General features: G+C 43.6%; 17 protein-coding genes, 1 long non-coding RNA gene and 1 pseudogene across 48 annotated transcripts; 12 read left to right on the top strand and 7 right to left on the bottom strand.

Annotated features, from left to right (window-relative positions):
- Positions 1 to 15,117: 15,117 nt before the first annotated feature.
- NRBP1 (nuclear receptor binding protein 1) lies at positions 15,118 to 26,267 on the top strand. 2 transcript variants are annotated; one of them, XM_081254262.1, is made up of 18 exons: positions 15,118 to 15,219; positions 17,945 to 18,174; positions 18,358 to 18,480; positions 18,669 to 18,770; positions 19,158 to 19,247; positions 19,401 to 19,441; positions 19,811 to 19,905; positions 21,409 to 21,492; positions 21,678 to 21,736; positions 21,896 to 21,994; positions 24,005 to 24,137; positions 24,363 to 24,468; positions 24,616 to 24,666; positions 24,766 to 24,901; positions 25,106 to 25,159; positions 25,247 to 25,310; positions 25,573 to 25,628; positions 25,715 to 26,267. In XM_081254262.1, exons 2-18 carry the CDS (start codon positions 17,965 to 17,967, stop codon positions 25,817 to 25,819), a joined length of 1,608 nt encoding a protein of 535 aa, XP_081110388.1. In that variant the 5' UTR covers positions 15,118 to 15,219; positions 17,945 to 17,964; the 3' UTR covers positions 25,820 to 26,267. The 2 variants fall into 2 exon arrangements, with proteins under 2 accessions (XP_081110388.1, XP_081110389.1); XM_081254263.1 differs by lacking the exon at positions 15,118 to 15,219 and having other exon boundaries at positions 17,940 to 18,174.
- Positions 26,268 to 26,292: 25 nt separating this feature from the next.
- Positions 26,293 to 28,032, top strand: KRTCAP3 (keratinocyte associated protein 3). Of its 8 annotated transcripts, none has more exons than XM_081254269.1 (6): positions 26,293 to 26,490; positions 26,646 to 26,830; positions 26,911 to 26,970; positions 27,137 to 27,343; positions 27,467 to 27,601; positions 27,703 to 28,032. In XM_081254269.1, exons 1-6 carry the CDS (start codon positions 26,460 to 26,462, stop codon positions 27,808 to 27,810), a joined length of 726 nt encoding a protein of 241 aa, XP_081110395.1. In that variant the 5' UTR covers positions 26,293 to 26,459; the 3' UTR covers positions 27,811 to 28,032. The 8 variants fall into 8 exon arrangements, 7 of the variants coding, with proteins under 7 accessions (XP_081110395.1, XP_081110392.1, XP_081110393.1 ...); XM_081254266.1 differs by having other exon boundaries at positions 26,293 to 26,830; positions 27,703 to 27,816; positions 27,939 to 28,032; XM_081254267.1 differs by having other exon boundaries at positions 26,293 to 26,830; positions 27,703 to 27,816; positions 27,936 to 28,032.
- Positions 28,033 to 28,096: 64 nt separating this feature from the next.
- On the bottom strand, positions 28,097 to 70,516 carry IFT172 (intraflagellar transport 172). 2 transcript variants are annotated; one of them, XM_081254260.1, is made up of 48 exons: positions 70,340 to 70,516; positions 67,605 to 67,748; positions 66,919 to 67,031; positions 66,450 to 66,489; positions 66,079 to 66,144; positions 65,788 to 65,867; positions 65,482 to 65,569; positions 64,447 to 64,661; positions 63,424 to 63,547; positions 62,913 to 63,008; positions 61,633 to 61,794; positions 61,220 to 61,273; positions 60,875 to 60,978; positions 60,615 to 60,700; positions 57,735 to 57,847; positions 56,585 to 56,752; positions 48,117 to 48,253; positions 47,777 to 47,884; positions 43,271 to 43,355; positions 42,889 to 42,981; positions 42,280 to 42,357; positions 41,794 to 42,042; positions 41,535 to 41,613; positions 41,215 to 41,335; positions 40,878 to 41,022; positions 39,752 to 39,841; positions 39,062 to 39,159; positions 38,752 to 38,887; positions 38,550 to 38,666; positions 38,053 to 38,195; positions 35,993 to 36,086; positions 35,767 to 35,831; positions 35,394 to 35,574; positions 35,041 to 35,150; positions 34,791 to 34,920; positions 32,404 to 32,502; positions 32,086 to 32,195; positions 31,894 to 31,957; positions 31,717 to 31,803; positions 31,306 to 31,422; positions 30,613 to 30,723; positions 30,303 to 30,422; positions 29,684 to 29,779; positions 29,405 to 29,464; positions 29,221 to 29,319; positions 28,754 to 28,907; positions 28,457 to 28,548; positions 28,097 to 28,246 (listed from the first exon to the last, which is right to left on the bottom strand). In XM_081254260.1, exons 1-48 carry the CDS (start codon positions 70,376 to 70,378, stop codon positions 28,157 to 28,159), a joined length of 5,250 nt encoding a protein of 1,749 aa, XP_081110386.1. In that variant the 5' UTR covers positions 70,379 to 70,516; the 3' UTR covers positions 28,097 to 28,156. The 2 variants fall into 2 exon arrangements, with proteins under 2 accessions (XP_081110386.1, XP_081110387.1); XM_081254261.1 differs by lacking the exon at positions 31,306 to 31,422.
- A 2,453-nt stretch (positions 70,517 to 72,969) lies between these two features.
- On the bottom strand, positions 72,970 to 76,058 carry FNDC4 (fibronectin type III domain containing 4). Its single transcript, XM_081254308.1, has 7 exons — positions 75,690 to 76,058; positions 75,366 to 75,510; positions 75,164 to 75,279; positions 74,728 to 74,932; positions 74,163 to 74,252; positions 73,706 to 73,830; positions 72,970 to 73,539 (listed from the first exon to the last, which is right to left on the bottom strand). The coding sequence occupies exons 2-7, from the start codon at positions 75,484 to 75,486 to the stop codon at positions 73,504 to 73,506; spliced, it is 693 nt and encodes a 230-aa protein (XP_081110434.1). The 5' UTR covers positions 75,487 to 75,510; positions 75,690 to 76,058; the 3' UTR covers positions 72,970 to 73,503.
- A 1,788-nt stretch (positions 76,059 to 77,846) lies between these two features.
- GCKR (glucokinase regulator) lies at positions 77,847 to 101,039 on the top strand (the record flags this gene model as incomplete). The annotated part of the gene is given in 28 exon segments (XM_081253903.1): positions 77,847 to 77,971; positions 78,091 to 78,139; positions 78,431 to 78,586; positions 78,754 to 78,786; positions 78,790 to 78,819; positions 79,675 to 79,743; positions 80,126 to 80,199; positions 80,508 to 80,574; positions 80,797 to 80,850; positions 82,000 to 82,094; positions 85,238 to 85,301; positions 85,303 to 85,344; positions 86,796 to 86,914; positions 87,554 to 87,602; positions 87,606 to 87,608; positions 87,612 to 87,652; positions 87,883 to 87,898; positions 87,902 to 87,980; positions 88,320 to 88,396; positions 88,780 to 88,876; positions 89,074 to 89,177; positions 89,262 to 89,345; positions 96,580 to 96,805; positions 97,126 to 97,211; positions 99,142 to 99,156; positions 99,160 to 99,267; positions 100,084 to 100,275; positions 100,884 to 101,039. Coding segments are annotated over 28 exon segments (2,310 nt in total).
- Positions 101,040 to 110,295: 9,256 nt separating this feature from the next.
- Positions 110,296 to 122,428, top strand: SPATA31H1 (SPATA31 subfamily H member 1; the record flags this gene model as incomplete). The annotated part of the gene is given in 4 exon segments (XM_081253902.1): positions 110,296 to 110,439; positions 113,742 to 113,836; positions 115,196 to 122,136; positions 122,139 to 122,428. Coding segments are annotated over 4 exon segments (7,470 nt in total).
- Positions 122,429 to 123,111: 683 nt separating this feature from the next.
- ZNF512 (zinc finger protein 512) lies at positions 123,112 to 157,592 on the top strand. 4 transcript variants are annotated; one of them, XM_081254755.1, is made up of 14 exons: positions 123,112 to 123,215; positions 123,738 to 123,796; positions 133,400 to 133,584; positions 134,393 to 134,488; positions 135,082 to 135,165; positions 135,825 to 135,949; positions 136,489 to 136,575; positions 136,991 to 137,089; positions 137,676 to 137,843; positions 140,541 to 140,735; positions 150,660 to 150,761; positions 151,687 to 151,749; positions 152,924 to 153,022; positions 155,578 to 157,592. In XM_081254755.1, exons 1-14 carry the CDS (start codon positions 123,186 to 123,188, stop codon positions 155,884 to 155,886), a joined length of 1,701 nt encoding a protein of 566 aa, XP_081110881.1. In that variant the 5' UTR covers positions 123,112 to 123,185; the 3' UTR covers positions 155,887 to 157,592. The 4 variants fall into 4 exon arrangements, with proteins under 4 accessions (XP_081110881.1, XP_081110880.1, XP_081110883.1 ...); XM_081254754.1 differs by having other exon boundaries at positions 133,397 to 133,584; XM_081254757.1 differs by lacking the exon at positions 135,082 to 135,165.
- Positions 157,593 to 161,236: 3,644 nt separating this feature from the next.
- Positions 161,237 to 165,212, bottom strand: CCDC121 (coiled-coil domain containing 121). The gene is made up of 2 exons (XM_081253805.1): positions 164,572 to 165,212; positions 161,237 to 164,101 (listed from the first exon to the last, which is right to left on the bottom strand). The coding sequence occupies exons 1-2, from the start codon at positions 165,066 to 165,068 to the stop codon at positions 163,147 to 163,149; spliced, it is 1,452 nt and encodes a 483-aa protein (XP_081109931.1). The 5' UTR covers positions 165,069 to 165,212; the 3' UTR covers positions 161,237 to 163,146.
- A 1-nt stretch (position 165,213) lies between these two features.
- GPN1 (GPN-loop GTPase 1) lies at positions 165,214 to 185,505 on the top strand. 3 transcript variants are annotated; one of them, XM_081253810.1, is made up of 14 exons: positions 165,214 to 165,360; positions 166,067 to 166,160; positions 168,254 to 168,293; positions 169,061 to 169,127; positions 170,082 to 170,119; positions 174,323 to 174,401; positions 174,608 to 174,702; positions 175,717 to 175,762; positions 176,412 to 176,558; positions 177,281 to 177,363; positions 178,672 to 178,711; positions 179,358 to 179,448; positions 182,522 to 182,629; positions 184,151 to 185,505. In XM_081253810.1, the coding sequence occupies exons 1-14, from the start codon at positions 165,250 to 165,252 to the stop codon at positions 184,234 to 184,236; spliced, it is 1,125 nt and encodes a 374-aa protein (XP_081109936.1). In that variant the 5' UTR covers positions 165,214 to 165,249; the 3' UTR covers positions 184,237 to 185,505. The 3 variants fall into 3 exon arrangements, with proteins under 3 accessions (XP_081109936.1, XP_081109937.1, XP_081109938.1); XM_081253811.1 differs by having other exon boundaries at positions 165,235 to 165,306; XM_081253812.1 differs by lacking the exon at positions 165,214 to 165,360 and adding an exon at positions 165,404 to 165,978.
- Positions 184,819 to 196,718, bottom strand: SUPT7L (SPT7 like, STAGA complex subunit gamma). Of its 2 annotated transcripts, none has more exons than XM_081253806.1 (6): positions 196,493 to 196,718; positions 195,601 to 195,701; positions 194,219 to 194,837; positions 190,435 to 190,759; positions 189,285 to 189,522; positions 184,819 to 187,487 (listed from the first exon to the last, which is right to left on the bottom strand). In XM_081253806.1, the coding sequence occupies exons 3-6, from the start codon at positions 194,629 to 194,631 to the stop codon at positions 187,225 to 187,227; spliced, it is 1,239 nt and encodes a 412-aa protein (XP_081109932.1). In that variant the 5' UTR covers positions 194,632 to 194,837; positions 195,601 to 195,701; positions 196,493 to 196,718; the 3' UTR covers positions 184,819 to 187,224. The 2 variants fall into 2 exon arrangements, with proteins under 2 accessions (XP_081109932.1, XP_081109933.1); XM_081253807.1 differs by lacking the exon at positions 196,493 to 196,718 and adding an exon at positions 196,423 to 196,447.
- A 66-nt stretch (positions 196,719 to 196,784) lies between these two features.
- SLC4A1AP (solute carrier family 4 member 1 adaptor protein) lies at positions 196,785 to 224,142 on the top strand. The gene is made up of 14 exons (XM_081253659.1): positions 196,785 to 197,663; positions 197,875 to 198,070; positions 199,534 to 199,656; positions 200,453 to 200,513; positions 200,850 to 200,989; positions 205,484 to 205,644; positions 207,695 to 207,764; positions 208,145 to 208,331; positions 211,653 to 211,764; positions 213,968 to 214,214; positions 215,999 to 216,085; positions 216,762 to 216,829; positions 218,194 to 218,263; positions 219,684 to 224,142. The coding sequence occupies exons 1-14, from the start codon at positions 196,998 to 197,000 to the stop codon at positions 219,731 to 219,733; spliced, it is 2,238 nt and encodes a 745-aa protein (XP_081109785.1). The 5' UTR covers positions 196,785 to 196,997; the 3' UTR covers positions 219,734 to 224,142.
- Positions 224,143 to 257,407: 33,265 nt separating this feature from the next.
- Positions 257,408 to 318,690, top strand: MRPL33 (mitochondrial ribosomal protein L33). 4 transcript variants are annotated; one of them, XM_081253824.1, is made up of 12 exons: positions 257,408 to 258,081; positions 268,782 to 268,889; positions 270,456 to 270,530; positions 276,552 to 276,628; positions 280,019 to 280,223; positions 280,878 to 281,002; positions 288,285 to 288,369; positions 289,538 to 289,697; positions 290,492 to 290,510; positions 292,528 to 292,634; positions 298,955 to 299,033; positions 317,760 to 318,690. In XM_081253824.1, the coding sequence occupies exons 8-12, from the start codon at positions 289,676 to 289,678 to the stop codon at positions 317,800 to 317,802; spliced, it is 270 nt and encodes an 89-aa protein (XP_081109950.1). In that variant the 5' UTR covers positions 257,408 to 258,081; positions 268,782 to 268,889; positions 270,456 to 270,530; positions 276,552 to 276,628; positions 280,019 to 280,223; positions 280,878 to 281,002; positions 288,285 to 288,369; positions 289,538 to 289,675; the 3' UTR covers positions 317,803 to 318,690. The 4 variants fall into 4 exon arrangements, with proteins under 4 accessions (XP_081109950.1, XP_081109948.1, XP_081109949.1 ...); XM_081253822.1 differs by lacking the exons at positions 257,408 to 258,081; positions 268,782 to 268,889; positions 270,456 to 270,530; ... (3 more) ...; positions 288,285 to 288,369; positions 289,538 to 289,697 and adding an exon at positions 289,781 to 289,863; XM_081253823.1 differs by lacking the exons at positions 257,408 to 258,081; positions 268,782 to 268,889; positions 270,456 to 270,530; ... (4 more) ...; positions 289,538 to 289,697; positions 317,760 to 318,690 and adding exons at positions 289,781 to 289,863; positions 300,617 to 300,792.
- Positions 287,305 to 287,737, bottom strand: LOC308627856 (cAMP-regulated phosphoprotein 19-like; annotated as a pseudogene). Its single transcript has one exon. The product of its transcript is annotated as a cAMP-regulated phosphoprotein 19-like (transcript).
- Positions 299,640 to 381,566, bottom strand: RBKS (ribokinase). Of its 9 annotated transcripts, none has more exons than XM_081253813.1 (8): positions 380,803 to 381,233; positions 358,406 to 358,538; positions 352,277 to 352,340; positions 350,834 to 350,896; positions 347,111 to 347,275; positions 339,097 to 339,188; positions 333,743 to 333,931; positions 299,640 to 301,119 (listed from the first exon to the last, which is right to left on the bottom strand). In XM_081253813.1, exons 1-8 carry the CDS (start codon positions 380,901 to 380,903, stop codon positions 300,946 to 300,948), a joined length of 981 nt encoding a protein of 326 aa, XP_081109939.1. In that variant the 5' UTR covers positions 380,904 to 381,233; the 3' UTR covers positions 299,640 to 300,945. The 9 variants fall into 9 exon arrangements, with proteins under 9 accessions (XP_081109939.1, XP_081109947.1, XP_081109945.1 ...); XM_081253821.1 differs by lacking the exon at positions 380,803 to 381,233 and adding an exon at positions 377,610 to 377,698; XM_081253819.1 differs by lacking the exon at positions 380,803 to 381,233 and adding an exon at positions 381,410 to 381,566 and having other exon boundaries at positions 300,889 to 301,119.
- On the top strand, positions 381,292 to 818,667 carry BABAM2 (BRISC and BRCA1 A complex member 2). Of its 2 annotated transcripts, none has more exons than XM_081253809.1 (12): positions 381,292 to 381,325; positions 385,644 to 385,795; positions 423,028 to 423,104; positions 461,835 to 461,929; positions 508,734 to 508,928; positions 527,970 to 528,044; positions 616,693 to 616,802; positions 717,641 to 717,740; positions 720,733 to 720,803; positions 723,600 to 723,682; positions 779,603 to 779,756; positions 818,346 to 818,667. In XM_081253809.1, exons 2-12 carry the CDS (start codon positions 385,668 to 385,670, stop codon positions 818,407 to 818,409), a joined length of 1,152 nt encoding a protein of 383 aa, XP_081109935.1. In that variant the 5' UTR covers positions 381,292 to 381,325; positions 385,644 to 385,667; the 3' UTR covers positions 818,410 to 818,667. The 2 variants fall into 2 exon arrangements, with proteins under 2 accessions (XP_081109935.1, XP_081109934.1); XM_081253808.1 differs by having other exon boundaries at positions 381,318 to 381,405.
- On the top strand, positions 395,673 to 395,936 carry LOC308628025 (mitochondrial import receptor subunit TOM6 homolog; the record flags this gene model as incomplete). The annotated part of the gene is made up of 1 exon (XM_081254585.1): positions 395,673 to 395,936. The coding sequence occupies one exon, from the start codon at positions 395,673 to 395,675 to the stop codon at positions 395,934 to 395,936; it is 264 nt and encodes an 87-aa protein (XP_081110711.1).
- Positions 818,668 to 870,243: 51,576 nt separating the features above from the next.
- FOSL2 (FOS like 2, AP-1 transcription factor subunit) lies at positions 870,244 to 893,492 on the top strand. 3 transcript variants are annotated; one of them, XM_081254751.1, is made up of 4 exons: positions 870,250 to 871,168; positions 881,350 to 881,601; positions 886,199 to 886,306; positions 888,761 to 893,492. In XM_081254751.1, the coding sequence occupies exons 1-4, from the start codon at positions 871,067 to 871,069 to the stop codon at positions 889,280 to 889,282; spliced, it is 984 nt and encodes a 327-aa protein (XP_081110877.1). In that variant the 5' UTR covers positions 870,250 to 871,066; the 3' UTR covers positions 889,283 to 893,492. The 3 variants fall into 3 exon arrangements, with proteins under 3 accessions (XP_081110879.1, XP_081110877.1, XP_081110878.1); XM_081254752.1 differs by lacking the exon at positions 870,250 to 871,168 and adding an exon at positions 871,967 to 873,142; XM_081254753.1 differs by lacking the exon at positions 881,350 to 881,601 and having other exon boundaries at positions 870,244 to 871,168.
- Positions 893,493 to 928,133: 34,641 nt separating this feature from the next.
- On the top strand, positions 928,134 to 1,101,569 carry PLB1 (phospholipase B1). The gene is made up of 61 exons (XM_081253804.1): positions 928,134 to 929,079; positions 954,346 to 954,436; positions 968,348 to 968,885; positions 975,325 to 975,513; positions 996,858 to 996,919; positions 998,164 to 998,236; positions 999,755 to 999,813; positions 1,003,205 to 1,003,245; positions 1,003,824 to 1,003,867; positions 1,005,629 to 1,005,719; positions 1,006,287 to 1,006,338; positions 1,008,036 to 1,008,122; positions 1,014,777 to 1,014,839; positions 1,015,617 to 1,015,690; positions 1,016,550 to 1,016,625; positions 1,017,568 to 1,017,672; positions 1,018,731 to 1,018,787; positions 1,023,398 to 1,023,469; positions 1,024,269 to 1,024,343; positions 1,026,376 to 1,026,439; positions 1,035,720 to 1,035,778; positions 1,037,653 to 1,037,726; positions 1,039,252 to 1,039,295; positions 1,042,344 to 1,042,452; positions 1,045,884 to 1,045,935; positions 1,046,489 to 1,046,569; positions 1,047,785 to 1,047,850; positions 1,048,203 to 1,048,303; positions 1,050,305 to 1,050,386; positions 1,053,055 to 1,053,159; positions 1,053,271 to 1,053,366; positions 1,053,600 to 1,053,671; positions 1,054,759 to 1,054,797; positions 1,055,370 to 1,055,430; positions 1,056,274 to 1,056,332; positions 1,057,284 to 1,057,357; positions 1,061,523 to 1,061,566; positions 1,062,056 to 1,062,164; positions 1,063,529 to 1,063,580; positions 1,064,298 to 1,064,378; positions 1,064,931 to 1,064,996; positions 1,066,121 to 1,066,221; positions 1,067,217 to 1,067,298; positions 1,067,970 to 1,068,074; positions 1,069,126 to 1,069,221; positions 1,069,775 to 1,069,846; positions 1,075,918 to 1,075,983; positions 1,079,239 to 1,079,299; positions 1,080,100 to 1,080,158; positions 1,082,117 to 1,082,184; positions 1,082,372 to 1,082,415; positions 1,082,633 to 1,082,732; positions 1,086,614 to 1,086,665; positions 1,087,608 to 1,087,688; positions 1,089,084 to 1,089,149; positions 1,089,691 to 1,089,785; positions 1,090,981 to 1,091,062; positions 1,091,885 to 1,091,983; positions 1,092,481 to 1,092,576; positions 1,099,287 to 1,099,361; positions 1,100,872 to 1,101,569. The coding sequence occupies exons 4-61, from the start codon at positions 975,456 to 975,458 to the stop codon at positions 1,101,073 to 1,101,075; spliced, it is 4,383 nt and encodes a 1,460-aa protein (XP_081109930.1). The 5' UTR covers positions 928,134 to 929,079; positions 954,346 to 954,436; positions 968,348 to 968,885; positions 975,325 to 975,455; the 3' UTR covers positions 1,101,076 to 1,101,569.
- LOC308627542 lies at positions 1,092,501 to 1,111,640 on the bottom strand. The gene is made up of 9 exons (XR_014017415.1): positions 1,111,561 to 1,111,640; positions 1,110,920 to 1,111,200; positions 1,108,964 to 1,109,131; positions 1,101,566 to 1,101,713; positions 1,099,502 to 1,099,712; positions 1,098,447 to 1,098,731; positions 1,096,427 to 1,096,651; positions 1,093,925 to 1,094,144; positions 1,092,501 to 1,092,563 (listed from the first exon to the last, which is right to left on the bottom strand). It is a non-coding gene; the product is annotated as an uncharacterized lncRNA (long non-coding RNA).
- Positions 1,111,641 to 1,116,128: the final 4,488 nt, after the last annotated feature.

Below are 1,116,128 nucleotides of genomic sequence, written 5' to 3'. Positions count from 1 at the left end.
CTTGTTGAATGAATGAATATCACCAAGGTTTTGACTCTGAATGACAAAAATTGGCAGAGCCGGTAACAGAAAATGGTGTGATGGGGGCGGGGGGGCGGGGGTGAATGCTAGTTTGGGGAGAAAATGGTGCGTTTGGTTTAAGGTGACAACTAGATATACAAACATTGCAAATATTGGCTTGAAGTTAGGCTATGAAGGTAGGAAGTGTTAATTAGGCCTGTTGCTCATCCAAACCTGGATAAGATCTCTTACCAAGGCAGTGTTAAAGGAGCATGAAATTACTCGGACTGGTTTTTTTTTTTTTTTTTTTTTTTTTATGCTTTGGCTGTGTTGGGTCTTTGTTGCTGCGCGCGGGCTTTCTCTAGTTGCGGCGAGCGGGGGCTACTCTTCGTTGCGGTGCGCAGGCTTCTCGCTGCGGTGGCTTCTCTTGTTGCGGAGCACGAGCTCTAGGTGCGTCGGCTTCACTGGTTGTGGTACGTGGGCTCAGTAGTTGTGGCTCGCGGGCTCTAGAATGCAGTCTCGGTAGTTGTGGTGCACGGGCTTAGTTGCCCCGCAACATGTGGGATCTTCCCGTACCAGGGCTGTCACCCGTGTCCCCTGCACTGGCAGGCGGATTCTTAACCACTGTGCCACCAGGGAGACCCTCAACCTCTTTTTTTTTTTCCTTCTAAGAGTGGAATGTGATGTTGTGGGAAAAAAGCGTGAGTTTTGATATATATATATTACCTATGTGGTCTTTCACAAGTTACTTATTCTCTCTGAGACTCAGTTCCTCATCTATAAAACAGACATACAGTATCTACTTTTTCGGATTGCTTTAAGGCTAAGAGGAACTGAATATAAAATGCCAAGTTTACATAAATGTTGTATTATTATTCAACCAAAAATCTACCATTCATTAGGTATACATATATACAAGCTAAATATGGAATGGAAATAACATTAAATTATGTTCACAAAAAAATAGAAGAAGGCCTGAAACAAAATGGGAGAAAAACAGATAAGGAAAAAAGTGGGAAAGAAAATATTATTAAAAAAAAAAAAAAAAAAAGTGAGGCACTGGGAGGGCAGTGGTGCCTCTGAGAGAAGAAATGGAGATACTAAGGGGCTCATGGAAAGAGGTGGGAAAGAGACAAAGAATATGAAGGTTTTCCTCTCCCTATTCCATCTCCATTTCCCCCAAACCACTACATTACACTTCTGAGGACACAAAGCTTTCATGCTTTGAGCAAAAAAAATTTTTTTAACTAAAAATACTCTAAAACACTGTATTCACAGATTGATTTTCATGAGTCTTTCTGTAAACTATGAGCTTCAGAAATCTGACCTATCACACATGGTAACAGAAGCAGCTTCTGAACATGTACTTTAGGGGCTGGCCTGAATATAAAAAGGGTCTCTAAAATTTATACCAAGTTCACACAACAAGGGATAAAGGCATGGAATTGGTTTGTTGTGGGTAGAAAATAACTAATTCTAAGCATTTGGCGATTCCTATATATATTCACAATATTGAGGTATTACCTTTGCCTTATTTTTAAAAATAATATTTACTTATTTGCTGCGCCACTTACAGGATCTTAGTTCCTGGACCAGGGATTGAACCCAGGTATCAGCGGTGATAGCACCAAATCCTTAACCACTGGACTACCAGGGAATTCCTGATTTTTATATTTAAAATTAGGTTGCTTATATTTTCTTGTTTCTCAACTGGATCGAATATTGAAAATAAACTCACAAATACTTGTCATTTTTAAAACATTGTCTGTTTCTATCAGCCTCTCATGAGTTTCTTTCCAGTTATCTCTCATAAGAGAAAGAAGAAAAGAGAAGAAGGTGGCTTAAGCCAGTGTTTTTCAAGTATGAGTAATTGTGTACCACTGAGACATACCTGCAGATACCAAGGGATTTAAGGGACTGTCCCCTGTCCGCCCCTCCCTGGCCCCCCGGGCTGGGCAACATTGCCTTAAAAGTTAAATGCTAACTTCAGAGTATAATGTGATACCAGTTAAATTGTAAACTTAAACATAAATTCAGGATCACTCAAAAATATAAAATGTTAATCCAGATGATCCAAAATATGCTAACATGCTTATATTATAAAACTTAAAGCACAGTGTTTTAAAATTCTCATAGAAGTGCTCATTTCGGCAGCACATATACTGATCCAGCAATCCCACCCCTGGGCATATATCCAGAGAAAACCACAATCCAAAAGGTTACATGAGCCTCAGTGTTCATTGCAGCGCTGTTTAAAATAGCCAAAGATATGGAAGCAACCTAAATGTCCATTGACAGAAATGGATAAAGAAGATGTGGTACAAGGGCTTCCCTGGTGGCGCAGTGTTTGGGAGTCCGCCTGCCGATGCAGGGGACACGGGTTCATGCCCCGGTCCAGGAAGATCCCACATGCCGCGGAGCAACTAAGCCCGTGCACCACAACTACTGAGCCTGCGCTCTAGAGCCACAACTACTGAGCCCATGTGCCACAGCTACTGAAGTCAACGCACCTAGAGCCCGTGCTCCACAACAAGAGAAGCCATCGCAATGAGAAGCCCGCACACTACAACGAAGAGTAGCCCCCGCTCGCTGCAACTAGAGAAAGCCCACGAGCAGCAACAAAGACCCAATGCAGCCAAAAATAAATAAAATTTTAAAAAAAAGAAAATTAATAAGAACCTATTGTATAGCACAAGGAACTCTACCCAATACTCCGTAATGATATGGGAAAAGAATCTAAAAAAGAGTGGACATATGTATGTGTATAACTGATTCACTTTGCTGTACAGCAGAAACTAACACAACATTGTACATCAACTATACTCCAATAAAAATTTAAAAAAATAAATAAATAAATAAAATTCTCATAGAAGATTCAGAGTGCCTTGGAAGTTCAAGACCCCCAGAGGGTAACAGACCATAGATTGAGAAACCTAACCTGCATGTGGAAGATGTTAAGTGAGGAGAGAATCAGAAAAAGGCAAGAAATTGAGATGTAAGTCCTCCCAGGCTAACGCCCACCCAGGCTTTTCTCGGGGTTCCTAATTCTGCTTTTGACCATATCCAGTTTCTGATGACATTATACTATTCATAAAAGATTACCTTTGGAAGCTCAGCAGTTTTTATGCTACATTCCATTCTGTGTGTGATTAAAGGTGAAAGATTGGTCCAGGGAGGGAAAAAAAAAGTGGGGGCAAGATTTAGTGCTAAGAAAGAAGGAATATAGATATTTTGACATTACTAGAAAAGGGAAGGAGTCCATTTCTGAGGTTCTGTTCTAGCCCCTACTCCTCTTTGTACTCATAAGTTTTAAAGGGTACCCAATAAATGAAACATTTCCTAAAGTCAGAGAAGTGTTATATTTTACAGTCACAGTTTTATATTTCTAGAAGCCAAGATGTAAATTCATTTTGAAGCAGTCTGCCTTTACTTAGGAAAATCACCAGGATGGGCCCACTACACATACATAAAGCAAATACCCACCTTTATCCTAAAGAAAATCATGAAATGACCATTAACCAAAATCCAGATATTTCAGACTGAGATGCTGAGGTTAATTTATTTATTAGTGTTATAAATTGTGTCTTTCACTGGATTGTGCCCTTGCAGGGAGAGAGATATCCGTTTTTCCCCCTAAATAAGAATATAGACTGGAATGTTTCTTAAAATCCTTATTGTTCTTAGGAGACCAGTGTTTGTTTGTTTGTTTGTTTTAAGTTATTTATTTTTGGCTGCATTGGGTCTTCGTTGCTGTGCACGGGCTTTCTCTAGTTGCAGCGAGCGGGGGCTGCTCTTCATTGTGGTGCACGGGCTTCTCATTGCAGTGGCTTCTCTTGTTGTGGAGCATGGGCTCTAGGCGCACGGGCTTCAGTAGTTGTGGAACACGGGCTCAGTAGTTGTGGCTCGTGGACTCTAGAGTGCAGGCTCAGTAGTTGTGGTGCATGGGCTTAGTTGCTCCGCAGCATGTGGGATCTTCCTGGACCAGGGCTCGAACCCGTGTCCCCTGCATTGGCAGGCGGATTCTTAACCACTGCACCACCAGGGAAGCCTCAATGTTTGTTTTTAATTCAAGTGTTTGCTCACAGGTGATCACAAAACTGGAGCCACCCTGAGGTGTGTGCCAGTCTTTTCTGTATACCTCACACCGGACAGACTAGTCTGAACAACTGGTATCTCACAAAGTGGAGTTAGAGCCAGATTATCTGAAGCCTGGAAAGTGTCCACAATTCCTGGGATTGCATCAACCAGGTCAAGGTGGAGGTGAGTTTTTCCCCCTAAGGAAAAGGATAGATGTTCTAGAGTGAAAATAAGCAGGACTTGAACTGGAAAAGAAAGATTCTCTTTGGACTCATGCCTGTTGCTGGCATCAAGACTCCAAGACGTGGCACAGTCTGGAGATTCCTGTTGGGGAAAGTGGGTGGGCTGAGCTGGCTCTGCCTTACCAGGAATCTGAAGAAGAGCCACTTCTAGTGGCAGTTGTGGGCTACTCTTTGTTTTTCATGTCTGTGCCTCTGTGTCTTGTTAAATAGCCTGGACTGAACTGAGCTTTGGGGAATCGAGTGAGGAGATCTATGTCCATTGGGATGGGGCCATGTGGGGAGGCTGAAGGAGGTGGTGACAAAGTTCAAGAGCCGCAGTGGTTTGGAGCAGGGACAGCTGGCAAAAGTGATAGTAATTTCCTGTGAGGATCTGTGGCACACTTAACCATTCCTTAGAGAATTCTGAGAATCCTTTAGTAAGAGAACTCCTTTGCTCTGTTGGCTGCTGAGAACTGAAGACACACAAGTTGAGTCTGACAGATTGGCCCAAGAGAACCAGAGTGTTACTTAGAAAAATCCTGCTGGTTCTTGTAGTCACCAGGAGGGCAAAAGTTCTTAACTGAGGCTCACATCCCAAGTAACAAATGACCTCACATTTGTAATCTCTTGGCTCTTTGATTTGCTAAGGAATAAAGATCAAACAGTAGTAATAGGAAACCTGCCAGCTGGAATCCTGCTACCCTGTCCACCAAAATAGCTTTCTTACCACTGGAAGATTGTGCCAACTCCTCCTCTCAAACGGTTCTTTCCTCAACCTTGATAGTTTCATCATGAGTATGTTTAGCTGAGATCTTGAGAGAATCCTTCTGCAGAGCTCCATAGTTCTCTCTGTGTGTATCTCCATCCTTTCTGGCACTCTTCCCTGAAGATGTTAGCCACCTTGGCCTCCCTGAACTCCAAACTCTGTCTTCCCAATGCAGTGAGATTGTCAGGCTCTGTTTAGGTTTCCTCTTTCTACAAGGTGGCCTGAAAACACTTTCTAGGCTGTAAGCTGGGGTACTCATCTCATAGGATTCACTTCATTTGTTTACCTTCTCTCAGGGATCACTATCCTGTGCTGCCTGTTGTCCAATATCTGAAAATTGTTGCTTCATATATTTTGTCCAGTTTTCTAGATGATTAAGGCAGAAGGGTAAACGTGGTCCCTGTTATACCATCATGGCCAGAAATGGAAGTTTTCCTAAGCAGTTTTATAAATTGTTATTGATAACTATGTTTTTCAGTGAGATTGTATGGGTGGTTTTAAAAAAAATTCCTTAATTGTTTCTGGTATATCAAAATGTACTTTGCCCTCACTCTTTAATGATATTTTGGCTGGGGATAAAATTCTAGGTTTATAGGGAGGTCTTTTATCAGTCTTCACTGTTGTTTCATAGGTAATCTGTTTTTTTCCCTCTCATCTCTGGTAGCTTTTTACAATTTTCTCTTTATCCTTAATGTTGTGTAAATATTCCTATAATGTGCCTCAGCATGTGTTTAGTTTATTAGTACTAAAGGCTTATTTTTAAAATTTGGTGTCTAATGTCTTTCATCAATATTTTAAAATTTTATCTCTTGCTTTTTAAACATTGTTTCACCATCATTCTGTTTATTTTCTTCTAGAACTCTCATTATACATGTTGGAGCTCTCCATCTATCCCCCCTCTCTCTTAACTATATATATCCTTGTGTTTCTGTGCTGCATTCTGAGTAATTTATTCTGTCTTCAGTTATACCCAGTTTAGAGCTCTTACTAACATCTTATTTTCACTATCTTGTTTCTCTTAGTCCCAAACAAAACAGGCAAGGAGTTCCTTCGCTTGTTTTTGTAGAGTATTTTGTCACTTTCTTCCCAAGCTTTCTCCAGTAATAAACAAGTGTCCTTATCAGACTCTCTACTTTTTTTTCACTTGCTCTCTTAAGAACGTTTTTCCTAGAGAGTCTCTTCTCTCCCAGATGTAAAAAACTTTGTAAAAACAAAGATTTCAATTCAGGGAGTTCCCTGCTGGTCCAGTGGTTAAGAATCTGCCTTCGAATGTAGGGAGCGCAGGTTCGATCCCTGGTTGGAGAACTAAGATCCCACATGCTGTGGAGCAACTAAGCCCGTGCTCCACAGCTATAGAGCCCACTCGCCTCAACAAAGATCCTGTGTGCCAACTAAGACCTGATGCAGCCAAGTAAATAAATAAACAAACAAATAAATTTTAAAAAATAAAATAAATTCAAACTGAAAAGCCAGAGGTGAAGTGAAGGGAAGAAAAATAACACCTATGTTGGAAATCTTCGACTCTTACTGCTAAAAAATGAGGCATATGTCACAAAACTTGGGGTGCAAAATCATGTTTTAGGTCCAACTTCCTATCTTCTGAGACTGGAGAGTCAGAGAAAAGGAGGGTTCAGTCTTCTCTGGATTGTTCTTGCCTCCCTTAACATTCCTATTCATCCTTTATTTACTTATTTATCTTTATAAAATTATTTATTTATTTATTTTGGCTGCGTTGGGTCTTCGTTGCTGCGTGCAGGCTTTCTCTGGTTGCGGCGAGCAGCGGTTACTCTTTGTTGAGGTGTGCGGGCTTCTCATTGCAGTGGCTTCTCTTGCTGCGAAGAACGGGCTCTAGGCGCACTGGCTGCAGTATGGGCTCAGTAGTTGTGGCTCACGGGCTCTAGGCGCACTGGCTGCAGTAGCTGCAGCACATGGGCTCAGTAGTTGTGGCTCATGGACTCTAGAGCACAGGCTCAGTAGTTGTGGCCCACGGGCTTAGTTGCTCCGCGGCATGGGGGATATTCCCGGACCAGGGCTTGAACCTATGTCCCCTGCATTGGCAGGTGGATTCTTAACCATTGTGCCACCAGGGAAGCCCCCTATTCATCCTTTAAAACCCAGGTCAGGCAGACATCACTCTTGTTCTCTGGGAAGCTTTATGTACTAGTTTCCTATGGCTGCTGTAACAAGTTACCACAAACTTGGTGGATTAAAACACCACAAATTTATTTTCTTACAGTTCTGGAGACCAGATGTCTGAAACTGGTTTCACTGGTTTACAGTTAAGGTGTCAGCAGTCCTGGTTCCTTCTAGGGGCTCTAGGGAAGAATCCATTTCCTTTCCTTTTCTAGCTACTGGAGGCTGCTTGCATTCCTGGGCATAAAGACAATCTCTTGCTTCAGTGGTTACATTTCTTTCTCTTCTGTAGTCAAATTTCCCTCTGCCTCCCTCTTTTATGTGCACTTATGATTACATTTAGGGCCTATCCTAATAATCCGGGATAATATCTCCATCTCAAAATGTTTAATTTAATCGCATCTGTAAAGTACCTTTTGCCATATGAGGTGATATTCACAAATTCCAGGGATTAGGACATGGGTATCTTTGGGACCATTATTCAGCCTACGACAGCTTCCCCTGTATCTTTCTTCTGTGAAGTCAATCAGGTCCTTCTCTATTCAGCCTATAGAACTTTATACATACTTCTGTTGTACTTGTTAAGTATTGGCACTTTTTTGTTTACACAGATATCTTCCTAAATAAATATGAGCTCTTTAAGGACAGGAACTTTGTCTTATTGATTTGTCTGCCTAGCATGGCACCTAGCACGTACTCTTACTAGCCAATAAATATTTGTTTAGTTAAATTGAATTTTGTTCTCTGATTCCAGCCTGGCTGTGAGCTGTGAAATAATGAAATCTTAGACTACTAATGCTACAAGGGATCTCCAAAGGCCTTTCCTTAAATTCTGAATCTATGCTTTTTCAGGAAATAATTTTAGATTTAGGAAAGTTCTATTACTACAACAAAGGTAAATTAAGTAAATGAAGAGAAACAAAAGGGGTTTTAGCCCAGAAAAAAGCTGTGGAATGGCCTGATAATTATCTTAAACTCACAACATCCCTGTGAAATAAAATAGGTATTAACTCTATGCCAGTAAAACACAGAGCAAAATAAATAATAAATAAATTTGATTTGAACATAATTGAATACAGTTGTGGAAATCTAATAATCTAAAAATTAATAAATCTAATTCTTAATTTAGATGAGCTGCTTTTTTTCCTTAATTTCCCAGTGCCCCTATTTATCTATCATGTTTTTTTTTTTTTTTTTTTTTTTTTTTTTTTGCTGTACGCGGGCCTCTCACTGCTGTGGCCTCTCCCGTTGCGGAGCACAGGCTCCGGACACACAGGCTCCGCGGCCATGGCTCGCGGGCCCAGCCGCTCCGCGGCATGTGGGATCTTCTGGGATCGGGGCACGAACCCGTGTCCCCTGCATCGGCAGGCGGACTCTTAACCACTGCGCCACCAGGGAAGCCCTATCTATCATGTTTATTTTAGAAGTTGACTCAATTTCTTATGACATGACGTAGAGGTGTAGGGCAAATCATGTTCCCGTTTCATAACTTAAACAATGAAGCTCAGAGGCCTAAGTTATGAGGCAATGTCTGGACAGGAATAAGCATGAGCTATGATGATGGTTACCACCCTTCAGCCTAATGACGAGCCAGGCTACCTGCATCAGCATCACCTGGGCAGAATCTTAGGCATACAGATACTCAAGTCCTCCCCGGCCCCCAGACTCAGATTCAGTTGATTCAGGTAGGGTCCTGGGAAGGTGCATGTTTTAAAGCACCTCTCAGATGATTCACAATTATCACGAAATCTAGGTTTCTCTTAGTTTGAGGTCCTATAGAAATGTAAGTGCCAAGCTTGAGGCAAAGGAACATTTTTGTTCCTTTGATTATGTCTTCATTCTGAAAAGAGGCTCTTTTGGAAGAAAAGAATCCACATCACATCCCTAGAAGAATGATCAGATTGGAGGTGTGACTAGTGAGTCGCACACTGAGGAAGAAAAGCTTTGAGCAAAAACCCAGTTGATTTTCTAATTGCCCTGATTTATGGAAACCAAGATCTGAAAGATTCTGGACAGTTTTATTGAGGTATGATTTTCACATTGTAAGATTCACTCACTGTTAATTCAATGATTTTTAGTAAATGTATAGAGTTGTGCAACCAGCATGTCACAATCCAAGCTACAGTCCACTTGGGAGCTGAGGTCAGCAGGTCATTTGGGAAGCTTAGAAATTAGTCATATATATATATGGGTATTCTAAAAGCATTGCCTTTCTTTATTCTACAATTATGTAATAAATTGTTTCTTTGTTATATATTGTTTCTTTTTTGAATAAAAAATACGTACATGTGGCACAGAGTACAAAAGGCATAAATGGGCATACAAATAGTTTCCCTCCCACTCTGTCACCCAGCCACCTGGCTTCTATTCCCAATAAATTAGTTCTCAAGGTGGATTACTAACCTGAAATGAAAATCTTTAGGCAAATTAAGTTTGAAGTGAGAGTGGAGCATCCAATATTATCTTGGAGCTTGGGCAAGAAGTGCTAGAGATAAATATAACTGTCATCCTGGTGATGTATTGGAGGCTCATCAATGGACATATTTTCTAAAGGATGGTGTAGAGAGAACAAAGAATATAACTTTGGACACATTGACAGGCACATTAATAGTTAGGAGGGGGAAACTTCCTGGCTGTCCAGTGGTTAGGACTCGGCACTCTCACTGCCGGGGCCTCGGGTTTGATTACTGGTCAGGGAACTAAGATCTCACAAGCAGTGTGGTGCGGCCAAAAAAAAAAAAAGGAGGGAAGAACAGAACGTAAAGGAGAAAAAATTAGGAACTGAGAGAGAAATGAAATAAATTTGTATTATGAAAAGTAACAGAGGAGCTTTAAGAACGTGCTGTTCAGTGGTCCCAAATGCTAAAGAGGTCATGGAGAATGGGAAATGAGAAAGGGATTTTGGAATAAAGGTTTAAAATAAACTGAGTGTAAAGTTTCAATAGAGATAGAGATAGGATGGGATTCACAGTGTAGGAGATTGGGAAGACAATGGGATTTTCCTAATATACAAAGAGCTCTAACAAGCCAATAAGAAAAAGATGATCAACCTAGTTAAAAATATGCAAAGAACATGTACAGGCAAGAAACTGAAGAGGAAATGCAATTGGGCAGTAAACATATGAAAACAATGGTATTGGAGCAACTGGACATCCACATACAAAAAAAAAAGAATCTAGACACAGGCTATATACACTTCACAAAAATTAACTCACAGTGGATCATAGACCTAAGTATGAAATGTGGAACTATAAAACTAGAAGATAACATAGGAGAAAATCTAGATGACCTTGGGTATGGTGATGCCTTTTTAGATGAAACACCAAAGACATGATCCATAAAAGAAATAATTGATAAGCTGAACTTCAGTAAAATTAAAAACTTCTGCTCAATGTCAAGAGAATAAGAAGACAGCACAAACTGGGAGAAAATACTTGGTAAACACACATATGATAAAGGACTGTTACCCAAAATACATTAAAAAACCCTTGAAACTCAACAATAAGAAAACAACCCAACTAAAAAATGGGCCAAAGACCTTAACAGACACCTTAGCAAAGAAGATATACAGATGGCAAATAAGCATATGAAAAGATACTCCACATCATATGTCCCAGGGTAATGAAAATTAAAACAGTGGGATACCACTATAAACCTAGTAGAATGGCCCAAAACAGAAAAAAGGACAAATGCTGGTGAGAATGTGGAGCAATAGGAACACTCATCCATTGCTGGTGGAAGTGCAAAATGGTACAACCACTTTGGAAGATTGTTCAGTGGTTTCTTATAAAACTAAACATACTCATAATGTATGATCCAGAAATTGCACTCCTTAGTATTTACCCAAGGTAGATGAAAACTTATGTCCACACAAAAACCTGCACATGGATGTATAAAGGAGCTTTATTCATAATTGCCAGAACTTGGAAGCAACCAAGATGTCTTTCAATAGGTAAATGGATAAACTGTGGTACATCCAGACAATGGAATATTATTCAGCACTAAAAAGAAATGCTCTATCAAGCCATAAAAAGACATGGAGGAAACTTAAAGGCATATTACTAAGTGAAAGAAGCAAATCTGAAAAGGCTACATACTGTATGATTCTGACATTCTGGAAAAGGCAAAACTATGGAGATAATAACAAGATTAGTGGTTGCCAGGGATGGGTAGGCAGAGCACAGAGGATTTTTAGGGCAGTAAAAACACTCTGTATGATATTATAATGATGGATATATGCCATTATGCATTTGTCTAAACCCATAGAATGTAGAACACAAAGAACCTTAAGGTAAACTATGGACTTGTGTGATTATGATGGGTCAATGTAAGTTCATCCCTAGTAAAACCTATACCATTCTGGTGATTTGGTAATGGGGGAGGCTGTGCAAATGTGGGGGCAGGGGTATGTGGGAAATCTCTGTACTTTCCTCTCAGTTTTGTTGTAAGTGTAAAACTGTTCTAAAAAAGTCTTTTAAAAAAAGGATGTTTAACAGTATGGAGGTTCCTTAAAAAACTACAAATAGAACTACCATATGACCCAGCAATCCCACTACTAGGCATATACCCTGAGAAAACCATAATTCAAAAAGAGACATGTACCAAAATGTTCATTGCAGCTCTATTCACAATAGCCCGGAGCTGGAAACAACCTAAGTGTCCATCATCGGATGAATGGATAAAGAAGATGTGGCACATATATACAATGGAATATTACTCAGCCATAAAAAGAAACGAAACTGAGCTATTTGTAATGAGGTGGATAGACCTAGAGTCTGTCATACAGAGTGAAGTAAGTCAGAAAGAGAAAGACAAATACCGTATGCTAACACATATATACGGAATTAAAAAAAAAAATGTCATGAAGAACCTAGGGGTAAAACGGGAATAAAGACACAGACCTACTTGAGAATGGACTTGAGGATATGGGGAGGGGGAAGGGTAAGCTGTGACAAAGCGAAAGAGAGGCATGGACATATATACACTACCAAACGTAAGGTAGATAGATAGTGGGAAGCAGCCGCAGAGCACAGGGAGATCAGCTCGGTGCTTTGTGACCGCCTGGAGGGGTGGGATGGGGAGGGTGGGAGGGAGGGAGATGCATGAGGGAAGGGATGTGGGAACAGATGTATATGTATGACTGATTCACTTTGTTATAAAGCAGAAACTAATTAAAAAAAAAAAAAAAGAAAGTTAACCAGGAACCTGAAATACCATAAAGTCTAATAGCTAATATCTCCAACATATATAATGAGATCTAAACTGAAAAAAAAATCCTTGGGTTTGAATAACTTGGACTCTACATATTGGCTCACAATGAAGTTATCATATCATTTGCTTTATTAAAAAAAGATGGAAACTCAAAAAAATAAAAAAATAAAATAAAAAAAGGATGTTTAACTTCCCTACTAATTAAATATATGTAAATTAAAACAGTAGGATATCTTTTTTTTTTCCTTAATATATCACCAAAGGTGAAAAGATTGGTAATACGCAATGTTGGTAAGGATGTTGGGAAGCAGGAACCCTAACATACTCATGGTGGTATGGTTATTTGATATCTTTTTGAAGAGAAACTTGGCAATATCTACTCAAAATGTCCTTAGTCTTTGACTTAGCAATTCCACTTTTAAGAATGAGTAAAATCATTTTCACAAGTAGGCAAAGGTGTATGTAGCAGAATGTTCACTACAGCTTTATCTATAATAAATAATGTTGGAAATAACCTCAAAGTTCCCTGGAGTTATTAAACATTGGCACATTTGGATAATGGAATACTCTACAGTAGTTAAAAAATTATAGTGCTGTATGTGCTGCTGTGGAAAAAAGTGAAAAGAGTAAATTGAAAAAGATTATGTGGTATACGCTTGCCTTTATTTTAAATTATATACACATATATTAATATATACATAGAGAAAATAAATATGGAGAAATATATATCAAAGTCTTAATTATTCTGGTGAATTAAGGTAAGAGATTTTCACTTTCTATAGCAATTGTTAATTCACAATATTCGTAGAATAGTTGTGAGGATTAAATGAATTAATGTCATAAGGCAGTTATGACATAATTGGAATTATGTGGAATATAGCACATACAAGCTACTATATAAAGTTACATTATACTATGTTATTTTTGAAATAGTTTGATTTGTTACAATAAGCATGATTCTTAAAGCAGAAAAAAAATGATGTGGTAAAAATGTAGGCAGTGTTTGAGCATTTTATTTTTTTAGTTTTTGGCTGCACCGCTGCAGCATGTGGGATCTTATTTCCCGCACCAGGATTCGAATACACGCCCCCTGCATTGGAAGGGCAGACTTAACCACTAGACTGCCAGGGAAGCCCCCTTGAGCATTTTCAACATGAATGAAAAGGGACTTCCCTGGAGATCCCGTGGTTAAGACTCCATGCTTCCAGGGAGGGGGGAAAGGCGGGTGGGGTGGGGGGGGTAAGCGGTGCAGCCAAAAAAACATACAAAAAACCCCCAACCAACCAAACCCCCCCCCAAAAAAAAACATGAATGAAAGGTTAAAAACAAAACGAGAACTTGAAGATGCCAATGGGTCGGTCCTCTGTGCAGATTTGAAAGGAGCTAGTTGAAAGGTAAAGGTTGATAATACTAAGAACCAGACAGAAGAGAATGGGAAACTGTAATAATAGTATCAACGGATACTTAATGAATGTTTACCATGCGCCAGGTGTTCAGTTGCTTTGGAGTCTACCTACCTGGTGAAGAGATTAATCTGGACAGGAGGAGGAGCATCCTTTCCTTGAGATTAGAACAAAGATTCTTAACCTCAACTCCCTGAAATTATATGCTAAATTTGGTGGGCAAATGCCTTTTAAAAATATCCAAAACAAGGTCCAGATTTCTAAAAGAGTGTTTGAGCCCTCTCTTTCAAAGGTGAAAGAATCAAGGAACGATAAAAGTTTGATTTAAAAAATTTTAAGGTGAAGAGGTGGAAAATGAGGGAACTTTTGCCAGATAGCCTTCTATCAGTTAAATAGGATTAGAGATTCCCTTTAAGGACAGTGAGATTTGGTGATTATGACATTTCCAAGGACTGATGATTGATTCATCCTTCTCCCTCCACAATGCGTGTCTAGGAGCAGAGTTAACTTCTTTTGGGCTCCGGGTTTGGTTTTCGAAGATCAATGGGCTCACCCACAATCTATCATTTTTTCTTTTCACCTCCTCGCAGTCAACCTAAATTCTTTCCAAACATCTTTTCAGGGAAGTCTTCTTTGATAAATCTTAACTGTTTCGGATTCTAGATATAGTTCTTACCAACTTTCGGTGAATAGCTTAATGCCTCTGATTCAGTATTTTTCCATTTGGCAACTATTACTGAATGAAATTTTCAATTTCTTACGAGGATCAAAAGATATCTGTGAAAACCTCTTGCAAAGTTTTGGCTAACATCAGAACTATCCAATTACGAAGCGTTAACTATTCATTTTCAGTGTTAACGTGTCCAGTAATTTTTTTTAAGTTTTCTGAAGAATTGGTGTTCTGCGCAGTCTCACCCCCAAATACTGAAAGTGGGTGGCCGCTCCTCTCAGATTGAGGCTACGTCTTTCGCTCCTTTTGTCTTTGAGTCGGACTAGAACTGTCATGGCGCCTTCAAGAAGAGGGGGAAGGCCTTCCCTTCGCCCAGCAGAATCATCGGGGGCACCAGGACCGGACAGAGGGGTGGACAGAGAGACAGGCCCCAATTGAGACCGAAAGCACCGAACGCTCCAAGAGGTCTCAGCCGGACAGGCTCTAGGGGAGGAAACCGGGGTGAAGACTACCCCTGCGAGCGACCGTCTGCCCGGGGCACCGCCCACCCTGGCCGCCCTGTCCAATGGAAACCCAACGGCACTGCGGCACCGCCCATCTGTTGGTCCGGACGCCGCGAAGGCGGGGCCCGCAGTTCGGTTGCGCCGCGGAGCGCAGCTGTGAGCGAGTCTTTCTGAGCCGGGGCCCCGGAACCCGAGCTGGAGCTGAAGCGCAGGCTGCGGGGAGCGGAGTCGGGAGGTGAGCGCCGAGGGGACTGAGAAGGAGGGAAGGTTTCGGCTAAAGGACGAGAGGATCGGCCTCCGCGGCCAGGACGGTGGGACCCCGGCAGGCGGGTGTCTGGAGGCGGCCCTGCTCACTCGGCAGCCAAGGCCCGGCCCGCCGGAGCCGAGAGTACACCTCGGCCCCACAGTCCCTGCTCGGCCCTCCCCGACCGTTCCCGAGCGGCGGCGGCAGCGCCCTGAATTCTGCGGGCGCGGGGCGCCAGGCCCCGGCGTTCGTGTCGAACTCGGGCTGACGAGAGGCGGGGCCGGCGGCGGGGGCGGGGGCGGGGGCGGCGGTCGCGGGCCCGGCGGCCTGCGGAAACGCAGCGTCGGGGCCGCGCCTGCTCGCGGGGTCGGCGCGCCGACTGCGCGGGGGCGTGGCCTGCGCCCCTGACTGCGCCGCGGGGCTGGCCTTTGGTGAGGTGGCTGCGGCTCGCTGCAGGGCCGGCCCCGGGGCCCGACGGTCTCTCGCCGACAGCGAGCTAGGCGACCTGTTGGAGTGTGAAATTCCTCCCCGAGCTTGCTTGTTCTGCAGGTCTCAGGCCTTCTTTGGTCCGCTGAGGGTGAGGGCGGGCGAGAGGCCTGTGAGCTGTTGCTGAGGAGTTGAAATGCTGAGAAGCTGCAGCCCAAAAAATGAAAAACTTTGCAGGAAAAAACTTTGCAACGATTTATCTACACTGCACGGAAGTGAACACTAGGCATCTCGGGGTGGCGAGGAGATTCCCTTGAGGGGCGTCAATGGCCTTTTCCATATGTGATCTCATTTAAACCTCTGAACGACCGACCCTGAGACAAAAACTCCAGTGTTGCCATCAGCAGGGGGAGTGCTGGGGGATCTTGGGCATTGCCTTCATTTTGCCCAAGGGGGAGAGATTGGGGAGGGAGAAGACAAGCACATTCGAAGAGCACCTATGACTGGTAAAGGTTTGGCATCTCTTGCGGTGCCCTGCTGTGGATTAATTGTGCCCTGGGTCCAGAAATTTCTTTAGAGCCCATTGGCTACAGGCTTCCTGTATTAGAATTCCATTGGTATTTCTTATAATGTAGCTGGAAACATTACTTAGCTGTTCAGATTAAGGATGCATTCTATAAATAAAGTAACCCATATGAACTTTCTTACCATTTTTTTAAAGCTACTTTTCAGGTAGATTACTAAGACTGGTTGATTGAAATCTGTGCTAGGCAAGGACCGAGAAAAAAACATAGGCGAAATAACATCTTGCCAGATTTTCTCTGTAGTGCTTTGTTTGCCCTCTGATATTTACTGGAATGTCATCTAATAAAATCTCCTGGCTTGGGTTAAACACAGTGTAGGTTGGGGGCAGAGACGGGCAGAAGGGGGCATCTGAGAGTTCTAAAAAGAAATGAGGGCTTTTCAGAAGGTCGGTGTTGATCAGAAGCGTCTGTATTTTGAACTGACTTACAGGAGCAAATGTACTTTACGGGATATCACTTTCATCCTGGCGAGCACTCCCTTGAGCCCAGCACACATCAGGTTCCAACTCCTTCACGGCCTTCGTTCTTAGAGATATGGGATAACATTCAGGGATTGTCCTGTGATTCTGAAGTTAGTGACATTTAGCTTTTGAGGATTCTTTTTCTTTAGGTAGCCATGTCAATGTATAATACTATACACTAGTAAGTATAAAATGTTATACTATATAGTGCTTTTTCCTATAATGGCTGTGTCTTGAGTTATTTGTACTTGAAAGGAATACCTATGTCAGAGGATGGAGGCTTTGAGCCATGTGAATGAAATGAAAACCGGAAGCTTAAAGTCTTAGCTCTGCCTTAAATTTGCGACTTTATGAGTGGGGGCATCTTATTTATTTTGTTCACTATTGTATCTCAAGTACCTAGCTCAGTGCTTGGCCCGCAGTAAGTGCTTAATAAACATTTGTTGAATGAGTGAAAAAAAAAAGTGTTGCTACCAATACCCACCCATTTGCCACACTCACATCACAGGGAAGGTGAGGTCATCAGGGATGAAGTCACAAGTCACTGCCAGTCACCTGGCCCAAGGGTAGCCTCATCATGGACTGGCAGGCTTATTCTGTGCATAGGAGAGATGGACAGTGAATGCCAAGTTTAGTTCAAGTAGAATAAATCAGCTGAGGGTTTCAGCTGAATAAATTGGTTGAGAGTGCTACAGCTCTAGATCTAGAGCTGGTTCAGTGGAACATTTGGGGGTCTGGAGCCATCTGTTCCGAATAGTGCCCATGTACCTTGGTTCTTGAGCACAGTGCAAGAGGTAGGTGAGGATTCACAGAGAAGGCTATCGGGTAAGTGTTTGCTGAGAAGGAATGAGGCCCCTGGTTTTGCTGTTTTAAACACTGGTTGTACTACCATAAATCTTGTGCTTGACACTCCTGGGTGAGTCATTTTTTTTTAAGTGATAAAATATGTTTATTAACATAATTAAGCATAGCAGCATATTCTTTAAGCTTAAAATATACTTCAGTTGCTCACTGACCTGGGTGAGTCATCTTCAGCCAAGATAGCTCCCCTTCTCTAGACGAGGAGGGTAGTTAATGCTTAGGGTTCATACAGGACTAATTCTGATTTTGGATTTAAAGGAAACAAGGGAGGTCTATGTTTTGTTTTCTTTTTAACCCCAGACTAGGTTATTAGGATGGAATCTTTATAGAATCGATCCTAACCCTCTCTGCCTTCTCCCATCACCCTTGCTCCAACCAATGCAGGCCTGAGTGTTTGTTCCAGCATGTCGGAGGGGGAGTCCCAGACAGTACTCAGCAGTGGCTCAGACCCAAAGGTAGAATCCTCATCCTCAGCTCCTGGCCTGACGTCAGTGTCACCTCCTGTGACCTCCACGACCTCAGCAGCTTCCCCAGAGGAAGAAGAAGAAAGTGAAGATGAGTCTGAGATCTTGGAAGAGTCACCCTGTGGGCGCTGGCAGAAGAGGCGAGAAGAGGTGAGGTAGCAGGTGTTACTCTTGAGAGTGAGACTAAGAGGTAAAAAGTGGAGGGGCAGAGTCTCAGCGGGGCCGACCAAACTCTTAACGGGCCAGAGCCTGGGAGAAGGTGATCGTGCGGAGCATTACAATCGAGAGCGCGTGTGGTAACTTTAATTCCCTTTCATTTGGATTTCTTCTCAGGTGAATCAGCGGAATGTACCGGGTATCGACAGTGCATACCTGGCCATGGATACAGAGGAGGGTGTAGAGGTTGTGTGGAATGAGGTACAGTTCTCTGAGCGAAAGAACTACAAGCTGCAGGAGGTAAGTAATGGTGAAAGGATGCAGCCTGTGGGGTGTTAGGATGCTGGTGTAAAGAGGCATTGGGGTTGGGAAGCTACTATGAGAAGAGTACATTGGGGTTAGATCATTTCTAGGGGGGATAGGGAATGGCTTTTTAGGATGATAATGCTTTCTGAAGCCTGTTATCCCAACGTCTCCCCTGCTTCCAGGAAAAGGTCCGTGCTGTGTTTGATAATCTGATTCAGTTGGAACATCTCAACATTGTCAAGTTTCACAAGTATTGGGCTGACATTAAAGAGAACAAGGCCAGGGTAAGAACTTTTTCCTGAGCTTACTGCAAAGAGACTAGCTACACTTATTGTTCATTCTATATTCAGAAAAAGATAGTTTTGAAACAGAGCTGGAATCAGCTGCTGTTGAGATGAGAGTAAGGCTATGACCACCACCTGTGCCTTTTGTCTGGTTATAGTCGGGACAGAAATCAGTGAATTTTTGTTTCTTCCTTCCCGTAGCTCATATTGCTCAGTAGTTTTCATTTGCCCTATTAGATCTAAGGAAGTGATGCTAAGAACAAAAGAGAGATACTTTATTAAGAAAAACACCAGGCTTCCAAATTTTATGTATATGTTGTATATGTGTTACCTAGATAAGGGATCATTTCTACTATAAGGCTTTATTTGTGTGCTTTGCCTCTCCAGGTCATTTTTATCACAGAGTACATGTCATCTGGGAGTCTTAAGCAATTTCTGAAGAAGACCAAAAAGAACCACAAGACTATGAATGAAAAAGTATGGAGGGAGAGCAGAAAAAGCTTTAGGCTGGTTTGGAGGTTTAAAAAAGATTATGTTAATTATGAAGCTGATCAGGATGGGATGGAGGGAACTGGTTGGAGGGTTAAGGGAGGGGATTACTGCTGACCCTTGGATCAAACTCTGTTCCAGGCTTGGAAGCGTTGGTGCACACAAATCCTCTCTGCCCTAAGGTGAGTAGGATCTGGTTAGTGTCTTTCCCATATTTATTCCTGATTTAGTTCCTCCAAACAGATTTCAGGGCACTACTCTGCTGTTCTTTTCTGCCTCTCCCCACTTTCTTTGAGTCAGATACTTCAAGATTAGGCCCCTGTCGATCTTTTAAAGGGTTCATCCTAATGCCTTGACCACGATGCTGTCTCCCACCTCTTTCTCCTAGCGCTTATCCAGCTATTTAACTCATCAGGCATAATGGAGATTCAGAGTGTGGGTATTATCTTTGTGGTGACCAGCAGGAGACCAGGCCCTTGCTCCTCTCAGCCCTTGGGATCCCCCTGCCCTAATTTCCCAGTGGCCCCTCTAACAGCCCAGTGCCCCCACAGCTACCTGCACTCCTGTGACCCCCCCATCATCCATGGGAACCTGACCTGTGACACCATCTTCATCCAGCACAACGGACTCATCAAGATTGGCTCTGGTGAGGGGAGGGAGAGGTTCTGGGCAGGGGAGCCTCGGGAATTTGGGAACCATGGGGGTAAGATGAAAGGAATGGGGGAAGACAGAGCACAGTTCTGAGGTGTGGGCTGGTGATAAGAGAAAGGACCTTACTAGGGGTCATTGATAGAGAGAGGCCAGTCAATTAGTGGAGAAGGCGTAGGGTCTAATCTTGTACCTTTTTGGAGGGAAACGGGGGTTCATAGAGAGATCTTGACAGGAGGTTGGGAAAGGGCAAGGGTTGGGTGTAAGGGATGATTTGAGTCCCTGGGGCCAGACCCTACCAAAGGAGGTTCCAGGCTGTGCCTGCTGTGAGTGCTTTCATTTGCTGTGTATACGTGTGCAGTGTTTAACATTTCCGTGTGCCGTGTCTGTGTGTTGTTTGTGTGTCCATTTGTCTGGGGCTTGGCTGCTCTATCGCTCACAACTTTTCTCTGTTTTCCTCCCTCCCGCTTACGGGCTGCTCTGTACCCAACAGTCTTTCATAGGATTTTTGCTAATGGTGAGAGCTCCCTCTGCCCTACTTGGGGCGCTGTTTGTGCTTCCTCTGCTCCCCTTTGCGGCTGCCCAGTGCATGCAGTCATGGGAGCAAACACCGTTCCCCTGCCTAATTACGCCTGCTTGGCTTCTGCGCTACCAGCCCTCCCCCTGCTTGCCTTCATAACCTGCTTGTTTCCTGTGGATTCTGCCTGGCTGGCCACTTACGTCCTGGATTCTTAATCGCCCTCATCATCAGGCTGGTTCCCTAAGTCATACTGTGCTCCCAGACTCTCTGTGACTTGTAGTCATTGTTTATGATCCCAGTGAGTCCAAACTGGGCCTGGCCCTGGTTCCTCGTTCAGCTCTGTGGCAGGCAATGTTGAGGAATAAGAGAGTAGGGCAGGGGTCTAAAAATTTTTGTGGATTACAAGTGAAACTGATTTAAGGGTATTGGTTCAGTTTTGAGCTGTTTTTGAGTTTCAGTCAGTAAAGGTGGGTAAGAAGGAGGCTGTCTACTTGGTTGTATGTTACTCCTTCTTATCCATCTTCATCCAAGTTTCTGAGGTCTCTTAATTGTTCCAGATTAGGAAGGACTGCCTGTGTTTTTACACTGTTTGCAGGGTGGATGAAAGAACTAGACCAAACGTTTTCATGTGATCTGGGGTTAGGTGTGCCTGGGCTTTGGGGAAGGTAAGCAGGTCACAAGTGAGTTTTTCCTTAGACTGTTGTTCCTTGCCAGCGCAAAGCCCCCGTGTACCTGTTAGTTTAGTGCGGAGCCTTTGTTGCTACTGAGTTAGGGACCTTAGATGAGAAGCAGTAGACCTGAGAAAGGGGAGATAGGTGGTGTTCATGTTTAGTCTGGAGTTCATGATGGGAAAGGGATAGGTTTGCGCCTGTTGAGGGTTAAAGACTTCAGGAGAGAATTTGTCTTTTGGGGGGCTCTCTCTGGAGTGAAGCTGTGCTTTGTTGATGGTGGTCAGATTGTGGGTATCTCCCCTACTCCCAGTGGCTCCTGACACTATCAACAATCATGTGAAGACTTGTCGGGAAGAGCAGAAGAATCTCCACTTCTTTGCACCAGAATATGGAGGTGAGGCATCCCAGTTTCTCTGCCCTGTGCCCATACCCCAGGTTTTCCACTTTACAACCTGAGGGTCGGAGGTAATATAACTGAAACTTTCGTCCTTCTCTACTGGCATGCAAAAAGTTTTAAGACACCTCTGCCATGCCCTGCCCGGGTCCTCTGATTCACCAAAGCTTCTGTGTTTCCCCTAGAAGTCACTAATGTGACAACGGCAGTAGACATCTACTCCTTTGGCATGTGTGCACTGGAGGTGAGGAGACCAGAAGGGTGGGTAGTGGAAAGGGGTCAAATTAGAAGGTAGAAGGGAAATGGAGGGTTGACAAGTAAGGTACTGGTCTTGAGGGAGTGATTGTGGGAGCACTGAGGTTCTTAGGTCTCTATTTTTCCTTTTTATTACCCCTCACTGCAGATGGCAGTGCTAGAGATTCAGGGCAATGGAGAGTCCTCATATGTGCCACAGGAAGCCATCAGCAGTGCCATTCAGCTTCTAGAAGACCCATTACAGAGGGTAAGAATCTTCAGGATCACTCCTCCTTAACAGACTTTGAAATGTCTTCAGATTTTTCTTCCTTTTACCTACTGGGAATATGCGCTCTTCTTTTTTTTTTTTTTTTGCGGTACACGGGCCTCTCACTGTTGTGGCCTCTCCCTTTGCGGAGCACAGGCTCTGGACGAGCAGGCTCAGTGGCCATGGCTTACGGGCCCAGCTGCTCCGCGGCATGTGGGATCTTCCTGGACCGGGGCACGAACCCGTGTCCCCTGCATCGGCAGGCGGACTCTCAATCACTGCGCCACCAGGGAAGCCCTATGCTCTCTTCTAAGAGTAAGAAAACATAAAGCAGAAAGGGCACTCAAAGTAGTGAACATTTCCCTAGGTGTTTTTGGTACATACACACACACACAGACACACACAGACACACACACACATTTCTCTCTCTCTCTCTCTCTCTCACAGGTTAGGGGTTTAAGATGGGTAATATTGGGACTAAAGTTTGTGTGTTAACTTAGGTTTGTCTATGTGAAGGCAAACTAATTTGATGGTTACCTCAGGTAATCGGTATACACTCTCAGACAACCATCTTGGTATGTATTTTTCTTTCATATAGGCATGACCATCATTGGCACACACCCTTTTATTTACTTATTTATTTATTTATTATTTATTTATTTATTTGGCTGTGCCAGGTCTTAGTTTTGGCACATGGGAATCTTCGTTGCTGCGTGCAGGATCTTCATTGCGTCATGCGGGATCTTTAGTTGCGGCACGCACACTCTTAGTTGTGGCCTCTGGGACTCTAGTTCCCTGACCAGGGATCAAACCCGGGCTCCCTGCATTGGGAGCGCAGAGCCTTAGCCACTGGACCACCAGGGAAGTCCCAACCATCTTGATATTTTTGAACAAATCAGTCAGGTTGAATTACTCAAATTAGTCATTTGGGGTTTTATATTTATGTAGTTTTAGTTAGGGAAAGTGCCCTGAAATAAATGAGCTAAGATTTAAAGGATATGGGGGGTACTTCCGTGGTGGCGCAGTGGTTAAGATTCTGCGCTCCCAATGCAGGGGGCCCGGGTTCGATCCCTGGTCAGGGAACTAGATCCCACATGCATGCCGCAACTAAGAGTTCGCATGCCGCAACTAAGACCCAGCACAACCAAAATGGAAAATAATAATAATAAATAAAAAGGATATAGGGGTTATGAATCAGGAAGTAGACTATAGTAAGTAGGGTCTGGACAGGAAGGTCCAAACAAGGTTAGTTTGTAACTCATTAGATGCTTATAAAAGGGAGGAGGATAACATGTATAAAATGGATAACTAATAAGAACCTGCTGTATAAAAAAATAAATAAAATTCAAAAAAAGGGGGAGGAGAGAAAAGAAGGAAGATTAGTGGGAAGTCTTGAGGCTAGTGTGGAATAAGTTTCTAGTTCAGTGTCAGGGTGGGCTGTTCAAGTAAGAGATTAGGTATATGGCCTTGTTGGCCTTCCAGATTGAAAGGAGGAGAGCAGGTTAACTGTCTTGGGACCTGTGGGGTTAGAGGGAGCATGGGGAAGTCCAGTGAATTTAATAAATGATGTAGTGGACAAAGGAAATTGTGGTGGTAGACTTGGGAAATAAAAAGATGGTAACTATTATTGACCACAGTGGGTGAGTTTGGAAAGAGAGAGGTAAATTTGGTGAGGGTTGGAGAAGGTAGGCAGTGAGTGGGCTAATAAAGCAGAGAGATAGAAAATAAGGAAAAAGAAATCATAAGTTTGAACTGTAAAGAAAAAAAGCTTGCGGTTGGGAAGCAGAAAAATAATGAAAACTAGAAAGACAGTGAATGATACCTTTCATATAATACCTTACAGTTTTCGAAGTCCTTTCAAATACATTAGCAATTTGTTCCCTCAGCCAGTGCTGAGCACCTAGTATGCACACAGCCTTGTGCTAGATATAATGTGAGAGAGAGAGAGAGAGACGAACACAGTGGAGTGCTTGCCAGATGCCTGCTCCACTCCCTTGTTCCCTTTTCTAGGAGTTCATTCAGAAGTGCCTGCAGTCTGAACCCGCTCGCAGACCAACAGCCAGAGAACTTCTGTTCCACCCGGCACTGTTTGAAGTGCCCTCGCTCAAACTCCTTGCTGCCCACTGCATTGTGGGACACCAGCGTGAGTCCTCTTGACCCTCCTAGGAATTTTTTTTCCAGTCTGGAGCCTTGTAACTCTCACTGGCATGTTTCCTTTCCAACTCTCACTGGCATGTTTCCTTTCCTCTTCTACTTCCAAAGGGATTCTTTCCGTTCCTCCCCCACCCTCCCCCAGGACCCCTTGTGCCTTCTGTGATATTAATCTGAACTATCCTTCCATAACTTCCCATTCCATCATGCCCTCCAGACATGATCCCAGAGAATGCTCTGGAGGAGATCACCAAAAACATGGATACCAGTGCTGTACTGGCTGAAATCCCTGCAGGACCAGGAAGAGAACCAGTTCAGACGCTGTGAGTAACTAACTGAGAGGTTCTGAAAGGGACAGATTGGTCACTCCCACCCTGAGGTTTCTGTCAACTGTCCATTCTCTGGGAGTGGTCGAATCGGCTGTTTTGCTCGTTCCCTTCCTTCCATCTTCCTTCTCTTTTCTTCTCCAGGTACTCTCAGTCACCAGCTCTGGAACTGGATAAATTCCTTGAAGATGTCAGGTGAGAGGAGAATGAGAAAAAAAAGCTTCCTTGAGGAGGCAGGGGTGGGTGTCCTAAGGCATCCACGGAGCCCATCCGACCTGTCTGATCTCCACTTAGGAACGGGATCTACCCCCTGACGGCCTTTGGGCTGCCTCGGCCCCAGCAGCCACAGCAGGAGGAGGTGACATCACCTGTGGTGCCGCCGTCTGTCAAGACTCCAACACCTGAACCGGCTGAGGTGGAGACCCGCAAGGTGGGGCTGTGTGGGTGTGGCTGTCTCTGTGGTCGTGGTGGAAGGGAGAGAGGACATCTCAGATAAGGCTTTGCCCTTTAGGGAGAAGAATGTGTTTCTGCTCCCTGGCGTTCGTGTCCCGTGGGCTGGAAAGGCTTCCAGCTCTTGTGGGTTTTTTGCTCACTGGTCCCTACTCTAGTGACCCTCTCTGTCCCCTCTCCCTAGGTGGTGCTGATGCAGTGCAACATCGAGTCGGTGGAGGAGGGCGTCAAACACCATGTAAGGCTCAGGGCCGGGGCTGCAAGGGGCTGGGTGGCCAGAGGGTGGGGAAGGGGAGCCTCATTTTCTGACTGTCCTACTCTCCAGCTGACGCTTCTGCTGAAGCTGGAGGACAAACTGAACCGGCACCTGAGCTGTGACCTGATGCCAAGTGAGTCTTTCCTTTCCCTCAGAGGATGGAGAGTCTATGAGCCTTGTCTGTGAGGGACATACTCCGGGGTGGGGAAGGCGACAGGGCAGTAACACATTGACTCCCATAGAATGAATACCGTTGCCCCTAACGTTGGAGGGTGGATCTGACAGCTTTGCTTGTGTCATTCTTTCCCAGCCAGGGTCACCTGACTGGGGCTCTTCCAAGGGCTCTGTGCCCCTCACTGCTGCACTGTACTCACCCTCTCCCGTTTCTCTGTCAGATGAGAACATCCCCGAGTTGGCGGCCGAGCTGGTGCAGCTGGGCTTCATTAGCGAGGTGAGGTTTCTGGCCTCCAGCCGCCCCCGCCGCCCCGGCTGCCCCTTCTCTCCTCTGCCCGGTCTCACTGAGCTCCTCCCCTTTAGGCGGACCAGAGCCGACTGACTTCTCTGCTGGAGGAGACCCTGAGCAAGTTCAATTTTGCCAGGAACAGCACCCTGAACTCAGCCGCTGTCACCGTCTCCTCTTAGAGCTCACTCGGGCCCAGCCCCTAATCTGAGCTGTGGCTGTCACGACATGTGCTACAGCCTTCCTGCCCCTTCCCCCCAGACAGTATTACCCTGTGAAGCCCCTCTCTCCTTTATTATTCAGGAGGGCTTTGGGGCTCCCTGGTTCTGAGCATCACCCTACCCACCCCTCCCCTTCTCTTCCATCCCTCTGCACTTTGTTTACTTGTTTTGCACAGACGTGGGCCTGGGCCTTCTCAGCAGCCGCCTTCTACTAGTCGGAGGCTAGTAGCTGATCTGCTGGCTCCCGCCCAGCCTGTGTGGAAAGGAAGCCCACGGGCGCTGGGAGCTGAATTCTACAATCCCGCTGGGGCGGACGGGGCGGGAGAGAAGGGTGGTGCTGCAGGGGTGGCCCCGGGGGGCCATTCGATTCGCCTCAGTTGCTGCTGTAATAAAAGTCTACTTTTTGCTACGCGCGTCGTGTGGGTGTGTGGGTGTGGGTGGGTGTCTGTGTGTGTGGGGGGGGGGGGGCGCGCGCGCCTGCCTCTCCCGCCAGGGGGCGCGGAGGTTGGGCTGCAGGTGCTCAGGGAGAGCGGAACTGGCCGGGGAGCGAGGGCGGGGCCAGGGCAGGTAGAGCTGCCCCACGGCCAGCGCTGAGGGACCGATGAAGTGCCGCTGCCGCCTCTGCGTTTTCGGTAATTTCTGGCCCTTCCGGTCGCCTTCTCCCCTGAGCGCCCACCCCGGACCCGCCCTATGCCCCGTGGCCGACTGCGGGCGGCAGCGAGGGGCCTCCGCCGCCTCGGCCGTCTGCTCTCCCGCTCAGGCCTGCCCCTCCCCCCGTGCTTTGCAGACGCGGCCAGGGGGCCCCGGCGGCTCATGCGCGTGGGCCTGGCGCTGATCCTGGTGGGCCACGTGAACCTGCTGCTGGGGGCCGTGCTGCACGGCACCGTCCTACGGCACGTGGCCAACCCCCGCGGCGCCGTCACCTCGGAGTACACCACCGCCAATGTCATCTCCGTGGGCTCCGGGCTGCTGGTGAGCGGAGCGGGGCCGAGCCGTGGGGCGGGCGGTTGGCGCTGGAGAGCGGCGCGGGCCTCAGGTTTTGTTTCTTCCAGAGCGTTTCCGTGGGACTTCTGGCCCTTTTGACATCCAGGAACCTTCTTCGCCCACGACTGGTGAGGGGATTTCTGGAGCTTTAATGAGGAGGCCCGGAGTCAGGGAAATGGGGGCTGACTCAGCTTCATCTCTGGTGGGAGGAGGAGCCCCAGATGGAGTAACCGAGGTGTCAGTGGGAGAGGCAGCCACCCCCAGGCTGCTCACCCTGACCTCTGCCCCTGCCAGCACTGGGCCCTGCTGGCACTAGCCCTGGTGAACCTTCTCTTGTCTGCTGCCTGCTCCCTGGGCCTCCTCCTTGCTGTGTCATTAACTGTGGCCAACGGCGGCCGCCGTCTTATTGCTGACTGCCACCCAGGACTGCTGGATCCTTTGTTACCACTGGACCAGGGGCCTGGACACACTGACTGCCCCTTTGACCCCACAAGAATCTATGTGAGTCCTTTCTCTTCCCAGCCTTTTTGCGGTCCACGGAGCCTTGGCCCTGCCCTGTAATCGCCCCTACTTGCCGCTCCTGCCCCGCTTCCTCTAGCCTCCCGCCCTTCCCTCACCTTTTAGGAGACAGCCTTGGCTCTCTGGATCCCTTCTTTGCTCATGTCTGCAGCTGAGGCTGCTCTATCTGGTTACTGCTGTGTGGCTGCGCTCACCCTACGTGGGGTTGGGCCCTGTAGGAAGGAAGGGCTACAGGAGCAGGTAAGGCAGATGCACAGGAAGGGTTCATTCAACACAGAATGCGTTGAAAAGATGCTGAATTATATACAGGGCCGGAGTACTAACCCCACCCTCTTCTGTAGCTGGAGGAACTGACAGAGCTTGAACCTCCTAAACGTAGGAGGCAGGAAAACGAGCAGCTACTGGATCAAACTCGAGAGATCCAGATATCACAGAAAAGTTGGGTTTAGGGACAGGTAATGGGCCAGGAGGATTGTGGCCTGGGAAAGGGTGGTGGCAGGGACCACTCTTAGAACTGGGTTGGGTCCTTTGCTATGCTGCTTGCCCTCTGACTCAGGCTCTTCCTTCTATCAAGCAGGTGCTGATCCGGAGGCTCAGTCCACGAGGATCTTCCACTGACCCCTAGGATATGTTTATATAATAACAGTTGTAATAAAAGAACTTCTACTTCATTATGATTCCTTTTGGGGGAAAGGGGCGCTGGGCTAGTGTTGGGGGTGAACTCGATCAAAGAATACAGTGGTCTCAGTTACTTACAAGACTTTAATGAGGGATGGAACCTACTAACTCTGCCAGTTACTGAAAGGAGAAGCTGGTGCTGGGCAGTCCCCCGCACCACTGACTGATGAACTTCAGCACGTCTTGGCACACAGGGCTGTGGGAGGTCTGTGAGGAAACAGAGAGCATGAGAGGAACTCAGCAGCGCTGGGAAAAAACATTCCTGATACAAAGAAAACTTGCTCCATCTCAGTGTGGGGAGCAGGGTTCAGGCCTGCACCTGCCCTCTTGACAGCACCTCCCCTACCCGGCACGGTCGCTGGTGGGTTCTTCAGCGCTGTTCTCCCTACCCCCATCTCTCAAGCCTTCCTCTCTAACCTTGATGGCCATAAGGAACTTATTCCAGTTGTCCTTGTTAGCTGCCTTCCCTGGCCGCTTAAATTCAATTTTGTTCCTCAGAATGGGGTATCCTGGAGGGGTGGGGGGAGAAAAAAAGATGAACTGGAGTTTGCGATGGGTTGAGGGGGAAGAATGAAGAGCAATTTAGGGGTAGAAAGTAGGCTGTTCTTGTCCTCTGCATCCTTTCCTGAATCACAGTAAAACAGTTTCTTGATCCTGCTGTTTTTCCCTCCTCTCCACCCACCACAGAACATGGGGTGCTGTAGGCTTCTGTACCTGTAATGAGGCAGGGCAGTGCCCGAACTCCAGTGCTGGCCGCCACCAGGGAAGCCTCGTAGGCACCGCGCTCATCCCGAGGTAGAACCTGCTCCAACCGCTGGTCCATTGAGATTGTGAGCACCCAGTCTCGAACCTCTTCTCTCTGAGCCTCCTGGGAAGGACAGAGCAGCTTCACGCAGGGCAGGGCAAGTGGAAGGGGGTGGGTAGAGGGTTTGCTGAGCCGTCATCCTGTGCACCACCTTTCACCCACAAACGATCCTCCTGGGATTGGCGGTCACAGTCACAGCCTTAGCTTTTTCCTCTGCTTCTACTTTCACTGAACGAACAGTGAGGGCTGAGGCCCTTCCAGAGACGTTGCTGACTGATGCCATTACAAAGTGTTGGGAGGACCATCCTAAAGTGGCCTGCCTTTCCAGTGCGCTCACACTCGTGAGGCCTCCTGTTCTCCAATCCTGTGCCCTTACCGGGACGTGCTGCTTGGCTGGGAGTGGCACCTCAAAGGGAATGTCTGTATCCTGAAAGTCAGAGTGGTCAAGGGCATCCAGAGTCCCTTCTTCGATTGCCTGCGGCAGAGTGGGCAGCCATGAGATAGGCACAGCCTGTGACAGGCAAAACCTCCCAACCTCTGGGCACAACTGCCCTACTCACATCGGTCAGATCCAAAAAGCGGTTGAGGAAGATGAAGGCCATGTTCTCCCAGCCAACTGCCTGCACCAGAGAAAAGGTACAAGTGGGAGTGAGCAGCTGGGCGTGGCCGTGTTTCTCCAGGATGCAGGGGGGAGGACTCAGGAAGATACAGGAAAATGATCTCCATAACGTCAGCCCCACGCTCAGCTCTGCTCTACCTGAGCAGCGGGGATTTCCTGCTTTCCAACTTTTGATTTCCTTCTCTCCTGGGCCCCGCCCTTGCTTGGCCCCATTGCTCACCTTGGCGGCAATGCCTGCTTCATAGAAGGCCTTGTCTGCAGGTAGTAGCTGGGTGTGACGTAAGAGTGAAACAGAAAGCCTGGCAGCCACAGTTTCCTATGGGTTAAAGTCAGAGCACTATGATCCTGGCACTATGTGACTGAGCTGCCAGACCAATGATCTTATAACTAAGGCAGCCATAGAACCAGCAAACCAACAATCAATATTAAATTGCTCTGGGTCATGCAGTTCTGGGTCTTAGTTTTTTTTTCATCTGCGCAAGAGAACTGGACCTAGGTTATTTCTAAATTTCCTCCCACCTCTAGAATTCTACTGTCCAACTCCAGGAAATAAATATACAATATACTATCATGGATAAGCCAAAGGCATGTATATATTATAAGAGGTCAATGCAGAAATCATGGAATTTGAATGTTTGAGCGTAATGAGGCCGGAGCTGTGTGGGCACAGAGCCCTAAGAAGGTCAGAGGAATACAAAGAAAACCATCTCAGCAAGGGTAAAGAGAAACTAGGAGAGCAGTGGGCCAAGCCTGAGACCGTCCAGAACTTGAACTCATTCAACTTCATACATTTGAAGCTGTGTCTGTAAGACTGAGAGCGCCTCCCCACTCTGTCTCACCAGCTGTTGGATGCTCTGGGCCGCAGAGCGAGTGGCGTAGTAATGCGCGATCAGCAGCATGGTCTCGAACTCCTCGTGGGCTGGAGAGTTTGCCTCGCTGGACTTCACCAAGTTTTCACACTAGAGCAGGGAGAGTGCACAGCCTGGGTCAGGGGTCAGAGGAGTGCCAGGGCCAGAGTGGTCAACTGATGGCCACCTGGACAGAGGAAGGTAGAGTCCGAGGGTGGAGGTTTATGTGCGTGAAAGAAAAGACGAGGACGGGGACAGGCGGAGTGGCCTTTCGGCTCTGCTGTCCAGGCGACTTCCTCACCAGGTTGAAGAGGACGTCCCGAAGGTCAGCCCAGTTGTGATAGGCCTCGGCACTGTTGGTCCCGGGGGAGCTCACCATGTCAGTGAAGATCCTTCTGTAGATGTTGAAGTTCTGGAGGGGGAGGGGGAAGGAGAGCTGAGTGAGAAGAGCACAACTAGAAGAGAAAGTCAGGGGAAGTGGGGCCAAAGAGGAAAACGGGCTGTAAACATGCGCACGCGCGGAGGAGCTATGGGACGCTGCTGGACAAAGTGTTATTTTAAGAGAAGAGGAAGAAGGGCAAGAAAAAGCGATTTCTTCCCATCTGGCGCCGTGGGTGTGGGCAAATGTGGGACTGTGAATGTGCAGTCACACTGTTAACGGGGTGACAGTGTCCGGAGAGCTGTGATGCTCAGACAGGAGAGCGGTGCTCACTCTGGAGGAAGTTAGGAAGGCCCTAGAGGTGTGTGCGGTTCATCTCTGAAAGACTGTTCCCTGCGTGTTAGCTAAGGGCACGGGCAGGTTGCTGGGTGTTCCTTCCAAGGATAAATCCTCTAGAGAGGCTGTACATTCCTGAAGAGGCTGGGTGGGGTCTCTGGGGACGATGCTCTCTAATGAAAGAATCCTTTGAGAAGACAGATCCTGAGGGCGTGAGTGGTTCTTGAGAAGGTAAGAATTTCCTTGAGGAAACGTTCACCCCAAGGAGCCGGCTGATACCTGTGGGTTAGCAGGGGCTCCGTGTTGCACATACAGGGCCAGTGCCTGGGCACAGCCACCCTCTCGGATCAGGTGAGTCGCATACAAAGCCACGTACTTGTGCAGAATCTTGTAGTTCTGTTCCAGAGGTGCAGGAAAAGCAAGGGGAGGTTGGGGTCAGTAAGACCAAGCAGTGAGGGTGGGGTGGTGACTTGAGGCCATGGATTTGTTTAGGCGGCCAAGGGCATATGCAAGCCAGGCCCAGCTAGGCCTCTGACCCCACTGTCAGAGTGTGAAGACTGAGCTCTCTGACGCTGATTAGGGATCTCTGGGGTTAGGGCTTTGGAGGAAGTAAAGAGAGACAGCTCTGGGACAGGTGGGGAGTCAGAAGAATACATAGAAGAGCTGGCAGTGGGATGAAGAGAGGAGTACCTGCTTGGTAGCGGTTTCAATGCACTTGTCCCACTGGCCCTGCTCCACATATAGGTCCAAAGCAGCCACCACATCCACACCCACCAGCTACGGATCAGTTGAAAAGACAGAGTTACACGAGGAGAAGGAGACAGAGAATCTCTTGAGCTTGCCTCCTGCTGACTCTGCCAGTCTCACCGAGTCCACTTTGCCCTGGTTCTTGAGGAAGTCTTTATAATGCTGGTCCACATAGTCTTCATACCTGTGAAGATGTGCAGAGATCTCGCACTTCACGGTCCTGGGATGCACACCCTTCCCATGAGGACTTTCTCCCAATCTTTACAAAAGGAAGTAAAGAGAATTTCTAGTGAGGAGGGGTCATGAGCTTACCGGGGATCTAACTCCTTAGCCACACGCTTGGCCTTGTTCCATTCCTCACCCTCAATGAAAGCATCGATCGCTTCCTTGACTAGGTCCAGGTTCAGATAGAGCTCTGCAGCCTGCACAGTGGAAAGTCAGAGACTGGAGATCATCTTTCCCCTCCCTCCCCAGTCTCCCCTCTGGGAACTCTCTGTGAACTCTGGGGAAACAGAAATGCATGCCATGCCTGCCGGGAGACCCACCTCATACAGCTTCCTGAGTGCAGGTGTCACCTTTCCACCCGTCTCTGTGCAATCTATTTCTATTCAGTCCCAGCACGCTACTTACTGCACTGTATTTTCCAATTCCAATCAGCTGGGGTCCCACAGCCCGAACTACTTCCAGACTGCGTTGGGGAGGTAGAAACTTGATGGAGAGTTCAGCTGCCTGAGTGGTTGAACAGAAGATAGAAATGGGTAGGAGAGACAAATATTGCTGGGGGGTCCTCGACCTGCTCTGTTTTTTCCCCTCCAGTTGCCAACTTTCTTGCACTCTTCCTCACTTTCCGCCCTCTTGGGCAAATCCTGCCTCATGGTCCATCAGAGCCTTTAAATAGAGGACCTACCTGTTCCTCTCAACTCATCCTCTTTCAGACACTCATCGCTGTCTGAGATCACTGCATTGGGTCCTGTCACCTTTGACAAACTGGTTTCTCAAGTTCTTTGTCACAAACAGAATCTTAGTAGCATGGTATAGAGAAAGAAGCCCTAAAATCTGAGCCCAGGGCATTCTGCAACTATTTGCTTTAGGCTTTTCTGAGCTTCAGTTTCTTCACCCATAAGAGTGATGGTCAGGGCTTCCCTGGTGGTGCAGTGGTTAAGAATCCGCCTGCCAATGCAGGGGACACGGGTTCGAGCCCTGGTCCGGGAAGATCCCACATGCCACGGAGCAACTAAGCCCGCGCGCCATAACTACTGAGCCTGCGAGCCACAACTACGGAGCCCGTGAGCCACAACTACTGAAGCCTGCATGCCTAGAGCCCATGCTCCGCAACAAGAGAAGCCACTGCAGTGAGAAGCCCACGCACCGCAACAAAGAGTAGCCCCCGCTCGCCGCAACTAGAGAAAGCTCGCGTGCAGCAATGAAGACTCAGTGCAGCCAAAAATAAATAAATAAAAAATGAAGTATAGAATCTTTAAAAAAAAAAAAAGAGTGACGGTCAGTCTAGGTTTGTACTGTCCAGAACAGCAGCCACTAGTCACATGTGGCCAGTCCCAACTGCGACGTGCAGTAACCTTAAATGTTTCAAAGACTTTAGTATGAAAAAAGGAATGTAGAATACCTTGATAAATGTTTATATTGATTACATGTTGAAATAATAGTTTCGATATATTGGGTTAAATAGAATATAATTATTTTCACCTGTTTCTTTATACTTATTTGAATGTGGGGCTACTAGAAATTTTAAAATTACATGTATGACTTAAACCTTTGTGACCTGCATTACATTTCTACTGGACAGTGTTGGTCTAGATGACCTTGGAGACCTCTTCTAACCCTAAAACTCAGTAATTCTAAAAACCCAAGTGTTCCATGAGTTCACTCTGTTTGCACTGTGATGCTGACACCCTCACCAGATTTTAATTTCCACATGGTCCAGTTTAGCTATAGTCTATGCTAATCTTCCTGGTCTTCCCCCACCTATTCTTGCCTCTCTTTTTTTTTTTTAAGTTTTTGGCCACACCCCATGGCATGTGGGATCTTAGTTCCCTGACCAGGGATCGAACCCACGCCTCCTGCATTGGAAGGCAGAGTCTTAACCATTGGACCGCCAGGGAAGTCCCTTGCCTCTCTTTCTTTACCTGCCAAACCCTTCAAGTGCTCCCATCCAGGAAGCCACCCTCTGACTAATCTGAAGAAGGTATAGTCATGAACAGACCCGAGTAAACAATGACCCAGAGTAAGATACAGAAGATGCTTAATACTTGATTAAAACCTGTTAAACTCTCTTAAAGTCCTTTCTACTTCCTTCCCCTCCAACTTCTAGGGGCTATTCAATTACAAGGCCTCACAAACCTAAGGGAAATTCTGCAGGGGCATCAGCACACCAACATTTTATTCAGGGGCTGATCCATCTCACCCCTTCATAACTCCCAATACCATATTTCCCTGCATCTAAGGCACATCATTAAAGTATACATGTATCCCCATCTCAAAGATACCAAGAATCTATCGTAGAATTGATGAAACATATTAGCTTGGCTTAATCTGCTAGAGGCTTCTTTTCAGGAGCTGCTGGGTAGAGGAGGGGCCTCTGCTTTTTTCATGGCCTCCATCTGGCCCAGCTCCAGGGTCTGGATTTGCCCTTCCAGCTCTGACCCTAGGCCTACCTCCTCCCTCACGAAGGCTCCCCTACCCCAGCCCACAGAGATCTCACCCTTCTCTGAACTCTACTTGAATCACAGACTTCAGTCTTCACTAAGTTGCGATATTAACTAATTGAGCCACATGTTAGTCTACCTTCCCCCAATTTCTGACTCTCCGGGTTCTGTGTTATATCCCTTTTTATAGCCTTCATAGGTTCTGGATCTAGCATCTAGCAAGCACTCAGTAGATACCTGCTACCTGATTGAAAACAAAAAGACACAGGAGGAAAAAGATGAATGTCTGAGAAGGAATGCTGGATGTGAATGGAGGCCGGGAAGCATAGGGCCAGGCAGGTGTGGCAGCCTCACCTTCATCCAGCACTTCTCCACCAGGCTGCTGCTTCCTGCGTCCCGCACTTTGAGGTAACAGTCGACTGCACGGCTGTATTCTCCAGCCTGCTCCCACTGTCGAGCTTGTTCCACCAGTCCTTCCATGCCCCTGTGCAGATGAGTGTGCTTGTGACCAGGAATGGGAGGGGCAGCGTGGCCGATTCTGTGCACACCTTCTGACCACCCACCCCCAGCCCTGCCAACATTTTCGGGTCCCCTGGCTTCATACCTGGCCCCCTTCTTGGTAGCTTCCCGCTCATACTCTTCCTGCAGTGCCTCCAGCTGGCCAGGCACGTAGTCCTTGCAGATCCGCAGGGCATCGCTCCATAGTCCAGCCTCCTGCTCAGATTTCCAGGTATCAGGATGGTTAGCGGCAGGCATGACAGCTTTCCAGTGCCACTCAGGTGCCATGGCCCACTGATCCCTAGGTCCTGGGACTTCTCTTCCCCTTCCTCTTTGTCTCCTTCCCCCTCCCCAGTGTTAACCTCCTGTATCATTCTCAGTACCAGGGCTCAGTGTAGTGCTCTGTGGGCTCTCATGTCCTCTCACCCTCCCCTCATGGCCCTGAATCTGCTGACCCACCTTATAGTAATTGAGGGCCAGGCCTGGTCTCTGGGCCCGAAGCAGCAGCCCTTCTGCTTTCTGGAAGTCCTTCTCCTCCAAGGCCCCCCGGGCCTGCCCCACGAGCACCTCAGCGACGCTGTCAGGGTCGTGGGCCTCGGCCACACGTTGAGCTGCCTCCCAATCCTGGTTATGGACAAACCTGCTCCCAGATGAGGACAGAGAGGAGGCTGAGTATAGGAATGAGGCCTCCACGATGAGAGGCAAAAAGCCATGTCACTGAGGGGGTATAAGATTTATTGGTACTAGGTTTAGATGAAGGTGAAGATGACAATGAAAGATCCTGGGGCTGAGTCTGGGAGGACAGGATGAAGGAATTTATGGGGTAACTCACATGAGGACTGCTTCCTTGGGTTTACCAGCCCTGATGAATTCAGCTTCAGCCTCTTCAAATTTTCCCTAGACGGAGAGAAAGGCAGCCATACATGATGAGACAGAGATTGGCATCACAGGCAGCCATGAGACAGGAGGTTTGACTGCCTGGAAGCAGTGGGCTAGGGGATGGGAAGGAGGGCTCTGTGGTCAGAGTCAAAAGCAATGGAGAAGAATCACATCCATACCTCATCCTCCAGGTACATAGCGTATCTGAGATGAATCTCAGGGGTTTTGTGCTTGAGGGCCAGCCGAGAGAGTTCAAAAGCAAATTCAAAGGAGCTGAAATGGAAGGTGCAGATAAGGTTTGCCTACTCTACACTTCCTTTTATAAGAGGAAAGGAAAAACAGAGGGCAAGGATTGAGAGGAGGAAAAGGCACAGATTAAGAAAGACAATCAATATGAAATGATAGAGAAGCACAGAGAGCACAGCACTGACAGGGAGGAAGGACTCCTGGTGCTCTGACCACCTCCTCCTGAGCCACATCTACATTAGCAGAAAAATAATCTTCCCAAAACAAGTAAAACTACCCGCAGCAATCTGACTCGATGCAGGATTACTCCTGGTGTTCTTAACATTTACTTAAGAAAAGCTCACTTTGGGCAGAAGACCTGAATAGACGTTTTTCAAAAGAGGATACACAGAGGGTCAACATGAAAAGATGCTCTAATCATCTAATCATCAGAGAAATGCAAGTCAAAACCAAAATGAGATAACAACTTGCACCTGTAAGAATGGCTATCATCAAAAAAGGTCTACAAATAGCAAATGTGGGTGAGGATGCGAAGAAAACAGAACCCTTGTGCACTGTTGGTGGGAATGGAATTTGGTGCAACCAATAGGGAAAAGAGTATGGAGGTTCCTCAGAAAACTAAAAAACAGAACTACCACATGATCCAACAATTCCACTCCTGGGTATATATCTGAAGAAAATAAAAACACTAATTAGAAAAGATACATGCGAAAGACAAATACTGTATGCTAACACATATATATGGAACTTAAGAAAAAAAAATGTCATGAAGAACATAGGGGTAAGACAGGAATAAAGACACAGACCTACTAGAGAATGGACTTGAGGATATGGGGAGGGGGAAGGGTAAGCTGTGACAAAGTGAAAGAGCGGCATGGACATATATACACTACCAAACGTAAGGTAGATAGCTAGTGGGAAGCAGCCGCATAGCACAGGGAGATCAGCTCGGTGCTTTGTGACCGCCTGGAGGGGTGGGATGGGGAGGGTGGGAGGGAGACGCAAAAGGGAGGGGATATGGAAACATATGTATATGTATAACTGATTAAATTTGTTATAAAGCAAAAAAAAAAAAAAAAAGATACATGCACCCCAATGTTCATAGCAGCACTATTTACAACAGCCAAGATATGGAAGCAACCTAAGTGTCCATCAACAGATAAATGAATAAGGAAGATGTGTTCATATATACAATGGAATACTACTCAACCATAAAAAATGAAATTTTGCCATTTCCAACAACACAGATGGACCTGGAGGGTATTATGCTTAGTGAAATAAGTCAGACAGAGAAAGACAAATACTCTATGTTGTCACTTATATGTGAAATCCAAAAAAACAAAACAAATGAATATAACAAAACAGAAACAGACTCACAGATATAGAGAACAAACTAGTGGTTACCAGTGGGGAGAGGAAAGGGAGGAAGGTCAAGACAGGGCTAGGAGATTAAGAGGTACAGACTACTATGTATAAAGTAAATAAGCTACAAGAATACACTATACAGCACAGGGAATATAGCCAATATTTTATAATAACTTTAAATGGAGTATAATTTATAAAAATATTGAATCACCATGTTGGACACCTGAAACTAATATTATAAATCAACTACACTTTAAAAAATTAATAATTTAACTTAATTTTAAAAAGGAAAGAAAAGCTCATTTTGCATTTAATGGAATCACACTTCCGTTACTCAGAAGTAAGTTACTGGCTTAGTGCATTTTAGCTTTAAAAGCTGTTCTCTTTCCACCTTTCTCCTTAGAATAGCCAAAGATTAAACACCATTCTGAGCCTCCTGGGGAACAGGAGCAGAGTTACTAATTATTCTTGCCTCTCTATCAGGTTCTTCCAAGGATCTCTCCTTACCACATTTCTTCACTCTTGCTTCAGCCTCTAGAAATGCTTTTCAGTTATACATCAATTTCCTTTCTCTATATAGAGGCTCTGTCTGGAATGGGGCCAGCAGAGGGAAGGCTTGGGGCCTCACCAGTTGTCAGCAGCATGGTCAATAGCAGCTTCCAGGAGTCCCAGCTTATTGAGCAGTCTAACTGCAGCCTCACCTCCCAGGCTCTTTGCCCACAGATAGGCCACGTGTTTGTGGGCATTAGCTCCTCCGTGAGCCTTGGCCACCTGAAAAGCAAAGCCACTTGGCAATCCTCCAATACAGGGGTACATGGCTGCTCCCTTCTCATCTCTGACCTGACCTCAGCTTGGAGAAAGATCAGGTGCCTCTCCTAGAACAGTAGGAAGAGGGCTAAGTTTCAGGGTCTATTAACCTGATTAGGGTCCCAGGATGGATTTCAGGTCGTTCACAAACCATTAAAATTGAAATTTTAAAAATTAAAAGTGAAATTTTGTGCATAGGTGTGGACTTTTTTCAAAGACACCCATGACCAGTTTAGAATTAGACAGTTACTTGAGAGTGGGAAAGAGGGATGGATGAACCCTGTACCTCCTTACCCAGTAAGGGTAAGAACTCCTTACCCGGTAGGCCTCTTCCCAAAGCCCATTGGACCGGTACATATTTACTGTTGCCTTCCACTCCTGGGCCTCGAGGTAGTGATATTCAGCCTCCTGTAGTCGGCCTTCAGCCTCCAGCTCCTGGGGAGAGGTGGATCAGGATGGAGAGAGGGGGATATGGAGCCTGTTTGGGGGAGAGATGGGCAGGGGCAGGAGAAGGGCTCACCTTGCCCAGGTGTAGGTGTGTGTCACTGAGGAGATCTGGGTGGTGCTTCCCTACTAGGCGGATCATATCATCATACAACTTGCGCTTTTTGAACATGGTGATGGCAAGGTCAGGCTCTTCCACTGTCACATACAGCCTGGGGACAGGAGATACACCTGCGGCCTCCTAGACCAGATTCCTGCGGCTAGAGTCGTTCCTAAGGGATTCTGTCACTGCCTCTGGGCAGAGGGCACGTATCTGCAGACCCCATCCCTCCCTCTAACCCTGAAGCCCCATCTCCTGCTACAGCTCCCCTGGGGCCACGTCTCACCTTTCAGCCTCTCGGTACTTGCCCTGCTTCTCCATCTCCTGAGCCTGGGTGATGTACAGCACCGACACATCTTCTGGTCTCATGCACTTCATTGCCAGCTGTGCGGACACACAGAGCCAGGGTAGCCTCAGGCACCAATTTCCAAGGGAAGCAGAGGGAAATGCGGAGCGGACAAGGAAGTGGGGCCTCAAGGGAGCCCGTTTTCTCAGGAACTCTGAACCTTCCCAACAACCATAGGCATTTGGTTAGCGTCACCCTCCTAGTCAGTTCAGGGAATCCCAAGTCCATAATGAGCAGAGTAAGAACTACATTCTGCTAAGGCAGGAGGGCCAGAGGCACCCTGTGCTGGGGGCACCTGTTCCCACTACCTTGCTCCTACTGTACCCACTGGGCTCTGGGAGCAGAAGCGAGGACGGTTAGCAGTGTGGCCAGAGCTTCGGCAGAGGTATTTCAGATTCCCTAGCCCCCAAGCCCATCTGCTGTCTTCAGAAGTGCGGCTTTGGGAACAAGGGCCTCTCTTCATCCTTGCCTTTCCCTATGGCTAGAGATCAAGGTTACCCAGACTGTTTTTTGGTACTCTTCCTCAGCTTTCAGGGAACCCAGCGAAGTGGGGAGATCAGAGACTAAGCAAAGTGGCAACATAACCACAAAGGTGGAATTCTCTTCTCATGAACTCTGCCCATTCCCTACCTTGTGGGCTTGCTCCCAGCGGCCAGCCTGGGTGTACATGTCTATGGCGTCTTTCGTCCGGCCGCCCTTAGTGTAGAGCTCCTCAGCAATCTGTGGTTGAGACAGGCAGAGGCAAAAGGTCAGAGCATCAGAGTGAAAGCAGCCTGTAGGAGGAAAGAACAAACCTCACTTGGGATGGAGCAGAACCTGGGATACCATTATCCTATAGTCACAGAGAAGCCAAGATGACTACAGGGGTTTCAGACTTCCTACTGTTTTGAAAAAAGACCAGCCTGAAACAATATGAGGACAATACAGTGGGAGTTTAAGAGGGCCTCACGTTTCTGCAGTGCAAGGCAATTCTATACTCTAACTATATTGGAGTTATTCTTTTTAGTTAATTAATTTGTTTTTGGCTGTGTTAGGTCTTCATTGCTGTGCACGGGCTTCTCATTGCGGTGGCTTCTTTTGTTGCAGAGCACAGGCTCTAGGTGCGGGGGCTTCAGTAGTTGTGGCTCGTGGGCTCTAGAGTGCAGGCTCAGCAGTTGTGGTGCACAGGCTTAGTTGCTCCATGGCATGCGGGATCTTCCCGGACCAGGGATCGAACCTGTGTCCCCTGCATTGGCAGGTGGATTCTTAACCACTGTGCCACCAGGGAAGTCCCTATTCTTTTTTTTAATTTTAATTAAAAAAATTTTTTATTGAAGTATGGCTGATTGACAATGTGTTAATTTCTACTGTACAGCAAAGTGATTCAGTTATACGTGTATATATATATTCTTTTTCATATTCTTTTCCATTATGGTTTATCACAGGATATTGAATATAGTTCCCTGTGCTATATAGTAGGACCTTGCTGTTTATCCGTCCTGTATATACTAGTTTGCACCTGCTAATGTTGGAGTTATCCATGAAGCATCACTCATGCTTGTACAGGAAAAGAGCTAGAGACTTGCTTTATATGTCTGGGAGAGGGGTCTGTGTTATGTTAGAATGAAATGGGGGAAATAAACCTCTTTCTTCCCATTCAGGGTGGTGACACTGCTGGGTCCCAGAAAGAAGGATTTGGAACACTTCTTGTTCTGGGTTCCCTCATCATCATCCTGTACCGCATTGCTTCAGGCTGCAGAAAGGGGCTCTCCCTCACCTCGTACTCCTGCAGAGACGCATAGTGTTGGGCCACACGAGGATAGTATTTGGACGCAGTGTTCTGGTCCTGTAGATCTAATATATAAATTGCCTTCTTCCACTGGCGGGCACCCAGGGCAGCCTCAATTGCCTTAATGGAGCACCTGGCATAGTTGGGAAAGGTGTAAATATGTATGAGCAAAGAGGAAAATAGATGGAGGTAAAGGGAAACCTCAAGCATATTCCAACCGACATTTTGAGATCTCTCTTATTTTAGAAAGGCCCTGGCACCCTAACTTTCCCCGTCGCCTCTCATCTCATGCCCAAATGTCCTCTACACCCCCGGACCACCACACCTGGCTTCAATGTAGTGATTAATGGCCGCGTCAAGCTGCTTCTGCTGCACCAAGTGGTCCCCCCACGCCTCCTCTAGTCTCACCACCTCCACTGGGAATGCCAATCGAGCCAGCTCCACCGCTGCCAGAGACAGAGAGGGCACTCAGCTCAGACTTCAGGAAAAGTGAGATAGAGAAATGAGGCGTGGAATACAGGTGAGAAGTGGAGGGACAGCGGAGCACTGAAGCCAGTCAGCCTGAGCAGAGGCACAGAACAGGTGTGGGCGACTGTCGGGGCTGCAGTCCACAACACTGAGGGATGGGCTGTGGGTGGCTAGTACCTTTCATGAATGCGTTGCCTTTACAGTAGCACTCCAGGGCCCGCTGTGGATTTCGAATCTTCTCAAAGAGATCACCTGCCTGTTAACACATTCCATATTACTACAAAGATACCCTTACTGCACAAAAATCAAGTATCAGCCCCCAAAGGAGGCGAATCAGCCACTAGTCAGGGAGGGCTATGTGCTCCAAGACCCCTCTGGGTAGGAAAGGGGCACTGAGCCCTGGGGGTAAGGGACAGGAATAGGAAGCCAGCCATACCCTTTCATACAGTTCGCTCTTGATAAGGGCTGCAGTGATGCGCTCTACCAGCTCTGTGGTGGCCAGCAGTTCCTCTTGGGTCAGCACCAGCCGAGCAGCTTTGGCAGGGAGCCCAGCTTTGAGGTAGAGGCTGATGGCTGCTAGCCCGTCCCCTTGGCTCTCCTGAAGTTCGCCTGCTCGCTCCTCTTGCTGTGTGTCCATCAGCCACTGGTAGTAACCCTGGCGCAGCTTCTCTAGGGCTGGGTGCCCCTGGACACGCAACAGAGAGGACCAGGAGTCACATCCCTCCTGCCCTGCTGCTTCCCAGGCTTCTCCAATCCCACTGTAACAACAGAAACCCTCCCCGTCACCAATGTCCTAACTCCTCACCATATCGGGTCCCGGCCCCCGCCCTGTTGCAGTTCCCACAGTCTCCTTGACAAGAGGAGGTTTCTGATATTGGTGGGAGTGAGTTCTGAACAACTGTGGGGAAGACAGAACTGGTACCTTGGCCTCAGCCACAGCGATACATTCGTCCCAACGGTGTAGCTCCTGGTACATGTCCATGGCCTCCTCAACAGCATTCTAGGGGAACCCGGGAAGAGGAAAGAGGGACACCAGGAAGATACGAGAATCAGAAATCAGCAAGCTCTCCTCAGGCCAGCTAAGATGCCGGCCTATGTGGACTGAAAGCCTCATCCTTTACGTATACACAAGTAGAGGTGGATTTAGTATGAAACTAAAAGAAACTTAAGCTTCAGGGCACCTTATTTGCACAGGTTCCTTCCAAAGCAACTTTTCTTAAAGAGGGCTCCTCAAAGTGTATAAACTTTGGGCCTCACAAAATCTGGATCTACCTCCATGCACAAGAATTGCAGAGACAGGCTCTGGAGTATACGGGGAGGCAGTGGACTTTTTATGAAAGAAAGAAGTAATTGTAAGAACTAACACAGAGGAGGAAATTATGGAGGAGTGAAATGAACTGTATAGACCTTTCTGAAAGTTCTCCCCAGACCTTTGGTAGCCCAGCTGACCGGTGCTCATTCCTCCCGAGTTTGCCTCTCTATTTCTCCCCCTCTGATCCCCTCTTCCATCCAGTTCTTCTGTTGCTATTACCTGTTCTAAGAAGATCATTTCGGCCAGCTTGTAGTTCTTCTCCAGCATGGCAAGACGTGCTCGGACCTGATAAAAGTCTGTTCCTTCTCCACCCTGTGGGGAAAAAGGAGGTTCTGGTTATTCTGTTGGCGCCACAGGAGCCATTCTGTCTGTGTGGCCAGAGAGACATGGAGGCTAAAAGGCTTAGGAAGCTGAAACCCTTCATGGGGCTTAGAGACTCGAGGTTTGGCAAGCAATTCCAAAATGGTCTGACTTGAAGGTAGAGGTGTGGGGGGCAGGGTAGAGGAAATTAGCCATGGCTGGAAAGCTAAGAGCCGCGGGGCTAAGTACCAGGAGAAATCTCAGCTTGAAAGACTGAACGAATCAGGAGGAGAATACTTGCATATTCCCGAGACACTTGATCTGCAATCTCATTGGTCTCGTGTAGGAATCGAGCTTTTGCTACATGGCCCAAAGCAGAAAAGCACCTATAGTATGGAAGCAATAACAGTAATATTATTATAAAATCATCATTAATTCATTGGTTCAGTAGATATACTGAGCACCTATTATATGCCAGAAACTGTTCTTGCCACTGGGGACACAAAAGGGATAAGACAGAGGAGGGCCCAGCTCTTAGGAAACTTACTTTCTAGTGGAAACAAATAATTAGTAAACAAATAAACAAAGATTATTTGAAAGAATGGAAAATAAAACTAAGGGGACTCCTTAAGTTGGTAGTCAGAGGAGACCTGTTTCAGGAGCTGACATCTGAGCTGAGACCTTAATACAAGAAAGAGCCAATCATGACAAGATGGAGAAAAATTATTCCAGGCAGAGAGAAAAGCTAGTGTAAAGGCCCTAAGGCAGGAGTGAGCCTGGCACGCTCAAAGGCACAAAAGGATGCCAGTGCGGCTGGAGACTAATGGGCAAGTACCTGATATGAGAAGAAAGCAGAGGCCAAATCCTGTGGGGCCTTAGGACATGCAAAGAGTTTGGGTTTTATACAAAGTACAATAGTAAGTTACTGGAAGGTTCTGAGCAAGAAAATGATATAATCTAATTTATGTTTTTAAAAAATTACCTCAGCTGCTATGGGGTGAATGGATCGTAGGGGTATAAGAACCGTATCAGTGAGTCTAATTAAGAGGCTTTGCAACACAGCATGTAGATGGTGGTGGTCTATTCCAGGGTGGACACAGTAGACTTGAACAAATAAGAGATTCAGGATACCTTTTTTTTTTTTTTTTTACAATCACATGGATCACTTTTTATTTTTAACATATAGAACTTGACTTTGTGTTCATATATATATATACATGTACACATGTACAAAATACTTGTATCTGTTAGCATTTTCTTTTTTTTATCTTTATTGGAGTATAATTGCTTTACAATGCTGTGTTAGTTTTTTCTGTACAACAAAGTGAATCAGCTATACGTACACATATATCCCCATATCCCCTCCCTTTTGAGCCTCCCTCCCACCCTCAGTATCCCACCCCTCTAGGTAGTCACAAAGCATCAAGCTGATCTCCCTGTGCTATGCAGCGGCTTCCCACTAGCCATCCATTTTACATTTAGTAGTGTATCTATGTCAATGCTACTCTCTCACTTCGTCCCAGCTTCCCCTTCCCCCACCCCTGGGTCCTCAAGTCCATTCTCTGCGTCTTTATTCCTGCCCTGCCACTAGGTTCATCAGTACCGTTTTTTTTAGATTCCAAATATGTGTGTTAGCATATGGTATTTATTTTTCTCTTTCTGACTTACTTCACTCTGTATGAGAGACTCTATGTCCATCCACCTCATTACAGGTAACTCAGTTTCATTCCTTTTTATGGCTGAGTAATATTCCATTGTATATATGTGCCACATCTTCTTTATCCATTCATCTGTCGATGGACATTTAGGTTGCTTCCATGTCCTGGCTATTGTAAATAGAGCTGAAATGAACATTGTGGTACATGCATCTTTTTGAATTATGGTTTTCTCAGGGTATATGTCCAGTAGTGGGATTACTGGGTCATATGGTAGTCCTATTTTTAGTTTTTTAAGGAACCTCCATACTGCTCTCCATAGTGACTGTATCAATTTAGATTCCCACCAACAGTGCAGGAGGGTTCCCTTTTCTCCACACCTTCTCCAGCATTTATTGTTTCTAGATTTTTTGATGATGGACATTCTGACCGGTGTGAGGTGATACCTCATTGTGGTTTTTTATTTTATTATTATTATTATTTTTTACCCTACGCGGGCCTCTCACTGCTGTGGCCTCTCCCGTTGTGGAGCACAGGCTCCGGACGCGCAGGCTCAGCGGCCATGGCTCACGGGCCCAGCCGCTCCGCGGCATGTGGGATCTTCCCAGACCGGGGCACGAACCCGTGTCCCCTGCATTGGCAGGCAGACTCTCAACCACTGCGCCACCAGGGAAGTCCCTCATTGTGGTTTTGATTTGCATTTCTCTAATGATTAGTGATGTTTAGCATCCCTTCACGTGTTTGTTGGCAATCTGTATATCTTCTTTGGAGAAATGTCTATTTAGGTCTTCTGCCCATTTTTAATTTTTATTTTTTATTTTTTGCGGTACGCGGGCCTCTCACTGCTGTGGCCTCTCCCGTTGCGGAGCACAGGCTCCCGACACGCAGGCCAAGCGGCCATGGCTCATGGGCCCAGCCGCTCCGCGGCATGTGGGATCTTCCCGGACCAGGGCACGAACTCGCGTCCCCTGCATCGGCAGGCGGGCTCTCAACCACTGCGCCACCAGGGAAGCCCCTTCTGCCCATTTTTGGATTGGGTTGTTTGTTTTTTTGATAGTGAGCTGCATGAGCTGCTTATATATCTTGGAGATCAATCCTTTGTCAGTTGCTTTGTTCACAAATATTTTCTCCCATTGTGAGGGTTGTCTTTTTGTCTTGTTTACGGTTTCCTCTGCTGTGAAAAAGCTTTTAAGTTTCATTAGGTCCCATTTGTTTATTTTTGTTTTTATTTCCATTTCTCTAGGAGATGGGTCAAAGAGAATCTTGCTGTGATTTATGTCATAGAGTGTTCTGCCTAAGTTTTCCTGTAAGAGTTTTATAGTGTCTGGCCTTACACTTAGGTCTTTAATCTATCTTGAGTTTATTTTTGTGTATGGTGTTAGGAAGTGTTCTGATTTCATTCTTTTCCATGTAGCTGTCCAGTTTTCCCAGCACCAATTATTGAAGAGACTGTCTTTTCTCCACTGTATATTCTTGCCTCCTTTGTCAAAGATAAGGTGACCACATGTGTGTGGGTTTATCTCTGGGCTTTCTATCCTGTTCCACTGATCTATATTTCTGTTTTTGTGCCAGTACCACACTGCCTTGATTACTGTAACTTTGTAGTATAGCCTGAGGTCAGGGAGCCTCCAGCTCCGTTTTTCTTTCTGAAGACTGCTTTGGCTATTTGGGGTCTTTTGTGTTTCTATACAAACTGTAAAATTTTTTGTTCTAGCTCTGTGAAAAATGCCATTGGTAGTTTGATATGGATTATATTGAATCTGTAGATTGCTCTGGGTAGTATAGTCATTTTCACAATGTTGATTCTTCCAATTCAAGAACACGGTACATCTCTCCATCTGTTTGTATACTCTTTGATTTCTTTCATCAGTGTCTTACAGTTTTCTGCATACAAGTCTTTTGCCTCCTTAGGTAGGTTTATTCCTAGGTATTTTATTCTTTTTGTTGCAGTGGTAAATGGGAGTGTTTCCTTAATTTCTCTTTCTGATTTTTCACTGTTAGTGTATAGGAATGCAAGAGATTTCTGTGCATTAATTTTCAGGATATGTTTTGAAGACCCTGGATCAGTGTCCCTAGGACCTGCTGAGAGTCTAGCTGTGAGGGGATGGGAAAAAGGGGACCAAGGATGACTCCTAGGCAAAATAGCAGCAGCTGACCTTTAAAGAGCACTTCCAACCTGTGCTCTTCGCACAGGTCCTCTCATTTGCTCTCCACTACCACTGCCATTTTTCTTTACCATCCTGCAAGGTAAATTCTGTTATCATCCCCATTTCATAGAGCAAATGGAGAAACCAAGGCTTGGGAAGGTTAAGTTAACCTCTCTCAAGTTGCACAGTTGGTAAATGGGGCCAAGATTTGAAATCAGAGAGTCTGGAGTCCAATGTTTGTCCTATAAATTACACTCCTATACAACACCCGGAATATACACATCAACACGTGGATTGTAGGGTATGAGTGTTAAAAACTTTGAAGGGGCACCTAGTTGCAAGACTGGGGAATGACAACAATGAAAGACACACCCTTATGTGAAGTAACTGAGAAAGAGAAAAACAAATATCGTACAATATCGCTTATATGTGGAATCTAGAAAAATGGTAGAGATGAAATTACTTGCAAAGCAGAAATAGAGTCACAGATGTAGAGAACAAACTTATGATTACCAAGTGGGGAAGGAAGGGTGGGATGAACTGGGAGATTGGGACTGACATATATACACTACTATGTATAAAATAGATAACTAATGAGAACTTACTGCATAGCACAGGGAACTCTACTCAATGTTCTGTGGTGACCTAAAATGGGAAAGAAATCTAAAAGAGTATATATATATATATATATATATATATATATATATATATATATATATATATATGACTGATTCACTTTGCTGTACAGCAAGAAACTAACACAACATTGTAAAGCAACTATACTCCAATAAAAATTAAAAAAAAAATAAATAAAAGACATACTCATAATCTAGGATGGGAGGATGCTTGGAATAACTGTACCATGGAAGGGTTCTATGACATCTGTTGGCATGGGAAGGGAAGTGCTGCCTTAACACTGGGGAGGAGCAGCCCACGGGGAAGATACCTGCATGGCCATCCCTCCCTCCTAGCTGCCTGGCACCTCGGTTCCACAGCCCAACTCACCTCTCAGCAATGTGTAGCTGCCTTGCTTCCAGTGACAGCTTACTCAAGGTTTTCCACATTGCCTCTGTTTCTGGGGTCATTTCCAGAGTCTCCAAGAAGGCTGCTGCCCTGGAGAGGGAAGGAAGCAAAGCACAAGGAATGAGTCCAGGGTCAGGAAGACACCGAGGAATACTAGCGATGGGGCAGGAGAGGAGGGGGGCAGGCAATTATTTGTCTTCTTTGTCTAATCTCCTCCGAGGACACCACGTTCTTTTTAGACATGGCCAGTTTTACTACCCATCCCAGGTTCTCAGAACCAGAATTTCCCACCACCTTGCTGGTTACCAGTCTAGCCCCTCACCTGGTGTAGTTGCCGTCATCAATAGCTGTTCCAAACTCAATAAGGCCCTCATCCAGTGTGTAGGCAACTGTAGTCACACCTTCAGTCACCATCACCTCGGTCTTTCCCCCGCCCCGCTCCAGACCTACAACATCACCCTGTAAAAATTCAACACCCCCATCCCACCAGAATTCCAAGTTAGCATTTCCACTGAGTCAACTGCAGCAAAGACCCACCCTCATTCAACCCTACTGCTCATACACTGAGGGAATTACAGTGGCTCCCGTTTTTCTAACATTTAGTTTCTCTCAAGGCAGATAAAAATTCCCTATGTATGGTAATATCCTTGGGTTAAAGTACATTCATAGCTATGATGGCACTAATGGCTAGGGATAAGTTGACAAAGTGTGACATCCACTTCTGCCACTACCAGCAGTACTATGACTCGGCATTCTTAAATGCCCTCCTGTTAAAATTCAACTTGAACATACTTCTTAATGTATTGCTGAGTTCAACTGAAGAAACCACTAGGAATGCTTCCTACTCCCTCCCCCAGTCCCCACAAAAAGAAAGCAAGAGAGAAAGAGGTCAGTAAGCTAAAATGGAAAAACATGAGCAGGAGAAAATGGAAGGTGAGCAAGTAGGAAGAATACAGTTGCCCTGAAGGCAAACATAGTATTAGGAGAATAAACTTTGGGTCCTCCAGCAGGATGAGGAGGCCAAATCTAAGGTTCCCTCATTAAACTGGGGATCCTTTCTTCAGGAAAGGGAACCAAAGGGGTACAGGTCATTAATATGCCTGATTCCTGCAGAGGCAAACACAAATCATCTCTGGAGGAAAACATGCCTATTTGAGGCCCTCAGGATTCCAAAAGATTACATTCAATGTTAACATGAGCTCACAATAAAAACTACCAAAATATAAGTTAACAAACAGTTAACCAAAAAGTTAAATGAGTAAACAATACCTATAAACAACAGTTTTAGACCTCCACGGGTCTCAGATATCAAAAATAATAGTTATGAAAAAGACAGTTATGAAATATAAAATAATTATGTGTGAGTTGTTTAAAGACCTAAAAGATGAAATGAAAAATTAAGCAAGGGACAAGAGACTATCAAAAATGGTCAGTCACATTGGAGAAAGAACCAAATAAAACCTTATGAAAAATTTAATTTTTGAAGTAAAAAACTCAATAGATGGTTTAAATAGCAGATTAGACAATGATGAAAATGAATTAATGAACTAAAAGATGTACCTTAAGAAATTATCCAGAATGTAGCATGGAGTGAGGAGAAAGGAAATATGAAAGACAGGTTAAAAAGGTACAGAAGACAGAACAAGAAATCTAACATATACCTAATTAGAGTTTCGATAGAGAGACTGGAGAATATGATAGAAGAAGCAAAGTTTGAAGAGATTATGGTTGGGAAATTTCCAAGACTGATAGAAATATGTGTACTCACAATTACAGGTAGCACAATATATACCAAGCAGGATAAATAAAAAGAAATTTATAGCTAGACACACTGTAGTAAAATTTCAACATGCCTAAAAAAAGATTTTAAAAGCAACCAGAGAGAAAAGACAGATTACCTACACAGAAAGGGCTATTAATAAACTTGTCAGAACAAAAGAAGTCAATCAATGGGACAATATCTGCAAAAGGCTAAGAAAAATGAGCTGTCAATCTAGAACTGGGGGGACTTCCCGGTGGCGCAGGTGTTAAGAATCCGCCTGCCAACGCAGGGGACATGGGTTCAAGCGCTGGTCTGGGAAGATTTCATATGCCGTGGAGCAACTAAGCCCATGCACCACAACTACTGAGCCCGCATGCCACAACTCCTGAGCCTGCGCTCTAGAGCCTGTGAGCCACAGCTACTGAGCCCGTGTGCCACAACTACTGAAGCCCACGTGCCACAACTACTGAAGCCTGCGCGCCACAACTACTGCAGCCCACGCGCCTAGAGCCCATGCTCCGCAACCAAGAGAAGCCACTGCAATGAGAGGCCCGCGCACCGCAACGAAGAGTAGCCCCCACTCGCTGCAACTAGAGAAAGCCCGCACGCAGCAACGAAGACCCAACATAGTCAAAAAAAAAATCTAGAATTCGGTACTGAGTCCAAGTATCTTTCAAGAGCAAAGCTCTAAATAAAAACATTTTCAGAAAATCAAAACCTGAACGTTTATCATCAAAAGACTTTCACTAAAGAAACTTCTAGGATAGCCTCATCCACCAGAGGGCAGACAGTAGAAGCAAGAAGAACTACAATTCTGCAGGAAACTACAATTTCCTCCTGTGGGAGGAAAACCACATTCACAAAAATATAGACAGAATGAAAAGGCAGGGGACTCTGTACCAGATGAAGGAACAAGATAAAACCCCAGAAAAACAACTAAATGAAGTGGAGGTAGGCAACCTTCCAGAAAAAGAATTCAGAATAATGATAATGAACATGATCCAAGACCTTGGAAAAAGAATGGAGGCAAAGATCGAGAGGATGCAAGAAATGTTTAACAAAGACCTAGAAGAATTAAAGAACAAACAAACAGAGATGAAAACAATAACTGAAATGAAAAATATACTAGAAGGAACCAATAGCAGAATAACTGAGGCAGAAGAATGGATAAGTGACCTGGAAGACAGAATGGTGGAATTCACTGCCACAGAACAGAATAAAGAAAAAAAGAATGAAAAGAAATGAAGACAGCCTAAGAGACTTCTGGGATAATATTAAATGCGACAACATTCGCATTATGGGGTCCCAGAAAGAGAAAAGAGAGAAAAAGGACCCGAGAAAATATTTGAAGAGATTATAGTCAAAAACTTCCCTAACATGGGAAAGGAAATAGCCACCCAAGTCCAGGAAGCGCAGAGAGTCCCAGGCAGATTAAACCCAAGGAGAAACATGCTGAGACACATACTAATCAAATTGACAAAAATTAAAGACAAAGAAAAATTATTGAAAGCAACAAGGGAAAAATGACAAAAACATACAAGGCAACTCCCATAAGGTTAACAGCTGATTTCTCAGCAGAAACTCTACAAGCCAGAAGGGAGTGGAACGATGTATTTAAAGCAATGAAAGGGAAGAACCTACAACCAAGATTACTCTAATCAGCAAGGAACTCATTCAGATTCGATGGAGAAATCAAAAGATTTACAGACAAGCAAAAGCTAAGAGAATTCAGCACCACCAAACCAGCTCTACATCAAATGCTAAAGGAACTTCTCTAAGTGGGAAACACAAGAGAAGAAAAGGACCTACAAAAACAAACCCATAGGGCTTCCCTGGTGGCACAGTGGTTGAGAGTCCACCTGCCGATGCAGGGGACACGGGTTCGTGCCCCGGTCCAGGAAGATCCCACATGCCGTGGAGCCTGTTGTGCTCTGCAATGGGAGAGGCCACAACAGTGAGAGGCCCGCATACCGCAAACAAAACAAAACAAAACAAAACAAAACAAAAACCCATAACAATTAAGAAAATGGTAATAGGAACATACATATTGATAATTACCTTAAACGTGAATGGATTAAATGCTCCAACTGCTGAATGGATACAAAAACAAGACCCATATATAAGCTGTCTACAAGAGACCCACATTTCAGACCTAGGGACACATACAGACTGAAAGTGAGGGGATGGAAAAAGATATTCCACGCAAATGGAAATCAAAAGAAAGCTGGAGTAGCAACACTCATATCAGATAAAATAGACTTTAAAATACAGAATGTTACAAGAGACAAGGAAGGACACTACATAATGATCAAGGGATCAATCCAAGAAGAAGATATAACAATTATAAATATATATGCACCCAACATAGGAGCACCTCAATACATAAGGCAACTGCTAACAGTTATAAAAGAGGAAATCAACAGTAACACAGTAACAGTGGGGGACTTTAACAGCTCACTTACACCAATGGACAGATCATCCAGACAGAAAATTAATAAGGAAACACAAGCTTTAAATGACACAATAGACCAGATAGATTTAATTGATATTTATAAGACATTCCTTCCAAAAACAGCAGATTACACTTTCTTCTCAAGTGCACACTGAACATTCTCCAGGATAGATCACATCTTGGGTCACAAATCAAGCCACAGTAAATTTAAGAAAACTGAAATCATATCAAGCATCTTTTCTGACCACAACGCTATGAGATTAGAAATCAATTACAGGGAAAAAAACGTAAAAGGCACAAACACATGGAGGCTAAACAATTCGTTACTAAAGAACGAAGAGATCACTGAAGAAATCAGAGGAAATAAAAAAATATCTAGAGACAAATTACAATGAAAACACGATGATCCAAAACCTATGGGATGCAGCAAAAGGAGTTCTAAGAGGAGAAGTTTATAGCAATACAAGCCTATGTCAAGAAACAAGAAAAATCTCAAATAAACAATCTAACCTTACATCTAAAGGCACTAGAGAAAGAACAAACAAAACCAAAGTTAGTAGAAGGGAAGAAATCATAAAGATCAGAGCAGAGATAAATGAAATAGAAACCAAGAAAACAATAGCAAAGATCAATAAAACTAAAAGCTGGTTCTTTAAGAAGGTAAACAAAATTGATAAACCTTTAGCCAGACTCATCTAGAAAAAGAGGGAGAGGACTCAAATCAATAAAATTAGAAGTGAAAAAGGAGAAGTTACAACAGACACCACAGAAATACAAAGCATCTTAAGACTACGACAAGCAACTCTATGCCAATAAAATGGACAACCTGGAAGAATGGACAAATTCTTAGAAAGGTATAACCTTCCAAGACTGAATCAGGAAGAAATAGAAAATATGAACAGACCAATCACAAGTAATGAAATTGAAACTGTGATTAAAAATCTTCCAACAAACAAAAGTCCAGGACCAGATGGCTTCACAGGTGAATTCTATCAAACATTTAGAAAAGAGCTAACACCCATCCTTCTCAAACTCTTCCAAAAAATTGCAGAGGAAGGAACACTCCCAAATTCATTCTATGAGGCCACCATCACCCTGATACCAAAACCAGACAAAGATACTACAAAAAAAGAAAATTACAGACCAATATCACTGATGAATATAGATGCAAAAATCCTCAACAAAATACTAGCAAACAGAATCCAACAACACATTAAAACGATCATACACCATGATCAAGTGGGATTTATCCCAGGGATGCAAGGAGTCTTCAATATATGCAAATCAATCAAGGTGATACACCATATTAACAAATTGAAGAATAAAAACCATATGATCATCTCAGTAGATGCAGAAAAAGCTTTTGACAAAATTCAACACCCATTTATGATAAAAACTCTCCAGAAAGTGGGCACAGAGGGAACCTACCTCAACATAATAAAGGCCATATATGACAAAGCCACAGCAAACATCATTCTCAATGGTGAAAAACTGAAAGCATTTCCTCTAAGATCAGGAACACGACAAGGATGTCCACTCTCGCCACTATTATTCAACATAGTTTTGGAAGTCCTAGCCACGGCAATCAGAGAAGAAAAAGAAATAAAAGGAATACAAATTGGAAAAGAAGAAGTAAAACTGTAACTGTTTGCAGATGACATGATACAATACATAGAGAATCCTAAAGATGCCACCAGAAAACTACTAGAGCTAATCAATGAATTTGGTAAAGTTGCAGGATACAAAATTAATGCACATGTATTTCTTGCATTCCTATACACTAACAACGAAAGATCAGAAAGAGAAATTAAGGAAACAATCCCATTCACCATTGCAACAAGAAGAATATCATACCTAGGAATAAACCTACCTAAGGAGGTAAAAAACCTGTACTCAAAAAACTGTAAGACACTGATGAAAGAAATCAAAGATGACACAAACAGATGGAGAGATATATCATTTTCTTTGAAGAATCAATATTGTGAAAATGACTATACTACCCAAAGCAATCTACAGATTCAATGCAATCCCTATCAAATTACCAGTGGCATTTTTTACAGAACTGGAACAAAAAAAATCTTAAAATTTGTATGGAGACACAAAAGACCCCGAATAGCCAAAGCAGTCTTGAGGGAAAAAAAAATGGAGCTGGAGGAATCAGACTCCCTAACTTCAGACTATACTACAAAGCTACAGTAATCAAGACAATATGGTACTGGCACAAAAATAGAAATACAGACCAATGGAACAGGATAGAAAGCCCAGAGATAAACCCATGCACCTATGGTCAACTAATCTATGACAAAGGAGGCAAGGATATACAATGAAGAAAAGACAGTCTCTTCAATAAGTGGTGCTGGGAAAACTGGACAGCTACATGTACAAGAATGAAATTAAAATACTCCCTAATACCATACACAAAAATAAACTGAACATGGATTAGAGACCTAAATGTAAGACTGGACACTATAAAACTCTTAGAGGAAAACACAGGAAGAACACTCTTTGACATAAATCACAGCAAGATCTTTTTTGATACATCTCCTAGAGTAATGGAAATAAAAACAAAAAATAAACAAATGGGACCTAATGAAACTTAAAAGCTTTGCACAGCAAAGGAAACTACAAACAAGACGAAAAGACCACCCTCAGAATGGGGGAAAATATCTGCAAACGAATCAACGGACAAAGGATTAATCTCCAAAATATATAAACAGCTCATGCAGCTCAATATTAAAGAAACAAACAACCCAATCAAAAAATGGGCAGAAGACATAAATAGACATTTCTCCAAAGAAGACATACAGATGGCCAAAAAGTACATGAAAAGCTGCTCAACATCACTAATTATTAGAGAAATGCAAATCAAAACTACAGTAAGGTATCACCTCACACTGGTTAGAATGGGCCTCATCAGAAAATCTACAAACAACAAATGCTAGAGAGGGTGTGGAGAAAATCGAACCCTCTTGCACTGTTGGTGGGAATGTAAATTGATACAGCCAGTATGGAGAACAGTATGGAGGTTCCTTAAAAAACTAAAAACAGAATTACCATATGACCCAGCAATCCCACTACTGGGCATATACCCAGAGAAAACCATAATTCAAAAAGACACATGCACCCCAGTGTTCATTGCATCACTATTTACAATAGCCAGGTCATGGAAGCAACCTAAACGCCCATCAACAGACGAATGGATTAAGATGTGGTATATGTATACAATGGACTATTACTCAGCCATAAATAGGAACGAAACTGGGTCATTTGTAGAGACGTGGATGGATCTAGAGACTGTCATACAGAGTGAGGTAAGTCAGAAAGAGAAAAACAAATATTGTATATTAACGCATATATGTGGAACCTAGAAAACTGGCACAGATGAACCGGTTTTCAGGGCAGAAATAGAGACACAGATGTAGAGAACAAACAAACATATGGACACCAAGGGGGGAAAGTGGCGGGGTGTGTGTGTGTGATGAATTGCGAGATTGGGATTGACATGTATACACTAATATGTATAAAATGCATGACTAATAAGAACCTGCTGTATAAAAAATAAAATAAAATTCAAAAAGAAAAAAAGAAACTTCTAAATGATATTCTTCAAGAAGAGGAAGAAAAGTAACTCCAGAGGGAAGATCAGCAACGAAAGAGGAAAAGGTGAACAGAGAAACTGGCACTATGATGGTAAATCTATACAAATTCTGTCTGTATAAAATAATAAACGTCTAACTTTGGGGATGACAGAAGGGAACCAAAATACTAGACAACAGTGGCAAAGGGGAGGTAATCCCATTTAATCTTTTATGGTCCTTGTATTGTTTGCAGTGCAGGGTGGGGGTGAGATGCTGATTAACTTTAGACTTTGTTAATTTAAATACATGGTGAACTTTTAAGGGTAACTGCTATAGAAATAGGATGTATAACCTTCAAACCCAAAAAAGTGAAAAAAAGAGTATTTAGAAAAGGACAACCCCCCCACCCCCCCACAAAAACTCAACCTTAATCAGTCTAAAATGAGGCAAAAAAGGAGACAAAAAGAGAAATAGAAAGAACAAAAAGGAAGTACCAAGAGCTCCACCCACACCCACACCGGTCATCCTGGCCTACCATAGGCGCCTCTTTTCTCTGTTTGCAGAGGCTCCTCCCAGATTTTGGAATATTACTTGTGTGTGAGACGTTGTCATGGGATAGGAGAGAGGGTCTGATCAGCAGTCTTAAGAAAATGGAACCCTGAATGGCTTGTAACAGAGAATCAGCACACAAGGAGGTGATATGGACCTATTCCTCCTATTGAGGACCTTCCAGCCTAAGGGAACTCCATGTTATGACTTGGTGAATTCCCACTATAATATAGAGACCCATACTCCAAGGGTCTAATATAATGCCAGGAATCTGACAAGGATGGCTCTGGGGCCTGGTCCACTGTGGGAAGGAGTCTAAGCGTCACCTGCCAACTCCATAAAAGAGGTTATGGGTGGTGGGCAGAGAAACCAAGCAGACCTCGGAGCCTACTCGGGGTTCTAATTAATCAGCTCAACACTATGGCTGAGGTGCCCTGATGTCAACATACCCTGACGGAGGACATGGTGACTCTTTCAGGTGCCTCAACGTTGTACCACACACACAAGTTGTTTCGGTTCTGAGCTACCAGCACGTCACTTCCTGGGACCCACTGCACGTAGGAGCAGAAGTGGAGGATCATTGTCTTAGAGCAGCTTTCAATATCATATAGGTGCAACTGAAGTAGGAAGAAGGAGATAGCACAGGTGAAAGGAGATATGGGTGTCTTCTCGTCTTGACAATTTTCCTAATGGTGAAATGTGGTGAGCTAACCCACCAGTCAGGTACATGCTGAATTTCAAAGCTTACTGATCTTCAACCATAAACCCCTCAAGTTTATGCTGAGTTGGCATATTCTGGCTCTGGCCAAATAAGAGATGATCAAAAGAGCAAAGATCTACACCCTAGGAATTGAAGTTAGGTGAAAGTCAGACCTTTTTTGGCTGCGCTGCAAGGCATGTGGGATCTTAGTTCTTGACCAGGGATCGAACCTGCACCCCCTGCAGTGGAAGTGCGGAGTCTTAACCAGTGGACCGCCAGGGAAGTCCCAGACTTTCATTCTTAGAATAACTCTGGGCCAGAGTTACCAGCCTGGATTACAAAACTAAGGGCACCAGACAAATTAAATGGTCTGGAGATTTGTGATGGCTTGCACATCACAATGAAAATGAAACAAAAAATCACCAGAGAGTCCCTTTTGCCCCTGATGTTGAACTCTTTGGTGATACCATATTGAGATCGGAATCAATAAGGGGCTAGGGGGAGACTGTCCTCAAGCCAGCTTCAGTGCCGTCAGGTAAGTGCAGCTGAAGAGCACTGGAGCAGCAGGTGTGGGTTAAGGTCAGCTAGGCACGAGGAAGAGGAATGCAGGTGTAAGGATGTTTCATGAGGGCACAGATTTGTGAACAGTAAGAGAGACGTCAACTCCCAAATTCCCCTCTTGACTTTGGTGCCATCATGACACAGTCTCCTGAAGGGTAAAATGGGATGGGTGGTGATAGCAGATACAAAGAATGTTGATTCTTCTGTGCCTTTTGCTATGCTAATGGCATAGCCCCAAGAAATTATGTCCTATCTTGCCTCCCACAGTCCCTGCTGGCAGCTAGTACCACATCCTTTATGGACCAGGCTATGGCTAAGGCCTTAGTAACCCTCCTCACACGAAGTTTCCGGTCCCTGAAGAGAAGCTTGTGCCCAGTCTCATTAAGTTCCAGCCAATCCACACGGCTCTCATGGCTGATGGTGCCAATGTTGTAGCCACCAATCAGGTCCACTAGAGAGTAAAGGAAACAGGGTTAATCACATACAAGGCATGAGGTGGCCTGTGAAAGTCTGGCTTTAAGAATGTTGCATTAGTCTAGAGAATGTCACTCAGGAATGTAAATGGGCAGTACAACATAATTTTGCTAAGATGCTGTATTTCTTCTAAAATTATAGAGGTTTTTTTTTAACTCTGCAGTTATTAACTCAAAAGATCCAGACTCATAAAGAAATGTGATTCCTCTCTGGGACTCCTGGAGTTGTCTCAGAGCAGGTCAGAACTATGGAGCAACTGGCTTCTGTTCTCATGATGAACCACAATTAGAGCAAACACACCAGTGAGAGAAAGCTGATGAACGAAATGACCCTGGTGATCATATGTGCTCCAAGGAATTACCTGCATATTTGAGTGGCAGTGACATAAGAACACTTAGGGACAAAGAGTGGTGAAGGCACACAGACAAAATAGGAGGAACCTCTAACTAAAGTTAGGCTGGTCATTGCACAGGATGAATATTAGTTTGGTCTGAATTTCATAGGCAATATAAGAAACAATCATGTTTAGAACAGACCACTCAGGGCTGGCTAGGGTGCTTTCAGGGAGACTCTTGAACAAAGCCCATTCACAGGCCTTATTGATATACATTATCAACAAGCAATGTGCCTGCTTTTGTTACCTATGCTTAAGCTAAAGACCAAATGCCAGTGGATGTCCACTACTGGGAAGACCAACTTAAAAATGAATTTTCCTTTAATTAAAAAGCAAAATGATAAATCCATGTTTTAATGCCCCGATTATAAGTACAACCATAGAATGCTAGAGCTGTGGGGACCCTATTTCTGTGAGCACCCTGAAATTACATACAAAATTATGCATGTAGATATTTTTCTGGGAAAGGATCTATGCTTTTAATTAGATACTCAAAGGGGTCGATGACCCAAAACGGTTAAGAGAAGAACTCTGTCAATGTACATTGAAGATAAGACATACAGAGTGAGGTGACTTGTCCAAAATCTCACAGCTCATTACTGCTGAGAGAACTTAGGCCACTGGAACTTAGAACTTAGGCCACTGGACTGTATTATTATTTCCATTATAGATACTTACATTTCTGAGCTCAGCAACTTCATGTGAAATAGAAAGTTCATGAAATGTAAAAATGTCTTAAGAACAGACCCATATGTATATGGAAACCTGATTTATGAGAGATGACATTACATACTAGTGAGTGAAGAATGGACTTTTGAACAATGGTTAAACATATGGAAAAAAAATAAAATTAGATTCCTACCCACATTATGCACAAAAATAAATTCCAGGTAAAAAGCAAAATTTTAAATGCCAAAATACAGGAGGGAGTAGGGAGGGATTTCTTAAATAAGACCTCAAAAACCACAAACTATTTATTAAAAAGTGATATACAACACTGTAAATTGAACTATACTTCAGTAAAAAAAAAAAGTGATAAAATGGACTACATTAAACTTAAAAATGTCTAAATACTAAGAAAGGCTGAAAAGGAGAGAAAAGACAAGCCACAGGCTGAGACAAGAGCTGCAATGCAAATAACCATCAAAGCCTATACACACACACACACAACTCCTTCACGCAAATAAAGAAAAGACAACCTAATTTTAAAAATAGGCAATGGATATGAACTGGCAATTCACAGAAGAAATCCAAATGGCCAATAAACAAATGAACAAAAAAATTAAAACAATGAAATGTATTTCCATATACATCAGATTGAGCCAAATAATGAAGTCAGGCAATTTCAAGCACTGGAGAGGAAGTGGAACTGTAACTGCTGGTGGGAATGTAAATTGGTACAACCTCTTCAGAGAGCAATTTGGAAATATTTAGTGAAATTGAAACCTTAGAGAACTGAAATACTGTATCAGTGAAAAACCAACAAATGTCCATCAATAGAGAAGAGAGAAAAGATCCAAGGTAAAAATAATGAAATGTAAGGATTTGACAGAACTGTGTATGGGTACACAAGTAATAATAACATTATTATTATGAATAGCTAACATTTATTAAGCTCTTATTATATACTAGGCACTAGTCTAAGTGCTTTTCATATGAAGTAGGTCCTATTTTTATCCCCATTTTGTAGATGAGGAAATTGAGATACAGAAAGGTGAAGTAATTTACCTAAGATTACACAGGTAGTAAGTAGAGACGTGGGGAGGTTTGACTCCAGAGCCCTGTTCTTACTACCTACACTACCTGGATACGTTATTCTCTGAACTTTTTAAGAGAATACCATGCTATTCGTTATACTTTTTTCCTATGCTTAAAACATTCCACAATAAAAAATTAACTATTAATATATACAGTACGATTTATAAATGTGAACATTTGTGAAACGCACATAAAGTTTGTCATCACTACTTATTAACGACAAACTATACAGAAAGGAAGGCCCCTTCCAGTTCTAAGAATCTGTGATCCTATGAAATCTAAACAGGAAAATTCTTAAATTTGCTAATGGTTCTTTTCTACAATTCACAATTTTCCAGCCCTGAGATATACGCCTAGAGAACGTGAATAATTATATGGGCAGGCCTATACATACCAATGCTTCTGTATCTAGACTTCTAGATATAGACATACACATATGGATTTAAACATTTCACATATCCACTGTAAGAATGAGGTCACACATTTACCCGATGCCTCTCAGATTCCTGGATTCTCCACTGCACACAATCCTGTGACATGGAAGTGCTTTATAAACATTTTGTTATTACAATTATGAGAGAGTCTTACTCACCTACAGCAATAGTCTTAATATCAACAAGATAAGCCAATTTCTTATTATCCTCCGTTCCTCGCTGGCACCTCTCATTAATACGGACACTGAAACATGAAGGGTCAGGTGAGGCAAAATGGGCTTAGGTAGCTGGGATGTTTAATAGGAGCTCTGAAATACCATATGGGATGAAGATTTTAGATTAACCTGAGGATATAGGAGATGGAAGTCAAAAGGAATTCTTTTGGGTTTCAAAAATTTAGAGAACCTTGTGGGGTTACCTGATGAGATGGGGGTTCATGAATTCAGTACGTACAGAACCCAGGGTATCATTACTCCCATATTCCACCAGGGTTAGCTCTCCAGCATTGAAGATCATGCATACCTGGGGGTGAATGGACTTGTTATACAGTGGAAAGATCACACGAAGAAAGAGAAAAACAGTCGAGGGAGGTGTACCATGAGTTCAAAGTGACACCCACCTTTCTGTTTATTCTGTTCCTCTGCCTATTTCACCCTCCCACTTTATCTGCTGTTTTCTCAACCCCTTGCCACTTGCCATCCTGCTACACAGAAGCTAGAAGGAGGCTTATCAGGACAGTGATGGTGAATCAAGCTCTACTCACATTTTCATTTTCAAAGAAATACTTCTCATTGCCACCAGATCCCTGCCAAGCTACCTGTTAAGGGGGGAAAAGACATAAGGCACAATGTGGATAACTATCCAAGACAATGCTGAAAGAACAACAGGGTGGGATGCAGAGAGATGGAATTGGGGGAGGCTTTGACATTGCACAAAAGAGATGCTATGCCAGATTTTGCCCTAGTCCCTATGCTTCTGGGAGATGGTGTAAAAACAGTCCAACAACGGTGATTCGTATTCCGGGATTCTAAGCCTCCCGGGTCTCATTCCCTGAAGCCAGGTCCCCAACACCAGAATGTTAGAGCTTCCCATGGAGATCTTCCCCCAGGGACCCTGGCTTGCCTGAGTAGCACCTCAGGATGCCCCATTCCCCACCTCTCCATTTTTGGTTCCTACCTCACTAAGGCGATTAGTGTTCAGGTCCCCCAGCAACAGTGTGTCTGACGTGTGGGCCACCAGGTAGCGTTCTTTTCCCAGGATTTTCACCTCTTCCACCTCATAGCCATAGTGTGACTTGAGTACCACTCGGGTCCCCGATGACAGGTTCTTCACAATCACCTTGGTAGGAGATGAGTCTGAGCTCCCCAGGCTTCCCCCAATCCGAAAGAGGGGTCAACATGCTGTGCCTCTCGCCCACCTTCACAGGGCTAACTAAACAAAGTAACATCTTTTTTCCTTGCCTGGCCTAGGATATTCTTGGTAAAAGGGACACCTCACATTTACATAATGCTTTACTATTTATGAAATGCTTTAATATATTATCTCTTTTGATGTTAATAATACATACGATTCTGAAAGTTCCACTGGGTTAAACCAATCACTCTCCCTATGTTCCTGTAGCTCTTTGTACAACCTTTTATGATAACTTTACCACAGTGTGCTGTATTATTTTCTGATATGTCTGTCTCCTTTGCTAAAACGACCTTCTCAAATAAGGGACAATGTATTACAGATAACTATCTTTGAATTCTCAATGCTTAACAGTGCTGACACATAAAGAATGGATAAATATTTCTGGATAAAATGGAAGACTAAAGGAATCAATGAATAATAAATGAAGGAAAGGAGGGTGGAGGTAGAGAAAAGAGAAAAGTGGGCTCAGAAACTAAGAAATGAGCTTGCAACATCATACACAGTGAGTTCAGAGGCCTTACAACAAAAGAATTCAGAATTATAATCCTATTTATCAACTTCCCCAGTTGCCATCCTATAGGCAGTGAAGTTTTTTTTTTTTTTTTTGCGGTACGCGGGCCTCTCACCGCTGTGGCCTCCCCTGTTGTGGAGCACAGGCTCCGGACGCGCAGGCTCAGCGGCCATGGCTCACAGGCCCAGCCGCTCCGCGGCATGTGGGATCTTCCCGGACCGGGCCACGAACCCGTGTCCCCTGCATTGGCAGGCGGACTCTCAACCACTGCGCCACCAGGAAAGCCCGGCAGTGAAGTTTTAAACCGGGAAGATGTAACTGGCAATCTCTGTACCCCTTAAACCTGGTGGTTAATCCTTTTCTTACAATAAGCAGGAAAGTTGCCGGAGAGTTGCCCTGACACATTCTATTCCTCAGAACAGCTCTGTCAGAGGTTAATTTGACTCTGTGCTGTGGCCAGACCGCAGGGAAGTACTACAAGGATGAGGGAGCCATGGCAAACTCTCCGTGTGGCAGGCTATCAGCCGCTTACCTGGCTAGGTCCCACATACGTCAACTCAAACTTATTCTTGTAAATGCTCCTTCGGAGGCACCAGTCAAACTGTTCCACTCCACCGCACAGTGTGCCCTGGAAGGGGAAGTGACAACCTAAAGGGTGACACACGCAATACGGAGGCACGTAGAGGGTATTCAGAGACACTCTCACACCCTAGGTTCTAGAATCTACAGAAGAGGTGGCAGTAAAAGGGCTGGTAGTTTTTGGAAGCACCAGCAGGAAAGAGGTGGCGATTGCAGGACTCAAGAGCATCACATAATGATGGGATATAAGGGAGAAATCATCCCTGCCTATAAAGCTCTTGTCCCATTTGGCCTCTAATAAGGTATGCATTCCTCTTTCCTGCCTGTAACGTCAGAGTTTTAGGTTGTGGTCAAAAGGGAAGAGGAGATTCTCTAGTGTCAGGAGAGAGTGCTTTAGGATAAGGTGGGATTTTTCTTAATTTGAAGAAAGTCACCAAAGCAGAAAGGGGTTACTAGTCACACACCACACAGAGTCGTGAGCCATCCCGCTTCCAGGCCAAGGCAGTGATGGTGTATAAGTTGGCAATCTCCTTGGGCTTTGCCTCTTCCCAGATGCTTCTTCGAGGGCTCCAGTTGAGTACCCGAAGTCTGAAATTAAGTATGTGGCTTTTAGAAGAGTTGGAGGCTGAGAAAAACTGAAAATGGGCCTGTAATGGAAGGAAATTAGTCTTGCTACATCAGAGAACAGAGGAAATCAAAGAGAACAGACAAGTTGGGAGGTCTAGTAGGAGAGGACAAAAGTGTTCAAAGGAAGTAAATTGGGAAAATCAAGTCAAAAGTAAAATGGAGCAAGAGAGATAGGAGTGGAGAAAATAAAAAGAGATGGTGGCTGGTGAGAAAAACGAGCTGTTAGCAACAGAGAAATATGGAAAAAGAAAAGAGAAATGGTAGGAGTCAGAGAAGAAGGAAAGGAAGAGACAGACACACATGAGACTGAAGGGGACAGAGAGACAGGACTGACAAAGCTGGGGTTAAAAGCGCTCCAAGGAAGAGATGGGACCCAGACTCTAGCTATTTATTCACCATTCCATCATTCATTCATTCATTCATTTACCAAACATTTGAGCATGTATTATATACTAGATGCTAATTTAGGCCCTGGAGACTTAAAAAAAAAGAGAATAATAGGCCCTCTTCTCAAGGGCTCTTCAATTTAACCAGTTAGATACAAACACCAAACTATAATATAATGTGATAAACACTAAGCCAGTGGTCTGAAAAGGGGCAAAGGGAGCACAAAGAAAGTGGAGATGAATTCTGCTGTGGAATCCCGGGGAGAGGCAGAGACACAACAAGAGCATGGTGCGTCTTGGAACTGCCGACATGCCAACGGACGGTGGGAACAGGAAGAGGAAAGTGCCTGAATTAAAACTTAAGAATCACTTGATTCTGATCCAGTCTCCCACTCTTGTTGAGAAGCAAAACTGGACTAAAGAAGAGGGTACACAGGGAAAGCAGGCGAAGCTGCAACTGGAAAGGAGACCCACCTGTCATAACTTCCCAGCACAACAGACTGACCCCCAGGACTTGCTGCAGCTGTGGTGAACTCCCGTTCCTGAGGGTCACGGCTATAGTCAAAAGTTTGTAGCACGTGGCCTTCCTTTCCATAGGCCACAATCCTCCGATCACAGCCTGCAGCCACAATGCTGTTGGTTGCCCAAGCCAAGGCATAGGGTGGGCATGGGTGGTTCACCAACTTCCCCTAAGACAGAAGTAGAGGGTTTCAATCACTCTGACTCTGAGGACTCCACCTCAGAAACTTCTCATTCCTAGCATCTGACACACTCACCCTGACAATCCTACTCTGCAGAAATCTTTCTCCGAACATTTTCCCACCCTAACACATCTTAATCTGAAGACTTCACAAATTATCTTTCTGTCTTACACTCACACACACATCTTTTATGACATATATACACACTTACTGATCTTGTGTTCAAGAGGGAACCTCAAAATACGTGTGTCTGCAGATCTTTAATATTCACCTAATAAGGCCCCCCAAAGGAATCTGTCCTACACATTAACCAATACCGTATAGGCCCACAGGGAGCATATGGCCCCTTTATTTCAGGAGGGATACATTTAATGATTACACAAGTAATTCTTAACGTAAATGATTCAAACAATAGAGAATGACATAGATTAAAACATGAACCTTCCTTTAATCCCCCATATTTTCCCTCTCAAGAGTAAACAACCCTTTTTTCTATGAATTTATACACATAAATATATATTTTCCACAAATGAGAATAATTTTCACTTTTCATTACTCTCGGAGTCTTTATTTCTCTTTGCCTCAAGGTCCCTTCCACCTGATTCATCCTTTCCCATAAATATTAAGCTCTGGCCTCGGAAAAACAAATCCTCTCTGTGGCCGCATCCAAGTGTCTCTCTGCCTGAGGTCTCATTCCTCTAGCCTCCTCTCCCAGCACCATGATCTAAATTCCTTAGATGTCCAACCTCCTCTCGGAGAGTTCTTGGGATTTCCTTTTCCCCTATTCCAGAGCATCCTTTATTCATACCTGTGATTCTCCAGAGCCTTCATCATCAAAGAAATACCTAACAATGGTGCCATCTGCATGACCAGAGAGAATTCCTTTCCCAGAGCAACTAAAAAAGGGGAAAAGGAGGAAAGGAAAGAAACACAGGAAGACGTTAGAGCATCCTGTCTCACCAAGAAAGTCCCCTTTGTCTGTCAAACACTACCCTACCTGCGGTTCCTGCTACCAGCCCTCTCCACCTTTCATACTATGGTCCCCCAGTCCAGAGTCCCCTATAGCTTTTCCTACCATTTCCAAGCTTTTGGGATACCGCTCTTCCTTACTCACTTCGTTGTCAGGGACACCACATAAGAATCTGTCCCATAGATGGTAGATGATTTATTAGTTTTGGTGTTTGCTAAACGAACCTGAAAATGGGAGAATGGACAAAAGTCTGGTTAGGCTACTTTCAATTTCACCCAGGTCCTAAGGAAAGAAAAAGAAAAAAACAAAAACTGTTCCCTGGGTAGTCTCCCCAGTACACAACTTGACCCTAAGGGAGAAGATTAACCATATACCTCTTTCCAGAACCATTATCCCCATGCACAGTCTCTCCCGTGTTTCTCTTCCCTCCTTTACCTTCCCTTCAGCCAGTCCAAAGACAATGATGTGTTCTGCTGGCCACTGCAGACAAGTAACAGCACTCTGTAAGAAAGAAAGAATGAAAAGGATAAACCTGTCTATGTATGTTAGCACTTTGATAACAACCTGAGCCTGAACAGCCCTCCACATGCCACCACTCCAACCACCTGTAGGGAAGGAGAGGAGGGGACACAACTGGGCTCTAAGGAGGAAAGCACAGGGGGATGAGCAGCCAGGCAGTACCATTCGTGCAGTAGGAAAAGTCAGAGCCAGATGTTAACAAATGTAACTTCTGGTTGTATTTATAAGCGGATATACTGATACATGCTTGTTCATCCTAATCTCCCAGGGACTGGTTTGAACTTTACCGTCTGGATGAACTTGTTACAGATGACTTTCTTGTCACCCCTGTCAAATAAAAGGAGGGAAGCATATTACAAACCACTTCCATGAATAAATGGCCACAAATGATGCTGGGGGAGGGGAGGAATTGTAGATACCTTCCCTGGCCCACTAGTGTTTCCTACCACTCCACAGAAGCCCTCAAAGGAGCCTGAGTAGCTTTGGAAGAATAACAAAGACAAAACATCACTCTGGGCTCCCCAGGATCTCACAGGACCTCCTTGTTGATCTAAGACTGACTCTTCCAGGGATGGGATCATAGAACACGTGGTGCACGCAAAGGTAGGGAAGCTACAACAACAGACTCCAGAAGGCCTCTGCCTTCCAAGCCCCAGCTGGCTCCTCATCCTCTCTATTCCCCCTTCCCAGTGAGGCATTTCTTCCTGCCTTTCCCTTCTTCTCTGGGACACCCCATCTCCCAGTCTCTATCCTCACCAATCTTCTCCAATCTTGTAGACATAGATGATGTTGTCAGTCTGTCCTATGGCAATCTTGGTGGAATCAGGAGAAAAAGCCATGCCCTTCACCATATAGCTCTTCCTGCCATACTAAGAGTCAAAAAGAAAAAAGGAAAGAAAAAGAAGTAATGAGTATCCTTAAAAGGGAAGAAAAGGTGGACTTCCCTGGTGGTACAGTGGTTAAGAATCCGCCTGCCAATGCAGGGGACATGGGTTTGAGCCCTGGTCCGGGAAGATCCCATATGCCACGGAGAAACTAAGCCCGGGAGCCACAACTACTTAAACCTGTGCGCCTAGAGCCCGTGAGCCACAACAAGAGAAGCCACCACAATGAGAAGCCGACACACTGCAACGAAGAGTATCCCCCGCTCGCCACAACTAGAGAAAGCCCTCACGGAGCAACAAAGACCCAACGCAGCCACAGATAAATAAATAATAAATAAATAAATTTATATATAAAAAAAGAATACTACGCTCTAATCTAAAAAAAGAAAAAAAAGAAGAAAAGGTGCCTGTGTGACTGTAGTGGGTTTGAGGGCTTTATACTGAGAAAAGGAAGGGCGGGCCATTTCCTATGCCTGTGACTAGGAAGCAGGATAGGAAGTTTTCTAGATTTATAGGGTCCCATCAACAGATTAAGGTACACATGAATATTCCCTTCACCTTCGTGTCGGCTGGTTTGGTGGAGAATTTATCTCTTCGCTCCCCATGTTCATCATACAGCAACACCACTCGGTCCACTGCGCAGACAGCAAATTTGGCATTGTTCTGGGACCATGCCATGCAGGTGACCTTTGCAGCTCCATCCTGCAGAAGCAAAGGGGCAAAAATAAACCCAGGTGCTGGTCTAGAATGCCAAAAGCATTTCTAGTTCCATTACTTCTAGTGTGACTCTGGTCAATTTTCCTTCTAGCACAGTCCTTAAAACAAAGAGATGCCCATAATCCATCCAGGTCTCCAAGGCCATAGAGCCCTGGATGGTGAGAACAAAGTGCTTCTAGAAACCCATAATGCAAATGCACTAAGAGGTGACACGGTAAATCAACTGTACCAATGTGTCCCTGCAGTGGCCTCCTTATTCCCTCATTCCCCAGATCTGCTACTGAAGTAAATGCAAAGTTTTGGTCTTTAGCCATTCATTCAATTAATGTTTTTTGAGTACCTTAATAAAAAAGACACTTGGCCAAGGGCTAAGAGAGAGACAAAGAGCAAAACATGGTCCCTGCCCAAGGATCTAATAAGATGGTACCAAAAAATGGGGAAAGTCCCATAAGAGAGGCACATATAAAGCACTGTAATAGTTTGGAAAAGTCTGAGATAATTTTCCACTTAAATGATCAACATTAAGCTATGAAGAGTGGATACAGTTAGGTAGGGAAATTACCTGAGGTAGAAGGAATAGCATGAGCAATGGCAAGTTCTGGTCAATAAACAGTAATTTAATTTAGCTGAAACTATATTGTAAATAGCAGAATAGAGGAGGTAAGGCAGGAAGAACAGACAGAGGCCAGTTCAACAAGGGTCTTTGAAGCTAGGCTGAGTTTGGGCTTATTTGGTAGGAAAGGGAGAGACAGTGAAAGTTCTGGAATGGGAAATAAAATAATCAGAGTTGTGACTTAGGATAAACAATGCCACTTTGGTTTTTGTCTCTTTTTTTCCTTAACAATCTACTTCACAGAAGCCCAAGTTAGAAGCGATCAACTCCCAGTGAATTATTCTTGCCATGTCTGTCCCTTCCACCACCAGCCCTGGTGGTGTGTGGTTCTGCACTAAGGATTTCCCTCCTTGAAATAAAAAATTTAATTTCTGCTCCAATTGTTTAACTACTTGGGCTCTAGAGCCCTGGCTTAAAACATTGTTGCTTTTTACTCCTAACCTACCCACTTCCAAAGTCAGAGGTAAAAAAGGCATTTTTCATCAAAATCCTCAAACCAGAGTCAGAAAATAGCCACACCACCACCTTTAACTCCCTCCAACTCTTGACTAAATTAGGTTAGGAGGGTAGAGGGCTTATCAATTGTTGCCAATCATCTTCCTTAATCATTTTGCCCAATCCTGGGCATTCAGCCCTTACCTGCATCGTGACATCATCTTATTTTGAAAGATTGAAGGAAGATTTCATTTCCAATTATTCCATTAGGGTAAAGGAATTTTAGAAATACAGATTCAGAGAACAGTTTACTGAGCAATGAGCACACCTCTCTTTTGTTCTAATTTCCTTCTCTTAAAGCCACATTCTCTGTGAAGCCTTCCTGATTCTCATAATCCATCAATTCTCCTTTCTCTACAATATGTACCTCACAGGACTGAAGTGAGGATTACATGAGGTAGAGAACAGAATAATTGCTAACCTTTAACAAGCATGGACTAGGCACTTTGCTAAGTGCTTGATACGCATTATCTCATTTAATCTCATAACTGAGGTAGAAGCTATTATTATGCATCTTTTACAGATGGGGGAACTGAGGCACAGAAAGGTTAAGTAATTTGCTCAAGTTTACAAACACAGTTTAAGTGGCAGAACCAAGATTTAAATCCATGTGTGTCTGACTCCATAATCCACAACACTAGCTTCTTTACTTATGCTGCCCTGGTACACCTTAAACATTCAGTTATGACAGATATCCTTATTAGCTTTCTATTATTTTGTCCTTTGCATTTTGAATGTCCTTCTCTCTTGTCTATCAGTTTTCACGCTGCTTTTCAGTTTACAACGTTCTCTTGTGTATACTACTTCCTTTAATTCTTCCCCCTAACCCTCTAAGGCTGCGATTATTATTACTCCCGTTTTCCAAATGTAGAAGTTTGGGTGAGTGCTCAGAGAGCCTGTGTGATAAAGGCTAAAGTCAGGGGCATCAGGTCATTTATTTAAAGTAGTGGGGCGCTAGGACTTGAATTCTGGCCTCCTGACTCGGAAACCCAGCCTTTCTTCGCCATGTTCTAGGGCTCCTCCCCCAGTGTCCAGCCTCTTCTGAATCTGAGATCTTCACCATCAGAACGAACGGTGTGGTCGTCTGCACTCCTTTAGGTAGGGCTTACACCTAAAGCGCTTATTTGAGAGGTGTAGATTAATGTTCGTTGTTTACACGTGCGCCTCTGCCTCTAGTACGAGCCTCTTGAAGGCAGGGGCAACAACTGAGCAAGTTCTGGATCCCCTGGAGCCCCACCATGGGACCTGGTACACAACCGATTCGTTAAATGGAACAAAATGAAAGCTACGGTGCTCAGCACTCCATCTCACCTACTCAACACTCTATGGACGTAGCAGAGTCCGAATCACAACTATAGCCTTCGGTCTTCTGCACACAGTAGGCGCTCAACGCTTTTAAACTTCAGTGCCCCACTTTTCTTGCAACATTAAGGCGGGCGAGGGAGGGAAGAAGCACGCGACTCCTCACCTGAGGGCTCAGCAGGGTCCTCAGGTGCTTCAACTGCATGACGAACACCTGTCTCTCAGATGCCCACAGACAGCGGACAACTCCCGTGGTTACCTGGACAACACGCCACGCAGCCGCAGCGGCAGCCGCTGACGCATAAGCGACCTGAGCGCGACACGCGTCGCAAGGTCACCGCGTAGGTTCTCAGCGAAGCAAAACAGAACGCGCGCAGCCGCAGTGAGGTCTAGGGAGGGACCCACCACCCCCAGAGGGCTTGATGAATTCTCTCCTCGACCAATCCCATCGTGGCATGCAAACCCAAACTCCAGCCACGCCCACAAGCCTTTCGCAATCTCCGGGGTCCTACGTAATCGTAGTCGCTCTAGCTGTTCGATGTACGTAAGCGTGGCTGAGTGCCGCCTTCTTTTTTTTTTTTTTTTTTTTGCGGTACGCGGGCCTCTCCCTGTGGTACTGTTGTGGCGTCTCCCGTTGCGGAGCACAGGCTCCGGACGCGCAGGCTCAGCGGCCATGGCTCACGAGCCCAGCCGCTCCGCGGCATGTGGGATCTTTCCGGACCGGGGCACGAACCTGTGTCCCCTGCATCGGCAGGCGGATTCTCAACCACTGCGCCACCAGGGAAGCCCAGAGTGCCTTCTTATAATCCACACAAGCCTGGAGGAAAGCAGAGCAGTTGCTATTATAGGCCTTTTACAGTTGATGGAATTGATCCTAAATAGGTTATGTAACTTGCACAGGATCACAAGGCTGATAACGATGGGTAACAGGGAATACTCAGTGTGTATCTGCCAGGTACCGTGCAAAGTGTTGTACATGCATTGTCTCCTTTAATCTCAAAGCCACCTTTTGAAGGGGATAGCATTATTAGTCCCATTTTACATAACATGAGACTCAGGATGAGAGGGGTCACTTGCCTTAGCTAACATAGTGCGTTAAGGACGGAACTGGGATTCAACCCAGAGATGGTGCATTTAAACACCCTTTGTATTCCTTCTTAACTTCTAGCTCCCTATCTCCATCCCATGCTGCTATGTACCCTGTGACACTCCTATCCCCAGAAATGATGATGTATCCAGAATCTGAGAGATATGTGCTTTGGAAGCAGTGATCAAAGAGAGGTAAAACACCCTACTTTTGAACTGGAAAATGGTGAGTTTAAGACTGCTGCTTAGATCAGGATGCTTTTATGGTTTAGGGCAGACCAGAGCTTGGCTCACCTGACAGGTGTAGTCTTGTGAAACCCGGGGTTGGAGCTTGGTTAGGTTTAAAAGATACTGACTGACTTCTTGATCTTTGTTTGGATTGGGGTCCCTTTCAGAATTATTGGTCTAATTTCTTGTAACATACCAGAGAGATCAAGATGCAGAAAAGGAGAGTTATTCATAAGCCACCTCTCGGAGGATCATACGTGGAGAAGACTGTTTACCTTCCAGACAGTGTAGCATATGCTGTCCAGACAGATTCTGGGTTCTGAAGTCTTTCCCACAGAGTGCTTGCAAACGTCAACAGGTGTTTCTTTCACTGGCACCAACCTCCCCGTGGAACTTAGGAAAAAGTAGAGGGACAGTCCCTATTTTCACAGGAAACAAGTAGGCCCCAGAGCCCAAATTATAATTCTTTTTTTTTGTTAATAGTAATGTTCTTTTAAATTTTTATTTATTTTTGGCTGCGTTTTGGGTCTTTGTTCCTGTGCGCAGGCTTTCTCTAGTTGCGGCCAGCGGGGGCTACTCTTCCTTTTCGTGCACTGGTTTCTCACTGCGGTGGCTTCTCTTGTTGCGGAACATGGGCTCTAGGCACGCGGGCTTCAGTAGTTGTGGCGCACAAGCTTAGTTGCTCCATGGCATGTGGGATCTTCCCGGACCAGGGCTCGAACCCGTGCCCCCTGCATTGGCAGGCGGATTCTTAACCACTGCGCCACCAGGGAAGTCCCCCAAATTATAATTATTTTGACAAGAGAGTTCCAACCCCAGTTTTATTTCCAGAATCCTCCTCTGGATATAATGGCCGAGAATGAATATAAACTCATTTATTCTTTACAATTATTACTGACTTTGACCGAATGAACAGAGAGACATACAGACAAAAGGGAAAGCAAGGGCAGGGAAGAATAGGCACAGAAATGCACGGGAGAGGAACACTTGGCACCCAGGGATCCATTAGTGTAGCTGTTCTTTCATTTGTCCCAAGACCCTGTTCAGTCCTTTTCTGAAAATTAGCTCAGGGTTGATGAAATCAGAGGAATAAATAGTGAGGAGCTGGGCTGCCAATGTGGGCAGTGATGATAAAAAGGCTACTGGCCCTCTCATGTGTCATAACATTAGTTTCCACTAGTACATGAAGAATTTATGTACTTTTTTTTTCCTGCTCCCCCTTCTCACCCAGAAAAGGAAAAGGATCTAGGGCCTTGGTTTCCTATGCCTCTTTCTGGCTCTGCTCCACCCAATTCCAGGCTGGAGAATCAAAGCAAACACCTTCAAATAAGAGTCGGCTCCTGTCAAGTTGGTGGTGGTGTGAAGGGCCCTTGTAGTCAGGGGAGAGACAGTGGAGAAAAGTGTTCAGCATACTAGACAGTATCCCATACAGTCAGCTCCAGTTTGTCCAAGAAACTTTATTGGAAAAATGTCCAAGGGGTGAGATCACCAGCAGCTGAAGGGGCTGCCAGGTGACAGGGGGAGCACCTGAGGCTCCATGGAAGACATTGGAGTAGTGCAGTGCAGCATCTGTCTCCAGGCCCAGATAATTCCTTTTATTTGCTGGGGGAGGTGGAGTACCCACAGAAATACTCCTCTCTGAGACCCAGAGGCAAGATGTGGGGGCAGCTGGGGATGCCAAGGGTTCTGATACAGGTGAAATGGGGGCCCCATTTGGGACCTAATGGGATAGGGCTGAACAAGTGACTCTCTCCTGGACCTGGGGGATGGAAGGATGTATCCCATCTGATATCCACTCCCCAGGTCCAGGGGCTCGGACCCTAACAGACCTACCTTCTGGCCCTGCTCACAGTGGAAAGAGAATGGATACCAGGCCTGAGATTGTGGGAGTGTCATTACCCTCTGGGAGACTGTGGGATGCTTCAGTCTTGGGCAAATCACCATCTTGGGCTCTCCCTGACCCCATCCCCATCCCCAAGATGTTAGTGCATCTGTCTTCTGGTTCTGTTTCTTCACTCATACGTCAATGGTGTTGATGGATGGTGAGTTTTTCTGTGAAAGAAGATGGCTTGAGTCTCTAATTTCAGGAAGGCGATAGCCTCCTCCATCCCAAATTTCCATTCTCCCTCTTCTCTTGCCCCTCTGTGGCCCTCCTCCCTTTCCCTTACTGCTTCTAGAGGCAAAATCACCCTTCCCTCCCTCTCTGGCCGCACATTACCTGTCTCGCCCCCACTGGCCTTCCCTGAGGACTCTGTTCCGGTCCCTTCCCCTTCTCCTTGGGGTTATTATTGGAGTCATTGTCCTTGATGATGTCATATTGACGGCAGAATAGCCCAATTACAGCTGAAACACAACAATACAATCTGAACCTTGATCTTGACCTCCCCACTCACAGCCTCGAAAGGCAGTGAGATAACCACACAGTTTCTAGAAAATCCGAGAAGAAAATCTTTGAATTCCTGGTCCCCATGCACAAGCACCACCTTCTTCATCATCCTCTCTGGGCTCCCAAAAGCCTCCTCTCCCTCTCTTCAAACTTTTCCTGCTCATCCCTCTCAACTAAACATCTCCCCACGCCACTGCTCTCACCCCCTTTTCTCCCAACAACCTTCACCAACTCCCACCTTCGCTGAGCCCCACTCAATCCACGGTCCCCTGTCCAGATGCTTACTCACCAGCCCACATGAGCAACACCACCACAATGATGACCACTTCCCCCGTCTGCAGAGGTCGCTCTCCATCCAGACCCTCCACTGTGATGTCACCTGTGAAGGAAGGAGACGGACCCCAGGTTACAGGGAGCAGCTAGAGAGCTATGTCTGTGCAGACAGTTAAGGTTGGAGATGCTGGGGATTAGAGCCAAGGTAGACCCATCACAGCGTTGCCACTGGTAGCCCCTCTCTGGGAAGCTGTTGGTGGACAGGTGGTTAGAGACCAAAAAGCCAGGGGGCTGCAGGTCAGATACTCACTCATGCAGGCTGCAGCTGCTGTGAACTGAGGCTGGGTAAAAGGAAGCTTAAAAGCCCTTCCCCCAAGGAATTCATTACCAGCCTGTCTATACCCGGTCCCCTGCCAACCTGCTTTCCTTCCTTTCCTGGCAGTACAATGAATTAAATCATCCTTCTATTCATCTAAGCTAGATGGCTGCTTGCTTTGGGGAAGTAAACAGGAGACCAAAGACCAGGTAAAGAGCCAGAGAATCCAAAGCTTTAGGGAGCGAGGAATACCTGAGAGCCTCACCTGGGCTCGAGCTGTTTGAGGGTAGCCGGTCAGAACCCTTGAGAGTTCGGAAGTGCACGCGCGGCCCTGGGGGGCTTTCTCCCCGAAGGCCGATGCTCCTGACCTGTACTGTGTAGTCACTGTCTTCAGCCAGGCCCCAGAGGGCACAGGCCCGAGTGGTGGTGTTCACCTCCCGGATCACACGTTGCCCCGGTCCATTCTGTCGCTGCAGGGAGTTGATGAGAGAGGAGGACAGCCTCACCCTGGTCCCAGGCCACCTCCTGAACATCCAAGCACTCCAAGGGAGTAAGGGTGAAAAGGGCAGCGTGAGCTAGGGAATCCCAGCTCCCAGATTCTCCCACAGCTGGGAGGGGAGCTCGGGTGGGGAGGGAGGTGACAGAAGGAATGTTCACAGATCCAAGGATATGGGTTGGGGTAGCAGAAGGGTGATTCATACTTGCTGGGAAATGGAGTAGCCAATGACGATGTTGCCTTCTGGGACGTCCCAAGACACAGTGGCCGAGTTGGCTCTGAGGTGAGTGACTGTCACATTCACAGGAGAGGGAGGCCGGTCTGCGGGTGCCAATGCGTTAACCGGTTAACAGGTTCCACCCACAGACTAACTCTGGTTACCTCCCACCCTCTCCCCCTTTACGCACCTGCTCGTACAAAGCCCAGGTCACAACTGACCAGCAGGAGGACAGTGGGGCTTAGATATGGGGAGAGGGGCATTAGCGAAGCCATGGTCCCCACCGAGTCCGCTGGGAGGCACTGGGGCATCCGGTTGACATCCAGGCGGGGGTCCTGGAGGTGGCAGGAGTTGTGGGAGGGTCAAGGACTTGCCAGAACGAGCGGGTGGGCAGCAGCTCTCCCGGGCTCCCCACGGCCCACAGCAGCCCCAGAGCCCCCCTTTTCCCCAGCCTTCCTGGCCGCCGCCACATCCCGGCGCCCCTGGTGCGCGGCTCTGCTCTGCCCACACCCACCTCCGCCGGTCCTCGCGGTCGCTCAGGCCTCGGGGGGCTGCTCGGTGCCCAGAGGGCGGCCCATCGCCCGACTCCGTGGCGCTGTCCCTACCCCATCCCGGCGCGGGCCCGGTGAGGCGGGCGGCGCTGGACCGAGCTGCGGGCAGAGGGCGGAGGCGTAGCGGGCGCGGGCCGTGGGGCTGCGAAGCCCCCCGAGCTCCGACCGGCCGCGCAGTCTGTCCGAGAGCAGGGGGCGGTGCCGGCGCGGCCCGGAGGCTGGCCTGGGTCCCCGGAGCGGGAGGCGGTGCGGCTGCCTCCGCCGGCCCCTGCAGCAGATGTGACCGTCCCGGCGAGCCAGCCGCCGCCTTCTGCAGAGCTGGCCCCCGTCGCTCCGCCGCAGCCCGGCCGGGACGTGCGGGCCCGCCCCGCCCAGCTGGGGTTCTCGCCGCCGTCATCAACGCCCCCCCAAACCCGGTTCTTTCGGGACTCCTCCCACGACCCTCTCATTGGCGGCCTCGCGGGCCCCCAAAGCTCCCGATCCCGGCTCTGTGTGATAAGCCCCGGCAGGGGCGTGGGGAGCGGGGGGATGTCGGGAGAGGCGCAGGTGCGAGGGTCTCAGGCACCTGGGAGGCCTCTCCCTCCCCAGATGGAATTAGCCGAGTTGGGAAGTGGAATTCCACCTCCGGTGCGGGAGGGGACAGAATGATGGACATAATTAATTTGACTTGTAGACTGCGTCAGCTTTGAAGTATCTTCCCCATTCATAATCTGATATTGATTCCCTTCATTCTCTCAGTCATTCTTTCATTTATTAGGCAAATATTTATTGAGCGTTCTCTATGTGTCTGGCATGTTAATAGCTGGAGATACGGCGATTATTAAGAGTGCTGGGTTTATAGGGGAAATTTAAAGAGAGACGACCTGTTTCTTGTCTTAGCTCTGGGACTTACTGTGTGGCCTTAGACAAAGAGGTTAATCGAAGTCTCAGGTTTCCCACCTGTAAATCAGAGCATCCAAAACCTCACAGGGCTGTTGTGAGGATCAAATGAGACAATATTGGGGAACCATCTTTATAAAGCTTATAACACTGTGTGAATGCGAGATTATTATTAATTGCACCAATTTGTTAGTTACTTCATTTATTCAATAAACATGTAAATCCTTAAGTTATTTCATGCTTTGGTTGAGCATGAGATCTGGAGTGAGAATCTGGGTGTGAGTCCCAATTCTGTCAGCTGTGTGATCTTCAGCAACTAACTTAACTTCTCTGAGCTTCAGTTTCATCATCTGAAAAATGAGGGTGTCAATATCATCATCTTTTTTAAAAAAATTGAACTGTAATTGATTTACAAAGTGTTAGTTTCAGGTGTACAATAAAGTGATTCATATATACATTTATTCTTTTCCAGACTTTCTTCCATTATAGGTTATTACAAGGTATTGAATACAGTTCCCTGTGCTCTACAGTAGGTCCTTGTTGTTTATTTTATATATAGTAGTGTGTATCCGTTAATCCCAAGCTCCTAATTTATCCCTGCCCCCCACCTTTCCCCTTTGGTAACCGTAAGTTTGTTTTCTATGTCTGTGAGTCTATTTCTGTTTTGTAAGTTCCTTGTATAATTTTTTTAGATTCCACATATAAGTAATATCATATGATATCTGTCTTTCTCTGTCTTACTTCACTTAGTATGATAAATTCTAGGTACAAATGGCATTATTTCATTCTTTTTAATATCTTCTTAATGTATCTGATGAGATACTCTATGTGAAAATGCATTGTTCAGTGTAAATAAATGTTAGCTAAACTTGTATTTAGGGCAGATACTTTGGTTTCTAATTCTCATTGCAGTATTTCTATTTCTGTGGCACTTTCCCCTGTAATATCCAGTTCAGTGCGTGCACCCCTGGGGCTCTGAAGCTTCTGTTGCCGTCCTTCTGAGAGGAGAGTGAAATGGGGCAAGTGGGACAGGGAGGACTGTGTGTGCTGAGCATGTGATCAAGCCATGGCCCAGGTCCTCTGACCTCTGCTGACCCTGAGAACCCTGATCTCTGGCCTCCTGATGCATCCTGGTTCCAGAGCACTCATGCCCAGGGATTCTTTTTGCCCTGGGCCTGGGTATTGTCCTTCGGGGCTCCAGGCCCTCCAGAGAAGAGGGCATTGTCTGAAGGGCAAGAGTAATGAACCTCACGTCTTCCTCTTCAGGGACAGCCAGAGGCTGGGGAGTCTGGGTGCCTGTAAAGAGGGACCTGGGGAGGCCCTGTGGGGGTGACCAGAGGATTGGGGACCTAGTAACCAGAAAAGGGTACAGGCAGAGGTGTGCAGAGAGGCCAGGGTACTTGGATTAATCATCACTGTGGCTCAGATAAGGCCTTGCCAACTGGAGGCAGAGTCAGTGTGACAGAAGGGGCTATGTGGCTGAAGAGGTAGGTTTCAACGTGTGATTGAGACCCCGGAGCCTGGCAAGTGGGAGATGAGACCCTTTCTCCCTGTTGGCCTTCTGTGCTTATTCCTAGAATCCTGTGTCATCTGGACTTCCCTGCACCCTGGCTTTCTGCTTTCCCCGTCCTTCCCATCTTCCTTTCTGACTTTCTTTCTTTGATAGGCCCAGAGTACCAAGTGCAGGCTAAATGTTTTGTGTGTGTGTGTGTGTGTGTGTGTGTGTGTGTGTGTCCCAATACTGTGCCTGCTGCCACATCCACCTCCAGTTCAGCAGACGTGAATGAGGCTCCCTGCCATTGACCTTGTCCCCCCTTCCCTCTAGTTGTCTGGGTATGAGGCAGCCCTGCCCATCACAGAGAAGTCAGACCCACTGACCCGGGATCTGGACAAAGCAGATGCCAAGCAGATTGTTCGATTGCTGGGGCAATGTGATGCTGAGATCCTCCAGCAGGAGGGACAAGTCATGCCCACATGCCAGGTGACCCAGACCCATCTCCTGGACACTGCAGGTAACGATGCCCACTGCAACCCCACTCCACCTCAACCTCTGCCCTCTCAGACCATGGTCTGAGAGCCCCTCCACCGCCCCCCCACAATCCACTGTCCTTTTCTTGGCTGCTGATGCCTGCCTGTTGCCTCCAGTGACTCAACAGTGAGTCAACTCAGACCACCAAGGTATAAGTGGCTGGAAAAGTTCAGGAAGTGCTGAAGGTACCAACTCTCCACCTGCTCCCTGCTTAAATTCGTGTTTCCCTCTACTTTTCTCTTTTCTTGGTCTCTATTTTTCCTTTTTATAAACTTCTGTATCCTTATTGTCATCTTATTAATCAATAGTAATTATAATAACTATTACTGCATAATACTATATAATTGACCGTGTACTTTCACACCCATTACCTTCACAAAAACCTGTAAAGTTGGTGTTATTGTCTCCATTTTTTTTCGGATGGGAAAACAAAGACTTAAGATAATCACAGTAGCTTGCCCAAATACACCCAGCTAATAATTGCCAGATAATGCTGATTCTTTCTATCTATCTATGACAAAGCTGCTTTCAGTCCTTTCTGGAATAAGTAAGGGTTTTGGGGGTTTTTTTGGCTGCGTTGGGTCTTTGTTGCTGCACGCAGGCTTTCTCTAGTTGTGGCGAGTGGGAGTTACTCTTTGTTGTGGTGTGCAGGCTTCTCATTGCGGTGGCTTCTCTTGCTGTGGAGCATGGGCTCTATGCATGCGGGCTCAGGAGCTGTGGCTTGCAGGCTTAGTTGCCCCGCGGCATGTGGGATCTTCCTGGACCAGGGATCAAACCCGTGTCCCCTGCACTGGGAGGTGGATTCCTAACCACTGTGCCACCAGGGAAGTCCAGTAAGGGTTTGAATAAGTAGCTAAACCAGAGTTGGGGGTCAGACTGAAGTTTCTTTCTCAAATCCAAGGTTCTTTCTGCTACACCATATTCTCTATGTTCTGTTCGCTTTGGGGATTAGAGGCGGGTTCTGTTACCAACCAAAAAGAGAATATGCTTCTCCCAACCTCAGCTGGGTCCTGGAGACCTAGGCATTTTTCTTTTCTCAGGAGCCTGAGGGGGGCGCTGGTGGGGCTGAGTGGAGGGGTACCTCTGGCAGGATGGCATTCCTCATGTCGGTGAATACTTTGATTGCCGGTTTTGCTCTGTCTGCCTTCTTGGGGTGAACCTCAGGACCATAAAGCTCTTCATAGCTAAGCTCCTAGGTGGACCGCCTCCAGCTCCGGCTCTCTTTCTTCTCCAAAAGCTATCTCAACATGGAGTCCCATTTCTTCTGAGCCCATCTGAGCCCCACCAGTCTATTGCCAATGTCTCTACATCCCACACACCCCTAATCCATCATCTCCAAGCAGCATATTTAAGAGTCAGATTCCAAGCAGTACTGGCTTAAGCACTGACCTAAGAGAATCATTATACAGCCTCTACCCTCAAGGTGTTGAAAATCCAAGATAATTGTTCCTTCCCTGTCATTACTACTTCATGTTTTCTCCGACTTGGCAGGTCTCCTTTAACCAGCTGCTGAAAGGTTTAGGACAGAAACCTCTTTACACCTACCTCATTGCAGGAGGTGACAGGTAAGCCAGGTTGGCCTATAAATATTTTGTTTGGCCTAACTAGCGTCTTTTAGAAACTGAATTTGAATGCTTTCAGGTGGAGATTGTGTCCGGTTTGCTTTCCACTTCACATACTTACGTTGCCTGACTAGCCCTCATAGGTATTTAAGTTTTTCAACCCTACAGAGTGTTTATCGTGGTGCCCAGCAAACGGTAGGTGCCCATTCAGTGATAGTTTTCTCTTCATTTCCTTCTCTCAAAGCAGCCCTAATAAACCATAGGCTTCTGCTTCCCAAGCAGTGCCACTGACCTTGAGTCTATCCTCTTAGGTCTGTGATGGCCTCTAGGGAGGGGATGGAAGATAGTGCCCTGGATGGGATCGAGGAACTGAAGAAGTCTGTGTTTTCCACTGACACTCAACCAGAGACCTCTGTCTGTTCCTTCTCGTGGGGACATCAAAGCCCCAGCATCCAGCCAAAGCCCATCCCCTGCCTCCTCCCTGCCCCCCAACTCCCTTCCAGCCACCCCCACCCCATCCTGGCCCTGACATGCCCACACAATATGTTTATACCCTAGAATCCTCTTGGTGGCACTACCTCACCCATCCTCCTCTCCTAGGTGGCTGCTGGGAAGAAGAGGGTGATTGTCATTGGCATTTCAGTGGGACTCTTTGTGAGTGTGAAGACAGGCTGGGTGGATCAATTTTATAGGAAGGCAGGGAGTAGGAGTGGAACAGCATGGAAGATAAATCAACAAGATTTATCTAGATTTAGCTAGAAAACAGAAAGGGCTTGTGTAAGGAATTTTGATTTTACTGTCACTAATTAGGATCCAGTTGCATGAATGTGGGACAAGGGGGAAGGGATCTTATCCCACAATAACTGTGTACCCATCCATTCAACAACCAAAATAGATAGAGTAGTCCAGGGGTCAGCAAACTACGTTGGCAGGTCAATCCAGCTGCTCCCTGTTTTTGTCAAAGAAGTTTTACTGGAACTCAGCCATTTGTGTTTACATATTGTCCATGGCTACTTTGACGCTTCAGTGGTAAGGCTGAGTCATTGGACAGAGATCGTAGGGCCCACAAGCCAAAAATATTTGCTTTCTAGCTCTTTACAGAAAAAGCTGACCCTGGACTAGTCCCTTGCTACTTAAAGTGTGGTCCTTACACCAGCAACATCAATATCACCTGGGATCTGTTAGAAATGCAGAATATCAGGCCTCCCCACACCAGACCTACTGAGTCTGAATCTGCATTTTAGCAAGATTCCCAGGTAGTTTGTTTGAGAAGCACTGGGCTAGATGACCCTGAGTTTCCACTCAGCTGTGCAGCCCTGACTCTCCGAATTCACTGAGCAGGACCTGGACCCCAGCAAGGGCTAGATGTGGAAGGAGGCACACAAGGAGAGCAGGACACTGACCTCATGGGGCTGACAGTTTAGTTCTGTATTTTCCGACTTTACCACGTGGAAGATTTCCTTGGGAGAACCTGTTAGAAATGTAGGTCTAGGGAATTCCCTGGCGGTCCAGTGGTTAGGACTCAGCGCTTCCACTGCCAGGGCCCCGGGTTCAATCCCTGGTTGGGGAACTAAGGTCCCATAAGCTGCACGGTGGGGCCGATAATAATAATAGTTAATTAATTTTAAAAAATGTAGGTCCATGGGCTCTCCCCTTCAAATTCAGATCCAGTAGATTTTAACTGGGCCCAGAATCTGCACTTAAACAAGCATGTGGCGGGGGGGGGATTCTGATGTACGTGGGCCTCGGGCAGCACTAGAGTAACCCCCCTCATCGAACCCTCCTCTCTCTCCCTACCACCAGGCTCCCTTTGTGGCAGGCCACATGGACTACTGCATGGATAACCCAGCCGTCTTTTTGCCAGTCCTGACTGGTTTCAACCCAGTGAACATGGCCAGGTGAGCCTTCTGTAATGAGAAGTCATACGCAGACCTTCTGTAATGAAAGGTCATGGCCAGACCCCTGGGGGAGGCTGGGAGGGAACCTGTGAAAATCTACAGGATAGTCACAAAGGAGAGGGCAGGGCAAATATGCTCTTGTTCACCAAATCTCAGAATATTAAAGTAAATAAAGGTACAAACGAAGCAACTGACAAAGGATTAATCTCCAAAATATACAGGCAGCTTATGCAGCTCAATATCAAAAAGACAAATAACCCAATCCAGAAATGGGCAGAAGATCTAAATAGATATTTCTCCAAAGAAGGTATACAGATTGCCAACAAACACATGAAAGAATGCTCAACGTCACTAATCGTTAGAGAAATGCAAGTCAAAACTACAATGAGGGGCTTCCCTGGTGGCGCAGTGGTTGAGAATCTGCCTGCCAATGCAAGGGACATGGGTTCGAGCCCTGGTCTGGGAAGATCCCACATGCCGCAGAGCAACTAGGCCCGTGAGCCACAATTACTGAGCCTGCGCATCTGGAGCCTGTGCTCCGCAACGAGAGAGGCCACGATAGTGAGAGGCCCGCGCACCGCGATGAAGAGTGGCCCCCACTTGCCACAGCTAGAGAAAGCCCTCGCACAGAAACGAAGACCCAACACAGCCATAAATAAATAAATAAATAATTAAAAAAAAAAAAAAAAAAACTACAATGAGGTATCACCTCACACAGTCAGAATGGCCATCATCAAAAAATCTACAAACAATAAATGCTGGAGAGGGTGTGGAGAAAAGGGAACCCTCTTGCACTGTTGGTGGGAATGTAAATTGATACAGCCACTATGGAGAACAGTACGGGGGTTCCTCAAAAAACTAAAAATAGAGCTACCATACAACCCAGCAATCCCACTACTGGGCATATACCCTGAGAAAACCATAATTCAAAAAGAGTCATGTACCACAATGTTCACTGCGCTCTGTTTACAATAGCCAGGACATGGAAGCAACCTAAGTGTCCATCGACAGATGAATGGATAAAGAAGATGTGGCACATATATACAATGGAATATTACTCAGCCATAAAAAGAAACGAAATTGAGTTATTTGTAGTGAGGTGGATGGACCTAGAGACTGTCATACAGAGTGAAGTAAGTCAGAAAGAGAAAAACAAATACCGTATGCTAACACATATATATGGAATCTAAAAAAAAAAAAAGTGGTTCTGAAGAACCTAGGGGTAGGACAGGAATAAAGATGCAGACGTAGAGAATGGACGTGAGGACACGGGGAGGGGGAAGGGTAAACTGGGACGAAGTGAGAGAGTGGCATGGACATATATACACTATATACACTACCAAATGTAAAATAGCTAGCTAGTGGGAAGCAGCTGCATTGCATAGGGAGATCAGCTTGGTGCTTTGTGTCCACCTAGAGGGGTGGGATAGAGAGGGTGGGAGGGAGATGCAAGAGGGAGGAGATATGGGGATGTATGTATATGTATAGCTGATTCACTTTGTTATACAGCAGAAACTAACACACCATTGTAAAGCAACTGTACTCCAATAAAGATGTTAACAAAATAAAGTAAATAAAGGGTGTTCCTAAGCTTAGGGAGTTTTTTGTTCGTTGGTTAATTTGCTTATTCTCTCATTTCAGAAAGGATTGAAGGCAGCTTATAAAGGATACATAAAATATAAGAAAGCATACATTTAAAACAGGGAATGAAGAGGCAAGGAAAACATGGGTCAGAGGATAGAATGGGCTTAAGAAAATGCATACCATAAAGTTCTGTGCTTTCATCTGAGGTGGGTCCCGAGAGTCTTTTCAAAGAAGGAACACTGGGTGCTGACTGGCCTCCTAGTCTCCTTTGCCTAGCCCCCTTACCTTAGGCCCTTTCTCCTTCATGCCAGGAGCCCCTTTGGTCCCCTCTGGCTACTCACATCTCCCACCCTGTTCCCCTTTCCTGAGATCCCTGCGCCTCCAAGTCACCTCCCTCTTATTCTCTGTCTAAATGGCCACTTCGATCCCAAAGAAGGCCAGCATATATTTTTTAAATTTTTTATTGGAGTATAGTTGATTTACAATGTTGTGTTATGAAGGCCAGCATATTAAACCAATAATGCTCAGGTGTGATTCTGTGGATGCACTGCCTTGGGAGTGTTAATAAGGAAGATTCTTGTATGAGAGGTCTGATGTTGTAGGTTTGAGGTAAGGCCCTGAAATATCTAATTTTTGCAAGCATCCTTGGAGATTCTGATGCACAGCCAAGCTGGGGAAACTCTGCTAAATAAACCATTGCAGGGGGCCACCCAATGATGCTGAGGGCTTCCTGTCACTGGAGGTATTTCAGCGAAGGCTTGTTGATTACTCAAGAGCAGCTTTGTGTGTATTTAGTGTGGTCTTGGGGAGACAGACAGCTGAGTTCCGAGAGACTTCTTCAGCTCCCAGATTCCAGGCATGTAGTGTAATTCATACGAAGGTATAAATGATCTCTTTTAATGGAGGGCTTTCCTCACCAAAAATGTATCTGCTGCAGTGGATGCTAATTTCAGGGACTGTGACTAAGTGAAATGAAGGATTTCAAACAATGTAGGCGTGGAGATCTTCCAGTTGTTCCTTAAATCAGTGGCTCCCAAACTTGGCTGATCTTCAGAGTCATCTGGGAAGCTTTTTAAAAATACAGATTTGGGGACTCTACGACAGAACTACTGAAGCAGACTCTCAAGGTGGGTGTGGAAACCAGAAATGGGTAGTTATTTTTTAAAAAAAGCAAACTCCCCCAGGTGATTTTGATGACCCGCCAAGTCTGGGGATCTCAGTTTTCAACCACACAATAAACACTGTTGCCTCTCTCTGCAGAGGAGACATGGCAATAGAACCTGTGCAAGGACCAGGACACAAGAAAGTTCTGGTCTCAGGCTGGAACTTTTTACTTGAGTGTTGTTTTTGCTCTGGCCTTAAATTGCTGAACGTTTTATTAACCCTCATCCTTGGGGTTCAGGAACACGGTACCCCTATGAGCATCAAAGCACATCTCTCTAGGAAATTGTTGACCTCTGACCCCAATCTCAATGTGGTATTTGGTCCCAGCTCTCATCTGAGGCCCTTCCTTTAGATCCTCACACATGATCCCCGCTCTGTCTCTCTTTGGGCCCCAGAAATGACCCCATTGAAGACTGGAGTTCAACATTTCGACAAATAGCAGAGCAGATGCAGAAACTGCCAGAGAAAACAGAAAGCTTTTGTGCTTAATCCTGCAACTGGGGTGAGATCTGCCCCCACCCCTACCCCTCACACCCACCTCTGGATGGCTTGCCACTTAGGGCCTCTGATTTTAGGTTTTGTTACATCATGTCTAAATTCCTGGTGTTCTGTATCTACTAAAATGTTGTAAATCAAATCCTGTTTTCTCGTTTCGTTTTTCACCTTAAGATGTTTTATTTCCATTCTGACCTTGTCTCTTAAATCAGTAATCATTAAACACCTAAATGGTCTAGGGCAGTTTCTATTTAAAGAAGCTCTTTTGCATCTGTGTGTAGAAAGTATTGCTTTATGTCTCTTTTTTTTTTTTTTTTTTTTTTTTGCGGTACGCGGGCCTCTCACTGTTGTGGCCTCTCCCGTTGCAGAGCACAGGCTCCGGACGCACAGGCTCAGCAGCCATGGCTCACAGGCCCAGCCGCTCCGCGGCATGTGGGATCTTCCCAGACCGGGGCACGAACCCGTGTCCCCTGCATCGGCAGGCGGACTCTCAACCACTGCGCCACCAGGGAAGCCCTATGTCTCTTTTATATGTTTCCATTTCAAATATGTGCTTTAAAAAAAAAATGGGACGTAGTTTCATTCTTCTGCCTAAGACTCTCCAAAATTGGTGTGGGCCTTCTAAGCCTCCAGTGCTCCTGTTCCTTTTTTCTCTGGATTGTGGCTGCATCTCACTAGCATCATCCGCCCTTCCTTTGACCTTACAAGGGCCTTAACCAAATCCCTGCCCTGCCCCACTCTGCCAGGGATGGTCACATCTGTGACGTTCTCCTTGATCTTCCTTTTGCGAGATAGGAAGGCAGGAATTCCACATTACACACAAGTTCTGCATCTTTCACCTCCCAGATGCTCATCTCTCCTCTTCTCTGCAATTATTTACTTTTGATCTCCTTTTCTCAGACACTGCTTTTATCATTCTTTTTGCTGTAATCTCTTTATCTTTTTGGTGTGTCATATTACATATCTGTACCGTTACAATCAATGGCTGCTTCACTGGTCTGTCCAAGGAACATGAAATGTAGTGTTTGGATTAAAAACTGTTATTTAAAAAGTGGGGGATGGAGGAGGGAGAAAGTACTTGGAAAACAAAAACAAAACCAAAACCTCTCTGAAAAACCCTTATCCCCAGCTAACAGGACACTCAGTTATTCTGGCTTCCTCTCCAGAGTCCTGAATGTACCATAGAAATGACCAGAAGTGGCCCTTTCCCTCTTCTTCTCTTCTCTTCTCTGCCCTTCCCTTCCCTTCCCTCCTCTCCTCTCAGTTAAGCCCTCAACCAGCACTCCTCCTCACAGCACACTGGGGGCCACCAGTCCTACAAATGCCTGCCCAGTGGCCACTAACCAGAGCGCATGTCCAAGAGCCACTAACCAGATTGCATGCACAGTGGTCACTAACTAGTAAACTCCAGGACCTTCCTTCCTCTCCCAGGTCCTCCTGGGTGTCATCACTCTGCAGCCTGAGGGCCTCAGTGGCCCCTCCTGGATGAAAGGTGGAAGTGCCACCAAGATCCTGCTGGAAACCCTGTTACTGGCAGCTCACAAGACTGCGGACCGGAGCATCGCAGCATCTCCGAGGTAGGGAGGATCTGGAGCAGAGAGAGATCAGAGTCAGGCAGTGGGTGGGAGGGTGCAGGCAGGAGAATGGCAGATCCAGATCTGGAGGGTGTGCTGGTAGCAGCAAGACTGCGGCCCTGCCGTTCCTTCCCTGGGAAAGGAACTGGCAGGGGGACGCCACTGTTGCCATCACACAGTCACAGAGTCTGGCTTGTTTCCAATGGACCCTGGGTTCCTCAGGTCCAGACCTGATCCCTGTGCACACCTGGGACATCCAAAGCTAATCTAGCTTCCTAGAGTCTTTGATGTGGGGATGGTCCAGGCCATGCAGGGCAGAGGTCATCCTGCTGTGGGCCTGCTTCCCTCACCAGGGTCTCTCGCCTAGCTTCCACATCGCTCACTTACCCCCTCGTCAACTCTCTGATCCCACCCTCCTCCCGGTGCTCTGCATGCCCTATTCTCCTCTCTGCTCTTTAGTCTTCTTCCCGCTGAAGCCCGCTCTGCCCCTGTTGAATGCAGCCTGGCTCTACTTACCGCGCCCCCACAAGGGACCAGCAGAACTTAGTTTCAAGGGAATTGTGCCTTCCCCAGGGCGGGAGGGACTCAGGCTTTCTGAGGGGGCACTGGGCCTGCCCTGGGAGCTGGTGGACTTTCTCCCAGACGCCTTCTGGAAATCCTGCGGACATTTGAGTGGGCTCATCAGGTGACCTAGAGTTAAAGCCCCAAGATCACTGCCCTGATGAAGCAAGTCAGCACCAGGTGTGTAGATGTGTATTTGGAGGGTGGGGAGCAGCCTGGATGGGGAATGTCGTGAGAGCAGGGGAGACTCTAGGAGACATGATAACATGGGGAGGGTAGTGGGTCTGTGTGTTGGAGGGTCAGGGTAGGCTTTTGGTTCTTTTACTCCTGTGCTCTTCTGAGTGTCTTTCTCTGATCTCTGGATTTTTTCACTGTGATCTCTCATGTCCTGACCTCTGACCCATTCTCAGCCTGGAGAATAAAGGCTGAGTATACCTGGTTGGCTGGCAGACCCTGGGCATCATTGCCATCATGGATGGAGTAGACTGCATCCACACCTTTGGTGCTGGTGGGACCCCAGTGTTGACTTACTTCCTGATTTCTCTTGATCCAAGCCAACTGGTCTGCTTTCCAAATTCTTTCCTACTTCCAACCCATGGAGGCTCCTCATTCAATGTCCATCCTGCCCTATCTTGATAGGCATTTCAGTCAAATGCTCCTTCCTTTGAAGTCCTTGATCCCTCAGCTCCCAGCCCTGTGCTTAGCTGTGGCCTCCCAAGTGTGTTACTGCTTACCCTGCACCCCACTGGCCACTTTCCTCCCAGCCCCACTGACACCTCCCCAAGCCTAGAACCTTCCTCTCCTTTGAAGCCCATCACTCCTCTCTCCCTGTCGTTAACCTTCCCAGATTTCCAAGATGTCCATGGCTTTCTCACTGGTGATCACAGTGACATGTTTAACCAGAAGGCTGAGCTCATCAAGCAGGTGGGAAGATGATGGGACTTGGGGAAGTTGGGAAGATAACTGGTGTGCAGAGGGTGGGAGAAAAGAGGAAGGTGGAAACAGGGGAGTACAATGGGATTCCCTTCTAGAGAGGGAATATGGGTTAAAAGTCATGAGGCCTTGGGGCAGCACAGGAACAGTGTGGAAAGCTCTGGATTCACCCCCCCAAACCTGGCTCTGGTCCAGTGCTCTTCCATCAGCATGCTGCATTATCTTGGGCAAAACACTTTACTTCTTTGAATCTTGGTTTTTACATCTGTAGATAAAAGCTCTGCAATAGATGTCCTCTAAGGGCCTCTTTGGCCTTCAAGTCTATATGCTGGAGTTTTCCATGGGAAGGACTCTCTCCTCTTTTTTTGCCCCAGGGTCCCCATTTCTCCTTCTCCCAGGAAGACTTCTTGACGTCCATCCTGCCATCCCTTGCAGAAATCAACACTGTGGTCTTCATTTTTACCCTGGATGGTGAGAGGGATGATGGGAGTGGTGGGGTGAGGGGATGGAGGCAGCAGAGTGACTCAGAGGAACCATCACTTTTCTGGGTCTTAGGGCACCTGTTCAGAGGGAGGGACGGGAGTGTGTGTCCTGACTGGACCCCAGGGGAGGAGAAAGAACAGCTGAAGAGCCAGGCTTTCCACTCTGATGCCCTCCCCCTCTCCTAGACAGCCTCAAGGAGATGCAGATGCTGGTGGAGCAGGTGAAAGAGAAGACCTCCAACATCCAGGCCTTGGCACACAGCACTGTAGGACAGTCCCTGCCGGAGAGGGTCCAGCCTTGAGGAGGGGACCCGGGGCAGCAGTTACAGCCAGGGCTTCCTGGAGATGCCGTTCCTGCTCCTCTCTCTCTCCAGACCCCTCTGAAGAAGCTCTTTCCCTCCCTCATCAGCATCACATGGCCACTGCTTTTCTTCGAATATGACGGGGACTTCATCCAGGTATGGGGAATGAGGAGGTAATATCTGCAGTGAGGGGCACAGAGGAGGAGGGATTCCAGGAATTAGAAAACCCAGGGCCGGAGGGTAGAAAGTCTGACTTTGTCTGACTTCCACAAAGCCAGCTGGGCAAGTTCTTGTGTTACCAGGTCACTAGTCAGAGTTTCCAAGTCAATGGGCTACTGCATTCAGTTCTCTCAAGAAATACGCAAAAGTACAGGATGGGCCGCCAATCACCTGACAGGTACTCATTTGTCCTTTTTCACAAGGTAATTGTCGATACTATAGTCATCCTCACTGTCCAAAAGCCTTTAAGACATTTTTTTTGCAAGTTGTCCTATGCTGAGTTCACTGCAGATAATAGTACATTGATACAGTCCCTGCTTACTAATGAAATTATGATCCAGTACAAGCATTGCTAATAACCGTAGAAGTAATGATCACTTTGGGTGCACTTTGCAGTTTAGCGTTTGGAGTGGGCAGCAGGACGTCTGGATGCCAGTTCAGTTCTGCTTCGTGGCCGAAGCAAGCAAGCAGTTTTACACATCTCTGGTCCTCAGTTTTCTCACACGACAGCCCTCCATCCTCCATGGGGCAGAACCAGGCCCCTGAAGGGTTGCCCTGGAGAGATGTGGCCTCATCCATTATTCAAACTACTTCCTCCAGGAAGCGTCCCAACTTAACCAGACAAAAGCTGGCATGCTCCTTACCTGCCCTCAGAACTCAAAGGAATTCTCCTCTCCTCTCCCCCTGAACAGGGGATCCACACTCCTTTCAATGTGTATCTTTGCCTTTCCTTCCAGATGGTGTTCATTGGTCATATCCCTACTTCTTTTGGCATGCTCTCCACATTCATTGTCGCCTTTGAGATTTCACATCTTCTAAGAAGTCTTTTCCAATGAAACCCACATCGTCTAGACCCCTCCTCTATGTTATATACCCCATCATACTTACAGGTTCCATTGTATAGTCGTAATACCTAATACACAGAGGCCTTTGCACTTTACATGTATATTATCTCGGTTCTCTTAACAATCTCTTAAGGAATGTATGTTTAGTGTCCCCATTGCCCAGATGAGGAAGATGAAATTAAGAGATTAAGGGATTATAATCATGACCACACGGATAAGACAGGAGTCAGGATTTGAACTCAGGTTTTGGGACTCTAAATCCATGGTTTATTTCACCATACAAGATAAATTTCAACCATATTCATGAGTTGAGCCCGATCCATTTATTCATTCATTCAACAAATATTTTTAGAGTACCTGTCACATGCCAGATAATATCCCAGGGATAGGGGATATAACAGAGGATGATAATCTGTGATATTTTAAAGAACTGTATTTTTAAAGAAAATTGTAATTACAATAGCAATACATATTTTTATTGTCAAAGCTTTAGAAAATACAGAAATCAAAAGAAGGAAAAAAATCATCCATAATCTACCTTCTTCCAAAAACAAAAACAAAAACAAAAACCACTCAGAAAAATTTTGAGACTGTCCCTCTACTTTTTTATGCATATGTAAATATAGTTATATAAAAATAGAATCATACTTGACATGCTGTTTTTAACTTGCTTTTCTTTATTTAAAATTATGAACACCTTTCTGTACTAATATATCTACACCATCATTTTTAATGTCATGTGTTCCACGGTATGTGGACTGTAATTTGTTTACTCTAGCCCCAGTTGTCAAACACTATAGTTTCAATATTATGGCTTTTATTAAAATGCTGTACAGAATATCCTTATACACACATTTGACTCTCATTAGGATAAACCTCCAAAAGTGGAATCACTGGGTCAAAGGGTGTTTAAAATTTTAAGGCTTTTGATGCATGTGGTTACCTCCAAAGAGGTTTATAAACAAAGTGTAAAGTTGGTTGTTCCCCACAACCTTAAAATATTGGGTAATGTTGTTCTTTTTAATCTTCGCTAATCAGCAAAGGAAAAAAAGTGAAACAAAACGAAAGGCATTTCCGTGGTAATTTATATTTAATTACTATGGAGATTGGCTCCTTAAAGATATATATACGCCATTGAATTTTTTTTTTCTTTATTGTACTGCTTCTTCATATCTTTTGGGCATATTCACCCATTCTTTTTTTTTTAAATTTATTTAATTAATTTATTTATTTTTGGCTGCGTTGGGTCTTCGTTGCTGTGCGCGGGCTTTCTCTAGTTGCGGCGAGCGGGGGCTACTCTTCGTTGCAGTGCGTGGGCTTCTCATCGCGGTGTCTTCTCCTGTCGCAGAGCACGGGCTCTAGGGTGTGCGGGCTTCAGTAGTTGTGGCTCACGGGCTCTAGAGCGCAGGCTCGGTAGTCATGGCGCACGGGCTTAGTTGCTCCGCGGCATGTGGGATCTTCTCGGGTTTCTTCAGTTTTCTTTAATCTGGCTGAGTTCCTCAGTCGTTTTTGATGTCTTTCCACAAAACACTGATATTTTAGAAGTCTAGACCAATTGTTTTGCAGAATGTGCCTCACTTTTGATTTGCCTGATTGTTTCTTCATTATATTCACGTTAAATTTTGGGGCAGGAGTACTGCATAGATGAGGCTGTGCCTTTCTCAGTGTATCACATGTAGAGGCTCCTAATATCAGTTTGTCCCTTTATTGGTGATGCTGTGTTTGATCATTTGGTCAAGGTGGTGTCTGTTAGATTTCTTTGTATCTTATTCCTCAGCGATCTTTCACCCACGGTTTTAGCATCCACTAATGATTCTTGGTTGAATCAGTTATTACTATGATGGTTTTAAAATGGTGATTTTTCTATTTCTATCCTTCTGTCTCCATTTATTAGTTGGCATTCTTCTGTAAAGAAAATCTCTCCTCTCCCCACCTTATCTACGTTTGTTTGTTTAGTATTGATATGGACTCATGAATTGTTGTTGTTGTTGTGTGTTTTAATCCATTCCTGTCATTACTTTTTTTTTTTTTTTTTTGCGGTACACGGGCCTCTCACCGCTGCGGCCTCTCCCGTTGTGGAGCACAGGCTCCGGACGCACAGGCTCAGTGGCCACGGCTAACGGGCCCAGCCGCTCCACGGCATGTGGGATCCTCCTGGACCGGGGCACGAACCCGTGTCCCCTGCATTGGCAGGCAGACTCTCTACCACTGCGCCACCAGGGAAGCCCCATTATTCATTTTAATGCTCAAAATGAGAGCTCATTCAAGCTGGCCTTTGTGTTCTTGTGACATATCTATCCACATTAGCATTTGAACACTCTGCTGTCTTTTTGCAAAAAAATTGTTTTCTTGTTCTCTTATGCAATATACTCTTGTGCCTTGAATTTTTGCTTAACAAAATATACTGAAAATCACTCCACTTCAGTTTAAAAATCTCATTATTTACATTTGTGTTTGTGTGTATTTGTGTGTGTGTGTGTGTGTGTGTGTGTGTGTGTGTGTGTACCCAGTCATCTCCTATGCAGGAGCACAAAAATGTTGGCCCACATTCACCTTATACTTTCGCTGGTTCCAGCCCTGGAATCAATCATTTTCCAAGGAACCCTGGTTGTTAGTGGAGATTGGTATTTAGAAATCTAGGTGCTAGGTATGCTCACCGCTACCGGTTTGTTTTGCCTCTAAGCCCTTTCAGTAGAAAGAACAAGGAAAGAAAGAAAAACTATATATATATATGTATATTCACACGCACACACACACACACACACACACACGTACTCTCCTCCAATATCATCAGTGTATTTACCCATTTGTTCAGTCCTACAGTAAATACCAAACAGTTTTGGAATTGCTACCCTAATACGACTGTCATCAACAAACTTACCAAGAAGTGGTTGAGATTTTTGCAGTTCCTTTTGTCCTTTGATTACATCCCACTAGATAAAGTGTTCAAAAGTCACTTTCATTAAATTTTTTCTCTGTGGTTATGTTATTAATGTGATATATAGTTAGGTTCATTTATTTTTATTTGTTTTAAATTTTAGAGTTTTTTCAGTTTTTGGTCTAATTTTATCTTTTGAATATGTAAAACATAACATGATTTAAAAGTCAGAACTGTATAAAAAGATGTCCCATTTCCTTCTCTATTCCTTCCATCCCGTTCCCACTCATCCCTGCAAGAAACCAACTTCATTACTATCTCCTGTTTCTTTTTACAAAAAAAAGTGTGCATGTGCGTGTATGCTTTGCATTTCTTTCTTTTTTAAAAAATTAATTAATTAATTTTTCGCTGCGTTGGGTCTTCATTGCTGTGCGCAGGCTTTCTCTAGTTGCGGAGAGCGGGGGCTACTCTCCGTTGTGGTGCACAGGCTTCTCATTGCAGTGGCTTCTCTTGTTGTGGAGCACAGGCTCTAGGCATGCGGGCTTCAGTAGTTGTGGCTATGGAACTCTTCCTCATTATTTTTCACATTTGGGTGTGCTCACACATTTGCGAGGGTTATTCGGGCAGTCTCTTAAGTAGGGCAGTTGAACTGTGTGTTCATGTAAATACATGAAATATACTCATTTTCTAATGGTATTGTGGTCTTAATGATCCCTTGATTTTAAGTTCTTTATAAATTAGAGATATTAGTCCTTTATTTCTGCTATACAGTTGACAATTCAACAAGGCAGGGGGTTAGGGCACTGATCCTCTGCACAGTAGAAAATGGTGTAACTTATGGTTGACCCTCTGTATCCATGGTTCCTCCCTATCCACATTCTTGGGATAGGATCATTGTAGTACTGTACTAGTTACTATTGAAAAAAATCTGCATATAACTGGACCCTTGCAGTTCAAACCAGTGTTGTTCAAGGGTCAACTATATATTACATTTTCTTTGGGTTTTAACCACGCAAAAGTCTTTGCTTTAACTTTTCTGGGGTAGAACTTACAATCTTTTTTTTTTTTTTTTTTTTAACCCCACATTTGTTTATTTATTTATTTTTGGCTGTGTTGGGTCTTCGTTTCTGTGCGAGGGCTTTCTCTAGTTGTGGCAAGCGGGGGCCACTCTTCATCGCGGTGCGCGGGCCTCTCACTGTCGCGGCCTCTCTTGTTGCGGAGCACAGGCTCCAGACGCGCAGGCTCAGTAGTTGTGGCTCACGGGCCTAGTTGCTCCGTGGCATGTGGGATCTTCCCAGACCAGGGCTCGAACCCATGTCCCCTGCATTAGCAGGCAGATTCTCAACCACTGCGCCACCAGGGAAGCCCAGAACTTACAATCTTTTATTGGATTTGGATCTTGATGAACAGAAAACTCCCCTCACGCCACACCCACCCCCAGATTGCAAAGGAACTCCATCTGTGTTTTCTTTTAGTACATGTTTTCTTCTAGTGAAAGTGGTCTTTCTCTTGCTCTCTTTTTTTAAACAATTTTTTAAACTGAAATAGTTAATTTACAGTGTTCCGTTCATTTCAGGTGTACAGCAAAGTGATTAAGTTTTATATATATATATGTTCCTTTTCAGATTCTTTTCCATTATAGGTTATTATAAGATATTGAATATAGCTCCCTGTGCTATACAGTAGGTCCCTGTTGTTTATTTTATATATAGTAATGTGTAAATGTTAATTCCAAACTATCATTAAGAGTTTATTCTTGTGTATAGGGTGAGGTATGGACCCAATTTTATATTTTTCTAACTGACTATCCAATTGTCCCAATATATATATTTAAAGTTAATCTTTTCCTGAGTGATTTGAGATGCTACCTGTATCAGATACTCAGTTCCCATGTGCACTGGTTTATTTCTGGACTTTCTTTCTGTCTATTGATATGCTGGTACCATACTGTTTAATTACAGTTGCTTTATGGTACATTTAATGTCCGATAGAGTTAGTCCTCCCTTCAATACTCTTCTATAGAATTGCTGCCCTTTTTCCACATGAACTTTAAAATGAACGTGCCTAGCTTCAAATTATATAAAATTTAAAGTATTTTTTTGTTAATGGTAGTTAATGGTATAAATGGTTGGTGATATAAATGGTTAATGATGTAACCCAGATTTGATTGATCACTCCCCCACAGGGCAGTCTGACATGCAGCCTATAGCATCATTACAGCATACTGGCCAGCTTCATTCTGATTGGTCAGATTTCTAGTCTCATACTCAGTGTCTTTGTCGATCACTTGTTAAGTATTTTCAGTATACCCCCTGCTAGGGGTTTGTGTGACCAGCTATTTACAGAGTTGCAGAATAAGGATGTAGAAGTAGTAGCCTGTTTCCTCAGCCTGGCTAGGACCAACTACTTAACCCCCTCAATTCCTTTACTGGACTCCTGTTGCCCTCACAGTTTGGTAATAGATATTATAAGTGCAAGATGTGAGGGCCAAGAACAGGTGATGGTTATTCCCACAGTACCACGTGTTTGTGTAACATTTCAGTTTTCATTGTGCGTTCACATCCATTATCTCATTCATCCAGGAAATGATCGTGGCCAAGTAGGAAATGCCCTCATCACTAAATCAGGAGACCTGGATTTAGGTCCTGATTCTACGTCTCACTCTCAAGTTTACTTCTGACCTCTAGTTTCCACATATGTAGAAACAGGGATAGAAAAAACCTATTCCATAGGGTTGTTATAAGGATTAAATTGAATTAGTTTTTCAACAAACACGTATTGATCAGTAATCATGTGTCAGCCATTATCAAAAAGACTGGGGCTCTTGAGCAAAATAAGACACCATCTCTGCTCTCAAGCAGCCTTTAGTTCAGTGGAATGAATCCCAGGATTTTCACTTCTCCCCTGTCTGGTACCCGAGTAACAAGAGGAAGGTGCTGGTAAGAGCAAAATCCTACTGTGGAAGGACTCAGGGAAGATATCTGTCTACTACCAAGGGCCAAAAGCACAAATATGTGGGGAATTCCCTGGTGGTCCAGTGGTTAGGACTCAGCACTTTCACTGCCATGGGCCCAGGTTCAATCCTTGGTTGGGGAACTAAGATCCTGCAAGCTGTGCAGCATGACTGAAAAAAAAAAGAAAGAAAGAAAGAAAGAAAGAAAGAAAACCCCACAAATATGTGAAGCTGCCAGGTTTGCCTGGAATGGTCCTGGCTGATGGAGCAAATTATGTCTACTGTTTTTTTGGGGGGGGCCATGCTGAGCAGCCTGTGGGCTCAGACCCATGCCCCCTCCATTGGAAGCATGGCCCCTTAACCACTAGACTGCTGGGGAAGTCCCTATGTCTGCATTTTTGATCCCTGGATTCCTGTCAGATAATAAGGCCCTGTTCACCCTCCTGCTCTAATGTCCCCTAATTTTCAATATCCCCATGTGTCTGCCCTATTTAGAAGTTCCAGCATGAGCTAAGCACCAAGTGGGTGCTGAATACGGTGAGTACAGGGGCCCATGTGCTTCTTGGGAAGATCCTCCAAAACCACATGTTGGACCTCCACATTTGCAACTCCAAGCTCTTCTGGCGGGCTCTGGCCATGCTGCAGCTAGGACATGATGGGATGGGACTGGGTGGGGCCTGGCTTCAATGCCTAGGCTGCCATAGGAGGGTGTATTTCAGAGGTATGTAGATGTGTAGGGGTAAGGGTTGACTTTTCTCTTGTGCCTCTCTTCCTCCTTCTATCAGGCCCAGCCTCTCCTCTAAGAAGTATATGTGCACACATGGGTGCGTGTTTGTGCAATTATAACTATTAGGTAAGATTCTTTCAGTTACACATATGTGTGACAGAAATCCAATTTGTACTGGTTTAACTAAGCAAGGCAAATGATTGGTTCATGTAACTGAACAGTCCCAGGGTAGCTAGATCCAGAAACGCAAAATGACATGCTCCAGAACTTTCAGCCCTTAGCTCTGCTTTCCTCTATGTTGCTCTCATTCTCAGGCAGGTTTTCTCCACTAGGTGGCAAATTGGCCACTAGCAGTGCCAGCCTAACATCCTACCAATTTCGCAACTCTGGCGGAAGGAGAGTTTATCTGTCCCTGTGATTCCTGCAAATACCTGGGGGAGGGTCCTCATTGGTTTGTCTTGGGTCACATGCCCATCCCCGAGCCAATCACTGTTCTCCAGGGGAAAGCAGCCCTCTGCCCAGGCCTGGGTCACCCATGCTCTCCCTTTAAGATGGCAATGGAGGAAGGGGCATGAAGTGAGCCTCAATCAAACAGTGTGGCCTGAGAATGGGGGAGCAAGAATTCCCCAGAGGAAAATCACGGTGGAGGAGGCATGGGTGCTGAGCAGATAGTACAGCAGATGGTCCTGAAAGTAGGGTTTCTAGATATAGCAAAGAAACACATAGGACACTCGTGAAATTTGAATTTCAGAGAAATAAAGAATAATGTTCAGTATAAGTATATCCCATGCAATATTTGAGACATACTTATACTAATTTTTAAAAATTACCCATCTGAAATTCCATTTAACTGGGTATCCAATATTTTTATTTGCTAAATCTGGCAACTCTACATGAAAGGAACCAATGAATGGGCATTTAATGAGCAGCCACCAGGGCCCTAAAACAACTTTCTCGAATGAGTAAAACCAACCAACCAACTGGGAAAAAAAGTCCTTTATGCTTTTCTAGTTCCTGGAGTTGGGGCAGGTAGGGGGAGCCAGAGCTACCTATGATCCAGTCCTTACCATCCCAGAGTGGCCCATCTAATGGAGGAGAGACAAAACCAACACTTGAAACAGAGAACAATTAAGTGTCAAATTGCATGATCCTTACTGAAGTCCAATAGAACATCAAAGAAGGTAGGATCTATGCACTATAGCAAAGCAGAAGACTTCATGGAAGAGGTGATGTTTGAGCTAGGCCTACTGGTTATGGCTTGGAGAGGTGAAGGACAGAAGGGCACTTTTGTTAGAAGGAATATTAGCCAAGGCCCAGAGCGGGGCTAAGCATGATATGTGAGGGACACAGGTCTGGAGTCACTTTACAGAGTGGTGAGGGAGCAGGAAGGGGAGAACCTGTGGAAGATTAAAAGCCAGACAGGAATTGGGACTTGCCAAACATAGCTAGATCTGTGCTGTCCAAGATGGTAGCCACCAGTCACATGTGGCTATTGAGCACTTGAACCGAACTGCACTCCAAATTTTATTTAAAAAGTGAAGCATGTCCTGTGCTCCGCAACGGGAGAGGCCACAACAGTGAGAGTCCCGCGTACCGCCAAAAAAAAAGTGAAGCATGTAAAATTTTCGTTAAATGCAGCTCTATTCTTTTGGTAGGACTATATTTCACTTTTGCATTGAAATTCAGCACCTGAATTGAAATGTACTGTAATTGTAAAATACAAACTGGATTTCAAAGACATGGTACAAAAATATTGTAAACTATCTCACTAATAATTTTTAATACTGTTGACATGTTGAAATGATATTTTGGATATATTGGATGAAATAAAACATGACCAAAATTTATTTCACCTGTTTCTTTTATAATGCTGTGCTAGAAAATTTTAAATTACATATGTGACTCATTATATTTCTATTGGACAGTGCTGAGCTAGAGAGGAAAAGGGTGGTGAAAAAAATAGAAGCAGTGTTTGCAGATGAACTGTCTTACAGCAGTATAAAGGATGGATGTGGTTAGGGAGGAAACCAGAGGGAATGAGTTCAGTTTAAGATGACCAACCTTTGGGACTGCGGGGACATGGCCAAAAGTACGACCAATTTGCCATTAATTCTCCAGTGTAACCCAGCCAATCAAGGCCCACCACCAACCCTTTTACCCCAGTTTTCCTTTACAGCTGGGGATTGTAAGTTTGGGATTGCCTACAGGGACGAATTCTCTACAGCTGGTCTTCGAGATCCCAGACTCCCACTCTCCCTTGACCCCATTCTCAGCTCCCATGGCTTTCTAGCCCAGCATGGATGTTACCACTTCTTCCACAGCGGTTCTAGGGACAGCCCAAGGCTTGATGCATCGAGAGCCTCCTCCAGGCGATCCACTTCCCTCAGCCACTGTCGGATGATATTCGAGCAGCTCCCATCTCCTTCCATGTCCAGGTTGCACACGAGAAGCAACAGGTAACTCGTGAACTGCTAGTCATCTAGCAAACACTTACTGAGTACTTACGATGTGTCAGGAACTTGTCTCGGCACTGAGTTTACAAAGCTCAGTGACACTCTGCAAGGAGCTCCCCCTGTTCATGGAGGAGACGTGATTGTGACAAGTAGTCAGAGAAGTGTGAAAAAGGCACTACAGGGGTGCCGAAAAGGAGTCTTCAGTTTTGCCTAGGAGGGGAGTCAGGAAAGAGAGGGAGAACTGGGTCACGAACCAGTCTTGATGAATAGGAGTTTTCTGGGTCAGGATGAAGGCTACTCTCTGCTCTTGACCCACCTCATTCCAATTTCTGGTCTTTGAAAACTCCCTTCTATTCTTTGATTATTTTTTAAAATTAATTTATTAATTTATTTTTGGCTGTGTTGGGTCTTCGTTGCTGAACGCAGGCTTTCTCTAGTTGCGGCGAGCGGGGGCTACTCTTCGTTGCGGTGCGCAGGCTTCTCATCGCGGTGGCTTCGCCTGTTGTGGAGCACGGGCTCTAGGGTGTGCGGGCTTCAGTAGTTGTGGCTCGCGGGCTCTAGAGCGCAGACTCAGTAGTTGTGGCACACGGGCTTGGCTGCTCTGTGGCATGTGGGATCTTCCAGGACCAGGGCTTGAACCCATGTCCCCTGCATTGGCAGGCGGGTTCTTAACCACTGTGCCACCAGGGAGGCCCCTCCCTTCTAGCATCCAACCTGGTATCTTCTGACTCCCACACTGAATGCCCTAGCTCCTCCAGGGCTCTTCCTCAGACAACCTCACTTTCTCAGGCTTCAGTTCTCGCTGCCTCTTCCCCACAGGTGATCCCCATAGCCTTGCTGAGCCTCCTGTCCCGGTGCTCCATCCCTGAGGCCCAGGCATACCTGGCTGCAGCTCCCTCTGTCCGTGAGGCTGTCAGGAGCGCCCTCACCCGGCCAGGTCGGAGCACCAGCCGCCCAGGCTGGGGAGACAGCGTCTCTCTCCTTTGGGGAGATCTTGCTGTTCACCCAGTGGTATCCACTTTCCCTGGCATATTCTGATTTCAGAAATAAAACTGAATGTCTTGTTTCGGAAAGTTAGCTTTCTACTGAGATCAGAGTCCACAGATCAGAGGTGGAACAAGATGAGTGGCATGGGTCGGTCCCAACAGCAGTTTTGTTTCTTTATGTCTCCACCTGCTTCCCAACTCCATTTCAGTGGTCACTGACCCAAACCTTATTCCAGCTTCTTTATACCCCCCCCATCTCCAACACGTAGGTACACACGTGCACGCACACACACATACTTCACTCCCACAAAGAATCACACAAGCAAGGAGAGGTGGGAACTTAGATAATTCCAAGGAAAGAGGGAAGAAGTTGTGTCCCCGACATAGGACACTCAGAAAATGACAATCCCAATTAGGCATGACAGGATCCTCCTCACTAGAATGAGTGCTACATCCACACACTGGACCATAAAGTGAGTGTTGCATCCCTACCCAGTGTTTGTAAAGGGAACATAAGGAACTCTGAGGGTGCCAGAGTGGGACCCAACACACACTAGAGACCCCACTCTGAACATTTGCGACCTCAGCTGTCACCTGTTTTTGACAAATCAAAGCCACCCTCGCTCATCCCAGACCCATGCCAGCTCTTCAGTGCCTATGACTGTGACCATGGTAGTAGAGAGCTGGCTCCCCCTTGTGGTCAAGAAGTACCTAGGTAATGGACACTCAGGAACCCTCTGGGGACAAAACCTCTCTGAAGCTCACTTGAACCTTTCTGCAGGAGGGTGACGGATAAGGAGCCAAATAGATTTCAGTTTTATGAAGATAGAGTATTCAGTCTTTTTTATTTTTTTTATTTTTTGCGGTACGCAGGCCTCTCACTGTTGTGGCCTCTCCCGTTGCGGAGCACAGGCTCCGGATGCGCAGGCTCAGCAGCCATGGCTCACGGGCCCAGCCGCCCCGCGGCATGTGGGATCCTCCCGGACCGGGGCACGAACCCGTGTCCCCTGCATCGGCAGGCGGACTCTCAACCACTGCGCCACCAGGGAAGCCCCTAGAGTATTCAATCTTTTAAAGACAGCCCTAAGTTCCCTCTCTATATCTGTGGGCCTCCAACCTCTGTCTGAACTCTCTTTTCCCGTTCTATTGCTATATCTACGTTTACTTTACTACCTTAGGTCTTTAACCAATGCCCCTTTCCTCAACACCATTCCCATGGTGCCTTCTGCCATCGATTTGGTTTTTATCCTCCACAAACACCTCTTCCTAACTCTACAACTCAAGAGGAGTAAAGTTAGGAAAAGGTCCTGCAAAGGCTCTCAGCTTCTCTTTACCCACAACTCTCCCCCATGCACTTCCATTAAGTAAATTCGTCTCTCATCCTGGCATCCTGGGCAGGGTCAAGTCAGAGAAGAGACCCAGCTTTCCAGGGCTGGAGGAGGCAGAGCAACATGTGCAGTAGCCCGACTCCCACATGTGGAATGGATAGGGTGCAGGGTCAGATTTCCCCAAGGCTGGATGCAGAAGGACACTAGAAGTCCAGACGTTCTTTCTTTTCTTTCTTTCTTTTTTTTTTTTTTACTTGCCAAGTACTTGGATGGTGCAAAGATATCAAGTGAATTCAATTCGTATACAGTTGCCTGTGATACTCAGGTGTTCTAAACAAGGTGGTATACTGCTCACCTTGGGAAACTTTAGAGGCTGGGCTGCACTCTGGCATTGTAAAGGAGAAAAAAAATGACTAAGATCTGATCCCCACCCCCTAGGAACTCACAAGCAGATATGAGCAATTGCAATACAGGACAGAGATCACTGAAGTGGATTCCAACAGCAGGCTAGGTACAGAGAACCGCCAGAATTGTTCTGAGGCTATTACAGGGTAGGTCAAGAATCAAGGACTGCTTTGGAAGAAGGAGGTTGGGGTGGAGTGAGGGAACATTCAAAGAAAACCTGGGAATGTTTGGAGGCTTGCATGGGTGTGTGGATCCAATATCAGAGAGTCAGGTCATTGTCAGTGGAACCTGAGCTCTAGGAGGAGCTAAAGAGATTCAAAGATTTTTAAAGACCTATCCAGATGCAAAAGGTAGGGTGACAACTTTTACCACTATTTAGAGAAAGCAAATATCTGTGGGCAAGAACAGCTGGAGAGTAATCTGTATCAACACAAGACAGTAATTTCTCCTGAAATGACTAAAAGGGTCTAACCCAAAAGACTGGGTTGGATTGTGGAGGATGAAGGAATCAATTTCCTGCTATATCTATTTACTAGATCAAAAGTAAGAGGTGCAGAGGCAGAAGATATTTGGATATTGCATATACTTCATATTTAATGTATTTAAAGATGGAACTCATGATCTCTCCCGCAAGTCAGCTATTCTTTTTATAATTTAGGTGGTCTGGAGTATTAGGGTGGAGCAAGTTCCCATGGGACAGTAAGGTTGAAGGAGGATTTGGGGACAAGGTAAGAGGTAGAGGAGCCCCAACATGGCTCTACGGATGGACCCTACAAGCACAGCAAAATGTCTAAGATCCAGTCTAAACTCAGGTGTGGTTTAGAGAGGTGGGTCAAATCCTAGGGCTGACGGGACAGGCACTGCACCTAGGTCGCAAAATGCTTTCATCTTGGAAAAGAGAAGAATTGGGCTTAACTGTAAACTAGTGGCTGGGGTGCTGTGGGATGAGAGAGATAGGAAGAAGAGGCTGGAGCACCTTGTAGTGCCAGAAAGTAATGAAGTCCTCATAAAATCAAAAGGATGGAGTCATGTCAAAGGGACCCAGGAGCCCACCTGAAAGACCTCCCAGTGGCCAAAGCTGGAACAATTTGAGCAACGATATAAATAATGTCGTATTGAACTATAACACAAAGTAGAAATTAGGTGTACATGAGTTCATACTGATATAATAAAATAATTGAATAAATAAATAAGGAGCCAAATCTCCCTAACACAAGAATTCCAAATAATATATGTAGATATACCCACTCCAGGAAATGGAGCTTAATAGCCCCTCACTCTCTACAACCCCTGTATGGGCAAAAGTAAGAGGCTTGCTTCCAAAGAACAGAGTATTGAAAGAGAAAAATAGAAGCTTCACATTGGAGAAGTCTGACAAGCACCACCTCAACCGAGTACTGGAAATTAGCGTCACCAATTGATATCATGTACCACCTGATATGATGTAATGAGAAGGGCACGTCACCTCAGTATTCTTCCCCAAACCTCAGTCTAAGCATAAGGAAAACATTAGAGAAACCCAAATTTAAGGACATTTTACAAAAGAACTGCCTAGTACTCCTCAAAACAATAAAGGTCATAGAAAACAAAGACTGAGAAACCAAACAACAGTTGTTACTGTATAGGACCTACAGTACTCAAAGGAGAAATAAACAAATCCACAATCATAGTGAAAATTTTATACACTTGTCTTAGTAATTGGTGGAACTATATTCAGTATCCTGTAATAAACCATAATGGAAAAGAATATATATGTATAATTGAATCACTTTGCTATACAGCAGAAATTAATACAACATTGTAAATCAACTATACTTCAATAAAATAAATTTTTTTTAAAAAGAGACAAGAAAGAAAACCATCAGGAAAAAAAAAAAAAAGAAAAAAGAAAAACTGAGAGACCATCACAAGACCAGGGGAGATGAAGGAGGCATGACAACTAAATACAGGCCCTGGACCAAAAAAAGGACGTTAGTGGAAAAACTGGTGAAATTCGAATGAAGTATGGAGTTTAGTTAATGATGAATGTACCAATGTTGTTCACATAGATTTTTCAAATATAATAAAGTTAAAACATTAGGTGAAACTGGGTGAAGGACATACAGTAACTCACTGTGCTATCTTTGTAACTTTTCTGTAAATCAAAAATTTCCAAGATAAAGTGTTCTTTTCTTTTAAGGTCAAATTTATTGTCATAAAGGTATTCATAATACCTTATTATTTTTTTCCTTGTTGGTTATCTATTTTAAACATAGCAGTGTGTATGTACATTTCAATCCCAAACTCCCAGTCTATCCCTCCCCCCAACCCTTCCGCCTTGGTAACCATAAGTTTATTCTCTAAGTCGGTGAGTCTGTTTCTGTTTTGTAAATAAGTTCATTTGTATCCATTTTTTTTAGATTCCACATATAAGTGATATCATATGACATTTTTCATTCTCTGTCTGACTTACTTCACTTAGTATGATAGTCTCCAGGTCCATCCATGTTGCTGCAAATGGCATTATTTCATTCTTCTTAATGGCTGAATAATATTCCATTGTATATATGTACCCCACTTCTTTATCCATTCCTTTGTTGATGGACATTTAGGTTGCTTCCATGTCTTGGCTATTGTAAACAGTGCTGTAATGAACATTGAGGTGCATGTATCCTTTCAAACCATGTTTTTCTCTGGATATATGCCTGGGAGTGGGATTGTTGGATCATATGGTAGCTTTCAAATAAAGTTTTTTAAAAAAATAAAATAGGGGCTTCCCTGGTGGCGCGGTGGTTGGGAGTCCGCCTGCCGGTGCGGGGGACACGGGTTCGTGCCCCGATCTGGGAGGATCCCACATGCCGTGGAGCGGCTGGGCCCGTGAGCCATGGCCGCTGAGCCTGCGCGTCCGGAGCCTGTGCTCCCCAACGGGAGAGGCCACAACAGTGAGAGGCCCGCGTACTGCAAAAAAAATAAATAAATAAAAAATAAAAATAATAAAAAAATAAAATAAAAATTACTATAGTAACAAGTATATGGGAAGAGGTAAGTAGAGTTATAATATCCTAAGGCCCTTGATCTATCCATAAAAAGGATAAAGGTTTTGATTAATTTAAGAATTTGGTAGGTTAACTGTGCATATTGCATTTTAAAAAGAATGAACTAAAAATGGGGTTGGTGGATTCTTTCTATAAAGGGATGGACAGGAAATATTTTCGTCTTTGCAGGCCCCCTGTAGTCTTTGTTGTAACTACTCAACTCTACTGTGGTAGCATGAAAGCAGACAGACTGTATAAAATGGGTGTGGCCGTGTTCCAAAAATTCTTCATTTACAAAAATAAGCAGCAAGCTAGATTTGACCCACCTGCCACCGTTTGCCAGCCCTGGCACTAAAAGAACAGAAAGAGAGAGTATAACTTCCAGTTAGTAAAGGGGAAAATAGAGAGATTAATTTAAAATACTTAGTTGTCTAAATAAAGACAAGAAGAAAGGGAAAAATATAAAACAGGAAAAAATAGGAAGTACAAAGTAAAAGGGTAGATTTTGGTCTAATTATTTTAGCAATTACGTTAAATGTAAGTGGAATACATGTTCCAGTTAAAATCTATTTATTTTAGATGTGTCACTTACATATAACATATATTTATTTTATTGAAGTACAGTTGTTTTACAATGTTGTGTTAATTTCTGCTGTACAGCAAAGTGATTCAGTTATATACATTTTTTTTCATATTCCTTTCCATTATGGTTTATTATAGGATATTAAAAATAGTTCCCTGCACTATACAGTAGGACTTTGTTATTTATCCATTCAATATGTAAGAGTTTGTATCTGCTATTCCCAAACTCCCACACCCCACCCTCTTGGCAACCACAAGTCTGTTCTCTATATCTGTGAGTCTGTTTCTGTTTTGTAGATTAGTTCATTTGTGTCATATTTTAGATTCCACATATAAGTGATATCATAACAAATAACATATATTTAGATTTTGGTTTATTTTGTATCCAATATTACAACAAAGGGATATAGAATGGTTGAAAGTAAGAGTGGAAAAAGATATACCATGCAAATACCAACCAAAAGAAAACTGCTATAGCAATACTAATATCAGACACAATAAGTTAAGGCAAAAAACATTACTAGAGATAGAGGGTCAGCATAGTGATAAAAGATTTAATTCACCAGTAATAAATTATGATTTTAAATAACAATTAAAAATATATAAAGCAAGGGGGCTTCCCTGGTGGCGCAGTGGATAAGAATCCGCCTGACAATGCAGGGGACACGGGTTCGACCCCTGGTCCGGGAGGATCCCACATGCCACGGAGCAACTAAGCCCGTGTGCCACAACTACTGAGCCTGTGCTCTAGAGCCCGTGAGCCACAACTACTGAGCCTGCGTGCCACAACTATTGAAGCCCGCGCTCCTAGAGCCTGTGCTCCGCAACAAGAGAAGCCACCACAATGAGAAGCCCTCGCACCGCAACGAAGAGTAGCCCCCGCTCACCACAACTAGAGACAGCCCGCACGCAGCAACGAAGACCCAACACAGCCACACACACACACAAATATATATAGCAAAAATCTACAGTACTCAAAGGAGAAATAAACAAATGCACAATCATAGTGGGAAATTTTACACACTTGTCTTAGTAGTTGGTGGAAAAGAGCAGACAAAAGCTTAGGAATAATATAGACTTGAACATCAAGATTAACAGAATTGGACTTTCCTGGCGGTCCAGTGGTTAAGACTGTGCACTTCCACTGCATGGAGCACTGGTTCCATCCCTGGTTGGGGAACTGAGATCCTGCACGACTGAAAAAAAGATTAGCAGAATTGACCAAATGGACTTAAGACTACCATCACCACCTTCCACCCCGCCACAGGCAGCAGGGAAAGCTCTGAAGAGACACTATTTTTTTTTTTTTTTGCGGTACACAGGCCTCTCACTGTTGTGGCCTCTCCTGTTGCGGAGCACAGGCTCCGGATGTGCAGGCTCAGCGGCCATGGGTCACGGGCCTAGCCGCTCCGCAGCATGTGGCATCTTCCCGGACCGGGGCATGAACCCGTGTCCCCTGCATCGGCAGGCGGACTCTCAACCACTGCGCCACCAGGGAAGCCCAAGAGACACTATTTTTAACACTTGCAGAATACGTCTTATCTTTAAGCACAGATAGAATTTTTTAAATTGACCATAAACTGCGAATAAAGTCTTAAAACTATTTCAAAGGATTGAAATTAAAGTATATATTCTGACCACAATGCAACTTTGGTAGACGACTAGAAAATCTCCTTATGTCTAGAAAATTTTAAATTTCTACTAAATAATCTATGATCAAAGAAGAAATCATTATGGTAATTAGAAAATAGTTGGAACAGAATGATAACAAAAATTCTATGTATCATAACTTGTGGAATGAAGCTAAAGTAGTAATTAGGAAATTTATATCTTCAAATGCACAATTAGGGGAAAAGGGCTAAAAGCAAAAGATCAAGGCATTCATCTTAAGAAGTTAGAAAAAAAACAGCACAATAAATCCAAAGAAAGTAGAAGTAGTTATATGTCAATATCTCAATAAGCCTGGGGGAGGAGGAAGAAAGTAGAAGTAAGGAAATAATAAAGACAAAAGCATAACTTATTGAAATAGAGTACAAATATACAGAAAAGTTCGTTCTTTGAAGGGATTAATTACAATTGATAAATCTCTAGCAAGACAGATAAAGGAAAAGGAAGAGAGAGAGAGAGGGAGGAAAGGCACAAATAACCAATATCAGAAACACAAAGGAGACAGGAGTACTACCTTTGAATAGCTTTATGTCAATACATTTGAAAATGTAGATTAAATAGAAAACTTGCTAGAAAATACAGCTCTCCTAAGCTGACTCAAAAAAAAAACAACCCCGAAACAAAAACAAATTGTCAGTAGTATTATAACCTTCAAATAAGTTCAATCTGTAGTCAAAAATCTTCACTCAAAGAAATCTCCAGGCTTGTATGGCTTTGCTGACGAGTTGTACCAAATGCTGAAGGATCCAATAGTTCCATCTTCTATAAACTCTTTCGGAGCATTAAAAAAAAAAGAGGAAACATTCTCCAACTCATAAGTCTAGTATAACCTTGATACCAAAAGCCTGAAAAGGACAGAGCAAGAGAGGAAAATTACAGGTTGGCTTCACCCATAAAAATAGGTCACAAAAATCCTAAAAAAAATTAGCAACTGGGCTTCCCTGGTGGCGCAGTGGTTGGGAGTCCGCCTGCCAATGCAGGGGACACGGGTTCGTGCCCCGGTCCGGGAAGATCCCACGTGCCGCGGAGTGGCTGGGCCCGTGCGCCATGGCCGCTGAGCCTGCGCGTCCGGAGCCTGTGCTCCGCAACTGGAGAGGCCACAACAGTGAGAGGCCCGCGTACCACAAAAAAAAAAAAAAAAAAAAAAAAAAAAAAAAAAAAATTAGCAACTGGAATGCAGCAATACATTTAAAGACAAAATGCCCAATTAACTTATGAAGATGTGTTCACACGTTAGTAATTACTAGTGATCAGAGCAATTTAAGTTAAAACCACAATGAAATATCATTACCACATATACCAGGTTGGCTAAAATTAAACAGCCTGACAATACCATGTTGGCATGAAAAAAAAGCAAGAAGAACTGCTATTCACCACTGGTGGAACTATTAATTGACATAACCACTTAGGAAAGACAGTTTGGCACTGTCTACTAAAGTTTGAGTTACACCTACTCTATAACCTAGCAATTCCACTCTTAGATAGATACTTCGATCAGACATTCTCAAATTGTGATTCCTGACCAACAGTCTCAGCATCATCTGGAAACTTCCTAGAAATGCCAAATTCCTGGCCTCCAGTCCAACTTAATCAGCAATCAGTGCCCAGCAACCTGTGTTTTAACAAGCCCTCCAGATGATTCTGATACATGTTAAAGCTTGAAAACCACTGCCATAGAGAAATAGGAATATATGTTCACCAAGACACAAGGACAAGCATGTTTTTAATAGCATTGTTGATAATAGCCAAAGATGAAAACAAGACAAATGTCCAACATCATAATGGATAAATTTACTATGAAACAGTTATATAATGCAATGAACTAATAAAACTGAATGAATCTCAGCTGTGCAAAATAGCGTGATGACTCTCACACAAAATGGTGAGTCAATATTTGAGACCTCCAAAAGATACATTTTTATATACATATAGAAAGAGGCTCTTGTCGAAGCATATACATGTTTCAAGAGCCCAAAACTGTACCTCCAGCCCTAATCTTCTTTTTAGAACTCCAGGCTGGCATATAACTAGTACCTGCCACATAATGTGTGCTCAGAATGACAGGCCTCACTCTTTATAATCTTTATAGTGACTGCAGAGTATTTTATAATACGGACATATCATATTTATTTAACCAGGGCCTTGTTGATGGGCTTTTCAAAAATATTACTTTGGCTGCCCAAATAAACTGAAAATTCTATGAGGTGAGAGATCATGTCTTCTTCTAAGACAGTGCCTGCTATTCAATAGTTATTTAATTGAATGGATTTTCCAAATTAATTTTCCTATAAGAAAAAATGGCCTGGCCAGTTTTATTTATCTTTGTTACAGCATACATAAATCAATTCCTTATAAATTTAGTTTTCAGTGAATTAACTCTAGAAAATCCAGTCAATTCTGGGCGTGATGACAAAATAAATCGTCTACACTTGGAAAATATTCTAGACTTGGAGTAGTGTGATCCTCTAAGATCATTTAGTTTCCCTACGTGATATCTCTTCTCTGTCTCAATGCAACAGCAACTAGGAAATGTGTCAAGCATTGGAGTTAGGAAACCATCTACCATACATTTTCCGAGAGTACCTACTTAAAGTACCTACTTAAAACTTTCTTAAGTGTTCTTGACCCTGTATTCTAATGTGTGATTTGGAACATATGACACCATACCTGGACTTCTAGGGAGTGACTGGCTCCAGAGAAGATGCTTATAGGGCAAAACAGGCCACTTGGAAAGCCTGCTCCTTTGAAACCTCGCCTCCATACTCTCTGGTTTATAACAAGTGATTCTTCTTCAATCCTAGAAGAATCGTAAAGGAGCTTCCTTGAGCATTGGCTGTCAGAGCAGGGCACAAGGGCAGCTGCAGGAAAGGGCAGCAGGTGTATGGCTCAGAGAAGAGACTTAAGCAGCAAACACATTGGCTGGACCCTTGGAATGCCCACTGTGATGTCATAGAGAGTCATGAGGGGTAAAATTGTTTGGCTGAGAGGGGCAAAACGGTTTGGCTGAGAGAGGCAAAACGGTTTGGCTGAGAGAGGCATGGTTGAGTAATGGCTCTGCTTTGGAGGCTAACCATCTCACTGCCACAATGTGTCGGCCTTCTACTATTATTTGGTTTCCTTGTCTGGGGGCTTTGGGTGAGCTTTTCTGGGAAGCAGAGTAGGAAGCAGGTGGCAGCCAAGACGCACTCAGAGGTATGTGATGCAACACTCTCTTGAAACCCACTGCTCCCTGTCCCTGTCCCTGTCCCTGGAGACATAGAAACTCCTAATCTTGGGAGGAATCGATGGTGGGAAGAGGGGAGCTGAGGTAGTGCCTATGGATGTCATCCTGCAAGTCACCTCCACCTTTTCGAGGTATGGTGGGGGAGAAAGTCCGACATATATATATATATATATATAAAACCCAAGACATATATATATGTGTGTGTATATATATATATGTGTGTGTGTGTGTGTGTGTGTGTGTGTGTATATATATATATATATATATATATATATATATATATATATCCCAAGGAAAGAGAAAGGGATGAGTTAATAGAGGTGTAAATGTTGCTGAAGAGATGGGAGGTAAAGAGTATTCTAGGATCTGTAAAATGCCTTTGCAGGGAGCTTAGGTTTGAGCTGTGCTTCAGAGGAAGGGTAGGATTTTGAAGGTGGATAGGATGGGCAGAGGAGAGTAGTGGAAGACTTTCTGGACAGAAGGAATTGATCGGGGGAGAGCATGGGAAGCAGAAGAGCGTTGGATGTGTTCAAGGAGAGGTGAAGACACCTATCAGGAATGGAGGGTACAAGTGTAGGGAACCGGTTGGGGAAAAGTGAGAGAAAATGTCGCAAAGTGGTTAGAGGTCCCATTGCAGAGGGCTTCAAATGCCAGACTGAACACTTTGTATAAATATTATTCTGTCTGCAATTGAAAGGCATCAAAGATTTTAAAGCCAGGGGAAAATGTGCTTAGATCTGGGCTTTAGAGCACAGAATTTAAACTTTAAAAAGTTTAAACTCTAAACTTTTTTTTCTCAAACATACCACTTGGGAGTCTAATTAAAAAACAGATTCTGATTCAGTAGCAGATTCTGAAGCAGTAGAAGTCTTATTCTAATTCAGGAATGGATTGAGATTTTGCAATTCTAATGAGCTCCCAGGTGATCCTATTGCTATTGAACTGAGCACCGTACTTTATTTTGACTTTTTTTTTTTTTGGCTGTGTCATGTGGGTTGCAGGATCTTGGTTCCCCAACCAGGGATTGAACCTGGGGCCATGACAGTGAAAGCACCAAGTCCTAACCACTGTACCACCAGGGAAGTCCCAGGCACCATGCTTTGAATGTGAGGCTTTAAATAACTCCAGTGAGTGCATATGGTGGTTGTCTGGTGTAGCTCATCCAATAGGAGGCTACTTTAAAGACTTAGTGGGAAGGAGGGGGAAGGAAGTGAAAGAATCAGAGCAGTAAGATGGAAAAGAGGACATTGATTCATTCCCCCCGTGTTTATCACCCACTGCCACCACCATGTACAAGGCACTCCTCTGGGCACTATGGATGCAGCAGTAAATGGAAGGGACAAAAATCTCTGCCCTCAGGGCTGTGAGAGAGGAGGAGGGTCCTGAGGTGAAAGTTTGGCTATAGGAAGTGAGGCAGAAAGAGAGTAAAGGGATTGAGTCTTTTTTTTCCTGATTGGGCCTCAAATATAAAGAGTTAATTATAAACTTTATCATCATTTTCCTATGAGGACTATATTCATCTTTGTATCCCCTATGCCTGGTATACTGCCTGGCATATGGTAAGTGCTCCACAGGTGTTTGTGAAATGAAAGGATGACTTCTCAGTTTTAACCCTGAATGATTGAAGAGATGGCATTTTAGGCAACATAAGAAACACCTGACAGAAGTTGTGAGCGTAGCAGGAGGCGGAAAATGTATGTGGACATATTCGTCAAGCAGCTCAAATTAATAGTCTAGACATGTGCTGTCCAATCTAGTATCCACTGGCCATATGGGGCCTTTTACATCTAAATTAATCAAAACTAAATAAAATTTAAAATTCCTTAATTACACTACCTACATTTCAAGTGTTCAGATATGATGATTTCCATCATCATAGAAAATTCTATTGGGTAGCACTAACCTAGACTCTAGATCTTGGAAATAGATAGTGGTTATCCATCCATTTGGCAACAAAATCCTTTTAAAAATTTCCTCAGAAACATCTCTCAAATGTAGCAATCCAGATTCAGGGTCATTGTCTTAACTAAGACTCCTCTTGAACTATTTTCAGTCGCTAAGTGGTCTCCTACAAACGTTTTCCAGCCTAGAGCATAGACCCTGGCTCTACAAAACAAAATTATAGGGCTTTTGTGGTGGTGCAGTGGTTAATAATCCGCCTGCCAATGCAGGGGACACGGGTTCGAGCCCTGGTCCGGAAAGATCCCACATGCCGCGGAGCAAGTAAGCCCGTGTGCCACCACTACTGAGCCTGCGCTCTAGAGCCCACGAGCCACAACTACTGAAGCCCGCACGCCTACAGCCTGTGCTCCGCAACAAGAGAAGCCACCGCAATGGGAAGCCCGCACACCGCAACAAAGAGTAGACCCCGCTCGCTGCAACTAGAGAAAGCCCACATGCAGCAACGAAGACCCAACGCAGCCAAAAATATAATAAATAAATAAATAAATAAATAACGTTAGAAAAACAAACAAACAAAATACAGTACACACAAAACCTCCCAAAGCTGATTGTGTCACTTTGCTAAAAGTAACTAAAGAAAAAGAAACTAACAAAAATCTCTCAGCGTCCCACTGCCTGCAGCAGCATTTCTCATCTTTTTTTTTTTTTTTTTCTTAATTTTATTTTTGGCTGCTTTGGGTCTTTGTTGCTGCGTGCGGGCTTTTCTCTAGTTGCGGTGAGCAGGGGCTACTCTTTGTTGCAGTTGCGCGGGCTTCTCATTGCGGTGGCTTCTCCTGCCACGGAGCTCGGGCTCTAGGCATGCGGGCTTCAGTAGTTGTGGCACGTGGGCTCAGTAGTTGTAGCTCACGGACTCCAGAGCGCAGGCTCAGTAGTTGTGTGTGCACCGGCTTGGCTGCTCTGTGACACGTGGGATCTTCCCAGACCAGGGCTCGAACCCGTGTCCCCTGCATTGGCAGGCGGATTCTTAACCACTGCGCCACCAGGGAAGCCCCACACTTATATTTCTGTTACAGCATTTACCACATGGTATTGTAATTTATCTGTTTAGACATCTATTTTCCCTACTGGTGTAAGTTCCTAGAACACAGGGATCATATTTATCTCTACAGTTCCAGCACCCTACACAATACTGAGAACTTAGTAAGTACTCAATAAATGATTCATGAATAAATGAATGACATAACTGTTGCTGTGGTTGTGGATGCCAACAGTATCAATATTTATGTCTATGAGATGAAGTGCACTGTCAATAAAATCTCTAACCTAGAGTATTACCTGATTTTCTTTTTTCTTTTTTTTTCCTTTCTAGACTTCAAAGCAGCATAAATTGAAAAAGATCCAGAAATTTACAGGTCAGAAAGATCCTATTCTTCAGTTCAAGGCTAATGACAAATCAACTGTGGGGTCTGTTTTAAGATGCTAACCTTTAATAGCAGGTGAAAGGAAGAAGGTTGAAACGACTATGTAAATGAAAGAAATAGTCCTACTCTTTCTAGCATCTCCACTTCCAAAGAAATGTCAATGTCAATAATTCTTTCCATGCTTCCTATCATCCTTTCCTAATCTCTTTTTGTGCAAAGCTCAAAGTATCAGGAAAGAAACATGGTGAGACTGAAGAACAAAGAAGGGGTAACTACCAAGAGTTTGGTGCGGGAAGTTTTGGTACCTTTTTTCTCTAGCATAGACACTGGATAATACATATCTTTTCCTCCAAAGATATGTATTCCTCTGTTTACCCCACTCCATCTCCCTATCATGATTATTCCTGCTCTTTCCAATGGCTTACATCTACTACATGTTGAAGACAGCATCCTACAGCTTAAAAAAAAAACAAACAAACAAAATGAGAGATAGGTTAAATCTGAGCTCCACCACTAATTAGCTTTATGATCTTAGGCATGGCTTTGTCTTTGTTTCCTTATTTGAAAAATGAAGGGGTTGAACTAAGGTGATGTCAATAGTCATAATGCTAATAGATTCTTTACCTCTACTCCCAGATCCACAGTGGGAAGAAAATCTCAGGATGGGTTGCATTGACGCTAACCTGACATGGTGAGTAAAGTCGATCTTCACTGTGTCTGTTCTTTCTCTCTTCAGCCTACCCTACTGATAAATTCTATAAAAGTTAGGAGTAAGATACCTGGGACTCTGTTTTACTTCCCTCACTATGATAGTTGTCTCCTTTCTAAGTCTCTCTTCTTATTGTTTTCCTTACCAGTACTTTAATATCACTTCAATTACACTGACATACTCTGTTGCATCCAGCTTTTTAGGACTCCCTACGGGGTGGTCCCAGGAGGGTGTATGCTGCTCAGTGGAGAGGTGTCTTCAACAGACCGTCCAACACCTGGAAAGTGCAAGGTCAAGTAGTTTCTGGGTTGGGGTTGAAGGTGGCAGAGCTTTTAAGAGGGAGGAAGGAAGAGAGTGAAGGAGGGAGGGAGGGAGAAGGAGAGGGAGAAGAAAGATGGTTAGTTAGTTAATTAGTTTTGGTAGTGGGGGAAGTTCTGGGTTCGAACAAAGTTGAAGAACCACTGGTCTGTGAATCATTTCTGATTGGAATGGGGACAAATGCCTCCCTTTGTCCTGGTGGAGGATTTCTTTCCATAAATAAGTCATTGATGTTGGGGAAAGCAACCTTTTTTGTTTGTTTGTTTTCCCTTAGTCCACATTATTTTGCATTTGAAATGGCCATTATCTTTCCCTTTTCCTACTTTTCCTTTTCCTGTTTCAAAACAAATAGAAACTTTTCTCTTTATTTCTTAGAGCAAGGCTTATGGAATTGGATTTACCTGAACCACAGGATATGAGTTCTTCCTCCACCTCCTCTGTTTCTGTGGCTCAGGGGCCTGTTCTACCCTGTTGTGACTGTAAGAAGGCAAAACATTCTTCTGACAGTAGCATCTCCTCTGGATCATCCTACAACTCCAGCCTGTCCCAACCTCCTGCATTTTCTGAAGGAAGAACCTGGCAACTCTGGAGCCACAGTTTACCTATTTTACCCCAAAATCAACCTCCTGTGTTCAGGAACCAAGGCACATCCGTGCCTTCTTTTAGGCTCTCAGAGCCTGGGAAATCAAAACTTGTTCAGAATTTGGCAGCTCTTTCATCCTTAAGACCTCAAAGCACTTTTATCAACTCTCTTTTTGAATCCCCAAATCTCCACAAACAAGAAGAGAAAACAAAGGATGAGAGAAGGAGCAAGAGTCATTTGACATCAGATCATAGGCCAAATGCTATTTTCAACGAGAGACCACTATTGTCAGGGTCAGCTCCAATCCAGCTCTCTCCTTTGGCTAGGCGGGAGTTAGAGGGACATATGGCTTGGAAGGTTTGTACTTTGCGGGAACAAACAGTGCCTCTGCCTGTGAGGGAATCATGGGCAATGCTGAATTATTTAACTGAGGTACAAGGAGGAGTCCCTGAACCAGAGAAACCCCAAATCCACTTATCTATGCCCACTCATCAAAGCACTGAGCAGAATATCAACAATGAATCCCCAGACCTTCCATCATTTCAGCTCCACGTGAACGTTGGAGTGGAATCTGGATTAAACGGAACAGAAACAAAAATTTCACAGACTCTTATCCCAGGTAAGCCGTCACAGCCTGGGGATGGCCCCCAAATCCTTGGATCCAGGCCCTTAATGACATCAATGGGCACTCCACCTCCTAAAAGTTTAGGAGTTGACATAACTCAAGAGGAAACGACTTTACTGCAGAAGGACCCAAAACGTGTGTTAGAGCTTAGTGTAGAGCAGAGGGGCATAGATCTTCGAGAAAAAAGGATACATCAGCATAAGACCCAAGTGACTAATGTGGAGCTGACCCCACAGCTACCATATCAAGTCAGAGATAGCATAACGGTTACTCCACTGGCATTACTTCAAGTCATGGATTCAATAGGGATAATTCCAGAATCACATTCAGAAGAGATAGAATCTGTGGGTTTGTTACCACAGCCACCAAATGAAGTCGTGAAACCAATGGAAGCCACGGAAACAGTGAGTGTAAGCCAAAACCCATCATATCAAGTCATTGAATCTGTGGAGGTAACCCCAAGATCTCAGCAGCAAGTTATGGAATCAAGGGAGATGACCTCAAGACAGCAGAATCAAGCCATAGGCAATGTGAAGGTAACTCCTAAAGCATTGCTTCAAGTCATGGATTCTATGGGGCTGATTAACAAATCACATCCACCTATCATACCGTCAGTGGGAATGACCCCAAGGATGCACTGTCAGGTCATGGAGTCAGCGAAAAGGACCACATTGTTGGACCATCAAGTCATACAACCAGGAAAGATGAGTCCAAGGCTACGACATGCAGTCATGGAAACTGTGGAAATGACCCCAGGGCCACAGCATAAAGTTATGGAATCAGTGGGCATAACATCAAGGCCACAAAGCCAAGTCATAGAACCACTGAAGATTACTCCAGGGCCAATATGTCAAAATACAAAATCACCTGAAATGATCGCCAGGCCATTGCCTCCAGTGATGGATTACCTGGAAGTAACTCCAGTGACACTATTACAAGCTATGGATTTCATGGGGATAATTCCACCAACACAGTCACATGTTATAGAATCTGGGGGTTTGACTCCAAACACACAGTCTCAAATTGCAAATTTGACCCCAAGGGCAACTCAATCAGATGGTTTGACTTCTTCTAGCTCTCCTACAACTATTGGTCCATGTGGAGTGGTCGAATCTCTGGGCTTACCTCCAAAGCTACCACCTAAAATCATGGAATTGGCAGGATTGATTCCAATGCCATCACAACAATCCATACATTCTCTAAAGGTAACTCCAACAGCACTGGGGTCACCCATGGGAATGATCACAGCACCACAGTCACAAGTTGTAGAAACTCAGGATTTGACCCCAAGGCTAATATCTCAAGCCAAGGAGTCTCTGGAGTCAACTCCTGAGTCATGCATTCAAGTGCTAGACTCTGAGGGGGTGACTCCACAACCACATCATCAAAGCACAGAATCTATGGCATTAACCCCAGGACCACCTCATCAAGTCATGGAGTCTTCAAGGTTGACCCCAAGGCATCAAATTCTGGAGTATTCAGAGATGAGTCCAAGGCAAAGCCATCACGTCACAGAAACTATGGGTTTGACATCTGACACCTGGCTACAAATGGAGAAATCTGTAGAGGTGACACAGTCACACCATCAAGTGATGGACTCTTCAGGGACAATCCCAAGGTCACTGGGTCAAGGTACAGAATCTATAGGAATGAGCCAAAAGCCACTGCCTCGAGTCACAGAATCTACAGAAGTGCTACAAGAAATGCTACAAGATTCATCACTGCTTCAAGATGTGAAGTATACGGGGATAAAGCCAATGCCACAATTTAATGTTACGGGTTCTATGAAGTTATCCCCAGGACTGCAAAATTTGAAATCTGGGAAACTAATCTTGGGACCAGAGTTGCAAAATACAAAATCTATAGACATAACTACAGGTTCAATTCCACAAATGGTAAAATATGGACAGCTGATCCCAACTGTGAACTCTATAGAATTGGCCCCAGAACTACAGCTGCAGAATATAAAACCTGATGAGTTGGCCTCCATACCGCAGCTGCAAAGTGAGAAATCTGTGCAGTCAGCCCCAGGGTCTCAGCTTCATGGTGTGAAATCTATCCAATTGACCCTGGGAACACAACAACAAAATGAAAAATCTGCTGAGTTAGTCCCATCACCACAGTTGCAAAGTAGGGAAGCTATAGATTTGGCCCCCAGTTCACAGTTGCAAGGTATGGAATATGTTCATTTGGTCCTACCATCAGAGTTTCCAGGTATAAAAACCGTGGAGTTGAATCTAAGACCAGTACAAGAAGATATGAAATCTGTGGAGTTTGCCCCAAAGCCATGGTTACAAGATAGAAGATCCGAGGAGACAGCTCCAGTGTCATTGCTTGAAAATGTGAAAACTCCTCAAATGGTAGAAAGTAGGAGGTTGATTGCTGAGACACAGGTAGAAGATATGAAATATGAGGAACTGATCCCAGGAGCACACATTCAAGCAGTAAAATCTGTAGAGTTGAACCTCAAGCCGAATCAAGTCACAGAACCTGAAGGATTGACCCCATGGCATCAAGCTTCAGAATCTTTAAGGATGATCTCAGAGCCAGGATATCCAGAAACAGAAGCGAAGTTTACCTCTGACACTTGTCACCATGCAAAAGAATCTAGGGGGTTGATAAAATCATCTTTCAGAAATACCCCAGGGCCACTGAGCCAAGCTTCAGAATTTATGCAGATGAACTCAGTGTCATTCCAAGGTACTCTTGAGCCAATGTTCCAAAGTGTAAAAGCCATGGGAGATACTCCAGTGTCACAGCACACAATACAAGAATCTTTAGAGTTGGTACCAGGATCAGAGATGCAAGGTATGAAATCAAAGATGTTGACCCCAGAGTCCCAAGGTATGAAGTCTGTTCATCTGAATTCAGAAGTTATGAACTATGAGGAGTCGATCTTGAAACTACAATTTCAAAATGTGAAATCTGTTCCATTGACCTCAGAACCACAGTCCAAAAGTATAAAACCCGAGGAGTTGACTCTAGGGCCATTAATGCATGATAATAATTATGTGGATTTACACGTGCCACTGGAAGAATCTAGTAGGTTAGTTCCTGAGACACAGTTACAGCATGTTGAATCAAGGAAAGTGACCGTGGCACCACATTTACAAGGATTGAAATCTGTGGGTCTAACTTCCAGACCAAGGCATCAAGACACAGAGCCTGCAGAGTTAGCTGCTGAGATCTGCCCACAAGAGGAAGAATCTGTGAAACTGGTCCCACAGCTAGTCTTGAAAACTGCTGGGGTGATGCCTAGGCCACATTTTCAAAAATTTTCAGAGATGACTCTAGGTCAAGGCTATCAAGATACAGAAACTGTGAGGCTGACTTCTGAGGCTTTGCCCCAAGTAGCATTGACACAAAAACCAACAGGTCAAGTTAGAGAATCTAGAGGAATGACTCCTCTAAGGCCACATCTTCAAGTTACAGAGTCATCAGAGATACCCTTGAACCTAGGGCCAAGGCGGCAAGATGTCAAATTTTCTGAATTGACTTCAGGGCCAAACCTTCAACGTGTCAAATCTGGGAAGCAAACCCCAGGACCACTGTTTCATAGTGTGACTTCTGTGGAGACAACTCTAGAGTTAGGGCTGCAGGCTGTGAAGTCTATAGGGATAAAAACAGGGCCTCCTCAAGTCATGGAATCTGAGGATTTGAATCTAGGACAGGTGTGTCAGAATAAGGACTCTGAGGAGAGATCATCAGGAGAAGGGTTACGAATAGAGAATTATTTCTCTAGCTTTCTACACAACTCTTCAGACTCACTCATCTCAAGCTCTGTCAGAACATCTGAATTAGGTCTTTGGGATTCTGAGATGCCAGAAGTATCAAGAGCGTTGGATATAAAAAACCTTGGGACAGATATTTTGCAGCCTGAGGAGTCTTTTATAGACATTGCTATAATACAATCTCCAACCCTTCCCTTATCCCTTCATAACCAACCCTCTGATGAGACAGCTAACACTGTACAAAACCCAAATTCTGAGGTCCCAGGAGTGGATGTCATATCTAACGAAAGGATTAAGAGGGAGCAGGTGGAGGAGTCAGGGAGCTCACTCCGGAGCCTTTCCCACCATCCAGCACAAAACTGGAGATCACTATCTAGGATCTTCCAGGCAGGATCAGGGGCTCGAAGAGGCCTTACCTGGCCTGCCCTGGGCAGGCGACGGAATGTCTGGGAGAGTCGTTCCTGGAGGCAGCGACTACCTCGAAAATACCTCTCCAGTATGCTAACACTGGGGAATGTCTTGGGGACCAGCATGGAAAGGAAGCTTTATTCTCAAACTGCAGATACCTGTCAATCTATTCAGACTTTATTTGGGGTTCCAGTTGAATTGGTGGAATTTTCCCAGAGTCTGCTTGAGAAGGCTCAAGGTACTATTTCTCAGCCTTCAGTGGTCAAAAACTACATTCAGAGACATACTTCATGCCATGGTCATGAGAAAAGAACGGCCTTAAGGATGTGGACACGTGGCTCCATGTCCTCCATAATACAGCACTACTCTGGCACTAGAGTGAGAATCAAGAAAACAAACTCAAAGCCCTGTGATATATCCCAGGAAGTCATTCAGCACATGCCTGCTTCATGTACAGGGAGTCAGCTTCCTGCCCCAGCAAAGTCAGAGTCTTCCTTCAACGTATTTTTTGCTAGGAGAGATTCTGTTCCAGTGGAAGAGAGTGAGAACTCACAGAGTGACTCACAGACAAGGAGTTTTGAGTCCCAACACTCCCTCAAGCCAAGTTTTCTTCCCCAGGCCAAGTCTGACTCCTCAGAACAGTTCCAGCTTCTACAAGATCTGCAGCTAAAAATAGCAGCAAAACTGTTAAGGAGTCAAATACCCCCCAACGTACCTCCACCTTTAGCTTCAGGTCTGGTTCTAAAATACTCTATCTGCCTGCAGTGTGGCCGATGTTCAGGATTTAGTTGCTGTCATAAATTACAGTCCACTTTTGGGACTTACCTTCTTATCTATCCACAGCTTCACCTTGTAAGCACTCCTGAAGGCCATGGAGAGATCAGGTTGCACCTTGGCTTTAGGTTGCAAACTGGGAAAAGACCCCAAGTCCCAAAGTATCATAGAAGAGGTAGACCCATCACACCAAGGAGCCTTAGATCAACATCACTAAGGAAAGCTAAAGGCTATACTCAAGCTTCCAAGAGTTCTACGTCTACAATAGATTTCCAGTCTGGGTCTTCCCAGTGTCCTGCTCCTATACAAGTCCACATCAGGCAAAGGCAAGGTGGCAGCCCTGGCCTAGTAGAAAAGACAGAAATTAGAGAGCCTGGACACTATGAACTCACTGAAGTTCGCTGTCTATCAGAGAGTGACTCTGAAAGCAATCAGGATGAAAAGTGGGCTAAAGTGAGAACAAAAAAGACCCGTGATTCAAAACATCCAATGAAAAGAATCCCCAGGGAAGTCAGAACACAAAACACAAAGTTCTACACAAATTGTACAGCCATAATACAGAGGTCCTCTAAGGAATTACCAGGCCAGTTAAGAAGGAAGAGGAGTGCAGCGTCTCAGACAACTACCGCCTCTTTAAAAAGACAACCTAAGAAATCCTCCCAACCAAAATTCATTCAACTCCTCTTTCGGGGCCTAAAGCAGGCATTCCAAACAGCACACAGAATTATGGCTTTGGTTGGGCAGAAGCCTGAGGACAGGACAAGGCTAGGCCATTTCTGGTCAAGCAAAAACTACCCTCCAAAACAAAAAGCCAGAGACTATTGCTTATCAAGAGACATCAAAAGACACAGGATGCCGACTCTCAAGCTAAGGCCAACAGACCCATCCATTAAGGAGGAGAGCACATTGTGGGGAGAAACAGACCAATTCAGACGAGCTCAACAACCAACAGGAAATAGCTCTTTCCAACCCAGACCTATACAACTGCCCAAGCCCATAGTTTCCCAAATTAGTACCACTCTCACAAACACCTCAAGCAGCCAGTCTTTGGGTCCTGTTCAAAATGAGAGTAATAGCAGAGCTAAGAAAAACTTTAACGGAAATGAAGTCTCTAGCCAGGAGTCCAAGAACTCCAAACCAGGAACCAGAGTTCATGCTGGAGGGAGACTCTTAACATGGTTCCCGTATGAAGAGAACCTCACAGTCACCTTAAAGAAAAATCCACACACAAGGAACGAAACCACCACAGCTTCTGTAGGGAAAGAACCCCATGGAATTCTTCTGGAAGGAGCCAATATCGTTCCTCTGAGAGGAGCCACCACAGGGCCTCTGAGAAGGGCCACCGAAGTGCCTCTGAGAGGAGAGGACACAGCGCTTCTGAGAGAAGACGGTACAGGCCGTCTGAAAGGGGCAGACACAGTCATTCTGAAAGGAGTGGACACAGTCCGTCTGAGAGCAGCAGACTCCCTCTGAGAGTCTCTCCTTGAAGGGATCAAGGAGAGACTCAAGCACAGCTCACCTAGGGATTGGCGCAGATATAGTTTGGGTAAAGATTTCAGGAGCAACTCAAACATGTCTCCTAGAGACCACACCAAAAAACCCCAAAGGAGGGCAAGCTTGGAGGCCTGACGCTAGAAGATGGGAAGAGACCCGCCCCAGTTATTCATTGCCTCGCTCAAGTCTCCACGAAGCTGCCTTTTCCTGGCTTCTTTCCTGCTCAGCCACTGGCTTCCACTTTCTGCGCCCTCAGCAGTGACAGAGTTTCTACTTCTCTCTACCCGAGGGGAGGGAGGGAGGGAGGGAAGGCGGGAATGGCTCTGTCATTTCCCTAAGGTAAATAAACGGGTAATAATTGACCTTCCTGTGCACCTAAAAAGACCACTCGTCGTGCCCGGTGGAGCATGGGGGCGTGGAGGGGCAGGAGAGGTAGTGTAAACGGAGGGAACGAGACGGAGGGACTCTGAGGCCAAGCACAGGCTCCAACGGCCAACCGCCAGTTTCCCGGGTCCCAAAGCACACTCCAGGGGCGGGGTCTCAGAGGAAGTGTGTGGGGGGCGGGGGTGTCGGGGGTCTGGTCACGTGACTCGCCCTGCCGCAGCCCCCTCGGAAGCTGAGAGGCGGAAGTAGACGTTCGGCACGGGGCTCGCGGCGCCGACTCCACATCCGGGAGCGGAGAGGAGAGCGGAAGTGGCGTTGATCTGGCCGGAGCCCTTGGGTGAATTTGTTAGGCGTGGAGAGGGAGTGATGTCTTCCAGACTCGGTGCAGTGCCCGCCGTGAGTTTCTCGGTTTGACCGTTACGCTTTAGGGGTAGCGCTGTCGAGCCCGCCACACGCGGTCCCTCGCTTTTGTCCCCTGCTCAGAGTTGGTTTTATCAGAGCCCATCGCAGGCCCCACCCTTCTAGGTCAGATATACCAGCCCCCTCGTTTTTCCCCCCACTTCTGCTGCCCGATCCCCACCCCCTTGGACTCAGTTCCTCGTCAGATTGCCGTTAGTCTCTAGTCCTTTTACATCCCCAATGCCTCCCATATCCGTTGTCCTCGCTTTCTGTCTCCCTTTTAGAGCCTCTTTCTAGGACAGGGCTTTGAGAATGGGGGAGATGAAGGCTCTAGTGTTGTCACCTGCCTTGACCCCGTAGGAAGATAGGGCGGCACATTTTTCGTAAAAAGTCTTGCCTTCTTCCGTTTGAGGGAGTAGCCCCGGGAGAGCTTCATTGCTTGGCACAGGGGGGATTCGTCTTTTTGTGGTCAAGGTTCAGAGGCCCCTAGCATTTACTCATGTGCTTGCAATTTGCTAGACCCCGGGACCCACATCCTTTAAGCAGCAGAGGAGCACGAGGATCGTGGGAGCTAAGAAGTAAGTGAGGTTTTGTGCGATCCATTTATAATTGTGTCGCCAGCGCTGTCCAATAGAACTTCCCGTGATGATGAAAATGTTGTGTATCCGCACTGTCCAGGACTGTAGCCACTAGCCACGTATGACTGTTGAGCGCTTGAAATGTGGCTTACGTCAATGAGGAGCTGAATTTTAAATTGTATTTTAATTAACTTAAATAGCCACCTGTGACTAGTGGCCACCTGATTAGACAGTGCAGGTCTAATCCTAGTGTGGAGGAGGAAAAGTTCGCTTGCAAAAAAAAAAAAAAGTACGAATTATAATAAAAATGGAATGTGTGACTCAGTATAGCCCTGCATTTTTTTAGACATCAAATATGTACTCATGAATACATTGATGAACTTGGGAAGGACTGATAAAAGTGACTGTAAGAAATGCTTATATTTCAAACTACTTGGCTTCAAGACTGGTTTATTATATTGTTTACTGAATGTGCTAAGCTTTTCCATATCTGTTAATACAAAAAGGTTCTGGTTAATGAGATACTCATTGGAAGGGATTAAGTCACGTATACAGTATTTACTAAATATCTGCTTTGTGCCAGCTCTGTGGCAGGTTAGATACACAGACATGAAAAACACACAACTAACAGCCTAACCTATGTAGGCAAGGAGATCCACACAATACAGTGTAATGAAATGTTTTAAAACAGGAATTTAGTATAGCCTTTGGGGAAGGGGACTGATATTTGGAAGGGAAGGGTTGCCAGAGCAAATCACTCCTAAACAGACTTGAAAGTCAAGGAATAATACAGTTAGCCAGAAGGAAAAGGGTTTTGTTTTGTGTTTTTTGTTTTTTGTTTTTGTTTTTCAGAAGAAAGAACAGAATGTGAATGGGTAAAAGGATTTAATGGAATAGCAAGCGGGTAATTGTTCAGAAATGTAAAGATTAATGGGCCCTGACCTATTAATCAGAATCAGAATCATTGGGGTTAGGGCATCAGAATCCTTATTTTATTTTATTTTTTTGCGGCACGCGGGCCTCTCACTGTTGTGGCCTCTCCCGTTGCGGAGCACAGGCTCTGGACGCACAGGCTCAGCGGCCATGGCTCACGGGCCCAGCCGCTCCGCGGCATGTGGGATCTTCCCGGACCGGGGCACGAACCCGTGTTCCCTGCATCGGCAGGCGGACTCTCAGCGCCACCAGGGAAGCCCCAGAATCCTTATTTTTAACTGGACTCCTAGGGACATTGTGAAGTTTGAGAATCCTCCATGAGAAATGAGACTAGAAGAGAGTAGAGGATGAAACCGTGGAAAACATCAGTATTTAAGGGTTGGGTGGAAAAAAAAAGGCTGCAAAGGGTCCTGAGGTGAACGTCAAATACTTTCCTAATGAAATCTAAATATGTGCACCTAGGGAGTGAACTAGGGGCTCTAGGGAGTGAACTAGGGGCTCTTAAAAATTCTTGGTAGATCAGAAAGGAGTTGAAATAGGTTCAACTTCTCATCTTTGTAATCAGAAGCCGAGACTGAAAGACAGTACCACACACACCAGGTTATTTTAAAGTCACTACAATTATGATAGTTATTGTATGAGCCAAAAGCTTTTTCTTGTCATATTTCTGGAAAGAGAAGTTTGAGATTCATCTGTTTCTTTGTTTTGTTTTGTTTTGTTTTTTGCGGTACGCGGGCCTCTCACTGCTGTGGCTTCTCCCGTTGCGGAGCACAGGCTCCGGACGCGCAGGCTCAGCGGCCATGGCTCATGGGCCTAGCCGCTCCGCGGCATGTGGGATCTTCCCGGACTGGGGCACGAACCTGTGTCCCCTGCACCGGCAGGCGGACTCTCAACCACTGCGCCACCAGGGAAGCCCAATGTGGTTTTTACCAAATAATCAAATACCCTGAGTTGATAGGTAGTGTAAAATACTTGAGAATTGTTTTTGTTGAGTCCTTTAAAAATAAAAGAGAGCTGGAGGGAGGGATTCCCTATCCACGTTGACTTAATCCCCAAGATGTTAAAACTGTTGATTTTTTTCACTATACTCGTGCTTATTCATGAGCAGGGAGGTCAGTATATCCGAGTCCTACATTGACAGCAAAGAAATTTCTTTGAGGACAGTTTCCTAAGAGGAGTCAGATGGGACTTGACTCTTAATGGCCTGTGGGTACTACCAAGTCTTTCTAGTAGAGATTGTTCCCATTGTTTAGGATGGTGGGTTTTGGCCCTAGAAGACTGCCAGTTCCCACTAAAATTTTTTTTAGACCTTCATTGAGGTATAATTGAAGTACAATAGACTGCATATATTTATACAATAAGTATATCGTATAAATATATAGCCATATGTATACAGTATCTTCATCTTTGACATATGTAAGTACCCATGAAACTGTCACCACCATCAAGATAACATATTCATCTCTCCCAAAAGTTTTTTCACGTCCCTTTGCAATTCATTCCTCCCTCCACTCCTGTCCCCAGACACCCCCTGACCTGTTTTCTGTCACTGTACAGTGGTTTGCATGTTCTAGGATTTTCTATAAATGAAATCAGACATTGTGTCCTCTTTTTGCATGATTTCTTTCACTCAGAATAATGATTTTGAATGAAGAACGTTGCTAAACAGAATTCCATTATGGATATAACATAGTTTGTTTAGCCATCTATCTTGAGGGACATTTGGGTTATTCTCAGCGTGGAGGTATTACAGTAAAACTGCTGTGAACATTCATGGGCAAGTCTCTGTGTGGAAAAATATTTTTGTTTCTTTTGATAAATACTTAACACAGTATTTATTTATTAAGATGGAATTTACCATCTAAGGTTGATCGGGTCCTATGTCAGGAGTATGTTTAACTTTTTAAGAAATTGTCAGTCTTCCAAATTGGCGGTATTACTTTACATTCCTACCAGCAATGTAGGAGAGTAAGTCTCTTAATTTTAGCTAATTTAATGGGTGTATAATTGTGTTTCATTGTGGTTTTAATGAGCAATTTCCTGATGAATAATGCTGTAAAACATCTGTTCATGTGCTTCTTGGCCATTCCTGTATCTTTTTTTGTCAAGTGTGTTGATGTCTTTTGCCACCCAAAAAAAAAAAACAAATTGTGTTTTGTCTCACCATTAAATTGTATAATTTAATTAAAAAAATATATTTTCTGAACACAGTTCTTTTGTTATATGTGTCTTGAATATTTCCTCTTCAGTGGTTTGCATTTCATTTTCTTAATGGTGTCTTTTGAAGAGCCAAAGTTTTAAATTTATCATTAAAAATAATAAAAATCTTATCATTTTTTCCTTTTATGTTTCATGCTATTTGTATTCTATTTAAGAAAACTTTGCCATCCCTAATTGCAAAGATTTTTTCCTTTGCTTTCTTCCAGAAGTTTTATAGGTTTTACATTCAGGTCTATGGCTCATTTAGAGTTAATTTTTGTGTGTGGTGTGTTATAAAGGTCAATATTAATGTCTTTCCATGTGTATATCCAGTTGTTGAAAAGACTCTCCTTTCCCTGTTCAGTTGCCTTGGCATCTTTGTTAAAAATCAGTTGAACATGTATAGGTGTGGGTCTGTTTCTGGACTTTCATTATTCTCTTCCATCAATGTGTATGTCTATCTTTTTGCCAGTACTAAACTGTTTTGATACTGTAGCATTAGAGTAAGTCCTGAAATCAGGTAAGGTAAGTCATCTAACTTTGTTGTTTTTTTCAAGATTGTTTCAGCTCTTGTATTTTCTTGGCCTCTTTTTTTTTTTCTTGGCCTTTTTATATAAATTCTACAATCAGTTTGTTATTTCTATAAAAAGAAGCATGCTGGAGTATTGATTGGTGTATGTATTGAATCTATAGGTCGATTTAGGGAGAATTGCCATTTTAACAATATTGAATTTTCTGATTTATGAGCATGTTATGTTTTTCCATTTATTTAGGTCTTCTTCAATTTCTCTCACCAGTGTGTTGTAGTTTTCATTGTAAAATTCTTGAATGGCTTTTGTTAGATTTGTTTCTAGGTTCCTAGATTTGTTCCTAGGTTCCTGTGTTTTTTGTTACTGTAAATGCTATTATTTTTATAAGTTCATCTTCTAGTTGCTTGTTGCTAGTAGCTAAGAATACACTTTTAAAAAAAATATTTCATTTATTTATTTGGTTGTGCTGGGTCTTAGTTGCTGCAGGCGAGCTCCTTTGTTGCGGTTCACAGGCTCCTTAGTTGCAGCACATGGGCTCCTTAGTTGCAGCCGGTGGGCTCCTTAGTTGTGTCATGTGAACTCTTAGTTGCAGCATGCATGTGGGATCTAGTTCCCTGACCAGGGGTCAAACCCGAGCCCCCTGCATTGGGAGCGCGGAGTCTTGACCGCTGCGCCACCAGGGAAGTCCCACAATTGATTTTTGTATTTTAGCCTTGTATCCTGTCACTTGCTAAATTCGTTTTTTAAAAATTAATAAATTAATTAATTTATTTTTGGGCTGTGTTGGGTCTTCGTTGCTGCGCTCGGGCTTTCTCTGGTTGCGGTGAGCGGGGGCTACTCTTCATTGTGGTGTGTGGACTTCTCATTGTGGTGGCTTCTCTTGTTGCGGAGCGCCGGCTCTAGGGCACGCAGGCTTCAGTAGTTGTGGCACGTGAGCTCAGTAGTTGTGGCTTGTGGGCTCTAGAGCACAGGCTCGGTAGTTGCAGCGCACGGGCTTAGTTGCTCCGTGGCATGTGGGATCTTCCTGCACCAGGGATTGAACCTGTGTCCCCTGCACTGGCACGCAGACTCTTAACCACTGCACCACCAGGGAAGTCCCTCAGTTCATTTTTAATTCTAGTAATTATTTCATATATTTTCTGAGATTATCTTTGTAAACAAACTGAATAAAATCTGTTAAAAAAATCTGCAAGTAGGGGCAGTTTTACTTTTTTCCTTCTGACCTTTATGCCTCCAGTTTCTTCTTATGTCAGTTTGGTAAGTTGTATTTTTTAAGAAATGTGTTCATCTTAATTTGTCAGTTTTTTTGGCATAAAGTTTTTCGAAGTATTCTCATTATTTTAATGTCTGTATGATGTATAATAATAACCCCTCTTTCATTTCTGACATTGGTTATTTGTGGTATCTTTGGTATCTTTTTTTCTTGATCAGTCTAGCCACAGTGTTGTCAATTTTGTGATCTTTTCAAAGAACCAGATTTTCTGTAAAGTCTGTTTCCTAATTTGTGAATTTCTCCTTTTTATTATGTTGTTCCTTCTGTTTCTTTGGGCTTGCTTTGCTCTTCTTTTTAAGGTACCTTAAGATGAAATCTTAACTCATTGATTTTAGATCTTCTTTTCTAACATAAGCATTTACAGCTTTAAGTTTCCTTCTAAGTACTGCTTTAGTTGCATCCCACCAATTTTGATATGTATATTTTTGTTGTTATTCACTTGAAATATTTTTGAATTTCCTTTGTGATTTCATTTTTGACCCATGAATTATTTAGAATTGGATTCTTTAATTGCCAGATTTATTTTTTTATTTTAGATACCTTGCTATTCTTGATTTCTAATTTAATTCTGATGTGGTCAGAGAACACATGTATGATTTTCATCTTTTTAAGTTTAAAGTTTATAGCCCAGTATACGATCTATCTTGTGAATGCACAGTGTGCTCTTGAAAAGAAAGTATATCCCGTAGTGTTGGATGTAGTGTTCTATAAATGTCAACTACAGCAAGGTGGCTAATAGTGTAGTTCAGATCTTCTGTGTGTTTACTCAATTTTTGTCTAGTCTTGTCAGTTCCTAAGAGGAGGAGGACTTAAAATTTCTGGTAAGATTGTGGAATTGTCTACTTTTCTTTTTCTATCAGTTCTGCTTTGTGTGCTTTGAGCCTCTATTGTTAGACACATGCAATGAGTAATTATGTCTTCCTGATGAGTTGTCATTTTAATTATTAGGAAGTGTCCCTTTTTATCTCTGGTAATACTCTTTGTCTTGAAGTCTATTTTATCTGATATTGAAATGGCCACTCCAGGCTTCTTGTGTCTGCTGATGGCATGGTATAATTTTTTCATCTTTTTACTTCCAATCTACATATGTCTTTATATTTAAAGTGTGCCTCTGTAGGCAGCATACACTAGGATATTGCTTTTTTATTTACTCTCTCAGTCTCCGACTTGTAACTGGAGTCTTTAAACCATAAACATTTACATTACTTTTTGCATGATTGGATTGAGGTCTACCATGTAATTATTTGTTCTCTCTACTCTGTTTTTCCTCTGTACGTTCTTTTGGATTATTGAAATGTTTAGTGTGCCATTTTAATTTATCTATTTGATTTTGGCTCGCTCTCCTGCTCCCCCCACCCACCCTTTTTTTTTCCTTTGAGGGGGAGGTTTGGTAGTGGTTGCTCTAGGAATTACAATATATACCTTCCCTTTCATCATCTACTTAGAGTTAAAATACTACCACGTTGCTTACATATAGAAGCCTTAGACCATATAGATTCCTTTAACCCCCTACCTGCTGACCATTAAATTATAGCTGTCATACATATTACATCTACATTTATTGAAAACCTTATCAGAGAATGCTAAAATTTTGCTTTAAAGAGTTTTTAATATTTACCTGGCTGTTTGCCATTTCTCGTGCTCTTTCTTCATTCTTAAAAATCCAGATTTCTCTCTGGTGTCATTTTCCCTTCAGCTGGAATTATTTCCCTTAGCATTTTTCATAGAGCAGTCTGCTGACAACACATTTTCTTAGTTTTTCTTCATCTGAAGAAATATTCCTAAAGGCTATTTTCACTGAATATGGAATTTTGGATTGATAAATCTTTTCTCGCAGGATTTTAAAGATGTTGTTGTGCTGTCTTGGTTTCTGTTGACAAATTCCCAATCATTTGAATCACTGTTCTCTGTATGTAATATGTGCTTTTTTCCTAGCTGCTTTCTGGATTTTTAAAAACTCTTCAGTTTTAAACAGTTTCATTAAGATATATCTAGGTGTGTTTTTCTATTGAGTGTTCGTTGAGCTCCTTAAATCTGTAAATTTATGTTTTTCATTAAATATGGGGGATTTTTCCACCATTATTTTTTTCAAAAACTTTTCCTCAATCTCTCTTTCCTCTTCTTCTTGGATTACAACTATGCTTAAGTTAGATCTTTTGATATTGACACCACAGGTTGTTGGGGCTCTGTTGACTGTTTTTCAGTCTTTTGTCCTCATTGTTCTTCAGATTGGATAATTTCTATTGATCTGTCTTCAAGTTCATAGATTCTTTCCTCTGCCATCTCCATTCTATTACTAGCCCATCAGTGAGTTTTTATTTTATTTGTTACTTTTCAGTTTTAAAATTAATTTGTTCTTTTTTATGATTTCTATCTTTCTGCTGATAATCCCTACATTTTCCTTCATTTCCAGTGTTTTCCTTTCTAGCGTGGAGCATACTTATAATAGCTGCTTTAAAGGCTTTGATAGTTCCAATATCTGCATCATCTTCCAACATCTGTTTATCATCTGTCCTTTGAGAATTGCTCACATTTTCCTGGTTCTTTGTGAATTGCGTAATTTTGGAATTTATTCTCAAGATTGTGAATGTTATTTGTGTAGACCGTGGGTCTTTTTAGGATCTTCTGGGGATTGTTGCTGTTTTTATTTTAGCAGGTAACCTGTTTAGGTTCAGATCATAAATTCTGTCGTACTTTCTGAAGGCATTGGTTCAGTGGAACTGAAGTTCCATGCTTTTGAGTCTTTTCTATGATGGTTTAGAGCTCAGGGGTTAGTTTTTCGAAGCTTGTTTCAGTTCTCCAAGCTTTTGAGACATTGGTTTGGATCTGTCTCACAGTAGTAGCTCAGGGGTTAGGCTGAGACTTGTGTAGTTTGTTTAAATTTTATTTCACTTTCAAAGTCTTTGCTAAGCTGGTTTGGGTATGCTCCACACATACATAGCTCAGGCTAAGCTGTGATTTGTGTGGATTTGTACACAGAAATATGAGGTCACCTTCTTTGCCTGTCTCTTCTCCATGATTCCCCCACATTCTCTAGTCTATAGAGACCCCTTTTCCTGGTTTATAAGGCCAGAAAGATGGAGTTTCTATGAGAATTTAGGCTGCCCATGCTGTTCTGTGAGCGGGGGCCACCCATGTTGCAAAGCTGCATGTGAGAGAAAAAAAAACTGGGAAACATACCCCATGTGGCTCACTTCTCCCAGTTTTAACTCTTCTCCACAATCCACCTGCTTTTGTGTACTTTTTGAGGTCCAGAGTTTTTAGCTGTAATCAGCAAGAGGAACGGGCCGTAGTGGGCGTATGCCACTGTGCCGGAACCAGGACATCTCTGTATTAAACTTGTAATATTGGACCTCATGTACAGAGCTGAGAATCATTTTTCCCTTTTTGTAGCATACTGACTTTGTAAGTCCCTGTTATTTTTTGTTTTCCCTATCCCCACATCCATCCCCTTCCTCCCAGAGACAACCATACTAACAAGTTTGATATTTGTCCTTAAATATTTGTGAGTCCTTATAAAATAGCTAGTGCTGTTTACTTGTGTAATTGTTTTTAATTTACTGAATTGACATTGTACTGTACATCTTGTTCTGTTTTTTTTTTATTGAACAGTATGCTTTTTAGTTACGTTCATATCTCTAGATGTGTAGAAATGGTTTATTGCTTCTAACAGCTACATAATATTCCTTAGCAGGCATCTATCACATTTTACTTTTATTTATTCCTAAGAATGGTCACCTTTGTTACTTCCAACTACCTGCTACCACAAGCCTCTATGTGTAATTGTTACCAACTGTACCTCTAAAGTGTAGTCTTGAATATGTCAGTTTATCATCTCTACTACGAAACCTTAGTTCAAGTTCAAGCTTTCATCATCTCTTATCCATACTATTGCAATAAGCTGCTAACTCTTCTCCTTTCTTTCACTCATCCTCCATGGGTCATCTTTCATACAGCATCCAGAGTGACATTTCTAAACCATAAATCTAAGGCAGGCCTCACACAGTTAAGTTAGCTGGAAGAGGAATGTCTCAGAGATCCTTGGACTACACTTTGAGAACTGCTGCTCTACCACACTTTGAGCCATCTAGAAGACACTTTGTCACTACTCAGTGATGTTTGTTGACTACATACTGACTGGTCTTAGATTTAGACATTTGGATCCAGCCATATACCAGACTTCTGGCCCGCTTAACTCAGACAAGATAGCACCCTTCCTTTAGCTATGTATCAAGCCTAAGCAAGAGAGGGTGCCCTGACATCAAGGTGTAGTGGTTACTGTCCCTCTGCCAGAGAAATAGGGAGGCCTGGACATACCTGCTTACAGATCCAGGGGATCTTCTGAAGGGTCATGGAACACCCTATTTCACTACTTTCTTTTCATTGATGGATTTAGGAAGGAATGCCTACTTGGGCTATCGAATGATCATTTATGTGGACTGCTTATGCTTTCTGATTATAGTGAAGTATAATAATCATTATATGTATTGTACTAGGTCAACTATTTTAATTGTTAGAAAATTACAATCTAAATTGTTTTTATTATCAGGCTTCTTCGTTTTTTACACAGGTAACCAACTTGGTTATCTTCTTATGATGTAATATAAGTAATAGAAACTTTACTCCAGACCCTCCTTTGTGGTATTTATCTTTGTGTCATGTTAGTAGCAGGACCCAGTGCTCCATAAAGGATAATAGTTTCCAGTACACTATCCCTCATGATGACTCCTTAAGCGGCTCGTCATCTGCTTCTTCGTGTGAACCGGTGAGTGATTTTCCAGCCTCCTTCCGAAAGTCTACCTACTGGATGAAGATGAGAAGGATCAAGCCAGCTGCTACTTCCCGTGTTGAAGGTATCAGTATCAGTATCTTATTCCAAAGACAGGGAACTCTCTAAAGTTATATTTGAGGTAGCTGTTGTAAATGGCTCTTAAAATATTAAGTACCACATATGTGTTCTTTATTAGTGGTTGAAATTTTATGTTTATTGTTTTTGGCCGTGCCACTCGGCTTGTGGGATCTTAGTTCCCCAACCAGGGATTGAACCTGGGCCATGGCAGTGAAAGCGCCAAGTCCTAACCAGTGGACCGCCAGGGAAGTCCCCTGAAATTTTTTTTAAGGCGTTAGGCTGTCATATACTCTTAGCTTCATGAAGTGTCCCTCTGTTTCACTGAGTGAAATTCTGCTGATCTTACTCCTCTAGGTGATATGGTATAGCCTTTGCTCTTCATACGAATTGAACTTTCTTTCCTGTTGTTCTAGTTTGATCCTCTGTTGAGGGTTTAGGGGCTAGTGTAAGGATTATTCTAAGTGGAATTTATTAGTGGTTATAGTCTGAAGGGTTCTTAGTAGCCCTTTATCTTGAACAGTTAGCCTCAAATCAGGATCAAACAAATCACACTGCCTGAAGGATCTTATTTTTCATAGGGAACAGTTGATCACTTGGGATGGAGACCAGCACAAAAGGAAAAGGGGAGGTTGAGTCAGTTAATGAAAAGTTATACCAACTTCCCTAAAAATGTTCCAAACACTTCTGTAAGACCCGTGCTTGCTGATAATCTTTCTCTTTGGTGGTATTGTGATCGATGATTTGAAGGGGGGCGTAGATGTTCTCATATAAACCATACTGAGATTTTGTTTTGTTTTCCTATGTTATTTCAGGGTCAGGTGGAGTATCAGCCAAAGGAAAAAGGAAACCCAGACAGGAAGAAGATGAAGACTATCGAGAATTTCCTCAGAAGAAGCATAAGCTTTATGGTGAGGGAGTAACTTTGCTAATTCTTTTTCACTGCGTGCCTGGGCTTTATTCTCTGAAGGTGAAAGGGAGAGGGACCTTAGATTTTGGCCCTTAAGCACTTTTGAGCCCTTTGAATTTTTTGGCAAGGAATGGCCTCCATCCTGCCTTTTTTTTTTTAATTTTGGCTGCGCTGGATCTTCGTTGCGGCGCACGGGCTTCTCTAGTTGTGGCGTGTGGGCTCTCTAGTTGTGGCGCACGGGCTTCTCTGGTTGAGGCTCGCGGGCTCTAGAGCTCGCGGGCTCAGTAGTTGTAGTGCGCGGGCTCTCTAGTTGCAGCGTGTAGGCTTAGTTGCGGTATGTGGGATCTTAGTTCCCTGCCCAGCGATTGAACCCGGGCCCCTTGCATTGGGAACACGGAGTCTTCACCACTGGACCACCAGGGAAGTCCCCCCATCCTGCCTTATTTTACCGTTTTCTTCTGTCATGACTTAAGGGAGTCATTTGGTTGAGGGAGTGGGGCCTAGGGTGTTGAGAGGAGGAGGAAAGAGATTTTGGTGCTAGAGAGGGGTCAGCAAAGGTGATGTGTTGGGCTTCAAGTTTCTGTCTTGCGTCAGGGAGGAAGCAACGGCCTAAAACTCAGCCTAATCCCAAAGCCCAGGCTCGTCGTATTCGGAAGGAACCACCAGCTTATGCAGCAGGTATGCTTTCTGTCGGAAGCTTTGTGAGATCTAGTTCTCTCATTCTGTCTTTTTTGTTGTTGTTGGTAAAGGAATGATGTACCAAAGCATTTTTTTAGGGAGGCACTTATTAAGCGCATGGCTTTGGAGGTCAGTCATGTTTGTTCAAGTTTTGGCTCTTCATTAATTTTTTGACCTGCCTCTTAATTTCTGCAAACTTCAGTTTCCTTGTCTCTAAATAGGAATAATAAAGGCAGTCCGAATTGTTATGAAAAATTAAATGGGATAAAAACATTTAACAAAGTCTCAGGCACATAGGAAACACTTAGCAAACTGATTGTTATATATCTCAGTATCCCATTCTTATATGCTACTATGAAAAATATTACCCATTGACAGTTATACGTCAGTAAAACTGGGAAAAAAATTATTGCTCATTTCTTTAAGCCACTGGGCTTTGGAGTGGTTGTTGGATGGTTTTGATCATGGGGAATTGAGTAGGAGTTTCAGAAACTCTTCACTGTCTGAAAAAAATTATTTCTAGAAGTTATATATAGCAAGAGTCTTTCCCCCAGGAAGAGGAAAAGCCACTTTATGATACTTTTCCTAAAATCTGGGATTGTGCTTTTTGTTTCTGGAGCATACTGCAAATTGTAAGTGTTCCTTTCTCTCCTTTGTAGGCAGTTTAGAGGAGCAGTGGTACTTAGAAATTGTGGATAAAGGCAGTGTCTCCTGTCCTACCTGCCAGGCAGTGGGGAGAAAGACCATAGAGGGCTTAAAGAAACACATGGAAAACTGCAAACAGGTTAGATATTTTGTGGCATTTCATAACTGTTATGACTTTTGACCCAAACTTTAAACCTCTGGCACTGTGTTGGATATGCTGATTATTGTGGAGAAGAGGCAGCATTGTGTCATAGAGAAAACATAGACTCTGGAGTCTGACAGACTTGGGTTTGAATCTTCATTCAGGTACTTACTAGTTGTGTCATTTAGCTTTTTATGTGTGGACCTCAGTTTTCTCATTTATAAAGTAGAGATAGTTACTACCTTGTGTCGTCCATGAGAGGATAAAAAAGAAATATTACATGCTAAGTGCCTACCCCATTACTTGGCAAATACTGGCACTCAGTAAATGGTAGTTCTTATTATTTTGAAAATGAATAGCCTTTACCTCTTTGCCCTTGAGGACATGACAATGAGCTTTTGGGATTTTGAGATTCATTGACTATTACAGAATTTGGGAAATAAAGGAGATACAGACCAGAGCAGTTGAATAGGACTTTGTGACATTCTCTTTCTCTGTTGAACAGCCTGGCCCTGAGCAGTGTTTTTTCCTTGTAGGAAATGTTCACTTGTCATCATTGTGGGAAACAACTTCGTTCACTGGCAGGGATGAAGTATCATGTCATGGCAAATCATAATAGCTTGGTAAGAGTGTGTTCTGTGCTGTGTGAGCCTATGTGGTATTTGGATGCCTTTACTTGGACGAGTGTAGATAAATCAGTGGAGATGGCTAAGGCTCTGGGACTTCATGGGGTGTTAAGTAAGAAGGCCCTTTAGATAGAAGAGTTACACACAATGAAATGTGGATAATACATAGGTATTTGTGTTTAGGTTAGCCCAAAGTTCATATCCTGGGAGGTAGAGGCTTTGAACTCTTAGTTCCTTTACATTCACTTCACTGTTGAGGAGAAGATGGAGAAAGCCAGGAGTCAGATAACTTAGACTTCATGGGCATCAGCTGAGGTACTAGTCCAGTCCTTGATACTCCTATGTTAGAATTTTTTTTCTCTATCTGTCTTGTCCATGAGTCATTTGCCTGTTGGCTTCTCTTGCTTTCTAGCCCATCTTGAAGGCTGGAGATGAAATAGATGAGCCAAGTGAAAGGGAACGTCTCCGAACAGTTCTCAAGAGACTGGGAAAGCTGAGGTGCATGCGTGAGGTAAGAGCCCAAAGACAGCAACTCCTTCTGCCTGGAGTCTCAGGTCAATGTCTTTCTGTTACTCACTTCCATGTCTCCTACTTCTTCCTTACAGACCTGGTTTTGTGTCATCTTCCAGCATAAGAGTGACTTCTGTTTTTCAGGGTCTCCTGAACTCATTAACAGTTCTTTATTTTCTTTCTCATCTCCAGAAATTTGTTCTCCCTTTTCCCTTTGTTTGAAGGAGTTTCTTTGTCATCCTTTCTTTAGTGTGATAAAGAGGATTGTAGTAACCTCATGTGAGGAACTTTGATATTGCTGGCTGTTTGATATTGCGGTGGAGTTGGATCATAGACCAAAGAGGAAGCTGTGACACAGATGAGATACACAGTTCTAGTTTACTGATTGCTAAGTTGATTGAATATCATACTTGGTGGTAGATAGGACAGCAGTTGGGCCAGGGACAAGGAAGGGTTGTGCGAATGGGAAATGCTGGAGAGGGTCTAGTGATATCAGAGCGTCTGTTTGTATGATGTGGCTGTTTAGAAGTTTAGAAACCATATAAAAATATGTAAGATTATAATATAGGCCTCTCTCCTTTGTTCAGAGTTGCTCTAGTAGCTTCACCAGCATCATGGGATATCTGTATCATGTCAGAAAATGTGGCAAAGGGGCTGCAGAGCTGGAGAAGATGACCCTGAAATGTCACCACTGTGGAAAGCCATATAGATCGAAGGCTGGACTTGCGTATCACCTGAGGTCAGAGCACGGGCCTGTGAGTACTGATTGCTTTCCAGACCCTGTTTGGGGATCTGTTCTGCGGTGACTGCTTGCCCCTGCATCTTTCCTGCATCCTTGGTTCCTCATTTGTAGTCCCTTTTAATATGAATGTTTTTGTTCTCTCTCTTTCTTGTTCTTTTGTGCTCTCCTGTCTGCTGTTTGATCATTATTAGGTTAAAGAAATCAAAGTTCATTGTATAGTCTGGGCAGAAGTAAACTCATTACTATATTTTTAAAGCTTAAGGCATTCTCCCTAAGTGAGAAATTTTGCAGAATTCTATCCAGCCGATCCCTCTATTCCAATTTGTTTGTCTTGACTTTTTTTTTTCCTGATTACATTTCTAGGCTCCCCCACCTCTTTTTTTTTTTTTAGCATTAAGTTTCAAGATATAACTTACATATGGTAATTAATATTCACTCTTTTTAGTATACAGTTATAAGAGTTTCGACAAAATCATACAGTCATGTAATTACCACCATGATCAAGATATAGAACAGTTTGATCATGCCCCCCAGATTCTTTTGTGTCCCTTTGTAGTCGGTTGTTCTTCCCACCCCCAGCCCCTGGCAACCACTGATCTATTTCCTGTCCCTATAGTTTTGCCTTTTTTGGAATGTCATATAAATGGAATCATACAGTATATACCCTCTTGACTCTGGCTTCTTTCTCTTAGCATAATACATTTGTGATTCATCCATGTGTTGCATGGATCATTAGTTTATTCCTTTTTGTTTCTGTCTAAGATTCCACTGTATGGATATTTCACAATTTATCCATTCACCAGTTGAAGAGCATTTGAGTCATTTCTAGTTTGGGGCAGTTTTGAATAAGCTGCTATAAACATTTACATATAAAGGTTTTTGTGTGAAAATAAATTTTAATTTCTCTTGGGTAAATACTTAGGAATAGGATTGTTAGGTCATATGATAAGTGTATGTTTAACTTGGTAAGAAACTGCCAAACTGTTTTCCTAAGTGGCTGTGCCATTTTTCATTCTCACCAGCAAAGTATGAGAATTCCAGGAGCTTTGCGTCTTTATCAGCTTGCCCTTGTCATGTTCATTTTTTAAATCCATTCTAATAGGTATGTAGCAGTATTTTACTGCAGTTTAAATTTGCATTTCCCTAATGACTAATGATATTGACCATCTTTTCTTCTGCTTATTGGCAATGTCAGTCTTTAATGAAGTTTCTTCTTTAGTGAAGTGTCTGTTGAAATCCTGTGTTCATTTTATTGTTGCAGTTTTTGTTGTCTTGCTATTAACGTTTTAAATATATTTTGGGTTTTTTATATATTCTGGACACAAGTCTTTTTTTTTTTTTTACATCTTTATTGGAGTATAATTGCTTTACAGTGGTGTGTTAGTTTCTGCTTTATAACAAAGTTAATCAGTTATACATATACATATGTTCCCATATCTTTTATTTATTTATTTATTTATTATTATTATTTTTTTCTGTGCTGTGCGGAATGCAGCATCTGAATTCCCCGACTGGGGATCAAACCCGTTCCCCTTGCATTGGGAGCGCAGAGTCTTAACCACTGGACCAACAGGGAAGTCCCTGGACACGAGTGTTTTAGCAGATACATGTTTTGCAGATATTTTCTCCCAGTCTGTAGCTTGTCTTTGCATTTTTTATAGTGTTTTTCAAAGGGCAGAATTCTTAATTTTCATAAAGTTCAGTTTATCTTTTTTTTTCCTTTTATGGATAATGCTTTTGTTGTTGTATCTAAGATATCTTTGCCCAATCCAGTGTATAATTTTCTTTTGCTGCATTATAACAATCACCATAAAATTAACGGCTTAAACAACACAACTGTATTAGCTCACAGTTTATTAGGCCAGAAGTCCAGGTTACAGTATGGCTCAGCTGGTTCCCCTGTGTAGAGCCTCACAAGACTGGAATCAGAGTGTCGGTAGGGCTATTCCTTTGTGGAGGCTCGAGGAGAGGATCTGTTTCCGGGCTCTTTAAGATGGTTCAAGAATTCAGTTCCATTCAGGCATAGGACCTCACTTCCGTGTTTGCTGGGAGATGTGCTCAACTTCTAAAGGCTACCTGCAGTCCCTGGCTCACGGTCCGTTTATCTTCGAGTCAGCAACAGTACTGAGTCTCTCTCATGCTTGAAATGTCTCCTGCCTCTTTTTTCTGTCACACCTCTCCTACTTAAAGTCAACTGATTATGGACATATATTAGATTTATAAGAATACCTTTACATCAGCATCTAGATTAATGTTTGGTTGATTAACTGATGACGGTAGCCTCGCCAAGTTGACACATCAAAAAACCATCATGCCCAGGATCACAAAATGTTCTCCCTAGGTTTCTTCTAGAATTTTTATACTTTTATGGTTTACATTTATGGCTATGATCCATTTTGAATTAATTTTTGTATATGGGTTGATGTTTATTTCTTTGTATATGGGTATATCTTGACTTTTAACCACTTTCACTTATTCCAACATAACAGATTTTATCCTGCTAAGAAGCTTTTTACCAGTAAAATATGCATTAAGATGGTAGAACTTTATACTAGTGGTTAGCAAGCTAGTAAGTAGCTTTCTTTTCTTCCTTTTTTTTTTTTTTTAAATAGCTCTTTCAGTATTGAGAGCAGGAAGGACAGCCTTTAATCACTGGATCTGATGGAAGCCATTTCTCAGGCCTGTGCTTTACTGTGTCTTATTCTTGCAGATATCCTTCTTTCCAGAGTCAGGACAGCCAGAGTGCTTGAAGGACATGAACTTGGAGCCAAAGAGTGGGGGCCGAGTTCAGAGGCGTTCTGCCAAGATAGCTGTATACCACCTGCAGGAGCTGGCCTCTGCTGAACTGGCCAAGGAGTGGCCTAAGAGAAAGGTGCTTCAGGATCTGGTACCTGATGATCGGAAGGTGAGGCAGAAAGTAGTATTAATTTTGAACCATTATGTCTGATACTGGGCTTACTACATACAGAGAAGTAAACACACTTGAGTGAGTACATGATAGACAATATTTTGCTCCTTTATCCTCGGAGATGGAGTATATCTGATCCAGCTTCAGTGTTTGGATTCATGTAGGTCCTAGAGTGACAGTCTTTTTCAGAAGTTCTTTAAGGAGCCCTCTTAATTTTAGGCTACTTCCAGGGTGAACCTGAATTCCCAGGTCACTTTTTTGTTTGGTCTTTGCCCAGTACATTTCCACTTTGTTAGTTCATATGTAGTAGTTTATTTTTATTTTATTTTATTTTATTTTTATATGTAGTAGTTTAATATTTAGGTAGGTGTTTTCAGTTTGTTTTTATAGCAGTAGAACCCCTTTCCCCACCTACTTTTTTTCCCAAGTAATAAAAGCTTATGCAAAACACCAGTATATAAAATAACTAAAAATGGAGTTGCTCTGAGTAACTAGGGGTAGTGAGCCCAAAGGCTTGTCTACTTAGCCTTCTCCTTGATACTTTTATCATTCCCCTCCATGGCCCCAGATGTACTTCTGAGGGGTGCAGAACCCAGCTTGGAAGCCTTTGGTTTAGAATAAACAGATCATAGAGGGAAGGAGCCCTATTTGGCCAAGAGGAGACAAGGAGTATATGACAGTGGAGTAGTCATGGGAAGGGGTTGGAGGGCTATACAGTAAGGACTAAGATCAGAGTTAAGGGTCTGTTACTCTCCAGGGTGTCAAGAAGAATAGTTTAGATTTGGCCTAGTGCTTTGACCCATGTGAGAGGAATGTTACGTATTATAAGAAAATAGGTCAAATCTAGAAGTTAACACTTTTTCTTATTTGGTCTAAAAATCAGTCCTACTGGTGTCCAAGAAGTTGGATCCTGTTTTTGAACATCAGAACATCCTTTCTTGTTTCAGATTTATTGCCACTTTTTTCATGCCACAGGCTAAAGTACATGGTTATCTAAATTCAGTTTAGATGTGAATTTTGCACAGATACATATATTTTGTGATATTGCAGTCCAGTTGCTTTCATTTTGCATGGTATGCGTTAGAGAATTTGTTAGCTCACTGATAAGTTTTGGTATTGTTACCTAGCAGATACTTTCTCAAAATCATCAAACAGTTTTATATTTTGACCGTGTATGGGTTTTAAGGCATAATTATTTTTTTTAAACATAAAAACTTAATTTTTTGGATTGTGGTTCAAAAGTCAAAACGATGACAAACATTGAGATATCTCACTCTCATTTGTCTTTTTCCTCTCCTGTATCTATGATTAACCATTCTTATTAGTTTCTTGTGTGTCCTTCTGGTGTTTCTTGATGCAAACACAAGCAATTTGTTTAGGAAAACCTCCTGTGTTTTCCTTTACTCTCACACTACTACACACTCACAACACTTCTGATACCAGATGTGTGGGGTTTTCCCACACTGGCCGATTCTCCAACACCAGCTGGGTATCCTACAATTTAATATAGTTCTGACACTATCTACTTGGAGTTAATATCAGATCATATAAATTAAGGGCTCAATCCCATAAGACTGCTTCAACTTCAGGTTCCAGTCTTAAGTCCCAGGTTGTCAACTTGTACTCTGATGGATTGGCTATAAATTGGGGTTCCCATGACCCCCTCCTTGGGTTTGATAATTTGCTCAAATGATTCACAGAACTCAGGGAAACACGTTTACTGGCTTATTATAAAGGATGTAATGCAGGGTACAGATGAACAACCAGATGAAGAGATACATAAGGTGAGGTCTGGAAGAGTCCTGAGCATCAGAGCTCTTGTCCTGTGGAGTTGGGGGTGTGTCACTCTCCTGGCACATAGATATATTCACCAACCCAGAAGTTCTCTGAACCCTGTTATTTGGGGATTTTTATGGAGGGTTCATCGCATAGGCATAATTGATTATTAACTCCATTTTCGTACCCTCTCTGCTTGCCAGAGAGTGGGAGGTGGGCCTGAAAGTTCCAAACTTCTCATCATTGCTTTGTCTTTCTGGTGACCAGCCCCCTTCTAGGAGTCCACCAAGAGTCAACTCATTAGAACAAAAGATGCTTCTGTCACCCAGGAAATTCCAAGAGATTTAGGAGCTCTGTGTCAGATATTCCTATAACTGAGGGAATTACAAATTTTAGGAGCTCTGTGTCAAGTACCAGGGTCAAAGACTAAGTATTAGCAGGATCTAGGGTGCAGAGATCAATATATATTTCTTACTCTTTTACAAATACATATTCCTTTTTTAAAAAACCTTTGTATTTTGAATAATTTTAGACTTACAAAATCATTGCAAAATTAGTACAGAGTTTCCATATGCTCTTTACCCAGCTTCCTCTAATGCCAGCATCTTACATGTAAGTATGACAGGATCCCATCAGCATCCCATCAGGATTCCACATTTAATTTTGTTTACTGTGTCTCCTTAGTCTCCTCCAATCTGTTACAGTTCTTTGGGCATTCCTTGTCTTTTGTGTCCTTGACACTTTTGAAGAGACTATCTGGTTATTTTGTAGAATATCCCTAATGTGGGTGTGTCTGGTATTTTCTCAAGATTAGATTGAAGGTTTTATGTTTTTGGCAAAAATGCCTTCAAAACAATGTTGGCCCTTCACAATGTACCATATTAGGAGGTATATGTATCTTTTTACTGATGATAATAACCTTGGTCACTTGATTAGGTGTCCAGTTTTCTCCATGGCAAAATTACAGTTTTCCCCTTTGTAATTAATAAATATTTTGTGGGGAGATTGAGACATTCAACTAATCTGTCTTATTATTACTTCTGCCCACTTACTTTAGCATCCATCAGTGATTCTTGCCTGCAACAATTATTTCTATTGTGTTTTAGTCTAATGATGATTTTCTGTTTCCATCATTTCTTATTCAATTGTTAATTGGAATTCTACTGTGAGAAAGATCTTTTTCTTCTATTAATTTATTTATGTAAGTATGGAGTCATGGATACTTATTTTATTCTAGGGTTATAATCCAATGCTATTATTATTTTGCTGCTCTAATTGTCCCAGATTTGGCCATCAAGGGCTCTTCAAGTGGGCTTCTGTGTCTTTTCAGCATGTCCCTATCACTTTTTGAGCACTTTTTAATTTTCTGACACCATGAGATACTGTAGGTGCATCTTGTATTTTTCTTGCCCCAGCTCTGGAACCAAACTGTTCCTCTAAGGAATCCTGCTTTCTTTTACTGGAGAATATATTTAGAAACAAAGATTTGAGTGCTAGGTGTACTCATTCCCACTGGGGTGTCATTGCTTCTGGGCCCTCTTGATGGATAGAAATATGACATTTATGTATGAATATTCATGCACACATACACATAATAGTATTTATTCTATATCTGTCTGTTTAAAGCCATGATTCATCTCCAGTCCAACACTACAAGTTTCATTCATACCTTCTTTTTTCCTTATTTGTAACTCCTTTCTCTAGTAATGAGAATCCTGGCTGTCACTGTCTACAGTGTATTTATTTATTTGCTCAATCCTACTATAACATGAAGTAGTTTCAGAATTGTTAACCCATACCTCTGTAAAAAACAAATTTACTAACTAGAGACTAATATTTGTATATAGTTTTTTAAATCTTTAGCCTTAGCATATATAGTCAAAGTACTGTTTTCCAAAGTTTCTTAGGTTGGTTCCCACCTCCCCCACTCCTTTCATTATGTTTCTCATTTGTAATAATTATATTTCTCGTTTGTAATAACAAGGTTCATGTGTTACTCTTATTACATTTTGGGTTCCCCCTACATCCTATTTAATTTAAACCATTCATGGGGGAGTAGCCAAAGTGGTAGAGTAGTACAGCTATGAACTCACTTCCTCCCATGGACAGACCTGTTTACAGAGCAACTATCTTTGAGAATGAGGTGAAGACTAACAGAAAATAGCAGTTATAACCACAACTAAAGATGTAAAGAAGGAACCACAACAAGATGGGTAGGAGGGGCAGAGACATGGTAGTCAAGGCTCATATCCCTGGATAGGTGACCCACAAATGGAAGAATATTCACAACTGCAGCAGTTCTCCCCAAGCTGTGAGGGGTCTGAGCCCCATATCTGACTCCTCCCCAGCCTGGGGTTCCTGCGCTGGGAAGATGAGCACCCAGAATGTCTGACTTTGAAGGCCAGCAGGGCTTGCACACAGGAGAGCCAGAGGGCTATAGACTGTCCTCTTAGAGAGCACACCAAAAAACCTCACACACTCCAAGACCCATTACAGAGACAGTAATTGGAAAGAAGCCTGAGTCAGACCCACTTGCTGGTTTTAGAAAGCCTCCCAGAGAGGCAGGAGGCATCTGTGACTCCCCCAGGGAAAACAGTCACTGGTGGCAGCCATTTTGGGGAGCTTGTTTGACTGCGAGGACACCGGTGCTGGCAAGTGCCATTTTGGAGCCCTCCCTCTAGCCTATGAGCACCAGGGGCTTACCACCCACCAGCCAGTCATCACCAGTCCCAGGACCGGTTCAGGCTGAGCAGCTACCACACTGGGACCCAGCTCCCTCCACCACTGGGCCCAGGACCTGGCCCCACCCACCAGTAGGCCTGCACCAGCCCTGACACCCCTAGAGCCTGGCCCTGCTCACCAGTGGGCCAGCACCAGCACTAAGAGCCCCAGGCTGCACAGGCAGCTTTTCTGGGACCTGGACCTGCCCAACAGTGGGTTGGCACCAGCCCCAGGACCCCCTGGGCTATGCAGCCAGCCTTACTGGACTTGTCCCACCCACCATCAGGCCAGCGTCATCCCTGGGTGCCCCCAAGCCTGGTAGCCAGCCACCCTAGGACCCAGTTCTGCCCACCAGCAGGTCACCACCAGTCCCAGGACCCCCTGGGGATCTGCTGTCAGCCGCACTGGGACCCATTCTTGCCCACCAGTGGGCTGGCAGCCACTGCATGTGTCAGGGCCTAGCAGCCAGCTGGACCAGGTGCCAGCCCCACCTACCAGTGTGCCTGCAGTAGCCAGCCCCGCCACAAAAGAAGGGCTCACATAGCTCACATAGGGGGAAATCCCTAGAGCATATTGTTCCAGTGACCAGAGGGGAGTGTGCTACTAGGTGCCACAGGATGTCTCATACATAAAGGCCACTTCTCCAAGATGGGGAACTGTAACTGACCTGTTTAATATATGGAAGTAAACACAGAGAATTAGGCAAAATGAGGAGAAAGAGGACTATGTTCCAGACAAAGGAACAAGACAAAATCCTGGACGAAGAACTAAGCAAAGAGTAGATAAGCCTTCTACCTGATAGAGTTCAAGGTGATGCTCATAAAGATACTCAATGAAAACAGGAAAAGAATGGACGAATACAGTGAGAAGTTTAACAAAGAGTTAAAAAATATAAAGAAGAACTGAAGAACTGAAGAATACAGTAACTGAAATAAAAAATACACTAGAAGGAATCAACAGTAGATTAGATGATACAGAAGGACAGAAGAGTGAACTGGAGGACAAAATAGTAGAAATCACCCAAGCTGAGTAGAAAAAAGAAAAAGGAATTTTAAGAAATGAAGATAGTTTATGGGAACTGACATTCACATTATAGGGGTCCCAGAAGGGGAAGAGAGAGAAAAGGGGGCAGAGAATTTATTTGAAAAAATAATAGCTGAAAACTTCCCTAACTTGGGGAAGGAAACACATATCCAGGTCTAGGAAGCACAAAGAGTTCCAAACAAGACGAACCCAAAGAGGTCTGCACCAAGACACATTGTAATTAAAATGGAAAAAATTAAAGACAGAAGATCTTAAAAGCAACAAAGCAACTAGATACGTACAAGAGAACTCCCGCAAGACTATCAACTGACTTTTCAGCTGAAACTGCAGGCCAGAAGGGGGTGGCATAATATATTTAAAGTGATGAAAGGAAAAAACCTACAGTCAAGTACTCTTTTCCCAGTAAAGCTATCATTCAGATTTGAAGGAGAGTTAAAAGGTTTGACAGATAAGTAAAAGCTACAAGAGTTCAGCACCACTAAACCAGCTTTATAAGAAATGTTAAAGTGACTTCTCTAATCGGAAAAGAGAAGACCACACCTAGAAATATGAAAATTACAAAAGGAAAAAATCTCTTTGGTAAAGGCAAATATACAGTAAAAATAGGAAATCAACCACTTATAAAGCTAGAAGGAAGGTTAAAAGATAAACTAGTAAAATCATCTATGTGCATAAGGGATATACAAAACAAAAAGCTGTGAAATATGTCAAAAACATTTGAGGGAGAGAGTAAAAATTCATGGTTGTTAGAATGCCTTCAAACTTAAGAGAACATCAACTTAAAAGAAAAAAATATATATATGGGTTGCTGTATGTAAACCTCATGGTAACCACAAACCAAAAATCTACAATAGAAAAAAGAGAAAGGAGTCCAAAACTATCACTAAAGGTAGTTATCAAATTACAAAGAAAGAGAGCAAAAGAAGAAAAAGGAACAAAAAAGAGTAACAAATACCCAGAGAACAGTTACCTAAATGGCCATAAGTACATATATATCAATAATTAGATGTAAATGGACTAAGTACTCCAATCAAAAGACATAGAGTAGCTGAATGGATACGAAAACAAAACATGTATACATGCTGTCTAAAAGAGACTCACTTCAGATCTGACTGAAAGTGAGGGGGTGAAGAAAGGTATTCCATGCAAATGGAAACAAAAAGAGGTGGGGTAGCAATATTTATATCAGATAAAATAGATCTTAAAACAAAGACCATAACGAGACAAAGGACATTGTATAATGATAAAGGGATCAATCCAAAAAGAAGATATAACAGTTGTAAATATATATACACTCAACGTAGGAGCTCCTAAATACATAAAGCAAATGTTAACAAACAAAAAGGGAGAGGGACTTCCCAGGTGGTCCAGTGGTTAAGACTCCGCACTCCCAGTGCAGGGGATGTGGGTTCAATCCCTGGTTGGGAAACTAAGATCCGACATGCCGCATGGTATGGGAAAAAAAAAAAAAGGGAGGGGGAGAAATCAACAGTAACACAATATTAGTATGGGACTTTAACACCCCATTTACATCAATAGGTCATCCAGACAGAAAGTCAATAAGGAAACACTGGTATTAAATGACACATTAGACCAGATGGACTTTATATGTTTTATATATATAACATTCCATCCAAAAGCAGAATACAGATTATTATCAAGTGCACATGGAACATTCTCCAGGATAGATCACATGCTAGGCCACAAAACAAGTCTCAAGAAGATTGAAATCATATCAAGCATCTTTTCCAACCAAAAGGATATGACACATGGAGGCTAAGCAATATGCTACTCAGCAACCAGTGGGTCACTAAAGAAATCAGAGGAAACTGAAAAATATCTGGAGATGAATGAAAATGGAAACACAACAATTCAAAATCTATGGGGTGCAGCAAAAGCAGTTCTTAGAGGGAACTGCTAGATTCTAATGATACAAGCCTACCTCAGGAAACAAGAAAAATCCCAAATAACCTAAACTTATACCTAAAGGAACTAGAAAAAGAAGGACAAACAAAACCCAAAGTTGGTAGAAGGAAGGAAAGAGTAAAAATCAGAGCAGAAGTAAATGAAATAGACACTAAAATAAATAAAAAGGAAACATCAATGAAACTAAAAGCTGGTTCTATGAAAAGTTTAAAAAAATTGATAAACCTTTAGCCACACTCATCAAGAAAAAAGAGAGTGACCAAATAAAATCAAAAAGGAAAAAGGAAAAGCTACCACTAGCAACACAGAAATACAAATGATCATAAGAGACTACTATGAATAATTACAGTATATGCCGATAAAAAGGACAACCTAGAAGAAATGGATAAATTCCTAGAAACATCCAATCTCCCAAGACTGAATCAGGAAGAAATAGAAAATCTGAGCAGACCAAATTGAATCAGTAATTTAAAAGCTCTCTACAAACAGAAGTTCAGGACCAGATGGCTTCATAGGTCAATTCTACAAAACATATAAAGAAAAGTGAACACTGGTCCTTCTCAAACTGTTTCAAAAAATTGAAGAGGAAGGAACACTTCTGAACTCATTCTATGAAGCCAGCATCAGCCTGATACCAAAACCTGACAAAGACACCACAAAAAAAGAAAATTACAGGTCAGTATCACTGATGAACATAAAGCAAGATCCTCAACAAAGTAGTAGCAAATCTAATTCAACAATACATGAAAAGGATCATACACCATGATCATGTGGGATTTATCCCAGGGATGCAATGATGGTTCAGTATCCACATATCAATCAGTGTGATATACCACCACATTAACAAACTAAAGAATGGAAAGTATGTGGTTATCTGAATAGATAAAGAAAAACTTTTGACAAAATGCAATCCATCTATGATAAAAATTCTCAACAAAGTGGTTACAGAGGGAACATACGTCAACATAATAAAGGCCATCTGTTACAAACCTGCCAGTAACATCCTACTCAGTAGTAAAAAGCTAAAAGCATTTCTTCTAAGATCAAGAAGTTAAGGATGCCCACTGGTACTGGAAGTCCTAGCAACAGCAGTCAGACAAGAAAATAAAATCAATGGCATCCAAATTGGAAAGAAGTAAAATTGTCACTGTTTGCAGATGACATAATACAGTATAGAGAAAATCCAAAGGATACCACAAAAAGCTATTAGAACTGATCAATGAATTCAGGAAAGTTGCAGGGTACAAACTTAATACACAGAAATCTGTTGTGTTTCTATACACTAAAAACAAGCTAGCAGAAATCAGAATTAAGAAAACAATCCCATTAACAGTTGCATCAAAAAGAATGAAATACCTAGGAATAAATCTCACAAAGGAGGTAAAAGACCTATACTTAGAAAACTGTAAGACACTGATGAAAGAAATTGCAGACAACAGAAACAAATGGAAAGATACACCATGCTCATGGACTGGAAGAATTAATACTATTAAAATGACTAAGAAAGAGGAAATGCTTATAAATAAAATCAGTTTTGTACTGTAATTTACCAAAGGTTCTTTAGGTTACCTTTCTTACTTCCTCCATTAACCTCTGTGGGCTTGGATCTGTTCTTCTGTCTCAGAGAATCAGTTTCCTTTCAGATGCTTCCATTTTTCAAGCAGGAGGACTGTGTATTACCAATGGTGAACTTTGCAAGAACTGTCTCTACAGGCGTTAACTCTTCTGGAAACTAGTTATAGTTGTAAGAAGAGACTAACTGGTGTCAAAGCATGTGAGAGGAAGTGCTAGGAATAATTCTACTTTTGCAGTATAAGCAAAGAATAGATGTTCTATTCCTTGAGTTTTCTCACATTCTTTCAGGTTGAACCTTAATTTTTTTGTGTTAGAATTTTTAAAATATCAAAAATTAACATGATGTCATTGAAGAAAAATGATAAATGCAGATAAGCAGGAAAAAAATGAAAATCACTCAAAATTCTAGCACCCAGAGAATACCACTGTTAACATTTTGATTTATAGGCTTTGACCCATATCCATATATTTCTATTGAATATGTAATATATATATGTTTCTTGAGTATAATATATACATATTATATATATATTATATATACAGAGGGAAATTTTATATTGCTTTCTCTTTTGTAACAAATATTTTAACTGTATAATGCTCTGTCACTAGCCTTTTTTTTCAACTTTAGATGAAATGTTATATCTGAAAGTCTCCTGTCCTCTGTTAAAAATCAAACTATTTTAAGACAGAACAATAGGCCATTATACTTACGTGTTTCAGGAACTTTAAAGGATCTTACATATTATCATTTTTGTGTATGAAAATATACTTCTGCAACTCTAGAATTATATGAACCTGAAGAGTTATGTAATTCTGTTACTTTTGGGGTATTTTGGTTGAAAGTTGGATTCCTCCAATAAAATGTTTCTTGTCTTGTAGTTAAAATATACTCGTCCTGGGCTGCCGACCTTCAGCCAGGAAGTACTACACAAATGGAAGTCAGATATCAAGAAGTATCATCGCATTCAGTGTCCTAACCAGGTGGTTCTTTCTCATTCATTTATTCACTAAATGTTGATCAAGCATCTGCTGTTGTTTCAGTTATTTATTCCTTTGTGACAAAACACCTGAACTTTAGAGGCTTAAAACATCAATTACTTTGTTAACGATTCTGTAAATCAACAATTCTGTTAAGGCTCAGAGAGCAGTTGTATATGGCACCAGCTGGAATCATTCATGGGTTGCATTCTGCTGGAAGCTCTGATGGGGCCTGAATGTCAGGTGGCTTCTAAGCAGCTACTTCAGCTGGGAGATTGATTGTCCATATGGCCTCTCTCTCTTGCATGGTAGTTGGGTTACCAGTGGGGTACATGGTGACTGAATTCTCAGAGTATTCCAAGAACATAAAAGCAACAGCTCAGATCTCTTAGGCCTGGCTTCAGAATTTGTTCAGCCTCATTTCCATAGCATTCTGTTGGTCAAAAAAATCATAGGACTTATCCAGTTTCAAAGGGAGGATAAAATGACTCACTTCTTGATGGGAAGAGTGGCAGAGAATTTCCAGTCATCATTAATCTACTACAGCTGTATATGCAGTACTTTGGGGAGGAGTAGATATATAAGAAGTAAGAGACACATTTGCACTAAAGAAAGCTGATTTTTGGAAAAATTTGAGCATACAATTTTTTGTATTTTTGTAAGTATCAGAAAAGAACTAGGGAACAGAGTGTTTTAAGCTTTTTTAAACAACTTTTTTACCTCTTTTTCTTTTACCTTTCCTTGGTTTTCTTTTTGTTCTTTGGCTTACATATTTTTCTGTGTGGTTTGTGGTGCAATTTATTGGGCTTCTTCCCCCGCTCCCTCCCCACCCCGCAAGGGTACAGTGGGTTAGTGTAAATGGCCAGATTGCTAAGAAAAGGATGCTGTTTGGTGTAGTCTTCACATGATTTCTTTTTCTTTTTTTCAGGGCTGTGAGGCTGTCTACAGTAGTGTATCTGGCCTTAAAGCTCACCTGGGCTCTTGTACATTGGTTTGTAACGTTCTGAACTATTTATCTTAACATGACCTCTAAAATAGTCTGACATGGAAGAGAATTCAGATTCGGTGAACAGCTAGTTGTCCTGTTTGCTATTACCTTCAAAGGCTGGTTTAGTTTAGTTTTGGGGTTTTTTTGTCCCAAAGATCCTCAGTCTGTTAATTGGGTGGGATGGCAGGGTATGTCCAAGATGCAGAATGGGCCAAAATAGCCATAAGTCATATCAGTGAAAAAATTTGGAGAAAAATACATAGTTCTGAGTCCCTACCAGGGATTTAACTTCTTCCACCTGAGCGTCTACCACACTGGGCATGCCCTGTCTTATTGGGCCTTCAACTTCCTAGAATCAACTTACATTGTGCTTATCTGGATTGGTGAAGATCCTCAAACCCATCTGAACTATTCTGGCTTCTGGGGATGGGAGGTGCGATCCCTGGGTGTTAGGCTAACAGCCATTCACCTCACTGAATCTTCTCCATGTTGACCCCGGTGCCCTGCAACCTACCAGTCATGGGGATTGCTGCCACTTTCCATTCCCATTCAGAAGTATCTCCTCACACAGAATAAGCACCATGGAAACCTGAAGCTTCAGGAGCGGAGAGAAGTCTCAATCAAGGCAACAAGGGAGTTGGAGACATCCAAACCAGATCTGTCCAGGAATGCTTAGGAGTTTGTCATCTTGATCCTAGTTTCTGAGTCATTCAGCTAGATCTTATGGAGGGTACTCTTCTAATTCTGGATTCCTAAGACACTCCGCAGCAGTGGATTGATTCTAGTGGGAAGAATTGCACATTGGTGCCTCATTGAAGTTAAGGAGTTTGATCATTTGAGGGGAGGAACCAAGAGAACCTGGAAGTGAAGTGGAAGACATAAGGGAAGATAGAAAAATGTGACATGTTACATAATAAAATTAGGGGAACTTCAGGTTGTGTTGGGAGGGTCAGTGGGGTCAGTGTTTGGTATAGAATTACGTTAGGATAGATGTATTATGGTGATAGTATGCCCAAACTTGTTTTCCTAGATATAGTGATGTCTCGGATTTTCTTCCCTCTTTGCTGAAGTAGTATCTCCTCTTTTCATCTCTGACAGTCCCTACCCGTTGCCCAGGTATGTGTTCCTGAATTTACCCTTCTCTCTCTTTCTTTCTTTCTTTCTTTCTTGAAAATAGGGAACCTTTGTGGCTGGAAAATACAGGTGTCTTCTATGTCAAAAAGAATTTGTGTCAGAGAGTGGTGTCAAGTATCACATCAACTCTGTCCATGCTGAGGTGAGGTTTCTCCTTTCCCACAGTGTTTTTATAATCTTGTGGACCCCATGAATATGCCACAAGGGATGTGAATTTTGTGCCTGTTATTATAGGCTAAGACTGTCAGAGAGACTAAAGGGTCTACATTAGAGTTTAAAAACTTCCTAGGGCTTCCTTCGTGGCGCAGTGGTTGAGAGTCCGCCTGCTGATGCAGGGGACACGGGTTCGTGCCCCAGTCCGGGAAGATCCCACATGCCGCGGAGCGGCTGGGCCCGTGAGCCATGGCCGCTGAGCCTGCGCGTCCGGAGCCTGTGCTCTGCAACGGGAGAGGCCACAACAGTGAGAGGCCCACATACCACACACACACAAAAAAGAAACCTTCCTAAAATTAGACCTGTAATAGTATTTTTCTGTGAAAGCATTTAAAATCACTGTGGGTGTGAGCATCCCTGACTCTTCTAATTATCTTAAGTCCAATTAAATCAGACATTTGGGAACCAGGCTGCATTTACACCTTTGGAATTCTTGTTTCACAGCAATGTCTATGCTCCTGTTTTCTGGTATTCCAACATCTTTGAGCAACCTGTTTTGAATATTGTTGAAATACCATATAGAAACAATGTAAAAGATGTTATTGAGACAATTGAGGCAATTTGAATACTAGCTGTACTACTAAGTAATAGTAATGTGTCAATGTTAATATTCCAAAATGTGATAATTGTGTTGTAGTTATGCAGGGGAATGCGCTTGTTCTTAGGCAGATACATGATGATGTTTTTAGGGATGAAGTATCATGTCTGTAGCTAAATTGTGAATGGTTTAGAGGAAGGGAGGGAGGGAGGGAGGGAAGAAGGGAGAGACGGAGGGGAAGAGAGATTAACAGTGGTCAATCTAGGTGTTCATTGAACTATTGTAACTTTTCTGGAAAGTTTGTAAATTTTCAAAATTAAAAAATTCTGTTAAAAATGCTTTAAGTTCAGAAGGTCATGAGTTTTCTCTTGGGGAAAGTTTTTAGGAGTCCAGGTGAACAGAGAAATTGTCTACTATATAATTAAATACCCTATTGCAAAAGCGCAAGGAGTAGAGTGTGCATTCTCTTGGAATATTTTACTGCAGGTACTGTTGTTGCCTGGTGAGGAAAAATAGCAAGCGCCTGCGGCTGTCCTCTGCCCTCAGATGCAATAGTTCTTAGCAGTGTGGGCTTTAGTTAGTGTCATCCATTGTGGTTCCTGTTGCTTTACTGGTTGAAGCTTTGGGAATCCCTTTCCATATCTGAGATTTCTTCAGGAAGGCAGTTTTTTTTTTTTTAATAATATTACCTTTTTATGCTTTGGGAAGTATTTGAAAGATAATTATCTCCTGACAAAATCTGGCCTTTGTATAGTTCACTTGTTTCTCCAGTTTCTGTTTCAAAAGTTGGAACCAACACATTTCACTTAGTTTGAGACTTGCTCCCAAGTATTTGTTCAATAATTTGTGCCTGTATTTATGAAATCCTGTGGTGTTAAACATGTTTACCTTGTTCCTCCCTTTCTGCCTCACTTTTTAAAAAAATTATATTTATTTTTTTGGCTGCATTCAGTCTTCGTTGCTGCACGCAGGCTTTCTCTTGTTGCGGAGAGCTGTATGCGGGCTTCTCATTGCGGTGGCTTTTCTTGTTGAGGAGCATGGGCTCTAGGCTCCTGGGGTTCAGTAGTTGCAGCATGTGGGCTCAGTAGTTGTGGCACACGGGCTCAGTAGTTGTGGCTCACGGGCTCTAGATTGCAGGCTCAGTAGTTGTGGCGCACGGGCTTAGTTGCTCCGCGGCATGTGGGATCTTCCCGGACCAAGGCTCGAACCCATGTCCCCTGCCTTAGCAGGCGGATTCTTAACCACTGCGCCACCAGGGAAGTCCCTAACCCTTAATTTTTTAAGCTGAGACTCAGAGAGGTTAAGTAATTTTCTGATGGTCACATGGCTAGAGACAGAGCTAGGATTTGCGCCCAGGTGGTCTGGCTGCAAAATTCATGCTCTTAACCACTACATTGTCATGCAATAAAAATCTCCTGGGCTTCCCTGGTGGCGCAGTGATTGAGAGTCCGCCTGCCGATGCAGGGGACACGGGTTCGTGCCCCGGTCCGGGAAGATCCCACATGCCACGGAGCGGCTGGGCCCGTGAGCCATGGCTGCTGAGCCTGCACGTCCGGAGCCTGTGCTCCGCAACGGGAGAGGCCACAACAGTGAGAGGCCCGCGTACCGCAAAAAAAAAAAAAAAAAAAATCTCCTATGGCTCAGTGCTCTACATCTCATGAGAAGATTTTTAAAAGGAGAGGAGTGGGTGGGATCATGCTAAGTAATCAGACTTCCTAGGTCACTTATTGTAGTACCCGAAATCATGTCTTACACAAGAAATGCTCGTAATGACTGCTCTGTACTGAATTTCTCCAGTTTAAAAGACACAGTTCTAAGTTCTGGTTCCATATCTGTTTCTTCTTTACTGTGTTCTGTCCTAATCACGCCTTTAAAAAAAATCTTCCCATACCACTTCCTAGTGCACTATATTTTGACTGGATGATGTTTCTGTTTTGCCCCTGTAGGACTGGTTTGTTGTAAACCCAACAACGACCAAAAGCTTTGAGAAGCTGATGAAGATAAAACAGCGACAGCAAGAAGAAGAAAAGCGGAGGCAGCAGCACAGGAGCCGAAGGTCTCTACGACGGCGGCAGCAGCCTGGCATGGAGCTTCCGGAGACAGAGCTGAGTCTTAGAGTAGGGAGGGATCAGAGGAGGAGTCACGAGGAACTGCTCGTGGCAACGTCCTGCAAAGAACCAGAGCAGGAGCCAGTGCCAACACAGTTCCAGAAAGTCAAGCCCCCAAAGACGAATCACAAACGAGGAAAGAAATAGGCAGTCAGTGTGAAAGCACTCCTGGGAGAGTGGATGGGATGCTGTGGTCACAGGGACCTGTGTGGAGAGGGCTGAGTCACGGGGGCCAAGTGAAGAGAAATTTACTCTTTCAGCTGTTTGTGTAAGGCTGTGGCACTCTCAGCTCCTTCCTCCTGTGTACATTTCAGTGTTTTCCCTATTGATTCATGTGGACCCTCCACCACCCCCACCCCCATCTCCTTTTTGGTAGATTTTCCTGCTATTCTCATTGGAGTCCTCCTGTTTTTCTCTTGTCTTGCCCAAAGAGCTCCTCCTTAAGGCCCACTATAGGCCCTTCTTGCCCCATACAAGACTAAGAAACCTGTTTGATTATCCTTTCCATACTGGGGTGTAGAACGTTCTTGGAAGCTCCATTGATTTCGTAGTCACTCCATCATCTTAGAAAACAATTCCAAACTAACTTTTTAAAACCATACTGATGGATCATTTTGTATTTGTGATATAACAAGCCTAGGACCTAGAACTGTTGTCACTCCTTTAATAAGGTTCCCCCGTCTGGGTGACAATTTATGGAGGCTGTTTGTTGTCTCAATATGGTTTTAGGATTGAAAGTGAGAAAATAGATTTAGAATAAAAAAGCTAGACCCTCCGGACACAGGTTTTCCTAGGAAATGCTTTGTTTGTCCCAGGTGGCAGTAAGTAACTAGACCCACACACATGAAATGCAGCCCTAGGAGGAATGTGTCCCACACTTAAAATGACTGGAAGGAAGAAAGTAGCAGCAAAAATAAATACCGCCTCAACTTCCCTGGGTGTGAGGCCTCATCTGTTGCTATGACCAGTGCCCTCCTACAGCTTGTCTTGCTCCTGAAGTTTTGAGGATTGAGAGAGAAATAAACCCTTTTGCTCCTGATGTTTGACACAGAACCCGAATATTGCTGGTACTCCTGTGAAGATTGGTAGCCAAGGTGCACATCCCTCCTCCCCTGGACTTGACCTGACTTGTTAGTCTGCACTCTAAGTCCTCGTATCTCCCTTTAGCCAAAGTCTGTCTCTTTGAATTTTCTGAGAATATTGTCCTCTACCTTCTTTTTTAGATGTTGTGTTCTGTCCCTTTTATGACCTGAGACTTTGACACCAGGTGTAGATATTTATCTGGAGTTGGAAAGAAAAGTTCTTTTTCTGAACCTCATGCCTACCTGAAAGTATCTGTTAGGCTGTTTCTCTTTGAGGCTGGCTTTCCCTGGAGCATTGGTTAGAGCAGCTCTGTTGTTGTATTCCTGGTTTCTCTTCCCCTTTTCCATAAATATTGGTCTTCTGTATTCTTGCCAGTTTTTGTGGCTTATGCCACATAAAAAGCCAGGGACCCTTAACCCTAATATGGACCAATACTGCCTTTTCAAATTCTGAAAGGCTGTTACCACTTTTAACTCTCTTCTCTGTGCTCCTCCATATAGCCTTAAAATGTGGGCTTTTGTGAAGACCACTTTCAAACATGGGAGCATTGAAACCTGATTGGGATACTGCCAGAACGGGTAGTTTTGCAACAAGGGAAGGACATGGTCTGTCCACTCGACATTGTCATTGGCAGTTGCTCCCTTAAAGCCCTTTCCGTACATGAGGATTGTCAGGGAGGAAAATGGAGAAGCTCTGTTAATTTCTGGTGAGTAAGACTTGGGGAATGTTTGGCAATGGCAAGAAAAATAAATGACTCTGTGTTAGAATGATGTTTTCCATTGTTCATTGACTCCAGCGTGCTACCTGTCTCCTTGCTGACACAGTGTGTCTGGGGAAGATAACGACTAGAGATGGGAATGAGTTTGGAAGAAGTAACACGTACAGTTGTGTCAGTAGTTCTTTAGGTCCTGAAATATGCTGGTTCAAATGAATCCACTCATACCTTGCTTTATTGCTCTTCCCCTTACAGATACCGATTTTAATTAAAGTATGTACATTGTTGTTTTAGACATAATGGTATTGCACACTTTAAATAGACTACAATATAATATAAACATACCTTTTATATGCAGTGGGAAACTGAAAAATTCATGTGACTTGCTTTATTGTGAAATTTACTTTATTGTGGTGGTCTACACCCAAACCCCCAATAACAGATGTGTGCCTGTAATTGGTTTGAGATTAAACTTGTCCAGTCTCATCCAGGGCCCTTGCAGGTGATCCTTTTATTTTTCCTGTCTGAGCCAGGGATCAGCAGGACTCACTAGAGATGATCCTAAATATATTAATTGAATCTTTAAGTTTTTTAACCAAGTTCATTAGAATAATATTTATTGAAGTTGAACGGTATCAGGTCTAGCTAGATTTTGGAGCAATGTGAACTCCCTGCACTTTGGAATGGACATTGGTACAATCAATTTAAAAACTAATTGGCAGGATCTCTTAAAATTGAAGATATGCCCTGAGACTCAGTAATTTCACTCCTACGGCTATACAAACTACTGGTCAGGTGTTCTACTAGACATCTACAAGAATGATGTTGCAGTCTAACTGCCAATATGTACTGGAAACATCCTGTACCAGAGACTACTGGCTGTCCAGCAAAATTGGCTTTACCTTGCAGAGTTATAGGATTATAGGAGAAATGGCTAGACTACACTTCCAGCCCTCCAGCCAATTCCCCTGTAGTGATGGAGTAGCTAACTAACTTCTCTCTGGTGGAATGTGAGTGCAAGTGATGTGTGTCAATTCCATGCCAGGACTTTTAAGAGAGCGAGTGTACCTCCATGCTTTCTTTCCCCTTCTTCTGGCTAGATGCAGTTGATAAGGCAGCTCTAGGGCATGGTAGACCATAACATGGAAGATATCGATTCCCTGAATGACCCCAAGAAAGACTATTTGCCAATCAGGATGATCTATCTGAGACTACTGTATGAGCAAAAAATAAATGTCTTTTCTTTGAGTCATGATATAATCTTGGGTCTCTTCCTGAGCCTAGTCTCTTATATAACCTACTTGTCCATTATCCGGAGAAAATGGGTAAGTTGTGGTAGTCATCCTGAGGAATACTATACAGCTGTCAAAAGAACCAGGTCTTCTTTAAAAAAGACTTAGCATTTGTTTAATAGCAGGTTTTAAAGCACTTTTTTCCTCACATCTCTTTAAAACAACTGATTCATTCAACCAAGAGACACAAAACCTTTACGTGACTCAGTGGGTAAGTCATTGGGGGAGAGGATCTGGGTCTCTGCATGCCACTCGAGGTAGTGGATTTCTTCCTAAGGCAACGGGGACAGCTAGGGGAGTGTCAGGTTGGGGGGTGATACCACCAGATGTGAACTGAGATGATGGATGGGGCTGCCCCTCTGCAGCACCATGCAGGATGGGCTGGATTTTCCATTTCAGTCAGGTAACCTTACCCCTTTAACACTATCCCAAGAACCAGGTCTTCTTGTATCATCATGAATACAGCTCCAAAATAAAGTCTGGGAAAAGCAAGTTATAGAATACATCAAGAGTCCCATCTGTGGAAGGTTTAAAAACATGGAAAAACAATGCTCTATCGTTTATGGATATATAGAAATAAAAGTATATAGACTATATAAATATAGTACCTATAAATATATTTTAATAAAATATAGAAAAGATAGCAGGAAAACATGCACAGGCATGATAAACATCAACTTTAGATAATGGTTCTGGGATCCAGAGGGACAAGTGAATGGTAAGTTCTTATTTTTTCAAATGGATAGTGAATTTGTTATACTTTTCTATATTTTTTGCTATGTCTGAAATGCTTCATTTAAAAAATCAGTTCAGGCACTTCCCTGGTGGTCCAGTGGTTAAGACTCCGTGCTTCCACTGCAGGGGGCATAGGTTCAATCCCTGGTCTGGGAAGAAAGATCCTGCAAGCCGCATGTTGTGGCCAAAAAGAAAAAGTTTACACAAACAAGAAAGAAAAAATACTCTGCCCACCTCCTTCTTCAGAAGGAACAGTTTAGGGATTTTACTTCTGCTTCCTCTTCCCCTCACACTAAGAATCAGCTCCCCCCCATGTCTTCTGTTCACCTCCATGTTTGCCATTCCATTCCGAACAGTCATCACCTCTTGCCTTTTCAAGAGCTTCCTAACTGGACTCCTTCTGCTTTTCACTGGCTTGGTACACGCCGCATACTGCTGTAGTGAGTTTTTATACTGTAAACTCGTTCACTTGCTTAAAGCCTAGTGATTTCCCAATGCGCTTAGAATAAAAGTCATCCCCTTTACCTTGTCCTCCAAGGCCTGCCTACTCTATTAACCTTTTTAGCCTCATCCGCCTCTGCTCTGTCCGTGTTCACTGCCATTCCCCAACTACACTTAGCCACACTAACTCTTTAATCCTACTAAACTCCTTCCCATCTTAGGGCCTTTGCATTCACTGTTCCCTCTGTCCGGAATGTCGTCTTCCCCAATTTTTGTACATCAGGCTTCATGTCATTGTTCAAGTCTTAACCTAAATTTCACCTCAGAGGTCTTTTCCATCTAAATGCACTTTCTGTAACATCACCCTCTTTCCAGCATAGGAAAGCAGACAAAAAGTAGACTGAGATCCTAGTTGGCCAGCCTACTGCTGGCCTGCTGACGGGAATTTCTAAGGGCCTTTATCAACGGGAGTCCCCAGCCCCTGGGCTGCAGACCGGTCCACGGCCTGTTAGGAACTGGGCCGCACAGCAGGAGGTGAGCAGCGGGCGGGCGAGCGAGCGAAGCTTCATCTGCTGCTGCCCATCGCTTGCATTACCGCCTGAGCCCTCCCCTCCCCCACCCAATCCCACCCCCCCGTCCGTGGAAAAATTGTCTTCCACGAAACCGGTCCCTCGTGCCAAAAAGGCTGGTGACTGCTGCTTTATCAGATGACTCACCCTTTTAAAGTTTTCAAGCCCTCAGAGGCCTCACAAAGGGACAGCCAGAAGCAGTACACCAGATCAGATCCATTATCTGGGATGAGGAATTCAAAATAAACTGAGAAAGGGTGGAAGTTATTCACTCCTGAATTAATTCATCTGGACAGCACTGGCAGGAGGGGGAATTAACAGCAGAATAATAAGATTACCCATCCCTCTTTCCAGCTCCTTATCCTTAGTTTTATATCTTCCTATGGTTTTTGCATCGACAGAGAATAACGGTTTCGAATGTGTCTTGGATACCATGTTTTTAAACAGGCTCTCTGTATTTTCAGCTCCACTGAATAGAACTATTCAGGTTAAGGCAACTATGTGCTACCTAACATTCTACTTTGTGCACTAAAACTGCATTTTTATTATGTGCACACTAGTATGAAGAAGACTTGCAGAGTTGGTAAGACGTGAGAAGAGGTAAGTAGAAGGTACATTACATTGGAACAATAATGAAATCAGTGGGTATATTATAACCTGAGTTTATTTTCAATAGCAACAAAATTTTAAGAACCGAGACATTACACATTTAACAGAAAAGTTGTTAAAGCTAGAAGTTAAGGCACATTGAGGCAGAATCCTTTTCTGAATCTAATTGTAAAAGAATTCATTTTACATATGAATAAAACTGAAATCTGGGAAAACCATTATGAACTTTTTCATCACTGACAATTTCTTGAAAATATTAAGTTGATTCTGTTTTACCATAAAGGAGCAACATTAAAATATCAGGCTATATTTCTGTACCAGGATTCAGCATTCAAAGAAATCCCCGATCTAACCATCAGTATGTCCTAAGTGCCAAAAATATAACTACCCTAAAAGTCTATATTAATTTAAAATACTACTCCTAGTTCTACTGAAGGGGCATAAAGAGGGTACACATGACTAACAAAACGCATTTCAAGGACTAGGAAGTGTTTATGCAGTAAAAACGTAATAAGTGACCTAAAGCTAAAGTGCTCACTCTATCGAAACTTCAGTCATCTTTGTCATCTTAGAAATTGAGGATGTTGCCTGGGAAAGAGATGGCAAAAGACTCTTTAGAAAGTTCTCCAAATATATGAAAACTTTCTTTTGATACATTTTCCTAAAACAGGCAGAAGCACTCAGTCACCTCATTCAGGCTAGAGGTATTTCTCCACAGAAAACTGACCAGGTATACATACCTCTATTTTCTCTTCCCTTCACACAGTTTACACAAAGCAAAAATGGTATGGGCTGAGCATGAGACAGAAGGTTACTCTGCCTAAGGCTTATTACACTTGCTGTTAAGAGTTTTTCAATCATGAGAAAACTGTAGAAGCAGCTACCTGATCACCAGGCACAAACTTTACAAAGAGCTTAAAAACACTGTGTGCTAAGGTGGCCAAAGAAGTGAGGATACATGGACATTGGTTGTTTACAGAGCAGAAAGCAGAATATAACAATCTGAAATGCTATTCTTCCAGGGGCTTTTTCTATAAAGAAACCTAACTTAGCTAGGTGAAACACACTACACAACTATTTTCCTGTCACTTCCTCAAGGTGGTTTTTGTAAGGTCGGATCTTAACAAACGGCATCGCGAAACAGAGGAAAGCTTCAAGTGAGCTTTGTTAGGGGGCGCTCCCCGGCGAGGTTCACTGGTCCGAGAGAAAGGGGCCAGAGAAGTCGCACCCGGGCGAGGGTTGGGCAAGATTTTATAGGGGAAGAAGGGAAAGGGGTGTGGTGAATCTGGGAGGGCGCAGGGTATTCCTTATTTGGTGGTCTCTTCGGGTATCGTGGCAATATCTGGTGCCGGTTACATCAGTCTTGGGACCGCTAGTCCCGCCCCTCAAAAGGCGGGAAGGCTGGGCGGGGTGAAAGGTCCCCCGGTCAGTTCCTAGAACTGGGTGGTCCGGAAAGTCTCCAGGTCAGTTTCTGGAACTGGGTGGTCCGGAGAGTTTCGGTCTGATGCAACCCTGTGCTCCGCAAGCGCAGGCTCGGCGGCCATGGCTCACGGGCCCAGCCGCTCCGCGGCATGTGGGAACCTCCCGGACCGGGGCACGAACCCGTGTCCCCTGCATCGGCAGGCGGACTCTCAACCACTGCGCCACCAGGGAAGCCCTCAAGGTGGTTTTCTTGAGGTTGTTTCTGGGTTTTTGACAAATGGTACTGGGTTGTCTGGAGGTGTGAGGAACAGCCCATTTATTACCAAGAGCTAATTAAAGAAAAACCTAACTTTAAGGGAAGCCAGTCCCACAAATAATCTAGCAGTACTGCTGGAGAAGAACACCTAATCCTTCACACTAACACATCACGATGGATACTTAACCACAGCACCCTGAGATCCCCAAGCCTTCCTAACCTGGTTTATGTTACGTAGCACCTAAGAACCCTTGCTCCATTCCTGACTTCGTGTTATTTTAGGAATTACTTTGGGTGCGTCCTTGATTTGGTGCCTAGGGCAGGGTTCAGTATGGTCTTTGGAGCACCTTGTCCTTTTGGGCACGGATTACGCCTTTCATGCAGCCGTTGCTTCCCCCAGCTTAAGCACTCTAGGTACCACTGATCTTGCTGCAGCTGCTGCTGCTGCTTTTTAAAACGGCTGTGAGTAGCCTCCAACTTCTGGCCTTTCTGAATTAGCTGTGGTAGTTTCTTCTGTAACTGCTGGTGTTGTCTGTCAATGCTACTGTGGAACTCGGAAGTGTACTGCTTTGCTGCCCTCTCCAATGCCTCGTTCTTGCTCTTCAGCTGCTTTGTTGGTCTCTTTCCCAGCTGCCTTGCATCTAGCTCACTCAGTTGTGCCTCCAGTAGTGCTTTATCCTGGACGAACTGGACCAGCATGGCCCGTTTCTTTGCAGCTGTCTCAGCGAGGGTTTTCTTTATCTCCTGCTGTAGTGTCTGAATTTCTCTCTTCTGTTTCTCCTTTACTATCGAAACGTCCCTCATTGCCTCCAACTGCTTATTCAAATTGCATACGATCTTTTCTTTCTGCAAGAACTCTGTTTTAAGCGCTGAATTTTTTCCTGCATGTTTGGAGGTTAATTCTCGTCTCCTTTGTTCAATCTGCCCACTTTGTTGTGAATAGTAGTTCCACAGCTTCTCGGTTCGCTGTCTAGACTCCTTTGTTTGCTTGGTCAGGTATTCCGGAAAGAACTGGCTTTCCTCCTCGACACGTACGTTTTCCCCCAGCAGCTGCCTGGTTTCCTCCACTAACGGTTCTAGTCGGATTTGAGTTTTTTTGATTTGCTTGTCTAGCTTCATCATTTCCACTACTGCCTCTTCTTTAAACCTCTTCTCTGCCTTTGCTAGCTTCTCTGGCTTGCGAAAATTATTTATGAAACTAAGATCCGGTTGAAGGGAATTACTGGAGTCCTCAGCCAACCTGAAGGAAGAACAAGAGAGACATCCCCCCATGTTTTTCACGAAAAATTAGGAAATAATTTTAAAAATGCACACGTACTTTAATTCATATCCCAACTATTTGGGAGCACCTACGATGTTCCTCACACAAGGCACGGGGGACAGAGCTAGGGGTAAAGACGAGGGAGTGTAGTTTACAACTGACAATATGCCGTCTCTACAACCCTGCGAGGTAGTATCTCGAGGGTAAAGAGGAGAAAACAGGTTCAGAGAACTGAAGTGACTTGGTCACGATGTACACCGCCAGCGGGCGGCAGAGCCTGGGTGTAAACCCCAGATCTCACGGCTTACTGAACACTACAGCTGCTCCAAAGGGCCACCGCAGCCAACTGGGCGGTCGGGAGTAGGAGTGTATACATGGCTCGGCTCTTTCACCACCTTTCCGGGTGCCGAGGGCGCCTGGGTGGAGAGAAGCGCCCCCTCAGTACCTACTTGACAAACTCGGCATCCAAACGTTCCTCCCCAAAGTCACGGTGCACCTTTGCGGAGACCGCCAGGGAGAGAGCCCTACGGTCTGGGGCTGGCGACACGCGGAAACGGCGTCCCAGTGCGGAGGGTTTTTCCAGTTTCTCCGGGCTGGTCTCTGCGGCTCTTGGCGGGGCCCAGCAACTCCGGCGCTCGCATCCCGCCCGGGTCCCGGCACGTCCAGCCCTGAGCCGCTTAACCTCTTCGGCCGCCGGACGAGCCCTATCGGCCGGTTCTCCGGCGGCTCGGTTCCCCGCTCTCGGGGGACCGACAGGAAAAGGCACTCTCTTCACTTTCGTAGTGTGGGAGCCCGGAGGTCCCTTGTCGTCCCGCCCGCCCGGGGTCCAGAGCTTTGCCCTTCCCAGGCCCTGCCCGACGACGGTGAGCGGCTCTTCAGGTGGCCTACTCCAGTCGTCCTGCCAGTGTCTCCACTTCCCCGCCTCTGTCCCTAGTTGGACCCCCATCCGGGTCAGGACGGACAGAGCTAAGGCGCACGCCTAGGCCCTTGGCCCTGCCCTCTCTGGCCGGTTTGGTTCGATTCGGTTTCGTTTGTTCTGTAATAGTCTCATTCAGAGTTCCGAACGTCACGGGAGGCTCTCTAGCTACGAGTGTCTCTATGGTTGAGTGGGCGGAGCCTGGAGCAAGATGGCCGCGCTCGCAGCTGCTACGGAGCCGCAAGCTTCCGGGGGTCCCCGGCCTCCAGTGTGTCTGTTGGTGTTGGGAATGGCGGGGTCTGGGAAAACCACCTTTGTACAGGTGACCTGCACGGCGTGGGCGTAGTAGGAGCGCGCGAGAAGTTGTCTGTGGCAGGCGTAAGGCCAGGGGAGAAAGGGAGGTCTCTCTGGGGAGTTTGGAGGGTACCGGCGCCTGGCTTTCAGGGACTTGCCAGCAACCCCTGTTTTTTCCTCCGCGAAGCCGTCTCAGATCCTAGCCTGAGTTCATTCAGCCTCTCTTCTGCGTACCTTCAGTGCCTATTTGTGACGACAGTACTTGGTATTAGAATTGCCTCGCTAGTGCCAGCTCCTCGAAGGCAGAGGCTTAACAAGTAATTCTGGCTGTTAATAGAGTGCTTGCACACAGGCTTTCGGTGTAGCTTCCTAAAGAATTCCTTCTGGGGTGCCTACCATGTTTCAGGCACTGGGGATATAGCGGAAATGACAAGGTTCCCGCTTAAATGGAGCTAATGTTTTTTTTGTGGGGGAGATAGAACCCCCCGCTCCCCCCCACCCCCCAAGTCAATAAGTGACGGAGAGTAGAGGAGTCTCTGTTGGATGTGTGATGAAGAAAGGTAGCGTTTCAACTGAGACTGAATGTTGGAGGTGGAGATCAGAAACGAATATTTAAGGTAGAGGGAAGTGGAAGTGCAGAATTCTGGTAAGTTGGATTAAGGGGTGGAAGTTCTCTCTTTTTCCTTTATCATGCCTCTTGGTCTCAGTCCATCCTTCTCCCCATATGTCTGCAGAGGCTCACAGGATATCTGCATAGTCAAGGGTGTCCACCTTATGTGATCAACCTGGACCCAGCTGTGCATGAAGTTCCCTTTCCTGCCAATATTGGTGAGTAAACTGTACCAGAACTTGTGTGAAGTTTCTCAGAGGATGGAAAGCTGTCAGCCTATTCTATGAGTCTTCAGTGCTTCCATTTTTAATGTTTTCTAAACTGCCTAATTTTGTTTCCCTTGGATTTTCTAGCATCCTGAAACAGGCTTCTTCCTGATTCCCTTTTTCTCTTTGTTTACTCCTTCCCTCTTTCTAAATTTCCTTTTTTTCCTTACCACTACCATTCTCTCTACCTCTTTTGAGCCAAGGGTGTCAGACTATGGTTCTTTGGGAAAATGAAGTGACCGAAAGTCAGTCCTCTGGATTTTAAGCCGTAAACCCTTCAGCAGGCTCTGTTACATAAACTTTGTTTATATAGTTTTTTTTCCTTCAAGTTAAGAGCATGTGGGTTTTGTGCAGAGTTTGCTTACTGATCTGTAGGAATCTTGCAAAGTTACGTGGGAAAATATGTGTATATATGCCTGTGTGCATTGTCTTGGTGAGGGGTTCCTTCCCTCTTATCATCAGACTTGTAGAGGAGTCCCTGACTACTGTATAAAAAAGATTAAGAATGGATGGGATCCAGTGTCCTGATTCTTGATAGGATCTAGGTTTCCTGATTTTCAGACTATTCCTTGATGTTAGTCTTTTCCCTCCTGGTCTCTTTTTAATCCTATTAAGCTTGTACCCCAAACATACTAATTAAGGAAGACCTTGTATTAAGAAGCAGAAATCATTATGGGAAGAATTTTGAAAAAACAAAAAAATTCCATCTTTTCACTTAAAGGCTGGAACTCTAATAGTTGATGGGATATAGGTCTACTGACTGCTCGATAGGTTTAGTTAGATATTACTGGACAGACCAATTTCCTTTTTATTTAAAATTCCATCCAAATAATTTTTTTTCTAGTTTTATTGAGATATAGTTGACATACAGCATTGTATATGATTAAGTTGTATAGCATAATGATTTGATTTACAAACGCATGAAATGATTACCATGAGTAAGTTCAGTGAACATCTATCATCTCATATAGATACAAAATTAAAGAAATAGAAAAAATTTTTTTTTCCTTGTTATGAGAACGCTCAACTTTCACATATAATGTGTAGCAGTGCTCATTACATTTATAATGGTGTATATTACATCCCTAGTATTTATTCACTGGAAGTTAGTACCTTTTGACTACCTTCATCCAATTGTCCCTCCCTCCACACCCTCTACCGATTTGTAGATCGGTAACTACAAATCCAATCTCTTTTTCTGTGGGTTTGTCTGTCTTGCAATGTAATTGACCTGCCACAGTATTTAGTTCCTGGTATGCAACATAGTAATTTGAAATATATGTACATTTCAAAATGACCACTATGATGAGCCTAGTTAATATCTGTCACCATACAACGGTATTATATAATTTTTGACTGTATTCCCCACATTGTACATCTCACTCCATGACTCATTTATTTTGTAACTGAAAATTTGTACCTCTTAATCTCCATTACCTATTTCTCTCCCCACCCATCCACTTCCCAAGTTAATGCCTTTATAAAAATGTTATCTGCATTACCTTTGTTACCAGTAAGCAAGGAGTAAGAAATAAACCTTTTTTCTTGATTTAGCTCCCTTTTTCTATGTATATGGTCACTGAGAAGGTATTTAAGTTGTATAAAACTTTTCTCTTTGTCTCAGACATCCCTACCATAACTTGAGAGCTCCTAGCCTAACATTCTTCTTGGGTTACTTGGCAGTTGTCCTTGGCCAGTGTGAAGCTGGATAAATTACTAGAAGACAGTGCTGACAATAGAAGCCTCAAAAGCTAGTTTCAGTTTCTTGCTGGGAGGGAAGGTACTTGCAGGGTACCTTTTGTCCTCCTAGTCTCTTCCTGAGCTTGCTTCTTTTGCTGTTGCAATTCAGTGATCTTAGCTTGAAAATTTAGAAAACAGATTGGAAAAGTACCTTGGATGCTAAGAGAGAAACTGATTTGTTTGCTCAGAGGAAGCAGAGATGACTTGAGAGGTCTGTTGGCTTAGATATTATAGGTGGAGAGTCTCAAACTGTATTGTTTCTTACGTGTTAAATTCCATTTCATTCTCTCTTTTTTTCCCTCCAGATATTCGTGACACTGTGAAGTATAAAGAAGTCATGAAACAGTATCCTTTTTCACATCTACTTTGGTTGTTGGCTCATCCCTGGCTACTTACTGTCTGTGTATTGTGTAGCTTTGAAAAAAGTGTTTGTGCCTTCCCTTGTGAAATATACTAGTAAAAGCATTCGATTGCTTTCAGGTAATTTTATGAAGAGGAGGGAAGGTGAATGTGGGGAGAAGCATTGTAGGTGATTAGAAATCCTATTTCAGCTTGTGAGTTCCGTTTTCTGCCTTTGTCCCGAACTGCAGGCTGTTGTAATTAGCACAGAGAAGGAGAGGCTAGCTGGGGGCGTGCCTGGGTCCCACAAGGGAGTATTGCCTTGGTGGGTGCATCCATTGATCACCATCCCCTTAGACTGGGAAGCTCAAAGATGAGTAAGATCAACTCTTAGTACATTGCTGTGTGAAATGTGTACTTTCCCTATAGGTAAGTCTAGATAGGAAGACTAATTCTAATCCTCAGGTGGCTTGATGAGTGAGGATCAGAGCAAAGAGTGGTATATAAATGATCTTCATGGCTAATGCCATCAGGCTGTCAATGCCTGATACACCTGTCTGTTCCATTTTGGCCCCATTTCGCCTGGCCATTTCTAAACGATGAATGAGGTAGACATCGATAGTGAACGTTTCCCTATGAGGTTAAGATTATGTGATACATACTAGTCAGTTGAACACTAATGTTATGCTGTTTTTGTGAGGGATTGTCTAGATAATAAACTTTATCATCTAAATTGATCTATAAGCAATTTAAATCCTCAACTTAGTGTCTAGGTATGGACTTGGACCCAATGGTGGCATAGTGACCTCACTCAATCTCTTTGCTACCAGATTTGATCAGGTATGTCTGTCTCCATTTACATAGACATGGCTGTGTCAAAACCTGTGACTCTTAAATGGCTTAGCTTGATCACACTGAGAAAGAAGGGCAATCAACCTCAATGTCAGTACAGAATATAAGGAGGCATTTTGGTGGACAAAGAAGTAGGCTATGAGAGGATGATCAACATGGTGAGAGACTTCACATTGAACGTTGTGGCAGCCAATAAAACAAAGACCTAAGAGACCTGGGTTCTCTTCTTGATCTGTTATTGGCTTGCAGTGTTACCCTGAGGATGGGGTGGAGGGATGGGGAGTGGGATGGGCTACCAGGCAGGGAATGGAACAATTATGGGGCTTTTCACTTGTGACAAATTGTTGTCATCTGTTATGTTTTCTCTGTCACATTCCACTTCCTTAAGAGTGTTTGGCAATCACTGATTTTTTTTTTTTTTTTTTTTTTTTTTTGTGGTACGCGGGCCTCTCACTGTTGTGGCCTCTCCCGTTGCGGAGCACAGGCTCCGGACGCGCAGGCCCAGCGGCCATGGCTCACGGGCCCAGCCGCTCCGCGGCATGTGGGATCTTCCCGGACCGGGGCACGAACCCGTGTCCCCTGCATCGGCAGGCGGACTCTCAACCACTCTGCCACCAGGGAAGCCCAATCACTGATTTTTTACCCCGATTTCACTCAGTGATTCAGGCTGTTAACGCTTTACTGAAGCACCAAGAGAGAGACTTGGCAGGGACAGATCAAGTCTTCAGCTCCTTAGGCCTTGCCCTGTGCTCCAGGGTGTTGTGGTACGGCAGGTGTGGCTATGTTTCTTTGGTTCCATGAGCACGTTAGTTGGTGTCCTCAGACAGAGAACATAGAGATTCAATCGTTAATGGTGCCTGCAGGTGGGCCACTCTTGAGAGGGCCCTGTGATTTTTTTTGTTGAACTTGGATTCTGTTGTAATTGGCGTCTTTTTCTTTTAGGTGATGAAATTTATTGAGAAGGCCCAGAACATGTCTAAGTAAGTGATTTCAGTCTAATGCCTATTTATTACTCTGTAGTTGACATGTTTCTAGGTTTTTTGAAGGATTTTGGGTTACTATCAAGTTCTGAGAGGGTGTAGTTAGAGATGAAACCATGATAGGTGAAAAAATTTTTGGCAAGAAGACAGTCATTAAGATGCTCTACATGGTTGGGGAACTAAGATCCCACAAGCCATGGCGCGGCCAAAAATAAATAAATAAATAAGAGCGACAAGACGCTCTACAGTGTAGAGCTCAATTTAATAGTATCCCACCCCCAATCACTTTGGTATATGTTCCCAGCTTCTTAGGAGGTATTTTGAAAATTTGAGTCCACATTCACTTGCCCACTTGCCTTCTCTTGCTTGTTGGCATTAAAGTCTATGAAATACCTTTCTAATCCTTGTTTAAATTAATATAATTTACATGATTCAGGGGGAATATTTTTTAATTTAAAAAGTATCAAAATATAAAATAGGAGATTCTTATTATCATTACCCACAATGAACTGTTGTTAAATTTTTAATAGGTTTGCTTTTTTAAAAGAAAGGAAGACAATTTATTATTTTTGTAAAAAGGATATAGTCTTATTACTATAAATAATTCCTACCATATGTAGTATTTAAAAGATGAAACTATCACCCTTCTTGTCACTAGAAATAGTTATCATTATTATCATTATTGCTATCAGTGACTGTCATCCCAAGCGTTTCTATTCACATGTACATAGATAGAAGGATGGATGGATAAGGTGTTTTTACAAAAATAGGATCATACTAGAGTAGTTTTTTAAAGTAACAGCTTTATTGCAATATGAATTCACAGACCATAAAGTGCACTCTTCTAAAGTATACAGTTTAGTGGTTTTTAGTATATTCACAAAGTTGTGCATTGACCAGAAGTACCTGATTTCAGGGACTTCCCTGGTGGTCCAGTGGTAAAGAATCCACCTTACAATGCAGGGGACACAGGTTCAATCCCTGGTCAGGGAACTAAGATCCCACATGCCACGGGGCAACTAAGCTCGTGAGCCACAACTACTGAGCTCTCGCACCTCAACTAGAGAGCCCGCGTGCTGCAAACTACAGAGCCCGCGCCACAACTAGAGAAGAGAAAACCTGTTCGCGATGGCTAGAGAGAATCCCACATGCCGCAAACTACAGAGCCTGCGCCACAACTAGAGAAGAGAAAACCCGTTTGCCACAGCTAGAGAGAATCCCGCGTGCCACAACGAAAGATCCCTCATGCCTCAACGAAGATCCCGCGGTGCTGCAACTAAGACCTGGCGCAGCCAAAAGTAAATAAATAAAAAAGAAATCTTAAAAAAAAAAAAAGAACTACCTAATTTCAGAACATTTTCATCTCCAAAAGAAACCCCAAACTCATTAGCAGTCACTCTATTCCCCATTCCTCCAAGCTCCTGCTGGCTTCATGTACCATTTTACATTTTCACCAGCAATGTATGGAGGGTTCCATTTTCTGTACATCCTGGTCACTACTTGTAATTGTTTTTGTTTTTGTTTTAATTAATTAATTAATTAATTAATTAATTTATTGGCTGCTTTGGGTCTTTGTTGCTGTGTACGGGCTTTCTCTAGTTGCAGTGCGTGGGCTTCTCATTGCGGTTGCTTCTCTTTGTTGCAGAGCACAGGCTCTAGGCACGTGGGCTGCAGTAGTTGTGGCTTGCGAGCTCTGGAGCTCAGGCCCGGTAGTTGTGGTGCACAGGCTTAGTTGCTCCGCAGCATGTGGGATCTTCCCAGACCAGGGCTCGAACCCGTGTCCCCTGCATTGGCAGGCGGATTCTTAACCACTGCGCCACCAGGAAGTCCAGATGTTGAGCATCTTTTAGTGTACTTCTTGGCCATTGGTATATATTTGGAGAAATGTCTATTCAAAATTTTTGCTATTTTTAAATGTTTCAGGTACGCATTATAATTTAACATGCATACACTGCAAAGTGATCACCCCCCAAAAGTCCAGTTACCATCTGTCACCATACAATCGATCCCCTTCACCCCTTTTGCCCACCCACAACCCCTTTTTCCTCTGGTAACCACTGATTTGTTCTCTGTATCTGTGAGCTTGCTTTTGGTTGGTTGGTTTCCTTCCCTTCCCCTTCCCTTTCCCTTCCCTTTCTCTTCCCTTTCCCTTCCCCTCCCTCCCTCCCTCCCTCCCTCCCTCCCTTCCTTCCTTCCTTCCTTCCTTCCTTCCTCCGGGTTATTCCACATGTGAGTGAAATCATATGGTAGTTGTCTTTCCTTCTGACTTATTTTACTTAGCATAATACCCTCATGTTTTTCATCCATGTTGTCACAAATGGCAAGATTTCATTCTTCTTTTATGGCTGAATAGTATTCCACTGTGTATATACCACATCTTCTTTATCCATTCATCCATTGGTGGACACTTAGGTTGCTTTCATACCTTGGCTATTGTACATAATGCTGCAATGAACATAAGGGTGCATATATTTTTTCTAATTAGTGTTTTTATATTCTTTGGATAAATACCCAGAAGTGGAATCACTGGCTCATATGGTTAGCTCTATCCTTCATGTTTTGAGGAATCTTACTACTGTTTTTCTTAGTAACTGCACCAGTTTATATTCCCACCAACAGTTTACGAGGGTTTCCTCTTCTGTACATCCTTTTCAGCACTTGTTATCTATTTGGTAAGAGCCATTCAAACAGGTGTGAGGTGCTACTTCATTGTGGTTTTGATTTGCATTTCCCTAATAATTAGTGATGTTGAACATCTTTTCATGTGCCTTTTGGCCATCTGTGTGTCTTTGGAGAAATGTCTACATAATCGGATCCTCTGCCCATTTTTGAATCGGGTTGTTTATTTGTTTTTGGGTTGTATGTGTTCTTTATATATTTTGGATACCAATTCCTAATCAGAGATATGATTTGCAATTTCTGCTGTTCAGTAGCTTGCCTTTTAGTTTTTTGTTTTTGGCAATGCCCGGCAGCTTGCAGGATCTTAGTTCCCCGACCAGGGATTGAAGCTGGGCCACTGTGGTGAAAGCGCTGAGTCCTAACCACTGGACCACCAGGGAATTCCCACCTTTTAGTTTTGATGATGTTTTCCTTTGCTGTGCAGAAGCTTTTTAGTTTGATGTAGTCTCATTTGTTTATTATTGCTTTTGATTTCCTTGCCTTTGGAGTCAGATCCACAGAAACTTCACTAAGACAGATGTCAGTGAGGTTATGGCCTATGTTTTCCTCCAGGAATTTATTTAATGTTTTCAGGTGTTACATTCAAGTCTTTCATCAATTTTGAGTTATTTTTTGTGTATGGAGTGGTCTAGTTTCATTCTCTTGCATGTGACTGTCTGTTTTTCCCAACACCATTTCTTTCTTTTTTTTTTTTTGCGGTACGCGGGCCTCTCACTGTTGTGGCCTCTCCCGTTGCGGAGCACAGGCTCTGGACGTGCAGGCTCAGCGGCCATGGCTCACGGGCCCAGCCACCGCGGCATGTGGGATCCTCCCGGACCGGGGCACGAACCCGTGTCCCCTGCATCGGCAGGCGGACTCTCAACCACTGCACCACCAGGGAAGCCTCCAACACCATTTCTTGAAGAGACTTTCCTTTCTCCGTTGTATGTTCTTGGCTCCTTTTGTCAATTAGTTGTCCATGTATGTGTGGATCTTTGCTTTTTTAAAAACAGCTTTATTGAGATATAGTTCATAGGCCATACAATTTACCCATTTAAATTGTACAATTCTGTGGCTTTTAGTGTAGTTACAGAATTGTACAGCATCATCACAATCAATTTTAGAACGTTTCATCCCCTCAAGAAGAGACCCTCTTCTTTAGTTATCACTTTCTTATTCTCCCTCCCTCCATTTTCCTCCAACCCTTCCCCCCGCCAAGTAACCAGATGGTTTTCCAAGAGATTTACACTCTGGTTTTGCTTATCTCTCATTTTTAATGCAGTGTGTTTCTAGAACTGTCAGTTTTCTCTGTGATCATTTGCAGCTGTGATGTATTGGTGCTCCTGCCAAGGAGCCTGAATACTGGACATTGAATAAAACCCAGGGGAATGTGGTATGCACTTTAAGGGCAACGGGAAGAAGTGAGACTTGGCAATGTGAAGAGGTTATTTCAGTCTTGAGTAACCAGATGTTAATGTTCTGTGGGATGGAATATCTTTCAGAATGCATAAATAAAAAGTTCTTTAATGGTCTTTTTTGACACAGGTATGTCTTGATTGACACACCTGGACAGATTGAGGTATTCACCTGGTCAGCTTCTGGGACAATCATCACTGAGGCCCTGGTGAGTATTCTAGGACTTGTTACTCAGGGTAAATAGAGAGCCAGACAAGAAAAGCTTCTTATTGCTTGGGATCTTACGTGGGATAGAATCACAGAGCTCTGCACACCTGCCTGAAGTGGTTCTTCCTTGCCACGGAAGGTAGGAGAAGAGTTTGGGGACAGGTCAAGAACCCTCTGACTAAAGCTTTGACTATTTTGTGGCTTTAGGCATCCTCGTTTCCAACGATTGTCATTTACGTAATGGACACATCTCGAAGTATCAACCCAGTGACCTTCATGTCCAATATGCTCTATGCCTGCAGGTAACGCGTTATTGTTGGGCATAGTATTATGTCAAGGTATGAAGTCTCCACTTCTTTTCCATCATTTTTGAGTCCTGAGTGCTTACCCCTAGGTTTTCATTCAGGCTTGCCACTCGCTTTAGTGGCTCTGGGTTAGGGAGGGGCTCTGGGTTAGGGCGGGAGAAGAAGCACATATACTGTTGGCATTCTCTATCAGCCACTTCTCATCTTCCTCCCTTGCTTGTTACAGAATAGGTGATGAATGAATATGAGCCTTCTGGCAGTTGCCCCAAGTTGAATGAAATCCAATTCTGAATAGAATAGAGCCCCTGGTCTAAAGGCCTTTCTTCTGTGTTGTGATAGGAAGAGTGAAATTATAACATGAGGAGAGACTGAATAAAAAGATTCATCCATGATTCTAAGTGCACGTGTTTTCCCAAGTGTGGTGCAATTAGGAGAGGAAGGACATGCCTCACTAGGCTATATTAGTGCATTAGACCTAGGAGCAAGGCGGACCATTATTAATGCTGCATTTTATTTTGGGGGTATGCAAAAACAAATCACCCCGATTTGTCTCTTCTATTATGACTAGGGATGTCTCTTCCTGTTAAACACAAGAAATCCTAGTCGAAATAGAAATCTGATGTTTGATAGCATGATTTTGTCTTCATATTAATTGTTTAAGAGACAGTTAGTTTGGTGGAACACACACACACACACACACACACACACACACACACCACACCACCCCACCCCCCCCCACCCCCCCCCCACCCCCCCCCACCCCCCCCCCCACCCCCCGTACCAAAGCATTATTACTCTAAGAAAAGTAGAGACTGTGTATGTGTGTTGTTTGCTTGATGGTAGTGGCGGTTTCCCGCTTGGGAGGGGAGAATATGTGAGTGCTGTGTAAGAATGGATGCCTATATTTAGAGTCTGAACCCATCTCCCTTTTTATTACTCAGTTCCATCAGATAACAGGCAAGCAGGCGCTTAAGTGCTTTTACTAATAATGCCTCAATGTTTGATTTTCAGCATCTTGTACAAAACCAAGCTGCCTTTTATTGTGGTCATGAATAAAGTAAGTGGATTCTTCCTGTTGTGACTGAATATTTCTTTTTCATCAGAACCTTGTGCTTGGGTAGGTGAGAAGGATTATTTCAGATGCTGGAGAGCAGATTTAAGCTAACCTGAAGCAAAGTCATGAGCACTTCTAGGAAATGGATTCAATCAGATTGAATGAATATATATCGCTGATTCTTTTCCAAAGTTTTTTTAGGCTAGATAGAGTAGCCCCTGGTCCACAGCGTATAGGTTACCCCTCAGGATCGGGACTGTGTAAATGGGGGAGGGACAGCTAGTCTATTGGAAGTGGCAGTTAAACAAAACCAAAACTTCTCTGTTGTTGGCTAGAATGCAAGAGACTATGTACTTGACTTCAGAGCCTGGAGGGTGCTGGCCTCCACTGTGGCCGTGGTCACTTGGCAGTGGATAGTGAAGGGTCTGCTCTAACATGGAATATACAGATCTTCATTTAATTATTTATACTGCACAGCAGTCTTGGCTCTTTGTGACTTGTTGCAGTGGAGGAGGAAATGGGGGAAGCAGAGAAAGAAAATACATGAATTATTGCTCTTTGCTGTCATCACATAATTAAAAATTTTTTTTTGCCATTGTTTGATGTCTGACCTCATCTCTGGTTGCTGATAGTTGACTTCTCTCTGGTACAGACTGACATCATTGATCACAGCTTTGCAGTGGAATGGATGCAGGATTTTGAGGCTTTCCAAGATGCCTTGAATCAAGAGACTACATACGTCAGTAACCTGACTCGTTCAATGAGCCTCGTGTTAGATGAGTTTTACAGCTCCCTCAGGGTAAACTTTCTTGCTTATGCTGTTGGTCTCTCCAGATAACCTCATAACCCAAAGGGCTGGCTTTGAACCTATTTTGGAAAGGAAGTTCATTACCTTCTGAAAAGTAATTTTTAAGGCATAGCCTATTAAAAACTAGAGACTTAAAAGATAAATATGATACGGACCCTACCCTCAGAGAGTTTATGGTCTAGTTAGGAGAGAGGCTAAACGCAGAGTTGAAACATGATGTATTGTAACTTATATTGTGATATCTTAAGAAAGATTAAAAGTTGGACCTGATAGTGGTGAGCGGGTAGATCACTTTTGAAATGAGAGATTTTTTGAGGATATAGCCAATATAGGTGTGCTTTGAAGGATGGGTAAGATTTGTGTAAGCAAAAGTGGGTGTGGGTAGCAGCAAGTATGTTAATTGCTCAAGTGAAGACATTGAGGTACTAATTTTTATAGAGAACAGACCGTGGTTTGATTTGATAGGGAATAGATGAACTGCTGCTTGTTTGATCCTAACTATCTTTCTCAGTTCTCTATTTTCCATGGACTTATTTTCATCACTTTTGAGTAGGTATGCCATTTTGTCTTGTTTTAGCTTCATTCTTTGCCAGAGACTTCTTAAAGTAACCAAACCTCTTCTATGAAGATTTTATGAAATTTGAGCCAAATAATGTATGCCATTTAAAAATATACAGTTGTTTCCTCAGTGGCATTAATGATGCTTTTGGCAGGTGGTGGGTGTGTCTGCTGTTCTGGGTACAGGCTTAGATGAACTCTTCGTGCAAGTTGCCAGTGCCACAGAAGAATATGAAAGGTGAGGATAAAGGAACATTCTATTGATGGCACTCTTAGTTACCCACAAGTCTGATATGATAGCTGCTTTGCCAGGCAAAACATTTTGGTTTTCATAGTGTTTGTATTATATTTGCCATGCAGATGTGTCCTGGATCTGACCACACTTAGGGTTAACAAGTAGCTGTTAACTTTTTTTAAAAAAAATAGGAGTATAAAATCTTCACTGTATTGAATGATGAAGAACAGGTGTCATCAGACATTGTAAAAAGCCAGATGTTAAATATTTTAGGCTTTGTGTGTCGTATTATCTGTTGAAACTCCTCAACTCTCATTGTGGTGCAAAAGCAGCTATAGACAATTCCTAAACAAATGGGTGTGGCTGTGTTCCAATAAAACTTTATTTATAAAAATAGGCAGTGGGCTGGATTTGTCCTGTTGGCCACATTGGTGGACCCCTGATGAAGAACGTAGACTTTGGAGTCAGATAGACATGGTTTAGATTTCTTTTTCCTCCAGTTAATAAGTGTGTAACCTTAGCAAGTTTTCCTCATTTATAGATGAGGGATAATAGCATTTATTGTTAAGGTCGTTGTGGGGATTATTTGAGATAATATATCTAAAGCACCTAACACAATTGCTGACATGTAGTAAGCATATTTCTTAATAAATGATTGTTATAACTATTTTCTTGGTTAATACTGGAGTTCCATTTATCTAAAGGAAAGTGGAGTCATAGCACCTATACACTTTCCTTAGGCCTGATAATTGGCTGCTTTCTAGCAAGCTTCATACTTAGCAAGAGTCTAATAGCCACATTGTGGTTTTCAGAAACATTATTTTGATTTTTATTCATCAGACGAGGTTTGTTTTTTTGTTTGTTTTGTTTTGCTTTTTTGCATGTGTTATCAAAGCCTCAGGATAGACTCTTTTCTGTATCCTTTCATGGTTGCCCAGATAAACGACATAATTATATATTGGGCTTCCTGAGCCCAGTAAGCCTAGCTTCTTTTACTCATCATTTAAACATCTTTTACTCATGTTTATCCAAGTGAATGGTGAACTCATCGGTCATGGTCTCCCCAGAGTTGATCTTCCCAGATCAGCAGTCAGTCTTTTGTCTTGTTGCTGATTTCAGGGAGGGGGCAGGCACCTTGGCTTTTAATTCCTTAGGGATAGAATCTCAGTGACTAAGACTTGTTACATCTGATGTATGGTGACATGAGATCTTTTGTTATTATCAAAGTACTAGGAAAATAGAAGTGATGTGGAGGGGAGCGGCAGGATAGATTATTAATCAAAGGGATTTAGAAAGTGTTTCTCTTTCCAGAGAGTATCGTCCTGAATATGAACGTCTGAAGAAATCGCTGGTAAGAAAAGAGGCTGTTTGTGTATTTTAGGGCCACTGAATAAACTATCTCAAACTATGTACTAATCCTTCTGCCATAAACGCTTTTGTTTTGGTTCTCAATGTATCCTTTAGATACTTGTTAATTTAAACCTGTAAATTTGTATGTATGCTGTCTGGATACAGAAAGCCCCCTTAATTATTTTTCTTTTCTTTACTTGAAGTAATAAAAATCAGTAATTTTTCCTTTTATATATGCTGAGCCCTTCTTGTGCCATACCTCCACCCCTACTCCAAGGTCCATTTAAAGGCTACTTGTAGAATTTTGTTTAAGAACAGAGAGGTAGTTCACAGCTCTTACCCCAAATGATCAAGTAACCTGTCCCCATCGGCTACATTGGACATCTTATCACTGAGCCTTCCTGCTGTGTCTGTTTGAGGGTTCTTTTGATGATTTTGTGTCTAATTTCTGAAACCTCTAATACAGTCTGCAGAGCCCTCCGGAATGAACTTCTGCTAATCTGGGCCCACACTGCTCAATGTTTCTGTCATCAGCCATCCCTTATCTGCCTCTAGTATTTGTAAAATTTGTCATCTCCAGTTAGAAGTCTGGCATCTAACTTGGGCCTCCTTTTTTAATATGACAACATTTTCCTCTGTGTATATAGGCCAGTGCACAGAGCCAGCAGCAGAAAGAACAACTGGAACGACTGCGGAAAGATATGGGCTCTATAGCCTTGGACACCGGGACTGCCACAGGTACTGGAGGGTCTTCTGGTGTTAGGAACTAAGAGCGGGGTACACTTGCCTCCACTTAGTAGGTATTTATGTTTAAGGGAGAGAAAGAGAAAAGGATAAAGTAAATGTTGTATAGTGTATCTATCTATCTGTTCCTCAGTCAATTTAGATAAATCCTAGATCTGCGTTGTGTTTAGCTGTCTCTTTTAATCTCCTTTAATCGTGAATGGATCCTTTGTTTTTGTATTTCATGACATTGACATTTTTGAAGTGTACAGATGTAGATATATACCTACGGACATACCTATATCTAACGTCTATGTTAAAGAGGAATCCAATGTCTATGTCTCTCATACCACATTTATCTTATCTCTGTTTATATTTTTATACATATGTATATGATGATTCTTTCTCTTCAGGTAGTTTTTGGTTTACTTTGGCAAGATACTTGATGTCTACTTTTTTTTTTAAATTACTTTTTAATCCTCCCCCTCTTTTACTGTTTATTTTGACCTAATTTTAGATTTACAGAAGAGTTTCATGAACTGCAAAGAATTGCCATATACCCTTCAGCTAGATTCGCCAAATGTTAAGATTTTACCACATTTACTTTATTCTTTCTGTTATATATGTTTGGCTTTACATTTTATATAAATATATAAGTATACTTATAAAATATTTGTATATTATATATAACTTTTTTCTGAATCATTTAAGAGTAAGTTGCAGACATGATGCACCTTTACCCTTGAGGTTTTCTTAAAAATAAGGGCATTATTTTATATACCCTCATTGTAGTTATCAAAAACTAGGAAATTAACATTGACGCATTCCTATTATCTAATGTATAGACCTTATTTAGATGTAGCCATTTGCCCTTTATAGCAGGAGAAGATTCTGGATCTGTGTTGCATTTAGTTGTCACGTCTCTTATTTTCCTTTAATCTGGAATGGCTCCTTAGTCTTTCTTTGCGTTTCATGACATTGATATTTTTGAAGTGTATGGTACTCATATTTTTGTAGAATTTTCTTCAATTTGGGTGTGACTGATGTTTCCTCATGGTTCGATTCAGGTGGCTCCTTTTTAGCAGAAGTTAACAGATGTGAAGTGTTTTTTCCATGTATCATATCACAAGGTACATGATGATGAGTTGTCTTTGATCACTTACTTAAAGTGGTGTCTGCCAGGTTTTTTCATCATAAAGTTATTTTTCCCTTCATAATAAGTATTTTGTGGGGTGATGCTTTGATTAGATAAATGTACTTTTAATTTTCAAATGTTCACCCACTAGTTTTTTGTTTTGTTTGTTTGTTTTTTGCGGTACGCGGGTCTCTCACCGTTGTGGCCTCTCCTGTTGCGGAGCACAGACCCCGGACGTGCAGGCCCAGCGGCCATGGCTCACAGGCCCGGCCGCTCTGCGGCATGTGGGATCCTCCTGGACCGGGGCACGAACCCGTGTCCCCTGCATCGTCAGGCGGACTCTCAACCACTGTGCCACCAGGGAAGCCCCACTAGTTTTAATATACATTAATCTAGGTAGGGATAGTCTTCATTTTCCTGTGATACATGTTGCAGATATTTTCTCCCTGTTTGTCAGTTGCCCTTTGACTTTGTTCATGGTGTTATTTTGCCATGCAAAAGTTTCTGTTTTGTATAAATTTGATGTAGTCAAATTTATTTATCTTTTATTGCACCTGGTTTTGAGTCATAGTTGGGAATCCTTTACCTACACCTGTGTTAAAGAGGCATTCACTCATGTTTTACTGTAGTACTTGTATGGTTTTATTTTCTGCATTTGGAACCCTGATCCATTTAGGGTTTATTCCTGGGTATGGTGTGAGGTATAGGTCTGTGTTACCTTTTTCATAAATAGTTGTACCCACATGATTTATTAAAAAGTCTACCTTTGTCCCAGTGATGAGATGCTACCTGTATCATATACTAAAGTTTCGTATGTACTTGGATGTATTTCTGGATTACCTATTTTATTCCTCTAGACTGTGTGCCTGTACTGTGTGGCTTTAATTACATATAGAGGCTTTATAGTATGTTTTAATATCTGCTAGGGCTAGTCCTCCTCAAAGTTTTCTTTTTTAGTGTTTCCCTGACTATTCTTGCTCGTTTATTTTCCGAAATGACCTTTAGTATCAACTTAATGTAGCTCGCTAAAAAAACTCTTTGATATTTTTATTGGGATTGTGTTATATTAATTAATTAATTGACATCTCTTTGATGTTGCTCTTCCTGTCTAAGAACAAGGAATGTGCTTATATTTGTCAAGTCTGCTTTTGTGTCTTCCAGGAGTGTTTTCCTCATGTAGGTTTTGTTAAATTTGTTAAATTTTTCCCAAGGATTGTATCTCCGTTAGTGTTGAAAATGGGATTTTTCTTCTAACTGGTTATGTTTGTGTTTATGAAGACTTTTCATTTCTGTATTTTAGTCTTTTTATTCTGCTACTTTACTGACATTTTTTATTGTTTGAGTTAGTTTTGTCCTTAATTCTCTAGGGGTTCCTAGGTTGGTGCTCAAATTTAAATATATACACACTCACTCACCCACACTCATTGGTGGACTGGCCTTTAAAGGAGTAAAGTTCTGTTCACGACAGCTATTGCTATAGGTCTAGTAGAGAACAGCAAAGCCACTTGGTGGATTAGGTGCTGGAACCTGGCTGGGTTTACCAGTTAAGTGAGTTCCACGCTCCACACTTTTACTCTTGACTTATCAGCACACTGGATCTGCTCAAATGTCTTTAGCCTTCATAGGAAAAACCATAGCCTCTTCCAAGCTGAGAGCTAGTACAAACAAATGACATTACTATTACTATGAAGACAAGCTACTTGAGAGTTATTTTCCTCAACTTAAAAATGAGACCTCTTGGGTTACTGGCCTCATGAAAGCACTTTGTGAAATAAACTAGTGTAGAAATGTTAAGTGGTATTAACTGTACATTTAGAAGAGATAAGATCCTGCATTTCATCATGATCACTTTCATCCTGCCAGTTTTTAATCATAGTTACTTATTGATTCAAAATCACTTTTTTGAGGAGGCCTATGTTCATGACATGCTACTGATAGATGTTTTCTATGTAGGCAGCTTACCGCCTGTGCTGGACCCTTCTGACTTGATCCTGACTCGGGGAACCTTGGATGAAGAGGATGAGGAAGCAGACAGTGATACTGAAGATATTGACCACAGAGGTGAGAGGTGGCTGAGGTGGCTCATGAGAACAGAACAGCTGCTTATTCTTTCATTGTTTGCCCGGGAGCTTCCTGCTACTGAGAGAAGACCTTGAGCATGAAGCCAGTAACAGGGGAGAGAGGACATGCTAAAGGATGCAGCACCAGGAAGGAGTTCCATATATTCAAAGTTCCTGGCCTTCTTACTGAATGGTTAATATTGAGCTTGATTACGACCTTCTGTTAGTCTTGTGTCTTCTCATCTTTAGGTCCTAACTCAATTTTGAGGAATCCAGGATTGTTTATTGTAATCATTGTTTTAAGAATACAGAAGGAGGCCTCAGCAGACCTAAACCAGTCAGAAGGGACTGTAGCATTGAAGATAGAATGCCTCTGGAAACCCAAAAGTGTTCCACTTTGCATAGTTTTATGGACTGTGGACAGAATCTATTTCTTGAAACAACCCTTTTAGGTCCTAGCTGTGCCCAAGAGCAAACTTCTCCTTATTCCAGTGTGCTGGATACTAACATGTAAATTGCATCATTTAATAAGATTTATTGAGGTATAATTTACAAACAATAAATCCCACCCTTTTATTAAAGTGTATATAGCTTGATGAATTTTAATACATATATATATAGTTTTGTAATTAACCATTATAATCAAGAAACAGAACAATTCTATCACCCTAAAAGTTCGCTCATGCTCGTTTTTATTCAGTCCCTTCCCCCACACCAGTTCCTGGCAACCGCTTATCTGATTTTTGTTCCTATAATTTTGCTTTTTCCAGAATGTTGTGTAAGTGGAATCACAGTATTTAACTTGCATTTGACTTTTTTCATTCAGTGTAATGCTTTTGTGATCCATCCATGTTATTGCATGTATCAGTAATACGTTCTTTTTTATTGCTGAGTAATAGTTCTATTATGTGGATGTACCTTTGCTTATCCATTCACCAGCTGATTGACATTGGGGTTGTTGCCAGGTTTCAGCTGTCATGAATAAAGCTGCTCTAAACATTCATTAACAGGTCTTTGTGGACAGAGGTTTTCATTTCTCTCAGTTAAAAATATGTAGGAGTGGGACCTCATTTTAGTTACTCTATGAAGGAGGTATTCTCCCCACTTACAGGTCAAAGAAATTGTACATTTGGGGCAACATGATAAATAGAGCCTGCTTCTAGGAGATACTTCCTTATTGGGAGAAGTGAACATACAGTGTCTTAGAAATATAGTTGACTCTTCAACAACTTGGAGACTAGGGGTACCCACCCTCCTCGCAGTTTAAAATCCCTGTATAATTAACTTATAGTTGGCCCTCCGTATCTGTGGTTCCACATTCGTGGATTTCACCACCTGTGGATCGTGTGGTACTGTAGTATTTACGATTGAAACAAATTCGTGTATACGTGGACCTACGCAGTTCAAACCCGTGTTGTTCAAGGGTCAAAGGTACTACTTCTGATGGGTGGGTGACTGCAGCTCTGATCCACCTGTCTAATGGGAGAGTTTAAAAGGAATTAACCTTCGTGTTTCCTTGCAGTTACAGAGGAAAGCCGTGAAGAGCCAGCATTCCAGAATTTTATGCAAGAGTCAATGGCACAGTACTGGAAGAGAAACAACAAATAGTTTCTAAAGTCCAAAATTTTGGAACTCTGTGTGAAGGGACTATCCTTATCTCTGATTGGGGGCTACTATAAAGGACAATTTTGTTCAGGATAGTAGTTTCTCTTATTAGTGAAATCTCCTGACTCAGATGAAGCCAGGGATAGAATACATTTGGACCTGGCAGGTAGATGCTGATTCCCCTTGGCATTTTCCTTGGATTTATGCCAGGAAGGATATTGTTTTTGGATGCTGATATCCCTTCAAGCCTTCATTTGAACGCACATACTTTTGCTGCTGATGGACAGAACAGAGAGAGAACTTAGTAGGCTGGATCTGCAGCCTCTACTTCTCCAGCATCTTGCCTTTGAACCTGCACCACGGGCTCCCCTCCTTTTAGCAGAAAGAGAGGGGGGAAACAGGAGCTTGTCCAGAGTGGCAGTGGAGTCTCCTTGGCAACCAATCAATCTTGGTATGAAATGTGCCTCACACTGGGTAGCTCATTGTAGAACACCAGGGTTCATTGAAGAAAGTGGGCAAAACATTGTTAACGAATAAGAATTCTACTTTAGATGGTGACTTGGATAAATAGTTTTTAATTTTAACTAACTTTGTTGGAAGCCTGCTTGTCATAATTTCAAATAAGAAAATGATCACAAATAGTCACTGCAGTTCAGAAGAGAGGTTTAAAGCCACATGTTCTTTACTAAAGTTCCATGTACGTACTACACCTAGTAACCAGGTACAAAGCCAGGCCCTGTTTGTATTGTACTTTAACTTAATGCAGTGTATCCTTAGTGATTTACTCAAAGGCCACGGATTTGGGTCAGTTGCACATTCCATATGTAACAGCCCTGGTAAGGGTTTGCTTTGCCTCCACATTCTTCACAGTATCTTAGAACATTATACATTTCTCTTAAGGAATTTTATCCCTGCCTAACCTGTATTCCAGATGAGTGGTTCTCAAAGTGTGGTTTCTGGACCAGAAGCAGCAGCATCATCTGGGAAGTTACTAAAAATGGGACATTCAAGCCCTATATCAGAAACGGGGGGGTGGGGGGGGTGGGGCCTAGCGGTCCATTTTACTAAGGCCTCCAGGGGATTCTGATGCATGCTAAGTTCAGAACAATATTCTAACGCAAACAGCCTATGACATAATTCTAGGTCAGGTGAATCTCAGATATCAATGTGCTTATGACCTGCTTTATCAGAGTACCCCAACCTTGACCATCTGGTGCCTATTCTCCAATCTAACATTCTAAAAATAAATAAAAGTGTTTTGTTTTACATGAAGTATTAATTTCAGTATTCTATAACTAATGGGAACCACTGGTCTAAAAACTTGAACCTGTTCTTTAAGAGGAAACCATTTGCACAGCAAAACTCTGAACATACCTGATTTTTTCCCTTAGTGACCTGATTTTTTCCCTTAGTGCCTTTGTATACTTTTTACTTAAAGAGGAACTTGTCCAGCCTATGCTATAAGCTCCATAAGGGCACAGAGAGTCTTGCTCATCTGTGTATCCCTTGCAGAGGACCCAGTACATAATAGGTACTCAATAAATGTTTGCTAAGTGAATGAATTAAATACTAGGTGGCTACTTTATGGAAACTGTTGACCTGATGTGTACTTTCATCAATAAGTAAGCGAAAATGAAGCTAAGCCTGGAACAGCAAGGGTTTAGATAAATGTGCCAAGGATGTACAATTAGCAAACTTATAAATGGTCTGGTAACAGTTTAAATTATAACCTCATTTTGTTGCTATTGCATTCATATTTATTCTCAGTGCTGGACATTTAAGGCACTCAGTGATGTGGGCCTTGATTTCTGGTCTCCACAAAAGGAGTGCTCTAACTTTCACAAGACTTGTATTCTGCACCCCCAAACCAAACTTCAGCAGTATTTAACATGCACACATTTGCTAATTACTCCTGATTATTCCAGTGCTACATCATTTACTTAATAAATACTGATTGAGACTATCAGATGCCAAGCAGGGCAGATACTGCTGTGGATGAGTAACAGAAGTAAAGTTGTTCAAGACATGATGTAAAGCAGAAAGGTGCATACTGTTATCCTTTTAGAGGCTGCCCATCCAGTAGAAACACAATGTGCTGACAGAGAATTCTGGCAAAGGAATGGACTGTTCTCTGATGGCCAAGCAGATGCAACAAATGAAATAGGCACAAGCCTGTCCTTGGACAGGTCCTGTTTGCTTCATTCACAAAGGAGAAAAATGAAAGGAGCAATCAAAAAGTGTACATGGTGAAAATATTTTAAAAAATCTGAATGGAAATAAGAAAATAAAGACGGTGGAAATACATGCAATAAGTCTAGAGAAGGAAGAAGAAAATATGTGGCTGAGATAGTAGAGGGCTGTCTGAGTAAGTAGAAAGGCTGTTTACCACAGACAGCTCTGACTTTATAGGCGACCTTATGGGCAGCAAAAACAGTTTGAAAAAAAAGACTACTGATAGATAAGCTATGCAATGTTTAGCTATTTCCTATTAGGTATGAGCACTGGATTCCCAAGGACTTCGACCAAAAATGAAGCAAGTTAAAAAAAAATTGACATCTGATACCAGCATATATTTACGTGTGAGTCTATTCAAGCACAGCTTTGAGGCTTAACAACATCTCCATCTTCATAATATCTCTGCAAGGTAGGTCAAAGCAGTATGATTCTTCTCAGTTGTGCAAGAGGAGCAGCTCTAGAGAAGCTAAGTCACTTGTCTAGTCACACAGTAGATGTCAGGGACAGTGCTTTGGTCTCTGGATTACCATCCCAGTGTCATGTCTGTGAAAGGTAGCTTGGTTGTTGTGGAAAACTACAAAAACTGGATGCAAAAGGAAAAAGCAGACTTATTTGGTTAAATCCAGTTCCACTGATATCAGGAAAATCCACTGTTTAAGAATAAAAGTCAAATCACTGTTTATGGAAACGAATTAGAATACATCAAGGTTTTCTGTTGGGTCTTGTAGGTCTGGAGAGAAACTCTCCCTCTTTGCCTTATATTTTCCTCATCCTCTTTTTACAGCGCTGGTTGAAAACAGGGGAGGACCCCATGAGGCTGTCAGTGGAGTGGGAGCCGTAGCTGCTGTCTGAGTCGTCAGGGCTCTGGGGGATCCCAGCTTCACTCATGCCTGACATGGGCTCCTCGAAGACATCGCTGCCCAGCACGCCATGCCCAGAGACGTTGCCTTCTTCACTCTCTTGTGGCTCCATTTTCACGTGGGGCAAGTTCCAAAGTGGGGAAGCATTTACTTCTGTACCTGGGAATGGAAGAAGAACATAGAACTAACTAGCAGTAAGAAAGGCTGGAACAGGGCTTCCCTGGTGACACAGTGGTTAAGAATCCACCTGCGAGGGCAGGGGACATGGGTTCGAGCCATGGTCCGGGAAGACCCCACATGCCGTGGAGCAACTGAGCCCGTGCACCACAACTACTGAGCCTGTGCTCTAGAGCCCACACTCTGCAACGAGAAGCCACCGCAATGAGAAGCCCGCACACCACAACGAAGAGTAGCCCCCTGCTCGCCACAACTAGAGAAAGCCTGCGTGCAGCAACGAAGACCCAATGCAGCCAAAAATAAATAAATAAATAAAATAAATTTGTTTTAAAATATCTATTAAAAAAAAAAAGGCTGGAACAAAGTAGGAGACATGCACCACCCAGGGCCAACAGATGACCTTTGAGATCAGTTTTCACTCTGATTCTCTACTTGGCTGGAGAATATGGTGGTTATTCTCTGCTCAAACAGTTACCAACTCTAAAATTCTTCTTTTCCACTTCCTCACCCTCCTTTACCCCACCTCATCCACCTCCATTTTCCCTAAACTAGGGAAGTAACACTATGCTTGTGGAAAGATTCATGGTTCAAAGGCAGGCACAACCATGGGCTCTTGGTCAGGTGTCACATTGGCCTGTCCTTTCATGGGGCTGTCTTGTTTTCCTGCCTTGTGTTTGGGTCCCTGGTCCTCTCTCACATTATGAAAAGTTAATGACCAGTATGAAATGCTGGCAGCTGTTCCCAGACTGCTGAAAAGAGACGTGACCTCTACATCTGCAACAATTTTTTTGGCTCTCCTGCCTCCGTGTCTTCTAGCAACACTGTTCTGTGGTTATTACGTCTTCCATGGTGAAAGGCTCTCTGCCCAATACTTTAAAAAATGCGGCCTAATTCTGTTTAGGCTACACTGGAGGACTGGCTATTTTGCATCATTTGTGCATTGATGACATGACAATTTATATTTGTAAAGAAGTGAGTGTCTAGACTAATTTGCAATCTAACTGACTTAGGGATCAAGTCATCTGGTTCTGAAGGTAATCACAGGGTCTATCTGGAAGAAGAGGCCAGCTGCCTGTAACTGGGTTCCCCTATTTCAATTCCTTTCAGTTCCAACTTGTTGGGGGGTACTTTAGCAAGGAACCCCAACTATTCAAACATCCCTGAGCAACTAACATTACTCCATCTATCTGGAAGTTGCCTTAATCAATTCAGTACAAGCATCAGGAAAGACCAGAATACAGAGGGCAGGAGGCCATCTGCCCACCCAGCTGGGTCAGCTGAATTAACTCTGGTAATCACTTATTGCATCTACATCCTAACTAGAAATAATTTTTTTTTTTTTTTTTTTTGCGGTACGCGGGCCTCTCACTGTTGTGGCCTCTCCCGTTGCGGAGCACAGGCTCCGGATGCGCAGGCTCAGCGGCCATGGCTCACGGGCCCAGCCGCTCCGCGGCATGTGGGATCCTCCCGGACCGGGGCACGAACCCGTGTCCCTTGCATCGGCAGGCGGACTCTCAACCACTGCGCCACCAGGGAGGCCCCCTAACTAGAAATAATTTTAAAGAATGTCTGTAAAGCTCTGCTAGTCCTTTCTTCCTTAATTACAAAGAGAACGTTGGTATCTGTAGATCAGTGAAGCTGTATTTGTTTTCAGACCTTCCATTCTCCTGCCCATCCCCACTTTTGTTCTTCCATCTCCAGAGTTTGAGTCCAAAACGCAAGAAGTACTGAGATTGGCAGATCTCCCAGAATCAAAATGGGTAAGTGGTTTTCTCTTACTTGAAGCCTGTGGTGAAGCCTCGACCTCCAGGTTAGATGGGAAGCGTTCACTCTGAGTCCCAAGGACTCCCATGGGCAGTGACTGGTCTCCAGAAGCAAGGTCAGCCTCCAGTTCCTCACTGACAGGGAAGGTGATGTCGCTCACAGGTTCCTCCTTGATCTTTACAGGTTTAGTGTCCTCTGTGGCCTTCTCAGGATTGACAATCCTTTCATACTCTTCAGAGAGCTGCTTACTAATCTGTTGGCAAGTAAGTCAATTTTCCAAGTTAAAAGCAAGTTGGATAGTCAGCTTGTGGCATCCATGAAAAAGCCAACAGAATACGAATATGCATAAAGCATCACTACCAAAGGAAGGAATGTGAGTTTGAAGTTCGTAAATGGCAGAGACATGTAAAGAATATCTGTTTAGCAGAGAATGTGCATGTCATTAATTAAAAGGTACATAAAGGTGAAAAATATTTAGACTGTACTCTTATATCAGAACTGGGACAAAAGATCACATTTTTAGCTATAAAAACTAACATTTGACATAGGTACCACAGGTGGATAATGAACACTGTAGGAAACCTGGGTCGCTTAGCAAAGACGACTGGGTGTTAAGAATTCCTTACCATATTTTAGATTTGGGGAAACCGAAACAGTGAACAAAATGCCTCAGGCCACAAGGGTTGAAGAGCTCAGATATTTCTGTTTCTAACCCAAAATGGTGTCTCCCCCACCACACTCCACCCTTGGGCAGCATCACCTCACTCTGTTTTGTTTCTTTCTCATAGCACTTAACGCCATCTGAAATTATTTTGATCATTATTTGTTTACTTGTTTTTGTTTCCCTCTCAACAAGAGTGCAAGCTCAAGGAACTTGTTAACTGCTGAATCTCATAGTGCCTGACTCACAATAGGCACTCAATAAATATTCGTTGAATAAAAGCATGCTAACCACATGCTATAATTTCACTGACTAAAGGAGAACCCTGAGTCTGGCCAGGTCAGTGATGAGGCCAGTGGAACACAGCCAGGGCCGAGAGGAAAGCAGGGTAAGTCCACTCTGTTCCAAGACCCTGTGCTCTGCACCCTAGAGCAAGTGTTAGGGATCCTGCTGGGCACCCCTAGATTACACATCTTTACCCACTTCTCCTCAGGGTCCTCTCACCTGCAGCATGTAACTGTGATAGTCCTTGATGCGGTGCTGCCAGAACTTCTGGAGGGAGAGCACGCTGCCAATGCCCACTTCATGGAAAACCTGCTCCATCACGTCGGGGAAGGGAGTCTGCCCCATCCGGGCCTCCTGATCCACAGCAAAGCGCAGCAACTTGGTGAACTTAAGACAATACTCGTGTGCCACATCAGTTAGGGTCTCCAGGACACTTTCGTTAGCACACTCAAAGCCTGCGTGGGCTAGGATTGTGGCCACTGCCTGGTAGAGGAGCTGCCGGCAGGAGTGCCAGCTGAGTTCAGTCACAGGTTCCCCTTTCCCACTGAAAGCGGAGACATGCTAGTGTTATTAGTGCTCTTGCAAAGGGGTGACCTGTCCTGTCTCCCTAGGAGGTTTACAATCCCAATCAAACCACCGGCTCAGCTTTCCAGGGGAATTCTAGGCAGGTTACATAGCCCAGTGTCATCTTGTTGCTGTCAGGGCACGTCTCAACAACCCACAGTCATATCCCTGAGCTGCTCCAATTACATAAAGTTTGAACAGGCAATAGATGCCTGTAGTAAACAGTATAAAAGGGTATCTAGTGAAAAGGAAGTTTCCTTCTCCTTATATCAACCGCTGGATTTTGATCACTTTTAGGATCTGATTAATTTTAAGAGTATAGCTCAGATAATGCTCAGTGGTGCTCTATTTCACCAGAACATAGGTTCCTCACATGCTGGGCAATATATGGACTTCTAGAAATTCACAGTCCCAATTAGGAGATTCTTATTTAACTACAACAGACCATTTGTAAAGCTGGGAAAGGAACTCAATTTTATAAAAGCAATCTAAAACATATATAGCTTACAAAGCATTTTTATCCTGTTTTATGCTGTGAAGTGGGTAGGGGTCCATATTTCTTCACATCCCTATCCGGCAGGTGAAGAAACTGAAGTTCAGAGAGGCTGACTTGCCAAAAGATTTTTGGTATTATTAAGTGATAGAGCTTCTGCCTTTAGATCCCATGTTCTTAATAATACACTGTTTTGCACCTAATCACTACGACAAAGATCCTAATCTTTCCAAAACAAAACAAAAAACCTCAAAAAACTGTCTGGTCTCCTAAAAATAACTTTTAATGAGCTACTAATTTACCCGCTCTCCTGAAATTTCCTATCTTCTGCCTCCCTCTGACAAAGCAAATAGATAAAAATAAGATAGGGTACAGAAAATTACTTTTCCCTGGTCCATACTTGGCATGCGTCACCCTGTGCTTGCTGTACAGAGTGCCTGAGGAGCTGCACACCCATGCTGCTGTTATCTGCTCAGTAGCAACTACTGTAATTCACATAATAATTGGAACATAAGAAAACCAACTGCCTAATAACTTTTCATTCACTGTTTGCATCATCATTTCCCACGGCCAGTCTCTCTGGACCAAAAGCTAAAGGCTTCAGAAGTGCCTAATAAACAGAGCTAAATCAGTATTGCTTTGCTTAATATGTGGACCCATTTCAAAGGAAAATAATTCTTCCCATACCCCCATAGCTGATGCAAATTATTTTTGTACACAGTTTCTTAAATATGTATAAAACAAACTACGTTTAAACTTCTGATGTTCACAGACTCTTCCTAACAATTAAAATTAGAAAATTGACACGAAACTACAAATTCTAAATAATAGCATCAATTTAATATGAAGGACAATATTATTTCGTTAAAGGTAAATTGCTCTCAAAATGTAAACTTGGTACTGATTCCCACAGAGTAAGTGTGTTGAAGTTGGGCACATCTACACTAACGCGGGGCAAGCATGTAACGACACAGTTCTCCCTCCCTTTTTCACTATTCCAATGTCTTCAGAGCCTTCGATTAGACAATACACCATGACATTTTCTGGCCTTCATCTGGCCCAACTGCAAGCCTTACTTAATAAGTCTATTTCTGTCCTTTTCTCATTAGTTTGGGACAATTAAAATAGTAGCAACTATTATCATCAATAGGCAGATGCACTAAGTGATATACAATATTACTTATGTAGTATTTTTGCCAAACATTTCATTTGAATCTAATCTTGAGGAAATAATCAGCAAATCCAGTCTGATTTGGGACAGCCTACAAGACAAGTGACCTAAACTCTTAAACAAGATTAATATCATGTATTATAAAAGGGGGAAGCTATGCTGGCTTAAAAGACACTAAAGAGGCAGAGAAAGACAAATACTGTATGATATCATTTTTACGTGGAATCTAAAACAAACTAGTGAATATAACAAAAAAGAAATAGACTCACAGATATAGAGAACAAACTAGTGGTTACCAGGGGGGAGAGGGAAGAGGGGCGGGGCAAGATAGGAGAAGGGGGTGAAGAGGTACAAACTACTATGTATCAAATAAATAAGCTACAAGGATATATTGTACAGCACAGAGAATATAGCCAATATTTTGTAATAACTTTAAAAGGAGTATAATCTATAAAAGTATTGAATCATGATGTTGTACACCTGAAACTAATATAGTACTGTAAATCAACTATACCTCAAAAAAAAAATAGACACTAAAGAGGTGTAACGACCAAATGCAATGCGTGAATCTTTTGTTAGGTCCAGGATTGGGGACAAACATACCTACAAAAGATATTTTGGAGACAACTGGAGAAATCTGAATACAGACATATTAAATGATAGTATTTAATTAGTGTTCATTTACTTTGATGTGATAATGGTTATTGGGATTGTGTAGGAAATTTCCTTATTCTTAGGATAAGGTGAAGAATTTAGGGGTGAAAGAATGCTGAAGAATTTAGGGGTGATATATTGCAATGTCTGCAACTTTAAAATATTTGGCAAAAAAAGTCTTACGTGTATGTGTATATGTATATACATATGTTTGTATATTTGTGTGTAAATGTGTGTATACACACTTACACATATGTGAGAGGGAGAAAGTAAATGTGGCAAAATGTTAACAATTGGTGAATCCAGGTGAAGGGTATTTGGGTGTGTGTCATACTATTATTTAAACTTTTCTATAGGTCTGACAAAGTTCAAAATGAAAAGGAAAAAGTAATTATTTGGCACCAAATGCAAACTTTCACACTGAAACCTAGTAGTAGCACTAGGTTATAAGGCAGTCATTCAGATGATCTGGAGCAGGGCTCCTCAAATTGAAATATACTTATGAACATTCTGGAGGTCTTGTTAAAATGAAAATTCTGACTCAGCAGGTCTGGGTGGGTCTGAGACTGCATTTCTAACAAGCTCCCAGGTGGTATTGATGTTGCTGATCTTGGACCAGATTTTGAGTAGCAAGGATCAAGAACATTTTTCTATTATTATTTCTTAAACTATGTTATCAAAATGAAAATACACAATTAAAAATTCTTGTATAGAACTTGGAGATTCCTAATAGTATGAGAATAAGTCCATGAATCTCATTTTGAGGACATTGAGCTAAACCCATATTATACCTTTTAATTAAACAGAAGGACTAGACTCTGAGGACTATGAGGCCATGGCCTATTTTACAAACTAGTGTAGTACCTTGCTCCTAGTAAAGTGCTTGGCACATATGAGGCACTCAATAAATATTTGTTGCATCAGAAAATAAAAAAATAACAGACTCTGGATTCGGAAGATCAGGGTTCAAGTCCTAGACTTCCCACTAATTACCTGAGCAACTTTGGCCAAGGCAATTACTCTCATCCTCAGTTTCCTCATGGAAATGTGATTACCTGCTTAACACGGTTGTTGAGAAGATTTTTTTGAGAAAAGTAAGATATAGCAAAGTCTTGCCTTACCGATAAAAGTCACTCTCTGGGTCACTGTGCCGGATGTGGAATGGGGCGCTGGGATTCTTACAATCTAAAGGAAGGAGGTCATCAGGAAGAGGAGGTGACCCAGGGCAGGACGGAAGAGGCTCACTCTCTTCAGTCTTTACACCTTCTGTCTGCTGCTGATTCTGGGCCTGAGCTGTGGCAATGAGGTTACGCAGACGTCGGTTGTGCTGGATCAGCTGAATGGTATGGATGGTGAGGCTGCATGGCTCTGAGGGGATGTCCAACATAGTGGGGGGCTTGGGCTTGTTGGCTGAGGGCTGGTGCAGGGGTGGGTCATGGACTTCTACCAGTCGGAACTCCCGAGGGAGCAAGTCAAAGGAACTTCTGTTGGTCTGGTTTGATGAGATTGGTATCTCTCCCCAGTATCTCAACATTTTGGAATAAGAAAGGAAGAGCTTTCAAGTTAAATGTAGATGATATCCTAAAAGTAGTGTTTTAAAATCTCTAGCAACTGCAGGTTATGGGCTTCTATAGTGAAAAATATGAACTCTAGCCAGTTATTTACATAAAAAGTAGGCAGTTCAAGACCACTTAGAAAAATGTCAGTGTCAGCAACACTGCAGGACCAAGGATGTTCTCCCTGAAGAAATTAAGAGAAATATAACTGTTAGATGCCAGTCATCACAATCACACACTAGGACAATTCCTACTGGACTGAACCACAAGGTAGAGTTTGGGTCATCAGTAAATTAATAGCTGCAAGAGTATCTGGGGCTCTAGTGTCCATATTTTCCATCTCACCCTACTAACTCATTACCAGAACTGCCATCATACCCAGTCCTGAACGATTTGCAAGGCAAGATGCTTAAATGAGACCTGGAATACTTCTCAGAGTATCTTGACACATCTGTCCTGGATCAGTAGGAGAAAAGGGAATAGAGTTAAAGATAGGAAAAGGTGGCTCTTTTTTTTTTTTTTTTTTTTTTTTTTTTGGCTGTGCCATGCAGCTTGTAGGATCTTAGTTCCCCCGACCAGGGATAGAACCCAGGCCTGGGCAGTGAAAGTGCCGAGTCCTAACCATTGGACCACCGGGGAATTCCCGAGGTGGTTCTTAATTTGTGAATGCCAGGCATGGGAACCTTTAACTGGTCCTGGTGGAAAAATTTATGAACCACTAACCTAAACGGTCTTATGCATTCAACTTCTGACGTATACAGGGAAGAATCTGAGATATCTGCTGTCTCCTAACGAATATCCCTTCCTTCAGTCTCTCCTTATATCTAATCTACTCTCTACAGTAATGCTAGACTTAATATTTTAAACTCATTGCCTATTGGAAAAAAGTCAGTCAAAATTTTTTTGGTTTATCATTCAACAACGTTTACAGTCTGGCTTCAACTCACCCTTCCAGATTCATTGCCCATGTGTCTCTTCAAATTCAACAAACATTTACCGAACGCCAGGTGTCATGTGAAGAGATAAAGACTAATGCAAGATCCTTGCCCTGAAGTGGGGGAGAAAAACACAAAAAGGACATTTCAATATTAAAGTGTGTGGTAAGAGCTGTTCTAGAGACACAGACCTGGTGCAGTGAGAAAACACAAAGGAGGAACTTCCTGGAGAAAATGACCACTTTAGATCTACCAGTATCAGACTACTCAGGCTGAGAATGCCATGCATTTTCACAGCTTAAAGATGTGATCTCTGCCAGAAATGCCCTGACACCCACCACATCCCTGGCCGACTTGTATTCATTCTTAAGTATGGCTTAAGTCACCACCTTCTATCACCTCCCCAGTACAACTCCCTTCATCATATTCTCAGAGCACTTTGCATGTCTCCATCACAGCATTTATCCCTATATTTAAACTAGTACTTAATCTCAATTTTATTCTTCCATCTGGCTCTCACAACTGTGATCTTAGTACAGTGAGTGCCTACTACATGCCGGACTTTGCCTTTACTGTTAATTCAATTCTCCCAACCTCTCTATGAATTAGATACTATTATTACCCCACTTTTCAGATGTGGAAGCTGAGGCCTACTGTCTTGCCTAATGTCAGAAATGGCTGAGAGGGAAAATCAACACGGCCAGGCTCCAGGGCCTGCACTCTTAACAACTACACTATGCTGCCTCATTAATTGGTTTCGGAAAGAATAAAAGAACGAACGAATAAATGAATGAACCAAGTGACAACAAAAATCGCCCTCTCCCCTAGCTTCACCGAAAGGAGCACGAAGGACAGACACCAAGCACAAGCAATGCCCAAGTCCCTAGGGGGGCTCCTCCGTCACCGTCAGCAGGCGCCAATCACAGGGTCCTGGGGTCGCCTAATGCTGGGGCAGCCCGAACACAGGGACATCTGGACCTGGACCGAGGCAAGGAGGCTCCACTATGGGCTGCCACGTCGCAGGTGCGGGGTTGGGCGGCTGTACGACTCCGAGAGGCCTGAGACAAGGGTCGCGTCAGGCCCGGAAGGCTGGTGTGTTGATTAGTGATTCAAGGCTGCCGGAAGCGCTTCTTCTCAATCAGGCGCTGCCACAGGAAGTCGTTGTAACCCAGTTGCAACCTCTAAAGATGTCCCCATTCCGACAGTACCTTGACCGCCTTTTTGCTTTCCTCTTCTTATAACTTCCCAGGATACTCACTTCTTCACAACGCTCTAGGTCGTGAAGGAGCAACTCAACCGTCGCTGCCAGAGAAGCCGCTGGGGGCTGGGGAGAGGGAGGCGTGGAGAGGAATGTAGAGACCGAGGGGGTGAGGTTTCCCAGGAACAGATTTCGAGGTTGCACGCGCTTGATGATGGCTGCTAGTCCCTCTCAGTCAGAGCCGCTGGCCTCGCAGGAACTCAATGGCGACTTCAAGAAGCCAGGCCTGCCCTTGCCCCCGGCGGTGCGGGGCAAAGCCCCGGCCACCAATCCTTCAAACCCTGAGGCGGTAAAGAAGGAAAGGTCCACGGCGCTGCCGGACTCCCATTCCGCGGAGCCTGAAGTCCCGCCAGCCCCGCTGGACAGCGGGGAGACTAGGGGTCCAGCGGAGGAGCAGCCACGGCCCCCCACAGCTGCTCCTTCCCCTGGCGGCCCGGCCCGGGCTCCCCCTTACCGAGAGCCTCCGTGGGGCGGCCCCGCCACGGCCCCCTACAGCCTAGAGACACTGAAGGGCGGCACCATCCTTGGCACCCGGAGTTTGAAAGGGATGAGTTGCTGCCTTTTCGGGAGGCTCGCTAGCTGCGACGTGTGCCTGGAGCATCCTTCGGTGTCTCGCTACCACGCTGTGCTGCAGCACAGGGTGTCCGGTCCCGAGGCAGAATGCGACGGCCACGGGCCTGGCTTCTACCTCTTCGATTTGGGAAGCACCCACGGCACTTTTCTTAACAAAACCCGCATCCCGCCCCGCACCTATTGTCGGGTCCACGTCGGGCATGTTCTTCGCTTTGGAGGCAGCACCCGGCTCTTTGTTTTTCAGGTAAGTAGAAAAACCTAGAACTGCAGTCTCTGGAGTGCACCCGGCTGCGTTCCTGAGCTCGTTAAGTTTTCACTAAGGAAGGAGCTTGTCTTAGCGATTACAAAAGTGGAGGAATCTGGCCCCTCATCTCCAGACCTCTGTACACATTGCCATATTTCTGAAAGTGACTTTAACAGTCAACCGTAAAAAATTCTTTTGCTTCATCCATCAGGGACCAGAGGAAGACCGAGAGGCAGAATCTGAGTTGACAGTAACGCAACTGAAGGAATTGCGCAAGCAGCAACACATGATGTTGGAGAAGAAGATGCTGGGAGAAGACTCAGATGAAGAAGAGGAAACGGATACAGCTGAAAGAAAGAGAAATACTGGTAGTCAAGATGATGAAATGGGCTGCACCTGGGGAATGGGTAAGGCATCAAGATTGCTGCCAGAGGTTAATATTTTAAATTCATTTCTACTAGTACGCTTAAATGTTTTTTGGTGTTTTTTTGTTTGGGGTTTTTTTGTTTTTCTTTTTGTCATACAGCTTTCATGACTCTTTGAGATAGATAGGACAAATACAGTTTGCACATTAGGTTACCCAAACTCAGATTTATTAACTTTTCTGATGCCAAGAAATTGAATTATGGGCACTATTGATTTCTTTTCACGTGTTTTACAGTGCACTCCTTTGTTCAAAAGTTCCTCAGCGTATAGTTTATTATTTTTAACCATTAACATTTAATTAAGTACTGATTATTGCTAAAGGGGGTGAAACTACATTCAGTCAAATAAAACAGACTGTTATTCAGTATAGGAGTTCTCTTGAATTTTTCATACTTTGTGTAAATACCCTGAGATGTGAAAATATCTAATCAGAGGAATAAATGGAATTTTCCATAACACCAGACATTTTAGAGGATGGGTATGCAGGAGCTAGGATTTTGAAACGCTAGAAGATGGCCATACTATGTTGTTGGGAAGACAGATAAATCTTATGAAATTACTTGTGGTAAGTGCCAAACAAAAGCTAGAAACCATTAGTATGCTAGGGTAAGGGTTCAGAGAAGGGAGCAGTCACTGAGGACCTAGACCTGCACTATCCAATATGGTAGTCATCAGCCACGTTGGGAACTTACAGTGTGGCTAGTCCAAATTGACATGTGCTGTAAATGTAAAATACACACTGGGTTTTAGACTTAGTGTAGAAAAAGAATGTAAAATATGCATAATATTTTTATGTAGATTCCTTGATAATAATTTCACCTGTTTCTCTTTTTTGATGTGGCTACTAGAAAATGTAAATTGCATACATGGCTTTCATTATATTTCTGTTGGGCAGCACTAACAGATCTTTGGGACAGTTTATAAGTTTATAAACAGAAGGGTTTTGAGCTGGGACTTGGAGGAAAGGAAAAGAAGCCCTTAAGAAGCTGAGCATTGGGGTGGTATTTGGGGCAGGGATTGATGATTGTAATGGAGTACTAAGTAGACCAGTCTGTTGGTGGATATGATAAGTATTGGGAAATTATACTGAAGACAAAGTGTTAGACCTGGGTGTGAGAGAGTGAGAATGCTGGGCTGAGGAACTTCATTTTTTTTTTTTTTTTTACATAGAGAATGTGGTAGGTAATTTTGCTTTTAAAATATCAATACATGTAGTGATGGAGAACAAAAATAAGGTGCCATGAAAAGTTTTAACTTGTCACACAATTTAGAAAACCTGAAGATGTTCATACTGATGGTCTTGTGGTTGTCCTCCTCCCCCCCACCCCCACCTTTCTTTTCATCACTGATAACTGTATCTTTATTCAGCCTGAAGGGATAATGGGTGTCATTCAGATAGTCTCTTATGTCTGATTGTCTTTTCTTTCTTTCCCATATCCTGTAGGAGAAGATGCTGTAGAGGATGAGGCTGAAGAGAACCCCATTGTCTTAGAGTTTCAGCAGGAAAGAGAGGCCTTTTATATAAAGGATCCAAAAAAGGCTCTCCAAGGTTTTTTTGACCGAGAAGGTATGTAAACAGATTCTGACACTGCCAGTATAATGTATCCACAACAGGGTGGTTTTCCAGATCTTCAGGTACTTAGAAATGCTGTAATTTATCTGCTCTCCTCCTCGTTCAGTTCTTGCCTGTGTGGTCAGTTGCTTCACTGTTGTGGCCTCTCCCGTTGCGGAGCACAGGCTCCGGACGCGCAGGCCCAGCGGCCATGGCTCACGGGCCCAGCCGCTCCACGGCATGTGGGATCCTCCCGGACCGGGGCACGAACCCGTGTCCCCTGCATCGGCAGGCGGACTCTCAACCACTGCGCCACCAGGGAAGCCCCAGTAATTCTTAACATGGATTTTCACTTCGTATGATTTAAAGAATGTTTCCACAGAGAATAGTTTCAGTAGAAATGCTTTGAGAGAACAGCTATGTGTATGTGTGCACGTGTGTATGAGTGTAAATATATATATGAACTGCTTGCATTCTGCACTTAATATTTATGCTTCTAAAAACTAGGCAACCATGATAAATTAACACTAAGTCTACAACTTATAAGTGTGAAAGCTCCTATATAGGGGACAAACCTGTGTATGGAGAGTTGTTTTGATTTGAGTTTGGGCTTTTCTCTGCCTCAAGCTCATTCTAATTTTATTATCAGATAATAATTCCTAGGAATAGGAAGTGAAATGCTTTGAAATTTAGTATTCAATGTGGTCTGAGAACTTTATATTCTTACTTAACCTTTGTTGTCTTTTCCCTTTATATCAACTAGTAACTTTCAGATGCTATTAAAATTGTTTTGTCTTTCTTCCTCCCACAGGAGAAGAATTAGAATATGAGTTTGATGAACAGGGTCATAGCACTTGGCTTTGCAGGGTGAGGTATGTTCTTTTCTCATTCACATCCATTTATGGGAAGTGGTCAATTTCAGGTTTAATTTATGGTTACAGACAACAACCCAAAGAGCAACTTTAATCTTAATTTTAGCCTATTCCTGAATTTGGACCTTGATAGTTTAGTAACACATTGGGGTTAGGGTGGGATGAGTAAAAGGTGGAAGGAAAAGATTTGAAGTCCAACCTTGGCAAGATAGAACAAAATGAACTGAGAGCTTAAAAAGCCATCTCAAAAAATATGACTATTATCATAAAATATTAATTTTTTTCATGAGAATTGGAGCTTAGTGCTGTGCTATAATTCCCCCCAAACCAATGCAGATTACCTGTGGATGATTCAACTGGAAAACAGCTAGTGGCTGAGGCTATTCACTCAGGAAAGAAAAGAGAGGCAATGATCCAGTGCTCACTGGAAGCTTGTCGAATCCTTGATACTTTGGGATTGCTGCGTCAGGAGGCAGGTGAGTACGTGAGAACACTTTTCTTTAAAAAAAAAAAACAAAAGGAAAGAAGGAAGGGAAATTTAACATAAGGTTGCAAAACTTCTTTTTAGGGGGAAAATGTAAATCGTACAGAATTCTATGAAGTGAAAAGAAAAAATTCCCTATCTCCATATCCAAAAGTAACCGTTGTTTATTTGTATTCTCCCAGACATTTTCTATAGATGTGTGTTCAGAAGTAGATCCTTCAACAAAAAAAACTACGCATACACAAATGCATTTATGTTACTTATAGTATTCTTTTGTGACATTTTAACATAAGAATGTATCATGGACATTACCCATGTCATTGCATTAAATTTACCTTATTTTTAAAAAATCTATTGGGGTATATAATTATTTTTTAGTTATTTTAAAATTAATTTTATTGCAAAGTAACTTACATATAATTTAAAACTACCAAAGGCTTATAACTAAATATACCTGTTCTTTGTCCTGCCCCTCCCCAATCTTCATCCCTAGAAGGCTTTTAACTCTTTCAGTTATTTCTTCTGGCCTTTAAAAATATCCATATTTCTAATCCAGTATCTTATAATAACGTGTAATGGAACATAACCTGCAAAAAAACAAAACAAAACAAAAATGGAATCACTGTGCTGTACACCTGAAACTAATGCAGTATTATAAATCAACTATACTTCAATAAAAAAAGAATAAATGTTAAAAAAATTCATATTTCTAAAAAACATGAATATGCTATTATATTTTGATTCATTTAAACATTATCTATTGACTTAAATTAGTATTTGATATTTACATGGTTACGTTTATGCAAATATTAGTCACAACTGAGCAGTTTTTTGTTGTTGTTGTTTTTCTAAAGTTAATAATTGTGTATGTGTTTCATGTGTTTGATTTTTTTGGTACCTCTTACTCATTCTTCCCACACCTTTCAGTAGCCTTTCAGTATGTTTTTCCATATGGTCAATCACATTAAGTAATTTATCAGTTCTGACTCTTTTGGAGACATTTCTCCTGAAGAGGACTCTTCTCATTCTTCTAAGGATGACCACTCTCTAGGCCTGCTGCAGAACAGTCATTTGGGACTTCATTTGCTGTCTTCCTTGAGATTTCCTTTCTCATTCTCCAGGGATGGATTTTCTGTTTTGTGATTCTCATATTTCTTGGTTTACTCCCTTGTTTTAGTGGAGCACATCTTTCTGTAGTTTTGGCAGGATAGAAAGCTGGTACAACAATAGGGGGCACAGATATAATCTTCAATGGAGTTCACATCTTCCATTTTTCTTGGTCTACTGTTGATTTGGTAGACATCCTCTAGTGGATTCCTAAGAAAGGATATATAGCAAGTCAACTTTATTAAACTCTCCACTCTGAAAATATAATTGTTCTAGCTTTACTTTTGGTTAATAGTTTGGCTGGGAATAGAATTCTATATTGGAAGTAATTTTCCTTCACAACTTTGAGGGCATTGCTCTTACCTGACATCCAGTGTTGCTATCAAAGTCCTAAACTATTCAGATTGCTGATCTCTAGTATGTCATCTTTTTTTCCCCTCTCACTAGAAGTTTGTATGTTTCCCTTTGTTCTCAAGGCTCTGAAACTTAACTATGATGTACCTTTCTGCGGGTATATTTTCATCCACTTCCCTTGGGTACTTGTTGGGTCCATTTGATCTGGGAATCAGTTTAGGAACATTTCTGGAACTGTGCCATTCCATCATTTCATCCCTCTGTTTTCTCTTTTCTCTGGAATTTTGTTATTTTAGGTATTGAACCTCTTAGACCGATCATCTTAAGTTTCTTATCTTTTTTTCCCATCTCTTTTCTATTTGTATTTTTTGTTCTTTCTGGGATATTTCTGCAGCTTTATCTTTCTGTCTTCATTTTGCTATCAAGATTTTAATTTCCAAAGCTCATTTTTGTTCTTTGAATATTCATTTTTAAAACAGAATATCCTGTTGTTGTTCATGGATTATTAATGTCTCATCTCTCTGCTCATCTGTTTTCTCCAGGTTGTTTTTTCTTTTTGTTTATTTGGTATCTATCATGCATGGTAGAGGTTTTTCTCAGATGTCATGTATTTCTTGGTTGTAGATACTTATATAGGGACAAAAAATGTGGTTGGCAGCTTGGAATATATAGGTGGGGCTTGTTAAGTTTGAGGAACACTATACAATGATGTGGGTGGGCCTTTTGCTGGGGAACTCTCCTCGTAAGTATCCTTATATTTTCCTTCTTCTGCTGGCAAGATTCCCCAGAGAGTACTCTTCCAGTCTCCTGCATGAAGGGAGAGGACTGGCTGCCAGCATTCCTAGCGCTGCATGGTGGAGATGGCTGAGCGTGTTCTCAGCATTCAGCTGTTTTCAGGAGAGTACTGTGTTTTGAATGTAGTGCCCATGCCCTCAATTGTACTAGTCAACCCATAGTTCAAAGACTTTCTGTCTTAAACTCTGTGTTTTTCCTGGGGGTGGGAAGGAGGTGAGTAGCCAGGGAGAAGAATCTGTTTCTCAATCAGCTTTTACTCAGTCTTCTATATTTTAGCACTACTATCCAGCCCCAGTTCCAGATCCTTTTGAAGATTCTGTAGTATAATCAGTTTGGTTCTCAGCTTTCCCCATTGTTGGTTTAGGATCCATTTTTTATTTTTTATTTCTGCTAAGTTAGTTTCCACATATCTGTCTGCTTTTTAATTTACAAAAATTTGGTGTTGCTGTCCCCACTACTATTCTCCCTGTCTTTGTAGATTAGTGTCTTTAAAAAAAGATCTCTTTGCTGCAGTTTTAGTGGGGTATGGGGAGAGAACAAAATTAGATACGTGTGTTCAGTGTACCATCTTAACCTGGAAATTATCAGGTTTATATTAATAAGGACTGTTTTGGTTGCAAATAACAGAAACCTAATTCAAACTAGCTTAGGGGGAAAGGTTATTGGCTGCAGAAGCTGGGAAGAGTACCTCACAGGACTGAAGGAAGAACTGCATGAACCAGGACGTCAAGTTCTGGAAGCAGAACTTAGTGCTACAAAACCAGAACTCAGTATCACCAGGACACATACAACTTATATATGTGTATCTGTGAGTGAGTCTGTCTCATGAATGCATGGTTTTATTTTGCAGACAGATTCTTACCCCACGCGGAAAAGAGGGATGCTTACAGCCCTGGATTTATATCTTCTCTCTTTATTAACCTCATTGGAAAGAGAGCCTCTTTTTCCCTGTATCTAAGTGTAACTATGAGGGAAAGATTCTTATTGATCTGGCTTTGGTCACATGACTACCCCTAATCCAGATGGAATGGGGGAGGAATTTTCTCGAGGAAAGGGGGTACTTTTACCAGAACAAGGGGAGTAAGATGACATAGGGTAGACAAAAAAGTAATAGCTACCATAGTCCCCTGTTGATGGGCTTTCTAGATTTTCATGGTTACAATGTTTCATTGATGTGTATAGGATAAATTTCTTTAAGTAGAATTGCTGGATTAATTGCGTCTTTAATGTTGACAGCTGTTGTAAGATTGACCATCAGAAAGATGGTGTAAATATGCATTCCAGCCAACTGTTTGAGAGTCCATTTCCCCATATCCTTACCAAATTAGGCATTATTAATCTTTTTATGTTTTTTCTAGTCTAATAGGTAAGAAGTGGTATCTCATTATTCTATTTTGTGTTCTTTAATTATTAAAAAAAAGTTTAACATCTTTTCAAATGTTGGTTGGGCGTTTGTATTTCATTTTTTGTGAATTGTTTTTATTATTTTTAAAATTTTCTTTTGGATTATTGGCCCTTTCCTCATTTATCTTTTTCCTTTTTTGCTAATTGATTTTTGAGGGCTTTTGCTCATTAAATAAATTAGCCCTTTGTTTTAACTTTTTTTTTAACTTTTTTTTTATTGTGGTAAAATATACATAACATAACATTTACCATTCTAAGCATTAAAAAAAATTTTTTTTTAATGTATTTTTTGGCCACACCACGCGGCGTGTAGGGTCTAAGTTCCCTAACCAGGGAGCGAACCCATGCCCCCTGCAGTGGAAGCATGGAATCTTAACCACTGGACCACCAGGGAAGTTCCTAAGCATTTTTAAGTATATAGTTCAGTGGCATTAAATACGTTCATGTTGTGCAACCATCACTACTTTCCATCTCAGAACTTTTTTGTCATCCCATTCTGAAGCCTTGTACCTATTAAACAGTAACTTCCTATTCCTCCCCCCAGCCCCTGGTAACCAGTGTTCTACTTTCTGTCTCTCTGAATTTGACTATTTTAGGTACCTCATGTAAGTGGAATCATGCAATATGTGTCCTTTTGTGTCTGGCTCATTTCACTTGTAATAATGTCTTCAAGGTTTAGCCCTTTGTTTTTATGTGTAGTTTGGCAGCTTGTTGAATCCTCTCTTTTAATAACTGATGGTGATATTTTAAGCTGCTTGTCTACTTGCCTTCTTTCTTTTTCTTTTTTTTAACCTGATTCATTATCATTTATTTTATCTACCTCTAGTATCTCGGAAAAGGAAAGCCAAGAACTGGGAAGATGAAGACTTTTATGATAGTGATGATGACACGTTTCTTGATCGGACTGGCCTGGTTGAAAAGAAGCGTCTGAACCGAATGAAGAAGGCTGGGAAGATTGATGAGAAGCCAGAGACCTTTGAATCGTTGGCAAGTTTTATTTATAGAAATAGCTGTGGTAGTTTAATTTTTTACATAAAATAATGTATTATTTAAATTTTTTTATAATTATAATTTTTTTTTTTTTTTTTTTTTTCTTTTTGCGGTATGCGGGCCTCTCACTCTTGTGGCCTCTCCCGTTGCGGAGCACAGGCTCCGGATGCGCAGGCCCAGCGGCCATGGCTCACGGGCCCAGCCGCTCCGCGGCATATGGGATCCTCCCAGACCGGGGCACGAACCCGTATCCCCTGCATCGGCAGGCGGACTCTCAACCACTGCGCCACCAGGGAGGCCCCTATAATTATAATTTTTAAAGCAGTAGCATTGAAATCTAGTACTGAAGTATAATTTTTATGATCTGTAAATTTGATGGTAACAAACAACTAGTCTTATCCAAGCTGGAAAATGTTTGGCTTGTTGCTAGAGACTATATCTATCTCTAGGTGGGTAGTGATCCATTAACGAGCATTCTTTGGATATGATCTTACCCCCCAAAAAAGAAAGGAAAAAGTTCCAAGTTGGGACATTCTGAGGTGAAATTGACTCTAGGCTTTCGGCAGCCAAGAATCGTGAAAGAAATTTTGAGGAGTGTAGTTTGGTAATACAGGCACACCTCAGAGATACTGCGGGTTCAATTCCAGACCACTGCAATAAAATGAAAATTGTAATAAAGTGAGTCACACGAACTTTTTGGTTTCCCAGTGCATATAAAAGGTATGCTATAGTCTATTAAGTGTGCAATAGCACTATCTCTAAAAAGACAATGTATACTTTAAATATACTTTGTTGCTAAAAAATGTTAACCATCATTCTGTCAATGCAGGGTTGTCACAAATCTCCAATTTGTAAAAATGCAATATCTGCAAGGTGCAAGTAAAGTAAAGCTCCATAAAATGAGCTATGCCTGTAGTTTTTTTTGTTTGTTTGTTTGTTTTTGTGGTACGCGGGCCTCTCACCGTTGTGGCCTCTCCCGTTGTGGAGCACAGGCTCTGGACGCGCGGGCCCAGCCGCTCCACGGCACATGGGATCTTCCCGGACCAGGGCACGAACCCGTGTCCCCTGCATAGGCAGGCGGACTCTCAACCACTGCGCCACCAGGGAAGCCCTGCCTGTAGTTTTAAACAGTGTATCCTTCATGAAATTATCATAAGATGACCTGTATTTTCACTATATTAAGTAGTATTCAGAGCTTAAAACATTATCTAACATCTATTGTTTTGATTCATCAATGAAAACAAATGCCTTGAGTTCTTTCTTTTTTAAAAATATTTATTTATTTATTTTTTGGCTGCGTTGGGTCTTAGTTGTAGCATGTGGGCTCTCTAGTTGTGGCTTGCGGGCTCAGTTGCCCTGAGGCATGTGGGATCTTAATTACCCTACCAGGGGTCGAACTGGCGTCCCCTGCATTGCAAGATCGATTCTTAACCATTGGACCACCAGGGAAGTCCCTTGAGTTCTTTCTTTTGAGTAAAATAAGGTCTATGTTCTGTACATTCCTTCTGTTTAATTCTTGATTCTTTAATTCAGATATTTATTCAATTAGATTTAAATAAACAAATGAAAAATGTTAACTCCATGAGGAGCAGATTTAAATGGACTTCTGAATTAATCCTCTTAAAACTTGTCACAGGGTTTCCCTGGTGGCGCAGTGCTTGAGAGTCTGCCTGCCAATGCAGGGGACACGGGTTCGAGCCCTGGTCTGGGAAGATCCCACATGCCGCGGAGCAACTGGGCCCGTGAGCCACAATTACTGAGCCTGCGCGTCTGGAGCCTGTGCTGCGCAACAAGAGAGGCCGCGATAGTGAGAGGCCCGCGTGCGCACTGCGATGAAGAGTGGCCCCCGCTTGCCACAACTAGAGGAAACCCTTGCGCAGAAACGAAGACCCAACACAGCCATAAATAAATAAATTAATTAATTTAAAAAATATATTTAAAAAAAAACTTGTCACAATAATTAAAATAAGAGGAGGAAGAAAAGGAAAGCTACCACATTTTGAAAGAAGAAAAACATTTGCTAACCCTGTTAATTTGGGTGTTACAGGTTGCAAAGTTAAATGATGCTGAAAAGGAACTCTCTGAAATTTCTGAGAGACTGAAAGCCTCCGGCACAGGTAAGGTAATGACTCATTAAACAAATATTTATTGAGCACCTACTGTGTGTAGTGCACTTTGCTAGGTACTAAGGCTACATTGATTAGTAAGATTTACAGGATATGGAGCCTTTCTAAGGAGCAGCATAGCATTTTAGAACTAGAAAGAACATTATAAATTATTTGGTTCCACCTCTTTATTTAACAGATGAGGGGAATGAAGCCCATTGAGGCAAAGTGACTTTCTAAGATCTCCCAGGTATAACCAGTTTCCTTATTCCTAATATCAGTAATGTCTTCTGTCCAGCTTTAAGTTAGTGACTTTTCTATGGAAACTTGGGCTGAATTATAAAATATTTGGTGCCGTCTTTCTAAACATGTATTATCCCTTTCTTGGACAGCTCTATCAGAGTCACCATCTCAGGACTCTTTAGATGCATTCATGTCAGAAATGAAATCAGGGAATGCATTAGATGGTGTGTCCCGGAAGAAACTTCACCTGAGAACTTTTGAACTGAGAAAAGAACAGCAGAGACTTAAAGGGTTGATAAAAATTGTAAAGCCAGCAGAGATTCCAGAACTAAAAAAGTAAGTCTTAGTTATACTTGGAATTTTAAATAAGCATGTTCACAAAGATAACATTTTGAATTATATCTTTATTTTTTTAGGTAATCACTATGGACTAGAAATAGAAATAGACTATAAGGAACTCTTTAAAGCACAGAAGGCAGTGGTTTCATGGAGTAACTAAAAACCCAGTTTATTTGTGAAATTTAGAGCACTACAGGGTTTTTAAGGAAAACGGTATTGATTCCTGTTTCATTGGAGGGCTCTAAATTTTTACTTAATACTTTTAGTGCAGAGTAAACTTCTTTAAAGAGCAACATACTCAAAAGGTTAATTTCCCTAATATATAAAGACCTATTCACCAGAGACAAATGGGCAAAGGATGTCAACTGAAAGGCCACTGAAAACGAAATACAAATAACTCTTAACTATATAAACTCAACCTCACTCATAATAAGAGAAATACAAATAGTACAATGTAATACCGTTTTTATCTATGATTTTAAAACCACAGATGAAAAGATGTGAGTACAGATAGTCATTTTAATGCCTATATCTGTCATTCTTAAGAACCAGTTGATAACTCTTCACTATATTTAAATACTTTTTTAAAGTGGAATCTCATCCTTAAAAGGGGGAAAAAGCATAATCCCCTGAAGTTGATCTTATTGTTAACTTTGATTTTGGGGAAATTATTGGAAGAGATTAACCCAAATCCATTTGCAGACATCCAGAAGATTTTTGAGGAATTTGTAAACAAGATTTTAAGAATAATTTTTCCCAGATGTGGCTAGTATTTATGAGTGAGTGAGTGTGTGTGTGTGTGAGTGTGTGAGTGAGTGAGAGAGAGAGAGAGAGGTCCAGTCTTTCAACTTGACAATATTTTAAAATTGTCTTCTATGTGGTGTCAACAAATTTTGAAAATGTTGAGTAGGTGGTTGTAGAAGTAAGCAATCCTCAATAAACACAATCCAGATGGGCATCTCAAAAACTGGTACTACCTAGGTACATTCACTCACTTATGAAGGTAGTTAAATATAGAAGGTATCTTGTTTTCTTGAGGTCCGTGCTGTTCAGGACAGCACCTGAGAGTCACATGTGACATTAAAATTAAACAAAATTAAAAGTTCAGTTCTCCAGTCACGTTAGCCACATTTCAAGTGCTCAATAGCCACATGTGGCTAGTGGCTACTGTATTGGACAGCGCAGACAGAGAACATTTCCATCATTCCAGAAAGTTCTGCTGGACAGTGCTGCTTTAGGTTGTCAGTAAGCATCTATTCAGCCCCTCACCCCTGTGTACAAAACCTGTAACTTGATGCTGGGGGCATTGCATACATGAGTATCTATCAATTGAGAGGCACCTCTGTTTACAAAAATGTAATGGCCAACCGTTTCTGGAGCTCTTGGTCATCTGCACAGAAGATGTATCCCCAAATTACTAGCAGGTTTGTTCAAAGATTTGTATGTAGTTTGGATATTTAATACAGTGATGCATAGATCAGTCTACAGAAGTCTATTTGCCGCAAATGATGTTCGAGTTACCTTACTGACGGTGAGGAGGGAGATTAGCACTAGAGTTACACTTCCTGGGTTTCATTCTCAGCTCTGTCAATTAGTCTTTGGGAATTTTAAGGCAAGTTATGTAACTTCTTTGATCTTCACTTTCCTCATCTGTAAATTAGAATAATGATGTTGCAAAGATTAACTGAATAGCGCTTAATAAAGTGCTGGCATATGTATTATCATTGTCGTAATTTTTACTATCATTGATATACTTGGCAACAATTTGTGACATCGTTTTTGTGGAGAAAAGGTAAAAACTCAGGAGCCATAGCCCAGGTTAGACAAATTAACAGTGAATTTTAATTCCAACTCTGTAATCCTTTAATTTGCTAAGTCAGCCCGGAGAGGTGTTCTGAGCTAGAAGACATACATCAGCTTCCTCCAGAGCCTCCCCTCCTGCTGTCTGTGTGTCTGCCTTGTTCCTGCTCCCTTTCTTACTTTGGATACTGGCCTTCAGATGCTGTGTATCTTCTCCCTCCTCTTCTCACTTGAGGGTTGAACTTCTAAACTTCCTACCTAAGTCCACCTCTGCTCCACCCACAAGCAACTCTTGATTGTGATCCCATCTTCTACTGTTTCTTCTCCTTTGGGAGTCTTTGCATGTCCTCCAGGCCAGCCAAGCTATTTAATGGAGCTGAAAAATATCTGTGTTGCTCTTGCCTTTGCCTTTCCATGCTTCCTGATGCTTGTGGGGAAGGGATGTGAGGGATGTTTGACAGAGTGTCTTTAAGGCCAGGCAGGCAGGATTTCCTCTGATGGCCTCAGCAAGGCAGTGGGTCTGTCTCTGGTACAGAACGGGGGTGAGGCTAGGCTCAAGAGCACCACCGAGGGGGTAAGACTTAGGTAAAAGAAGGCAGGAGTGGAAATGGAGCTTTAGGGTTGAGCAGCGTAGTCAGTTTCTTGTATGGGCCCCTGTGAGCCAGGAGGGCCAGTGCTGTCCTTATATTCCAGAAGGCAGGATTGTCCTGTAGTCAATGTGAAGAAAGCATAGGGCTTTCTCCCCTCTTTCTCCTCATGCTATCTTGTCATTGTCACCTCTGACTACTCTCTGAGTGTCTTGTCAACTCAACTGCCATCCCTTTTGTTTTGCTTTTGCTTTGTTCTTTTTTCCCCTGCTCTTTTCTAATTTCTACAGTCTCTTCTCTTTGCTCTTCCTCAGCTCTACCGTCATGTGCTTAGCTTTTATAACTATATTCAGCCACTGAGAACATTGACAAGCTCGCCAGTTGTGGGGTCTCTCATTAAGTCTTTGTTGTTACTCACTACACAGGATATCCTGCCTCCCGTACCCTTTACACATACGTTTTTTTTTTTTTTTAACTTCTGTGCTCAGAGCTGTTGTGTGTGGTTATGATAAGTGTGGCCTCCAGGTAAGTAAGTAAAGCACCGAGTCCTCTTCAGAGGTTGATGGCAAATAGGGCTTTACATCACGGATCCATCTCCTGCCATTTAGTGGGTATGGGGCATGCCTGTGTATTCTCCTTTGCCAGTGACCCGCGTACTGTAGGCATCATTTTATGAATGTGAAGTCATGTAGCATGTTGTAAGTTGCTAGACTAAGGTAGAATCCTTATCTTGCCCTTAATACCTCTGTGTCAGTGACAATCAGCAGTGTTGTCCATTCAGACTTTGCTGGCCTGAATACCTCTTTCTTATTCGTGTAGGCATAAATGTTCACTTTGTGGAAAGTTTTGTGGTACCAAAAGTTTGTTTACCATGGTATTTTTAGATAAAACCTTGGCCTCACTGGAATAGATAATTATTCTTTCTTCCTAGAACTGAAAGTCAGGCTACAGATGGAGAAAACAAAGCTAAAAAGCTTACACTGCCTCTCTTTGGTGCCATGAAAGGAGGAAGCAAGTTCAAATTAAAAACTGGAACAATAGGGGTAAGTTGTGGGTCAGGGTGTTAAACTTTTAGCTCTTGAGTTATCCTGAGCTAATTTATATCTTTTCTTTTCAAAACTCAGATGACTCATCCCACAGTCATGTAAAAAGGGGCTGTGGGCTTGGTATGATCACATCTTTCCCAGGACATGGTTCTTGGATTTTTCTCTTCAGCCTAGGCTTATCAAGAATTGGTGAATCGACTCATGTGAATCAATTTGCATGTAACCGATTTGTGAATTAGAATACCAGTTTATTAATGTGTGATCAATGTTGCGTTTAAGAAAGGGTCTCCTGTGGTTTCTGGGTTTGTTTGGGTTTTTTTGCTTTTTTACTGGTGGTTAGATGTTGTAATATTCAGAGTCAGCTAACACTTGGTAGTAACATAATCTCTACACCTGGTTCTGCCATATCGTTTTTCTTACTTTGTTTAATCCTTCCAACACCTTATGATGTGTGGGAATATTACCGCCCACAGTTGAGGAGCAGGGTCAGAGAGGTTAAATTCAAGATCACACCATCATTAAGTAACTAGATGCAATCAAATCCAGGTCTTATATCTCTTGAGTTGTGATCTTTCTACTATCCTCTAATACTTCACTGATATGTGTTTTTGCTCTTTGTACATCCTTATTTATACATTCAGTTTTTAAAAGGTTTTCATCACCCCAAAGAGCATAACCTTATGTATTAATGTGCTAGGGCTGCCATAATACCACACACTAGGTGGCTTAAACAAAAGAAATCTATTCTCTCACAGTTCTGGAGGCTAGGAGTCCATGATTAACATGCCAGCAGGGTTAGTTTCCTCTGAGGGCTATTTCCTTGGCTTGCAGATGGCTGCCCTCTTGTTGCCTTGATGACCTCTTAACATGGTCATCCCTCTGTGCACTTGCAACTCTGGCGGCTTTCCTTCTTCTTATAAGGACACCAGTCATATTGGATTAGGGCCCCACCCTAACAGCCTTATTTTAACTTAACTCTTTAAAGACCTTATCTCTAAATAGGTAACATTCTGAGGTACTGGCGGTTAGGACTTCAACATGAATTTTGGGGGGACACAGTTCAGTCCATAACACCTTGTATTAGGGTAAACTGTCCTCTGTTGGCAGAGGTCTGAAGTCCCAACCATGTGTCCTGAGTGAGTACCATGTGGTTTACCTGTGATGGAGGCTTTTCTGTGAGGTGGGGAGAGGGTATTTTAGTTAGTAGAAAAACTCTTTACTGAAAAGCTGTCCTTAGGATTACTGAGCTAAATCCTATATTTAAAAAATGATATACGTAACATATACTTTGGTACCTTCTTCCTATTCTTTAAGCTGTAATCAACTTTTTCTAATAATTACTTTTTTTTTAAGATGTTGGGGGTAGGAGTTTATTAATTAATTAATTAATTTTTGCTGTATTGGGTCTTCATTTCTGCGCGAGGGCTTTCTCTAGTTGTGGCAAGCGGGGGCCACTCTTCATCGCGGTGCACGGACCTCTCACTATTGTGGCCTCTCTTGTTGCGGAGCACAGGCTCCAGACGCGCAGGCTCAGTAGTTGTGGCTCACGGGCCTAGTTGCTCCACGGCATGTGGGATCCTCCCAGACCAGGGCTCGAACCCGTGTCCCCTGTATTAGCAGGCAGATTTTCAACCACTGCGCCACCAGGGAAGCCCTCTAATAATTAAGTTTATTGAAAGGTCTTGATTAGAATATTTGACCTTATTCAAGAAATTTCTTTTTCTTCAGGATCTGTTTTACTGATTTACATATCTTGTTTCCTTGAAATTGTGTTAAATCTAAAATGAAAAAGTTGCACAAATGATTTATTTTTTAGGAATGTGTGTCTGATTTCCTCCCTAGGAGATTTTGTAATGAATTAAGATTTGTAATGAATTTAACATCATGAGGGGTTAACAGGACAGAATTCCTACAGCTGGTACTCAGTAAATCGTACCTGGAATAAATGTTTTTGTTCCCTACAAGATGTTTCAAGTGTTTCATACTTCATGTTCTTTTGACCCTAGAAATTAGCAAACATACATGTTAAGGATTCGTAGATGGATAATATTTCACGTGAAAGTCCTCCTTCCAACAAACTTCGGCAGGGTTGATCCGCCTAGAGAAGTTAGACATTCTGCTCATTTAGCTTAACCCCCTTGAAAAGATGTGTCTCTGTCATATTGTAGAACTGCTTGTTCATGGGTTTTTTCCTTCATAGAAGTTACCCCCCAAGCGTCCAGAACTCCCTCCAACTCTAATGAGAATGAAGGATGAGCCTGAAGTAGAAGAGGAGGAGGAGGAGGAGGAGGAGGAAGAGCAAGAGGAGAAAGAAAAGGAGGAGCATGAAAAGAAGAAAATGGAGGCGGGGAGCAGTAGGGTACAGCAGGAGATAGAGCCAGAAGGAGCAGTGCAGGAAACAGGTCCTCCCACAGATTTCACATGTTCTAAAGAAACAAAAAATCATGGTAATGTCTTCTTTCTCCTTCCTGTGCTATTCAGTGGGCATATGCATTCATCATGGATAGGTTTGAAAAAGCAAAGCCAGTTTCTTGCCTGTGCATTTTGGCTTTGTGACACTTTGTGATGTGTGATACAGCTGACTCTGTGGAAACATACTTTCCTGGTCTTTCTTTGATTGCCAGTCATTATTTATCCTCATTGTAAAATAAGGGCAAGTATTTCCAGTGTATTCCAGAATTATGGAACGTCGAAAGCTGTGGAATCTGAAACCACAGGAGCTGTGGAGCAGTCCTGAGCTGCCGCCACTCTGTGGTTGGAAGGCAGTGGGACAGGGCGGATGATGGGGCCTGATTAGGTGGTCTCGGGGTTAGCCTCCCCTTATTCATTTTTCCCCCATCCCCGAAACAGAGGCTAAACATAATTGCACCCACTGGATGTACTTCTCAGGAAGCATCATGCCTTATTCATCCTTTTGCCCATGGTACCTAGCAGAGAACCTGACATGTCGTATTCACCCACCTCAACAAAGGGCTGATGAAAAATATAAAAGAGGGAATTGATTAGTTTTTAAATATGTTTTCTTCTGATTATAAAAGGCATATATGTTTATTTTGGAAACTTTGGATCATACCTAAAAGTCCAAAGAAGAAAAGGGGAATCTCCCACGCCCAGAGATTATTATTTATCTTTTTAGTATCCTCTTAACCCTTGTCAGCTGCAGGGGTTATTTTCCTGCAGGTTGGCCAAACTGCTTAGCAAGATTAAGGCTGCACAGAAAATAGGGAGCATGAGGAAAAGCAAAAAACACTGGCATTAAACGTGTGTGGGAATGTGTGCATATGGACTTCCAAAACAAACCAGGCAAGTCCCTGTAAAAACACCAGGCCTGGTATGTAGACCTTCTCCTGAGTCACCTTCAGCTGTTTTAGACACAGAAAAGTTATTGTTTTCTCATCTGTGAGAAGTAAATCTTTTGTTTTTGCATTTTCCTTTGTTATTGACACAATGCTTGGCCTTTCAAAAAAGGTAGTACACATCCTTTTTGCAGAGTCTAATCTTTGATCCACCCATTGTAAGGGTGTTACATAAACAGGTCAGTGGGGAGGCGAGCAGTAAGTACTGTATTGTTTTGCTTAAGGGACCGAAGTAAATATGTGTCTAAAAATAGCAGATTTAAAAATCTGGTTTATAAGATACATTAATTAGTAAATCTGCAGCTGATTAGGGATTACTCCAGGCATTTATTTATTTATTTATAAAATAACATTGGGATTGTATTGTACATGCTATTTTATAACCTATTTTTTTCTATGCCTTAAAAGTCTTTTGAAATGTGGTTTTAATAAGGGGCAAAGTGGTCCATCACATGAATGTGCCATAATTTACTCAACTCCACATTATTATACATGTAAGTTATTTGTTAATTTTTGCTGTTATAAACATACTTGTATATAATAAATCTTGGTGCTCATCTCTGATTATTTTCTTCAAATATGTTCCTTGAAGTAGAATTTCTAGGCCGAGGAATATGTACATTTTTAAGGGTTTGGTAAGTATTGCTAAAAAGTTTTACCTCAGAGTTGGCCAGTTTTTGAAGTGGAAAATTGGTGGTTCTCTGTTAGACCTCTGGAGACACATTTATTGAAAACCGAATTAAGGTTAGTTGAAGCTAATGATAGTAAAACTGGATGATTATGTAGGTACTTAGCTTTTCTTGCTTTTGATTTGTTTTCTTGGTTCCCCACCACGAATTAAGTAATACGATATGCTTTGGTTCTGCATTTTATAGAAAACATGTCTCAACTCGGCCAAGTGGAACAGAATAAAGGTTCTCAAGAGATTAGTGAGACAGCTGCATTGTGTGAGGAACCCTCAGGCAAGTAGCACAGCGACTCCACTGCTGCTCCACACACAGGCAGCCAACTGGTGTCAGAGAGGAGGGGGTGGCAGCTGACCCGAGGGGCGCAGACACTGGGTAGATGCTGCTGCCAGGGCTATGGACAGAGTTGGAATATATGAGAGGTTCATGTTTGGTGCCATCCTGTTGGCCTTTCTTTTCCTCCTCTGTCTCCTGGGTTCCCCCCCACCCCCGACCCCCAAAGCACCTAATGCCTTCATGTTTCCCTCTGGCCATGCAAAACTCTCTACAATTTTACATCTCCCAGAGTTGAATACATGCCTATCATGGGGGTGATTCCAACATTATTAAAATAAATTGGTTGAAAGCTTGGGCTATTAAAAGGACTGTTTTTTTTCCAGTTTTCTACTGCTTTTAACTGTAATGATTAAATTGTAAAATAGTAAAGTCAGCCCCATTTTCCTTTACCTTTTCGAAAGGTGTGATTAAATTTAAGCTTAAGATTTGAAAACTAAGGTTGTTAACGAAGGGACAGTTCTCTCTCTCTAGTCTTTACAGTAGTAGGAGGAATTTTTAAGAATTAGATTGTGATGTTTTCTTCAGTAATAATCTCTTTAGGGAGGAATTTTTCTTTTCCATTTTATTTTTCTGAAATAGCTATTGCCTCTTTTTTTTTTTCTTTTTCATAAATTAGCATCAAAGAATGAATATGAGAAAAGCAGAGATGAATTGAAGAAAAAGAAAGCTCCTGGTCTAGGCAAAGTAAGTGCTTCAGTCATAATCTTCATTTCTCTGGAAGTAAAAATGACCCCCTTTGCCATGGGCCATGTCCAGAAGAGCGAATCCAGGGATTATCTTAGCAGAATTCCCAGCTGCCTTCTACCCGCTCTTCTAGAAATCTGGGCTCTTTTATTTTTGAATTTTTATTTTTTGGATTCTCTATTCTTGTCTCTACTCTGTTCTTTATAATTGCTCACATACCTCTTTTATTTGTGAATCTTTCCATATCCTAATATGCACAAAGACATTTGAATAATATATTATTTTCCTCCTTTTATTACACAAAAGGTAGAATGTAATATACTGCATGCTACACTGTGATTTTTTTTTTTTTTTTTTTAACCTGTGGTGGAAATCATTGTATATCAGTGCACTGGGAGCTTCCCACTGTGTGGGTGTGCTCTATCGATGGACACTTGGGTTCTTTCTAGTCTTTTATTATAACAGTGCTATAATGAATAACCTTATGTGTATATAATTTGTATGGATACTGTAAGTTCCCAGAAATGGAATTGGTGTCGGGAGGTCCCTAAGACCACCCTTAGGCTAGGTAATTCACAAGCAGCCTCACAGGACTCAGCATGTGGTGGAACTTACAGTTGTGATTTATTACATCACAAAATTAGTAAGCAAAACCAGCAAAGGGAAAAGGAACATGGAGTGAAGTCCGGGGAACCAGGTACAAGTTTCCAAGGGTCCTTTTCCAGTGAAGTCACATAGGATGTGCTTAATTCCCCTCACAAAGAGTGACAACTTGTGAAACCAGGAAAGCTCATTAGAGACTTAGTACCCAGGATTTATATTGGGTACTGATCACATAGGTATCCCCTGTCTGGCATCTACCCCAATTCCATTGTCCTAGAAGGAAAGCAGGTGTTCAACATAAACCACGTTGTTTTTACGAACAGTTTTGGCCCAGTGGGCCACTCTTTGTCGGTAGTGGGAACCCTCTTGAAATCCAACTTCCCAGATGGCCACCAACAAGTCTTTCAAACAGGCCTTTCAAAGGATAGCAGTCAGGCTTGCTTTGTTAACTTTTCTGCACCTGAATCAAAAGGCAAATGTCAAATTTTCCTCTGTGGAGGTTATATCATTTAGAGTCACACCTGTCTTGACTGCCTCTTTTAGAAAAAACATCACTCTCACTGGCTGAAAATCAGCTTGTTGAGGCTTTGGGGAAAAAAAATCAAGATTCAGAGAGAGAATGCTCCCCCATTTTTGGTTACTTATGTCAAGATCATTAGTGGAAGCTGTTCTCTCTTAATTTTTGTTTGCCCACGGGGATAGGGACAATAATTCTTAGAGTTAAAATTCTTTTGAATAAAATAACCTATCTGTTTTTGCAGCTTCCACTGACACTTTCCTCCAACTATCCAGAAGATGATCCAGATTACTGTGTGTGGGTCCCACCTGAAGGTAGATGGTTTTTATTTTTCTTTTCCTCTAATATTTATTTATTTAGGTTTCTGAATAGGTAATATATATTTAAGGTTCAGTATAAGAACATTACAAGAGTATGTAGTGGAAAAGTCTCCCTTCTGGGTAGATTAAAGGATCTAAAAGACATATCAACCAAATGTAATTTGTGTATTCTGTTTGGATCTTTATTCAAACAAACACTTATTTAAAAAAGTTATAAGCCAGTCAGATAATTTTGAACACTAGCTAGATATGTGATGATACTAGGAAATTATTGTTAATTTTTTTAAAGTGTGAGTGATACTGAGTTATGTTTTTTAGAAAAAGTCCTTGTCTTCCAGGAATACGTACAGAAGTGTTCACAGATGGAATGATACCTGGGATTTCCCTTAAAATAGTCCAGTGGTGGAGGATGAGGGAAGATAGAGGAGGGGCAAGAGATAAAGCAGGATTTGCCACATGTCGATCATGGTTAACACTGGGTGCTGGGTACACGGAGGTTCATTATATTTTTCTCTTTACTTTTGCATGTATTTTAAATTTTCTCTAAAGTGGGAAAAAAAATCTTCTAGCTGTGCTTTAGCTACTCAGTTTTTTCCTAAAGACAACCAAATATCAGTTTCTTATGACTTCTTATATATATAATGTAAAATACCTACGTAAGCAATAAAATACATAATATTTCATCACTTTTTTTACACAAATGGAAGCATATTCTATACCTTACTGTTTTGCACTTAATAATATATGGACATCCTTCCATAGCTACTTATAGATTTCTTTCTTTTTTTTTTTTGTAATGGTAGCATAGTTGCGGTACGTGGGCCTCTCACTGTTGTGGCCTCTCCCGTTGCGGAGCACAGGCTCCGGACGCGCAGGCTCAGTGGCCATGGCTCACGGGCCCAGCCGCTCCGCGGCATGTGGGATCTTCCCGGACTGGGGCACGAACCCGTGTCCTCTGCATCGGCAGGCGGACTTTCAACCACTGCGCCACCAGGGAAGCCTGCATAGTTCTTTTTTATAGTATGGATATACCTTTATTTATTTAACCAGTTTCCTCAATGAATATTTGCTGTGTTTCCAGTCTTTTGCCATTACAAACAAGTCTGCAATAAGTAACCTCTAATATGTGTAATTTTGCAAGTGTAAAGGTGTACTTGTAGGAAAAAATTCTTAAACATCAACATGTTGGATCAGAGGCTACGAACATTTTTAAGAGACCTGAAATTGCATTCTATAGGGATTATACTAGTTTATGTTCCTACTATACCCTTAAGGCAATATATGAGTTGCTTGTTTTCCCATATGCTTATCACAGGTTGCTTTTTCTATGGATTGGGTTTCTAATATACTAATAATTAATAGAAATTCAGGCACTAAAATGCTTGCTTTTTGTCTGCTTTTTACTCTGATCTAGGCCAAAGTGGAGATGGCAGGACCCATCTTAATGATAAGTATGGCTATTGATTGCTTCCGAATCCTAAAGGAAGACCTTGTGGACCATGTGACATGGGATATTTAGGATAATATATCAAGTTGAATGTCCAGAGAAGGAGTTCAGATGATCATTTGTAAAATCTGGTGACTGGCCTTTTCTTCTGTGCTCTTGGCTTCCTAAATTTATCTACCCATCTGATTCTCTTGAATTTGGTATTTATGTTTAAAAGTGTTTGTGTATGTATGTAAAAAGGAACCGTATATTTTGAGAATTAGTAAAGTGAGAGACATGACTCTGTTAAATAAGAAGGTGAAGATGTCTCATGTTTATTTAAGGCTACAGTGTCTGTCTTAAGCTTTAGGGACTATGCTTTTACTGAGCAGTAGGGTGCTTCTGGCAGTTAGGCTTTAGGATTCACTGGTAATTGCCTCCTCAAATAAGTGTTGAAATATGAGGTCATGCCAGGGTGTAACCCTGAGTGTCTCTGTCATTCTTGGAACTAAAAATATATCTACACAGTGGGGGCTTCCTACTCCCTCTCTCTATAATCCTCCTGCCAGGTTTGAGAACAGACCCTGACTTATGAGGACACAGTTCAGGACCACAGCACGCCTCGTGCACTCAGGCACTGATGCTGATAAAAACTCAGCCCTTTGAATATCCTGGACTCTGACCAATTAGGTTAGTCACTCCTCCTCTTGTGGAAAGGTGCAAATAAGGTCACAAAATTAAAAGCTGGATGTGTTCTGCCCACTGTAGGGTTTCTCACCTCTGTAGAGAGGGGAATAAAAGTTCCTTCCTCTCTGGAAACATGAAGAAATGCAAGAATATGTCTTATTCCTACCCCGCCCCCCACTTCCCATCATCGGTGCCTCACTTCCACAGGAAAGGAAAGCCTAAGAGTGGAAGCAAGGTGGAAAACCAGTGGATTATTCTGGAGGCAGACATAGTGAGCAGGCAGGAGAACAGCTGTGGCCCAGTGAGAGGGAGTGGATGAGGATGATGCTTTTCCAATATGGATTATATGGGATGCATGAGGTGGGCAGGAAGCAGTAACAAGAAACTTCAGTTACCCTAACAGATGTCTGTTCTACTAAAAATAAGTCTGATTTCTCAAAAAACAATACCAATATTGGCGTTATGAGAAACTATTATTTTGGACTTCATTTAGACCAACAGGGAAGAACTTGTCGATGATGTAAGAAGTGACAGGAATCCGGGGGCAGAGTGTCTGTGCCACCTTGATCGAAACTGCAGACTAAGGTCTAAGCCAGATCAGTGGTCTTCAAAGGGGAAACTCCTGATTCAAACAGAATTGTATGTGGAACCCTAATACTTGAACAGGTAAAAAATATGCCTGCTCTGGTTGAATTGAGGTGGGGATGGATGGGGATTGGACGTACATCACATACCTGCGTGCATACAATCCTCTCCTCACTCTACCCTCACAGTGACCTTGAGGAATTCTAGAGACTACACAGAGCATCGTCTCCTTTAGGAAGGCAGATATCTAAATGTTCTGGGAAGGGTAGCTATGGTCCTATGCCTTGAGAGCATGAAAGCAAGTAGGACTCCATTGGCCAAAATAAAATACAAATATGTAACTTGTACAATTAATATCAGTGGTCAGTGGACTTGTTTCAAAAGACCTGCACGTGAGTGTTAGCTTCTCTTTACTAAATAGGAGACTTTGGGGACATGACTTTTCCCTGAGCCTGAATTCTGTCATGTGTGAAGCAGGGACAGTAACGCTTTTTGCTCTTCGGACCTCGGATTTGTTCTAAGGATCAAATGAGACCATGTAGATGGATGTGCTTTACAGGGATTTGTAGATATTAGTCGTTGATGATTCATTACAAGAAGGAGACATATCCTGACATCTGGGCCAACTTAACGTGTGAGAGGAGACTGGATTATGTCAGTGATTCTCCACTGTAGCTGCATATTAGAATTACTTAGGGAAATTTTTGAAGTTTTTGATTCTAATACTAGGATCCCATGTCAGATCAGTTTAATCAGAATCTCTGAGTTGATCCCTTTTAAAAGCACTCCAGGTGATTTTAATGTGCGGCCCATAATGGAGAACCTCTAGAGCAGAGTCAGCAAAGCATTTTTATTAATGGCCAGGTATTTGAGGCTTTGCAAGCCATATAATCTGTCGCAACCACTCAGCTCTGCCATTGGAGTGCAAATGGCATAGGCAGTATACAAATGAATGAGTGTGACTGTGTTCCAATAAATATTTACTTATAAAAACAGGTGGCAGGACTTCCCTGGTGGTCCAGTGGCTAAGACTCCTTGCTCTCAATGCAGGGGGCCCAGGTTCCATCCCTGGTCAGGGAGCTAGATCCCACATGCCACAACTAAAGATCCGGCACGCCACAACTAAGACCCAGCACAGTCAAATAAATAAATAAATATTTTAAAAACAAAAACAGGTGGCAGGCCAGGTTTGGCCCACTCAGCTCTAGGCAAATTCATCTTTGGGGTCTCACCTGACTCAAGATGTTCGTTACAGTGTCTTTAGGATATTTGAAAAGTTTCTATTCAGAAGGCTAATTACCCCCTCCTGAACTGTATGGGTTGCAGTTTTTTGGTTACCAGAAATCAAAGTGATCTAGTCTCCTTTTCACAGAACCGAAAGCAAGGTTATTCGTCATTACAAAAAATATTGTTACAGCAAGAACGCAACAGGTTATCTGTAAGCAGGGTGTCCCTGGTCTCTCCTGGCCTCCCCAGGAATTCTGTATCATATCTGCCTCTGTATTTAAAGAGCAACGGGAAGCCACTGGGATGTTAGTGATAGTGAAATGGTCAGATTTGGGTCTTTAAAAGAACACTTAAGCTACAGGTTGGAGGAAGGATGGAAGAGGGCAAGAGGTTGCAGGAAGACCAGTCAGAAGTCTGCTGCAGAGATCCAGGTGAAAGATGCTGGCAGCTTGAACTAAGTGGAGATCGAGATACAAAGATAGAAAGGGGCCCCTGCAATATTCTAACAAGTAGAATGGCTGAGACTGAGTGATGGATTGTCTGGCAGTGAAGGGGGAAGGAGGCTGGAGGGTAATTCCTACATCACTGGCTTATACATCTGAATGGCAGATGGCGTCATTTGCTGAGATGAGGGGACACTGGAGGAGGACCAGGTGGAGGTGGAGATCGTGAATTCCATTTGGACAAGTTGAACTTGATGACCCTTTAAGACATCTAAGTAAAGGTGTCCAGAAAGCAGTTGAATGTAGAGGTCTGGATCTCAAGAGAGGGCTAGAGAACAGTTTCAGTCTTCTACCAGACGAGCCTAAGATTCAGGTGATTTTGAAGACCAGGTGGCAGGCACGAATTTTGCAGGCAGACCCCAGTCTTGGACAACTGGTCTCCATATCTTTGGTATTGGGAACAGTTTTTCTTGGCTATGGGTCCTCATTTATTTGGGGAAAAAGTAAAGTAAGTGGTACAGTGAACAACATTCTGGAAAGAAAGGTCAGGGGTGTGAGTGTAACTTTAAAACAAATCTCTTTGTCTGCTTTAGGACATTTCTAAGGATTTTGCATAGTGCCTGGTATATGCAGTAAATTTTTGTTGAGTGCCTGCTATAAATATTTTCCCTGGAATTGTCCCAATCTAGCATAGGAAGTATGAAGTCCCAATATTTCCTTATAACCCATTACAAGCCTTTACCCATTACTACTTCACTTTAGCTGGATGGAGTTAACTCTTTGGGAAATAATGACACAATTCCTATCAAACTTTGAAGTCGTTAGCCACAGCCTGGGGATCTGTTGCTTTACCATTGAAATGCTGCCACCTCCCGGATAGGGTGTGACAAGTGACCAGCAGCTGTGGATGGCTTCCTGAGAGTGGGAGCCAGAGGGAGGGAAGCCTGCCAGCCCTGTGGCAATCAAAAGCAGGAATGCAAACCCCTGGCGCGGCTGAGTTCCCATACAAGGTTTGGTCCATCCCTGTTTGGACCAAACCAGGTTTGACAAACTGCTGAGAAATGACGTAAAACTCTCCTTGACCTTTGTGGAGGGTGGGTCACGGCATCAAACTGGTATCATGTCTTCTTGTGACAGGCTGCTCTTTGATCATGAGATTCCTCATTTGATGTGGGCATTGAGAACCATTTTCAAGATTTCTTCTCAGCAATCTGAGAGGACTGTGCCCAGCTTTGGTGTTAGAGGTTTGGCACTGCGACAGTCCAGGGTGGGACTGAGACCTCTATTCCACGGGAGACGAGAAGTCCTTCTCTCCCCAGGAGGAGCGGGCACTGATGACAGGTTTGAGGGCTCAGCATGTGAGGGGACAGTGGTTCCCACTGAATGTAGCTCCACCTTCTTCATCCTCCAAATCAATCTTTTTGTTTTTTTAATTTCAAGTCTTCATAGAATTTATTTGTAACACATTTTAATGAAGTATCAATAAAATTGATGATATGACTGAACAGATTTCTATTTCATTTGGAAAGTGGGAGAAATATGTAGTGTGAAATTTTTATAGATTTAATAATAACTCTCTATCTGAACTTAGTCCACATTCTTGGTTCTGACCATACTGATTGCCAGTTTCATATGGAATTTTAAGTGTAGTATTTAGAGTCTTCTTTTATCCTTAAAAGTAAAAGTCCGTTTATCTCCTATAGAGGGCAACTTTTCTTGCCACCTAACCCATGAAAGAACATCTTATAAATCAATGCGTATCTTATATCTCTTGAGGAAGCATTTCTGCAGGCTTCATAAGACCTTTACTGGAAGAGGATTCTATAACCATTGTGTGTAAATGTTTGTAGTTGAGGGTTGTATAACATGAAGCATAACTTAAATCTCTGGAGGTCTTTGAAGCCGCCAAACACTGTAACTTTGTTTTGCTCAGCCATTTAAAGTGCATTCTTTTTTTTTGTTAACCACTTTTTAAAAATCGAAGTACCCCAAGTCAATCTCAACAGTTTCTCCATGTAGAGGTTTTAGAATTCATTCCTCTGCATTGCCCACTGCCCTGACCCAAGCTCCCTTCGCCTCATGACTCCTCGCAGATCTCCCTCCCTTTTGTCTCTGCCTCATCAAGCTGTCCTCCACACATCTGAGTTATCCTAAAGTACATCACTGAGGGGTTTCCCTGGTGGTGCAGTGGTTGAGAGTCTGCCTGCCTATGCAGGGGACATGGGTTCGTGCCCCGCTCCGGGAAGATCCCACATGCCGTGGAGCGGCTAGACCCGTGAGCCATGGCCGCTGAGCCTGCGCGTCCGGAGCCTGTGCTCCACAACGGGAGAGGCCACAGCAGTGAGAGGCCCATGTACCGCAAAAAAAAAAAAAAAAAAAAATTAGTTAAATAAATAAAGTACATCACTGAGCAGAATCCTTGGCTCTGAAACCTCAAAACGTTCTCCATTATCCAAAGGGTGAGGTCCAAATTCATTTGAGGCTTTTAAATCCCGTATCATAGGGTTCCTGTACTTTTGATCATCATAACTCATCCCCATATGCTCTTGTCCCTTTCTGCTACCCACCAAGTATAACCCATACTCTAGTAATAATAGGTTATTTGCCCCAAACACAACTTTTGCTTTTACTTCTTCATATATTTTCCATCACGTCTTGCCATACATGGCCTTGAGCCTCGGTTTCCTTGTCTGTTAAATGGAGAAACTAATAGCTACCTCATGGTACTGTTGTGGAGATTAAATAACTGAGCTATCTATAAAACCTTTAGCCATGCTTGACAAGTAATCAGCTCCCCAAAATGTAGTTATTAGCATTATTGTGGTCTTCCTTGCTCATGTCTACTAGGTAAGGTCCTACTTGTTTTTTAAAAGTTCAGCTTGAGTCTCACTATCTTCAGGAAACCGTGATCCCCCTGGTTGTCACTAATCTCCCTTTTCCCACCAGCCCTACAGCACTTTATTTCTACTTCTGTGATACCCCTTGCTCGGATGACCTGACTTCTGCTAATTATATGTGTGCTTGGGTCATTTATGTTTGTAAACTTTCTGAGTTGGGAACTATCTTATTTTGTACCCCAACTGCACCTCATGGCATCTACCAGTTCACAAAATACGTGCTCAGTTAACTGTTGCTTTATAGGTGTGAGGGTTGCAGGGCAAGTTCTAGTCCTGGCCCTTCCTGCCCTTGGTTTTTCCAGGCAGAGAAGGGACCTTAGAGCTGCCTTCATTTCCAGAACTTGTTCCAGACAAGCTGGACAATCTAAGCACTAACCATTTTAGCAGGGTTAATGCAGGCACAGGCCTGGATTCCTGAACTATTTGGGGCAAAATCAGGCGGAACTACCCCTTCCCGTCAAGGAGCTCCGGATTACAGCAGCTGGCTTTAATTTGGGCTTTAAGCCCTTTGCTGGCCCTGGAAAATCTTGATCTTGAGGGTTGGCTCTGGTTTCCTCAGGCTGTCACGCACACCCCTTCAAAAGTCAATGCAACTATGACAGGGAGTGGTCACAAGAGGGCAGTAAAGACCCATCACTGTACAGCAACTTGCACTTGGAGCTGAAAGCCAGAAGACAAATGTTTCAAAGCAGAAGAAAGAGTAAGAAGCACATCCTGTACTCTTTCAGAATCAGGGTTCTGAAAGACCTCAGGGTAGCAAGCTGGTTCAGGTCACCAGTGTCTTCCCAGATCCAAGACCTGAAAGCAGCAAATTAGGGACACTGACAAGGTCCAAACAGTGTTCCCTGAATCTCTTCCCAGCCTGTTGTTTCTGGTGCTTAGTTTCACCTGGAGAAAGTCATTCTCCAGTCATAATGCACATATGCTATGGAGGAGTTTAGGCATTCCCTGTTTATTATTTACACACTGTATTACAGAGCATTTTTTCACGCCAACCCCCCCCCCCGCCCCGCTGTCTTTATTGAGGAATAATTGACAAAAATTATATATAATTAAGGTGTGCAACTTGATATTTTGATATATAACACTCATTTCAAAAATCTGAATCTCCTATCTGTCTTAAAATGTAAAAGGAGATGTCTTAAAATGTAGAAAGAGAGAGCTTCCCTGGTGGCGCAGTGGTTGAGAGTCCGCCTGCCATTGCAGGGGACACGGGTTCGTGCCCCGGTCTGGGAGGATCCCACGTGCCACGGAGCGGCTGGGCCCGTGAGCCATGGCCGCTGAGCCTGCGCGTCCAGAGCCTGTGCTCCGCAACAGGAGAGGCCACAACAGTGAGAGGCCCGCGTACCGCAAAAAAAAAAAAAAAAAAAAAAGTAAAAAGAGGAGATGTTATCACCTCTGTTTAAGGAAACTGAGGCTCAGAAAATGAAGTGACTTGTTCAAAAGGCATGCCAAGTTCATGGTGGAACCATAATTCCAGATCCTTTGCTTATTCCTTCTGGTTTTCAGTTGTTTATGTTTGTAAGGTTTGTGAGTTTCAAGAGCAAAGACTACATCTCATTCCTCTTTTTGTCTCTGAATGGTGCTCCCTTAACCTTTAGGACTGTGAGTGGGTATGCTGTATAAGGCTCTCCCCGCCAGGAGCTGGATTCCATGAGCTCTCTCTTATCCCCCCTGATTCAGTAATTCTGTGATTTGGAGGCACAGCGCTAACAACAACAGTGGTGGCCCTGAGTGATCCTACTGGCTGAGCATTTGAACAAGGGCAGCCGCTTGGCTGCCAGCCTGTGACGATCCATCATTAGTAATGCAGGGAGGGCGGAGGACAGTTGGACAGTTTCTGAAAGTGTGCAGTAGTATCCCTGGCATTATGAGAGTCTGCTTTAGGGGAAGAGGATGAAAATGTTTAATTTTAGCAGTTACGCATATAAATACATTATTATTTATACACATGCACACACACATATATATTGTTGCATAGAATGAAGTCAGTTTTTAAAGTGAGTTTATTTAAAGAAGAACATTAAGTAAGTAACAGTATGGTGGGCTGCAACAAGTTACAAAGCATGAGACAGGTATACCAATGAGTGAAGTTCAAGGAACTGTGGTGAGGTGGGAAGATGGTTGTAACTCGAGTCACAAAACTCTTTCATGTCTGGCTCTGTGACCCTTAAGCCATGTTACCCTGATTAAGTTGCTGACCTTAAAGAAGTCTCAGTTTTCTCATCTGTAAAGTCAGAAAAGAATTCTTGTCCTTAACTCAAATGAGAATAAATGAAAGTACACTGAAGCCTGGCAAACTGTGCAAGTGTCCGGTGGTGCCAATATCATGATTCCCAGTTCCACCAAGGTCTATCCAGGACCTCCTCTTTTCCACCACGGAGGGTGCCTCCCAACTAGTGTCCATTTCCTAGATCCCAAGGACCGAGTCCAGTTCTGTTTGTTGTCCACACCTGGGTCTGCCATTCTGAGGAGGAGGAGGGAGGGGCTGGGGCAACCCTGGAATCAGTCCAGGAACAAGTCCCAACATGTCACTGTTTGCTTTGTCATCCTGATTCAATGACCTCATACAAGGAAGGGAGGGAGCAAAGGAGCTGTTCTCTTGCCGATACCTAAGGAGGCTTCTGACATCTCCTGTTCTCCTCGTCGTGAGAAGGGCAGGCGCCAGGCTGTGCTTTTTAAGGTCTGAGCTAATCTTGGAAGTGAAGGAAGACCAGCGCCTCCCACAACTGGTCAGACTCAAGCTTCTTGGGGAGCTGCCTGGAGCAAAGGGGCAGAGGGGGCTGCAATGGGCATCAGAATCCAGGCTGTTGCCCCTGCTTCCTGGCGGGGCTCCAGAATACACAGCCGCGTCCCCAGGTTCTGACTAATCTCAGTGCTACTTGGGTGAACACTAAGGATTGGCAGTTAGGGGAAAAGGGCCTGAGGCTAGGACAGCTCCTGCATTGGTTATTAGTCTGGTCCCCAAGGGACAGCCACTAGGGTTGACAGAGGCTTCAGTGACTCTAGTCATCATCCTTGCATACTCCTACACTTTCACATACGGTATTCAATGAATACTTTCTGAGCACCTACTGTGTACCAAGCCTTTGGGGAAATGAGGCAGCCATGTGTATCAAAAGGCTGCAGAAGACCTTAGAGTCACTTTTTACCACCAGGATTCCTTTTGTCGTCCTTACTTCATTCCCTCTACCACCTGGCCTTAATTAATATTTAAATAAATTATTTTGTCAGCCATACAAATTGCATTTTTTTACCTTCTTTGTTTTTGGCAGGGGGGAGCCGAGCGGCATGTGGGATCTTTGTTCCCTGACCAGAGATCGAACCCATGCCCCCTGCAGCGGAAGCACAGGGTATTAGCCACCAGACCGCCAGGGAAGTCCCACAGATTGCATTTTTAAGGTGTTCAAGTTTTTTTTGTAATCAAACATTTATGTAACTGCAAATAAGTGCTTCTGATCAACACGCGATAATAACATTATGACACTGAGTATCTAGTTACACAAAAGCAAAGAAATCCAGCATTTTAGCTATCCTGTTTATCCTGGTTGGGCTTTTTAAAATTTAAAAAGTAGCTGGCAGACTACCTGGGGGGTCTGTTCAAGGTTTTACCTAACAGCTGGGTTTTGAAGGATAAGCAAGAGTTCACAAGCAGGGAGAAAGAGGTCGATGCAGGCAGAGCGGGGCAGAACGATCCAGGTGCTGGGCCCAACACCTCCATCCCAGGGCTGGTCAGGTGGATCAGGCTGTGGCTTGAACTTGGTGGCTGGAAGCTGGGTGTGGGATGGAGCTAATGAGGGTGGAGATGAGAACCAGGGATCTTAACAGTTGAAAGTTCTAGGCTGGCCACATCACGGTCCTGGAGAAACAGGACAGAGAGACAGGCAATCCCACTGGAGTCCCTTTGGTTCTCAAGGGCAGGAGGGAAAAAGACAGCCGAGGAAAAGCCAAAACTCTGCCCCAGAGCTGGCCAGAACCCTGTCTCCCACCTTGGCTGCCCCACCCCTTAGCTCCAAGAGCAAACCATTTTTCTGTGATTTTTTTGGCTCATCTCTTAAATGTTCCAGAGTCAAATCAGGCTGTGCCATGGTTGAACAAACCTGTTGAACAAATAAACAAGGCAGGCTGCGGGGCTGGGAAAGCACCAGACGTGGGCCCCCAACCAGATCCATGGGTTCTGGCAAGTCTGTCCCAAGCCTGGGCCTTGGCTTCTTCCCTCTACCATGAGAGGTGGGAGCGTGGAACTTTTGGGGTCCCTCCCGGCTCTGTGATCTAAGCAAGTTGCCCACAGAGGGGAAAACTCCAGAGCTGCCAGTTCAGAAGAAGCCTCCTTTCTTTTCACCACATAGTGCAGCTAAGGGCAGAGAGAGAGGAGATCTCCTCATGGCAAATATTGAAACCAAAGAACACCTATTCGCTCATTCACTCATCAAACAGTGAGTGTCCAATCTGTGCTCGGTGCTATGCTGCCCCTTCCCTCACAGAACATACAGGAGTTATAAATGCTCTAGCTGAGGAGAGAGGGTCACATTTCTCGTATATACCAAGTTCTCACCCACCTCAGGGCCTTTGCTCCTGCTGTTCCCACCACCTAGACTGCCAGCCCTTCCCTCTTCCTCCTTCTGCAGGCTCCACTTAAATGGCATTTCCTCTGACCACCCTGTAAGTGGTAGGCTTCCCCATCTCTCCCCATCTCTCCGGCCACACTCCGTGACCCTCATAGAGTTTATGGCAGTTTGTGATTATATGTCTGCCCTTCATTTAGTCATTTATTTTTCACCTTTTTGACTTGAGTATAAGCTACCTGAGGGCAAGAATTCTGTTTGTATTTTTCACTTCTGGACACTTAGCAGCATATACTTGTAGAATACATGAATAATATTTTGGCATGTGCCGGATTTTTCTACATCGACTCCCTAATTTAGTCCTCTTGACAACCCTAAGGGAGAGGCATTACTATTATTCTCTACATTTTGGAGTGAAGAGACAGACATCCAGAGATGTTAAGTATCTTGCAGTTGGCAGGGCTGGGCTTGAACCTCATCTCCAAGTCAGGGCTCTTTCTACTTCACCGTGCTGCAGGCCAAATGATGTGAGGCTTTGTGCCCGGCTCTAACTGTGCCTGGCTCAGACTTTTTCTTTTGAAATAATTTCAGCTTACCAAAGGGTTGCAAGACTAGTACAAAGTACAAAGAATTCCTCTGTACTCTTCACTCAAGTTCACCAGATGTGAACATTTTGCTGCATTTGTCTAAATATTCTCTTTCTCCTTGTACATGTTTTTACATGTTTATACTTTTCTTTTTTTCGACTATTTTAGAGTAAATTGCAGACATTATACCTCTTTGTCCTTAAATACTTCAGTGTGAATTTCTCAAGAACAAGGATGTTCTTTTCCGTAAAATCGAAATCAGGGAATTTAAAATCTATATAATACTATTATTTAATGTACAATCCATATTAAAACTTACCTAATTATTCCAATAATGTTCTTTATCATGATATTTTTTCTAGTCCAGGATCCAATCCACAGCATACATTCTTTTTAATTTTAACTCCTTTTAATTGTTATATCTCTTTAGTTTTTAATGTAAAACAGTTCCTCAGCTTTTCTTCCTCTTTCATGGCGCTGATATTTCTCAAGAATCTAGGCCAGTCATTTTGTAAACTGTCCCTCAGCTTGGGTTAGTCTGATGTTTGTTCGTGATCAGATTAAAGTTAGGCACTTGCTGGCAGGAATCTCACAGAAGTGATGCTGTGCATCTCGGTGCATCATATCAGGAGCCAACATGATGTCTGTGTGTCCCAGGATTGGTGATGTTAACTTCACCAATGGAGGTGAAGGTGTCTGCCAGGTTTCTCCGTGGTAAAGTTACTGTTTTTTCCCTTTGTAATTAATAAATAATTTAAAAGGAGATACTTTAAGCCTGTGAATACTCTGCCTTCATCAAACTTTACCATCCATTGATGATGCTTGACTGAATCAGTGATTAGCAAAATGGTTGCAAAATCAAGATCTTGGTTCTGATTTTAAGGCTGGTGTCTGTATTTCAGAATGATAGCGTAGGATGGAAGGGAGGAGGGAACAAGAGACAACTTCCGATTCTGTAAACAGTTCCTCAAATGTCTATCATTGAAAGTGGAAGTCTATCATGGAAGGTGACTGGTATTGACTTTCTAACCCTATTAAGAAAAAAGACTGGAAAATCAGACTGGATTTTAAGCAATAAAAGCTGTTACTTCCTAACGGAAGAAGAATTTCCTCTTATCTAGCACTTAGTAAATCCCTAACACAGCCGTTTAGCAGACATGATTTCATTTAGTCCTCATAACCACTCTTTGAAAGAGTATTGTTATCTCCAATTTATAGATGAGGAAACTAAGACTCAGAAAGCTTGAGGCATTTGCCTAAAGTCATACATCTAGGAAGTGGAAGAGTCTAGATTCCGACTAAGATCTGTTGGGCTCCAAACTCTTACTCTTTTCAGAGGGAAGGAGCTCTGGGTTGTTTTATGACCTTCAGCCTCAACACACATCTCCGCCAGTGCCAGTTTTCAATGAATTCCCAGCTTACGAGTGAGGTAGTTCCCACTCCCAGCGTGGATGTTAAGCCCTGGGGCGCGAGTCCTGCAAAGAGGCCGATGAGGTCCCAGTGCAGTGATCTTCTGGCCCCAGCCAGCTGGTCCTTGATCCCTAGCAGCCCCCCTGGCTGGGAGTGGCCTGAGAGGACCTCCCGCGGCTCTGCTGCCGCCCCTTCAGCCCAGGTGGCAGGGCCATCCAGACATTGACTCACCAGTTCCCCTTGCCTGCCCGGCACTGCTGCATCTCCTGTGCTTAGAAAGGCAGGAAACTGAACTCTGGTATTTTAGAAAGTCTTTCAACAATAAGCTTGATTAAAAGGGGATTTTCCAGTTAACCCTGGAGAATTTCAGTTAACCAATGACTTATTGTATTCTAGTTCTTTGAAATGTGGTTATCTATGTTCATTGTGTATTTAGAGTAAATCTCATTTACCAGACAATTCAATTAAACAGGATTTCCCTCTTTAGGGAAATCCTAAAATTACCATTTGGTACAAGCCACAGAACCAGAGAATAACCATGTTAAAAGGCGTTAGGGATCACTTAATAGGATTGTTTATTGTTCAGATGAGGAATCTGAGGCCCAGAGAGGGATGTAACTTACCCAAGATCACACAGCTCATTACTGACATAACGATTAACTAGGAACCTCCCATCCAAAGTTCTTTTTGCCACATCAAGAGTAATTACAAGGCTAGAAACCTTTATGTCCAGGGTTACCTGCAGGCTGAATTTAGCTTGTAGCGTGTTTTCTGTTTAGCCTGCACAGTGTTTGAAAAGTTGGGAAGTTTCCTGTAAAAATTCAAATTTGGTGTTTCTTTTGAAAACCTGGGAAATCTGTCCACACGGGGCCCAATGGCAACGAAGGGGGACTGAGTAGCAGCAAGCCCTCTGGACTGGGGACATGGGATCTACATCCCACCACTCCCTGTCAGCACACACCTGGCCCGCCTCGCCCACTTCATGATCGGCCGGTCCTTCTAGGCATTAGAATTTGGGTTCTCTGCTTTCTGGTGGAGGGCACTCCTTGGTTAATTAAAAAGGGGGCTGAAGTGGCCAGACTGAAAAACTGGGGCGACAGTGAAGAATCAGAAGTACTTGTATTACATGCCAGGGTGCAGCGCCAGGGATGCTAGCTGGTCCTGGGCAAGCTCAGATCAGGGGCTAGAAAGAGCTCCAAGAGCTTCTCATTTAGGTGAAAAATGTGAAAAGCTAAACAGCAGTAGGAGGGATAGCACTTGGCAAGATAAGATGTACTGACAAAGTGAATGGAGCAGGCAGGATGTGCTAAAGTAGTTCAGATGGTCAAGGAAGTTATAGTGGAGGTGGGTCCTGACTCAGAAGTTAACTTATTCTAAAGAATGGCAAGACTGTGGGCAGAAAAACCAGCCAGGAAGCGATTTCAGCCATCAGAGTTAAGAGCTAGGGTTAGGTGAATGGAGGTGGGAAAGGGAAGGAAGAGATGGATGCCAGAGAGACATCCCAAAGGGGGGATGGACAGGATTTAGTGTCTGCACAGAGGTGGGAGGAGAGGGAAAAAGAAGAGTCAAAGCTGATGGAGGCTTTGTCCCTGGGTGACCAGGAGAATGTCATGCCCCAAACAGAGAAGGGAAGCCAGGAGGGAAAGCTGGGTGGGGGAAAATGAAGAATTTATTTCTAGATATGTTGATTTTGAGACGATAACAGGGTCAGTTGAAATTGGGAGTGGAACTCAAAGAGAGGTCAGAGCTGGTAGCCTGGAGGAGATAGTTGAAACCACCAACATGGATGAGACTCCCTCCCAAAGGGCAGAGGACAGGGAACCAAGGGCAATGTGATGAACCCTGGGTAACAGCCACCCTTAAAAAGCTAACAGAGGAGGGAGAGGAGGCAACGAAAGAGATCAATCAGAGAGGCAGGAAGAGAACCAGGATAGAGTATCACTGTAGGAGCTCAGGAGAGGCTTAGAAGAGCCCTCTACAGTGTCAGAAAGTGCGTCCAAATTCAAGGGAGTGGGGACTGAGAAAAGGCCCCTGAGCTGGACCATTAGGGCATCATGCTGAGAATGCACTGGGCACTCTAGAGACATCTCACAGGGCTGGGAGAAAGAACTAAGACATAACCAGAGGGCACCCTAGAGAGAGCATGGAGGGTGGGAGGGAGGTGTATCTGGAGGTGGGAGGGGAGGCATCAGTGGAGAGGAAGGGATGGAGGGTCCCCTTGTAGCACCTGTGGAAAAGGTGGAGATTCTGAATCAAGATCTGCCAGACTTCAAAGGCAGATTCCCATGTCAGCTGCTCTGTATTTGTCTGGCGATGGGCTCTTGACTTCTCACTCATCTTTCTGGAGGTATCTCAGCTCACATCACTTTCTTATTTGGGACTCATTTTACCTATTTGGATTTAGAAAACAACCACCACAAAACTTTATTGGGTGCTTCCCACTCTTAGGGGCAACAGACAAGGTCTAAGTGATTCAAAAGTAGTAAACTAGCCCCTTCCCTTGACCGAGAAGGTCTTTAAAAGGTGCCTCTGCTTGCACCACCTCGTTTACCCCTGTGAGGGAAGCTTTATTATCAGAGTTCCTTTTGTGCGAGTGAAACGGAGGCTCAGGAAGGTCAATGTACCAAAGCTACTGAGAGTTGAATCTGAACCCAAGTCTCCCCGAATCCAAGTGCAGTGTCCTTTCCACTGCCAGGGTCACGTAGGCCCAGGTAAGGAATCAGAATGGAGACCCAGGGGCATGTTCCCAACCCCCAGTAAGCACATTACCATCTGACCTCCCTTTGCCCATTTGGGGGTGAAATCCTTGCACATACAGACACATTGATTAAATATAATGAGGCCTATCCTGGGGGAGGGGAAAAGAAAAAGGGAGTAGTGAGTCTGGTTGGGAGGAGACTGGCAAGAGGAGGCCGATCTATGGATACTCAGGGCCTTTGAGCTGGAGCTTTTATCCTGGGATCTTGGGACACCTCTGGTCTCATGCACAACCCTGACATTAGAAGCAGAATCAAAGTGTGTTGTGGTGGAGGGGTGGGGGGTTGCCTGTGGACGCTTTCTGGGGAGAGGGTGCATAACTTTCATCAGATTCTCAAAGGGGACTTCTCCCCCCCAAAACTGAAAACCACTGATACGGAAGCATCAGCTGTCCCCTTGGTGGATCTGGGACACACTGGTATAATTTATACCCAGTCCCTGTCTTTTCTCTAAATCCTTGCCTAGAAATATATTCTAGCTGGGCTCTTTCACCCTGCACAGGGGGAATGTCCCTCCTCCTAAAAGCCTCTTTTTAGGATGGGCGTGACTGAGTGAATCCCTGAAGTCCCAGGAGTGCAGCCGGCAAGGGTCGAGGCACAGCTTTCAGGGGGCGGGAGGGGGAGGCTGCGGGAGCCGAGCCGGAGCGGATGTCACGGCTTACCTCAGAGCCCGAATTAGAAGGCTGAAAAAATCACAGCAGGAAATAATGTGGTGCCTAAAATAGAAGCATCAACTGGGAGAGAGGCCGGGGAGTAGGTGGCATTTGAGGCTCCCGCCGCGTCCTCCCCAGTGGCTGCCTGACAAGTGCGTCGGAGGCGTTTGGATGAGCAACGAGGCCAGAAAAGGCCAGAAAGGCCGAGGCTGCATTTCTGCTGCGGAAGGAGGGATGCTCGGAAAACAGCCACACTCTGAGGGGAGGAGGGGCCCTGCCGCCCTTGTCGCCCCTAACCTCCCCTCCCACTTCCTTTTCACACGCCCCCCCACTCCTCCCACAAAGCTCCCTCTCCTCTTCCTCCACTTTTGGTCTCTCACCTTCCCCATTGCCTCTGCCTCACCATCCGCCCCCTACCTTCCCAATTCCTCTCCCTCCCCCAAAGTCCCCTCGTGCGTTGTCACCTCCACTTCCACCCCCTCCCATCAGGCCCTGCCCCTCTGCTCCAAGCCTCTGACTGCAAGGCCTTGGTCTCCAGATAGGAAGCTGCCTGGAGGCCCTTGCTTCCTTCCCAGGCGAGGTAATCAAAGGTCATTCTAGGAGCAGCTGTCCTCAAGGTCAGCCTCCCTCTGGCTGACTGCAGTGACCCCGCCACCACCCCTGACCCTGGCACCATCCCCACCTCTGTGAGACTGCCTCGGCCTGGTGCCTGCAGAAAGACCAGCAGGCAGGGGTTCCTTCACCCCGGCCCTTGCCTCAGGAGGGATTGAGAGGAAGCAAAACCTTTGCCTGCAGACCTGGGCTGGCCCTCCTTCCAAGGCTATGTCTGTAGGGGGGACCTTCAGCAAGGTTCCCTGACTGGCTGTGAGGGTCGCCCAGCACATACCTGCTGAAAGCAAACAGCCACATACAAAAATAGTAACGGCCAGTACTCACAGAGCACTTATACCTGCATATTAACTAACTCAATTCTCACAACCCCATAAAGTAGGAACTTTTATTATCCCCGTTTTACAGATGATGAAACTGAGACACAAAAAGATGAATTAACTTGGCCATATTCACAGAGCTAGTCAAGGGAAAGGGCCAGGATTTGGGCCCAGGCTGTCTGACTGTAGGTCCTACTGAATTTCACACACCATTGCCTCTCAGCCTAGTGTGCTTCTACTCAGCTTTTCTTTCTAAAGAGTGATTTTTGTTTTATTTTGTTTTCTCTTTTCTGAAAATAAGCATAAGGTATTTGAGATTCTAAGCAGTTACGGGTGCTTGGAGATTTCAATTTTTAAAAAATCAGATATTCTTATTTTTACTTCTCTGGGTGTTTTTCCCCCAGCTGTTGCCGAAAACAAGCTCTCTCATTTTTGCCAGTCTCAAATGCTGTGCATCCTTGCCACTATCTGGAAAGGAAAGGGTATTCACTGGTGCTCAAGTGCGCTGCCCACATACATACCTGTGCCACTAGCTCCCTCCTGAATCACGCCTTTGTGTCGCTCTGGGGTTAATGGATTATGATTTGTCAAACAGAATTCTCAGGAAAGGTATGTGGCTAATGTGGCTTCACACAAGCTTTGTTCCCTGGAAGCTGGGAGTTAGTGGATTCGTGGTAAGAAATAGTGGCTAAGATTGTGGGTAGGGGACTAAAACAAATGTCAGAATGAAATAATTATGTAGTTAACATTTATTAGTACTTACTAAATGGAAGGCTTTGTGCTAAACATTTTACAGGAATGATCTCATTTAAGTGACACAATAACCCTATGACATTAGTAGTATCATTACCATTTGACAGAAAATTCAAGGTCATGTAAGGCTTAGGGGCAGGGGTTCTGATGCATTGAAGCAGCACTAACTGCAAATGAAAACTTGCTGGTTTCTGCAAGGTTTTTTTTTCTCCAATATGGAAATATCTCTGTCATTTTGCTAATTATAAAAGTATTACATGCTCATGGAAGAATTAAAATGACACAGAAGCGTATAAAGTAAAATATTGATGTCTTTCCCCATAATACCCCTCTGCACAGACTTTAGCACGCCTCTCCATTTTAAGATACCTGATATCCCACTGTCATACTCTTCAGTGGACAACTTGCATGTGTCAGCACACACTAGATTATTTCTATAATTCTAACATGGGAATTGGTGAGTCAGAAGGTATAAACATTTACATTTTGGTCACTTTTTGAAATGGATGAGTTATTTAATTAATTTATTTATTGAATTTTATTTTTTTATACAGGTTCTTTTTTGTTTGTTTATTAATTTATTATTTATTTTTGGTTGCATTGGGCCTTCGTTGCTGCATGTGGGCTTTCTCTAGTTGCAGTGAGTGGGGGCTACTCTTTGTTGCAGTGCGCGGGCTTCTCATTGCAGTAGCTTCTCTTGTTGTGGAGCACAGGCTCTAGGTGCACAGGCTTCTGTGGTTGTGGCACATGGGCTCAGTAGCTGTGGCTCGTGGACTCTAGAGCGCAGGCTTAGTAGTTGTGGTGCACGGGCTTAGTTGCTCTGCGGCATGTGGGATCTTCCCAGACCAGGGCTCGAACCCATGTCCCCTGCATTGGCAGGTGGATTCTTAACCACTGTGCCACCAGGGAAGCCCTATAGCAGGTTCTTATTAGTTATCTATTTTATTTTATTTTTATACATTTATTTATTTATTTATTTATTTATTTATTTATTTATTTAGGCTGTGCTGGGTCTTTGTTGCTGCGTGTGGGCTTTTTCTCTAGTTGCAGGGAGCAGGGGCTGCTCTTCGTTGTGGTGCACAGGCTTCTCATTGTGGTAGCTTCTCTTGTTGCAGAGCATGGCCTCTCAGCACGCAGGCTTGCTTCAGTAGTTGTATCTCGCGGGCTCTAGAGTGTAGGTTCAGTAGTTGTGGCGCACAGGCTTACTTGCTCTGCGGCATGTGGGATCTTCCTGGATGAGGGCCCAAACCCGTGTCCCCTGCATTGGCAGGCAGATTCTTAACCACTGCGCCACCAGGGAAGCCCTAGTTATCTATTTTATATTTATTAGTATATATATGTCAATCCCAATCTCCCCATTCATACCACCACCACCACCACCACCACCTCCCCTCCACCCTTTCCGCCCTTGGTGTCCATACGTTTGTTCTCTACATCTGTGTCTCTATTTCTGCCTTGCAAACCGGTTCATCTGTAGCATTTTCTAGATTCCACATACATGCGTTAATATATGATATTTGTTCTTCTCTTTCTGACTTACTTCACTCTGTATGACACTCTCTATGTCCATCCATGTCTCTACAAATGACCCAGTTTCATTCCTTTTTATGGCTGAGTAATATTCCATTGTATATATGTACCACATCTTCTTTATCCATTCATCTGTCGATGGGCATTTAGGTTGCTTCCATGGCCTGGCTATTGTAAATAGTACTGCAATGAACATTGGGGTGCATGTGTCTTTTTGAATTATGGTTTTCTCTGGGTATATGCCCAGTAGTGGGATTGCTGGGTCATATGGCAATTCTATTTTTAGTGTTTAAGGAAACTCCATACTGTTCTCCATAGTGGCTGTGTCAATTTCCATTCCCACCAACAGTGCAAGAGGGTTCCCTTTCTCCACACCCTCTCCAGCATTTATTGTTTGTAGATTTTCTGATGATGCCCATTCTAACTGGTGTGAGATGATACCTCATTGTAGTTTTGATTTGCATTTCTCTAATAATTAGTGATGTTGAGCAGCTTTCCATGTGCCTCTTGGCCATCTATATGTCTCCTTTGGGGAAATGTCTATGTAGGTCTTCTGCCCATTTTTTGATTGGGTTGTTTGTTTTTTTAATATTGAGCTGCATGAGCTGCTTGTATATCTTGGAGATTAATCCTTTGTCCGTTGATTTGTCTGCAAATATTTTCTCCCGTTCTGAGGGTTGTCTTTTCGTCTTGTTTATGGTTTCCTTTGCTGTGCAAAAGCTTTTAAGTTTCATTAGGTTCCATTTGTTTATTTTTGTTTTTATTTCCATTACTCTAGGAGATGTATCAAAAAAGATCTTGCTGTGATTTATGTCAAAGAGTGTTCTTCCTATGTTTTCCTCTAAGAGTTTTATAGTGTCTGGTCTTACATTTAGGTCTCTAATCCATTTTGAGTTTATTTTTGAGTATGGTGTTAGGGAGTGTTCTAATTTCATTCTTTTACATGTAGCTGTCCAGTTTTCCCAGCACCACTTATTGAAGAGACTGTCTTTTCTTCATTGTATATCCTTGCCTCCTTTGTCATAGATTAGTTGACCATAGGTGTGTGGGTTTATCTCTGGGCTTTCTATCCTGTTCCATTGATCTCTATTTCTTTTTTTGTGCCAGTACCATATTGTCTTGATTACTGTAACTTTGTAGTATAGTCTGAAGTCAGAGAGTCTGATTCCTCCAGCTTCGTTTTTTTCCCTCAAGACTGCTTTGGCTATTCGGGGTCTTTTGTGTCTCCATACAAATTTTAAGACTTTTGTTCTACTTCTGTAAAAAATGCCAGTAGTAATTTGATAGGGATTGCATTGAATCTGTAGTTTGCTTTGGGTAGAATAGTCATTTTCACAGTATTGATTCTTCCAATCCAAGAACATGGTATACCTCTCCATCTGTTTTTGTCATCTTTGATTTCTTTCATCAGTGTCTTATAGTTTTCTGAGTACAGGTCTTTTACCTCCTTAGGTAGGTTTATTCCTAGGTATTTTATTCTTTTTTTTGCAGTGGTGAATGGGATTGTTTCCTTAATTTCTCTCTCTGATCTTTCATTGTTAGTGTATGGGAATGCAAGAGATTTCTGTGCATTAATTTTGTATCCTGCAACTATACTAAATTCACCGATTAGCTCTAGTAGTTTCCTGGTGGCATCTTTAGGATCCTCTATGTACTGTATCATGTCATCTGCAAACAGTGACAGTTTTACTTTCTTTTCCAATTTGTATTCCTTTTATTTCTTTTTCTTCCCTGATTGCTGTGGCTAGGACTTCCAAAATGACATTGAATAAGAGTGGCGAGAGTGGATATCCTTGTCTTGTTCCTGATCTTAGAGGAAATGCTTTCAGTTTTTCACCATTGAGAATGATGTTTGCTGTGGCTTTGTCATATATGGCCTTTATTTTGTTGAGGTAGGTTCCCTCTATGCCCACTTTCTGGAAGGTTTTTATCATAAATGGGTGTTGAATTTTGTCAAAAGCTTTTTCTGCATCTATTGAGATGATCTTATGGTTTTTATTCTTCAATTTGTTAATATGGTGTATCACGTTGATTGATTTGTGTATACTGAAGACTCCTTGCATCCCTGGGATAAATCCCACTGGATCATGGTGTTTGATCATTTTAATGTGTTGTTGGATTCTGTTTGCTAGTATTTTGTTGAGGATTTTTGCATCTATATTCATCAGTGATATTGGTCTCTAATTTTCTTTTTTAGTAGTATCTTTGTCTGGTTTTGGTATCAGGGTGATAGTGGCCTCGTAGAATGAGTTTGGGAGTGTTCCTTCCTCTGCAATTTTTTGGAAGCGTTTGAGAAGGATGGGTGTTAGCTTTTATCTAAATGCTTGATAGAATTCACCTGTGAAGCCATCTGGTCCTGAACTTCTGTTTGTTGGAAGATTTTTAATATCACAGTTTCAATTTCATTCCTTGGGATTGGTCTATTCATATTTTCTGTTTCTTCCTGGTTCAGTCTTGGAAGGTTATACCTTTCTAAGAATTTGTCCATTTCTTCCAGGTTTTCCATTTTATTTACATAGAGTTGCTTGTAGTAGTCTCTTATGATGCTTTGTATTTCTGTGGTGTCCGTTGTAACTTCTCCTTTTTCATTTCTAATTTTATTGATTTGAGTCCTCTCCTCTTTTTCTTGATGAGTCTGGCTAATGGTTTATCAATTTTTTTTATCTTCTCAAAGAACCAGCTTTTAGTTTTATTGATCTTTGCTTTGTTTTCTTTGTTTCTATTTCATTTATTTCTGCTCTGATCTTTATGATTTCTTTCCTTCTACTAACTTTGGGTTTTGTTTGTTCTTCTTTCTCGAGTTCCTTTAGGTGTAAGGTTAGATTGTTTATTTGAGATTTTTCTTGTTTCTTAAGGTAGGATTGTATTGCTATAAACTTCCCTCTTAGAACAGCTTTTACTGCATCCAATAGGTTTTGGATCATCTTGTTTTCATTGTCATTTCTCTCTAGGTATTTTTTGATTTCCTCTTTGATTTCTTCAGTGATCTCTTGGTTATTTAGTAACATATTGTTTAGCCTCCATGTGTTTGTGTTTTTTACGTTTTTTCCCTGTAATTTATTTCTAATCTCAGAGTGTTGTAGTCAGAAAAGATGCTTGATATGATTTCAGTTTTCTTAAATTTACCAAGGCTTGATTTGTGACCCAAGATGTCATCTTTCCTGGAGCGTGTTCCGTGTTCACTTGAGAAGAAAGTGTAATCTGGTTTTGGATGGAATGTCCTATAAATATCAATTAAATCTATCTGGCCTATTGTGTCACTTAAAGCTTGTGTTTCCTTATTAATTTTATGTCTGGATGATCTGTCCTTTGGTGTAAGTGAGGTGTTGAAGTCCCCCACTATCATTATGTTACTGTCGACTTCTTCTTTTATAGCTGTTCGCAATTGCCTTATGCATTGAAGTGCTCCTTTGTTGGGTGCATATATATTTATAGTTGTTATATCTTCTTCTTGGATTGATCCCTTGATCATTATGTAGTGTCCTTCCTTGTCTCTTGTAACATTCTTTATTTTAAAGTCTATTTTATCTGATATGAGTATTGCTACTCCAGCTTTCTTTTGATTTCCTTTTGCATGGAATATCTTTTTCCATCCCCTCACTTTCAGTCTGTATGTGTCCCCTGGTCTGAAGTGGGTTTCTTGTAGACAGCATATATATGGGTCTTGTTTTTGTATCCATTCAGCGAGCCTGTGTCTTTTGGTTGGAGCATTTAATCCCTCACAATTAAGGTAATTATTGATATGTATGCTCCTATTACCATTTTCTTAATTGTTTTGGGTTTGTTTTTGAAGGTCTTTTTCTTCTCTGTGTTTCCCACTTAGAGAAGTTCCTTTAGCATTTGTTGTAGAACTGGTTTGATGGTGCTGAATTCTCTTAGCTTTTGCTTGTCTGTAAAGCTTTTGATTTCTCCATCGAATCTGAGTGAGATCCTTGCCAGGTAGAGTTATCTTGGTTGTAGTTTCTTCCCTTTCATCACTTTAAATATATCGTGCCACTCCCTTCTGGCTTGTAGAGTTTCTGCTGAGAAATCAGCTCTGTTAACCTTATGGGAGTTCCCTTGTATGTTATTTGTCATATTTCCCTTGTTGCTTTCAATAACTTTTCTTTGTCTTTAATTTTTGTCAGTTTGATTACTATGTGTCTCAGCGTGTTTCTCCTTGGGTTTATCCTGCTTGGGACTCTGCACTTCCTGGACTTGGGTGGCTATTTCCTTTCCCATGTTATGGAAGTTTTCGACTATAATCTCTTCAAATATTTTCTCGGGTCCTTTCTCTCTCTCTTCTCCTTCTGGGGCCCCTATAATGTGAATTCTGTGTGTTTAATGTTGTCCCAGAAGTCTCTTAGGCTATCTTAATTTCTTTTCATTCTTTCCTCTTTATTCTTTTCCGTGGCAGTGAATTCCACGATTCTGTCTTCCAGGTCACTTATCCATTCTTCTGCCTCAGTTATTCTACTGTTGTTTCCTTCTGGTGTATTTTTCATTTCAGTTATTTTATTATTCATCTCTGTTTGTTTGTTCTTTAATTCTTCTAGGTGTTTGTTCTTTAATTCTTCTAGGTCTTTGTTAAACATTTTTCGCATCTTCTCGATCTTTGCCTCCATTCTTTTTCCGAGGTCCTGGATCATCTTCACTATCATTATTCTGAATTCTTTTTCTGGAAGGTTGCCTATCTCCACTTCATTTAGTTATTTTTCTAGGGTTTTATCTTGTTTCTTCATTTGGTACATAGTCCTCTGCCTTTTCATTTTGTCTATCTTTCTGTGAATGTGGTTTTTGTTCCACAGGCTGCAGGATTGTAGTTCTTCTTGCTTCTGCTGTCTGCCCTCTGGTGGATGAGACTATCCGAGTTATTTTATTTTAAGCCATGGTATGCAGTGGAGAGTAAAGATGAAGTGAATATAGGCCTTTGTACTGCTAGCAACAGTTTAATTAGTACAGTCATAAAGAAAGCAGTTTGTTAACATATGTCAAGAGACAGAAAAATGTTCACACTTTTTACCTTAGAGCAATTCCACTTATGGTAGTCTAACCCAAGGAAATAAATGAAAAAGTAACATTTAACATTATGATAGGCAAAATTTGGGCATGACTTAAATGTCTTTCAATAAGGGAATGGTTAAATAAGTCATGAAAAAAATTATGACCTTCTCCATGCTGGAATACTATATAGTCATTAAAAATGATGTTTATAAAGACTCTCATAACATGGTGGAAATGCTGAGAAGTTAAAGTAGAATGAAAAAAGTAATGTACAAAATTATATGCATGGGATTTCCCTGGCGGTCCAGTGGTTAAGACTCTGCACCTCCGCTGCAGGGGGCATGGGTTCGATCTCTGGTTGGGGAACTAAGATCCTGCATGCCGTGTGGTGCGGCCAAAAACAAAAAACACAATTATATGCATGTAGGATTACAATTGTACAAAAAGAAACCATAAAGAAATAGTAGCAAAATGATATCGATGGTTATGTTAGAGTGTTGGAATTAATGTGGTTTTTCTTTTTTATTCTTTCTGTAATATGGTTTATTTTTGTAGTAAATGTTATATTTCTTTAAGAACTGCAAAATCGTTGGAAATTATCAAAAGCCTCTGCTTCCTTTCTCCTCTCTGGATTTGAGTTTCTACCTCTATGAATGAAGCAGTTAGACTAGAAGTTGATGACTTCTAAGTCATACCGGTTCTGATATTGTATATTCTCTGATACAAGCAAGTGGCTCTTTCTGTTATAGATTCAAAGCCAGAATTCAGTATTCATGCTGAAAATGGACAAATCAGACTAGAACCTGTTTTGTGACCATGAGCTCAGGTTATGCTTACTTGTATCAAAGCCTCCATATTAACTTGAAGAAGAAGAAAACAGAATGTTGTTTGAATCTGCGTAGACACACACATTTAGGCTCAGTGTTCCCACCAGGACTTGGGGTCCTGGTGCTGGGTGTTTGAGCAGTGACTTCCCAACTCATCCCAGTGTTGAGGGGCTGTGTCTTGGACCTGCTCCCTCATTCTCCCTGCTATGAGCTACATTGGAGACCCAGTAGGATTTCACTGACCCTGGGATACAAGTGAGGCTAGCAGTCGGGAAGCATGTTGTGAGTCCACTGATCTGGAAAATGTGTGTGTGTGTGTGTGTGTGTGTGTGTGTGTATGAAGGGGCAAGGCTGGAAGAATGCCACTCTGCTGGCACAGCCTTCGTCAGAGCCCTGAAAAGGGCTGAGTGGGCTCTGACTCAGCTCTGTGACTCACTCTCAGTACTGCCGTCTCCATGCTCTGGGCACATCCTCTGGACCATTTCAGCTCAGCCTCCAGCGGAGGAAGGCGAGATTTGGGCCCGTACTACTGGATGACTCACCATGCTGAGCTGGAAGGAAGGGGCCAAAGCCCCCTCTCCTGCACACCTCATCACCACCCTGCCTCCCCAGGGGTTCCCGTGCAGCCCCGGACCCCATGCGGAGGTTATGGCTGCTCCACTAGAGGCTCCCACCCCAGTGCTACCCACCCACCCACACCTCCCTGCTCAAATGCCATAATTTCCTTGGTCCCTTCACTTGATTGTCCCCTGTGCTTCTTGTGGGCATTTGAGGTCAGCTTATAATGAGACTTGTAAGGCTCTCCTGGATTTCCTGTCATTCTGTTCTTCACCTCTCACAAAACTTTACAGCTTAGGAAATACTTTTACATCTCTTTTCTCATTTGATTCTCTCTGAGACCCTAAGAAGCCTGGCAGGGCAGCAAATATCACCATTTGACAGGGAAGGACGTGGAAGGTCAAAGAAGTGAAGGAACTGTTAAAGAGATTCATGAAGGGTATTGAGGGCCAGGATGGACAGAGGCTTGCCGGGGAAGGGCACGGCTGTCAGGGGAACTGCAAGGCTTTTCGATGGACAATGGGCTGGGGAAGAGGGACAGTGCTGGCCAGTTTGTGACATAACGAGAAATATGCCTGCCTGAGGGCAGAAGACAGATGAGGTGTTTTGACTTTATCCGAAGACCAGTGTGAACCCATTGAGGAGTTTTAAGCAGGGGACCTGGGGATGGCATGGCAGGGAGCCAGAGCCGGGCACGCCAGGAGGCTGTTTCCATGGTGCAGATGAGAGTGGATGGAATGCCTGTGTGCAGCGGCTCCTGGGATGGTGTCAACCCTGAGAACATTGTATATGTTTATTCCTGTAAAGGGGGGTGGATTTCTCTGGAGATGGTGACTGGAGCCAGGCGGTGGGTGAGACAGCTAGGGGAAGAGGGAGGGGCACTGGGGACACCAACACTTAAGAGCTGAGCAAAGGCAGGTGGCCCTTGCGACAATACCCTCACAGGAGGGCACGTCATAAGTTAAAGCACCTGCCCGCCGTGACTGCCTTCCATGTGGACAAGGCCCTGTGAAGGAGACGGGTTACACTCACCTCACAGAGGCTCAAGGGTGAAATGACCTGAGGGGACCCCTAGTTCTCCCTCTGTCATGGTCCCTCTCCTTCTTCCACCCAATGCGGGGCTGCACGGGTCACCAACTGAGAACATAGCCTTGGCAGGCTGCCAGGAAGTGGCCTCTTGGTAGAGTTCCCAGAACCTCCGGTGAGGTGTGGCTTCAGGCTCTGGGCTCCTTGAGCCCTTTTAGCCTTGGGGCGTGCTGGAGGGGGTAGGGTTTCCAGATAAAGTATAGGATGTCCAGTTAAATTTGCATTTCAGATCAACAACAAATACTTTTTAGTATAAGTATATCCCAAACATTCCATGGGATATACTTATATTTTTGTAAAGTATTTTTTTTTTTTTTTTTTTTTTTGGTGGTACGCAGGCCTCTCACTACTGTGGCCTCTCCCGTTGCAGAGCACAGGCTCCGGATGCGCAGGCCCAGCAGCCATGGCTCACGGGCCCAGTCGCTCTGCGGCATGTGGGATCCTCCCAGACCGGGGCACGAACCCGTGTCCCCTGCATCGGCAGGCGGACTCTCAACCACTGCGCCACCAGGGAAGCCCTTTATAAAGTATTTGATGCGCATCTGCAATTCAAGTCCAACTGGGTGTCTGTCCTGTATTTTTATTTGCTAAATACAGGACAAGACAACCATGGGGTACCTCACTGCCCCCTGCATACCAGGGCCTGTGGGATTTTCCTTTGTCTGAGGCCATGTTAAGACCTAGCCTCTGCAGCCCTCAGCATGTGGGGCTCAGGGTCACATGGGGAGACATGCCCTGTCCCTGATGGCCTTCCAGCTCTGGTTAGCTGGAGTCTAACCCAAGCTACTGTGGCCTTCCACATGCCTGTGGTTCCCCACCTGGATGGATAGCCCTCTGCCCCTGGTCGTGAGGCCTAACAAGTAGGGGCTCCAGGGCTCTCCTGCTCCAGCCAGCAGCATCTACCAGGGTGTTGCATCCAGGCCCAGTAGGTGGCCCAGGAGCCTGCAGCCCTCGGCCAGCCAGCAGCTTGCACTGTGGCACCCAGGCTGAGGACTGTAGGAGAAGGGAGGTGTAAGCTCTGCACATAGGGTAGTGGAGTGTGTGTTTGTTCAGAGGCCTATGTTAGAAAATGGCAGCGCCACACCTGGCCTGGGCTTCATACAGTTCAAGGCACTTTCGAGTGTCTGAGCTCGTTTGACCCTCACCAGGTCGCAGTCAGGTGAGCAGGGAGGGAGCTGCCTCCTCCTTTATGGATGAGCCACCTGGGGCTGAGAGAGGTTAGGTCTTTGCTCGGAGTGACCAGTCCTAACACATGTGAGAGTGGTGGCTTCACCCTTACACAGAGCAAAGTGATAAAATGTGCTGCAGCTCCAAGGAGCCTGGGAGTTGAAGCTCTGGTGAAGTTCCTCCATTCTCACAGTAGGGGGCAGACCTGAGGCCTTGCTTTGAGAACCAGGTGGACAAGTCTGCCACCCCACCCTGGCCATAGACAAAAAAGAGGCCAGTCTTTCTCACTGGCGGAGCTTGAAGAGCTTCCTCGGGATGCATCTTATCTCCATCCTTCCTAGACATGGGTGGGGGGCAGAGATCTTGGTGAGGACCTCCCTGGAGCAGCAGGGCAGGGTGCTGAGTGCTGTGAGTGAGGATCTGGGTCAATCACAGCAGAGTCTTGGTGAATGCTGAACAGGCTTTGAAGGAGGAAGACACAGCGATGTGTGTGGCCAAAACTGCACACATGAAGAGTTGTGTATTTATTCCACAAGTATTTTCTGAGCATCCACTACATGCCAGTCACCGTTCTAGGTACTGGGGATACCACAGGAAAGAACAAATATGCACACACAGATGCCTCACAGATTGTCTTCTCTTGCTAGTGAGCTGACTACCTTGACCCCAGCAAATGGAATGTAAAATTCAGCCCCTTTACCAGTTTCTAGAAAAAAACTTTTCCCTCCAAACATGGGGTGGGGTAGGACATGTGTGTATGGGGCAGGGGGTATTTTGCTAAAGATTTATGGGGCCATGATGAGAGGCCATCACCCCTCTCACTCTGTGAATCAATCCTCAGTGTACATGACCCTTCTCCTAAGTCCCCCTTTGGCCCTGCAGCCATCCTGGGGGTGCACTTCCCTCCCTTCATCTCCCACCATGAGCTCCCAGCCCAGCCAGCCTTTCTCCAGCAGTTTTCTCACAGACATCCAATCTTGGGAGGGAAGGCTTTTGTGTCATTCCACTGTCACTCTTTGGTCTTGAAGGACACAGTCTGTTACTGGGAGGCCCCTACATTCTGACATGGGGTTGTTGTCCCTCTCCCATTTCTACTTCTCAGAATTATTCCAGGGTGAAATGACCTCATATCTGAAAAGAACTATACTCAGAACTCTCCAGCACTGTAGGTCATGTCAACCAGAAACACACTTGACAGTGACTTGCTCTCAACGTTAGGTCAGCCAGTGGAAGACCAAGCACAATGTGTTTACAGGAGGAAAGGTTGAGCTGCTCCCCTTTATTTTGAATTGGATGTAATTTAGCACCTTGTCCTCACTCTTTTGTTAATAAAATAAAACAATAAACACATACTATCATCAAAAGAACATTGACAGCCTGTGTTTATGTGTTTATGTTGTGTCTGTCTCTGTTGCAACTGCTTTGTAGATTTTTAACAAAATGAGTTTTCACTCAGTGTTGGGGGGTATGATAATTAAAACAAAGAGGGAGGGCTGATTATTTTACTGTGTCTTTCATTCTTGCTCTTTCTCTTCCTTTTCTTTTTTTTTTTTTTCTCCCCTTAAAGCAGAGATATTGACCCTTCCATTAACATTGACTTTGGCCATCTCTGACAAGGCCAAAGCAGAGAAATTGGGTTCTAAGAATGTCTGTGTTCACTCTGCGAAGACTCCAGTTGGGAGTCAGGCAAATGCTCTTTCCGTCCACTGTTCCCAGGGGCTTTATTTGCTGCTCTGCCCTACCCTTCCTGAAAAGGACCTTCCGGGGAGATCTGGACACATGAATATGTTGCCTAGGGCAAGAGATGTGTGAATGAGGAGAGCAAGGAGAGAGGAAAGGAAAGGAAAAGAAAAGAGAAGAGAAGAGAAGAAAAAAGAACAGAAAAGAAAAAAGGAACAATGAGAGAGGCTAGAGAATCAGTGTAAGCGTTGTGAACTCAGTGACAAGGATCACAGACACAATGGTCATTTGTACCTTTTAATTAGGAGTTCGATCTTTTGGCTGAAAGTAACAGAAACACAGCTGTGGTTAGTTTGGGCCCCAAAGGAAGTGCTGGCTCACATGAGCTGACTGTGGAGACAGCAGAGAGGGAACAACTGGGTTCATGGACACCCTCGGGACTCGCCCTCCCTCCCCTCTTGGGTGTTGGTTCCACTGTAGCTCTCTGGGCTATGCCGGAGCACAGAGAGCTCCTCCCACCAGCTCCACTACTGACATAAACCCCTGAGACATCTTGGCAAACAGCAACATACCATTTTTCAGTCGTCAGATTTCAAAAATGTTGAACTCTGATACTCTCAGCTATCAGTGAAGGAATGGGAAAATGGAGACACTAATGCTCTGATACACTGCTGGGGGGTTGTAAATTGTCCCAGCCATTTTGGAGGGACAGTTAGCACTGTCTATTCTGATTTTATATATATATATATATATATATACATATTTTTTTTTCTGATTTTATATTTTTTAAATTTATTTTTTGGCCACACTGTGTGGCTTGCGGGATCTTAGTTCCCCGACCAGGGATTGAACTTGTTCCCTCGGCAATGAAAGTGCAGAGTCCTAACCACTGGATGGCCATGGAATTCCTTCTATTCTGATTTTAAATGTGGATACTATTGCTCTGATGATGCCACTTCTCAAAATCCTGACCAGTAACTCTCAAACATGTGCATAAGGAAATATTGGCAAGGGTTATTTGGAATGTTATTTGTAGCACAAAATTAGGAATAACTTAAATGTCCATATTTAAACCATGGTACATTTTATACTCTGAAAATATGGAAACTGTTAAAAAGAATGAAATATGTACTGACATAAACCCCTAAGATATCTTGGTAAATGAAAAAAGTAATTTGCAGAATGACACATAATATGGTGTAACTTAAGCGTAACCAAAAACAAAATCTTGAAGTAATAATAGATATACCTGTGTGTATGTTTATAACATATATTTCTAATTGTATCCAAATGCATAGAAAAAGTCCTGGTGAGCGACTAAGATTAGGGGTGGAGATCGTAGGAGACTGTCAGGTTTGAATTTTTTCAACGATAACACATTTATGTATTTAGACTTAATTTTTAAAACTTAAAAAGAAAAAGCTATGGAAGCATTCTGATTGGTTCAGCTTGGGTCATGTGACTATCCCTAGACCAATGCACTGTGGCCAAGGCGCCCCTAGGGTTTTACAACTGGCCCCACGTGGGTTATACATTCAGCCCTGTGAACAGGGGAGCAACACACTTGATTGGCAGCTCTTTCCATAATTACATGTTGGAGTGGTGAAAGGGCTGTTCCCCCAAAAAAGGGAGGTGCTGTTCTAGGCAGACAAAATGGTAAGTCCCTATAGTGAAAGCTTTTGAGCCAGCATTGTCGTTGTGGGTTTATGTAGGTGTCATCCAAGGCTGAAAAAATTTGTTCAATATATTTCTATTACGATATAGGATAAGGATTTGTTCTGCTCACTGCTATATACCCAGAACCCATGGAAGTTCTGGGTGTATAGTAGGTACTCGGTATAATAATAGGTGTTGGTTGAATGGGGACAACACTACACTACAATAGTCTCTGATTACTTTAATAGTAATCTACAAATGGATCGCTGCAAAGGCAACTCCTCCCAATTCTCTCAGCAAGGGCAGAGGGAGAAAGGAAGAGGAAGACAAACCACCAGCTCAGGACTCCTCCCAAGGCCAGGGAGTTGCCATGACAAAGGCTGGGACAGTTTGACAATGACCTGGACTAGATGTGGGAACCCCAGGCCTGAGCCCCAGGCCTGACCCCAGCCCCTGTCACCCCCTCCAGAAGAGAACTTGATCCTGCTGGGTCCTGCACCCAACCCACCTCCCTACTTCCTATGGGCTGAGGTCTTCCCTGGAAGGGCCTAACCAGCTGGAACCTTTCTTCTCGGGCCGGCCCTCCCAAGAGCATGATGGTGGGATGAGCTTCCTTTAGCCAGGTCCAGAGCGTGCCTGTCCAGGACCTCTGTGTCCCGAACCATGCACTTATCCTGTTCATGATCTCCGCTGCCATGCAAACACCCCAGCCCCTATGCCTCCTTTGCTGTTGAGTTCCCAGAATGCCTCTCACTTGAGCATGCTTTCTGAATGGAGAAATAGGGGAAAAATAATATTGTCTTAAGACAGAGCATTGAATATTATAATATTATACAAACATATACATAAATATATAATATATTGATACTGTAATATTATAATGTATATAGCATCCATATTTCTATATAGTTTATTTTTTGGGGTTGAGACTTTATTGTAGATATACAATTTTGTATCTCTATCTCTCTCTCTTTTTTTTTTTCACATAACACCAAATCACAAGCATTTTTCCAGGTCATAAAAAACTTGTGAAGGCATTTTAATTAAGGCTGGGAGAGGCCAGTGTAGAAACCAGTGTATATTTCTAGGCAAAGGAGTGGAGGGAGGAAACACAACGATGCTGCAGGGTGAAGGAGTTCAGCCAAGAGTCCAAGTGGGGCCATGAGGGAGGGTGCTGAGGTGGCAGGGCTGGAGGTATCCTGGCCGAGGAGACAGATTGTCCCCTGCTTTACTTTCACTCCTGCTCCAGTGACCCTCAAGAGACCAGGCAGTGAGCCTATCTTTAAGTTCGATGGATTTTCTGGTTGGAGAAACTTGAGAATTTTAATTGTGGCAACCAAACCGATTTACTTGCAGAATGCTGGGCTGAGTCTGGCTTGGCTGAGTCTTCTGTAAGAAACCAAGAGGAGCTAGAGGTGTGCGTGTCTGGTGGAGACGAGAAACCCAAGCCAGGTAGCCCACGAACTGTGCAGATTCCAGGATGGGTTTTCAGATAACTTTCCTTCACTTCCCACCAGCTTATCCCCTCCCCAGCCTTGTCACTGCTGGCCACCTCAACTCCCACAGCTGACAGTCTGCACTGATAAGTGTCCATCCATCCTTTGCTGTCATCATTACCCAGCATTTGATGAGTGTCATTCATTCATTCAACATATTTATTGAGCAGCTCCTGTCTGTCAGATACCAGGTTATGCTGTTGTTATAAGACGCATTCTTGTCCTCAAGAAGCTTCCGTCTATCCAGCAGTCAGATCAAGGGACCACAAAGATCACCCAACCTTTTGTCTGACTAACAGGAACCACCCCTGCCCCTGCCACGGTGAACTGATGACAGCTTTGCACGCTTCCCCAGAAAAATACACACATGCAAAGAGATTTGCATACAATTGAGGGCAGCACCAACTTCCTTGACCCATTTATGATTTAAGGGTCTATGTTCAAGCAAACACTTGATCTGATTTAACCAACTTATTTTATAGATCAGGAAACTAAGACCTAGAGAGAGAAATGACTTCTCCATAGTGGATTAGGGGCTGAGTCAGCCCTAGAAGCCAGGATTACTGGCTCCTCAGACACTGCTCCACCAGACCTCCTCTCTCTTCCCTGTTGGCTGGAGGAAACTGGCTGGAGAGGGGACATGGGCCAAGCCCAGGGGTGCCCAGCCTATAGGTTCTCGTCTTCACCAGCCCTCTGGCTCCTGGGGGATACGGGCTGGTAGTCAGGAGCTCCCTGAACAGTTGCTCTGACCCTGATCACCCCAACAGGTTCCCCCCAGATGTCAAGGGAAATGTTGTGGAGGGAACAGGATGTGTTTTCCTGCAAAGTTATTTGTCTCACAAGATGATTTGCATACTGGTGGGGACACAAATGTCATTCCCTGCCCATTTCCTCCCTAGAGAAAAGTGTTCCCATCATAGCTTTCCCTTCAAGGGAGGAGACAGCTATGTGGGCCCAGTCCCAGCCCCAGGGGACAACTTCCCAATAGAGGGGAATCAGATGTTAGTGAGGGCTCCTGGAAGTAAGGAGGCTCCTTTATTTGACCTCTTCCCACTTCCAGGGCTTGGCAGGAAGGGGCTCTTGGCTCCAGCTCTGGCAAACAGGCTGCTTCTGTGATCCCTGGAGCCCTGGGCATCCCACCTTGCTCTGTATTATTGGAGTTAAATTACTGGAGAGTCAGCTGCTAGAAGAGAGGGTTGAGGTGATGATAAGTGAAAAATAATAACACATACTTAGTGCTTACTCTGTGCCAGGCATTACTCTAAGCTTGTTACATGTATTGTAAATTCATTTAATGCTCACAACAATCCAGTGAACTTGGGTCTGTTATTTTTCCTATTGTCTACATGAGAAATCAAAGTTCAGAGAGGTTAAGTACCTTGCCCAAGGTCACACAGCTGGTAAGCTACACAGCCAGGATATGAACTCAGCCAATCTGCTTCCTAACTAGGGACTCTAAACACTGTGTTATAAGAGGGAGAGTTAGAAGGCTGAAGGATTATTCTAACCCTTGAGGGCTGTGCTATAGTCCAGAAACATGGGCATGACATTCAAGGCCCCTTATGATCTGGTTCCAGCCACACTGCTCCTACTGTGATCCATTACAAAATACTCCATGAACCTGCCCCAGCTGGTCTGCACTTACTGTTTCCCCTGTCCAGACAGCACTTCCCCATTTCTCTGTCTGAAATGTCTATCTGAAACTGTGCAACTTAGATGGGACTTGAACCCACAGTCTTTGAACTGAGATCACACACCTGGTCTCAGGACTTAATGAAACTCAGATTCTTGATGTCTTATCACAGAAAGAATTCAGTGAGAGACAAAGTGATAGGTAAGAAGTGGATTTATTTAGAGGGAAACACACTCCACAGACAGAGTGTGGGCCATCTCAGAAGGTGAGAGTGGTGCCAGGGCATGGGGTTGTCAGTTTTTATAGGGGTGGGTAATTTCATAGGCTAATGAGTGGGAGGAGTACTCCAGCTATTTTAGGGAAGGGGCGGGATTTCCAGGAATTGGGCCACCGCCCACTTGTTGACCTTTTATGGTTGGCCTTGGAACTGTCATGGCGCCTGTGGGTGTGTCATTTACCTTGCTGATGCGTTACAGTGAGTGTGTACTGAGGCTCAAGGTCTAGTGGAAGATTGTTTTTTTTTTTACATTTTATTTTATTATTTTATTTATTTATTTTTTAACATCTTTATTGGAGTATAATTGCTTTACAGTGGTGTGTTAGTTTCTGCTTTATAACAAAGTGAATCAGTTATACATATACATATGTTCCCATATCTCTTCCCTCTTGTGTCTCCCTCCCTCCCACCCTCCCTATCCCACCCCTCTAGGTGGTCACACACCACCTAGCTGATCTCCCTGTGCTATGCGGCTACTTCCCACTAGCTATCTATTTTACGTTTGGTAGTGTATATATGTCCATGCCACTCTCTCAATTTGTCACAGCTTACCCTTCCCCCTCCCTATCCTCAAGTCCATTCTCTAGTAGGTCTGCGTCTTTATTCCCCGTCTTGCCCCTAGGTTCTTCATCACCACTTTTTTTTTTTAAGATTCCATATATATGTGTTAGCATATGGTATTTGTTTTTCTCTTTCTGACTTACTTCACTCTGTATGACAGACTCTAGGTCCATCCACCTCACTACAAATAACTCAGTTTCTCCAGTGGAAGTCTTGTCCACCATCTTGGACCTAGTTGGTTCTAACCATTTATGTCGTGTCCTATGGCTATGTCATTCTTTTAAAGGTTGTGCCCTGCCCCCTTCCCTCCTATTTCACATCCACTGAGAACCTCTGAAAAGCCCTTCCATCTGTAGGCCGAGTCAGGCAGGCCCTTTCTTTCTTTTTTTTCAATGTGAGTGACTCTCATCAAATTGTCCTCTAATTATTGGCTAATGAGTCTTTCTTACTTCTAGATTTTGCTCCTAAGGGCTGATATCTGTTTTATTCATTTCAGACTCCTCAACATTAAACCCAGTACTTGGTAAATACTCAGCAGTTATCTGTTATGTACAGTGAACAAAGCATGTTGCAAAATAATATGTACAATTTGTTAAGTATTGTATTATGTACACTGTAAATGTATCACAATCCAGTTATATCCCAAAATGTTAACAATGATTTTCACAGAATTTGGGCTTTACAGGTGATTTTTATTTCTTTGTTTGTATATCTGCATTTTCCAAAACTTCCATAATGAACAGGTATTACTTTTGTAATACCAAAAGCAAACTAAATTTAAATTATTTTTAAATTGTTTTGGAATGAGTAATAATGCTAGTAATTTTTGAGCACTTACCACATAAAAAAGTTAAGGACTTTATATGTACTGTCTCTAATGCTCACAACAGTTCTCTTTGGTAAGTAATATTGGCATTATTACCATTTTATAGATGAGGAAACTGAGGTCCAGAGAGATCAAGTAACTCACTCAAGGTGACACAATTAGTACATAGTGGGGTTGAACTTGGAGCCCACCTTGTCAGGCTCAAGGGCCTGTACTACAGCCTCTCTGCAACCACCCTTTAGATGGAAGATGGGTAAAAGGAAAATTTCTTCTTTTAAAAAATCGACCTTTTATTTTGAAATAATTTCAAACTCAGAGTAGTATAATGAACTTCTGAATATCCTTCTCCAAGATTTAGGAGTCATTAATGTTTTGCCACATTTGCTTTATCACTCACTTTCTCTCTCTCTCTTCATATATATGTATTATTATTTTTAATAACAGCTTTATTGAAGTATTACATCCCATACCATTCACCCATTTAATGTGTACAGTTCAGTGGTTTTTAGTGTATCCACAGATATGTGCAACTATCACCACAGTCAACTTTAGAACATTTTTGTCACCTCAAAAAAGAAATCCTATATCCTTTAGATATCTCCCCCATAAACCCCACTCCCAACAGCCCTAAGAAACCATGAATCTGCTATTTCTATAGATTTGCCTATTCTGGTCAACACATTTTGGACATGGAATTATATATGTCATTTTTGTGACTCGCTCTTTCACTTAGCATAATGTTTTCAAGATTTATCCTTTCATACTGCATTCCTTTTTATAACCAAGTAACATTCCAGTATATAGATATATGCTACATTTTATTTATTCATTCATCAGTTGATGGACATTTGGGTTTTTTCTACACTTTGGCTATTATGAATAATGCTGCTATGAACATTTGTGTACAAGTGTGTGGACATAAGTTTTCATTTCTCTTGGGTATATATCTAGGAATGGAATTGCTGGGTCACATGATAATTGTATGCTTAACTCTTTGAGGAATATTAATGTGCATATTATTACTTCTGGACCATTTGAGAGTTAAGTTGCAGACATGCCCCTTTATCCCTAAATACTTCAGAGAAAACAGACCAAGGACATTCTTTTTCATAACTACATTTCAATGATCAAATTTAGGAAATTTAACATGGGTATAATATTACCACCTATTATATGGTCTATATTTAAATTTTGCCAGTTATGTCCTTTAAAAGTGGCAATTTTTTTTCCTGATCCAAGATGCAACCCAGGATCACGCATTGCATTTAGTTGTCTTTGTCTCTTCCAGTTTGGAACAGTTCCTCAGCCCTTCTTTATCCTTCTGTGGCTTTGTAAAATGCCCCTCAGTTTAGGTTTATCTGATGTCTGGCTGGCTGAGCTTCCAGTGTCCATTTGGTGGGCGCTGAGGTCAGGTCAGGCAGCTGCAGACCAGAGGAGCCCGGCCAGCACACAACCTCAGGGGAGGAGCTTAGGGGAAGCTGAAGGAACCAGGGAGGGGACACCGTGGTGGAAGATTCCCCACCTGGAGGATTTCCTGGGAAGTGCCCCGAGAAAGACTGGCTCTGTGGAGACTTCTCCCTCACCCTTTCCTGGGAACTGCTAAGAGGGAACGAGAGGGTGTGTCTCGGGTCCAAGTGCTTCCTGTTGTGGCTTCACAGAGGACTCCTGAGGCCTCGACCAGCCTGGGCCCCGCCTGGGAAAGGCTGCAAAGAGAGACGTGGGGATGTCCGGGAAAGGGCGGGTGGGGGAGACCAGCAGGCCCAGTGCTAGGAAGGAGCTGCCCCTTTCTGGGAAGGACTTTGATGCAAGAGCCCACCCCTATAACCCTCCCTCCCCCGTGCCCTGCCCTCCAGCTTCCGGCAGCCCCAGCTCGGTTCTCTGGAAGGCACTGGGGGGAGAAGGCTGCCGCCGATTCTAATCAGAGGCAGGAGATGGAGATGGGGAGCTGGAAAGCATCTTGCTTCACTTGGCCCTGAGCCTGTTTGTTCCGCATGGACTCCCAGCCCAAGGCCCCGCCAACCTTTGCAAGAGGCCTTCTAGGAGTTCCGTCAACGTGATGGAGAGGAACAGAATCTTCAATCCTGATCCCCAGCTGCCAAGCAAAGTTCTGCCTGAGGCAGCAGTGGCTTGTCCATTTGTTCATTCATTCATTCATTTTGTGGCTGGAGATCCCTGTTCCTCAACCTTCTCTCTCCCTCTTGGGGAAGAGGCTCGGTGGGGCTCCCAGGTGGCCATCCTGTACACAGCTTGCTTCTGTTGAGAACACCTGTCCTCAGAGCCCCAGAGGACCTGCCCTCCCTCAGCTCCAGGGCCTTAGGTTCAAGCCACGCCAGGGCTGAGCCGACCCCATGAGCCTTAGGGAGCCAACCAGAAAGGAGTAAAGCAGGGAGAGGAGGAAGGACACTAATACTTTGAGCACAGTGTGAGCCCAGAGACCAGCAGGCACGTGGTCATCACCTGAGTTCACGCTCTGACCACCAGCAGTCAAGCTCTGTTCTGTCCTCACAGGCTGTTGACAATTGGAAAAGTTCATGTAAAAATCCAGACTTCTGATTTTTCTTGACAAATGAAAAGATCTGGCAACCCTGAGCCTGCGTTCTGTGTGGCAGCCATGGTAAGTCAGGAAACCTTATTGTTGAAGTTCTCTTCACTCCTTCTATTACCTGCCTATTCCCCAAGGGTACCTGTGATCTCTTTCAGGCTTCACCATCACCTTGTGAGGCCAGAGACATTAACCCCATTTTATACATGAAGAAAACAAGGGGAGAGGTCAGTAGCCTTGCCTAAGGTCCTGGCCAGGGAGAGGCAGAGCTGGGCTTCTCACCCAGGTAATCTGCTTCCCGGTCCATGCGCTCTGCATTCCCCTCAACTTTTTCCTGGTCAGAGAGCTGGTACTCCCAGCAACAGCTGGATGGACTGCAGATGCGGGCAGCAAATGAAAACCCTCTGGCTGCCCAGGTCTGGGGTTTCGTAGGCCTCAGCAGAGTCCTAAGCTGGGCAAATCAGCTCTCAGCGGAGGCTCTGGAGAGGCAATTCCTTACCCAGGCATGGAGTGGGAAGTGACTGGTCAATGGTCCCACCACCACTCAGGCAGCGAGAGGACCCGGGCACCTCCGGTCAGTCTAGGTGGTGTCTCGCTTCCTGGCTTCTCTCCCCTTTTCTGGGAGCAGGCTCCCTCTGGCAGCATCTTGCTCCATTTGGCCTTTCTGCCACACATGGTGCAAAGTGATGGCGCAAAAGGGCCAAAACCATCGCAGTCTGCAAATCACAGCGCAGTCCAGACCAGTCAGGCTTCCTCGAGCAAAGCACTCTTTCTGGTCAGTGGTACATTCTCTTCCTGGAGAAGCTGGCTGACCCTTTTCCTGGAAGGGCTTGTCCAGTATTCCCCAGCAGTTTCTAGGAATGAATGGAGGAGCAGTGCCTGAGGATTACAGGGTGCCAGGGGAAGCAGGGTAACTGCTTTATAAAAATAGCTCAGCTATGTATGGCACCTTACAGTTTATAAATCCTTTCACATCCATTATTATGTGTATTATTTGGTTCTCAAAACTTGATGAGCCAGATAGAGCAGTAACTGGCAAATATAGATCATCTAGGAAAGGGCATGGAATTCTGAGTTCCATTCTCAATCCTGCCACTTACCTTGAGCAAGTTCATGCCCTCTTTTTTAGCTTTTATTTCCTCATTCACTAAAAAAGATAACAAATTTTTTTATAATGGGTGAACTGTGGGTTTTTTTTTTTAGTTTAAATAAATTTAATTTTAAAAGATAATAATCTCTCCCGGCAAGGCTACTCTGCTTTATAACTCCAGGGGGTGCTATTTACATGGAATACCATGTGATGGGTCCCCTTGAAATTGTGCCACAGGTGGAACTCCTCATATGCATGTCATGAGGATTAAATGACATAATTTATGTGCTAGCACACAGTCTGGGAGATAGTAGGTGATTAACAAATGCTTGCCAAGTGAATGAACTGCTCACTCAGTCACGATGGATTTTGAGGGGCTCTCACAGGAAGAAGGAAGTAGTACTGGCTCCCTGTGGCTGGTGTTGCATTTCCTGCCCATTCTTCTGTGACTCTTGCCAATTTGCCCTTTGTCCTAGGCCTCTGGGCTCCCAGCCGGCTGGAGGCACAGACTTATCTGTGGGGACTGGAGAGTTGGGCCTGGGCTGGGTAATGACCAGCCTTCCGCTCACTTGAAGTTTCCGCTGGGGGGCTGGAAGCCACAGCATCCAGATGGCTAATTGCTTTGTGCCTGTTTCTGCAAATCACAGTGATTCACTGTCCCTGCTGAAAACACGCTCTCTTTTCAAAGATTTAATGGTTTCCAAAATTAATTTAGCCTCATCTGTTATCCCCCTGCCCTTCTGCACTGTCCCCTCCCCCTCAATATCCTCCCCTGTCCCAGGATGGAGCTTTCTGCTCCAGAAAGCCGGCTTTCACTCTGCTAGGCATAGTGGAGAAGGTTGGGGAGCACAGACCCCTTTCCAGGGTCACCTGAGCACACACTTAGTGTGGACTTTTTGGGAAGAAGCCTAGGAGGGAAGGGCTGATGTCAGGGACACACTTATCTCTCACCATCCTACGTGGTTTTGGCCACCCAACCCACTGACACTCCTAGACAAAGAACTCCAAGGAGCTCCTGTTCACACTGCTTTGCTTATAAAACTCCTAAAGATCATCTGGTTTTTACATGTGAGGGACATGGTCAGCTTTGTTTGTTTTAGACAGCTCTTTATGGGTCCATGAGACCTTGGGACCAGATCCCTGGCTAAGAGGCCAGATTTTAAGGAGTTTACCTCCATCCGAGTCTGTATTGTTTCTTGACCATCTTTAGGCTTCTGTTCTTCCCCAGTAACATAAAGGTGATATAATCCCTACCTCTGTCCACTGTTCATTTATTTAATAAATAGTTACTGAGTCTCTCTGTATATCAGGCATGTGCTAAGGATTGAGGGTACAAGTAGCAAAAAAAGCTCCACAATCCTGGCCCTTCCAGAACTCAACTTGCAGTCTAGAGTGGAGAAAGAAAAGGCCCGTGGCCAGCAGGCTGATATATTCTCTGTGAGGGAACATCGGGGGCTAAGGGAGCACCCCATCTTGTGGAGCTAGGAAAGGCTCCCTGGAGGAGGTCATGCCTGAACTGAGCCCTAAGTGATTAGAAGGTGTTATCTTGAAGAAGAAGAAAAAGAAAGAGGAGGAGGAGAAGAGGAAAGATGAGCAGTGTCCAGGTAGAGGAAATAGCATATGCAAAAGCCCAAGGCAGGAGAACGGTTCACACTGAGGATCTGCAAACCAGTGCAGCATGACTGGCAGGAAGACAGGGAGAGCAGGAGTGGTGAGAAGGGTGGCTGGAGACAAATGCGGAGCTAGAGCAGCAAAGGCCTTTTAGCACCTAATGGAATCACTTTGGTGTTTTAAGCATGGTCCAACGTGTGCTCTGGAGAAATCACTCTGGCTGCAGTGTGGAGAATGGATTGCATGGGGTAAGACTGGAAGTAGGAAGGTCAGGTATGCAATGGCTGCATCTCAAAAGCATTCTGAGACCCTGGGTGAGATACTGCTAACCATTTTTTATGATACAAGTCAAGAAAATATCTTTATGGATTTGTAAAATTCTCTCTGTAACTCTTTTGGATTTTGCTTTACATATGTCAAGGCTGTGTTGTTGAAAACATTCAAATTCCCAGTTATTACATCTTCTTGGTGAATTGTTCCTTTTATCAGTATGAAATGTCCCACTTTGACCCTTATAATGTTTTTACCTTAAATTCTATTTTATTTTGTCCATCAACAAGGGACTAGTCGAATTGATCATGGTATATCTATACAAAGGAGTACTATGAAGTTGTGAGAAAGAATGAGGGGCATCTCTGTACGTTCCTGTTGAGTGATTTCTAGCACATATGAAATATAAGATGAAAAAAGCAGGGTGGAGAAAACAAGTATTGTATACTACTGTTTATTTGGGAAAAACATTCATCTACATGTGTGTGTTCGCTTATATTTTAAAAAGGAGAAGAATAAACCATAACATTAAAAAAAAAAAAAAAGCTTCTGTCTGGGAGAGAGACCAAGCAGAGAGGTCATTGACAGAAGCTAGACTTCTCTGAGTAAACAATTTTATAGACTTGACTTTTGAGCCATATAACACAATTATAAAATAATTAACACAGAAAAAAACAATTCTTAAAAAGAAAAAGAAATGATACTAACTACGTGTCAAATTGGTGGCAAAACTCAATGAATTATTTCAAGAGACTTAAAAACACAGTAATTTGAGTATGTGACCATAGAGGAACATACCTTATGAAATGATTACAAAAAACCCTCTAAAAATATGAAACTTCTTTTTGTAATCATATTGTTAGTAATATTATGAATATTACTATTCTGAAATTATTATATATAGGTAGAGTGATGCAAATAAGAAATTATGTTAACATCATTAGGATCCAACGTTTCCAGTGAATGAGAAAAGAGATACAAATATAAAAATCAACTAAATTAAGTAAAATCCTGAATTTGAATTGAAAATATAAGTATGGACTTACAATCAGTAAAATAATCTGCTTTCTAATGAGGTCAACTGAGAAGGTCTAGAAACCATAGCCAGCCTGGTGACAATGAGCACCTCTAGACCTAGACTCTGATTTCTAACTACCATGTCCCACTAAAAGGACCAGGGCTCCTTAGGAGAAATAACTGATTACAAGATAGGATAATGTACAAGATGAGTGTGGAAGTATCTAAAATAGTCAAATTCATAGAGACAGAAAATAGACTGGTGTTACCAGGGATGAGGTGTTGTTTAATGGGTATAGAATTTCAGTTTTGCAAGGTGAAAAAGTTCTGGAGATCTGTTTATAACAATGTGAAAATAACACTACTGAACTGTATGCTTAAAAACAGTTAAGATAGGGGCTTCCCTGGTGGCGCAGTGGTTGAGAGTCCGCCTGCCGATGCAGGGGACACGGGTTCGTGCCCCGGTCTGCGAGGATCCCACATGCCGCGGAGCGGCTGGGCCCGTGAGCCATGGCTGCTGAGCCTGCGCGTCTGGAGCCTGTGCTCCGCAATGGGAGAGGCCACAACAGTGAGAGGCCCGCGTATTGCAAAAGGGAAAACAACAACAACAACAACCAAAAAACAAAAAAAACCCTAACTTCTATTTTTATCAAAGTATGTAGAAAAGAATCAAATAGAACCTTCTATATTAAAATCTTTTATATAAAAGCATCAGCCCTCTGCCCCTCCCTCCCTGTGTGTAGTCTGCCTCCGAAGAGATAGTTATTTCCAACTCTTTTAGCTGTTTTCTTCTGATGATTTCTGTTTTTTTTAAAAAAAAAATAAGCGTGTACTGATATTTCTTGATACTGCATGGACCAACTCTGCCATGGCACCCTTGTGACCTTGCACATATCCAAATAGGCCACAAAGGCAAAAGGTTGAACCACATCTAGTGTAAGTCTTGGTGGAATGCCTTGTGATCCTCCCAGAAGATGAGACGATGGGAGACTTGTAAGGAGTTACTAAGAAGCTATCTCCACTCACCTCCCTATCTTCCCTCGAAGGCTGTCACGAGACAGGTTCTCATTGCCTTTTGGGCTTTGATGAGATATAGGGTTTTCTACCCTGCCCTCATACCCCCGGACTTTAGGTAATCAGTTCTTTTTCTCTCTTGGCTTTAAAACTTTAAAATTTATTCTTGATGTTCTCTAGTTTCACTATAATGTTTTTAATATTATCTCATTTCTGGAAAATTCTCACATATTCTTTGAAAAAAATTTCTTTTTGTCACCCTTTTCACTTTCTCCCAGAATTCTTATTATAGGACTCTTGCCACTTCTTTCTTATCCCATCTTTCCATCTCTTTGAGCTTTCTGGTTATGACCTAGGAGACTTCCTTACTTCTGTTTTCCAAATCATTAAAGCCCCATACCTCAGAATAGAGCTGCAGAATATAAAACTGCTTAGCCATGGTCTAGAACTGGCTCCGCAGTAACATGTATCCCACAACTCATGTTTCAGTCATCCAGCCCCTTTTGTTTCAATGTATTTGTTTGTTTGTTTTTTGGTGTATGGGACCAGGATCACAGGGAGCTGGCATCTTTGGCTTCTTCCTTTTGCTACCTATGTTTGTAAAAAGTTGTCTAAGTTTAAAGGTGGCTAATTGTATCTTTACTGGTTAAATCAGTTAGACCTTGACTTTGCTTTGCCTTGTATGCATGAGCTTGACAGATATTTTCTGTTGATTTCCTCCATGGTAATTGAGGTTTTAGTTTTCTTAACATTTCCCCTTTCCTCATGTTACCATGTAAGTGTAGCATGATTTAAAAAATTAAATCAATAGTCAATGCTGGGACTTCCCTGGTGGCGCAGTGGTTAAGAATCTGCCTGCCAATGCAGGGGACACAGGTTCAAGCCCTGGTCTGGGAAGATCCCACATGCCACAGAGCAACTAAGCCCGTGTGCCACAGCTCTGAGCCTGCACTCTAGAGCCCGTGAGCCACAACTACTGAACTGCAAGCCACGGCTACCAAAGCCCGCGTGCCTAGAGCCCGCGCTCTGCAACAAGAGAAGCCACTGCAATGAGAAGCCCATGCACTGCAACGAAGAGCAGCCCCCACTCGCTGCAGCTAGAGAAAGCCCACACGCAACAGTGAAAACCCAATGCAGCCAAAAATAAAATAAATAAATAAATTAAAAAAAAATAGTCAATGCTTATTTTATTATGACTCTGTAAATATTGTTTACTGCTGAACAACGGTATTGCATAGTTATATTCCCTCTGACTTTGTGATTTTCTTGCAGTTAACAGTTGCCATAGTTTTTCTTTTGCTTCTTTCTTTTCTTTTTTTTTTTTTTTTTGCGGTACGCAGGCCTCTCACTGTTGTGGCCTCTCCCGTTGTGGAGCACAGGCTCTGGACACGCAGGCTCAGCGGCCATAGCTCATGGGCCTAGCCGCTCTGCGGCATGTGGGATCTTCCTGGACCGGGGCACGAACCCATGTCCCCTGCATTGGCAGGTGGACTCTCAACCACTGCGACACCAGGGAAGCCTGCTTATTTCTTTTTAATAACTATTGCTAATATTCAAAATGTTCTCTACATATCTGTTAAATATCTAACAAAGTTTTTTTCCAAATATTCAAATGTATCCAATAATCTGTCACTGTCCTCTCTCTACCACTCCCTACCCCCCATACCCTCTGTCTTCTTGCTTCATTTTGAATGAGTTGCTCTCTACACCTGGAGCTCAGGTGTCATTTTAGGACTTCCTTTTATCAGTCTTCTCCTTTAAACTGATCCTCTGTTTTCTGGAATTTCTTTGTTCCTCCTTCTTGGCTTAGTTCTTTCATTTCACTGAATCACACCCTTCACTATCTTCCTAAGAAAAGGTATGTGGGAGGTAACATTTTTGAGTTCTTACCTATCTGAAAACGTCTTTATTAAACACTTACACTTACCCTTTATTTGGATAAGTACAGAATTCTAGGATTAAAATAATTTTCACTCAGAACTTTGGGTTCCCAACACTATCCTCCAGTATCCTATATTGCTGTTGAGATGTCTGATGCCACAGCTTCTTACTTCTTCACATATTATGTGATTTTTCTCTCTAGAAGCTATGCTGTTATTTCTTTTATCTGGTTATTCTGAAATTCAAAATTATTGCCTTGGTATTTTCCCTCCATTCTACTGGACATTTAGTGGGTACTTTCAATTTTGATATTTATGTCCTTCATTTCTGGGAAATTTTCTTACATTGTTATTATTTTAAAAATAGTTTTCTATCCTTTGCTTTCTCTGTTTTCTGAAACTGCATACAGATGTTGGAACTTGAATAATCCTCTAACACTCTTTTCTCTCTTAATTTTCATCTATCTTTCTATTCTACTTTCTGGGAGATATCTTCAAGTTTATTTTCCTACTCTTTTGTTGAATCTTTTATTTTAGCTGTCACATTTAAAATTTCTAATTGCTCTTGCTCATTCTCTGATTATTCCTTTTTTACACCATCCTATTCTTTTTCATGGATATGCATCTTCTTTTAGCTCTCTTAGACTATTAAATATATACATAAAATTTTAAAAATGTTTTTCTTCTTCTTACATTATCTCTGCTTCCTCTGAGTTCCTTTTTTTTTTTTTTTAATGTTTGTTTGCTTTGGTCTCTCTCTTTCATGTAGGATACTTTCTGCAAATTCCTGGTGATTCTGGGCTATCCAGTCCTATGTAACAGTGAGCATCAACATGATTGGCAGCTGTGTGTGTGGGCAGGGATTTAACTGGCAGGCCTCACTCTCAGGCCATTTCATTGGGAAACCATGAAAAGCCAACACTTAGAGGACTTCTCTCGGGGGCTAGTAAATTTTTTTCCAGTGAACCTTCTATCCAGGGAACATACGCCTGAAAGTTCCTTTCTGGGAGTTCGGTAAGGGAAGAGTCCTGCAGAGGGCCCTACTGTTATCATGTGTACTTATACTTAATCAGGCATCTGCCCTCTAATCTTGCTGGAATCCCTGAATTCAGGGATGCTCTGATTCAATTTCTCTAAAGAAAAAATCGCCACTCTCTGGTGGGGACATGGTTGCCTGACTGTGTGAGATTGGAAGGGGATCTAGAGTTGTAATTTTTCCATATATCTCTTTCAACCAGTTCCCTAGAGTTTAATCCCATGCTTCAAACTCGCTTCTTGCAGAACCTGCTGCCTCCAAGTCCCCTGCCTCTCTGGGCTCTATGGGGAGAACCTGCTCACTCCTCACCATCAGTTTCCTCTCCAGGTCCTTCAAGTCTTGGTTTCCTCTGCTCTGCTAACGCTGTTACCGTTCTTCCAGCCACTTACAATCGTCCAAAAATTACTGAACTCAATCTTGTCCACTGATGTCCTCACTTCCACCCTCTGTATTCTCATGGGTCTATACTTTAAAAAGAATTTTGTGGGGTCTGTGGAGGAAGAGGAGATAAAGATACATGATCAGTTTGTTATCTCCAACTGGAAGTTCATATCTACTTAAAAAAATGTTTCCAGATTATATAAATAGTACCTTGTAGAAAATTTGAGCAGTTCTTTAAAGCAAACTCGTATGATCCTACCATCCCAAAATAATCAATATTAACATTTTTGTGTATGATGCTTTTTAAAAAATAACCTTTTTATTTTAGAATAGTTTTAGATTACAGAAAAATTACAATGATGGTACAGAGTTCTCATGTACCCCACACTCAATTCTTTCTATTATTAACATCTTACATTAGTATGGCACATTTGTCATGATTAATGTACCAATATTGGTACACCATTATTAGTTAAGTCCAATCTTTATTCAGTTTTCCTCAGTTTTTTTCATTTCCTTTTTCTGTTGCAGGATCACATCCAGGATACTACGTTATCTAGCTGTCATGCTTCTTTAGGCTCCTCTTGACTGATAGTTTCTCAAAATTTTCTTGTTTTTGATGACTTTAATAGTGTGGGGCAGTACTGGCCAGATATTTTGTAGACTGACCTTCAGCTGGGATTTGTCTGATGTTTTTCTCATGATCTGACTTGGAGTATGGATTTTGGGGGGAGGAAGACCACAGAGGTGAAGCACTATTCTCATCACATCATATCAAGAGTATGTATATCGACATGACTTGTTACTGTTGATGTTGACCTGATGACCTGGCTAAGGTAGTATTTGACAGGTTTCTGCACTGTAAAGTTACTCCCCCTACTCCTTTCCATACTGTTCTCTTTGGAAGGAAGTCACTATGGGCAATCTACAACTTAAGGATTGAGGAGTTATGCACCACCTCCTTGAAGGCAGAGAGTATCTACACATGTTATTCGGAATTCTTCTATATGGGAGATTTATCTATTATCCCTCATTTATCTAATTATTCAATTATTTATTCATATTAGTATGTACTCATGAATATTCATTTTATACTTTGGGTTATAATATGATAATATCTTGTTTTCTTTTTCAATTTGTTACAGCTTTAGCCATTAGGAGCTCTTTCAGTTGGCTCCTGTGTTCCTTTGTGTTCTCTACCGCACCACCTCCCCCCATCATTGTGGAGTTTTGAGTACTTCCTTACTTTCTGGCATTATAAGATGCTCCTGGAGCATCCTGTATATTTCCTGCCCCAGTTCTAGAATCAACCATTTCTCCAAGGTGACCTAGTCCTTTTATTGGAGAATGGTATTAGAAACCAAGATCTGGGTGCTAGGTGTGCTCATTGCTACTGGGATGTCATTGCTTCTACATCCTCTCAGCTGACATAGCAAGGAAATAGATGTGTATACTAACCCATGTATGTACGTATATCTATCAATATTTCCATATGTAATCATCTGTATCAATATTAAGTTAAGCATGATTTCCCACTTATGTCTTCAATTCTAATTCATTACCACATGGATCATTCTAGCCTTCTCTTATTTGTCTGTAAACATCTCCAACCATAAGAAATCTGGCTCCCACCATCTGCCATTCATTTACTTAATTATTCAATTCCAATGTACATGTGTTGTCAACCACCCTCTTTTTAAAGTAGGAATTTAATTATTCCCAAACTACTTATTTCACATATCCAAGATTCCGTAAAGGACTTTATGATACTCTGTCCTTACAGTCCCTGACCTGTGCCAACCTTCAGTTTGCCAAACTAAAATGCCAATTCTCACATCGATATTCTCTCCAGGATTTGGGTTGATTGTTTTTTTCTGGTCTCTCTCAAGCTGAAATGTCCTTCTGTAGGTCTACTGACAAGAATGCATCATCCCAGATGTTACCTGAGTAACAAACTCTTATTCTATCAAATCTATGCCTAAATGGTTGAGCAGGTGGTGTAAAAGGTAGAGCTTATCTCTGCTGGGAGAGAGGAGTGCGTTCTCTACATTCTTCCTCACCATGGGCAAAGTCCTCAGAAGCCACTTTGGCTGTAATGAGAGATAGAAGTATCCCTTAATGGTGTGTTCCCATATCACCGCACACCACACCGCCTGAGGAAACACCGCTATAAATAGCACTTGGTCTCCTTACTAGTCCACCACAGCCGAGTTAACCCAGACATGATGGAGACTTGGTGGGAAGAGGAAAAAGCAGAAAAACAGATAAAGCAAGAAGAGGAGAGGAAAAAGGACAATGGAGAAAGGGCAGTGATGATACTAATAACGTATATAATTAATGATTTTAATAATTAAATTTGCAAAAAACTTGCACATGCATGGTTTCAGTTATTTCATTAAGTATAATGACTCATAAAAGTATATATTTAGTTTTAACCTATATCTTATAGGTTATTGGCTTTTGTGTGTTCTAGATTTAGGGATAGGTACATGATCCAAGCTGGGCCAATGAGAGTTGACTCTGGGACTATTGCTAGAACTGTTGGAAAAGAAGCGTGTTCTCTTTCCATTGGAATTATACAGTAAGTGTGAATGGATGGTCAATATATCTAGTTATTTGTTTGCTTATTTATTTGTTTATATGCATAGAAGAAGATCTGAAGGCAGTATCCCAAAATGTTAACATCAATTAATTTTTGGTGATAGGGTAATTGGTGATATTTATGGTTTTTACACATGTATGTATTATTTATATTTTCTATAAAGTCATATATTACATTTATATTAACATAGATTTTTCCTGTTATAAATTATTGTTTTTAATTATTTTATAATATACTTGTTACAAAATATAAGTACATAGAAATATGTTTATAATATATTGTTATCTAAATAATAGATTAGTGTAATTTTTACACTAATATAAGACAGAAGTCCTTTACCCCCTAAGGTCCATTTATTCTTTCCCTTGGTTACTGACTCAAACCCAGTTCCCTATGCCTGGTATAGGACATGCATCCTTAATTGCAGGATGATCCAGTGTCCTAGAACAACTTTTTTCAAAATAAAGGTTTTTACCTTTTCAAAGTAAAGTATTTATGAAAAAGGAATTTTTCAAAATAAAATACAATATTTAGGAACTGAGAGGTTCTATTGGTTTTGTCCACATCCCATCAGACGCTAGGCCTCATCAAAGAACAGGCTGTGTTCTCGGCTGGCAGTGGCAGGAGGACCAGGGATAGAGGGACCAGTTTTACTTGACTTTGTAGTCATTTTAGAAGGAGCTCAGTAGGTTTTTTCCATAGCCCTGCCAGAGAGCAGAACAGCTCCCACCCCCCAATGAAAGAGAAACAGCTCCAGTGGCAGCCCCGTTCTTCCTGGGCTCCCTCCTCCAGTGTTTACGAGAACTCCTGGGAATTCTCCACAGACTGGGCTGCCCTCCCTGCCAGTCGTCCGCTCAATCCTGCTCTCTCCCACTGTGGACACAGGCCCCACCCTCAACTCCCCAAAGCACAGCCAAGGCCAGGCTGCAGCATTAACAAAACTCCCCATAACCCCTGAAGAGATGCCACTCATTCCAGAAGAAAACCACCTTTTATAATAACGACGCAGAGCCTGTAGTTTCACATTGTTCTGAATTGCATTGTCTCTTTTCCAGAACAGGTTTAAGTTTTATCCCTGCGTATGCGAAGTCCTATTAAAATATTTTCCTAAAAACAAAAGGGATTATTCCCACAAGAGCAATTTGCTTCCATCTCCACAGAAGATAGAGGAACTGGGATTAAAAACCCAAACCCACACAGTTTAGCATAGCAATTTGTCCTCTTTTCTCACCATTGCAGTTTTCAAAAACAGGAGAGACCACTTTCTACACATTTTCCTATCTACCTATTTGTAAACAAAAGCCTGAGTCTGACAGAGGGTCAGGGGCTTGGCTGCGGGGGAATGGGGGTGTGGGGAGTGGGGGGATGGGGTGTGGGGTGTGGGAGAGACTCAGGAGGAGGGTGGGAGGTCAGTGGACACAGAAAGCACCAGGTTCCCAGAGGCTGGCACTTCACATCTTGGAGTCAGATATGGGGAGAGAGGGACAGACAGCAATCACAGGCAGTTTGCCTAATCACTGAGTGTTTGTTATTTCATCTTCAAAGGAGGCACCTGGGAGAGCCAACCTCTCAGGACCCTTCCAGCTCCAGAACTCTCCATACCTCAGCCAGGTCAGTGAGGTAAGGCGCTACCTCCCCAGGTGTAGGTCTCCACAGGCCTTTTTCCGGGATTGCATCAGCGCTCATTCTTCCACTTCCAAGGGCGCCTACACCTCCCTCCTCCCATCCCAAAGCTTCTTAGGTTGAGATAACACGCTTTTGTTCTCTTGCTGACTCCACACCCATGGGGAGAGGGAATGAGGAAACCTTCGGGAAAGTTCAGCCTGTCTGATGAGGGTAAGAGGTAGGAGACTGCCCCATTACTCCACACGCCTTCCAGGTTCCCAAGGGCCCCCGCCAATTCAGGAGGCATTTCTGGGCTTGGCTTCCTGGCAGGCGAGGCTCGTAGGCACTGGGGGTGCTCAGGAGGGTGGTGAAGGCCCTTGGCTCATAAATCCTCATCTTGGGGATTCATTAGGGATTTTTTCCCAAGGACTCCACCAAGGAGGAGGTGGGTGTCTTCTAATGGCTTCTCATCAGACTCATGATCAGGTCCAAACTTCTCAGCCTGGCATCCTGGATTCTGCAGAATCTTGCCTTGGCATTCCTTGCCAACCCCTTCTTCTGCTATTCTTCTGCTATTCTACATAGAACTACACTATTCCCCTGGACATGTTATACCTGTTCATGCCTCTGTGGCTACTTTGCATATTTGTTTCCTCTGTCTGGAGTGCCCACTGCCACTTCTTTTCTTAAAGAACTCCTATTCATCCTTCAAGAGCCTACTCAAAAGTCATCTGCCTCTTCAAAGCCTTACTTGACTCCTCAGGGTTGGTTGCTCTGTGCTCCAAGGCATAGGGTTCCGTCCCTGGCTCACCACCCAGTAGGGTAATTATTAGGATTTGCATGTTTAAATTCCTCCTAGTTGCTCCTCTAGGGCAGAGACTGTGTCATTCACCTTTGTAAACCAGTGCTGGGCCCTAATAATTCCTCAGGCAATATTTGTGTAAGAATGAACACCATTTCTGCTGGATTTGTGGTATTTCTGAGTAGTATTAAGAGAATGCTTCAGTTACCATGGACATTTCCTGGCCCACAGCACTATGTCTCCAGACAAGGGTCGTATATCTGTGAGTCTACATAGTCACACAGCATCAGTATGGTACTCCTCAGATAGTTTTACATGTGTTTTATTTATTTTACACATTTACCTGATGGGTGGTTATAACAGTTACCATCATAAGATGAAGAGACTGAGATGCCAAGAGATTAAGCAACATCATGTTCAATGTTATAGTACATGCATGGCAAAGCTGGAACTTGAACCCAGGTATTCTTGCTGCAAGAGCCACGAGATCTCTGCCTACACCAGAGATTCTCAATAATGAGTCTTTGACTCAGCAGATCAGCCTCACCTGGGAACTTGTTAGACATGCAAATTATTGGGCCCACCCCAGACCTACTGAATCAGAAACTTCTAGGGTGGGCTCAGCAATGCCTGTTTTGACCACCTGCAGGTGATTCTGTTGCATGCTCAAGTCCAAGAACCCAGGCCTACATTATCATAGCTACTCCAGTGGCTGCGCAGAGCCAGAGGAGGGCGCTCCAAGGCAAACCTTTATCCCTGAATAGTCATGGCAGCTGGAATGGAAACCTAGCCCCAGGTAGAAGGGAAGAAAACCCGTGGACTGGGAGTTAGGAGCCAGAGTTCTAGTCTCACCGTTCTGCAATTATTGATGGTGATTTTGAGCACCTCTCTGGGCCTCAGTTTTCTCATCTGTAAAATGAGGATGTTGACGAAATTATCTCATCTCTAATTTCCCTTCATGCTGTGTTATTCAACTCTCCTTTGGAATGTGTTGTCCATGCCAGGAGTGGAATGAAGACGGGGTATGAGTGCTCATTTTACATGAATTTTTCCCATACTTGGAAATTGATCATTTCCAAATTCCAAATCCTTGGACGAGCTGTCCTCTACCATCTTCTTCCTTAAGGGCAGGAAGTGGGAGCAAACATTTGAGTTGACTCATGAAACTTTATTAGGCAAAAAATAGAAAACCGTTTGATGACACTGCTTTGGACCCCCTTCTGTTGCCCGAGGCTCCTCCCCCGGGCCTTTTCCCTGATTCCTCTCCTGTCTCCTGCTTCCCCACTGTGACTATGCCAGACCCTCTTGCTCACAGGACCATCTCCCTGTCCTCCCTGTGAGCTCACGTGCGTTCCCTGCCCCTCGACATGGGGTTGCCCAATTCACAGGCCTTGCTTACTCACCATCCTTCTGAGGAAGGGGGAGGGATGATGTGTCAGGGTGACTTCCTAGGTGCACCAGGGGCTCAGTGGCCGAATGAGGGAGCCCATGGACACCATGAAGCCCTATCCTACTGTTTTCATGTGGACCTGAGGGCTCTCCCAGGAGTGTACCTACTAGTGGGTCGGGCTATGCCTCCTGCATACCTGGTGGGGCCCAGCATTTAACTGGCAGCTGGATAACCTCCTGTGTACAGCAGGCTGAAAAGAAGGAAGAATGCCTCCTGCCCCTTTGAGATGATGATGGAGATTCAAGACAAGCAATTGCATTGTAAAAGTAGAGCCCTGAATCAGAAAGGTGGGTTGAAGAATTTTAATCACTCAGGACCTGGGTGTCAGCAGGAGAACATGGCTGAGTGCTCAAGTCCTGAGAGGCTGTGAGAATGTGGGTAGTTCTAGAAGTCAGTCAAGGGAGATATCGCCTTCAGGAAAACCACACGTGCCAGATAAACAGCCAGAGTATCTGTCAAATCAGCATCATCCTCAGAGAGAGACTTTCAGCATGAGGTTTCCAGAGTCCAGGAAAAGCCTAAAAAGTGCAGGACATCACATGTTGCTGGCAGCCCTTGCGTTAAAAGCCAAAGAAGGTGGTTCTTAAACAAGGTCCCAGGAAGAGCAGGAGTCAATGCTGATTCTTCATCAGCTTAAACTCAGTGAGGCTGCACGTGTCAGCTGCAAGTGACCCAGGGAAGCTGGATGCCTCTTGGACTGAGCATCGGTGGAACTACACGTTAATAAAGAATATGTGTATATTCCAAACTCATCAAATTGTGTACATTAAATATCTTCAGCTTTTTGTATGTCAATCATACCTCAATAAAATGATTAAAAAAAAAGAATATGTACGTGGATTTGTGTGTAGCTATAGCTTCTAATATACCCTTTAAATCAACATACATTGTTAGTGGTTATTGATTTCAACCCAGTACCCTGGATTCCCATGTTAACACCTTTGGTTGATGACTGCTCTCTTTGTCCATCCTGAGCCCCCCACAGTGGGCCTGGTAGTTGAGTTTAACCTGGAACCTGATGACCTGCCTCAGTGGCCCTGGGACTTCCCAGGATCCAGGGGGCTTGAAGGCCTGGGGAAGAGCCAGGCATCAGTGAAGCTTTCTGGCACTGCTCCAGGCTGAGTCCCTCCCCTCTCCCATCTCCCTAGTCTGCTCCTGTCCCAGCTCAGCCTGAAATTGGCCTGCTCTCCTGGAAGACTTCGATTAAAGGAGTCTTCTGCATATGTTCAGAATGGATTTCAACCTCACTCCTTAGAGTCTCCTGAACATCCTACTCTCCAGCTCATGTGACTTCACAGACGGCAGGGCACTCATTTCCGGTGTTGTCTTCCATTCAAAGAGTGGACAAGTCCAAACACTTTTGTCCTTTGTTGCCGAGGTTGCGCAGGAGAGAGGAGATGTGAGCTATAGTCTGAACAAGCTGATGCAATCCAGCTGTGGGCTCTTTGGCAAGTCACTTCGCTTCTCTGGGCCTCAATTTTATCATCTGTAAAATGGGAATGCTGTTTCAGATGCCCTCTGAAGTCCTCCAGCCCTAACATTCTGAGATTCTGGAGCCCACTTTGGCCAAAAGAGGAGGCTCAGAGGTCCTGTCCGTCACCCCACAATGCCCAGGTGGAGGTAGAAAGGGATGCGTGCAGTGTCAGGACAGTAGGGAGGACTCTGGGCCCAATGAGTGCTTTCCCTTCATGGACTTGGATTAGAGGAGTGCCTGTTGGGTGGGGCCTGGCTGGAAGGAGTGAGACAGTCTCCCCCAGACCTCCCCCTGCCTGAGTGGTTGCCTCACAGGCTGTTACGTAGCTCTCCTTAACTTTCCAGGGTGGGGCAGGGAAGGGCTGCTAGGGAGCAGCTGATGCAATAGGCAGGCACAAGCCTGTATTCTTCGAAGACTAAGCAAAAGTTGGCTGGGCTGGGCCGGGCCAACCTGGGCTGCAGTTGCAAGGCCCTGCTCTTTGCAGAGCTTCAGCTTCCTCTTCTCTCCTTATAGCTGAAATGGGGTTCACTGACTGGTCATCAGAGCCAGTAATTGATACTTTGTCCATTTACTCCTGGTGCTCTTTAACCTGTAGCTGAAGAGAATATCCTTGAGCGCTAGGAATGTGGACATGCATGAGTATATACACACACCACACACATACCACGCCCCCGCCACACACAGTGGGGTCATCCAGAGGTAAGATAGTTGTTTTGAGAATCTGCTCCCACCAGACCATGCTTCCCACGAGCTCTTCCAGGAGGAAGTGGATCCAGTCAGAAGGATCAGAGAGTGTCAGAAGGTCTGGAAATTTCCTCTGTATAGCCAAAGCCTCAAAACATGCCCTTGGGAATGCCATTTCTATTCAAGGACCCATCTATCAAATATAAATGAGACTTTGGGCTACTTTTCATATCCCAGGGACCTGGACGCCCAGAACACAATAACTCTTATAATCTTTTAAGTTAAAAAAAAAAATAGAGTCTGAGAGGGAAAAAAGAGAAGGTGCATCAAGTCTCTGACAAAGGAAAATTGCTAAATATTGCACTCAAACTAGCTTGATGATGAGCAACTGTACATCCATCATAAATTGCAAAGAACTTTGTCTGACTAAACCTATGTTTCAAAGCTCTACATTCCCTGCAAAAGGCTCAAGAAGGAAAGTCAAAGTACAATTAGGCCCTACGTCACTCATAATCATCATGATTTACTTTGTACTTACTATGTTCCAGGTCCTGTGCTAAATGATTTACATGAATTTTCACATTTCATTCTCACGAAAACCCTATGAGGGAGTCTCTTATAATCCCCATTTTACAGATGCAGAAACCGAGGCACAGAAGTTTAAGTAACTTGCCCAAGGACAGAGGGCTAGTAAGTGGTAAAGCCAAGGTGTTAACCTGGTTCTCCTGAGTCTGGAGCCTAGGCTCATAACCATCTGAAAAACCCACATTTACAAATAGAGAGTTCAAGAGGGATAGAATCCTTCAAATCACAAAAGGATTCATCAGAATGTTCTCTACACCCCAAATTCCTCTATAGCTTCAGTCAATAAAATCCATAATTTTATTTTCTGAAGCGTATGTCCAAATTTTAAGGAACATAGTTTTTTAACATAACAGAGAGACTTTTGTTCTTTGGGGAGGGTCACTCCTAGAACGTTCATCAAATCAGTTCATTCTGTTAATAGTTAACAACTGACTTACTGTCTTATTGGTACTGAATACATTTAGAAAGGAGGTTTGGGCAAGGTAGTTATACTTTAAGTATGAATTTTATAATTATACGTTTGTATATATTCACACATAATCAAATTTAATCAAATGGACAGCCTGAAAGAGTGAAATTGTAGTGTTTTCATCCCAGTGCAGGAGTTGGGGGCTTTTTCTTGAATTGGCCGTCAGCTTGATTTATAGATGTTTTATCTCATTAACCTTAATGTCATGGAGCTAATTAGTAACTCTGGAAACTGCAAAACACACTAGAAGCAGTCCCGTAGCTCTTTAACTTCACCGTGCGCCAGATTAAACTGGACCCAATTATTCCCCATCACAGAAGACATATTTTGAAAGGCTTTGCCTCCTTCATTTGGAATGGCTTACTGGAATGAAAATCAAGCTTGATGTGGATCCTGATTTTCCTTTTGGCCGCACACCATGTTACATCAAAACAGTCCGAATCCTTCAAAAGCTCTTGCTTCACAGAGAGACAGGCATATGCACATTGCAGTAATTGCCCCTGTTTGGGTAAAGTCGTCCCAAGACCCTGTGGAGGGTCCAGAGGATCTCACTGCCTGTGTTCTGCCTGCAGGTGAGCATCAGGGCAACACGTTGGGACCCAGCCCTGTTCAGGAGGCTGCTGTCTTGAGGATGGAGAATGTCTCTCAGGTACCAACAGTGCTATGGGCATCCTTTTCCTTCCCTTTTCCTCTTCTTACTTCTGGGACCAAGACACTGAGGCAGAGGTTGTTAGAGCCTTTCTTCCCTTCTAGCTTTCTGTGGGAGGATTCTGAGCTGCTTGCCTTCCCCGACCCTCCCCCACGTGCCCCCCGCCCCCATTTCTTATGGCTGAATTAGATGTTGGCTAGGATTCAAGGATGATAGACATCAAAGAGGCTAAATTAATCTACATAAGAAAAAGGGGGAAGCTACTCTCTGGAGAGAGAATGGGCTGGGTATGCTGTTGAGTGGGACATTGGGTGAGAAAAATGACCATTTTTTCAAGAAATTTCTCAAAGATTTACATGATTTTTAAGGCATTTGGAGTTTAACTTTTCTTTTGAATGGAACTTCATAAGGGAGAAAGAAGGCTTAGTTTGTTTGTTTTTTTGTTTTGCTTTGGTTTTTTTTTGGCCACAGGCAGCTTGTGGGATCTTCGTTCCCCAGCCAGGGACTGAACCTGGCAGTCCCTGGTTGGGCAGTGAAAGCGTGGAGTCCTAACCATTGGACTGCCAGGGAATTCCCTTTTTTTTTTTTTTTAAGAAGGCTCATTTTATTCAAGTTACATGTCAAATAATTTTCTGAGAAAGGAAAGCGATTTGGGTAGAAAAATTCAAGCTGCTGACTTGCAATGAGGTTTTTTGAATTTGCATGGTCCTTGAACAGGACTGTGAAGTGTAGGAGTAGTAGAGAGCGGCCTGTGATGAAATATTATCAGGGGCGGATCCTTGGATTTGTGGGTGAAGCTGAGGTTTCCTTTGGGGTGATTTCACATGACCAGACTCCAATGCTGGAATAGGTGATACAAAACTTTAATCTTTTTCCTTGGTTTAGTTTGAAAATGGACTAGATTGTTAACATACAGACACATTTTTGTGTGGGGACTTGCTCCTTAAGTGCCAAACTGATGTTCTAATGCCGCTTCACATGTCTCCCGGCTGAGTGACTCAGCCCTGGCCTCATGAACCCTCCACAGGCTCTCCCTCCCTCAGGGGTGCAGGTGTGTCCCCACCTGGGTCAGAGGCCAGGAAACTAACCACAATATCCTGGCTAGAGACATAGGCTTCTGCCTTGGAGGCAAAACAGGGTGAAACACAGGCAGGCAGGATCCCAAACCACAGAAGCTCAAGTTAGGTCATCTTTGTGAACATGACAATTCACTGTCTCTCTTGGTCAACAAAAAGAAACACAGACCCATTCAAAAATGGTTCTAAAAGACTGAGAATATGCATAACTATGGCAGCTTGACATTGAATGCTGTTCCAAAGCAACTGAGAAAGTTAATTAGCCTTTCTTTTCACAAGCCAAGAAAGGTGCAATGATACATTCACACCCGTCTGTAGCAGGACAGTCAAGTACAGGAGTTTAAATCACTTTTCTGGCAGGCAGTGAGTACAGTGTTTGAGTTCATGTTCCCTCCTCACATGCACCTAGCAACTTGGGGGACTGCATGCTGGGCAGGAACCATCCTTCTGGGAGATATTGCAGACATTCACAGGATTGTCCCTCTGTGGGACCCGCCTCTCTGGGACAGTTAGAAATTACATTGAGGATCAGGTTAGGGGGGAGGAAGCCATGATGGAAAATTATTGTTCCTTTGAAAGTAGTTATTCATGGAAACTTTGCTATGACTGGTATGGCCATTACCGTGGTCATATCATTTTACTTATACGTGGACCCCAGTCCAAGGCGGAGGTAGATAAGCCCTTGGGAATGCACAATTACTACTTGGTTCGGAGGTAGATAAGCCCTTGGGAATGCACAATTACTATTTGGTTCCCTTGTAGGAATTAAGCAAATGAAATTGATGATAAAAATGCACCTGCTTTAGAAGGCATTCTCTCATGTTCACAGTATATTTAAAATAATCATTAGGAAAAAGGGCCTGGTGTTTTGAAGAGTCTGTCAGAAATCTTCAGCCCAATTTGTTCGTAGGACAGGAGGAGAATGGATTTACTTCAGTTGAAATCTTAACTTCTATTGTCAGGATTATGCAGAAAGTCTGGATAATGCTACACGTAGGAAAAACAAAGAGGAACACTTTCTCTTCTAGACTGGCACCCCTGAAGACTAGGAATAAAATCACTTCAACTATGAATTACTGATCTGTTCCTCTAAGGCTAGTTAATAACGAACACTGTTTATCCTTTGGAGGATTTAATATTTCCCCAACCCACAAGAGCCATACTGGTTGCCTATGATCCTGGGCTAGGTCTTACTGACATCTGTTTTTTTTTTTTTAATTAATTTATTTATTTTTGGCTGCATTGGGTCTTTGTTGCTGTGCGCGGGCTTTCTCTAGTTGCGGTGAGCAGGGGCTACTCTTCGTTGCGGTGCTCGGGCTTCTCATTGCAGTGGCTTCTCTTGTGTGCAGAGCACAGGCTCTAGGTGCACGGGCTTCAGTAGTTGTGGCACGCGGGCTCAGTAGTTGTGGCTCGTGGGCTCTAGAGCACAGGCTCAGTAGTTGTGGCACACGGGCTTAGTTGTTCTGTGGCATGTGGGATCTTCCCAGACCAGGGCTTGAACCTGTGTTCCCTGCATTGGCAAGTGGATTCTTAACCACTGTGCCACCAGGGAAGCCCCTGACATCTGTTTTAAACAGAGGAAAGAGGGGAGTATTAGAATTGATGCTGACTGTATTAAATTCTACCCCTTATGTACATGCTTGAGGCAGCTTCATGGAATCCCTCCTCCAGACCAGGTGAGTTATTTCTGGAGCTGGGGCTCCTTTGGCCACCCATACCCCACTGGTTGGTTCAGCCCCTGCTTCTTGTAGCAGACCTACTTGAGAACACCTGTGTCTTTATTGGCTACATTTCCATATAGCCTTTTAATCTTCACAGATGAGACAATTTAATACACTCCTACCTCACATGACCATGGGTTCTACTCTGGGCCAGCATCAGGACCAATCCTGTCCTGGGCAGAGGGCTAGAAAGACCTTGATCCCAGAAGTTGGTGTCTAGTCATGATGGTTACTGGCCCCACTCTAGCCTCATACCCTGGCCCTAGAAACTGGACTCTTACCTCATCCATTCACTTGACAAATATTTATTGAGCACCTACTATGTGCCAGGCCCACACATATGGCAGTAACTAAAACAGAATAAAATACTCACCTTTCTCTAACTTATACTCTGTTTTAAGGAACCGAGTCTTGTCTTACCATTCCCAAGTTTCAACCTTGGTTCCCCGATCAGGAAGTCACTTCTAGAACAATCTTTCTCAAACTTCAATATGCATACGAATCACTTGGAGCTGCAGATTCTGATTCAGTGGGTCTAGGGTGGGGCCTGAGATTCTGAATTACTAACAAGCTCCCAAATGTTACTGCTGCAGCTGCTGGGGATGTTGCCTGGATTACGCTTTGAGTGGCAAGGATGTACAGCCAGTAGCACCATCGGTGAGTCTGTTAGAAACACAGAATCTCAGGCCTCACTTCAGACCTTCCGGCTGAGAATCTGCCCCTTGACAAGATCCCCAGGAGTTGAGAAACCATGATCCAGAACAGTGATTCCCAAAGCACAAGCATCAGAAGCATCAGGTGAGAATTATAAACTACCTGGGGACCACCCCCCCATCCCTCACCGAGTTGTATTATTGGGTGGTGAGCACCCCAGGTGATTCTGATGGATACCAGGTTTGAAGACCTCAAAGAGCATTTTCAGAGGGCACTTTCCTAGGCTCATGGGACCTCACAGTGAAAAAAGCCTTAGAGTTGATCTGACGATAATCATCTGAGATTGCGGGCTCCTCTGAAGTGATTGTCACACAAGTCCCAGGTAAGAAACTGAGGCCAGGTCCTTGTGCAGGGTCCGTGGCTAGTACACGGTGGGGCCGGGCCTTGCTCCAAATTCTCCTTCCACCGCAGCCCCGCCCACCCCAGGACTGCCTCTCCTTGACCACGCCCCCAATCTTCCTCTCCTCCAGCCCCTTACCGCCAAACCTCCACACCCTCACAGCCGCTTTATTTCAACACCCACAGTTGCCACCCTCTCCCCACCCATGTCACCCATCAACCAGACCACACGTTTAACTGGTTGACTTTCCCCAAAGACTGATTCTGCCAGCCCCTCGATAATGTTTTCAGCTCTTTGGGGGAGGTGCAGTGCGTGGGTGGGAAGGGTGTTGCCTGCTGGCCTTCCATCCATCTTTCAGGAAGGCAATTAAGTTTCCTGCTCTTTGTCTTCTGTTTCAGCCCCTCTTTTGCTAAGTGTCCTGCAGCCTTCTGGAATGTATGTGAGCACCTCCGCTCTGCTTACAGCTTCAAGACTTCCTCGTTCTTTCAAACTGGCTACGTTCTCCCCTCCCCTGCCTACACAGGTAGGTGCTACTCACCGTCAAAGTTAAATGGACACACCTGGAACTTATGGTCTAAGGTAGGGGCCTTCTTTCGGAGTCCACAGATCCCTAGCCCAATAACGTAAAATCCTGAGTGTACACTAGAACCTCCTAGGGAGTTTAGAAATCCAGTCTGTACTCAGATCAATTAAATGAAAACCTCTGGTGGTGGGAGGCAGGCACCAGTGGTGGACAGCTCTCCCCAGGTGATTCTGATGTGCAGCCAAGGTTGAGAACCACTGGAAAGTCCAGGTAAAATTGTTTCTGGATGGGCATATGTGCATTTGGTGGAAAAGCTAAGCCATAGCCTTTAGCAAGTTCTCAAAGTCTTCAGTGATACTTTTCTCCTTACCTTTCTCCCCCTCAAAAAAGGCGCAGTGACTGGTCTAAGACAACAAACAAGAAGAACTTACCGGTTATTACAGAAACACCAAATACATGTGTTAACTAAATAAACAGGCACTAACATGTAGAGCAGCAAAAGTGCCTATTGTTGCTTCACAAGTGAAGGGGACTTGGGAATGCTGTGTTTGGTGGGATGGGAGAGTCCCTGCCTCTCTCCCAATTAGCCAGGAAAACGGTGTGATTTCAGATGCTGCCACTACAGAGATCTGATCACATCACTTAACTCCCCTGCTGCCCACAGAACCAAGGCCCAACCCCTGACGATAACATCCTGGTTCCTTCCTTCCTGGTTACCTAGCCCCAGGCATCCTTTCTAGTCACTGCGCTCATTTCTTCACACACTCTAGCCCCAGAAGGATGCTCACTGCTCATTTTTTTCGACACCTCTCTGCCTTTGCTTCTATTCTTCTCCTGGTTCCTCCCACTTTCCCTGTCTCAAGTAGACATGGGAGGGGAAGTAGGATTGAAGAGACGGAGAATGGCTGGAGCAGGGTTCCCTGGTACAGAAGGTGCTCAGTTCATATTTGTCAAAGTGAGTGGGGCAGCTGCCTTGTGTTAGGAGCTCCTGCTGGTGGGGGGTGGTGGGGGTGGTGGGGGTGGTGGGGGGAAAATATACAGAGATTCAGAAGCTCTGGCCCTCAGGGGACTTAGATGCCAGCAGGGAGGCAGACCAGTGATCTGGCTGCAGGAAACATAATAGGTGCTCTTAAGGGAATCTGTGGAAGGGAGAAGTGGGGTAGGATGGGGAGTGTAGGGTCAGGAAAGACTTTATCCAAAAAGTAACTGATACTCTTCCAGAAAGGGCAGGCCCCAGTGAAGAGAGATGGGGCTGAATTAGGAGAGCGAGGCCAGACTATGGAAGGCACTGAATGCCAACCCGAGGATGCCCACTGCTCACAGATTGAATCTGGTTGGTGCCCCCAGGTCTTGCCAGCTTTTAGTCTTGCTCCCTCAGGAAGTTTTTGCTGTAATACTAAGCTGTTGAAGCAGAGGACCCAATTTTGAAGCTGTCCCATCTGCCTGGAGGTGTCTGAGCTTGTGAAGGTACCAGCTTTTTGCAGCCTTCTCCAGCAGAGTCTCCCTCCCTCAAATGCCAATGTTCCCAGGCCCCTGGGACACGTCAGGGAGCCAGAATCACCGACACTGTAGACAAGAACGGTGGCTATACTTCCCAACTGTAAGTCAGGCAGGACGTAGGTAGGACAGTGGGCTGGACAATGGGCAGTCAGGGACCTCTTAACACAACAGAGGAGGAGGGGAACAGCCTCCAGATCCTCGGGGTTGAATCCCAGTGCTAAGAGCTGGGAATGTGGTGTTGACCAATGCAACATAGACACCGTGGCTAAAGCCCTGCGAGAGTAGATATTCAATAGATTTGTTCTTTTCCTCCATCTCCTTCCCTGGGTTAAGAATCTAGGTTAAACGGCTGTACCTTCTCCCAGCTGCAGAAAGAGGATGAGTGCCTCTCCCAGCTGCAGAAAGAGGATGAGTGCCCCTCCCATAAGGACTATACCCTTTCCATTTGGGCTTCCAGGATGATCTAATTGTTTTTCACTTTAGTAAGGCACAGAGGGCTCATTACGTAAATTCAGGCAAACATACACACCCCAGATCATGAATTACATCTGTATTAATAAACATTTTAATTAATACTTACCAACTGCCCACGAAGTGTGAGGTGTAAATAACACGTGGATGGAGGTTGAAGAAATGAGACTAGAAAGCCACTGCTTCCTTTCTACTCCATTCAAGAATTTCAAGAAACAGTGTACATGCTATCTCTTTTAAAAAGTAATCATAAGTTCTGAAGCCTGAAACAATCAACAATACACAAATACTTACCATTGTTTGCCATTTACATGTAAATATTTATTAATAATTTAACATTTGTTTTTTGGTTTTTTTTTTGCGTTACGCGGGCCTCTCACTGTTGTGGCCTCTCCCATTGGGAGCTGCAGACGCGCAGTCTCAGCGGCCATGGCTCACGGGCCCAGCCACTCAGCAGCATGTGGGATCTTCCCAGACCGGGGCACGAACCCGTGTCCCCTGCATCGGCAGGTGGACTCTCAACCACTGCACCACCAGGGAAGCCCTAACATTTGTTTTTTTGTTTGTTTGTTTTGCCTTTGGCTATGCCTCATGGCCTGTGGGATCTTAGTTCCCCCATCAGGGATTGAACCTGGGCCCTTGGCAGTGAAATTGCGGAGTCCTAACCATTAGACAGCCAGGGAATTCCCAGTAATTTAGCATTTGTATGGTGCCTCTCTTCTCAGATTTATTCATTCATTTATTCAACAGATATTTAATAGAGGCAGCAGGCGTTGTTCCAGGCACCAGAATACAGCAGTGAGTGAATAAGACAAAATTCCTGATCTTAAGATGTTTACATTCTGGTGAACGAAGATAGACAATAAGGAAATCAACAAGTACACAACTAATATTACATGGTGATAAGTGCTGTAGGAAAATTTAAAGTGGAGTAAGGAGAATAGGGACTGTGTGTGTGTGTTGCTTTTTTACATAGAGTGGCCTCACTGATTAGGTGACATTTGAGTGACAGGATTTGTTGATGGATTAGATATAGGGTGTAGGAGAAAGAGGTGTCAAGTTGGCTGCCGGGGTTTTTATTTGAGCAACTGGAAAAATGGAGTTGTCACATACTGATTTAGAGGAAGCCTGTGAGGTGCAGCAGAAGTTTGGGAATTTGATTTTAGACCTGTGATGTCAAGTAGGCAGTTAAATACACTAATCTGAAGTTCGGAGGAAAGGTTGGGACTGGAGACATAAATTTGAAAGTCTTCAGCTTGTAGATTTTTAAAAACAAACCAGATGTGACCATCAAGGGAATGAGTGTAGACAGAGATGAGATCCAAGGACTGGATCTGCCTTCATGACCTCATCACCTCCCAAAGGCCCCACTTGCAAACACCATCACACTGGGGATTAGGTTTCAGCACGTGAATTTAGTGTGGGGCTGGTGGGTGGGTGTACACAAACATTCAGTCTATGGCAGAAACTCTGTAACGTGGTCCCCAATTGTTTCTGAAGTGTTGTCTCCTGTCTCTGAGGCAGCAGAGGTCTTACGTGGTCTTCTGCTCCAGGCTGTTCCTGCTGCTGCCAAGGGCTCTCTCCTAGCTGCACTAGTCCTCTGCATGGTCAGACAGTGTGAGAAGGAAGTACGTAATGGGAAGTGTGACAGAAGGCTGCAGGGCCTGTGGGTGGGGTTTGAAACCTCAAACTGGAATCCAGGGCAACAGCTCTGGAAGAGAATGTGGCCATTCCATAGTCCAGAGTTTCTGTGACCTGTGGAGTCTAAGATTATGAGGACATCCCTCAAGAGATGAAGCTTTATTTTACACTGTGAGCTCCGGAGACAGATTTCATTTGAATGAAGATTCTATGGTTTAAAATAAAGCTTGAAGTCCACTAAAATCTAGTCCAGTGGCTGTGCATCAGATTGTGGCTTTTACAAAAAGGAATCAGAGTACCTTGGAGAAATGGCTGATTCCAGGTTTGGGCCAGGGAAAGTACAAGGTTAACCTGAGACAGCTGGTGACAGAAAGCAAGGAAAGAAGTGTGTCAAAAGAACATTGGAGACTTCCCTGGTGACGCAGTGGTTAAGAATCCTCCTGCCAAGGTAGGGGACGTGGGTTCGAGCCCTGGTCCGGGAAGATCCCACATGCCACGGAGCAACTAAGCCCGTGCGCCACAAATACTGAGCCTGCACTCTAGAGCCCGTGCGCCACAAATACTGAGCCTGCACTCTAGAGCCCGTGAACCACAAGTACTGAGCCCACGTGCCACAACTACTGAAGCCCATGCGCCTAGAGCCTGGGCTGTGCAACCACAATGAAGAGTATGCCCTGCTTGCTGCAACTAGAGAAAGCCCGCACGCAGCAATGAAGACCCAACACAGAAAAAAATAAATTAATTAATAAATTTATTAAAAAAACAAAACAAATCATTGGACCAACTTGAAGGGAAGCCTAATGACCTACTTTGGGAAAATTCAAACATCAAAAATAATAATGACCATGTTTGATTATAAAACAATGAATAAAAATCCGTTAAAGTGATACTAAAAAGTTAAAGAAAATTACAGAAAGGGGAAAACCTCTTTGTCACCACTGGAAGTGACTCATGCTAAGTTCTTACTCTGAATGTTAGTAATTAAAGAGAAAATAATTAGCATTTACCCTGACTTTCTAGGAGGAACTATAATTCAGCCTCAACTGGTTATAGAAAGCTCTGCTTTTATTTATTTAATTAATTAATTTAAAAAAATTTTTGGTCGTGCTGCACAGGCATGCAAAATGCAGGATCTTAGTTCCCCAACCAGGGATCGAACCAGAATCCCCTGCAGTGGAAGCACAGAGTTTTAACCACTGGACCACCAGGGAAGTCCCTAGAAAGCTCTTCTTTACAGAAGAAAACTAGCAAATGAATAAGAAGTGAAATGTTAGAAAAATTACCATTGTGTACCCTCAAATGTAATCTCTGAGTCAAAAAAAAGATCATCAATGGATGCTAAAACCATGAGGAAAGGTTCTTGGGGAGCAGGATATTCTCATATGCCAAAGTACCACCCTACAGAAAACTGCAAAGAGAAACAAAATCTACTTTTACAATGGAGAGATCCAGAGATCAGCCAACCTAGCACTAGCAGTGGGACAACCTGACATTCTGGACCTCCTGATATGTTGGGATATGAAGCTGAGAGCATCATGTCCTCTTGTCAAAAGTGTTTTAAGTGAAATCTACTCAAGCCTTTAGATTTACCTTCCAATTTACAGGAAATACAGGGGATAGAAGAATAAATAAAATGACCACATAAGAAAACAATCAGACAAATTCAGTATACGAGACACTCCACAAGAAACTAGCTCAGTCTCTTTAAAAATTCAGTATCACGAAAAAGAAAAAGTGAGGGGTTTTGTTTTAGATTTGAAAGAGATTAAAGATTTATGACAACTAAAGGTAATGTATGAACCTTGACTGGACATTTTTTTTTGCAATTTTATTTTTTAAAATTTTTTGGCCGTGCCACATGGCATGCAGGATCTTAATTCCCCAACCAGGGATTGAACCTGCACCCCCTGCATTGGAAGCATGGAGTCTTAACCACTGGATGGCCAGGGAAGTCCCAGACTGGACACTGTTTTTGAAGAAACCAGCCATAAAAGACAATTTGCCTATGGCTTAGAGATTAGGAAACTATTAATTTTTTTGAGAGGTTGTGCAAAACTACTGTATTTACAAAAATGGCACAAAAGTGAATTCAGTAGTCGATGCACATGCACACTTCATTCACATCTTCAACAACAAAAGGTATTCTAACACTATAAAACTGAATAGGAATACTAGCTTCAACAGCAGCTGTTAAGCACTAGAGTCAGAATGGGCAAATATTGCCCAAGTAAAATTCTATTGTTAAAGCTGAAACAGATTTAAGGCCATTCAAGTTCAAGCACAGGATACAAATCTTTTGAAACCCAGTCTATTTGTGTTTGAAATATGTGACCTTTCTTCTAACTTGTGGTCTTGAACTTCTGTTTTACAAAATCCAAAAGGAAAATACAGAGGAAATCAATACAATAGAGGTTATATTAAATAAGAGTAACATACAAAGCTATAATTAAGATGAATTAAAGAAAGCCAAAACATTAAAATTGTAAAACTTGCTTGTTACTTTTTGGAACCAGCTCTGCACTAGGAGTTAGGTAATATATACAATTATTGTCAAGTAGATTACTTTATGTTGCTCTAACATGTTCTTTTTATCAGTGCACTGTTAAACTAATCAAAACTCCACACATGTATATTCCCTTACATACACACTCCACTACCTGCAAAGCCATAATTCTCAAATGACTTAGTGAGTGAAAGGAAATAAAAAGCGGAGAAGTAACATATTAAGGAGAAGTAATGGGAATTAGAAGATTCATGCAGTTCAGCTCTTTTAATTAGCCAGCCAGCTTGCTAGCAACAAGAGATGGTTTCCATTGAGGAAGGTCCTGCGGAGTGGGAATGTGGTCACCAGTGACCTCTGTCTGATCCGGGGCTGCAGTAGGAAGTTGCTTGTTCTTCATTTTTGCTTTAGCCATGTTGTAATCCCCAGAATCAAAATATTTTTGCCCTTTCTGCAATCTTTCCTTAAAAAATCGGAACCTCCAGGCTTTGGTCCCAGATGAGGGTATCTTGCTTTTAATTTTGCTTCTTCAGCTTTCTCTGCACTAGTCACTTTGTCTTCCATTTCCTTCTGCTCCTCCGCAGAGGCTGGAAGTCCTCGGGGACTTCTGCGAACATACTGCTCCCTCTTACCCAGCTTCTCCCCCAAATTATTAATTTTTTAAGGAATAAAAACACTATTGTAGTTATAATGATCTTATTCTTGAGAGATACGTACTTAAATATTTAGGAGTGAAAGTTTATGTCTCCAATTTGCATTTACACAGCTTAGCCAAAAACCCTAACCATATATATATGCATATACATATGCATATTTAAAAAATTCCATATACATCAATATACATAGCAGAATCTTAACATTTGTTGAATTGGGTATATAGTTTGTTCATTATACTATCCTTTCTACTTTTTGATATATTCGAAATGCTTCTTCATAGAAAATTGGGGAGGGGGAAGAAATACTGTACAGACTCTGGGCCTCTCCTCTGGCATCCAGCTCTTTTAAAGGACCCTAGATGACTGATATACCTTCAGGAATGAGAATCACTGATCCAGTGCCCACACTGAGCCTGAAACTGAGGTCTGAAGAGTTGAAATGACTTTCTAAGGGACAGAACAAAGACTAGAATTCACGTTCCTTGGCTTCCAGTCCTGTGTTCCTTTTTTATAGATCCCCAAAAGGAATTTCCTAAATAAGAAACCTTATCTTCTTGAACACCTGAAGCTCTTGTTTGTCAGCAGCTGAACTGCACAAGGTAAGGAAGGGTTTGGGCACCTAGAGGGTGCTCAGTTGCTGGAATTAAGTTATGGGGAAAACAAAAAACAGAGGTACTAAGTGCAAGGACAGTCCTAATTTTAAAAATTGTGTTGTATTGTATTGGAGAGCTACATTTTCTCTTTTTAATAATTTTATTACTTGCAATGAGGATGATCCATGAGAATAAATCTTTCACATGTTTGTAAAATTTAATATATAGGTAAAATCACAGATTAGAAAAAAATCCTTAAGTCCTGCTTATTGGGAAATGAGGTTTCGGCTGAAGTACCTGGTGTTGAAGGAGCCCAGGTTCCTTGAGGAGAGGTGAAGATTGAAGATGACGAAGTGGTTAGGTCCCAGTGTCTAGAGGGAAAGGCATGAGTCTTTGCACTCAGACAAAATCTGGGTTCAAATTCTGACTCTGCCGTTTACTAGTTTTGTGACATTAAGCAAGTTATGTCAGCGCTCCCAATCTCAGCTATTCGGTCCCTATTGCCACGCAGGTGCTTAGATACAGCAGTTAACAAGATGCATAGGGCCCTGCCCTCCTAGAAATCCAACATTTAATTAAGGAATAGGGATATTCAGGTGGAGTTCTCTATTCTGGAGGGACTGAGAGTAGATGTTAACTAGGTGGAGATGGAGATGGGCCACAGGAGGCAAAAGAAGGCAACAAATTTAAGGAAATAACGCGGGAGCCCGATAGCCTGAAGCGGCTGAGGAACATAGGGAGTTCCTGTGGCTTTAATGTAGGCGGCTGCGATTATTTATGAAACATGTATGGAAAGCACCTAACTCTGACCCAGAAGTAGGTGCGAACCCCGAGCGATAACAAAGTCCCTCTCCAAAAGGGGAGGGGACTCCACACACTCCAGCACCGCAAAAGAGACACCTGGAGTGTAAAGAACACAGGATAGGGCTTCCCTGGTGGCGCAGTGGTTGAGAGTCCTCCTGCCGATGCAGGGGACACGGGTTCGTGCCCCGGTCCGGGAGGATCCCACGTGCCGCGGAGCGGCTGGGCCCGTGAGCCATGGCCGCTGAGCCTGCGCGTCCGCAGCCTGTGCTCCGCAACGGGAGAGGCCACAGAAGTCCGCGTACCGCAAAAAAAAAAAACAAACAAAAAAAAACACAGGAGGGAGGCAGGTTCAGCCCTGAAATTTATACAGGGGGCGTGGCTTCGGCGCACTCCCGGCACCCTCTTCCGGATCGTCGGAACATCCTCTTCCGGAACAGGCCTGTGCCCCGGAAGCAGTTATTTGTTGAGCGAATTTCGACCTGTTTCCGAGGCTGAGGCTGCTATCGCCATGTTCCTGTCCGCGGTCACCTGTAAGTGGGGCTGGAGGCGGTGGCAGGCGGGCCCCGGGGACGTTGCGGGTTGGGGTGCGCGCGCCGGTCGGGAAGCTGACTACAGCGCCCGGCATGCCCCGCGCCGCGCTCACTGCGGGGCTAGTGGGTCTCGGGGTTCTGCGGCGCTGGTTCTGGATCAGTTGCGGTTCGTTCGGACTGTAGAGTCAGCCCGTCAGGAGTGGGGCTCTTTCCCCCGCCCTCTGTAGCGGTGTGTTAGCAGAATCTCCGGACGTGCTAACTGGGGAAAACCTCTAGTTCAGTCGTTTAGAACTCTAAAGATGAGGAGCAGTGATTGACTCTAGGTCATACAGCTGGGCTGGGAATGAAGCCCTCTGGCTCCCAAGACAGTGTTCTTCCATGCACCAGGCTGACTTCCCGGTTAGAGTTAGTTTCAGTTCTCCACCTGATGTGATGGTTGTTGGAGTTTGCACAGGTTAACTTATCAAACAAGAGGCTTGTTCTAGTGCAAGTGTTTGCACCTGAGAAGAGGAGCAAGTGGAGCAGATCTTAGTTTAGGAAGATTTAAAAGGTAACCAGTCCAACTGAAAAGACTGCATAGCATTACATCCAGAACTGTGGTGGTCTGATTGGATTTTTAAAAACCTGTAAAATCCTAACGGGATCCCTAATAGCTAGGGAGTAGTTACTTGAGTGACAATTTATGGCCTACTTCATGATTTAAATAATTTTGATTATCCTGACATTATATGAGCTTTGCATAAGCAAGATAATAAATCGTTATTTTTCTTTTTTCTTTCCTCTCTACAAAAAAGTTGCCAAGACCAAGTCAAAGTAAGTAAAAGTTTTTCTCTTTTTAAACTTCACCTGTTTATGTTAGATTCATTAGTCCCACTGCTGCCAATCAATCCTTATGTTAAATTAAGCATTTGGCTTCAATTTTCTAGAAGTTGATTTGAGGATTAGTTACTTGATGAATTATTTTGGCCCTATGAACTATTTCAAAAAATATTTTCCCTCTTTCCCAACTGACCTACTTAAGTGAACATTCAAATAATTTACTAAAAGTTGCTCTTGGGCTTCTCTGGTGGCGCAGTGGTTGAGAATCTGCCTGCTAATGCAGGGGACACGGGTTCGAGCCCTGGTCTGGGAGGGTCCCACATGCCGCGGAGCAACTAGGCCCGTGAGCCACAACTACTGAGCCTGCGCTCCGCAACAAGAGAGGCCGCGATAGTGAGAGGCCCACGCACCGCGATGAAGAGTGGCCCCCGCTTGCCACAACTAGAGAAAGCCCTTGCACAGAAACGAAGACCCAACACAGCAAAAAAAAAAAAAAAAGTTGCTCTCGCTGTCTTGTTCCTAAACAAATCATCAGGGTCCCCGTGCTCTCTTTGGACTACCACTGCAATTCTGTTTCCTCAAATTGAGGACCAAGGGACGTTTGTCTGGAGCCCACTACAGGAATCTAGCAGAACAAGCTGTGATTTGATTAATCGACAGAACCTGTTTTATTGAGTTTTGTAATCCTTTGCCTTCATGGTATAAGCATTTCAAAAATAGCAAAGGCTAAAGATTTCATGCTGTATCAGAGAGACTATAATTACCAAACTGGTATTTCAAAATAAATTTTGTAGACAATAACCAAAGTAAGATTTTCTGTGTTAAAAATAGAAAAATTCTAAAGCAGCCTTTGGTTACAACCCAAGACATCACAAATCCTTAAAACTAGGTTTTTTGGATTAAAGTTAATGAAACACATGTATGTTCGTGTTTTACCCTCAATATTTTTTATTGATTAATATAGCTTTTCCCACAATCCAGTTATTTATTTCCCACCTTCAGGTTCTGTAGGAATCTCCCATGCCTTCAGTTTCTTTAGAGATGCTCCCTGTCTGTCATGTTCTTTGAATCCTTGTGCCATTTGTCATATATGTCTTGCCTTACAGACCTTGTGTACACAACTTACCTTCCATACTATTACTGTTAGTTCTCCAAGGTGCAGATGTGGACTTACAGGGCTTTGCATTTCCTATAGTGCTTTCCACAGAGTAAGCACTTAATATTTGTTGAATCTTTTTGGATGAATGACTAATTATTGTCTATCTTAATCAACAGATATTATATCCCTCTTAGTATGAGGCACTGTGCTGTACATTGAAAGGGATACAAAGATGTGTAATATATCTTAGATATATTGTATATTTGAATGCTTCAGATTCTTTTTTGGAATTAGGTGAGAAATCAAATAGCATGATCTACATAGGGAGATAAGACATGTGCAAGAGTAACAAATAGTATGAGGTATTAAAAGGTCCAGTGCAGCAAAACATGAACTTTAATGCTTTGGGTGACTAGAACTTAAACAACTTAAACAAAATATGAAGGGGAACAGGGTTTTGCACATTGTCAATGTAAAAGTTCCAATACCTTTATTCTGTCCTTTCCTGATTTTACTCTTATTACTCATCCGTGGAAGATAGGGCTCTTCTGAGACAGCCATCTTCCTGACTGGCCAGCTAGGGTTACCAGTACTTGCATATTTTTCTCACTCCTGACTTCTGCTCTTTCTAAAAGGTGGGTGTCTGAGTCTGTTCCCACAGTGTGGTTTGATTGTTCTTGTTGCTTTGGTTAGGTCATTACCAAGGCACCCTGTGTAATGGAACAAACCTTGGGAATCAGAACCATTCAAGCTGTGATTTATGGAAAAATAGGCTGTCTTAGAACTGAATTTAAGGCTTAAGTGATGTCTCACAAGTAATACTGCTGTATAGGGTTCTCAAAATGTGCCATCCCCCCATGACTGATTTTATTCTGTTTCCTCAGCTTGTAACAACTTGCTTTTAAATCTTAGAACAATTCTGGTGAAAATGTTGAGCCAAGCTGGAACAGGTTTTTCCTTCAACACCAAGAGAAGCCGACTGCGGGAGAAACTGACTCTCTTGCATTATGATCCAGTAGGTAAGATTCAGAGACGTTACTCCATAATAAATTCAAATGCTTTCAAGGCCTGATGCCCTTTTCAGATTGATGCTGAACATCTTTGGCAGTTTTGTGGCCCCTTTGTCACTATAGCATTCATTCCAGGTACATATTGAAAGTTTACTGTGGTGCTAGTTAGTATCCCAGGTGCTGGGATATATGAAGACACAAGATAGACTCAGTACCTGTGGTTTTGGCACTTACAGTCTGGTTTTGGAAGGGAGAGAAAGGAAAAATGACAAATTATGTTAAGTGCTATGCGAGAAACAAGCAGGATGCTGATATACAGGATGAAGTTGCGGGGAGGTGGATCCTACCTTTATCCTTTAGATAGGATAGTTCAGGGAAAGTCTATCCAGTAGGAGATAGTTAACCAAAGATCTGAAGGTGAGAAAGCAGCCATGTAAATAGAATAGGGGATATTGTTCTGGAAACAGAGAAGAGTGTCTTGAAAAAGGGAGGGAATGTTCTGCTGGGGTCATCTGCCCAACAGTGGCAAGTAATTAGGTCCAGATTCGAGTTAAAGGAGTATGCTGTCTATATATTAGAGCAGGAGGGTAGGAAGTTTCATTTTCTGTTTTGTACCATCTGCCAAAATGCCATAGTAAGTGATAACTTTAAATGGCCTTAGTGGATACAAACATTTGTCTGAAAGAGACAAATGTTCCAAAGTCCAGATAAAAAGGGTCAGCACCCCGATTATTGTTGGTGGTAGCCTATCCTGTTTTTGGATTTCATGAGCCAATTTATGCAAAATTAACTAGCAAACAAAACGGCAGGCCATTCATCTCATTTTTGTGCCTTTGCTTCTAAACAGCCACCCCCCCCCTTTTTTTTTTTTTTTGTGGTACGTGGGCCTCTCACTGTTGTGGCCTCTCCCATTGCGGAGCACAGGCTCCGGATGCACAGGCTCAGCGGCCATGGCTCACGGGCCCAACCGCTCTGCGGCATGTGGGATCTTCCCCGACCGGGGCACGAACCCGTGTCCCCTGCATCGGCAGGCGGACTCTCAACCACTGCGCCACCAGGGAAGCCCTAAACAGCCCCTTTATAATTGCTTCTTAATAATGGCTGTGCCGGAGCTTCTGGGTTGGTAATCACGTGGGGATTCTGGGAGACTGGCATGCTCAGAGAGGGCACGAAGCTTCACTCCCTTTCCCCGTACCTTGCCCTATGTGTCACTTCCATCTGGCTGTTCCTGAGTTACTATCTCCAGGCGGATAGTGTCAGAGTTGAGTTGAATTGTGAGACACCTGTTGGTGATCAGAGTTGAAACTGGTGCTAGAATCTTATTTCTCCAAATTAATCCATTATATAATGAAAGATAGGTGCTTAATGTCATAATCAACTTTTTCTTTAACTAAAGAACAAGACCTGATAGACTCTCTTGTGGCCAAGATGGAGCAATGGGACCAAATTTACTTTCCCACTTGAAACTCAACAACAACAAAAGGACAATATAGGCAACAAAAGACAGTGATCCTTGAGAGAAAAGAAACAAACTAGTGCTTGTGAATAACCAGACCAAATGGAAAATTCTGTCTTCTTTGTTTACCTACACAAGTCTTCAGGTCTTCAGATATGTGAATGCATAGTAACATAAGCACCCATAGTCTCCAGGCAATCTGAACCCCATTTTATAGGTTAGGAATCTGGTACCAAGGATCTTAATCAAGGACACACAGCTAAAATATGTGACAAAATACAAATTTGAACTCAGGACTGTCTGACTCCAAGTCTAGGCCCTGAATCACTCTATGTATGGACCTGTTATTGAGAGATTTCATAGGAGGCTAAAACTCATTTACTGGTGTATGAACTGTGGTTGGGCATTAATGCGAATCTGGCTGACAGCTAGCCACCTTACTAGCTGCTTTCAGAGTTTGTATGGAAGGTCTCACAACCACTGTTCATTATGCTGCATTCGTCAGTGTCTAAGAAAAACAAAAATAATACCACCTTAAAAAAAAATGAGGACTGTACCAATGTAAGGAGGCATTTAAAAAAGGCTCTGAGAGGCCCAGTTGTCAGCCTAAAATTGGTATAAATTCCGTTCTTTAACAGAAATAAAATTTCCTGCTTTTTTTTGGTGTTAAAATTTCTGGTCATTCTTTATTATAATAAAAAGGAGATTCTAGGTTTGTACCTGATAATTAGGAGTCTGAATTTCAGGATGATATCTCATATGGTGGAAAAATTATTAGAATGATAAGGTATGTGTTTTAGTCTGGGTTGATATAACAAAGTACCACAGACTGGGTGACTCATAAACAACAGATCTTTCTTCCTCAGAGTTCTGGGACCTGGGACGTCTGAGATCAAGGTGCCAGCATGGTCGCTTTCTGGCGAGGGTCCTCTTCTAGTTCATAGGAAGGGGTTCTTCTTGCTGTGTTCTCACATGGTGGAGGGGCAGGCAAGCTCTGGAGTCTCTTTTATAAGAGAATGAATCGCATTCATGAAGGCTCCACCCTCATGACCAAAGCACCTCCCCAAGGCCCTAACTCCTAATACCATCATCTTTGGAGGTTAGGATTTCGATGTAAATTGGGGGGAACACAAACATTCAGACCATAGCAGTGTGATATTGGATTGGTGTGGTTTTCTCCTGATTTCTTTGTCAGCTGGTGAAAACCCAAAGTGATGAACTTTACAATAAAGTAGTTGTTTTTCTACCATTTTAGCTCCATTTTAGAGTTTTTTTAGGAACTTGTACAACATTAATAAATGTTGATTGAATAACCTTCTCATATTTTAAGTGTGAAAATGGATTGGAATTTTCACTGTTAGTATGGAGGTGTTAGGAACTTATTATTTGTCAGACTGATTTTTAAGTTTTGAGATTGGGAAAGGATACAGCCATAAACAGTTGGGACTGTATGTTGAAAGTGGAAGAAAAGATTCATATGTAAATTTCAAACAGATGATTAGAGCTTTTCTGATAAGGAATGGTCGGAGCCATGACAGCACTTCTGAAGAAGAGAATGTTCTGGGATAGCAGAGCGCTTGGCTTTCTGCCCACTTACTGAATGCCGTGGAGGCTTACGTGATATTTGCCTTGCGGCCTGCCCCATTGCCCAGGGTATCAAATAGCTTGGCAGTTCTCCCAGCATATTTTACTACAGTGAATAAATGGTTAGTTTAAGGGTAGTGTTTTGCTTGTCTGCTTTATGAAGGAAATCAGGCAAGGAAACATGGAAAAATTTCCAATTATTTGAGTACTTTATGGTATACTCTATGGCTAGAACCAGCCTAAGTCCTTTCAAACTCCTTTTCCTCATATGAAACTAGATGCAAATTTCCAAGGAGGAAGGATTAAAGGTTGAGGCATAAGCTTATTAAACTTGGTTAAATATATGAAGGTTTATTATAAAGAAAATGAAAACTTGTCAGTTTTAATTCCTTGGATGACTAAACAAGACAATATAGACTTTAATTGAAGCAGAATAGATTTAGGTTAGATGTAGGGAAAGAACTTGACAGATTCATTCTTCTGTGAATTAAGCAGCAAATATTTTGACAGAAAATTAATTTATGTTTATGATTGTGGATAGCAGTGTGGCATTTCAACTCATCTAACACATACTGAGTGTTTGCTGTCTGGCAACCTGTGAGGGAGATGGAGTTATCCCTCTCATAGGGGAGAAAACTGAAGGAAGAGTATTTTGAGAAATTTGCCCAAGGACTCACAGTAGATAAATGGTGGAGCCAAGGTTTGAACCCAATCTTTTTGACTCCAGGCCCCATATTTTTTTCTATTACATGGAGCCAAATCAGTCTGTTTTCTTTCTTTTTTTTTTTAAATCAGGACCTTCCCCTGCGGTCAACACTGTCATTCTTACCTCCTATCACCATTTCTCTACACTATATGCCCTTTCCTGTTTTAGCTCATCCAGATGCTGCTGCTGCTTCAGAGGCTAAACTTGACCCTCTCTGTGAGGCGTTTCCCTTACCATTCCAGTCGCCTTTGATCTTTAGGTTCCTGTGGGGCTTACTGGACATCCATGCAGGCACCTCATGATACACTGCTATTAAATCAGGGACTTTTACGCTTTCATAAATTCCACTTTGCCTGGCACAGTTCTGTGAACTTAAATATTTATTCTTTGAATTAGGGAAGGAATGCAGCAAGTAAATCAAAATTTTTATGAATAAAGCCTTGCTTTACTAATAGTCATCAGTTACTTCTGTTCAAGGTCATTTAAATAATCTCCTGACTGGTTATCCATGGGACAAATTATTTTTTTTATCCATTTTTTAGTTCCATGTAGAAAAACATGGGGGAAATATTTCTTGCAATGAATAACATAGTCTGGTGGGAAGCTGTTTGGGTTCTTTACTACTGTCTTATAATGCTTTGTAGTCTTCCTTGGACTTTGAAGCAGCATCAGTCCTACTTATGTTTAATATTAGATGATTTGAAGTATATTAAAAATATCCCTATATACAAAGTAATAAAATATGTATTTTAAATTAACTTTATAGATAAAATTCTGTTGACTGGTTAATGGTTATTAATTTCAGCTGCCCATCAGAATCATCTGAGGGTTTTGAAAAAATACAGACTTCCAGTCCCCCTCTAGTTCTATAGAACCAGAATTAGGGTAGAGGTGGAGGTAAGAAGTAGGAGTACATTTAAATAAGCTCTCTAGCTAATTCTTAATCATAGACAGTTTGGGAATCTCATATACAGGGTATCCATATTGATACAGAAGAATAAGAAAAAAACAAAGCTAAAATCTCTTTATGTAGTAGGGACAAGTGAGTTGCTGTTGTGTCTTAGTCTTTTGAGTTCCTGGATCTTCCTGGATGCACTGTTTTTGGTTTTTTGGCAAAGAAGAATTCAGGTGGTTTTTGTGTGTGTGTGTGTGTGTGAGTGTGTGAGAGTGAGAGTGAGAGTGTGAGAGAGAGAGAGAGAGGAAGAGATGTGTGATGTTAATGGAGTGCTATAATAGGGCATTACAGGAACTATGAAAACCTTATTGCCTAGCATCTAGTCTCTTATCTTTCATCCAGGCAGTTAGCATTTTTGTTTTGGGTGTTGCAGAGAACTGTACTCTGTTATGATGTTTAAAATGATAAGATTTGGGGACACGGGTTCGAGCCCTGGTTTGGGAAGATCCCACATGCCATGGAGCAACTAAGCCCGTGGGCCACAACTACTGAGCCTGTGCTCCGCAACAAGAGAGGCCACGACAGTGAGAGGCCCGCGCACCGCGATGAAGAGTGGCCTCCGCTTGCCACAACTAGAGAAAGCCCTCGCAGAGAAACGAAGACCCAACACAGCCAAAAATAAAAAAAAATAAAAATAAAAAATAAATAAGATTTGGGTTATGATGTTAAATCTATTACCAAACTTGAAAATTTATATTTGGGTATGTGAAACCATTTCTGGAAAGTGCAAGGTTTAAAGTGTATTTACTCTTTCAGCCAGGCTTCCTTTTCTTCTGTGGTCTGCTCAGTTTTTACTGCTCTTTTTCTGGAGTCTAGGTCTTGCTTTACCTCCTACAAGAGTGGACATTAGCTGGTTGAAGATGTTGTTTTTCATTTTTTTGCTTGTAATTTTCCTTTTTTAAATTTGGTTATTTCACGTTGGTTGAAATGTGACCTTGTGGGGTACCAAGGATGCCACTGATTGGCTGGTGCACCTTCCCTTGTTTTCCTTACCATTTTCTCCAGTCTTCTCTGATCTCTGGGATTGAGAAACTGAGTTAGCAAGTCAGCTCCATCCTCATGACAAAGGAAAGTAAAAGAAGAGAAGGCTCATGGTCTGATTTGTATTTTTATTAAAGAATGGTGACGATATTTAGTTTTCTGCTACAATCCTTTTTTCTCCTCCTACAGTGAAAAAAAAAGTCCTCTTTGTGGAACAGAAAAAAATACGCTCCCTCTAAACAATGGATTGAAAATGAATTTGATTTATAAGTGAGAAGACTGAGGGCGGGATACTGATTCAGAAATTCTGCAGCGTGTAATGAAAGAAGAGGAAATGGCATGGAATCACTGCCTCCTGTGATTTGAAGGCCATTGTGAAGGAAAACAATGCAGTGAAAGAAAGTTCTTCATATTAGGACATATATCATTGCATCACATTTATTTATCTTTCTGGATATTTTTATAGCCCTTAATAAAAATATTAAAATAGCCTGTATTATTGTCTCTTAGTGGTGTTTTCCCCCACTATTTGAAATTTTAAAAACTACATTCCTAAAAAATAACCATTGTTTCATATAAGAAAAGAAAATTTTCCATAGTGAGATTTGTGCAAGAGTTTCCAGTCTGTTCTTTCTTGTACTTCACAGAAAAGGCAGAGTCACAGTCCAGCGTGATCTTGAAAGAACTCCCATGCAATAACAGAGATGGCAGCGGTGAGCAGGAATGGTAAGAAGGGAGCCAGCTGTAACACAGAAGAAACCAAGAGAACTGCTAATTTTGATTTGTGCTTATATAATTAGAAAAATGCCATTGGTCCATATTCTCAAACTCATGTCTCCAAAGTAGTATCTAGGATTTTCTAGGACAGCTTTGGACTGCTTTAACTCCTAGATTTTTTTTTTTTTAAAAATAAGAGGCGCTGGGCCTCCCTGGTGGCGCGGTGGTTGAGAGTCCGCCTGCCGATGCAGGGGATACGGGTTCGTGCCCCGGTCTGGGAGGATCCCATATGCCGCGGAGCGGCTGGGCCCGTGAGCCATGGCCGCTGGGCCTGCGCATCTGGAGCCTGTGTTCCGCAATGGGAGAGGCCACAACAGTGAGAGGCCCGCGTACCGCAAAAAGAAAAAAAAAAAAAAAAAAAAAAGAGGCACTATAGTGTATTTCCATAAAGCTAATGGCTAGGGCTTCTGGGGCACTGGTACCACACAGCTAATCAGCTTGGAAATCCCTATCAGATAAGGATTCCTGCCCTACCCAGATTTGTACACTTTCCCACCCGAGCTATTGTTTACTACAGATTTTCAAAATTGCCCATTTTCTTTTTTTTTTTTTACAACTTTATTGGAGTATAATTGCTTCACAATGGTGTATTAGTTTCTGCTTTATAACAAAGTGAATCAGTTATACATCTGTTCCCATATCTCCTCCCTCTTGCGTCTCCCTCCCTCCCACCCTCCCTATCCCACCCCTCTAGGTGGTCACAAAGCACCGAGCTGATCTCCCTGTGCTATGCGGCTGCTTCCCACTAGCTATCTACCTTACGTTTGGTAGTGTATATATGTCCATGCCTCTCTCTCTCGCTTCCATTTTCTCCTTTACTTGTCAAATTTCTGGTTGAAGGTAAGGATCAGCTCACATTTTGAGCTCTGCTGGTATGTATCCTACTGCATTTATAGGGGAGAAGGATAGAGTGTTCACCATGACCACAAGCATTAAGAAACCAATGTTGTTCCAAAATAACAGGTGTTCCTCCCTGTGGCCCAATCTGTCTCCTGAGGAAATGTGAGCACAGCTCTCTGGAAATGAAATTAGACAGTTGTTGAATCTTAGAGGCTTGTGGCATTATAGTCAATCAGCTATTTTTCTGGCATCTTTTGTTAAAGCTCTAATTCAAAGCAATACTAGGTGAGATCTTGGCTGTTTTTAGATTGAAACTGTACATTGTGGTCTTGGGTTACAAGAAAAATCCTTCACCTGATCCTACCTAAGCCCAGTGTTAAGGGTCTGTGACATGCATGAATCACCTTTTTTTCAAAAAACTTAGAATCTGGCTTAGCAAATGACTTGTCTATTCAGCACATGGGCTGAAAGTAGCCCACAGGTGGTATTTACAATTTAAAAAAATCAGTTGCTGAAAGCTAAATGCTGAAAGATTTCAATAAACATCCAAACTTCTGGCTTCCCTTGCAAAACCAGAAGCTTTGACAACACCAAAGGCAAAGCTGAATGTCAGCTGCCCCTCTTAGAACGGCTTGAGTGGCCCAATTCATATGCCTCCTTCCCTTGTTTAACATTCTCTGCTCTGACTCTAGACACCGTTGTATGCAACCTCTGCTGTATGGTGTTACATTATAGTATCGTGATGTGTTGGCAGTCGAGTTTGCTGGTTCCTGGTTCCTGAATAGTGGTATTGTTGGTACAAGTCTTCGTTGTGGAATCCTTAATTCTGTCTAGTTGACTTTTTCATGAAAAGCAAAGAAATCATCATTATAAAGAAATAAATGAAGGCTTGAGGATACTTAGTAAATGAATATAGTATTTGCAAAGAAAGAAGAAGATGACATAGTAAGTTGCTAGTTAAGAGTGACCATCCCCAAGTATACTTTATTTCCAGGTATATTTATTTTGGAGTTAATAGCAATCAAAACAGATCAAGGGGCAGGTCTTTTTTGTATGGATAAGATGACTGTGTTCCTATAGCCTGGACACTGAGTGCTGCGATGAAATTGGATCTCTTGAGCATTTCTTCCAAGGACAGATTAGGGTAGTAAGCCAGGTAGAAGGCCAACGCTCCCACAAAACTGTCACCAGCGCCCTGTAATTAAAAGCACAGTTGTAGAGATAAGCATGTAGCCATCTGTTGCCCAAACTGTATTTTCAAAATATTTAAGTACACTTTTTATTTTAAAATAGTTTTAGGTGTACAGAAAAGGTACAAGGATAGTAGAGAATTTCCATATACCCCACATCTAGTTCTGTAAACATTATTATGGTACATTTGTCACCACTAATGAAATAATGGCATTATCATATTAACTGAATTATATACTTTATTCAGATTTCACGAGTTTTGCTTAATGTGTTTTTTCTGTTCATATCTCCTTCGACTGCTGTAGGCTGTGACAGTTTTTTAGACATTTTTTGTTTTTGTTTTTGATGACCTTGATAGTTTTTTTTTTTTTTTTTTTCTTTTTGCGGTACGCGGGCCTCTCACTGTTGTGGCCTCTCCCGTTGCGGAGCACAGGCTCCGGACGCGCAGGCTCAGCGGCCATGGCTCACGGGCCCAGCCGCTCCGCGGCATATGGGATCCTCCCAGACCGGGGCACGAACCCGTGTCCCCTGCATCGGCAGGCGGACTCTCAACCACTGCGCCACCAGGGAGGCCCAACCTTGATAGTTTTGAGGACTGGTTAAGTATTTTGTAGAATGTACCTCAATTGGGATTTGTCTGTTTTTCTCATGATTAAACTGTGTTTACGGTTTTGGGGAGGAAGACCACAAAGGTGAAGTGTCATTCTCATCATGTCATATCAAGGGTACATACTGTCAACATGACTTACACGGATGATGTTAACCTTGAGCACTTGGCTAAGGTAGTCCTTGCCAGGCTTCACCATTGTAAAGTTACCTTCTCTTTTTATACTTGCTCTCTGGAAGCAAATCACTGAGTATAGTCCACACTTAAGGGGTGGGGAGTTATGCTCTACCTCCCTGAGGGTGGAGTATCTCCATAAATTATTTGGAATTCTTCTCTGTGGGAGATTTGTTTCTTCTCCCTCATTTATTTATTCAGCTGCTCATTTATATAAGTATGAACTCAGGGCTATTTATTTTATTCCTTAGGCTATAATCCAGCACTACATTGTTTATTTTTTTGCTCAAATTGTTCCAGTTTTGGCAGTTGGGAGCTCTTTCAGTTGGTACTTGTGTCCCTTTGACATACTTCCATCATTTTATTTTATTTTATTTATTTATTTTTTATTTTTTTTTGCTGTACGCGGGCCTCTCTCTCACTGCTGTGGCCTCTCCCATTGCGGAGCACAGGCTCTGGACGCACAGGTTCAGCGGCCATGGCTCATGGGCCCAGCTGCTCCGCGGCGTGCAGAATCCTCCTGGACCAGGGCACGAACCCGTGTCCCCTGCATCGGCAGGCGGACTCTCAACCACTGCGCCACCAGGGAAGCCCCCATCATTTTATTTTTTGAGCAGTTTCTTATTTTTCTGACATTATAAGATGCTCCAGGCTCATCTTGTATATTCTCTGCCCTAGCCCTAGAATTAGCTGTTTCTCCATTAAAAATTCATGCAGAACGTGGTGACAGCCATTCAGATGTTATTTTCAAACTAAATGTAGGGTCATATAAGGCTTAGTTCCATTTTCTCTGAATCTCCAAAGGCCCAGTTGGTGAAGGCCATATAGGGACCCATGGAAATAGAAAATACCAAAGAACGTCTGTTGACCTCTGCCTTCAGGTAGGGCAGTACCTAGTCATGTGTTCATCCAACAAATGTATTTAAAATAAATGTGATGATACAATTTCACTTGAAAAATCATTCTGGTATTTAACAGCTTTCAGGGTCATTTTCCAGTTTTTCCCAGTTTGTTGCTTCCTTAGTCCCAAGAGCTTTCATAACAAATCTTGAGGCTATACCTTGGTATGCATGGTTGTTTCAGTTGCAGTTTAAGTATTTACTAAGCTGTGTGCCTAGCACAGTGATGGGTACTTGAAAAAGAATAAAATCAATTGTGGATTAAATGCTAAATAGTATGGCAGAGTTTATAAATACTGTTGAATTTTAAGGAATGGTTGAAGAAAGCCTGCCTAAGGGGAATCCTTATGAAATGAGACAGATTTATAGAGAGAAGGAAGGCCTCAAAGAACAAAGATATAGGAGGAGGAAGGAACAGAGTGAGCTCATGAGACAGTGAATGGCTTTAAGGAGAATGACATTTCCCCTTGTTTACATAGATGAGCAGTCAATATTCAACTTGCCAAGGAGTCATAGTAACTCAGGTGTGAATTCAACACTTTCCTTCCTCCCATAAATGTTTTCTGAGTACCTAAAATATGTCAAGCTCTATGCTAGGTGCCTTGCAATTGTTTATTAAGTGTTTCCTGAGGGAAACAATGGAGAAAGAAAGAGACAGACAGACATGCCCTCCCTCAGTTTACAACACAGCAATGTGACATAAGAAAGGTCTGAAACCAGAGAAATTCTTAGCTGGGTGGAGGGTGTATTATGAAAACATGGAAAATACTATAACATATGAAGGGTTATGGCAGACTCTAAGATTTCAAGTCTTGATTCCTCCTTACATCATACACAAAATTAAATTCCAGGTAGGTTAAAGGCTTGAATGTAAAAAATAAAACAGTAACATAGTATGAAAATTTAGATGGATATTTGAATAATTGTAAGCAGGGAAACCACGAGCCAGTCAGTAAACCCAAAAGCCATAATGAAAAAAAATTAGATTTTAATTTAAAAAATTAAAAAAAATATGTCCAAAGACACTGTAAATAAAGCCAAATGGACTTCCCTGGCGGTCCAGTGGTTACGACTCCGTGCTTCTGCTGCAGTGGGTGCGTGTACAAGCCCTGGTCGGGGAACCAATATCCCGCGTGCCGTGCTGTGCGGCAAAAAAAAAAAAAAAAAAAGATCCAAGTTAAAAAGCACAAATTTGGTGAAAATTCTTGTAATACATATGACATATTCCTCATACTCAAAGAACACCTTCAAATTGCTGGGAAAAAGACAAATGCAGGATAAAAATGGACAAAGATATAGGTCTGCAATTTCAGAAAAGGAAATGTAAATGGCCAGTAAACAAACATGAAAAGATACTAAGTTATGGGGCTTCCCTGGTGGCGCAGTGGTTGAGAGTCCGCCTGCCGATGCAGGGGACACGGGTTCGTGCCCCCGTCTGGGAAGATCCCACATGCTGCGGAGCGGCTGGGCCCGTGAGCCATGGCCGCTGAGCCTGCGCGTCCGGAGCCTGTGCTCCACAACGGGAGAGGCCACGACAGTGAGAGGCCCGCATACCACCAAAAAAAAAAAAAAAAAAGATACTAAGTTATCAGCTGTTAAGTAAAATGCAAATTAAAATAATATTTTTGACCCATCAGATTGATAAAATAGTAAGATTGATAGCAAGAGCAGCAAGATGAAGATGGAGAGGACAATGATACTCTCACATATTGTTGGTAGGAATGTGGAAGAGTAATACAGTATTTGTTAAAAAATGTGTGTCCTTTGATTTAGCAGTCCTGCTTCTGGAAATCTACAGAAGTGAAAACTCCTATAATATTGGGATATGTGCTCAAAGATGCTTATTGTTGCATTGTTTCCAAAGGCAAAACACTGGAAATAATGTGATTTTCTATCAAATAGGAGAATGGATGAATAATCTCGTACATTTGTATTATGGAAAAATATGCAGCTATTAATACGAAAAGGTTAGCAATACATGCACATACCTGGAGAAATGTCCATTAGTTAAGCCAAAAAAGATTTCAGCATCATGATCAATAGGAGGTTGTGGGGGTGGTGGGGGGAATGGAAGAGAGAGGAAAGAAAACACCTGTGTCTATGAGTATGTGTGTATTTTTCTTAAGAATACAGAGAAAAATGAAGAAGGATTTGTATCAAAAATTTTTTTTAATTAATTAATTTGGCTGCGTCGGGTCTTAGTTGCGGCGCACGGTCTCTTCGTTGTGGCGCGCGGGCTTCTCTCTAGTTGTGGTGTGCGGGTTTTCTCTTCTCTAGCTGTGGCGCACGGGCTCCAGGGTGTGTGGTCTCTGTAGTTGTGGTGCGCGGGTTCCAGAAGGCGTGGGCCCCGTAGTTTGTGGCACGCAGGCTGTCTCGTTGAGGCGCGCGAGCTCAGTAGTTATGTCGCACGGGCTTAGTCGCCCGGCGGCATGTGGGATCTTAGTTCCCTGACCAGGGATCGAACCCGCGTCTCCTGCATTGTAAGGCGGATTCTTTACCACTGGACCACCAGGGAAGTCCCAAGAAGTTTTTAACAAATGAAATCTTACTAAAGAAGTTAAAAAAATCAGGATCCGTCACTGTGTGAATTTGCAAATGGGCCAATTTCAGCCTCTGAATGATTTCCCTCTTTTTCTTAGTTAAGTGGACATCTACTACAAGTCGGGGTGAACTGAATTGAGCGAACCTCTTTCCTGCATTTGGAAATACCCCATCTCATTGAGGCAATTTCCTTTGCAACTAAGGACTAGGCAGTGACACCCTCCTGAAAGTCCAGGGGACTGGGAGGAACATTTTCTGGCTGTGACAGTGATTGCAGAAAAACTGAATTCTGGGATGTTAGTGGCAGCATTGTGATGGTGTCCAGTGCCCCATGTCAGTAACACAGCTGGTCGATTTTTCAACCAAGAACCTTGATTGAGGCAATCCTGTGTATTAAACTCCTCTGAGAGGCCAGAAATCTTGTCTAGTTCTTTCCTATCTGATGACTCCCCAGAGTTATACAGTCCTTAAAAGTAGTATATGCTCAGTTAATGACTGCTGATGGGCCAACTCTTAGCTGCCCCAGTCTCCACCTTCTCACCAGAAATGAGATGGTGGGGGTAGGGGTGGTGGTCCACATTCTTCTTCGCAAAGAGGGCAGCAGTCTCGCCTCATTCCAAAAACACAAGGAAGTAGGGAGACTCCTGGGGCCATCAGCTCAAAGATGTGAAGGCCAGTGAATACTATTTTAAAAGTCACATTACATCCAACAGTGGAAAAGCTCTTTGAAATTTAAGAGTGAAAAGGTAGAAAAGTACTACTTAACTTTCACCAAAGAGTGTAAGGGAAAGAAGGGCAGTGATATATTCATTTGCACTTCTCTTAGGCCTTTAAAACATTGTACTGACGATTGTGTGTACAGGCCTACAGTCTGGGGCAACCTGAAAACTCTCTGAGGGCAGAGACCATATCTCTGTCCCCTGTGTCCCTTCCACTGCGTCACCCAGCGCTTTGAGTTGGCCTGACTCATGGGCCTAGTTCCATCGTGTTTTTCTCTTCCAGTGATCTCTTCCAAGGGGGCCAGATGTCCCTTGTTGAACTACAAGTGACTTTCTTTTGTGTCAGTAAAAATGGAGGTTAGGTTGCCACAGCCCAGAGTTACTTGATAGTCTCATTGTTGAATCTATTTATAGCACAGGGCTTTCAAATGCCAATAAATTACTCGGCTGTTGATTCACATCTTCAGTATAACTATTTTTATGCACTGGTTATAATTTTTTTTTAATGGAAAGTGCTTTAGAAGTAGAAGCTGTATTGTATCACTGTGATTTTCCTGTAAGTAAAGTACTTTCCAATCAATCATTCTTGGAATAATGGAATAGTTCTCATTGATACAACATGATGGCTTTAACCTTTTACTAAAAATTATTTTTGTGCCAAAAGGGGTGATGACATAATTCATCTTTCTTCAATAAAAATACCCACGTGGCTACTATTCATTGCCTTCTCACAATAATTGCCTCTTAAGGAAGAGCCGCTCTTAGAGAATGGATGTAGCATTCTGAAATTCCTGCTCTCCTGAGGGCCTGCACACTCCTGGGTCCTGAGGGGTTCTGGCCTGTGGGACCCGGGAGGCAGATGGATTAACAGTGAAGTGGAAGGAGCAAAACACACCCTATGGAATACCTGAGCCCTCTGGTGGGGGTCTGGGGGAGGGCGAGGCACCCGGCAGGGCTGGTGGCGTAGGGATGACACTCATCAGCAGCTGGTGCGAGGACACCAAGGGGAGAATCTGAGAGGTGGGTGCTCCTAAGGACAGCACCTAGAGCTGGGGTGTGGGGTTGGGGGGAGGCAGTGTGGCCCTGGGGAGGCTGGCTGCTCATTTCCCTTCTCCTCCCTTGCAGACCATCCTCTCTGTCCAGCTGCCCGCACTCCCTGCTCCCTCCCACTGCCCCTTGCCTGCCTGAGCCCTTGACTATGACCCCGGTCTGCTCTCTCACTGAACTTGGCAGCTCATGTCCCAGTCTCTCAGGGGTCTGCTCTCTGACGAGAGAGGGGAGCACAGTGATAAACCTCTTGGAGCTGGCAGGCAATGCCTGAAATGGCTGCAGGTGCCACCCCAGCAGAGCATACCTACATGCTGAGCCAAGTCCAGGTGGTCCGCGAGGGCTCTTCTGGCTGAGGTTCTGCTCAGGGTCATCCTCTCTGCTGGGCACTGTGCACGTTATCGCCTTTGTTCCCTAAGAACCCTGTGGAGGTGGGCGTAGCTGGGGCTGCAGTGTCTGGTCATACAAGGTGGCTCTGCACGAGCGTGCCCTGGTGACGGGATGACTGTGGGTCTGCAGGCCGTGCTCAACTCCCCAAGCTGTGCCTATTCAGAGAGGCGCCTTCTCATTTGCACGAAGTGCCCTGGAGGCTGGCAGCAAACCTGGGGGATCCTTATTTTAAAACTGAGGAAACTAGGATTTAAGGAGGTTAAGTAACTTGCCCAAGGTAAGACTAAAGGTGGTAAATGGCAGTCAGGATTGTACCAAGGACATCTGTGTGGAAATCTAGCAGTAGAGCAGGTGGAGAAGCTATTTTGGGAGAGAGATTGGGCTTCTGGCTACTGCTCAATTTTTCCTATTTCCCCATGGGAAGGGCTTATGTTTTCTATAGCGATGAAGAATTACAGGGATGAGAGTGAAGACTGTGAATCTTTAATGATGTCTCTCTGTATGAGAAGAGAATGGGAACCAGAGTTGCCCTGGGCAGGTGTGGGGGAAGAGGGAAGGTACAAAGGGAGTAAAGATTTCAGGAAAGAATAACCAGATGGGGCTTCCCTGGTGGCGCAGTGGATAAGAATCTGCCTGCCAATGCAGGGGACGTGGGTTCGATCCCTGGTCCGGGAAGATCCCACATGCCGCGGAACAACTAAGCCCGTGTGCCGCAACTACTGAGCCTGCGCTCTAGAGCCTGCGAGCCACAACTACTGAGCCTGCGTGCCTAGAGCCTGTGCACTGCAAAACGAAGAGCAGCCCCCACTCGCAGCAACTAGAGAAAGCCTGCGCACAGCAAAGACCCAACACAGCTGAAAATTAAAAAAAAATAATAAATTTATAAAAAAAAAAGAATAACCAGATGAATAACTGGAGAGTCTGACCCAGGTAAAGAAGGAAGAGAGGTCAGGAGGGGGTCAACAGGTCAGAAGAAAATGGAGGGAACTAAGGAAAGTGAGAACAAAAGTGTAGGAGAAGAGGTGAGAGAGCTGGTTGTGGTCAGAGTGGGATGTGAGGTTTATTCCCACAGGACTGAAGCCGTGCCAGGTATTAACCATTTCCTGCGAGTCGTCATGGGAACAGGAGGCTGGAGTGGAGGTGAAGAGTCCCTGGAGGTGGGGGCATCTAGGAACTGTGAGTCTTGGTGATGGTTCATCCTCACGGTACTGAAGTCGTCCTATGATGGTAGCACTGGGGGGAGGTGTGGAGAGAGAAATGGTGATGTAGATGCCAGGCTTAGATAAACAGAGAATGACCAGGAAAGGAGGTTGAGGCTTTATAACTGAATTGTATGAGCCACGAAGACGCAGGAATCTCTTCAGGAGGGTAGAGGAGGGATGGCTGGAAGCTGCAAGAATGTGCTTTGGGATCAGGAGCCGCTTTCACCTCTAAGGGCTGTATGGGGAGGTAAGGATGTAAAAGAGCTTACTTAGGAGGAACAGGACAACCATAAGGTTTAGAGGGGAGAGAAGCACAGAGCAGCAAGGCACCCTCCTGGGTCCCTGTGTCTCTCTGGCCCTCCTTCTTTGTCTCTGCCACGGTCTCGTCCTTCTCCCGTACCATCCACACCGGTATTCCCTCAGGTTCTGTTCTTCACCCCCTGCCCTTCTCATTTCCCCTCATTTCCTGGGTGTCAAATACTGTGCTGTTAGGGTTTTGACTGCTATGAATATGAGGAGTCCTAAGTCATTATCTTTAGCCCACACTCTCCTCTGTCTTGGGATTCGTGCATCTTAACTACCTGTGAGTCAGCTCGACCAGCCGCAGGTCTCTTGCAGGCAGTTCTAACTCAACATACCCGAATCGAACTCATAACTCTGGCTGAACATGGGCCTCTTCTTATCTTTTCAGTTTGTGGCAACTCCACCCTGAAAATCTGGGGGGTCTTCTGGATGATCACCAGTTGCCAAGTGTAAATTCTAAATATTTTGCTAATCTGTCCTTTCATTTCATCCCTACCTCACTGCCCTACTTCATGCTCACATCACCTCTAAAGGACCACGTTAACTTCCTAACTAGTCTCTCTGTCTCCAGTCTGGCCCCTTCCACCCCGTCCTCCATACTGCTGTCAATCAGGCCACCTTACTTCCATGCCCAAAGCCCTTTGATCATTTCTCATCTTTCTTAGGATAACATTTTAGCTCCTTAGCATGGCACATGAGGCGCTCCCGCCCACCTACCCAGTTTCATCTCTTACTTTTTCCTACTCATGCATGTAACCACAGGTCTTCATTCATTGAGATATCTCCCCTTGAACTCATCCTTAGACTAACTCCTACTCCTCTCCTAAGACTCAACTCAGTTATTAACTTAGTCATCATATATTTGCTGACTGGCACCATATTCAAAGCACTGTGTTTTCCCTGATCCCACGAGTCTGGATTAGGTACCCTCCTAGATGGCCCTGCTCTCCTCTGTGGTCTTCATCACGTCCACGCCCTCAGACTAGTGCAAGGCCAGGCTCGCCGCTGAAATACAGGCTGACTGAATCCAGGACTATCAGGAGGCTGGGTGCTGAGTGATCAGGTGAGAAGCACAGGTGTCCCAAGAATGCCCTGTAGGAGGGATGACAGTGAGACAGACTTGTGAAAGTCCTAGTTTGCCAAATTCCAGTTGATAGAAAAGTGGGTGAATTGTAAGGCATGATAGGTATTAATTGTGGCTGGGGAAAAAAAAAAAAAAACAACAAATGCCATGTGGTGAAAATCCCCAAGGTAAGGACTTGTCAGGCGCCTACAACAGAAACCCAGATGATTTTGCAAGAATGATGTCATCGTGAGGCTTCATTTGTTAGGAATCCGTACCCACGCTGGATGATTCATCACCCAAACTGCCAAGGGACCCTAACAGTTAAAGTCCTTGCATTCCTCCCTGATTTGTTAACACATTCCATCTGACAAGTAGATACCACTTTCCTTTCTTTTCAAAACCTCTCCCTACACAAAGCTGTTCAAAGCCTATACTGTGGACCTGAATTCCTCAGCCAGGCTCGTGGTTTTAGGGGCCAGGGAAAAGGCAAATGGGATGAATGAAATATGACTAAATCCCAAGTCAATGTGCTATTTCTTCTTCATAAAAAAGAATATTGCAAGGGGCTCAGGAAAGGGGCAGCGATCAGTGTAAACCCCCCAGGCTCCCTGCTACCTGCCACCCCCGTGCAGGCAGGGGCGCTGACGTGGCTTGACCTCAGGCTAACTTGGTGGCAATTTCTGCTTTGCTCCTGCTTCCAAGTTCTAAGAATGGGGCTTCTGCCTCTTTCCCGTTTGCAGGAGGTTGAGGCATGAACACCTGGTGGGGCCTGGGAGAGGAAAAGTCATTCTTTGTCCTTAAAGGGCTAATCATGGATGGGCCGGAGACATGGATCTTGGGGAAGAAGCACCGAGGGAACACACACCTGGAATGAAATCCCACCTTCTTCCCTTTTAACTGCGTCATCTTTTGAGAATGGTAAACTACAGTGAAGCCCCTCTGTACACAGCTGGGAAAAATGTTTTTCTCAAGTGGGAACATGTTTTCTCCCCTGGGACAATACAGTAAGTGGTGTGGAGTTAAACGGGCCTGACTTTAAGCCCTGTTTTCACCACTTAGGCAAGTGACTCAGCCTCTTGTGTGACCTCTCTTGTGACTATTTATCTGTAATACGGGAACCTACCTCATAGGGGTAAATACTGAATTGGATAAGGTATGTGAAAAGGCCTAGCACAGTGCCTGGAGCAGAGGAGGTGTTCAGCAGAGGTGGGGGAGACTCGATGGTGCCATCTTAGAGGCCCCTTAACTTGCTAACGTTTTTGGAAACAAAAGCCCATGATCTAAGTCAGAGGGTTCTAAGGAACAAAGAGAGTCATGACCCTGCGGATCCCAGGGGCTTATGCTGTGCCTGGCTTCATGCTCCCAGCTCCAAGTAGAAGAGGGCATTAGGAATGCTCTCATAGTCTGGAAAGGCAGAGGGGGCAGAAGTATGTCCTGTAGCTCTTAATTACAAGGAAGCCAGGTTCTAGAGAGTTCTAGCAGTGGCCATCTGTATGTGCTGGGCTCTCTGAAATCCATTTCTCTGTGAGGGCAGGGGAGATAATTTCTGAGAACTTAAAGAACTCTGTGAGCAGGGTATTAAAGAAATGTGAAGTGAAGAGTATAAAGGTCAGTGCAAGACTGGGGAACCTGATAAATCTCACGCTTTCATTTGGGTGAGGGAACAGAGGGAGAACAGTGAGAGGGTTTGGGGAGAGGCCTAGAGCTGAGAAGGGCTGGAGGACAGCATGGGAAGGAAGTGACCTGCTGGCGGGGAAAGCTATGCACCTCTACCTGTGCTGCTGCTTTGATGGAGGACCCTGCTTTCCATCACAGTCAGCCAGCCACTGGGCAGAGGGCTCCTGCCAGGGAGAGGAGGAGGTGGCAGAGCCTGGAGGATGGCAGGCAGGCTGAACAGATGGTGCAGGGACAATGTGACTTGAGAGGACACTCCTCTAGCCATGCTGGAACCTGAAGTCAGGGCTTCTCATGGTTAGTGATGGGCATGGGCCACCCTGTCCACCTTCTCCGTGTGACTGACCTCACCACTTACTCCAAATGTGAGCAGAAAGAGAAAGGCCCGGCCTAGAGCCTTCATTCCATCCAGGGCATGCATTCTCCGGGGTGCAAATTCATTCTTCTGTGTGTGGGAGTACCGCAGTATGTAAACAGAGAGAGAGAGAGAGAGAGAGAGAGAGAGAGAGAGAGAGAGAGACACACACACACACACACACACACACACACACACACACACACACACACACACACACACACACACACACACACACACACACACACACACACACACACACACACACACACACACACACACACACACACACACACACACACACACACACCACCCCCCACCCCCCCCCCCCCCCCCCAATGAATGAATATCTGTGGTATTAAATTTCATGGAAGAAGAGGACATTTAGGAAAAAAAATCTCTTAAACCTTGAGCTGGGTGGGTGGGTGGTGATTAATGAAAACACGGTGTTTGAGAAACACCACCAAAGTAGGGCCTCTTGCCACAAAGAACTGCCAGTGGCCCAGTCAGGGTCTTCCGGTGCATTAAGAAGCCCTAACCAGCAGCCTCCAAATTGCAAGGCTTGCTAGGCAGGTGTTGGTAGCTCCCTGTGTTCTTTCCACTGAGCCAGAAATTCCTACATCTCCCAGCCAGTTCCCTTCCTGTTTACTTCAATCTACAGTCTCCATGGCCACCAGTGAGCCATAGGCAAGCCCCAAGCCCTGGAGCCAGGACTTTAACCAGGAGATTAGAGCTAGCGTGGCCTGGCCTATCTTGCCGAGGCAGGAAAGGGCAAAGGTTCTCTCCTGGGCAGACAAAACTGAGTAGTCCATCTGATAAACATACCACAAATACGATGCCGCTTATACAAGAGCCCCATTTCACAGCTTGAATCTGAATATTTCTATCTTCTCTTACCAGCGCATATTCACATCATAAGGATGAGATCATATCCTTTCCAACTTCAACCTTCCAGCCTTCCCTAACCAGATCAGTTTAGGGCAACACGATGGACAGTGAGAATCCAGTTTTCTTATCATTATTGTGTAAGTGCTGCTGATTTTTATTCTAAATAAATCTGTAGGGAACATAGACTACTCATTATGTCATAAATGTCCATGACTTTGGCTTCAACTATTAGCCACCTTAATTTATTACATTTAAATTTCAATTATTTGGCTGAGATAGTCTGCTTTTAAAATACTCTGACTAAAAGAAAGCAAATATTTTCTGCTTTAATATATTTCAAATGATCACTATTTCATATTGATCCGAAACCACATGTAGCAAAGTTTTGATGTGATTTTTGTCTTTTAAACAGGCATAATGTTTTCCTTGGCTCTACAATTTATTAGCAATTTGACTTTTTAGAAAAACAGCTTGATTGAGATATAATTCATATGCCAAATAATCCGCCCATTTAAAGTATACAGTTCAGTGTTCTTTAGTATATTCACAGGGTTGAGCAACCATCACCACAGTCCAATTTTAGGAAATTTCATCCCCCCTAAAAGAAACCTCGGACCCATTAACAGTTACTCCTCATTCCTCCCCACTCCCCCGAGGCCTAGGAACCACTAATCTACTTTCTGTCTCTACAGATTTGTTAAATAGGCACACATTTTGAGCAAAATCATTTCCTATTCTAATTCCATAATTAACCAACAGCTTATTTTCCCATAATTAACCAATAATTTAATCATAATTAACCAATTAGATTCTTATTGAATCTCTTGATTTTAGCTGCCACTTTGTGTGAAAAGTGAAGTTGATGTTGGCCTAGTGGGAACTGTTTTCTGTGTTACTAAAACTGCATTCCCAATAAGCACTAAGGCAACAGATTTAGCTTCCTTCCTGCCCAGATATGTTCACTCAACAGTCTGTAAAGCTTTAAAGTTAAGTTACAAATGCACCAGGAGCTTGGTGTTTTAAGAATTCCTATGGTGAAGTTGTCTGTAAAGCCTAACCTCTGAGGGAAAATCCACCCACATTCTTCTCAAGCACAGACACATTAACTGGTCTGTTTTAAAATCTCAGTTTCTATAGATTTGGTCTGCTCGAGGGATTTTCTTTTTGGGCCTCTCTGCAATGACTAGTATGTGGCAATGAACACTCGCTTCCTTGCTGAACGTCATGACTCCCTTGCACAGGGCTGAAATGGGTGGTTTCAGTACAGACCCTTTCACTGCTAGTGTGTGACAAGTTCTGGGCACGAGAGTACAATGCCCACATACACAATCCATCCTGACTCACCATCACTAAGCTTTCCATAGAAAACAGCATGTCTGCAAATGAATACATCTTCCTAGCCCCTTGTAGCCACCAGTCAGGCAATGGTTTTCCTCTCTTAGCACCAAATAAATTGGTGGGCTGAAATGGCAGAATCTTAGACACATCCACCAAGGTGATGAATTGGTCATTATATAGACAAAAAGGTGGGTCTGGCCAAAGGAATGATAAATACAGGCCTTTCTCCAACTCTCTGCCCTGACATAATGCTCAAACTACCAGAATCCTGTCTGCAGAATGACATGACTTTCACTTTTCACTTTTTTTTTTAGTACTTTCTGGTTTACAGAGCATATTTGTAGATGTGACTCACTTTGAATCTCATTACAATTCTGTGAGGTAGGTAAGGGTGGGTCTTTCATTTTCCAGATGAGAAACCAAGTATAAGAACTTGCTCGAGGTCAAATGTCTAGGTGGCAGAACCGGGATGTCTTAGTGGAAGGCCAGTCTCTCTTAAAGCGGTCCCCCGGAGAGGCCATACATGTACTCCAACTTTGCTCAAAAACTTTTGGAAACTTGTTCTTTGGAATGCCTTAAAAATCAGTAGCACATCTTTGAATATCCTCAATGAAGGCAATATTTCATCTTCTAAGTCAGTGGTTCTCAAACTAGATTGTACCTCAGAATTGCCTGGAGGGCTTGTTAAATGCTCATTGCTGGGCTCCACTCCCAAAGTTTCTGATCCATTAAATCTGGGGTGGGGCCCAGGATTTGTTTCTAAAGAGTTCCCAGGTGATCTTGATGTTACTGGTCCCTGGCCACACTTTGAGAACCACTATCCTAAGAAATTTATTTCTGGAAAGAGTGAATCATTTAAAACCATCTAGTGATTAAGGTGGGGGGATCAAGCTAGGAAATTCCACCAGTGGCCAAAACAATGGGTGACTATCAAGAAAAACACTGGCTCTGGGGGAAATCTGCATAAAGAGCTCCAAAAAGGTTCTGAATAATGGCAGTTGATCAGACTAATCCCTTTGGATGCATGCTCAAGAATGCTTCTCCTGAGTGTTTAGAACACCTTGTGCAGTCGTAAATGTCTGAGATGTTCATTATCGACCTTTTGTTTTCCAGCTTTAGAAAGACAAAAGAAACCATGTAGGTGACATCCACATTACAGAGAATCAATATTAAGGAAGGATTAATAGCTATTTACAGCAGCTGAACTAGTCAGACGTAGATTGGGGTCCTTTCTATGCTGCAAAACATGATGGGTGTGGAAGATGAGGGGAAAATTTTGACTCTTCCTACCCTGACTTTTCTGTTGAGATTAGAATGGAAAAAGTGAAGAGATCTAATTTTGGATGCCAAAGATAAACATGCAACATTTTATGGGGAAAAAAATTCTATCAGAAAAGAAAAATGAACTACATTAGGTACTTAAGCTGGGAGTCAATCCTTCATGTCACAGTAGGGAAAAAAGAGGTGGAGAACTGCCTAAATATTGGTTCTAATTTTATTTTCAATTCTACATTACATTAAACTCTCCGTGTACTCCTTTAATTTATAGCAACTGCTGACACAAATCGGTGTGCCTTCTCTTCTTTGACATCAGTATTTCTCTTGAATTATGCATTTCCATCTGGAATGAGGTTTATGGGGCCAAAGCCTTTCATTTAGATGGATGAAAACAGAGAGGGATCAATGGGGAGCCGAGTGCAAAGTCAAAGTAAGGTTGGGAGATATATGTTCAAAGCAGCATATTACTGCCCCAAAAGATTGTAAGGGGTATTAAAAAATGACTCTGGTCTTCCAATTTTCAACATATTGATTAAAATTCAACTACTAAAGAACAAGAAAAACTCTACCAACCTTCATCCCAGAACTGCTAGATTTTGTATTTATTGGTACCCTACTAGTATTTAATAACAATTTGCAAGAGTACAGTGATCATAATAACTGCATCACCTTGATTTCATCTAAAATTGAGTCAAACGCAAAAGAAGTTGCCAGCCTGATGCCACGTTTCACCTATCCCAGCCTCGCCACCTGAATGTACATGGTTGAGGTATTCTACCTCCGAGCTTAGCACCATGAACTGGTCTGGCTCCATTATTGGTGACAAATTCCTGGTCTAAGTCAGCCAGTGGTCCATTCTGACAGGTCATTTGCTGGCTCCATCTGGGGCCCAACTCAGTCTCAGAGTCCATTCTCAGCTTCTGGTTTTTGATGGGTTCTGGGTTGGCCAGTCACACCAGTATTGAAATGGACATTCTGATGAAGCTGTTTTGAGCTAGTTTTATCCTATAAGCAATCCTCAGCCATTTCTGAAAACCCTCCATTTTTAATCTTTACCCATCACCCACTCCATCCCAAGAGTGGGAATTGGGAGTAAAGTGAAAGTCTTTGCTCTATACATTGCTTGATAGTTTAGAAAAGAGAATTTTATGTTTTAGTGATAATAATTTCATGTGAAAAATGTTCTTGAGTCAATATGGCCTCATGAAAGCAGGTCGATCATGTTCTCTGGCTGAAAATGGCTATGCCCAGTAGCTATGTCATGATGTCACTTCCTCTCCAGCAGAGCCCTAGTTTGACAGTGGCCGGCCAGCCTGAAGAACCTGTGAGGGTCTACTGTCAACCTGCGGTTTGGTCCTGCTCTAGCAACCTGGGAGTGGGTGGGCCAGGAGGCCAGGAGCCCAGGGGGCTGCCTCGGTGCCTCTTCAGGGGCAGGGCCGGCATGCGCTCAGCATGCTAGCCACACAGAATGGCCTGTGGAGACTTAAGACTGGTTAAAAACCCCATTCTGCCCAAAATGTCTGTGGTGTATTAATTTATTCTACAACTTAAAGAATTCCATTATTAATGAAAGAGAAGTAGAATCCTGAGTATGAGCTAAAACTGGCATAAAAAAGGCCCATTCTTCAGGCGCTATTAATGGAAGCTTTGTATATAAATAACTATATATTGGTGAATAAATGGCACTTAAAACTAAAATGTCTGTTAGTGATTCACTGGGTTCTAAAGACTGCCCTTGCCTTCTGTGGTCAGTGATCTTTTTTCTTTGTGACTCCACTATTCTAGACAGAAAACAGTTAATCCAATATGATTTAGTATCTCATGAAAGATTCCACTAAAACATTTTCTGCCAAATGTTCCTCTTCTAACAGCTGCTTTTTTATTTCAGTGAGAGGTACTTGAAATAAAATCATTGTTCTCTGTGAAAAGTGCACACTAAATAATACAGAGCTACCAGATTATTAAACAGCAAAGGCATCTGATAATATTAGCATCAACCACAGGTCCCACTTCTGCTGATGCACAACATTTTGAGTAATCAGTCATTGCACAATATTATATTTATATCCTTTTTGCTTGAGCTGTTAGGCCACAAAATCAGCAGGCAGTTGCTGTTATAAAAGGGTTCTCTAGGTTATTTATAATGTTTCTGCTTCCTTACAGTTGCTGCTTCACTCTTGGGTCTTGGGCCAGGTCTACACTGTGAAGACGAAGGAAGGAACTGAGCAATTGTTCTGCTAATCTAACTGCTGAAAGCTGGTGAGGATGATTCACAGCACACTGTGTGTGCCTTGGCTGGAATACCTGGTATTTTTGTCTACACAACCCAAATTCATCACATACTGGCTGATTTGTCACTTCATCAGGGGGAGAGTGTGTAGTTTCGTGAAGGCTGTGTCTCTATCAGGAGTAAGCTAGTGTCTAGGGCACAGGTGGTAGGGCGAGATATCTGAACTAGCGCTATGTTGCAAAAGAGTTTCCTTCAAATGTTATTTACTTTACATGAAGGATAAGTTTCTGCTCCAGATGTTTCTCTGTTGCATAGATCAGTGCTTCCCCCAAATGGTGGCAGGCAGCCTGGCATGCCCAATAGAAGGGCACATAGGAATCATGAGGATATTTCATTTCATTTTCTTTTTTATAAATTACACAGGCATCTTCCTGTTCCACCTGCAGAGAATAACTGATGATGTGAACTGTTTCTAATGGGAGTAGGTCTTAGCTCTTAGGTGAGTAAGGACTCAAAAAAATGCTGAAAACCATGGAGACTGATAGAATGAGCTATTTGTTTTGACTATGATATAAGTATCTAACTTAGGCTCCCCCCCCCAAGTTTTTAAAAAAGGAAATGGACTACCATTATGTCCTCTGAATTCTTTTATTTTGGTGGGGGTGGGGTGGGGTGTCTTCTGAATTCTTAAGAATTCTTAAAGCCACTTCTCCACATCCCTGTTGCCACGTTCCTAGTCCAGGCTGCCATATCTCTCAGATCAATGTAACATTTTTTTTTTAACATCTTTATTGGAGTATTGGTGTGTTAGTTTCTGCTGTATAACAAAGTGAATCAGCTATACATATACATATATCCCCATATCCCCTCCCTCTTGTGTCTCCCTATCCCACCCCTCTAGGTGGTCACAGAACACGGAGCTGATCTCCCTGTGCTATGTGGCTGCTTCCCACTAGCTATCTGTTTCAATGTCACAGTCTCTGGATGGTTCTTCCTGCCTCCAGTATTATGATCTCCAATTTATTCTTCACACAGCAGCCGTGTTAATCTTTTATAAAGTACAGATCTGATCAAATCTGTCCCTTGCTTAACCTCTTATCAGTGGCTCCCCACTGCCCGCAGGAGAAAGTGCAAATTCCCAGGAGTGGCAAACGAAGCCCTTCACGACCCATCCCTGTTCCAGCTGTACCTCATCCTTTCCCACTCTTCCTGTACTCTAAGCTCTTTCCAATCAGAACTAATTGAAAAGGCACAAACATGACCTGCTGTCTTGCCTTTGGGCCTTTTCATGAGCTCCTGCCTCTGCCTGGGTTACTCTTCACTAAGGGGAAGACAGCCTTCAGCTCATCTCCTTCCCTGGCCCTCAAAGCAGGTTCGCTGGGCTCCTCGGGCCAGGTGGACCCCTCAACCACACTCCCATGGCACCTCGGGAACATCCCTATCATGGCGCTTCTTACTCTGTGTGGGCTACATACCCTTCTAGACGGAAGCTCTTTGTGGCCAGGGTCTGTCTTATCACACCAGTATGTCCCTACCACGCAGAAAATTCAGGCAGAAAATTCAGGTCAGGTGTGAAGAAATGAGTGCACAGTGGGGTGCTCCTCACGCCTTTTGCCATAATTTTCCACAGGAGTCTTTTCCATTTCTTAAAGAACTGTTTTCAGTTCTAGAGGGCACTTTTGCTTCATCAGCCCTGGAAGTACAAGAATAAAGTGCCAGGCAGCCCCAGGATCCTGACTATGAAGAAACCCTATTTAGGCTTCTCTCTCTAGTAGTTTTTTTTTTTTTAATACATTTATACATTTATTTATTTTTGGCTGCATTGGGTCTTCATTGCTGTGCGCGGGCTTTCTCTGGTTGCGAGTGGGAGCTACTCTTTGTTGCAGTGTGCAGGCTTCTTATTGTGGTGGCTTCTCTTGTTGCAGAGCACAGGCTCTTAGGTGCGTGGGCATCAGTAGTTGCGGCACGCGGGCTCAGTAGTTGTGGCTCACGGGCTCAGTAGTTGCGGCTCACGGGCTCTAGAGCACAGGCTCAGTAGTTGTGGTGCATGGGCTTAGTTGCTCCATGGCATGTGGGATCTTCCCAGACCAGGGCTCGAACCCTTGTCTCCTGCACTGGCAGGTGGATTCTTAACCATTGCGCCACCAGGGAAGCCCCTCTAGTAATTTTAAAAGATGTAAGATATGGAAAACAGAAGGTCTAAGATATACCTTATAGGGGTTCCAGAAGGAGAGGATTGAGAAAATAGAGGAGAGGCAGTAATAAAAGAGAGAATGGTTGAGGATTTTTCAGAATTGATGAAAAACACAAATACTGAGATTCAAGAGGAACAAAGAGTCATGAGCAGTATAAATAAGAATAAATTCAGAGCTGAATTCACTGCAGTAAAACTGCAGAATGGCAAAGATCAAGAGAAATTCTTACAAAATATTACTATTCTTCTGTCCAAATGTGTTTCTAATTAGATTCCCACGTGCTAAACCTAAAAGTTGACGTCTCAGTAAAGAGGATTTTCCTAACTGGGAACAGGACAGTCACAGGGAGGTCATCTAGCAAATGTAACCATGATCTTTCTTTTCCCAATTTTGGTTTGTTTTGACCAAGGATGGAAAAGGATATAAAACTTCCTGTTTTTTTTTTTTTTTTTTTTGGCGGTACACGGGTCTCTCACTGCTGTGGCCTCTCCCGTTGTGCAGCACAGGCTCCGGACGCGCAGGCTCAGCGGCCATGGCTCACGGGCCCAGCCGCTCCGCAGCAGGTGGGATCCTCCCGGACCAGGGCACGAACCAGTGTCCCCTGCATCGGCAGGCGGACTCTCAACCACTGTGCCACCAGGGAAGCCCCAAACCTCCTGTTTTTAGAGAATCTTTCGGGAAGATGTACTTCACCTAACTTCTGGTCCCAAATCACATAGCTTTTTCAGGGGTTGTCCCATTGTATGGCACCCTCCTATAGATTTTAAAGGAATGGAAGTAGGAGGAGGAAAGTGAGAGTGACTAGTTAGCCCTTTAAACTCTGTCCCCCTGTAGTACACTTACTCACCCACATATGCACACACAAACACATGGCATTCATGCCACTCATAGATCATTCACATGGAGCACACATTATCCACATTGAAAATACACAAAGTACACACACTACTAACCTAACACACACATACTCATACTTTCACGCAAAGGGCAGGCAGATGTTCAGCAAGCTATGACCCACACAGCTGTTTTCTCACTTCCTTGTCCACTGAGGGCAACGGGCAAGGCTCTAACTCAACGGGGCTCTACCCTTTGGCTCCAGACGTTTTTTCACCTCCATATAATTCTAGGCCTACCCAAGAATCATCTTCATGCAATGGAAACCACTTGGGAGACCTACAGTCCAGTCCTGGCAGCTCTGCTCCTGAGGACACTGTTGCAGCATCCTAGGAAGATGGGCAAGGAGTGGACTACCAGCTCACTGCCATGTCCTCACACTGATGTCCGGGACACTGAGGAGTGGGAAGAAGAGGAGCTTAGGCGTAGGAAGCTCAGGAGTCTTAGCTGTAGATGGGTCAGCAATCTCCCACAACCTCATCCCATCCCTTCTTACTGGGAGAGGGACTGTTTCCTGTCCCTTCAGTTAGGTGCCTTCTAGGCCCACAGAACACTCTAAATCTAGATTTTGCTCTCCTGACTTTTGCTAAGGTTTTTTTTGGCTGCATTGGGTCTTCGTTGCTGCGCGTGGGGTTCCTCTAGTTGCAGCAAGCGGGGGGTACTCTTCATTGCAGTGTGTGGGCTTCTCATTGCAGTGCCTTCTCTTGCCATGGAGCATGGGCTCTAGGCATGTGGGCTTCAGTAGTTGCAGCATGCAGGCTCAGTAGTTGTGGCTTGTGGGCTCTAGAGCGCAGGCTCAGTAGTTGTGGCACACGGACTTAGCTGCTCCGTGGCAAGTGGGATCTTCCCGGACCAGGGCTCGAACCAGAGTCCCCTGCATTGGCAGGCGGATTCTTAACTACTGTGCCACAAGGGAAGTCCCTTGCTAAGGTTCTAACAGTTGTTTTTTCCTCTCCATACTCCCTCCACCCCCATGCCCCCCCTCTCCCGTACCATTATTGCTCTTCTTTTAGTCTCTGGCCATTATGAGTTCTGAAGCAGGGCCAGGTCCCCTTGGGAGCCCCTAATATGCCCAGCCCTAGGCAGATGTACATGCAAGTACAGTTGTGGCCATGGGACGGTACTTTAGGAAAACGGAAAAAAAACAGTCTTGTATCTGGCCCTGCTTCAGTTCCTCAAAGTGAAGATGACATTTCTGGTAAGCAGTTACAATTAGATTTTTAGAGCCCTGGGTTTTCAAATGATCACATGCAGGATTAAGAAAGATAATTTAAAATGTTTAATTCTGCCTGATTAGCTGGTAATTGAGGTGATCTGCTGATGTGGAAGTAATGTAATAGAGTTAATATGCCCCTCGGCCTGACAGATGTCTTGTGCCTTGTCGATCAGTCTCTTCAGCAATTACCTTGTCCTCTGTCCTTTTTTTTTTTTTTTTTTTAATAGTCAGTGAACTTCTTTTTGTCATCGTCATCCTTTCTGGCAGCCAGAGTCAGCAGACTTTGCACAGACATCATGCCCATTTATTGGTATCATTCCTAAGTTTTAGATGGCTATTTCAGGGCTTCCCTGGTGGTGCAGTGGTTAAGAATCTGCCTGCCAATGCAGGGGACATGGGTTCGAGCCCTGGTCCGGGAAGATCCCACATGCCACGGAGCAACTAAGCCTGTGCACCACAACTACTGAGGCTGCGTTCTAGAGCCCACGAGCCACAACTACTGAGCCCGCGTGCCACAACTACTGAAGCTTGTGCGCCTAGAGCCTGTGCTCCGCAACAAGAGAAGCCACTGCAATGAGAGGCCCATGCACCGCAATAAAGAGTACCCCCGCTTGCCACAACTAGAGAAAGCCCGTGTGCAGCAACGAAGACCCAATGTAGCCAAAAAAAAAAAAAAAAAAAAAAGATGGCTATTTCAGAGCCTCATTTGGATATGGATTTTCTTTATTCTATGATGCCAATTTCAGAGGTGTCATTTACCCTCTGTAACTTTTCTTTTTTTTTCTTCTGGCCTCGCCTTTCTATGACTCCAGGGAAAACAATACTAGGATATGTTTTAAAGTGGGAAACTGGGTAAAAGTGCCTATGTGACCCTTTGTAATCCAAAACTTCCTCCCCCAATCCTGCTCTGTCCCTAGGCAGTCACTGGCTTGCTTCTGTTCATTATAGATAAATTTGTGTTTCCTAGACTTTTATATAAATGGAATCATGATATACGTACTCTTTATTGTCTGGCTCCTTCTGCTCGGTGTAATTATTTTGAATTCATCTATTTTATTGCCGTATAAATAGTTAATTCCTTTTTACTGTTGAGTAGTGTTCCATTTTACGGACATAGCACAATTGTTTTATCCATTCACTTGGATGGACATTTAGGTTATTTTTTGTTTTACAAATTAATTATTTGTAAATATTACAAATAAAGATACTATGAACTACTGTAAAAAAAATGGGAAACTGGGTAATTATTTTGTTTGCAAATCATTAAAAAAGAGCATTTGTATCTGAGATTGATTGTTTCCCTTGGCACATTCAGCGTGGCACTGAAGGACTATAAGGAATCCTGTAGATCTTCTAGTGCCCTGAGAACACTGGAGCTCAGTGAGGCTAAGTGACTGTAACACACATACTAGTCATTTTCCCAGAAGGAACTGGAACTCTTTCGTTATTTCAGGAGGACCTGTTATTACATGCCAAGCACTGTATTAAGCATTGGGGTTGCCCAAAAAGAACTCGCTGAACTGGACCTTGAGGATGGGTAGGAGTTTGCTAGGCAGGGAAAGAGTAGTGTTTTTTCTTCCCTTAAACTGGAGAACTAGTTTGGGAAGATTAAAAAAGAAGAATTACATTTTCCTTAGCCTCTCTAGTTAGCGGTTAGACCCTTAAAGAAGTTTAATGAAAAGATATTTTGGTTACAGACTCTAGGAGTGGTGCACCTCTCCTCCTTGATCATTCAAAGACAAGAATGAATGAAGTGATCTGTGCCTGAACCTTTGGTATCTGGCCTGGCACCATCCCGCAACATTGCCACCCATGCAATCCTGCTCCTTGCCCTGTACAGGAAGATGCTGGAGTTGAATGGCAGTGGGACCTGGGTTTCTCTCCAGTAATGTCATACCCACCCTGTGTGATGGTGAGTAGTGCAAGCTCCTGGTACGTGCTACCTGGTTATGCCACCGCCCCCCTCCCCCCTCCCCCCCCCCGCCCCACAGATATCCAGGTAAAGTGAACATTTAGGCACATAGGGACCTACTAATGAGCACTAAGATGTGCTGAGTGCTTACACGAGCCAGGCACTGTTCTTAGACTATACATGAGTTACTGCATTTAAGTGAGGCTGCACTGTACTGCACAAAGCAAGAGTGGAAGCTTCTGAAAATCTAGAGAAATGGAGCAACTTACAGAAGCCTAGAGCTTGACAAGTGGCAAGGAGTCGGTGCTGGAATGCCAAATAGAAGAGACTGGATGCTAGGCAGACTGCCACCAAGTCAAGAGGCGTGGGAAGGAGGACATGGATGTCAGGGTCAGGCAGACAGGCAGACAGACCTAGGATCAATTCCTGGCTCTGCCGATTCACCAGCTGGATGACTCTGGGCAGGTTGTTTACCTTTGGGGGTATAACTTCCTCCTCTCTAAAGTGGGCATTAGCCTGTCTTGCAGGGTTGTTCTGAGTGTGTGAGAAAATGCATAAAGAGTCCAGCACAATGCCTGTCCTAGAGTAGTGCCGTGCTTTTCATAATTAGCCAAAGGATCCTTATGTCCCCAAGAATCTGTAAGAATCAAGGAATTTCAGAGGTTGAAGACGACTCAGAGATCACCCACTCCAGACACATCATGTTTGGATGCACAACCTAAGCCCCAAACATAATGAGTCATTTGCCCAAAACTGTCTGCTAGTTATTAGTTAAATCAGAATTAGAACCCAGGACATCATCTGCTCTTAGCCACCAGAACCAATGATTACAGTTGAACCATACGAAAAACTCTTTGAGATATTTCACTAAAAAGGTGATTTAGGCTGATCCTGTTAGTTTGCCTCAGCTTATTTTCTCACAGAACAGCTGATTTTTCAGCATTCACTTTAGGTCACTTCGGAGGCATGCTGATTTGCTTTCTTGCGTGTGTTAGTCTACTTGGGCCACCATAACAAAATACCACAGACTAGGTGGCTTAAACAACAGAAATGTATTCCTCACAGTTCTGGAGGCTAGAAGTCCAAGATCGAGGTGCTGGCAAGATAAGTTTCATTCTGAGGCCTCTTCTCCTGGCTTGCAGGAGGCCACCGCCTTGCTGTGTGCTCCCGTGAACTTTTTGAACGACTCTGCTGTCCCTTCTTATAAGGATGCTAATCCTGTTGGGATCAGGGCTTCACCCTTATAACCTCATTTAATCTTAATTACCTCCTTATAGGTCCTATCTCCAAATACAGTAACTTTGGGGGTTAGGGCTTCAACATACAACTTTTAGGGGGAGCACAGTTCAGTCCAAGGGCTTGTGTTACATATGTTCCTCCATCCCTCATGAGCCCTTCCATTCAGGTCTCTTTCAAATCAGAGGTATATGTACGATGAAGTACATGAACTATTAAGTACCTCAACATGAGGCATCTCCTACGGCCCGGCCCCTTTTATAGCTCCTCCAGGTCATTCATTAGCCAAAGACCAAGAAATGTGGCAAAGCCAAAGTCTAGATCATTCATTCTGTTACCAGTTGAGAGAATGAGGGTTGAAGAGTTAAACCGAGATATATAAACAGACTCATTCAGAAAGAAAACTTGAACATGAGTGAAGTTTCTCTGAAGACCTGCCTGCATTTGAGTGATGAACAGAAACAGTGCAGCTTTGACATTTATTCTGATATTTCCAAAGGAAACTGTATAAAATAACATGTTTTTGAGGGAAAGTTTTTCTTTAGAATGATTAAGAAAAAAACTGTCAGAAGTGTGTAGTGAAATACCCAGATTTACAGAGGCTGAAGTGCTGTGGATCTGAAACGCAGGTGGATCTATTTCTTTGGCATCAGGACGCTACCCATTCAGAGGTCATCCTAAGTCAAAGGGCTCCTCAGCCTCCACACATAGAGATTTGGGAAAGCTTGAGAGGTTCTTTATGAGATCAAGAGTGAACAGTCGCTAATTCAGCTCCTTTGTGAAAATAATGCCCAGTTTGCCCTTTGAGAAAGGATATCACCTATCTTACTTGCTAGATGTGGCACCGAATAGTTTTTTGCTATGTCCCCAAATCATCTTTACTCCAAATTGCAAAGTAATACATGAAAAATACAGGTTTATGGAAAAATGCAAACAATTCAGAAGGATATGGAGCAGAACGTAGAGGTCCTCCTTTTCAACACTTTCCTATCCCCCATCCTGTTCCCCTCCCCATGAGCAATGGGAAAGTTTGGTGGTTTTGTTTGTTTGTTTTAGATTTTAAATTATACTTTTACTTACAGATAGCTAGAGTTATTTTATTTTTTTTAGAGTTTTTTTTAACATCTTTATTGGAGTATAATTGCTTTACAATGCTGTGTTAGTTTCTGCTGTATAACAAAGTAGAGTTATTTTTAAATCAGTGGCACCATACTATTATCATTTGACCTTCTCCTACTGATGATTATGTAGACCTGTCTAATCGATTTTTTGGTTATTACAAAGGTGAAATAAACACTCTTGTACAAATATTTATATATGTGAACACTTCTGTAGGACAGATTCTTAGAAAGAGATATACTGGGTCAAAGGGAAAACATATTTTAAAAATTGGTATTGTCAAATTGCCTTACAAAAACATTCTATGAATTTATACTCCTACCAGAACTATATGAGAGCATGTGTTTTTCCAATTTATTTGCACTTTGACATTATCAATCTTTATTTTTTTGTTGACCTGATGGGCAATGAAGGGAATCTCACTGTTATTTTGATTTGTATATTCCTGATTTCTTGTAGGGTTGAACAGTGTCTCATTTCTTTACCTTTCGTATTTCTTCTTCAGTGAATTGCCTACTTACTTTATTCTAAAGAAATGTTTCATTTATTTTGGGGGATGTAGAGCCTTCCCATAATGACACACATTAATCCTCTGCTGTTGCAAATATTCAAGTTTGCTGTTAACAGATATTCAAAAGTACAGATATTCAAAATTATGCATAGAAAAATCTAGGCGGATTTACACTAAAATGTTAACAGTGGTTACATCTAAGTGATAGGATCGTGAATATCTGACTTTTTTATACCTTTCTGTGTTGTCTGCTCTTTTCTCCTCTTGAACACTAAGCATGTATTAATTTCATGAGTAGAAAGTAAAAAAAATAATAGAGTGACTGGTGGGGTAAAGGTGATGAAGGCTCTCAAAGCAATTCTAAAAGAGCATTTCCCAAGGTACTTTGAATATTGGCAGTATCAGTATATACTTAATTCTTCTAAGGTCAAAATTTGAAGGAAACAACAGTCACTTCTTGGATAATAAATTGATATGGCGATACAGTTAGTCTTACTATTTTATAGTTACCTCTTTAGCACCCAAGATTCTATCATTCTTTACCCACTGTATTTTATGGCCCAACCCTTTCTGAAGTATTGGCAATCAACAGTGAGGGGCACTCAAACATTCTGGCTATAACAGAAGCTTCTGGACAGAAATGTGCAAAGTCTCTATTCAAGGACAAAATGGCTACTGAGCTACAAAGTCCCCTCAGCAACTCCACCAATTATTAACAAATGCAAGGAAGGTACATGTTAATCAGAAAGAGGGAGGTGGGAGAAAGAAAGAATGGTTTGCTGGGGAACCACAGTTTAAGGAGCGTCACAAAGACTACCGCTGGCAGTGCCATGGGAGACCTGGTGAGTACTCAGTCCTCTCAGCAAGACCGTGGCTCAGCAGGAAACAGTGTCTGAGTTTGCCGGAGTTGAGAAACATCTCTTGAGAGCACCTAAATTCAATCATTCTGCTTAATCTGACAAAATTAGTTTGGGCTTCTAGTGGCCAGGCAGCTGGGGATGGGAAGAGGGTGTAGGCTGGGGGGAAGGTCACACCAAGATGGAAATAACGGCCCTTCAGATGTTGGATGACTGAACTGTCATTCTGGGTGGTACCTCAGAAGTGGATTAATGGGAGCCTATGCTTGTGAGCAGCCTGGATGGCAGAAGGCCAGACCCCAGGATGGGGGGAATACACCAAGGAGGAGTTACCTTGGAAAACTGTGGGTAATCCACCAGCCCCAGCACTCACCCCGCCCTCACGAGTGCTTCCACGCCAACTGTGACAGAAATGATTCCACTTCCTACTGGTGCCGTCTCTAGTTTGGAGCTGCTTCTCCAGCCCCGAGTTGTCCCTTGGGGGCATCCATGCAGCTGGGCTGACGCTACCTCATGCCTCACCAATAACTGTGAATACTACAGGACTCAAATGCAATGGATAGAAAGAAAAGAGGAATAAAAAATAGGGAAGATGAGTCCCCCCTGCCCCTCGCCTTTGATTACTCTGGCTTACTTACGTATCCTGAATTATGATTTATTACAAAGTGAGTGATTCTTGAGAAGACAGATTTAGCTTAGGGGCTGAATTCTTGAAATTAAGAGTGTCAGTGTAGACTTTAGGACTTAACCATTTACATGAGGAAATTTATAAATCAGGAATTTTACAGAGCTTATAGGCCAAGGATAACTGAGGTTACAATATATCACACTATCACAGTAATCCTAAAGTGTCACCATGCTTATATGTGTGTAACTCTGACTCTGGAGCGAATATTCAGTGCAGTCATGGACACAAGAAGGCAAAGCCCCTGACCTTCAGGTTGGAAGGACTTGAGTGAGGACATGAGCGCCAGAGATGGGAAAAGAGACACATCTGTCATGTCTTCCATACTGAGCTGAGGACATCTGCAGCTACTGCCACCATCTCACTTTAGTACAAGGGGAAAAACAGATGTAAAAATAGAGGCGATATATCCAACTATTAACACTGAGGCAAAACTGGATATAGCAGTCTGCAGAGGCACAGCGTAGAGCAGGCGATGGCTCCTGCTAGGGCAGGCTGTCTCCAGTGGACAACGTGCCAACTAACTAAAGAGGTTTCCACCATCCATGCCAGTGTGATTGGCAAATAAAAACTGGCTATATTTAGGTTGCACAGCAGGATTTTTTTGTTAAGGTGTAACATCATAAGGGATGAGGAGGAGGAGAAAAGGGAGAAGGTTACAAACTACCTGAGAGCAAGTGATACCCTCCTGACAGGAAGGGGAAGGAGCCCATCTGTTCAGAAGAAAATGCCTCCCTGGGAGTTTCCTCACGTCACCAGGTGAATTAGCTCCTCTTTACCAGACTTATGAAGAAGCTGAACAGTTGTGTGCAGGACAGGCAAGAATTTTAATAATGAGTGCTGGACGAGAGGAGAAAGACAGCATGAAAAAGCTGAGGGAGACCCTACACCCAGAAAATAACTACCCTCGTTTCCTGTGTCACCTCGGTTCCACTGGGGGGATGTTAAGCGCCCAGTCAGTAGATTCAGTACAGCAATTAAGTGGAAGATTCTTTATGAGACAGTATCCACTCATTAGTGAAGTGCCTTTTTGTTGTTTTTGTTTGTCCTTTGTCTTCTCAATTGAGATATCATACACATACCCTAAAAGTCACCCTTAAAAAAGTGCACAATTCAGTGGTTCTGAGTATATGTGCAAGGTTGTATAACCATCACCACTATCTAATTCTAGGACATTTTCATCACCCTGAAGAGGAACCCTGTGTACATTAGCAGTCACTCCTCATTCTACCCTCTCTCCAGCCTCTGCTGTCAATTTACTTTCTGTTTCGATAGATTTACCTACTCTGGATATTTCATATAAATGGAAGCATACAATATGTGGCCTTTTATATCCGACTTCTTTCACCTAGTATAATGTTTTGGATGTTCATCCATGCCGTATCATGTATCAGTATTCCTTTTTATGGCTGAATAATGTTCTATCATATGTATATACCACTATTTGTTTCTCCATTTATCTGTTGATGAAAATTTGGTTTGTTTTCAATTTGGGGCTACTATGAATAATGCTGTGTGAACATTTATATATAAGGGTTTGTGTAACATATGTTTTTTTTTATTTCTCTTGGCTATATACCTGGAAGTAGAAGTGCTGAGTCTGTTGTAACTCTAAATTTAACTTTTTGAAGCACTTCCAGAGCATTTTCCAAAGTGGCTACACCATCTTACATTCCTATCAGCAGTGTTTGAGGGTTCTGATTTCTCCACATCCTAGTCAACAGTATCTGTTTTTGATTATAGCCATTCTAGTGGGTGTGAAATGATATCGCATTGTGTTTTGCCTTAAAAAAAAAAATCCAAGCCATCTGATTTCATAGTTTAAAAAAACAAAGCTTAAATTGTAAATGCCCCATCCCTCTCCACTCCTATTTCTATGAGGCAAATACTTTAAATTCTTTTACTGGTTTCTTCTGATTTTATCTTCTATTTCTGGTAGTATGCTTATACTGTTCTCTTTAAAAAAAATCTGTTTTAGATATTATCTCTTGAATTCCAACAATGGAAGATGAGCATTTAATTCTCTTATCTTCCCCTATGTGCACACAAATACACACTCACTTTATCTTTCCATTTTCACAGTATGATTATAATCTCTATTTTTGGTTAAATCAATAATTGGCACTTACATTGTTATGACTATGCATTCATAGCCATGTGGTGTACAAAATCTATATTTACTTAATCATACCTTTTCCCCTTAGACTCCAGATGACCTAGAGGAAAAAATTTGCTTTTTTTTTTTTTCATTTCCTCAGTTTTCTACATATTAATTACTACTTCATCCTCAAATTCTACAAGAGCTAAAAATCTTTGTGCATATTCAAACACACTGGATATCTGGATATTCCACTATTTCTTTCTTTTTCCTTTTTTCTTTTTTGTTTCTGGGAGACGTTCCTTCCAGAGCCCGCCATGCTCCTGCTCTAATCTGAACTGACTGGGCACGGGCTTCCTGCATAGCTATTGTCCTGGAACGTTCCTTCATCGTCACTGACTTCTCTCTTAAGTTGCATCACCTGTTTCCTGGATCTCATATCTTCCTGTCTTAATTTTATCCCAGTTTACAATAGCATATCTTCCAGTAGCTTCTTTATTCCTCTATTCCTCCATTACCGTCTTGTTTTTGTTAAATATTTTCTCGTGTACCATTTTAATTGTCTTGTTTCTTTTAGGTGTTTTTTTTTTTTTTTTGGTTCTTTTCTTAGTGATTGCACTGGTGATTCCAATTAACACCTTAATCTAGTTTAGATTAATACTAACTTAATTTCAATAGCATACAAAGTTGTTTATGGATGCTTTCATGCTACCATGGTAGAGCTGAGTAGTTGTAGCAGAGCATGTATGCACATGGCCTGTAAAGCCTAAAACTTTACCATCTGGCCCTTTACAGAAAAAACCTGCTGATCCTGATCCAGCGTCCTGATCTTCCCGATCCCATTTTCTCTCTCCTGCCTCCAAGCATTAAGCAATCTGTTCTCTCTGAACTCTCACTGTGTTTCACCCTTCCTGAAACCTAGAAATTAACTGCAAGTGCTAAGGAACCAAATGAAAGAGCAAAAAACTGTATCAACAAAGTGTGAAAACCTCCTTGGTGCACATCGCTGTACATTAAGATGCTCAAAGTTATAATCCGTCATGATCTGTGAAATCCAATCCTTCAACATGAAATAATTGAGGATTATTACTACTGATTCAAATTTGAACAGTTCCAAGGCTAGTTTCTCCATCATTTAATCCTATGCCGAAGCAGTGCATTTCTACATGAGTGTTCTATGGTGGGCATGGGTGGTTTTACTCTGATCAGTATCCATTTCCCATCCTCTTATAAGAGTTCTTTGATTTTTATTTGACACTGGGGATGGGGACATGATATGATATGAGGCACAGTGTGAGTAGGGTGCTGCCAGGGACCACCACCTGGAGGGCACCTGTCTGAGCTCAACGCCCACCAAGAGGCAAGCAGAGCTGACAGGGAGAGGGTGAGCAAGTGAGTCTTGATGACGTGGTTTAGCTTCTGCGTTCTGCCGTACCTTCGAACCTTCCACTTATGTGCACCAAATAAATCCCTTGTTCTGTGTAAGCCGTTTGAGTTGTGTTCCTGGTGCTTATGAGCAAAAGGAGTCGTGACACAGACTTTGAAAGCAGGGGCTGAGCCACTTCTGGGCAGTCACAGAGGTCCAGTAGCTTCATGAGGACCCTTCGTTTTATTTTTAGCAAAAGAAGAACAAACTCTTCGGACCTGGAATAGTTTTAGTCTAATGCAGGATTGACTTCAGAACTAATAAGGAATCTCTCAAATTCAGGTTACTGTCCTTGACAAAACAGAAAAACTAACGGTTTCAGAAATAAGTAAATATGATGAGAATAACATCGCCAAGTATAGCTTATCAAATTCCTGATAAAACACATTTTAAAAGGCAATCAGGGGCTTCCCTGGTGGTGCAGTGGTTAAGAATCTGCCTGCCAATGCAGGGAACACGGGTTCGAGCCCTGGGCCTGGAAGATCCCACATGCCGTGGAGCAACTAAACCTGTGTGCCACAAGTACTGAAGCCCACGCACCTAGAGCACGTGCTTCGCAACAAGAGAAGCCACCGCAGCGAGAAGCCCACGCACTGCAACGAAGAGTAGCCCCCGCTCGCCTCAACTAGCGTAAGCCTGCATGCAGCAACGGAGACCCAACGCAGCCAAAATAAATAAGTTAGTAAGTAAGTAACTTAAACACACACACACACACACACACACACACACACACACACACAGGCAATCAGGATGTAATTTTGTGTAATAGAAGCATTCCTTGCACTTATCTATTTCAATGCATATTCTTAACTAAAACTTCATCAGATGCCCTTAGGCTTCTTTTTTTGGTAAATGACCCACATTTTAAAGTCTTTTCTAAGCAAAGAAATAAACATTTTATAAATAATAATATGTCAGTTTCTTATAGATAAAAACCCTAAAATTTTTATTCTTCCTCAACTCTAATTTCTTGTCCTTGACGTTTACTTACTTTTCTAGTCTAGCCCATAAGCAAATAATTTTTATTTCCCCAGCTTTAGAGGAACCCTGAGCCTTTTTCTAACTTGTTTCCTTTTCATCCCTGCTCTGTAGCCGTGACTTGTCCACTTAACCTGCTTGTCCTTAACACAGCACCTCACACAAGTGTCTTAGTTTTGAACCTCCTGCTTTGTTACTTCCTTGCATTGGGATCTAGAGCAAGTTTCTAAATCTGTAAAATGAGGATAATAATAGTACCTGCCTCATATGGTTGTTGTAAAGATTAAAATGAGAGGTATGTGAAAGAGACACAGTAAGCACGTAGTAATGCTATTATTACTACAATATAATAACCAGTTTCGTTCCACACAAGAGGCTTGTAAGACCCGGCGATGTGTTTATTGTTTAAAATCTAGGCCCCATGAGGGCAGAGACTTTGTCTTGTTCATCACTATATATATGCACCTAATATATGACTGGCATATAATGGGTATTTAATAAATACTTATTGAATGAATGAATGAATGAATATAGGTAATATGGGTATAACTTTACTGATATTCCAATTTTATGGATGAGAAAGCTGACTCAGAGAGGTTAAGTGACTTGTATAAAGTCCTACAGTGGGTTAGAAAAGGTTAAGATACAGTTCTCCTGCCTGATTGTCCTCTTCCCCCATAGGTCCTCTAAGGGCCTCTACCGCGTGATCCAAACATTCAGGTGCAGTATCTTAGTTACTAAACGACGATTTTCAAGGGCCAAAAAGGATTCTGAAATTGAAAAGCCTACCGTAGTATCCACGGCCTTGACATTCTCTGTGGGAATGTGCTTTGGGACAGGCTCTTTCTGTGACAGCATTACACATCCTTCAGCACCTAAGGTGATGATTACCACCTGGCAGCCCCTTTCCATGAGCACCAGCGTAGCCTTCCCAGCATCCGAGGGGCTACTGACCTCAAGGCCGGTCAGAATCTCAGCCTGAAATACATACAAAAAGAAAAGAAACTGTGGTGAGAATAAGTAACTGGGCCTGCTCCTAGATTAGATCTGTTTTTCTAGGCGATGTCTCCCTTCTTTTTCATAACAACCAATGCAGTGGGGAACTTTGGTAGATACTGGCTCAGGATAATAAATAAAATAAAACAATAATAACAATGACAAGAAAAAAGCTATAAAAGACATTCTTGGGACAACTGGGGAAATTTGAATGTGGCCTGAATATCAGATGACAGTATAGAATTACTGATAATTTTCCTAGGTGTGATAATGGTATTGTGGTTCCCCTTAGGAGATGCAAGCTGAAGTATTTAGGGGTGAGGGATCGTGCCTGCAACTTTCAAATAATTCAACCAAAAAATAAATACACACAGGGGAGAGGGGAAGCCAGTGCAGCAAAATGTTAACAACTTTTTTGGTGGAGAGGATATGAGTATTCACTGTATTGCCCATTCAGCTTTTCCTTATTTGTGATGATTTTCATAGTGAAGAGTTAGGAGGAACAAAGAGAGTTTTACAAAAGAAATAAGGGAAGTGGGGAGGGAGGACAAGAAGCAAGGAAGGGGCCACTGCCAATGACTTTTGGTATAAATCATACCCATAAATTTCACACCTAAATTCTTTTAGGCTTCTCTTGGGCCATAATGCCTTTTGCATATTACTAGCTTGCAGACCACTCATTTCTTCTGTTTGTTTTGCTTGAGCAAATGGAAGCAGAGTAGGAGAGGCTCTGATATACAGCAGAAAAAGCAATGTGCTGATGTTCAGAGACCTCCACTACTCACTAACTCTGGAAACGTCTCCAAGTCACATAAAGTCTGTAAAATGTAGGGCTTGGACAGGATCAGTAGTTTCCTCCTAGAATATAAAAAATCCTCTGGATGAAGTAGGGGTGAGGGGCTGCAGCCCTGCTTCCTCATCCCCCAGGTACCCGCCCAGCATCTCCAGGGAACCTTTATGGTTCTGGGATTGGCAGCTGAAAATTCACTGGACTAGATGAATTATATGATACTTTTTGACTTAGAAAGTTTATAACCAAATTTTGTCTTTTCTCTATTACAGTTTAATCATATACTATCTCTTCCTAAGAATGGGTATATCCCTTCCTGTGCTTGCTCTGAATGTGCCCAGACTAACCCTTCTTGGTGCCTGTAAATCATCCCACAGTGTCTGCTCATTCTTGGTGTCAGTCTTCCCAGGAGCATGTGTTTCATTAACTTGACCATGTACCCCCCAGCGCCCCCCTTACCGTCTTTTCCATAGACCCTTTCTTTCAGTCTGTGTGGGTTATACTGTGAGGCCACTTTCCTTTTTCTTTTTATAAGTTTTGCATTAATCTTCATTACTGGGATATTTGTGTTGAGTTGGATAGTTTATTTTCAGAAATATCGATTTCTTGTGGTTTTTAAAAACGTTTTAAACAGCTATTTTTTAATGAAAAATCTTGAACATGAAAAATAATGCACAAACACTCATGTACCTACCACCCATCTTTAATACATTTTACTTTATTAAATTTTACTTTATTTGCTTCCAATATTTTTTTTAAAGAAGTTAAATGATATCTTCCATATATATTATTTAGCATTGTACTTTTCACCTTAACATTTTAAAATTTGTGTTGATATATGTAGCTTTCTAAAAAAAACTGCACTGTATTCCATACTGCAGATATATGCAACAGTTTAAACAAAATCAGTTCTCTTTTTCATGGACACTTTGGTTTTTTCCATTTTCCCCTTTTACAAGCATGTAATCCTTTTTCCTCTGGCTATTTAAAAATATTTTTATCTTTATTAAGCTCCTTGATTTTATGCAGTTCCACTAAAATGTATGTTAGTAGAAAGTTATATTTATTTATCTTATGAGGTACTTTTAACACACTTCTGATCTTTTGAGAGTTCGTGCCTTCTCTCAGTTCTAGAAAACACCTTGCAGTTTTTCCTCTAACATAGCTTCTCTTCAGTTCCCTCCATTCTCTTCTTCCTTCATTCCAATTTGACACATGTTGAAGCCTCTCAAGCTGCTAACTTCCTCTTTAACAGTTAAAACTATTTTTCTTTCCATGCTATTTTCTAGGTGAATTGAGTTTTCTACCTCCAGGTGAATTGATCAAGATTCTCTTTCAGTTCACGAATTCTTCATTCCAGTCTGATGTTTATCTTTCTAATGAGTGCTTTAAAAATTTTTCAATGACTCTTTTTCATTTTCAGGACTTCTAATTGGGTGGTTTTCATATTCACAGACTGTTGCTTTGATTCTGTTTTTCTTTCACAATTTCTTCTCCTTTTTTAAAGAATGAGAATCTTAATCATACTTATTTTAAAGTCTTTTTGCATTGTTTTATTATTTGAATTTCATCTTGGGCAAATTTCTCTTCAGATTGTTGATTTTGCTGGATCTCTAGCAGCAGTACATTTCTTCATCTGCAGGCTCACTCTGCTCGCAGTGAGTTGGAGAGTCTGCACATTTCACTCCCATCAGGTTTATCCCTGCCTTTCTAGTGGTTTTACAGCTGCATCCACTAGGTCCCCAAGGGTCTCTAAACCAGAGCCAGGTGTTAGGTCGGCAACAGAGAGTTCCTGTTCTGGGGGGTATTGGCACTAACTGCCAATCCAGTCACTAAGTCATCAGTTGGCTCGGTTTTCTTCCTGATCAGAGGCAGTATCTCTGTCCTCCTGTCTCTGCAGGTCGGGAGCTTTCTATATGTTGTAGCCTCAAGCAGCAGGCATAGCAGCTTCCTCCATTCTTTTTCCTTAGCAGGGAAGCCTTAGCCCAGCATCTCTGGTTTCTAGCCTGGGCACTGCTCCAGTCTCCCATGAGTGGCACACTTTCAGTGCCCATTACCCATGGGAGGCAAACTTCCACACACCTATGCCAGCTTCTGGGACTGGAGTACAGCACACCCAAGGCTGAATCTCTGTGATTCTGTTCCATTTCTGATCTGTGGAGTTATTTATCTTGTTTTTGAGCTTGTGAGTGTATTTTCATTGTCTCTTTTTGTATTTATGTATCAATGGTTTGTGTGTGGCACAGAGGGAATATCTTAAAGCATGAATTTACATTGTTATCATGGTTAGAAGTCGTCTATGAGAATGTTAAGCTTTAAAAATTTTTCTTTATTAAGTTTTTTAAAATTAATTTTTATTGGAGTATAGTTGATTCACAATGCTGTGTTAGTTTCTGCTGTACAGCATTGTGAATCAGCCACACATATACATATATCCACTATTTTTTAGATTCTGTTCCCATATAGGTCATCACAGAGTATTGAATAGAGTTCCCTTTGAGAGCAATTTCCTTAAAGACCAGAGTTCATTCATTTATTCATTCATTCAATAAGCGTTTACTAGGTGCCAACTCTCTGCCGAGTACAATATAACAGATGATAATTTCTAAAGATAACTATCAATATATATCACATCATACATGCTCTTTTCACACTGTGACAATGACAACCTTCTATTGAGAGGTGGGGTACCAGGGTGGACTTTCCTACCACAATCAACAGAATGGGCCAGAAGAGATGCTGTGTGACTTCCAAAGCTAAGTCATAAAAGCCACCATGTCTTCTGCCAGGCTCTTGCGCTCTCTCTCCCTCACCCCTTCTCAGGAGACTGTATCTTGTTGGAACCCAGCTTCCATACTGTGAGGAAGCCCAGGCCACAAGGAGAAGCCATGTGTAAGTGTTCTGGCCAATGGCCAGCATCAACGAGCAAGCATGTGAGTGAAAGAAGGTTCAGATGATTCCAGTCTTTGAGTCTTCCAGCTGAGAGCCCAGATATCGTAGAGGAGAAACAAGCCATGCCGTGTCCTGTCTCAATTCCTGATGCACAGATACCATGACAGACAATAAATAATTCCTGTTGTTGTAAGCTACTAGTTTTGGGGGTAATTTATTATGCAGCAGTAGATAGCCAATGGGATACAACAGTGAATAAGAGATGTCTGTTCTCTCTCAGGAGAAGACAGAGGTATTGAACAAGCAGTCCTAGCTGTGATGAGTGTTTGAAGAATCATTAGAGATGCTCTGTAAGTATCTAGCAGGAAAATCTAAGCCAGTTTGGCAGTTGAGGGTAATCTAACTTCTTATTGTGAAATGGTCACTCTCTCCCACAATTCCTTTTTCCTAGCACAATGCCTGGCCATGGTGGTTGCTCAAAAATATTGCATAACCTATTGTGGCTTCTTAAAATTAGCTTCCTTGTTGCAGTCTTCTTTCTTATTTCCTTTATGTTCTGAGAGATGAAGTTAATAAAAAGGCAGGTCAGGAAATCCTAGAAACCTTCATTCAGCCTTTGCACCAAATGAAAAACTAATAGTTCGTTAATTATAAACTTTCTTTCTCTGTATGTTGCATTGTATAATATGTCTTGCCTCCCAATGTTGGAGGAGAGTGCTGGTCTAATACTGTTTGGCCTGTAAGAGGGAAAATATTGAAATTTTCTTCCTAAAATGCTTTAGAATGGCATGATATGAATATATTGATAGAGATTTTATGCAGATATATACATTATGACCCTCAGGTGGACTGAGACGGTGCTCCCCTAACAGAGTGGCCACCAGGGCTTCCCATGGCATCAATGGAGAACCTCTTGTCTGTCCACCAGTGCAATCACAGGGTCTTCACAACAGAATGCAAATGCTCCAGGGTTGTACATTAGTTTGCATTGCTTGATAAAATATAGGACTCTCAGTTAAACTTGACTTTCAGATAAACAACAAATAATTTAATGGTATGTTTAGTATATTATTCCTTATTTACCTGAAATTCAAGTTTAACTGTGCATCCTGTATTTTTGTTTGCTATCTCTGGCAACTCTAATACTAACAGTAATTAGTCTATAGAATATGGAATGATTAAAAAAGAAAACAGAAACTAATAGTATGAGGGCAGGGTGGGGACTAAAATTAGCTGAGGTTTGATAAATGCCCAATTATGGGTATGACTCAGGGAATCCTTTTTCTTCTAGGACTCACTAGTTTCCTTTTCTCTACATCCCAGTCATCCAAAAAAATCTGTTTTCATTATGCCCAAGAATTCACATGCAATCAAGCTGATGAGGTAAGTCCTGATTCTCTGCTTTATTCACGTACATGAAAGTCTTTTGGTTTCTCAAGGAATGAGCAAAACCTTCCATCCTTACCTCACTTTCATTGCAGCATAACACATCTGAGAGAGTGTAGAACTGGGGGTCTAGGTCAGCAATGGCAGGCGCTGGGTTGAACAGTGTTTTTACTACAAAGGAGTGAAAAAGGGGTTCAGTGGTTATTGTTTTTAACATGGTGCATTTATGGACATTGAGTAAGGGAAATCCCCAAGTACAACCATTTTCCCCATTAGATTAAAAATCAGGGCTTCCCTGGTGGCGCAGTGGTTGAGAGTCCGCCTGCCAAGCAGGGGACACGGGTTCATGCCCTGGTCCGGGAAGATCCCACATGCTGCAGAGCGGCTGGGCCCATGAGCCGTGGCCACTGAGCCTGCGCGTCTGGAGCCTGTGCTCCGCAATGGGAGAGACCACAACAGTGAGAGGCCTGTGTGCCGCAAAAAAAAAAAAAAAAAAATCAACTTATTTACAGATGTAGAAAAGTATGGAATCTCAATCTCCGTGATAGCCTAGTATCAATTCCTTGTTATGTCCATTTGCTCTACTTTTTACTTTACAACATTTCAGCTTCAAGGGCAAGCATCAATATTTACAACTAAGGTGATTACAAAGTTATGGCAAAGGACAACAACAACATTAAAGAAAAATTTGAATGTTGTGGCATGAAAGGACATGTATAAATGTGAACATGCAGGCTGGTGAACATTTTTGTGGGTTACTGTGAGTGCTTAGATGCAAAGCTAGTTCATAAATCCATTTTCCAGGAAAGTAAAAAAGAGATGATAGAAAGGAAACAATGAAGAGCTTAAAAATTTCCTGGTAAGAATGGTAAGTAGGAAGTTCATGTACATATCCACGTTTTGAACACCTATGTATGTCTTCCAAATATGTTGCACTTACTCATGCAAACATACACATTCACACAAAAGCTTATAGTCTTGGCTTCTGTGGGCAATCTGGGAACGTAAAGGAAAGGTTGATAAAGGAGGAGAAATTCAGTCAGAGGCTAAGAGCTAGCTCAGACTACAAGAGGAGGAGGATGGGGACAGCAGAAGGGAAAAATGAGAATGTCACGGCCATCACAGTGTTGGAAGTACATTTTTCAGAGGAGGAAAGTGAACCTCAGAGAGATGAGGTCAGTCTAAGGTCCTAACACTGGGAGATAGTTAAGGTGGGTCCCTACCCAGGGTCCTCCAGCTTGAAGTCCAGGGTTTTGTTGTTTCTAAAGTGGTTGCCTCTCTAGGCCAGGACTTTGTCCATAGCAACACAAGCCCCCCCATGCCAATTCACAATATTTAAAAACAGCCTTTGTTCTGGAACTTTGTAAATTGTTTTTTTAAGTATTTAGAAATTATATTCATAGGAAGCTCTCCCTCTGTCAAAACACTTAACCACCAGCGTAGCCACCTAGATTGGTTGGTCTTCTTTCTTCTACCCAGGTCCACTGACTTATGTGTGTTTAGTAACCTTAATTACTATAGACTCATAGAGTAAAACTCTCTAGATGCAGTCCCCAGAGACTCTTCTAGAACAGTGGTTCACAAACTTGGCTGCGTATCAGCCTCACTAGGACAGCTTATTAAAATGCCTGACTTCTGGGCTCCACCTCAAACCCACTGAATCAGAATCTGGGGGTGTAAGGTCAGTGAGTGTGCACATTGACAAGTTCTCCACGTGGCTCTTCCATGGCTAGTTTGGCGCTGATGCATTCCACGTTCCTAGGGAGATGTGTATCAGCACGTGGCTAGTGGAAGCTGTCCACTACTTCTGCCTGGGGAGGCTAGCTAATCTACTGCTGCACCTTCTTTGGTCTTACTTAACATTTTGGTTCAGTCAGTGGATCTCGTCCAGTGGTTTATAGGCTAACACTATTCCCATATTTTTATTATTTTAGAATCCAGAATGTCCACCCACAGAAATTCTATGGTATATTTTTGGCTGCTCATATTTTTGCACAGGGTTATTGTGAGGCTTAAATTAGAAAACGGATGTAAGAGCCCTGTGTAAACTGTGAAGTGTTATACAAAAGTAAAGGATTATTACTGTTATTATATTGTCCTTTACCCATAGCCCAACACCCCCACCTGTCCACCCATCTCTTCTGCCTTCTAATGGAGTTTTTAGCCTGGCAAAAGTCTCTCTCATTGATTTTCCCGCTTTTGCAAGGTCTCAGAGATGTCAATTATGCATAAAAGCCATCATTGCCCAGCATTCTAACACACCCATTTACTTTTTAGGTTTTCAAAATAAATATGTTGTTCCCTATTTTCCTCAAGCATTAAATTGAAACACCATTGCTCACCTAATCTGATCCTCAAAGCTGCACTCAGCAGCTCTGAGCACAAGTTAGAGCAAGCTATCAGTATGCAACAATAGGGTAGAGCCATTCTTCTTATAAAAGTTCCATTTTATCCTAAAAGATCCTTGATCCAGCAATTCCTTTTCTAACCCTGCCCTACAGACATACACAGGCCTGCAAAGATGAGGTACAGTGACGTTCATTCAGCTCTGCTTGTAACAGAAAAAAACCAAAAGAAACCTAAGTATCTATCAGAGTGGATAAAAAATTATGACACATACGTCCAATGGAATGCCCTGCTGCTGTTCAAAAGAATGAGGCAGATCTCTGTTTTGTCACAGAAAGACTTCTATATTTATAAGTGAAAAAGGCAGTTTTATAATAAAGTCTATGGTAGGATCTCCCTCTTTTTTGAACAAAACAAATAAAACATAGCTATCTGTGTATTTACATTTATACACTTACATAGAAGAGAAAAAAGTCTGAGAGATTACTCACTAAACTAATAAGTGATTAGTTACAAAAGACTGAGAATAAATCTGACCACAGATTAACTGCTATACATCATGCAAAGACATAATTCTTAAAATATATATAATATCTCACATCAAAAAACGAGTACATGGGCTTCCCTGGTGGCACAGTGGTTAAGAATCTGCCTGCCAATGCAGGGGACACGGGTTCAATCCCTGGTCCGGGAAGATCTCACATGCCGCGGAGCAACTAAGCCCGTGTGCCACAACTACTGAAGCTCGCGTGCTTAGAGCCTGTGCTCCGCAACAAGAGAAGCCACCTCAGTGAGAAGCCTGTGCACCACAACAAAGAGTAGCCCCCGTTCGCCGCAACGAGAGAAAGCCGGCGTGCAGCAACAAAGACCCAACGCAGCCAAAAATAAAGAAAGAAAGAAAGAAAGAAAGAATTGCTAGTGTGTAGATACACAACAGATTAAAAAAAAGAAAAAATGAGTACACTGTGAGTGAAATGATGTAATGGAAAAAATGAGTACACTGTGAGTGAAATGATGTAATGTCTGGGTTTTGCTTCAAAATAATCCGAGGTTGCAGTGGGGGATGGGAGTAATAAGTTGGGGTATAGATGAAATAAGATTGGCCAAATGTTGATAATTGTTGAAGCTAAATGAGAGTATATATGAGTTTACCATACTTGAAATTTTTCACAATAAAAACAAATTTTTAAAAAAAATTTATTTTATTTATTTATTTTTGGCTGTGCTGGGTCTTAGTTGCTGCGCGCAGGCTTTCTCTAGTTGTGGCAAGTGGGGGCTGCTCTTCATTGTGGTGCACAGGCTTCTCATTGCAGTGGCTTCTCTTGTTGAGAAGCACAGGCTCTAGGTGCGTGGGCTTCAGTAGTTGTGGCACGTGGGCTCAGTAGTTGTGGCTCGCCGGCTCTAGAGCGCAGGCTCAGTAGTTGTGGCCCACGGGCTTAGTTGCTCCATAGCATGTGGTATCTTCCCGGACCAGGGCTCGAACCTGTATCCCCTGAATTGGCAGGAGGATTCTTAACCACTGCACCACCAGGGAAGTCCCAAAAACAAATTTTAAAGAAACAATGACATTGAATTTTAAGCAACAATTGCTGGATTGAGAAATTCTACAATTTAATTTGACTGTAAATACTGTATAAAAATCAAGCAAGTCTTATTTGCCTGTATCTTACCAAGGGAAAGCACTCTTATCAAAAGAAACTGGATACATAGGCTTCGAGTCTAATAACTAAATTTAGGGGAAAAGTGAAAATACCATAAAGAAAGGAGTCTCTTTGGCTCATGCTACCATAAATAAGCATGAATACTTTACCATGATGAAAAAAAAGTGAAGAATTAGTAGATGTAGTTCATCAAAGAAGAATGCAAATTTGTAATAGTCAAGATGAAAAAAACCTGATGTCATCCTGGAACCATGCAAAACTAGAGAACACAGGATGTACCGTGGAGTAACTTGGAGTTGCAGAGGTGACTGACAGCACCCAACTGTAATTATTATTCATTACAACATATGACGGACTAAACTCCCAGTTGTCTTAACAGCATGTCAATGGCTGGTGCAATAATGTCAGTGAGGAACTGGTGAGGCCCAGGGAGGCAGCTGTACAGGCGCAAAGACAGGAAAATGAGGTGGAAGCTCTTAATGATGTCACCATGGAGGGCAGGGGGCTGGACAGTTAAGAAGGCCCTAATAACGAGCTCAGAGAAACAGGGGAAGAAAATCACCCTAAGTAAAGAAACCGCAGGAAGGTTGGGCTACCCAAAACACTGGCTTAGCAGTCTCCCACTCTAGAGGTTCTTCTCTGTGACTTGAGCAGCAAAAACACCCAAAGCTTGGGCTATGTGCTGGACCATGTTATTGTGAAAGTCAAGGTGGCCAGCCAAGAAATTTTGTTTGCCAAATGGAAAAGGACTAAAGTGGCATTAAAAGATATTTTGTATCCTACCTAGAGTTTAATCTTGGCGATCTTACAATCTCAATTATTTATAATTGTTCCTGTAATGTCCCATTTGCTTTGAAATGGATATAAAGACCAGAACCAACAGGCATAATTTCATCACAAGCAGCTGTACCACCAGCTCTGCCGTGGGCGTACCTCACACCACTGTGACCTAGAGAGGAGGGGGCTGTAGAAGGCTCCCACGTCATTTTTGGTGTCGCAGGTGCTGTTTAAAACCAATGCTTTCATTTTGGTAAAGAGAGCGATTTCTGAGATAGTATAACCAAAGATGAAGGTGGGGGGTCTTTTTCCTCTGTATTTTAACAACTGATATATAATCCAATTATACAATGTGTTTAATTCAAACGTCACTGCTTGTAAGTATACAGATAAGTATACAGATAAGGGAGTTGTGATAATTAACCCATAGATGATGATGATGACAAGGATTTTACCATCTTTCTTGTAGATGGAATAATGCTGATTAGCACATATGCGGCCTTGTGGGGTAATGGACAGGACACTCAGCGCTCAACAGATCTTTATGCTCTGCCGGGCCTGCTCTGTGATCAGCCCATTCTCACATTGTGACACTGAAGAACTGTGAGAGCTCTCAGTCCAATTCCCTTGTTTCACAGAAGAAAATGAGGCTCAGTGCAAGGAACTGACTTGCATGAGGTCCCCCATTTGGTAAGTGATTGATTCTGAATTCAAAGCCATACTTCATGACTCCCAAACCAGTGCTCCTTTCATTGTACCACTCTTCTCTCAGGTGAGAATGAAGACGCATTAAATTCAAACACACATACACACACACCACTCATAGTATAAAATCTAAGCTGTGTCTGACTGGTAACTACCAAATGGGGACCAGTTGAGTTCTAGACAGAGGCTCCTGTGTGCATGGGCACTTGCGTGTGTGTTTTATGAGGCAGAGAGGGGACACATTGCTGAGAACACTCTAGGGTCTTGTCTCTATGACTCGAGCAGTAATAACACTCAAAGCTTAGGCTACATGTTGGACATTGTTACAATTCATGGATTTCACTTTTCTAGAGATACTCTTCATAAAGGCTCAGTTCCTTGATATCAACGGGATGTGGCAGTTTCTTTATTTAAAGTGTGCTCTAGGACACAGAACTTGGGTCTTGGAGTCTGGAATCCTAGCTTCTACAGTGACCTTGGTTGAGCTAATTACTTAACCTCTCCGAGTCTGCCTTCTCCCCTTCAGTCTGGGAGAATAATGCCTGCCATATTTTTGTCCTAAGGTTTTTCTGAGGATCAAATATACATGAAAGTGCTTTATAAACTGTAAAGTACATTAAGTGCAGGAATTACTACTTCCAATATTACTATATAAGAAAGATCATGCAGAATCACTACTTAGGCATGCTGGCTCTCAGTAAAAATGTGAAGTAGGCTAGGTGATCTTTGGCCCTCCATCACCTACCCCCACCCATTCCTGATGCCTCAGATCCTCCAGCTCCTCGACTAGAAGAACTGCCTGGCAGGTGATGGAGGAGGCATTGCTGGACGCCCCCCCCCCCCCCCCCCGCCGACACAGATGACAGCCCGAGTCAGGCTGCCTGTCCATCCGGGTAACTCTAGCCTCACCTGTGAGAGGTTAGCTCCTCAACTGTGGTTCCTGTACCTTTCTCTCTGCCACGAGCTGGGTAGGTAACAGGCCATTAGACTAGGACAGAGGGAACAGTCATCTCTGAGAAGCAAGGGACAGTAGGAAAAGAGAAGTTACATGAGAATATACTTTGACCTGTACAAGGAAAGACAGGAGCATGAATGAAGTGGCATGGTGTACTCACATCGCCTGCTTACGATGAGTGCAGTCAGTGCAGAGAATGCTCACCATAAGCCTTAGACTTTATCTGTGACACCCTGAGAAAATGTAACCAAATGGGTTTTGGCTTAAAATTCTTTCTGACAGCTTCGAGTCCATTAAAAATACATTAAATGTCAGTGAGAATTTGCCACAGCATGTTGTTTTGCCAAGAGGAAATTTGTTAAATCAGGACATACATTTTAAAATTCTCCACAAAATCATTTCAGTAACTTATTTTCCATTTATTGCTATGTAGAGCGCTATACACTTTGAGAGGATCACTTATATAAACACACAGATACATACACACACTTACTGTTCTTTTTCTTCTTCTTTTTTTTGGTTTTGTATCTTGATGAGAAAGTTTTATCTGGAAAAGTCAATGTGGTTCTCTCCCTATTTTCTTCTTAGTATAATTCACAGAACTATGGCCACAATATCAAGGAGAAGCCACTGTCTTACAGTGGCTACTTTTTATTTTGATTTTTTTGACCAAAGGGTGCTGAGATCAGGATATTATCCTAATTTTAATTTAAAGAGAGAAGTGAAAGAGAAAAGAAAATTGGTGTTTACTGAGAAGTACTACACCATACTTGGCATCATATTTTATTTCATTCTTAGACCAATTCTGTAGGGGAGTATTTCTGTATGCATTTAACAGACAAGGCTCAGAAAAATCAGATAATTCTGCTAAGACCACAAAGCTAACAAGGAACATAAATGGGATTCTAACTCAGAAGACGCTTTCCCCACTAGTCAGTGGTAAAAAAGAAGCAAACAGAAAGAAACTATCTGTAATTTTAAAAAGTTGGTTATGTGCTGGGGTTGAGAGAAGGGGAGTGGGTGGGAGAACAGATGAATCAAGATTAGCCACGAGTCGATGACTGTTGAAGCTGGGTGATAGGTTTCCTTATACAATTCCGCCTGCTTTTGTGTGCTTGAAAATTTCCAAAGTCAAAGATCAAACAAAACAAAAAGAGCTGCTTAAAGGACACTGACAACGTAGAAAATATTACATATAAATAATCTTTTGTTGTTTATAGAAAAGACAATAAAATTTTACAAAAAGGAGAAAGAACAAATCTTCAGTTCCTTGAGGTGTTTATCCAAATGTACCTGGGCAGTGATTATACATGACCTGCAGCTTAACCTCTGCTTGTCAGAATGGAACTCATTCTACTACTTAGAGTGTATCTTGGACAATGGGCTGCTTCAAAGATTCTAGTTACTACTTGAATTATTTCTGCTAACTAGATTGGAGATTTGTATTTCAGAATATCAGAAATGCTACTCATGTTATTTTTTCACTATTTTTAAGGTTTTCTAACATTATCGAGAACTACAGGAAGACAGTGAATCTCACAGATGGGAGAAAGAATATTTTACTGCAGAAAAAGTATGGCTTTGCTTAACTTGAAAGGTTAACAGTGATAAAAGCTTTTACAGAAAGAAGGACAAATGTGTAGAATTACCTCCACTGCTGTGGGCTATTCTCAGGGCTTCCAAAGAAGCTGCTGGAGTTACTTCTAGCTGGCAGATCATTACTTTGGCTCTGCTAATGGCACTGGCTGCTTCCCTCAGGTCTTCAGTATTCAAAAGTAAATTTGCTCCAGCCACTATAACGATGACATTCTGGCCTATAAAGAATTTCTACATGTTTATATTAAAAATCAAGCAAAACGAAGCAACAACATCCTGCAATGTTACAATCACCCTTAGAAAGTCATTATATATAAATTGTGTTGTAAGTATTAATTCTAGCATTTCTAAGCCATTCAGGTTAAATTTCATATTCCTAATGGATCTTCCTTTACATCTCTGTAGGAATCACATTATTCTGATCATCTTGAGAAAAAAATCTAAAAAAAAAATTTCCCTTATCAATATTCTTATATATTTACAAAGAATATTAGCTGATGAATTATATATAACATACTTAAAATTTTTCTCTTATGGGAAGTGGCTAGTACAATATATGTGGTAAAGATTCTGAATCCTAAATGACAGAGGTCATAATGATGAGTATAAATAGGAATCAGCTTGCTTAATGCTAAAAACTAATGCTCTTTAGCATGCAGTCAGTTCATGTGTGTACCCCAGGGTTTTCAGAAAAGTGATTTTGTAAATCAAAACACATTTTATGATATCAAACATGAAAAACTATACGAGATAACTTAAGGTAGGGAGAGAGTGATATTTGGCCTATACTGTACTAAATCAAACAGAAGCAGGACTAAGGAATCTTGTATGCTTATCACTTGGACCCACTCTCTACAATCCTACGCAAGTGAGGGAGGCGTGGTGGTGCATTTTCTCTGCCAGGTGAACTCTCAGGAGCTGTGCTGTCCAGTACGGTAGTCATGAGCACAAGCCACATGTGGCGACCAGGCACTTGAAATGTGGCTTGTCTAGAGTGCAATGTGCTTCAATCGTACAATACATAGCAGATTTCCAAGACTGAGTTGTAAGAAGGTAAAATATCTCATTAATTTTATTTATTTATTTATTTAAATTTATTAATTAAGTTATTTTTGGTTGCACTGGGTCTTCGTTGCTGCGCGCGGGCTACTCTTTGTTGCGGTGTGTGGGCTTCTCATTGCAGTGGCTTCTCTTGCTGTGGAGCACAGGCTCTAGGTGTGCGGGCTTCAGTAGTTGTGGCACGCAGGCTTCAGTAGTTATGGCTCACGGGCTCTAGAGCGCAGGCTCAGTAGTTGTAGCACACAGGCTCAGTTGCTCTGCGGCATGTGGGATCTTCCTGGACCAGGGCTTGAACCCGTGTCCCCTACGTTGGCGGGCGGATTCTTAACCACTGCACCACCAGGGAAGTCCCTCATTAATTTTAAAGAACATTTTGATTACACGTTGAAAGGACAATATTTTGGATATACTGAGTTAAGTGAATATATTAAGTGAATATATTAAGATTAATTTTACCAGTTCCTTTTTACATTTTAAAATGTGGCTAATGGAAAATGTAAAATTACGGACGTGGCTTGCATTATATTCTATAGGACAGCCTGACCTAGGGGGATGAGTTGCATCAGTCTTTTCTGTGCTCTAGGCTGCTTGTGCTGATCTTGTATAGGCGTGACCTAAAATTACCTCTGACCGCAGAACACATGCTGGCCTATCATCTTACCACAGATGTGTCTGTTGGCCAAGGAGGACTTAATAAAGTGGGGATGGTTCAGCATAAACCCTATCTCAGTACTGGAAAAATTCAAAGTACCCGCACACTGAAAGACAGCATACCTCCTCGCCTTTCTCCTTCAGTGACCTCATTCTCTCTGCTACAGTCAACTGCTGCTCTGTGTTGCTGACTCCTGAATAGACATTTCTGGCCTGGCCTTGGCTGATGAGTGACAAAGCCCAAGACGAAAGCTGTCTGGGGGACACTGCCATATGGCGAGCTCGTTCATGCCTCAAATTAAACTTGTCAAAACTGCTACTCATCCCTTCATTTAAAGATGCTGATTGTTGCCTCTCTGGGTATTTGTGTTAGCTCTTCTACTACAATCTATACTCTTGAGGGCATTACCATACACTATAAACCAGACAGAGTCTACCATAACAGGCACCCCATACACAATATTAAATATCTTTGCACGGAAAAAGCAGTATTTTGTTACACAGGTAAGAAAGAAACAGAACTTGATATCCCTAGAACACAAAAAAGAGGTTTAAGACAGGGAATGAGCTGCTGTTAGCAGCAATAATTACTTAAATGTAGCTTAAAATAATGGACACGGACTGCTGTTAGAATGAAATCTTTTATCTACTGTCTTTAAGTGGAATATATTTTTGGGGGGGTTGTTATTGCAACTTTGAGATCACTAAAGTAGAACTAAAAATACCATAACTTCATTATAAATGATTTTGTGAAACTGCATTATAAATAGAAGACATATTGTGACAAATCCTAATTTAAAACAATGCACTCTGACTTCTCACAGTGCAGTAGGTTCTTCTGTCCTAGGTGCTCCATGAAATGCTTGGTCCTTCTGAATGTTAATTCTAATTTTAAAATATCTTATATAGGGCTTCCCTGGTGGCGCAGTGGTTGAGAGTCCGCCTGCCGATGCAGGGGACACAGGTTCGTGCCCCGGTCCAGGAAGATCCCACGTGCTGCGGAGCGGCTGGGCCCGTGAGCCATGGCCGCTGAGCCTGCGCGTCCGGAGCCTGTGCTCCGCAGCGGGAGAGGCCACAGCAGTGAGAGGCCCGCATACCGCCAAAAAAAAAAAAAATCTTATGTAGGTGTTTTTATACTTAAAATAGTTGGCAGCAATTATGAAAAGTTTACTTGAGGGTAAAGGGAAGTTACTGTTCCCCCCCCATAAATTTATTTATTTATTTATTTTTGGCTGTGTTGGGTCTTTGTTGCTGTGCGCAGGGTTTCTCTAGCTGCAGTGAGTGGGGGCTACTCTTCGTTGTTGTACACGGGCTTCTCATCGCGGTGGCTTCTCGTTGCAGAGCATGGGCTCTAGGTGCGCAGGATTTAGTAGTTGTGGCACACGGGCTCAGTAGTTGTGGCGCATGGGCTTAGTTGCTCTGTGGCATGTGGGATCTTCCCGGACCAGGGAACGAACCTGTGTCCCCTGCATTGGCAGGCGGATTCTTAACCACTGTGCCACCAGTGAAGTCCTGGAAGTTACTGTTTTTAAAAGACAAATGTTTCAACTATTGCAAGGCCTCGTGACAGGCATAGCTGTATATATAGACTTTTGAGATTTGTTTGCTGTTTAAAGAGCAGACAAAATTGAACACTAACAATAAGTTAGAAGTAATTGGTTGCTGCCATTTGCTCAGTAAATATTCTATAAATATGATTCATCAACTTTCTTTTGCATCTATCTATTTACATTTATTTACTTAGTATAACTGAAATGACAGATGAATACTTAACTACTTTAGAGAAATATCAATTCTGGGTTCACGTGAAGGGTAATGGAATTCTACAGAATATAAGTATAATTTTGAGGCAACTATACTACTTCATATGTATTGGATGGACAATTCTGTATTTGAATGATCAACTAGGGAAGTATAAGTAAAGGGCAACATATATATTTAGATTGGAAAGACCACACATTAGAACTTGGAGTGGTGGTTATGGTAAGAGATCCATAGGAATAGGGTAAAAATTGATGCTTCTGCTCTAGTTCTGGAAATGATACTCCAATATGTGAAACACATACCTTCATTACTGACAATTATAGAAGCAGTTCCTGTCGCAGCATCTTTAGTCTGATATGTAAATTCTAAAAGAAAAAGGAAATCACAGTCACGTATGTACAGCCTGGCAAGGATAATCTGTTTTAACAATTTCAATGCACCACTAATCCTTGGAAAAACTTTTTAACCTTTAACCATCTGGAATGATAAAAAAGAAATAAGTAATTAGTGCTAATTTATACCCATCACCTATACAATGAGGAAAATACAAGTCTTCACACTTAGCTGCGCCTTTTTTCTACATTAGTGGCAACCCAGCAAACCACCCCCGCTTCCAATGCCTTCAGATTATTCACAGTTGTACACATATGCATTTTTTTAGACCACCATATTTCTTTTCTTCAGTGAAAGAAATGACAGACTTGAGATGAAAGACTAAAGGTCAAACTCATAAAATGAGATTGTTTGATTTTCTTCATTTTCATAAGCTTCGCATCTCATCAAGAACTATGGTCTGGCGTGTAAATGGAAATGTTGATCAGGCAGCCTTTGGCAGCAGCAAAGAGCCTTGAACTGGAGCCAAAGACCTGCACTCCAGTCCTGTCTCTGGCTCCAGCTAACTGTGTGCTCTTGGACAAATTCAGAACCAATCTGGCCTTCAGCTTTCTCTTTTGTGAAATGATGGTATCAGCATCAGTGGTTTCTAAGATCATTTCCAGCTATGACATTCAGTGACTTTTCTTAAGATATCTTTTGTGAATGCAGCACCTGTTTTCTCTTGTCACCTACTTTTGAAACATTTCTATGAGATGAATGCTTGTAACCTCCTATCATTTTATTCCTGTCTGGAGAAACGTACATGAAAGAATTAACCAAAGGATATTTAAGCAAGACTAGACAAAGCTGTGCATAAAAATTCTCTGGCCACCAGGGGAGGATCTAATAATTCTACTGTATTTTCAACTTGTAACCAGATTCCAGAAGAAAGTTATAAAAACTAACTTTAAGAAAGATGGGGGGGCTTCCCTGGTGGCGCAGTGGTTGAGAGTCCGCCTGCCGATGCAGGGGACACGGGTTCGTGCCCCGGTCCGGGAGGATCCCACATGCCGCGGAGCGGCTGGGCCCGTGAGCCATGGCCGCTGAGCCTGCGCGTCCGGAGCCTGTGCTCCGCAATGGGAGAGGCCACAACAGTGAGAGGCCCGCGTACCACAAAAAAAAAAAAAAAAAGAAAGATGGGGGCTTCCCTGGTGGCACAGTGGTTGAGAGTCTGCCTGCCGATGCAGGGGACACGGGTTTGTGCCCCGGTCCGGGAGGATCCCACATGCCGCGGAGCGGCTGGGCCCCTCAGCCACGGCTGCTGAGCCTGCGCGTCCGGAGCCTGTGCTCCGCAATGGGAGAGGCCACAACAGTGAGAGGCCCGCGTACCGCAAAAAAAAAAAAAAAAAAAAAGAAAGATGAAGTTTTACCTGTAGAAATATCATTCTGTTTCAAGTTTTCTATATAATCATTGCCAAAGGAATCTTTGCCAACCTGTACCAAAGAAATGATGAACATTAGATTTTTTACATTTAGTAAAATGCTACAATGTAGTTTTTAGAATACTTAGCATTTTAAAAGGGCATATCTGCATGGTACTTTGTAAACATTAACTAATTAATCTTCTTAATGTAAGATGCTGTACTTGATTTCAGCCCAAAGAATTGTTATATATTAATGTTCCATTTGTATCCTGCCTAAAACGTGAAACATTTAATGACTGTCACAAGTTCTGTAGCTTCACTCTCATTTTGATCTTTTCATATGGAAATTGCCATTGAGACAGAGCTGTCCACCATCAACAATCCTCAATATTTATGAAGAATCTCAGCTGTTCATACTTCAGTATAAATGAAGGCATCTTTGTAATGACCTGCCTGGTGTTTTAGAATCTTATCTTCTCCACTGACCCTGGCATGGGGCAAAGGGGAGGGAGTTTAAAAAGTCCTAGCTAACTTGGGTAAGTTGGTGTAGTGGAATTCTGTAGTTTTGCATCCTAGCATCCATTCTGGTAATGATACTTCGATTTTTCCTTTGGACTCTTCCATTCACAGACAACCTGATTAGGGTTGCACATTTTTTACAATCAATGAATCTATATTGACGCATCATAATCACACAAACTCCATACTTACATCTGGGTCCATTCTGGGATGGTACATTCTTTGGGTTTTGACAAACGTATAGACATGTATCCACCATTATAGTCTCATACAGAATAGTTTCACTGCCCTAAAAATCCTCTATGCTCTGCCTATTCATCCCTCCCTCCTCTTAGCCCCTGGAAACTACTGATCTTTTCACTGTCTCCATAGTTTTTCTTTTCCAGAATGCCATATAATTGGAATCACACACCATGTAGCCTTTTCAGAATGGCTTCTTTCACTTAGTAATATGCATCTAAGGTTCCACCATGTCTTTTCGTGGCCTGATTACTCATTTCTTTTTAGCGCTGAATGATATTCCATGGCATGGATGTACCGTTTATTTCCCCATTCACCCACTGAAGGACATCTTGGTTGCTTCCAAGTTTTGGCAATTGTGAATTAAGCTGCTATAAACATCCATGTGCAGGTTTTTGTGTGGATCTCCTCCTATTTTTACTTTTAACCAGCTTGTCACCATTTAAATATCAGGAGACTCCACAAAAACAAACACGTTTCTGGGAAGTCCTGAAAATTTAGAGGTCCTGGTAAACACCAGGCCTACGTTCTTGCAAGACAACAGAGCTGAACCTATCTCATTAGTGAGCACATGCTCTCTAGTTCCCCATAGCCCCCACCTGGCCTACTGCAATGTATCTTACCTGTTTGGCCCCATAGGCTTTTAGGCGTGCCACACCTGAACTATACTTCTATTTTTCTGTCCTGCAGATGAGCACTTGCTCAGTGGATAACGTCTCTATCTAGGTGTCAGCACTTCTGGTGTATTCTGCTCCTCTTTGGACGTAACAACAGAAAGAAACCTAGAGGTTTACTTGATCAAGAACCTCAATGAGTGATGATAACATTTCCTGGTAAGCTTTTAGCCTGTCTAGGTTAAGGGTCAGAAAATTTTTTCTGTCAAGGGCCAGATAGGTAGTAATGATTTAGACATTGCAGGCCAGATGGTCTCTCCTGCACCTATTCAGCTCTGCTATTGTAGTGTGAAAACAGCCAAAGACAATCTGTAAACAAATGGGTATGGCTGTGTTCCAATAAAACTACTTACAAAAGTACATGGTGACCAAGATTTGCCCCATGGGACGTAGTTTGCTGACCTCTGATTTAAATGTCACCTCTGATGCCTTCTTCCTTAAGGAACACTTTTCCCTGTGCTCCTTTTCTGGTGGAAATGCTGATTAGGCAATAATCTCAAATACTATGTAAGTTGTTATTAGTAGAATTTCTATCTCTACAGTGAAGTACAGAGGGGTTGCTGTGGGGAGAGCCCCCTGGTAGAAGGAGGTCATCGACTAAAGGTTTCCTTTATGGAAGGCTGGCCATTTTCTACCAGGTAAGAGCCAAGGCATCCTGTTTCTTAGGTCAAAGACTCATACCAGAAAACAAAAGCTTTGTTATCTCATCTTTAAAAAAAAAATTTATTTACATTATTTAACTCTCTCCCATGGGTAATCAAAAGTGTTGTATAGTTGGGAAAATATCATTATAAGAATGCTGTAGGAATTAAGAAAGGCCATCCCTAGGCATGTGGAGCCTGATACAAATTAGAGCAAAGGAACTTCTCTACCCTTCCCTATCAGTTTTATACAGGCGAAATCTATTTAAGGTGAATACCAAGGGCAGGCTTGATAAATGGTGCTGATATTACAAATATTAGGAAGTGCCAGGGTTTGGAAGAATTGTTGGAGGGGAGGAAGAAACCAAAACATGGAGTTTTGCCCTCAAGAAACTGATAATATTGGGGGGAAAATAAGACATGGAGACACAACTATAACACCAGGTGGAACATCATGTGCATCAGAGGCCTAATTAGGAAGGGGTTTCATGCTCAGGGTGTGAAAGCTTTTGCAGGCTTGCTGCAGCTGTATTTTAGAGGCTGCAGTAGCTGCCTGTCTTCTTCCTGCCCAGAGAATTACCTGATTGGCTACATCCCTCAGTGATTGTTATGGTTCCAGATTTATTCTAATAGTGATTTCCTGGCAAATCTGTTGGCTGGCCTTCTAAGTTCTACATGAGAAGTGGAATAAAATCCTTTGTTTTTGCCTTCTTTGGTATTCTCTTGTCAAAAATAAATGGAAAAATAGCAACACTGTTGGGGATTAGAAGAAGTCAACTGTAGCTCCATTAACTTCACATAGAGGTTGTAGTGATGCATTACAAAGTAAAAGTAGTGAAAAAAGCCTAAGAATAGGAAGACAATATTTTCATTTGTGTCATGGAAGTCAGAAGCCCCTTCACATTAGCTGTGTGATCTGGGGCAAGACACTTTAACCGTCTATCGGCTTCAGTTTCCTTATCTGGGAAGACCCAGCCAGTTTGCTGCGAGGGTAAAATAAAATAATATGCATGACAGGACACTTAAAACTTTAAAGGATTAAGTAATATGACTTGGTGTTATCATCATCATCATCATCATCATGGCTGTACTGCTGCTGCTATGGCTGCTTCTCTTGGGGTAGGGGCAGGGCTACTGCTGCTTGGAGTCAATCTTATAAACTACTTTCCTGCCCATCTAGTTGTCCCAGACACTTCTGATTCTTCCTGTTGCCGCCTCTCTTCAACAGAAAAGCAACTGATCATGGAAGCAAGCAGGTGGGTGCATTATTTTAAATATGAGACTGTATTACTATTATTATTTTAGTAAAAACATGACAGCTCCATTAATGGTTTGGTGCAAATAATGCTGTTTAATATAACCACGTATCTTGGGAATTCCCTGGTGGTACATTGGTTAGGACTCCACGCTTTCACTGCTGAGGGTGTGGGTTCGATCCCCGGTTGGGGAACTAAGATCCCACAAGCTGCCTGGTGTGGCAAAAAAAAAAAAAAAAAAAAAAAAATATATATATATATATATATGCATACACACACACATATATATGTATATATATATAACCATGTATCTTATTCCTTTCATAAGAACAATATAGCCAACTGGGAGCATATCTACGCCCAGGGTTACAGTATTTATTGTATTGAAACGGCGACAAAAAGCAATGGAGATCTGAGTCCTATTTAAAAAGTCTTTTACGAAGTGAGAGAGTGGCACTGACATATATACACTACCAAGTGTAAAACAGATAGCTAGTGGGAAGCTGCTGCACAGCACAGGGAGGTCAGCTCGGTGCTTTGTGACCACCTAGTGGGGTGGGATAGGGAGGGTGGGGCTCCCTATGATCCTCGGACTGTGGCCTTGGCCCGTGACTCAGTTGAGTACTGACTACACAACTCTTAACTACTTGAAGTGTTTCATTACACGTGTCACTGTACGCATCTCGATGGATTCTTGCTTAATAGCCCTCATCACAATGTCCTGACAAATATTTCCCCTTAGCTCAGTATCAGATGTTGTGCCTGTGCCAGTGCTCCTCCATCAGAGCTTGAATCTGAGCTTGTTGCAGGGCAGTAGTAAGTTAAGGTTGCTAAGAAAATCTTCTACCTGTTTTTCTTTTGCTCCATCTGTTCATTTTTATCTTGAGTAATTTCATGATTTTGGTTTTCTACTTGCAATTTGTTATCTTTAAGAAACCTGCTATAAGGCAGTTTGCTAATTTGCTAAACAAAAATATACTTCATAATTGAATGAAATATTATGAAATATTATGATTAATGGATAACAATAACTCTTATTATAAAAGATATTTTTCTTTTTAAGAAGTCTAAGAATACGATACAATCTGTTTAAGCTTAAATAAATCCAGGGTATCTAAGCAAAGTAACCTTGTATAGGTTTTAGCTGAAGCCATGTTTCCATGTCCCTTCTGTACAGACACCCAGGCTAAATTCCACTGTGGGGCTAAACAACAGACAACTAAATCAGTCACAGTAGATATAAAAAACTTTCAAAATTGTACAGGTGCTCACATAACCATCATACACAGACCAGAATAAAACAAATAGCACCTCTGTTTAACCAGCCTCCTTACTCGAACATTTCCCAAAATGCAAAATAGAAATATTTGAATTGTGAAACTGAACTTGGGAAATGAATCACGAAACCATAGGAGTGGATGTGAGAGGAACAGAAGGCATGAGGTCTCAGTAGTTGCGGCTCGTGGGCTCTACGGTGTGTGGGCTCAGCAGTTGTGGTGCACGGGCTTTGTGCTCCACGGCATGTGGGATCTTCCCAGACCAGGGACGGAACCTGTGTCCCCTGCATTGGCAGGTGGATTCTTAACCACTGAACCACCAGGGAAGTCCCCCAGATTCCTTTTTGATCCAATATACAGCATTAGAAGAGAACAGCTTAGAGATGAGTAAATCATCAGTTATTAGACCAAGTTTCCGAGAGCTGTGTTGCTGGAGTGAAACCTGCTAAAAACAGGATGATTTATGCTGTTGTTTAGAAGCTGGACCACAGAAACCCACTGGAGTAGGCTAATTCCCCTCACTTCTTACACTCCAGTTATAAACTCATTAAATTCAGGGAATGCAGCATTAAGTTATTTGAGGACTGCTACTTCCCAGAGGATTCAGTGAGGTAGAAACTAATATGAAGGACAAGGAAGATTACTCTCTCCTATTTAAATCTTTAAAAACAACGAACCAGGGCTTCCCTGGTGGCACAGTGGTTAAGGATCTGCCTGCCAATGCAGGGAACACGGGTTCGATCCCTAGTCTGGGAAGATCCTACATGCCGCGGAGCAACTAAGCCCGTGCACCACAACTACTGAGCCTGCGCTCTAGAGCCCGCGAGCCACAACTACTGCAGCCCGCGTGCCTAGAGCCTGTGCACCGCAATGAAGAGTAGCCCCCGCTCACTGCAACTAGAGAAAGCCTGCGTGCAGCGATGAAGACCCAATAGAGCCAAAAATAAATAAAAATAAAAATAAATAAATTAAAAAAAACACGAACCTCTCAAAGACTCATACAGATACTTAAACATGCATGTACATGTACTTGTTTATAGCAGCACTGTTCACAATAGCCAAGAGGTGGGAACAGCCCATCAGCACATAAATGGATAAACAAATTGTGGTATATACGATAGAATGTTATTCAGCCACAAAAGGAATAAAGTACTAATACATGCTATAAGGTAGATGAACCTTGAAAACATGCTAAGTGAAAGAAGCCAGACACAAAATGTCACATATCATATAATTCCATTTATAGGAAATATCCAGAATAGATAAATCCATAGAGACAGAAGGCAGATTGGTGGTTGCCAGGGGCTGAGGGGAGGGGGGAATGGGGAGAAACTGCTTAATGGGCAAGGAGTTTTTACTTTGGAATGATGGAAATGTTCTGGAACTAGATAGAAATGGTGGTTGTACAACACTGTGAATGTACTAAATGCCACTGAATTGTTCACTTTAAAATAGTTTAAAAAAATGAGCTCATGTCTTAAACCGGGTTCTTGCCTCTAGAACCCTCTCCACCATACTTTACACTTACCTTGCACACCATGGATGTCTTTGCTCCAAGCCTAGCAGCTTGGACACACTGGTTGGCACCTTTCCCTCCAAATCCAATAAAAAACTTATGACCATGGATGGTTTCACCAGGTTTTGGCAGACGAGAAGTAAGGCTATCATAATTTTAAAAGAGAAGGAGGAAAAAAAAAAAAGCACATTGGAAACTGCAATCAATTTAAGCTCTTCAGAAGACAGAGGGAAGTTTACTGATGGAGCTCTAGTCTTAGCAGCCAGAACTGCAAGCAGAAGCAGGAAAGATTACCTTTTCCTTGAAGATAACATTCAGTAGTTTGCATCACTGTCAAGAACGCATCTGCCTGACAAAACTCTTCTCTCCCCCACTGCCCCATAGCCATACTGCTGTAGCTCTACTTCAGATGACGGCTCTTAGAGTCTGTACTGCATCAGGGTTGTTCATGGGTGCCTCTGTTTTCCATCTTGGGGAACTCTTGGAGGGAAGTAACTTCATATTCCCCCTTCTCAATGCCCAGCACAGAACTTTATTCACAGTGGGACTTAATAAATGGGACCAAGTTATTGTGCATTTCTGTACAGGTTTATCTGGTCATTTACAAGAAGCAGGAAGTGTGCCAGGATTCTGGTAGTCTTGTTCAGGACCTAAGGAGAAGAGGGAAGTTGCAATTTCGGGCACTAAAGAATCTTACTTGTTTCCTTGGGGGTGGGGTGGGAGTGGGGTATTTAGATGGCAGGACTAGGTTTTAGTCCTAGTCCATCCTGTATACCACCCATTTCATGCACTGACTCAAAAAGAGCATATATATATATATATAAAAGCATTCTAAAGATCTAAGTTTAGTTTAAAATTTTTACTATGGAAAATTCCAAACATATACAACTAGAGGAAATGCTATATTGACTTCCCCTATCCCCATGTACCCATCACCCAGATTCAACTATTGTCAACTCATAGCCAACCCTGTTTCAGTCTATACCTTCACTGACTTCTCCAAGTGCTAAGGATTTTTACTGACATTACTGTCTAATGAAGGTAATATTAAACGAGGCAAAAAGCGTAAAAGACTTGCTCCAGGATATGATTTTCATAACACTGAAGGTGGAAGATGCGAGGAAACAAAATCTTTGAAGAACAGATGACTTTAAATGGAAAAGGAGCTCTGGGTATAGGGGCAAGTGGAGACGATCGACTCAAGTGGCATGAGGACTGGTTGGCCACAAAGAGGGCCAAGGGCCAGATGGAGCCAATGGAGAGATGGCAGGTGTGCCCCAAAGGTTAATTAGCTTTAGACAGGAAAGAAAGACCAAGAGAGAAGTTCACAATAACTCAACTGAGAACCTGCTCTGTTTTAGCAGATTAGAAATTTACATTCATTTCCCACCTAGGCTGTGATCTAACTGAAAACAGCCTGTCTGCAATGGAATGACATATGACTGATGCCAAGAACACATGATCATGTCAATAAAAATGAAGTTTGACCTATGAACCTCCTTTATGTATTTCTAAAAGTCTCAATAAATTGGGCCAAAACTACTCCATTCCCTAGCAGTGCCCTGTCAAATATGGTTATTTGAGATTCAAAAGAGACTCATCAATAATTTGAAAACATCCCACTCTACTCCTCCCCTTTTCAATTCTATTTTTATCTTGGATTCTAAATGCATTTATAGTACTGATGGAAAAAATATACATCTACAAGGTTCACTTCTGAAAAAGGTACTCAATCAAGAGAAAAATGGTTTTAATGTAATGTTATTATCCTGTCATTTAATTTAGCAATGACAAGTGATGATGAGATTTTGATTTGCATCAGAAATCTTAAACATTTTAGGATTCTGTTATGAACAGGCAATGATGAGTAATCTGTGTGATTGAGTAACTATATGAATTCTTGGCTTATTGATGCTGCCGCGAACAACATTCATAGCAACCTTAAAAAGAAAAAATATCCAATGTGGCTAAAAACAGGCCAAAATAATTAGTAAGACTGTCACTAAAGAAACTTATGACTTCCACGATATTTATACTTAGATCTGGGTCATAACTCACTGGTTTGAATTAAGTGTATTTTTTATTATCAACTGTGAGAAACCATGAAAAATATATCACCAGATTATTCCTGGGATGTACGTGTGTGTGGGGGAGGAGTGAAATCAGGGGCACTGCGTGTATGTGGGAGCAGATGGCTGGGATTTAAACTCATTTCTAAACGACTTTATTAACACAAGCACTGCACTAATTTAGCCATCACTGAAATTCCTCACTCCTTTGGAACGCTACTATTTTCTTTTCCTTCTACATCTTCGTCCTATTCTTATTTCCTTCCTCCCTCAGTTGTCGCCTTGCCCTGCATGAGGATAGGGACCAATGTCTGCACCATCTTATCCCCATTTGCTGACTGAATGAACCTCTGTAAGAGTCTCCTGTTACCTCTGAAGGGTAGCAGAATATGCTGCTCCAAAATATGACTGGAGAAGGACGTGCTACTGCAAAATATGCTGCTTTGGTATACTGATTATCTTGACTGTAGGCACGTGAAAAACAGCAAATGCAGGGAGAGGCTTTCTCTGAACTCCCCTTATCTGCCTACAGACAGATCCTCCCAAAGGAACTCAACTGCCATAAATCCCCTTCCTGGGAGTTTCGTCAACCAGAGAGGATTGACTCTTGTCACAGGAGAGACTAGAAGTCAATATCATGCCTAGACAGACATTGTCACAGACTGTCACAACTCCCATCTATTCTTCTAAGGGGCCATTCATCTGTCCTAAAAATCATTCACTCTCCTCTAAGAGACCTACCACTCCCCTCCCCCTTCCCTATTAAGATGTTATTTAATCCCGAATTCTAAGTCACCTTCGGGATTCATTTTTTCCCTGGGTATCTCCCGTGTACACCTGAGGCATACATTAATAAATTTGTTTGTTTTTCTCTTATTAATCTGCTTTTCATTACAGGGGTCTCAGCCAAGAACTTAGAAAGGTAGAGGGAAGATTATTTTTCCACCCCTACATCTCTTTTCCATGTCTCCCCTGTATGGCATCCATTCTTTCCTCTGAATTGAAGATGTGGAGGTGTTGACGAATGAGGAAGGAGAGGCTGGGATGACTGTTCAATTGTCTGGCAATAAAAATTCCATGTTTACAAGACCTTGCCCACTGCATTCCCAATACTGGCAACATTCCTTTCTATAAGCAAGAACTGTAACTAGAACTCATACTATCATTCCTTCATTCACACATAAATTCAACAAATGTTAAATCAGTGTTTTCCAGTGAACCTCCTAAGGGCAAAATAAGCTTGCTGACAATGAGATAAAACCTAACCGTGATGCTAATAACACATGAGTGAAAAAAACAAGTCACAGAATAAGATTAGTATGATCTGATTCATGTTTCTTAAAAGGAAAAAGATACATGTTCTCATATGATATATAAATGCATAGGAAATGAAATGTTAATGACAGATACCCATGAGAAAGATGGGAGGGGGGGGCAAAAGTGCACGGATGTACAGTAAGTCCCCTACTTATGAACGAGTTCCGTTCCGAGAACGCATTCGTAAGTCCAATTTGTTTGTTAAGTCCAACAAAGTTAGCTTAGGTACCCAACTAACACAATTGGCTATATAGTACTGTACTGTAATAATAGGTTTACAATACTTTTCATACAAATAATACATAAAAAACAAGCTAACACAAAAAAGAAAACATTTTAATCTTACAGTACAGTACCTTGAAAAGTATGGTAGTACAGTACAACAGCTGGCATACAGGGGCTGGCATTGAGTGAACAGGTAAGAAGAGTTACTGACTGGAGGAGGGAGAGGAGGTAGGAGATGGTAGGGTCATCAGCAATAGGAGATGGAGGGTAAGCTGCAATTTCACTCATGCCTGACGTTGATGGAATGCACGTTCGCATCTTGGAAAGTTCACAACTTGAAGTTTCATATGTAGGGGACCTACTATATTCAACAAGAATATCTTTGTGTTTTATGGGAAGCCACTTGTTACTACTTCAGATTCATCTGGCCTCGCCGCATCTTTTTCTAGCCGCCAGTTGCCTCCGGCTGGCTTCTTGCAGGTGCAGCCTAACAGAGCCTTGCCCAGGGCCATCCTCTCCCCACTCCAGGATTTCTGTTTCTGTTCCTGGCTCTTCTGCAGGACAGAGCAACTTGTTAAACACATCAAGTATCTTGGTATAAGCTCTTCTGCTTCCCGGCTTCACTTTCCCTGGCCCTCACTCTTGCTCCCTGGATTACAGTCCAGCACAGAGGATGTGCACTCAAGCCTTTGTCTTATTGCCCTGCTTTCTGTTGAAAGATAGTTTATTGCTGATTTATTATTTGTTTATTGCTGATTTATTATTTTTTTTAAAGTGAATGAATTAAAGAGTGGAAAGTGAACTGGAGAGCAACTGGAACATTAGTTACAAACGGGCAGAAGCATTTCTGAATTATAGATCCTAATTTACTTTGAATTAGGCTTTTCTATCTTTTTTTCTTTATTAAAATCATGAAATTAAGGTCAGGTTGAGGAAAGGACCTGCACAAAGCCACCATCCGCTGTATGAAAGCATCACCATAATTCTTCCCAATTCAAACATGGGCTCTTAGTAGGGTGTCAAAGACAGACCAATTTTTTTTTTTTTTTTTTTTTTTTGTGGTAGGCGGGCCTCTCACTGTTGTGGCCTCTCCCCTTGCGGAGCACAGGCTCCGGACGCACAGGCTCAGCGGCCATGGCTCACGGGCCTAGCCGCTCTGAGGCATGTGGGATCTTCCCAGACCGGGGCACGAACCCGTGTCCCCTGCATTGGCAGGCGGACTCTCAACCACTGCGCCACCAGGGAAGCCCAAGACAGACCAATTAAGTGCTCAAAGGAAAAAAAAAAAAAAAAAGGGAAGCAGTACTGGTAGAAATATACTGTTGCTACCATTTAAAATTTTTAAATAGTGTAAATTTCTGAATGGAGAAAACCAGTCATAAGAAATATATTTGAATTTAAAACAAATTCATAACTTTAAAATGTCATATTTATTTAAAAAACATTTTTTTAAAATGTCATGATATTTTAAAGTTGGACAGAAGGAAGCACCGATAAATGTTCAGGTGGCCTCCCAGTCTTCTGGGCCATGAGAGGTCATGCAGTTACAGTTTGGTTGTATGAGGAAGGAGGCCTGAGCCACTTACAGACTGCATTACCTTTGACAGCTTTTCCCTCTTTGAACCAGCTTCTTCTCTTGCAAAACAGGTTTAATAATACTTGTCAACTCCTTAAATGCCTGGGTTTTGTACTCTGCGTTATTTCACTGACAGGTGTTACCAGAACAACTTATCAATTGCTTTTAACTTCTTGACAATGATGTGCCTGTTAGATTCTCAGAGATGATTCATATCAAAGGAAGGAATGACCTGGTGAAACAGGGATAAGAAGCGTTTTGACCAAAGAGGTTACACTGATAGTGGCTCCAGCCAAAAGTCAAGGAATATGCTGCTTTTTGGCTTTTGAATTCCATCCTTTCCTCTTCTGGCTGTAAGCTTCTGACACTGTACACCCCTGTTAACAGGGGACTGTACCATTAGTTATCACCCAGTTAACATTCATTATGCTCATTTATTATTCCTACTGCCTGTATTTTTCAACCATGTCTATTCTCCCCAGCATTTGTGTATGTCACATTTACAAGCATGGGGTAATTCCCAAACCAAGCTAGTGATACCTATTTCTACCTCTGTAAAAAGAACTTAGCCTTGCAGCTAAAACTTCATTTTGTGGTGCCTAGCCCTAAATTTGCATATATACACATATGATTTATTTAAGGGAATGAAACATGAATTATGCTTTAGATGGTTTTTAACTGATTTTGATTTCTAACTCATATCTTTGCCTAGCTAACAAGCCTGTGGCTAAAAAGTCATTTTGTCTGAAGATGCAGCTACTCTTGAATTTATAGAATAGATAAACAATACTCTAGTCAGAAGTGGCCAGCCTTTCAGAGTGTCATATACTTGACCCTTATTTATTTAAATTTTGCTTATGTGTGAGAAAGTGTGCTAGGCATTGGGAGAGCCAGTAAAGCCAAGCATGTTATGTTTTTCTCCCACGTTATGGTCTTACATGGCTTTTCATTCACATCTCTGTTCAAATGTTACCTCCTTGGAGAGGCCTTCCCAGACCACCTTACAGGTGAGATACCCCCTTCCTCATTGAATTTTTGTAAAATATTCATACATTCATTCTGACAAATAACACTAAGATCTTGGATCAGATCCAGCCTTTTAATTACTCTTAATTGTGTTAGTTCTCCATGTCCCAATCCCCTGCGGGGTGACATGATGAGAGAAACCTTTAAATCCTGAATTTTGGGAGTTGATGTAGGACAGTTGACACAGCTGCTGCTCCTCCTCCCCTCTAGGGTGGGGTGGGGCAGAGAGAGAGAGGGAGGGAGGGAGGGGGGAGAAGAATATGACTTACTGACTTTTGCTCTGTAATGTAAACAAATCCACTTAGGGGAAAGGAGGGGGAGGTCTTTAGGTTTACAATCCCTAGACTGTAAATAAATGTATCCAAGGAAAAAGTCTCTAAATCTCTCCAGAGGTCTCTGACTTGTACAGTTTGCTTGCCATTCAAACATTCTTTAATCCAAGTGCCAACAGTCTTTCTCAGAGAGTCATGATCATGCACAAACGTGAAAACATTCGTGGAGCATCGCATCCCAACAATTTTCTTCATAGCAATATCATTGCCCAACGTTACAACACTCACTTATTTCTTTCCTCTTGCCCTAGCTTCTTTTGGATTAATTGTATTCCATTTCTTCTTCACTATTGATGTGTTATTAACTCCACCTCTTTTTTTCTATTTCTTATAAGTGACTGATCTAGGGTTTACAATAAGCACTGTAGTTTAGTTTATTTCCAAATATTACTAAACCACTTTACTTATAAATGAAATCTACTTTATGGTAGTATTCTTCCATTACCCCTTCCTAACCTTTGTGTTATTATTGGCATACATTTTACTTCTACATAATATAAACCATACAACACTGTATTATTATTTTTATTTAAATTGTCAATTGCCTTTTAAAGAAATTAAGAAGTGAAGAAAAGAACGCTTTGCATTTATCCATAGATTTACCATTTCTGGGACTTTTCATGCCTTTGAGTGGATCTGAGTTTCCATCTAGTACTATTTTGGTTTCACCTAAAGAACTTCCTTTAATATTTATTGTAGTGCAAGTTTCTAGTAATGAATTCTCTTGGCTATTGTTTTCCTGTCTTTATTTCCCCATCATATTTGAAGGATATAGAATTTTATGTTGACGGTTTATTTTTCCAGTACTTTAAAGATTTCATATTTTCTGGCTTGCATCGTTTCTAATAAGAAGTCTGCAGCCAATCTTTTTTCCCCTTATGTAATGTGTATTTTTCCCTCTGGTTGCTTTTAAGAGTTTCTGTTTATAATTGGTTTGCAGGAATTTGATTACAGTGTGCTTTGCTATGGTTTACATTATGTTTATCCTACTTGGGGTTCATTGAAATTCTTAGATCTATGTGTTTATATTTTTCATAACATTTGAAAAAAATTCAGCCATTGTTTCTTCAAATAGTTTTTGTGCCTCTCCCACTCTTCTTTCTTCTTAGATTCCATTTACACACGATAGACTGCTTGTCTCATATCACAGAGGCTCTCTGCATTTTGCTCAGTCATTTTTTCCCTCTACACTTCAATTTAGATAATCTCTATTCACTGTCTTCAAGTACAGTGATCCTTTCTTCTCTAATGTCTACTCTGCTGATAAGCCCATCAAATGAATTTTTCATTTCAAATACTGCACCTTTCATTTCTTAAATCTCTATTTGGTTCTTTTATACGTCTTCCACTTATCTCCTCATTATGTTCAAGTTCTTCTTTAAATCACTGAGCATATTTACAAGGGCTCTTCTAAAATCCCTTTCTGTGAATTCCATCATCCCTGTCATTTGTGTTGGTTTTGACATTTTTTTTCTTGGTTATGGATAACATTTTCTTGATTCTTTGCATGTCTAATGACTTTTGATTTAATGCGGAACATTGCAAATGTTACACTGGGTGTCTTAATTCTATTGTATTTTTCCAAAGGATTGAACTTTTTCAGGCAGTTAATTTGTGGATCTGTTTGATCCTTTGAGGAATGTTTTTGAGGGTTGTTACAGTGAGTTTAGAGTACCTTTACTTTAGGGCAAGTTTACCCCTTCTAACTAAATTGTGATCCTTCTTGAATCTCCACTGAATGCTCCAGGGGTTCAACAATGTCTCTGGCTGGACAGAACTCAACACCTCCCATTCCTGTACAATTTCTGGGACATGTTCAGCTTAGAGCTCTCCAGTCGTTGCCCAGCTTTGTGGAGTTTCTATGTATGTCCATTTAGCATTTAGCAACAGAGTCAAGGGGACTCCTTTGCAGATTTCTGGACCTTCCCCTGATTAGCTCCTTCTCTTCCAGTATATGTTCCCATAAATCCTAGCCACCGTAGTCTTCCTAAGTTATGAACTCAGTTTTCTCAACTCACTGATGCTGCCATGCTTCCCTTGAGTTCCTCTTCTCTGTGTGATGGTCAGTAATGTGCCTCCAGGACTTAACTTGTTTGCTTCCTTTCTCTTCTGGATAACACTCCTGTTGTCCAATATCAGAAACAGTTGCTTCATATGTTTTGTCCCATTTTCTAGTTGTTTATGGTGGGAAGGTAAGTCTTACACTAGTTATTCTAATATGGTCAGAAGTAAATATTTTTGAATGAATGTTCTACCTTAAAAGACACTTAGTTGGGATGACAGAATCCCACATACGTAATAAATCATACAGGGACTTCCTTGGTGGCGCAGTGGTTAAGACTCCGTGCTCCCAATGAAGGGGGCCCGGGTTCTATCCCTGGTCAGGGAACTAGATCCCACATGCGAGCTGCAACTAAGGTGCCCACCTGCCGCAACTAAGGAGCCTGGCTGCTGCAACTAAGACCCAGCACAACCAAAAAAAAAAAAAAAAAAAAGCAAAAAAGCATATGGCTCTGCATTAAAAAAAAAAATCATACAATGAGAGAGCAGGGCAAAAGTGCTATGTATGGCTGTAGCCCAAGTAGAATGGTTGTTAAACAAATGTGGTCAGAATAACAGGGACAAAACAGGCTCACATCCTTCTTCAGTCCTCCAATGTGGGATAGAGGACTGAGTACAGAAGGTACCAGAGGCATACAGGTCAAAGTATGAAAAATATATCTAAAAACTAAAACACCGTCTAATGTCAACTAATCTTTTTGAATAATTATATATATATATATATATATATATATATATATATATATATATATATATACCTCCTTATATATTTTATATATATATATATATATATATATATATATATATATACCTCCTTATTCCCAGCTGAGAAAAGTCCTGGAGAAAGAATAAAAGCTTGGATAGGGAGGTGCTGAATGAGCTAATTTTGGAATTACAAGGTGCAAGAGGAGAGGGCAGGAGAAATACATATATGTATGTGTATGGGGGATCAGCAAGTGGGGATTGGACAACTATAGGATGGCATAAAGGTATGTGGGTCAATCAGGATGCAGAAAAAAAGGAGCAGAAAGAATTGTTGAGACATTTATCAAAGTTCCTGATGAAAGATGTTTTAATTCATTGAAGAAGACAAGCAAAGTATGATAGTGTCAAATAACTATAAACCAATATTTTCTGTTTTGCCAATTAATTATAGTACATTTTAAATTTCAAAATGACTCCTGTCACCACATTGTAATTATCTCTAGGCTAGTTCTTCCTGCCATCTGCTGGTGTAGGTAAAAGAAATATAAATGGAATTAATTTTACTGTAAGCAAAATATGATTAGAAGGCTAAATCAGCACACAAAAATAATGTATTCTGGAATCAGTTATTAAAAACGTTAATTTACCTACTATGTTTGGTTTTTAGTGTTCATGCTTCTTTCACATTCCCATCATCACGAAAAATCAAGAACTGATTATATTGTATTTGAGCTTCACAATACATTTGTAAGATGGGTCAGGATAGGCATTATCATCATTTCTGTCTTAGGAAGGAAGTGAGAACTCAAAAAAGTAATGGCTTATCAAAATGTACATAGCTGTTAGGTAGATGAGCCTAAATCTTAATTCTGGACTTAGGATTCCATTGCCATGGTCTTTAAATCATTCTATGCTACTTTCTTTGACAATCAACTTTCTCTCAATTTTTTTAAATGAAAACTTTAAAAATCTACTCTCTTAGCAATATTGTATTATTAACTATAGTCATGCTGTTGTACATTACATCCCTGTGACCTATTTATTTTATAACTGGGAGTTTGTTCCTTTTGAGCCCCTACCCGTTTCACTCACCCCCACCCCACCTCTGGCAACCACCCATCTGTTCTTTGTATCTATGAGCTTAGTTTTTAAATTAATTTTTTTTTAAGATCCCACATATAAGTGATCTCAAACGGTATTTGTCTGACTTATTCCACTTAGCATAATGCCCTCCAGGTCTATCTATATTGTTGCAAATTTTTCTTTTTTTCTTATGGCTGAATAATATCCCATTGTGTATATACATACATCACATTTTCTTTATCCATTCATGCATCAGTGGACCCTTAGATTGTTAGTTCTATTTTTAAGTTTTTGAGGAACCTCCATTCCATTTTTCATAGTGGCTGTACCAATTTACATTCCCACCAACAGTACACAATGGTTCCCTTTTCTCTAATACTTATTTCTTGTCTTTTTGATAATAGCCATTCTAAACAGGTGTGAGATGATACATTGTGGTTTTGATTTGCATTTCTCTGATGATTAGTGATGTTGAGCATCTCTTCATGTACCTCTTGGGCATCTATATGTCTTCTTAGGAAAAATGTCTATTCAGAACTTCTGCCCATTTCTTAATTGGATTAGTTTTTTTTTTTTTTTTTGCTCTTGAGTTGCAGGAGTTCTTTATATATTTTAGATATTTTTTCTCAATTTTGACTATAATATTGGACATTCAGTAGATATAACAGAAATATTTGTTTAACATTTTATGAGCATAAAAATAGCAAATTCTGTATTTATTGAAAAAGACTTATAGTTCATTGCATCCCTCTACTTCTTTTGACTGTGACACTAAGTGATGTTAAAGGGGAGAGTGGTGGCCTCCACTACACTGTCATAATAGTTACGTGTTCATTCTTAAAATCTTATTTGTATTTCAAATCTCTTTGCATAACCTATTCCCTATGATTGGAAATTTCTTTCCCCTTCTTCTTTTTGGAGCTAATCTGTATGCGTCCTTTAAAATTCAACTCAGATATTACTTCCTCTAGGACTCCAAATGTAACCGTGTGGGTTAGTTGCCCTGCCTCTACTCCCTAGCAATCTATGCATGTTTGTCTCATAGCCTGTATCACATTCGCTTCTGTATCACTATGGCCTAAGACTGTGCCTATACACATCAAGTGTCCAATAAACAGTTGTTAAAATATACATACATTAATAGTGCCAGATACCATTTCTTGAGTGTTTATCATAAGACAAATACTGCACTAAACACCTATGACCACTAAAGCACTTAATCCTTACAATAACCCCAAGACAAGGTTATTATTTTCATCTCCATTTCACAGATAAGAAGAATGAGAATTAGATTAAAAAACTTACCCAAGCTCACCGAGTAAAAGATGGCAGAGCCAGGATTCAAACCAAGGCTGGGCTGACTACAAAACCCATTATAAGATATTCCGTACAAATGTACTTAATGTCCCTTGGAATTATTTATATTTCATGTTTTTATAATTTCTCATGTAATTTCTGGTAGCTGTACTTTTGAAGAATATTGGAGTTTTGCAAGCTGAACCAAGATGGTAGGGTGGAAAGACCAAATAGTGTTCCTTTCCTTAGAGTTCAGGAGGCATTAAGTTGATGGATCAAAGAAGACATAATAATGGTATTTAGAAAGTAATGAAAACTAAATTATAACAACAACAAAAAGTACAAGTATACCTCAGAGATATTGCTGTTTCAGTTCCAGACCAGCACAATAAAGCGAATATCGCAATAAAGTGAGTCACATGAATTTTTTGGTTTCCCAGTGTATGTAAGTTATGTTTATACTATACTGTAGTCTATGAATGTGCAATAGCATTACATCCAAAAGAACAATGTACCTGCCTTATTTAAAAAATACTTTATTGCTAAAAAATGCTAACCATCATCTGAGCCTTCAGCAAGTCATAATCATTTAGCTGGTGGAGTGTCTTGTCTCAATGTTGACAGCTGCTGACTGATCAGGGTAAGGTGTCTGTGGCAATTTCTTAAAATAGGACAGTGAAGTTTGCCACATCAATTGACTCTTCCTTTCATGAATGGTTTCTCTATGTAGTGTGCGATGCTGTTTGATAGCATTTTACCCACAGTAGAACATCTTTCAAAATTTGAGTCAATCCTTTCAAACCCTGCTGCTGCTTTAACTAAGTTTATGTAATGCTCTAAATCCGTTGTTATCATTTCCACAGTCTTTACAGCACCTTCACCAGGAGTAGATTCCATCTCAAGAAACCACTTTCTTTGCTCATCCCTAAGAAGCAGCTCCTCATCTGTCAAGTTTTGTCATGAGACTACAGCACTTCAGCCACCCCTTCAGGCTCCATTTCTAGCTCTCTTGCTATTTCTACCACATCTGCAGGTACTTCCTCCACCGAAGTCTTGAACTCCTCAGAGTCGTCCATGAGGGTTGGAATCAACGTCTTCCAAGCTCCTGTTAATGTTAATATTTTGACCGCTTCCCATGAATCACAAATGTTCTTAATAGCATCTAGAATGGTGAATCCTTTCCAGAAGGTTTTCAATTCACTTTGCCCAAATCCATCGGAGGAATCACTCTGTGGCACGTTTAGCCTTATGGAATATGTATTTCTAAAATAATAAGATGTGAAAGCTGAAATTACTCCTTGATTCATGGGCCACAGAACGGATGTTGTGTTAGCAGGCATGTAAACAACATTAATCTCATTGTACATCTCCACTAGAGCTCTTGGGTGACCAGGTGCATTGCCAATGAACAGTAATATTTTGAAAGGATTTTTTCTTTTTTTTTCTGAGCAGGTCTCAACAATGAGCTTAAAATATTCAGTAAACCATGTTGTAAACAGAAGTGCTGTCATCCAGGTTTTGTTGTTCCATTTACAGAGCACAGGCAGAACAGATTTAGCCTAATCCTTAAGGGCCCTAGGATTTTCAGAATGGTAAGTGAGCACTGGCTTCAACTTTAAGTTGCCAGCTGCATTAGCCCCTAACAAGAGTCAGCCTGTCCTTTGAAGCTTTGAAGCCAGGCATTGGCTTCTCCTCTCGAGCTATGCAAGTCCTAGATAGTATCTTCTAATATGAGGCTGTTTTGTCTGCATTTGATAACCTTTTGTTTAGTGGAGCCACCTTCATTAATGATTTTAGCTAGACCTTCTGGATAACTTGCTGCAGCTTCTACATAAGCACTTGCTACTTCACCTTGCACTCTGATGTTATGGAGATGGCTTCTTTCCTTAAACCTCATGAACCAACCTCTGCTAGCTTCAAACATTGCTTCTGCAGCTTCCTCACCTCTCTCAGCCTTCACAAATTTGAAAAGAGTTAGGGCCTTGCTCTGGATTAGGCTTTGGTTTAAGGGAATATTGTAACTGGTTTGATCTTCCATCCAGACCACTAAAACTTTCTCCATATCAGCAATAAGACTGTTTTCTTTTTTACCATTCATGTGTTCACTGGAGTGAACTTTTAATTTCCTTCAAGAACTTTTCCTTTGCATTCACAGCTTGGGTAACTGACGCAAGAGGACCAGCTTTCCACCTGTCTCTGCTTTCGACATGCCTTCCTCACTAAGCCTAATCATTTCTAGCTTTTGATTTAAACTGAGAGATGTGTGACTCTTTCATTCACTTGAATGCTCGGAGGCCACTGTAGGGTTATTAATTGGCCTAATGTCAATATTGTTGTGTCTCAGGAAATAGGGAGGCCCGAGGAGAGGGAGAGAGATGGGGGAACGGCCAGTCAGTGGAGCAATCAGAACACACAAAACATTAAGTTTGAAGTCTTATATGCGTGCCATTCATGGTGCCCCCAAACAATTACAACAGTAACATCAAAGATCACTGATCACAGATCACCATAACAAATACAATAATAATGAAAAAGTTTGAAATATTGCAAGAATTACCAAAATGTGACACAGAGACATGAAGTGAGCAAGTGCTGTTGAAAAAGTGGCGCCGATAGACTTTCTCAATGCAGGGTTGACACAAACCTTCCATTTGTGAAAAACGTATCTGGGAAGCACAATAAAGTGAGGTACACTTGTACCAAAGAACTGCTTATAATTTTTATCAAGACAGCCTAAAAGACTTGGGAGTTGAGTTTCTTTAAGATTTTTGGCAGAGTACAGTTGACCCTCGAACAACTGTCTTGAACTGTGTGTATAGCCAGATTTTTTTCACTAAATACGTACTATAGTGCTACAAGACCCATGGTGGGTTGAATCCACGGATGCGGAACCGTGGATATGAAAGGCGACTGTAAAGTTCTTCGTGAATTTTTGACGGTGTGGGGGTTGGCACCCCCCAACCCCTGCATTATTCAAGGGTCAACTATATTTGTTTGAAAACAGGTAACTGAAAATTTAGATTTGTTATTTCTCACTTGGAAATGAAGACTTCTAATTTAGAAAAAAAATCAATATTATTGCTACCATAGTCTATGGATTATAACATTTTAAACCAGTGGTAAAAATCCAGATGTAAAATATAATATGTAAAAGGCACTTAAGAACTGTTGCACAAGTTAGTTTCTGCAATATTATGGAAGAACTGCATTAGAAAACATTTTTGACCACAGAGGAAAAGCCAGTATCTAATATGTGATATATCTGGGAAACAAACTAAGAACAAAACAAAACACCTCCAAACAAAAAAACCCAAACTCCAAACAAAACCCCCAAGTTTCATTTAGAAAACAAGTCAACCATATACATACAAAGATAATTTATATCTGCCTTCTGCAGATATACAAGAAATGCCCCAAGTCAAGCTAGTATTATAAAAATTGTGAAGAAATTAAAGAAAGATAGATGGAGATTATTTAAAATGTTCATATGAAAATTTTAAGACCACAATCAGTTGTCATAAGAACTTTACACAATTCCAAGAAATCTTCATGATTTTTGTTGTATGTTCCTTAAAGATCATACAACAAAAGGGTAATGCATCGCTATGTGGATACTACTAACAAGTGATTAAACTTATGTCCAATGAGGCAAATTTTGACTTAGTATAACTATGGAAGAAATATACTGGAATCATCTCAGACCCGTTTCGGGATAACCAGTCCACTATCAGCACACATTTATTGCATTACTATATTCCAGGCTTTGTTCTGAGGACATCCAGACCCTGTCCTCACTGAGCTTACAGTCAAGTGTTAACACTGTATGCTCACTGTCAAAATGGAGGAAGATCCAGCCACTTAACTAGGAGGTAACTATCCTGAGCAGAACTCACGTAATTCAAGAACTGATATCCATTGGACAGTGTCATGTGATACAATGTGTCAGGAGTTAACACTTGGTATTATCACAGCTGACAGACTGTATAACCAGGTATGGTGCCACTTAAAAATTGACGTGCTCATCTGTGCCAAGTATGCCTTCCTGGGGTCAGGAATAACCCTATCCCCATTCTCTCAAAGGGTAATTTCTCCAAATTACTACAGCATTTTGCCACATTCACACTACTTCATAGCTCCTGCTTTTACTGATAAATTGCTTGTTCCCCACCCTGGTGGCACATTAAAATCTATGGGAGGGGGCTTCCCTGGTGGCGCAGTGGTTGAGAGTCTGCCTGCCGATGCCGATGAGGTCTTTCATGGACATCTTCCATCTGATGATCAGTGTGCAGACCCAGGGGTTGCTGTCCCTGGCACACCCTGGCATACCCACATCCATGACTTCGCTCCACGTGTTCTACCCAACTGGCCAGAATGATTCCTCTTCTTCTTCTTTTTTTTTTTTTTCCTGGATTAGCACCTGCTTATTTTTCAAGACTTGGTTCAGGAGCGATCTTATCCAGGAACTTTCCCCTGTTCTCCCACAGAACCTGCAGGTACTTAGCACACCATACTACCATGATCTATCTTTGTGTCTGCCTTCTTTGGACTATAAATTCCTCAAGAGCAATGACCACGTTATACTAATTGCAGGATCCCTCGCACTTAGCACGCTCTCAGTATTTCAGTATTACGTACAAGTAATCAAAATACTGGAGCAACGTTCATCACAAAGCCCACTTCACCTTGCTCTCCCTAGAATGCAGGTACTAGGGTAGGAAGAGCTGGCCAAGTAATGGATTGCAAAAGGGACTGCTTAGTAATACCAAACAATAGGTGCTCTTTCTTTGTCATACGTAATTTACCTTTTAACACATATTTTTTTTGAAGGGACCAAAATTAGCGAATTTCCCATGAATGACTTCATTTGAATTTAGGGAATTCAGTTGACAGAAACATGCTTAATGAAACATTAATTTAAAGATTGATTGGTAACTGATAAGCAACTTTGAAGACCAATTTAAGGAGCAGAAAGAATACTGAAGGATGATATTATATTCCTCTACTACTGGGAATGCATGATACTTCTTGGACCAACATTCCTCTGGCTTTTACTTTCCTGAAAAAGTGACTGCCAAAGAGATTTTTCTGTTCTAAATTTGACAAGCCAAGAAGCTTCTGGTGGAAGGCAGGTTAGAGGGTACCGTAATATGTCAAACACGTAACCTTTTCTAGGTACAGTATAAAATTTTGGCCTTTTTTTATTTTTTAAGTAATCTAGGTCCAACATTTCATCCACTTTGGATCGAAAAGCTTCTAAATTCACTTATGCCACCTTGCAATTAAAATCTTTTGAGAATTAAGCAATCATTTCCTGACTTGCCAAGGATTAAATTTAGATGCTTGGTTGAACATGAGCCTTACCTCTCCAGCCATCACTTTTAATTGGAGCATGTAAAAGGATAACACAGGGTTTTAGTTGACATCATAGTCTATTGCTATGGAAATGTAAACATGGGTTTGTATTAAACTTGTCTCAAAGCAAGTTTTAGGGGTACAGAGAGATGGGAGACAAGAGATAAATTATGTAAAATGGATCCTCTCAATGTTGGAGTGCCCTCGGAGCACAGACCTCAGTGATCTCATCCTGTCTCATGGCTTTAAGTACCATCTATACACTGATGACTCTCAAATTCATATCTCCAGCTAGATCTCTCCTCTGAACTCCAAACTCATATATCTAACTGTCTCCTTGACCCCTTCAGCTGGATGTCTAACAGGCATCTCAAATCTCACACGTCCAGTCTGAGCTCCTGATACTGCCCTCTCCCTATGCAACTTGCTCTGTCACAATCTTCTACATCTCAGCACACATCAATTTCCCCTTCCACTTGCAGAGGGCATAGAACTTGGGGTAATCCTTGACCTATGTCGTACTCCTCAGCAAATCCTGTCAGCTCTACCCTCAAAATATAATCAGAAGATGCCCACTTGTCCCCACTTGCACTGTTTTCAAGCTACCATCATTTCTTGCCTGGATTATTGTAATTAACTCTGACCTGGTCTCCCTGTTTCTGCTCTTGTGGGTCATATTATGTCACTTGTCTGCTCAAACCCTCCACTGGCCTTTCATTTCATCCAGGGTAGGACCCAATGTCCTTTAACCATCAATTGCCCTCCCCTCTCCCTTATTTTCTTCTTCAGCTACACTGGACTCCTTGTAGTTCACAGATAATAAGAGGTCTGCTCCTGCCTCAAGGCCTTTGCATATGCTCTTCTTCTGGTTCTCTGTATGGCTTGCTTCCTTTCTTCCTTTAGGTCTTTACTCAAGTCACCTTCTCAGTGAGGCTTTCTGTGGCCAATGATCTAAAATTACTACTTTCATCCCCCTTTCATGCTTTATTCTCCTCCTCAGCATTTATCTAATGGAGTATGTATTTTACTTATTTTTAACTGATACTGTCTGTCTCTTCCACTAGAATGTAAGCTCCATGAGGCAAGGATTTTTTGCTGGGTTTTTCATTGCTGTATCCTCTGCACCTTGTTAAGTCCAGAGGCACATGGTATAAAATCAATAAATATTTGCTGAATGAATAATTTTAAAAATGGGTGACACATGTCATAAGAAATAAAGATTAGTGAAAGCATGATTAACCAAGGTCTATGAGCCTAACATCTAAAAAGTTTCATCTGTTGTTGGGTTCTCATGGGAATCTGTCTTTGGAGGAAATTTGACTTAATTTTCCACAAGAACAGACTTGATTTCTCTTACCTTTGCAGTGTGGAACTTCAGAGATGATTGTTCAAGGAGGAAGAGAATAATGATAAATACAGGTGGGTATTAAATAATGTTCATTGTCATGTTGGATGAGCTAATAATTTTTAAAAATTATTAGTATATAGAGCTTACTATTCATAGTGGACTGAAATTAGAAATGAAAAAAGTTGCTCACCGATTGAATTAGCAGTGTCTGGCACACAGTAATGTAATATATAAAGTGAGTTGGACTTGGATGCCATCCAAGAGGGCTAAGTTACTGAAGTAGTTTTATTTCTAAAGTGATTTTACAGTATAGGCATGGGTGTCCAGGCTGGTTATGGTTAAACTTAGATAGGAAGTAAGGAAGAGTAATGACGAAACTATCTTTAGACCTGAACATTATAAAGTTATTCCTTGCCAGCTTACAAAGTAAACACTTAATGAATGCACAGACTATAAGCCCTTAAATGAACTGTACATGAAAAGGGCAATAAATATGAGCCAGAGTTAGAGGTACAATTATATAATGGAAAGATAAAGGTTGAGAAACCTGGGTTCCCACTAACTGGCTGTATGATTTGGGGTGAGTCACTTAACCTCTCTTAATTACCTCATCTGTAAAATGTGGAGGATGGACTGATAGGCTTCAATGATTCTCCAAGCTCTAAGAATTATAAGATTTTTTGACTTTAATCACTGTGGTATGCAGAATTATGCCCTACCCCCCAGACCAACCCTGCCTCAAAGATGTCCACATCCTAATCCCCGGAACTTGTGAATACGTAATGTTACATGGCAAGGGGGGAAATAAAGGCTGCTAATAAGCTACCTTAAAATAACGAGATTATCCTGAGTTATCCATTTGGGCCCAATGAAATCACAAGGGTTCTTCAAATGTAGAAGAGGGAGGCAGAAGAGTGAGTGTCAGGGTGATGCCATTGCTGGCTTTGAACATGGAGGAAGAGGCCATGACCCTAGAGTGTGAGCAGCCTCTAGAAGGTAGAAAAGGCAAGAAAAAGATTTCCCTTAGAGCCTCCAGAAAGGAACGCAGTCCTACAACTTGATTTTAGCCCAGTGAGACTTGTGTCAGACTTGTGACTTGCAGAATTATAAGTAGTAAATTTGTATTGTTTAAGCCATTAAGTTTGTGGTAATTTGTTACAGAAGCAATAGAAAAATAATACAATCATGATATGTACCATAACCAGTGAATTTGGACTCAAGTTTATCACAGAAGCAGGCTTTTAAATAAAAATCCTATACTCAGGTATTTTGTAAAGATCTTCAGAGGCAGAAGTAATCAGAAAAGAAATCATGAAAAGTTTGTTAGCAAAGTTGTGGGAGAGAATTATAGGGGAATAAAAGTTTTAATAGTATATGTATGACTGATTGACTTTGTTATAAAGCAGAAACTAATAAAAGTTTTAATAGTGACTCATGTGAAGAATAGAAACCTGGATATCTTATAAAGGAAAGAAAATGGCAAGAGAAGAGACCTTAGAAAGGTTATCTAGGGACTTCCCTGGTGGTGCAGTGGTTAGGAATCCACCTGCCAATGCAGGGGACACAGGTTTGAGCCCTGGTCCGGGAAGACCCCACATGCCGCGGAGCAACTAAGCCCATGAGCCACAACTACTGAGCCTGTGCTCTAGAGCCTGCGACCCACAACTAATGAAGCCCACACGCCTAGAGCCTGTGCTCCACAACAAGAGAAGCCACTGCAATGAGAAGCCCGTGCACCACTACGAAGAGCAGCCTCCACTCACCCCAACTAGAGAAAGCCTGCACAGCAAATTTTTGTTTTTTTTTTTTGTTTGTTTGTTTGTTTGTTTTGCAGTACACGGGCCTCTCACCGCTATGGCCTCTCCCGTTGCGGAGCACAGGCTCCGGACGCACAGGCTCAGTGGCCATGGCTCACGGGCCCAGCCGCTCCGCGGCATGTGGGATCTTCCCCAACCGGGGCACGAACCTGTGTCCCCTGCATCGGCAGGCGGACTCTCAACCACTGCGCCACCAGGGAAGCCCCTAACCCTGGCATTCTTATTCAGGTAGGGTGCATGGGAAAATTATTTAGCTTTCTTTCTCTTCTGTACTTCACGTATAGAATTATGGTAAAATTTTAGCTAGATGGATTTTCTAAGGAATGAATTATTTTAGATATCTTGAGGTTTATTCCTTTATGTAACTAAACTTTAAGTATATTTGATGGAACTATTTCTAAGATAAAACACGTGCCCCATTTGTATATAAAATTTAACGATTACCATATTCCCTTTTCTTGAAAAGAGTCAGCGCTAGTAACATCAATTACTATAGTGAGCTGTCAGACGGTGATGCTCTAGACAGCAGTCAGCAAACTATGGCCTGCAGGCTGATTTTGTAAGGCATAGTTTTCACATTCTGTACCTGTTAAAAAAATAAAATAAAAAATATGTGACCTAGACCAAATGTGGCCCAGAAAGCCTAAAATAATTACTATCTGGCCCTTTGAAGAAAGGTTTGCTGACTCTAGCTCTAGAGAAAGATGTGTAGGCCTCTTCACCGAATGTCCAGAACTAGATTGGACTTTATGTTCTGTCACTAAAGGAAACACATCTATCTTGGCACAATGTAGCTCAAATATTTGTGGAAAAAAAAAAGGCTCCTGGTGTTTGTTTGTTTTTTTGGCCACACTTGCACACCTGTAGGATCTTAGTTCCCTGATCAAGGACTGAACCTGGGCCCGCATCAGTGGAAGCACAGAGTCCTAAACACTGGACCGCCAGGGAATTCCCCAGGCTCCTGGCATTTAAAACTCTTTTGTTGTTTGTTGATACACTCTCCTCACTTCCAAGTTTTTGGTGATTACTATACCTGCCCCTTGCAGTCTCTCCCCCTTTCTAATTTCCACCTTTCTAATCTCGGTCTGGAAATGTGATAACCTAGTTTATAAACATTTTAAACAATGTAAGATTAAGTTGGTTATGTGAAGGCCCTAAAACTATTTTCTAAGTAAAACACAGGTGGTTTAGTGCAGGGATTTGGTGACTTATTCTGATTGTCCCAAGGCCTTTTTATTTAATATTTCCAGGTTCTCGGCTATCCTTTGGAAAAGAAAGGTTGCAGGACAGATAAAAGTCTTACTGTAGTATGATCATTTATTATTTTATAATTAAAAAATAGCATTATATCTAAAATGCCACTCACCAAAAAATTAAACTGAAGCAACCTGAATGGTAGGATTTCTTGGGATATTTTTTTTTCTTTATAATAAATAAACATTGCTTTTACAATCAAAAAAAGCCATTTTCATTAAAAAAAAGTAAATTGGGAAGATCTCTTCATCCAATCTCACTGACCTAACTCAACTATTTTCATCTAAAATATTGTTTATTTGATCACTTTTTTTAATGGTTGTAAATATTGTGCTTACGGGTTTTTATTTTGACTCACACTTGGTTTGCCATAGGTAAACCATAGGTTTGCCTATGGTTACTCTAATACTGAAAAATAAGCGGTAAAGATGAAATGCGGGAAAGCCAACAATCAATATGGTGAAAGATGACCGCCTAAAATTTTGACCTCTGCTCCACTCATTTTATACACGTTCACACGAATAATGCCCAATCTGGATAGTATTATAGCTCAAAACACTTTAGTTCATTTAGTCTTCAAAACAACGCTGTGAGGTGGGCATATTCTCGGGGGTAAAATGACGTGACCAAAGTCACTCGGCTAGCCAGAGGAGAGTTCAGCAGCCTGGTCAAGAAAACAGGAGCAGGTCTTTGGAGGCGCTGCTAGTTACACTAGAGCTTTCCCTACACCCCAGCCTTTATGTTCCCTAATCTGACAGTTACGTTTACAAACTCAAACCCTGCCTCTTCTACCCTATCGAGGCACGCTGCGGGCTGGGGAAACCAGGAGCTCACACCACAAGTCAACACTCTCCATCCCCAAAGCCCCAGTGCCAAGGCAGCGAGAAGAGAGAGCGCAGTCCGCCCTTCGCTCCAGCCGCAGACTCTGCGTGAGGGCCCCGGACTAACCTGACCAGGTCGGTCATGCAGGAGCCCACCACCACCACCGCCGCCGCCGCCGCCGCCACCTTCTCCTGCCACTGCCTCCCGGGTTCCCCAGACGCGGCCATTGCTTAAAGTCGGCGCTCTCCCACCTGGAGGTTGCCCTTTAACCTTTGCCCGACCCCATAACCAGAGATTCCGCTCCCACGCTCCATAACGACGCGGGCCTTCCGCACGCCCACGCGGGTCGCCCACCTGGATGCCCGAAATAACCCCGCCCACCTACTGCCCCCAGTTCTCCCAGCAATTGTCTCCCTGCACAGCCTCCCGTTACACAGCCCTCCTAATCGTTCCACGCTCCGCGCAGCTCGCCGCGCACGAGGCAGGCGCTGAGGAAGTAACTTTCAGGCACTGCAGGGACGCCCTTCCGAGCGCCCGGCCTGGCGCGGCCGGGGACGCGCACGCCGCCCGGCTCCTGGGCCGCAGAGGGGGCGGGGCGGGGCGGGACGTCCGGGGACGCGCACGCATGTGGCTCGCGGTGCGCGCGCAGGTTGGTGCGTCGGTCGGGGGCGCGCTCGGGTAACCTGTACCCCCACGTAGTCGCCGGTTACCGATCGGACTAAGTTCCAGGTACCTGGACTGGGGCTGGTGCGGGGAGGTTGGATCCCGAGTCGCACAGGTGGCGCTGAGGACCGTGGTTTAAATATGCCCAGGGCTCGCCTTCTCTTCCTATAGAGAAGGCCCCTGTTCCAAAGATGCCCTGCTCATCCCCATCACGCTGGTCTCCTCAAGAACGAGCCCCCAAGGCCAGAGGCTGCTCTCTCCACACTTAGCCCGCCCCCTGGTCCCTGAATAAGCTCAGGCTCCCTCCTTCCCGCCTGATGAAGGACTCATACAATTTGGGGGAAGGAAGAGCGTCCCCTTTTAGATGTCCCCTTTTAGAGCGGGGTGGTCATTCTTTGGGTTCGAGCCGACTTGTTTTTCTTGAATGTTGCCCCTTGGAGAAATTGCTTCCCCAGTGTAACTTCCCTCGTGCGCTGTATGACGTCGGCGTGACGCAGCAGGACGCCACCCCCCTTTCCGTTCCATGACGTAAGCTGGTCACACGTTTCCGTGTTTGTCATCCCATCTTTTTTTTTTTTTTGAAAGCAGCATTCCATAAAGGCTTACGAGCGCTTTTTTTTTTTTTAAAGATGTTGGGGGTAGGATTTAATTAATTAATTAATTAATTTTTGCTGTGTTGCGTCTTCATTTCTGTGCGAGGGTTTTCTCTAGTTGTGGCAAGCGGGGGCAACTCTTCATCGTGGTGCGCGGGCCTCTCACTATCGCGGCCTCTTGTTGCGGAGCACAGGCTCCAGACGCGCAGGCTCAGTAGTCGTGGCTCACGGGCCTAGTTGCTCCGCGGTATGTGGGATCCTCCCAGACCAGGGCTCGAACCCGTGTCCCCTGCATTAGCAGGCAGATTCTCAACCACTGCGCCACCAGGGAAGCCCTGTCATCCCATCTTAATTGCAAGAAACTAGGCAATGCTTTAGACGTCTTTGTATTCCCCAGACTACCCATCAAAGGACCTCATGTGACCCTATCTTGAGGCAGCAGACCCCTGTAAAAATTGTATTTCTGCATTTTCCTTCTGTATGTTATACGTCAAAACCAGGAAATAGAAAATGCACAACTAGCATTCAAGGGAGGCTGGCCACTGTAAAATTTTGACTATCTGGGGTGTATTATTGTGCTTTGATGTGTAAAAGCTACTACTGGGGGGGTGATCTCTCATCCGTGTCCCTGGCTCAAAAGCCAAAGAGCCATCATTTTTGGCTGTTTGGTGACCTCTGATTTTGGAGTCAGGTTTTTTTTTTTTTTCCTCAGAGAAGTCACAACAGCTACGGTTGAAACATTTTAATGCTGCATGAAATCTTGCACTGTCAAAAGATAGTATTATGGCTGTTCTGGAAACAAAGACAAATTCATTCCTTCAGGTGTCATTCTAAGGTCATGACAGTTGCTGAATTGGATGGGGTGTTGTCACCTGAAGTATAGTTTGGTTTCTGGAGCAGGTTTGTTCCCTTTAGCATTTGCCTAGTGAATCACTCAGGCCAGCTTCAGCAGTAGGCCAAGAGTAGTCTAATTTGTTTCTAGTTGTCAAGCAACCATTAGTTTAAATTCATGACTTTTTGTTCATTTTACTAGATGTATGCGTTAAAAGAAACATAAATTCACTGTGATGCTTTTCTCTTTGGTGATTGAAGTTATGTTTATTTGAGAAGAAGATGAGTATAGTGGACTTTGAGAGAGATCTGAATTTGAATTCTGATCCTTCTGCTTGCTAGGTTTGTGACTTTGAACAAGTGACTTAGTCTTGCTGAGTGTTAGTTTTCTTATCTGTGAAATGGGAACAATAATACTAATCAGAGAACAAGGTAGTTATTGGGAAGTAAATGAAATTACAGATAGAGATGTATAGTATAGTGCTTGATACTCAGAAGATTTTCAGAATGTGTTGGTTCTGTTTCCCTTTTTCATAGAAATGAGAGATAAAATAATAATAGGTATTGTGGGGAAATACATGGAAGAATAATTTTGTAAAGTAGGTAAGGTCCTTTTGCTTTTTCCAAGATGAGTATTTCTGTTTTGCATATGATCTAGATAAGCATCCTTTCAAGAACTGTGACATCAGTGGGTAGAAATAAAAGTGGAAATGTTGCAGAATAGGAAAAAAATAGACTTGAAAGTGATAATATGGTCTAGTATACTATTCAAAGACAAATTAGAAAAGTTATCCATATCATCTGTAAAATGGGAATTCTAATATATGCCTTACTGTCCAGAGTTGTGAAGGTCCACTGCTGTAATGTATATTGAAGCTCTTTATAAGTGATAAAGTGTTATGAAAATGTACATGATTTTAATGACTGAATACAGTGCATTAGATGTTTATTCATATTTTGTGATGAAATATTGGAATGGTGGAGGAAGATAATCTGTTAAGTGGTCGGAAGAGGAGTTCGTTTTATATTTGCAGAAAGGATGATTGAGTACTAAAGTATAAAGCTTTTTCTGCTTCAGAGGTACTTCTGGGTGTCATCACTATGTAGGGTCACAGTGTTATTATTTTTTGAAAGATCACTGCAGTCCTGCCCTTTATTACTACTCTGAAGTGATTAAAACAGGTACTAGTTTTCAACGTTTAGCAGGGAGCTGTAAATCCTCATATGGCATAATATATGAAAACTAGAACGAGAACATCATTTACTTGTAATTGTAACTTGCAGGAAATTAATTTGCTTTTGATGTGGGATTATCCTTTCAGATCGAGGAAGAAAATGATCATTTAAATTGACTTATTCACCTCTGAAAGTGGAGGCTTTCATTTAGAAATCTATTAAGAGGAATTCAGGTACTCCCTCCTCCAGCCCCGTGGGTTTCCAAGTAATTTAGAGATGATTTATTGGTTTTACTTTTGTATTTTCAAGTCTAAGAACTTCTTAGTGCCTTAAAGTCAAAAACTTTTAGATGCATATTAGTTTGTGTTGCTTAATATCTGGATATGTGTGTGCTTTCATGATTTAATTGTTAAGTAGAGGGCCTCCCTGGTGGCGCAGTGGTTGAGAGTCCGCCTGCCGATGCAGGGGATACGGGTTCGTGCCCCGGTCTGGGAGGATCCCATATGCCGCGGGGCGGCTGGGCCCGTGGGCCATGGCTGCTGGGCCTGCGCATCCGGAGCCTGTGCTCCGCAGCGGGAGAGGCCGCAGCAGTGAGAGGCCCGCATACCGCAAAAAGAAAAAAAAAAAAAATTGTTAAGTAGATTTTTGCCACATCTCAGATATGCTATCTTCTACCAAATTTTTTCAGGGCATAATGTCTTCTCTTCATACCTAAATATTTCCCTAGCTTTTGTCTCCTTATTCACATAGTTATTAAAAGATGTTTATTGGGTGCTTAGTGTGTGCCAGGTACTTTTGTTAAACACTAGGGATTCAAGATAGTTCTGCAGGGGACTTCCCTAGTGGCGCAGTGGTTAAGAATCCTTCTGCCAATGCAGGGGACGTGGGTTCAAGTCCTGGTCCAGGAAGATCCCACATGCTGCGGAGCAACTAAGCCCGTGCGCCACAACTACTGAGCCTGCACTCTAGGGCCCGTGCTCCGCAATAAGCGAAGCCACTGCAATGAGCATCCCGCGCACCGCAACAAAGGATAGCCCCCTCTCGCTGCAACTAGAGAAAGTCCATACGCAGCAACCAAGACCCAATGCAGCCTAAATAAATAAATAAATATATTAAAAAAAAAAAGTTCTGCAGGGGAGAGATCACTAAGCAGGTAATTATAACACACTGTGGAGGGGAAGTAATTAAGAGAGGTATAGCAGAAGTAAATAATTTCTAGTAAGTAACAATTGCAAGTAGGATATGCTTCTTCTAGAATTTTACATAGTTTTATCAATCAAGTTCTTACTCTTTGTGGGGACACAGAGGGAGGGATTCCTAACCTAGTGGTGTGTGTATTTTGTGTGATGAGGAAGAGAATTTTCAGTGAAGACTTCTTGAGGCTTCAACTAAAGTAGGACCTGCCAGTTGTAAGATAGAGTGGAACAGCTTTTAAGTACAGTGAGGCAACGTAGAAACTGGCTTTGGAAAGGGGGAGGAAATTGGATTTCAGGGGTTGCTGCTGCTCCTGAAAAGTCTGCGTCCCGAGTAGGTGAGCAGTAGGGAGATAGGTTCTTCCAGGGGGTCATTGGAAGAGGCTGCTCTTAGACAGGAAGTGAGGTATCATGTAAGAGATACTTCTGTGTGCTGTGCTGGTTTCCAGGAAGCTTGTTATATCTCATTCCTTTGGATATTCTGATCATCATTCTTTCCTTCTCCTTTCAGTGGTGATTTGCAAGTCAAGTTAAAATGTCTCCGGAAGTGGCCTTGAACCGAATTTCTCCAATGCTCTCCCCATTCATATCTAGCGTGGTCCGCAATGGGAAAGTGGGACTGGATGCTACAAACTGTTTGAGGATAACTGACTTGAAATCAGGGTATGTACCAGAACCAATCCAAGCTTTACCTGATAGCAAACCTTTCTCACCAGGCTTGTAAAAATTGAACACCACAGAAATTCATCAAGTCATGACCTTATCACGTGTTGACTGGTTTTGTCCAGTTCTTGACATTTTATGTTTCAAGTTGTTTTAGCTGTGCTGTGGGCCATCGCTTTATGATCAGAATGTTCTTTTTCTTTTTTTAAAAAGGCATATCTCTTTGTTAACAGTGTGCCGTGTGGTTTTTAGCAAGTGTGTTTTTCATCATTGACTTGTTTTCTTGCTGTGTCTTCTGCAATTCAGTATGCACTGTAAGAGCTGGGATTTGAGATTGTGAATCTGACATTATTTGATAGTCTCTCCTAATAGGAAAATTATAATAGCTAGCCAAAAATGAGTCATTTTTCACAACTGAGTTGAAAGAGTAATATCTCAGGCCAGAAATGTTGCATTAAAATCCCAACTTTTTCCAAGGGGGGAAAGCGGTGGGTGGGGAGTGGGATGAATTGGGAGATTGGGATTGACATATATATACTAATATGTATAAAATAGATAACTACTAAGAACCTGCTGTATAGCACGGGGAACTCCACTTCTCTGTACAGTAGAAACTAACACAACATTGTAAAACAACTATACCCCAATTAAAAAAAAACAAACCCAACTTTTTATTTTGAAATACATTTACTTAAAGAAAAGTAACAAAAATGCTACAGAAAATTAGCATCCTTACGTGATGATAATTACTCTGTAAGCCTTATTTGAATTTTGCCAGTTTTCCCATTAATGTCCTTTTTTGGTCCAGGATCCAATCCAGGATACAAATTGCACTTAGTTGTCATGTCTTCCTAGTCTTCCCAACCTGTGACAGTTCCTGTCTTTCTTTGTCTTTCATGATTTTGAAGCTTTTAAAGGTAGCACTGGTTAGTTACTTTGTAAAATGTTGCTCAGTACAGGTTTGCCTAAGGTCTTCCCTTTATTAGAGTGAGAAACACATTATTTTTCCACCCAAGAATACTACAGAAGAGATGTTGTACCATTTTCAGTGCATCAAATCAGGGAGTACATGATGTTCATAAGTCTAGTTATTGGTATATTAACTTTGACCACTTGGTTAAGATTGTGTGTACCAGGTTTCTCTACTGTAAAGTTAACTGACTTTCCCTTTGTAATTCGTAAGTGTCTTGTGGAATGACATTTTGAGACTGTGCAGATGTTCTGTTTCTCATCATACTTTTGTCCATTAATTTCGGCATCCATTAATTGTTCTTGCCTGCAATAATTGTTACTGTGGTTCTTGTATAAGGGTGATTTTTAATGTCCCTATTCCTCCCACATTTAGTAATTTGAATTCTGTAAAGAAGCACTGTTCCTTCCCACCCCCCCAATTATTTATTTATTCTGTTATTTATTTATGTCAGTATGAATTTTTAGGTATTTATTTTATTCTTTTGGTTATAATCCAAATACTATATTCATTTATTTTTTTGGCTCAATTGTTCCAGCCTTTGTCATTGAGAGCCCTGTCAAGTTGGCTTTTGAGCATATCCCCATCATTTTTTGAGCATTTTCTTACTATAAACATTACATTCTTTTTTTTTTTTTTTAATTTATTTATGGCTGTGTTGGGTGTTCGTTTCTGTGCGAGGGCTTTCTCTAGTTGTGGCAAGTGGGGGCCACTCTTCATCGCAGTGCACGGGCCTCTCACTATTGTGGCCTCTCTTGTTGCGGAGCACAGGCTCCAGACACGCAGGCTCAGTAGTTGTGGCTCACGGGCTTAGTTGCTCCGCGGCATGTGGGATCCTCCCAGACCAGGGCTCGAACCCAGGGCATTAGCAGGCAGATTCTCAACCACTGCACCACCAGGGAAGCCCCAACATTACATTCTTGATTCTCTTTTAGCTTTTTTTTTTTTTTTTTTTGCGGTACGGGGGCCTCTCACTGTTGTGGCCTCTCCCGTCGCGGAGCACAGGCTCCGGACGTGCAGGCTCAGCGGCCACGGCTCACGGGCCCAGCCGCTCCACGGCATGTGGGATCTTCCCGGACCGGGGCATGAACCCGCATCCCCTGCATCGGCAGGCGGACTCTCAACCACTGCGCCACCAGGGAAGCCCCTAGCTTTTGTTTTTTAAGCTCTCTTGTTTTTGCCTTCTGCAAATCTTGCTATTTTCAGACTAAGCTGAAGACCTGGATATAAGGTAGTAAGTTAGAGAAGATTAGGTTAGTTGGACATTTTATTGGAATGGTAGGCTGCTTTTTAAAAGATCTGGTATTACCTTCAATTTAATTAATCAGCAGCCCTGGGGTTTCCTTTTGGGGTGATGAAATGTTCTGAAATTAGTTAGTGGTGATGGTTACACAACTCTGTAAATATACCAAAAATGACGGATTTATGCACCTATAAGGGTGAATTTTATAGTTTGTGAATTATATCTCATTAAAGTTGTCATTAAAAAAAACACATCTGGTGGCTTCCCTGGTGGTACAGTGGTTGAGAGTCCGCCTGCCGATGCAGGAGACACGGGTTCATGCCCCGGGCCGGGAGGATCCCACATGCTGCGGAGCGGCTGGGCCCGTGAGCCATGGCCGCTGAGCCTGCATGTCTGGAGCCTGTGCTCCGCAACGGGAGAGGCCACAACAGTGAGAGGCCTGCGTACCGCAAAAAAAACCCAAAAACCAAAAAAACCACATCTGTGTACCAGGGATGTTTACTGGCTTGAATGGATAGGACACTCAAAAAGGTCTTTTTTCTTTAGTTTGTCACAAACATTCTTTTCAGAGGTATTGAAGACATGAGAGGGGATTGATGGCCAGAGGACTGGTTTATGTAGGCTGATATAAACATGTAAACCTGAACTTCCTACTCTTTTATTGGTATTCTGAGAGAACAGTTGGATTCATCAACATAAGGTCACTTTACTTTTTTGTAGACTCCCTTTTCGGGGCTTCCCAAATCCTGAATGTTTAGTTGAGTGTTTAAATGCAAATAGTGGATCTGATGATCAATTTGAAATGAATCCACTAAACCTGGCTCTGTCTGGACTAGCTCTGTGAAAAATATTTGAAACAGTGTTTAATGACGTGTAGTATTTATGAAATTAACTTTCTTTCGATTTAAAAAAAGAATAAAAATACCTCTACCTACATTAACGAAGCTGCTACACATAAAATGATGTGAAAAGCCTTATTAATCTAGAGCATTATTGATGCCTTTTATGTAGTACTTGGCTGAAAAATTCATGAAAGTTCTTTCGAAGCTCATTAACAATTCTTTCCTCAGTCCTTCCATCAACCAAAGTGTGAATTCCTCAAGTTTCTATAGCAAAACAATGGCAGAGTTAGAGAAGAGAATTTTTTTCTTTTGGTGTGTCACTTTTGGCATTTCCCTTTCTTTTAGATCAGCAGCACTCAGTTATGAGAATTGGGATTAACATTTGGAATTTCTATTAACTCAAATGGCGCATACCCTGTAGGACACAGTGTACACGGAAGGTATAAAATGAGGAGACTGATTTTTAGAGGTCATAAGAACCAGTCTTGTTACTATATATAGCTACTTGCCCTTGAAGAGATGAGGTACCAGAGTATCTATATTCTAGGTCTGACTCACAGAAGGAATAGATAGGCAAGAATCTATGCAAAGTAAGTTTTGTTTGTTGTTTTTTTAATCGCAATTCATCTTTATTTCTTGTATGGTATCTAAATCTTTCTACCTTATCTAAGATTATGTGTGTTTCTAAACTCCGTTGCTAGGCTGTCAGTATTAAGGCCAGGATTCTTGTTTAATTAATTAATTTTTTTATACTCTTTTTAAAAAAAATTTTATTTGTTTTTGGCTGTGTTGGGTCTTCATTGCTGCACACGGGCTTTCTCTAGTTGCAGAAATGGGGAGCTACTCTTCGTTGTGGTGTGTGGGCTTCTCATTGTGGTGGCTTCTCTTGTTGTGGAGCACAGGCTCTAGGAGCACGGGCTTCAGTAGTTGTGGCACGCGGGCTTAGTTGCTCCGTGGCATGTGGGATCTTCCCGGACCAGGGAGCGAACCTGTGTCCCCTGCATTGGCAGGCGGATTCTTAACTACTGCGCCAGCAGGGAAGCCCTGCCCATCTTTTAAGTGGATTGTTTATATATATTTTTATTGATCTTAAAATATTATTTGTGTATTTTGGATACTAATCTTTCACCAGTTACATGTATTACAAATATCTGCATTTAGTCTGTGGCTTATGTTCTTAATTTGGTGCTACTGATGTCCAGAAGTTTTAATTTAATGAAGTCAGATTCATCAATATTTTCCTTTTTAGATTTGTGCTTGTGTGTATGTGTGTGTGTGTGTTTGTGTATTTGTAAGAGAGAGAAAGGGACCACTTCAGGAAATTCTGTCCTACACAAAAGTAATATATCTTTCTCTAAGAATTTTAAAGTTTTCCTTTTTTGGTCTTTAAATAGGAATTTATTTTTTCTGTAAAATATATTGTGAGATAGGAGTATAGTTTTTTCCCCCAATGGATAATTGGTTGTCCCAGCATCATTTATTGGAAAGGTCATCCTTTGCCTGTGGCTTTGCAATGCTACCTCTCTTATTAAGTCAGGATTACATCACTCATGGATCTGTTTCTAGGCTTTCTGTCCTGATCAGTCAGCCTCCTTGTCCTGTGCCAGTTCCCACTGTATTAACCATTACAACTTTATAGTATGTCATGATAGCTGGTAGAAAAATTTCTCCTCATCCATTTTATTCTAATACTTAAAACTTGTCTTGCTTAACCATATATCCTAAATATTTTTTGATAACCTCATTTATTTTATTATATATATTTTTGGCCATGCCATGTGGCATGTGGGATCTTAGTAACCTTACCAGGGATTGAACCCTGGGCCATTGCAGTGAAAGTGCTGAGTCCTAACCACTGGACCACCAGGGAAGTCTCAATAACTTCATTTAAATGGTTGCATACTGTTCTATTATGATGTACTGTAATTCACTGAACAAAATCCCCTCTTTTTAACTCATGGAGGAAAGGAAATGAAGGGAAACTGACCTGGTGAGGGGCTAGTTGAGAACTGATGGTTAGAAAAGCTCTCTATGAGGAAATGACATTTAAAGGTGAATCATGAAAGATGAGGATAATTCAACGAAGAGCTGGGGAATTTGCTGTAAAAAGGGAATACCATGTTCAAAGGCAGGAGAAAGCTTCCCATGTTCAAGGATCTGCAAGGCCACTGTGGTTGGACTATAGGGAGGGAGTGTGAGAAGGAAATGAGATTCTAAAGATAGTCAGGGGCCAGATTATACAGAGCCCAGTGGGCCATATTTGGGAACTTGGATTTTATTCTGGGTGGAATGAGAAGCTATTGAAGGATTTTAAGCAGAGTGACATGATCTTATTTATATTAAAAAAAATCACTGGTTGTTATATGGAAAATGGCTTGTGCAGGATAAGGTAGACTAGTTAGCTGTCCATTACAATAGACCAGGTGAGAGATGGTGGAGTCTTGGAATATGGTGGTGGCAATGGAGATGGAAGGAAGTGAATGTATTTATAAGCTGTTTAGAGGTAAAGTGATGAGTACGTTAAATTTAGGTTTTGAGAGAGAATCAAGAATGACTTCTTTGTTAGCTTGAGTGAGTGGGTAGGTAGATGGTCATGCCATCTGCTGACATGGGAAGGTGAGAAGATTGATGGAGGAACTGCTTTAATCTGCACTGATTGTTGTCTAGGTCTGCCAGGCAGCTCTCATTGTATCACTGTATCATTCCCTTTGCCTCTTTCCAGTGTTGAATCTCATATCTTACTTTCTTGTTTTACCCTCTAGCTTTGTTGGAGCGTGTACTCCAATAGCATCCTAAGAAAAGGAGACGAGGAGGTTCATTTTTGAGTTCCTGAAAGTCTGAAAATATCTTTAATTCTACTTTAAGCTTGGTTGATAATTTGGGCAGGTGCAAAAGTGCAGGTTGCAAATTATCTTCCTTTTGCATTTTGGAGGCCTTGATCTGTAAGCTTGGGGACCCGCAACACATATTGTTGTTTTATGGATGCAGTATTTTCTTTTCTGTAGGATATTAACTGTAGTTTTTTTTTTTCAGTTGAGGTATAATTGACTAAATGTTTAAAAAATGTTTAAATATTTCTTCTATACCTTGCATTATCTCTGTTTTGCTGTCTGTCTTTCATGTTGGTGGCTTTCCTTAAACGGATGATTCTTGGCTGTCCATGTCTATTAAAGGCTGAGGTTCTAAAATGTGAATCTGAAGCTCTTTGAGCATAGGTGGGCTTGTCAACTACTGAGCCTCACTGCATTGTGATCAAGCAGTGTGGTGTTGTGATTTATATTTATCTCATATATATTTGGTCTTCAGCCACAGTTCTAGGCTCATAGCTCCCCAAACCCTTGAAATTTCCTGAATGGCAACAGCGGTGAAGTAATATTTGGTCTCTTGTCCTCAGTTCCTGGAAATGCTTGAGGGAAGGTGACTTATGGATCCCACCCAAGGGTGGGAGCTGGTTGCCGGGAGAACAAACCCTGTGCTTGGAGGGTTGGAACTTTCAGTCCCACCCCTTGACCTTTGGGGAGGGAAGAGGGGCTAGAGGTTGAATCAGTCACTAATGGCCAATGATTTAATCGATCATGCCTATGTAATAATGCAGCTGCCATAAAAACCCAGAAGTTCTGGCTGTTGATTCGATCCTTTAATGTCCCTTTATAGTGAGTCAGTAATCTAGTGAGTAAATGGGTTTTCCTGAGTTCTGTGAGCTGTCCTTGCAAATTAGTAGAACCTGAGGAGGGGGTGGTGGGAACCTCTGATTTATAGCCAGTGGGTCCCTGGCATCTGAAGTGGAGGTGGTCTTATGGGACTGAGCCCTTTAACTGTGGAATCTGATTTTATCTCTGGATAGATAGTGTCAGAAATGAGTTGAATTGTTGGAAACCAGTAGGGTGAGAATTGCTGTTGGTATGGGGAAGCCTCCACACATACATTGGAATTGGGTCCAGGAACTGTTTTTCAGGCAGTAAAAAACCTGGCCTTTTTGTTAGGTGATTGTCAGTTTCATTATCTGGAGGTCTTTTCTCTGGGCTATAAAAAGTTAAAGTGCCTATATGGATGTATATATTCCTATGTGTCAGCAAAATTTCAGTTATTAGACCAAAGAGTATGTAAATTTTAAGGCTTTTGATGTATTTAATATATTGGTTTATTGTATTTATATGTAAGGATATGTAAATATACACATACTTGTTTTCAGAAATGTATTATCAATTTATACTCCCACTAGTAGTATATGAAGATGCTAGTTCCTCTAGTTTTGATAATATCAGTATTAAAAATTTTGTAATATTACTTGCTAATTCAATAGATGGAAATGGTATTTGCTCTTTTATTTTGCTTCATTTATTGGCATGTGTTTGCATGTCTGTGTGTGTGTGTGTGTGTGTGTGTGTGTGTGAAAATTACGAATTCATGACATTTGTCCATTTTTTTGGTGGGGTATTTGTCTTTTTCTTATTGATTTGTAAACTTTTTATATATTATGAAGATTAACCTTTTGTCACAGGTATTACAGATGGTTTTTCCCAAAGTTTTCAGTGTCATTCAATTAAATTAATTTATTCAATATGCAGAATATCTTAAATAGCATTCATTTTTGAGGCAGTAATAAATGTACAGCATACAAAAAATAAAAGATAAAAAAAATAAAAGATACAAAAGGGTATTAAGCAGAAGATAAGTCTCCTTTCTATTCCTTTCCCCAAATTTTCTTCTCTGGAGGAAACTACTGCTTACCAGCTTCTTTTTCTTCTTTTTAGAGGTGTTCTTTGTAGATGTAAGCCCTCCTTTTTTTTTATTTCTATATAAGCAATAACTGTGGTGAATTATTACAGTAATGGCTCCTGATAAAGCCTGCCTATCTTTATTTATCTCTTCTCCTTTGAATATGATTTTGTCCTTCCTTTCATCAGCAGGTAGAGTCTACTTCCTCACCCCTTGAATCTGGGCTGGCTTTGTGACTTGCTTTTACCAGTAGAGTGTGGTGAAAATGATGTTGTGTGGCTTCTTAGTCTAGGCCCTAAGAGGCCTGTGTTCTGTTTCACTTTCATGGAAGAGCCCCACAACCATGTTCAGGAGTCTCCTAGTCCAGTTTCCTTTAGAAAGAATGGCTCAGGTATCCCAGCTGTCCCAGCTGTGCTCAGCTCCACAGCCAACCCATCAGCTGAGTGCCGCTGAGTGGGTGAGCCAGGGAGAGACCAGCAGAACTGACTGGCCAACCCACAGATTGATGAGAAATAAAAATTGTTTTCTTAAGCCACTAAGTTTTGGGATGGCTTGTTATGTAGTAATAGATAACTGATATAGTAACATATTAAATGTTCATATTAACTTGATATTTTGAAGATTATTTCATATTAGTACTTATAGAGCTGCTGACTCCTTTTTAATCTCTGCATATATTCCAGTGTGTGATTGTACTATAATTTAATCAGTTATTATTGATAGTTGTTCAGTTTGTATCTATCTTTTGCTATAACATGGGGTTGCAAAGAATCTCCTTTTGTATTTATCTTTGATATGCCAAAACTTTTACTTTGTAAGTCGTCATCAAATCTATTTCCTTCATGGATTCTTTTAACATTTTGCACAATTAATGCCTTTTCTACTTTGAGACCACCTGTATTTTCTTCTGTAATAGTTTCATTTTTATTGAAAAGTAGTCAATTAATCTGGAATTTATTTTGGTGTGTAATACACTGTAGGAATGGGATTTTATTACTTTTCTAAATAATTATCTAGTTATTCCAGCACTGTTTATAAAATAAATCCTTTACTCAGTCACTATTTTGAAATGCCATCTTATATGCTAAATTCTTATATTTATTTCTGACCTTCTATTTCTTTTCAATGGTCTGTATTTGCCTTGTACAAATATATAGCTTTTTAATTATTATAGCTTTATAATATGTTTGAATACTTGTGGTCTCACCTGCTGGGAGTTTGACATTGCATAAAACTCCTTTATTTATTTGGAGAGAATGGACATCTTTACAACAAGGGTCAGCAAACTTTCTGTAAAGGATCAGATAGTAAATATTTTAGGTATTAAATATTTACCATGTTACTGTTTGTGCTGCAGCTCCTTAGCTGAGCCTTACTGTTTGTGTTGCAACTACTTAGCTTTGCCATTGTAGCACAAAATCTATGATGATACAAAAATAAATAAATGTGTTCTAACAAAATTTTATTTAAAAAAATAGGTAAGCGGCCCTTGGATCATAGTCTTACAATATTGAGTATTCCTGCTTTATAATATTGAGTATACATCTTTAGGAATATGGTCAGTTTCTCTTATTCACATCCATTTTTGTGTATGTGAATAAAGGTTTTTGTTTTCTTCATTTTGTTCCTGCACATTTACTGTTAACTTCCTAGGTGTTTATTCTTTGGCTGCTATCATATAGAAATTCTTAGTGGTTTATTGGTATATATGAAAGCCATTATAGATTTAAAGTAGAATCAGGAGACATATTGGAAAATTTAATAATTCAGTAATCTCTTATCAGAATACTTAAGAATACTTAAGAATTTGGAGAAAAGGAACATAGCCAGGACCAGAAGAGCTCAAGCAAGGCTGGGGAGAGGGGCTGGGTAGGCACAAGCCAGAAGTCAAGGTGGATGGGGCTGGAGCCCAGTGAGCCATCTTTAGAGGTGTTGGATCACAGCATGATATAATGGTGAGCATGTAGGTTTTTCAGCCAATGAGGTCTGAGTTTGAATCCTGATTTTACTGCTTAGTAGCTTATGACCTTTGGCAAGTTACATACCGTTTCTGTGCTTTCTCTTAAATGGGGATGATATTAATAATTATCTTATTAAGTAGTTATGGGGGTGAGAGGCCTTGTGGAGCCCAGAAGTGCTGCTTTGGCTTCCAGTGGGGTTGACATGAACACTGCTGGCTCGGCAAATGAAGCTCCTGAAATTCCGGACGACGTGGGATATTGGCTTCAGGGTGTCTACCACTTCGCCACTGATAGGAATGATTTCTGGAAGAACTTGATCCTCAGTTTGGGACTTTTTGCTGCGGGAGTTTGGCTGGCCAGGAATTTGAGTGACATTAAACTAATGGCCCCTCAGCCTGGCGTGTAGCCACAAAAGACACATAGAATCCCTGTGCTGTACTTGGACCTTCCAGAAACAGAGCCTCCAGTCTGTGACCATCATAAGACTTGCCCAGAGGGGCACCTTTCCTTCTCTGCCTGATTTCTTTTCTTCGCTGAGTCCACTCAGAACACCAATCACTGGTGAGCAGTCAGGCTTCAGCTAAAGTGTTGTTTTCTGTTCTGTAAAGCTCTGTACATAGTTCCTAAGTTTCTGCAGGGGATGATCTTTGCTCTTGTCCTGAGGAATAACCTAATGGTATTTTAACAAATACTTGAAATAAAGACTGCACATAAAGACAAAATAAAAAGTAGTTATGGAGATGAAATGAAATAGCTTATACAAAGCACTTAGAATAGCTTGGTCATAGTGCTCAATAAGTGGTAGCTACTATTATATTATTATTATAACATTATGTATAATGTATATATAATATATTTTCATAGTTTATATGTATATTATATATATTTATTATTTCACTGTATTATTGTTGTTAGCTGGTAGAATCACATTGGCATTCCAGAATCAGGGACTCTATAAAGAATGAGTGTCTATGCAAGTGATATAAAGGAGCTGTCTAATAAGACCCAGGCGAGCAGAGCAAGGTAAGAGCTCACACATGGGGGCTTCTCTGGTGGTGCGGTGGTTAAGAATCCTCCTCCAATGCAGGGGACACAGGTTCAAGCCCTGGTCCGGGAAGATCCCACATGCTGTCGAGCAACTAAGCCTGTGTGCCACAACCACTGAACCTGCGCTCTACATCCCGCAAGCCACAACTACTGAGCCTGTGTGCCACAACTACTAAAGCCCGCGCACCTGGAGCCCGTGCTCCTCAATAAGAGAAGCCACCGCAATGAGAAGCCTGTGCACCGCAACGAAGAGTAGCCCCTGCTCGCCGCAACTAGAGAAAGCCCTCGCAGTAACGAAGACCCAACGCAGCCAAAAAGAAATAAAATTAAATCTTTAAAAAGAAAAAAAAAGGAGCTCACACATATATTACAAAGGTCAGAAATCATAGAGCAGAAAAGGACAGGAGAGTCAGAGACTTTTGTTTCCAGGGTAACTTTCTATCCTGTTCATTGCTTTTTGGAGATCTATGGAGACAGGAAAAAGTTAATGTGGCTAACTTAGACCCTGCAGGTGGATATAATTTGGAATATTTGATTAGGTTGAAGAATGAATGGGCATGGAGATATCAACTTTTTTTTTTTTTTCCAGCAGATAGAACCTAACAGTTTTCAACAGCTATTAGAGATTGAACTTTGTTTGTCTTGGGCAGAGACATGCAGCAGTTCTTAGCAGAGGGTTGAAGAAGCCTGCCTGGCAAGGCCTGGTAAGATGGTGTGCAGGCTAGATTAGGGAGCCCTGTTGGAAGGTGGAGAGCTAGTGAGGGCAGTGGTGGGTGGGGTTGTGGGTATTTCGTACTTAGGATTTTTTGGGAAAAGTCAGCGTGGTGGTATTGGCCTTGACTCAGTGAACCCTGCAGTTACTGGCCTTGGGAACTTTTGCTAGGATTCCACAGTGTTCACACAGAGTCTGGGGTGGTGAATGCTAGGATAAATCTGAGTCCGGAGTTTTAGATGTTTGTCAGTCTTGGGCTTTTCATGCCCTGCAGTGACTTAATTTCAGGGTGACTTCACTTGGTATGGAAGTTGGGGAAGGGGAAGAGGTGAAGGGAAGTAGCCAGTCTAACGTGTAAAGGAAAGGGGTGTAAGATTAATCTAGTCTGTTCCTAGCTCTACTTTGCATTATTAAAGAGAACAAAAAAAATCATTCCTACTGTTATCTTTTGTCCTCTCTATTCTGTGCAATTTTAAGGTAGTACTTTTTGACTAGTTTTTGTTTAATTAGAATGACAAATTTGCAAAATTCTTTAAGATTATAGCGGGGCTCTTTTAATACATGTTGATAGGTACATAAATCTGATTCAGGGCTCCAAATTAACTGTCCTGTGCCATCAGTCATATGTTAAAGGACTCCTTATGCGCATGTAACACAGCCCCCTTTTTAGCTTCCATATTGCTTGAATAATCTTGCTTTTTGGTGCCATGGTCTTGAGAAATAATTTCGTAATTTCCCTTTCCAGGGCCACATTTCCTGAGTCATTTGGTTATCTTTCTAATGGCATGTTATGAAAGCTGTTTTTCCCATTGACCTTGCTTCTCTTGACTTTTTGAAAAACGTATCCTTTTTGTTTTCTGAAAAGGTTTTTATCTCAGCCTTTGCTCTTGCCAACTTATTGATAAGAGATCTGGAATCAAGTGGAAGTTTTGGGAAACATCTTGATATTCTACTGTTAAGTAGGTATAATGCCCTCAGAACAATTGCTTTTTTCATCTGGAGACTCCTAAGGCTTTTTCAGTTAAAAAGCATTATTTAAAAATTTTTGTGGTTCGATAAATTATTAACATGGAGGTTCAATTTCGGGCTTAGCACATACTTTGTTTTTAATGTGGTAAAATATACGTAACACAAATTTACCATTATCACCATTTTTAAGTGTACAGTGTCATTAAGTACATTCACAGTGTTGTGCAGCCGTCACCACCATCCATCTCCAGAACATTTTTAATCTTGCAAAACTGAAACTCCTTGCACATTAAACAATAACCCTCCATTCCTCCCTTCCCTCAGCCCTTGGCAATCACCATTTTATTTTTTGCCTATGAATCTTACTACCTTAAGTACCTCGTATAAGTGGAATTATGCAGAATTTGTCTTTTTGTAACTGGCTTATTTCGCTTAGCATACTATCTTCAAGTTTTATCCACGTTGTAGCATGTGTCAAAATTGTCTTCATTTTTAAGGCTGAATAATATTCTATTGCATGTATATGCCACATTTTGTTTATCCATTCACCCACTGATGGACACTTAGTTTGCTTCCACCGTTTGGCTATTGTGAGTAATGCTGCTGTAAACACTCAGAAACATCTTTCTGAGTCCGTTTTCAGTTCTTTTAGGAACATACTCAGAAGTGGAATTGCTGGATCATATGGTAATTTTACATTTAATCTTTTTAGATATCACCATACTGTTTTCCACAGTGGCTGCCCCATTTTACATTGCCACCAGCAATGCACAAGGGTTCTAATTTTTTCATATCCTCACCAACACATGTCGGTTTTTAATTTTTTTAAAAAATAATAGTCATCCTAATGAATATGAAGTGGTATCTCATTATGGTGTTGATTTGCATCTCCCTAAAGTTGTTGAGCATCTTTTCATGTGCTTATTGGTCCTTTGTGTATCTTCTTTGGAGACATGTCTATTCAAGTCCTTTGCCTATTTAAATTTTTTTGTTGATGTTTTCTAGTTGTAGGAGTTCTTTATATATTCTGGATATCAAATTCCTTATCAGATATATGATTTGCGAATACCTTCTCCCATTCCATGGGTTGCCTTTTCACTCGGTTCACAGTATCCTTTGATGCACAGAGTTTTTACTTTTGATGAGATCTAGCTTATCTGTTTTTTCTTTTGTTGCCTCTCCTTTTGGTGTCATGTCCAAGAAATTAGTGCTGAATCCAATGTCATAAAGCTTCCCCCCTATGTTTTCTTCTAAGAGCTTTATCATTTTAGCTCTTACGGTTAGGTCTTTGATCCATTTTCAGTTTTTAATTAAAAATTTTGGGGTATGATGTAAGATAAGTGTTCAACTTCATTTTTTTTTTGCACAAGGATATCCAGTTTTCCCAAACCTATTTGTTGAAAAGACAATCTTTTTGCCATTACATGCTTTTGGTATTGTTGAAAATCATTTGATCATATATGTGAGGGCTTATTTCTGGGCTCTCTATTCTATTCAGTTGGTCTATATGTCTGTCTTTATGCCAGTACCACACTCTTTTGAATACCGTAGCTTTGTATTAAGTTTTGAAGTTGGGAAGTATGAGACCTCCAACTTTGTTCTTCTCTTTCAGGATTGTGTTGGATATTAGGGAATCCCTTGAGTTTTCATTTGAATTTTAGGATGGCTTTTTCTATTTCTGAAAAAAATGTCATTGAGCTTTTGATAGAGATTGCATTGACTCTGTAGATCGCTTCGGGTAATATCAACATTTTAACAGTCTTCACTGAGCACAGAATGTCTTTCCATTTGTCTGTGCCTTCTTTAATCTCTTTCAGCAATGTTCTGTAGTTTTGAGTTTCCAAGTCTTTTGCCTCCTCGGTTAAGTTTATTCCTAAGTCTTTTATTCTTTTTGATTCTGTTGTAAGTGGGACTGTTTTTGTAATTTCCTTTCCAAATTGTTTATTGTTAGTATATGGAACTGCCACTGAATTTTGTGTGTTAATTATGTATCCTGCAACTTTGGTGAATTTGTTTATTAGTTCTAAGAGTTTTTTTATGGTGGAATCTTTAGCGTTTTCTCCATGTAAGTTCATGTCATCTGTAAACAGAGGTAGTTCTACTTCTTCTTTTTCAATATGGATGCCTTTTATATCTCTTTCTTGCCTAATTTCTCTTGTTAGGACTTCCAGTACTATTTTGAATAGAAGTGGTGAAAGCAGGCATCCTTGTCTTATTCCTGACCTTACAGAAAAGGCTATCAGTCTTTCACCATTGTTTATTTTTTTTCCCTTCAATTTATGCTTTGATTCAAGCCTTTGGCTGAGAAGGCAAACTAAATTAAGTACTGTGAGGAAAGCTAAAACAGTGCTGAAATTGTGAACTTATTCTTGAACTGTAAATTCTTATGAAAATAGCTTCTGTAAAGGAGGCTGCCCCAAGATTTAAGCCAGAGTAAGTAGCAGGGAGAGCATCCTCATAGTTTTAGAAGCAGCTGAGGTTCTGAAAACTCAAAGAGGCTTTTTTACCTTTTCAGTCTGTGCAAGCACATAGATTTATGTTCATACTGTATTTTTAGCCTTATAACGTAAATGTGTCTGAGTACATACTGCTCCGTGTAGGACTTAGGGAATGCAGTCAGAAAGAATAGAGGGAACCAACATGTAGACACTTTGGGCTGCATACTAGTGGCTTTTAGTGGAATTCTACCTATAAAATAATCACGATGATGGTAGCAGTAATAGTAGCTGCTATACCACATCGTGTCCTAGGCACATTAGCTACACTGCCTTCTGCAGCATCACTGCACAAGGTGTAGGTGTTGGCATCCTCTTGTTACAAGGAAGGAAGCAGTCTTGAGAGGTCAAGGTGAGGGTCCCAAGCTGCTACATGGCAGAACCAGGATTTGATACTAAGTCTCTGCTTGCTCAGTCCTTTTGCTTTCCCCTAAATTTGTTGTCTTTGTTTGATTTTAGTTCTGATACCGTATCTTAAGCTCCTTTAAGTATGGACCTTGATTCATTGTGGTACCAAGAAAGTGCTGGTCAGATAATAAATGAAGGTACTGCATATATGTTCTTTGGTTGGTTAATTTGATCCCTGAGAAGCTGATATCATTTCTTTAGCCTGCTCCTCTCTTAGCTCCGTCTTTCTGTGCTTGCTTCTCTTTAAAGGCTGGAGAAGGCTGTGCTGAAATTGAGTCAGGTCTTTGTGTCATTAGCACCCCTCTAGAGGGAGTGGAGAGCTGTTTATCAATACACCTGCTTCTACCCGGAGTAGAAACCTCTTAACTGAGAATTCATAGCCCCCAAAATATTATTCCTTGTTATTGTTACTGTATTAGTGTGTAGACCAGGCTGACATTGGTTAACTCAAGCAACGCTATATTGAGCAGTAAGGACAATAATGTAATAAGAGCTGTTATCATTAATAATGCTATGATTATGAGTGCTTTGAAAGATCCTATCACATTTGATCCTTATAATAATCCCTTAAGGCAGATGAGGTAACTGAGACGCAAGTAAGTTAAATGACTTGTTCAGGGCTGTCTAGCTAGACCATTCCATCAAAAGCAGGTCTCCCCTGTTTTTCTCCATTACGGGATCCAGCTTCTTGCCCATTTCAAGCATATATTGCCTCAAAGAAGGCAGAGGTCTTATCTGGCATCACAGCTGTGTTCTCAGTGCCTAGAGTAGGACACGGCACAGTAGAAGAACAATAAGTATAAAGCTGGGAATCTGAGAGCAGATTTCGTGGTTCCAAGTTCAGGGCTATATCACAGTTGTCTCCTGGGGTAAAAAAGGTCATTAGAGGGCATCGTGGATCAAAAAAGTGGTTAGTTGTTGCTACTGCTCCCTTCCTCTGGACATTAAAGGTCTAAACTCATTGATTTTAAAAAACTTTTTGAAGTACAGAATACATTCAGAAAAGTACACCTAATCGTATGTTATATATCTCTGTGAATTTTCGCAAACTGAACACGTTTGTGTAATGAGCACCCCGGAAAACACGTCACCAGCTCCGCACACATCCTCCTGGTGCTCTTCCTCCCCCGTCACACGTGCAAGGATAACTACTGTCCTGCCTTCTGAAAGCATAGGTTAGTTTTGCCTTTTTTTAAACAAAAACTTAATGTAAGTAGAATTTATATTCCACAAAATGCCATTTGGTGTCTGTCTTCTTTTTTTCAACATTATGCTTGTGAGGTTTTATATTGTTGTGGATATATTGATTCTCCTGCTTGAGTAAGGAGTATTCCATTATTTGAACATAGCAGTTTATCTCTTCAGCTGTTGGAGGGTATTTAGGTAGCTCCTAGTTTTTGTCTTTTATGAATAGTGCTGATGTGAACATTCTAGTACATATCTTTCGGTGAATGTATATATACATGTTTGAATCCTTTGGATTTTAAATTAAGAACTATTCATTAAGTAGAGTAAACGTTTAAAAATTATTTCAGTTTCATATTGTATCTAAGTAAGGGAGAAGGTTATGGAGGGAAAAAAGAAGCGATGGAGGGAGGCAGAGGGACAATATGGGGAGATAAAGTTGGGACAGGAAAAGGTGGTAGATAAGAAAGGGTGAAGAAACCCAGAGGCAAGCATGCAGCCATTGAGAGGGACTCCTCAGTAAAGTGAGCTACTGAAACGGAATCCTGTTCCCGTCATGAGTGTGGACTTCAAGGTATCATTACTTCTTGAAATGCACATGTCTCTTTAGCCTCATCAGCTCCTCTCAGAGGCTCTTTGGCCTCCAGTGCAGCCATTTCCCTCCATCTGCACTGTCAGCACCACCAACTGTTGTCTAACTAGTCTCTTCATAAGTGTTCTAGCTCTTCTCTAATCTGTTTTCTACCTAGCAGCCACTTATATTATTTTCAGGAAATCTAATAAATGTAAGTTAAAAATCAAAAGATCTGTGACTCATTCAGAGCTATTGAATGGCTTCCCTTTGCTCTTAGAATAAAATCTCCAAATGCTCAATGATTTGCCATGTGATTGGGCACCTCTCCCCTGTTCAGCCTTATATTGTGTTGCTTTCCCCGTCGTTTACTTCCCTAAAGCTTCACTGACTTTCTCTTTGTTACCAGAAGGCCCCAAGCCCTTTTGCTCACCTTCTTCCTTTTCCTGGATCATTCTTTCTCCTCCTGTTATGAGTTGTCTGATTTCTACAATGCTTCAGATTTAGCTTGAATGTAATTTTTTCAGAGTTTCAGAGGGCTCTCCTAGCCCCCATCTAAATTAGATTTCCTGGTTGTGTTCTCCTGTAACATCTTATTTTTTTTTAACTTTTAATTTTATATTGGAGTATAGCTGATCAACAATGTTGTGTTAGTTTCAGGTGTACAGCAAAGTGATTCAGTGATACATATACATGTATCTATTCTTTTTCAAATTCTTTTCCCATTTAGGTTGCTCCTGTAACATCTTATTTTAGCACTTCTGCCATTTGAAATTATGTTCACAGCTGATCATTTATTTAATGCTGTGTCTTACGCCAGACTTTTAGCTCCATGAAGGCAGGCACCATGCCTGTTTTGTTCAGGACCTTACACCCTGTATGTGGCACAAAGTAGGCACTCAGTAAATACTTGTTGAAGCTCTAAGAAACTGTGCTGTGAGTGGAATGATCTCAGTGACCCACCACTGGGAAGTATTGTCTGTATTGCCAAAGTGCCACTAGAGGAGTGTTGATCAGGACTGAATGGCAAGTAGGTTAAGTGTCAATCTACAGTATAACAGGTGTTGTATGACTGTATCTGTGTACACAAGTCTTCTATACGTGTATACATATGTATATCTAAATGTATGGAGGAAGGTTTGGAAGGATATTTAAAAACCTCAATTCAGTGGTTAACTTGGGAGAGGGAAGGAGTATGAGCCGTGAAGGGATACTTGGTACTTTGATTTCCACATTATTATAATTTTTTTTATAGTGAAAGGTTTTTACTTGCGTAATTCATTTAAAAAAGGTAGATCTGGCTTAAAAACAGTTTCTGCTGTAGGAGCCCAGTGGGATGAGACAGCATCAGGGGAACTTTTTATTAGTTTTAGGAGAAAACACAGACATTGGGGTAGAAGACTGAAGAAACGGACGTGAGGAAGAATGACGTTCAAAAGAGAGCATCTTTGTCACTTTGTGCTCTTCCCGGCGTAGGTTTATCATCAGGACTCTTTGTGTGAGTATATACTTTATACTGTAGGAAGGACAGAACTTTCAATAGCATTCCTGGGAAAGAATATCAAATTTATTTTACTGTGAATTGGATAGTGGATACTGACCGTGGCCAACAGTGGATTCAGAGCTCTAAATAGACAGTATCTATCTTTCTGTCTCTCTATCTGTCTCCCTATCTATCATCTTTTTACCATAAAGAAATGGGCAATAAGTGTATTTAGCATTTGTGAATAGTATAAAGCTCTTTTTCATTGGCTCTTTTTTGCCCTCAGTAAATCTGTGAGGAATGTTTTTATAATCATCCCTTTAATTTTTTTTTAAAACATGTGAGGACATGTGTCTCAGAGAGATTAAGCAACTCATTCAGGGTTACTTAGCTGATAAGTGGTGGAGAACAGGACTGGACCCCAGGTCTTCTCTACCAGATATTATTTATTTATTTTTCAAGAAATCATTGGCCAGAAAAAGATAGGAATCACTTATTAATATAGTATACTGTGAAGCAGGTGTTTTGGCCATCTACATTTGTGAAACATCTTTAGATATGGTAGTAAGAAAACCCATTTACTGGATAGATTTCAGAAATTTCTTAGGCAGTTGAGACTAAAACTTAAACATCAGGAAGAGGTCAGTATTAGAAGTCATTCAGAAAAAGTAGCTGTCTAAAATAACAATATTTTCTAGGCAATAAGTTACTACAAATGAGCAGGCTCTCAGTGTTCTAGATAATTTGACAAGAGTTTGTAGATGTCTACAAATTAAAGACCAAACAATTTCATAGTTGGAACTGGGGCAGAAGTTAAACACATGTAGTTATTTTATTGTCTGTCACTGATTCATTCTTTGACCTAAATTCTCAGACTCCTTCATATTTTGTTTGCTTTTTTCCATTATTCAAGTTGTTGGACAGTTGGAAGCTTAAGTGATGTTGCAAATTTTAACTAAAAGTATGTAGCTATTGGCATTCTGGAATAATTTCTTATAGCACGGCCCTGTGTATTTATTTAATTTTTCCTAAGAGTAGTATTGATTATATTTTTGGATAATAAAAATGTCTTTAGGAGTTGTTTGTTATTGGCAGGTTTTTATAAATACACTAGTCCCCCTTTATCCATGGGAGATATGTTCCAAGAACCTCCAGTGATACTTGAAACCACAGGTAGTACTGAGCTCCATATATACTTATGATAAAGTTTAATTTATAAATTAAGCACAGTAAGAGATTAACAGCAACAATAATAAAATAGAACAGTTATAACAATATACGGTAAAAAAGTTATGTGACTGTGGTCTCTCTTTCTAAATATCTTGTACTGTAAGTACTCTTTTTCTTCTTAAGATGATGGGAGATGATCAAATGCCTACATGATTAGGTGAAGTGAGGTAAATGGTACAGGAATTGTGACTTAGTGTTAGGCTACTAATGACCTGACGGTTGGTCAGGAGGAGGATCATCTGCCTCAGGTGATCCTGGATCACTGAGCCCTGATGATGTCAGCAGTTGGATGTCAGGAACAGACTGTGACATGGTTGGGGATTCCTGACGGGACAGCCCGAGGTCTCAGAAAGGGCATGAAACTTAAAACTTATGAGCTGTTTATTTCTGGAATTTCCCATGTAATATTTTCAGACTTTGACCATTGGTAACTGAAATCTTGGAAAGGAAAACTGCATTTAAGGGGGGACTACTATATATTTATTATATCCATCTTTGTACATATTTGTGTAAGAAATAAAAGAATGTGTAATCAGAAGGGATTCTGGGGACCAAATAGTTCAAATGGAGAATTGAGAGTCCAGGTAGATTGGCAGAATTGCAGAGATATCAGGTCTTTAATCATGAGTTCAGGACGCAGCAGGCCACTATTTTAGGTGTGGAGGCCTAGGATTTAGAACTGAGCTATACTATCTTTAGACTTTCTAAAAAATTATGACTTACTGCCACAGATTATGCCAGCAGTCATATTATAAGATTGGGTGACCCCTCCAAACTGGATCATCAAATTAGTTAATTTTTTTTTTTTTTTTTTTTGCAGTACGCGGGCCTCTCACTGTTGTGGCCTCTCCTGTTGCGGAGCACAGGCTCTGGACGCACAGGCTCAGCGGCCATGGCTCACGGGCCCAGCCGCTCCGCGGCATGTGGGATCTTCCCGGACCGGGGCACGAACCCGGCAGGCGGACTCTCAACCACTGCGCCACCAGGGAAGCCCTAGTTAATATCTTCTTAAAAGGAATGAATCCAAGAACATGTTGGAGCTACATCTGGATGCAAATGAAGTAGTGTTACAAATTCTGAGCAGGCAGATAGATAATCCAATGATAAATTTTAAGCAGTGAGCTATATTGATATTACTGTCAACTTAGCAGGGATATCAAAAGAACACTTGGCAAGGAGTAAATAGTGTTTGTTACTGTAGCGGGAAAACCAAAATGAATAGAGAGATTGGGGGACATCACAGTAAAGCAGTTTATCTTTATGGTCAAGGACCTTCAGCATTTAAAGGATATTTAGATAAATGTTTCTCAAACTGTCTTTGGTGAAGGACTAGTGTTTTAAAAAACGTCCAGTCTGTCACCAACTGATACTTTTCTAAAATATAATAAGAAAGAATTACTAGAAAAATGAAATATTTATATTAGATTCTTCTTTATATTAGATTCATCAAAATTAAAACTACTCTTATAAATTGCTCTAGAAGTTTCTAAATTCTTACCCTCAGTATCTGTGCTCGTCTCATCATGGATTAGTAATAGTTTATAGTCTAGTACTGGTCCATGGGCCCCACTTTGAGTGTCACTATTCGGAGGATTTCTACATTCTGACAGTCCCGGAGTTGGCCTTTTTGAGAATTCTATCTGAGGGGTGAGACAGTGTAGTACATTAGTGATAAGTAATTCCTAGCTAAAGTAATTCCTAGCTACACATTGGATAATCTGAGATACTGGTTTCTTTTTCTTTTGAAACAAATACAGTAGAACAAATATGGTAGAAGGTTATAAGAATGAAGACTTCTCTCAAAACTTTGAGTTAGTTGGTTCAGTAAAAATTCAGACAGAGCATCATTACTTTGTTTATGTATTCTACATATAGGCCAAAGAAGCATGACTGTTGAGTAAGGAGAGAATGTTTACAATATCGTCTTTTTTGGGGAAACCTTCCTTTATTCCTGCGCATTTTAAAGATCAAATATTTTAGGACTTCCCTGGCGGCCCAGTGGTTAGGACTCTGCGCTTCCACTGCAGAGGGCGCGGGTTTGAGCCCTTGTGGGGGAACTAAGATCCTGTATGCTGTGCAGCACGGCACCCCACCCCCACCAAAAAAAAAAAAAAGATCAAACATTTTTTGCTATTTGCTTGTTAAAGCTATATATGGATTTATATTTTCTAAGTTGATAAACATCTTAACACTATGCCAGTGACTTGGGTGGCATTTCAGTTTTTCTGTCGAAACTGATGATTTTTATTGACTGGGCTGGGCACATTAAGTCAATTTTTATGATATTGTTTATTGTTAAAATGTCAACATTTGCCATTTCAGATTGCTTAATGTAGTTCATGGTAGAATTCATTTCTTTATAAAAACTTAATAAAGAACTGTTGTTGGCTTTTTAAGTCGTGTTATAGTATCATATTGTCTTAATCTAGTCTAGAGTTAGCAGAATTTCAGGATTGGAAGGCATTAAACCCTAACAACCACCATGTGATATATTAGCCCCTTCTAATGCTTCCCTGCTAAGTGCCTGTCCAGGCTGTGCCTTAATATCTCCAGTCACAGGGAAACTCCATGAGTCCCAAGGCCACTTATTGGGCAGCTGTGCTGTTAGAAGGTGCTTTTGTGTCACTTCTACATCCTGACACAGAATGGAACAAGCAATCCTTGATGCAGCAGCACTTCACATAAATGAAGATAGCTGTGTCATGTTTTGTATTTTTCTCTTCTGCAGGCTGACACGTAGCCTTTGCTTATACCATGTGATTTGTGTCCGTTTACCATTCTTGTTGGCTTTTCTGAATGTGATCCAGTTAGTCTCTCTACTTCTCAAAGTGTAATACCTAGAGCTGAATGATGTGTTTGAGGGATGGTTTTAACCAGTGTGGAGTACAGTACTGTTATCTTCATTTTTCTGGAAGTTATATTCTCCGAGGTTGTGTTGGACAGGGCTTTGTGTTGCAAACCACTGGCAGGTTGTAACCCATTGGTGTGTTATAAAATCATTTTAGTGGGTCTCGATCCACATTAAAAAATATGAAATAGGATAGAATTGAATAAAAAGTATCAGTGCATTTCATGTAGTAGAGCTAAGTATTACAGAAAAATGTTTCAATTTGTATGTATAGACACATAGACACTCGTGTATACACACGTACCCGTGTATGTACGTATATACTCAACGCATGTGTGTGTAGTGAGTGGTGGTATAAAGTGGTGATATATAAGTTTCTTACTGGTCTAGACTAGAGGCTTCCCCTCCTTGCTTTTCTCTGATGGCTCCTTCTGTTCTCTTCTGGCTCTGCCACCGCTTAGATCCTCCAGCTGATATTCTTCTCTTTGTTCCCCTGTGGGTCCTGCTGTGCAACATGAGGGGCATCCTGGGCTCCATTAGATTTGACTTGGGACCTGGGAAAATCATTTTACTGCTCTGATTCAATCTCTGCACGATGGGACCCCCTCTGATAATTTTTGTCTGTGGAATAAAGAAGGCATAGTAATGAGGTGAGGGGGTCAATTGAAGATCTTTGTTTGTTTGGTTTAAATTCTGAAAATTATTACCCAAGCAAAATTAAGTCTTTAATGAATACAGTGTTTGAGATAGACTTTCCTTCTCCATGTATATGGTTTTGCAATTTGTGCTTTTGAATACTCCTAACAGTAATTACATACTCTGTGCCAGGCCCTGTTCTAAGCACTTTATATGTATCAAGTCAGTGGATCCTCATAACAGCTCCATGGAGTGTGACTATCATCCCCATTTTACAGATGAGGAAACCAAGGAAGAGACCGATTATTTAACCTGCATGAGGCTTTAAAATTCATAGTGTATAACAGTTGTATCTCAAATGGCAATCTAAGAAAAAAATCCTCTAAAACCACCTACACCTAAAATCCGTGGATGGCACATCTGTCCCATTATCTTGTAGTTCCAGATATGCTCATATAGCAGATGCTAAGTTTTTTCATAATCACTTAAAGAGAAGAATTTGAGAATTTAAAAAGCTTCTTTCATCTTTGGAAAGCACCTCTCACCAACAGGAAAGGGAATCCTTTAATGACGCTTCAGAATCTGTTAACTCTCCCTCTTCCCTCCGCTCTCCCATTCTCTCTCCCCTTCTCCATTTTTACCTCCTCCTTGTTGTCTGTCTCCACTGCAGTTCACTCTTCTACTTTTTCTTGTTGTTTTTTCTTCTCTCTGTCCTCCCCTTTCCCCTACCAGTTTTCCATTTATTCTTTTCTGTACCCTGCCTTTGCACTGTTCATGTTCACTCAAATTTATTTATTTATTTATTTAAATTTTTATTTTATACTGGAGTATAGTTGATTAACCATGTTGTGTTAGTTTCAGTTGTACAGCAAAGTGATTCAGTTATACATATACATGTATGTATTCTTTTTCAAATTCTTTTCCCATTTGGCTTATTACAGAATATTGAGCAGAGTTCCCTGTGCTATACAGTAGGTTCTTGTTGGTTATCTATTTTAAATATAGAAGTGTTCGAATTTATTTTTTATAAGAAGTAATATACCGAACACCTAGTAAGTGTGAGGCACTGTGGAGATACAAACAAATAAGACGAATACCATGAAAATCAGTAAGAGAAAGATCAGAACTCTGCTAGTTCATCCCCTTGAGAACGTGAGCCACCGGAGCATATACTCTCCAGTCCTTTCCTGTAAGGAGCAGGGATGGAGATTGGGATTTAGCATATAGGTTATAAATGGTATGAAATATAAAGCAGAGTTCAGAGAATAGGGAACACATCCATTTAGGTCATGTTTGGGGTCAAGGAATGAAAATGGTGGCCTAAAACTGTTACAGGAATATTTTTATTGAACAAATTGTTTGCTATAAAAATTGCTTTTTCTAAAATTATGTTGTACATTAATTGTAAAAAATAGTATGTAAGTTGGCCTTGTCCCTGGGGATTTCTATAATCTTTTTTAATGTAAGAATCACCAGCATTCCCACAGTTGGAATAGGAATCCGTCCAGGACATTTATGTAATTTGTTTCAACTTTGATATGACCTTGGGGTACACTTGTCCTCTCCAGCTCCACTTGCTCACCTGTACTATATATGCAGTAGTTTTCAGGTGCCTCCTGTGTGCCACCAGGTAGGCTGCTGAGCACTAAGGGATCCAAGGTTTAATGTACTCTAGTTTATTATAGAGCTTTTGTTTTAGCAGAGCATCTGTCTCCTTGGTTTTGCCCTATTTAAGGACACTTGCAGGTACTTATTTTTCCTTCCTCTCTCTTGATCAGATCCAATTAATTCTTAGAGCCCGCATTCCAGTGAACCTTCCTTGACTACCTGCTGAAAGTGGTTTCTCTGCTCTCTCAACTCCTATTGTGCTTATTTTCTTTAACCACTAATTTGGCAATTAATCATGTTAATTGCTTCGTGACTTGTATCTATTGTTGTCTTGAATTGTTATTTAAATTGTGCCTTGTTTGACTTTCACAGGTTTGATTTTTGTCTTCTGATTACAGTTCAAGGTTCTTGAGAATAGAGACTCCTTTCTGTAACTCTTATAGCAGTGATCTTTTTTGATTATGTACCTCAAATAATTTGATTATGAACCCCTAATACATGCATATTTATTTAATTATAAAACATACTAGTATATTATAAAACATATATGACATATATTAAAAAGAATGATATACACACTATTACTGTATATAAAGTAGATAATCAACAAGGACCTACTGTATAGCACAGGCAACTCTACTCAGTATTCTGTAATAACCTATATGGGAAAGAGTCTGAAAAAAGATATATATATGTGTGTAACTGAATCACTTTGCTGTACACCTGAAACTAGCACAACATTGTTAATCAACTATACTCCAATATAAAATAAAAATTTAAAAAATGATATAAAATGAAATAAGCACTACTGTAAACATAATTTACATAATTTGAATATGGTATTTTCACTTGTCATACCTGAAAAAGTAATCTTTTTAAACTCAGGGCACATGAACAACTACATGGGAACTGAAAGAGAGTGCCGGGGTCAATCTGTATATTATATATTGGTAAGGATTAATTTCTCTCTCTCTGCCCATATATATATACACACACATACATATACATATATATGCATACACACATATACGTATATATGCATACACACACACACACACACACACACACACACATACACACACTCTTTTCCCCTAAGTTTTTCTTCCTGTATCCTAGTGCGTTGTCTTACATACTCACTTGAAGACAGACTATGGACCATTGACCTGGTAGGTGTAACACTTTATATAGTCATCTTAGTAATAATGTTCAACAAATACTTATAAATTGATTTGGAGTAAAGAAATGTGTATCCTCAATCACAAATTTTTGGAAATGTTTCCATAAGAGTTAAGGAAAATTCAGTTAAAAAAGAGATGAAGATCATGAAAACAGCTGTTTCAAAATGATTTAGTATTATGGGAAAGGAAAATGTTAACTTGCATAAGCACTTTTTCATGTTTATTGACCATTTGGATCTCCTTTTTTTTTTTTTTTTTTTGGTGGTACGCGGGCCTCTCACTGTTGTGGCCTCTCCCGTTGCGGAGCACAGGCTCCAGACGCGCAGACTCAGCGGCCATGGCTCACGGGCCTAGCCGCTCCACGGCATGTGCGATCTTCCTAGACCAGGGCACGAACCCGTGTCCCCTGCATCGGCAGGCGGACTCTCAACCACTGCGCCACCAGGATCTCCTTTTATGAAGTGCTCCTTTGAGTCTGCTAACTTAGTTATCTTTTTCTTATTAACACTACAGGAGTTCTTTATATGGTCTGGATATGAGCCCTTAATCAATTTTATATGTTTCAGTTATCATCTCTCACTCTGTGGCTTGTCTTTCACTCCCTTAATGGTGTTTTTTGATGAACAGGAGATCTAACATTAAGGTGATCCTATTTACCCATCTTTTCCCCTATAGTTAGTGCTTTTGGGGAATTTTTGTTCACCCCAAGTTCTTGAAGATATTCTTACATTATCTCTCTCCATCCCAAGTTATCTTCTAAAAATATTTTTCTTCACTGTTTACATTCAGAGCGTCAATCCACTTAGACTTGATTTTTGTGGAATATTACAAGGATAGGGATCAGGTTTCATATTTTTCACTGTAAGTATACCCAGTTGACCCAGCACCATTTATCGAAAACAGTTTCCTTTCCTTTCTTCTGTGTAAAGATGCCTTTGTCATAAATCAACTGTCCAGATATGTGAGGATCTTTCTCTGGACTCTCTATTCTGTTCCACTGTTCTATTTGTCTCTCTTTGTACCAATGTCATTATTTTAATGATTTATAGTAATTTTTGATATCCAATAGAGCAAGTTCTCCTACTGAGTTTTTTTCCTTATTGTGGTAAAATATAACATAAAATTTACTATTTATCCATTTCTAAGTTTACAGTTCAGTAGCATTAAGTATATTCAGATTGTTGTGCAGTCATTATCACCATCCATCTCTAGAACTCTTTCATCTTGCAAAACAAACTCTGTACCCAGTAAACACTATTTCTCCTTTCCCCTCTGCCCCTGGCACCCATCATTCTATTTTCTGTCTTTTTGAATTTGACTACTCTAGGTACCTCATATAAATGGAATCATACAGTATTTGTCCTTTTGTGACTGGCTTATTTCACTTAGTGTAATATCTTCAAGGTTTATCCATGTTGTAGCATATGTCAAAATTTCCTTCCTTTTTATTGATTGATTGATTTTGGCTGCATCGGGTCTTAGTTGTGGCACGCGGGATCTTTCGTTGCGGTGGGCAGGCTCTTTGTTGTGGCGCACAGGCTTCTCTCTAGTTGTGGTGTGTGGGATTCAGAGCGTGTGGGCTCAGTAGTTGTGGCATGCAGACTCTCTAGTTGTGGCACGAGGGCTCAGTTGCCCCGTGGCATGTGAGATCTTAGTTCCCTGACCAGGTTTGAAACCCTCTGCATGGGAAGGCAGATTCTTAACCACTAGACCACCAGGGAAGTACCAAAATTTCCTTTCTTTTAAGGCTATTGAATAACATTCCATTATATGTATATACTACATTTTGTTTATCCATTTATCAGTCGGTGGATACTTGGGTTGCTTCCACCTTTTGGTTATTGTAAATAATTCTCTCAATTTTTCTTCTTCAAGAGAATCTGGTCTATTCTTGGTTCTTAACATTCCATTTAGAATCTGCCTTTCAGGTTTCAGATCAACCTAAGGAGAACTATCATCTTGTCATTATGTTTCTTTTAATCTGTTAACACGATATCTATGTTCATTTTTTGTTTATTTTCTTCTTAATAATAGCTTTCTAAATAGTGTTCTTGTGCATCTTTTGTGACATTTGTTTCTATGTATTTGATTGTTTGATGTTATTTTCGATGGCATCTTTCTAAAAGTATTTATTTTTTAACTGATTGTTGATGGTATATAGATGTACATATACAGTATACAGTTGATTTTTGTTGTATGTTCTTTGTCTAGCAACTTTACTAAACTCACATTATTTCCAATGATGCAGATGAAGATTTTAAAAGCTTTCTACATGCAGTCATATTATCTGCAAATAAGTATAGTTTTATTTCTTCCTTTCCAATATTTATACCCTTATTTCCCCATGCTACATACTGTGTACTAGCCAGGATCTCCAGTACAATGTTAAGTAAAAGTAGTAAGAAGGGATATCCTTGTCTCATTCTCTATCTCAAAGGGAAAAATTTAACATTTTGTTACTAAGTATGATGTTGCTGTAGGTTTTTGGTAGATGGCCTTTATCATATTAAGGAAGTTTCTTTTTAAAAAAAATTTATTTATTTTATTTATTTTTATTTTTGTCTGCATTGGGTCTTCGTTGCTGCACGTGGGCTTTCTTTAGTTGCGGCGAGCAGGAGCTACTCTTCATTGCGGTGCACAGGCTCCTCATTGCAGTGGCTTCTTTTGCTGCGGAGCATGGGCTCTAGGCACGCGGGCTTCAGTAATTGTGGCACACAGGCTCAGTAGTTGTGGCTCTTAGGCTCTAGAGCGCAGGCTCAATAGTTGTGGCGCACGGGCTTAGTTGCTCCACAGCATGTGGGATCTTCCCAGGCCAGGGCTTGAACCTGTGTCCCCTGCATTGGCAGGTGTATTCTTAACCACTGTGCCACCAGGGAAGCCCCAGAAGTTTCTTTTTTTGGTCCTTGTTTTCAAAGAATTTTAAAAATCATAAATGGATATTTAGTTTTATCAAACACTTATCCTTCACTTATTGAGATAATCCTCTTAATTTTCTTTTTTATTCTGTTAGCAGAGTGAATTAAATGCACATATTAGAAAAGAAGAAAGGTTGGACAGTAATGAGCTAAGCATCTATCTCAGAAAGTTAAAGGATTCCCCCCTCCTAGTTAACTGCTAAAAATAGTATTTGAGCCCATCATTCCTACTGAAATCATATTGCAATTTAAACCACATTTTTGCTATAAGAACACCTACTAAGATTTAAAAATACTCCCTACTCTAAAGTAGAGTTGAAATCTCTCATTTATAAATGGAGATATAGCATGGAAACTGAGAATAACAGTTGATGCCACATGAACTGGCAAACACATATTTTTGAATATTTTAATTTTATAATTTTTAAAACATTCTGGGCTGACTCACTTTTTCTGGTAATGGCATTTTGGATTCCTATGCTAAGAATTAAATCTATCACTTTCTAGTAGGGCCCAGAAATAGATTTTAGGCTTTAGAGATGGAGAGGACGTATTTGGTATATCAGGAACATCATATGTCATCAAGTAGGTAGTTCCATTCTCCAGGATAATGATCTAAAACAGCGGTCCCCAACCTTTTTGGCACCAGGGACCAGATTCATGGAAGACAGTTTTTCCACGGACGGGGGAGGGGGGATGGTTCAGGTGGTAATACAAGCCATGGGGAGCAGCAAATAAAGCTTCTCTCGCTCACCCACTGCTCACCTCCTGCTGTGAGGCCTGGTTCCTAACAGGCTGTAGACCAGTACTGGTCCACAGCCTGGGGGTTGGGAACCCCTGATCTAAAAAAACATCTACTTCAGTGTGATTTTGCTGCCTCCTTTTACCAGTTATAATTCATGAGTCTTCTTGTAGAAAGGGCTAAGACTTGACCTAGTGGGTTTTGATATAGTCAACTTAGATGGACCATAATTCCCTTCCAAGACAGGGTGAAAGATTCTGTGAATCAGAGGTTCAGATGCCCTCACAGATAAAATGCCCATTTTATAGATTATTTAGATAGCTGTTAAGATATCCTACTTCCGTCTTCTAGCTTCTTTACTGCTGAGTTTCAGTCTAGAAACCGTGATAATTTTGAAACTGATTTAGTCTGAGTGGAATTATTGATGTTAGATTTAGTTCAGAGAAAATAAATTAATTCTGTAAAATGGAAGTGTGCTGAATATCAACTAACAATAATTCACTCTAATTTATAACTTAATAGTTATTTAAAATGCAGTTATTGGTCTTTGAGCCTGTTTTTTCTTTATACTCACCTGTTATTTTAGGTTGCCAAAGCTGAAGACTTCCTTCTTAGCTGCTGTTAAATATTGTTGGTTAAGCACAAACGTCATTATCAAGAAAACAGGAAGCTATGTAGGAGAACATGCCAAATGGTGAATTAATAGTCAGGGTAAAGGAAACTGACGTAGACTCAGGGAAGGAACCCTAGACTCATCTACTTTGTTCTTTTTAGGTGGCTTGAAGAATAGAAATGGTTTGTCATTATTTTTTCCAGAAAGTATGTCAAATAATAGCTTTAGCATTAAACTAGAAAGCATATATTTTGCATTGTCTTAAAAAATGCTGATGTCTTAAATGTTGTAGAATATCTTCATATAACTTTGTTAATCAAGATTAATTCTTGGTTGTCACTCACATATAAAGTGTTGTGAAATTGCCTACCTTTTCCTCTTTAGAGTGAAACTCTACTAATTTGAGTTCGATCTCAGTAATTAGGAACGAGTAATAATTTAAAGAGGATTCAAATCCAAATTTATGTTTCACTATTTATTTAAAGAGTTTGCTGAATAAATCAAGTGTTAACACTGTAGCGCCTATTTAATCAAGTTATAAGGGCCTTGTTCCCTCTTTTGCATCATTGATTTACGTGTATACAGTTCTTATTACTGAGAAATCGTTTTCTTTTCATTAAAGCACATGTGGTTGAACACTTTTTGGCAACTTATTGTCAGCTTTTACTTTCCATTATTATAAGTACTTAATAAAAACACATTTGTTGAAAAGAGTTATAATTCACATTTTCCAGTAAGTCTGATGGTTTCCCCTTTAATTATTGAGAGATGATTTAGTTTGGTGGTTAAGAAAATGGGCCCTGGAGCTGGACATCCTGGGCTTGGATCCCAGCTCTGTCACTTACTAGCAAGTTGCATGTTTTCTGTATGCCTCAGTTTCCTCATCTGTAAAATGGAGATGATAATAACATCTATTTCTGAAGGTTGCCGTGGGCTTAAATAGTTTAATCTAATTAAAGATCTTAAAACAGTGCTCGCCACATAGTAAATGCCCAACAAATGTTAGCTGTTGTTGTTATTATTATTTATTGTGAAAATAGAGTAATTTTAGGTAATGACTTTAAGTTTAAATTCTGAGTTGCATGTACAACTCTTCAAAGGGAGGACCTTCCACAAATAGTGACACTTTTAGCTTTCTCAGAGGTGAGGATGAGAGCGCCTTCCCAATTCCAGTTAAATCATCAGTTTTTATCAGGAAAAGAGCACTAGACCGGGAATCAAGTCTTATGCAAACCTTTCATTCAGCAAACCTTTATCTCCATACATAGTCGGTGGAGTAGCCACGTTCTGGACACCAGTGCTGCTGGAGTCTAGAGATTTAAAGATGATTTAAAGATGCTTAGGCTTGGGCTTCCCTGGGGGCGCAGTGGATAAAAATCTTCCTGCCAGTGCAGGGGACACAGGTTTGATCCCTGGTCCGGGAAGATCCCATGTGCCGCGGAGCCACTAAGCCCATGCACCACAACTACTGAGCCTGCGCTCTAGAGCCCGTGAGCCACAACTACTGAAGCCCACGCGCCTGTGCTCCGCAACAAGAGAAGCCACTGCAATGAGAAGCCCGTGCACTGCAATGAAGATTATTAGCCCCCGCTCGCCACAACTAGAGAAAGCCTGCGCGCAGCAATGAAGACCTGATGCAGCCAAAAATAAATAAATAAAAATTAAAAAAAAAAAAAAAGAAAAGATGCTTAGGCCCAGGAGACTAAGATATGGCCAGAAGTGGAAGTGGTTTCTAATCTGTTGTCATCTGTAAAATGACAGTTTTTGAGTTTAGCTGATGATTACAATCATACAGTAAAATTTCATCAGTGCTGGCTGCTTAGCACTGTGGTAGATGCTGTACTAAGACATTTTTAAAACTGTAAAGCAGTTCTTGGCACCAAGAATCTTAGATCTGGTAGGAAAAACAAACCACAATTAGAAAATAGATCAATAATAATCTTGAGAGTTGTGATTAGATGTAAAATAAGAGATCATAGGAATGAGAGTATAAGAAGGTTATTATGCTTAGCATTTCAACGTGCCAATGGTTAGCTGCAATTTCTGTAATAAAGAACCAGAGTAAACTGCCTGATTTGTTGTTAACCTGAATCCCCACTTGAGAATTCCCACTTGCATAATCTTTTTAAAAGGGAACTCGACCCACTTTGTTCTCCCACATGTTAAACTTTAAAATCTTGAGTCCCCAGTATATTGAGATAATTAGAATTTAGTGAAAGATATATTTTTAGAGCATAGTTCATCCAAAAATCCTTTTTATGTTATAATGCCAAGATATGTGTTTTGTTCTTGTCCCTGCTGTATTCCCAGCGCCCAGCATACTGCCTGACCTATAGTGAGCACTCAAGAAGTATAGTTGAGAGGGAATTCCCTGGCGGTCTAGTGGTTAGGACTCCGTGCTTTCATTGCTGAGGGCGTGGGTTCAATCCCTGATCAGGGAACTAAGATCCCACAAGCCTCTGCTTGGTATGGCAAAAAAAAAAAAAAAAAAAAAAAAAACCCAAAAAATACAGTTGAGAGACAAATTTGAAATTACATTTAAATTGTCAGCAATTTCTAAGTCATTTAAAAATTATTTTACTATTAAAAGATACTCAGCTTGGAATATTGGTTTTTTAAACCTTAGATCTAACTGTTTGTTAGGACAAGTTGCCATTATACAAATATAATTTTAATGAAGTAGATAGCTTTTTATTTACTAGCATTTTCATACTTGTGTAAGGAAATACCTTTCTAGGAGAATAAACTTTCCCACTGTATTAGTTCTCTGTAACTGCATTTGACTGCAGCTTCATGGGAGGCCTTACACCAGAACTGCCCTGCCAAGCCATTCCTAAACCCTGCCACATAAGAAACTGTGAGAGATAATAAATATTAGAAATATGAAATTTTGTGATATCACAATATAAAGACTTTCATATACTTTACCTGAAGACTCTTTATAGGTAGATCATCCTGCCTTCTTTCTTTTTGAAAAGGAGTGAAGCACTTTAGAAGAAAAAGGTAAATCAAGCCATCATAGCCAAGTTTCCTGAGACAAATATAAAAAGAATGTACTTAGCTTTAAAATATTTATATAATTGTAGAATAGTTCATGTTCATTATTAATCAAAACAATGCAGAAAGGTAGTTGAAGAACATTCTAAAAATCACCCCAAATCCTGCTACATTTTGGTGACGGTCCTTTTGAAATCTGTTATGTACATAGACATACACACACATTGATCTATCTTTTCTGTACGTGGAGCCATACTATCCATATGTGGTTTTCAGTATTTTTTAACCCATGCCCTTTTTTGATTAACAGAAAAACACTCTTTGAGTGTGATTTGAAATTTCATGGTATATTAAATAGCATGACCAAAACCACTTTTATTTTTTTATGTTTTTTAAATAAATTTGTTTATTTTATTTATTTACTTTTAGCTGCATTGGGTCTTCGTTGCTGCTCATGGGCTTTCTCTACTTGCGGTGAGCGGGGGCTACTCTGCTCTGCGGTGTGCGGGCTTCTCATTGTGGTGGCTTCTCTTGTCACGGAGCACGGGCTCTAGGCTCTTGGGCTTCAGTAGTTGTGGCACACGGGGTCAGTAGTTGTGGCTCACAGGCTCTAGAGCACAGGCTCAGTAGTTGTGACGCACGGGCTTTGTTGCTCCGCGGCATGTGGGATCTTCCCAGACCAGGGCTCGAACCCGTGTCTCCTACATTGGCAGGTGGATTCTTAACCACTGTGCCACCAGGGAAGTCCATCCAAAACCAGTTTTAGACAGAGGTAATTTAAAAAGGGGAAACATTTTAGTTTAATCTTAAAAGAACCTTTAGGTAACATGACATTGGTTTGTTTCCCATAAAGCTATTTATCCTAAGTAATATGAAAGACAGAGCATAACAAGATATTTTAAATAATTTTCTCAGTATTTGATTGGAGGAGAAGCTGACTACTTTTTAGGAGAGAGAGACCAGCTTAGCCTTTCTTGCCTTTGTTCCCTTGAACAGTTCAGTTCTTGGCCCCAAATTTGTGTATACCTCTCAGCAAAACAGATCTACAGTTCACTGGAGATTAGTGACATAACCTGTTTATACTCCTGTTTGAGGAGTATTACCCCTGACACCATCCCCACTTCAAGTAAGTGATCTTTCCAACAACAGGACTCTTCTAAGGTGAATTTTTCTTCTATCTTTTCTTCTTTTTCGTGCTGTGTTAGTGGCCTGTATAGATTGGCTGGCCCACCCATGTATCTGCCTCTGTGTCCATGTGCGATTTGGCTGTCATCTCACACTACCAGCTCTTGACTTCCCTTCTCCCTGAACGTGAGCTTCTCTGCTAGTTGTCCCTGTTGAATAAATCTTCTTGTCTCCCTTGCCACTGCTGTTTCCCTCATCCAGGTACCTAGCGTCATTCCTGGCCTGAAATGGACTCATTTCTGGTCTCCTCGTTTCCGTTTTGCCTCTTTACAGTTCCCTTTTCCATACAGTATACTGGATAATCTTTTAAAAGCTTAGGATCAGATAATATTACTCTTCCTAAAACCTTTCTTTGTGCTTAGAGTAAAACCTGAGTCAACTGTCACCACTTCCAAGGCTCTGCGTGGTCTGTCCCTTGCTTAATCTCTTGTCCTAATCTTTTGCTGTTTTCTCTCTCAGTCACTCTGCTCTAGCCGCATTGCCCAGACTTAGCAAGATTCCTTCCCCCAGAAATATCAAACTTGTTCCTGCCTTCACGCCTTTGCACCAGCTGTTTCCTCTAGCTGGAACGCTCTTCCCCAGAGCTTTCATGGTTGGCCCCTTCGCGTTATTCAGGTTTCGGATTTCACCTCCTCCAGGGGTCTTCCCCAGTCTTCCAATGTAATGTGGCTCCTGTTTTATTGCAGCTCGCTGTTTTATTTTCTTCATCACATTTAGCAATCTTAAACCATCTTTGTGTGTTTGTCTCTTTTTTTTTTAAATCATTTCTCCGTCCCTTGCTAGATCTCCGTCCCTCGCTAGGATTTAATTATCGTGAGACTGTAGCTCTTGTCTGTCTTGTCCACCCTGTATTCCTAACACATAGAACAATGTTCAGTAAATCTTATCTAAGTGAAAAGAATCAGTGAGTGAATCACGCAGGTGGAGAAATGTATTTTTTTACACCCTGAGGTGGCTGGAACCAGCCCTTCAAGTAGGAAGGGAGGACGGTGCAGGGGCAGAGTACAGAAACACTCTCCTGGCCGTGGTTAAGGCATAAAGTGAACAATATGAAGTGTGGCCTCACCGTGAATGGAAGAATTTAGAAACTTAATTCACATTGAGAAAGGATGAGTGATTCAAACAAACCAGAATCAGATTAATCCTGAGGATTTCCTGTACTATTAATAACTTCATTTGATGATCTTCAAGACCCCAAAAGACACTTGATTGAATATTTTTTTTAAAAAATCATTTAAAAACATTGCTGGTTGAATATAAGAGAAAAAATTCTTAGTGTTGCTTATAGGGTCATTTCTCTCCCTTTGTATTTTATAATGCAAAAATTTATGTGTTTTCCATAAATGTTTTCAAAGAACTACTGTGTTGTGGGCTAGAAAAGATTATACTATAAGAGAAATATTTTAGTACCTTTAATAAAATGTGCCCTGAAAAATTTTTTATATTGAAAGGTAAAGGAGACTGTGTTCTTAAAACCTGTAAAAAATTAAAGTAGATTACTCTGCAATGACTACTGCAATTTTGTTTAGTTTATAAACTAATATTTTTATTGGCCCCTAAAGATAAAGAGGAATAATCAATCTAGCGATTTATGTTAAATACTTTAAAGTTTCTGTCTGCTTCTTTTCTCTTTCACATTCAAATAGTTTTGGGAAAAAGTAATAGTTAATCTGAGTTCTGAGTTAGTTTTTCTTCGAGCCAGCACTTCTCAAATTTAGTTTCAAATGACTGTTGCCTTTCAAAGTGGCCATCTCGGAAAGTTGTACATTTGTTCTAACAATGCTTCCATTCCTTAAACTACTTTTATAGGTTCTTTTTCAGAAATGTTTCATAGGCAGTTTTGGAATTATGAATGAAAATTAGCCTTCTTTACAAATTAAAAACCTTGCTTTTTTTTGACTAAATGAAGACTTACAACTTCCTTAACTGACTTCATATTAATATTTTATAAATTTATGAAGCCAATACTGCTGTTATGCAGTTGAAGTTATGACTCAGAAGATTATGAGAAATATCTTACAAAGTAAATCTCTGTAAAGAACAAAGAGTATTGTATAACTTTGTGAAGTAATAGATTAAAAAAAAAAACAAGCTTTTGAGACCTGGGTGACTAACTCACCCCCCTTTTAGATTTGCATTTTATCTGAAACTGAGTGCAGTGCATTGTGCTCTGCTACAGATGTAAGTTACGGGGTGCCAAATCTAGAGGAAGCGCCTTATTTTCGGGAAAAGAGAGAAAACCATCTGGTACCAGAAAAAGACCACAAGTGGGCTCTTTTTAGTACTAACAGAGTGAAAACTAAGAGTCTATATTTAAAATAGGACCATAAAACTACTCTTCTTTTACAGCTCTTGGCATCAAAGACTACAGACCTGTTTTGGATCATATACCTGTTTTCAAAGTCGAGATACACTCCTTTGAGAGAAGTAGTTGAAGCAGTGTTGGTATTTATTGTTAGAAGGCATATAGGTTTTATTGTGGGATAAATGAATTAGTTGTTTGAATGCAAGTCTTGCTGTGTCTTGGCCTCCATGACCATTAAGGGCTTTTATTTTGTTCTATAAGCCAGTGTTTTAATCGTTTGTCTTTAAGGATCACTTTTTATTAACTTATTAAATATTGTAAATATGTGGGATTTTAAGAAACTCTTTTCTTCTCTTTCTTTTCTTTAAAGCTGCACATCATTGACTCCTGGACCCAACTGTGACCGATTTAAATTGCACATACCATATGCTGGAGAGACATTAAAATGTAAGTAAATGATGACTCTTTTACTGAAAAATGTAGATTACAGTGCTAGCTATTGGATTTTGTGCTTTAGTTTTTATTTCTGGCTTTTAGGTGTTATCTCCTAAGATACTGATCAGAAGGATTTACCACTTTTTGAAAATTTGTCTTTCAGTCCTAGTTCTAGTCAAAGTAAGGCATGCAGCTCAATATCAAAAAAAACAAACAACTCAATCCAAAAATGGGCAGAAGACCTAAATAGACATTCCTCCAAAGAAGATACACAGATTGCCAACAAACACATGAAAGAATGCTCAACATCATTAATCATTAGAGAAATGCAAATCAAAACTACATTGAGATATCATCTCACACCAGTCAGAATGGCCATCATCAAAAAATCTACAAACAGGGCTTCCCTGGTGGCGCAGTGGTTGAGAGTCCGCCTGCCAATGCAGGGGACACGGGTTCATGCCCTGGTCCGGGAAGATCCGACATGCCGCGGAGCGGCTGGGCCCGTGAGCCATGGCCGCTGAGCCTGCACGTCTGGAGCCTGTGCTCCGCAACGGGAGAGGCCACAACAGTGAGAGGCCCGTGTACCGCTAAAAAAAAAAAAAAAAAAAAAAAAATCTACAAAGAATAAATGCTGGAGAGGGTGTGGAGAAAAGGGAACCTTCTTGCACTGTTGGTGGGAATGTAAATTGGTGCAGCCACTATGGAGAACAGTATGGTGGTTCCTTAAAAAACTAAAAATAGAACTACCATACAACCCAGCACTCCCACTACTGGGCATATACCCGGAGAAGACCATAATTCAAAAAGAGTCATGTACCACAACGTTCATTGCAGCTCTATTTACAATAGCCAGGACATGGAAGCAACTTAAGTGTCCATCGACAGATGAATGGATAAAGAAGATGTGGCACATAAATACAATGCAATATTACTCAGCCATAAAAAGAAACGAAACTGAGTTATTTGTAGTGAGGTAGATGGACCTAGAGACTGTCATACAGAGTGAAGTAAGTCAGAAATAGAAAAACAAATACCGTATGCTAACACGTACATATGGAATCTTAAAAAAAAAATGGTGATGAAGAACCTAGGGGCAAGACGGGAATAAAGACGCAGACCTACTAGAGAATGGACTTGAGGATGGGGGAGGGGGAAGGGTAAGCTGGGACAAAGTGAGAGAGTGGCATGGACATCTATAGACTACCAAATATAAAATAGATAGCTAGTGGGAAGCAGCCGCATAGCACAGGGAGATTAGCTCGGTGCTTTGTGACCACCTAGAGGGGTGGGATAGGGAGGGCGGGAGGGAGACACAAGAGGGAGGAGATATGGGGATATATGTATATGTATAGCTGATTCACTTTGTTATAAAGCAGAAACTAACACACCATTGTAAAGCAGAAACTAACACATCATTGTAAAGCAATTATACTGCAAAAAAGATGTTAAAAAAAACAAAAACAAAAACAAAGTAAGGCAGTTGGCAGGGAGTAAGTTGTGGTCAAGTGGGCGTGCACACGTTTTATCTTTTATAGCAAAGGTCAGAAATACAAATGACTACAAGGCCAGACTGGTAACATGCATGAGGGAAGCAGGCTAGGTGTGGCAAATTGGGGCACTCCTACCCAGTTGCGAGGGGTTGCCCTTACTGATTTATTGAGAAAAGGCAGAAATCTCAATTTTTATTTGAATTCTCAGTTTTAGATGTAGGCCACTTCTTCAAAATTACAATGTGGGCCAGCATTATACAGGCCAAACCGATGTGCGTGTGGGCTGGCTTGAGCTCGTGGACCACTGGTTTGTGACCTCCACAAATAGTATGCAAGACCTACTGTAGGATTTAGTCCACCATCTACAGCATCTGCCTAGGTTGCATCAGCCCTTCTCTGCCATAATACCAGTACTGAAGCTCTAGCCTTGTCTGGAAATGATGATAGCTTTGGTTGGTTAGTATCAATAATCTAATCAGGAATTTTCTTTCTTGAAACTGTACTAGTGAATGGGGTATGAAAGTCTCTCAATTCTTATACAGAGGAATAAAGAGCAAAGATGTTGAAGGTGGGACAGATGGGTAAGCAGTGTCTTTCAGACCACTGTGGAAAGGCCACATCTTAGTATTCGTAGAATCACTTTATATTAATTTACCAAATGCAATGTGAACCAAAAAATTTGTGACATGCTGACTTGCTAACCTTTCATTGTTAGATCATTCTCTGGAAACCATTAAAATACAAAAGAATTTTACCTGTCTGAGGTAGTAGGACAGACTAGATTGCTACTTCTTTTGGGGAAAAATATTTTTGACTAAATTTGAAGAAAATGATCAAAGTAAATCATTCGCATTTACTAAAAATGTAAATAATTCAAACATTTTTTAATACATGAAAACAGTAGTCCTCTGTTCCATTTCTCCCCAACCCTAGTCCTCTTTCTCAAGGGAACCACGTAAAATATTTTTTAAAAATTGTTTCAGTGTTTAGTTCTCCTGGGGATGATCGCCACATATCTAAGTAATATGCTTATGCCTCTATTTCTTGGCTTATCAATTTTAGATATTACTATCTTTTGATTTCCTGCTCTGATGCATAAGGTATCAGCCTATTTTCACTGCACCCTTTATCTCTCTCTTCTCCTCTGTAGTGTAATTTTACCACCACTATTGGTTCCTGTGTTGGTTACCCTGTAGCTTCAAATTTTTTCTTTTCTTTTCTTTTAAAGGATCATTTAAAGCATTGTATTGTGTAGTTAAATGAACAGCTCCTAAAAGTTCTTAGTAAGTGCCTGGCACACAGTTATCACTGTTATTAGTTAAGCAAAATCTCTGTGCAGTAATCATGACCACTTAGTATGCTTTTATTTAGTTTCCCGTTAACCATAGACAATGTCTTTTGGCTCCCCACGTTATAAGATGAAGATATTAGCCCCTGACCTTCCTTCCATTCCTCTTCCTCACCTCCCAACTTCTGTCTTCTGTTATTTTCCTTTTGCATTGTCAAGGGTGATAACTTACTGTCTGTTCTAAATCTACAGTTGCCATCTGTGCTTTGTCTACAAATTGCTTGAATGATTACTCTGCAGGCCTGCTCCTGCAGTTATCACTATGGGATTTACCTTTATTATTCTCTTGGATTTGACCTTGTGTAGAATCTGTGTATTGAAAATTCTGTGTTTTTAGAATTATGTCTTGGTAAACAGGTTACCTTGTTATTTTGCTGGACCACAGTCTCCAACAACTTGCTCAGATTCCACTCCTCCCTCCATCCTTTCACCTTTCCTGTAGCTCCTCTGATAACTTTTTATTACCACAGTCATAGTTAGGTATCTTAATTTTTTTTTTTTAAATTTATTTATTTATTTATATTTGGCTGCATTGGGTCTTCGTTGCTGTGCTCGAGCTTTCTCTAGTTGTGGCGAGTGGGGGCTACTCTTCATTGCAGTGTGCGGGCTTCTCATTGCGGTGGCTTCTCTTGTTGCTGAGCACAGGCTCTGGGCGCATGGGCTTCAGTAGTTGTGGCACATGGGCTCCGTAGTTATGGCTTGTAGGCTTTAGAGCGCAGGCTCAGTAGTTGTGGCACACAGGCTTAGTTGCTCCACGGCACATGGGATCTTCCTGGACCAGGGCTCGAACCCGTGTCCCCTGCATTGGCAAGCGGATTCTTTTTTTTTTTTTAGATGTTGGGGGTAGAAGTTTATTAATTAATTAATTTATTTATTTTTGCTGTGTTGTGTCTTCGCTTCTGTGCGAGGGCTTTCTCCAGTTGTGGCAAGCGGGGGCCACTCTTCATCACGGTGCGCGGGCCTCTCACTATGGCGGCCTCTCTTGTTGCAGAGCACAGGCTCCAGATGCGCAGGCTCAGTAGTTGTGGCTCACGGGCCTAGTTGCTCCGTGGCATGTGGGATCCTCCCAGACCAGGGCTCGAACCCGTGTCCCCTGCATTAGCAGGCAGATTCTCAACCACTGCACCACCAGGGAAGCCCGGCAAGCGGATTCTTAACCACTGCACCACCAGGGAAGCCCAGGTATCTTAATTTTTAAGAGCTCTAAGAGCTCTGTTCCTCTTTTGCAACATCTTGTTCTTATTTTATGAATATAGTATCTTAAAAGTTTTCGAAGGATATAGTTTTTTTTCTGTTTTCTGAATTATTTTGATTTTCCCCAGGGATTATATTTTTATCATCTTTTTTTTTTTTTAACCTCTGTTATTCTATAGCCTTTCCTCAAATAAAAGATGGGTTTTGGTTGTCCATTTGTATTTAAAACATGATAAAACTCTGATTGGGACTTAAGTATAGGCAGGACTTAATTGAGTATGTGGGTTAATGGTGGGCAGGCTGTTAATATGAGCACCCCTATGTGTCATATTTGGAGTTCAGCTGTTCTAGCTCTCCCCCAAATAGTTTATTCTGTTTTTTAAGAAAGTCTTCTGTATTTTTTTCCTGGGGATACATATCTGGCCACCATGCCATTTTTGGGAGATGGGTATATAGATTATTGCCTGAGGAGCTTTTAGTCAGTCTCCCTGTTCTTAGCCCCTTGTCTCATTCTTGCCTCTCCTTACACCGGATGACTACAAGTTTTTATGGCTTTACCAGGACAGATGGCTTCCTCCTCATCAGTAGCCTCTTCCTCTCATTATTGCAGCCAAAGCTTTCTCTGCCCTATCTCTTCAAGTACTACTCTTCCATCTGCATTCTGCCTTCTAGGAATTTGTGGAAATGTTGCTACTGTTTTCCCTTCCTCTTCACTCTCCTGTTGTTTTTGATTTTTATCTTTCTGTTCCTCCACTATCATTTAATGAGAGGGTGGGTCTTAGGAGAGAGAGGAAATAAATGTTTGTGGTCAGTCCACAGTCTTAAGCCAGAAATAATTGACTTCACAAAGATCTTTCTAGCTGTATGAGTTTATGTTAGGAAGCATTTACTAGTATCCTGTATCCTCTCACTACTGTAAGCTTTTATAACATTGGTGATAAGGGTATTGGGACTGGTATTTACCATATCTTGTAGTTATGTCCTATTAAGTTATTGCTTGATATCATCATTATATGCTAGAGACTTAATTTAGCCTGTAGAATGCTCTATAATAATTGAGTAATAAATGAACTTTATATACTGAGATTCTTGCACATTAAGGTGAGTCAGACTCCTAACCTTAAGCAGTGCATAGCCAAATAAAAGGAAAAGACAGTTGATTATGGAAACTGTATTTACAAAAGTTTATTGAATTGGAAAAATAAAAATGTGACATTCTGTTACTTGTATCAGTCTTTTGCCAACAGAAATTCAATCTTTAGAAGTTATTTATTGTACAAGGAATTTGTAATTGGAACATTGCTTTTAACAACTCAGAAAACAGGAAGGACATACAGTACTTTGCAGATTTGGAGCCTGTTTCTATTTTGTCTGTATATATTTTACTCTGCCTTCTCAAAGCAGATTCATGACAATATTATGTAACCAAATTTTATATTTTGAGATATTTTATATACTAGGAAACAGTCCTTCTATAAATTTTGCAGTTAATGATAGTGAGAACAAAAGACAAAGGAGAGGGCACATTTCTACTCATGAATTCATGAATTTATTCCTACAGAATTACCCACATGTAAAATGAAATAATTGAAGTAAAAAAGACCAGAAGATTACAGTACATTAGGAATGACGTTATTGTCTCCTCAGCTCTTTTCAATGTGAAGAGAAAACTTTTGGGCATTGAAAGCATTGCCAATTTGTGTAAGATTCTCATGGAGAATATCAAAGGATATCTGATAAAGAGAAGTCCTTCTAACACAACATTGTAAAGCAACCATACTCCAGTAGAAATTAAAAAAAAAAAGTCCTTGAATTTCATGATTGTAGAAGAGACAACTGGTACTTACTTAAAGAGGATTGGAAAATCACTGGAATCATCAGTGATCAAATTGATTTAAATAAAACAAATGTTAAGATCTAGGATGGTGCCACTAAAATGACTGAAAATATGCCCATTACCACAAAATTCAAAGAGGAAGATCAGCGAGATTTTTATAAATGCATATTTGTAAAAATAGTCACGCGCTATAGCACTTAACTCTTGAAGAAATTATTGTTTGTGTTTTTTTGTGTCCTATTTAAATAGGGCAGGTGTGAAGCTGTTTTGCTCATATTTTATTTCTAACCTGTACCTTATTGCCTGGTATCTAGAGGGGAATTTGTGTTTGTGGAATGAATGGACCATGTTCATTCTTTGGATATGATAATGAAGAGGTTTGATGAGGAAGTGACAGAACTCTGGAATGTTCTCAATTTTACAAGTTTTTTGAGCAACACTATTATGTAACTATAAAGAGAGATAATTGAAATATTTTAAGTTATATCAAGCAAATCTGTGGCCGAAATCAAATGGTTTCCTAACACTGGTTTCAAATTTGAAATTATCTTTTGTTTAAAATTTCTATTTTTCATACTAACAATTTATTTTAATCAGGGACTGTTTGGTTATAAGAAACCCATTGGAACAAACGTAAACTAAAGAGTTTGTTTGTCTTTATAAGGAATTAAGTGAACTCCATGGTGCCCAAGGGCAGGAAGTATAGCCAGGCCTCATAGGGACTGGAAGGATGGCAGACACAATAGTAGCTGGTCAGCATCTGTGTTCTTCTATGTCTTTGTCTTTCTCCTGAAACATATTTTCTTGTCACCATATTCACTTTATTCTTTTTCCCTCAGATTTCTGTTTCTCCTCATGTAGAGCAGAAATGGCTTCCTGAGCCCCCTAGGACATGGTGACTAAGTTCAAGGCCACGAGAGACAGTCTGTGGTCTTCGAGTGAGAGGGTCTGTTGGCATCTTGGGCTGGGTGTCTACTTGGGATCCAGTCATATAGCCAAGAGCTCTGGTTCATGTATTATCATGGTTACTAGAGGCCAGTTTAACACAAAGTGAGCATGGGCTGGGCAGGTACCCAGAGAGGTATCTATTACAATGTTTCAGGAGTTCTTTCTAAAGAGATTCCACGTGAAACTAGAGGCATTTTCCCTTTGTCTTTAGCAATAGAAGCAGTGCCATTGTTTATCATCTAAGAGGAATGATGAATATTTCAAAGCCATTTGTGACAGAGTCAAGAAGTCATGCCAAAAAATTATCTCCAATGGTTTTGAAGTTGAAAGACTTTCCCAGAGAAAAAGCCTTTTTTTCAGAGGAAAAAGTGAAAAAAAAAAAAGATTATGATTTGAATAATATGTTATGTCTCCTTGTCTTCAGAGGAGCAGTATAAAATCAAAGCATTTCCAAGGCTTCGATACTATGTCACTAAATTTAAATGTGTATTTTTTGGAGAATGATTACAACAAAAGGAAACCAATCTCAGAACTGCTATTTAAATGGAGTGTATCATTTAATTAAACAGTGGTCAAATATACACAAAGATTTTTATAGACAAATTGTAAATAGTGTTCCAGAACTTCTGCTTTACTGACTCTTGAAATTCGACTTCATTTTTATCCTATCTCAAGTGATTTGGCTGCTGTGTGTGTGTGTGTGTGCGTGTGTGCGTGTGTGTGTGTGTGTGTATGCATTGACACAGTGCTTCTTGCATCTCAGGTCTATTATATATTACTTTGTCTTAGCCAATCAGCATAGTAAACTCAGAAAGCTCTTTTTTTCTGCTCTTTGTCCTTTAAAGACTTCACTTATGTAGCAGTGTGTAGAGACATTCAAGGGCTTTGCCTGATGGCTGTCAAACGTAAACTAAACCCCAAACTGGTGGCACCAGAAGGTCCCAGTGGTGTTTTGGAGAAGTTTGTTGCATCAGCTGAAAGAGATATTAAGCTTCTGTTGATTTAATCTTATCTGTAAGAATTTTGCACTTTGCTTGGTTTGTTCTTATACCTTATATTCTGAAGTTTGGTCAGTAGATCCAAAGGTTGTCTGCTGTGGCTGTAGCTGTTGGCAGTTTTGTTGGGATGACAGTGTTATTTTATGAAAAATTTCTTGTATTGTTTAAAATAAATAATCTATTTGGAAAATGTTAACCAAGTAATCTTTCTGCTTTAACCTTTTCACCCTTCCCTTCAGTATTTTAGCAACCGAATCCCACAGCCTAGCATTCGAGGCTGTCACAGCCTGCCCTTCCAGCCTCTCCTTGGGCCCCCTCGGTGGAGTTCAGCTGATGACAGTCCAAGTCAAAAGCCTATATACAGGGGCTTCCCTGGTGGCGCAGTGGTTGAGCGCCCGCCTGCCAATGCCGGACACACGGGTTCGAGCCCTGGTCTGGGAAGATCCCACATGCCGCGGAGCGGCTGGCCCCGTGAGCCACAGTTGCTGAGCCTGCGCGTCTGGAGCCTGTGCTCCGCAACAAGAGAGGCCGCGATAGTGAGAGGCCCGCGCACCGCGATGAGGAGTGGCCCCCACTTGCCACAACTAGAGAAAGCCCTCTCACAGAAACGAAGACCCAACACAGCCATAAATTAAAAAAAAAAAAAAAAAGAGCTAGTGACACATACGTGCGCCGAGACAGCGCGAATTGGAGAAAAAAAAAAAAAAAAAAAAAAAAACAAACCTCAATAGGTTACCAGAGTAATTCAAGGTAAAACTACAAATAAAGGATAATTGAGACAGAATTTAAAAAAAAAAAAAAAAAAAAAAAAAAAAAAAGCCTATATACACTCTATTGGTTGAAGTCGATTTTTTTTAGTAGTAGCTTTTATTAAGATATATTATACATACCATAAAATTAGGTCTTTTAAAAAATTTTATTTATTTATTTTTGGCTGCATTGGGTCTTCGTTGCTGCGCGCGGGCTTTCTCTAGTTGCGGCGAGCGGGGGCTACTCTTCGTTGCGGTGCACGGGCTTCTCACTGCGGTGACTTCTCTTGTTGCGGAGCACGGGCTCTAGGCGCGCGGGCTTCAGTAGTTGTGGCTCGCAGGCTCAGCAAAGTAGCTTCTATGTAAAGAAAACAATCTAGAAACCAATAATCACATTCAAAGTTACTATTAAATTGTTTACAAAATACAGATGATTACCTCATTAAAGGTTCTCTCTGATCTCGCATCAGCCTCATTCGAAAAAGCTCTTCGAAAAAGACCAGTTCCCATAGGACCTATTCCATTAACCATATTATGAGTCAGGCAAAATGGAAAAATTTCTGGGACCTCAAAGATTTCTCCCTTAAAACAGTGAATTTCATTAAAAAGTAAAAATTTTGGAATTTTAGAATCTTTATGCCAAAAATTTAGAGCTTTTAGCAAAGAGCAAACATACCCTCAAAATATTTGTATTTGCAACTTACGTTAGAGGCCTATATCCTGAAGGAGCCATATGACTCTACCTTTGCTTTTTTTTTTTTTTTGCACTACACAGGCCTCTCACTGTTGTGGCCTCTTCCTGTTGCGGAGCACAGGCTCCGGACGCACAGGCTCAGCGGCCATGGCTCACGGGCCTAGCCGCTCCGCGGCATGTGGGATTCTCCCGGACTGGGGCACGATTCCGTGTCCCCTACATCGGCAGGTGGACTCTCAACCACTGCGCCACCAGGGAAGCCCTACCTTTGCTTTTGAGGAACTGAAACACAACTCCTTGGATAAGATCTAGAGGATGGATGGATTCATCTTTCACTGAATTACTAAAGTGAATAGCATTATAGAGCAATATTTATGCATTCAGTATTTAGCCTTATATTAACTCCCTTAATGTCCTTCTTCAATAGTATAAAGTACAAACAAAAATACTCTCATAATTTTCTTCTTTTCTTTAAGACTTTCACTTTAAAACAGGAGGGGAAAAGAAATAGCCAAGTGTTAGATGCTCACAATCCCTGAGACAGGAAATGTAACATGTAATATAATGAAGTTCAGTTCATTTATTTTCTGCCATTCTCTAACACCTGCCTTTCCTAGGGCTTTTTCATCCCTCCAGTCAGTTTCCCTAGATTCCTCTCTTGTATGAATCCCCTGTACCAGTGGTTTATCTTTGATTTGTTTTCAGTTGGTTCTGTGACCTTTCTTGGTTTCCTGTGACAGCAGACGGCAACCCATAGAGAATGAGGGTGAAGGAAACAGTGGGTTTAATTATTAGTCTGCCTTTCAGGATCATAACATTGGAAAATTGGAGGGGGGGCCTTAAGGAGAGTCCAACAACCTTATTTTATTCCCATACCCCAGTCTGGACCTACAGAATCTGAATTTCCTGTGATGTTTCCTAGGTGTCTGCATTAAAAAACAACAACAACAACAACAACAACAACTTAGGTGCTGCTGCCAGGTTTGGAAACAATCATATTAAACTACTCTGTCTCTCTCTAAAAAAAAAAAAAAAAAAGCCTATATACAAGTGATTTGCTTGTTGTACTTCTCAAATATCCTGTCTTTCTTCTTTCTACTTTTGTTCACACTGTTTAGTCTTCAGTAGGACGGACCAAGGCAATAGTAAAATGGCCGGACTGTTCTGTGACATATTTGGTTCTTCATTGGCACCTGCCAACCTGCTGCTCTGATGGCTATGCTCTCTGTGAGGCTCCTTGGCTGGGACTCCAGGATCACCTGCAAGGAGAGGAGGATTGAACCAATTTTACTAGGACTTGTAACAGTTGCACTAAGTAAAAATTTGGACACAGAAGTCCAGGGATTTAGTTTGGCATCATGCCAAGAGGCATTATAATTTTTCTTGGTAGTATATTTCATTTTACTTTATTTTTATCTTTTTAAAAGATTCATTTACTTAAAGATTATTATTATCTAGTCTTCAAGGTATTTTTAGAGGCTTATTAGGGAGGCAGGTCACCTTTGATTTAGTGAATGTTCTAAAAAATGATCATTGAAAGTCAAGTAAGAAGTGCTAATTTTGTGGATTAGCCATTAACTCTCCCTTAGATTTTGAGGATTCCTTTGTCCTGGTATTTCAGAATATTTCTTCTTGGAATTCATAGAATGTTGGAAGAATTTTTAATAATAGCAACTAACATTATTAAAAATTTGTAAAGTCAGAAGTCAGCTTAGTTACAGGCTAACTATATGTATAAAATCTGGCTTTGATGCTGATTATAGTTTATTAAAAGATGACTGATAAAATTGCTACGACTAACTTATTGAGCATATGTTTTATAGAGAGTTAGGCTTATTTATATACATGTTTTCATTGAATCACACAGTAACTTTGAGATAGAAATTTATATCCCACTTTTTTATATTAACTTTATGGAGGTATAATTTACATAAAATAAAATGTACCCATTTTAATGAACAATTCCATACATTTTGGCAGCTATAAATAGCTATTTAACTACACCACAGTCAAGATGTAGAACATTTTCATCCTCCAAAGATATAGAACATTTTCTTTCTTCCACAAGTCAGTTCCTTCCACCACCATCCCCCAACCTTTGATCCTTATCTTCTCTCTGAAATTGTAAATGGTTTTGTCTGTTCTAGAATTTCATATAAATGGAATCATATACTATGTAGTTTTGGGTATATGGCTTCTTTCATTCAGCTTAATGTTTTTGAGATTCATCTATACTATTCCTTATATCAATGCTTTGTTCCTTTTATTGCCAATAGTAGAACATTGTATGGATATATCACAGTTAAAAATAAAATTCATTCATCTGTTGAAGGGCATCTGAGTTATTTCCAGGTTTTGGCTTGTATGAATAAAGCTGCTGTTAAATTTTTGTACATGTGTTTTTGTGGAGATATGTTCTCATTTTCTTGGGTAAATACCTAGGAATGGTACTGCTGTGTTGTAAGCTAATTGTATGTTAATTATTAAACTGTTTTCCAAAGTGGTTGTACTATTTTACATTCCTACTAACAATTTATGGGCTCTCTAGTTATTCCATATTCTTACCAACATTTGATATTGTTGGTCTTTTAAATTATATTTCTTCTAGTGGATGTGTAGTGGTATCTCATTGTAGTGTTTTTTTTTTTTTTTTTTTTTTTGCGGTACGCGGGCCTCTCACTGTTGTGGCCTCTCCCGTTGCGGAGCACAGGCTCCGGACGTGCAGGCTCAGCGGTCGTGGCTCACAGGCCCAGCCTCTCTGCAGCATGTGGGATCTTCCCGGACCGGGGCACGAACCTGTGTCTCCTGCATCAGCAGGCGGACTCTCAACCACTGCACCACCAGGGAAGCCCCTCATTGTAGTTTTGATTTGCATTCTCATGTGCTTATTGGCTATTCATATATCTTTTGTTAAGTGTTCAAATGTTTTTGCTCAATGTTTTGATTGGATTGTTGGTTTTTTTGTTGAGTTATAAGTGTTCTTTATATAGTCTGGAAAGAAGTTGTTTGTCAGTTTGTCAATATTTTCTCATAGTCTATGGCTTCTCTTTTCATTTTCTTAATGGTGTCTTTCCAACAGCACAACTTTTTAACTTTGATGAAGTCAAATTTTACAAAGTTGGTGTCAGTACATGCCTACATTTCTGTTAATTAACTTTGTATCTTAGGATGATTCCCTTTTTTTGCAAGATTATGGTACTGGCAATAGTGACTTCATATCAGAAAAGAGGGACTAACAGTTTTTCGGAATAGGTAAAGCAGAGACTTTAAAATTCTGGTCTGACCTAAGAATTAAAGGTATTTAGGAAACCGGGTTCTTTTTTTTTTTTTTTTTTTTTGCATTACATGGGCCTCTCACCACTGTGGCCTCTCCCGTTGCAGAGCACAGGCTCCAGACGCGCAGGCCCAGCGGCCATGGCTCACGGGCCCAGCCGCTCCGCGGCATGTGGGATCTTCCTGGACCGGGACACGAACCCGTGTCTCCTGCATCAGCAGGCGGACTCTCAACCACTGTGCCACCAGGGAAGCCCGGAAACCAGGTTCTTAATGGAAGTGTATGGAGGGCCCAGATGTGCTTCTGTTTCTTTTGAACTGGTCCTTTTTCTTTATTATTTTGGCTCTTAAGGACACTGACCTGCTCTCACCTCCAGGATATTTCAACAGAAGCTAGCATAAGACCTTTTGGGACATTCGATGGGCATTCCATATGGCACAGGCACTCCCGATCACTTCTGGTTGCACGGCAGGCTTTAAGTGGCATTTTCTGATTGCTGATCTCCATTGATTTTCACTGGATCATTAGTCTGCTTTAGGGGAAATAACTGAGATTGCATATTTCCATTCTCCCAAAGGATATGAACCATGTCTAAATTTCCTAGTATGTGGCATCATTCATATTAACTTGTATATGTTGATTCTTAATAAATCAATCTCTCTTTATATTTATTTGTGTGGCAGATATGGCTCTTCTGTTTCTATCAAAATAAAAAATGAGACTTCTATTTGATATAAGCAGCCTAACTCTTCATAGAACAGTTCTTTTAATACTTTTCCCAGGCTGCTGTCAAACCTCCAATTTATTGAAATCCTTCTTCACATTTCCAGAGTCAGGCGAGAGATCTTTTGATTCTTCTGCTGGTCCTATATCAGCATATAAAAAACAAAGCCAGCAGTGGCTTTACCCTTCCCATTTCCCTTTGATGCCATTCACATTAATACCATTAGTAACAACCCCACCAGAAAAACAAATCAATCTATAAATAAGATTCTTGTTTTTCTTCTGCCTTTGGCTACAGGGCTTGGTTGTAAAAGGAAGAGAACAAAGTGTTTTAGTAGGATCATGTCTTTAGTGGTGGGGAATTAGAGCCATTAAAAAAAATAAGCAAGTTGAAAGTTGTGGCAAAATAGGAAGGTGGATGCGAAGGGATTTAGGAACTTCCAAGGAGGTCTATAGACTTCAGGTGAAGTCCACATACATCTAACTTGTGGGGGAGGTGAAGGGACAAAGGAAGAGAGAGAGTTAACTTGAGGAGAAAGAGAAATAAATTTTCAAAAAAGTTTTCATGCAGTCTGAATAAAATTTATATTTCCCCCCTCCTCGGGCTTTAGAAGTTAGACTCTTTTCCTATTATTGTCGCTCTATGTGGGAAACCCCGTTTGGTCGTGGTGCTGTCAACCTGAATCGATGTGGCTGCGTTCAGCGTATAGAAAAGCTCCAACTCCATCTCTAGTTAGTTCTTCCTTTGTACTTATGCCTAAACCTCTCCATCTGGAGAAGTGCCAATTTGCCACTAAATTTAAATAAATAAGAACATTTCTCATCAATAGGGGTGGCAAATTTAGCCCCTCTTCAGAGCACTGAGCAATTTATGACCATATGTTAAATACCATAAAACAGCTTTAAAGACTTGGTCCCTGGCCATTGCCAGATTGCACCGTAGGAGTAGGCAGCGCTGTGAGGGGCTGGGAATGTTTCCTCCGGCCCTTGGAGGCCTCAGCAACTCCCTGATGTCACAGCCAAAGAGGCCTGTTTTCAAACATTCCCTTTATAAAGGTGAAATACTAAAAGATTCCATTTTGGCATTTGGGTGCAAAGAAGGCAAGGCTTCTTTTTGATTTTTAAGGGTCAGAATTAGTATGGAAAGTGTTGTGTGGGAGAATGAGTAACTTGGCAGCAGCGAGTCCAGAAGGCAGGTCTAGGAATAGGTAATAGATATCCTACTCCTTCTTTTTCTTGGAGCGTGAACTGGACTTTCATAAGGCATAAGCAAACCAAATGTCACATGTTTCTCAATCGTTTTCATTTTCCCAACTTTTATGGAATTAATATTAACGTTAAAAACAATTTTTAAAATTTTGTCCTATAGGGCTGCCAGTTCTAAGGATTTCTTTTCTTCCAGGAGTATGACTCATTATTTGGTGAACTCCAAATATTAGTTTTTCTTCTTACCATCATCACAGTCTGTGAATCATTTATGGCATTCAGTGGGCTTGTGGCTGAGAAAAGGAAGGTGTGTGCCAGCAAACATGTGATTTTTGGTCACGTAAGTGCTGTAGGACCTTAGATGGACTTCTAACATGTGAGGAAACCACTGGTTCAGGCAGGGGGCAGTGTTATTAAGTAGAAATAGGCACCAAGAAGCTTGGTACAAGATGTTTCTGACTACTGTCTCTGAAGGATCACTCTTCCTACAAAGGAAAATGATGAAATTTGGCTGTCAAAGGTCCAGGATTCCTAGCCTTCTTAAATGTGTAAGTGCCAGCCCGAGGGCTGATTTCCTGTCAGTTCCTGTGTGGTCTGCACTGCATCCTCCTTGCAACAGATCAGTATTTTAGGTCATCTATCATAACTGCTATCCTGTAAATTCTTGGAAATTTGATCTCAGTTTGCAGAAGGCAGCTGGCATACTTCTCTAGGAAGTGCAGCTGGAGAGCTCCTGTCTCCCTCTTCCTCAGGCCAGGAAGTGCCCTATTGTTATTCATCGTTGCTTTCTTCCTTTGAAAGAACAAAAATCTTCAAACTTTGGCAACTTCTAAAAGTGCTGTGTAGCAGTTTGAAATTACCCTTTCCATTTTGTTGGTCTAGGGCAAAAACTTGAGTAATCTTTGACATCATTTGTAAAGCTTGTCTGTTTTTTTCCTAACACATGTATATGCATTAGTGGAAGTTTTCCCCCCATTGCAAATGAGTCATGCTTAAGTCTTCAGAGTCACATGGGGTGCTTCGTTTTATTTCGGGCTTTGATTTTCAAGGATATTCTAATGACTTAGGCCATGCTGTTGCCCAGTTATTTCTTCTCTGTGTGTCTTCCTCTTAACAGTGGGAATTTTCAATTCCTGTTACCAGCATCCATTAAGACTGTTCACCTTGGATATGACTTCAGTATTTGCATTGGATTTTCACTCTTTGGAAAGCAGAGATAATTTAAAGCACATGTCTTCACTACTTAATGTGAAGATAAATGTCATCTTAGTTCTAATTTGTCATGCCATAGTGGGTGAACTATGTTGTGGGACTTAGAAAGAGCAATTTTCTTACTTTCTTATGACTTGGAGGTCACATTTTGACAACTTGATTTTATTCATGTAGAACAGGAGTTACCTTTAGCCTGGTTCGTCTGAGAGAAGAACCTGTTTATAAAGAGAATACAGACCCATGCATGAGTTATTTTAAGTGGCATCCTTAACGGTCTGTCCTGGCACACATCATTTCTACTTCTGACTCTTCTTTTCATATTTATGAAAACCCCATCTTCTGTAAGGTTCAACATCATTAGCGTAGCTCTCGGTTTCTTTTGTGTTCTGGTTCTTAAGATGAGACGAAGGGAAAGAGAAATTGTGCTGCTTTACGGAAAAAGTGAACTTTCTGAAGGTGGATTTTATGTCAGATTTATGGACATCAGGCAGTATCATCATAGAAACAGACTGAATCCTGATAATGCACTAAGGAGAACATGAAGGAAGAAATTTGGTTTCCAAGACATGGGAGAATTTGTTATCCAGATTATTTATATCCAATCAAATCTGTGGTTCCTGAATTAACATATTGCTAAACTCTAGGGGCAGAATCCCTGGAACCTCTAAGGTCTATATGCCCCACATAGTAGCTGATCAGGAAATGCTTATTTATTAAATGAGTGAGACCAGAGCACTAAAAGATCATATCTTATGTGGAAAGTTTCAATTGGAAGGATACTAATTTTCAGTGGGACTTTCAGTGGGACAAGGGTGTATCTAAAGATTTGAGAAAGAGCATCATGGTTTTTGCACTGAAGACAGGGAAAGAGAGCTCTGAAAGTTTATATAAATCTACCAGGTTGATATGCATATTTAGAAGGAACCAGGGAAAAGACTCACAAAAGTAGTTGTGCCAACACTTGGCTACAATAGGACTAAATGACTTTACTTTGTAAAGAACAACTCTTAATTGATGAATCTCTTATTTTAAAATGATGAGTATAATACATTGGGAAGAAAAGAGTGAGTTGAATTTATCCTGAGAGTAGCAGCGCTTTTGATTCTGTCTTCAGGATGCGTCCAATAAGCAGATCATGAAATGATTAGTTAGACATGAAATATGTTGCTTGACAGTATGCCTAGAGACTGTCATGATTGAAGAATGAATGCTACCTCATGTTGAAATCAGACAATTTGGTCATCCTAATGTAGAGAAAATTGCAAAATGTTTTCTTCTCCAGTTAATTTTTTTTTTATTGTTCTTATCTTCCTGTTTCTTCTTTTCTGTTTTTCTAAGTGTAATTTCATTACTCTTGGGTCAGACAAGTTCCAGGCAATCACCCTCAAACATCAGATTGTTTACTTGCTTTCTCAGGGTTGGCCATTTCCTATAGAAAGGAAAGAATTCACGAATCTCAAAGCACTTTCTCCCATCCACTCATCCAGTCATTACTCAGCACCTCCTCAGTCCGAATTCTGAAGCCCAGTATTTGAGGGCCTCCATTGTTTGTCACTATCATAACCTTGCCAGCACTCTCTCTTCTCTTTACCCGCTTCTTTACTCTAAACCAGACAACTTGGATAATCTGTCCCTAGCCTTCATTTTCAATTCTATCTGCCCTCTCCCTTCTGAACATCTTGTTCTTACCAGTGTAGTTGACTCATCATCCCCTGGACACATAATTTGCTTTCTACCCCCCAACTTTTGCTAATTCTCTTACCCTTGCCTACAATTACCTTCTGAAATTTCTTTGTTTATCTAAGCCTACTATGGACAGCACTAAGAGTAGACATTTTAAGAGAGAATTGATTAGACTGAGCATGATTTTAAACTGAAACAAAGTAGTGAGGTAGGAGACTGTGGCAGACTGTCCAAAGATGGTCACAACAATATCTCCTATCCTGCATGCTCTTCTGTACTGAGTGTGACCTTGCCATTCCTCCTTCAAGAGTTGGAGTATAATTTTCCTCCCCTTGAATCTGTGTGGGCTTGTGATTATTTTGACCAATAGAGTATGATGCAAGTAATGCTGCTTGACCTCTGAGGCTGGGTCATCAAAGGCAATTCAGTGTTTGTCTTATTAGCAGGAACACTTGGGTTTGGAGCTTTGAGCCAACGCATGAGAAGTCTGACTGTTTTGAGATTGTCATGCTGTCAAGTAGCCAAGTCACATGAAGAGTTCACATGTAGGCACTGCAGTTGGCAGTTCTTGCCTTGGGGTTATCCCAGCCCAGGCACCAAACATGTGAGTGGAACCATGTTGGACCCTTCAAACTAGTCTGTCCACCAGCTGAATTCCACTGAGTGATCTCAGGCAATGCTGTGAAGAGCAAAAGAATCACCTACCTACATTCTACCCGGATTTCTAACCCACAGAATCTGTGACCATAATAAAATGGTGGTTATTTTAAGCCTCTGAGTTTTGGGGTAGTTTGTTCAGTAGCATTAGTAATTAGAATACAGACCCTGAAGAATAGCTGTGGAACAAGAGCCTGTAGGAGGATGGCAGAGGTGGGATCAAGAGCAGAGACCAGAGGTGAAGTCTCCAGAGGGAGGAGGAAAAGACAAAAGGATTAGGAAAGAAATGGGTAAATTTTGAGGAGGAAGGGTGGTGAATTCACACTGATGATCTATTACATTAATTATGTATGTGTGTGTATATATATATATATGTGTGTGTGTATATATATATATATACATATATTTGAATATATGTTATTTATTTTCATATTTGGATGAGGTTGGAGTTGAAGTCTCCTTCCAAGAGGTGGAAGGTCTGGAGAGGGCTTGGCTGCCTGGTGGAGAGTATTCAAGACAGTGCAGATAACTCACCATCAGGTCCTTGCCTTTGACATATACTCTTGTGAGGAAAGAGAGAGGCTTGGTGTTTAGTCATTACGGTGTGCCTTTCTTGAGTGAGCCTTGTGCGTAGTGTATACTGGCAGTGTGAAGTACTGGGACCCCTTGGAAGAAGTACAGGAGACTCTCTCCAGAGGAGTGCCTTGGACCACCACGACTCTGTGTGAGTTCTGAACCTCAACATGGCTCTTCAGGATTTCAAATAACCCAAAGATGCTTGTGGTTTTGGGGAAGGGAAGGGATCCTACCTTTGGAGTGGGGCATTGATTTTTAGTAGCAGCTTTCTTGAGAGAAGAGGGGAACAAATCTACCGTTTTAGTTATGGAGCTTAAGAGGGCTTTTGTCCACGTTGAGGACTCAGCACGTGTTGTGATTGAGTGGTGGAATTACTTCTATAAAATAATTGTTTTCTGTAGCCATCCAGCAGTCTGGCCACCAGCCACATGCAAGTCAATTTGTTTCTGTGAAGGATTACAAGCTCCATGTCTAAGTGTACTCTTAAGAGTCTGGGAATCCTGTAGTTTTAGATAGTTTTCCATTCGGTAAAATATTTAATTTGTTGAAATCTTTTAATTAATGTTGTAAGAAGAGAGATGCTGTAGCCTCATTGAAATACTATTACTGGATAAAAGAGCGCTAATTTCATGACAGGGTAACCATGATGTATCAACCCTTTACTTCACGTATTGTGGTCAAGATAGAATTTGCCACTGTGTTACAAGGAATTCTACTATATTTCACTTGGTCTCTGTTACATGCTTTTAGATTATACCATTTCTTAATGTTTTTTTTTTTTTTTCCCCAGTCTGTTGGAATGACCTTGGCACTTCTGAGATGTTGTGATTTGTTTTGCTTATTTCTCCACCCTTTCCCTGAAAATTGTGATACATGTAGATAACTTGCTCTCACAGACCCTGCTTGATTTGTTTCTTTCTGACTTGCGTAATTTTCCTGGCTGGAGCTTGACCGTCTCTGTCCTTTGTTATCATCAACTTAAGTTATCAAACAGAAAAACTGTCATCGTGATACCATTGCTTTTAAAAAACTGTTCATTTTATGTTGCTTTCTTTTTCTTTTTTCTTTTCTTTTTTTTTTTTTTTGAATGTTGGCTAGAGCTTTAACTGTTTTTACTTTGGTAGTGGTTTTATTTTTTAAAATTTTATCATTCCTTGTTTCTGTAAAGCATTTTCTTTTATCTACTTTTGAAGAATTTTAATCTATTCATCCTTATTTTTCAGCATCCTAAATTTTCATTCATTTCAGTAGATTTTCCCCCCACTTTAGCTTCTGTGGATTACGGGACTTGCTTTTGTTCATTGTTAGACTTGTTTGACTCTGTCGTGTGTGAACTCAAAGGATCTTTCATACTATTATTATTTTTTTTTAATCTTTCTTGGTTCAGCTGCTGGGCATTTCAGAGTTATTTGACAGTAGAAAGTATTATTCAGTTTTTTTTTTTTTCATGAATTCCACAGGCTAGTGCTTGGTTTTCACAAAGTTTCTGAAAGTTTATGAGTGGGCTTTTGCACAATCTTCCAAGCCTTGTTTTGTGGGAGCTGAAGTAAAAGGCCCAGGCTGAGATTGTTCTTTGTGTGCTCATTTGATTCTGCTGCTGGTGTTCTGGTTTGTGCCAGTGGATGCAGTCAGCAAAAGACACATTGCTAAACAATGAACTCAGAATTGAAAGAAAGATTGGTGTGGTTTTTTTTTTTTTTTTTTTTTTACCCCATCTAGCATTCTGTGGTTATTTCTCCTGATTTTTTGGCAAGTGTTGCTCGTCTGTGTCAAGCTGTGGCCACAGCAGCTTTAAATTTTTGCTTTGTATAGTTCAGCTAGGAATTAGAAAGAAGTATTTGCAATCATATAGCATTCCATATTTTCCAAAGTATTTTTACTTAAATGATCTCACTGTAATTGCCCAACAACTTTCAAGAGGGCCAGTTGCCCTGTTTTACATACAAGGGAGGACTCACAAAGTCCAAGTGACTAGGTCACATAACTGGGAAGTCAGGGAGCCAAATCCAAGACTTCTGAGTACAAGCCCGATGCTTTTCCCACTGTAACATGCTGGGAAAGAATTATTGCCTTTATTACCATACACTCACAATTGGCTTCTTAGTAGAAGCAGATAAGAGCAAATCAACGTGGTGAGAAAGTTATGCAGGGAATAAGAACAAGCAGTGGAATTGCTGAAAAGGAAGTAAACACAACATCAAATGTTAATGCTTCAGTCATACATCAGCTGGGAAAGGTGGTGGTCAGTCTGATTAGTACCTGACTGGGAAACGAACTGACAAACTTCCACTTTTGTGTGGATCTCTCTTGGACACTTGAAGAGTAACAACTCATGGCTGGTTATTTTTGTTTTGTTTGTGAGGGCAAAAATCACAAGCAGAAGTTGCTGAAAATAAGATGAGAAGTTAATCAGGTTTATGAGAGATAAAGGCTTAGTTTCAGCTTTTTTTATTTTTTAATTTTAAAATTTTTTTAAATTTTATTTATTTTTGGCTGTGTTGGGTCTTCGTTTCTGTGCGAGGGCTTTCTCTAGTTGTGGCAAGCGGGGGCCACTCTTCATCGTGGTGCACGGGCCTCTCACTATCGCGGCCTCTCTTGTTGAGGAGCACAGGCTCCAGATGCGCAGGCTCAGTAGTTGTGGCTCACGGGCCCAGTTGCTCCGCGGCATGTGGGATCTTCCCGGACCAGGGCTTGAACCCATGTCCCCTGCATTAGCAGGCAGATTCTCAACCACTGCGCCACCAGAGAAGCCCTAGTTTCAGCTTTTGAGATGTAGAGAATAGTCTGAAATGCTGATTTTACTGTGTGTGTCTTTAAGCCCGTGATCTTCCATTATCTTATAGACCCTAACTTAGCAACATAGCTTTATGATTCAGATCTATTATCTGGCCTAATACATCTTTCATTGTCTTAATCATATCTTTGTGATATAGTAAAATCTGTTGTTTAATTTGCAATCAGATCACAAATTAGACAACAGTTTCTAGCAACTTTCTAAAATCACTTGGATGGTTTTGCTTTAATGTGGGAAAGATGAGGGAAGAAAACTTAAAGGTCAAGATAATTTAAAGGTCAAGATAATAAGGTGGACCAGATATGTAGAGCTAAACTTATTGGGCATTTTTGAGTTGAAAAAATTGGCTTTTCATTAAAAAATGTACTTAACATTTATTTAGAAATGAAATTATGAAAAGATTTTGACCTTAGCATAAGCTTTAAATATCAAATACTCAGTTTTATTTTATGAAACAAAAGGAATCTGAAAGAAAGTAGACATGATCAAAAGCAAATTTAATTAAAATAGAATATTCTGCCTTCAACCTATTAGTCTTGCTACAATTCCTCTTAAGAGACATGAATTTGTTAGAATTTATGTCATTCTAATAATTAACTGAAGTGAAAGAATTTTATTTTTAGAGCTACAGACTCTTTGATGTCATCTAATCCACTACTGATTGTAGCAATTTCTTTAGTAGTTTCCTTGGTAAGTAGATATATAGCTACTGTCATTAATAGGAATCTTATTATTCATGAGACAGCATTGCAGTGCTCTTCAAAAAATATTTTTGTCCCAGAGACAAAACAGCTTTATTTTGTCATCTGCATGACAGTTTTATGGTATTGAAAGGAGCACTCAGTGGAATTCCTGTTTGAATTAATTAGCCAAGCCAATATTCCTTTTATAGTGGTGATCTTTTTGAAAAAATGGAATTACTGGAATTATTAGAATTACCAAGTAATTATCGGGGTTGAGAAATTGTGGATAATGGTAGCAGACTACAATGAAGAAAAAACATGGTCCTAATATTTAAAGAAAAGGAAGGAGAGATATATTCTTAAAGTGACAGTTTAATTTTTATATTGATGTTGGGTAAGCTTCAAGAGCTGGTTATTAAACAAATGGTTTGAGAGCATTTAAAACATGTTATATCTTTAGTAGCCAACATAGGTTTACTTAGAAGCAAGTTATGCCAAACTAACCTTATTTCTTTTTTGATGGTAGATCAGCTGACATAGCAAATCATTTCAGCAGAAAGCTTTTTTTGTTGCTGTTTTTAAAAAAATATTTATTTATTTATTTGGTTGCGCCGGGGTCTTCGTTGCGGCAGGTGGGCTCCCTAGTTGCAGCGCATGGGCTCCTTAGTTGTGGCATGAGAACTCTTAGTTGCAGCATGCATGTGGGATCTAGTTCCCTGATCAGGGATCAAACCCGGGTCCCCTGCACTGGGAGCGCGGAATCTTAACCACTGCACCACCAGGGAAGTCCCTCAGCAGAAAGTTTGACCACTTTCCTGTGATGTCTTTCTGGATACGTATGCTATTAAATCAAAAAATGGTTAAGTAGATTCGCAGTAAATTGTACAATCATTGGAAGGTCTCTGAATGAAGTACTCTAAGGTTGTATTTTTGACTATGTTTTGTTCAAGATTTTTGTGAGTGATATGGATATATTTGCTCAACTTGTGGAGAACACAAGTTTAAAGAGACTGATACAATGATGCATGACAGACATATCCCAGTAGGCTGGTATGTTGGTTCAAAAACAACAGGATGAAATTTAACTGTAAAGTCCCTTATTTAGATTTCAGAAATTAGTTGTGTAGGTAGAGGAAATCAGTTACATGAAAAACAATCTGGGATATATAGTATGAACCAATAACGTGATGTGACTACTGAAAAAGCTAACGCAATCTTTTGCTGTATTAACAGAAACATTGGGTCCCCAGCTTGGAATGAGGTTCTTCTGCTGTGTCTGTGACATAGTGGACTATACATGAGTATGGTATTGACAGTTGGGCACCACAGTGTAGGAGGAACATTATCAAACTAGTGTGTGTATGACAGAAATCACGACACATAGGCAATGCTTGAAGAAACCAGGAGTGCTAGTTTTTAAAGATAAAAAGGACTGGAAGTGGAGGCTGAGAGAGGTTAAGTAAATTGTCCAAGATGGTATCATTAGTTAATGGCGGATCCCATTCTCTACTCTTAGTTCAGGGTTCTTTCTACTCATCACAGTCTGTTCTCCTAGAAAGTACTAAAACCAATACTACCAGGGACAGGTTATTAGGAAGAGGATTTGGGCTCTGCAAAAGAGCTTTTAGTGATTGGTGTTGTCCACTAATATACTGAGTTCTTTGTTACTGGAAGAATTAAAATAGATTCCATATAACTTGTTTAGTAGAGACATTGTGTATTTTAAGGGATAATTGTGAGCTGTCAGAAACTGAGCTGGTTATCATATGTGGAGGGCAATCAACTGTATTCCTTTTTACATCTCTTGTCCTGGTTAATTATTAATAACGCCCTCTTTCCCACTCTAGGGTGTCCCAGTTTGGATGATAAATTGTATGATTGCCTTCATTATAAGGTCCCTTCCAACTCTGTCTGCTGAATGAAGATTATTTCAACATAAATTATATTGTTTGTCATCAGAGATCAACTCTGGTGTCAATATGTGGAAGCTCTGAAAAAGTCACTTAACTTTTTTTTTGGAAAATTTCAAATGCAAAAGTAGGGAGAGTGGTATAATGAATTCCTAGGTACCTATCACCTAGCTTCACAATTATCAGTTCATGGTCCATCATGTTTGATGAGTCCTCCGTCAACTTTTTCCCAGATTATTTTGAAGTAAATCCAGAGTGTCATATCACATCATCTATAAATATTTCAGTATGTATTGCTACGAGATAATGACTCTTTTTTAAAACATAACTTTACTATCATTGTAGCACTTTAAAAAGTTGATGCTAATTCTAAAATCTTTCATTACCAGGTAGTATTCAGATTTCCCTGGGTCAATGTATACATACACACACGCACACACATAAACAAAATGTGTGTGTGTGTTACACACATATGTAAACAAAATGTGTGTGTGTGTTTTACAGTTTGTTTGGATACTGAGAGTGTATGTATTGCAATAGACTGATGTATTATTTACAGTCATCTCATCCCTGGTCCCTCCTTCTTTCTCCTGTTTTTCTTTTTCCTCTTCATGTTGTTTTTCTTTCCTATTCTCTTTCCTCCTCTTCCTCCTCCTTCAGTCTTTTTTCTCTCTTCTTTTTTTTTTTTTTCATTTTCAATTTATTTGTGAAGAAACTGGGGCATTTGTCCTATAGAGTTTTCCCCCATCTGAATTTTGATGATCTCAGCCATGTCATTTGCTCCTGTGTTTCCTGTATGAATCAATTTTCAAAATAATGAGTAGTTTCCTTCACATCTTCCAAAGATACCTTGATTTTTTTTTTAGTGTATCATGATTAACTCATGGTTAATTGGTTATTGATGTGTTTTAGCCCATTATACTTATTGTTGTTGATGCTTGAAGTGACCCATCTTTGGCCAGTGAGAGGCTGTTCGTGATGTTCCTGAGTCTTGTCAGTATGAACACAAAAGCCTTTGATGGCTTTCTTGCTTTCTGGCATGACCAGATATTCCAGGCTCATATTGTACTTTTTTCACTCCAGGCCTCAGGCCAGCGTTTTCACTCTTCCTCTCCCTCCAGGGAACAACTGCAGGGAAGCAATTTCTTGTAAGAAATTGTTGCACTTTGCAAAGTTGCATGTCTGTCTCTAGTGAGTTGCTGAGCCAGATTCTCTCAGGTCTCAAGTTACCCCTTGGTTTGATTAAGTTGGTAAATCAGGCAGCTTTAATAGTTTGAATGATTCTCCTCTCTTTGAAGTAAATTGGTTTGTTTGTTCAGTCTTTATTCCTTTCTTTGCCTTTTGAGTACAGGCATGCTGCGTTCCTTTTCTGCTTGTGAAATAGAAGTGGAAGGACCAAAGCCTTGTCTCATGACGCTGAACTTTAGTGGCTCAGACCAAGTGCTGAGCAAAACTGTCAGAGGTGTGATTTTGGAAACTCCCACCTAGTCATGGTTAGATATTAAACATTTCACTTCTCCAGGAGGAACGTACATTTCTTCTCTGAACAGCCAAATTTTCTGCCTTAAGTTTGGATACTTAGAACAGCAGAGCCTGAGACAAGGATTTGGGTACATATAGTTTATTTGGAAGGTGATCCCTGGAAACACAGTGAGGGAGTGGGGAAGAGAGACAAGGGAGAGGGAAAAGCCAAAAAAGGGTGCATAAATGAGTAGGTTATTGTTGTGGGTAGATGGGATTAAAGCCTACTTCCAGCCTCCTAACCGTGTAGAACTCCTCCATATTGTCCCAAGGAAGGGCAAAGAAGTTCTTTAGACATCCATTCTCATCCTTTGGTCTTAGTGTCCTTCACTTTCAGGCACTTGTAGCCTTTTTGTCTGTTTTTTTTTTTTTTTTTTCCAAGATCTCTTTTAGGCTAGAGAATGCCCTCAGGCAGACAGGTGAAATTACTTGAGCTGGGTGGCCACTGGTTTATAGTGTATGTGGGGGGTAGCAGGATAAGGAGGGGAGGTAGGGAAGTGGGGAGTGGGGTTTGGGGTGGGGAAGTTGTTTTGCTCCCCAGAGACCACTTGGCCATATCTGGAGATACTTTTGGTTGTCACAACTGAGGGAGGAGGAGAGTGTTACTGGCTGGCATCTAGTGGGTAGAGGCCAGGGATATTGCTAAACATCCTACTCATAGAGTGGCCCCCTACAACAAAGAATTATCCAGCCCCAAATGTCAGTGGGACTGAGGTTGAGAAGCTTCGGTGTACAGGAATCCAGAGCTGCAGTGAGTGCTGAGGTGGGTGGACCAGGGGGATATGGGTTGGGCAACGGCGGCATCTGCTACACTGCTCAAGATATGCTTTGGGTTTCCTACAACTCTGCTTTTGCTGATGATGTTCCCTTCATAACTTCATTTCTAAATCCTTTTCATTCTTTAACTTCTTTGTATATGTTCTGTATTGTTTCACTTTTTATGAAAGAATGTATTACTGTATTTTGTAAATTTTTTTTCTTTTAGAGTTGTTTTTGTTATCTAACACCCAGCTCAAGTGCCACTTCTTTGATGAAGCCATCTCTTATATTCCTTACTAATACCTCCATTTTCAGAATTTCCATGGCATGTTATTTTGTCCATTTAATGTGACACTAATCAGTTTTAACCTTATACTGTTTTTTTCTTTCAAATTGTTATTCTTAAAAATAACATCTGTCCTATGTAAAAATTTTGAAAGAAATGTATGATGAACATCTGTAAACTCTTTAATTTGTCAGTTGTTAACATTTTATCATATTTATTTCTCTCTTTACTCACACACGTGTGCATACGTATGCAGATATAGATTATATTTATATCTAAATCTTTTTGCATAGCCATTTTAAAGTAAGTTGCAAACATTTTGATACTTCACCTCTAGTACTTCAGTATATATCTCTCTCATTAAAAGGACATTTTTCTTCTATAGAATCTCAATGCCATTATCATGCTCAAGAAATTTAACATTGATACTATAATATTATCTAATATGTGGCTCATATTTATATTTCTAGTTGTCCATTAATGTCCTTTTAGCTTTTTCCCCCTGATCTGTGGTGCAGGGAAGGATCATCACTGTATTTACTGCTCATACCTCTTTTATTTTCCTTAATCTAGAATAGTTCTCTTACCATTTTTTTTTTTCTTTCACCCATGGTATCTATGGTTCTGAAGACTCCAGGCCTGTTGTTTTGTAGAATGTCCCACAGTTTGGTTTGTCTGATTATCTCTTCATGATTGGATTTAGCTTAAACATGTTTGCCAAGCTTTCTAAACAGGTGGTGTTATATCCTTCTCAGTGCAGTCATCGTAAGGTCCATGATGCCCATTTGTTCCATTGTTAGTGTTGCTAAGTTTGACCACATGGTTAAATTAAGGTAGTATCTGCCAGATTTCTCCATTATAAAGATACCTTTTTTAATATTGTAATTTATTAGTTATCTGTGGGCTGATATTTGAGACTATCCTGTTCCCCAACAAGTTTTTGTCCAATGATTTTAGTATCCATTGGTTGATGCTATTCTGAATCAATAATTTCGTAGTGTTTATAGCTATTTTCATAAATGTCTTACCTCTGAGATCATACCTCCTAGGTTGCAAGCTTAATTGGAGTAGAATCTCTTAATTCTTATTCTGTTACTGACATGACGTAGAGTATTGTATATGCTCAGTATTTTTTTTCTTTTTTTTTTGCGGTACGTGGGCCTCTCACCGCTGTGGCCTCTCCCGTTGTGGAGCACAGGCTCTGGACGTGCAGGCTCAGCAGCCATGGCTCACGGGCCCAGCCGCTCCGCAGCATGTGGGATCTTCCCGGACCGGGGCACGAACCCGTGTCCCCTGCATCAGCAGGCAGACTCTCAACCACTGCGCCACCAGGGAAGCCCTATGCTCAATATTTTTTGAGGTATTGAGTGAATTAACAAGTAAGGATTATCTCTCTAAAAATGAGAAAAAAAGCCTTCTTTTATCCTGCCATTTCAACCTAAATCTTTACAGTTACATACTCTTTTTTCTTAAGCTTCTTCAAGTATAGAATAATCAGTTACCTTTTTTGTGTGTGTGTGTATTGCTTCACATACAATACTATGATTTTTTCCATAGTATCCTCCAAATGACAATGTCTCTTCTCTGTAACTGCAAAGTTACTTACTCTGTACATTTAAATCAACTTTTTTTATCCATTTCACTATGATATTTAGTTCACAGGAAATGAAATGTAAGTACATAGTAGTGTAGAGGCTATATACCTAAATTAATTAATTAACATCAGTTTCACTATGTCATGACAGTCATTATTACTGATTTGTTTAAAAATTATATTTGATACCTAACTACTTTTTATTTATTTATTTTTTTAGGGTTATTAAATTTGTCTTTATTTATTTATTTTTATTTTTTACATTTTAAAAATTTATTTATTTATTTATTTATTTTATTAGTTTCTGCTTTATAACAAAGTGAATCAGTCATACGTATACATCTGTTCCCACATCCCTTCCCTCATGCATCTCCCTCCCTCCCACCCTCCCCATTCCACCCCTCCAGGCGGTCACAAAGCACCGAGCTGATCTCCCTGTGCTCTGCGGCTGCTTCCCACTATCTATCTACCTTACGTTTGGTACTGTATATATGTCCATGCTACTTTTTAAAACAACAAAAAACAATCATAGAAAGGTTGAGAAAGCTTACTTTCTTTTTATGGTTTCAGATGCATTTTAGTCATTAAAAAAAAGTTGGTAACAAATTGTATTAATGAAACACTTTGTGAATATGCATCAGAAAATTATTAAGATTAAAATTGTCTACAATAGAATATTTATTACTCAATAAAGTAATGCTAATTCATAGCATTTGACTTAAGATATTGTTATTTTATGTGCTGAAATAAGGATACAAAAATTCAAGGTTAAAGGTTCATTTAAAGCATAGCATCTGAAGATGGGACATTATACCCCTTTCCTAATTAGCCTAAGTTTCTAAGAATCAGCAACATAGCACATTCCCTTTGACATACCTAAGAATTATGTAGCTTAATTTCCTGACAACTGTCTCTTTTTATAAACCACTGAAACAACTGACGTGTTTTATCTGGAGAAAAGAAGACTAAAAGAAGAAGTCATTTGCAGATGATTTAGGTACTGCCATGTAGGATAATGCTTAGGGTAGGACTTCCTTGAATAGGTAAAAGTGATCTGTAGGCATATATTTTTTTTCTGTACAAGATAGTACTTTATCCATCGACTGATGACTGCCCAGCAGCAGAATCTGCTGCCTATGAAATAGTGAGCACATTTTACCTGGAAGTGGTCATGGAAGAGGTTGGGTGACCTTCTTCCTTTCCCTTCATTCCCTTTGTTCTCTTCTTTCCTTTTATTTGTTCCTCTAGCTCTGTGCTGCCCAGCGTGGTCACTGCTAGCGACAAGTGGCAATGGAATATTTAAAATATGGGTAATCTGAATTTGAGATGCGCTGTAAATGTGACACAACAGATTCTAAAATCTTAGTACTAAAAATAATGTAAAATATCTCATTAATTACCTTTATATTCATTGTGTGTTGAAATGATACTGTTTTGTATCTATTGGCTAAATAAATAATTAAGATTAATTAATTTTAGTTAATTGTTTTGTTTATGAGTAAATATTATTGTTTGAATGATTGCACCCAAGAGGTACTGATAATTGAACTGTGGCTGTCAGAGAAGGAGTTTCCCAGAAGCATGGTTAGCCAGTCTGTGTATAACTTGAAAGTGAGGGTGCCAACCCTAAATTGGAATAGAACCTAAGAATATTCTGATGGGTTGCAAATAGAGAGGTGAATCTAACAAGATTGAGATGTAATAGGTATAAATTTAAACTCCTGAAATGGCTCCCGAAATTCAGGTATCCAAGTTAAGAATGAGGGATATATGGCTTATTGTTAGTGTATATGTAAAATTTTGGGGCTTTTAGTTGATAGGACGCATAATATGAGTTAACATTGATATGGCTGCCAAAAAAGCTACTTCAATTTGCAGTGGTATTTATTAATAGAAGTTTAGTATCTAAAATGAAGGCATGGATTCTTTTTTTACTTGATTCTGTGTTCCTTAGAGCACACCTGGAATCTTGTGTTTGGTTCTGGGTATTACCCTCTAAGAGGACTGTTGACAAACTGGTACACATGCAGAGAAGAGAGAGGAGACAGTGATAAAGGAAATGGAGAGCAAGTCATAAGAGGAATAGTGAAAGAAACTGAGCTATTTAACCTGGTCAAGAGGTGACTCATGGTAGGGTTGAAAGAGAGGTCACAGGAACTGCCTGCAAATAATTGAAGGGCTCTGATATTAAAGTGAAACTACACTTGTTCCATAAATTCCTAAGAACCAGTAGATGAAAATTTCAGAGAAAGATAGGTTGCATTTCAGTGTAAGGAAACACTATCAAGAGTTAGAACTAACTTTTGGAAATAAGTTAATCTCTTCAAAATCTTTTGTAAAACTGTTGCTTAAACCTGTCTTTCTGTTGAAAATCTCTTTCAGCCTAGCATTTCCACAAGACTCTTGTCTGACCCTTACTTCCCATAATTGGGAGTTTCAGTAAATAATCATTTTATGTAGCCACTGATAGGAATAATTCTTCCATCATTGGCAAAATACCAGTTATTTACCATTTGAATTGCTTCTTTGAAACTGTGTTTTCCTGGCAGTTATTTAAGCTTAAGATAGACAAAATAGCACTATACTATAAGAATAAGGAAAGGAGCTTGCGGACAAGCTGTGTTCCTTCTGTAACCGGGGAGCAGGACATGTGGCCCGCTCTGTGGATCTGGTGATTGGGCCTTCCTGAGATGGTGCTGATATGCTCTGAAGAGTGTCAGCTGCCAAGGCACAGCATGTAAATAAAAACTTTCTAGCACTGATTGTGATTTCTATGAAGAATTGTAGATGTGTATTTTCAAAGAGAAGTTTTCCTGCCCCATTGGTCCTACAGTGGTAGTCTGTCAATTTTCAGGAAATCATGAAAAATAAGACTTGAAACTGCCATTTTGTTGTTAGGTGTTTGTTATACTTCTAGCCATTCTAGGTGTTTTGTTTCTTTACTTTCTTTTCTTTGTTTCTTTCTTAACCTCACCTTATATCACCTCTGATCCTATTTTTATTTCTTTGTTCTTTTGCCTGCTCCTCCTTTTTATGAAAACTTGGAGTAAGCAGTATCCAAGTGATCTGTACTCTGTGTTTGTATCATCTTCTCCAGGGTGAAATAAAGGAAATGCGATGTTATTGCTCTTCTCCATGATTTGTGTTGGTCTTTTTCCACCATCTCTGCCTTGAGGTCAGGGACTATGTTTTCTACTTCCTAGATAACTCCCCAGGTGTCTAATATGTGCATCTGTGCATGGTGGGTTTTTAATAAATGTTCTTGTCTGATTTACTGACCATTCTCCCTAGCAAGAAAACATTGCTGCATTTTATTCCCAAGAGGCTATAGAGTTTTAAGGTAGAGCGTTTTAGGAGCTCTTTGAGATTGAAAGTAAGATTTTGAGAAATTCTGAAATGTAAGAGTGTGAAATTCTGAAAGATATTTATTTCTTTGTTTTGAAAATTATTTGTATAATATTTTTACTATGTGTAATATGGTAATCTCTCTCTTTTCTTTCTCTCTAAAAGGATCCTTTCAGTTGAGGGTGTAATAATTGGTATACATTGTTTCCTTTAAAAATTTATTTCATATTTAAATAATTTTGGCAGCTTAAAAAAATTTTTTTAAATCAATGAAAATTCAAAAAAAAAAATTAACACTCCCCAGTACTCTCCTTTAAAAGGACCCATTTGTAAATATTTGTAAATATTCATCTTATAAAAACATTCTTTGCTTTTAAAAAGGACTCATTGCAGACTTTCTTTAAATGGAGAACTCTCCAGTTGCATTTTCAAGATGATTTTATTTATAAAAATAATTTACTCATAACCATTGAGTAAACACTTTATAATTTATTTGTGTTTAAGTTTGGATTAAAATGGGATGAATTTTTGCATCAGATTAAAAAAAACAATGGCTTTATTGAGATATAATTCACATACCATGCAATTCACTCTTCGAAATGTACAATTTAGTGGTTTTTAATACATTCACGAAGTTGTGCAACCATCAACACAAATTCCAGAACATTTTCATCTCCACAAAAAGAAACTTTGGGCTTGTTAGCAGTAACTCCCCACTCCCCCCTTTCCAGGCCCCTGGCAACCATTAATCTACTTTATGTTGCTATGGGTTTACATATTCTGGACATTTCATAGAAGTGGAATTACACAACAGTCATACAATATGTGGCCTTTTGTGTCCAGCTGTTTTCACTTAGCATAAAGTTTTCAAGGTTTATCCACATTGTAACATATATCAGTACTTCTTTCTTTTTTTTTTTTTTTTTTTTTTTTGCGGTACGCGGGCCTCTCACTGTTGTGGCCTCTCCAGTTGTGGAGCACAGGCTCCGGATGCGCAGGCTCAGCGGCCACGGCTCACGGGCCTAGCCGCTCCGTGGCATGTGGGATCTTCCCGGACCGGGGCACAAACCCGTGTCCCCTGCATCGGCAGGTGGACTCTCAACCACTGCGCCACCAGGGAAGCCCCTTCTTTTTTTTTTAACAGTTGAATAATATTCTATTATATGTATATACCACATTTTATTTATCCATTTATCAGTTGATGAACACTGAGTTGTTTCTTTTTGGCTATTGTGAATAATGCTGCTACAAACATTCATGTGCAAGTCTTTGTGTGGACATACGTTTCCATTTTTCTTGGATATATACCTAGGAATGGAATTGGTAGGTCCTGAAGTAACTCTATGTTTAGCATTCTGAGGATTGCCAAATTATTTTCCAAAGTGATGGCACTGTTTTATATTCTCACCAACACTGTATGAGGGTTCCAGTTTCTCCACAGCCTCACCAACACTTGTCATTATTTGTCTTTTTGATTGTAGCAATCATAGTGGGTCTGAAGTGGTATCTTATTGTGGTTTTGATTTTCATTTCCTTAATGACAAATGATGTTGAGCATCTTTTCATACGTTTATTGACCATTTCTGTATCTTCTTTGGAGAAATGTCTATTCAAATCCTTTGCTCGTTTTTAAATTGGGTTGTTTGCCTTTTATTGTTGAAGTAAAAGGGTTCTTTATATTCTGGGTACAAGTCCTTTATCAGATATGTGATTTGCCAAATCCTAAATCCAAATTTTTTCCCATTCTGTGGGTGCTCTTTTCACTTTCTAGATATTGTTCTTTGAAGGACAGAAGTTTTAAATTTTTATGAAGTCCAGTTTACCTACTTTTGTTGCTTGTACTTTTGATTTATCATCTAAGAAAACATTGCCTAGTTATGAACATTTACTTGTATGTTTTCTTTGAAGATTTTTATAGTTTCTGCTCATACACTTAGGTCTTAGATCCATTTTGAGTTAATTTTTGTATATGGTATGAGTTGGGACTCAAGTTCATTCTTTTGCATGTGGCTATCCAGTTGTACCAACACCATTTGTTGAAAAGACTCTGTCTTAGTCTGTTCAGGCTGCTATAACAGATTACCATACACTGGGTGGCTTAAACAACAGATGTTTATTTCTCACAGTTCTGAAGGCTGGGAAGTCTGAGATGAAGGTGCTGGCAGAGTCAGTGGTGAGGGTCTTCTTCCTGGTTCATAAACAGTCTGTCTTTTTGTTACAACCTCACATGGCAGAAGCGGGAGGGGCCTTCTCTTGGGTCTCTTTTATAAGGGCACTAATCCCATTCATGAGGGCACTGCCCTTATGACTTAATCACCCACAAAGGCCCACCTACAAGTACTGTCATACTGGGGATTAGGTTTCAACGTATGAATTTTAAAGGGGCACAAACATTCAGTCTATAACAGACTCTTTTATTTAAAAAATTTTTTAAAATTGTGTACAATATATATATAACGAACATCTCAGTAGTATAAAGTACATTCACATTGTTGTGCAATCTCCATAACTCTTTTCATCTTACAAAACTGAAACTCTATACCCTTTAAACAACAACTTCCCATTCTCCTGTTCTCCCAGCTCCCGCTAACCACCATTCTCCTTTTTGCCTCTATGAATTTGACTACTCTGGGTACCTCATATAAGTGAACTTGTACAGTATTTGTGTTTTTTATGATGGGCTTATTTCACTTTCCATAACGTCCTCAAGGTTCATCCATATTATACCATGTGTCAAAATGTCTTTGTTTGTGTGTGTGTGTGCGTGTGTGTGTGTGTGTGTGTGTGGACCATTTTTAAAGTCTTTATTGAATTTGTTACAATATTGCTTCTGTTTTATGTTTTGGTTTTTTGGCCGCAAGGCATGTGGGATCTTAGCTCCCCAACCAGGAATTGAACCCGCACCCCCTGCATTGGAAGGCGAAGTCTTAACCACTGGTCTGCCAGGGAAGTCCCAGAATGTCCTTTTTTAAAGCTGATCAATATTCCTTTGTATTTGTACACTGCATTTTGTTTATCCATTCATCTGTCGATGGACACTTGTGTTGTTTTCATTAGTCTATCGTGAATAATGCTGCTGTGAACCTGAGTATAAAAATATTTGTTTGAGACACTAACACTGATTTCACTTCTTTTGAATATATACCCAGAGTGGAATTGCTGGATCATATGGTAATTGTATTTTAAAATTTTTGAGGTACTGCCGTATTGTTTTTCATAGCAGCTGCATCATTTTACATTCCCACCAGTGGTGCACAGGGGTTCCAGTTTCTCCACAACCTCGCCAACACTTGTTATATTCTCTCTCTCTTGTTTCTTTAATAGTCATCCTTATGGGTGTCAAATGATGAAAAACTCTTTTTGCCCCACTGAACTGTCTTGGCACCCTTGGCAAAAATCAGTTGACTATAAATATGAAAGTTTATTTCCAGAGTCTGAATTCTGTTCCATTGATCTGTATGTCTGTCCTTATGTTGTTACCACACTGTCTTGATTACTGTGGCTTTGTAATAAATTTCAAAATTGGGAAGTGTGAGTCTTTCAACTTTGCTCTTTTTCAGGATTACTTTTTGGCCATGGTGGATCCCTTGCATTTCCATATGACTTTTAGGATTGGTTTGTCAATTTCTGCAAAAAAAAAAAAAAAAAAGCCAGCAGGATTGCATGAAACCTGTAGATTAATTTATGTAGTATTGCCATCTTAACAATATTAAGTCTCCTGATCCATGAACATGAGTTATTCATCTCCCATATATGTAGGCTTTCTTTAAAGTCTTTCAACAATCTTTTGTAGTTTTTAGAGTACAAGTCTTAACACTTCTTTCGTTAAGTTTATTTCTAAGTATTTCATTCTTTTTGATGTTGTAAATGGAATTATATTCTTAACTTTATGTTTGGATTGTTTGTTAGTAGTGTATAGAAAAGCAGTTGATTTTATACATCTATCTTGTATCTTGCAACCTTGTGAAACTTGTTTATTAGTTCTCATAGTTTTGTGTGTGTGTGTGTGAATTCTTTAGGGTTTTCTATATGCAAGATCATGTCATCTGTGGATAGAGATAAGTTTAGTTTTTCTTTCCAATCTAGATGCCATTCATTTCTTTTTCTTGCCTAATTGCCCTGGCTAGAACCTCCAGTACAATGTTGAATAGAATTGGCAAGAGTAGATATCCTTGGATCAGATTTCTAATGTTTAGTGGTTTGGAAATATGTATTACTGACAGTGCTCCTTTGAGAACTTGAAAATCCAGCTTTGTGTCCTCCTGTAGTAACAAAAGTAATAAAATTTCTTCGATTGGAATTTAGCGTGCTATTTATTTTTTGAACATCAAGGCACAATAGATTCTAGCTTGGCTTTTTCCAAAACTTTAATGCCTCTGTTCTATTAACTTATGGGTATAGTTGAGTAAGAATGAGTAATCAGTACATTTATATTGTCTTTGCCTCTTAGTCTTGGCTTGGGGTAATGCTTTATAGTTAGAACACTTGAAGGAGGTTTATAATTTGTAATAGATATAGTTAAAAACCAGGGATAATGATTGTGATAGGGTGAAGGAGAGATAGTGATTGTACTACTTTTGATCATTTAATTCCACAGCCAACTTCTGAAGAGTATATTTTCTTGTTTAGATTTATTCCCTACAGAAAGTGGTGGAAGTAACTCTTCCATACTTTATTCTTTTTAAAAAAAAATAAATTTATTTATTTATTTTTGGCTGCGTTGGGTGTTCGTTGCTGCGCGCAGGTTTTCTCTATTTGTTGTGAACAGGGGCTACTCTTCATTGCGGTGCGCAGGCTTCTCATTGCGGTGGCTTCTCTCGTTATGGAGCATGGGCTGTAGGCTCACGGGCTTCAGTAGTTGTGACACGCAGGCTCAGTAGTTGTGGCTCGCGGGCTCTAGAACGCAGGCTCAGTAGTTGTGGCACACAGGCTTAGTTGCTCTGCAGCATGTGGGATCTTCCTGGACCAGAACTTGAACCTGTGTCCCCTGCATTGGCAAGCAGATTCTTAACCACTGCACCACCAGGGAAGCCCTATTCTTTACCAATTCAGAGAACAGAATTTCTTTCATATGTTGAGCATTTCTTGAATATATTCTGTATCTGTTGTACTTTGCCCTGTCGGAGAAGACATGAAATAAGTATAAGAGCATATTTATTCTCTGAATGCTTACAAGATATTTAGGAAGATCAAGTATATGTACTTACTTTGTACTGCTGTGTATTTGTGCTGCAGTGTATATGTTCTGTCCCCCTCACTAAATGTAAGCTCCTTGAGGATAACCATCTTTGTACTGACATGGTATGTATCATAGTGCCTCACATGTACCATGTGTTTATTATGAATTTTTAAAATTAATGGAGCTACGAAACCAATATAAGACTACAGTTAAATACTCACTGAACGATGTAACCAATCAGTATTGTTGAATTTCAGAAGTAACGATGATCAGTGTGTACTGGATTTATTAGGGAAGGCTTCATGCAAGAGAAGGTAATTAAGAGGGCTCATACAGGATGAGTAAGAACTGAGCAAGGGGAAAGAGCATTTCAACTAGGTGTCATAGTTTGGAGGTCAGTGAGTGGATCATGTTGATTGGAATAGAATACTGGTATTGGCTTGTAGATAGAGAAAAGGGTGGACAAACAAGGCCTTAAATGCCAGTTTGAGAAGTTTGCTCTTACTCCATTTGACATTAGAGAACCATTGAAAGTTTTTGAGCTAGGATGTTTTGGGGCAAAGCAGTACTTTAAGATTTACTTCATGATAGTATGTATTATGGGCTGGATGTATTGGGAGACCATTTAAGAGGGTATGGTAATAATTCTTCTAGTCTGTTGAGTCCTTAAAAACAGAGTTTTTTGTTTGATCTTTCATGCCCAGCATAGTGCCTAGAGGAGAGTTCAAATTTTTGTTCTTTGGATGCATAACTGTACGGACTAAGTCATCTGGGCCTGGGTTGAGCTGTTAGCAGTAGGAAATATGCACATGAGAAACATTTTGGGGAAAAAACTGAGATGACTTGTTTTCTAAGAGTATAAAGGGTGTGGGTCAGTTCAAAGATGACATTAAAGTTTCAGCATGGGTGATTAAGGAGTAGCAGGGCCATCCCTAGAAATGGGGAAGTCAGTTAGGGGAAGAAAGGAGTGAGAAAAGGGATAGTCATGAGCATGTTTTTAGACTTGTTGACTTTGAAGTTGAAATACATAGTACACAGGGTTAGAAAGGCTCAAATGAAAACTGAATTATGAATGTTTGAATTTAGATGTCACTATGAAGATATTATTGTTTGAGCAGTAAAAATGACTGGACTGATACAACACTATGTGTGTGCATGGGTACAGAGGTTGTGTGCATGTATACAAGTATACACACTCTTATACACTACAACCCAGTGTGTGTGTTAGATCGTGGGTATACTAATCTGCTCGTTGGTGTTAGTGGAATGATGAGGGCTGATTCTTGGGGTGAGCAGAGGGGAAAAAAAGGAAGCTAAAGAAGGAGAAAGGAGAGGAACAGAGAGGTAGAAGAACTTATAGTACAAATTTGCCAAGGAGCTTTTGTAATTTATCTTATGCTTCAATATAATACTTTCAATAGTAATAACACTATTACTAACAATATTAGTACTCCTGTATGACTTGTTGAGTGCTTACCATATGCCAGACACCTAGCTAGACATGCTGTCTCTTTTTACCCTCACAACAAATCTGTGATGTCAGTACTATTATATCCCCTTTTTACTGATGAGGAAACTGAACTGGAAAGAAGTTAAAACTTGCCCAAGATGACTTGAACTAATAAAAAATTAGGAGATCCTGTGGTTTTAAATCTGACTTTTTGGACTCCAAGCCAAATGTTCTTTCCATTATACCAAAGGTTTGTGTGTTTAATTTCTTCAAGGCAAGGACTTTATCTTTAGAAAATCAGTCCTTGATAAAGGCTTATTAATTAGCAGGCAGTGATTGGACAGTAATGTTTCCTATTAACAAAATCTGCATGTACTTTGGATGTCGTTGCTTCTACTTTTCTACATGGGTATTTATATGTATAGTGTATTAGGAGGTAACACTTTCTGACTGCATGCTGTGGATGTTAATTTAAAAGAAGATATCAGTTCTTTTGTTTCTGAAGGTGCTTTTCAGTATTTTTGTTAAACTAATATAAACTTCTTTTAGAAGTTTTTCTGATGCACTCCTCAGATCATTCATACATTTGCAAGGAAATAAGAAGGGCCTGACATTTTCTTTTATTTCAGGGGATATCATTTTCAATGCCCAGTACCCAGAGCTGCCTCCCGACTTTATCTTTGGAGAAGATGCTGAGTTCCTGCCAGACCCCTCTGCTCTGCATGTGAGTACTGCAGGCCTGTTTGGATGATCTCTGTTTGCTGAAAGGAGAATAAAGTTAGCTTTTGACAATTCTTTAACAGATACATTTGCTGAACATATGGATTTTTTCCACCCCTTTTTTCTCTGTCCTGTGAAATAAGTGTAACTCGTTATGTGCCAAAATAGTATAATAAGAGATTTTTTTTCATTGCAGTTTTATTTTCAGACTATTTTGAATTAATGAAAACCTCTAGCATATTGGTTAAAATATATTTACTTCAGCTGAAGGAGACATGTTGAAAACATTTTCTTTGTTTTAACTTAATATTTCATGCCTGCAATCAGTTTTCTAATGTTTACTAACACTTCATCACGGGGCTTGTTAGGGGAGTGTTTCTTGGCTCTTCAGGAGGCCTTTTTTTGTATAGAAGTGAAAGTGGCAAATTTGGGCTTATATCTGCATTTTCTCAGTATTATTATCAGAAGGGTAAAGACCAGATTAAGTGTTCTTTATTAAGCAAGACCAAAAACTTTGTAGTTGAAGTAAAATGTTTCTGGATTTAAAGCAGAGAAAAGGGTGGTAGTACTTGTCAGAGCACATGTGGTTTGTATAAAAAGTGTTTTTTTCATGGCTAGTGGAGAAAAGCATGTGCCATTTTGTTTAAAAGGTCTGACCAGACAAAATGTCTCTCTCTTTCCCTTCTTAAGTTTGATTTTGCTATGATGCCTATACCATAAGAGGTTCTATTATTGTTCAAAAACTATGTTCTTAGTGTTGTTTTATGGAAATTTTTTTTTCTCTCATTGAAGTTTTGTCATTAAAAGTTTGAGGACTTGCTTTGAAATCTTGTCCCCCCTCCCTTTTTTAAAAGGGAAGTATTAAACAGGAAGTACTAACCCAAACCTAAAGAATTATCTTAAATTTTGGAACACAGCTGTAAAAATACAGTTGGCAAGAGTAGGATGGGTTTGTTGCAAAATATCTAATAATTACACATAAACTGTTACCTTAGTTGATTTTTTAAAAAAATTGTAGTTTAAGTATGGTCCCTTTAGATGCTTTGTGTTACAAAGTCACCCCATATTGAAGCTGAAGGCCTTACCTGGAGAAAATAAGGCAGACGTACCCCTACAGATCTGTCCTGTATTAAATCCGCCCAGTGGAAGGTAGCATATGCTAAATGTCAAAGATATATTACAGGTGAAGAGCTCCAGAAGTTTAAAAAAGCTTGTCAGAAAAGGCTTTGTTGTGGAGGTGAAACTTATAATAATACTTGAAGAATGGAACAAAAGTGAGGAGTGTGGCAGAGAGTATTTCGAGTAAGGGGAATGACATAAACAAATGATATGTATAATATATTGTAGAAGAAGGTACTTGACAGGTGTGCTGAAGAGTAAGTTAATATAAGGAAGGGCTAGAAAAGTTTAGAAAGATAACTTGGGATAAGATTGGTAAGATTGTGGAATGCACTGAATGCTAGATTAAGAGCCACTGAAGGAAATGATACTTGGAGAATTATCTAACAGCAGTGTGGTCAGTATAATGGATTAAGAGAGATTGAGGACTGTTGTAAAAATCTGTGGGGGGGAAGGGGCTTTGAGCTAGGATGATGCAAGAGGGAACACTATGACGAAAAGGATAAGAAATACATGTTTACAATTTCTCTTTTGCGAATTGCCTGTAAAATTTACAAAGCACATCTTCAATATTGGCAAGGACTGTGAGTATAGACGTTATCTTTCTATCTATCTGTCTATCTATCTATTTATTTTGGTGAGAGTATAGACTTTAAAAGCTAGAAAGGACCTTAAGTTTTATCTTATTCCACTTTTCTGTTTTAATATTCAGGAAATCGACCTAGATTTATTTTATTTTATTTTTTAAACATCTTTATTGGAGTATAATTGCTTTACAATGGTGTGTTAGTTTCTGCTGTGTGACAAAGTGAATCAGCTATACGTATACATATATCCCCATATCTCCTCCCTCTTGCGTCTCCCTCCTACCCTCCCTATCCCACCCCTCTAGGTGGACACAAAGCACCGAGGTGATCTCCCTGTGCTATGGGGCTGCTTCCCACTAGCTATCTGTTTTACATTTGGTAGTGTATATATGTTCATGCCACTCTCTCACTTCGTCCCAGCTTACCCTTCCCCCTCCCCATGTCCTCAAGTCCATTCTCTACATCTGTGTCTTTATACCTGTCCTGCCCCTAGGTTCTTCAGAACCATTTTTTTTTAAGATTCCATATACACGTGTTAGCATATGGTATTTGTTTTTCTCTTTCTGACTTACTTCACTCTGTATGACAGTCTTTAGGTCCATCCACCTCATTACAAATAATTCAATTTCGTTTCTTTTTATGGTGGAGTAATATTCCATTGTATATATGTGTCACATCTTCTTTATCCATTCATCTGGGAAATTGACCATATTGTTGTGTTGGAGTTGATATTATAACTTCACTCTTCTGATGTTTAGGTTTTTTTTTCTTTTTTTTTAGAAGTGTAACCTTTTAATTATTTATTTATTTATTTAATGTTGTATATTTTATTTTATTTTTATTTATTTATTTATTTGATTGCTCCAGGTCTTAGTTGCAGCAGGTGGGCTCCCCACTTGCAGCTTGTGGGCTTCTTAGTTGTGGCTCGCTGACCCCTTAGTTGCTGCACACAGGCTCCCTAGCTGTGGCATGTGAGCTCTTAGTTGCGGCATGCAGGATCTAGTTCCCTGACCGGGGATTGAACCTGGGCCCCCTGCATTGGGAGCGCAGAATCTTAACCACTGTGCCACCAGGGAAGTCCCCTGATGTTTAGTTTTGAGTGAAGTTATCATAAATGTTTTTGAGAAATTAGCTGAAAAAGAACAGCCAAAAAAATAAAGCACTATATCTAAAAGAAAGATTACAAATCTAGGGGATCACCTCTCTTTAGCTATAGTTTATCTAAGGCCTCAGGCAGGTTACCCAGTGCTTCTTTATGGACCTGTCAGCTGGACAAGTCTAGAGAAGCAACCAGGATACACCCTGCACTAGCTGGGTGAGATCTACACAGCTCTGGAGGGTGCCCTGTATCTTTGCAAAAAACGGTTTGAAGTAGCTTAAAGGATACACATAAGGTTAATAAAAATATATGAGGTGCCCTAATCCATCTGATGAAGCCACTTTTTTCTAAACACAGACTCTTCATTCAGGAAGGTGAATTTCATTATGGACTTCGAGATTCTCAGCTGAATGGAAAGTACTAGATAGATACCAGATCTAGAGATAGGTATCTCATAGATATCAGGGAATCATAAAATTACTGTTAGGATCATAATGGTACAGTTGGTCCCACTTCTGGCGATATGCTAGAATAATTTAGGAAGCCTGTTAAAAATACAAATTTTTGAACCTCACTGGACATACTGAATTAGATAGATGCTTTAGGGAGCCACAGAGTCATTTAGTTCCCTGGGTGATTTTTATGTGTTAGTCTGTGAACTGCTATTGGGAACCACTAATTGAATCCATCTCTTACAGTAATATCTCCAACAGAAGGCCATTTGCCTTTGCTTGACATTATTTCCAGTGAGGTATCATTTTCCATTTTGGGAATAGCTCTGATTTTTTAAAAATAACTTCTTTATTGAGACATAATTTATATGCCATACAGTTCACCTATTTAAAGTATATAATTCAGTGGGTTTTTAAAAAATATCTTTATTGGAGTATAATTGCTTTACAACGGTGTGTTAGTTTCTGCTTTATAACAAAGTGAATCAGCTATACACATACATATATCCCCGTATCTCCTCCCTCTTGTGTCTCCCTCCCACCCTCCCCATCCCACCCCTCCAGTCGGTCACAAAGCACCGAGCTGATCTCCCTGTGCTATGGGGCTGCTTCCCACTAGCTATCTATTTTACATTTGGTAGTGTATATATGTCCATGTCACTCTCTCACTTCGTCCCAGCTTACCATTCCCCCTCCCCGTGTCCTCAAGTCCATTCTCTACGTCTGCGTCTTTATTCCTGTCCTGCCCCTGGGTTCTTCAGAACCATTTTTTTTCCTAGATTCCATATATATGTGTTAGCATACGGTGTTTGTTCTTCTCTTTCTGACTTACTTCACTCTGTATGACAGACTCTAGGTCCATCTACCTCACTACAATTAACTCAAGTTCGTTTCTTTTTATGGCTGAGTAACATTCCATTGTATGTATGTGCCACATCTTCTTTATCCATTCATCTGTTGATGAACACTTAGGTTGCTTCCATGTCCTGGCTATTGTAAATAGGGCTGCAATGAACATTGTGGTACATGACTCTTTTTGAATTATCGTTTTCTCAGGGTATAGGCCCAGTAGTGGGATTGCTGGGTCATATGGTAGTTCTATTTTTAGTTTTTTAAGTGACCTCCGTACTGTTCTCCATAGTGGCTGTATCAATTTCCATTCCCACCAACAGTGCAAGAAGGTTCCCTTTTCTCCACACCCTCTCCAGCATTTATTGTGTGTAGATTTTTTGATGATGGCCATTCTGACTGGTGTGAGGTGATACCTCATTGTAGTTTTGATTTACATTTCTCTAATGATTAGTGATGTTGAGCATCTTTTCATGTGTTTGTTGGCAATCTGTATATCTTTTTTGGAGAAATGTCTATTTAGGTCTTCTGCCCATTTTTGGATTGGGTTGTTTGTTTTTTTGATATTGAGCTGCATGAGCTGCTTGTATATTTTGGAGATTAATCCTTTGTCAGTTGCTTCATTTGCAAATATTTTCTCCCATTCTGAGGGTTGTCTTTTCTCCTTGTTTATGGTTTCCTTTGCTGTGCAAAAGCTTTTAAGTTTCATTAGGTCCCATTTGTTTATTTTTGTTTTTATTTCCATTTCTGTAGGAGATGGGTCAAAAATGATTTTGCTGTGATTTATGTCATAGAGTGTTTTGCCTATGTTTTCCTCTAAGAGTTTAATAGTGTCTGGCCTTACATTTAGGTCTTTAATCCATTTTGAGTTTTTTTTGTGTGTGTGGTCTTAGGGAATGTTCTAATTTCATTCTTTTACATGTAGCTGTCCAGTTTTCCCAGCACCACTTACTGAAGAGGCTGTCTTTTCTCCATTGTATATTCTTTCCTCCTTTATCAAATATAAAGTGACCATATGTGTATGGGTTTATCTCTGGGCTTTCTATCCTGTTCCATTGATCTATATTTCTGTTTTTGTGCCAGTACCATACTGTTTTGATTAATTTCAGGGGTTTTTTAGTTGTGCAACTATCACCACAGTTAAATTTAGAACATTGTCATCACCTCTAAAAGAAATTCCAAACCCATTAGCAGTCACTTCCCTATCCTCCCCACCCCCACCTGTGTTCACTCTCAGCAATAACTAATGTATATTTCTGTCTGTGGATTTGCCTATTCTGGATATTTCATATAAATGGAATCATATAATATATGGTACTTTGTGACTGACTTCTTTCACTTAGCATACTGTTTTCAGTGTAACATGTATCACTACATCATTTTTTATTGCCAAGTAATATTCTATTGTATACATGTACCACATTTTATTTGTACTTTTGTCAGTTGATGAACATTTGGGCTGTTTACACATTTTGGCTGTTATAAATACTGCTGTTGTGTGGACATATTTTTAGTCCTTTTGGATATATAGGAGTGGAATTACAGGGTCAAATGGTAACACCATGTTTAACTTTTTGAGGAACTCTCTGACTGTTTTCTAAAGTGTCTGTACCATTTTACATCCCCATCAGTGGTGTATAAGTGTTACAGTTTCTTCACATTCTCACTAACACTTATTGTTATCTATCTTTATGATTAGACCCATCCTAGTGGGTGTAAAGTGGTTATCTCATTGTGGTTTTTGGTTTGCATTTCCCTGATGGCTAATGATGTTTTTCATCTTTTTCTGTGTTAATTGGCCATTTATTTATCTTCTTTGTAAAAATGTCTATTCAAATCCTTTGCCCATTTTTAAATTGGGTTATTTGTCTTTTTAGTAATTTTATTTATTTATTTTTGCTGTGTTGGGTCTTCGTTTCTGTGCGAGGGCTTTCTCTAGTTGTGGCAAGCGGGGGCCACTCTTCATCGCGGTGTGCGGGCCTCTCACTATCGCGGCCTCTCTTGTTTCAGAGCACAGGCTCCAGACGTGCAGGCTCAGTAGTTGTGGCTCACGGGCCTAGTTCCTCTGCGGCATGTGGGATCCTCCCAGACCAGGGCTCGAACCCATGTCCCCTGCATTAGCAGGCAGATTCTCAACCACTGAGCCACCAGGGGAGCCCCTATTTGTCTTTTTATTATTGAGGTGTAAGTCTTCTTTATATATTCTGGGTACAAGTTCTTTATCAAGATATATGACTTACAAAACTTTCTCCCATTCTGTGGATTATTTTTTCACTTTGTAGATAGTATTGTTTGAAGAGCAAAAATTTTTAATTTTTAGGAAGTCCAACTTGTCTTTTTTCTTTTGTTGTTTGTGCTTCTGGTTTCATATCTAAGAAACCGTTGCCTAGTCCAAGTTTAATAATTTTTGCTCTTACTGTGAGGTAGGGGCCTTGTTGTATTGTTTTACAAGTGGAGATCCAGATGCCCCAAGCACAGTTTATTGGAAAGACTATTTTTTCCTTATTGAATTGTTTTGGCATTCTTGGCATTCTGAAACTCAGTTGATTATAAATGTGTGGGTTTGTTTCTGAACTCTCAATTTGTACACCCGTACCACACTGTCTTGCTTTCTGTAACTTTGTAAAAAGTTTTGAAATTGGGAAGTATGAGTTTTTGAATTTTGTTCTTCTTTTCCAAGATTGCTTTGACTAGTGGGTTGCTCTCATTTCCATATTAATTTTAGGATCAGCTTGTCAATTTCTGCAAGGAATCCAGCTGGGATTTTGGAAGAGATTGCATTTAATCTGTATAGCCAGCTAGAGATTATTTCCATTTTAACAACATTGTCTTCTAATCCAGGCACATGAAATGCCTTAACATTTTTAAGTCTTTTATTAATATCTTTTAATAATTTTTGTAATTTTCAGAGTACAGGTTTTACACTTGTTTTGTTAAATTTATTCCTATGAACTTTATTCTTTTTGTAAATAAACTTGTTTTTAATTTCATTTTCAGTTTCACATTGATACTATACAGAAACAATTGATTTTTGTATGTTGATCTTGTATGCAGCAACCTTACAGCTCTAACTTTTAACATAAAGTTTTTTTTTCTATTGAGCAGAAATCTCTTTACAGACTTATGTTCTTCATCTTTTTCTACTTTTTTGATGTAAATCAGCTTATTGTGCAAGCTGGGTGATTACATATTTTGATATTGAGATGTGGTCATAAAATACCAATATTGCTTTTCCTTTGATCTCTTAAACTCAACTTAAAGCATTTCATAAGATAGAAATGGAAGCAGCATTGCAATTAGCTTACAGTATGTCTGGGAGCTTCTCTTAAGATCAACATTCATAAATTGTAGTAGATTTCTTAAAAATTTGCCTCATTGCTCTACATTATATATGCTAATAATTTATTCACCAAACCATGTAAGGTAGTATTAATTGAAAGTTATGACCTAAGGCCTAAGCAATGGAGATAAAGCCTGAACTCTATGCCATATGAACCAGCAATCCCATTCCTGGGCACATATCCAGACAAAACTATAATTTGAAAAGATACATGTACCTCTGTGTTCATAGCAGCACTATTTACAATAACCAAGACATGGAAACAACCTAAATATCAGTCAACAGATGAATGGATAAAGAAGATGTGGAATATATATATAGGAATATTGCTCAGGCATTAAAAAGAATGAAATAATGTCATTTGCAGCAACATGGATGGACCTAGAGATTATCATACTAAGTAAAGTAAGTCAGAAAGAGAAAGACAAATACAATATTATATCACTTACATGTGGAGTCTAAACTATGGCACAAATGAACATATCTATGAAACAGAAACAGACTCATAGACATAGAGAACAGACTTGTGGTTGCCAAGGAGAGTATGGGGGGAAGGGAATTTGGATTAGGAATTTGGGATTAGCAGATGCAAACTATTATATATAGGATGGAAAAACAACAACATCCTACTGTATAACACAAAGAACTGTACTCAATATCCTGTGATAAATCATAATGAAAAAGAATATTGAAAAGAATATATTATATATGTATAACTGAGTCACTTCACTATACAGCAGAAATTAACACAACTTGTAAATCACCGTACTTCAATTAAAAAAAAAAAAGCCTGAACTATACTCTAGATGTGTTCTCTGGTTAGCAGGGTTAGCACACTACTTTATTTAATAGACAATATGAGGAAATCATGTGAATACAACATAGTACATGGCAGAGGGAGCAGTTAATTTGGTTTGGGGCTGGTGGTGGAAAGTTTTTAATACAACAATAACATGATAATCATCCAGTTAATCTGTGCTTAGAAGTATTTTTCAGGGACACTTAAGAAGAGTTGATTCTTGGTTGGAGAGGTTACTTGTAGAGCTTTTTGCTGTTTGCACTTTTGCTTTGAGCCTCAAGTCCGAAGCATATGCTGATGAAAGAGCTGTCCCTGCCACATAAGTTAACTTGTCACTGGCTTTGCTTCCCTCTGTTCTGTCTTATGTGTTTGCCATACTGTTTCATCTGTCATATTGTAACTACGAGGCTGACTTATTGATGCCCTCCTTTACTAATGAAAAAGCATAAAAATCAACAAAAGACAAATTGAGGAAAATCCTATCTTATTGATTACACACTGTGTGTCCAACACTGTGTTATATGGAATTTGACCTCAAGGAGGCTAAATTTTAGGGAGACATAGATACATGAAAACAAATGGCCATAGGTGGTATATACTTCAGTGCTGGAATACTTGATACCAAGAAGTGCTGTGGGATAATTACATAGTGTTTTCACATATATTATATAATATGAGAAGAGAGGATGATCACTAAATTAAGACAGAGGCTCCATTAAAATGAAAAAGGGAAAATTATCATGGGTTGGAACTGCAGGATTAAAATCATCAGAAAGAAGTTGGAACTTGTGCTGAACTGTAAGTGATGGGTCTGTTCTAGCAGTTATAATTGCTTCTCCTTCCATTCTATTCCGTGCTCACTCTTTTCCAGCCATACAGGCCTCCTTGCTATTCCTCCAAAAGTCTGAGGACCTCCTTAGAAACTTTTTATTTGCTATTTACCAGTTTCATTCCCTTCTGCCTGGAACTTTCTTCTCCCAGTTATCTGAATGGCTTGCTCTCCTCCTATCTTCAAATGTCATTACATAAGAGAGGCCTGCCCTGACATCACTATACAAAATAGTAGTAACGCTCTCCCCATTACTTTCTCATCATTATCCTGCTTTATTTTCTTCACTGCACTTTATCACCATTTGATAAATTTGGGGCTGCTTATTTATTAGGTATCTGTTTCTGCTAAGGTGACCAACTGCCCTGTTTGTCCCGGAGTGAGGGATTTTCTGGGATTTAGTATGTTCACTGCTAAGACGGGACAGTCCCAGGCAAACTGGGATACATGATCACCTTTGTTTATTCACTGGATTGGAAGCTTCTTGAGAGAATGGAATTTGTTTTCTTCACTGCTGTATCCTAGTGTCTAGAAGGGTACCTGGTGCATAGAGGTGTGCAGTGTGTATCTGTTAGATGAACAGTTTGCCTTTAAGGTTCTGCATCCTTAAGGGACTTGTTGGTTTCCAAGACTAGAAAATGTTTTAAATAAAAATTTCAAACTAGAAGAAAGAGATTCAATTTTTGAGAAATTTGTGGGATAAAAATCAGTTAACAGAAACTCCGAAGCTGTGATTTTTCAGCCTCGCTTTTGCAACACCGTGTGGTGTGTTCAGCTGCCTTAGAGGGTATTGTGGAATTCTTTCCCCCCAAAGTAATAGTGATAATTCACTTTAATTTAAAATAAAATTGCATAAAGGAGGAAGGGTGGATCATATATTTAAATGAGAAGAACATGTTGCAATTATAGCATGGTTAGAAACCACTGATATCTGACTTCCTAGTTTGAAGAAGGTGATGACGGTTTTTTGTTTGCGACAAGCATCTTCAGGGTAGGGAACCTAATGCTACTGCAGGTACTACCCACTGGTTGTGTAATTATTTCACTGACTCTGTTCTGCTTGTGGAATGTAAGTGTAGAAAGAGTAGTGTGCTCACACCTTGTTGCTTCTCCTTCCCTGCTCGTCTCTGTGCTACCTGAAGAAAGACATCTTTTGAATGTGTCCATGGAAAATAGTGTCCATATCCTGTGTACATAAAAGATATTTGAAATATATGTGAAGAACGCACTAAGCTGAGATAGACTGCATGGCCCACTATTCAAAAATGCCATCCAGATGTGTGGTGCCCCTGCTCCTCGACACGTCCATTGCCATGGCCATTAACATATTATAAGATAGAACGCTCTGCATTTTTCAAATATCTGTTTAATGCCTCAATTGAGGCCTGTAAAAGACTCATCCTTCACCCCTCCAGCTGGACATAATGCTCAAGACAAATAAGTGAACAGAATTGCAGCCTCGGGTGATATAAGCAGGAAATAGAGGTATGTGCACAGGGTGCTGGGGGACATGTAGGAGGAGCAGTTTATCAGATCCATGGATAGTAAGTGTCAAGGACTTAGAAACATATTATTTGGTTGTTTATAAATAATACACATTTTATGTAACTTATTGAAGAATAACCTGCCTACAGAAGAGTGTACAAATCGTAACTACCTAGCATGGCCAATTTCCAGAAAGTAAAGACATTATGTAATCGGCACCCAGATCAAGAAACAGAACATATCCAGCTTCCAGAAGCCCCACTCATGCCCTCTCCCATCACTGTGACCACCTTGCCCAAGAGTAAACACTGTGCTGACTTTCTCACCGTTATTAATTTGCCTCTTTTTGATCTTTCCGCAAATGGAATCAGACAGCATGTACTTGTGTGCCTGACTTCTTTCACTCAACATTTATTTGGGAGCTTTACCCGTGTAGTAGTTGTTGTTGTTGCGTGCTCATTGCTCATAGTGTTTCACTGTGTGAGCGTATCACGGTTCATTTATCCATTCTAGTGTTGATCAACGTTTGGATTATTTACATTTTTTTTTGCTGTTGTGAATAGTGCTATTATGAATATTCTGCATGTCTCAGTGGACATATGTATGCATTTCTGATGGGTGTATACTGAAGGGCGGGCTCACTGGCTCGCGTTGTGTAGAGGGTTAAGGAGAGGACTGTTAATATACACACATATGCATACACACATAATTTTGATGGTATGTGTTATAAATAAGTCTTTAAAAATACAGTTGTAGAAAAACAGAACATCTTGAAAGTACAAACAGGGTACACTTAAAATGAAACTTGACTGGGCTTCCTTGGTGGCGCAGTGGTTGAGAGTCCGCCTGCCGATGCAGGGGACACAGGTTCATGCCCCGATCCGGGAGGATCCCACATGCCGCGGGGCGGCTGGGCCCGTGAGCCATGGCCACTGAGCCTGTGCTCCGCAACGGGAGGGGCCACAACGGTGAGAGGCCCGCATACCGCAAAAAAAAAAAAAAAAAAAAAAGAAATTTGACCATTTTGTCAGTCAGGAGACAGAAACCATATCAGTAATTTGAGGAGGGTAGAGGAAGAATACCCCAAAAGGAGCAAACTGGGAAGACCCTTTTCTCATGGCTCCCTGCAACCCCCCAAGGCTGAGACTCTGACCTCCTTGTTGGAGAGGGTGTAGCTACAGCCCCCTGGATGATGGAGACCCTCACATGGGGGTGCTGGTAGGCCAAGGCTGGCAAGTAGAACTGGGCTAGGTGCCAGTTAACGGGCTGGAGGGTGAGCCCTGCTGGGTCTCCTGTGTACCTCTAGCAGCTGCACCATAGGTGCAACTCTAAAAAGTGCACTAGAGCCAGGGTAAGAAGTTCCCTTTCTGTCATGCCTTGCACCGTCCCTCCATCACTTTCTGTTGACAAGCTAAACATTGCACCAGCTGACAGAGGAAACATGTTTACAGGGCCCAGTTCCAGTTTCATAAGCAGGACAAAGAAGAGTAGATTTGGGAGATGAGAGGCAATAAGGGAATAACCAGCACAACTGTGTAACACCAAACTTACCTTCCAGTTTATTTTTTCTGCTGTGTCTAATTTGCTATTAAACCCATCTAATGAGCTCTTAATTTTAGGTAATATATCCTTCAATTCTACAATTCCATTTGGCTCTTTTCTATAAGTTCTTTAGTGAATTTATCTTTTCATCTATAGTTTTCTCCATTTTCTTGTACATACTAATTGTATTTATTTTCAAGTCCTTATGAACCGATTCCAATATCTGGAATATTCTTGAGTCTATTTGTTTTGCCTGCTTTTTTTCTTTATCAATGATATGATTCTGTATTTGGTGTTTCTAGTTGTTTTGAGTGGATGTCAGACATTCCAGTTCAAAAACAATAGAGGCTCCAGGTGATGCTCTTTTCTTCTAGAGAGAAAGTTCCTTGTCCCCTCTCATAGGCAGATACACGTTGACCAGTCACCTTAATCCAGACAGGGACTCTGCTGGGTTGAGGCTGGTTTATGGCTTTGGTAAGGGTGGGTCTACCTCTGCTTTACTACTGTTCCTGAAGTAGAGCTCTTCAGGGTTTTTAACCAAGAGTCTGGAGTGGCCACTGTTCTTAGACCCTTTTAAGTGCTTTGGCCAATAAAATATTTTAAAATAGACACCATGTTATTTATCAAATTATTTGAACACCCGCACAGCATGGATCTTTGCCCTGAGAGATCTCATATTCTAAATATTGTCTTGTTAAGCCTGCTGGTAACTCTGCTCTGCTTTTCAGAAGTGGTTGCTTAATTTTCAGCTTCTTGCCCTTGGGCTGCCCCAGAATTTATCAGATGTCTTGAGGGGAACTGGCTGCATGTTTTTTGAGGTCTCTCAAGACTCTGTTCTGATGTTTTTTTTCTGAGTCCAACAGCAACTTTGTGCTGTGCAAAGCCTGGTTTCTCAGCCTCCTTCCTGTGCCCAGAATTTGCAAATGTCCCAGGGATACCTGTCCCTGATGCTCTCTCCTTTCTGAATTCTCAGCCCCTCCAGTTCTCATTGCTTCAGCAGACGTCGAATACCTTCAACTATCTGGCTTTCTGGTTGTTCTTACTGAGACTGCTGGTTTATACAAAGCCACTGCATCCTATCTGGAAGCATAAGTCAGTTATCCTACATATAGTTTTGCCCCTTACTGACATAGATACACTATTGATACTATGTATAAAATAGATAACTAATGAGAACCTACTGTATAGCACAGGGAGCTCTACTCAGTGCTCTGTGGTTACCTAAATGAGAAGGAAATCCAAAAAAGAGGGGGTATATGTATACCTATAGCTGATTCACTTTGCTGTACAGTATAAACTAACACAATATTATAAAGCAACTATACTCCAATTAAAAAACAAAACAAAACAAACAAAGCAAAAGTACAAAACCTTAGTGGACCATAAATACCACTTCCTATGTTGGCAAGAAAACAGGATTAAAAAAAATCATTATTAATAATAAAAATACTTAATGTTAATAAAATTTCAATAACATTAATAAAAATTATTAAAATGCCAAAAAACAGTGTACTTCTTCCTTTCTCATGAAAACCTAGATTTTAAGTTCCAATAGATTTTCCTAAGGTGGAAAGAAATAAGGGTAAACGTTATTTAGAGATGGCATCTCTGGTTCTCTTGATCTGAATGCAGCTTGGATTCAAAGGATGCATCAACGTATGATCCAAGTGAATATGAGAAAATTACGAGAAATTTCGATGCAAACCTGGTTTATGTGCTGATGAGTTAAAAACTCTGTATTTCCACCATTATCTATTTTTACTTATTAGCCATGGAAACATTTTATGAGGTAGGAAATATGCTGATATTTTTATTCTTTGTAAAATGTACCTCCTTAGGGGAGACAGTGGAAGGCCCCTGGTCTAGGAATGATGATTTATGAGTTCATCTGTTTTTTCGAAGGTGTTGCTACCATAACCAACTGTCGATTAAGATGAGTATTAATGTATACACATATGCATACACACATATAATTTTGAAGGCATGTGTTACAAACAAGGCTTTTAAAAGCACAGTTGTAGAAAAACAGAACATCTTGTAAGTACAAACAAGGTACATTTAAAATGTTCACTCTTGAAGTAAGTCAGAAAGAGAAAAACAAATACCGTATGCTAACACATATATATATGGAATATTAAAAAAAATGGTTCTGAAGAACCTAGGGGCAGGACAGGAATAAAGAAACAGACATAGAGAATGGACTTGAGGACACGGGGAGGGGGAAGGGTAAGCTGGGACGAAGTGAGAGAGTGGCATGGACTTATATACACTACCAAATGTAAAATAGATAGCTAGTGGGAAGCAGCCCCATAGCACAGGGAGATGAGCTCGGTGCTTTGTGACCACCTAGAGGGGTGGGATAGGGAGGGTGGGAGGGAGATGCAAGAGGGAGGAGATATGGGGGTATATGTATATGTATATGTATAGCTGATTTACTTTGTTATAAAGCAGAAACTAACACACCACTGTCAAGCAATTATACTCCAATAAAGATGTTAAACAAAAATAAATACCAAAAAGAATGTTCACTCTTATAAGACAAATGAAAAAAAGGCAAACCAAGTTATTTTTTGAAATCTAATGGCAAATATAACATTTAGCATATATTGCCAGTTTTGATTTACTCAATTGAATTTGTAAAAACGCTTCTGGGAAAATGAGATACTGAAGTGTGTGTGAAGCATTTCAGTTCAAAAACTGCTTATTCAGAGGAGTTATTTGATGATCAGTTTTGAAGATTTTCATTGTCTTTGGTTGGTCATCTCTGTCATCCTCTCTTTATCACCTTTTTTCCTCTCCAGCACTCTTCTCAAAGAGTTGGATTTTTAAATTATAACATTGTATTTTTATTGTTAACAACATATAAAATACAGATAAGTACCAAGAAAAAGATCCTTAATCCCACAGTTTAGAGATGAGTATTATTAACATTTTAGTGGATTTACTCTCAGTATTTTTCTATGTCTTTGTCACACGCGTACATTTCCTTTACAGTTTTCAATATATATTTTTTTACCTTACATATTATTATAAGCATTTTTCCTTTGACATAATGAATTCGTCTGAAGAATCTTTTAAAATTAGCTTCTATTCTTTTGCCCTGTCCCTGATGGTTAGTGCCTCCCCAAGAACATAAAAAGTGTATCTCAAACCAGTCCTTTTTCTTTACTTTCAAGTTTGTTTTTCATCGAAAACAATGAACTTCACTTAAGTGAAATGGAAATAATTTGTGAATTCTTAATACCTAATAGTTGGTGATTATAATATTACTTAATATTACAGTAACTTGCTTAAAAAAGTATATTAATTCATCATTGTAAGTCTAATTTCTGTGAACAGGGATTCTACCCGCACTTCTCTTAAGAAAATAGAGGTGAAATTAAGGTTTCAGTAAAACAACATCCAAGTTGTTTTTGACTAACGTGTATACAGTATTGAGTAGAGATAAAGAACTCTACCTTTCAAAGGGACTTTTTTTTTGGGGGGGGGGCACGCGGGCCTCTCACTGCTGTGGCCTCTCCCACTGCGGAGCACAGGCTCCGGAAGTGCAGGCCCAGCGGCCATGGCTCACGGGCCCAGCCGCTCTGCGGCACGTGGGATCCTCCCGGACCGGGGCACAAACCCGCGTCCCCTGCATCAGCAGGCGGACTCGCAACCACTGCGCCACCAGGGAAGCCCAAGAGGACTTTGATTTAATTGGAGAAACAGAACTTAAACATAATAGAGAAATATTGTAGCATATTGCTACAATATTGTGTATTGTCATAACACATTATATATACCTCTATAGCACTACTATTTTGTCCAGTAGTTGTTTGTTTATATTTTTGTCTCCTCTGCCATTCCGAGAGCACCTTGCAGGCAGAGGTGCTTAACATCTTTATTGGAGTATAATTGCTTGACAGTGGTGTGTTAGTTTCTGCTTTATAACAAAGTGAATCAGCTATACATACACATATATCTCCGTATCTCCTCCCTCTTGCATCTCCCTCCCACCCTCCCTATCCCACCCCTCTAGGTGGTCACAAAGCACCAAGCTGATCTCCCTGTGCTATGGGGCTGCTTCCCACTAGCTATTTTACAGCTGGTAGTGTATATATGTCCATGACACTCTCTCACTTCCTCCCAGCTTATCCTTCCCCCTCCCCGTGTTCTCAAGTCCATTCTCTTCGTCTGCGTCTTTATTCCTGTCCTACCCCTAGGTTCTTCAGAACCGTTTTTTTTTCTTTAGATGCCATATATATGTGTTAGCATATGGTATTTGTTTTTCTCTTTCTGACTTACTTCACTCTGTATGACAGACTCTAGGTCCATCCACCTCACTACAAATAACTCAATTTCGTTTCTTTTTATGGCTGAGTAATATTCCATTGTATATATGTGCCACATCTTCTTTATCCATTCATCTGTCGATGGATACTTAGGTTGCTTCCATGTCCTGTCTATTGTAAATAGAGCTGCAATGAACATTGTGGTACATGACTCTTTTTGAATTATCGTTTTCACAGGATATACGCCCAGTAGTGGGATTGCTGGGTCATATGGTAGTTCTATTTTTAGTTTTTTAAGGGACCACCATACTGTTCTCCATAGTGGCTGTATCAATTTACGTTCCCACCAACAGTGCAAGAGGGTCCCCTTTTCTCCACACCCTTTCCAGCATTTATTGTGTGTAGATTTTTTGATGATGGCCATTCTGACTGGTGTGAGGTGATACCTCATTGTAGTTTTGATTTACATTTCTCTAATGATTAGTGATGTTGAGCATCTTTTCATGTGTTTGTTGGCAATCTGTATATCTTTTTTGGAGAAATGTCTATTTAGGTCTTCTGCCCATTTTTGGATTGGGTTGTTTGTCTTTTTGATATTGAGCTGCATGAGCTGCTTGTATATTTTGGAGATTAATCCTTTGTCAGTTGCTTCATTTGCAAATATCTTCTCCCATTCTGAGGGTTGTCTTTTCTCCTTGTTTATGGTTTCCTTTGCTGTGCAAAAGCTTTTAAGTTTCATTAGGTCCCATTTGTTTACTTTTGTTTTTGTTTCCATTTCTGTAGGAGATGGGTCAAAAATGATTTTGCTGTGATTTATGTCATAGAGTGTTTTGCCTATGTTTTCCTCTAAGAGTTTAATAGTGTCTGGCCTTACATTTAGGTCTTTAATCCATTTTGAGTTTTTTTTGTGTGTGTGGTCTTAGGGAATGTTCTAATTTCATTCTTTTACATGTAGCTGTCCAGTTTTCCCAGCACCACTTACTGAAGAGGCTGTCTTTTCTCCATTGTATATTCTTTCCTCCTTTATCAAATATAAAGTGACCATATGTGTATGGGTTTATCTCTGGGCTTTCTATCCTGTTCCATTGATCTATATTTCTGTTTTTGTGCCAGTACCATACTGTCTTGATTACTATAGCTTTGTAGTACCATCTGAAGTCTGGGAGCCTGATTCCTCCAGCTCCGTTTTTCTTTCTCAAGATTGCTTTGGCTGGGGTCTTTTGTGTTTCCATACAAATTGTAAAATTTTTTGTTCTAGTACTATGAAAAATGCCATTGATAGTTTGATAGGGATTGCATTGAATCTGTAGATTGCTTTGGGTAGTATAGTCATTTTCACAATGTTGATTCTTCCAATCCAAGAACATGGTATGTCTCTCCATCTGTTTGTATCATGTTTAATTTCTTTCATCAGTGTCTTACAGTTTTCTGCCTACAGGTCTTTTGTCTCCTTGGTAGGTTTATTCCTAGGTATTTTATTCTTTTCATTGCAATGGTAAGTGGGAGTGTTTCCTTAATTTCTCTTTTGGATTTTTCATCATCAGTGTGTAGGAATGCAAGAGATTTCTGTGCATTAATTTTGTATCCTGCTACTTTACCAAATTCATTGATTAGCTCTAGTAGTTTTCTGGTAGCATCTTTAGGATTCTCTATGTATAGTATCATGTCATCTGCAAACAGTGACAGCTGTACTTCTTCTTTTCCGATTTGGATTCCTTTTATTTCTGTTTGTTCTCTAATTGCTGTGGCTAAAACTTCCAAAACTATGTTGAATAATGGTGGTGAGAGTGGACAACCTTGTCTTGTTCCTGATCTTAGAGGAAATGGTTTCAGTTTTTTACCATTGAGAACAATGTTGGTTGTGGGTTTGTCATATACGACTATTATGTTGTGGAAAGTTCCCTCTATGCCTACTTTCTGGAGGGTTTTTATCATAAATGGATGTTGAATTTTGTCGAAAGCTCTTTCTGCATCTATTGAGATAATCATATGGTTTTTCTCCTTCAATTTGTTAATATGGTTTATGACATTGATTGATTTGCATATATTGAAGAATCCTTGCATTCCTGGGATAAACCCCACTTAATCATGGTGTATGATCCTTTTAATGTGCTATTGGATTCTGTTTGCGTGTATTTTGTTGAGGTTTTTTTTTTTTATTTTTTTTTTGCGGTACGCGAGCCTCTCACTGTTGAGGCCTCTCCCGTTGCAGAGCACAGCCTCCGGACGCGCAGGCTCAGCGGCCATGGCTCATGGGCCCAGCTGCTCCGTGGCATGTGGGATCTTCCCGGACCGGGGCACGAACCCGTGTCCCCTGCATCAGCAGGCGGACTCTCAACCACTGCGCCACCAGGGAAGCCCCTTGTTGAGGATTTTTGCATCTATGTTCATCAGTGATATTGGCCTGTAGTTTTCTTTCTTTGTGACATCTTTGTCTGGTTTTGGTATCAGGGTGATGGTGGCCAGAGACCATATCTTACTCATCTTTAATTTCCCTAATACTTACTTGTGGTATAGGCATTTAGTAAGTACACACTACTAAGGTTTGTTTTGTTTTGTTTTTAAATGAATGAATATGCTAAGTACCACATTAATGGTACAGGAGTTCTGATGAAGTGTTGACTATTGCGCCTTTATGGTCATCTGAGGCTTTATGAGGTAGGAAGAGTTTTAGCTGGGTCTTTAATCAGCGGTAGGATTTAGAAAATGACAGAGGTAATGGCACTGTAGTCAGGAAAACAAAGCTACTGCGAAGTATCACAAACCAAGTATGGCATGCTGGGAGCATTGAGCAAACAGGTTTTCTTTTCTTTTCTTTTCTTTTCATTTTTAAATTGAAGTACAGTTAATTTACAGTGTTGTGTTAGTTTCAGATGTACATCAAAATCATTCAGTTGTGTGTGTGTATGATATTCAATATAGTTCCCTATGCTATACAGTAGGTCCTTGTCATTTATCTGCTTTATATATAGTAGTGTGTGTATGTTAATCCCAAACTCCTAATTTATCTCCCCCACAGCGCTGTCCTTTTTGGTTACCATAAGTTTGTCTGTGAGTCTATTTCTGTTTTGTAAATAAGTTCATTTCTATCACTTTTTTAGCTTCCACATATAAGTGATATCATATATTTTCTTTCTCTGCCTGACTTACTTAGTATGATAATTTCTAGGCACATCCATGTTGCTGCAAATGGCATTATTTTGTTCTTTTTTTATAGCCAAGTAGTATTCCATTGTATGTATTTACCACATCTTCTTTACCCATTTATCTGTTGATGGACTCTTAGGTTGCTTCCATGTCTTGGCTATTGCAAATAGTGCTGCAATGAATATTGGGGTGCATGTATCTTTTCAAATTAGAGTTTTCTCTGGTTATATGCTCAGGAGTGGGATTGTGGGATTATATGGTAACTCTATTTTTAGTTTTTTAAGAAACCTCCATACTGTTCTCTACCATGGCTGTACCAATTTACATTCCCACCAACAGTGTAGGAGGGTTCCTTTTTCTCCATACCCTCTCCAGCATTTATTATTTGTAGACTTTTTAAATGGTGGCCATTCTGACTGGTGTGAGGTGATACCACATTGTAGTTTTGGTTTGCATTTCTCTAATAATTGATGATATTGAGCATCTTTTCATGTTCCTGTTGGCCATCTGTTTGTCTTCTTTGGAGAAATGTCTATTTAGTTCTTCTAGCCCTTTTTCGATTGGGATGTTGTTGTTGTTTTTTTGATATTAAGCTTTATGAGCTGTTTGTATATTTTGGAGATTAATACCTTGTCAGTCACATCATTTGCAAATTTTTCTCCCAGTCTGTAGGTTGTCTTTTTGTTTTGTTTATGCAAACCAGTTTTCTTGGAGTAGAGTTTGCATAGGTAAAGAATAGAAAGTATAGTTATAGAAGTAGATGGAAGCAAAATTGTTAGGGGTTTAGGATACAAAAGATTATTCATTACAGATTTAGGCTGTGATTTTAAGAAAGTGCTGTAGTCTTAGGTTTTGTTTTACTTTGTTTTCCTTTTTAAAAAAATATGGTTTACCAAGACATGCTTTTGTGAGATATTCATGATCTGAAGATATTTTTTCCCCTGTGGTATTAAGGATTCCAGAAATTTTTGTTGCCTTTATTTTTAGCCACCTGTTGGTGAGTACACTTCTGGAAATAGTTATGAACTTCATGTGTGTACATTAGTTTTTCAGAGGAGTCAAATTTTATTCTACATTTTTAAAGAAAAATGTGTACTTGATTGTTGATTATGTTCCCTCAGAATGTCTAAATTGATTATTTCCCATTCTCTATTTGTTTCAAAGGCTAGTCTTACAGCTAGCTTACCTTGTGTGCTTTTGGTATGCAGGGCCTTATGAGTGAAGGGCTATTTATTTTGTAATAAACTTATAATTTTAGAACTTTTAGTTTTAGAACTTTTAGCTTTAGATTTACAGAATAATTGCAAAGATAGTACAGAGAGTTCCTGTGTACCCCACATGGTTTTGCCTATCACTAACATCTTACATTACTATGATGCATTTGTACAATTAGTGAACCAATGTTGATTCATCGTTATTAACTAAAGTCCACACTTTATTCAGATTTCCTCTGTTTTCTCCTAATGTCCTTTTTCTATCTAGGATCCCATCCAAGATACCACATTACATTTAGTTCTTTTGTCTGTTTAGGTTCCTGTAGTTGTGACAGTTTCTAAGACTTTCCTTGTTTATGATGACCTTGACAGTTTTGTGGAGTACTGGTAAGGTATTTTATAGAATGTCTCTCAACTGGGATTTGTCTAATATTTTCCTTATGGTTAGACTGCGGTTATGGGCTTTTGGTAGGAGGACCTCAGAGGTAATGTGCCATTTTCATCACATCATATCTAGGGTGCATACTGTCAGTATGACTTATCACTGTTGATATTAACCTTAATTACTTGGCTTGAGAGAGTGTTTGTCAGTTCTTTACTGTAAAGTTACTCTTTTCTCCTCCGTTCCATACTGTCCTCCCTAGAAGGGAGTCACTGTGTGCAGGCCACGCTTAAGGATTGGGAGGTATGATATACCTCTTTAACGGCAGAATATCTACATAATTTATTTGGAGTTCTTCTGCATGGGAGATTTGTGTGTTCTCCCACCTCACTTATTTATATCAGTATGGACTTATTTATTTTATACTTTGGGTTACAATCCAATGCTACATTATTTATTTTGCTGCTGAAATTGTTCCAGCTTTGGCCACTGGAAGCTATTCAGTTGGCTTCTGTATCTTTTTAACATCCCCCCATTATTATAGGTTTGTTTGTTGGATCACTTTCTTACTTTATAGCATGACAAGATGCTGAGGCCCATCTTATCTCTTTCCTGCTCTAGTCTTAGAATCAGCCATTTCCCCAAGAAGCCCTAGTTCTTTTAATTTTATTGGAGAAAGGTATTAGAAACCAAGATCTGAGTGCTAAGTGTGCTTGTTGCTACTGGGGTGTCATTCCTTTTGGGTCCTCTGAGCTAACAGAGCAAGGAAACACACATATCTATAAATGTTTGTATATATTAAGCATTTGTGTCTATATTAAGTGAAACATGATTTTATAATGATGTCTCCAACTCTAATCCATGACCACATGGATCATTCTAGCCTCTGGAAAGGGTTATTTTAAGATATCGTTTGTGTGTCCTGATCTCTGCTCTATTGTAATACTATTTCCAGCTGCTTATTTGTTAGTTAATTCCTTCTACAAGCATGTATTGAATCTGTACTATATTTAAGCCTTTGTACTAGGTGTTAGGAATACAAAGATGAGTGACTGATGTAGTTACGGTTTCTTCAGTACATGTTTATCAATACCTCTGTGTCAGCCCCGGTGCTCCATGCTCATAGTTCAATAGTAGAGAAAATGTGGCTGCAGATAATTATGATATAAGGTAAAAAAAGAAAGGTAATAACAAAATTCAGATGGAGAAATGCTTCAAGAAGGGAAATCACACAATGAATTGTATCAATTAGAACCTGGTAGCATTCAAGTGCCAGAAAATGTCACCTAACTGGCTTAAGTAAAAAGAGGATTTATTGGTCCACATAACTGAAAAGACCAGGGATAAAGCTAGCTTGGAGCATGACTGGTTTTAGGATCAAACAGTGGCATCAGGGCTTTGCTCTGCTTCCTGCTTTGCTGACATTGTTCTCACACACTTCATAGCATCTCCTAATACCTCTAAGTCAACATCACAATACCAGAAGAAGAGCAAATCTGACATCATGACCAAAAGTCTTAGAATTGAGACTTGTTAGTCTTGATTAGCCTCACTTGGGTCATCATATCCATGAACATTGTTGCCTGGGGGATAGAAGGTGATGGTCAGCCTAGCTTTGTACATGTGCTCCATTCCTTTCACAGGTGTTAGTTTTATGATTATTAATTGAGCTATACATTTTTGTTTTGTGACGTTGTCTAAATATTTGTTATATTTTACAATAAAACATTTAAAAATAATTGAATACATTTAGCATTCAAAAGTTAATATAATTGCTTAGATTCAGGAAGTCCAGTTAATCCTAAGAAGGTAATATAAAGAAAAGCACTTCTAGATACATCATGGCAAAATTACAGAAAACCAGACAATAAGAAAAATCTAAAAATAGCCAGAGAAAACAAAAGAGCAAATGTTAGACTGTTAGTTGACTTCTTATGGCAACATGGAAGATAGAAGACAGTTTAATGATATCTTTAATGTAATGAAAGAAAACCACAACCATTTAAAATTTGTATCTAGCAAAAATATTCTTTAAGAATTTAAGTGAAATAATTACATTTTTAGGTAACAAAAGCAGAGTTCATCATCAGCAAACCTTTACTAATTCTTCAGGGAGAAGAAAAGATTTCAGTTGGAAGATAAGAGATGCAGAAAGGAATGAAGAACAACAAAATCAGTGAAGGGAGATAGCAGTAAAGAGGGGATAAAATTATAAATCATCCAGAAGGTATTTCAACTACACCTATCTTATACATTTTGGTGGATGTTAGCACTTATGCTCCCAATAAAATTTATGTAGGCAAATATTAAAATTAAGTGACTTTTTCTTGGTGTTTACTTGGGAGTGGGGATGTGGGTGTCTATAGGGTGAGGAAAAAAATAGCATTAAAGCTTGGCTTTACACGTGGTCGACTTAATATTGACCATGTCTGCCATCCTTCCTTCTACTCTTCTGTTCTTGTATTGCTTTGTGTAATACTGTGATTCTTTCGTGTGGACCACTGGAAATATACTGATCCTCCTATCTCCTGAAGACTCTAATTTAGGTATTTAGTCTAGGTTAGAGCCTGGGCACCAGTGGTTTTATTATTATTTTTTTAAATAAAATTTTTATTTTATTTATTTATTTTTGGCTGTGTTGGGTCTTCGTTGCTGTGCACGGGCTTTCTCTAGTTGCAGCAAGTGGGGTCTACTCTTTGTTGTGGTGCACAGGCTTCTCATTGTGGTGGCTTCTCTTGTTGCAGAGCATGGGCTCTAGGTGCGTGGGCTTCAGTAGTTGTGGCTCGCAGGCTCAGTGGTTGTGGCTCGCGGGCTCTAGAGCGCAGGCTCAGTAGTTGTGGCGCACGGGTTTAGTTGCTCTGGGACATGTGGGATCTTCCTGGACCAGGGCTCGAACCTGTGTCCCCTGCATTGGCAGGTGGATTCTTAACCACTGTGCCACCAGGGAAGCCCCACCGGTGGTTTTAGAAAGCCAATTCTAGTGTACAACCAGGGCTGAGACCTAAGGGTACTGAAAACAAATATGGTTGAGATAGACCTGAATTCTAGTTTTAGCTCTGTTGATTACTGTGTGGGTTATGCTGGCCAAGGTACTTAGCATCTATACATTTATTTATTTATTAATAAAACTGCTAATATTAGTACCTTTATCTCACAAGGCTGTTGTGAAGAATAAAGAAAGTAACATTTGAATGGAAAAACGGAAATAAAACTAGAGGTGTAGAAGCCAAAATGACCAAGGGCAGTGTATAATCTTAACTATAGAAGGTTTAACAGATGTTTGTATTTTCTGAGAAGTCCTCTGGTTTCCCTTTATAACTCAAAGCAATTTATTCTGATCTTTGTGTTTGCATTTCAACTCATATAGAAGTGAGGTTTTGTACTTATTGAAAGTCTTTAGGGTTGGGATTATTTTGCTATACTTGGATTATCGACGGGGATGGGAATGTTAAAAAGGAAAAGAATATTATAAAATTTGAAACTGATTCTAATGTATGCTTTCTCCAACATTTTTAAAAAGCAAAAAAAAAAAAAACAAAACCCGTAGCCATTTAAAACAGTTTTTCAGATAAATTATCTGTATCCGGCTGAGAATTTTATGCCAAACTGCGGCCCCCTCACAAGCATTGGAGAGCCAAGATAGTTAAACCTGCAGAGTAAAGTGCCAGCTCAGCCCTTACAATGGTCTGATGTAATCACTTAACCACAGAATGGTTTGTAGCCTTGAATTGACAATGACTTAGTAGACCCTGTATACATTTTTAAAATGTTTTTAAGTTGTTGGGATTATGCAAATACCATAGAAGCACAATATTATTATAAGCAAAACATTCAGCATATTTAGTGCAGTTTCTTGAATATGTTTCAAGAACATTTGTGAAGAAGCCAGATTGAAAAGTAAGAAGTCTGGATTATTATAGATTTTTAAAAGAAGGACAGCTAATTACTTACAGTATCTAAAATATAGTGTACCAGAAATGATCAGTCACATTTTTAAATCAAAGGAGTCCTTTAGAAGATTTGAAAAAATTAATTGGTAAGAATAGTAATTAATATGACAATTGTAGATAATTTGTATGTTTAAAGGTACATTTTAAAAGGATTTATTTCTTTTATTACTTTGGAGATGTTTGCAGGGTTAACATGAACTTTTAGCACAGTCAGCTTCCAGGGGAATTATTTTAAAAATGTAAAGTTTGTCTCAATGAAACTCGATTTAATTTAAAAATTAGTTTATTATATTAAAAGTGTAAGTTAACCATTTGTTTTACTTTCAACCCCTACCTAGGTAATACTACTAAACCCAAATTCACTAATTCCACCCACATTAAATTTAAAAGCATTTTAGGGTCAGGAAAAGATGAAATAACTGTTTCCAACATTTGAGTTTGTATGTTCGTCTTGATATATGAATAGAACTGACTAGAAATAATTTTGGTATTAGTTATAGACTTATGTTATAAATGTATCTTTTGTAACTCATAGTGAATAAATCATAGGCACCCTTAATTATATTTTTACCAAATCAGAAAATCCGTATTAGTAATTACCAAACTTTTTTTTTTTTTTTTTTTGCGGTACGCGGGCCTCTCACTGTTGGGGCCTCTCCCGTTGCGGAGCACAGGCTCCGGACGTGCAGGCTCAGCGGCCACGGCTCACGGGCCCAGCCACTCCGCGGCATGTGGGATCTTCCCAGACCGGGACATGAACCCGTGTCCCCTGCATCGGCAGGCGGACTCTCAACCACTGCACCACCAGGGAAGCCCTATCAAACTTTTAAGACTAAAAATTAACAGCTGAAATACTATCCATGAACCTAATGACTTCCACTTCCTGAAGAGAGCCTAGGAGCCATTTCTCAGTTTTTTTGTTAGTACTTTTTTATACCTTTTTATTTATAACTATTAAAATTGTGATCTAAATTTTTGCGCTATTCTGTAACATGCCCTGTGAGAATTTTTTTCCTAAGAAAATAATGCAGTGTAAGACGTTAATAACATTTAAGATAAAGTATAAATGGAGATTTTGAAAATTGAGAAACTCTTTTAGCTAGATTAAAAAATTACGATTAATTTAATGATATAGCTTTTTTAACTTTTAGCATAAATTTAACTAGCGATTTTTAGAAATCAAAGCATAATCTTAGATATAATTTTTAGAAATAAAAGCAAAATTCTTTATAACTATAGAATTGCCTCATTTAAAAAAATTTTGTATTATGGAAAATTTCAAACATATAAAAAAGTAGAAAGTATTATATAGTGAATCCTCATGTGTCTGTCACCCATAATAATTGTCAGCTCATAATCAACCTTGTTTTATCTGTACCCTCATCCACTTACTCCCTAGCATACTGTTATTTTTTTTTAACATCTTTATTGGAGTATAATTGCTTCACAATGGTGTGTTAGTTTCTGCTGTATAACAAAGTGAATCAGCTATACAGATACATTTATCCCCATTTCTCCTCCCTCTTGTGTCTCCCTCGCACCCTCCCTATGCCACCCCTCTAGGTGGACAAATCCTGTACATTTTGTCATTTCATCTGTGAACATTTTGGTATGTTACTAAAAAAGATAAGGAATCTTTTAAAAAGCATAACCAAAATACCATTATCTTGTCTAAAAAAATTAACAGTAATTCTGTAACATCATGAAATAACCAGTGTTCAAATTTCAAATTGTCTGAATCAAAATCTATGCATTATGATTAATTGTTTTGTTTTTTAAATATCTTTTAACTTGTAAGTTCTCTCTGTCTTTTTTCCCCCATTTGCAATTTATGATTGAAGAAGCAGAGCTATTTGTCTTATAAAATTACCACAGACTAGATTCTGTTGATTGTATTCCCACGGCACAGTTTAACATGTTCCTCTGCATTTCCTATGAATTGGTAGGTGGAAATATGTCCCAGATTTTGTGCACCTTCAACCACCTGGTATGTAGTCACAAACCAAAAATAACCCCCACCCTCCCAAAAAAAGAGGTTCTGAATTTTGTGGTAGGGACTACATGCTGTATTGTATACATGAGCTATAGAGGCATCTTTAGTTTTTATTTAGACAATTGTAAATAATGCATGACTGAAGATTAAAATTTACAGTGATACTGGTTATAGCAAAATGAGACAAATGTTTGTATAGTAGATAGAAAAGAACTATCCAAAGCAACAGAAGGATTATTAAGGTAAAGTATCCTGGACTCATTCACTTTAAGGATAGCCTATTCACTTAAAAACCTCTAATGATCCACTGTGTATATGTACCACATCTTTATCCATTCCTCTGTTGATGGACATTTAGGTTGTTTCCATGTCCTGGCTGTTGTAAATAGAGCTCTAGTGAACATTGGCATGCATGTGTCTTTTTGAATTATGGTTTTCTCTGGGTATGTGCCCAGTAGTGCGATTGCTAGGTCATATGGTAGTTCTGTTTTTAGTTTTTTAAGGAACCTCCATAGTCAGCCATAAAAAGGAACAAAATTGGGTCATTTGTAGAGATGTGGATGGACCTAGACTGTCATACAGAGTGAAGTAAGTCAGAAAGAGAAAAACAAATATTGTATATTAATGCATATATGTGGAATCTAGAAAAATGGTATAGATCTTATTTGCAAAGCAGAAGTAGAGGCACAGATGTAGAGAACAAATGTATAGATGCCAAGGGGGAAGGCAGGGGTGGGAGGAATTGGGAGATTGGGATTGACGCATGTACACTATTGATACTATGTATAAAATACATAACTAATGAGAATATACTGTATACCACAGGGAAACTGTATTTGATGCACTGTGGTGACCTAAATGGGAAGGAAATCCAAAAAAGAGGGGATATATGTATGTGTATAGCTGATTCATTTTGCTGTACAGTAGAAAATAACACAACATTGTAAAGCAACTATACTCCAATAAAAATTAATATAAAATATTCATTTTTCTCTTAAAAAAACACCTCTAATGATATCACTGGTTTTTAAAAACATACTGGCAGTGTAATATGCTCTCATAAAAATGACCTTGATTCATCAGGAAAGGTGAATTATATTTAATATGGCTTATTTTGAAAGAATAACAACAACTAGAGAGTCAACAGTTTGGCACTTAAAGGATTGAAGAATTATATATCATAGCTGTAAAATATGGTGTTGTGATTAATCTGCAATTCTTGTTAATAATATATGTAAATATGTACATTTTAAAGATAGGAGTCATATATAAAAATTATAGAAGTTCTGCTTTATCAATAATTGGGAAATAAGGTATACTGGTTAATCAAATATTCAGACTCATAAAAATTTACTGTGCAAGTTATATATAGATCACCAGTTCTTTTAAAATAATTGATTTTTGATAAAATACCCTTTACACTAAAACTAGAACATAATTTGATCTTTTTTTTGATGATTCAGAAGCTTTTAAGGGGCTGTTTATAGCATCAGAATTATTATTAAGCTTGATTGTCATGATGTTGTAGCTGCGTAGTAGAGTTGATTAATGCAGATCTCCAAAGTAATATTAACTCCCAGAGAATTATCACTGGATTAGGAAAGCCCAAATGGGCTTTGTGACTGGTGTTCATAGAGAGCCAAGCAAAGAGACTTACAGGAACCAGTATGCGTGCATCTATGTGTGTGGCTGCAGACATAGATATATGTTTACATGTGTGCACATGTGCACATATTACTGTTAAATTTATAATGAATATTGTTAAACACATAACACATATATACTGACTTGTGACATGTGCAGCCATTACCAGTACTGAGGAAATTGCAAATTGGAGGAATTTGATCAGAATTTACCAAGAGGAAATTGGCTCTGAAGCATAATGATTTTGGCTGGAGAAGATAGTGATCCTGGCACAGTACACTCTCTATTTCCTTGTGAGGGCTCCAAGATGACAAGAATTAGCTACGTAGAGGCAGATGCTTGGTAGTTTTCTGGAAGCACAATTATAAGGTTTATGAAAAACAGGAAGATCAACAGCTCATGCAGGTTTTTTGAACGGGGAACTGATTTAATGTGCTGTTTTGTACCCCTTGGACCTTGCCTGTTCAGCCATGATAATTTGATTTTGTGTTTAATAATTTTTAAATTCTTATTTTAAGTGTGCTAGCTTTTGGAAAGATATATCTTAAAACGCTTTTAAGATAATATTTGTCAGACTGTTCACACTTTTAATGATTGATGACTGTAATTAGTCATATTGCAATATTGTATTTTCAGAATTGCTGTCCCGTTTTCTTTTGTCTACTTCTGCTCTTAACTGAGGATTAGCTTGGCTCCCAAGAGCCGGTATCTTTATTGACCCTGGAAAATTTTCAGATCCTTTAATATATTTAACTTAGTTTATGATGAGTTGAATAGTAGTGATCATTCATTTGACAAATAACTTGAGTGCCCACATTGAATAGCCTATGATGTCTAGTAGTACATCCCTTGTGCAGAGATCAATAAGATATTGTCCCTGTTCTCAGATAGTTTATAGTCTAATAGAGGGAAGATAATATGAAAGAACTGTATCACCCAGACAGTCATTCTTCTCGAACATTAGTGGGTGCATTGAATAGGAGAATTTTCTTTTTATCTTTAATTTTCAATGCCTGAGGAACTTTAGCCATTCGTTTTGCATTTTGCTTATGTGACGCCAATAAACACCTTATGTATCTACCACAAGTGAAGGAAGCAAGGAAGGAACTAAAAAATATCTTGGTAAATTCCCTAAAGTCTTAATTCAGGTGTTGCAAACTCAGATGCCTAAAGGAGCCAGCACGGTAATACAAATGAGTGAAAAAGATCAGTGTATAGCCCAGTGTATAGCAGGTCACAATCACCACAATTGGTGGTGATTGTGACCTGCTGAAGTGTGTATGTTTTGTCTAAAGATTTTCAAATAAAAATTTTGTGTGGCTCAGAGAAAGCATGTCTGCAGGCTGAGGCTGCCAGTTTGCAACCCCTCTGTAATTCCTTAATATAAATGGAACCAGCATAAAAGCATTTGAGAGGAAAGATGTGATTTAAAATTAAACACAAATAAATACTCCCAATTTAAGAATGATGACACCATTTGGTATGCTATTTGGTGTTTTTTTTCTGGGGCATAGATGACATTGGATTAGGAATGATGGGATCCCAGGAGGAGCCGCCTGGAAGATATAGACCTAGGCAGATGAGGGGATCAAGTTTAGTAGATTCTACTACTGTAGGAGAAATAGGAATTCACAAGAATGATCTTGGCTCTCCATCGTTGAAGATTTTTTTCTTTCAGGATATGGATAGCCCTGGATTTCAGGTGTTAATTATTGTTAGAAGCAGGTCACAGGTCTGGAGACACATTCTGTTACTTCCTGGGAAATATGCAGGGCAACTTGAATGGAAAGTTCTAGTGGATGGAGTCTTTAGCCATCATTGAAACAGTGGATCTTATGTGAAAGCCTAATGAGTTTATGTGAAATTATTTGGGTCTTTGATCACAATAAGAAAATTTGTCGGAAAGATGATCAAACTTCTGGGTTTCTACCTTGCTATCAGAATGTCTGAACATGACTCCAAAAATCACGAAACAGATTCTCTAGGGCCAGGGAGTGGGTATCACTCCAGGCTTACTGAATCAGTGTCTCAGAGTGTAAGATCTGAGAATCTGTCTTTTTGAAAGATACTTTTACAGTTATTCTGATAATAGACAGGATGGGAACTACAGCTGTAGGTAGACAAGGTTTCATATACTTGCTGGAAGATATCAGGTTTCTTTGGTCAATGAAGGTTGCATATTGACAGCCCTCTATTGAAGAATTTTTTTAAAAGTGGTGTTTATTGATAGAACCCCATTCTGTTTGATAAAAGTGTGTTGATGGTAATAGATATTGGTGGCTTAGGATGTAAGGGCATTGTTAAGGTTCTTGAGGCATTTCACTAGAGGGGTTTGTATCTGTGATTATTCACCCTGAGACCCAGGGAAGATTGTGTGGGTGGCACAATTTGAAATAGATGCTTTTGTTTAGTTGACTGTGTGGAGCACCACAGCTTTGAAACAACTGATGAGAGGAGTGGCTTTGGGGCCTAGAGAGGGATGGTGAGTTTAAGGAAGTGAAAATTGGGCTTTCCTGGTGGTGCAGTGGTTGAGAATCCTCCTGCCGATGCAGGGCACACGGGTTCGTGCCCCGATCCGGGAAGATCCCACATGCCGCGGAGTGGCTAGGCCCTTGAGCCATGGCCGCTGGGCCTGCGCGTCCGGAGCCTGTGCTCCACAACGGGAGAGGCCACAGCAGAGAGAGGCCCGCGTACCACAAAAAAAAAAAAAAAAGGAAGTGAAAATTCATGAAACCGAGTAATCACTGTGTATTGCTAAGTCGACAAATGGTTTGAGGCCATCACTGTGGCTGCTTTGTGGGGGCCTATTTTCACTCTCTCTGGAAAGAGAATTTGTGCAAAAGATATAAAGGTTTACTAGTCAAAGCTACACACCTCAAGCTCGGCATGGAGACAGCATTGATAAGACACCACAGTACAGTTTGTCCTTGCTGATTGTTTCACTCAAGTGGAGGAAAGGTAAAAATATCTCCTGTTTACAGGACCATGAAGCCAGTAAAGACCTCCTCTCTAAGCTCAGTGCTAATGAAGGGCTGGGCTGCGGCTTGTTGTGCCTTCCCAAGACACGTGGCAGTAATCAAAGTGTCCTTATCTGGACTGGAACGGTTGTTCACTTTTCTCCTTTGCATCCTTCAACAGGACTATTGGCTTTTTCAGAAGTCTCGCTTTATTACCCACTGAATCAATTACCTTACTGGTGTTTGAAAAGCTCTGGGATGGGGAACATCTCAGATACCTATTTCAGATCCATTTTAACTAAAAGTGTATTGAATGAGTTGTAATATTAACATATAGGGCTGGACTCTTCCTTCCTTCCTCCTCCCTCCCTTCCTTCCTTTTAATTTACTTTTTCCTTAAAAGAGATGATTTTTTTTTTTTTTTTTTTTTTTTTTTTGTTACGTGGGCCTCTCACTGTTGTGGCCTCTCCCCTTGCGGAGCACAGGCTCCGGACGCACAGGCTCAGCGGCCATGGCTCACAGGCCTAGCTGCTCCGCGGCATGTGGGATCTTCCCAGACCGGGGCACGAACCCGTGTCCCCTGCATCGGCAGGCGGACTCTCAACCACTGCGCCACCAGGGAAGCCCAAAAGAGATGATTTTAATCATTGTTGGGTTAGTGGAAATAGATTAATCCTCTGTGTAGATTTTCCTGCAGATAATGTAAGAAGCTAACTATTTTCTCTAGCAGAAAACATAAGGACCCACGTCAAATCTATACTTTAGATTAAAGGGCTTTTAAATAGTTTTGAGTTTATGCATGTCTCCCTCTATTCTGTGTCTTAGAGGAGGTAAAATAGTGATATGGTGTATCAGTACTCTTTTTTTTTTTTTTTGCTGTACGCGGGCCTCTCACTGTTGTGGCCTCTCCCGTTGCGGAGCACAGGCTCCGGACGCGCAGGCTCAGCGGTCATGGCTCACAGGCCCAGCCGCTCCGCGGCATGTGGGATCCTCCTGGACCCGGGGCACGAACCTGTGTCCCCTGCATCAGCAGGCGGACTCTCAACCACTGCGCCACCAGGGAAGCCCTAGTACTCTTTTATTTCTTCTTTCTTTCTTCTCCTTCTCCTCCTTACTCTTCTTCTTCTGACAGAAAACCTGATTCAAACTGGCTTAAACAATAGAGGGAGTTCATTGGCTTACAGAACTTAAAAGACCAGAGGTGGGCTTCAGATAAGGCTTGGTCCAGTGGCTACAATCATGTCATTTAAGGACCTAGTTTCTATTTCTTTTCTTCTCTGCTCTGCCTTCCACTGTGTTGACTTTATTCTCAGTCTTCATATCCACCCAGGGGCTCAAGTCTCTTCCTTTGGGAATATAAAATTGTTACTCCAATTCAGACTTTGTATTCTCCTATCATGGGAGGAAGGAATACTTATTTCTCAGAAGTCCCAGCTGATGTCTTTCATTTTTCTCATTGGGTTTGATTGGATATGTGCACATAGCTGAATTTCCTAGGTGCGTAGGAAATGTTGATGGGGTTAGGCAGTCAGGACCTGTGGAGGTTCTTACTCAAAACCCATGCCTGAGAATGGGGAGGGGTGGCTTCCCAAAGGACATTTGGGATTGTGTTACCAGAAGGGAAATGGGTGTTGGAAATAAAACAATAGATGTCTACAAATGTGGGTTTAGACCAAGGACATTATATGGACCTAGGGTGAGGTAGAGTTTTTAGGGGGAAGGATAAAGACATTGAAAGCTCTTACTACCTTGTGTATTGCATTTAGCAGATGTCTTTTCCTTTAGTTCCCCTTTAGTTCCTTTAGTTTACATGGCTTTTCCTTCCTTGCTCTTACAGCTGCCTGTGGCTGGGGCAACAAGAAGAGCTTGAGGCAGCCTCCTTTCCAGTTGGAGTTTCCCCTGATCATTCACACACAGACTAGGACACTGGTATTACTAGGACACTGGTTGCTCTAAGCCCACTGGCCAGGAAGGCCCAGGACTGGGATTTTGGCTAAGAGGAAGACGGTCTGGCAAATACTGCAGGCCTAGAATTAAGTCCAGGGAGCTCAGCTAAGGTGAGGAGAAGCAGTTGTACAGTGTAAATCATTGTAGCCCAGGGGCCAGGTCTATCTAGGGAAATCATCTAGGGCAGGGGTCAGAAACCAGGGGTCAGAGCTTGCAGGTGTTTGGTTAAAAAATAACAACTTGGTTGAAGCTGTTTGTTCTCTGTCCTGTTCCATACTGCTCCTTCCTATAGGTCTTTTTGTGATTATCTTTGTAATTAGTTGGAAAGAAATGAGAATCTACCCTGAGGTCGGTCCTGACTGAGGCAGAAAAAAAGTTGTCTTGATAGGGGAGAATGGATAGGACCCCTGTGATGTTGTGACTCACCTATAAAACACTATAAAACACTCAGTGCCAACAGAGTATCACTTCAATCATCTTTTGCCATGATTTAAATAATTTGCTCCAAGCTTAAAATCTCTGTGCAGATGGGATTCTTAATTTTCTAGGTTTAAAAGACTCCTGAAGACATTTTCTAATGAAAAGTGAAACCCCAACAAAGTGTTTGCTTTAACTAAATGATTGCAGTTAATTTCTTGTAAAGAAACACAGAAACACACTTTAACTTAAAATAAGCTCACACTGTTGTTTCTTGTAGTACAGCCAGGAAAACCAGTAACAAGCTGTTTCCTTCAAAATCACATCCCTGGATGATATTCGAGCAACCTGGACAATTTAAATGCATCCCCAGGAAAAACAATTTGAATTAAGTTGGAAATCATATTTGCTAATTTCCTTTCTGCCATTGCAATGTTGCCTTTTATTCTCAGAGTCTGAGTAGCCTTGATTGAGAAGGTGTGTGGCATCAGTGTCTCAGGTAAATAGTAACTTTCATTTCAGAGCCACAGCCAATCTTAGGTCACAGAAGGATTTTTTTTTTTTTTTTTGTAATTGTTGGGGTCTTGGTAAACTGGATGCATGCACAACTTAAAGGAATTTAAATTTCTTTAAAACACTTTGTTGGCCAGACAGAAGGATTTCTAATGTTTAGGGTTCATTAATCAAATTTTAGTCTACACTGGCATTTTCTCCAAAATTGAGCTTAATAATATTATTTATTCGTACTTTTTTTGAGAAACAGTAGGTGTAAAACTTGAGCATTTTGGCCCCAAATAGATTTGATTTTGTATGTGAAAGATAGCACCTTAAAGTTGTGTGGACAAAGACAACATCTTAGGGAAGAAATAGAGTGGATTTAGTTGTTATTAAATTCAGCATTCAGTGATTTTAGTGTTTCCAGTCTTAGTTCTTTTATACACATTTTGGAAAAGATAACATTCCTATTCTCTAAGTGGTTGTACTGTTAAGAGAAGAAAGGCTAGTAAAGGTTCTGGGAAGGGTACTCTTTCAAGTATGTTTCACCTGGGGAGGTGGGTTTCAAGATAGAAAAGAATCTGCTCTTTACTCTCTTCCTCTTAATAAACAAGGAAGGCTGGATCAAGAGATGTGGTTTGAGATTCCTTTCTTCCTCTGCTCCCTCCCACCTCCCTCCTTGCTTCCATCTCTCCACCCCCAATTGCAGAGAAAGAAACAGAACTTAGAAAATGTGCTGGGTGATCCTAGAGACCTATTTGAAGTGGTAGTTCAGGATGTCGTGAGGCTGCATGCTGATCACTTTCTTTTTAGAGGAGCTGACAGGTAATCTGTAGAGCAACTTCTGATGGACAAGAAGGGATATTACAATTTTTTGAGTTTTTTAAATGGAGCCAAAGCTACAATTTTTAGATACTTTTGTATATTTTAGATTAAAAGCATGGTTGACTGTGGAAGAAAGCAAACAAGTATGTCAGTTCCAATGAGTCTGTCACCCTAGCACAAAATTGGGATGGTAGAGAAATTCTGGTGTGATGCACCAGTAGGTCATCTCTTGGTAGATATTTGAAGATTCCCCAGAACTCCTCTGTTAATTGGAAGTTTCGCTTACCTAGCAACTGTCGGTGAGGCTGCCTACTGAATGGCATTTCAAAAAATTCAGATTTAGAATTCTTTATTTTGCTTTTTCTTCCTTATGAGCCTGTTGGTTCTATCATAAAATCATGTGGGAAAGTGATTTTTCATAAACTGAGCTATTTGTGTATTTTGATTGATTGTAAGCCAGGGAATGGACTGCTGTATTTTTTTTTTTCCTGCAAGACAATAAAAAAGACTTTTTAGAAAAGCCTAGATCACAAAAAGGTTAAAAAAAAAAAAAAAAAAATCCCGGGAAGTTGATTGTTGATTGAGAGGGAGGTCAGAACCTTGGAGAGCGCTAGAGGAAGCAGGGGCAGAACCACGGCAAAAGCTGCCATGACTGGCCCCAAACAGACTGGGTTTTTTGAGAAGATGGCAGTTCCACTTTGCTTATTGTCAAGATATGTATGATTTAAGGAGATAAATCCCTTTTACTCCAAGCATGAGCTGTATACATAGACTAATTTGTTGACTTGGGACTATAGTCTTAAAAACTAGAGAAAATGCTTTTCTTCAGCACATCTTGTAGGTCCTCCAGGCCATTTTATTATTCTGGATTCCTCCTAGGAGGGCCTCCAGGGTCAAGATGAAGATGGTCACAAATAGGAAGGGTAAAAGAAGCATAAGATTTCAGAGAAGTATTCACTACTTATTAGACTAGCCCCATTTTTCCAAAAAATAATTTTTTTTTTCAAATGACATCTTAGGCAAAACTTCAACAAAACCCAAACCCAAACCCAACCCAACCCAACCAAACCAAACCAAAACCAAAAGCAGAATGGCAGAGGCATCCTGGTTAAAACAGGTTAAGAGGTCGGAGTACCTTCTACTCACATTACTTTAGTAGCAGCCACTGAACACAGGCTGCAAATTGCCACATTTTACCAGAATACATTCAGTTTACTGGTCAGACATAGTTCTTAAGTAAGTGTGAGAATTTAACTTAGCTGTACTTTTAGGAATGCTTTTACTAGCCCGTATTAATCCCAGAAGTGGCCTTATATTGGTTGCCTTCTTAGCTATTCATTTGGATGTCACAGATTTGCATCTCTTTCTAATTAGCTTCTGTGCTTCCAAGAAGCCACTGAGTTTTCAAGACTGTAATTAACAACAACTTCAAAGAACATGGCAACATTCTCACATCTCAGACTCAATCAGCTCTGCTTACAAGGATGAAGAGAATTATTAGAATATTGGAAAATAAAGCCACTGAGGATTATAAAACTACCCTGATTAAATTTTTGCTGCACCAATAGTTATTTCTGTGAGCACTCTACAAATTGTATTAGAGCAGAGAATACAACTAGGATGTTCTTTCCCCTTCCACATGCCCCATTTTGTTTTTAATAGTTGACTCTTCTCAAATATAAAATGCCAAAACATTAACTACAAGTTAATTATAACTGTAAGGGATATGATTGGGAGTGCTGTGTTGTCTTTTTTGTTAGCTACATGACTATAAATATATGAAGGGAAGTTATATGGGAAAGGAAATAGACTTGCTCTGTATAGTCCCAAAGTTAGTTTCTCTTAATCCAACTGTCCTCTCACCCACTCCCAAATTTATGTTATGTTAACTCTACTTTAAGAAGTTAAGAAGTTGGTATATTTTAAGAAAGTATGAAAAAATGTTTAAAGTAATTTCACTTAAGTTATTTCAGATGCTATATTAGAGGAGTTATAAATACTCAACCCTGTTCTAATGTATAGTATAGACATTCATTTCTGATAATACTTGGTCCTCTTAAAAACAGATCAAATAGAAAATTTATTTTTGTTATCTTTTGTATTCTCTGGGTGAAGTGACATCTTAAAGATTCATGCTGTTCAGTTACAGTTCTGTTAGAAATGTAAGATGTCAATTGGTCATTTCCTGAGACTTTCCACTGGAGGAGTGTAATACAAAAGAGTTTCGGTTGAGAGAAGAATACATTCCTACAACTGTGGCTGTTACATTATAGCATATTGCATTAGCTTTCTGGAAATGTTCTGTGAGGCTTGGAACTTAAGAAACACCAGGTTCAAGGTTACTTGAAGCGTATTTATTTAGAAAGATTTATTCTCCAGAAGGCTGTGGAACTAACTTTTAGTTGATCAGAAGAGATGATTGAAGTCTCATAAGATATGTAGATGGCAAGGGAAATTTTTTAAACTTTGAGATTGAGAAGCAGGTTGAAATGAAATATCTGAAGTATGCTATTTTATTGAAAATGTATCTTTTTTCATTATGGTATATGCATGTGTTTTACATGTGCACATATACACATATACATACATATCTGTAGACACATACTCAGAAAATTTGGAAAACATAGAAAATTAGGAAGAAGGAAAAAGAAAAACTCTTCTAAAGAGCTCCCAACTATAGACATCAGTTGTTAACATTTTTTATAGTAATTCTTCTGTGGATAGATGGTTTTTGCTGTGGAGGGTTGGAGGGGTAGGGGTAGTCAAAAGTTGTGATCATAATGTATATATAGTTTTATATCTGTCATCATTTAATATTTTAATGAAAGTACTTCCTATGCTGTTACATAGTATTTTTGAACATATTGGCTGCATATTATTCCTTTGAATGACTGTAACAGTTTTTCAACTGTTTCTTATTGTCAGGCTTTTTAGGTTATTTGCAATTTGCAATTTTATGATATTATAAATGACTCAAAGTATATTTTTTGTCTATGAAGATTTTTTTCCCCCTTATTTTTGTTGTTTTCTTAGATAGATTCCCAGAAATAGGATTTCTAAGGGTATTGAGATTTTGAGAATGAACATTTTTAAGACTCTTGATAAATAGGATTTCTAGGGGTAATTGAGGTTTTGAGAATGAACATATTTAAGATTCCTTTTTCTTTTTTTAACTTGGAGTGTAGTTGCTTTGCAGTGTTATGTTAGTTTCTGCTGTACAATGAAGTGAGTCAGCTATATGTATACATCTATCCCCTCCCTCTTGGGCCTCCCCTGACCCCATCCCACCCATTTAGGTCATCACAGAACACTGAGCTGAGCTGTCTGTGCTATACAGCAGGTTCCCACTAGTTATCAGTTTTACACATGGTAGTGTGTGTATGTGTGTGTGTGTATATATATGGGACAAAAATCTTCCTAAAAAAATCATATATATAAAATGCTTGTAGCAGTCTGTGCTCTTATGTGTAAAGTGTCTGTTAAAGTACATCCTCACCAACATTAGTTATTTGTTTACAGAAAGAACTTGGCTAATTTAAGATGGAAATTTTGTTTCTAATAATTATTGCTTGATTTTCTTGTCTTGTGGGGAATGCTGGGTGAGGGGCAGGCCATATTAGTAAGTCCCAGGGGAACAAGAAACAACTTGTGGGACTGAGGCCCTGTCTTGGAGTAAAAGTCAGGCTAATGAGTTCAAACTAAGACCTGATCCAAGGGAGCCAGTTGAACCATGGGAAGCAGGTCATGGAGCTTCAAAGAGGAGAGGAGGAAGCTCCGAGTGAGCACAGCCAGAGGTCACATGTGGGAACACCCAACAAGGGCCAGACATTGGTACTTTACGAAGTCCCAGTGTGGCTCCTTCTGGGGGATAAGAGCAGTCTTCTTGGAGAGTGGCAGAGGGAGATTCTGACAGTGTAGGTGGGAGGGAGATTTACCTCATGCTTTAGACTCTTTTATGCTATTGGAAAAAAATGCTATTGCTTTTACCTTATGTACATAGTACTGTTTCAACGAAATATTAGTCTATGAAAAAGAAGAAATCAGGAAAATCACATTTCTTTGCTTATTAATAAGGTTACATACTTTTCATATCTTGTTTTTTAACTTTTTATTGAGATGTAATTGACATATAATATCGTGTTAGTTTTAGGTGTACATTTTGATTTGATATGTGTATGAATTATGAAATGAATACCACAATAAATTTAACTTTCATCACCACACATAGTTCCAGATTTCTTTTTCTTGTGATGAGAACTTTGAAGATGTACCATCTTAGCAACTTTCAGTTTTACATGGTAAATTAACTGTAAAAAAATGTTCTTTCTAAATCCTTCTGCTGTCTTAACTCTTGGAGGAGTATAGGTAGAAGGCCTACTTAGTGCTATATAGTACAGTATTCTATGTTGTATACAATGCTAGAGAGTTGTGTGAAATTTTATAGTTAGAAGTTTCAGACAACTTTAAAGAAGTATTGCTAATTTATGCCTGTACTTTATCCTTTTATTGATTGAAAGTTTTTATTATAAGCTTTATTTTATTTTTTTTTATTTTTTTTTTTTTTTGCGGTACGCGGGCCTCTCACTGTTGTGGCCTCTCCCGTTGCGGAGCACAGGCTCCGGACGCGCAGGCTCAACGGCCATGGCTCACGGGCCCAGCCGCTCCACGGCATGTGGGATCTTCCCAGACCGGGGCACGAACCCGTGTCCCCTGCATCGGCAGGCGGACTCTCAACCACTGCGCCACCAGGGAAGCCATAAGCTTTATTTTTTAAAAGAAAACCTTTTTCCCTTAGAAGATTTTTTTCCCCTTCATTATTAGGCGGTGATGGTCCCAGGGCTCATTTGCTAATTTGCTTGTTTCCCTTCTTCATCTCCACAGCGCTGTGAACCTAGTACATTGTTTCCCAGCTTTTTTCATATACTGGTGTCATTGTGAATGAATTTGCTTCCGTATGGCTGAGAAGCCTTGTTTTGAATAAGTGAGATGTGATTGGCGGGTGAAGTGAGTTAAGCATCTGAAAAAGTTATCCTTCGCTATGTTTCTCACATAAGGAAGCTCACATAAGGAGCTGAGGATTGGTTGTGCTTTTTCAAGTCTGCGGGGCCATTGATTTGGGAGTATAATGTGCGTGATGGAGCGTATTGATGAGAGAGATGTGGGAAGGTTGAGGGTCACATGAACAGGAGCATCCCTCAAGTCAGGCAGCCTGGACAGGGAGCCAAAGTGAGGAATCAAGAATTATTGCTAGATGGGAGACAGGTTGTGACTACAAAGAGGCAGATGCCAATTCTTTGGTTAGAAATGGATACTTTAGTGACCTGAATGGGGGAAGGTTGTCAGGTTTACATTCTACACTCTCAGTTCTACACTTGAGTATCCTCAGAGTTATTCAACCTCTCTAGTTAAGCAGTCTTGGAAAAAGCACTGCTGTGATACCTTCCCTGAACTGCTGCATAGGTGTCTGGTGAGAATGAATAAAGTTTCATAATAGTAGTTAATTCTTTTGCTTTTGTCTCTTTTATCATATTATATCACTTTCTCCTAATGCATTTTCATTACTCTTTTCTATGTTAGTATATTATGTGTCCTGTGCCTATTCTTCTTGACCATCCACATTTCAGATTTCCTCTTTCATGTATTACCAAAAATAAGCAGAATAAGAACTTTGTGCATAGAAAGAGAAACTTATTTTTCTCTTTTTCGTAAAGAGGCCTCTTAATTTATGCTCTCTCACCTTTTCCTTGAGGAAGCTTTGGGTATTTTTCTCTATCTCCTACTCAAGAGAGTGGAAAACCCCAATGTCCTGCATTGTTAGACTTGTTTTTAAAATATGCTTTAGTCTTAGGAAGTGACCAAAAAAATCTTGTATATCTTCAGGGTTCTCGCCTTTTAGGCCAAGTAGTTCAAAGCATAAATTACTTAATATGTAAAAGTGGTCAAGTAGCAGTAGTAGAGGAATTTTTATCACTGTGAGCATGTCTCTGCTTCCCTTGATGGGAATGTTTTTCAGCTAAATCATTTCCCAGTGAAGTCTGCATTGAATGGCCAAAGAGGTCAAATGCATTTCCATGTATTGGGAGGTTGTATTTAATGGAAAGGGACTGCTTGGCATGTCTTTACTATGCATTTAACAATTAGATTGAATCACTTGAAATGAATTCAAATTGGTAAGAGGTGTTTGCCAGCTTATATGCTTTCATAATTTAAAAAAAATTTGTGGATGTAAGCTTGTAACTTGCCAAATAGCTAAAGAGAAATGATAGAATTAAGAGTTTAAATTGAGGCAGCTAAAGCTTTTTCTTTTTGTACTGGAACAAGGACTTGAAAGGAATACTTGACCAGGAAATGGAAGATGTGTATTTTTCCTATTTATCAGTGTTTAATGATGATCTCTGAAGGAAGTGCAGAGCCAGCTATATAATGATCACTCTAAGTTCTTCTATACTGTGTTGTTATATCCTTCTGTGGTCTTGAGTAGCCCCAAAGGACCTCAGGCTCTTGAGGTCCAGAGGTTTGCCTGTGAGGACTTTGTACTCTTTCTGTCAAATCGCTTCATAGCAAGGGTCCTCTGTCCTTCAGTGTAGGATGCTGAAGCTCTTACTTTTTCCTGTGTTCATCAAGTCTTCATTTGGATATCCCTTAAGACCTATCTTTCCTATAAGTTTAGTGGTGTCTCCATTGTCATTTAGTCCCTAAATCAACCCACGCAGTGGAGCAAAGTAATTACCATCCTTTTAAAGGATGCATTTCTTTACCTTTTGTTTGTTTTCTTTTGATAGGAGACTTTTCTGGTGAGATTGGTCATGATATCAATGAATGTGGTTTTTTGAAATGATATAAATGCAATATATCAACATTTGGAAGATCCGTATAACTCAGTGAATCGGTATTTTCTAAATGATCAATGCATGATACAAAGTCATACACAAGTAAAAGCTTCATTTAAAGTGTAGGAGAGACAAATGGAATTTAGGGTAAGAGTATGAAGTGTTTATTAATATAGTTTTATCCTACTGTATAACACAGGGAACTATATTCAATATCCTGTAATAAACCATAATGGAAAAGAAAAAAAAGTAGTTTTAGATTCCACATTGCAACTAACCTTTAAGAAACTGCCACTTGTTGAGTTTTGGTGTAGTATCAAAGAAGAAGATCCAGAATTATTTGAAAAGGCTATTAAAATACTCGTCTTTTTTCAGAGTACATATTTGAATGAGGTTGGATTTTCTTCATATACTTCAGCCAAAACAGCATATTGCAACACTGAATGTAAAAGCACATATGAGAATCCAGCTCTTTAATTAAACCAGACATTAAAGAGATTTGCAAGAATATGAAACAATGCCATGCGTCTCATGAGTTTTTGGGAAAATACAGTTTTTTCATTAAAAAATGTTTTTATGTTAACATGTAGTAGGATTGTTATTTTAAAATGAATTAATAAATATTAAAAAAATTTCTCAGTTTTCATTTTTAATATAGTAAATTTAACCCATATAATTCATATATATAGAAGCTCCTTAGAGTCCTCAATACTTGTTAAGAGTGTGAAAGGTTCCTGAGACCAAAATGTGTAAGAACCTCTGCTGTGGTGCTTAAGCAGGGACTTGGAGTCAAATTGCTTAAGTTTGAAACCTAGTTTTATTGTTTAATAGCTCTGTGACCTTGGATGGGATACCAAACTACTTTTGGCCTCAGTTTCCTCACCTATAAAATGGTATAATAATATAACATAGGTTGTCATAAGGATTAACTTGAATATACGAAAAGTTCTTAGAACTTCTATGGTACTCAGCAAGCTCTATAATTACTGCCTGTTGAACGTTTGTAATGTATTGATGTTTTCCTTTATAGGTGCTAAATTTCTAGATTTCTAGAGATTAGGTGTTTTGGGGTATTGACCTGGTCTGTTATCAATAAAGTCCCTGATATTCTTAACTTCTCTACCCCTTTTTCTTCTAAGTCAGTGGTTCTCAACCTTTGCTACAGGTTGAATCACCTGGGGAGCTTTAAAAAACAAACAAACAAACCCCATTACCGAAGACATACTCCAGATTAACTCAGTTAAACCAGAGTCTGGAGGTGGGCGTAGGGCCCAAGCATTAGTATTTCTAGGTGATTCCAGTTTGAAGATTGATGACCACCACTCTAAAGCCTGAGTATTCAGACCCTCTACCCTGAGATTCTGTCTTTCCCTGCATGTTCTCAAGCGAATTGTAGCTGATTTCTCGCTCACCTCTTGTATCACTGTACTTGGAGGGGTGGTAGGTGTTCTTGCTCCTCAGTGCTGCTGCCAAGGAAAGGTCATTCCCTTTTCCCTGACCCCACCCCCAGCCTTGAAACTCAGGCCCTCAGGCAGTGGGACCCACCACCCCCTAGAGACATTCTTTGAAGATTTTAGCACATGGCTCACTGTCATTTTCTCAGCACTATTGCTCTTGCTGTGATTCCAGGTGATTTAATATTCATACAAATGCTCCTTCCAACACGCAGGCCTCTCAGTCCCTGAGTTCCTTTCCTCTAGTGGTCTCGTCCTTCCTTCACCTCCTCAGCCAGGCACATGCTCAGCCAGGCCTCATCAATACCGCTATAGATCACGTCCATCATCTCAGTTGCAAACATCCCATTCTCTGACCACGCCTCGTGTCTTTCCGATTTCCTCTTTTTAGCATCTCAACTCCAACAATTCTTCCAGCTCACCAGGACCATGGGTCCTACCACCTTTTCACTAACTCTCACTTCCCTTATGAACTTACTTTGCTTTTTCCTGGCTTAACGTCAGTGGTCCATAATTATGATCATTCTTTTGCAAACCCTCTAAGATCTCTTGCCCCTCTTTCTTTTGTACTTACCTGGCAAAATCCCAACCTTTGTTAAATCCAGATTCCTCCCGCTCCACATTGCACCCAGGCAAGGGAATTTATGCTAATTGGTCTCACTTAAAAATCATACCTCAAGGGCTTCCCTGGTGGCACAGTGGTTGGGAGTCCACCTGCCGATGCAGGGGACACGGGTTCATGCCCCGGTCCGGGAAGGTCCCACATGCCGCGGAGCGGCTGGGCCCGTGAGCCATGGCCGCTGAGCCTGCGCGTCCGGAGCCTGTGCTCCGCAACGGGAGAGGCCACAGCAGTGAGAGGCCCGCGTACCGCAAAAAAAAAAAAAAAAGAAAAAAAAATCATACCTCAAGCTCAGTGGGACTTTTGGTGCTAATTGGAATGCCTCCTCCATTTCCCCAGTCCATTTATTGCTCCCCCATTTCCCCAGTTCATTTATTGTTTATTGCTCTAAATGACTATTTCATACCTTCTTCTTAAACTTCCCATATCCCCTCCTTCTTCCTCACTCTCAGCTGATGACCTTATTTTAAGGAGAAAACGTAAGCTCCCAGTAGAGAACCGCCACGAGCTCTTATCAGCACTTAGGGCAGTCTGCCTGCATTTGTACTCCTAAGCTGGCCTCTTCTGTACCTACGGATGGACTCCCTGTGCTCATTGCTAGGGCAACCCTCTTGGAGATCCCATCCCTACCTCCCTAATCGTTATCTTCTCTGGTGGAACCTTGCTCCACCTCCCTTTACATCAGTACGTTCCCCCCTCTGTGGGGATATTCCATCAAGCTGTAAACATCTGAGCACAACTTTTTCTTGACCCCGCATCTGCCTCTTGTCTGTATTAGCTGTCTGCAGTTTCTTTCTACTCATCCTGTCTTTAAACCTCCACAGTCAAGCTTCTATTTCACCAAAGCAGCACTTGCTGAGCAAACTATTGACCTGTGTCAATAGACCCAGCAGTCAATTGCCAAGCCTCATGTTACTCTCAACACCATTTGACCCAGCTGATCACTTCTCTTTTGAAGCCCTTCCTTCATCACTTTTCAGGGATGCATGCTTTATTTTTCTCAGTAGCATTTATTACCATCTGATATTGTTTATTCTTTATTTTGGCCCACAAAAATGTAAGCTCCTTTAGCAAGGACTTGGCTTGTTCCTGTCACTGCCTAGAACAGTGGCTGATACAGAATAGGTACTTGATAAGTATCTGTTGAATGAATGAGAGCTTAACAGCTACTATATACTTACCAGATCTTTCCCAGCTCCTTTCCTGGTCATAAGCTATCAGAGCCATTCCCTTCCTCTTTTTCTTTGAACTTTGCATTTCCTAATTGTATTTTCCCTCATCTCTACTCCATTCCTATCTTTTTCAGACTGAACCACCACCATTGTGCTTATATTTCTGTGGGGTGCTAATGTTTACAGAGCATTTATTTATGTCTAGTATTACAGATGCAGATGGTCTGTGGATCTGAGTTGAATTGACATTAGCTTTTAATGCTGAATTTAGGTGCAGAGGGAAAAAAAATTAAAATTATGAAAGACTGTGAAACAAATTCAGTCTTCCAGGGCTAAAATTATGGTCTTCTAGGATGTTTAGGTTTCTTGTTTTGTTACTACCCTACTTTACACTTTACTGTTTCTGCCTACCCACGGTGGAATTCTCCTTGATTTTCTGCAAGAATTTTTAGAAGGCAGGAAAACTCACCAAGCTCAAAAGACCCTTCTAACTTCAGCTCTGAGTTTATCATAAATTAAGAGTAGTCTGTTTCCCTATTAGATTGTTGGTGGGAATGTAAATTGGTTCAGCCACTATGGAAAACAGTATGGAGGTTCCTTAAAAACACTAAAAACAGAGTTGCCATATGATTCAGCAATCCCACACCTGGGCATATATCCAGAGAAAACTCTAATTTGAAAAGATAAATGCACCCCAGTGTTCATAGCAGCACTATTTACAATAGCCGAGACATGGAAGCAGCCTAAGTGTCTGTTGGCAGATGAATGGCTAAAGAAGATGTGGTACATGTATACAATGGAATACTACTCAGCCATAAAGAAGAATGAAATAATGCCATTTGCAGCTACATGGATGGACTTAGAGGTTATCATACTAAGTGAAGTAAATCAGAAAGAGAAAGACAAATACCATGTGATATCACTTACATGTGGAATCTAAAATGTGATACAAAGAAACTTATTTACAAAACAGAAACAGACTCACAAACATAGAAAACAAACTTATGGTTAACAAAGGGAGAAGGGGGTGGGGGAGGGATAAAATAGAAGTTTGGGATTAGCAGATATATTTTATATATATATATATATAAAATAGATAAACAACAGTCCTACTGTATAGCACAGGGAGCTATATTCAACATCCTGTAATAAGCCATATGGAAAAGAATATGAAAAAGATTATATATACATATATGTTTAGCTGAATTCCTTTGCTGTACAGCAGAAACTAACACAACATTGTAAATCAACTATACTTCAATAAAAAAAAAGAGTAGTCTGTTTCTCTTAGATTTTCATTATTCTTTTTCTCTATATTGATGTGCGAATATGATACTGGATTTGTGTGAAAATGCATTTGTTACTGGTCTTTTATTTTTGGCTTCTGCAGAACCTTGCCTCCTGGAATCCATCAAATCCTGAATGTCTCTTACTTGTGGTGAAGGAACTTGTGCAACAATATCACCAATTTCAGTGCAGCCGCCTCCGTGAGAGTTCCCGCCTCATGTTTGAATACCAGACGTTACTGGAAGAGCCACAGTATGGAGAGAACATGGAAATTTATGCCGGGAAAAAAAACAGCTGGGTAAGGTTTTTTGAGAATGGGAGAAAAAAGGTCACTTTATCTGTAATAGAATAAAACACTCAATTCAGACATTCATTTATAATAAATCCTGGCCATTTCCTTAGATAAACATGATTTAGGTTGCCCGTGTATTTTCTCAGTCTCACATCCGCAGCCCCTGACTTCTGAATATCTGCGGCTGCGGATGTAAGATTCCAAATTTTACAAACTTCCCAGGTGATATCCTTGAGAAACCAGATAAACATTAATGTCTTTTCAAAACTCTGAATTATGAGGAAGTATATAGTATCCCAGTCAGATGAGAGGGGTCAGTAACTCTGGAGGTAGCCAGCTTATATGGATCCTTTTATAATTTCTTTACATTGTATGATGCTTTAAAAATGCAAGTCAGAGTGTATCACTCCTTTGCCCGGCACTTTCATATCCCTCTCTTCTTCTCTCATAGTAAAAGCCGCAGTCTTTCCAGAGGTGTAAAAAAGCTCTACGTGATTCCTGTCACCACCATCCTCCGTCCATCATTCCTTCTCTCTCTTCGTCTCCCACTTTCCTGTCTAAAAATCATCAGCTCCAGCCTCTCTAGCACCCTTGCTGTGCTGCAGACACACAAGATATGCTCCTGCCCTAGGGTCTTTGCATAGCTTTCCCGTTGTCTGGCATATTTCCCCTGGATATTCGCAAGGCTAATATCCTTCCTCCTTAACGTTTTTATGCATGTGTTCTGTTCTCAGCAATGCCTATATTAATACCCCCATTCTTTTTAAACAACTTTTTTTGGGTATAATTTTGATACCACAAATTCACCTGTTTTATTAAGTGTAAAGTTTAATGGTTTTCAGTAGATTTGCCAAGTTGAGCAACCACCATCAATCCAGTTTTCAAGTGGTTTCATCACCCCAATTATATCCCTCATGCCCATTTATAGTTAATCCTATTCCCACCCCCAGCCTCAGGCAACCACTAAACTAGTTTCTGTCTGTATAGATTTTCTTTTCTGAACACTCATGCACAGGCATACTTGGGAAGTATGCGGGTTTGGTTCCAGACCACTGCAAATAAGCAACTATCACAATAAAGTGAGTTACACAAATTTTTTGGTTTCCTAATGCATATAAAAGTTATGTTTACACTACAGTGTAGTCTGTTAAGTGTGCAATAGCATTATTTCTATAAAAAACAAAGTACATACTTTAATTAAAAAGTACTTTATTGCTAAAAAATGCAAACTATCGTCTAACAACACAGAAGGTTTACAAACCTCCAATTTATAAAAAATGCAATATCTGAGAAGGGCGGTAAAACGAAGCACAATAAAATGAGGTGTACCTGTGGTGGAATCATACAATATGTGGTCTTTTGTGACTGGACTCTTTCACCTTACATAATATGTGTGAGGTTCATCCATGTTGTAGCATGTGTCAGGACTTCATTTCTTTTTGTGGCTAAGTAATAGTCCATTTGATGGGCATACCACATATCCATTCACCACTTGATGGGCATTTGGGTTGTTTCTGCTTTTCGACTGTTATGAATAATGCTGTGTAAACATTCATGTGGAGGTCTTTCTAACATCTCTTTTTAAAATTGTAACTTGTACACCCTCCCCCGACCCTGACCCTGCTCTACATTTTTTTTTGCATCTCTTTTTAACAAACTATGTAACTAACATATTGTATTAGTTATATGTTGCCGCATAAAATAATCATACCAGAATTTGGTGGTTTAAAGCAATAGCATTTATTATCGTAATTTTTGTTTGCCAGGAATCTGTGTAGACCCTCTGTTTGAGGGTCTCTCCCAGGCTGCACTCAAGGTACTGGCCAGGGCTGTAGTCACTCAAGGCTCAACTGGAGAGGGATCCCTTCTAAGTTCATTCATGTATTTCTTGGTACCGTTCAATTCCTTGTGGGCTGTTGACCTGAGGGTCTCAGTATAGTGCTGCCTGTTGGCTGGAGGCTGCCCTCAGTTCCTTGCCTCTTCTTAGGGCCTCTCCACAGGGCAGTTCATAAAATGGCAGCTGGCTTCACCAGAGCAAGTAAGCAGGAGTGAGTATGTGAGCAAGACAGAAGTCACAGTCTTCATAACCTAATCTCAGACGTGACATCTCATCAATTTTGATGTATTCTGCTTGTTAAGTCCAGTCTGCATGCAGGGGAGGCGTTACATAAGAGTGTGAATACCAGAGACCACTGGGAGCCTACCACACTTACTTATTATGTTTATTGTTTGTCTCTCCCCAGCGGAATGTAAAATTCCACCAAGGCCAAGATCTTTGTTCCGTTCACTGGAAATATAGTAAACACCTAGAACAGTGCCTGCCATATTGTTTACATTCCGTAAACATTTGTTGAATGAATTAATTAATAAACTGTAGTTTATTTAAGCACAGAATAAGTTTAGGTTCCCTTCTCTGTGTTAATTCTTTCAGATTTCACTTAGTCTTTCTTTTCTTAGGTTAAATATGCCTTTCCCCTTTTGTCCTTCAGCTCTTTCTCAAAGGACATGTTTTCCAAGGTTTTATACATGATTAATGCCTTTGAATCAGTAGGACTAAAATTCATCCTTGTTACAAATCATCTTGTGTTCAGTTCAAGGTTTTTTTGTTATTTTGTAAATTTATTTTGCTTATTTTACTGTGGTAAAAGACAAAATGAAATTTACCGTCAACCATCTGTAAGTACACAGTTTAGTAGTGTTAAGTATGTTCCCATTGTTGTGCAATAGATCTCTAGAGCTCTTGCATCTTGTAAAACTGAAACTCTACCAATTTAAATATTAATTCCTCTTCCCTCCAGCCCTTGGCAGCTACCTTTCTACTTCCTGTTTCTATGATTTTTGACTCCTTTGGAGACCTCACATAAGTGCAATCGAACAGCATTTGTCTTTTTGTGATTGGCTTATTTCGCGTAGCATAATGTCTTTGAGGTTCATCCATGTCGTAGCATGTGACAGGATTTCTGTCCTTTTTAAGACTGCCTGGTATTCCATTGCATGCATATGCCACATTTTGTTTATCCATTCATCCATCAGTGGACATTTGCATTGCCTTCACCTCTTGGCTATTGTGAATAATGCTGACTACACATGGGTATGTACAAAGACCTTGCTTTGAATTCTTTTGAATATATCCCCCAAAGTAGGATTGCTGGATCATATTGCTAATTCTATTTTTATATTTTTTTGTGGGATCTCTGAACTGTTTTCCATAATGGCTGCACCATTTTACATTTCTACCAGTAGTGCAGAGTTCAAGGTTTAAACTATTGTTCTGAAACTTTAATCTGTTCGTATGGATAGTAAGGAAAACTTTATTAAACTTAGTGTATCCTCTAATCTCAACATTTTTCTTATTAAAAAATCAACTTAGCTGTCCTCTCAAAAGAGGTGTTAGGTTAATTTGACATGACTTCTTGGTGAACCTGTCTGTGTTGTCTTTAGTGCCGAGAGATTCCTTTAAAGACATGATTGGAATCACTGTCAAACTAATTGGTCTTTAGTTTTTAGGATTTTCCTTCCCTCCTAATTCCCCCTTTTAATATTAAGGCTGAATTAAAGTATATCCAGTTTTACGGTACCATTTCTGATCTAAGAATTTTTAAAATTATGTTCATTGGCTCAGCTAATACTTGAGATACAGTTCTTCTGAGTGTAGAAGTTTAAATTCATTTAAAATAGCTAGGTAGTTTGAATTTATAGTATATTTAAAACTTCTCATTTAATGTTATTGATTCTCCATTCTTTAAACCTACTGCTGCTACATTTGCCCCAGTTTATTTTGATATACTATTGAGTAATTTGTAAGCATTAGGGCAATGATTATGGACTTAGGGGAAGTAAAGAAACTGAGAATCCTGTAACAAGGCAAGGTGGACAATTAGAGGTTAAGCTTGCAGCTGACCAGCCCTAGGGAGGGCCCAGTGGAAGTAGGAGCCGAGACTCTAGAAGTAAAAATATAGGCATGTGAGTTAGTTTTTGGTCTAGAACAGGGCATAAAGGTGAGTCTTGCAGGATGAAACACATTTGAGCACGGCATGCTGGTTCAGGAATATGTTAAAGGACAGCTTGCTAATGGAATACAAATCCAGACAAAGAATTTCGGTGACAAACACGGGACCCTAGCAGAAAGAAAGCAGTTTGGTTTTGAGCCAAGATTTTTTGAATCAGGGACTGTAATAGTTTCCTATTGCTGCTGTAACAAATTGCCACAAACTTGGTAGCTTAAAACAACACAAATTTATTATCTTACAGTTCTGGTGGTCAGAAGTCCGAAATGGGTCTCCCTGGACTAAAATCAAAATTATCGTCAAGGCTGCGTTCCTTCTGGAGGCTCTAGGGGGGACTGTTTCAGGGCACTGAAGAAACTGGCTGATGTGCTTCAGAGATATTATCTTTGAGAAATTATGGGGAAGCAAAAAGGTCCTAGGGATTGTAGAAAGCAAAAACATTCTGGAGATTTTTGAAAGAAATTACACTCAGGTCTTTAGGTGGATGATTTGCAGACATTTAAATAAGAATGCAATAGTCAATTGGAACAACAGTTGGGTAACTAAGAAACAGTCATGGCAAACTTAATTTATCCTTTTAAGGAAGGTGAATATTATTGACTTAGATTATCTAATTTTCAGTAAACATTCAGTTGTTCTCCCTTAGTATTCTACTGACTGTGGGCTCCTTTCTTAGTTGTCTGAATCCATGGAAGAGCTCCACATAAAAGATTGGCTATACCTTTTGTCAGCCATCAGGTGTTTGTGGAATGTCACAGGGCTTCTCCTTTGACCCCGTTTCATTGTTTTATTAGGTTATTGAAAGGCATGCTTTTCAGTTTTTCTGGTAACACAGAGCTTGAAAAGATAATTATTATGAAGAACTACAGAATCAATATTTAAAATTATTTTTATAGTTATATGCACTGGAATGCTGCACCATACCTATAAGATATAATTTAGTAGGGCTAAGCCGGTCGGTATAGGACTGATATGGAAAGTCTGCTATGCTAGTTTGAGTGAAAAAAAGCAGTCCTGGCTTTTGCTCTTGAAGGTGTTAGAATCAAGTTAAGTCTCAACACATATTTGTAAAAAATGAAATAGCAATGCTGAACAGATTATCTCAGATGGAATGGACAGCCTGTACATGAATTCAGAAGAGCCAATCACTGAGAAACGGAGTGACTAAGGAAAGTCTTCACTGATGAACCAGAACTGACCTAGGTCCTAAAGGAAGGTGGACATAGACAGCACTATAGGAAGAGGAGGTCAGGGGGTTATATGGTTGCAGAAAAACTTAGAGGCATAGCATATGCGGGGGACAAGAATTATAAGCATACATATGACTGTTTTACTGATTAGTAAATCATATCTATTATGTCTTTTTGGAATATTGAAGCAAGAGGACATTTTAATATGAAAGAAATTGATATAGGAAATAAAATATGAAAATCAATATAGTCTCTAAATAAAATTATTATGAGTCAATTTGTTCTTCCTGGGCTAAATGTGAATCCATGTATTTTGGTTCTCCTGATTCTACTAGTCCATCTGATAAATATTTTCTGTAATGAATCCAAGACTGTGCATAATTATTGAATACCTTTGGATTACAACATCCTGTGTTCATTTGAGAAGATGGTGACTTTTTGTTTTTGCCTTTGCATCACGGAGTTTTTCTTTCTGGAACATGTGTTTACATTCTTAACCTTCCATTTCTGCTCTGAAAGTAAGAGGCTTTTAAAAACCTGAGATGCCTCTTCCATTTTACTGTCAGCTGGCAAAAGGAAAAATTTAAAAACCATGTAGTAGAAAGAGGGAGAGGGCTCTGATCTCTTGTCAGCCTTCTGACAAGCATATTAATTTGAAATACAGTGCTCCCTGCACACCACTGCAGACACTCTTCTTTTTCCTCCTCAATTTCCAGTTAGAGGATTTCAGCAAGTGCACATTTGAAAGGAAACATTAAAAAAACAAACAAACAAAAAACCAACACAAACTCTTTATTAATTCTTTACCATGGTCTTTTTATGAAGTCATCTCTCTTATTGCTTTGTCCATCTCCTTTAGTAAGTAGAGCTTTGAAGACTGTATTCTTAGTCTATGCTGGTTTTATAATTTTTAGTAAACACCAATTTTTTTTTTAATTGGGAGAAAACAGTGATACATTGGGATGCAAGCTTACCTGTTCAGAATGAACAATTCTAATGTTCCTGCATGATCAGAATCATTTTTAAAAGATATATTAAAATATTTAATTTTGAAAGATATATTAAATAGTTATAGATTCACAAGAAGTTGCAAAATAGTACAGAGAGGTCTTGTATACCCTAACCTGGTTTCCCCCGGTGGTTATTTTTTACATAACCAAGAGATTGACATTGGTACAATGTATGTGTATGCCATTTTATCACATGAGTAATTTCCTGTAACTACCACTGCAATCAAGATACAGATTACCACAAAGATCTTCCTCCTGCTACTTCTTTGAGCAGAGTTATTAAGATTAGAATTTTGGGCTTCCCTGGTGGCGCAGTGGTTGAGAGTCCGCCTGCCGATGCAGGGGACATGGGTTCGTGCCCCGGTCCGGGAAGATCCCACATGCCGCCGAGCGGCTAGGCCCGTGAGCCATGACCGCTGAGCCTGTGCGTCCGGAGCCTGTGCTCCGCAACGGGAGAGGCCACAACAGTGAGAGGCCCGCGTACCGCAAAAAAAAAAAAAAGATTAGAATTTTAATTTCAATGAATGTCACAATGTAAGCTATAGGTGTTAAAATTGTATATACTGTTTTGCTACAACATATCAAAATAAAGGTACATTATAAGTTTTCTCAATGGGTAGAACCTAAGGTCTCACTTTGTATTGTATCTGTCAATTGCCTTGTCAGCATTTCCTGCATGTGTCTGCTATAGCTAAAGAACCAGAGTCTGTTAATGGTAACAGAGTGCAGTAAGCAAATTTGTGAATTTTTCTTTGGCTTTTTTTTTTTTTTTTTTTTTTTTTTTTTTTTCCTGTACGTGGGCCTCTCACTGTTGTGGCCTCTCCCGTTGCGGAGCACAGGCTCCGGATGCACAGGCTCAGCGGCCGTGGCTCACGGGCCCAGCCACTCCGCGGCATGTGGGACCTCCCCGGACCGGGGCACGAACCCGTGTCCCCTGCATCGGCAGGCGGACTCTCAACCACTGCGCCACCAGGGAAGACCCTGGCTTTTGTTTTAATTCCCAGAACTCAAATTTAGTTTATCATACCTAATATTTTGATTAAAGGCATTTGTCTTTCCTGCCGTGAAACGAAGGTTTTGAGATGTTCTAAAACCACATATTTTACATATTAAAGATCACCAGTGGGTGCTCTGTGAGATAAAACATTTTCTTAGCAACCGATTTTTCCTTTTGTGGGCATTTTCTTAATAATGATGTATGTTGGAGAATGTGAAACAATTACCCTTTCTTGTTGTACCTGACCACAAATCCCAGTAAGATTTTCAAAATTTATGGTTTATAAATTAAACTCTGGCAACATTTAAAAATATGAAAGGAGCCATTTCATGATAGCTCCTCATTTGAATTAATGACTTGATGCTTCTGTCACCCCATCTTGCTGTGATATTACATTTGAAGGGAAAGTATATGAGCACTGTTAAAAGGTAAACAGAGACATATTAAAATTTTTAAGAGTTTATTTGGGCAAACACTGATGCAAGGTGGTTAGGAGTGTTCTACTGATAAGAGTTACAGGCAAGGTTTTTACAGAGAGGAGTTGGACGCAAAGCAAGGAAATTGATTGGCTAGAGCTGAAGTGGTTGCATTTTTTGGGAAAGACTAGTTGGCTGTTTGGGATTGGCTGTTCTTCTTAATCTTGAGCCATTTACAGGAATTGATTCTGGCTTAAGTTGGCTACCAAGGCATTAGAGCCTCCTCATTCTTACGGCCTCGTTGCTTGATTACTTTTTTTTGCAGTACGTGGGCCTCTCACTGTTGTGGCCTCTCCCATTGCGGAGCACAGGCTCCGGACGCGCAGGCTCAGCAGCCATGGCTCACGGGCCTAGCTGCTCCGCAGCATGTGGGATCTTCCCGGACTGGGCCATGAACCCGTTTCCCCTGCATCAGCAGGCGGACTCTCAACCACTGCGCCACCAGGGAAGCCCACTTGATTACTTTTAAAGCAGTGTGCTTAGAGTGTAAGCTCCTCTAAGGCAGAGGCCATGTAGAAATGTGTTGGAGAGAGAAGTGATCTGGGAGGTGGGAGCTTTGGATTCTAATTCTGTCATTAGTTGTATTTTAAAAATATTTATTTATTTATTTTGGGTCTTAGTTGCGGCATGCATGTGGGATCTAGTTCCCCAACCAGGGATCGAACCTGGGCCCCTTGCATTGGGAGTGCGGAATCGTACCCACTGGACCACCAGGCAAGCCCCTGTCATTAGTTTTTGTGTGTGTGTGGCTAAAGCTTTTCCCTGTGTCACTTTGCCGGAGATAACTACTCTGTCACCCCAACCTTGACACAAAGATTAAATTAGATCCCCTGTGTGCGAAGCAAGCAAAATTAAGCAAACCGTGGAGTTGTGTAACACAAAATATTATTGTTATTATTATTAGCCGCCTTTTGTATATATTTGAAGTAACTTATTATAGTAGTTGCTCAGTAAATTGTAGTTCAGTGATTGTTCCTGTCTTATCTCTGAAAATGCTGTTAATCATGAAGTACCATATGTGGACCAGTAGAAGTTGATATCACCAAGGTGCAGATTAAGTATGGAAAACAAGGGGAAAGGGAGAGTTACTTTTTAAGAAGGAGAGTGTTGCTTATCTTTCCAGGAGTAGTTTTGGTGGGGTTCTGAGGTTGGGGGAACAGATTTCAGGGTATCAGCAAGGGAAGTGGTGAAGACAAAGTAAAGGCAGTAAGTTCAGATAGTATTTGGAGGAAGAAGGAAAAAACGTATTAGCTGCAAGAGGCATGGGTCCCATGTTCATTCCCACTAACCAGGTGACATTTACCAACCTTCCTGTCAGGAGTGTTCCAGGTTCATAGCATTTGGTAGCTCAGGTAGCTCTTCAGGTATTTGTGACAGGGAGTAACTAACTTAACATAGGAATTAATGTTAATGGAAAAATATCTTGAACTGTGCTGTCCAAAACAGGAACCCCTGACTATACATAAGTGACTGTTGAGCACTTGAAATGTGGCTGGTCTGAATTGAGATGTATGCAAGTGTGAAATACACAGCAGAGTTCAAAGAATTGGCACCAAAAAATGATCTTGTTAATAATTTTTTAATGTTGATAACGTGGAAATGATAATATTCTGGATATATTGGGACATTATTAAAATTAATTTCACCTGTTTTTCTTTATCTTTTTATTTTATTTTTTTAAAAGATTTATTTATTGTTTATTTATTTAATTTTTACTTCTGGCTACGTCGGGTCTTAGTTGTGGCATGCGGGATCTTCATTCAGGCGTGCAGGATCTTTCTTCATGGCACGTGGGTTTTCTCTCATCTAGTTGTGGCGTGCAGGCTCCAGGGTACGTGGGCTCTGTAGTTTGCAGCACATAGGCTCTCTAGTTGTGGCACATGAGCTCAGTAGTTGTGGCGTGCAGGCTTAGTTGGGATCTTATTTCCCTGACCAGGGATCGAGCCCAGGCCACTGCTGCACTGGAAGGCAGATCCTTTACCCCTGGGCCACCAGGGAAGTCCCCCTTTATCTTTTTACATGTGGCTGTTAGAAAATGTTAAATAATCTCCAGTGGCATATGTATATATGGCTCACATTTGTGTATTGCATTCCTTCTCTCTGTCTCTCTGTCTCTTGGGCAGCACTGGTCTAGAATGGTGGAAGAGGAGGGAGAGAGTGCTCAGAGAGGGATCAGAATAGCTGGAGGGGCTCTGGAAGTGGACAGCCTTTTCACCACTGGCCACGAGGATGGAGTAGGTATTCAGTGACGCCAGTCAGCCACAGGGAGCAGGGGATACAGGGGGCTTCTCATCATCCCCCTTTAATTTATGCTACTTGGGAGTTATGCTCTGATGGCATTTGACCTGTGGCGGGGATAAACTTGTGGCTCTCCTTTGGAAGGAGTGTAGCATGGTAGTCAAATCTATAATAGTCACTTCCTGGAACTGTCCAGATTTGTTTGTTTGTTTTTGTTTTTAACCACATGGAACTAGTATGAGTTGAGCATTATTTAAAATGAATGATCCCGTGGCAGAGGCTCTCACAATTTTATTGTTTGCATAATGGAATTTGTTATATTGGATTTTGACCTGTATGTCAGTAGGAATACTTAGGATCTTGGTCACAGTAGTTTATACCTCAGTTTTTTAGTTTATTCACTAAAAGTAGTGTGTGTGTGTGTGTGTGTGTGTGTATGTGTGTGTATACCTAAATTACTTTATATCTCCAGACATTTAAAGTAAACATGATAGCTTTTCCAATCTCACTGACTTTTAAAAGGACCTTTATTACTGTTTGTTTGTTTTTTTAAATATAATGCAAGCATCAGTAGAAAATTCAAGTTTCCTTTAGCAGCAGGGCCAGTCAAGTGGAGAAGACCTGGTTTTACGGAAACATTATGAAACATAGAGGGAATCCTTTGCCTGCACCTCGCGCAGCAGCGTGTGAGGGAGGGCTGGAATGGTGCTGCTTACTTGCATTTGTGAAGCCACTTGTTTGTTCTGAGTCTTGGGTGCCCCATTTTCGATGGTATTTAGATATTGGGAGCACCCCTTGCACAATTTCCTCAGCATGAGGAGAACCTATGGGTATCTCCAAAGGACCGGCTGAGTCTACTTTTTAAAGCCTTCTCTCCACATAGTAAAAGGAAAAAGATGAAGAATCTTGTATTCGATGTGTTCTGTAAGAAAGCCCCTCATACTTTTTTAGGACTTTTGGGAAATGTACATATAACTCAACCCTGCCTCCCCCGAAAAGTTTCCTAGTTTTTCAGTTATTTCAATGAATTTATGGTAACATTAACTTTTTCACTGTAAAAACTGTGGAAATAGTGTTGATTAGATCAGGAGGCACCTAAGCCAAACAGAGTTCTTGCTTGGGATTTTGGAGTTAGTTCTGAGAGTGAGATTGGTCTTGTTATGGGTAGCTGGTCTGTAACATGTAACTCTAGGACCTTTTTTTTCTCATATTATTTAGTCAAAAGAATCAGAAAGTGGTAAATAGAAAGTAAGACGAAGCACAGAGAGAGCAGAGATAAGAGACAGAGAGAAAATTCTGGGGGCATTAGAGTCCTTTGAACTGAGGCTGGGCTGCTTTATTTTTTTTAACATCTTTATTAGAGTATAATTGCTTTACACTGGTGTGTTAGTTTCTGTTGTATAACAAAGTGAATCAGCTGTATGTATACATACATCCCCACATCTCCTCCCTCTTGCATCTCTCTCCCACCCTCCCTATCCCACCCCTCTAGGTGTGGGCTGCTTTTTTAATCTTAGATTCCCTGAGATACCGCATATCTTTTAAATAAATTCTCTTTTATTTGCTCAAGTTAGTTTGAATTAGAATTCTGTCACCTGAAACTAAGAGTCTTAACTTAGTTACCTCCACATCCTGTAAATATCTCTCTTCAAACATCACACTGTAATATTTTGTTTGTCTAGTCAAGATAGACAGACTGTATTTTCTTGGTCTTAAGATCTCCATTACCCAGCCTGGGACTTGGCATGGGTAGGTGCTCAATAAATGTTGGTTGAATAAATGAATGAGTGCATGAATTATGAGCATCTCATTATACACACTTCTAATTTTACTTTTCAAATCCCTTAAAATTTCTTTGAGTGGGTAATATGTTCATAGTGTCCAAAAATCAAAATGTATTAAAAGATATATAGTGAAAAGTCTCCCTCCCATCATTGTCTTGTGTCCACCCAAATCAAACCACCTTCCTTTGCTTCTCCCCCCCAAATAAGCACTGGTGTAGCTTTTACCTATTGTAGTTTTTCAGAGTTTCTTTATGCACATATAAGCAAATGGTAACATATAGTACATACTTTTTATGCAAATGGTAACATATATACTCTGTTTTGCACCTTACTTTTGACTTAATATAGCTCAGAGATTTTTTCCATATAAGCATTCCTTTAAAAAATAATTGTATATTATTACACTGAATAATTGAACCATAATTTATTTAATCTGAATTCTGTTGTTGGGCATTAAAGTTGTTTTGAATCTTTCGATGTTACAAATAAGACTGGAATAAATAATCTTGTACATGTCACTTCGCATGTGTTCCAGTATGTCTGTAAGATAAATAACTAGAAGTGGAATTGCTGGATCAAAGATTATGTGTGTTGGGCCTCCCTGGTGGCGCAGTGGTTGGGAGTCCGCCTGCCGATGCAGGGGATACGGGTTCGTGCCCCGGTCTGGGAGGATCCCATATGCCGCGGAGCGTCTGGGCCCGTGGGCCATGGCCGCTGGGCCTGCGCGTCCGGAGCCTGTGCTCCGCAGCGGGAGAGGCCACAGCAGTGAGAGGCCCGCATACCGCAAAAAGAAAAAAAAAAAAAAAAAAAAAAAAAGATTATGTGTGTTTATAATTTTATCACCAGAATGCCCTCATAATGTTTATACCAATTTATTAACCCAGCAGCAATATATGAGAGTGGTTGTTTCTCCACAGCAGTGCCAATCATAAATCAAACGTATTTGCAGGTTTCTGTCAGATTCCACTTTGCATAATTACCGGGTAGCTCCTATTAGACTAACCCATCCGCAGATATAAAGCCATGTGCCTCAGGGCACTGGAGAGTGATCAAAAGCAGCAGATACTAGATGGGGGTTGATACTTAGAAGGGAAAGCAGAGCTTATGGTACAAAATCCAAATGTTTAATATGCGTGAAAGAAAACAGGAAAATATTTGATTAAATAATGCCCAGATATTTCTAAATATGGTGGAAGATATACATTTACAGATTCAAGAATCTCAACAAACCCCAACCAAGACAAATGCAAGGAAAAAACAAGACACATCATAGTCAAAATACTGAAAACCAAACATAAAGAGAAAATTTTAAGTGACCACAGAAAATAACACTTTATATGTAGGTGAAAATCATTTGTGTCACCACTAACTGTTCATCAAAAACAGTGGAGGTGAGAAGACAGTGCAGTGATATCTTTAAAATGCTGATAGATTTCTGCCAATCGGTTTGGTGGAAAATGATGTTCAATTTAGTTTTAATTTGTATATTTTTTGATATGAATGGGGTTTAGAATATTTTCATATGTTTAAGAGTTATTTGTATTTCTTTTCTGTTTATCCTTTCCTGTTATTCTCTTGGGTTTTAAATCTCTTTTTCATTAAGAGCATTAGCTCTTTGTGATGGAGTTGAAAATATACTTTCCTCAGTTTGCCAGTTGTCTTTTAACATTGCTGATGGTGTTTTCTTGCCATCCAGAAAATTTTTATGTTCAGGTAGTCAAGTTTATCTATCTTTTCCTTTGTGGCTTCTGAATTGGAAAGTCATTCTCCGCTGCAAGGTTTTATAAAGACATTCGTCAATGTTTGCTTCTTTACAGTTTTAGTTTTTACACTGAAATTCTTAATCCACTTGGACTTTTTCCTTATATATGTTGTAAAATATGGATCTAAGTTTTACTTATTCCTTTATGGCTCCAGTTGTCCCACACTATCAATCACGCACTGAATCTTTTTGGGCTTATTTCTGGACTTACTTCCTGTTCTATTAGTCTGTCTGTTGATTTAACACCAGTACTATGCTGCTGTAATTACTGTGTGATTATATGATGCTTTGTTACCTGGTGTAACTAGCCTCCTCTCATTGCTTTTCTTCTTCACAGTTTTCCTGGCTGGTATTGATTGTTTATTTTTCCACATGGTCTTTTGACTCAGCTTTTTAAAGTTCCCTCAAGTAATGAGCCCCAAAGCCTGAACAGGCCAGGTCTTCCTGAAAATGCTCTCAGAGCCCTCTGCCCTTTCATGGATAGTATTTTTCACAGGTTGTAATTTATAGGAGTGTTATTTTGGATTAATGTCTGACTCACTCACTAGACCATAAGCTCCAGGAGGGCAGGGATCATGTCTCTTTTACTCACTATGTTTGCAGTGCCTCATATAGGGCCTGGCAGATTTTAGGCTCTTAATCTACAGTAATGAATGGATGAATAAATTTTAAGTCTTAAGGTTGAGTTCTGACTCTTTATTACTCTCTCAATGACTGCAGGCAGGTTTCTTGACTAAGCCTCAGTTTTCTGATTTCTAAAATAGGTATAAATGAATTATATCTGCTGAACAGGGTTTGGGAATAATTAAATGATATATCTTAGAAAACATTTTTGTGAAGTGTGAGATGTTCTAATCAGACTAACTTTGGCTTTCCTTCTCACATGTGGTAGATAATTATGCGTTTAACAAGGAACAACCTCCAGGCTTAGGCTATTGGTTGTCAGAGTCTATTTAAAGAATCATCCTTACCAGGCTGTCACCAGCTAAAGTTATAGCCACTGTTGAGTATTTCTTAGCTTTTAGCTACCTAAGCAGTAAGAGCAGTCAATTTCAGATGACAGCTTGTTTGTTGACAGCGAACAGTCTCTAAGAAAGGAAATAAAATTTCCCTTTGCAGAGCAACCTGGGTTTGGGATCCATTCTGCTCAAGATGTCTACCTGTCACTTCTGAAAGGAAAAGAGAACTATGACACAGCTGCTATTACCAGAAGAAAAGCTTAGACCTAATAAATTGCCAAAACTCCATGTTGTTAGTTTAAGTTACTTGCCAAGGTACTATAACTTGAAAAAGGAAGGATGCACATATTTATTGCTAATGCTGGGAAAATTGCCATTAAGGCAGTTGGCAGAACGGCTGACATTTTAACAGTCATAGGTCAGATAATCTTCTACGTCTATCCAAGAGAAGATTTGACCAAAGACTGACAAAAAGAAAATCAAATGATTATGTTGACTTGGCTACATCTAAATGTCTCATTTTCGGCTTACAAGAAAGATTGCTATGGGAGCAATCTTTGACGTTGCAACAGAGTGGCAGTAAATTGCTTGAATAACTGTTGGAACTTCAGATATAAAAACACAGGAATGGTCACTGTCTGAGGTAGAACTCCAGGAGGATTTTCACTTGTGTTTTGCTCCTCATATAATGTTTATGGCTCAAATTTTACATTAAGACATGTTTTAAATCATCATTTACTCAGTTTCACAAAAAAAGATTAACTTATAGGTCACAAGGAAAATCAGTGGCAGAAGTGAAAACTGAATTCTAGAACGTTAGTCTCCAACATTTCCAACGCTGTTAGAAACAAGTACTAAGTTTTCTTTATTCTCTCAAAGGCAAAATAAAGAATGTATAGTAGGCTTGAAAGTTGGAGATCATAAAGCACTTTTTATGGTTTCCAGTAGACCAAATTCTTTTCACGGTCTTAAGTTTCTTTTATTTTGAATTTAGTTGTGTAAATCAGCCCATTGCTGATAAACACAAATTAATATTAGTCCTGAGATCAGCATTTCTCTTATTATAAATTTAGCTGTATAAATCAGTCTTTTGCCAATAAACATAAATTTATTAGTTCTAGGATCAACATTTTGAGAAGGGATAAAGTAGGGATTGTCTGAGCATTTTTAAAAGAATGTTGGTCTAAAATAGCCAGTAGAATAAAAATACATTGTACAAACTAAAATAGGGCAAAAGAGCTACAGTGCAGTGCATGGACTAAAATAACTAGCAGTTCAGATGAGTCCAAGTGCTAAATATGTAATTATCTTTCTGACTACCTTATATGTACAAGAGCTGTTTTAATTTTTTAAATCTCACATTTCACTCCTTTTGTTGTTGTTTTCAAAAATACACATTTTTTGTGTGTATTTTTCACACCTTTTTCGCATCTTTGCTCAATTGTTTGTTACCTTGTCACACTCCTCTGTGAAGGAGCTAAATCCCTACCATTTGAGACTTTTGAGCAAAGGAGGAACGTAATCTGATGAGTGTGTTGAAAAGACCTCTCTGCCTGTGGTGATGGCAATCAACTGCAAGTGAGCAAGGGCAGAAGCAGTTAGGGGTAGTTGCAGTCATCCAGGCTGGAGATAATAATGGCTCAGACAAGGTGGTTGTGGAGGGGGTGAGAAGTGGCTGGACTGAGGATAGAAATTGACAGTGGAGTCAGTAGGATTTGCTGCCATTTGGAATGTGGAAGCAAGAGAAAGATAGGAATCAAGGATGACGCTGAAGTTTTTGGCCTGAGAGACAGAAAGAATGAAATTGCCATTCACTGAAATGAGGAATAAATATCAAAGGAAAAACACAAAATCAGGATTTTGGTTTTCATCGTGGTAGTTGGATAAATGAAACTCAGGTTAGGAAGAGGTCTGGGATGGAGATAAAATAGTTGGGAATCATCAGCATATAAATGGTATTTAAAGTCAAGAACCTGGATGAGCTCACCTGGGGGAGTGTAGATAAAGAAAAGAGGTCTTGGGGTTAAGTGCTGGTACACTTCAGCGTTTAGAGGTTGGGGAGACCAGAGGGAGGGCCAGTGGAGAAGCAGAGAAGAGCCAAGAGAGACTGGGATCCTGGAAGTCAAGTAAAGAATGTTCCAGGAAAAAAGTGATCAGCTATGTCGGAATGCTGCTGATAGAACAGTAATAAGATGAGGACTGAGAAATGACCATTGGATTTGGCAGTGGTGTGGTCATTGGTGACCTTGATGAGCTGTTTTGGTAGAGAGGTGTGGAGGAAAGGCTGACTGGTAGAGGGTTCTGGAGAGAATAATAAAAGAGGAAATGTAGACCTCGAATATAGACTAATTCTTTAAAGGAGATTATTTTGTAAAGTAGAACAGAGAAATGAGATGGGACCTGAAGAGGGATATGAAGTCAAGAAAGACCTTTTTAATGATGTTTGCATGCTGATGGGAGTGAGTGGGTAAACAGGAAAAAATAGAGAATATAGGAGAAAGAATGGGGACAATTGTTCGGGAACATGTATTCTTTTATGAGTGTTCCTCCCTCTATAGTACTGTATGCAGCACTAAAGGAAGACGTTTCTGTTCTTCCCAAACTCCTACTGAGCTAGATGCTCCTCTTATAAGTTCCCATATAACTCTGTTGCTCCTGTACTTAACCCTTTCAAAGTATGACTTCCTGTACTTAGGGCCAAAGAATCACACTTCACAGGATATGTTAGTCCTCTAGGAACTTAACATTACACTAAAACCACATCTTTCTAGCAATTTTGGACTATAACAGAAGGTAAGAATTTTATTAGGATCTTTCACAAACCTTCCCCTCCCGTCCACGATGATGAGCTGTTTATAGATCCTTAAGTAGCTCTTAACTATTCTCTTAAGTGTTGAGTTGCAAGTAGCCTGCACGGTTGGGCTTCCATACTGTGTCAAGAATGATTTGAGGTTTCTGGTCTGAGAGACTAAAAGAATGGAATTACCACTTACTGAAATGAGGAATAAATATCAAAGGAAGAGCACAGCTGCTCAGCTCTAAGGAGTACCGCTGTTTCTCACCGTTGGCATTCCTGGTGACACAGTGACTTCTGGGACCTCAGCTTTGATTCTGTCCATTTGGTTCTCTCTTTTCTGCCCTTTCTGTCATGGGGTTAGGCTTGTGGTGATGAAGAAGTGCTCTGTCCTTAGCCAGAGGTTGACGTAAGTTAAAAGATGTTGTAAGCAGTAAAACAGCACACAATGCAGATTGTAGCTACCATTTTTATCTTTTGAGCTCAAGGTTTATATTTCTGTTTGCATTTTCAAGGTTTTAGGTCAGAGTTTTAAAATTAGGGCCAGGACCTTGAAGCCAGTTGCTTGGGTATTTGTAGAAAGGAGTGGTGGCTCTTGTGAAATCTTCTGTAAGAGGTGTGCATGCCTCCTTATGTGCGTTCATCCACCCATCCATAAAAAATATTGTAAATGCCTGCTATGTTTAAAGATGTGTTAGGGAGTTTACGGTGCTCATATTTTTAAGGGGGGTAGACAGTGGAGATTCAGGGAGCTGTCTAGTGGTCATAATATGAAAAAGGTGGAGTAGCTCTTTAGAGTAGCTCTTTAGAGTAGTACTCTTTAGAATAGCTCTAGATCATCCCCAGAGTTCTTTATTCAAACAGAATTTCATAATGAAACCCAAGATGTCAAAATCCCAAGCTGCAAAATCCCTGGAAGACCCAGGACCCCACCAGCTCAGCACCCCTCTTTGTTGCCTTTACAGAGGTTTCTTAGAACCCCTAGGTGTCTGCATAGCCCAGTTGGAAAAACCCCTCCTCTAGACTATGCCAAAGTTTTTTTTAAAAAACATGTGATTCCTTAGCCTTTCCCATCATAAAAAAGAAAAAATATTATTATGATTTCCCATCATCATAAATTGAGAGGGAAACTTTTTTCTTTTACATGAGTTTTCTCTTTTAGAAAAAAATAGAAGCTATTATTTAAGCTTAGTTAAATGTTTTAAATCACCAAACCTCTGCACATCTTTCCTATAGAGACTAGTTCATGGAAAGAATTACTGAAAAATTTTAGTGGATGATAATGATATTAACAGACTGTCAAGTGATTAGAGTCTTATTTGGGGTACCCACTGATGTACTGCTTTATATGCATGGGTCGAAGTTTGACCTTTGTTTTTACTTCCAGACATACTATAAAGGATGGTGATTTATGTCATTAGCTTATGGGTTATAAATATTAGTGAAGTGGTCTGAATGCTTTAGTAAAGTCAGATGAATCGAATGGGCAGGTCTGTGCCTATTGTTTGGATTAAAAAAAAATCACACATTCATGTATTCTTTTCATCCTGTTAAAAGACAAAAAGGTAATACTACTGCATTATAATTCTATTGCACATTTAAAATGCAGATTTAAAAAGTTCTAATTGTGCTTTTTAGTAACTAATAATTTAATAGTGCTTTTGATCCTCCCCTACTTTTTCAGCCTTCTTTTCTTGCTTGATGTTAGGAAACCCAAATTGAAGATACCTGCAGTTCAAACAGGTTGAACTTGTGGCCTTGGCTGTAATTGTCACTTCACAATCTATTTTTTATTTTAATCTTATTATTAAACCTTTTTGTTCCCTGCAGACTGGTGAATTTTCAGCTCGTTTCCTTTTGAAGTTGCCAGTGGATTTCAGCAATATTCCCACATACCTGCTCAAGGTAAAAGTATATGATTATCAGTGTGAGAATGTAAATGAGCTTTTTAAGTCATTATTTAACTCTGAATATTTGCACGGTTTGCCAGCATTTTGCTCAGATGATGAATTCTTTTTAAAAATATATTACATGAAGATCCACTGAGTTATTGTTACCTAAAAGCTAAAATAGTAGCCCTAAAAATCATTTCAAAATGGATTTTTCCTTATAAGACAAAATTAGTAAAAGCAAATTAAACATTGGGAAAAAACCTGCCTTTGGTTAATAATCTTTTGGGGATGAAAGACTCTCTTAGAAATTATCTTAATATGCATTCTATCTTTAAGTAGGATTGCATATTAACTATGCTGTGCTAAAGGATGTTTCATTTTCTTTATTTATGTCGCAGTTGATCCCGGGCACCTTGAAAGTTAGACTGTCCTGGAGAGACCTAGAATTGAGTTTGGCCAGTGTATATGGCATTCTTTAAAATATGATGCAGGCAACTTGTGGCTTGGGAGCAGCTACTTTGGGAAGGGGTCTGCAAAATGCTTTGTAGAGGAAATCCAGATCCACACTAGGCTGTGGTTAGTGTGAAAAAAAACCTAAATGGACCAGGGAACCAGCAAGTTCTGAACAGGAAGCCTTAAGACAAAGGCCTAAGTTTATCATAGATGTAGATTTGGGTCGTGATTTAAGGTATTGCCTCAGCCATCTTCAGCCTATGGTGATATAGCTTTGCTCTAATGTAAGAAAAATTTCTGCCTTCCAAATTTGATGTTGTTCAGAGAGTTAATGGTATTTATTACAGTGTAGCGAGAAGACAAAAATCCTTGTGCAAGTGTTCCTGCATATTATAATAGTCATAAATAACATTAGATCTTAATCTTGATAATGACTGAAAATACAGTATAGTCTGGAATATAAACTATAGACCGTAGGAAAGATTAGGGAACACTTTTTTTTTAAAAAACATTCTACCCAAGGGACTTACTAGTTTCTTTTCCCCTAAGTAAAACATGGGATTTTTGTGCCTCATTAAACTTTCATTTTTAGTTTCTAGTTGACTATTTTCCCACTGTGTATCCAAGAGTTGCGACCTGTGATTACCAAGCATAATTAATTTGGTTTTAGCAGTTACTTTGCTCTATTAGAATAGCAAGCAGTCTCCTTGGAAACTCTTAGATCACAGACTCATTGACCTTTATATATCCAGTTAAAACTCTATTTCTGCTCATTTAAAACAAAATTCAGCAGTATATGAGAGTATATTATTCATATAATCACTTTAATCCATAATTTACAGTTATAGTTCCTTTGTTTTGATCTGTTGGGCCTTTTCAGTTTGAATGGTTGTCCTGTTTGTTTGAACTTAGTGTTGTCTCTGCTCATGTTCTTGAAGGTCAAAGGAAAAAACATACTTCTTGGATCATAATCTATGTATTTTTTCCTCTTCAAAACCAAATTTCCATATTTTCTATTCTAAGACTTCTAACTTTATATTGTTTTGCCCTAACTTTCCTTGCCAGTCAGATAGGAAAAAGGTGGAACCTATTTGGCAGAATTGGAAAGCATTTTTACCTTCCCAAAGTACAATGAAGTGATTTTTCTACTATAGATTAAATGCCTACCTTGCAGCACTAATGTCTTTCTGGATCTTTAGTTCCTGCAGAGAGTAAAAAATACAACAAGAATTAAAAAAAGAGAAACTCTTATATAACACAAAACAATGGCAAAAAAATACCTACCTGCATACCAGAAGTAATCCAGAATACCTCTTGAGGGTTTTAAGATCTAAGTTCCTAAAGTTGTTGTATCATAATCTTGGGACATTTGGCTATATGCTTAAAACTAAGTTTGCATTAGGAACTGTTCTACATGTTATTTGCATTTGGATGCTCCTAATCTAATTACCTGCCTGCTGTCTGATAGTCTAAGTCCAAAAGTAACTTCCTCAAATTCCTAGGGTTAGGATATTCTTCACAGCATCAATGTAGTTTTGCCTCACCATCTCAAAGAAATGAAAGGTAAAGTAGAACTTTTAAATATTGAGATATCATGGAGTTTGACTACATATCCTACCAATTTGCTACCGTGAAATTTTATCACCCTGTGATGAAGCCATCATTCACTCATAAGTTTATATTTCCAAGTGTACATGTTTTATCCACTAATGAAATTTTTTGATGTTAGAATGAAAAAGCCATTAAGTATTCAGTGATATGATTTTGCCTTATACTATACTCCAAGCATATATGGTTCTTCTTTTTTTTTTTTTTTTTTTGGCTGCATTGGGTCTTTGTTGCTGCGTGTGGGCTTTCTCTAGTTGTGGTGAACGGGGACTGCTCTTCATTGTGGTGCATGGGCTTCTTGTTTCGGTGGCTTCTCTTGTTGCGGAGCACGGGCTCTAGATGTGCTGGCTTCAGTAGTTGTGGCACGTGGGCTCGCTAGTTGTGGCTCGCGGGCTCTAGAGCACAGGCTCAGTAGTTGTGGCACACGGGCTTAGTTGCTCCGCAGCATGTGGGATCTTCCCAGACCAGGGCTCGAACCCATGTCCCCTGCATTGGCAGGCAGATTCTTAACCACTGTGCCACCACGGAAGTCCACATATATGGTTGTTACATGGGATAGAATGAATTTATTCTGAAAATGAGTCCTGACTTTAGTGTCTGGGTTTTATTTTTAGCTGTGGTAAGTCAAAGGGTTAGATAAATCATTTACATAAAAACTCAGTCAGTAACAAAAAAAACCAAAACTTCTGTAGCAGGAAATAAATTACAGGTAGGCATAGACTGACTTTCCCATGTCTGTCCTACTTGGGCCCAGGTGTGCACCCCTGAACTTCTCAACTGAAGAGAATACGCTCCATCCATGTTGTTGCAAATAGCAAAATTTCATTCTTTTTTATGACTGAGTAATATTCCATTGTGTATAAGTACATCTTATTTATCCATTCATCTGTTGATGGACATTTAGGTTGCTTCCATATCTTGGGTATTATAAATAGTGCTGCTATGAACATGGGGGTGCATGTATCTTTTTGAATTAGTGTTTTTGTTTTCTTTGGGTAAATACCCAGGAGTGAAATTGCTGGATCATGTGGTAGTTCTATTTTTAGTTTTTTGAGGCACCTCCATGCTGTTTTCCACAGTGGCTGCACCAATTTACATTCCCACCAACAGTGTACCAGGGTTCACTTTTCTCTGCAGCTTTGCCAACATTTGTTGTTTGTGACCTTTTTGATGATAGCCATTCTGACAGGTGTGAGGTGATATCTCATTGTGGTTTTGATTTGCATTTCTCTGATCAACATTATTGATGTTGAACATATTTTCATGTGCCTGTTGGCCACAGGTATGTTTTGTTTTGTTTTGTTTTTTGGAAAATGTTTATTTTAGTTCTGCCCATTTTTAAATCAGTTGTTTATTTATTATTTTATTTTTTTAAAAAATTTTTCATTGAAGTATAGTTGATTTACAATATTGTGTGTACAGCAAAGTGATTCAGTTATACATACATATATTCTTCTTCAGATTCTTTTGCATTGTAGGTTATTACAAGATACTGAATATAGTTTCCTGTACTATACAGTAGGTCCTTATTGTTTATCTATTTTATGTATAGTAGTGTGTATCTGTTAATCCCAAACTCCTAATTTATTCCCACCCTGCCCCCATTCCCCTTTGGTAACCATAAGCTTGTTTTCTATGTCTGTGAGTCTATATCTCTTTTGTAAATAAGTTCATTTTTATCATTTTTTTAGATTCCACATATAAGTGATATCATATGATATTTGTCTTTGTCTGACTTACTTCATTTAGTATGATAATCTCTAGGTCCATCCATGTTGCTACAGATGGCATTATTTCATTCTTTTTTATGGCTGAGTAATTTCGAATTAGAGTTTTCATCTTTTCCAGATATATGGCCAGCAGTGGGATTGCTGAATCATATGGTAACTCTACTTTTAATTTTTTAAGGAACCTCCATAACGTTCTCCATAGTGGCTACACCAATTTACATTCCCACCAACAGTGTAGGCAGGTTCTTTTTTCTTCACACCCTCTCCAGCATTTATTTTTTGTAGACTTTTTGATGATGGCCATTCTGACTGGTGTGAGGTGGTAACCTCATTGTAGTTTTGATTTATTTCTCTAATAGTTAGCAATGTTGAGCATCTATCTTTTCATGTGCCTATTGGCCATCTGTATGTCTTCTTTGGAGAAATGTCTATTTAGGTCTTCTGCCCACTTTTTGATTGAGTTGTTTGTTTTTTTGATATTGAGCTGTATGAGCTGTTTGTATGGGTTGTTTATTTTTTTGATATTGAGTTGTATGAGCTGTTTTTATATTTTGGATAGTAACCCCTTATTGGTCATATCATTTGCAAGTATTTTTTCCCATTTGGTAGGTTGCCTTTTCATTTTGATGATGATTTCCTTTGCTGTGCAAAAGCTTTTAAGTTTAATTAGGTCCTGTTTGTTTATTTTTCCTTTTGCTTTCTCTGCCTTAGGAGACAGATCCGAAAAATATTGCTGTGATTTATGTTAAAGAGTGTTCTGCCTGTTTTCTTCTAGGAGTTTTATGGTTTCAGAACTTACATTCAGGTCTTTAATTCATTTTGAGCTTATTTTTGTGTATGGTGTGAGAAAATGTTCATATTTCATTCTTTTACATGTAGCTGTCAAGTTTTCCCAGCACCGCTTATTGAAGAGATTGTCTTTTCTCCATTGTATATTCTTGCCTCCTTTGTCATAGATTATTTGACCATAGGTATGTGGGTTTATTTCTGGGCTCTCTATTCTGTTCCATGGATCTATGTGTCTGTTTTTGTGCCAGTACCATACTGTTTTGATTACAGTAGCTTTGTGGCATAGTCCGATGTCAGGGCATGTGATACCTCCAGCTTTGTTCTTCTTTCTCAAAATTCTTTTGGCTATTAGGGGTCTTTTGTGTTTCCATATGAATTTTAGAATTGTTTGTTCTACTTCAGTGAAAAAATGCCATTGATATTTTGATAGGGGTGTACTGAATTTGTAGCTTGCCTTGTGTTGTGTGCTCATTTTAACAATATTAATTCTTCCAATCTGTGAACACGTTATATCTTTCCATCTGTTGTGTCATCTTCAGTTTCTTTCATCAGTGTCTTATAGTTTTCTGAATACAGGTATTTTACTTCCTTAGGTAAGTTTATACCTAGCTATATTATTTTATTTTTTTAGATGTGATTGTAAATGGGATTGTTTCCTTAATTTCTCTTTCTAATAGTTCTTTGTTAATGTATAGAGATGCAACAGATTTCTGTATATGAGTTTTGTATCCTGCAACTCAACTGAATTTATTGATGAGCTCTAGTAGTTTTTTGGTGGCATCTTTAGGATTTTCTATGTATAGTATCATGTCATCTGCAAACAGTGACAGTTTTACTTCTTCCTTTCCAACTTGGATTCTTTTTGTTTCTTTTTCTTGTCTGATTGCTGTGGCTGGGACTTCCAGTACTATGTTGAATAAAAGTGGTGAGAGTGGGGTGCTATCATTCTTTCATATAGTAGGGGAAAATAGGTAATAGCATGACTGTTTAAAAAGTGCATGGGGCCTCCCTGGTGGCGCAGTGGTTGAGAGTCCGCCTGCCGATGCAGGGGATGCGGGTTCGTGCCCCGGTCTGGGAGGATCCCATATGCCGCGGAGCGGCTGGGCCCGTGAGCCATGGCCGCTGGGCCTGCGCATCCGGAGCCTGTGCTCCGCAATGGGAGAGGCCACAACAGTGAGAGGCCCGCATACCGCAAAAAAAAAAGAAAAAAAAAAAAAAAAGTGCATGTATGACAGTCACAAAATGTGACTTTTCATCAAAGATTGAGTTTTAGTAAATTTGCAGTTTTAAAATTCCTCACTCTCCTCACCTTTCCTTAGGAACAGGGGAGGATTTTGCATTCTGTGCAGCCGGAAGAAGAGAATTAGGCTGATTAATCTCCCTGGATTTTTTTTTTAAATGAATTCTTGCATTGTTCTTTATTATTTGGAATTGTTTGAAAGTCCATTAATTTTTACATATTTGCTAGGAAGGAAACTGATAACTTCCCCCAAATATTCTCTTTTTTAAAATATAGCAAGCTTGTTAGAGTGATATGTATTGATTATAGTTGTTTCTCAGCAAGCATAAGGTAGCAAACATTAAAAAGCCCTCTGATTCTGATAAATGAATATAAATTCAAAGACTATTCATTACAAATTTTTTTCTCTAAACCACACATTTTAAAAGATGCTTCAGAATTTGATACCTTTTAGAAGCAAGAATATACAATGGAGAAAAGACAGTCTCTTCAATAAGTGGTGCTGGGAAAACGGGACAGCTACATGTAAAAGAATGAAATTAGACACTCCCTAACACCATACCCAAAAATAAGCTCAAAATGGATTAAAGACCTAAATGTAAGGCCAGACACTATAAAATTCTTAGAGGAAAACATAGGCAGAACACTCTATGACATAAATCACAGCACGATCCTTTTTGACCCATCTCCTAGAGAAATGGAAATAAAAACAAAAATAAACAAATGGGACCTAATGAAACTTAAAAGCTTTTGCACAGCAAAGGAAACCATAAACAAGACGAAAAGACAACCCTGAGAATGGGAGAAAATATTTGCAAATGAAGCAACTGACAAAGGATTAATCTCCAAGATATACAAGCAGCTCATGCAGCTCGATATCAAAAAAACAAACAACCCAGTCCAAAAATGGGCAGAAGACCTAAATAGACATTTCTCCAAAGAAGATATTCAGATTGCCAACAAACACATGAAAGGATGCTCAACATCACTAATCATTAGAGAAATGCAAATCAAAACTGCAATGAGATATCACACCAGTCAGAATGACCATCATACAAACACTAAATGCTGGAGAGGGTGTGGAGAAAAGGGAACACTCTTGCACTGTTGGTGGGAATGTAAATTGATACAGCCACTATGGAGAACAGTATGGAGGTTCCTTAAAAAACTAAAAATAACACTACCATATGACCCAGCAATCCCGTAGTCTACTGGACACATACCCTGAGAAAACCATAATTCAAAAAGAGTCATGTACCACAGTGTTCACTGCCGAACTATTTACAATAGCCAGGACATGGAAGCAACCTAAGTGTCCATCGACAGGTGAATAGATAAAGAAGATGTGGCACATATATACAATGCAATATTACTCAGCCATAAAAAGAAACGAAATTGAGTTATTTGTAGGAGGTGAATGGACCTAGAGGCTGTCATACAGAGTGAAGTAAGTCAGAAAGAGAAAAACAAATACCATATGCTAACACATATATATGGAATCTAAAAAAAAATGGTTCTGAAGAACCTAAGGGCAGGACAGGAATAAAGATGCATATGAAGAGAATGGACTTGAGGACACGGGGAGTGGGAAGGGCAAGCTGGGACGAAGTGAGAGAGTGGTATGGACATATGTACACTACCAGCTGTAAAATAGATAGCTAGTGGGAAGCAGCTGCGTAGCACAGGGAGATCAGCTCGGTGCTTTGTGATCACCTAGAGGGGTGGGATAGGGAGGGAAGGTGGGAGGGAGACGCAGGAGGGAGGAGATATGGGGATATATATACATATGTATAGCTGATTCACTTTGTTATAAAGCAGAAACTAACACACCATTGTAAAGCAGTTATACTCCAATAAAGATGTTAAAAAGAAAGAAAAAAAGAATTTGATACCTTTTAGTTTAGGGAATTTTTTGGATCCAATAAAGTCACACTTAATAAGCAGCTTTTAGAAATAAAGACTGCTTTAACTCACTCTTGTGAAATCTGGTTTTAAAGAAAACAGTTGTCTGGTGCTTGAAAGACCATAAAGAATTCACAGGAAACCCTCATCTTATCTGAAAGGAAATAGTTTCTGTCTAATCCAATAGGAGTAGACATACTTTTATAAAAGTAGGAATATGTACCTGGAAGAACGTGCCATAAAAGTAGAGTGCTTTTAATTCCAGTAGTGTCTGCTTTATCATTGCTAAAATTGAGCCAAAATCTGCATTTGAAGTGTAATCACAAGATAGTAAAATTTTAGGCTTGTTGGCCATATGGTCTCCATCACAACTACTTAACTTTGCTGTCACAGCATGAAAGCAGCGACGGACAATATCTAAATCAATGATTGTGTCTGAATCCCAGTAAAACTTTATTTAAAAAAATAGACATTGGCTAGTCCAGTTGGCTTTGGACTGCAGGCAATTAATTGTTTGCTGATCCCTTTCCTAAATTATGGGATGGAGGTTGAGGGAAATTCTTCACAAAGGCACCTGGGGCATCATAGAAAGATGAGAAAAAGGATTTGGTTCAGTGAGTTTCAGTGGATTTTAATACCATGGTCTCTTCGTTTTTATTTTACTAGCACCTTCAGCTTGGTTGAAGTCTCCCTCCCTCTTTTCTTCCCTCCTCTCTTCCTTTCCTTCCTTATTTTCTTCCTTCCTTTATTCCATCTTCTCTCTTATTTAGAAATAATTTGTTAGCAGCATACAATTTACTAAATTTTCTTCCAAGTCTTAGTTTCCCTAACTGTTAAAATGTGGTTAGGCTATAGCACAACACATTGGGTTGTTGGGAATATCAATGAGATGATGAATATTATGGTACTTAATACATTTCTGAGCTTGGAGTAAATGCAGAATAGAAATGGTTTTGATTTTATTTAGTCATTAATTTATATTTCAAAGTATTGAATTTATTGCGGTCTAGGAAGAAAGTAAGCATTTCATTGAAATTAAGATAGAGTTATGTTTACTACTTCTTTTTTCTTCTCTCCTGTTTTTCCCCCATCTAGAATTCAAAATACAAATTTTCACTTGCCCCAAATTTTCAGATATAATTTATGGTAATTCTGACAGTAGTAGTATTTTTCCCTACTGAAAATGAAGAATAGTCACAGGCAGCTCTGTGAACTTCCTCCTTTCAGTTTTCTTTTATTGTTTTCTTTTGCTTTTATTTTTTTATGGTGTACTTGTGTTTTTATCTTCTAAATTATAATTTTAGAATGGAGCTGTGTCTCAAATCACTATCAGTTGACCTGCTTTGCTACCCTGTCCCCATATATCTTGATAGTTCTTCAAGTACAGTGTATTCTGTTACATACAGTGCTTTAGTAACATGGATTAGTTCACACACGATTGATAAATAGTGGAAGTATGTCAGTATAAGGCAGAAGTTGCCATGGTTTAGTTAATAGTTTGACCACTGAATAACAGCAGCTGAATGAAAGTACACTAATGCAGATGAACTAACAAGCTGTGGAGGGTTTTTGTATGGCACACAATGTCCATTCACTCCATTCCTTTCACGTGGCTCAGTTTTGCTATACACTCTATATTTAAGTATTTATCGCATGGTTTCTCCCCATCTTTGTGGAAAAGAAACAAACACAAGGCAATAAGCCAGAGCTTTCCCTCTCTGGCATCATTACATTTTGTCCAAAACCTGCTTCTCCGCTGTAACTTCTAATGATGATGTCCCTCTACTCTTTCCCATAACTCAGCAGTTTCAACCTTTCCTTGTAGCCCCTTTCATTAAGTTATCTTCAGCTTTTTTAAAGTCCTATATTTAGTATAATAATTCTTTGTTTATTACAAATATAGCATGTCATTTTAAGTATATTAGAGTTTTACTGGATTTACTTTGGTTTTTGTTAATGCTATGGTTACAAAGTTGTACAAGCGACTAACTGTAAAGTAAGGTCTAGCCTTGCCATATTTTTCTCATAAGCCTCTTATTCTTAATGTGTAGTTTACTAAAATGCAATTTTTTAAAGGAATGCATTTTCACATTACAGCAAAAACAATTGTATTCAAACAACCAGAGATTCTGTTCTTTTATAGGCTAGGCAGCTTTAGTCCTTTATACTTACATGTGATAATATTTTATTTTTTTATTTTAATTTTTTTTTTTGCAGTACGTGGGCCTCTCACCGCTGTGGCCTCTCCCGTTGCGGAGCACAGGCTCCGGACACACAGGCTCAGCGGCCATGGCTCACGGGCCTAGCTGCTCCGCGGCATGTGGGATCTTCCCGGACCGGGACACGAACCCGTGTCCCCTGCATTGGCAGGTGGACTCTCAACCACTGTGCCACCAGGGAAGCCCACATGTCATAAGATTTAAAAAATCTTCTCCGTCCTCGTACTTCACTTCAGGAGGTATTCCAGATTGCCAGCATCTCTCTTAAACTTTGGTGTCCAGAAATAAGCACAAAATTTCAGATAGGATTGATCAGGTCAGTGTTCATTAGAGCTTTGAACTTCACCATTTATTGAGTATTTATTGAGTTTGTAAAAAAACCCAAACTTCCTTGTTTTTCTAATCCTGTTTTATGCAGTTGGTTTTTTAAGGCAAAGTATAGACTAATCCCTTCATACTGTCTTTTTGAATTTGCCCTTTTTGTTCAGCCTGTTTATGGGGGAGGTATTGCCACCTATAATTCAGAGAGGGAAGTATGGAGTAGCACAAGTAGCACAGTGAGGGTAACAGGAGTTATGGGCTGTGATCATTACAGGTTTACCATTTTTTATTCAGAGCTGTTTTCTCAATGGTGACATTTCCTCTCCCCACATCATAAGGTTACCACCTGGCACATGACAGGGCTAGTGTCAGTTTATCAGTGTCATCTGTTACCATTAATCCATTTTCATCAATCAGCGGACCTGCAATTCAAATAAAAGTAAAATCTGGTTTGGGGCATAAGATGATTGCATAGTCAATAGTAATGCAAGTCGTAATAATTTCAGTACCATAAGAGAAGTACAAAGTTCTTTAATGGGTTGGTGAGAGATTACATCTATTTAGAAAAGACCTTTATAAAGGAGGTGACATTTGAAATGGGCCTGAAAGACTTGTACTGATAGAGAGAAGCTAGGGAAAATATGAGCATGGTTTTAGGTGGCAATGAAAGAACATTTGGAGAACAGCAGAAATGTCTAGTTTGCCTAAATCACAGAACATGTATACAGACTAGTGGGAGATAAGAAAAGAAAGGCATTTTAAAGATATAATGATATAGACAGAGCCTTAAATATTCAACTAGGGAGTTTAGAGATTGTTTTGAGTGATTGCTTTGAGTAGTACTATGATTGGGATTGTATTTAGGAAGAGAAGTCTGCCAGGAGACATATATAAAATGATTGGGGAGAAGAAAGAGGGAAACGAGGCTGATAGTCAGGGTTCAAGGGATGTAAAACTGAATATTAAGGCTCTAGGTGACCACGTTTCAGACTTGCTGAAGTTTTCATACCTGTTAGCTGATGTGCTTACTCACCTAACTCAATGGTCAACCTGAGAAAATGAGGGAGAGGAAAGGGTGCAGTCAGAACGTTCTAGTCAGTGCTACCCAGAGTGTATGTTTTGGTTCATGGTGAGATACGTACAGAATTGATAGTCTTTAGAAGCATTTAAAGCATTTTGACAGAATAATCATGTCTGTTGACTGTAATGATAAAAATATTGGGTTTGCATTTTGATGTTTAAAATTTTTTTCTTTTTAGAAGAACTAATTTTTAATGTATTTTATGAAGCTGTCAATCTGTGAAGGATTAGGAAAAACAAAACAAAATGAACAGTAACAGGTGCTTCACTGTAGTTATTTTGAGGAGCCCTATTCTAGCTCACACTTTGAGTTCTAGGGCCCCTGGCTGCCATTGCCTCTCTTATCCTGAGACACAGCAGTCTTTTTAAGTGTCCTTGGGGGTTTTCAGTTTTGTTCTTTTTGCTTAGCTAGGTTTTGTATTCACTGTTACACAATGTTCCACTCTCCTTTTTTTCTTTATAAATGCACCACCAGGATTTGGAGTAGGAGAAGGAAAGTGCAGCCCTTGATTAGGATGGCATCTAATATAGAACTGGAAGAGAGGGATTTTTTTCTTTATAAAATATTTTAAAACAAATTTTAACCAGCACACTTATATTTTGATCTAGTTTCATGACAAAATAATGTCACAGTGATACCTGCCCTCTTTCTACCATTTTTCTGAAGATCCCTTTCCTTTCTTGAATCCATTTACTGCAGCTTTGTTTTTACAAGATGACCATATTGTTGGAATGGGTGACACCCAGAAACAAGGTTGGTGTCATTATTTGTTCCAAGAGTGCTTATGAAAAGCTTTGACTCTCTTGAAGCAGGATAGACAATGGTTTAGGTTTTTCAAGCTCTGTGCTAACTCTACAGAGTAGTCTATACATCCTGAATGTCTGTTCATTGTGTGGGTACTTCATGAAAATAGTCTTTAACATAAAATCCTGGAATACTGATGGTGATAGTATTCTTAGTCTCTATTCCATAGACCAGCACTTCATAAAGTATGGTCCTGGGACTCCTGGTATCGCCAAGACCATTTCAGAGGGTCCATAAAGTAAAAACTGTGTTCAAAATAAAATTAAGAATTCATTTACCTCATGAATGAGTAGTGGAATTTCCCAGAGGCTACATGGTGTGTTAGTTAGTCTGTAATCATCACTCTGATGGCTAGTGGTGTGTCTGCTCATGTTTTCTTGTATTTTAAAAATTTCTTAGTGTTTACCAAAACATATTCAAGAAGAAATAGATAACTTGAATAGTCTTATGTCTATCATAGTTAAATAGTTAAATACCTTCCCATAAAGGAAACTGCACACACAGATGACTTTACTGGTAAGGTTTATCAATCATTTAAGGAAAAATAATACACAAATTCTACACATTCGTTTGGAAAATTGGAAAGGAGGGAATGCTTTCTGACTGATTCTGTGAGGACAGCATTACCTGATAACAAAAACCAGACAAAGATATTACAAGAAAAGTAAACTACAAATGAATCTCTCTCATGAATATAGATGTAAAATTCAAAATGAAATTTTGTATTGTACTGAAATTCAGTACAATAATATATAAAAAAGATGATATATCATGACAAAGTGGAGTTTGTCCTAGGGATGCAAAGTAGGCTGCATATTTAAAAAGTCAACAGTATGATTAACCATATTAACAAACTAAAAAAGAAAGACTGTATCATCATCTTAATAGGCACAGAAAGAACATTTGACAGAACCGAACATCCATTCCTGATAAAAACTTTCAGCAAACTAGGATCAGAAAGGGACTTCCTCACCTGATCACTTGCATCTATGAAAAGTCTATAGCTAATATTATACTTAATGGTGAAAGACCACTGTTTTCTACCTAAGGTTAATAGCAAGGCAAGGATGTTTACTTTCACCAATACTGTTCAATACTGGAGTTTCTAGCCAGTGCAATAAGGCAAGAAAAAGGAATAAAAGGCACTCAAGAGTAGAAAGAAAGAAGCAACTGTCTTTATGCACAGATGCTAAGATTATTATGTAGAAGAACCTAAGGAATCTACAAAAAAGCTTCTGTAACTAATAAGTGAATTTTGTCATGTTGCAAGATACAGGATCAATATATAAAAATCAATCATATTTCTATATACTAACCAGAAATAATCTGATATTAAATTAAAGAATATATAATTTATAATATAAAAATATGAAATATTTAGGGATAAATATAACAAAAGATATGAAATACCTGTATGTTAAAAAGTATGAAACACTGCTAAGGGAAACTAAAGAAGACCTAAGCTAAAATATATACCATGTTCATATATTGGAAGACTCAATATTGTGAGATGTCAGTTTTTCCCAAGTGAATATATAGATCTGTCTCAATCCTATCAGGTCAAAACCCAGTGGCTTTTTTGTAGAGATCATCAATCTGATTCTAAAATTTATTTTGAAATACCAAAGGCCTAGAATAGCCAAAAAAATATCCTGAAAAGAACAAAATTGGAAGACTTAGACTCCCTGATTTAAAGACTTATTATAAAGCTACAGTAATTAAGAAAGTATGGTGATGGTTTTAAAAAGGCAGATAGATCAATATAGATAAATGGAACAGAAGAGTATCCAGATATAGACCCATACATACAGAGACAACTGATTTTTGACAAATGTGGAAAGACAATTCAGAAGAGAAAGTATGATCTTTTCTACAAATGTTGCTAGAACAACTGGATGTCTATAACCACCCCCCATAAAAAAAGAAAAAAAAAAACGTTAATCCATACCTTTAGATCCATGATTTAACTCAAATGGATTATGAACTAGAAGTTTGTACCCCTTAATCTCCCTCACCTATTTCTTCACCCTCCTCCCCTTTGGCAACCACCAGTTGTTCTCCGTGAGTATGTTTCTGTTTTATGTTTGTTTATTTGTTTTGATTTTTAGATTCCAAATATAGGTGAAATTGTACAATATTTGTCTCTCTCTGACTTATTTCACTTAGCATAGTACTCTCTAGGTCCATCCATGTTGTCCCAAATAGCAAGATTTCATTCATTTTTTTGTATGGCTGTGTAAATATTCCATTGTGTATATCACATCTTCTTTATCCATTCATCTATGGAAGGACATTAGGTTGCTTCCATATCCTAGCTATTGTAAATGATGCTGCACCAAACATAGGGGTGCATATATCTTTTCAAAGTAGTGTTTTTGTTTTCTTTGGAAAAATACCCAGAAGTGGAATTGCTGGATGGTATGACAGTTCTATTTTTAACTTTTTGTGGAACCTCCATACTGTTTTCCATAGTGGCGGCACCAATTTACATTCCCGCCAACAGTGCATGAGGGTTCCATTTTCTACATATCCTCACCAGCACTTGTTTTTTGTTGTGTTTGTGTTTTTGATTATAGCCATTCTGACGGATGTGAGGTGATATCTCATTGTAGTTTTGATTTGCATTTCTCTGATGATTAGTGATGTCAAACATCTTTCCATGTGTCTGTTAGACATCTGCCTGTCTTCTTTGGAAAAATGTCTGTTCAGGTTTTCTGCCATTTCTTAATCAGGTTGTTTATTTTTTGATGTTGATGGTATAACTTGTTTGTATATTTTGGATATTAACCGCTTATCAAATATATCATTTGCAAATATCGTCACCTATTCAATAGGCTGATTTTTGTTTTGTTGATATTTTGTTTTGCTGTGCAAAACCTTTTTATTTTTATTTAAAAATATTTTTGGCCATGCCACGTGGCATGTGGGATCTTAGTTCCCCGAGCAGGGATCAAACCTGTGCCCCTTGCAGTGGAAGTGTGGAGTCTTAACCACTGGCCTGCCAGGGAAGTCCCTACTTTGATGTAATCTCATTTGTTTATTTTTGATTTTGTTTCCCTTGCCCGAGGTGATATATCCAAAAAATATTGCTAAGCCTAATGTCAAAGAACGTACTCCCTTTGTTTCTTCTAGGAGTTTTATAGTTTCAGGGTTTACATTTAAGTCTTCAGTTAATTTTGACTTTAGTTTTTGCATAGGATGTGAGCAAGTAATCTAGTTTGATTCTTTTGCCTATGGCTGTCCAGTTTTCACAAGACCATTTAGTGAAGAGGCTGTCTTTTCCCCATTGTATGTTCTTGCCTCTTTTATCATAGATTAATTGACCGTACAAGTAAGCATGGGTTTACTTCTGAGCTCTCTGTTCTGTTGCATTGATCTATGTGTCTCTTTTTGTGCCAGTACCATACTGTTTTGATTACTGTAGCTTTGTAGTATAGTTTGAAATCAGGGTGTGTAATACCTCCAGGTTTGTTCCTCTTTCTCAGGGTTGTTTTGGCTATTCAGGGACTTTTGTGTTTCCCTACAAATTTTAGAACTATTTTTTCTGGTTCTGTGAAAAATACCATTGGTATTTTGATAGGGATTGCATTGACTCTGCAGATTACCTTGGGTAGTATGGTCATTTCAACAATAATAATTCTTCCAATCCATGATTGTGGTATATCATTCCATTTGTTTCTTTTGTCTTTAATTTCTTTCCTCAGTGTCTTATAGTTTTACAAGTACAGGTTTTTTTTCTTTTAACCTCCTTGGTTAGATTTATTCCTAGAAATTTTATTCTTTTTGTTGCAATTGTAAAGGGGATTGTTTCATTAGTTTCTCTTTCTGATAGTTCTTTGTTAGTGTATAGAAATGCAACAGAGTTCTGTATATGAATTTTGTATCTGCAACTTTACTGAATTCATTTTATTAGTTCTAATAGGCTCTGGTGGCATCTTTAGGATTTTCTATGTATAGTATCATTTTATCTACAAACAGCAGTAGTTTAACTTCTTCCTTTCTAGTTAGGATTCTTTTTATTTCCTTTTGTTGTCTAATTGCTGTGGCTAGAATTTCCAGCACTATGTTGAATGAAAGTGGCAAGAGGGGCATCCTTGTCTTGTTCCTGCTCTTACAGGAAATGCTTTCAGTTTTTCACTGTTGAGTATAGTTATGGCTCTAGGTTTGTCATATATCGTCTTTAATATGTTGAGGCATGCCCTATATACCCAGTTTGTTGACAGTTTTTATCATAAATGGATGTTGACTTTTGTTTTTTTTGTTGTTTTGAATTTTTGAATTTTATTTTATTTATTTTTTTATATAGCAGGTTCTTACTAGTCATCAATATTCTACACATCAGTGTATACATGTCAGTCCCGATCTCCCAGTTCATCATTCCCCTACCCCACCCGCCACCTTCCCCCCTTGGTGTCCATACGTTTGTTCTCTACATCTGTGTCTCAATTTCTGCCCTGCAAACCAGTTCATCTGTACCATTTTTCTAGGTTCCACATATATGCGTTAACATACGATATTTGTTTTTCTCTTTTTGACTCGCTTCACTCTGTATGACAATCTCTAGATCCATCCACGTCTCAACAAATGACTCACTTTTGTTCCTTTTGATGGCTGAGTAATATTCCATTGTATATATGTACCACATCTTCTTTATCCATTCAACTGTCGATGGCATTTAGATTGCTTCCATGTCCTGGCTATTGTAAATAGTGCTGCAATGAACACTGGGGTGCATGTGTCTTTTTGAATTATGCTTTTCTCTGGGTATATGCCCAGTAGTGGGATTTCTGGGTCATATGGTAATTCTATTTTTAGTTTTTTAAGGAACCTCCATACTGTTCTCCATAGTGGCTGTATCAATTTGCATTCCCACCGATAGTGCAAGAGGGTTCCCTTTTCTCCACACCCTCTCCAGCATTTATTGTTTGTAGATTTTCTGATGATGCCTGTTCTAACTGGTGTGAGATGATACCTCATTGTAGTTTTGATTTTCATTTCTCTAATAATTAGTGATGTTGAGCCTCTTGGCCATCTATATGTCTCCTTTGGGGAAATGTCTATTTAGGTCTTCTGCCCATTTTTTGATTGCATTGTTTGTTTTTTTAATATTGAGCTGCATGAGCTGCTTGTATATCTTGGAGATTAATCCTTTGTCTGTTGATTTGTTTGCAAATATTTTCTCCCATTCTGAGGGTTGTCTTTTTGTCTTGTTTATGGCTTCCTTTGCTGTGCAAAAGCTTTGAAGTTTCATTAGGTCCCATTTGTTTATTTTTGTTTTTATTTCCATTACTCTAGGAGGTGGATCAAAAAATACCTTGCTATGATTTATGTCAAAGAGTGTTCTCCCTATGTTTTCCTCTAAGAGTTTTATGGTGTCCAGTCTTACATTTCGGTCTCTAATCCATTTTTGAGTTTATTTTTGTGTATGGTGTTAGGGAGTGTTCTAATTTCATTCTTTTACATGTAACTGTCCAGTTTTCCCAGCACCACTTATTGAAGAGACTGTGTTTTCTTCATTGTACATCCTTGCCTCCTTTGTCATAGATTAGCTCACCACAAGTGTGTGCGTTTCTCTCTGGGCTTTCTCTCCTATGCCATTAATCTATATTTCTTTTTTTGTGCCAGTAGCATATTGTCTTGATTACTGTAACTTTGTAGTATAGTCTGAAGTCAGGGAGTCTGATACCTCCAGCTCTGCTTTTTTCCCTCAAGACTGCTTTGGCTATTCAGGGTCTTTTGTGTCTCCATACAAATCTTAAGATTTTTTTGTTCTAGTTTTGCAAAAAATGCCATTGGTAATTTGATAGGGATTGCATTGAATCTGTAGATTGCTTTGGGTAGTATAATCATTTTCACAATATTGATTCTTCCAATTCAAGAACATGGTGTATCTCTCCATCTGTTGGTATCATCTTTAATTTCTTTCATCAGTGTCTTATAGTTTTCTGCATACAGGTCTTTTGTCTCCCTAGGTAGGTAATATTCCTAGGTATTTTATTCTTTTTGTTGCAGTGGTAAATGGGAGTGTTTCCTTAATTTCTCTTTCAGAATTTTCATCTCTAGTGTATAGGAATGCAAGAGATTTCTGGGCATTAATTTTGTATCCTGCAACTTTACCAAATTCATTGATTAGCTCTAGTAGTTTTCTGGTGGCATCTTTAGGATTCTCTATGTATAGTATCATGTCATCTGCAAACAGTGGCAGTTTTACTTCTTCTTTCCAATTTGTATTCCTTTTATTTCTTTTTCTTCTCTGATTGCCATGGGTAGGGCTTCCAAAACTATGTTGAATAATAGTGGTGAGAGTGGACATCCTTGTCTTGTTCCTGATGTTAGAGGAAATGCTTTCAGTTTTTCACCATTGAAAATGATGTTTGCTGTGGGTCTGTCATATATGGCCTTTATTATGTTGAAGTAGGTTCCCTCTATGCCCACTTTCTGGAGAGCTTTTATCATAAATGGGTGTTGAATTTTGTCAAAAGCTTTTTCTGCATCTATTGAGATGATCATATGGTTTTTATTCTTCAATTTGTTAATATGGTGTATCACATTGATTGATTTGCATATATTGAGGAATCTGTGAATGCCTGTGATAAATCCCACTTGATCATGATGTATGATCGTTTTAATGTGTTGTTGGATTCTGTTTGGTAGTACTTTGTTGAGGATTTTTGCATCTATATTCATCAGTGATATTCATCTGTAATTTTCTTTTTTTTGTAGTACCTTTGTCTGGTTTTGGTATCAGGGTGATGGTGGCCTCATAGAATGAGTTTGGGAGTGTTCCTTCCTCTGCAATTTTTTGGAAGAGTTTGAGAAGGGTGGGTGTTAGCTCTTCTCTAAATGTTTGATAGAATTCACCTGTGAAGCTATCTGGTCCTGGACTTTTTTCGTTGGAAGATTTTTAATCACGGTTTCAATTTCATTACCTGTGATTGGTCTGTTCATATTTTCTGTTTCTTCCTGGTTCATTCTTGGCAGGTTATACCTTTCTAAGAATTTGTCCATTTCTTCCAGGTTGTCCATTTTATTGGCATAGAGTTGTTTGTAGTAGTCTCTTAGGATGCTTTCTATTTCTGCCGTGTCTTTTGTAACTTCTCCTTTTTCATTTTTAATTTTATTGATTTGAGTCCTTTCCCTCTTTTTCTTGATTAGTCTGGCTAATGGTTTATCAATTTTGTTTATCTTGTCAAAGAACTAGCTTTTAGTTTTATTGATCTTTGCTATTGTTTCCTTTGTTTCTATTTCATTTATTTCTGCTCTTATCTTTATGATTTCTACTAACTTTGGTTTTGTTTGTTCTTTCTCTGATTCCTTTAGGTGTAAGGTTAGATTGTTTATTTGAGATTTTTCTTGTTTCTTGACGTAGGCTTGTATAGCTATAAACTTCCCTCTTAGAACTGCTTTTGCTGCATCCCATAGGTTTTGGATCATCGTGTTTTCATTGTCATTTACCTCTAGGCATTTTTTGATTTCCTCTTTGATTTCTTCAGTGATCTCTTGGTTATTTAGTAACGTATTGTTTAGCCTCCATGTGTTTGTGTTTTTTACATTTTTTCCCCTGTAATTCATTTCTAATCTCATAGCGTTGTGGTCAGAAAAGGTGCTTGATATGATTTCAATTTTCTTAAATTTACTGAGGTTTGATTTGTGACCCAAGATGTGATCTATCCTGGAGAACGTTCTGTGCGCACTTGAGAAGAAAATGTAGTCTGCTGTTTTGGGATGGAATGTCCTATAAATATCAATTAAATCTATCTGGTCTGTTGTGTCATTTAAAGCTTCTGTTTCCTTATTTATTTTTATTTTCAATGATCTGTCTATTGGTGTAAGTGAGGTGTTAAAGTACCGCACTATTATTGTGTTACTGTCAATTTCCTCTTTTATAGCTGTTAGCAGTTGCCTTATGTATTGAGGTGCTCCTATGTTGGGTGCATATATATTTTTAATTGTTATATCTTCTTGGGTTGATCCCTTGATCATTATGTAGTGTCCTTCCTTGTCTCTTGTGACATTCTTTATTTTAAAGTCTATTTTATCTGATATGAATATTGCTACTCCAGCGTTCTTTTGATTTCCATTTGCATGGAATATCTTTTTCCACTCCATCACTTTCAGTCTGTATGTGTCCCTAGGTCTGAAGTGGGTCTCTTGTAGACAGCATATATATGGGTCATGTTTTTGTATCCATTCAGCAAGCCTGTGTCTTTTGGTTGGATCATTTAATCCCTTTATGTTTAAGGTAATTATCGATTTGTATGTTCCTATGACCTTTTTCTTAATTGTGTTGGGTTTGTTTTTGTAGGTCCTTTTCTTCTCTTGTGTTTCCTACTTAGAAAAGTTCCTTTAGCATTTGTTGTAGAGCTGGTTTGGTGGTGCTGAATCCTCTTAGCTTTTGCCTGTCTGTAAAGCTTTTGATTTCTCCATTGAATCTGAATGAGATCCCTGCTAGATAGAGTAATCTTGGTTGTAGGTTTTTCCCTTTCATCACTTTAAATATGTCCTGCCACTCCCTTCTGGCTTGCAGAGTTTCTGCTGAAAAATCAGCTGTTAACCTTACGGGAATTCCCTTGTATGTTATTTTTTGCTTTTTCCTTACCGCTTTTAATATTTTTTTCTTTGTATTTAATTTTTGATAGCTTGATTAGTATGTGTCTCAGTGTGTTTCTCTTTAGGTTTATCCTGTATGGTACTCTCTGTGCTTCCTGGACTTGATTGACTATTTCCTTTTTCATGTTAGGGAAGTTTTAGAGTATAATCTCTTCAAGTATTTTCTCAGACCCTTTCTTTTTCTCTTCTTCTTCTCTGACCCCTCCAGTTCGGATGTTGGTGTGTTTAATGTTGTCCCAGAGGTCTCTGAGACTGTCCTCAATTCTTTTCATTGTTTTTTCTTTATTCTGCTCCCTGGCAGTTAGTTCCACCATTTTATCTTCCAGCTCACTTATCCGTTCTTCTGCCTCAGTTATTCTGCTATTGATTCCTTCTAGAGTATTGTTAATTTCAGTAAGTGTGTTGTTCATCACTGTTTGCTCTTTAGTTCTTCTAGAACCTTGTTGAATATTTCTTGTATTTTCTCCATTCTGTTTCTGAGATTTTGGCTCATCTTTACTATCATTACTCTGAATTCATTTTGCGGTAGGTTGCCTATTTCATCTTCATTTATTTGGTGTTGTAGGATTTTACCTTGCTCCTTCGTCTGTAACATATTTTTTTGTCACTTCTTTTTTTCTTTTAATTTTTTGATGGGTGATGTGCTATTCCTGTCTTACTGGTTGTTTGGCTGAGACGTCCAGCACTGGAGTTTGCAGGCAGTTGGATAGATCCAGGTCTTGGTGCTGAGATGAGGACCTCTTTGAGGCCTCACTCCAGTTGATATTCCATGGGGTCCGAGGTTCTCTATTATTCCAGTGGTTTGGACTTGGAGCTCCCACCACAGGAGCTCAGGCCTGACCTCTGGCCTGGGAATCAAGATCCCGCAAGGTTTGTGGCATGGTAAAAAAAAAAAAAAAAAAAAAAGTGAAAGAAAGAAAGAAAAATAGGAGTACAATATCAAAGAATAAAAAACAAAATAAAATTAGAAAGATATAATATATATTAGGAAAAATAAGAGTATAATTGAGACAACTGCAGCAAGGTAAATTAAAACCACAATGAAAAAAGAACAGGTGGGGGGAAACAAGCTAAAAGGAGGGAACAATAACAAAGTATAAAGAATAAAATAAAATTAGAAAAACAAAAGCCTTATTAGGAAAAAGAAAAATATAAAAGAATCAACAACAATGAATCAAGAAGGTAAAACAGAACCCCAATGTAAAAAGAGAAAAAAAGAATAAATAAATAAATAAAAAATAAATCCTTGGCTATGGGGGTGGAGTTTAGGCGGGGGTGGAACCTAGGCAGGAGCGGGGTTTAGGGTGGGGCGGGACCTAGGTGGGTGTGGAAGGGTGATGTCTGTGCGGCGGGGCAGGGGCGGGGCCTAGGTGGGGCGATGGTTCAAGAGTTGGCGGGGCCTCTGCTTTGGACCAGAGCAGAAGGGGAGGCGCAACACATTGAAAGGAAGGCCTCTAGAGTGTGGGGTTCCGGAATTTGGAGTTTGGGCCCTGAGTGATGGTGTGTGGGTGGGGTCTCAGTATGTAGAGATGAGGCTCTGGGTGGGGGTGTAGGGGCAGGCCTTGGGTTCTGCAGGGCAGAAGGGAGGCTACGAGGGCAAAGGATTAGACCCAGGAGCCCAATAGGCTCCCCAGTGCCTAAGTGGACTGGGAAAGCACTGGCTGCATTCCCGTCTGTTCCTTCGCTCCCCTCCCCCACTGTCTCCCCCAGGGTCTCCGGTGTCGCCACCAGACCGCTGACCTTGGGTGGGTCCCACTGGGTGTTGGAACTCTTCCCCTCCCCCAGCCACCCCTCAGGGGTGCCAGTCCCATAGGTCTGGCCTTTACTTTTGCTCCCCCTTCCCTCCCTCCCACTCCCTCAGGACTCGCGCAGCTGGAGGAGGCCTAGGTGGGCAGAAGACCAGGCCCAGGATCTCAGCAGGGTCCTGGTGGCCCAAGTGGGCAGGGGAAACCTGGCCACGCTCCATTTTGATTCTCTGCCCTCTCAGTGGTTCCCCCATCTCCCCCTTCAGGTGTTGGATCCCTTCCCCTTCCCCAGCCACCCCTCTGGGGTGCCAGTCTCGTCCCGCCTCCCCTTCTCCTCCCCCTTCACTCTTCTCACACCCCATGTCCTACCCAGTCACTGGGGGTTCCTCCCATCCCCATAGGTGTCCTTGGTCCCCCACCGGTGCCTGGTAGGTGCCCTAGTTGTGAGGAGATGTGAATCCCACGTCCTTCTAATACTCCATCTTTACTCCACCCTGTATTCCATAGATTTTGAATCATTGTGTTTCCATTCTCATTTGTCTGCAGATATATTTTTATTTACTCTTTGATTTCTTCAGTGACCCAGTGGTTCTTTAGCAGCATATTGTAAGCCTCCATGTGTTTGTGTTTTTTGCAGTTTTTTTTCCTTGTAATCGATTTCTAGTCTCATACTGTTTTGATCAGAAAAGATGCTTGATTTGATTTCATTCTTTTCAAATTTATTAAGGTTTGTTTTGTGGTCTAGCATGTTATCTATTCTGGGGAATATTCCATATGCACTTGAAAAGAATGTGTATTCTGCTGCTTTTGGATGGAATGAATATACATATAAGTCCATTTGATCTAATGTGTCATTTAAAGCCAGTATTTCCTTATTGATTTTCTGTCGGATGATCTGTCACTGATGTAAGTGGGGTTTAAAGTCCCCTGCTATTACTGTGTTATTGTCAATTTCTCCCTTTATTTTTGTATTAACTTTTTGTATTTAGATGCTTCTATGTTGAGTGCATTTAGATTTACAATTGTTACATCTTCTTGTCGGATTGATCCCTTGAATGTTATGTAATGTCCTTTGTCTCTTGTAACAGTCTTTATTTTAAAGTCTATTTTGATATAAGTATTGGTACCCCAGCTTTTTTGTTTGTTTGTTTCCATTTGCATGGAAGACCTTTTTCCATTCCCTCACTTTCAGTGTGTGTGTGCCTTTAGATCTTAAGTGGGTCTATTATATGCAGCTTATATAGAGGTCTTTTTTTTTTTTTTTAACAATTCAGCCGTTTGGTGCATTTAGTTTGTTAACATTTAATGTAATTATTGATAGGTGTGTACTTACTGTCATTTTGTTAATTGTTTTCTGGTTGTTTTTGTAGTTTTTTGGTAGCACTGCCCAGTAGAAATATAATGCAAGTCACATATATGAGCTATGTATGTAATTTCTAGTTGCCACATAAAGAACTAAGAAGAAACAGGTGGAAATAGTTTTAATAATATATTTTATTTAATCCATCATTATTCAAAATATTATTTAAATATGTAATCAAAATGAAAATTATTAATGAGACATATTATATATATTTTTTGTACTAAGGCTTTTAAGCCTGGTATGTATGTTACTCTTTACCACCTCTTAGTTCACACTAGTCATATTCCAAATGCTCAATAGTCACATTTGGTTAATGGCTACTATATTAGACAGTACACCTCTACACAGTGGGAATGAAGAAAGCCAGTATGGAAAAAGAAGTACAGAGGAGAGAGAGAGAAACAGTACTGTCAGTGGTGAGGTTTTTGGTTTCATTCCTTGAGGTCTGAGGACCTATCTTGGCTCTAACTCTTATGACCAGCTGTTGTTTGGGGTTTTTGAGCCTTTCCAATAGTTTTCCAATAAATAATCTTTTTTGCTTAAGTGAGTATCATTTGGGTTTCTGTCATTTATGGTCAGAAAAATCTTGACTTGTACATGAAGACATTATTGTCTGCATTTTTCTTAGATGAGGAAACTAAAGCTGAGAGAAGTTAACTGGGTTATGTGGGTTACCTTATCTGTATGTGGCAGGGCACAGGGTTTCAGTTCAGGTTTGTCTCACTTGAAAGCCCAGGCTCCTTCCACCACAAGAAATTACCATGGAAGCTAGCGGTAGAGCAGACCTGTTTCTTCACATAAAGGGGTGGAACTTTATTCTTACATATTCAAAGGTCAACAAGTTCTTTCTAGCCTCTTATAGTGGAATTATGAAAATACTTCTTTTTTTGACAGGACCTTTTTGGTGGGAACGTATTCCACCTCCACCCCTCTCTAAAAAGTTACTTCAGCAAGTCACTTGGCCGTGAATGGAACCTGCTTCAGTCCTCCATATCTTGTGGTCACATGTGCTGCCTTGTATACTGGTGGAGTCAACCAACCTTGTTTCATTTGAAAGCTATTACAGCCTCTCCAGGCAGCTTTATTAGCACCTCTAAACAATTACATCATTAAAGAGCAAGACTTATGAGCCCTGTTAAGGCTGCGTAAGGTCTGTTTTCCACCCTGAATATAGTTAAGCAAGGTCTCACAATAATTCTAGAATGATTCAGTCTTTTCTCGGTGCCATAACTGATGTGGCAAAAAACTGGAAATCAACACGAGGCTATTCTTTTTTGTTTTTCAGTCCAATACTCTGCTGTTCAGTTGATAGTTGGTCCATTTTAGGAAATTGTCATAATCCCATGTGTTGATAATTAACATGCACAGAGCTGGGGTTTTATGCTAGAACACTCAGGCAATCCATAAACTGAGTAAAAAAATTTATATTTGATGGCACAGAGCTAGAAATTCAACTTAATTTATTTACCTTGTTAGCACACTATCAGATGTTTCATTATTAGACAATAACATAACAGTTCAAGGCAGTTTAACTTTAGTGGATAATGTGACATAAAGCTCCCCCAAATTAAAATCTACAAAGCAAGAGTGCTGTCATATTTACGAGTGTGACGTCTGAACCTGCTACCACCATCACATCTCTCCTTCAGAAATTCCATCCATGCCTCTTTTATGCCATGTATTAAAATTTTAAGAAAAAAAGGTAATACGTTCATATTAAGGGTCTTCCCATTCATGATCCTGTCATACAGCTCTTGCTTCACACCCACAGTTCCTACAGTTGGCAGCCAGTTCTTAGTGCTGTGGGAACTCTGCTCATGAGATCCTGGCCATGATGAGAGTCACCCCCTTGGATCTGGTTCTTCTTTCATCTCCTCTCTATTTTCTAAGCCTAAGTAGCCTGGTTCTTTCCTTTCTTAGGTGTAGGATGTAAGAAAGGAAACTACATCTGCACACACACTCAGTTTGGAGGGGCTCCTGGGGTAGCTGGCAAAGCTCTATTTCTTGACGTGGTTGGTTCTTTCGAGGGTGTTTGCCTTTTAGTAATTCACTAAGCTATAGATACTTTTTTGTGTCAGTTTCAGTATTTGTAGTTGTATTTTTCAATAAGAAGGTAAAATAATAAAAATAAAAACAATATATTGAATGTAGACAGGTTTTTTTTTTCATTTACATATCCATGTTGTATTTTATTGCTTTGGCACAAAGACTATTGCAAAGTGCACAAGGAAAGATCAGCTATGATGTAATTTTCACTTAAAATGAGTTTCTGCTTATAACATAGACAATTTTCTGGAGGGCATTAAAAAAACAATTATCTGAGTCATATAAGAGCATTTGATTAACTTTTAAATTAACCAACATTGCCTTTTAAGTAGCTAGTGAGAAATAAGAATGATACAATTTACATATATGTCAGTGTCTACTGTAAGTAAATTGTATTTTTCTAGACTTGATATTTAGAGAATAATAATACTAACATTAGTATTTAATTATTGGGTGCCTGCTATGCCTTGAACTGTTCCAGATGATTTAAATATTTCATTTAAATAACATATCAGGTCTATGTGCTAAGTAGTACTATTAATGTCAGAGTCAAATATTTTCAGGAAGATTAAATCAGTTTCTCAAGGTCTCTAAAATGGTAAGCCAAAGAGGAACACTTTGGTCAGAGGTGAACGTAGACAGTTTTAAGGAATTATATTTTATCTCTATTTATCCTGCCTAGTCTTGTCTTTTGCTAAGAAACTCAGGGCTGTGAAATCTATTATATTGTAAGGGAATCTCCTTCAGAGCCATCCTTGGGAAGGGGTACATCCATTCAATAAATTGTTACTGTGTTAGGCACTGTACTTGATGCTGAGGATATACATGGTGGAAAACATGATATATGTGATCTGTGTCCTCACTGTGCTTTCTAATCACATGAGTGATACCACAGGTTAAAAGGCTAGTTATTCTTTAGTATACTGTTTGGGAGTATTGTCATAAAGATTTATATTTATATCTGAAGTCATTCTTCTTGGTAGACATTTATCCCATAGGTAGCATAGCAGTTATTTACTATTGCATAATAAATTATTCCAAAACTTAGTGCCTTGAACCAGTGAACATTCATTATGTCATAGCTTCTCTGGGTTAGGAATTTGGGAGTCACTTAGCTGTGAGTTTCCAGCTCAGAGTCTTTCATGTGGTTGCTGTCAGGATGTTGGCAGTGATGTAGTCATCTGAAGGTTTATCTGGGCCTGGAGCATCCGCTTCCAAGATAGCTCACTCTCAGGGCTGTTGGCGGGAGGGCTTGATTCCTTAGCACGTCGGCCTCTCTATAGGCTGCTTGAGTGTCCTCACAACATGGCACCTGACTTTCTCCAGGGTAAGCAGTCTGAGAGAGTAAGGAAGAAGCTTCGGACCTAGTGTCTGAAGTCACACAGTGTCACTTCCTTTCATTCACTTCGTTAGTAGTGGCTTAAGTCCAGCCCATAATTAAGAAAAAGAAAATTAGGCTCTAATTCTTGAAGGCAGGAGTTTCAAGGAATTTGTGAACATATTTTAAAACCACCACAGGAAGTAAGTAGGTAAATTGGGAGATAGAAAGACAGATAAATACTAGGACCTGAAAGCTTATGAGCATTATGTTATCCCTGTATCCCTCTACTTACTTACATCAATCTTACATTCCAACCATACCAAACAATTAGCTTGATCGTTTGTCACTCTTCTTTGGTTTTGTGTCTTCTTCAATCTGGAATCCTCTATGTTGCAGTTTCTACGTGTTGAAATCTTACCCATCAGATGTGGCCTTATACCACTGTTACTTCTAGGAGGAGTGAAAGTTTGAGGAAAGGCCTAAAGGTAGACAAGTTTGAATTCTGTTCAAGGAAAAACAAGATTGTTGAGTGTGGAATGCCAGACTAAAGGGTTTGAACTTCATTTAGTACGTGCTCAAAAGTCAGTGGCAAGGTACAGTCAAGGTGGTGCCTTAAGATTTCACTGCGGATGGCACATGGAGGCAAGGAGCATAGGTTAGAGGAGACAGCAACAGTCTAGAAGGGAAGTGATACACTGGCAGTGGTACATAGGAAGGAAAGGATGATGTTTGTGAGTTTAAGCTCCTTATGGCAGACTTAGTCTAATTCACCTTTGTATTTCCCTGCATTCTGGTGTACCATCCTGAACACAGTATATACTCAGGAAGAATTTGCTTTTAAAGAAAAAAACACATATGTGTAGGTATACAGTATCTGTAGAATGATTTCATGGCAATGTAGATGAATACTCACTTGTATATTATTCAAATGAACTCTCCCTTTTCTACTGATTTTTTTAAAAAGAAACATTATGATCCACATTATAGCAATTAAAATCTTAAATCTAAAGAAAACATGAAAAAGGAAATATAATTCTAGAACTCATTCTATTTTTATTTGGTATATATAGTCTACTTGGTGTGATGAGACTAGCCTAATAAAGGATAGAAACAGACTTCTGATTATGTAATAGCCTGCAATTATTTTTATGACTATTGCATTCCAGTCTTCTTATGCAATATTTACAATGTACATGTGTGGCAAGGGCACAAAATACAAGTTCTAACAATCTTAACCATAAATCAGAATCAAGTCACGCAATGTAACATTTGTGAACTTACTTGGCTGAGGCAGACAACCTTTGTTAAGAATGCATAAAATTCTAAGTTTACAACTCTGTGGTAGATTTGAGGTTTTAAGTTCTAAAATTTAATTACCCTTCCCACCCTATAATTAATTCTGCCAAGACATTTTGATATTGGTTTAATTGTGAAGATGGGGGAAAACTCGTATATTACATTTTGGAAAAAAATGAAATGTTTTAAATATTGTATGCATGTGATGAGAATTTCAGCAGATTATGGCTACAAAAGATTATGATTCAGCCTGAAAACATAACCTATGGAAAATCATCAACTGTGCAGAATGAGCTCTTCCAGATGACAGATCTTACTAGGAAAACCTGCCAATAAAAGAGAGAATGCTAGAAGAAAAAGAATCCTGTTGACTTTCAACATATGGCCTCGACACTGACATTCTTATAGCTTTTAGTTTATAGCAACCCAAAATAACTGGGTTGATAAAAACCAAAAAAATGAATGCATGAAAAAAAAACCCAACAACTCTGCTCTGATTTTTTTTTCTTTTATTTCAGAGGACTTTAAAAAAATCTTTTATATTGGAGTATAGTTGATTAACAATGTTGCAGTAGTTTCAGGTGTACAGAAGAGTGAGTCACATATATATATATGTATCTATTCTTTTTCAAATTCTTTTCCCATTTAGGTTACTAAAGGGTATTGAGCAGAGTTTCCTGTGCTATACAGTAGGTCCTTGTTGGTTATCTGTTTTAAATGTAGCAGTGTGGGGACTTCCCTGGTGGTCCAATGGTTAAGAATCCGCCTTCCAATGCAGTGGATGTGGGTTTGATCCCTGTTTGGAGAACTAAGACCCCACATGCCACAGGACAACTGAGCCTGCGTGCTGCAACTAAGACCCGACGCAGCCAAATAAATAAATAAATAATTTTAAAAAATCAATAGGCCTAATGCTTTAAATAAATAAGTATAACGATGTGTACGTGTCAATCCCAAACTCCCAATCTATCCCTTCCCCCACCCTTCCCCCCTGGTGATCATAAGTTTTTTTCTCTAAGTCAGAGGATGTTTTTAATGGAGTAAGTATGTATGTGTCTGTGTATGACGGTGATGAAGGGGTACATCTTCATTATATTTTCACCTTTCAGGATAATAGAGACACCTAGCAAACTGAAAATAAAGACAAATATCCATATAAATTTATGCATTCGTGAGAAGACTTGAATCATTGCCTACTATCCTCTTTATTGGTTCTCTCAGCTACATACTCCCTGCATTGGTCCTTTTCTTCCCCTCTCTTCTTTCCAGGGATCTTGCTTTTTATCCCTTTCTTTAGTTCAACCTTTCGACACTGCTTAAAAAGAAAGGGGCCACTTGAGATGATCGGTTTACTTCCTTGGTACTCTACAGATTATACAATATGTCTAAAAGTTCTGTGATTGTTAGCTCATGTATTCGTTTTCACTTTCATTCAATATTGAGTACCTACTGTGTGCTGACCTCTGTAGTAGAGAAACCCTTAGTTTATAGGATAAATCCTGTCTGATGTATTGATATTTCCAGATATCTTTGGAATATAATGGATCAAAGAGTTAGTTACAGAAAGTTAAAAGTATAGGTCAAGTCTACCTCCAATATTTCCTTCCCTGAAATGGAACAAACTCAGATAGTCATTCCCTCTAGAGAGCTCTTAGTTTCTCCTAAGTTCCATTAAGGTTGCCCACCAGCATGGGGATTGTGGTGCTAATTTAGAGCAGGATTGGCCCAACAAGATTAACTGCCAAGTAACTGCAAAGCAGTGGATAAATGCAAACACACAAAAGTGTCAGTGTTCCAGCTCTGCTGCTTACTAGTTGTTTGCCTTGGTACATCCACAGTTACAACCTACTTCAGAGAGTGGCTCTGAAGATTAAATGAGTTGATACCTGTAACTGGTTAGTTCAGGGACCACCACAGAGCGCTCTAGGCATGTTACTTATTATCATTCCTATTACTATGATTGTTACAGAAAAGAATTCTTAAAATAACAGGACAAATATTTACTAACTACTATGATTTACAAACAAATCCAAGCCTAGATGTTACAATAAATAAACTCAAAAGAGTTAGACCTACTTTAAGGCACAGTTTCAAATAGCTTCATTAAACCTAACCGTAGTCAAAGTACTTTTCACTCTGTTTTCTTTAGGAAAATCTTTCTTTAAGAAAATCTTTTAATTCGCACGAAGCTTTCTCGTGTCTTTTTCTGCTTGCTCCGGGGTGCTATGAAAGCTTACCCCTTTGTTAGCTAACCTGAAAGTTTGTATTTATGGTAGCTCCTATTCTGATGCCCCACTCATGTCTCTTTTCTCCTATGGAGAGAAAAGACTTTGTTATCTCTTACTTCCAATGCCCACACCTTGGCTGTCTTCAGAAATCCCCAGGGAATTATTAATTTTGACCAGTAAAAGAAGAAAACTAAAACATTAGATCACATATGAAGCATCATCCTGTTTTATCCCCAGTTCCAGGAAAAACTCACTTACTACTGTAGTCTCTGAAGTACCTTCCTTATTAATCTTAAATTGTCAACAATTTAGCTTTGCACTGGCAAAGATATTTGCTTAAAGAGATTATGCATTCCTCTATTTTTGTAGATATTAAGAAGCAAGTAGTGTTTTCAAATGTAAAGTTCATTGGACTTTACTCTCAAGTAAAAGCTACACTCAGAATGGGTGCACTTTAGTTTTTGTAAATTATACCTCTAAAATAAAAAAAAAAGGTGCTAAATCCAGGTAGGCCCTAGGCAAGAGTTCAAGCTTGTAGTCAGATAGCCTGTGTCGGAACTACAGCTACACGCCCACCACTTACTGTGGAACCTTGGTGAATTACTCAGACCCATTAAGCTTCAGTTTCCTTAATTATAAAGTAGTAGTATCTGTCCGAACTGCCACCTATTAGAGCACTCTCCCGTGACTTCCTGTGCCCCATCCCAATCACACCTTCTTCCTCACTTCAAAAGTAAGCACTGCCCTGACTTTTTCGGAAGAAACCCTTGAGATTCCTTATGGTTTCATCACCCAAGTGTGTATCCCTCAACTATAGTTGTGTCTTACCTGTTGTTTTAAATTTGATGTGTCTTTTAAGTCTTTTTTTGTCTACAGGTTCCTCCTTTATTCTTTACTTTTGTTGTTGTTGTTGTCAGAACCCAGGTCACTTACTTGTAGAGTTTCCCACAGTCTAGATTTTGCTGATTGCAGACTCATTGTACTGTGAAGCATGTTCCTATGTATTTCCTGCAAATCGGCAGCTGAATCGAAAGGCTTAATCAGATCTGGGTTTAATTCCTTTGGCAAGACTATAGGTGGTAGTGTGTTCTTTTATCAAGAGGCACATAAATGTCTGGTTGTCACTCTTTTTGTGAAGGTAGCAGCCATTGGTGCTTAATGCTTAGATCCATTAATTCATTGGGGGTTGCAAATGGTAATGCTGTAATTTTATCATTCTATGTATTAGCTGGAATAATTGAATAAGGAGATGCTTCCTCTCATCTACTATTTGGTTATCCAAATAACAGTTCATATGGGAAAGGCACGTTCAAAATCACTGAATTCCAACCCCCCCCCCCAATTTTGTTTCTATAATGCAGCTCTGTTTGTTTAAATTTAATTCTTAGTCTCTTCATACCAATTTACATAATGATTAAATTCCTGAGAAGTAGTTAAGATTTTCTCATGTTATGTTACAGTGGTTTGAGGGGGAAAACAGCTTGGGTTTAGTTCCTTTGGTAAAACTATAGGTGTTCTTGCCTTATTCTTTAAACAATAAAGAAAATTTGTGGGAAACAGACTATGTTGAAAACTTGTTGATGCAACACAGTGATTTACAGTGTTCAGTTTTGCTCAGTCTCAACCTGACACGTCTGTAACCTGGGCGGTGCTGTGTTGCGCCCACGCTCTCTCTCTGTGGAGCTGGCGGCAGCGCTGGTCACCCTCCCTTTGTCTTCAGTGCATCTGAGGACCCCCCCGCCCCCAGTTTTACTTAGTGGTGATGGCCCTTTGCTGCTTCCTATCTGGCCATGATTTCACTTAGGACTTTAACACTCCCCCATCCACTAAACCACAAATGAATTCAAAGAGTGTAATCCTGGAATTTTATTTCAGCTAGACAGTTGCGTATGTGGTGTTTCCATTGGAGCTGAAGCTGGTGAAGCTGATAGAGACCAGACCTTGAATGTTGTAGAGAGCAGACTGCATTTCGTCAGTTTTACTTTTCAGAAATGTTTGAAGTGGTATGTAAAGAATTAAGAATTATCTGTTACCACAGCTTTACTCTTGTGACAAGAGCCTTGACAACCAAGAGTCCTTCTCTGACCCTGAACTCAGTTCCTACCTAAGATTTAGGATTGCAGAAGCATTATCTAACAAAGAGTCAGTCATATGCTTAGGGAGATGCTTGAAGTGGGTGCCACTTGACCTTCAGATTTCTTCATTGTACTCATTTAGGAAAAGTTGATAGTCTGCTGTGCTTTGAAGTCTCCCTTTGTCTCTATTTATTCACATGTAAGCTCAAGTTTAGAACTTTCCTTGGTTGTTCAGATTAACATCTCTTAGGGCCATATGGAGTTCTCTCTAATCTCTAGTCAAATATCAGATGCCACTGGTACCGTTTATATTTCTTTTTTTTTTTTTTTGCGGTACGCGGGCCTCTCACTGTTGTGGCCTCTCCCATTGCGGATCACAGGCTCTGGACGGGCAGGCTCAGCGGCCATGGCTCACGGGCCCAGTCGCTCCGCGGTATATGGCATCTTCCCGGACCGGGGCACGAACCCGTGTCCTCTGCATTGGCAGGCAGACTCTCAACCACTGCGCCACCAGGGAAGCCCTCCATTTATATTTCTTTATTCAGCAGATGCAGAGTGCCTTATTTCTGAGAGTAGAGTCTAGGACCAACACTTATGGGACAAAATCCAAATTTAGCCCTTTGTAGATTTGTGTGTGTGTCTATAAATAAAACATGATTTTTACTTCCCTAACCCTTCCTAAGTGTCATTATACTACTGGTAAATCTCCAGTAGACCGATTTCCCTTTCTGTGGACTTTCACATTCACTCTTCTTTTCTGCCCTCCATGGCTTCAGTAGGGGTGAGGAAAGATGAAAAGTGTGGAGTATTTATTGGAGAGAATGGTCACCCAAGCAGACAAGGGCCAGTGGATGGCACTTGTTTACCATCCATAGACAGCCCATTGATTTGGATAAATTTGGATCTTCAAGCTCTTGTTTAAGATGTAAAATTTCCTTGAGAATAGTGAACTTTATACTTTTAGTGTACGTTTAACTAAATAAGTATTTGAGATCATGCTTCTGCCAAAAATTTTTGAGGAAGGGAGGTTTGGTATAGACCAGGAAAAGGAGGGCAGTTTTTTAAGAGGTTCCCCTAGGGCATGCCTAAGATAGTCACAGATTTTCCCAGTTCATGGACCCTCGGGACCACATCTGTATCGAACCTTGATTTTCCATACTACTTAGTTAAGAAGTCAGCTGTTGCCTTTGCCTGCTTCCAGTTTTAATACAAAGTACACCCAGTACAGCTAATACAAGTTCTGACAAGCAAGCTTTTTTCTTGATCACAATGGAAACTATTTGGATCTAGCAGAATATGCTGGGACACACAATTGTCTGGATTCGACCACACCTCTGTTAAAAGCTGAGAGGGCTGCTTTAAAAAAAAATTTTTTTTAAATGCAGATTAACTTGGCCTTCAGGCTCCTAACAAGTTAGTGAGGGAGCTCTACAGCTGTGGGACCCCACCTCTGCAGTAAACAGGGGCTTCCGAGTTCATATTGGCACTCCCTTCTAGGCAAGGAAAATTTGTCCTTATTCAAGAAAGAATGGGGCTTCCCTGGTGGCGCAGTGGTTGAGAATCTGCCTGTTAATGCAGGGGACACGGGTTCGAGCCCTGGTCTGGGAGGATCCCACATGCCGCGGAGCAACTAGGCCCATGAGCCACAACTACTGAGCCTGCGCGTCTGGAGCCTGTGCTCTGCAAGAAGAGAGGCCGCGATAGTGAGAGCCCACGCACCGCGATGAAGAGTGGCCCCCGCTTGCCACAACTAGAGAAAGCCCTCGCACAGAAACGAAGACCCAACACAGCAAAAATAAATTAATTAATAAACTCCTACCCCCAACATCTTCTTTTAAAAAAAAAAAAGAGAAAGGATGAAAGTGCAGTCATCCCTCAGAATCTGTGGGGAATTGGTTCCAGGACCCCTGAGGTGCTCAAATCCCTTATATGAAATAGCACAGTATTTGCATATAACCTATGCACCTCCTCTAGTATACTTTAAATCATCTCTAGAGTACTTATAATACCTAATTCAATGTAAATGTTATGCAAATTGTTGTAAATACAATGTAAACACTATGAAATTAGTTGCCGACGCTCAGCAAATTCAAGTTTTGCTTTTTGGAACTTTCTGGAATTGCTTTTCCTCAAATATTTTTGATCCGTGGTTGGTTGAATCTATGGATGCAGAACCCTTGGATACAAGGACCAACTCTAAAGTTAAGTTTGAAAAAGCATTAACACCTTCCTATTACCATTTCAAATTAGGGTTACCATAAAAACAAAGTGTGTGTGTGTGCGTGTGTGTGCGTACAAGCCCAGGGTATCTTTTTTCAGGGTCGTCACCTGCTTTTGTCTACCATATAAGTCTTTGTGTTCTACAGTTTTTGACAGATATGGAAAGTCATTTTAATTAATTGTTCAAATGCAGTATACAGTATTTGCTATTGTATACTTCAGAAGTTACTGCAGTAGGCAGCTAACTCAAATTGAGTGTTCTTTGGCGTGTGATTCCTATAACTATAATACACTCATTATTTTCACTTCATTTGAATAAGACTCTCTACTTCCTCATGGATTTTTCCTCATTTATTGTATACATTTTATATTTTATATTGTATAAATTATATATTATAGATTTTTAGATTTAATTAAAATCTCGAGGTAGCAAATTTCATCCCTGTTTTTATGAAATTTTACATTTAAAACGTTTATGGAAGTAAATCCTGTTTTAGTAATTTAACATACAGTTTAACTGAGGTTGTTTAAATCCTAGATGACCACTTAACAATTTTAATAAAGAATCTTATGATTTCATTTTTTTTATACTGTATTTCTGTATTTCTGTACCATGAGCTCTTAAAAGGCAGAGTCAGTGCCTTATTCATTGTGTATCATCAGTACCTAATTTAGGTGATCAGCAGTGTTTTCCAGCTCAACATATTCTTTCATTAATTGTAAATTGGCAGGGGGAGTAAATGACTTGGAAAATATATAAGAATTTTCTCAAATACTATCGTCTTTCATTTTCAGAATCTGAGCAAACCTTTTAGCCTTTAGGTTTTGGAGACAAACACTAACATTGCCCAAAGCTTTGTCTACTTACTGACAATAGAATTAAATATAATTAATGGGAGTGGAGAGACTAGTTAGTTTTAAAAGTACATAAATGTTTGTAACAACAAAGCACAACTTTCTCTATTTAAATATCTTCTTACAGCAGATATAAGTAAACTTTTTGCTCTTTAAGGACTAAAGTCTTAAGACTGCAGCTCTTCGTTCCTATATGTTTTATGAATTTAAAATATTTTTATAGAGTGTATAAGATGCTATTAAAATTGTAGTAACTTTTGGCTTTTATGCTGTAGTATAATTATCCTTGATTACAGACTTCAGAAGAGGTAGTGTATGGAAGAGCTGTTCATCTCACAAAAAATTTCACATAGGATTCTAAAACTTACATTCTAAGAACAAAGGCTCTTCTTTTTGAGGTAATTTAAACCCAAATAAATGTTATTTCAGAGAAAGATGAAGGTTTTTGTTTTTTTTTTAAAGAGACAACTGTCTTTGGTTTTGAAGAACAAATATTCTTTAGCATGGATTGTTGTGAACACCCAGAATGTTCCCAATACCTAGTTTGATCATATCGCTTCAATTCTTTTCCTAACCTCCCTCCCCCTCTCTCAATCCCACCCTAAAGAAAATGGCACCAGATCATGTTATCAGACTTCCTTTCTTTAGTTCACTAGAGCTTCAGTGTCTTGGGAAGGTAGGACAATGTTAATTGTAGTTTTCATTAAATCCATTATGTCAAGACTATTAAATACTAGCAGAGAGGAAGCAAAGATGACCACTAGGTTTCTGGCTTGGGTAACTGGGTAGACAATGGTGGCATTTATTTAGATGGGGAAGATAGAGATAGGAGAGAGTACGAGTTTGGGGTGGGGTGAAGAGGTTGAAGGGTTGATTAAGAATTCCAGTTTTGACGTGTTAATTTGGAGTTGCCTGGTAGACGTCTAGGCGGAGATGTCCAGTAGATAGGATCTGTAAATCTGGAGTTTGGAAGAGAGGTTGAGGTGGAGATAGAAACTTGGAAGTATTTAGCATGGAGACATTGCTTAGACGCATTGGAATGCCTCTGGTCACCTGAAGAGAAAGTGTAGAGACAGAAGAACCCAAGCCCTGGGATTATCTAGAGGTCTTGTAGAGGAGAAGCAGTCAATAAAGGAGACTGACAAGGGTGGTTACTGAAATGGTAGAAAAACAAGGGGAGAGTGGCATTGCAGAAGCCAAGAGAGGAGATGTTCCTGAAGAAAACTTGGTCACCTGTGTCTAATGCTGCTGAGCACTGACTGAGAGGAAGACAGTGTTAAAATATGTTGGCAAGATTGTTTGTTCTTCATTTATTCATTCATTCATTTGTTCACTTGTTATTCATTAAAGAAGTGATTCTCAACTCAGATCTTAAAGTTATTCATATTTGCAACTTGAACCAGTTTTTCATCTCTTATTTTTGTGTTAATTGAACATACAAATTAACATATACTCTCAAATAAATTGGGGACTATTGATCTCAACTTCTCTAGCAAATTACTTCCTAAGTAAGGGAAATTTACAAAGGGAAAAATGACAATAAAAACCATTTCTCAGAAAGCCATCAGGTGTGCCAAAGTAGTCTCAAAAAATTTCAGGGTGGTGGATAATTGGGAAAGATGACAGGGAAGTCTGTGTAAAAAGGTAGGGAATACACAGGCACTTCTTTGGATTTCATGTATTTCTTTACCGGCATGATGGGTAGATTGGCATTAATTATACCTGTCTGGACTATTTCATTAAAGGAAAAAAAGCTCTTGCACATATATCTAGAGAAAGTCTTCAGAATTTGATGACTCCAGTGACAGTGTTTCTTCATTTTCTTTTTGTTGTCATACAAATAAGGTAGGAATTAGAAAAAAAGGTAAATAGGAATTAGAAAAAAGGTAAATAAAGGCTCTTTGCTTCCTTTATTAGGAAATAGAGCTGACTAAAGAAAAGTTTTATAATTAATTATTGAATTGCAGTATTATTTTGTTTATGTATGGTAAGTACATTATTTCACTGTTGATACAGTATGACCATTGTATTTGTTTGTTTGTTATTTTAACAGGATAAAATCACAAAAAATTCAATATGTGTACATGGGAGAGACCCAGGAAAACTGAGTAACTCCCATTGTATATGTTTTTAGACAAAATTTTGAGCTCTAGGCCCTTGGTCAGGTATCCTTCCTTCATAATTCTTTTCATGGGAAATTCAGAGTTTAATTGCATTATTTGGATTTACAGTGCTTATTAAGGAATATGATCCTCTGTAAATAAATGCACCACCTTTAACTTGAAGTAAACGGGGGTGGATTTCATTTTATTGATTGAAACAGTGTCAAAGACATTAGAAGATTTACTTTTTTTTGTTCTCAAATGGACCATTTTTGAAGAAGGCAGAATTATCCCAATGTTTTATTGATAGCATAAACAGTGAAAGTTACTTTATACTGTTTTACAAATATGTTACCCCAAAATCAGTCATGAATCTTGGCTCATAGTTAACTTTCTACTATAGATATATTTCTACAGATTTAGTGTACATTTATTTTGCATAGTGAATTCTTAAAAAGGAACTACAGGAGCTCATTGTTTACGGAACCCTTCAGCCAATCCTTTTATAAAATGAATAACTTTTTGTAAGTTCAAATTTTTAGATTAGATTTTTCAAAGTAGTTAACATTGGGTACCCTTTATCTTATTTGTCCTTAATTAATGGTGTGACTCTGGGGAAGTTAAGAAACCTCTCTGAGTTTCAGCCTTCTTATCTCTAATTCCAGAATTAGACTAGATAATCTCTGAGGTTCAGCCTTAAAATTCTGTGATGCTCATTTTAAAAACAACTGTACCGGGCTTCCCTGGTGGCACAAGTGGTTGAGAGTCCGCCTGCCGATGCAGGGGACACGGGTTCATGCCCCGGTCCAGGAAGATCCCACATGCCGCGGAGCGGCTAGGCCCGTGAGCCGTGGCCGCTGAGCCTGTGCGTCCGGAGCCTGTGCTCCGCAATAGGAGAGGCCACAACAGTGAGAGGCCCGCATACCACAAAAAAAAAAAAAAAAAAAAAAAAAAAAAAAAACAACTGTACCATACAGCATTTAAAAAATTGTTAAGAACCTGTGTATTCTTTTTTTTTTACTTTTTTATTTATTTTTTTTATTTTTTGCTTTATAACAAATTTAATCAGTTATACATATACATATGTTCCCATATCCCCTCCCTTTTGCGTCTCCCTCCCACCCTCCCTATCCCACCCCTCCAGGCGGTCACAAAGCACCGAGCTGATCTCCCTGTGCTATGTGGCTGCTTCCCACTAGCTATCTACCTTACGTTTGGTAGTGTATATATGTCCATGCCGCTCTTTCACTTTGTCACAGCTTACCCTTCCCCCTCCCCATATCCTCAAGTCCATTCTCTAGTAGGTCTGTGTCTTTATTCCTGTCTTACCCCTATGTTCTTCATGACATTTTTTTTTCTTAAATTCCATATATATGTGTCAGCATACAGTATTTGTCTTTCTCTTTCTGACTTACTTCACTCTGTATGACAGACTCTAGGTCCATCCACCTCATTACAAATAGCTCAATTTAATTTCTTTTTATGGCTGAGTAATATTCCATTGTATATATGTGCCACATCTTCTTTACCCATTCATCTGATGATGAACACTTAGGTTGTTTCCATCTCCGGGCTATTGTAAATAGGGCTGCTATGAACGTTTTGGTACATGTCTCTTTTTGAATTATGGTTTTCTCAGGGTATATGCCCAGTAGTGGGATTGCTGGGTCATATGGTAGTTCTATTTGTAGTTTTTTAAGGAACCTCCATACCGTTCTCCATAGTGGCTGTACCAATTCACCTTCCCACCAGCAGTGCAAGAGTGTTCCTTTTTTTCCACACCCTCTCCAGCATTTATTGTTTCTAGATTTTTTGATGATGGCCATTCTGACTGGTGTGAGATGATATCTCATTGTAGTTTTGATTTGCATTTCTCTAATGAGCAAAGATGTTGAGCATCCTTTCATGTGTTTGTTGGCAGTCTGTATATCTTCTGTGGAGAAATGTCTATTTAGGTCTTCTGCCCATTTTTGGATTGGGTTGTTTGTTTTTTTGTTATTGAGCTGCATGAGCTGCTTATAAATTTTGGAGATTAATCCTTTGTCAGTTGCTTCATTTACAAATATTTTCTCCCATTCTGAGGGTTGTCTTTTGGTCTTGTTTATGGTTTCCTTTGCTGTGCAAAAGCTTTGAAGTTTCATTAGGTCCCATGTGTTTATTTTTGTCTTTATTTCCATTTCTCTAGGAGGTGGGTCAAAAAGGATCTTGCTGTGATTTATGTCATAGAGTGTTCTGCCTATGTTTTCCTCTAAGAGTTTGATAGTGTCTGGCCTTACATTTAGGTCTTTAATCCATTTTGAGCTTATTTTTGTGTATGGTGTTAGGGAGTGATCTAATCTCATACTTTTACATGTCCCTATCCAGTTTTCCCAGCACCACTTATTGAAGAGATTGTCCTTTCTCCACTGTACATTCCTACCTCCTTTATCAAAGATAAGGTGACCATATGTCCGTGGGTTTATCTCTGGGCTTTCTATCCTGTTCCATTGATCTATCTTTCTGTTTTTGTGCCATTACCATACTGTCTTGATTACTGTAGCTTTGTAGTATAGTCTGAAGTCAGGGAGCCTGATTCCTCCAGCTCCATTTTTCGTTCTCAAGATTGCTTTGGCTATTCGGGGTCTTTTGTGTTTCCATACAAATTGTGAAATTTTTTGCTCTAGTTCTGTGAAAAATGCCAGTGGTAGTTTGATAGGGATTGCATTGAATCTGTAGATTGCTTTGGGTAGTAGAGTCATTTTCACAATGTTGATTCTTCCAATCCAAGAACATGGTACATCTCTCCATCTATTTGTACCATCTTTAATTTCTTTCATCAGTGTCTTATAATTTTCTGCATACAGGTCTTTTGTCTCCTTAGGTAGGTTTATTCCTAGATATTTTATTCTTTTTGTTGCAATGGTAAATGGGAGTGTTTTCTTGATTTCACTTTCAGATTTTTCATCATTAGTATATAGGAATGCCAGAGATTTCTGTGCATTAATTTTGTATCCTGCAACTTTACCAAATTCATTAATTAGCTCTATTAGTTTTCTGGTAGCATCTTTAGGATTCTCTATGTATAGTATCATGTCATCTGCAAACAGTGACAGCTTTACTTCTTCTTTTCCGATTTGGATTCCTTTTATTTCCTTTTCTTCTCTGATTGCTGTGGCTAAAACTTCCAAAACTAGGTTGAATAAGAGTGGTGAGAGTGGGCAACCTTGTCTTGTTCCTGATCTTAGTGGAAATGGTTTCAGTTTTTCACCATTGAGGACGATGCTGGCTGTGGGTTTGTCATATATGGCCTTTATTATGTTGAGGAAAGTTCCCTCTATGCCTACTTTCTGTAGGGTTTTTATCATAAATGGGTGTTGAATTTTGTCGAAAGCTCTTTCTGCATCTATTGAGATGATCATATGGTTTTTCTCCTTCAATTTGTTAATATGGTGTATCACGTTGATTGATTTGCCTATATTGAAGAATCCTTGCATTCCTGGAATAAACCCCACTTGATCATGGTGTATGATCCTTTTAATGTGCCGTTGGATTCTGTTTGCTAGTATTTTGTTGAGGATTTTTGCATCTATGTTCATCAGTGATATTGGCCTGTAGTTTTCTTTCTTTGTGACATCCTTGTCTGGTTTTGGTATCAAGGTGATGGTGGCCTCGTAGAATGAGTTTGGGAGTGTTCCTCCCTCTGCTATATTTTGGAAGAGTTTGAGAAGGATAGGTGTTAGCTCTTCTCTAAATGCTTGATAGAATTCACCTGTGAAGCCATCTGGTCCTGGGCTTTTGTTTGTTGGAAGATTTTTTATCACAGTTTCAATTTCAGTGCTTGTGATTGGTCTGTTCATATTTTCTATTTCTTCCTGATTCAGTCTTGGCAGGTTGTGCATTTCTAAGAATTTGTCCATTTCTTCCAGGTTGTCCATTTTATTGGCATAGAGTTGCTTGTAGTAATCTCTCATGATCTTTTGTATTTCTGCAGTGTCAGTTGTTACTTCTCCTTTTTCATTTCTAATTCTATTGATTTGAGTCTTCTCCCTTTTTTTCTTGATGAGTCTGGCTAATGGTTTATCAATTTTGTTTATCTTCTCAAAGAACCAGCTTTTTAGTTTTATTGATCTTTGCTATCGTTTCCTTCATTTCTTTTTCATTTATTTCTGATCTGATTTTTATGATTTCTTTCCTTCTGCTAACTTTGGGATGTTTTTGTTCTTTCTCTAATTGCTTTAGGTGCAAGGTTAGGTTGTTTATTCGAGATGTTTCCTGTTTCTTAAGGTGGGATTGTATTGCTATAAACTTCCCTCTTAGAACTGCTATTGCTGCATCCCATAGGTTTTGGGTCGTCGTGTCTCCATTGTCATTTGTTTCTAGGTATTTTTAAATTTCCCCTTTGATTTCTTCAGTGATCACTTTGTTATTAAGTAGTGTATTGTTTAGCCTCCATGTGTTTGCATTTTTTACAGCTCTTTTCCTGTAATTGATATCTAGTCTCATAGCATTGTGGTCGGAAAAGATACTTGATACAATTTCAATTTTCTTAAATTTACCAAGGCTTAATTTGTGACCCAAGATATGATGTATCCTGGAGAATGTTCCATGAGCACTTGAGAAAAATGTGTATTCTGTTGTTTTTGGATGGAATGTCCTATAAATATCAATTAAGTCCATCTTGTTTAATGTATCATTTAAAGCTTGTGTTTCCTTATTTATTTTCATTTTGGATGATCTGTCCATTGGTGAAAGTGGGGTGTTAAAGTCCCCTACTATGAGTGTGTTACTGTCAATTTCTCCTTTTATGGCTGTTAGTATTTGCCTTATGTATTGAGGTGCTCCTATGTTTGGTGCATAAATATTTACAATTGTTATATCTTCTTCTTGGATCGATCCCTTGATCATTATGTAGTGTCCTTCTTTGTCTCTTCTAGTAGTCTTTATTTTAAAGTCTATTTTGTCTGATATGAGAATTGCTACTCCAGCTTTCTTTTGGTTTCCATTTGCATGGAATATCTTTTTCCATCCCCTTACTTTCAGTCTGTATGTGTCTCTAGGTCTGAAGTGGGTCTCTTGTAGACAGCATATATATGGGTCTTGTTTCTGTATCCATTCAGCCAATCTGTGTCTTTTGGTGGGAGCATTTAGTCCATTTACATTTAAGGTGATTATCGATATGTATGTTCCTATTCCCATTTTCTTAATTGTTTTGGGTTCGTTATTGTAGGTCTTTTCCTTCTGTTGTGTTTCTTGCCTAGAGAAGTTCCTTTAGCATTTGTTGTAAAGCTGGTTTGTTGGTGCTGAACTCTCTCAGCTTTTGCTTGTCTGTAAACGTTTTAATTTCTCCATCAAATCTGAATGAGATCCTTGCTGGGTAGAGTAATCTTGGTTGCAGGTTTTTCTCCTTCATCACTTTAATTATGTCCTGCCACTCCCTTCTGGCTCGTAGAGTGCGGAGTGCGGGGCGAGCCTGCAGCGGCAGAGGTCGGCGTGACGTTGCACCAGCCCGAGGCGCGCCATGCGTTCTCCCAGGGAAGCCGCCCCTGGATCCCGGGACCCCGGCAGTGGCGGGCTGCACAGGCTCCCGGAAGGGCGGTGTGGACAGTGACCTGCGCTCGCACACAGGCTTCTTGGCGGCGGCAGCAGCAGCCCCAGCGTCCCACGCCCGTCACTGGGCTCCGTGCTTTCAGTCGCGACTCGCGCCCGTCTGTGGAGCCCCATTAAGCAGCGCTCTTAATCCCCTCTCCTCGCGCACCAGGAAACCAAGAGGGAAGAAAAAAGTCTCTTGCCTCTTCGGCAGCTCCAGAGTTTTCCCGGACTCCCTGCCGGCTAGCTGTGGCTCATTAGCCCCCTTCCGGCTGAGTTCTCGCCGCCAGCCCCAGTCCTCTCCCTGCCCTCTGACCGAAGCCCGAGCCTCAGCTTCCAGCGCCGCCGGGGTGAGCAGACAAGCCTCTCGGGCTGGTGAGTGCCGCTCGGCACCGATCCTCTGTGCGGGAATCTCTCCGCTTTGCCCTACCCAGGTATGTGGGGAGTTTCTTGCCTTTTGGGAGGTCTGGGGTCTTCTGCCAGCGTTCAGTAGGTGTTCTGTAGGAGTTGTTCCACGTGTAGCTGTATTTCTGGTGTATCCGTGGGGAGGACGGTGATCTCCGCGTCTTACTCTTCCGCCATCTTACCCGGAAGTCTCTTTCTACTTTTCGAACCTGTGTATTCTTAAATGAAAGCAGTATTAGAACATTGAAAAAAAAAAAAGTGAGTTTGATCTCAGTAACGTAGATTTGTCTGTTGGGCAGACTACTTGGAAGAGGCAGAAGACTCCGTAAACTACCTGCCTCATCTAAGAGGGAAAAAAAATCTCCAGAAATAACGGAAGAGATGGGACTGCTTTAGATGAGCTATCTATCAGCTGATGGCTTTTTTTTTTACTGCGGTAAAATATATGTAAAAAAATTTACCATCTTAATTATTTTAAGTAGTATACAGTCCAGTGGTTTAAATACATTCATATTGTTTTGCAACTATCACCACTATCCATCATCATAACTCTTTTCAACTTGTAAAACTCAAACTGTGTGTCAGCTGAACAATAACTTCCCATTCTCCCCTCCCTTCAGCTTCTGGAAATCACGATCACACTTTCTGTCTGCATGATTTTGACTACTCCAAGTACCTTGTATAAGTGGAATCATATAATATTTGTCTTTTTGTAACTAGCTTATTTTACTGAGCATAATATCCTTAAAGTTCATCCATCTTATAGCATATTGCAGAATTTCCTTCCTTTTTAAGGCTGAATAATATTGCTATATATATATACCACATTTTGCTTATCCATTCATTTTTCAGTGGACACTTGGGTTGCTTCCACATTTTCGCTATTGTGAATATTAAAATTGGTGTACAAATATCTCTTCAAGACCCTGCTTTCAGTTCTTTTGGGTATATACTGAGAAGTGAAATTGCTGGATCATTTGGTATTTCTATGTTTAATTTTTTGAGGAACCGTCGTACTGTTTTCCACAGCAGCTTTACCATTTTACATTCCTACCAATGGTGCACGGAATTTCAATTTCTCCACATCCTTGCCAACACTTGTTGTTTTCTGTTTTTTTGAGACTAGCTGTCCTAATGAGTGTGAGGTGGTATCTCATTGGTTTGATTTACATTTCCATAATAATGAGTGATGTTGAGCATCTTTTCATGTGCTTATTGGTCATTCATATATCTCCTTTGGAGAAATGTTTGTTTAAGTCCTTTGCCCATTTTTGAATTGGGTTGTTTTTTGTTGTTGAGTGTTCTCTATATATTCTAGACACTAATCCCTTATCAGATGTATGCTTTGTAAACAGTTTCTCCCATTCTGTGGGTTGCGTTGTTATTCAGTTGATACTATCTTTTGATGCACAAAGTTTTTAAATTTTCATGAAGTCAAATTTATGTTATTTCTTTTGTTACCTGTGCCTTTGGTATCATATCCAAGAAATCATTGCCAAATCTAGGGTGGAGCTTTTGTCCTGTGTTTTCTTCTAAGAGTTTTATTATTTTAGTTCTTACATTTAGGTTAATTTTTCATTTTGAGTTAATTTTTGTATATGGTGTTAGGTAAGGGTTCAACTTCATTCCTTTTCATGTGGATATTCAGTCTTTCCAGCACCTCCTGTGGTGATGGTTGTTGAATAACAGTGAACAAAAACGAGCGATCCTGTTATGAGAGACCAATTGTGCCCTTGGTTTTCAGTGCCCTGTAGACCACACTGTTCAGAGCATGGTTCAAATAGAAGAAAATTGCTTTTAAAACCACGTAAAATGACCTTGGCATTCTCATTTTTAGCAGCCCTCTACGAGCATATTAGTTTTATTATTTCATTGAACTCCCTGTTTGATTAACTGGTGACTTGATTTAGTATACATTTGTAAGGGTATGTCTCCCCTGGAGATATATTAAGCTTGGAGTATGTAAGGCATCTTTTCCTCTTCAAACAGTGTTAAGTTAGGAAAGTATTGTGGTAATATTATGAGTACAATTGTCTAAGAACATTAAGAACCTTAGTCTGGATCTTTATAACCATAAAAGGCAATGTGTCATGCTTTCCTGTTTTGCATGGATGAGAAGGGAGTAAAAAACACCAAAAGAATTTTTATTGCATAGAAATATTTCCTTCCTAGCAAGCAGTGTGTGAAGCAATAATGAGCCTAAAAAACAATCTTATATAGTAGGGGGAGAGGAAGGCAGAGAAACACAGTGCAGCCACACAGACTTGAGGGCTGGTCATGAAGCTGCTGATTCCAGCCAGAGTCCCTTCTCCCTTCCTGCACAGCTCTTTACTTTAACGTGGATCTTCCCACAGCCCTCCAAGACAGGCTGGACAAGTTGTAGCTCCCTCTCTCTAGAAGAGGAACTTGTCAAAGTCTGTGGTACGGATAACTGGTGAAGACAGGCTAGAACCACACTTCCCTAATTGCTGGTCTATGGCTAAGACCAGGGAAGTATCCTGGCGTTAAGTTGTTTTCCATGAGGCAAATTACTCAGTGCAGAAAATGTCACTTTTAGTGCATCCGGTGGCAGCTTAACCATTGTAGACCATCACGACTGAATACCATCAGCCCACCTGAAGTGCAGGTTGGAGAGGAGCTTACAGTGGTCGTCACACTTCAGCACATCTTCCACCAGCCTGATGTACACTGGGCCCCTCCCACATTTTTAAGCCATGCTGCTCTCACTTCTTTTACTACCATTTCCTTCACTTCATCACTGAAAGAATTTAGGTTGCTGAGCAGAAATGACAATCTCTCTTTACACCAAATTAGAAGAGACCCACGGTTTCCTTAGTTTGCTTCAGACCCCTTGCCTTTCAGTAGACCAAACCTGCTTCGTTCTCTTGGTGTGGAAATGAGACAGCTACCGAAAAGGCACAGGAATAAGTTCTATCAGACGCTCTTCTAAAGATGTGTTTACATGCAGTTTATTTTTTAAACAATTCTGTACTATATATAAGAATTGAGGTATTATTAATATATTAATATATATTATAGTAATATATATTCTTCTAGATTATTATATAATAATAATATGTTCTGTAACTTTTTAGTAATGAGTTAATAGTAACAAAGTGAAGACAACCTACAGTTGTTTATTTCCTTGGAGGTGAGGAAATAAACCCTTAGACTAAACAATCGGAGAGCTGCCTAACATTTCTTTGGTGTGACTGTGATGTGATTGTGGGACATTGTCGTGGGGGAGAAAAAAAAAAAACAAGCCATTCACTCTGATACCAGTAATTTGAAAGTGAAGAGCAATTGTTCTTAAGCATAATGCATTTTTCTGTTTTAGGTTAGAAGTGTTGCATTCCCGGGAAGACACTACAGTGCATTCTCAGTGCAGTGCAAATATGTGGTGTTAGTTCTCTGATGTGGTTGAGAATTGGCATTGCATAGCTTTAAAAGACATATTTTAAAGATGAAAGAATGAGGACCAGAAATATGGGACGAGGGAATACTTTATACCATCTGAATTCTGTTAGTGGTAAAAAACAGCAAAGGCTCAGTTACCCCTGGGTTCCAGTCCCAGCCTTATCACTGACTCTGACCATGGGCGAGTTACTTAGCTTATTTATGCCTTTGTATCCTCTTCTCTAAAATGAGTGTAATACCTGTCTCCTAGTCTCATTGTAAGGATGAAAGTAAATAATGCATGTCCACCTCATATAGTCTCTTGCATATAAATGCTCAGAAAATGATAGTAGTTGAGGTAGTTGTTATTTTTGTGGTACCTTAGTTCAAAGGCTTTCAGAGTACTTTACTAAGAGACTCTAAGCTTGATTAATCCAGTCAACATTACAGTGACGAGAAATGTTCTTTCACCTGGAGACATACCCCTTCATTCTTTAGTCATTTCTCCTCTCCTTTATGTACCTTCCCTCCTGCTCTAAGTGAAAATGGATTCTTCCCTCTTTTGTGGAGGCCTCATGTTTTCCCACTTATCCTGATTTGTTGAGGAAGTATTAAAATGTAATCATTTGTCCACCTGTACCATTCACCTCAAGTAATCATGCTGACTTTGTCCATCTAGGACTCATTCCCACCTTTTCAGGCAACCTCAGTACCCGGCTCATGTCTCTGTTCCATCCTCTGCCATCCTCCTTACCAACTTTGGTATGTGAGGTGGTGGTGCATTCAGCGTTCTTCAGCCTGCTAGACTCTTTACGCCTCCATCTCTGCTCTCCACCTCCCCTTTCTGCTGTACCTCGTACTCCAACATCACTGCTCCACTTCTAAGATCTCAGTTCTCTCCTCTGTTTGCCGAGTCCCGAGCTGCTGCCTCTTCCATCCAGGTCTGTGGAGCTGTATCCTTGCCTTGATGCATTCACTCCTAGACGCTGCTGATTCCCTGCCCACCCTTGTCCCAGAGACCTGCTGCTTCAGTAACACCTCTGTGGCCCTCCTAGCCACGCTCTTAGTCCACTGCATTAGTCGCTGTGTGCGTTCCCCCTTTTTGCAATCTGATGGTAAAACATTACAGAAGAAATTCCCATTACCATGCTGATTTGGTCCACTACAAATTTGTGATTCTGATTTCATTTTAGGCCCTTATTGTGGCTCGACAGTAATTTCTTATCAATTCTGTAGCACATTCTCTTCAGTGACTAAAAATATATATTCCATTCTCCCTGTGCTTCCAGTTCTAAACTAGCCCACCCTTCCTCTTGGGAGATGATCTTGCCTCTTACTTTACTGAGATTATTCATGTTTCTTGCTACTGTGCATGTACGCTCATTGTCCCTGGGAGATTGATGACAAAATGTTACCTGGCAGCATTGTATCTCTGAGGTCTGATTGAGCCTTTAAGTAAGCAGGTATCTAACTCTCGCTTTTGTCCCAGCTTTAGAAAGTGGCCATCTTTGAAATAGATGATGTTTCTTTTATTTATTTATTTATGTATTTATTTATTTATTTAGGGCTGTGTTGGGTCTTCGTTGTTGTGCGCAGGCTTTCTCTAGTTGCAGCGAGCAGGGGCTACACTTCGTTGCGCTGCGCGGGCTTCTCATTGCAGTGGCTTCTCTTTGTTGTGGATCACGGGCTCTAGGTGCGTGAGCTTCAGTAGTTTTGACACATGGGCTCAGTAGTTGTGGCTCACGGGCTCTAGAGCGCAGGCTCAGTAGTTGTGGTGCACGGGCTTAGTTGCTCCGCAGCATGTGGGATCTTCCCAGACCAGGGATCGAACCCGTGTACCCTTCATTGGCAGGTGGATTCTCAACCACTGCGCCACCAGGGAAGCCCCCGATGTTGTTTCTTTACTTGTATGTGTGTGTTCAGTTTATTCAGTGATCTGTCTTTATTCAGTATAGGTAGGTAGGTAGTAAGGAAAATTAGAAAGAGAGTAAAACACGTAGCCCGCCCTCCGTTTCTCTGAATTGATAATGAGGGAGACATACCCACCTAATTTAAGTAAAATTTCATTATTATGCACTTGGTTCTAACCATGAATTTGGTTACCTAAAAAGTGTCCTGCCCTTTCTTGTGGTGCAGGGTGGAGCAAGATGCCACTTGATGGGTAGCATGGCTGTCTTTCCTTCTGACTCCAGGGCTGCGGCAGCTGTTATTATACGCATGAGCGATGGAGACATAGCAGCAACCATACAGAATTTTTACAGTTGCGCTAAACACTTGGAGAGGGTCTAAAGTAGTAGTCATTACCAAATTGATTAGAATAGTGGGTCTGAAACGGCCTCTCTATAGGGTGTGTGTTGGCTTTTTAAATTTTTTATTTATTTAATTTTTATTGGAGTATAGTTGCTTTACAACGTTGTGTTAGTTTCTGCTGTACAGAAAAGTGAATCAGTTATACATATACATATATCCACTCTTTTTTAGATTTCCTTCCCATTTAGGTCACCACAGATCACTGAGTAGAGTTCCCTGTGCTATACAGTAGGTTCTCATTAGTTATCTATTTTATACATAGTAGTGTATATATGTCAATCTCAATCTCCCAATTTGTCCCATCTCCCCTTCCCCCCTTGGTAACCATAAGTTTGTTCTCTACATCTGTGACTCTGTTTCTGCTTTGCAAATAAGTTCATCTGTACCATTTTTCTAGATTCCACATATAAGCGATATTATATGATACTTTTCTCTTTCTGACCTACTTCACTCTGTATGACAATCTCTAGGTCCATCCACGTCTTTGCAAATGGCACTATTTAATTCCTTTTTATGGCTGAGTAATATTCCATTGTATATATGTAGCACGTCTTCTTTATCCATTCCTCTGTCTATGGACATTTAGGTTGCTTCCATGTCCTGGCTATTGTAAATAGTGCTGCAGTGAACATCGGGGTGCATGCATCCTTTCAATTGTGGTTTTCTCTGGATATATGCCTAAGAGTGGGATTGCTGGTTCATATGGTAGCTCTATTTTTAGTTTTTTAAGGAACCTCCATACTGTTCTCCATAGTGGCTCTACCAATTTACATTCCCACCAACAGTATAGGAGGGTTCCCTTTTCTCCACACCTATAGGGTGTTTTAAGAGGGAAATTAGAGCTGGGCTTGGAGAGGAGATGTGTCGTTTGATGAGGTGGTGTGCAGAGGACATCTCAGGGATGTGAGTGGCAATCTTGGCTGGAACAGCCTGAGAGCAGGCCTCGACTCTGTTGAGAGATGTGCACAGATAGGGCATTTCTCTAGACGATGTATACATAAACCATTGTAGAAACTTATACATGGAATCTGCCCATCATGTTGTGTGTGTGTGTGTGTGTGTGTGTGTGTGTGTTGAATTATATTTGAAAGCAGAACTTGGGTGAGCTCTATAACCCAGGCAGTTCCTTTTCTCCTTTATAGAGTTATAGGTCTTGAGGAAGCCAAGGGGTATGTGGAAGGAAAGATGTTTATTTTGCAAGTGCCCTTGGGTGTCTTCATTTTGGGTGGTTTCCTAAAGAGATAGTATCAATGCCTTTTCATGTGCTATTGACATTTTAGTCTGTTGCTGGGGAGAATAATCCTAGAGATTTGATCCATTGGAGGAATCCAAGGAGCCTAAGCTGTGGACTCTGACAACTGGTCTAGGACAGTAGTTTAGGGGCTATGGTCTATGGTCCATGAAAACGAGGCCTGAGAAGCCCTTCTTTCTTCTCATAGTCTGTTAGGAAACCATGGTAAAGAAAGAAACCCAAGGTAACCTTAAGTGTCCCCATTTTTGACACTTTCCCAGTCCTGTGTAATTTATTTTAAACGATAGAATGTGTATTCAGGCACTCTCATTTTACTTAGTGTAGTGTTAGAAGCAAACCAAACTAATATCTTCTTTATTTTTGTTTAAAAAAATAAAAAAAAGACTGCTCTTACAGAATGAAGAGTAATAAATAGTACTAGGACTAATAAAAGGAAGGCATTACCAATCCATTTGTACAAGAAACAACACTTTCAACCTCTCTACTTTGTGCATTTCCTAAGTTGAATACTGCTCTTAAATGTCATTTATAATCAGATATAACATAAGGAATGTTTTACATGTCACATTTCAGTTGGGGATGAATAGAACATTACTTGTATTGTGTTAACATACGTTGTTTTGAGGTGCATATTAAGCTTTATTGGGCAAAGAGATAAATATATTTTGTCTCTGTTAATGTGTAACTCAAGTAACAGTAAATCTCTCAAGTCTACCAAAACATGAAGCCATTGCACAATACATTGTACATTATAAATGTATTCTTCAGAAGTGATTTATGCATCTGACTTTTATGGCACTGAATTTCAAAACCTCATAAAGAAATCATTTTAGAGCAATGTCATGCTGACCTGTGTTGAGGGAGAGGTAAGATTTGCCTATGTGATCAACTTCATACCAACTTCATTTTCAGAATTACAGATGTAGTTGAAAAACTGCATATTGCAGATATTCAATAAATATTTGTTAAATGACTGAATTACTTGAGTTGTGTATTAATGATCCCTCTAAAATTTGAGATTTTTAGCCCCAGTAACTGAAAGTTTATTTCTTGTGTATCATGTTATCATTCCTTCCTGTTGGGCAACCCAAAGAGAATCTTAGTGCTTCTGGGATGTTGCCTCAGGATCATCACAAACTACTTGTATGTACTTTAAAACTTCATATCATAGCATCTTTAATATATGGCAGTTTTAATATTTTGGCATCTCCTACACATTGACTTATCAGGGAAAATTATGTCTTTATTTTACTTTAAATGAAGTACTGTTTTCAGAGATGATTTCCTTAAATCCATCTGCACTGAAAAAATGTAATTAATCTGACATTTTGTAAAGGTTTCATTGAATTATATTCTTGTCTTACGCTGTACAAGGATAAGTAAGTATACATTTTCAGCTAAGATTGGCTTTAGGATGTGTTAAGGAAAAAAGATAACAGTACGTATTTTATGATCAATATATTTTAATTAGTCAATTTTCAAATGAGCTTGTCCATTTGTAAATTGTAGATAGGATATGCCATAGTGCAGAAAAAGGTATGATTAGAGCTTAGACAAATAGAAGAAAGAATTATCAATATATCTGTGTAAAGCTCATATCCAAGAATAGGCTGGTTTGTATATGACCCAGTGTACTAACACATTGACACAGTCCCCAGTACAGGGAAAAACTTGACTTGGGCTTTAAAACACAAATACCCTTTGAGTTCATAAAACAGTTTTTTTTCTTTCTAACTAAATTAAGTTAATTTAATTACTTATTAACCACAGTGAGTTAATTTAGACCCCAAAGTAAACATGCCTCCATCTTGGAGAAGCTTACATTTTCACTTTACAGATGAACAGGTTTATCAGTGAATACTTGTTTAATGCATGTGGATACCTGTTTCAGGGTTAATTTTTTTTTTAAGTTTAGCATGGCATATAGTTCCTTTTGTGATTGATTGAGGTATTTTTTTTGCCTCAGGAAGGCAAATGTTGAAATATGCTTTCAAGGGCCTTATCTATTTTTCTAGTCCTATTATTTTATAATTTAACTACTGTAAAACTTCACTTAGAAACAGCAATACAAGAACTTATTTAAGGTGTACTTTTCCCCTCTTCAGATTAATAATTTCAAAAAAGTTCTTATGGTAAGCGCAAAAGTGCTCCTGTAAGTCTCCAATAAGTGTATCTTCCTTGATTCCAACATGGTTTCTTAAATTGTCTCTAATGGCTTCATATATTTCAAAATATCTACATAGTCAACCTACCTTCCAAACTGGGAGAAAACAAATGTTTACCTTGACTTGGTTTTCCTCTGCTGTGCCACTATACTTCAGCAACCTCTTGATATATTTTTGTTTAAAGAATGCAAAATTAATTTTAAAATCAGTTTAAGCAAATCTTAATTAGCAGAGAAGCAACCCTGCTCTTTAAACAAATCAAAAAAAATCTACTCATGTAATTCGTTATAGTATACCTGCCTGTTCATTTTTTTCCTTCTTTAATGTAGATAAACAAAAGGTGACTGTGTAGGCAGTTTGGACCCTTTCAGTGTGGAGACTCTTATCTTTCAGTTCTAGGAAATTATCTTATATTTTTCCTTTGAAAGTTTACTCCATTTCATTTTCTTTGTTCTCTTTCTCTCGAACTCCAGTTTGTTGGAAATTAGACTTCTGGATTAGATTTCTTTCCTTTTGTTTTATTATGCCTCCCCTGGTTCTCTGTGCTTTTTTCATTCTACTTTCTGGGAGATTTTTTTGTCTTTATCTTAAGTTTTTCCATTGAATTTAAAATTTTACTATCATATTTTTAGGATATTAATTCTGTGGGGTTTTTTAATTTCACTTTTTCTCTGAATTCCTTCTTTTTTATGTTGGAAGTTTTCCTTGAATGCCTGGTGGTTCTTTTGTATTTAAGAATGAGATACTTAAATGGAATAAAGAGTACATATACTTAAAAAAAAAGAATGAGATACTAAAAGTCTAAATAGAAGCTGTGTGTGTATGTGAGAGAGACAGAGAGGAAGAAGAGAGATTGATGTGTATTTATGGGTGTGTAGGGAGTGCTGGTTGATTGAGGGCTCAGCTATGGAAAAGACTCAGGCAGTAAGCTATCTTTTTCATTGGGAGATCCTCAAATGCCAGTATCAGTAGGTATTTCTGGGGGAATTTTTAACTTCTCCAGAGAGTGCATTTTTTACCTCTTGCCTGGAGATGGAGGAGAGGTGTGAGAACGTAGAGGCCTGGCTGTTGACATTCTAGGAGTGAATTTCCACTTTCAGCTCTGTGATGTAAAGAGCTAGAACAACCTAAGTCCCATTCTTACCACAAGAAAAAGAGCTGGACAGACAGATTTTCATGAAACCATCACAGAACTAAGGTCACAGAACAAGTGACCATCCCCAAACCTGGAAAGAGACTGGGGCCTTCAGTAGATGCAGGACATAAGCATTCCCTTACCTGAGGGAGAAGTCACTGGATGCTCGTAGGATGACGAAACTAGAAATTTTGATGAAGTGCTGGAAGCCAAGGCTGTTGAGAACCTGAAGTTTCTGGGGCCTGCAGTCATAGAACGGGTTATCTTCCTTTTTTGCAATCTTATACACACCTTGAATCAATACCGCTCTTTTCAGCCCTGCCTCTGACCTCAGCTCCCACAGAACCTAGTACCTCTGTCCTGCCCTTTGGGACTTTCTCAGTGTGAAGAAACAAATGGGAATTTACTTCTCATCACCATGGCCTTCTGCAGTTTAATCTGTCATCTTAACTGGAAGTCTTCTTCACAATATATTGTTGACTGAAAATAGCCTGTTACAAAAAAAGAGTGTACAGTATAAACCTCTTTTGTGGGTGATATTTTTCTTTTATTTGTTTTTTCTCTATAACGTTACAAATAAAAAATGTTTAACAGAATTTTCAGAAAGCAGAAATATACCTGTAATTATTCACTACTACTTAGAAGATTCTCTTTGTTTTCTTTCAGCTTATTCTCATCTAGATGTTTAGGATAATAAATGACTAGTATTCTACTGAAACTTGCCATTTGGGTGCATAAGGTGGTGACTAGCATAGTTCTTTACAGCTGGAGCCCAGTGATTGCCTTAAAGCTCACTGTTAGGATCCCCTCCCTGACCCGAGAGCTTTAAGTTGAACTGCTCTGGAGCTGCAGGCGTGGAAGATGGCCCATGGACTTCTGCAATTATTCTTTTCTCCCAGGTGAGGGAACTTTTATAGGACAGGGTGGCTATTTAATTCCCAGGAAATTCTGAGCTGCTCGATGCCAGTTGTGCTCAACCTTGGCTATACCTGGAGAGCTTTCACAACTCCCAGTGCTTAGGTCTCATCCCAGACCAATTAAATCAGAATCTCTGGGGAGGGGACCCAGGCATCTATAGTTTTTAAAACTCTCTAGATGATTTCAGAGTCACTGCTCTAAAGGACAAATTAAATGTTTTCATTTCTAAGTAGCCCTCTGGATCTTCAGGGACAATCTGGAAAAACAATCCCTGGACTCACTGTATCTCAGTACGCACCTGGCAGGATTCTGTAGCCATCTCATACCCTTTGACTAACAGGCCGTGCTCATTGTGTGTGTGTGCGTGTGTGTATCTGCCTTGATGTGACAAATCTTTAGCAGTAAAAGGAAAGGCAGTCTCTTCTGTTTTTTATTGTATCCTGAGTGTCTAGAACAGTCCCTGTGCTAATAGGTTATCAAAGATATTTGCAAAATTAATGATTTCAGCTTTTTTTGAATTTTTATCTAAAAGGGGGCAAAGACTGTTTAAATGGTCAAAACATCGTTACACATTCTTAATTTTCAAAGGCTCTACCAGCCCGGAGTGTGTGGGATTCAGTGAGGAAAGACCTCCTTTTCCTATAATGTGTGTATTGAATACCCATGGTTTGCGCAGGGCTATGATGGCTGTGATCAAACACACACCTCTGACATTGTGCCTAGGAAGAACTACAGCTCGGAGAGCCAAACCTTTGGAGAAATAACAAACATCTCAATACAAGAGTAAAAATCACTGTGAACCAGATTCATTTTTTCATTTAGCAACTATGTCTTGGCCATCTCTATCTTCTAGTCATTGTTCTAAATGCAGGAGGCCCTGAGGTGAGTTTAACAAATTTCCTGATATTGGTAAGTAATTTAAAAATACACCTTTAAGGCCTGATTTTCATTCTTTTCACAGTCAGATTTTGGGCCAGAGCTCAAATGATAGATTTCTGGGTATTATAATAGATGATGAAATTCATAATTACATTTGAAACAGTAAACAACCTGATGAGAAAAAAATTAATAGTTATTTTTATTGTCCTTATTTTACAGAAGAGGAAATACTTTTCATGCACTTTGAGTACTTGCCCAGGTTCATAACAAGTAGTAGCTCATTTGGGACTTCAATCTAGGTCCTTTATCTTCAAATCTTAAGAGTAAGAGGCTTAATATTCTACTTGTTACATTATGGCAGATTGGATTGACTTTGTACTTGGTGCAATGAAATTAAATACGGTTAAAAAATTTAGTCACCATAAATAAGTTTCAATGCCATTGATATTTGTTTTGAAATTACCTAGTAGCTATCACTGTTAAGCTCTGTGGTGGTGTTTTGGCTTGTGTGCGTGCACACATGTTTGTACGTGTGTGTGTGTGTGTGTGCGTGCATGCATGCATGTGTTTAATGAGTTAGCATTATTTTACAGAAAGATGTGGGCATTTGAAGGTGCCCTCAGATGAGTTGGCAGAGCCACTCATTACACTTAGGCAGGGTTTTTCAGTCGCCAGTGTTCAGATAATCTTGGAACAATTTTTACCTGTCTTCGTTAACAGGGATTATATTTATAACTTCTTAACTCCTAATACATGAGTAAAAGGTAGTAATCAAGAGATGACCAAATGACAGAGAGCTTGTATCTGGCACAAAGAACTTAGGTCATTGAGAAAAGTAAATTACCTCTTGTAGTTTCTATTCTAGCTGTTGTTTCATGTCCTCATTGTCTTTCCTGGAGGTATCACCTATCAGTCCTATTTTGGACTTGAAATAGATAGAAATGCTTCTAGCCCAGGGTCACTCCAAGACGGTTATACTTATTTAAGATCTCATTTATCTTCTGGTTTACCTCTGGAAGATATTCATATGTAAATTACACATGTAGCCAAACAAAGGGCCCGTGGCCAAGTAGAGTGATTTTGTTTCTGGAATTAGAGGACAAGGGTTAAAGCCCAGACTTGCCATTTGCTGTGAGTGTAGCCTTGAGCAAGTTGCTTAGCTTTCTAAACCTGTTTTCTCACCATGAAAATTAGGATAGTACTATTTAGGTTTCTATTTTCCTGGGTTTTGGAAGAATCAAATGAGACGTAAAACACATTCTTAGCTACCAAGTGCTATGTAATAGATATCATTTAAAAAAAATCTACTGTGGTGATAATGTTATTTTCCTTACTCCTTAGCCTTAATAATATATTTTCCCCTTGTAATACTAGCCTTGTAAATTTAATTTTTCAATTTCACATTTCATATAAAGGTAGGAAAGTAGTCAATTTGTTTTCACATTAGCTCTGATCTCCATCAGAACCTCTTGTTTTCCAGCCCTAAAACAATTAAAATGCATCCTAATGTCAATTAGGACCTTGTTTTGATTAAAAACGGTGTGACAGAAAAATACTAGCTCCTTTGAGAGTTTTTTAACCAAATGGATACATGATACTTGGGTGTTATTTGCTCAGAGTTGCAGTGTTTTCTGTTGAACTTGCATGGGAAAGTAGGGGTGAGTAGCGTTCCATCTGTACCTATGGTGTGAGTGGAGCAGTTTTCTTTCTCAGAGTCAAGGAAGTAAGTATAAAGATATAAACAGTAAATAAATACAAATCTCTGATGTTTAACCTCATCCAAAATAACCTCCTTGTCTCTGAAAGGTAAATTGTTAGAACCAGGGAATATGGAGTTACAGTGAAATATGGCTTAGTTTTCTCCTTATGCTAACTTGGGGAAATAATTTTGTCAATAAATTGTGTATAATATGCTTATATGATAATTTCTCTAATTGTCTTACACATAAAATTTAGCAACCATTCTCTGGGTTTGCCATTTTCAGTCTATGCATTGCTAAAATCAGCTGTAAATTTCAGCCCATCAGTGTAGTTCAGTAGAACTGGTTATTATGAGGTCAGAGTAACTCTAATACCAAAAACTATCTAGGTTACTGCAAGAATAGTAAATTATGAACCATTATCCTTCATGTGTGAACATAGATACAGAAAGCTTTAACAAAATATTAGCAAATAGAATTTAGTATTATATTTAAAATGGTAATAATACATCACAACCAAATGGAGTTCCCCCTGGAACACAAGGTTGGTTTAACTTTCAAAAATCAATGTAATTAATTGTATTAATAAAATAAAGAAGAAAAATCACATGATCACCTCAGTAGAAACTGGAAAAACATTTGACAAAATTCAACACCCATTCATAATGAAAGAAAAGAAAAACTCTCAGCAAACTATGAGTAGAAGGGAATGTCTTCAATCTGATTAAGGGCATCTGTAGTGAACCTGTAACTAACATCATACTTAATGATGAAACATTGAATGTGTTCTCCCTAAGGTCAGGAAAAAGGCAGGGATGTCTGCTCTCACTACTTGTATTCAGCATTGTACTGGATGTGCTAATCTGTGCAATAAGGCAAGAAAAATAAATAAAATACATAATGATGGGAAAGGAAGAAGCAAAACTGTCTTTGCAGACGTTACAATTGTGTGTGTAGAAAATCCAATAAAATCTACAAAAAGGCTGCTAGAACAAAGGATGAATTTAGCAAGAGCACAGGATACCAGGTTAATATTAGAAATAGTTTATTATATATACTAAGAGAAAAACTAGAAAATGTAATTACAAACAGTAACATTTAAAGTAACATCAAAAACATAAAATACTTAGGAATAAATTTAAAGATTTGGAAGATATCTACACTGAAATCTACAGAATATTACTGAGGTAAAATATAGACCTAAAAAAATGGAAAGATAAACCATGGGTGGAGTCCGGGAATCTTCAAAATACCCTGGGATGCCTGGAAACAGGGGCCTGGGTAAATAATAGGTTAGAATGGGTTCGTAAATCTCCCATAGTACTTTGTACCTAACCAGCCAATCTTAATCATTATATCCAATTTCCCTTTGCCTCCCTCCCTCCTTCCTTTTTTCCTTTTCAGACACACACACACACACACACACACACTCACACACACACACACACACACACACCCATAGTACCCTGATCACTTGTACTTATTTCTGCCACTCTCAGTGGACTGTGAGCCCTTATAGATTCAGGATCATATCTTCTTTGTCTTCATATTCTCAACATCTGGCTTAGTCTCTCTCTGGCACACGTGCACTGAGTGAGCTGTGCAAAATACCTTTTGCTGGTATTATCTTCAGGCCATTCTCTGTGGTTTCCACTGAAGTATAAAATGGCAGCTTTTGAGGAGCTTACAGTTTAGTTAAGATGCAATTTGTCCCTATTATATTTAGTCTTATTGAGTTTCAGTCATTAACAAGTCTTTGAGTTATTTTGACCCAGAGTGGAAGAGTATTCATTCTGTCCTTTAAGTTTGTATACCACTTTACCATCACAAAACTCTCGTGAAGAGTGTTTTATGTGCTCATGCCAACAATTCCATGTGGTAGACAGGACAGATACTATTTTTTTTCCATTCTCAGAGGAGGAAATTGAGTCAGAAAGGTTAAGCAACTTGCACAGGGTTTCCTAGCTAGTAAGTAGTAATGCTGGGGCCTGAACCCATGTCTTTTTATTTTCTTTACTGCACCACACCACTCACAACCATCTGGGCTGAGACATTTGCCTCTCTTTTGCAGAAGACAGCATGTCATCTGCATAGCGTCAGCACTCTGCTACCTTTATTCTCTGCGTAGCCATACCTTGCCTTTGGGGCCTAGAGCCAGCTACTATGTTTACTTGTAATGAGAATAAATATAGAACATTAATTTCCTTGTGGTTTTTTGGCTCCTTTTCCATTTTTAACTTATCCTTAATTTAGTTTTGTTGTTATTTAACCATTCCTTTGTTTGTTTACTTGTTCATTCTTTTATCCATCCAGCAAATGTTTATTGACCATCTACTAGGTATTTCAGGCACTGAATAAGACTGGGGCTGAGCCCTCAAAATGCTCACAGTTAGTGGGGGAGCAGATAAGAAATTAATTATTATAATAATTAAGAGAGAAGTACAGATTATCTTGTGAAATATTTGAACCCAGTATGAGAATCAAACACTAAAACTGTTGTGAGAGATTGGTGGCATGAATGTATGGGAAACCAGGGGTCTGGAGGGGGCTAATTTATGAAATGATAACCAAATTCTTATCTGTCCTGAGCCAGGTTGAGGAACACATTGAAATAGCCAGGAGTATTTTCTAGCCTGTTCAGGGCAGGGCCAGGTTAGATTATCAGAACAATGAACTGGCCCCTCCTCAAATTTAATTTAAAAGTTTTAAATTAGATTTGAGAAAGTTTTCCATAAAAAGATTAAAAACAACACAAATATCCATATGTGGAGAAAGAGATGACAAAATTCTGTTTAAATTCAGTGTTAACATCTGTAATGAGGATGACTTCTGGTCAGTATAATAAATGCTTTATTAATTCAGAGACCATTTTAGTCTTGTTCATGGCTGTGCCTGGCCCAGGGTAGGTACTCAATAAGTCTTTATTAAATTTCAATAAATTTAGAGGCATTTAAAAAAATCTAAATATAGGTAGAAAGAGAAGATTGTGTTAGTCACAGGATATACAGTTTGAAGATACTCCTCTTGGTCTGACCTAAGTATTCAATTTTTTAAAATTATAAACTTCAGCATCCTTACTAATAAAGAATCTGATGAATATTTGGCTATATTATTACAAGTTAAATGTAGGTTAAGTCATATAATTATAGGACGTTAAGAGTAGAAGAGCTTTAGAAATCATCTAGTTCAGTCTTAAAATTAATGTAAATAAGTAGGTTTTCAGTCATTTATATGGCTCAGAAATTGAAATACGTAAACAGGTATACATTGAAAAAACTCACTCCCATCCCATTTTCATGTGCTCCATTCTGCTTCCAGTCCCCTGTAGGTAATCACTTTTATTACTTATTCTTATATATTCTTCCAGGGTTTCTTTGTGCAAGTACATGTGTGTGTGTGTATATATATATTCTTATTTATCCTCCTCCTTATACAGAAGGTGGCATACTACGTACACCACTCTGCATTTGGGTTTTTTACTTAACAAATGTATCTTGGCAATCTTCTCATGCTGCTATATAGCTCCCTCTTTTGTTTTTATTTTTGTCACAAATGCCTAGTAGTCTATTATGTGGATGTATCATGGCTTCTTTAATCATCCTCTACAGACGCCTGGGTTGTTTCCAAACTTTGTCTATTATAAATAAAGCTGCAGGTGAGTAACCTTGTATATACATTATTTCCTGTGTTTGCTGGTATATTTGTAGGCCAAATTCCCAGAAGTAGGATTGCCAGGTCAGAGGGTAATGCATTTGTAATTTTGATGTGGATTGGCAAGTTTCCTCCATAGCAGTCCTCTTATTTTATAGGTGAGGAAACTGAGGCTTTGGGAGTTAAATCACCCATTAGGAGTGATGGAGTGAGGACATTTCTCCAGGAGGCCTTTCTAGACCAGATTTGGGTCAGGTGCATGTCCTCCATGTTTCCATAATACCCTTTGCCTCCCCTAACAAAGCCTTTATCACATGTACTGTAATTGTTGATTTACTTTCCTGTCTTCCTGACTACATGTTCATCACTATAGTTCTGATACCTAGCACAACACAGGGCCTGATGCAGAGTGGGTGCTCGATAAATATTTGTTGAACGGATGAATGGAAACAAGTTAAGTCTTCTCATTCATAGTCCAGAGATCATTGTTTTCCATTTCTCACTCTAATACTCAACTTAAAAACATGTTAGCTACACAAATAAATGCAAGATATAGGGAGATGTATTTAGAACTGTTCATGTGAAAAAGATATAGGGTATTCAGGAGTCATATGAAAAGAACTGGGAATCAGCTGTTAAGATTCTCATATGATATAAGACTTCATTAATGGAAGTGCCATTTCCAGAACGAAGGAGGTGATAGTTCCCGAAGCTGCCTCTGGGGTTTTAAGCATATATAGTTCTGGGTGCTGCATCCTAAGAGGCGTGTAGGTGAAGAAGAGGACCAACAGCGGAAGGTGATTAGGGGAGTGAGGATCTGGGTTTCTACCAAGTATGTGAAAGGAACTAGGGCTATTTGTGTAGCAGAAGAGACTATTTAAGGAAGATGTTCTGCTTTTAGATATTTTGAAGGGCTTTACATAGAGTAGGAGATTTTTCTCTGTAGTTTCAGAGGGGCCAACTGGAACTCTTAAGTCAGATTTACAGATTTTAACTCAATGTAATTGAATCCAGAAGTGAATGCGTGGCCTCGTGAAATGTCATAAATGGTTTGGCTTTTTGGGTTCTCTTCATGAGGAAAACAAAGCAAGTCAAGACTTGTGCGGAGTAGGAACTAGCCCACCTAACACAAGTACCCCCACCCCCACCCCAGGAGAGACCTCTTTTCCAGGGAGAGACCACTAGAGAAGTTGATTTCTGTGGAGTCCATTCCAAGGCGTTGCAATGTCAGGAAGGAGTATCTGAGGAAACGCGAGAGACATCGGAAATAGGGTCAGGTCCTGAGAGTGAGGAATTCAGCTCCCTCGTCAAGTGACCTGAGGTTCAGAACTAAGTTTTAGTTTCAGTAGGTAACCAGCATGAGAACCAGTCTTGCTCTTAGCCACATATGCTAAAGGCTCCCTAGAGCGAGTGCAGTCTGACGCCCATGTGGATAGTTCAAGGGCCACATCCATATTGCACACTGGCTTGAACCTAGTAGTAGTCCTTACAGCTGGGTGAGCAGGGTAAGTGGAGCCTAACAGGAAGGAATTTAGGCAAAACAAAGGTTGAATGGCTGATATCTGTCAGAAGTGTTGTTCTAAAAATTGAAATGTACATGAGTTGCGCAAAGCTTGGAAACCTATTGACATATGTTTAGACACTCATTTAGAAAAAGAGAGGTTGCAACAATTTGGGAGTATTATTGATCTGAAAAAAAATCAAGCTATGGTGGAAAAACTAAAGGAAAACTTTTTTTTCCTCAGTGGGGGTGGGGGGTGGGGGAAGGTACAGAAAGAATACTAGATAGTCTAGGCTTTGGGGTGAGCACGGGGGTTCAGGCCAACAATTTCCCAGTCCTTTCATTTCCAGTGTCACTGAACCATGCCCCAGCTATTTCCATGTATATATGGTTTACATAGTTACCATTTTTCAGTAGTTATAGAATATTCCATTATGTTAATATTTCAGAGTATTATCAGCCATTCTCCTCATACCATTAGATATTTAAATTCTCTCTCCTTCCTCCCTCCTTCCCCTCCCTCCCTCCCTCCCTTCCTCCCTCCCTTCCTTCCTTCCTTCCTCTCTCCTATTTCTAATAACACTGCCATGAACATCTTGTACTAATTCCTGCTATGTACTCTTGGATTATTTCCTTGGAATAATTCCCCCAAATACAATTATTGGGTCAAAGGATAAGCACAGTTTATTACACATTTCCAGGTTGTGTTCAGGAAAGATTACACCAGTTTATTCCCAACAGTGTGAAAATTATCTCCGTGATTAATTAAAGCTCTGTTTTCTGTGGGATGCATCAGACCCAGAACCTTGCCTTGGAAACTAAACCCATCCATTGGCGAGGATGGTCACTCTCGGAAGGTAACTAGATAAAGGCAAGGCATCCAAGCTGGCAGAAGGAGAGACCGGTTACAGTAACTGATATTTTATTTCAGTTTCTAAGAGCATGAACAGGAGCAAGGTGGGATATAGTTGTAGGAGATCTGTGATGCCTGGCAGCCAAGCACCTAGGAACAGGAAAATAAGACCCAGATTTTTTTATTGGAATGCATAGAAAGTAAGGTTTTGGCCATATGTAATCAGGCTAGACCCACAAAACATAACCAGAAAATCTGGGACTAGCTGGGGAGATGGCTGGGGAGGTGGGAGCCCGAGGCAGAGCTTTGTGTACTCCAACCCTGGCCTAATTGGATTTTTGTCATTTTAATTTATTTTGCTAAGTTAATAGTTATAGTTATGATACCTTAAAGTGGTCTTTCATTGCCTTACTAAGCTGTACATCTTTCCAGGGTTCATGTTTCTTGGACTGCTTTTTCAATTAAAGTCTGGTTATTGACTCTTTTTTTTTTTATGTGCTATGGATAGTAACCTTATATCACGTTTTTCACATTTCACTATTCTGCTCTCTCTGTCCTTTAGCTATCTAATACTATATTACATTGGTATGTTTGACATTTGATATATTTGGGGGAATAGAAATTTTTTTTTTATAATTGAAAATATCTTGTCTGTGATAATATTTTACTTTTGGGGAGCAGTTTTAAAGTTCTGTCTCTTCCATAGTTGGAGTAAATAATGCTGTTCTGGTATCTTCTACATATAATTTCACTCTTTAGCCTGCACGTATGGTATGAGCTTAAGGCTCTGAGTTAGTTCTTTGCATTTCTCTTCACTTCTTAGTTGCTCACTAGCACCTTTTCCTCTAATAGGATTGCTTCTGGCTGATCATGTACTAACCCTTTATATTTATTTATGAATACTATTTTGAGTTTTTTCTACTTCAGCTAATACCCTGTCTTTCTTAAAAAGATAATAGTTTTTCTTTTGTAACAGTTTAAAATTTGATAGTTTGAAACCACTATCATAACTTCAGTGTTTTTCCTTTGGTATTTTTCCTACTTTTCAAACACATGTGTTTTAGTACTAATATCAAGTTCTGTAAAATCAGTATTTTATTTAATCTACATAATAATTTAGGGAATGTTGTCATCTTTACTATATTTAGTTTTCCCAGCATGGAGCAAATTATATTTCTCCATTTATCCATCTTTATTTCTCCCGTCAGACTTTATGTCATCTTTGATTAAGATGTCTCTGATTTTCTGATTTAAATTAATACACACTTATTGAATTTTTTTGTCAGCATTATAAATGGGGGTCTCTTCTACTGCATTTTCTAGCTGTGGCCCATGATACATAGACCTGTAGTAGTTTCAAATGGCTTTTTATCCTGCAACTTTGCTGAAGTCGTTATTTTAAATAATGACTTAGTTATTTTAAATGACTGGTTATTTCAAATTGACTTTATTGAGTTATATAATCATATAACTTTATAACTTGATGATACTGAATTATGTCATATATAAAACATATTTTTTCTTACCTCTCTGTGTTTATACTTTTAAATCCTTTTCTTCTCTAATACCTAATGGCCCATTCAGTGAAGTAACTACCTTTTTGCTTCCCTAAGAACTAGGAAGTAGGGGAATCAAATTACCCTGTGAAAGTTGCAGCCAGAACATAAATGGATAAAGATATTAACATGTGATATTCTCTCTGGGAGATGAAATGGATCCCAGGTGAACAATATTAGACCTGTTTGAATGTGATCATGTATTTGGAGGAAGAACGTATCAAACAAAAACTAAGGAAAGAACACGAAAAAAAGATTGTTATAGAGTCAGTTTGACAATAACTGCTCCAGTGTTATCCAGAATAAAGGATGGGTGAATTTTGAATAGTCTGAAAGTAGAGTTGGATGCAGTAGGATATAACTCACAGACTAAGCACTCCTAGTGTCCCATTGGTCCCACTGACAAGGTTATTCCTAGGGTGAGATTGATGTATCAGGCTTTATTAAAATACAGTTCCTCTATCTCACCTGGCTCACCTAGCAACCCACATGGGTCTTCCTCATAGGAAGAGAATGCACTGATACAGGGGCTTGAAATATTCCATTCCCTGTGACTGTGATTTATCATTACAAAACAATGGACTGACATAATGGGGAAAGAACGCACTAACCATATGAACTTAGAATTATTTTAGTACCTAATTTCCCATGGTGAACTAACAAGTTAGCATTCTGGCTGTATGTCACCTACCCCTGCGCGATGGCTCTGCAGTTGGTGTGCAAACAGAATCGAGTTTCTGAGCCCAAAAAGCGCACTAAGAATATAAATTTGCTCCTGAGGCCTCTTGAAGAGAGCCCGACAACCTGGTTGTGGTGTTTGCATTGGCAAAAGGCTGAGAATGGGTATTTTAGTTTTCTACGGGCACTTACTGCAATGATGCTATGATTCTTACTACTTTCCTCTCTTCATGTGACAAATTACATTATTTTCCTTGTGTCCAGTCATGCAGTCCAAGTATAAACTTTGCTTGTTCATAATGGAAAGTTATTTTAATGTGGTCTTGTATTTTATTTATTAAGATTTTTATTTAGTTATTAGAGCCATACTCATAAAAAACCATTGTGAATATCTTGTCTGTTTATGGAGAATAAAACTATTTTTGTCTTCATCTCATAATGTATATAAATGTTGAATCACTATGTCGTGAAACTAATGTAATGTATGTCAGTTAAAAAAAAACTATATTTGCCTTGTGAAGTAGATTGAAAAGCGTAACATTCTTATCTATTTTTTGGAAAATTTAGAAACATTCTTACCAAACTCATTGGCCATAGGCATTTTTAAAATGGTAATTTCTAATAACTTTTTTTGTTGTTGTAAATTGTGCGTTCCAGTTTGCTATTTCTGGATATCTCCTTTTTGTTTTCTTGTTATTTTGCATTTTTATCCATTCCCATTTAATTACTAAATTTAGTACCAGGTAACTAAAATTTTATATTGCCCTAATTTTTATTTTTATTATTTTTTTTAAGATTTTTTTTTTTGGACATGGACCATTTCCAAAGTCTTCATTGAATTTGCTACAACATTGCTTCTCTTCCATGCCTTGGTGTGGTTTTTTTTTTTTTTTTTGGCCCCAAGGCATGTGGGATCCCAGCTCCCTGACTCCCGACCAGGGATCGAACCTGCACCCCCTACACTGGAAGACAAAGTCTCAACCACTGGACTGCCAGGGAAGTCCCATGCCCTAATTTTTTTTTTTAAAGTATTTTCTAACTAGTAATCTTGATTTGATAATATGAATTTTTCTCTGGATTAATGTTATGCTTTGTTTGTTATGTTTTTTCTGCTTTTTTTTTGCGGTATGCGGGCCTCTCACTGTTGGGGCCTCTCCCGTTGCGGAGCACAGGCTCCGGACGCGCAGGCTCAGCGGCCATGACTCACGGGCCCAGCCGCTCCGCAGCACGTGGGATCTTCCCGGACCGGGGCACGAACCCGTGTCCCCTGCATCGGCAGGCAGACGTTCAACCACTGCGCCATCAGGGAAGCCCTTTTTCTGCTTTTGATATCACTTCTTTTCTCTTTTCCTAAATTCTTTTGGATAGATTCTTAATTGTTTTTATTTCTTTCCTTAGTAATCTAGACAGTTGGAAAATCTTTTGTTTAAGAGGCCCAATCTTCCTTAAGATGGCTGCCTGACTTGTAAAAGTCCTATTAGTTGAAATACTCTCTTTATGGATATATGTGTATAGCCATGAGTAGCTCATTTGAGAACTGTCTTCTAATCTTCACGCTCAAGTGATTTTATTACATTTTATTTGGATAGTGATAGGAAGCACAAAGAAGACGACACTGGAAAGGAGGCTGTGACTGAAAGAGACAAGTTATTGGCTGTTTTTTGTGTGAGGGTTTTTTGTGTGTCAACAGAGAGAAAACAGCCAGGAAGTGAGCTGCCAAATGAAAAGGCAGGTGAAAGCTGCTGGTCCATGAGGTGTAACCCTGAATTCAAAGTCAGGGGGCTGCCTGTAGGCCAAGCCAAGCAAGTGGCTTTAGTATGATCAGTTGTGGTGTCACTCATTTATTATGGTCAGGAGGGACCAAACAAGAAACTGATTCTGCACAGACAGGCCAGGGTTTGCTAACAAAGAGTTTACCCACACTGAAGGCAACCGACAGGTATCGTTTCCAGGGACATGGGCCAGGCTCAGTGTGCATGGATAGCAAGGAACAGGTGGGTCAGGTATTCCAAGGTGATCTGGGGTAACAGTGACAATGATGGTGGCTGTAGTGCTGGCTACCCTTTACAGATGTTGTTATTGATATAATAGTTTTATAACTCTTCCCATTTTACAGTTGAGGAAACAGAGGCTCATCCAGGTTTTAAATAACTTATCCAGCCAAGTTGACATAGCGACTAAGCTGTGGAGCCATGATTCTCACTAGCCTGTCTAATCCCGAAGCCTGTCCTCTCTACTGTATCACATGGCCTGGCATCTAGCATGCACAGAAGCATTCACACATGATTCAGACGGCTGACACAACAGGGTTACAGCTGCTGAACCTAGGATGGAGGTTATATATTTTTCAAGTCTGGCTTTTCCATACTTAGTTTATGTCAACAAGAGCTGGCAGGTTATGTGTTGTCAGGTAGAATGAAGCAAGGTCTCCTAAATTCCTGCCACTGAGATTATAGTTCTAATGCTCCTCTACCTATTTCTCTCACCTGTGCCAGAAGTGATATTTGTGTAAGTTTATGGAGTAGAGTGAGGGCTGAGGTAGAGTCTGTCTTCCCAGGCTATGAATCAAAGGGCTTCACCTCTGGTTGCCCCGCTCCCCAGTCTGCGAGAGGAACCTGCAGGCCTCGTGGGGTGCCCCACCTTGTAAGCTGAAGCCTGTGCAGGCAGCCACCCAGGTTGGGGGAAAATATTTGTTCATATTTATTTTTATCTCACCTTCCTAGAATTTCTACTGTTTGTGCATGTTTTATGATGTTCACAATGTATTGGCACAATGGTTCATGTATATAGCTTACAAGTAAATACATATAAGACATATTGATGTGGAGCCCAAACATTTTTTACTGACAGCTGATGATTTTAAATGTTTGGAGGTCAGTACTCTAGGGCAATAAACCCCAAACCTGGATGTGCAGTTCAGTCCCTTGGTAAATCGAAAAAAAAAAAGTCCAGATTTCCTTGGCCCAAACACACTGAATCATATTCGCCAGGGGTAGGGTCCAGGAATGTGTTTTTACACAAGGACCAGAATTGGAACCACTGCTCTAGGGTATGGTCCCTAAAAATGATCTTACTGCTTACAGTTGCTGGAAAAAAATCTTAGTGCTAATGGTAACGAATAGGCTATTGGAAACCTGTAGTGCTTTCAAGACCGTTTATGAATCGGCCTACTTGTTTATTATTTGTTAACCCCTGTTGAAAGGTAAGCTCCAAGAGGTGGGCCATTATCCAGCCTATTCCCCTCTTGTTCCTAGAATAGTGCCTGACACATAGAAGTGTTCAGTAAATATTCGTTGAATGAATGAATAAATAATGAAACCCTTTCCCCAGTGCGTTTCGGTAATACGTGTCCCTTCTTTCTTCAAATACCAAAGAAAGAATTGGTTTCAGCTGGGCTGCTGTCAATTTGAATGATTTGGTAAAGTCCTTGGTTATTCCACTGAGCTGATTGCCATTTTTTAATGGTCAAAATTATTTTAATTCTCATATTTTATTGTATTTTTAATGCCACCAAAGAAAATAGTGGAGGTTGGAAGGTGGCGTAGAGGTCTGCTTTTATTTCATTTCTCATTTCAGATCCCTGTGTCTTTAAGGAAAGGGCTAAGCTACAGCTTGGTCATTCTCCAGATCCAAGAGGAAATGGATTGTAGCAGTTGTGCCTTTGTAGAGCAGATGTTTTGGTTGGAAAAGCTGTCAACCATCTGACTCATAATAAATCCTCAATTCCAGTAAATTCCCAGTTTTCAGTTACAGTAGGTAGGATGCAAGAAAACAATGTCTTCCACTTTGGGATCTTTGAACTTGTTTCACATATTAGCACCGCTCCCTGTGCGTTACTGTGTGTGAAAGGACGAAATACTAGGGGAGGTTAGAGCAATTCCGGGAATAGACTCAGTCAGTTGGTGTTTGTAAGGGAGACCACTGGAGTTGAACCAAAGCCACTGACTTGCCTGACATAGTACTCATGACGAGAAGTGTAACAGCATTGAGTTTTCTTACATGTTCCCCTATTAAAATCATTTCTAAATTATGTTAATTTGAATAATCTATAAACAAGCTTATAGTTTTCTGTTGTTTTCTGTTTTATGGTTTCCTTCCTTTTTTCTCCATAAAACTTTGAAAGTAATTATATGGTTCCTTACACGATAGCTTGAATTTTAGAGAATTTGTTTTATGGGGAAATCTGCTCAATACATATAAGCTTCTCAAAATTCTACCAAGACCTATATCCAGTGTTCCATATGGATAAATCAGGATTAGATAAATAGTATTAAACATATCAGATTTTGTATTATGAGCTCGGTGGAGGGAATTCATTATTGACGTAGTAACATGCCATCTCATTGTCCTCCCTCTGCTTTTATCGAGCAGTCAGTTTCTTTTTAACCATCACTGAAGTGAGAAGAATACCATAATCTTCACAGAGATAATTGAAGAATTCAAGGTCCCATTGCTTCTTCACAGAGCGACAGTCCCATTGCTCTAGTCAGAGGCCTGGCTTTGACTTCTGAGAGCTTCTTAGGTGACCTCTTCTACTAAATGAAACATTAAAATTTGGGAGTAAGCAGTTCATTTGTCCAGAACTCCTGACATTTCCTGGGTTGGTCTTTGGCTTTCTTATCCAGCATCAAATTATTCAGAAGTAATACTATTTTCTTTACACTCCTTCTGTATCATTTTGTTCTTTCCAGTTTTAGCGGATTAAGTGGTCATTATATACTCAGAAAAACTCAGTTAACACAGTACATTTAGAGAGCATTTTTTGGCCTTTATATTCTAAGGCACGTTTGTACATCTCCAGAATTGCTGTTGCATCTCTTCAGTGATGGAAAAGGTAGATAAAACTGTGTCCCTGCATTCACCCACTGATAAAAACTGGTATGTGGGTGAGTCATACCTGGCAAGAGGTAAGAGGCAGACGATTCTGACTACAGCATAAAGGGGAGAAAGCAGAAGTGGTCAGTTCCATGAGAACATGTCTTATTCATCTTGTCTCTCCCGTGGTGAATAGCATGTGATGCCTTGCACGTAACAAGCCTACTGGATTGTAGTGGGAAAAGCATGTGCTCTGAGTTAGAGAAGACTGAATTTATTTCCTGATGCTCCACTTACTAGTAGGAGATTTGGGATATTTTGCTTAATCTCTTTGAGAAATTTTTAAATCTGCAAAATAGAGATGACTGTATCTATCTTACAGGGTTGTTGGTGATGATGTATGGCACCCAGACAGAAATCAACCTTATTAAGTGATTTTTTCTATAAGAAGCACAGCTAACCCAGGTTTGACTACTTTAGGCATCAAATCTTGACTCCAGGATCAGGTGGAGGTCAGCCATTCCACATAGATAGCTATAACCAAACCTGGCAAGGTTCCTTAATTTGGGGAAAATGGCAATATTTGGGGAGATTACTTAACCTGTGTTATGATTTGAGAATTATACATATTTTATTACACAATTAAGCATAAATATGTACCATAAAACTTTGAAGCATGTGTATGTAATGGGTTTCTGATTTAAGATTCCAACTTCTCTCTTCCTTTTTGTTTGTTTTTTGTTGTTGTTGTTGTTGTTTTATGGCTCTTTCCACTTTCTCTTCCTTTTTGTTCCTAAGAGAACAGTGTCTTTGTATGGCTTGGTCTGGATTTTATCATCTTTTAATTCTTTTCTTTTTTTATATTTGGAAGAATCTCAAATTTATAATAGAAATGGAAGAACAGTACAGAGCATTTGTTTTTGTTTAACCATTTGAGAGTAAGTTGCTATGTGATGCCCTGTTTACTTTCATGTACTTTAGCCATTTCTTATAAATAAGTACAGTCTCCTACACAATCACAGTATAATCATAAAAATCAGGAAATTAACACTGATGCAATACAACCATCCAAATCTATGACTTCATTCAAATTTCACCAATTATCCCAATGATTTCCTAATAGCAGAAGAATTCCGTTTAGAATCATGGATTATATTAAGTTGACATGTCTCTTCCATCTGTAATAGTTCCTCAGTTTTCCCTTGACATTCACAACCTTTCTGAAGATTATAGACCAGTTTTTTAAAATGTCTCTCAATTTGGGTGTCTGATGTTCCATCATGATTGGATTCTATTTATGCGTCTGTAGCAGGAATATCACAGAAGTGATGCTGTGTTCTTCTCACTGCCCTCTCTCACGTGGCACTCCCTATCTGTCTGACTCATTACCAGTGTTGTGTTCACCTTCATGACTTGTTTGTTTAAAGTGGTGTCTGTAAGGCTCTCCCCTGCAAAGTTACTTTTTCTCTTTTGTAATTGGTAAGTATTTTGTGGGGAGGGCCTTCGAAACCATACAGATGTCTCATTTTTCATGAAACTTTATTTATAGCAGTATGGACTCATGATTTCCCATTTGATTTAATGGATTATAGTCAGTTACCATCATTGTTTATTTATTTATTTATTTTTATTTTTTTAACATCTTTATTGGAGTATAATTGCTTTACAATGGTGTGTTAGTTTCTGCTTTATAACAAAGTGAATCAGTTATACATATACATATATCCCCATATCTCTTCCCTCTTGCATCTCCCTCCCTCCCACCCTCCCTATCCCACCCCTCTAGGTGGTCACAAAGCACCCAGCTGATCTCCCTGTGCTATGCGGCTGCTTCCCACTAGCTATCTATTTTACATTTGGTAGTATATATATGTCCATGCCACTCTCTCACTTTGTCCCAGCTTACCCTTCCCCCTCCCTGTATCCTCAAGTCCATTCTCTAGTAGGTCTGCATCTTTATTCCCGTCTTGCCCCTAGGTTCTTCTGACCACTTTTTTTTCTTTTTTAGATTCCATATATATCTGTTAGCATACGGTATTTGTTTTCCTCTTTCTGACTTACATCATTGTTTATTTTGATGCTCAATATTATTTTTATATCTATCCGTGTATATTAAACAACTATGTTCATACGGATACCTCCAATACCAATTTAATATGCTGGATTTGTTCTGTTTTCTTCCTCTTTGTACGTATTTGTAACTTTCTTCTTTCAAAGTGATAAATCCAGTTCCCATTCTCCATAATATAATTTGGATATATTACTCAGCAATAAATCCTGTTCCCATTCTCCATAATATATTATGGATATATTACCCAGCGATAAATCCCGTTCCCGTTCTCCGTAATATATTGTGGATATATTACCCAGCGATAAATCCCGTTCCCGTTCTCCGTAGTATATTATGGATATATTACCCAGCGATAAATCCCGTTCCCGTTCTCCGTAGTATATTGTGGATATACTACCCAGCGATAAATCCCGTTCCCATTCTCTATAATATATTATGGATATATTCCATTAGTTACACAGCCCCCACCCCCACCCCCACATGTGACCAGCCTCCCATTGTTGCTGCTGTCTCTCCCTCGTGTGGGCACCCTCCGCACTCTGCTTGGGCTCCAACACCCTACACCAAGTTGCCTTTCTATGGAGACATCCTTCTCGTTCTGCTCTGGACCACTGTAGAGCTCCCACCCCCACCTCCACATTCAGCCTTGCTCTCCAGTCCATCTTTCCCAAGCTGTTAGAATACTCTTTCTAAAGCAATCGGATCATTTCATTACCTTCTTTGTAATCCCTTTTTGTGTTGCCCTTAAAAAAACAAACTCCTGGCTGAAATGCATCAAGGTTGTTTACGGTCAGTCCCTTAACCTTGTCCAGCTTCATCTGTCACCCCTCCTTACTAGTGTCCTCTGTTTCAGCCTTCCTGAACACTGCCTTGAATGTGCCATGTACCTCTGTACCCCCGTGTCTTTCTATGCGCTGTTCTCTCTTTGTTTCACTCCCTTATACTTTTTATTCCTTTAGAGCACTGAGATTCCTTCCAACTAAAAACGTTATCTCCTTGAAAAGCCGTATGTGACAGCCAGTTTTGCCCTTTCTTTAACACCTCTCCTTCTTCCTGCCATAGATTCACACCTCTCTTATAATACATCTTTATTCTAACAGTTTTAATCAGGTGGTCAGTTATTATTTTTTAATTTATTTTAATAATTTTATTTATTTATTTATTTATTTATTTTTTAATTTATTTTTTTTTAATTTTTTAATTAGTTTCTGCTTTATAACAAAGTGAATCTGTCATACATATACATCTGTTCCCACATCCCTTCCCTCATGCATCTCCCTCCCTCCCACCCTCCCCATCCCACCCCTCCAGGCGGTCACAAAGCACCGAGCTGATCTCCCTGTGCTCTGTGGTATTTATTTATTTTGTTTATTTAGTTTTCCTACTTGTCTGTTAAGGCTTTGAGGGCATGTGTCCCTAGCACCTTCTAGGTAGTGCCTAACACAGAATAGGGTATTAATACATGTTCGTAGAATGAATGAATGAATGAATCCTGAGGTCAGTCCCAAAGGTATACTCAGTATAGAAGGAGAATGGAAATAATTGAAGACAGAAGAAAATAAAAGAAATCTGCAATATATTTTGCCCAGGATGCATAGGCTTAGTAGGTCCAGCCATGGTTTATCTGGGGGAAAAGCCCTATTTAGTTTGCTGAGACATTGGGAAGGTTTTCTGCCCGTGTATTTTTTTTAAACGTGGTTTGCTTGTTTTTTTTTTGACATAGTCTGTGAAACCTGTTTTGGATTGTTGTGCAGATTTTCATGTACACTTACCAACATTTGATTCAGTAAGTAACAGACCCAAGAGACCCAAGAGCTAAAGGGTTCAACCTAGTCTGCTATCTTAATTGCATTCTTTCATGCTTATTTGATATAAACTTTTTTCAGTAAGTTGAATCCACATTCTAATGTGAACAAGAAATGTTAAGCTGTTAGTAGCTTCCCTGGAGAATTGCAACTTGCTAGGACGCTTCAGTACTTTCGTCATCATTTATATATCGTGAAATGTCACAATTTCTGTTCATAAGCACAGAACTGCAAATGTTCGTCAATTGGTCTATCTTAAACCTGTTATTAGCTTAGAAATTAAAGAAATATTCTTTACCAACCCAAGCCAAGGATAAAGTCTAACTCAATTTATAGTTCTTCTAAATCTGGTCATCAGCACCTCTATAATTAGTAAAGTTCTAAATAACAAAGCCACCTACTCAACAGTTAATGTATGCTAAGTCCAACATTTAGAGTTTTTCATTTTGGGAACTTTTTAGTATAATATGTTCTTCATATGAAAATGTCTACTCTTAATAATTTCCTCCTGTTTGGGGGGGTCTTACATTTCCTTTTTGATTCACACAGACCTCATTTAGTAAGCGACATAGAGTTTTCAAAGCAGATTTGTATACAGTAGATTGATGTAGTGAAAAAAAGCATTGATGCAGGAGTCAGCAGTCATGGGTTTTGGTTTCAGCCCTGTGACTGATCAACTCTGCACATTAGACGAATCACTTCCTTTATCTCGGTTTCTCCATCTGTAAATCTATGAAGTGTGGGTATTGAATCAATGACTACAAACTTTACTTTTAATATAATAGAAACCTTTTTACAAATGAAAACTTTCTCCCAGTGCCTGGTATACAAAATGCCCGGTATATGTCTTAAGACATATACTCTCAGGTACACATGATCCCAAGTTTTCCCCAGAACACAGGGTAACAACCCCTGGCCCAGATCTCGAAAGGGTCTTTTTTACGTTTTTTTGTTTGTTTGTTTTTTTGTTTGTTTTTGCGGTACGCGGGCCTCTCTCACTGTTGTGGCCTCTCCCGTTGTGGAGCACAGACTCTGGACGCGCAGGCTCAGAGGCCATGGCTCACGGGCTCAGCCGTTCCGCGGCATGTGGGATCTTCCCGGACCGGGGCACGAACCCGCGTCCCCTGCATCGGCAGGCGGACTCTCAACCACTGCGCCACCAGGGAAGCCCTCTTTTTTACTTTTAACGTTCTCTGATTTTATTTACCCTTCGCTTCTGTCATTTGACCTTTGGCACATTTCCAACATCATTGACCCGAAGGGGATAGTGTACACAATGCCAGCTCTCCTGACCTGGCCCCTTTCTCTGGCTCCTCCATAGCTTATGGATGTGGCTGGTTAGAAGGATATTTGAAGAGTACCTTACTGTACTTTTCAGCTTCTACCACGATTCTTTCCTCCATTTAACTCTGAGGTTTTGGAATATACCACAGATACTTATTTTTAAATCCTAAACTTTGTCTCAGATACCTTCCACAGTCTTCCACAGCCCCGTTCAACATCACAGTTCATCTGTGTTCTCCTCCTGTTTAATCACAGGATGGATATCTTAGTCCATTGCTTTTCAGTTCTCTCTTTATTTTTGGACCTATTTTCTCTCCCTTAAGTGTCAGTTCTCTAAGCCGGTGCTTTTCAAACTTTAATGTTCTACAGACCATCTAGGCATTTGTTAGGTATCCCCCAGGTGAAGCTGGTGCTGTTGGTCTGATTGGCGAGGCTCCATCCACACAGGCTTCATTCAGCTGCCAGCTGTTCACAAATGTAATGCCACATCTGCATTTGGGGTCTGTTACTGGGCCCCTGTCTCTACACATTTTGAACTAGATAGTCTGGAGTAAGGAAGTGGCAGGACTGTCTTCACTGAAAAACATCCAAAGCTTGCTATTGAATGTCATGCAGGCTGGGAAAGTCAGAGCTTCCTTTCGCTGCCTTCTACCACCTCTAGAAGTTTTGCTTTTTTCCTCTTAGGATGCCCATTACTGTCCTGCTTTATCTCCTCTCTTATAAAAGTCTAATGCCAGGAAAGAGTCTGATGAATTCACTCTCAATACATAGAAGAAACTGATGAGTTTTCAGCCTTACCTTTTAAGGATTAATCACGTCCTATCTTATCGGATCTCTTATTGAAGAAGAAAAAAAGAACATTTCTCATCTTCATGTGTTTACATTTGCCTCTTTGAGTTGGGAGATAGATTCTTGCAATTCTTTTTTTCCTTATTGTTTCCATCAAAATGTCTTGCCCATGGTAGGTAAATCATAAATGAGTATTGACTTAGTGATAGCACATGGTGTGTTGTTTGGAAGTTGATTAGGAATGGCAAAAAGATTGCTCTTGCCTTTTTGTCTTATAGGGTTTGCTCTCTCAGTCAAGTGTTTGAACTTGAATTTTCCTCTTATTCTAGGAGATGACCCGAACCCAAGGGATAATGGCTCATTCTGCGCCAAATTACACCTACTGATTTATATTAGAAAGGCAAGTTAATAAGGTACATAGACCTCTGCTGTTTCTGCTAGGGAAGTCTGCTTGTGGAACCCATTTTTGGATCAGCAGTTTACTGGCAAGCATATGTGGTCATTCTTTCATACACATATTCATACATTTGTTCATCAAATACGTATTGGATGCCTATTTTTGTAGTAGGCACCATTCTGGGCAGTGGGAGCACAACAATGAATGAAACACTGCTCTTACGGAGGAACTCAACCAGATACATGATAAGAACACATATCTAAGTAACTTTAAAATGCAGATGAAACAATGAAATGTTACCATATGAAGGGTGTAGCTAAGTACCTGTAGAATTTCAGAGGAGAAACCATTACCTCAGAGGGCGGGATCAGGAAGTCTTGTGAGAGGACATGGCATCTGAGTGGCACTTGAAAGAACAGATAGAATTGGGAGATTTGGGGAAGAAGGCATTTAGGATTGAGTGGCAGGATGGAGTTTGGGCAGCTGCTGCAGTTAGGGTGTGTCAGCGGCAGAGTGGGAAAATGAGGTTGGAAGGATACCTTGGAGGGGCTGGAATGCCAGGCCACTGTAGGGCCAGGGTGCACTTTTGAATCTGAGAGAAATGCAGTATTTACTTCTCAGAGCTCATTTTCTGCTCTGGAAGCATTCCTCCAGCCAGTTCCAGAGGGATATGGCTCTAAGCCTCTAGTTCTTTTCAGAGCTCCTATCTGCCCTTTAGGTTCTGCAGATGACATCAATATGCAAATCAAAAGATCTCTGATTACTTCAAGGAGAGAGTGTCTAGTAGGCTCCATTCTCTGTTTTAACACCTGTGGCTTGTAATTATCACCAATTAATGAGGGTGTGGTACCAGGTGGCTGAAACAGCGTGGAAGTAACCAATTGCCTAGTTGCCATGGGCACCAGACTGTTTGAGCCAAATGATTCGCTGGGTGGGTGGGTAGGTGCAAAGGTGTTATGCACTTCTAGGGTGCCGTTCCCTTCTGTCCTCACAAACACAACCACCCAGGAAGAATCTCTAAACCCCATAACTCAAAGCTACCTAGCATGGAAAGGATAAGGTGGAGCTTTAATAGTAGAAAGAATAGCATGGTAATGGAAATGATGTCAGACCAAGAGTCGGGGAGGAAGGAGTTAGAGAAATGAAACTTAACATTTACCAGGCACATTCTTCACGCCTGGTTCCGTGCTTGGCTACTTTCGTATACATTTGCCAAACCCTTGCAAACCTGTTGCTTTCCATAATGCTCACATTTAGCATGTCATATGGAAAAAATATAAAAACATGCAAACTCTTAGCAAAATTTTTTTATTTCTGTAGCTAAAAGATCACCATTTCTATGCAGTTGTTAAATTGTATGATGAACTTGCAAAACGTTGTATGTGTTCAAACGGCTTGCTGCTGCGGCTTGTCCGCCTTTAGCGTCGGTACCTCCAATACCTTTTCATTCACTGGGTGAGGTTTAGGGTGGCTATAGAGGGGAGAGTGCAGGCTGTTCCATCCAAGGCCCGGGATGGGTTACTGTGCTGTTTCAGGTTCACTAGGATGAGAAGCAGTAAGTGCAGGAAAGTAGCCTAGCTGCAGCCAGAGCCTGATGCTGTGGCAGATTGCTCTAGCAAAGCTTTCTTCTGGCATGTGCGGAGGCATGCCGCTCACCTTTGTCCTAAAAGCCCTTTCTGGGCTCTGATTAGGGCCTGGCACTCCATAGCATGTAACAAGTATTCAGATAACTCAGGAACAAAAGTCTCTTCTTAGCACTTAGTTCTGTACATTTCAACTTGCCATGGTTATCATCTATATTGGTCAGTTTAACAATTTACAAGAGAAAATGCTGATTATAAGTGAAGGAAAACCACTTCAAACCAGCATAAAGCACGTAGGGCAATTTATTGGATTTCCAAAGCTGGGAGAAGGTTGAAAAGCCAAACAACAGTAGGAGCAGGACACAGCCGGACCAGGCACCACGGGAACCCAGGGTGTGAGTGCTGCCCAGGACTCTCTTCTCTCTCAGCTCTGCTTCTCTAGGGTGCAGGCTTTATTCTCTCACCCTACAGCCTGGTCTCTTCCATGAATGGGAAATATGGCTACTGACAGTTTCTTTTGCCTGTGCAAAAGGACTGGACTCTTCCGGGACCCATCAGCTGTTCTCAGGGGGTTGGAACTGGCATCTCTGCCATGAGCTGTAAGGATCGGGGCTTACGGGTGGGGACTAGAAGAGAGAGGGGCTTCCCAGGAAAAGAGAAGGTGTCAGGCAGGTAGCGTCACAGATGTCCACTGTATCAGCTACCCTTTCAGATGTCTTTATCTATCCCTTACAAAGAGCTGTATGAACTACTTACATAAAAGCTTTATCTTCCTTTTCCTTAAGTTATGGAACCATCCTGGGGATGTGGTAAATGGTGTCGTATTTGTTCCATATGCGCTTAAGGAAAACTCACTATTGTTTTAACTTGTTTTGTTGGGCTCCTGGATGACAGTCTGGCACAAGGTTTGTATCTGTAGGTGTGCATAAAATCACAACTCAGATGCCTGAGGATGTGGTTTAGTTTGATTTGTAAAACAGTTACAAAAACTGATGCTTATATAAATAAGCCTAGCTTCTTATCAGACTCATTAAGGACACATTGTTAGGGTAATAGGGGAAACCCCACACTCCAGATTCTTTCTCTAGAAACATTGGTGAGTAGAGAAGGTGGCGGAAGCCAGGAAACATCCTGTGCTTCCAATGAGGACCCTGGCTGTACTGCAACCCCCCGCCAACCTCTAACCCTCTGGAGAGAAGGCTCCACTTTATACACCTTTTAGTCAATGCTGTGATTATTCAAAGAAAGTTGGTGGTTCTCAAGGCTATGTCTGTTAGGTATAATAACCGTTGGGACAGTAGTTGACCAATGAAATCTTGATCATCATTATTTTAAAAGAGCCAGGAATTTTTTTCCCCAAAGTTGTTTGCACAACATGTGTTTCAATTTAGTTTTATAAACAGAAGCGATAACCAGCATATTAAGGTTAAGTACAGCTTCACAAGCAGATTCCTGCATAAATGAGAGCAGTGAAATGGTTTTTGTTTATGAAACTAATAAGCAAGATAAAAAAAAAAAACCCTAGCCCCATATGATATCGTGACATCTCATAGTAATGAACTCAAAATGTCACTTTTAGAAAACGGGTAGGTGACGGCAGCTCTCTCCGGTATCCTGACTCCCCTTCTAAGAGCTGGCTGTTTCAAGAACATTCTAGTTCTCCCCTCCCGACCCAACAGTCAGCTCTTCTTATTTCCACTGAGTACAGTTAGTTAATCACAGAGTGTGGCCTAATCGCACAGAATTGAAGGAAGATTGATGTTATGGCTTAGAACTCTACAACCTTCATCAGTGTTCTTGGGGAAGCCATCCTCTTTCCTTCACTGAGTCTGTGTGAAGATGTCAAACAAATACATTTTATTTGGCATGGTGACCTTTATAGCTTTTAGTCTTCATACTCTTAAAATTTTAAATGTCTTGCTCCACAGTTTCTAAAAGTAAACATTAAAACACATAAAGCATATACTCCTCAACTAGTTTTGAATACCCGTTGGTGCAGGCAGAATAGTCTATTTGGGATAAAAAGGGAATAAGAAAGGGCTGCTTAAGTTGCTCATGGTCGTTTGGAGCACACAGGATTTAGACACTAAATGGAGGACAAGTACGTGTATAGTAAATCTCTGCTATCTTTTCTGCATGTGGGTTTCCAAGTTTTTTATATCTTTCTTTGAGCACTGATAGTGAGTCTTTTCTTTGTGCCCAGCAGCATGCCAGTGGGTATAGCATCGTGGCTAAGAGTCCAGGTTCTGAGTCAACATACATGGGTTCAAAATTCATTTTCACCATTTAATCACTTTCAAGCCTGAGTTTCTTCATCTGCAAATGTACAATAATAGTACCTACCTTATAAGGCTGTTATGGCAATTGTATGAGATAATGCATAGAAAGCACTAAGCAAAGTGACTATTGAATAAACACTGAATAAATGTCAGCTGTTGTTATTAGACATAATAGGAAGTAGGAGATCTCTACCCTGCCCTCAAGAAATTCACAGTCTGTTTGGAATTTAAAATATACACTGCTTAAACAGCATGGGGAATTCATGAGGCAACATGTAAAAACTACCAAGGGTAGACGTAGATCACACTGCAGTTGAAAGGAATCTTAATGGAGCAAGTGAATTTACAATCAGAGTTAAAGAAATTAAAGTCACTGGGACTTCCCTGGCGGTCCAGTGGTTAAGACATCACCTTCCAATGCAGGGGGTGCGGGTTCGATCCCTGGTCGGGGAGCTAAGATCCCACATGCCTCACGGCCAAAAAAACCAAAACATAAAACAGAAGCAATATTGTAACAAATTCAATAAAGCCTTTAAAAAATGGACCACATTGAAAAAAAATCTTTAAAAAGAAAAAAGAAATTAAAGTCACACCAATTAAGAAAAGGAGAGAAAGAGCATTTTTAAATTGTGCTTTATTTTTTAATTGAAATATAGTTGATGTACAATATTATGTTACCTTCAAGTGTACTACATAGTGACTTGACATCTGCATACATTATGAAATGATCACCACAATATTATTGACCATATTCCTTATTCTGTATATTATATCCCTGTGGCTTATTTATTTTACAACTGGAGGTTTGTACCTCTTAATCCCCTTCACCTATTCTGCCCTTCCCAACCCCCTCAAGAGAAAGAGCTTTTTGATAAGGGAAATGGCAAGTGTAGAAGTGTTAGTCAAGATCTAGTAAAATATATGGGGAGGGGCCCGGTTCGTCTGGACTAAGCAGAGGGAATCTTTTTACTCCCATTTCTATTTGGAGAAACCAAATCAGACGTAACTCTCTTAAAGGCTACCTTCACAAGATATATCAAAGTAATTTTTAGGCAAGAACTCAGTATGTGGTGAGATAAGCAGTAACTAGGCCTTCAGAACCCCAACCCCAGTGCTGCAACCCCTGCTGCATGGAAAGGAGGGGCCCAGGGCCAGGAGCCACACCAGCAGGCAATAGGGCCCGACAGGATGCAACGGCCCATTGATTCCTTACTCTTGTATCCATTTTGCTTTCCGACTACACTGCCTTTCCTTGCACCTGTATATTTCCCAGCACTTTGATGAAGAGTAAATGACCTGATTTCAAAAAAAATGACCAGTGTCTTTATTGGACAGAGACCCCTTAGCAGTGAGACAAAGGTCTTCTGTTAGGTACATCGTTTTCCTTGTTCTTCCATACTTCTTTTGCTTAGATTTAATTCAGTTCCCTAGCATGTTCACTGTCATGTCTTAATGCTAGTAGAATACAAATTCAAATTTTGACTGGGACTGCTTATGCTGATGTATAACACAGTGAGTCAAGAGGACTTTTTATCCTAAATCTCCCATCTCAAGTAATGAGAGGCCACTGCTGAGTCTCCATAAGCTGTCTTTGAACACTCTCTTGAAATTTCCATTCCCTCCTCACTCCTTGCCCCCTTCCCCTGCTTTCATTTTTCTGCATAATATTTGTAACATATTATCTATTTTCCTTACTTTGTTAAATGTTTGTTAAATGAACAGTAGCATCATGAGAGTCTTATTCTCTTACTTGAAAAAACTTGACTTTGAAAAATCTAAATTTATGTAATTTGATGACGAATCTGTAATATCAAAATACTGGGCCTCTAAAGTACAAACCTCACTTAGTATATTTTAAAATAAGGTTCTGTTTTGGGAATTTTTAATTTGCTTACATCTTTTCAAAAGCTCATAGCTTTTGTATAATGAGGTGCTTACTCAGACCTAGTTTTTTCACCCTAGGAATCATGATTAATCCTGGGTCTTGTTTAATATCATTTTAAATGTAACTCAAAATGGTTCTTAGAACTCTATTTTTGACAGACAGTATAATAGCTTCCTTATAGTCTTTATGTCCACAAACTGGTTTTGCTAGTAATGCTTATAGCTTTGTTGTAAGCCTTTTTGAATTGAGAAATACAATGGCTTTTTTACAGTCTTCCTATGTGACATGTGGTTTGTAATATATATTGTCCAGCTAATGCCTATCAGCAATTAGTTAATTGATAGTTTGTTCCTGTATTGACACTCAACATATAGGGACTTGTTTAATGACTGCTTTCCTCACTTGGAAAATTAGCATATCAAAAAGGTACAACATAATGATAAATTGTACTTGTGTTTGCTTTCATTTCCAAGGCTAATTGTTGTCTTTTCTACACCCTTTTGATATTTGCAATGAGCAGTGATTGAGAATAGGTGTATAGATAAACCATTATGAACTAAGCAGAATGTTAACTTTTATTAGTTGGTATATCCTTCGCTTACCTATGATTCAGCTTTGAGTTTTCTTTGATAAAATCTTAAGTAGTCATAGATTTAAGGAACTAAAGACATAAATATTGAGAATCTTTCTAGCAAAAAGCATTTTCTGTTTTACTTCATTATTTCCTCATTCTTACAGTCATTCCTGCATTAATTCAGTTTTTTTCAACCAATTTGCTATATATTTACTATGTTCCAGACACTGGGGATACAAAAATGAACAGGAAAAACTCCCAGCCTGCAAGGAACTCACCATCTAGTGACTATTCACTGCACGCTGTAGGAACCCCTTTGTGCTACAGCCAAGTGCCGAGCCAAATCCATAGTTAGTTTTCAGCAAAATATCATGGCCATTATTGCTTCACCCTATGTATGTCAGTGCCTGACATGCTTTTATAAAGGTAGGAGTCAGTATTTTTTTTTTTTTTAGCTTCAGCAGATTCGGCGTCTTTCCCCCATTTTAGCTTGTTGCAGTTTCAAATGGCGCAGATAGAAAGCCCTGAAAATGTATACTTACACATTTTTAAATGTCCCCTACTACACAGTAACCACCCCCTGTTTTCCAAATGCTGCCATTAGTGGTTACAATAATCATCTGTAATGTTAGCTTCTAAGAGCCATGGTACAAGAGCTTCTTTTATAATTTCCCAGATGGAAAGGAACACATGTACAAGCCTGTTAGAGTTGCAGAAACTGGAAACAGCTCTGTGTGGATTTGTATTTTTGGATCTCTTTGGGCTTATTTAAGCTCTCAAAGTCAAACTTACGTATCCATTAGGAATCAAATACCAACTCGGGGAAAACTCACGTGCCACACCAAGGGGAATAAATCATATTAAAGTAGCTCATAAAAGGAACTCCTGGAAACAGCTATTTTCATATTCAGAGTAACGTTTCGTGTACTTTTTGCAGGATGCCAGGTAATAAATGTTGATTATATAAACCAGGGTCATTCCAATTGTTTGGAGGACTGTCTCGGAGCATTTCTGTTCTTTGCTTAAATAGTAGTGAAATGAGAAGTTAAAAAGCAGGAAAGGAAAATAATGATAAATTATCCATAGGCATATGGAATGAAGCTGTTAATTAAAAGAGTTTTTAGTGGCCCCAAGTTTTGCAGTGTTTTTTTTTGTTTGTTTGTTTGTGGTACGCGGGCCTCTCACTGTTGTGGCCTCTCCCGTTGCGGAGCACAGGCTCTGGACGTGCAGGCTCAGCAGCCATGGCTCACGGGCCTAGCCGCTCCGCGGCATGTGGGATCTTCCTGGACCAGGGCACGAACCCGTGTCCCCTGCATCGGCAGGCGGACTCTCAACCACTGCGCCACCAGGGAAGCCCTGTTTTTTTTTGTTTTTACAGAGTTTTGTGACTTGAGGTCAGAGCCTTGACCTTTAACAAGGAAACTTAGTCATTGGGGAAAGGTATCTGAAAGTCAATTCAATGTTAGTTCTTTTTTTATTGTCTCTCTTAAGATGACCAGCCTAACTCGAAAGAGGGACTACTTCTACACTTAGATTATAAAATGAATTTGTCCCGGGACTTCCCTGATGACACAGTGGTTAAGAATCTGCCTGCCAATGCAGGGGACAACGGTTCAAGCCCTGATCCGGGAAAATCCCACGTGCCATGGAGCAGCTAAGCCCGTGAGCCACAACTACTGAGCCTATGCACCACAACTACTGAAGCCTGCGTGCTCTAGGGCCTGTGCTCTGCAATGAGAGAAACCACTGCAGTAAGAAGCCCGCGCACTGCAACGAAGAGTAGCCCCCTCTCGCTCTAGCTAGGGAAAGCCCACGCGCAGCAACGAAGACCCAACGCAGACAAAAATAAATAAGTAAAGTAAATAAATTTATAAAAAAATAATAAAATGAATTTGTCCCTCTGAATGTGAATTTTTTCAAGCTCAGCTTCAACCTTATTTTAGATATTTTATGAGTTTTAGCGTCATATAATTACATAGTTTCTATTTGTTGAGACTATAAGTATTTTTAAAATTTTCCATCCTTCTTTGCAGAAAGGAATATTCAAGGTTGGATTCTTTATCATCTATAAAAGAGCAAAAAGTGATAGATAAACTCAGACTCCCAATCTTGGCTTTCCTTTTAAAACCACTAGTTCTAGGGACCTTGGTGTATCTGGTGCGGAGGGGGTTGTGTGTGCAGGGGGAGGACAGGAGCAAGGAGCCAGTACTTAGTTTCCAGACATCACTGGTGACAGCAACTTTTGTAAAGCAGGTTGCTGAAAATTACTAGGAGTGGAGAAAAACAGTTAGGAATTAACATTAAATTGTTTATTGATTTTTCCATTCAGCAAACATTGAGTGGTTTCTGTGTTCCAGGCACTGAACTAAGATCATCCTTGTACATACTTCCTGTGTCATACCACCTAAAAATATATTCCAGATATACATGTGTATTGCAAATCTACACGTAAAAATAAAATTGTGACAATGTGAGATGAAAAACTAGGAAAATGGTTAAACAACCCCTGAGTTATTAACCAGATTTAACTCTATAGAAATGTAAATTTTCTTCTGATGTCAGAAGAGCCCCTAGACAAAGTCAGAAGTCAAAAAGAGAAAATATTTATAATGCACCTGATAGACAAGGGTTAGTAAATCTAATAAACAACAATAACAAAAAAAAATCTAAGAACCTTTAAGCAAAATGGGTAAAGCATTTGTTGGGAAAATTTACAGGAGAAACGTAAATGACCAGTAAACAAGTGAAAAAAATTGCCCAGCTTCATTCATTGAGTCTAAATTGAGATACCATTTTCCAGCTATCAGATTGCCAACATTATATTGAAGAGTGACAACAGCCAGTGTTATCCAGTGACTCAGGATGAACGGAAAGAGGCTCTCTCTCATACTGATGCAAATTCATGGGTCCAAATGTGAACTGCTGTAAAATTTTTAGAAAAACAGTCTATTAAACTCTATTAAAATGTAAAATATTTATAACCTTTGACCCAACAGCTGAGTTTTAGTTATCTCCTAAGAAATATGAACCCCACTAGTAAAGGGTATATATACAAGGATATTTATTGTAGCACAATCAAGTAGCTAATAACTACAAACAACCTGAATGTCTGTTGCTAGGAGAATGGTTAAATAAAAAATAAATCCATGCCGTAGAATATTATGTGGCTATTTAGAAAGCAGTTGGTAGAGTCCTGTGTATAATATGACTCCATTAGGGAAAACAAGACACAGGGTTAAAGAGTTATTTATATGCAAGTGTGTGTGTGTTTTTATGATCATAGAAAAATGTGTTTAAGGCCACATACACGGTTACTATTGGTTACCTTGAAAAGTGAGGGTGGAAATGCTTTTTCTTTTAAAAACTTCTGTATCATTTGACTAGTTACAACAAGGCTAAATTTTGTAATGTAAAATGAAAAGACAGTTGAGAAGTTAGAAAAGAGAGAATGAAAAGGGAAGGGTAAGTGGCCAAGAGACAGAAGAAGACCAGGAGAGTATAGTTTCTTAGAAGCAAGAAAGAGAATTTCCCAAGGAGAGAGATTTCCATGTCAAATACTGTTTAGAGATCAAGTAAGGTAAGGACTGAGAGGCATTTGCTGTGTTTAGTGGCTGCCTGTGGGAAGAAGTAGGGTCAGAAGGCTACTTTAGTGGGCTAAGGGGAGGCTAAGAGGAGGGCAGGGAGTGAGGCAGGGAGCGTGGACCACTCTTTCAGCCGTCTGTGCAGGGGAGGAGAGACAGAACCCAGGGAACTAGGTAGAGACCAGCATGATTCTTTTCTTTCTTTTTAAAATTTTTATATTTTAAGATGTGAGAGACTTCCAGTCCTTGTCCCTATGTATACTTGCCACACTTGTGCATCCTATAGACACAATAGAAGGCAGAGCAAGGACGCTGAAGATGCTAGAGGTGAGCAGGTGAGCATGATGTCCAGCTTCCTAGGATGCAGGAGAAACAGGGCTGAGGTTAGTTTTAGATCAAAGGAAGGACTTCATATCTGAGATTCTCACAGCTCATGGGCAGTGATTCTTAAAGTCTGGGTTGGGACCCTCCTAGGATGGCTGCTGAGCCCTCCTGAGGACCTATGAACTGATTCGGAAATGTGGGTCAGTTCTTACCGGTCCCTCGGGGTGAAAGATGCGCAATGCTATTAAGTTTTTTAAAAAACTTACATTTGACTTGGAGCCACTATCAACCAGAAATAAATTATTAAGGGTTATTAAAATTTGCTATTCACAAATTGAAGTCAACATGCAACGAGAGTTTATTCTAATTTGGTATTTTCTTCTGGCAGTCTGGCAAGTACTCAGTGCTTGGCAGTAATCATAAAGCACATGTAGATAGTTGTAAATCCCACAATTTTAATTCAGGACAATTCAGTGTTATCATCCGTGTTGGTTTGGGTTGGTTATGACATTCGATTGTTGCTATTCTTGCTTTTTAATTATAAATTACAGTAAGTTTAGCTTTATCATTATCAGTCTAGTTTATTGTGGGTTGTTTGGTAACCTCTCAATGTTTCTTGACACATATTTGGATCAACAATGTTTTTGTCATAATATTCTTATAACTAGCCTTTTAAGATACGTATGTCTTGTGGTTCACATATGAATCATCCATAATCATTTTGCAAAAGCAGATATGTACATTAACACCCTGCCATTTGCATGTACAGTGGAATACTTCATAGTGATATGCTTCTTGGTAATGTTTGCCATTTAAATAACTTATATTATCAAGGTAGATATAATAAAATTACTGGGTATTTTAAGATTTTGTTGTTGTCTAGTGATATAAATCATGTTTATAATGCATCTTCATCCTAGGAAAAGTAAATTTTAAGCCATTTGTATGTATTATGTAAATTATAAGCCATCATATATCTTGCTAGCAACATGATTACTGTAATTTGTTAACTATGTTTTTCTCTAATTCTTTGTTATCACCAGATTCACTTTTCCCCTCTTGGAATGTGGGAACAAGTGAAATTGGTGGCAGTCTTTTTCTAACTGTGGTAGGCTTTGGTCAGAAAGGTTGAAAGCTATCACTCTAAAAGAGTGACTAGGTAGGTGGCAAAGGATGTGTGGCGTCCTGAATCCAGGTAACTCACACCTCTGGTCTCATTGCTAGTGGGCTGTAAGCTGGTCACCAGAAAGATGTCATGAGAGAAGGAACTGATGGCATTGTGTTTTTCACTAACTGTTTAAGGATGTGAATGAAGACCCGGGAGAAGATGTGGCCCTCCTTTCTGTCAGTTTTGAGGACACTGAAGCCACTCAGGTGTATCCTAAGCTGTACTTGTCACCCCGAATTGAACAGTAAGTATCTGTGTCATTTATGTTATGTAGCCTGATGCTTCTCCTTGTTAATCAAACATGCTTGTTACTTCTTTTGCCACTCTTAAACCCTTAAAATGACTTCACTTTATTGACTTTTGATTTCTTAAAAATGAATTATTTTCAGAGTTTAGATTTCAGAGTAAGTGCAGTTAGTATTTGCCACTGTGATCTTTGGATGAGACTTACTTGTGCAGTCTGTGATGTGAATACTGTGCCTGGTGGACTGGATTCACAATTGTGACTCCTTCCAAATGCCCCTGAGTATGTATGGTTACCCGAAAGAGGACTGCTGAACAACATCCTACACAATTTCTTGTGTATTTGTAATGCTTCCCGTTGTTTGCAAAAATGTAACCAGTATCCTGACAGTATTAACTTATTCAGATTAGTGAAGGAATAGAATAAGCAGATAGCTTAAAACGATGACATGTTCGAATTATTTTCTGTGTTGAAATAGTTCTATATAACTTTACACAACATTCAGGCTACATGGTACAAGTAGTTTATTTTATTTTATTTTTTTAACATCTTTATTGGAGTATAATTGATTTAGAATTACGTTGTGTTAGTTTCTGCTGTATAACAAAGTGAATCAGCAATATGTATACATATATCCCCATATCCCCTCCCTCTTGCGTCTCCCTCCCACCCTCCCTATCCCACCCCTCTCAGTGGTCACAAAGCACCGAGCTGATCTCCCTGTGCTATGTGGCTGCTTCCCACTAGCTATCTGTTTTACATCTGATAGTGTATATAAGTCCATGCCACTCTCTCACTTCGTCCCAGCTAACCCTTCCCCCGCCCCGTGTCCTCAAGTCCATTCTCTCCATCTGCATCTTTATTCCTGTCCTGCTCCTAGGTTCTTTAGAACCTTTTTTTTTTTTTTTTTTTTTAGATTCCATATATATGTGTTAGCATACAGTATTTGTTTTTCTCTTTCTGACTTACTTCACTCTGTATGACAGACCCTAGGTCCATCCACCTCACTACAAATAACTCAATTTCGTTTCTTTTTATGGCTGAGTAATGTTGCATTGTATATATGTGCCACATCTTCTTTATTCATTCATCTGTCGATGGACACTTAGGTTGCTTCCATGTCCTGGCTACTGTAAATAGAGCTGCAGTGAACATTGTGGCACATGACTCTTTTTGAATTATGGTTTTCTCAGGGTATATGCCCAGTACTGGGATTGCTGGGTCGTATGGTAGTTCTATTTTGAGTTTTTTTTTGTTTTGCTTTGTTTTGTTTTTTTTTGTGGTACGCGGGCCTCTCACTGTTGTGGCCTTTCCCGTTGCGGAGCACAGGCTCCGGACGCGCAGGCCCAGCAGCCATGGCTCACGGGCCTAGCTGCTGCGTGGCATGTGGGATCTTCCCGGACTGGGGCACGAACCCGTGTCCCCTGCATCGCCAGGCAGACTCCCAACCACTGCGCCACCAGGGAAGCCCTATTTTTAGTTTTTTAAGGAACCTCCATACTGTTCTCCATAGTGGCTGTACCAATTTACATTCCCACCAACAGTGCAAGAGGGATCCCTCTTCTCCACACCCTCTCCAGCATATTGTTTGTAGATTTTTTGATGCTGGCCATTCTGACCGGTGTGAGGTGATACCTCACTGTAGTTTTGATTTGCATTTCCCTAATGATTAGTGATGCTGAGCATCCTTTCATGTGTTTGTTGGCAATCTGTATATCTTCCTTGGAGAAATGTCTATTTAGGTCTTCTGCCCATTTTTGGACTGGGTTGTTTGTTTTTTTGATATTGAGCTGCATGAGCTGCTTGTATATTTTGGAGATTAATCCTTTGTCAGTTGCTTCGTTTGCAAATATTTTCTCCCATTCTGAGGGTTTTGTTTTCGTCTTGTTCATGGCTTCTTTTGCTGTGCAAAAGCTTTGAAGCTTCATTAGGTCCATTTGTTTATTTTTGTTTTTATTTCCATTTCTCTAGGAGGTGGGTCAAAAAGGATCGTGCTGTGATTTATGTCAAAGAGTGTTCTGCCTATGTTTTCTTCTAAGAGTTTGATGGTGTCTGGCCTTACATGTGGGTCTTTAATGCATTTTGAGTTTATTTTTGTGTATGGTGTTACAGACTGTTCTAATTTCATTCTTTTCATGTAGCTGTCCAGTTTTCCCAGCACCACTTATTGAAGAGGCTGTCTTTTCTCCATTGTAGATTCTTACCTCCTTTATCAAAGATAAGGTGACCATATGTGTGTGGGTTTAACTCTGGGCTTTCTATCCTGTTCCATTGATCTGTGTTTCTGTTTTTGTGCCATACCATACGGTTTTGACTACTGTAGCTTTGTAGTATAGTCTGAGGTCAGGGAGCCTGATTGCTCCAGCTCCGTTTTTCTTTCTGAAGATTGCTTTGGCTATTTGGGGTCTTTTGTGTTTCCATACAAATCTTGCAATTTTTTGTTCTAGTTCTCTGAAAAATGCCACTGGTAGTTTGATAGGGGTTGCATTGAATCTGTAGATTGCTTTGGGTAGTGTAGTCTTTTTCACAGTGTTGATTCCTCCAGTCCAAGAACATGGTATATCTCTCCATATGTTTGTATTATGTTTCATTTCTTTCATCAGTGTCTTATAGTTTTTTGCATACAGGTCTTTTGTCTCCTTAGGTAAGTTTATTCCTAGGTATTTTATTCTTTTTGTTGCAGTGGTAAATGGGAGTGTTTCCTTAATTTCTCTTTCAGATTTTTCATCATTAGTATATAGGAGTGCAAGAGATTTCTGTGCATTAATTATGGATCCTGCTACTTTACCAAAAGCATTGATTAGCTCTAGTAGTTTTCTGGTAGCATCTTTAGGATTCTCTATGTAGAGTATCATGTCATCTGCAAACAGTGACAGTTTTACTTCTTCTTTTCTCATTTGGATTCCTTTTATTTCTTTTTCTTCTCTGATTACTGTGGCTAAAACTTCCAAAACTATGTTGAATAATAGTGGTGAGAGTGGGCAACCTTTTCTTGTTCCTGATCTTAGCGGAAATTGTTTCAGTTATTCACCATTGAGAACGACGTTGGCTGTGAGTTTGTCATATATGGCCGTTATTATGTTGAGGTAAGTTCCCTCTATGCCTACTTTCAGGAGGGTTTTTATCATAAATGGGTGTTGAATTTTTTCGAAAGCTTTTTTTGCATCTATTGAGATTATCTTATGGTTTTTATCCTTCAGTTTGTTAATATGGTGTATCCCATTGATTGATTTGCATATATTGAAGAATCCTTGCATTCCTGGGATAAACCCCACTTGATCATTGTGTATGATTCTTTTAATGTGCTATTGGATTCCATTTGCTAGTATACTGTTGAGGATTTTTGCATCTATGTTCATCAATGATATTGGCCTGTAGTTTTCTTTTTCTGTGACATTTTGTCTGGTTTTGGTATCAGGGTGATGGTGGCCAGGTAGAATGAGTTTGGGATTGTTCCTCTGTCTGCTATATTTTGGAAGAGTTTGAGAAGGCTTGGTGTTAGTTCTTCTCTAAATGTTTGATAGAATTCGCCTGTGAAGCCATCTGGCCCTGGGCTTTTGTTGGTTGGAAGATTTTTAATCACAGTGTCAATTTCAGTGCTTGTGATTGGTCAGTTCATATTTTCTGTTTCTTCCTGGTTTAGTCTTGGAAGATTGTGCTTTTCTAAGAATTTGTCCATTTCTTTCAAGTTGTCCGTTTTATTGGCGTATAGTTGCTTGTGGTAATCGCTCATGATCCTTTGTATTTCTGCAGTGTCAGTTGTTACTTCTCCTTTTTCACTTCTCATTCTGTTGATATGAGTCTTCTCCCTTTTTTTCTTGGTGAGTCTGGCTTATGTTTTATCAATTTTGTTTATCTTCTCAAAGAACCAGCGTTCAGTTTTACTGATCTTTGCTATCATTTCCTTCATTTCTTTTTCATTTATTTCTGATCCGATCTTTATGATTTCTTTCCTTCTGCTAACTTTGGGGTTTTTTTGTTCTTCTTTCTCTAATTGCTTTAGTTGTAGGGTTGGGTTGTTTGAGATTTTTCTTGTTTCTTGAGGTAGGATTGTGTTGCTATACACTTCCCTCTTAGAACTGCTTTTGCTGCATCCAGTAGGTTTTGGTCGTTGTGTTTTCATCATCATTTGTTTCTAGGTATTTTTTGATTTGCTCTTTGATTTCTTAAGTGACCTCTTGGTTATTTAATAGTGTATTGTTTAGCCTCCATGTGTTTGTATTTTTTACAGTTTTTTTCCTGTAATTGATATTTAGTCTCATAGTGTTGTGGTAGGAAAAGATACTTGATACAATTTCAATTTCCTTAAATTTACCAAGGCTTGATTTGTGACCCAAGATATGGTCTATCCTGGTGAATGTTCCATGAGCACTTGAGAAGCAAGTGTATTCTGTTTTTTTTGGATGGAATGTCCTATCAATATCAATTAATTCCTATTGTTTAATGTATCATTTAAAGCTTGTGTTTCCTTATTTATTTTCATTTTGGATGATCAGTCCATTGGTGAAAGTGGGGTGTTAAAATCCCCTACTATTATTGTGTTACTGTCGATTTCCCCTTTTATGGCTATTAGCATTTGCCTTATGTATTGAGGTGCCCCTATGTTGTGTGTATAAATATTTACAATTTTTATGTCTTCTTCTTGGATTGATCCCTTCATCATTATGTAGTGTCCTTCTTTGTCTCTTGTAATAGTCTTTATTTTAAAGTCTATTTAGTCTGATATGAGAATTGCTACTCCAGCTTTCTTTTGATTTCCATTTACATGGAATATCGTTTTCCATCCCCTCACTTTTAGTCTGTACGTGTCCCTAGGTCTGAAGTGGGTCTCCTGTGGACAGCATATATACGGGTCTTGTTTTTGTATCCATTCAGCTAGTCTGTGTCTTTTGGTGGGAGCATTTAATCCATTTACATTTAAGGTAATTATCAATATGTATATTCCTATTACCATTTTCTTAATTGTTTTGAGGTTGTTATTGTAAGTCTGTTCCTTCTATTGTGTTTCCTGCCTAGAGAAGTTCCTTTAGCATTTGTTGTAAAGCTGGTCTGGTGGTGCTGAATTCTCTTCGCTTTTGCTTGTCTGTAAAGGTTTTAATTTCTCTGTCTAATCTGGATGAGATCCTTGCTGGGTAGAGTCATTTTGGTAGTAGGTTTTTCCCTTTCATCACTTTCAATAGGTCCTGCTACTCCCTTCTGGCTTGCAGAGTTCCTGCTGAAAGATCAGCTGTTAACCTTATGGGGATTCCCTTGTATGTTAATTGTTGCTTTTCCCTTGCTGCTTTTAATATTTTTTCTTTGCATTTAATTTTTGATATTTTGATTAATATGAATCTTGGCGTGTTTCTCCTTGGATTTATCCTGTATGGGACTCTCTGCGCTTCCGTACTTGATTGACTATTTCCTTTCCCATATTAGGGAAGTCTTCAACTATAATCTCTTCATATACTTTCTCAGTCCCTCTTTTTCTCTTCTTCTTCTTCTGGGACCCCTATAATTCGACTCTTGGTGCGTTTAATGTTGTCCCAGAGGTCTGTGAGACTGTCCTGAATTCTTTTCATTCTATTTTCTTTATTCTGCTATGTGGTAGTTATTTCCACTAGTTTATCCTCCTGGTCACTTATCCGTTCTTTGCCTCAGTTATTCTGCTGTTGATTCCTTCTAGAGAATTTTTAATTTCATTTATTTTGTTGTTCATCATTGTTTGTTTGCTCTTTAGTTCTTCTAGGTCCTTGTTAAACGTTTTTTGTAATTTCTCCATTCTATTTCCAAGATTCTGTATCATCTTTACTATCATTACTCTGAATATTTTTTCAGGTAGACTGCCTATTTCCTCTTCATTTGTTTGGTCTGGTGGGTGTTTACTTTGCTTCTTCATCTGCTGCGTGTTTCTCTGTCTCTCATTTTGCTTAACTTACTGTGTTTAGGGTCTTCTTTTCACAGGCTGCAGGTTCGAAGTTCCCGTTGTTTTTGTGTCTGCCCCCAGTGGGTGAGGTTGGTTCAGTGGGTTGTGTAGGCTTCCTGGTGGAGGGGACTGGTGCCTGTGTTCTGGTGGATGAGGCTGGATCTTGTCTTTCTGGTGGGCAGGACTGAGCCTGGTAGTGTGTTTTGGGGTGTCTGTGACCTTATTATGATTTTAGGCAACCTCTCTTCTAATGGGTGGGGTTGTATTCCTGTCTTACTAGTTGTTTGGCATGGGGTGACCAGCACTGGAGCTTGCTGGTCGTTGAGTGGAGCTGGTTCTTAGTGTTGAGACGGAGGTCTCTGAGAGAGTTCTCGCTGACTGATATTACATGGGGCCGGGAGGTCTCTGGTGGTCCAATGTCCTGAACTCGGCTTTCCCACCTCAGGGTCTCAGGCCTGACACCCGGCCGGAGTGCCGAGACCCTGTCAGCCACACGGCTGAGAAGAAAGGGGAGGAAAAAAAGAGAGAAAGAGAAGTAAATAAATAAAATAAAATAAAATAAAATAATTAAAATAAAGAAATAGGGGCTTCCCTGGTGGCGCAGTGGTTGAGAATCTGCCTGCCAATGCAGGGGACACGGGTTCGAGCCCTGGCCTGGGAAGATCCCACATGCTGCGGAGCAACTAAGCCCGTGCACCACAGCTACTGAGCCTGCGCGTCTGGAGCCTGTGCTCCGCAACAAGAGAGGCCGCCACAGTGAGAGGCCTGCGCACCGCAATGAAGAGTGGTCCCCGCTTGCCGCAACTAGAGAAAGCCCTCGCACGGAAACAAAGCCCCAACACAGCCCAAAATAAATAAATTAATTAAAAAGAAAAATCTTAAAAAAAAAAAAAGAAATATTATAAAATTTTTTTAATTAAAAAAATTTTTTTAAGTAAGAAAAAAAAAAAGGAAGAGAGCAACCAAACCAATAAACAAATCCACCAATGATAACAAGTGCTAAGAACTATACTGAGATAAACATAAAAATCAGAAACTAGTCAGTTGCACACAGCAAACCCCAAGTCTACAGTTGTTCCCAAAGTTCACCGCCTCAGTTTTGGGATCATTTGTTGTCTATTCAGGTATTCTACAGTTGCAGGGTACGTCGAGCTGATTGTGGAGATTTAATCCCCTGCTTCTGAGGCTGCTGGGAGAAATTTCCCTTTCTCTTCTTTGTTTGCACAGCTCCTGGGGTTCAGCCTTGGATATGGCCCCGCCTCTGTATGTAGGTCACCCTCTGGCATCTGTTCTTCACCCAGACAGTAGGAGGTTAAAGGGGCGGCTGAATAGGGGGCTCTGGCTCACTCAGGCCGGGGGGAGGGAGGGGTAGGGAATGTGGCGGCAGAGGCCCATGTGACGTTGCACCAGCCTGAGGCATGCCGTGTGTTCTCCTGGGGAAGTTGTCCCTAGATCACAGGACCCTGGCAGTGGCAGGCTGCACAGGATCCCAGGAGGGGAGGTGTGGATAGTGACCCGTGTTTGCACACAGGATTCTTGGTGGCTGCAGCAGCAGCCTTAGCGTTTCATGCCCGTCTCTGGTGTCCACGCTGATAGTCACGGCTCACACCCGTCGCTGCAGCTCGTTTAGGCTGTGCTCGGAATCCTCTCTCCTCGCGCACCCCGAAACAATGGTCTCTTGCCTGTTAGGTAGTACCAAACTTTTTCCTGGACTCCCTCCCACTAGCTGTGGTGCACCAGCCCCCTTCAGGCTATGTTCACACCGCCAACCCCAGTCTTCTCCCTGGGATCTGACCTCTGAAGCCCGAGCCTCAGCTCTCAGTCCCCACCCACCCCAGCGGGTGAGCAGACAAGCCTCTCGGGCTGGTGAGTGCTGGTTGGCACCGCTCCTATGTGCGGGAATCTCTCCGCTTTGCCCTCCGCACCCCTGTTGCTGTGCTCTCCTCCGTGGCTCCGATGCTCCCCCCTCCGCCACCCACAGTCTCCTCCCACGGAGGACCTTCCTAGTGTGTGGAAACCTTTCCCCCTTCACAGCTCCCTCCCAGAGGGGCAGGTCCCGTCCCTATGCTTTTGTCTCTGATTTTTCGTTTTTCTTTTGCCCTACCCAGGTACGTGGGGGAGTTTCTTGCCTTTTGGGAGGACTGAGGTCTTCTGCCAGCGTTCAGTAGGTGTTCTGTAGGAGCTGTTCCACATGTACATGTATTTTTGATCTATTTGTGGGGAGGAAGGTGATCTCCATGTCTTACTCCTCTGCCATCTTGAAGGCCCTGTGGTACAAGTAGTTTAATATCACGTTTGTGTTTTAGCTCAATAACTTTATTCATCAGTAATGAATCTTATAAGGACTAGCCTCGCAACGTGCTTATTGTTGGCTAAAATGCTTTACTAGCTTATTCTACTTCAAAGGAAGTTGGGGTTCATCGAAAATGGATTGTAAGCAGGTTTGGTTGGGAACTTCTGACAGGACAGATTTTTCATCAGCAGAGAGAGTTTTTACAGACCAATTGAAATGTTATTATTAAAATTCTCTGTAAGTCATTTAGTCAGGGTTGGCTGATTTCTGTCTGAGTTGTGGTCACCATCCACATTCACGTACTAAGCTATTTTCACCCCCTCTGTCCTTAGTTGCTTTAATTTATGAATCATGGACATACCGTCTTACACAGTGATAAAAGACATGGCTGTTTATCCTCAAATATGGAAGATTATGAGCATTAATAACCCACAGGCGTTCCTCCTCTATTTATATACATGACAGCACCTAGAACAGGATCTTACAGTAACAGGCACTCAATGAATGTTTTCATTTATAACTGAAAATACTGACCCATAGCAGTAAGAGGCCAAAGGGTGTTGAAGGCAGTACAGTGAAGTGGTAACAGTCAAGGGTTCCAGGCTTAAGCATATCTGGTTTAAACCTGGGTTCTGTCACTTAGCAGCTGGCAAAATAGGTAACATCTTTGAACTTGTTTCCTCATCCGTAAAACAGGGGTAATAATACCTATTTCTTAGTGTTGTTTTGAGCATTCTATTAAATACTGTTCATAAAGCATTAACTGCAGTGCCTGGCACTATAGCAAGTAGTAGCTATTAATGTTATTATCACTGATACAGTTTACAGGAGAAGACTGAGTGAGTGGGTTAGTGGTTAGTAGGACAAGTTGGGGCAGAAAAGAAGAGGATGAGTAAACAAGTGAGTGAATACTAGTTCTGGAGTAGCCACTCAGTACATACGTAATGAGTGAAATTAAGAAGGTATTTTGGTGATGACAGAAAAGAGTTATCAATAAAACATCACAAGATGTGGGTAATAAGAATGTATCAGTTAAGCTGCAGCCAAGAATTTGCCAGCTCAGAAAAGCGATGTTGCCAGCATCCACATTAATTTTCCTTGAAGTGATTGCGCCTACTTTGCAAGTAAACTTGCTAATAAAATATTTCTCACTCTGGAAGTCAAAGACATGAAGGGAAGAACTATTGGTGAAGGGAATATTTTTAAAGCGATTTCCTATTTCTAAAATCTAACTTTCTACATTTACCCCCCTCTTTTTATGTTACGAACTGGCCACAGCTTACTTTTCCAGATCAGTTTCCAGTCATTTCCCCTTCTGTAGCCTGTCCTTCACTTGAACTTTTCTTAATTCACATGTACTCTCTTGCCTCCATGCCTTTGCTAAAGCTGTTACCTCCATGTAAAATCCCTTCTCTAATGCCCTCTTTGCATTGAAATATTACACATTTTCTAAGGCCTTAATCAAATGCCATCTACCACCCATTTTCCCTGAGCACAGTTAATCTAGCCTTCCCCTGAGTTCTTGTAACACTGAATTTATATCACTCTTATACTCTGCCCACCCTAGATTTAGTTAGTGGTGTGCGTTTCTTTTGTGTGTTTTGTTTTTCATCTTTTAACTATGAAGCAATTCAAGGGCAAGGAACACGTCTTTTCATTCCTTTAATGCTTTTACGAATGCAGTACACAGTAAATGATAGCAAGTAATAGTAAATAATTGTCAGTATTCTAGGTCAGTAAGTAATTCTCACAAGAAAATGTGAAGATGCTGCACCGAGAAGCTTTACAATTTTCCTGGTTGATACAAGTTCACTTAGTAGAACTGCGTTTGTAATACCAAAGAAAAACGAACAAAAGTTCGTATGCCCTTCAGTAGAGGTTGTAAAAATGAGGTTTTAGAGAAAGGTTAAAATGGAAAGTGGCCAAATTGTGGTATGACCTTCTAAGGACTTACATAGTTGCTAAAGTTATTAATATCTTTGGTTAACTCTTGCAGAGTTCAGAGCACAGAAAAGAAGTAATGTCATTTCGTCAAGGCCAAGGTCATAGGATAGGTTATAGGAACTGAGTGAAGGGAAGTTGGTACGATCTTTGATACTGTGTTAAGCTCTCATTTGTTTTCTGCGTTTCATGCTATCCTGTCAACTCTTAACTATCGAGGCATTGATTATAGAGTCAGACTTGGAGAGTTCTTTCAGGAGTCATGGGAAAAGCATCCCATGTGGGCCCGCCCGAAGCTGATGCCAGAAGCTTGCCCTAGCCGAAGCTTGTACTCTTTTTGGCTTCTGCTGTGGCTCTTTCTAGGAAGTTCCAAGTCCCATGCAGTGTATTTGACAGGCGGAGGCCCAGGAGACCAATAACCTGATCCACATTAGGTAAAAATGGTCAAGAAAAGACTTTCCATGGGCATGGAAGGATATCTTGAGCTTGGGAGATACCCCATTTTAGTCTGGCTGATGTACCTCTGCCCCAGCTTGTCTGTGCAGTAGGCAAGGGTACTGTGCTCACGTTAACTAGTCTCAGAAATAGGAGAAGGCTACTTTGGGGTCTTGTCATCAGGTGTAAGGAAAGGGATCATTTACTGTACCCTAAAGATTTCTAGGGACATGGATACCAGCTGCCCCCAAATTAGAGACTGCCACAAAAGGGAACATCTGTCAGAGACATTGGGTAGAAAACTCCCAAGTGTATTATAATTTATGAAGCTCTGCAATGCAGTCTCACTTCAGAAGTCTGTCCTGGAATTGTTGTCTGGTGTTTCTGGCAGCTCTGGAAAGCATGACTGACTGGCCGCCTTTATAGTGTTTAGATGCGTGTTGTTTCCTGGTCTCCCACTGTGTGCGTATATGGCTTGCAAAGTAAACGCTTCTGAGAACTTTGTGTTCTTCTCCAACAAGGGACATTTATGAAATGCACATATTTCAAGGTCCATACATTTGTTTTCCAAGGAACCAAAACCAGTCAGTTGAATTAGACACAAAGGACTGTTCATTAAATTTTAAAAAGTTAGTGGTAAAGTATGCAAAAAAAGCTAGTGGTAAGTTATGAAAATTAAATTTTGGTTGAATAATAGGAGTGTGGGGCGGGGGGGGGACTAGATTCCAAACCAGTTGCCTTTTTTTCCTGGCATAAAAGCTGGAATCACAGGATAACGTCAGCAGAGCTGGCACTAAACCTGCTCTACCTTCCCCTCCTCCCCAGACTGCTGACAGTTCTGGTGGTGACACCAGAGGTTAAATGGGCAGCACAGAATGCACAGTTCTCTTCCCCAAAAGGTGTGGGCCCTTTCCTTGGCTTGAGCTGGTTTGTGGGAGTAGTTTGAAGAAAACCAACTCGTCACTCCCTGTGCTGTTCCCACTCTGTGCATAAAAAGAGGACTTCAGCCCCTGAGGCGGACCAGGTGGCATCTTTCACAAGTACAGAATTTGTTTTTAGAACTTTGTGTTGTTGAGTTCCAGCCCCGCCTTGGAAATAAATACTCAAAGCTTACCAGCCCACAGACACCATTAGTGAGGCCTGTGTGCCTGCAAATATCCATGCATTCATTCTTTCAGGCAAAAAAAGGCAGTGAAAAGTGACCAAGTGTAAGGCCCTTTGCTAGATGCTTCAAAATGAGATATGGCTTATGCCCTTTGTTTGCTTATAATCAGTAAGGGAGGTAGGAACAAATATGACACGTTCCAACTTGCATGTAGAAAAAGCACGATTAGATTTGGCATTAGAAGCCCTCTGTTCCTCCACTTGCGAGCTGGCAGTCTTGCTCAAGATACTTAACCTTTTTGAGCCTCATTTCATCTTCTGTAAAGGGGGATAAATCTTAGGCTTCAGTTTCATCCACTCCAAGATGGGATATATATGAAAGTGCCTACTGTAGTGTTTGACTCATGGTTGATGTTCAGTTAGTGCTTCTTGAGTTGTATAAACACCTAAGAAAAGACATTAACTACTGAAAGACTTCAAGGGAAGAGGAGGAGATCACATTTCCAATCAATTTGTGAGGAGGGGACTTTGGAAAACTTTGGAAGTGTGGCACTTCCAATGCAGTGTGGCTTTTCTAGAGATTAAATGTGTAATACTGTAACAATAAAAATGTATTTGTTTTGTGCTTTGGAATGTTCAAATTGCTTTAAGATTTAGCATCCCATCTGATCTTCATGATAATATTCCTAGCATGAGTTTTTTTTTAATTGAAGTATAGTTGATTTACAATGTTTTGTTAATTTCTGCTGTACAGCAAAGTGACTGAGTTATACATATATATACATTCTTTTTTTATATTATTTTCCATTATGGTTTATCATAGGATATTGAATATAGTTTCCTGTGCTATACAGTAGGTCCTTGTTGTTTATCCATTCTGTATATAAAAGCTCACATCTGCTAACCCCCAACCTCCCACTCCATCCCTCCCCCAGCCCCCTCCCCCTTGGCAACCACAAGTCTGTTCTCTATGTCCGTAAGTCTGTTTTTGTTTTGTAGATAGGTTCATTTGTGTCATATTCTAGATTCCACATATAAGTGATATCATATGGTATTTGTCTTTCTCCTTCTGACTTACTTCACTTAGTAGGATAATCTCTAAGTCCATCCATGTTGCCGCAAATGGCCTTATTTCATTCCTTTTTCTTGCTGAGTAGTATTCCATTGTATATATGTGCGACAATTTCTTTATCCATTCATCTGTCGATAAACATTTAGGTTGTTTCCATGTCTTGGCTGTTGTGAATAGTCTAGCATGAGTTTTATAATACATCCTTTTCCCTCTAAAACCTGGAATTCTTAGACCCTTCCTAGCATCCTTCACTGCCTTTACTTCCTTTTCCAACCCATTAACTTATGATAAATTATGTTTCCCGTGATTCCACCCTTATGCCTCTTTCATGGCCTCACCTCTTTGTGGATGACCCTCAAATCCCTATTTCTAATCCCAGCTTTTCTCCCTGTTTACAGATCTGCTTTTCTAGCCACTTGATAGATACATCCTTTTGTGTGTTCAGTTGACACCTCAAATTCAAAGTGTCTGAAACCAAACTCATCATTCCTCCAGTAGATGAGTGTTTTCTGCTTCACGGTCTTCTTTCTGTTCACAGCACTCTCATGGTCTTTGGTGCCCAGGTGCTGCATCTCAAGGGCAATAGCCAGCCCACTGTTTTATACTAGAAACCCTGTCTCCACAATCTCTCTATTTTTGTCATTCCTCCTGTCATTTCACTTCAGTCCTTCAATTGCCATGTCTCCTGATGGCCTTGTAACTTTTCCTCCTATTTCAGTTTATTTTGCACAAAACTCTCACTGTCTTCTTGAAGTAAGTTCCGGTCATGTAGTGTCCTTTCCTTGCTCCACACCACCAGTGCCTCCCTGTCACCAACTGAATTAAGCACAGCTCTCTCATCATCCAAAGTATTCTCTGTTTTAATCCCAGCTTGCCTTTCCACCCTGATCTGGCTTCTATATATTTCCTGTTGTTCAGCCAAACTGGTTTTTTGTGTGTGATTTCCTGTGAACACCCTTTGTACTTTTTTCATTGTTGTATCTTTGCTTGGACGGCTTCTTATACTAGAACATTGAATTTATTTTCCTCTCCTATAGGGTCTGTCCTCTTTATTCTTCTCCATCACCACCTTCTCTGTGGAACTTTTCTGCCCACCACCACCTGCCTCTCCAGCATGACTGCAGTCTCCCCTCCTGTGTTTGTGCCTCTATTATCATACTGTTTCCCTGGACTATAAACTCTATAAGGGCGGGCTTCTTTTTCCAACAGTTGAGGGTTGGTGAGCCACAGCCCACCTCCTGCCAAGCTGGCCCTGCCCTTGGGTCCCACGTGATCTCAGTCGCAGTCGCCACATATTGGACTCCCTGGTGGGGCAGAAAGCTTTGGACCTGTTGGATCGCTGTGCCTGCAAAGGCAAGTGGTTTCCATTGTTGTTTCTTGTTGCTGTGCTTTGTGGCTAGCCAGCAGGCTTGTTTCCCTGTGAACCCTGGCCTTGTTTCTGAGAGGTGGAGCTTTATTTTGTAGGAGTGGCTTATCAGCTGAATCCTGGAAGTGGTACATATGCTTCTGATCTCATGTGACCTGTCATCTACTCCTACTGTGGCCTTTCCAGCTTCTCTTTCCCTGCCTTTACCCCCACAGTGTGCCTGGCCACAGACATGGTCACTTGGAACATTTGGATAGCCTGTAATCCACAAAGACTGGGATAAGTGGAAATTTGACTAAAGGGCCTAGAGAAAGGGGGTGGGGAGAACTGAATGTTAAAGTAATACTTAGAATTATGGGTGAGATTTCATGAGATTATGGATATTAAATTCAGATAAATCAGATAAAATAAGTTTTTTAAAAGCAATGAGCAAATTCAATATTTTGTGATTTTATTTAAATCTGATACTGAATGCAACATCTTAACAGGATGGGGAATTTTCATTTTAGATGCTCAGAAGATTTTTTAGAATAATAAAGAAACTGTGCAACTAATCACAGGTAGATTTAAAAGAAAAGTAAATCTTGCCTTTTATTTTTAAAGCTGTATCAACTGCCTCAAGAAATGTGACCCCAGATCTCTTGGGGTGATTTTGTGTCAGGATTTAAGTAATAGAACATCATAGTAAACATGGTTTAATTTAGCCTTACTTATGTTTGCTTGAGTCACTGGGATAATCCTATAATAAATATTGTGCTCCTGGAGTGGTTTTTTTTTTTCTCTTTGATAAATATATAGTCCAGAGTATGCTAAGACAACCAGCTGTCAGGAGAGATGTGTATTTGGTTTTATTGGAGTGAGCTATCTTAGTCTCTAGGGACTTGAGATGTTCATTTTACTAGTCCGGGAGCAGGGCCAGAAGGGTTCTTCGTGACTTAGAATGGAATTCTGAAGAGTAAGCTCAGCAAGTTTTCATTAGTGAGTTTGGCCTTTTGTCTTGCCTGTGCCTCCCAAAAGATCAAGAGCTCAGCCTGCACTTGGAAACATTATAAAAAAGACCAGAATGGAATTTAGTTCAGGGAAAAAAATCGATCAGTCCCCAAATACCATATTTTTGGAAACATTCTGGTTCAGAACTCCTGTCCCCCCAGCCGCCCAAGTTAGTGATAGATTAATGTTTTTATCTAGCTTTCTTTTTAGGCAGACAGTAGACATTTAGAAAGAAGACGTATATAAGTCTGTGATACCTTAAATCTCACTGGTACATGTTTCTTAAACTTGTTGGACCCTTAAGCTCTGTCTTAGATTTATTTTGTGTCTTTGGGAAGTTCTGTGTCTTGTTTCTTTCAAATGCTGTTCTCTCTACAGCATAATGATTAGCTTAAAGCTGTAAGATATAATGTGTCCTCATTTAAAAGCTGAGGCCTAGCACCTTTCTACTAAACATCTCAAGGATTTTGTGCAGAGTTTTTTTCTGTAATGAAGACGAGAACCTTATGATTTTCAATTTAACAGTACATCTCAACAGCGAAGCTCTGAGCACTGATCATTACATGCAGTACGTGCAGTCAGTGTTCATTTATATTTATTCACAAGTAGGAAAATATTCCTCAGTGAAAGGTCTGAGATAAAGAGTGGGTAGTTCATGAAAACATTAAGCTGTGTTATAGGCGGGAACAGAGAAATAAGAAAGCGGAAGAGAAAATAGTCTAGAATGTTCCAGAACTGATGGAAGGCACCAAATAGAAGAAGTACAAGGAATCTCAAACAGGCTAAATAAAAAGAAATTGACACCTAGATACATCATCTGAACAGCAAAGAGGAAAATATCTGAAATTGACACATTATGTGTAAAGGAATAGCAGATTGACACCAACCTCGTTGACAATCTTGGAGAGTCGTGGACTTTACCCCCCCAAAATATACAGACACAGAAAGTTCAAATAAAGGTCTGAAAGTAACACACCTGCCCCTGAAGCCAATTCATAAACTTCATTTAAGGATCCTTGTTCTAGATTTCATTTCTTCATTGTTAATTGCCTTCTATACTATCTCATGCTGAAACAATCATGGAAGCTTCAAATTTAACATCTAAAGTGCAAATTATCATCTAACATTGCCCATCTCCCCTTCCTCAAAATCTACTCTTCTCCTATGTTCTTATTTTCATTAATGACTTAACTGTCCTTCTACTGACCACAGCCATGAAACCTAGGCATCCTATTTTTGACCTTCCTCCCGCCATTGTTTCCTGTATCTAAACAACTGCCACTTGATGTTGCCTCGATGATGTCTCTCACATTTATCTCCTCACCCTTCCCCCCAGCCCTGTTTCAAGCCTCTATGTTCCTAACTCTTTGCAGATTAATCTTTCAAAAGCAGAACTCCATCCATGTCACTGCCTTGCTTAAACACTCTTAGTATCTCTTTACTGAACAGACGAGAAAACTGCCTGCTACATTGTCCTGTGTGAGGAGCTCAGCAGCCCCCATGCTCCCAGCCCCTGTGGACCACATGTCCCAGACACGTGAACCACAGGCGATGCAACCAGGGACAGGTACTTCTGGGGATTCTCCTTAATTTGTTTTATAAGTGTAGCTGTATTTGTTTACAACTTTTTTTTTTTTTTTTTTTTTTTTTTTGCGGTACGCAGGCCTCTCACTGTTGTGGCCTCTCCCGTTGCGGAGCACAGGCTCCGGACGCGCAGGCTCAGCGGCCATGACTCACGGGCCCAGCCGCTCCGTGGCATGTGGGATCTTCCCGGACCGGGGCATGAACCCGTGTTCCCTGCATTGGCAGGCGGACTCTCAACCACTGCGCCACCAGGGAAGCCCTGTTTAAAACTTTTTATCCAACATTTTTAGGTGTGTTGTAGCAAGGGGACTCTTTAGGTTATCTAGGTGGCCATATTGCCAAGATGTTCTTCTGCCTTGTGTCTTGATTGTTCTAGTTTCCACAGGGTCGACTATGATTGTAGATGTGCTCTGAATGATATTCCACTGATATTCTGCTGTGCAGCTGTGGAAACTCTCCTGTTTTTCTTTACTTCTTGTGTTTTTTAGTAAACCTCTATCCTTTCAGATAACTTAGCTGAGCCATTGTCATCTCTCCATCAGACTATTGGAATACTGTTCTAAGTGGTCTCCTGCACCCACTCCTTCCCCGTTTCCATCTAGTTGCCACGCTGCAGGCGGAGTGGACTTCCGAGAACAAATCTGTTCTCATCATTCTCTTGCTTAAAAGCCAAGTTCATCCCCTTCCCTCATAAATGATCACTCACCAGCTTTATCCAACTTGTTGCTTTTCCCCATATCTCCCAGGCGTATTCCTTTTTTTTTTAAACTACCTAATCTAGTATATCCTCAAGTTCTAGCATTTTTTTCTTCATACCGTCTTGAAGTCTGAACTCCTCCAAGTCTATTTCTTCCTAACTTGTTGTTTCAGTTAACTTCCTTTTTAATCCTTTTTGTCAATAACTGGGTGGAAGTAGAAACTAGTGTGTAAAAAATGAAGTTATGAAAAAGATGGTCACCAGTGCTATGAGGCACTTATCCCCATTCCTTCCAAGTGTGAAGAATGATCTTTAATGTCAAAACCTTTTACATGAGGGTGGAAGGAAGGCTTGACTACAAGGAGTCAGCACAGGAGAATTTTTTAGGATGATGGAATTGTTCTGTGTCATGATTGTGGTGGTGGATATACAACTCTATGCATCTGTCAAAACTCATAGAACCGTGCATCACAAAGACTGAACTTTACTGTGAGTAGAAGATAAACTAAAAAAACATTTCACAGACCTATGCAGATAGAAGTAATACTTTTAGCATTTCATGTTAATAAGTGATGAATTAAATGCCTTTTAAATGAACTTATATTTTTTAAATCACAACAGGTTGTATATATATTTGAACAATGGATACATATATACACTTGTATATGCTGTATATTTGTGGATATATATGTATATATATGCATGTAGGTGTGTGTATACATATATGTATATACACATACATATTTTTATGTATGTGATATCTCTCTCTCATACACACACACACACACACACACACACACACAGCATTTATTTGGTCCTCAGATGCTTGGTGTCCAATAAATTAGTAAACCTGTAAGTCTAAGGCCCTGTAGTGTCATGAGGACAACAGATTGGGAACGTTTGCTATAAGGGGTATATAATGAATGACCATTTTTCTAAGAATTCTGTTGTTCTTGTTGATTGATATTTGCTTCAGTAAGGGCACACTTTAACTGCTTTCTTGCTCTCAAAATAGCTAACATAATCACTATGTTAGGACACACCTTTTAACCTTATTATTTTGGCTCACAGTGGAATGACTGATTCATGAAGACCCTGCCACTTGCACTCCTCTCTGCCCAACACAAACATCTAGGTTTCTTAATTTAGCTCACGGTAGGGACAGAGGTACTCCAGGAGCAAGGATCCAGAGTACTGAGCCCTGACACTTGGGAGCTTTCTTCTTGTGTTTGGGCCTTGACCTCCATGAAGCTCATGTGGTTCATAGCACTTCTGTCCCAGTGCTTCTCGCTCTCAGACGTTCCACTGGTTCTCATGTTTCTCAATATGTTTCTATCTCCATGATCTGTGAATTGGTCTATTACATTAATATATCTTTTACTTAGTTTACAGAGCAGAGTGTGGATGTCGATAGGGGGATAAGTCAGTTGGGTTTTAAAAATAAAGTCATTCTATCTCGTCTTCTCCCTGAAAATGTGTATGGTTTGTTATATCCACAACATGATTTCAAAGGGTAATTATTTAGTACCAAAAAGTAATGGCATGGTTCTTGATTACAAGTGTTTGGCGTGAGTAGGTAATGACTAAGGTTCTTAGTGTATAAAATTTATATATAAAGTGGAACCCCTTATACTGTTGTTGGAAGAAAGGTCTAACACCATGTTTCAGGTTTTACTTTGTGACCTTTTATTAAAGAGCATGTGATTTGATCCTGGTATGTCTGATTTTGAATCTCATAACACAGGGCTAATAATTTTATTGGATTTTTTCTGGACTTATTAAAATTCAGACATGCTCTCTTTCACTAGCAGCACTAATGACTTTAATGAAGGGAGAAGCCTTTAGTTTTAAACAAAACAAATGATGAGTTAACATAATATTGTAAATAGGACTGTAACAGGAAATGGACATCTTCTCTGTGAACATTATCTTTTAGAGAGGGCTTCAACAAAATAGAGGTCATTCTTTTTTTTTTTAACAGTTTTATTGGAGTATAATTGCTTTACAGTGGTGAGTTACTTTCTGCTTTATAACAAAGTGAATCAGCTATACATATACATATATCCCCATACCTCCTCCCTCTTGCGTCTCCCTCCCATCCTCCCTATCCCACACCTCTAGGTGGTCACAAAGCACCGAGCTGATCTCCCTATGTTATGTGGCTGCTTCCCACTAGCTATCTGTTTTACATTGGGTAGTGTATATATGTCCATGCCACTCTCTCACTTCATCCCAGCTTATCCTTCCTCTTCCCCGTGTCCTCAAGTCCATTCACTACTTCTGTGTTTTTATTCCTGTCCTGCCCCTAGGTTCTTCAGAACCATTTTTTTTCTAGATTCCATATATATGTGTTAGCATACAGTATTTGTTCTTCTCTTTCTGACTTACTTCAATCTGTAGGACAGACTGTAGGTCCATCCACCTCACTACAAATAACTCAATTTCATTTCTTTTTATGGCTGAGTAATATTCCATTGTATGTATGTGCCACATCTTCTTTATCCATACATCTGTCAGTGGACACTTAGGTTGCTTCCATGTCCTGGCTATTGTAAAGAGAGCTGCAATGGACATTGTGGTACATGACTCTTTGAATTATGGTTTTCTCAGGGTATATGCCCAGTAGTGGGATTGCTGGGTCGTATGGTAGTTCTATTTTTAGTTTTTTAAGGAACCTCCGTACTGTTCTCCATAGTAGCTGTGTCAATTTACATTCCCAACAACAGTGCAAGAAGGTTCCCTTTTCTCCACACCCTCTCCAGCATTTATTGTTTCTAGATTTCTTGATGATGGCCATTCTGACTGGTGTGAGATGATATCTCATTGTAGTTTTGATTCACATTTCTCTAATGATTAATGATGTTGAGCATTCTTTCATGTGTTTGTTGGCAATCTGAATATCTTCTTTGGAGAAATGTCTGTTTATGTCTTCTGCCTATTTTTCGATTGGGTTGTTTGGTTTTTTTGATATTGAGCTGCATGAGTTGCTTGTATGTTTTGGACATTAATCCTCTGTCAGTTGCTTCATTTGCACATATTTTCTCCCATTCTGAGGGTTGTCTTTTCTCCTTGTTTATGGTTTCCTTTGCTGTGCAAAAGCTTTTAAGTTTCATTAGGTCCCATTTGTTTATTTTTGTCTTTATTTCCATTTCTCTAGGAGGTGGGTCAAAAAGGATCTTGCTGTGATTTATGTCATGGAGTGTTCTGCCTGTGTTTTCCTCTAAGAGTTTGATGGTGTCTGACCTTACATTTAGGTTTCTAATCCATTTTGAGTTTATTTTTGTGTATGGTTTTAGGGAGTGTTCTAATTTCATTCTTTTACATGTAGCTGTCCAGTTTTCCCAGCACCACTTATTGAAGAGGCTCTCTTTTCTCCACTGTATGGATCATCTTTAGTATCATTACTCTGAATTCTTTTTCAGGTAGACTGCCTATTTCCTCTTCCTTTTTTGGTCTGGTGGGTTTTTACCTTGCTCCTTCATCCGCTGCATATTTCTCTGTCTTCTCATTTTGCTTAAGTGACTGTGTTTGGGGTCTCCTTTTCACAGGCTGTAGGTTCATAGTTCCCATTGTTTTTGGTGTCTGCTCCCAGTGGATAAGGTTGGTTCAGTGGGTTGTGTAGGCTTCCTGGTGGAGGGGACTGGTGCCTGTGTTCTGGTTGAAGAAGCTAGATCTTGTCTTTCTGGTGGGCAGGAACACGTCCGGTGGTATGTTTTGGGGTGTCTGTGACCTTATTATGATTTTAGGCAGACTGTCTGCTAATCAGTGGGATTGTGTTCCTGTCTTGCTAGTTGTTTGGCATAGGGTGTCCAGCACTGTAGCTTGCTGGTCATTGAGTGGAGCTGGTTCTTAGCTTTGAGATTGAGATCTCTGGGAGAGCTTTCCCCATTTCATATTACTTGGGGCTGGGAGGTCTCTGCTCGTCCAATGTCCTGAACTCGGCTCTCCCACCTCAGAGGCTCAAGCCTGACACCTGGCCAGAGCACCAAGACCCTGTCAGCCACTTGGCTTTTGGGAAGTCTGAGGTCTTCTGCCAGCGTTCTGTAGGTGTTCTGTAGGAGTTGTTCCACATGTAGATGTAGTTTTGATGTATTTGTGGGGAGGAAGGTGATCTCCATGTTTTTTTCCTCCGCCACCTTGAAGGCGCCTCCCTATTCCTGAAAAAGACTAAAATCTGTTCCCTTGCTAAATTTCAGCTAAACCAAACCATTCATTTAAAGAAGTTGTACATCAGTGGAAAGTTTATTTTACCAACAATCCTTTTCTTTCCTACATGAAAAGAGCTTTCCCCTCCCACTTTTTAATCCTTCCTTTCCCTACTCCACCCCAATCTTTAAAAAGGATGATGTAAGATTGGGTTGTTTTGTGCCAAGTTTTCATCCTGGAACACATTTTTTATAGCCGTGTTTCTCTGAGAAAAGTTTATAACAAAATGGCGATAATACTTCCACGTTTCCATTTCCTCGTCTCACCTAGTGCTTTTTTCCTAACTTCAATTGTGTCAGAGTTTGACATGACCAGTGTAATATGTGTGCTAAAGCCAAAGAAAATTATTTTGAAAGCTTTTGAGGATTTATTTATTATACTATCATGTAGGATTCTTTGGGAAAAAAACAAATGGTAGAGTATATTATTATTTTTTAATCTTAGATTTTTCTGTTCATATAATAAGGAAACCCTTCAAAATATTTGTTGGTAGGTATCATTTGTTATGGTGATTGGCTTTTGTTATTTCTACTCTGTTAGTGACTGTTCATTTGCTTTTTGCACACTCTTTCTTAAGGGTGCAGATAAACTTGGCCCTGTTGTTCTCGCTCAGTGGAGAATTTAACATTAAGGGTCCAAACGATAGAAACAGCTGAAATGGTCAACAGTAGGGAAATGACTTAAAATACTTCGGCATAGAATGAAGCAGTAAAGAACTAGGTAGATTTCTATGTACTCACATGGAAAGTTATCTGAGTTGAAAAAAAAGAGCAAATTTCAGAAAGATGAGCAGAATCGTACATTTTTATGTTAAAAAAAAGCTAAACATGAAAATCATAGTGTATGTTCTCTACAAGTAAGTGTGTGTATGTGGATGTGTGTGTGTCCTGAATACTAATGATAGCTGACGCTTAATGAGTACTTATGTCACAAGTTTTTAGTATGCTATACCCATTAACTCATTCGGTCTTTACAACATCCCTATAAAGTTGGCTGCTACTGTTGTCCCCATCTTCTAGATGATGAAACTGGAATTCAGAGAGGGTCAGAACCTTGCTGAGTCACCTGCCTAGCAAGTGGTGGGACTGTGGTTTGAGACTAGGCAGTTTGACTCTAACAGGACTGAGGGTACAGATCAAAGGGAACTTTAGACTGTTGGTAATGCTTTAATTTTCTTCAGGGTGAATCTAAACATTTCAATTATGAAATTAAAATTAATTTTTAAAAAAGTGGAAAAGAATCATATTGGAAGAAATCTACCATATATTTGATGATTTATGTACTTTTTGGCGGAGCCTGTGTTCTGCATATAATAAGTGCTATTTTTGCTGGGCTCTGAACATTTGGTAATTGTCTGAAGTACTTTGCTTAATCCCTCTCATCTTCTAGAGTTTACCAACCTTAGCACTGTTGACATTTGGAGCTGGGTAATTCTTTTCTGTGAGGGGCTTTCCTGTTCAATGGAAGATGTTTAACAGCATCCCTGACCTCTACACAGTCGATGTCATTAGCTCCCACCAATCCCCCAGTCATGACATCAATAATGTCTATAGTGTCCCCTGGGTGAGGGATGGCAGGAGATGCAAAATCACTCCCAGTTGAGAACCACCAGTCTACTATTATCATCCTTCAGGAACCTTCCAGGAGTCTATTTGTACCTGTGCTAAGCCTTAGAAATATCTTTCATTCACAGTACTGAACTGTTTTCCTTTATTATATATTGATATGAAGGTTGTGACGCCTAGGTCATGCACAGCAGTTAGAAACTGAAATAAACTCTTGGACCCTATAGTACTCTCCAGTTATTACCCTTTTTATGTCTTATTCACCACCTCTAGTATTTACATGCCATGGGTGCTGTATAGCCAGCTCGCTTTTAGAGTCTCTCCAGTTCACTGTCTGTCTACTTCCTATCCTCCCGTACTCTCAGGAAGAAAGGCCACGTATTTGGTGCTGTATTTAAATTGTGTTTCTCCATTTGTAGCTTTGATCTTTTTCCTACTTTCCATTCCACAGACACATAGTTCCTAGTCAGTCTTCAGTGTCCTCACAGACTTTGTTGAGCAGGGCAGGTTTGCATGTTTACATTTCTGGGCTGATTTTTATAGCCTTTTTTGCAAGGGTCCCCCAACAGTTTAGTTCCAAGGACTAACATAGCTCAAAGACCAACAGGGCCCAAGGTCTGATTCTGCCTTTTGCCCCACCTCTCAATTCTCGGGAGATAAATGTAGTTGAGTCAAAAACAGAATCTTCCCCTCTGCTCTCCATAGCTACTTTACCTCTCTTCTGGCCCACCTACCTCTCCCACAGGGATTAAGTCTCTAGTGAAATATAAAGGCAGGCACTGGTTAAGAGCACTGCTTCACAATAAGACAGATTTGGATTTGCTGCCTGACTGCGACTCTCTGGTTATGTGAACTAGTGTAAATTATTTCTCTGTAACTCGGTTTCTTCATCTGAATCCTCATAGAATTTTTGTCAGGGTTGAATGAGGGATTGTATATAAAGGGTTTAGCATAGTGCACACTAGATACATAGTAAATTCCTGTTTTATTATTACTGTCATCCCAGTCAGCATCATCATGTGCCTCCTCCTCTTGAAATGTTTGGAGACCCCAGTTTTTGAAAATTCCACTCCAGATACTGTCCACCAGAACCATAGGTAATATCAGTCTCCTGAATTCATTTAGAGTAAGCCAGTGGGGGAAATATAAGAATAGACATGAGAATGTCATGATAACTCTGACAGCCATTACCATCAGTGGACCACCTTAGACTCTTGACAGGCTAGAACTATTGAGTGACTCTGGATGCTGCTCGGCCTCTGAGATCTTAAGGCTGAACTGGGCTTTTTGATTGGAACTAGGCTGGGAAGTCTTCAGCCCTCTAGTGAATTCATTCTGATCCTAGCTTGGGTCTTAATCTTAAGAACTCTTATATGGATCAGATTCCCAGAACTTCTAGGAATTTTAAGAAAAGCCAATACGGGCTTTTCAGTTCAGTCCAGACTTAAAGTGTCCAGGATTCCCAAAGGGAGTGCTGGAACTAAGGGAGTCTTCTGATTTCAGCAGATTGTCTTGGCCCTGAAACTGGACTAGTTGCAGAATGAAGTAGGATCTGGAGGATCTGCCCATCATTTGAAGCCTCTCTGGAGATCTGAAAGGAGGATTTTGCACTTAATCACTGTTCTTCTACATAATCACTATTGCTTGCATACCAGACAACTAGAGATTTTCAGTTAGTTGCAGAGTGAAGAGAAGGCCTATATAGACCCTGACCTTGGGCTGAAGGGTTCTGAATTCAAAGATTACAATAGGCCCCAGGGCAGCTTTACCCTACCAAGCCTGGCATGGAACCTCTATTCCCACCAGCTTTTTGGAGCCCTGTCCTTTCTTAGAAATTGAAGTTGCTTACTTCTTCATTTTAACGAGTCATTTTTACCTTTCTTTTACATCATTTGCTTAAGTTCACATCTCTGTGATATATAACACCCTCATCAAACAGATTAAGAACTTCAAAAATATTATTTAGATTTGCCCCCTCCCTTTTTATCTTTTGTTTTCAAAGGAGAAAAGACAAGTGGTAAGAAATTGATCCTTTTTCCCATCAGGAAATTCTTTTGGTAACAGGACACATTTTCTAATGTGGATGTTATACTCGTTTTGTTTTATGGTCCTGTCCTGTGCAGGGCGAGACATTTAGCATCCTTAGCCCTGCCTGCTGCATGAATAACCCCTCAGATATTGAGACCACTTAATATGTCCCCATGTATTTCCATATGGCCCCTAAGGGGGTGCTATCATCCCAGTTGAGAAGGAAAGTAAGAACCTTTTTCCTTTGAGTTCCAGATTATAAAATGAACACTTTGTTAGATTGCTTACTTGAGACTCTTATTCCTGTTGTTAGCAGAGATTTCCAGGAGTCCCAGAAGTACTTTACTCTCATTCTGTGGTTGTCTAGCCTGTTACTTTCAGATCAGGATCTCACCTCTTGGGACGTAGCATCCACAGAGACAATGTCACATAGCTCAGGCTGGCACATTCTAGTTTGGCTTTCCCCTTCCCTGATACGGTGCCCTTCAAATCAAGCTGCACAGAGACGTCTGCTTTGGTGCCACAGTAAGGTCATCATGACTGGTTTTTAAGCTTACTGATTTTTCAAGTGTGGGAAGCCCCCCCAGTTATAAGTTATATTTCAAATTGTATGCATATGTTGATTATTTGGACTCTGGGACATGTTTTGCCATAGAAACCATTCAATACATAGTTAGGTTACCAAGGAAACTGGATGTACTCAAGCCATAGTGCCTGCCATGTATAGTGCCACGTTTTGAGAGATAGAACCCAATCCTTTTTCTTTCTCTTCCGTGGCCATCACTTGTACAGCTTGCCTTGCTGGGCGATGGCAGGGAGCCAGCAGTGATCCAGTCACAGCAGATTGTGCAGGCTCAGTTCAGCCAATAGAAGTCCATACACCAAGAGGCCTCCAGAGCTCAGTCATATCTTCTCTCTACAAAATATAAATGCAGGGCAAACAGCAGTTGAGCTGTCACTCCATTCTGGATTGTTATCGGGAATAGTAGTAAGTGACTTTCCTTTATTGCTTGTGAGACCCCTCCACATCCCAGAGCCAGGGGAACTGGAGCCAGAAAGAACGCAGAGCGGATGGAGTACTTTCTTTTCTTCCTTATGTCCTTGCAATAAATGACTGTCTCTGTAAGTCGTCCATGTGGACCCTGTGTCACCCAGAGAAAGCCAACCAGCTCAAATCAGACAGGGGGGCCTCTCCACAAAAGCTTATCACCCCTAGTCTAGGTTCTTGAGTATGAATCACATTTCCCTGTCATTTGTCACTTATTACAGTAAAGATAGGAATTGAACAACCTCTAGACCCATATTGTACTGTTCTAAAGGCAGGAATGGTAAGAGTATTATTGTTGTTGTGGTTTTATTGCCTTTTTCGAAATTAAGCTGAATTTGGGCTTAAAGGTTTATAGTGCCTATTTGTCACCTGCCCTGTCCCCTGGCATGGTGGGTTACAGTCGACCTGCCAAGTACTGGGCACATAGTGCTCAGCCCTTCTGTGTTAATTCCTTAGCATCTTCACTTGGTGTCCTCTAGTCAAGGCGATGGGTACCATCCTACTGTCTTGTCATCACCCTTCAGGGCTTCCTTATTTTAGTCTTTTATTTCCTATCTTTGAATGCTGGCTTAGTAACAGTATTTTCACTTTACATGTATATTGCACTTCCGACTTTAGAAGTGTATTCTCCATTGTTATCTTTGCAGGCTAGATAGGACAGGTATGGCCATCTCCATTTTCCAAAGTGAAAATCAATACTCAGATACCTTAAAGGACTTGCCCAACTCTCACACCCTCTCCCGGCAGGTCTGGAGCCAGAACTCAGGGCTTCGGGGGCCCAGGCTTCTCATGCTCTTCCCACTACGACACTGTATGCCTGTGCTGTTGCTGTTTCCTGTAACTCTGCTTATTCCTTGCTGTTTTCCTTCTTTGGATCTTTCCTTTGGCACTAACCATTCCTCCTAGAAAACCAAGCTTCCTTCTCTAGCTGCTCTAGTCAGTGTTCTGGGCACTTTGGCCCTGGCATCCTCTTACTTCAGCAAATTGGCACCCTAGGACAAGCTCCTGCCATAGCATATTTATTAGTGAATTGGTACCTTTGCGCATTTTATAAAGTTAATTAATGCCTTCAGGTATTCATCTTGATGGTTAATAATCATATTTTGTTTTATATAGTCTTTTCATCAGAAGCATATATTATCTTCCATTATGTAGGGGAGGTTAACTAGTTAAATTACTTGTCTAAAATCTTAATAATAAGAGCAGAAGAGGGGAGAAGGGAACTCATTTCTTTCAGGAGCTCATGTGAACCAGACACCTAACTAGGAGCTTCAAGTATGGGATCTCATTTTGTCCTTGCAAAAGCCCTATGATGTTTTATATTTTACAGGTGAAGAAACTGTAGGTCAGACAAGCTAAGTAACTTACACTGCAAGGAAAAAGTAGAGGGAATATTAAAACCTAGACTTCTCTGTTCTGAGGCTCATGTTCTGTCTACTCTCCCATGTACCTTCGTCTTGGGCAAAGGGCGCCATTTGTAGGGCTTATAGTAACAAACAAAAGAATGCCCTGGACACAGGGTGACACAGCAGGGAAGGAGGGAAGCTGGAGGACAGCTATTTCTTTTTCCTGACAACCCCCAGAAAGGAGCGAACTCATTCCTTTCTCTTTCCTCTAAAGATCATAGATCTATTGATCAATGCTCCCATGTATGAGCTTGTCGCTTAGTTGAACCAAGGTAAACTAACCAAGAGCGATGTGTCAGTGTTTTAGTAGCTGTTCAAGGCAGGCCCGATCAAAGACACTACCCATGCTGAGCAGTTAGAAAGCTGCTTGGGAAGAGCGCTTTTTCTCTCTCAGAAAGGCAGTGAGACCTGGGGAAAGACGACCAGCCCGGAAGGCAGGAGTACCGTGCTGTAGCCGTGTGACCCTAGGTTAGTAAGTCACCTCACCTGGCTGGGTTCCAGTTCCCTTACCTGTAAAACATGGGAACTGAACTGGACGGCCCTCCCAGCAACTGCAGTTTTCTTGCTACTCAAGTCCTTTTTGCCAATTACAGTTTTTTGTAGTGTTAGTAGCTCCCAGGGGTCTGACTTTTCTAAAGAAAATAGGGGCCACAGGAGGTAGTGCTCCTATCAAACTTGTGGGTAAGATAGTTATTGATTAGTGAATGACTGGAGAAGAGTGTTTAGGGTCTTTAAAGATACCTGTGATTTGGGGGTTTGCTTTGTAGGTTTTAAAGAAAACATATCTGAGGTTTTAAAATTTCTCTTGGACACTGTGTTTGCAACTCTTCTCACTGACTTCAGATGACTTGTGGTGCCTTGTTTATGCGTACATGCTCCAGGCAGATAGGCTGCTCTTGAGGTGTGGAATAACTAAGAAAGGAGGATAATGGCATACTTGTTCACTGGACAGTCAGATTTTTCTACAATAATTCTTAAATAGTGAGCTAAAACTAATAGCTAATTACTAATACTTATATAATAAATATGAAGAAAACTATAATTTAGAGCAAGATAGTTAAAAATACTTTCGTACAATTTGGTCCCTTCCTTAATAAACTAAACATTTTAACATTTGCTGTTTAAACTACCTCTGGCTTTCCCTAATTAGGAAATTCAGTTCAAATCCTTTCTTGGAGAGGACAATTTCCAGAGCTTTCTTGGGTCATCAGACCCCTTTTGGTGTCAGTGGTCTTCCTCACTTCTCACAGCATGAATACTCACCAGAGGGTGGGCGGGTTTGCACGGTAAGACAACCAGATTACTGACTGCTGCTGCACCATGATAGATAACCTAATCCTTCCAGGCGCTGTTTTTATTTTAAAGGAATGATTCTTAAAGGAGTAATCCAAATGAATATATCATGGAATATGTAAGAGAAAACTTACTGGGTAGTTATGTTTTCCTGAGGCGTTTTGGCTACAGTAAATGGCCCACAGCATCACTCTTCCGCATGCTCAAAAAGCCACGCTTATGTTTAGCAACACGTCTCTTTTTAAAGGTTTAAAACTCTTGCTTTAAAAAAATTTAGAATGAAGATCCACAGACCCCTAAGGGGCTGGACCTCAGCCCTCTGCCCTGGCATCCTAGAATTGCAACAGGGCTTTGGAACTTTCTTGCCACGTTTCAGATGCTTTCCCAGGTCAGGCTTTCAGGACATTGGGCAGCTTCTCAGCTCTGGCCAATGGCCTCAATACAGCTTTGATTTCTCTCTAGGCCAGCCCTTCCCCAGGGAAGAGGTGCCTCAACTTCACTAGATCTTTCCCCTTCCCCAGGGAAGAGGTGCCTCAACTTCACTAGATCTTTCCCCTTCCCCAAGTCTAGTGTGGGCCTTTTTTTTTTTTTTTTGGTTTTGGCGAGGAGAAGGGACCTTGCAGGAGCTGAGTGGTAAGGAGAAGCTGGGAGGTTTCCCAGCTTTACTGTGAAGGTGTCTGGGGTGAGTGGTTGGCCGGGAAGGACTGGGGACGGGAAGAATTGGAGAGAACCAGCAACTGGAAAGAGCCCAGGACAAACGAAGCTGCCTACCCATTATGAATTCATGCTCTAACACCAACAGAAATACCAGTATTTTGGTTTGTAAAAATAGTGTGATACCAGAATATGGAAAACCAGCATGGTAATCACTAGTAAATTTCTCTTGCTGGGGTAAGGAAGGGAAGGCTTCACAGAAGAGGTGTGATTTGAGCTGAGTCTTAAAGGACAGTCTCCAGCTACTAGGCATTGAGCCCTAATTACAGATCAGTTGATTTGGCTGGTGACTATACCAAGAGTTTCATGTAGAGTTACACAATGCCGTTCCTTGCCAGTAGTTCAGTCTGCAGTTCAGTTGGGTGGGGGTGGGGGCATGTGTAGACAGTTCTCCTGTTGTTCAAAGCCATCCTCTGCTTCATTCAGCTGCGTCTCTTCTACCTCTTCTCGTCTTTGTAATAAAAGCTTCCAGTAATCACTTGAGCAGTTTTGTGTGTTATTCTTAGTGGGTAACACTTTGATACATTAACACCTCATAACATTTCACATAGAGTTGTTTTTTTTCTCCCCCATGACTTTAGCATTTAAGAATGTAAAGACACATTAGGATTTTGGATCCTGTTTCTTGGATGCGCCTCTTTTCAGAGGCTTATTCACAAATGGCTTTTTTTTTTTTTTGAACATACTTTTTCTTTAATGGGCATTAAATTGGACCATTGTTTGTCACACCTGTTCTCTGAGCTGCTAGTTGATGTATTTGAAAATGCAAACCATGTAACAATCACTTTTTCTATCTAAAAGGCTTTTTTCTTCTTTATTCTGTTCGTATACATGTGGATTTCTTGATACTGCATTTTTGGAATTCAGCTTCTTTTTGGTCAAGACTTTGGAAATACTAGTGCAAATCTTAGCCACTTAAGTTGCTGTTTAATTGAAACTGTGTTAAAAAGTAATTAATTCATTTCACTTGGTTTTACTGTCTCTGAGATCTCTATGTCTTTGCTGAACGTGTTGAATCAGAATTTTGCTGTTTTATTAGATGGCTTTCTGGAACCCCAAAGCAGTGCTTCTCAAAAGTGTGATCAGGAGACCACTTGTTTATAGTATAGATTACCTGAATCCATCCCAGACCTACCAAATAAGAATTTTGAGGGCTCAGAAATCTGGATTTTTAAAAGCTTCATAAGTGGTAGTATGCACATAAAGTTTGGGAAGTTCTGCCTTGAGCATTTATTTATTTGGGATTTATTACCTAATTGTCTCCAGGACATGCATGAGTGAGTTTTGGTCTTTCTTTCTGTGGACTCTCTTTGATTTGAATTATGTGAAAGAGTAGGGCCATACTTTCCCTGGTATTCAATAGTGTTACAGAGAAAATTAAGCTCCAACAGTCTTATCTAAACCCGTCACTGGACCCTCTTGGGCCTCTTGTTTGTGTGGCGCTTTAGAAATATACAAGGGCAGCAGACCTACACGTGATGCTTGGAAATCACCTTCCTGGGTCACAGAGGACTACATAGTACATTAGACATCAGAATATAGCTAGTCTAAGCTCTGGAGCCTTATAATAATAGTAATTAACATAATGATACTTTGTATTTCTCAAGTGTCTTTAAGCCAAGGCCTTCAAGTGCCACATTAAACATGGTATGCAACGCCCTGGCAAGAGAGGTCAGTGTTAAGTTTCTCATTTTATAGATTTAGAACCTGAAGCTGAATAAGAAAATTAAGCTTCAACACTTTTCTGGGATAAATGACACATTCAACTTGGAGAAACGGGATTATTTCAAAGGAAACATTTGTGATTTGTGGGGAGTTGGGAGAGTGGTAGTGGTAGGGTATTTGGAATTCCAGAGTATATCCTGAGTGAAAACAACCATTTTTGGTTACTTTAATTAATGCCTTTAGTAACTAGAGGTGTTTACCTGGGAAACACCATCATTTTATTAGAATTTCTGTGCATTTTATAAATCTCATATTCCCTCAGGCTCCTTCATCTGCCTTTGCTTTACTGGGCCTTCTTTATTTTTCAATCATCTATAGAGTCAGAGAATATTAAAAATAAAAATAAAACCTTAAAGATCATATCATCAGGCCCCTTTGTTTTACAGGACAAGGTACTTGGGACTAGAAAGATTAAGTAAAAGACTCACCCAAAATGGCCCACAAAGTTTGGGTCTGAGAGATTTGAACGTTTAAATTGTAGTCTTAGCAAATTTCAATTCTACACTACAGTGTTATCAGCTGTAGTCACCATGTTTTACATTAGACCCTTAGAGCTTATTCTCTTACAGCTGAAAGTTTGTATCCTTTTACCAGCCTCTCCCTAATCCCCCTACCTCCAGACCCTGGCAACCACTTTTCTGCTCTGTTTCCAGAGTTGTTTTTTTTTGTTTGTTTTTTTTTAATAGATCTTTTTTGGAGTATAATTGCTTCACAATGCTGTGTTAGTTTCAGTTGCACAACCAAGTGAATCAGCCATATGCATACACATGTCCCCATATCCCCTCCCCCTTGAGCCTCCCTCTCACCCTCCCTATCCCACCCATCTAGTGTTTTATTATATATCTTTTCTCAAATGAGCCAGAATATATATTAAATGAATACAGTTTAATGCTGAGAATCAGTTCAGGTCCTTCAGAGACCCTGTGTAGTTATCACCATATTTTCTTCCCCTTTTTCTTTCTTTAATATTCTTTTTTTAACTTTAACTTTTGAGCCTACAGTATTTCCTTGCTATTACTACCTTTTAAATTTTCTCCCATTTGCTTTTCCTGTATTCTTCCTATCATCTCCCTTCTCTCTCTTCTGCTTTTATGAACTAATACTATTGCACCCTAAGTAATTAAATATCCCAGAAAAATAAGATTGAATACGTTTTTTAAAATTCTGAAGATCTTTAGGATTTAGAAAAAGAAGACTTAAAGAAAAAATAAAAAGTACTTGGAGACTTCTGGAATATTTGAGTTTTTTTTTTAAGCACTTCAACAGCTGTGGAAATAAATCATTCTTTATTATCTCAATCTTCAGCCTCCATTAGCTCAGCTGCAAGTGTATACACAACTAGGACTGATCTTATGGGTGATTTCTTGTGACTTTTGCCTTAGAAATAAAATGAAGAACAGTTCTTAAGATAACAGATTAAGAATTTGAAGAGAAGAAGATAGGAAATTTATTCATTTGTTCATCAAATAATTGATTGATAGGGATCATCTCCTTATAGAGTACATTGTATTTTAATGCAAGCCGATGAGAATCCTGGTGATTTATGCAGCAGGGTTCTTCATCTTCATACCAGGATAACTGAGCTAAACATACACAGTAAAAGTACTTGGGAAAAAATGGAAAGGGCCATACAAAAGCCTTGAATTAGGGACTTCTTATTTGAAACTGTTCAGCTCTGTAAATATTTATTGGGAATCTAAAAAATAAATATTAGTGTACTAAAGGCCAGGTGCTGGAGATACTGAGCTATAGGGAGAAAAGGAGGAACAGTGAGGGAACATAGTGTTTATTCTTCCCTCTGGGGAAGAAAAAGAGAGGGACAGAAATACTAACCACATAGTTCCCGATCCTGACCACCAGATGGGGCTGTCAACCATGGGCAGCTCAGTTGCTGTTCCATCAGGCTTCCAACTGGATAGCAAGGAGGTGGAAGAAGTGTGGAACTAGTTGTGGTATATGTGGATAATTCATAACATGAGATACCTGTATATCAGGCACAGTATTTACCTGAATTCTGTAGATCAGTTTACTGTTTTTACCTCCTCTCTCTAAGAAGAAATTTAGAGTAATCTGATTTGATTTGTTTATGAAATAATGCTAGCTATTATTAGCTCTTCCTTTTCTGATGTTTACAAATTTATTTTGGGTGCAAGTACAGATAGCTTTTTCTAAATATATGTACCCACACTTAAGAGACAGCATGAGAAAACTTATTTCCTACTTTTTCTGCCTGTAGTCTTACTTTCCTAGTTAGTTTTTACTCTTCCTTCAAGATTCAGATCAAATGTCACCTCCTCGCCAGAACCTTTCTTGGCACTATTCTACCAGACAGAGTTAAGAGTGCTCTCTTTCATACTCCTACATGACTGTTTATGCTGTATAATAGCTTTTATCTCATTGAATTAAATTTTTTTCTATTTATCTATCTTTGTCACTAATTGGAAGATTCTAGAGACCATATAGTATTTATATTTCTATACCCACTGCTGAGTACAAAACCAAATACAAAACCTGGTGAGTATCCATCACAGAATAAGTAAGTTTTAAATATTTGTGAATTATAGTTCTTCATAGACTATTTAAAGAATATTATGTTATTAGTAGTTATGGTATGGAGACTTTCCCAGGATTATAAATAAGCTATCAGGAGTCATCTTACAAAATAACTGATTTTAGAAGACTTTTAGAAGGAAGCATTTATCTTAAAAGGAGAAGGGTTATAGGATTAGTTCCAAGGACCATGCCATATATATGGCTTAACTTTTCTTACTATAGTTTGCTCCCATGAAGCTGACTTATGGGATTTTAAGACTTATTTGGAATTTTCATTTTGTGACTTATTTGGAATGCATTTTTTATGACTTTGATTGAAGAGAAATAAATATTTTCTTTAAATGAGTTTAAGTAGTCTAGGGACATCTTTGAGTAGTAGGCCAAAATTGATTCACTATTATGAATTTTTAAGTGGAACTTAATAAGAAAATGTGATTCACTCCATTCAATTCAATTGATAGAAATCTTTTTCATAGCCAACTTCTCTTTAAAGTGAATTATGTGTTTCTGTTTAGAAAACAAACGCATTTGTCTATAATTTTTAGACTTCTGTGAGGATGAAAATAGTAAGCTCTTTAACTTAAAGAAAATTGTAAGACCTTTTTTTTCTTATAAAAATGACATCCCAATTATTTCCCTGTGTATGGAAAATTTCTGTTTCTCTAATCTTGACTGGAAAAGTTTCTCCTGGGCAATTAGGACTCTAAAGAAAAGTATTTCATCATCTTCAATGAATATTTATCAGGTGATTGCTATGGGAAGGTCATATTACAGTCCCTTGGAAAAACCCACTTATCCAAAGGTGAGACTCCTGGCAACCCCCTGGAAAAGAGCCTTGATCCCTGGACTCAGAGAAGGGGAGTTTGAGTACTGAAGAGCCTTTTTTTTTTTTTTGTGGTACGCGGGCCTCTCACTGTTATGGCCTCTCCCGTTGCGGAGCACAGGCTCCGGACACGCAGGCTCAGCGGCCATGGCTCACGGGCCCAGCTGCTCTGCGGCATGTGGGATCTTCCCGGACCAGGGCACGAACCCGTATCCCCTGCATCGGCAGGTGGACTCTCAACCACTGCGCCACCAGGGAAGCCCCTGAAGAGACTATTTTAAAGACACACTCTGATTTTGTTTTATACTGACCCGGCAAACTTGCTTAGCCTATTTTTGCACCCATAGCATATATGAAGCAACATATAAGAAGGTAGGTCAGCTGCTCTGAGTATACTTTTGGTAGCAGGAGAAAATACAGCTTTAAAAAGCAGCAAAAAAACTCACCTCAAACAACAGTATATTAACTGACATCTCCAGTGTTGGCTCCATATCATCGATAAAGTTTAATAGAGTAAAATTCATTAATTCTGTTCAGCAAATTATTTAAGGACGTGAACTGGGGGATCAGATAGGCCTGGGTTCTAATCTCACATACACTACCTACTAATGATAAAATCATGAGTGATTTACCCAACGATTCAAGCTGAACTTTTCTTCTATGTCAGGAATATGATGAAAACAATTTAAAAACAAACCAGAAAGTTATCTATCACAAATATAACAAAAGTTAACATCATTTCTGTATAAATTGATCAGAACACTTAAGATCTCTTTGTAAAAGAATAATGTCCTTCAGTTTACAAAAGAATAAGACAACTAACAAATATGGAACCATATTCACTGGCACCTAATAATCCAAAAATTCAAAATAAAAACAGCACAATACTTGCAGCAGGTTTAAGTCAGCAGGACAGTAAAACTATACAAATAAACTCAAAATGAAGAAGCTAACATAGGGAGAAAAGATAGATATTCAAAGGAAAAACAGCAGTGTCTGCTTATATAACGTTCTTCGTAACAGACAAGTTAAAAAATGCTGATATGCACACTGTTCTCTTAATAAGGTAGCTCCCACTTTATGCCTCACTATGTGGCCCTAAAACTATCAGTAGCAAAGGTAGTTTTGGTAAGGGACTCCCGGTCCCCACTCTGGATCTCTGTGCTATTACTGTTTGACCCCACTAAGAGGGTTCATCTCTTAGGGCCGGCAATATTCACACTTACATTTGCATTTTCCATTCCTTAGACCTTCCTGCTCTGTCTTCTTCGTTATTTGGAAGCCAAATTCTTAACCTTTCAACAGTATAAAAAGGCAGTGTAACACAGCTTGAGACTTCTACCTTACTTCTTGATCCTACTTGCCTAATGCAGCTTTTTCCTGAATTATTTTTATTTATTATTGCATGACTGACACTTTGACTTTTTAGATAGGGATTGTGGGAGGTTTTTTAAACAGAAAAGAAGTTAAAGTTGGCAGAGTAGGAAATTTTTGTTTATTCTCATTAAGGCCTTTGTCCTTTCTTTCTCTGTTTCAAGTTCTCACCTGTGGTTTAAGCTATCTGGCAGCCTCAATTCTGCTTTAGTTCATGCCTGGAAATTTTACTGGTATGGAAAGCATATTTTGGAGCTTTAGTAGCATCAACAAAATTCTCTTTTCGTTTGAGTGGGTGAGGGAGAAAACATTGGATCTGAAATTCCTATGTTCTGAGTGAATTGATTTATGTCAAAGCATTTCAGGAGTTTGTTTGTTTGTAGAAACAAAAAGTATAGTCCTCTATTCATTCAACCAATTTTTTGAAGTGCCTGTCACATGCCAGGCACTCTACTAACGCTGTTTGGGTGGGGGTAGGGAGTTGTGGAAAAAAGATGAAGATGTCACAGCCTCAAGAGTAGCAGCCTACTGGTGGAGGGGAGCACAGCAGTAACCAGCTGGTACACTGTAGCAATCCTGTACTGGAGGTGGACACACAGAACCGCAGGAGCCTAGCCAAGAGAGCACTGAGCTCGGTCTGCCGGAGGCCCCAGGACTCCAGAAGGGGTGGCTCCTGACTAGGACACTGGAGGAAGAATAACATCTTTCCAGGAGGGGAAGGAGAGGAAGAACATTCCAGACAGAAGGGACTTGTGAACTAGGCCCAGAGCTGAGAGTGTGCCTGGCATTTTGGGGCACTGTGAGGGGACCAGTACAAGTGTTTAATCATGTGTCATCCTAGCTGTAGCTCAGTCATGTGCCAGAATTTAGTTAGGTAATGCAGGTACCTAACTAAAAGGTAATGATCCAGTAGGGTTCCACATCCTCAAAAAGAAAACCCCAAATCATTGTTGTTTAGAATGTTCTTTTTGGCTGGGCCCTATGCACATAGCTTACCGATGTGTTCAGGCTGGAGCCGATGTCCCTTCAGGTCCCTCAGCCACCTAGCCTGCTGGGTTAGTGTCTCTCTTCACACATCATGTTGACAGCATTTCCCGCATTCACTCGGCCACAGTGCTGGGCTGGAGAACCAACAGTTTAAAGGAGGCCACACGCCTGCCCCTACGCATAAGCACCACACACACAGTCACACAAATATGCTCTTTTGTATTCCCTCCCATTATTCCTAATAAAAAACTGAGTTCCCAGGAGGTGCTTTCTAAATATTTCGTGGCTTTTTTTTGGGGGGGGGGGTGTGCACAAGCACTAGCATCTTGCACATGCAAATATCATATACAGATTTATCCGGAGAACTGAATTAAGTGAACTGGAAAGGGACACAATAAATTGTTTAAAAAAAAACAAACAGTAGTAGGTGGGACTTTATAATGAATAGTGAGTGTGGGCAAATGAGCAAAGGGTGTGATTTGGTGGGTGTTAGTGACAGTAGTGAATAGGAGAGTTTGGAAAGTACAGACACTTGTGGTCTAAGCGTTGTCAGAATCTGGTACACGAAAGATTTCTACTATTCATGTTTTTCTTTTCTTTTAACTCAATGCTATTTAGTCAAATTTCTGGAGACTACTACAAGGTTAAAACTATTAGGTGTGGTTTTCTGTGAATTTATTAGTGGTGGTTTATAATCGTGGTGATCCCATTTTTCAATTGTGAAGAGTCAGCTTTCCAACAGATTCCCATTAGAGGAAAGGCTCATAACTGAGGAATTATTTGAACCTGTCAGACATCTTCAGGGAATTATGGGTAAGCAGTTTTCTTTTCAAGTGGCTTATAAAGCATTTGAAAAATGGCATTGTGGGGCAAACAGCACATGTCCAACCATTGCCCTTTTTGGGAGAGGAACACTAGTTGGTGCGATCTCGTCTTGAATTGCCTGAACCCCAGGGGTACTTTGTGACCCCTAGGGCTCTTGCGGGTGGCTCCAGAGCTTGGGGTTGACGTTGGAGGAAGCCGACGATCCGCCCAGGGCTTGAGCAGGTCTCAGTAGTGCAAATGACCCCAGAGCTTGTCGTGGGCATGGGGACAAGAGTTGGGCCCGGAGTAGGTGGAAAGCGGAAATTAGATACAGATCAGATGAGGATATGCCGATTTATTTACCCCGTTTTCAAAGAGTGTCTGTTTTGGTCCAACCTCTTAATGTCTCAGAGCTATAGCTCTTTCTTCCTTTTATTCTGGAACTACTCAGAACCCAAACTCTCCTTCCACTTTTCAAACAAGGGGCAGCCAGAGCTCTGTGGCAGACCTGTCCCGGATATTATCCTGAAACCCCTTGAGCAATGCTGAGCCCTGCATTCATAATGTAAAAGGAAACACAAGTGGGTGTGTCCTTTCTGGCACTTGTCCCCCTCCAGTTTGTTCTTTTGCGGTCAAAAAATCTTGCACAGCAGTTACTCAATGCCAGGCTGGCACAGCTGCGGCTAATTTAACCACTAATCTGTTGGGTTAGGTGCTATTTCCATTTTGTAGTTGGGGTAAACTGAGGGATGAGATAGTTAATTGTTTAATTTAAAGCCAGAGATCTCTGGTGGATCTAGGACCAAACATTTGGACATCCTTTTGTTGCTTTCAATTTCAGACATCATTCACTAGACTATACTGTTTGCTATGCCTTAATTAGTGTAAGTTTAAAGTTTAACTATGGTAACCATCTCTTCACATCAGATACTCATTCGTAAAATGAATACCGTGGTTTCACATGAAGCCTTTTGAATTTATGCTCAGGTGACTAGGGGTTGGCAGTTGTTTAGACAGAAAATTTAGAAATTTGAAATGTACTTTTATCGTTTACATGCTGCTTCCAGTAGGTGTTTAGGGCAAGCTGAAAAAGGTACCATCTTTGAACTCTACGTGCAGGGCTCACACCTGGGCAGTAAAGATAAAGGGCACTTGAAACGTATACCACCTTCTGCAGAAGGACACTGTGAGAAGCTAGAACTTGCCTAATGGTTAAAGTACGGACTCCGGAGTCAGACCAGGGTTTGAATCCCACCTTCAGTACTTATACTAGCTGGGTAATAGTGGACTAGTTTCTTATGAGTCAGTTTTGTCGCCTGTGAACTGGGCATAAGGACGGTTGTGGGGATTGAGTAAAACGTGTAAAGCACTGAGAGTGGCGTCTGGCACACACAGCCACACCCAGGAAGCACCACGCAGGAGAGCTCTTACCGTGTGGCCTCCTTTGTGTCAGGCTCCTTACTAAGTGCTGTTATGCTCATTAACTCATTTCATTTTCCACATCAGCCACCCAGGTAATCCTCTTCCTTCCACAGCTAGAGCAGTGTTAGTTGAACATTTGCATTTTGAAGCATCTTGACTGAATATGACACTGCATTGGTGACATTTTGATAGTTGTCACTGCATGGTTTAGTTCCAACATCTTTCAGCACATTCAGAAGCATCAACCTTTACATGTTGGGGCGTCTCCAGCAGCAATTATAGCCACAAATGAAGAAAAGCTATACATGTTCCCATAAAATATCGAGATTTGTGTCACAGGCCTCTGGTGACAAAGACTTGTTGAACTGCTAGATGTCAGCTTTTTTTTTCCCCCCTTCAGATAAAATTAAACTGTGGAGTAACCATCCAACCCATAAGAATAAATTGGTTTTTCAATCATAATTCTATAGAAAATCAACACTGGTACCAAACATCTTTACGTGTAAGCATTTTTTATTGTATATGGACAGATAGAATGGGGTGCCCCGAAGCAAAGATGCTGGAGTTGTGTCTGGGGGCTGGCTTCTGGCATTTCCCCCCCGTGAGAGCCTTGCTCTTCCCACACGCCTTTCCAGCCTGCAGCTACTCTGCTTTCTCCATGACCTTCTTCTGAATGTGAAGCTCTGAGTGCTGGTACTTGTTCCAGCCAACTCAGTAGGTGGACTCTGGTAAGTTTTATAATTAGTTTTCTTAACAGCCCCAACTGGCTACTTTCAAAGTATTTCCGTTAAATGTGGCCTCTTGCGTTATATGGGGGTAAGTCAGTAGCTGGCTCTACTGGGAGGCTTTAGAGATGTAGAGAGCTATATGCCTATGGGCAAAAAAACGTTCTTTTCTGGACTTGAGGCAGGTCACAAAAAATGGATATCTGAAAAAAAATCCCATATGACTTAGATGATCAGGGCACCACGGTTATCACAACTTAAACTCCTTATATAAATAACATAGAGCTAGGAACAAAGGTCTAGGAAAGAAGCATAAGGCAGTCATCGCTGCCTGGTACTTAATAAAATGCCAGATTTAGACATGAATGCCATAATGTAAGAGAATCATGAAAAAACTGTGCTTACCAGGCCTTAGAAAGAGAAAAGGGAAATAAATAGAAAGCAAGAGAAGTTTTGACTACAGCCAGAAAGAAAGATGAAGGGTGAGGCAAAGCCTGTCCCCGTCTTGACACTGCGTACTCCTATGAGTGAAACTTGTGTAAGATGGGCTGGGCTGATGGCACTGGGTCAGAGGGCACAGAAGTGGACCCACGTGGCCCAAGACTCTAAGGTGAGGTCATCTAGCATCATGAGAATGGAAATTAAGGCCACCCACCCTTGGTGGGATGTTTCCCTGAAGGTGCTGCCCGCTGAAAACTGCTAGAATGTTCCCGTCTGGGTTCACCTCTAGGCCCACAGCTACTCACCTCTACTCAGTTGGGGAGGCAGAAACTAACAGGTGATCCTGGAGACTGGAGAAGAATTTTCCTGTGGACCTTTCTTCTTAACAAACACTCCCAGCCTCGGTGACTGATTGCGAGGGGCACAAGGAAACACTCTTTCAACTTATTGTACTTAATATCTTGATACCAGGGACCATAGGGATGGAAAACAAATGCTTATCCCTCTAAATGTGACATGTCTGGTCACTTTAATGCAAGCAGTAAAAATATAGTGTTGGTGGAAACTGGTACAAACAGAGCAAGGCAGTTCTGCACGTACATATGATTGGTATTTGCTCTTCCCTTCTATGTGGTTTTTGTCGTGTCAGACACAACTGAGTGGGAGCTCCCCCCACCCCCCAGCCCTAGCTGGAGTTAGTGGAGTGTGTCCCGGCCTGGAATAGGCCTCTTGCTAGGCTGTCTGAGCAGAGGGAGCGCAAATATAAACCTCGGGCACATAAGGACACACACAGGCTGAGCCTGTGAAGGGCTCTGTCATGTTCCCAATGGACAGATGTTTATCCCACAGCATTCTTCTTGGGGTTTGTCCAATGCATTAAAACAACAACAACAACAACAAAAAGAAACTGTTTAATTATTCCCTTTTGCTGCCTTTGCTTGTTTTGTTTTGCTCTTTTCTTTTCCCATACATTAAGAACTATTGTGTGAGGAAATTCTGCCCAGCTGCTTTCTGGAACAGACCCTTCCCATAGCTTAAACCAGGAACCCTTTGTTCTTGGATCGGAGTGGAGCTCAGATTGCCTTGTCGCATGTATCTTGGCGCTTCTTCCCTGAAGTTTATAAGCTTTTTAAAATCCATTTCCTTTTTACCCCAAAGACGATCAGCTTTCATAACTTTTCTTAAAGTGAATAATCCAGAGCCCTTCATTGTTGCAGGCTTTCTTCTATGGTTCAGTCAGTATTTTAGTCAGCAATCACGTATTAAGCACGTACTAAGTCTGGTGACTACCATACCACTATACTAGGTATCAAAAGAGAAATTCAGCCCTTTTCTCAATCATTGGTTGTTCATATTTTCATTTACTTACTCATTTCCTTCATTCAAGAAGCACTCTTTTAGCTTCTAGTGTCCACTAGGTCTGCACTGGGTGCAGAAGGATTAGTAATGAGCAAAACCAGACGTGGTCCTTGCCTTCAAGGAATTCCCAGTATAGTGGTGGAAAAAGACATGGAAAGAATTAATTAGTTCAGGGTGGTACATGCTATAATAGCAGGGTGTTCAAGATCCTTTGAGGAGTGGGAAGAATGTAATGGGCTCTGCCTCAGGCATCAAAAATAACTTCACAGAGTACCTAACATGGGAGAGTATTCTAGACAGAGAGAACAGTCTATCCAGAGACAAGGAGGTATGAAAGAGTACATTTGGAAAATGATAATTGGTTCAGTGGGGTCAATATCTAGGGTACAAAACCAAGAGATACAGGAGATGAAGCTGGAAAAGTAAGATAGGCAGCCAGGTTGGTAAGGTCATTTTACATGCCAAGTTAAAAAATCTAGGGTATGTTGTATAGAAAATGTGGCGGTGGTGGTGGGGGAGACAGTAAAGGCTCTTAAGCAGAGAAAATACATACTCAGTGTTATGCGGTGAATTGTGTTCCCCCAAAATTCATATGTCGAAGCCCTAAACACCACCACCGAGTATGTCAAAATGTGACTATATTTGGAAATAGGGTTTTTTTTTTTAATTTTTTTTTGCATTACGCGGGCCTCTCACTGCTCTGGCCTCTCCCGTTGCGGAGCACAGGGTCCGGACGTGCAGGCCCAGCGGCCATGGCTCACAGGCCCAGCCGCTCCGCGGCATGTGGGATCTTCCCAGACCAGGGCACGAACCCGTGTCCCCCGCATCGGCAGGCGGACTCCCAACCACTGCGCCACCAGGGAAGCCCGGAAATAGGGTTTTTAAAGAGGTAATTAAGTTAAAACGAGGTCATTAGTGTGGGCCCTAATCCATATGGCTGGTGTCTTTATAAAAAGAGGAGAGTAGGGCACAGACACATACAGAGGGAAGACCATGTGAAGACCCAGGGAGAAGACCCTCTACAAGTCAGGGAAAGAAGCCTCAGAAAAAAACCCAACCCTGCCAACATCTTAATCTTGGACCTCTAGTCTCTAGAACTGTGAGAAAATAAAGTTCTGCCGTTTAAGACAATGACTATTGAAACACTTTCAAAGAGAATATTTAAGTAGCTTAACAAAGGAAAACATTTTTGAAAATCCTTAAGGATTTCATAAATATATTTATTTGTAAGTACGGTTGGTCCTCCATATCCACAGGTTCTGCATCTGTGGATTCAACCAACCAGGGATTGGAATATTCAGGGAAAAAATTCCAGTAAGTTCCGAAAAGCAAAACTTGAATCTCCTGTGCTCAGGCAACTATTTACATTGTATTTAAACTATTTACATAGCATTTACATTATATTAGGTATTATAAGTAATCTAGAGATGATTTAAAGTATTTGGGAGGATGTGCATAGGTTATATGCAAATACTACACCATTTTATATAAGGGACTTGAGCATCCATGGATTTGGGTATCTGCTGGGGTCCTGGAACCAATCTCTGATGATTACTGAGGGACAACTATAATCCGTGTATTTAATGACAGGTCATTTTTATCTATTTGTTAAAGCAGTGTAAGTCCGTTTAGTAGACAACATTTTGTTGGCTGAGATTTAGTTACTCTATATATTCCAAAGTACTTAATCTATGGTACCTATAAAATCGAGAAGATAATAATGTTCAGATGCCTATTGTTTTTCCCATGCTGTCTTATTTAATCTGCATTTCTACCCCATGAGGTGGATACCATTAATATCTTTCTTATTACTGATGATGAAACAAAGTCGTAGAGAAGTTAGTAATTTTCCCAAGACCACACCACTAGTAAATGTCAGAACCAAATTCTTCTATTTATCTGACTAAATGAGGGTTTTCAGTAATACTTGGAAAGACTTTCTTGGACCCCATCCAAGTGCTTTTTGTTACAGAAGAACTCAAGGAACCCAGTGTAACGCACTTTCACATAAAAGGTGTTCCTGTGGGCTAGACTTGGAAAATACTTTTAAAGAAGGTCCAGCACAGAGATGAACCATTTTATTGTAAAGGGCCAGAATTTCCTGTGTTGGATGGATAAAAAAATACATCTTTTCTGGGGCTTCCCTGGTGGCGCAGTGGTTGAGAGTCCGCCTGCCGATGCAGGGGACGCAGGTTCGTGCCCCGGTCTGGGAAGATCCCACATGCTGCGGAGCGGCTGGGCCCGTGAGCCATGGCCACTGAGCCTGCGCATCCGGAGCCTGTGCTCCACAACGGGAGAGGCCACAACAGTGACAGGCCCGCGTACCGCAAAAAAAAAAAAAAAAAAAATCTTTTCTATATTTGGCTATTTTAAAAGTTTTATCCTTTGTACCAAATTTTAAAATTTCGCCAGAATCTGATTTTCTCGGAAGGTCATCACTCATAGCCTTGCCTACTATAATCAGAGTATGTGTGTGACTTTTGTAAGCCATGGCCTGCTACTTCTGGAAGTCTGCTTGTGGCCTGGTGTGGTATCATGGGGGTTCGCCAGTCTGCTTTGTATGGGCAGTAATCACTCCTAGTGGCTATGAATCTTCTCCTTTCCTTTATTCCAAATTCTCCCCCCATTTGGAGGTTTTGGAAGGTGGGGGCATGCAAAAAATGAAATGGGTTGGTTTTATGACCCAAGGTCCTTTGAACCTTTTCTGTCCAATGCATTGTTGAAAGTTATCAGTGTGTTTATAATTCTCGGAGGACAGGAAGATTAGTTCTGAGCAAGGTTCTAATCTCTGAAACTTGTCTCTTAAATGGATTTGAAGGACCTGCCTGAAAGTTGAATGGCTTCAAGTCAGACTTGAAATGCAGATAAGAAGATATTAGTATCTTCACATTTTTTTCCTTTGTGTCCTATCTGGGCACAGATCTGGTAACTTCCCCTGTGGTGCAAGATAGTTTAGTCTCACTTCTCCCCAAATCAGTTAATTCAACCAAACTTTCAGAAAGACAGAGACACTATAGGTAAGGGTTCTGTCTTATTACTCAGTCAATTATTGGTTTGACACTAATACCCCTTTTTTCTTCCTCATGGTGTGGTAGGGCTTCTGAGCAAACTGATGAAAGATGTAGCTTACCTCCAGTATGTGGGCTTCTGATTATCTTCCTGCTCACACTGAAGACCCGATAACTGAATTTTATTACGGGTTTATGTAGACCTTTACTTCTTTTTAAACCCCAGTAAAGGACTATGGGTCAATTTTTAACAGCCGTTTTGAGCCCTGTATTGGAATTTTATTTCAAGCTGTGGTAACAAAGCTTGAAACATATTACTTTAATTATTGTTGTAGGTGTCTTTGGTTAAGGGGGAAAAAAATCACTTATATTTTAAAAACATTTTTATTTTACCCTAAGTATGTCCAGTATTGATGACATGGTTGCTTATTACCCATTCTGGATGATAATTTGACAATATGTGTTAAAAACTTTTAAAAGGTTCATATCAATTTTTCCAGGATTTTAGTATGTTGATATAATTCTAACCTGGCTCTAACCTAACCTAACCTAACCTGAGGCCTTTTTAGCTGACATCTTTATGTTCTTTGTGACCTCTTATATTTATAATACAGGGCATTCCAAAAGCCTTAAGTGCAGTTTTAAGTTTTAGTAACTTCAGAAGTATAAATGCTTCAAATTCTCAAAAAGCATTCTTTGAAAGTTTAATTATTTAAATTTATTTTCCACTTATTTCACTTTGTGAATTTTGAGTCATTTAAAGTTTTTTGTTTCAGGTAACATTTGTCAGAGAGACTAAAACAAAAAATTAAAATCAAAAATTTATCTGTTTGAAATTTTACAAGTAATGCATATTTTATAATCTTAAGCACTAAAACTATAAAACAAAAGATAAGTAGAGGTGATCATGTATTAAAGTAGACTTTTTAAACAATATGTGCAGCTTGATTCCAATTATGTAAAAAATATATTCTTGCATGCACTGGAAATTAAAAGGGAAGGCTATTTCCCTGGGGTAATAGGATAATGAATTGTTTTAATTTTCCTCTGTGCTTTTCTCTATTTTTGAAGTTTTCTACAATGAACATACACTACTTTTTTTATTCAGAAAAATGTTATTTAAATACTTTAAGGAATAGAACTAATATTTTGACTTCTCTGAAACCCAAAGATCACAAGTAGTGTGTGTAAAAAGCTAGGAATATTAACTCCATCCACCAATTGCCATTAAAGTAATTAACTTAGCTATTAACTGTGAAAATAAAGAACAATTATAAAGTATAAGAAAGATTCCTCCCTAAAATAGCTAAAAGCTATGTTACATATCTTTATGTTTGAAAGTATCACATTTTTAAAAGTTATTTTTGGATGTTTGTGAACTACAACAGAATCATACAACTGTAAGAGGGAGATTAGAGGGCGTTTTGGTTATTATTGTTTTGTATTTTATGGTTCTAAGAGATTATACAAAGATAAATGGGTAGAAGCAATAAAGGAAAAGAATATAACTTTGCAAGAAATTAATTTCTCTCTCACATTTTAAAACATTTTTAAAAGAAAAATCAAACAGTATATCCATAAAAGGATATACAAATTTTTAAAAATTTTAAGTGAAGAAATGATATAAAAGGATATACAATGCAAAGTACATTTCCTCCATTCCCAGATCCCCTAGGCTTCCAGTTCCTCTCCCCCAGGATAGCCAGTTACAAGTCTGTGCATTCTTCATGAGTATAAAAGTGTTTATGAATGTACCTTTTCTGTCACTTGTATGATATTGAACTATACAAAGTATGCTGCAGCCTTTTTTCTTCTTTTTTTTTTAACTTCAAAGTATATCACGGAGATTGTTCTATATTAAGCCAGGTGGGTCCATTGGATGTTTTTAACATAATTCATTTAATCAAATCCTCGTTGATGGGCATATGAGTTTTTGTTTTCATTTTTTAGTCTTTTGCTACTATCTCTAAAATGAATATCTTTATATATACCCTGTGGAGTACTGTTATAACAGTCACATCTATCAAATGATGAGAGATGGTGGTGATATTCTCATATCCCATAGCACTTGATAGTTTTGAAGGCTTTTCCCCTATATCTCCTTATTTACCTCATTTGTTTGCCTTCTGAAATGGTTAGCTCTCCACTGCTGGAAGTGGGCTACCATCAGGTGCATTTCCAAGGTTGCTATGGAGAGCGGATCATTCATTTAATGGTTGGGGGGTGCCCTCTGGTTAGGGAGTCAAGAAATGAGGCAATCCATTCTTGTTTTCCTGTCCAATAGGTCTTCCCAAAATAAAGGCTTTTTTTTTTTTTTTTTTTTTTTTTTAGCAGTTGGTGTTTTCTTACTAATACCAACTGAAGACGGGAAAGAAGGAGGGCGATCTCGTTGTGCTTTAATTGTTTTTCATGTTTAGTGCCCTGTGCTTATTTTTAATTGGACTGCTGTGGGTGAGAATTTCATTTACCCCTTGCTTGAGGTACCGCTTAATTCAGTATTACTTAATAAATTATGTCATTGATACCAGGGCCGGCTCTTCCAGGGTATGTGTAACACCTGGAATGTTTAGTGACTTGTAAGAGACATGTCAAAGAAGGTTATAGATTTGGACCTTATTTTCTTCAGATTTGAAAATTAATGTCATTTCCTTCTGTTCAGCTAACTTAGAAACAATGGCTACTTGATTTCTTTGTGTATACATTTTAGAACAAAGGACTTGCTTAGCAGGGTATATGTTCTTCAGAGTTTAGTTCAGAGATATGATTAAAAGGGACCAAAAAAGTCAGAGGAACTCGGGAAATGTAACTGTGCTGAAGATTACCTACCTCTGTTGTGTTTTGTTTTCTTCTGAGGGGTGCATGTGTGTGTTTACATTATTCAACATACCATCCTTAATAGAAATGACCTGTCCTTTTTTTCTGGCGTCTGATAGCATGATCAGATGAGTGCATTTGTTCAGGGCTTTGAAGAACCACATCTACAATAATATGCATGGGTTTGTCTCCCTATTTCTAATTGTTGGACATTCATTGTGTTAATTTTTCTTATCAAAAAGGCAAGAACAGGTTCTTGTAGGCCTTTGGAGAACCTCCGCTGAATGGTTACAGAGCAGGGAAGATGCACCTGTGTTTCATGCCCCCCCCCACATTTAGCCCCAGTACACCTACCCTGCATGCATTTGCTTCCCTGTTCTGCTTCTGGCTCCTTTGGACAAGAAGAGCACTGAAAGGGGAGGGGGCCAGAAGTCCAGGGCTGTGGGACTCTGCCTTGACATATCTTTTTTTCCCCTGGACATTCTGGAAATGTTCTTTCTATCAGCTTATAGTTCCCTGCACAGAAGACTTGTCTCAGCAAGATGTGACTGATATCAGAGTAGTGTGTGTGTGAGATAAGTAAGGACAAAAGTATTCCTGTATTCTCTTGTTGAATAGAAAAAGAAATCAAATTTAGAGTATGGTCAACAGAGCATTCCGAATATGCTTTCTGGGACTTGGCAATTTAAAGCAACTTTTAAAATCTAAAACCTCGTGTATTAGTCAGCTCAGGCTACCATAACAAAACACCATAGACTGGGTGACTTAAACAACAGAATTTTATTTCTCACAGTTCTGGAGGCTGGGAAGTCCAAGTTCAAGTTGCCAGTCTGGTCAGTTTCTGGTGTGAGCTCTATTCCTGGCTTGCAGAGAGCTGCCTTCTCACTGTCTTCTTCACATGGCAGAGAGAGCAAGCTCTCCAGGTCTCCTCTTATAAGGGCACTAATCCCATTGAACCAGGGCCTTACCCTCATGACTTCATCTCACCTAATTACCTCCCAAAAGCCCCATCTTGAAATACCATCACATTGAGAGTTAGAGCTTCAATATATGAATTTGAGGAGGGCACAGACATTCAGTCCTTGCCTGAGTTAGTCTTGTGGGGGGTGCCCTGGTACAGGTTACCATCTACTTTTGAAAAGACCCTAATTGAGCAAAAACTGGCTAATGATATATAAATAAGTGACTCTATTTACTTTTTCCCCCTTTAGTGTGTACAGTTCACAGTGCAGCCCAAGCCTCTAGGCCTCATAAGACTTCAGGCAAGGACCAAGTAGGCTGCCAGATCCCTCAGACCCACGCAGGCCCAGGAAGGGGTGAGGAGGGTTTTCTTTTTTAATTAGCTATCTGGGATGTCCTAGGGTTCAGAGCACCAGGAGGGTGTACTTGAAGTCATTAAAAGCAGCTACAGTGACCCAAGCCAGCTCCAGTGATCTGGCTCCCGGGTTTCGGAGTGCAGCAAGGGCGAGACTTTGGATCACACTGAGTGTGGCTTTAATGTGTGCCTACTGCCTTCATGCCAGGATCACAGTGTCCCTGATTTTTCCTTGCTGTTTTTAGATTTTTAACTCAGTCAAGTCCAGTTGTTGGATTAACGTTATGTTGTCATTTCTTTTTGATTTATCAGTGCATCACTTAATGATGTACTGCCAAGAAATCAGTGACAGCTCTGTATTGCCAATGAAAGTTTCTGGCAACTGAAAGCATTCTGTGGTACAGGTTGATACATGACCTTTGGGTTTGCAAGCCTTGGATATAATCCAGGAGAAAATGAAAAATGAAGATGAGATTGAGAAATCGGATTTACAATGTTTAAGAGAATTAGGAGGATGAAGAGAAAATAAAGATTAACCGAAAACTCCTTTAGTGTACAGGTATTTGAGTAAAAAACCAAATTATTAAGGTGCAAGATCCCTTGCTTTAGAGTAGAATGGTACTTTCCAGCCACTTTATCTGTGAAGCATCTTTCACTGAGGAGTTTTAATTTTCCCATTAATCTTCGTAGTAAAATCAGAAATGTAGTTTTTAGTAGGACTGTGCTGTAAACCCTTGGGATGGCCTATTCGCCCATTCATTCACTCATTAAACCAGTATTTATTGGGTACTTACTATGTACCCGGCAGTGTTCCAGGCACTTGGGGGTACAGCAGTGAGCAGAACGGACAAAAATTCCTGCCCTTGTGAAGATTATGCTGTAGCTGGTAGAGGCAGACAGTAAAATAAACAAGAAATATGCAGAAAAATAAAGCAGGGAAAGGGGGTAGGGTGTGTGGGTGGGGGTAGGGGTAGGGGTGAGAGATGAAGTTGTTAGGGAGGAAAGCCTCCCTGGGAAAGCGACATTTGAGCAGAAGGAAGTACAGGAGCGAGCCATGCGTAGATCCGGGGGGAGGAGCACTGTGGGAAGGAGAATCAGCACAAAGGCCTGAGATGGGAGGTTACCCACAGTGATCAAGGATCAGCAACGATCCCAGTGTGGCTGGAGCACAGCGTGGCAGTGGGGAAGATGAATGATGTGATCTGTCGTTTTATCAAGATCACTCTGACTGCTGTCATGTGAATGGATGAAAGGGACAAGCGTAGAAGTCAGGAGACCAATTAAGAGGCTTCTGCAAGAATCCAGGAGAGAGGTGACTCTAGCCTTGAGTAGAATGATAGCAGCAGAAGCGATGATGAGTGGCAGGTTTCTGAATATACTAAGGCAGTCGAGGATTTGCTGATAGACCGGATGTGGAGTGAGAGTGGAATTAGGGGTAATTCCAGGGTTTTTGTTTGGTTGGTTAGTTTTTATTGGTTTATCCTGAAGAATTGAATTGCCCTTTACTGAAATCAGAAACACTGTGGGTAAAGCAGGTTTTCGGGAGAAGATCAGGAGTTAGGTTTGGATGCATTAAGCTTGAGATATCTATTAGATCTCTAAGTGGATGTGTCGGTTAGACAGCTGGGCATGTGAATCTGGAGCTCAGGGGAGAAGTCTGGCCTGGAGATACGTATTTGAGAGTTGTTGATAGATAGGTGGTATTTAAAGTCTTGAAACTGGATGAGCTCATGTAACAGGCAAGGGTAAGATGGAGGAGAGAAGACCGAATCTGAGCCCTGCAGCTCCAGCATAAACCAGCCCAGGGCAAAGGTGAAAGTCTAAGTCCATGTCAGCAAACTTTTCCTGGAAAGGGCCATAGAGTAAAGAGTTTATGCTTTGTGGGCGAACAATTCATCTCTGGCAACGTATTACAAAAGCAACCATAGACAATATGTAAAGTAAGGAACAAGGCTATGTTCAATAAAACTTTACAAAAACAGGCAGCAGCCTGGATTTGGCCCATGGACCATAATTTGTACCATAATTCGTACATCCCCGCACTTGTCTCTATGCCAGAAGTTTCCCTTCTTCTTTCTTTCTTAGACTCTGGGACTTTCTTTTATTCCAGGAGTCCCTTTTGATTAGATAGCCATAGTGTGTAATAGAGCCAAGAGAAGTCCTAAATTCAAGATTTTACTTTAAGTTTTGTGCCTTATTATTTTTTAATTCACTTATATGAGGAGAATTACATAAAAATTACTGATGATGCGATAATCAATAGAGGTCAGTTACAGAGAAGGAGGCAAATTTGCAGCAGGAAAGATTTAGGCTGTATATAAGTAAAAACTTTTTTTTTTTTTTTTTTTTTTTTTGCGGAACGCGGGCCTCTCACTGCTGTGGCCTCTCCCGTTGCGGAGCACAGGCTCCGATGCGCAGGCTCAGCGGCCATGGCTCACGGGCCCAGCCGCTCCGCGGCATGTGGGATCCTCCCGGACCAGGGCACGAACCCGTGTCCCCTGCATCGGCAGGCGGACCCTCAACCACTGTGCCACCAGGGAAGCCCCGTAAAAACTTTTTGATGGTAAAGGTTTTTAAATATTTTACCCAATACAGTTTATGGGATTACTGTCTTAAAAGGTGTTAGTTTTCTTTTGATTTTGTTTTTTAATGTTATTTCTACAATTTGGAGTAATCTGTGTACATTTCATAGCCTGAGGACAAAGGTGTAAATGCATGGCATTGAGTTTTCTTTTTTTTTTTTTTTTTTTTTTTTTTTGCGGTACGCGGGCCTCTCACCACCGTGGCCTCTCCCGTTGCGGAGCACAGGCTCCGGACGCTCAGGCCCAGCGGCCACGGCCCACGGGCCCAGCCGCTCCACGGCTTGTGGGATCCTCCCGGACCGGGGCACGAACCCGTGTCCCCTGCATCGGCAGGCGGACTCTCAACCGCTGCGCCACCAGGGAAGCCCTGAGTTTTCTTTTTGACTATTGGTAGTAATTATCTGTTCAGTTAGTAATGTGTGTTTAGGGTTCCTTCATGTCTTTTTATGGCATGATAGATCATTTCTTTTTAGTGCTGAATAATATTCCACTGTCTGGATTTACCACAGTTTATTTATCCACTCATCTACTGAATGACATCTGGGTTGCTTCCAAGTTTTGGACATTATGAATAAAGCTACTATAAACATCCATGTACAGGTTTTCGTGTAGACCTAAGTTTTCTACTCTTTTGGGTAAATACTAAGGAGGACAATGGCTGAATTACATGGTAATAGTATGTTTAGTTTTGTAAGAAACTGCCAAACTCTCTCCCAAAGTGGCTGTACCATTTTACATTCCTACCAGCAATGAATGAGAGTCCCTGTTGCTCCACATTCCTCACCAGCACTTGATGCTGTCAGTGTTCTAGATTTGGGGGCATTCTAATAGGTGTATAGTGGTATCTCTTTCCCTGATGACATGTGACGTGGAACATCTTTTCAGATGCTTATTTTCCATCTGCATATCTTCTTTGGTGTGGTGTCTGTTAAGGTCTTGGGCCCATTTTTTATTTTAGCTGTTTGTGTAATTATCCATTCATGGGTCTTATTGATTGGTTGGCTGGCTGAGGGGGCGGAATTAAAAGTGTACTGCCAAAGAATTGTCACTGACATGTAAACGGTCCTTATAACCATCTAAAGAAACTAGGACTATGAAGAGTCAGCGTCAGAAAGGATTTGGAGTGTTTGTGCTGTAGTTCAGGGTTCTCAGCCTTTAAACAGAAGACCAAGTTGGGGTGGGGGGAATCTGCTGTGGAATTATTGCAAAGACTGCAAATTCATATGTACACCAACTGTTGTTTGCAGACTAAATAAATAATGTCTAACATCTGTATACCATTCCTTTACAAATGAATACAGACTCTGCTGTGATTAATACCTTGGAATTGTATTTTCAACTGTCACTGCATTGAAAGTCTCTTTTTATCATTATTTATTTTCTAATTGCACAGATTCTTGAAGTATAACTGCTGCCATTCGATTAGGCCAGGAGGGTGTTTTTTTTTGTTTTTTTGGTTTTTTTTTTTTGCGGTACCCGGGCCTCTCACTGTTGTGGCCTCTCCCGTTGCGGAGCACAGGCTCTGGACGCGCAGGCCCAGCGGCCATGGCTCATGGGCCCAGCCACTCCGCGGCATGTGGGATCTTCCCGGACCGGGGCACAAACCCGCGTCCCCTGCATCGTCAGGCAGACTCTCAACCACTGCGCGCGCCACCAGGGAAGCCCCCAAGAGGGGTTTTGATGTGTTAAAATGTCCCTCATCCCTGAAAAGTTTGGGAAATGCGTATCTAGTCCAGCTGCCCAACTTACTTTACAGGCCAGGACACTGAAATCCAGAGGAGTTACCTGACAGCCTTGGGGTGGTGGAGACTGTAAGTAATAAAGTAGGGACTAGACCCTAGTTCTTTTGGATCCAAAAGTGAGGGTTTTTTTTAGGTATGTCATTTATGGTCCCCATTAGTCCACAGCATCCGTTTGAATCAGGAAAATTCACAAAAATACACTTCTTCCCTCAATATAAGTGAAGGCCATATAATAATAAGGCATGAAGTAAGCAAGCCACAGCAACACAGTGTGACACGTGATAGTACCTGGGTTCACTTGAGGAAAGGCGGAACATTTCTCCAGCCCAGCAGCCACCTTACCATGGAGCCAGTCACCAGTGCAGACAACATCTAAACAAGCCTGGCAGCTGTTCACTCCGTTACCATTCTTACTCAGATTCTGCAGACACACTGTCAAACCAGCCACACAGCTTTGCACTTTGCTTTTGGATAGAAGATGCTACACAAAAATAAAGTGCGTTGAGCTGTTTGTGAGAGCTGAGGGCAGACACCAACATCTGGTAACCAAATGGCGATGGTGTACAAAATGCATCTTCTGTTTATGTTTGTGTGTGTTTTTCTTTTTTATAGTTTTTTTTTATTAGTATAGTTTTTTTTTTTAAAGAAAGGATTTATTTATCTTGGGAAATCTTCATATCAGAGAGCCACAAGGTAGTTATTTGCTCACAAAGATACATACATAACTCTTTCCTTTGGGCTCTTATTCACACAAAACTTAACTCCTAGTCTGTTGAGCAATAAAGTTTGCATTTGGGCACAGGAGATAAGTGTATACTTGCTCAGTTGTGTCAGCAATTCCTTTACTATTGTTAGCTTTCTTTTGTAAGTGAAATAAATCTCGGGCTTTCTGTGAAACTTAACCAAAGATCCAGGGCTGTGACTTGATAAGATTATTTGCACTGTCTTCTATTCAATTCCCTCTCTCTCTCTCCAAGTAGTTTTACAACTCATGAAACAGTTACTGTATACTGCCTTACATATAGGAGATATTTCATATTAAATGCATCATTGGATGACATGCACCCACTACTTTGTGAGGTGGCTTTAATTAAGTCACTTATTTTCTTAAGACTTTATCTTGATAATTTTCTCTCTTGGTTCATAATAAGATGGAAAAGAGTTCTGCCTCCACTGTTCTGAGATTTTGTGCTCCTCTCTCATGTTTACTGAGGCTGAAAAGAATAAATAAGGCTATTTAAATCATGGGTGACTGTAACCCATTTATGTTGAGAAACTGGGTCTTTGAATAGGTTAAAAAGAACATAAAGGCAGGTGTAGAAGATGCTCGTCAGCTGAAAAGACCCACCCAGTTTGGAGTTGTATTAATGTATCAAAACCTCATTTCTTATCAGAACACAATTATATTAGAACAAACTCCAGAGATAAATTCATCTGCCTGCAGACAGAGCCATACACCTGAACCCCTGGTGGGTGTTTGTGTTTGGGTGTGTTTCTAGGTAGAATGATCTCATGTTCTGCCCTTACCGCAGAATTGTGCAACACTGACACACACCTGTGTTTTGATCTTTAAAATCTATTGTGGTTACATATCAAGCAATTTAAAAAACCTTCATGGATGATCCAGAATGCACACCTGCCAGAAACATCACTGGGCACAGTTTTGGAACTGGCTTGGACCCCTGTAATGTTAAACTCCAGTTATATTGAAAATAAATTAGGTCTCAAGTTCCAGTCTTCAGCCTGAGACTCTTGTCTGAATACATATTGGTCCACAGGTGATCCCCAGGGCAGGGGTCAGTGCGTGAAAGCTCTCCAGTTTACTATTAAAGAAGAGTGGGGGGCTTCCCTGGTGGCGCAGTGGTTGAGAGTCCGCCTGCTGATACAGGGGACACGGGTTCGTGCCCCGGTCCAGGAAGATCCCACATGCCGCGGAGCGGCTGGGCCTGTGAGCCATGGCCGCTGAGCCTGCACGTCCGGAGCCTGTGCTCTGCAACGGGAGAGGCCACAACAGTGAGAGGCCCGCGTACCGCAAAAAAAAAAAAAAAAAAAAAAAAAAAGAAGAGTGGGGACAAACTACCTAGAAAGTAAAGCAGATTACCTTGATCATCACCTTTCTTTTATTTTCATTATTTATCTTAAATACTTAAGGTATTTTTTTGTCCTTTTAAATACATCTTTTTCATAAAAGTTATTATTTATTTATTTATTTATTTATTTATTTTTGGCTGCGTTGGGTCTTTGTTGCTGCACGCCGGCTTTCTCTAGTTGCGGTGAGCGGGGGCTCCTCTTCATTGTGGTGTGTGGGCTAAAAGTTATTTTTAAATGTGACAAAGCACTTCCTAAAAGAATTGGTCTTATGTGGAATATTACTGATTTCTTTCTGTAAAAGCTGGTGAATACCCAAAGTTAGGATTTAGTGTGGGAAATAGTAAAGAAGAGTGAAAGAGAGAGAGCTGAAAACACGGCTTCCTTATTTAAAAGAGAATGACTCATGAATGCAAATTAATGCATTTCTGTTATGTCTGCAAATCCATGGTTAAGTCCTACCTTAACCTACCACTATATTTTCAGGGCAAAATGTTGATGTTGGTAAGTTTTTAAAAAATTATTTAATTTTAACTTCTTATGGGCCATTCCAAAAATATACAAAAGTAGAATAGTATAATGAACCTCAGGTAGCCACCACCATCCTTCCTTTATCTGTGGTCAGTGTTGTACCCCACTCACTTCCCAGTCCCAGCTGCCCCCCCCACACACACACACATACACTGGATTGTTTCTGAAACAAATCCAAAAATGCGTGGTAAGAATTTTCACCCTTATGGGGAAATTTTAGAGGACATTACTGTCAAAAGGGAGGTGAGAAGTGTGGTCTAAAGGAGAAAACAGAGGAGAAGAGAGGCAAGTCAAATTGGACAATACTGAGGAAGGGCTGTAGCCTAGCTCATTATTCTGTACTATTTATTGTAACACTGTGGATCATAAGGAATTCAACATTTTTAATAATGGAGAAACAGGTTTTTGACTGAACCCGTTACTGGCTCTGTGGTATGTGAACCTTGGTTGCTGACTTTTTTCTGTCGCATGCAGTCGCCTCTCTCTCCTGAGCACCTCTGTAACTCAGCCCAGGTCTTGCCTAGGAAAGTGACAGTAGAAGATATTGAGCTCCCAGAGACCTGTAGAGAAAAGCCACTAGACTGAGCATCTTGAGGGCAGGAGTCATGTCTGTTTTGTGTCTGTCTTGTTGTGGCTTCCACAGTGACTGGCAAATATTTGTTGAATAAGTTTATTCTTCCATCTCTAAAGCTCTCACTTGAGTAAGTGGAGGAGGAATTGCGGAGGCCTTTTTGCCTACAGTTCTGCTCTACAGTGCTTTAAAGACAAAGCAGAGTCATAGGAACAGTTCAGGGGATTCTTTGTACTTTGAGTCTTTTAACGTAAAATTTTATCTATTCTGTCAACTTATCTGTATATTTGAAATCTAAAGAAAAATCTTGATAATGGCCTCTGGCTTTTACTAACAGAATTGAAACAAACACACACACATATACACACATAATATTGTTATTACTGTTCTTCAATAAGAGGACCATTGGGATTACTTTTTAAAGATGCTTCTTTACCACTTTTGTAATTTACAAGGGCATGCTTCCCCTTATCCCACCCCCAGTCCAGGCACTAGATATGAAGGAATTCTCTGGGATTGAACCTGAGGGTTGCTCGGCATCAGAAATACAACACAAATCCACCACTGATTGTTCATGTCTTTGGGTCCATAAATATCAGCAAATTTTATATGCGGCACGGTGGATTTTGAACTAATGTTTCTTAATTAACTGTGCTATGATGGCACTGCTTATTTTCCCCAAATACACCTGTCCCTTACAAATTATTCCTGTTTTTGTTTTTAAGAGAATACTGGGTGGGGTGCCCTTAGCACTCTCTGTAGTGAGTTTGGGCTGAGCAGCTACCTGTTAAACACAGCATTACACATGACTCTTAGAGCCATTCGCTTACACAGTCTCTGTTATCTATAGCCGGCAATGTGGACTGAGACGGTTGACATGGAGGAACTCAGAAAAGTTGAGACTTGCATAAGATGATAAATTGCAAACATAGGCTAGATCCTAAGTATCTTATTTGCAAGTTTGATGGTTTAAGCTCTAGACTAGGTAAACCCTGAGACATTGCCGCCATATGATCTGCAACACAGTGCCAGCGTCATATATTTGCTCCTGATGCCTCTCATGCTCTCCTTTCTGGGCATATATCACTTTCTTCATCCTACCTACGCATTCACCTATGTGACAATGGCATAACATCCCAACCATCTAACTCGCTTGCCACTTAAAAAAACTCTGTTGATGACTTCCTTAAACTTTGTGGTGAATAAGCTTGAAACTGATGTATTATGTGGGTCAGCGGGACCCTACAGTTCAAGGGCTTGAAAACAAGTTGGTTACAGTCTTGAACTATGCTGAGAAATAGTTAGGGCTAGAATCCAGAATCCAATAATGGGCCTGAAATCAACTGAAAATAATTCTTGGATATCAAAGGGTAGAATTTGGCCTGTGTCTTATAAACAACTGCCTGTATCTTGTAAACGGACTCAATCAGATAGTAACAGGTATTTGTCAGAACTGCATATACCAGAGACTGAAATGGAAAAGTGGAAAGAAGCCATCATGAAACTAGGTTTCCCCCAACAACAGGCCTTGGGGCCCTTTTAGAACTGCTGTCTAGGTCTGTAGTGGGATGGTCTCTGCCGTCTAGGTGTGCAGTGGGATGCTTTCCTTCCTTGTGAGCTCCCTAAGGACAGGAAGGCAAATCCACACTTCCTTGAACCCCTTAGTCTCTAGGCTACAGTTGCATACAGCAAACACATAATTAATATTTGGTTTTTTATCTGCTTAATTGTAAGTTAGTACTGAATACAGGTAGACTAGAGTTTTAGGCAAGGTTTGCTGAATTTATGAGTCCCTTCATTAAAAAAATATTTATTTCCTGTTGCCTATCAATATTCCAAGCATTGTAGATTTATAATTAAGTATATAGTTTTACTCCCAAGGGGCTTGCAATTTAGTTGGGCAGAGAAGACATATACAAGAAACAATAAAGAACACAACAGTATACACCCATTGTAATGGCTAAAATTAAAAACAGCGACCAAACCAAGTGTTGGCAAGGATATAGAGAAACTGGAACTTTCATGGGAATATAAAATAGTACATCTACTTTGAAAAGCAGTTTGGCAGTTTCTTACAAAGTTAAACATACACCTGCCAAATGACCCACTCATTCTACCCCCAGGTATTTAGCAGAAGAAATAAAAGCATTGTCCACACAAATATTTGCATATGAATTTTCATAGCAGCTTTATTTATAATAGCTAAAAGGTGGAAACAGCTCAAATGTCCATCAACAGGTGATTGGATAAATACATTGTGGTATACCTATACAGTGGAATATTACTCAGCAGTAAAAATGAATGTACTATCAGAACATCCAACAACGGATAAATCTCAAAATAATCATTCTGAATGGGGAAAAAAACTAGACAAAGAAGAGTACATACTGTATGATTCCATTTATATAAAATTCTAGAGAATGCAAACAAGTCTACAATGACAGAAAGCCGATCAGTGGTTGCCTGGGGGTAGTAGTGATGTAGTTGCAGGAGGGAGAGATTATAAAATGCAAGAAACTCTGAGGGATGATGAATTTGTTCATTATCTTGATAGTGATGATAGTTTCTCGGGTGTAGTGTATATGCATATGTCAAAAGTCACTAACATTGTATGCTTTAAAAATGTGCAGTTTATTTTATGTCAGTTTTTCCTCAAAACTGTAGGAAAAAAAATATTGATTGCTTAATATGATCATTTTCATTTAACTGATGACATCAATCAGAGAGATGTTTCCGACAGGAACTCAGTGTCCTACTGATGTTGGCAGGAGATTATACGTGAAGCCGGGTAGAAAAGCTAAAGCAATCACAATTTGTGGGTCTTTGTCAACTGGATTGGGTTTCTAACACCTGTTCTTAGCTTGTATTTTCATTTGTTTCAAAGAAACTGTTCTTGAGCAGTAGTTCTGTACCTATGAAGAATAAATCAGGCACATTATAAAATTACATTTTGGTTAGATTTTAATTTGTTCGAGTTAGAGGCTGATAATTCTGCACTCCTGAGCCCTTCCTCCTCAGGTGTTAGGCAGGACGCTAGATTTTTGCACTGCACTGAGTGAACCCAAGTCAGCCCTCAGGGAGGAGTCTGAAGGCCTGGTCTCTGGCTGTGTCTGTGCCACTCGGTAAACACTTGACATTGGCAAGTCATGTCACACAGTCCCAGTTTCCTCATGTGTAAAATGAGAGTAATAATAATACCCGTCCTGCCTGCCTCCCAGAATTGATATGAGAGTCATATGACCATTCCTTAAAAACTGTAAAATGGCATAAAGATGCAAGGGGTTATTGACACTTCTATTGTTATCTTGCCTGGGATTTCATTGCCTGCTTGTTCGTTGCTTAAGAAAACCCAAGGTAGGTAATCTTCGCAGCTTACAAGAAGGAAAAGAAGGCTATGTCATGAAACTTCTATGTAGAAACAGATGATGTCACTAAAACTTATGACATTATTGCCATGGACACCCCCTGCTGCTCCTTCAAAAGCAATTCTCTCTTCCCTTTTTTCTCTTCCCTTCTCTGCTTCCTCATTTTGCTTTATTCACTTAGTCAGCAGATATTCCCTGAGCACCTGCCAGGTGTCAGGTCCTGTAGGCAATAGAAATAAAACAAGGAAGAAAACAGATGAGTCACTGCCTTTGAGAAGCTGCCCTTAAAGTGGGGGAAGGGGGGCGGGGGTAAGGTGGGCTGTGGTACAGTTTGATAAGCGTTATGAGGGAGAAAGGAGGAGGTGCTCTGGAGCACTTGGACCCCCTAACCCAGATGTGGGGAGTGGGGGGAAGGAGACATTTAAACTGAGATCTGAGGATAAGGAAGGGTTAGCCACGCAAAGCATGGGAGCGAGCGTTCCACTCAAAAGAAACAGCCTATGCAAAGGCAGAGAGGAGAGCTTAGTATGACCAGAGGTTACAGTGGAAGGCAGGTGGGCGAGAGACAGATGAGGATGTTTTCTGGGGACAGATCGTGTTGGGGCTCGTGGTAAGAGCAGAGGAAACCATGGGTCAGTTTGTCGGCTCCCTGTCTCTGCAGCAGGTTTTCTGCTCACGGCTCCCAAAGTTCTTTGTGAAGTCCTGTTGGTGGTCCTCAAGATTAAGAAGGTTGCTAGGCAAGATTTTCTTGGATGGAACTAAGCTTATGGTGACCGAACTAACTTTGTTTACATTGTTTTTCTGCCAAGAAAACAGAAACCTCTCCAAATAAACTGACTGTCACTTATTCTGGTTAGTAAAACCATACTTTTCAGTGTTTCCCTCACAACTTGTTGTATAATTGCAACATAGGCATTTTAAATGGGAATCCTATACCAGAGAGAAAAATTGTGCTCTAGCAGGGAAGACCAGAAAGATTTGAGTGCAGGGGAAGTTCTCTGAGGTTAAATGAAATGAGTTTTTTTTAATTAATTAAAATTTAATTAATTAATTTCTGTTTCCCCTTTTCCCAAATGTCGCATTGGTGTTTTTAAACACCTTGGGGAAGGTATGCTAACTTTTGCAAGTTGCAAGAATGCTGTTAAGAGCACATCTGCAGTTTTTGCTTATTTGTACTTGTGTTGGTCTCCCCTTTATCTTTCTATTTTATAGCTTTAGATGTGTTTGGACAGGGTTTCTTCTATACTTTTCAGATTTCTTAGTCTCTTATAGATAGTAATACGATATAACCTTTACAGAATTTCCCCCAGGTGTCAGGATAGTTTATTGTTTATTTGTTTTTATATCCAGATTTCTGTCTGGGAAAAAAAATTCCTATGACATGAGAATTCCAAAGGGCAGAGGGCATGGACCCCATGGAGCAAACTCCTGGATTCATACTTCAGCAACCGAGGGAACACAGTTTCCTTCCTTTTAAGTGGGGTGTGTCTTAGAAGGCCAGAGTCTCTAGGTACACTAGTGAATCATTATTGAACCAAAAAAATGTGTTGTCTGTTCACATTACATATGTGTGTGTGAACAACCTGTGTATGCAAAAAGTGGCTCTCATCGGACATAAGGTCTCAGTCAGTGTATTTGACACAGGCCATTAGTCAACTTACCAGCAGAAATGAGTGTGCCAGTTTGAACATAACACATTTTTCACACAAAATAGTTAAAAATTCAAGTCTGTCTAATACAGAAGTAGCTTTGGGCAGTCTAACACACACATAAAGTATTAATTTGAGCAAGCAAAGACAGAATCCCATCCCAGAGGCACTGGGGCTGTGACTAGTGCCAACAAGTTAGAAGGTATTGCACTGTGAGCCGCCATACTTTAGAAGTGCCAGCTTCCACCATGGTGAGTATCGTGCCTCTCACAATAGTGCATAATTAATCCAAAGTTAAAGACTTTTTTCAGAATTTTTTTAAATGTTTTTTTAAGCTAAGCTTGGTGTTTGGAACCAGGGACTCAGCAAGCAGTGTCCACTCTGCCATTCACTTGGCCTGTGTCTGTGCGCTTGTCACTGATCTTTTTTTTAACCTCAGTTTCTTCATCTCTGAATTGACACACCAGTTTACCAATGAAAATGTCAGCTCCAGGAGGACATGAGCCTTTATTTTCTACTGAGGAACAACATTATGGGTAGAGGAAAAATACGTTCTTTTGAGTCACACTGACTCTTGGTTCAAAGCTTCAGCACATATGTGTCCTTGACCAATTTATTTAGCCTCTCTGAGCTTACTCCTCTCTCTGTAAAGAGGCAGCTCATAATACTTAACTTACTAGGCTGAAAGAAGAAGTAAAAAGAAATAGTGTATGCGAAATCACAAAACAGAGGACTTCTATGCTTTGTGAGTGCTGAGAATGTGCTTTTCTCCCGTTTACAAGTACCACAAATACTCGCTATGGAAAATGGGCATGGCGTATTAGCTTAGAGCGTTTCCTCTTTACAATTATCTACATGTCCTACCCTTACACCTAGATGGAAGATGAAGACGGTAAAAGAGATTAGCTAGATAACGGCTATTTTTGTTCGAAGGAATCAGGAAATTATATCTACTACAGCTATGCTTTTGAGCCCTAGTAACCACACCTGAATCATCCGGAATCATCTGGGGAACTTTCTGACAAAATATACGTCCCAGCTTCTGTTTCTCCCCGTAAGTAAGATTAAGTACCTGAAAACTCTCTGACTAAAAGCTCTGTAAATGAAATAACATAAAATAAAAACTGAAAGAAAGTAACATAACCTCAAAAGCCAGAAATAATGTTTAAGTAGGAATCCAGCAGAGTACGTTAGCACTCAAGTCAGCTTTCACCCAGAGACATCTACCTAACCATGATGCCCTTGGACATGGGTTCTGATAACTTGTTGGATGTAGGGGACAGGAGCCAAATCCAAGGTTTTGCCCAAGGTGAGGAGTCCAATAAGAGGGACCCATATAAAATTGGGGCCCCAAAGTGCAATACCCTCCATGTAAAGATAAATGAGAAAAGGAATCTGTAATACAGAAGGGGACAGCAAGGAAACATGCCTGCCATGACCTTGGTATTAGATAGAAGGGAGCAAAAGCTCTTTCCTGGGGATTCACAACTACAGGCGGCCTTCAAGCAAGTTTGCAGCCTGCGTTTATACTGTCAGAGGGCCTGAAAACCTTTAACCAAAGACTTTCCTTTAACATAGTTTTGGGTTGTTGGTACCCAAGCTGCCTTCCTGCTTTACATTCAAAGCACCCGCCCCCTCCTTATCTTCCTTGTCTTTAGCTCCAGTGACTAAATACCAAGAGACTGGGTCTTCTTCCAATCTTCAGATATTAGAGCTTTTAGTTGGCTGCAGTATTCTTCGTTAATGTCAGTCTTATCTCAGGCCTTTAGGTAAGCAGAGACGCTCTGTGATATCCATAATCTTGGGCCTTGACCTGCACGATGCAAGTGGGAGGGAGAAAAAAGAGAGAAAAGAAGAGAGCTTTTTAACTATGCCCTAACTATATTAAAAGTCAATTCTGATCTTAATAACCTTCCCCAAATAAACAACCCTAAAGCAGGCTCTTTGTGCGCTTTAGGGATGGAGGCCAGGGGTGTGTGGATTAAGAGTGTGGTCATTTTGGCAGCAGGACAGAGAGGGGAGCATTCTGACCAGAGCAAGACCCCCTAGGGCAGCCAAAGAAGGAGAAAGTGGGTGACTGGGCCTTAGGGACCATAGGGCCCATAGGGCCGCTCCCACTAAGCAGCCTGGGAAGGCAGGATCAGGAGTGCCCACTGTTTAGGTGCGATTATTAAAAGCTAGAATTTGGGGTTTCTTGGCTCGAATTTGTGTACCTGTTCCCATGGTTCTGTCCCAGCATACCTTTAGTGCCTTCCTTGTCTTTGCAGTTCTTGGACTCGTTTTTATAATGCAGTGCTAATCCCTTTGCTGGGTCAGCATTGAGGACCGACAATTGGTTTTGGAAGCATCATGCCAGTTGGTGTAATCCCAGAAGCAAGGTGGCATTTGTTACGTTGCATGCTGAATTGACTTCTTGGCCGACTCACAGCCTCTGTCTGCTCTTTCATTACCTGAGTGTAGCAAGTTGTATGTTTTACGTGCATATTCTTGGCTAGGCTGGCACAGGTTAGTGCCATCCAGCTCTTCCTGTTCCTAGCCTGCATATGCTGCTCAGGCGGCTGTGGGTTTTTTGTTTTTTGGGGTTTTTTGGGGCTGTGTTGGGTCTTTGTTTCTGTGCAAGGGCTTTCTCTAGTTGTGGCGAGCGGGGGCCACTCTTCATCACAGTGCGCGGGCCTCTCACTGTTGTGGCCTCTCTTGTTGCGGAGCACAGGCTCCAGACGCGCAGGCTCAGTAGTTGTGGCTCACGGGCCTAGTTGCTCCACCGCATGTGGGATCTTCCCAGACCAGGGCTCGAACCCGTGTCCCCTGCATTGGCAGGCAGATCCTCAACCACTGCGCCACCAGGGAAGCCCCGGCTGTGGGTTTTTCTAGCAGATTACAGTCTTTGTTTCTCAATGTAAAATTTTCACATGTGACTTGGTTCCCTACCATACACCCAACTCCTAGAATTGTGCTTGGCAAATAGTGACTGCTCAATAAATTCTCTGAATGAATTCTTATTTTGTATAGACTGCAGTTAAAGTCCAGTGGATAAAACTTAGAGTAGGTATTAGCTAAGGAGATGAGGAACTAGTGTCCTAAGGCAACACTGGAGAAGAGCTCAGGAGTTGTGTTCTCCCTTAATCTGGCAGTAAAGCAGGTGAGGAGTAGAGAACCAGCTAGCGTGCTGGGTCAAGGTTGGCAGACTGGGTTCTAGGAAGGTAGCAGCATGCAGCAGCTGAAGTTTCAAGAGCCTATAACCCTCGAGTTTCTGGCCAAAATCTGGGAACCACAGTCAGGTATAGAACGCAATACCCTGGACAGTAAGACAAAGTCAGTGCTCCGTACCTGACAGTAAAGCAGGGCGTGGGTAGAGCTGGGCGGTCCCCAACACCCTGGTATTTTGTGAAGTAAGTGTTCGGAAACCCCTCCTCATCCTGTACGTGTTAATAAAAGTGAACTGCTGGTCACAGTTAGCACTGCTGTCTTCTCCAGTCGATGTATGAAATGTGCCTTTTAGGGAAATAACGCATTTTACTCTTGTTTACCTTCTTCGCGGTTGATTTAGAACCTCCTTTCTGAACAACACTTCCTATCTATTAGGCTATTGACAGCGCCCAACACTAAAAGGAGAAGGCAGGACGAAAGGTTGAGCCTTTGCACTAAATTCCTTTCCCTCATCAGTCACTGTTGAGTCTTCTGTGTGCATTTTTCACGGATCATCATTCACCATTTGCCTCTCACTAGGTCCAAGTGTCTCTCTGCTGAATATTTTTGTACATTATTACCATCTACTAATGGAAGGCTGCAAAGGCTGATAATTTGTTAGAGAAGTGAATGAAATATAATGTTATCTATAGATGCTAACCCTCTTCTTCACTCCCTGTTAATAAAAGGAGTGTATCATTTCAGATGGAAAAAAGGACCACGAACCACCCATCTGTAACCATCCTGTGCACACACTCAATTAGCCACAGGGGTCAAGCGCATATTAGTAGGCAGCTGGGAGTTTGCCGAAGCAATTAATTGGCCTCGTCATCTAGAAATAATAGTTTAAGTAACTTCCTCCTCTTGCTTACTTGACTGAAACAGCCAATCAAATTCAAACAATAGGTAGCATCATTGACCTTTACAAAAATAGACTAGAACTACAAGGTTTGGCTTTTGTAATGAAAAACTCTAGGCCATTTACCAGTTTACCAAGTTTTTTGGTTTTTTTTTATGGGGTGGGGGGCGGTAAATTTCACTAATAACCAAAGAGTTATAACCTGTGTAGAAAACAAACTTATGGTTACCAAAGGGGAAAGGGGGTGAGGGCGGAGGAGAGAGGGATAAATTAGGAGCATGGGGTTAACAGAGACACACCACTGTATATAAAACAGACAAACAACAAGGACCTACTGTATAGCACAGGGAACTATATTCAATATCCTATAATAAACCATAATGGAAAAGAATATGAAAAAGAATATATATATGTAACTGAATCACTTTGCTGTACACCTGAAACTAACACAATATTGTAAATCAACTACAGTTCAGTTTTTTTTTAAGTAGGGGAAAAAATGTAGAAAAAAAAAGTGATGTCCTATGTTTCATTTAAAAAACCCAGTATGCTATTCTATATTAAAATGTCTTTTTTGTTGTTGTTTTTAAGGATTTAACTATAAGGAAAGAAGGAATCCTAGTATTATACAACGAGGATAGCAGAAATAAACAAGATGCCAGATTTTAGAGATGAATCTGAATTTCATATTCTTTGGTCCTAATATCACATAATGATTGTTTTTACCCAAAAATACCATATGGCTAATGTGGACCCTCAATCTCCTCAACATTTGTTTGCTGCTTTATGCACACATTTTCATTTATATTTATTTTTTATATATGGGGCTTCGAGTAGGATGCCAAGAGAGATGATATTTTTGAGGAAGCCAGTGCCCACTCAGAGAGTCTGTGATGTTGGCCGAGGTGCCACGTGGCGCTCTAAATCTCTCTGTGCATAAGGAGCACCCTTTGGCCGTGGCTTTAGTTGACACCAAGAGACAGACCATTGTTAATTTTGCTTAAAAGCTCTTTTGTTGTGTTTAGGTGGGTTTTTAATATGAAGGGAAGGGAAGAAAAAAACCAAGAACAAGCGTGGCCAGACTCTTAAGATTTGGCTCGATCAGGAGTTTCATCTCCGTTTTGTAGCCTCCTCTAATCCTCCACAGCTTCTTGCCAGGGATTTCTTAAGTCTTGAGACTTAACAAAGATGCTGGCAAGAAACTGCAGTGCATCAGCAGGAACAGGTTGCAAAATGAAGACAAAGCCTCTGGCAAGAGGCAAGGACTGGTAGAGGCCTGGCCACAAAGCAGAGCTGAAGCTCCGGATGGTGAAAGATCACCGTGGTCACAGTACAGATGCAAAGACGGGATGTTCCTCCCTCAGGGGAGTCATGTGGGGTGAGCCACTGGGATGGTTGGCCAGGGGAGCAATTGGGAACAGCAGGCCAGGGGCATCCTTTACCAGAGGAAGTTAAAAGCTTTAGAACTGAGAGTGCTCCAAGGTCTCAGAACCATCTCTGGATGCAGTTCACTCCTCCACTCTGATAAGGAGTGTGCGACCAGCTGGAAAAGCACTGCTGGGTCAGAGAAGGAAAATAAACCCTAGGGAAGATACCAGAAAGATTTGGTTAAGTACTGCTTAATGGAGGACACCTCGTGACCGGGGTGCTTACTGTGTTCCCAATATTGGATTACTTTAGCCCTGCTCTGTTAGTTGTCCTCAACTTTGACCTTCCTCTCCCCCTCCCTGGCTCCTCCCCCACCCCACCTGTCCCCTGCTTCCTGTTGCCTCCCCTCCCTCCTTCCTTCCCTTCTCCTTTGGTGCCCTTTCCCTCCCTTTCTTTCTCCGTCCTTATCCCCCTTCCCTTCTCCCCCTCAGGTTTAAGAAGTGACTTTTCTCTCAGTAGCTTTATCAAGGACTGCTTATATTCTTACCGTGTTAAGAAGCTCCTCAGGACTTCCCCGGTGGCACAGTGGTTGGGAATCCGCTTGCCAGTGTAGGGAACACGGGTTCAAGTCCTGGTCCGGGAAGATCCCACATGCCACAGAGCAACTAAGCCCGTGTGCCACGACTACTGAGCCTGCCCGCCTAGAGCCCGTGCTCCGCAACAAGAGAAGCCACCACAATGAAAAGCCCGCGCACCACAATGAAGAGTAGCCCCCGCTTGCCGCAACTAGAGAAAGCCCACGTGCAGCTATGAAGACCCAACGCAGCCAAAAAAAAAAAAAAAACAGTTCCTCAAAGGATAGAAAATTCTGCTTTAATTCCAGCATCTAGTTGTTTCAGAAACAGCAGGGTGAATTGCACTTGACAAAGGTGAACTTAGTATTATTGCTGTAGTTTATGTGTTGGGAACATGTTAGCTGGGGCTTTTGTTAATTTAACACATGCAGCTGGGGGAAGAGTAGGTCATGGCATTATTTAACTTGTCCATAACATTATCTTTAAATATCCAAAAGAAAAAATTGAACCTATGAGTACAAATAATCAGAACTCTCATCTTTTCTTTAGATGTACTGAAAAAGAGAGAGAGAAAACAAAAGCAAAAAGGAAGAGACTTAAATATAATAAAAATTTTCAACAGGTAGTACAAAATGAAGCCTGTAAAACACAATACAAATATGTGCCTTTAGCGCTTCAAAAACTATCTGCATACCTCAGTCAGTAATTTTAGGGAGAACTTCATGGATGAGTATCAACTAATTCCTGCCCATGATTTTCTACTTTTTTTGTGTGGGTATGAGTATCTATGGAACCTCAGGGTGGAGAGTTGAATTTGTCCTGCTGGTTAGTTAATATAGCACAGTCATGACCACCAGTCTGTTCAAGGGCTGTTTATTTTCTTTTATTACTTCTTAACCCTCATCTCCATTCAATTCCCATTCCCATTAATAATGTTTCTGATATGCCCTTAAAATAGGTATAGTGTAGTTTTGTGGACTTTACGTAAGTGATGCTTTTCATTTACATAGGTGATATACTAAAGTTCTCGTTCTGTTTCTTACATTCGCTAGGCTTTACGCTTTTAAGATCTTTCCTTTTATATGTAGGTTGTTGAACCTGATTGCCAGGTTCCATACCAGGCATCCACCACATTTTGCTTTTCATCCCCGTAGTGACAAACAGCTAAGTTGTCTCAGCGTGCTGCAGTGAACATTCTTACAGCAGGGCCAGATTGCCCTTCCAGAAGGGCTGTGCCGATTTACAATCTCATCAGCAATCCTGGAGCATGCTCGTGCTCCCACATCCTCGCCAACACTTTGTATTCTGTGGATTTATAATTTTTGCCAATCTTTATGGCATCTTGCTTTAATTTTTATTTCTCTGATTACTAGGAGACTGATCATCACTTTGCTTTTACCCATTTAAGTTTCCCCTTCTGTGAACTGCCTATTCATATTCTTTGCCCATTTTTACATTATTTCATGTTGATTCCCTGGAGTTCCTTACATATTTTAGTTATTAATCCCTTGTTTCAGTCTTTGCTGTTATCTTCTCCCTGTATGTTACCTATCTGTTCATTTTGTCTGTTAACGTCCATCTTTGAACAGATATCATTATTTATCCTATTTAAATTTTTGTAGCTTTCCAGGAAAAATATAACTTTTTAAATAAATTTGTTTATTTTATTTATTTATTTTTGGCTGTATTGGGTCTTCATTGCTCACGCGGGCTTTCTCTAGTTGCGGTGAACAGGGGCTACTCTTCATTGCGCTGTGTGGACTTCTCTTTGCGGTGGCTTCTCTTGTTGCGGGACATAGGCTCCAGGCGTGTGGGCTTCAGTAGTTGTGGTGTGAGGGCTTCAGTAATTGTGGCACGCAAGCTCAGTAATTGTGGCACACAGGCTCAGTAGTTGTGACTCCCAGGCTCTAGAGTGCAGGCTCAGTAGTTGTGGCACACAGGCTTAGTTGCTTCTCGGCATGTGGGATCTTCCTGGACCAGGGATCGAACCCATGTCCCCTGCACTGGCAGGCGGATTCGTAATTACTGCACCACCAGGGAAGTCCAGAAGTATAATTTTGTATTTGCATTGAACTAGAGATTGGCAGTAGATGGTATGAAAATTATGATTGTTATTAGGCCATGACCTTAGAGAATTTAAGAAGCAGCCTGGTCTCTGAGACAGAAGCAGCGTGCAGAATGTTACCTAGGAACTTTTAGGGACGCATAAGCACAGAGGCCCTACAGTTACCTGCAGTGTGAACCAGTGCTTGAGTCACCTGTGGGGCTTGTACTGGCTCTCTGGAATATCTTTTCTCAGTCTCTAAAGGAATAGGGTCACTGCGACAGTGCCACTTCCATGCTGGGTTGGTAAAAAGCCTCTTTTACTAGATTCTCTGGTCACTGTCTTCTTCAGCCAACCTGGATCCCTGAACCATTGAATTGAGGACAGCTGCCCAGGACAGTCGCTCGTGCATGCAGCCGACTTTCCGTGAGCTTTTGCTGTGATAAGACACTGATGTGTGGGGAATTATTTGTTACTGCAGCACTGCCTAACCTATCCTAACTAATAAAGGAGGTACTGTTATCATCCCCCACTTTACAGATGAAGAAGACACGGAGAGATTAACTTGCCCAGGTTTCTGACTTTCTGACTCCAGAGTCCACCATTTGAGCTTCAATGCAGTTTTTCCTGTGAAATTAATGAGATCTAAAATTTCAGCTGGCTTAGGTCCCAGCTCTTTTGTAGAGTATGGATTGAAGCTAAGTAACTTACTTTGCGTGTTTTAATTAAATAGACATTACCAATCTGTGGCATTTATATGTACCTGACTTATAGCTATAATGGATGAATATAAATTTATTCCTCCCAAAGGGCACTAGACTAGTTTGGCTACTTCTAGAGGAGTATATAATTTTACCAATACTTCAACTTTTAAAATTATAAAAATTACATTGCTGACTTTCTTTTCAAATTGGGCAGTTTTTTCTGATTATTCCATGGAAAATGTATTAGGACTCAGGGAAGCTTTCGTGTAGAACAGAGATGGGGGGAAAGATAAAATTTTGAAGGCTGGAAGGGTTTCCAGGTGAAAGAGTCTGAAATGAGCAAATGTATTTATTTTCCAATATTTGTTGAGCACCCACTCTTCTGGGTGCTACATATTTGAGCAATATAGGCAAAAATCTATGTCCTCGTGGTGCTTATATTCTAGCAAAAGGTAGGAAAGTATAAGGCAGGTATTCACAAAGCTTCCAGGTTATAATTAGCTCAGAGGTAGATAGGGAACCTTGAATGCCAGCCTTAGGAATGTGTATGTAATTCAGCCAGAAGGAGAGAGGGCCAAGAGTCTCCCATCAGGTTGACCTGATCAGAGCTATAGACCAAGACTCCATTAGACAAGTGGAATTCAAGAATATTAGAAAGATCAGGAATGAAGAGTAACCAGAACTGTTGACATCTTTTCTGAGTCTTCATTTTTCTTCTGGGTTCTTGATGATGATGATGATGATGATGATGATGATCCATGAGATGGTGATTGGGGCCTGAAATCCCACCTGTGTTCCACTTGCACAGCTGCTCTTGTTAGCAAGCCAGTGCCCTTTGTCATGTGCCTCAATCCAGAAGAAGGGGCATCTTTTTGTCATTTATCTTTGGGGGAGGGGTGTATCTTTTTATAAAGATTCCTTATATGCCTACAGCAGCCCTGATTAAGTGGCAGTGCTAGGATTCGACTGCATCCCTACCTAACTACAAACTCTGTGTGATTTTGCCACTATTTACCACTATTACGACAACTACCCCTATTACTACTGCTACTACGATTACTGCTACTGCTACAAGAGGGAGGAGAGGGAGAGGATAGCATCTGATATTTCTTGAGTGCTTGCCCTACACCAAGCACAGCATTCAGTTGATGTACACACGTTATTTCATATGATCTTCACGGTCTCCCTGTGAGGTGAGTACCGATACTAGCTGTCTAAGTGGCAGAATGGGGATTGAAGCCAATCTTTCTGACTCCAAATCTGAGGGCTTACCCACTATAGTAGTAGCTCCCCTGAATACTTAAGGATGAAGTATCTCAGAAAACAGAATTGCTGCACTATTAGAAATCAAATAAAAAACAATAACAAATTTTTAAAGCAACAAACTTGACCAGGGGATAGCATTAGTTCAGTATTCTGTCAATAAATGTTTCACATGATCTGTATACACAACCATCTTGAATGCTGGCACTTAAGGAAAAAATATAAGGTTAAATTAGAGGACACTGTAAAAATAGATAAAGATTGTTGTGGAAACAATGATGGTGATTTTGGGATATTTCAAAGAGAGTTTAAATTTGGTGGTATAGGCTGACTGTTAATCAGGTCTAATTTCATTTCCTTTTCCATAATATGAGTATATGTCTAGTTCACTGCCAAGTCCTGGTGGCTCCTCCTCTTGTGATTTAGGTCCCTGGTTTCTGCTGTTATTGTTTTCATTTGTGTTTTGTTTCTTTGCTTCATAAAAGGAACAAAGAGAGAGAATACATTTTTCCTGAGCAATTCATAAAGAATTGTGAGTGAGAGGGGGAGGTGTTAAAGTGTGTGTGTGTGTGTGTGTGTGTGTACACACCTGTGAGAATGGGATTGCCCACCTGCAGCAGATTTCACTGAGCTGTGATAGAAGATTCTCGTGCAGGTAGTTAGCTCTGGGTACCGCTCTCCGGAGTTCATGCTGGTCCAGAACAGCCCGGCTGCGATCAGAACAGATTCAGGGTGAGACACAGAGAGCCCAGCCCAAGATGTTGTGTCTGTAGCAGGCCATGCATGTTTATGGAACATTTCTTAACTGGGTATTGCTATTAAAAAAAAAAGCTGAATTGTTGAGTTTGGTTTATAAGTACTGTAGGACAGTGGTTTTTGAGAACTTTAACAGTTTTTTTTAAGTTAGCAGAAATACCCCCTTTTCCAACCCCAATATTTACAACTTAGAATCAGGACGCGCCCTCGTGGGACTCTGCTTACTCAGTCTTTCCGATGTCCAAAACGGGCCCCTGAGGCACTGCCTTCTAGACAAATTCTTCTTTTATTGTACCTTTCCCACAATTTCGGTTTCCTTTTCTTTTTTTCTTGCATACGTGCTTGAGTGTCCACCCTCTTCTCCTATTCTTCAGACCCTTATGTAAGTTCCTTACATAAAGGAACTTATGTTCCTACTAACAATTTTCTCCTCTACCTGTTTAGATAGGATTTGACAAACCTACCAGGTGAGCAAGGGCTCTGGAGTTGAAAAGGGGGTGATGGGGTAAACAACCTCTAAGAGAGTGTCAGATGAACTGATTGATGATAGGTTTCACCCTCTTTCTTCTTTGATCCTTGCTCCCCTTTCTCCGCTGGGAGGCCAGAAGCACGGGCAGGTGCTTCTAGTCACAACTCTGCGTCTACCGGCTCTGTGTTCTCAGGCGATCTTTTAACATGTCTGAGTCTCAGTTTCCTGAAATATACAGTGAGGCTAAATTAGGTCTGAGGGTCCCTCATAAGTTATTTGCAGTAATAAGTTTGGATATTCACGGCCAGCTGAGTCGGTCATAGTTGCTATATCACACCCCATTCCCACAGCTCAGAGATCCTTTACTGGCTAAATGTGGGCCCCCGGGCTGTGTGTGTCCATGGCAGGAAGTCAACAGCTCTCTCTCCTGATTCTTCCTCACAGTGGAGGTGGAGTTGGGGTGATGATTGCTTTGTTTATCTCTGAGGCAGTGTTTTCTGTCGTGGCTGCATTGGGTGGAGAAGGTTCTGATTACCTATTCAAGATCTGTTGGGATTGGCATCCCACACATTGGGGGTGGAGACTTGGCCAATAATAGAAACTTTGGACTTTAGCCTGATCTTCAGATTCCCTGTAGAAGGTGTGGCCTGGGGGAAAGGGTTACCTTGATAAGGAACAGAAAAAAATTTTTTAAGTTTCTAGACACTGACTTATAAGCATTGCCAACTAAGAGGAGGGAAGGCCTGCCAGGTTAGTAGAAGATGATGTATGTGCTGTGATCGTGTTGTTATTGTTGTCACACTACTCATTCATTCATTCAACATACATTCACTGAACAGCCATGTGTCAGATACTTGTCCAGCCACTGAGGGTTCTTTGTTCCTCAGGGCCAGTACTGAGGACTGTTTTTACTTAGACATTTGGCCTGCAGTTAGCGTTTCCTGCCATTAGGAGGTAGTGATTTTTTTGATCATGCTGCAAATCCAATCTTAGTGATTGAGATATAGGCATGGTTTACTTGAGATAGAGATTCTTGTATGATTTTCCTTTTTAGAAACAAAATTATTCCATAAAATAGGTAACCTTAAACCCTAAAGCTAGATGTCTATAATTTAAAGTAATTGGTTTAGAGAGAAAGCAGAAGTCTAGGTACAATTATGTACCTTGTTCACATACCTTTAACTGTTCTAATTGTTAACCCTGTGGTTCCATTTCCTAGTGTCTAAAAGAGGAACCTTCCATTCTTTTCTTACACCTCCTTCCTTCAATGTAGAAATCCCTGGGCTCATTGGCTCCATGGCTTTGAGTAATGTCGTTCCATCTCTTCAACACGTTAGCCTCTTAAAAAAGAAAAGCCTGCAGGGGGAGCAGGGGTAGGGGCCAGGCTTTCTTCTGTGGCTCTCCTCCCCTGCTTTCCTGCCTTGTATTAATTTATAAGATATCTGGTACCTCTCACACGTCTGGGATGGAGCCAGGTCCTGTAGCTACAAAGATAAAGAAGAAAGATGTGTTTCCACCCTTGAGCTGCTCACAGTCTACGAGGAGGAGCAACACAGGAAATAGTAAATTATGCTACCATATAGAAAGTACTGGGTTTAAAAATTTTTTTTAATTGTTTTTAAATTTAAAAGTTTTTAAATTTTGTATTGTTAAAATTGTTCTTTTTGTCGTCTTTTTAAAATTTTTATTAAAATATAGCTGATTCACAATGTTGTATTGGTTTCAGGTGCACAGCAAAGTGATTCAGTTATATACATATATGTATATATCTGTTCTTTTTTAGATTCTTTTCCATTATAGGTTATTGCAAGATACTGAGTATAGTTCCCTGTGCTATACAGTAGGTCCTTGTTGGTTATCTATTCTATGTATAGCAGTGTATATATTTTAATGCCAAACTCCTAATTTTATAGCACTTTTAACGCATGTAAAGAATTACCATAACACTTGGCACTATGGTGCTATTCAAAATATTTAACAATCAGTATAGCTCTGGCAATGATCAATCAGAATTTATGGAACTCCATCATCAGAATGGAGCCAGCTGGTGCTGTTGCTCTGGTGTGTACAGGCTGAATATCTGTGATGCCTGGCACATGCAAACTATGACTGTGGTGCACTGACTGATCAAATCCAGTCTTTATACCATTTCCCTAGTAGAAAGTGCTGTGTTTGCATTATGAATGACGTATACTAGAATAGGAGAGAGTGCTGGTAACTTCCTGAAAGACTAAGGAGTAAGTGTTTCACCAAGGTTTGATAATGGTTAGGCTGGATATTAAAGAAGGGCTTGGAATGTGCCCAGTGGCAAAGGTTGTAGCAGGAGATAGTATTTCAACTTCACATCTCAAGGAAAGAGAAAGATGTCAAAAGCATGTGCTCCAGTGACTTTTTTCCCAATGAGAAAGGAATTATTTTCTGTTTTTCCCCTTGAGAGAGAGCTATAAAATTCAAGAGACAGGAAAAACAAGGGCAATCAAGCCTTCCTCCTCCTAGCAGTGCCAGTAGAAACTCCTGGATTAGGTGTTCCTTGAAAGTGAAGTACAGTAGTCATTAAAGCTTAGTCATTAAATACTTTTGGCCAGTCCCTTAGAAATGAATCTCCAAAAAGGTAGAAAAAAAGTAGTTCCTTGGAGAAGATTCCTTGAAATGATTATATTTCTTTTACACAAAACATTTAAGCAAAATACTTAACAGAGATTTTGGAACAGAGATATAAAGTGATTTCATATCAGGGTTAACTCTTAATTCCTTATGCAAATGAAGACAGAGGTAAAGACAATTCAAATATTTTAAATCTGGTTTCAGAATGAGATCTATATATGATTTGGTTCTCCAGGTTTATCATGATACTTTTCTTGGCTCAATAATAAAGTGAGTTTGCATTCCCTGAGCATATAGTAGCCAAAACCTTCAGAGGGTGCCACAGAATTTCATTCTAATGTTGTCTGAATTTCCTATTAGTCACCACAAAAGAGAATAGTCAGGTTGGTTTTGGAAACTGATTAACTGTTGTCTTTACGTTGAGTTAGGTTGGGACTTAAAAATATTTTTTTAAGAAAGTTTTCGAACATCCGCAAAACCAGAGAACATAGTATAGTGGACTCCAGATAGTCATCCTCCATGTTTAACATTTTGTCATACTTCATCTGTCCTCTCTTCGTCACTTTTTTTTTTTTTTTTTTTTGCGGTATGCGGGCCTCTCACTGTTGTGGCCTCTCCCGTTGCGGAGCACAGGCTCAGCGGCCATGGCTCACAGGCCCAGCCGCTCCACAGCATGTGGGGTCTTCCCGGACCGGGGCACGAACCCGCGTCCCTTGCATCAGCAGGCAGACTCTCAACCACTGCGCCGCCAGGGAAGCCCTTTTCGTCACTTTTTAAACCTGCATTCATTTGTGTGTATGTATGCACATGTGTGTGTAGCTCTGTGCAATTTTATCTGATGTATAGTTTCATGTAACCGTCTCCACAATTGTGATCTAGAACTGTTACATCACCACAGGAGAACTCCTTTGTGCTATTTTACATTTGCATTATACTTAGAGATTTATTTATCTATCTATCTATTTTTGGAGCACAATTATAAAAGGTACTATGCTTTTAATTTTGGTTTCCGTATGTTCATTACTAGTATATATAGTAATATGATTACTTTTTATATGATAATCTTACATTCTACAACCTTGCTGATTTTGTTTATTAGTTCTATGAGCTTTTAGTAGATTCCTTGGGATTTTCTACATAGGCAATCATGTCATCTGCAAATAAGGACAGTTTTATCTTTCCTTTCTGATCTGTATGCCTTTTATTTTATTTTCTCACCTTTTTGCACTGGCTAGGACCTCCAGTACTATTGAATCAGGGTGGTGAGAGCAGACATTCATGCCTTGTTCCTGATCCTAGGTGGGGAAGCTTTCAGTCTTTTACTATTAAGTATGATGTTTGCTGTAGGATTTTTATAGAGGTTCTTGATCAAAATGAGAACGCTCTCCTTTATTCCTAATTTGCTGAGAGTTTTTGTCATGAATGGCTGTTGGATTTTATCATATTTTTTCTGCGTCTGTTGATATGCTTATATGATTTGGCAAATGCCATCTATCCTGTAACTGCTGCCTTCCCCAAGTACTCATTGCAGGTCTCATATTGCCAGTGGTAAAATATGTTAATCTAAAGAAGAGGAAGATTCTAGAGAAAGCAGTTTGGCATATGAATTCATGTTACTGTTAATTCTACATCTATGAATGTTAAGAAGAATTGGTCAAATACTTGTTGAAGGTCTGACCTTTGAGGTTCGTTCCTTAGCATTGTTGTAATATTTACTGAGGCAGGTGTAGAGCAGAGAAGTTAAGATGATGCACTTTGGAATCAGATTTTGTTCTAATATGGACTTCATCATTTACTAGCTTGTGTGACCTTAGGCAGACTACTTAACTTGTCTAAGCCTCAGTTTCCTAATCTGTAATAAGTGGGGCTAATAACTATCTCATGTTGCGAGGATTAAATGAGATTATATATATATATATATATATATATATATAATGCTTAACAGGTAATAGATATTTAATAAGTGCTTGCTGTTGTTGTTATTTTGTTGTTACAACAAAACACAATATATTTTTTGTATACAAAAATAATACAAGTGTTTGTATATTTAACAGTAATTTATTAAACTCTCTTTAATATGCAACAGAGTTATATTAAGCGCAAATTCAATCTTAGAAGAATGTACCATTTAATTTTCAAATATCCCATATATTTGAATAAAAGAATAAAAACTTTCTTCTCTTCCATCCAGCAAAGACCAGTCAGTGTTTGTTCCTTACCCTCCCACTCCTTCCCTTTGCACCTGTCCTCTTTTTCTTCCTTTCTCCTTCCTCTTCATTTCTCTGTTTTTTTGGTAACAATCAAGCTGTCCTAGGTGAGCCAATTTCTACCCCTCCACTCTTGCCTACTCTCATGGGAATTTCCTCTTTCCCTTTTTCCTTCATTTTACTTTTTCAGTTTCTCATAGTTCCTATAATTGTATTTTAGGCTATCTTTCTCTTTAGTCTCTTCCATTTCCTTGGAGAACCTCAAGACGGCCCAGCAACCTCAGGACAGCCACTCCTCATGGTTTGCTCTCTTCTATTTCTGAGCCGAAAACGACCATGATCATGACTAAGCTATCTGAGAGACACCTGAATCCAAAGTAATAATAATAAAAAATTAGTGACATGAATGTCTAAAAGCCTGATGGTGCCCAGAATTCCTTAATAGAATCTCTACTAAAATTTCTACTTCTCGTCTCATTTTCTTTAATTAAAACTTCTTTTCCTCAAATGACAGTATGAAGAAAAATTAAAAGCTCCAACTTAATTTTTGGTTAATTGCTACATTTCAAAAGAATTCACTTCTATTATTTTCTCAATGCAAATATACGGTATTTCTGCCACTTTTATGAATTTTAAAAAGCTTTAGTGGATTGGCCTGAGTCTAACCTCCTTTATAACATTCTTTCTAAAGGAAAATGCATTCCCCAAACTCCTCACAAACAAGCCAACTTTAGGAACCCACTCTGTTGGTAAATTGGGCCCTCCCTGTACTATATGTTCCAACTTGTAGAGCATTGTAATTCTTTCAGGTATTTTAGAGGAACCAAACCAGCCTGTAAGTGTAGTACTTGCTTCATCCTCCTTGGAAAGAAACCCATCTAATTAGAGTTGCCATGACAATTCTGTTTTCATGCCATGTAACAGACTTACGACCTAAAGTCCAGGTTGTTGGAGCACAGGTACAAGTTGGTGGCAGAAACCATCATCCATGATCTTAGAGTATTGGCTCCATTTCTCTCCTAGATGCTTTTCTAATTTATGCCCCTAACAAGCATGTATTAAGCACCTATTGTGTGGAAAGCTTATATAAGCCCATGAAATATCTACCGTAAGAAGAAAGAAACAATGTAAAACCCTCTCGTGGGCATAGAATAAAATCCAAATACCTTACCATCACCTTCATAATCCAGCCCCTGCCAGCACATTTGACCTTCGCCCACCCTCCCCTGTGCCCTGCACTTTGGCCTCATTCGTTGACCTCTTTCTGTGCTTCTAGCACTCCAGGTTCTTTACCTGCCATTTGAGCTTTTGCACTTGCTCTTCCCTCTGCCAGAAGGACTCTTTTCCCCCAGATGTTCACTTGCTTGGCTCCACTTTACCATATGGGTGTCAGTTTAAATTTATTTCCTCAGAAAGGCTTTCCTTGATTGCACTGAAGTTGCCTCCCACATAAACAGTCATGCTCTTTAACATTATGATATTTTATTTCCTCCTTTGTGCTTTCTGTTCTCCTCAATTATTTTATTATCATTTATTATTATATTGCTTGTCCCTTAGTAGAATGTAAACTCTGTAAGAGAAAGAACAATTGTCCTGTTCCTTGCCAAGTCTATAAATATTTGTTGAATGAATGCATTGAGTGAGTGAATGAAGAAGAATTTCATGATGGTCAAGAAAGGCTCCATGGATTGCTGCTTATTTATTTTGGAAAAGGTGATGGATATGATTGGACAGACATAATGGCCAGAAGGCATTTTATGTGTGAGGAATGATCTATACTAATAAGTGCTGTGTGGAGGTCAAAAATCATTTGTTCAGTAAGAGCATTTTTGAGTATCCAGATGAACTGCAGTGAAGGGACCACTTGGAAGGTGAACGTGAAGGAAGCTGGATCAATGGATTTCAGAATGTTAAGAAAGTAGTTCAGGTTTGACCTGAGAGATACAGGGACTCATTCCAGATTCAAGAAAATAAACAGTGGGCCTACAGTAGAAAAAGCAGAAGGCCTAACACGCTTAAGCATTTCTCTATTTGAAGAAACATGTCTGAAGTTGTAGAGTCTCAGGGGAGAGGAGAGAAAGAGGGGCCAGTGAGACTAGTGACCTAGAAAGTTTAAAAAGAACCTTTAACCACGCTTTCCTCCAGGATAAGTTGGGTTTTGAAGTTCATTGAAAGTGTGATTTTTTTCAAACATTTGACAATGGATACCCACTAAACGAATTTATTTTTTAGTTTGGTTTGAATGTTGATTCTCTTTCCTGTGAAAGAAACAATCAAGTACAGAAGCATTAGAACTCATTAGATAATAATAATAAATAACATTTTAAACTATGTCTGAGGCACAGGATTCTTTAATTCACTTTTCACAGTAACCCTGTGAGCTTTATTATTATCTCCATTTTACAGGTGAGCAAAACTGAGGCTTAGGGAAGTTTTAAACAACTTGCCCTGAGGTCAGTATACTAAGTGGATATTGGATTTCAAATCCTTGAGCCCATCAATTCCAGAGCAAGAGCTCTTAACCTCCTCATTTTTCTGGCTCATTCACACTTTAAGCTAATTTTTAAAAAGTTTTTATTTCCTATCATGTATGTATCTCCATGCTTTTATTTGGGATGCTGACTTTCCTACTAAAAATAAATTACTTCTTTTTAGCCCACAGGTACATATTGCTTGCCTACTGTATTCAAGGTATTAAATAGTATATTAATTGAAAAATCACCTAGCCACTTATATATCGTATTACACTACAGAAAATTAAGTTCATTGAACTCATATTTCCTTTCCCTAAAATTCTCTTTGTGTGTCATATAACAGTAGATCTAATATAAACATAAGAATTGAAAGCATAGTTTATATGGTTTGGGAATAGGGTTTTTTATGTTGATATTTAAAAAGAGAAAAAAGTTAGTAGAATGAGGAACTGCCTTACATCTTTTACCTAGTTTCACCAATCATTTATATTTTGCCCCATTTGCCTTAGTATTCTGTGTATCTGTGTTTATATATTATGATTATTTTTAATTCAGCCAATTGAGTGTAAGTTGGGGACATGGACGTTACCCTAAATGCTTCAAATTGTATTCCCTAAGAACATGGGCCTTCTCTTACACAGCCACAGTGCAGTTATCAAGTCAGGAAATGTATCACCGACACAGCGCTATTATCTAATCCACAGTCCATATTCTAATTTTGTCAATTCTTCCCATAATATCCCTGTTAGCTATTTTTTACTCTGGTCCAGGATCCAGTCCAGGATCACATGTTGCCTTTAGTTGTCGTGTCTCTTTGTTTTTCTTTCGTCTGGAATGGTTTCACCGTCTGTCTTTATCTTTCTTGACCTTGACAGTTTTGAAGAGTACAGGCCAGTTATTCTGTTCCTCAATTTGGGTTCATTTGGTACTTCCTCATGATTAGATTCAGATTATGAAATTTGGCAGCAGTGCTGCAGACATGGCCTGTGTCCTGAGTGCATCACACCGAGATGCACGTGAAGTCAGGTTGTCCCGGGATTGGTGATGTCAGCTTTGATCACTTGGTTAAGGCGATGTCCACAGGGTTTCTTCACTGTAATGTTACTACTTTTCTCTCTGTGATTAATAAGAAATTCATGGAGACAAGTGTTGAGACTATGTATCCTCATCAGACTTTAACCCACTAGCTTTAACATCCACTGATGATTTTCTAGCTTCATCTTTCCTTCTACATTTATTAGTTGGCTTTCTACTGTAAAAAAGAGCTTTCCTCATTTATTTATTTATCCATTCATCTGTCAATAAAGGGCTTAATGATTCTGTTTTATTCCATAGAGTGTACGCCACCACTATCATTATTTATCCTGTTGCATAAAGAAAGATAAATTCATCTCATTGTATTTGCTTTAAAAAACAGTTGTATTTTGAGTGCTGTGTAGATTTCTATGGCTGCTGTAACAAATTGCCACAACTTTAGCAGATTAAAACAACATAAATTTATTATCTTACAGTTCTATAGGTCACAAGTACAGTGCAGTTCTCACTGGCCTAAAATCAAGGTGTTAGCAGGCTGTATTCCTTTTTGGAGGCTCTAGTGGAGAATCTGTTCCCTTGCTCCCTTGGGATGCTGGAAGAATCCAGTGCCTTGCAGTCATAGAAGTGACATCCATGTCCTTGCTGGAGGTCAGCTGAGGGCCTTTCCTAGCTTTTAGGGGCTGCCTGCATTCATTGGCTCATGGCCCTCTTCCTCCATCTTCAAAAACAGCAGATCCAGTCCCTCTCACACTTCAAATCTTTTCTGTCTGTTCTTCTGTTGTCATATCTCTCTTACCTACTCTTCTCTTACCTCTTCCACTTTTAAGGACTCTATGAACAGATTGGGCCCACTCAGATAATCCAGGATAATTGTGTCAAGGTCCTTAAGCTTTCTCGCATTGCAAGGTCTCTTTTGCCATGTAAGGTAACATGTCCACAGGTTCTGGCGATAGAGCTTGGACATCTTTGGGGAGCCATTATTCTGCCCACCACAAATGCTTATCCTTGTTCAAGGCTTGTGCTAGGAGCTTACTTCTATTTAATCAGACAAAACGTCAGGCAGAGGATTACAAGCAAAGAAACTGTTCAGTGAGAGATTATTTCATGTTTAGTTGAAAGGAATAGGCTTGTAGTCGCAAGTGGGAGCTGAGAAAAATATGTAGTAGTAACAGGGCCTCTACAACTGTGCTTGAAAGGTTGGACAAACCATTGAGGGGTCAAGCGAGCATGTAGGGCTTCATGTCCAAGTGTCCCTGTTGCAAAATAAAACGGTGGTGCTACAGTCTGCAGGGGCTTCACTGGACCCAGGCTGGTGAGCAGAATCATGTTGGACAGTAATGGCTCAGTGTTCCTGTTTCCTGAACGTAGTACCTGCCCTCTTTACAGCATCTAGACCTTCTGCCTCTGAATAATGTGCTTTCATCAACTAGTCACTATTCCTTAATTTTGTGCCAGAGAAGTTTGTACATTAAGATTGGATCTTTCAGGTGTTATAGGATTTCTCGTAAAGCTTCTTTAGTAAGAGATACTCCCAGCTTTCTGAATCCAAATAGCTACCTATCTGTCTACACCACTGCATTAGACCAGAGTGGAATGATGGAACCGAAGAGATCTGAGAGTTAGTTGGCCCCATCCTCATTGTGCATGTAAGGAAACTGGACAACAGAAAAGCTAAGTGATTGCTAAGGCCCCACTGCCAGATGGTCTGTGGTGGGAGGCCAGGGGTTGAGTGGTGGTGAAATGTGTGGCTTTAAGAATTAAATGTCCTGGCTCAATCCAGTGTCCATGATTTACCAGATGAGTTAATTGAGTCAGTTACTTAACCTGCCAAGCCTTACTGTTTATCTATGACATATGTCAACCTTACAGGGCTTTCGTAAGGATTAAATAAACATAATAAATGAGAGTTCTCAGTACAATGCATGGCTCCCAGAAAGTGTTCAATATGTGTTAGCTGTTACGACTGTTCTTCCAAATAAGGGTGGGAATCAGATCAATAATATGGAGTCTCCACGTCCTCGGGAATTTTAGGTTCCCAGCCCCAGAAGCAAACTGTACTACTCTGCTCACCACTCAGGTGCTTCATTCATTGGGTCCTTGCCCTTCCCTTTCCACCCTTGCCTGCCAAGTTCAGGACCTTCTATTCTTTTTATTTATTATTTTTTGTGTGTGTGTGGTACGCGGGCCTCTCACTGTCGTGGCCCCTCCCGTTGCGGAGCACAGGCTCCGGACGCGCAGGCTCAGCGGCCATGGCTCACGGGCCCAGCTGCTCCACAGCACGTGGGATCTTCCCGGACCGGGGCACGAACCCACGTCCCCTTCATCAGCAGGCGGACTCTCAACCACTGCGCCACCAGGGAAGCCCAGGACCTTCTATTCTTTATATTCACTTCTGTTTATTCCCTGGTCCCCCTCATCCACACACAGGTAATAAATGGCAGCTGTAACTTTCCAGTGGTACCAAAGAACAGAGTATACAGGGTAAAATGTCATAGTTGTGTGCGACTGTAGCTCCCCTTTAGTCTGAAGGTTACTCTGCAGCATGATCTCCTCAGCCCCAAGTGGAAAGTGGAATAAAAACCCCTCTGCACTTGGATTTCCCTCAGGTGATCTAGAACTATTGTCCTCTCACCATCACTGCCCACATTTCTTTTACCCTGTCAGTCTGTCTGTCTCTACACACATACACACACACACACTCTCTCTCTCTCTCTCTCTCTCTCTCTCTCTCTCTCTCTCTCTCTGAGGCCCAAGGAAGGTCTCTAAGACACCCAGGCAGACCCTGTTTTCTCTGATTCTCTCCCTTTTCTGCCTCTGTTTCTTTCCATTCCCGTCTGGGGGCTGCGCTATAGCTATCTTCTTCCCTATACTCGGGGCTTCTCTGGCCTGGGTGGTACCACCCTCTTCCTTAGGACCATCAGTAAGCCTCAAGTCTTCACCTCAGTGAAAAGAGGGGAAATATGATTTACTGGGAAATGCAAAGTAGGTAGACTTTGTGTTTTCACAATGTCGTTCCTGCTAGCTCTTTTTGGGTTTTTGTAGTTACTGTTGTTGCTTTAGTTTAGTCACAGAAATGGTATGATACATTGCATACCGGTCTGCAACTTGCTTTTTTCTCCTTTAACAATACATCACGGCCAGTTTTCTAACTCAGGACCTGTAAGTCACTGTCATTCTTTCTCGTGGCTGCATCAGAAGATTTTACTCTAATGGATTCAACTCTGCAATTGACAGGTACTTCAGTTGTTTGAAATTTGTTGTTTACGTTTGTGATTTGGTCCTACCCATACGAACCTGTCATTTATTCTCTAGGAATTGGCTTTCAGTCCTCACCCTACTGAGGAGGCTCCAGTCTCTCAGAATATGCCCGATAGCATATGCTGAGTCTGGAGGACAGTTGGTGTGTTTGCTGCTCAGGCAACGAGCATGGCTGCAGCTTTATAGTTTGAGGATATAATGTGAGTGAGTGTGAGGGCTCCTCGGGCTCTGAAGAGACCCTGATCCCATGTTAGTGGCCAGGAAAATGAGAAAGTACTCAGAAGAGACAGTTGTCCTGAGTTTGCCATCGCCTGTATTGAGAAGCAGTCTCGGTCTGACTGGGAAAGAGAGGTGCTGATGTGAGCCCAGGCCCCTCCTGAGGGGACTGTAAGCTCTGAGTTGGACCACTGAGCTCTGCATACTTTGATGCTCAGAATTTGCCAGGTGGCCCCGAAATTGTGGATCCCTCCTCTGCCTTTCTCCTCGAAGATTATCCACATGGGCTTCTATGGGATTGTTATTTTTGGAGAGTACTCAGGACTCCTGAGAGTTATAGAGTGTCTTAAACTGAACCCTTACATCAAGGGGTCCATTCAGTATGTTCTTTTGTGTGAATGGGTGAAATTGATGCCACTGATGCCATATTGACACACTCACTACTGCAGGGTCAGGATTCAATAGCTATGGTTCAGTCATACTTTTTATTTATTTACTTTAAAAATATTTATTTATTTATTTATTTGGCTGTGTCTGGTCTTAGTTGCAGCATGCAGGATCTTCATTGCAGTATGCGGGATCTTTCATTGAGGTGCAGGCTCTTTAGTTGCAGCATGCTGTCTTAGTTGCCCCGCGGCATGTGGGATCTTAGTTCCCCGACCAGGGATCGAACCCGTGTCCCTTGCATTGGAAGGCGGATTCTTAACCACTGGACCACCAGGGAAGTCCCAGTCATACTTTTAAAATAAGTCATGTTGACAGCTCCCTCTGTGCTATTAGTATTGCTCTGTTAGTAAATTTTGAGTGTTTTGGTTTTAAAAGCTTAAGAAAATAATAGTAGTCAAAATTCTGAAGCAACCAAGAAAGTGAGTTGCAAAGAAGTAATTAAGCCAATTTCATTTATATCTGACCAATTAAATCGGCATCATCCTTGTCTACATTTACCAGAACTCGTTTCCTTCCTGACTCAAACTTTCTCCTTCTGTTGCATCTTGTGTCACTGGGTTAAAGAAAGAAAACACACCTACCTTCTGGGGTTGTCACGTTCCCCGCAAACCCAGATTTCCCTGAGCTGCCGGGACCAATGTGCTCTGCTGGGCCTCCTGCTGCATCTCACCAGGCCTGCCCTGCAGTCTTTGTCTGGGAGTATGTAGACCTGTGTTTACTGCTGTGGCTGTTTTGAATCATCTATTTTAGAGAACTGGATAGAAATAGCATTTAAACCGATGGAGGTATTTTTAAAGTAAGAGATACAGGTAAATAAATTATGATATTCAGAAGCAGTCTCCAGTTTTGCACAGATGGGTATTAACAGAACTGAACTCCTACTTCCTTCATTAGTAAGTAAACAATTTATTTAGTAAAATAAAATGTTTTTTAAATGACAGGAATCTACTCAATACATGTTGTTTTTGTTAAAATTCTGACTACGCTGATAGCCTCTTCAGTCCCTCACCTCTTCAGATTCCCAGATGTCCTTTTTCATCATCTTTTTCCTCAATTCCTTCTCCCCAGTGTCTCCAGAAAATGGGTCCTCCCGCTTTGCGGGTGGGTTTTGGAGCATGTCGTGTGGAGGGCTGGGGCTTCTGCGGAGGGGAGCAGCGCCCCCATCCAGCAGACGTGTGGTGTTTTGGTAGAATGATAACTTCTGTACTGACATTTGTGGTCCTTTCCTGGAGCGGTAGCTGGGACAGGGACCAGGCACCTCAGCTGCGGCAGCAGAATGTGGAGCAGAGGCGGGGCTTCTGCGCAGGCGCTAGCCTGCAGTCCCCGCTTCCCTTCACTGCCTTGCCTTGGCCCTACTCTCTGTCCGGTTGGGCAGCATGGGTATGTGGTGGGGAGGAGGGGCAGGAAGATGGGCAGCTGGAATGACATGGGTGACTTGGCTTTTAAAGGTGGAGCTGGGGGCTTCCCTGGTGGTGCAGTGGTTGAGAGTCTGCCTGCCGATGCAGGGGACACGGGTTCGTGTCCCCGTCCGGGAAGATCCCACATGCCGCGGAGCGGCTGGGCCCGTGAGCCATGGCCGCTGAGCCTGAGCGTCTGGGCCCTGAGCGTCCGGAGCCTGTGCTCCGCAACGGGAGAGGCCACAACAGTGAGAGGCCCGCGTACCGCAAAAAAAAAAAAAAAAAGATGGAGCTGGGGCCAGACTGAATGTTGCTAAAGTCGGCAGACCAGCAATCTTGCCCGTTAGCCGAGAAGGTCGTTAACTCCTAAGGATCAAAGACTCCTCCTTCTGTATGTTTGACATGGTAATTCTTCTGCTGGTGCCGGGGCAGTTGAAAACCTGTCCTGTTAGTTCACATCAGGACCGGCTACAGGATTTTTTTTTTTTTTATTACACATTTTTCCATCGTAAGATTCTAATATTTTACCCTAAAACAGGGATGGGAGGAGAGAGATTTCTTCTTCTCTTCCTTCTCCTCTCCCCAGGAGAATCTCTGGAGGATATCACATCACTTGGGTGTTCTGGGACAGCTGAAGGTGGCCGGTCACTGCCTAGTGACTTGTCTGTGGCCTGCTCATGTCTGCTTGTATCTGCTAGAGAAGATGTTCAAGAGCAGACTGACTTCCAACATTAACCAGAATCGCATGTGACTCCGCCGTGTGAACCAAACCAAAACGACAACAAAAGGACTTCCCTTCATGCCCTGAACAGCTGGGTTGACCAAGTTAGTCACAAAAGATAAAATCACTACATCAAAAGTGCTCAACCTCTAACTGGTATTTTCATTTACGATGAGTATTGGCCAGCTGTTGTTAAACAGTAACGATAACACATATATCCTGAGGACAGGGAATAGTGACTTCCCAGCGTTTGGGGGTTGCGGCACCTTATCGTTGTCTCTGAATGGTTTGGATGTTGGGCACGTGTTTTTAATTTTTTTAAAAAAAAAAACACTTAAACTTTACACAAACCCTTTTGTGATAAGTACAGACATCATCAGAGCCAGACCCGAGAGCTGCTGTCGCCTGTAAGCTGAATATGTCTTTTCAACGTCTGCACGCAAATTCAGTCTGAATTTGGCTTGCTTTCTCTGGCTTGTTAAACTTTGGGGTGCTTCGTGCTCCAGTCAGTGGTACTTGGAGTGATTGCACCTCTCGACCGCAGAAGTACGCCTGAATAATGCGTTAGGCCTCAGCTGACAACCCCGAGCTCTCACAAAACTTTGAAGGTTTGGCCCACATACCATCAAGAAGCCAACATCCCCATCCTAAGTACAGGCCTAGCTTAAGGTTAACAGTAAGACCAACATTTTATTGCTTCATTTTCCTATTAAGCTCTGGGTCGCTGATTGAAGCAGAATTCCAGTGTATTGACACAACACCACATTGTTAACACGATAGGGAGGATTTGATTATGGGAGAACAAATCCAAAAACGGTAAATTGGCAAAAAAAAAAAAAAAAAAAAAAAAAAGAATCTGGGGCCTTGCTTCTCAAGGCAGCTTTTGTGGTTGCATTCCTTTATTTGATGTGGTTCCCTCCTCCTGTGCCAAACGGTGCAATGTGGGGAAAATGATGAAGTTGCAAAAAAGGGCGGGCGGGGGGTAGGGGCACAGGAGGAAATAGGGAGTGAACTGTTTAGTGACAGGCGAAAGAAGACAGAGCTTAGGGACCAAAGACAAAAATACCTGTCTCTCCAAGCAGGAAGCAGAAAGAAACATAGGAGTCCTTTCCCCGTGCCCAGGTAAAGACTGAGCCACTGTCAGCCGGCACCTTTCAGGCCAACCCAGCCGAGCACAGTAGACAGAGCGGCCCGAGAGCTGCCTGCAGGCGAAAAGAACAGCTTGAGAAGGTCAAGGCTGAGCGCTGTGCATTACCAAGAACAGCGGCGGGGGGGGGGGGGGGGTTAGCCTGGGAGGGCCCGGGGTAAGAGGGCTGGGGAACAAAGGCCGCCTCCCATCAGCAGCTTATGGGAACCAACACGTTTTAACAGCAGCCAACCTTGGAGGCAAGTCCCAGGGCAGCACTGGAACCTAAATGAGGAAAAAAGATTTCCATGCAGGAACAGGATTTTATTTATTTACAATTTTCAGGCTGGGCAGCTTTTCTACTGTGTGGTTTGTGACTACCCAAAGTGACATTTTCTGAATTTTAAAATTATCTCTTTTTGCGCTGTGAAAAGAGCATATATGATTCATCTTAATATTTCTGAGCATCAGTCGCCAGCGAACAGCTAGTATTTCGGGTGGGAGGAAGGCTTTTGTAGGCAGCTTTTTCACCTAGCATAGAAGTAAAAGCACCAGAACATGCCTCAAACGTCATTTGAGATCATATAAATAGCTCTCTCTTGCACGGTTCTAATCCAGTATCATTATGAGAACTCCCACAGTCCACGAGTTGCCTAATGTTCACCTCACCCTTGCCTGTAAAAGGCTAATGCGTGTGGTTTACCTGCTGATCAAATACAGTTTCTAAGAGGTTTGACCCACGGGCCCACTTTTCATTTTGGCTAATCTAATCTACGTCTTTTGGTCTATATTTCTCCCTGGATATTTTTCCTACCTTCAGCATCTGTAGAACTTTCAAGTGATCCTTTAATCCTAGATCAAGAGTCAGAAAACTACAGCCCGCTGGTTGGATCTGTCCTGCAGCCTGTTTTGTATGGCCTGCGAGCTCAGAATGATTTTTACATTTTTTAAATGGTTAGAAAAACATTTAAAGAATAATATTTTGTGACTTGTAAAAATCGTGTGAAATTCACATTTCAGCTTTCATACATAGAATTTTATGGGAACACGGCCGTGCACACTCGTGTACATATTGTGTATGGCTGCCTTCCTGTTACAGCATCAGAGATTAGTAGTTCCGACAGAAACCTTAGGGCTGCAAAGCCAACAATACTTACTACCTGGCCCGTTACTGAAAAAGTTTGCCAACCCCTGTCCTAGACCCTTAAAACCTTCTTTTTCACAGTGACTGCTTCAGAAAAGATAATATACATTTACTGACTTCTAATGTCCATTTTGGAAATTTAACTCTCATATATTTCCTTACTTATTCTTTCAACTTGAATACTGCAAATATTTATTGAGTGCCTACAATGAACTTGGCCTTATTCTTACTTCTGGTGTTTTAGCAGTAAACAGAACAGAGATCCTCGTTCTGGGGGAGTTTACATTCTAGTGAAGGGTGATGGGGGGAGACAATAAACAAATACAATATGTAGAATGTTTTATGGAGATATACACCATTTATATGCCATTAAAAAAAGAAAGACAAGGAAGAGAGGTTACTGGAAAAGGTGGGTTATTTTAAATAGGTTGTTGAGGAAGCCTTATTGAGAAGGTGGTATTTGAGTAAGACCTGAAGCAGGGGAGGAAGCCCAGTAGATGGCTGGGAAAAGAGTTGCAGGCAGAGGAATAGCAGAAGAACTGAGCCAGTGCGCTGAGATGGAGCAGCCCCAGCTTATCCTTGGAGGCAAGAATCCAGAGGAGAAGTTAGGTTAGATTGGACTGGGCCTAAGGAACCAATCGGTTGGAGCTGCTGTGGGCTGAAACAGGATGAGAGCAGGAGCAGTAGGTTTTGCAGGCAGAGTTTGCTGGTGAGCAGGTTAAGTTTGATGTGCATTTTAGACATCCAAGTGGAGGCGTTCAGTAGGCAGTTGGCCATATGAGTCCTGAGTTCAGGAAAGGTCTGAGCGAGAATATAAATTTAGAAGTTGTCAGTATAAAAGAGATATGTTAAGCAAGGAAACTGGCTGAGATTCAGGCTCAAACTCCAGACCTTTCCTTCTCTCCAGGACATCTCTCACTCTATGACTAAACAGAACTTCTTTTTTAACCTTGAGTTTTCTTTCCTGCCCCCTTCACCATTGGCATGCATCAGGATGGACCATCATAGCTTCTTATTCCCTCTCCAGGCAGATGCCCTTTTACCAGCAGGTATCCCAGGCAGCCCGAAGTATGAAGTAGGCTTTTCTCATACTGGGGCAAAAAGCTGCTCACTGTGGTCCAGGACCCACGGTCTGCTGTCTGCAGAGTTCCTAGCCTGTGATTATTTGCCTTGCCTTGTTGAGTAGTCTCTGTGTCCTCCTCCCTTCCAGCCCCAGTCTTGTTTTACTGCTCTTTGCCTTGCCTTCTGGTTACCTGCATGTGACTAGACTTCATTTTGCCCATGTACACACTTAGCAGTTACCATCTTTTTTCTAGTTGTTTCCATGAATGTCTCATCTCCCGAACTAGGCCTTGAGCTCCTTAAGAGCATATCTCTGCTTTCTTCATCTTCCCATTTTTGTCCACAGTGCCTTTCAAATAGTCAGTGACCTAATGCCTCGGGGATGGGAGGCAAATTTGCTTTTACCACACACCTTCCGGTCCTCAGTCCCTGTTGTGCATCCTCAGGGTGAGGTACAGAGCAGGGTGTGAGGACCACCTGCACCTGCATCTGCTAGGGAAGCAGGCCACCTCAGACCCGCTGAACTTCATTAATCAGCTTCTCTGGGGTGGGGCCTGGGTATCTGAGCTTTTAACAGGCTCCCTAGATCATTCTTACGCAGTCATGAAAATAGCGCAGAGGAAAGATTCCAATCCCACTTTGACTGTTGCCAGCCTTAAACCTTGGACAAGGCATCCATTTCAAGCCTCAGTCTTCTCATCTCTATAGTGAGTATTTTAATACTTGTTACCTACTGTGTAAGTCTGTTGTAAAAATCCAAATGAGGAGCACTTTGGAAACAAATTGTAAAGCGCTGTGTACCAGTAGCCTGGCTAACCGCATCTGGTATCTTTTCATTTCTTTGTGTGTGCAAGCCAGGCTCCAGCTACCTATAGATTAGTTCTTTGAGCACAGAGACCAGTGATGTGTGTGTGAAGTTGCCTCATGCTGTTCATAGGCCTGAGCTTTTAGTAAATGCCAGCAAACAGGAATCAGGTGGGTACACTTCTCTACCCGGTCAGGCAGAGGGAGTTTTTTCTCTGCCTCTTCTTTTGACCATCATTAAAACCTATGTGCAATGAGGAGGAGGGAGTTATAAAAATGCTTGTGGGTTTAGTCTAGGGTAACTATTGTATGCACTCATTTTCCCCCCCAGCTTTATTGAAGTGTAATCGACAAATTAAAATGTAAGATATTTACAGTGTACAGTGTAATGATTTGATATATGCATGTATTGGGTTTTTTTTCAGTAAGTATGTTTCAAAAGTAATTCATAGGAAAAATAACCTCTACCTGTGCAGTAGCAGAGCAGTAAAGCCATTCACTGGAGCCTCAGAGTTGTAACAAACTCAGAATAAATTCACTCATTCCTAAAGACTAGTATTTGAAAATAGTTTCTCTTCTTAAAGAAATTGTGGTGGAATCGTACTGCAGGTAACAGGCCAGGGATCAAGATACAACAAGAGGAAAACAGCTTTTCTTTCCCTTTGCCTGTTCATGTCTCGCGTGGCCGGGCATCATTATAAGTAGTTCATACCATATGTTGTTTTTTTTTAAACATCTTTATTGGAATATAATAGCTTTACAGTATTGTGTTATTTTCTGCTGTATAACAAAGTGAATCAGCTATATGCATATGTATATCCCCATATTCCCTCCCTCTTGCGTCTCCCTCCCACCCTCCTTATCCCACCCCTCTAGGTGGTTGCAAAGCACTGAGCTGATCTCCCTGTGCCATGCAGCTGCTTCCCACTAGCTATCTATTTTACATTTGGTAGTGTATATATGTCCATGCCACTCTCTCACTTCCTCCCAGCTTACCCTTCCCCCTCCTCGTGTCCTCAAGTACATTCTCTACATCTGTGTCTTTAGCCCTGTCCTGCCCCTGGGCCCCTGGGTTCATCAGAACCTTTTTTTTTTTTAGATTCCATATATATGTGTTAGCATACTTTTTTTTTTTTTTTTTTTGCCATACGAGAGCCTCTCACTGTTGTGGCCTCTCCCGTTGCGGAGCACAGGCTCCGGACGCGCAGGCTCAGTGGCCATGGCCATGCCGCCCCGTGGCATGTGGGATCTTCCCGGACCAGGGCACGAACCCGCGTCCCCTGCATTGGCAGGCGGACTCTCAACCACTGCGCCACCAGGGAAGCCCCGGTATTTGTTTTTCTCTTTCTGACTTACTTCACTCTGTATGACATTCTCTAGGTACATTCACCTCACAACAAATAACTCAATTTCGTTTCTTTTTGTGGCTGAGAAATATTCCACTATATATATGTGCCATTCATTCTGTATCCATTCATCTGTTGATGGACACTTAGGTTGCTTCCATGTCCTGGCTATTGTAAATAGTGCTGCAGTGAACATTGTGGTACATGACTCATTTTGAAGTTTGGTTTTCTCAGGGTATATGCCCAGTAGTGGGATTGCTGGGTCATATGTTAGTTCTATTTTTAGTTTTTTAAGGAACCTCCGTACTGTTCTCCATAGTGGCTGTGTCAATCTACATTCCCACCAACAGCGCAAGAGGGTTCCCTCTTCTCCACACCCTCTCCAGCACTTATTGTTTGTAGATTTTTTGATGCTGGCCCTTCTGACTGGTGTGAGGTGATACCTCATTGTAGTTCTGATTTGGATTTCTCTAATGATTAGTGATATTGAGCATCTTTCCATGTGTTTGTTGACAATCTGTATATCTTTTTTGGAGAAATGTCTATTTAGGTCTTCTGCCCATTTTTGGATTGGGTTGTTTGTTTTTTTTGATATTGAGCTGCATGAGCTGCTTGTATATTTTGGAGATCAATCCTTTGTCAGTTGCTTCGTTTGCAAATATTTTCTCCCATTCTGAGGGGTGTCTTTTTGTCTTTTTTATGGTTTCCTTTGCCGTGCAAAAGCTTTGAAGTTTCGTTAGGTCCCATTTATTTTTGTTTGTATTTCCATTTCTCTAGGAGGTGGGTCAAAAAGGATCTTGCTGTGATTTATGTCATAGAGTGTTCTGCCTATGTTTTCCTCTAAGAGTTTGATAGTGTCTGGCCTTACATTTAGGTCTTTCATCCATTTTGAGTTTATTTTTGTGTATGGTGTTAGGAAGTGTTCTAATTTCATTCTTTTACATGTAGCTGTCCAGTTTTCCCAGCACCACTTATTGAAGAGGCTGTCTTTTCTCCATTGTGTACTCTTGCCTCCTTTATCAAAGATAAGGTGACCACATGTGCGTGGGTTTATCTGTGGGCTTTCTATCCTGTTCCATTGATCTATATTTCTGTTTTTGTGCCAGTACCATACTGTCTTGATTACTGTAGCTTTGTAGTATAGTCTGAAGTCCAGGAGCCTGATTCATACCAAATCCTAATAGAACATCTGCTAAGTTCATTTGTTGTTTTTCAGGGCTTTAAAAGCTTTTCCATATGCTAACAGAATCCTGATGGTAGACATCTGTTAAGATTGTCCCTCAAAGGCTTTTCTGAGATGTTAACAAACTTAAACACATTTCTGAACAAAAACTTGCTTAGTGTTCATGTCATTAGACAGACTCTGTTTGTAATTACAATATTCTCATCTTTTGTATTTAAGTATAAAGTTTCCTTGCTTGCATTTCGCCTCCTCTCTCCTGGATAGTGTCCATCAAGTCCTCTGGCCCTCAGAGTTTCCAGGGGTTCATTTGCCTAGAATGAAAACGTCCCTAACCACTTCAGTTCAGGTACCTAAGTAAGTTTAATTAATATTCCTGGAAACAGCCTTACGGGCTCAGTCGGCCCAGGTATCTGCCTGAAACACCCAAACCAGGAGGAGCCTGATTGATCTGACACATGTGGAACCAGATGTCACAAAAGTGATCATTGAAGACCTGAGCATGGGGTAGATTTAGGTCAGAGAGACCTGGATTTAGATGCCCTTCTGCCATTTTACCACCTACATGACTTCAGAGATGGTTATGTAGCTTCTATAAGCTCTAGCCTTCTCATCTGTACAATGGGATAGCACCTCTCTCAGAGATTGATGTGAAGAGGAGAGGATATCATATAGGAAAAGCACTTGGTATAGTGCCTAATACATAGTACTTCATAAATGGAGGTATTATTCACTACTCCATTCTGTGGAGAATTCATTTTACCAACTAAATCCCTCATATTGCCTTTTAAACTCTATTTATACTGTGACTAAGCAAAGAATACCTGATTCAAATTATCCATACAGTATGCCTTCACATTTTTAAATTACTCTATTTCATAATTCCATAACCTTCTAAGTAATTTAACTTAGCAATTTCAACTTCTTTAGACTTTGCTCCAAATAGGAACGTTTTCTGAGTGTTTAATCATACTTATCATTGTCTTAGAACATTTCCATTTTTATATGTCCCTCTAAAAATGGGAAGCAAGAAATGGAATACAGTGCTCTAAGAAGACCTGATTTTATGCTGTGAAGTATGTTTAGTGGAAATATTAGATCAGATACATAAATGTAATACATCCAGGCCCACACTGATGCTTCAGTGAACCTCTCATCCAGTGTGACTCCCCAAGTTTTCTCCTACTTGTAAACTTAACTTGTCATTCTGATCTTTTATTTTCTTCTCCTGTTATATTCATTGAGTTTTTTTCCATTTTGAATTACACCCTGATTTTGTTTAACTGAGTGGTGGAGAGACTCTTAAGATGGCTCCAAGTTGAATCTATAAAATGAGACAAGGGCTAACAGCAGCTCTAGAAAATGCTTTACTAGGAAAAAGAAAATCCAGTTAGGAAAAAAGAAAAACAAAAAGCAGACTCTTTCCATGGTGTAGTGTTTATGTACTTTTGGGTTTTCAGAACCTACGTATGATTTTTTTTTTTATCCTACCCAGTTAACTTCTTGTGACAGATGATATCTTAAGAAAAAGTGAGATGAGAAGGTGATGAATTTCATGTATGAAGGCTTTTTGAGGATAATTTCAGCCACTTATACTACTGTTTCAGTATGTAGGTAGAGATTAGTAGGGGTAAGAGTTTTAGAAATTCCACACCATCCTTCTTATGAAAGAATTTCTAAAGAAGAAGGACACAGGCTTTGGAACCAGAAAGACTAGGATTCAAGCCTATCTCTGCAACTTACTTGCTGAGTAATCTTGGACAAGATACTTAGACTCTTAGAACCTCAGTTTCCTCATCTGTAACTTGGGCTAATTAGGTCTATCTGGCAGAGTCCTTGGGAGGTTTAGAGATAACGAAATGCCTATAAGAGTGCCTGGCAAAAGTGGATACTCAATAAATAACAGTGACTTTTGTTTTATTGTAATGGCAGTCCTGGCAAGCCACCAGGAAACATACTCTGTCATTATAGAGTGCCCTAGATTCTTGAGGTCCCTGGCATTTCTCTACCTTGAAAGGAATTAACAGTGGTGCCCTAGTCACATATTCAGAATGGAAAACTCAAGTCCTTAAACAGATTTAGGCATACAGTTCGTGTTTGTTGGATTGAATTGAAGGCTCACCTTTCTTTAGATGTCTCTTAGCTTGGGGCCTAGTGGCCGCTGGTGTCCATCTATCATCCTTGAAGTTCCCCATTTCCATGCTTCACCCTCCAACACTCCCCTGAATCACACTATGGAGGAGGCAACCAGGGCAACTTCCTCTCCCTCAGCACCCGGTTCAAAGGCGGAAGGGGACACTAAGGCCGATTCAAGCATCTCTGACCTAACCCTGGACATACAACACCCACACAAGAGGCATTCTTGAATAACGTCTCTCTTGGAGTGCGTGGTGCTATTTTAATATTAGTGTAACTCTAATTGTTACTTTAACCCTTGAGAGAGATGGGTCCTTTTGAGAGTAGTGTTATCCCCGCTGCACTCATGGGAAAGTTGAGTAAGACCAAAGAGAGCGAACTTGGCAGCAGCAAGAACTACAGTTGAAAATCACTGGCCCTTCTCGATTTCTCCAGGGCCAGATCATGTTTTCTTCATTTTATTTGGCCAGTAAGGTAAAGCCCAACATGGGGAGAAGGGAGTTATTATTCCATAATGAGTTAAAACCCTATTGTCCCAAGTCAAGCTTGCAGACAGGCTGACTGCCTGCATTTTTCCATGTCAAAATGCTCAAAAATATTTCCTTTACGCTGTTGACTGTAGCCAATCCAAGTCTTCAATATTAGAGACGCTCTGAGTATTTGCTGACAGAGCAAGGTCCACAAGGGCTCAATTAGCTGTATTTGCATGGAAACAATAGTATTAGTACATAGACAGTTCTTATATTTGACTTTTAGAGCCAAGGCGACAGACCTGGAAATGTTTTTCTGGCTAACTTTCGGTCTGTTCGACTCCACTGTTGGAAAGGTTTCTCGAGCTCTGTTCTTGTCCTTCTAATTTCTATCCACAGATGCAGTTTCAGTTCTAAGAATTATCAGGCAGTTTCATGTTTCATTACAGTCCGTAAAGAGATAGACGGCGCTTTCTCATCAAAGCAGCCCTTTTCACCTGTTTCTTCTCCCAAGTTCAGCCTGAGACCCTGCCACACCAATTTTGGTTCCCCACCTTTTAGCCCTGCTTTCTCCCTGCACCGCTCCAGAGATCAGAAGAGTCTACAGCCATTGGTCCCTTTCATCTCCCCCTCACCCCTTCCCCAGCCCCAACTCAGCCACTTAGTGAGTTAGTGAGGCCCTGCTTCTCACCAGCCAGCCCTGCATTCCTGGGAATGGCTCAGTGAGGCCGGGCATCCCTGCACAGGGTGAGTTCTCTGTTGTACATGCTCAGCCCAGTATTTTTTGATTCATGAATATTAAAGGATTCGAGATCACAAGGCCTTACCTCCTCCATCTTGCACACTTTGAAAACATAATAGCTCTTTTATTTCAAGGCACTTGACTTTGTTTATTCAGCACGATCAGGGCAGCATTCAGGCTATAGCAAGCCTGTTAAATATTTACCAATGAGGCGGATATTTATACATGAATCAGCGGCACTTATCAGCGTGTGATGCTGGAAGTCAGGTTCAGAACCCTCACAGGCAGAGAAACTGCTGAGTTAAATAAAGCGTGCAGCGAGTGTCCTTTAAAGAATCAACTCTCATTTAAAACTATCCTTGTTGGTATCTGAAGTGCTTCACACACTGAGGCTTCCCCTGCACAGCTAAGTCATTCACAACTGGACATGACAGAGTGGTCGGTCCCTCACATCCAAGAGGCAGTGAATCTGGATGTTTGATGGTTGGGGTGGGAGAGTACTGAGGTGTGAACAAAATCTGGAGGAATGCTTGTCCTGCTGCCTTGTGGAAAGTTGTAAGGGGAGATGGGCTGTACAGCACAGTGCCTGCTTCGGTGGTGGTCTGAGTGCTTCTAGAAGCCCTTTAGCCTCACTGGAATCCTGACCCTGCTCACTTACCAGCCATACCCACTGCGTCTTTCCATCCCTGTAGCCCTTTTTTTTTCCCCTAAGATTTAATTTTTTATTTATTTTTGGCTGCATTGGGTCTTCATTGCTGTGTGCAGGCTTTCTCTAGTTGCGGTGAGCTGGGGCTACTCTTCGTTGTGGTGCGCAGGCTTCTCACTGCGGTGGCTTCTCTTGTTGCGGAGCACAGGCTCTAGGTGCGCGGGCTTCAGTAGTTGTGGCGCATGGGCTTGGTTGCTCTCTTCGTTGCAGTGCACGGGCTTCTCATTGCGGTGGCTTCTCTTGTTGCAGAGCATGGGCTCTAGGCGCACAAGCTTCAGTAGTTGTGGCACACAGGCTCAGTAGTTGTGGCTTGTGGGCTCTAGAGTGCAGGCTCAGTAGTTGTGGCGCACGGGCTTAGTTGCTTTGTGGCATGTGGGATCTTCCCAAACTAGGGATCAAACCCATGTCCCCTGCATTGGCAGGTGGATTCTTATCCACTGAGCCACCAGGAAGTCCCCTTGTAGCCCTTTCAAGATTAAAATCCCCCCTGCTCTCAGGGAGGCACATAATTCAGCAGTAACAACAGCCTGGACTCTGGCAACAGGCTTCCCTGAGTTCAGATCCTGGCTTTACCACTTCCTAGTTGTGTGAACCCAGGGAAATTTCTTCTGCCCTCTGAGCCTCAATTCCTTCACTTGTAAAATCACAGTGATAATTCCCACCTCATTGAATTGTGGAGAGGATTAAATTAGATAATGAGAAGGCACCTAGCAACAAGGGTTAGTGCTTGATAGTCACAGAAGCAGAGTGCAGAGAGATGGGCCTGGCAGCAGAGCAGCTGGTCTTTGGATTTCTCCATACCTCTGCTTCTTTCTATTATTATAGGTAATTCTTGTTTAATGGCTGTATTTCAGAGGCAGAGAGAGAGTTTCAAGTTGAGAGGATTACCCACACAGCTGCTTTCACTCCTTGTATTCAATTTAGTGAATGATTAAGATCTTATCCTGTAATACTATTTACAGGTCGAAGGCCATTACTATCAATTCTAGAGAACTGTCCGAATTTTTTTTTTTTTATTATGTTAAGGATTGTTCCTCTAAGCAACCTATGAGAAGCCTGGATCTTGGTATTCTCTGTTATGCAGATATTCCAAGAACCACAGGCTGTAAATACTGGATTTATTTTTCTTGTACTTTAGAATTTTCTTCTTAATCCGTTCTCCATCCTAATGGAACCATTAGACACTTCCAGTGAGAAGTGTGCCCTCTGTGTACTTTTGCATGAAAAGAGGGGACAGAAAGCCTTCCCCTCGTTCACAGAAAGTCGGAGGAATTTTCCTAGCCTTCTTCAGAGTTGAGGCTAAATCTCATCCAGTGTCTACTCTGAGAGTAGCAAATGGAAATTATGTTCTTGCTGATTCTGTGCGGTTGCAGGGTGTACATGACATATTAATGTCATACTTAGTCAAACGCTGTCACAGAATTTTCTCAGTTGTCAGTTATTGTGCTTTTTAATTACCATCTGAGTAGGATAAGTCAACAGCGAATACTTCCACTCCATATTGAGTTGCTCACACCACCTGGAATTTTATTTGTTTCTTGGGATTTCTCATTCCTGTAAATAAATAAACATAATATTCATTTTTACCGGAAAAATTAATTTCAGAAATCTGTAGTCAGTAGGGAGACAGGCTGGATCTGGAGTCCTTCGAGTAGTTACATATATTGTTCCTTGTACCACAAACTCTAGACTGAGTCAATCTGCTCTACACTATTTGAGAATGATTTTCTAGACTGTTACTGTTGTGAAATGTTTTGCTTCCACTTACAACCTCGTTACTATGGGGACTTGGATAATGAATAATCACAACATTAAGAGATTTTAGGGGTCTTTTTATATCCCGTTGTCTTACAGAGAGGCTTTAAGAGGCTTACAGAAATATATACGTTAAAGTAAAATTCAAATAAGAAAAACAAATCAGGACCAAAGGAAAGTGAGAGTAGGAAAGAAGATGAAATCAAGATTAAGGATGATATACAAAATGCATGCTGTACGGTTCTGAACAATTTTTTTTAATAATCTTACGCTGGTTAATTAAACTGAAAAGAGAATCTCCAGGAAAGTTCTGGAAAATGTTTTTGAATCAACAGTGTCTTCGTGTTTGGATTGATGATTTTTGACTGTACCTTCTTGTTTAGATGAATTGAATATCAGTGTTTACTGGGATTAGTTACACACTTCCTACCCATATTGACCCACAGACATGGGACCCCGGTGTTTCAGAAAATGTTTAATTAATTGCCACCAGTTAAAAATTGAGAGATTAAATCATCGGGATTTCTGGCTTCACTTGAAAAATTAGGATCTGGTAAGACCAGGCTTGTATTCCTACATGTCAGAGATAGCTGGTACGGATCAGTGAGAGCCCTTCCCACTGTGCACAAAATCCCCAGTTCCTTCGAGAGTCCCCACCTCGTTCTCTCCACTCATTTACAAAACCTCTGCCTGGGCTGGGTAGACCCCAGGCTTTTGCATCCCCTGCCCTAGACCACCTGCCTCACACTAGTAATGAGGAAACTAAGGCCCAAGGAGGCTGCCCAAGGCAACAAAGCCGGTGAGCTGCAGAACTAGCCCCTTTGGTACACTATTACACCGTTGTGTCAGTTCAGTTTTGTTCAGTTTAATGAATGACTTACCTTTGCTCAGCGCAATTATGAACTGGGCATAATCAAGAGTATAAAAGTCTGTGTTTCAGTAACAGGTACAATCCATTAATGTTGGTAAGACATTTACCCGTGCCAATCAAAATTTGCTAATTTGTACTGTTGTGTGATAGGATCAGGAGTTGTCGTTAATCGTTAGTTTTTAGTCATGTGTAACATGAACATGTTGTTTTAACAAAATGGATAAAATATATGTGGAAATGTAGTCATAAAGGGAAGCCCCTTTAACCATCATCATTATCTCAGGCAGTTGGTGGGCAGAGGTGGACACGAGAAGCCAGGTCTGTTTGGGGTGTCACTTAAACTGCCTGAGCCCTGAGAGAAGTGTCCATTGTACTCTTGTCCTTTCAGTGCACTTGGCGGCTCCTCGGCTCTTCATATCCCAGCTTTTCCAGGAGGAGGATGTCTCATTGATTATGTTCCTCAAGTGTGCCACCTGCTCACCAACAAGGTAAAAGCAAGTCCTCTGCCTCCCCCACCTTGTGAGGCTCCTTCCTCCAGTGTCATCTACCCAGCATCATGGTGCACACACCGTCCTCTCCACCCCATCCTCTTAGTTTCAACCTCCGTCTGACATCGACCTTTCCTACTTTGAATTACATCCCATCAGTTTCTCTCCTGATTTCTTTGCCCTCCTTCCTTTTCTGAGGATTCTGACCTCCTGTTCCAGTCTTATCTTCATCTCCTCTTTCTTGAATTTCCTTCATGCCCTAAGTTTTTGCTAGATCTTACACCTTCTTACAGTTTAAAATTTTTGAACTCTTTCATTTCCCAATTATCTGTTGCATGCATGTGTGTGTGTGTGTGTGTTTGCCACTTGTTAATATCACAGTAATTCTGTAGAGCTGCTTTTATCTCTTCCTGCTTTTCTGTACTGCACTTCTTAATAGTTGGTTCTTGATTCTCCCTGTCATGTCTAGGAGCAGTTTGCCAGAGTCCTGCTTCTAGGGGCAGGATTTCCAGGTCAGCTTGTCTTACAGTCAGGCACATCAGATTATCTAAAGCCATCTCTTAGCTGTGTTAATGAGCCCTTACATTGGCAAGTAGCTGAGTTTCCACTAATGGTTGTTGTCAGCTATTTCTACCAAGTATAGAATATGCTTGTTAATGTCCAGCCAGTGTATGTAGCTAAAAACCAGAGATATTAATCCGCCAGCAATACTGACTTTGTTTCTTCTCCCACGTGGACTCAGTTTGCTTAATTCCAAAAATCCTATTTTCTTTGCTCCTGTTGACTTGTTCACAATGGCTTGGAAAATAAATCTTTTGTTTGTCTCTTTCATTCAAAAGATAGCTCATCTCTATATAGAAAATATTTTAGAAATATAATAATATTTCAAAGGCTTCAGTATTATTTTTTAAATGTCAGAGAAACTAAAATCTGGCAACTCCACAGTCTGTGGGCTCGGCACAGATTCCAGGGTATTTAACTCTCACAGGGTGGTTGCTGCTCATTGGACCAAATTCCCCCAGCCACTGCCCTCCTACAAAACCGATCAGAGGACAGATTTCTTATTTACACTGGGAGACTTTGCACTGCCTTCAAATCTAGATATCCCAGTATTATAGAGAAAAATGCAAATTTGGTCTTCCAGAACCAAGAAGAAAAGCCTTTTTAAAGCTCTCCAATTGAGATTAATTTCTAGTCATACATTTTCCTCAAAAAATTATAATACCATTTTCCCAGAAATACAAGACTCAGTCAGTTTTTCTTATCTGGTTCCCTTTCATTAATTTTGCTTGTCTTTTAAAATTGATGTTCTTCTCCTTGCCACAAACGAGGACAGTATGGGCTGCTTTTAGAAACAATCTCTTCAAATGAATTTCCATAATTACATTGGAATCTATCTTTATAGCCAGTTTTGTTGTGGGTTTCTGTTAGAATGGTTTTCTGTTTTTAAAATCAAGTATACAGAACTGTTTTCATCCCCTTTTTAAACAAAGCCACTTAAGCAAACTTATCATCTGTTTTTCTTTTCCCAAAATAACATTTCTGATCCTGCATTAAGCCTGCAAAGCAAGCACTGTTTTTATAAATTGACATAAAACCCCTGTTATATAAATAGAATTGTTTTACTTTTAAAGGGTACAAATGGCTATCAGTACCAATTGTGTCAAGGTTATTTCAAGCACTTTATCTCGAGCTTTTGTTATCCATGGAAACTCAGTGTGACTACAGCCAGTATAAACAATTTGGGGGGTCTTTTTGTCCCACTGTTTCTTTCACCCATTATGAAGACATTTCATAAGGAATGTATTTTTGTGTTAGAAGCTGATGGGTAAATGACTAACTTTCAGATGCCTAGCTTAATGAGTTCACAAATTTTTTTATAGAAACTGTCATTTGGTGATAGCAAGGAAATATAAAAAGGCAAAATAAAATCTCCTGTTGTAACACTCCTTATTCTGAATGTTATGAGCTTAAAAAGAAAGGATGGAGCATTACTGTGCCTTTTCAATAGGCGTTGTAGTTCAAGATAACCAAATAGACCCATTTGCTGAGAGGAAGCTCTTCTTTATAAAGAATTCCAGCTGATAAATGCAGACGGAATGAGAGAATACAAAAATCACCATTTTTTCAGGCCCTAGTGAAGTAATCGATTCAGACAAGGATCTCCAACAGATACTAAAACCATTAAGTAAAAGGTTCATGGGAACTAGATCTTCCCATGCTTTGAGGGGTGTACCCCTGGATTACTCACTATGGCAGAGGGGAAACATCCCCTTACAGTAGAGTGGTCTGGCTGGCGTCACCTTAACCAATGATCAAACTCAGTATCACCTAGGAAGTTTTCTTGCCCAAAATATTTAACCTGAATCTAGTCACACCTTTAGCTCTAACTTCCAATTTTAGGAAATACAGAAGGTAGAGAAAAACGGAAGGAAACAATCAGAGAATCGAGAATACAGAATAAGACAACTAGCCCAGTCTCTTTGGAAAGTCAATATTATATACACACATCCACACCCCAGGAAGTACTACTTTTACTATAGTAAAAGACTTTCTAAATTAAATGCCTGATCCCTGTTTACACCCTGCTTTTTTCAAAAATGTTTTGGGGACAATTGGGAAGTTTTGAAAATGGACAGCATACTAAATGAATTCAGAGAATGATTACTAAATTTGGTATGATGACAGTAGTGTGGTTATGCAGGAAAATGTCTTGTTTTTTGGAGATGCATGCTGACGTGTTTAGGGGCAAACTGTCATGATGTCTCTAATTTCCTTTGAAACATTTCAGCAAGATTGATTGACAGGTTGATAGGTAGGTAGATGGCTGGATAAAGCAACTAGACAAAATATTCACAGTTGTTGAATATAGGTGTGGGAATATGGGTGTTCAATTTGCTATTCTTTCTACCTCTCTGAATCTTTGAAATTCTACATAATAAAATGTTTAATGATTTCCTACTCCACTTCTCAGCTTGGGTTCCTATTCCAGGTGCAGTATGTGATTCAAGGATATCACAAAAGAAGAGAGTATATTGCTGCTTTTCTCAGTCACTTTGGCACGTAAGTTCTTTGTTTAAACCACGAATCAATGACGCACTCCCGTCCTGATGACCCTAATATAAGGGCTTGATTAAGAAAATAGCAGTTCCTCCCTATGATACCTCGGAATGCCATTTTGATTCTTCTTGGTGTGTTGCTTACCCTGAAGCTCCCAGGAAGACTTTTTTCTTTAGCATTCTTTAGCAAATAGTAGAATCAAATATCTTCCCTGGAGCAGCAGCATGACTAGCCCCAAACACTGCAGTGACAGTGGGCGTAAGGCCTGCTTCTTCTTGGGCTCTTTATCGTCTGCACAGCACTTTCACCTCCGTCATCACAGAGCAGTCATGAGGTGAAGCAGGCAGGAGTGGCTGGCACATTCTACTGAAGAAAGCCCCGAAACCTTGGCCAGTTCAGGCACCCAGCGGAAGTCACACACCTCAGAGAGAGAAAGCCAGGCTGGGATCCTGTTCCCAGGACTCAGGTCTCCTGATAGGACCGCCACTCCCCCCAGGGCCACAGAGATTCAGGAAGGAAGTCTGGCATTAGACACCATCCCGATGACTCACACTTGGGATTAGGAGTTGGAAGAAGGCCCCACAAGGGAGGAGGGAAGTGTGTAGCTGCAGTTCCAGGGTGGCCGTCTCCTCCCAGCCCTCCCTGTGCTCTGGCCCTTTCCTTTGCCCGTGGTGGGCTGCTCTGCAGCTGTTTCCTTAATGATGGGAGAGCCCTTATCAACCTTTCCCTCAGGGCTTAGTTGGGGAATGGACTTTCCTCACAGTCTTCTTTAAAAGGTGGATCACTCTACCTACCTGGGGGGACTAAGCCCTAAGGGTTTTAGTGGTCTAGTTATCTCCCACCTTATTCCAGAGAAGTGGGGTGTGTGTGTGTGTGTGTGTGTGTGTGTGTGTGTGTGTGTGTATTAAAATTTTAAATAAGTAAATGAAGAAATTAGGGCAAAAGGAATAAGAAAGAGAAGATGAGGTCAAGAATAAGGTTGGGGGGACTTCCCTGGCCGCCCAGTGGTTAGGACTTTGCTTTCCAGTGCAGAGGGTGTGGGTTCGATCCCTTGTCGGGGAGCTAGGATCCCACATGCCTCGAGGCCAAAAAAAACAAAACAAACAATTTTAAGAAAGACTTTAAAAATGGTCCACATCAAAAAAAATCTTAAAAAAAAATAAAGTTGGGGTATAATTTTACAAATGTGGCATAATTATAAGCAAATTTTCTGACTCATCAAAACAATTTCAAGAAATTTTCTCATTATCCACAGTGAAATTTGCATATCCTCAAAATAGAAGTATCAATATCTAAACAGTATGACTGTCTCTCACGTGAGTCTCTAATACTTAAGATTTTTTTCAGCTTTATTTATGAGCATTTTGAGAAAGTGCTTATGATACAAACAGTGGTTAATAAATGACACCGTTAGTCTCATTTTTGAGTCAGATTGTCTTTCTTATATATAATCGAAAATGCAGACGTTAACACAATGACCTCCAAAGCAGGGTGCACATACCTCAGGGGTGTGTGCCCCACCTCACTCCATTGGCATTCACGAGAAGGGTGAAAATCGAAATTACACTTGTTTTTAAATCTCATTCGGTTTATGTACATTTTGGTGTTTTTTTATACATATAATATAGTAGTACTTGTATACAATTACAAAATCGTATACAAGTACTACCATATACTGTACTATATGCGTAATGAAAAGGATTCTGTGCTTGTTTTTGCTTACGGGATGCAGGATCTAAAAAGTTTAGATATCAGTGTTATAATGTTGAGTAAATTACATATCCTTAAAAGAAATACAGACTGGTGAACAGAGTTGTTGACTTAAGTCAGCAGATCTTAGTGATGTATCAACAGTCTTTGAGCAAATCACTAAGCCTTCAGTGCCTTAGTTCCCTTACCTTCCCAATGAGTTCAACTGTTCCTTCCTACTTAAACCTGGAGGCCATCAGTATTAATGGTCTGATTGGCCTGACTCAGCCAGGATGAAGGCATCTCTAAGGACAACAAAGGCCTCCTTGTATGGACAAGAGACAACATTATCCTTGTCCTCGCTGTGTGGTTAGTACTGGCACGTTATGGTAACACCCCCTAAGCACTTAGCTCTTGAGGGAAATGGGGGAGGTGAGCCTATCAGAATTCTCTCCAGGCCCTTCCGTGCTCAGAGGCTGTTCTCCATTGACACATGAAGCGTGCATCTCCCATCTGAACCCAGTGTCCACCCAGCTAACATTGCTACTTCGTCTTGAGCCTGGTGGGGAGGATAGGGGGCCACAAGAGAAAGGATTCCAAATACTTTGGAAGAAAGTAGTATATAATCCTATAGTTAGTAATATTGTCACTGCTTGTTACTGTTCAGTGCCTAAGTGAAAGTGAGACTTCACTATCACTGTACAGACATAGGGTCATTGTTGCCCTGATTTCTTCATTTGTCCTTTTGCCCATCACTAGTAACTAACATTTGCATAACATTTTATGGTTTACTTTACTTGTTTTTCACAACTCCATGATGAAGTTTACAAATATGATTAGATTTGTTTTACAGATGAGGAAACTGAGGCTCCAAAGGTTAAATGATTTGCCCGGGGTTGTAACAGATGGTAAAATGGCAAAGCTGTAACTTAAACCTAGCTGCTTTCATTCCAAATCCCACATCCTTCCTGTGGCAACACTCACTTGTCTTAAATGCATCTCGGATTCAATAACCCTGACTTTATGAATATATTCTTTACTTGTTTCCATCTCCTTTATACCTTGTTTTTATGAGGGTTTTTTGTTTGTGTGTATGTTTTTATTACTTAGGGGTGTCGTGGAATATGATGCAGAAGGCTTTACAAAACTCACTCTGTTGCTGATGTGGAAAGATTTTTGTTTTCTTGTACACAGTGAGTATACTTTTGCTATTAGCCTTTCAGCCTACATTTTAAAATGTACTAAACCACATGTACTAATGAATATGACAAACCTTAGTGTCCTGACTTGGTTCCTTTTACTTTAGCATAAGTATATTTACTGCATGGTCTTCAAGAGAAAATATCTCTAAATCAGTGGTTCTCAACCAGGTATCATTTGCTGCTCCGGGGACATTTGGTAATGTCTGGCAACATTTTTGTTTGTCACGACGGGTAGGGGACCAGGGCTGGCGGTTGTTGTTACTGGCATTAGTGGGTAGAGGTCAGGGATGCAGCTAAACATCCTACAATGCGTAGGACAGGTCCCTAAAACAAAAAGTTATTGAGACCACAATGTCAGTAGCGCTGAATTTAAGAAACCCTACCCTAGAGAGATTTCTATTTTCGAAGTATCTTTCCAGATTCAGGCCTCAAAACTTTCAAGATTACTCAAAACATATTGCTTTGATCATTTGGTTATCATTCTTATTAAGTGAAAAAAATCTGTAATGTTGGTAATATATAATATATATCTTAAAGGTGGGACTGTGTTTTAATGAATTCCCGACATGACTTCTCAGTGTTTTCCACACAGTAGGCATATTTAAATTCCTGCTGTATTATATTAATCAGTCAGTAAACATTGCTCCGGCTTTCGCTTAATGGATCATTTAGAGTCTCTTTTGTATATTTCTTTGTTATATAAGAACCAGTGACCCATGGTGCCAGGTTTGAGTTGCAAGTCAGCTACGAGCTTTAGTCTTTAGTAATTTGATATGCAGCATGCCCAGACTTCAAGCCAAAGGCACAGAAGTTTCAGCCCTCCCGAGTCCAGTTACAGAAAAGCAGTGGGTTTGGGTTGACTTCACTCAGTATATGGAACTACCCTAGACTTTAATAAACTATTTCAGGATGCACAGCTTTGGCCCTGTTTAGCCAAGCTGTCAGTGTAAAGATAATGACTTGGGGGGATTTTTCTTTCCCAGCGGTTTTACTTTCTTGGTTATGATTTGCTTAGGCTAAAATAGTTCTTAATTTGTCTTACCTGACGTCACATCTACAGATAGTAGGGGAAGAAACCCAAAAATGTCCATAGTGGTAGAGGGAAGAAAGCTCTAATGAAAACCTTACCACGGTATAATCTGCATAGAGATAATTGAGAGTTGGCCATACGTACTTCTAAGAAGTTGGTTATCCCTCTCGTTTAAGGTATTTCCCAGTGATAACCACCTGTCATGCAGTGCTTCATACGGAGCTCCTACTCGATAACTAGTCTTACACTGGGACCATCTTTTCAAATGCATCTGAAAAATGCAAGCATGTTGCTCTATATTAATTATGTGTACAGATAAGCAGAGAGTGGAGAGGTGAAGATTTTCATCTTGGGTGTGCCTCCAACTAATTATATGACCTTGTTCAAATCACTAGGACAAGCCTCCCTCTGTTTTAGTTCCCTCTTATGTCACTGGGGATTTGGTTGGTAAGTCCTGTGGAGACATCAGCAGATGGAGCTTAACCTACAATACAGGGCCAGGTGGAAGAGGAAGTCCCACAGTCAAGGCCTCCTGGCACTCTCCTCTTTGCTCACCATCTTCTGTGGCTCTACTGAGCTGAACTTCTTACTGCTGCTTCCAGCTCTCACTTTTAATTCTGACCTTATCACGGCTTTGGTTTTCTGTTCTGAGTGTTAACTGCTTTCTGAGATCTCACTTCCTATTTGCTCTGTCCACTTTGCCCCACCATCTTGATCCCAGTGATTCTGTTTCTAGCCTGGTAACCTGACCCCAGATCCTGACTGTATGCTTGGTTTGTGTCTCATGACCCTGGACAGCTGCCTGGGGGATTAGTCTGGTGTGTTTCCTCTAGCCCAGCTCAGCAATAGGGAGCTGTACCCTGCCACGAATGGTGGTGGCTATGGTCTGAGGCCTCCCAGAGTAGCTGTGAGAGAAGGACGCAGAAGGGAGGACACACAGAAGGACAGTTACAAACACTCAATTAGATGACTGCTTCAACCAATTTCTTCATCCCACAGTGGCATGAAATCTCAACGGTTTGTCCCGAAACTTACTTTGGTCTCCTAGCCATGATTCCATTTTCAAAAAAGATGATGTCAGATCATATCAGATATAAGGGGAAAAAAGATATCCTTGGCACTGATCTTTCTCACCTGTGTTTTCCACGTGCATCTCAAGGCTGCCTGTTCTGGCGGGGCCTGGCCGGAGAGCTGTTCAGGGATAAAAGAGCGTCCACCTCTCAGCTCCTGCCGGGCCTCCTCTCAGTGCGTTCAGTGTCACGGCAGTTCTTGTTCCTTTGGAGGGTCTATTCCCCAAAGACTGTTTTCCCCACAGTACCGTGTATCCACTATTTCTACAGCCCCTTCTCTACCTTCCTCTGTCACATGCAAAATTAAGTCCTAAAGCCATATCTTCACTTAGTTTTGATTACCTTCTTCAGAAACATAGAACCCCCAGACACTCATTAGAACAGGTACGGGGACCTCGAGATCTGTTTAATTTACTTTTTCCAAAGTGTTTCCTTAGGCTCTTACTCCTTTCCTCCCCAGGCCGTTTGCTCTCCAGCTCTAAGCGACATGACCCACGTTCTCGGCTCTTTGGCAGATAAGACCTTGTCTGTGAATCAAGGGACTCTGATGCTGTTTCCTGCTCCATCATTCACTCACAGCCTGTCTTTAAATAAATTATTTCCACCCTTTTGCTTCTTTCTTATATCTAAAATGTAGGACTTGTAACATCATAGTGAAGCTTGGTCAGGTAATGCATTTTATTCAGTCATACAGTTAAGCATCTGAAACTTACCTTCTTTTGGAAGCATCTGCTTGCTTGGTTACAACCCCCATGGGACCACTTATTCCCTTTTTTCTTGTCATGAAGATGGGAGTTGAACATGGGGTGGCAGAGACTTAATGATAGAACATTGCCTTGAATTATTCTGAGATCTCAAGAACAAGAAAAAGGAAGAAGGAAGCGCCTGGAGATGGAGCCAGTCTTGTGTGGCTGGTTCACTGCTCCGTGCAGATGGAAGACCTGGCAGGACACCCGATAACGTCTCTGCTCTCCCCCACCCTCTCTTCTGCCCAGGCCCGGGAAGAGGTTTGTCGAGAGGGCGGGTGCTGGCAATAATTCTGAGCATTCTGGATGCTAGAGGAAAGAGGCACTCCTCTCTTGAGGCTGATGGCTGTGACCTCAGACCTTGCCAGAGTGTTCTGAAGTAAGAATGCCCTAGGGGAGAAAGAACATTGTACGTATTCTGGGATCTCTCAGGAGACACTGCAACTTCCTGGCATTCTGGCAGTTGCAGGAGTGGGAGCTCTGGCCATGGAGAATTTTCATCCATTTATTCCTTCTTTCTTTCCGTCATCCATATCAACGTATCGCAAGAGTTGGAACCACAGCAGGATCAGGGACTTGCTTTCATTCAGAAACTGTTTTCAGAAAGGTTTCCTGGCCATCATCTAAGAATTATCTGTAGTGGTTATGTAGGTAATTCTGTATTTGCCAAGCTGTATTTACCTCTGGAGGTAGATGCTATCTTTAAGGCAGCAGCTTTTCAGAATACTGGATGACAAGAGAACCAGAAAGCAAGGCACAGTAACACAGAACAAAAGCAACCACTGGGGAAAATTGGCTGTTTTTCATGGGCCCCTGTCAGCTGCACTATAAGGAATGCAGCTGCCTAAGGTCACAGGGTTGCTGCTTGGAAGGAGAGGGTATTGAGATCTTTTCCAGTTACCTGTAACTCCTTGGTAAATGACCCTTTGAGTCATCCAGCCTGGACCATAGGCCTTATCTCCCTGGCAAAATACATATTAGACCAAATCTGACCATTTTAGGTATTCCATCTCATTTCTTCTCTTCTTGACCCCTAACCCAATCAATTTAATCCAATTCACCTGAGTTCTGAGTTGATTGAGAACCTGCTGTGTGCTCAGTGTTGTGCTAGGTCCCAGGGGTTATAAGTAAATAACTCAGGCTTGACCTTAAGACACTTAGAGTCTCGAGCAAGGGTTGGTTGGCCACAGCCTATGGGCCAAACTCCACCCTGAGTCTATTCTTATATGGCCCTTGAGCTAAGAATGGTTTTTATGTTTTTAAAGAGTTGTTGGGGGGGGGTTCCCTGGTGGCGCAGTGGTTGAGCATCCACCTGCTGATGCAGGGGACACAGGTTCGTGCCCCGGTCTGGGAGGATCCCACATGCCGCGGAGCGGCTGGGCCCATGAGCCATGGCCGCTGAGCCTGCGCGTCCAGAACCTGTGCTCTGCAACGGGAGAGGCCACAGCAGTGAGAGGCCCGCGTACCGCAAAAAAAAAAAAAAAAATTGTTAGGAGAAAGAAAAGAATATGCAACAAAAATGGTGTAGCCTAAAATATTTCCCCTTTGACTCTTTACAAAGAAGTTTGCCAACCCCTGATCTAGTTAATGAGAAAAGAGATCAGATAAAGGTGTGGTACACTGATACACATTTTTACAAACAAATATTCTCGAAGCTTGCTTAATGTATGCAAGGCACAAAGTAATGTGTGACACAGAGAAAACTTCATATGTTATATATATAAGAGAGAATTAGAAAGAGAGACACTGTCCCTAATGGAGTCTAATGAGAGAGACAGACAATAAAGAAGTAAACTAACAAATATATGTTACAGATGGTGACAAATACCATAATGGAACAAAACAGAGGGCTTTGAAAGAGGCTAAGAGGGGAGCTGTTGTTAGGATGGTCAGGGAAGCCTTCTCATAGGAGCTGACATTTCAGCTGAGACCTTAATGAGCAGCCATTCAGATTCAGTGAAGAGATTTCAGGGGAAAGAAAGTCCTCTTGTACAAAGAGCTACAAAAGTTAGCAAAGGGCCTTGCATGAGCCAGTGTGACTGGAGCACAGTGAGCAAAGAGAGCCACATGAGAGAGGTTAGAAAGAGAGTCAGGGCCAGATAAGATAGTGCCTCCCAGGCCATGTGTGTCAGGATGGAGTGGTAATAAAACACTTGAAAAACAATGGTTTAAGCAAGATAGAAGTGTATTTCTTTCTTGTGTATAAGGAAGCAGTCCAGGGCTGGAATGACATATCCAAAGGTCACATGGGACCCAGGTTCCTTGAAGCTTTATACTGCATCATCCCTTGGGTGTGACTTTCTTGTGTATAGGCCAAAAAAGCTGTTGGAGCTCCAGCTGTCACAATCCAAGTAAGAGAATAGAGAAAAGATGGAAGGAAGGTACAAACCTTCTTATTTAATGAGACTTTGAAGAAGTCTCATGCACCACTTCCAATTACATGTCATCGTTCTAGAACTTAGTTCATAAGGCCTCAGCAGGTGTGCTGAGGCAGACTGGGAAATGTAGTTCTATTTTCTGGGGCAGCAAATGCCCAACTAAAAATCAGAGTTCTTTTAACTTGAGTGAGAAAGAGAGAATGCCTATTTAGTAAGAAACTACTAGTCTCTTTCAAATCAAGGAGAGGAGTTTAGATATAGGTCAAGATTCCATCAGAAAACAAATGGCACATCATACAGGTAACTAGGAAGAATTCAATGGAAGGACTGTGTTAAAGAAAACCAGAAAGGATGGTAGCAGCAGCAGCAGCGAGTCTTTACTTCCCTAGGACTGCATGGGCAAGAGGAGAGTGTGGTTACCAGAAGCTGGAAGGAGCTATAGCTGTAGCTGTAGGAAAGGGTTTCCTGGCAGGAACTGGGGAAAGCCTTTGGTTGAGGAAGGTAGCTACTACTAACAAATGCAGGAAGGATTATTTCTCCTTTCAGTTCTGTCAGTTTTGTTCTTAGGTACACGTATGTTTATAATTGTTATATCTTCTGACGTATTGACCCCTTTATTGTTATGGAATGTTCCTTTTTGTCTCTAGATATTTCTTGTCTTAAAGTCTATTTCATCTGATATTAATAACCCATCCCAGCTCTATTTTGTTTATTGTCTGCTTGGTATACCTTTTCCAGCCCACTGCTTTCAACCTTTTTTTTTTAATGCCTTTAAATCTAAAGTGTGTCTCTTGTAGACAGCATATGGTTGGGTTTTGCTTTTGTGTACATTTAAACAAACTCTGCTGTTTTATTAGAGAGTTTAATCCATTGACATTTAATATAATTATTGGTATAGTTGGATTGGGGCCTGCCATTTTGATATTGTTTGCTGTTTGTCTCATTCCTTTTTTGTTTCTCTTTTACTGCCTCATTTTGTGTCAAACAAATGTTTTTAGTGTACCATCTTAATTTCTTTGTTGATATTTTAGCTATCTTTTTTTTTTTTTTCTTAGTAGTTTGTTCTAGAGATTGCAGTATCCATTTTTAACTTAACACAGTCTACTTCAGTTTAATAGTGACTTAATTCTGGTAAAATATAACAGCTTTGCTCCTCCTTCTCCCTCTTGTTTGTGCTATTATTGTCATATATGTTATATCTATATATGTCATCATGTAAATACAATACAGCCTTTTCTGTTAGTTATAGACAATCTTATATTTTCAAAAGAAACTAAAAGAAGAAAATAATTTTCATTGTATTTTGCTCTGTCCGTTATTTCAGGTAGGTCTTAGTAGGACTTTGAATGCTCTGTTACTCCATTTCACAGTTGTTATAGTAGAGGCAGAAGGACGTGGCAGGGTTTATTTGTTCTAGCAGATGATGAGTTTCTTACTCTGATTTTTTTTCTTTATTTTCAATAATTAAAGTTCACACAGATTCCCTAATATACTTCTTTTGGTATTTGTCCTTACCTGTCTCTCTTTCCACTCATTTGGTCATTCATTAGTTTTAAGCTTACATTAGTCCAGAAAACAGTAATTTTGCTTTACAGAGAGCTCAGTTTGTGGTAAGACTTTTTTTTTTCTTTGAAAGCTAGAGGAAATTGACAACTGCAGACTAATTCCGCTAGTCATTTAAATAATTCTTTCCTCATAGGCCTGTAATCAAGGCCAATAAGCTAGAAATCAGGACAGCTTTTGAAATTTTAAGTAAAAATCAGAGCCTTCTGTTTATTGTTGCAAATGCCCCTTCCAAGCTCTGATTGTGTCAGGCTGTGTGATTGCTAGTATAACCAAGGAAATTATTTGCATTGATGTGTCACTGTCGTTTCACCACTCAAAGCAAAGCTGTGAAATTGACAGCCACTCAGCTCCTGAGCAAAGTGGTGTGAACTCATCTCTTTGCCACGGAAACAATGTCTTGTAGAATATTTAGCAGCAACAAACAAGATGGCTACTAGATAATTCAGTAAAACCAAAACTGTGGTTTCCCAAACCTGCTTGCTTTTTGGATACAGATCTCATTTTTATATAAATAAATAGATTTGAAGAGTAAATCAGAATCAACAAAGTGATTAAAATTAGGAACCACAATGATATGCATTAGAATTCATTTCAAGCCAGATTTATAAAAAGTGTGATATTATTTTAGAATTAATATATTTACCTCAGATCAGGAATATGTAAATCTTTGTGATTTAATTTTATCATTTTAGTAGTAATAATAACTATTAAAGCAACAGGAACTAAAATTGATTATGAACAAAAAGTGAAACCAATCGGTTCTCTGTACTGTTCAAAATGATTTAAAAATATAGAAAAACATAAAAGAAAATCTACTTTCTAATGCAAAATGCCTTTTTGCTTTGATTAAGAGAACTATGGGTATTTTAGATACTTTAAACATTTGGGTTAATTTTTATCCTGGACTTCCTTGAAAGTGGTTAGCTCTGCTGGGCAGAGTGGTTTTCGTCTTTTGATTACACACACAAACACACCCTCTTCAAGGTTTACAGCTCAAATAGCTCCAGTCCTTTAGCAACCACTGTCACTATTTTGATTCAAATTGAGACTTCTGTTTCATGTTTAGAGTCTACTTCCAGAAAGTCTTTTCTTTGTAATTTCTGACCCTGGTTTGAGAATTCATTTCATTAATTTTCATTGGGAATATTCTCTTCATTCTAATACCTTGTGAGACCTTTTCAGTGACCTTAAAGGAGTTCTTGTAAGGAAAGAGGTTGTAAATCAGATACACAATACCAAATGCCCTCTTATATATGTTATATTATTCTTTTCAACTGTAATTGTTGGAGTAAAGTAATTGCTAAAGTGAGTTTATCTGATTAAAGAAAGGTCATGAATACTCAGTGATTTTGACTTAAAAACATATGCAGTGGCTTTGAAATTAACAGACTGTAACCCAAGAAGGCACCTCACTCAATAAAAGAAAGGAAGCTGTTTACAAAGAGTAACTTTTATAATATCAATCTCATTCAGTATAACCTTTTCTTAGAATCAATTTTAAAGTATTATTGAAACGTGCATTATTTTGGCTGTAAAACTTTTGCTGTTGTTGAAGATAATAGTTACAGTAACAATAGTTAACAGATATTAAGTGTATACCATGCTCTAGAAGTTGTTCTCAGTACCTTGCGTATATATATTGTTATTCTTCCTCACAACATCCTTCTGAGGATAATTACTAGTAGTGCCCCATTTTACAAATGACAAAACTGTGGCACAGAAAGAGTAAATGTATTCACTGTGACAGAGTTAGGATTTAAATCCAAGAACTGATTCCAGAGCCTATGTGCTAGTAAACGATATTACTATAATCCTTCAGGTCATTGGTTGGCAGTATCCCCACCTATGTGATGAATGTCAAAAGCCTTTGGAGTTTCACAGAGAACTGTAAGTCCCAGGAACAAATGTAGAGGGTCAGTGACCATCCATGCACTGGGAGATATGCATATACTCTCTCATCTCCCAGGAATGCAAGTGGACATCTCACCAAAGACATTACTGATCTGAAGGCAGTGAGGCATGAAGCTAGCGTCACTCCTCAGTGATGGTGACAGTTTGTCTAGCTGTGATCCCCTGTCCAGTGGCACAGATATATTGGCTCAAGTAGGGTTTCACTCTGTGGCCATAGAAAGAGAAAAATAAGTGGCTTAATTAAGGAATTATCAGCTCCTGCAGCCACTATAGAAAACAGCATGGAGGTTCCTTAAAAAACTAAAAATAGAGTTACCATATGATCCAGCCATCCCATTCCTGGGCATATATCCAGAAAAGACGAAAACTCTTATTTCCAAAAGATACATGCACCCCAATGTTCACAACAGTGCTATTTACAATAGCCAAGACAGGGAAGGAACCTAGGTGGCCATCAGCAGATTCATGGATAAAGAAGATATGGTATACATATACAATGGAATATTACTCAGCCATAAAAAAGAATGAAATATTGCCATTTGCAGCAACATGGATGGACCTAGAGATTATCATACTAAGTGAAGTAAGTCAGACAGAGAAAGACAAATATTATATGATATCACTTATATGTGGAATCTAAAAAATAATATAAATGAACATATTTACAAACAGACTCACAGACATAGAATACAAACTTATGGTTACCAAAGGGGAAAGGGGGAGAGGGAGAAATTAGGAGTATGGGATTAACAGATACACACCATTATATATAAAATAGATGAACAAGAATTTTTACTGTATAGCACAGGGAACTATATTCAATATCTTGTAATAACCTATAATGGAAAAGAATGTAAAAAAGAATATATATATATATATATATATCTGAATCACTTTGCTATAAACCTGAAACTAACACAATATTGTAAATCAACTATAGTTCAATTTTTTTTAAATGAAGATTGGGGATAAAAACAAAAAACAATAACGAGGGCTCCCCTGGTGGCGCAGTGGTTGAGAGTCCGCCTGCCAATGCAGGGGACACGGGTTCGTGCCCCGGTCCGTGAGGATCCCACATGCCGCGGAGCAGCTGGGCCCATGAGCCATGGCCGCTGGGCCTGCACGTCCGGAGCCTGTGCTCCGCAATGGGAGAGGCCACAGCAGTGAGAGGCCCGCGTACCACAAAAAAAATAAAATAAAATAAAAATAATGAAACAAACAGAAAAGAATTACCAGTTCCTGATTATCAAAAACTAGATTTAACCTGTTTAGACATAGTAATGTGGTCAGTTATAATGGTTCCTTATACAAAGTCCATGCAAACCTACAGCCAAAGAGGCAACATAGATGTGGGGTAGCCCAGGTTCTAAGACAAGTGGGAGTGGTAGGAACTGTGGCAAGCTGCATGCTCCTTTACATGATTTTGATTTTTTTTTTTTATACAGAGTACAGTCCAAGCATTTCTGTGGTCTGGATCTATCCTGATAGTCTATGAATCTTTTTTAAAAAATACTTTTTATTATAAAAATTTCAAAACACAAAAGTAGAGAGAAAAATATAATGAACCCCCATGTACCCATCACCCATATTGTAGTTTTGTCTACCTTCTTTCTTTTTTTTTTTAATTTTCTGGAATATTTTGAAGCAAATGTGAAATATTATTTCACTTGTAAGTAATTCAACGTGCATCTCTAACAGATAAGAATTTTTTAAAAGAGCTGTATCCAAAATAACATTATTACATCTAATTCTTTAATATTATCTAATACCCAGTCTATGTTCAAATTTCCCTGTTTGTCTCAAGCATGTTTTTTTAACAGTTGGTTTGTTCAAAGCAGGATCCAAATAAGTCAAGACCCATAAATCTTGAAAATCTTTCTTTAGAAAAGAAATGTGGATGCAAGTAATGGATATCACCATCCATTTTCCTTCCCCATAGTTTAGTTAAGAAAGTAAGGGGTGGGGCTTCCCTGGTGGTGCAGTGGTTGAGAGTCCGCCTGCCAATGCAGGGGACGCGGGTTTGTGCCCCGGTCTGGGAAGATCCCCTATGCCGTGGAGCGGCTGGGCCCGTGAGCCATGGCCACTGAGCCTGCGCGTCCGGAGCCTGTGCTCCGCAACAGGAGAGGCCACAACAGTGAGAGGCCTGCGTACCGCACAAAAAAAAAAAAAAAAAAGTAAGGGGTAAAATCGTTGAAAACATCGCTTCACCCATGGGTCTATAGAAGACAACCTCTTACGTTAGTATACCACCTTGCAGTTATAAAATGCTTTTAATTATCTCATTTACAATATGAGCTATCTATCTCTATGCCAGTTTTGAATAGAATTCTTAGCAGTTAATTGAATGGTTAGAGGTCATCTTGCCCAGGGGTTTTTAACATTTTTTTGTGCCAAAGACCCCTTTGGTGAACCCTATGGATCCTTTCTTCAGTGTTTTAAAATGCATAAAATAAATTATATAGTACTACAAGGAAGCCAATTATATTAAAATACTATTATCAAATCTTTAAAAAGTAATAACAGAGATATAAGAGCTTCTTTGTAAATACCTTAAATAACAATATCCATGGCAAATCTAATAACCACTGCAATTTTGAAATAGTGATGAGCATAAAGAATATTTGAAGATGTGAGCAACAACCACTATGTGATATAAAAATATCTGTGATTTCTCTTGATAACAAGTCAAGGTACTGCTAACACTGCTACAGTTGGTTGCCTGCATTCATAATTAGAGGAAATGCTAAATTTCAGTTAAAAGTAGTGAATATAAAGACATACATTTTTCCCATGCAAGTTCCCTGAATTTTATCCAAGGACCCTTGTGGAGGGGGAGGAGGTGTGGAGGGGGGTGCATTTACCTCAGATTAAGAATCTCTGAAAACTCTCTGTATTACAGGGATAGGATGTGGCTGAATGCCTGGACCAAGGCCATGCATGATGTTAGGGGAAGAATAGGACTAGAAACCAGGTTTCTTAAATCCAATTACTTTTCCTATGTTTGAATGGCTCAGTTCTAAGATACTAAGACAGGTGAGTACTTTTACAACAGTATGTGTTCAGTATTGTACTGCTGACATCTTAACGCTAGCTTGAAGAACTGAGTAATGTTCAGCATAAGGAAAAAGCCGGAAAATAATGCTCAGATTTAAGGTTTAATGACTTTTCCATTTGCATATTGTATGCTTCCTAATTGTACAAATTCAACTTTCATAAGTCCACGAAGCATATTTTTTTCCATCTTTTTTGAGGTGTAATTTCCATGTAGTAAAGTTCACCCACTTTAAGTGAACACTTAAATGAATGTTGGCAACCACATACGGTCATAGAAATAGCACTGCAGTCAAGACGTGGAACAGTTTCATCGCCCTAAAAAGTTTCTCTTGTGGCTTTGCAGTTAATCCCCTCCCTTGACCTCCAGCCCCAGGGAGCCACTGACCATATTTTCCATTACTATAGTTTATTCTGTTCTAGAAGTTCACAAAAATGGAGTCATAAAGAGTATAGTCTTTTATATTTTCTTTCTTTCACAAGTCTTTGTGTGGACATATGTTTTTATTTCTCTTCAGTAAAAACCTAGGAGTGGGGATGCTGGATCATATAGTAAATATATGTTTAACTCAGTAGCGTACTGCCATACTGTTTTCCAGAAGGCTGTAAGTTGTTACGTTCTCACTAACAGTGTATGGGTCTTCAGTTCTTTCACATCCTCTCCAACACTCACTATTATCAGTCCTTTTAATTTCAGTTGTTACAGGGTGTGTAGTAGTGTCTCATTGTGGTTTTAAATTACAATTCCCTAATGGCTAGTTGAGCATCTTTTCATGTGCTTATTTGCAAAGTAAGTTATTTTGTGAAGTGTCTGTTCAAATCTTTTTTCGGTTTTTAATTGGATTGTTGTCTTATTTTTGAGTTATGAATTCTTTATATATTTTGGATACAAGCCCCTTTTCAGTTATATCTTCTGCAGATCTTTTTTTCCCAATCTCTGGCTTGCCTTTTCATTTTCTTAACTATGTCTTTCAAAGAGCAAAAAAAATAAATTTTGATGAAGTCCATTTTATTACTTTTTGATTTTAAGGGCCATGCTTTTTGTGTTCTGCTTAAGAAATTCTTGCCTAATCTAGTTCAGCAAGAATTTCTGCCTTGTCTATTCTAAAAAGATTATAGTTTTAGCTCTTAAATATAAGTCTGTGATCCATTTCAAGTTAATTTTTGTATATAGTGTGAGGTAAGGGGCATGGTTCTTTTTTTTTTTTTTTTTCTAAACTAATAACCATTTGTTCCAGCACCATTTGTTGAAAAGACTGTCCATTCCTCATTGAATTACCTTGGAACTTTTGCCAAAAATCAATTGACCAAATAAGTGTATATCTATTTCTGTAATCTCTAGTCTGTTCCATTGATCTATGTATCTATACTTTCATTTTATAGTAAGCCTTGAAATCAGGTAGGATAAGTCTTTAACCTTGTGTTTCTTTTTTCAAATTGTTTAGGCTGTTTAGATCTTTTACCTTTTCCTACACATTTTAGAATTAGCTTGTCAGTTTCTTCACAAAAAGAATGATTGGGATTGCACTGAATATGTAGCTCAATTTGGGGAGAACTGCCATCTTAGAAATACTGAATCTTCTGATTCATGAACATGGTGCATGTTTTCATTTATTTACATCTTCTTTAATTTCCATTAGCAGTGTTTTATAGTTTTCAGTATACAGGTCTTATACATCTTTTGTTAAATTAATTCTTAAGTCTTTTAAGCTAATGTGAATGGAGTATTTTTTTAATTTTCATAGTCTAATTGTTCATTGTTAATATATAGTGATACAATTGACTTCTGTATGTTGACCTCCCTCCCTCCCTCCCTCCCTTCCTTCCTTCCTTCCTTCCTTCCTTCCAGTGGCATCCAGACCTGACCTATGCCATAGTTATTCTCATTTGTTTGTTGATTTAGTCCTTTATTCACCACATATTGAACATCTGCTTTGGTTCAGGCATTTTCAAGACTCTAGGGATACTGGATGAATGCTGCCTCTTCTGGAATGGCTCAGTCTAGTGAGGAAGATAAACATATAAAAACAACAGTGAAACATTTAAAGTGCAATGCTAGGCGTACACCAGATGTTTGGGGAATGCAGAGAAGGGGCACCCAACCCGGTAGGACAGGAGGGCTGTAAGAACATTTCAGACAGAGAGGCTAGCATAAACAAAAGCACTGTGGGAAGACACAGAGTATATGTGAGGGACTGTAAGTGTCTTAGAATTCTTCTAATGTATCAATATAATAGAGCCTGAAGAGTGTCAGATTGAGCTAGCGAGTCGGTAAGAGCCCAGAACTCAGAGAGCATCGTATACCAGTCTGACGGATATGGACTTTATCCTGAGGATAGCAAGAAGGTACTGAAGAATGCTCAGTAGAGAAGGGGCATATATTTGCTTTTTATAAAAAGAGATTATTCTGATATTATGTAGAAGGTGATTTGAAATGTGAACCTGGAAACCTAAAAAGGTAGTTTAGGGAAAAGATTATTAGACCTGAACTAGAGCAGTCATGATAGAGATGAAGGGAAAGAAAATATTTCAAGAATGGAAGTAGGGCTTCCCTGGTGGCGCAGTGGTTGAGAGTCTGCCTGCCGATGCAGGGGACATGGGTTCGTGCCCCGGACCAGGAAGATCCCACGCGTCGCGGAGCAGCTGGGCCTGTGAGCCATGGCCGCTGAGCCTGCGCGTCCGGAGCCTGTGCTCCACAACGGGAGAGGCCACAACAGTGAGAGGCCCGCGTACCGCAAAAAAAAAAAAAAAGAATGGAAGTAAAACTGGCAAAACTTAGTAGTTGATCCCAGTCAAGGGCTAAGAAGAAGTAGGATGATTCCCAGATTTCTTCCATAGGCATCTAGACAGCCGATGATGCCATCATTTGAAGCAAGGATTATGTTAGGAGGAGCAGATTTGGAAATGTTGAGCCCAGTTTGGGATATGTTGAATCTTATGAGCCACTGGATATCCAGGTGAAGGGTCAACGAGTGAACATTTACATGAAACAAATACATGGTGGAGGCTCTCACCAGCTTCACCTGGAATCTATCCCAAGCTAGAAACCCCTGGTCATCCCCAGTTTGGATGATTCAGAACTACTTGGCCTGACTGAACCCTTAACAAAAGGATTCAGTCATACTTCACACTGAATGGGGTTCTGGTTTGGAACTTGAAACCTTGTTGGTAACTTTTCCTCCCATAGAGGTGGTCCAAATTCTTGACATGACCTGGCCTAGAATGTACTGAAAGAGGCTTTGGGGAGTGACTTCTGGACTGAGAATGACCCTTCGCTAGATTTAAACCCTTGTATTCAGATAGGTGAGGGTGAAGGGAATGTCAAAACACAAAAGGACAAATAACTGTGTGATTGCACTTATATGAGGTACCTAGAGTAGTCAATTTCACAGAGACGGAAAGCAGAATAGAGGTTACATGGGAACGGGAAGACAGGGAGTGGGGAGCTGTTGTTTCATAGGTAGAGTTTCAGTTTGGGAAGATGAGAAAAGTCCTGGAGATAGATGGTGGTGATGTTTGCCCAACAATGTGAGTCTACTTAATGCTACTGAACTGTACACTTAAAAATGGCAAGTTTATGTTCTGTGTGTTTTACCACAATTTTAAAAATGAACAAATAAAAAATTCATTAGTAGGCAGGCATCTTATTCACATTTCATCAGTCTCAGTCAACCTGGTATTTTTTCTTTATCTAATTCATTCTCAACCAGAGGTTACCAAGATGATAAGAAGTGACCTCTAATGATAGGTGGTGATGATGAAGATGATAATGCCATTGTTTTGTATAAATAGTGTCACTTATTACTGAATGCTGATTATGTGCAAAGTACTGTACTAAGTACTTTACATTCCTAATTCCATATAATTCTCTCAACAGCCCTGTAAGATGGCTACTTATCCCCATTCTACAGTAGAGGAAACTAAAGCACCTAGAAATGAAGTAACTTGCCAGAAGTCGCACAGCTAGTAGTAGAAGGGAACAGCATTTGAACTAAGACCTTTCCAGAACTCTTGTTCTCCTCAGTTCACTAAAGCTTCCCAGCCCACGTGCTAGGACATACTGCTGGGTTGCGGACAGGCTACAGATAGGCTACTGATCCTTTCAGTCCTTGGAGAAGCTGGACCCTATGGTCAGTGACCTCTGCCAGCCTCATAAATTTTTCCCATAGTGCCATAAAATCATAGCACTTTCTGAGTACATGCTATGATTTGAAAGAGGCTGGGGAGCACAGTACATATACTATATAACACTATATACGTAATATAGTATATATGTATTGCCACTTCTGTAACACTTAAAAGACTCTAGGTATGTATATCATCAGGAGAGTCCCTACCCCAGTGTACATGGTGGGTACAAATCCTAAGTCTCAGTTCTTTTCTGTAAATGAGTTACTTCTCCCAGTGCTACTTCTGATGCTCCGAACTATGAATCTGTCTCTTTGTACTGTGAGTCTTTTGAACTCTCCCAAGTGTTGAAAAGGTGGATTAAGGATTCCCTGTCTCCAGGGAAACCATAGTACCTGCCAGTGATCAGCAAACTTTGCATACAGGTGAGTCTAGTGAAGATAATTACAAAACCAATCTATCCATGAGGCGAGGGAATCAGCAGACTACATTCACGTTCTAAATGCCAGGCACCCAGCAGTCTCTGACCTAAACCACTGTCACCCCTCAGTTTGTTTCCCAATAAAGATACAAATTTAGTTCTGTGCGTTTTTCCAGTTAGTCTGTCAGGTTAGACATAGGGTCTCATTTAGCTTTTTAGGCCCTAACATTTGTAGAAATGGGGTTTGTCTTTTTATGTCCTCCCAGGTGGCAGCTGCATTTAACTAACTCCATGAATGTTTAAGCATATTCTTTGTGACAGGCACCATACTGAATACTAAAGATACAGGGCTGAATGGGACATGTTCGTTTTCTAAAGGAACTCACAGTCTGCTGTACTCAGACTCCCCGAGGCTTCTCCCAATGAACAGTCTTCTTTTAAAACCTCTTTGGCTATGCTAATATTTCTTATTTTTCCATTTGGCTGTAGCCTGGAAACCTCATATGTTTTGTAAACTGTCTCCTGTGTCAGGCAAATTAAAAGAATTTGCAAAGTTAATCCTCCAGCTCGTGTTTGGTTGAGACCTCAGAAATGAATCGTGGTCTCAGCAAAGCATCTCCCAGTGGCATAACCTTTGTTTTATGTTGGAAGAATGGAGTGGGCCAAACCTTCAGTTCAAATCGTTCCACCACAGTCAGTCAATGAGAAGGTAGAACCCATTTCGATGGGACAGTGCTTGAACACTGTGTTTACAAGAAGATGAAAGCATGCGCAGTTGGCCTCCAACCAAGACGACAGCATACTTCAAAAGACCCATTCTTCTGGGAGGTGAACAGCCCAAGATTGCAGGCTTAGTGGACTCTGCAGAGAGTAGACAGAAAGAGACTCTACACTCAAAGGTTCAAAGATGGTTTACTCCAACATGGTTCATTGTTTCCATTATGGCCAAGATCGTGGAGGCTGCAGAAAACCAACACAACCAGAAAGAACTGCTTCTTGATTTCAGCTTTTCAAATTTAATTCTTGTAACAACTAGAAAGTCCTTTGAAACAACCTGGGTTTAACTTCGGTACCCTGAGAGCATTTGCGTTTTAAGCCATGTAAGAGCCAAGGAGTTACTGACTAGTGCTTATAGTGCAGAGGTGGGAGTAAAGACCTCAGCTGCTATTTCTAATCTCATTTTGTCTGGTAAAGTGAGTTAGGTCAGCCTCAGTTTCCCCATGTAAAGTGATAATATAATTAAGTCAGTTGGTGTTCTTAAACATAGTAATAAGGTAAGGGGCAGAAAATTGAAGAGCAGGGGTTGCTGCACTAGTGGTCCCCACTCCATGACTTCTGGGTATTTCCAATGTGGGGAGACATGAAGGAGGTAAGACCTTGTTCAAAATTCTCTGACATATGCAGACTTGTACTAACACACACACATGGGAACACACAAATACACACCCCAGTGATAACACTCAGCAAACTTCATCCTCCTGGGACTAAGTAAGGCCGTGAGAAAAACAAAAGTAACTGTCTGTCTCTCTCTCTCTCTCTCTCACACACACACACACACAATATAGGAACCGTCCCTAAGAATGTCCCGTAAATTTTGCATTTTATTGTTTGAATAGGCAATATATTCACCTAGTTTAAAAAAATGCACACTGTGAAAAGTCTCACCCTCACCCCTGCTCAAACCACCCTGTTCCTCTTCTTGTCACTTTTATTAGTTTTTCAATTCCGGCTTGCAGAGTTTCTTTATGTGTATAAAATAAGTATAAATATATATTCTTGATTCTTTTCTTTCTTACATTAGAAGTAGCATATTTCACACTCTGTCTGCACCCGGAACAAGTACTTTTATCTTGTTACCACGGATGTGCAATCCCTAACATCCCCTCAATCATGGTTGCTGAGTGAACACAAAGACTCAGAGCCCGCAGCTTTCCAGCTCTTAAAAATTTAGGTGGGATTTGCATTATGCTTTGTCATTCCCAAGTTGTTACTAGAAATGTGTCTTCAACATCCTGTAGAAAACTTTTCAATGTTTCAAAGTACTTTCCTATTTATCATCTCATGTAATTTGTATCTCCCCAAGCCCCGTGAAGTTTTAGGGCAGGTATTGTCCTTGTTTTAAGGTGAAGAAACCAAGGGCAAAGTCATGTGCATTGGGGCACACACCTGGGTCTCAGGGCCATCCTCTGTACCTAATGCCCCTTTACTTATCTGTTTTCCAAAAACAAGGGAGAAATTGCCTTCCTCCTTTTGTTAATACTTCTCCATATTTACCACACCGTCTTTCGTAGTTTTTTTAAAACTTTTTCCTTTGAGATCCTTGTACATTTACATGGGAGCGTAACAGATAACACAGAGGAATCCCGTGTGCCCTTTACCCAGTTTCCTCCAGCGGCAGTAACATCTTGAACAACTGTGGTACATTATCAACAACCAGGATATTGAAAGTGACACAACCAAGACGCACAACGTCTCCATCACCCCAAGGATCCCAGGTGCCATTTCATAGGCACACCTCCCTCCTTCTCTCCTCACCCCCAGCCCTGACCTGACCCCTTCTTACATACATACCCACACTCTAATCTATTTTAATGGAGGTTGTAGTAGTCAGGAAAGCCTAACATACAGCAAGCAACCCCCATCTCTGTGGCTAACAGTAAAGGGTTATTTTCTTTGTGCTATATCACTTCACCAACGGTCATTAGGGAGTTGGGGAGGGAGGGCTCTGCTTCATGCAGGCATCCTGGGACCTGGCTGCTTCTCTTCAGTGGCTGCACCATTCCCTGGGGCCTTGGCATCCTCCACTGCATCTTCTGCCTCAGACCAGCACGTCCAGTGTTGTAGGGGCCAGGTCTAGAAGTGGCATTTATCCCTCCCGTGCACAGTCCATGGGTCAGAATTCAGTCGTGTGACTCTACCTCACTGCAGGAAGGCTGAGAAATTTGTTTGACTTTGCCCAGGAGGAAGAGTGTTTGAGGAGCAAGTGTACAAGAATAGTCACGGTGGCATTGTTAGTCGTGGTACAAACTAATGGGGGAGTAGATAAATGAATAGTGTTAAACTCACCCCATGGAACATTACACCGTTGTGGAAATGACAAAACCATATCTGCACACAATAAAGATGAAATCTTAGAAACCCAGTGTTGACTGAAAGAAGCAAGTCACAGGAGACATAGTATGTGATAGAATTTATATATAAAAAGCTCAAAAACAAGCAGAGCCAGATAAAATATTATTTAGGGATACAGAAATAGGCATTAAAACCATGTTTTTAAAAAACAAAAGAATGGCAAAGAGATATTTGAGGATAGTGGTTATCTCTGGGGAGAGAGGCAGGGGGATCGAGTGGAAGAGGGAGCACACAAGGGGCTTCGACCTGTGGGTAGTGTCTTTGTTCAGAGAGGGAGTGTGGATTCATTCACATTCTCTTTTTTCACTGTTAAATGTGCATTACAAGTATTCTTTGACATGTATCAAACATTGCATAGTAATTTTTAAAAAGAACTGGAACACTGTCATTAGTAGTAATACAAGTAAATCGTTATTAGTTCTAAGAATGTGACAAGGAGCAGACCCATCACTTGAAAAGGTGACTATCAGCTGGTGTTCCTCATGCTGTGAAAGTGACTCACTTTGGGGCTGGGTCCTCCTGAGATCACAAACGTTGTTGGCCGCCATGGTTTTGATCAGCCCCAGTGCCCTGGTCAGAATCCTGTCTGGTTCTCCTGTACAGATCAGTGGTCTTCATACTCTCAGTGTGTAGTGTGACTTGATGTGTGCCGAGGGGATTATTCCTTGCAGAGAAATCCCGCAAAGCTATACTGTGATCCTTCCCAGTGAAAGGCAAGCTCTATGTATCTAAATTTCCTAAAAACCATCCCTTTAAAAGTATCTCCTACCTACAAAGATGCAACTAAATCCCACATTTCGGCAAACAAAAGCTGAGGCTTGTTAACAAACAGGAGTCATTGCTAGACAGTTATCACCACAGGCACAGGTCCAACTTCCAGGGCAACCAAATGACTTAATAAACACATCAAATCTTCTTTATCATTAAGTGAAAGACCTAAAAGAAGCAGCACGGTAACAGTCACCAGCCAGGATCCATCCCTTATCTGGCTGCTGGCAAACTAGCTTGTAAATAATCAATCCAGCCCTCTGGGTTGCTGTTCTCTCCATCCCACCCCCTTCCGCCTTCTCCTCCTCCTCCGAAGTTTCAGCCTCTGCAGTCTCCACCCTCTGTAGGGGATTCTGTGCTCTCTGCACCCAGAATGAGTCAGCATATGGATACATACCCACGTCTTCAGGGGAGTGGACTGAGGTTATCAGAAAACGCAATCCCTCTAACCATAGATAAAAATCAAGGCATTCAGGGCAGCCTGGAGAGTTAGTTCAGCAGCTGCAGCACGCACTCTGGAACAGACAGTACAACTCCTTTGGGAAATACCTTGCTGGGGAGTGACTTTTGGTCTCCTGGGTAAAATGTTCACTTCTCAGACAGCAAACCCTTTGTAAAAGGGAAACAGACTCCGTCAAAACTGGGTGGCGACGAGATAAAGGCAGGCCACTCCTGTTTGAATGTTTGTCATATTGGTGGGGATTTTGTTTAACAAGGTGCCTACCTTATCTGTCTTCTTTAAGATTTATAGCTTCAGAGCCCATAAAAGGGAGGCTACAGATATGAACATGGGCTGTAGAAAGAGTAAAAACAAACCCAAACCAGACTGTTCAATAAAAATAATCTGAAGATATTTTGGATTTTGTTCTTGTTTTTTTTACACTGAAGAGCACATCAGAGGCTCTAACAGTACTTGACTAATAGTACTTAGCAGTACTTGGCTAACATACATATTATGAAGATGCTGGAAGGAATATTGCCTTGGCATTGTTTATAGTACATGCGCTATTTTTCTCTACTCTGGCCTGGAAAACAGGGTTAAGGCCACTACTTTAATTCAATTAAAAATTATTTTTTGAAGCCCCATCTTGAGCCAGGCAGTATATCAGGTACACAGATAAGATATGGTCCTTCCCTCAAGGAACTTAAAATTAGAAAATCATCAGTATAGCCCACTGCTCCAGAAAATTATATTAAAATTGTCTCTTCAGAAAGGACCAGATCTAAGAACAAGCCCATTTAATGCTGATGTCTGGTACCCGTGTTGCCACCTCGTGGGCTTTATGCTTTGGAGAGGGTTTTGGCCACTGCTGCTATTGGTCATGAATTTGATTGAACCTAAACTGGAAACCACCTTCATCTTCTCACTCCTGAACCACGAGTCCTGTTCACCCCGATGGCAAGATTCTTCCTTCAGTCTGTTGATATCTTCTGCTGTTTCTATGGAAGAGAAAGTATCTGGGCCCTCAATCCACATCACACTAATAGTTGTCATTTAAAGACCACTCACTGTGAGACTATCACTGTGTTAGATACTTTATGTGCATTGTGTCATAATCCTTACAACGATCCTGCCAGATAAAAATCACAATTGCCATTCTCCAAATGGAAAGGTAGAAAGCAGAGAGGTTTAGTAACGTGCCTAAGACCCCACAGATGGTAAATGCAGAATGATTAAATCAGGTCCCAAATGTTTAAATTCAAACGCTGAGCCCTTTCAGCTCTGCCTTGCCTCATCTTACTCACACAATGATGTAATGCTATTATTTCTTGATTCTTATAATGATATGATCTTGCCCTGTTTGCCTGGGATGCGGGCGTCAGTTATGCAGGGGGTACGTGAACACCAAGTTGACATATACAGATTATGTGCCAGAGCCTTGGAGACAAAGAGGATGTAGAGTGTCTCATTTGGTTTTCCCGATTTAGAAGATGATAGCCGTCCGTGAACACACAGCTAAAGCTCTGTGGAATGCTTTACTTGTTTGACAGTGTCGGAGATAAAGGGAGGCAGCTGCTTCACATGTATGGAATTCTTCAGAAGAACGCAGACCCAGAGTCTTAGAGTTTTCACCTCTCATTCAAATTGAAAAGATTTTTGTAAATGCAGCGTGGTTGGGTGTGTTTGATTTGGTTGGGCCTCAAGCTGGACCAGAGCCACCACCTGCCACTAGGGCTACTTCCTGCTGCATCAGGGACATTGTTCCTTCAAGGTCTCGCCCGCCCAGGGAGTGAACCAACATAACCTCCTCTCCTCACAACATGGGCCCTCACGGGCACCACTGTGCCTCCAGCTGCAGGGACGTGACTCAGCCAGTCTTCAAATAGTTCCTGGTGTTCTTGTTCAAAGAAAGAAATTCTGAGAGATCAACCTGTCAACGTATTGTGAAGGAAAGAAGGCTCTTAAATATCCACGCCACTCTTTTTTTCAGCTTTTTTGAGGTATAATTGACAAATAAAAATGGTATATATTTAAGGTGTACAGCTAGATGTTATGATATATTATATACTGTGAAATGGTCAACACCATCAAGCAAATTCACATATGTATCACTTCACATATTCACCTGGTTTTTTTCCTTTTCTTATTTTTGTGTGTGGTAACAACATTTAAGATCTACTCTCTCAGCAGATTTCAAGTATACAATGCAGTGTTGTTAACTGCAGTCACCATGCTGTACATTAGATTTCCAGAACTTATCCATCTGGCATAATTGAAACTTGGTACCCTTGGACCAACATCTCCCCATTTCTTCCTCCCCCACAACTCTGGCAACCACCGTCCTACTCTCTGTTTCCAAGAGTTTGACTATAAGATTCCACATAGAAGTGAGATCATGCAATATTTGTCTTTCTGTGTCTGACTTATTTCACACAGCACAGTGCCCTCCAGGTTTATCCATTTTGGTCACAAATAGTAAGATTTCCTTTTTTTTTTTTTTTTTTTTAAAGAAGATGTTGGGGGTAGGAGTTTATTAATTAATTTATTTTTGCTGTGTTGGGTCTGCGTTTCTGTGCAAGGGCTTTCTCTAGTTGTGGCAGGAGGGGGCCACTCTTCATCGTGGTGCGCAGGCCTCTCACTATCGCGGCCTCTCTTTTTGCGGAGCACAGGCTCCAGACGCGCAGGCTCAGTAGTTGTGGCTCACGGGCCTAGTTGCTCCGCAGCATGTGGGATCCTCCCAGACCAGAGCTCGAACCCGTGTCCCCTGCATTAGCAGGCAGATTATCAACCACTGCACCACCAGGGAAGCCCAATTTCCTTCTTTTTTAAGGCTGATTAATACTCCATTGTCTACGTAAACCACATTACCTTGATCCATTCATCCGTCAATGGACATGTAGGTTGTTTTCGTATCTTGGCTCTTGTGAATAATGCTACAGTGAATATGGGAATGCAGATATCTCTTCAAGATACTGATTTCATTTCCTTGGATGTATACCCAGAAGTGAGATTGCTGGATTATATGGTAGTTCTATTTTTAATTTATTGAGGAATGTCTATACTATTTTTCATAATTAGTGAACCAGTTTACATTCCCATCAGTTGTTTCCTTTTCTCCATATCCTTGGTAACATTTGTTATCTTTTGTCTTTCTGCTAAGAGCCATTCTAACAGCGTGAGGTGATATCTCATTGTGGTTCTGATGATTAGTGATGTTGAGCACCTGTTGGCCCTTTGTGTGTCTACTTTTGAGAAATGTCTATTCAGGTCCTTTGCCTGATTTTTAATTGGGTTACTTGGTTTTTTGCTATTGAGTATGAGTTTCGTAAATATTTTGGATATTAACCCCTTATCTGATATATGGTTTGCAAATATTTTCTTCCATCGCATAGGTTGTCTTTTCACTCCGTTGATTGTTTCCTGTGCTGTGCAGTAACTTTTTAGTTTGATACAATCCCATTTGTCAATTTTTGCTTTTGTTACCTGTGCTTTCGGTATTATGTCCAAGAAATCTTTACCCAGACCAATGTCAAGAAGCTTTTTCTCTATATTTTCCTCTAGTAGTTTTATAGTTTGGGGTCTTATGTTCAAGTCTTCAATCCATTTTGAGTTGATTTTTTATTGTGAGATAAGTGTCCAGTTTCATTCCTCTGCATGTGGATATCCAGTTTTCTGAACACCATTTATTGACGAGACTATCCTTTCTCCATTGTGTGTTCTTGGTAATCTTGTCAAAGATCAGTTGACTGTAAATGTGTAGATTTATTTCTGGGCTCTCTATTCTGCTCCATTGGTCTATGTGTCTGTTTTTATGCCAGTACCATACTGTTTTGATTACTGTAGCTGTGTGATATATTTTGTAATCAAGAAGTATGATGCCTCTAGGTCTGTCCTTCTGGCTCAAGATTGCTTTGGCTATTTGGGGTCTTTTGTGGTGTCATATGAATTTTAGGATTTTAAAATTTCTGTAAAGGATGCCATTGGGATTTTGATAGGAATTACATTGAATCCATACATTGCTTTTGGCAGTATGGTAAATGTCCATGCTCTTTACAGTAAGGGTTCCATTAACATATAGAAACTCAAGCAATACCATAATACTGGGAAAGATTTTAGATACATACAGAAAGCAGGTATCACCCCCACATTCATCCTTTATAGAGCCATTAGTTAAAAGGGAAGGGGCCAACCAGGAAGGTTAACTGTACAATGTAACATTGGAAGACTCTGCCTATCAATTTGAAATTGGCAAGTTTAACATGGATTTTGAAGTTTCATAGATGTGTGCTTAAGCTTGGTAATTACCCTCAGCTTATGAAATTTATGCAAATTAGTAACATTTAATAATTTCAAATGATTGCTCATTTAGTTCTAGGCACATGGTAGATTTTAGAGGTGGTTTCTACTGTTAAGGGCATTAACTTTTGGTTGGCATGTTTGTAGAAAGTACAGATACAGTGGGTACAAATACCTTTTAAGAGGAGAGGAGAAGGGAGAGTTAATATTAGCTGGTAGAGAATTGGGAGAATTCTTTTGGGAAAGCATCCAAAAGGTTTTAAGATTCTACTTTGAAGGTGGGGTATGATAAACAGGAGATAAGAGGTTCTTTCTAGTATTTATTCCAGTTTAACTATTTACAAAAGCAGCAATGGCGGTCCATGACCGAACTATGTTCAGAGCTGTAATTCAGAAAGCCTAATAGAAGTCAAACACCCGTGATAAAGTTGTATCATGGATAAATGAAATACTAAGTTTTTTGCTTTGGTTTGAAATTGTGTCAATTTGGTTTAGTAATGTGGTTATTTCATGGGGAAATGATTGTTAAGGCAAAATCTCTTAAAGCCTGTAGCTTCCGGGAGGGAAATAGAGTGGAGGATGCACCCCATATAATAAAAGGGGCAACCTATTGCTTGGACAAAGGCACAAAATAAGGGGAAGGCCGACATGGCCCAACTCTGGGATTCTAACCTCAGTGTAAGTCAGAACAGTCTAGTGAACGTGTGCCTTCATAGAAGTTCATATTTGCTCCAAAGCGTGGTGGGGTGGGACAGAAAGCTGAGAACTGGACAGAAGTTTATTCAGTTAGTCTCAGATTCAGAGGTTACCACACAAGGTAAACCAATAGTCACTGAGCCTCTCCCGTGTCAGAAAAACAAGCTGGTGCCAGACAGTGCCTGCCAGCAAGTTGCTCAGTGTCTAGCAGGGAAGTCTGTGAGACCAAGAAAGCCCACAGCAGGGTAGGGATTTCCAGAGTCCTGTGGAACTGGAGAAGGTTCTGAGGAAGCTGGAGAAGGCTTCCCTAAGACCCCATGTAACTGGGAACTGACAGGGCTGAAGTAGCAGGTGGAGTGAAGAGCGATAGGAGATGGAGAGGCTGGGGCCCAGCAGCACCCGTGCTCACCCAGACCTAGGAGAGTGCGGAGCCCTCCAACACAGGAGGTGGTCTTCACAGCCACTGCTCTCCGCCAGTTTTCTGGAATCCACAGAACTCTTTTTACTCTGGCTGGTGGAGATAAAAGATAAGAGCTAAGACAGACACATGGAGCTGAAACAGCATCCCAGGCTAGGAGACAGTTTTTACCATATTCCCTGGATTGAACAGCTTCTGCTTCACCCAGCATTTAATGGTAGGACCAGACTCCACGAACTGAGGCTCCAGATCTTGGAATGGAGGGTAATTGCTCCTCTTCTTGTACCCCCTTTGTCCACTTGGGTCCCACAAGGTTCCAGCCCCGATCCTACATCAGGACCCCTCAAAGCCTTGCAAAAGCCCGACACCTGGACACCTACCTCCCTGCCTCTCTCCTCTCCCCACCCCCCTCTATTACTGAATCAGAATCCAGAATGGGTGGGGCAGGGGGCGGGCGTTGCTGAACTTGCATATTTTAAAACCAGCTTCCTGGGTAAGCCTGATGCGTAGCTAGTCTTGAGAACCACGCACATAGTAGAAGGAACACGCGCTCACAGTCAGAAAACCTGGGTTGAGTTTCCAGCCTCACCATACACTGGCCCTGAGACTGTCTCCTCACCTGTGAAATGGTATGGTTGTTTATTCTGCCGACTTCACAGGGTTTTGTGGAGATTAAATAACATGAAAGCCAACTGGAAACCCTCACGTGCTCTTGGAAATGCAGGTGCTACTTATCCCTGTTCGCCGCTCCCCTGCCTCCACCCCAGTTTAGAGCCAATCACCTCACTCCTGGATTGTTTCTTGGCAGCTGGTTGGCTTGTTGCTCCTGTGCCCTGCCACCAAGTTAGTCGTCTTGAAACACCACTTCCATTGTGTTTCTCCTCTGCTTGGAAGTGCCCGGCGGCCTCTCTCAGGACAAGGCTCCTCTTGCCCACCGGGCTTTCTCTCTCACTCAACTTTGGCCTCTTTGCTGTCTCTCCTTGACCTCCATATATTTCTTGCACCATTTCTTAAAACCTATCTCCAGTTTTCTAACCTGATCACCTCCATCTCAATCGGATTAACGTAATTGTGAGACTTTAACGTGTGTTATATTGAATGGTTCTTTAACTGTCGTGCGTATTTGCTTCAGTATTCCCGTTAATTTGCTTGCCAAGGTCCAGGATTGCTAGGGCTAATTGATCTTTTCAATTATGTTATTCTTATGTGCAGTGCCCCCCACGGCGTTAGGCACTTGGCAGGAGCCCAGGGACACCCCCCCCCCCGCCCCGCACTGAGCTGGGAGGGTGCGGTGCTCAGAGCACACTTGCAGCCTATAAAGCACTTTCCTTTACAAGTGTCTTTTCGTCATCTCAACCCTGAGAGGTAGATAGTTATTCTCCCCAGTTTGCAAGTGAGGAAAGAGGCTTGGGGAGGTTGAGTAGCATCAAACTTTCGAGAATGACAGGGAGACAACGGGACACTGCGTCCTGAGGGAAACCAGAGCGCGGCAGAGCCCACCGTGGGGCGTAGACGTGAGCGACAGCTCCTGCAGGTTGTGCTCAGGCCACGGCAGGTGCCTGGGACTGAGGCTGAATTAGTGAAGTCCGAGCAGAAAGGACCAGACCCAACAGGCTGCAGTTGGTACCCCTTTAGGGGGCAGCTGCTCCCCAGGGTGAGGGGCAGAGGCCAGGTGACTCCAGCTGGCCTCCTCCTTGGGACAAGTCAAGTGAGCGGGAGATGGGAAGGATTTAATGTGACTCAGCCCCTGCCCAGGTCAAAACCATGCAGTGGGCTTTGTAGGCCATTTCCTGGGGAATTTTCAGATGGACCAGTGATTTCATCTTTCTATTCTAAAACACCCCTGTGCCCTGGGGGAGGCTGATCATGTGGCCATCCAATTATGGCCAAGTGGTCTGATCTCTTAAAGGAGAAGCTGAAACAGCAGTGGAAACTTCCTAGGTTTAGAGGTATCAGTAATTTCATTCCTGACCGAACACTGATGAGAAAGAAACCCTTCCAGTCTTCTGGCTTCAGCCAGAGCGTAGATTAACAGTGCTTTGATATTTCAGTATTGCTACCTAATTTATGAAGGTATAAGCTCCTTGCAGGTAACCTGCTCCTGCCTCAGGTTACATTCATTGTACTTATTGACTAACTGGAACGGGCCTGGGGTGGGGCTGCTGAGAGCTGGCAATGCCAGGCCCAGAAAGGCAAGCAAGCTAAAGACCACCAGGCAGGCCTGAGGGTTGGACAGCTACCCAGCAAACAGGTGGAGTACCAAAGCTTAGTTGAGTGGCTGGAGAATCCAGGGCGCGGTGAGGGAATCGGCTACTGGGACAATAAAGATTAATGTCTAATACATATGCATTTATTAGTGTGGCTGGGTCTTTTGTCAAAAATGTCATAAATTCACAGTTCAGGATTTTAGAGTAAATAAGATTACTGATATTTCTCCTTCAACAGCCAATAAGCACCCCTTACTAAAAGTTCAGAGTCTTTGATTAATCTTCAACTTGAAATATTAAAATTCTGGTTTTCATAAGCTGTTAGAAACAGCTTTCAGAGGATTTCTTCCCCCACCTCCACCCCAAAGCCCTGCCCATATCAAAGGTTAGGAGTAGGGCTTCCCTGGTGGCGCAGTGGTTGAGAGTCCGCCTGCCGATGCAGGGGACACGGGTTCGTGCCCCTATCCCGGAAGATCCCACATGCCGCGGAGCGGCTGGGCCCGCGAGCCATGGCCGCGGAGCCTGTGTGTCCGGAGCCTGTGCTCCGCAACGGGAGAGGCCACAGCAGTGAGAGGCCCGCGTACAGCAAAAAAAAAAAAAAAAAAAAAAAAAAGGTTAGGAGTAAACCATGTTTTCCTTAAAGCATTTGATGAAACCCTCCTCCCTTCCCCAAGTCTACCAAATTTTGATCTTAAAAAAAAAAAAAATCATGGGGCTAATATGACAGTAAGATTTGTACCTTCACAAGTAAATATTACAGTTTAGCTGGGTAGCTTGTGGAAGCTTGTCAGGTCGCAGTGACTCACTTGCATAGATGAAGTTATTTTTAGAGATGTAATTTGTACTGTTTAGAAAAGAATAAAGAGATGGTAAAAGGCTAAATCGCTCATTATAGTTTACAGAGCTCATGAACCCAGCATCCATGCGAAAGATGACTAAGCAACGGGTCGGTTGGTACTTTCTCTCAGAATTTTACAGACATGAGTCACCCACTTGAGATTGCAGACACAGCACTGAGGTACCTGTGACTCAGCTCCCATTTAGGATGAGCACTAGAATTCAATTCTGATACTTTTGTAGTTAAGGACTGAGGAAATTACATAGCAAAGCAAAATATGCCTTTCTGCCCCAAAGCCATCGGATGTTTTTAGCAAGGATTGATTTATCTTCATCTCTGGCCTTTGAAAGACTCTACTTGTGATTCGTGCTGGCTGATATGACCATTCGGTCTGCTGCTGTCCATGGCAGTGCCACCTGACCCTAGGGTACAGCTGTCCTCAGTGGAAATCTCAGATGCACCCTTTCTGCACTAAGCTGCCCAGCATTCAGGCCCACTTCCTTTAACCAAATGTGTGTGCGTGTGTGTGTGAAAATCTTCAACCTAACATTAAAATTCTAGTTTTCTTAAGCTGGGAGAAATAGCTTTCAAAGGCTTGCTCCCCCCGACACTGTGCCCAGGTCGGGGAGTAGAAGAAACCAAAGGATATTTTCTTAAAGTCTTTTTGTATGTTTTTTTAAAAGTCATATACACAAACATACATACTCACGTGTGTGAACACACATTGGTAAGAATGATCTGTATACATAAGCAGACTTGTCGAAGCAAATGCATTATTCTCTCTGCGGGGCTGCTGCTTTGTTCTCAGGCGCAGGGCTCTGCTGGCCAAGTGACCCCGGAGGTACAGCCTCCCGCTAGGATTGCTCCCTGGTCATCGGCACACGCTCATTATGCAGCCCCTTTGGAGTTAAGCCCTCAGAACTTGACCGTCCTTTCAAACACACAGAAAATGGTCCTTTGCAGTTTGTAGACATATCGATAGATTATTCATAACCAACAAAGAATTTTTTCTTTTTTTTTTTTTTAGCGTTTGACTTCTTTCTTTCTTTGTTTCTTTTTATTTATTTATTTTTTGGCTGCGTCGGGTCTTAGTTGCAGCAGGCGGGATCTTCGTGGAGGTACCCGGGCTCAGTAGTTGTGACGCGTGGGCTTAGTTGCCCCGTGGCATGTGGAATCTTAGTTCCCCAACCAGGGATCAAACCTGCATTCATTCCCTGCATTGGAAGGCAAATTCTTTATCTCTGGACCACCAAGGAAGTACCCAAAGAATTTTATTTTTTTTACTTTTATCAAAGAAACATGAACATGGCTACAAAAACAAATACTCCACCAAGAAATTCAGTGAAAAGCAAAAGTACTCTGCCCCACACCACTCACAGACCATCACTTGTAACCACTCTGTCACCGGGCAGTTACCTGTGAAACCATTGCATTCCTCACCTGCTGTGCCTCTGTAGCACTATTATTAAGAACTGTCAGGGCATGCAGAGGTTAAAAACTTGGTCCTGTTGTCAAAGAGAAAAACCTTGTGTCCATTCAACTCAGACATTTGCAGACCTCCTACAGACGCAGCCCTCTGTTGGGAGCGGTGGCCACAGAAATGGGGAGGTGCACTAGGAGTTTGCCTTCCGGTGCGGGAGGCGGATATGCAGATACAGTAATACAAGCCTGTGCGGAGAGGCATAAAATACAGGGGTATAAAACCCCTTCTGTGGGGTTTTACAGAAATGCCCTAGAGCTGTGTCTTCAAGTGCTAACAGAACTATGCCTTGGAGATAACCAGGAGAGGATGTCCCAGAGAGAGCAGAGTGCTTGTGGACTGATGAGGTGCATTCAGAAGATTGGGAATAATTCATAAAGTTGCATGTTTAGGGTATGTGAGTTAAGGGAGTAATGGGAGATGAGGCGGGAAAAAAATGTACCTGAGGATGAAGAGCCTTGCATGTAAGGAGTTCAGAGTATGTCCTATTACTCATGGAGAGCCTTGGAAGGATGCTAAACAGAGCGGTGACATTATCTCACTTATGCCATAGGTCTGATGGCAGAGTGGAGGATGAATTCAAGTGGGAAGAAGCCAGGGGTAGGAAAACCGCTTGGGATAACTAGTCCGGGCAAGATAATATAAGGCACTGAAACAGTGGAACTAGGGAGGGGGAGGAAAGGACACATTCTAGAACTACTTCAGACGCGGTGGAACTACTTCACCAGCAGGCCTTTGTGAACACTCAGATTTAGGAAGTAAGGGAGAGTTGCAGATTGCTGTGTAATTCATGGCTGGGATAGTTGAGTAGAGAGTGGAAACTTAAGAAGGGGCCTGGGGGGAAAGCGGGAGGCAGGGGACAATGAATTGGGGGATTGGGATTGACATACATACACTAATATGTATAAAATAGATAACTAATGAGAGCCTGCCGTATAAAAAAAAAAATTTAAAAAAAAGGGGGGGCGGACCAGAGTTGAGGGGAAAGACAATGAGTTTGAATATATTGAGTCTGAGGTGTTTAGGTGATAAGTAGGTGGAGATAGTCAATAAATAGCCAAAAATGTGAGGCTGAAGCTTAGGGAGAGCCATCCTAGTTGATGCAGATCTGTGATCCATGCGGCATGGGACTGGGGGAATGGCCACAGGACGAGCCTGTAACATGAGAGGACTGAAAACAACTCTGGGGACGGCGGCAGCTGGTGGCAGTCAGGAGACAGATGGAGATGAAGAAGCAGCAGCGAGGAAAGATGAGAACCAGGAGAGAGGAACACCAGGAAGGCAGGAGTGGCAAGTGAGGTGACAGTGAAAAGCAGTTGCTTTGGTAAACATGCGCCATGTTAGAGTGGGAAAAGCAGTGAAAGAAACGTCCATGCATTAGAGTTGGGGGAAGCCAGGTGTGAGTGGGTTATGGAATTAATTGACCATGAAGAAGGTGAGCCAGACCTCTTTATGGGGTTTAGGGAATTAAAGGAAGAGCTAATGGGAAATAGCTAGTAGGGGTGGTGGTCAAGAGGGGTCCTTATGGGGAGAAGAGATTCTTCAGCAGGATGAGAAGGAACCAGTGGAGGAGAAGTTACAATTTAGAGGGAAAAGAGAGAGAGAGAGAGATCATTGAAAGAGCAAAATCCTAGAAGTATGGAAAATGGCTTAAGAGTATGGAACCTGGAACACGGGTCGGGGAAAGAGCTTTGGACAAGAAGGAACCCCACCTCCTCTGAGACAGAAGGAAAGGATGCATATATGAGAGGTGGGGAGGGGGGAAGTGCCAGGAAAGGAAGATAATTTGCCCTCGAGTGTCCATTTTCTCTGAGAAGTTTGGAAGCTCGATTATCTCCTGAGTGAAAATGTCAGGGATAAGATTCGGCTTTTTAAAGAGACAGAAAGTTTTGGCATAGTCATCAGAGCTGGCACAGCAAACTAAGAGCAGTTTACTTCATTTCTATACTACCAGCACCTAACATTGCCTGGAGTATAGCCAGCACTCAAAAATGTCTCTGAATCAATGAATTTTTAAATTGTGGTCACAGAGTAGTATTTTAGAAGTTATTACTTTGTAGCTGAGCATGAATAGATGATAAGGTTTGGGGTGTGGCCCCGGGAAAGTGGGCGCTGGATAGGTTGCCCTTGTAGATGCTGAAGTTACCCTGGATGGTTACAGAAACCAGAGTGGAGAGGAGGACTTGAGGCCAGTGTAGACGTTCTCAAGAACTTAGTGTGTAACCAGGAGACTGAGTAGATAACAGCAAAGAGGATCAACACAAGTGATCTAGCCAAATGGTAGAAGCTTCAAATGGGGATGCTTTTCTTGGGGGCAAGGCTGAGTGTGTAGGCGAGTCTGGGAAAACGGGTGGCTTCTACTCAAGGGAGTGGCCAAGGGAGAAAGCCAGGTTTCATGTGAGACAAGGAGGTAGCAGGAACATTCTGAGAAGAAACAAGAAGGCGTCTCTCGAAGTAGGAGCAGAGGTAACCACAGTGCAGTACAGACAGGGTGTTTATCCTGAGAAGATCCGGAGTGACAGAGGACATAAGGAAGAGACAGGAGGACGAATTTTCTTTTCTGTTTTTGTTTTTGTTTTTTTTTTACAAAAGATGAGCCTCGGGCTTCCCCGGTGGCGCAGTCATTAAGAATCTGCCTGCCAATGCAGGGGACACAGGTTCGAGCCCTGGTCCGGGAAGATCCCACATGCCGTGGAGCAACTAAGCCCGTGTGCCACAACTACTGAACCTGCACTCTAGAGCCCGCAAGCCACAACTACTGAAGCCCGTGCACCTAGAGCCCGTGTTCCGCAACAAGAGAAGCCCCCGCAATGAGAGGCCTGTGCACTTCAACAAGAGTAGCCCCCACTCACTGCAACTAGAGAAAGCCCGTGCGCAGCAACAAAGACCCAATGCAACCAAAAATAAATAAATAAATAAATAAAATAAAAGATAAGCCTCACTGAAAGTGAGAGACTAATTAGCTAGGAAGAAGGTGGCTGAGAAAAGAGATATCTAGGGGTCTGCACAGGGACAGTGAGTAAGAAGGCAGCCCCAGCAGCAGAGAAAGCCATGGTGAGAACTTGACACTGTCTTCAATTCTGCAAACCCTCAGAGAGCCTCAGTTAAGTGGTGGTTGGACTGTCCAGGACGCCACCTCCACTACCACATGTATTCCAGGAGAGCTACTCTGGAGGCCTGGACCATTCCAGCTCCAAAACCCAATCAGGATAGATCACATCTTGGGTCACAAATCAAGCCTTGGTAAATTTAAGAAAATTGAAATTGTATCAAGTATCTTTTCCGGCCACAACACTGTGAGATGAGATATCAATTACAGGAAAAAAGTCTGTAAAAAATACAAACACGTGGAGGCTAAACATACACTACTAAATAACCAAGAGATCACTGAAGAAATCAAAGAGGAAATCAAAAAATACCTAGAAACAAATGACAATGAAAACCCGACTACCCAAAACCTATGGGATGCAGCAAAAGCTTCCCTTCTAAGAGGGAAGTTTATAGCAATACAATCCTACCTCAAGAAACAAGAAGCACCTCAAATAAACAACCTAACCTTACACCTAAGGCAATTAGAGAAAGAAGAACAAAAAACCCCCAAAGTTAGCAAAGGGAAAGAAATCATAAAGATCAGAACAGAAATAAATGAAAAAGAAATGAAAGAAACGATAGCAAAGATCAATAAAACTGAAAGCTGGTTCTTTGAGAAGATAAAAAAATTGATAAACCATTAGCCAGACTCATCAAGAAAAAAAGGGAGAAGACTCAAATCAATAGAATTAGAAATGAAAAAGGAGAAGTAACAACTGACACTGCAGAAATACAAAAGATCATGAGAGATTACTACAAGCAACTAGATGCCAATAAAATGGACAACCTGGAAGAAATGGACAAATTCTTAGAAAAGCACAATCTTCCGAGACTGAACCAAGAAGAAATAGAAAATATAAACAGACCAGTCACAAGCACTGAAATTGGAACTGTGATTAAAAATCTTCCAACAAGCAAAAGCCCAGGACCAGATAGCTTCACAGGTGAATTCTATCAAACATTTAGAGAAGAGCTAACACCTATCCTTCTCAAACTCTTCCAAAATATAGCAGAGGGAGGAACACTCCCAAACTCCTTCTACGAGGCCACCATCACCCTGATACCAAAACCAGGCAAGGATGTCACAAAGAAAGAAAACTACAGGCCAATATCACTGATGAACATAGATGCAAAAATCCTCAACAAACTACTAGCAAACAGAATCCAACAGCACATTAAAAGGATGATGCATCATGATCAAGTGGGATTTATCCGGGGAATGCAAGGATTCTTCAGTATACACAAATGAATCAATGTGATAAACCACAATAACATATTGAAGGAGAAAAACCATTTCAGTAGATGCAGAAAAAGCTTTCAACAGAATTCAACACCCATTTATGATAAAAACCCTCCAGAAAGTAGGCATAAAGGGAACTTACCTCAACATAATAACGGCCATATATGACAAACCCACAGCCAACATCATTCTCAATGGTGAAAAACTGAAACCATTTCCAGTACGGTCAGGAACAAGACAAGGATGCCCACTCTCACCACTATTATTCAATATAGTTTTGGAAGTTTTAGCCACAGCAATCAGAGAAGAAAAAGAAATAAAAGGAATCTAAATCAGAAAAGAAGAAGTAAAGCTGTCACTGTTTGCAGATGACATGATACTCTACATAGAGAACCCTAAAGATGCTACCAGAAAACTACTAGAGCTAATCAATGAATTTGGTAAAGTAGCAGGATACAAAATTAGTGCACAGAAATCTCTTGCATTCCTATACACTAATGATGAAAAATCTGAAAGAGAAATTAAGGAAACACTCCCATTTACCGTTACAACAAAAAGAATAAAATACCTAGGAAAAAACCTACCTAAGGAGACAAAAGACCTGTATGCAGAAAACTATAAGACACTGATGAAAGAAATTAAACATTATACACACAGATGGAGAGATATACCATGTTCTTGGATTGGAAGAATCAGCATTGTGAAAATGACTGTACTAGTCAAAGCAATCTACAGATTCAATGCAACCCCTATCAAACTACCAGTGGCATTTTTCAGAGAACTAGAACAAAAAATTGCAAGATTTGTATGGAAACACAAAAGACCCCAAATAGCCAAAGCAATCTTGAGAAAGAAAAAAAAAAAAAAACGGAGCCAGAGGAGTCAGGCTCCCAGACTTCAGACTGTACTACAAAGCTACAGTAATCAAGACAGTATGGTACTGGCACAAAAACAGAAATATAGATCAATGGAACAGGATAGAAAGCCCAGAGATAAACTCACACACATATGGTTACCTTATCTTTGATAAAGGAGGCAAGAGTATACAATGGAGAAAAGACAGCCTCTTCAATAAGTGGTGCTGGGAAAACTGGACAGCTACATCTAAAAGAATGAAATCAGAACACTCCCTAACACCGTACACAAAAATAAACTCAAAATGGATGAAAGACCTAAATGTAAGGCCAGACACTATCAAACTCTTAGAGGAAAACATAGGCAGAACACTCTATGACATAAATCACAGCAAGATCCTTTTTGACCCACCTCCCAGAGAAATGGAAATAAAAACAAAAATAAACAAATGGGACCTAATGAAACTTAAAAGCTTTTGCACAGCAAAGGAAACCATAAACAAGACGAAAAGACAACCCTCAGAATGGGAGAAAATATTTGCAAACGAAGCAACTGACAAAGGATTAATCTCCAAAATCTATAAGCAGCTCATGCAGCTCAATATCAAAAAAACAAACAACCCAGTCCAAAAATGGGCAGAAGACCTAAATAGACATTTCTCCAAGGAAGATATATGGATTGTCAACAAACACATGAATGGATGCTCAGCACCACTAATCATTAGAGAAATGTAAATCAAAACTACAATGAGGTGTCACCTCACACCAGTCAGAATGGCCATCATCAAAAAATCTATACACAATAAATGCTGGAGAGGGTGTGGAGAAGAGGGAACCCTCTTGCACTGTTGGTGGGAATGTAAATTGATACAGCCACTATGGAGAACAGTCTGGAGGTTCCTTAAAAAACTAAAAATAGGACTACCATATGATCCAACAATCCCACTACTGGGCATATACCCTGAGAAAACCATAATTCAAAAGGAGTCATGTACCACAATGTCCACTGCAGCTCTATTTACAATAGCCAGGACATGGAAGCAACCTAAGTGTCCATCGACAGATGAATGGATAAAGAAGATATGGCACATATATACAGTGGAATATTAGCCTTAAAAATAAACAAAATTGAGTTATTTGTTGTGAGGTGAATGTACCTAGAGAATGTCATACAGAGTGAAGTAAGTCAGAAAGAGAAAAACAAATACCATATTCTAACGCATATGTATGGAATCTAAAAAAAAAAAAAACGGTTCTGAAGAACCTAGGGGCAGGACAGGAATAAAGATGCAGACATAGAGAATGGACTTGAGGACATGGGGAGGGGGAAGGGTTAGCTGGGACGAAGTGAGAGAGTGGCATGGACATATATACACTACCAAATGTAAAATAGATAGCTAGTGGGAAGCAGCCACATAGCACAGGGAGATCAGCTTGGTGCTTTGTGACCACCTAGAGGGGTGGGATAGGGAGGGTGGGAGCTAGACGCAAGAGGGAGGGGATATGGGGACATATGTATATGTATAACTGATTCACTTTGTTATAAAGCACAAACTAACACACAATTGTAAATCAATTATCCTCCAATAAAGATGTTAAAAAAAGGGGGAAAAAATATCTGCATCAGGCACATCTTGCGGCTCCCCTGACCAGAGGCTCAAAGTGCAGGCTGCAGCTGATTACCTGACCGTGAAGAGGCACGGAGGCACTGAGAGTAAACACTTAGAAACTTTTACAGCAATTTGACATTGCTCTGGCATCCGAGCATGATTGTTTTTCTGGTCACTCAGTTTTATTTTATCAGTCTGTGACAGATTGGAAGTTAAAATAAAACACAACAAAAGTAGCCCTTCACCTCAGAGCATTTGCGACCCCCTCTGCAGTATGTCCACTTCTGCCTGAGGCCTTGACACAGGAACCCCGCTCTTCCAACGGCGCCCAGCGGCCTGTCACCCTGCTCTGGTCCTGCAGTCCCAGGGGCCAGTACGGCCTGTCCAACCACAGTATTTCTTGGCTGTAGAGCTCAGCCCCTCGTGAGCAAAACATGGAAGAGGGTGAAACATCAGCTGGCGCCACTAACTGGCCTGCCCAAGCGGCCCCTCGTGAACCACGTGGTGTCTGCATGCTGCTTTCTCTGTCACACACAGGTGAATGTGGCGGCAAAGTAGGTGTCCCTGGACAAGAGAGTTAGCCAGAAACCTCGGGACAGTTCAGCAGTGATGCACATCAGCAAAGCAAGGCCATTGATCTCACTATCTGCTTTTTATTATCCAAAGAAAAATGGCATATTATGAAACACAGAGGAAGAAAATAAAGTCTGAGTAGTAGCTAGGCAGCCTCTCTTCCTCTGAACCCCAGTGCGTTTAATGCACCTTCCCACTTCAGGACTTCTCATTCTATAGTGTGATTATCTTGTTTACTGACTTTCCCCAGTGATGAGCTCTTCGGGGCAGAGTACATTTTTGCTTCATCTTGAAATCCCCTGCCCTTTGCACAGGGTTAGTGCAGGCAGGGCAACTCGGAGCCTTTATAACTAAATGTAGAAACTCGCATACTCTTTTCTTATTTGACTTGTAATAATGCATGTGGTCCTACTCTCATACCAAATCATAACTGATTTTTGAATAGTTAAAAACCCCATAGGTCATTCTGTGCTGTGCTAAAAGATGGCTTAACTCTCACCGGTCAAGAGTCCCATGGTCGGGAATGCTCATGGCCACCATCTCTGAGTTTCAGACAGGCAGCTCTCTCTTCTCTTTTGTACAAGTCTTAAAACTTCCCTGCACTTTAAACCAAATACATACACATGTACATACATATATTTAATAGAGGTGTGTGTGTGTACACATAAAAAATGGCACCTCTTGGTAAAGCATTCCTCTAGACCTGAGGTTCCCACACCTTTCCTCTGGATCCATATCAGTGCCTACTCAGGGCACCCCTTTGCAGATTCTAGTTTAATTTTTCCATGAGCTAGGGGTAAGTGATGACTTAGCAAGTTGAACATTTAAAGAATCAAACCTATTTCTCCATTCAACCAATTAATAATATACCTAAAGTGAACCCTTTGGCTTATAGAAACAAAGATAATTCCATCATAGAGAGTACTGGTAAAGAGTCAAGAATAAGGTGGGGCGGGTGAGAATGGCCCTTTTACAGTAAGAGCCGCAGGCAGGCTGAATGAGAAGGGATTAGCTGTTGAGTCCACATCAGGCTCTGCTAAGGTGTGACCAGATTTAAGGTGCTTTGTGTTAAAGCCCTTTGGATCTTCCCTTTTTTTTTTTTATTCCTAATCTGATTCTTTTCATCTGTCTTTCAATGCTCTGTGTATATGAACTTCAGCTTCCATGTTCATAACCTTAGTCTTAACTGGAGCCTGATGGGCTGTACCACACCCAGCATCTTAAGAAGGAAAAGCTATGTAGGCCTTCCCTGAGCTGCCCACACCAGCACGTAAGAATTGTATTTTTATCCAGGAGACCTTGGTTAGTCCCTATAGGCTAGAACAGGGGGTAGAATTAAGGTAATTAAGCTGGCGCCAATATGTAGGACAGGTAGAGAAGCAATTCCTCAATGCTGAGAAAGCTTACTGAATTAGTTCAGGTGTGAATTGATTAGTATTTGGAGCTGACCTAAAAGGGCTGGCATGGGAGGCCTAATGCAGTTGTTCTTAGGCTTAACCAAAAGTATATTCGGCTGTGTAAAGTGGACTGCTATTTTAAAAAATATACATTCCCACTTCTGTTTGTCCACGATGGAAGTAGATGTGCCTCCAGCCCCACCAGTCCCCTCCCGGTGGGACAGGGCCTTGTGCGCAGTCCTCTCCAGGATGAGCTGCCAACAGTGAGCCTTTCCAGAAATGGAAACAGCAGGATGAAGAGTCAGAGTTGACTCAAAGGTCCTGAGCTTGGTCGGATATTAGGCCCAGTCTGTGAGGGTGAGCGAGGAACAAGCTTATGGCTTTTATTTCAGACATGTGGCATGATTCTTCCCCCGCCGATAGCAGAACATCCTGATGATGTCAGAACCAGGGGTTTAAAATCTAAAGAAAGGCTTGAATTCAAGGTCCAGCTCTGTCACGTAACTGTAATTCTAAATGAGCTTCTTTCTGTTCCTGAGTTTCAGTGTTCTTACCTGTGAATGGGGTAATACGCCCCCTTGAACATCACAGATGAGACGATATATATGAAAACATTTAAGCCAAAAAGCTTGTATTATGACATTCACCAGGCCTCTGGAATTATCAGACTGCAAAGGTGAGCAGTCAGAGAAGGATGTGGAGATTTTGAAGGCATCAGAGGGTATTGAGAGACTGGGCTTTCTGGAACTTTCTAAAGGAGGAAGGCTGAGGGCCAAGCCTCCAGGGTTAATAGTCCCTCACCTGAGCTTTGTGAGGGGCTGTCACTCAGATGGAGAAAAGAAGACAGTAAACATTTTTTTTTTTTTTTTTGCGGTATGTGGGCCTCTCACTGTTGTGGCCTCTCCCATTGCGGAGCACAGGCTCCGGACGCGCAGGCTCAACGGCCATGGCTCACGGGCCCAGCTGCTCCACAGCATGTGGGATCTTCCCGGACTGGGGCACGAACCCGTGTCCCCTGCATCAGCAGGCAGACTCTGAACAACTGCGCCACCAGGGAAGCCCCAGTAAACATTTTAAAAGGAAGGGAAGTACAGATCAATACGGTGTCTTGGAAATCATGGGAGAAGAACAGAAGTGAGCAACAGCGTCATATGCCATTAAAACCCCATAGATATGACCATAAAATATTTTCCCAATCAAAAGGAAGAAAACAAGGAAATCAAAGCATCAAAAATAAAAATTCTTAAAAGTCTGAGCTCATTGTACCCAGGGGAATAACTCGTACGTTCTGGACAAACAACACATCCTATCCCTCCTCTTGGTCTATCATGGCTGTGCAGGTCAGTCTCAGACCTCTGTGCACTTTTTGATTCATGGCCAGAGAACGTTGCTTGCCCGTAGCAACCCCTGGCTGAGATGGCAGATGAGCCAAAATGCCCCTGAGTAGAAACTCCTTCCAGAATGTCAGAAACAAGCAGTAAATCTAATTTGTGGCACTTGTGGTAGAAAGAACACGGGCTTCAGACCCAGACGGCCCAGGGCTAAGCCTGGCCCCATCTCTTCTTCATGGCTGCCAGAAAACGCTTGGGCTTGCCACGCGCATGGCCTTACTCCCTAGTAAAAAGGGGCAAGAGAGAACCATGTGGCAGGAAGCACCCAGCACACTGCAGGTATTCAGTAAATGTTGATTTCCTTCCTTTTTCTTAGCATTTAAAAAGAAAAAGAAAGAAAGAAAGAAAGAAACCAAGGAATGGAACACAAAAATAAAAACCACCATGCCTAATTTTTAGCAAGAGATTTTTCAGAGTTGGGTTAAGAGAGAACCCAAAGTCATACTGTAAAAGCAGCTTTGGTAGCTGCGGTTACTTTCCTCCTACAGGGAGATTTGCCAAGTCACAAGGGGCATCAGACAGTGAGGCTCGCTGGATGCGGGGTCAAGACCTGGGGTTCTCTGTCAGCTGCCCAAGCAGCTCACCACTCTGTACCACAGGCTCCTCAGTTACCAGATGGATAGATGATTTCCAAGGCCCCTTTCTGAACTGTGATTTAACAAGTATGTCCTCTGTTGTGATAAGACATGGAGATTTTTAAGTATCTCACCTGCCTAGCTCAGCTCTGCCCTGAAAGCATATCTGTCAAAAACACAGCCAAGGACTTCCCTGGTGGTGCAGTGGTAAAGAATCCGCCTGCCAATGCAGGGGACACGGGTTCAATCCCTGGTCCGGGAAGATCCTACATTACGTGGAGCAACAAAGCCCGTGCGCCACAACTACTGAGCCTGCGCTCTACAGCCCACAAGCCATAGCTACTGAGCCCACGTGCCACAACTACCGAAGCCCACACACCTAGAGTCCGTGCTCAGCAACAAGAGAAGCCTAGCCCCTGCTCGCTGCAACTAGAGAAAGCCCACACACAGCAACGAAGACCCAACGCAGCCATAAATAAACAAACATATATATATATATATATATATATATATATATATATATATATATATATATAAAACACAGCCAAAAGGAAGGGAATAGACCAAAGAGAGGTGTCACTTAGTCCGTGTGTTTCACTCACAGGGACCTCAGGCCTGACTCTTACACCTGCTAATAAGTTTGGTGCACTAGTTCTGTAGTTCCTAGCATCTTAACTGTCCAGAGAAGGTCTGTGGTATATAGGTATAGCCTAACCTATAGCCTGAGCCAGGAGATGGGGGTGGAGGGAACCAAGAAACTATAGACAGCAGATGCTAGACACTTAGACACACTTGCCTCGTTCAGCCTGATGTCATGGCTGTATGGCCCACTCTGAGAGCTAATATTCATAATTGCGACTTTGAGTCATTTAAAGGGGGATATGGGGCTTCCCTGGAGGCACAGTGGTTAAGAACCCTCCTGCCAATGCAGGGGACATGGGTTTGAGCCCTGGTCCGGTAAGATCCCACATGCCGCGGAGCAACTAAGCCTGCACACCTAGAGCCCGCGCTCCACAGCAAGAGAAGCCACCACAATGAGAAGCCTGCTCGCCGCAACTAGAAAAAGCCCATGCGCAGCAACAAAGACCCAACTCAGCCAAAAGTAAATAAATAAATAAATTTATTTTTAAAAAATAAAGGGGGATATGGAAGAAGTAAATGTGAAGGCTGCTTTAGAAAGATTTCAGTCAAAAACAATAAAAAGGAAGAAAAAAGTTTTGGAGCTTCCAGTTATTGAGTGCAAATATGCTTCTCTTAGGAGAACGGTGATCCAATACCTTTGCTTGAAAATGACCTTACTCCTTTACATTTGGATGTACAAGTCAAGCAACTCAAGTCAAGGGTTTGCCTCAACACGCTCACCTTGTGTTTCACAATGTATTCTCTTTAATTCAAGTTAGGAGAATATGACAGTTTAAAAACATCATTTTAGACAGCGATCATACTTTCATCTGAAGTGAAATTTCTAAGTGGAGTTGCTATCAAGGAAGAACATGAATTAATTTCCATTCTCCTACTGTATCCCTGAGCCCTTCTCACAGAAGAAATAATGACTACGGAGATGGCCAGAAAATAACTAAACAAAAACTTGGATAATTCACGGACCAAATAGGAATCTTGACATATACAAAGATTGATTACATTTCTGGTCTTTTTTATCCAAGCACAAAGGAAAACTGACCAAATTTTCATCAGGCTTCGCCTCTGTTCAAATGTTTTCTGGTCTCTGGTCAACTTTTGCTGCAAAACCCATTTGACCTTACATTCTCCAGAGCTATGATTTTTTTTTAATTTGAAGGAAGAAGGTTATAGGATTAAAAATGAAGAATTCCTAAAGACTCCTGAATTTGGAAGCTTAATTGAAAGAACCTGGCTACCTTTAATCTATGAGTTGTATTTTCTCAGCTGGAAGTCAGGTTAGAAAAAAATTATATAGACTCAGGTTTGTTTGTTTTAATTGCTTCTAAGAGAAAAGTGAGTAATAATAAATATCATTTATGAATATCTTCTATGTGCCAAGTGTTCTACATATATTCATTATGTTATGTAAACCACCCAGCAGTCTTGCAAGGTAGATATTATCCCATTTTAAAGATGAGAAAACCTAAACTCAGAGAGTTTAATAAATTGCCTGAGGTCACTCAGGTCATAACCAGTAGAGTAGGAATCAAGCCCAGATCTGTCGAATTCCAAAGATCGTATTCTTTCCACTGTACCATCCTGTTCTTACATTCCTTTAGGCTCCAACCTTTATTTATTGAACACTTTCTATGTGCCAGATATTGTACCACCTGCTTTACTTTCAACCTGGAGGTTGGAGTTTTTCCAGTTTTATGGATGAGGAAAGAAGCTCAGTTAATCTATCAACGTGATACAACCTCTAAGTGGAACCTAGGTTGCCACCTCCAGAGCACATGTTCTTCACGTGACAATTCAGCCTCACCGAGATAAGCTCTTTCCTGTCCATCTCACCAGATGGAACTGAACCTAAAGCAACCAAAGAATGGAATGGCTTATCTTTGAACGTTTCCATAACCACCTAATCTAGCGGGTCAGACATTTTCCTGTAATTTTGATACCCCAGCACAGTATAAATCTGGAGTGGAGGATGTTTGGCATGTGTAATACACAAATAAAAAATAAGTTCATGCAGGTTTCTGCATAGGGGAATGACATGGTGACCAGGATTTTAACCCTGTCTTATGAGGAAACACAAAATCACTCTTGAGGGGCCTGGTTTCCAAGCACTGCCACGTATTTAACCTAAACTATGTCCCTCCCCAATCTTACACCCAATCCCAAGTCTCAGGCCCTACGGTAAGGATTGTCCGCCTAGGAAGGTAGAGTTGTTTGAGAGAAAACGGAAGACTCCTGTAAACTGGTTACAGGCCGTCCTCAGGCTTGCCACACAGGGCCTCCCTTTGACTGTAAGGGACGCACTAGTAAGTCTTCGGGGATGTTTTGTAAAGAGGAACCGGTTCCCAAACTGAGACGTGAATGACTGTGCTCCTCTAATAATAAATAATAACATTTTTGATTTATGTGTTATACCTTCCAAAACATTCTCCATTTAGAAGATTTCTACCATGTTGGGGGTATTTAAATTACAGGAAAATTTCTGACCCACCAGAGTGGGTGGTATGGGATATCTCCCCTAGAAATGTTCAAGGGTAACAGTGCCCACAGAAGAAAATCCACACTCCTTTGCTTTGTGCTCACGACTTTCCACAGTTTGGCGTCTTTATCCAGAGCCTCTCTGCGCCGGCATCCTGTCCTCTGGGCCGGTATTCCCTCTACCCTGATCACCCGCATTCCCTCACTCTCCTTTGCTCTGACTGCTCGACACTGTCCCCTCTGCCTGGAATTCCCTCACCTTTCTCTCTCCCTTCCCCGTCATAACCCTCCCACTGCAACTGCCTGTCCGAATCCTGGTCGTCTTTCAAGGCCCTGCTTATCTAACAAGCCTTCTAGAAGCCCTTAGGCAGTTACTACCTCTATTATAACCCTCACCATAGCTTCCCTGCCTGAGAACAGTGACGGTCAAGTTCATGCTGGCGTTGTCCTGTCAGGGGGAGGACTGGACTTTGGTCAGCTTGGCCACCCTAGAGCCGGCTCAAAGTAGATGCTCCACGAATGCTCGTCAAATTAGATACTTGTTGCTGTTTTCTCTAGGATATAAAGCTCGTAACCAAACCCTTTCAAAAATTAAAATAACTAGATTCATTTCAATTTTTTTTTCCTTCATAAAGCCAAGTTAGTCGGCCTTCACTTTGGAGTAGCCTCAGTATTTGCAAATTTGTGCCTGGTAGGATGTTCTAATTTTTAAAGACTGGAATTTAAACTGACCAGTGTCGCTCCTGCTACATTTAAAACTTTTGTCCTTTCGTTCTAATCATTTGCATTTGGTACATCATCCATGAAGTTTTGAAATTAAAAGCTGATGACTCTTTAAAGACTTTGCCCAGCTTTTAAATACCAAGGATTTTGCATTTGAATATATTTTAATTTATTTAAGGATTATTTTAATCAAATTCTTCCTTAATTTAGCCAGATTTCTGTTTTAATCCTCCCAGGCCAGGACTTTATTTATTGTGACTGCATTCTTTTAAAGGTAGAAGTTTAAACAGTATTAAATGCTGTTTATGGTGTTCTCTCTTGCTAGATTTTTTTCTGCATCTCATAGAAACATGTTTCCTTTTTTACGTGTCTAGTGCAGTCAGCATCTCCTCACTTTTATGATCTCTGCCAGTCAGTCCCTAGATACGTAGCAACTACTTGCTGTGTGTCTAGCCCAGTGTTCACATGTGGAGGATATAAAATAACAAGAACACTTCACTGTTAACAGTTCAGCCGAGGCTGGATTATGGGGATGTGGAGGATGGAGAACTCAGTGAGTGACAGAGCAGGCAGGAGAGCTGTCCTGGAAGAAGGTCACAGAAGCAAGAGCAGGTTGAAGGGACTGAACAAGAAGCCAGGACTGAGGAAATACCAGGATGCACAGGATCCAAACGGGATGCAACCGCAGGGGACACAGAGACCAGGTGGCATTGCAGGAAGCACAAAGTGTAGCCCACCATCCATTTCCAGGAAGCATGGGTCCTCAGGTGTAGCATGGGGCCTGCAACATGGGATGTGCTCACAAAACGTGTGATGGATGAGGGAATGGACGAACCAGGGAAAGCAGACAGAGAAGCACTGGGGTAGGGAAGGTTTCTCATGCTGGGGACCCCTCGGTCCTGGCCTCAGCCACTGGTCTTCTCCTTTGCTCCTGGTGAGGACAGCCCCGAGTGGGCCTTGTTCAGGAGTACGAGTTGGACGCATGCAGAGTTCTAGGAGAGAGGCATTTCCTACAAGTTGAGTCTTGATGAGAAGAAACCCAGATAAACCCAGAAAAGGGAGGAGGGCCCTCCAGGAAGGGAGAGCAGCTTGGCCACGAGCTTCCAAGGCCAGCATCAGCTCCCTTCATCTTTGCATCACCCGTTGCTCTCCGCATGTACCAAGGTGAGGGCAGTGGTGGAAAAGAAAGCATGATGATAAAAGAGGGAAGGTTATGGCTTTTCTAAATTGAATATATACAATACCAAAAGAGCCAAATAAAAAAGGAAAATTGTTATGTCTACACAGTATCAAAGCTTTATCGACTTCTTTCCTCTCTACGGAGCATCCCCCAGACTCCCATTCTGATTCAGCTTTTAACCTTCTAGAACCAACTCAAAGTGCATGTCATCTGCAGAGCTTCCACCTCAAGCAGGGTCCCCCTTCCTCTGCATGGACACCATGTTCACGCCTCAGCCGTTGTCCGATGTGCTTCACTGTGGGAGCTTCTCCCCCTTTCTTGGGCCTCCTGTTCCCGCCCATGCTCAGGGCATGGACGCCTTCGTTCTCCCTGGCACCCTACCTTCCACTCAGTAAATCTGGGAGAAAAGAAGGGACCCAGCTGACCAGCTGATTTTGCCAACCTGACAGTGTTCTCATGAGAGAATGTACATCTTCTTAGTGCCTGTATAAGCTGTAGTCCAGTTTTTAGGCACCGTTTTCTTCTATGCTTTTTATTTTTCCTTACAACTGTGGTGGTTTTTTTCCCATGAAGACCATTCAGCTTTCCTGACCCTCTTAGTTTTATAAATGCTCTCATTTTTTAAAATAGTATTTATTTGAATATATATATATATGGAACATATAAAACATACCTATGTACTTTAGAGACTAATAAAACACCACCAGGACTTCCCCAGTGACACAGTGGTTAAGAAGCCGCCTGCCAATGCAGGGGACACGGGTTCGATCCCTGGTCCGGGAAGATCCCACATGCCACGCAGCAACTAAGCCTGTGCGCCACAACTACTGAACCTGCGCTCTAGAGCCTGTGTGCCACAACTACTGAAGCCCGAGTGCCTAGAGCCCGTGCTCTGCAACAAGAGAAGCCACTGCAATGAGAAGCCCGTGCACTGCAACGAGGAGTAGCCCCCGCTCGCCGCAACTAGAGAAAGCCCGCGCGCAGCAACAAAGACCCAATGCAGCCAAAAATAAATAAAATTAAATCTTTAAAAAAAAAAAACAGGGCTTCCCTGGTGGTGCAGTGGTTGAGAGTCCGCCTGCCGATGCAGGGGACACGGGTTCGTGCCCCAGTCCGGGAGGATCCCACATGCCGCGGAGCGGCTAGGCCCGTGAGCCATGGCCGCTGAGCCTGTGCGTCCGGAGCCTGTGCTCTGCAAGGGGAGAGGCCACAACAGTGAGAGGCCCACGTAACAAAAAAAAAAAACAAACAAAAAAAAAAACAGCACTGACTTCAGAAATGGAACATAACGCCAGTATCCTAGAAGCCCTAAGCGTGTCCTTCTCAGAAGTAACCACTACCCTGAATTTTATGTCAACTGTGCCCTTGATTTTCTTAATAGTTCTGTCACCTAACATATGTCCATAAACAATATATCATGATTTTTTCCTGTTTTTGAACTTTATATGAATGGAATCATGTTGACTGTTTTCTGCTGCTATGAATATGTCTTTGCTTTTTGAAAAACTTTTAAAAATTATAAATATTTAAAGCCTACTCAAGTATATAAAAAGTACAAAAACAAATACTATGTATCCACCTTAGCCAAATCTCAGTATTTTGCTATAAGTGCTTCTGGTTTTGTTTTGTTTTGTTTTTAAAGAAAGAGCACATTATCAAATTGGTTGCAGCCCCCTGAGTACCCCTCCCTGATGCATTCCTGTCCCTCTCTCCTTCCCCATTACCCCCAGAGGGAACTACTATCCTTAATTTGGTGTTTACCATTCCTGTGCACGTTTTTATGCTTTTTACTACATAGACATTCATAAACAGTGTGTAATAATGTATGCATGTTTTTGGACTTTGTAAGTACATACTTAACAATGTTCATCTATAACTTGCTTTTTTCACTGAACATTATGTTCTTGAGATTTATCTATGTTGATACATGTAGCCCTAGCTCATTCGTTTAAACTGCTATAAGGTGTTCCATTGAGGAATGTACCACAGTCTCCAGTTGATGGACATTTTAAGGTGTTTCCAATTTTTGTTATCACAAACACTGCTACAGCAAACCTTCTCCTAACTACCTTCTTATGCACATGTGGCAGTATTTTAGGAGTGGAAATGCTGAGTTATGAAGTATGTACATCTTTGCCTTTACTGTACAAGAGCTTATAGAAATTTACATTTGCATCATCAGTGATGAGAAATCCCAGTGTTCCACTTCCTTGACAACACTTGAGGATTGTTGGGTTTTAAAATCTTTGCCAGTCTAATGGGTATGAAGTGGAATCTCCTTGAGGCTTTAATTTTACATTTCCTTTAAATGCTCCTCTCCTTTAGTTCAACAAGCATTTAGCAATGTGTCATGCTGTGTGCTAAGTGCTAATTCATGGCCCTGATCCTTCGGAGTGCTCAGTCTTCGCAGTGATTCCTACCTGGCGAGGCATATCAGAGTCACGTAAGGTGCATTTTCAGGAACCAGGGGTCTGAGGTGGGGCCCAGGCATCTGCAACGTTAATTCCAGGGTGATGCCGATGCTCACTTCCAGTTGAGAACCTCTGAGCTCGTGGCGGGAGAAGCCTAGCTAATTCAGCCTGGGTTCGTTTGTGTGGGCAGGTGGGAGAACCTGGCTCTTCCTGGGCCAATGCTATGGCATCCCTTTCATCTTGAGATTCTTCTTACAGTTTTATTTGATTGGCTCATTGGGTGTTGGAATGATTAATTTGTATCCATTGATAGAAAGTACCTCAAAAGCAAATGCTAAACACAATGTAAGCAGAGGCCGGATTTCCTATAACTTCACCTATCTGGGGCAGCTGTAAACTCGGAAGGAAACAAACAACAGCAAGAGAAGGAAGAGGAGGAGACAGTCTCTGAACTCAGAACAGTGCCTGAGGAAAGCGACCCCGAGCTCACACAGCATCACTTCATATTGTGCAGCCCCTGATCCACGCCGGGTCCTGGTCCTAGGGATGGATAGTCAGCCATACCTGACTCTTCAGAAGCTGAGATACATGCGGGATGAAGTAGACAAAAGGCAAAAAGAAGAGGCAAGAAAGAGAGACCCAGGGGCTTCCCTGGTGGCTCAGTGGTTGAGAATCTGCCTGACAATGCAGGGGACACGGGTTCGAGCCCTGGTCTGGGAAGATCCCACATGCTGCGGAGCAGCTAGGCCCGTGAGCCACGACTACTGAGCCTGCGCGTCTGGAGCTTATGCTCCGCAACAAGAGAGGCCGTGGCAGCGAGAGGCCCGCTCACCGCGATGAAGAGTGGCCCCCACTTGCCGCAACTAGAGAAAGCCCTCGCACAGAAGCGAAGACCCAACACAGCCATAAATTAAAAATGAAATTAAAAATAATTAATTAATTAATTTTTAAAAAAACAACAGAAAGAGAGACCATACTGAGACCGAGTTGGCCTTGGTGAGAAGTGGCAAAGGAAAAAGAGCTGGCTAGGAAAAGGCAACAGAAATAAATAGAGAAAGTTCGTGGTCGGGGGCAAACAGCATGCACATCCCAGTAGCCCTGGGGGCCTCAGTACCACACTAAAGGCACATCGACTCTTTAACAGAGGATGGTTTGGGGGGTCTGGTAGGAAGTATTTGTGAAAGAGCAAGCGAAGTCTTCTTAACACTTGAGACTCTTGTGTATAATGGTCTTTTCATGTGTTCTCTGTCATCAAGAAAAGGCTAAATTATTTTCAGTATGTTATATTTACTGAGATGTGAAAGTCTGTACAAAGTTTAGAAAGATATCCATCAAAATAGTTAAAATTAAACACTGTGAAAATTTATGCTGTAGTTAGAAATTTCACATATATGGAAGAGTGTATAAAGCCGGATTTAAAAAAAAAAAATACAAACTAAGGAAAAGGACGCATGGGGGAGAGAAGGAATGTTTATTTAGTACCTGCTCTTTTTTCGTTCAGTTCTTTCAATAGTGCTATAAGAATCATTATCCCCATTTTGCAGATGAGAAAATCAAGATTCGAAGAGATGAAGTGTTTTGCCTATGGTCTCACCGCTGATGAATGAATGAGGCTATAGGAGTTGAACCCGTTCTTATCTGACTCCAAAGGCTGCGGGGACCTTTGTCCACCACACCGTGCTGTCCCTTCCCATGTTGGGATTTTTAGAAAATTCAAGCAACTTCAGGCGTTAGTTTGGTAATACTAGTAAAACCCCAAAGGTAATCTGTTTACATGATCAAATCACAAAAAGATAGTGAAAAAGTGAAACCAGTTTAATAAAATGTGGTTAATACTTAGTCTCCTTGGTCACTTAAATGTAAGGCAGTGATAGGAAAAGGAGACACCATTTGATTTTTAATGCCTTGAGTAGGGACACTTCTGAATTGAAACACTTGACTTTGATATTTCTTGTAGGTAATGTATGGTATTTAACTTTCTAGTGGTTAGAATCTGTGTGTCTCAGAGGTTTAGCGTGTGGTTAGTAAGATCGGGGTGGTCAGTAAATAAATCTCAGCTTCCCTAATTGGTTGTGTGCCCACTGTGGGGGCAGCCTGGGAATGAGACGTGTACAAACTGCCTTTAGGAAGAATTGACCTCAGTGGGAATCATCTTTGGAAGGGAAGTTTACAGCCATTCAGCGTGGGGTTAAAACTATCTCCTAATGAGGCTTCAAGGAACCAGAGGGGCCTGAGAGGACTGGAAGTGGGAATGGGACCATCACCACCACAGAGTGACTCCATGAGCATCTTCCCTGCTAACCCAAGAACACAAGAATATAGAGTTTGGAAGGTTTGGAGAAATGAAATAATGGCTGACTTGTGAATAATGACGAAAATATTTGATGATGTGACTCCCAGGGAAGCAATTATGGTTAACCCCTCGTTTGTTTGGCATCTTCAAGGATTGAACTGTCCCACATAACTGAATTTTCCAGACAACTAAAACTTTCCTATTTATGTGCCTTGAATGTTTTTAACCATGCTTGGTGGAAATGTTTCTGAAATAGATTATACAATTATCCTGCCTCCTTGAACAGAAGCTGCAAGAAATAACATTTCCTTTAGTTGCCTTTGACTGCAGGTCTGAGAAAACCTGATTAAATAGGTTTAAATAGTTAGGGCTTGTAATCGCCTCCCATAACAAGAAATCCAGAGCTGGGCAGTACCAGAGAATGATGAATTCTCAGCTCAGTGATGTCAGGCTGACTTTCCGCTCATGGTCACGAGATGGGTGCACAGCTCCAAGTCCCAAGATCTCACATGATAAGATCTAGGCAAGGATGAAATGGGGGCTTCTCCATACATGTGTCTTTAATTAGAGAGGAAACTATTTCTCAGAAGACCCCTGGCCAACTTCCCCTCAGGTCCCATTGGCAGGACTGAGTCACATTTCTATACCTTGGTTTTATGGGAAGTCTGAGGGAGTGAATACCCTGCACTCTCCGACCGTGGGGTGGGAGGAGGGCTCTGCCCATAAAAAAGAAGGATGGAGAATGGCTGTTGGGTAGGCAACCAAGAGTGTTGGCCATATTACCAAGATTGGGAGTGAACGTCACTATGTATGGTTATAGCTTGAGGGTTGGTCGACCTTTTGGCTCCTACACTGAAATCACCCCAGACTCGGCTGCTTTTTGATTTCCTAAATCTGCTTTTATTTAGTATTCTTTCTCCTTGCGTTATGCCAGACTGCTAATTATCACTACTTGCTGTTAATGTCCCTTGCCCTAATCCTGCCATAATTAGATTTTTTTTTCTGGAAAAACCATATGATCAAACTTGTTAGAACTATGCCTGAAATGTTGAGTGAGTATCTGGCAGCTGTCCTGTGGATTGGATACATAGTGTGGCATTTCTTTTGGCTATTCAGTGTCACTTTTCCATTGTTGAGGTTTTGGGGGAAGTGAGCAGTTTTTAGAGAGTCTTATGAACTTAGATAAGACTAATGAAGCCTTCTTCTGGTGCAAGGATGAGCACATAGGGGCAGTTACGCTTATTTACTAGAGACGGTAAAACTGTCGGAACCTCAGCATGGTTTAGAGAGAGGCAGCAAAGTTTATCAGCGCATTCAGCTCCCTCTCAAAGCTGCACGGAGGGTGCTTGCTTGGACAGCACCACCAGCTCTGGGACCGTGACCAGTGGAACCTGTTACTGCAGCCACTGTCCAGTATGAGGCAAGCTGGTGCAGAGCTTAATTATTCCTGCCTTCTGCCAGGGTGTCAGAGCCCTGTGAGTGACTCCTGTGAAATGCCCAGGTTGAGCAGAATTAGCAGTGTTTGGATGTGACTTGTTTCAACAAGTTCTTGAAGAAAGTAATGCTTCAGAAATGGTTATTGAAATTATACTGAACAAGTGGGGACCATGCCTTCTGTGACTCGAGAGCTGACCAAAATTCAGTCTCTGTATACAGAAAGAAGGAAATAGGAAGCAGTTGTGAACATTATACTGACAGCGAGTAACTGAACCAAATGGAATGATTCTACTCTGGGAATCAAACCCGAGCTAGTAGACAGGTTGGATTCTAAGGAAGCAAATGTTAAAATGTTCAGATTTGACATGGCTGAGATGATGAGCCCAAACTGCTTAGAACCTTGGGAGTTCCATAAAGCAAGTTAGCTGTTTGAAGGCCCACCAGTCATTATTTTACTATGCATCAGAAAATCATGACTTAGCCTATAGGCAAAATGTGAAGTGTCAGAAACATTTGGGGATAAGGAAAACAAGTTTTAGGTTTTTTTTAAATTTTGACTAATTTGTACCATTCAAATCATTCTTCTAAGAAAAATGCAGAGTATTTCTCATAAGTAGTTTATTCACTCCTTCTTATGCATAGAACATTTTTAAAGAAGCCATCCTTTTAGTGACTGCTGACTGACCCAGGCAGGATACACCCTAGTTAAGCTGAGCAAGATATTTATATTTTTCTAATTTTATTTTCTCATATGTGAATTAATATGTGGATTACCGATTTTACCTTTGAAGGACTCTGACCAGTACTGCTCCCCTAATAATGTAGCCACTGTGTTTGAATTTTAATATTGGCTTCAAAAAAGCTTCCAGCAACTCATTTTCTAGAAAACAAAATAACAGGAACAAAAAATATAATGCATTTCAAAGCTCCAAAAAGCTGGTAGCTTGAGAACCATGAAGCCTATGGTATTATCTGTATTACTGGGATACTGAATGGTGACTGTACTTAACTTTGAATTTGTAAATTATTGCCATTGAATTTTATTATTTGAAATTATTGCTGTTTTGAAGGGAAGCTTGCATGTTAAATACTTTTCACCAGTGCTATTGCTATTGCTTTAGGGGTTAATCTGAATCTCATTTTAATGTGTGGAAACTTATATATACTATAAACATAGTTGAAATCAAAGGAAAGAATATGTGAATAGGCATTTTTCTAAAATTAATCAGAGGAAATGAAATGAGTAATCAGAAAAGAGATAAACAATTTTAGAAAACGATATTTATTCAAAGTGACTGAAGACGGGACTTCCCTGGTGGTCCAGTGGCTAAGACTCCGCGCTTCCAATCCAAGGGGTGCAGGTTCGATCCCTGGTCGGGGAACTAAGATCCCACATGCCACATGACGCAGCCAAGAAAATGTAAAAAAAAAAAAAAGAAAAAACAAAAAAAACCCAAAAAGACTGAAGACATTACAGATGAAGCTCTGTAAGACAAAGGGATTCCAAAGGGTTTTCTGAATCCAATTACTTATCATTTGAATTGGTCTGTTTTTCATGTTTTGTATTATTCCTATATGTTACCAAATCTTTGCTTTGGCACAAACAGACATGTATTGAAACTACATTGAGGCACTTGGAAAATGTGATTAAAGAGTGGACATTCAAAATCTTGCCACTTTTCTTTGGTCGTGGTGTGATTCATTTGTCAGAAACCCCCTGCAGCACTGAGTCAGAGTCAGATATACTTAGACGTCTAAGAGGCCTTACCAACTGGACAGTTTTTTAAGTTTGCTGCAAGCCTAACTTCCTTCAAGAAGTCATTTTGGGTACTTAGTGGGCCTAATCCAAGTCAAATGTCACCCTAACTGACATGGTGATACATGTATAACCATAACTATCTAGTATGTATTTTTCTGTCATGTATTTGCCTCATGGAGCCAGAAAGTTGAACCCAATACATCGTTCACAGCGGAGACTTTAGCTTACTAAATTGTAATTTTAACATAGTGAGTATGTTGTGAGCAGGTGATACCAGTCAACCCAAGAGCAGGTGGCAATGTGACCAGTAGAAGGAGCCTATGATTTAAATCATAGGACTAGATTTGAGTCCTGTGTCTGCGTAGCTATGGCCTGAGCAAGTTAATAAACCTCTCGGAGTCTGTTCATCTGTTAAATGCAGCTGGTAAAAATAATGTCTGCTTCAAGGAGCTATAAGTATCGAATCAGATAAAGTATATAAAGGTACTCTGCAAAGCTATAAAAGTCTATACACATTTTTCTTATTATTTTTTATGAATTAATGTGCCTGTTCTGTGTCCTTCAAGTAGGTAACATTTACAGAAATACACATTATATGCTTTGAGGAATGTGCCATTGAAACAGTCTGCATTTTTAATGATGGTTTGCCTCAACTGAAAGCAGGAAGTCATTTTTTAAAAATTATTTATTTATTTATTTGGCTGCGCCAGGTCTTAGTTGCAGCACACGGGATCTTCATTGCTACGTGTAGGATCTTTAGTTGCAGCATGCAGGATCCCTGGTGGTCCAGTGGTTAAGACTCCACACTCCCAATGCAGGGTGCCCGGGTTCGATCCCTGGTTGGGGAACTAAATCCCGCATGCATGCCACAACTAAAGATCCCGCATGCCGCAACTAAAGGAAGTCATTTTATTTTTAAAAATTGAGTTAAAGGATCCCAGAATAAACAAATAAAGTACATAATACTTGTTAACAGCAAATATTAGAATCAGTCTATACTACAACAGTAGACATATGTAGTCCCTGTTGCATTCCATTAAGGAGCTCCTACTGGTTTAGGAGATATATATGGTAACACATATGGAAAAATGTAAAACTGCTGAGTATCAAAATTCACTGCTTGATTGGAAGTAAGTGATTTTTTTTTTCTGGTGACCCAGTTGCCATATCCTATAAAAAAGAAAGATTATCACTTGCCCTCTTGATCCCCTTTCCAAATCCATTCTTTAAAGATGGTCTCCATCCCACCTCCTCCATCGAATTCTAGATGAGGAAGACAGTGCCTAACCTTTGAGGAGTTTCTGATATAATGGAGACTTAAAGCAGATATACAACTAACTCCTTTATGGAATAGTGGACAAGGTAAGTGCCACAGCAGGTCAGGTGGCTGGGCGTGGCCAGCTTCTGTAACCATTTCCTAGTATTCCTTCAGCACCTGCACATCAGGCCTCATATTGGTTGAATTTTTATTTATGGGTGATTTGCCTCTCTACCTAGATTGTAAACTCCATGAAGACAGGGAAGGCACCTTGTATTTCTGGGTCTCTCTCTCCATACCTTTTACCTAAGCCTCAACCAGTATTTGTAGTTCAAATAGTCTTGTACCCAACATTCAGGTTTAGCCAAAAAAGTGTATTAAAAGGCATTTAAGCCCTAACTTTCTTTTCCTTTCTTCTGTCTTTGCAGTTGACCTGCCCCTCTTTTTTCCTCGAGACCAGCCGACTCTCACATTCCAGTCCGTCTATCACTTTACCAACAGTGGACAGCTTTATTCCCAGTCCCAGAAAAATTATCCATACAGCCCCAGATGGGATGGAAATGAAATGGCCAAAAGAGCAAAGTAAGTGAATCAACTGTTATTTCTTGCAAATAGAAACATTTTGTTTATCTAGTTCAGGAGTTGGGCAAGCTACAGCCTGGAGGCTAAATCCTGCCCTGTGCCTGTTTTTGTAAATAAAGTTTTACTGAAACAGCCACACCCATTTTTAAACTTATTTTCTATGGCTGCTTTCATGCAACCATAGCAGAATGAGTAGTTGAAACAGACCACATATGGCCTGGAAAGCAAAAAATACTTGCTATTTGGCCCTTTACAGAAAAAGTTAGCCAACTCCTCATCTAGCCTCATCAGGTAGATTGCCTTTTTTTCTTTTTAAATGGGTTATATGATTTTTCTGAAATCTACCTTGCTATTTATTTTATTTCTTTTTTTAAGATTTATTTATTTTTGGCTGAGTTGGGTCTTAGTTGCGGCGCACAGGCTCTTCGTCGTGGTACGCGGGCTTCTCTAGAGTTGTGGCGCGAGGGTTTTATCTTCTCTAGTTGTGGCACGCAGGCTCCAGGGCATGTGGCCTCTGTAGCTGTGGCAAGCAGGTTCCAGAGCACTTGGGCTCTGTAGTTTGTGGCACGCAGTCTCTCTAGTTGAGAAGCGCGAGTTCAGTAGTTGTGGCACACGGGTTTAGCTGCCCTGCGGCATGTGGGATCTTAGCTCCCTGACCAGGGATCCAACCCACGTCCCCTGCATTGTAAGGCAGATTCTTCACCAGTGGACCACCGGGGAAGTCCCTCTACCTTTCTATTTAGATTAGAGAATAAGTACTAGGTAGAAATTGGAGTTAAGGAATAACTGGTGTCAATGAAGAAAATATTGACAGCTACTTTCATTTTTTTTAATGGAAAACTTCAGCTGACAGTAAACAAATAGAATTTTTGCCTAGTAGTCAATACATGGATCCAGTACCTAGTTTTTCATATGGAACTATAATGTCTTTGAAGGAACAGAGTGAATTATATATCCCATTGCATCTCTGCAGCCATTACCCAAAGTACGGCCTGTGTCTTCTTTGATTGAATAAATTGCTACACAAATAGCTTAGGACTGTTAAAATCCTTATGGAAATAAGTTGGGAATGTGATAAAGGTTGAAGTTAGCTGGAGCTTAGAATTTAGAGATACAACTGTTGCACATGAATCTCTCTGTAGAAAGCTTTCACCAGTCATATGGAATATGTAAATGTAAATGCAGAGAGATTTTATAGGTAAGACTTTAGTATCTGGAGCACCAGTCTTCACGAACCATGGCCTTCCTAGATTGAAGCAACAGTGGATCAACACCATAGTTTCCAAAAGTAAACCAAAAGAGTGGCAGGTGGTTATTACTTTATCACTCCGTACAGCCATATGCTCACACCTGTGATCCCAGCTGAAGGATGATCAGATCCAAAGAATCACAGAAATGAAGAATATCAGTTCAGCATCCTCTTTATTGCTCATCCAGTATTTACTGAGCATCTACCATGATCCAGGCAATGTGCCCCTTGCTGGGGATACAATGATAAATAAATTAGAAATTGTCCATGTCTTCATGGAATTTATAGCCCAACAGGAGAGATCAAAGCCTTTATCATATCAAACATGTGACGGTTTTAAAGTACCTGCTAGTAAAACCTGGCCTTCCAGACCTAGAATGCTCTTGATTGGTAAGACTTCTTGCTCTTTCCTTCCCCTCCTTGGGTCCTATTTCCATCCCCAGGTACCCACTGGCATCTATACTTTCTGTAGTACAAGGCCTTCACTCATAGCAGGGTTGGGGCTCTTTTAAATAATGACAGGGTAGCTTTCTCTAGAAATCCAGACCTCCCCAGATTCACATGTGGAATCCAGAGCTGTTGTTACCTGAACCTTTAGTGTGCCCTTCCTCCCTCTATTCCTTTTTGTCTGTGATGCCCAAGTCTGAAGTTCTATTTAAGGAAAATAACAAACATATGCAAATGTAACTAATAACAATGAGTAAGACTGACTTATCTTGAAATAAACTTGAAAAGGGGGATTATGATGTAAGTTTTACATTTGAGGGATTGCAGTTGGTTAATTCTCCGGGCTTTCCCTGTGTATACATAGGATCTGCCCTTAGAAGATGGGCTGTTATTTGTGGTATGTGCTGTGGAGTCTGAACCAGATGTGTTTTTGTGGTTTCCATGGCAAAGCTATCTCGGTGTGTGTGTGTGTGTGTGTCCGTGCATCCGTATACGCACACGTGTGCTTCTTAAGTAGATATTTTAGAATGTATGAATCGAGTCTTTAAGGAGTTGCAGACCACAAGCCTATGATTTCAGTATAGGAATATCGTAAGTGAAGCCTGTTTATCTTAACAGATTGGTTCAGAGTTGCAAGAGACATTTGCTTTACTTTACCAGCCTAAAGAAAACATCCGAAGTAATGTTAAAAAAGTCTGCTTTCTACTGTAGTGAAGATGGATCCATTTTAAACGTAATAAAAGAGAAAGCCAGCAGCTCACGCTAGGAAGAAGAAATAGTTTAAAAGCTCCTTCTTAAATTGACCTGAGTAACTTCCCTGAGCTGTGTCAGAAGGCCAGGTAATGGATAAGCACAACCAGAGAACTGTCCTGCGGTACAGACCAGAGTTTGGTGGAGAAGGTGGAGAGACAGGACAGAAAGAGAGAAAGGTCAGCTGCAGCATTCCTTACACCCCCTGCTGAAAATATTGTATGTACACAGTGCGTAAAAGGCTATAATTCACTTGGAGAGCTCTGCCCAGGACATAAACACTCTCACGGTTTATGAACAGCGCTAGAGCCCTTTGAGTGGAGTCAGCTGTTTATTCCCTCCTGCAGAGCAAAATTCTAAGCATGTGAATTCAGAAAGGACACTTTCTGGCCAGGGTTCTTCCTATGACATGTACTTCTTGCTCGTGGCTGTTCAGCAGATTCTGTCCTCACAAGTAAATTACCCTCTGCTGGGTGAGCACAGGCTTCAGGGTCATGTGTGCCCCAGTTCCTATCACAAGTTCTAATCTATAAGCTCTGTGGCCTTGGGCAGGGCTATTAACCTTCCCGAACTTCATCGTGTAAAACAAGACTGTACTCCTCCCTTCTGATGGGCTTGATATGCAGGGTCAGTCAGTGGGTGTGGACATGTGAAAGACCCTTGGGTTTAGCTTCTGCTTTGTCCCACGGTGCCTGTGCCCACGACTTTCCTCCTGCTGTCTTTCTGCTCCTGCAGGTGTACCCTTCCTTTTGCATTCTTCCTTATGGTTTTCCCATCCATGCTAACTTGCAGGCAGCTCTTTCCCCTCTTCCCAGTTTTGGTTGACTGTTGGTCATATACTGCTTTGAAATCTCTTTTGTATTATTCTTTGATTTTTTTTTTTTTTTTTTTTGCGGTATGCGGGCCCCTCACTGTTGTGGCCTCTCCCGTTGCAGAGCACAGGCTCTGGACGTGCAGGCTCAGTGGCCATGGCTCACGGGCCCAGCCGCTCCGCGGCATGTGGGATCTTCCTGGACCGGGGCACAAACCCGTGTCCCCTGCATCGGCAGGCAGACTCTCAACCACTGGGCCACCAGGGAAGCCCTTGCATATATCTTTTAAAGATATTTATTGTCGTGTAATTTACATACACTTATAATTTACATACAATGAAGTGGACAGATTTAAGTGTATCTTTTTTTAAAATTAATTAATTATTTATTTATTTATTTTTGGCTGCACTGGGTCTTAGTTGCAGCATGCGGGATCTTCATTGCGGCATGCGGGATCTTTGTTTTTTAGTTGCAGGTGGGCTCACAGTTGCGGTATGCGGACTGTTAGTTGCAGCATGCATGTGGGATTTAGTTCCCCAACCAGGAATCAAACTCGGGCCCCTGCATTGGGAATGCAGAGTCTTACCCACTGGACCACCAGGGAAGTCCCTAAGTGTATCTTTTGATGGAGTTTTGACGAAGTTACCTTCTACACCTTTCCAATTAGTCTTCTCACCCCCAAGACAATGCTGTCTGATTTCTATCACCATGTCTCAGATACTTCTAATAAATGGAATGATACAGATTGTACTCTTTTATGTCTTTTGTATTCAACATAATTATTTTAGAGTTATCTGTTATGGCATTCCTTTTTTTACTGCTGAGCAATATTTCATTATATGAATATACTATAATGTACTAATCCATTCATCTGCATATTATATTTAGGTTGTTTCCAATTTGGGGATTTTTATGAATAGAGCTGGTATGAACTTTCTTATATAAGCTTTGTAATAGACATATGTTTTCAATTCTGTGGGTAGATACCTGGGAGAATGTGTATGATTAACTTTATAAGAAACTGGCAACCTTTTTTGAAGTCGTACCAGTTTATACTCCCACCGGCAATATGCTGGGTTCCAGTTGTTCCATATCCTCTCCAATACTTGGTATTATCAGTCTTTTTAATTTTAGCTATTCTATAGGGGATGAGGTGATATAGCATTGTGTTTTTAATTTTGATTTCCTGATGATTAATGATGAGCATATTTTCATGTGCTTATTTGTATGTTTACTTTTGTGAAGGGTCTGTTCAAATTTTGCCTATTTTTAATCAGGTTGTTGGTCTATTTATTAAAAGTTTTAATAGTTTTAAAAGTTCTTTATATATTTGTCAGAAATATGTATTAGAGATATTTTCTCCTAATCTATGGCTTGCCTTTTCATATTCTTAACAGTATCTTTTGATGAGCAGAAATTTTTTATTTTTAATTAAATCTATTTTATCAGTGTTTTGGGGGTTTTTTAATATATTTATTTAATTTATTTATTTTTGGCTTCATTGGGTCTTTGTTGCTGCGCGTGGGCTTTCTGTAGTTGTGGTGAGCGGGGGCTACTCTTCATTGCAGTGCGTGGGCTTCTCATTGCAGTGGCTTCTCTTATTGCAGAGCACAGGCTCTAGGCGCCCAGGCTTCAGGAGTTGGTTGTGGCTTGCTGGCTCTAGAGATCAGGCTCACTAGTTGTGGTGCACGGGCTTAGTTGCTCCGCTGCATGTGGGATCGTCCCGGACCAGGGCTTGAACCCGTGTCCCCTGCATTGGCAGGTGGATTCTTAACCACTGTGCTACCAGGGAAGCCCTATCAGTGTTTTATTTTTATGTTAATATTTTTGTATCCTCATAATTATTTACCTTCCACAGGGTCATGAAGAGATTCTCCTATGTCTTTCTCTAGAAGCTTTGGTTTTGGTTTGACACTTAAGTCTATGATCCATCTCAAATTAATTTGGGGGTATGGTATGAGGTAGATGCTAAAGTTAATTTTTTTGTTTATATATCTCCAGGTATTTAAGCAACATTTGTTGAAAAAACCTTTCTTTCCCCGTTGAATTACCTTCATGCCTTTGTCAAAATAAATAGACCATATATGAGTGGGTCTATTTCTGGATATTCTATTTCATCTATCTATTTTTCTGTTTATATACCAATGCCAATGGTTCTTAAAATCAGGACATGTAAATTCTCCAACTTTATTCTTTTTAAAGATTGTTTTGGCTGTCCTAGGTCCTTTTTTTTTCTGTATACATTTTAGAATCAGTTTGCCACTTCCAACCCCAACCTGCAAAAGAAAAGCCTGCTGAGATCTTGATTGGGATGGCATTGAATCTGTAGGTCAACAAGGGAAGAATCGACATTTTAACAATACTGAATTCTTCCTATCAGTAAACATGGTTTTATTTAGATCTTCTGTAATTTACCTCAGAAATGTCTTAAGATTTCAGTGTAGAAGTCTTGGATATTTTTAAATGTTTTTGCTTTTATTGTGAATGATAGCTTTTCAGATTTTATTTTCCAGTTGTTGCTAGTATATGGAAATAGAAATGATTTTTCTATATTGACCTTGTGTACTGTGACACTGCTAAATTTACAATCCTAAGTTCTAGTAGCTTTTTTGTAGATTTCTTAGAATTTTTTACATAAATAGTCATATCATCTGTTAACAGCTTTACTTCTTTCTTTCTAGTGTTTAAATCTTTACCTTTTTTAGTTTCTTTCTTTCTTTTTTTTTTTTTTAACCTACTTGCACTGACTGGGACCTCTAGTCCAGTGTTGTACACAAGTGCTGTGAGCAGACATCTGGCCTTATATTTCCACATTAAAATTGATGTTAGCAGTAGGTTTTACATAGATGTCTTTAGCAGATTGAAGAAATTCCCTTATATTCCTACTTTGCTAAGAGTTTTTATCATGAGTGAGTGTTGAATTCTGTAAAATGCTTTTTCTGCCTCTATTGACATGATCCTGTGGCTTTTCTTTTTCTATTAAAGTGGTGGATTACATTAATTAGGTTTTGACTGTTAGACCAACCTTGCATTCCAGGGATAAATAAACCCTTCTGAGTCATCATACTTTATCCTTTTTTATATTATTAGATTTTATTTGCTAAAATTATCTTAAAAGTCTTACATCTGTGTTCATGGGTGATAGTAGTCTGAAATTTCCTTTCTTGTGTTGTCCTCGTTAGACTTTGATAATAGCACCACACTGGCTTCATAAAATGAATTGGCAAGTTTTCCTTCCTTATCTGTTTTCTGAAAGAGTTTATGTAGGTTTGGCATTATTTTTTTCTAAATGTTTGGTAGAGTTTATTTGTGGGGGAAAAATTCAATGTCTATACTAAATATAGGGATATTCAGATTTTAAAAAATTTCTTCTTGTGTTAGTTGTAGCAAGTTGTGCGGGTTTTTTTAAGAAATTTATCCATCATATTTAAGTTGTTGAATGGATTGGCATAGAATTGTTTATAGTATTGTCTTATTTTCCTTTTAATATCTAGGGGAGCTATAGTGATATAACTTCTTTTATTCCTTAGAGTGAAAATTTGTATCTTTTTCCTCTCCCCTTTTTTTTTAAAAAACAGTCTACCTAGGTGTTTATCAATTTTTCTAATCTTCTCAAAGAAACAAGCTTTTACTTTGTTGATCTTATCCATGGTTTGTTTTCCATTTTATTAGTCTATGCTTTTATCTTTATTATTTCCTTCAATTTATTTTCAGTTTAATTTCCTCTTCTTTTTCAATTTTTTCAAAATAGAGGCTTAGATCATTGATTTTAATCCTTTCTTCTTTTTAATATAAGCCTTTAAAGGTATAAATTTCTCTCTAAAGTTTGCTTTAGTTGTATCCTGCAAAATTTGATATGTTGTTTTTTGTTTTTTGTTTTTATACAGCAGGTTCTTATTAGCCATCCATTTTATACACATCAGTGTATACACGTCAATCCCAATCTCCCAATTCATCCCATCACCACCACCACCCACGGCCGCTTTCCCCCCTTGGTGTCCTTGTTCTCTACATCCGTGTCTCTATTTCTGCCCTGCAAACCAGTTCATCTGTACCATTTTTCTAGGTTCCACATATATGCATTAATATACGATATTTGTTTTTCTCTTTCTGACTTACTTCACTCTGTATGACAGTCTCTAGATCTATCCACGTCTCAGCAAATGACCCAATTTTGTTCCTTTTTATGGCTGAGTAATGTTCCATTGTATATATGTACCACATCTTATTTATCCATTCGTCCGTTGATGGGCATTTAGGTTGCTTCCATGACCTGGCTATTGTAAATAGTGCTACAGTGAACATTGGGGTGCATGTGTCTTTTTGAATTACGGTTTTCTCTGGGTATATGCCCAGTAGTGGGATTGCTGGATCGTATGGTAATTCTATTTTTAGATTTTTAAGGAACCTCCATACTGTTCTCCATAGTGGCTGTATCAATTTACATTCCCACCAACAGTGCAAGAGGGTTCCCTCTTCTCCACACCCTCTCCAGCATTTGTTGTTTGTAGATTTTCTGATGATGCCCATTGTAACTGGTGTGAGGTGATACCTCATTGTAGTTTTGATTTGCATTTCTCTAATAATTAGTGATGTTGAGCAGCTATTCATGTGCTTCTTGGCCATCTGTATGTCTTTTCCATTATCATTTTGTTAGAAAAAAATTTTAATTTCCTTTGTGATTTCTTTTTTGAACCATGAGTTATTTATAATTGTGCTGCTTGAATTTCAAGTGTTTGGGGATTTTTCTAGATGTTTTATTGTTACTGATGTTTAATTTCTGTTTTGGTCAGAGACTATAATCTGTATGATTTTAATCCTTTGAAATTTGTTGAGACTTGTTTTATGGCCCAACATATAGTCTATCTTAATAAATAGTTCATGTGAACTTGAAAAGAATGTGTGTCCTGCAGTTCTGAGGTATACTGTTCTATATACATATTAAGTCAAATTACTTGTTAGTGTTATTCAAATCTTCTATATCCTTACTATTATTTTTTGTGTTTATTATTTTAACAGTTACTGAAAGGAGGTGGTAAAATTTCCACCTATGATTTTGGATTTGTCTATTTCTCCTTTTAGTTCTGTCATTTTTTGCTTTTTGTATTTTGAAGTTCTGTTATTTAAGTACATACATATTTGGAATTGTTATGTCTTCTTGATAAATTGGCCATTCTATCATTATGAAATGATTCTCACTATTTCTGATAATACTACTTCACTTGAATTCTGCTTTGTCTGATATTAATATAGTTACACCAGCTTTCTTTTTCTTTTTTAATTTTAATTTTTTAACATCTTTATTGGAGTATAATTGCTTTACAGTGGTGTGTTAGTTTCTGCTGTATAACAGAGTGAATCAGCTATACATATACATATATCCCCATAGCTCCATCCTCTTGCGTCTCCCGCCCACCCTCCCTATCCCACCCCTCTAGGTGGTCACAAAGCACCGAGCTGATCTCCCTGTGCAATGCGGCTGCTTCCCACTAGCTATCTATTTTACATTTGGGAGTGTATATATAAGTCCATGCCACTCTCTCACTTCATCCCAGCTTACCCTTCCCCCTCCCCATGTCCTCAAAGTCCATTCTCTACATCTGCGTCTTTATTCCTGCTTTCTTGTGCCTATTTTTTGCTTGGTATATCTTTTTTCATCCTTTTGCTTTCATCCTATGTGTGCCTTTTTATGTCAAGGAAACCTTTTGTAACTTGGTTTTTAAAATCTAGTCTGATAATCTCTGCCTTTTAATTGGAGTATTTCATTCACTTACATTTCATATAATTAATGAGCTGGTTGGGTATAAGTCTATCTTCTTACTATTTGTTGTTTAATTTCCCCTGTTCTTTATCCCTTTGTTCTTCCCTTCCAAATCTTCCATTTGATTTATTTGAGTATTTTTTAGTATACCATTCTCTCTTCTATTGGTCTTTTAGTTATAGCTCTGTGTATCGTATTTTAGTTATTAACACACTAAAATATATTCTTAATTTATCTCAGTCTACCATGAATTAATATTACAACAGTTCAAGTATAATGTAGAAGCCTAAAACAATGTAATTCTCTTCTGCTATTATATTCAGATGTTTCACTTCTTCATATATTATGAATCCCACAATACATTGTTATTACTTTGGCTTTTAATAGTCAGTTGACTTCTAAAGAATTTTAGAAAAGAAAGAAAAATTATGCTCCATTTTATTCTGGCTTTCTGCACATCCACACCCAGGCAGATAGATAAAGTTTCCCATTCTCTTTACCACTTGTCTGAGCCTCCCTCCTCAGAGACCTGGCATTTGAGTAACATAAATACAGAGAGGAAATGCATGTGGCAGTTAAGAGCACTGACCCTAAAGTCAAGAGAGAGTTGGGTTTAAACCTGTCTCTGCTATCACTAGCTGTGTGACTTTAGGCAAATTCATAGTCTGAGTCTGTCTCCTTATCTATAAAATAGTGAAGCTAGTTTAGAATATCCAATGGGATGTGTGATTTTCTATTGTTGATTCCACAAATTTCATATCTTAAAACAGCACAAATTATTATCTCACACTCTCTGTGGATCCAACGCAACTTTCCTGGCTTCTTTGTTTAGGGTCCCAAAAGACTAAAATCAAAGTGTTGGCTGGGGCCGTTACCACATCTGAGGCCCAGGGCCTCTTCCAAGCTCATTCATGTTGTTGGCAGAGTTCAGATCCTTGTGGTTATAAGACTGAGGTCTCTGCTTCCTTGCTGGCTGTCAGGTGGAGGCCATTCCCTGCCACGTGGGCCCCTCCATCATCAAGCTTGCAGTAGTACATCAAACACTTATGTTTCCAATTTCTGACTTCTGTGTCACTGACATCTAGATCATCTCTGATTTAAAGGGTTCATTTGATTAGGTCAGGCCTACCAGTTAATCTCCCTTCCTTAAAGTCATCCATTGGTTCCATGCAACATAACCCACTTACAGGAATGAAATTCATCATTTTCACAGTCCTGGGGATTATACAGGGAGTGTACACCAGGGGGTGAGGAATCTTAGGAGCTGTCTTAGAATTCTGCCTACTACACAATGTAGGTGAATTGTCCAGCATAGGATCTGGCGTGTCATAAGCATTCAGTAAATCTTAGAATTCAGCATCATCATACCTGGAGGAAAAACAGAGATTTTTTTTGTGTGTGTGTGTGGTACGCGGGCCTCTCACTGTTGTGGTCTCTCCTGTTGCGGAGCACAGGCTCCGGACGCGCAGGCCCATTGGCCATGGCTCACGGGCCTAGCCGCTCCGTGGCATGTGGGATCTTCCCGGACCGGGGCACGAACCCGTGTCCCCTGCATTGGCAGGCGGACTCTCAACCACTGCGCCACCAGGGAAGCCCGAGATTTTTAAGTAAAAGATAGTGGAGTCGGCATTGCTAGCTACACATGCAACCAAGTAAACAGTCCCTCAAACTTCAGTGACTTGGCCAGAGATTCTTAAGTTCTAGGCTGCTCCATCCATGGCTGCTGTCCCCTATGGTTGTGTCTTCTTGGTGCCAGTACAGCCAGTTTGAAAAGCAGAAAAACTCCATCCTTCAACTGTATAATCTACATAAAATCAACTATCACTTAAAAAAAAAAAACTGAACCCGCTAGTTACCTACCTTGGTATCTTATACATAGCTTTAGCTCTGTCTAAATGAATGAATCAGATAATTTTTTATAATCCTTTCTAGTTTGATAAATCTATGAATAGGTGGAGTGAGTTTTCCCTGAGTTTCATTGTATAAAGCATTAGGTTGATCCTAGAGGCCTGAGTACGTTCTCAGAACAGCATTGAACCCTAAAACCACCTACTGCAATGGCTTGTCACACATGAAATCCATTATATAAATTGAATATTTCAAAAAATAGCTTCTCGGTCAACACATGCGGGCAATTCATCATGAACCTTCTAAAACATTTTGTTGTTTCCCCTCTTGACTCCATGTCAGAAAGAGATGTTATTTTCTTATTTAGAAACTTATCGAGATACTCCCAAAGCAACCCCTAATTTCCCATATGTGGGTCTTCACCATGCATACTTCTATTATTTGTCATTCTGTTGTCTTTGCAGAATAACTTTCTCTTTCAATAATTTAAAAAAAATTGTACATTTTGGGCTATTTCAGTTATTTTTCATCGTTAATACCTTAGTATTCCCAAAGACACTGTTTCCTTCAGACTTCTCATTAGCTGCTAAACGCTTCAATCCAGTCTTACGCATTAGCCCTCTAAGTAAAACAGGTAAAAACAGATCTTCTGTCCTCAAGAGAAGGGGGTTAGATGTCCCCACCTGATGTGCTCCTCATCCCTTCCCTTACTCTGGCCTCCAGGGCCCCTCTGGGATGCCATGGAGCACAGCGTGGAAATCCCAGTCCTAAGAGGGCACTTCACAGTAGGTTGCAGGAGCCCTGAGGCCTGAGAATTCTTTAGAGACCAGGGTAGGGCTGGCGGGGGGAGGGGTGATCTTGAAGCATAAGTGGTTATAATGTGAGCCTACTCGCATCTCCTGGTAAGATTTAATTGTGGCATCAGGCCTCTCTCTGCAGTCCCTGTGCTTGGTAAGCTGGCCAGAGGGAACCCTGACTGAACCAGCTTTGGGGCCCAGGTGTCCAGTCATCGCTCTGTGTTAGGGAAAACCCTGACGGGGACTTTGCAGCCCTCTCCCTCTCCCAGGACCACTAACCGCCCCCCACCATCCCTCCCCTTTATAGCTGTATTTTTGGAACTCCCATCTGGCACCCAGGGGTAGGGGTTGACCAGGAAGGTAAGACTTGTGGCCACTGTGACTGCTCACCCTCACAGCCTTTCTGCGAGGGGAGCAGCTGCAGAACTGAGCCATTCTGGGCAGGAAGCGTCCTGGGAATGGAAGGGAGAGCCCTGAGCTAGGCAGAGCAACCAGGCTGGGGCTCCCAGCAAGCTCGGCCACAGGGGGCCCATCGGGGCTCAGACCTCAGTGGCAGAGCCTGCAAGCCCAGCTGCTGCTATGATTCATGGGTTTTCTTTTTTTTTTTTTTTGCCTTGAGTTTTCTAGGAGTAGTTCCCTTTAAAAACTCCCAACCTCATCTCAGCTGAACTCCCCTCAAGAGAGAAAAGGGAATTTTCCAGGCCCAGGCCAGCCTCGCTTGGGGGATGAGAGCACCCGTAGAAGACAGGAGAGGAACCAGTGATGGTGCCTCCCGAGGAACTGGGGAGGGCTAAGGGCGCCAAACCTTCCTCTCCCCCACGCGCCCCGGGTTCCTGTGTTCACAAGCTAGGGTTTAAAGAGAGAGAAGTTGTGAGGAGAAAAATAAAGCAATTAAATACCATAAAATTCTTGGATCTTTGAACTCTCACAGAGAATCATTTTGAAAAGTATCTTCAAGGGACTTGGTTTGTTTTTTCTTTCAGAAGAGAGAGCAACAGAGACGGGGAGGAATCCAGATCTGCCTGGCATCCAGGCATCCTCTCCAAATTGCGTAGGTCAGAGAGAACATGTTATTTATTAGAACCTCACATCTGTTGCTGTGAAATGATAAGCTCCATTAAAAAGCCCGGCCATCAATTACTGCTAATACAGCCCTCATCCTGGAGTGGGCTGCTCACCACACTTCCAGCCTGTGCAGCCCAGGCTGTACCAGGCACGGAGCCTTCGCAGCCCCGTGCAGCCTCCCCGCTCCTTCCACAGGACCTCTCAGGCCACCTCTCCCAGGCCCTCCAGCTGGGTTCCTGGCTTCCTTTGATTCCACTCTTTGGCCGCTCTGAGGGCTGTTTTCAGGACTGAACCCCCTGTCCATGCTGCTTTCTCAGTGGGAAACAGGGTGAGGCTTTACTCTCTGGTCTCAGTCATGCAAGCCGGAAGGAGCTGCACACAGAAGAGTAACTGGGAGATGAGCACATCTTAGTTGGGGGAATTCACTTAGTTGTGCTGTTGTGAGAGGCTACTGATCAGCTCAGGCTTGGGTTCTGATCATCCCTCCCAGGGTGGGAAAATGTTCATGATAACCAAGTACACCTACTTCCTTGTTTGTGAGTGACAACCCTTACATTTTCTTGGAAAAATAGACAGATGTCCTATAAAGTCAGAAAGAAATAGGGGAGGAGTTGGTTTTGGATTTTTATAGTATACGAAAGTAGAAACACACGCTTATTCATGGAATCGGAGTGGCCTTTGAACAGTTGGAAGGAAAAACGTACAGTAAGTAAAGAAAATGCAAAGAATACCAGCCTGGGAGTTAGGAGACCTGGGTCTCATTTGGACCATTATTAATTTCCTGTGTGAACTTGGAAAAGACACTTCACCTTTCGGGGCCTCAGTACCCTCATCTGAAAGTACTGGGCTAGTAGCTGATGATCGCTAAGCTCTAACATATTTCTGGGATTTTAAGTGAAAATTGTGTTTAAGGTAGTTTAGCATACTTTTTTGTTCGTGTTGACAAAATTCCTTCTCTGTTGCCAGAGGTCAGACACAAATTGAAAACATTGCTAAATGGAATTAAGTACACTCCGTACGTGATGTTTTTTTTGTACAACCCGTATCTAATATTTATAGAACACTTCAGCTGTGGGACGTGCACACATATGCCCTGAACACACACACCCAGTAAAATACTTCTAGATGTAATACTTTTTCAGATGTCAAGTTAAAACAGCTTCTCGGGAATTAGGCTTGACTGTTCAGATGTGCGTGTTGGTTTCTGACAGGTGCCGCCGGGGCTGCTCAGGGCTTATGATGTGGAGTCCAGCCAAGGCAGGAGGGCCAAGCCGCATGGTTCTATCATTTCTCATTAAGGCATGCATTCTAGAAATAGGGGAAGCATCAAAGAACGACCATCCAATCTGTGCACATCATTAGTGACAAGCAGAGGCCTTGCTTCTGCAGAAATGGGATTCTGTCTTGTCTGTGGTCAGATCCTTCAGCACAGGGACCACCTGTGAAAATGAACTAGATTCATGACTTGTTAAAATCACAGCTTTATAGAGGTGAGCAAAAACAGGGAGCAGATATTGGGGTAGTAACCACTATGCCAGTGACCTCCAAAATCCACAGCCAATAGCAGAGCTAGGTTGGGTGACCAAGCAGGGATGCATTTAGGAAGGTAAGTGTGGCAGTAGGGGCCAGTCTCAGGACGTGGAACATGGAAGGAACCTTAGGCATCATCTAGTGCCACCAAAATTGAGTATGGTCAGCATTAACCATTGTGGTGGAAATTAAATGGAGTGATTGGTATATTTAAAACCCTCAGCACAGTGATTGGCATAGACTTGACATTCACTTCATCATTTTCATTTCCTGGAAGAACTTGTTCAAGGCCATACAGTACAAAGATGAGAACCCTTTTACCTGATCACTGGTCCAGGGCCGGCCCGAGCCGCCTCTGGCCTCTCCCCTTCACTCTGCCTGTTTCCTGCTCCCTTGCTCACAGGAGAGCACAGTGGAGTCAAGGGCCGGAGGGCAGCATGCCTGCATCCACGTACCCACCACCTTCCCTTGGGGTGGCCGGGCATCGAACCTTCTTCCTAGTGGCTCACCCAGCAGGCTGAGGGACACTGTGGCCCCGTGTTCTTGAGCAGAAATAGCTCTCCTAAGAGTATGGAGACCTGACACTGAGTACCTTTAAGGGAAGGTGAACATTCCTGTGGCCGGACTTATTACTATAATCAGTGGGCAAAAGAAGAAAAGGGGTATGATAATGGAGCAGGCCAAAGGAAAGACACTGCTTCACAGCTGCCTCCAAACCAGCAGGAAGGCTGAACATCAAGAAGAGGACAAAAAATTCCAGTGACTCCTATCTTCCCAGACAGAACTTCTGGCACTTAGTCATGGCTAATGGAAAATGGAAGCCAAGAAAGCAGAAGTGAGGCTGGCGTGATCTAGGGTAGTTCTTATCCAGAGTCACTTCTGAGGAGAAAAAGTGCCCTGGATGGTCAGGCTGAGTTGCCAGGTTGAAGTGCCATGGCCATGGGGAGAACAGGCTTTAGAGCAGCCGTGATTATAAGAATCAAGTGTAACAATGGCTTCTGCAGTGAAGTTATTGCTAGTAATTCATTCAGCAAACATTTAAGAGCTATATACACTATAGTTGACCCTCAAACAATGCGAGAGTTAATCCACATATAACATTCAGTCGACCTTCTGTATCCAGAGTTTCTCCACATCTGTGGATTCAACCAATCATGGACTGTGTAGTACTGTAGTATTTACAATTGAAAAATACCCGTGGTTAAGTGAACCCGTGCAGTTCAAACCCATGTAGTTCAAGGGTCAACTGTATATACAGAGTATGTGCAAAGCACTGGGGACCACAACACACACACACACACACACACACACACACACAGGGTTGCTGCCCTCCAGGTGCTAAAACTCATCCACCTGTTGTGAAGAGTCCCAACTACAAAGCCCACTGATTGATTTTTGGAACTGTCTATCACTGGTTGAGATTCTGTTCCAATGACAGGGCATCCATGACATTAACTACTCAGTACACCGAGTACAAGTCAAAATTGCAAAGTGGGAAGCTCTGTAGCTCTTCTAAAAATCAGATTTAGAAGACCAAAATTTTCCATTATTGATCATTTTGGGGATCAGATAATCTTTAAATTGTCATTCTTTCAGTTGCCCAAAAAAGTGAAATTTATGGGAACGTATATGTAAAGGCAAGACTATGTTGTTTCTTTCTGAGAATAAGTGATAATGGATCAACCAGTCTCTCCTGATCATCTTATAGACAATAATAATAATAAATATGCATTGAGGGCTTTCACTGCACCAGCACAGCTATAAATGCTTTATATATTTTAATTCCTGTGATTCTTGTAACAACCCTATGAGACAGGTACTGCCATTACACCTATTTTACAGATGATGAAGCTGAGGCCCCACAAAGTGAAGTGACTTATCCAAGGTCACAGTGTAACTTAGTGTAGAAACTGAGGATATACCTTGGGTTTCCCAACTTTTAGACTGGCATTCTGCTTTTATAATGCCCAGCCACTCTTCCTCAGACTGATTGCCTGAGTTATCCCAAAATTTCCAGGCAACTGAGCTCAGCTGTCTGTCTGTAACTGCAGAGTCTCTGGGTTCTCTGCCTCGGTCAGCACTCAGGTTTGGCGAGCCCCAGTGTGGATTTGTAGTGGCAGTCATTTTGATTAGGTCCTGCCCAGATCACCAGCATTTTTCCCATTCTTTTATTCATTCATTCAGCAAATATTTATTGAATTCAAAGTAGGTATCAGGCACCATGTTAAGTGATGCGTGGGACACAGTCTGCCTTCACTGGACCAGAGGTGAGATGAAAATTCTACATAAATAACTTATCAGGCAGCAGCATGTGCAACATGCAGGTGAAATGCAGTCAGAGTCCCGAGGAGAGATGATGATGTCTGTTTCCTGAGCTTGAGGTGGCTGACTCTAGAGGGTGGGTAGGAGCTGATGTGCAGAGATGGAGGGAGGACGCTCCTGCCAGAGGGAACAGAGGCTCCGAGGCCGGGAACCGTGGGGTTCCAGGTAGGCCAGTCTCCTTTGAAGAGGGCAGCAGTAGATGAGGCAGGAGAGAAGGAAAGAAAAGAGGCAGGTAACAGAGTTCTGCACGGTAGGAGGAATGATGCTCTGGGATCAGACCAGCCAGAATTCAAATCTTGGTTCTACCACTTTCTAGCAGTAGTTTGTTACCTCTGTGGATGTTGGTTTTCTCATCTGTACATGAGGATAACAGTCCTCTCTCACAGTGGACTGTGAACGTTAAGTGGGGAAATGATTGTAAAATGTCTGGGTTATTGTTGGTGTTCAATTAATGGTGACTTGTTATTAACTGCTGTGCTAAGAACTTGATCTTCTTTTCTGTAGGCAATAAGGTTTTACTTCAATTAGCAGATTACATATTGATACAGTGACCTGCCTTGGCATAGATATATAAAGCATAATAGAGCCTTCTTGCCTTGGAAATATTAAGGAAGGCAGTAAAAACTGAGATCTGTGGTCACACTTGTGCACCACTGTAAAGGAATGCTTGTCTTGGGCCCTTTCACCTTTTCTTTGCCACCTCAATACTCAAGAGACCGACTCTTATTCTCCAGAGTTAGGGTTTCCAGTTTTAGCAATTAAAAATACAAGTTGCCCTGTTAAATTTGAATTCCATATAAACAACAAATAATTTTAGTATAAGTATATCCCATGCAAAATTTAGGACATACTTATACTGAAATGTTACTTGAAGTTTATTTGAAATTTAAATTGATATGGGCATCCTTTGTGGAGGGACAGCTCAGGAATCGGTCGGAACAATCAGTCCGCCTTCCTGAGGAGGGGGACCCACCCATCTTCTAGCCTTGTCCCTCAGGTAATAAAGGCTCTGCTCAGCAGACTTTGGCAGTGCCTTCAAATCACTTCCTGGGTAGAGACAGTAAATGCCGATGGGTCCCGCTGTGTGTGTCTGGGGTGGGAGCAGAGGTCAAGTGGGGCAGGATGTCTTGTACCAGCCTTCACACCTCCCCAGCCATCTTTCTTCAGCACATTCTCCCAGACAATTGGCAGAATGAAGGCAGCCTTTGTGGTCTGATAACTTGTCTCACGGAATAAGTGCAAGCCCCCTTTCACAGAGCTTCCTCCAGGAACATTGCTAAAAGTGGCGACTTTAGCTGTCCCTGTGGCGTGAATGACTTGAGACTGCCGGAGCAGGCGTGATGGTAACTGACCACATGCTCCATGCTCTGGGGAGTCTGGGGACCGCAGTACTGGAGCTGGGAGGACAGTCCAGCTGCCTCACTATGCAAGTGAAACAAAGAAGACCCAGAGAAGGGAAGTGCTTTGCCCAAGGTCACACAGCTATCCAGAATTTGAGTCTGAACTTCAGCCTGGGTCTACTACCTTGAGTTCTTCTGTAATAATTCGGGGGGTCTGAGAATTCCCAACACACTTGTTTGGTTGACTTGTGAACATTTTCTCTGGACTACTTGACAACTGTCATCTCCAGATCTCCACTCGGCTGCACGTCCTTCAGCGCTGCCACTCTCAGCTTCATGCTTGCTGCCCCTAAGAGCAAGATCACTACTGGTGCGGGGTTCATGGCACTTTCTAGACCAGCTTGATCTCAGCCCTCCTCCCCAGCAGTGCCTTCTTGCTGATCCCTTTGCCCCACCCTGACCAAGTGTTCCACGGTTGAGATGGAAAAATCCATCTCAAAGCAGAGGGCTTTTAACCTCGCTTTCAGAGGAGTAATTTGTCCACGTAACAGGAGGTGAAAATTAAAACAAAGCAGGGCGTAGGTTGGAGCAGTATAGCACCCTTGGGTTTAAGAGTGCCTTTGACCTATTCCCGTCAGACTAGAATGATTATCTGGATGCCAGAGAGTTCTTAGAGGAGCCCTTTACTCAGTGGTGTCACTGGCGAGGTGGCATTAGCCCTAAGACCACTCTCGGAAAGCAAACCTGGCCGTGCGGGCAGAGCCGGCCCACGTGGAAGCCCGGAGCGGCCATCAGGGGGTCTTGCACTTTTTTTATTTGCTTGTTCTTGCCACAGGCTGTCATGAGACCAAGAAAACTTGTTTTGAAAATGCTTGACAGCCAAAACAACCTGTTCTCGGCTCTGGACGAGAGGGTCTGTCCTTCCTGACCATTTCTGTACTGTTTGATGTTTGACTAGCTGCTGACTGGAAAAAATGAAGTTGCTGTTCTCTTCTCATATTGTTCACAGGCAAGTGCCAGTGGCTTGCCAGGTCCTTGTTTCCCGTTTTTTCCAGCCCTTCACCAGAGACATTTTAAGACAGTGCCTGAATTTAACTGATGAATGAACGTTAGCAACATATACTTATGAGGATATAACCGATGGTTACGTCTCTGCAAGCCGAGCTCTATACGTGGGTTGTCTTTCCCAATCCCATTAGATTTCAACCTGTGATTTTCCACTTGTAGTTTGGTCCTCTCTGGAGAACTTGAATGTGTGAGTCAAAATCTCCAGTTATCCCAGTGGCTACTTTGGCCTTCCGCACTGGTGGCTCTGAGGCCTGCAGCAGCATCTCTGTTCCTCCCCCAGGGTCTTGGTCTTGGATGGTCTCAGGTGGGTCCTGTGACTGGGAAGGAGCCACTTCACTTCTTTTCTGCAAATAGAGGGGTTGGACAAGTAAAGAATCGACAAACAATAGCCCCAGGGCAAGTTTAGCCAGCTGCTTGTGTTTATAAATAAAGTTTTATCGGTACACAGCCCCACCCATTCATTTACATATCGCGCATGGCTGCTGTCACTCCAAGGGCAGAGTTGAATTGCAGAGACAGGGTATATGGCCTGCAAAGCTGAAAATACTTGCTGTCTGGCCCTTTACAGGAGAACATTGCCGACCCCTGGATTAGATGACCCTTAGGGTTTTCAAATCCAACTTTCTATGACTTTTGAACTCATGCAGTTCTTTTACAGCACAAGCTCCTGAAGCACCTAATAAGGGGCTAACTAGAAGGGGGCCTCTCTCTTCCCTGCAGTAGATACAATGCAAAGCACACCTTGAGGTTGCTGAAATCTACAAAGGGAGGGGGCTTATTCTGCTGTGTTTTTATAGTTTAGTTTGCTGTATGTCTGTAATTCGTTTATTGGCCTGAGGGCTCTGGCGTCCTTGGTGTCCACCAATTTTGGTAAAAAGACACCCCAGCTGTATAGGTCTGACTGAATTCAGTGGCATGGTTCAAGGTGGGACACCCGTCTGTACCCACGTGGAGGAGAACACTGATTCATCTGCTTGATAACTATGGTAGGAAAGGGAGCCAAATGCTGCCTTGAGAACCTGTGTGGCTGCCTGGACCCACCCCACCCGCTGTTTGTGTTTGCCTGTCTCTGAGTCTGAGCAGTGAGATGGGGCAGGAAAGCTCAAAGTGGCAAGGTAGGTTGGTGGCCATGGTGAGAAAAACAGGAAGAAGCCTTGAAAAATGCAGAGATAAGGGAAGAACTAATCTTTTTAATCTTCTTCCCCTGGTGCCAGTCCAAACAAGATTCTAACATAAAATTTGCATCCCAGTGACATGCATCCCATACCCACGTTCCCAGGGCATAATAGGGGATCCAAAGCACAGAACTGCATGGTCCTCCAGTCAAGGCCACCCTGGCCTATAAAGAACTTTTGTGCAGACTAGAAAAAGGTGCCCCTTTGGGTTGGTGCAGACTTGGCTAATAGCTTTGGGTAAGAAAAACTTCCCGCTTTCTCTAGGCATCTAGCCCTGGGCGAACACACAGCTGAGTAAATGGGCAGGGACTGGATTTCAGCCCCCACTTGCTCGTTTGGCCAGACTCCTTGGTGCGGAGCAGATGCTGCCCTACCCAGTGGAGCAGCCACTCCTGCTACCTGGCATCTTAGAAGTCTGGGTGGGGGGGCTCCTCTCACAGGGCCTTGCTGACCAACAACAGGTTAACTCTGCTTGGCCTTGGTTTTTGAGACCACAGCAGCCTGGGCTGGTCCCCCGCACGCTCAGTAATACCCATCCCCTCAGCAGTGCCACAGTGCGGGGTGGCTCAGAGCCCCGGGGCTGGGAGCACAAAAACATGGTCCTCCCCCAGCTGCACCAAGGGCCCTGATCTAGTTGAGGTGCTTATCTTGGAGAGCCCAAGTCCTGGCTCTTCTTTGCCAACTTCTGACCTAACACTGCCTCCGCTTAAGGAATGCACATAATTTTCCACAGAGTTAGAGCTCAGAGGTAACATGCTAGCAGCACAAAGAAATGTGCTAAGGGGGCCAGAGCAGATGAGCTCATGACGGCAGGGACTGACCTCACTCCCCAGGCGCTGGGTTACACGTCGCCCAGTGTGCGCGGTGACGACATTCCGCCAGGACACCCTCCTCTGCAGGGCGTGTTGTCAGCATGGTTTTCAGAAGGCTGTTATGAACTCTCTGTGGGTGAGACAGCTTTGTGGTCAGATCTGGTTTCCACCTCTCAACTCACATTGGAAATTGTACTGGGGCCGGCCGGCCATGTGGGCAAATTTTGAAAGATTCCTAACCTACCCTTTTCATTCTGCATCTATCAGCGGTTCCCAGCAGTCCAGAGGCCAGAGGATTGGGAAGAAAAAGAGGTTGGGAGCCTGGAGTAGCCTAGGATTCAGTATCTACTTCCTGTTCCCTTTCTTGGATCTTAAAAGGCTCCTGGGAATAAGAAGGAATGTACTTTGTCACTGTTCTGAGCCCCTTAACCGTGCAGAGCGCTGTGCTAAGAAGCAGTTAGAGTCCTGTGGACTAGAGCACTTCTCTCTGTACCCTAGAAAGATGCGACCAGGAGGAGAGTGGGTGGAGTGTGGGCATCAGTGTGGCGGCACCCCGTAGGGAAGGGTGGTGGGAGCCCATGAAGTTGACATTGGGGAATAGCCCTGTACACTAGTTTTGGACCAGAGCCCCAGGGCCTAAGAGAAAGAAATCTCCCAGTTAGCAAATGTTCCCAATTTAAAAATTTTACTGTTCCAAGTCACCAGATGCATGATGATGCCCCACACCTTTAGCTGCAGAGGTTATGGCCAGATATGGGGTGGGGAGCAGCGCTCAGAAGGACCCTTCTAGTGGAACGTGGGTGCACTTCTGTGGCCACAGAAGGCCCTCCGGGGCTGGCACTGTGCTGTCGCAGGGCACTGGCTCATATCTGAACCCCACTCTGCCTTTACCATGCACCTGACCTTGGGTAGGTTACCTACTCTCTCCAAGCCTGTTTCTTCATGTGTACAGTGGAAGTAGAGTAATGCTATCTATTTCACACATGACTGTTGCCTGCATTAAAATGAAGTGTTTTTTTGAACATCTTTATCGGAGTATAATTGCTTCACAATGGTGTGTTAGTTTCTGCTGTATAACAAAATGAATCAGCTATACATATACATATATCCTCATATCCCCTCCCTTTTGCGTTTCCCTCCCACCCTCCCTATCCCACCCCTCTAGGTGGTCACAAAGCACCGAGCTGATCTCCCTGTGCTTTGTGGCTGCTTCCCACTAGCTACCTATTTTACATTTGGCAGTGTATATATGTCCATGCCACTCTCTCATTTCGTCCCAGGTTACCCTTCCCCCTCCCTGTGTCCTCAAGTCCATTCTCTACGTCTGTATCTTTATTCCTGTCCTACCCCTAGGTTCTTCAGAACCTTTTTTTTTTTTTTTTTTAGATTCCATATATATGTGTTAGCATACGGTATTTGGTTTTCTCTTTCTAACTTACTTCACTCTGTATGACAGACTCTAGGTCCATCCACCTCAGTACAAATAACTCAATTTCATTTCTTTTTATGGCTGAGTAATATTCCATTGTATATATGTGCCACATCTTCTTTATCCATTCATCTGTCGATGGACACTTAGGTTGCTTCCATGTCCTGGCTATTGTAAATAGAGCTGCAATGAACATTGGGGTGCATGTGTCTTCTTGAATTACGGTTTTCTCAGGGTATATGCCCAGTAGTGGTATTGCTGGGTTGTATGGTAGTTCTATTTTTAGTTTTCTAAGGAACCTCCAGACTGTTCTCCATAGTGGCTGTATCAATTTACATTCCCACCAAAGTGCAGGAGGGTTCCCTTTTCAAAATGAGGTTATTTTTAAAAGCATATTATAACCTGTAAAATACCAAGGATCAAGTTAGTTCATTTACTTATCCAACAACTATTAAATGCCTACTCGGTGCAGGTACTTTCAGGCAGTGTCCCCGGTGCTCCAGGCCCTCCTGTAAAGAGGAGCTATTCTATAAATGTGTGTTAAATTAAAGTGAAACAGGAGTTCCACAGCTAGGCCATAGGAGGGGAGGTTGGGAGGAAAGGAAGCTACTCTGGTTTGAGTTCCTACTGTGTGCTGGCACTGTTGCCTGACAACCATAGCACGGGTCCTTTGGGCCCATCAGAGAGAAATACATGGAGACTCGGGGAGGGTAAGTGTGACTTCCCCGAGACACACAGCCACCAACTGACAGACCCATGTTTGAGTTCAGTTCCCTCTGATTCCAAATGTTCCCTTGCCACAGAATGACACTAGCAGATTTCCTCTCTAGCCCACTTTTCTCCTCCCAAGCCTCCCCCAGGTCCATAAGCCAGGCCAAATCCAAGCCAAAAATGATCACCCCTGATTCTAGGCCAGTAAGTGGGAATCATGTGAAATCAGAGCAAAATGAGGCTCTATCACCACAAGCCAAACCTCATGTTCACAAGGGTGCAGGTTTTAGGAGAACAACGGCCTTTGATGCATGCTCGGAATTCCTTCCATGGCAAGCCACTGTGAGAAAAATCTCACCCAAACAATGTACTCTTGGCTGAGGGAGGGTCGGTGTCTTTTCAGGCATAAAGCTACCAGCAAGGACCCAGAAGTCACTCAAGGGAGTTGTTGGTTTCCCCAGAAGGTCTAGCTTTTTGAAATCACCTTAGCAAAGGATTCCATTCGCCCCTCTGCCCCCGCCCCCCTGCCCCCCAGTGCCGAGTCCTCCCGTGTCTCTAACCCCTGGGAGAGGAGGAGGGGCATGGAGCTCCTGTCCTTGTGTGGGTTTCCAGCTCAGCAGTCAATGAATCCTTTTCTCAAGTGTAGCACCAAGTATTTATTCTGATAAAGGATAAAAAAAAATTTTTTTAAGAAAAAAGAAGAACTAAAGAGGTTGTTGTCTGGCTTGGTCTCCAAAAACCCGTCCTTAACAATTGACAGTTATTGCCTAGACTTAAGATGATCGATTTAGGAAAGAAGGCTATTCATTCATTGTCATTCAGCCATTCAACAGAAATTTAGGGTATTTCTGGGTCCCTGAGGTGCAGCCCCCAGAAATGAATGCAGGAAGCCTCCTGTGTCTACACAGAGGGGGAAACACCTAAAGAGCTGCATTTAAAGATGGACAGACCCACGGCTCCAGAGCCAGTAACACCCGGGGAGCTCCTGCCCAGGAAGTCAGCCTGGCCCTGGAGCTCAGAGCACACGGTGGAGGCCTCAGCTGCTCCCACCATTCAGTTCACAAGGCCTCACGGAACCTCGGCGAGACTGAGCCACAAAGCTCCGCCCAAGGGTGACCGCAGAGGTAAACAACGTGTATACAAGGGACGCCAACCAGCAACCCCAGGCAGTTTAGGTAGGATTGTTTTGTTCCAGAAGGCCAAAGGAGGCCCCATGGGTAGGGGTTCCCAGGGGACAAATTCCAGTTCAGGAGAAGGAAAAACATTATAACTCTTACAGGTGCTGCAGGCTCTGCGGAGGGCCTGAGGCTTATGCCAGGCCTTGAGTGTGGGTAGGTTGTGGGTAGATAGGGAGGCCCCCCAAATGTTGCATGGTTCAGGAAAGTACCCTTTACCTGCAAAGCAAAGGGACTCCTACAGAGCTGGCTCCCAGAATTGCCAAGGAGAATTAATTATTGTTTGTAAAACACTTTAAGATTCCCCGATGAAAGACCTTGTATAAATGCAAATTATTATTATTGTCATTAAAAGTGCTAGACGTCTGGCCTGCTGGCTAATGGCCTGGCAGAGCTCTGAGCAGAAACGAAAGCCAACTCCAGGCAGAAAGTTTGTTCTGGTTGTTCCAGAGCAATAGCAGGAAGAAGGAGCCAGCGGAGGAGGGCTCGGCCCCCGACTGTGAAGTGAAGCCATCCAACTCCCACCCAGGGTGAGCCGGCAGCAGTCTGTCTGGGAGTCCAGGGCCTGTGTGTCCCCTGAGGGCCAGGCCTTACTCAGATTCATCCCTTGCGCCCTGCAGAAACCAGCCCTTGTCTAGCTCAGGAGCTGGGTCGGCATGAGTGAGTGAATGTCTGGTTGTCTGCTGGTCTGAAGGACGGATGCTGGCCTCCGTTCTTGGGGTCCTAAGTCAGATCCGGAGACAAAAGGGAGATAGAAACCTCTTGCCATGCCTTTGATGGTGCTTATTAAGGAGGGAACTCCTTTAGCAAAGCACAGGGAGAGGTCATTTATTAAATTACTGCTTCCGCTAAAGAAGCTGTCTCTGGCTAAAGTGGTTAAATTGGTCCCAAAGCAATAATATTAATAATGGGTAATGGTACAGTCGGCTCTCCATGTCTCGTGAGTTCCACATCCGGAAAATATTTCAAAAATATTCAAAGAAAAAAAATATTCAAAGAAAAAATTCCAAGAAGTTCCAAAAAGCAAAGTTTGAATTTGCCAGACACAGCAGCTATGTACGGAGCATTTACATTGTATTTACAACTATTTACATAGTATTTACATTGTATTAGGTATTTAAGTAATCTAGAGATGATTTAAAGTATACGGGAGATGTGCATAGGTCATATGCAAATACAGTCGGATCTCCGTATCTGCATGTTCCATATCCGCGGATTCAACCAACGGAGGATCAAAAACCAGAGTTGTTTGAATACAAGGCTGCAGAATCCAAAGATATGGAGGGTCAACTACTATGCCGTTTCTTTTTAATATGAATTTATTTATTTTATTTATTTATTTTTGGCTGCATTGGGTCTTCGTTGCCATGCATGGACTTTCTCTAGTTGCAGCAAGGAGGGGCTACTCTTTTTTTTTTTTTTTTTTTTTTTTTTGCGTTACATGGGCCTCTCACTGTTGTGGCCTCTCCCGTTGCGGAGTACAGGCTCCGGACGCACAGGCTCAACAGCCATGGCTCACGGGCCCAGCTGCTCCGCGGCATGTGGGATCTTCCCAGACCGGGGCACGAACCCGTGTCCCCTGCATCGGCAGGCGGACTCTCAACCACTGCGCCACCAGGGAAGCCCCAAAGGGGCTACTCTTTGTTGTGGTGCGGGGACTTCTCATTGCAGTGGCTTCTCTTTGTTGTGGAGCACGGGCTCTAGGCGCACGGGCCTCAGTAGTTGTGGCACGCGGGCTCAGTAGTTGTGGCTTGCAGGCTGTAGAGCGCAGGCTCAGTAGTTGTGGCTCGCAGGCTCTAGAGCGCAGGTTCAGCACAGGTTTAGTTGCCCCATGGCATGTGGGATCTTCCTGGACCAGGGCTTGAATCCGTGTCCCCTGCATTGGCAGGTGGATTCTTAGCCACTGTGCCACCAGGGAAGCCCTACTATGCCATTTTATATAACGACTTGAGCATCCTTGAATTTTGGTATCCGCAAGGGTCCTGGAACCAGTCTCCTGTGAATACCAGGGGATGACTGTATGTCAGACCTGGAAGTAAGCTCAGAAGCCATCCCCTCACTTTACAGATGAGGCATTTGGGGTACAGAGAGGTGAAGTGGCTCATCCAAGGTCACATAGCAAGTGAGAAGCAGAGCCAGGATCACAACTCAAGCTTGATTATGTCAGGGTAATAATACCTCCCATTTTATAGTACTTTACAGACATGGTACTTCTCAACAACCCTGGAAAGTTTTAAGATGACAGATGACTTTACTGTTAAAGGAACCTTCCGGGTATGCTTTGCTCTTCTGGGGCTCGTTATTTAGAGAACATTTATGGTGCCTCCCATGTGCACTTGTGTGAATTGCACGTGCCCTTCTTTTCCTTCTCCCAGACATTCAGACTAGGCCTTGTTCTTCTGTAGGGTGCATTAATACTTCCAGGACCCAGGTGGACAAGTGAGAGGGAGGTCAAGTTCATCCCTTTCATCCCTTGTTATCACAGTCATAATTCTACTGAAAAGTCACCCAATGCAGGTCCCTAAATGAGAGCTAAAGATACCAGTCACCACCTCTGGACACACAGACCTACAAGAGGGAGGGCCATTTAGGGGGGTTTGTAAGAACAAACTTAGGTGTAATGGGAGTTGGCAGTAAGGAACCCTCAACATTCATTACTGGGCCATTGGCAATTCCAGTTTTATGGAGTTTTTTTGTTTTTGTTTTTGTTTTTTAAAAACATAAGCACCTTCCTTTTCAAAATTAATTAATAATTTATTTTTATTTTTGGCTACATTGGGTCTTCAATGCTATGCACGGGCTTTCTCTAGTTGCGGCGAGCAGGGGCTACTCTTCTTTGCGGTGCACGGGCTTCTCATTGCAGTGGCTTCGCTTGTTGCAGAGCACGGGCTCTAGGCGAGCGGGCTTCAGTAGTTGTGGCTCACGGGCTCTAGAGCGCAGGCTCAGTAGTTGTGGCACATGGGCTTAGTTGCTCTGTGGCATGTGGGATCCTCCCAGACCAGGGATCGAACCCGTGTCCCCTGCATTGGCAGGCAGATTCTTAACCAGTGCACCACCAGGGAAGTCCAATTTTACGGAGTTTTAATGAAGGAGAATGAGATATGCCTAAAATGATGTTTGGGAGGGGGAGGATCACCAAATCAAAGAAATTTAGAAATCACCTCTCCTGTGCCTTCGTTGTGTGGATGAGGAAATGGAGGAGTGATTCAGTGTCACACAGCAGATCCCGAGGGGGAGGCCTAGTCTCTGCACTCAGCTGCCAGCACCTTTTCCACTGGAAATCATGGCATTGTGGAAAGAATGTGCTCTTTGGAGTCAAGCAGCTCTGGAATCATAAATAGCATTGCCACCTATTAGCTGTGTGATCTTAGAAAAGTTACTTTGCATCTCTGAATTGTAGATTTCTCATTGGCAAAAATAAAGATATAGGTGTCCCCCACTTTTTGAAAGTTCGCTTTATGCCACTTTGCTTTTTTTTTTTTTTTTTTTGCGGTACACGGGCCTCTCACTATTGTGGCCTCTCCCATTGCGGAGCACAGGCTCCAGACGTGCAGGCTCAGCGGCCATGGCTCACGGGCCCAGCCGCTCCGCGGCATGTGGGATCTTCCCGGACCGGGGCACGAACCCGTGTCCCCTGCATCGGCAGGCGGACTCTGAACCACTGCGCCACCAGGGAAGCCCCCCTTTGCTTTTACAAAAGACCTACATTAGTACCTGTTTTCAGTAACTAAAAGACATCCAAAGAGGATTTTCACTTTTATCAAAAAAGGCAAAAAGCAAAAATAGCATTCAGCGTTTGTTTTGTGGCAAGCCCTTGTAGAGGCAGAGTGCACCCCGAGCAGCCAGAGTGGCGCCGCCAAGCTCCTTCCCCAGGAACCACACTCGGCATGTCAGCATCAGGCCACCATAGCTTTGAACTGTGTCTGTGAGCATCTTGCTTTGTCTCATTTTATTTTTGCATCCGTTAGCAAGATGTGTCCTAAGTTAATTGCTTCTTCGCTTTATGCCATTTCGAAAGGTTTCATAGGAATGCTCTACTTTCAGATGGTGGGGGGAACCTGTACTAATAACCTGCGTGGTAGTAGTCCCATTAGGAGGAGTAAACGTAAACTAGTATAGATGAAAACAAACAGCGTGAAGTCGAGCATGTAGTAGGCACCTCCCTTCCTTTATACTCCTGGCTTCCAGACTTTTTTTTACCACAATCCACAGGAAGACATTTATTTTACATCCACAAAAGTTTCACACACAAAAATTCTACTTGCCACACGTGATGTACTCTGATTTTGATTTCGTTTTATTTTAATGCTGGTCAGGACCCACTAGGTTGATTTCACAACCCACTAATGGATTCCACCTATCGTTTGAACAAGCCTGTTTCATACCATGTGTGGATATCATTTATCCACGTTGTATGTATGTCCTTCCTTTCCTTCCAGGCCTTTCCCCCCTCCCTCCCTCTCTGTAACTGGCACATGGCCACACAGCTAGCTGTCGCCAGCACGTGCCGGGCCCTGTGCTCGTGCAGGGTGGAGTGAGCCCTGCGGGCCTGCAGGGCAGGTGAGCTCTGCTTCTGCGCCCCTCCCCATCTTTGCCATGAACCTCAGCATGGTTGAGAGGACCCATAGGGCCCTCCACCTGCAGAAGTTCTGCCTCCTGCCAGCCTGCTGTGGAACTTGCCCACACTCCCAGCCCAGGAGCCCACCTGAAGTTCCCATTAAGGCCATTGCACTGCAGCAGGGAGGGTAGGCCTCAGATGTCCTCTCCCATCCAGTAGTTTCTTCTTTTGGAATTGCTGCTTTTCCATCTGTGAGTCCAGAGAGCCAGACGTCTGGGAGTATCGTTTCAGCTGCTGGGCGGGGGGATTAGACTGAAGAGGGACCATGGCCGTCCTTGCTGCCCCTCCCCCAGATCTTCAAGGGGTATCTGTGAGCACCCAGCTAGGAGGGCAAACACCCAGAGTGTGGGCGTGACCAGGGGCTGCACTTAAAAGGCAGCAGGCAGGGGCCTGAGCCACGCTGGGAGACAGAGCTTCAGCCTCTAGATGCTGAGAGTCTGTTGGGAGAAACCCAGTTTACAACCAGGCAAGCAATACTTAAAAGCCCCAGAGAAACTCTCTAGGGGGGAGAAGATTGTTTCATGCTCCAGAGAGTTGATCTCCTAAGCGTTCTCTAAGCCCTTTGGGGGTCCGGCACTGTCCTGTGCAGGCCGATGCCTGGCGATGCTGAGCGGAAGCCTGGAGGCACCACCCCCGCTGGGGCATGACCAGGCCCCACACTATGCACGGTCAGCTCGCCTGGGACCCCAAGCACTTCCTCTTTGAGGGCCATGCTTTGGTTTTTCCCCTGTTGCTGATTAAGGGGGGGAGGGTAATCTGTGATTTTGACAGTGACTCACCGCCCTCAGACAGGCGGCGGCTTCTCCCCAGCAGTCCAGTGCAGGTGAGCTGCGTGAGTAGGAGATCCCAGCACCCTCCACAGGCATCTGCAGGGCCACCAGCAGAGCCGGGGCTGAGCTCCCACCTGTGCGGCCCTGGGCAGAGCCAGCAGAGAACATGAGATGCCCGTTGCCAAGGCACCTGCCATCCGAGGCACACCAGGCAGGCGCAGATGGTGAGACAAGGTGGACAAAGGGTGGTGGCTGTGCTCTGGGGTCCCAGGCCTCAGGCAGCACCATATTCCTTAGCCCCACCTACCCACTCTCCGCCCTAGCCTTAGCCCAGCCAGGTGCACTGCATCATCTCAGCTGACACCCCCCCCCGGGGGGAGAGGGGGGCCGGCCTTTCCTAGTGGCCACGCTGCTGCCCCCTCCTCCCAGCTTCGCATCAAGCAGGTTCATGACGGAAAGAGCATCAGCCTGAGAGTAAGGAGACAGGGAGGATGGGCTCAGATTCTGCCGACCAGCTCTGGGGCCTTAGGGCAGCCCCTTGGGCCAGCCATGCATTCATTCATTCATTTATTCATTCCTGCTGTCAGGCCCTAAGGAAGGTGAGCACCATAGGGCACTAAGGGTGAACCACCACCGAATTTTGCCCTCAAGGGGCTTCCAGAGAAGAGCTAGGCCATATGAGAGGGACTATCAACTTCTCCAGCCCTTAGTTTTCCCTTCCCTGTAATGATCGGACTATATGGCCGCTAAGATTTCTTTCTGTTATAAAATTTTATAATTCTAAAGTACATCTTTAAATAAGCCAAGCTTTCACAGTCGTTTGAGAAATGTTTGTTGAATTGCTGTGCGTCGGGCTCTAGACTTGAAGCTGGGCTGCAGAGATGCCTGAATATGAGCAGCGGGGCTTGCCATGAAGGAGCTTCTAGTGGGATGTCGGGGGATGGCTGGACTGCGACAGAGGCTTGCAGACAGAGCTGGGAGCCCAGGGGAGGAAGGCAGCCCTGCGGCTGGGGAAGCCCACGAAGACTACCCTGCCCCTCCCTCTCATTTGGCCAGTTGGCCCACGTGGCCTCCTCCCCTCAGACACTGCAGCAGGGGGTGCCCGGGGAGCAGAGGCAACTACAACCCCCCACCCCAACTCCTGAGCAAGGCCTGGCCCTGCAGTTGCAGAAGCTGGCTGCACGCTGCTCAAGCGCCAGAGGAACTGGCCCGGCTCCAGGAGGCCTCCTCGGAGAGTCTCAGAAGGAGAAAGAACCACTAGGTAATTGTGATCATTTCAGTGTGCATTGACAAATACCCTATGATTTAGAAGGAGCCAGATTTCATCCCAATACTTTGATGTCTAGAAATGGATCCCAGTTGATTGTTTGTTGAAGTCCTCCTAAAACAGCATTTTATTTAATTCAACACATACTGAGACTACGGTCTCAGCCTTCTCACGGGCAAGGAGCCCGAGCTGTGTAAGACAGAGCCTAGACACCAGTCTAACATCTCAAACTCAAGGCGGACCATGGCTGGGCCTGAGGTTGGAGGCCACTGTGCCATGGAACCCAGCAGAGGGGAGATTGATTCCAGCCGAGGGCGAGGGCCTCTGCCCGAAGCTGTGAGCGTGTGATACTGTGTTCTCGGTATGATATCAAGCCTTTGCATCTCAAGCGTGTTCATGTCCTTGTTTTGCGATCTTGGACCCCTTAAAAATGAACCAGGCCTGCTCAAGGGTTGGCACATTTAGGAAGACTGTGTACATGAACCAGTTACAACCACTTGTTTGTTCCTAAAGCCCATACCAGCAGCCAGGCTGACATCGCTCAGGGCACAGCTACAAAATAAGCTCCCATCGTGCCAGGCACTTGCTTACCAAGGCGCCCAGAGTTGGATGGGCCGTCTTCACAGTGGCCTTTGGAGGGTTTGGGGTGACAGGCATTGAGGCAGAACTGGGTCTCTCTATAGAGATTCTATTATAAGGATGACCCCTTTGCCACGGGGACAGTAACCCCACATGAGTCAGTATTTACAGTGGCCGTTCGGGACAATGAGGACAAGGCAAGACCACAAGGCTGATTAGTGGGACTTGTCTTACACTATTTACAGGACTGCTTTGATTTTCAGACCACAGTCAGCTTGCTTATGACTGATTAAAAACATGTGCCAGTTGAAGTCACAGCTGCAGAAGAAAATTGGAAAAAGAAAGGAGCCTTAGACGTTTGGGAACTTGCCTCTATTTGCAAAAATGAATTCTGACTTGATTTGTGTGTCCTTGATTTCCTGACGAGGAGGTCCGTGTCCCCGAACCTCTCCTCCCAGCCTGCCCTATCCACCGCCACCCCCGCCTGACTCCGCAAGCATCGTAAGTCTCATCTTACGTTGCCCAGAGAAAAGCATTTGGGAATTCCAGAAAGAGCCTACTGAGTGCAGTTTGGGAAGAGAGCAATTGTTTAGGCTCCTGCCAAATAAAAGGCCCCAAGTATGTGAGGCTAAAGGCGGCAAGATCACAGGGTCTCTTCCTTGAGGTGGTGCTCCCGCAGCAAGACGGGCTCCGCTGGCACTGGGCTCAGGGTGTATCTTAACTAAACTCGCTCAGCGTCTGTTTTCTCACCTGCAAAATGGGACCTTGACTCCTGCCCCAGGCGACAGTGTTGCAAGTGCCACCTGTGCGATGTTTAATCTGGTTTATGGGCTTCCTTCCTCTTTCCCCGGAGTCTCCAAGCTCTTAGGGCTTTTTATTCTCTGTTTTTGTTTTCATTTTCTTAAAACCCTACTGATTCAATTGTTCAGATGTTGACTGCATGGATTTTTGTTCTTTTGAAAAGGTCCATTGAATAAATCAAGACCTATAATTCCAGCGGGGAAAATCCCTTTTGATGAGACTTGTTGAAGAAAGTTTCCTAACTGCCTTCATCTCAAGGCCTCTGAGGATCTTCCTGACAGCTCCCTGTCACCACTCTCTTTAGTGCCCCCAGAGCCCCTTCCCCAGAACACACATAGATGATTGGATTTTCCAGGCATTGTTTCCCCTGACAACTTAGTTTGAGCTCCCTGAGTCTGGACCTCTCAGTTGGAGGGCAGACATGGCTTAGAGGAACAGGCCTTCCTTCCCTCTCACCAACTGCCTGTGGTTCCCTGAACATCTGCTCGGAGCTCTGCCATGTTTGTGAAAAAGCATCCCAGCTAAGGCAACCACCGTCTCCCCTCACCACCATCACCTGCGGTGCATTGGGGCCTGGGCTTGGCTGGTGCCTTCATTGAACAGGTGAAGAGTCAAGACACAAAGAGGTTAAGTGGCTTGCTCAAGGTCACGTGGGTATCTCAGAACCATCACTGGGTGGCACTTAGAGATTGCCCAGTATCCATCTTCCTGTTAGAGGTGAGGAAACTGAGGCCCAGCTCCCGATGACCCAACGAGCCAGGGCCTGCACTAGAGCCCATGTCTTCTGCCTCATGGCTCAGTGCTCTTTCACTTGCCCCACTGCCTGCCCTTTATAATACTTGTTGACCTGGACAGAAAAAGGTCTGTCTGAGGACTGGGCCCACTTCAATACCCCCATCTGGGGTAGCCAGAGCCACATGATTCTTAAACATCCATCTAGTCCAAGGCTGCGACCTCCCACCGACCAAGCTTTTGACCAGAGCCACGCACAGGAGCACACGCAGCAGCTCAAGCAGAAGCCGGCCGGGGCGCGGGTGTCTCCCGCTGGTACCACAAGCATGTCTCCCGCAGCTCCGGGCTGCATTTCAAGAGGTGTGCAGTGTCCCAATGACTTTGGCTGGGTGTCCGATCCTGAGGCTGACCACCTCTGTGCCTCCAGCTGCCAGCTCAATACGATACGTGAAAAACGATCCAAGAAGGCCCAGGGGAAAGGATGAACCAGGAGCAAGGACCATAGGACCTCTCCATCCACACAAGGGTTTCCTCTTCTGCAGCCACACATGCCCTGGCTGTCCGCCTCTCCCCCTCAGACCCAGCTGGGTCCCCACGGTAACAGTTGACACCTATTGATCAACTAGTTTGCCAGGTGCCAGGCCAAGTGCTTACATGGAACATCTCATTTAATCCTCATGAGGACTATCCTTTAAGGTAGGCGTCATGGCTCACCTCTTATAGTTGAAGAAAGTAAAGCTAAACCGGTGACTCACTTGCCCAGGTGGTACAGCCAGTAAAGAGCAGGGCCAGGCCTCGAGCCCACACTGCCTGTCCTTCACAGCCTCCAGCCTGCAGGGCCTTGGAGATCATCAGGCACAGCTCCCTGCCTCGAAGATGAGGGATCTGGTGCCCAGAGAAGGGAAGAGACTTACTCCTGGACCCAAGGCCCAGTAAAGTAAACCTGCTGAGCAGCCCAGCACCCTGATTCCTGGCCTCAGCGGTCTGTCTACTCCGCCCCTGCTGTGCCTGTGAGCTGAGGCCAGGAGCCAGTCCTGCTTCCAATTCATGGACAACCTACCTGGCCTCAGCCTGGGGTCAGTTCTTTAAGTTTTATTCTGCTAGCCTGAGACTCTGGGATTGGATGGAGTTGTGATCTTATAAAACCCAGAGTGAAGGGACTTCCCTGGCGGTCAAGTGGTTAAGACTCTGTGCTCCCAGAGCAGGGGGCACGGGTTCAGTCCCTGGTCGGGGAACTAAGATCCTGCACAGGGCAGCCAAAAAAATAAATAAAACCCAGGGCAGAGGGACTGAGATCAGTGAAGAGGGTCAGAGCCTTATGCTGTCCTAAGGCATGTTTAGCTCTAATTTGGTCTAAAGATAATGTCTCTCCCAGTGGGAGTAGAAGGAGAAGCTTGACTGACTCAAGGCCTCCCTCCCCGAGGGCCCTTTTGGCCAGTTAACGGGGACGTGAGAAGACCTTCCCCCCACCCCCCTGTAACGCACTTACACTTTTAAAGCTTACCATACACTTTGTCTTTGGGTGAAAGCGTTTTTTAAAAGGTGACAGACAACTAGTGCCATTGGCAGGCAATATACTCTGGGCAGCTCTCCATCTTCCCTGATAAAAACTGAAACAAATGAAAACAGCACTTCAAAAGAAAACCTATAAATGGATGGGAGCCAGTTGTCATTCTCCCCTTCCTCCTCGCCTCCCTGAGCTGACTTGGTGAGGATCCGCGCTGAGCAGCACTCACTGACAACAGCTGGTAGCATCATGCCTTTAAATAGCCCTTCTCCGCACTGCTTCCCCTGGGCGTCACACCGTTTGCCCTGGGAAAGCCCAGGACACAACAGGAAACTTCAGAACTTTCTGAAGAAGGACAGAGCTTGCTGTAAAGCTTGCTCCCTCTTGCCAAGACCTTTTGGTCTAAGGAGCTTGCACTGGTGTGGCCCCTCCCCCAGAAGTTTCCAAGGAAAATCTGAGCTGATGAGATTTGCCCGGTGTGAGGCCGGGCCTGAGGACGGAGAGCCGGGGAGAGATGCCCCTGCCCCGGTGCCCAGGGCCCGTTCCAGCAGCAGCCAGCACCACTCCCTCATCGGGCACCTATCTTGGAACCAACAGCCTGTGCCCCTGGTGTCCTCCCCTGTGACTTGGGACAGGGACGCCACCCTGCCCAGTGGTGCTGGGGTACGTCACACTCCACGGTGTCCTTCAGGCAGTAAAGCAGATGCAGCGGAGACGGGCAGCAGCCTGTCGAGATCGGACCCTCTGAAGAAGGGCCACCAGGCTCCCCTCCAGCAAACGCAGATATCGCTGGGGAAATAGCAGCAGGTGAAACACAGGGAAGGAACGAACGGCCCTCACGTCCGAGTGGCGGCAGCCAGTTGACAAGGTTCCTTCCCACACGTCTTGTGTGTGAGCGTCGCATCGGGGTGGGCTTGTTGCCCCTCCTCACTGTGGGGAAACAAAGCTCAGGGCTGCTCTCGCCCGGCCAGCCTCCCCCTAGCTCGGGGGCTTGTTCTGCCTCCTCACAGTCCCCCTTCCCATAAGGACGATCGTGGAAAAGGGATTTGAGGTCCTGAGTCTCAGAGGAGGTGGTGGTCTGGCTGGATGAAGATGCGGATGGAGGAAGGTGTTTATCCTTCTCACTAACTGTCCGTATAGGTAGACGTTTGAGAATGGACGGCAGGTTTATAGCTTTCTTCCTCAGAACCTGAACGTTGCGTTTGCCTGCTTTGTGGGGTTGCTGTCTCTCACTTTCCTCGACAGCGTGCAAGGGACGTGCTCTTGCAAACCTGGTGGCCATCGGTAGTTACCTTAATTGCAGCCATGAAGTCCACACTGGGCCCTCTGTACGGGCAGGCCTGTGGGGTCACAGAGAAGGGGACATGCCCCCTGCTTTCTAGGCCTGGCAGTGCAGCCCGGCCAGCAAGCCGTGTGCACACATGACACGTGCCCCAGCAGAAGCACAGAGAGCGTCTGCAAGCAGGGAGAGAACCTTCTGGCGACCAGGGAAGCCTTGATGGGGGCAAGGGCGTTTGGCCTGAGCGTGACTAAAGCCCCGAGGTGGAAATGGCATGTGTGAGGAAGAGCAGGTGGCCACGCCGGAGGGGGCGGGGGTGCAGGCCAGCGTCCTGGACCGTGTGTGGGCTTCAAGGGGCTTGCAGCGTCCCCCGACTGCATGTGACATCACAGTGAGGAGACTTACCTGCAGTTTTTCTGGGAGAGGATCCTTAGCTTTCTTAGCTTCTCAAAGGTGGGGGGAGGCACGATCCCAAAAATGTAACCGAGGAAAAGTGCAAATAGTAAATATCGTGGCATGCCAGGCTGCGAGTTTGGGCAGATAGATGAAGGGTCTTGGTCGGGGTAGTGAGGGAGACCCACATTCAAGGAGAATTGATTTAGTTGCAACAGAAAAGCGAAGTAAGCCTTTTGTCCCGGGGAGAAACAGCAGTTTTGCGAAAGGTAACAGGACAGGGAGCCCAGGTGTTGGGACACCGGGGAGGAAGAGGAAGAAACTTCAGGACGACTTCACCGCAGGGGTTTAGGGAGAAGTGGAAACTGAGGGTTCTGTTACAGAAGTACCAGGAGGCCGAAGCACTTTCACATGCGTAATATTGATGGAAAAGTGCGTGTGGACTTGAGCTATAGAGAGACGTCCAGGCCACAATGTCCTGCAGGTGGTTGGAAATGTGGGCCCGGAAGTTTGGGAGAGAAATAAGGGCTGGAGACCCAGATTTGGGGTGGGGGGGGCAGGTTCTCTGCTGAGGGTGTTTCGAGCCTGAGAGGAAGCGAGGGGAGTGGCGAGCAGGACGGGAAGAGTAGCCAAGGAGAGACTTCGTACGGGAGAGGGGACGGCGGGAGGGAGAGGAGGAGGGACGGAGGGGGTCTAGGTGTGAAATGTCCCAGGGAAAGAGAGCTTCCAGACACAGGGGCCCACGCATGAATGTGACAGAGAGGCTGCAGAGACTGGGACTGAAAAAATTCAGCAAAGCACGGAAATTTGAAAGAGGGTTTCCGGTGACTTGGCATTAGGGGAGGGGATCAGGCAGGTGTCATCAATGGCTGCTCTTAGCGGCGATTTAGTGGCGACCCCGGGGCTGCTGAGTTGTGCGGGGCTCTTCGCCCGACGCTGAACCACCCGTTTGACGCTGCACCGCCGACACTGAACCACCCGTTTGCGTTTCATGACTGCTGAGCAGTTCTCTGCTCTCTTCTCACAGATGGGTTTCGCCTTGTTGCCTCTCTCAGCTTCAGCAGGTGTGCCCTCTGCCTTTAAGTTAGCTCCCTGACTCCTAATGTGGGGCTTCTGACCTCCTGGGAGCGTGGAGCGCCAAGCTTATTAGAACCATCTCCTAAATAACATAGACGTGGGTGAGGTACTGAGGCCTTTGTGGTACTGATGGTGACAGGTGTCTTGGTGGCCCTTCCTAGCTCAAGTCACAGGTCCAGGTGAGCCACTTCTGGATAAGTCCGGTGTGACTGCTCTGATCTCACAGGCATCAGGGCTGCGGGAGGGAGGGCTGGCAGGCACACGCGGTGCCCGCCGCAACCTCTGCGGCTTCCTCTCACTCTGCTTTCTACCTCACCCTTCCTCTTCCGGAAGAGTGTTTAGTTCCCAGCTCCTGACAAGCCCTCCCATGCCCCCAGGCCTCCGCTCCTGCTGTGTCTTTTGCCTGGAACACCTGTAAAATGGCTACTTCACCGCCTCCTTCACTGGTTGCCCGAGGCTGGTGCCTCATGGCATTGCCATAAATGCCCTCACCACCGCAGTTGGTATTTCTTATGTGTCTGCTCCTTCTCTAAACTGAGATCACCTGCATGGTAGGTGCCACATGTGGGTCATCTCACAACCCTTGGCACCTCAGGCAGTGCCTGGCACAGTCAGTGTGGCATGTGCCCCTCTCCTGCTGTTGGACAGAGAGCCTGCTTCTCCAGATTCGAACCCAGTTGCCGGAAAAGCCAAACGGTCTGCCCCAGACCCTGTCACTAGTCTGTGGCTGACCAGGGAACGTTCTCCTGATACCCAGCCTGGCTTTCTTTCCAGTAGATCGAACTACAAATACGTCTGCCAACGAATGGAGGCCGTGGATCACTTAGAAATCCCTCTTATGAGACCCTCTCTGTCTATATGAAGTCAAAGATCCACCTAAGTAAAAGTGCAACGTTGTTGATATTTCACATCACGAAAACGACTGGATGGTTGGCTTGATCACTCTCTGGCTTGAAGCTTGGACCCTTGGCTTTGACCTGGGGAAGGGCAGATGGAACCCGAGTCCTGCTGTCTAATAGGAATTGGCAGCCAGGAAGGTCTGAGTACAGGCCCTTTAAATATCCATGAGAGATAGCACAGCAGTGAACTGTATGGATCTCCCTTGGAAAAATCCAGAGGGCTTTGCATCAGCAGGGAAGGAAAATATAATCCAAGATGCATGAACAATAAATAACAACTGTTCCGAGTTAGGCTGAAAGCTCTGAGTTGCACTTTTTTTTTTTTTTCAAGATGTTTGCGCTAACCACAATTTTTTTTCTCCCCCTTTCCCACCAGGGCTTATTTCAAAACCTTTGTCCCTCAGTTCCAGGAGGCAGCATTTGCCAATGGAAAGCTCTAGGAAACACCAGTCTTGAGAGGTGGCCAGCCAGACTGCTCTGTCCACATGCGTGTCAGCACATATGGCCGCTTCCTGGAAGCCATTGGAATGTCTTCACGGCAGCATTTCGCTCACACAGCAGCTTTGCGCCCCGACTGGAACACAAACTTGAGCTGGCTGGCAGGAACCTGGGTCCCAGAGCCCCCCACCTCTGGTTGCTCCCTCTTTGTTTCCTTCAGTATACTTCTTAGTTGGAAGAAATAAAGTCACAAATCAGGATGCTGTTGTTTTTCCAGGGAACGTAAGACATCATAAATGCACACACCCTGATTCCAAAGCCTTTGTCTCTGAGACCTCTTTTAAGTTTTCAGATAAAACACCCATTTGCTCTTTTCTCTCCCCCTGGAACTAGCGCCTTGTGCGTGTGTGTTTCACACCCAACCTTTCCCATTTGGACAGTCCCTCACTGGAAAGGTGCTGCCTGAATGAGTCTGACCAACTGGCAAGGTTTCAGCCACCTACCCAACTGGGCCCAAGGCCAGCGCTCGGGAACAATTGGGTGCCAGCGTCAAACGCCGCTCCCCCATCCATCTCCAGGCCCCTGTGTGTGTGCCGTGTACAAAGCCCGTCCTGACCCAGGAGGCAGTCGTTAAAGGTTGCTGAATGCATCAAGGAATCCATCCCTCTCTCCATCCCTCCTCCCGAGGCTGATGGGAGAGTTGTTTGGGCTGACGAAGCACTGTGCGAATTATACCTGTAAGACACAGGTCGGGTCCCGTGGGTGATCCCTGGGCTCAGACCTGCCAGCTCTGCAGCCGTCCGGGAACGGAGCAGGGGAAGGTACCCTGAGCAAGCTCCATCCTCCCTAAATTTATGGATTATCAGAGCCAGGCAGGGTTTCAGAAGTCATCTTGTTTCCACCCCAAACCCCTCTCCCCTGCTACTCCCTTCAGTGTCAAGAGGCGAGAACTAAGGCCCACGAGCTAAAGAAACTCTCCCAGCAAATTAGGGCAAACCTGGGAGTCGGGAGCCATCACACGACTTCCCTCAACTTACACCCAGGCTGGCCACAGCCAACTTGCCCGCTTGACAAGGTCTAGTTTAGTTTAGCGGCGTTCCACCCTGAGGGCTTTCAACACGAGGAAGTGGGACCTTGGCGCGGAGGCGAGAGAAACCAGCAGGCTGAGTGGACTGTGCTCTTACTTCAGCCCACCTGCCTCTCTCCCACTGTAGGGTCCACACAGGTGGAAGCCAGCCTCTCACTCTTCCCTCAGCTCCTGTTGTGGTTGGTGGAGCTCAGTTTCACCACGTCAGCCTGAAAGGAAGCCAGCTCGGGGCCCTTTTGGGGGCCAGTGAGGGTACCCCTCCATCCTGTATTCTCCAGCACCCAGGAATGTTCTCAGGAGGTGGGAGAACAGGTAGAACAGACCTCCCAGCTTGGCTTCCGGCCGAAGGGCTGCCCAACTCTGGGATCTTTCACCACTTGAGTGCTTTGCCTTGAAACCTTGGGAATTCCCGTGACAGAGAGCAGTCCAGTGTCGTGCGTCGGCGCCGTAGCTTTGCCGTCAGCCGGCGGTGTGACCCTGAGTAAGTCACTTCTCCGTGTAGTCAGAACCACCCGGCGAGCTTTCTAAAGAGCTGCTGCTCAGGGCCCCGCTGCAGGCCCGCTGAATCATATATCTCATTAGCTGGGGCTTGGGCGTCCGGATTCTGATAAAACTCCCAAGGTGATTCTGTTGAGCACGTGGTCGCAACCACGCTGGAGTCTCTTCTGACCCTGGCCAGCAGCCTCCCTCCTCTGCCTCGGGGCAGCTGTGTGCCAGTTTCCACTCTCCTGCACCGTGACACGGTCACTTAGGATGGAGGGGCATGGATTGGCCTCGCTGCCCACAGAGCCTAGAGTAGACAGACTCAGGGTTTGCTTCAGACCCAGTAAGGGTTTCCAGCTCCAGTTCTAGCTGGGGGTGGTTGGCAGCTGTGGGGTGGGGTGAGGTCACGTGGCCTGGACCCCTGGCATTTCAAATCGCCAGTCCGTAGTGACAGCGGCCAGTGTTGGGCAGTGTGACCTGGGAGTGGCCCTCCTGCCCCTGCCAGTCTCTTGGGGTCCAGATGGCTCAGGCTGGCCAGATTGTCGCTGGTAGCCCACACGTCTGGGAAGCAGGCCCAGTCCAACCAGAAGTGCTGTCCTGCACTTTATCTCAGCACATCTGCAGCAGACCTGTGAAGTAAGCAAGTGAGGAGGGTCGCCCCTGTTCCACAGATGAGGAAGCAAGATCAGAGAGGTTAAGTGAGTTACCCGTGATCACCAGCCAGTCAGTGCCAGAGTCAGGACTCAGCCTGGGCTCCCAGCTCCAGATCCAGTACCGCTTCTCATGTTCATCCATGACTCTAGTAAACAAACTGAGACTTCTTTCTTCCCCAGCGAAGGATGATGTACTCTGTGTAGGTTTGTGAGCATGGAGATTATATGATTTTTAAAAAGACTTTCAGAGCTTCCCTGGTGGCGCAGTGGTTGAGAGTCCGCCTGCCGATGCAGGGGACACGGGTTCGTGCTCCAGTCCGGGAAGATCCCACATGCCGTGGAGCAGCTGGGCCTGTGAGCCATGGCCACTGAGCCTGCGCGTCCGGAGCCTGTGCTTCACAGCGGGAGAGGCCACAACAGTGAGAGGCCCGCGTACCGCAAAAAAAAAGACTTTCAACCCCTTTAGCACGAGGGGAAGATTTGGGCTGATTTTCTTATGTGGAACCAAAGAACAGAAGGTGACAATAGCCAGTTCATATTTCAAATGCCAGGGACCCAGAACCAGTGTTTGTGAGATTTTTATCTCTACCCACAACAGCAACGGAAGCAAGCGGCACTTGTAAATGGGCGACAGTCGCCTGCGTATTTTTTAAACACTTCTTGCTAGTTTGGCCCATCGCTGAGCATTGTACCCACGCACAGAGTGCAGCCCAGGACTAATTAGTAAATGGCTATAAAATGCTTTGAAGATCAAAAGTGCCATATACGACAGCACATTATTATTACCTTGTAAATCCTGTCTCCAGCTTACTCGGCCCTTGTAATTTCAGTTGAATCTTTAGCTCAGCACAGACAAGGAAAAGGACTCAGATGTTATGAGTGTTTACTACTAATGGCTGCATCAGGGCATATCCTGGGGGGTCAGGGAGGAGGCATAAGAAACCGGGGCAGCCAGTGTTCAGCCTTCTCCCAGCTTCTCAGTTTCCTGAGGACCCACCGACAATAGGGAGACGGTGCTTTGTTAGAGAGAGAGAGAGAGAGAGAGAGAGAGAGAGAGAGAGAAAGAAAGAGCTCGTTTTCTCCTGGGGATGAACTGGAAAGAGGGTGGGCTTGAGGAGGAGAGAGACTTGTATTTGAATCCTGGTTCTGCCCACTTAGTGGCTGGTAAATATTTAATGAGCAGTTCTTCAGCAGTTTAAAAAAGAAGAGAAATAAAAGGAGAGGGCTGGTTTGTATTGTTTGCCGATTTCCATGGTGTAAATGCTCCCACCATGACTGATTCCAAGCTCCCAACATGAGGTCACTGGACGCAGGCTTGGGAAGAGTAGGGAGAGTCGAGTGGTGGGAGCCTCTGTTGGGGTGAGTGGGCTCCAGTGTGGATCTTTACTTAATCTCACTGAGTTTTGTTCTCCTCATCTGTAAAATGGGAATAAATACCATCTGCCTCCCAGGGTTGTGAGAATTAAATAAGAAAAGTATATAAAGCACAGAGCTTGGCGCATAGAAACGTTTGCTAAACAGTGGCTGTTATTATTGCAGACCAGAAAAAGGACTTTCTGATGTTGACTTTGGCCTTTTCCGAAAAAGTCCGAATGCCCCTGTTAAAAAGTCCTGCCAAAGAATATGCCCCCTTTGGAAGAGTGACGCTGTCTGTGTGACTAGGAAGACAGAATGATGTCATCTTGATTTTAACGAATGAGGGGTTAAGTGTATCCGTGAGGGTTCCCTCCACCTCTGCCCCACGCTCATCTTGCTTGAACTCTCAGCAGGTCCTCAGCCTCTCACAGTGACCTGCTTCTTTGGCCTCCCGCCTCCCCATAGGCAGGAAAATCTAGAGCCGCACAAGCCACTTTTGCTTCTGACTCAGTTTCAGTTCCTGACAGCTACAGACCCTTGTTTTGGAGTCACAGCCTAGCCAGAGAAATGACCACATTCGGTCTGCCTCTTGCTTGGGCCTATAAATAGAACAAGCCCAGAACCTGCCCCAGTTCATGGGGACTGGCCTGTGCCGCAGTTAGCTTAACGTGAATGTTAAGAACAGCGGCTAATGGTAACGTGACATTGAGTTCTGTTAATGGCATCGTGATTAATTCATTGGTGCTTTTTAAAATGAAAACAAGAGAAGAAACATCACCTTTACGTTTATGCATCTTTGGTGCTCACGGCACTGCTAGGAGAGTAAAAGTCAGGAGAGTAGCCCAGACATGTAATAGACGCAGGGTACTGAGTGGTGGTAACAGTGATCCCTGCCCTCAGTGAGCTATGAATGACATTCCATACTAGCTACTTTGCTAATCCTTGTAACAACTAAGTGAGGTAGGTGTCATTATCCGCATCTTATAGATAAAGAAACTAAGCCTCAAAGAAGTTAAATAACTTACCCACGGACAGGGAATGGGTATGTTTCCTTATTCATCCATCATATCTACTTTCCCTCCCTTCCCCTCTATCTCTCCCTTTCCATCCCCTTCCTTATTACACAAAGGAAGTGAACTCAGGTCTCTCTGTTTCTTTCTACTCCCTTTTCCCAGCTTCTCCAAATAAAGAGATATTTATTGAGCATCTACTGTATACGGAGCCCTGTATAAGACATTCATAGACTTGTTTTTGCTATTTTCCCCAGGAGGAGAGGGGCTTGGGGTGGTTGGGACTGGCCAAGGTCAGATGCTGGTTCCAAGGCCAGGCTTCACACAGCAGTTCTGTGTGTCTGTGTCCCCAACTAAGATACTTTGAAGCAGTCTTTGTAGATGCGGATAGGTCTAGCTATGTGGCTGTCTTAAATATACATAAATACCAGTTGATTTTCAGATGGTCGAGCCAGGGCCAGCCCACAGTTTTAAAAAAAATCTGACTTCAAAGCTTGTGCCATATTCTCAGGTTAAAGTCCAACACATGCTTGGTTAAAATAATGGCCTAACATCTGGGAAAAACAAGACAAAAATAGTTGTTCTGATCATGAGGGAAAATTACCAAAGGAAGGTATTACCAAAGACAGCAGGATCCACGACTGACTCCAGGTTAAATATGCAGTAACTCCAAAGGTTATTTCCTAACGTAACTCATGTTTTCCTTCTCCAGGGTTCCCACGTTGGCTCCTTCATTCTCTGATCCCCTTCAGAGAGCCACACTTTACAAGCCTGCAAGGTCATGCTTGGGATCATGATAAATTATGACTGGGCTTCCCTGGTGGCGCAGTGGTTGAGAGTCCGCCTGCCGATGCAGGAGACACGGGTTCGTGCCCCGGTCCGGGAGGATCCCACATGCCACGGAGGGGCTGGGCCCGTGAGCCATGGCCACTGGGCCTGCACTTCCGGAGCCTGTGCTCCGCAGTGGGAGAGGCCACAACAGTGAGAGGCCCGAGTACCACACACACAAAAAATTATGACTAATGATGGCAGTAGAAGTAGCCCCACAAGCAACCCAGGAATGACCAGCATGGCCCTCCCTGCTCTGGGCCAGCTGCCTTGGTACCACCTTGGAATGAGCCAAATGGCATGGGACAGACACTTGCTCCTCCAAAGCAGAGCCCACCGTCCCCTTCTTTGAAGCCCCCAGAGAGCAGAGTCCCTCTACAGAAGTCTCCTCATTCCAGGTCCTCTTTGGAATCTGCCCTTTGAGCTGGTTTAGGAGCCACTCATAAAAATTCATCCCTTTCGACTCCATGATCACATTTCTGCCACAGAATGGGACTCGCAGCTCCTGGAGACCTGTGGCTGTTTGGGCAGGTGCTGAAAGAGTAGAAGCTAGGAGGGTACCAGGCGCCTCTAGAAATTAGGTGGTGGGTGGGTGTTAATAGTGACGGCTGCCCTCTTGAGCACCGTGAGTGATATTCCAGGCCCTGTTCCGGGTCCTTTGCATCCATTCCCTTCCTGGTCCTCTGACCCTTCAGAGAACTAGGACAGGCCACCGCTGCAGAGAGCCAAAGGGAGGCCTCAGCGCTCTGATGGGAGTTCCTGAGAAGTACAAAATCATTTGAGGAAGGCAATGTCGTCCACCTCCCCAGGGGAAATTTTGAAGGGATTTCGAGTCATTCGGGTGCGTAAGTTGGAGTAGGTTCATGGAGGGGGTTTTGCCTTGGGTTCATTTTATAGCCCAGCTGAATGAAGGCTGGTGTCATGCCTAGGGACACAAGATCTGGGGCAGGGGTCACTGACACGGCCAGCTTGCCCGGAGGGGAGACGCATTCTACCTCGAAGCACATGCGCACCCACACACGCACACAGGGGGGGTTTAGATGACCTGATGCTGCTTAGCCTGCCTCGGTGCCCGCTCCCGGGACTCAGCGCAGGCACAGGTTGGGGGAGGACGCCTCACCGCAACTCCACACCACAGCTCTCAGCCTGCATGGGCCGGCGGGTTGCCCAGTCCAGCCCTCTCCCCGCTTTCCACCCTCACTGAGACCCAGGCTGCCCTCTGGGGCACCCCCTTGCCTCGCCTGCTGTCACCCCAGCCTCCCAGGACTGGTGGCCCGCACCCTCGCCCACTCCAGCAGCTGCTGACCGATCAGCCACCGGCAGCCACCGGGGAGCAACCCCTTCCAGAGCTCTCTCCAGGCTGGAGCCTCCGTGAATGAAACCGAGCCCTGGGCTAATTGGCTTGTTAGGAGTTGAGGGCCCACGGGCTCTGGAGCCAGCTGGCCTGGGTCAAGTCCCGCCTCCACCACTTACTGGAGGTGTGAAGCTGAGCAAGCCGCTTGACCTCAGTTTCCTACTCTGCAAGCAAATGGGGCAACGACCTGCGTCCTGGGCCTGGCAGAGGATCAGTGAATCCAGACGTGTGAGGTGCTTAGACCAGCGCTGGCAGAGTAACTGCTCAGACAAGGCTGTCTTTTTTTTTTTTTTTTGGCGGTACGCGGGCCTCTCACTGTTGTGGCCTCTCCCGTTGCGGAGCACAGGCTCCGGACGCGCAGGCTCAGCGGCCATGGCTCACGGGCCCAGCCGCTCCGCGGCATGTGGGATCTTCCCAGACCAGGGCACAAACCCACGTCCCCTGCACCGGCAGGCGGACTCTCAACCACTGCGCCACCAGGGAAGCCCCGCAAGGCTGTCTTTGATGCTAGTGCCTTTTAGGGCTGATGCAGGCTGCTCCTTGCCTTCTTTTTACTGCTTCCTTTCCTTTCATATCCCTACCCTTAAGCTTCACCTGACCAAAAAAGAAAAAGAACCCTTTTCTGCCCCTGGCTTCCAGTCCTGTAGATGCTACCCCCTCCTAGAGCATCTGCGACACCCCTGCTGCCAGCTGTCCCTCCTCCACCAGCCCCAGCAGGCCCGCGGCCCCTCCCCGCTCCCGGGGTCCTCAGGGAGCCTGTGCTGAGTGGGCAGCTTGACCTGAGGTCCCCAACTCGTCACTTCCATCGAGCTCCTAAGACCCCCTTGTTTCAAAATGTTTGCTTATTAAACTGCATTTCTTAAGTAATCATTTATTTCCCCTTTGAAAACCAAGGACTTACATACTTGCTTACATTCCGGTGAGCGCCGGAGACTGGAAGTTACCTCACTGAGTGGGCACGTTTCCAGTCAAAACTAGAACCCTTTACTAGCTGGGGTTCCTTCTTGCTGGTAAACATTCAATAAACATTAGCCTTCCTTAAAATCTTGACTGTCGATGACAAACACCTTTCCTGCCTTTCGGAGCCCCTGTTAGAAAGTCTGGTCCAGGCCCACAGGCTAACTGGAGAAACAGGAGGAGCTCCCAGTGTAACCATCACAGCTCCCTCTCCAGCACCCCGTCCCCCACTCATTCACATGTGAGCCTCCCTGGTCTCGACAGGGCACCCAGAGAGTGAGAAGCAGGTTTCCAGGTCTGGAGAGGGTAGCGTCATCCAGAAACCTTGAGGAGAGTCCCACACCCAGGGAAGAGTGGGCAGGCCTGCAGAGGCTGTAGGAAGAGGCACCAGGGCCATCCTGGAGCCCAAAGATAGGCGGAGTTCAAGGAGGACACAGGTGAGCCCAGGCTGACAGTTTAGGATGAACAAATGTAAATTAGAACAGAAATCGGTGCCCAGCCAGGCAGCCCTCCATCTGCTCCACACTTGTTTACTGAGCACTTTCTATGTGCCCAGAGGCAGGAGTTGCTTCCGGGCAGAAGTAAGAATTGAATCCCATTGATACATTAGACAGACATCTGTCAGCATCCCCACTGATCCTGGCACTGAGGCTGTACTGATGATAAGACCAGCCCTGCCCACAAAGAGCCAGGGAGATAAGGCAAGTACCCCCTCCCCTGCTGCTGATAAGCTATGGAGGCAGTGATAAGCTGTGTGGTGAGAGCAGCAGATGCACACTCCTTACATCCAGGCCATGCAAATCAGGGAGGGCTTCCTGGAAGAGGGGCCAGCTAAGCACAGATTCAGCCTCTTGGCCGCACCAATATTTTATCCCTTTACCTCACCATGATGTTTCAACTTCCTGGCGAGTTCCGCAACTGGTCTGAGGAGCACGTGATGCCTAGTTCGGATGCATTCAATTATTTCTTGAGCATCTACTTGGTGCCCAGCACTGTTCTAGACACTGGCAATAACAGCAGTGAATAGAGCATAACAATCCTTGCCCTCGTGGAGCTTCCAGCCCTATCAGGGGTGAGGGAGCATGAACAAGATAAGTAGGAAATTGTGCACATGGTAGAAGATAAGAGAGGGGAAGAAAAATAAAGCAGGGACAGTGGGAGTGCGCTTTTAACCGGGGTGGTCAGCGAAGGCCTCACTGAGGAGGTGACATTTGAGCCGAGACCTAAAGTAGGAAAGTGGAAGGGGCAGGGCACTGCCCTCTGCCTTCCTCTCCTGAGACCTGCCCCATTCCCAGGGCCCAGTATGGGCTTGACTCGGGTCCCCAAGGAACCCACCCAGAAAGTCAGTTCTGGGACCCAGAACATCCAGAGGTGGCAGGCAAAGAGCAGCGAAGCAAGAAGCCTGGGATGAGTCCTGGCTGGCGCTCTCTGAGCCTCAGGTCCCTCATCTATAAAATAATGAGCCCTTTTCACAGGCTGATTATGAAAATAAGGCTGACCGGGCCTGGGGAACCCTTGAGAACCACAAGATGTAGCAGCTATGTAAGCAGTTTGCCTCTGCCACCACTTAAGATAGAGGCCCTCCCGCTGCCCGGCCGGGGCCTGGTAGAGGTGCCTGAGGACACGGTGAAGGTACCACCAACTGCACAAGACATGTGCTGATGCCCATCCCGCCTGCACTCCCCTGCTGGCCCAGCGGAGGGTGGAGGGGAGAACGGGGGACAGCTGTGCCGGCAGCGGCCCGCCTTTCCCCCCACTCAGCTCTAGAGAACCCGATGTGGGTGAACAGGGTCCCCTGGGGTGCTGAGGAGGGACCACAAGGAGTCCTGCCTGAAAGCTCTGCTTATTGGGTCCTGGATCAGCCCGAGGTGGGTGTGACCTGGAAGGTGGGCACCTGGGCAGGTGTCACAGCCAGCAACCAGCTCCCAACCCTCCCCGTCATCCCCATCAACGCTGTCAGTATCCTAGTCTTTTTCTCAGTATGAAAGGAGCAGAGGGCAGAAGCCACTCGTGACCCGTCCTCCTAACATGACTGTGTTTGGTGGGGGGCGGGGGTGTTAAACAGTGTGCAGCAAATTCCTTGTACCTATTCCATGGAGGGAAATGATAGCCCAGCTGAGGCCTGAGGAATAAAGGCATTTCCTTCCAGTCTTTCTTTCTATTCTTTTTTAACGTGTTTAAAAACAATACAAAACAATTTTGTATCCTGTTTTTCTTTCTACTTAATGTGATTTCATAAGGGTTTGCCATCTTGCTACAGTCAGCACAACCATCTTTGAAAGATCTACCTCATATTTCTCCATAGTTCCTACACCACATCCTTTATTTGGGGCCATTTAAATTATTGCTTGGTTTTCCCTATTATAAATATATTCCATAAATAATTACTTAAATCTACTGTAGGGGGCTTCCCTGGTGGCGCAGTGGTTGGGAGTCTGCCTGCCGATGCAGGGGACACAGGTTCGTGCCCCGGTCCAGGAGGATCCCACATGCCATGGAGCGGCTGGGCCCGTGAGCCATGGCCGCTGAGCCTGCGCGTCCGGAGCCTGTGCTCCGCAACGGGAGAGACCACAGCAGTACAACAGTGAGAGGCCCGCGTACCGCAAAAAAAAAAAAGAAAAAACAAAATCTACTGTAGGTAAGGCACTAGGGCAACACTAATCTGGGGCGATTCAATTAGCAAGCAGTAGGGGAATGAGTGTGGTGGTGGACCAGCTCATGCCTCAGAGACTCCAGAGCAGGGGGGATGGGGGAAGGTGCTGGAATATTCTGGTAGGGTAGAGGAGGAAGCACTGAGGTGGTGCCTTGGGTGAGATCCCGAGGAGGGTGTTGTGTCTCCAGGCTGAGCTGAGGGGGGCGGTGAGGAGAACGGAGGCAGTCAGTCACTAAAACGCTTGGCTTCTGAAGGCCTTCCCACGAAGGCTGAGGTGTCCAGCTGCTGCAGGTGGACACAAAGAGCCCTGAAGGCTTGTGAGCAGAGGAGGGACAGAATCAAAGTGATACTTAAGGCAGGTTCATCCGTGTGGTGACTGGAAGTCAGCCAGCAAGGGGCAGAGGCGGCCAGGGCCAGCAGCTGCAGAAGGAATCTCACCTTGAGGTGAGGCCGGGGCGGGGTCCCTGGAGCAGGGGAGGTCCTGGGAAGGGGCGGACAGGAAGAGGTGGGAATGAGACGGCATGCGAGGACAGCGCCTGGGCTTTGAGACCAGCGGGCACAGAGCGCGAGCAAGGCAACCTGCTGGTGGCCAGACCGCACTGCTGGAGGACCCGGCAGGGGCAGCGGGAGCCTGAGTCCTCTGCCTTCAGGGCCTGGGCGTGGAAGCAGCCGGAGCAGGGGAGCCCGCCTGGGGGGCAGGACCAGACGGAGGCCCCAGGGAGTCCCTGAAACCTGGCCTGTGCAGACCTGTGGGCATCAATGCGGAAGGAGCTCTGACACCAAAGGGACGGCCTCAGAGCCTCAGAGAAAAGTGGGAATGCCCTCCTCTGCCAGCCAGAGCCTATGGGAGGCCCAGGGGCTTGACCTGAACACAGCCCAGAACCCCCAGGCTGGAGGGAAGGCAGCAAACAGTCTGGAACCAAAGAGACCAAAGTCCTCACTGAGCCACTCACTGGCCACCTGACCTTCACGTCTCTGAACCTCAGCTTCTTTGCCGATCAAGTGGGATGATGATAGCACCTACCTAACAGGCTGGTTGTGCTAATTGGGCAAGATAATGGACATGACACACCTGGGATGTAACAAGCACACAGTGGGTGGGAGCTGCTGCTACCATGACCGTTATGAGGAGCCCTCAGCCCACGCCCAGCTCTACCCCAGCCACACCTGGCCAGCCTAGGAGGCTCTGGGGGCAGCAGCTGCGGAGGGGACGGCCTAAGCCCTCAGCACCCGCCTGGCACCATTCACAGGCCAGAACATCGCAGAGGTTTCCCTGAAGGCCCCGGCCAGCAGCCTCAGTGTTGGGGCACTGCACACAGTCTGCTAGGACACCTACTGTGTGCCGGCCTCTGCTGGGCACTGAGAGATGAGCTCCAAGAGACATCAGATCTGGCCTGCCCCCAAGGCCTCCCACAGAGAAGCAGCTACATTCCAAGGAGATCAGAAAGAGGAAGAGTCTATGGTGGAGGCGAAAAAGGGCTCGAGATAGATTCCAGCTAGGGGATCATAAAATGTAACTTGGGAGAGGTGGCACTCGTCTGTCCCATGGGCTCTGATGGATGGGAGCTGGGAAAGAACAGCCCAGAAGGAGGGAGCTGCAGGGGAGTCGGCTGGGCCAAAGGTGGGATGGATGACAATTCCCATCTGTCTACCCCGTGCCGGCCCCGGGGTCAGACCCTTCGCCACATCATCTCTCACCCTCACAACGACCCTAAGAGGTAAAAGTTTTTATCCCCATTTTACAGACAAGAAAGTGGAGTCCCCATAGCGTGACCACATGGCTCATAATAGGCATCGCTAGGAGGAGAACGCAGGTCTCCGGGCTCCCTCTCCCAGGCTGCAGGCCGTGGGGTCTGAGTGGAGGCGGAGGGGAGCCGAGCAGGGAGGCACGTGACCACACCCACACGAGCCAGGGTGTCATCCACTCTAGGAAAAGCCACGAGTCCCCCCAGCATGAGCCCTCTCTGAGGCATCTCCCTGGGACACGGGAGACCCAGGCAGTGGGGAAAGACCTGGGATCCAGCCCTTCCCACGCTGCCCGCACCGTCAACCCCCATCTCTGCCTCTACCTCTGCCACTCTGTGGGAAAGGCAGGGGGCAGGGGGCCTTACCCAGGCAATGGGTGACCTTTACTCAGGCACTTATCAATGCATCGCCAATGTCCAGGCTTCTGAAGACCATCTGGGCCAACACTAACACAGATGGGCAAACTGAGGCCCAGAGAGGGGCAGGGACCCAGCATGAGGCTAAAACCCAATCTGACTCCCAGTTCAGTGCTTTTTCACCTGCCTCTTTGACTCAGCTGAGTCAGGGACCAAGCAGGCTGGTCCCCAGCATCACGGGGCCGGTGCAGGGATAAGGTGGGAAGGAAGACCTCAGAGGCCCTGTGGAAGGCAGGCAGGTCCTGATTTGCAGGGAGCCTTCCAGCTCAGGCCCACCTTGTACAGGGAGTGGGGTAGGAGGTGAAAGTGCAGCCCCAGCGCCTCCTAGCTACTCAGCAAACCCTGGAGCTGGGCCTGGGGCTGCAGCAGCCCAGCAGGCACAGCTTTTTCCAATTTACCCTCAGGCCCTGTAGAGACCGCCCACAGCCCGGATTAGTGTCACCTGGCCCATTCTGGAAAGGATCCCTGGCCAGCTGAGGTGGTGGCTGCAACTCCCTGTTGGAGAGCCCCTTGGCTTGAGGGAGGGCAGGAGGGGGCAGTGGCGCGTGGAGCGCTGGCCCGGCCCTGGGCTGGTTGCCTCTTTTCTCCTGCCCTGTCTGGGAGCCACGATTCTGCCTCTGTTTCCAGGTACTGTTTGCTCGCATTGCGCCGATTCCTGTCAGGCCCACAGGCAACTGCTTTGGGCTCCTGCCTCTTCCCACCCCGGCCCCTGGCCTCAGCCCCTGGCCCCCACAGAGCCCCACTGGAGCTGCCCTTACCCCGCGTGGGGGGCTGCCACACCTGTCCAGCTGCAGTAGGCCAGCGCTCAGTCCTCAGGGCCCCTGGCCCGGCTTCAAGCCCCTAGGGGCCTGGCAGCCTCCCCACCTGTGCTGACTGTCAATCCTGTCCGGGGCCCCCGAGGCTCGCGAGGCCTCCCACGCGTGGGCCAGAGCTGACCTCCCTCTGCCTTGTGGGCTGCGTGATCTCAGCAAGACTGTCCCGCTGAGTCCGGGTGCGGGTGTCTATCCCCCTTCCTCACAGGATGCCCTGAGCCGTGGACTCCCACCCGTTACCCACGCCTTCCCTCTCCATCGTGAGGCTCAGAGCTGCCCGACAGTGACCCAAGGCTGGGGAAGGGAGCTTTGTGTTTGGTGTCTCCTTTCTTCCAGAGGCTCAAAGCACTTTTATAAGCATTAATCTCCTTTATCCACCCCGGCCGTTGTTTTGTTTGCTCTTTGTATTTTATTGTTAGCTGAGGTTTTGCGTTTAACCCTTGGGCACCCAGCAAGGCGTAATTCCTCAAGCCCAAGGTGGAGCCGTCACTGGACGCCTCCTGGCCAGCATGACTAGAGCCCGGGGGCCAGGTCCCACCCGGCTACTGCCCAGCCCCTTCTCCGGTACCTGCCTTTGATTGGGTATCTGTCCGCAGCATCCGCCCAGGCAGCAGGGAAGGTGTCCCTGTGAGGCCACTGCCGGATGAGCTGTGAGGTGGTGGCCCCAGAGGCCACGAGTTGTGGGAAAGAGAGCGCTAGAAGGGGAGGCGGGAAGCCTAGGTTCCGCCAACCGCTGCTGTATGACCTTGGGCCAGTCACTTCGCCTCTGAACCTGGTTTTATTGAGATATACGACAGGGGTAATGAGACCCTTGTGGCTATCAAATCAGAGTCTGTGACAGTGATCTGTAAATGCTTCCGCTCTGGGCAAACATCCAGGACAGTGCACGCCACCGTCATACATACGTCAGTGGCCATGACCCCCGTGGGGATGTCAGCCCTAGTTCCCACTTGGATTCTAGGATGAAAGGAGCTTGTTGCCTTCTCCCCACATAGCCCTGAGCCTGCGCTCCTGGGCCCAAGTGGCCACAGCAGAGGGCAGGGGAGGGAGGTGGGTCAGAAATCAGCCTCAGGTGCCCCCAGATAGGTGTCCCGACCTGAAGGGGCTCCTTCCACTGCTCTATGCCATGGGAAGCTTCTGTAATTCGTGACTCTCAGAAAAAGGTGAGCCGTCACACTGCGGCCACATGAGGTGAGGGTGATACCAGCCCCTCCAGCGCCCGCCGGTACAGGGCCACCCTGTTGGTCTGTGTGGTTTGCTGACGTGGTGCTGGCCTGCCCAGAGGAAGGGATGAGTTCTCTGCATACAAGGTCGCTGTCTGCTGACTGAGTCTCACCCCCATGAGTGCTGAGCCTGCACGGAGGGGTGCTTTATTCTAATTGACACAAAGGTACCCAGTTTCTGGTGGAGGCCCTGCATGACTGGGCCCAGTCCAGGGCAGGCCACGGTGGGCAGGCCACGGTGGGCAGCCCAGTTGGGCAGGAGGGGGTGGCCTGCCACCCTGCTTGACAGCGGGCTCACCTTGCCCTCCCCGTCCGTGGCCCTGGAGCCACCCCAGATCAGTGGAAAGCATTTCAGCATTTCCTCCGAAACAGACCAATATAATAACAATACACCTTCCCCAATCCCTTGTTTGAAATTCCAAACTCTGCAAATCTCTGAAAACCCAAAGTTTTTTTCATAACCTATATGGCAGCAAAACCTGGCCTGATCAAACATGAGCCTACCTATAGTTTTCCCACTTAGGGTGACTATTCATGGGTGTTAATGAGGAAATACTAATGTGTTTGATCGTGGGGTACTGCCCAGACCTCACGGGATTATGTGAGGTATTTGGACTATGCACTATTTTACCTTCCTAAAAATGCAAAAACATATGAACTCTGAAACACAAGTGACCAAAGGTTCCAGATAAGAAATTCCAGATCTGTAATAAGCAGCACTTAGTATAGGCCTTGCCATATCCCAGACACTGGGCTGAGCACTTCTCTCATGTAATCCCACCAGCTCAACTTATTTCCACTTTATGGATGAAGAAACTGAAGCCCAGGAGCTTCTGTAACTTTGCCATTCACACAGTTAACTAAGGGTGGTGCCAGGATTTGAACCCAGGCAGTCGGGCTCCCTGCTATTAACCCTATGCTGTAAAGATGAGGAGACTGCGGTCCAGAAGGCAGAGGGACTTGCTTGAGGTCATCCAGGGAGTCCAGAGTGGAGCTGGGCCTCGATCCTAGAGCCCCCCAGCCACGCCTGATCCTGCTGAGGTGGGGGCAGCCGGCGGTGGCAAGTCCCCCAGCAGTTGCCCAAGGGCTCACAGCCTGCTTGGGCTGAGATTGTCCAGCCCATCCGGGAGAGTTTAAAATAGAACATGTTCCCATGGAAAGTTTGAAGATTTCACTGGATTGAAACCAGATGACCCTGTGCAAACAGACCCCACCAGCAGGCGCAGGGTCTGGGTGCGCGCTGAGCCCCACGCCGGTTCCCAGACCGCCCCAGGGAGAGAAACTGCCTGGGGGCTTCCAAGAATCCAGTGACATAGGACACCGGACAGGACGGCCAGGCCTTGGCTGACGGGTAGGGGCAGGAGACCCTCTTTCCAGCCGGCAGAGAAGCATCCCCACACTTTCACTGGCTCCATCTGTTTTCCAGTTTCTGAAGATGGACAGAGAATCTGGAAGAGCATTTCCCCATTGCCACATGCTTCCAGTCGTTTCTCTACTCCACCGACTTGTTCTCCTGCAAATTCACTCCTTTATTTTGCATGTGAGACACTCAGGGCACAGTCCTGCCTCTCAGAAAGCCCCGGACATGCTGAACTGTCATCACAACAGGGCTGGGGGCTTAGGCTGCGGGCACAGGAGCAACCCTAGGCTGGTCAGGGAGGGCTTCTCAGAGGAGATGATGAGCAGTGGCCTGGAGGCAGGGAGAAGGGGTGTTCTGGGCCAGGAGACAGGCCTGGTCACTCCAGCACAGGTGCATAGAGAGGACAAAGGGTGAGAAAGGGGCCGCAGGTAGGTGTAGGCCCCATTAAGGGGCTTTCCAACCCCACTGAGTTGATCCTGAGGATGCTGGGGAGGCAGGAGAGGATTCCACATCTTCCTGGATCCAGGCTGGTCTAGGAAGACTCGTCTCCTGGCAGTGGCCACGTGGAAGTGACCGGAGCAGTTTCCACGTCAGTCTCCTTTGGGGCAGGGCCTGCCCCTGTCACCTCTGTAACCCAGCTCCTGGCACGGTTCTTTAGGGAGAGATTACTGAGCCGAGGTGACCCAAGGGCCATGATTTCTAGGTCATAGAAATTAGACCTAGAGATTGTCATACAGCACACAGGTCACATCATGGCCCTTGGATCACCTCAGCTCAGTGACATCGGGCCACAGACGCCACTGCGCACAAGGTTGCCTGAGGGCCTGGGGTGGCCACATTTCTGCTCCCTGTTTCACCCAAGCTTGGCCTTTAAGTGGGCCTCACCAGGCCCACTGTGGGGATGGCAACTACATCCTGGGGACCTTGCTCCTCCCGGGTTCCAGAGCCAGAGGCCTCGGCTGGGCAGCTGGATGGCAGAGCAGTACGGAAAAATGCTGCTCACCTCTCAGGAGGCCCCAATTAATTACCACGGCAGGAAGGGGAGCAAGGAGCCTTCTAAGGCCCAAAAGAGGCAAACCTGCTTCCCCCGGGGGCCCGGCTGCCAGCCCAAGTCTGGATAATTTGAAAAGCCTTCCTGCTGATTCCTTCAGTCTCCACCCAGATGCTTAATGAAGACAACGGTTTTTCCATGCTTCTCGAGCCGCCGCACTCAGCCTGGGCCAGCCCCACGGTGCTGTGCAGTCCGACAACTTGACTTTCCCAGGCTCCTCCCACCCGGAGCAGGGCCCAGGAGGCAGCTTCTCAGTCACGAATCAGCCTGTGAGGCTGGCTCTGAGCCTGGGCCTCCTTCCAGGAGCGTGAGCCATGGGGAGCTGAGCTCAGATGCTGTCCGGGCCTTCGCTCGCTGGGGGCTTGCTGCCCTTGGCCCTGCCCCTCCCCCACCCCCAAGTCCACCTCCCCAGGGTCCTGCCTGCTCTGGGGCCCCAAAGAGTGACTCCTGTTGATGAGCAGAGGACGGGCTGACGAGAGAAGGGGGTGGCCAAGGGCAGAGGGCAGAGAGGAGCTGCCAGGGCTCCAGCTGCGGAATGAACCCCCGAGTGCAGGAAAGATCTCCCCACCCCCATCAGGGCCTGCAGGCAGGCAGCTGTGGCCACCTAGCAGTGACTCGTGATGACCAGCCATGATGTGGGGGATAGAATCCGAGGAGTCCGGAGGCCCTGCAGCCAGCCCAGCCTGCAGCATGGCCACGCCTGTTCCAAATGAGCTCTGGGAGCCCAGGCCAAGGACAGAGGCGCCCTGCCTGCTTTCCTCCCAGGCTCTCCTGGAGACCACCCACGTGGGCTCTATCCGCTCTCATTATTGTCCAGACCTCCAGCTCAGCCCACAAACCCAGCAATCTCGGAGCTGCTCAGGCTTTCCTCTTGGGGACTGCTTAGTCCCAACAGCTGACCCGGGAGGGCATCCGGGCCACAGGGAGTGAGGCAGCGGGTTGACGTAGAGCAGAGGGGGGTGGCCCAGCCCTGGAGCAGCTCCCTCCCGGATTGGCCATTGACCCCAAGGACACAACCTTCTGAGAGGAGCCCAGGCTGCACCAGGGTGGAGGCTGTCACCCAGCATCTGCTCTGCCCTGCAGATGTCCTTGATCTCTCTTCCCAAAGGCACCCCGCTTCCCAGGCCCGGGGCTCTGCCCTAATGGAACTCTTTGCTGCTCCCATGTGCACCATGAAACTTGACTCATGCTGGTCTGCTCTCGAGAGTGCCCTTTGCCTCCTCTGTTCCCTGCACGGGGCCCTGGCTCCCCTGCGTCCCTTCCTCTGCACACTCAGTATGTCCTTCTGGAACATGGGTCCTGCCTCAGGTCAGTTATTGGAGCGTCGTGATCAGGACCACAGCCCCACGGTCTGACAGTCCCACATTCAAATCCCAGCTCTGCCACTTCCTACCTGGGTGACCTTGGGTGAGAGACCGAGGCTCAGTTGCCTCATCTATAAAATGGGACTAATGGCCACTTCACAGGTTGTTTTTTAACAGGGATTCAATGAGACAAGTGTGTGACCTGCTAAGTGTGGGGCGAGGCACATAGTAACGCGGTGACCATGAACACTGTGGCGGTGGTGCTGGCCCTTGTCCCTGTCACGATCCCTGCCAAGAGTGTAGGTTCCCTGAGGACCGGAACCACGTCTTTTTGTTTCTGTATTCTCTCCCCTCCCTACGTTCCCCCTGTCACACCCTGTGGAGTGAGTGGGACTGGCACAGGGTGGAGGCTCGGTAAGAATTTGGATTGACTAGAAGGAGATGGGGCCCCACTGGGAAGACAGAGGGGCCATCATGCTCCCCAGCAGTGGACAGGTCTGAAATGAGATGACTCTGGGTTGCTCTGGCCACCCCCAGCCCCAGCCTGAGGTCCAAGCTCCTTCTGAGGAGGCCCCACTCAGCCAGGACCCCTCTGGCCATGGGTACGAGTGCCCTCAGAAGGGAAATGGTCTTGTCCTGGAAGCCCTGGAGACCTCTGCTTCGCTGAGGGAAGGTAGCATCTGGGCTCCTTTCTATGCAGCAAACATTCCTGAACACTGACTGTGTGCCAGGCCCATTGCTAACTGGGGCCTTGGGCAAACCCCTCTGAGCTTTGGGTCTGTCATCTGTCACTGAGCGCTCCATATATTACCTACTTCAAAGGGCTGTTAGAACATTAAATGAGATAATAAAGCACAGAGCCTGGGATAAGGTGGGTATTCAACAGACGTAAGCGGTCCCTTCCCCGTCCCCCGGCCCCGGTATACCCCACCCTTTGTGTGGTAGGCAGGGGGCAGGGAGGGGGGTTGTGCCCTGGTCTGAGGAAGGTGAGGGGTCCCCGGGCTCAGGCTGCTACTGTCTTCCCGCCTTCTGTGGATGGCGGCTCAGAGCCCGCTGCTCTGTCAGCTGGGGCCCAGGAGGTCCCAGCCCTTCCTTACCAGCCTCAGGGGCCCCAGCTCCTGCCCTGAGCCTGATTCCTACATTTAGAGAGCCCTGTCCAAGCCAGTAGGAACCCAGGTTCTCGGTGCTAGAAAACCCCCTTCGGCCATCCCAGGTCAGCCTGACCCTGGGCCAGGCCTGGGGACGCCTTCCTCTGCCCTCTCTGAATCTTCAAAGACCGAGTCAGTGCAGGCCCCATTTTCCAGGAGCAGCTGAGACTTTGAGCTGTTAAGTCTCTTCTGGTTTATCTGGAGGAAGGAAGATGACGTCATGAGGTAAACCGCACAGCCTGAAACCACGAGGCTGGGTGCCCCAATGATGTTTGCTTTTCAGCAAAAGTCACTCATGTGCACAGAGGGACAGAGAGCCTGGGCCATTCTGGTTAGAGGGGAGCTGGGAAAACAGAGGGAGATTTTCAATCATGGAACCACAAGAAAGGAGAGGGCTCCCAGACAGGACAGACGTCAGAGGCCAGGCAGGGTGGCTTCCTGGGGCGCTGCGGGGAGGGGCACCGTGGGCGGCGTGGCTCCTTGGCACCTGAGGCACTGAGGGTCGTGCCCACCGTGGTGGGCTTAATGAGTAACAATAATCATAATAATGTTGGCAATAAATGTCACGTATGTGGGTCCATTGCCCTGTTACCTCCTCAACAGCACCCCATGAGATCACACCCCATGAGGTCGGTGCGATCCCCACGCAGAGATGAGGGAGAAGAGGCTGGTGGGCCTCTGCTCTGTGCTTTCAACCTTGAAATGACACCGAGGCCGGTGTGGAGGCTTCCTGGGTTCAAGCCCCACAGTCCCCACCTACTTACTGAGTTACCCTCCTCGATCCTCAGTTTCTTCATTTGTTCCACGTCCTGCCTCATAAGCTACGAGATTTCCTAAAACAAAGGCTACTCTTCAGTCTCATTCCATTCCTTTCTCAGTGCTTTGAGCAGGTTTCTCTGCAGAAACGTCTCTGAAGAGTGGGCCCGGCCCTGGTCCTGATGGGCTGGTGAGCGGAGGTGGAGGGGGGTCCAATGGACAGCTTGCCTGAGGACAGAAAGCTGTACGGGGAGACCAGGAGGGGCCTGCACACCCCCTCTCCAGGGCTGCATGAGTTGGGTGTGGGCAGTGCCTAAGGGAGTTTTCTGTAGCCCTGGGTGGGTCTGGGTGGGAGTGTAAGGGTAGGTGTGATGCCCACAGGGGTGGGTGAGATCCCTACTTCTACGGCCAAGACTGCCCAAGTGCACTGACCTGCCCCAGGCCCAGTCCCTCTGCTCCGGGGAGGGGCCCCAGCGCCTTCTTAGACCCGCTCTGAGGGCTTCAGGGGCCACTGTGTCAGGCAGGGGACGGGCGGGCTCAGTGCGGGGAGGTGGCGAACATTTCTTCACTGGGGTCGCAGCTATTTGGGCTGAAGCTCACCCTTTTCAGTTCTTTTCCTTATAATGCAGATACCTCGTGAGAGGGACAGCACCCCATCATCCTCAAGGTCAGCGTGCAGAGAGATATACCGACACCCAGCACAAGCTCTCGTTTTATAGAGGAGAAAACTGAGACCAGAGAGGGGACAGGACTTGTCCACAAGCACAGGATTAGCTGTCAGCGGCGCAGGAGCCAGAACCCAGCTCTCTCTCTCCCTCTCTTTCCCTCTCTCTTGCTGTGGGGCTTTCCCTCCCTGTCACAGCTGTTATCATCCTACTATAAATTACCCATCGTATTCTTTCCAAGGCACCGCCAGCTGCGAGCAGACAGCAAGCTTGGGGTTGAGGAGGCCTGGCATGTAGATGTGGAGCTGAGGAAGGGTCCGGGGGATCCAGGGGCTAGGGGAGGCCGCCAGAAAGAGATAGAGCCTCCCTTGCCACTTTCCCAGGGCCAACTCAGCACCTTAGGTGTGAGGGTTAGTCATAAGCAACTGCTTGACCTCAAAAGTCGTAGTTCACTGGGTTGGTGTCACAATGATGCTTCCCTGACTCATGGCCCAGGATGACACGAAGGCTGGAGGAACCGCCGGAGATCCCACTGGCCCAGCCAGATGCTCTGGGGTCTCTCCTACCTGCAGCCCTCTTGCCTGGTGACTGGAGCTTTAAGGAAAGAGAGCCGTGGGCAGTGGAAGGTGGGCGGAGAGACAGGTAGCTGGGGTCTAGCCCTGCATCTGCCTCGGCTTAGTGGTGGGGGGCCCAGGGAGTTCCCTTCCCCAGGATCAGTTTCCTTGTCTGTAAAATGAAAGGTCAGATTAGATGGTCTCTGGGTTTCTTCCCAGCTCTGAGAACCCAGCAGTTTTCAGGGCGGACAGGGTGGTTTGGGCTCGAGGACTGTGGCCCCCAAGAGCTGCCAGAGCTTGGAGCCCTCCCACCCTGTTCCCATGCCCTCCAGGTCCCGCTGGGGCCAGGCTGCCTGACCGTCAGAGCTCACCCCCTGCCCTGGCTCCATCCATGGGAAGAGCCGTGGTGTGTCTTGGCTAAAAGGCTTCCGAGATCCCTGAATCCCACTGTCTCCCAAATGGATAGAGTGAGGCCAAGAGAGGGTAAAGAAACTTATCCAAGGCCACAGGCAAGCCAGGGACCAGCTTCCCGCAGTGTCAGCTGCCTGGTGTTTGCAGCTGAAGGAACCCTCTCTTGGGAGAGCTGGGAGCAGCCAGGTGAGAAGGATTCCTCAGCAGCCCCACCTCCGTCGCCCCCACCCCCAGCATTTCCAGCATCGGCTCTGACCCTCCAGCACCAGCCCCAGCACTTGCCCTCCGCCTGCCCCTTCCCCGTCCTTCACCAGCACTTATGGGCTCTTCTCACTCACTCATTCTCAGAGGCAGGATAGGGCCAGTAGGAAGCAGGATGCAGAGCCAGGCAGCCTTGACCTGAGGAAAGCTTTTATTCTCACTGTACTCGAGTCCCCTGGCTGTGAGATGGGCATGCTAAAGATATCTTCTCAGAGGGTTGTTGGGAGGCTTAAATAAGTCGATACCATAAAGTGCTTAGAACAGAGCCTGGCACATTTACTCAGTAAAGATTACCATCCGTTCATGCATGCATGCATTCACTCATTTTGTCCTGACTGTTTCCAAATAGGTTAGAGATGACTCGCAGTGGAAAACACAGGTATAAGAGGCCTTTAAAGTCAGGTTAAAAGAATACAAGGCTGGGGTAGAGGAGGAGAGAGCTGTCCCAGAACCGTGGGCTGGGCTGCTGTTGCATCTGAGCACAGCTTCCAGGCAGACTCGTCCAAAAGGTAGTGCTGTTGTGTCGAGCTCTCCTTTTCTGATAAAAAGAAGTGTACCAGCTTTTCAGGAGAATAGATTTTTCTGGTTCATTGTTATAAATGACAATGTGTTAGGCAGAGCCTCCCCCGGGCCTCCCCCACCCCACCTTTTTGAATCCACCCTTGAGAAACTCGGGGCTTCTTCTCATGCCATTCCGCTCCGGCCTCTAGAAGCTGGGGAACTGGGAGCCCAGGACCGCGGCCCTAAAGCGAAGGCCTCAACCGCCCCAGGACAAGATGCTCGGGGAGCGGGGCTGGCGGCCTCTGATGCCAGGGGGAGCTCTGGGAAAAGCCAAGTCAGTGAGACATGCAGGGCCTTCCCTCTGATGCAGAGCGAGCCCCCTCCCGTGGGCTGCTTCCCAGCAGCCGGAGCAGTAAGTGCCCCTGGCAGGGGGACTGGGCACGGTCACCGAGAAATCCCAGAGCTGCCCACACACTTCCCCTTCTCTCAAATGCCAGGAGGTGAGGGGAAGGTGAGCAAGGCGCTCCATACTGAGTCACTGGAAAGACTGGGGGACCCACTGGGGAAGGGTCTCATTCCATCTCCTCCAGGATCCCTGAGAGGAAGTGCAGTCATAGGTGAGGCCTGAGACCGTCTCCACAGAGTTAGCACCAGGGAAGAATGGAGACTGCGAAGCCTCCCTCTCCCCTGCCACCCCCACTCTACGCATGTTGTGTACACACACACACACACACACACACACACTCTCTCTCTCTCTCTCTCTCTCTCTCTCTCTCTCTCTCTCTTCATGAGAGGGCGCTGGGGACAATGGGAACCTCTCTCCTGTCCCGTGAGGCTCTGCCTCATTTGCGAAAGGATTCACGGAGCCCTCAGCTCTCAAGGAGTCCACCTGAGCGGCCCCCCAACTCCCCTGTCTAAGCCAGGCCCCGGGGGTGGCTTGCCAGCAGCCCGTAGGCTTCCATCCTCAGCTGCGGGCCTCTGTGCAGCAGGAGAAATCCCCCTGCTCGCATTCCTCCCTGCAGAGAGCCCGCAGGGGAGCCCATCACAAAGGGCACCGGCTCCTGGGGCTCCAGGGGGCAGCTGACCCCCATCCCCCATCCCCGTTCCCCTGAGCCGGTGGGGGGGAAGCAGGGGAGCTGGCCCAGCAGCTGGCCTCGCTGCCCTCCCTCTTGGTTGGGGAAATGCCTTTGGTGCCAGAACATAACCATCCAGGACGAAATGATTCGCCCACATCGAGGTCTGCACTAGCATGGTTTGTCCGGAGGGGTTTTTGAGGGCCGACACTAGACATGAGTGTGAGGGAAGTCCCAGCCGGTCCTTGGTTGTCTCCTATAATTTACAGCTGGTGTCAAGAGGCAGAAAGCAACAGAGGCGGGTGGGGGTCTGGGCTGGGACAGGGTTGCATTTCGGCTTTTGGGGCCAGTGAGGTGGCCGCAGGTAGAGTTGCCTCGTCTCCAGCCCCACTTGGTGCTTATGGCCTGCCACCTGGACTGTGGCGACAGCCTGCTGATGGTCCTGGCCCAAGCCTTGCCCCGCTACCTGATGCTGCGCTGAGACCTCACCTGGTGAGCTGGTCAAGGGCCTCGTCTCTTCCCGGTTCCGAAAACTTCAGTGGCTCCCCACTGCCCATGGGAAACAGAAGAGTGTCAGGGCCTCGCAGCGGGCCTCAGCCACACCTCCAGCCCCTTCCCCACGGCTCTAAGAGAACCCTCTGCCCCAAGCAAAGGCCTTGCGCTCTCCGGCTCCAGGCCTCTGCTTCTCCTCTCCCTCCCCTCAAGGCACAGCCCAAGCTCCACCTCCTCCAAGGGGCTTTGCCTGACTGTCCTCTCTGAGGCGAACATCCTAGGAACTCTTGGCATTCACTGCTTGGGGAAAGAACCCAGTTTGGGAGCCAGATAGACCTGGTTAGAGCCTGGGCTCGGTTCTAATCCCATTCACTCGTTGCAAGTCACTTGGCTTTTCCGAGCTTCCATCTCCCACTCGGTAAATTGGAATAAGTCCCACCCTGCAGGGTACTTGGGAATACGGAGACTGAGAAGCATCTGTTATTTTGGCCTTTCCAGGGTCCATTCCTCTTTCTTTGGGTGATATCGGGGACTTGTACTTGGCTATGTGGTCCAGGTGGGGCTGATCTTACTTCCTGGTTCCAGCTTGAGCACATGATCCAGGCCCAGCCCATAAGAATATTCCTTTGTCCTGGCCACAGAGATGGGTTCCCAGGGATGGACATGTGACTCACACCAGGCCAGTGGGAATCATACTTGGGCCTTTAGCTGGAGTTACTGAGACTTCATTTCCATTGAAGTTACTAGGCTTATAGAAGGAAAGCTGGAGCCTTTAGCCATTGTTAAGGGTTGAATGGTGTCTCCCAAAAAGATACGTTCAAGTCCTAACTGCCTCCGGAGGTGATCCTATTTGGACAAAGGGTCTTTGCAAATGTAAGCAAGTTGAGATAAAGCCATTCTGGATGAGGGTGGACCCTAATCCAATGACCTGTATCTTTATAAGAAGAGGGAAATTTAGACCTGGAGACACACAGGGAAAAGGCCACATGGCAACAGAGGCAGAGATGGGAGTGATGCAGCTGCAAGCCAAGGAACACAAGGACTGCCAGTAATCACCCGCAGCTGGGAGAGAGGCCTGGGACAGTTTTCCACTCAGCACCTCCAGATGGGACAGGCCTCGCCAACACTGTGATTTCAGACTTCTGACCTCCACAACTGGAAGAGAGTAACTACCTGTGTGTTAACCCACCCAAGTTTGCAGCAGCAGCCACAGGAAACTAATACAGCCACCAAACGAGAGGCTGTGCCTGAGACTGAAGCCAACCCTGGAAACAGGGCCTCGGACCCACACTCTTGGCACCATGGCAACACTGGATCCTACAGGAGCTGAATCAAGAAGTTTAGGGGACTTTTCAGTTGCATGAGTCAATTTATTCCCTATTTTACTTAAGTTGCTTCAGCTGAGTTTCTATCTCTTTCAACTGAGAGAGGCCTGGCTGATGTACAGTGGATATAAAATGCACAGCACAGTGACCGGCCATTAGGAAGCTCTGTGTGGTGACTATTACCGCTGTGGTTGTTGCTTCTATTCCCAGCTAGACTGAGCGCTCTCCAGAGCAAGGGCCACATCTCTTATCTGTGTTGCTGGCTGAGTTCCCTGGAAGCAGGCTCTCAGACAGTGTGCAGGATGTTTCTTAGGGAGTGGACTTGGGATCAACCCCTGGGGTCAAGGGGACAAGGAAGCAGGGCTGGGCAGAGGGAAGCCGAGCAGAGATGCCCAGTGACAGCCTCAGCCAGCCCCACGGGAGTTCTGGAACTAGAGCTGCTCTCCAGGGTCATTCCAAATGGATTCCCTCGAATCCATCCGGCATCAATCTGTGCTGCCCTGGGAAAGGCGAGATCTTGGGAGAGGCAGCTGCCTATAGCTGAGGCCATGCCTGAAGGGGAAGATGACTGGCTGGCCCTCCCAGGAACTGGGGCAACAAGTCCTCCCCAAAGGGGACTGGGCTGGGCCATCATGATGCCCAGCGCACTCGGGGCATAACTCAGAGCCTGGCACCCAGTGATAAGTCGTTGTTGAAAACAGTCCTTCATTCATCCAAACCCAAGGTTGATGGGGCAAAATCAGGTGTCCTGGTGGTCTGAGACGGAGTCCTTCAGGAGAGGGACCCCGGTGGTGGTTGGACCTGAAGGAAACACCATGACGGGGCCGGCGAGGATGTGGTCAGGGTGGATGTGACCAGGATTGGTGGTTCAGCCTTGCCTGGCACAAAGTAGGTCAAGGGAGTGCTGAAGGATCAGGGCGCTGAGGCAACGTTTCAAGTACTTCTCTTTAGCACTTTAGGCTCCTGGGGCTATACAATACCTCTTCCTTTCTTGCATTGATTTCTGTGTGTTAGGGTAGAGTCTGGAGTTTGGCTAAGTCTTTAAAGTTTCCTTTCTTGTGTCTCCCTCTTGCCTCCACAGGCAGCTCTTCCTATAGCCGGGGTGTCCCCCAATCCCAGCCCCAAAGAGTGGCCTCCTGCACAGGCTCCACAGGCCCAGGGCCTAGTGATCTGTGCTGGCAGGACCAGGCCCTCCTTATCAGATGAGAAACCAAGACTCAGAGAGAGGAAGCTCGCTGTTCAAAGTAACAGTCAGTGGTTGAGACAGGAAGCAGGACCCACTTCTCCCTGCTCAGCCTTCCTGGTGCGCGGCGCAAACCGCAGCTCAAGCCACAGTCCTCTGTCCGTGGAGCGTCCAGCCCCTCTGCCTGCAGCTGCTTCATGCACAGGGCTGCCTCCTCGGCACAGTGTTTAGGGACAGGGGCTGCCAGGCTGCAACTGCCACAGGGGTTAGCCCGGTGCCTTGGCTGAGGGCCAAGCGGGTGTCACGCCTCCCAAAGCTTCTCCAGGACGCAGGGAGCAGCCAGAAGGCCCTCCGGGGCCACCTTGTCCTGCCCTGTCCCCTTCCCCTGTCACAGGTGAATGGAAAGTCTGGAGGTGAGACCTTCCTGAGGCCACACAGTGAGTCGTCCTGTTTGCCCTACAGTTACTCCCCTCCCTGAGTTTACTTAGAACACTTAACTCTATCTTATTTCCAAACGGTCTTATGGGAGAACACGAGAATTGTTTTTTTACACCGACTAGACCATACACCTCTTAAGGGCGGGTTGCCAGCAGGGAAGGATGCTGGTGATGGGAAAGGCAAACCACTTCACCTGTGTGCCCCTGCCCTGCTTAAGTAACCTAGTCTGCTGTCTAAGAAGGCGGCTCCATTAGATGAAGGTCATTTTGCTCTGTGAGCACCTGGCTGGCTTGGACGTGCAGAGAAGGGTCTAGAAGGAGTCAGACCGGAGGGGATGGGGAAGCTGAGTGGACTGCCTGACAGAGGGAGAAAACTGGAGAGGGCACACAGGGAGGGGAGGGTGGGGGGAGAGAGCAGGGGGTGGGGCGGAGCCCATGAGAAGCTGAGGCCTGGGACTTTGGGGCCCTGCAGGGAGAGGGCAGATGGAAGTCTCGAGGCTGAAGGGCATTTGAAGGACCCGAGCGCGCTGTGTTCATTCGGAAGCTCTTTGCTTCTCTGCCCTCCCCGTCCGCTGGCCGGTGAAGGCCTCTACCTCTGGGTGTGGGAGACCTGGCTTTTGATGGAGAGAGAAACGCAGAGGCGGGGCCCAGAGGCTAAGGGACCCTGAACCTAAGCTCCCCCATCTCACCCCCACTCTGGGTGATCTGCAAAAATCCTGGGGAGGGCCCTGGGTTCCTCGGAGCCTGGTGTGGGGTTTCACACTGATCCCGTGAGACCCCAGCCGACTGGGTTACAACTACATCTTCTGATTTGCTCTTTCCCAGGCCTCTCTGTGGGAGCTATTGTTATGCCCATTTTCCACAAGAGGCACCTGGGGCCCAGAGAGGTTAAATAACTCACACCTGACCCCACTCCTGGCTGATTGCTGAGCCCCTCCCACCTCTCTAATTACTCATGCACTGCACGTGGAGAAGCACAGGCCCTGGCGCTCGGAGATGTGGTGCGAATTCTGCCCTGACACTGACCAGCTCTGTTACCTTAGGTAAGTCAAACTCTCTTCTGAGTTTCAGTTTCCTCATCTGTAAAGTGCGGGTTCTGATTCAGGGACGTGTTACATGCTGAATGAGTATTAATATCATCATTATTACTCAGCAACCAGAGCCCCGGATGGAAGCCCTCCCCCGGGAGAGACTCGTCCTGCTGAGGGAGTCGCGTCCTTCCTGCCCTCCCTCCCTCTCCCTCCCTCTCCCTCCCTGGCTCTGTGATAAGGTGCTTTTAGGACAAGGGTCCAAGTTCACCCAGGCTTTTCCAGCATGCCCTGTCCCTTGAGGAGCGAGGGTTCTACCCAGGAAAGAGGCAGCCCTAGCAGTGACCCTGGGAAGGGCCTGTGACCACACAGGCTCCAGGAGGGGACTTCGGGACCAGGAGCGTGGCTGGAAATGGGCGGGATGGAGGCGCGTGGTAGAGGCTGGTTGCTTGGTTCCCAGCTTAAATGCGGAACCGCAGAGACTACCCACCGAACCACAGGCCAAGGACCGGCACCCTTCCCTGCCTTTCCATGCTCTCCTGCCGCAGAGTTCCCAGAGTTCCTGGATCCTGTTCCTGGATCTCAGGCTTGACAGATTAGTGCCTGTCTGGACCGGAAAACCTGTTCTTGACATCCCCCCCCACCCGACCTTTCTCTCCTCAGTCTGAGCTGCAGGAATCCAGGCCCTGGCTGGGGCTCCCTCTCTCGTCCCCTTTCTACCCCGGGATCTGCTCAGCCTCTGAGCAGCCACCAAACCTGCAGTGCTAGGCAGTCCCGGGCTCAGGGTGCTGCAAGGTTCAGTGGTCCCTGTGGCACTGGTGCCCTGTCTCAACTTCAGGGAGTGTCATTACCCATTTTCCAGATGAGGCCCGAGTTTCCTCAAGTCCATGCAACTTGCCATTGGGCCACTGGGATTTGAGTCAGGGGACTGGCTGATGCCAAAGGCTGTCTGGAAATGAGAAAGGGAAAGGGAGGATGGGGCGGGGGTGTGGGGAAGATAACCAGTTCTGCCTGTGAATAGAATGTGTCAATCGCATTTCTTGGGCAATGTCTGCAAATGCCTTTTAGCATCACTTAAAGACATTTAATTACTTAATACAAATAATAATAATGATAGTGATTCTGTTGGGCTTCCTTTGTGCCAGGCACATCCACTAACTCATTCAATTGAATTGGTCCTCAAGTTGAGATTAGAAAAGCCGCCCCTCCCTCAACAGCAGTTCTGGCCAACCGACTTCTGCTTGCCCTGACGCCTGGCCTCCCAGGCTGTCAACGTCCCTCTCTCACCTCCTTACCTGAGCCCAGGACAGCACTCCCCCAGCTCTGAACTGCTGGTCCTGTGTCAAGCTATTTCACTCTTATTAAAAAGAAAAAGAAGTCACCTCCCCCTTGGGGTCTTCTCAGCCTGCCAGGCCACCTGCCCTCCCCACTGTGGCAATCTCCATCAGCCTCCAGGTCATGACTCCACTGGCCTTGTCACTGACTCTGCCAGCTTCTTGGCTTCCACTTGGGGAGATTTCGACAGCCAGGTGCGCAGTCCATTCAGATCCTTGCCTCACAGTTTCTTGACTTTTCCAAGCCCCATGACTTATAGCTTTTCTTTAGCAAGCCACCCCCTGGCCAAAATCTGAGACTTGACCTCACTGGAAAGGGCTCCATTCTTTCAAATTCCCATTCAGAGTGCACTTCAACTTGCTGTGAATCTATGTCTCCTGTATGCCTTCCAGGGACCCCCTCTACCTTCTTTTCTCCCACTTACCCACCTGCCTTTCTTCCCTAACTCCAGGAGCCCTCATTTCTGTTGCACATTCACCTGCATCCTGTTTCCACCCCACCAAGACATCCAATCAAGACAAGAAAAAAAGGGAATGCCAGGCTCTTCTCACTTATGAATATTTATACATAATTCTGAAATAAAATATTAACACATTGAATCAAGCATTATATTCTAAAAAGTACATCCTGACCAAATAGACTTTATTCAGAGAAAGAGGTGTGGTTTAATACTGCTAAATTTTATACAATAACTCATATTAATATATCAAAAGAGGAAAAACAACTTGGCCATTTAGATGGATGCCAAAAATATATTTTATAAAATTCAATATCCATACCTGCTTTAAAAAAATAAACTCCTAGTAAAATTGAAATAGAAGGATCCTTCTTTAATGTGGTTTTAAAATATCTGTGTCAAACCAAAAGACAGAGCCATGCGTGACGCTGAAACATCAGGGATATTGCTATTAAAGTCAGGCGTAAGAAGAGGGTGCCCGGATTTGCCACTGTTCTTTAACATTATTCTGGAACAGACAATCAATGCTATTGGTTAGAGGCAATTGCCTAGAGGCAGTGATAACCCAGTAGCAATAAGCCACGAAGAGCCCACTTCTTAGTTTTAAACAAATATCATTCTCCACTAAAAGGAACCAGAGTTAATAGCTGATCCCAGGGCTAGAACAGGAAAAATACAAGATGAGTTTAAAACATCTTTTTGTGCCAGAAACTAAGGAGACAGTCAAAGAATAATGGGGACATGTCAAAATGACACAGGAATCTGCCTGAAGGCTAAATCTGGGATAATTTGAGCACCAAAATAAATAGTGATGGTAACAGATTACAACCTTTTGATTAAAATAAGAATCCGTGAGTCTATACTGATATAAGGGAATAAATGAATAAATGATGGAGAACGGAAAACTCCTCCTTACAGTGGAATGCCAACTATATGTATAGAACAAGTGATGGAAATAGATATTCACCATTTGGCAACCTTCCTAGTTGTTGAATAAGGCTGGAGTCATCAAAGGATGCTAAGGCTGGTGGGCGGAGATTTGATGAGGAACAGGATATTGGTGTAGTCTTGGAGTATCTCCCCACCACATACTTACCAAAGACAAAGAAAAAGATGGTGAGTTGATGGTGGAGAGACCTGGCAGCCACCAACCTGACCTGGTGATCCAGGTTAACGTCACTGTTGGTGGGACAGGTCAGTAACACATGCCCAGATGTGATGTCCTGACATGAGCACAGCATCATTTCTGTGGCATTCTTGCCAAGAGTGCACATCCTGAGAGTGAACACAAGGAAACACTGGAAAGATTCACATGGGGGGACATCCTCAGACTGAATGGCCTGTACTCTTTAAGACTGTGAAGGTCGTGAAAGACAGGGAAGGATGGACCTGTTCCAGATTGAAGGAAACTAATGAGGCACGACAACTAAATGCCGCTCAGAATCCTGACTTGGATCCTGGACCAGAAAGGCAAATGAGGCATTGTTGGGACAGTGGGAGAAACTTGGATGGGGTCCATGGATTAAAGGATAGCTTTAAACTAATTTTGATTTCCTAATTTGGAGGGTTGAATGATAGTAATGAGGAGAGGGTGTTGTCTGGGGGAAGTACAAACTGGAGTATTTTGGGGTCATGGGGCACCCTGTCTACAAGTTCTTATCAAGTGGTTCAGGGGGAAAAACGCAGATCTATATATATGTATGAAGAGAGAGGGAGAGGGCTTCCCTGGTGGTGCAGTGGTTGAGAGTCTGCCTGCCGATGCAGGGGACGCGGGTTCGTGCCCCGGTCCGGGAGGATCCCACATGCCGCGGAGCGGCTGGGCCCGTGAGCCATGGCCGCTGAGCCTGCGCGTCCGGAGCCTGTGCTCCGCAATGGGAGAGGCCACAACAGTGAGAGGCCCGCGTACCACAAAAAAAAAAAAAACAGAGAGAGAGAGAGGGAGAGAGAGACAGAGGCACAAATAGAGAGAGAGAGCACAAATGTGGTAAAATGTTTATCAGAGAATCTGGATGAAGGAGGTATAGATGTTTTTTGTATTGTTCTTGGAAAGTTTCTATAGGTTTGAAGTTTTTTCAAAATAAATGATCAGTGAATAAACCTCACACCCAGTCCTGGTGCAGACAGCTCCCACACGGCTCTACTGACAGGTGCAAACGTGTGGTACCCGATGCTCAGGAGCACTTTTGCCCCTGGTTAACTGCCCCCTGCATTCCTGACACACAGTCTCTAAACTTTCGCCATTGGCTCAGGCCCCCATCTGTCTCTCTCTCCCTCCCCTTTTGTCAGATGACCTAACTCCGGTTTTTCAGAGAAATTATAGGACATCGTGAAGGGTCTCTCTTAATTCCCCTAACATCTTTTCATCCATCCTTAGCGTTTATTCTTAACACACTGCAATATGGTTCATCTAACCTTGAGACAGAGAGTAAAACCCCCCTCACTACAGTGCAGTGGGTAACAGGTCAGGTCTGTGATTTATCACCCATGGGACGGACACCCCTCCTAGAGGCCTTAGGCTCTGGTCTGGATAGATTGTTCTCCACGCCTGTGACACAGCTATCATCTGAGGTGTCTCTTCACCACTCACCTGTTTCCATTCCTGGTTTCCTAGCTCTTCCCCTTTTCACCTTGTTTTGGGGGAATGTACCTCAAATAACAGCTTCCAGTGAAAGGATTCATAGGAGGTAAACTTTTTTTGAGATTTTGCATGTCTGAAGATTTTGCATCTCTAGTTTTTGTATATATTTTTCTATCCTCACACTTAGTTTTTAGTTTAACCATGTATTGGTTAAAGATTGTTTTCCTTCATAATTTGAAAAACATAGCTCCCTTGTCGTTTTGCTTTGTTGAGAAGTCTGGTTTCATTTGAGTTCCTGATCCTCTGCATGTGACCTGCTTTTTTTTCCACCCTGGAAGTTTTTAGGTTCTTTTATTTCTCTCCATTCTGAAATTTGACAACGATGGTCCTTGCTTGGTGTAGGTCTTTTCTCAGCTATCATGTTAGGCATTTGGTAGGTCCTTTCATATTGGTCACACATTTTATCAGTGCTGGGAAATTTTTTTGTATTGTTATTTCTTTGATTATTTCTCCTCTTAAATTTCTCCATTATCTTTTTTCTGAGATTATTTACAAGCAAATGTTGGAACTCTTGGATCCACTCTCTAATTCTCTTTATCTTTTACTTTTCCTCTTTCCTAATTTTCTGCCTTTTTACTCAGTTTTCTGGGAGAGTTTCTCGACTTTATCTTCTGACTTTTCTGTTAGATTTTTTTAAGGTTTTCTATCAGATTAATTTCAAAGAGCTCTTTTATTTTCCAATGTCACCTTTTAAAATATCATCTTGTTCTTATTTCATGGATGCAGTAGCTTCTCTCATTTCTTTGAGTAGTATAGGTCATTTCAAAAGGCTTCTTGTGCCCCTTATTGTTTAGTTGGAGGCAGGGGAGTCTCAAAATTGCTGTGCTTCAGGTTCCCAGCCAGAGCCTCTATCCTGAGGCCTCTCACTTTGACGATTACCTGTACCCCTTATAAGTCCATCCCTTCACAAAACCTGCCCATCTTATGCCCATTTCCTTAGCAGCTTGCTGCCACTTCTCAAGGGAACACCCAGGGAACGAGTCCTACACATACAATCCCCGGAGCAAGCACCTCAGTCCTCCTCCTCTCCATCTATGTCAGGGCTCTATTGGAACTGAAGGTTTCATAGGAATTTCTGGTGACAAAACAATCAATGAAGGAACTACTCTGGGTGAGAGGGACCTCCCAGTTCCTTCCCTATGGTACCCATTAGCTCCCTCTCTCCTTGGGGAAATGGTCTCAAGGGATGGCAGTGTGTGTGCATCTTAAGCTGGTGTGAACCAGCTTAAGAGAGCCGACTGTCAAGAGTTTCGAGAACTGGGTAAGCTGGTCAATGTCACATCAGTAGCTTGAAGCCAGCCGTAGTATTTATACCGCTGAAATTGGCAAACACTACATGTCAAGTTTTTTGGTTTTGTTTTGTTTTCTGAGAGCTTGTTATTAAACATTTACAGCACGTCCCTGAATATCAGTGTCCCTTATTCGGTGCTCTGGTTCCTAGGGAGTGGGGTTGAAGAACAGGACAAGTGCCTGCAGTTGTGCAATATGGCAGCCCTGATGGGGATTCATGCTCTCAGTGTGGGTTTGCTGAGGAATACCTCTGTAGCTCGCTACATTAAAGCACTGAGTTTACTTTATGTACTTAAAATCATGGCTTATTCTGCAAACTAACACTTAAAAAAAAAATTTACCATATCCACATAGCAGGGCACGAGGGAGCCAACCCCAAGCACCGGGGCCTCCTGATTGTCTCCAGGAAACAAACGGGCCTCCCCCAGAAAAGGCAGGCGGGGGCTCTCTAGTCCAACGAGTCCTCAGTGGACTGACAGCCCAGAAGCACCCACCTCGTCAGTCTTAGAGCCTCATGCTTCTTCACCTTCTTGAATGTCCTTGGAGAGAGAGCTTGGAAGACTGGACTGGCGTTGGTTCGCCGGAACTTGATATGATCCCACCCTCAAGGCGACAAGAGGAGTTTGGGGAGCTAAGCGTGAAAGGGAGCATCTGTGCCCAGCACCCCAAAGCAGTGGGCGGCCCTGGGTCTCCACTCTCCCCGTCCTCTCGTGCCCTCTGCTTCCATATCCTGCTACGGCTTTTCTTCCAGGCCCCTCAGCGCCAGCTTCTGCCGCCCAGCCAGACTGGGGATGGGCTTCCCCGAGGGAAGAATCAGGGGAACAGGTGAGGAGGCACCTCACCGGCCTCTCGTGGACCCTGGCTGATTGGTCCTAAGGAAGATGCTCAAGTGTACCCTGGGGGCTGAGGATACAAGAGCCAGGGTGGCAATAGATTCTAGGAATGCTGGGCCAGCTCTTCCCTTTTCCATCCTGCTCTGACTTAACTTCTCTCTGTGCCTTGGTTTTCCCAAATGTGAAATGGGACTAATCACCCTCAAAACACCCCTGCAAGGTACTAATTACCATCTGTAAGAGACTGTGAGATCTTTGGATGGAATATAACAGTACTCATAATGGATAATAACACTCTGCCCTTCTCCAGGGCCTTTCATCCATGGATCTCAAAGCCTCTTACAAACCTTAATTAATTCTCACTACACCCCAGTGCAGGAGGCTGATGGTCATCAGCCTGATTTTACTGATGGGGAAACTGAGAGAATCCAGGAGGTTGGCTTGAGGCCACACAGTAAGTCGGCAGCACCATGAGGGCTAGAACTCACAGCCCCCGGCCCCTGGGAAAGGCTCAGAAAACGTGGGCTCCAGCCCAGCCCTGCAACGAGGCTGATGGGACAGCGGCAGAGCCTCTCACCTGCCAGGGCCCTGGAGTGGCTGCCAGGGGCGTCTGGGCCACTGAGTTCTGGGGACACTTGGGAACATAGGAGGAGGTCCATAGGCATGGGTTTTGGTAGCTTGGTCCAGCAATTTGGGAAGAGAAGTAACATTGACAGGGCGCCTGGAGTGTGCCAAGGCCCTGTACAAGGCACTTGTGTTATTTGATCACACCCCACCTGTGAGGTAGGCATATTGCTCCCATTTCACAAGTGAGAAAACTGGCTTGTTGAAGAAGCCACCATTTATGCTCACCTACCATGGACCAAGCAATATGCTTGTGCCTTCCTTGTCAACAATATGGGCCACAAGTCATCTGGGGAGCATGAGGCATTATTAGGCATCATTTTAGAGATGGGGAAGCTGAGGTACGCAGAGGAAAAGTGACTCGCTCAATGGTGTGACCTTGGACAAGTCATGTTCTTCGACAACCTCTCCCTTCCCCCACCACCCTTAAGTCCTCAGAGTCCCCCAGCCCTGACTCCCTCCCAACCCCAGTGCTCAGGCGAGGCTGAATGAGACCGTGGCGGGAAGGGCTTTGAAGTGCTCTGAGGCAGCACCCAGGTCCTCCCAGGGGACGAGGAAAAGCCGCCTGGCCTGGGCTCTGTCATGCCACAGGGAAGCTCTCAGAAGACGGAAATAGCATGGTCACCTGGGATCACCTGGGGACGGTGGCCCATGGGCTTCCCTCCAGGCCTCTAGGGTGGCCTCCCATGTCCTGCCTGGGGCACCCTCTGGGGAGGACCAGGCTTCCTGGGACAGAGGGCTGAGGGTATCCCTTCCCACGGGAACAGGCCAGGGAGAGTTTGAGGCCAGGGCATGTGACTGGGCAGCTAGGGCCCCTCTCTGGGGCCCAGTTCTCCAAGCGGGTTGACCTAGGAGACCTCTGAGGTCCCTTCCACCTCTGACAGTCCCCGAGACCCTGTCTCAGAGCCACACTCCCCAGAATCTTGTCTGTTTTTAATGATTGCCTCACAGGAACCCAAAGAATTTGTTAGAAAGCAGATTCATCCCAGTGACAGTGGTGGGAGCTTTGGGCCCGAGCAGGGTGTCTGGAGACCAGGCTCCGACCCCTGGCCCCCATAAACAAGCTGTGTGGTCTGGACAAGGGCCTTCCTGCTCCGTGCCTCAGTTTTCCTGTTGGTAACGTCTGTGGGGAACGCCTGAGGGGGCTTTGAAGGCTGGAGGAAAGAAATGGAGGAGATGGGGGCAGGGGTGGGGGGCCATGCAGGGGACACAGGGTAGAACGGGTCGGGGGCAGGGCGCGGGGTGGGGAGAGGACCGTGGAGTGATATTCAGTGGGGCTGGGGGTGGAGGCGGGCATGCAGCGCCAGCAGTGGTTTTGCTCACTGCCTGCTTAATGTTGATAGAAATACTACCTAATATTTGTACAGCCTTTTTTTTTTTTTTTTTTTTTTTTTTTTGTGGTACGCGGGCCTCCCAATGTTGTGGCCTCTCCCGTTGTGGAGCACAGGCTCCAGACGCGCAGGCTCAGCGGCCATGGCTCACGGGCCCAGCCGCTCCGCGGCATGTGGGATCTTCCCGGACCGGGGCCCGAACCTGTGTCCCCTGCATCGGCAGGTGGACTCTCAACCACTGCGCCACCAGGGAAGCCCCAGCCTTTTACCCAAGTTAACAAAATGCTTTCTCTCCTGTGTTGTCTCTTTCAATCCCCCTCCCCACCTGTGGGAGAGGTATATGAGCACTCCCAATCTACAGATGAGGAAACTGAGGCTCAGAAAGAGGAAGTAATCTCAAGGACACCTAAGTAGTAATGGGCAGACCCAGGCCTCTCCCTGAGACACACTTCTCTAGAAAGTTCCATACCACAGAGTCCCTCCTGGAGCCAGTGTTGGGCAGGCCCGACCTGGGTTGAGGGCCTGGATCACAGAGCCCACTCGCTGGGCCCTTTTCCTCTTCCCGAGGCCCCTTGGATTGGGGGTGGGGTGTTGGCCCCGAGGGAGGAATCTCGGATGGTGAGTCCAGGGTGCGGCCAGCAGTGGGCGGGTGGCGCTGGAGGCTGCTGCTGGCTGGGCAGGGCAGGGCAGGGCGGGCACGGGAACAGTGTGACCTGGACAGCGTGACCTGCGATAATTGAGTGCTGCACGCAATGGCTGCTGCAGAGGCAGCGAGGCCCCCCGTGCCTGGGGGCGGCCTCACTGCCGAGGCTGGGGCCTCCCTGCCTCCCACCTCCTGCCCTGCTGGTTCCCCTTTGGCCACAGCTCCGCAGCTTCTAGGAGGCAATGTTCTTTCTCCCACCAGGCAGATCTTCACCTGAGAGCCTGCTCAGACCTGCCTTCCTCACAAAGCTCGGTAGCAACTCCCTGGGGCAGAAAATGTCTCTTCTGAAAGCAAGACAAGAGTTTAATTAAGCCCTAAACGCGCACAGTTGAGCCTGAAATTAGGGTGGTGACAGGAGGGCTAGAAGGGCGGGGGCGGGGTGGGGTGCTGGGGGGTGGCTTCAGCCCATCCCTGGCCCAGCTGAGCAAAACAAGCCTGCAAGCAAACATTTACAGAGCCCGCGGGCGCAGTTGCCAAAACGGCTCTGACCTAGAGAGGGGAGAATGCCATGTTCCCTCTCGTGTTTGGGGTAAGTCTGTAGAGGACTTGGAAAGTGGAAAGAGGGAACCCGGAAGTAAAGTGAGGCCGCCTCCGAGACCAGATCCCCCGGGTCCCTGGGTGTGTGGGGTGGGAGCTAGGGGCGGGGGCTGGGCATCCTGTTGTGACTGCAGCTGGGCAGGGGGGAACCCTCCTCACCCCCAAGGCCAGCTGGGCTCTGCGTGAGCCAGGCCGCCACACGCACAGGTGTGCCAGGCTTGGGGCTCCTGCCCAGCACCCAGCCTGGCTCGCCCAGGTGGGCAGAGCTCATCCTGCCCCCCAAGGAGGCAGGCAGCAGCCAGCCAGGAGGTGCCCGGCGGGCTGGGCTCCCGGCTGTAGAGACAAAGCAGCTGACACTGGCTTTGCAGATGGCTGCAGGTCTTGGGGACAGTCATGTGCTTTGAGGGGGGGCACTGGCCTCAGTCCCCCTCTCTCCTGTCCCCAGGTCTCCCCAGATTGTTGCTGAGACAGTCAAACCGCAGCCTCCTCCTTTACCTGGCAACTAATCCTGCTGTGCCCTGAAACTTGGGTTGGGTCTTACTCTGCCAGGGACTGAAGCAAGAAGAGATGGGCCGGCAAGCGTGTTATCACTTGTCTCGGGAGCAGAGAGGCGGTTGCCACAGGGCCTCTGCGTGCGTGTAGACGTGCATGCGTGGAGCAGTGAGGGAACAGGCTGTCCTCGGGGTGCGTGCCTGGCCCTCCTTCCGTGCGTGCGTGTGTGTGTGTGTGTGTGTGTTGGGGGGAACTGATTTCTGTCACTGAGGCAGGGGACCCAAGGGCAGACCCTGCTTGGTTGACACAGAAGCTCCCGTGGGCCCCCATCTGACAGGCCATCTCATCACTTAGTAGAGATGTTGTAGGTTCTTTGAATTTAAGGGACACTCTGCTAAAGACACCAAAGTGGGAGCCTTTGCTGGGGGCCGTGGGGAGCACCAGCCAGGGTTCGGCCACTAAGCTGTCCCCGCTGGCTTTTCCTAACTCAGGCCTTAGACCCTGATGGCTTCCCCTTCCCAGGACAGATGGGAAATCCTGGCACAGCTTTCCAGTCCCCGAATCACAGATGTCCTGGAGGCATGATGACCGCTGGGCAGAGGGTCAGGAGAGGCCCGAGGGTCATTTGGGGAAGCCTCCTTCGCCCATCTGTGCTTATCTGCCCTTGCCAGCATCCCTAACCCTTATCCTGTGGCTACTGTAACAAATTACCGCAAACTTGCTGGCCTAAATGACAGAAATTTATTCTCTCACAGTTCTGGAGCCCTGAAGTCCAAAATCAAGGTGTGGGCAGGGCCTCTTCCAGGCCCTGGTGGCTGCGGTGTTCTGTAGCCTTAGCGCATCCGTCTCCGCTCTGTCTTCACATCGGCTTCTCCTGTGTGTGTGTGATCTCCCTCTGCCTCACTCTTATAAGGACACTTGTCACTGGATTTAGGGTCCATCCAGATAATCTAGGATGACCTCCTCGTGTTGAAATCCTCAATTTCATCACATCTGCAGAGACCCTTTTTCCAAATAAGACCACATTCCTAGGATCCGGGGATGTGGACCTGGACATATCTTTTGGGAGCCATCTGTTACCCCACCCAGTGGTCAGTCAGCCGTGGGTTGGACCCCTCCAGTGATGGGAAACGCGTTACCTCATGGGTTGGCTCAGTTCGCGTCCAGACAGGTCTAATTATTTTAAAGTTCTTAACTTGGGTGGAGTTGAAATTCCACTCAACAGGAACCTCTACCCACTGGCCTTGGTTCTGTCCTTCAGAGCACATAAAATACACCTAAATAAATAAACTCTATTCCCACTACCTCCTGCCCCCGATTACAGTGCAAAACCAAAATCAGAAAAGGATGAGCCAGCTTAATCCTGGTGTCAGAGACAGTGCCTAGACCCTGAGGTCAGGAGACCTTGACTCACTGGTGGCTCTGTCCCTAGAACCTTGTGCCTCGGTTTCCTTACCATAATGCCAAAGGGCTGGCTGAATCACTATTTCCAAGGGACGCTTTTGGAAAATGCATCCTGGATATTCATAATTTGCACTAGCCTACAAAAGCCTGTGAGAAGTCCTGAGTAGAGAAACCCACTGAAGTCAGTCTTTTCCAAACTTACTAGAAAATAGAGTCGTTTTATCGACAACCATTTTCTTTTATCACCCCGCAGAACTTCTGTGCTGTTTTGGAAGGAGGGACCGGTCTCTGTGATGCCTGGGCATCCTTTCCAGCTTTCACAGTCTGTTGAGGTCAAACCAAACAGTTGAGTTCGAGTCTTTGGTTCCCATCCCCAGAGCTGTTGCCAGGCATTTTGCTGGAAGTAACAAATGATCCATTACAAGATGAGAGTCAAGAATCTGGAAAATGAGAAGCCCTTCCCCCGAGCCGCAGACAGCCTGGGCGAGGCTGCGGGTGAAGGTCTCCTCCCAAGGGCCCCCGGGCCTGCTGGGGGCCCTTGGGAGGAAGCCACGGGAGGAAAGAGCATTTCCGCTGCTCTGCCCCACGGGACCTGCTCACCACACCCCTCGGATCCAAACTTCACCTCCACCAGCAGACTCCAGTTGCTCGGCCCTCCCTCCTTAGATAAAGCTACCTCGGAACTTGCCTCTCCCAAAGCTTTCTGCTGAAGGTCCCAACGAAATCCCTCCTACCTTTGCTGGGGGAAAAAAATCCCAGAGAAGTTGGATCTTCTGGAATGGGAGCAAGAAGAAACCTGGGCCTCCCAAGGGAAAGACAGGGCTGGTGGGGGAAGAGAAGGGCCTGAAGGTGTGTCCCAAGGGGAGAGGAGAGAGAGCGCCTGAGGACGGGATGGGTGGAGGTGCAGGGCTCCAACTCTGGGCCCAAAAGAAAGATGGGAACATTGACACGAAAGCTAAATAAGGAGACTGGCATAGACTGAGAAGGCCACCAGGTTTATTTCCCTGGCGCCAAGCGAGATTACGGCCAGGCTACTATCCTCCCCCAGCAGGGGCAACCCAGCTCAGATCCACCTTGTAATGTATGGAGCCGCTGTGGCCTGACAGTTTCGTCTGCGGACACGGGTTCACCATGCTCTCAGACACAGATCCAGGACTGTTTATTGAGCACCCATGTAGCGGGCACTATGCTAGCTGCTTTCACATGTATTCTGTTTAATCCTTACAGCCCCTAATATTTTACAGGTGAGCACACCAAGGCGGAGGTTTGGTATCTTGCCAAAAGTTGAGAGGCAAAGTGAGGAATAGAACAAGCTCCGGCTCCCAATCCCACCCCACAGCTTTTGACGGTATTTAGTGATGCAGCCTCTGGATCCTGATGGTGTGGGCAGTTCTCCCGCAGGCCGGGCCTGAGTCCCTCCTACCCCTGCCTGAATTGGATCCGATGGAAGGACCACGTAAGTAGGTTCGTTCTGCTCCCAACCCAGCCTCAAGAGACATCAGCCATCCTCTGGTACACGCAGTAGCCTTCCAGTTACTGGGGTGGGGAATGTTTGCCTTCTGTTGATGAAAAGAAATAGCTGCGATAGTAAGTAAGTGCCCAACCCAGTGCAGCAATCGATTTCCCTAACAACAAGGCTCTATGTTTGCTCTTGGCTGTGGGTTATATTCACTGGCTACAGTCACTGCTCAGGAGCCCCTGGGTGTGTCATCCGGGTGGGGCCCCAGGCACACTTAACCAGGGGAGGGAGCAAACCTTCCTGCCTTAAGCTACCAGAATTCACCCCAGGAAGTGAGGCTCCTGCAGACCTGCTTCCGAGTGCCCCAGACCAGAGTGAGGAGAAACGTACCAGCTTCACGGGGCAGTGGGAACGGTGCTCTGCACTGTGCATCAGGACATGAGTCTGGTCCCAGCTCTGCCTCTGCCGCTCTGGATGACCTGAGGCAAGCCCGTTCCCCTCTCGGAGCCTCGGTTCCCACATGTGTACACTGGGGTAGGGAGGTGGGGTTGTACCCTATGATCTCTCATGTTCCTTCTAGCTCTGACATTACAGGACCCTGTAGCCACGGCTCCTCCTAGAGTTGCTTTATGTATTCAGCACATGGGCCCCTAGCTGGTGGGTGGTCACCCTCAGTGCTCCAAGAACCCAAGCTCTTCCTCTGTGAGGTGGCTGGATGTCCATTCCTGCCTCAGCTTCCCCAAATCCTTCCTTTCTTTTTCACTTTCTCTAGCTGTCATGTGTATCGAATTCCCTAGTTTGCAAGACATTTTCAGAAACATTATCCCACTGGAGCCTCAACCCAACCCTGTGAGATAGGCAGAGAAAGGGATGCAGTGCTCTCAGCCAGCCATGTGTCAGGCCCTTCCTGTGTTGTTTCACTGAATCTTCCTCATAGCTACAGAAATCCTTTGGGGAATAAGCAGACTATAAATAAATAGACAGTGGACGGATATTTAGATGAATGCATACATGCATAATCCTCACCATGGCCCTGAGGTCTTGGTGTTATTATCGTCACCACATCACAAGGGAGGAAAGTGAGGCTTGGAGGGGTTCAATAACTGCCCAAGGTCCCCTGGCTCTCAGGCAGCAGAGCCAGGATTGGAACCCAGGCCTCTCTCATCTAAGCCCATGGCCCTTTCTGAGCATTGAGCTGTGCACAAATCAGCATTCGCTGCCCCACTTTGCAGATGAGTGGACGAGGTGTATAGAGATGAAATGATTTTGTCAAGGGTTTGCAGCTCTGAGTAGCAGAGCCGGAACTCAAACCTTGTCTTTCGCCTACACACGTAGGGGCTGTTGAAACATCTCAGTTGCCTCAAAAGAAAAGCCAGTGGCGTCCCTTCTTCCCTGCCTCCTTCCTTTCTTCCTTCCTTCTTTCCTCCCTCTTTCCCTCCCTCCCTCCCTCCCTTCCTTCCAGGAACATCCCCTACCTCTCAAGTGCTTCCTTGTCCGAGGCAGGCAATCGCATGATGTGCCCATTGTGCAGATAACAGGGCCACCGCTCCTTGGGCTCTGTGTGTCTTTAGGGCTGCGGGTCCCCGCGGCAGCCCATGCGCTCAGTGACCCACAGTAGCTGATCCACAGGGGTGCCGTGGTGGGGTGTGCTGACACCCAGGGGGTGCTCAGTAGGGGTGCTGGCAGCCCCTGCCCCCTTTGTGTGTGTCGTACTTGGGGTGTCTGTGAGTCTGTGCACATCTGCCCTCTCCACGTGAGCACGCCCCAGACGGTTGGTGTGCTGGGGACTGCCCGGCGGGGGCGGGGGTGGGAGCATTGAACGTGGACGGTGCCCTCCCAGGCCCTCGCCCACTGCGCTCCCCCCACCTCTCTCCTCTCAGTCTCCACGCTGGGCTCTTCCCTCTCCCTTCCGTCCTCTACCAGGGCGATCAGCTTAGAGCTAGATTTTTATTCTCTGGCTGTAGCCCATGATTTGTGTCTCCTGAGTAAGGCAAATACAAACAAAACAACTTCCCCCTGAGGGTAGCATTCAAACTTGTTTGGAAAACTCAGGCTTGAGGCCGTAGCTCACATTGCATCTTCTTCTAAGAAATTATCGGTGGAGGATCATATGTGCTTCAGATCATTCTCCCTCTCACATATATATATCACAATTCAGATCTCTCTCCTGCTCATGCACACGTGCGTGTGCGTGCGCATGTGTGTAGGGGTGGCATTTTAGGGTAAATTTACTGACGTTTAAAACATACATACAGTCAAGTATACAAATTTGTGTGCACAACTCACTGAGTTTTCACAACGTGAACACACCTGTAAGCCTGACCCAGCCAAGAAACAGAACTCAGCCCTCACGCCCTCCACTCTGCCTGACCTGCAATGACTTCTAACATCATAGATTCGTTTTGCCTTTTAAAAATTATATAATGGAACAACACAATCAGTATTGCTTTGTGTCTGGCGTCTTTTGTTCATTATATTTGCTAACTTTGTATATGTGTCTGATATAGAGAGACACACATATACATATATGTGTGTGAAAAAATACATATGCTTCCCCCCTTTTCTTGCTTAAATATTCTAAATCAAAATGCAAACGTTATGTCATTTAATCCCCATGTTTTTCAGTATGCATCTAAAAAATATGACTATTATCTTACATGAGTGAATGCCAGTATCTTACCTAACCAAAAAAAAAAAAAAAAAAAAAAAAAGTCCTGGGCATCACCTACAATCTCATCCATACTAAAACTTCCCAAATTGTATGTTTATAAAAGAAATTCATAGATACAGGTGGAGCTCTGACCCCATCAACGCACCTGTATCCTTTTCTCACTCCTCAAGTCGGTGTGTATTAGCGTTGCCTTTGGAATGAAATCCAGACCCCTCCAATGTTAGCCACAGATTTCCAAGTCTGGCTCAGCACTCACAGAGTGGTCAGTGTCAGCTGATTCAGACTCCCCTCTGGTTTCTGAATCCCCTTTATAACACCTACCAGGTTCTGGCCTCTTTTTGAACATTTTCCCCAAACGTCCCATGAAATTGACATGACATTGCCTTCCCTAGGCTGAGGTCAACTCTGCCTGCCCCCAGGGCCAGTATCCCCCCTTTAGCCCTAGCCTCGTCCTTTGGGGCCCTACCAAGTAGGCTTAGCTCTTTTTCCACAGGGAATGCCTTCAGGCATTTGAAATAGCTCAGGACCGTTCTCTCCTCACCCCCACCCACCCAGACTGTAAAATCTAGGCCATCCCCCTGGACTCAGTCAACCCCATCGCTTGATTCTTGCCCCTACATATGCCGACTTCCCTGAACCTGGGCTCTTCCTAATGCTGTCTGCTCTGCAACCTCCCCCGCCTTCACGTGTCAGCATCTCCTCAGACTCCTGAGGCCAATGTCACTGCCACCACCTTCGTGAGGCCTTTTCTCAGGTGTTCCACCTGATATGTGCTCACCCTCCGCATTAGCCAGAGAACCCTGGTGGCTGCCTTGTGGCGTTTAGGGGTGCCTTGTGCTCTGACTTGTTTTAAAGTTGTTTGAGAATCTTTCTCATCCCTCACCAGATTCCAAATTCTTTGAGGCCAGCCGCTTTCTTACTCGGCATCGTTTAGTTTTGAAATGTCTAGCAAACGGTAAGTGCTAACAGTAGGTGCTCTTTACGGGCTCACTGGTGGACTCTTTTATTTGCAATTGAAAGATACCCAACTCAAATTGGCTCCAATAGAAAAGGGAATCTCTTGCCATAGGATGGGAAGTCCAGGAACACAACCACTTTAGGCAAGCTGGGGTCCAGGAGACCCAACAAAGTCATCAGAAACCTGTTGTTCTCTGTCGCTTGGCCCTGCTGCCCTCTGGGTTGGCTTTATGCCCCACAGTCTCTCCCCTGTGAGGAGCATGGTCTCCCAGTTGGAAAGAGAGGATGTCTTTCCCAAGGGTTTCAGCCAAAGCCTCAGGTCTGACTCTCAAAGGCCAGTCTTGGGTCATCGGCACACCCTGAAACAGTCAGTAACTGTGGCCAGGGAAGTGGGTGTTTGGTTTGGCCAGGACTGGATCATGTATCCTGAGTCTATCCCTAGAGCTCAAAGGTTAGGATCAATGGGGAAGTGGAGGTTCCCCCAAAGGAAAACCAGGGTGCTCCTACCAGAACGGGGAGTGGGTGCTAGGCCTGCCAAATGACAGAGATTCAACAGTGCTGGAAGGAGACCTGGATCAAGCAACGAGGCCTCCTGCTCTTGGTCACTCTCTGAGCTCCTCTTGTATCCACTACAGACCCAGCGTGTGAAGGAGAAAAGCAAAGGCCTGGCACATGGGAGTCTGAAGACTTGGGTACACCCTGCTCTGCATGCAAGGTGGGTGTGACCTTCAGCCCATGGCTTACCTTTCCTGAACCTCAGTTTCTTTATCTGGAAAATAGGGCCAATAATGTGGGTCCTGGCTACTGCATAGGCTGTTGAGAGGATCAGATGACACCCTGGTGGGTGGGGTGTCTAAGTGTGTAGAGATGGTTTGTCATGATTCCATGCAGAGCTGGGGGAAGATTCATTAGCGCCTTCTATACCAAGAGTCTGGGGCCTGAATTCACATGTTCAAATGCCAACTCTGTTTCTCTTTTGCTCTGGAATCTTGGGTGAATTCACCTGTCTTGACTTCAGTTTTCCTCATCTGTTGAATGGGGATGATTGTAACTACCTCATAGACTTTTATTAACCGAGTTAATATATACGACAATTAAAACACTGTCTGGTACAGGGGAAGCCCTATTCAGGGTTTTTATAGGTGTCACCATTGTTGTTGCTTCATGCCCCCACTATTGTGTGTGTTCTCTTTATTTTTCTCAGCTAGACTGTGAACTGCCTGAAGGCAGGGTCCATCCAGGCTTCAGGCTTTTCCTCCCCCTTCCTCTACATGCTGGGCAAATCCTGGGGCCAGGCTGATGGGTCCCACGTTCTGACCAGATTAGAAGTGGAGGAAACCTGCCTAGAGCCTCTGGCCTGGGGTGGGGCAGGAGTGGGGAAGCTCATGCTGGGTTTCTGGGTCCTCAGGATAGGAGGGTGGGAGAGATGTGTTTTCATGTGGGACTTGAAGATGCCTGGCAGGAGACTCATGCCGGATAGAGGAGTGGTGGGGAAAGAGTTCTGTGCATCCCTTGCCCTATGACAGGGCCTATGTTCAGTCCAGCCTCTTGGTGGCAGATAAGAAAGCAGGGGCCAGGAGATATCAAGGGACTTGGCCCAGGTCACAGAGCTGGCCATAGCAGGGCCATCCTTGGACCTCTGTTTCTCAACTCAAAGCCCAATCTGAGCTGCCTCTCCTCATGCAGATCTTAGACCCAGAAGAGGAAGCGAGCAAAGCTGTCCTGTTCCTCCTTTCCAGACCCAACTAACATTCCTACCAGAGGTAACTTCTGTTCTGACTCATAAAGATATTTCTGAATAATAGCACTGGTCAACTTATCTCTGGAACGTATCCGGCTTAAACACACACACACACACACACACACATGCATACACACACGCGCACACGTGTGGGCAACTGGGGAAGTACCTTCTTTCTGCCTGAGTCTTTCTAGGGCAGTCACTACTCAGAGTCTCCTAGGGGCCATAAGTGGGGACCAGAAAGGCCTCATTTGCATATGCTTTCTGAGAAGTCTTGCACAGACTTCAATATAATGCTAAATGTGGTCTAAGGCAATCAAAAGGGCTTGTTGTTGTCTGCTTGTATTCTTTAAATTGAAGGTAACATACAGTAAAGTAAATAGACGCCCTAATCCGAGGGTAGAACTTGATGAGTTTTTCACATAGTACGGATGCAACCACCACCCAGATGCAGAACATTCAGTTTTAATATTGTTATTAGGTCGGCCTCTAGAGCAATAGTTTCTGGACTTCCTTGCTTTCACATCTCCTCCTTGGTGTGAATCCCATACATGAGATGGGAATCATGGTGGGTGAGGGCCCATGTCATGCCTCAGAACACTGAAGCCGGTGGGCCCCTCTTGGAATGTAATGGAGGTTGTGTAAGGCCACAGGGAGGCGTCGGCATTGCTTATTCATCCAGCTCTTTCCTGCAGATGCTGATCTCTTCTGATCCGTGGTTCCCAGCCTTTCTTTCTGCCCCACACCTGAACGATACAACACATTCCCTCTGGATTAGTGGCTGAATGTATCAGTGACGTTTAAAGGGAGGGGAGGCGCAGCTTGAAAAGCTGTGCGCGTTATTCTCATGCTTACCCCGACTCGGGGTGAGATGTGAGACTTACTGATTGACTGTATTTCCCCCATCCTGAAATGTCACCCATGAGAAGATACATCTGGGTTTCACAGCATCTTTGCTGGTTATTCCTCATTTGCTGAGTGTGCCTTTCCCACCCCCACCAGATCCACTGCTCACCCTTCCTTGCCCTCTGCTGTGCCTGGGAGGCTGACAGGGGATGGGAGAGATGGTCTGGGATCCTTTCCTCCATCCTCTTCAGTGTCTTTCTGACATGGGTTGCTTCTCTTTATCCTGATGGATGGCCTTTCTTCCGTGGTCCCAGTGTGCAGGAGGTTCTAATAACACTATTTTCTTCCCTTTTGAACCCTGGGCATGGTCACAGTTTCCAGCTGTTACTAGGCCCTGGGTGCGGCAAGATCCCTTGTTGCTCACTTAGCCCTGCTCACACTTCTCTATGGAGATGCTTCATTTTTAAAGCCTCTTCCTTTGAACCATCCAGGTTGAGGTCTGTTTCCTGATGGACTCCTGAGTGATCCAGAGATCTTGGGACAAACAGAAACGCTTCCGTATTAAGTAGTCACTGATGATAACATGTACCTGGCTTTCAGAAATGTTCAAACAGCATCAACATGTATGGTTTACAGTAGAGAAATGATGGCATTCTCTCAGGCATGGTGGATAAAGGACCATGTATTATTAAGCTACGGACTCTGCTTCTAACCTGTCAAGCCTGGGAGCATGGATAACAGGCAGAGCACTGGGGGTAAAGGCAGGTGAGATGGGTTTGAGCTCAGGCTCTGGCAGCCACGGGTTGGGAAATCTTGAGGAGGCTGCCTTGCCACTCTGCTCCTCAGCCTCCACTTTGGCACTCCAGAGTCACCCTGACTGTTGTTACATCCCTGGCACAGATGTTAATGTGAGGGAAAACGAGGCCATGTATGTGGAAGGGCTTCATGAACTGTCCAGCACTCAGATGTGCGGGCCAGTGCAGCCCAGAGCAGGCAACCATTTCAGGGCCAAACACTGGACAGGAGGGACAGCGGAGGAAACACCTAACTTCAGTGCAGGGAGGTCCCAAGACCCAAAGAGGCAATGAGAAGGCGGCACAAGCTACCTTTTTCTCCCATCCCAGCTTACCGCCTCCTCTTCCCTCACATGACATGACCTTTCCTTACCCTGAGTGATAGTGCTGGGCAGAGAATTAAAGAGAACCTCTAAGTGAGGAAAAGTCATGCACCAGAGGAAGTCCACGCTTTCTGGAGACCAGTAAGAGAGAAACAAAGACATTCCAGTAGGAGGCAGGTCACACATGTCCTAGGTAAGAGGAAGAGCCTGGAGTCATAGAGACCCAGCTGCACTTCCAACTGGGTCACTAACCCTCTAACTAATTCTCCTGGTCAAGTTACTTAATCTCCCTTTCTTGATCTGCAACCAGGGAAGAATACCCACCTCAAACGTTTGTTCGGAGGCTTGCATGAGACAATCCCCGTAAAGCATTCAGCCTGGTGCCTGACTATTGGTAAGTGCTCAGTAAAGATTGGCCCCTATTCTTCTTAGTCTCCTATTCCTGGGAGTCAGAGGATCCCTTCTAAACTGGGTGATCCTGGAATGATTCCCCCCGGAGGGGGCAATGAACTGGGCTTGGAAGCTAAATTCTCGGTTTGGCATTCACGGTTAGTCCGAGGCACCAGCTGCACCAGCCGGTCGGTGCCCATAGCACCAGGGCGCAGCTCTGTGTCTGGTGCTCCAGGACTGAGGCACGAAGGCAGGCTGCAGAACGCAGGCCTCCCGGCGGGCAGAGGGAGCCAACACAAGTTCTGGAGTCGGGGAAGGCCGGGATCAAAGCGCTCCGAGGCAGGCCGGGGCGCACCAAAGGGAGGCTAGCGACTTGCATCAGCACAGATTCCGTGATGCTCTGCAGACGTCTCGGGGCTGCTGGGCTTTACGGGAACCCACAAGAAAGGAAAGGGCTGGGGAGTAGGCAGGGCGGGGGCGGGTGAGGGCGCGAGGGTGCGCTCGCCTGCCCGCGCGCTCCCGGCGGCGCCTGCCCGGGCCTGGACGCGCCCGGGACGGCGGAGGCCACCGAGGAAGAACCCGCTCCCTTTCCCCCTCCTTCTTTCCCCCCGAATTACTGGAAGTACTGTGTGGGAGAGACCCAGAAGCATCCGGATTTTCAAGCGCGGGGTGGGGGAGGCCCGGGCAGCCGTTGCTGCTCAAAGGAAAACTAAAAGTGTGTCTGTTCGCGCCGCTTCGACACGCGGCTGCTCCCGGGAGGGCCCTGGACGCCCAGACCGCGATTCCCTTTGTAGCCCCCCAAGAGCTCGCCAAGGCGGCCGGGGGCCGTGTGGCGCGGGGCGGGGGGACGGAGAGGCGAGGAAGAAAGTGTCACGATTTCTTCTCCTGCGCTCCACCCCCCCCCACCACCGTCTCCCCCCACCACCACCGTCCCCACCCCCAGTTTTCTGGGTTTTGCCGCTGCCGCTGGGGAAAGGGCTGAACGGTTTTGCGTCAAAGGACTGCATTTACACAGTCCTGCTGAGAGAGGAGCGTAAACACACCCAGGCAGGCAGGACGCAGGATTTAAAAGTCAAAAACACGCCAAGCCCCCGCGCTGGGTGCGCGCATCCGTCTGCCCGACACTTCTCTCCCTGACCGGGGGAGTTGGGGACTCTGCCAAGCAGGCGGCGGCGGAGGTGCGAGGAGCCCGGCCAGCCTCGCCTCTTCGCGCGCGTCCTTGGGGATGGAGCTCAGGACAGAATGTGTTTTATAGTTGTAAACAATGACCCCGAGTATTGTTTGGGATTACCGTATCTTGGGGCCATTGGGGCGGCCAGATGCCGCCAGCCGTCCCGGAAACGCCAGCGCTTTATATAGAGCCCCGGGAAAGCTTTGAGTTCCCGGCTCTATTTTTCTTTCCTAGCAACACCCCCACTTTACAGATAAGGAAACTGAGGACCGAAACCGTGATGTGTTACAATGCATAACGCTTCACACATCTTCCCGTTGGGTCCTCACAAGGACCCTGTGGGGGTACAGGTGGTACACGTAAGAGTTGGGTAAACCGAGACTAAGGCAGAGCCTGGACCAGAACCCAATTTCCTTGACTCCTAGTACAGTGCTCCTCAGGATCATCTCTGCAGAAGGATTGAAGTTCCAGAGCTGACAAGGGCCTTAGAAGGTCATGTCTCAACCCCTTCGTTTGATAGGAAGAAACTGAAGCCCAGAGAGGTTAAGGGAGTCGCCCAAAGTCTCACAGCTCGTAAACAGCACAGCCTGGCGTTCATACTCCAGGGCCTGTGCTCTTTACCCCGCACCCCGCCCAGCGAGGCGGGAGAACCTAGGAATCCGCACTACCTACTGCCTGAACTTCGCTCCAAAACAGCTGAAGACAACGTTGGGGGCACACCCTCTCCCGGGCCTCCCTCTTCCCTATTTTTCTTTTTCTTCCAAATTCGTAACAGTCAAGGTTGCTTATAATGCCCGATTACTCCTATTAGATGCGTCCTAATTGCCCAGCGAAGAGGGCGGCCGGAATGTCTTGACTGTTTAATTTCGTCTTCAAGGCTACTCCTAACAAATTAATTTCAGGGCCGAAAAAACGGGGCGGGGGGGGGAAGGGGCGGGAAGCAGTGGGCAGCCAGCCACGGAGGGGAAAATAGGCAGGCCTGCCCCGCCCGGCGGCGCCTCGCCCCGGCAAAGCCCGGCCTCAGGGAGGTGCGGATACCCAGCGCGCCCAGGGCGCCCGCTGCTTCAGGCGGCGCCGCGGAGGACGCCGACGACCATGCGCGGCCGCGCCCTCCCTGCGAGCGGCTCTGCGCGCCCGGCTCCCAGCCTCGCGGTGGCGCCGCACTGAACCGCCCGTCTCGCTCTTCGGGACTGTGATTATTTTCTAAAACCCGGCGCCGAGGCCCCTGCGGCCGCTCTCGGGGGCCCCGCCCCGCGCCCCTTCCCAGGGTGGTGGAAGGGGGGAGGCCGTGGCGTGCTAGGGAGCCGGCGAGGGAATCCCTCTCCCTCCACGTCACGCGAAAGCGAGGGAACCCGCACTAGCGTTCTCTAACGCAAATGACCATCTTTGGCAACATGCGCCAGTGGAGCAGACCAAGGGCGCGGGGCCGGGGGTGAGCGGGGGGGGGGAAGGGCCAGGAGCCTCGGCTCCCCCAAACCGCGCCAGCGGTCCGCTCCCACACCCGCCACCCCCTTCCTTCCTCGCGCTGGGTGTGCGGCTGGCGTCATCGCGGCCGGGAGCCGGGGCAGAGAGGGTGGCGCTGCGCCCGCCTCCTCCCGCTCCTCTTCCTCCTCCTCCTCCTCCTCGGCCTTCTCCCTCCGCCTCCCCGCGCGCTCCTCCCTGCAAGGTGGAGTCTGGGGTTGACGTGAGGTACAGGGGCTGGAGAATAAAGAGTGTGGAGTTGAACTCGTGCCATTGTAGTGACTCATCTCGGGCAGAGCGCTGGGACTCCGAGCAAACCAGCGAGCAAGCGAACGGCGTTCGGCGGGGACAGAGAGAGGGAGTGAGAGAGGCGCGGACGGGCAACGCGGGCCCGTCCGGGAGCGGGCGCCGGGGAAGGGGTGCAGGTCCGGGCGCTGCAGCTGTGGCACGGGGAGTGGGGCCGCGTCCCTCTCCGCGCCGGCTCAACTGGAACCCCACCGGCCGCGGGCCGGGCGCAGGCTTCCTTCTTCTAGTCAAGTGTCCGAACCGCTCTAAACTCCGGCGGCGAGTCGGCCACAGGAAGTTTATTCTCAGCTCCTTTTCTAAAAGGAGGAAATAGAAGTTTCTCCAAGCGGGCAGCCTTTCTTTTCGCCTTTTTTTGCCCTGCCTGAAATCGGGGGTCCCCAGACCTGGCAGGCTTGACTCGCCGGGCTCCTATTCTTTTTTACTTTCCAATTTTTGATTGAGCCGGCGGTCCCGGCTGAGCTCCGGTTGCGCGCGGGGGCGGGAGGGCGCGCGCAGGGGAGGGACAGAGGGACGCGCGGACTTTTTAGTGGGAGGGACCGGGTGGACAGCCGGACCCGCAGCGCTCGTAGAGCAGGAAAGAAGTGCAGCGCTCGGCGCTCGGGGGGCACTGTTCCCGGGGTGTCGCCGCCGAGGGGCAGAAGCCCGGGAGCGAAGACTAGAGCCCGAGGCGCGGCCCTCAGGGAGCCAGCGCTCAGCAGCCGGTGCGCGGCCTCGGCGAGGGCGGGGGAAGAAAAACACCCTGTTTCCTCTCGGGCCCCCACCGCGGATCATGTACCAAGATTATCCCGGGAACTTTGATACCTCATCCCGGGGCAGCAGCGGCTCTCCTGCGCACGCCGAGTCCTACTCCAGTGGCGGCGGAGGCCAGCAGGTAGGTGCGGGGCCCGGGTGCACCTGGCGGCGCGGGCGGATCCCTGCCTTCCTCTCGCCGCCGCTGCCTCTCTTGCTTTCTTTTCCATTTCTTGGTTTGGCGAGAAAATTCCTACGGGCCACCATTGTAAGTTCTGGATTTTCGTCTTGTCCTGCCCACACCTCCTTTCATCCCCTCTACCCAACGCCAACACTTTTTTTTTTTTTTTAAACTGGAGCGGCGAGCGGGCTGGAACAGCCAGCAAACCCTATCCTTCACACTACATTTTATCCAGACCAGCTCCTGGAATTGCAGGTCCCCTTCCCAGGAGCCTGTACCTCCTCTCCCAGGAATCCACCTCCGTTCTCCTCTCTTTCCGTGGTGGACCAAAAAAAAAAAAAAAAAAAAAAAATCTTTGCACCCACGGGCCCCTCCCTACATCTCGGGACCCTATTCTTGCGAAAAACCCTCTCCTTCTCTTCCCCGGCCCCCATCGGTCTTAATTTCTGAAAAATGTTGGGGACACGGAAACATGGTTGGGCTCCTTCAAGTAATCCGGAGTGGGCGCGGGTTGGCGCTCTGGGAATCAGGTGCGAAGGTCAGGAAGGAGGAGGTCAGCCTTGATTGGCTCGGCTGCGCCCAGGTGCCCGGCGCCCATCCATCTCCTGTTAGGGTCGGAGAAGGAGTCTGCACTGCCACCAGAAGGGGCGCCTTGTGGGTCTGGGAGTACCTTGGGGCAAGGACGCCTGCAGAGAGAAGGGGTGGGGGGAGGGGGGAGAGACCTCGCTTGGGCTCCTGAGTGGTTCTGGAAGCCGAAAAACAACTTGTTTCTAAAGCAGGCGGACTGGTTTGCACTGGAGGGATTGTGCGTGCGGTCTGTCTATAAATTCCAGAATAAATAAATACCAGAAGGGTGCTGCCGGGTTGGTGGTGCTGGTGGGATGCCTGTCCTCGGCAGCAGCCACCCGCCCCCACCCCGATGCTTGTGAGGGAGCTGGCTTAATAAACAAGGCCGCTAGAACCTGAAACCCGCCTCAGTCAGGATCTGCAGAGTCTGTAGCCAAATTGGCTGCAGCAAGAGTTGCTCTGGTAAGGCGGTGGCCTTGGCCTCTATACGCCAGCCAACCAGAAGGGCTTGGGGTGGGCTTCCAGGGAGGAGGGACCCTGATGGAGAATAAACTGGGAACACGGTTCTCTTTGGTAACTGAAGAGAGGTATGTTATTCCAGAGTGGCTCCCCGTACCTGGTGAGTCCTCAAAACGGCTTTTCTGTGTCTTCCCGCTACCTGCCCTGGTGTCCCCATAAGCACCACTGTAGAGAGCGTAGTCTGTGCACTGAGGGTGCAGTCAGTGCACCCCTAATGACGAATACCAAGGTGATGAGTTTCAAATCTTGTTCCAAAGTGTTTGATTTTGTTTGCTTTCCAGCCCCATTGGTGGTTTGTATTGAATCCAGCTATCGTCAGGCAATGGGTTAGGGTCATTTATAACCCATTCCCTCATTCTCTGATTCAACAGCCCCCAAAAAGTCCCTCTCTGCCTCTCCGAACCAGGAAGGGAGCTTTTGATTTCTCACCTGCCCCTTTGGCTGCCGTTTCTGTGGCACTCATCATTGAAATGTTACAACCTCGCCGCCTGGCTTTTCTCAGACCCTGGGGCCTAGATGGGAAGTCAGACCGGACATAAGTGCCCCAACTGAATAATCTGTGTCACTAGGGCTTTGAGCCCAGGATGTGAGCGGAGGCAATTCCCTGTTTTGGAAGAAAATCAGACAGGAAACCAGTGCTAGGAAGAAGGAAGAGAACTCAGTCCAGCAGAGTGTAATGGGGCCTCATTACCGAAGCAAAAAGCAGCTGTTGGCTAATTCCTAGCATGCTGTAACACATGAGGATTTTGCAATTAGTAATAACTGGTGCACAGGGTTCTTGCTTATACGCCTGCCCATTCGGCCCAGCAGCTTGAGTGAGGCGCCTTTCAAACCAGAGGGATTGGCAAGGTAACTTAGCTTTGGACAAGTTTCTCAGCCTATCCACTCCTGGGGGGGGGGGGCGGGGAGAGGGAGGCAGGGTTTTTTTCTATCATCTCTGTGACTTTGAGCAGAGCTGTTCTGTGGTCCTAAGGACTGACGTGAGAAGCTTTTGTTACTTCTCAAGTCTGTGACCCCACTCTGGCGCAAGGTAACTTTATTGCATACCAGATAAAACCTGTAATCACTTTATTTCTCTTAGCTTCCTTTACGGGGAGACTTTCCTGGCAGTTAGTGATGGGCCTTCTTCCTTTTGTGGCATCTCAGCGGACCAATCAGTGTAAGAGCATTCTCTGGTTTCACCCTGGGCAAGGGAATATCATTTTTTTCTGCTGTCTTTGTTTGTGGGGTCTGATATTCCTGAGAAGTTTGTTGCTGTTTACTCAACCTAGAACATTCCTCTCCTCTCTCACTTCATAAAGCTTGATCTTAACACATGGCCATGAGTTTCAGTGACTTGGGGAAGGTGGTGGGGGGCAGATAACTCCGCTGAAACCTCTGTTCTTGTATATGGCAGGAACTTGAAGCATGAAAAATATTTCCTGTTCCAGTTATAGTTTTAATCTCAGAGGTTGGTCATTGGTGATTTGATTTGTCACTAATAGTTGCACACACCTACCCCTCCTGGCTTTTTCTTTTTATTGTTGTTGTTGTTATTGTTGTTTTCTCTCTCTCTCCTAACTTTCCTAGGAAAACACCTCCCAGATATATGCCCTGCCTGGCTGCGCGACTCTTAAACGGTTTCAGGCCCTGAGCATTACGCAATTCAGCCAGTTACACAAACATAGGTTATTTCATAACTTGTTTTCATCAGCTGGGCCCCCTTTTAATGAAAAACAAAACAAAAACAAGACCCAGAACTTTTCCAAGGCTGCCATTTGTCTGTTCCTCAGATAACTTGTGAAAATAAATCAAGGGGGACAGTTCAAGGAATACCAGACTAGCTCTCTTCTTTGGCAACCATCCTTTTCCAAGACACACACATACACACACACGCACACACACACACACACACACACACAAAATTCCCCAGAGTGAACTTTTGCCAACTGTACCCAGGCTGGGACATTCCTCACATCAAAGAACTTTTACCAGAAATGACTGTGATTCCCAAGTCAGCCTTAATCATACCTCTCTAGTGCCCCCTACGGGACATTCTTAGAAGAACTATCTGGGGAATGTATTTTTCCAGCCCCAGAAAGTGTTAACTTGGTGAGTTTTCGGAATTCTTAGGATTTTTTTCTTTTTAATCCAGGACAAATAAATGCCATATATTTAACAGTGGTTAACTAGGAGCTGCTTGACTTCGAAATGCAGTTTCTTTTCTGATTTTGTTTTGTTCTGAATAAAACGTAGTTGAAAAGGGAGTGCTTTTTTTCTTTCCCTATTTTGATATCTGTGAGCACAATGTCTTCAAATTCCCAAGGCTTGTTTTCTTGATATTGTTTGCATTAGGACATTGGGAATTTTATTTGGGGAGGTGGTCTTCAGAATTGGTGGGAAGGTGGGAGGTGTATATTAAGGCTCTGGTGCTTTTTTTTTTTTTTTTTGCCTTGATCTCACAGATGTTGTAGATTAGGATCAAACGAAGTGTTATCCCAGGAATTTGTCTGTTCCGCTGATTCTTGATGGTGGAAGTCAGTGTCACTGTTTCATCAAAGTGAATGGGGTGAAACAGCAGTCATGTATTGTCTGAGTGGCAGTTGTATTTTCCTATCCAAACTCCTGAGTGCATTTCCATTACTTTATTTCTGCCTGCCTCATTATGCAAGGTGAGTGTAAAGTTAGGAGGCTGTTTTTTTCTTTTCTGTCTTATTACAAACACACCTGAACTTATGCATCCAAATCACTGTTGTCCCCTTCACTGTTGTTCCTTGAGAAGACTAAATACTTATTTGAATGCTGTGGCTATTAGTCAGATTCAGAAAGGTTTTACAACATCCCTCTTTGGGATTGCCTTCAGCAAATTCTTTTGAAAACCCTCCCTCCTAACATATCTTTGTCTTTTGAGGGTGAATTTGATATTTGGAAGTTATCAAAAGATCTGACATATAAAGAACCAAGTGTGATGTATGAGGTCTGGGTGATCTGTCTGGGTCCAAAGCAGGGTGTGACCCCGAATCCTGTTGGTCTCCATCTCAGGAGTCTTCCTGGGACAGCAGGCACCAAGACAAGGCACACCAAAAGCAGGCACCTTTGCCACCTCTACCTTAGATTTCCCCACTCTGTTGTACAGGAATAAAGGTACTGATTTTGAGAATTTGGGAGGCTAACTTTCTGGTCTATTTGTTGAAAGAAAGAAAAAGAATTAGCGTTTTAAGGATATGTCTCATCTGTGTTGTATGTGGTATCTTTTGATGGCCACAGCATTTCAAAATGACGGCAGCTGCCCTGATTGAGGCAAATATATCTGTTCCAAACCCCATTCGGTAACTCTGTCCCTCTTGGACTCACTGGGCTGGAGAGGGAAGATGTAAGGCTCCTCTTGCCCACTGCTGTCTCGCACCCTGTCACGGGGCAGTGACTTGGCCATGCTCACCTGCTGTGGTTGTAGAGAAGATGAGATGGCGTCCCCTTCCCGTGGAGTGCAGAGCTGTCCCAGGATTGGTGGAGGTACAAAAGGGATCCACAGAATGGTGGAGAGAATCCTCTCATGCTTTGGAGTGGAATTTCTGTCCAGAAGGGCCCTGGGAGGAAAGACACTGGGGAACCTGGTGGAAACCCTGTGTTGGTCACCTTATTTTCCTTGCTTTTTTCTTTTCTTCTTTGCTGTTCTTCACCCTGGCAGTTAGGTGAAGAAAGATAGCATGATTCTTTCAAGTGAACCTGACAGGAGGCAAATCACCTGAGATAGTGTTTGTATACTGTAAAATGTGGGGAAATCACGAGTTATTAGGACCATTTCCATGGTGAGCTAAGTGGCTTTCCTCAGAAAGGAACGAAAGGTCAAAGGTCAAAGTGATGTCCACTTCAGAATCTGTGAAAATTGGTTGAATTCCATATAGAAGGCTTTGAAGAACACCCCACGTTTGGTAAAAATACAGAGCATTTGAGTCAAACTGGACCTCAACAGGGTTATTCTGGGGCATTTGAGGCAGCATTTGCCCTGCCCTCTCCTCTTCCCCAAGCCAGTCTCCTGGGATGTTGGAATTTTCCTTTTCCTGTGCTGGGAAACTAAAAAAAGGGGTTCTTAAGAGAAAGAACCCAGTCTCTTCCCAGATTTGCATAATCATTTCTGCCTGCCGAGGCAGGTCACAGGTATTCATGGGGTTCATGGCTCGAGTGCTTTGTGGCCCAGTCAAGAATCAATCTGATGGAGAAATGCCTGGCTGAGGGGATGGACCCAAAACACCAACTCTGACTTCCATCTCAAATGTCATTTCTGCCCAGCCCAGGAGTTTCTTGGATAAGCCCTGCCCCATCCACGTCTGCAGGAAATAGGAACCCAAACCCTACTTCCTGGACCTTTCTGCAGAAGGCCGTGGTTGTGACCCTTATTTCTGAATCCAAGGCCCTGCAGAGTTCAGAAAGGTCATTTTCCCAAATTAGCAACTGCTGGGCTACAGGGACCTCTCTGACCTGATGAAGTTGGGTGGCCCTAGGGACCCTGTGTTCTGAGCTGTCTTTCTCATAGTCAGTGGGAGGACACACATACTTACTGAGCGGCCCCACAGCTCCCTTAAATTCAGGATGCTTCAGGATAAGGAGGTTCTGCTGCCCAAAGACCTGCAGCAAGGCTTGTAAGGGCTCGAACTTTGGCTTCAGGTTCTGGAGATTCAAGCTGTCTAGTGAGAGTCCATCCCTTGACTCCCTGGGTTAGAAGAATAGTTGTGATTTTTTGCTTTCTCACTTCCTCTCTTTATTCTTTTTCCACCAACCTGAGCTTGAGAGATGAGAATGACCCTCTAGGACAGAGGTTGCCAAACTATGGCCCAAGTATTTTTGTAAATAGGGCTTAAGAGAGCACAGGCACGCCTATTTGTTTACATCTTGTCTGTGGCTGCACTCACGCTAGTATGGCTGAGTTGAGTAGTTGCAACAGAGATCTTATGGCCTTCAGAGTCTAAAATATTTACTATCTGGCCTTTTACAGCGAAAGTTTGCCAAAATGCTCTAGGAGGCCGGTGGGGGTGGGGGGCAGTTTGTCCTTTTATAGGCATTCTTGCCCACCCAGAAGTCAACAGGATGACACAGTGAAAGAAAGCATTTGGAGGCTCTGCCAGGCTGGAATACCACACAGCCATCCAGCATCTTCGATTCTGTCCCTATAGGAGGAGCTTCCAGGGGGGCTGGAGAGCCCCAGGGGAGTCAAGTGAGGGTCCTGGGTTATCTCCTGTAGCCCCCCACCCTCAGCACACACCTGGTGCTGCATCAGGGATCAAACCACCCTAATGCCTGCGGCTGGGAAACCCCATCTTGGTTTCTGTTCAGTGTTAACCCGTTCGTAGAAAACCATGATTTCTCCCCAGCAGGACATTTGACTGATTCTTGGGTCTGTTGTCAGAGAAGAACGCCAGGCTAACTTCTGGGATCACAGACTCCTAGGCCCACCTCTCCTCTCGGACCCCAGTGTCGCTTTCTGAAAAATACCTTTGGAGTTGAGACAAGACACATCTGCCAGATCTCACTTAAACTTTTGTGTGTGTCTCAGAGAGCCTCCACCTGCAGACAAAAGCCTTCTTTATGAGAGCCCCAGTCCCCTCAGGGGCTAGGACGTGTTTTCCTTGCAGCTTAGAGCCAGTGTGTTATCCAGATGGCTTTACCTCCCTCTGAAACAAGTTGTACATGCATTTAGAGGCAGTCATTACCTACTGCCTTGTTTTTATTGCTGTCTTGTTTTGTCTAGACCAAGCTATTGCTGCAAGGAATCTGGCTGATGGCTGGGCACGGCCTTCTGTAGACCTGCCATCACAGAGTGAGTGGACTGGAGGGCCCCGAGAGGGGCTGAGAGTCAGCCACTTAGTCCTAAGGGATCTTAGTCTCTCAGCTTTGCTTCAGATTTTTGGCTTCCCTCTCCCAGCCTGAAATGGGAGCTCTTTTGTTTGTTTTTTTGGAATGAGGAATGAATTTCTTGGGTGCTTTCCTGAAAGGAAAGCTGACAGTTCCCCCACAGAAGTGGAAGGTCACATTAAACCATCCTGCTGGATGCCTCGGGTGTCTTTCAAACCCAGAACCGGACTTGGGGAGAGAAACAATAAAAATGTTGGGTGCTTCCCAGGAATGAGAAGCTGGCAATTCTCCCTGGAGCTACCCCTTTTGTACTGTAAGTGCACAGACACTTACAATGATGATGCATGATGATGATGGTGGTGGTGGTGATGGTGGTCGTGATGATGATGATGCCACCTTCTACTTATTTGGAGCAGCATTTCTCAACCCTGGCTGCACATTAGAACCTCCTCAGGCATTTTTTTTAAAACACCTTATCAGAACCCCACCCCGAAGCAATGAATTTAGAACTGTAATGGTGAGGCTGGCTCCGGCATTGGTGTTTTTAAAAAGCTCCTCAGAATGTTCTAATGTGCAGCCAGGGCTGAGAGCCACTGGTGTGCTTTCATAGCCTGTGACTACAAGTAGCTACTTATTTAATCCTCATGATAGTGCAGTGAGTCTGGTGTTACTACTCCCCTTTCCAGACAGGGAAACTGGGTCCTCAGTGATCCACCAAGGCCTCAAGTCCAGGCCTCCTGACTCAGACGACTCCCCATTCTCCCTCCCAGTCCAGCAGCCCAAGAGAAACATAGCTGCCTGGGCTTTAGTGCTTCTGCACATACTCAGCCGCTCACGTGTTCTCACAGCCCTGCCTCCTCACAGCCGGCCCTGGTTGTCTGTTTTTCCTCCTTGAAGACCATTTCCCACTTGTATCCTTCCGTGTTCACTGCACCCTGCCCTCCTTCACACACACATACCCAGATACACCTGTTACTTTTCAGTGAGCTCCGGATAAAAAGTCCAGTTGTCTTTGCCTTGGGAGGTGACTCAGAATCCATTCATTGCACTGGGCAGCCCTCCTCACGGACTCCCAGAATCCATTGCGCTGGTAACTTCACAGAATCCCAGAATCCACTGCACTGGGCAGCTCTCTTCACGGACTCCCAGAATCCACTGCGCTGGTAACTTCACAGAATCCCAGAATCCACTGCACTGGGCAGCTCTCCTCACGGACTCCCAGAATCCATCGTGCTGGTAACTTCACAGAATCCCAGAATCCACTGCACTGGGCAGCTCTCCTCACGGACTCCCAGAATCCATTGTGCTGGTAACTTCACAGAATCCCAGAATCCACTGCACTGGGCAGCTCTACTCACGGACTCCCAGAATCCATTGCACTGGTAACTATACAGAAACCCAGAATTCATTGCACTGGGTCACTCTCTTCACTGAATGCCCCTGACCTGGAGCCCCAGGGCAGTCTGGGAGGTGAGACAGCCACATTCCACCACCCAGACTGGGGTCAGGCAGCTGGCAGGGGAGTGAGCAAGGAAGGGTCCACAGCGAAGGGTCCACAGCTCCCTCAGCTGCAGTGAAGTACTCTAAGCTTCACTTTATTTACACAAAGGAACCCGGCCTTCGTCACCAGGGGCAAAGACCATGGTGGTGGCAGCTGCCGTTGGTGCTTCTAATCCTGGTTGGTCTGATTGGGCCAATATAGGGGAGATGCTATAGCATCCATGCTAATGGCAGTGGGATTTCATCTGGGGTCAACCAGACCTGTGGGGAGTCCTGGGTGAGGGAAGGTCTGGAGGGACCCTTGGTGGGGATGACCCTGATGCTCTGTCCGAGGGCAGTGAGGATGGATACCAGCACTTGGGGCTGGATTTTGAGGCAGGAAAAAACAATGCTACAGAAGCTTGTGTTGCACTGTATTTGAGAGACCTAGCCTCTTTGTCAGGCTGAACTGGGTTTGAATCCTGACCCCACTGCTTATTAGAACGTGGCCTTGGATAAGTTACTTAATCTCTCTAAGCCTGAATTTCTGCCTCTAAAATGGAGATAATGGTAGTTCTTACCTCAGAGGGAAAATTAATGGGATAATCTAAGTTAAACACTACCATGGTGCCTGTCATTTAATAAGTGCTCAGTAAGTGTTAGCTGTTATTGTTGTCATCGTTTCATCCACCAAGTTAGGGGAGAAAGGATGTGCAGAACCCTTTTGTGGAAACAGGAATCATCCGAGGCTGAGCGTTTCAGGAGGGGAGCTTTCTCCTGAAAATTTGGAAGTAGGGGATCTTCCCTTTCTCCCTCCTTCTCGCTTTCTAGTAGCTGCCCTGAAGGAGGGTCAAGCCCAGCTGCTGAGGAGCATGGCCCATTTTAGCTTTTGTACTCTGTCATCCTCTTATATTTTAAATAGAATGCTTCCTGCAGCATGTTCCACAGAGCTCTGCAACGTGGTCTGGGCATAAATTAAGTGACAGGGAGAAAACTCAGAGCTGGCAGCAAAGTTTCGCACAGACACACCTGTGAGCACAGATAGATAGATATGTAGATAGATAAAGAGAGACACGGTGTGTCTGCCCCAAGCAAGATGGGGGTGAAGGTCAAGGAGGACAAGGACAGCAAGGGGAAGTCTGGCAGCAGACGCTACCACTTTCAGTCTCATGGGTCAGAGGACATCTTTTCATGGACCTGGTCTCACCCTGATGGGGTCACAACCCCATCATGAACCTGTCTGGAAAGTAACAAAAGCAGACATAATAACCTTCCTGGTGATCTTCGTTGCTGCAAAGCAGTTGGTCGGCAAATCTCCTCTAGGGATCCTAAGCTGGTACCCTGGGGAATAATGGCAAGTGACCCAGAAGCTCAGGAGGCCCGGATGGAAGGCCTGCTCTCCTGGAGATGGGGGCCTAGCTGGCCTGGAGGGCTTCAGAGAGGACCTGCTGAGTGTGAGCTGCGAGGGACCACATCTATCCTAGAAGCCGTTGGAGATATGACCACATCCTCGCTGAGCCAGTTGGGGATGGAGTTTCCAGGACCTCAGTCAGGGAGCAGATCTGACATGGGGGTGCCAGGAATAGTTAAGATCCCCTTGATTCTTGGATGTGCAGGAAGTTCACCCAGTGTTTTGACCTTGGCTTCCCAGGCTCTGACTCTACTTTCTGCCAGTTTTGGCCTCCTGGCTCTGCTTGTCCTGTTCTACAGTATTTATTGGCTCAATCCTACTTTTCTCCTCATTTCAGAAATTCCGGGTAGATATGCCTGGCTCAGGCAGCGCCTTCATCCCCACCATCAACGCCATCACGACCAGCCAGGACCTGCAGTGGATGGTGCAGCCCACGGTGATCACCTCCATGTCCAACCCGTACCCCCGTTCGCACCCCTATAGCCCCCTACCGGGCCTGGCCTCCGTCCCCGGGCACATGGCCCTCCCAAGACCCGGCGTGATCAAGACCATTGGCACCACTGTGGGCCGCAGAAGGAGAGATGAGCAGGTACCGTTCCGATCAGGAGCTGCGTCGGTGGCTTTCCAGGCCGTATAACAGTGTTTTTCTAAAGACTGGCAGGGAGCAGGGTCGATGTCCTGGGAGCCCTGGGGAGATGAAGGAGCTCAGGACCAGTGGAGGCGGAGCTAGAGACCTGAGAGTCAGGCATTTCGCCTGTGTCCCTTAGAATCTCTGGGTCTTAGTTTCCTCAGCTGCAAAATGGAGATAGGGTCTTGCTGGCCAGGACTTGCTGCCACCCGAGTGAGATCATGGTGGGAAAACACATAGTGAGTGGTGAGGCGTCAGCACGTGGGCAGGACTTAGGCCCTGCCTATAGCAGTATCATTCTCTGATACTTGGTACAGGGGCCACGGGACAAGCAGCCAGTGAACCCTGGCTGGGAGTTTTTGGGGGAGTCCTTAACTGTCTCCCAGTATCTGGTAGATACCCAGCAGTCCTAAAGGCCCCCCCCTCTTCGAGACCAGTACTGCCCACACTACTTCCATTCTCCCTTCATGTCTCAGGCCTGCAACTCAAGGCAGGAGCCTGTTTCAAGTGCCTGGGATGTGCATTCCGGAAGTGGAGGGACCCTGGGGTCTTTGGAGTCTGCTCAGCTGCTTGAGCTCCCGGGGCTGGGGGTGGAGGTGGTCAGATATCATCAGCCTTTTTTTTCCTCAAGGGGCTCAGCTTTGAGCAGGAGTCAACCTGGCTGAGAGAGACGCCAGAAAAGGGTGGGGCCTCTGCTCTCTAGGTAGCATCTACCCAACTCTCAAAAGGCCCATTGTCTGTATTAACAGATTACCAGGGCAGCGATGGCCCCCTGCTTCCCAAAAGAGAAATCAGAGTCATGCATAATTCCAGAAAGGAGGGAATGAGCCTTCCAAGAGCCCCAGCTGTCCCCCTTCACAGATGACACGGCCAAGGCCTGGACACAGCTACCTGGGGCTACTTGGCAAGTGAGTGGGGAAGCGTGGCCTAGAACCAGGCCCCTGGACCCCTGTGCGGTGCTCTTTCTACAACACCATGCCACCACAAGTCCAGGGAAGGGAGATACTTTGGCAGTAGCATCCCTTTTTCAAATGAAACGTTAGCTTGAAGAATTACTTCAGTTACAGCTTTCGAACCCCTCCCCATTTCAACCACTATCCGCCTCCACTACTTGTTCCAGTACAAGGACCTTTCAAACGTGGTGCCCAGTGGATAATTGCAGATCCAGTGCCACTAGTCCCCAGGACACTTAGAATCACAAGGGTCACTGCTCTGAGGAACCGGAAGCTTTCACAGGAGCCCCGTTCCTCTGAGGACAAAGCTGGGCCTTGTATCCATTACATGTTGGTTTGTTCTATTAGTGGCAGGGCTCTGTGCAGGGGCAACATGGAGGGGTGTGTGTAACAGACAGTAACAGACACAGCTCCCGGGTGCTGTCGGGCTTCTGCTGCTGGGGCAAGTGGCCAACATCCCCCCTCACTGCTGCTTTCCATACCTGTAGTTATAAATATTGCAGTAGCAGTGATCCTAAGGTCCTCTATAAATGTGCTTCCTTCAGGGAGCCCAGGGTGCTAAGCTTTATAGTCACTGATGATTTGGATTCTCCCTGTATGTAAGGGACCCCTGAGTGAGAGCCAGGCTTGTGAGGGACTCTTGGGTTAGCAGGACAACAAAGCAAGATGTGCTGAATGCTCTTCATCCTTTTCTGGACCTAGCTCACACCAAATTTAGAAGTTTATATCTGGAAGAGACTCTGGAGACCAGCTTTTCTATAATTTTCAATAATTATAGAAAATTCAATAATTTTCCCTCTGTACCTATTTTACAGATGAGGAAACTGAGGCCCAGAAAGAAGGGCCTTGTCCAGGCTCACACAGTGAGTTAGTGGCAGAGCCAGGACTGGAATCCACCTCTTTTGACCTTCAGCCCTGTGGTTTTCCTACCACACCACCTAGGCATGCCCTAAGACAATTTGGAGAATTTCCTTCCTTTTTTGAGAGGGAAGGAGAGAGCCAGAAGTGTTTTATCGCACGTCAGTTAGGAGTTCAGATAATCATCCGGCAGCTTAGAGGAAGCCTAGGTGGTGGCATCCTAGAACCTTGGCTCTTTGGGTTCCTAGCCCTAGGGTCTCTTCTCAGAGGCTCACTTCCGCCTTCCCAGCCTCCCCCAGGGGGAGGAACCTGTTACCAGGGGCTGGCCTGGTGCCTCACTGCCCTCCGTAACCTGCCCCAGAGGCTCCCTCTGAGGCCAGCAGTGGCGGGGAGGGGCGGGTGTGTGTGGCTTGTGGATGGGTATGTGGTGGTGCTGACACACTCAAGTTGTAACCATGTTGTCACCACCCCTGAACACTTCCTAAGCCAAGAGCTCCCACAAGTCGCCCCACACCTCACCAGATAGGGGTGAGGCTTCTAGGGCAATTGGGAGGCCAAAATTTGTCCAGAAGCAGCCAAGGGGGAACGGGGGCCAAAGTGGACCAGGACCAGCTCTCCATCTTTTCTGCCCCTCATCAGTGAAGGAGGAGGGGGGCTAGCTGGGCCTCAAGGGGAGCCCTGGCAGCCTTTCAGTGCTGATCCCTGAACCCACGACTGCAGCAGGGTTACCCTCTTGGACTCAGGTTGAGACAGGGTTAGGAGTAGCAAGTATTCAGGGCCTTGGCCGAGTGGCCTTGTGACCTCAGCCGATCCCCACAGAGAACAGGGTGCCTGAATCTGTGGACTCTGGGTCTCCAGTTGATTTGCTGCTCAGTGAGCGCAGAAAAGGCATCAGAGAGGAGACCTCTGAATTGCATCTTCTTCTTTCTAGCACTTTCTAGTTTAGAGAGGACTCTCACACTGCTTCTCATCTGATCATTGCAGAAACTTTGTGGAAGGCAGGGCAGGTCCTATTTTTTTTTTAATTAACAAATTTAATCAGTTATACATATACATATGTTCCCATATCCCCTCCCTTTTGCGTCTCCCTCCCGCCCTCCCTATCCCACCCCTCCAGGCGGTCACAAAGCACCGGGGCAGGTCCTATTAACCCCATTTTACAAATGGGGCTCTGAGGCTCAGAAGGGTCAGTAATCTGTCCAAGGCCACCCAGAAGTGCCACATCTGTGTTTGGCTCCCAGCTGCCTGATGCCTCTCAGAAGAGAGACCGTGGAGCCAACGGCTCTTTGGGTTCCTAGGCAGAGGAGGGGGCTTAAGGAGGGAAGTGGAGCCAGGACTCCAGTGTAGACTCCAAGACCGGGTGTCTGGAAGGGGCCTGAAGACTAACAGAGATGCTACCGGCTGGATGGGCTCAGGTCAGTGTGCATCACCTGGAGGCTGCTGCAGGGGGTGAGGGACACAGTGATGCTGTGCCCTGTTCAGGACATCACAGCCACACACCTTCAAGGCTGCAGGGAGCGTCCTGGGGACTCTGGCCTGGGCCCAGCCCGGGCAGTGGCTCCCTCCCTCACAGGATGGCTGGTGGTCCAGGCAGCATCTGTCAGTGGGGCGGCTTCTCTCTTAGCCCCTCCAAAAGTGGCTTTGGCCCTTTCCCCATGTGTCCCTTGAGGGTAGGACTCAGGTCTTATTCCCCCAGAATCTTCTAAGCCCCAAGTACTGTACTTGGCATCTTGTAGGTGTGCCGTCAGTCTGATGAGTGAAGGGGTGGTCTGTCCTTTCGAACTGCTTTCTGCCTTGGCCCCCAGCCATCTCCTCACATCACCTCTGCAAGGGGCTAGTGGCCCTTCTCTGGAAGGGGGGCTCTATGTAAACAGAGTGTCAGCCCTGATGGGGGGGGGGAGCAGTGTTCTTGCCCTCTGGCCTGAGCCACAGGCCTCTCTAACCAACCTCAGTGTAAGGAGCTGCAGGGAGATTTGTGTTCATTTAGTCTGTTGACAAACCTCTAACCCCTCAAACTGTGCCTGGCATGCAGAAGGGCTCGTTGGTTGAATGAGTGGCTGTGGTGGGCAGCAGGGTTTAACCTGCCTAAGGGCCCCTCCTCCTTTTGCTGGTCCTGTCCAGCGCGGCACTGTGCCAGGCACGCGGGTGGGCCCTCGGGGTTGAAGTGTGAGCAGCCAGCACTCGGGGGCTGGCAGAGGGGCTTGGGAGTGGGGTGGCCCTCCCCCTGGCAACAGAACGTGCCCCCCCCCGGGTGCTTCTTACTCTGCGCCCAGCCACTTAATCACGTGGAGATAATGAGGCTCGCAGAGCAGGCAGGGTGATGGGGAGGAGTAATTAGGCAGAGTGGAGGAAGCTGCGTAAGTGGGTGGGGCAGGCCTGGCACGAGGGGACTCTGCGGGAAGCAGGCCCAGCCCATTCTCTCGGGCCTTGGCACTGAATCGGGGCTGGCCTGACACGTGCTGCCATCATGCTTGGGCTGGTGAGTCCCTGACCCATGGCTACCCTGTTCTCCCTTCAAACACGCGACATCACCTTCCAGGGCGGGTTCAGCTCTAAGCGCCCTCCCACGCGTCCACACAGCAGCGAGCCGCATGTTCTGGGCCTCCGAGCCGCGCTCCTCTTGCCTTCGGCCCTCCCCTCCCCAGTTCCAGAAGGGCTTCTTCCCCTACTTCAAAGGCAGTTAAAAGCCAAAAAGATGGTGAGCCATTTATCCGAGCCTAACCGTGATCCTTGACCTTGGCCTCTAGCTGTCCCCCGAAGAGGAGGAGAAGCGTCGAATCCGGAGGGAGAGGAACAAGCTGGCCGCGGCCAAGTGCCGGAACCGCCGCCGGGAGCTGACAGAGAAGCTGCAGGCGGTAAGGAGCTCTGCGTGGGGCGGGCGCACTTCTGGGCAGGCCGGAGCAGCGACCCCAGGGCTCCCGGCCCTCCGCCTCCCCCTTGCCCCTAGTGGCTGATACGTGAGTCAGTGCAGACAGAAACATTCCTTCCTTTTAGCACATGGGTCAGCACTGCCCTGATTAAAGGAGGGGGCTGGGGAGAGGGAGCTGGCCTTTAGCACCAGCCTGGGCCCAGAGAGAATTGGACAGGCTTCTTGGGCCTGGTACCCTTTCTCTTTCAGCACCTGAGCAATCCCTGCACTGAGACCTGCTGGGGCTCCTGGGTGAGGGATGGCAGAGGGCGTTGGCATTGCCGGGCCCGGGAGCCAAGGCAAGCCCAGACCTGCCTCCTCTGGGGCTCCTCTATCCCAGGGCGCCTGCCACCAGCAGGAGTGGCCCGGCCTAGCTTCAGCCGTCTAGTCTGGGCGGGCGAGCATTGTGGGGAACTGCTCTCTGGGCTCCTTCACCTCTGCAGGGGTCGTGACGCTCTCTAGGTCTCATGGAGATGGGTCACGTGCAGCTGAGTTGTACTGTCTTGGGGTTTTCTCATATCCTTCGTGGCTGGGAGGGTTCCCTGCCTCTGCCCTGAGCCTGAAGCTGTCACCTTGGTACCTCCTTCTGCCCTTGTGAGTCATTCTCCCCTGCTGCCTAATTGCCCACACCTGGGGGCCCGTGGCCCTACCCCTCCCTCTCAGAAGCTTGACCTGACCAACGTCACATAACTCCCTCCAGAGCCCCGCCCTCCAGGGTGGGCCGTACGCCACCTGGAGGAAACCCAAAGCCAGGACTAACTCTCCTGGGTGGAATGTGTTCAAAGTGAGGAGATGAGCGTGACTCTGTTGGCAATCCTCGCAACGGCCAGCCAGGGTGGTGCTTTGGAAATCATTGCCTTGTACATCCTGTTACTTTATTGAATTCTCCCAGTTACCATTCACCTGCTTCTGCTCCCCTTTGTCCATCCTGGAGCCCTCTCGCGGGTCTTGAATGTGCACGGCGTGAATCCCGTGATACCTGTAGTGGTGCCCTGTGGAGGTGTTAGAGTCGGGGAGGGGGAGTGGGAGTGCTCTGATGTCACGCGAGGCGGATCCATTAGTGACCAGCTCTCCCCGGGGAGACTCCCCCAGCAGAGCCCTCCCCACCACTGACCTTTCAAGGAGCCATGCCCCCTGGGTCTACCCCAGGTGCTTCTGCCACCAGCCCCAGAAAAGCCTGCCCCCTGAGGCCCCTCAGCTTTCCCCCCACATCCCTAGAAGCCTCACACCCTACTCCCCCGCGCCTCCCCACCTACGACCCAGCCACCCAGGCCCTGAGCCACATCTTCCACAGGAAGCCTCTCGTAAGCTCATGACGTTCATCAGACCCTTGAGACAGATGGAAACTTTTTTCACTTCGGAATGTGCTGTACTCGGCTGCTTAGCGAAGCTCTGGCCCATGTCATCTCGTTCTCAAGCAGGAATCTGTGTTCGGGAAAAGTGGGGAAGAGGCTGGTGACACGTGCCTTTCCGTATTCCATAACGACCCCCTGCACGTGCATCTGTTGCTTCTCTGGCTTTGTGTGAAAGGAAGGGCTGAGGTCCATGCCAGCCTCACATGCCCGCTCAGGCTGGCAGGGGTCTCATCTGTTAAAGCACGGGGGCTGAACTGAATGTTCTCCCGGGGTTCTGTGAGTCCTGAAACATATGCTTTCTACTTAGAGCAAAAAAGGGAAGAGGGACGGTGAAGATCCAGACGGGATGGACTGAGCGCTTCCTATAAGCCAGGCACTGTCCTAGGCTTGTGTGTGCAGACAGAAATCTGCACCGTCACGCAGCTTAGAATTTAGTGTCGATGTGTCCACGGCGAGCTGGATGGGGTTGAGGAGGCACGAGGAGAGAGGGGTGGAGCTGCATGCTGTGCTCCCTTCCCCCACCGGATCTCACTATTACTCACCCCTCAGGGGTACCGGGGGCCGGTCCTGGCACCAAGGCAGAAGAGCATAGTAGCATATGGACTCTGGAGTCACCTACATTAGGGTCAAATCTGGGCTACCCTACCTGCTTGCGCTGTGGCATTGGGCAAATGATTAAACCTCTTGGAAACTCAGTTTCATCTGCAAAATGGGTTGCTGATACCTGCTTCAAGAAACTGCTAGGTTGAATGAGATAATGCCTGTGAAATGCTTAACACAGTGCCTGGCACTCAGTGAATGCTCGATCACGGCAGCTACGACTGTTAATTCACCCTTCCTCCAAGCTGACTTCCCTCTTCTCTCAGTCTGGAGCTTTGGAAACAAAAGGAAATCTTAACTGCGCAGGTGGCTCAGAAGCAGTGGGCTGTGAGCTTGCTGCCTTCGTGGTCCTCTGAGCACATGGCTGGCTTTCCCTTTCTCACCCGGATTTGACAACCCCCCGGCTCAGCCCCTGCCGTCCCTCACATACCCCTCTTCCCCTGCAGGAGACGGAGGAGCTGGAGGAGGAGAAGTCGGGCCTGCAGAAGGAGATCGCCGAGCTGCAGAAGGAGAAGGAGAAGCTGGAGTTCATGCTGGTGGCCCACGGGCCTGTGTGCAAGATCAGCCCCGAGGAGCGCCGGTCACCCCCGGCCTCCGGGCTGCAGGCCCTGCGCAGTGGGGGCAGTGGAGGGGTAGGCGCCGTGGTGGTGAAGCAGGAGCCCCTGGAAGAGGACAGCCCCTCGTCCTCGTCGGCGGGGCTGGACAAGGCCCAGCGCTCCGTGATCAAGCCCATCAGCATCGCTGGGGGCTTCTATGGGGAGGAGCCCCTGCACACCCCCATCGTGGTGACCTCCACTCCTGCCATCACCCCAGGCACCTCGAACCTCGTCTTCACCTACCCCAGCGTCCTGGAGCAGGAGTCGCCTGCGTCGCCCTCTGAGTCCTGCTCCAAGGCTCACCGCAGAAGCAGTAGCAGTGGGGACCAGTCGTCAGACTCCTTGAACTCCCCGACTCTGCTGGCTCTGTAACCCAGCTCCCAGGGGCGTCCTCGGCACTGCCTCCTTCCCAGGGACCAGCACCTTTCAGCACTCCAGGGCCATGAGGGTAAGAAGGGGACCCTGCCAGAGAGCTTCCTGGTTCTGGGGAGACCCAGGTGGGATTTGGCAGTGAGGCGTTGGAGGACTTGGATGATCTCTTGGAAGTCACGGGACCTCCTCCCTCGTTCATCTTGCAAAGCAAATCCTGTTTCTTGAAAAACGTTGGAGAACTTGGTTTGGTGGACCCGGGCATCTCTCTGGCTTCTGAAGAGCCTGAAGCTGGTGTGGACCGTCCCCGTCCCTTTGTCACGATATGTCTCTGGAGTGATGGTGTCTTTCTCTGCCCCACCACGCATGCTCAGTGCCTTTTGGTTTCACCTTCCCACTATTTGCCCCTTCCTTCCCCCAGTGTCAATTTCACTTCCTCTTGGTTTTTATCCAATTTGCCATGACATTTCTTCTGGGTGGTCTGAATATTAAAGCTCTTCATTTCTGGAGATGGGGCAGCAGGTGACTCTTCTGCTGGGGATGACTTGTCCAGAAGGGGACAGTCAATGTGCAATACAGAACCTTTCCTCCCCTGACACTCCCGGTCCACCACCATCTCCAGAACCACCAGCAGGGCTCCCTGAGCTCTCACGGAGATGCCGCCGTTGCTGGGAGGCTTGGAGGACCCTTCCTCCCCATCCTCGGAGCCGGCTTTTGGAGGAGCGTCTTGGCCAAAAGACAGGGTGTGAGTGAGACAGCCGGGGCACAGATTGGGTTTGCCAAATGCCTAATTACCGGGCCAGGAATAGTGCCAACAAGCCACACGGGTGTCTTGAGTAGGACGTCTCCTGTAATTACTGCCTCGCCGTTCTGCTCCGGACCCTTCTCTCCAGACCAGGGAGGCATCCCTCCCTAGGAGCCACAAATCACTCCAAGTCCCTGCCGGCTCTGCCCTCCCCCACCCTGCCTCTCAGGGTGACGCCACCCACGGAGGTTTAATGAGCTGGGCCTGGCCCCTCCCCAAGCCTCAAAAGCGCCTCTGCTGTGGACAGAAATGCAGGGGGAGGAAGGAGGGAGGCAGTCGGAGTGGGGTTCGCCTCGCAGCAGCCCCAGCACCCGCTTCTCACCTCTCACCCAGGTGACTGTTCAACCCCCTGTGGTCATGTGCTACCTAATGGAGCTAGCGCTTTTGCTTTTACACTCCCCTGCCCCTCACCCCAGCGTGCTCCTCAGATCCATCAGCCAGTTGTGAGCAGCTGGCCCAGAGCTGTCACTGTGGCTTGCAGCGTACATGCCATGCTTGGGGGCTGCTGAAACCAGAGATGAGATGTGTTGCTTCCCGCTGCAAGCTAGCTGCTCCCTTCCCATGGGGTGGGGGGCAGGAGAGGGGTCCTCCAGCCTCGCCAAGAGCACAACTCAGCAGAGCTCAGCGTGGTCCCCACCTCCCACCCCTCAAAGCCTTTTCCTCCCCAGGGTTGATCTTCCAGAATGAGCTTCTGCTGGGCTAGTGCTCTGAGGGAGACCCCGCTATTGTGATTCAGCTCTAGAGATCATTGGATGATAATTTAAAACTATATAGATATTATTTAAATCAACCCAGTGGGGGTTAGAACTCAAAGTTGGACTCCGGGGAGAGAAAGAGAGCAGTGACATGGTTCCCTGTTCCCTATTCCCTTCACGTACCCAGGCCTGGCACGCTGGCTGGTATTTAATGTCCATTATCCACTTGCCATGCACTAGACACACAGAATGGAACAGCCGAATGCCTAAAATACACAGACTGCTATGACTGGGAGTGACGTGTGGCGAGATAGGGCATGAAGAGAGAGGAGATTAAGAGAAAAAGTATTTTGTCCCCAAATGCTTTAAAAATGTTATTTCCCACATTCCTTGGCTGTGACGCTGCCCTCCCAGTTCCCCAGAGGTTCTGGGAGGGGCGCTCCTAATAAGATTGGGCCACTGGGTTTCTCTGGCTTCAGGTTAATCAAGGACGCGGCAGTCAGCAAGGAGTAGCAGGAGACGGGCAAAGAGAGCTGGGGTGCGCTCAGCTCTGAAAGGCTTAATCATCTCAAGTGGTGTTTGTGGCCGATTGGGAGCTATTTGCTTCTTTTTGCATATATATATATATATATATATATATATATATATATATATATATATAATCTCTTAAATGAAGCTGCTTTCTGGTGTTTTATTTCTAAAAGTCCCTTTGTGCCCCACTTTGCACAGCCCTGATCCCAAGGCAGGTCCCGGTATGTGACTTGGGGCCGGGCTGGACATGCCTGAGACAGCGTCTGGTTTTCGTTCCGATTTCAAGCTGCGTTGGCTTTGGGACCAGCACAAAGCAAAACCCCAGCTGCCCCTCAGGATCTTGAGGCCTCCGAGCTGTGTTTCTATTCAGGACCCTCTAGCTTTGTTCTGGGAGGTAGTCTGGCTTCCCCAAAGCCAGAGGTTATTCGGAGAAAGCTGAATATTCACACGTAACGCACTAGTGTATCCTCAGTCACTTCCTCCTGGCTGTTCTCCAAGTTCACACCAGACCCAGGCCTGCCTCCTCCTCTTCCTCCTCCCTTCCTCCCTTCCCCCTCCTCCTCCTCAGGGAGCAGCCGCAGGGGGGAGGCCTTTGTGCTCAGGCAGGGAACCCTGTGCTCCCCCTGTGTCCCCAGCCGTGAGGCAGCTGGTGTGGACTCCAGTGGGGCTGCAGGCAGCTCTGGGTTGGCATAGGGCAGGCACCCCTTGACAGGCTGGTGTGAAGCACACCGTCCCCTTGGCCACCTGGCTGGCCTCTCTGGGAATAGTCCTCTTCCTGGCTGGGTGGATGGGGACAGCTGCTGACACAGGAAAGAGAGGAGATCCCAGGCGAAGTTTAGGCAATTGCCAGAGCCAACTCAAAGCAGAGAGTTCAGTGAGGAAGTTTTCAGAAAGAAATCATTGTTCTGCCTGTGAGACAGGCGCCCAATAACACAAGCATCTCCATGCCATCAGAGGCTACTGGCTCCCTTGCTCAGGCTTTGGGGAAAGGAGTCTCCTCTCTGCTCCCCCATGGCTCCATTTTAATTAAGGATGAGCTCAGCTTATAGGCATTGGGACTTTTCTCCCATTTCCTTGATGGACCACCAGTGCTTCTTGTAACTTTCAGGTTGATTTCCTCCTCTGATGAGACATCCACGTGGCCTCTTTAAGAAGGAAAAGAATAACACCTACTATGTGCCAGACACTGTGTTAGGCACTCTTATATATATATATATATATATATACCTTCTTTAGGATGAGACTGAGCCATGAGGACTTCCCTTATTAAAAGCCCACAAGTAATGAATAAACAAAAACACTTGGAGGTGAGAAGGTCTTTCTCCAAAGATCCAAGGCAAGATTGCCTTCAGTCCGAGGTTTGTTCTCAAAGACCCACCCCCTACAATATCCTTCCACCTCTAAACTTGTTTTCCCTGTGATGTGCTCCTTTGCACTCTTCAGATGGTTGACCTGAGTTTTATAGAATTTGTGGACCAATAGGATACGTGGTATGTGTAACTTTCTTTTAAAAACTTAAGTAAAGGGGTCTTGCTATTTTCTGCTTATTGAGTCTTCTTGGCATTCATCTTAAAAGCCAGCATCTCACTATTTATTGACAGGTCGTGTGTGTGTGTGTGTGTGTGTGTGTTCGTGTGTACATTTCTAAGTGTGCCCATGTCCTCCTGCACCTTTTAAAAAGGAAACCCAGTCACCCCACTACCTATTTGACATCTTTTCATGCTTCTAGTATTTTGGTCATACATCAAAAAGGGTTTTAATCTTTTAATGCTGACATGTTCAGGAGGAGCTGGGTCAGATTTTGAGCAGGGCATGGGAAGGGGAGGGGGAGAAGAAATTGACATTTATTTTATTATTTATTTTAAATGTTTACATCTTTGTGTTGTACCAAGCCTGAATAGAAACAGATAGCATTAAAATGCTCAGTTCCTCTCTCCCTCTCTTTCTTCTTTATAATTTTTTTAAAAATTTAGGCTAATGATACTTTTTTTGTTTCTAAAATGATTTGTGACTTGTGCTGTATAAACTGTATAAAAAAAGGTCTGTTTTTAAAGATGGACTGTCATTCCTCTAGGGACAGTGGTCACCAAGAAGTCTACGTTGTAAGAGAACACAAGGAAAGATCCTACCCTGTTCCTCAAAAAATTATTTTCTCTGTATGATTAAAAGTTTATTCCATTTATTTTAGTTTGTGGTTACTTGATATTGAGGAAGAAAATCTTCACCTTTGTATAAAGAATAGGTATCAGGGTGTCTTTTCTGCAGTGAGAGATGTATATATAGTATTTTGGATATAGTGGACAATCATAAGCTTTGTGCATCTGTATTTGAGGTATGTCAATGATGTGGAGTAAAGACTGCTATAAGATCCTGGAGGCAAAAAAAAGTTGTACAAGATTCCTACAGCTTGATGGGGAATTTAATTATCTTTCTGAGCACCTTGTTTTCTTTCTTTTTTTAAGTATTGGTGAAATGGTCCCATTGGAAAGGCTTCTAAATAGGCCTCTCCAGGCAGGGCTGTGAGCTCAAAAATCTTTGTAAACTTTTGAAAATTGAGGAGTAGCTCTGCTCTAAAGCATCTCTGGTGGTGTTTCGTTGTTGTTGTTCTGTTTTGTTATTTTACTGTAATACAAGCCTACAGTATTTGCACTAAAGAAAGCTTGTTAGAAAAAGCTTGCTGCTATGGAAGAGAGAACATATTACAACTTTTTTTCCTTTTTTTTTTTTTTTTTTTTTGGTTAGCTTCTCCACTTTCAATTGAGTAGCATTTTGTAGAATAAACTGAATTAAGATTGAAGAGCCTCTGATGGTTGGTTTATTCTGTGTTTTCTTCCCATCTCTCCTGTCACATCTCCTTTTTTCTTCTAGACTTTTCTACCTTTGGCCCTGTGGGCAGAGTTGGTCTCTCTGGTGGGAGTGGGGAAGCAAGGAATGGCTCCCCGGGAGCCTCTTTCTGCAAAACTGGGAGGTGAGCTGCGGGGAGGGGCTTAGGCCTTCCCCGCCTCCTCTCTCTTGCTTCTTTCTCTTCTTGACCCTCTCCAAACCCTCCCATTCCTGTTTCCCGCTTCTCAGGGCCTGATTCTCAGCTGGCTGCCAAGTGCAAAGCCACTAATGGGTCACAGTGCTGTCCCTACCTGGGGGTACTTTGGGTTGTATTTCAACAAGCTTGACTCTGGAAACTCAAGAATCTTCAAAAAGCCAATTTAAGGTATCGCTCGGATGGTCCAGGTGGTCACGTGAGTTCACGCGCAGGAAAGGCCTCTGGAAACAACCAAGGTGTGCAAATAAGTGGGGTGATCACATCTCTGGGCTTCCTTTTTGAATAGACCCAGTTTGTTGGGTGTGGAACACTGAGAAGTGTCAGCCAGATCCCCTTGCCCTGTAGACCAGGAAACCCCGGGGTAAATGCGGGAGCATCTGTTCTGGGTGCTCTTTCCCTGCAGTATAAACGGTAAGGAGGCACACCTGTCATTAGTTAGCTCTCGCGATGGTTGGCAGCTGCTGAGAGTCAGGCCCTGAGAAGACGCCGCTTGCTCCTAATCTGCATGAGATGAGCCCAGAGTGTAGGCCTCGTTTCCTGGAGGACCCAAGAGCACTGAACTGTGAGTCACAGGGGCCCTGAATCCTAGGCCTGCCCCCACTACTCGTAACCTCTCTGAGCCTTAGTTTCCTCTCTGTAGAGGGGGAGGGTAACAATAATACTATGAGAGCACCCGCATGGGAAGGATTCCCATAACTCCTTTCCCTTTCGAGAGGGCCTGGAATATAAGGGAACGGGGCACTCAGAACTCTCAGCACCGGGCCTCCAAGCCACCTCTTCTGCCTGAGTAGACAACAAGGAAAGGGTCTGGGGTGTCTCAGTGGTACCTGTATTTTCCTGAGCAGCTGATGTGTCTCTTTGTGAGTGTTAAGGAGGCAGGTGCTGGGAATGTTCACGTCGGCTTCTGTCGGCTTTCGGGATTATGCTGTCCTGAGAGAAGCAGGCGTCTCTGCTCGCCTCTCGTGGCTAGGTGCTTCTGTGACATTTTTCATCTTCCAGCAACACTTCGAAATCGACTTCGTTTGTTAAAATTCCCACCTCTTCACTCACGTGGCAGTTAGAGAGGTAGATGGTTGCCAGGCGCTTATTAGATGGAGTCATTCGCAGTCCTGTTTCTCTGGGTGGCTGTCAGTGCCTTCTGAGCATGCAGACAGCCTTTTAGTCTTTTACTGAGAAAAACAATAAGGGGCCACCTCCACTGGGCTCTAACAGGGTCTGTTGGGGAATTTGCAATTCCTGCTGAGTCTAGGCTGTCTTGAACCAAACTGGTTCAGTGACCTGGGTTGATGGTAAACTCTATTGATTACATTTCCAACAAAGTTGGAGTTCTAAAGATTAAACGGGGTTCTCTCCCTCGGGAAAGACGACTTGGTGAGCGGCTCCTGGGACTATCCCCTTTTGCTGGACCTAGAGTTTTCCAAGTGAACACAGCTTTGTCACTGGGCTTTCTTTGTTCACTGGACTGCCGCTGAATAAGGGAAAAGGAATTTCTCCTGGAGCTGCTATTTTCCAAGGCCGTCAGCAGTGTTTGTCTCTTGGGTTACTGAGTGAGACACGTATGTGAAGGCATAGGAGAAGGTATGAGATGCTGAAAAAAAAAAAGGAGGAGACTTGGTTATAAAGTTGACTGATGCAACTTGATTAGAGCACAGCCACTGGGCTCTGGGCTCCCGGGCCATGTTTGAAATGAAAGGGTGTGATTTCCCTTTGGGTCCTGTGTCTTTAAAAGATGGACGGGTACTGGTATGTGGTCAGCCCAGCCCCCGCTGGTCCAGGGCCCTGCCAGGCCTGCACACAGCAGGCCTCAGTGAGGAGGGCTGACAGCCTCCTGTCCCCACCAGCCTGGCACTTGATCCCAGATGCTGCTTTAGCACCTGCCCTTGCTCTCTCTGACGGAGTCTGTTCCCCCCACGTGACAAGACGACAAAAAGACGGTTTCCTGAGAAGCTGTGAGCTGTTAGGACAAGTCCACCACCATTCTTTACAGCCAGCCTTCACCTTTGCGGGACCTGCCTGGAGCGGAGAGAAACTGTAGCCTGTGACTCTGCTCTTTGGGGCAGGATCGTCCTCCTTCCTCCCCACTGGGCCCTGATGGACAGACGGCCCAGCGAAGCGTCTGGGGCGCCATCCACAGTCTGCGAGTTGTTGTCTCTGGGAGGTTCCCCTGGTTTAAAGGAAAAAATAAAACCTGCTTCAGGCTCCACCTCTGGAACTAGAAAGTCCTTAATCAAACGAAACACCTTAACAAGTCCTTGTTAAGGACTCAGCCAACGGAGTAACAAACCAAAATACACCGTTCAACTGGTTTGTAGCGGTGCTCAGCTGAATGTCTCTGAGGACACTTTGGAGGACCCCAGTCATGATCCAAAGGTGAAACTCAGTTTTTTAAATTGAGGTGAAACTCACATAACATAAAAGTAACCATGTTAGGGGCTTCCCTGGTGGCGCAGTGGTTGAGAGTCTGCCTGCCGATGCAGGGGACACGGGTTTGTGCCCCGGTCCGGGAAGATCGCACATGCCGCGGAGCAGCTGGGCCCGTGAGCCATGGCTGCTGAGCCTGCGCGTCCGGAGCCTGTGCTCCGCAACGGGAGAGGCCACAACAGTGAGAGGCCCGCGTACCGCAAAAAAAAAAAAAAAAAAAAGTAACCATGTTAAAGTGAACAATTCAGTGGCATTTGGTACCTTTACAATGTTGTGCAACTACCATTTCTATCTAGTTCCCAAACGTTTTCATCACTCCTAAAGGAAACCCTGACCCGTTACGCAGTCACTCCCCATCCCCCCTGCCTCAATATGCTTTCTGTCTCTATGGATTTAAATTTACATAGTATTTTTGAGAATCCCAATGACTATTTTCTGAACTAAAAAACAATCATGAAACATTAGCATGGAAAATAATAGCTATGAATAGTGATGTAGTTTCCTCCTTATTTTAGTGCTTTGTAGATTTCATATCCTTTACATTCGTGGTCTTGTTCAGAAGCCCAAGAGACAAATGTTGCTGTACATGTTGGAAATTATCAGCTCCAGGAGAAATTCCTTTTCCCTTACGCAGTGGTAGATCTGGCACACTGGCAAAGACAGTCACCACCGTGATCTGCTACATAAGACCTGCCTTTGTTTCTCAAGTAAAGACGGAATAAATCTGAAAAAACAGACTTTGTTCACGGATGAAAACAGGCACCTTTTCTGTGTTGTAAACATAGGAGAACCACATTTAAATTAATTTAAAAAACATTAATGTGCAGATGGAGACTGTCACCATCATAGTCTTGCAGGTATGAGGGAGAAAATATTCATTCAAATATATTTTTGTGTCCCTACTAAGTGCATGACACTCTAAAAAGCCACCACTGGGGACACAGTTGTATAAGACTCTATTTACCCCAGTGTTATATTATATAAGGTGTCACAGTCAAATTTTTCATTTGAAATAACAATTAATTATGAACTAGAAGCTTCCCTCAAGGAGGTTACAATCTGATGGGAGTGAAGGGGTGCGGAAAACAGACATTCACAGTGGAAGATGTTAAGTGGCTAAGCCTGTGGCAGGTGAGGGTTTCAGAGAAGATTCTGCAGTGGAAGAGGCCCTGGGCTGGGAGGAGAAGTGGAGTCTGTACAGGACAGAGTGGAGAGCAGGCATTCCTGGCACAGGGAACAGTCTGAGCAAAGACCCAGTGCAGGAGGAAAGCGTGGGACAGCTTTGGGGACCAGGAAGTAGTCCCCAGCGTCTGGAGCATGGGCAGGTTTAAGGGATGCTGGAAATTGAACCTGAGATCTCGAGAGCCTCAGTGACAGGCTTGAATCTTCTCATCAGTCAGTCATTCAGCCCAATGTAGAGCCTATTTGTGCCAGGCCCTGTCCTCCGTGCTGGGGAGATACAGGTGATAAGGAAGCACACACATGCGTGCGTGCACACACACACACACATACACGCACACCCCTGCCATCGTCTAATGGGAGTACGATCAAGTAATTACAAGTTCACCGGGCATCTCCAAGAAGACACATAAGCTGTCATGGGTGCAGTTATCACTGGGACTTTCCCTAATCTGTGGGGCTTCCCAGAACTACTGGCATTTAAGCTGAGACCCCAAATGTAAGCAGAAATGAGAATTTTGTTTTGAGGTATTGGGAGCTGTAGGCAGGGGGGCGGCGGGTATGGACATGGCTTCCGTCACACACTAGGAATATTGAGGCAGCAGATGTGCAGGCTGGGGAGGTGGGAGCGGGGAGCAGGGTGGCCAGGGACTCTGCCCACAGCCCGGGAGAGAGACAACGTGTCCCCTGCCTGCCCTCCTTTGCCTGCTTTAACAGAGAAGGGTCCCTCCTGCTCCCCAAGGCTCATTCCTCCCACCTTCTTCTCAGGGACCTTCATCAAGCAGCTTATACCTCTTCTTATTCCGTCGTTGACCCCTGCCTCTCTAAGGGCTCTTCCCATTAAATGAGGTCCAGTCTTGCCCATCTTAAAAGAGATAAGAGCCCTCCCTTGACTCCATCCCTATTTCAGCCTCGGAGGAGTTATCTTTACTCGCTGGGCCCCCTTCCTCACCTCCCACTCTTTCCTCAACCCACTCAAGTGTGCTTCCACCTCCACTGCCTTGAGACTACTTCCTTGTGACCAAATCCTACAGATATATCTCAGCCCGCCATCTTCCTTGACCACGGCACAGCAGCTGGCTCTGCTCACCGCTCCTTCCTTGCAATGCCATTTTCTTTGGCTTCCCTCTTCCTGCCCTTAACTTCTCATCTCTCCCTCATCACCACCAACTCCTGTCTCACTTCCTAAATATGCTTCAGATCTGAATGTGCTATCCAACCCTACCATCACCATCCTCGTACAAACCCCTGTCATCCCGCACCTGGGATGTCACCTCCAATCCTCATTCTGCAGCCATAGCGCCAACATTTTGTGTGCTCACAGTCTGCAGGTTCTGGGGCCCAACCACTAAATTGATTATGTAAGTCTCCCACTCAAAGCCTGTGGTAGAGATATATCCATTAGTATTACATTCAGCTGCCAGTGACAGAAAGCCCAAATAAACAGAACCTTGAACACACAGAGCTTTAGTCTCTCCTATAAAAGTCTGGAGCCAGAGCTTGAGGGCTAGTCTGGTGGTTTCATGAAGTTGTCAGGGGCCAAAATCCTCTAGCTTTTCTTTCCTGTCCATTCCCAAGATATGGCCCTAATTTCCATGATCCACGTTCTACCAAACTCTAGCCATCGTATTTGCTTTCCAAGAAGCAGTATGATGGAATGGGAGACAGGCTTCCCCTCCCCTTCTTTTATTTCAACTCCTTCCCTCTTACAGAGAGTTTCCTGAAAAACCTTATGACACTTCTATTTATATGTTATTAGCTAGAAGTTACACCCATGGTCAGAGCTAGCTGCAAGGGAGTCTGAGAAATGTAATCTTAAATACAGCCTTAGTGATACACAGCCTTAGTCATAAAATTGGGGGTTGTGTTATTGAGGAAGAAGGGAAGAATGGGTACTGGAGTAACCAACAGGCAGTTTCTGCCATAGTCTGCCCTTTGGCCACCCCAAAATTTATATGCCTCCCTCTTCTCATACACTGAATTATTTCCTTTCCTCCCCCGGGGAGACAACTCCAAAGCCTCAGGCAGATCAAAGGCCCAGGATCATCAGGCAATGTGCAGCCCTCTCCATGGGCTTCGGATGAAGCTCTGTATGGTCTGAACACATCTAAGTGAAAACACTCCACCCCATACTTACTTGCCAGGTGGAATAGGAATAGGATAACTGCAGTGAAGACTCCCATTCAGAAAAGGGAGTCAAGGGAACACATCCGACACTGGTTCATGGCAATGATCAGATACTGGTAGACTGGAGGAGGGAACCCCCCTCCCCGGCAGTGGAGCTTTGTCCACTGTCTGTGTCTCTGGGCTTCTCCTTCTGGGAGGCCCTTCTTGGTGCATTATCCCCCATGGCTACGCCTGAAACAGGCATTGGTGAGCAGGCCCCTGGGAGCTTCAGAGTGTTCACCGTCTACTTCCTGCTACTGCAGGTTCTGGGACCCAGGGATTGTATAAGGAAGTAACTATTAAATGACAGGCCATAGTCAATACTTTTTGTTGTTGTTTGTTCAATGCATTAAAAAAAATGCTTAGCAGGATTTCAATCCATCTGCTTCTTGTCTGTTTCTTATATAAAACCCACAGCTACAGATCTAATGCAGCCATCATTTTAACACTGCATGGGAACCCAGGGTGGCTTCAGAAGGTTAAATTCAAACCTTCCCTGTGCCTAACCACCCTGCAATTTACTTTGATGTGAAGACCTCTACAGAGATATTTAGGGAAATCTCCTCCCAGGCTCCCCTCCCTCCCTCATCTAACACACCTGTGCTATCTGGGACTTCAACTGGAGGATGGACCACTAGGGTGCACACCTGACTTCCTTCCGCACTTGCTTCCTCTCTTACCTCCTCCCCAACATCTTCCAGACTAGAGATCAAGGCTCTCTCCTCTGTTCTCCTCTTCATTTTTTTCTTTTTTGTAGCTTGCACGCTTATTTATTTATTTGGCCGCACCATGTGGCACGCGGTATCTTAGTTCCCCGACCAGAGATCGAACCTGTGCCCCCTGCAGTGGAAGTGTGGAGTCCTAACCACTGGGCCGCCAGGGAAGTCCCTGTTCTCTTCTTTAGATAAAGCCCTAAGATCAGTTCTGTCAGGTTAGCTTCTTGAAATCTTAAAGAGAAAGTTAAAGACATCCAGAACATCCTTTTTCTTGATAGAGACTGTCTTTCAAGACTATTGCCTGGCTGAAAAATCTTGTTTTCAATGTCAGAAGCTAAATACTACTTATCTCCTTCTCTGAATTTTTTTTCTTTGATAATTCTGACCCCACTTTCAAGGCAAGCAGACGAATGCACTGATCAGGAAGCAGGTCACATGCACAGAAATGCAAAAGAGAAATGCAAGTGATCCTATTTTGAAAAATAGGATCCTGCTTACATCATTAAAAACTTCCTGTTTTGCTGAGGGTAATTTCAAAATGTGTAAGCGGGTTCTTTGGGGTTTGATTCCTTCTTCCTCCCCGGCCTCATCTGGTCAAACTCCCAGCCTCACATTTTCTCAAAAACCACACTGGACTTTTCTCAGTTCCTTCAACACATTTTGCTCAGGACCTTCATAACAGCTTTAGTGTAGCCTGGAAATCTCTTTGCCTCTCTCTCTCTGACCATCTCCTGTTCATTTCTCAGGTCTCAATTTAAAGGTCACTGAAATTTAAAGATTTCCCTGCCATGGCATCCCTCAGATCACCTTGCACCTTTGGGACTATTTAATTATTTTAAACGGCATATTAAGTATCTCTGTTCCCACTGGAACATCAGCTGCAGGAGGGCAAGAATGAGCTCTCTTCTGTCCTCCTGACACGTCCTTAGGTCATCATCACCTCTAACCTAGATTAGAATGATGAGTTGCTAAAATGCAAATCTTCTTGAAGTCCTTCCTCTTTTCATGCAGGTTAAAGTCAGTCTCCTTTGTGCAGCTTCCAAGGCCTTGTGTGATCTGGCCCCATGTCTTCCCACTTGACTCCCGTCCCCTTCCATGCTGATCTAGATTGAAACGTCTTTCAGGGTATTATAGGGGCTGAACCTTTGCCTACAAGTCTTCGGATAACTTATGCCCAATTTATGGTATAAACAACTTCATCCTTCAGCTCTTAGCCAAGAGCTGCTTTGATTGATGGATGGACTTGTCATTCATCCTGTTCTAGGTGCCAGGAACTGTGCTAAGTGCTGAGGAAACAAACAGCATGAACAAGACAGACGGAGCCCCCAGCCTCCATGTTATCTTCCCTGACCACCCTCAGCCCAAGGCTGGGTTCCATGTCTCTCCTCTGGGCTCCCCTGACGCTCTGAAACCCCCCTAGCAGTGCCTCATCATACCGCTGCAATGATTGTTTACCTGTCTTGTCTCCCCGGCCAGCCCAGAAGCTATTTGTTGACTGAATCTAGGAAGCATCAAGGTCCTCAGCTGGGGGGTAGTTACAAGAACTAGGAAATGGCACGGAACGGACGACGTGGGCCACAGGCGCTGTGGGCAGGGGGTGCAGGGCAGTGTAGACCGGGGGCAGGGACGGAAGCAAAGGAAACAGCAGAAGCCCCTGCTTCTCCTCCTTCCTCAGGAAGTTACAGAAAGTGTGGTCCGAGAAACGTGTTTGGAGCCAGACACAAAAGGTCTGGCTCTATGATTCCATTTATTCTGTTACCAGAATAGGTACACCCAAAGAGGTTGAATGTGGGTTGGTGGTTGCCAGGGGCTGGGGAGAGAGAGGATGGGGAGTGATAGATCAACGGGTACAGGGTTTTTCTTTTGAGGTGATAAAAATGTTTTAGAAACAGGTAGAGGTGGTGGTTGCACAACATTGTGAAATGTAATAAAGGCCGCTGAATTGTACACTTTAAAAATGGTTACTTTTTTTTTTTTTTTTTTTTTTTTTTGCTGTACGCAGGCCTCTCACTGTTGTGGCCTCTCCCGTTGCGGAGCACAGGCTCCGGACGCGCAGGCTCAGCGGCCATGGCTCACGGGCCCAGCCGCTCCGCGGCATCTGGGATCTTCCCGGACCGGGGCACGAACCCGCGTCCCCTGCATCGGCAGGCGGACTCTCAACCACTGCGCCACCAGGGAAGCCCCAAAATGGTTAATTTTATTATGTGAATTTCACCTAAAGAAGGGAGGGAGGAAGGAAGGACTCAGCTGGAGTAAGGGGCGAGCGTAGGGGCCGTTTCTTTCCCTCTGCCAGTCCCTGGTGAAGTCACAGTGACTCCTGGGACTGTGGGGCTGGCTGGGTCTACTTTGACAGGAGAAAGAGTCTTCCAGGACATCTGGTTCTTCTCCAGGTACAGGTAAGCTTGGAACACCTGGACACTGGCCCTATGCACCCGGGCGTGGGACAAGAGCATCACAATCTTCTCAGATGCAGGGACTGGATGGCAGGCTTTCCTGGATGGGGCAGACGAGGAGTGCTCCACACACATCTGCACCGAGAAGTGGGTCTTGAAAGCCATAGTGAATAAGTGTGAGTGTTTGTCAGGGCCTGAGATTGGTGTGTCTAGCTGAGGGGCAATGTGGTCGAAGGGAAACCACCCGAAGTGGTACTGTCCTCAGGTCCTTCTTCTGCCAACAAATGGCTGTATAATCTTAAGCTAGTCACTTCTTGTTTCTCAATAAAAATAAAAGCTACAGCCATTGCTGGTGGGAAAGAGAAATGGTACAGCCACTCTGGAAGACAGTTTGGCCGTTTCTTACAAAACTAAATATACTCTTTTTTTTAAAAAAATTTTGTTTTATTGAAGTATAGTTGATTTACAATGTTGTGTTAGTTTCTGGTATACAGCAAAGTGACTCAGTTATACATGTATATAATAGTTTGTGGACTTCCCTGGTGGCACAGAGGTTAAGAATCCGCCTGCCAATGCAGGGGACATGGGTTCAAGTCCTGGTCCAGGAAGATCCCACATGCCATGGGGCAACTAAGCCCATGTACTACAACTACTGAGCCTGCGTGCTGCAACTACTGAAGCCCGCGCGCCTAGAGCCCACGCTCCGCAACAAGAGAAGCCACTGCAGTAAGCCCGCGCACCACAACAAAGAGTAGCCCCTGCTCGCTGCAACTAGAGAAAACCTGTGTGCAGCCATGATGACCCAATGCAGCCAAAAAAAAATTAAAAAAAAATAGCTTGCATTTGCTAATACCAAACTCACACTCCTTCCCTCCCCCCTCCCCTTTCCCCCTTGGCAACCACCAGTCTGTTCTCTATGTCTGTGAGTCTGTTTCTGTTTTGTAGATAAGTTCATTTGTGTCATATTTTAGATTCCACATGTTAAGTGATATCATATGGTATTTGTCTTTTTCTGACTTACTTCACTTAGTATGATAATCTAGAGGTCCATCCATGTTGCTGCAAATGGCATTACTTCATTCTTTTTATGGCTGAGTTATATATATATATATATATATATATATATATATATATATATATACACATATATATATATATACATATACATACACACACACACACACACACTCACACACACACACACACACCACATCTTCTTTATCCATTCATATGTCCATGGACATTTAGGTTGTTTCCAATACATACGTATCTACCAATAACTACCTTAAACGTTGATGGACTAAATACTCCAATCAAAAGACATAGTGTCAGACTGGATAAAAACACAAGAGCCTACATTAAACATACTCTTTATGAACCCACAATGGTGCTCCTAGGTATTTATCCAAGCAAGTTGAAAAGTTATGTCCACACAAAACCCTGTGCATGGATGTTTACAGCAGCTTTATTTATAATTGCCAAAACTTGGAAGCAACCAAGATGTCCTTCAGTGGGTGGATGAAGAAAGAAACTGTGGCACATCCAGACAATGGAATATTCTTCAGCGATAAAAAGAAATGAGCGATCAAACCACAAAAAGACACGGAGGAAATTTGAAAGCATACTGCTAAGTGAAAGAAGTCAGTCTAAAAAGGCTACATACTGTGCGATTCCAACTATATGACATTCTGGAAAAGGCAAAACTATGAAGATAGTAAAAAGATCAGTGGTTGCCGAGCGTTCAGGGGGAGGGAGGGATGAAAAGGCAGAGCACGGAGGACTTCTCAGGCAGTGAAAGTCCTCAGGATATTATGATGGTGGGTGAACGGCATTATACATTTGTCCATAGAGCGTACAACACTGAGAAAGAAGCCTAACGTGAACTGGGCACTCTGCGTGGTCATGATGTGTCAGTGTGGGTTCAGGGACTGTAACCACGCTGGTGGGGGATGCTGGTGGTGGGGAGGCTGTGTGTGTGTGTGTTGGCGGGGGGCCGAGGGTGTATGGGAAGTCTCTGTACTTTCAGTTTTGCTGTGAACCTAAAACTGCTCTAAAAAAAGAAGTCCATTTTAAAAAAGGGACCTAAAAAAAATACAGGCTATCACTGTTGAGTGCTTACTCTGCACCAGCAGAGTACTGAACACTGCACACCCACTCTGCGTTTAGTCCTCACAACCATCCCCAGGTTACAGACCAGGACGCTCAGGCTCTGAAGGATGGGTGACTTGTCCAAGAGCACCCAGCTGTAGCACCTATCCTTGGCTGCCTTTCTGCCTCAGTTGACTCAGTCCAGATGGTAATGATGATGACATCCCCGCCTGGGAGGTTGTGAGCATTAAATGAACCCTGGGTGAAAAGGTCCTTTGTAGAGGTTGGCACAGAAGTTATTATTTGATTAAGTTGCTGTGTAAAGGGTATGTGTAATAAGCTCTTGGAGAGAAGAGTTCAGTTTAAAGCAAGGGTGTGGCCTTTCTCAGACCTGTGGGGACAGGAGGTGTATAGGTTGTGGAGGTGCCAGGGTTCCCACCTCCTCTCCACGTGCTCGGGGGTCCTGGTGGCGGCCGGGGCCATCCCAACCCACTGCCTGCACATGGAGCCCAGGACCCGGCCCTCCAGCAGCAGTGAGGTAGAGTGCAAAGGAACTGGGGCGACCCCCCCCCTATTTTTCACGCTCAGGATGGAGCACAGAGCCGACCCCGAGGGATCGAGCATGGCGCTAGCAACCATTTAAAGCCAGTCAAGCCTTTAAGTCCCTGTTGGGTCACTCATTAGCTGAGTGAACTTGGATGAGTTACTCAACCTCCCTGATCTTCCATTTTCTCATCTGCAAAATGAGGATAAGTCCATAGGGTTATGGGAAGGATTATGTGAGATAATGTACTGAAGGTGACTCAGACCTAGGAAGCCCTGCATGATAATTATGTCGTGGTTATGCAACCACCCTTCCTTATTACGACATGACTGAGGTGGGACCCAGAGAGTGCAAGCAGCTTGTTCCAGGCTACACAGCCGGTTTGCAGCAGGCCTGGGCTTCCTCTGCAATCATTTCCACCCCTGTCTTGGTCGGGCCTTTTCTGAGAATCCCTCACAGATCAAACAAATCGATAGCCTGCATCTCACACCCCGGTCAGTAGCCCCCTGCCCCCATTTGGCCATGGAATTAGAAAACCACAGGCTGTTACTTTTTCCCGGCTATGCCACTAGTTTGCAAACTGGGATGATTTCCTTGAGTTCCTCAGTGCTGAGCTCCGCCCCCTTCATCTGAGACGGGCCTCCCTGGGGGCTCCAACAGATCAGCACACCTCTCCCTCTCCAGGGCCCCTGGCCTGCTCATCCTGCAGCCGGAATCAGTATCCAGACACCCACACCCCCAACTCTCCTGAGCGGACCCAGATCATCAGTATTTCTCTGACTTGGTGACACCTTATCCCCTTCTCAAAAGTGCTGTCTGACATACAGGTCTTTTATACAATTAAAGTGAATTAAAAGTATGTAATTCTGTTTGGAACATTTCACAACAGCCCTGCAGATAACGACAGACACCTCGGCATTGTGAAGCGGAGCCGGGAGCTCTGGCTCCCGTCAAAGCTGGCTCTGATACCCCAAAGCCAGGCATTCGGTGACCAGCAGTCTCTGCCCTGGACAGATCTCCCCAAGGGAGTCTCTGCTACCCTGAACCCCCTGCTTCCTCCCGTCCCCACCGCCCACCATTTCAGCGCCCTCGCGCCCAAGCCACCCCTCCTCCCCGTTCCCTGAGCCACAGGCCCTGCTGACGGGGCCACCCCATGGGCCCAAGGAGCAGGTGTGAGCAGGTGACTGGTTGAGGGTAGGGATACGGCTCTGTGGAGACCCTGAAGGGGTCCTCGCCTGCCAGGCTGCGCTGGGAGGTCCATGGAGGTCCCCAGGAATGACCACTAGCACTTCAGCTGGCCTCCAGCTATTCCAAGCACTAACCAGACAGTAACCTATGAAGCAGATACTATTATTACCCCTACTTTAGAGATGGGTAAATTGAGGCCCAGAGAGGCTAAGTAACTTGTCCAATGCCACACAGCTTGAAACTGGCAGAGCAGAGATGTGGGCCCATCATTTGGGCCAGGGTGCCATTGGAACACGGGAACTGGCTACCTCCTAAGCTAATCCCACCCACCCAATCACCTCTCCCCTCTGCCACTGACAGGTGCCTTCTGTGTTATCTGCAGTTACAGCCTCGAGACACGGCTGGGTTCTCTCTGCAAGTCAGGACAAGCACACAGGGTGGCTGGCCACAGGCTGAAGGCCCTCTGCCTGCTTTCCCCGCCCACAGACCCAGCCTCACTCCAGCTTGGGAACCCTCCGAGGGTTCCTATGATCTGAATGTTTGTGTCCCCCCAAAATTCAAATGTTGATGCCTAACCCCCAAGGTGATGGTATCAGGAAGTGGGACCTTTGGGAGGTGATTAGGTCATGAGTGGAATGAGCACCCTTGCAAAGCCAGCCCCATAGACACCCCTTGCTTCCTTTCCACCAGGTGAAGACACAGCAAGAAGTCAGCTGCCTGAGACCCTGGGAGGGCCCTCACCTAACCATGCTGGCACCCTGATCTTGGACTTCCAGCCTGCAGAACTGTGAGAAATAATTCCTGTTTGTTTGTTTATAAATGTGTTTATTTAATTATTTACTTTTTGGCCGCGTTTGATTTTCATCGCTGCGAGCGGGCTTTCTCTACTTGCAGCGAGCGGGAGCTGCTCTTCGTTGAGGTGCGTGGGCTTCTCATTGCGGTGGCTTCTCTTGTTGCGGAGCATGTGCTCTAGGCGTACAGGCTTCAGTAGTTGTGGCACGTGGGCTCAGTAGTTGTGGCGCACGGGCTTAGTTGCTCCGCGGCACGTGGGATCTTCCGGGACCAGGGCTCGAACCTGTGTCCCCTGCACTGGCAGGCGGATTCTTAACCACTGCGCCGCCAGGGAAGCCCATTCCTGATGTTTATAAGCCACCCAATCGGTGGTATTTTGTCATCAGCCCCAGTGGACTACGAGAAGTGGTTCTGTGCCGTCACCTCACTGCCAGGGTGACCTGGCCGGGTCTGTGGCCAGCTGCCTTGCACACGCCATGAAGACCTGGCAGTCAGCCCCATGGCAGCAGGCCCTAGGTCAGGCCTAGAAGCTCCCGCAACCCTAGGAGAGGCTGCCCGAGACCTTGTCCTGGGCCTGCTGCTTGCCTTGGGGCTGAGCTTGCAGATGGGGCCGTGGGAGGTGGGTGGGGACTGAGGGAAGGCACTGCCTCTGGCTCTGCCCTACCTGCCCCCTTCCCCAGCTCTCCCTGTCTGCACCAGCTGCCCCAAGCCCCTGCCACCTGCTTTCATGCCCTTTCTCATCCAGTCAGACCTTCTCTCGTCTCATCACACAGCCTCAGTTCACTTACATCTAATGAGGAAATGCCTCCACCACCACTCAGCACAGGGCCTGCCCACAGCCAAGCAGCCCAGTCCTGCCTCTGGCCTCTGCTCCATGGCTCCTACACCGCCCGGTAAAGGGCGGCCCCTTCAGGCCCGCTGCCATTGGCAACACTCTTCTGCCTCCTCTCTATCTGGGAAACTTTTTCTTATCCTTCAGAGCCCAGCAGAAGTGTCACCTCAGGTAGTGTCACCCAGGCAGGGGGGAGCCTCCACGCCAGCTGCCACTTCTCAGACCATGAACCGAGAGGACTTGGGGCTGTTGATTTGTTTGATGTCCCTAGACTGAGCTCCCCAAGGATGGGTACTCATCTCTTCTTTTTTCCTTTGGATTACTTAAAAAAAATTCAAATTACACAAGTAATCTGTGAATATGTGCATACTGTAAAAAAAAAAAAGTTAGAACAATACACAAAAAGCATAAGCCCCGACTCCCTCCCCATGGTTAATAGTTGTGTGAGTTTCTTTCTCTCTCTATAAATTGATCTAGTATCTTTTTCCATAAATGAGATTAACCTATAGGTGTTGTTCTATGGCTCGCTTTTTTCACTTAATCATAGATTATGTGTGTGGTAGGCAGAATAATGGCCCTTCTCCCAAAGATGCACATGTCCTAATCCCCCAAATCTGTGAATATGTGACCTTCCATGGCAAAAGGGACTTTGCAGGTGTGATTAAGTTAGGGATCTTGAGATGAGAAGGTTCTCCTGAATCATCGGGGTGGTCCCCATGTAATCACAGGGTCTTTATAAGAGGGAGGCAGGAGGGTCAGAGAAAGATCTATTGGAACATCTTACACTGTTGGCTTTAAAGATGAAGGAAGGGGCCACAGCCAAGAAATGAGGTGGCCTTTAGAAACTGGAAAAGACAAGGAAATGGATTCTTCCCTAGAGCCTCCAGAAGGAATACAGCCGGGCAGACATCTTGATTTTAGTCCAGTGGGATTTCTGACCTATAGAACTATAAGAAAATAAATATGTGTTATCTTAAGCCAGTTCGTTTGGGGGTAATTTTCTACAGCAGCAGTAGGAAACTAATGTGGTGGGTATACAGCTGAGATAAACAATAATATTTATGGCAGTAATTAGTATTTATTGAGTATATACTATATGCCAGATGCTGTTCTAGTGCTTTGGGTGGTATATTAGTGTGCTAGGGCTGCCATAACAAAATACCACAGATATTTATTTTCCCAGGGTCCTGGAGGCTAGACGGCCAAGATCAGGTGCCCACAGGGTTCATTTCTCCTTCAGCCTCTTTCCTTGGCCACCCTTTTGCTACCTCTTCACGTGGTCTTTCCTCTGTGTGCCCATTTCTTTGTCTTTTCCTCTTCTTACAAGGACACCAGTCGTATTGGATTAGGGCCAATGGCCTCATTTTAATGTCATCACCCGTTACAGTCCCTGTCTCCAAATAAATCCTGAGGTACCGGGAGGTTAGGGCTTCAACACGTGAATTTGGTGGGGGACAAAATTCTACTCATAACATGTGGATTATCTCATTCAATTTCCACAGTAACCCAGTGAATTAGAAGCATTATTATCACAATTTTACAGATAAGAAAACAGGCACAGAGTGGTTGTTACTTCCCCAAATTTACACAGCAAATAAGTAGCAAGGCCAGGTCTGGGGATCACCTGTTCCTATCCTTTGCCCATTTTTCTATGAGGGAATTATCTGCTGTTTTAGGTTTGCAGGTGCATGGGTGCTCCAGAAACATTGAGCAACAAATGAATGAGTCGGAATAGCTCCCAGGACTCCTAGAAGAACATGGGCGAGGCTGGGCTGAGCCTGAAGGCTGCTCATACCCACACCTCCCCAGGATGGCAAGGAATGCCTCCAGGGGAAAACCAAGAACCAAGCAGGAGGTGGGTGGCCAGGAGGGGTGGTGGGAGAGGGATGGTGCCACCCTCTGTTCACCAACTGAGCACACTCCTGGGAGGCTTTCTGGATGAGGGGGACGGTCTGGTTTCTCTTAACCCTCAGGAACTGCTGCAGACAATTTTGTAGCTTGAGGTGTTCTGCGGATAGTGTTGGGATGCTAGTGTCAAAGCACTCCACCTGCAGCTCCAGATTCCAGATTTCAGTCACTCAGATGTCCTAAGAGAGGTCCTCTTCAATATGGGCAATCCAGGCCAGCTGCAGAGGAGGGATGGCCAGTGACCTGGCCAGCTGTCTCTTGGACACAGGTGGCTGACCAACACCCATGGCCGAGGCCGGGCTTGCCTTGACCTGGCCTAACAACTCATTCTGGTCACTGTGGCAAAGGAGACAGTTGCCCATGAGGCCCAGGCAGGTCTTTGGCTGGCCGCCCAAATCAATGGGAATGCCCCAGTTACCTCTCGGGGACAGCAGATAAAGATGGCCTCAGAGCGTGGAGCTCCAGCAGACCCTTCCCACATCAGACTCTCAGCTGGCTGTGGTCCAGGGGCCATCACACAGCCCACCATGCCTGTTTCTTGACCTCTTCTCTCCACTCCATCCCAGTCTGTAGAGACACTCAGCAACAACTTTATCTTGATCCACTATGGTACTCATAGAGGGGAATTCAAGGGCCAAATAGAAGCTAAGAGAGTTCCCATTTCATCATAGGCTCTTGGTGTGAAAAAGTGTAACTATCACGTAGCCCCACTCTTCCCACTCAGCATTACAGGAGTTGAATTTCCTATATAACATTCCCAGGGCAGAACGATTACCCGCCTTTGCTTGAACTCCTCCAGCGGTGGGGAGCTTACCTCTTTACAAAGCAGCTGGTAACATCCCCAGGCAGGTCTCACGGCTGGAGGGTTCTTCCTTGCATTGCACTGTAACCCATCTGCTTGCTGCTTCTTCCACCCATCATCCCCACAGAAGATGGCCATTCCCCATTCCTCCTGGCTCTTCAGAGATTTGAAGGTGGCAAATGGGTCTCTTCCTTTAAGAGAAAAGTTATGGGGTTTTAGCAGGAGGAAAGAGATCCAGCCCTGTCAGTCCTCAGGGAAGGTCTGCCCTGAGTTTCAGGCCCGCTACAGAGTGGCTTTGCTTTACCGATCTTCTCTGTGAACCTGCATGTGGGCCCAGGGCAACAGTGTGGTGGGTCTCTAGGCCCTTTGGACTGCAGACACATAGCCTTGCTGGCTGGGAAGGCCTCAGCCCACTGTCTGAGTCCCGGTGGAGTGTTTCTGGGTCCCTAGGGCCTGGAGATAGGGATACAATGCCCCACAGAGAGCACTGACCTTGGAATTTGACCGCCCGGCTCCCTGTTCTGGTTTCACCACTTCGGAAGCTTTAGTTTCTGGGCTTTAGTTTCCTCCTCTGTAAAATGGGGAAATGTCATGTTGTTGTGAGGATCAAATGACATCACATATGGGAAAAAGCTTTGTCGACCAAAACACGCTCTGCAAATGAGTAACCAATTCTAGTGGTTAGCAAAGGGGGTGTGGGGCTTGGAGTTTCTTTGTTCTGGGCCTTCCTAGGGGGTGAGTGTTGAAGCAGAGTTGGTTTAAAGGGGGCTTTGGACTCCTACTCAAGCCCTGTGGCTGGTCCTTGGCACCCTGGGGGGCTCCCCACTGCAGGGCTCACAGCCCCCCATCCTGTATGACACCTGCAGGGCCTCTGTGCCCGTGTCTCCAGGAGTGGGTTCTGGCCCAAGTACCTCAGCCCTGCTTTGGAGACCTGGAGAGGTCGGGTAAGCCTCACGAGGTCAGGGTTTGGGATGGGGGCCAGGTGGGAGGTACAAGGTAGGGCCCCCTGTCTTGCAGTTGGTTCTCCTCTCTTCTCAGGAGACCCCAGGGCTGCCTGCCCAGAGCTGCACATGCATGGCCTTCAATTTAGACAGAGGCTAATTCTAATTCCCCAGTAGAATGGGTTTATTGAGAGAAGCAATGGAGGCTTGGGAGTCGGGGCCCAGCCTGATGACAGTGGAGGAGGGTGGAGTAAGGGCATCTCATCTAAACCAACCCATCATTGGACAGATGGGCCCCTGGAGGGGAGGGCGGTCCCAGCCCAGTAGTGGGGGGCTAGATTTGCTGTGCTGGGGACTCCTGTGTCCCAAGCCAGGGCTCTTTCCCGGCAGCTTCCTTGGGTCTCTGCAGACTCTGTGCTTCCAGCCTGTGGCCCGTGACTCCGGCCTGTCTTCTGGCTGGCCTGAGCCCCGTGACTGGACAGAGATGGCTGCCGCCCTCACCCTCCTGGTGTCACAGGAGCAAGAGGCCAGGAGCCTCCACAAAGAGCAGCGTGTTGCCACCTGCCTAACCCCAATCCGGTTTATCCTGAGTTGGCAGATGCACCAGTGGGACGTACTTCCCAGGCGGAGCCAGGCTGGGCAGCCCCGTCCTTCCTCATGCTACAGGCCGCAAATGCAGGCGGGGGGCTGGGGGGAAGGGGAGACAGGTCTGGATTACCTGGGTGGGGGGTGAGATGAGGTGGGGAGCAGGCAGCTTGTTTCAGTGGAGGCACATCCCCACCCCAAGATGGTAGCATCCATTCCAGGGGGCAGCGGCGCTTCCGGCAGGGCCGTTCGCCCAGCTGGTGGCAGAGACGGGGCAGGTGCCGGGCTGTGACGGTGGCCTCCCCTCTCTGCCTGCCCACCCGCTCTGCTTGGGCTCCCCAGCTATAACGCAGAAACAAGTCCCGTCCCTTACCTGTCTGGGGGGACACTGAGCCGGAGTGAGGTAATGTCGGCGTGGCTCAGCTCTCCACTGAGAGAGGCAGCCTCTAAACACAAGTCTACTTTTACTGCCTAGAGCTCTGCTTGGCTCCCTCTGGGGCCCCTGCTGCTTCCTGGCCACCTGGAGACCCGGAAGCTGGGCCAGTGTGCAGGCTGCCCAGGCCCGTCCTAGGCATGGGAGAGGGAGCTCCCAGCACCTAGCTTTCTGGGCCCCCCGGCCCTTGGTCTGGATTAACTCCTCACAGCCCATTGTTCAGGGTTCAAGGAGCTGCCCACTCCTGGCAATCTGGTTCCACCAAGAGTCTGGGTGGCCAGGCGCGGCCGGGGCCTAATGAGCAGGGTGTGCCCTGAGGAGTTGTTAGGAACAGGGTGACAGCTGTGGGCAGGTCCCCACCCTTGGCCGTCGGGCGGGCCGGCTTGCACAACAGTCACCTGTGCTGCGGACACCACGTGGCATCCTTGCCAAGGGTTTATTTTTAAAAAACAAATACTCAGCTTTGGTGGTAGGGGCGGAGACGGTTTCTAAATATTTAAAAGACATCATGCCAGCACTTTGAACCCCCAAATCTATTGTATTGGGAAAGATGATGCAAGTTTGTAAAATTGCTCCCAGTTACAAACAGGGTAGAACGCCACACCCGTACCTAGGTTCTTGTCTCCCTCAGCTCGCCCCTTCCCCATGATTTTATGTCTTTTTTTTTTTTTTTTTTTTTTTGTGGTACGCGGGCCTCTCACTGTTGTGGCCTCTCCCGTTGCGGAGCACAGGCTCCGGACGCGCAGGCTCAGTGGCCATGGCTCACGGGCCCAGCCGCTCCGCGGCATGTGGGATCTTCCCGGACCGGGGCACGAACCCGTGTCCCTTGCATTGGCAGGTGGACTCTCAACCACTGAGCCACCAGGGAAGCCCCTTCCCCATGATTTTAAAAGGAAAAGATTTCTGCAATCACTGGGCGATTGTGGGCAGGTGGGCCTCACACCGCGGCCATCCTCCACACCTCGGTCAGGAGGGGCTTCCTACTCTCTGCTCTCTGCCGGCAAACATAACTGCCTGTTGTCCCTTCCTGGGTTGAAAAATGCTGGCAGGAGGGTGGATTCCTGCGCCTGGCTGGTTTTCACGATAGGGCTGTCACCTAAGATCTTCAGCAGCTCATGGAGTTCGGGACCAAATCAGTCCTCCAAGTAACGACCAAGTGGACTCAAGATGCTGTGTGTTTCTGTGTGTCTTCTCTGTCTTCCAGAAGCAGGTCTCCTGCCCGGTAGCAGGAGTTAGTCTGATGGACACATGGGGCCTGTCGAGAAGGATGCTGAAGTACGTGTGAGTGTGTAAGTGTGTGTATGTGTGTGTGCGCACCGGGAGTCTTGCATCCCGGGTCCTGCTGTCAGCTGGAAGGCTTCCAGCTTAGAAATGGGACTGTGGAATCAGAGGGCTCAGTGGGTGAGCTATGGGGAAGGCAAGGGCAGGTGAGCCTGAGAAGAACACTGCGATGGTAGCAATGTGTTCCGGAAGCTGGATGGATGCTGCTGGGTCTAGCAACATAGGGGGAACTTGGGGACACCAGACTTCCAGTGGGGTGGGGCCCAGAATATAGGCTGTTCCTCTAGAATCTCTTTCCAGTATCGTAAGCACTGGGGCCATAGCGAGGGCATCTGCTGAAATTCAGCCAGTCGGCCATCTCCATCATCGAGCAGCTTCGCCGTGCACCGCGTCAGGCTCTGAGGATACCCAGAGATTAGCCACCTGTGGTCAGCACAGCTTCAGGTCTCACTCTAGCCCGGATCTCTCTGCTGAGCCCCAGACCCTGTCGAGCTGCCCACCTGACACCACTCATCCAGTCTTCACAGGGCTGCAGGGTGAACACCATTGCCTCTGCTAGCAACACCGGAGGGATAAAAGAGAATGCAGACCTCGTCTCTGCCCACTCCCATCCCCCCAGTCCCTGTACTCCAGACACAACAGCTCCTTCAGGCTCTGGGACAAGCCAAGCTCATTCTTCCATCCACCTCTGTAGGACACTGCTATCCATCCCTCTATTTTTCCAATTTATTTCAGAAAAATTAAGATCTCACCTTCCCTCTTCTGGGGAACATTCTTCAGTCAAGCCCTTAAAATCTGTCTCAGTGGAGGGAGTTTCCATCACCAGAAAGCAAGGGAAGAGGGTCGTTGGAAAGACCTGGAGGTTAATTGTTAGAGCAGATGACTGCCATGGGTTGGGGGGGGCGGTCAGAGTAGAACATCTAGAAGTATGTTCAGTCTTACAGATGAGACAGTTCTACATTGTGATGGAGTGAGGTAAGGGGGGCAGGGACTATGTCTAATTTAGCAGGAGACCTTGGGCAAGTCCACTCCCCATTCTGAGCCTCCATGTTCCCATCGACAAAATGGGAATGATGAGTCCCACCTCTCATGGTGTTATGAGGACCAGACGATATATACCCCTTATGAGAGTTTTTAGCACAGACCTGACCCATAGGAGATGCTTAATAAATGCCAGCTCTTTCTCCCCTTCTCTTAAGGCATCAATCCACTGCAAAGGCCAGGAGAGTCTAGAGGTACCCCCAAAGCATTTACATCCCCCAGGGCACTTCTGGGACAATGAGGAGGTGGAGGGACTAATCAGCAGGGACTGTGACAACCGGGCTTTAAGAAATTGCCAGCACTATGGCCATCATGCTGGTCTCTTAATTAGCCCGAGTTGATGAACAGCATGATTCATGATTTGCTGCTTCTCAACTATGCCCTTTCTGCTTGCCTTCCTCCCACTTGGCCCGACGGTTGCCACCCCCATCCCACCGTCCACATCACCCGTCAGCCACGCAGCAGGCCTAGATGTCAGCCACATGCAGGAGGAGGGGGTCGACTCTCCTCGGCCCCCTGGGCCCCCAGCCCTGCCCCTGTCTGGTTCTTGGACCGGCTGAGCCCAAGGGAAGTCCCAGCGGGTGCTGAGGAGCTCTGTGTAGGAAGCCCTGAGTTAGCCTCCCGACAAGGGTGACAGATGACGGACTTGGCCAGGGCCACATCGTGTGTTAGGGGTGGAGCTCGGGCTAGTGCGCTGAGGCCTCTGGTGCAGGGACTCAACACGCTCCGCTCACCTACCCACTTCCTTTGGCCCTGCCACACACAACTGAAGCAGGGCCTTGTCCTTCTTGTCCGTACAGACCTCTAGGGGACTGGCTGCGCCAAGTTCTCAGCAAATGGGTTCATGGAAGAGGTCTCCTGAATCTTCCAGCTCCATCCCTCTCTGTCCTCTGAGGAGCCGAAGAGGGCAGAGGGCAGAGACCTAGGAAGTTTGAAGGGTCCACCGTGTTCCTCAGCCCTACGGCGGTGCCCACTTACTTGTCCACGGCCACCCGTACCACCTTCCATGCCCACCGATTTACCTTGCTTCTTTTAGTTCAAGAACTACGTAAATATTATGAAATTAACTTGTTTGTGTTTGACTCCTCATGAGTAAGGTTTGTTAGGTTGTATGTGGTAGCATATTTTGTTTGTGTTTTTAAATTGTGGTAAAATACACATTACATAAAATTTACCGTCTTAACCGTTTTAGGTATACAGTTCAGTAGCATTAAGTAAATTCACATTGTTGTGCAACCAGTCTCCAGAATTTTTCATCTTGCAAAACTGAAACTCTAGACCCATTAAACCCAGCTCCGCATTTCTCCATCTCCCGAGCCTCTGGAAACTGTTGTTTTTGTCTTTTATTGAGGTATACTCTGCATAGAGTGAGATGCATAGATCTCAAGTGTAAAACCCGATGAGTTTTTTTTCTTAAGTTTCTGAATACTCCTTTTTATTTTATTATTTTATTTATTTATTTTTTAAGATGTTGGGGGTAGGAGTTTATTAATTAATTAATTTATTTTTGCTGCGTTGGGTCTTCGCTTTTGTGTGAGGGCTTTCTCTAGTTGTGGCAAGCGGGGGCCACTCTTCATCGTGGTGCGCAGGCCTCTCACTATCGCAGCCTCTCTTGTTGCGGAGCACAGGCTCCAGACGCGCAGGCTCAGTAGTTGTGGCTTGTGGGCCTAGTTGCTCCGCGGCATGTGGGATCCTCCCAGACCAGGGCGCGAACCCGTGTACCCTGCATTAGCAGGCAGATTCTCAACCGCTGCACCACCAGGGAAGCTCTCTGATGAGTTTTGACAGATGCATATATGTGTAACCACGTCTCCAAACAAGATATAGCATCTTTCCATCACCTCACAGACTGGCCTTATTCTCCTTTCCTTTTTCTTTTTTTTAAAACAAGTTTTATTAACTATAATCACAATCACCATGTTGTACATTAGATCCCCAGAACTTTTCTGTCAATCCCCACCTCCTTCTCCGAGGAAACCAATGTTCTAATTCCTATCATTATAGATTAGTTTTGCTTGTTCTAGAACTTCATATAAATGACATCATACTATACGTACTCTCTTGTGCTGGCTTATTTCTTTTAACACAGTATTGTTGAGATTCATCCATGTAGCATCTATCAAGACAGGCACACCTCAGAGATCTTGCAGTTTCAGTTGCAGACCGCTGCAATAAAGCGAATATTGCAATAAAGCAAGTCACATAAATTTTTTGGTTTCTCGGTGCATATAAAAGTTATGTTTATACTATACTGTAGTTTATTAGGTGTGCAATAGCATTATGTCTAAAAAATGTACATACCTTAATGAAAGAATACTTTATTGCTAAAAAATGCTACCTATCATCTGACAACACAGGGTTGTCATAAACCTTCAATTTGTAAAAAACACAATATCTTCAAAGCACAATAAAGTGAAGCACAGTAAAACAAGGCATGCCTGTAGCTTGTTCACTTCTATTGCTGAGTAGTATTCCAGTGTACAAAAATATCACAATTTGTTCATTTATCCACATATGGATGGATGTTTGCTTGTTTCCATTTCTTGTTGTTATGAGTAAAACTGCTGTGAACATTTTTGGACAAGTGTTTTGGTGACTATATGTTTTCATTTCTCTCTGGTAAATGCTTGGGAATGGAACTGGTGAATCATAGGGCAGGTGTATGTTTAAATTTATAAGAAACTGTCAAACAGTTTTCCAAAATGGTCAGACCATTTTACACCCCAGATAACAATGTCTGAGTCCCAGCTGCTCCCTGTCCTCGCCAGCATTTGGTATTGCTGGTCTTTTTAAGTTTAGCTCTTTCAGTAGGTGTAAAATGTGGTCGCACAGAGGTTTTATTTGCGTCTCCTGATTAACTCAGTGATGTTGAGCAATCTTTATTTGTTTATTGGCCAATCTTCTTTTGTGACATGTCTGGTCAAGTCTTTTGCTCTCTTTTATTTATTTACCTATTTCTTTATTTGGGGGAGTCCTTTTTATTATTGATCTGTTGATATTCTCTATATATTCTTGATACCAGAACTTTGTCAGATATATGTTTGGTGAATATTTCTTTGTAGACTGGCTTGCCAATTTTTGTAACAATGTCTTTTGATTTTTAAAAAATTTTGATGAGGTCCAATTTATAAATCTTTCTTTCAAAAAATGTTTTGTGCTTTTTGTGACCTGTTTAAGAAAACTGCCTTCTGCAAGATCATGAAAATTTTCTCCTCTGTTTTCTTTTAGAAGCTTTATAGTTTTAGCTTATCTGTTTAGGTCTATAATCCATCTCAAAATAATTTTTGAGTATGATGTGGGGTAAGGGTCAATGCTCATTTTTTAATACATGAATATCCGGTTGTTCTAGCACCGTGTAAAATTAAAGACTTTCCTTCCCCATTGAATTACCTTGGTGTCTTTGCTGATTTGCTAATAATCAGTTGGCCACATGTGTGTGGATACATTGGGTTGGCCAAATGTTCGTTCGGGTTTTTCCGTAAGATGTTACAAAAATCCGAACGATCTTCTTGGCCAACTCAATACTTCTAGACTCCGTTCCCTTGATCCCACTGTCTATTCTTATGTGAATACCCACTGTCTTGATTACTAGAGCTTTATAGCAAGTCCTAAACCAGGTAGTGAGAATCCTCCATGGGGTAGCACAGTTTTGAAATACCAACAATTCCCTCCAGTATTTATTCTCTGCCCTTTTCACCACTCGGGCAGTTCTGTTTGCCAAGGGGAAGTAAGCATAAGCACAATCCCAAGATGCAGGGCAGACACAAAAGAGAGATTTCCTGGCTTTGGTTTTGAAAGCCCAAGTCCTCAGAGGAATAGAGACATAACATTTGGGGAACACAGCGTGATAGAGAGCAGCCTGCCCCTCAGCTTCTAGTCAACAACACTTTTAAGACAAGATAACCCACCCTAGGATGGGTGGAAGGAATTAGAGCAACCGTGCACCCCTACGTCGGGGTTAGGATCTCAGGGAGGCAGGGGAACCCTTGCAGAACCTCCCCTGTCTCTGCTGGTCCAGGGCAGCAGAACGAATCCTGGACCCTCACTGTGGCCCTGGGAATAGCTGTGTCCTGAATAGGCTGTGGATCAGAAGAGCAGCCATCCCGACAGAGGGATGGAAATTTACCCCGGCGCCTGGGTTCCCTGTAAACCTCCCAGAAGATCTGTCCTGACCCTAAGAAAAGGGGGAAAGGATCATGAATGGACTGTGATTAATGTCCTGCTACTCTGGTAGCAAGGGGTTTCAGCTGAGTTATAGGGAAGGAAAGAAAGATCCTAAAACGCCTGAGTTTATTGCCTAAGATTTATTCTGCTTTATATGGAACTTCTAACAAACTACCTTTAAATGACTGAGGCTAATGATAATAAACAGTGAAGATGGGGGAGAGGAGCCCTCCTTTCTGCTGGGAGAAGGGCTGGTGGGGAGGAATCAGGGGGCTCCCTGGCCAGGCCATTTGCCTGCCTCACTAGTTGTTTCAGCCCCTGTGTTTTGGATCTCAAGATGCCATCAAACAATTCATCCTCCTAACATGTTCCTCTGAGATCTAGTGCCTCTGTCCCGAAGCGCCTTAATAAAGTCCTTCTGCTTAATGCATCGCTCTTGTCTTTAGCAATTCAAAGGACATCATGCTGGGTCCCAAGTGACACCTCAAGATCCTCATGGAGGGAAGCTTGGAGGTGAGCCCCGTTTCCTACATGGAGGGACTGTCTGGGGAACTGAGACTCAGAGTGAGGACACTGTCTTCTCCTGGTTGCAGAGAACATTGAGGTAGGGCTGCCTCATGCTTCCCAGCCCTGGTGTGATTTTCCATGCCATCTGTGTCCTGACTACACCCATTTTAGGTATGGAGAAACTGATGCTTCAGCTCTATGTATGAAGTGCAGGACAATCTAGGTTGCATGTTGTTTTGCTTATAGTAGCATGTTCAGCTTGTGCCTTAACTCCAAGCATGTAAAATAAACACTTCAAAACACATTGAATTAATACCTCCCTCTGCTGGGATCTCATTTCCACCAAATGTTCAGAAATGGGACATGTGGAAAATGGAAAACAGACCAAAAATATTTGCTTGACTGGCACTGTGGATTGGGGTGTACAGGAGAGTATAAACACACACACCCACTCCACATACGCACCCTGCAGGTTGAGCCCTGGATTAGGGCCCTTTCAAAGCAGCCAAAGCTAGGCTGCCGAGTTCAGGGTTGCCCTGGGCCTGGCTGTGCTGGGGTGAGGCCAGGGGTGCTTGGGTCAGAGAAGTGCAGTGTCCTGGAGCTCACTGAGAGGCCCTGCACCCACTGCCCAGAAAGGGGTGTGGGCTGTGTCACCTCCTGCTGAGAAGGCCATCGGCACCCAGGGGCTGGCAGAAGGGAGAAAGGGTAAAAGGACTTCTAGCTCATTGCTGAGTAAAGTGAGCTCCTGTCCAGGGTCCTGTGGCCCCTTTTCCCAGCAGGACTCCTGCCACATGTCTAAGTGGCCCTGCTCGAGGGAGTGTTGAACTCATTCACCCTCCCAGCAGTTGACGCTCATGGGCCTCTTACTCATCCCGAAGTCATCAGTCATGTTTCCAGGAGTATGAGTAATTCAGGGAGGGAGGGGGAAGGGGAGAGGACTCACACTTGTTGTGGGGGGATGATGTTGAAGAGGCAGTGTGGCCCAGAATGAGCCCTCATCTTTCTTATTCCAGAGCTGGAAATGCTACTCTTTTTGAGAACTAATGCATCCTTAATCTGCTGCAAAGTGTGGGGGGTGTGTGTGTGTGTGTGTGTGTGTGTGTGTGTGTGTGTGTGTGTGTGTAGAATGCTGGCAGTTTAAGGAAACTAGAAACCAAAGCAGCAAGGACTTCTCCCTTCACTCCTAGGCAGCTGGGGAAGTGTGGTAGCCCAGAGGAGAGATGCCAATAGGGTACCTTTTAGACTTATTGATAAAATATGAACTCGATTTTTTTCTAACACATTATCCCATTTGTCTCTCTGAGGGGAACTGAAGCTCAGAGAGGTCATGTGAATTGCCCACCACTGGGAACTATCAGAGCTGGTATTAGAACCCAGGTCCCTAGACTAGTCCAGCACCTACGTCTCTGGACTGTGAGGTCTGGTCTTCGCCAGCCTCTGGACTTGTTTTCTCTGCCAGACCAGCTCTCCACAGCTGGGCTCAGCCTGGACCCGACAGCCATCCCCACCTTTTCCTACATCACATTCTCACAGAGGTCCCGGCAGTGGGTGTTCCTGGTGAAGTTCAAGTCCAGATTATTTTTCCCTCTTCCTGCTCTGGGGCTTGGCTGCCTTCAGGGTAGAACATTTTCTGAGGTAGTAACAGGTGGAAAAGCCAGGAGACCACATGTAGGATGGAGAGGTGGTGAGCCAGTCAGCCCAGACTATAAGAGGTGACCAAGGAAGTGTCCTTCTGGCCCAAATAGCGGTCAGGCATTTTGGCTATGGATTGGCTGAGGAAGCTGACATCTTAATACTGTACCTGAGTTTCTTATGTTTCCTGGCACGCTCCTCCCCAGAGAATGGATGGAATACATCCTTAATTCCCTGGAAGAGGAAACCCTGCAGGAAATACACTAGGAAGGGGAACTCCCACATAGTAGGTGAGCACCTACTATGTTCCCAGACATTGTGCTATGTTTTACATGTATTATCTTTTTGGATCTTCACAAAAACTCCCTGTGAGGCAGGCAGTATGATCCTCATTATACAGGTGAGAAACTGACGGTTCAGAAACTGACGTTTCAGAGTTTAGGTAACTTGGGTTACATCACCCAACTAGTAAGCGAAAGAGGCAAAATTTGAATCCAGATCTGAGAGCTCAGTGCCTAGTCCATGGAATCATCCTGCCTTAGAAAGTCTACAACAGCTCAGGAAATATATTCTAAACCACCTCATCTCAGGGGCTAACCTCAGATCGAGATCAAAGAGAAAACCGTTGTCACAGGATAATGACTTCTTGAGATCAGAGCCTCTTATCAGCGGAATTGTGTCCCCCCAAATTCATATGTTGAATTCCTAACATGATTGAATTTGGAGACAGGGTCTTTAAATAGGTAATTAAGTTAAAATGAGGTCATATGGGTGGGCTGTAGTCCAATGTGACCAGTGTCCTTCTAAGAAGAGGAGATCGGGACACAGACACACACAGAGGGAAGACCATGTGAAGACACAGGGAGAAAGCGGCTGTCTGCAAGCCAAGGCGAGAAGGTTCAGAAGAAACTAGCCTGAAGACCCCTTGATCTTGGACTTCCTGCCTCCAGAATTGTGAGAAAATAAATTTCTGTTTAAGCCACCCCATCTGTACTTTGTTATGGCAGCTCTAACAAATTAATTCAGAGCCCCTTTTAAAAATCATCTCTGTGTTCCGCACACAGTAGGCACAGAATCCACGTTTGTTGATGGGCAGAAAGAAGGAAATGCCTCTCCAGTAGACAGAGAGGATTCAAATTTTGACTTTTGCAACCAGCATCTGTCCTTCTGTTGAAACTTCCTGTTTCTGAGGAACAGAGATTTTTACAGATCCCAGAGGGCATCCAGTAAACCCAGCAGGGATTACCAAATAACTCTAGTTTTGATGAGCTCAGTGAGTATGAATCAGAAACAGACAGAGTAGTGTTTCCCTTGAAATATACCCAAGATTACATTTTAGAGGGAAAAGCAAAAATATGTTTGGGAATTTATCACCAGCCAGGAAAGATGGACAGTGTTGGGACCCTAGGCCAGGTGGAAAAGGTCTTTCCTTCCTTCTGTGCAGAACAGGAGCCACCATGGCCTTAGGCGAGGTCTGATGTTGCTATTGCTCATGCCGGGGCCTGTCCTCGTGGTTCTCACCCAAGTCTCCTATTTGAAAAAGGAAATTCTGCAGTGAGGGTCCTTCTTGGGAGCCCTAGTCATCTTGGTGGGCTGTGGTCTACAGGATGACCTGGCTCCAACTCCCCCAGGAGGGAGTCCTGGTAGCTTCCCCAGAGATGTAGAGGTTTGGGACAGGGAGAGAGTATGGGGTCCACACAGCTAGGACTCCTCAGCCCCTGACTCGGGGAATCAGGGCTCCAGGTCCTATGATGGGACAAGATGGGGTATGGGTGAGAAGGTCGAGGCAGGGTGGGCCACACATCTTGGTGAAGCCTGGCTGTTTTTAAGAGAATCCCACGAAACTGGCCGTGGCTGAGGAGGAGCTGTGAAACATCATGGAAAGTGAGTTCAAGCAGGAGGTCCTAGGGAGGCCTCGGGATGGTAGGGTTTGGAAGCAGTTAAGAGCTCAGACATCCTGGCTTCTGATTTTGGTTCTGCCACTTACTGGCTGTGTGATGTGGGCAAGCTTCAACGCCTACGGCACCTCAGCCTTTATATCCGTCCACTGGGGAAATCCGATCTACCTCCGAGGATCGCTGGAGGGTGGCATGGGGTGATGTGTGATGAAACCTCCAGCGCAGGCCAGACCCCCGTAAGAGCTCCATACTGGGGCCAGTCTCTCTCTGAGCGAGCTGGTCACCCAGCTATCAGAGTCACTTGCCCACATTAGACGAAGGGTCTCCTCTCCCAAGAGGGGATCTGACCACGTTCTCCTGGGTTTATACCGTCAGGGGGCCTCACTGCCTGGAAAGAGCATCTCGGCTCCTTCGGGATCGGCTCTCCTTCGCTCTTCAACCTCAGTTCTCGCCACCTTCCCCTGCACCCTCTCAGGATCTTTTTTTTTTTTTCTTAACATCTTTATTGGAGTATAATTACTTTACAATGGTGTTAGTTTCTGCTTTATAACAAAGTGAATCAGCTATACATATACATATATCCCCATATCTCCTCCCTCTTGTGTCTCCCTCCCACCCTCCCTATCCCACCCCTCTAGGTGGTCACAAAGCACCGAGCTGATCTCCCTGTGCTATGCGGCTGCTTCCCACTATCTATCTACCTTATGTTTGGTAGTGTACATATGTCCATGCCTCTCTTTCGCTTTGTCACAGCTTACCCTTCCCCCTCCCCATATCCTCAAGTCCATTCTCTAGTAGGTCTGTGTCTTTATTCCTGTCTTACCCCTAGGTTCTTCATGACATTTTTTTTTCTTAAATTCCATATATATGTGTTAGCATACAGTATTTGTTTTTCTCTTTCTGACTTTCTTCACTCTGTATGACAGACTCTAGGTCCATCCACCTCATTACAAATAGCTCAATTTCGTTTCTTTTTATGGCTGAGTAATATTCCATTGTATATATGTGCCACATCTTCTTTATCCATTCATCCGATGATGGACACTTAGGTTGCTTCCATGTCCTGGCTATTGTAAATAGAGCTGCAATGAACATTTTGGTACGTGACCGTTTTTGAATTATGGTTTTCTCAGGGTATATGCCCAGTAGTGGGATTGCTGGGTCATATGGTTCTCAGGATCTTCTTACAGTTCCCCAAATCTCCCTCCACCCTGCAACCTCCGTGCCTTCTAGCACAACTCTCCTTCCTCTGCCTGAAACTCCCTTCCCCTCCCTCCATCTGGCGTCTGCCTACTCCTCCCGCAGCACGTATCACAGAGTCCCCTCCCCACCCTCTCCTTCCTTCCTGGGGGGCAGTCTTTCCTGCCACTCCCTCTGAATGGCACCGAGCCCCCTGGCCTCTGGCCTCATCTCCCTCTGCCCCCGGCACACCTACACTCTGCAGTGGAACTGTCTTTCCCTTCTAGGCCACGAGCTCCCAGTGTCTTGTCAGTTCTCTCTCCCTCCCCTGTGCCTAGTCCAGTGTTTGAAACACGGTAACAGTTCAATAAACGTGTGCTGAAAGACTTGATGACTTGCTAAATGAATGGCTTCTCCTGGATATGGGGGCCGGTCTCATAAATGAGTCACCGTGCCTTGCCCCCTCCCACTGACCCAGGTGAAACACTCCTTGTGATGACATCACTAGTTGCCCTTGATTCTCAGTATCACCCATGCCTTCTTCTTTCTTCTCCTTTTGGTTCTATTTGCTTTTCATCTCCCTCCTCCTCCTTCCTTTCCTTCTGCCCCTGGGGGCAGCACATCTAAATAAGGTGATGCTTCCCCTGCGGCCGGCCGGGTACAGCCATGATTTTCACCCAGTTACACTGTTGGATAATGGTGAGATAGAATCCTGAGATCCATCCCCAGGTGAGAAGGTGGGACAGATATGATTCCTGTGGTGCACCTAGCGTTGGACACAGAGACCCTGCAGCAAATGTGGGACCCTGGTGTTCTTGAGTTAACTGAGTAGGAACCTGAAAGGCGTGGGTGGGGGAAGGAGGAAAGTGTTTGATGGGACCTGGGCCAAGGAGAATGGGCACGGTGTGTGGGAACCTGGCAGGTTTGGGACCCTGAAAGCCTCCACATTCAACACTGATTCTGGTGTGGGTGGTGAGGGGGCACCACCCTCACGCATACACTCATGCCTGGCTGCCTGTGGTCCCTTGGGGAGGGCAGTTGTCCTTCCCCAACCCAACTCAGATGATTAGGCGGGAGCCCAGAGGTGACCGCTCCAGCCCTGACCCCCAGCCAACCCCAGGGTACACCCCTGCTCCTTTTCTCTCATTTTCCCTCCTTTTCCCCAAGACTCCCCTCAACTTCATTAAATGTCATGGAGGTGTTTCTGGCCTAAGTTATGAGGACTAGCCTTTCAGAATGTGCCTCGAGATCACTGCCATTTTCCAGTTGTGTACTTTCCATGAGAATGAAAAAATAAATCAGTACCTGCTTCTGGAAAACTGACGTTTATAGGATCATGAAGGAGCAGTTGGGATATTTGTGACTCTTAAAACAGAATACCACAAATATCTGAATAGAAGGCAGCTTCTGAGGCTGGAGAAAAATAATATTATAATGAATAAGAGGACTGCGACTTCATGTATCTGGTGGGAAATGTATGGCATGAACTGACCTCAAAAAGTTGGTTTGTAAATAAGTAAAAGTAAGTTAACCCAAGAAGAGATAAATCAAAGGGTACTTCTTGGGAGGGTTTTACGGGGCAGAGGGACACCAGCTGGCCACACATCTCTAGCCCCACACTTCTCACACTTCTCCAGTCATCTCGTCTGTTTCCTCACTGGCTGGTGAGCCCTATACAAGGCTTTATAGGCCCAGTGTCTTTATATAGCATCTCTCTCTCAATCCCTAGTGCCAGGCACAGAACCTGGCACAGTAGGTAGGGTGATCATATCATTTATCATCCAAACTGGGACACTTCAAGAGTGAAAGGAGGCTATTACTCATGATGTCAGGACAACAGTTATAATCTGGGACTAATGCATGAATGAACAAATGAACAAATGAATGAATGATTCTTTAAAAGGTTGAGGCTGTTGGCACTAAGGCAGCCATGATGTCACTGTCAAATAGAAAATTCATGTACCATGTGTACCATAACACGTTTTATGGTCCATCTTTGTTCTTCTCTTGCAGACGAGGACTCCTGTTGCAGAGAGCAAAGCTGGGCTGGGACTGAAAGGCCCTTCCGGCGCTGCTCAGAGACTCCTCCACCGTGGGCACTGCTTGCTTGGGTGCCAGGCACTGAGCTAGGTGCTCTGTGTTCTTACTGCATTTACTCCTCCCACCACCCTTGCGAAATAGACGCTCTTCTAACCTTTTCTAGGTGAGTCAACCGAGGCTTAGTGAAGTTAAGCAATGTGCCCAAAGTCACACAGCTAGCGTGATCAGAACCGCAACCCAGGTCCAAGTCTGTTGGATGCTGAAGCCTGTGGTCCTAAAAGTCCTCAACCCACCTTTTGTGCGGCCTGTTCTCTCCTGCTTGGTGCCCAGTAATATCAGGTTCATCTGCTGGAGAGGAGTCACGGGGGCTGGGGGCTGGAGAATAGAATGGGAACAGAGAGTATGCCTCCCTGGAGGCCAATCCTGTGTCCAGTTGTGGGGTGGACAGGGCAGTGGCCAGGTCAGGACAGTGGGCAGAGGGTTCTTCGTGGGCAGCAAGCCCTTCGGGCTCTCCACAGGAGAGGATGCCCAGACCCCAGTGTTGCATCTGAGTCCACACGGCCAGGGAGGGTGGGTTAAGGAAGAGAAAGTGGGTCCCTTCTACATCCTACCTCCTGCCCTCCCCACCCCATCCCACCTTCACCCTTCCGGGGCTGTGGGGTTTCCTTGGACCCGGCCTGGCTATTATTCCAGAATGGCCATCTGAGGCCCAGCCACAAACCATTGGGAGAGCAGGCCCAGGGGCCTGAGGTCTCCAGCAAGGGTGGACCATGGCACACCCAAGAGCCTGGGGGTTGGGGGGAGAGGCTGGCAGGGGCCTGTCCAGGCTGAAATGGAGGAGGGGGGGCAGTGCCAGGACCCATCTTCCCTCATAGGCACTGCTCAGCACCCTGCTGGCTGGATGCGGGGGGGGGGTGGGGGGGGGAGGAGGCGGGCCAGGCTGGGTGTAGGCCAGGAGAGGGCTCAGCTAGGGCTCTGCTGAGCACTGGTCCCCACCTGCCGGCCTCTGCCTGCGACTCTCCTCAGACAGCCCTTGTCCACTGGCAGCCAGTCGGGCCCCAGCCTGGGGACTTTGCCGGCCAAGTACAGCTAACTGGCGCCCTCTAGTGTCTGCCTCTCTCAGTCCAGTTGCCCCTCTTGGGAACAAGGCACATCACACACAACTCCCCTGAGCCAGTCCCCGGGCCAGGCCCCCCACAAACCTATCATGTATCTTCCAAACCAGGACGCCTCTGAGAGTGAGACGGGGCTCTGTGGACAATGAGGCTAGGACAACAGACATAAAATGGGACTGTCCCAGGCAAGTCGGGGCGTCTGATCACCCCACCCAGGTCGGAAGCACACCCTCCCTGTCGTGGCCCCCAGAACCATCTCTGGGAGGCGTCCCATTAAGGAAATGAGAACCCCGTTCGCACAAGGCCTGGGAGAGTAGGTGATCAAGAAACGTGTGATCGGGCTTCCCTGGTGGCGCAGTGGTTGAGAGTCCGCCTGCCGATGCAGGGGACACGGGTTCGTGCCCCACTCCGGGAGGATCCCACATGCCGCGGAGCGGCTGGGCCCGTGAGCCATGGCCGCTGAGCCTGCGCATCCGGAGCCTGTGCTCCACAACGGGAGAGGCCACAGCAGTGAGAGGCCTGCGTACCGAAAAAAAAATAAAAAAAGAAAAGAAACGTGTAATCAATAAACAACTACCAGCTACACGTGGTGGTGGTAATCACCTGTTTGCTCTAGCGCTGGGCGCCCTGTTCCAGCCGGGCGGCGGGGAAGCTGCATCTAAATCTCCTTGTGAAGCAGGAAGGAGGACTCTGGCTCTGGAGCCTGGCATGCAGCAGGAGCGCGGGCCTTGGGGCTGACAGAGCAGACCCAAACATCGGCCAGTGATTAACTGAGATGTCCCCCTCCGGCCATTTTGGGTCTTGCTGCGGCGTCTGGAAAGAAAAGCACCCCTCCAGCAAGAAAACGACATTTTGACACGGCACTTCTTCCCGCTGGTTTTCAGGTGGGTCCTCAGTCTCCCCGCCTGTCCCTTTTTGCGCACGGGTTCGCGATGACCTCTACTCTGCTGCTCGCTCAGTGCCCTCCGTGACAAACACAGGCCAGCGGGTGGGCCGCCACGTGTCCCCGCCCCACCCCTCCCCCTCCATTTCCTCATCACTGCCTCGTGGTTTCTGGGGAAAGCCTCAGGGACGTGTGATAACTGCTGGCTCCCCGGGGCTCCCTGATGTGGGCTGATGCAATGTGGCCAGCATCTGTGACCCCTGCACCAGGTGGGACCCAGCGCAGGGAAGCAGGATGGGAGCAAAGGATTTCCACAGGTGGAGGTGGGGGGAGGGCCCGAGCGGGCTCAGCTTGGAGAATTCCAGGGCGGGGGCTCTGGGGTGGCACTCTGTGTGTGTGTGTATGATTTGAAGTGACATATAAGTGACTTTGGTGAAGTCAGGCGGATTTGGGGGCTGGACAAACGCCATTCTGGAGAGTTCCTTGGCATAGGGATGATGGGGCAGGTCTGGTGCCTTGTGTGGGAAAGGGAAGAAAGCTTTAAGTTGGCTTTTGTATTCCTCAAACCAGTTTGCCCACATCCTTGGCATCTGTGCCCCATGAAGGACCTGTTTGCAGCTGGGCATGTCTGGACCTGAGGGGCAGAGTGCCTGTGTGAGGCCAGTGGTCTCTCCAGCCTCTCGCCCAGCGGTCCCAGCCACTGCTGGAGTGGAGGAGCGTCTGGCTCTGCCCGCTGTCCTCCTGCTCCTCACTCACTCCTCCCCGAGTCCTCCCCCTCCCCCCACCCATCCCCTCCTCACTCATCCTCCCCCAGTCCTCCCCCTCCCCCCACCCATCCCCTCCTCATTTATCCTCCCCCAGTCCTCCCCCTCCCCCCACCCATCCCCTCCTCACGCATCCTCCCCCCAGTCCTCCCCCTCCCCCACCCCATCCCCTCCTCACTCATCCTCCCCCCAGTCCTCCCCCTCCCCCACCCATCCCCTCCTCACTCATCCTCCCCCAGTCCTCCCCCTCCCCCCACCCATCCCCTCCTCACTCATCCTCCCCCCAGTCCTCCCCCTCCCCCACCCATCCCCTCCTCACTCATCCTCCCCCAGTCCTCCCCCTCCCCCACCCATCCCCTCCTCACTCATCCTCCCCCCAGTCCTCCCCCTCCCCCACCCCATCCCCTCCTCACTCACTCCTCCCCCCAGTCCTCCCCCTCCGCCAACCCCTATCCCCCAGCCAGCGGGCCCAGCTGGCAGCAGTGCAGGCTCAGTCGCAGCAGCTCTTCTCTCTGCGCCTTTTCTGTCCTCGGGGCCCTGGCTCTAACATAAGGCTTCCTTCTCCAGCCCACCTGCAGGGCTTTGCACAGCCAGCAACACACAAGCATTGGGTCTGGAGCAAAAAACCCTGGGTTTTTGGGAGATTGGGATTGACATATATACACTAATATGTATAAAATGGATAACTAATAAGAACACGCTGTATAAAAAAATAAATAAAATAAAATTCAAAAATTCAAAAAACCCAAAAAAACAAAAACCCTGGGTTTGAGATCAGGCTCTGCCATTTACCAGCTATCTGGCCTTGGGCAAGCTAAACTCTTGGAAACTCAGTTATCTCATCTGTAAACTGGGGATAATAATACTTGATGGTCCTTATCTCATGGGGCTGTCATGAGAATCAAATGCATCATGCACGTGCGAACACTTTGCAAAGGGCTCCACCAATGGGAGGGATTATTATCGTTGTTTTCATACCACACTCAACCCAAACAGAACACTCACCCAAGACTGGAAACGTGCTGAGGGCTGGTGCTTTACTCATATGGTCACTGTCTGGTGAGCTCACTGTGTGCCAGGCACTGTTCTAGGGACATGGGCTATACAAACAAATATGAGCCCCCGCCAACCTAAAGCTTACATTCTAGGCGGGGAGCTCCCCCACACCCCAGTCTGCTCAGCTCACCCTCTGGCCTTTCTCCTGCATCTGCAGACCTTGCCTGAGAAGTCAGCAACATCGATCAGACTGCTAGGAGTTCTCTTCCTAAGTACCTCGCAGTCACCTGATGGCCTGGCAGAAGCCCTTGGGTGGGAAAACAAGGTCATTCTGATACTTGCTGGAACACTCAGAGCATTGTAGCAAGAAGAGAGCGCGGTCATTAAGTCTAATCGCCCATTTTACAGATGAGGAAATTGGGGTCCAGAAAGGTTTAGCTGCCTTACCCTCGGTTATGCAGCTGGTCACACAGTTATTCATTTGGTCAACAAACATTTATTGAGCTCCTCCTCTGTGCCTCCCACTGGACACCAGGGACAAGGCTCTGTCTTAGTTTTGGCATAAGAAAGCAAGTAGATGAATTTCAGGTGGTGAAGAGTGCTGGGCAGGAAACTAGGCCTCCAGATAGGGAGGGGGAGTGACTAGGGGTTACGGAGGTCAGGGGAGGCCTCGTGAGGTGTCAGGTTTGAGCTGAGGAATCAAGCAGAGGCCTTGAAGGACTCCAGCAATCCCCTCCCTACACTTAAAAGGCAAAGGAATCCCTCTCCATCCCCGCCCCCTGGGAAAAAGAAATGGCATCAGAAGAGAAAAATGGGGCTTGCCCCCTCCTGGGGGCAAGCAAGTCTCTCTGAGCCTAACGCTGAGTGACTCCTGGCGTGAAGAGCGAGGTGGCCCTCTCTGTTACCCAGAGCTCAGGGTACCTGGGGCTGCTTTGGTTTTTTTAATAGACTAGTTTTTAGAGGAGTTTGAGGTTCACAGCAAAGCTGAGCAGGAAGTACAGAGAGTTCCCATTTACCCATGGTCCCCCATGTACCCCCGCCCCACACATGCACAGCCTCCCCACCATCCACGTTTGCCACCAGCGTGGTACATCCGTTACAATCCATGAACCTACACTGACATGCGGTTATCACCCAGAGTCCACGGATTACCTTAGGCTTTACGCTCAGTGTTGTACACTCAATGGGTTGTGACACCTGTATCCGTCATAATAACACCACACAGAATAGTTTCAGTGCCTTAAAAATGCCCTGTGCTCCACTTATTCACTCCTCCCTCCCTCCGAACCCCTGGCAACCACTGATCGTTTTACTGTCTCCATCGTTTTGCCTTTTCCAGGATGTCATGGGGTTGGAATTGTACGGTAGGGAGCCTTTTGAGATTGGCTTCTTTCCCTTAGTAATTTGCACTTAGGTTTCCTCCATGTCTTTTCATGGCTTGATAGCTCATTTTTCTTTTTTTTGTTTGTTTTAATTTGATTTATTTATTTATTTTATTTTTGGCTGCGTTGGGTCTTCGTTGCTGCGCGCGGGCTTTCTCTAGTTGCAGCGAGCAGGGGCTACACTTCGTTGCAGTGCGCGGGCTTCTCATTGCGGTGGCTTCTCTTGTTGCGGAACACGGGCTCTAGGCACACGGGCTACAGTAGTTGTGGCTCGTGGGCTCTAGAGTGCAGGCTCAGTAGTTGTGGCACACGGGCTTAGTTGCTCCGCGGCATGTGGGATCCTCCCGGACCAGGGCTCGAACCCGTGTCTCCTGCATTGGCAGGCAGATTCTTAACCACTGTGCCACTAGGGAAGCCCCTCATTTCTTCTTAATGCTGAGTAAAGTTCGGTCTGCATATAGGGGCTACTTTTGTTTCAGTTTTTGTTTGTCAGCTGGGCTTCTATCTAGCTTTTCCTGCAGCAGTCTCAGCCCACCAGCCTCTCATTCCCCAGTGGTGGAGGTGGAGCAGGGATGTTGCTGCTTGGTGCTTGCAGCAGGTCCAGCTGGAAAGGATGGGGCCTCTCTGGGCCCCAAGGCTGCACCACCCCTGGTCCCCAACAGGTGGCCACACCACCCAGCTCTGGCCGGCCTCTAGTTGGTAATGACTGAGAGGGACAGGGGCATCTTGGGAGACTGTGTGAGGGAACAAGGTAGAAGTGGTGGCTGTCCCCCATTGGCCACCTCTCTTTCTCTCTCCCTCTTCCCAGGCAACTCAGGCAGCCGAGCTATATTTCTTGATTTGGGGGAGGGGGAGACCTGGAGCATTTTGCCATTCGTGTTCTTCAGGGAAAGAAGTCTGGTGCCTTGCCCTCACACGATACTGTCTTCTAGAAGACTAGAAACTTCCATTGTGTTCACAATGGGATCTGATCCCCCAAGTAGGTAGTTCCCTGGGCAAATGACCCCATTTGCATGGGGAGAGCCTCCCTGGGGTAAGGAGAAAGGGTGCTGGTATATTCTGCTCTTGGAGCTGGTAGCGTAAAGGGGGAAATATTTCTGGAGAAAGAGGCTGCTCCTTTTGTTAGCAAGATTGAACCACAACGCCTGGGAATGGATACAGAAAATGTATATATATACACCATACAATGAAATATTATTCAGCCTTCTAAAGGAATGAAATTCTGATAAATGCTACAGTACAAATGAACCTTGAAAACATTTTGCCAAGTGAAATAAGCCAGACACCAAAGGACAAATATTGTGTCATTTCACTTATATTATGTATCTGGAATAGCTAAATTCATAGAGACAGAAGGTAGGATGGTGGTTGCCAGGGGCTGGGTGGGGGGAAGGGGAGTTAGTGTTTAATGGGGTCAGAGCTTCAGTTTGGGATGAAGAAAAAGTTCCAGAGACGGATGGTGGCGATGGTTGCACAACTCTGTGAAGGTACTTAATGCCACTGAACTGTACACTTAAAAATGATTAAAAGGGTAAATTTTATGTTAGGTATATTTTACTACCATAAGAAACCTTAAAAAAAAAAAAAAAAGAAAGACTGAACCAGGATCATAAAGTCCACAGAGCCCATCATGTTCTTTCACCATTGTTCACACTACCCCCCGCTATGACAATCCAACATGGAACCCTACGGCTCCCACCCATGGAGCCCTACGGCTCCCACCCATGGAACCCTACGGCTCCCACCCATGGAGCCCTACGGCTCCCACCCATGGAGCCCTACGGCTCCCACCCATGGAACCCTACGGCTCAAGAACGGAGCTCTCACTACCTCAAACGAGCTTTGAACCTCAAATGAAAGGACTTGAGTTGAGCCTAATCGCTGAGCCTCATCTTCCTCAGATATAAAACTGGGAAAGAATACTTGACCTTTCCAATGTCACAGAACTGTCACAGGATCAGTGAGGTTATGGCTGTGAAAGTACTTGTCAATTCTGAAGCACTCAGTACAGATAAGGAATCATAAACAATAGCATCCTTATTGCTTCCCTAGGTCATTGGCTCCATCTGGGGACAACTCTAATTGCTGGAAAGTTCAGGCAGAATTGTGAAGTAGCAAAGGTTGCTCTTGGTATCACCTCTCCTCTTACATATGTCTTAGGATGTGCCTCTCCATGTAGCAGTTTCATCTTCCATCCCAACCCCTTAACATCGTGAACGATGCTCACCTCCTGCCTATATCTTTTCCCTTGGGAACGTGTGTTAGGAAAACCCAGTTCTCCTGTGTGTCTCCTTTGTTCTTGCACTTCTATCACAGCCCTCCTGACGCCAGATGTGTGGGATTTGTCCCCACCTCCCGACACCAAGCAATTCTGTGACGCCAGCTGGGTGTCCTACAATTTAATTTGGAATTGAATCCAATTCTGACACTGTCTACCTGGAGATAGCATCCGATGCCACAGGTTAAGGGCTTAGTCCCACAAGAGTGCCCCCTGCACACTTCAGATGCCAATTGCAAGTCCAGGTTGCCACCTGTGCTGTTGACTGACTGGCTGTAAATCGGAGGTTTGACTAATTTGCTGCAGTGGCTCACAGACCTCAGGAACACTTTATTTACTGTTTACCGGTTTATTATAAAAGGATATAATTAGGGACAGCCAGATGGAAGAGATGCATGGGCAGGGTGTGTGGGGTTAGGGGGAGGTGAGGAACTTCCTGCCCTCTCCACACACACTGTTCTCCCCACGTGTCCACCAACCTGGAAGCTCTCTGAGCCCCATACTTTTGGGCTATTTATGGTGGCTTCATCACATAATGATCGATCATTAACTCCATTTTCCCTCTCCTCTCTCTGGAGAATCCGAGGTGGGGCTGAAAATTTCCAAATTTCTAATCGTGGCTTGGTCTTTCCAGTGACCAGCCCCCATCCAAGAACCCACCAAGGGCCACCTCATTACATCAAAAGACACTGCTATCACTCAGGAAATTGCAAGGGATTTAGGAATTCTGTGTCAAAAACTGGGTCAAAGACCAAATATGAGAACAAAAGATGCTCCTAGTGCTCTCATCACTTAGGGAATTATAAGGGTTTTAAGACTCTGTGCCAGGAACTGGGAAATAGATATAAATATTTTTTCTCTAATCTCACAGGATTCAGGATGCCACCTCCTCCAGAAAGTCTTTCCAGATGCTTCCTCTCTCTCCCTCATCTGAGCCAGATGGGGTTTTGGGAGCTGTGTGGTGCAATGAATGTACAAATGAAATTATAAAGACCTAGGTTGAATTCTGCTGCCATGACTTACTATGCACGTGACCTTGGCAAACAACCTCTCTGAGCCTCAACATTTCTCTATAAATTAGTGGCAATAAGTTACTTAACAGGACAGTAATGAAGATTAAATGGTATAAACAACAGTGCTAGAATACGAAGGATGCTCAAGAAATAAGTTTCCTTCCTCTGAACTTTCATAGCCCATTATCTGAGCTTTCAGCCTTGTGTTACAGGTATTTGTGTCATTCATTCATTCATTCAACAAACATTTAACTGAATATGAAGGCAAGAAGTGTTATGACTAAAACTAAAGATGAAGGAGGATGGTTAGGAAAGATTTCACTGATAAGGCATTATTTAGGGAGAAACTTGAAGGAGTGAGTCCTATAAATATCAGAGAAGGACTTTGGGGCAAGAGCAGAGTCCCTGAGGCAGGAACATGCCAGTGGGTTTGAGGAGCAGCAAGGAAGGAACAGCCAAGGTGGCCAGATCAGAATGAGCAAGAGAGGGAGGGAGGAAGAACAGAGAAGTAGCAGGGACCACATCACATGGGGCCTTTGTAGACTGTGGCAAGGACTCTTTTTGTTCCCTGGTGAGATGGGAAGCCGTTGGAGCCTGTTGAGCAGAAGAGTGGAAGAACTGACATAGGCTTTAAAAGGAGCCCTTTGTCTGCTGTGTTCTATGCCGTTGACTGCACGGTAGCAAGGGTAGAAATAGGGAGATTGGTTAGCAGGCTATTACAGTAACCCAAGCAAGAGATACTAGTGGCTTGGGCCAGGAAGGCAAGTGGAAGTAGAAAAAATGGTCAGATTCTGAATATATATTGATTTGAAAGTAGAGCCAAGACTACTTGCTGGACAGTAAGAGAAGGATCTAACGCCAAGGTGTTTGCCTGGGGAAATGTGAAGATGGTGTTTTCATCACCAAGATAAGGAACCTACAAGGAAAAGCAGGTTTGGGTGGGACAAAGTGGGAATTACAAATTTGGCTTTGTATTTATCTGGTTATTATTATTTACCATGGTCTTCATTTGTTTCTAATAATCCAAATTTCCTTCTTATATTACCTTCCTTCAGCCTGAGAACTTTAGCATTTTCTGTACTGAAGATCTGCTAATGGTGACATTTTTTAGTTTTTCTTTATCTGGAAATATCTTTATTTTACCTTCAGTTTTGAAGAATAGTTTTGCCGAGTGCAGAATTCTGGGTTGAAAGTTTTTACTTTCAGTACTTTAGAGATGTAGGTCCACTGGTTTCTTCATTGTTTCTTTTCTCCCCGGGCCCCCCACCTTTTTTTCAGCTTTATTAAGGTATAACTGATAAAACTGTAAGATATCTAAAGTACACAACATAATGATTTGATGTAGGATCCATGGTGAAAGGATTGCCCCCATCTAAGTTGATTAGTACATCCATCACCTCCCATATTTACCTTTTCTGGGGGTGGGGTGAGAACATTTAAATTTTCCTTTTAGAAAATTCCAATTATACAATACAGTGTTATCAACTTTAGTCACCATGTTACACATTAGATCCTCAGACTTTATCTTATACCTGAAAGTTTGTACCCTTTTACCAACCTCTGCCTATTTCTCTGACCTATAGCCCACTCTTCTGCTCTCTGTTTCTATGATTTTGATTCCCTCCCCCACCCCGCCTTTCTTTAAGACTCCACATATAAGTGATACCATCAAGTATTTGTCATTCTCTGTCTGACTTATTTCACTTTTGTTGCAAATGACAGGATTTCCTTCTTTTTTAAGGCTGAGCAATTTACTATTGTACACATATACCACACTTCCTTTATCCATTCATCTTTTGACAGACATTTAGGTTGTTGCTATACCTTGGCTATTGTAAATAATGCTGCAATGAACATGGGGGTACAGATATTTCTTTGAGATAATGGTTTCATTTCCTTTGGATATATATCCAGAAGTGGGATTGCTGGATCATATGGTAGTTCTATTTTTAATTTCTTGAGGAACCTCCATACTGTAGCAACTGTACCACTTTACATTCCCACCAGCAGTGCACAGGGTTCCCTTTTCTCCACATCCTCATTGACATTTTTCTCTCTCTCTCTCTCTTTTTTTTTTTTTTTTGATAATTTCCCTGATGATTAGTGGTGTTGAGCACCTTTTCGTGTACCTGTTGACCATCTGTATACCTTCTTTGGAAACATGCCTATTCAGGTCATTTGCTCATTTTAAATTGGGTTATATGTTTTTTTGCTATTGAGTTGTATAAAATTTTGTGTATATATATTTTTATTGGAGTATAGTTGCATTACAATGTTGTGTTAATTTCTGCTGTATAGCAAAGTGAATCAGCTATACATATACATATATCCCCCTTTTTTGGATTTCCTTCCCATTCAGGTCACCACAGAGCACTGAGTAGAGTTCCCTGTGCTATAGAGTAGGTTCTCATTAGTTATCTATTTTATACATAATAGTGTATATATGTCAATCCCAATCACCCAATTCATCCCATGCCCCCACCCCCCTTGGCATCTATACAAATTTTGTGTACATTTTGGATGTTAACCCCTTACTGGATATTGGCCTCCATTATTTCTGGTGAGAAGTCAGGGTCATTTGAGTTGGGTTTTTTCCCCCTATATGTAATGTATCCTTTTTCTCTGGCTACTTTCAAAATTTTCTCTTCATCTTTGGTTTTTAGCAGTTTAACTACAGCATGCCTTGAGGAAGTTTTCTTTGTATTTATCTTGCTTGGGGTATACTGGGCTTCTTGAATCTGTAAATGTATATTTTTCACCAAATTTGGGGGAAATTTGGGCTATTTCTTATTTTTTTTTCTGTCCAGTAGTCTCTCCCCTTTCCTTCTGGGATTCCAGTTACATATGTTAAACATTTTGATAGTGTTTCTTAAGCCTCTGAGGCTCTGTTCATTTTTTTTTCCAATCTTTTTTCCTCTTTGTTCTTCAGATTGGTTGCTTTCTACTGGTCTAGTATCAAGGTCATTGACTCTTTCCCCTGTTATCCCCATTTTGTTGTTAAGCCTAGTCAGTAAATTTTTTATTTCAAATATTATCTTTTTCAGTTCTAGAATTTCCATTTAGTTTTTTTAAAATAGAGTTTATTTCTCTGCTGTTTTCTATCTTTTCATTGTTTACAAACATATGACGGCTTACCTCATGAAGCATAGTTATAACAGCTTACTTTAAAATTATGATCTGCTAATTCTAACATCTGGGTCATCTCAGTTTCTGTTGATTGTCTTTTGAGTATAGGTCACATTTTCCACTTGTTTCATGTGTTGAGAAATTTTGGGATATGCTGGACATTGTGATTAATTTGTGCAGACTCTGGATTCTGTTCTACAACTCCCCAAAAATGCTGGACTGTTTGTTTGCTTTAGCAGGCAGTCAACTTGATTGTATCAAACTATAAACTGTCTCTTGGGCCACAGTTCAAAACTCAGTTAAGTTCTTTTATTCTTGTCTGGGCCTCTTAAGCCTGCCTCATGTACTACATTTCAGGAATTGGCCAGAGAACTGGACAGAGTTTATATATAAAATGTGTGGTTCTTCTTCTCTGGGTCTCTCTTTTCCTGGATTCCTCCCCTCACGTTCTAAAGGCTGTGGCTGCCTTAAACTCTCTCCTTTGATTCTTCAGGCAGAAGGACTGCAGGTTTTCTATCATTTTATCTGCCCCTTGTGACTCTACTGTAGCCTGCTTCAGGCAAAACAAAAACAAAACAGGAAACACACCCTGTGCATTTGCTTTTTCCAAGTGTTGATTCCTCTCCAGAAACTGCTTGCTTCTGTTCACTCTCCAGGGCCTTCAGGTAACTGGTAGTTTTTAAGAGTTCATAGTTATTATCTACAGGAGTCTGTCTCATAGGAGCTTACTGAGCTATCCTGGAAACAGAACTGTCAGTAGTTTTGGTTTGGACACATTAAGTTGCAGATGTCCATTAGATATGCAAGTGGAAATGTTCACTAGCCAGTTAGATATGCACCTAGAGTTCTGGAGAGAAATCATTCAACATTTGAAAGGATATAGATGGTGTATGAAGTTATGGGTGTGGGTAAAATCAACCAAGATGTGAATATACCTGTAGAAGAGGAACAGGCCCAGAACCAAACCCAGGTGTACTCCAGGGTTTAAAGATCAGCATGATGAGGAAGAAATTAGCAAAGCAGATCAGGAAAGAGTGGACAACAAAGGAAGAGAAGAACCAAGAAAGGGTTATCCTGAAATCCAAGAAAAGAAAGGATTTCCAAAAAAGGCAGGGTAGTCAACTGTATCAAATGCTGCTGGTAGATTACCATGAAGATGAAAAACTGACTGCTGGATTTAGCAACAAGAAAGTCATTGGTAAACCTAAGAATAACTGTGTTGTTCAACTAGTGGAATCAGAACTCACTGAAATGAAGTGAGGAATTGAAGTCCAGGAGAATGGAGAAATCTATCAGGGACTTTTTACCATCAAAGAAGGAAGAAAAATGTGATTGAAGCTGGAGGGGGTTATGAAGTCAAGAAGTTTTGTTTTGATTTTTGACATCAGGAAAAATTATACCATGTTGGTTTGCTAAAGTAGGAAGTAATTGAGAGGGGATCATTGGTGTGTTGAGAGAGAGGGGACAGGATCCTGTGCACATGTGGAGAGATGGTCTTAGATAAAGTCATGAGCAGCTCATTCATAGCAACTGGAGGCAAGAAGAGAAGCTGTTGGGTATTGGATGTGATGGGGGTGGGAAAGACTATTATGAGAGGACCCAGAATAGGGGGAAGTCAAAAGAGGCAGCGGGCCACAAAGAAATCCCCTTTATTTCTTAAACCAGTTTGTGTTGGATTTTGTGTTGCTTAGGACCAAAATCATCCTAAATGATCAATATGGTTGTTATGAATCTTTCAAAAATGAATTTTCATAGACCAGAACATTATTATTTATAAGAAATGACTACAAACTAATGAACTTTCATATAATAGACCAGAAGTTCTGAGTCCAAATGGGTATTTGCCATTCTTTCACTTACTTCTGGGAGCCAATTCCAAAGAATATTGTCACACCTTAAAATATCTTTTGACTCTATTCTGTTTTGAATTACTTTAAAAATCTGTGTTACATGTTTTGAATACCCTCAAAGATGACAAATCATGGTCTTTTGTTGGTGGATTAGGTGTTGGAAATATACATAAGCTAGTTGGAGTTGAGTCTGGCAAATATCTTTTATTTTATTTTATTTTATTTTTTTGGCCACACTGCCTGACAGGCAGGATCTTAGTTCCCTGACCAGGGATCGAACCCGCATCCCCTGCATTGGGAGTGCAGAGTCTTAACCATTGGACTGCCAAGGAAATCCCTGGCAAATACCTTTTTAGACCAAAACCTGTTCCGCAGAAAGTCCAGTGCAACCTGGAGCCTTAGTATGGGAAAGAAAAGAGTCTCTGTCCAGAGTTTGTTCTTTTGGAGTAACAAGTCATCTTTTGGATCCCTCTTGGTTAGCCTGACCATTCAACCTTGTGGAATATTTTCAACAGACACCATATGCTGATGTCAAGGAAAATAGCCAATGTGAACTTCATTTCTGATGTGCAGGAAGTTAAATTTTCTCCTTTGAGACAGGATAATCCTCAGATGTGTGTGAGGCAAGAGAGCTACGGGAGGGTCTCCTCTTCTCACTTACCTTTCACAGTGAGTCTGTATCTTTTTTTCTTTTTCTCTTTCTCCCTCTCTCCCTCACCCCCTTTCTCATGCTCACTGCCCCTTCTCCCCTTCTTTATTGAACTCTAATTGGCCTACAACACTATGTTAGTTCCAGGTGCACAAAATAGTGATTTGTTATTTCTATACATTACAAAATAATCACCACAATAAGTCCAGTTACCACTTGTCACCATACAAAGATATTACAATATTGTTGGCTATATTCCCTGAGCTGTTCATTGCATCCATATGACTCATTTATTTTATAACTGGGAGTTTGTACCTTCTAATCACCCTCACCTATTTCACCTATCCACCCTTTCCCCCCTGCTCTGTCAACCCTCTGTTTGTTTTCTGTATCTATGAGTCTGTTTTGTTTATTCATTTGTTTTGGTTATTAGATTCTACATATAAGTGAACTCATACAGTGTGTATCTTTCTATGTCTGATTTATTTGACTCCAGGTCCATCCATGGTGTCACAAATAGCAAAATTTTATTTTTTATGGCTGAGTAGTATTCCATTGTATATATATACACCACATATATACATATATATACATCCATTCATCTATCAATTGACACTTAGTTTGCTTCCATATCTTGGCTATTGTAAATAATGTTGCTATGAACATTAGGGTGCACATATCTTTTCAAATTAGGGTCTGTGTTTTCTTTGGAAAAATACCTAGAAGTGGAATTGCTGGATCCTATGGTAGTTTTATTTTTAATTTTTTGAGGAACCTCCATACAGTTTTCCGTAGTGGCTGTACCAATTTACATTCCCACCAACAGTGCACAAGTGTTCCTTTCTCTCCACATCTTTGCCAACACTTATTATTTTTGTTTTTGATGATAGCCATTCTGACAGATGTGAGGTGATATTGTGGTTTTGACTTGCATTTCCCTGGTGATTAGTGATGTTGCGCATCTTTTTATGTGTCTGTTGGCCATCTGTATTTCTTTGAAGAAATGTCTAAATATTCAGGTTCTCTGCCCATTTTTTAATCTGGTTGTTTGGATTTTTTTGAGTTATATGAGTTCTTTGTATATTTTGGATATTAACCCCTTATCAGATATATCATTTGCAAATATCTTCTCCCACTCAGTAGATTGCCTTTTTGTTTTGTTGATAATTTCCTTTGCTGTACAAAAGCTTTTAGTTTGATGTGGTCCCATTTGTTTATTTTTGCTTTTGTTTGCCTTGCCTGAGGAGACAGGTCCAAAAAAATATTGCTGTGACTGATGTCAAAGAGTGTACTCCCTGTGTTTTCTTCTAGGAGTTGTATAGTTTCAGGTCGTATATTTAAGTCTTTAATCCATTTTGAATTTATTTTTGTATATGGTGTGAGAAAGTAGTCCAGTATGATTCTTTTGCATGTAGCTATCCAGTTTTCCCAGCATCATTTATTAAGGAGGCTATCTTTTCTCTCTTTTCTAAAAATTTATTTATTTATTTGGCTGTGTCAGGTCCTAGTTGCAACATGCGGGATCTTCTGTAGTTGTGGTGCGTGGGCTTCTCTCTAGTTTTGGCGTGCGGGCTCAGTAGTTGCAGTGCGCAGGCTCTAGTTGTGGTGCGTGGACTCCAGAGCACGCGGACTCAGTGGTTGTGGCACATGGGCTTAGTTGCCCCACAGCATGTGGGATCTTTTTTTTTTTTTTTTTTTTTTTTGCGGTACGCAGGCCTCTCACTGTTGTGGCCTCTCCCCTTGTGGAGCACAGGCTCCGGACGCGCAGGCTCAGCGGCCATGGCTCACGGGCCCAGCCGGTCCGCGGCATGTGGGATCTTCCCGGACCGGGGCACGAACCCGTGTCCCCTGCATCGGCAGGCGGACTCTCAACCACTGCGCCACCAGGGAAGCCCAGCATGTGGGATCTTAATTCCCTGACCAGGGATCAAACATGCATCCCCTGCATTGGAAGGTGGATTCTTAACCACTGGACCACGAGGGAAGTCCCTAGCTTTTTTCCATTGTATACTCTTGTCTCCTCTGTCTTAGATTAATTGGCTATATAAGTGTGGGTTTATTTCTGGGCTCTCTATTCTGTTCCATTGATCTATGTGTCTATTTTTGTGCCAGTACCATACTGTTTTGATTACAGTAGCTTCACAGTATAGTTTGAAATCAGAGAGCATGATACCTCCAACTTTGTTCTTCTTTCTCAAGACTGTTATGGCTATTTAAGGTCTTTTGTGTTTCCATACAAATTTTAGAACTATTTGTTCTAGTTCTGTGAAAAATGCCATTAGATTTTTGATAGGGATTGTATTGAATGTGTATATTACCTTGGATAGTATGGCCATTTTAACAATATTAATTCTTCCAATCTGTGAGCATGGTACATCTTTTCATTTGTTTCCATCATCTTCAATTTCTTTCATCAATGTCTTAGAGCCTTTTTTGAGTACAGGTCTTTTACCTCCTTGGTTAGATTTATTCCTAGGTGTTTTATTCTTTTTGATGGAATTGTAAAATGGAATTGTTTTCTTAATTTCTCTTTTTGATAGTTCATTGTTAGTGTATAGAAACACAACAGATTTATGTATATTAATTTTGTATCCTGCAACTTTACTGAATTCATTTATTCTAATAGTTTTTGGTGGTGTCTTTAGGATTTTCTATATATAGTATCACATCATTTGCAAACAGTGACAGTTTTACTTCTTCCTTTCCAATTTTGATTCTTTTTATATCTTTTTCTTGTCTGATGTGGCTGGACTATGGCTTGGACTACCAATACTATGCTGAATAAAAGTAGTGAGAGTTGGCATACTTGTTTTGTTCTTGATCTTAGAGGAAATTGTTTCAGCTTTTCACCATTGAGTATAATGTTAGCTGTGGGTTTCTCATATATGGCCTTTATTATGTTGAGGTATGTTCCCTTTATGCGCACTTTTGGAGAGTTTTTTTTTTTAATCATAGATGGATGTTGAATTTTGTCAAAAGCTTTTTCTGCGTCTACTAAGATGATCATATGGTTTTTATTCTTCAATTTGTTAATATGATGTGTCACGTTGATTGATTTGTGGATATTGAAACATCCTTGCATCCCAGAGATAAATCCCACTTAATCATGGTATATGAGCCTTTTAGTGTATTGTTGAATCAGTTTGTTAATATTTTATTGAGGATTTTTATATCTATGTTCATCAGTGATTTGGCCTGTACTTTTCTCTCTCTCTTTTTTTTTTTTATAGTGTCTTTGTCCAGTTTTGGTGTCAGGGTGATGCTGGCCTAGTGGAATGAGTTTGGAAGCATTCCCTCCTCTGCAATTTTTGGAAGGAATTTCAGAAGGATAGGTGTTAGCTCTTCTTTAAATGTTTGGTAGAATTCACCTGTGAAGCCATCTTGTCCTGGATTTTTGTTTGTTGGCTTTTAAAAAAATTTTATTACTGATTCAACTTCATTACTGGTAATTGATCTGTTCACAGTTTCTATTTTTTCTATATTCAGTCTTGGGACATTGTACATTTCTAGGAAATTATCCATTTCATCTAGATTGTCCATTTTACTGGTGTATAATTGTTTGTAGTAATCTCTTATGATCCTTTGTATTTCTGTGATATCAGTTGTAACTTCTCTTTCATTTCTGATTTTATTTATTTGGACCCTCTCTCTTTTTCTTGATGAGGTTGGCAAAAGCTTTAGCAATTTTTAAAAATCTTTTCCAAGAACCAGCTCTTAGTTTCATTGATTTTTTAAATTGTTTTTTAGTATCTATTTCATTTATTTCTGCTCTAAACTTTCTGCTTTTTTCCCTTCTAGTAACTTTTGGCTTGTTTGTTCTTCTTTTTCTAGTACCTTTAGGTGTAAGGTGAGATGGTTTATTTGAGATTTTTCTCGTTTCCTGAGGTAGGCCTGTATCACTATAAACTTCTGTCTTAGAATTGTTTTTCCTGCTTTCCATAGATTTTGGATCATTGTGCTTCCATTTTCACTTGTCTCCAGGTATTTTTTTTTAATTTTCTTTTTGATATTTTCAGTGATGCATTGGTTGTTTAGTAGCATGTTGTTTGACCTACATGTGTTTGTGTTTTTGCAGTTTTATTCTTGTAGTTGATTTCTAGTCTCATATCATTGTGGTCAGAAAAGATGCTTGATACTATTTCAGTCTTCTTAAATTTATTGAGGCTTGTGACTTCCCTGGTGGTGCAGTGGTTAAGAATCATCCTGCCAATGCAGGGGACATGGGTTTGAGCCCTGGTCCGGGAAGATCTCACATACCGTGGAGCAACTAAGCCCATGTGCCACAACTACTGAGCCTGTGCTCTAGAGCCTGTGAGCCACAACGACTGAGCCCGAGTGCCACAACTACTGAAGCCTGTGTGCCTGGAGCCCATGCTCCATAACAAGAGAAGCCACTGCAAGGAGAAACCCGTGCACTGCAACAAAGAGTAGTCCCCCCTCACCACAACTAGAGAAAGCCTGTGTGCAGTAACAAAGATCCAATGCAGCCAAAAATAAATAAATAAATAGATTTATTTAAAAAAATTTTTTTTAATTTATTGAGACTTGTTTTGTGGCCTACCATGTGATCTATCCTGGAGAATATTCAGTGTGCGCTTGAAAATAATACGTATTCTGCTGCTTTTGGATGGAATGTTTATATATATATATGGAGTCTGTCTGATCTGTGTCATTTAAGGTCAGTGTTTCCTTACTGATTTTCTGCCTGAATGATTTGTCTATCGATGTCAGTGGGGTGTTAAAGTCCCCTAGTATTATTGTCTTACTGTTGGTATCTACCTTTATGTTTGTTAATATTTGCTTTATGTATTTAGGTGCTCCTATATTCGGTGCATATATATTTACAATTGTTATATCTTTTTGTTGGATTGATCACTTGATCATTATGTAATGTCCTTCTTTGTCTCTTGTTTTAAGTTCCATCTTGTCTGATTGTATTGCTACCCCAGCTCTCTGTTTCCATTTGCATGGAATACCTTTTTCCATACTCTTACTTTCATTCTGTGTGTACCTTTAGATCTGAAGTGAGTCTCTTAGAGGCAGCATATATATATGGGTCTTGTTGTTTTTTTTTAATCCAATCAGCCACTCTATGTGTTTTGATTGGAACATTTAGTCCATTTACATTTAAAATAATTATTGATAGTTATGTACTTATTGCCATTTTGTTAATTGTTTTCTGGTTGTTTTTATAGTTCTTTTTTTTCTTTCTTCTTTTGCTCTCTTCCCTTGTGACTTGATGACTATCTTTAGTGTTATTTTTTAAATTTCTTTCTCTTTTTTGTGAGTATATCTATTATAGATTTTTGGTTTGTGGTTACCATGCAGTTTATAATAACTATAACTATATAAATGTATAAAATATATAACATATATGATTAAGTTGATCTCTTAAATTTGTACACATTCTAACAAACCCTGCATTTTTATTCCCCCTGCCACATTTAATGTTTCTGACGTCATATTTTACATCTTTCTGTTTTGTGTATCCCTTAACTACTTATTGTAGATACAGATGATTTTACTACTTCTGTCTTTTAACCTTCCTACCAGCTGTATAAGTGGTTGATCTACTACTTTTACTGTATATTTACCTTTACCAGTGATATGTTTTCCTTTCTTTATTTTCATATTTCTAGTTGTGGTCTTTTCTTTCCTGCTTAGAGAAGTTCCTTTAATAATTCTTGTAAAGCTGGTTTAGTGCTGCTGAACAATTTTAGCTTTTGCTTGTTTATAAAACTATTTATCTCTCCTTCAAATCTGAATGATAGCCTTGCCTGGTAGAATATTCTTGGTCATATGATTTTTTTCTTTTCATCACTTTAAATATATCATGCCACTTCCTTCTAGCCTGCAAAGCTTCTGCTAAAAAGTCAGCTGGTAGTCTTGTGGGAGTTCCCTTGTATGTAACTAGTTGCTTTTCCCTTGCTACTTTTAAGATTCTCTCTTTATCTTTAATTTTTGTCATTTTAATTACAAATGTATCTTGGTTTCAATCTCTTTGGGTTGATCTTGTTTGGGACTCTGTGCTTCCTGGACCTGGATGTATGTTTCTTTCCCCAGATTAGGAAAGTTTGTAGCTATTATCTCTTCAAATATAGTCTCTGCCCCTTCCTCTCTCTCTTCTTCTTCTGGGACCCCTACAGTGCAAATGTTAGTATGCTTGATGTTGTCCCAGATGTCTCTTAAACTACCTTCATTTTTTAAAATTCTTTTTTTTTTCCTGATGAGCTTGGGTGAGTTCCACTACTCTGTCTTCCAGTTTGCTGGTCTGTTCCTGTGTATCATCTAATCTGTCAATTCCTTCTAGTGTGTTTTTATTTCAGTTATTGTATTCTTTAGTTCTGTTTGTTTCTTCTTTATATTTTCTAACTCTTTGTTAAACTTCCCACTGTGTTCATCCATTCTTCTCCCAAGTTCATTGAACATCTTTATGATACTTACCTTGAATGTTTATCAGGTAGATTACTTATCTCCACTTAGCTTAGTTCTTCTTCTGGGGTTTTATCTTGTTCCTTCATTTTGCAGATATTCCTCTGTTACCTCATGTTGCCTAATTCTCTGTTTTTATTTCTATGTATTAGGTAGGTTGGTTACATTTCACAGTCTTGGAGAAGTGGCCTTATGTAGGAGACATCCTATGGGACACAACAGCACACTTACTTCCCTTTGGTCACCAGAGCTATATGCTCTAGGGATGCCCCATATATGGGCTGCATGTGTCCTCCTGTTGTGGCAGGTGGACTACCATGGGCACACTGGTAGATGGGGCTCACCACCAGCTCTGTTGGCTGCCAGGCCCTACTTTGTGCAGAGGCTGCCTGCTTGCTGGTGGGTAGGGCCAGATCTTAGTACAGCTGGCTGTGGGGCCGAGGAGATCCTGGGGCTGGGGCTGGTCCACTGGTGGGTGGATCCAGGTCACCACTAACCTGGCTGCTCTGCCTGTGGCCGGAGGGGGGGCGGTCTCAGGACTGGTACTGACTGGCTGGTGGGTGGTAATCCCCTGGTGCTAATAGGCTAGAGAGAAGACTCCAGAATGGCATTTGCCAGCACTGGTGTGTTTGTGGTAGAATGAGTTCCCCACAATGGTGCCACCAGCATCTTTGTCTTCAGGGGGAGTCCCATTTGCCTCCTGCCTCTCTGGGAGGACCTCTAAGATCAGCAAGTGGGTTTGACCCAGGCTCCTTTCAAATTACTGCCTCTGTGCTGGGTCTCAGAGCAGGTGAGATTTTGTGTACCCTTTAACAGCAGAGTCTCTGTTTCCTACGGCTGGCTCTCCTGTATGCAAGCCCCCAGCCTTCAAAGCCAGATGTTCTGGGGGTGCATCTCCCAAGTGCAGGACCCCTAGGGCTGGGGAGCCCAATGTGTGGCTCAGACCCCTCACTCTTTGGGGAGAACCTCTGCAACTGTGATTATCTTTCATTTGTGGGTCACCTACCCATGTGTATGGGTCTTGACTATACCACATCTCACCCTTCCTACCTGTCTTGTTGTGGTTCCTTCATTATACCTTTAGTTGTGAAAAATCTTTTCTGCTGGTCTTCAGTTCATTCTCATCGACTGTTTCTCTGTACATAGTTGTAATTTTGGTGTGCCAGTGGGAGAAGGTGAGCTCAGGGTCTTCCTATTCTGCCATCTTGGCCACACCCTCAAGTCTGCATCTTTAGCTAAGATAAAGTCACTAGCAGACATTTGGACTGCCAATTTTCCTGAAAACTTTGAATTCTCCTAAAGAAACTACTCAGGCAGTATTTGGAAGTGTGGAATAAGAACTAGAATAGGGGTCAGAAACTACTGGCTTTTTGGCTCTTTCATTTATTAGCCATGCAACCTTGGATGAGAAACTCACTTGAGCCCCAATTTCTCTATCTGTAAATAGCAGTGATTCATATTTGACCCAACAAGATTAAAAGGGGAAAGGTTTGTGAAAGCACCTAGCAATGTGTAATAAAGGAGTCATCTTGCTCAGGTTCAAATCCTGGCTCCAGGCAAGTTACTTAGCTACACTGTGCCTCAATTTCTATGTTAAACAGACATAATAATAGTATCCACCTCATAGATGTTTATATCAATCAGAGTTTAGTGCAGAAAACAGCAGAGAAACAGTGTCTGCTTTCCTCCCATGTTCCAAAATTCAAGCAAGTCCTTTTAATTGGTGGAACCAGAGCATCAGCTGCAGGCTGCTTTCTAGCTCCTGCAGTAGGAAGGTACACAGGAGGATGCTACAGGGGCTGAGGAAGCCAATCCACACACACCTCCCAAGTTATCACCAGGATGAAGTGAAATGATGTATATGAGGGCTTAGTAAGTGCTCAACAGACATCAGCCATTGTTACTTTCAGCACATAGCTAATGCTTGAAATATATTTGTTTATTCATTCATAATGGACCAGAATATAATCTACTCTGTTTATACAAATAGCATGTATTATGGACCCAGGTTTTCCCACAGCAGACTGAAGGTCTGAGTCTCCCTATTTCAATCAATGTCATTCAGGCTTTAGACACAGGTGTCTGGTCTACTGTGGACCATTGCTACCCTTCTTTGAGAAAACTACTAAGCGATTTGAGATAATATATGTAGAATGTTCTATCTCTGGAGGAATACTTAAGAAACTGATGACAGTGGTTTCAATGGTGTGCGTAGGGCTGGGGGTGGGGGTGGGAATTGGTTGAGTGGGGAAGAGGAGGGAGGGAGACTTGCATTTCACTTGTAGTGAGAAGGGTCTACCTTCTGTCATTCCTTGGAATTTTGTAATATGTCCATATATTACCTGTTCCAAAAATTGTAGAAAATTTAAGTCTTTGAAGCATACACTGATTTATTATTGGCATTCAACTTTAAAACAAACCCATCCTAGTTTCAAGCTACATGAGTCATAGCATCCTGGTTTTTAATGCCCATTCAGGGCACTCATCACAAATCAGAGTGGGTCGAAATGGGTTGTTGACAGAAGAAGTTCCAATGTAAGGCAAAAGGCGTTGTATAACTCTGCCCCAACTCCAGTTCTTGTGAAATGGTGTCTAAACAATCTGCTCCAGGCCTTAGGTGAGCGCCAACAGGGTACTTCTGCTCCACAAATACTGATGGCCAGTTGTCTTCCAGAAGGGTCCTTGAGGAACAGCTGTTCCTGGTAGGCAGCTACTGTGAGGAGAACAGCTCAGCACAGCTTTGCCATAGATCACACCACTGTTCTTTCCCCCCACCCCACCTTTGGTCAGTTCCTTCAGTCTGCAGATAATAGTAAATAAATCTATTCAGCAGGTTAAGTAACTCAGGAAACTGGGAAGGGGGGATACGGATTATGCAGCTAATTCCTTGCCATAATTCAGGCACTTAGGCAATCCTGGGTGAGAGGCATCAAAGTGCTGAGATGGAAGGGTCAAGGGAACAGACCTGATTATTGGGCAGACTCTAGAGGCTCAGTGGGTCAGAAGCTCCGGCTTAATCCTGAGGTGAGGTAAGGAGTGTGATCAATGAAAGCACTGAAACGGTGGCTGTCATTATGAAGAGGTATGTCTACAAGTGGCAGGACACTCAGGGGACCAATCTCATAAGAGAAGATTGACAGCATCTTCCTGATGAAAGTCTGAGATCAGCCTGGGCATTCTGCCACTGGCTCCTTGACCGGTGTATGGCTGTTAGCATAACTGATGCCATCTTGGGCCTTATACAATTTCTCCTGTCCTTTTGGTGACACTACTCAGGAAAAGTACTATGCAGTGAATCACTTCTCTGTCATCAAGAGCCTTGTAGTTAATAGATATTGCTTAATAATCATTTGGACCTGGTAACCCCTATGCTCTGTTAGCCCCCAAACAATGATGAAGACCTTTGCTGACATATTCCTGGCACCCACGAGACTAGTTACCCATCATAAATCTTAGGAATGCGTGTCCTGTTTCCAAGCACCTACCCACCTACCCCGGGTTAACTATAAAATTGTCCCAATGGCCCCTTGGCGGCACAGAGTGTAGCTGCAGGTGCAGCTGGATTGTTGTCTGCCTGGTCCAGATACCTGCTGTGAGTAAGTCACCCTGCAATAAACTGACCCCTGGATTGTATGGAGCTGCCGGCCTCAATTTTCAGTCTCAAGATGCCTTCTCAGTTTTGTGGGCACTTTTGTTCCGTCTGTCCTTGAACAACTGGGAACAGAGTCCATCAGAGGGTGGTCTAGGAGGTTGGCTTTTATTCACCAATTTCACATCATAATTCAGTGCACACATATGGTACATACACTCATGCATTATTGAATCTACACTTTAAAGAAACAGTGTGTACCAATTAGTTGTGATGCACTCTGAGTTTTTCTTTTAGTGCTAGTTACAACCCACCAAATTGATGTCATAACCCACCAATGGGTTCGAACCAGTAGTTTGGAAAACACTACCCTAACCACATAAGCTAATCAGCTCTGGTCTGTCTGATTCTCAGGGGTGGTGAGCCACACAAAGATCCCAGGAAGTCTCTTGCACAACTGATTATCTTGGCATATCTATCCATTCCCAGAGATTTGCATATATGAACTTCAGAGCGCACTTGTGTGAATGCACACTGTCCTCCTTGACCTGACCTCAGACAGACTCACTTTCCTGACATTAGAGCCACAGTGCTGAGTGCACCTCTTCATTCCTTGCTTCTCTGATACTTGAACCCAGCACTGCATCTTTCCCACTCAGTCCCCATGGGAGGTCCCTGAGGTTAAAATATCTGAATTACAGAATGTTGAGGATGAAAGAGACCTTAAGAATCATTTAATACAACCCCACTTTTGATGCACCTCAGTAGTCTCCAGTATCTACTTGCATTCCTCCAGAGACAGTGAGCTCACTACTGACTGGGGCAGCCCCTTCCATCTTTGGACAGTATCGGCTAAACCAAAATCTATCTTCTTATGCTTCCATTTATTTGTTTTTTGTTTGTTTGTTTTGTGGTACGCAGGCCTCTCACTGTTGTGACCTCTCCCGTTGTGGAGCACAGGCTCCGGACGCACAGGCTCAGCAGCCATGGCTCACAGGCCCAGCCGCTCCACAGCATGTGGGATCTTCCTGGACCGGGGCATGAACCCGTGTCCCCTACATCGGCAGGCGGACTCTCAACCACTGCGCCACCAGGGAAGCCCCTATGCTTCCATTTATTACTTTTTGTGTCAAAATTAGTCAATGTGTCTTCTTGGAACAGTGCCTGGCACACAGTAAGCAGTAGATAGATATTTGTTACTGGCGACTAGCAGTGGTTGTATTAGTGTATTAACAGCAGTAACTCATCTAACCCTCTTCTCACATGACGGCCCTTCACGTGCTCAGAAGAAGGCATCACGTTGCCTGGGTCTTCTCTCTTCTCTGCTAAACAACTGCAGTTCCTTCAGTCCTTCTTGCTGTACTGTGCTTTCCTGCCCCTTCGCATCCAGCTTACTGTCCCCCTGATGCGGGCGGGTTTCTGACACGTTGATACTTCTTTGCAAACACCAGCCTTCACAATTGGCCACCGGACTCCTCGTGTAGGGTACCAGGGCAGAGAACAGAGACTCTCACCTCCTGTGACCTGAGCACTTGGTGGCTAATAATGCTGCCCAGGGTTATTAATAGCCCACATCAGAGCAGAGGGAGGCCTGCACCCACAAATAATGGAGGAGTGGGAGGGGTGGCATCCCTCCCTCCAGAGCACGGTCCCTTGGGGGAAATGCACCAGCTGGCTTCCTGGAAAGAATGAGGCCTGCAGGAGTGTGGCGAGCCCACCCAGGAAGAACTAAACATCCTGTGGCTGCACCAGGGAGTCTCAGACCCAAATAGCTTCAGGGAGGTGAACGAGTGGTGGGACTGTAATGCATTTGGGAGGCACACGCTCCCCCTAAGGGAGGATGCACTTACCCTGCTCCGGCCGGTTATTACCACGCAGGAATGTGGGCCCTCATGTTTCAAGATCATCCACATTTTCCAAAAAGCCAGAAATATGAAGTTTTAAATATAGAAACATCCCACTTTAAAAAGTCAACTAGTTCAACGTCTTCATTCAAAATATTGTATGAGGCAACAGTGTCCAGGCTAGACCAAAGCCCTGTGACCCTCAGTTCTCCTTTTGGACCTCTGTTCTCTACCTGCAGAGCAGGGGGCCTTGGAGGAGGGTGCTGGGGCTGGGTGGAACCTGGTGACTTCCTTTTACTTCAGTGTCGCCAGACAGTTCTCAAGTCACACTGCAGCCAGAGCCAAACTTGGAAAAAGGGCTCTGCTATCTGAGCAGCCAGAGGGAGCTTGCTGGAGTCTCACACTAGTGTTTTCTGGGCAGGTGGAGAGAGCATTTAGAGGCTGCCATGCGGTGGAAGAAAGTTTTGAATGGAATCCAACCCCATCCCCCTCAAGAGGTGGGAACATTACCACCTGGTCAACATTACCTGCTCTGTGGGGGAGGGAATCAGGCTTTCCTTGGCCTCTGGCTTCCTGAGTGACCTCATCTGGCCTTCCCAATGACTATTTGCTTAACTGTTTGCAAAGTAGTGAACATAAAAATACTTTTGTGTGGTTCAAATGTAAAGCATGCAAGACAGTGTTAAAACGTAGTTGCTTATCCTAAAATTTTCCACTCATTATGGGATCCACAGAACCATAGATTTTTAGAGCAAAAAGGGGCCTTTCAACCAGCGAGCCAGCCAAATGAGGTAAACTGAGGCAGAGAGTAATTTGCCTAAAGTCTTGCTGCTGGTTTACTAATTCCTTTATTTCCTGTCATCCTCCCTGTGCTTTGGGAAAATGAACCCCAGCCGCTCCTCGCCCCATCCTACCACTCACACACACCACAGCTGGCCTGATCAACTTACCTTTGCGATAGTATCATATTTTGTGCAAAGTAGAAAATTTGCATAAAATATTAATAAATTTTAAGATACGATTTTATTTTAAAAGATTAATAAAAGTATTAATGAAGCCTTCATTTATATGTAACACATGATACAACGCAAGTCCCCAAAAGTTTTAAAAATTCTTCACAAATTGCATAATTTGAAACCTGGAAGGCCAAAGTGAATTATAAACTGTTTATGGTACTACCACATGGTGCTACAAATTTAGCTAGTAAACAGAAACTACTACCAGACACTGTCAGGATTGGTTTTAATTTGCACGAGCTTTAAAATGTGCAGGTTTTCAAAATGCATTTTTCACATGAAATGAAGTGCCTGGTACTCCACTGAACACATTTTATTGTTTTCCCAGCTGGATGAAACCTGCTCTGGTCTGAGAGTTCTTGGTGATGTGGGAGACATTGCTGGCTGCCTTCCCAGTAGCCATTCCTGCTTTCTACCTTGTGAGTAGAATCCCAATTTTGCTTAGATATTGATCAACAGTATGCTCAAGGAAGGTGGTACCAGCCCTAAGAGATGAGTCATGCTTGCTCTAGGCTAGACATGGTAATCCCATCTCCCTTGCCAGTGATTGACCCAGTTCTGCCCGCTGAGACTCAAGGAAGAGTCAGCTAGAGACCTCTGGGAATGATTTCTCTGGACAAAACATAGACATACACCAAAAGAGCCGTGTGTCCTTCCTGCCTTTGGACATTGTTATATAAACATGGGATGCTTGGAGATGTGGCAGCCATTTTGTAACCACGAGGGAAAGCAAAGAGAATCATAGACAATACCTATATGCTAGGCTGAAACATGTGTTTTATGGTAACAATAAAGGGACAAAGAAGAAAAGGGAATAGACACAGAAATGTGAGGCATATAGGGCCAAACTTCCCAGCAAGACAGGACGAAGTCAGGATTACATTGGGCTGCCTCTCTTAGCCCCTGAGCTATTTCTCCTACACTAGAGATGTGAAAGAAACATATGTTCTTGGAGTGGGAGCAGAGGGCACTCAGAAGGTGTGGGGTTGCGGGGGACCCAGAGTGTCCTGTGTACCCTTAGGGGAGTGTGTGGGATATTCCTGCATGTGTGCATGTGTGCTCTGGAGAGGACACGAGAGTTTCCCTGTGCCCCATAGGTATGTATGGAGTTGTGGGATAATGTGGAAACTCTCCTTCCCTTGGAAATTAAGCCATTCATCAATTCACTCAGTCATTTTACTAATTTACAAAATGCTGACTTTGGGCCACACCCTGTGTTGCTTCTTTGGGGGATGCAAAAAAGCAGAACACAGCCTTGCTGCCTTTTTGGAGTTTGCAGTCCTGGATAGGGAAAGAAATCATGCTTGCAAATTATTAAGAACCAAGATAGTACAAATCAAATAGCAGGTGAAGGGCCGAGGCAACCAAGGCTTGAGGGTTCAGAGAAGGAAAAGGTCTCTGGGGACTGGGGAGTCAGGAAAGGCTTCGTGGTGGTAAGGGCAAGAAGAGGAAGGAGTCTGATACGGAGGTTTGGTAACTGGAAGACAGGGAGACCGGAGGTTCTCAGTTTGGGATGTCAGAAGAAGGACGCTTCATCTTCCTTCCTCCTTGCACCAATGGGAGAAGCTTAAATTCTAGGTCTTAATCTACATTCTAATTCTTTGCTTCATTCATGTCAATAAATTTTTGTTGAGCAGCTACTATGTGCCAGCATGGTTGGCAGTTGGGGCTATAGAGAGGCAGATCCCTCCAGCAGCTCTGTATCTGTGTTGAGACAGCCAAAGGCAGGGGATAAGTGCTGTTCTAGGGAGAGACACCAGGTGCCACCAGGCCTGGCCAGAGGAGGGACACCAAGGAGAGCAGGGGGAATGGCAAGGCAGTTTTCAGGGGCACAGATGGCAATTTATCTTGGGCTTCTAGGGAATCTGCTAGGCTGGGGTGGCTGCTGGCTTGCTGATGAACCTATCCCCCACTCAACTTTTCAGTAGGGTCCAGTCCCTGTGACCAAGAGCTCACCCCGTCTCTTTGTGTGGATGGTACCCGTGGTCCATCCTATCATTTTGGTCTCATCCCAGAGGAAGGGGATTGAATAGGCAAAGACTCTGCTTTGCCACCCTGAACAGATTCTGTTTGCCTTGAGTTATATGGACAGCTGTAAGTTGACACCTATTTTCCTGGGGTGAGGAAGGGTGTGACAGGACAGCATGGGCCATCCTCTGCACATATTCCTCTGTAGGCAGAGCTTGAAGGTTGTTGGGAAGAGGTGGGCAGTTGTGAGCTGCCTCAAGGGTCTGCTCCCTGATCACTGGGGACCAGCAATGCTAACATCTCTACTGGATGGAGTGGCTCCATCTGAGGTCACCTGGTAGGAGAGGACACCAGAGGCCTTGGGAAGGAAACTCCCCGAGTGTGGCATTCCATTTGCACAGTGCAAAGACCTGAGGCCATGTGGAGTGGCCAAGCTGATAAGGCAGGAACCACTGGGGCACACCTTCTTCTTTGGCCATTGTCAGGGGTCTTCTCTGCTCAGCCAGGCCTGTTCCTGCCCAAGATTGCTGTGTTGGAGGGACAGGAGGAACTGGGAGGTGGCAAAAGTAGCCCAGTGCCTGGGGATGAGGTGTGAGACAGGTGGTGAGGTAGTTTTGAGGTGAGAAGGTAGCTGCTGGCCTTTGTTGGTTTGGGGGCATCTCCAGCCACAGGGAAGTGTTTGTCCTTCCCAGGATGGGTCATTACTGGGCCATCCTCATTTCCATTCAACAAATACCTTTTGTGTAGGACCCAAAGGGACACAAAAGCAGTTCCTGCCTTAGGGAAGTTTGCCACCTATAATAGACAGCCAATTTGGATGCTGAAAGAGAGATGCAAAATATTCTAGGGCTTCAAAGCAGGGTGAGATCACAGCTGGTAGGAGGTGACTGGAAACAAGCTCCAATAGTAAGCATTCCTGCATCGCTGCCGGGAACCACATGCTGCATTGAGCACCTCATACTCCCGGCTTCATTTCTTCCTCACTTCACTGAAGTATGGATCAGCCCTTCCTTTTATAGATTGGGAAACAGGCTCAGAAGACAGAAATATGTGGTTTGCTCAAAGGGAGTCTTTCAGGGTAAGGGAGGAAGGGAAGGTTTAGTTTCATTGTGGAAGGCTTGAGGGCCTGGGCCAAGGCTTAGGTTCATTGTGGAAGGCTTGAGGCCCTGGGTCAAGGCTTAGGTTCATTGTGGGAGGCTTGAGGGCCTGGGCCAAGGCTTAGCTTCATTATGGAAGGCTTGAGGGCCTGGGCAAAGGCTTAGGTTCATTGTGGAAGGCTTGAGGGCCTGGGCCAGGGGCTTGTGTCCCAGAGGGAATCCCTGATGGAGAGAGGAGGCCCAATGATGAAGAGAAGGGAAGAAGCAAACCAAGACCGAGGAGGAAGGAGGGCAGCGGCACACGTGAGCTGGAGGTGAGGGGAAGCGGGGAGGAGTCGCCTTCCTCGTGTGGGCAGTGGAGTTTCTTGGAGAAGAGCTGCCCAGAGAAGCACTGTCTTGGGCTGAAGGTGCAGCAGGCAGACGCCAGGGAGGAACCCAGCAGTACCCACCACTCTGGGGCGGAGAGCGAGAGGCCGGGTGCGAGGCCAATGAGAAGAGGGAGGAGGGGGCTTGTGAATGGTCAAAGTGAGAAAGGACCCTCTGTTAGCTGGGTTGGGGGGATGAGGAAGGGAGAGGGTCTGGTGAGAAGCACAGTCAATTCTCAAATATTCTCCTCAGTCCCAGCCCTGGCTGTGACGTGCTGTGAGTCTGTAAGTCCGTGTATCTTGCTCAGGGCTGAAGTCACCCTTGGGGGAGCTGGTCCCCACAGGATGATATCTGCTTTCACAGGTCCCATGAGGCATATTGGACCTGTGGTGCTGGCTCTGCCCTGGGCCAGGCTCTGTGCCCTGGACCCAGATGCAAGCAGCCATGCCCATGCCTCCCCATCTCTGGGAATCCCCACCCCATCCCATCAGACCTGCCGGCCAACCCATTATCAGTCTGCTCATGGCTCACCTCCATGCCTTTGCCCAAGCTCTTCTGATGAGTGCACATCACTTCTTCCAGACCTGGCTCAAGGTTTGCCTACTCTAGGTAGCTTTCCCGCAGGGTCCCACCCTTCGTTCTCTGCTTGGCGTCTCTGTGTACCCTTACATGCTCTTTCCTTTTACTTATACAGTCTCTAGGCTTCATTTTTTGTGTATGTTCATCTTATCTCCCCAAAGAGATGATGAGATCTTTGAGGGTAGGGATTACATCTTACATCTTTTCTGTCTCCCACATAATACCTAAAATTGGCTCATAGAAGGCCCAGCATTCACAGAATATCAAATGAATGGGAATTCCCTTCCACCCACACATGGGCCCTGTGGCTCTAGGAATGTGACCACAAAACATACCCAGAGGATGTGGTGAGATGCAGGTGGGGAGCAGGACCAGGCAGGAACTGAAGCATGCCTCCACCATGATGTTTCTCTGGAATGATGCTTAGCTGGAAGGGACCTTGGTGATGATCCAAACTTCTTCCTCCATTGACTGGTAAACAAAAGTCTCAGGTGGGGCATAGGTGCCCCCAGGGGCACAGCGCTGAGCCGAGACTCCAAAGTACAGCATGAAGACCAGCAACAGCCCCCTCTGCTAGAACCCAATTTCCCAGGTCTTAGATCCGTGTCTTCTCAGCAGCATCCCATGTTAGAAACACTCTTCTCTCCATGACATAGACCTTCTACTTCTCTGGCCAGTTTTTCTTTGTCTCCTTTGTAGGTTTTTCCATCTCTAGCTGCTCACTAAATACCAGCATTCCTTAGGATGCAGTCATTAGATGTTTCTCTTTCCACCCCCCCCCATCCTCTCTCCCTAGGCAGACTCATCCCACCACACCTGGAATGGCCATCTGACTTCCGCATAACTCTGGCCCAGAATTCTCTTCAGAGTTTTTGATCCCTTTATCTGCTGCCTCTTTGGCATCTCCCGAGTGTCCATACCTGAACTTATGACCTCCCTCAGCATTCTCCAAAAACCTCCTCCCTGCCCAGTGGTCCCTACTCAGTGCGTGAACCACTGTCCATGCCAGTGCACAGGGCAGAAATTGAGGCATTGTTTTTTCTCCCCTCTTATGCATAATCCATTGGTTTACTTCCTGAACATCTCTCTACCCACTTCTCTCCATCCCCACCACCATCCGCCAGCTTCAAGCCTCCTCCACCTCCTGCTCAGAGGGTAACAGCCTCCTGTCTGGACCCCTCCTTATCTCCCTATCATCCCTACTCCACACAGCCATCAGTCCCCTTTTTAAAATATTAGGCAGATCCTGTCACTTTCCCATTTGCGACTCTTTATTAGCTCCTTGTTTCTCTCTTAGGGTAAAGGCCAAGACGTGACCAAGGCCTACAAGGTAAAGACCCAGATATGACCAAGGCCTACAAGGTAAAGACCCAGATATGACCAAGGCCTACAAGGCTTGAATAGCCCCTCCTACCTCCCCTGCCTCAGCCTCCCTTCCCTCGGCATGAGCCACCCTGGCTCTTCCCAGGATCCCACTAATCACAGAGCCTTGAAATCAGCCTGGGAGAGGTCCCCTGGCCGCATGTGTTCATATTATCATCTTATGTGCATTTGTAAAACTAATTCATGTTTCCCTCTCTACCTGCCTAGAATATAAGCTCCGTGAGGTCAGGGGCCTCACAGGGCATGTAGAAGTAGCTCAAGAAGCATGCGTTGGCTCTTAGGCCTCTCTCAGGGATGATGCTCCTGAGTTCTGGTCACCAAGCTATGGGGCAGATGAAAACCCAGGTGACCCAGCACTACATGGGCTGGACATATGGCACATGAAGAAAGCACCTTTATTCTCTTATCAGCCCCTGCAAATGTTTCTCTGGATCCATTCTTCCCTGCCGGGAAACCCCAGGCAGCTCCCACTGATTTTCTGGTCACTCTCATGTAATAAAATATCTAGCTCTGTGGGAGAGATGTCAAAATGCCCAGCTTCCTTCCAGTCAGCCTGGGGAAGTTGTGGGGTGGGGGAAGTAGTCCGCTTCTGTCTCCATCTCCTTTCCCCCTTCTGGGAGAGCTCGGTGCTCTTGGGTGGAGGGCACGGGTGGGAAGGCGGGGGAGGGCAGGGAAGGGTCTGCTGGACTTTTTACAACTGTATATCTCCATGGTGCCCTGCCTTCAGGTACCAGATTCTCTGGTGGAGGAGTCTGTGGTCACTTTGGAACCTCTCCTAGTGCTGAGGTTATTTTCCCTGTGGTTTTCTGCCACAGGCCACACCTCCTCAGCCTGGTCACACAGGGTCCCTCTGGCTCTACCAGTCCTATAGGAAAAATATAGTATTTTATTGGTTGTTTTTTTGTTTGTTTGTTTTTTCTTATTCTTTTCACCAAAAAAGAGCTCTCACAATATATACCTTTATCTTCTTAGTTTCTTTACTCAATGTTATACCCTGAAAAGCTTTGTTGGTTGGTGTGGGCCACCCCATTCTTTTTCATTACTGTATAGTATTCCATAGAGTGGCCATACCACAACTTATTCAATCACTTCCCTAGTGATGGACAGTTACAGACTTTCCAATATTTCAAACAACAGATACTTTGTTCAAAAGAGCTGGGAAGCTACAGGGGTCGATGCTGGCAAGTCCCAGTACTCAAGAGGGGCTCCGACAAGGCTCACATGGTAATGAGAAGGCGCACAAGTCGGGTGGCAGGGGAGCTCTGCACCAGCAGTCGGGAGCCCTGGGCTTGAGCCCACTCCCCTTCTCTGGGCCTCTGTTTTCCCTCCTCTGAAATAAAAGGGTTGGGATGCTCCAGGTTCTCAGTCTCGGGGTTACTCATCTAAATCACCTGGGAAACTCTAAACAACATGACTAACAACAAAACAATGAAATAACACCAATAAGAACAGTGCCTGGGCCCCACTCCTAGAGATTCTGATTCTATTGGCCTAGGACAGGGCTCTTTCTCAGTCATTTTTTAAAGTGCCCCAGGCAACTCTAATATGCAGCAAGTTTTGAGAACCATGTTCTAGACCAGGGCTTCTTAAATTCTACTGTGCACACAAAGTATCTGGGGACCTCCTTAAAATCTGTTTCCTGATTCAGTAGGTCCTGGGTGAGCCTGAGGGCCCAGATTTCTAACAGGCTCCCAGATGCTGCCAGGGTTGCTGGTCCTAGACTGTATTTTTTTGAGTGGAAAACTAGATCCTCTAAGCCCTCTTTCCATCCTAATGTCCTTTTCGACCATCCTATTTACACACTGACCTTCAGCCAACTATTGCTGGGCTAAGTGAGGCTGGTATGGAGAGTGTGCCTGAAAACTTGGATGCAAAACACAGTGGTTCCCCAGGACCATGCATGGCAGCTGGGGAAGCCCAGGGGCTTGACTCCAGCCGTGGGTGTATTGAGCCCAGAAGACAGTGGGCAGAGGGTTGGCAGGGCTTGTGAGATCCAGCTCCAGACCCAGTGCTTCCGTCTCGGCCATAATTTAGGCAACAGTTGGCCTAGGGGCCTCCAAGAGAAGGCAGCTGTTTCCAGTCAGGCCGCCTGAGCCAAGCTGCAAGGGATTCAGAGCAGGGAGTGTCACCTAGGAGGCCTGCCTCTAGGCAACTGCATTAGACACCTGGAAGGGGGTTCCCCTATCAAGACATAAGCTTGGTCTTTTCGTCCCAGTGTCCCTTCTGTTTACAGTATTTCTGGGCATCTTTATCAATCCGAGGCCAATTAGAATTAGACCATCTAATTGTTTTATCTGCAAAGTCATGTATTTATTTTACATTTTATATCATTTCTGTTTCCAAGTCCTTTCAAAATATTCCAATAGGTGTTATAGTTTAGACAGTGGGGCTATCTCCCATTCTCCTTTTTGCTTGCAAACCAGGTCTCTGATTTCAGGTTTGAGAGGACTACTGTTATATCAGCATTGAGACTGACTCCTGAATCTTGTTGGAAAGTAATATCTAGTCTGTCTCTGAAAATCTCCCTTTTGATTCATCTTTTCTCTGCTTACTACACCGAATCAAGATGTAATCAATTTTTATGTTCTTTAATGTTTTAAATAGATTTTATTTTTCAGAGCAGTTTGAGGTTCACAGCAAAATTGAAAAGTAAGTACAGAGAGTTCCCCCATACCTCCCCTGGACCCCACATGCACAGCTTCCGCCACCATTAGCATCCCCCCACCCCCCGCAGAGTGGTACATCCAGTACAGTCCATGAACCAACATGGACACAGCATGATCATCCAGAGTCCACAGTTTACATTAGGATTCACCCTTGGTGTTGTACAATCTGGGGGTTAGACAAATGTGGAATAACATGTATCCACCGTCATGATATCACACAGAATAGTTTCCCTGCCCTAGAAATCCTCTGTGCTCTGCCTGTTCATTCCTCTCTCCCCCGACACCCCTGGCAACCAGTGATCTTTTCACCGTCTCCATAGTTTTGCCTTCTTCAGGATGTCACATTGTTAGAATCACACAGTTTGTAGCCTTTTCATATTGGCTTCTTTCACTTAGTGATATGCATTTAAGGTTTCTCCATGTCTTTTTGTGGCTTGGTCATTCAGTTCTGTTTAGCACTGAATAATATTCCATGGTATGGATGTACCACAGTTTATTTCTCAGTCCACCTACTGAAGGACATCTTGTTTGCTTCCAAGTTTGGGCAATTGTGAATAAAGCTGCTATAAACATCCATGTGCTGTTTTTTGTGTAGACAGAAATCTTTAATTCTTTTGAGTAAATATCAAGGAGTGTGATTGCTGGATTGTAGGGCAAGAGTATGTTTAGTTTTGTAGGAAGCTGTACCATCTTGAACTCCCACCAGCAATGAATAAGAGTTCCTGTTGCTCCACATTCTCACCAGCTCTTGGTGTTGTCAGTGTTTGTATTTTGGCTAGAATAAGTGTGTGGTGGATTTTAGGTTGCATTTCCCTAATAATATGATGTGAAGCCTCTTTTCATATGCTCATTTTCCATTTGTATGTCTTCTGGTGAGGTATCCATTCAGGTGTTTTGTCCAATGTTTTAATTAGATTGTTCATATTCTTATGGTTGAGTTTTAAGAATTTCTTTATGTATTTAAGATGACAGTCCTACATCAGATATGTCTTTTGCACATATTTTCTCCTGTCTGTGGCTTGTATTCTCGTTCTCTTGATTCCAATCAATTTTGACAGGGGAGGTCCCAGAAATCACTTTTAGTAAATTCTGACCTGTTTTCTGGGCTCTCTCGATGCCTTCTAGTTTAGCGTGCATGCTGGGATTCCTTGAGTCTTACCCTGGATTGGTCTATTTTGCTTTTTTCATTGCCAATTTAGCCTTTAATCTTCATACCAACATGCGAATTTGTTGGTAGAGATCTGGCAAGCCTGGCTTATAGGCTCATGGGAGATTCCAAATTCTTCAGAAAGGAGGTGTCTGTCTTGTCAAGACTTGGAGAAATCCTGGGCAATAGTTCTTCGGTGTGCTGAGATCAGGGTTTAAACTCTATGGCAGATGACATGTGTGAGTCTCAAACAGGATGTATTTTTAAAGGAAACTGATGTTTTGGAGTGTCAAGGGGCTTGTTAAGAAAAAGGCAAGAAATCCAGGCAAGGGGAAGGAAGAGGTGGAGGGACTGGGGTCAGATCTGTGTGAGTGGTAGAGAGTGTGTGATGAAGAGCAGGTGGGTGTAAGAAGTGGGGCTTAGTGAGAGAGGTGGTTTTATCCCAGATGGTTTTACATTTTGAGTCATCAAGTTCCTTGTTTACCCTTGACCAAAAAATTTGAAGAACTGGAATTCTGCTTAGACGCGTCAGGGTACCAATCAATAAACACTGCCCATTGGGCCTGAGGAATTTTATTCTGGTCTTGTTCTAAGGTACCTCTCAAATGAGCAGTTCTACTTAAATCAAGTGCTTCCCCCTCGTACATTGTTGGTAGAAATGTAAATTGGTGCAGTCACTGTGGAAAACAGTATGGAGGTTTCCCAAAAAACTAAAAATAAAATTACCATATGACCCAGCAATTTCATTCCTGGATATATATCTGAAAAATAAAACAAACCCCTAATTCAAAAAGATACATGCACTCCAGGGGCTTCCCTGGCAGCTCAGTGGTTAAGAATCTGCCTGCCAATGCAGGGGACACGGGTTCGAGCCTTGGTCCAGGAAGATCCTACATGCCGCGGAGCAACTAAGCCTGTGCACCACAACTACTGAGCCTGCGCTCTAGAGCCACGAGTCACAACTGCTGAGCCCACGTGCCACAACCACTGAAGCCCGCACGCCTAGAGCCCATGCTCCGCAACAAGAGAAGCCACCGCAGTGAGAAGCCTGCGCACCACAACAAAGAGTAGCCCCCGCTCACCACAACCAGAGAAAGCCCGTGTGCAGCAACGAAGGCCCAACACAGCCAAAAATAAACAAATAAATAAATAAATTTATTTTTTAAAAAAGATACATGCACTCCAATGTTCATAGCAGCATTATTTACAATTGCCAAGGTATGGAAGCGACTTAAGTGTTCACCAACAGATGAATGAATAAGTATGTGGTGTGTACGTAATGGAATACCACTAAACCATTAAAAAGAATGAAATTTTGCCATTTGTAGCAACATGAATGGACTTGGAGGGCATTATGCTAAATGAAATAAGTCAGACAGAGAAAGACAAGTGCTGTATGATGTCACTTACATGCGGAATCTAAAAAATACAATAAATCAGTGAATATAACAAAAAAGAAGCAGACTCACAGATATAGAGAACAAACTAGTGGTTACCAGTGGGGAGAGGGAAGGAGGGAGGGTCAATATAGGGGTAGGGGAATAAGAAGTACAAAACTGTTAGGTATAAAATAAGCTATAAGGATGAACTGTACAACATGGGGAAGATAGCCAATATCTTATAATAACTATAAATGGAATATAATCTTTAAAAATTGTGAATCACTGTATTGTATACTCGTGACATATAATATTGCGCAGTGACTATACTTCAATTAAAGAAAAAAATTAAGTGTTCCTCAAAGTGTCCATTGAAGGCCCAAGTCATCCTTGGTGAAGTTCTGCTAGAGGGGACACAGGTTGGATTGAGAAGACTCCTGGCTACCGTCAGCTGAAAGTTACAGTCAACTGAAGTTGCTCTTACAATCTTCTGTCTCGGGCCCCTGACCTAATAGTCAGCTGCCTCTGAACACAGACCCAACTACCAGAGTCCCTGGCAGGTAGAGTATATCAGAGAGAGAGAATGCTTTCTTCGAATCAAAATCAAGGTCTCAGGACAAACAGCCAGGATGGGAGGACATTCTTTTCTGGCTTTATTGGTGACTTACAGCAAAGTTTGCTCTCAGAGGGTACTGATCTGGAGAGAACTGCCAACTCCCTGTTCTGTGAGGCTGGTTCAAACAGCCAGCTTACAGGAAGGATGCCTGTGTTCCACTGTGTGGTCCTCCTCCACACGACAAAATAACACTCAAGGACACAGGACAGAACCAAGGGACGGGTAGAAGCAAATCACCAAGGACGCAGCCCTGAAGGGGAGCCCTAGCCAAATATAAACACCCAGGTTTCGACAAGTGAATGAAACAGCCAAGGAACCTAAAGGAGAGCGGAGTTGAGGTACCACGTAAACTCACTTGTTGATACGGACGATGGTCCATGGGCAGTGAGGCTCAAGGGTACCACACCTGGACAAGAGCCATGGTCCACAGTGACAGGCAGGTCAGGCTGGATCTGAGTCATGGCACCAAGATTCCAGTCAGAAAAATCAAACAAAACCCAAGAGAAAATTAGTCAAGCCTGTTTCTTTATAAACTTGCAGCCACAGGGAACCGTCTGCAGTCACTTTCGTTTCTGCAGGGGTTCAAAGGTGTCTGAAAGAATAAGTTTCATAGGGGAAGAAAGGAAATACTGGCAGTCTCTGATTGGCAAGCATTTTCTTGGGGGGGATTTTGGAAACAGGGGAGACTCTGATAGACCTTCAAATCTATTTGCCAGTCCTTGATTGGTTCACTATCCATCAGTTATAAGACTGGGAAATTTTCAGATTTTCCTGGGGTTTTTTTTAGGAGGATTATTTTGAGAGATTTCTCAAGCATAGGAGGACACCTGGGCCAGACAGAGACCAAGCAGGGCTCCCTTCCTTTGTGTGGTGATGTACTGTTCTTGGTCCCAAGAGTGTAATTCTTGGGACACAGTTTCCTCCTGTGTGCAAGGCTGCAATGGAACTTTGCAGGGACTGTGAAGGCAGTTCCAACAGGCCCATGTTTGGATGGCTGACAAAATTAAGTAAGTGATGTAACACAGCTACAGAGAGGGCAGGAGCAGTTAATCTGCCATGAGGTAGCACTGGATTCTGTTCACCAGGGGCTCCGGAGGATGACTGGAGCCAGGCTGGGTATTTTCATCAATGTAGCAGTTGTTGAGCATCTGCTGACATCAGGCCCTGTGCTAAGTACTAAGGACACAGCAGAGAACCATTTGGCCCTTGCCCTACTGGAGTTTGCAATCAGAGAGACAGGATAGAACTTGAACAAGCAATTCCAAGTGTGTTGAATATTGGAGGAGAAGCAAGGCCAGGGAACCATGAGACAGGGCCTGACACTCACTGGGCCAGAGAAAGCATTTTAGGAAGAAATATTTATGCTGAGCCTGGAAGGAGAGTTAGTGAGGCCAAGAGGTGGGAAGGGGATTGGTGTGGCCTGAGAGTTCCGGGCAGAGGGAACAGCATGTGTTAAGCCTCTGAGGCGGCCAAAAAGATGACACGTTCAAGGAAGTGAAAGGAGCCCAGCAAGCCTGGGGTCCGAGCAAAAGGGTAGAGGAGGGCTTAAGGCTAGAGGGAGGAGGAGGACATGCAGGGCCTTAGAAAGCATGCCAAGATGGTTAGACTTTGTCCAAAGGGCAGTGGGAAACTGTCAAAGGCTTTTATACGAGGGTGTGACATCAGATTTGCACTTTGAAAAGATCCTTCAGGCTGTTGTGTGAAAAAAAAAAAAAACAAGATTGGAACAAGCAAGAGAGGACATGGAGCAGCTATTACAGCCATTCAGGGGAGCAGAGATGGTGACATGGACCCGGGGTGGGGCGGTGAAAACAGAGAATGATGAGTAAGCTCATGAGGTGATTGAGGGTCTAGAACGGATGAGACTCAGCAATGAATGATCTGTTGGGGCTGAGGAGATGCAGCTTTCAAGAATCATTCTTGGGTCTGTCTACAACCACTGTTGCCACTTCCTGTAGGAGTGCAAATGAGTGCAGGAAAATCATACGTCCCGTTCTTAACTCCTTGAGTTTGAGGTCCTATGAAACATCAAAGTGGAGATGCTGAGTCAGTGAATCAATGAGTTTATGGGGGTTGAAGCTTGAAAGAGAGGGCTGGCTGGAAATGGAAAGGTAGGAGTCAGTGAGGCATAGATTTTAAATGAAGCCGTGGTGGGGGCGGGTGTGTTTGGGGGGGTGAGATCACCTTGGGAGACAGAGAGAGGAAGAGGAAGGTCCAGGCCAGAGTGCTGAGGAGCTCCAGAAGCAGAGGGGGAGCTGGCAAAGGAGGCTGAAAAGGAAGAGTTGGAGAGAAGAAAGCAGGAAACTACAGACATGCAGGCCCAGGACAGCATTTTCTGAGAAGAGGGGTAGCAGCCAGCCGTCAAACGCTGCTGAGACGTCAGGTAGGATGAGGTCTGAGGGCCTCACTGTCCACTGGATTGAGCAAATTGTTGATCTTAGAGTACGTCCTGGTAGTGATGGGAGCAGAAGCCACGGTGGAGGGCAGGGGAGACGAGCGAGGGGAAAGGGTTTTAAAAGGTCACCCCCCTCGGGGATGGGCGAGGGGGTGTGGTGGCCGGCCTGCAGGGGCTGGTACAGGAATCCAGGCGAGAGATGCTACAGGTCAAGAGCTTGGAGCCTCACTCTGCTTAAGGAAACCTGGATCTCAATGTCTGCAGAGAGGAACAATTGAAAACTTGGCTCCAGGTGGCTCCCAGAGCAAAGAAGAAAGGGAGTGGGGCGTAGGAGGAGGCATCCAGGGTTTCCATGGAGACCACACTGAGCTTCCGGCGGCTCTCTAGAGAGCCTGCGATTAAGGCCTACAGCCCTGGGTGTTCCTGGTCACACGTGTTTGGCCCCTAAGAGGCCTACGAGGGTCAATCAAGGAACAAACGGAAATGAACAAAAGTAAGGAAGTATTGTGTCTTGGGTTGAGGACTGGCCTTTGGGGCAGAAAAAACAGTATTAAAAATCTGGGCTCACCACCTGCTCTCCGTGTGATCTTGGGCAAACTTCTAAACATTTCTGTGGTTTATTAGAGACTCTCTTCGGAAATGTTACAGTATGAAAATGTACGGGGATTAGAATGGAGAAAATTAGGAATTTGAAAATTCCTTTTCCTCAGGTTTTCTCTTCTGGGTTCTAACAGGTTATCACCCTGCAGTTATAAAGAAGGTCCTTCCAGAATCAGGGAGAGAAGAAAGGACTACAGGCTGGCCTGCCTCAGCCAGCAGTGCCCTGAAGAGAGGCACACAGGCGCTCCCCGGGAAACAGAACCTGAGGTGACAAAGCTCCGCAGGGCTGTGCCCAATCCAGGCCTGGCTGTGCTGATGACTGGAGCCCAGCGCAGATCTGCCCGCCCAGCCCCGCCTGGCCCAGCAGGCCCATCGGCATCGGCGCCCTGGGACAGAAGGCCGGCCCCCTCCCCCTCCCAGCCCACGTGCACGGCCCTCTCCCCAGGTGATGCCCATCACAGGTAAACAGGGAGCCGGCCAAGCAGACACACTTGTGCATCGTCATCATTACTAAGGCTGTTAACACCGCGTGCAGTGTGTGTGAGCATGGCTGACGGCCCAGCCCCACAGCAAGCTGATGACGCCGAGCCACAGCCATCTCCCGCCCCACAGCCAAAGGCCCAGAGGCCCCAGTCTGGATCAGCAGTGCAGATGGAGAGATGTCGACAGCCGGTAAGCTGCCCCGATTTGGTGGTAGAGAGGCGTTCTTCCTTCTCTGGATCCGTGGTCCGGGAGAAGCCCTCTGAGCAGGTGGTCCACTCTGAACACAGGCCAGGGAAGCATTGGGGTCAGGCCACGAGGGGCTGCAGGAACCAGGATCCTCCCAGCATGGTCCTAAGCATGCGAGGTTCCCAGGAAAGGCCAGGAGACTGTGGCTATTCCCTTTGGATTTGAAGAACAGATCATAACTCTCAAAAGATGCAAAAGAAATGGAATAAGGGGGCTTCCCTGGTGGCGCAGTGGTTGAGAGTCTCCCTGCCGATGCAGGGCATGCGGGTTCGTGCCCCGGTGCGGGAAGATCCCACATGCCGCGGAGCGGCTGGGCCCGTGAGCCATGGCCGCTGAGCCTGCGCGTCTGGAGCCTGTGCTCCGCAACGGGAGAGGCCACAACAGTGAGAGGCCCGCGTACCGCAAAAAAAAAAAAAAAAAAAAAAATAGAAATGGAATAAGGGAAATCTTAGCCACATGGCACAGTTCCCGCGGGAGCACCCCCCTCAGTGGGCAGAGTACTCTCACACCACTTCTCTCCCCAGGGCACTCCCCCGGCCCTGCCCCGGTGGATCTCAGCTCTGGAAGATCCAGGGAAGAGCTTCTCCTGTGTTCCAGTGCCTACTGGCCATGCTGGCCGACCTGTCTCCATGGGAACCCTCTTTCCAGAATGGAGATGCGGGCCCTGGGCTTTATGTTGGTATCTGCTAGTGCAGGGTCTGTGCCAAGTCTCTCTGACTTGAACCTGACCACTCCTGGGCTGTGGTAGAGAGGGCAAGCACTCTGGGTTCTACCCTGAGTAGCTGAGCAATTGGGCAAGTTACTAATCCTCTCTGGGTTTTCATTTCTTATCAGTAAAACTGGCCTAAAAATTCCATTGCTGCAAGCGGTCGGGGTGATTCAGCCCTACATGATGAATGGGGAAAGAGCCCTGGACTTGAATCAGCGAATCCAAGACCTAGCTCAGGCCCTTAGTCACAGACTGGCCCTCCTGCTTTCTCTGCCTCGGTCTCCTCCTCTGTACAATGGGGGTGGAGGGGACTGACTAGATGGCCGCTAAGGTTCAGGTGCCCTCTGACCAGTTCTGACCTAATCCCTGCTGCTTTCCTGCCTCTGGGTGGGATCCTCCCGAGGAGGGGAAAGGAGGTCCCAGCTGGGCGTCCACCAGCTGGGATGGAACAGAGCATCCCTGTTTGGTTCTCTGGTCCTCCTGAGGTGGCCTCCACAGGTTAGTGGGTACCCGGAGTCCGGGCCGTGAGGTGGTCAGGCTGAGTGGCCCGCTCAGACTCAGCGCCCGGGAGGGAACGGTCGTACTGCCAGACTCTCCTGCCCAGCTGGGTGCACGAGCCAGAGGCTGCCCTCCACCAACGCACAATCAGGCTCCTTCCCGGGCTTCCCTCCGGAAGGGTGTTTAAGACCATTTCACCAGGCTCATCTCTCAGTCACGCCTGGGAGAAACTCACAGCTGTGGAGGTAGAAGACTTGGGTCAGAACCTCCTCTTTACAACTTACTGGTTCGGTGACCTTAGTTAAGGCTTTTAAGCCTCATGAATGTAGCTGGTATTAAATGAGATAATTCATTTATGAGTTTGATTAGAAGATGCCTGGCACCTAGTAGGTGCTTAGCAAATGCTGTTCAAGTCTTCACCTGGGTGTAGGTGCACTAAGGTGTACAGATGGGGAAACACATTGACGACTCCCCCGCCCAAGCCCTGCTCGGGGCGGGGGAGGGTGGGAAGGGGCTTGGGGGCTGTCTGGCTGATCACCTCAGGCTGCAGATTGCCCCATCTGCTCAGTCTCTGTGTTGTGCAAATACCACCATCTTCCATGTGCTGAGAAGCATAAAGGTTGGGAAGCACTGGGGGGTCTGGGGGGCTCAGAGTCTGGAGATAGTGGATGAGAGACGGGAGAGAGGGACCAACAAGCAGAATAGCGTGCGATTTGGAGGATGTCAGGGCTCGTGCCGTGGGGGCCTCGTGCTCCCCGTCTGTAAATGGTGGCCAGTCGGTGACGGTGCCCTTCTCTGCACAAAGGTTTGTGCGGGAGGGAGGTGCCCTATATGCTTGAAGTAGGCAGCTCATCTCACCCCTTCCCCAACTGCTGTTGTCCAGTTCTTCACACTGCACATGAGAACATGGAATTCATGCGATCAGTCTCACAGACCAGGAAACCAAGATGCAAGGAAGAGGAAATGCCTGCAGGTGGTAACGGGCACCATGGTTGGTCTGGAACTGTAGCCTACACATCCTGGTGCTCAATGACTGGGCCTCTCCAGGCCCCAGAATCTGGCCCTTTCCCCACCTACTCCCTGACCTCAGAGGGAAGCTCCAGCATTTTACTCAGTGTGTTCCTGTGGGTTTCCTCTCTGGAGAGGCTGCCAGGTCAGTCTGACTTTGTCAGCATCCATGGCCTGTTCTGGCATCAAGCCACGTCCCAGGGACCTTTGGCTCGTCCAGAACAGCAGAGATGAAGCCCTCTTCATCCCTCAGTGCTGGGCACTGGGCAGGCCTGGCTCCACTGGAATCCATCATTGAACTTGATGCGCAAATCCCAGCCTAGGCCAATTAATTCAGAAGGTCCGAGGGTAAAGCCCAGGCACAGGTATTTGTCTTGAAAGCTCTCCAGGTGATTCCAATGTGCAAGCCAGGCTTGAGAACCAACGAGCTGGGAGAATAATCGTGTGACCTTGGGGAAGACCATGGGCTATGAGCTTCAATGTTGCTTCTCCATTATTTTTTCCCATCGTGCTTCATGGTATTAGAGCACTGTGCCTGTCTCTTTCTCCTAAGTGTTTTGTCCTAAAACATGATGTGTATCCCTTTCATCTTTTCTGTTCTGTCCTGTTGAGCTGATCTTTTTATAGTAGTCTTGGTCTCTTTCCTTTTTATTCTGACTTTCATTCATTTATTTATTCATCCAACATTGAATGAATGCCTGCTATGACAGGCAGTGTGCCAGCTGCGGGGGACATAGCAAAGAACAAGGAGGACAGGTCTCATGGAGTGTAAGTTCTACTGGGATTTGCCCTGTCCTTTTTTTTTTTTATTACTAATGCTGTGATATTTTAAAATTGTATTTTTTCTAGACATGCATTGCTGGTCCCTTCATTTTATCTCTTACTTTTTCATTCCTTAATTAAACTCATCTTTAGTATATTGATTATAAGAAAATCTGCTGCCCCAGGGAAGCTAAATCTGCTCAGTTACTTGCACTGGACAGTGTTTTGCCCGTGTGTGTGTGTACATCCAGGCTTGTGTTTTGTATCCACAGGAACACTGGCATCTAGGTAACATTCAGGTTTGGAGATGCCTAATCCAAGCCTCTTTTCCCTTCTGTGGCTGGGAAGGGCTTGGAGAACACAGGCTTGGTTAAACCAGTTGTCTCTGCCTTTGGAGAACATTTAACCAACGAATGAAGATTTGTTGAGGGCCTTGTATGTGCAGGATGCCGAGCTAGGTGCTCTGGTGGGGAGGGGTTCCAGGGGTGCCAAGACGACAGGAAGAGAAAGGCCTAAATTCTCCCTCAGGAGGCCCACCAGGATCCTGCGACTAGTTCCATGCAGGAATGAGTGACACAAGGCCGTCATGGTGAGGGCCAGTAGGTGCTTCAGAGAAGCTGAAACTTGGGGCAGACAATTCTCAGGGCATGACTGGCATCCGTGCAGACTATTCTGAAATTGACACCCCTGGTTCCACCCCTCCCACAGTCCTGGTGTGTACCCTTCCTCTTCAAGCCATGGGTCTTTTGTAAAATAGGCACCAGTGGGTACTTGTCCTAAATGACAGGCACACATTCTACCACATTGGCAGAGCTCACCCAGGAGCCAGGGATTAGGTTTTCCTTTGTTGAAAGAAGAGAACAATTTTATTTACTCCTGCTCACAAGCATTAGAAAGAATCACAGGCATCACTTCTAGCTCCCAGTACATGGGAATTTGGTGTAGCTGCATCTTTCACCAGAGGGAAGAGCAAATCTGTTTTCTTTTTCTCAAAGTCTAAGGATTTCTTTATGGATCTGATCTACTACTCTCTGAGGTAGTGGTTTTCTTTTCTTTTCTTTTTTTTTTTTTTTTTTTTTTACTGTGACCCATGTTTAGAAATACATATTGTATCACCACATGTAGCTGAAATGAAAGTTTCTCAAAACATTACTTACCCTTACTATATGCAATGCCCTTGGTTATATTATATCACATTCAATTTTTTAATGGGCTAATCATCCACCAAATTAAATTCACAGGATAATAATGGGTTGTTACCCCCCAGTTTGAAGAATACTCTTCTAAGGCCAGTGCCCCTTTAATCCGCAGAGGCCCTGTGGCCAAGGCTTGGTCTAGCCCCGCCTTGTGGATTCTTGGACAACAGCACACTCTCAGCTTTTTTAGTCACTAAGATGCCTTCTGACCAAGGCATGGACTGCCATCCCTAAAAGATTTGAATTCATGGGCCTGTGCCTTTCCCAGAAGGAACACCTGCTGATTGTTGCTAAAGTCTGAAGTGAAGCATCTTACCTTCTCTAGGACATGTCCTCCTAGGACATTTTAGTAGCAAAAATCAGAGAAGCTTATAAGCTTTTGGAGTTTGCCTCTGGCTTTTGACAAGTCCTTTGTCCGTTGTTTTCACAGCTGCTAATAGATCACATAGGTCATCAGTGCTAATTAAGCTAACACATGTAACGAGCACACCACAGAGGATGACAAGAATGCCCAAAAAATGTTATTCCCCCACTGCCTCACAGTTGATGAGAATTCCTTGATGCACTGACAGGACTCAAAGATTTTTTTTATCTAAGAGAGAATTCAGTCTGTACTATATAAAAATGCTTCACACAGGTTAAATATGTGTTTAAGTCATTTCTCAATTTTTCTAAATGGAAAAGAGGTGAGAAGTTGGTATGTGTGCCAGTCCAGCTGGGCCATAATGGTCATGCAGAGAAGCAGTAAGAGACAGAAAGGAATACACAGACTGCAGAGCTAGGCTATTTCTGCCCATTTCCCATCACGCTTCCCACCCCACCTCCAACTGGCTTAAGCATGAGTGGGGACCTATGAACACCCATTCAGTCCAAGTAGGTTCAGGGATGCTCCTCAAAGCTGCTGGTGGCCTGGAGCTGAGTGGACTCCTGACAGCCTTGTAGCAGGACAGCAGCTTTGGGTCTCTCATTGAGCTTGTGGGCAGTTTGGTGAAGATAACAAGTGTCAGATGCTCAGAAGCATCTATGTCCCAATGGCTCCTGCAGACACGCCTTGGGTTTACTTCTTCTTCCTTCTCTGCCTTGTGTGCCACCTTCTGCCAGGCTCCAGGACCAGCCGATCGTCAGCTGGTCAAGTTGTATCAGTGCCTCCACACTCTTGGTGTGACCTGAGACCTCCATGCAGCCCTGAGGCTGAGCCTTAGTCACAGCTAAACCAGTGGTCACCCACAAGCCGCACTTTTCTGAGCAGGTGAAAAAGGAAAACAACATCTTAATATGTGGAAGCCAGAAACAAAGGGCCGCCCACTTAGTCTTCACTTTATACTTAAGAGAACCTGACTATGATTTTAAACATTTGAGAAAAGTGTCAGCAGATGAAGACCTGAGGTTGGGTGATAGAAACCAGCTCCAGACTCCTAGCTAGACTCAGAAGTCAGGCTCTCAGCCTTGCTGCCATAAGGGTCACCAAAATGCAAGGATGGTTTAAATATATTTGTTCTATTAACCAAAGGCCATTGTTCCTTGATACTTGTGGAAAAAAAAATCAACTTTATCCCCTCAAGGCTATTTTGTTACCCAGGCTTTAAACTCCAGCGCCATCTGCCCAGTTTGGACCCAGCCCAGCATTCTGACTTCGTTTGCCCAAAGGAAACTTCTAGTTCTATCAGATGAGTTCCATGGCTCACCTCTCTGGCTAACATCTGTCCATTCAACATGCAGACAATAAATGTGTGGCACACACTTCAGCCCAACACTCCCGGCCACCCCTGGCTCTAGGGGCAGGGATCAGAAAAAACCTCTCTGTGCCATGGAGACTAGGGAGCCCAGTGGCACTCCTGAGACACTGTGGGAACACATTGCCCACTAGAGATCTCACATTCGGAGATGGGTGGTTTACAGTTGTTACAAAGTACTTTCACTCCTTTCATGGCTTTTAGTTCCATAGCTTACAGCAGGAAAGCTGGGGCTAACCTAAGGGATGCCCCCCAAGCTCTGATGGCTGTGGCTGACCTGGGATTCCAGCCCAGTGCCAGCAATTTCCAGTCGCCCGACACTAGCAGTTTCTGGGCACTCACCATCCTGGAAGGCCACGCGAAGGGGGCTGTGTGGTCCTGGTCTTCTGGTGCCTTTGTCTAGAACATGCCACCCATCTTTGACCCATCTACCTTGAGAAGTCATCTACCTAAATGTTAATGTTTATCATTTACAGCTGGCCACTGCCCCTTTCAAAGGTGAAGACAGTAAACTTTATGACAGACGCTCTATCAGACAACAGAGGAGCATAAAAACAGAAGGAAGAGTGATAGCCCATCGGTCTGCAGATGTCTGGAGGGTTCCAGCATGGGGCTGTGGCCACGCACTTCCCTCCTGGGGCTGCTGCTGCTGCTGCTGGGGCAAGGTAAGTCTGCCTTTTGCTCAGAGGGCAACCAATGGGTCAGCCCTGCTGGTGTCCCATGTTGCTTCGGCACAGAGCTTGGGAGAGGAATTTTCATGAGCACGAAATGCACAGGTGAGAATAAGCAGGCTGCAGTGCTGAGCTTAAGTGCCCACAGCTGTGGGGGGCAGGCAGTTCTTAGGACAGGTGAAAAGTGTGGGCGAGCAACAGCCCCGTGGCGGGGAAGAAGCCGTAGGTGTAGGAGTCGTGAAGACCCGGATTCTAGTGCTCTGTGGCCTTGGGCAAGTCCTACCTCCCTGGACCTTGATTCTTAACATGGAAAAATACCACTATGACCACTAACGGTAAGCACATTTTGAGCATTACATGGGCTTTGCTTGTTTTTGCTGAAAGGGCAGAGGAAGGCAGATTTGGGGATAATGAATCCTAAAGGACTGCACCGCGTTCTTTAGTACTACTGACTCTGACTGAAACGAGTGGGCTCCAAACCAGGGCTTTGGATTTCTTCTGAGCTGATGGTTAGAAGACAGTGCCTCCGTCCCTCTCCTCCCAACCCCTGGCTCTTCCTTCCTCCCTTTGTTCAGAAAGGCGGGATCTTTTAAACCGAAGAGGGCCTTAAAGGTGATTTTGTTGTTGTTGTTGTTGTTTTTGCGGTACGTGGCCCTCTCACTGTTGTGGCCTCTCCCGTTGCAGAGCACAGGCTCCAGACGCGCAGGCTCAGCGGCCATGGCTCACGGGCCCAGCCGCTCCGTGGCATGTGGGATCCTTCCGGACCGGGGCACCAACCCGTGTCCCCTGAATCAGCAGGCGGACCCCCAACCACTGCGCCACCAGGGAAGCCCAAAGATGATTTTTTAACTGTCTCCAAATGAGAGGCCCGGGCCCAGAGTCAGAAAGCTCTTGCCCTGGAGCCCGAGGGAGAGGAGGAGACGGGGACAGAGGCCGGGGCCTGGCTGGGGCCCAAGTGCTACTTCGGCTACCTACCTGGGACATGTCGGTCGCCCTCTCTGAGTCGCTCGCTGGGTGGGATGCGAGGCCAGAGAGAATGAGAGTGCCTGCTCTGTTTCCTGCACTGGGTGACTGCATTTTCCTGATTACTCCTGAGGCTTAGGAATCTTTATGTTTATGGACCATTTGAATTCTTCTTTCATGCAGTGACTGTTCTAGTGTGTTTCCCGTTTTTTTCAGTGAGTTGTCCTTTTTCCCACTGATTTTTTTTTTAGTTTTTCATATGGGCTGTGCACTTGCTATTTGTTGGTATAACCAACAAGTATCTTCTGAAACTTGTCTTTCATTCTCTTTATGGAGACTTTAAGTGAACAAACTTCTTAATCTGGGGGGAAGTAAAGGGAGACCAGCCAAATGAGAACAAACGGAGGCACGTGTTCCAAGGTTGCTATGGTAAAAGCTGCTATCATTTGCGTTTGGCAGAGACTCCGAGGCAGGCAGCGGAGTGGGAAAGCTTGACGACGGAAAAGGGGAAGGCTTCAGGGATGCTCTGACTGGTGGCTGTTGCCAGGGGGAAGCTAGCTGCAGGCGGCTAACTAGAAACCAGGCATCTTAAATGATTCGTTTGGGAAACATACGTGGCTTTCTCTGGTTGGTCCTGAGTTGGAAGCAGGGACAAAAGTTGGGGAGCTGCAGACAATGGGCCAAGTCCTGACTGTTCTAGGCTGATTCCTTGCCCGTCTACTGCAGATGTGTGGGTCACAGTTGTATTGTCATCTATGGTCTGGCCATTGTTTGTTTGTATACTGTCTGTCCGTTTCTAAAGTTTTTTTAACCTTTTCTGGTTTGTGCTCTTCGTGTCTTTAAGAACTTCTCTCTGGCCTTGGGGTCATGAAGATATTATCCTATATTTCCTTCTAAAAAATTTATAGGGCTTCCCTGGTGGCACAGTGGTTGAGAGTCCGCCTGCCAATGCAGGGGACACAGGTTCGTGCCCCGGTCTGGGAGGATCCCACATGCCGCGGAGCGGCTGGGCCCGTGAGCCATGGCCACTGGGCCTGCGCGTCCGGAGCCTGTGCTCCGCAACGGGAGAGGCCACAGGGGTGAGAGGCCTGCGTACCGCAAAAAAAAAAAAAAAAAAAAAAAAAAACACTTTATAAATTGCTTTTCTCACTGGGTCTTTTTAAAGACATCTGGGATTGATTTTGGTGACTACTGTAAGAGGAGAACCCAGTTTTATATGTTTTTCATGAAGAGACCTGGTTGTCTCAGCACCATTTATTGAAAAGTCAGTTGCTTCCTCACCATTCTGAAGAGCCTCCTCTGTTCATATATAAAGGATTCATATCTGCATGCATCTGTTTTAAAACTGTTTTGCTTTATTTGTCCCATTGTCTATCCCTGTGCCAGTAGCACATTATCTTAATTCTATAGTTTTGTAGTAAGCTTTATTATTTGTGAGAAACAAGTCTTTCTGTTTTTACTTCTTCTTTAGAAGTGACTTGGCTTTGAACTTTCACATAAATTTTACTATTTGTCAATTTCGACCCCCCCAAAAACAAACCTGTTGGGCTTTTGATAGAAATTGCTTTTAATTCTGTGAATCAAGCAGGGGAAAACAGGCATCTTTACAATATTGAGTCTTCCAAACCATGAGCTTCTAATTAGACCTTTAATGCCTCTCAATGCTTTATAGTTTTCTCTGAGGTCTTGCATATGCTTTGTTAAATTTATTCTTAGGTATCGAATACTTTTGGTGTATGATAAATGGAATGTTAAATTGTCATTTTGAAAATGTTATTGGTATATAGAAATAAATTTTTAATTTTGTACCCAATTAAACTCTTATAAATTTTAGTAAGTTATCTGTATATTCTTTTGAATTTTCTGTATACACCGTCCTGCCAGTGATGACGGTCTGGTTGCCCTCCTTTCAGCCTGTGTGCCTTTTCTTTCTTTTGCCTTACTGTGCTGGCTGGTGCCTTCACTACAACTGTTCATAGCAGTGACGGTTGGATGCACTCTTGTCTTATTCCCAAGTTCAAAAGGAAAGTGCTTAATGTTTCGTCAGTAAGTGTGGTGTTTGCTACAGGCTTTTCTGTAGATGCTCTTTATGAGACTAAGAAAGTTCTATTTTATTCCTAATTTGCTAAGCGGTTTTAAAAAAATCATAAGTGGGTGCTGAATAAATTTTTCTGCACTTATTGAGATGACTGTATGATTTACTCTAATCTGCTATTATGGTGAATTAAGTTAATTGACTTTTTATTATTTTGTTCATTTTTTTCAGTCCTTGCTTGTTAAATTCACCAAAGACTGCACATTGCATTTACTTGTGCTGCCTCTTTGAACCCTTTTAAACTAGAGTAGTTCTTTAGCCTTTTCTTTCCCTTTCTTTCTTTTGTGTGTGTGTGTCCTTGAAAAATTGAGGCTGGCTTTTTCTGTGCCCACTGCAATTTGGATTGGTCCAAACTGTTTCTTTGTTGCTAGAATCAGATTAAACTCTTCAGGTAGAAATACAATGTAGATCATGTGTCCTTGATGTGTAACATTCAACCATACATGTGACGTTAGCAAATATTTTCATTGGTGATGTTAAATTTGATAATTTGGTTAAGGTGGTGTCTGCCAGATTTCTCCCTTGTAAAGGTACCTCCCCCCATGTGATTTATAAGTCATCTGTAGGGAGATACCGTGATACCGAGTGACTGTTCTTATACCCAGTGGTTTTTAGCATCCATTGATGATTCTTGGCTGAATTATTACCATGGTGAGTGTAAGATGGTGATTTTAAAATGGCTATCATTCCTCCTACTATTGTTAGTTGACATTCCTCCATAAAATAAAATTCTCTTCTCTGTCCCACTCTTTTTAGGTTTTATCTTTCTAATATAAAATGGACATATGGATTCTTTTATTAATCAGTATATTATAACCCAGTCCTGTCATTACTCATTTTGATGCTCGTTATTGGCCAGTGAGAGCCACTTCAAGCTGACTCCCGTTTCCCCATCAATTTTTAAGCACTTTTTAGCTTTATGGAACAAGTTATTCCAGGCTAATCTTCTGTTTCCCCTATCTCACCATGCAATTAGCAATGTCTTTAAGGTGCCAATTGATAGGGGATTTTATTTAGAAACCAAGATGGAGATGCTAGGGGTGTTCATTGCTTCTGGAGTGTCATTATGTCTAAGTTCTCTCAGTGGACAGAGCCAAGAAATATTGTTTTCTTTTTAATGAGATGAATTTATACAGATATCTCTTTTTTTTTTTTTTTTTTTGCCGTACGCGGGCCTCTCACTGTTGTGGCCTCTCCTATTGCGGAGCACAGGCTCCGGACGCGCAGGCTCAGCAGCCATGGCTCACGGGCCCAGCCGCTCCGCGGCACGTGGGATCTTCCCGGACTGGGGCACGAACCCGTGTCCCCTGCATCGGCAGGCGGACTCTCAACCACTGCGCCACCAGGGAAGCCCCTGTCTTAATTTTAGTTAGAATTAGGCTTTTATCTCCTTCCTCTATTCCTGATTTGTATTGTCCTTATCCCACAGTGTAAGCTGAGGTTACAGAAATGTGGATAAATTTATTCATTTGCTGAATCCTACAATATACCCAACACAATATTGGAATTACTGCAACAATAACACCACCACAAACAAAGTTCGAAATCTCTTTGTGGTTCTTTTCTCCTTAGAATATGTTCCATGCAGGGTATATAATCAAAATACTTTGATCAAAATCACTTGTATTAACTCTTTTTCTTTTGTTCTCTCTGTTTGGTTATGTTATGTATTTGACATATAGTTAAATTTGTCTCTGTTTCTATTCATTTATAAAGTTTCTCCCATTCTTGATTTTACTTTAGTTTTTTTTATTTTTATTTTTTTTTGCGGTACGCGGGCCTCTCACTGTTGTGGCCTCTCCCCTTGCGGAGCACAGGCTCCGGACGCGCAGGCTCAGCAGCCATGGCTCACAGGCCCAGCCGCTCCGCGGCATGTGGGATCTTCCGGGACCGGGGCACGAACCCGCGTCCCCTGCATCGGCAGGCGGACTCTCAACCACTGCGCCACCAGGGAAGCCCTACTTTAGTTTTTGAATATATAAAGCATTAACATGGTTCAAAAGTCAAAACTGTGTGAAAAGATATACCCGGAGAAGTGTCATTCCCATCCCTATCCCATCTATCCCATTTCCACCTATCCCTGTCGGTAACCAATTTCATTATTGTCATATCCTTTCTATGTTTCTTTTTGCAAATATATATCCTTATATTTTCTTCCTTCTTGTACAAAGGTAATCTATAAACTTCTTTTTCATCTTGATTTTTTTCACTTAATAATATATCCTGAAATTACATTATATCTGTTCAGAAATCTTTTTTATTTTTTTCCAGCTGTAGGATATTCCATTATGTACCATATATATTCAACCAGTCTCCCAATATGCACATTAGATTGTTTCCAGTATTTTGCTACTTTAAGTAATGCTGTCATGAACAATCGTGTACATATGTCTTATTCATGTTGGAGGGAGAGCTTAGGATAAGTTCCTGGAACTGGGATTTCTGGGTCAAAGGATGAATACACATATAGTTTTGTTAGATATTACCAAATGTCCCCCCAACCATAGGGATTATACCATTTTACATTCCCATTGGCAATATATATGAAAATGCCTACTTCTCCACAGCTTGACAATAGAGTGTATTGTCAGGCCTTAGAATTTTTGCAAATGTCACAGATGAGAAGTAGTATTTTAGTTTTAAATTCTCTGATTGCAAAGGAAGTTGTCTTTTTGTTTGTTTGTTTGTTTTAAAGACCATGTGGTCTCAGGTTCCAAACTGCAATGAAAAAGGGTAAATTCCAAAAGCATCAACACTTTTCAAGTCTCATGCTTGCATCATCTTTGATAATGTCCCATTGACCAAAGCAATTCATATGGCCAACTGCAGGTTTAAGGGGTAGAGAAATAGTCTTCTCCTCTTGTTGGGAAGAACAGCAAAGTTATACTGCAAAGTGACATACATTCAAGGAGAGGAGAGATTTGTGGCCATTTTGCAATGTACTTCACCTACCTTCATTGCTCTTGTTTTCCAGGATTTCATAGCTATTTTTGCATGTTTATTTTTCTATATGAATTTTAGAAACAACTCTCCTAGCTTTAGGGAAAAAAAGATATTGGTATTTTTATTGGAATTGCTGTAAATTTGCAAAATAGAGAGAAGTAGGCCACTGTGTCTTCTAACCAAGCCAGGCCATATATTGATGTATATGAAGGCTTTTACTTTTTGCTATGTTAATTTTATACTTTCTATCTTGCTAAATTATTTCATTGTTTGAATTAGTTTTATCATTGGTTCTCTAGAGTTTTCATGGTTAGTCCCACATTATCGACGAATAGAGATATTTTTCCTTTTTCTGCCTTTACTTCTTTTCTGATTGCATTGTCTAATACTCCAATACAATGTTAAATAGCAAGGGTGATAGTGGGGATTCTCACCTTGTTCCTGATCTTAGTAGGAAACAAATTTTCCGTGTTCAGTTAGAAGATGGACTTTGGGAATCATACATACATACATACACATATATGTGTGTTTTGTGTGTTCACATTAAAGAAGTATCCACAAATTTGTGTTTTCTTGAGTGTTTTTATTTTTATCAGGAATGAACGTTAAAGTTTGTTGAAGGTCTTTTTGGCATCTATGGAAATAAGTGTATTATTTTTTCCTTTTATATTTATTATTATGTTGAATGGTTTGCTAATGTTGAATCATCCATACATGCCTGGAATAAAATCAAGTTGGTCACAGTGTATTTTGTTTTTATATACTGCTGGATTTGGTTTGCTAACATTTACTTAGGATTTTTTTCCCTTATATGTTCATGAATGAGATTGAACTATAACTTTCCTTTCTCTCACTACTGTTGGATTTTGATACCAATGTTATACGTTCTCATAAAATAAATTTGGGAGTGTTCCTATTTTCCTCTTTTCTGGAATAGTTTTTAATAATGGAATTATTTGTTTTCCTTTAATTGGTAGGAGAACTCACCCATAAGACCATTTAGGCCTGAAATATTATTTTTTGGTGGACTTTTGACTACTGACTCAAATTTTTTAATGGTTATAGAATTATTCATATTTATTTCTTCTTAAGTTTTGGAAAGTTTTATGTTTCACATTTACTTACACACAATTCAGTGGGTCTGCAGTTTGGGATGACTTCAGGGATCTTGTCTCTGTTCCACATAGTGTTGTCTGGGATTGACTTGGAGAGTCTAAAATGCCATATCAGGGGACTTGGTACTGGAGTCCCTTGGTGCTCCTCCACACAGCCTTTATCTCTACATGAAAAGCCTGGGATCCCTTACCTTGTGACTCAGGGTCCAAAAAGAGCAAAATTGGAAGCCACAAGGCCTTTTAATGCCTAGACTCAAGAATAATTTCTGCTGCTTCTGTTGGTAAATGCAAGTTTCAAGGCCAGCATAGATTCAAGGGGAAGGAAATAGACTTCACTTCTTAAGGGGGGAAGAGTGACAAAAGTCATATTGCAAAAGGGCATGCAAGATGGAAGGAAATGCCATGGCCATCTTTGGAAAAATATACAGTCTATGTTGTATATGTGTTTCCTAGTTCATTCATTTTTGTGTTAATCTTGCTCAACATTTGTAGTGTATCTTGAATCTGTGGCTTAATATCTTTCATCAGTTTTGAAAATTTCCCAGCTCGTATCTCTTGAAATATTGCTTTTACTCCACTATTTCTATCTTTTCTTTCTGCAGTGCTAATTAAATGTTTGTTTGCTTTTCTCACTTTATGTGCCATGTCTCTTAGCCTGTCTTCCAATTTTACCATCTTGTTCTCTTTCTATACTGCATTCTAAGTAATTTATTATAACACATATCCTAGTTTATTCATTCTTTCTATTGTGTCTAATTTGCTGTTAAACCTGATCATAGAAGATTTGGAAAATTGGTTTTATTTTTCAAATTTAATTTAAATTTAGTTCTTTACCAAATTTGCAATGTTACTTTTTAAAATAATTTTGTGTTCCTATAAATATCCTCAAGTTTGTCTTTTATTTATTTATTTATTTTTAAAATTTATTTATTTTTTTGGCTGCGTTGGGTCTTTGTTGCTGTGCGCAGGCTTTCTCTAGTTGCGGCGAGTGGGGGCTACTCTTTCGTTGTGGTGCACAGGCTTCTCATTGCGGTGGCTTCTCTTGTTGCAGAGCATGGGCTCTAGGTGAGCGGGCTTCAGTAGTTGTGGCTCATGGGCTCTAGAGTGCAGGCTCAGTAGTTGTGGTGCACGGACTTAGTTGCTCTGCGGCATGTGGAATCTTCCCAGACCAGTGCTCAAGCCCATGTCCCCTGCATTGGCAGGCAGATTCTTAACCACTGTGTCACCAGGGAAGCCCTAGTTTGTCTTTTATTTTTTAAAACATAGTATTTTTATAATTTTTGTCTGATCATTTCAGTCTCCAAAGTTTTTGATCTATTTCTGCTTTGTTTTTTTCTGCTGATACTTGCTCCTGGATACTGTGTTTGTTTATGTGCTTGGTTATTTTTAGTGTGTGATGCTTTGACTCTTTGAAAAGTTATTTGTGAGATTCTTTGAGGCCTAGGATGAAGATGGCTGTCTTCAGAGACTATATGAACATCATCTGTCAGGCACTTGGGACATTACCATGAAGGATCGCTTCAAACTAAATTTGTGGTATGAGGTTGCCTAGAATAGCCAAGCCCCATGCTAAACACTGTACATATATAACATATTCCCTTTAAGTGGAATGTACTAGCCTCCCCATTTTATAGATGAGAAAACTGAGACTCAGAAGTTAAATACTTGCCCAAGTTCGTTCAGCTAATAAGCACAGGAGCCTGAATTTAGTCCTGAGACTGAGTCCAGAGCCAGGGCCTTTCACCATCTCCCTGCATAACAATAGAGCCCAAGGGAGGAAAGAACCAAACCAAACCAGGGCTTTTGTTTAAGCTTTAAAATGGGCTCACCAAAACCCATATTAAAACAGATGCCTGCTCTGAAAGTTTTGGTTTAGAAAACTGAAACGTCATTATCTCAAAACTACAGTTGGCCAAAACAATCTGGCAAGGAAATCCCTGTGCCTAGTAAAATACCATTTTCACTAGAATTTCATTTTCCTGGCATGGGTCAGAAGTTCCCCAGGAGACTGTCATGCTGTGAATGAAAACTCTTGCCTTGGTAACACACCCATGCCAGGCCTGTCGCTGGGAAGCCAAAGGTGGGAACTGGGTGAACTCACTGTGTGAGGAAAGGAATGCCTCTTTCATTATGAGAACAAGTAAAGTTAGTCAACGTTTGTTTCACAAGGGCCTGGAGTCCTTCCTGGAGGATGTCAGCCCAGCCTTCTAGAAATACTCTTTCCAAATAAGAGTAGAAAGCAATCTTGGAGGACTTCTGGTGGCCCACATCCTTCCAGTTATTGATGAGGGGTCGGGGGGACTTGCTCAAGTCACCTATCTAGTTGGTGGCAGACGGTGGAACTCTGGTGTCAGACTCTCTCCTCTACATCAGATGCCTGAATCCCCATTCCCAGCCCCCACTTCAGCTCACACACATGCCTCCAAATTCCTGCCCTGAGTAGCAGGCACAGGTATGGGATTTTCTCTGGGGGCTCAGAAGTCCTACTTTCCTGGGATGTCATCTGCACCTTGTAGATTTTGAGGACTTTATTGTCAATCATCATTTTCATCAAGTTGCATTTTTGCTACTGTCAGTTAACTGTCTGACCACCCTTCTAAGAACCCAAGTAGGGCTGAGCCTGCCTGGGAGATAATAAACCAAATGTAAGGAACCCTCTGGGGAGAGAGAACTGATCTGCATAAGAATCACTGGAGAAGAATTAAGTACCAAAATAGGTGTAAGTAGCTGTAATAAAAGCAACAGGATTCAGAGAACTGAGAGATGAATGTGGGCTGGAGAATTTTCACGTGGGAGGTGAAACTCGATTGAGTGCTGGAGGATGAGTGGGCTTAAGATAAAGGCAGAGGAACAGGGAGGGCATGCAAGTGGGGGAAACAACATACCCAAAGGCAAGGTCAGGGCTCAACGTGATGGGTTTGAGGAGCAGGGAGTGGGCCTATTGGGCTGAAGGGCAGGGCTGGTGTTGGGGGAGAGGATGGGTTAGGTAAAGTGAGGTTCTGAAATCCTTAGATAAGAACAGTAGAGGTTATTACAGTGTCTTTTTGCTTAAAGAGACTTCTAAAGTGATTTAATCCAAATCTGTTATTTTTACATTTTAAAAACCTAAATCCTATATATAAAACAGATAAGTTCCTACTATATAGCACAGGGAACTATATTCAACATTCTGTAATAAACCATAATAGGAAAGAATATGAAATAGAAAATATATATGTATAACTGAATCATTTTGCTGTACACCAGAAACTAACATAACATTGTAAATCAACTATACTTCAATTAAAAAAAATTTTTTTTAAACCCCAAAAAACTAAGCCTTACAGAGGTTAAGTGACCAGTTCAAGGTCATGCAGCAAGTCTAGAATTTGGATTTGCTGTATTGGGAAGGGGAAACTGTTAAAGGTTCTTCAGCAGAGGAGTGGCCTAATGGAAGTGGTATTTTGGGCAGAATGAGTCTGCTGGTCAGACATAAAAGGTCGTGCATTGAAAGAGGCAACACACTGGTGAGTCAGAGGCTCACCTGGCTCTTAGAAAGAGGCCCAGCAGGGAGTTTGCTGGGCTCTGGGAAGGCCAAGTGCTTTCCTCCTGAGTTAGGCAGCCATTTCCTCTTGCACTCTTGCATCTCAGGGAGAAGCAGTGGTCCTCGGGCAGTGCTCCCTTCTTCAGACCAGAACCTCCCAGTTATCTCTGGGAGGAGACCTTCCCGATGGGGGAGACATGAGGCCCCCACACAGTTTCCTGGGATCCCCCTCCTGTTGGAGCTCACTAATCCTTGCTTCTGCCTCCATCTGGCTTTGGGGGTCCCTGGTCCCTTTAAATTCTGGCCCCTTGGGGCTGAGGCAAAGCTGGAGCAGAGTGATGGTGGAGGGGTCAGGGCTCTGACCTGCCACTGCCCAGGACCACTTGTTCATCTGTACCATGGGACTCTCTTCTTTGGGTTGTTCCTTCCTGGCTGTGGCCCTGCCTCAAGTGTCCCCATGAGGAGATTAAGGAAAGTACAATCTAAAAGGGAAGCAGTCCTTGTCTGAGGTCATATAATGAGCCAAGGGCCAAACGTCAAGTCAGCTTTGAATGTGCTCTCTCCTGTTAGGACTGCTCTTAGAACCATCTTCCCTCTCCTGGGGCACAAGATGTTTGAGGTTGAGTGTTGGGTGGGCATCAGAGGTGGAGACGGGAGGGTGTGTTGGTCTCTGTTCAGGATGGAATTTGTAATGGGTGTCTCCTCGGGGTCATCAGCACAGGACATGGGTATTTAAAGAACGGTGGTTTGGGACTTCCCAAATTATCTCTAATTTTTTAATAATCTCATCAGACTTAAGGTTGTGTCTACCCAAAAATTGTAACAGTGTTAATTCTAAATCATTTTTTGGCATCCTGCTGTTAAATCTATTTAGATTGACTGCTGGGTAAGGTAAGGGCAGCTGAAAATACCTTTCTTGTAGACACGGCAAAGGAACAAATTTCCATATGTTGGCAACTCAGGCTATAGAACAACACACAAAAAAAACCTTTGTATAATTGCCTTTTAAAACATTTTTATTTTATATTGGACTATAGTCAATTTATGATGTTGTTAGTTTCAGGCGTACAGCAAAGTGATTCAGTTATACATATACATGTATTTATTCTTTTTCAGATTCTTTTCCCATTTAGGTTATTACAGAATATTGAGCAGAGTTCCCTGTGCTATACAGTAGGTCCTTGTTGGTTATCTGTCTTATACATAGCCGTGTATATATGTTAATCCCAGCCTCCCCATTCCCCACCTTTCCCCTTTGGTAACTGTAAGTTTAACAGACTTTGGTCCCAAGGAAAGCTGGCCAGACTAGGTTAAGGAGAACTGAGCTCCACACACAGCCTTCGATAACTTGCTGAGTGGTCTTTGGCAAGTTTGCTAACCTCTCTGGGTCTCAGTTTGCTGAGGTATTAAACGAGATGATCTCAAAGTTCAGCCCACCGCAGCCATTCTAGAATTCTAAGACAGAGGTCAGTCTAGCTACCCCAGAAAGGTTCTCTGGCCCTTGGGTCGCCCTCACTGACTGTGGCACATGACTGCCCAAGCACCCTGATAACATCCTGTGCTCCTCAGAGCACTGTTGGTATAGGAGCAGCAGCCGTGCATGACCTGTGCGGTGCTTGCTCACAGGTCGACAACAGCATCCCACAGGCCCTAAGTGTGAATGGGGATAAGTTGCTGCACAGGGTGACCGACAAAGCCCAGAAGACCTGCTTACAGCCCAGGACAGCACAGAAGACAAACCCTGGCTGACTTGGACCCTTCCCTTCCCAGCTTACCCAGATAGCTCACTGGTTAGTGGATGGCAGTGCTGCTGCGAGGCCTGACCCTGCCCTTGCTGGTGTGGTTTGTGTGAGCTGGTGAAAGTTACCTAACCTCTCTAGAGCCTGTCAATCCTGCCTCTACTTACCCTTTAGGGTTGCTGTGAGGACATTATACTTTTTCAAAGAGCCCCCAGATTTAATGTACACTGAGGAGTGGCCCTAATTCCACATGTGTTGGCCTTGACCATCCTTCCCACTTCCCAGGACATGTGCCTCCCATTCATCCAGGGAGACAAGTCCTCCCTTGCAAGTGTGTGGCCTCTCCTATTCACACAGTGCTTTCCTGTTCTCACAGGGAAGCCAGTCTCATCCCCATTTTATAGATGGGGAAGTCAAGGTCCAGAGAGATTGATGCTTGACCAAGGTTACAACATGACCATCTTTCTTCGAGGCAGGGACGGTGGTAGAAAATTGTGCTCTAGACACAGTATAAGTAAAAAATAATAACAAAAACATAGAGGAAATCTACTAATTAAGAGCACATGAGTTGTTTTAGTTTTGCTTTTGAAATCACACTCCCTACCGCTGGCCAGCTGTTGGGCTGACAAGCTTTGGGTTTCCGTGAAGAGTCAGGGCTGTTAACCTCAGAAGCACACGAACATCAATCAAAGGGCTTTGAAAATCTGCTGGGGTCCAGCACACCAAGGCCCCCCACCCCCAGGCCAATCCAATCTGAATCTCAGTGTTGGGGGCTGGGCAGCAGGCAGTGGGTTGAGAACCACTCGTTCAGAGGGGCCTCCCGGAGGAGAACCATGTGTGACTTTGCCTTGCCAAGGCCTAATATTATGATGGCCCTTTGTCGGCTCCAGGACCCCAGTGGTCACAGGTCTGTCCAGCTTGGATGATTGATCTCAGCCAAGCCTGTTCTTAAGAGTGTGCACACACATTCTGTTTCCTGCCTAGCAGGGTGGAAAAGTACTTGTCTTTTTCCCTTATTGACCATACTGAGGTGGTAGTTTTTCAGGGAGCTCTAAGCCCTTCATAGATCCATGAGCTTGAGGCTAAAACAACCTTCCAAATGGGAAAATTCCCTTGGGATTCCATGATTGGGGTCCAGTCAGGCCACAAGTGCTTTGACAATTTCTCCCACAGTACCTTGGGGTGCTATGGGAAAGGCAAGAATTTTTCTTCCATTTACTGGTGGGAAGCAGAATGGGAAGCAGAGTGGGAAGCACTGGAGTGAGGGCCCAGGAGTCAGTGGGGATAGGACCCAGGGGTCCTAAGTTTCCATCTGGGTCTTCAGGTCTAGACACTTAGATTACAGGTACAGCCTCTCTGTGACGCCCCAGGGCAGTTATCAGGGATGATTTAGATCATCAGGGTAAACACGAACTCTCTAGTTATGTAAGGAAATCCCAGAATATTGAGACTGGAAGTATCTGAAAAATGGTCTGTGCTTAATCATCTCTCTTATACTGATTATAATAATCATAACTACGAGTTACTGAACCTTTAGCACATGCCAGATACCATGCTTCGTGTTACATGTGATTAATCCTTACAGCAACTCCACAAGGCAGGTGTTATCAACCTCACCTTATAGGTGAGGAAACGGAGGCACGGAGAGATTGACTAGACCAAGGGTGTCCAAGCTCCTAACACCTGCCTGGTGTATGTACCACATGCCCCCCATGGTCCCCAGCTGCTGCCTGGACCAAGTGCCCTGGGCGGCCCCATTCTTTTTCTCTCTTTTTTTTTTTTTAACATCTTTATTGGCGTATAATTGCTTTACGATGGTGTGTTAGTTTCTGCTTTATCACAAAGTGAATCAGCTATACGTATACATATATCCCCATATCTCTTCCTTCTTGTATCTCCCTGCCTCCCATCCTCCCTATCCCACCCCTCTAGGTGGTCACAGGGCACCAAGCTGATCTCCCTGTGCTATGCGGCTGCTTCCCACTAGCTCCATTCTTATTCAGGTAGCTCTAGCTATTTTACCAAAGGACAACCTGTCTCCACTGGTCCAGTCCTGGTTTGGGGGCTACGTGGAACAAGGCCATCCCCCTTGGTATCCAGACCTTTCAGACACTGAAGGAAGCTCTCATGCAGCCCCCTAAGCTTCTCTTTTCTGTTCTTCCCAAGTGTGTTTAAAAATGATATCTGACTCTCTGTGCTTCAATGTGTCGTACCTGTTCTATGATCTTTTCTCCTCCTCTCTTGTCTTCTTTGGATCAAACATTTCTATTGTTTCAGTTCCCCCTCAGTATCCTGCCCAATATTAGCTTGCTGATTATACATTTTTGTCATTTTGGTATTTGATTACAACATGCATCCTTGTTATGTTAAAGTCTAATATAAATGAGTATTAATCACTCCCCAGATAAAGAAAAACCTTACAACAGTGTAACTCCATTTACTCCATTCACATCTGCTCACAGCAATACGTTACATATATTTTAAACTCCACACTATCATTTTTTATTTTTTGTATTAGGGTGGGCAAACATTTTTTCTGTAAAGGACCAAACAGTAAGTATTTGGTTTTGTGGATCATGTATGGTCTCTACCACATATTCTTCTTTGTTTTATAACCCTTTAAAAATATAAATATCATTCCTATCTAATGAGCCATACAAAAATAGGCTGTGGGCAGATTTAACCTATGAGCTATAGTTTGCTGGCTTCTGTTTTATACAGACGATCTTATTTTGGATTTGCCTACATGTTTACTTTCTGTACTTCATTTCTTCTTACATTCCCATGCTTGCATGTGGGGTCATCTTCCTTGTAGCATTTTGAACATGTCACTCCACTGCCTTCTGGCCTCCACCGTTTCCGATCAGTTGACTGTTAATTGTAATGTTGGTCTCCTATGCATGAAAAGCTGTTTTTCTTCTGCTGTTTTTTTTTTTTCTTTACCTTGGCTTTAAACTACACCTGGACACATCAATTATTACAGTTGATGTGTCTAGGTAAAATTGTGTTTTTCTTACCTAAAGTGGTTGTTTTGTTTGTTTGCTTTTGTTTTTATCCCTGCTTCTTGGATCTGTGACTCAATATTTTTCACCAAATGTGGGAAATTTTCAGTCATTATCTCTTCAAATCTTTTTCTGCCTCTTTCTCTCTCTGCTTCTTCTGGGACTCATTACCTGTGTGCTTTCTATGCTTGACGGCACCCACAGACCTCTGAGGCTCTATTTGTTTTTCTTTAATCTCTTTTCCTCTGTATTTTTCAGAAATGTACTTTCTATTGATCTGTCTTTAAGTTTACAGATTCTTTTTTCTGCCATCTCAAGTCTGTTACTGAGCCCATCTAGTAAATCTTTCAGTTATTTTATTTTTCATCTCTGGAATTTTCTTTTTATAGCTTCTATTTGTTGAGTCTTTAAACCTTCACATTTTTCTTTACTTCCTTGAACATAGTTTCATTAATTCTTTGAACATATATGTAATAGCTACTTTGAAGACCTTGCCTGGAAAACCCAACAATTGGGCCACGTTTTCATTGGCTTCTTTTTTTTCTGGAGTATGGGTCTCACTTTTCAATTTCATGGCACATCTAGTAACTTTTGGTTGAAAACTGGACATGTCTAATAAAACTTAACAATTTTGCATTCCATTTCTGAGGGTTGTTGGTTCATTTTTTAGTAACCTGCCTGGAATTAAACTGTGGAATCTGTTTCCCTACAGTGGACAGCCACTGATGTCTTTGCTCAGTTTTTTCTTTCTTTTTTTTTTTTTTTAACCTGGCATCCTAGGAGTCACCCCTGAGTCTGCATGGTTTAGTGATCAGTGATTTGGACCGAGGTGGTGTCCAAAGACCTAGAATTTGTAAGGCTCTGTTTATTGGTCTGTGTGTAGGGTGGGGAATGAACACAAAGTTGCAGACAATTCTCAGGTGTTTCTTCACTTTAATTTTACGTGGGGCTCTTTCAGGTCTTCCCAGCACACAGACTCCCGGCCAACCGGGAATGTGTGAGGTGTATCTCTGCCCTTCCTTTTTCCTCCTTCTCATTCCTGGATCGCCCCATTGCATATCCCATCGGTTTACTCCTCACCCCAACTGGGAACAAAACATCAGGCCAACAAAGCTGCAGATATTATCCCTTTATTTCCACATTATTCCACAACTTTTCACTGTCTATTGTCTGTTGGGATTTTTTTCTCTCTTGGTTTCTGTTTATTTGGTATTATCTCCTGGGAATTTTTTTTAATTGAAAGCCAGGCATTGTGTATGAAAAATTAAATAACTGTATGTTCCAGATGGTGCTGTCTTCTTCCATAAAGGCTTTACTTTGGGCAAGCAGTTAGGTAGGGGCAGATCACCCTAATCTAATACTGGGAATCGAACTGACTCAAAGCTGCGCTTCAGTCTTTTTGGAGGCTGGTCTATTTCCACTTTATCCATCTTCCAAGGGTCTAGCTCTTTGAAGTCCCAAATAAAAGACTGGGACATTCACCAGGGCACCTGCTCCTTGATGGGCACTGGACTCCAGTGTTTCCCCCCAGCTCCGTGGACAGTCTGAAGCTCTGCCCAGCATATTAGCCACTTACCTGCTGATTTCTGTTGCCCATGATTTGGCAAGTGTTTCAAGGGTAAAAACAGCATCAGATGTTGGACTCACTCTCTCTACTGTCCTTTTCTCTGGCTCTTTACTCCTCAAGTTCTTGCTGCCTTTATGACTCTCAACAGATGGGCACACATACGCATGCATGCGCGCGTGCACACACACACACACACACACAAAATGGAGAAATGCATGATTTAATGTCTGCAGAGGAAAAAAATCAGCCCAGAAGATTCCATGATGCTTTCAGGGAAAGATGTAGGGATCCATCTCTTCGAAAACAAGCTCTTCTGAGCCCCTTTAAAACCTTTTAGATTTAGAGTCAGCAGATAGGGTCTCTCAACCCAGCCCCACCTCTCTAAAGAAAATTTTTAACTTTCATTGCTATAAAAGTATACTAATAATGACATCTGTCTCTGGATTCTTTTTTTCTTTTTTTTTCTTTTTTAAATGCCCTTGTTGTTTATCCATTCCATATATAATAGCTTGCATCTGCTAACCCCAACCTCCCAGTCCATCCCTCCCCTGACTATTCTAGATTCCACATATAAGTGATATCATATAGTATTTGTCTTTCTCTTTCTGACTTACTTCACTTAGTATGTTAATCTCTAGTTGTATCCATGTTGCTGCAAATGACATTATTTCGTTCTTCTTTCTGTAGTTCTTTTAAGTTGTAGTTTAGGTTGTTTATTTGAGATTTTTCTTGTTTTTTGAGGAAGGCCTGTACTGCTATGAACTTCCAAGAGCTGCTTTTGCTGTATCCCATAGATTTTGTAAGATTGTGTCTCTGGATTGATAATGAAACAACTTCTTTCATCAAAATTAACAGATTTCAATATATACTTTGTGCAGGCACTGGGCTAGATCTTCTGCTTATATTATTCAATTTTTAAAAATTTATAAATTATAGAGTACAAGCATATCCATGACCATAAAAATCTTTAAAAAAATTTTTTTAAGAAAACTGCTATTTTCAACAGAGACCAAAGACTTTCTTTGAGGAGCAATTTTTTATTTCTCAGGCATGAAGCCTGGAGGACCAGGAGATGTGCTGAGTGGGACATTTCTCAAAGACCAGGGGAGAGTTGCTCTAGCACCTGTGTTCCTCTACTTGTGAAGGTGCTGGCAAAGCCCAATGAGGAGCTGTGGCAGCAGCAACCAGCATGGTAATCTAGAGATGGATCCCAGGCTCCCATCGGGGATGCCCAGGGCTAAGGGATATTGCTGATCACCAGAGATGTTATCTTCCCATTTCACCTTGATGACCTCTTTTCAATCGTGTCTAGATCAGGGGAGTGGGATGAATTGGGAGATTGGGAATGACAAATGTACACTATTGATACTATGTATAAAATAGATAACTAATGAGAACCTACTGTGTAGCTCAGGGAACTCTACTCAGTGCTCTGTGGTGACCTAAATGGGAAGGAAATCCAAAAAAGAGGGGATATATGTATACGTATAGCTGATTCACTTTGCTGTACAGTAGAAACTAACACAACGTTGTAAAGCAACTATACTCCAATAAAAATTAATTATAGGGCTTCCCTGGTGGCGCAGTGGTTGAGAGTCCGCCTGCCAATGCAGGAGACACGGGTTCGTGCCCCGGTCCAGGAAGATCCCACATGCCGCGGAGTGGCTGGGCCTGTGAGCCATGGCCGCTGAGCCTGTGCGTCCTGAGCCTGTGCTCCGCAACGGGAGAGGCCACAACAGTGAGAGGGCCGTGTAACGCAAAAAAAAAAAAATTAATTATAAACAAAAATAGTGTCTAGGTCAGACATTGGTTCACAAACAACGGCCCATGGGCCAAATCCAGCCTTCTGCCGCTTTCTGTATGACCTGTGAGCTAAGAAGGATTTTTACATTTTTAGATCGATTTTTTTTTCACGTGGACATCAAGTTATTACAGCATCATTTGTTGAAAAGACTGTCTCTTCTCCATTGTGCTGCCTTTGCACTCTTGTCAAAGAACAGTTGGCTCTATTTGTGTGGGTCTGTGTCTGGGCCCTCGCTCTTGTTCCATGGGTCTGTTTGTCTATTCTTCTGCCAGTATCATCCTGTAGCTTTATAGTAACTTTTGAATTTGGGCAGTGTCAGTCCTCCGACTTTGTTCTTCTCCTTTGATATTCTGTTAGCTATTCTGGGTCTTTTGCCTCTCCATATACACTTTAAAATCCGTTTGTTGATATCCAGAAAGGTTTTTACATTTTTAAATGGTTGAGGAAAATAAAAAGAAAGGTATTTAATGGCACATGAAAATTATATGAAATTCAAATGTCTCTATAATTTGTCTACATGTTATCTATGGTGGTGGCTTTCACAGTACAACAGCGGGGCTGAGTATTTGTGACAGAGACTGTATAGTCTGAAAAATCTAACATATTAACTATGTTGAAGAAGTTTGCTGAGCCCTGGTCTAAATCTTAAGCTGTGACTTACACTTAGTCTGGTTCTGAGCACGGCCCATGGGACCGGACTGCCCATTTTCAAGTCCTTCCATCACCAAGTGTTCACTGTGTCACCTTTAAAATGTCACTTACCCTTTCTGGGCCTGTTTCTTAACTGTAAAGTGGGGATGATAGCATTTATCTCATAGAGTTGTTGTGAGGAATAAATGAATTATTTCACGTAAGTGCTTAGAACAGTGCCTGGCACCTAGAAGCTGCATATAAGTGTTGACTACCATATACATTTTTATCCTGGCTTAAAAACAATGTTACCAAAATGGTCTCAAATCTCTGCCCTGTGAATTCACCTACCCCACTACTCCCAGAGTGATGACCATCTTAAAACACACCCTAACAGTCATCTCTTCAAAGACTGGTCATGGCTTCCTGTTGCCTGTGGAGCAGCCTGGCATTCACAGCTCCACAGCCCAGCTGCCATCTGTCTGTGCAGCCTCATCTACCCTGCCCTGCCCTACTCTGCCCTCCCCTCCAGCCATGAACCCTTTGCTCCAGCCCTTCCAAGCACTCCATGTTTGTCCACACCTCAACACCTTCCCATCATGCGGTTCTTTCTGCACAGAAGCATTTCTTCCGGGCATTTCAAAAGGGTCACTGAGATCTGGGGGCAGGATACAGCCAACATTCCTGTTACGAGCTCCGAAGTGGAAATCAGTGCCTGATCTCACCGTGGGCGTGAAATGGAAATATACTCTTGTTCCTCATGAAACTCCAGATAAATTCTTTTCAGGGTCAAAAAGTAAAGCTGCAAAAGAAGGGTGGGGTAAAGAAATCAAGCTCTCTTCCCCAAGTCAGGCCTCCCTTCATCCTTGTCTGATGCTGTCTGGGGGTTCTTGCATGATATGCTCTTACAAGGAGCGTGCGCTCTGGGCAGAGAACTGGGTGGGGAGAAGCCAGAGGGAGCGAGGGAGCCAGACCTCTGATTACATATCAGTATCATAAATGTTTCTTGAAGGTGTTGGAGTAAGCATCAAGATTATGTAGCAGTGTGAAAAAAAGCTCATGATACAACATTAGAGGGAGCTTGTAGGATACAACATTGCATCCACATTGATTACAACTGAATAAGAAGTGTGACTGATCAGGAGCCTAATGGTGGACAGGAGGGTGTAAGCATATGAAACCACTCTTGGGCTAGAGGGATAGTGGCACCGTGGGTGATTGTCTTGTTTCCTTTATTTAAAAATGAGTGCTGTTATTGTACACTATACTATTATTTCTGTAGCTAAAAGTTTGATGGTAGGTTTGATGGGAAAACTCATTAGCTTATAAAATGAGTCTCGCATTGTACATATATTTTTAAAAAGTAAAAAAAAAAAATGTTTTAAAAGACTGGCCCAAAGTAAGCTGGGATAAGGACAGTGTCTTAGCAGCTCTCCACCTGCCTTTTCTTCCTCTTTGCCTCACCATCAGTAAGCCCACTGGAGACAGCTCCTGTCCAGCTACTGTGTATAGTTATGGCTAAGCTCCTAAGCTCACATCACCTTCAGACTGTTCCCAGATGTCCTCTGCCTTCCCTCATTTGTCCTGGATCCCCAAACAACAGCAGCTATTTGTCCAACATTGCTCTCCCGGAGAGTTCTGCCCTTTGTTAAGGAACCAGTAAAGGCATCTGTGGTGATGTGCCCATGAATGATACTGGGTTATTGCTGACCCCTCCCAGGTAGCACTTTTGCTTTTCGTCCTGGGGATTCTGATTAATAGGCTGCATTAATGGAAGCACAGTGTCCCAAACAATGGAGGTGATAGCTGGAGGAATGGAACCTGGACTTTCCTAACACAAAGGACGTTACTGAGCACGGCACATAGGTTGGGCAGGGAGGAAGGGCACGAAAGCTGCAAATCTGGGTGGGAGTTAATTTCCAGCTAAATAACCTGAACTGTTTTTGCTTTCTTTTAGGAACTACCCAGGCCCGTACCTCCCCTGGAGAGAACACACTGGAAGAGCAGCTATGGCCAGAGGTCGGTGCTTTGTCCTCACGGGAGGGGGAGTGAGTTCCCTTCTAGAGGGTGAATCTAAGTCTTGATGCAAGTTGGCAGGTTCCCTCCCCGAGGCCTTGAGGGAATGGGCTAGATGAGTTGCTTCTCCAGGGATAGCCGGGCTGCCTGGCAGAGCATAACTGTATCCCCTGGAATTTGGGGCTCATCATCCCTGCAGAGTGAGCAGGTGGTTCCCAGAAGTGTCTGGAAAGATTATAGATGGGCTGGTTATCTCTGTGAACCTTGAAGCAGATGCTGTGAGTTATCTGAAGGCATCTGGGTGAGATCTTCCCAGAACATGTACAAGATAAGTGTTGAGAGAAAATGCTTTATCTCTTACTGAAATTGGTAATTCACGAGAAATTAACTTGTGTCTCCTTGTGACAGAGAGATGTGGTCAAGCAACTCATTTCTTGCACATTTTTCCCCCATTGGAGTATTTCTCCTTCCACTCTCAATTCTGGGGAGAAAACATATAATCTCCCTTCCCAAAGCCCTCCATGTGATTCACAGAAGCAGAGGCTGCTCTGGATTTTCACGGGCATCTGAGGAGGCCAAGTGGTCTTGAGGACCCCAGCACTGGTCACCGAGTCCCTCCTGTGCTCTCAGCAGCCCCTCTGGGCTTAGGACACATTCCGTTCCAGTGGGAATGTGAGTCTCCCAGTTTCCACTTTATCCAGTTACCAGCAGCAAATAGCATAATGCCTCATATACCTACTTTTGTGTAAATAATGAAATTTAAAGAAAGAAAGCAGATAATACAAAAAAATAGGATAGAATAGATTTTTAAATTTTTCAGTCTAGATATACTGGGTCTCTTCTTAAGGATTTCCTTTTTATTGTAAAATATACATAAAATTTACCATTTTTGAGTATACAGTTCAGTGGCATTAAGTATATTCACATTGTTGTGCACCTGTCGCCACTATCCATCTCCAGAACTTTCTTGCTATTCCAAGAATTATTCTTATTCTTTTTCCTCCCTCCCTCTCCACCCCACTGTTCTGGGGTATCCTTAACTGCCATCTGCTAAAATCATTGTCAATAGGCACGTGTCCCCTTTTACTAGGTGAACTGGGTAAGGGGTTAGAGGAACATGACTGGAAAATTGTTGCTTCTGGATTTTGAGCCTAGTACAACAAGTGCATGGTCATTTCTACACCAAGTTTTCAGGACCTGTAATACTTCCATACAAGGCAGTTGATGTTTCTGATGTTCGGTTTCAGTGGCAGAGCCTGAAGAGTTTTCCATTCTCATGCAACTCAAAGAAGTCAGGATCTGATGTGCCTTCTAACTCAGGTATGTGCCGCTGAGCCACGAGCCAGGAAGGCCAGCGTATTCTCTCTGGTGTGGCCAGCAGAGGCTCCAACACTGCTCCTCTTGCACTTTTTGGCTGTTCAAGCCTTCCCTCTTCCCCATCCTTAGTCCTTCCTCTTTTGGCCCCCTCAGTCATCCCTGTGGAGGGACACAGCCCAACACACCACGCAGAGATAAAACTGACATGACCCCACAGTGGTTTGCCTGGGTGAGGGCACCCTCTGGGAGCTCACCTCCAGGTGGGTCGACCGTGTCACAGGAGCTGTGGCTTGGAGCTTGGTCACTCACGTGCCTTCCCCAGTCCTGTAATGTAGCCACAGTGGCAGCTCTAGACATATTATTCCTATAATGGGCTACATTGATCTAATACCTGGATGCTATGAATGTTGCTCTTGAGCTGGTCCTCTTCTCCAGCTTTATCCTATTATGTGGCTGCATTATAAACTGCGTTTAATGGATTTGTTTATTTATTTTTTATTTTTTTTTTAATTTAATTAATTTATTTATTTTTGTCTGTGTTGGGTCTTCGTTTCTGTGCAAGGGCTTTCTCTAGTTGTGGCGAGCGGGGGCCACTCTTCATTGCAGTGCACTGGCCTCTCACTGCCGCGGCTTTTCTTGTTGTAGAGCACAGGCTCTAGACGCGTGGGCTCAGTAGTTGTGGCTCACGGGCCCAGGTGCTCTGCGGAATGTGGGATCTTCCCAGACCAGGGCTTGAACCCGTGTCCCCTGCATTGGCAGGCAGATTCTCAACAACTGCGCCACCAGGGAAGCCCTGGATTTGTTTATGTTTGCATTGTACTGACTTACCAGGGTTTCCAGTTAAGCGTGCTCTTCTTACTATTCTGTCATGTAAGGAATGTGGGTAGAAAAAGAAATTGATGTACTTCTTAGGAAGTGGCTTCTTTAGGAGGCTTACCTTGAATGCCCCCATAACATGACCAAGGAATATATCAGTGGTTTCTAAAGAAACTTAATTCTAAGCATGCTGGGGGCCCAGGTAGGTCATGGAGGCTTCCTGGTGTACCATTTGCATACAGCTTGCATCTGGTGTTTATGTGTGTTCACAGGCTTTGAGTCCTTCAAGCTAACATGAGCCCTTTTGAACCCAGATGGTTTTCATTTTAATTTGTTGCTATCTCACTCATTAATGGTGGCCCAGAAATGCAGAGCCAAGAGATAGAGGGAAGTAAGAGGCAGAAAGAGGGCCAGGTGAGAGGGAAATGAGGGCTGTGAGTGACCTTCCATGGGACACCTGTTTGGAGATACTGAGTCCAGTTAGCAGTGTGGCCTCCAGAGAGGAGTGAGCCTCTTTGGAGCAGGTTTCCAGGACTCCCAGCAACTGCCTGATCTTCAGCTTCCCACTCCCATGGCCAACAGACGCAGCCTCAGCTGCTGTCCTTGGGGTGGGGGACATGGGTCTGCTTCTCCCATTTGGCGCCCTTGGCCCGCATCATGGGGAATATAGATCTGACCTTCTTACATGTGTTCTTGTCTTTGCAGTCCACTCTCTGAGCCCTTCTGATATTAAACTTGTGGCAGCCATTGGCAATGTGGAAACTGTGAGTTTGTCAAGGCGATGGAGGTGGGAGGTATAGGGTTTGGGACTGGTGACCTTCTGAATGAGCTCCTAGTAACCAGGCAGAATGCTTCGTTTGGGGAGAGAAGAGCATTCTCTGAGTTGGAAAACATCCTAAACTCTAGGGTTCTGAGTTGGTGTTGTTGTTGTCTTAAATGAAATGAATGCCTCCCTTTACATTAGGATGAAGAAACTTTTGGAGTTTCATTTAAAAAATCAAACCTAATGATAAATTAAGTCAAAGGTCACACAGAATTTTAAAAGTAATCTCTTAAACTTTCTCTTTATGAGATAAAGAACAAAACTGTCCTTACCTGCGTGGTAAATGTTTAAAAATACACTCTTCTTTGCTAATAGGTTGTAAGTGGTATTGTTCTATATGGTCAGGTAACAGAGAAAGAAAGCAATAAGAAGGGAAGGATGGAAAGAGAGAGGAGAGAGGAGGTGAGCAGAAAGAGAAGAGGGTTGGAGAGCAGAGCGGAATTGCCAGTGTGATTCCCCAGTCAGTCCTGGCTTCCCACAGTCCCACCTGCTCTGGTCTCAGCACTGCTGCCCCCCAAGTCCTAGCAGCCCCCAGCCGAACAGACGACTAATCAGGTGTTCTCAGCTCTGCCCGGGGGCCCGGCTCTACCTCCTGCACCAGAACCAGGATGCCCCTGCCTCTCGCCTCCTGTGCCTTCCTCCTGCCTCTACCTACCACATGTCCTTCCCCATGTCCTCCCATGTCCCTGCTGCACTCTGTACCCCCTGCAGCCTCAGCCCCTGCCCCTGGGCCCAGCCGGCCTCCTCCCTGCAAGGGCCCATCCTGCTACCCCACGCACAGCACCAGCCGTGTGTAAAGGATGGGACTTCACATTAGAAAACTGACCAGGGCCCAGTGAAATCTGCAGCCAGGGCTCCCGCCCTTGTGCTGTTCTACCTGTGATGGTGGTGTTAAAACTGCACATGTGACTGTGCGTATGCGCGTGTGTGTGTGTGTGTGTGTATGAGGGTGAAGGTGGAGGTTTCCCAGTAGGAGGGATGTGAAGGGGGGGATTGGAATAATGAGAAGAGAGGTTTCATGTCACGCAGAGCACACTGACTCCGCCGAGCCTGTGTGTCCCTGCATGCTGATTGCTACATCGTAGAGCCAGGAATGTGTGACACCAGCTGGAGGCCTCAAATTCTCCTTCCTTGGGCAGGGAAATTCACTGCGGGGGAAATCTCCACCCCAAGTCAGGTTTCTAAAGTTAAACCAATCAACAGTTTCCACTCTCTGGTCCCAGCTCTGAGAGAGTTCTTTCGCTCATGAATTATTCAGCCCCACATCTCCTGCTGTCACTCAGCTCACCCTTTCTCCTCCTGGGAGCCCGAGGCCCAGGGCGCTGGGAGACGGTTTCAGTCCATGACGGTCTCCTGGCCCCAGAATCATTATCATCACACTGATGGGCACCTCAACCTTCAGGGTAAGCCCTGAATACACAGTTCTTAGGAGGCTACCTTCCTCTGTCTGCCCTGAAAGTCAGCTGTCATGAGCTTAGCCTGGCTTATAAAAGACGTCAGACCAGGGAAAAATAATGGAAGACAGTGAAATGAAAAAGACGGAAGTCTGTAAGGCTGATGCTTTTGCTTTGAGTGCCTGAGGCTTTCTGTCGCCAAGGCCGATCGCTTACTTGTGTCCATTACTAGCACTTGTTTGTCTCATTGCTCTGGACTTCCTTTTCCTCACAGAACGTTAAAGATCAGATTCATCAAAATTATTTTCAAGCCAACACTTGTGATACATGTTCAGTATAAGAAAAAAATCAAAGCACATGTAGATAGTATAAAATATGGAAGATCTCATTCACATCTCCTTTTCTCTTGCCTCAACACACACACACACACATACTCTCCAACATATAGGGTGAGAGAGAGAGAGAGAGAGAGCAAGTGTGTGTGTGTGTGTGTGTGTGTGTGTGTGTGTATAACCTAAATAGGGTTATACTGCAATATACTAGCTGTGACTTTTTTTTGTCCCTTAACTAAGAGTCACAGACATTTTCCACGTCAGAGAGGTTATAATCCACTATATCAAATTCCATGAAGCCAGGGCTTGTGTCTCACTTACTTGTGTGTCTCCAGTACAGGCAGCCAATGAAGAGTGTGGGGAGAAAATGGCGGCAGGGGGCAAAATGGTGGCATGGGAGTTTACTGGGTTTGTCCGAGCCTTCTCTCTGTGACCTCTCCCTGAGCCCTCCCCCACTCTCTCCACCTTGTTCCTCTTGTTCTCTCCTTTCCTTCCCCTCACCACCCCCATCCAGCTTTCCCGAGGGAAACCTCTGCTGTCAATCAGGTCCCATTCGCTTGGGCACAGCCTATCCCCCTTGCCTCGGCCCCGGAGGCTGGCCTCCCTCAGGACTTCTCCTGTCTGGCATCCTTGTGCTCCCTGACTTACATCTGTGTGTGATTTTCTGTTTAATGTGTTACCTTTCCCTGGAAATTTTCCTTTCAAGCCCCCTCTTATTGAGAAGTAGAGAGGACTCCATCCCAGTTAGAGGAAGATCATGGTCAGCCTGCCCTCCCAAGAGGGCTCCAGAAGTGTGGCCCAGTTCTACAGACTGAATGGCTGTCATTGGAGCTGGGTTGTTAAAGGCAGGCAGGTCCTTTGAAGGGAAGCAACAGCAGGCTGGGTGTAGGTAGTGTGGGTACAGCATCACCTGTCAGCACCACAGACACTGTCTTCCAGGAGTTCTGAGGGAGAAAACTGGTGTCAGAACCTGTGAAAATAATACTACTGACAGCAGCTAATATGTCCTGGGCACTTGCTATGTCCTGGGCACAATTCCAAGCATCCCTATGTACTGGGCACAATTCCAAGCATCCCTGTGTACTGGGCACATCCCAAGCATCAAAAATTAGTATCGAGCAAGTATATATTGAGTACTTATGATGTGTCAGACACCGTTCTAGGCCCAAGGAATATAATCAAGGACAAAACAGACACAAATTCCTGCCCTCATGGCACTTACGTTCTAGGCAAGGGAGACAAACAATACACAAATACGTTTTAGATTATGGAAGATCACAATAAAACAATCTATTTTGTTTCTATGTGGGATGTTAATATTCTACAGAGATGCATTTAAGTCTAGGCTCTCCCACCCAGTTTTCTATTCTGAAGAAAATGTTTATACCTTTTATTGCTCTGAGTTTGAACCAACAAGCTTTGGAGAAAACCTGACCTTCTTTCTTCCCTCCCTGAAAAACAAACATGGGTGGGTTTGGCCTTTTTCTGGATCCACGGGTTCCCTTTTGTTGGTGGGAGGGGGTGTCTGGCAGGCAGCTGAGGTCTCCCCAGGACAGGATCTGCAGCCATCCCTGGCTGGGCTGCTCACACCTTGCATCTTTTCCAGCCTCCAGACTCAGGGACAGATGACCTGGAGAAGCAAGAATGGTAATTGTCCTGGAACCACAGAGCAACAGAGTTGAGAGGAGCCTCAGAGCTGATCCGCTCTCATCTCCCTGCTTCATTGGCAGGGAAACCTGAGGGCCAGGAAGGAGACACCTGCTCCAGGCTCGCTTAGGATCAGGCGGCAGAGTGGGGACCAGAATGCAGCCTCCTGCCTCTGTGGCCAACACTCCCCGTGCCCGAGAATCCCCCGAATAAGGGGAATAAGGGAGGAAAAGTGGGAAAGGCCGAATGTGGGATTCTTGCTTCCTTCTTCCAGTCTCCTTGCTCTGCTCTGGAGGAAGCTAGCAGGGTTGGACCAGGGTCAGGCTCGTTCAACACGGGGTCTGCATCCTCTTCCAACTTTGGACCAGACTAACGGGGGCGGGGAGAAGGGTCCAGACCTGCTCACCCCCTTTTGGTGACTCCATTGCCATCTGAGGTGTGTGTCTGTCTCCAGGAAGGATAAACCAGAACCTGAGCAGCGCTAAGCCAATGCTTGTTATGAAAGAGACCGCAGCAGTTGGGGGCAAGGGAAGGCGACAAATGCAGTCTGAGGCTTGTATGCTGGCTTCTACTTGCAGGACTGAAGGCGAGGAACCACAGGCGTGCATGGGCATTGTGACTGGTGAGTTCTGTGTTTTCATGACCAGAATCCAGATTGTCCCTGTCCCTCCCGACACAGCAGCATTTCGGTTAGTGAAGAGGATGTACCCTATTGCCACCTCGGGGCAGAGCCTGAGGAAAGGGGCAGGCATTCTGAGAGGACAGATAGGGAGCCAGGGTATGAAAAGACACATTCCCTGAAAGGAGGGCATGAGAAACATATCTGAGAGTCCCTGAGCAAAGAGACTCAAGGAGACATTGGGTTAAGCTTCGGAGACATGGGAAAGGGGTCGGGGGTGGCTGGACCAGAGTCCTGAGGCTCCTTCTCCCCCGGGACCCCAGGGCTGGACTTACAGCACTTCATCTGGGAACCTGTCCACCATTCACTGCCTCCACCCCCTAACCCCCATCACACCAAGGAGAAGACCCAGCTCTAATTTTCAGTTTATTTCATTTTGTAGTAATTCCCTTACTTACAAAATAAATATCTCAGTTGGATTCAGGAAAATGAAATGAGAAGAATGAAAACCAACTGTAATCCTGTTATCTAGACATAATCATTGTTAACATTTTGGCCTTGTTATATAGGAATGTGCTTAGGAATATGCTATCTCTAACCTGGTTATTTTTCACTTAATATCAGAGGTCCCTTGCAAATAGATTAAGTCATCCCGGCACCCCTGAGTCCCTTAATGCCGGCTGAATTAGCCTGGTGGATAGAGTCACCTATGCTTGGTGCTCACAAGTCGAGAGCAGGGACACCACTTTTCACTCCATAATTAGAGTGAGGAGACTTGGGCGACAATGCAGACGCTCTACTGAGCTGACACCGAGCAGAGCGTGAGGACGAGTGAGGTAGCTGGTATCCTGTCAGTTCAGCCGGTGAATTGCACCAAGGGCCTGGAATTATGAGGCTCCCTGCAAGGCTAAGGATAAATAAGGAACTGGTCCTGCCTTCAGCCCTCACCATCCAGCAGGAGAGGCTGAGGCCCGGTATGCAGCCCTCCAGGATCTGATTGACAGGTGAGAGGATACTGATGGCCCAAGTGGTGGGAGGGTCCCCATCTGCTGCCTGCACAGTGTCAGCTCCCTTCAAAGGCGGCCCCTCTAAAGCCGCCTCCTGGATTCCGTTCCCAGGAAGCCCCAGGCCCTCACGGACGGGGACAAAAAGCAAGGGGGACTGGGGTGGGGCAGTGCAACCTCCCTGCCGTGACACTCTCCCCAGTCTGCCCTCTCCTCTCTGGGGAGAAGACGCAGCCTAGCTGCTCCTGACAGCGCTATTTTTAGCGGTCCTCTGGCTGTCAGCTCTGGGGTGAGTTTTCTGCGTGTTCCCCGGAGATCTCCCGCCCTGCTGTCGCTCTCGGGAGGAGGGAGGGTGGCGGGAAGGCAGCCTGCCCGGGTCCCTGTCCCAGCACACTTTCCCGAACGAGTCAGTAGCACAGGACAGTGAAGAGCTTCAGTGTCCGAGAGCTCAGGCTCAGATCCCAGCCGCCTCAGGCAGCCCTGAGACCTCGGGGAGCTAGCTTGGCTTCCCCCAGCCTCGGGTTTCCTTCACACACACCTAAGTGCTTAGCACTCGGCCTGGCCTAGCACCTGACGAGTGCTCATTTATTTCAGCTCCGTTTACTTCTAGGGGCCTGCTACGAGGTTGACCTCACAGCCCGAGGCAGCTCATGCTTCGGAACAGGGACAGTGACCCTGGTACCTCACCCCAAAGGGGGTCCGTCTTTACAGGTGACCTCCGCATGCCGAGACCACAGACTCAAGCCAGCTCTCTCTTTAGTCCTTTCAGATGTCATCAGACACTTCAATCCATCTGTCCTGAGGCCTGTGTGCAGCCCTGGGAAGGGAGTGGTACCCCGTAACGGTGCTGAGTAAGCTCTTTTTCTGACACTTTGCAGGGTTGTGCACTCCTGTCAGTCCTGGGTTTCTAGATGGGAGGATTTGGGGTGGTGGGCTGGAAGAGTCAGAGGCTTAAAACTAGAGGTCCGTGTTAAAGCTGAAGCTTATCTCCCGCACTGATTTTAGTCTGCTTGATGGGCCTAACTTAAAAAAATCAGGTCGGGCTTCCCTGGTGGCACAGTGGTTGAGAGTCCGCCTGCCGATGCAGGGGACACGGGTGCGTGCCCCGGTCCGGGAAGATCCCACATGCCACGGAGCGGCTGGGCCCGTGAGCCATGGCCGCTGAGCCTGCGCATCCGGAGCCTGTGCTCCGCAACGGGAGAGGCCACAACAGTGAGAGGCCCGCGTACCGCAAAAAAATTAAAAAATAAATAAATAAATAAAATCAGGTCAATGTCTGCCCTCCAGAACCCAGGAGTGGTGTAGTGCAGCCTCCCGCTCAGAGACTGGCATGTCGGCTGAGGCGAGGGGCAAGCTTCCGGCCCTCAGCGAAGTTGTATTTAACTGATTTTTCTCTCTGCTTCCCTCCCTCCGTGCAGAGACTTGTGGATTCAGGCAAAAGAGCTGGTGAGGAACATGAAAGAGAACCAGGTAAGAATCCATCCGACTCTGTTGGGGGCCATCTGTGTTTGCTGAGAGGCAATCAGGCAGCTGACGCCCCGGGGCCATCATGCCCTGAACTAGGCAACCAGCGTGGCCTGGGCCCTCCAAGACTGCCTTTCCCCTGGTGATTCTCTGGAGGCCCGTAAAATCCAGGGCCACTTCTCATGTTCACAATATGGTCCTGCCGAAAGTCAGCAGGGGGGCTAAATAACTTCTTGCTCAGCAAGGTGGTTGACAGCTTGGGTTCCAGAGGGAGACCAGTCTGAGTGTGAATCCTGAATTTCCACCTATTAGCTGTGTGATGTTGGGTAAGGCGCTTAACCTCTCTTAGCCTCAGTTTTCCCACTTATGAAATGCGAGTAATAAAAGGACCTGCAGCACAGGGCTTAGGGTGGATTCAATGAGGTGTTGGATGTGCCTGGCACAGAGGCAGTGCTCAGTGCAAGGCTGCAGCTGTCATGGTCACTGAAGTGGCCACTGCTGTCGTTATTAATTACGATACCCCTTTTAGTTCTTGGGTGGAGGCTTCTGTAACATACATGCTGGGGCCCTGGTCTCCACTCTTCTAGCACTTCAGACACTCTTTACTCAGAAACTCACATATGGGCTTGTAATTAGCCACCTCTAATCTTTTGTGCTCTCCTTATGAACAAGTATCAAATCAAGGCAAGCCTTGCTACCAAGCTGGCTCTAACCAGGGTCTCAGCCTGGACCACTGGAACCAAGGGAAACCACTGTTAAGGCCAGTCACGCATTCATTAAAGAGTTCAGGCGTTCAAGCCAGGTCATTCCAGGTTATACAAGGACAGGGACAATTACAGGAGTGATGCCATAAAACGTTGGTTTCCTCCTCACAAGAGACTTCCTGAATTTCTGGAATGGTCATAACATTCTGGAAAATGGCTAGGAGGGCTTGAATCCAATCCTATAATTTTACAGTTGAGGAAACTGAAGTCCCCAAAAGTCCTGTGACCCGTCCGAGTTCACTCAGCTAGTTAAGAGCTAAAATCTGAAAGTGCCTCATTCATATCCAATGCTCCTCAAGTACACCATGCTGCCTCTTAAAAAACAGAAGTTTATTTTTTGTTCCACATAACACATGTTCATTAGAGAAAGATCAGAAAACACAAACAGAAGAATATTAAAATCATCCTTTAACATGATGCCCAGAGAGAATTACTGTTCCCTTCCACATTTTTTCCAAGCACGTTTATCTGTGTATATTTTATAAAATAGGGACGTTACTAGATGTAGAAAATTTTTATAATCTGCTTTTCTTGGTATCGCATTTCCCATGACAATGATTATGTTTTCCAGCATCATTTTAACAACTACATGGTGTTTTGTCTTATGAGCATTCCACAACTTACACAGCAGTCCTCTGTTTTAGACATTTATATTGTTTCCAATTTTTGACTCTTATGAACAAGGCTTGGATCGAATGGTAAGCCCTTTAAAAAACAAACAAAAAAAAGGTTTTGATAAGTTTTGCAAAACTGCCCTGTAGAGCAGTTTATACCACTTTAAATTCCCACCATATACATCTCCTTTTGGGGAAAAAAAAATCCATACATATGGTTTTATGGGGGTGGGTGTATGAAATGGAAAGGCATGCAAAGCAAGCAGTTCTTTTGGCTTCAGGTTTCACCACCATCTCTTTTTGATGCTCTTGTCCTTTCTTCCAGCAACTTGACTTTCAGAACGACTGGAAGCTCATCAGTGTGTTCTTCAGTAACACTAGCCAGTGTCACCTGTGTCCCTCCGCCCAACAGGTAAACCACAGGCTGGGAGGCAGAGGGATTGCAGATGCTGGGGTGGGTGCAGAAGGAACTAAACCTGCCTGATCTACATCTGGCAGGCTGGGCCTGATAGCACCTGTTTCAGAGTTAGGGCAGGCAGGCAGGCAGGCAGGTAGAGAGACAGACAGATATCTAAGGGCTCAAGGAAACATATTGAGGGAGAAGTGTTTTTAACTTACCATCCCTACCATTCAGGAAAAGGAAACCATGGTATAGATAAGCTGAGTCAATGATCATTCTGCAACTGAGGAAAATCCGCTTCCTAGTTAAAAAATCATTTTGCCTCTTTTAACTCTGATTTCATTTGAATGCTGAACTTAGGAAATAAAGCAGTACTTTTTTTTTGCGGTACGCGGGCCTCTCACTGTTGTGGCCTCTCCAGTTGCGGAGCACAGGCTCCGGATGCGCAAGCTCAGCAGCCATGGCTCACGGGCTTAGCTGCTCCGCGGCATGTGGGATCTTCCCGGACCGGGGCACGAACCCGTGTCCCCTGAATTGGCAGGCGGACTCTCAACCACTGCGCCACCAGGGAAGCCGCAAAGCAGTACTTTCAATAATACCTCTTGAACTCTAGTTCACCATGAACTCTAGTTTTAGTGGGAAGTTGTCTAGTTGTTTATTAGGTAGACTATATCTTCCAGGCTATTTGGAGTTGCCAGGAATGAGATATGAAACATGTGACTTTTAAAATGTTTATGTGGGTGACTGACTATGACTTAAGTCTTTATTGACAAGTGTCCAGGTTAGGATCAATTGAAAGTGAGAGGGTGGCTTAGAGGCCTAGGCTATGGTGACATAAATGGCACACAGATGACTCTTCTGGAGCCTGAAGCCTGACTGCCACCAAGCTGGCCCTGCCACTTAACGGCAGCTCAATTACCTGCCCACTGTCCTTTCAGCAGCCTTCCAGGGCCTCCATCAGGCCATGGCACAGACAAGGGTGAAGTTTCTTGAGATGCTGTCCTCTTCCTTTCTGTGCCCCTCTCCCAAATACGTACTCTTGCCTTCCTCCAAACACCCCATGACCCCTGCTCCACCACCCAAATCCCCTCCCTTTGGTCATGTTAGGCCCTGGGAGAACGCTGACAGAAGCCCACCTTCCCTCATCAGCTCTTGTTAAACAATAGTCCTGCAGGTCTCCTGGGTTTGTGGCATATAGATCTTGAAGCTTATTCTACTTCACCTCTGTTTTCTCCCATACCAAGCGATATTTCCATGCCCTGTTTATTCTCTGCACCACCCCCTGCACTTTGGCCATTACGCACACCAACATTTACTCATGAATTTACACATTCATGCACTGAAATGCTCAAACAAGCATTTAGGCATTGCTGCATTCCTCTATATATCCACGCATCCATCCATCCATGCATCCATTCATCCATCCATAAATTATCTATTCATGCATCAATTCATTCTCTCTTCTTACACTCAGGCACACATTATTGTATTTATGATGAGTTTGTTCATGCTGGCATTTGTTTGATTTTTTAATATTTGAATGTATTCATTGATACTTACTCTCATTCATGATTTCTTCCATATATTTTATCTTGTGTTCAAGCATTCCTATGTGAATTCTTGCATTCTTTCGTGTATTTGTTCCTTCAGTACATTACATGCATTCTTGAATACGTACATGATGTATTCCTGTGTGCATGTGTCCATTTATGCATTATTTATTTTTATTAAATTTTAGTTACACAAGCAATGCACAGATGCTTTCTTCTTTTAAAAAATGAAACATTATAGTTAAAGCTAAAATACCCTTTAGCCACCACCTCCAATCCTCTCTCTTTTTTTATTTCCAAACTTTTTGCATATCTGTAAATCCTAGTATTCCTTTATGTGTGTGTATATAAGAGAGAGATTTAACATAAATAGTATTATATCGTATGTACTACTGAACAATATTTTTTCACTAATCAAGTGTTTTTGAGATCGTCATGTTGATACATATGGATTGAGTTTATTCCTGTTACTTCCTAAATAGTATCCCACTGTGTACATTTACTACATTTTATTTCACTATTTCTGTATTGATGGCCATTTAGGTGTTTCTAGTTTTCCACTAATATAAACAATCTTGCTCATTTACTTAACATGGTGGTTTTCAAAATACAGTGATTATATTTCATTGTATTCAATTACAATGTAATTTATTATATTTCAGATTATAGATGGAAGTATATTAGTGGGTCAAAAATCAGTTTAAAAGATTACAACCAAAAATTATAAAAAAAGAAATAGACTAGAATCAACTATAAAATATTAGAGTTCATTGCATGTAGTAAGGTAAGTGTTGGTTCGTGATTATTTTTGCTTCATTTATATATAGATATGTTTGTACCGGGTTGTGATGTGGAACATATCTCACACTGTGGGTCATGATCAAAGCAGTTTGAAGAAAGTGCCTTGAGTAGATTCGTAAACATAGAATTGCTGGTCATCAGATACATACACTTTAAGTCTTAAAGGACTGCCTAATTGCCCTCCAAAGGAGCTAAACACCTTTATATTCTAATATCCTGGGACCAATCCCTACATATAAGGGGCTTTTCCACACCACCAAGCAATTCTCAGACACCAGCTGGGTGTCCTACAATTCAGCTCACTTCTGACACGATCTACCTGGAGACAGCATCAGAGCCCACAGGTTAGGAGCTCAGTCCTGCAAGACTGTCCCCACCCCCCATTTCAGATGCCAATCCCAAGTCCGGGTTGTCACCTGAGCTTCTGCCCAACTGGCTATAGATTGGAGGTTCCAACAAGCCCCTCCTTGAGTTCAATTAATTTTCTAGAGTGGCTCATAGAACCCAGGGAGACATTTTACTTACTAGGTTCTTGGTTTATTATAAAAGGATATAATTCAGGAACAGCCAGATGGAAGAAATGCATAGTGCAAGGTATGGGGAAAGAGCGAGAAGCTTCCATGCTCTCTCCAGGTGGGCTACTCTCCAGCACCTGCAGGTGGTCACCAACAGGGAAGCTCTCTGAACCCATCCTTTTGCGCTTTTATGGAGCTTCGTTACATAGTCAGGATTGACTAAAATTGGCCAACGGCAATTGATTCAACTTCCAGCCCCAGGTTGGGTGGTGGTCGTAGGCTGGGGGACTGAAAATTCCAACTCTCTGATCCCAGGGTTGGTTCTCCTGGCAACCAGCCCCCATCCTTAGGCGTAGTCCCAAAGTCACCTCATTAACATAGCAAAATACACTTTTATACTCTCATCACTTACGAAATTCCAAAGGTTTATGAGCTCTGTGCCGTAAAAGGGGACAAAGACCAAATATATACCTCGTATTACAAATGACAATATCACGTATTCTCACCAGTGTCTGAGCGCACCCGTTCCCTACAACCTTTCCAACACTTGTTGTTATCAAAGCCAGTGATTTTTTATCAGTATGTGAAATTCCCTCAGGATCTAGTCATGTTGATACATATGGATTAGGTTTATTCACACTTAGAACCTCACACTTTTAATTGGTTGTAAACATATGACAAAAGTAGTTATGCTCCACTCCTGATTTCTAAATGGCTACCTACCAGTGACTTAATCTCTGTAAACTGAACTCACTGAAGCGATGTTTGCTATCATCCACTCAAATTCCCACTGTATCGCATTTTTCTTCCCATCTTGATTTTCCTTTTGCACAAAGACCACCAAGGCTTTGGAGCCTAGAATAAATCCCACCTGCACTTCCATTTCCCCCAAAGGACATTGTGGCTCATGGTTCTGGCTCTCGGCCTCCTTGGCCCAGGCGGGCTGGTTCCTCCCTTCACTCCTGCACTCTTGCTTCTGCAGCTCAGACCCAGCCCTCACCTCCTAGCCTTCCTGGTGGCACTTCTGGACACAGCTAACCAGGATCCCCCATCTGAGAAGCTCTTACACAGCACTTCTGCATCCCCAAAGCACATCCCAGGCATGGCCTCTCCCTCAGGGGTTGTCCTGCAGAGTCCCAGGGGCTGCAGGCTTCCACCCGACCTCACAGAGCAGCTCTGCCTTTAACTGTGGCATACATGTGGCAGGTTTCCTGAAAGAGTTCATGTGAGAAAAAGGTATTTTATTGTCAAGAAGAAATGTTAAACTCCTGTCCTGCCCTACTTAGCACCTGGAATTTTCCTCCCCTAAGAGACTTTTGGGCTCCTTTCATGGGGAATAGACAAGAGCTTGTGTCCACATGTGTTCTTTAGGGATTTCTTAAGACCAAAGTCATAAGAGAGTGAGACCAGGAACCATTCATTAGGCAGTGATGGTGCTTCCTCAGGGCTGCTATGGTGGATGCAGCAATTCAAAGGCAGGTGCTTCAGAGGTGACTAGCAACCTGGCTCATAGCAGTGACACAGGGATGCTTTTAGGGTCTGGACTCTTGCTTACTGTTCTCCAGTTAAAGTCTAGTTATATGGAGTAAGAACAAAATTGCAAGAAGAGAAAAAATAAAGGAAAAGAAAAACAAAGCCTGACACTGCAAAACTCTGTTACTGAATCAAGTTTGTTTGCCCCATGCATGACAGGCCAAATGCTGGGACACCGAGGTTTGCAGAAAGAAAAGATTTATTCAACAGGCAGCCAAGTGAGGAGATGTGAGAACAAATCTCAAATCCACCTCGGGATATTTATGGGATAAAAACGCAGGGCAGTCCGAGGCATGGGGGATGTGGGGGATGTGGGGGATAGATGACTGGAGAGAAGAAACAGGTGAGGTAATCACTCTGAGCAGGTGCAACTAAGCTCCATGCTTCTTCAGGGGACACATGCTTCTTCATGGGATGCATGTTCAGAAAATGGTAGTGTTAACATGTTCTGGGCCCTCTGACGTCAGAAGGTCACTGATGGGACACTCAACACACGCCCAGTTGGAGGTCTCAACCAGTCTTGTCCAGTTGGAGCTCGAGCCAGTGAACAGCTGACTCCAAGTCCCTGAAACACAACTTGGGCAAACATCTTATTGTTTAGGCCATGGAATGCTTGGAGGACATGCAAGTTTTTTTAAAAACAATTAAAGGGAGCTTGATCAGTGAAGGCAGGTTACAGTTCATTATTTGTTAAGCAAGTTGTAGTTTAAGGTATCTAATGGATGACAACACTTGGTTTCAAAAATATACCCATTTATTCGTTGCAGATGCCTTTAGAAACAGGTGTCAACATTTTGGAGGACACGCTGGCAGTATGACTCAAGAAACCTAAAAGTGTTTGTGTCTTTTGACTGAATAATCTTACTTCGTGGAATAAATCCCAGATAAATAACTTGGTAGAAAAAGTTAAGCATGGTTGCAGGCACATGTTTGATAACAGAGCATTCTTCTGATTCTGGGGGCAAAATATGGAAATGTGTAAGTTCTTTTGAAGAAATAAGCTTTTTCCTGACTTCGAGTTATGGAGGAGTTTATCATGTGTGACCTTATAGGCAGGGGACATTTTATAGGAGCATCATGTCTTCCACTAAGGAACAGGGACAGTTGGTGCCCCAAGGACAACCATTCAATACCTGGAAAGCCTAGGTGGGCCCTGATTCACTCTGTAGCAGTGAATCAGCACCTTGACTAAGAGGTTTCTAAATCAGGGTTTGCAGTCTGGGGAGGCCCCTTCAGGGATTCCCTGAGGGAAGAGGGATGCCCTGAATATGATACAGGCAGTGAGGACCTTTCTAGACCAAAGTTCCTATGACTCCTAAGAAGGGAAAGTCATGCTTAATGTCATGCTCAGGGAGAGAAACAATGAGACAGAAGGCTTTGTTGCTGGCTATGGCAGCAGGTTGGGCTGGACTGGCTTCCAGAGGACAGCCTCGCACCAAAGAGGGGACACAGGGGCGGGAGGCTGCCCTCCACGCAGTCCCAGCCCGACTGATGGGCAGCTGTCTCCAGAGTCACCGCCTGTGTCCCCCCCCCCCAGGAAACAGAATGGCTGCTAGGCCTGCTTTGTCTTCCTGTCTGAGCCAAGTCGCCTCAGGGGACAGCAGGTTTGCAGGCAGCTTAGGTATCTGGCTTGTTGCAAAGTTTATTTTTGTTTTGTTTTGTTTTTACACTGAAAAGGTAAACCAGGGTCATTTTTTGAAGGGCTCTCATTTGTTTATTTTCATTACCTGCAAGGAATTGGGTGGAAAGGAGGTGTCTTTAAATGCTCAGTGACAGGAGCCCTTTTCTTAGGGCAGATGTGGCAGGGAAAGGTCTGGTAAGAGTGCCATGTGGAAGTTTTGAGGTTCATCTGGGTCCTTAAATCCAAGCGTTCCCCCTTTGGACCTGATTTTCTTCAGATCAAAGTGATTCCATCAATCTTTGGGAATAAATCTGGTCTCATATCCCTCGTGTGAGCTTTAGAATTGCCTTGACCTTGGGTTTGCCCTTCCCTGACACGGAACTTCTCATTTGGGAGAGTTTACTTTTTTCCTGGTGGGTGATGTGTTGGGGAAGTCAGAGAATGGACAAAAAAATTCCCAGGAAGCTCTGGAAACTCTACACTTGTGTGTGGGAAACTAGGGTCTAGATGGGGCTTTTGTTACGATCATCTCTGTTGAGGGGGGATGGGGGTTGGAGAGGGGAAGGCACAGGCCAGCGTGAGCCTGGGCATCTTTGTCCCGTGTCCCCCGTCCCCACCCACACTCAGAACATTTCTCCTTCCACAGCAAAGACACGTGACGAGCAGCATGGACCAGCTGACGAGAATGCTGGACTACCTGCATCAGGAGGTGAGGTTGGCAGCCCCCTCAGCTTGGTGGGACCAGGCACCCGGAGCTCCCTCACGGGCACCTGCAGCACCCGGGAGAAGCTGCGCTTCCGTGGGTTGGTGGGACCGGTTCTGGTTTCTTCCGAATGGCCGCCACCAGGACGGGGAAATGGACTCCCAGGAGGGAGACCAAGACCCCAGGGAAAGGGAAGGCTCTGGAGTGCTTTTGATGAAAACACGGGTCACAGATAGAGCTCTTCACTCGTGCAAAGGATATTACTAAGAGAGGCCCCTGGGGAGGAGGGAGGAAACAGCCCTGTTCCTCCCTGGGGTCTCTGTGACCCTCTCTTTCCTGAGGCCCGGCTCTGTGTCTGGGGCAGTGATGGCCTGGAGCCTGCAGGGACCTTGAGAACTCTCAAGGCTTCCCTAAGTGACTAGTGTGAGCACTGCAGGTCCTGGAAATCCCAGGGAAGCTCAGGGTTCTCACCTTCCCCGTCTTGCCCTAGGGAGGAAGAGGGCCCACAGTCCCATTACCACTGGGTCTTGCTGCCCTGTGTTGGGGAGGTGCCCTGCCCACCATGAGGGGCGGTGAATGACACATTTCTGGATGGCGCAGCCGTCAGAGCTGACAGCTTCGAACTGACCCCAACCAACCATGTCCCAAAGGGCCTGCCTGTTTAACCAAGGAGAGTCCCGTCATGTTCAACCAGACCCCAAACTAGGCTCAAACCAGGGGTTCCAGAGAGGCCGCAGGGCAGGGACTTTACAGATGCTCGTCTTGCCCCTCGTATCCCCCTAGGTCCCCAAAGCATTTGTGAACCTGGTGGATCTCTCCGAGGCTCTGAGGGGCTCGCATCAGGGGACTCCGCTCAGGTAAGAAGGGAAGTGGAAAGGGACCAGCATTTGTCAACTGGTGCCACACACCAGGCACTGCGTGGGGCACCTCACGTGCATCAACTGATCCAAGGCGTGGAGTCGGAGAGAGACAAAGCGCCGAGTGTGAGATCACACAGCCAGCGGGGGCAGTCAGGCTGCGGAAGGGGCCCTCTGCCGCGCTGTTTTGGGGACTGAGTTAAAGGATGAAATATGCAGCCTGGTTGACGTAGTGACAGGTGCCCTACCCCCACCAGAGTGACTTGAGAGTTTAAAAACCAGCTTGGGCAAAACAGCTGTAAGCCAAGAAGTATTATTTCCAGAAATTGGAAAGACAATTTCGTCTAATTGTTTTTTATTTTCACACAACTTGATTCCCATGTATTTCTGAGATTTTTCAGAGAATTTAAACTTTCTGAACCCAGATCCTGAGATTTCTGACTTGGCATGTGGAAAAGGAGTTCACGTGGATAAAGTCAGGGCAGGGGCGTCGTAGGTGGTGGCAACAGAAAGGAGAGGACAGTGCGGAGAGGATGGGGGGGTTGAAGAGGAAGGAAGGCGAAGGAAGGGCTCAGAGCAGGGGAGGGGAGAACAGGAGGTGGGTTTCTGGGGAAGGAGCAGTGAGGGAGGCGGTGCATCAGGAGATGAAGTGAGAGGGAGCGTCTCCATAACGCACCCTTTTTTCTCCCCAACGTGTGCTTCCTTCCTTCCTTCTCCTGGGCCGTCTAAGACTTCCGACTTCCCCTTCCCCGGCTCCCAAAGCAACTCCCAGTGCCCCCAGCCCCACGTTCCTCCAAGAGTGAGTCTAAACGGCCCCACGCGGCATCCACGCTCACTTCTCGCTTGTTTTAACCTGCAGTCCCACGGCCGAACCCTGCAGGTGCTCAGGGGAGACCTCGCGGCTGTCCAAGGTTGTGACCCAGTGGGCCTATCAGGTGAGCGCACTCTGGGACACTGCCTGTTGGCTCACGGGGGCAGGTGGTCATGAGAACAGGGGTGGTGGGAGCAGTTAGGGTGCATGTTTGCTGATGTAGGACCCCACCAGCTGAAGTCAGAACTGAAAGTCAGGAGCGAAAGACAGCAGCTACTCTTGCGTCACTTCCAGGTGCTGACTTGATTTTCCTGCATGTAAAGTGGGAACTGCCGTACTGGTGGAATGCGGGGGGAGTGGATGGAAGTGGAGGGTGGTGGTGGTACCTACAGTAAAAGATGCTGAAGAATTCTGCAGATCGTTCCGAGATGCTTTCGGTCGTCATCACCCCTTCTGCCGCTGCATCTGTGGCTGGTGGACGGGTTTGCCTGGACTAGGCTTATGCCCAGACTGCAGCCCGGACTACGGTCTGGCTGCTGAAGATGTGCGTCTAGTTTACAGGAGAGACCCCAAGACAGTGTCTGTGGCTCAGCGGAAGCCTCCATCCCCACCAGCAAACAGTGCAAAGCACGGTTCCCATTGACATGTGTTTACATGATGATTTTTATCTAAGAAGCAGTTTTGTATGAGAAGTTTTCTATATGAAGCTGTATGTCATTTCTATTGCTTTGGACATGACATTTTTTGAGTGGTTAATAGCACATCCCTCTACAGAACTCAGCCCTTGAAGAGAGAGTGGGGACCCTAGCTACATACTGGGCTGGCGTATACTTCTTGAGCTCCCAGAGAATAGTTCTCAGGTCTTACCTGATGCTGGACTTCAGAGGAAAATGAAAACCTGATTTAGTTCATCAAAGGGCCCTGAAGTGTGAGATGAGAGGGAGCTTCCCAGTAGCATGTGATTCAGAAGAGCATGGGTGGGTGATTCTGACCGGGGGGGGGCTCCTGGGAACTCCCTGGTGTGAGGATGGGGCAGGCTGAGCCTCGCTGGTGCTCCTTTCTTCAGGAAACCTGGGAACAGCTCCTGGCCTCCAGCAAGTACAACGAGCAGAAGTCCTTCGCAGTGGTTTTCCAGCCTTTCTTCTACGAGACAGCCCTGCCGCCACCCTCGGTGAGTGAGGGCCTGGCCCACACCCCCTCCCTCCCCCTCCCCCTCCCCCTCCCCTGCCCTCTCCTCCCAACCCAGTTGAGCTTCACCGAGCCCAGGATGTGTAGTCTCGGGGGAAATGCTGCAGTGTTCTCTTATACTTTTTGGACAACTTCCCCGTGGGGTTGGATAGCCCCGTGAGGAAGGTTCCGAGACGCAGAGCCGCCCAGAGGTAAAGAGCATGGACTCCAGCCAGACGGCTTCTGGCTTTGGGATGGGCCGGCTGTGTGACCTTGGGCAAGTTGTTTGAACTCTCTGTGCTTTGGTTCCTCATCTGTGAAATCAGGGCCGTTATTAACATTCCGCCTGCTAGAGTGGTTGTCAGGATGATTAAATACATGTGAGGACCTTAGAGCGGCGCCTGGTTCTTGGCAGCCTGCAGTATCTCTCAGCTATGGTGACTCTTCAGGGTGGAATTTCCAGGCACCACACTGCACTCCTCCCCCTGCAGGCACCTCCACATCTATCCCTGCAAGGGAGGGTACTTTGAGTTGTTTCCTCACCCAGGTCACTGGGCAAACGCCCCTTACCCCTGGGGTGCCGTGCAGACCACAAGCGCTGTGGTGGGTGCACACGTGCTCAGCTCAGCAAGGTCTCTGACGCCTCTGGGGTTTCAGCACTGTACATCTGGGACAGCCCCTCCCTCCAGGCTCCTGGCTCCTGCTATTGGAGTCATTGTGTCCCTCCAGGACTTCAGTGATGTTTAATAGGAGGAGGAATATTAGTTGCCGTCCCCCTCTCCTACTCAGACCATACCTGAATCACTTCCCTGTCACCTCCTTCTGCTGTTTAGTTCGGTATGTACAACGCCACAATGACGAGGGGCGGCCAGAAGTGTGATGTGCCCCTATAGACCCTCACCTCCTAGCCTATAAGTCCCCGCCATTATTGATGGGGAGGGACTGAGAGATGGAATCTGGGTGCATCAGGACCCCCATCTCTGCCGGGAGAGCTTCAGAGTGTGCGGCAGGGCTGTCCCATCCCTGGGGGCACATGGGACTTCTCATCTGCTTCTCTTTCAGGGGGAGCGACCACTCCTGGATCCCACCGTCCTCGCCTTGACTCTCTGGAACAGCATGGTGAGTGGCTGGGGGTCCCGGGGCGCTGCCCTGCCAGCCTGGGGTTTAGTCTATGGGAGGAGAAGCAGGGCCTCGGCCGTCGTGCCCCATCTGCTCACGGCTCTGATGGAGGGGTTGAAGGACCCCAGCAGGACCCCAGGATGATGATTCTGGGCTATCAGGGGTCCCTCCCACATCCAGTGACAGCCCATCTGGGACCACCTGGGAGTTTCACCTCCTCTTCCCGGAAGCTGGGCTGCAGCCCTGACAGTGAGCACGGCTCCGTGGGCAGCCTCAGTCCTGCTCTTTCCGGACGCAGGAACGTTTCCTTGGCATCTGTCTGGGAGACCTCACTTGGAGCGGGGCACTAGGGAGAAGGCTTGCGTAGCAACCTGGTCCAGCTCTCCCTCATTTTACACTTAAGTTTCCAATGCCCAGGGTGGTGCCTGGGGTGAGTGTGGAGTGATGAAGACCTGGGTTCAAAGCTCTCACAAGCTGTGTGAACTTAGGGTCTCAGCTCCCTTCCTGTGAAACCCCCGAGCCAACACGTGGAGAGTGTAGAGCTCCCTCCCAGCCCACAGCGAGTATTCACCCTGGGTGGCCCTTCTTACTCTGACTGTGACGGGCTTCCCCCAGACTCTGAAGGTCCCCCAGGGCTGTCTGGGATTAGTCCGTGGATGGAATGTTCCGTCAAAACTTTGAACCTCTCCAGAGCACCAGACAAAGACCTGATTTTGCCATTTATTTTTTTCCCATCCAAACTGTCCTAGAATTCCAGTGACAGCAACTTGGTTTTCTTCTTCCTTGCATTAGAAAAATTTCTCTCCATCTCCTCAAACTGAGGTGCTGTGCTGAGTCCTATGAGCAGCTGTAGTTAGGTGTGCGGTGGCCAGTAAGACAGCAGGGGGGGCAGGGGCCGGCCCAGGCAGCCCGGATTGATGGAGTCACACTAGCCTTCGGAGAAGGCATTTGATTTCTTTGAACGAGGACCCTTGTTGGTGGGCCTGACCCCTGAGCAGTCAGGCCCCAGAAAACCACTTTGCTGTTCATCTCCCTCCACCCTCTCTCTGGGGAAGGAGGGCTGATTCTTCCAGCTCAGCCAAACCTCTCTCCTCCTCTGTTACCTTTCTCCCAAGCAACAAAAGAAAGCCTAGAGGGTGCCTACCCTACGCTGGGTCCGAGGAAGATACAGGAGACACACCAGATGGCCTAGCGAATAGCCGGAAGGGCACGGCAGGAACAGGGTCATGCCCTGGACAGAGCACCCAGAAGGGATCTGGGCCAGAGGCCAGGACAGCCCCACGAGGGTGGGACTGGAATTGGCTTTGTCGGCCTGGGCTGGGGGGAAATATGGCAGAGGAGGTGCGGCTGGCATTCCCAGGCAAGAGGAGCTGTGTGAACAGAATAAAATGCACTAGCAAGGGGTGGTGGGAGAGGAACGGGATAAGGAGGCCCCACGAATGAATGAAGTGCCCTGTGCAATCAGACAGGCACACGGCACGCACAGCGTCCTGAAACCCACTCGAGGGTGAGGATGGGCAGGTGCCCAGAGGGCAACAGAAGGTCTCATACTCAAGGCCAAAGGACTGGGACCCAGTAGGTGTTCCAGGGGCTTTGGGGAGGAGGCGGCTTTCCTAGGTGGGCAGTTACCTGCCCAACCAACCAGCAGTCATTTCCCAGGGAGAGGCCTCGAGGTCCCTGTAGCCAAGCCAGCGAGGAGGGAAGCGTGTTCCCTGGCTTCCTCTTGGGCAAAATGCCAGACCATCCCACGGCTCCTGAGTGAGCACAGCTGCCAGAACACATGGACAGCTCCTGCAGGTTAATTTATAAGAAATTGCGAAGGTAACAGGTTAGGGGAAAGGGCACTGGGTAAGGAGCCAGAAAACCTGGGTTCTGAGTCCAGCTGTGCTTTTGGTTGTTTCTTGAGGTGAGTCCTGTAGTCTTTCTGGGCCCCATTTTCTCTATTTGCCAGCCTCAGAGGACCTTGGAAAATATAGGAGCCATTCACCCTTGGGTTCCCTCCTGTGTCCTCCCAGGGACATGGGGAGGCCAGGAGCCTCCCTGCCCCCACCTCTGTGTGCCTCTGTGGTGTTGGGCTTAACTGCGACTACAGAGGTAAAAGCCAGCTATGTCCGTCATGCCCACATTTGCAGACACACAAGAGCCCCGAGTGAGGCCCACCCTCTTACATGGGGAGCAGAGAGGGGCCAGCAGAATCGCTGTGACCAGAGGGGCCCAGCTTCTACCGCTTCTCTGCTTGGCCTCGACCTAGGACACAGCAATGGTGGCGACCGTGCAGGGCCACACAGTGTCTGCTCCCCGGGCCAAGTCCCGAGGTGTGCGTAAGCTCTGAGGGCCAGTGAAGGAAAACCACACACACATGCACGCAGACATCGTGAGCGGCCCTGCTTCGGAAACACCTGGCTGCACGAGCCACCCAGATGGAAGCGGAGCTCCTGGCACGAAGCAGAGGAGGATTTTGTGTTTGGGACGTAGTTCATTCCCTGGCCCCTTCCTGCCTCCTCAATAACTTCTGATAATTCTTATGTAACCGTAGTGTTGATGAGACCCACCTGTGGGGACTCAATTGCCAGGTCCAGCGGTCACGGCCCCCCACCTTATTCCCAGCCCTGCGCTAGTGCCAGAGCCGCAGGGCGAGGTGAGAAGGGCTTGCAGTCAAGCGGGACTCTTGCGAGCATGTCTAAGGTCATCCCCCGACCGCTGCTGCGCTCCAGTTCATCTCGGGGGGCAGGGAGGCTGTGCAGAATAGATGTGAGCAATTAAAGGGCTGAAGAGTGGAGCAAGAGGACAAGACCAGTGTCCCCAGGGTGTGTGCAGGCGTGTGCGGTGCAGGGTGGTGGATGGGGGGACACGCAAAGGGTCATTTGATATAGCCGAGTCATTTTCCATCCTGAGGATGGAGGATCAGAGCGTGTGTAAAGGGGATGAATGACAGCAGGAAGGATGGAGGTGATGGATAAAGAGACATTTAGGACAAGGTTCTTAGTGCAAATGGGTTTATTGGGAAAACCTATGAATTTTCCTTTGGAGTCCTTAAAAAATAAGGTTCTGTTATATCCATTCGACTAAAATGATCACAACGTGGCTTTCTCAACATTTCTTTCCAGATTCTATTATTGATTAAATTCTTGAAAGATTGGAGAAGAGAGTCAGGCCACTGCGACCTTGGGCCACCAACTCAGGCCCACTGAGCACTCCCTTTCAGAGTGGCCCTGAAAGTTCTGGGTTGGAATCCCATACTTAGGAGTGTCCACCATCAGAATAAAACTGAAAGGAGATGGGGAGTGCAGTTCCTCCTCCACCCACTGAGCAGAAGGTTGCCACTCCTTTTACAGAAGGTTAATTACACCCTCTTATCTGACCCTGTCCCTTTGGGTGAAGGAAGGTTACCTGAGAAGGTAAAGTTCTTTCCCTGCTTCTTGTTTGCTGGGCACGGATGCCGGGATGAGACATTGCTGAGGAATCTAAACGGCTCGTGGAAGATGGCAGACCCGTGACGGAGCCAGATGGAGGGCTCCATCCTGTAGCCTCCTGCCTCTTTTGTCCCCCGTCAAGGTCTGTGGGAGGGGAGCAGAGGGGAGAGGAGGGACCCGGTGACCTAGGAGCCCAGCTCCTCTGGGCAGCAGGGCTGGCAGCAAACATGAGGTCCCCAAACAGTAGAAGACGGCGCGTGCAAGAGAAAATCTGTGATCTCTCAAAGCCACTGTATTTTTCTGTTAAGTGTTTACAAATGTATAATGAACATTTAAAAATAACAGAAGGGACTTAAAATCCTTACTCCGTTGAATTCTCCAACCGCCTTCATTTTTCGATCTTCCCTCCAATGCTTTTACCTGAGCCGATCCTGTGCTGCTCTCTCTGGCGGGTACCCCATACACTTTTTGTCCATGTTGTTAGATAGGCTTCAGTTATCATTTAAGTAGCTGCCTCTATCAGCCACTGGTACCACTATCACTGTTCCTGAGTTGCTAGACACTCTAGTTGTCAGCGTAGCGCCGTGCTATGTCCCATGTCACTGTACCTCTGTGTCCCAGGTAAAGACATGGGGCTTGCCAGGTGACAGAGGGTTTCATTCATTCCCTGCTGGTTTACATGAGAGACATTTATTTGCCCTTCCTTTGCATTCCTACTCTCCTCTCTGGGAAATTTAATCAGGGAGCTGGCCAGTGGCAGGGCAGCAAGGAGGGGGATGCGACATCAAGCTGAATAACTGGCTCCTGGGTGATCAGGTAGCCAGTGACCCTATGAGAGCGATTTGGTGGAATCTGGACATCCATGTCCTTGTGTCAACTCAGCCTCCCTGGTGTTCAGTTTCCCCTGTAACAGGAGGGGTGGGCTGGGAATCAGTGGTTCCTCTCCCGCAGTGGGCCTCAACTTGAGCATGCATCAGAATCCCTGGAGGGCTTGATAAAGCACAGGGAGCTGGACCCCACCCCAGAGTTGCGGGCTGGGAATTTGCCATTTCTAACGTGTTCCCAGGTGATGCTGATGCTGCCCGCCCAGGGTCACACTCTGAGAAACACTGAGCTAATGAGCCTTTCTCAGTGGTACCCTAGGATGCCGCCACCCGTGTAAGACTTTTCGGTTCTAAACATCACCTTCTTTTCTAGATGGAGCCAACAGGACAGAAAGATGAGCCATTCAGTGCAAAAGAGAGAAGGCCAGTGAAATGTCCCTCTCAGGTAAGCAAGGACTGGAAGGGGCGGGGGGGCGGGGGGCGGCATCTCCTGCTGAGTTGGGGAGAAAGGTGGGGTCACAAAGCAGGGGGCTTTGCTGTGAAGTGGGTCTTACCTGGTTGAGACATTAGCCCGTTAGAGTCTCGGGTCTGTTCTTCTGGGCCTGGGCACCCCTAAGGTTTATACCTGTGGGCCAGGAGAGCTGTTTTAACAGAACTGAGGCCCCTTCCGTGCTTGCAGAGGCCATAGGAGCAAAGCTACAGCTCGCTTGGCCCCAAATGCTAAGATGCGTATCTTAAATATGTGCGTAATATATAGTAGGTATAGAGTTAATGTTGCTGAATAAATTAATGAAAAAATAACTGAATGTAAATGAATAGAATTCTTTTTTATCACTTAATGCTAGTCAAATTTTTGGCTTTATTGATGAATTGGTAAGTTTTTGTTACCAGGCTGTAAGAACTGTATAATTCACCCTCTTTTCCTCTTTGCCTTGGCTCTCAGGAAACTTAAGATTAGGTTCTCTTTTCATGGAAATATACCTACTTTGCCTGTTGGCATGAACCTCGGGTAGAGAGCAAAAGATGCTGACTGCTGCAAATGGGAAATTTCAAAATGTTAATGAGCTCCTTCAGGGAACTAATGGGCAGTACAGAGAAGAAAAGCCAGAGAATGTTTCTCTCATCCTTTAAAGGATGGTATGAATGTTTCAGATTGGCCAAAGCCATTGCTGGGTGATAAAAGTTGGTGATTATAGGATACAGATTTCTGGATCGTGGTTACAACGCATTACCTTTCTCTGCAGGAGAATCCCTATCTGTTCACCTACAGGAACAGCAACTATCTGCCCAGGTTGCTAAAATCCCATGCGAAGTTTGAGGTATGGAGAGGTTTTTCTGTGATTGACAAACATGCAAATGAACCCGGGGCCATACCTTGCTGAGTCTTTTGAAGCTTCCAGGGCAGTTCTTTGTGTTCTGGACCCCCATGGGTAGGTTGGAGGAGAGTGAAGGAGCACATGTGTGGCTGTCCCCTTGGTGCTTGAAGCAGGGCTGCCCTCCAGCTCCGTCTTTAAAATGGCCTCAGCAACCAGCATCCCATGGCTTCACGGGGTGTGTTGGGGGGCTCAGCACTGCCTGTTCCCCGTCTATTTTGATGCGAGACAAGAATTTCAGGCCCTCCCCAAATCTCTGACAAGTCCTTTAAAACTCATCTGAGCCCTTAATCTGAAGAGAAAGTCCAGAAAAGGCAGGGAAATGGGGTGAAGTCTGAAAGCTGTCAGCATGGAGACCAGAAAGCCTCAGCTGTCAGCCACACCTTAGGGGCTGCCTCACACACGTCTTGCTTATGACGTATGAGTCTTTTTCTGATACTTCCTGTCAAGATTAGATAGGGCACTCCGCACTCCTCTGAGGATGCAAGAAACACTTGAAGGTTGTCCTCCTTCTCAGAGGACTGGGGACCAATATGGGTTGAGACGAATTTGGTGGTGGTCCCAGCACCACCCCTGCCTCCCTATTGGATAAAAGAGGGTGCGATTTACTCCCAGTAGTATAGGCAAAGCTGATGGCCTGGGCCTGCACCACAAAGCCCAAGAGATACAGCGTAAAAGGCTTGATTTATCAGCTTGTCCTGAGCTTTCTAACTAATATCACAGCAGTAAGGATACATCTGAGAGACAACATGGTGCCGTGATTTGAGAGAGCTGGCTCGGGGTTCAAATCCAGACTCTTGCACTTACTGGCTCTGTGTCAGGGGGACTTAACACCTCTCTGTGCCTTAGTTTTTCAAATCTGGGAAATGGTGATAGTCATAGTACTACCTAATAGAGTTATTAAGTTGTAATAAGTTATTAAGTATAAGGCACATATAGCAGTATCTGGCATGCCATGAGTTTTATAGTAGAGGGAGCAATGCATATCTTCAGGATACATTTACTGAATACCAGCTGTGTCCCATTAGGATGCAAGCTCCATGAGGGCGGGGACTCAGAGCAGGTACCTAGTCACTATTAGCCGAATAAGTAAATGGGTGGGCAGGTGGGTGGGTGGATGGGGACCAGGCATAGGAGATAAAAACACAAATATGTTGCTTGTCCCAAAGAACTCAGTCTAGTGGAGTCAACCAGCAGTGATAGCACAATGTAAAAAGTGCTGTAAGGTTTCCACGGGGTGTTCTGGGAGCACAGCGGAAGAACAAATGACAGGCAGGAGAGAGTTGAGAAGGTTTCCCCAAGAGTACCCATGACCTCAGCCTGAGGGTGACAAAAGTCAAGCCAGGTGGGTGGGAATGAGGGAAACGGAGGGAGGGAAAGGGAAAGAAAGAGCAGAGGTAGGTGTGGAGGGACAGAGAGTCAGACGGATGGTTTGGAATGTCGGGGGCTTCCTAACCGTGCTGAGGAGGATGGACTTTATGCTGATGGTAGTACAGAGTAGAAATATGCTTATTCAACCAACAAGTGTTTATTGAGCATCTACTGTGAAGCGTTCTAGGCTCTGGACATACAAGAAGCAAAATGGATGAAAATTCCTGCTTTCACTGAGAATTTGGGCAAGGGAGTGATTTTTATATTGAGAGAGAAAGAGTCCTCTGAATGGATTCAGAAGGCTGGGGAGGAAGCCCACAGGCCGGCAGCAGTGACGATGGTGAACAGGGCCATGTTCCAGGAAGAAGGGACGAGGCCTGAACTTAGCCTGAGGCTGAGGGACTGGGGAAGGGGGGCTGGCTTGGGAACATCTGGGAAAGGGTGTTGTGGACACTCAGATGTGAGTGTTGAAGGAGAGGGAGAAATCCTACATGATGCTTAGGTTTCTGTACTAAGTGATATCTTCCAAAATAGAGGCCCACTTCTCACCCAGTTTCTTAGGTTGCAAGATCCATTTCTTCTTATTTCTCCGTGTGTCTCATTTTAGGTGAGAGAAGGAACGGAAATCAGGTGTCCTGACAAGGATCCCTCTGACACGATCCCCACATCAGGTACGCGGCTTGAGTCAAGTGATTTTTAAACTCATTTGAGGTCTAAAACCATCAATGTACGAGCAGCCTTAAGATGACAGGGGCTTTCCACACAATCTGAGATACACCTGAGAAGTTTTCAAGGCCATACAGCTCTGTATGTATACTTGTAAGTTCATGCCTGTGTTTGATTATTCTTTAAAATATGATAACATTATCAGAAAGCATTTATTGAGCATTAACTCTGTGCCAGGCCATGCTCTGCAAAGGGCCCAGTGTCAGGTGAGTGAGCTGATGTCATTGTCCCTGCTGGGAAGCCTTGATGAGGTGAACTTATCCTCTGAAAAATAAAACTACCTTTAAGCAGGAAGCAAAAGTAACCAGTCCAAGCTCCGGGTCAGAGCCATATGCAGAGTGCACTCAAACGCTGGAAAGTGTGCCATCTTACAGACGTGCCATTTTCACTGCTTCTCTGTGTTTCCAAGATGACTGGTGCTGGGCCATGAAAATGAGGCTCATGGAACATTCTAGGCAGAGACCTTCCCAAAGAGGGGCTGCCTAAGGGCTGAAACTTTTCCTCCAGGTGAGCCAACCTCTGAGTAATGGCTCTGTGCACATGATCATGGGAGGTCACGGGAGAGCCGTGTGGTGGCCCACGTGACTCACAACCTCAGCCCAGGAGCATTTCTGCAACAGTGCGATAGGTTCTCATGCTTGGTCCTGGAGGGTGACTCATTTGTTCATTGATTCGTTCACTTGTTCACGCATCTATTAGATGATTGTTGAATGCCTCTTATGTGCCTGCCAGGATGGAAAGTGAAGTTTGAAGATGTTGCAGTGTGCAAATCTTTGTAGTCACATTGTCTCCTTTTGCTGAGTATTAGTAGAACAAGTTTAAGTGTCAGCCCGCCCTTCATCCCTGTCTTAGCTCTACACGCTCAAATCTAGCCAAATGATGCGCAAGTAAGTTAAAAATCTTCTCACCAAAACTTCGGTGTGTAACTGGTTCTTGACTAAGTTGCAGAATAATGGAATAGGTGATGAAAAAGTCTTACAGTGCTTCCCCAGTGGCGCAGTGGTTAAGAATCCCCCTGCCAATGCAGGGGACATGGGTTCGAGTCCTGGTCCGGGAAGATCCCACATGCCACAGAGCAACTAAGCCCGTGTACCACAACTACTGAGCCTGTGTGCCACAGCTACTGAAGCCCGCGTGCCTAGAGCCTGTGCTCCGCAACAAGAGAAGCCACCGCAATGAGAAGCCCGCACACCTCAACTAGAGAAGGCCCTCACGTAGCAACAAAGACCCAATGCAGCCAAAAAATAAATAAATAAAATAAAAGTCTTTTTTTTTTTTGGCTGTACTGGTTCTTCATTTCTCTGCGAGGGCTTTCTCTAGTTGCGGCAAGCGGGGGCCCCTCTTCATCGCGGTGCGTGGGCCTCTCACTATCACGGCCTTTCCTGTTGCGGAGCACAGGCTCCAGACGCGCAGGCTCAGTAGTTGTGGCTCACGGGCCTAGTTGCTCCACGGCATGTGGGATCCTCCCAGACCAGGGCTCGAACCCGTGTCCCCTGCATTAGCAGGCAGATTCTCAACCACTGCGCCACCAGGTAAGCCCCTGGCAGGAGTTCTTTAGACCCAACCAAGTTGTCAATTACTTGCCGCGCAGTCTTAATTTGGATGTTTGGTGGTCGTCTGGGTGGATCTTTTCAAGTCCAAAGAGATAGAGCAATAGGAGAATGAGAAAGACTGAGGGGGAAAAGCCTTGGCCTCAGTGCGCTTCTTCATGGCCAGAGAACTGGTCTCTGCCAGATCCTGCAGGCGATGTCAGCTGGCACTTAACAGGCTACTTGAATCTACATGGCTCAGGATAAGTCCCAGCCACCCTTTAGAGGGGAGCCATAGCCCAATAGGCGGATTGAGATTATGGCCTTTGAGGCCCCGCATTGGGTGCCAGAAAAGATGTTGCAGGAAAGAGAGTGGGGTGTGAGAGGATGGTCACATCCCAAGTCATGTCTGAGTCCCTGGGATGGCTGCCAAGTGTGGGTTCTTGGCTTTGTGCAGGCAAGAATTCAAGAGCAAGACATAGTAAAGTGAAAGAAGGTTTATTCAGGGAGATACACACTCCATAGACAGAGTGTGGGCCATCTTGGAAGGCAAGAGGCCAAAAGTCTTTTTTTAAAAAGACACACACACACACACACACACACACACACTCTCTCTCTCTCTCTCTCTCTCTCTCTCTCTCTCTCTCTCTCTTTAGACTTTTTCCCCCGTACTTAGTGACAGCCCCTTCCTATTGGTTAGTTTACTAGCAGAACTTCAGTAGCAGAAACAAATTGTTAGCTTCATATGTAGGCCCTCCAACAGCAAAACCTCAAAGAAGTATGTATGTATAGAGAGAGGGAGGGGGGAATTTGAATGATTTAACAGCCACATACTCTTTACAGTGAAATGATACCATCCTCCTTTAATCTTATCATTCTGAAAGGATGGTGTGTAAAGATTTTGCAATCTGTCTAGATTATGTTCCCTTCATGACAGTGATAACCAACCAATCCATTAGAGCATATCTGAACATCTGAAAGCCAATAAAATGTGAATCTCTTCTTTATTCCTTGACCCTGAAGATTATCTTGTTTATTGGCACTTGAAGATGTAAGCACAAGAAATCTCGAGACCTTGAGATCTTAGATACTCTGCTGATAGAAGCTGTTTGGATAAGCAGATGGATAGATTTATGCCTCCTTGATCTAACCAAGTGGGCCTGGGACCAAAACATCAGCACTGGCCAACTGGGTGGCAGCTGGGCTAATGTTGGGCCTGCACCTCTGAGTCCCCTGAAAAGTGTCTTCAGAAAAATGGCAACAACTAACGGGACAAAAACAAAAAACACATTTCATTACTGCGCTTGATCTATGATTGGACATTTTAATCATACTTGTGGCTGTCAGGGTGGGAAAAAGACTTAGCACAGGGTCACGTTATTATTACCCTTGATGATCGTCATACTGGTGAGGTCGTTCACTCTTCTGGAGATCATGTTGGCAATTTCTAATTGAGATGAAGGCATCTGACCCATACTTGTAAGAGCAGATCATCTTATCTTTACAACCGCAGTGACTCAGCACATGGTAGGAGCCTGATGAACGGTGTTGAACTCATCTTAATTATGGAGTATTTCTACTTCAGCAAATCAAAAATTCCCAGAGTTGAAAACGATCTTAAAAACCAACTGGACCAAAGTGCCTTCTGTTAAGACAACTTTTCACTAAGACTCTCTTATAAAATAACTGTTTTATCTTCAGAGTTATTTTCAAAAATCTTCTTTGTAGTCCCCTTTTCTAGTGTCTCTCTCAAACCAACCCACAGATACACCTAGCTAATGAAAAGTGATAATTTCAAAATAAGATACTGCCTTCATCAACAGGTCATGGCCCCTGGCAGCCTGGGTGCCTCACGCTCACTCCATTCAGAGCCCACAGGTGATGAACCTCTTCTACTGATCCATGGGGCTTGGGATGAGATATACAGAGCTGATGTAAGTAATTTTTATTACCAATCGCTATTTGGTAGCATGAATAAATGAATGCACACATGCATGCTTCCAATTTTTCCCTTCTGATCAGTGCATACATGCAATTTACTGAGTGCTACCTCCTGTGGACTTTATAACTTCATAAGTACTTACATCATTTCATATTACTTCATGGCCCTGTCCCTAACATAGTTGGGATAACTAAGAAAAATATGCTGGGCCTGGTAGATGACTTAAGGTTCTCCCAGTGAGAAAAGGAGTAGCATTTTGTAAACAGAAGAGTGGCAATAAAGAGCCAGAGGGCACATGGCTCATTGGCTATCCATTGAAGCTGGCTATCTTGAAGTCAAGCTGCTAATTCCTTGCAGAGGGGAAAATTCATAGTATTTGAAAATAGGAGTCCACAGAGCTAATGCTATGCCACTGTCACCAGTAGTATCAATTAGAACAGTTCATTTATTTTAAGCTATTGATTCCTTTCTAAGTCCCTGATGTCACTTATTTTACCCATTTGGCTAAAATGAGCTATTCAAGCGCTGATATGAAAAATGCCCTAGTGACCACTAGGGGTTTCACTTCATTGTGAATCAGCTGTGTACTGTCCAGTGTACGTCCTGAAACCGTTTCTATAGTCACCACCTGCTCATGAGTCTTGTGGCCTAACCTAGCCTGTGACTAGGAAGTAGTCACGCCCCACAGGGAATAACAGCCTGTCTGTCCCCTCGGCGTGACCAGCCTACTGAACAAGTTCAAACTCACCCTCAAGACACTCAGATGAATGTATTTCTCTTCCCTGCAGTTTCCACCATTTAAAGCTTTGAGAGCTGTAGTCTCTGACACAGAGCCACTTCCTTAGCCTTTAATTCAACTGAGCTCCTATTGTGTGCCAGGCACATATTTCTTCACATAAACTTATGCCAAAGCACTTCAAAGACAGAAACAAGGCCCAACCTGTGCCAGCAGTTTACCACCATTGCAGAAGTCCTTATATAAGTCCCTAAAATCTGAGAGCAAACGGGTTGGGCAGCCCTAGCTGACAGTCGAGAGAAAGTTGGTTTTTCAGATTATGGCCCCAGGTTTAAGTTGTTGGGTTACACAAGACAAAACTCCCAAGTGTCAAGTCTTTTTCCTGCTGTTCCTTTTCATGTCCAGGGGGCAGTTTCCCCATTCTATACTCTAGTCAACCATTTTCTGTCTATTCATGATCTTTTATCATAGTTTGGATGGCCTTCTGATAAGAGGCCCCTTCTGTAAAAATCTTGATGAGTGAATGATGTGTTTATCAACTGCTTTCAAGGTGGTGGACAGTTTGTACCAGAAAATGTTTAGCTAATCAGCCCACACAAATTTAATCTTATCTCTAAAGAGTTCTTTCCCCAAGGAGAGCAATTGCTAAAGTGCTTTGCTGTGGTTCCAGGCTGTGTCTTTATCATATATGATAATATTAACAAAGCTCAAATCAAGGTCTCCAGAATGTCAAACCAATGAAATGTGTGTTGGGTTCTATTTGAATAAGATCCCAGATGAGTCAAACTCCTCCCCTCTAGACTTGGTTCATTTGGTTTATTATCTCTTACAGGTCATTCCTTACAGAATGACCAACAGGAAACCACCCCTCCCAACATACCTACCCATCTATCTACACGTATACACACACACACGTAGATGTGGACATACATGAGCGCACGCATATATGTGTGTTTCCTTTCTGCCTGCTACAAATTTAGGAGACAGGAATAGCCAGTTTCAGCTTCCCCTTTAGCAAACTGCAATGTGCTTTCAAAGCAAATCTATCCATCTCTTCCACATTTTACCAGCCCTAAAGATTTCCCCTAACCTTGACACACCAGTTAGTGTTCACAGAATTCACTGTATTACACATTATGGCAACAAGAATACGGTGATTGACTGTCGCCATCAAGAGCTAAAATAAACTGTCTAGAGTTGAGGGGAGGAGGTCTTATTTTCCATTTTGTTGCCTTTTTTACCCAGAGCCTCATTTCTTTGAGAAGAGGTCATTTGAAAGTTCTCAGGCTTGGCCCCACCGATGTGTGCTAATGTGTGCAGCTGGCTTTGTGATTTGATAATATTCTTCCAACCACATAGCCTTGGGCCCACCCCAGACCTACTAAATCAGGAACTCTGAGGGTGGCAACCAACCATCTGTGTTTTAACAAGCTCTCCAGATGATTCTGATGCATGCTCGAATTTGAAGACCACTAATCTCTATATTTTGCATGTACACATTCACAGCTATGCATGTGTTAGTTTGCATGCTGTCATGGGGAAGAGGCAGGGACTTTTACTTTTCCAATGAGAGGAAATCCTCAGTGGGAGCAGCAGTCCCACATCTGCAGACAGCATGGAAGTCAGGTAGACAAGATGTCTCCATGGAAGGAGACAAGACCTAGAGATCTCTTTGAACATTGTTCCCACTGACTGTTAACACAGCTTCCCATGCAGGGGTGATCATACACCATGATTTGGATGTTGATGAGTGAAGCAGGCTATATGTAGCCCGCTGGTGTCGAAAGCATCTTGTTCTCTGTGTTTTACTGCCCTCATTATAGAGTGACTTGGTAAAGAAGGGCTGTCGAGAGAGCCTCCTGGCAGACAGATTTCAGTTTATCCATCTTAAGCAGTGGCCCACTGAAATGATGGGTTTCTTTCCCCACTGAAGTAGTGGGTCACCCCGTGGTACAAATGCTATATTAGACTTCTTCCAAGGCTGAAAGGTAATCGACAAGTTACTGCAACATCGTGCCTCTAGAGACCACGAAAGGCACGTCTGAGGAAAGATGGAGCTGTGTCAAAGTTGGAGTGACTATGGGAGGAGGTGCCCCAGGGGAGTGGGAGGTGAACTTGTGATTTGAGGGGACAGAGCCACATATGGCAGAAGGAATTTAAGTGTGATTCCCAAAATGCACTTGGATTCATGTCCGTATGTATATAAGGGAAAGGGGTAGATAGATATAGGACAGGCGTATATATGCAAGTAAATATATATATGTATATGTATGTGTGTATGTGTGTGTATATATGTGTAATATTCATGTTAAGCTCCTAACTTGTTAGCCAGGCATAAAAGGTCTTTGGACCTAACATACATTTCCAATGTTATATTTTTTAAATTGAAGTTTGGTTGATTTACAGTGTTGTGTTAATTTCTGCTATACAGCAAAGTGATTCAGTTATACATATATATATATATATATATAGATCGATACATTCTTTTTTTAATATTCTTTTCCATTATGGTTTATCATAAGTTATTGAATGGTCCTCTGTGCTATACAGTAGGACCTTGTTGTTTATCCATTCCATATATTGTATAATAGCTTACATCTGCTAACCCCCAACCTCCCACTCCATCCCTCCACCAACGCCTGCCCTCTTCGCAACCACAAGTCTGTTCTCTATGTCCATGAGGCTGTTTCTGTTTCGTAGATAGGTTCATTTGTGTCATATTCTAGATTCCACATATAAGTGATATCATATGGTATTTGTCTTTCTCTTTCTGACTTACTTCACTTAGTATGATAATCTCTGGTTGTATCCATGTTGCTGCAAATGGCATTAGTTCATTCTTTTTATGGCTGAGTAGTATTCCATTGTATATATGTACCACATCTTCTTTATCCATTCATCTATCGATGGACATTTAGTTTGTTTCCATGTCTTGGCTATTGTGAATAGTGCTGCTATGAACATGGGGGTGCATGTATCTTTTCAAATTAGAGTTTTGTCTGGATATTTGCCCAGGAGTGGGATTGCTGGATCATATGGTAATTGTATTTTTTGTTTTCTGAGGAACCTCCATACTGTTTTCCACAGTGGATGCACCAACTTACATTCCCACCATATGTATAGGAGGGTTCCCTTTTCTCCACATCCTCTCCAGCATTTGTTATTTGTAGACTTTTTAATGGTGGCCGTTCTGACCGGTGTGGGTTGGTACCTAATTGTACCATTTGATTTTGTATTTCTCTAATAATTAGCGATATTGAGCATCTTTTCATGTGCCTATTGGCCATTTGTATTTCTTCTTTGGAGAAATGTGTATTTAGGTCTTATGCCCATTTTTTTGACTGGGTTGTTTGTTTTTTGTTGTTGAGTTGTATGAACTATTTGTATATTGTATATTTTGGAAATTAAGTCCTTGTTGGATGCGTCGTTTGCAAATATTTTCTCCCATTCTGTAGGTTGTTTTTTCATTTTGTTTATGGTTCCAGTGTTATTTCTTGTTAGTCTCCTTCCCATGCCCTTCACTTAAGTCAAACTGTACCACCATCTGTTCTTTATGGACGTCACATGATTTACCACACCGCATCCTTATCTCATCATATCCTGAGTTCAGACATGACCTTCTCCATGTAGCCTGCTTTAAACTCTCCTCCCCCACCACACACACACCTCTGAGGGTAAATCATCCCTCCAGCTCCTGAACCTCTTATCACTTTATTACCTCTCATAGTATTCATCAGCCTATAAATTATTATAGCTATGGATGTTTCTCATTCCCTGCTTATCCTGCGGGCTTCCTGAGCACATTCTCCATTTCTGACCACTGTTTTGTCCCCAGGGCTCCCAGCCACTGCTCAGTGGCCAATATGTTTGTCATACAAGTAAGTAGCTGCTTAGCCACATCATAGCACATGCCTAAACTCAAGAGATAAAATAGTAGCAGGCTATGGAAAACAGTTTGGGGTTTCATCAAAAAGCTAAACATAGGATTACCCTATGGCCCACCAAGTTCCACTCCTTGGTATATACCCAAAATAATTCAAAACAGGCATTCAAATAAAGACTTGTATATGAATGTTCATAGCAGCACTATATACAATACCCAAAAGATGGGACCAACCCAAATGTCCATCAACAGATGAAGGAATAGAAAAATGTGGCATATCCACACAATGGAATATTAGTCATAAGAAAAAGTGAAGTACTGGCACCTGCTACAACGTGGGTGAACCTTGAAAATATTAGGCAAAGTGGGGGAAGCCAGACACACAGGTCACATTTTATGATTCCATTTACATGAAATATCCAGAATAGGTAAATCCATAGAGAGAAAGCAGATAGTGATTGTCATGGGCTGGCAGGAGTGAGGAATGACTGCTTAGTGGGTACAGGTCTCTTCTGGGGGTGATGAAAATGTTTTGGAACTAGATAGAGGTCATGGTTGCACAACATTGAGAATGTATGAAGTGGCACTGAATTGTTGACTTTAAAATGGTTAATTTTATGTTATGTGAATGTCACCTTGATAGTGGTTGTCATAGTGTTTTTAAAAAACAGTAGTATAAAGGCATTTCCCTTTTCACTTCATAAAAACCGAGTTGATTTTTTTCTAATAAGATGGTATAATATTTTATCCCAACTATCAACAGATCCTAGAATGGATGAAGTATGCATTTCACCTCCACCACAGTCCCCTCCTTACTCCCAGATCATGTCGCCAGGGGCTGTTTCACGCCCTGAGAGTAACTGCCCACCTGCGGCATCAGGTTCACCCAACATCGGCAGACACCTCTCCGAAAGTGGGGCCACCTTCCAGCTCCCGAGCCCTGTGTCCAGGCGCCCCAAGGAGGAGACTGGCAGTCAGGCTCCACGGCTGCTACTGCAGAGCTTTAGGACAAGGATGGCCTTTTAATATCTTTGTCCAAGCTGAATTGTTCTATTTTGTCTCAGTTTTCCTGGAAGATGCTCCTTTGTTTTCAGAGGAGACAGGAAGCTCACCTTCTGTTTATCTTTGCTTTCAGTTCACAGGCTGAAGCTGGCTGACATCAAGGTCATCGGAGCCCTGGGTGACTCGCTCACGGTGAGTTACTGACAGGGGAAGGAAGGGGCAGGAGAGGAGAAGACCTTGGTTAATAGGAGAATCTCACTCCTGGACCTGAAGCGTTGCCATCTCTGGTCCCAACCTCAGTCCCTCCCTACCTCCATGCCCACCCTGGAATCCAGCATTCCCTGCCCATCGTGTTTCCCCACCTCCTTTCTAACCTCATCCTTCCTCTCCTAACATGGGAACGAAGGAGAGAACAGGAAGTGGGGGGACCCCAGAAGGAGCCCCTGAAATGAAAGTAACCCAGCCCAAACCGCACAGCCTGTCAGTGGTGGGGTGTAGGGCCCCTTCAAAGACCCGGTGCTTTGTTTTGTCCGTGTAGGAAAGCGAAGGGAAGGTCCCAAGGGCAATGGGATGATGGGACAGGAACGAGTGCTAATGGGGGAGGGGTGAGAAAACCGGGGTCAGTGGAAGAGACGGAGGTACTAACGATGACCCAGCCCGTGTCTGCAGGTGGCCTGTGGTGACCTCCCAGGCCCAGCAAAAAGCTATCCAGAAAAAGCAGAATCAGGTCCTTAGAGAGCCAGGGTAGGGGGGCTCTGAAGCTCACGAACTTCAGGTCCACAGCAACTCATTACAGAGGAGTCCGGCTGCTGTTCTCTGGATCAGTAGAATCGAGGGCCTCCAGCTGAATTTTCCCCCAAATACCAGCTGACACCTTTCATGTCTGTGGCCTCTTCACATTGATATGATCTCACTCAATATCCTCAACGAAATCCTGGGCCATATGACTGTCCTCAAACTGAAACCAACAAAGGAGGTGAAGCTGGTTGAAGCGAGGTGAGTACCGCAGCCAATAGCTTGTAACTGCTGGGTGAGGACAGGACTCCCAGGTCCTGACTCTGAGGCCAGAATTCTGTGCCTGCCCTGTAGCCAGCTCCTCCGTGACCCCTCAGGTACTCTTCACCCCGAAGGCCCTGTGGCTCCTAACCTTCTGGGAAGGACAGGCAGGCTGATCCTCAGCACGGCTCATCCCAACCACTTCCTGCTGGGTGTGGCCTGATATGGCCTCCCCCACCCACCCCCACCCCCGGTCTCTTTGAAGATGCTCTTGGGGGATACGGAGTCATCAAGAATCCACACAGCTGGAAATGCCCTGGCCATCCAGTGGTTAGGACTCAGCGCTTTCACCACTGTGGCCCAGGTTCTATCCCTGGTCCGGGAACTAAGATCCCAGGAGCTGCGGCGTGGCCAAACAAACAAACAAACAAAAAAAACCAGAATCATCCCAGCTGTTCAGGACTACCTGGGTGGGCAGCAAGGCTCCTCCCCCCCGAGGCCAGCCTTCCCCACAGGCTGCCTGGGAGGCTAGCCCTTGGCATGACCTTTGGAATGGCTCTGCTGGGAAATAACATGCTTTAGGCAAGGGACATGCACCTGCAGAGTGTGTCAGGGTGTGGTTTTAAAAGACCCTGCTCTTTCTTTAGCTGAGGAGTAGGTACGTGGCGTTTCATTTTAATTTTTCCAATTGTACATATGTGAGACCTATTCATATCAAAGGATTACAGGATACTTCCCTTTCTGATACAGTTCACAGCTTTTCAAAAATGAGGAAAATGGGGCCCTGAAATGTGTCCTCTGGAAAACTGTACACTGCAGTATAATTTTCAGAGCGCTTCTGCCAGCCTAGGGTCCGGGCAGGGTTTCTTAGAGTGAGGCCGCCCTTGGAGGGCCCCAGAATTCCCAGTGGGAACTAGCACTCGTTTCTGATGAGGCAGGATGCAGGTCAAGACATGGTGCTATCAAGACGCTAGATTCTAAAGTGCCGGACATTCCAGCCCGGCCACGACAAGAACACAGACCCTCTGGCGAGCAGGCAAGGAAATCACCCCCTTGTGGTTCCCTTTCAGGCAGGTAATGGAGCCGGGTCCAAGCCTGGGGACGTCCTGGATGTCTTAACTCAGTATCGAGGTCTGTCCTGGAGGTGAGTGCAGGCGTGGCAACGCCCAGAGACGCCCCGTCGCAGGGCAGGGGAGGACCCCTGAGCATGTAGAAAACAAGTTCTCTAGCAGAAGGATGAGTCAACCTAGTGCTTTTCCATGAGAAATTTCTAGGTTTAATTTAAGGAAGGTATTTATCAGCTTCCCCAAACCAGGCATTCCCCCAAAACAAGCCAGGACCTGAGCAGGAGGAGTTTAGGGGAAAAACTACTCAGACATTTGGGTTGGAAAAGTTTGGGCTTGCATTTCTCCCTCTGGGCAGTCACCTCAGCAGGAGGCAGCAGCCTTCAGAACCCGGGTTGTGTAGGAGCCCCAGCTGCCCGCTCTGTGTGACCTTGGGTAAGTTATTCAACCTCTCTGAGCTGGTCTCATCTTTGACGCAGAGACGATAATACTGCCTTAGCATTGTTGCAAGGCTTACAGAGAATTTAAATGCCCAGCACAGTGCCTGACACAAAGGTAGGTATAAATGGTAGCTGGGATCATTATTAAAGGGCCTTCATTTTACAGATGATGAAGCACGGCTCAGAGAGGGCAAGTAACCTGTCCAAGATCACACAGTCAGATGGTAAGAGAGCAAAAAGTAGAGTAGATGACCCCTGACCCCTAATCCAGCACATCCCCCATCATGTATATTTCATGCAGGCTTGTTCCTGCTCTGCCTGTAATCAAACCCAGGCTGCCACAGGCTGTGGTGAGCTCCTGCTTCACCTCTGCTATGAAAGCCCAGCTCATGCCAAGCGGGAGAGGGCAGGTTCGCTGTTCCCTCAACCTGGAATCCAGCATCTCTGGCACCAGCTTGAACCTGAGCGTTGAATCCCTGGCATCCTCCCTGTCGATGATACACAGAGTTAAACTCCAGACGTTTTGAGAACCTTTGAAATGTTCCCAGACGTACTTGGCAGAGAATGAGGGGATATGGAAAAGTAGGGAATCCAATCAACTCTGGAATGCTGCTTATTTTCATGCCTAGAAACCCATCCAACTTTGATTTCCTTGGAATTTTAGAAGCGGCTCAAAAGATGGGTTGCTCTCTAGAAGATACCCTTTAAAAACCAGGTTTTCCCCAAGCCGAACAGGACGAGAAACATGAAGGCAAACTTTTTTTTTTTTAATAATAATAATAATGCACAGCTGCAGTGGCTACTCGGCGCTGGGCTGGGCTCTGCATCCAAGGAAGGGCCATTTCCCCTTTGGAAGATGGGGCTGAAGAGGCCCACTTAATTCCCCTGCCTCAAGGTCAAAGCTCAAAGTTAAAAAACAAAAGTCAGCCGTGACGGTTTAAGCCAGTTTTTTGTTTGGACGTTCTGGTTTGTGGGGCAAAGGAGAGAGAAGTTGCTGTATTCTGGCTTTTCAGTTTTTATACAAAAGTAATGAGGAAAGGGCAAGCCCCAAGCCCCCAGGGTGTTTCTCTGAAGGAGCAAGTTCTGTCTTGGTGGTGTCTGAGGTGTTTCAGCGTCGCTGGCAGTTTTAACCTTCATTTTCTTTCTTGTCCCCACGACGACGCAGTGCGGGCGGCGATCAGAACCTCAGCAGCGTCACCACCTTGCCCAGTGAGTACGCAATCCCGGGGGTCCGGGGCGGGCTCGCCGCAGCCCTGCGCGTTTCTGCAGCTCCCCCTGGCGGCGGCCGCGGGCTTGGCAGGGAACCGGGCGGCAGGAGACAGCCGCGTTCGGCAGGGGGCGCTGCTTCCCCGAGGCGGTCGCCCTGCTCTGTTGCTTGAGAGAGACTAAAGCCTTTTTTTTTTTTTTTTTTTTTTATAAGAGAAACTGTATTTGTCCGAGGAAGGAAGAGAGTAAGAGGGAAAGAACGCTCAGGCCAACTCTTAGTGCAAGTTATTATTAAGAAATGATTGAAGAAGGAAATAAAGGAAACCCATGTTTGCTTTGCCTGTCATCCAGAGCAGAGCACCTTTCTGGGAGGCGTTGATCTAGGCTTGGGCTGTATTAGGCACCACTGCATACAAAGACGTTGAGTTCCTGGTGTTGGTTTAGGAAACGCTGCTATTGCAGCAGTGATGATGAAATTACCTTGTTCGGGCTGTGCAAACACAGCCATATTTGGGGTGCAACCTTTTCTTTAAATTACTTCATCAACAACCTGTTCGGAATGATTTTTTTTAAGCCTGACTACATTCTTTGAATGGTCTTATTCATCTTCTTATTCTCCTTAGTGCAGGCACAGTGCTTGTTCTTAAAGTACGGGTACAAAAAATGTTACAATTGAATTATTTTCCCTTAAAATCTTCTGGCTAACGATTTTGCCTGAGAGGAATTTAATCGGTCCCATTCTCATTTACTTTTCTCGTAATTATCCCTCTGTAATATATCTTTAGCAGCTAAAAAATTATTTGAGCTTTAAGTCACCAAGACTTTGATGATAAAGGGGGTTTGATCACCACATGGGCAGAACTGGTTGGACTTCATGTGTGTTATCTGTTCTTGCTGTTTGCAAATCCTGTTGATTTTAAGTAAGTACAGTTCTGTGGCACAAGTACTTCCCATCTTCCTTATTTCTAGGTCTACACACAAGAGCTATAAATAAGCTCCGCCATCTCTAGGAGATGATTTGGGTTGCTTTTGTGAATGTAATTGGGCTATGAGCTGGGCCAGCATACATAACAACTTGCTGGGCTCTCTGATTCCCACACTATTGTGGTTGATAACATGATTGGAAATCATCTGACTCAAGATCTTTCACTAAAATGATTTATAAAATATTAAGACAGCATCATCTGGGTGGACGCCCGACACGCTTAGCCCAGCAGTGGAACATTGCCTGTTCAGACTTCCTTACTAGAGTTGTGAAGACAGATTGACTGTAGGGACAGGATAATCCATGGAGAAATAATCACGTGGTAATGTGTTGGAAAACTTATGAGAACATAGGGTCAGAACAGAACCTCAGTTCAACTCCCTATTCAATGTAATGCAGCAAATACACCTGTGCTGGGTGCTTGGGAAACAGGAGAATGAGGTGAGGTCCCTGCCCTGATGACATCACTGAAGTCTCTTTAGGGACATGTCTCCCTAAAGACAGACATGTGTACCAACAATTATAGCCATGTACAAAGTTTAGGGGAAAATAAATAAGAAGGCTGTTACCCTGCCTTTTGAAAGAGGGCTTTAAGAACTGGAATTCATCAGATAAGAAAAGGGGATTGAATGTTCCTGGCAGAGGTAATTGTATGCACCAGCAAGTTCTTGTCCTGTCCAATGAGTAGTGCCTTCTGTGACATTCCTGATAAGTACCTAGCTAGCCAATGCTGGATGCTTCCAGTAATGGGGAGTCTAGGACAATCCCTTCCGTTTTCAGATAGCTCTAGTGATCTCGCAGCTCTTCCTTCTATTGAGTAGATCAGAGTAAGTGCCATCCATCGGTACAATGTCCCCAGAGCCACAAGGAATGAGTTCAGTCCATCTGTGTTGTGTAGGCCCTGTAGCAGTGCTTGGTTGGAGAGAGTCCTCTGCTGGACGGCATGATGCCTGAAAGTCCTGACTGATACCTAGCCCGTTCCTTTCCCCCATCCTAGTAGATTGTAGGTCTGGGGAAAGTACCCGCTAACACGAGCTGACAGATCAGGCTCTAGCCTAGGATTCTATTCTTAATAACGTATGACTTTTAACAGTTCTCCTAACCTTTCTGAACTTTGAGTTATTCTTAATTCAGTCCGTAAACATTTATTGAGCCCATGCGAGGCTCAGGGGTGTATACAGACCCTGCTCTCATGAGTTCTCAGCCAAGCTGGGGGGGGGGATGCAGAGTGAAAAGTATAGATCCAGCATGGTAAAGGCATTAGAATGTAGGAGATTGAAAAGATGAACAAAATCAGCAAGGAATTAGACTGACCAAGGTAGATGGTGGGAAGAGAGCCTAAAAATCAGAAATGAAAGAGGAGACATAAGTATAGAAATAAAAAGGATTATGAGAGAATACTTTGAACAGTTGTATCCGTCCAATAGAATATTATTTGCCAGTAAAAAAGAATGAAGTATTGATACATGCTAAACATGGATGAACATCGATAACTTGCTAAGTGAAGGAAGCCAGTCACAAGGGACATGTTGTATTGTATGGTTCCATTTATATGAATGTCCAGAATAAGCAAACCTATAGAGATAGAAGGTAGTTTAGTGGTTGCCGTGGGGCTGGAAGAAATGGGGAGGGACTGCTAGTGGCTACGGAGTTTCTTCTGGGGGTGATGAAAATGTTCTGAAGTTTATACGGGTGATGGTGGCACAGCTGTATGAATGTACTAAAAGCTATTGAGTTGTACTTTAAATTGGTGAATTCTATGTTATGTGAATTATATCTCAATAAAGTGATTACATATTTAGAGAAAAAAGCAAAGTGCCTGACAGCAACCCCTGAACCAGACTGGCATTTATTCAACACTACTTCACTGAGCACCCTTGTGTGCTGCACATGTGGTTTGGCATCAGCCTGCTGGACATTTTATTTTGGGGGCCAAGCGAACAGTAAGGGTGAGGGCTGTGGGGTGGGCGTTCTGTTTTGTTGCCAGCACCCCCTGGCACTTACCAAAGGAATCTGAAGATTGCCTTGGGGCAGTGACAACGAACATCTTTTCCTTGTATTTTCAGACATCCTCCGGGAATTCAACCCTTCCCTGAAGGGCTTCTCTGTTGGCACCGGAAGAGAAAACAGTCCTGGGGCCTTCCTAAACCAGGCCGTGGCAGGAGCCCGAGCTGAGTGAGCAGTGGAGCCTTGCGGGTGAACCACACGGGTCCCCGGGAACCTGGTCGGGGGCTTAACCTAGACCAGGGTGTATGGCTAAAGGCTCGGGGTTTGGTCCAGGGGGAGGATCTGAGGGTCAAAGGCTGGACTGGTCGGGCTCTCTTGGGGGTGTCCTGTGCTGTGGGACGCGGAAGCCTGCTGGCTCACCCACCAACTGCGCCCCCAGGAGCTAGTCACAGTTGATTCTGATGCCAGGTACATGCTTTGAGCAAATTACTTTGCCTCGTCTATAAACCTTATGTTCACGTAAGACAGCAGCCATAGGAGGACTCACTGACCCCCAAGTCTCACCACTCTGTTAATGCTCCGTCTTTCATGTCACCTTCTCCCTCTCTTCCTCAGACTTGCTTTTCAGGAGGCTTTTTCAGGCTCCATGCTTTGCATCCTTCCTGGTTCACGGGAAGAGCACCAGTCCTGGGGCCGGCGGGAGTGGGGGGTGTCTGAGTCTGAGCCCGGGTTTCTCCCCTGGCCTCTCTAAGCCTTAGCCTCTAAGAGATGGGGCTGAACCTCTCCCATGAGCTGGCTGGGAGGCTCAATGCCATGTTTTTTGGTGTGTTTTTTTAAACATCTTTTATTTCTTTAATGTTGTATCCATCTATTTATTTATTGGCTGCGTTGGGTCTTCGTTGCTGTGCGCAGGCTTTCTCTAGTTGCGGCGAGCGGGAGCTACTCTTGGTTGGCGCTGTGCGGGCTTCTCATTGCGGTGGCTTCTCTTGTCGTGGAGCACGGGCTGTAGGCCCGCAGGCTTCAGTAGTTGTGGCACAAGGGCTCAGTAGTTGTGGCACACAGGCTCTAGAGCGCAGGCTCAGTAGTGGTGGCGTAGTGGTGGCGCACGGGCTTAGTTGCTCCGCAGCATGTGGGATCCTCCCGGACCAGGGCTCGAACCTGTGTCCCCTGCATTGGCAGGTGGATTCTTAACCACTGTGCCACCAGGGAAGCCCTCAGTGCCATGTTGAAAGTGAAAGCTCTGGTGAGCTGTAAATAGCACAGACAGGATGGTGGTCCCAGCAACAGTGCAGCAGGGCTGCAGGACCCACCTGGGGTAAACTGTTAGCGAGCAGCAGGACCACTGAGTCGTGGTCCAGGGGCACTGGATGGAGGGTTCCAGAGAGCGGGGTCAGCTTTCCTGGGTCCTACAGCTCCATTTCTCCCCACCATCCCAGAACCCTGAGTATTTCTTTGGGTTTGCTGCCAGTCAGAGAACCAGTGAGGGCCACATCCAATGTAGGAAAAAGAAATGGGAAGATCCTTTTTGTTTCTTAGTCCTCTATTTCTTCCAGAATAATCATGAACTTTACTATGTAGTTCCTAGGGATTCCTATGTTTAGGTTCCTAGATCCCCTGACATCATTCTCCCAGCTCTCAACACCATCCTGAATCTACGAGTTCCCAACCAGAGTAACTCTAATTTATTCAGGACAGGAAAGGTGACAGATTATGTGAAGCAGAGATCATACAAAACCTAATAGGTTTTATAATGAATTCGATGGCTTCATTTTCCTTTTGGTGGGGAGGGGGTGAAAGGCTACCGATTTACTGCTTAAAATTTTAGGCTTACGTTAATATTACCTTAATCTTGCTTTTTTCCAAGCATATTTCAGCTGGTGGTGTAAGAGGAGAGGCAGTTCTAAGCATGATTAGGTCAGGAAGGCATCCAAGAATGAAAGCTTAGCTGAAAGCATAAATGTAATGAAAATTGGAGTGTGATTCATATGGCCCTGGGTTTCTCCCCTGATTTCCCCAAGGCCTTGGGGCTCGTTTGTGTGAGTCATTTATTTGTCCAACCATGTCCTGTGTTGTAGGGAAGAGTTGGGGATTATTATTCCAGATTATTATTACTATTACCATTACAGATGAAGAAACTGTAGCCCAGAGAGATGCAGTGGCCTGAACAAATGCATTATATCGACCACGTGGTCTGTCATCTTTGTGCCCCCAGGCTTTACCATAGGTCCAATAATGACCCTTTATGTGTATAGAGCAGTGTGCAATTACATAGTACCCTCACGTTTGTTATCTCTTGTGCTCTGAACTGTAACTGTGAGATGGACAGAGCAGAGGGTCAGATGCCCATGTTTTCTTAATGATGATCTTGAGGCTCAGAGTGGCCAAATAATCATCCAAAACTCTGGTCCATAGAAAGAACAGCAGCCCTGCTAACTTCAGAGCAATAGATGAGGAAACTGAGGCTCAAAGAGGTGAAGTGGTTTACCCAAAGTCTCCACCCAGGTGATCTGATACCTAGCCTATTATGATGAAGAGCAGGCCAGCTGGGCTAATAATTAAGAGAGGAAGAGGGTGACAACTAATGTTTCCTGCTAAGTCCTGTGCCAGGGACTTTATTGATGGTGATGGTGATGCTGGTGGTGGTGATGATGGTAGAAATAATTCAATGGATTGTTCCTAATATGGATGTTTACCATGTGCTCTTTTTTTTTTTTGCGGTATGGGGGCCTCTCACTGTTGTGGCCTCTCCCGTTGCGGAGCACAGGCTCCGGACGCGCAGGCTCAGCGGCCATGGCTCACGGGCCCAGCCGCTCCGCGGCATATGGGATCCTCCCAGACCGGGGCACGAACCCGTATCCCCTGCATCGGCAGGCGGACTCTCAACCACTGCGCCACCAGGGAGGCCCACCATGTGCTCTTTTAAGTTCTTTACGGGCACCTTATTTAATTCACCCAACATCTCTGTGAAGAAGGTATGCTTGCCATCCCCATCTTCCAAAGGAAGAAGCTGAGGGTTTGCAAGGTTAAGTACTTTGCCGAGGTCTCACAGTGGGTCAGGGGTGGAAGCAGGATTCAAACCCATATGCTTCCTGGCACCGAGAGTGGCTCTTACCCCATGGGGCTGCTTTGCTCATCTCTACTAAGACCCATTAAGATGGGGGGGGGGGTTATCGCCTATCTTTTGGATGAGAATTTAAGTCACATTCCCACAGTTAGCAAGAGGCAACTAAATGGCACACCCAGGTGTGTCTGACTCAACCATGTCACGTTGAAAGTGAGGGCACCCTTGCAGCTGAGATCTTGGCACCTGCAGAAATAGCCACGTGTGACATGAAACACTCATATGCAGCCCTCTGTTTGTCTTGAATGAGCCTGGCTTGGAAGAGAAAGAAAACTATGAAATCAAATGCACCAATCAGAAGACAACGCCGCTAACAGTCACCCCCTCATATGTAGAGTGCTTTGCCCTTCCCAAGGCGCACTCCTGACTCCCACCCCCAGCAGAGACCGAGTGGGGAAGGAGCTGTGTGACAGGGCATGGCCTTCAGTCCAGTTTTCCTGCTCCATATCTTATTCCCGATTTCTCTGCTAAGTCCCCTCCCAACCCCAGCTTCACAGCCCCCGCTGGTCACATGACTTCTTCCTGTGTGTGCCTGCAGGGATTTACCTGTTCAGGCCAGGAGGCTGGTGGATCTGATGAAGAATTACACGGTAAGGGCTTCCCTGGTGGTGCAGTGGTTGAGAGTCCGCCTGCTGATGCAGGGGACATGGGTTCGTACCCCGGTCTGGGAAGATCCCATATGCCGCAGAGCGGCTGGGCCCGTGAGCCATGGCCGCGAAGGCTGTGCTCCGCAACCGGAGAGGTCACAGCAGTGAGAGGCCCGCGTACCGCAAAAAAAAAAAAAAAAAAGAATTACACAGTAAGTCTAGGGGAGGTGGCACCTGGGACCACTTGAGGTAGGATGCCCAGAGGAGGAAGTGGGTGGGAGGATCATAGAGACAGAGAGGGTCAGCTCTGAGGTGGGGGTGGGGGGGACAAGGCCACATGGGAATCCAGAGAGGCCACCTTTAAAAAAACAACAAATGATTTAACACCTGTGACCTCTGACCTTAGGACCCACAAACCAAAGAACAGAAATTATTCATGTCCCCACTAAACCCTCCTGTGTGTGAGGACCCATCCCTACAGCATTCAGCACTTTGTATTTTCCTGGACTTGACTCTGGGGCAAGGCTTTTACTTGTTTGTTTCCTATTCATTTCAGAATATAAATTTTCAGGAAGATTGGAAGATAATAACCCTGTTTATAGGAGGCAATGACCTCTGTAATGTCTGCAATGACCCGGTAGGTCTCCAGGCCCTCACCCAAGGCTCCCCTGGGAAGGATTTCCACCCCAGGTCGCTGGAGCAGTGCAGCTGGGTTGGGACTTGGCTGGTAGTCGGGCATGGATCCAGCCTGGGCAATGTATCCGGGGCCACGCAGACACTGAAACACAGGCTCTGTTTGCGATGAACTCACACCGCCAGGGCAGGGAGATACAGACAACTCACCATCCTGATGTGTTTCTAGAGCAGCACATAGAAGAGAGGTCTGGAGTCAGAACTGCCATGGGATTTGGGGGGTTGGGGGAGGGAGCGGTGGTGTCAGAGGTTTACAGAGAGCAGGAGACTTTCCAACTGGGCCAGAAACATGAGAAGCTTTGTCAGGAAGAAAGGAGACCAGCAGAGCAAAGTGGTGGGTCTAGCTGTGGCCTGGGAGCCCCTGTCCCAAGGGGTGACCCTGCCCGCCAGACCCCTCAAGGCCTGTTTTCCTGGCATCAAAGTCACCAGGGCCTGGGGGTTTCAAGCTGCAATGCGAAGGGCCCACAGTGGGGCCTGGGGGCTGCTGGCTGCCAGGGTGGGGCGGGGCGGGAGGTGGGACCATGGGTCCCTCCCCCACTTCCCTTGAGGCTTTGATCCATTTGGTAGAGCAGGGCTCTTGGCTAAATTTCATTCAGAGACAGGGTTCCACTGCTTTTTTAAAAAGTTTGAAAACCACAAGTATCGAGATCTGGGGAAATCACCATTAAAATGTATTTATGGTTGGGGAGGGGGTTTGCAGGACCCTCTTCCCCTCTCATAATCTCCTTAAGTGATTTGATTGAGCTTTGGCTTCCCAGGCATTTGAGGTTCCATCAGAAGTGATCAGCCCCTAGGACCAAACAATGTTCAAGCTGTAGGAGATCTTAGAGGTCCCCTGCTCCAACACCCTAGTTTAGGGGGGCCCAGAGGTGTGATGTGCTTTGGCGAAGGCCGTACATCTTGCTGACATGAAGTGGATCCAGAGATTTCCATAGCTCCATGCAGAAGAAAAAGTGTTTCCCTGAGGGTCACAGCCTTCACCTCAAGCCTGAGGACCGTGGGGTGAGGGTGGAGGCTAGGACCCCAAAAGATAGCCTGTGTTTCAGTGTTGCCCATTCTGGCTGAAATGCAGGAGGAGGGGACCCAGGAGAGGAAGTGGTCCTGGTCTACCGAGAGGTGGGGTGATGAATGGGGTTAGAGACGTTTCCTCTTCCTGCAGGTCCGCTATTCTCCGCAGAACTTCACGAACAACATCGGGAAGGCTCTGGATATCCTCCATGCCGAGGTACAAAGGCCAGGCCACTCGGCCTCTGGGCAGCTCAGCCGCAGGCCTCCTCCTTGGGCCTCAGTCTTAGCCTGGAGGCAGCCCTGGCTTCCTGCTGAGACCTCCCTGCCAGGTCCCCTTCCCCTGGAGACCAGCACAGACCATGCTGTCAGTCCTGGCCCCAGCAGCCTGAACACATATGCGTCAACAGGGAGCAGAGGGGAGAGAGGGGGCAGGGGTGAAGGCTGTGGCTGGGGCCAGATGAAAGGCCACAGACCTGACACCCAGCAGGAGACACCGGCCCCAGCCCTGGGTTAGAGGCTGGAGCAGCCTGGCCTCGATCCTCTTGGGGACGGACCTTGCCTTTGCTCAGGTGCCTCGGGCGTTTGTGAACCTGGTAAAGATCCTGGAGATCATCGGCCTGAGGGAGCTGTACCAAGAGAAGAATGTCAGCTGCCCGAAGCTGATCCTCCGGTGAGTTGGAAGTTCTCCACCTATTCCTGAAAAAGCCATGGGACCCTCAGCAGAGAGTGACTCTGGTTAGTTAGAAAAACCAAGGGCAGGAGTGTGAGGAGTGCTAAGACCCCGTGGTCTAGCCTGGAGGAGACACCCCAGGACAGGCTTCCCGTACCCTTGGAGTTCATGCGTTTGCAACCCAACGTGCTTCTATTGCCAGACAGCTCAGGACACCCTTCGGTCCTCCAGGGAGGGAAGAATAAAACATGATGGATGGAACAAGCCTCTGGGGGCCAGTCTCACTGGCCACTGCTAGGGCCTCCTTCTAAGTGTGCCCCGCCCCCTCCCAGAGGCCCAGCTCCAGGACAGAAGGGGCCTCTGTTCAGCGTCGGTGCTCCAGGCTGGGCATTCACAAAGGTGGGGCTATTGTCACTTTCTAAAAGAGAGGGTGGTCAAGTCAGAATCAGCATGGTCTAGAGGACAGTCTCATCCCCCGCCAGCAAGAGCAAGAGCCCTGGCCCTGAGAGGCCGCTTCATCCCCAGCCTCCAGAGCCAAAGATGGCTCCCCTGCTCGTGTTACACGTGACCCTCAGGAACAAGATATCCTCCTACCCCAAGCGTGAACCATTCCTTCCTGCAAGGTCTCCTCTGGACCATTAGCCCAGATCACAGTGGCTGTGCCCCCCACCCCCTTCTCCCCTCCCCAGCTCTGTAGAGGCCTCCACCACTGCCCTGAGCGCATCATGTGATAATGGCCCGTGTGCCTCTCCCCGCAAGCCCTGAACTCTGTGTCCGAGTCACTGCCAGCACGGTGTAGGGGCTCTGTGGCTGTTTGCTGAATGACTGAATGAATAATTCACAAGGGCCAGATTTGCTCTGGGAAGTGAAATGGTATCTTGGCTGTTCCCTGGAGATCCATGCCAAACCGCCCCTGGGGGCCATGACTGCACAGGTCCCCTGCGGAAGGCCTGAGGATGCTGTGGACAGCGGGAGGATGGCTGCAGGGTGACACATGCCTGTTAGCACAGCTGGTGTCAGGCATGCTATTTTCGGCTGCTGACTCATCCCCTGCTCCCACTCCCTCCAGTCACTGGGCCCCACGGGGGATTCAGCTTGTTCATTCCATTTCAGAGCAGCTCACCCCAAAGTCTCTGGCTGCCCATCACTGCAAGGTCTTTAGACAATTAAAGCTAAATGTTCAGAGTCCGACCTGCAATGGCCAAGTCACTGGCTGTGGGGTTAGGAAGACTCAGGGTCACCTTGTCCTGCCACCTCTCCAGTGCCCTGCACTCCCTGTCTCTCAGCTGTCCTGTCTCAGTGGCTGTGCTTTCCTTGGTGGCACTGAGTCTACACTGAGCCATCCTCACTATTATCACCTCCTCCCCCTGGACCAAAAGCCCAGATTTGCAAGTTGGCTAGTCAAGGCAGAGGTACGGACTGGGCAGAAGCAGCTTAACTAGGGATTAAGAGCTCAGGTTCAGACCAGGCAGACTTGAGTTCAGGTCCTGGCTCCCACACTCAGCATCCATGTGATCTTGAGAAACTACTTAACCATGCTGAACCTCAGTTTTCTCATCTATAAAATGGGGATAATGAAAATACATCTTCTAGAATTGCTAAGAGGATTAACCAAGTTAATACCCATAAAGCTCTTGGCACAGTAAACATTCAATATGTGTTAGCATTATTATTATTGTTGTCACTATTATTTAAAAGAAGGCATGCCTCACCTGTACCACACGGTTCTCAGACATTCATAAGGTAACGCAGCTCCGTAAAAGTCACTCCTGCAGATGTCAGAAGACATAACTACTCCATTTTCATGGGCAAATCCAGGTCTGGGAAATTTTCTTCACTTCCATCTGGTACAGTTGACAGGTTAGCCAGCTAGGGCCCTGTTAGCACAGGTTTCTGGTACCTCCGAGTTAAATATATTCTGAATCTCAAGCCAACACTTCTGCATCATGCACTCAGCCAGGGGTCCTGGTGGATGGGGCATCTCTTTGGTTTGGCCTGCAGGAATCTGTGTCCCTGTGTCTTGAAGTTTGATGATAACTCAGCAGAACTTGCCTCCCTCATTGAAGTGAATAAGAAGTATCAGGTAAGCCGGGAAAGGGTTCCAAGGCTGCACAGCACCTGCTGTGTGGTTTCATCACTCTGCTTAGAAAACGAACAGACACTTAGATTATGTTGACCCCGACTGTGTGTGATGTTACCACTGACCAGTTTGCAGATTTTAATACTCCCCCTGCCCCCCGCCGCAAGGCAGCAGGTTCAGTGTATTTGAATCGAGTTATGGAGCCGAGTCACTGAACACACGTCACCAAATCTCAGTTCCCAGCCTTACACGAAAATGAGTATTTCCAATTGTCCATGGAGAAAGAGTGTGAGATTCTGACTCCTGGGGACGGGGTTGGGGGAATTCTTGCCGCCCGAGAGAGTCTGGAGGATTCAGTGAGAGAACATGCCTTCCCTCTGCCCTCCCCTCCGGGGGGAACAGGTGTTATTGGGGTGCACAGGGAGAAAGAAAGTCAGCAGATGCTCTCCCAACATCCTGTGGGTTGTTCCTTTTAGGCCTTTCTCCATCAAATCTTTGACCAGAGCAGCTGACTCCCTTGACTCTCTTGAGTTTTTCCCCCAATAATCATGCAGTCACTCGAGAGAATAATGGTAGTCTTCCAGCTCTTCTGGAGTGGGCTGCAGGCGGCTTCCAGGGTGGATCCATCCTTCAAGTCCATGGACTCCTTGGAGCAGAACCCTTCCCTGCAGCCTCTTTCAAGGCAGCCATATCTGCCAGCAGTGTCAGGGCTCAGGGGAATGAACCTCTGTTTATCGTCCTCTGAGGCCATCCCCCAGCCCTCTGGGTGACTCCCCAGCTGCACTTCCTTCTGCCGTGAGCAGGTGCCTCTGTCTCAGGTGAGGAAGTCCATGCCTCACCAGGAGAGGGAAGGCAGCCGAGGTTATGGCCATGAAAGCAAACCTTTTCCAGGTGGGGTTTGGGTGCAAGCAACAAGCGCTTATGCAATTCCGGTTAATGTATTATTTATTATTAATCCAGATGTATGACTTAAGCAGAATACCTGGAAGAGCTAAGGTCAGAGGCCAAGCCATGAGAAATTGCGAGTCTTGGAATTCTAGGAGCCAAGCCATAAGAATAAAAATCAGGCCAAGGAACTAGTCCAGTGGAGACACCATGGACACCACTGTCACTGCTCTTCTAGGGACTGGATGCAGCTGCCACTCCCAGCAGAATGGATTCTGTGCTGCCCCTCCATCTTTCTATAACTAGCTTCCAAACCAAAGCCTGAAGCGGGAGCATCTACTGGGGGACCCGTGGGCATGTGTGAGGGGCATTGGGAAAACCAGCATCTGGGTGTCTCACCTTCTGCAGTACAAGTCAGGATGGTCTTCATACAGTGGAGTTTTGTTTGTTTGTTTGTTTTTAATATAGGAAGTGGGTCCAGATGCTGGGCAGCTAAAGAGAAGGAGAACTATTCACAAAAATGGCCTTCACTGACCTCTCTAGATTGGCCAGCTGTTGTTCCCAGGTCTGATCTTGGTTACCACGGAGACCCTGATCTAGCATCCTGGACAAGCTTACAGCTCAGCCACATGAGGCCATCATGCCCTCTCTCTGAATCCTCTGACTCTACTTCCGGCTAAAGCTCTCACTCCATCCTTCTCCTTGGAGATGATCATTGCTGTCAATAACCACCATGTGCTAGGCATTCTCCACACTATTTCCTTTACTTCTCAAGAGGTGCAAGGCTCCACTGTGAGCCATTATGGCTGATCCACGGAGGCACTAGCAGCCCTGAAAGGGACTTAGGGATGGTCCAGGCCTCGGTGAACATTCTCCACTTACAGATGAGGAAATAGAGGTCCAGAGAGGGAAAGCATCTTGCTGAAAGTCACACAACCAGTTAGCGGTATTGCACCTTCTGCCTTCCTCAAGGCTCTGATTGTAACTGGAAGAGACTCCCCCCAGGAGGTCAGAGGTGAGGTATCCCCAGCATGGGGACTCTTTTTCTGGCTGACCCTGGAAAAAGAAGGTGTTCTTGATATCATGATGTCTTCTGAAGTGACTGCTGTAATGTTCTGGGTGTGGAAGCCTGACTTCCCCTCCAGCCAAGGTCCTGGTCCAAATGATGGAGACCCAGCAAGCAGTGAAAGGGCAGAGTCTGGGAGAAGTGGGAGCCAGAACTGGGGTGACTCGTCCTTCTGGAAGTGAGCCCAGGTGGAAGCTATGAAAGTAACAGCTCTGTTACCTCCTAGACAGATCTGAGAATCTCAAGTGTGCACACACAGCAGCACACGTGCTCACACTCACTTCATGCATGAGTGATATAAATAGGCATTAAACGTCATTGTTGATTCACCTTTGATTTTCTGAACACAGGTAGGGCAGAAATAAGTGTAAGGGTTATCCAAAAAAGTCATTTAATCAAATTTGTACTCACCCCACTTCCACCCTAGTCTTTAATCAGAAGCTTTAAAAGAGGATCAAACTGATGGACTTGGATTTTTCTTTTCTCCCAGCCTGGGTCACATAGATGCAAAGGCAGCAGAGGTTAGGGGCAGGGGTTGAGATAAAGCCTGATCTGAAAAGTAACTAACTGGCTCCTGCCCGATCAGTTGGGATTTTGCTGCAGATTGATTTCACTCAAAAGTCAGACTCTGTTTACTTCTGTAGTGGAGAAAGAGTTCACACAAAAGACCGGGCAGACGCAGAGAGCGTCTCCTGACCCCTGCCCCCCTTCCACCTGCAGGAGGGGACTCACCAGCTGGTCGAGAGTGGGCGATATGACACAAGGGAAGATTTTACAGTGGTCGTGCAGCCGTTCTTTGAAAAAGTGGAGATGCCAAAGACCCCGGTAAAGCCTCATGGATGAGTGGGAGCCACAGGTGTGCCAGCTGTTTCTGAGCATCATTTGTGTTATCCGACGTCCCTGTAACCCAGCCCCTCTATTCTGTCCTGTGACCAGGAGGGGTTGCCTGACAGCTCTTTCTTCGCTCCTGACTGTTTCCACTTCAGCAGCAAGGCTCATGCCTGCGCAGCCCGGGCCCTGTGGAAAAACATGGTAAGATGACCGAGGTAGGAAAAATTATTCTCCTTCTGATAGGAAAAAGATTCCAGGAAACTGTCGGAGGACTTCAGAGGCCCATCACTCAGGCTGTGTGATCCCCTGCACGGCGACGACGATAAACGCCATGTCCTCCGTCCCTCCCGCCCTTCTCCAGCCTCACCTGCATCCTGACTTTTCCATTCTCGCCACCTCTTTCTCACTCTGCATCCTCCTGCTTCTTGGTTTAGCTGGAACCTGTCGGCCAGAAGACAAGAAGGCATAAGTTTGAAGACAAGATCAATATCCCATGTCCAGACCAGGTACAGTGAAGAGCGCAGCCTTGCCAGGGGTCTACCCAAAGCCTGTTTCCCAGCCTTTCAGTCTCTCATTAACGTTTCTCAGTTCCTTCCATCCCAGGTTCTCACCCCCACCCCCAGCTCTGTTCACCCACCCACCCATTCCAGACTCCCGTTAGCCATCCACAGTGCCCCATCTGATTGGACCGTGAAGGGTGACAGCCAGTGGCCGGGAGACCCTAGAGCTCGCCTCTGTCTCTCCATGTCCCAGCGAGCCCTGGCCTAAGTCTGCACACGGCTCTTTCCAGCTGGGCAGAGGGACATGGCAGGACCATCCAGATCTCATTTTGAAGGCCAGGGGTGGGGAGGACCTCAAGGGCAGAAAGGGATAGAGGATACCCCATCTCCACAGAGCCCCTGTCCCCATGGTAGGATGGAAAGGGTGAGGGGCTGAGACCTAGAAGAGTATCTTCTAGGATGGAGGTGGGGTTCGGGGGTGGGAGGTCCATTGGAAGCCAGAGCTAAGAAAGCAGACATTCACCAGAAAGGCAAAGCAGAGCTCCGCGTTCATTCACAAACGATCAGAAAGATTCTTGGACCTTTGCGGCTGCTCCCTCACCTCTGTCAGTTCCCCTAGGTTCCCAGAGGGGTCCCAGGCCCGGGACGGGAACCCGCTGTGCTGGGGCTTGCAGGGGGCAGGACCTCAAAGTGCCTGGCTTTTCTTGTCTGGGCGGGAGGTGCCCAGGCTGCTGCAGGGCGGGAGTGGCACGGGGTGGGAAGGGGGCCTGCGAGTAGGGGACTTGTGCTTGTATTAGCAGAAAGTGGGGCTCTGCTGGGAAGGGGCAGCGTGGGGAAAGAGAGGTGACCCAGCCACCTCAGCCAGCTGGGCGGGAGGCAAAGAGCAGAGGTGCTCATTCCTGGGAGCCATGCAGGATTTATTCCGGTTGTTCAAGAGGTTTGCAGAGACGGCCGGGTACATCCTGGGAGGGAGCCCAGCGGTCAGCCTGGTGGCAGGGGGCTTGGGAATGTGGAAAGGGCTTCTGCGCACCAGAGCAGAGCAAGAAGCAAGTCAGCTTGCTGCGGTGGCTCACCACCCCCCTTCCCCTCACAGGTTTGGCCATTTCTGAGCACCTACAAGAACGCTGTGCAGGTATCCGCTGTTGCTTCCTTTCAGCTCAGCCACCAATGCGGTGGGTGGCCCCCGAGCTGGGACCAGCCCTGCAAGGCGGGGTGGGAATGTGGGCAGGGGTTCCCGATGGGCCGTCGGGGGGATTCACATTCTTCTGTGAAGTCCATCCACCTACACCTTCAGACAGCGGGGAGGGCAGAGCAGGAGCCGTTGATAACAGCACAGATAGGGGGCCGGCCAGTCAACTCTCAGCCTCTCCAGACATAAGTCAAGAGAACCATCCCCCTCGTAAAACTGCTGCAGAAGCAGGGCTGGCATGCGGTGGGCTGGCTTGTTTTGTTGATGCCCTGATTTTTGCACTGGATGGTGGGGGCCATGTGTGTGTGTGGGGGTTCTGATCTAGGTTAGCAGATGGAGCCCAGCCAGATTCTCAGAATCACCCAGGGAGCCTTCTTCAGATGTCCTGCTAGGCGGTCCCCAGGGTAGGGCCCAGGGATCTGTGTTTGTTAAAGCTCTCTGGTGAATCTGATGCCAAGCCAGCCTCTCTGGCCCCTGGCAACCCTGAGATTCTGGGATTCATTCTACACCCCTAGGATCACGGGAGCCAGCTGCTGTGCAGTGACAGAGCCCCTTCTGCCTCGCGGCCCACCTCAGGTAAGGCCCCCTGTGGCACGGCAGAACCCAGGGCCCCTCCACGAGAACTCACTTATGGCCGGGGCTTGCTTCCTGTCTGGCCGGTCACCTGGGATGAGTCCCTGCTTTGTCCCTCTCTTCTGTAGTGAAGTCTGACCCAGCAGGACCCAAGGCGGCCAGGGTCCTCCTGATTCAGCCCGCCATCAGGAGCACGTGTGGAGTAGCCACAGGAGCGCTGCCCTCAGTGGCCCAGCCTGGGGTGTGACCTCACCCGGGCCCGGAGGCGGGGCGTGTGGTGCCCAGGAAGGCCCCAGAGGGAGCCAGCTCTGCGGGTTGCCCTGCGGCCCCAGGTTCTGCAGTCACTGCTGCTGCCTGCCGTAGGCCTGGAAAGTTCTCTGGAGTCTTCGGAAGAGACTTGGGGGCAGGGAAAGACCCAACATGATTATTCCTCAGATTCTTGGTGGAAATCCGGAACCCAGCTCTAAATGGGCCGTGCGTCGGGCTCTGCACCGCATCTCGGATGGGCCAGCGCCCATTTGGTCGTGCACTCAGGTCACAGCTGGTGTCCCACGTGACTGCTGGCACCAAAGTGCTGGGATCCCACTGTGCCCTAGCATCCCCTTTCCTCCTCCCCCTGTCTCTCAGCACCTCTCCCTTCCCATAGGCCCAGGATCGTTTATTGTGCCTCTGATGGGGAAACTGTTTTCATCTAAGCTCCGCCTCTATGGCGCCATGGACGCTCAGTCCTGCATAGCCGAACACACATGCGCGGTCATGTTTCTGGTCTTGCTTAAAGCAGGAAGCACTGGACTCTGACTGCAGCTTCCTTTGCACAGACTCAGGTGTGTCTGTTTGTCTTTCCAGTGCACACCCTGAGACCTGCAGACATCCAAGTTGTGGCCACTCTGGGGGATTCTCTGACTGTAAGGACACGTGGGCCCCACGTGGCTGGGGGTGGCTGTGTCAGCTCCAGGTCCCTGTCCTCCTGACCCCAGGGCCTGTGCTCCTGGCCTCTGCATTATCCCACCCCTCCTTCCTGACTCTGTCAGTCTGAGTGCAGGGCAGTGGTTTGATTTTGCAGCCACTTTCTCAATCAGGTGTGCGAGGGGGACTCTTTTTCAGGAGCGAACTGAATTGTCTCAGGCAGTAGAGGTTTTGAACAACTAACGTCACCTTTTGAACCACTGCAAAAATATGTCATTTTGACTCAAAAAATCTCCTAAACCTAATGTGGGTGCTCTTTTCCCTTTGGATTATACTTTACGAGCAGCTCCAACCTTCACATCCGTTTCCTCTTTGCCTCTGCCCCAAAGCAGAAAAGGCTCCATAGCTGTGGCAAAAGCTCTGCTCTTAAGTTCCAAGAAATAGGGCCATTGTACCATCCCCAAACAGCACTTTCTGGCAGCACAGCTAAGGCCATGAGATTGTCTTACAGAATGTCCCAGAGGAGAAGAGGAGAAATGTGAAGTGTATGAGAAATCTGTCCACTGGGGCCCACTCAATCCATGCACTCTTTCTTCACGTATGTAAAGAACTTAGGAGCAGAATGCTGCTAATAATATTATAAGTGTCTCACATTTGTAAAGCACTTTAGAGGCTTCAGAACTGTTTTTGCAGCTATGATCCAATTTGGTCATCAAAACAATCCTGTGAGATAAGCAGGGCATGGCCTCAGCTCTGTAAGGAGGCAGCTGAGATTCGAGGAAGGCACGCAGCCGGGGAAGCAGCAAGCCCGGGTGTTCTGGCCCCCAGGGCAGCGTTCTGCTCACGCTATGTTGCGTGCGCGGAGAACACCTTGGGAAGCCCTGCACATACACAGCCTCCCTTTTCTCTGAGTTGCTGATTTTCCTGTGGATTTTGATATGTTTTCAAAGGCTGGCAATGGGATTGGCTCCAAACCGAATGACCTATCTGATGTCACTACTCAGTACCGGGGGCTGTCATACAGGTAATGTTAACCCATGACCCCCTCCCACCCCATGCTCACCCGCAGAGATCGGCCGGGGATTTGTCTCCTGTAAATGCATAAATACCAAAGAGCAAGGACCAGGTCTGGAGGGGGCTTTCAGAAGGAAAACCTATATATTTCTGCCAAATGTAACAATTTGGTGAGTAGAGAGGATATTTTACTGCTAATAACCCTTTTCTTTTAATTGTGCAGAAAGAGGAAATCAGGGTACTTATCAGACTTCTGGGTCAACAAATCCAACATGAAATGCACCAGAAAGCACCAAATCTCTGAGTCTTCACCTGCCCATTTGCATGTATATGTGCACACGTAGATTCTCCCATGTCTCTTGTTTACTGTCCGTATGTATCAATTCATGTTGCTTATTCATCTTCTGTAGCCACACCTCTGCCTTTATGTATATGCACACATCTGTACAGAAAACTCCAAAACGCAGCACCCACTTCAGGCAGAAACAACAAGACAAAAATCACAACCAATAGGCGTTGCTGAGCCCCTCCCGTGTGCCTGTATGGTGGAGGCGGGTGGGTGGGAGGAATATATGGGAAGCACAAGCAAATGCTTATGCTCAGTTGACAAGTGTTATTTAAAAATAAAAGATGCCTGAGTGCCACAGGACTATAGAAGAGGGAATACCCAACCCTGCCAGTTGGGATAGGAGGGCTTCCCAGAGAAGGTGGTAGCCAGTTATGCCTTGACAGATTAGCAATTTGGTAGGCGAGAAAGGGCATTCCAGGCAGCAAGTAAGAAAGCTTAAGACGAGTCAGGAAAGTGGTTGGAGGTGGGTATTCGAGAGTTTCTTTCTTTCCTAATAAAGTTCTTGTTTATGAACCCTTCACAGTCATTGGCGATTAGCTCAGGATTCAAAACCACTAGAACACGGCCTGCCACAGGAGGGCAGAGCGCTGATGAGAGGCAGGACAGCCCAGTGCCGGCCCCCTCCCTCTCCTTCCGAGAGGTTCAGATGAAAGGTTTCTTCTGAGAAAGGGAGAGGGAACGGAGTGGGCACGACGAGGACCGTGACAGTTCTCTGGCCAGCCCTGAGGACAGTGCCAGAGAGAGTTTTTCCCGGGTGAGAGAAAGGCATCCTCACTCAGCCAGGAGCCACCCACAGACAGGATCCAGGGCGTCGTAGCATGAGGACATCACCCCGCCTAGAGCTGCGCTAAAGACCTCGCAGCTCCCGAGGTCCCACACACCCCCTGCCAGGTGGGGGGTCTCTACCGGGCTGCCGAGGGACAGAGTGGAGGTTGCCTCCTGGCCACTGGGCCCCAGGCTTTACTGAGGCTGCAGCGGAAAGAAAAGCCAGAGGGAGAGCAGGAAAGCAGAGCTTATTACAGTCGAAAAAGCATGAGGTGGTGGCAGCTTTACTTAGTCTGAGCTAAAGAAGGCAGTGGCCTCACATCCTAGTGTGGGAAAACAGAAAATAAAGCGGACAAGCCAGCCCGCAGATGACAGGCAAGCTACACCTGGTGCAGTCAGGGGAGTGGGGTGATCTGCCCAACTTCACAAACGGTTCAACTGCACGGATTCCTGGGATTCCGACAGAGACAATCTTCTGCTAAAGGTTCTCTCTGCAGCTGTGGAAAAATTCAGTCATTGCTCTTTGTTTCTTCCTATGAGTGAGGTCCAGTAAGGCCTGATGTTTCAATCTTCTGGTTCCAATTCCAAGGCCTTGAGTGCTCAGTGGCTGCTGTTCCTTTAAACCCTTTATTCTAAATGTTTCAAAGACCTGCCCCAAGTCCCATGTGCGTTAAAGATAGGAGCTTTTGGTCAGAGTCTGAGAGACAGTTTGACACTTGATAAAGTGTGTAGACTAGGGTTTCTCAAAGTGTGTTCCATAGAACACTAGCCCCCATCTTTTCTTTTGGGGAAAATATTTCCTACTATATCCTTCCTCGGGGGAATTCACATGCATGTTAGCATACTAAAGGCTCTGAGAAGCCGCCCTACGTTGAAGAACTCTGTTTAAATTGTGTCTGTTGAATCCAGTGTTTCCCTTAACCCCAGAACTCTTTCTTTGTTCATAACTCTTTCTTTGTAAATACCTATTAGCGTCCCCTGGGAAATGTCCATGCAGTAGACTGATCTGAGAAAAAGCAATTTTCTGAAGCCATTAAAATTTCTGGATAGGAAATATAAGGCAATTAATTGATTATAGGTAAATTAAGAATGCAAATCGATCCTCTTCCTCCAAGGAAACAAAGTGGAGAGAGTGGACCTCACGGAGTCAGACGGGGGAGAAGAATTTTTGGTAGGTGGGCGGCTGTGAGCAGGGCCTGCAAGAAGAGGTTTGGCTGTGAATATTTCCAAGGCCCCTTGACCTGTAAGAATCACACAGCAGTGAAAGGCCCCAGCTCTGGGTAGCTTAACAGTGTGGTAGGCCCAGAGGTCTTTAGAAAATTGCCTTTCCAACTGAAATGTTTGCTCGATTGGACTCATTCAAAGGACCAAAATAATATTGATCAAAAAATGCATTTCTTTGTCTTATTAATTAGGAGATCAGTCTCATGTTATTGAAACTCCTCCAGTAGATGTTATCAAGCATCTTCTCTGCATCTCTCTGCACACTACGGGTGACTAGGGAACAAAGCCCAGCCTTTGAGCTCATGGTGTCATACAAATTACATTAATCTGAAGGGTCTCGTGTAAACTAGCTGTTTCATATGGGTCTGTTTTCTTTCATGTTTCACACAGTTCTGATCAGAACGAGGGCTTTCATATTTTTGTTCCTCCATATTTATTTGTATAATTCTCTCTTTTCTCCTGGAAACGGGCTCAGAGAGATTTCTGTGGCCTATGGGTCTTGATCAGCTACCTCACTTGTTTTAGAACAAAGATAGTTTTAGACAAGAAATTACAATAGAATGTACTTGATGTGTGTGCGTTTACATATATCTCTGTGTTTATATGTTGACTGAAGGAGAAAAGGGGGCAGAGTTAGAACACAGTGATTGGAGGAGGTATATGGCTTTGTAGTTTCCTGCCAAGTGAAACGTGTTCTGATTAAGTGCTTTTAGTCCAAAGGAAGGAAGGATCAGGAAGCAGCTAAAGTAGTAGCTTCATACAGAGTTGGGAAAGGATCAGAAGCTTAAAAAAAAATGCCCAACCAAAGGCCAAGTTAAGTTCAGACATTGGATGGAGGTAGGAGGGAGATTCCTGAGTGAGATAGAAAGGTAGGGCCTACCTGGCTTCTTTTTCTCTCCACCACTTGAGGTTCTTGAACCTTTGACTTAAGCCCCTGACCACCATAGTGTGAAACAGTCAACTTCATTCCAAGCCTTCCCTTGAATGAAGAACAACCAAGACTTTGATTCATGGCCTGTCCTTTGGAAGGTTATACTGGTGGGCTGAATGCTAACACTGTGTTCTCAAAATCTCTTGGCCTGGGATAATATGCTGGGACTGAGGAGGGAAGAAAGAAGGAGGCACAGAAGAAAAATAACAGTAAATACAATACATCTGAACATTGGACTTTTTTCAAATAGAAATACTTTTCTCCTTGCCTCCCCCATGTATTCAATTTAAATGCATGAAAAGCAATGAAACGTTGTGTCTCTTGAAGTTAGATTGAGGGCCATAAAACTAGATGAGATGAGATGAAATTAGATCCGGCATTGGAAGGCAGTGAGAGGCCATCCCCCAAACCTTCCAGTGGAATTTACCTGACCACTGGGCAAAGAAGAGCTTATCCATTTTCTAAAGGTTTCCAGCACAAGCTGGTTTTTAGTTACCTTTATGGTTTTTAGTTTCCTTTAGAAAGTTGATTAACCCCTGTGTGCCTCAGCTTCCTACTCTGTAAAATGGAGATAGTTCATCTTCATCACAAGCTTGTTTGGAGATGTGAGATAACGTAGTGCATCTGGTTCATGGCTGAGCTCATAGTATATACTCAGCTAAGTGCGCTCCCTCCTGATTTGCTGAAGAAAAGAAGCAGCCCTCTTTCAACTTCAAATCCTGAATTTGGGGGAACCAACTCTTCGGGGAATTCAAATATTCTCAGAATCCCTCAAACACAAAGAGATGTCTCTGGCACATCTGACAGGTACTGATGGCATGGGCATTGTTAAAAGCTGGGGGCACTTTTTTGTAAAGCCTGTGTATTGATTCAATCTCTCTCATTGGCTTTGTTCACTCTCTACAGTTCAGGAGGGGACAGCTACCTGGAGAAGGTGACCACCTTACCGAGTAAGTAACCACCAGTGGCTTGAGGTTGTCCTCTGGGTCCATCTGACCCCCAGGCTTCCTGAAAGTGCCTCTCAGCTAAGAAAGGAGGGAATAACATCTTCCTTATGGACTGTCATTGAAATGAGAGGAGAGGCCTGTGGACAGGTGGCTGAAGGGGATGGAATAAACTCTGTGTTTGGATTCTGGAGACCTGGGTTCGAGCCCTGACCCTTCTGTGTGCTGGCCAGGTGACCTGGGCCAAGTTACTAAACATTCTGAGCCTCAGATCTCCTCAACTGGCCCAGAGGGTGTGGAGATAGTCAAATGGGACAGTGAGTATTTGCTGCACTGTAAACTATAAAAAAAGAAAGAAAGAAAAGAAAAGCTGAGAGGCTCTTGTTGTCTTGGCCCAGCCTGTCATCAAGTCGTCTGAGGCCCCAACTCCTCTCAGGAGCACACTCTGCCTTCCATCCTAATCCCTCTGTGTCCTGTGCACCCTTCCCCTTCCAGATATCCTTCGGAAGTTTAACGGAAATCTCACAGGCTATGCTGTAGGCACAGGCAATGCCAGTGACACAAATGCCTTCCTCAATCAGGCTGTTCCTGGAACAAAGGCTAAGTATGGCATTTGGGGAGGGGAGGGGGCCTGTCGGGTAGGAAGTGGGAGGCATGTAGTCCCCTTTAAGGTTGTAATTCTGACCTCTGAGTGCCAAGGGGACATTTATCCATTTGCAACAATGATTTGAGAAGCTCTTGGCCACTCTCTTCTGTGGCTGCCCCGTGACCAAGGCCACAGGGAGGCTGGAGGGCTGGATCTTGGACAGAGGCCATGCTCCTAGAGCCTGAACTCCTGGCCTTGCTTTCCTGTGCAGCACGGTCTAATCATTCAACTAACTGACCCACCTTAGCCAATTTTTAAAACTTACCATGGCATAATGGTACTCTCTACAGCACCTCACAAGTGGCAATTCCCCCAAAAGATCAGGGAGTACCAACCAAATGGATGGGCAAGCCAGAATCTCCAGCCTTAGAGGCTACTTAGAGGGGCAATAAGTCATGTCCTGTCCCTGCTCCTGCTATGGAGCTACAGGAAGTGCAGCTGAGAAGCCAGAGGCAGCTGGAGCCAACTGCTCAGCCTCCCAGGCTGATCGTCCAAGGAGGCCCCTCACCCTGCTCCCAGAAGCCTCAGCCACCTGGGTCTCCTTGCTCCTTTCCCAGCCTGGGAAGACCCTTCTTAGTAGTAGAAATGGCTGGGGACAGATGGACCCACCACCAGGTGCCAGGAGATCGCCATTCTGTGGATCCATCTCACACTGTAACAGGGACCTAAACTAGTGAGGAGCTGGGGATGCCTGAGGTCTAGTCTTTCCATGAATTCTAAACCCAGGTGTTTGTATGGTGTATATTTATTCCCCCACCTCTTCTAAAAGAAACATTTAGCGAAGTTTACCAAAAATGACACAGCATATACATAAGAGAGAAAAATTACAGCCTCTGGTGGGGGGAGGAGGGGAAGAAGCGACTGTGTCAGTATATGAGCCTTTTTACGATTCTTGTGCCTAAGCATCAAACTCTCAGCTTCCTGGCAGCCAGGGTAAAAAGAGGAAGCATGCCAAAACTTTCCTAGATCTCATTTCAGAATCTACACCAGTCCTTCAAAGGAGATGAACGGTTTCCTAGCATGGAATCCTTAAAGACCCTTTGCATGTGGAGTCCTAGAAAGGAGACCATGTGTAACAAATATAATTGTCAGTACCCTTGACTTTTGCTTTAGGACAAACACACGACTGGCTTTGCGAATGCTTATTTGTTGTAAGAACTCTCCAGAGAGGCCAGTAGCTTCTTGTCCTGAGCCTCAGGGTCTCTGCCAGCTCATGGTGGGGCGGGGAGGGGTTAATGCCATAGAAACCTCCAGTTCAGGCCCTTTAGGATGAAAGGTCTGGGCGCTGTTCCTCAACAGGACTGATTTCCTCTCCTCCTCAGGGAACTTGCAAGCCAAGTCCAGACTCTGATACAGAAGATGAAAGATGACCATGTGAGTCAGATTTATGGTTACTTTTCCATTGCTTTTTCTTCTTTTTTCTTTTTGGCTGCTTCGGGTCTTCGTTGCTGCGCGCCTACTTTCTCTAGTTGGGGTGAGCGGGGGCTACTCTTTCTGCGGTGCATGGGATTCTCATGGCGGTGGCTTATCTTGTTGCAGAGCACAGGCTCTAGGCATGTGGGCTTCAGTAGTTGTGGCTCGCGGGCTCTAGAGTGCAGGCTCAGTAGTTGTGGCGCGAGGGCTTCATTGCTCCGCAGCATGTGGGATCTTCCTGGACCAGGGCTCGAACCTGTGTCCCCTGCACTGGCAGGCGGATTCTTAACCACTCTGTCACCAACGAAGCCCTATGGTTATTTTTAAACACTAACTTTCTGACCCACTAAAGTCCCCAAATGGAATTGTCTGCCACGAAACCAGTGAGCCCCGTCACTAGAGGCATTCAAGCAGCAGTAGGGCAGCCCCTGTAGAAGGCCCTCTGGAGATTACGTCAGCTGGGGGGAGGTTTGTTGCTGATCACAATGACCTTGAAAATCTCTCCTGATGCTGAGAATCTGTGGTCTCTAAACAAACCTCTGAAGTTCTGTAAGCTCTGAGATTCTGATGCTGTTCTTTCAAGAGGGCAAGGAAGTTTTAGAGGGTTGAATGGATTGCCTAGGGCTGTGGTGTTTTTGTTTGTTGGAAATCATCAGGCATTTTCCTCCCTCTGTATAGAGAGTAAATTTCCACGAGGACTGGAAGGTCATCACGGTGTTGATCGGAGGCAGTGACTTATGTGACTACTGCACGGATTCGGTAATGGGGGCAGGCCAGGCCTACTCATCGCCCTTGATTTGACCCGTAAGCCTTGGAGATCCTATCTGAGAACAGTCCCTAGAATCAACCCTAGGATTGTCCACCTACACCTGTGTGTGTGTGTGTGTGCGCACACCACGCAATTCACACACGTGCACACACACACTTCTTGCCCCCCAAACCCTCGCGTTTCTGGCTCCACCCCTATGTCCCAGCTGGCATGAGGCAGCAAGTGACAGATATACAGTGCTTCTATTCCCGTTTCTTACAACTCCTGAGAATTCAGAAAAAGAAGAAGCAGTAAAGCCCAAGCCCATGAAAGAGGTACTAGACACATTCTGCTCCTGACCTGAAGCTCTGGCTGAAGGTTCCAGTCTTCTGTCTGGCCCATCTTTGGCAACAGCGAGTAGCCAACTGTTCATCTCAGATTCTGACATGACGAACTGGTCACAGTTGGATGCCAAGGGAGAACGAAGCCTTGGGGCTGGCGCCGGGTGGGGAGACTGCCCTCTCCCCCTAACCAGCTCCTCTCTCCATCCTGTCTCTTCCCAGAATCTGTATTCTGCAGCCAACTTTTTTGAACATCTCCGAAATGCCCTGGACATCCTGCACAGAGAGGTGAGTGGCGGGCTCCCACAAGCTGGACACAGCTCAAGCGTGTTGGGGGGAAGAGGGTGAAATGCCCCCTCCCCTGAAGGAGACAGACAAGGACGTGGGCTCCTGCCCTTTCCAGAGTTTGGGGCTTCCCCCCAAGGAAGCCTCATTCTATTTGGAATCAGCCCCGAGGGTCTCAGGCTTGAAGAAGGGAAGGCAGTCCCCCCACCTCTACCTGGGACATTCCCTGGTGGAGGCAGCTGGGCGGCTCCCAGGCTGGGCACGGCTCTCTGAGTGGCAGGCGGTGTCTACAGTAGGCCCCTCTCTGGTCTCCCCACCCCCTGGCATGGACAAGCCTTTCCAGCTGCCCAGGAGGGGGAGCTCTGACTACCAGATGCTTCTATGGGTTGCCAAGACTCTGGGCCTGCTCAGCAGAGTTAGCCCAGGTCGGTCTGGAAGGAGACAGTCAAGGGCTAATGTCCTGGCAAACGGGCACCTACCTCACCAAATTGAAAGCTAACGGATTTGGGGCTTTCCTGGTGGTGCAATGGTTAAGAATCCACCTGCCAGTGTGGGAGACACAGGTTCAAGCCCTGGGCTGGGAAGATCCCACATGCCGCGGAGCAGCTAAGCCCATGCACCAGAACTACTGAGCCCACGTGCCACAACTACTGAAGCCCGCGCACCTAGAACCCGTGCTCCGCAACAAGAGAAGCCACCACAATGAGAAGCCTGCGCACCGCAACAAAGAGTAACCCCCGCTTGCCGCAACTAGAGAAAACCCACGCGCAGCAATGAAGACCCAACTCAGCCAAAAATAAACAAATAATTTTTTTTAAAGATAAAAAAAGAATAACAAATTTTAAAAAAGAAAGCTAACAGATTTGGGTTCACTAACCGATGGCTGAACGAGCTGAGCCCTCAGCATTTAGACTCGGATCTGCCATGTTGTCCCACTCTAGGAGGCCCATTCACGCTGCTGCCAACGTGGGTGGCACAGCCTGCAGGGCCCTAGGTGGTCACCTAGTGTCGACACCTCCCAGAACCAAACTCAGGGACTCCGGAGCCAGGTCCCACTTCTTGGGGCCCTAAGGCAGCTTGTGAAAGAAGCCCCTCAGCCCCTTTCTCATCTGAAGCCTCTCCCGTAGGTACCCCGGGTGCTGGTCAACCTCGTGGACTTCATGAGCCCCCGCATCATGCGGCACGTGTTCCTGGGGAACCCCGATAAGTGCCCGGTGCAGCAGGCCAGGTAGGCGGGTGCTTGCTGGTCTGGCTCATGTGGTGGGGACTCCTCGGGGTCTCTGTGACTTGGTCCGTCCATGTGTGCAAGTCTGTAAAGGGGTCTGTGCCAGGACCACCTCCTTCCGGGAAGCTGGAGCCAGGGCCCCCGCTTACCAGCCTCAGGGTGCCAGCGAGAACCTCTGGGATACGGGGAAGCCACAGGGAAGAGATTAGGGCTGGGGCAAACACTAGTTCTCAGAGACGGTGCAGCCCAGCCTGTGAGAAGGAGCAAGATATAGGGATGTGTCCACAGGTGGTGGAAGTGTAACAGAAAGCAAGGGAATGGTCCCCAAGATTCACTTACCTTTGTGGGGAAGAAGCAAATTGGGGAAGGACACAGGGAACTTCCAGCTGGGAGTGTTTTTTGTTTCTTAAGCTTTGTGAGAGGTGCAAGGTGTGTGTTTTATTATTCTTCCTACATTATATATCCATATAGTCATTTAACAAATACTTTTTAAAATTTTGCTGTGCACCAGGTACTACTCTGAGTGCTCTAGAGATATCTTTTTTTAACATTAAGTGTATTTTATGGGTGTGAAATAATCCATAACAAAACAAAAAGGGACACAATGGGGCACTAGTGTGAACTCAGGAGGTGTCTGAGGCATGAGCATCAGAGGCCCCGAAATACCAGCTCCAGTGCCAGAGCATGCACTTGAACTTTATTTCTAAACGCTGAACATGGGCTTTTCATTGTCTAAATTCACGTGTTCAGCGTAATTTGCTGCAGGCCCAGGGCCTGTGGTCCAACACTTGTACTCTGTTAACGTGAGAGGGTGCCCATCCATACACCCTTGGGACTTTGTCCATTCCCCTGTCAGGCCTGAAACCTGCCCTGAGCATGCCCGGTAAAGCCCCCTAAGCCAGGGCTCCGGTGAGCGCCTCACCCCACCCCACGCAGCAGAGTCAGTCTCTGACCTAAGCTTCTGCTCTGGGTCCCCCTGCCTCCCCCTCTCTGTGCAGCATTTTGTGTAACTGCGTTCTGACCCCACGGGAGAGCTCCCAAGAGCTGGCCAGGCTGGAGGCCGTCACCCGAGCCTACCAGGTAAGACCAAGAAAGTCTCTCCTCCCCCCCGATGAACACGCCAGTCCAGAGCCCCCCGGGGGAGGCACATGGGGAAGGGAAGAGCTGTTCAGGCTTTGAGGGGTAACATCGCCCTCCAGGCCACTTCCTGGCTGAGGTGTCTCAGGCAACCCAGTTGGAGTCATCCCAAAGGAACCCAGGTGGCAGAGTCCTCATGGCTGAGCTGTCCTTGGTGGCTCAACCCTGACACTTGGCCTGAAGAGGGTGGCAGCCCTAGGTGCCCCATCGGACTACCTTTCCCTCCACTGCACCATGGAGGCCCAACTGTCCCCCCAACCTCCCACCTCCCCGACAGGCAGGCCACGCACGAATGGGAGGTTGCAAGTCCCAAGCCTGGGGCCCCTCTGGAGACTCTCCCTAGGTTTTTCTGTTCCTTGTGGGACTTCCTGCCTGGCCCTTCAGAACTTGCAGTCCACTTAAAACCAAAACCACAAGGTGGCACAACCCATATCCAATACTCTGGAAAGAGATTTACCATCAGGTGTGTCTGTGTTCTCAAGGGAAGAACTGAGTCAGCCCACCTGTTGAGGGAGACGGGGACAGAGACACTACCCACCCACCCCCACCCCTGCCCTAATGGGCACCTGGAGCCCCAGGGCCCGTGCGGAAGGCACCCATGTGTGTGTCCCCAGAGCAGCATGCGTGAGCTGGTGGAGTCAGGTCGCTACGACACGCGGGAGGACTTCTCTGTGGTGCTGCAGCCCTTCTTCTACAACATCCAGCTCCCCATCCTGGCGGTAGGCTCCCTGCCCTCCCTGACAGGGCTGCCAAAGGGAGGAGAAAATTCAAGGCAGAAATGCCAAGTGCTGCCGTGAGAGTGAGAATAAACGGGGCGGACCCGGGCAGCTCTCCAGCTGCTGGTCTGGTGGGTACAGCTTCCCCGAACATCAGAGCTGCATCCCCAGAGGCAGCCCCACGTGAGATGTTCTCATTACTACTCACCACAGCCTCCATTTTACTGAGCACCTACTATGTGCCAGGCACTGTGCGCACCATGCATCAAATCTTCACAACTGCCTTTTGAGGTGAGTTTTATCATCCCCACATAACAGAGGCTCAGAGACTTGAAGTATCTTCCCTAAAATCATACAGGAAAATAAGGCACAGAGGTGAGACTTGAACATGTCCAATTCCAGACTAGTTACTTTCTGCCCCACAGCCAACACTGCAGTTATGACGGAGGGTACCGTTTCCGCCCCTGGCTCTGCTCTCCACTTGACACCTCCACTCTGAGCAGAAGAGCTCTGTGAATGGACCAGGGTGGGGACTCAGTTCTCTCTACCTGAGCCTCCATCCCAAGGGCCTGGCCTACCTGGAGGGAAGCCGGATGAAGCTTTGAGCACCTAGGCTTTGCCCAGGCCTGCCCCAAGGCTTGGCCTCTTCTCCCCACCAAGGTCACTGGGACCAGCTGGCCAAGGGCTGGGAAGTAGCTTTTCCCAGCTGGCTGACCAAGACTTCCTCAGGGGCTAGGATCTCATTCCCTCAACCATGGCATGGGTTACATACATGTGCCTAAAAATACATATAGCACTTTTTTAATTAAATAAGGGGAATTGTGGGACTAGAAAGCAGATTAGGAGTTTGGGGTCACTCAAGGCTGTTGATCTGTGGGACTGCTCTGATCTCCCTCTCGAGGTGAGCAAGGCCTTAGGAAGCCACAGGCTGGGAGCGCCCTCAGGGGAGGAGGGCCTTGAGAGGTCAACCCCAGGGGTCAGGCCCACCAGCTGTGGCCCACTATCCACCCTCTGCACCAATGGGATCTTAAGGACGTCTGTTTCTCTCCTTCAGGATGGGCGCCCAGATGTGTCTTTCTTCGCCCCAGACTGCCTCCATCCAAATCAGAAATTCCACTCCCAGCTCTCCAGAGCCCTTTGGGTCAACATGGTAAAATAAGTGGGATGTCCCTGGTTCTCTGGGGTTCTAGTCTAGAGCAAAGCCCCCCTAGAATGGAGCTTGTTCCTGGCCTCCCTTTGCAAGCAAGATACAGAGGAGCTGTGGCCAGCGCATCTGTGGAAGTCTGTATAGAACTGAAAATACGGAGTCCTTACGATTCCAGGATCAACTGCCTCCCCTCTTATGGGCTTTGAACTGCGGTGCGGGACTCTTTACATGAATGCAAGGCAGAACCCTCACGTTTATTCAATATTTTCTATGTGTCAGCAGCTGTTCTAGGCAGTTTAAGCCATGTTATCTCATTTAAGCTTCTCAACAGCCCTGCAAGAAAAGTCTTAGGAGTTTATGAGGAAGCTGAATCCTACAGAAGCTAAGAAACTTGCCCAATATCCCACAGCTGGCAACTGGCAGTGCGAGGAGTAGAAGCCAGACCCCCTGAAATCAAATTCTGAGCTTCCCCCACTGCAGGATGCCCTGCCAGGGAATGTTCACTTCAGTGGAAACAAATTAGTACACGCATGTCTCTCTTTTCTTCCTCAATCAGCTTGAACCACTAGGAAAGAAAACGGATACCCTGGACCTGACGGCAGATATACCCCTCCCCTGCCCTGCTCAGGTAATGAGGGAGGGCCTGCTGTGCTGCTCGCCAGAAACCCAGAGCTCAGACCCCACCCATCCCCTTCACCCCGCACCACAGCTTCCCCTTTGCCCATCTTGCCCCCTGACTGGGAGAGGATGGACTTCGGAGGATGGAGGGAAGTGGAGGGGAACACAGGGGGTAGAAGAGGGTACAGAAGCACCTGTGTCTGTGGGAGAGGCAGGTGGGAGAGGAGGCCTGGGCCCAGCAGAGGGAGACGAGCAGGGTGACGGATGGGGCTTCTTGAGAAGTGGCGTTAATAAGCCAGAAGGTGGCAAGACCACTCATTTCAGCAGCGGTACGTGGGGCAGTTGGGAAGGTCTGGCTGCAGGTTGGAGGCCTAGCAAGAAGCCAGCTGGGCTCAGAAGCTGTGGTTAGTGGTCCTCGACCCTGGATCGGGAATGTCCGGCAGGGAGAGGGTCAGAGAGGAGAGCCCTGGAGCTGGGTGGGGGAGGGGCAAGCAGGCCCGGCCTTGCCGTGACTGGGGTGAGGCTGGCTGGGCTCCTTTTAAGGAGGAAGATATAAGTGGTTGTTAAACCTGATTTCAGGCCCAGGGGTGGGGCAGGTACATGTGCCCATTGCCTTCAACCCCCTCTTCGAGCCCCTGTCTTATGGCTCTTTAACCAAATAAGGCTGAGGCCAGAGAGCCCTCAGAGGGAACAAAAGCAGGAGAGCCTGGCCCAGTCTGGGAGGCTGGGTTTCCCACCTGGGTCGGGCTGCTTCACCCTCTCCCACCCTCCCAGCTGAGCAGGGAGAGGACCTGCAGCTCCCCCGTGTGTCTGCCAGGGCTCCAGAGACAGTGCGCAGCCCTGCCTGGTATACCCCTCCCTGTCTGCTGCCTTCCCCACCCCAGTCTCAGGCCCAGGCTCAGCCTTGTGTACCATCAGCTTCATCGGGAGGGTGGGGAGAAGGGATGCAGGAGTGAAGGCAGTGGTAGCAGAGGGCTCAGATGCTGGGTCCAGGGCTTGGAGCAAAGGAGATGGTCAAAAGGTGTAATAATCAGTGCAATGTGGGCAAGGTCCGAGAGGGCCCTTCTGTGCCAGGTGTAAACCCTGTAATTGCTAGACCCATGTACAGTGGGTTCTGGGGGAGGGGCCAGGCAACCTGGGTAGTGGGGACATTCGGGGACTCAGAGCAGTGGCTGTAAGCCATACGGGGGTAAGTATTTCAATATTTTAACAACCCATATGGCCATACTGAACATCAGCCATGGAAAACCCTCTCCAATCTGCCAATTCCCCTTCCATTAAACAGTAAAAGTAATAACAACCCATTCCAGGGAGCCGTCATTTGCTCTCCTCCTCACAAATATCTGTTAAGTACCAGGTTGGAGCCTAGGCACTGGGGCAGGTACAGCCCTGTCACCATAGGCTTCAAAGTCCCAGACCAGGCAAGGAGCCCCAAAAGGCTGCTGCTTCACCCAGAATCTCAAGCCACATGGGGCTCCGCTTCTCCTCCTGGACAGAACCTGACTGAGCCACTGGTGAGCAGAGGAGAGCAAATCCAGCCTCCTGGAACTGTAGAAGCCCAGCCTGGGAGAAGCGGTTGCCAGGCAACCCCAGAGCACATTCCAAAAAGGATCCCTCTGTTGGCCAGCCCAACTTCACCGCACCAGGCAACGTAGAATTCTGCATTCCTCAGGTCCCATCTGCTCCCTCCCATGTGCCTTGGAGCTATATAAAAGTCCACCGGCAACTCAGTGTGAGCTGACAGGGGCCAGGCAGCACATATTTTAATCCTAGCTGAGTCTAAACATAGAGGCAACAGGCAGGACCCAGCAGGGAGGAGGGGGCAGGGACGGACGCAAGCATGGGGAGCTCTCTCAGCTTCCTGCCTGCTCCTCCCCCAGCCCCAATCAACTGCAAGTGCATTCTGCCCAGCCAGGCCGGGCACTTAACAGTGTTCCATGGATTTCTGTTAGACTTTAAGGTTGCGCACAGGATTTTACGGCCAACTTTTGACCAGTTGCTCCGTGGACTGTGTTGTCCCCGTCCTGCCTTCATGGCCTCTGCCCCCTCCTTCCCTAACCCAGGGCAGCTGGCTGTGGCTCCTCCTCAAGCTTTGAAGAAATCAGGCAAAGATGAGCGGAGTCCTTTTTCAGGTCTTATTTTTCCTGCCCTCTCTAGAAGCGTTTGTCAGAGTTAGCCACCTCCTCCGTGAATTTCTTCCTCCTTGCATTTGTGGATGTAAAACCACCTGGATTGTTCTGTTTTTCTAGTGTCTACCCACCCCCCTCATCTCTTTTAATGACCCTCCTTCCTTTCTCCCAGCATGGAAAATGTGGACATTCTCCAACTTCCATGTCTCAGCCCTATTCTCTTTTCTCTTTCTTTAGGTCCCCTCACTCTGAGATCTGTCCATTTCCAGGGTTTCCCATTAAATTTCTTTGCCTAGGATCCCCCAACCTGCGTCGTCATTTCTTACTTTTTTCCCCAAACTTGAGCTCTATTTCTAACCCTTAAGAGATCTTTCCCCTTGGTTGCCCTCTATGGTGTAAGCTTACCCAGAAGGCAGATTAAATATATGATCAGGGTACCCACAAAATGGGGGAACCAGGGGGAAACACGGAGAGACAAACTGAAGTAATTTCAAATGATATTTCATCCAGTCTTTCATCTTGAGAAAAAGCTGAGGTTTGTTGGATTCCCTTATACTTACTTAATTGTTTAGCAGTGTTTCTAGTTTGAATTACATATGGGGTCTATGATCTTTTGAAGGCTTTGGACTTCTAAATCTTCCATTCCTGCCCTGACCTCCTCATCATCTCAAACTCAACATATTCGTTCAAAAAATAATGTTTGAGTAACAACGTCCAAATAGGAACGAAATAGTTGTCTTCGCAAACTCTCTGATCCATAGGACTTCCTATTTCTGTCCATATTGTTGTGGCTGTCACAGTTCTGCAGGTGTGAAACGTCAGGCACGCTCTCTGATAGGATTCTGCCTAGTGCTTTTCCCGCTGGCACCCTTTCCGTTCCCACTGCCACCACCCCAGTTCAGGTCCTCATCACTTTGTGGGTTAAAGGTCACCTGATGCTTCCCATCATAGAGCAACAGAGAATTTTATAACCTTAGGATCTCAGTGCAGAGGGCCTTGGAGTCCTGTGGACCCCAATCTCTCATATAATAATTGAATTATTCTCCCGCATCCCTCCCAAGGCAACTAGAGGCTATGGCCTCTACTTAAACTTCTACACTCTCAAGGCAGTGCTTTTCTAACAGCCAAGTGGCTACCTGTTGACAGGTTGTAAAATCAGCCTAGTAGGTCACGTTTGGGATGGGATGATGGTATGGGATAGGATGGGAGGATGGGATGGGGTGGGGGGATGGGATAATAATATGGGAGGATGGGATGCGATGGGCCAGAAGTGTCAGAGGGTGTTCCATGTGCTACTGTTAAGTCCTCCTCTCTTCTACCACTACCACCCTCCCCTTGGTCTTCTCCTCAGTTTCCTCGATTATTTATCGCAGACGAGTGTCCCAAACCCTGCCTCACGTAGTAGGTATGTCTCCTTGGAACGTGGCCCCCGCCCTGAAGTTGGTGCCCGGCCCTGACAGTACACACCTGGTTTGGTCCGAGCAGCACAGAACAGAAGAAAACCAGCTCTCCTTCACGGAACTTTACACCTAGTAACGCTGCCAAGATAAACATGACCTTTTCCCGAAGCCACTGACTCATGTGGCTGACTCACATCAGGTGGCTGTCCGGGCTGTGCCCACCGGCAGGCCACACCATCTTTGCACAGCTCTGACTAGGAGAACATTTCCTTGTGCTGGCCTTCAACAGGCTTAGCTTTCTACTTACTGGTGGTATCAACCTAGCCTAGGAGAGCCAGCAGACTAATGGGCTCCCTCTTCCCTCTGCTCAGCGCCAGGCCTTTAACCCAGTCTGACTCATGCAGACACAGTGCGGTCAACGGGCAGTAAAACAGGCCCAGGGCACCCAGGCCGCCTGTCCGCCCCTGTCCTGGACCTGTTCTCATTGTTCCTGTTCTGGCCTCACCCCCCACCGCATTCCAGTGTCTCCCTGATGCCTTAGTTCAGTCTCCCCTCTCTGACCCCTCCCTCTATCGTTGGATCATGTGATGAAGTAGACGCTCCACTTTGATTTGAAGCATGTCTGGAAGGGCAGGGAGCGTCTTTGCCCTCCGGTTCTTCCTGTGGTAGCCACTCTGAGACTAGCTCCAGCCCCCAGGCCCTGTGCCCAATCGGGGCTCCCGTGAAGTGGGGAGAGAACGATAATGAGTGACCCCCCTCCCGGTGAGTCTCGTCTTTGAGGACCACACATTCCCAGATCTTGCAACTGTTCCTCAGCAACTACTGCACTTGACACACTATCCTCTGACGCTTCGCTGCCTGATGCTTCTCATGTTCTCTGCCTGACTGGGTTGTAAGCCTCTGTATCCTCCCCTCATTCTGGCACCTAGAACAGAGCTCTGAACACATGGGGCTCTACAAAGGTGGGTCATTTATTTATAGGATGCTCCCAGAGTGCCCTCGTCTGATGGTGAAGCTCAGGGGACACTGAATAGCATTGGCCAGAGACAAGCCTCGTTAGCCGGGGCGACGTGCCATTGTCAGCTCTGTCTCCTTGCAGTGTTGCAGATGGTCCAGGGCACACTTCCTGCCCTTGGCCCTGAGTGCCCCTCTGAATCGTGTTTCAGCTAGGAATGCCGAGACTCAGAGGTTAGGAGAGACGTGCACTGCCCAGGGAGCCAAGGTCTGTGCTGAGGGCTTTTATGTACATAGATTTCATCCTCCAAGGTGACTGCTGAGACCTTCTCTTCCTCATCCCTCTGTCTGACCAGCAGGGTCTTTCTCGGACCTGATCCCCGTGATCAGGAGGAATTCCCCTTGAGGAATGGAAGGAGGCCGCTGCTGGTCAGGAGGCTTGACGGGTCGGGCCCGGCTCTGCACTCACTGCCTGCTCTCCACATGGAGCAGGTCCCGCCTCCACTCTGCCCCTCAGTCGTTCCTCATCTGTAAGGTGGGGGCATTCAGGCGTTGCAAACTCAGAGGCAGTGCCAGGCAGGGACACAATTGTGTGGACGGGATCAGGTCTGGGACAAGAGGAGGTGGTAGGGCCGGTACTGAAGGGCACGCACCTCTTCTGGAAGCATTCAGAGTCGTGGTCTTCTCTCCTCTCCCTTCCTTTCCTCCTCTTCCTTTTTAAGCAGCTTTCAGGCCAAAATAGAGCAGATGGGCCGTCAGCTTTCAACCCCTGGTTCGGTTCTGCAAGGACCTCGTCTCCAGCATTCCGGTCCTTCCTACTTACTCCCATGTTATTCCCCAATTTTCAGACCATGGCCCTTCTACGCCACTCAGCACGTCTTATGAAGGTGCTGACAGCCCTGGGCTGTTTGGCCTGATCTCTGGCTTATGAACTTCTTCTTGCTTCACTGTCATTTTCACATTTTCTCATTACCTGCTTTCCCCCGTTTCTCCTTTGTCTACTTCCTTCTTCGACTAACTTATCACCCACAACTGAATAGACCTGGATTCTTGACTGGGCTTGTGTGAAACTGGCTGTAAAATAAATAGGCGAGCAGGGAATGAAGAGGCTGTTTCACGAGAAAAAAACACAACCAGAGTATGTGAAGCCAACCCGAAGGGGGTAAGATACATAATTCAAAGGAGGCAAAATAATAATAATAGCAACAGATATTAAAATACATTGATGATCATAACACTTTTTGGTGAAGAAAAAAGTGCTATAATGTGAATCTCTTGCCAGAGAAATGACAAAGGAAAGAAAATCATTCTGAGGATTAGGGAGATGTTCAATTGTCAGGGTGAAAACAAAAGCGCAGAACCCTGAATAGAACATGTATGGAACCCTTTTTAGGCCGTTTATTATGCATCCTTTGTCAAAGCTGTTATGTAAAACCCTCTAGGGAATGAATGAAATTATGTTTGTACGGTTCTTTCTATTTAAATGCAGAAGATCATGTTAAACAAATCTACAGGACAGGACTGTTAGTACTTAATGTTTCCTAAGCAATCTTCCAGGCTGTCAGATAACCTCTCCCTGTGGTTTCTTTCTCTCTTAGAATGAACCCTTCCTGAGAACCCCCCGGAACAGTAACTACACATACCCCACCAAGCCATCCATTGAGGTAACCCCTGACGCACGTCTGTCTCTCTCAGGGACAAACCATTTCCACCTCCCGGCGACTCAGGGTGTGGTGTGGGTTTCGGAAAGTTAGCTTAATCAGAAACGTACCCCTCTTACATACTGGAAATTGGAATGTGAAGAAAAGGCTCCTGAACCACAAAGTCCCAGGATTGTCCTAACATGTTCTCAAGTGTTTACGTGATGTCAGCAACCAACTAGAGGAAGCGCCTATGGATCAGTTTTCTTTGACCTTTGCACAAACATCATTTCTGATCAGGCAGCTCAGCCTTTCAAGAAGAGATGAGGGGGAGGTGGTGGGTATGATGCACTGTCAATTTCCTGTAGTTGAGTGGGAAGAACCTCAGTTCCGGGGGCTGGGCCCAACAGGAAGCTGACACATATGCAGGTGGGTCTCCAGGGCTTGTTTGGTTCAAGTCAATCATTCTAGCTCTGAGGATTCAGGGCCCATGGCTTTAGGGACAGCTACTGCAAAGATGGCCTGAAGGACCCTGAACCACACCAGGCCTTGCAGGACCGGCCTGGTCCAGACCACTTGTGTTGGCCACCAGATCGAGGGGTCAACCACCAGTGTCGGATGAGCACCTATGGTTTGTCCAGTCTTGTGTGAGGGGCCGGAGGGCGTTCAGAGAAGTGTCCACGTGGTCCTGCCCTCAGGAGTTAGAGGTCATTCCAGACTGGGCACCTACTATGTATCAGACACTGATTCAGGAAGATAGAGCAGTGGACCAGACAGATGGGTCCCACCCCTCATGGAGCTTACAGTCTACCGGAGGAGGCATCCAGTAGACAGCTAAGCACAATCATTTCAGATAGTGAAGACAGCTCTGAGGAAGTTGATGCAGGAAAGAGATGGGGCAGGGAGGGTGGCATGTTCTGATGAGCTGTGCAGACCACGTCAGGCCTCTCTGAGGAGGAGAGATTTGAGCTGGGATGTGTATGATGAAAAGACACCGGCTATCTGGAGAGCCAGAGCCAGAGTCCCAGGCAGGACCAGGGAGTGCAAAGGCTCAGAAGTGGGGCTGAGTTGGGTGTATTTGATGAGAGAAAGAAGTCAGTGTGGCTGTGGGCGTGTGAATGAGGTAGAGAGTAGGTTATGAGACCAGAGGGTTTATTGAGGGACCGATCACACAGAATTTGAATCCCTAAGAAAGAAGGTTGGACTTCAGGTGGAGCGCTGTGGGAAACTGTCGGAGGTTCTAGGAGAAGGTGATGTAATCTATTTCACCTTTTTAAAGACTCCCTGACTAGCGTGGAAAATGGATTCTGGAGCAGCAGGAGTGATTGAGGAAAGACCTTTTTTTTTTTTTTTTTTTTTTTTTTTTTTTTTGCGGTACACGGGCCTCTCCCATTGCGGAGCACAGGCTCCAGACGCGCAGGCTTAGTGGCCATGGCTCACGGGCCCAGCTGCTCCGCGGCATGTGGGATCTTCCCGGACCGGGGCACGAACCCGTGTCCCCTGCATCGGCAAGCGGACTCTCAACCACTGCGCCACCAGGGAAGCCCGAGGAAAGACCTTTTATAAGCCAGCTGAAGCTCAGGCTCACGTTAGCCCAACAGAGGCGTGTCCCAGGCCAACCACTGACAAAATCCATTAGAGTTTAAGTGTCAGCTACATCTTGTCAGTTGGGCATTGATTGATTTATCTAACATGCGTATATTTATTGGATGCCTAAATGGCATAGGCACTGTGCAAAGTGCTGGGTATACACTGGTGAATACAGTGGTTCTGGTTTTGTCCTCTTGGATCTTAGTCTCATGTGTCTTTGCTTCTGTTCCTGGAAGAGTTAAAAACCCAGGCCTAGAAAGGGGTGGGATTTGTTTCTTTTTTTTAAACACCTTGCTATTTAAATTAGCCACAGACAGGCAACAGCAACATTACTTGAGAACTTGTTAGAAATGCAGAGTCTTAGGCAGCACACCAGTCCTGCTGTCTCAGGATCTGCATTGAACAAGACCCGCAGGGGATCCGGGTGCCCTGGCGTAGGGTGCCAAGTACAGTTCTTCCCTTGGGACAGATGAGAGCGCTCCATTTCCAACCTGGGTCTGTCCATCTGCATGGGGTGGGCTTGTCTCTGGCTCACCAGTTCTCTGACATGTTTCTAAAGTGCTCACGGCTATAGAATTTTTTTAAATTGCATCTTCCCCAGATATTTGTCATCTGCGCACAAATGTGTTCTTGATTTCAGTAGAACTCCCACACAGAAGGACTCCATCCGTGTGAACTGAGCAGTTCCTTGGAATAAACTAAATTACATCAGATTAAGCAACTAATATTTAAAGGAAGTTTCATTCTTGCTCCCTGTGAGAGGAGTGTTTTGACAAGGCATGTCTTCCTCATCATCTGACCAAATGAAAGAGACAAGCTCCCAAAGCCTTTGGCAACCACACGCCTAGAGAATCAGTCAACCGGACAACACCTGTGTGTGGAGCCCTACTGTGCACTCAGTCCTCCTGGGCTTGTCCCTCAGGCCCCTCTGGGCACGTGCAAGTGTCTGCACTAGGGAAGGGACTCTATCTTTCCCCCAACTTCTGCGCCCTCTGCTTCCCTCCCCATCCCCTCCTCCAACGCCTGGCAAGTGTGCCCTATATTCCAGAGACAAGAGAATTGGACTGAAGGTATCCAGGTTATAGACATTAATTTATATACATTCAAGGAATTGGTTGGCTATTAAGTTAAATACACCAAAAGAAATGATATGCACGTATTCAGAAATGATATGCAGAAAGCAGAAACTTTGCAGTTGTAAAAATTTCACATTACCGTCCTAAATATATTGTAGTTATTGTTTTGGTCCTAGCATTGTAATTAGTGTCCATTAGTTTCATGTTAAACGACACCACCAAAACCCACATGGAGCCTCTTATTAGGCATCCAAGTCTGTGTTCCTTTGGGAGACCACCTGTTGCACACCTTCACTGTTTTCTCCCCTGCTTTGGATGACTGTGGGCTCCATTTAAGGGTGTAGATAAGTTGAGGTGGGAAAGACTGTGGGTGTGCATGAGTGTGTCCACACATCATGTGTTTTGTGCATGGTGGGTGGGGAGAGACCTATTTTCTCCTCTCTGATTCCCCTCTCACTCCATCCACAACTCACAGCTCTAGCCTCACACGATCCCCTACAGTAACATAATTCCAGCCTCCACCAAGAATTCCTTAGCTAGTTCTTCCTGGGCTGAAGCTAACCTTCCTGCACAGTGAGTGTCGGGCGTTGTGTCTTTCCGCCTATTGATTTAGAACTGGGGCAGTGACTTCCTGTGTGAGGAGTGGAATCCTTCCAACCGTGTCCCCATGTCAGGTGAGTATACACATCATCACCCCCTTCAGTCAAGGGCCTGGCTAAGTGTCAGGTTGTTGGGAGAACCTACAAACACACCTGGGAGCCTCGAGCAGGTCTTGCTGATTCCCATGCAGTGCAGACCTTGATCCCGGGTAGCCCATGACAAGCTAGGCTGCAGCACTGCTGGGCTCCCAGGCTCTCCACAAACCACACTTCTCCTCTCGGCTTAGTCCCAATGGCAGCCTTTCAGACCTCCCTGCCCAGTGAGGTAGGTATAGTCAGGGATTGGGGTCCTCTCTACCTGTGCTCATGACCCACCCACCCCCCACCCAGCTGGAACTTTCCTGGACCACTCCAGTGAGAATTGGGCTCCTCTCAGGATGGATAAGAGCCGTCAAGCCCATTACCTTCAGTGCCTTAGTTGCTCTGAATAGATGGAAAATACAAATTTTCTAAAGCCTTAGGCTGGAAATAAGTTTTTTGTTTTGGTTTTGGTTTTTTTGTGTGTGTGTGGTACGCGGGCCTCTCACTGTTGTGGCCTCTCCCGTTGCGGAGCACAGGCTCTGGACGCGCAGGCTCAGCGACCATAGCTCACGGTCCTAGCCGCTCCGCGGCATGTGGGATCTTCCCAGACCGGGGCACGAACCCGTGTCCCCTGCATCGGCAGGCGGACTCTCAACCACTGCGCCACCAGGGAAGCCCTGGAAATAAGTTTAATGGGAACCTGTGGGATAAGAACAGAATCTCAGACTCCGCCAAGTTAATAGTTTCAAAGGAAGACCTCCACTGACCATCCCTCTTTCTTCCTGTCTCCCTAGTCCATGAGCTCCGACCAGCGGATATCAAAGTGGTGGCTGCCCTGGGTGACTCGCTGACTGTGAGTACTGAGCTGGGCCAGGCCCTGTGCGGAATCAACTCTTCCTCCACATCAGCTCTGTGTTCAGCATTTAGCTGAGAACATACTTGTGTCCGGCAATGAAACATAGCCAGGCAGCCACAAAACACCACCAGGCAATCAAGAATGCCCTCCCCTCCGCCCTTCCACAGCCTGGCTCAATACCACCTCTTCCACGGGGCGTCCCCTCCATCCCGATAGAAGCCGTCCACCCCCCTCCCCCACTGTTCCCAAGCATTTCATCTGCGTGTGTTAAGGCAGCGGTCCCCAACCTTTCTGGCACCAGGGACAGGTGTCGTGGAAGACAGTTTTTCCACGGATGGGGTAGGGGGGCAGGGGATGGGTTCAGGGGGTAACGTGTGCGATGAGTGGTGGTGGAGAATCGCAGATGAAGCTTCGCTCGCTTGCCCGCCCCTCACCTCCTGCAGTGCGGCCCAGCTCCTAACAGGCTTCGGACCAGTACTGGTCCGAGGCCCAGGGGTTGGGGACCCCTGTGTTAAGGTACTTATCCAAGTCTGCCTGCCTTTACCAGGGCAGGCTCCTTCCTTCCTTCCTTCACCCAGACTCCTAGGGTGGTGGGTCTTACCCACACACTGCCCAGCACCCGCTCACCCCATTTAAAGATGTGTTCGTGGGGGCAGAGGGCGCCCAATACCTGCACACAGCGCAGCTTCACTAAAGGAATCAACCATTTAGCTATTGTCTGTGTGTGAGACACTCTGCTAGAAATTCAGAGGGAAAATAAGTATGAGACGTAGCCTTAACCTTCTAGAAACTTGTCCAGCTGGGGAAGTAAAAAAAAACTTACACGCACGGAGGTATGTAGTCATATAGGGGACAAACAGGATTTGTGAAATCAGGTATACATTTCAGTAAAGAACAACTTCTCCAGATGTGTGTGAGTGTGTTTTAATTTTGGAATGAACGTGGGGAAAGCTGTGGAAGGAAGGATACACACCAGGCTCTTAACCATTAGTTGATTCTGGTAGTGTGTATGTGAGGGTAAGGGGTGAGGAGGGAGGGGATGTAGAACCCGGAGCAGGAGGCAGGCTGATTAAAGTAGGGGTAAATTATTAATTAAAACATCTTTGTATCATTTCACTGGTTATAGTGAATGCATATTACTTTTGTAATTTTTAAAGAGGAATACTCTCTTTTTTTTAAGATAGGGCCTTTAGAAAGCAACTATACTCCAGTAAACATTTATTTAAAAAACAAGGCCTTTAGAAAAAGCGTTATGGAGGAGGCAGAAATTGACAAAGGTGTTAGAGAATGAACTGGAGACTTAATGGCTGGAAAGGAGGCACTTTAGCATTCCCAGAAAGGATGGAGTGGCTGGTAGTAGGCTGGTCCAAGGCCCTCATGCTTCAGATCAACTTATTTAGACCTGAAGGTTTGTGTGGACAGGGAAGGAGGCGGTGAACAAGGAAAGGAAAGTAGACACCAGGTCATGGTGAGCTCCGAATGTTGGTGAAGGGGTTTGGCTCTGACCCTGTGAGTAAGAGAGACCCACTGAAAGGTCAGAGTCGGGGGGAGGCGTGAAGGAACAGGTGTGCTTGGCAGAGCAGGTGGGCAGCCCCGTGAGATGGGAAGAGACGCTGGAGACCGTGGGGTCAGGTGGAGGCCAGAGCTGTCCGCGGTGAGGAGATGAGAGTCTCAACTGGAAATATGGCAAAGGGAACACGAAGAAAGGGATGCAAGCCAGAGAGGGTGGGGAGGAAGAATCTTGCTTCTTCCACAACTTGGTTACCGGTTGCGTGTGGAAGATCGGGAAGTCAGGACGACTCCGAGATTAAGTGGCCTGGGGAAAAGCTGGTACCATTTTCAGAAAACGTAAATCCAGGCCCCAGCTGCTACACCAGGGCAAGAGGGCCCCTCCCCAGTGCCCCCAGCCGGCACCCGACCCAGCCCAGCTCTAGAGCCTTCTCTCTGCCTTTCAGACAGCGGTGGGAGCCCGACCCAGCAACTCCAGTGACCTCCCCACATCCTGGAGGGGACTCTCCTGGAGGTGAGGGTGTTCTCCACTCATCTCTGTTGATGACGCTCCCCACAGAAGCGTGGGTGGTGTGTTTCCCTGTCACCCCTCGAGAGATGAGGCCGGGTACTCGAGAATCCTGCCCCAGGGCAGACTGTCTGGTTCTGACTCAGAAATATGATGACCTGTGATTTTAACAAATGTGCTTTCTCTTCCCCAGCATTGGAGGGGACGGCGACTTGGGGACCCACACCACACTGCCCAGTAAGTAGCAACACAGAGAGGCACCATCACTGTGGCCGTAACAACCCCTCCCTGAGGCCAGGGCGCTTCCCCTGAGGGAGGGAAGAGAAGGTTGTCTGTAAGGAGAGAAGTCAGCCTGCCCTGAAAAGACCCAGAAGCGTCCTGCCCACACCTGTGCCCCAACACTGCACGTCCATCTCCCTCTCACCTGTGCTCTCTGCTCCTTCCCTCTTCAAAGACATTCTGAAGAAGTTCAACCCCCAAATCTTCGGCTTCTCCACCGGCACCCGGGAGGAGACGGCCGGGCTGAATGCAGCAGTGGAAGGGGCCAGAGCTCGGTGAGTGGACGTGGGTACTGGACGGACAGAGGAGGGCAAGGCTGAGAGATCGGGGACGAGAGAAGGGTGGTGTCTGGGACCGGGGCCCACAGACGGACAGTAAGCCGTGATGCACGAAGCACTTCTGCTGCCTGGCCCTAAGCTGCCCCCTCACGTGGATTATCTCCTGTAATCCTTACACCCTTCAAGATGGGTACTAGCGTGAGGACACAGAGGCTTAGACCGTTTCCTGAGTGGCCCAAGGTTATCAGAGCGAGTGACCGGAGGAGCCAGGATCAGACCAGGCTGAATCAGAGCCTTTGCTCCGCCCACTGCGCTGTTAGCCCCTCTCAGGGCAGCGGGGAGAAGCCCTTGAGGGTGGCTGGACAGGAGGCATGCGGCCAGGGCGCAGGGTGCCCTCCTGCTGATTCCAGCTAACCTCCCAGCCCAGAGGAGGCTGGGGTCGAATGTGCAGGTGACGACTCTCACCTGGGGGACACAGAGCAGGACCTCACGGCCGGCCGCCCTTCCCTTCTCCCTTGCCTCTGAACCTCCAGCCCTTGACTCTGAAAAAGCCGTAGTTTGACACTAGGGAGTTAGATGGTAGGGCCCTCAAAACAACATGGCAGTTGCTTGTTTTCACTTGGATTTCTGTGGTTGACAACAACCCAGATAATTAAAGTTGAAACGCCTGACGGAGTTCATTGATTTTCTGCACAGAGCGTGCTGGATCTTTGCTTTGTAGAAGGGTTGCTCCACTCAGATCACCAGGGAAACAGAACCGCTTGACTCACCCTGTTTACAGGGCAAGTTCCTTTCAGATGCGGTAAGGAGGGCCCCACGCTCGCTCGCTTTGAGCCTCTGAGCCACAGGAAGCGATGTCAGGTCCTCAACGTCATAAGCAGGAAGAATTATTTTCTGCAAAAGATTGGGCTTCATGGGGCCATAATATCAACCTCTAGTTGCTGGTATTACCATTGTTATTATCTTTTTATTATTATTTTTTTAGAGCCCAGGCTTCATTAACCAGGAATTGATTCCTTAGTCTGTTGACATTCAAGCCCCTTTCCCCTTTCTGCTTCACTTCTCTTAAACTGCTTTTTCTGTTTCACTGCTGCTTGGTGTCTCCATCAGGCACCTAGAGTGCCTGGGGAAGCGTGTCAGGGGAAGTAGCCGAGATATGCAGCTTCTTGTTCGTATCTCTGCGGTCCCGTGTTAGGGGAAAGGGGAGCGAGCCATTAGTCAGCTGAAGTAAGCAAGTTTGGAGAACTGTTCTGTGCGTCTCCCTTATCTGCACTGTGCCATTTAGCACGGTGTGGGTAAGGATGAGTTCACCTACAGAGAAAGATAAATACCACAGCAGAGCAGCCAGGATAATGAGACCTGAGGTCAGACCATCTATGTCCATATCCCAGCTCCCAGACTTGCTGGCTGTGTGACCTTGGGCAAGTCACTTAGTATCTCTGAGTTTCCCCATCTATAAATGAGAATAATAATAGTACCTATTTCTCAGAGTTGTCACAAGGATTAAATGAGACCAATCACCCATGGAAGGCACTTAGTACAGTATATAATATGTATGCAAAAAAAGTTTGTCATTATTAGAGTATTTTGTTTCAAAGTTTTATTCAAGATGGAACTTCCTTTCCATCCATCAATAAGCAAGAATTCACTGAACAGCTGGGAAGGACTGAGCCCCAAGATGGTTACTAAAAGATACAAAAGAATCAAAAAGTGAACTGCCTTCCTATAAAGAGCTTGCTTTCTAGTTAAGAAGCCTAAACCAACAGGATATAATTTTTTGAAAACAAAACAATGTTGTGTAATGGCAATGTTGCAGACTGAAATGATTTTGTTCTTTGGAGCACAACTAAGAGAATAGAAAGGTATAAAATGTGAACCGGGCAGGCTAAATACAAACAGCTGCAGACCCGGAAGGGACCTCAGAAGTCATCTAGTCTTGGCTCTCTGTTTAAAAGATGAAAAAATTCAAGGCTAGTAGGATCCAGTAACTTGGGTGAGCTCCACAGCACATTGGTAGCAGAGCTGGAAGGGGACTCCTGGTCCTGTAACTCCCAGAGCATGGCTCTTCACATCAACACTGAAAAAGGAAACAGAGGAGGTGTGGATAAACAAGCCCCTAGAGAAGGCCCATGGGGGAGGTAGGGCTTGCGCTGAGCCTGAAGCATGGGAAGAACATGGCTGGGAAGAGGGGAGAAGAGGGCATTCCTGACTTCCCCTAGTGCTCTGGAGGGCTTATCGCCCATGGATTCCCCTATTCATATCTTGAACCTCTTAAAAGGTTACAGGGATTTCTGTGGTCACCTTTAACCAGGACAGGCTTTCTTTATAGCTTTCTGACACACGCATCAATAGCAGTAGCATATGAGATACGGTCCTCAGTGTATTAATGAGAAACATGGCAGGGATGGTACCATGTACGCTTGGCCACATGCCCAGCTCATTGTGGACATGCAAAGATTTAAAATGCCCATTCTGTACCAGTTACTGCTTTTATGATTTCTTTCATGGAAGCCTCCACTGGCTGTATCCCTTCTCACATACATATCTTTTTTTTTTTTTTTTTTTTTTTTTCTTTTTGCGGTATGCGGGCCTCTCACTGTTGTGGCCTCTCCCGTTGCGGAGCACAGGCTCCGGACGCGCAGGCTCAGCGGCCACGGCTCACGGGCCCAGCCGCTCCGCGGCATATGGGATCCTCCCAGACCGGGGCACGAACCCGTATCCCCTGCATCGGCAGGCGGACTCTCAACCACTGCGCCACCAGGGAGGCCCCATATCTTTTTTTAAATAACAGTTTATTGAGGTGTAATTGGCGAGTACACTGTACATATTAAAAGTGTACAATTTGATCAGTTTGTTATATGCATATACCTGTGAAACCATTACCACAATCAAGATGATAAATATATCCATCACCTCCAAAAGTTTCCCTGTATTTCTTTGTAATCAATCTCTCCCTCTCACCCCTTCCTGTCTCTTCCCCACTCTCTGGGCCCCAGGTAACCACTGACCTGCTTTCTTATCACTATAGATTAGTTCTAATTTCCTAGAACTTTACAGAAACAGAACCACAGGCTATGTACTCTTTTCTTGTCTAACTTCTTCCACCCAGCAAAATTATTTTGAGGTACATCCCCATTGCTTTGTGTATCACTAGTTCATTCCCCTTTATTGCTGGGCAAGGTTCCATTGACATACCTGTCTCTTACCCAGAAGCATTCACTTCCTCGTTCATGGCAGGTATCCAGGAGGTGAAGGAAGAAGTAGCCCTGTCCATATTCATCTCCCCCATCCTGCTTTGTTGCAAGCGGGAGAAGTGAGGAGATGGGGAATGGTGTGGAAATCCAAAGGAACTACAGAGAAGAATAACAAAAGGATTAAAGGAACAGAGAGTGGGACTTAGAGGTAAAGGTTAAAGGAGTCGTGAAGCCTGGAAAGGAGAAAGCTGAGGGATCATTGGGGACGATGAATTTTTTCAAATATACAAAAGGTTATTTTTAAAACAGGCAGCCAAATAAGAACTGAACAGGCTCAGTTCGGTTTCATCCTGCAACGAAAGAGCTGGATGAAATATAAGGGAATGTCCCTGGTGGGAAGGTCGAGCAGATCCCCCCTGAAGTGGCTTCAGAGGACCAGGCCTGCAGAAGGGGGTGGTGAGATGCAGATTAGCCCTTGGCAGGGTGTCAGGATCAATTATGGCTCCAAGGTCCATGGCAGATCTTTGATTTTTAAACAGGTTGAGATTTCTTGAGAATTGAAAGCCTTTCAATGCATTCTGAAGGAGTGAACTTTATATAACATTTTTCTTCCTGAAACATCTACTTGCCAGGCCCTCCCTCGGGAGCCAGCCCTAATGTCCCCTTCTCTTCCCTCCCCGCCAGGGACATGCCGGCCCAGGCCCGGGACCTCATGGAGCGAATGAAGAACAGCCCGGTGAGTACAGGACCCTGGGCCAGCCCTGGAAGGCGCTCTGTCTGTAGCTGGGGTGGGTGCCAGCCACCCTAAAAGAGTCCCCTCTGTATCACTGCAGCTCAGGCTCTTGGCTGCTCTTTAAGAGGGGCCAAACGAGCCACGAGTAGCAGGCCTTGCCACCAAGACGCCGCCGGTCTCTGCCGCCCCCCTCCCCAGGCCCTCCCCCCACCCCCCAGGGCCGGCTGCAGGAGGTGAGCGGGGCCTCGGCCTCTGGCAGCTTTCCACTTTACCCAGGAGCTGGCTTCCAGAGCCCTATTATGTAAACTTTGGCTTCTAAAAATAGGCTGCTCATTCCAATCCTTCCTCCTTCCCGCTAACCCGGCCCCTCTAAACCTCCCCACCAGCACTTTTTTAAACACTCTGTGTTTATGCCTTGGAACTCAGCGTCTGGGAGGACTCCTATTACGGCGGCGCTGAGTGGAAAGCAGGCTCCTCCGGGGGCCGCCCCGTCCCCCTCCCACCTCTCAGTCCACGCGGGGCTCCTCCTCCACCCCCCTCCCTGGACCCAGGCCTGAAGAGAGGCCAGCTCTGGGCTTTTGCTTCTAGATGTGTCTTGTGCCCTCGGCTCCTTTGAAGGCCTTTTGATCCCATTTTAGGGGTGGGTTAATACACACCACCTCCTCCTGGACTGCAAGTTTCTTAAGAGGATCTCAAAGGGAAAAAGGTCCTCTGTACTGAGTGAGCACACACGTGTGCATGCATGCACGCACGCACGCACGCACACACACACACACAGTTCTCTGGCAGAGTCTTTGCCCCAGCACCAAGGTGAGGGCGGGAGAGCCTGCACTCGGCATCTTCTCTCCACTGTGATACAAAGAGAGGAAAAGGCACCTGGGGGGCCGTCTGGCACATGCACGTGCCCCCCCCACCAAGGCCTAATGGGATCTTCTGTCCCCTCAGGAAATCAACCTACAGAAAGACTGGAAGCTCATCACCATCTTCATTGGGACCAACGATTTGTGCCATTACTGCGAGAACAAGGTAGGGGCCCTGAGGGGGAGCTGCTGGCCAAGGTCACCATCCAGGCCCAGGGCCGGGACCTCCCTCATGGGAGGCACACGGGCCGGCTCTCCTGGGCACCTGAGTCTGCCCGGGAAGCCCCAGCTCACACATGCCAGGAGAGGCCTGCCTTTCCCACTGCTGAGTGGCCGCTGCATTGGTTCCCTGATTCCAGAAGTGTCTGGATGTCCCCACTCTTCAGGCACTGCCAAGGCGGCCTCTCTTAGGCACACAAATACTGTTCTCTGGTATCCAGTGGATAACTAGGGAACCCCACCCTCACCTGCTTGGAGTCCCTGCCCACTTTTCTTGGCGCCTCTTGGTGGTGGGGAGGTGCAGGGGGAGGATCAAACAATGTCATAAACAGGGTTGAGTCAGTTGAACTGGTCCTGGTCGATGGCTTACTGCCCCTTCAAGGACAACACGCGTTAACCAACCTCTGCTGGCCCGGGACCCCAACCCGCTCCTAATGGTGTTTCTAAGGGGAAGTATGTCCAGACTTACAAACTGTGGGAAGTAATAACTTTTGGAATACATCTTGTTCTAAGTTGAGGATGTGCTATATTTTATTTGGCCAGAAGAAAAAAAAAAGCAGCTTCCATAATTCAGAGGTTGTGGTAGAATATTTGACAGTCACAGGCGGCGGGGAGAAGGCATTTATCATTCCTTTGGCTCAGAGACAGTGACCAAATTCTGGATGAGAACCGGCCTCTCCCCACCCAGGGCCTTTCGCCCTCCCTGCCCAGACTCCAGAGGCAGAAGCGACCCAATCCCATGGGGTTTTAAATGCCATTGTGTCCTGCACTCATTGGGGTCCAGGGAGCCAGAAGTGACCCCCAGAATACCTGTCCTCGTGCAGACAGTCAGGTTTATGATCCTGAGAGCAGCTTTTTGTGGAAAGACCTGGGGCCTCCATCAGGATGAACTCCAGCTACGTTTTAGGAAGGGGCTAAGTCAGCCTCCAGTTGGGAGATGGGCCAGGGGAGGAGACCCTTGAGCTGAGTTACAGGGTTGGGAGTGAGGGGGAGGCAGTGCAAAGGGTCCCAGGCAGTGGGGCCAGCACGGACCAAAGCCCAGAGGAAAGAGACAGCATGGCCACCCGGGGCCCTGTCCTGGTTGGAGAAGGAGAGGCGGGGGAACGGATGGGACTGGAGCGGCAGTGGGGTCCAGCACTGACAGGTCTGGGTTAGAGGAGCCGGGAGCAGGGTGGGGATTGTTCATGGTACCTAGTAGGGGTCAAGGGGTGACTTCTTACAAGAGACTGTGTCCACCAGCAGTAAGGGCTGGGCTTCCCAGCCCATGCAGTGCCCTCCTGTACTGGCCTCAGGCCACTCTCCTCCTCCCAGGAGCTGAGGAGAGCCCCTTGCTTCTTCACAGGAGGCCCACTCAGCCAGGGAGTATGTGTGGCACATCCAGCAGGCCCTGGACATCCTCTATGAGGAGGTAAGACAGCACAGGGGGAGCACGCTCCTGGGTCCTATTTCCTGGCGGCAACCAGGCTGCTCCCCAGGGGCTGTTCCCTGCGTGCATCTAGATGAGTTGTGTTCAGTGAGATGCACGCCAAGCAGACCCCCCCCACCCCACCCCGTGAGCAGGTCCCTGGATGGGATGGTGGGGGGGAGGCAGCTGCCTAGCTCCTCTGTGGGGAAGATTCTAACTGGATCCGACTGCATCTGTTTGGTGGCAAAGAAAGAGCTTGCTTCTGGAGCCAATCGGCCTGATTTGTAGCCAGGTACTGTGGCTTACTAGCGATGTGGCTTTGGGCAAGTGCCTTGTGTCTCGGTTTCCCAATCTATAAAGCGGGGCCAATAAAGGAGATTCCACGGGATAATCTAAGGCACGTTCCCTCTCTGGGCCTCAGTTTATTGGTAAAGTTGGGGAGGAGGAAGTAGATTGTAGATGATCCCCCAAGCTCTTTCCAGCAGTAACCAGTGCCCCCCCACAGGTGCCTGGGGACTACTGAAGCCCACCTTTCTTCCCACAGCTTCCAAGGGCTTTCGTCAACGTGGTGGAGGTCATGGAGCTGGCTGGCCTGCACCAGGGCCAAGGTGGGAAATGTGTCATGCCACTGGCAGCCCAGTAAGTAGACGTACGTGGCCCCAGGGGGAGGGCACCTGGGGAGAGCAGGGCTTAGATGTCAGTGGTTGAGACTGATATAGGCGGAGCCAGACCTTCTTGTCTGGGGAGCAGACGACAGCAATTAGCCAGGGGCTTGGAAAACCATTCAGAAATGCTGCTACCTTATTGAATGCCTACTGTACACAAGTCGCTTTATTTCCCTGGACCCTAGTTTGCTTGTCTGGAAAGTGAGGCAGACAAATGACCCGTGAGGGCCCCTGACATTGTCTGTGATGCCAATCCCCAACTTCAGCAAGTTGTTTGTTCCCGTTTGAGAGGCAGCACAAGGCAATGCGCTTTCAAGACAGCTCTATCAGGCCTCAAATCCTGGCTCTGCCCTTTTAGGAGCTGTGGGACCTTGTACAAACTACGCAACCTCTCTGGGCCTCTTACTCCTCACTTGGGAGGTAGAGGTGAGGTCTAGCGGAAGTGCAAATAAAGTACATGGTCGCTGTGGGGCAGGTGCTCAGGAAATAGTAGCTTTTTGAACGTGCTTGATAGGACTGTCCATGAGAGCCAGGCTTGGAGCTAAGGTACAATGTGCAAGAATTTCTGCTGGGGCTGGGATTTATTAAAGCTCAGCTGTGACCCTGCAGGAAGTTGCCATCTTCTGAGGCCAGAGGTTCGCCCAGAGTTCCTGTGACCATTGTTAGCGGGGGAGCAGATTCTACAGGGAGCTGAGGAGTCCTGTCCTATCGGGGGTCAAATGGATTCGCTGGGAAGGTGACCAGCTGGTTCCTATTCTCGAATGGAGTGGCCAGTGCTGCCCAAGAGACCCCTCACTCTGGAGCCCTGTGGGAGAGTCTTAAGCAGCCAAAGGTAGAGAAGGGAGGCCTCAGGAACATGAGGAAGAAAGGCTGGGTCACCTTGGCAGTCTTCCCCAAACCCCAGCCCTCCTGGAGAAACCCCAGGAGCTGCATGCCTGGGAAGGAGCAGTCAGGCGGCCAGGGGAACAGGCAGCCTGTCCACAGGAGACCCGGGCACTGGTGTCAGCCCTTCCACCTTCTCTCCCAACAAGCACCTTCTGGACCTCCTGCCCCTGAGTTATGGGTCTGTGATCCGGGCCCAAGAGGAAGCAAGGCTGTGTTTTGGGGACACCTCCATGGGGGGGGCAGCCTCCTGGGGGCACCGAGCCTCAGGACTCCTTGTCTCACAGGAGCAACTGCACCTGCCTCCGAGGCTCCCAGGAGAACTCCCTGGAGATGCAAGAACTGAAGACAGTGAACTGGGACTTCCAGGTGACCCTGTCCCCCCCTCTTCTCCCTACCCCCCCATCTTTACTCCTGGAGTGAGGGGTCTACTGAGATCACAGCCCCTGAAATATGTGTCCAGGTGAATCAGACACCAAGGCAGGGGTGGGGCGTGAGAAGCTCAGAAGGGAAGCTGGGGAGAACGCCCACGTCTCAGCTCCCGGAGGGGAGAGGGGCTGTGTTCACTGCCCTCGGGCTCCTCCCTCCTTTACCTTCTCACGTCTGTCTCTGTGCTTGCCGTGCCTCCCTTGACCTGCCCGTGCCCTGGCCCTTTCCGCAGTGTATCCATCTCATGCACAGGGCTTGTCTTCTTACCTCTTCTGAGAAGCTTCCCCCGACGAAGCACCCCCCAGGCAATTTCAGTCAGCACTTCACTGCCCCTAAAGCCCTACATGGTTTTGATTTTTCCATCTCCCAGATGAATGATAAGCTTCTGGAGGATGAGCACAGCTAGTCTATCCCTTTTACAGTCCACCTTTTGGCACTTAAGAAATGCAAAGACCATGGATGCTCATTCCCCAATGTCACAGGCATTTTGAGGAGCTGGTGTTGAAACGCTCCCCGTTTGAACTGAGGCCCCGTGTTCTAATTCACCTTTTCATGGAGTGAGAGCAGGGGAGGCCTTGGGTCCAAGCAGACGTCAAGGCAGAGCCGGGTGGCGCCCCCACCTGGTGCAGACTAAATGGATGCTCAGGCACTAGAGCGGCTCCTTGGAGTCCCTTGCCCCTGACGTGACCCACCCAAGGCCACAGGAACAGACCGTCTGCCCAGCCTTGCAGGCGGTTAAGCAGCCTCTCTCCCCATCCCCAGAGTGGCCTCTCCAGGCTCTCCTACCAGTACGTGCAGCGTGAGGACTTCGCCGTGGTTGTGCAGCCTTTCTTCCAAAACACTCTTGTCCCCCTGAACGACGTAAGTTGAGGGCGTGTCTGGGAGGTGCAGAGGCCGTATCTTAGGCAATGTACTTCCTTTTCTACATGGGTTTTTTGGACCATCTCTCTCCAAGAGCGCTCCCAAAGCGTTGCTGTTTCTGCTTTTCCTCTGCACCCACCTTTTCTGAGTATAACTTGAACTTAGATGTACTTGGAAAGAAAAGGTGAAAATTAACAGTGACCAAGCTCCCCAGACATGGCCCTGCTATTTGCTGGGTTGGGATAAAATGGAAAGCTTCCTGATGTATTCTTTTTCAACCATTGGAGCAGGGATGCTGAAGGAAAAGGGATGTGGGCTATAGGTGGCTATAATTTCTTTTTTAAAAAAATTCCAAAACCAGGGAATTTCTCCATCAACATCTGAGCCAACTGGCCGCAGAGCTGAAAGGATGAAAGTTGAAATGCCCAGGATGCCACGGGATGGGGGGTAGCAGTGCCCTTGTCCCAGGAAGATAATCCCCTTGCCTTTGGTCACAGAGAGGGGGCGCTGACCTCACCTTCTTCTCCGAGGACTGTTTCCACTTCTCAGAACGCGGGCATGCTGAGATGGCCACCGCTCTCTGGAATAACATGGTCAGTGCCTGAGGGTCGAGTGGGCTTGGGTCAAGGGGACAACCCGAGGATGCTGACTCTTTCCCACAATGAAAAACCTACTGGCTGATGTGGCTCCCTTCTCCCCAAAGCTCCAAATGGCAGCTCACGTATTTGTCCTAGAATAGACAGATTCTATTCTTTCGGTAATGCCCCAGTGCTGTGGGGGGATAACTTTGTCATCAGATAGACTGGATGAAAATATCAGCATGAACCCCTTAGTGTGTGACCTTGGGCCAATGATCTCTGGCCATTTGTATCAACACCTACAAAAACAACAAAAATGGCACAGGTCTTAGAAGATTGAGATAATGTGTGTACCGCACCCAGCACAATAATCCACACAGTCCCAACTATTATTTCTTTAAACATCAAAAAGAACAGAGCCACTCAGCCTGTTTTCCCAGGCTGCCACCCTTCTAGCCCTAATGGGGAAAAAGGGGACCTTACAAAATGAACATACAGCCCAGAGGCCACAGGGACAACCCGGCCTTGTGCCCTGCTCTGCCCTTTACGGCTGGCCACTCATGACTGGACAGTCAGCTATGTTTGCACAGAGCTCGACCAGTAACCCTGAGCGCTGTATCCTCTTGCACGGAGCGAGTGGATGCCTTTCCAACCCACTGGCTTCTTTTGATCTAGGCTCTGCGGGTAACCCAATCCCCACCCCAACCTGCCTGCTCCCTCATTTCTCCCATGGTGACTAAACAATCCACACGCCTGCTCCTTTCATTGCAGTTTCAGGCCTGCTGGGGCTCTGCCAGGCACCACTGTGCAAATATTCCCACACCTGTCAGCTCCGCCAGCGTGGCCAGTATCTTACTGGGGCTGACTCACAATACTGTCTTTCTCCTTAGCTACACCACCTCCTCCTCTTCTCAGAACAGCACGTAAGGAGGTTTTCTCCTTGGCGTACTTAATTGCAGACTCAGCCTTCCTCTGCTTTTGTTGTCCTCCTGTTGACACCACATTCTGCCCCCTCCTGGAACTTTCGTCATCTCCTGTCAGTCCAGGACTCAGAATTGCAATCAGAATACCTTTGAGTTCCCTCCCAACCCTACCTCCATGGTAGTTTTTTAAATCAAAGTTAAAACAATTCCTGAGAGCAGTTATGTGTCTTTTGAAGACTTTTTTGCTTTGAAGTCCAGGTGTCACTCAATTTCATTCCTTTTAAAATCCCCTCCCCACACCCCCCCAAAGACTGGATCCCTCTGCCTGGTCCATTTCTCCCCCTGTGACCTCGGGGGAATCCACAGACTCCCAGGAGGGGCAGGAATGCTAAGCCCTAGCCTTTCCCTCCCAGCATCCCCATCAGGGCATGTCTTCCTACCTCAGGGCATTCTGAGCCTGCTCAGTGCCAGGACCCTCCACAAGTCTCCTGGGGGGTCGATGGCCGTATTGATGACTTGAACATTACAGGGCCCATTTGTCACATTCTGCATGATTTAATGTAGTTCTGGCCTTTCTCTTCCAAAACAGCTCGGTAGGTCTTCCCATTCACACAGGTGAGAGGCTTCTGTTTCATAAAAGCAAGTAGAAGGGATTTAGATCTGAAAACAGACAAAAGGTGAACACTGTCATGGAGCCATATTATTAATATTTCATAAAAGCAAGTAGAAGGGATTTAGATCTGAAAACAGACAAAAGGTGAACACTGTCATGGAGCCATATTATTGATACTACAAGACTGTCCATGGCCCCCCAACCACCTCTGTCCCAGCCATAACCCAAATTTAAAAAACAAAAACAAAGCAACGCAAAGCAAAACAAACCTAAAATCATCTATGAGTATGTTATCCTGTGCTATATGATTTGTGGAAATAATTACAGGGTCCAGTGTTTTCCTCCAAAACCATCTCAGATATAAAGCTATAGCATCATGCCAACTTTTCAGGTTGTCTTCTTCCTGGAATTTCACCCCTAAAGTGACATAAGATAAATGATGACCCGATAGACCTGGAAAGGCTCTTAGAGGTCATCTAGCCAGAATGCTCTGTAACTAAAATACAGAGACATGGAACAATTTGCCCAAGATCACACAGCCAGCTAGTGGCAGAACAAGGATTAGAACACGGGTCTAATTGCCAAGCATCCTGGCCACAGCACCACCCTGCCTCCCTGCTCCCAGCCTGATAAGCACATGTGTAACCAGTGAATTCATGTCTCGTAATTAGAGTCCTATGACATAATGTCTGCAGGCTTTGGCTGACACCCTGAGTACCCCCCTGTGGCAACAAACACACTTGAAACTGTTGCATCTCCTGCCCCTCCTCTCTGGACAGTTTATGCATCCTTATCCAGAGACTTCCGCAAAGCCAGAAATACCAACGGCACTAGGGAATGTTTTCTCTTCCTTTTTTTCTTTTCTTTTTTTCAAATATGGATTTACCTATCTATCTATCTATCTGGCTGTGCCGGGCCTTAGTTGCGGCACGCGGGATCTAGTTCCCTGACCAGGGATTGAACCCGGGCCCCCTGCATTGGGAGCTCAGAGTCTTAGCCACTGGGGCACCAGGGAAGTCCACTCTTCCTTTTTCTTTTGTCTTCTTATGAACAGTTTTTTCTCCTCTTTCCTGATGCCTGTTCCTCTACCGCTGCCCGCTCCCTCTTCTGTGGAAATCTTACTCTCAGCTAACATTAGCATCTCCCTGGGTGCTGAGTAACAACGCTAGCCTCCTAACTGGTTTCCCTGTCTCCAGGCTTACAGCCATTAGAATAGCTCTGGCTGTGTATTACACTTATCTGGGGACTCTTAAAAACAATTAATACCTACAACCACTTTGGGAAACCTTGGTGTATCTACTAAAGCTGAACACATGTATTCCCTATGGCCCCAAAATTCTACTCCTACGTATATCTCCCCAACAGAAAGGTATACACAAGGTTCTCCAAAAGGTGGCTACAACAAGAATTTTCATAGCAGCACTATTCATAACCCCCAAACAGGAAACTCCCCAAATGTCTACCAAAAGCAGAAGGGATAAACAAACAGCACATAAAACAGAATACCTCACAGCAATGAGAATAACACTTCAACAACATGCAGCCATATAGATTTCAAAAACAAGCAAATAAATACATGGTCTTATTGGGGAGTGGGTAGTACTGGAAGAGGGTAGGAGGGAGCTTCTGAGTTGATGATATTCTGTTCCTTATCTGGATGCTATGTGGGTATGCTCATTTTGTCATAATGTATCAGCAGCTCACTTATGATTTGTACTTGTTTCTAGATGTATGTTAGCTTCAATAAAAAAATTATTTAAAAGAAAAAACAGAGAAAATAGCCCCCAAACAAAACAAAAACCCAGTGCCTGGGCCTCATCCCCAGAAATTCTGACTTTGTCTGAGGTAGCACCTGGGTTCAATACGTTTTAGACACACTCCCCAGGTGATATTACTGCATAGGGCTTGCAAACCACTGCCTTAGATCTCCTCACCCCGGGGCAACCGCATAGTCTGCATAAATGAAATCTGACTAAGTCATGCCCCTGCTCTCAAACTTCCAAGGCCGGCCCCTCCCTGAGGAAGAAAGGCCAGACCCCTTAGCGCAGCACACCAGGCCTTCCGGGACTTGGCCCCAATTAACCTCTCCAGCGGCCGCTCCCATCTCCCTGATTTGCATTTAGCAATCCAGCAGGGAGTGAAGTTTCCTGCACCACCCATGCTGTCTCCTGCCTCTGTGCGCGTTTGCCCTCGCTCCTCCCCTTATCTCAGGCTGCCCTTTCAGCCTCCTTCCCCGGCTAACTCTGACCCACCTCAACACTCAACTCAGGTGCCAGCTTCTACAAGAAGCCTTCTCCGAGTCCCCAGAGCTGGCCCCATGGCACCCTACCTTGTCTCAGTCCCGTCATTTGCCACATCGTTGGTATCCACAGTGTCTGTCTTAGGTAAGGTAGGTTCTAGGAAAAACAACTGCCTTTCTTGTGGCCAGCCTCAGGCCTTTATGAGTCCAGTTCTTCCATCCATCCCCTCAACTATTTCCTGAGCACCACTATGTGGTGGGGACTGCCCCAGGTGCTGGGGAACAGAGCGTCCCTGCTCTTGGTGAGCTGCCAGTCTAATGGGGAAAAGAGATAAAAAGTAAATAAACCAATGAGATAATTTCTGACCACATTCATGGCTTAAAAAAAAAATAAGGCAGGGTCATGTGACAGAGAGTAACAGTGGAGAGAGGGAGGCCTCACCGGAGAGTGATGTGTGAACTGAGAACCGAACGTCGAGAGGCTGCCGGGCACTCAGAGGTCTGGGGCCACAGTGTTGCAGGAAGAGGAAACTGGACCTGTGCGGGCCAGAGTCAGGAAGGAGCTTGAAGTGTGTGAGGAGCGTAAAGGCCAGTGTGCCTGGAGGGAGGGAAGCAAGGTCAGAGGTGGGCAAGAGCAGGGGCCGGGTCCTTGGATGGCTTTCTTCGGGGGAGCCATGTGATCTGGTTTGCCCTCCGGCTGCTGCGTAGAGACAGACTAGAAGGAAGCAAGAGGGGAGTTGGAAAGACCATTAGGAAGCTGCTGGAAGTCCAGGTGAGAGGTGAAGGTGGCCGGGACCAGGGGATGGCAGTGGGGGAGGAGGGAAGTGGTCAGATTTGGGATGTGTTTTGGACTGGCTGGTGGATGAGGTAGAAGAGGAACAGGGGTGATTCTTCAGTTTGAGGTCAAGGAAACTGGGTGGACAGCTGAGGTGTGTAGAGAGAAATAGGGTTGGGAGGGGAAAATCAAAAGTTCTTGTTTTGGACATGGTCAGTGTAAGCTGCCTTCCAGAAATCCACCTAGAGGTATCAGGTACGGTGTTAAATGTATGATTCTGGAGCTCAGAGAGAGTCAGAAGTGGAGATTTAGGGGGGAAAATGTGCAGGTTATTAGCATAGAAGTGGTATTCAAGACCATGGGGTTTTCTGAGATCTCCTAGAGAAAGAAGAGGTGGAAAAGAGCAAAGGACTGACCACCAGGCCTGGGGCTTTCTTCCAACTTTTGACCCAACGACTGATGAGGAGAGAAGGGGGAGGTGGGAGGGAAACGAGAAGTGTTGTGAAAGGGGTGCATCAACTTTGACAAATTCTGCTGAAAAGTCAAGCAAGATGAAGCCAAAATAAGTGACCACTGAATCTGGCAAGGTCCTTGGTGACCTTGACCAGAGCTGAGTCAAGTGGTAGAGACTGAAGACCTACTGAATGGGTGTTAGAGAGAACGGGAGGTTGGGAAGTGCAACCAGGGGCTACACACAACTCTTCTAGAGTTATGAGGAGTAATGGTGAAGGCAGCTGGGGGGAGGGGGGAGGGGGAGGGGGCTTCGAGGCTGGGAAATAGACTAGGCTGTGCACTGATGCCGAGGAACCAGTAGAAAGGGAGAAACTGACACAGTCATCAAACCCACATGATCATTACCTTCCTCGACCGCCAGTTAGTTCCTGGGTTCCTGGAGTATCCCTGGGACTCAGCCAACCTGATCCGTAGCATTTGTTCTGTCACTTAGTGGTTCTGCTACAGCAGGAAAAACGCTACCTCACCTCCATAAGCGTCCTCCCGCTCACACGTGTTTCATCTTCTCATCTGACGCTCACAACACCAGATGTGGAGTGGTCTGGTCATGGTTTAATGCCCCACCCCTAGCCCTGGGGCAGTTCAGGAGCCCACCTAGCACCACACAGCTCGTTATCGGCAGAGCCAGGACCCCAGTGGGTGTGCCCACCGTGCTCTGTCCAGTCACCGTGGTGACTCTCCCCAGACCAGAGCAGCCCTTCCTCCTCTAATTGTTACTAACAGACAGGTGGAAAAGGCGTTAAGACAACAGAAAGCAAGGTCACGGGCCAGGTGTGGTCATTAGCCAGCATAGTGGACTTTCCCTTCCCTCCTGGGCAGTACCTGGGGGTCAGGAGCTGATGAGGTCAGGAACAGGCAGGGAAGCAGATCATAGGATGGGTGGACACCAGACATTCAGGACAGAGTCTGGATAAGTGAGTGCCAGGGATCCATTCTCCTCGGTGCTGGCCACATGCTGCCAGGGGGCAGGCTACTGGCTTGAGATGCTGGGGAGGGAGTCACAGCAGCTTCCAGCTCATTCTCAGAGGGTCCCAGGATCAAAAGCGTGAAGCAGAACCTCCCTGAACCACAGCTGCTCCCCGGGACGTTTCAAGGAAATCTTTTCATCTATGCGGAAAACACATGAAAGTAGCTCAAGTGAGAAAATGCCAATTTCTTAAGGTTGACAAGCCAAGCATAGTAAAGATGTCATGGTAACCAGTACGTTTTCAAAATTTTCCTGAAATTGGCTATCCCCAAACACTTCAAGAAGTTGGTAAACATGATTATCACCATTTTATAAAGTTGAAAATGCAGAGTGTCTGCAGTCACAACCACCCACAAGGAAAGCAGGAGGTGGAGGTCCTGGGCCCGGCCCTTCCACTCTCTCACTGCAGCCTCTGGACCGGTCAGTCTCTCCTGGGCCTCAGTGTCCTCCTCAGTAAATCCAGGACACAGACTCAGGGTTGCCCCCTCCCCTGATGGACTCTGACCTGTCAGTCTGTGAGTCAGAAGTCAGGTCCAGCTCTGGCCCCAGGGCCGCTAGTGTCTGCCATGGGTCTTGCCCCTTTGGCTGGTTTCAGCCTTGCAAAGGGAGGGAATGTGGTGTGAGATTCTCCTCCCTCGGACAGGGAGGTCTCCCCCAGCTTTGGAGGGAACCAAGGTTTCCTTTTCTCTTTTCAGCTGGAACCCGTGGGTCAAAAGACAACCTCCAACAACTTCACCTATAGCCGAACCAAACTCAAGTGCCCCTCCCCTGTGAGTAAGGTCCTGCCTGTCTAGAGTGGAACAGGTGCTTGGGGGAGGGGGGAGGTCCTGGCCATCTGGAGGCACAAAGGTCCCCTGGGAGGCTTTACCATCATGCACGTTCATTCACGACCACCATTCTCAAATCTCACCTCTCCTGGCTGCCCCGACACTTCTCAGGTCCTCAAGGAGTGAGGGGAGGGACAAAGGAATGGGTTCACCGAAGCAGGAAGAGGCCTGGGGAGGCAGATGAGCGAGCACTGGCCAGAACCTCATTACCCCCATGACCCTGGAGGGTCTGTGGCATCCTCCGTCTTAAACATGCGTCGAGGAGCCCTCCCAGGCCAGCCACGCTCCTGGGAGCTGGGGGTTGGGAGGAAAAGAGAAATAAGAGGCCGTGTCAGTTCTGGGTGCCCGCATCGTCTTCCTGGCTTTCCAGCACCACCAGTGTCCAGGCCCGCAGCACCCTCGCCCATACCAGGGACGAAGCCCCAACCTTGTCTCCCCAGCTCTCCTTTCTCCCTTCTCTGTCCGTCCTGTAATCACTGCCAGACCCAGAGTGGCCCACCTGGAAGGGGTTCCAGTCTTGTCAAGGCTGTCAAAACCCTTTCCTGGTTCCCGCACCCACGGAGGAGAGTCCAGACAAGAGGCCCACCTTCTTCTATCACCTTAGGCACACACTCCGCTCATGGAAAACAGAGCAGCTTCCCAGAGAAGCCCCACGACAGCCCCTGTCTGTGCATCTGCTTCTGCCGTCTGCTCCTTCTGGAGGCTCATCCCCCATCTCCGCCTGTGGGAAATTTTCACATCCTGCAAGGCCCAGATGTTGCCCTCTCTGGGCTACTGTCCACCTTATCTCACCCTACCACTCCCGCCCCAGACACACATCAGCATTGGTCTCTCTTTTCTGTGCGCACCTCTCACAAGCACTGACCCAGGCTCCTTTGTGACGTGATTGTTTCTGAACATGTCTTATCTCCCACTGGACCTCGAGCAAGCGATGTCACACCTGAGCCCTCAGACCCTCTCCCAGTTCCTAGCACAGGTCTCCCCACAGCCACCATGCTACCAGCATTCACCGGGGGGAAGGAAAGGATCCAGGGAGGTAGGCCCTTCACATTTGGGTTCTTAACCTACTACAGAACCAGCTGTCCTTCCACACTGACCTTCCCCCCTCGCGGGCACTCCTGGGATGGGAGAATGGGAATAGCTGTCCAGGGCGGCCTAGAGGAAACAGAGGTGGGGACTCTGCAAGCTCCCCAGGACTCTCTTCCAGGGGTCACCTCTCAGTTCCCGATCTTTCAAAACTGAGTTGACAGGAAAGGAGTTTATAGCTGGGTGTTGACCACTCTGGATACCCCTCCTTATTCAGGGGGTTGGGGCACAGTGTGGATGAAGGAGCTCTACAAACAGGGATGAGCCGTGGAAACAAGGTGATTGCACCATCTCTGGGACGGGGACTACGCAAGCCTCAGATGGGTGGTTTTCAGGCCCTGAGCCATGACCCTCTCCTCCTCCACAGGGGCGCCCCTACCTCTGCACCCTGAGGAACAGTCGGCTGCTCCAAGACCAGGCTAAAGCAGACCCCCCAGTGCCCACCTGGGCCGTGCCAGTGACAGCAGGAGGCGGCCTTGCAGTTGGTGTCGGCACAGTGATGGCCTGGAGAGCCCTAAGAGGTCGCCAGAGGGAAAATCCTCCCCTAAGTCTGAACAGCATGAGCTTCTAGGCCCGCCAGCCCCGTGCGGGCTCCCATCCTGAATTCCCCAGCCACGTTCCTCACCAGGTCTCTACCTTGGCCACCCCTGGCCACTACGGAGGCCACTCGCTTCAACACCTGGTAACGTAGGAAGCCAAAGGGACAGTCATAACTTCTTGGGGCCTGGGACCTATGATCCTGGAATTGACCCGTTTAAATAAAGGCCAAAGCCGTTCTATTCTTGGGTTTGCCTGCTTGAAGCTCTCGCCTTCCAACCTGTTGTGTGGCGCAGATGTGGGAGCTGGGACCTTTCATGCCTTGTCTCAGCCAGGGATGGCCAACCTGAGCCCAGACCGGCACCCAGCAAGCATATCCTCAGTCACCAAAACCACTATTTCAAATGTGGGGAAAACCCTGGTCACCAGGGTTTGGCTGGAATTTGGGAGCTTGCCTGCCATTACTCAGTACCATCCCACATCTCTTCTGTACCCAGGACAAGGTAGATAGAGCATTGTAGTACCTCCAAGGTTGTGCATGTCACGGCCTGGCCAAGAGATGAACTCTTTCAGAAATACAAGATGCTCTGTGACAGCGTGTGATTCAGTCCTGGGGCAGTGGCAGGTAAATATGTCTGCTTTCAAGAATAGGAGTTCCTTGGGAAAGGTTTCCTGGAAGAGAGCAATTTTGAAATGTCATTTTACAAAAGGATTGGGACATGAATACTTCACATATCCTCAACCTGATTTTCTCCAGGTGCTAAATTTAGGAAAGAATTCCTCTTTCTACATTACCAGGGTTTTGAGAGAGCTAGAGAGAGTCTGATAACACAGGCTCCCTTCATTCAGCCCCTGGCAGGGGCAAGGCCCTGAGCTGGATGTCTTACACAGATAAGCTCTTTTATTCAGCACAAAAACCCAGGGAGGGGGCTTCCCTGGTGGTGCAGTGGTTGAGAGTCCGCTTGCCGATGCAGGGGACACGGGTTCGTGCCCCGGTCCGGGAAGATCCCATATGCCGCAGAGCAGCTAGGCCCGTGAGCCATGGCCGTTGAGCCTGCACGTCCGGAGCCTGAGCTCCGCAATGGGAGAGGCCACAACAGTTAGAGGCCCACATACCACAAAAAAAAAAAAAAAAAAACCCAGGGAGGGGTTGATGAATATTTTTGAAGACAGAAATAGTGGTTGCACAACACTGTGAATGTACTAAATGCCACTGACTTGTTCACTTTCAAATGGCTAATTGTATGTCATGGGAATTTCACCTCAATAAAAAACAAACAAAAATCCATTATCATCAGGATCTAAGTACCTCTCTGACCCCAAAGCCTGAGATGATAAAGAATATGAGTTAGAATCCCAGATGTACCATTTGAATGTGTGGCTTTCACAGCAAACCCCATCACCAGCCTAAGTCCCAGTTTCTCAGACACCTCATCTATACAATTCGAATGCGAGTACCCATTTTGCTTGTCTCCCAGCACTGCGAAAAAACAAGACGCTGTAGAAAAGGGCTCTGTAACTCTAAAATACTGCACCCACGAAAGTGGGTTGTCTTCTCCTCTATGAAGAGTTGAGCTAGGGTCTAGGCTTCTGGGGATGTGGAGGGGTCCAGAGATGGGTTTGGGAACTGGGGGGTAATGTACGGGTGAAGACTGCCTGCCTTCCTCTCATGAAGGGTCATCATATTGTTTCTCTTTGGCAAAAATAGAGTCTGCAGAGGACCTAACCAGTCCCAGCTTTCTGCTGGTTTCGATTTCTGCTTCTGTACAAAGGGAACAGCATACCTGCCCCACTTCTTCCCGTGGACGAAAAACAGTATCACGTACCCTAAAGAAGCACCAATCCCAGCTTGTGTTCCTGGCTTAACACAGTGTGACAACCAAGATAACTCATTAAGTCGAAGAGTTCGACTTTTTTTTTTTTTTAATTCCTTAAGTTTCCCTTCCAGTAGCTCCTACTTCAAAGAACCATGGAATTCATAACCACACGTCTCCCCTCACTTGGGTTGGGGGTTGCAATTTACACTACCTGAGAAATCCAGGAGCCCCCAGTCTGAAAAGTTAATGAAACGTGTGGTTCCCAGACTGGTCACCAAGGAACACTTTGCAGGAATAAAGAGAAATCCTCTTTGGAGGGACACAACCACAAACCAGGCCCCAATTTCCCACCAAATACACACTAAAAAGCCAAAATTTAAAAATACATGAGAGCACTTACTTGAACCTGGTGGTATTATATATACACGAAAACACGTCCTTTTCCTATAGGAAAATGTTCAGTCTAGTTAGGAAGACAATCACAGCCACACCAGGAACAAAACCACCAAATCCTGAGAAAGCTACACTCTGAGATACTCTCCATAGAGGCTTTCGAGTTCAAGAAAGATTAGTGTGGATTAAACTTGGTCAAAAGACTTCACAAAGGACATAGAACTTTAATTGAGCTCTGAAGATGGAGAGGTGATTTGGTTAGAGGCTGAAAAGAAGGGGGTCATGGAGACTGGGAAAACTCCATCTAAGTGGAGAGGTGAATGAGCATGGTGTGTATATAGGGACAACAAGAAAGATGTCCAGAAACAATGAGGATGGATGAGCCAGATACAGTCAGACTAGGGGGACACTATGGAAAGGACAAGGAATTAATAGTGATTATATTGCTACAATGGTTGTAATACCAGGCTGCATTTGATTTGGGACTAAAATGCTATTGGGAAAAGATTGGTACAAAGAAAAATAGTATCATTAAGAGTTGACTTAGAGTGCTTACACTATGACAGGCAACATGGTGCAGAATAATTAAACTTCCACATCCCTGTTATCATCCCCTTTTTACAGAAGAGAAAACCAAGACTCAGAAGAGTTAATTGGCCCAGAGTTATACTTTCATTACATAATGGGACATTCATCAAAATGAATACTGGTTTCCAGGGTAGGGGAATAACCCAAAAATACAAAACAGATGATCCTAGCAGTAAATTGGGCTGAACTGCAAATAAATGTGATATAAAATAAAAATCTAGAAAAGAGGGATACACATTATCCTCACAAGGCTATGATGGCACCACGAGTTCCTGTGCCTCCAATTGGTCTGAAGAACTCAGCCATCTCTAGTTAGTAAGCTATGATTTTAAAAATTAACTATAGGGACTAAGATTTATGTTGCTAGAGTATATGTGGAGTTATAGCAGCTAGCAAATCTTTCAATTAGGAAAAAAGAAATGAAGAAACAATCCCAGTGAGAATTAGTAGACACAACACATGACAGGATTAGACCCAAATTTTACATAATAGTATTGAAGACAGACTATATGTAAGCAGATTTTCAAAGATTAAAGACAAAAGGAACTATTCTGTATGATGCTGTAGTGCTGGATACATGACACTATGCATCCTTCAAAACCAAAAAAAACTGTACAACATAAAGAATGAACCCTAAAGGAAACCATGGACTTTAATAGTGCATCAATATTGGTTCATCAATTGTAACAACGTACTCCACTAATGCAAGATGTTGATAATAGGAGAAACTGTACAGGGATAGAGAGGGGGTATTTGGGAACTCTATTTTCTGTACAATTTTTCTGTAAACTTAAAACTGCTCTAAAAATAAAGTATATTAGTAAAAAAAAAAAAAGGAACTTAAAACATGAGATAGGGCTTCCCTGGTGGCGCAGTGGTTGAGAATCTGCCTGCCAATGCAGGGGACACGGGTTCGAGCCCTGGTCTGGGAAGATCCCACATGCCGCGGAGCAACTAGGCCCGTGAGCCACAATTACTGAGCCTGCGCGTCTGGAGCCTGTGCTCCGCAACAAGAGAGGCCGCGATAGTGAGAGGCCCGTGCACCGCGATGAGGAGTGGCCCCCACTTGCCACAACTAGAGAAAGCCCTCGCACAGAAACGAAGACCCAACACAGCCAAAAATAAATAAATAAATTAATTAATTTAAAAAAAAACAAACATGAGATAAGGGCTTCCCTGGTGGCGCAAGTGGTTGGGAGTCCGCCTGCCGATGCAGGGGACATGGGTTTGTGCCCCGGTCCGGGAGGATCCCACGTGCCACGGAGTGGCTGGGCCCGTGAGCCATGGCTGCTGGGCCTGCGCGTCTGGAGCCTGTGCTCCGCAATGGGAAATGCCACAACAGTGAGAGGCCCAGGTACCGCAAAAAAAAAAAAAAAAAATGAGATAAGACTAAGGTAATTTTTTAATGAAGGCAGATTTATAAAAGAACTAAGAACCAAATGGAAATTCTAAAAATATATTATTAAAAATAATCTTCAGTAGATTTGTTCAAATAACAGATTTGACACTCAATGAACCAACATGTCTTGTGTATTTACTGTGTATCAGGCACTGTTTTTAACAGTAAGTCTATATTACTCATTAATTCTCACAACAGCCCAATGAGATAGGTACTACTATTATCCCAATCTTACAGACAGAGAAACTAAAGCAGATTCGGTGTCTTTTCAGTCTTTTTGTAAGAATTAAATTAGATAAAAACAATAGTTTAAAAAATAGGTGTTCAATAATTCCCATATCCCTTCCCATATCCCATATTAAATCCAATAGATTATTTAGGAGGGCTTTGTGAAACAACCATAATAATGAAAATATATTTGGTACCTTACAGTTTACAAAGCACTTTTATATGTTCTCATTTGATCCTCACCACAAACTTGGAAGCAAAGTGCAGTATTATTAAGAAAAAATATCCCAAACTTGGAAAGAAGGCAGGAGAGTGACCATGTGTCCTATTAATGTCACTGTTGAACAAAGCTCATCTAAGAAATATTTAGTTATCTAGAATACACTTGTGTTTGACTTTGCTATTTACTTTTGATTAGAGCCCAGATATTATGAAGTTATGTTGACTAATGGATTTCTGACTGGTAGAAAAGATAAAATCAAGGTTATGATTTTATCACCCTATAGAACATTAAGTAGTTTTCTATTAGCAACATCATTTCAGTATTCCTTTGACCAGCTAACAACATAAATCTCCATTCCTCAAGTTCTTTGAATCAGACTTGACCATCTTAATAATTCCCTCATTAATCACTGAGTTAAAGTCTTAACATACGTTCATCCTATATTCGTATGAGAATCATATTTTAAACTTTTTAGAAAGAAATGACTTTTTAAAAATACCTAAGGGGAAAGATAATTTTTAAAAATTATATGAAAGTATATAAAACCACAGGATATATTATAAAAACCTAGTAAATTTGAACAAGTGGAAACCGACAACCCAGTAATTCCATCCCTAGGTGATGGCTCTCAAAGAAACATTTGAAAATGTGTCTCTCTTGGGAGATGTGTACGAGAATATTTATGGCAGTGTTGTTCATAAAAACAATAAAGCCGGAAACAATGAGGTCAATGTCCATCAATAATGGACTGGGAAAACAGCTCATGGTGTATTAATATAATGGAGTAATTATGCATCAGTGAAAATAACTACAGCTGCATTCATCAGCTTGGGTGACTTACATATAACGTTGAGCGAAAAGAAGAAAGTATTACAAAGAACACATGTAAGACGACTCCATTTAAGCATGGAGACAGGCGGTAAAAGTAGAAAAGGGAATCAGTGTAACCATTATCAGAAAAACCATAATGTTACTTTTGAGAGGAGAAGGGGGTTGGTGATTGAGGAGGGATATACAGAAAGCTTCTCAGATACTGGAATGGCAATTTCTAAACGTGGGTGGTAGTTTCACAAGATCTTGCTTGATAACTATTCTTATAATTGAATGTATATATATTTCAGGCTTTTTCTGTATGTGTATTTCATATTTTTTAAGTTAAAAGAATGAAGGAGGAAGATGTTTTATAAAAGAACCAAGCTAAATTAAGCTGCTTATTCATTCAGTGACCAGTTGGAGGAGTTTCTTTACCCAAGGGCCACCTACAGAAATTTGGTGAGTGTTCAAAGTCACTAAAGTGAAGTAAACATAAGTCAAAGTTGATCCGGGCAAAGAAAAAGAGATCCCACATCCAGCTGGTGAGGAATCAGCCTCCCCGCAACAGGCCAGTTTGGGCCCAGCTCCTGAGCAGCCTGGCGATGTTGGGTGGCAGCCAGGGCTCACCAGTTTTCAGCAACAGGAGGCCACTCAGGTGTGTCCCCCCTGTATTCCATGCAAAGTCCAGAAGACTTGTCACTATAAGCTTGTCCCACTGTTCTGGCAGCTGGCACTGTGATACACCAAGGGCCAAGGGAACATGTGCCTTCCCGGAGGCCCAGAGTCCACCCCTCCTGGGCCCTGGCTACCCCATCCAGTAACAAGAGTGCTGCCATCAGGACACGGTCACACAGTGCTGGGTGAGCAGGAAGTGAGGACGATGAGAGAAGGAGGGGAGGAAACAGAGGCTTCTCCTAAACACATTCACCCCGATGGCGTTTCAGTCAGTTGAACTTCATTCTTTATGATCAAATAAAGTCTCAAGCACAAGCAGGCTCCGGGAGTAGGGGAACTGGGCATCAGATGGGAGCAAAAAGGGACTCCAGTCCTGAATGATTAGGAGTGACCTTATTTCTTCAGCTGTAATAAAGCAGGGATAATGTCTACCTTAAAAGGCTGTCAGCAGATTAAACGAGAAAACAATGTATGAAAAGGGGCTGGTAGAGGAGGAGCTTGATAAAATGGCAGCTGTAGTTATTCTCCTCTCCTGTGTGCAAACTGGGCTGAAAGCGTGTCCGTGAATCCTGCTCTCCCCCGCTCGGCAGTGCGTTGTCCACTCTGGGTCTCCAAACATTTTCAACCTAAGCCTAGAATAAAGTGATTGGCCTTCCAGCAGAAGCTCAGCCTCCCCCTCTGGTAATCTAAGAAGAGGCCTCTCCCTTGGATAGAACAGTTGAAGCAGCAGCCCTGGGTCCCACACTCAGAGGTGAACAGGGTGGCCTCAGGTGCCTCTGACGGTTCCTTTCTGAGCATCAATGAATTCAATTCGGAATCGTCTGAATTGCTGATATCCCAAAAGGACTATGAAAGAAGTTGACAGTACAGCCTTCCAAGTGTTATCATCTTGGTTCCTCTAACTTGGGGAATATCTCAGGGTCCAGGATACAAAGGAGGGCAGGCTCTCACCTCCCAGTCCCCAAATCACCTGGGAGGCAGCCGTTTCCTCTGCTCACTGGGCCAGGGGACTCTATAATGTTACAAAGTCTGGTTTTCGTTGATTTCTAAACCTGTCTAGGCTTAGAAATAAAACAGCTAGGCCTGCCTTAGACCATTCAGTGCTCTGTGCTCTCAAACGCCAGAGGGAGACAGGACCTCCCTGCACCCCTGTCCCCTGTCTGTGGGGAGAGGAAGGAGGTGGCCAAGGGGTATCAACCCCCTAGAGAGGAAGGGCCGGGCCCTGGGGCAGAGCCGAGGATGCCCTACCCACAGCGAGGCCTACAGGGCAGCTTGGTGTTTTCCACTTGCTGGAAAAATAGCTCAGAACTTATCTCCTGTGCCCTGCAGATCGATGATGACATCATTATATATGGAGGCTCCATGTCGACCTTTCTTTTCCAGTTCTCTTTCTGTAACTCATTTTACACAGGAGGGTACGTGATCGGGATCTCTTTGGGTCTGAAATCCCCCGAGGAGACAAGGAAACAGTTTCCAGAATTGTCTCCAGGGCAGCCCTCCTTCTAGAAGGCGGCACAGGTACCTGTGACACCAGCCTGCTGCTGGAATATCTCACAAGGCTGTTGAGAAAGTTCGGGGAGGGTCCGAGGGTTGAGTATGGAACACACCTGGCACAGAGTGAACACTCAATGAATTTAGCTCCTATTAGTGTTATTTATAGATGCACCTCAGGATTCACATTTGATGTTTTTTGTTCCTCTGCCAAATGCTTACTTATGTATTCAGTACCCCAGCCCCCCTCTGCGAGCTGATGCTTATGTTGTTCCTATGATGGAAACATTTTTACCGATTGATGTCTTCATTCAGCCAGTCCGCCAGGCATCCTATGGAACTGAGGCTCCTTATCACGTGCTCTGTGTGGGCGAGAAGTAAACTTGAATGAGGAAGACTCCGGGTCACCTCCAAGGGATTTACATTCTGCTGTAGGGATTGCCACACTATTTCGATTATGTACCTGCAAAAAATGTCAGCACGTGAACCACAATACAGTGATGTTTATTTACAAACTATATAGGTATATAACTATACTAATATATCAATCACAAAACTCACAAAAACAGACATTTATAAAGAACAAGATAAAGGTGAAATAAAGGTTTTGCTCTTGCTAAAATAGTAATATTTGGGGGGGAGGACAGCGTTTTGATTGAATATGTTTCACTATTTTTAGACTCTTGATTTAGAGCTTTGTGATATGACTATTAAAAGGCCTTGTTTCAGGTTAATTTTCTTTCTGAACTTGCTTTCAAAGATAGTCATGGCTTAGGAATTCCCTGGGGGTCCAGTGGTTAGGACTTAGTGCTTTCACTGCCGGGGCCCGGGTTCAATCCCTGGTCAGGGAACTAGGTTCCCACAAGCCACATGGCACGGCCAAAAAAAAAAAAAAAAAAAAATCGTGGCTGAAAAAAGATTCCTCACAAAGATGGATAATTCCAAACAGAAGATGTACCTGGTTGGTTGTGCTAAGTCATGATTCTCATTCAATTATACAGATTTTTGTTGAATGTCACTCATGAAATACCCTTCTTCCTGATGTTAATCTTTATTTTTTAGCAAACTAACTGGAAGTTATCCGATCTGTCACAAATGGGTTCACACCCCACTGATGAAGTCATTTTGAAATTTTAAAAGCAGTTTTAAAAAGTTTACTTCCCAGATTTTTTTTTTTTTTCTCTTTTGCAGTACGCAGGCCTCTCACTGTTGTGGCCTCTCCCGTCGCGGAGCACAGGCTCCAGACGCGCAGGCTCAGCGGCCACGGCTCACGGGCCCAGCCGCTCCGCGGCATGCGGGATCCTCCCGGACAGGGGCACAAACCCATGTCCCCTGCATCGGCAGGCGGACTCTCAACCACTGTGCCACCAGGGAAGCCCCCCAGGTATTTTTAATGTACACAGATATGAGAGTTTATGGCGGAAGCTCATCATTGTCAGCAGCGGAATCACATAATGGTAGCAACATTTCCAAACATGTGTTTTCAAAGCCAGCTCCCAACACCACCTTTGTTTTTTTGTTTGTTTTGTTGTTGTCATTTTGTTGAATTTTATTTTTTTAATTTACTTTACTGAATTATAGTTGATTTAAAATGTTGTGTTAATTGCTGCTGTACAGCAGTGATTCCGTTATACATATATATACGTTCTTTTTCATGTTCTTTTCCATTATGATTTATCACAGGATATTGAATATAGTTCTCTGTGCTATACAGTAGGACCTTGTTTATCCATTATCTATATAATAGTTTGCATCTTCTAATCCCAAATTCCCAGTTCATCCCTCTCCCACTCTCCTACCTCTGTTTTTAAAGAGTATTTTCACACACCACACTCTACAACTTACTTTCAGAAAACAATTACTTCCTCTCCTTTTCCATGAAGTGAGGTGGGGTTTTTTTGTTTGTTTGTTTTTAATATTTGCTAGGTGACATATTACCAACAACCAGCTGTCATCAGAGAAAAGGTCAGCAAGTTTGAAACAGTTGTCTATTGATTTTTAAAATGCATAATTCATCTTCAGGCTTGATGGCTTTTACAAGCACATTGCCAAAATATTTTCACGGTGACTCCCCATCTCATTACAAAATGTTACAAAGATTCTATTACACTTAAAATTCTGGCTCCAGTAACAATAACCACATTGATGATATCCTATCTCATTCTGTACGCTTTTGGCTTTGCTGCAATAGCTTGCCAATAAATGATACAGTAAAAGAATTTCATTGACGGTGCTGTGTTTGTACTCTTACCTGGGAATCTTTTTATTCTAGTCAATGGAGTAACTCTATTAGTGAAGACGCTTCCAGGGTTGTTTTTTGTTTGTTTGTTTGTTTGTTTCCCGGTACGCAGGCCTCTCTCGCTCCGTGGCATGTGGGACCTTCCCGGACCGTGGCACGAGCCCGTGTCCCCTGCATGGGCAGGCGGACTCTCAACCACTGCGCCACCAGGGAAGCCCCAGGGTTTTTTTTTTTTTTAAGAAGTAATTTTCTCTTGAGCATATGTCTTCACTGGTACATATTCCTTTTTTTTTCTGCTTTATAACAAATTTAATCAGTTATACATATACATATGTTCCCATATCCCCTCCCTTTTGCGTCTCCCTCCCACCCTCCCTATCCCACCCCTCCAGGTGGTCACAAAGCACCGAGCTGATCTCCCTGTGCTATGCGGCTGCTTCCCACTAGCTATATTCCTTTTTTTAATGGTACACACAGAAAGAGCAACTGTATGTATGTTTCATAACTGAAACATTTCAACAAACACCATAGGCTAAGTTATATTGGGTTTTTTATCTATATTTTATCCAGATGCCCAAAGCTTCATAATCTGTTCTAACACTTGGCAATATTTTCTATGCATCTTCCAACAATGGACACAGACAAGCACGTACCTATTCTTTTTTCACTGTGTGGTTTCCCTTGTTTTATTTTAGTCATTATGGCATGTGGCTCTTCGCCTCTGCTAGTAAGAAAACTAAAAAAAAAAAAAAAAAAAAAAAAAAAGGAAAAAAATTACCTCTAAACATTTATCAGTAAGTTTAGTGAATTTTGTGAGGTGTTGAATTCAAAACCCTATGATTTCAAACATTGCTTTTAAAAAATATAGTGGTTTGCTGACATGTTACCAAATGCTTAGTTTTTAAACGTCTTGCGAATCCATGTGGTTTCATTTCATTAGCTTAAATCTGAATGTACAATAATGCACTTAGGCAGGGGTTTATTAGTACTAGGAAGAGGTGCTTATAAATTCATATTTCATATAGACTTCTTGACTTCTTGATAACATCAATGTCAATGTTTTGGGGTTTTGGTTGAAGGGTTTTTGTTTGTTTTGGGTTTTGTTTTTTTTTTGTTTTTTTTTTTTTTGGTCTCCTTGTCAGGTCGGCTTAGATCATCGTTGTTTTTCTTTCTCAATGTGGCTTTGAATGAGCCCTTACTCTCATGGCTGTCAGCTCTGCCAGTTTTCTTGTTGCTTTAATTTGTCTGACAGCTTGTTGTCAGACAGATTTCAGCTCTGGTTCTATTACTCTCTAACTCTATGACCTGGGAGGACAGTCATCACACCATGTTGAAAGTAGACAATTGAGCAAAGGACCACTTTCAATCCCTCTGTGCTGGGTTCACACTGCCACACCCAGGAAACCACCCATACATGTTACACTTGCATGAGAATGCCGGGGTCAATCCACACAGAAAATATTAGGAAGGCCAGCTTCTTCTTTATTTTTAGGTTAAAATGGTAAATAAGTAGAAAATGTAATATTTTCTTCCACATCCTAATGGGTCAACCTATATAATTCTCTTTGGGGACAAGTCCTCAACTGAAATCACAGTTATCACTACAACCCATCATTCTAACACTCTTGCAACCCAACGTGCTTTCCTAAGAGAGAGAGAGAATGGTCTGAAGATAAAGCTGGTCTCTGGCCTCCTGCCTAATAGGACCTGAGCATGGAGTGATCCCTGAGGGGTGGGGTTGTGTTATCTGTCCTGGGTAGTGGGTGTGAACAATTAAGGACTACTGTGCTAGATGGAGAAACAGACAAGTAAACACATGTAGTGAATGTTGAGTAAAGTTGCATACAATATAAGGACCCTCATGAGACAGAATGAGGAGAAATTCAGGAAGATTTCAGACTAGAAGTGATGGAACCTTTGAATAAGTTATGAAAGAAGGGTAGGATTTCAGTGGGAGGAAGAAAAAGCATCTGAGTTATGGGATGAGTGGCAAAATGTTTGGGGAACGTGGAAATATTCATAGCTGATCAGAAGAAACAGGTAGCGAAACTGGTTTCTGTTAAGGACCTAAGATGTGCCCTCCTCACATTAACGCTATGCAGTGTTTTCTTAAAAGAGAATGGGAGATTTGTTTTCTTCCCTGATGAGAAACAGCTTCTCCTAGTGTTATCCTCCTTAGTACTTGAGCCTGGGAAATTGTGAAGAAACTTGGAAGCCACGCTAAGGAGTTGGACTTTGTCCAGGATGCATTTGACAGTACGTTAGAGGCAGAAGGGAAGGATTTGTTTTAAGTAGAGGCATGGCATGATTAGATACCTTCCACAGCACTCGAGAACATGCTTAAATACAGTACAAGTTCCACTGATATCAGAATCACCTGGAGAGCTTGTTAAAAAAAATGCAGATTACTGGGCCCTGCCCCAAATCATGAGAATCAGAATTTCCAGGGAGGCATACAGAGAGCAAGTTGTATTTCAAAACTCTCTAGCTAAATTTTTTTCTTGCATTAATCTATCACCCTACTGCTTCACCTCCACCTAGAACAGTTCAGATGCACATTAAAAATTGAGACCAAAAACTAATAGAAAAAAATTTTTTAAGAATTAAAAAAATTGAGAACAAATATATTACTGGTTTTAGGAGATAACTGTGTGGTTGGTTTCTGAGCTAGAATATGTCAGCAAGTTATTATGCTTCTATCTGATAGTTACCTAAGCTACTCTTAGGTTCAAACTTGAAATTCTATGTTCATTCCTTTTCAACTTTAAGTCTGTTGTTACTAAAGTGTCTAACTCTTCCCCCCTCCCAAACCTGTACCCCTTTCCTTTTCCTGGTTCCCAAGTTTTACATAACTCATGTAGCCAAGGCCAGGTGCTTTACCTTTAAACATTTTATCCTTACAACAACTTCATGAAGAAGGTATTAGGATTCTCATTTTTAAAATGAGACTGGAAGCTGGACTCTATAAGAACAGATAAATTCATCCACAGTTACAGGGTTAGCAAGTAACAGAACTAGAATCTGAAATCTGTCCGACTTCAAAACCTGTGCTTTTGAAATTTTAAACACTAACAACAAGTGTTGGTGAGGATGTGGAAGAACTGGAATTTCCCATACAGTGCTGATGGGCATGGAAAATCGTTCAACCACCTTGGAAAACAGTTTGACAGTTTCTCCTAAGGTTAAATGTACCCTTATCACATGACCCAGTAATATATTCCTATATTTGCCCCCAAAGAAAAGAAACATACATCTATACAAAAAGTTGTACAAAAATGTTGATAGCAGTTTTGTTCATAATAGTCCAACACTGGAAACTGTCAAACTGCCCAGCAACAGGCGAATGGGATAAACAAATTGCCGTATATCCATACAATGGAATACTACTCAGCAATGAAAAAGAATGAACTACCAATCCTCACAACATGGATGGACCTCAAAAACAAAAAGAAGCCAAATATGTAGGAGTACATACTCTGTGATTCCATTTATATGAAATTCTAGAAGAGGTTAAAACAGATCTATAATGACAGAAAGCAGATAAGTAGGCTCCCTGGGCTGGGGCAGGGGCAGTGAGTGCAAAAGGGGGTGAGGGAGGGAATTCTTGGTGATGCGACTGCTTTATATCTTGACTGTGGTAGGGTTACATTTGTCACAACTCATTAAACTGTACACTGAAAATGGGTGATTATACCATATATGTTATAGCTCAATAAAGTAGATTTAAAAAAAAACAACTTGCGGGCTTCCCTGGTGGCACAGTGATTGAGAATCTGCCTGCTAATGCAGGGGACACGAGTTCGAGCCCCGGTCTGGGCAGATCCCACATGCTGCGGAGCAACTAGGCCCGTGAGGCACAACTACTGAGCCTGCGCGTCTGGAGCCTGTGCTCCGCAACAAGAGAGGCTGCCACAGTGAGAGGCCCGCGCACCGCGATGAAGAGTGGCCCCCGCTTGCCACAACTAGAGAAAGCCCTCGCACAGAAATGAAGACCCAACACAGCCAAAAATAAAAATAAATAAATTAAAAGCAGGCTCAATATTAAAAACAAAACAAAACAAAACAACTTGCGCTCTTCCCACTAAACCACACTGCCTCTTTCCCTGGCTCTACCCTAAATCACACACTCTGCCCACAGACCAAGTGAATGGTGTAATGTGCTGTGGTGTCTACAATGGAGGCCTGGGAGGCTGCACAGCTGCCCCTGGTGACTGAGTGTGATTTTGGTGCAATATCATGCCCTAGTTTATTCCTTTACTGAGCTCTAAGTGTAGTTTAGCCTGAGCCCCCATCCAGTAGGGGGCAGCTTTTGTTTTCCTTGTTATCTGTGCTAGGGAACCAAAAGGCAGGGACCCCTGGAAGCTTCTACACACTGAGCTAGAAAGGCACCACCATGGAGAGAAGTACTTCCATGCCCCTCCCTAGGCACCACCAAGAAACCTAGTGGGAGCCCAAGCCAGGAACAATGGCAAAGCTGTCACCTACCCTGGCCTCCTTCCAAGTGCCTCCCACACTGAGAAGGGGCTTCTGGAAGAAGAAGGAGGGCATCTCCTCCATTCCCTGGAACTCAACATTTTCAGCCATCTAGATGCAACTGCATGTAGCACCTTCTCCTTGACTCCTTCTCCAACTTCTCCCTGCCAGGACCACTACTCCCATTCTAGCCTCTGAGTTCACTTATTACCTTGCCTCCTCAGGAACAGCTTAATTATACTGTGTATGATAGGGTCCTGTATGCTAATTGCTTTGTGTGTCTTCCTTAATGTCTCTGAGAAAACAGTTTTTTACAACTGTTCTCACAAGGCAGTGGTGATGTATTGATGGACTGATTGATTCCATCTTTACCTCTGGACCGATGCCAAAAATAAATCCCATGCTTTGCCCCCTCTAAAATGCTGTAGCTATACCACAGAAATATAAAGGACCATAAGAGACTACTATGAACAATTACCTGCCAACAAATTATACAATCTAGAAGGGATAAATTTCTAGAAATATAAAACTTACCAAGGCTGAATACGAAGAAATAGAAAATCTGAATAGACCGATTACTAGTGTAGAAGAGGTTGAATCAGTAATCAAAAATCTTCCAGTGAACAAAAGTCCAACACCAGATGACTTCACTGGTGAATTCGACAAACATTAAAAAAAAAAAAAACAATCCTTTTGAAACTCTTCTAAAAAAACAAAAGAAGAGGGGATACTTCCAAACTCATGAGGC

This window comes from Mesoplodon bidens, assembly GCF_964165515.1.
Source record: "Mesoplodon bidens genome assembly, chromosome: 14".
Classification (NCBI taxonomy): Eukaryota; Metazoa; Chordata; class Mammalia; order Artiodactyla; family Ziphiidae; genus Mesoplodon; species Mesoplodon bidens.
This window is presented reverse-complemented; position numbering and strand designations above follow the sequence as displayed.

Bases quoted from the DNA above. Each gene is read 5' to 3' on its own strand.
- NRBP1 (XM_081254262.1), top strand. From the start codon at position 17,965: ATGTCGGAGGGGGAGTCCCAGACAGTACTCAGCAGTGGCTCAGACCCA. The intron at 24,667-24,765 runs GTGAGAGGAGAA...ATCTCCACTTAG, and splicing joins AAATTCCTTGAAGATGTCAG to GAACGGGATCTACCCCCTGA. The intron at 25,160-25,246 runs GTAAGGCTCAGG...CCTACTCTCCAG, and splicing joins AGGAGGGCGTCAAACACCAT to CTGACGCTTCTGCTGAAGCT.
- BABAM2 (XM_081253809.1), top strand. From the start codon at position 385,668: ATGTCTCCGGAAGTGGCCTTGAACCGAATTTCTCCAATGCTCTCCCCA. The intron at 461,930-508,733 runs GTGAGTACTGCA...TGGCTTCTGCAG, and splicing joins CAGACCCCTCTGCTCTGCAT to AACCTTGCCTCCTGGAATCC. The intron at 723,683-779,602 runs GTGAGTATACTT...CTGTCTTTGCAG, and splicing joins TTTTTGTTTTCTTGTACACA to TTGACCTGCCCCTCTTTTTT.
- SUPT7L (XM_081253806.1), bottom strand. From the start codon at position 194,631: ATGTTGAGATACTGGGGAGAGATACCAATCTCATCAAACCAGACCAAC. The intron at 189,523-190,434 runs GTGAGAGGACCC...ACTTGCCAACAG, and splicing joins ATCACAGTTACATGCTGCAG to ATTAGTAAGCAGCTCTCTGA. The intron at 187,488-189,284 runs GTAAGAGAAAAC...TTCCATTCCCAG, and splicing joins GGCTTCACCACAGGCTTCAA to GTACAGAAGTAAATGCTTCC.
- CCDC121 (XM_081253805.1), bottom strand. From the start codon at position 165,068: ATGGGGGTCCAACTAGGGACAGAGGCGGGGAAGTGGAGACACTGGCAG. The intron at 164,102-164,571 runs GTAGGTACTGAG...TTCTTCCTTCAG, and splicing joins TTGGATGCCGAGTTTGTCAA to GTTGGCTGAGGACTCCAGTA.
- RBKS (XM_081253813.1), bottom strand. From the start codon at position 380,903: ATGGCCGCGTCTGGGGAACCCGGGAGGCAGTGGCAGGAGAAGGTGGCG. The intron at 347,276-350,833 runs GTATGTGTTTCA...AATTCTTTATAG, and splicing joins TATAATTGTCAGTAATGAAG to GCCAGAATGTCATCGTTATA. The intron at 339,189-347,110 runs GTAATTCTACAC...ACTCCTTTGTAG, and splicing joins AATAGCCCACAGCAGTGGAG to TAAAAACACTGTTCAACCCA.
- ZNF512 (XM_081254754.1), top strand. From the start codon at position 123,186: ATGTCTTCCAGACTCGGTGCAGTGCCCGCC. The intron at 134,489-135,081 runs GTGAGGGAGTAA...GTCTTGCGTCAG, and splicing joins GAAGAAGCATAAGCTTTATG to GGAGGAAGCAACGGCCTAAA. The intron at 137,844-140,540 runs GTGAGTACTGAT...TTATTCTTGCAG, and splicing joins TGAGGTCAGAGCACGGGCCT to ATATCCTTCTTTCCAGAGTC.
- SLC4A1AP (XM_081253659.1), top strand. From the start codon at position 196,998: ATGATGGCTGCTAGTCCCTCTCAGTCAGAGCCGCTGGCCTCGCAGGAA. The intron at 200,990-205,483 runs GTGAGTACGTGA...ATCTACCTCTAG, and splicing joins ATTGCTGCGTCAGGAGGCAG to TATCTCGGAAAAGGAAAGCC. The intron at 216,086-216,761 runs GCAAGTAGCACA...TTCATAAATTAG, and splicing joins ATTGTGTGAGGAACCCTCAG to CATCAAAGAATGAATATGAG.
- KRTCAP3 (XM_081254264.1), top strand. From the start codon at position 26,549: ATGCCCCGTGGCCGACTGCGGGCGGCAGCGAGGGGCCTCCGCCGCCTC. The intron at 26,831-26,910 runs GTGAGCGGAGCG...TGTTTCTTCCAG, and splicing joins CCGTGGGCTCCGGGCTGCTG to AGCGTTTCCGTGGGACTTCT. The intron at 27,344-27,466 runs GTGAGTCCTTTC...CTCACCTTTTAG, and splicing joins TTGACCCCACAAGAATCTAT to GAGACAGCCTTGGCTCTCTG.
- FNDC4 (XM_081254308.1), bottom strand. From the start codon at position 75,486: ATGCCCCAGTGCCTCCCAGCGGACTCGGTGGGGACCATGGCTTCGCTA. The intron at 75,280-75,365 runs GTGCGTAAAGGG...TGGCACCCGCAG, and splicing joins CCTGGGCTTTGTACGAGCAG to ACCGGCCTCCCTCTCCTGTG. The intron at 73,831-74,162 runs GTGAGTAAGCAT...GTTGTGTTTCAG, and splicing joins GGTGTTGCTCATGTGGGCTG to CTGTAATTGGGCTATTCTGC.
- PLB1 (XM_081253804.1), top strand. From the start codon at position 975,456: ATGGGGCTGTGGCCACGCACTTCCCTCCTGGGGCTGCTGCTGCTGCTG. The intron at 1,024,344-1,026,375 runs GTATGGAGAGGT...GTCTCATTTTAG, and splicing joins AATCCCATGCGAAGTTTGAG to GTGAGAGAAGGAACGGAAAT. The intron at 1,067,299-1,067,969 runs GTAAGACCAAGA...GTGTGTCCCCAG, and splicing joins CCGTCACCCGAGCCTACCAG to AGCAGCATGCGTGAGCTGGT.
- FOSL2 (XM_081254751.1), top strand. From the start codon at position 871,067: ATGTACCAAGATTATCCCGGGAACTTTGATACCTCATCCCGGGGCAGC. The intron at 871,169-881,349 runs GTAGGTGCGGGG...TCCTCATTTCAG, and splicing joins GTGGCGGCGGAGGCCAGCAG to AAATTCCGGGTAGATATGCC. The intron at 881,602-886,198 runs GTACCGTTCCGA...CTTGGCCTCTAG, and splicing joins GCAGAAGGAGAGATGAGCAG to CTGTCCCCCGAAGAGGAGGA.
- IFT172 (XM_081254260.1), bottom strand. From the start codon at position 70,378: ATGCAGTTGAAGCACCTGAGGACCCTGCTGAGCCCTCAG. The intron at 61,795-62,912 runs GTAAGCGGCTGA...TCTCCTACCAAG, and splicing joins CGTATGTGGGACCTAGCCAG to GTGATTGTGAAGAACCTGTC. The intron at 56,753-57,734 runs GTGAGGAGGGTT...TTCCTACTTCAG, and splicing joins TCAGGGACCGGAAACTTCGT to TTGCACCTATATGATATTGA.
- MRPL33 (XM_081253822.1), top strand. From the start codon at position 289,791: ATGCCCCGCGCCGCGCTCACTGCGGGGCTAGTGGGTCTCGGGGTTCTG. The intron at 292,635-298,954 runs GTAAGATTCAGA...TGTACTTCACAG, and splicing joins CTTGCATTATGATCCAGTAG to AAAAGGCAGAGTCACAGTCC. The intron at 299,034-317,759 runs GTAAGAAGGGAG...GCTTCCTTACAG, and splicing joins GGCAGCGGTGAGCAGGAATG to TTGCTGCTTCACTCTTGGGT.
- GPN1 (XM_081253810.1), top strand. From the start codon at position 165,250: ATGGCCGCGCTCGCAGCTGCTACGGAGCCGCAAGCTTCCGGGGGTCCC. The intron at 165,361-166,066 runs GTGACCTGCACG...ATATGTCTGCAG, and splicing joins GGAAAACCACCTTTGTACAG to AGGCTCACAGGATATCTGCA. The intron at 175,763-176,411 runs GTAAGTGGATTC...TCTCTGGTACAG, and splicing joins TTATTGTGGTCATGAATAAA to ACTGACATCATTGATCACAG.